Raw genomic sequence first — 1,153,433 nt, forward strand, 5'->3', positions numbered from 1 at the left:
CTATTACTATTTCTTAAGACCCCATCAACACTTTTTTTTTTTTTTTTTTTTTTTTTTTTTGAGGTATGCGGGCCTCTCACTGTGGTGGCCTCTCCCGTTGCGGAGCACAGGCTCCGGACGCGCAGGCTCAGCAGCCATGGCCCACGGGCCCAGCCGCTCCGCGGCACGCGGGATCCTCCCAGACCGGGGCACGAACCCGTGTCCCCTGCATCGGCAGGCAGACTCTCAACCACTGCGCCACCAGGGAAGCCCCCCCATCAACACTTTTGAGGACCACATCACAATGTAAACTTATATTCAAGTTCATTGTCAACCCAATTGTCCAGGTCATTTAAAAATAGTTAGCTACAACTGTTTCACAGTACTCAAAAAATTAACTCCAAATGGTTTAAAAACTTAAATGTAAGACCCGAAACCGTAAAAGCCCTAGAAGAAAAAGTAGCGGAAAAGTTTATGTCTTGGCAATTATTTTTTGGATATGACACCTAAAGCACAAGAAACAAAAGCAAAAATAAACAAATGGGACCACGGCAAATTAAAAAATCTTCTGCATAGCAAAGGAAACAATCAACAAAATGAAAAGACAACCTATGGAAAGGGAGAAAATATTTGCAAAGCATATATGTGATAAGGGTTAATATCAAAAATATATTAAAAAACTTACATGACTCAATAGCGAAAAAACAAATAATCTGATTTAAAAATCAACAAAGGACCTGAATAGATGTTTTTCCAAAGAAGGCATACAAATGGCTAGCAGGTATATGAAAAGGTTATCAACATCACTAATCTTCAGGGATATGCAAATCAAAACCATGAGATAGCATCTTACACCTACAAGGATGGCTTTTATCAAAAAAACAAGAGCTACTTCAATTAAAAAAAAAAAAAACAAAAAGGTCATGAAGAACCTAGGGGTAAGATGGGAATAAAGACACAGACCTACTAGAGAATGGAGTTGAGGATATGGGGAGGGGGAAGGGTAAGCTGGGACGAAGTGAGAGAGTGGCAGGGACATATATACACTACCAAACGTAAAATAGCTAGTGGGAAGCAGCTGCATGGCACAGGGAGATCAGCTCGGTGGTTTGTGACCGCCTAGAGGGGTGGGATAGGGAGGGTGGGAAGGAGGGAGATGCAAGAGGGAAGAGATATGGGAACATATGTATATGTATAACTGATTCACTTTGTTATAAAGCAGAAATTAACACACCATTGCAAAGCAATTATACTCCAATAAAGATGTTAAAAAAAAAAAGAAAAAAAGAAAGACAAGAGGTAACGAGTGTTGATGAGGATGTGGAGAAAAGGGGACACTTGTGCACTGTTGATGGGAATGTAAATTGGTGCCACCAGTATAGAAAACAGTATGATGAGTCCTCAAAAAAATTAAAAGAACTACTACCAGACACTCTAGCAATTTCAGTTCTGGATATACATCCGAAGAAAATGAAGTCAGTATCTCAAAGAGATATCTGCACTGCCATGTTCATTGTAGAATTATTCACTATAGCCAAGATATGGAGGCATTCTAAATGCCTATCAAGGCACAGATGGATAAAGAAATTAATATGTATATATTATGAAAAATATTCAGCTTTGAGAAAGAAGGAAATCCTGCCATGTGTTATAATGTGGATGAACCTAGAATACATTATGCTAAGTGAAGTTAGCTAGAGAAAAGACAAATACTGTACGACCTCACTTATATGTGGAATCTTAAAAAAAAATAAAGTTGACTCATAGAAATAGAGTAGGATGGTGCTTACCAGGGGCTGAGGGGTGCGGCAGATAGGGAGATGCTGGTCAATGGATACAGGCCTTCAGTTATAAAATGAATATGCTCTGGGGATCTAATGTACAGCAAGTGGACTGAAGTTAATAATACTGTGTTATGTATTTGAAATTTGCTAAAAGCGTAGGCCTTAAGCATTCTCACTACACACACACACAAATAATGGTTAATATGGGAGGTTTTGGATTTGCTAATTAGCCTGATTGTGGTAATCATTTCACAAAGTATATGCACGTCAAATCATCATATTGTACATTTTAAACATATACAAATTTATTTGTCAGTGATAACTCCATAAAGCTGAAAAAATATTAGATACTAATAAAATGTGTGCTTCTCAATGAAGAATGATTTACATGAACCAGGTATTACCTCCTTAGAACGTCTTGGATCTCAGGTCCTGTAGCAGACCAAAGAGTTGTCCAGTGGGGACAATGGCACAACAGTGATCAAAACCCCCGAGAAAATCAACCCAAGAAAGACCATTTTTGTCTCAGGAGAGTCTGCAGAGCAAGAATTACCAAGCTGGCATGAGCCCGGCAGTTTCGGGGCCTTAGTAGATGACACACGCTTGAGAGGGACCTCGGCAAGCATTCTAAATGCAGTAGAGAGGTCAGTGGACAAAATCAAAAATCCTAATTTCAAAAAGCCTGTACTGTTGTACCAATTTTACTCAAATATCTTCCCTATTGGCCTGGCTTGCCACCAACTAAAGCGTTCTAGTCTGGTAAGAAATTTCTCCCATTGGCACATTTATTTGGATAAGGCAACAAATGATGTCATCTTCTGAAAAATGAGACCCCAACTGTTCTGCATCGTGCAATATTTTCAAGCTTTAGGAGATCATTTGATTTCAGGACAGAGGATCATTCATACTTTTTTGGAAACGTTCTCTAACTGTAGAATCTTTAATGTCACCCATTTTCAACTTACAGTTTTAAAAAAAGTCTTTGAATTTTAAAGTTAAAATTCAAACATAAAAAGCTTATATTAATGCAGACCTTTCTCCTGTAACACTTTTTCCTCTCCTGTTTTGTTCCCTGGAGGAAAGTTCTTTTAAATGATCTAGGGATATTTATGTTGTTGTTGTTGTTTTTTTTACTTAATTAATTAATTTATTTTTGGCTGCGTTGTGTCGTCATTGCTGTGGGCGGGCTTTCTCTAATTGCAGAGAGCAGGTCATTGCGGTGCGCAGGCTTCTCATTGAGGTGGCTTCTTTTGTTGCGGAGCACGGGCTCTAGGCGCAGGGCTTCAGCAGTTGTGGTTCGCGGGCTCCAGATTGCAGGCTCAGTAGTTGTGGCGCCCGGCTTAGTTGCTCCGCAGCATGTGGGATCTTCCCGGACAAGGGCTCAAACCCGTGTCCCCTGCATTGGCAGGCGGATTCTTAACCACTGTGCCACCAGGGAAGCCCTATGTTGGTATTTCTAAATAATTTATGTACATTGATATGTTTTAATTTTCCACATCGTCTATTTATGTAGAATTGTCACTGTTGAACACACCACAATATCTCCTCTTCCACATTCTCCTAATAAAGTTGTATCAAATGTTTTAAATATATAATCACAGTTTAAATTATTATATATCTGTTTATATTATTATATATCTGTTGCTTACCTGAATAGGTACCTATATTGTTACCTATCAGCTGCTCTGTAAATAGATAATGAGTACACAATAATCATGGGCTTCTTTGAGGGAAAATTTGGAATTTTATTTCAGAGTTAATAGTGATCATTTTTTGAACCTAGGGGCAGGACAGGAATAAAGACGCTGACGTAGAGAATGGACTTGAGGACAGGGGGAGGGGGAAGGGTAAGCTGGGACAAAATGAGAGAGTAGCATTGACATATATACACTACCAAATGTAAAATAGATAGCCAGTGGGAAGCAGCTGCATAGCTTGGCAAGATCAGCTTGGTGCTCTGTGACCACCTAGAGGGGTGGGATAGGGAGGGTGGGAGGGAGATGCAAGAGGGAGGGGATATGGGGATATATGTATACATATAGCTGATTCACTTTGTTATACAGCAGTAACTAACACAGCATTGTAAAGCAATTATACTCCAGTAAAGATGTTAAAAATTAGTGATCATTTTTTACTTGCATATTCTGTAATGTACTTAATATCGCTTACTTATGTCACTATTAACATGTGGCAATCAGTAGCTTTACTATTGTTGTTAGTTTCATTCTGTTCCCCTTTGACATGCTTAAACCTTTCAGAGAATCTATAAATTGCTTTTTTTTTAAATGATTTCCCTAGAACCTTCCCTCCTGGAGCTTACGTTCGCCATTGGACAGGTTGCTTATTCGCCTTACTAGAGAGCTATTGCTTCACGAACCTTGGCTCTTTCTTTTGTTGGATTTATTCCCCACATTTTGTTGGGAAACAACCTCATTTGCTTTTTCACAAAGGACTCTGGGAGGGAAAAAAAATGAGTCATTGCATATTTTAAAAGGCTTTTGTTCTATCTTCACACTTGCTTGACATTTTGGCTGAATGAATAATTCTAGTATACAATGATTTTCCCTCATAACATTACTGAAGTTATGGATTTGATGTCTTTGGCATGTCAGGCTATCGTTGTGAAGCCTGATGGCATTCTGATCTCTATACTGCTTTAGACACTGTGGAACCTCTCAGGATGTCCTCTTTATCCCTGGTGTTCTGAAATTCCAAAATATGTTCCTAGATTTGGATTTATTTTTATTCATTGTGCTGAGCTAAGAGTTAACTGTTTCAGTTGAGAAATGAGTGTCATTTAGTTTTCAAAAATTTAGAAAGTGTGGTAAAATTATTGAATCCTGCTATGTTCACTGGAAAAAAATTCACATTTATTCACACACTTCTTGCTTCTTTGGGGCTCTGGAAACATTGTTTGACATAGACATGATCACTTCTAAACTCATGCCTCACTCCCCTCCACCCCATAACATGCTCAAGTCCAAACTTTATGCTTTTTTAAAGTCCTTTCCTTTCTGCCTTCCACTCATTCAGATTTCATTAGTCTAAGGACTAGGCCCAATCCCAAGAGCTCTAGCAAGGCCTCTGACGATTCTAATTTTCATGTGTCTATCATTTTGAATCCTGTTGTCAATACCTCACACTTTAGCAACAAATTATATACATGGCCATCGGCATAAGGAACTGTAAAGTTCTTAGTTTTTACTAATCTCTTTCATTTAAGTATCTCTCTCGCTCTCTTTTTTTTTTGCGGTATGCGGGCCTCTCACAGCTGTGGCCTCTCCCGTTGCGGAGCACAGACTCCGGACGCGCAGGCTCAGTGGCCATGGCTCACGGGCCCAGCCGCTCCGCGGCATGTGGGATCTTCCCGGACCGAGGCACCAACCCGTGTCCCCTGTATCGGCAGGCGGACTCTCAACTACTGCGCCACCAGGGAAAACCTCTCTCTCTTTTAATTTCTCTCTTTACTTTGTTTCCGGAAGACTTCAGGTATATAAATTGCATAGTAACTAATGATGATAATGTTGATAATAATCATAATAGGTTAGAACTTTAGTTTTATAAAGAATCTAATATTGTTTCAATCACTTTCCCTTGATAGCTTCTTCTACCACTTCATCTCCCATTTCATCTCCCAAATAAACTATACAAGTTCTTTTCAATTTTCCCAAGGAAAAATGTTACACCATTGCAAATTACTAGGAGATTTCTTGGAGGAGAAGACAAAAGTTTTTTGAATGCTTTAAAAAAATTAAATTTAGGGTGCTTCCCAGGTGCCGCAGTGGTTGAGAGTCCGCCTGCTGATGCAGGGGACACGGGTTCGTTCCCTGGTCTGGGAGGATCCCACATGCGGCGGAGAGGCTGGGCCTGTGAGCCATGGCCGCTGAGCCTGCACGTCCGGAGCCTGTGCTCCGTGACAGGAGAGGCCACAGCAGTGAGAGGCCCATGTACTGCCAAAAAAAAAAAAAAAAAAAATTAAATTTAGAAACTTAAGCCTTTACTTTCTCATGGTGTCTGAAGTAAAAGCAGGATCTGATGACAAGGAGCATAAATCACTTTCAGTGTTCTCACTGAGCTACACACTTTGTCTTTGTCCCTCTAGCACAATATAGATGCTACAAACCATATCTAAGTAGGCAGAAATAAAGCTACTTCCATTAGATATTTTCACTTGGATGAGACTTTTTAGGTTTCTCTGTTCTACCTTATAGGTGCATTTTAATTTAAATGTGTTCTTAATCTAGCTTAAGAAAACTCATCTCACAAAATAACCAAAGTGCATTAATTTATATGTAATGACATATTTTTAAAATTCATCCAAATTATTCTTAGTCTAGGTCTTAAATGTTCTACTTGTATTATTTTTAAATGTACTCAGTTGCGCTGTAATTATTTAGAGCATTTTAGTAGTGGAACACATGATGTGATTGCAGAATTTCCAGCTTCCATTTCCAAGCACATTATCAGAAGAATCCATGAAATAACAGAGACTTTGCAAAAACAGAGACGTTCAGGAAGCCACCAGATAAAGATCTAGGAGGTGCAATCTTCTGAAAGGTAAGGCAATCAAAGGCAAATTTAATCAGATACAAGGAAGTGGGGTTGTGAGATTGGGAATAAAAGAAATTCTAATTTACATACAGTGCTTTGGAGGATATATGATCTGCTAGGATAAAATGCCAACTTCCTTATTTTCATATTCATGGAAAATGTTCACTTTCAATGCTTTCATTTCAAAGGAGTCTGCCAGGGATGAGGAAGGGGGTTAATTTTGGTATATGAGTGATAAAAATGAAATGTCAGATTTCTGGACATATCCTACTAAAGGCAAACTGATTGATTCCCCCAAGACAGTGTGCTTACACCGTTTCACTGAGATGCCCACTCTCCTTTGAATCTAAGTGAACAGATGACTTGTGTGTAATCAATAAAGTACAGCAGAAGGGACACTGCGTGACTCTTAGGTCAAGTACAGCTTCTACCTGATTCACTGGAACACCTGTTTTGGTGCCTTGAGCTACCATGTAAAAAGTTTACCTACCCTGAAGCATCCATGCTTTGAAGAAGCCAAGCCAAATAATATTATCACATGTAAACTTTAAGGTTGGCAATACTAATCTTTGAGTCATTTCAGCCATGTGAATGCATGTGAATTATCCCTTTGATGATTCTAGCCTCCAGCTATAGGGTCACCTCCAGTCTCTGAGACTACCCACCTGAGGCCCCAGATATCAAGAAAAAGAGATAAGGTAGCCCACTGAACAATAACCAAATTCCCAACTTGCAGAATCCACACGAGTAACAAAACGGCTATTTTAAACAAATGAGTCGACGGGGTGTTAATTTGCTGCACCGCAACTTGAACCAGAAAAGAAATTTGTGATTTGCAATTTGGGACATATAAAAAAATATATATGTCCCACCAGTGGACAAAGAATACAATAATTTGAGTGAAACAGGTGTGGTTTCTTATTTGCTTTCTAATTTAATGGGGGGGTGGTTGGAAATAGAGAATATAAGTAATAAACCTAGAAATATTGGTTCAAACCAATATGTACTTTGAGCAGAATTTCACTTTATGTACTATTTCAAAAGAGGTTATGCAAAGACCTTCCTTGATACCATTTCTCTTTATATTCATTCCTCTTAGCAGATTTTGCCATATTGAGCCTTAATTAAAAATCCAGTACTCAAGATTCTGTTCCACTTTCCAGAGTGTCACAAAGAATGCTAGGGTACAGAACTACTGTTAGACATTTTGAGCATCACAGGCTTACTACTAACAATGAATGCCACCCTTTGGAGATGTCCTCAGAAGAATTAAGTTTCCAAATTGTGGTGTTTGAGTTTTATGTTGTCTTTTTTCAGGAGACAGGGGCTGTAATTAAACCTTGAACTTTTACAGTAATGTGTTCTGTACAGCCTGAACCTTGATCTGCCACTGATCTGCTCTATTCCATTTTACTCCGTGTCAGTGAACAGGTTGCAGAGTTCTTTTCTACTTTTTTAGAAGCATGTTCCTTTTGAATTTGGAATGGATGCTTCAAAGTAAGTGTGACACTGGCATTTTTCTTATTTTTCTGAAGCATTTAGCCTTGGAAATATAGCTGCTTTTCCAAGGTTTAACAGCTAGTTAGTAACTCATTCAGGACTAGAACCCACACAGAAGAATTTAAGAGTTAATTTAAGAAACTTATTATTTATTGATAACCTCTCCAGCACCAAGTTTTGGGTTAATAAGACAAAACTCATAAGTCATTTTCCTTGTTCATGAGGACTGAAAGCTTGCTCCAGAAAAGAGACCTTGCAGTCAGCATGGTAAAAACTGAGGTCTGAACCGAGTACAATGAGATTACAGAGGAAGAAGAAAATAATTTTGAGCCAAAAGGAAAAGCTGGTGTGTTTCAAGCTAAGTCATTGAGGAGGAAAATAATAGTATTGGCTATGAGCCAGAGGGGAGCAGAGGGGCATTTAAATGTGTTCCAGTCTCAGGGAAGAGAATAGGCAAGTCGAAGTGCTGGCCTGTTGACGGGGCAGGAGGGCACTCAGTGTAACTGGAAAGGGGTCCAAAAAATGCAGGTAGGGATACAAGCAAGCCAATATCTAGCTGTCCCTTTAGACCATTATAAATAAATAGATATCAGTATAAATACACACACACACTTACACACACACATACACTAGCAAATATTCATTTATTTTTAAAAGTGTGGCTTGCCTCCTTTGTCATATGACAAAGACCTAAATAGACATTTCACCAAAGAAGACATACAGATGGCCAACAAACACATGAAAAGATGCTCAACATCACTAATTATTAGAGAAATGCAAATCAAAACTACAATAAGGTATCACCTCACACAAGTCAGAATGGCCATCATCAAAAAATCTACAAACAATAAATGCTGGAGAGGGTGTAGAGAAAAGGGAATCCCCATGCACTGTTGGTGGGAATATAAATTACTTCCATAAATACAGCCACTATGGAAAATACAGTCACTATGGAAAACAGTATGGAGGTTCCTTAAAAAACTAAAAATAGAACTACCATGTGACCCAGTAATCCCACTACTGAGCATATACCCTGAGAAAACCATAATTCAAAAAGATGCATGCATCCCCAATGTTCATAGCGGCACTATTTATAATAGCCAGGACATGGAAGCAACCTAAATATCCATCAACAGAGGAATGGATAAAGAAGATGTGGTACATATATTCAATGGAATATTACTCAGCCATAAAAAGGAACGAAATTGGGTCATTTGGAAAGACGTGGATAAACCTAGAAACTGTCATACAGAATGAAGTAAATCAGAAAGAGAAAAAAATATATCTTAACACATATATGTGGAAACTAGAAAAATGGTATAGATGATCCTATTTGCAAAGCAGAAATAGAGACACAGATGGAGAGAACAAATGTACGATACCATGGGGGAAAGGGGGGTGGTAGGAGGAATTGGGAGATTGGGATTGACACATATACACTATTGATACTATGTATAAAATAGATAACTAATGAGAACCTACTGTATAGCACAGGGAACTCTACTTAATGCACTGTGATGACCTGAATGGGAAGGAAGTCCATAAGGGAGGAGATATATGTATATGTATGGCTGATTCATTTTGCTGTACAGTCAAAACTAACACAACATTGCGAAGCAATACTCCGATAAAAATTAATTAAAAAAAAAAAGTGTGGCTTACTGTCAGCTGGGATAAAGACTAAGGAAAAGGACTATTGAGAAACTGTCTGGTTTCTAGTATAGTGAGAAGTTCACCTCTACCCTAACTTCACCTCTAGCCAAACTTTCCTTCACTAAATTACACTTGTCTTAGATGGAATTGTAGTGACCAGATGATGAAATTCAGGCTTGCATTTCGGATGTCTCACTATGAGCCCAAAATAACCCAGCAAAATATTACTTATAACCATTGTAAAGTTATCCCCAAGTGAAATGTAGTCAGTGAAATGTTTTCCTTATTGTAACAATTTGAGCCCTATCTTAGTGCTGTTTATAGATTAGTGTTCTGGGCAACTGGTTTCCCAGCAGGTGGTCCCTTTGTGCTGAAGCATAGGGGGAAAAACAGAAGTGACAGAGGATGAGGCTGATGGTGAATGGTTTTGATGGTGAATGATCTTGCATGTCTGGTTACAACATTGGGACTAAATTCTTCAGCCCATTGAAAGGGAGAGGGGAGCTCTGAGTGAGTGTGTGTGTGTGTGTACGTGTGTACGCAGAGCTGGACCTCCTCTGGATCTGGAATTAGTTCTTAATGCCAGGTGAACGATCTCACTGGTTTTAGTTAGTCTTAACTTAAGAGATGGTTTTAGCCAGGAAATGGCCTTACAGCCTATTTAAAACGTTTATGCCATAAGTTAATTGGTTTCCACTTTCTTTCAGCTTCATTCTTAATTTTAGTTACACCTTAGTTCTTCCTTCCTTATTCTACCTCAAAAATCCTAGTCTCCCTATTCTAAACCCAGGACTCTTTTTATAATACTCTACAGATTCTAACTTTATTTTGTAATATGAAGACAAAGGAGTCTTTCCCTCATTAAGTCAATAAGCAAGCCAAATATTGTACCGTCTCAAAACACTTCTTGTGGAAGGAATGACCTGAGCGACCTCAAGTCATCGTATCACAAGTTGTTGATGATCTCAGGAGATAAAGTACACAGAGAACCTAGCAGAGTACACATGCAACGGATGTTCCATGATAGATGCTAATGGTTAAGTCTCAGAGGATGAGGCCAGGCAAAGGTGCGTCTCAGTATAGTTCTGTTCCCATTGTGACTAAGGGGGCTTAAGTTCTTCATCAGAGGGAGACTTCAATGAACAATGTATCCCTATTAGATTTATTGATTTGTTTTCTTCTGAAATTGTTTTCCCCTGTAAGAAAAGTACGTAGTGTCATTTCATTCTAAACAAAACAAAACAAAAATTGGGGCACACAATTTCAGGAGTCATCTGTAAATCTGAGGACAGAGAATAACTCATGGATTTTGACCTCAGTTACTTCCTGAGCCTAGACCCCAACCTGGTGCCCACCAACGGCATGGTGCATTTGAGCGATATAACGTGCATATGTGAAGGCCATGATTATGTGGAGCTTGTTCCATGATTTTAACAAGGCCAGGTATTACCTTGGTGCCGAATATCATGTGTAGCCATTCCATTTAAGTCAGCTAAAAGAGTAATAAAGTTTCAGTGAACAAAACTATTGCTTTGGAGGATCAGAAAGTATTTTCTTCTCCCATGGTGCATTATTATGTAATTTTTCTGAGATATTGTTCAGTCTGGGGACAAGATTGCAACATTACACAAGGCTGCTTTCAAATCCAAATAGGTCACACCTAAGACTTTAGGAAACCTGGGAAGTGCCTCTTTAGTCTCTCTAGTCGCTGTCTGGAAAAGAACTTTGAAATAACTTATTTTCATGACTGCCAACCTTATTTTAGCTGCTGACATTTTTTTCTCTCTAAATCAATCTTGGACAAGTAATTCAACACAAATAGGACATAGAAGCCAAGTGCTCTGATTAGAGGTACAAACTTTCAGCTTAGCATCTCCAGTTCCTAAATATGTGAATTTTTTTAAATGTGAAAAATCACTTAACTTTTCTGTGCCTCACTTATTTTTAATCTTTGAATGGAAATAATAGTACCTGTGTTAGTTCACAGAGTGGTTGTAAAAATCAAACAGGTAATTTGTGTGAAATACCTTTAAAATGTCGTATGTATCTAAGATATTATTAGGGCATGGAAATGAAAACACACAAGTTAGCACACCTTAAAATTAATAAATTGTGTTATAAACCAGGAGTATTCTAAAAATGGAAAGAATGAAATATTCTAGGTAATTTATGTAATGACCCTTTTCTGGATGTTCCTTGCTAAATCCAGGAATTAGGATTTTGTGTCTCTGGGGCTCAGAGACAAGAGTACATACTTTTTGCCATGTGTGGGAGAGGGGAGTGCTGTGCATTTGCCACCTCTGTCTTAGAGTTCATTCTTTCCTCTCACTTCTTTTTACTAAGTTCTCCATTCTTGTTTCTTGGTGTTAGGACCCATACTGTTTCTCAGAACACATAGGGCACATTGCTCACAACTACCTGGTGAGGCTGAGAATCACACACTCAGGATTTCATTAGAACAATCTGTATCTCAGGAGTCATAGCCTTGCTGTTGTGAATTCTGACCCCTCTGGCTGCTGTTCAGTGTCTTTTCTCCATAGTACATTCTCTTTAAACTACACCACTGTAAATGATCACCTAAAGTGATGAAATTCCATTGGGATCCGTATCCCAGGAGACTGAAAATTTTGCTAACATTGTAAATGCCTCCTCTCTCTTTCTTGCACGTTTTAAATGGAAACCGAGAGCTCTGTGTAGGGAGAGGGAGATTATCCTGACTTTGTTCAGTGGACTGTGAAATAAGAACATAGGTGGGGCCTACCTGTGAACGGTGGCTGTAAATTCCTATGCTAAGACGTGTTTATCTGTTTTCAAACCCGGCGCACCTTCTTGGCCATTGAGAGATGGAACAGGAGGATGAGATGCACAATCCCACAGGCTTCCCGTAGATGTGATGAGAAAGCACATTCCTTGTGCTCCAGAAGCAGACCAGGTGCCTCCTGATGCCTCATATCTATGTACTGCCTCAAAACTCCAGGGTCTCTTACATGTGTGCAAACATCCTGCTGCTCACAGCAATAATCCACATTATATGCCAAGAAAGAGATGGTGACAGCAGCATTTCTATATCTCGGTCTTGCCCCTCTAATTGTGATGGCTCATGAAGATACTGGCCTTCAGTCTATCTTTGGAATCAGCAGAAAACAACCGTTTTTCCATTCTGAAGCAGGCATGACGACTGACTGGAGTTCGTATAAAAATCACTTTCTGCTTTATGTTGTGTAGATTAATGAAAGTATTAAACCATTATAATGATAGATAAGGAACTTATTTCCACTCTAGCTGAAAGAAATAAAACTGTTCCAACTTAAATTAAGGAGGTCTAAAACTTTGCAATCTCATCAAAAGTGCATGGGCAACAAAGAGGTACAAGTTTATAACCCATTCTGGAGTACCTTAATTTCTTAACATCCATCATTTTTCTGCTTCATTACTGTTGGTGTGCTTCTCAAAAGCTTCTGGGAAAACTAATGTTTGCAGAAAAAATAAATACATATGGGTCAAGCTAATATCTTTTTTTAATAGGGAATACAGGGATTCTTCCCCCCCCCCATTTTATTAGCATGATGCACTGTTAATTTTATTTCATTGACACTGTTGCCTTTGTAACAACTGGTTCCTAAGCTTGAATGGCATGATCTACTTACTACTCAAAGAATAAATCTGAACTTGGACAAAATCCAAGCAGTTTCATTCTTGAGAATGTCACAGTTTGCCTGCATACCCCTTCAAATTGGTGAGATTTGGTCAAGTTTTGTTTGTAGAGTCAGCATAGGCTTGTAGAAAATAGGGATATAAAAAGTGATGTCAGATATATGTATCAAGCATCTCTTGTGCAACACTTTTTCCTCCCAGTCCTTCATCAGATTTCAGGAAGAGTTTTGGTTCCCAGTTTACGACAGACTTTGACCTGCTTTGCTCAAATTCAACTTCAGATCCTGGGCCACCTACACTTTGCTTAATGAGGTTGTGGCTTGGGAAACTGATAGGAAGTTATTTGACATTTCTGCATGCACAGTGGGAAAATTCAGTCAATTAAGGACGATGGAGGTGGCTTAACCACTGGGCGAGGGGTTAGACATACATGCTTTCACCTTTTATTCCCTGGGCAAGAAATTTAGAGAGCCACTTCAGATCTTCTCAGAAGGCATCCTGGGATCAATCACCCTTAACTGTGGCCAAGTCAATAACTTGTCCTTGTACTGGCTTCACTTCATTCCCCCTGTACCTCATACCTGCTCTTTGAGGTTACATGAAAAAATAAACTACCTTCTCAGAGGCTTTTATCTCATGCTCAGCTTTAAGGGGAACCCATACTAAGACAACATTTCTCTGACTTTTCTTCAAAGACGTTAATTATAGGTCACACGTGCTGTTCTCTGTCTCTTCCCTTTCCACCACTAGTGAATCATGGAATTCTTCTGCACTCAGCCAAGGAAGGGCCTTACAAACCCTTTCAGCCTAAAGTCCAGATTTACCACGTGTTTTAACATGGCACATAGTAACCTTCCTTACCTTATGCCCCCTTCCTTTATATCCCCTTCCGCCTATGTTCCCAGAGGCGATCCAGGGTCAACGTTGCCTCTGCCTCTCTTTCTGCAATCAGTTGTCTTCTGTAAGTGCATGAGAAACTAATTCCTCCGTCTCTCTCTCTCGTGGTTGCTGGGCAGCAATCTAGGCTACTCTTTAGCTCAGTTCCCTTTCTTACATGTCACTTAGTGGAACTTAGGATTCAATTTTCTCACAAAGTATCAATCACTGTTGGAATTTCAGAGCCATTGATCATAGTCAAAACTTCAAATGTCAACTCTGAAAATAACATGTTTCTACCATTTAAAACCATTGCCCAAGACCATTTGTTCCCTGACCTAGAATAAGGTCGACCTCTGCACTTACATTCTCCCAAAGAAACTGAATATTTTAGTTCAAGACTCTTTTTATCTTCGAGACTTATCATTTTTTGCCAACTTACTAACTTAATATCCCAAACTTTTCCATCCCTGTTTTACCAAATTAGACCTCTGAGATGCTAAACCATGTCTTGATTTCTTGACTCCAATTTTTTATCTTATTTCATCTCTGAAACCCTGAAATAGTATCCTTTGAACTAAAGGATGTAAAACTTGCTTCCAGAACTAAGAATGAGAAAACATTATGGAGGTTCTGATACCTATTTTTTCCCAATTATTTCAAAGCAATGTGAAGGTGAAGTGTATCTCTGGATAATTACTATGTCCTCCTCAACATCATTACACATTAAAGGTTTATCGTATGTAATTGTCGAAAGAAACTATTAATGGATAAATTGACATTGGCTGGAGAAAAGCCAATAATCTTGAAGAATATCTTGACAAAGTGAAATGAAGAATTTCAGGCAATGGAGAAGAGAGTTGTTCCTTGATCTCGCATCCTGTAGGCAATTGTAAGTTTCTGAAACAGGCCCTGAAAGTTTCATTTAAAAAGAACTGAAAGGGAAAAGCATTTGTCCCAATGCTCTACACATGATACGTGCATGGGTGGGAATGCTTTATGGCAGTGGTCCTTTGGCACCAGAGACCGGTTTCGTGGAAGACAATTTTTCCACGGACGGAGTTGGGGGGATGGTTCACGCGGTAATGTGAGCGGTGGGGAGCGGCAGATGAAGCTTCACTCAGTCGTCTGCCGCTCACCTCCTGCTGTGCAGCCTAAGGGTTGGGGATCCCTGCATCGGATATTACGTTTACCCAGACTCACCACTTCTCAGTGCATATTTTATTCTAGTTATTGCTGCATCCACAGGGGCAGACAGGTGTAAGCTGAGCTGCTTGTTGCTATCCCAAACATTTCCACTGACTTTGAGTTGGATACCTGTAGAAACCCACTCAGCCATTTTGATGCATGTACGAACCCAGGCATGGAAGATATTTAACACCCCAGTGAAAATCCTGCCATCAATGGGGAAGGAAACTAGTAGGTAATACATAGTCCCTCTCTGTCCCTTTGATGGAAAATCCTTATCTTTATTCTACGTGGTACCTCAGGAGATGCACAGTGAGGTTCAGTCAGAGTTATGATAAAATCAGTAAGTCGTCCTCCAATTAGTGTTCTTTCCTTCCATTGTTAACTCTTGGAAGACCCAATCTGCCATTCCTTAGGGTCACTTCCAAAGACAACTAGACAGCATGCAAGTCTTTATCTCAGGCTTTAAGTGGGACATAATTTAAGATGGTTTGAATGAGAAGCGGCCTGGAAAGCAGACCTTCAAGACAGGATTCTGAAACTGGACCACTTACAGTTCAGTGACAAAAAGTTCCCAATGCTGACGATAAGTGGATTGGTGACAACACCTTGGCATTTGAAAACATCGTGATAACCAGGATTGTCATTAGTGGTGGATTAGAATTAGATGACATAAGAAGGTAAAGTATTATCGTATTGAAAGGTGATATTTAAACGATGGGTGAACCATTAAATTATAAATGTTTTAGAGTCAGTTGGCGGCTTTAGAAACCTTGAAAAATGAATACAACACGCTCAGAGTTAGCCAGCTCTCAACTCAAGACATACTATGAGAGTTAGAGTGACTCTGTGGTACTGTTTAAATAGATCCCTAACTCTAGCAGTAGCTGGATGAGGGTGCTGGATATTAAGCTCAGGATTTAACTGTAAAACTAGAAGAGCTACAAAGTAGAGTGAGTGCAAAGCCTCAATAAGTTTGATATGATACAAACAAGATTATGGGAGGAAACTGAGATCTGTGAAAAGGACATTTAATAGATCAGCATAAGTAAAGTGAATGCCTATATTCCCCTAACTACGTATGGACAGAAGAAGCAACAATATTCTCTAGTTAAGAAGTGGCCTTGAGATATGGCCAGTAGTTCCCCTGAGTCAACTGCATAAAAAAAAATTGATGTCTGCTTTTCTCAATATAGGCCTCACCTTCCCCTACTGCATTCACACTAATAACTGATTACATTTCAACACAGTCCAAATAGAGAAATACAGTGCATATGGTAGGAAAACAATAGTTTATATCCCCCCCAATAATGCAATATCTGGCAATTGTTTACTGGAAGAAAACAAGAGGACCGTGTGTTGGGATGAACCTTGAGGATGTTGGACCAGTGAGGCTGAAGAAAATGCTGGGCAGAAGACCTGGTGAAAAGAAGGCTAACTGCAGGCACCACAATGAAAACTTATGCTGTCACTGAGCTTTCGAAAGAAAGACAGTTCCCACTGACTGAAAGGAATGCCGTGGCCCCTTTAGGAAGGACTGCAATGCCATTGCTTGTACATATGGTGTATAATAGTCTGTTATTTTCTCATAGGGACTTGTAGTCATCTACAGGAAACCTGTACTCTAAAGAAAGAGTCATGCCCATCATTACCAATGGCTGTTGGTAAAAGGTCTAAATTAATACTGAAGTTAGTGCTCTGGTAAAACCACAGTAGAATCCAAGATAGAGTGTGGACTTGCAGAAGTCAGATCACAAATGTTATGATAGATTTATTGGATTTAACAACATGCCCTAGAACCTGCGCACATAACTGGGAAGTAGCCCTTGTCACGACCTTGCCATTGGCTTGTTAGTAGAATAAGTCCCAGTCCCCCACACCTACTCCATGGGATGACTTCCCAAAGTAAACTACCCACACGAAAGCTCTCCTTTTAGGCTACGCTTTTCGAGGGGAATCTAGTCTATGACCAATGCCTCAAGGCATAAGTCAGAACTCCTTTCTAGATCTTCTGTTGGAAACTGTGGGGACAGAGAACATCACTTACTGCTAAACTTGGCACTATTTGCTCTACCCCTGTAGCTGGAAAGGACCACCATGCAGGGGAACCTGCTCCAAAATGAAGCCATCACAGCATAAAAGCAGAACAGAAATATGGAAATAAACCAATTACTGATACAACTACTTGACCATGGGTCCAGACTTGTTTAGATTTAACAGTTATTTTGGCCCATATGTTACCTTGTGGTCTTAAGCCAATTTGAGTTATATTTCAGTCACTTACAAGCAACCCAGACATTTATCCCTGAGTGGTCTGGGCCCATGTTGACATGTACTTATCAAAGCCATGGTTGCTGAAATTGCCTATTTACAGTTAAACCTGGGCGTGGAAGTAACAGTAGATGTCCCAGGATATTAATGAGAGTGTCAAACACAGTCTTCCTGTCCACTAATGAAGTAGCACTCTATCTTTTGATGATCAGAGTAAATTAATAATGCCTATAAGAAAATTTTTTCTCTTTTCCTGCTGAGGAGGCAGAAGTGACCAAGTGCAGCTTCAGCTTTTACGTTAGTGGAACTCGTATTATGTTACTTGGTTAGTACTTGGTTAGGGTGACCTACCACCCCACTCTGTCTGTGACTGATGAGGATTTTGGGAGGTGGGACTTTCAGCTTAAAACCTGGATAGTCCCAGGCAAACAAGAACAAGTTGGTCACCCTACCCTAGGTCAAGGTATTCCCTGATTAGGAAATAAGAGCCTCTGTATCCATGGGGACATTATGCAAAAATGCCCCAAGTGCTTCACTAGGAGGGTTGGAAGCAGGCCACTCTTATCTTTATCCCATAAATCCCAGACCTGTATATTCTACTTATATGGGTAACACCATATAATGACTGTTGGTTTAAGTATAAAAGATACTGCCTAATACAGAATGTCAGCGCAATCTGGTGCCTCAGCTGTGCCTTCAAGAGGCAACTATTAGTTTGTTCCACTAACCCTGGTGTATTAGGTCTTTTGAAGAGGTTAATGGTTTGTCATAGGTTAAGAGCCTTTTTATGAATTGGACTTAATGTAAATGCTAGCTGATCTGAGCAGCCCAAGGGATGGACTATATCAGGAACTTTCTGTGCCCTGCTTAATGAAACACCTGCAGGACCGAATTAGCCATTTCTAATACTTGTGCAAGTCTGGAAATAGAAAGAAGTTAAAACCCCACGAGGCAATCTGCGATCCAGGAGGATAGAAGCCAAGGGTAAATATTCTCCTTTCTTATCCTTTCACATAAAATACTGAGGCTCAATCTACATGGAGTCTCACAGAATCCCTTGTGGGATCCAGCCCCATTTGTTCCTAGTGGTGACACGCTTGACCACACTCTGTTGGATTTGCCTCTCCTCCTTCGCTGTTTCACCTCTGTTCCTTGGGTATAATTAGCAGAATAAACTAGCTGCACACAGCCTTGTTTCAGACTGATCTATAGGGTTTAGGGATGAGGTTCAGGGATTATTAGCCTAAAACAAATACCTTAATATTTTGTGTAAGGCAGAATTCTTGCTTGCAAGTGACAGAACTCTAACCGAAACTGGTTTAAACACACAACGTGACTCATTAGCCAAATGATTTGTTAACTCTAGCAAGTCTGGATCCAGGGCCTCAGATCATTTAATTAGTAGTTGACCCTTTTGCATTTTTCTGCTCTGCTTGTTTTCTCTGGTAGCTTCATTTTGAACCAGGTTCCCATGCATAGTGGCCCTATGTAGCTACAGACATAGAGCAAAATAGATTCAAGGTCAGCAGAAAGGGATGTTTTCTTTCCCATCAATTCCAACAAAAGCCTTGAAATTGAATCTCATATCATTGCCTTTGATAGTCTTGGGATTTATCATAACCTGAAATGATGTGATGCTCTGATTGACTGCTCTTGAGTTATATTTCAATCCTTGGGGCTGCAGGGAGCGAAGACACCACATCTCTAGCTCAACAACATGGTTTGAGGATAGGAAAGGGGAGGTTTGCCACAGACAATGAGGCAGCAATGACCACTAAAGAGGAAGTGGATGTTGGGCAGGCAAAGTCCACAAGGGTCTACTACACACTGCACCCCTCTAGTTCTGACTCCCCAGCTCCTTTTCACACGGGATACTTGGGAGCTTGTGTTTTCCCCCCAACCGTAACCTCTATCCCTAGACAAAACACGCAGCACCCTTGCTAGGACCCCCACTTCTCTTCCACTGCTCTTCCTGGTAAACATGCATCCCTTTATAAACCCTCCATTAGTTTTTATATTGGCCTCTGTGCTTGGGTGTGCTGAGCAGCTCCTCTAAGGTCTGCTGACACATCTCCAGTGCCCTCTGTGAGGTTCTGCATTTCTTTTTTTTTTTATAAATTTATTTATTCATTTATTTATTTTTGGCTGTGTTGGGTCTTCGTTTCTGTGCTAGGGCTTTCTCTAGTTGTGGCAAGCGGGGGCCACTCTTCATCGCGGTGCGCGGGCCTCTCACTGTCGCGGCCTCTCTTGCTGCGGAGCACAGACTCCAGACGCGCAGAGCTCAGTATTTGTAGCTCACGGGCCCAGCTGCTCCGTGGCACGTGGGATCTTCCCAGACCAGGGCCCGAACCCGTGTCCCCTGCATTGGCAGGCAGACTCTCAACCACTGCGCCACCAGGGAAGCCCGGTTCTGCATTTCTTTACAGGACCATCACTCAGGGAAAGTCACTCACTCATCAATATCCTTTAACACTGTTTGCTTTTTGGAGTGTGAGAGCATTCAAGCAGCAAGGGAGGCCTCCCGCGGTCATCAGAACTTCACTGATGCATTTTGTCAAGTACCAGGGAGTCTCCATAATAAACAGAGAAAGAATCTGAGACATGTTGACTGCTCAATCCATCATGGAACTAACAGGACATATGAGGTGGGCCGATGGAGAAAATACCGAGGGGATAAGAGAGAGACATATTGCTAAAAAATGTCTAGCAGAGCCTCTTATTTTTTTATGTTTACTGCACAAGGTTAGCACTTGAAAATGGATCCGTTTTTCAGGAACTCATGCAACAGTTCTATCTTGAATCTCAAGGAAACGTGCTGTCTCTCTTCTCCCTGCTGCTTGTCAACTGTATGGTGGGGAAAACAGAGCTATCCTTGATTGGATCAGGTACTTCTCCACCTACTCATGTCAAAGGGACTAAAAATTATTGCCTATTGCAACTATTAAGTTATCCATGGTTGGTGCCCAGTGCAGTCTACAGTGAAGGATTCAGTTCCTGGGTGTCCTAGTTAACTTTAGTGCCGGTCCTTCAGTTGCAACTAAATCTTACTAGTCATTTCATAAAGTGGCATTATTTTGTCACAATATGAATGAAGGGAGAGAGTATGTTTAGGTCAGTGCATGAAGCTTAACCCTACTGAAAAGGGGAATCAACGTGTATGACTTATTCATGATGAGATCAGGAATGTCATCTTCAAGATAAAGAATACCTATAGCAATTAGAGCATGATTGGGCTGGTGGATGAGGTGGTCTAGAGCCTTTGCCAGAACCCCCACCCCTTCTTAAAGCTACAGAAAGAAGATGGATTCCTAAAAGTCTTAAAATAGTATATCTTAGTTTCCTCTCTAGTTCGATTTAGGATCTTCATTAAGTGGCTCTATCAGAAGCATTATGCCACTATTTTTCAGAGTTCCAAAGAATTTCTGTATATCTGGGAACACTTACTCTTCCTAAACAAGATTATGTGCTCCCTGACATCACATTTAAATATCACACACGGTATCTCCACCATGATTCAACATTTAATCTTGGCTTTGCATTCCATATAGATGACATTCCAAATTCTTGGCCCGTCATGTTAAAATTTTCAGCATTTTGTCCCAACCTGACATTCCAACCATAGCTACAATCACACTTTGGCCATTTCCTAAATATACCATGTTCATTGATGCCACACTGATGTTACAGATGTTTTTAGTTCAGTATGAAATAACTTTCTCTGACTGGTGATATCCTATATCCAACCAAGATGTTACCTTTCTGAGAAACTTTTCCTAATCCTTCAGCAGACGTTAGCCCCTCCATCCTTTGTGCCTCTCAAGAAATGGGGCCTCTTTTTGATTCATTATTATTAATTTTTTGCTACCAGACCTAGCTTTTGTCACTGTGCTTCATATAAATGATTTTCAATAAATTTGTCCTTCCTTCCTGTTTGTTTTTTTCTCTTCCTTTCTTCCTCCCTTCTTAAGCGATTATTTTTGATCTCTAATTTAATAGATGTACACTCTTACTCTATGTAAAACTAACTATATGTGCAATACCGAAAAAAATAATGAAATCCCTGACCGCAAAGTATTTTCCTTTTAGTGGCATGAGACCCTGTGCCTCATGGTGTACGCTGAATAGTGATATAGACCATGGTATTTATGACAGGAGGTAGTTTTACAACTTGGAGGAAAGCCCTCATGGCCGTTTGTCTCCTACCCCCAGAGACTGTGAGATGGAGGACTCTCTCTTCCTTAGTGATTACATTTCAAAGAAATGGCTCCCAGATCCTTGAGAAAGACATATAAAACTAGCAAGAGGCTTTTAAAAAACCTTTGTGTCTCAAACAGACAGACTAGGAATTTGCAATTACAAATTTTCTAAAGAATATACTCTAAGAAAAGGGAGGTCAGGGGCCTTGAGTCAGGAAGAAGCCTGTCTAACGTTTAGGCTAGCTGAGGGTAATATTAAGGTCCTCTTGGTGTGGGACAGCTGGGCTAGGATAGTCTTGGATGAGACAGCTTTGCTCTGCCCTAAGTAATGCCTCATCCTCCAACAGAGTAGCTCCGGCTTGTTCCCATGCCAGATTCAGAGGTCAGACAGTCAGAATAGAATCAAAAAAGCCCACTTGGGGCTTAGGCTCAGACCTGACACACTGTCACATACTGCATTCTTTGACCAAATTACAAAGGGATTTTATAATAAGGCCTAAAACTGTGGCGATAAATTCCACCTTTAAAGGTGTGGAAATATGCAAGTCACTTTGCAAAATGCCATAGGTTGGAAAATTGGGGCATTTTGGCACTGAATTAATCAATCAAGTGATTCTCCTTGCAGGACTCTTATCATTAACAGCAAAAATACATATATTATTTCAATCTTGTCTGAAAACCAAGACTTACTTCTCTATAATCAGGAAGATGGATTTTTTTAAAGGCACATTCTGAAATTTTCTCATAACTGCTAGTGTAGAAAACACTTAGTAATCTATGAAATATATTTCAGCAGTCACATACTTATTAACTTAGCTTAAATTTCCAAGAATGAATGTATTCCTCATGCTCAGAGCCAGCATGTACAGCTGAGTATTCAGCTCTGCACAGTGCAGAGAGACTTTCTCCCTGCGGTTTCTGTCTGTACCGTCTCCACCTGTGTTGTCACAGGTTCAACACTATTGAATAGATCTCTTAGAGGGTTTGGACTGAAGGTGGAAACTTGTGGAGATTTGTAATGTGATGCAATTCACAGGACTGATTGTCTAGAGTCATGCATGCTGTTAACTAAGTTATTGATAGTCAATTTGAAAACCTGTAAAGACGTTGGATTGGGCTTTTTCCAGTTTTAGCATTGTGTTACCCCCTTGGGATTTAGTACCTATATGCAATTTGTCATGAAACTTTTTTGATGGAAAGTTTCAGAGAATTTTTTAAGTTCTTTAAAAAAATCTTTGTGGTGTGTGATATTGTAAGTGCAATATCTGGAATATCATTGTCATTATTGCTGTCTTTAACTGAATGCTTTTGATGTGTCGGCATACATTGCCTTATTTACTCCTCTCTTCAGATAATCCAGTAAGAGATATACTATTATTCTCATTTTACAACTGACATTAAAACAAAACAAAATAAAGAAAAAGCTCTGAAACTTGAAGGGAGCTTGCCCAAGTTCCCATAACTAGGAAATTACAAAATCTTTGTTAGGTTTGGGTCTGTGTGATTCAAAGATCATGTTCTCTTCCAGTCAGCTCTCTGTTCCTCCTCACGTGCCAAGTAACAGCAAGCAATGATTGGACCTTTTCAGGATTCTTTACAAGGTCCAGAAATATTAGAAGGACAGGTTTTCCCATTCTTGATCACTCCTACCCCAACCAATATGTACCCACTGTGTTTTCTTTAAAACCAATCTTCTATATCTTACCCCATCCAATGAAAATAGTCTCAGGGACCTGATAATAATTAAGTTTTCAATGTTTATAGTTGTAAAATATTACCTTTACATATTTTTCAGTTTTAAATCTTTTTCAATAAGAAGCTATTGGCTGTGACCTTAATTTCTGTGCTAGAAATTTCCATATATATGTATTCTGAATTCTGAATATACCATATATTTATTCCGATTCTGGATTTTCTAAATATGAATACATTTAGTCACAGTAATCCATAAATTAAAAGCCAAAATTCAGAGTGACCAGTGTACTGATATTCTCAACCTCCAGACAGACAGTGGAATAAGACCCACAAACATTTTTTCCCTTGCACTGAACCACTGAAAGTGGAAATTAGTCATACTTACTTCTTAGTTGCATTTCTTTACAAAAAGTTGGAGCTGGTCATTTCCTTAGAGGCACCACTAAAAGATGAGGAAAGCAAATAGTTCCACAGACAACTGCATAGTAATCTTAAATTACTCTATAAAGACTGGAACCAGAGGGAGAACTGCTGGAAATAATTTGCATATATTGCTTGCCTATGTTTATTTAATGTACACCAAAATGTTTTCCTATGACCTTGACTTATATATTCAAAAATCAAATAAAATTTGGATACTTCTGCTTGTTTTGAGGAATGAAATTCAGAAAAGGTATATTTATACTGGCCATCATTCTGTATGTTATCACCGTGAGGGATATGGTAAAAGCAGCAGAACCTATGTGTCAGAATCAAGCAGTCATATACATATACTGAGTGCCCAATGGATGCCACCTCTTAAAAGCTGTTCTTGAGTAATTTGTCAAACAATTATGGATGCATATGTGTATGATTTATTAGTTGTATACATACCAAATAGTAAGTGTTTAGAGACATCGTCACACCAGCCCTATCAGGTTAGTATTATTATCTCCATCTGGTGGGTAACTAAATGATTGATTCAAAATGTACAGCCTTTAAACATCTATGTATGCAGCGTGTTAGGTGCAGTGGATGATAAAGACAAAATTTTTGAGCTCTTTGGGAAACTGTGACATGAAATGTCAGTAAATAACACAAAATATCCTGTTTTAAGCACAAAGTTGGGTATTCACAGCTATAAAAGAGTTTCTAAACAAAGGGAATTCTTTTAGGGGAAATAGGGTAAGGGAAGAGCTTTTCCAGCAGAAGCAACAGCAAAAGCAAAGACATTAAGGTGGAGAAATTAATAACGGCATTGTGAGTTCAGTGTTTTACATTATCTATCACATACTAATATTAGGAAGGAGGGACTAGACTTAAGGGAAGGATGGTTAATCTGGAAGAATTCTCCAGAAAACAATGTGTCATGGACTGTTAGTCTTTTGTGACCTTTCCCTTCCGCTCCCTGTGATTCTTCTCTGGCTGCTAATCAAGGGGTGCTCCATATTTCTTCCCTAGGAAATGTTTGCCCCAGCTCAGCCAATCACATCCCTTTTGAAGAGTGAAGTGAATGGACCATCTCTGTGCTCATGAGCATTAAGGGCCACTTAGGAGTGCAGCTGCTGGGCGTCAGGGTGCTGCCACCATGGGACAGAATCTGCCTACGTGAGAACCCAAGCAGCGGCCTCAGCGCCAAGAGCCAGAGACAGAATTCTGATGATGTAATGGAACCACCAAACACAGCCCTCCCCACAGGTATAATTTCAATTCCTTTTTTTGTTTTTTGTGGGGTTTTTTTAACCATGAAGGAGAATCTGATAGCTTTAACCACAAGGAGCAAAAGGACTTCGGGATCTGTAAACAAAAGGTAAGTCAGGAGAATGCTAATGTTTATTGCAAAACATCCACAACGAGTGTTGTTCCACTTTGTCTTATTTAGAAATATTCAAGTATGTTAGAAACTGGAAAGAGATACATTTTTCAGTCACCAAACATCATTTATTTAACTTGTGTGCTGGCTTCTTATTTCTTTTATGGGAGTAACTTCACATACTGCTGCTTCGAGAGAGCGCTACCTCCCCTTTCTCCACTCCTCCCATACTTCTGTTCCTTCATCTGTCCATCAGTCTGTATATATGACTGTTGTTCTTTATTACTTCACTTCCTCATCACTTTGCATCTCAGAAAGAGGATCTTCTAACTCCAAACAGGGTAAGTGATAATAAACCTAGAAAATTATCTTCTTAATGGGATTGAATTATTTTTATTTATCCACTGAAGGACATTTTCTATTCCTTGTCCCACACCAAAACAAAAAGTGGTGACTTGCCTGCCTTCACATCTTAAATGGAAGTAAGCTTTATTCATTATCTCTGGTTTCTTATGGTCATAACTTATACTAATGAAAGTTGATGTAATGGGTAGGAAAGATGTAAATTTGAGTTTATAATGAGGATAGACCTTTATTGTTCCTGACAGATCTTGTGCTCTGGGTAGGCAGTAATTAAGTAAGCATCTCAGGAATCATAAAAACATAAATAAGTTTTCTAGTAACAGATTGAAGTTAGGTTTGGATTAAGCTTAGAATAACTACGTAGGCTTTCTTGACAAAGAGCTGTCTCATAAATCATCCAGGTGGGGAAGAGATTGTGTCAAGTATGTTGAGGTTCCAGTTGATGGCCAGCTCTGTCTCAAGTGTCCCAGAAATGTAGAAATGTAGCTTATGGGGGCTATCACAGCTATTAAAAAGGGCAAAATAGATCTCTGAGAAAAGCTTCAGATTCAACGTGAATGGCTCTTATGTAGGATAAAATGTTCAGTCCCTAAACTTAAAAAATACTGATCTCTAAGCAAGAGGGGATGAGCTGGCCTTGCACTTAGAAGAAGTTAGGCTAGGCAGTATTAAAATCTTCTGACCAGGGAGATGGAGAGAGCTTAGAATGGAGGCCAAAAGGTAGTGATTCAAGCTACATCTCTCCAGGTCTGGACAGGACAGATTCTCACTTGTAGTAAAAAGCCCCACAATGTTCTCACAAGATTACTTCTTGTTACAGAAATAAATGTTTAGGCATATGTTTGAGAAGAAGGCATAAGAAGAAATAGATTAGTTCCTCCTCTTCCTGTCTCTAATTCATAGCACAGAGGAAGAGAGAGCACAGAGGAGAAAGAGAGAGCAGAGAAGAGAATGAGGGGGGTGGTGGAGAAAATGAGTGAAAATGAATGAACATGGAGGAGACATGACAAGAAGGAAAGAATAGGGAAGGCAGGAAGCAAGCTTGCACTACATGCATCAGTCATTCAGCAACCTGCAGGACAGGTGTAATCAGGTTGAAATGAATATCAACGGTATCCAAGGAATAAGAATAGGAAACTGTGCTACAAGTGGAAAGTTTCAGCTTGGGAGCTGGAGTGTATGACAGCCAGGAGAGGGATGTTACTGCAAAGTCAGCCATCCTAGTTCTTTCTTGGTATCAGGGCATGACTTAGACCTAGGAGTTTCTTGTTAACTGCATGAGTCCTTGATTCCTTTTGTAATCTGTTGATAGTAGCACCTTTCTCTTCCTCCCTCTCCCTCCATTCTCCTTTCTGTTTCTCTAAATTACTGCATTAAATCATCTGATCTTGAGACAAGCACGCGGTTGGTTCAAATGTCCCCGTTTGACACATGCTAATTATGGCTGAAACTAAAGAAAGATCTGAAGTAAATGATATAAATTTGGAGAGCAGGCAGACAGACCTGGATGGGATGTCTTATGTTATACTCTATAAATGCTACAGCTTTACCAAGTTTTTTAATCTTTCTGAGACTCAGTTTCTTCATCTTTAAAATACGAATAAATGCATTCATCTTGTGATTGTAATGAAGAAGGAAATACAGAAGTGCTTAGCACGGCTCTTGGTGTTGAACACTACAAATTCCCATAGGAATGAGGTAAACAGTCCAAGATTAAATTTTTGATACTGAGGAAGAGCAAGAGCCTCCTAGGGTCCTAGAGGGTCCTAGAAAGAGCTTTGGCTTAGGACATAGCTCTTTGATGTACCAGCGCTTTTCATTAGATAGGCCATTTTCATTTTCTGAGCTTCAGTTTGCACATCTGCAGATGGAAATGATCTACCTTGTGGCTTTCGTAAGGATTATTCGTAATGCTCGGGAAATAACAACACAATCATAAAAAGGGATAATTTAGGGGAAGAGGATATGGAAAGTGTATGTGTCCTTCTTAGGCTACCTCTTGAATTAGGCTACAAGGATTGGAGTGATAATGAGTAGTTCAGGTAAAGATTATCAATTCCTGAATAGAAGATGCAGAAATTGCTTTGCCATGTTATTTGAAGCTTGAGGAACATCTCTCACTGGCAATGGAATTAGTGTCTAATGGTTGGAAATGGTGAAAAAAAGCAGGGTCAACTGGTGAGCATCCAAAGCTGACAACTACTGACATGATTGTTCTGTAAAAAAAAGCAAACATAATAAATAAAGCTATCAAATAATCACCTTAAGAAGCAGTGTTTGCCTCTGTCAGATTCATTCTGACCTGTCTTCCTGACTAAACATGTAGCCAGATTTCCAGGAGTTTACAAATCCCAGAAAATTAACTTCTAGGAACCCAGGACATGGCTACTAACCTTCTCTATATTCCTCATAACTACTTCTCTCTGTTTCTTTCTCTCTCCTTCTCTCTCTCCTCTTTACAGAGCCCTTTTCTCTGCTGTAGAAGCCATATGCTGATAGAACATACCTTCCCTCAGCTCTAAAATGTGCACATTGTAATTCCACACATGAGCAACAATTTGCTCTGTCCAAATCATCTCCAAGTCTGCATTCAAAACACCTGTTAGAGAGAAGGTAATATTTACTCAACTTGTATCAAAGATCAATGGGTTGTTCAATCAACTGCTCCAGAGGGTCAAGGTCATTCTGTGGTCAAGGAAAATAGTATGAGTTGGTGCAAAATGTAAATAAGTAAGAGTTGCCTAAAGGGATAGGGCCACAGTTTCCCACTTTACAAAGAGCACTTAGTGAGGGGTTGCTTTTCTCACTCACTGGCTTTGTTCAAGTGAAATGATGGGAGGCAGACATCAGGAAGAGAGGAAACGCTCAACTGGACCAAGTCAGAAGGGAGAAATTTGGTGTTGTTTTCCTCTGCCAGTCAGAAGAATAGAACAAGCCAGACTTCTCTACCACTGTTTCCATATTTCAGTTTCCCATTAGAAAACATTTATTGCTTACTTCAGGCTAAGGATTTTCTTGGGGAGTCAGAGTGAGGGAAGATTCTCATCACATCCTGTTCAAATAACAGAACCTAGCTAGAGAGAATGCAGCAAATCCCATTCACTTAAAGTGAGGTGGATGGACCTAGAGTCTATCATACAGAGTGAAGTAAGTCAGAAAGAGAAAAACAAATACCATATGCTCATATATATATATGGAATCTAAAATAAAAAATGGTTCTGATGAACCTAGGGGCAGGACAGGAATAAAGAGGCAGACATAGAGAATGGACTTGAGGACATGGGGAGGGGGAAGGGTAAGCTGGGAAGAAGTGAGAGAGTGGCATTGACATATATACACTACCAAATGTAAAATAGATAGCTAGTGGGAAGCAGCTACATAGCACAGGGAGATCAGCTCGGTCCTTTGTGACCACCTTAGAGGGGTGGGATAAGGAGGGTGGGAGGGAGACACAAGAGGGAGGGGACATGGGGATATACATATGCATATAGCTGATTCACTTTGTTATACAGCAGAAACTAACACAACATTGTAAAGCAGTTATACTCCAATAAAGATGTTAAAAAAAAAGAATAAAAAAAGTAAACCCAGTATTTATCCAGTAATTATCTGCCTTGACAGTTAATCAACCTTCCAGTAAGTGAAAGAATAAATTTCATGGTATTTCCCCACTCATTAAGGATAACTGCCAGATGACATTATCTGCATTTTCCCTCCTCCACACCCCAACTTGCACAGATAAATTCTACTGTCATTTTTATGGAAGTCTCTGTATGAATCTGAAACTTTTATTATGTTAGTTTTTGCGTTGATAAATTTCCCAAACTAGCTAATTTTAAGGTCTTGTAAATCACCATAGTGGGTTATTGAAGAATGACAAGGGAAGGAGTTGCACAGAAGCTACAGGGGATATCAATCAATCTTTGTCCTCTTCCTGACCACCTTAGCCAGTCCCCACTCCTTCCTCCAGCTCGACTCTCTATCTGAGCTGCAATTCAGAATGATTTCGGCGTAAGACTGGAAAATTGGTTATATCGCAGGTACTGGGATGGATTGATAATGCTCTCTAGAATATATGTTGTAAAGGATTCTGTGGTTTTGTCTAGATATAATTTGGAGGGAAAGCAGGGATTGATGCTGTTGGCTCTCTTAGAGTAGAAGAGACTACCTACAGGTGTGCCATTCAATACTGCTGCGTTTATCAAAAGCAGCCTGGAGTCTGGGAAAGTGCTGTTGTTGCCGTACTGACATTAAATCATTTAGAATATAATTGACACTTAACATACGTAACTATGCTCAACACAATCTCCCTCTCCCTCTCTCTCTCTCTCTCTTTACTAACTACCATTTCAAGTAGGTACTATTATCCTTACAGACCAGGAATCTGAGGGAGTGGTGGAATTGAGAGTCTACGCCAGACAGTCTGAGCCCAGTACTCTTAAGCCCTGTGCTTATATGGGCTCCAGAGTGTAGAGAATTAACACTGACTGAGTGTGGGACAGTCAGGTAGAGATTGTGAGAGCTCCCTAATGTGCTCCTTCACACACCCCAGCCTCATGGCTCACTTGATTCAGATCCCTCCTTGTCTCTTTGACTTCGACAATATCCCTAGGGGATAGCTGTAATTACTTTTAAATATGCACCTTTAGAATGGTTTGCAAACACTCAAGACAGTGACCATTATAACCCTAAATAAGAAGGAGAGCTCCAAGTATATTTTGCTCACTAGTTAAGACATTGGGATTTGGAGAAGTGTTCAGTAGAACCATAAACGCAAACACATTTGCACGGCCCTATTAAGTCTCAACAATGATATATTTCAGTGAAAAAAAATTAAAGGGACAAGTTAAAAAAGGAATTCTAGTTGCAGTGGAGAGCTGTGTTTGTGTATATTTATTGTCAAATGGTATCAGATCCACTTCACTGAAGGTAAATATTTTGTGAACTCAATTGTGTTTATAATTCATTGTGGATCTCATTTCTCATCTGTCAATTATTTATACTTTATTTTAAAAGACAACAATTTCATGAAAATTACAGTATTAGCAAAACCTTCCATCAGCCACTTATCCTTCCTCTAAATAATTTGTGTCTAGAGAATGTGTTTCAGGTTGATTTATTTTTATCAAACCTTTGCTTGGAAAAGTCTCTTTTCTGCTTATGACCAGTGCCGATAAACCTTATTCTCCTCTTTCCCAATCCATTGCCTAGGCAACACACACAGATGGTCAATAGTTCACAAAACTAGGCAACAGACCATGTAAATGGTCTTCAGATTATTACCAGCACATCTTGGTAATAAAGCCAAAATTCTGCATAAGAGCTGATTGCATGTGCACACCTGTGTATCAATCCCCTTGGGAAAGGCAACAGCTAGGCTTTCTAATACTATGTGATTTCCACCTATTATTAGCACGGCTGCTTCTCCACATAGTGAACATCAGAGAAAGAGCCTCAGTTGGTGAAAAGGCGTTCATTTTCTGTACCATCGTTTTAGAGTCAGGAAGAAATGAGAAATAAGAAATGAAAGAAAAGGGGATCTGTCAGTGTGCCAAATGGAAAGCTGGAACTGTGCTCACCAACCACACAGAAGACAGGGAACACGTCCCCCATGGCACAGTGGAATAAGCAAGGGCTATTACACAAACAGAGCCAGGATCAATCCTCTTTCGATCATTTACCTTCTGTGAGACCCTCAATCAGGTTACTTAGTATTGTGAAGACTATTTCTTCATTTGTGAAGCAGAGATAATGATAGCCCAGATTGTCGTGCTGATTAAATGAGGTAGTGTCCGCAGCTCTCTGGCTAAATGTCTTCATCAATGTAGTTGTTCATCAAAAGCTGGTTCCCTGACTAGTACTGTCCAGTGCCTCCCAACAGAAACTGAGATTTAATTTGAATCCCAAATCCATCATCTCAGCAAAGACCTTTGGTTAATTGCCAAATGAACACCTCTACAGGAGAAAGATAACTTCTCTTTTGTTGGATTCTAATGATATCACGGCTGGTATTTCTCCTCCTTTTCGTGTGTGTGTGTGTGTGTTTGTGTGTGTGTGTTAGGTTGTGTGTTTTGAGTAGGGTTGTCCGATAATTTCAAGGTCATTCTGCCTTCAATCCATTTAGCTCCCTCTAATTGTTTAACTTGCCCTTTCCTCTGGGTGATTATACCCTGCACTCCCCTCCGACATACATTTGAGAAATCATCTCTTTCTCATTCTCTGTTCATTCAGGTTGGGTAAATAATACATCCTGGTTCTAGGGGTAAGCACATAACTCAGGCCCTGGCCAGTTAACGCTTTCATTGATCTTTTTGTTATAGCAAGTTCAAAGGAGGCCATCTTTTCCTTCAGAGATTGTGGGCCAAGATCAAATGTACAAAGAACGTTTCTCCAGAATGTGTCTGGAGACATTCTGGAAAATGGGGAAAAAAAAGATTTTGTTGGCATGATTTGAGACCTTAGATCCAGTTATGTATGAAGAATGAGGCTTCTGATATAAGCACAAGGTGCTAAAGGGTGAGAGACTTCTTTTCCAGACTGAGTTCAGAAAGCCAGAGATGTCTTCCCTGAGAGGAGTGTTTGGTCAGGGTTAGCCAGGAAAAGAATATAGGTAACGTGAGCCTTGAAAAAGAACCACAAGTGCACTGCTGTGTTAATATGGAAGAAGATAGAGGTCCTGGCAATGGGAAGAAATTAAGAAAGGCTGGAGGTGTGGTTTGATGGGGCAGGTATGTGGTGAAACATTTTTGTTGTTGGCTCTTTCATGTTTTTCTTCTTTTTTTTTTTTTAACATCTTTATTGGAGTATAATTGCTTTACAATGGTGTGTTAGTTTCTGCTTTATATCAAAGTGAATCAGCTATACATGTACATATATCCCCATATCTCTTCCCTCTTGAGTCTCCCTCCATCCCACTCTCCCTATCCCACCCCTCTAGGTGGTCACAAAGCACCGAGCTGATCTCCCTGTGCTATGCGGCTGCTTCCCACTAGCTATCGGTTTTACACTTGGCAGTGTAGAGAGTGGCATGTACATGTTTTTCTTTTTACCTCATCTCCCCTTAACTACAAAAGTGAATGATGGAAAAACTCCCAATAATTAGTGCAAATAATCAAGACTACATGTTTCTGAGGAAGGAACACTGAATTACCTGGATGATAAGGCAGTTCAAAGAAATAGGCAGAACCAAATATCAATGGGGAAACAAATGAGAATAGTATTTACTACCAGCAGAGTGGTTTGAAATTCCCAGTAGAGACAGAGAGGCATATTTTCCTTCATATAATCTGTGCTTAAACTGGTTTTTCATGCGTTATGTAAAATATTTTCTCCTTCTATGCCATATCTGTTCTCCTTTTTTTTTTTTTTTTTTTGTGGTACGCGGGCCTCTCACTGCTGTGGCCTCTCCCGCTGCAGAGCACAGGCTCCGGACGCGCAGGCTCAGCGGCCATGGCTCACAGACCCAGCCGCTCCGCGGCATGTGGGATCTTCCCAGACCGGGGCACGAACCCGTGTGCCCAGCATCGGCAGGCAGACTCTCAACCTCTGCGCCACCAGGGAAGCCCCTGTTCTCCTTTTAATCTGTTCCTTTCTACCTCTTCTGGAAAACCCCAGCAAATTCTTCCCATATAAGCCCAGACTGCAGCGTAATCCTTGTCTTCAACAGTTATGATTTTGCCTTTATTTTTACCAAAGTTCAATAAATATTTGTTGAATGAATGAATAAATGAATATTAAATGAATGTGCTTTGAATGTTTTGATCATTTATTCAGTAAGCAATTATTGATCCTAGATTATTGGAAACTGAGGATATGGAAATAAAAGATTCATTCCTTGTCCTCAAAGAGCTCACATGATTGTTTACCAGTGGAGAGTTTTCTGAGAGCAGGATTTGTTTCTTCTTTCTTCTGCTTTCTGTGTGTGTGTTTAGAGCCACAAGGTGAAATATTTAGAACATGAATAAATTTTAATTGACTTATTCTATTTCATGCCTTGTGGAAAAGGGGCCAAGTCATTTTCATTGCAGTGGAGGTAGAGTTTCCCAGGAGGTAGGGTGAAGCTATGTATTTAGTGGATTCCTCATATTTTCTATGAAAATGAGTCAAGAGCATTGTACGGACCCCAATACTCTGATTTGTTCAAAGCTGAACACTCTGTCTCTTCGCACCGTGGAGCTAGGGAAACTCTCAGAACTAAACTCCTAGGGTTTAGTGCCAACATGCGAAGGGGTGCCGAGGATTGAGTAATATCATCCATAGTATGAGCAAATATTGATATTCTTATAAAAGGGTTAATTGTCCCTTCTGATTGCAATGTGGGGTAATGTAAAACCTGGAAAGAGGGAAGGAGTTTTGCTTTCAGTGAAATAAATCTTTAATGCTAAAGTTCTAAATTATCCCAGCATTAATAGATTTGTCTGAGTCATAATTCATAAGTCACACTTGATCAACTTTGAATATTTTAACCAGATATGAGCTACCATTATATACTTATTGTTACATTATAAGATATTTGAACATTAGAATTTTTCTGTTTATGGTAGAATTTCTTGTTTCTATATTTTCTATTTTTTTTTTTTTTTTTTTTTTTTTTTTTGCGGTACGCGGGCCTCCCACTGCTGTGGCCTCTCCCGTTGCAGAGCACAGGCTCCGGACGCACAGGCCCAGCGGCCATGGCTCACGGGCCCAGCTGCTCCGCGGCATGTGGGATCTTCCCTGACAGGGGCACAAACCCGTGTCCCCTGCATCGGCAGGCGGACTCTCAACCACTGCGCCACCAGGGAAGCCCCTATATTTTCTATTTTTTGAGAAAGAATATGTAGCAATAAACTGGAAGGCATATGATGGATTTTTACTCCTTCTTTACCAGCTTTTGATTGGGAAAACGTTCTTAGTTGCTCTGTGACTCTATAACCTCATCTAGAAAATGGGGATAATATTCCTGGATGATTGAGCTGAAAGTTTATTCAGAATTTTGTGATGATACCATCTTGATCACTCCCTGCTCTTAACCTCCTTCTGAATCATTCTTTTCTTTATATGTTGTGTCCTGAGACAGTCCTTCACATTGTCTTTTCTCACTAGATTGTACAATCATTGAAGCCAAGGATAAGGTCTTATTTGTTATAGTCACAGCACAGCATAGGTACTAAGTTAACGTGCTTGAAAAGGGAGGGAGAGAAGGAGAGAAAATAATATTATTCATTTACTCATTCACTCATTCAACAAATATATATAGGATAAAGTGCCATAAGAATCCAGGTATCAGTAGGATTTACACCAGTAAGACAATGTGATTTCAACCTCAGCTCTCTTCATGCTTCTCTTCTGGGACAGCTGCTTATGGGTATTTTATTCACTTTGTCATCTTACAAAACTCTTAGAGACCTAAAGCAGTGGAGCACAGCTAAACATCTACTGAATAGATTGGGGAAAGGGAGGACCAAACTGGGAAAAAAGTGACTGGTATAAACTTTTCCTAGCTCATTTCTCTGAGTACTAGTTTTCTCGAGCAAATGTGAGCAGAATTCCTTGATGTCTGGGAAAGAACTTTCCCTCAGGCTCCAGTCTGTCTTTTGTTCTGTAGAACAAGTGTTTTATATAACACATGTATTTTATATATTAACAAGTAAATATTTATAAACATAGAGCACAGTGGAAAGAGCATATGTTTTGGAAACAGTAGATCCTAAGTTCAAATCAGATCTCTACCACTGATAATCTATGACTTTTACTTCTCTAAACCTCACAATTCTCCTCTTAAATATGGGGTAACAATACGTACCTCATGGTGGGTATTGAAATAATGAATGCTGATAGCCTGTCTGTGTGTAAGTTAGGGGATAAGGAATAAAGACCTTAAAATGTTTAAGATTCTAAGACTCCAAGATTCAGAAATCAAATTTGAATAAAATTCACTGTTTAACAAAGATTAATCTGTTCTGTCATAATCCTAACTATGACTGTATCTGTCTTTATTTGGTTCTTTGTTAGTGAGAGAAGACTGTACTCATTTCAGAATCAAGAGCAAGACCTAACAACCTCCCCACCACCTAGAATCCAGTCCTTGGTCCAGGACCATCTGCTGCTTTGCACTGGATCACACAGTCATGATGGAACTGTTCTCTATGGATGGATGACAGGATGTCTTAGGTATGCCCCAAATCAGAGAGCTGTTTCTGGAGTTAGGATGTTTTGTCCTGAGATTCTTTAATCACTCGGCATCCTCTCTTCACAGATTTAACTTTCTTCCAAGTGACCTAATGTTGCACATATATGCTTCCTGTAGTCTGGGAATTCATAATGGGCAGTAATTCATTACAGATAAAGAAAGGAAAATAGGAAATAAAGTAGCAGTTTTAAAGTTCTGAACAAAGAGAGTCAACGGTTGGACCTAAACTAATTGGCTTCCTGATGAAGTTTTCTTCCAGGGGCCCTGGGAGACCTTCTATTTTAATGAGTATTTGCCACGATTAGAGCCTTTTCTAAGCTACTGCCACCCAGTTATCATGAAAAAAAAAAAAGCTGAAGAGTCTAAACTCTGTAACAGAGTCCAAGATTTGCTGGATTCAAAAGGATATTATACCAAAAACTACACTGCAGTTTGGGATATTTAATTTGCCTTTCTCCAAGTTGCCACCCAAGGGACCTTATTTGAATGTTATGATTGTGTAGAGTTGTGACTTGGAGTGGATGGGATTTGCTCTGTCAAAAGTTTCTAAATTAGGGGCTTCTCTGATGGTGCAGTGGTTGAGAGTCCGCCTGCCAATGCAGGGGACACGGGTTCGTGCCCCGGTCTGGGAGGATCCCACATGCCGCAGAGCGGCTGGGCCCGTGAGCCATGGCCACTGAGCCTGCACATCTGGAGCCTGTGCTCCGCAACGGGAGAGGCCACAACAGTGAGAGACCCACGTACCGCAAAAAAAAAAAAGTTTCTAAATTAAAGCTGAGGCTTCTGGATCCTCAAATCTGTTCCTCTACTACAGCCTGACTCAGCAAGGGAATTAAGAAATTTCTGTGTTTTTATCATTATGGAGAGACTTCTGTTTCTATTATTGGTATCATAAGTGACCCTTAGATATTCTGAATCACTGAATTAGCCATTCAAAGATGGTCTTCTCTGTTAAGGCCTCACTATATCTTTCTAGTTAAAGAGGAAAGACATGCACATGCAAGATGATACCTTGTACTGCATGCTGTATAAAGAATTGAAGAAAGTAGCTCTGATATCACCAGTGGCTACTGTGATAAGTGAAGATTTCCCAGAAGAAGTGGCAGTTAACCAATATTAAAATAAATAGAACTTAGATGGGTGGGAAAAAATTAGGTAGTCCTGGGAAATAATATCTCTATTAATGCAGAATAAAACATTAATAGAATATTAATGTCCTAATATTCTATTAAATATTTTGAAAGCACAAAATATTTGTTTGGTGGTATAACACTTTTACATGTCTACAATTACGAGTTGGTGTCTAATTCTATACCCCTGGAGGATATCCTGGCCTTGGTGACTTGCTTATAATAAATAGAATGTGGCAAAACAATGCCTCATGACTTCCTCCAAGGCTAGATCATAAAAGGTGTTAAAGCCTCAGCCTGGCTTTCTCTTTTGTAACCCAAAATTGCCATGTAAGAAATCTGGTTGTGCTGAAGCTGCCATGCTGAGGAGACTGCATGGATAAACTACTAGAGAAAGATGGAGATGCCTGAGGAGATCCAGCTGATTCATCCCCCAGGTCTTTGAGTCTTCCCAGTTCACGTACCAGACTTGTGGAGAAAGAAGCCTTCGAGACAGCTTCAACCCCAGCTGCTGTCTGTCTTCAACTGCATGAGAAACCCAAGGAAAGAATGCCTAACTTAGTTCAGACAACCCCAAGAGCCATGAGAGACAACAATAGTAAAGTCTTGTTGCTCTTATCTCTAAGTTTGGGGTTGATTATTACATAACAATAAATAACTGAAACAGGAAAATAGTGACAGGAGCAGTATGGCTGGAGAAAAACATATCATGCTGGGGATAAGAGTAAAATAAAACTGGAAAGCATGGTTAAACCAGACTAAGGGAACCTTGAACTGAAAAGTTCAACTTTTTCTCTTTAACAAAAGTAAAATATTTGGCATCTTCAGAAGATAATTTTGGCAGGAGGGTACAGACCATCACTTGGAAAGAGGTGATCGAGTCTGGGCAAGATAATTATTGGGAAGCTCTAAGTAGCACCATGAAAGCCCTAAAAGAGGGAGGTGGTGGAAATGGAGATAAAGAGACTGATTCTAAATTTATTTTTTAAAAAATCCTATTTTAACTGGTGGCAGATCAAATGTTCCTACCTAATTCTTGTTTTATTGTCACTCTAGTGCCTTAAACATGCTGAGCACATAGGCCCACAACACATATTCATGGGCAAGAAAGCAATCAAAGCTTAATAAAAATACTTTTGGATTAATAGAAGAAGAATGGGCTTCCCTGGTGGCACAGTGGTTGAGAATCCGCCTGCCAACGCAGGAAACATGGGTTCAATCCCTGATCCAGGAAGATCCCACATGCCGCGGAGCAACTAAGCCCATGTGCCACACTACTGAGCCCACGTACTACAACTCCTGAAACCCACGTGCCTAGAGCCCATGCTCCACAGCAAGAGAAGCCACTGCAATGAGAAGCCTGCACGCTGCAACGAAGAGTAGCCCCTGCTTGCCGCAACTAGAGAAAGCCCGCGTGCAGCAACGAAGACCCAACACAGCCAAAAATAAATAAATACAATAAATAAATTTATTTTAAAAAATAGAGGAAGAACTTGGTTTGATTATTGGCCTCACAACTTACCTATCATGTAAAAATTAAGTAAACTCCATGGGACTAGTTTTCTTCTATTGAAAATGCAATAATATTATCTGCCTCATAGGCTTACTGCAAGCAACTACTCTCCCTTTTAAACCTCCCCTTGCCAATTATATTAATATCTATAGCTTCTTCTATCTTGTATATACAGACCCTTCCAAACATAAATCTCTAACCCCATTCTATCCCCCTAATCCAGGCCAATATATCCACCTGACATCTTCATCTAGGGGCCTACAGATAATTCAGAATAAACATCAAAAATAAAATTGATCATCTCCTTATTTCAAATCCCCCACTACCACCACAGTCTAAAATATGCTCTTTCAGAGAAGCCATGACTTAATCAAAAAGTAAATCTCAATGACAAAATCTGACCCCAGCAAGAGACTATTAGGAGAAAAATGTTTGATTTGGGAAACTGTCTGGCACTACTTACATTTCTTACTTCATAACCAGCTATCTCTTCTAATCAAATTTAGGTATACCCAAGTTACTTCTTGTGCTTGCACTTATTGTTAATTAAATATGAATGAATTAATGAATGGGAAGTGTGATGTGCAGTGTATTCACAGGTAACTGATAGATTTAAAAGTCATATGCCCACATTCACATACTTCAGTTCACATACAACTAAATCAGCTATGGCCCAAAACAAACAACAAAAAGTTAAATTAAATAAATAACCAGGAAGCCTAATGATGCCATAGACTGTGTAGGTATCTGTGATTATATACTCATTTCCTGTTGTCTCCAGAATATCTCAGTTTCCTTTACTTAGGAAACTCAAAGCATCTACAGTGACTCTGGGGGTTCTCTGGAATCATAGGATGAAAACTCAAGTCATAGCTGACACATGGGATTCTGAACGATATTAATTTGGACTTCCAAATTTGAAAGGAATCAGGTGACACGGTTTAGTCCATATTTTGGAACCAAAGTGTATATGGATTCTAAACAAAACTAAGGAAATAAAGCTATGATTATTTCCCCCTGCTGATGAAATTTGGAAAGGGATTCTGGACCCCACCAAGTCCTTGTACCTGTGGACCTTACTCTGTGATATCTCTTGTCAAGGAAAACTCTTAGCTAGATTTCAAGTCAACCTTAATTAAGATTATAGCTGAGATAAGAACTTTCCTTCTAGTCTGAATAATTGAACTTTTATTCAGTGCAGGCTTGATGCATTATTTTATGTAATAAGGGAGGTGGAAGAAATTATAGTTCCTCATCCTAAAAGCTTCTTATAAGTCAGTGGGATGGAGAGTTTTGAAGAGTTTCTTCTGCTCATTTTCATAGTGGCTGCTATTTCTTTCTTTTCTTCCTTTTCTTTCTTCTTTTCCTTTCTTTCTTTCTCTCTCTCTTTCTTTCTCTCTCTCTCTCTTTCTTTCTCTTTCTCTCTCTCTCTTTCTTTCTCTCTTTCTCTCTCTCTTTCTCTCTTCCTCTCTTCCTCTCTTCCCTTTCTTCCTTCCTTCCTTCCTTTCTTTCTTTCTTTCTTTCTTTCTTTCTTTCTTTCTTTCTTTCTTTCTTTCTTTCTTTCTTTTTCTTTCTTTCTTTCTTTCAGCAGCCTGAACCGACTTACATTTGGCAGGCTTGGAGGCAGCTGGGGCAGAGCCCAGGTTTACTGAGGGTGACTGAAGAAGCACAAGATGAACTCTAATCTGCGTAAAAGGAGGCCAGGTTGACACTACCAAAGATGCCACCTGTTTTCTGGGCACCCAAACTGGTTTCTGTCTTGCTTTTCAGATTATCATCTACATGCAGATTCAGCTGTCACTGATTCTGAGGAATAAGTCATGAATACAGGATAATGTCAGCTACTTCTGCACCCAGGATATACTACAAGTGAAGTCATTACTCCCCTCAAAATCCTTGAAGTCATTCTTCAGGAAATGGTTAAAAGGACCCTAGATCATAATAAAATATATGAATTTCTTTTTCTAGTGGTAGGTAGGAAAAACTGATACTTATATAAACTAAACTCATTATCACAAAAATACTTTAGTGCAGTTAGAGGCAGTACTTACCAAAGAGCCATTTAATAACTATATTTGGAAAGTTTTATGCATCCAAAATACTAAGCATAAGCTATGGTCTTACCTACTCTAAATCACCAGAAATGCAAAAGATAATTTTTGGGGTTTTTTTCCGGTACGCAGGCCTCTCACTGTTGTGGCCTCTCCCGTTGTGGAGCACAGGCGCCGGATGCGCAGGCTCAGTGGCCATGGCTCATGTGCCGAGCTGCTCCACGGCATGTGGGATCTTCCCAGACCGGGGCACGAACCCGTGTCCCCTGCATCGGCAGGTGGATTCTCAACCACTGTACCACCAGGGAAGCCCCAAAGATAATATTTTTAAAAGCATAATATTTCTTGAGTACAATAAAGAGAAAGCTCAGTAGATGAGAAACAAAGAAACTTCCTAATAATGTTAGAAATTGAAAGGGAATGGGTTGGTTCCAGTTTCAGTAACTCCAGAGTGTCTTGTATTATATTAACCCCCCTTAAATAAAAATTTAAAACTTTGGAAAAAAATAGTTTGCAAGTACTATAAAATGGCAAAAAAGCAGGCAAAACCATGAGGCTAATTGAGCTTTGAATGAAGGAAAAGACTGTGTGACGTATTTGTTTTACAGATTTTATCCTTGGAGGGCACTCCACATTATTATGGTATACAGCTGTTTTAGAAAACCGCAAGCGTGTAGGTGTGATGTGATAGAGGACAGAGACTGCAGCTGCCATAGGGGCTGGAAATTGAGACAAAAACTCAGAAAAAGAAAGGGCAGCCCCAGCATTTACATATGAACTACCCTCAAATCCATAGCTGCCCCCTGAATTTCACATTACAGGAGAACCTCCAGAAACCCAACAGAAAACAGTCACTGCAAAACTGAAAGTGCTGAGTAGAAATTTTAGCTACTCACCACAACAGGGGAAAATGAATAGAGTTTGGAGTTTGAATCCTACAAAATTAAATAGGTGTGGTAAAAAACGTCGGGATTTCCATTGAAACACTAGAGGGGCTAAGCCTTAGAAATAAAGACTTGGTTCCAGGACTAAGAATTCACCAAAAGATTAAGGGCAAATCTGAAAAAAAAAAACTTACAAAGTATAAGCAATATACAATTTCAATGTGATTAACTAATAGTTTAATTGTTTACAAGAGTAAAAATGAACACTTTAGAGGAAGACAGCAGAAGCAAGAGTATACAATGTACCGTTTAAAATGTCCAATATACAGTCAAAACTTTCTAGAAATGTGAAGAAACAGAACAATTTTAGCTAGGACTGAGAGAAAAAGCAGTCAATAGAAAAAGGTGTCACTATGACACAGGTGTTAAGTTAGCAGAAAAGAGATATAAAGGTAAAAATCAACACAGAAATTAATTACTTGAAAAAGAAGAAAATGGAAATTCTAGGATCTCAAAGTGAAATATATGAATTGGCAAATGCACTGATGGTCTTAATAGCCAATTGCAGCAGCAAAAGAAAATAGGGTCAGGGATAATGAAAACAGATCAATAGAAATTACTCAATCTGAAAAGAGTAAAAAAGAGATGAACGAAGCCTCAGTAACCTATGAGCCAATTACCAGTGACTTATATATAATAGGACCCCTAGAAGAAGAGGAGAGGGAAAGTAGTGGATTGCTTATTAAGAGTTATGATAATTATCATTTATTAAGCACTTACCATGTTCTAGGCATTATGCTAAGCCCTTTCATATAGAACATCACATTTAGTTCTCTTATCAACTCCATTATTAGGTATTAGTACATCCCAATTTTATAGATGTGTAAAATGAGACTCAGAGAAGTTAAGCGGCTTTCCCAAGTTCCTACAGTGACAGAAAAGCCTAAATGCTTAAGAGCTTAAGTCTCTCTGACCCCCATGCTTGTGCATCTAACACGTACTACCTTCCATTAATACAAGTTTTATGAAATATTTCAAGTATTCTAAATCTACTCCTACTACAGTTTTAGTGGGTATATTATTTTTCATCCTCTATTGACAAACGAAGGAGGAAGTGTTCCAGGAATCATTTTGTTATAGCAACATTTTACAGATTGAAAAAAGAGTGTAATATTTGAGAGCTGGTTCTTATGAGCTTGCAAGAGCCAATTATACATATCTCTTTCCAGGTCCATGTTCAGTCACATCAGGCTGGTAGCTTGAAACTGGCACGGTAGAACATTTACACTACAGAGATTGGCAAACATTATAAACTGGAGATTTATTTCCACCCCAACTCCACTTCCTCTCCCTTCCTGCAGAGCCAGCTATAATCATTTGCCAGCATACCACTGACACTTAGCAATATACCTTTGAGTCCTATCTTAAAGGCTTGAAATAAAATCTGTTTTTTTCATAAACATACACACGCATACACACACAAAATCAAAGATAACATTTATCTTCATGTGTTGTATACATCGAGGCATATATTAGCAATTTATTTTCTCCCTATATGTGGGCCCCACTTTCTTCTTTGCATTGACCCCATTCTCAGACAGACTCTTACTTTGTGATGGGAGATGGCTAGAGAAATTCTAGGAGAAACAAACAAATATGTCCCTCTCTTGCTCATCCCAAATACATCCTAAGATTAGTTTTATCGGTTCTAAGTTGGTTCCCTAACTACCTGTGCATCAAATTTTGTGGCTAAGGGAGAGGCTTAATCCTAAGTCACATGCCTCTCTCTGGAGCTGGAAGTGGGGTCAGCTTCTCCCAAGCACAGCACTTGAGATAATAGGAGCTACAGTTCCTCAGAGGGGAGTGAGGGCATTTTTACAAAAGAAGGGGTATTTTAAGTTGCATGGCTAAAATAATAACAGACATCCACTACAGAACACAGCAAGTGTGTGAATATTCTATTTTAAATTGCAGTGAAGAATAGGAATCACCCTGTCATTCCTAGGCCAAGGCATGAAATAAGGCTGATAGTACCTTTCTAAGATTATGGAGACTTTTGGCCTTTCTACAACACGTGGGTCTTTTATGCCCACTGGAGTCTTCTCTAACACAACATCTTCCTTGCCACTGAAGTATTCGAATCTCAACCAAATTTCTTAGCTGCTGAATTTTGTCCATGTTGTGCCTTATATGCTGTCTGGCCACCTAGCACAGTCCCAGAGCAGTGTGGATGAATGACACTGACCTGGGTAAAGGATGAAAAAAAAAAAAAAAAAGGAAAGGCAAAAACTTTATTTTTCTAATGTTACAAGAGTATATAAAAAGAACATGTGTTTAATCTTCCGTGGGTTTTTCAAGCAATCTGGGATTTAGCATAAGAAATATTAAATGCAATCTGAAACCTTGAGAAAGAATGTGAATCTATGTTTTAGTCTTATTTAAAATGAATGAGGCTGCCAGTTCCCATTTCAGCAACAATATTTTATAAAACTATTCTTTGTAGATTGATCCAGCTGTGCACATGGATTACTAGAGAGGTACCGCTCGGGTTTGCAGAGCAAGGAGTGGTCCTTTGAGACACAGCTAAAGAGACAAGAAGAGGCAGGTAAATCTCCGGCTTTCAACTTATTTTTCCCTTTTTCACATCCCCTTGCTCTTTGAATAAGGTCACGTTGCTGTCACAAATGCTTCCTTCTGCCTTGAATATGTTTACCAACTCCTTTTGCCCAAAATGAAGCTGGTCCACCTATTTCCAGACCAGAGTCTTGGGTGGGGACAAAGGACTCTACTGGTCAAATGTGTGGTCAGATTTCACTATTACAAAAAGATGTATACATTCTCTATGCTGGATCAAGAGACCACCTTTTCTCGAAAATACAGCAATGCCGTTTGAAATCGCTGGATCTCAGACCTTGTCATTATGACTTTTGGAAACATTCACACAAACGTGTATAATCTTTATCGTCAATACATCCTCTCATCTTTCCATTAATCTAAACCTTATATTGATTACAACTTCAATTTATCCTTACCATTCCTTCCCTCACTACACTACCTATTTTCTCTGTCATCCATCCAATTAAAATCCTGATCACATTTTAAGACCTGCCTCACATTAAATCCCCTCCTTCCCAAGCCATGAGCATCTATGGTGACGATGACTGATACCCTATAGGACTTGTCATCAGTATAATTCATTTTAATACTTAACCATGAAATGTTTTCTTATGTATTTCTTATGCTTTTTTGTTTTGTTTTGTGTTTTACAATTTTAGAGCCAAGGCCACCTCCACACACCTAAATAGCTGGGCCCCCAACTTTGTATTCGTTATTATAATAACATTTGTTGCTGTAGCGAACCCAATTATTTCCTCATACATTATCACATTTCTCTAACTGCCAGTTTCTTAATTCTCAAATTTGGTGTATTTCAGTATTATCCAGGGGAATTGAAAAAAAAGATAAAGACATTCCTGGATTTATTCCTGAGGTTTCAGTTCAGAAGATCTTGGATAGATTCAGGAACTGTGCTTTCCTTTTCATAAAATTAACCCAAATTATTCTGAGGCACATGAGGCAAGACTGAACTCTGAAAAAATGTACATGTGAAACTTTTAACTGATTCTTTCCAGAGCATCCCTGAGTCATAAGTAAATGTTGTCTTTAAAAAAAAAAAATGAAAAAGGGAATATCCTGCTCTCTGCACAGCCACCACAATTCTAAGGCTTAAAAAAAAAATCTAAGCCTGAAAGTAGAAGATCGCTGTTGTAAATGTGAAACTTATCTGGGCCTGGAGATGCTGAGTGGCCCAGGTTCCTCTCATGTGTGAATTTTCGTGATGGATGATTCCATAAACAAGAGCCATATACTTGGATGGCCAATCAGTTGCACAACACTATCAGAATTTGCGAAGATTATCAGCTGGGATACCAGGCTATCATTTGCCTAAGTAATCATGTAATTTGATTCTCTCATTTTTGATTCCCTATGAGTTGTTACTAAAGGGTCATAAGAGAACCCAGCCCTATTCACAATCAATTTGTTTTATATGATGAGGGGAGTGTCATCTCACAGGTAGAGGTTTCTTTATATTTACCTTGTAAGAAGTGTTGGGGGTCAAGTAGGAAGTTGAGATGTTTCAGTGGCTCATCTAGTGCCCACTGACAGCTCCAGTGAGGTTTTCACTTGTGAAGCTCCAGAGGGTGTGGACCAGGAAGGCACAGCAGAAAGGTAGCAGAATGGTACAATGGCAATAGTCCCATGCTCATCCCAGGAGACATGGGTCCTAGTTCCCAGTCTGTATAAAATAATGGTAGCTAACCGTATTAGACCCTTCGCTAAAAGTTTTCATTCATTTTCTCATTTGAGTTTCTCAACAAAATTACATGGTCCATTTTGCAGCTGAAGAAGCCATGTTACAGAAGATTAAATGATTTGCCTAATAGTGCAGAGCTTGTAAGTGGTAAACTGGAGATTCGAAGCAGGCAGGCTGACTCGGAAACTACTCCAAACTACTAAAATGCTGTATCACTACTTCACATGTTAGGTACCTCAGATAACTTAATCTATATACGTCTATTATATATATGTACCTATGTGCCAGGTCTGCGTATTGCATAGGATTAACCTACTGTTCAAGTCAAAATAAGTGCATGCAAGAGAGGCACGATAAAATTGAATGTCAGGGAGATCAGTTTGGTGCTTTGTGATCTTCTAGAGGGATGGGATAGGGAGGGTGGGAGGAAGATGCAAGAGGGAGGAGATATGGGGATATATGTATACGTATAGCTGATTCACTTTGTTACAAAGCAGAAACTAACTCACCATTGTAAAGCAATTATACTCCAATAAAGATGTTAAAAAAAATGTCTACAATGTCCTGACAGGTAAAGTGGAGGATACAATTCCAATTCAAATGGGTAAGAAGCTTTTACCTCCAACACACTATGACTGTGTGGAAATGCTGATCTAAAATTGCAAGACGGCTCAACACTTTTTTCTAGAGAAATATGTGAAACATTTGACTTCAAAAAATTAGCTAAAAAGACTATAATAAGTTTTTTAAAAATTCCTCTAGAATGCTAGCCTGAGTTCTATGCATTATACAAATGCAGTCTTATTCATAGAAGTAGCTTTTGTACTAGAAGACAGGAGGAAATCTCTTAGCCTACCAGGGTCTCTGCTGTCTCATCCCTGCAATGGATCTGAGTGTGGGAATTTGCACCATATATATTCTTAATGCCTTCAACTATAACCCATTCTAAATCTTCAGATTCTGTTTGAGAAATCATATTCTTGATCTTGAGCAACTTATATTATGATTGAGGTATGGAAATCACATCGATAAAAGCTGATCTGAAATTTCTTTTTCAAAAGTTTACAGAAAAACATACTCTCCATCTGTTAGAAGAAGTAACTGGAAATAAGATATTAAAAAATAAAACCTTCAAAGGGGTAAATTATAAGAGAACTGTAAGGATAAGGCCACTGAAACTCAAGCAGTGGGAATATATTTGGCAAAATTTGGTAAAAAAGAAGCTAGGATTCTGGGAAACGGGTTTTGTCAGGATGCATAGCCATCTGGGAGAGAAGACTCAGGAAGTTAAGTGTTTTCAAATAACTATAGAGTATTTAAATGGGAGGGAAAGGGTTAAATTTTGCCTTCCTAGATCTAAGGGTTAGAGTTAGTATCAATTCAAAGGCACCTTTTGTTTTGGTAAAGGGTAGCACTTCTCAAAACAATCACAAGTAGACACCAAGAAATAGTGAGTTTCTTGTCACTGAAAACATCTAAAGCAAAGCTAGAGAAACAAATAGTGGGATTTCTGAAAGAGAGATTTGAGCATTAAAAAGTGGGGTGAGGGCTTCCCTGGTGGCGCAGTGGTTGAGAGTCCGCCTGCCGATGCAGGGGACACGGGTTCGTGCCCCGGTCCGGGAAGATCCCACATGCCGCGGAGCGGCTGGGCTCGTGAGCCATGGCTGCTGAGCCTGTGCGTCCGGAGCCTATGCTCCGCAACGGGAGACGCCACAACGGTGAGAGGCCCGCATACCACAAAAAAAAAAAAAGGTGGGGTGAATGTAGTACCAGTTCACAAACCCGACTGCTCATCAAAATCATCATGATTTTGAAACATGCAAACATAAGGGAATCTGATTTAACAGGTCTAGGGGGAGCCCGAGAACTTGTGTTTAGGGCAGGCAATGCTCAGTTAATCTGTTGTAACCACCTGCCATGGGAACCAATGGACTAAGTTCACCAAAATACCTCCTTTAGGTTTAGAATTCTCTAAGATAGCTTTAAAAATATTAACCTTTTGTGAGCCATGACTCCTGTAAAGTCTTCTACATCATACAGAGCAACTGTGATTGCCAGTCCCCTGACCCACCCTGGAGCACTAAGAGCCTTCTATATAAGAGCCTATGAATGAAAGTAATTCAAGGGACAAAGATCATGAAGAAGGAAGGTGCAAAAGAAGAATCTAGAGGGAAAAAAAGGATTTTCGAAATGCAATGATATTTATCTGACTAATGCCTTGGCTGCCTGCCCATATCGGCACTGAGAGGCACACAGAATTTTCTCAAAAGTTGCTGATTGAGCAGGAATGTGGTGAACATGTAAAGCACACTCAATAACACAAAGACAGTCAGGGTGACCAGTTTCAGAGGAGGGGAAGTGCCCATGGTATTACAGATTTCCATTTCTGATGCTCCTTAGCTGCAGAAAGGCAACAAGGGCACCTTATGTTGACCAGATGGCTCTGTGTACCTCTATTGTTTATTTTTCCCTCCATGACAGGACAATAGAAATAAGAAAGTCAATTTTTTCAATCCAAAGCAGAACAAATTTTGCTAAATTTAAATGATTCTGGATAAGTAAAGGTCAGTCAGGTCTTGGGGCTCTTTCTTCATTAGCAAAAATCAACATCCAGTGTTGTTGCTTTGAGCTCTTGTTTTGTCAAATGGAGATGCTGGCAGATGGCATCAGCAGGGCCCAGTGAGGCATGCGTTATATTACTGGAATCATAAGTGGCCAAGGCAAGAGCCAATTATTTTATATATATATATATATATATATATATATATATATATATATATATATATATATATATTCATATAATAGCATTATAACTATATATTTCAATGTTTTAAATAATACTATTTACACTAGAGATAATGACCTTTCTGGAAACAACAGTGTGGCAATTGTACTGTATAATTCTTCTTACTTAGGTTCTATGTTCTTCAGAAATAAGACTGCAACAACAAAGGAAGTCAGATGGCCTCTGAGACATGGTGACAGTTCTCTTTAGCCATGAATTGGACTATGTTGGCATAATCTTTGTAGCACAGAGTATCTGTGAGATATTAAGAGAAATTATGGTCAAATCTTGTCAATGAATACAATCTGGATGGTGTAGAAAAAGGTTAGACAGAAGACCAAGTAGGAGGCTTTTTATAATGAGACAGTAACAGTATTGTTGAAAAAAAAACTGAGGCATATTAAAATTTTTAAGAGTTTATTTGAGCAAAAATCAGTCTGGATTGGGCAGTCCAAAACCAGAAGTGGTTAGAGGTGCCCCATTGACAGGAGCTAGGGGAAAGACCCTATACATCCTAGAGAAGAGACAGAAGCAAATCAAGGAAATTATTTGATTGGCTGTAGCTTAAGCAATTGCCTTATTTGGGAAAGCCTAGTTGGCTGTTTGTGATTGGTTGTCCTTAGATTTTCATTTCTTCACCTTGAGGCATTACAGACAGGTTTTGGTTTGCTTATGTAGGCTGCCTAAGGCATCAAACAACCTCAGTCTGATGGTCTCCTTGTTTAATTAATTTAACAGTATATAGTGGTAGGTACCTATGAAACTTGCTTCAGAGATAAGATTTGTGCCTTTTACCATGGCAGGTAAATAGCATGTATTCAGTAAATGTTTGTTGGACTGATTTGAATTTGGAATTCGATTGGTCATAGATGTTAAAAATGATTATCAGATATAGTGCCTTTATCAGGGGTAGGCAAACTACTTCCCAGGGGCCAGCTGCCTGTTTTTGTAAATTAAATTTTATTGGAACATAACCATGCCCCTTTGTTTAGATATTGTCCATAGCTGCTTTTGTGCTACAATGGCAGTTTGAGTAGTTGTAACAGAGACCACGTGGCCTTCAGGTCTACAAGTCTAATGAGTTTAATTTGATTAGTTGGCTTTGCAAATAACTGCCATTGCTGCAAGAAAAAAGATAGAAAAGAGAGCATAAAAGAATGTCATTAGTTGTCAGTATTATATCAAAAGATTGTCTTTATATTTAAGAAATATGAAATTTTTATATTGTTTAACATACTAGACTCTTTAGTAAAGTGTGATCTGTAATGTGGTCTGGAAATAAGGAGTAAATAATATCCAGACATTAGGAAGGAGATGAATAATTATTATTATCACTTTTTCTCACATCTTGATATTGTTTTATGAAGAATAAAAAAGGGATCTATCAGAATTGTGTATTAGTCAGCATGCTATCAGGAAATTAAAACTGCACTACCTATTTCAACAGTGTGAATTTATTACAGTATGTTTAGACAGAGAAAGAGCAGGTTAGCCTCCTTTGATATTGGAAGGCAGGATGTTTATGAAGAGACTCAGAGACTAAGAAAGACTCAAAGTTTCAAAATTCTTAGCCTCACCCAAATCCATCCACTATTCCCACCAATTTTCAGAACCCCATTTCATCTGTATCAATGCCTTGATTATCACATAACGGACTCTTCAAATCTGTGAATTCAACTCACATTGTAATTCTGCAACTCAAACAAATGTATTTTCAGTGTAATTATCAGTAGGGTCATCCTTGTGTATATAAGGAATTAGGGAATCTTTCAGGAGCAACAAAGATGCACTCTAATCCCTTGATAATAATTTAAGCTAGAGGTTTAAAAGTCAGAACTTGCTCCTACAGTCCTTATAGCTACTATTACAACCATAGCAGTGAAGTATTTTGCTGACTAGGTCCTTCAAAGCACCTACTTGGTAAGCACATCATTGCGTTCAAGCTTACCCTGAACCTCAGTAGACCCAACTACATTCTGCCACAATTATTTTACTGTATATACTTTACCATTTATCATGCCAAAAATCCATAACTTTATCCATCTTATTGTTAATTCCCTGTTAATTGCATACTTTATTACACTTCACCTTAAATATTTACTAACCGCAGTGTTAAGCGGAGATGTGATTTTTATTTTTATTTCTTTGTGCCAATGATTAGGACTTCTAGTATAATGCTGAAAAGAAGAGGAGAGCAGGATCATATATGCTTGGTTCTCAATCTTAAAGAGAAAGTATTCAGTATTTCATAATGCAGTATATGATGTTACCTGTGGGTTTTTCATAGATGCTTTTTATTATGTTGAGGAAATTCCCTTCTATTCTCTAATAGTTTTTTATAATGGGTAAAAGTTGAGCCTTTCAAATGTACTTGTGCAAATATTGAAATGATCATATGGTTGAATAAATTCCTGCAGTATGTCTTATTGTTAAGTTATTCTGGCATTTAATTCTCTTATGTCTGTTTGTTTGAAAAAGTCTTCACTTGACTTATTTTTGAAAGATATTTTTTATAATTATAGAGCTCCGACCGGGTAGTTTTTTGTTCTTTGCTTTATCCCCCCTTTCAGTATTTTAAAACTTTAAAGATGTTTGGTTTTTTACTAGTTTGCCCAGGCTCTGAAAAGAGATCTATGGCAATGCATATATTTTTTTCTTCTGTATTTTATGTTTCTTTTCTCTGGCTACATTCAAGGTTATTCCTTTATCTTTATATTTCAGAAGTTTGATTATGATACGCCTATGTGTGTGTGTCTGTTTCTTTTAGTTTGGTCTGGTTTGTTTTATTTCTTTTTCAAATTCTGAATAAGGATTTCTGAGCTTCATGGATCTATGGTTTGTTTTCATTTATTAATTTTGGAAAATTATTGACCACTAGCACATCAAATAGTTCTTGAGCAAACGTTTTTCCTTCCCCTCCATTTGGGACTCCGATTACATATATATTTGATATAAAATATTGTCCCATGACTGTTTGCTACTTTCTTCACATTTTTTCTCCTTTTGTTTTATTTTAATAATTTATATTGACCTATTTTCAAATTTGCTGATCCTTCCTGTGTTATGATCATGTCACTGAAAAGACTTTTGAAAACACTATATGTATATATAATAACTATATTCATACAAGCACCCCTTAATTTACAAAGCTTCAATCATTCATACACTTATTAGTGGAATCCACAGTGTTCAAGTACCTTAAATGTAATGTATCATACTGACCAAAGTAAAGCAAGTACAAAAAATATGCATATGAAGTTGTTCACATGTAGGTCCTAGATAACCAGCTTCTGTGCTAAAAAAGAAAATAAAGAAAATAGGTTTATTAACTAGCATTTGAAACTAATCTTATGCTTGGGTTAAAACCCCCCTCACACCTAAATTTAGTGTGTATATATATCATATTATAATATATGCCATATTTTATATATATGGGGTGTTTTCGTGTGTATGTGTATGATTTCTAGCATTTTTATTTCAGTCTTCTTATGAGTCCTTTTGTGGTAGGCGGAATAATAGCCCCCCCCAAATATGTAAACAATCAAACTGTCAGAACTGGTGAAAATGTTGTATTTCATGGTGAAAGAGACCCTTGAAGATGTGATTGAAGTTAGGGCCTCAAGATAGAAGTATTCTAGGTTACCTAGATAGGCCTAATCTGATCACACTAGGCCTTAAAAAGCAGATAACTGTCTGGAGGCAGAAGAGGTGCAGCAGAGCTGAAGTCAAACAGGCTGGAAGCAAGAGAAAAGGGCTCGACATATCGAGCTTTGTTTGAAAGTAAGAGCGGGTCATGTGATCATGAATTCTGCCAACAAACTAAAATTGTATAGCCCTCTATTTATTTAAGCCTTCCTCATTTATTTCATTAGTGTTTTGTTTTTCAGTATTCAGATTGCAGATATTTTACAAGATAATAATGAATCCTTTTTTTAACTATTTTAAATGGTATTTTTAAAATAATGAAGGTTCTTAAAAATGTATTTAGAGGTTGCTGTACAGTTTAATGCATTGAACACATTTAATTTATAAGATTTTCAAGAACTTTTATACCACTTGTAGAGGGCTGCCAAAAATGAATTTTCTCAGTGGTTGTATGTGTAAGAAAGTCATTTCTCCTTCATTTTTGAAACATACTTTCTTTAGGCATAGACTTCTGGATTGATATATTGTTGTTTGTGTTGTTTTTCAATTCATCACTTTAAAGATGACATTTTCTTTCCTTCTACTTTGCATTGTTTCATACAAGAAGTCTTCTGTCATTCTTATATTTGTTACTCTGTATGCTATGTGTCTGTTTTTCCCTTGGCTGCTTTCAAGATTTTCTATTTGACTTTTGTTTCTAGCAGTTTGAACATGATATGCCTAGATGTACTGTTCTTGGTATTTATTCTGCTTGGAGTTCTCTGAGGTTCTCAGATCTATAGTTTGAGGTCTGTCATTAGTTTGGGAATGTTCTCAGCTATCATTTCTTCAAATATTCCTTCACTCCTATTTTTTTTCACTTTTCTTTCTGTGATTCTAATTACACATATGTTAGACCATTTGATATTGTTCAATACATGTCATGATGTTTTGTTTTGTTCCCCCTTTCTCTCTGCTTTTTTATTTCAGTTTGATCAGTTCTATTGACAAATCTTCAAGTTTGTTGATTCTTTCCTCCTCTGTGTCCAGTCTACTGATGAGACAGTGAAAGGCACTGCTCATTTCTGTTTCTAGCACTGCCTTTTGATCACTTCTTACTAGTCCCCACCTCTCTGTTGAAACCTCCTATCTGATCTTATGTGTTTACAACATTTTCATCAGAATCTTTATAATATTAAGCATAGTTCTTATAAATTCTGTCAAATAATCATAACTTTTGTGCTATTCATGAGCCTGGTCCTGACGATTAGTTTGTTTCTTGATAGTGTTTGATTTCTTCTTGCATTTTACATTCCTTAATATGTTTAGTTCTTAAAAGCTAGACATTTTGTGCAGGATAGTAAAGACTGAGATAAACAGCTTTTATAACTGGAAATGGGCACACCTTTCTTTTTTTCTATGTGGTCTTTAGTGATGAGTTTTGATTTAATGTAGTTAGAAATTCCACTGATATTGAGGGTTTTTTTGTTGCTATGGTTACTGTCAGTGCATTACATTCTTCAGATCTCAATAGCTATACCTCTTATTTAAAGAGGTAGCTGATTTCCAGAGGTTTTGTTTTGTTTTGCCTTTTGCCTTCAGTTCTATTCCACCTTTAGCTGCACTGGCACTGTGTCTTTGGGGCATATCCTGCACTATGGTCCTGCTTGTATCCTGGCTGTAGTTCTGAGCCTGGTACACATTTCTCCCTCCCTCCCCTCTAGGAGAGGAACTCTTTTTTTCTGTTCTCTTTCCTCAGTTGCAATGGGTTTTCACAAATGCCCTAAGTACAACAGTGGTTTTTTCCCTTTCCCACAGATATTAAGACTTTTGTTCCCTAGAGGATAAAGAGGAAAGTGTTACTGAGTCCAAGCTCATACTGCTCACTGCACAACAGGCCAATAAATCAAGAGGAGGTGTTGGGGCAAGGAACAATGACTTTATTTGGAAAGCCAGCAGAACAAGATGGTGGACAAGTGTTCCAAAGAACCATCTTGCCTAGGTTTGGATGCTAGTTTCTTTTATAGAGCAAAGAGTGGGAGGTAAGGAGGTAAAGTAAAAAAAGGCAACAAGTTGTTGCAGATTTTTCCTGGTTCTGGTCAGACTTGAGGAGATGTGTTAATTTCTTCTTTCCTGCTGCCATTTACAGGTGGGCCTGGTCAGGGTGTTTCCTGTGAGATTAAACAGAGGTATTTTAGCTTAACACTCAGGCATGCGAGGCAGGGTTCCTGGAGATGGGCCATTATGTATACTTTAAGCTATAAGCAACACCCTTTTAGTGATTAACTTATAGCAAAAGCAATAGAATGCAAAAATTAAAGTAAAAGAAACGGATCCAATATGGAGTCAGATTTGTTCTTCCCTATCACAAAAGGAGTCTCTCCACTGCTTGGAATCCTATTCTCCACACACAGTTCTGTATCATAAAGAACACTTTCTCCAACTTTTTTCTAGTCTTTTATATAAGTACCCTGTGGAGTTCAAGGAGAAAAAACAATTCAAGAAAACCCATAAAATTTCATTTTTTCTGGGTTATATTTTGTTGTAAGAAGGATTCTGCTCTTTCTCTCCCTAAGGATCTCAATTAATTTTGGAGTATCAAACCTACATCAAATTCCTGGGATACACTATTAATAAATTGTAACAAAAATGCCTGCGAAGAATTACTAGTATCCAGTTTAACATTTGTAAGGAATTCAATTCTTTGTTCAAGGCCAAGGTTATGGCCAAAATCATCCAGGATCCCTAACTTTGAGTATCTGTTCTCTAGGACCACTACTGATAATATATATATAACTAATAAGAAAAGTGAGAGTCACACTAGATAACTCAACAATGAGCATTTAACTTAGAGTATTGTCAAACAGGTATGGAATGATGAAAAAGCAGAAATGGGATTATGGTAACATAGAAGTAATAACTTCAAAAAGTAACTCTTACCCATAAGACTTGAAGGGAACAAATGGAAGAAGATAAAGTTATGAAAATCTAGAATTTCAGAGGAAGGGGTTTGCAGGGATGAAATCATACCAATGAGGAGGGTTGACCCTTGGTTGCTCCTGGTATTACAAGAGCTTAGAGAAGAGACCCCTTGAAAAGGGGGATGAGATTTCTGTGGAGTGAGTATTGCTCAGCTACTGCTCAAACACAAGCAATCATAAGAGGGGTCCTGTGGATCAGGGCTCAGATTTCCAGGAGAGAGGGCTGCTGAGCGTAGCTAGTGCTAGTGCCCGTGAGGGGAGGTGAACTAGTTCTAAGACTGCTGAAAGAAGTTGGAAGCTAGAGTCATTTGCTGCTACTGGATTAAATTCCTTTGTCAGAGGGATACTGATAGGTGTAGCAAATAAAAGAGTAACCATGTACTTTCTTTCCTCTCCCTTTGGAGTCTCACTTCTATTGGTGGCACCTAAAAGGAAGTCATCTAACAGTGGTGAAATATGTTTTTCTTAATTTATTTCTAGCATAACACAGAGTAAATAAAAGTAGGAAATTAACAGCAATAATAACATGATAATTTCCAATATACATGGGCTTTAAAAAAAGACAGTGTCACATTTGACCATATTTTGTGTAAAATTTGGGGGAAATATATAAATTCAAAGAAAAGGAAAGAGTCAATGGGGTGTCGTTTGTGGGAGAGGAGAGAGAATAAACATAAATATAGTCATATATTATGTTTATATACAGTATGGAAGTAAAATATGTGTCAGTGTGGTTTCAGTATTCTGTGATCCTAATTAAGAAAAACTCGATACATATGTGTGAGGGGAAGAGTCCAGGTATATACATGTATATGTGTTTCCGTGTTTTCATCCATTTCATAGTATTTGAGCTTAAACAGCAAGTTTAATTTGTACAGATATGTACTCCAAATAAAGTCAATTCTCATTCATTTTATAATAAAATTATTTTATTATGTATAACAAAGCAATACAATAAATAATTACATAAGAAGATCAAATAAGCATAAAACATAAAACTATTAGGTAACAAGAGCTTTTTGAAATTACCTTATAAGGCATCTTCTTTTTCTAAATGGTTTGTCTTTCATGAAGAAACAGTATATGGGAACACAAATGCAATACAATTGGTCTGTTCAGTCATGAAAGAGTAGAACCATTCAAAATTTCTCACTCTAGTTCGCATTATTCTTCCTGTATAGCCCTCAGAAATATACTTAAGATGGTGAAATATTACTCCCTCTACAGGAGTCAGAAGTGTTTTCACAGTAGTTAAGTATTAAATATAAACCATGTTCTTTGGAATAAAGACAAATAGAGGAAATGGGTTGGACTGGAAAGTTTTTAAGAGAGATAAATAAGAAGGAAAGCAAAGGGCTAGATTTAGAAAATCAAACTACAAATTGGCAGACAGAAATTCTGGACTTCTCTCAAGTTCCTTTGTCTACAAATAATTATACCATTAATTGCCAGATAACCCAGAGCAAACAGGAGGAAGAGTCACAGAAATAATTTGGACTCAAAATTAAGGATTTATTTATGAAAATGAGACTTCTCAGGCTGAAAAATCCTGCTAGGAAATTTGGAGGTTGAACGTATTGTTAAAATTATGCCCCTCTAGTGCATTTCCTGATCGATGAGCGAGTTCAGGGGATTTGAATAAGAAATAAAAGATAGGGGAAAACAATCTCCCTTACAAATTGTAGATACTGTCTCAAGGTTAAAGAGCATATTGTTAACACCAAAAATAGTGATATTTCTAGAAAGAGCAAAGGAATCAAACTAATAAAGGGCTACTTTGAAAGCCTGCATGATTAAAATGGGAAATTGACCTCATTCTCATGCTTATTGCTGTTGGAAACTTATAAAAACTGGCAGATTCAACAAAATGTGTACATCACATTTCCATCAGATGTTGATGATGATTACTTCCCAAAATTTCAGTTTCTCAATTTTTATATTTTTCATAATAAATCAACCTATACAGGATTCCTTGGTTGACCCTGGGTTTGGAATCAACTGAATGAATCAAAGTCAGCTGTCTTTGTCTTAAGCCAAGGTTTTGCTGGTTCACAGTTGTTGTGATACAAGGTTCTTGAGGCATGCCTCATGAGTTACGAGCTGTTATGCTGGTCAGTACTCAGCTGCCAGAATATGACCTAGAAGCTGACTGAGTAAATAACTCCACTGAACTAAAAAAATTTCTGTCCCTTAGCAATCTCTTCATCTATGACTACACATACTTATTGCCCCTAAAGCTGGACCCTGATGTTCTTTAACTTCACAAGGAAAGTTCATATTCATTGCAGTGAACCAGTCATTGGTATGAGCGACTCAAAGCTAAATGAGGCACCGTCCCTTCCCTCAGGATGTTTACAGTTTTCTGAGGGGTTAGAAAGTTCTATGCTGTGTAATAAATATTGTAATAAAGGTATGCCCAGGGTTTGATGGAAACCCACTGGAAGAATGAGAATGGGTTATGATAGTGTAATTCCAGTCCAAAATGGGTCCACAAAGATGTATGGATTGAGTCTGAAAACACGAATAAAGCCTTCAGAGATAGAAAAATGAGGAGATAGAAATATTAGTATCAACACTTAACATTGTGGAATGCTTGTGCCAGTAACTATGTTAACCTATTCGCATGAATTATTACATTTAATACCCTAAACAACCCTATGAAGTATATGTCATTACTGTTTTCATTTCATAAATAAGAAAAGGTTAGTTCAGTGAGATTAAATGGGAACTCAACGTCCAGAATCAGGGTATCTAACTCTAAATACTTGCTTTTAAGTACCATAAGCTCTGCCTTCCATATTACAATAGAGGGAAGAGCACTGCGGGCAGATAGAAGCACCCGTGATAATAGGGAGCTGGGCAAGAACACAGAAAAGAGGGAAAATGACAATATACTGGAGGGACAGGAAAGCATAAAATCAGAAAAGACATTGATGTCATAGTAAGGAGCCTGAGTTTTCAAGTGGAAAGCAATTGAAGTCCATTGGTATCTAGCTAGAGGGATGCCATGCTCAGATTCGCATTTTAGTAAATGTATTCCAGGAGAATTGTGAATAATTGAATTAGAGACAGGTGAGACCAGGGCCAGGGAGACAAGTCCAAAAGTTGACATATAATTTAGGTTAAAACTACATAGAACCTTAAATAAAGCAGGGACAATGGAAAGTAAAGGTTAAACAAGAATTGAAGTCATTTTAAGGTAGAGCTGTAGGACTTGTGGAACAATTGTGTACAGAAGGTAAATGAGAGTACGAATCTTAGATGCTTTCTGGTATTAGGATTAGGCAACTGGTTAACTGTGTCATTCACTGAAATATGGAGCATAGGAAGAAGAGGGACAGCTTTAGGAGGAAATAATGTTTACATTTTATCCAGGTCAATTGGAATTACTAGGTCATCTATGTAGAGATATTTATAGGAATATATGGGTCTAGGATTCAGTCGAAAAAGGATTCAGGATATATTGAGATTCTTACCTTTGGAGAGATTGCCTTAGTGGAGATGTAGAGAAGGCATTTAATCATCAGATGGGTGTTTAGGTTTATTGCCACACATATTGACTGATTACGTTCTAGAAGCTAAGTTGCAGTACTGGAATATTTACTAATATATCTGCTTACATGTATACCTAATAATGATGATAATATGCACTTACCTAATAATGGTGATAACATACACAGGATTTTAAAATATGGCTCCAACTGTCCCACTCCTCTCAGCATTCACATCTTTGATAGGTGTGAGTCCCTTTATATCTCCTCCCATCATCACAAACAGTAGGAGTATATTTCCCCAATCCTTTAAGTCTGGGCTAACCTTTGACTTACTTTGGATAATAGAAGACATTAGAAGTTCTGAGCCAAAGTTTCAAGAGGTCTTGCGTACTTCCACTCTCTGTCTCTTGGAACATGACTACTCTCATGATAAGAAGTCACAGTGAATCTGTTGGAGCATGAAAAGTGACATGAATTAAAGTCTCAATTGATCCAGCCAAGCCCATTCCAGAGCAACTAGCCAGCAGCTGACACACCAACTGCAGCGCAACTGAGCCCTGTGGAACTTCCCACTGGCCTGTAGACCCATCAGCAGTAGCATATGCTTGTTTCAATCCACTGATTTTTTAAATATTTTGCTGACTGCTAAAACGTCTTTGAATGTTTAAATCATCTATGGAGTTTTCTATAGGAATTCAGAAAAAAAATAATGAGAAAATAAACTCTAAAAAGATTTCAGTGATATTAGACATTCAATTATATGAAAAATCGGCTTTTGTGTTCTGTGATGCATATAGATATGTATGCATGACATAGTCCTTTATTTATGTGGTTTGACCCATGTAGAACACAAATACCACTAACCTAAAGGGAACTTTTTCCTGGTATCTGAATCACCTGTCATTCAGAAAGAGATAATCATTCAGACCTTTGAAAGAAGTAGATCCAAGGCTAAATTCCATTCTACACACTCATTATTATCATGGCCCAGAGCAGAACCCCTTTGCTCTGTATTTCTTGTGTATTTTTTTTCCTATTTTTTGTAAGCTCATGTGATGATTTCTTCTTATATTAGTGGGCAACTTACTCCTTAAATAAAAACAAATATATTCAGATGAATTTATATCCAAATAGTCATAAAAGGATACTGCTCTGCCACCTCTATCTCCAATACCTTCAACATTTCTTTTTAAAAAAATGATTTTTAATTAAAAAGCGATTCTGATAAAACTTGTTGCATTGACCACATGTTAGTGACCAGGAGCCCATGAGAGTAGGACTATGGATTGTCCTTGTACAGCTTCCACATGCTCTATTGTAGATCCATTTGAGCACATCTGGTTGACTGGATAGAAGATATTTTTCAGTAAAAGATTTTCAGGCCCATATCAATCTACCAGCGCATTCTCTCTTGGCCCAGCCTTCTACTATGTGTTTGAACTGGACTGGGCCCTAAATATCACAACCCTCCTGCAAAACCTGCACTATTCTAAGGCACCAGGCAGCCGGAGGTTCAGAGAGTAGACCAGGTTCCTATAGCCACATAAGGCCTTCCCGCCTGAGGCCGGCTCTGATGGGCCCAGCTGGTAGTGTTGGTCAAGCCTCTTTACTGAGGACATAGGAATTTGCTTTGCTCTGACATAACTGTGTTTCTCTTGGGTTCCCAGATTCCACTGCCTCTTTTTGATTGTTTTGCTCTTTTTCCAAATCTTCCTTAGCAGTCCCAGTTCTGTTCAACAGATGAATTCACAAAGATGAATGAAAATAGGCAGGGTCCCTAAAATGCATGGATCTTGTTCTTGTTTTAAGTGGGGTCAATTTTCAGTTGTGACTTCCTGTGTCCTGAAGGGGAGTGGAAGCGTTCCACAGATGCCAACCTAAAGGAGGGCATTTCTTCAAGCAAACGTGACCGCAAATTGAAACTATTACTTATTCCACCCCACCCTGTACATGAGCACGGCTGACCTGATAGAAAGTTCAGGAGGCACTCTGACTTCAATGTGAAAATCTAAATTTGCAGAAGCAAATCCACATATTTTTGATGTCATTCCTCATCAGAATACAAAAATATTAAAAAGACAGGTAACAAGTGTTAGCAAGAATGTGGAGAAATTGGAAGCCTCATACACTGCTGGTGGGAATGTAAAGTGGTGTAGCTGCTTTGGAAAATAGTCCATAACTTCCTCAAATAGTTAAACATAGAGTTAACATATAAATCAGCAATTTCTCCACAAGGTATATAGCCAAGAGAATTAAGATCATATGTCCACCCAAAAACTTGTACATAAATGTTCATAGCATAATTTATAATAGCCAAAATCTTCTATACAGTTCAAATGTCCATCAATTGATGAATGGATAAATAAAATGTGGTATAATCACTGATGGAATATTATTTGGTAATAAAAAATGTATGAAGCACTAATACATGCTACAACAAGGATGAACCTTGAAAACATGCTAAGTGAAAGAGGCCAGACACAGAAAAGCACATATTTTACAATCGCATTTATTTAAAATGTCCAGAACAGACAGATCTATAGACACAGAAATAGATGAGTAAGAAGGGCTGAGGAGATTTGATTGAAGGCTGAGCAGTGTAGCATTTCTTTTGGGGACAATGAAAATGTTCTAAAATTAATTGTGGTGATGGATGCTCATTTGTGTGAATATACTGAAAGCCATTGGATTATATACTTTATATATTATATACTTTAAAAGGGGAAGTATGGTATATGAATAATAAACAAAACAAGTCTTTAAATGTTCAGAATATTCACTGCAGTTTTCCCTCAAATATTGAATTGTGCTAGTGAATTACCATGTTGGATAAAATGCGATTCCGTTTTTAAAGCCTATTACTGTGGTATATAGTAAGGCTCTGAGGTGTGAGAATTGAGAGGATATTGCCGCCTGTGGCCAAGTAAAGTCTCTTTTCTAAGTGGAGGAGCCTCATAAATCTGTCAGCCTGATTTTTCCCCTACAGGACTTATTGGTGTGAATCAAATGTACAGCCCCAGAAATGTTTCTTACAATTACCTCCCTGAGAGTCAGCTTTTTAGCTGTGGATCCAACTTTAATTGCGCTTGACATAGGTGAAATTAGGGAACACAACAAAAATAATCAAGGATGATTCCCCACTCTAGGAAGGCCCCACCATCAGCAAGATTTTACTGTCTGAGGATTTTAGTGCTTTTTAAAAATATATGTGTATTTGGTTGCTGTACCCTAAAGGATGGTGGCCCTCCCTTATCAAAAATTGTGCAACCTCAAAATCAAGCTATTACCCTCAGGAAAGACACTGTGTGATCCTCCTGGGGGAGCCAGAGTGAGACAAGAGGCTGGGGATAAGGGAGGTGTTATTACAATCCAGTCCACTCTGCTTATGGAGGGTTAAACCTGTACAACTGACAATCAATCATTTTTATCCCTATTACAGTGAATAGATCTTTTATTTTGTGTTTCCAAGGAAAGTTTGACTTCACTTAATATTGGGTTTAAAATAGCAAATCTTGGCTTTGGTGCTTTGTTGGAAATCTCTCCGATTTCTTTAATACCACCTTTATTTGGGGCTGCCATGTGCTGAGGATATAGAACCCTTGGTGTTCAGGAAACTCTGTCTTCATCCCAGCTACAGTTAAGTCTGTGGACCCAGATCTACCTGACCAGCTCTAAGTAGACCGTCTCTGCCCTAGAGTCAGAGCTAAGTAGAGCTTCTGTCTGTCGATGTCTCTTCTCTGATATTAGGCACTTGTCCCAGTTTTAAACCTGTCATTTACACTAGGCTAAGACCACCAGCCTTGTCCTAGAATCTGACCTGTTATGGAATCATTGGATACTATTCCTGTACCTTGGGAGGGTATATAGTTTGTGGAGGGGGAGAGAGAGAGAGAGAGAGAGGATATATGAGGGAGTTAGGAAAAACAAAGTTGTTTTAAAATGTAGTAATAAAACTCACTGGGTTTAGAATCAGAAAAGCTGACCTTATAATCATCTTAGTCAGGGATGATACAGAATAAGCCACTGGCTTCTCTAAATCTCATTTTCCTAATCTGAAAAATGAGCAGAAACAGGGAACCAATTACAGCCTTGTCCTGAAGATAAAATGTGATAAGATACATGAAATCGCTGTTAATATATGGCAGTCTTTGACAACAATAATTTATGTGACCCCCTGATTCACATGGTAAATACTATTAAAGGTTCAGAAGAGGGAGATAGTAGTGTTTAATATTGTGTGGGTCCTAACCAGAGGTTTGCTTCCTTACTCATGAGTGTGGTGTCCTATCTTTTGATTATTTTCCTATGCGGAACTAAAGTCTCCCTTCCAGCTGTTTCAAATCATGGAGCAACCAGGGTAGGCTCTGAGCATCCCACAGTGTGAATTGGCCACGCACTTTCTCTTCTTTCTGCATTCTCAATAGGATGCAGGCAGCTGACCCTCTAGAACAGGCACCAGCTATAAAGCTCAGTTATGTGAAATATGCACCCTGGGGCACTTGCAGCTGCCAATTGAGGGAATTTGGGAAATTAGATTGAAGTGGTAAGGGCTGCCAATTTGCATTCTCCAAAACTTCTAGAGACTAAGACTACCACTTAAAGGATTAATTGGTAAATGTGTTGGTTCCCTTGCAAGACTTGTGCTACTATTAAATAAATTACTTAACTAAGGACCAGTCCCTTTCATGAAAGTAGTATTGCACTGGCCTGAATGCATGTAAACAACCCATAGCCTTGCCCAAATATGACCCTAAACGGGTTACACATCACTTTAAGGTTTTGCTACTTGAACAAAGTATCTACCTTTTGCCTGAGGTGAGAGAGAATATGCTACAAAGATGTGCCTTAGTCCAGGATGGTTATTGTTAAAGTGGATCTTAAGATGTGAATGGAGATTTCTACTATGGACACCCTGATATATTTTAAAACCAGCAGATGATTTGTTTGAGATCTTGAGGCACATTTTTCAGATTTCTTCTTCCTGACCATCAGTGATGGTCTTTCCATCAATCAAAAAACAATATCCTTCAACTGTTTTTCTTTTCTCACTTTAACTCTCCCATTCCCATCATCCTTACCCCTCCTCCTAATTGAAATAACACCACATATACATACAAGCCTACACACATATACATGTATACGAATATGCATACACAATCAAAACATCTATAACTATTTTTTATCTATTTATATTAAAATCATAAGTTCATACTGATAACACCAATTCCAATCAAATACTGAAGAGTTCATAATGTCCTTCTACCTTTCAATGTTTATAACTTCCTTTTATGACAATGAGAAACCTGGCTCCCATGTGCTACAATATTGTTGCTTATTTGCTTGGACTCAGAATACACAGAAAGTTGTTTTCAGAATTCTTAACCCATCATTTTGTGAAGAAGAAATTTAACCAGAGTCCAACATATTTTAAGATTAATTTTGTCTTTAGCCTGAGGCATATAATCTAAATACTGAAAAGTTACCTGATTTAGTTTTTTTTTCCACTGTCCAGTGTGGTTGCATTATTTCTCCAGTATAGCTTATAAAGTGTGCTTCTAGTTGTACTGTGTTTTAGTAATCCCCTCATACACTTTTATTTTTTTGTTGTTTTTGAGAATTTGAAACATTAACATTGCTGTAAAATTCAGTGTTCAAAATGGTACGCTCAGAGAAGCATCATTCCCCATCCTATACTTCTGTACTTTCCATCTTTCTCACCCATGCCATATAAGTGACCGATTTCATTAATCTATTGTTTATGTGTCCTGTGTTTTTGATATGCATAATTAAAAGATACAGGCACATTTTCTCACTTCCCCATCTTTTTTACCCAAAGAACAGCATACTTTATACAACTGTCTGTATTTTAGCTTTTTCACTTAATTATACATCCTGAAAATTACTCCATATCATAGAGATCTTTCTCGTCCCCATTCTTTTACTCTGGCTATATTTTACTCCATTATGTGAATATACCACCATTTACTGAACTTATTTTCTCTGTATTAGCATACAGGTTGTTGCCAATATTTTGCATTTTTAATCAACGTTGCAATGAATATCCCCTTACATATGAATCTTCCTATTTTGGGAGATATATCTTCAGGGTAAGTTCCTAGAAATTGGATTGTTAGGCTACAATATGAACATACATGTATTTTTGTTGAAAATGAAAAATTCTCCTCCATAAGTTTATAATCAAAGTTTATTTCAAATAGCATCCCATGAGTAGCAGAGTGACTGTTTCTCCACATCTCCACCAACAAGGTATGTCGCCGTATTTTTTATTCTTGCCAATCTGATATATGAGAAAAAGTAACCCAGTATAGTTTTATTTTCTGTTTTGCCTTTATGAGAGATTAAATATATTTTCATATCTTTATACATTTCTTGTGAATTATCTGTGACTGTCTTTTGCCCCTTTTCTGTCATACTTTCGGCAATTTTTCACTCATATTCAGAGTTCTTTGCATTTCAGAATATTAATTCTTCATTTATGATATATATTGCAAATATTGTGACTTTTCAGTTGAGTCTTGAATTTGGATATAGGAAAATTTTTGCCATGCAATTATTATTTTTCTGTCACATTTATTACTATTCTGTGTACATCTAGACATGAAAAGACTTTAGATATTATGGCTAACCCTATTAAACAGATGAGAAAATTGAGCTTCAAACAGACTGAATTGTCCAAAGTCAATATATATATGTATATATACACATATTATATATTGAGTATATATTAGGTAAACTCAGCCATATATATATATATTTTTTTTTTTTAAGCCATATAGTTTTAAAGTTGCTTTTTTTTTTTTAACCCGCGGCCCACGCCCAGGCTCTGCCTGCACCCTGAGATACAGTGATGGGGTCTGGGGAGCCGGACCCCCTTTCCCCCCGCTCCTCCAGGCCACGGCCCCCCAGCGACTTCTGCTTCCACTCGCTGAGGAGCTGCTGGCAGCGTGAGACACATCATGGGTCACGTGGCCGGTCACGTGGTGGCGGCGGGGTCGCCCAGCGAGGGCCTGCCGACGCCCGGGCAGCGTGTGGCTGAACGTCACCATATTCTCCTCCCTGGGGAGCTGACAGGGGCCGGTAGGCCCACCTCCACGCTGGTCTGCTTCAGGCTGCCCAGTGAGGTCTTGCCTTGGGCCACGGACCAGGGCACACCCTGCAGCCGCCTGGGCGGCCCAGCTCGTCGCGGGTCACGGGCTTGTTCTGCTGCTCCACAGGTCATGGCCCCACCGGTCGGTGCATGCATCGTGTCCTTGGCAGGGCGGGGCCGCAGCTGTGTCTGCAGGGGGGGGCCTGGAAGTCACCCACCCAGTGGCAGGCCAGGTTGGCAGCGATTAGATTATATATTAGATAATTGGAGCCATATATGTTCATATTTAAACTTACGAAGCTGGTTGCTTCTGAGGCTACAGTGCTGAGGATACTCAGATATTTTAACTCTAATGAACTTGTGCTCTGGGAAATGCATTTTAAAGAGGAATACAAATACTAATAAAATATAGATAAATATATTATAGTTAATTATAATTTAATTTGGGTAATATTAGAGCATATAATAGAAATGATTGACCTTGTCAGGAAAGTTACTGTGACTATTTCTAATGGAGTAAGAAATGAGCGGTGACTTAAAGTATGTGTTAATTAGGAGGTGATTGAAGGGGAGTAGAATTGTGGACCAAAAAGAAGACACTGTCTGCAGGGAGGATGGTGATTGTGAGGAGCATAAAGCAAACTGGCGGTTGTCCCAGTGAGAAGAAGGGCAGTGTGGGGGTGTGTGATGGGCCTGCAGAGAGACAGAGTGGCTAACTGATGTGGTTCCTAAAGCAAAAACGTTTCAATCATTTCAAGTAAGGAAAGGGAGATGACATGATCTCATTTTGCTCTGTAAGCATCCAGATTATTGGTAAAATAAAGAATTGTTAGAGTGGGGCTGATTTTTTAAAACTTTATTGAAGTATAGTTGATTTACAGTGTTGTTTTAATTTCTGCTGTACAGCAAAGTGATTCAGTTATACATGTGTTTACATTCTTTTTCATATTATTTTCAATCATGGTTTATCACAGAATATTGAATATAATTCCCTGTGCTCTACAGAAGGACCTTGTTGTTTATCCATTCTATATAAAATAGTTTGTATCTGCTAATCCCAAATTCCCAATCCATCCCTTTCCCATCCCTCCTCCCCCTTGGCAACCACAAGTCTGTTCTCCATGACTGTGAGCCTATTTCTGTTTTGTAGATAAGTTCATTTGTGTCATATTTTAGATTCTACATATAAGTGATATCATATGGAATTTGTCTTTCTCTTTCTGACCTACTTCACTTAGTATGATAATCTCTAGATCCATCCATGTTGCTGCAAATGGCATTATTTCATTCTTCTTTATGGCTGAGTAGTATTCCATTGTATATATGTACCACACCTTCTTTATCCATTCATCTTTCAATGGACATTTAGGTTGTTTCCATGTCTTGGCTATTGTCAGTAGTGCTGCTATGAGCATAGGGGTACATGTATCTTTTTGAATTACAGTTTTGTCTGATATATGTCCACGAGTGGAATTGCTGGATCACGTGGCAACTCTGTTTTTAGTTTTTTGAGGAAACTCCATATTGTTTTCCACAGTGGCTGCACCAATTTACATTCATAGTGGGGCAGATTTGAATTGAGGTGACCAATTCAGAAGCTCTTGCCCAAGGCCAGGCTTTTACTGGTGTAAAAGGCCTGGAAGTATAGAAAGACGTAGATAGCTATAAACAATATTTAAGAGCTGTAATATACAGTACATCTTCATAGATTGAATATGAAGTGTAAGGAGGCTATTTTTAGGATGACACTCAAGTTTCTGGCTTGTGAAAAACAAAACATATAGTGGTTTTGAAGGAAACCTATACTTGGGGAGGAAATTCAGGCATTTGGACTAGGCATTCTGAGAATTTGCAAAGATATTGAGACAGCTTTTGGGAGATGTCAAAGATTCACCTGGTCAAGTGGATCCAGAGCACAAGGAGATATATGCGTCAGAGATGCAGGCCAGTTTGTGAGTTGCCTACAAATAGATAGCACTGAAAGGTGTCGGCGGAGATGAGATCCTCTAGGAAGAGTGAATAGAAGGAGGAAAAGAGCTGAGCTTGTACTGAGCCTTGAGAGGCAGCATCATGTAATGACTGGGTGGAGGGGAATTAACTTGGCAAGAGATATAAGAGGGAAGCTAGAATAGCATGGTGCCATGGAAACTAATTGGCTGTAGTTTTGAAAGAAGCAGGAATGTATTGATATTGTCAAATACTTCTCATAAATCAAGTAAAAGAGAACCAAAACTATTCATTTGATTTAGTGACACAGATCCCATTCTTGACCTCAGTGAAAGCTGGGGAGTGAGGGAGAGGTGAGGGAGTGGAAGAGAATGGGGAAGTTTTTGGCCAAAAAGAGAAAAAAGGGAGATTAAAAGCTGGATAACTTTTTCAATGAAACCATACAAGTTTTCTCTGGGTCTGAGATTCTAAATTTTTCTCTCCTTTTAGTTCCATACTTTATCAAACCAGCCAGATGCGGATCTTCGGTTTTCATAGGTGGTAACCCCAGAGATCATTTAAGAGAACCCATCCAGTTTCTGAAATACACATGAAGATCCCACACTAAGCAAATCATCTCAGAGAATAAATGCCCAGGTTGCTGTTGGAAGGGTTCCCAGGATGGGAAGATAACATTTAACAACCAACATAAGGGTTTTATCTTCATTAACCAAAGTGCAGCTCTGGGGAACATTTCAATTTGAATAAATGATGTGTTTGCTAATGCATCCAGCATTCAAAAGTAACAAATTTATAGCTTTGTATGGCAAGCAATAGTGACAGTTCTGTTTTCCTAAATAATCTATCTCATTAACTGAAGTTGTGTATTTTCTTAGCATTAACTCACTCAGTGCTGCCACTTGTATAAACACAAACTGCTTGAAACTGATAGATATTCTTTATGATCCCCCAAACTCTGCATCTCTGTGACTCCTTTTGTTTTTATTGAGTGAGTTTTATTGTGGCAAAGATGTTGCTAACTAAGACTTGTCACTTTCTGGTGGCAGTAATTTAGCATCTAATGAGCAAAACTCATAAGTCCTAGAGAAGCGCAGTAGCTCAGGAGCTGATGCTGGGGACACCAATGGGTTTGACTTTAAAAGACAGTGAATGTGACTCAGAAATGGAAATCAAACTGACAAAGCATTCTCCAGTGTGTATGTGAGAAGGAACAAAAAGGAAATGCTGAATTCTGATGGTTGGGAGATGTTAAACCAGCTAAGGAAGGGCAGCTAATATCCTGGTAGTAATGTTAATAAAATAATAATCATGATATTGACAATAGCCCTCATTTATCAAGTGCTATAAACTAAGGTGTCGTACACTGCACCACAGGCTTTGCAAGCTCAACTTGTTTCATCATTCCCTTATGAATTGTGCAAATGTCTTAATTTCTTGAAAGTCCAGTTATAAATCTGAAAGACAAATAAACATAAGGACTGAAATCACGAAGCAAGCTTCAAGTCATGGAGATAGATTTTAAATTTGGGTTCATTGTTCAAACTCTTAACCATCACGTCCATCATTAAACTTGTAATAACGATCCTTCCACACATGGCTACAAATCAACCATGTGATTCAGTAAGGGAGAGGCTAAGTGAAAGGTTTACATATGAGTTTTGCCTGATATGTAAAATAAGGAGATTGAACTAGATAAATTATCTGATCTTATTCAGAGTGAACTATCCTTTCTATTGCTAGAAATTTCTGCAGAAAGGCTGTGTCTTAAATCCCTACTATCACCACTAGAGAAAACAAAAAGAGTCCTTCACAGCCAAGGACCTGGATGCATAAATAAAAGATTAAATGGTGAATGAGTGAATGATCAAAGATCTATGTTCATGACACTATTTTAAGTGCTGTGGATATGTAAAGCTATGTGAGGCTCAGAGTCAGCTCCAGCTCTCTCTAACATCCCTGGCATGAGATGTTTTCTTATGTAAGAACTCTTAGGCTGGGTGGAATACTCAGATGTCATCAACAGGATCTGTCCCTCATTCTTGGTGCAATGAATCTCTTTATTTTTTTTTTCCATTTTGGTTTTCCAATATGCAGTGTCCGTGGAGTGTACAATGTACTTTCCTATAGATATAGCAATTACTAGTAAAATACTATTAAGTGACTATCCATAAATACAAGTGTGTTCATATGTCTACACTTATATTAATATCAGGCTCTCTGGGACCAAAGAGTGTGTTTGAGCATAAAACCCAACATCATAATGCATATCATATATTGGAAAACTTTATATTCAAATCAGTTTTCTCTGATGTCAATATTAATATACTGGATTATTCTTAATAGTCATTTGGCTTATTTTTTCTCCTATTTTTGTTAGGTATATCTCTTATGATTAGTATATGAAATAATTATTTTAAAATCTGGAACACATTTTTTAAACTTGAAAATGTACTCAATTTAAATTTATTCATTTACCATTGCATTTATATATCTATTTTATTATTATTAAATAAATAACATTTATCTCACTTTTCCTCTCCTTCCCTTCTTCCTACATTGTTGTCTTTACTTTCTTCTTTTCTTCCTGAATTATACTGTTAAAGATTTCTTTACAATTCTTTCAAATACATTATTTTTTCTATAGATATTTGCCATTTTTTCTTCTTATTCATTTGACAACTTTAGTAGTTATTTTGTTGTCTCTTTAATGTTGTTTTATTTACTTTTGATTTATTAAAAAGGATTGATTAATCCTATAAATTCTATTTAATACTTATATTTTAATTTTATCTCATTTTTTATTATATCTTTATTTAAAAAAAAAAATAGGGTTGTGGAAGCAACCCAAGTGTCCATCGATGAATGAATGGATAAACAAAATTTGGGATATACACACAATGGAATATTATGCAGTTTTTAAAAAGAAGGAAATTCTGGGTGTGTGGACTCAAGATGGTGTACTAGGAGGATGCAGAATTCGCATCTCCTCACAACTAGGGCACCTACAAGGCACTGGTGGAGGACCACGGACACCTAAGGGGATGGGAGGAACCCCCAGCGACTGGTTGTTTCAATTATAGTTTTATTTTTCCTAATATATTTTTTATCTTTCTAATTTTATTTTGTTTTTTATTCTTTGATATTTTACTTCTCCATTTTTCTTTCTTTCTTTTTTTTTTCTTTATGCGCCACAAAGCTTGCGGGATTTGGTTCCCAGGCCAGAGGTCGGGTCTGAGCTCCTGTGGTGCGAGCTCTGAGTCCAAACCGCTGGACTAACAGAGAACGTCAGACCCCAGGGAATATCAATTGGAGTGAGGCCTCCCGGAGGTCCTCATCTCAGCACCAACACCCAGCTCTATCCAACTGTCTGCAAACTCCAGTGATGGACATCTCAGGCCAAACAACCAGTAAGACAGGAATACAGCATCACCCATCAAAAAAAAAAAAAAAAAATGAAACGACAAAAAAATTTGTTACAGACAAAGGAGCGAAGTGAAAACTTACAAGAACAAATAAATGAAGACAAAATAGGCAACCTACCTGAAAAAGAATTCAGAGTAATGATAGTAAGGATGATCAAAAATCTTGGAAGCAGAATGGAGAAAATACAAGAAACATTTAACAAAGATCTAGAGGAACTAAAGAGCAAACAGTGACAAACAACACAATTATGGAAATTAAAAATACTCTAGAAGGAATCAATAACAGAATAACTGAAGCAGAAGAACAGATAAGTGAGCTGGAAGATAAACTGATGGAAATAACTGCCAGGGAGCAGAGTAAAGAAAAAAGACTGAAAAGAATTGAGGACAATCTCAGAAAACTCTGGGACAACATTAAAAGCACCAACATTCGAATTATAGGGGTTCCAGAAGAAGAAGAAAAAAAGAAAGGGTCTGAGAAAATATTTGAGGAGATTATAGTTGAAAACTTCCCTAACGTGGGAAAGGATATAGTCAATCAAGTCCAGGAAGCACAGAGAGTACCATACAGGATAAACCCAAAGAGAAACATGTCAAGACACATATTAATCAAACAATCAAAAATAAAATACAAAGAAAATATATTAAAAGCATCAAGGGAAAAGCAACAAATAACATACAAGGGAATCCCCATAAGGTTAACAGCTGATTTTTCAGCAGAAACTCTGCAAGCCAGAAGGGAGTGGCATGACATATTTAAAGTGATGAAAGGGAAAAACCTACAACCAAGATTACACTACCCAGCAAGGATCTCATTCAGATTCAACAGAGAAATTAAAACCTTTACAGATAAGCAAAGGTTAAGAGAATTCAGCACCACCAAACCAGCTTTCCAGCAAATGCTAAAGGAACTTCCTGCTAAAGGCAGGAAACACAAGAGAAGGAAAAGGCCTACAATAACAAGCCCAAAACAGTTAAGAAAATCGTAATAGGAACATACATATCAATAATTACCTTAAATGTAAATGGGTTAAATGCTCCAACCAAAAGACATAGACTGGCCAAATGGATAAAAAACAAGACCCGTATATATGCTGTCTACAAGAGACCCACTTCAGACCCAGGGACACATACACACTGAAAGTGAGGGGATGGAAAAAATATTCCATGCAAATGGAAATCAAAAGAAAGCTAGAGTAGCAATTCTCATATCAGACAAAATAGACTTTAAAATAAAGACTATTACAAGAGACAAAGAAGGACACTACATAATGATCAAGGGATCAATCTAAGAAGAAGATATAACAATTGTCAATATTTATGCACCCAACAAAGGAGCACCTCAATACATAACACAAATGCTAATAGCCATAAAAGGGGAAATCAACAGTAACACAATCATACTAGGGGACTTTAACATCCCACTTTCACCAATGGACAGATCATCCAAAATGAAAATAAATGAGGAAACACAAGCTTTAAATGACACATTAAACAAATGGATTTAATTGATATTTATAGGACACTCCATCCAAAACCAATAGAATACACATTCTTCTCAAGTGCTCATGGAACATTCTCCAGAATAGATCATACCTTGGGTCACAAATCAAGCCTTTGTAAATTTAAGAAAATTGATATCGTATCTTTTCTGACCAAAACGCTATGAGACTAGATATCAGTTACAGGAAAATATCTGTAAAAAATACAAACACATGGAAGCAAAACATTATGCTATTAAATAACCAAGAGATCACTGAAGAAATCAAAGAGGAAATCAAAAAATAGCTAGAAACGAATGACAATGAAAACATGACAACCGAAAATCTATGGGATGCAGCAAAAGCCATTCTAAGAGGGAAGTTTATAGCAATACAATCCTACCTCAATAAATAAGAAACATCTCAACTAACAACCTAACCTTACACCTAAAGCAATTAGAAAAAGAAGAACAAAAAAACCCCCAAAGTTAGCAGAAGGAAAGAAATCTTAAAGATCAGATCAGAAATAAATAAAAAAGAAATGAAGGAATGATAGCAAAGATCAATAAAATTAAAATCTGGTTCTTTGAGAAGATAAACAAAATTTATAAACCATTAGCCAAACTCATCAAGAAAAAAAGGGAGAAGACTCAAACAACAGAATTAGAAATAGAAAAGGAGGAGTAACAACTGACACTGCAGAAATACAAAGGGTCATGAGAGCAACCATATGCCAATAAAATGGACAACCTGGAAGAAATGGACAAATTCTTAGAAAAGCACAACCTTCTGAGACTGAACCAGGAAGATAGAAAATCTAAACAGACGAGTCACAAGCACTGAAATTGAAACTGTGATTTAAAATCTTCCAACAAACAAAAGCCCAGGAACAGATGGCTTCACAGGTGAATTCTATCAAACATTTAGAGAAGAGCTAACACCTATCCTTCTCAAACTCTTCCAAAATATAGTAGAGGGAGGAACACTCCCAAAGTCATTCTATGAGGCCACCATCACCCTGATACCAAAACCAGACAAAGATGTCACAAAAAAAAGAAAACTGCAGGCCAATATCTCTTATGAACATAGATGCAAAAATACTCAACAAAATACTAGCAAACAGAATCCAACAACACATGAAAAGGATCATACACCATGATCAAGTGGGATTTATCCCAGGAATGCAAGGATTCTTCAGTATACACAAATCAATCAATGTGATACACCATATTAACCAACCAGAAGATAAAAACGTATGATAATCTCAATAGATGCAGAAAAAGCTTTTGACAAAATTCAACACCCATTTATAATAAAAACTCTCCAGAAAATAGGCATAGAGGGAACCTACCTCAACATAATAAAGGCCATATATGACAAACCCACAGCCAACATCATTCTCAATGGTGAAAAACTATAACTGTTTCCTCCAAGATCAGGAACAAGAAAAGATTGCCCATTCTCACCAGTATTATTCAAAATAGTTTTGGAAGTTTTAGCCATGGCAATCAGAGAAGAAAAAGAAACAAAAGGAATCAAAATCAGAAAAGAAGAAGTAAAACTGTCACTGTTTGAAGATGACATGATACTATACATAGAGAATCCTAAAGGTGCTACCAGAAAACTACTAGAGCTAATCAATGACTTTGGTAGAGTAGCAGGATACAAAATTAATGCACAGAAATTTCTTACATTCCTATACACTAATGATGGAAAATCTGAAAGAGAAATTAAGGAAACAATCCCATGTACCATTGCAACAAAAAGAATAAAATACCTAGGAATAAACCTACCTAAGGAGACAAAAGACTTGTGTACAGAAAACTGTAAGACACTGATGAAAGAAATTAAAGATAATACAAATAGATGGAGAGATATACCATGTTCTTGGATTGGAAGAATCGACATTGTGAAAATGACTATACTACCCAAGCAATCTACAGGTTCAGTGCAATCCCTATCAAACTACCAATGACATTATTCACAGAACTAGAAGAAAAAATCTCACAATTTGTATGGAAACACAAAAGACCCCGAATAGCCAAAACAATCTTGAGAAAGAAAAACGGAGCTGGTGGAATCAAGCTCCCTGACTTCAGACTATACTACAAAGCTACAGTAATCAGGACAGTATGGTACTGGCACAAAAACAGAAACATAGATCATTGCAACAGAATAGAAGCCCAGAGATAAACCCATACACGTATGGTCACCTTATCTTTGATAATGGATGCAAAAGTATACAATGGAGAAAAGACAGCCTCTTCCATATGTGGTGCTGGAAAAACTGGACGTCTACATGTAAAAGAATGAAATTAGAACACTTCCTAACACCATACACAAAAATAAACTCAAAATGGATTAAAGACATAAATGTAAGGCCAGACACTATAAAACTCTTAGAGGAAAACATAGGCAGAACACTCTATGACATAAATCACAGCAAGATCCTTTTTCACCCACCTCCTGGAGAAATGGAAATAAAACCAAAAATAAACAAATGGGACGTAATGAAGCTTAAAAGCTTTTGCAGAGCAAAGGAAACCATAAACAAGATGAAAAGACAACCCTCAGAATGGGAGAAAATATTTGCAAATAAAGCAACTGACAGAGGATTAATCTCCAAAATTTACAAGCAGCTCATGCAGCTCAATATCAAAAAACAAACAACCCAATCCAAAAATGGACAGAAGCCCTAAATAGACATTTCTCCAAAGAAGATATACAGATTGCCAACAAACACATGAAAGCATGCTCAACATCACTAATCATTAGAGAAATGCAAATCGAAACTACAGTGAGGTTTAACCTCACATGGATCAGAATGGCCATCATCAAAAAATCTACAAACACTAAATGCTCTAGAGGGTGTGGAGAAAAGGGAACCCTCTTGCACTGTTGGTGGGAATGTAAGTTGATACAGCCACTATGGAGAACAGTATGGAGGTTCCTTAAAAAACTAAAAATAGAACTACCATATGACCCAGCAATCCCACTACTGGGCATATACCCTGAGAAAACCATAATTCCAAAAGAGTCATGTACCACAATGTCCATTGAAGCACTATTTACAATAACCAGGACATGGAAGCAACCTCAGTGTCCATCGACTGATGAATGGATAAAGAAGATGTGGTACATATATGCAATGGAATATTACTCAGCTATAAAAAGAAATGAAATTGAGTTATTTGTAGTGAAGTGGATGCACCTAGAGTCTGTCATACAGAGTGAAGTAAGTCAGAAAGAGAAAAACAAATACTGTATGCTAACAAATATATATGGGAAAAAAATGGTTCTGATGAACCTAAGGGCAGGACAGGAATAAAGACCCAGATGTAGAGAATGGACTTGAGGACATGGCGAGGGGGAAGGGCAAACTGGGCCGAAGTAAGAGAGTAGCATTGACGTATATACAATATGTGATGTAAAATAGACAGCTAGTGGCAAGCAGCTGCATGGCACAGTGTGATCATCTCGGTGCTTTTCGACCACCTAGATGGGTGGGATTAGGAGGGTTGGAAGAAGCCGCAAGAGAGAAGGTATATGGAGGTATACATATGCATATAGCTTATTCACTTTGTTACACAGCACAAACTAACACTATACAGCAGAAACTAACACAGCATTGTAAAGCAATTATACTCCAATAAAGATGTTTAAAAAAAAAGGAACTAAATTCTGACATATGATCCAACATGGATGAATCTTGAAGACATTATGCTAAGTGAAATAAGCCAGTCACAAAAAGTTAAGTATTGTATGATTCCACTTACCTGAGGTACTTAGAATAGTCAAAATCATAGAGACAGGAAGCAGAATCGTGGTTGTCAGGGGCTGAGAGAAAGGGAAGACTGGGGTATTATTCTTTAATTAGTATAAAGTTGAAGTTTCACAAGGTGAAGTGAGTTGTGGAGATGCACCATGGTAATGTTAGCACATTTTGTATGTATTTAATATCACTGAACTATACACTTAAAGGTGGTTAATGTGATAAATTTTATGTTTGTGCATTTTACCACAATAGAAAAATTGGGAAAAAAATAACCCTGTGGTGGTGTGTTTTGTTTTGTTTTCCTGTGGCTAGTCCATGCACTCATGAATTTCTTTTGAGTTTGAAAATTTCTTTTGCTGGGAAGCTAGGTTTTCATTGGTCCTAGATGAGTTTTATCTTAATACCTCAAACAGAAATTTCAAACTCATGCAGCTCTTTAAAATGTGAGTCACAAGCCATCTGTGGTTCAGGCCTAGGTAGTGATTTCTCAAAGTTTTTTTTTTTTTAATTTTTTTTTTTTTTAAATCTCCTTATGTCCAAATACTATCCCAAGTACCAGTTGTTTCAGCAGCTAGTAGGGCAGGGATTATCTCATCAATTTAGCAAAGAGAGATGAATGTCAGAAGTAATAACCAAGACTATTCATAATTTGAAAACAGAAATTAAAAGCTTAGTCTTATATTTATGGTTTTCAGTTACTTCATGTTTTTACATATCTATGTATGAACTCATGCCATAAGTTAAAGCTCTAAAATTAGCATATGGTAAAAAAAGGAAATAAAAAAGTATTAATTAACTGAAATTTTAATTAAAATGTATGTTTTGTACTTTCTGATCCAATAATTCTACCTAGGAATTTATCCTAAGAGTATAATTGGAGAAGTGTGTAAAGAAATATATGAATATGAATATATATGTATATGAATGTTCATCACAGCGTTGTTGTTTGTATTGGAAAATCTGCAGCAATGTACAGTCTAATTATAAGTAATTGGTTAAATTATGACATCAATACAATGGACTATGATCAAGCTATTAAAATGATGCTATATAAGTATATTTATTGAGGTAGAAATATGTTCATATTTAGTTGCTTTTAAAAGTCACAAGATACTAGAAGTCCATTTTTAAAAGAAAAATTAGAGAGAAAAATATGTAGAGGCTTACATACCAAAATTTACAGGGATTAATTTTAGATGGTGGGTTTAAGAATAATTTTTGTTTTCTTCTTTATGCTTCAGTACTTTAAAATTTTCATTCAATGCATACATAATTTTTATGCAAAGTACATATCGATGAAGATTTTGATCACTTAAATTATTTTTCTTTAGTTAGGTTTTGCTGGAATTATTGCTTGCAATTGGCTAATAAACATGAAACCTAGGATCTTGCAGTTCTTTTTTTTCCAGCTGAGAGGCAATTAGTCAAGCTAATTTTAGAATTAAAATGTGATCATCTGAATAATTCGTAAATTGGTTTTTCATGCTTCCTGCTGGAGCCATGGTACCCACCCATGGGCTGTCCAAAATTAGAGAGAAAACAATGCATTCTCTTGAATGGAAACTGCAATAGAGATGCCATGTTCATTTTCATCATGAGTCATTCTGCACCCACTCACACCTCTTTCCTGATACAGTGCAAACACTTAAGGATTCCTTCTGTGACATTCTGACTTCAAAAATTATTCTCCTTTAAGTCTGTTCTTCTATCAAATAAGACCTGGTTACATGGAAGAAATATGACTCTCTAAGCATCTTATCTCCCAGAGAAAATTTCCTTGCCAGAAGGGAGGCAGTGTGGCCTCAGGGCCCTGTAGATAGCTCTGCTTCACTTTTGTCACTATGAATAAAGACCTAAGTGGGAGTCATAGCTCAGCTTATACTAAGTGACCTGAGAATGCTAACTGTGAAATGCTGAATAGGTGATATAAATTATGCATCATGACAGCATTAATAGAAAATTATTTCATTTGATCAAATTGTACTAAATTGTTTGTATTGGATTGTGTTGAATTGAACTGATCTGAAAATCCTCAATGCCATGAATGCCAGTAGATTAACTGTAAAGTGAATTATTCTATAATGATGAGAAGACTGGAACCTTAATATTCTTTCTCCTTACTCCCAGTCTCCCTTTATTACTTTTTGTTTTATAATTTTCCCACATTCAAATTAAACAATATGTGCGTTAGGGCATTTATTTTTCCCTGTGTCTGCACTTTTACTTATGCCATTTATTCTACTTTGAATGCCTTCTCTTTCCATATTGCTTATGTAGATCGTATCCTATCAAATATTGCCTCCTAGAAAATTGATTACCTTGCCTTCAATATGTAAGCAAGAGTCTCTTTTTTTCAGATGAGTAGTATGTCTTAGTGCCTATCATATATATCCAATGTAAGGTGGGACCTAATTGTTGCTAGTTGCATTAATGAGTCAATGGTCAGAGTCTAATATATAACGCATAAGATACATCATATATCTACACATAGATAGAGCACATTTTTTATGTCTGTGTTTATTGGGGGCACACATTTTCTTCCTTTTTTGATGCTAAGTCATTTTAGACCAGGGATTATATCATTGGTATTTCTGTACTTTGCTTCCTTTATTGAAACAGTGACAGGCACATAGCTTAGGAATTCAATACAAATTGATTAAATGCACGACTTTATATATAAATGAATAAACTTATTGCCATCATGCATGTTTTATGCCATTCATACTGCAATATTCTCATGTTACCGTGTATTATTTGTAAGTCTTTTCCTTTTTATTGAATGAATCAGTTGAAGAAAGAACTTACATCTCGTGAACATTTATATGTACTTTACCTTTTTCCACTTTCTGTGTCTGAAGCTGAAGAACTCACATCATCCACTCATTGTGTGTTTGTTGAATAAATGAATGTTTGCACAAAGACATCTTTCCAGTCATTCCTTTATTCACTCCTTTATTCTTGTTATTTGAGGCATCTCATCTGTGCTAGACATTACCTTACTCACTGCATGTTCCAAGTACTCAGCACAGCCCTGCTCACAATCAACTGTGTGTGTGTGTGTGTGTGTGTGTGTCTGTACACTCATAGAAGAGCTCAGTGTTTGGAGATGGGGTGGAAAAGGTAGGTGTCATGCTTAGATTTAAGAGGAAAGAGCACTAATAGTCTGCCTTCCTACAGTGATGACAATAATGATTGAATGTGCACAGAGGGCATGGCTAGAAGTTGAGTTTATAGCAGGAAGGGCTAGGGTGCTCTGAACATAGACCTATATTTTGGGTTCTGAGGACACACCCAGATGAAGGGATTGAGAGATCAGCCTTAAGATCTCAAAAAAGCTAGAGAACTTGAAGACTATGGTCCAGGCAAGATGTCTATTTGGGAAGTTTTGTCAGCAGAAAGGAATCAAGGATTGGCGCTACTCAGAAGTGAAAGGAGTCAGGCATTTGGCAAATGGAAAACTTTCTGGAACATGATTAATGCTTTCATTTTAAGGAGGTAGAGTAAAAGAATAGGAAATCACACTCAAAGAATATAAGAAGGAAATCATGGACCTATCATGTTATAAAACATTAACAATCAGTTGATGAAATAAATAAGAAGTAGATTCTTTGATAACAAGAATAATATAACAATCCATATCAACATCTATACAAAAAAAATAGAAAAAAGCTATTAATATCAAGAATAAAAAATAGATCATTTATATTTATCCAGATATTAAAAATAAGAGTAGATAATATGAGCAAAAATCATTATCAGTGGTGAAATATTAAATAATTTCCCACAGAGAAATGAAAAAATTAAAATATGCCCTCAGGAATCATTTTGATTTAACATCATACATAGTGAAGATTTTAACAATTTCAATAGGTAAGCAAAAATAAATAAGAAGCATAAGTTTGGAAAAGTTTTTTTGAAAAGTACCCTGTCAATTTTATCAAATGGTGAATATGCCTTTGGAATAGCTAAAAGAAATCTACAGAAAAAGATTCAATTAATAAATAAATTTAGCAAGACAGGTCTAGATGTAGAAGTCAATTTTATTCCCATATGTCAGCAATAGAGAAATATAAGAAGAAATTTTAAAAATAAATCCCATTTTAACTAGCAACAAATAACATCAAGATACTTGGGAATAAGTCTTTTTAAAATGTCCAAAGCTCTACACAGAAAACCACAAATGTTATTGATATAATATGTTTAAAGTTATATAAATGTACATATTTATCTTTTACATGAATTGGAAAAATTAATAATGTGAAGAAACCAGTTTTTCTCAAAATTTTCTGTAAATTCAATACAATCACATGATTAGTCCCATCAGGGTATTTTGAAATTATAACCTGATTCTATAATATATTTGGAAATTCAAAATGAAAGGAAAAAATAACAGCCAAGACAAACTTGAAGAAGAAGAAACCTGAATAACTTACACTACCAGATCAAAATACTTGTCAATAAGCTACAATAATAGAGACAGTCTGGTTCTGGCACAAAAACTGACAAATCATCCATCAGAACACAGTAGAAAACTTAACAGACCCACAATTAAATGGGCTTTTTATTATGTAAAAGATAATGCTGTAGTGTAAATGGAAAAGGATAAATATTTCAATAAATGATACTACTGAATGGAATATTCATATTGAAAAAAGTACATATATATAGTACTCTACCTTCCAGAATTAAAAAGATCATTTCCAGATAGATTGCAAATTTAAGTTTCAAATAAAAAATAATTTGTTTATATCATAGGAGAATATCTTTGTGACCTTGAGGTTGGCAAATACTTTTTCAAAAATAAAGAAACTATTGCTAAACTGAACTATATTAAAATTAATAATATTTTAACTTAAAGACATTTAAGGAGTGAGTGAGAGTCTTTAATCAATGTCACTGGGTCAATTTTCCATATCTATATCTACATAACTATATTCACAGATGTATAGATATGGATAGACATAACCTTGGCCCCTCTTTTTACCATACATTAAAAAATTTATTTGAAATGGATCATAAATTAAATATTTAGAAAACATATCTTCTAAAATATAGAGAAATATGATCTTGGGGAAGGCAAAGATTCCCTAAATATAAAACAAGAAGGACAAACCACAAAATAAAATACTAATAATATAGGCATTGTAATTAAGAATTTTTATTCATTCAACAACATTATTAAGAGAATGTAAATGAAAACCACAGAGAGAAAAATATTTTTAGTATATTTATTAAGAGACTCACTACCAGAATACACAAATAACTCCTTCAAAATAATGATTGAGAGGCTAATACCCAATAGAAAATGGATAAAATAATTGAAGCACCTCTTCACAGAATGAGATAAGGCAAATTACCACATAAAAGGGTGTTCAGATTCATAAGTCATTGTGACATGTAAATTAAAACTGTCATGAAATATCTGTACACGTACTAAACAAAATTACTAAAATGATAAGGACAGATGATAGCAAGCCTAGGTGATGATGAATTGTGAAATTCACTGCTGGTGTGAGTATAAATCAGTTAAAACACCATTTAAAACACTTTGTCTGCATCAAGCAAAGCTGGATATATGAATATTTTATAATGCAATGATCCTATTCCTAGGTATCTACCCATTAGAAATTCAGAATCTTCAAAAGGTCTGTACAAGAATTTCCAATAATAGTTAAATAAATAGTGGTATATTTTTACCTTGAGATGCTAAACATCAATGAGAATGAATGAACTATAACTGCACACAGCAATATGGGTGAATCTCACAGTCAATACTGAGCAAAAGAACCCAAAGTACATACTATGTGATTACAGACAACAGTAACCTATAATGCTAGAAGTTAATGTAATAATTACTCTTCTTGGCTGTAGGGATGGGGCAGGCAGTGGATATATAGACAAAGAACATAAGACTTTTGTTAGTATGAAAATTTTATAAATTTGATTTTGGTGCTGGATTCATAGGTTTACTTTACAAAAATTCATTTTGCTCTATGTTTGATTTCCCTTTTTTTGTGTGAATATAAAAATTAACATCTGAAGCATCTAAAAGCTGATTTGTCATTTTCTTCATCCATGTCTTTTTCTTTTATTCTTTTTCCCCTCAATCTCTCTGTATTATTTTCTTATTCTCCTCTTCTATATTTCTTTACTTTCGTCTGTTCTCTCTGTTTTCTTGATCTGCTCCATCAAATACCTTTGTCAGTTGAAGCTCATGGACTACACGGTTCCTGATTGAGCCCAGCCTTTAGGTGTCTCTATGCTTCTCTCCTTGCTGAGAGTGCCCTCTGCCCTTGTCTCTGTTTCTTTGGTGATACTCAGACTTCATGGATCAACTGATCCCCATTTCCACCATGAATCCTTTCCTCAGATCTCCAGTTGACATAGACCCCTCTCTCTTCTGATAATCTGTCTTTACCCACTTGCCACTTACCCACCATTGCACAAATGGCATATGTACCTCAATTTTTGGAGACATATGTGCCCAGCAAAGAGTAGGTGCTCGTACAATGTTTGCTGATCAACTCAATGATGGCTGGTGAGAAAGAGAAAATGGGAAAACAGAGACATGTACTTACACAGGCTTCTTATTTGATCCATCTCTTATTTCCTTCAATAATCTTTTCTCTGCACATTTTCTGTTATGACTTGTCCTTTATTGTATCTTGGCTCTCTATTTTATTTTTTTACCTGTTTTATTCTCTCACTTACCTTATCCTTTGACAGGAGGTCACATACTTTTTCTCCTATTCCTTCTTTGAAAGATTTCCAAGGCTGTGCAACTTCCCTTCCCCCATCCCCACTTCTTTCTTACCCTTGTCTTCTGTTCACCCATCCACAAACTCTAAGTAATTCAGGTTTTATTTAGAATGAGTAAAAATAAAATTGCTTCAGGGCTCAAACCATGTAGGCCAAGCTTTGTCTGGAGACAATATTTACAACTGAGTGATAAATTGGGATTGTTATCAAGGGGTTGACAGCCTGCTAACTAAAGCAAGGCTGGAAATATTGTCATAAGAATTGCTGAACATGAGAGAGTAAATACTTGGTGGCTCCTGCAATAAAAATAATTTCATAAACATCACCCAAGGCAATAAGAATTACCGTAGTCATAGTCAGTTTGGGGATAGAGTTGTGATAAGGTAGGCCTGTCAGAACAGACTCATGTAGCCTGAAGACATGACCTCCAGGATAAGACAAGGGTTGGTTGGGAGTCTAGGCTGACAGTTTGCAGTATGGGGGTCTAAGAGCTAGTCCGTGGACAAGTATCTTTCTTGGGAATACTTTCTAAAACTACAGAGTTTTCTGTCTCAAAGTACTGGAACTATAATAAAGGCTGTGACTCAGAAACAGAGAACAAGGCAAGAAGCTCTTTTTTCAGACTGGATCACAGTTGTTTTTTTTTTTCTGGGAACCCAGAAGAAGTAACTTGTTAGATTCAGGGAATGAAATCCAAGTTCCTTCTGTGCTCAGGAAGAACTATGTTTATCAGTTCCCCTTGCAGTTAGATTTAGCTACGTTCCTAAGTTGTGACCAGTAAACTGTGGGGGGAAGTCATATATGACCCTCCAGGCTTGCCCCCTGATACTCTCCCATGCACACTCACATCCTTCCTACCTTGCTCTAGCTGTGGCTGGTTGGAGAAAACTGAAATGGTGAGTCTCAAGGTAGAAGAAGCCTGGAACCTTGAGTTACTCCTGAAGGGGAGTCATTCAGAAAAAAAAGAAGAAGGTTAAGCACAGACACATGTCCAGTTACAAGCACCAAGAAAACCTTGGTAAGCCTGTAAGTTGCATAAGAAATCAGCATTCATTTCATGAAGAAGTTAAAAATGGACAGAAATTAGTCTACCATGACAAATATAGGATCATAGAAAAGTTGGTAATAAGGCTGAACAGGATGAACATGGGTTGATTGTGATCTTCCAGTTTTTGCCATTCCCCATTGTTTTTTGTTTGTTTTTGTTTTGTTGTTTTGTTTGCTGATTGGTTTCAAGCAATTCCTAATCTCAGTCCATGTGGTTTGGATTGATTGACCCTCCACCCCACATCCTCCATATTCAGAGGTGGTATATGACTCAGGCCTGAATAGTCAGCGTATTCAATCTCTCAGCCTCCTAGTTATATACGGATTCATAAAAAAAGCAAAAGGTCCAGTCAAAATGGTTCCTGAGACTTGCAAGAGTCAACAGGAAAGAAGTCTCCCTTTCCGATGACTATGTAGTTACAAGAATGTCAGTCTGGATCTTCAGGGGGTCTCCATAAGGGAAAAACCTCTTGAGAATGAAGCTAACATAGTAGAAAGAAAAACTGAGCTATAGAGATAGCTTCCTAATAACATTGTTTGAACACACAAAGCCAACTATTCCTGAAGTGAGGTGGCTTTGAACTTTTTATTTATGTAGGCAATAAATCCACTTTTCCTTCAAGAAAGTCTAAATGGACTTTCTGAGAATCAGAGTAAAAATAATTGATTTGAACCCTTTTACCTGACTTCCTATCCAGGTTGGGTAAAGTAGTCCCAGATAAAGTTAAAAATGGGAAGAGAAAGTGTGTAGAGCAGGACATCTTCCTGTCGTTCAAAGGGACATATAATACTGAGCTTATTACATAGAGAACACTCAATAGATGTTTTTGATGAATCAGGTACATATCTCACACCATGTAAATAATATCTGACTGTAGTTATTTGATTTCTTATACAATCTTAATCATAAACCTTCCTTGGCTAGTATGACAATATGATTTATCATCAGAACTGAAATCCTTTTGAGAGTGAAAGAAAGTTATTAATAATCACACCGAGTAACATGCATAAACTGGGACTTTGCTGGGCAAAGTTGGGCATATATTTTCCCTACATGTAAGTAAAGATTTTTGATATAAACTTAGGCAGAAACCTATTTATTCAAATCCCGGTGATAATACCCAATTCTGATTTTGTCTCTTCAGAATATAGACAACAATAAAGCGAAGTATGAGTACGAAAATAAAAACATATGTATTATCCAGTGTAAATACATGAGTATTTATCCTCCTATGATAAAAAAAATTTGTGAATGTATATTTATATATAAAATGGTGAATTTTTATGAGGGCAGTGACCATAAGAAGCTCTGCAGTCGCTGTGATCTTCTTCTAGGAAATAATTCTTGCTCAATTCACAAATTCTTAACAGGCTATTCTAAAACTCTTTCTTTTTTCTTTCTGTCTTTCTTTCTTTTTTTAATTCATCTATTGATTAAGGATATATTTATTAAATCTTAATGTTTCATTCACTGTGCTGAGACATAGACCAGTAATAGGCATTTAAAGAGAAAGGGGGAAAAACTGAGAAAACCAAGAAGGGGTTCATGTAAAGGAAACAAAAGGATGTGTCACATTTGAAGAAGAATTAAATGTTGCATGAAGATAGAGAGGATTTAACAAAAAGAAGAATGAGTCCAGACATTGAAAGGCCAAAACTTTGGAATTTTGCCTTCATATTTGTAGTCAAGTCAGCAGGAAGACTTTTAAGTGTGTGAGTGATGTGCTTCTGAAGATTGTATGGTGGCTGGGATACCATAAGGCTGTAGTTCATGATGAAAATAATAATAATGATCTTGAACATTTACTGGGCTTCTACTATTGTCTGGGTACTGTTACAGGTGCTTCACATGTTTTAAGTCATATAATCATGATACAATTCTGTAAGTTAGTTATTCTTACTCCATTTTGTATCAGAGGAAAACAAGACATTAAAATATCAAGACACTGTTCAAGGTCACAAAGATTGCAAGTGTTGCTGAGATTCAAATCCATACTCTTTTTCTTCAAACCCCACGTGGAATCACTAAATTAGAAGACCTTCTGAAATGATAGGCCTCAGCTGAGGAGAATAATCTTAGGAAAAATGTGAAGAAGCAAGATATAGAGTATAACTTTGGAGTGGCAAGTTTTGATTTTCTAATCATATGGCAAGATCCAGGAAGAGGAAAGAATTGGGGATAATTTTAAGTTTAGAACTTGGACTATTGAATGGATTGTATCAGAGAAGAACCCCAACCTCATAAAGCAAGAAGGAGTAAGAACATGGATAAGCCAGCAAACAGGCTGGCCTGCAATAGCTCCATGGGTACAAAAAAGTAGACAATGGGACTCAATGGATCAGAATATGACAGGTCTTTACTCACTGCACAGCACAGTAAATAGCCAGACTATGAGCATGGTAGCACCAGTCCCCTACCCTTAAGGCCCACAGAGTGATGTGATGGACCCAGAGGGCAGTTACATACTCAGTGGGTTGCACTGCAGCTGCAGAACCCAGGGCCAAGGGCAAGCTGTAAATAGGACAGTCCCCAGTCTCCAGGGAGTAAGTGGTAGAACTGTAGTCATGCTGCCTCAGTCTTGGCCAACTTAATTGCCTACACGACTAGCAGGAGAAATGGCTCAGGGTCAGAGGACAATTAGGCCTTGAGGTTTGTCATACCCAGCAAGAATGGGCAAGGACATCAGGGACATGACAGGCAGCCTCTCCAAACAGGTAGTGATGAACTTAGTCAAGATAAGAACTATACATAGTGCCCATTTTTAAGAAAAGATAATAATCTCAGTATATATGAGAATGTGTTGAATTTGAGATACCGTTAGGATATCCAGAAAGAACTACTTTCCTAGAGCCAATGAGAGGATTTGGGGGTGAAGGCAAACATACAAGAATTATCAGTAAGTAGTTAAAGCCACAGCTAAGGAAAAAGTAAATGAAATTATTTTTTTTCTCTTTACTTACTTAAAAACATGGAGAAATGAATCCCAATTTCTCTTCCTTCTCTGTATTTCCTATTTCTCCTTCAAAGTCCAACTCAAACATGACCTCTAGCACAGTTTTTAGGACAATATTGCCATTCACTAATATTAGGGATTGGCAGACTAACTGGCAGATTGATAGACTAAATAAAACAAAACATGATTTTTTGTGAAATGTTTTCCAAGATCATTCCTTTCCCTCATCCCTCATATATAAGTTCCTATAGCACTTGCTATCTTGACCATTTATTAGGCCCCATGTGTATAAAAACTTTTGCAACTCATTTTTTCCTATTTTCGTTTCACTGGCTTGGAAGATATTTAAGGACAAGGGCTACTAAGTAAACATCTTTGTATTCCCCACAGCTTCCAGCAAACTGCCTTGTCCAAGATTAGCACTAAAAAAAGGCCTTCATTTTGACCCAAGCAAGCAGAAGCACAACACATATTTTGTGTTTGTATCTGTGTTCCCCAAAGAGGAAAATGTCAAAGAAATAGCTTTCATACTTGAACATTAAGTATGTGTCCATCACAATACTCCTCTCGTTACCTACATTTTCTCATTTAATAACATTCAATCACAGCAGACCAGGAAGGCTAGCATTATTATCCCCTTTAAGCAGATGATAAAATTGGGACTCATAGACAATAAGTCATTTGTCTAGAAATATAAAGACAATCAATAAGAACTGGGGTTTATGCCCCATATATCCAATTCTAGACCCCATGTTAAACACAAGTGTAACCTGTTTACCTTTTATGCTGCTCTTTCTTTTAGAAAGGCATAGCTCTTACCATCATTATTTCTAGAATCTGGATTTTAGGAATAAGCCTATCCCTTTGCAGACCAGCAGGTTTCCAGACCACAACCAATGAGTAAGCCTGGGATGCAGCCAAAAATTAAGGAACTAGGCACTGCAGGTGTTGGAGAAGTTCCAAATTCTTGGTCTGCCCAGCTCACCCTACACAGCAAGACACTGCTTCATCTGCTCTCCCAAGGGTGAAGGGGCTGAGGCTGATGAAGGCCAACCCACTGTGCTCCCTCCTCTTGACAGTAGGAACAGCAGGGACCTGCCCAACTCATGCTCCTATCAAGACAACATTAGTAGTAGTAGTCAGTGGTCTTCTATGCACCAAGTCTTCTTAAACCCCCATCATTCAATGGAAGTTTTCATCTCAGGCAGTTGACCTTTCTTTGTAGCCTGCTCAGACTGTGGAGCATAACCATTTAGGCCGGGTTACTCCATGTTTATACAGGCTTGTTTGGCAGCTTCTACAAGGCCCCCAGTAGCCTGAAGTCCATTCAACAAATCTCACTCATCTCTAACCTTTGTGTATACTAACTTGCATTTTATACTTTATTTCCTACCAATAAGCAATTATGGTAAATATTAGAATGATTTATAAATAAGTTCTAAGCCAACACCCTAATTAACCTTCACAGAAATCCTGCGGGAAGCCCTTTGCCCCCATTTTTCAGATTAGAAAACTGAAGCTCAGGGACTTGAAATGACATGTGCAAACTCACTCTGACAGTAAGTGGCATCACTTAGGATGTGAATTCAGTTCCTGTTAATCTGATTGCTTCTCTGCAGCAAAGCTGCCTGTCAAATAACAGCACTTTCCATTTGCTTAGTGCTGTACAATTTAAAAGTTCTCTCCATATAAATGATCTGACCTCATCTTCACAGTAGCCCTGATGAATAAGGAAGGCAGGCAATGTTCTCTTCTTTTATAGATGAAGAAACCGAGGCCCAAAGAGTTTAAGATATCTGTCTGAGGGAACTTGGCAAATGAGTGCCTGATTCAAAACTGAAAGCTGCTCTCAAGAGAGTCCCATCATTGCTCCTTCCCGTACCACACTACATGGCCATTTATTACAGAACGCTCCATTTTGTAACCGTGTCTTTCCTGTCAATGGAAAGAGGACATGGTTAAGTTTTCAAAGGAACACGCAGTTGACTGAGAAGAGAGAGAAAAGAATATTTGGGTGGCACAAAGATAAAGTAGGTGGAAGGAAGATAGCCACGATAGAGAGCCCTGGGCACCCTGAAGCCAGGTCTCAAGGAGCAGCATGTGGGCAGCAGGCCCCTGGCTGCAAGGTCTCTTGGTGCAGCCATAGCAGTCGTGTAGCAAAACTATGTAGCCAGACTGGCATTCAACAGAGCTGGACTAGTTTCAAGGCCATCTCATCAAGGACTGTGACCTTGGGCTGTTTACATGTCTTACCTCAGTACCACTTTCTTCATCTGGGAAATGAAGTAAAAATAATGCCTACTTCATCGAGAATTTGGGGGGCGGAGGAGGTAAATATACATGTCTTTTACTTACACAGCATTTTGCCACTAAAGAGAAGGAGAATGAAGTGAGGGCTCACATACAAATGGAGGTGATGATGTGTGTGAGCTGGAATGGAAAGGAAGTATCAATATATGGGAGGTTGAAGTCTGGCTTTGTCTACTGCCTTGTTCCCAGAACTTACTGTGAGTTTAAAATATCAAATTTATTCTCCTTCTCTCAATCTTACACTGACACTCTCCATGACAATTTGGAAGGCAATTTCATAGAAATTAATTTCTAGAAGTTAATCTTCACAGCCATCGAAGTGCGAGAGATACTAGAGGGGGAAAACTTCCCCTACACTGCCCATGTTGTATGTTCTGTGTATGCCCCACTAGACACGGAGGGGAACATACCCATGCAACGAATGAGAGGGAGAGCTCAGAAATTAATTTCTTTTAGACCTATATACCCATTTTGGTGAGACTTACACAGCAAAGCCACAGAATCTGAGCCTGAGAAAAATGTTGGAAGTCATCCATCCATCTTCCATGCAACTCAGGACTTCCCTGTTATGACTTTGGTGTTGTTGATCCCCCCATAATCTTAAGCAGCTCTTTCCTTTGATGAAATTCTTCTTTGCCTGTGCTCAAACATGCCTCCAGGCCCAAATCCCAGCATTTTCCCTAAGGCTGACGTATTCTCTTCTCTTCATCTAAGCAAGAGCAATCTGTGCCCAATAGCATTTACTCACTGACAGTTGAACAAACCTGCATTTCCAAATGCCATATCCTGCTTAGTTCATTCCTGGGTTTTGAATGTCCTTTCCCTCCCTTTCATCCAGGCCAAATGTAGTCATCCCGTAAGGAGTAATTTACATTTTCCCCATATGTGATCCCTCCCTAGCTCACACCAATCTCTCCTTTGAATGTTAAGCCCAAATTTTTATGCAGTTTGTTTGGCAGTTGATCATAAATAGAGTTGCTTGTGATTCATTAACATATATTCATGCCTTACTGTCCTAACCATATTGCCTCCTCCTTAAAATGAAGGTCATTTTTACTTTTTGTCACCCACATTGTATAGACTGCCACCTAGCACATATTAAGATTTTGATAAATATATGTTGAATAATATCTTTAAATTAAAAAGGAGAATAACCTTTCTTGGCACTGTGGTTGACTTAGCACAGAATTAGTGTCTCGTGTGCTTAATAATGATAGTGCCCATTTATTGGGCCTTCATTACGTGACAATCACTGTTCTACATGTTCCGCAAGGATTATCTGGTCTTATAATTGCAATAACTCAACCTATGACAAAACAGAGGAAGAGAGAAGTTAAGGTGCCTGAAGTACTCATCTAGGAAGATGGTGGAATTGAGCGTTTCCCAGGCGGTCTGACTTCACAGCCCACATTTTTAACTACTTCTGTATATTTCTGCTTAGTCCTTGGTTGACCCTGGGATTCTTCTACATGCAGTAGGTACTTGTAAATGAATTTTGTTGCCGGTCATAGTGTTGACTGGCAAGATGCCATGGAGGAAAGCTATTCTTACCTCAGATCTCTGGAAAATAATTGTATCTGAATAGAGGATTTCTAATCCAGTTTGATTCTGTCATACCTACAGTGAAAGGAAAAGTGAATCAGACACATCTACTTTTACATCTGCTCCCACCATTTCGCCCCAAATCCCCTTTCCATAATTATCCATATGTGTTCCTTGCAAAACGTGCAGTACCCAGATATCCTGAGTGGAATTTCATTTTCTATCATAGTTCCCTTCTAGCCATAATAGGCTAACTGGCAAATGTCTCCAGAACATGGTTAAAACATATATTGCTATCTGTACAGTTATAGAAATGTCACTTGTCCTATTATCCCCTTAAGCAGCAGGAGAGAAAGTGCACATGAGAGAGAGAGAGAGAGAGAGAGAGAGATCTGTTCAGTATGATTCTGCTTTTAAAATGCATGGTACTTCTCTCTCTTCAAATAAATGTTTCAATCTCTAAAAAGTTTTTGGGTTCTGTGCCCAAGATTTTTTTGTAATCACTTGCAAGTTTCTCTGTAGTCTTGGCTTATTTGGAATTCAGAGTCCTATTTTTAAAAATAAAGAAAGGAAAATAAAGAAATATACTTTTTTTAAAAAATGTTTTTCTCTGAAAGGTCAAAAGCCATTCCTCCCATTAATTAGCATAGGTCTGCAGGACCCCAGCGGAGCAGTCTCGTAATCCAGCTCCTCAGTGGATGCAGCCCTGGAAAGGAGAGGTCCACACACTTACTCAGGGCCCCCACAGCCACACTCTAGGAAGAGCTGTCCCATGTCCATTTCCTCTGTGTCGGCCCAGTGTGACAGCTCACAGCCTTGGAATCGAGAACTGAGGAAATCTTTATGGCTCTAACAGAGTGAGGAAAAAGGAAGGAGCAAAGAGAGCTGGACTTCTGTACAGTCACTCTAGTACATGTCACTGCCTTAGCTGCTTTTTCCCCTGGTCTCTGAAACAGTCAATTTCCTGTGTCCTTCTCTTGGTCCTGATTCTCACTGAAAGTTGGTTTCAGAAAGGCCGCCTGTTACCATCCTCATTTCCTGGGAGACATCTCCTCACCCTCCATATCTCAGCCCATTCATTCACTCAATCTAGCTTTTGCTACTTCTGAGTCAGTTACTATCCTAGACACGGTGGATAGAGCAGGGAACAGAACCAAGTGTCATCTCATGGAGGTTACATTATATTCTAGGAGAAGGAAGTCAATATTCAAATATGCAAATGCATAGGTACTATTTCCAGGATTCAGAAGTGCCACAGAAAAGAAGCAAGCACAAAAAGGCAACAGATAAGGACAGGAGAGGAGGGGTGCTCCTTTACTGAGGTTGCTCAGGAAACGTTTTTTTAATAAGGTGACGTTAGAGCTGAGACCTGCAGAAAGTGAGGCATGAGACAGACCAGTATTTGAGAGAAAAGTGTTCTGGGCAGAGGGACAACAGCCTGTACGGTGGGCTTGAGACTACAGGGAGGAGAATGGAGCTGGTGGGGAGGGTGTGGTGAAGAGATGTGTGAAATTAGTCGTCGGGCCAGATTATAAAGAGACCTGTAGGTCGTGATAAGGATTTTGGATTTTATTCTGAGAAGGGATGCCATTGATAGTTTATGAGGAGAGATGTGATATAATGTGACCAATGGTTGAATGGGATACTGTGTGGCAAATAGGCTGACCATGGAGTGGGTAGGTAGAAGGAAATCAGTGTGACAGTAGTGCAATACCGTAAGGTGAGAGAGGATAATTTAATCAAGAGTAGTAGATGTTATGAAATAATTGCAATTTGTGATATATATTTTGAGACTGGTCTCTGTGATAATCATGATTTACACACGATGTGAGAAAAGGGGGAGCACTAGGAGTGACTTTAAGGTTTTGAGCCTGAGAAAATTAAAAATGGAAAACTGAAATTGCCATTTAGTGTGTGAAAGAATATCAGCAGAGATGATTTGGGATGAAAAAATAAAATTTTTCCTTTTGAAAACTAGTAAGTTTGAGATGCCTATAAAATACCAACTTGAGAATATCCCCTTGATTTCTCTACTATTAAGTATTTTCATGTAAAAACAAGTTTGGCAAATGATGCCTCCTTGTGACTTTCAAACCCCATAGTCTTTTCTAGAGGTTTCCAAACCTGACTGCTCATAAGACACAGAAGGCATTTTCATATTTCTTTGTCAACAATTGTGTCACTACTTGTGGAACCACTTCTGACACTTTCAGCAGCCTCATGACCAAAAATACTGTGCTTCTCTGTAAGGACTCAAAGGACTCAGCACACAGTTTACTCATGGCCAAGATTTATTGCAGTGACAGAATACACAACCAGATCAATAAGGGAAAAAAGACATATCAGTGTCTAGCGTCTAAATCCATGTGTAGACTTCTTTTGCTCTCCCTAAAGAGGCCACGTAAGCACCTCTCCCTCCAGCCCTGAAATGCAGTAACAAGTATGCATCAGCTCTTCTGCCCAGGGAAGCCCATTTGAAACTCAGAGCCCAGGATTTTTACTAGGGACTGGTCATGTAGGCACAATAGCCAGCCGTAACTGTCAGACTCCAGACTCCTAGAAGAAAATTGGGTGATGGTGACTGGGGCACCTGGTAGGCAAAATAGTCTTATCACGTAGAGAACATTACAAAATCCAAGTAACCAGACAACTGTCAAAGGCCAGTGGTGCAAGCAGATCCTTCTAAAGATTAGGCTTGCTGTATTAACTCTTTCCTGCCTAATCACAGATTTCAGGACATGGATGCTAGCATAGATTGAGGTATCACAATGTATGGAATGGGATTTGGCAATCTGCAGGTTTGGTTTTTTTGAGCGTGTTTACATGCTGAGGGGAAATAGCCGGTATAGACGTAGAGTTTGTGAACACATGAGACAGTGACATAAGTGATAGTGGGGACCCATGAAAAAGCAGGAGAATATGGGATCCAGAGCACAGGCAAGATTAGCCTTGGGCAGGAGGGTCTCCAGTTCCAACACTAGAGGGAAAGAGAATGGTAGCCAGAGTACGAGGAACAATTCTTTTCTCTGGGCAGGATGAGATGAACATTCAAGGCAAACAGATAAAGTTTAAAATAACCACCACGGAGAGAGGAGTGTGTTGAGAAAAGAAAACGTTAAACAGGAGGGGAGTGATGTTGAGAGCCCAATTGTGTTTTATAACCCTGAAATTTATGAAAGTGCCAAATTTTATGATTTTGAGTAATTTCGTATTCCCAGAAGCATTCCAGGCACATGAGGAAGGCAGAGTCACATCAACTCTTCTGCCATATTTTCAACTTCCCTTTGTTTTTTAAAGATTTATAACGAAGTCTGATGATCACCCAGGTTTGGGAACCATTAATTTATGCCACTTGAATTTCATCACAGCCCAGTCACCTGAAGCAACATTTCCAATGAATAAACAGCAAGGTATTGGGGAAGGGGTTGGGACCTTCTCTGTCAACAACTAGCTGAGGTTCTAGGCAAATCACCTCACCACTCTGTTTCTTCATCAGTAAAAGAATGGAGGGTGGATTAGATGATCCCCAAAGTCCTTTCCCCTCTAATATTCTTTGATCGAGGTCAGGGAAAGCAGTATGAAATGAAAAGATAGCAGCATCTTGGCCAATACCCTTCCTCACTCCCTCCCCCACTCTCCTTGAAATCCAGAAAACAAAGCCCATACTCTCCCCCTTTATCTCTGTTTGCACTTGAGGGATGCCTGAGCGGAGGCATGCTGCAAGATCAAGAGAAGCAAAGACTGCCTTTAACAGATTTCCTCTCTACATTAATGTCACAAGTGACAAGACAATTTTACAGGGGAAAGAGGAAATGTACTTGTTTTGTGAGAATGCAAGTAAGAGATTAAAACTTGAAGAGCCACAAGGGCCTTTTGGGGAATTTTAAAGACAATTCTACCCTAAGAAAACTACTGGTAAATCTTAGATTTCCAGGGGAGCTCTTTAGCCTGTTTTCTGTCTGTAATCTTTTATGATCTTTATGAGAAAACTGGCTGTGTGTTACTCATAGTAACCAAGATGAAGAAAGAAACTAAAGTTGGTAGCTCTGTCATAGATTTAAGAGATCTTGATGCCAAGCCTCTTCCTTAATAGTTAGGAGTTATTGAGGGGTTGACTGGGTCTAAGTCCCCCAGCCACTAAGGTATACATCAGGACTAATAAAAATGATAACATGTATCAATATTACATGTATTAAAGCCCTGTTAATAGAACAGGTAGCCAATACTAATATAATGTAAAGGCAAGTTTCTCTTAAAATTCTAAAATTAAGAAAAACACCTCTCCTTCATTTATCTTCCCTCTCTTTTGCTATCTCAAATTCTTGTCTCCTAAACCTTATCAGTATACAAGTATATGTTAGTATCCCCAATCTTTAAATACTCTCTCTTGGATTAAGTTTCATTACTAATTCATTTCTCTGTTATTCTTAATAGACAAAGTTTTCCAAAGTGTCTTTTAAACATGATAGCATCTCAAATTTCTCACCTCTTATTTACCATTACATGTATTATAAAATGGGAATTCTTGCTACTATTTCCAAAAAAACTTCATGCTCTCATGAAGTATATCAATGACCTGCATATTGCTAGATCCAATATAAACTACAGTTTGCATTTTACTCAATCTTTTTACCACATTCAACACACATAGTAGACCATTATTACCTCTAGATTCTGTGCTACTGTACTTACCCAATTTTTTTATAACTCATGGACCATTCCCTCTTAGTGCGCACGTGCACACACATGCACGTGTGTGTGCCCACAGACGTGTATAAGGAGTGAGAACAACATGCACGTGTGTGTGTGTGTGCCCACAGACGTGTATAAGGAGTGAGAACACACACACGTGTGTGTGTGTGTGTGCGCCCACAGACGTGTGTAAGGAGTGAGAACACACACACGTGTGTGTGTGTGTGCCCACAGACGTGTATAAGGAGTGAGAACAACACGCACGTGTGTGTGTGTGTGTGCGCCCACAGACGTGTATAAGGAGTGAGAACACGCACGTGTGTGTGTGTGTGCGCGCCCACAGACGTGTGTAAGGAGTGAGAACACACACACGTGTGTGTGTGTGTGCGCCCACAGACGTGTATAAGGAGTGAGAACACACACATGTGTGTGTGTGTGTGCGCCCACAGACGTGTGTAAGGAGTGAGAACACACACACGTGTGTGTGTGTGTGTGCGCCCACAGACGTAAGGAGTGAGAACAACACGCACGTGTGTGTGTGCCCACAGACGTGTGTAAGGAGTGAGAACAACACGCACGTGTGTGTGTGTGCGCCCACAGACGTGTGTAAGGAGTGAGAACAACACGCCTGTGAGTAAACACTTAGCATTTCCACTCAGTGAATTTTTGCATATGCACACAGTTGTGTACGACCATCCAAACAAAGATATAGAATATTTTCAGAAGTCTCTCTCATGCCACTTCCAAGTCAATACACTTCTACTCAAAGAAGTAAATACTATTCTGACTTCTGTAAACATATACTGCAGGGCTCCCAGTAGCAGCAAGAGATGGCAAGGCCCATTGGGAAGTAGTCTGCATGCCTCTGTGTGAGACACATTTTTCTGATGTTTCACTGGCCAAATCAAGTAACATAGGCAAGCCTAGATTAACAGTGGAGTAAGAGATGCCACTTCTTATTGAGAGGAACTGCAAAGGTACATTACAAAGGGATGTTTCCACTTGTGCTAAAGAGAGAAAGGAAAATAGATGCGTCTGTATATTGTCTCCTTGTTTACCAACACTTCTAATGTAACATTATACCATGACAGGGACCAAGCCTACTGTGTTTTCCAGTTGGTCTTTAGTGCCTAGTCCACTCACTCTAACATAGATAGTAATAAATATTTTGTTGAAGGAATAGATGATTAATGGTTGATATGTATTTAGGTTCAAGTTTCATAACTGTCATTTATTTGATGCTTAGAGAATGGCCTTCGGACAGGGCTTTGTATATTTGCAGAAGAAAAAACCTAGGGTAGTGTGCAGGTTACAAATATGGGTGAATATTACAAACAGATTAAGCTAAGGTGACAATCTTCTCCCAAGTCTCTACATTCCAAACCAAGAAAAGATCTGTATTCCTTTGTTCTATGTTCCAAAGCAAGAAAAGATCTGTATTCCTTTGCTCTTTTAAAGCACGTTGCTTCTGTTTTGTCTGCTTGGGTTTTTTGTTTTGTTTTGTTTTCTTTGTGCTGGAGAAATTGTTTATAGTTCCTTCTGCTTTTAATTACATTCAATAAAAATGGCAATGATAATAACAGCTGATATTTGTTGAGTGCTTTCAGTGTGGTAGACACTGGGCTACGTACCTTTAATTATTACATTTAATACTCAAGACCTTTCTATGTAGTAATATTGTTGTCATTCCCATTTCATAGGCTAGGATACTGAGACTCAGAGAAATTAAGTAACTATTTTAAGGTATTGAAGAAAATATGTGGTGGAACTGGGACCCAAACACAAGATTATCTGATTCAAAGCTCATTATCTTCAGTACTGTGCTGTCCTGGGATCTCATGATTATATTTATTTTGAACTTCTCGAGTTAAAAATTTAGTGGAATTTAACTGCAAAAATAGGTTCTTGGGATTGTGCACAACTTTAAATGTCCTCTAGTTCAACATCCAAAGTTTGAAACTTTTCTCCAGTGTACTTGACAAGCACTTACCTGGTTATTTTTGTAATCTCTTCAGTAATAAGGGAGCTAACAACTTTGCTAGAAATCCCATAACATTTCTAGTGTAGAAAATATATCTTATAATCATAATGAGGTTGAAACCCAACAGATCCTCTTGAGTTTTAGGTGTGCTAATCTTACAGTCACCCATCTCAGTGACTGATTGGTAACAAACAATCAAAAACAAGCATCTAATGGAGATTGAGATGCACTTATTTTATTACTGGAAAGCCATTTATGACTTCCCACCTCAGAACTTAATTTAGATTTACCTGTCAGATCATAAGTGAATGAAGAGACTGGGGATGGGAGATTTACTGCATTGTGGGGAGGAGGACAAAAGATCAAAAGGATCTGGTCATAATGCTCTGTAATTTGGGGCAGGTGCTCAACACTCAAGACAGAGAAAGAAAAGAGTCAAGTAGGTGGACCCCTACTCCCAAGATTCCAGTTCAGTACACATTCCTTCCTGTTTGAAATAACCCTGTTGATTTTAGATTCTCCCTAATATCTCTTCTTAAATTAGGAAATTCTCTTTTTCAGGAGGATCAGAAAGTGAGAGAATTGGCAAATGAAATAAAAGTATTCTCTCAGAAATGCAAAATTTGGAGTGTATCGTGTTTGTGAGTGTGTACATGTGTGCACATGAGTGTGGATTGGGGAAGCTGAAACAAAAACCTCCTCAGGGAATCATGAAGCATGAGAAGTGCCCCACCCCTACCTCAACAGGAACTCACACATCATCACTTGCGAAGGAGTGAGACTCCTCTCGCAGCGAAATTGAAGTAAAGGATAGTAAATATGGGGGGAGAGGAGGGTGTTATTTCTTTAGATAAATGCTCTTCCAGATCCATTTCATAGAACATTTTCCCTGGAATTGGTCCCTGAAGAAAAGATTGTATCCTCCCCCTGCCACCTCATCCTTTGGACCTAGAAATCTGGGGAATGCAGTTATCCTCCTGTTTGGAAATCTATAAAACCTATTAGTTTATTAAAGGAGGATGGCAAGTATAACAACTGAAACAAAGCACACTAGTTAAACATAGCTATCTGTCACCCACTTCCCCATATAAAAGTTTTTAGTAGGCTATGGAAATAGTGTCTGAGAAAACACAAGCTACCACTTACTGTTGTTCAAGTTGTACACTGCACAAGGTCAGAGGATGACTTTCGCCTTTCTGTTCTTCTAGATTTGTGTAGCTATTATTCCAATTTTCTGGCAGATGGCAATAAAGTTTCTTAAGGAAGGGATGCCTTTTTTTCCCTAATTCACCTAAATTCACCCTTTACAGATGCTATGAAAATGTCACCACTCATCTCAGAACCATGCTCTTCACTGGCACTGGAAGAAATTCTGCAAGCCAAGACATGGTTCTTTTAAGGTTAAGCTGAGTTGTATTCCTTGAGGGTTTTTTAAAGACATAAAATGGGTGTTCCTGGAAACATGAAATTCAGTTGCCTTCACATACACCAATACCTTCAACTGGAGACACATTTTTTTTTCTTTCTTTCCTTTAGAATCTTCATAAAGCCAGTCAGCAAACAAACGGGTTTCATCTCTGATCTGGGACAATGAGCCATGCCAAACATCAGAGTTCTTTGTCCCAAGGCAGTGGGATTCATAGACTTCGTTAATTTTAGGAGTCCGTTTACCTGTAGATTTATAGAAGTCACCTGGTGCAGGGATTGGACAATGAGCTAGTAGATGAGCTAGTATCTTGGTTCTAATTCTGTCTTTGTGACGCATATGATTTTGGCATATCAATGACCTTCTATTTACCCCAATTTTCTCATGTAGAAAATTGAGATGATCATAGCTACCATTCCTGTCTTTCATAATTGTGGAGTTGAAATGCACTACATTGACCAAAAAAAATTGTGGAAGGACATTATAGACCATAATATACTACATAAAATATAAAGGTTTTGAAAATACTATTTCAATTTCATCTTTAAGGCAAAGGTCACAAGGTCTAGTCTTTGAAGGACCAGTTGTACCAGCTATTAAGCTATTGATTCTCAACTTCCAGCCCACCTTTCTTTATACTATTTTGTAACGGTAGGGTCTGAAAACCACATTTTTGGCTTAGCAAACCACTGTAAATTCTGCCTACAGAAGCACTAGAGGAGGCTAGGAGGCTAGAGGAGGGTGAAAGACTTTACTCTCTTCAGTTTGCTTCCTTTTCCTCTTTTATTTAAATTCCTGTTTTCCTTCTGCTCCTACCTCTGCATTTCTGTTTTTATCACTGTCAGCATAACATTTCTCCACCTCAGTAACCCCAGCACCTTCCAGAACTAGCAGCTAATTCCCGTTTTCAGATTGTCAAACCTTTGCAGATTGTCTCATCATACCTCCTCAAGACACCCACACAACCCAGTGCCCTTTTCTGCAAAAGTCCAGGTTGCAGCCTCAGAGGGCTCCTTCGCAGAGGTTGACGTCATCTCTGCAGGGGACCTCCCACAGGCCCTCGAATTTAACAATACAATCTCTTCCCTGTTTTTCTCCCAGCCCCAGGGGTGGCAACTACTTCCTATAGTTGTATAATTTCCAGTTCCTCACTGGCTCCTGATTAATACAGAAATATAAATTAGTGAAGTAGGCTTGGTATAATTGTTAACCTCACATATTTACGCTTGATTTGCATAGTAAACATGCAGTGGTCTTTATTTCCATAGATTTACTTGACCTTCCTCTTTCTATTGCCCACTCTTGCTTTCTGTTTTTTATTGAAGCATGTAACTCTCTCACACTAGCTCAATTTACCCACATCTGCTAAGCACGTGTCCAATGAATATATCACTTTTCTGTTAACATTAGCGGAAAAATTAAGCACAGCTGCAACAAAAAAGACAACTATCACTGGAACTCAGTACTGAGGGGAAATAGGGAGAGACAGAGAGTGACAGACTGGAGAGTACACGCTAAAGGTAATGACTGACTCAGTTCCTGTTGATTATTACCAGGGAGGTGTGAGCTCAATGTCCCTGTATCTCCACATTTTTCGTGAGAAGCCAGAAGTCCAGAGTTTTCTATCCTAGTTTACAATGCGTATAAGTTACTGGAAAACAATTTAAGATATTGTGCTGGCTAACATTATGTAGATCAAACAATAGCCATCTGTGGTCAGATCTTGCCCAGTAGTTGTCAAATTAGCTTTGTAACAGCATCCGATCCTGTTTCTATAAACCAAATTGTCATGCACATACTCATACTTTCAGATAATCCCATTACAGCAGAAGAACAAATACCCTGTAGCCAAGAAGAAAAGCCCAGTAATTAAGGGAAATCATTGATCACATAACCATGATTTCAGAAAGACCTTTTAAGAAGTAAGTTATCTTTATCTTTATAACTGAACCAATTTAGGGAAAAGTTGCTGTTGAAAGATTCTGAGGAATAGAAGCTAGATTGGAAAGAAAATCCTCTAAATCACCTTTTTAAAATCACTTGACTATAATTGGCATTTCCTTCTAAAATATAAACCTCAGAATAGTAATAGCAAGTTCCAGACCCATGAATAGTATAGCAATTACTTGTACAGAGAAACTGCTGTTCACTAGGGGACTTCCGGTAAGTTTTGGAAGATGCTGATGGTGGGTTACTACTTTTCAGTAGTGTATGATTTTAGAACTTCTTAATGGTAGGGACTTGAAACAAATTTGGAGTAAGAGATATTCCTGCATATGGTGGTGGGTTGTGAGCATAGTATTTACAATTGGAAGATTCCTGCTTTAGTTTAGAGTCAATTAATTTGTCAACAAATCACTCATCTAATAGGACTACCTGCTAGTTGGCTTAGAAACTGTGAGGAATGCTTTTCTCTTTCCTCTTCATTCTGCTCAACCTGTTTCAGTTACCTAGATTCTCTCCCTATCTTATTCCATTTCCACCTTTCAGGACAATACTGAATTTTCACTGCTCACCTAAGTAGATAACCTTCTTTAAAAAGACTTTATTATTTAAAGCAGTTTTAGGTTCACAGCAACATTGAAAAGGAGGTATAGAGATTTACCAGAAATTGATGAACTAACACATCATAATCACCTAAAGTCCAGAATTTACATTATGGCTCACTCTTGGTGTTGTATATTTTGTGGGTTTATACTAATGTGAATGATATGTGTCCATCATTGTAGTATCATACAGAGTGTTTTCACAGCCTTAAAAGTCCTCCGGGCTCTCCCTATTAATATTTCCCCCCACCTCCAACCTGTACTTACCTTTTCCAGAATTCCATTTAGTTGGACTAGTACAGTAAATAGCCTTTTTAGATTGGCCTCTTTTAATTATTAATATGCATTTAAGTTTTCTCCATGTCTTTCATGGCTTGATAGTTTGTTTCTTTTTAGCACTGAGTAATATTTCATTGTTAGGATGTTTCACAGTTTATTTAGCCATTCATCTACTGAAGGACATGTTGTTGCTTCCAAGTTTGGGCAATTATGAATAAAGCTGCTATAAACATCTATTTGTTGGTTTTTAAGTGGATATAAGTTTTCAGCTCCTTTAAGTAAATATCAAAGAGTGTAATTGCTGGATAATATGGTAAGAATATATTCCTGTTGCTTCATGTCCTTGTCAGCATTTGGTGTTGTCAGGGTTCTGGATTTGGGCCATTCTAATAGATATGTAGTGGTATCCCGTTATTGTTTTAACTTGCATTTCCCTGATGACATATGATATGGAGCATCTTTAAATATGCTTATTTGCCATTTTCATATCTTCTTGGATAAAGTGTCTGTTGAGATTTTTAGTCCATATTTTATTAGATTGTTTTCTTCTTGTTGACTTTTTAGAATTTTTTGTATAATTTGGATAACAGTCTTCATCACATGTGTCTTTTGCAAATATTTTCTCTTAGTGTGTGACTTGTCATCTCTTGATATTGTCTTCCACAGAGCAGACGTCCAGCTTATCAGTTATATCTTTCATAAATTTTGCCTTTGGCATTGTATTGAAAAAGTCATCCCTAAACCCAAGATCATCTAGGTTTTCTTCAATGTATCTTCTAAAAGGTTTATAGTTTTATGTTTTGCATTCATGTCTATGATTCATTTAGAGTTCATTTTTGTGAAGCCTATAAGATCTGTGTCTAAGTGTTTTTTTGTTTGTTTGTTTGTTTGTTTTGCATGGGGATATCCAGTTTTTCCAGCACCATTTGTTGTAAAGGCTATATTTGCTGTGCTTTGCTTTGGCTTGTTTGTCAAAGGTCAGTTGACTATATTTTTGTGGGTTTATTTCTGACCTCTGCTCCATTGATCTGTGTATTCTTTCACCAATACCACATAGTCTTGAATACTGTAGCTTTATAGTAATTCTTGATGTCAGGTAGTTTCAGTCCTCCAATGTATTGTCCTTCAATATTGGGTTGGCTATTTTGCATTTTTATCTCTCCGTATAATATATAGCTTTTTAAATAACCTTCATTGATTTCTCTAACTTTTTTTGTTTTTCTTCTCCTCTCTTGGTAGGCTCTTTCTATAGTTGGCTTCCATGATTCCATATTTTATCTTCCAATAATCCTAGAAGTGAGACTTTTCCATTGTATCTCCTTAAATATTTTATTTTTGAGGTTCAGTCTTCAGTTCATTTCCTTCTTTCTCAATACCCATATGCTGAGCAATTTTATTACACTTTTCACTTTAATTAAAGTCTATGTTCTGAGAGATCCTAAAGTTAGAGATTGGGTTCCATCCTCTTTCCTTGATTTCAGACAGATCACTCTGCCTGAGTGTTGGGCATCTCCAAATGGCTGTCAATTAGACATCTCCACCTTGTAATCATCACAACAGCCCTTGCCTTTTTACAACAAACTTTGCCTTTGTCCACTGATTTCTACCATCTCTCTTGGAGTTGAAGCCATTAAACCTGAGCATTTACCTTGACTTTTCCCTCTCTTTTATCTCTCACAGCTAATCAGTCACCAGACTCACTCTTTTCCTCCCTCTCAGTATTTATCAAGTCTCTCTGACCTATCCCCCTTCCCACAACTGCTATCATCTCAGTTGAGGCCATAATTCCTCTCTTACCTATATTCCTGCTACAAACTGTGAACAAGTCTTGCAGGCCCAAATCCTGCCAATCCATTCTCCACATCATGGCCAAAGAAATTTTACCAAAGCTCAATTACAAGCCACTTTCCGGCTTACAAAATATGCATTGACTTGTTTTATAAATATTTTGTCATCTAGCCTGTGATTAACTTTACAGCTTTCTGTATACTTCCCTTTGCACCCTTTACTCCTGTGTTCATGTAGGATCATTTCCATTTCACTGAACTTGCCTTGATCTTGAATTTCATACTGCAGCTGCTTGGAAAGCCATTTTCAACCTCTTCCTTCCTTCTACTATGTATTAAGTATTCTCTTCCATCCTTCCTTCCTTTTATTGTGTTGAATTTACATATTTGCTTGCTGGTTTCTCCAGTAAGACAAGGAACAATATAAAGATTATAACCTGCATATCAAATCCAATTAGTTGGTGGATATTGTATGAAGCTCTGTGCTGAAAAAATTTCTGAAGATTGACTGTACCCACTAAAGAAAAGAATAACATGATTGATTTTTTTTAACTTTTTGTTTTATTTTGGAGTATTGTTGATTAACAATGTTGTGTTAGTTTCAGGTGTACAGCAAAGTGATTCAGTTATACACATACATGTATTTATTATTTTTCAAATTCTTTTCCCATTTAGGTTGTTATATAATACTGAGCAGAGTTCCCTGTGCTATACAGTAGGTCCTTGTTGGTTATCCATCTTAAATACAGCAGTGTGTACATGTCAATCCCAAACTCCCTAACTATCCCTTCTCCCCACACTTCCCCCTGGTAACCATTAGTTCATTCTCTAGGTCTGTGAGTCTGTTTCTGTTTTGAAAATCAGTTCATTTGTATCATTTTTTTAGATTCTGCATATAAGCAATATCATATGATATTTCACTTTCTCTGTCAGATTTACTTCACTCACCTAGAGATTATGCCAATCTCTAGGTCCATCCATGTTGCTGCAAATGGCATTATTTCAGTTTTTTTAGTGGCTGAGTAATACTCCATTGTATATATGTACCACATCTTCTTTATCCATTCCTCTGTTGATGGACATTTAGGTTGCTTCCATGTCTTGGCTATTGTAAACAGTGCTGCAGTGAAAGTTGGGGTGCATGTATCCTTTCAGACCATGTTTTTCTCCAGAGGATATATGCCCAGGAGTGGGATTGCAGGATCATATGGTAGCTCTATTTTTAGTTTTTTAAGGAACCTCCATACTGTTCTCCATAGTGGCTGTACCAATTTACATTCCCACCAGCAGTGTCGGAGGGTTCCCTTCTTTCCACACCCTCTCCAGTATTTATTGTTTGTGGATTTTTTTTGATGATAGCCATCCTGACTGGTGTGAGGTGATATCTCAATGTAGTTTTGATTTGCATTTCTCTAATAATTAGCAATGTTGAACATCTTTTTCATGTGCCTCTTGGCCATCTGTATGTCTCCTTTGGAGAAATGTCTATTTAGGTCTTCTGCTCAATTTTTGATTGGTTTGTTTGTTTTTATGATATTAAGCTGCATGAGCTGTTTGTAAATTTTGGAGACTAATCCCTTGTTGGTTACATCATTTGAAAATATCTCTCACATTCTGTGGATTGTCTTTTCATTTAACATGATTGATTATTAATGTCTGCTCCATACAAGAGAGTAACAGACACAGTTTTGCATTCCTTGTACTAGAAGGCATGGCTGAATCATATTTATCTGAGCACCTGCTATCTGTAAGGCACTGTGTTAGAACCATTATGCCTATTATTTTACTCTTGCAATCATTATCTGTGAAGCATAATGCCATTTTTTCAAATGAGATTACTAAATTAGCTTCTTATATAAGAACACACAATAAATGGCAAAGGCAAGATTAACCTCATACTATACCCAATGTTTTTAGAATTAAATAGATTGATAGGAGTATATGATACCCATCCAGCCCTGCGCCAAGTACTGAAAGAAGGATATAAAAGAAGGCATTATCCTTGCCCTCAAGGAGCTCATGTGAATGTGACAGAAAATATGAAGTAATTGGCAAAAAAAAAAAAAAAAAAAATGAAGGGCTAGACCCTACTCTACATCTTTGATTGTTTGAGAAAAGCAAATGAGAGAAATGAAGAGGAGGTGTTTTATAGTTGGGAGACTATAATGATGGTGGTATAAATTCAGATGCTGTGAAATCTTTCTTGGAGAGTTAATTTCCCCTTATTAAGACAGATCACATTCTCTTTTAGAAAAACAGACTACCTTATGTTCTAATTAGGCCTTGCTATTTTTGGCATGAGTTCGCCTTCTTGAGAAAAGTTAGAATGGACAATAACCTTGTTATTGAAGCTGCAGTTCGGCAGTGAGAATTATCTTTCCCATGCACAAAAGGCCATATAAGATAACTGGAAAGAACCTTGATTCAAAGTCATCCAAGGACAGATAGAAATTCTTATTCTACACTTAGTAACTTTATAATTTTGTGTAAGAGCATATTCTCTGCATCATCCATAAAATGAAGATGATGATACCTACTTCCCAGAATTTTTGTGAAGATTAAGTGAAATAATGCATGCAGAGGTGCTCATGAAATGGAAAGAGCCTTGATGGTGGAAGCAATGATAATGATGGTGGTGATGGCAACAATGACAAGAGAATAATGATGATGTTATCATTGACTTTGGTCAGGATGCAGACTTGGGACCTTCTAGTTCTATATTCAAAATATAGTACTGAAGCCTGGCCAGTCTCTCCAGGCTTCTTTGGCCTCCATTCTCCCTAACCTCCTCAAGCAGGTAAAATCTGCATCACAAAATTCATTTCAGAAACACATTCATCTTGAAGAGTTAACTTCTGCTTCATGTATTTTCATACTCAGAGGTAATAATCATGCTTTGAATTTTGCTATAATATTTGGTAGTTCACAGATATTTTTCTTATTAAGTCAATTAATATACACAACACACTTGAAATAAATCCTGCTACATAGTAAGTCCTATATAAATCTTAGCTGCTATTTGTATTAATGCTATTATCAATATTACATGTTAGTTCATTTAATTCTTAAAACAATATACTGTGAAATAAGTAGAGAAATTTAAAATTTTTTAAAATTCCCAATGAAGAGATTGAGATGGCAGACCTCACAAAAGTCTAGTGATTGTTAGCATTTAGCTCTTTGCTCAAGGACAGGGAACTTTCATGTTTAAGATTACTTCTCTCAGTACCTGGTGCTTGGCTGGCTGCTCACAGAGCAGGTGCTTGGTCAATATTGTTAAATGTTTATGTAACCGATTTATGAAGGCCGTAGGAAAACCTTGGTTCAGATACCCAGTTAGGTAGAAGGCAAGGATAACATCCATATTAAAGTAAAAAAATAAGAATGAATAACTTGATTCAAACATTTATATACAAATAAAACAAGGACAAACCAAAAATAGATGCTGTATAAGCTGCATGACAGCTTTGCTTGAAATCACAAGGTCATGAATGATTTTAATTTACTTGCTTTTGTTCCTTTTAAGGAAAGTCTGAAAAGGGCTAGTGATCAATACAGTACTTAGAGAGTTGGACAAAAGAAGTAAATGTCCAGGCTCTTGACTGGGGCAAGAATGATTGAGATGATCTCAGTGATTATCTGTTGAGATAAGGTTCGCTTATGAGCAGACCTTGGTATTCCCCTTTGTAGGATGTGGTAAAAGAGGCAGAGACCTGGAAACTAGCAACTGCCATACTCACAACAACAACTTGTTATAGAAATATATTTAACTGAGGTCAAGAAAAACAAGTGCTCTAAAGTAACTTGATTCCAATGGCGAGGGAGCATGTGCATTTGCAAAAGTCCACCAACCTTAGACAGGCTTTGCACCAGTGTAGGTGGGGGAGAGGGTGTCTGTGCTACACAAGTAATTCAGAGAACTATCTTTTTACAACAACAGTGTTCATCACTCAATGTCTAGTATTATTCAGAGAGATGTACCGTGATAAGTTAAGATGATAACTGGCAGAGGAGTATACAGGTTTCTCTCTGTATTATTTTGACAACTCTTCTGTAAATCTAAAATTATTCAAAAATAAAATGTTTATTTTAAAGTGTCTGTTAAGCTTCCTGTTAGTGGAACAAGGGTACAAAGAATGACTGGGATAGTCAGGGAATGTTTTCAAGAGAAGGTGACTGTTAAAGTGGTAAATAAGTTGGATCAGGGGTAGGGAGGGAAGTACTTTTTAATAACCTAATCTTTTTCTCAAATAATATTTCACAACATCTTGCTATGACAGTTACTGAACTGCATCATTTTTATTGGGTTCGTAGTAGTTTCTGGAATAGATGTACACTAAATTAATTATTTCATTATGAATATTTAGGGTATTAACATTTTTCTTTCTTTTATAACCAAATCTGTAGGAAACTTAGTATTTCCACTTATATTTTAAGTACCTGCTTAATTTTCTCCCAGTAAACTGTAATCTTTCTGAGGACAGCAGCTGTGTTTATCTTGTTCACTCATTTGTACCCAAAATATGGTGTGATACTCAATAAAACTTTATTGAATAAATGAAGATGTAGTGTATGCAAAGCTATGAAGAGGAAAAAAACCCAGCAAGGCATGTAAGAAACTTGCAAGTAGTTTTGTATAGCTGGAGTGAAGGATGCCCATTGTGGAATTTGGGGAGGCAGGGTTGGCATTCACTCTTTAATACAGTCAACAAAATGTTTATTTTGGACTCAGACTGTGTCATGCATTGTAACTACAAAGATAAGGAAGACTTATTTGCTCACCCATGGAGCTTATAGGATTGCAGGAACTACAATATGAAGGACTTTTCTTTCTCTTTGTCATAAAAATTATAAGAAGTTTTGAAGTATTTTAAATAGGAATCTTAGATCTTTGCATCAGCTGTAGTTCTGCAGAAGGAAACAGAGATTCAATATTAGGAAACAGAAGCTCAGTTAGAAGTTTGTTGCAGTAGTCTGAGTAGAAATGATGAGTGCTTCCACTAAATTAGTTGTATAGAGACTGCAAAGGAGTGGCTGGAGGGGTAGCTGAGATTAGGAGGAAGTGACGTGTGGCAACTCTGAGAGGAGATTTGAGAGGAAGAAGCTGGATTAAGATCAAGCTGCCAGGAGGCAGCATCAGCTCTCATCTATGACTTGATTTTTTGTGGAGAAAGAAGAACAAAGAAATGGAATATGAATCTCAATTTGATGGCTTGCATCACTGGATGGGTGGAAATAGCACATACTCAGGAAGGTAAGATCGAAGACAGTGCAGTCTGCTATGGGTATGGGATGGGCTTTTGCAACATGTTGAGTTAGATTTAACTGTGAAACTCCTAGGTGAAGATGCCCAGTAGGTGATTGAGTAACGTGGTTTCTAGGAAGAAAGCTCTGGGCTGAAGATATGGATGCGTGTACATATTGATTTGAAAGGTCATATCTCTAGTCCTTCCTTTATATAATCGTTATAAATGAGTTTACTCATTTGTAAACTTATGCGTTTACTTGAGACTAAATAGACAAGAAGGAAAAATAATCTAGAATGGACTCTGGAGAACACCAGTGTTTAAGATGAAAAAAGGGGAACATAAGAAAGAAACACATTTGGAAGTCATGGTCAGAGTGGTGGGAGGGGTCATAGGTGAGAATGATGTAGGAGAGTGCATTAAAGTGTGGTTCAGGAAGTAGGGACAATTCCACACTACCAGGTGTGAATGAGGGGTCAAATGATGATGTTCCTGTAAGTGATAGGACGTACAGTTAGGAAGCCGTCCATAGTCTTAATTAGAGCAATGCCAGGCACTGTGCTGATTTCTTTACAGGGAAAATTGCATTTAATTTATACGACAGTTTATGAGGCAGGTAATATAATCCTAATTTTACAGATGGAGAAACGTTAGCTTAACTGCCTTACAGCCACACAACTAGTTAGAGGTAAAACTCATAATCAGACTTAAGAAAGCTGATTCTGAAAACTGCACTTTGAGTAACTAAGCTCTACTGTGCCACCCACTGACACATCTAATTATTTTCAGTTTAGCACTGGACAGTTTAGAGTTTTATCTTGTCCTTCAGTTTTTCATAAACACATACTAATTCTCCAGTGCTATTCTGAAAGCATTCTTCCGAATGAGACATACCATATACCTCCATGTGTTGCCCCAAGTTTTTAGCCCCAAGCAAGTTACCCATAGGTGTCCCGTAAATTCCATTCAACAAATTAGATTGAAAAGAAATGAGCATTTAAGGTATTAGAGTAAAGGCAGAGAAGCCAAAGTGTCCTCCAGTGAAGCAAGTGGCAGATTGAAAGGGCAATGCAACTACTATTGACTATGATCCCTAGTTCTAAGCATTAAATCATTATATTTCTCTAATGATTTATGTGTGGAATTTCCAAGGTTATAAGACGAGGCTACACACAGACCTTTAATACAACTGTAATGGGTTTCACAATGCATATTCTATACTTAATGCATGAGAAAGTAAACTGCAGGAATTGCACAAAAGAGGTCAAACTTTGCTGGTAGGCAGGTCCTTTGAGCTTAGAGTCTGGAACAAAGTATTGTAGAAGGAGAATACTTTTCCTCTTCCAGCTAATAAATAAATCACCAGTTGTTTTATATTTTAAAACAACTGAACAGCACCCCAGGGCTCTGTAACAGTTTTATTCTCTAGATCCGTTGGCACACAAGCCATTGTCTTAATTGTGTGCATAATCATCTGCTTAAGGGACAGCATATATTTTGCATCCTTCTGAAAAAGTGGGAACCATGGATATCTTTTGCATAAAACTGGCTGCCATGATGCAATAGGGGAGAAATATATCTTACCATCTTGATGACAGCCTGTGAAACCGAAACTGGGCAATACAGATGACTTTGAGCAAATGGAATCTTGTATTCTTTGACAGTGTAATTATTACTCTCTGTCAGCTTATTCTACTTTTTCATAAAAAATCACTTAATAGTTCACAAAGATATTACTTTTGCCATCAAGTATCACTTTTGGAAACGTTATTGATTTAGGAACTCCTATATTAAAAATGGCTAATTTACTAAATGCACGAGGTGCCATAACTTGAGAGTCTTCCCATCTTGAAAGTTTTGTTTGAATAGTTCAGTCCCAATGTAGGACATTGGGGAGACCTAGAGGGCTGCATTAAGTATCTACTGTTGGGTATTGGGAACCCAGAGAGTCAACAACTCAATTGCAAAGAATTTAGGAAAGTAATGCTACTATTTTTACAAGAGAGAGTTTTTCTAATAACAGACATTATAAGCTCATTTTTTTATATTTAAAGCCTTGTCTTTAAAGACTTCTGTTTGAGTTTAAGTACACTGGAAATGGATGATTTTTGCTTTTTTTTTAGATTATTATTTAGAATTTATTTACATGAAGTAAAATTCACTGTTTTGGGTATAGACTAACATGAATTTTTACCAACATATTCATTCCTGTATCCACCACCACAATCAAAATACAGAGCAATTCTGTCACCCCTTCCAGCTTCCTTTTTTTTGCCCTTTTATATTCAATCTGCTCCACCCTCCCTCAGTCCCTGGCAACCACTGAGCTGTTTTTTGTCCCTATAGTTTTGCTTTCCACTGTTGTATGATTAAAATTATACAGTAAGCAACATTTTGAGTCTGGATTCTTTCACTTAGAACAATGCATTTGAGATTCATTCATATTGTGTGTATCAATATTTTTTATTGATGAATCCTTTTCCATTGTATAGAATACCATAACTTGTTTATCCTGAAAAAATGCATTTGTAATGCTATGATGGCAATGATAATGACACATGGCATTGTGCAAATGCATATTGTGTGTCAGACATTGTTTTAGCTCTGTCCACATACTACCTGTTGGGGAAGGTCATCGAGAAGACATGACCAATGGTTTGACCTGCCAGTTGGACCTGGAGAATTGGGGGCTCCTCACCCTCTTTCCTGTCCTTAGAATGTGCCTTCCATTTGCCTTCCCCACTCCCAGAAGCTGCCCCAAGGATACATCCTTGAGATAATAATGTGGTAATGAGACTCTCTGGTCTACTCTGAAGCCAGTTAAGGCCTTTATATAAACTTTTAAGATTCTGGGGTAAGGGAAGTGCAGAGATCTACTCACCTTGGGACCACCCAAGATAAGCCTTGTAGGTCAGTCCCCTTGCTTATTAAGCCGGCCACCTATCCACCTGAAGTGGTCTGCCCCTTTCTTTGGTCTCTCCCTGCCCTCTGCCTAAGGGAGGGAGTCTGTTTCAGATTATACCCTGTAATTTCCTAAGGAGGTTCATGAATCAATAATGCCTCATTTAATTTCATCATCATATGAGCCAAGCAAATCACTATTCAACTTCATAGAAAAGAACATGGAGGCAAGAATGTTAAGTAACCTCCCTAGGATCACACCATTTATAAATGCCATAGCCTGCATTTGAATCTGGGCAAGCTAACTTCAGAACCTATCATTGGAACCACCATCATAAACTGCTTCCCAGTAATAGCTAACAAGTATTGAGCTTTTGCCCTTGGACCATGGTAAGCATCTCCTCAATTCATTTCCATATGAATAAAGGTAGGTTGAGAAAAATGAGGCTTACAGAGATTATGCAACTTGCCCCAAATCACACTGATAATACTACCTAATTTTCAACCAAATTGTGAAAACTAGGTCTCAGTACCTTTAGAGGTATTTAGTTTTGATCATTTTCTGGGTTTCAATTTTTTTATTGTTTCCTCTTATGACATTGCATTTCCAATTCATCTCAGCATGCACAGAGCCTTTTGCAGTTGAAATAACTTGTTGGGCATTGATATAAATCATCTTCCAGCCTTTAAGATTAGATAATAAAATATATATGGCACAAAAGAGACCTAGTCTCTGTCTTGATTTATCTTTGTCTGTGGGGAATTGAACAATTTTTTTTTAAATCTACTATCCTAATTCAAACTACATGGAGTTGACACGTGAAAAAAAATGTTATATTCATTTTAACTTAGGTTGTTCCTAAAGAGGTTAAATCTTTATTCCAGAGTAAAGATAATAATAAAATTTGTTCCTAGAATGCATATGTTATCACCTTAGCATGAGCACTGCAGAATTGAAAACAACCATCTTCAGTAGAAATGACTAAAGGGAGGATGTGATTTTATTTTTCAACTGTATTTACAGTAATTATAATGTAATTGGCTCACATCTTTAAGAAAAAAGGTCTTGAAGTACTTTACATATTTTAATTAATACTGTACTAAGGACATAGATATTATATCAATTTTATTGAGGCATAGGACATAGAAAGCAAATTTGAAGTCTTAGGGTTGAAGTCATGGCCTGCTGGTAATAATGTTTCCTGGTGGAAACAGATCTGTTAAATGAAAGACTAGGAAACAACAACCAGCAAACTCTGTGGTCTAACATTTCAGCAAAAAGGCACCCTGCACATCCCAGCAGTCCTTCAGATTGTTAATTTCTCACTAACTTGCTATGTAAGAAACATATCCTGAATACTCTTTCCTACCCTCCTTTCTGGATTCATTTATAATATATTATTGTGGAAAAGGGAGGAATGTGGGAAGTACGGACAGGGGTGTGTATCTCTTTTCTGAACAACCTTAAACATTCTGGTCAACTATCTCACCTATGATTTTGATTTCCACATACATTTGGGTTATTACAGGATCTTTGTCATGGAACAGAAGATGTGTTCTGATGAGAGATTAAGACAGGACCAACCTTGATATGGAGCAGGAATTATGGTACTGTTTCTCATTCTTCATATGAGTGGTAGTTATCAGCTTCTTGCAAATTTCAGCTCAATATAAGGTGATTATTTTTTTAGATAATTGGAGTTGTCCAGAATGGACTAGTTTGTCTTTGAAGGCAATGAATTATAGAGAAAAGATTACTGCATTTAGTGGGTAGTTTGACTAGATGCAGAGCAAGGCTTCATCCAGTTCTAAGAAACTGACTGGAAAATTAGTTTAAACTTTTAATAATAAACTTATCGAAGTATAATTTACATATAATATAAACTGTACCTGCTTAAATATATAATTTGATAAGTTTATTTTGCCATCTTAAACATTTTTAAGCATACAGCTCAGTAGTGTTGTCAGTTCACCCTGTTGTGCAGCAGATCTACAGAACATCTGCATCCTGCAAAACTGGAACTCTATATCCAATAAGTAACAGCTCTCCACCCCCTTCTTCCGCCCAGGTCCTGTAATCACCATTCTGGTTTTTGTTTCTATAAATTTGACAACTTTAAATGCCTCATGTAAGTGGAATCCTATGTATTTGTCTTTCTGTAATTAGTTAATTTTACTTAGTGTAGTGTCTTCAAGGTTCATCCATGTTGCAGCATGTGACAGGATTTCCTTCCTTGTTGAGACTGAATAGTATTCCATTGTTTATATATACAACATTGTGTCTATGCATTCATTCATTGATGGGCATTTGGGTTGCTTCTACCTCTTGGCTGTTGTCAATATGCTGCTGTGAACACGGGCATGCAAATATCTCTTTGAAATCCTGCTTTCAGTTATTTTGCATATATACTCAGAAGTGGGATTTCTGGATCATTTGGTAATTCTATTTTACTTTTTTTTGAGGAACTGCTACACTGTTTTCCATAGTGGCTGCACCATTTTACATTCCCACTAACAGAGCACATGGTTCCAGATCCTCCACATCCTCACCAACACTTATTTTGTTTTTTATTAAAGTAGCCATCCTAATGGTTGTGAGGTTTAGTTCAAACTTTTATAACTATAAAATTCATGAATCGGGGCTTCCCTGGTGGCGCAGTGGTTGAGAGTCCGCCTGCCGATGCAGGGGACGCGGGTTCGTGCCCCGGTCCGGGAAGATCCCACGTGCTGCGGAGTGGCTAGACCTGTGAGCCATGGCTGCTGAGCCTGCGCATCCGGAGCCTGTGCTCCGCAACGGGAGAGGCTACAACAGTGAGAGGCCCGCGTACCACAAAAAAAATTTTTTTAATTCATGAATCGAAAACCACAAAATTTTCCTGGTTCAGATAATTTTAATTCTGTTATTAATTATAAATGACTTTGTATATGCCCCTTCACCTCTCCTTGCAATTTTTCTAAGACATTAGATGAGAATAATAATAATACACATCCTAAAAATAGAGTTTTGGATATTATATGTGATATATAGGTACAGATATATAGATATATATCTATAAGCATAGTATGTAGAAAAATATAAATATAGTTGATTATATGTGATGGATCATTATACATGATTGAATCCTTGTATACAATAAGATACAGTAAACAGAGATATGGTAAACTTCCTTGGCAAATTTCCTTATATAGCTGCCTTCCATTCTCTGTCTCATGCCCCACTTCCCTGGGATCACCTCCCAAATTAACTCCTTGCCTAGAGTCCTTGTTTCAGGGTTTGCTCCTAAGGAAACCAGACTAGTACAAATACCTAATCCTTCTTAATCATGAAAATATAATATTTATTTAAAGTTTGAATTAGGAGGAGTATATTTAATGGACCTAGCACAGTTCCTGGCAATTATCTTTATTTCTGGTGTTCTGTTTTGATTGCTATACTCATCATATAGTGTGAAGAATGATTCATAATCCTTTAACACCCCCCCCCCATCTCTTCCCCTAGAAGGAGAATGATAGCTCTGTATAGAGCACTACACAATCAGAGGTTGAGAATCTCAGACTGAGCAAGACCGACAGCAGCACAAGGGCCATTTTCTCCATGTCTGTTAACAAATATAAGGGTGGTGTTTGACAGTGTCATTTGTCCCTCTGCATTTTCTCTTCTGATCATCGGAAGATAAGCAGTGATGAAAAATAAGAGGAGTAGAAATAGAAATTAATTCTGTGCAGATTTAAAGACTGTTTGACCTAACTGAGGCTGATTCCTGGAAAGAAGTGTGTAGAGGGTGGATTTTTCTGTTCTGGTGAGGCCTACATGAAACGCTCCGCTCTTCTGAAATGGGTAGGTATGTAAATGAGTAGCAGTCAAAATGCACTATGGGCATGAGGATGCAGCCTCCAATTTTCTTATGAAATCCTTCCTCTTACTTATTTCTGCCTGCTCTAATCTATTTCAATAATCATCTGGATCCTCTGGAGGTGGGATCAAAAATGAAAAAAAAAAGTGTGTTCCATATTTGTCTGACAGCAACATCTGCACAACTCAAGTTCTAAATCAAAGCATCTTCACTAAGGCCTTGCTACAATTCACCCATTCCCAGGTCAATATTTTTTCTTCTCTTCCCTGTGTTTCCACTGTGTTCTATACTGTCTTCGTGACTGTCATTTTGTATTAAACTCCGTTTACTCTCACCCTGGATTGAATGTGAACTCCTAGGGGATAGGAACCAAACTTCTTCTCTCATTCTCTGGGATCCAGCATAATGCTTGGCATATATTTATAGAAAAAAGTTTCCGTATCTAGCATTAAATCTATAAACTGTTTTATTTCAGTGACTCGGGAGCACCAGGCATTACTGACCACCTAGGCACTGTGCTAACTGCTTTGTAAATTCATTTAATCTCACAAACACACTATCCTTTATATGTGGCTGCAAAACAAACCATCTTAAATTTAGAGGGCACTGCCTTGGGCATGTGCAAGGTCACCCTGGGATGACAGTGGTTGTAGCAGATCTCTCTCTGTCTCTCTCCCTAATTTCTTTGTTAAATTCTCTCTCTTTTAGTATGACACCTAATTGTTAGTCTCTACTCTTTGCTGGATGATTGCTCAATTGATATTGACAATGCCACAATTGAAATTGCTCAGTTGACATTGCCACACAGCCTGAGCTAATTAAATTTGCGGTCTTTTACTGAGCTAGTTTTTGATGCCAATCTCTGAGGTTTGTTCTGACCTGGGGGCGAGCTTTTCTTAGTTGTCTCCTTCCTTGGTTCTCTCTGGTAAACTAGCTGGCCTGTGGTGTAGCTTCTTGTTCTCATGAAGCTACATGCCTCCTCTTATTTGCCATCAAAATATCCATTTTGAGGAGGGAAGTAGAGTTCCCTTAGGTTTGAACTGCTCCATATTCTGTTTCAAATAAAGTGAGTTTATTTGAGGACAGCTTCCGGGCTCTCTGCTCTTATGGACTACCTCCACCCCTGCAGAAATTCTTAAAGTCACTGATCTGGAGCTGGAGGCTCAGGAACAGTGGTCTGCTTTTCTTGTAGACACACACGCTTTATGAGAAGGAAGCCGTGTGGGAGCAGTAGCTTCTGGTCTTCTCTACTTGCCTCTCTCAGTATGGAACCCCTGTCCTATGAGTGAGCTGCCGGCGGGCAATTGGGGCCCTATTATTCTCAGCCTCTATGCCTAGTGTAGAGCCTCTGCTCTGTTTGTGGGAAGAGAAAGGGACACACCCTTGGCCACACTCACCAGGAATTTAGCTTCTGCAATTCATAGGTGGAGGAGGGGGTGGATGTGAAATATTTCCCCCTCTTCCAGAGAAAAAATGGCCGAAGTCATGCCACATGTCCCGTGGTGATACCACTGTGCTCAGGAACTTCACAGTGAGCTGAACTGTCATCACTGCTACCACTCCTGCTTCTGAGCCCTGAATGTAGCACTTCTTGCTGCTGTCCTCACCAAAATTGACTCTAAAACGTTCTTGTGTTCTTCATATTTTGCCTCACTAACATTAGAGTCAAAGTTGAGTGTGTAGGTGCAATTGATTTGCAGAATCGATGTCACAACCCTGCATCCTAGCTGTAAGAGAAGTTGGGAGAGTGAGCAACTAGCATTTTCATTCTGATAGTGAGAAGTGAAACTTGTCTTCTATCAATGATTATGAAGTTGGAAATTCCTCATAGATAGAAAGGGAATGCAGATGCTTGTTACACATATCTTTAGAAAGCATATTGAATTAATGAATAACAGAACTGGGAATAATTACTCAAAGAGGTTATACTTAACTGTTAAAAGTGGATTTCCCTCAGGTCTCCTGTAAAGACCAAGAGGAGGATGACGATGAGCCAATCCTCATAAGAAGCCAATGAGGGGACTAGCCTGAATTTCATTCTTTCCATGATTCTTTATTGAATGCCTTCTCTGTGCCAGTCATTGTGTTAGGTAAATGGGATTCAGTGGTGAGGACAAACAGACATGTGCCTGCATTGATAGAGATTATAGTCTTTAAGAGGAGAAGCATGTTAATTTTTTTAAATTTACCCTTGTGAGTATCTTATAAGTATTAAGAGAGTGTGTAATCGGGATATGACCTAGGCAGAGGATTCAGCAAAACTTTACCTGGGAAAAGAATGAACAAAGATCTGAAGGATAAAAGAAAATAACTATAAAAAGGGAAACTGGAGATGGTAAATGAAGAGTATTCCTCATGACAGGAAAAACACTTGCAAAGTTCATGTGGAGGCTGGAGCAAGGTCCCTCTGAGACACTGAAAAAGAGCAGTTATTGGATGCAGAAGATTTTGTGCAATTTCAGGATGCAAATGGACACAGGGATAAAACAATATTGAGTTTTGGAGAGTTTATTAAGGATAAGGACATGTTTTTCATTTTTATTGGAGTATAGTTGCTTTACAATATTGTGTTAATTTATACTGTACAGCAAAGTGAGTCAGCTATATGTGTATATATATATCCCCTCTTTTTTGGATTTCCTTCTCATTTAGGTCACCACAGAGCACTGAGTAGAATTCCCTGTGCTATACAGTAGGTTCTCATTAGTTATCTATTTTATACACAGTATCAATAGCATATATATGTCAATCCCAACCTCCCAATTCATCCCATCCCTCCATCCCCTTTGTATCCATACGTTTGTTCTCTACCTCTGTGTCTATATTTCTGCTTTGGTAAATAAGATCGTCTGTACCAATTTTTTCAGATTCCACATATATCCATTAATATATGATATTTGTTTTTCTCTTTTTGACTTACTTTGTTCTGTCTCTAGGTCCATCCATGTCTCTACAAATGACCCAGTTTTGTTCCTTTTTATGCCTGACTAATATTCCATTGCATATATTTACCACATCTTCTTTATCCATTCCTCTGTTGATGGACATTAAGGTTGCTTCCATGTCCTGACTATTGTAAATAGTGCTGCAATGAACACTGGTTTACAGGTGTATTTTTCTTTTCTTTTCTTTTCTTTTGTTATACAGCAGGTTCTTATTAGTCATCAATTTTATACACATCAGTGTATACATGTCAATCCCAATTGCCCAATTCATCACAGCACCTCCACCACCCCTCCTCTGCTTTCCGCCCTTGGTGTCCATACGTTTGTTCTCTGCATCTGGCTCTCAATTTCTGCCCTGCAAACCAGTTCGCCTGTACCATTTTCCTAGGTTCCACATATATGCGTTAATATACAATATTTATTTTTCTCTTTCTGACTTACTTCACTCTGTATGACAGTCTCTAGATCCATCCACGTCTCAAAGAACGACCCAATTTCTTTCCTTTTTATGGCTGAGTAATATTCCATTGTATGTATGTACCACATCTTCTTTATCCATTCGTAGGTCGATGGGCATTTAGGTTGCTTCCATGACCTGGCTATTGTAAATAATGCTGCAATGAACATTGGGGTACATGTGTCTTTTTGAATTATGGTTTTCTCGGGGTATATGCCCAGTACTGGGATTTTTAGGTTATACTAGCTCTATTTTTAGTTCTTTAAGGAGTCTCCACACTGTTCTTGATAGTGCCTCTATCAATTTGCATCCCCACCAACAATGCATGAGGATTCCTTTTTCTCCACACCCTCTCCAGTATTTATTGTTTGTAGGTTTTTTTTTTTTTTTTTTTTTTTTTTTTTTTTATGCGTTACGCGGGCCTCTCACTGCTGTGGCCTCTCCCGTTGCGGAGGACAGGCTCCGGACGCGCAGGCTCAGCGGCCATGGCTCACGGGCCCAGCCGCTCCGCGGCATGTGGGATCTTCCCAGACCGGGGCACGAACCCGTGTCCCCTGCATCGGCAGGCGGACTCTCAACCACTGCGCCACCAGGGAAGCCCTGTTTGTAGGTTTTTTGATGATGGCCATTCTGACCTGTGTGAGGTGATACCTCATTGTAGTTTTGATTTGCATTTCTCTAATAATTAGTGTTGTTGAGTATTGTTTCATGTGTTTGTTGGCCATCTGTATGGGTTCTTTGAAGAAATGTCTGTTTAGGTCCTCCCCCCATTTTTTGATTGGGGTTGTTTGGTTTTTTTTTGATATTGAGCTGCTTGAGCTGTTTGTATATTTTGGAGACTAATGCTTTGTCAGTTGCTTCACTTGAAAATATTTTTTCCCATTCGGAGCATTCTTTTTGTCTTGTTTATGTTTTCCTTTGCTGTGCAAAAGCTTTTAAGTTTCATTAGGTCCCATTTGCTTATTTTTGTTTTTATTTCCATTTCTCTAGGAGGTGGGTCAAAAAGGGTCTTGCTGTGATTTATGTCATAGAGTGTTCTGCCTGTGTTTTCCTCTAAGAGTTTTATAGTGTCTAGCCTTACATTTAGGTCTTTACTCCATTTTGAGTTTATTTTTGTGCATGGTGTTAGGGAGTGTTCTAATTTCATTCTTTTACATGTAGCTGTCCAGTTTTCCCAGCACCACTTATGGAAGAGGCTGTCTTTTCTCCATTGTATATTCTTGCCTCCTTTATCAAAGATAAGGTTACCCATATAAGGTTACCATATGTGTGTGGGTTTATCTCTGGGCTTTCTATCCTGTTCCGTTGATCTGTATTTCTGTTTTTGTGCCAGTACCATACTGTCTTGATTACTGTAGCTTTGTAGTATAGTCTGTAGTCAGGGAGCCTGATTCCTCCAGTTCTGTTTTTCTTTCTCAAGATTGCTTTGGCTGTTCGGCGTCTTTTTTGTTTCCATACAAATTGTGAATTTTTTTCATCTAGTTCTGTGAAGAATGTCATTGGGAATTTGATAGGGATTGCACTGAATCTGTAGATTGCTTTGGGTAGTATAGCCATTTTCACAATGTTGATTCTTCCAATCCAAGAACATGGTATATCTCTAAACCTTTAGCCAGACTCATCGAGGAAAAAAGGGAGAGGACTCAAATCAGTAAAATTAGAAATGTAAAAGGAGAAGTTACAACTGACACTGCAGAAATATAAAAATATAAAGAATCATAAAAGACTACCACAAGCAACTATATGCCAATAGACAACCTGGAAGAAATGGATAAATTCTTAGAAAGGAACAACCTTCCAAGACTGAACCAGGAAGAAATAGAAGATATGAACAGACCAATTGCAAGTAATGATATTGACACTGTTCTTAAAAATCTTCCAACAAACAAAAGTCGAGGACCAGATGGCTTCACAGGCAAATTCTATGAAATATTTAGAGAAGATCTAACGCTTATCCTTCTCAAACTCTTCCAAAAAATTGCAGAGGTAGGATCACTCCCAAACTCATTCTACATGGCCACCTTCACCCTGATACCAAAACCAGTGAAAGATACTACCAAAAAAAAAAAAGAAAAAGAAAAAGAAAGAAAACTACAGCCCAATATCACTGATGAACATAGATGCAAAAATCCTCAACAAAATACTAGCAAACAGAATCCAACAACACATTAAAAGGATCATACACCATGGAACTTCCATGGTGGCACAGTCATTAGGGATCTGCCTGCCGGTGCAGCAGACATGGGTTTGATCCCTTGTCCGGGAGGATCCCACATGCCACAGAGCAACTAAGCCTGTGTGCCACAGCTACTGAGCCTACACTCTAGAGCCCACAAGCCACAACTACTGAAGCCTGTGCACCTAGAACCCGTGCTCTGCAGCAAGAGAATCCACCACAATGAGATGCCTGTGCACCACAATGAAGAGTAGCCTCCACTTACCGCAACTAGAGAAAGCCCGCGTGCAGCAACAAAGACTCAATGCAGCCAAAAATAAATAAATTTATTTAAAATAAAGGGCTGTAAACCATGATCAACTGGGATTTATCCCAGGGATGCAAGGATTCTTCAATATACACAAATCAATCAATGTGATACACAATGTTAACAAATTGAAGAATAAAAACCATATGATCATCTCAATAGCTGCAGAAAACGCTTTCGACAAAATTCAACACCCATTTATGATAAAAAAAACTCTCCAGAAAGTGGGCATAGAGGGAACCTACCACAACATTAAAAAGGCCATATATGACAAACCCACAGCAAACATTATTCTCAATGGTGAAAAACTGAAAGCATTTCCTCTCAGATCAGGAACAAGACAAGGGTGCCCACTCTTGCCAGTGTTATTCAACATAGTTTTGGAAGTCCTAGTGACAGCAACCAGAGAAGAAAAATAAAAGGAATACAGATTTGAAAAGAAGAAGTAAAACTATCACTGTTTGCAGATCACATGATACTATACATAGAGAATCCTAAAGATGCCACCAGAAAACCACTAGAGCCAATCAATGAATTTAGCAAAGTTGCAGGATACAAAATTAATACACAGAAATCTCTTGCATTCCTATACCCTAACAATGAAAGATCAGAAAGAGAAATCAAGGAAACAATCCCATTTACCATTGCAACAAAAGAGTAAAATACCTAGAAATAAACCTTCCTAAGGAGGCAAAAGACCTGTATGCAGAAAACTATAAGATACTGATGAAAGAAATCAAAGATGACACAAACAGATGGAGAGGTATACCATGTTCTTGGATTGGAAAAATCAATATTGTGAAAATGACTGTACTACCCAAAGCAATCTACAGATTCAATGTAATCCCTATCAAATTACCAATGACATTTTTTACAGAACTAGAACAAAAAATCTTAAAATTGTATGGGCACACAAAAGACCCCGAATAGCCAAAGCAGTCTTGAGGGAAAAGAACGGAGCTGGAGGAATCATACTCCCTGACTTTAGACTATACTACAAAGCTACATTAATCAAGATAGTATGGTACTGGCACAAAGACAGAAATATAGATCAATGAAACAGGATAGAAAGTCCAGAGATAAACCCACACACACATTGTCACCTTATCTTTGATAAAGGAGGCAAGAATATACAATGGAGAAAAGACAGCCTCTTCCATAAGTAGTGCTGGGAAAACTGGACAGCTACATGTAAAAGAATGAAATAAGAAAAGGGACTTTTATCCTAAGAACTGTGGGAAGTCATGGAGGAATTTTATAGAGAACTCTTCCTCTTATAATGATATTTGTGTTTGGAAAAGGTAACTCTAGTGCCAATGAGGAGAATGGATTGGAGAGTGCATGAGTGGTTACAGGACACCAGCTAGGAGGCTTCTGGACTAGCCTAGTTAAGAGGGGATGGTGGCTTTGCCTGGGGGGGCAGCAATTAAGATAGAAATAAAAATAACCATTCTGGGCTGAAGCTGAGAGGGATACTGAAGAAGCAGGGGGCAAAGGAAGACAGACACCAGCTTTGCATTCACTGAAACCCAAGTTAAAGCTGTACAAGGGATGGTGGTCAGAGTCCAGCCAGATCAGATTTTTCCCCAGATTCATTATTTGCTGCTATTTAAAATAAACTTTTGTCATATGAAACAAAATATACTTAGGTTTTCTTTCTTCTTCTCTAGTAAAATTTGAAATATCAAGTTGATCCTGTAAAATTCCTAATAACTTATTTTATCTCTCTATTAAAAAGCAATCTTTTAAATATTTTAGGAAAAATATTTATTTACTAGAGATAGTATTTTCCTAATCCACAACTATTTCATTAAATATCAATGGTTTTAAAATGCTCAAAAATCTAAGATCTGTCTGACAAATAATATACTTTATTTAATAAGTGTACTAATTTCATTTCAAATTATTAAGGTGTGGGGGAGAAATTTTAGTTAGGCTGAGAAGCTCTGGGTTTATTTTTAGATGTGATCTCCTCTGGCTTAAGTCAGACAGAATTGATCTGTCATCAAGATATGAGGCAGGATGGATTATGTGCCTTGTTTCCTGTGTAGTGTGAATGTGTGTGAACATGTCTGTATGTTTTAATTTGTGTGTGTGTGTGTGTGTTGTATATGTGAGCATATAGGGTGTGGCTTGTCATAAAAGAAAATTGTGTTTCACCAACAGGTAGCCTAATGTTGAGTATGCATGTACATCTCAGTGACCAGGAGTTGTAATAAGTGATTTTCTTTGTGGCATGAGTATTTTCCCACCCTGACCCCATGCCACCTAATATCCCTCTTCAGTCTCTATCTCAGTACCAGAAATGTCTTTGTGTTAAATAGAAATACAGCTGAGTCTTGAACAACATGGGTTTGAACTGTACTTTAACATGGTCCACTTATATGCAGATTTTTTTCAACATGTATTACCATGTTTACAGTCTGCAGTTGGTTGAATCCATGGACACAGAACAGCGGGTAAGGAGAGCCTACTATGAAGTTATAGGCAGATTTTTGATTCTGCGGGGTTGGTTCCCCTAACCCCTGCGTTGTTCAAGGGTCAACTGTACTCCTTAGAGTGGTGTCCCAGGAATTTTGGGAAAGCTCTTAAATGCTCAGTGGGATCGTATTACGAGATCTTCTGTACTTGCCATTGGTGGGGACTAAATCACAGGAACCATGAAAGTTTTGAGGTTTCATGTCAAAATCATAAATTTGGGACCCATGGTACTTCTGAGAACTACATTGAATAAATACAGGGAAGTGGACATTTCTGAGTGGATAATGATTGTGGGAATAGATAACCCAGAATAAACTTAGGTAATTTCACAAAATTGCTGGGGCCACCCTGCCACCTATCTCGATAGTCTTCCCACAACTTATCATGACTCACCCTTTTAGAAACAGATCTGTGATCCTTCAGAGGGTAGTGGTTCTCACAGTATGGTCTCCAGCAGCATAAGTATCACAAGGGAACAATATTCACCCCCCCCACATTTATAAGTAAAATATACTTTACTGGATATTTTAAGGAAATTAGAGGAAGGGGTCTGAGTGCACACTCAGTCTACCGTCTCTGGAAGTTCTATGCTACTACTGCTTTCCTTGTCTCCTCCCTCTAGGGCTGTCCTGGGAGTTTCAAGTCCTCTTCCTTTATGAGTTAAATGTTACCCTCACTTGGCATCAGGCACTCAGAGTTTCACTATCTACACTTAACCCCTAACAAAAATGATCCAGTAAATCAGTCTCCCACCAAGAGGGAAGCTGTGATTGTAGATGCCTGTGTCAGAAAACAGAAGACAAAGGAATTTGGGTCCATACCTAGAAGTAATATGGAGCCACTATAGGCCCTTGAGCAGAAGAGTGACACGACATTAACTCTGGGCAATTCTTATGAATTACGTCCTATATAGCAGACATTTTCATGTACACAGTTTGTACCCCCTGTGGGTGAGAACTTAACTGTGTTTCGAAGATATGAGAACTGAGGCTCAGAGGGGCTGAGTCATGACTTTCCCAGGGTCATAAAGTAGTGAATGATAGAACTAAGATCCATGCCAGATCCCCACATCCAAGGCCAGTGTCCTTTAAGGAAAAATAAATTAGGCGGTCGTGTGTGAAGAGGCATCATTTTCAGAAAAGAAGGTTATTGGTCTTGAGGTGGCCCTCTCTTTTATGGAAGGTGGGAGAAAATTGTGGGGGGTTGGGGTAAAGCTCTCAGTAGATGAAGACTCCACACAGCAAACACTCAGAAATACTCCAGGCTCCCAGTCTACTCTGAATCAACTGAGCACTGAGAGGTACCCAAAGCAGAGAGCAGTCTGTGAGTCTTTCTAAACTTTCACAGCATCACCCTTCTCTGGGCTGTGAATTGTGTCCCAGAGAAATCACAGCAGGGGAAGGCATGGTGGGAAATGGATATTTCCTGCCTGAATGTGAGCCAATGCTGCCTTGTCACTCCAGTCAGTTCCTATTGACTTTCTTGGCTGAGTTTATGTCCACTTTGAGGTTTCTTGATTTCCTGCTGGGCCTCTAATGGACATGTGAACCCAGAGTGCAATTGTGAAGCCAGGGAAGGGTGAGACAAGGGAAGCAAACTGAAAAAGAAGGACGAAAGGAAAGGAGTCCACACACAAACTCTGTAACTGTTCAGTAACCCGATCCAGGAGTTTATAGGGTCACACAGCAGGGAGCCATCTCTGGCAGGCAGACATTTCTGTGGGACTCTGCAGGCCCCACATCAATATGATTACAAGAAAGTGTTGGCAGCCCCAGCAGGTCAGGCTGCCATTTTGATTCTATGAAGGTAGGAACTACTCAAAGAGGATGTTGGGCACCGTCTTTGTATGCTCTCTGGTCAAGCATTGGTTTTGTTGACAGTTCCATGCGGGTTCTTTTCTTCAGTGTTCGCAGAGGCACTGCACACTCATCATTCCTTGTTTACGTAGAATAGATTACTTTTTCTGTCAGCTGAGTCTCTGCTGGAGATGAGAAATGGCCCTTGACGCTTATACTGTCTTATATGAGACAGGTGCTAAGAATGGAGAATATTAGATCCTATTTGAGTTTCGAGAATAGAATTAGGATATTCATAGAAGCAATACAAATAACTGTATTCACATGATTAGTTTTAGACATATTTCTCATTTACCAATGCATTTTTATGAGCCGGGCACTGGGATAAGTTATTTTTATGTATTATCATTAATCCTAACCGTGTACTTTTAAGTAAATGTTATGTTCTCCAGTAAAAGAATTTGAGAATTAGAGAGCTGAGGTTACTTGTCTAAGATCATACAGTTCACACATTGTAAAATTGGGATTAGGATTCTAGCTTATCTGTCTCTGAAATGTTAACACTATCTACTGCACCATTGTACACTGAAATCTCAATCAACAAAATATTCAGAGGTTGGTGTCACAGTGAGGGCTTTACTTGGAGCCAGAAAAACTGAATGTATGCTATATGCTCCCAATAATAAATCGAAGGTTTGCTTTTGTTTTTGTTTTTCCATAATTGACATGTCTGATTCTTTGTCCTCAGAAAAGGCATACGTAACAAAACACTATCTAGTATTCTTATAATATGAATGAATAAAAATTATAATCAGGTTTTATTTTTCCATATTTTATTCCTTATCCATAAAGTACAAAAAGCTCTATCAATCCTTCTCAGAAGGATAGTTTCTTTCTAAGAGAGGTGCCAGGCAAGGAAGTAATACAACATGAGTGGAAATGGGATGGTCTTGGCCTCCATAGTATAGAAGCAAAATGGCGTCATTTCAAGGATTAGAGCATTTCTTGTTACATTTCAGTGGAAGAGAAGGTCATAAGAGTGATATGGGACACAACAAATTGGAAACAGGGCATCAAGAGGCCAGCGATCTAGCCCTAAATCTTCTACTATCTCATGCAGGGACCCAGTAAGGAAGGTTTCTTCCCTTTGGGTCTCAGTGGAGTCACATGTAGAAGGAATAGTTTATTTTATTCACATTTACATCTACTTAAATTTCAGACAAATTACTAGCAAACTTAAAACCTTATTTGAAAAAGGATAAGTATAATTACATAGGAAAATAAATGTAAAAAATTATTCAAACCCTCTATGAATTCTCATTTTGTTTGTAGGGATTACCAGTTGGTATAGGAATTCTGGGAACAAAATTAATAGTAAAGAAAGAAATAACATTAATACCCTCAGCTCTGAAACCGAATGGGCTACTTCAGGCAGTAAATTCTTAAATGATCAGTTAACATATGTTTCCCTTTGAAATATAGCCTGACTACTACAGAGTTCAAATTGTTTTAATAAACTTTATTCTGAACACCAGAATACTAATAAAGATAAGAGGCACTAAGTTGAAACCCAGTTAATTACAATGACCACAGAATTTTAACGGAAGTATTATTGCTTGGGATGCTATGATCCCACAACATAATAAAACCAGATATTAAGGGTGTCAGACATCAGGAAAACCAGGAGAATATGAACTGGATCCCACAAAGTTCTGTTAAGACAGATAATATTTAGATAAACACGACTATTTTTATCTTAAAGGCAAAAATCAATTATATTATCAGCTGTGTATAAAACAAAAACTCTTTGAATAGTTGAAGATTAAGAGAAACAAATTCTTACACCCCAGACACTCAGTAACCATGGTAGTCTCAGATCATGCAGCTCTAGTGGAAGAATAGGAATCGTTTTGGATTAAGTTAGGACAAAGCCTCTATTCTTGAACAGACACCAAAGTTTTATTAAGGGCATTGAGGCACAGCACTTGGGCAAGATTAGCAGCAAAATATATCCACTCATAGAAGTCAGTGCCCAAAGTTACAAGACGTGGTGTTAGAAAACTAAAATTTGTAATACGAGAATTGATAGGAAAGCAAATTGTGCAACACTTTTCAAGTGTTACCTCATAGTCCTTTGAAAAGTTGAGGATAAGAAAACCTGTGATGGGACTTCCGTGGTGGCGCAGTGGTTAAGAATCTGCCTGCCAAGGTAGGGGACACGGGTTCGAGCCCTGGTCCCACATGCCGCAGAACAACTATGCCCATGCGTCGCAACTACTGACGCCTGCGCTCTAGGACCAGCATGCCACAACTACTGAGCCTGCATGCTGCATCTACTGAAGCCCGCATGCCTAGAGACCATGCTCTGCAACAAAAGAAGCCACCACAATGAGAAGCCCACGCACTGCAACAAAGAGTAGCCCCCAATCGATGCAACTAGAGAAAGCCTTTGCACAGCAACAAAGACCCAACGCAGCCGAAAATAAATTAAAAAAAAACCAAACCTGCGAACTGGCAGTTACATTTTGGGGGTATCCCTAGAGAAACTTCCTCACATTTGCACACAAAGACATCTATAAGAACATTCACTATTTTTTTTTTTAAATGCAGCAATCTAGATTCTAATCAATGGTAGAATGGATAAATCAATTGTTTTATGGTCGGACACTGGAACACTATTCAGAAGCGAAAACAAGTAAAGTAGAAGAGCACTGTCTAAGGTTGAATTCCCTAGAAAATAGACTCCAAGTCACACATTTCACACCGGAAGTTTAGTGGGGATTGCTCTTGGGAACAACATCCGTTAGGGAATAAATGAAGCAGAACTGAGCAGAAAATGTTTCTGCTGTGTTACAGTCATAACAAAGACTTCAGTTAATGACATGTGGAGCTCTGACATGGGGACAATTTTCAAAGTCATCCAAAATCCAGTTAAGGGGGCCAGACCTTTGTACCTTAATTGATTAATTATTGGATAGTTGCTCCTGGGGAACTGTAACCCGGGGCAAGGCAGATATCTTGGGCTAAGGTCAATTCCTGGAGAAGGCAATCCCTGGAGAAGGTCTCTCAACTGAAGGAATGAATGGCTCAATTCTGAGACTTCTGAAAGAAAATCTAAGAAGTATACCAGAGCATCCAGAATAGACATGCATCAACACGATTTTATTTCCTAACATAATGTTGAAGCAAAAAGCAAGTTGCATAAGAATACAGAAAAACACAATGCAATAGCTGTATAACATTTTAAAGCATGAAAAAACAATGATGTATGTTATTAGACATCCATAAATGAGAAATAAACATATAAAAATATGAATAGTAATGAGAACATCAAGTTCAATATAATAGTTACTACATACAACGGAGTTGTATATAGATTTTCACTATCTAGGTGTCTAGATGTATTTAGTAATTCATACTATTCTTTACAAATATTTATACCTTTGACATATTGGGAAATATTAAAAGCTTAATCTGAAAAAATAAAATTATGATTTCTCATAAACTCATTTTTTCATCCACTCATTGTGTGTGTGTGTGTGTGTGTGTGTGTATAAAAAACACTTTTTTTAAACAGGGCTTAAAGTCTAAAATCAGCTCTTAAATGCTAAGAGAAACAAGAGAAGTATAGGTATGGCCCTTGCTCTCAAAGGTCTTTCTCTAGTTGGGAATACAAGACCCACAGGAAAATTAAGATAATAATGTAAGATTTATGTAGGGGAACCTGTATATAAAGTGAAGATGTAGCTTTAAACAGTAGCACGTAATATAGGCTGTCTCTCAAGGACCCGGATAAAGATAAAAGAAAGCATGAGTGAGAAGCTAGAACATAGGAAGAATAAAACCCTCACTGAGTCCTTCACTTTCCTTTCCAGGATGCAGGGGAATCTATTAACTTGACAAGTGCTGCTATTTGAGACTGTTATTTCAAATGTTTCTTACAAGAGCATAAAATCCTACACCAAGAGTAATTTCTATTATAGTGTGTCCTTTGTGTAAGTATCACAACTCTTTTAGAGGCGTATCAGTGATAGGAGCTGTATTAATCAGTCATTATGATATCTTGTGTTAGGTAATACTTGTAGCTGTCTTTCTACCTTGAGAACTTTTTCTTTAAGAGCATATGGAGTATACCAGAAAACATCTTCCTTGCTAGAGGAGAACCAAGTGATTTACTATAGGAGGGTTCTGAGTCCTTGACAACCATTTCTGAATGATTGTATAGACAGGATTTACTTCCCACTTAAGGGAATGGCTAGAACACCAGGGAGGACCTATCAGTACTGCTATCCCTTAGCATCAACTCTCAGAAGTGAGGGCTGCATTATAATGTCTCTGGCCGCCTTTAAAAATTATTGTGTCATTGTCCTCCATGAGTCTCCCTAAGCCCTGTGATTCGTTGTAGTTATCGTTTCATTGTTTATGTAGGATACGCATTGGATAATTTTAGAGGTAACAGTCTCCAAAATGACTTCCATTCATGTGAAGGTGATGGGAGGGCTTATTTTTTCCTCTGTCTGCAAATAATGTAGTTTGAAATTCAAAGGAGAATTCAATGTTATGATATTTCAACGTTCTAGTAATTCTCTGAAAAATGATGCCACTGAACACATCTGAAGTTATCTCATTAAGCCTTCCATATTTGTGATAGCTTCAAACCCAGCTATTCACTCTGTTTTCATTTTTACTTCATGAGAAGCTATTTAATTTTGAGTTATATTTCACATGTTTTTACATTTTTATTTTATGACATCCTCATAAATTAGTGATGCTTCATAAGGAAACTGAGGTCTAGAGAGATTGCCTCAGGTCACATGGTGGCCATCGAAAACTAACTTTAGAACCAGAAAGCCTCATTTGAAACCCTCTTTACCAACTTTTTAATCTACCTAGTGACCAGTCATTCAGTATTACATTGAAATATGAACCAAGAGGTGATATCAGCAAGATGGAGGAATGTGAGCTACCATCATCTCCCAACGGAAGCCTCAATTTTGACAACAACCCATGAACAAGAAGAGTACTTTTGTGGGAGTCTGATAGTCCAGCAGGGAAGTTCCAGCACACCATTGGAGCAAAAAAAAAAAAAAAAAAAAATGAGAATACATGCATCAAAGAGGGTAAGAAGAACAGTTTTACTTTGCCTGTCACTCCTCCAAGGTGGCACAAAGAAGTGCGTAGAGAGGCCTTCTCAGCCTGTAACTTCTCCCACAAGGGAAAAAGAGAGCATAGGGTGAGTGAGTACCTGGCTGCCCCAGCCATTCCAAACACTGTCTAAGATGCCACTTCTTTCTTACCTCACCCAGATTACTGAGGAGATCAGCACAGCTGAGTCATTGGGAGAGTCTGAGACCATGGAAGAGAAGATGCACACCCTCCCAGTCACACTGTGGACTCCAGTGGGAAGCCTGCCCATGAGCTGCTTGGGATATCTCGATTGTGGACCCCTCCCAAATGATGCATGGGCATGTCAAATGCCTTGTTTCCCTCACCTTCTCTCTTCCCAAGGCTGGATCCCAAGCACACCCCTGCAGAGAGTGAGAACAGGTGTCTTAGCTTGCCTCTGTGGGACTGGGAGAAGGTACACAAACTTAAGTGTATCACAGCACCACCCTAGAAAAAGAAATAAGATATTCTAAGCACACATCTTTCTTGCTTTGCAGGATAGAGAGAAGGTATACAATCTTAAGAAAAAAATCCCTCATGAGATGTGGAATGAGCACATCGATAGAAAGATTTATGAGAGCCTCAGATCCCTATCCAGTCTGCTGGTGAAGGTGTTTCTTTCCCAAAACTAATTCGTAGAGACTGAAGGAGATGACTGCTTCTTCAACTGCAAAGGCAGCTATTCAAGACTTCAAGGAACATGAAAAGTCAAAGAACCATGACACAAAAGGAACGAAATGATGTTCCTGTAACCAATCTGAAAAAATGGAGATCTTCAATTTGCCTAACAAAGAATTCAAAATAATTGTTTTAAGGAAGCTCAGAGAGCTACAAGAGAACACAGAAACTCAACAAAATCAAAGAAGCAATACATGAACAAAATGAGAAGTTCAATAAAAAGATAGAAATCATAAAAAAATCAGAAATTCTGGAGCTTAGACTACAATGAATAAAATTAAAAATGCAATAGAGAGAACATTAACAGTAGATTGGATCAAGAGAAAGAATCTGTGAACTCAAAGATGAGTCATTTGAAATTATACACATGTAGGAGAAAAAAAAAAAGGAATGAAGAGATCCTAGGGGATTTATGAGACCCCTTCAACAGAGCTAACATTCTTTTTATGGTAGTCGCCGGAAGACGAGTGAGAGAAAGAGGCAGAAAGCCTGTTTAAAGATAATGGCTTACCCTTCCCCCTCCCTGTGTCCTCAAGTCCGTTCTCTAGTAGGTAAGCTGGGACAAAGTGAGAGAGTGGCATGGACATATATACACCACCAAATGTAAAATAGATAGCTAGTGGGAAGCAGCCGCATAGCACAGGGAGATCAGCTCAGTGCTTTGTGACCACCTAGAGGGGTGGGAGGGAGACACAAGAGGGAGGAGATATGGGGATATATGTATACATATAGCTGATTCACTTTGTTATACAGCAGAAACTAACACACCATTGTAAAGCAATTATACTCCAATAAAGATGTTAAAAAAAAAAAAAAGAAAGAATGGCTGGGAATTCCCTGGCAGTCCAGTGGTTAGGACTCCGACCTTTCACTACTGAGGGCCTGGGTTCAATCTCTGGTTGGGGAACTAAGAACCCACAAGCCATGCGGTACAGCTAAAAAAAAAAAAAGGAAAATTTCCCAAATCTGGTGAGATATATGTACAACCTGGTCCATGAAGATCAAAAGTCTACAAAGATGTTCAACCCAAAAAAGACTTCACCTAGACATATTAAAATCAAACTGTCGAAAATGAAAGACCAAAAAAAAAGAATTTTGAAAACAGCAAGAGAAACATTTCCAAACACAGTTTATGAGGCAACCATTACCCAGATACTAAAGCTGGACAAAGGCACTACAAGAAAACTGCAGGCAAATATCCCTGATGAACATAAATGCAAAAGAAATCTAACAAAGCACAGGCAACAAAGGCAAAAATAAACCAGTAGGACTACATCAAACTAAAAGAAATTACAGTAAGGGAAACAATAAAATGAAAAGGCAGCCTACAAAATGGGAAAAATATGTGCAAACCATGTATTTGATAAAGTGTTAATATCCAAAATATATAAAGAACTCATACTACTCAATAGCAAAAAAACACAAAGAATTAAATGATCAGAAAAAGTTTAGAGTAAGAGATCCCTAAGGTCCCATTCTCCTTTCACAACCTATGAACATGGGAAGCATAATTTATCAGCAACACACATATTGTTAAATAATGTATATGGGAGAGGATAGTCATGTTAGCAGTGCTAAGCTGTTCCTATGTATCCCAGATGTCTAATAGGTATTTAACAAAAAACTAGTGTTATTGTTGCCATAATCTCTTTTGATTTTCCTGTCTGCTGTTTAGTGAAGATGGACATCTTTAAAAATATGAAAAAAAGTCATATGTATTGCACATTACTCTCTATTTGGTTTTAATGCATGAGTATATTTTATCATTAGCATTACACAGACTTAAAAAATGGCTGCATGCTTTTCAGATATATTTGGGTAAATGTTGTTCAATAAGTGCTCTCCTTCTTTCCCTGCTCTCTGGCGTCATTCACTAATCAACTGAATGACCTTGGATAAATCACTCCATTTCTCTATGCTTAAATTTCCCATTTTACATATTATAAGGTTGGCTTAGGCAAGTGTTTTCCAATATATGTTTGTCAAGATACACATCTATTAAAGAGTCTATTAGATCAGTTTATCTGAGGGCCGTTATTAATGGTTGTCAGCCAAAGATAAAGGATTCCCTAAACAAATAAGCCTGGGATAAGCTCAGTGAAATAATGTGAAGTACATGTCTGTTGAGTCAGAAAATAAGGACTGTGGCTTTCCTTACTGGGGGTAAGCTCCTTACTGCATGCGGGATTCATCAGCTACAAATTTCTGTTAAGAAATATTTCCATATAGATCTTGCTTACCCCCTTTCTAGGGAAATAATAGCCCTTTTTTCTCATCTGTAAATGTCATCCGTGCTGCATTTAGTCATTCTGATTTTTGACTAGAGGAGAAAGAGTGTTCCTCCTCAAGCACTCGAGCATTTATTTTGGGGCAGGTTTGTGTCATAATGAAAGCTCATACTGTAAGAGGAAGAACTACCCTAACTACATCAGCTTCACGCTAACAGATTGCAGCTGCTTTATGACTGTGCATTTTACACTTAGGGAAAACCAGGTAATACAGTCCAGCACGTATTGGATTTACCTTACAAAAGATTAACTCTCCTAGAGCTTAGAAAGTTAAATTTTATATATGTGTATATACTCTTATGACATACATCAATACATCAGACATGTAATGAAGATCCAGACACCTGCATGCACATGTAAGTGCAGAGCTCATGGATTTTTCCCAAACTGAACACACCCATGCAATCAGCACCCAGGTGAAGAAACAGACCTTCACCAGCACCAGCATCCTTTCCCTTGTGTTATTTTCCACAGTGGTCCCTATTGGATAAATACTAACCTCATTGCTGACAACATGGATTAATTTTGACTGCTTTTGAAATTTACATGAGTACACTTATGCAGTATGTGCTCTTTTGTGCGATTTCTTTTGTTCAACTGTTTGTTCGTGCAGTTCATCAATGTTGTTGTGTGTATGTCTCTACTTACGCATTCAACCATGGATTAGCAATTGGGGAGTTTCCATTTTGGGGCTATTACAAGTAATGCTGCTACGTACATTCTAGCATTCCATATATTACCTTAAATTGTAATTGGTCACATTTGTCATTTTCTCTTTCCAGTGTTTTAGTGGTACTCAGCTGTAATCATCCAATTCTAAGACCCTTATAATTACTATTTTCCCCATACCTGTCAAATCCTGGAGGTACTGCACAACTCCTCCCATCAGTATCCTGCCCTAGTTCGGCAGAGATAAATTTTAATGCTACTGCATGCCAATGGTTACGAACATTCCACTTTCCACTAGTAAGGGGTTCCTTGTTTCCAGCTAGCCAATAAGTGCTCCAAATCCAGAATCCTTTTCTTAGAAGTACCAGCTGTCTTAGGTCAGACTTTCTAAAAGGAGCCTCCAAATTTAGAGTACATATTCAAGTGGTTTATTAAGTAAACATTCCCAGTCAAAACTAGTAAGTGAGTGGGGAAAGTACATTAATGAAAGAGAAGCCAGGCTTTCAGAACTCAGTTTCAGTTGAAGCCCCATCCTCCATGTGATTTCATGAGAAGCATTAGAATCTAAACAACTCAGAATTTGTCCTACACTGGTAAGAGAAGGTTGAGCTTTTGTATTATTTACCAATTATTTACTGGCTGTGAGCTGCTGTGGAACAGGGTGAGTGGTATGACTCACAGAAATCTCTAGAACTTCAGAAAAACTAAGTGCCCCAGGTAGCCTAAAGGCATACTCTAAAGAAAGTTGTTGGTGGAAGCCCTTAACAGGAAAGCTAATAGAAGCTGGAATATGGTTGCAGAGGAGCAGTAAAGGGGATCGAAGTGAACCTGGGAAGAGAACCAACAGCATCTGCTATACTTCTGTAGTTTTTCTGGCGCCCAGAGAGCACTATAGTACCATAGTATCATGTTAATACTAATGCCTGGGAATTTGCCTGGCATTAAATATATTTTACATCCATTGTCTTCTACATTTACAATATCTAAGTAGGATAGGCAGAAGAGAGATTATCTCTTCTGATTGATGAAGAAACAGTTACAAGGTCATTAAATTAGTTAAGTGCCACAGGTAGGGCAAAGCCAAACTGTCAGACTCCTTGCCCAAGTCTCTGGTTCTCCCATTAACAGATGCACCTTATTATATTGTTGAGCATCCCCCAAACTTGTTGTTCACCTGTCCAAAGCAGCTTTCTTTTTTTCATTTTTGCCACCATAAGTCAATTTTCAGCAGAATCAATATTCTGTAGTGCATAAAATATCAAAATATTAGTGCGATCAGCAATATAAGAAAACACAGGTGACACAGAAGAGGACGAGAGCAACTTCTTTGTCTATAATGGGCTTATGATCTGTTATGTGTTAAATTGTGTCCCTAAAAATGATATGTTAAGATCTAACCCCCATTACCTGTGAATGTGACCTTATTTGGAAATAGGGTCTTTGTAGATTTAATCAAGTTAAGATAAGGTCATTAGGGAGGGTCTTCATCCAATATGACTGGTGTCCCTATAAGAAGACAGCTATGAAGAGACACAGACACAGGGAGAATTCCATGTGATGACACAGGCAGAGAGATTGAAGTGTCGCAGCTGTAAGTCAAGGAGCAACAAGATGGGTGTCCTCCACTAGAAGGCAGGAAGAAACAAGGAAGTATGCTCCCTCTACAGGACTGAGGGAGCATGGCCCTGCTGTCACCTTGATTTCAGACTCGTAGCCACCAGAAATTTGAGATGATAAATGTCTATTGTTCTAAACCTCTCACGTTGTGGCTTTTTGTTTTGGCAGCCGTAGGAAACTAATACGTGATCTATGTGGAAAGACAAGAATACCAGGCATGATAAGACTCAGCATATGGCTGATAAATGTAAAGAGACAACATTGAAAGATTTACTTTAGAATCTTGAATCTGGGAGGTCTAGGTTTTAACTTTGTATAAAATCATTTGACCTCCCTGAATCTTAAGCTGTCTTGTTCCTTCCTCAGACCTAGCACCAAATCAAGTAAAGGAGCAGTGAGGCAATGAACAGTGAGCAGTACTACCTGTCTAATTTCTGTTTTAACTTGAGGGGAGAGGTTTACACTATTACTTTTTAATGCTGGTGTAAGAGCAAGAGTCTCCCGCAACGGGAGAGGCCACAACAGTGAGAGGCCCACATACTGCAAAAAAAAAAAAAAAAAAAAAAATTCAAAAGCAGTCTAAGATACAAAAATCTCTCTGGAGTTGGGCTGCATTTAACTTCTCTTTGCAAATTTCCGGGGACTTACAGGCATTTGGTTTGTTTGGGTTCCTTGTTTAACTGACAAACATTCATATACCTGTGCCATATCGAAGAGAACACAGAGATAAAATGACAGGGATATTGTTATGTTGTTTGGACGATGGCAACTCCTCAACAAAAAGCCACACCACATAAGGAGATTAAAACCTCTGCAGAATTGTTGGAAATCACTTAACCTCACTGAAATACTGCACCAAGTTACTGTGCATAAAAGAGGGATGTTTGGAATACAAGCCCTCCCAGAGAGTGAAAAGTTCTAAATATTTCATAGCTGTCTCCCCTGAGGGTTAGGTTTTGCTCCAGGGCCAGTTTGAGAGTCTTATTTCAAATAAAAGCTTTTACTCAGTCTGTAATTAATTGAGATTCCAGCAGGTAGAACTAATTGAGTGAAATTGCTTCCTTCGATAATATATGATTCATTCATTTATATCTCTGAGATATTTAGACAAAATTATCCATGGGCTTGTATCATTAGTTTAAAAGCTGCTGCAGTTGTTTTTTGTTTGTTTTCATCAGTGTAACTTTAAATCATGTTAGAGTATTCGTGGGAAAATATTTTTTCAATGCATCTCTTTCCGTATTGCTGAAATTGGGACATCAGAGATTTATTTTTCATTTGTAGCCAATTGCATGGATAAGCTTGAGAAGAGAGCATTCTCCTACAAATATAATAAGCTGTAATTCCCCCTTGTTAAGCCCTTTATTAGAAAGACTTCGTGTGATCTGTGTATAGTGAGAGTGAAAAAGGTACCAAGTTCCATTCTTGAAAGCTGATCTATAATTGGTCACTTGGTTTTATAAACTAAGGTTTGAGTTTCCTGTGGAATTTGATCTACCATTCTAAATTCCAGATGGAGCTCAAATTATCCTCTGAGTTGCAAATGAAATTGTTTTTGCTAATAGAACAAAAATAGAAAACCATATTCATGAAGGAAACATTAAAACACTGGGGAAATAAGAGATGGAGACTTTATGCCTTCATAGCACGTCATATGGGTTTTCCTGTTGAGAGAATTTTAAATGTCTAAAAGAAGCAAGTAAATAAATGTCTAAATAAATAAATACCCCCAAAGAAGTGAATGGATGAACTTTGAAAGAAAACTTAGTTGGAGCTTATTAGGTAAGCTTTTGCTTCAGATAAACAAAAGCATTTTTAGTTTATATTGTTTGTTTGCTTTGTTTTGTTTTGCTTTTCCTTTAAGAGATGAATGATTGTTGGTCTGCATGGGGGAACGTGGAGTTTTTCTTCCATAGGTTATTGCTATAACATTAAACATACAACGTTTGTCTATGGTAAGCAGTATATAGTTGATTTTTGCTTTTAAGTAGTGTGAAAATCTAAAAACTTTCACCTGGAATAATTCACCCAATTACAATTAATGTTATTAATGATATAGTAGGTTTGTAGCTCTCATCTTTATTTTCCATTTGTCTTATGTTTTCTGATCCTCTTTTTGTTACTTTCTTTTCTTCATTTGAATTAATCTATTTGAATTAATCTGCTTTATTAATGTGTTAATTAAACTTTTATAAATTTTATTGGCTATATTAGAAATGACAGAATGTATCCTAGCATCCTAGACTGATTACAACCTAATGAAAATCATTACTTTTACCATTTGTTCTTCCCATTAAACTTTAAAATTTTAAAACAGTATGTACCTCCTCCTCCTTTTTAAATTGTTTTTCACTGTTTCTAAATTAGAAATTCTTTTCTTTCACTACTTCTTTTTACTATTTTCTTATCCTGACTATATGTATTTGGAAATTAACTCAGTTGTATTTTTGTTCCTTTAAAGATAGTGTCTGTTATTGATCTTGCATTGCTTTTAATATTATTTATTTCTCTTTGGTTATCAGCATTGTTTGCATGATATGCCAAAGTGCGCACTGTGTGTGTGTGTGTGTGTGTGTGTGTGTGTGTCTGTGTCTGTGTGTGTCCTGCTTAATGCTTAGTGTTTGATGAGCTCCTTTTGTTTGTAGTTTATAGCTTTTAGCAGTTTTAATAATTTCTCTAACATTCTGTCTTCAAATACCATGTCCTATTCTCTCTTCTCCATCTGTGACTCCACTTATAAATTTTTGTTATAGCTCAAATCTGATCGACTTTCATTTCATATATTTTATTATTCACTATATAACTCTTTATGGGAAATTTTGTTGGAATTGGCTGATTTTGTGTTCATGAGTTCTTTATTCAGTTAGCTAATAATCTAGTGACTGAAGATTGTCCCTTCTTTTTTCCCACTTCACTTGAAGTATAACTTATATACAATAATATTCAACAATCTAAAGTGTGTAATTCAATGGTTTTTAATAAATATATACAGTTTTGTTACCACCACCTTAATTATTACATATAACTTCCGTCACCCCCAAATATTTCCCGTGCATCTTTCAGTAATTGCCTTCCTCCCTCCAGTCTCTGACTACCACCAGTATGAATTCATTCATTATAGTTTTGCCTTTTCTAGAATTGTGGATTAATAGAATCTTCTATTTGTATTTTGTTTTTGGCTTCTTTCACTTAGTATTTTTAAATTTCATCAGTGATTTTTCTGAAAGTATCAGTCATTTCTTCTTTTTTATTGATGGATGGTAAGCCCTGTGTGGATATATAACAATTCGTTTATTCACATACAGATGGATATTTATGTTGCTTTCAAATTTGCCTATTATGAATAAAGATATTATGAACATTTATGCATGAGACCTTGCATGGACATATATTTTTATCCTGCTTAAGACAATAACTCGGTAGAATGTCTGGGTCATTTGGTAGAATATGTAACTCTTTTTTCAACTTTACTGAAGTGTGATTGACAAATAAAATTGTAATATATTTAAAGCGTGATGATTTGATACAGGTATACATTGTGAAAGGATTCCCACAGTCAAGTTAATTGACACATTCATCACCTCACCTCACATATTTACTCAGTGTTCTTGGTGAGGATATTTAAGTTTTACTCTCTTAGCAAACTTTGGTTATATAATACAGTATTATGAATTATATCACCTTGTTATACATTAGGTCCTCAGACCTTATTCATCTTAAAACTGAGAGTTTTTACCCTTTTACCACCCTCTCCCACTTACCCAACCCCCCCAACTCCTGGCAACTACCATTCTGCAACTACCATTCTACTCTTTGTTTCTATAAATTTGACTTTTTTTTTAGATTCCACATATATGCAATATCATGCAATAATTGTCTTTCTTTTTCTGAATTATTTTATTAGCATAATGCCCCATAGTTTCACCCCTATTGTCACAAGTGGCAGAATTTCCTTCTTTTTTTAAGGCTGAATAATATTTAATTGTGTGTCTGTGTATGTATGTGTATGTATAATTTTTTAAAGAAATTGTCAAATGTTTCCAACATGGTTGTACTATTTGACATTTCATTTTCAATGTATGAGAGTTTCAGTTGTTCCACATTCTCATCAACACTTGGTATGGTGAGTCTTCTTAATTTAATGCATTCTTATGTTGTGTTATTCCATTATTATTTTGATTTATAATGAAAAATTATGCTAACATATTTTCATATACTTATTCACCACCCATATATCTTCTATAGTCTTAAAACATTTGTAACTATTGTTAACTGAATTGTTTTATTATTATTGTATTTTTAGAGTTCTTTTTATATTCTGGATACAAGCCATTTACCAGATTTGCAAATATTTTATCCCAGTTTGTGGCTTATATTTTCATTCCCCTAATAGTATCTTTTGAGGTACAATTAATCAATATTTCCTTTTAATGGATCTTGCTTATTGGTACCATATCCAGGAAAACTTTGCCTGAAACAAATATTTGTTCATATGTTTTCCTCTAGAATTGTTATAGTTTTAGGTTTTACACTTAGGTCTTTCATCCATTTAGAGATAATTTTTATATAATATGAGTTACAGATATAGTTTCTGGTTTTGTTTTTTGCACATACATATGCAGTTGTTCTAGGACCATTTATTAAAGTGACTATTCTTTCCCTTCTGAATTGCTTTTGTCCATGTATTGAAAATCAGTTGAATCTGTGAGTGTGAATCAATTCCTAAGCTCTACTTTGTTTCTACTTTGTTTTATTTATCAATTTGTCTACATTTAGTCTAATATTTGGAGGGGGGAATCATGTTACAAATGGAAGAAGTGACATCAACATACTGAGGATGGAAAAGTAGACAGAACCTAGGTTCTTTATGATATTGTTGTGATACCATATCATGCCTATAAGTGTCTAACTTTAAAATTTCAAACTTAACTATAAATGCCATTGTTTTTTTTGTTAGTATGTTTGTATTGTTATTGCAGTCTAAAGTCCCCTAGATTTTTTAGACACTGTATCTGTGGAGAACATATTATTTTATGGGATAGTAATGTGTTCAACTTTTCTGAAGCAGTGATATGTGATATTGAAGGAACTATTGAATGTCCCTGGGAAGGAAGTCCAATTGATCATAGATGCAAGAATCTTTAATTTGAAAATGCTATGAGTCATATAGGAAAAAATAAACTAGATGTTGAAACTCAAATTACTCTCAGAAAAGACATCTGAGCCTTTTCTATCCTTGAAACCTCTTGTAGCAATCTACAATGATAGTTCATACACTGAAAGACACCTAGAAAGTTTGGAGACATTTCTAGTAGTTCAGAATACTACTTAAGAGTGATTTCTATAAGATATTTAAAGTAACAATGATTATAAAATATGACTATGTTATCAAACTTAGCAAAACTCACAGAAGCCATTCTGAAGCTTCATTATTCTGTTTGTTGCTGACAGTGAGGAAATTTAGTTTTCTAAGTGTGGTGGCATTCTTAGAAATTTATGTCTGGCTTCTTACAGCTTCTTTGGTCATTAATCAGGGAACATCATCACTGTTTCCGCCTTTGCCCAAATTGATAATGCTGCCATTATAATTTAGGTTCGAGTCACCTGCCCATCTTTCTACATATGAGAATAGAGTTGAAAAGACAGTGTAATTCAGCATCTGTTTCTCTTCATACAAAATAAGTTTTTAGACCTCATTTTGATGGAAAACTAGGATGGCAAGGGATAGATACAAGTGCTCATTTTAAGACTCTAAAGTGCAAAGTAAATTCTAGAGAGTCAGAGAGTGGGATAAAGTGAAAGGAGGGCCAGAAATCACTAAACAGCTGCATTTTTCAGAACAATGGTATAGGGATTGGGTAGGTCAAATTGGGGGCTTATAAAATCTGGTGAGAAGCATTAGGTTCTATTTCAACTCAACATTTGTTGATTAAATTAAAAATTAACCTTAATGGAAGGGAGAATTACACAGTCTTTTGAATCAATGCATATTTTATTTTCTTTCCTAAAACAGTTTTTGTAAAGTTACACAAAGGAAAGAAAACAGGAGAGAAAGGCACATGTATACAGTGCAATGAGGAGCAGGCTCCTATTTCTACACGTCCCAGAGGAGGTGACCTCATGGGCTCTTCTGATCATTATAGGCCAGCCAGCCCGGCGTGATAAACCTGGATATATCGCTTCTGTTTTTTCTCACTTTACCATTGTGTGAGATACCATCAGAAGGGGTGTTTGATTTCATAGCTTATACACACAAATACAGAACAAGGGGCCCTAATGATTTGAATATTAGGGACAGGAACTGGCACTCATTCCACAGAATTCCCCTGATTCACCTGTGAAAACAGACTTTCAAATCAACCATACAGACAACCAAATCTCAGTTTGGTGCCTACACCAGTAATTCTGTACAAATAAACTGATTTCTCAGAGACATATAGTCACCATCTATAAATCTGAGTTAATACTAACTAATACTAAAGTTTTGTGAACTAAGTATGATATGTATAAAATGACATGTGAAATATTTACACAGTGTCGGGGCTGTATGATTAAATGTATGGGAAAAAATCTTTATAAGGAGGAGAAAAAGAAAGAGAGCATCCCATACTAGTTAGGTTTTTAATTCGCTTTTATTTATGTTTTTCAATTTAAGAGAAAAATGACTCCCAAGATTCTCATACAAATTGTTACATAATTAAACAACATATTTCCAGACTAATTTTTAAAAGGACAATTTAATGGTTTACTTTTATAAATATGTGAGAATACAATGTAATTGTATGGTATCTGTTAGATCTGTTCAGGGATAATTACTGGCAAATATTTAATATTGAAGGGCCAAGTATTATAGCAGTTTATATGACACAGCAGAGTGGCAGATTCTACCATTTTCTTGATGTTAGGAAAGAACATGACTGTGGCAGGAAGAAGGCAAATCAAACAGAAACAAAATGTTTGAAAGGGACCGGAAAGTCATTTTTCCACATCTGCTCAAATGCATGCATGCGCACCCGTGCACGCACACACACACACACACACACATACACACACACACACTCTCACACACATACAGAAAGCAGTTCTCTGCAGCTTTTTTCTCTGGGCTCTGGACTTTTCTTCCCCCTCTAAGTCATCCTTCCTTTTCCATGAGGGATGGCCAGTGTTGCAGCTGGATAGCCTGTTCCTCCTTGCAGAAGATTGGGAATTCAGAAGACCCTTTTCTTTTTGAACTGTCTCTGTACTTTTAAGAGTTTCAGTAAAATATTGTGGGTTTTATAAGCATCAAATTTTAACCTCTTATATAAAAGTTACATTCAGTAATATCCTGGAGACTGGCCCCTCTCTAATTCGGGTTGTCAGTGTGCGCGTTGTATTACTGGTAGCCCTCTAATTTTCTACCTGAGAGTGTGCACACAGGCAGCAGTATAAACCTTTCTGAAGTCTTAACAAGGGTTGTTACAACCACCACTTGATATACCTCTACCCTAAGACTTGGGTTTTACATGCAATAATCAATATTTTATCTTCCCTCTGTCATTTGTTACCTTGAGACCCTTTTCCAAGCTGGAAGTGTTAAAACTTCTAGTTCGATTCATCCCCACACAATTCTTCCTTGCTCTCCTCCATTCCATATTTGTATCCATTTTCCATAGTGTGAACTCGGGGTCTCACCAGTATCAGCACTTTTGCTCATTTGTACAATCTTACAGTACACTAAAATAATTTCAGAATTCCTTCATCCATACCACTTAAAGAAACAAACTCAAGACAAAGAGTTCAGTTAACATTCTCCCATCCCAAATGAGCATGTATCGTTAAATTACTCAAATTCTGTACATAAAAATTCGCTTGAATTAGTTATTTTGTTTTATTTTGTTCATTTTTCCTTGAATGTGGCTATAATGTCTATTTGAGATTGAATTGGGTACACTTGTTTTGATATGATTTGTTTTAGTTCTTTCCCCTTAATGGATTTAGTGGGATTTGTTTATTTTGTTTTGTTCTAGAACATCGACATGTTTCCATAAATCAAAAAAGATATCATGGCATCTCTTTATATAAGTGTATCCCTTTTGTATTGAATAATGTCACTCATTTCTTTATTTCTCTCACACATCCCCTGAACGCCTTACAAGTATTAGCTTCAACATTTTTTGCTTTATCCTCCCTCTTTTTTTGTAAATAAAAAATTATAAATATATAATTATAAAATTATATATATATTACATTATATATATAATTATATGTATATAATTATTTCCATTAATTTCTTATATACTATGTATAATCTTCTGTATTTTGCTTTCTTCATACCAAAAATCACACCTTTTTAGTTCATAATTTTCTTTATTCTCAATTACAACTTCATAGTACTTCATTTGGTAAATATACCGTAGTTTATTCAACTGGACTTCTCTGTCTAAATATTTAGGCCTGCAATATTTGGCAGTTACAAATAATGCTGAAATCTTCCCACATGAATTTTTTTATTGGTAAGGATCTTTCTTCAGAGTGAATTCCTAGAAGAGTCATTTCTGAGAGAAAATGTAAATGCATATATAGCTTTGTTAGATATTGCTGAATTTTCTCCCCCAAGCTGCACTAACATTCAGATTTTTTGCCAGGATGATAGATAGTTGAGAAGTGGTATCTCAATTTAGTTTTAATTTGCATTTGTGCATCTCATAAATTTAAACTCCACTTTATATGTTTCTGGGAAATTAGCTGTTCACATCTGTTGCCAACTTTTTGAGTCTACTGTCCTTTTTCTACAAGATTTTTGGTATTTTTCCTCAATTTATAAAACTTCTTTTTATGTTAGGGATATTAACATTTATTTTTGACATATGTTGCAAATATTTTATTCTAATTTTTAATTTCTCTTTTATCTTTGGTTATAAAGATTTTCTCACGAAAAAGTTGTTTTTATTTTCTATAGTCAAATTTATCCATGTTTACTTTTATTTAGTATAGATTTAAAGTCGTAGAGAGCTTTGCCTTACATTTAAATTATAAAGAATTTGATTTTCTTATAGTATCGTATAGATTGGTATTTTTATTTCTCTATAATGAAAGAACTGTAACTAATTTTGTGCATTTTGAAATAGTTATGCCATTATTTATTTATAAGTCTATCCTTGATTCATTAATTTTAGATACAATCTTTATCACATACTAGATTTCCAAAGGCAATTGGGTCTACTTCTCAAATTTCTACTCTATTCCATTTTATACATTTCCCTGCCAGTTCATTTGCCAGTATCATAGTGTTTACACAGAGAGGCTTTGTACCATGCTTTAATAGCTCTTAGAGTAATTCTCTTTCCTGGTTCTTTTTCAGTATTTTCTTAACTATTCTTGTATGTTCATTTTTCTTTACATCATTTAGAATCAACTTTCTAGCTCCATAAAATCTTTGTTGATATTCCCTTTGGGATCACACAGAATTTATAAGTTGATCAGGGAAAATTAAACTTTTGATGGTTTTGAGTGCAGAACAAAACAAAATCAGTGCCTTTATACTTTTTAAATTTACCATTTTGTCTCTAAGGGGCATATGCATAGTTTTCCAAACAGACATTTTCAACAGGATAGTGTTATCATAACAGCTGATACTTGAGATTCTCTTGAAGCAAAAATTGTCTTTTATTTGGAAAAGAGTATCTTGATAATTGTGTTGGATAGAAGGGAATAGTGGGTGACAAAGTGTTAAGATATCAGATAGAGAAGAAATTGCACTAGAGACAGAGAATTCTGAATTTGGGGAATTATCCAGAACAAAGTGGAAAGGAAGATAAAATTGGCAGAAGAGAGAAGAACCAAAAAAGTGGTGGAAAGTTGTACAAGACATAATGTCAACTGTGTCCCTTTCAAGTCCTCTCTGGAAATCAAAAAATCTTCCAAAAGTCACAAGAAGGCACTGAGTTTCCTGTCAAGTTTATAGTTCTTAGGGAGAGGGAGTTCACACAGAGAAGCAGAAATGTAACGATTCACAATGCACAACCAGCAGTAACTCAGAAACGAAGTCACATGGTGCTTGGTTGAAATCTTAGAAAAGAACACATATATCCAATTGGTTGGGGTTTAAATTACTTCTAAATTATCATTGCCTTGGATACTTAGTGACAGTGAGGCCCTCATTGACCATCTGAATTACAACAATAAATAAGAAATTAAGAACATCCTATATAAGTACTTTGACACACTAACTTAAAAAGGGGCTAAAGAGTAGTATCATCCCATCATCCAGCAAGTATGGGGCCCTTAGGGATGTGTATGTCAAAATATGTAGGATAAAAGGGAGCTCTCTAAATTGAAGACAGCCAACTATACAATACCATAATTGGCAATGGTATAATAGCTACTAATCTTTGAGTCATATGTGTATATATATATATATGTATATATATATAAACACACATATATGTATGTATATATGTGTGTGTGTATATATATATATTCACAATAATCATTTGAAATAACTACTATGGATCTGCCAATCTTACATATCAGGAAATTAAAGTTCAGAAGGACAAAGTTACTTCCCTGAGGTCACACGCCTAGTAAACAGCAGTATCAGTGTTTAAAATAATGAAGTTTGATTCCAGAGTGCAAGTGACTAACGACTATGATAGTGCATCTCAATCTGTTACTACATCCGGTTAGATGGAAGCTCACAAACTTCAGGAGAGAAAGCATGATAAATAGAGGGGATATTTGGAGAAGGACTATGCAGATCAAAAAGAAAGGTCAAGGGTGACCTGAAAAAGCCATTCAGTGCTTCTCTTGTTCTGCCAAAAGAAAAAAAAAAAAAAAAAAAAAAAAAAAAAAAAAAATATATATATATATATATATCAGCCAAGAAATAAATCACATGTGTAAGTGACATTTGGTGTAATAGCCCTTTGAACAGCTTCTGTGTCCTAGGAGGTCATCGGTTCCTGACTTTTCTCTTGTCCAGGATGAGAGTTGCTCTCTTTAGAAGAATTGAAAGAAATGCATGAAAAAAAAAAGAAAAAGAAAATTTGGTAAATATTTATAATATCTGTATCTGTTTTGGAGGAGGAAAAAGGCAGGTAATTTTTAATTTTTTTTTTCAAATTTTGCCCCCGTTGGTCACTGTTAGCTCTAAAGGCACAGCTGCAGCCACAGGATCTTTTAATATTGTGGTAATTAATCCATGCTGTATAATGTCTCATTACTTCGATGTATGCTTATTGTGTATTGCCAAGATGCAATAAAAGAAAATTAAAATAACCAAGGAGGCATAATTTATGGCATTTTTTTCCTAAAGCATGCTTTTAAATAGCATTCAGTCTGAGCAGCGTCATCCAAGGCATTTGGGGATTACACATTGTACTATTAATAAATAGTTTGGGGAAGATGAATTGTGTTAGTAGTGACAATGCAAGTTAGATGTATATTTCATAGTGTGAAGAAATGGCTTCCTAGGGGAGGGTGTGAAACATCCTTCATTTGTCACTGCATGAACCCAAGTAGATTATGGGAAAGCGGTATTAGGAAAGAGGTATTGGGAAGGTGTCAGAAGATCTGGGAAGGTAAGGATCAGGGGCCACCCTGCCCTCAAATTCAAGCATTTTTTTTAACATCTTTATCGGAGTATAATTGCTTTACAATGGTGTGTTAGCTTCTGCTTTATAACAAAGTGAATCAGATATACATATACATATATCCCCATATCTCTTCCCTCTTTCGTCTCCCTCCCTCCCACCCTCCCTATCCCACCCCTCTAGGTGGCCACAAAGCACTGAGCTGAGCTGATCTCCCTGTGCTATGCGGCTGCTTCCCACTACCTATCTATTTTACATTTGGTAGTGTATATATGTCCATGCCACTCTCTCACTTTGTCCCAGCTTACCCTTCCCCCTCCCTGTGTCCTCAAGTCCATTCTCTAGTAGGTCTGTGTCTTTATTCCTGTCCTGCCCCTAGGTTCTTCATCACCATTTTTTTTTTTTTTTAGATTCCATATATATGTATCAGCATACGGTATTTGTTTTTCTCTTTCTGACTTACTTCACTCTGAAGACCTAAATAGACATTTCTGCAAAGATATACAGATTGCCAACAAACATATGAAAGGATGCTCAACATCACTAATCATTAGAGAAATGCAAATCAAAGCTACAATGAGGTATCACCTCACACCAGTCAGAATGGCCATCATCAAAAAATCTACAAACAATAAATGCTGGAGAGGGTGTGGAGAAAAGGGAACCCTCTTGCACTGTTGGTGGGAATGTAAATTGATACAGCCACTATGGAGAACAGTATGGAGGTTCCTTAAAAAACTAAAAAAAAAAAAAAAAAAAAATTCGAACATTTTTTGACTGAAGAGGGAAGGATGGCGGTACCAGACTGTGTGGGAGGGGGTGGTAAAGCCAACTTCCACTTCCCTCCTGCTCTCTGCAGAGTCATGGTCATGAAGTTCCTGTGGTGGATAAATTCATTCTCTGTCTCCAGCATGATTCTTATGGCTGGGGGGGTCCCTTATAAACATAATGGCTTCATTTAAAGTCATGTCTGGATATCTGTTATGTGCAAACCGTATTTCCCCACATAGAAGGGAACAGTGCAGAGAACAAGAGAGTGGTGTGATATGTGGGTAAGACAAAAATAACAGGAACCAGAGAGAATACATTTTCTTTCCAGATTTGCAAAGCTAAGAAAGATAAGGCACCTGAGACACAGGAAAGAAAACTTAGAAGACCAGTACTATGGAAAAGAAGGCACAAGCCCCTCAGAGGACAGACAATAGTAGTGCAGAATAGTGGCTGGCGGTGGGAGGGTAGCAGTCAATAGACTTAATGTAGCAGGAGCTGAGAGTAGCTGTAGACAGGGAGTGCACAACTGTGAGAAATATGCTCAGCTTGAGTAGATATTGCCAGTTTTCAAAGTAGTTATACTGATACCATCCAAGTATAAGTATATGAGAATTTTGATCAAATATTCTAATAATAACTTGATCTTTTCCATCTTTAACACTTTGACATTTCTAATGATTCTTTAGTGCTATTTTATTATTGTTTTAATTTGCATTTCTCTGGTGATAAATAAAGCTGAGCACTTTTCATAGTTTCACTGGCCATTTGGATATCTTACTTTCTGATGTGTCTAATCATCTCTTCTATTTTTTCTACTGAACTATCTCTGTATTTTTCTTATTGAATTTTAGGAGTTAATAATAAACATGATTACTCTGTCCAAAATACCTCCCAAATCTTCTTACTCCATGCAGGGTGCATTTTCTCTCTTTTAATCTGAGTCTTTTAGTTAACCAACATTCTGAATTTTAGCATAGAAGAATTTATTTCCTTATTATTAATTCTTTGTTTATCCTGTTTAAGAAAATCTAGTCAACCACAAAATAGTAAAGTTTCTCTCTGGTGCTTTCCTTTAAAGCTTCTATTTTTCCTTCTTAATGTAGGTTTGCAACTAACCTAGCAATTACTTTTTAATATGATATGAGGTAGGAATCCAGATTCATTTTAGTCCAATATGAATATCTAATATTCATAGATAGATTCATGCAGAGATAGCATCAGTATGCAAAATACCATCCTTTCTCGCTTTTGTTATAAGTTAGGTTACAAGTAACTGTGGGTGAGTTTCCAGAAACTTTACTTCATTCCACTGTTTATTTTATCTATCCTGTACCAAGACCATGATGTATTACTATAGATTTTTTAAAGTCTTGATATCTGCAGTGTAAGTCCATCAGCTTTGTTCTTCTTCAGGACTATCTTGACAATACTTGGCCTTTTACACTTTCATATAAATTTTTTAAAGAGCTTATTAATTTCTGGGAAAAGTACTAGAATTTTTATTGTAATTATATGTACTTATAGGTTAATTTTGGAAGAACTGACATCTTTCCAATATGTAGTCTGCCCATCTATGAACAGGAACTATTTCTCATTTTATTTTGGTCTTCTTTAATTTGTCTCATTTATGTTTCATAGTTTTCAGGGTAAATATCTTGCACAAGTATTAGGAGAGTTGTTCCTAAGTGACTGATTTTTAATACTAAAATAAAGTTGAAACTGGAATCAAACAAAATGACTTTCAATAGGAGAATAGATAAGCTTTGGTACATTCATACATAAAACCTAAACAGAAAAGTCTACATACTGTATGATAACAGTTATATGACATCCTGAGAAAGGCAAAATTACAGCTATGCAAAAAGATCAGTGAGCTTTAGGGGCCTGTGCAAAGGGGAGCAGGAGGAAAGGTTAAATAGATGAGTCACAGGGGAATTTTTAGGGTGGTGAAACTATTCTTTATAATTCTGTAATAGCAGATATATGACACTATATGTTTGTCAATACCCATAGAATATTATAGCACAAAGATTAAACCTTAATGTATGCCCATATTAAATAGTCATTTCAGAAGTTGGGAATCCCATGACATAACAAAGAATGTGATATAAACTTCCCTCTTCAAATTGCTTTTGCTGCATCCCATAGGTTTTGGATCATCATATTTTCATTTTCATTTGTCTCTAGGTGTGATAAAGCAATGTAACTTTACTACACATGTGTGAACACCTTCACTGAAGAGTTTGGGGGGAAAGATGCTGATCTAAGTAACTTTTGAAATTAGTGGTATCTGTAACACTAAAAGCAAAAGAAACAGTATATAAGCACCATAATCTGGTTGAAAAAGCTGTTTCCCATGGGAGTATGATTCACAATTTGATACCACTATATATGTTTACTGGAATTAAAAAATTAATGAAATGGGTTGTGCATTTCTCACCAACAGAACCAAATTTCTAACTGTTGGAGTGAAAGTTGAAAGATAAGCAAGGTGGAGAAGCTAGAATGATCCACGTGGTAATGGATTTGTGTTGGAGAGCTCAGTATAAAGTCATGTTTAGATTAACATCAATACAAATGGTTGCATACAGAAGTATCTATAGATATGGGGTATATGAATGGGTTAGGATATACATATATTTCCTTGCTCTGTCAGCTGGGAGGGCTTAGAAACAACAACAAGCCCACAAAGCACCCCTTACTTGATTTCTGCTGCCATTCTCCAGTAAAAATAACCAGAACTCTTAAGAGAAAAGGCTTATTCTGGGACTGGGTAGGAAATATAAAGATCACCTGGAGCATCTTTATAGTATCAGAAAGTGTAAAACCTATGAAAAACACACAATGATAGTAGTATGTCAAAAGGACATAGAAGCCAACTGAAAAAACTGTTCAATGGCCAAAGCTGAAACAATTGGGCAACAGGATAAAGTAGTTCTGGATTATAAGATTATAACCCCAAGTATAAAATAAATATCATGAGTCCATCCTGACATAAATGATTGAATAAATAAATAAATAGAAGAGAAGCAAATCTCCCAAGCAGAAGAATTCCAAATAATTTATATACATACTCTGTCCTCTCAAGAGGTGAGATAACTTTCTACTCTTTAAGTGTGGGCTGCACATAGTGACCTTCTTCCAAAATGTCCAGTATGGAAAGGAGGGAGGAGGAGGGGAGAACAACTTTACAGTGGAGAAACTGAAAAGACCTCAGCTAGGTGATCACGGTCAACATCAACCATGATAGTCACGTTAATCATTGATATAATTTGATGAAAATGACCCGTTATTTCCGTGTTCTTCTTTCTGCCCCCAACCCATAATCCCAGTCTAATCATGAGAAAAATATCATGCAATTTCCATTTGAGAGACATTCTACCTGACCAGAACTCCTCAAAATTGCTCAGGTCATAAAAACAAGGAAAGTGCAAGAAGTCTCACAGTTCAGAGAAACCTAAGAAGAAATGATAATTAAATGTAATGCAGTGTCATGTCCTGGATGGGATTCTAAAACAGAAAAAGCACATTAGGTTAAAAAGGAAAAAAAAAAAAAAAAAAGGAAACCTGAATAAGGTGTAGACTTTAGATAGCCATATCACCTAAGAATTGGCTCATTAATTGTAACAAATGTACTATACTAATGTAAGATGTTAAAAATAATAAGGGAAACTGGGTGTGGGATTTAGGAGAACTCTCTGTGCTATCTTCATAGTTGTTCATTTTTTTTGGTTTGTTTTTGGTCTATCCAAAACTATTCTAAATTAAAAGATTTTTTAAGGGAAATTGAGGATTTTTTATTTTCTCATTATTCTTTGTTTTTAGACTGTTGAATAAAATACATATTTTCTATAATGACCTTGAATCCATTGACCTCATTAATTCACTTATTAAACTTAATCTTTTTTTAGATTTGGATTTTCTTGGTACAAAAATCAAGTCATTTGAGAATAATGACAGTTTTATTTTCTCCATTTTTAAACCATGTGCTCTCCTTTCATTTGTCTGTCCTGTGACATTGGTTAGGACTTTCATTATAGTCTGCAATTTCCTGTCTTGTAATGTCCTTGTCAGATTTTGGAATCAAAGTTATCCTGGCCTCAGAAAAGGACAATTAAGAATTTTCCCTGCATTTTTTTTCCTTTGTGGAAATGTCTGTTCAAGATTGATGATATCCTTTTCTTAAGTATTTTTTTTTATTACTAATGAATTCATATGAATTTGTAGTGTCTTCTTCAGTGGAGGTGTATTTTTTAAATAGCACTCTCAAATTCAGTAGATTTAAGAATCTTCAGTTCTATTCATTTTACTATAAGGTTTGGTCAATTTCATTTTTTGAGTATTTTTTGTATCAATTTATTAATATATTGCATAAATTTTTCATAATATAAAGGTTTTTATTTTCTTTTTAATGCCTGTAGGATTAGAAGTGATGTTCCCTTTGGGGGAGGGGCTGGAAGGATGAAAAGGTAGTAAAGAATGAACATTGGCAATATAAAAATAAATATAAAATTTGATTGAATATCTAAAACAACAAAAATGGCAAAATCTTGAGGGGACTATAACAGCATAAGCATGAGTAGCATATACTCTGACCATTGTAAACAGCAGCTTTTGCTACATGAGCAAAAAACCAGAAGACTTTGGATACATCCACATATAATGCTAGGTGTTATGACCAAACACAATGTAGAATAAATCTCAAGTATCTAATAATATTTATAATCGTAACATGTAATGGCAACTAGGGGCTAGTCATAAAATTTTAGTAATAGTAGGAGCCTTAGTGATCAGTCTTATGCCTCTTATAGTTGTAGTCAAAACTAAAATCAGGAAAGGAAATGGAAAAATCTAAAGTCACATTTCAACACTTCATAACGTTGCTCTTGAATAGCCCAGCTAGTTTGACTTTATTCAGTTCCCAAGAGAAAATCTTGAACTACTGTTGTCTAGTAGCTAATTACTCCCTTTGGGAGCACATACATCTTCCTTATTTTGCCTGACTCCCAGCACTGATAGTGTATGCCCAGTGGGGGAGATTAAGAATGAAAGAACAGTCCAATTGTGATTTTCTTTTTCCTATAGATTCTTGCTTCTTTTCCATTTAGAGAAGACCTTTCAGATACACACTACTATGTAAAAAATAGATAACAAGGTCCTACTGTATAGCACAGGGAACTATATTCAATATTCGGTAATAAACCATAATGGAAAAGAAAAAAAGAAAGATTGAAGAAACAAAGGGAAGGAGGAAGAAAGGATGGAAATAATGTTATTAGACAAATACAGAAAAATGTGAATAGTAAAATCTGAACGTGAGTGAGGTGATATTCACTGCAAAAATGTTTGATCATCACTGTGTGTTTCCAAATAATTAAAGTGTTGTAAATGTTATTAGAGTGACTGGAAGAGATGCTTATAGTCAAAATTCAAATTTTATAAAAGAAAAAATTTTGAATATCAAAGATCTCAGCTTCCAGTTGTGGAAGAGAGCTAAAAATTAGCAAATTGAAATCAAAGAAAGTATAAAAATTGAAATGGAAATAAATAAAGTAGATACAACAGATATAATGAAATAGTGTATTTAAAAAAAAAAACAACTCAGTAGATAAATCAACAAAGCCAAAAGTTGGTTCTTAATAGATATTAAAGCAATAATAAAGCCCTAGAAACTCTGAGAAAGAGAGAGAAATGGAGAGAGTAACAGAGACAGAGACAGAGAAAATTAACAATAAATAGCAGATAACACAGAAGATTCTGCAGAAATTGTAAATAAAATGAAAAACTATGTGCAAATAACTTTTAAATGCAGATTAAATGTACAGATTTATTTTGAAAAACACAAAAAGTGACAAGAAGAAATGGGAAATCTGAATAGTACTTTACTTGTTTAAAAATGTAAACCCATTGTATATTGTTGCCCCCTTTATCAAAGATAAGGTGACCATATGTGCGTGGGTTTATCTCTGGGCTTTTTATCCTGTTCCATTGATCTATACTTCTGTTTTTGTGCCAGTACCATACAGTCTTGATTACTGTAGCTTTGTAGTATAGTCTGAAGTCAGGGAACCTGATTCCTCCAGCTCCATTTTTCTTTCTCAAGATTGCTTTGGCTATTCGGGGTATTTTGTGTTTCCATACAAATTGTGGAATTTTTTGTTCTAGTTCTGTGAAAAATGCCATTGGTAGTTTGATAGGGATGGCACTGAATCTGTAAATTGCTTTGGGTAGTATAGTCATTTTCACAATGTTGATTCTTGCAATCCAAGAACATGGTATATCTCTCCATCTGTTTTTATCATCTTTAATTTCTTTCATCAGTGTCTTTTAGTTTTCTGCATACAGGTCTTTTGTCTCCTTAGGTAGGTTTATTCCTAGGAATAAAATAGGAAAATTCCTATTTTATTCTTTTTGTTGAGTGGTAAATGGGAGTGTTTCCTTAATTTCTCTTTCAGATATTTCATCGTTAGTGTATAGGAATGCAAGAGATTTCTGTGCATTAATTTTGTATCCTGCTACTTTACCAAATTCATTGATTAGCTCTAGTATTTTTCTAGTAGCATCTTTAGGATTCTGTATATACAGTTTCATGTCATCTGCAAACAGTGCCAGTTTTACTTCTTCTTTTCCGATATGGATTCCTTTTATAGATTTTTCTTCTTTGATTCCTGTGGCTAAAACTTCAAAAACTATGTTGAATAATAATGGTGAGAGTGGGCAACCTTATCTTGTTCCTGATCTTAGAGAAAATGGTTTCAATTTTTCACCATTGAGAGCGATGCTGGCCATGGGTTTGTCGTATACGGCCTTTATTATGTTGAGGTAGGCTCCCTCTATGCCTACTTTCTGGAGAGCTTTTATAAATGAATGTTGAATTTTGTTGAAAGCTTTTTCTGCATCTACTGAGATGATCATATGGTTTTTATCCTTCAGTTTGTTAGTATGGTGCATCACATGTACAGTGGAGAAAGGACAGCCTCTTCAATAAGTGGTGCTGGGAAAACTGGAAAGCTACACGTAGAAGAGTGAAATTAGAACACTTCCTAACACCGTACACAAAAATAAACCCAAAATGGATTAAAGACCTAAATGTAAGGCCAGACACTATAAAACTCTTAGAGGAAAACATAGGCCGAACACTCTGTGACATAAATCACAGCAAGATCCTTTCTGACCCACCTCCTAGAGAAATGGAAATAAAAACAAAAATAACAAATGGGACCTAATGAAACTTAAAATCTTTTGCACAGCAGAGGAAACCGTAATCAAGATTTAAAGGCAACCCTCAGAATGGGAGAGAGTATTTGCAAATGAAGCAACTGACAAAGGATTAATCTCCAAAATATAAAAGCAGCTCATGCAGCTCAATATCAAAAAAACAAGCAACCCAATCCAAAAATGGGCAGAAGACCTAAATAGACATTTCTCCAAAGAAGATACACAGATTGCCAACAAACACATGAAAGGATGCTCAACATCACTAATCATTAGAGAAATGCAAATCAAACCTACAATGACGTATCACCTCACACCAGTCAGGAGGGCCATCATCCAAATGTCTACAAACAATAAATGCTGCAGAGGGTGTGGAGAAAAGGGAACCCTCTTACACTGTTGGTGGGAATGTAAATTGATACAGCCACTATGGAGAACAGTATGGAGGAAATTTACTCATGAGTAACTATGAGTAAATATGAACTATGTACATAGGATACGTTACTGTGCATCTTCACTTAAATGAATGAAAGAAGGAAGTAGGAATGTATAAACAAATGAATGAGTGAATGAAGCATGTGCTATGCTTCCTCATCTTGTATATACTAAGCATTTGACCAGAACCTGTCATGAATGCATGATAGGAGCTCTCCATAATGTGCTGAGTGTCATGATGTCCATTTTACTGTGAAGGAGGTGAACAAAATGCAAATGACCATGGGATCCACTCATTCTACCATATACTACCTCTCAGACATCCCCTGCTAATGGAGTATTGAAATAACCTTATTGAAGTTTATCTAAGGCACCAGATGAGGATGACCCTCTGAGGCGTTGAGGTGTTGTTCTTTAAAATTTGTTTTATACTTTGAAACAACAGTCATTTTGTGGGGTAGTTCCCCAAATAGGTAAAAAATGTGAGTGAGAAAATCAGAAGGTGGGTTTAGTAATGGATCCACCTACCATCACTCTCAAAGATACATCTGGGGACCCTGTTCTCCATTGCATTAGTTCGGCTTTCCAAGATGAGGATGCTTCTGCTAAGAAACAAAACAAAAGTTCTATTAAACCTGAGAATATAGATGCTCTTGGTCATTTGGTCTCTTACTGTGTTATATAAGCAGGAGAAGAAAGGAGTTGCTATTCTGGTAGTGGTAATCTTCTCAATTATCATGAGATCTGGTTGCTGCTAGATAATGGATAGGAAGAGATGTCTGTAATTTAGGGTAGTTACTGGGATATATTTTGGTACTTCTATCCCCAGTAATAGCCCAGAATGGGCAATTACAACCAGAGCTTAACAAGGGCGTGATAAATAGATAAGACCTTGCAGGGATACACGTCTGGTTTATGCCACAGGATACTAAATCTAGAGCAGCCAAAGTGCAGGACAAGTTTGAAGGGGATTTTAGAATGTTTGGTAAAGGAGGGAGTGTCGAATAGCAGTGGGTTCCCTAGCAACAAGTGCAGCAGCAGAAACTATATTCTCTGTGTCTGTTTCCATCTCTGTCTCTCTCTCTCAAATGCAATAGGCCATACATCATTGAAGTATCAATGACAAGATGAGCCAAATTGAAAATGCTGCTGAGCGGATGCATGGTGCAGAAGAGCAGACACTGTGCTGCCCAGCATCTATGCTGCTTGAACCATGCTCTCCTCCAGCTACCCTCATACACAGCTCTGTGCTTGAAAGTATTCTCTGGTCACTTCTGCCAGCTCTGCCTACATGTCAAGTATGCTGAACATTCCAGAGAGTCAGTACCACCTGGGAGCAACCTTCAACAAATGAGGAATGGATAGTAAGATACAAATGCTCTCTCATTCGTTGGGTGTGATAACTCTGAGACACATGTATTACACTGGCTTCAGGAGTTGTCCAGAAGTATTAAGACTTGTACACCCAATGGTACCTTGCTTGACATGGCATCTTCTATTAACTGCCTCCACTTACCTATAGCTTATCCCCACTTACCTACCATCGTGTCTTAGGATCACCTCTCAAATAAAATCCCTATGTCAAAGTTGGCTTCTGGAAGGACACTAAACAGAGTTCTACATACAATATTGCCTGACATTTTTAAACACAGAAAAGAGTATATGTCATTAAATATGTTTATCTTGCCTTTTGGGGCAACTGTTGATTAAAAAAAAAAAAGGCGCAAAGCACTGAATTTAGAAGATAGGGAATATAGGGAATAAAGCCCCAGCTTTAGTTACAGAGTGATCTTGAAAAATTCATATAACATCTCTGGATATCATTTCCTTCTACTATGAGATGAACTCTTGATGCAAAACTGGTATGCTATAATTTGGCTCTTTTCATCATTCTACTGAAATCTTATGGTTTTTTGTTGTTGTTTCCACACTCTTTCCTCTGTTTCTCTCAGGCATGGCCTCTGCACCACATCATTTTCAAATACATTATACAAATTGTATTTTTGTCTGGTTACTATGGTGATCAGTGCAACTCAAATCCTCAGATAGAAGTGCTGAATTTTGGTCTCATCAAAAATAATACTTATTGTTCCTGTTGTATCTTGTAGGGAGTGGAGAAACCTATGAACTGGCGGCTGCTGGTACTTGAGCATCTGAACATATGCTGAAATCCCCTGCAGTAAGAGGAGAGGCAGAGAAGAAAGAGTACAGGTTAGTAGTACCCTTAATAATTGGAAAATAAGGTTGTACAAAGGATCAGTGATTTTCTGTAACTCTGGGGGAATCTACCTCTTTACTTAATTTTAGCAATGGACCAATTAACTAGATGGTGAGTTTGCACTACTGGAAGACAAAAGGTCGTTTGAAAGCTGCAATTAAATTTCAGACTAGTCCATTTTTCATAGGCATAATACTTTAAGTGGCAAATGATAGGCACACATGAATTTTCCTCTATCAGTATCTCTGACTCCAACCTGAAATGCTTTCCCCTAATTTTTCACAATGTAAATGGAACCGCTATACTTCCTAAAAAAGAGAGGTGTTAGTCTTCTGAGGTTACAAAGTGGCTGCCCTCAGGCTGGATATAGGCCATATATGGGTTTTTTAATTAGGGTGACCAAGAGTTCCAGTTTTCCCTGGATGCAGGACTTTCAGTTTTAAAACTGGGACTGTCCCAGGCAAATCAGGATGAGTTGGTCACTCTGTTTGTTTTTCTTTGAACTACACAGTATTTTAAAAAATATATCTTGAATCAATATCCCACATATAAAAACTGAGAAATTCTACATAGTTAGAATTTGAATTTCTCTTGTAAAACCATACCTGGCAACATTGGGTCTTCAAAGCCTCGTATCAAGGAGTATTTGAATAGCAGCTGTTCTTTTCGTAGGTGAGGCTTAAGCTCTCCAGTTTGTCACTATCCCCACCTCTCCCTATTATCTCCCACCAATGTGGCCAGGACATTATCTTTTATCTGCTGTTATTTTTCTTATCCTTGCCTAACTTTACCTATTTATATTACCTGCCTTGCCCCTAGGTGTTTTTAAGATCACAACCCATGTTTTTCAAAGTCTTTTTTCTTTTTTCTTTTTTTTTTTTTTTTGCCATAAAGGCCCATCCTCCAGCTGCATTCAAAGAACACATTCTTATCTTTAAAGACAATTCAACCATGCTTTGACGTACATACTCTAAAATTTGAATCAATTATTTCCTTTTCTACCTTTCCTCTCTGCACATCAGTAGAACATTCATCGCATGATTGTTCATTTATTTATAAGTGTTTATATTCCTTAGGAGACCATGACACAGAGAAAGAGACAGAGACAGAAAGACAAAGAGAGACAGATAGAGCGAGAAATAAACATTTACTGTATCATCAGTTTAAGTATAAAATTTGCAAACTGTGAGTTGAAGTAGGGAGGTTATGTGGAGTAAGCATTGAAGAATGAAAAGAACTCATTTAGAAAGGTTCTGCTGATGAGAATTTAAATTTGTAACAACACTTGGGAAAGCAGAGTAAGGAAGAAAAGTCTATGCTCCTAATGACCCATCAATTTCACTTCTCAACATCTACCTTAGAGAAACGCAACTGCGACTCAAAAGGCATGCCCGGTGATGTTCCTTTTAGCATTTATTCAAATTGTGAAGATTTGGAATAGTTAAATAAATTGTGGTGTTTCTGTTATGAAATATTACACAGAATTCAAAGAATAAGATAGATATTTACCTTCTTTTTAAAACCTTCAAAACTCAGCAATTTAAAAAAGCAGAACAAAATATGCAGCACCAAAATATTACATATACACAAATAAACCTGAAACCATATGTGTAAGTACGTTAGGACATGTATTCAAAAAGAGTCTGGAAGGAAACACACCAAGCTGGTAACAATGAGTATGTCTGGGACGGGAAAAAGGTTTTAATGTCATGAGGGGGCTTAGGCTATTTATCTTTTTTTTAAGAGGGAGAATTCAAAATGTAGAAAATATAGAAAAAAAGGAAATAGCAAGCATTCATATTACTATCACTGATAATCACCCACTGTTAACTGTTGCTTTTTACTTCCACTTTATAGTTCGTAAAAATAATGCATGTTTATTATAAAGATCTCAAACAGTGTGGAACACCACAAATAAGTGAAAATAGCATCCCATAGCACACAACTCAGAAAATAAGTATATTTTATATTAGGTAGACATCATTCCAAAAAGTTTTCTTACGAGTATAGAGACACCTAGATATATATACAGAATTATTTTCTAAGTATGTCCCCATAATGTAAATTGATGCTCTCTTTAATAAAAAGTGCTTATATCAATTTAATTTAAATTAACAGGGGAGAGTAAACTAAAACAGCTCTTGAATTTATAGCATGTGATGCATTACCACAGAGATATCATTTCCTAAATTGTAGCTTAAAGTCTAAGGAATAAAAGATTAAGAAAAAAATGAGGATAAAAACATAATGTGTTTCTTTAACTTTGTGTCTGTTTAATGTAATATCCATTCACTCCTACTGTGAGAGATGAGGATAATAGACTACTCATCTTCCCTTTTTACCTTCCGATGTTTTAAGTTGCACTATTACTTTACACTGTCAATTTTGTCTGTTCTGTAAGTATAATTTGATATAGTTTTACATATAAATTTATTAACTACCCACCATCAGTCTTTTTGCACAGTTTATCCATTCCTGAGAGATTTTTAAAACATCTTAAATGATAAGATTTGATCATTAGAAATTTTTTAATTCAGGAAGGATTTATGGGTGTTTTATTCCCTGAGATATTTCATGTTTCAGAATACCTGCCTATTGACTTTGTATTTGAATGTCCTTGGATTATACTTTCTTATCTTCAGAACATTGTTGCTGTAGAGAAATCTGAAGCCCACCTGAATATTTTTTTTTTTTAACCTTTAAGTGTTGTTGGTTTTTTTCTTCTTTTGATGCCTGAAGTGTCTTTCTTTATTCTTGATGCTCAATAGCTTACTGGTAGCTTGAATGTTTTGTATCAAATTTTCATGGACTGTTTCACAGTCTTTCAATATTTGGATACACCATATGCAATATTTGGATACAGTTTTTATTCAGCAGTGATATGTTTTATTAAATAGTAAAATGAATTTTCTGTTTTATATTTACTCAAATACTCCAGTTATTCTTGCACTGGAATGTGTTTATCAATTTATCAGTGATCAGTTCTTGTTTTAATGAGTTAAAATCATTTTTATGTAGTAACATAAAATGAAAAATATATTAATAATTTTCCTTTGTTCCTTGAAATACATTTTTCTGTTTAGATCTGCATGTCTTTTTCTTCTTTCTTTTTCTTTCAGTTAGGTTGCTTGATATAGGGAATCTTTGGAAATTATATCAGTTCCGCATTTCACTGTATCACCCTGAAGTCTCACCATTTGTCAGAGGCAGCCTATTTGTTCCCTTTTTCACCAGTTAGCAATTCTCTTAAGTCAAAAAAAGGTGAAACATATTTAATTGTGCTTCTTTCCCAATTGGGTGTACTAGTAAGAATTCTTAGAATTTTGTTGACACACTAAGAATGTTTGTGATGGTGGGGATCCAAGTAAGAATCAAAGTCTTGCTGTAGCGCTCTGCTTTTTTTTTTTTTTTTTCACATCTTTATTGGAGTGTAATTGGTTTACAATGGTGTGTTAGTTTCTGCTTTATAACAAAGTGAATCAGTTATACATGTACATATGTTCCCATATCTCTTCCCTCTTGCATCTCCCTCCCTCCCACCCTCCCTATCCCACCCCTGCAGGCGGTCACAAAGCACCGAGCTGATCTCCCTGTGCTATGTGGCTGCTTCCCACTAGCTATCTACCTTACGTTTCGTAATGTATGAAGACTGTCAATTTCAGTTCTAAAACCTAGATTCATGAGACTCATTTGGGAATTTATTTTTTTAATGCAAATACCTACGTCTGAGCTCTCAGAAATTGGATCTGGGGTGAGATGTGAGCACCCTCATTTTTTTAATTACTTAAGAAATTCTAATAAGCAGACAAGTTTTAGAACTACTGCATCATTCTCTGCTTCTCTCTTTGTTTGACTGCTATTAGTAATTATTTTTTAGGGAGTGGAGTTCAATTTTTCTCAGTTAATTAAGGGTAAGAATCTGAGAGACAGTATCAGTTCACTCTCTCAACATTGAAACAGACTGCATTTTGCAGAATAGGCTATCTCTGTATCAGTCGATCCCCAATCTCGGAGTCCTATGACCAATAGTTTTTTTTGTTTTTTTTTTAACATCCTACATGAAACATCCAACACAGATGTTCCTGACTGTGTAACTCTCCTGAGCAGTCAGAGACCACAGCTAGCCAGGTTATGGTTCTCCCATGTTCACCACACGGTTTGGAAATTATGCTGTCATCATCCAGCTGGCAGATGGGGGAACAAAAAGGTGACAGAGAAAGCAAACCACTCCTCACTGCCACTGCCTGGAAGAGATCTTATGTGAAGTGAATAAGATGCACAGCAGTGGCCCATGAAGACAACCAGCCAGTCCCGACCACATAGGCTCACTAATATTTGTGTGGTTTTCCGTAGCAAATATTCATGTATTATTTGCTACAACTATATTCAGTTTCCAAAATAAGGAGGAAATTAAATAATTTTGACAAAGAGATCTGGCAATGAAGAGATCAGGCTGCTTAGAGAAGAGAGAGTTTTCTGAATGGTGGATTCTTTCCAAAAGAATGGTGAATTGGGGAGAATAAACAAACCCCCACAAAAGAGAATGCAGACTTCCAGGCAGGGGAGCTTAGACTGGGAAGGACTGGCAGCAACAGCCGCAGAGTTTCCTGGCTAGGGGGCGGAGGCACTACGCATGGAACCAACGCGAGTCAGCGTGCAGGGGGTTAGACAAGATCCTTGCCAAATTCCCCAAAGATCCCCGAAACTCGTATATGGTTAGATGCCATAGCTCTTCTTGTCCCAGTTTGTTCATGACTTCCCATCAGAACAGATAAGTTGAAACTGTTTTCTGTGCTCCCAAATCATTTCTTTGACCTTCAGGTACAAAATTAGGGAGACAAGAATGTTTACAGGAAAATAAAAAAGCATCAAGAAAGCAAACCCCATATCCTGACAACAGCCTCCATTTTTTTTTTTTTTTTGGTGGAAAAAGTGATAATAAAACTGGATAAATAGGGTCTACAGAATCTGGGAGGGAAGAATGGCTTTGCTTCCTGCAGATGTTTAGAATAAAACTGTCTGCTAAAGCAGAGCACCACTGACTTCTCTCCCCCACAAATTCCCGGAGCCCCCATCTAATAGGAAACTGGTGAGTTTGCAGTCTGCAGCTGAATAACCTCACAATCCCTGTTCTCATTCCTCCCTTCCCTATACTAATCTTTCAGAAACACTAGGTGGGATGGTTCCCTGAAATGTAGTACTGTGTCTGTAGGCTGGGCTCCAGCTCTGAGCACAAATTCCAGCACAGTTCTTGGTACATAGTAGGGGTTAGTGATATGAATAAATGCATGTTCACCTACTTTGCCTTCCGGTAAATATTCTAAAAAGACTGTATAATAGAAATGCCTTGGAGTCCAGAGAACTGAGTCCTAATTTCTATTATGCCTGTAACTTATAATGTGACCTGGAATCACTCTGAGAGTTTTGCAACGTGAAGAAACAGCTGGTCTCCAAGTTTCCTAAAAACCTAATATTTTGTTGTTGTTTGTTTGCCAGTCTTCTAATTAGTCAGTGTCGGGGTTTATAGATGAAAAAAAGAAGAAAATTAGAAAAAAAAGTCAAATTTTACTAATGGAACTGATAAAAATAAAATGGTTTTAACCAGTGCCTTTATATTACATGAACTTCCAGTAGTCATGTAATGAAAAAACGAAAAAGGTCCCATCCCACGTTCTCTATGAAATTGAGCATACAGAGCACACATTCCCATTAACTGGGATGCCAAGTGTGAAATTAATTCATGTTGCCCACATAAGTCAAGGAAAAGAGAAAGAAAAGCTAATGCCTCAATATTTGTTAGCTTGTAAACACCAGAAGACACTATTATAATTTCATGGAGTGGCCACATTAATTCGTCCATACATTGTCCTCCAAAATTATTATTCCTGCCAAAAGGTTCATCAAGATAGGAATACTGGGGCTTCCCTGGTGGCTCAGTGGTTAAGAATCCTCCTGCCAATGCAGGGGACACGGGTTCGAGCCCTGGTCTGGGAAGATCCCACATGCCGCAGAGCAACTAAGCCCGTGAGCCATAACTACTGAGCCTGCGCTCCAGAGCCCATGAGCCACAACTCCTGAAGCCCGGGTGCCTAGAGCGTGTGCTCTGCAACAAGAGAAGCCACCGCAATGAGAAGCCCGCACACCACAACGAAGAGTAGCCCCCGCTCACTGCAACTAGAGAAAGCCCATGCGCATCAGTGAAGACCCAACACAGCCAAAAATAAATAAATAAAATAAATAAATTTTTTTTAAAAGATAGGAATACTAATATTTTTCAGGAAATATGTGACAGTGTTAATCTGGAAAATAAAGTGCCAATTGGCCTTAATTGCATGTATAATCTCAAAATGGTCAGTGCATATAAATTTCTAAAACAAAATGTCTGAGCAACACCTGATAGTCAAAAATATTTAGTGAAATGATTCACCACTTGAGATTACAAAATCTTCTCCGAAAAGGACAGCTCAATATGTTTCAATGAGGTAAATTGACCTTCCTACATTCATGGTAGTTTTCATTTCCTATTTGAGTAATGTTTAATGTCTACAATACTGACTTTAGCTTATTTCCATTATCACTATTATAAACAACCTTGAAATATTCATGTTTTGTACTCAGTTGCAGTTAAGTATCACAAACTGGCAATGGAATACTAGGGGGTGATGTGCTATCTCCTGGGTACCCTGCCCCCAAAAGTAGCCAATATATTAACAATATTATGATGAATACCTTGAGAATTATTAATAATCAGATTAGCTACTTGTTTGATTGTTATGACAGATGTATTTAGTATCCATGTACAGAAGTAACTAAATGTGGGTTGCTGCTTGGAAAAATACAAAAATCATAGCAGCTGAAGTTGTTATTCTTAATATCATGTGATCCTTTCGGTTTACTTTTTATCCTAGAGTCAGATGCCAGTGAAATTAGGAAGGAGATAAGGTTATCGGCATTTCCCAAATTCTCCTTTCAAAGCTACTCCATGTGCTATCACATTCAGACATGTCACAGCCAAATCTTACCTTCATGTTGTGTTTTGGACAGCCGAAGAGGATCCACATACAGTCCAGGCCTCTCCAGTTGGTATCCACGTACAGGACATCACACATTCCTCCACATCTACTCTTTCTGCCTTTAGTTCTGTGTACACTCATTGCTGTCTTCTCTTAGATGGAGGTCAACGGAAAAGAGCTGGTGGATTTCATGGAGAGTGTTAGTTATCCTGCTCTTTCATTTCCAATGATGAGAAAAAAGGTAGTGAAAATGTCTTTCACTTCCTCCATGACTCCACACTTCACTCTATTTTTCTACAAGAGAGTGACTTATCTGCCTGGGAAAATTCAGTCACCTGACCTTTAATTCCCTGCCTGAAGGGAACAACAAGCTTCTGTACAGCACCGAGGAAAACCGTCCTTTCCTGACTCTACACAGACTTTTGTCTTCTAAACTCCACATTGACACTACTTGGACCACAGACTCCTGGGGCTCCCATTAAAATAGCTTCCTCACCGTCTCTCTTAACCAGTCTCTCCTCGGGGACCAAAACTGACTGACTGGACAAGGGTATGCATCCTCCTCTTTTTCTCCATCCCTCCTGTATCAGCTAACAATCAAGTATCTTCCTGCCCAAATCAAAACTTAATGAAACAAAATCTATGCATTTCCATTTATGCAGTTGGGTACCCTCAAGAGTCATTTCTCCACAGTTTGTTTTTTTTCAAACAGCACAACTCTGGATCCCATTCCAGGTCACTCAAGAGTCCCTGCTAAATGAGAACTAAGGGAGATAAAGCTGATGGAGTTTGCTGGCCCTGTCCAAAGTCCTCCCTGCTGTGATTTTAGCAAATAAACTTTTGCTTTTTAGGAAGTCATCACCTTGCCAGAGGGTAGCCCTGTATTTCTCTGTGACTTAAGCAATGCCATTACTGCCTAGAGAATGGAGAGAGAGGGGATTTACTGCTCAGAAGATTTCTTAATAAGTCATTGGCCTCAGCAGAGGTGCTTTTCCTTAATTTATAGAGGAAGTGATCAATCACAAGGAAATACATCCTGCTCATTAAAGTGAGCCATTGGCCTCCTGCCAGCTCATCCCACTGAACTACAGGGTCTGGGACAAGGGTGTGAGGGACAGTCTTTCTCTGCCAGTGGTTTTCAGGGCACAGTTAGGAGTTTTGTCATTGCATCAGAGGCCCCAAAGCGTGTAACGAAACTGAGACTTGGAAAACAGTTGTGTGGGATGATATATGAGGGGAGAAGAGGTTTATATTACATGTGGTTACTGAAAGAAAGAAGCTTCTAGCTCTTCCTGAAAACATAAATGACCTTTATGACAGGGATCATCTGTAAGACTTGGAAACCTGAGGCTGATGGTCAAACTGAGAGATGTACAACGATGTACAATGAGCATTGAGTTATCAAACACCTGAGCCTTTCATTTTCAGAATAAGGAAAAAAGGGCAGGAGGAAGGTTGGAGGAAACAGGAAAGCAAGAGGAAGGACAGGAGGAACGAAAGAAAAAAGAAATTGAACACTTCAAATCAGGGAACCCAAAGAGACAGAGGAAGTTGAAATCAAGAGTCATAATGTGTCTATATTGCTCAGCAGTCTGGCGAACTTGGCTCAAATCTAATGTCATTCTTTTTTTTTAATATTTATTTATTTTTTTGGCTGCGTTGGGTCTTAGTAGTGGCACAGGGCTCCTCTCTAGCTGTGGCCGCATGGGTTTTCTCTCTCTAGTTGTGGTGCGCGGGCTCCAGGGCACATGAACTCTAGTTTGCCGCACGCGCGATCTCTCGTTGAGATGCACAAGCTCAGTTGTTGTGGCACATGGGCTTAGTTGCCCCGTAGCACGTGGGAAATGTGGGATTTCCCGACCAGGGATCAAACCCATGTCCGCTGCATTGGAAGGCGGATTCTTTACCACTGGACCACCAGGGAAGTCCCTCTAATGTCATTCTTATTTTCAAATGTGCAGTATCGTTAAGAGATAGCCGTTCCTCTCTCTGTCATTTGTAGAAATGAAAAAATTCCCAGACATCAGGGCAGCTCAGCAGACATTCCATATCACCCTGGCCTGAGCTCCATCTGGTTCTTTGGACCACACAGAGGCAGCTTTTGGGTCGCTGCTTCCTGACCCACAGGTCCTATCAGTGAGCTCCTTGCCCTCTGGAGAGAAGGAAGGCTTTGGCCAGTAGGAGCAAATGAGAGTGATTTTGCTCTACTGCTTTTTACCAAGGCATTGGTATAAGGGCCTCTGTAGCTCAAATTATGAAATAACCCACCCTCCCCATGTAGTTTTGTTTCTTTCACTCAAGGCTCACATAGGTGAATCCATCTCTCTCTCTCCCAATGCAATCTGCACTCAGTGACATCATTTACACTGAGATGTCAGTGGATTATCCCTTCATCTGTGTTTAAACCCTAAGTCTAAAAGCATTAATTGCTAAAAGTGGAATTTAATTTCAATCTAGCCTTTTGAGGAGTCTGTAGTCATCTGGAATCCAGGGAAATCACCCTTGGTGTGGTCTCTAAGATCCTAATTGATCCTGCCTCTTCCCAGGTCTCTGACCTATATTCTACTACTATGATGTTTCTTTCTCCTCTCTAACCATCATTCCATCGGCACAGGGTCTTTTTACATGTTCTTCTTTCATCTGGAACTCTCTTCTGCTGCTCTTCACATAGTAAAATCCAGCGTAGCCTTTACATCTCAGCTCAAATGTCACTCCTTCATGGAAGACTTCCTTGCCTCCCCAGACTGGGTCACGCCTCCCTACTATTGGTGCTCAAATCACCGTGCACCACTCCCCTATAGCATTTCTCATTTGTTTCTTATTGGTATCGTTCCATCAATGGACATCTTTTCCCCTGCACTGTAAATAAAAAGTCTGGAAGTTTGTATGCATTTTTTAGTATTGTTTTCTCAGTACTAAATGAAAATCTAAAGGGATGATATTCAAGACAGAAAGGAAAGCTATTCTAAAGGCCCTAAGGTATGAACAAGGTTGGCATGTCCCCAGCTAACAGAAGATGGAAAAATAGAAGAAGATGAGATCAAGGAGGAAGACAGGGACAGATCATGTAGAAACTTCGAGATCTAGTTCCAGTTTTTCTGCTAAACAGATGAGAAAACATTGGAGAGGAATATATATATATATATTTGTTTTGTTTTACTTTTAATTTGCAAAAATATTGTCGATTTCCTGTATACCTTTAAAGCAGCTTTCCATAATGAAAACAGCTTTACAAGTACATTATTAAAATCAAGAAATCAACATTGATATAGTACCACTAACTAAACTACTGACTGGATTTCATCCGTTTTTACATGCATTGTGTGTGCATGTCTGTCTGTCTGTGTAGTACTATGAAATCACATCACATGTATAGATTTATATAACTAGCACCACAGTTAGGATATAGAACAATTCCATCACCACAAAGAAACTCCCTCATGTTACCCTTTTCTAGTCCCAATGACTGATCTTATATCTGTCACTGTAATTTTGTCATGTCTGGAGTGTTATATAAATGGAGTCATATACCATGTCACTTTGTTTATAGTCATCTTGCAGAGGTGAAACAGGCACCCAATGCAAAATTTGGTTTGAATGTCAAACTTTGATTTGGATGCTACACATTCACCAAGAGGGTATGGAAGTGTTTATTACTCACATAATGAGGCTTTCTGGTGAGAGCAGAATATTCTCCCAATCAGGTACCAAAATGTCTACAGAAAAAAGAGGAGGGGCAACTATCTTTGTCTTTTGTTGTGATCAGGGAGTGGCACTGTGGTGAGGGTTTTACATGCCCAGCTGTGTTCTGTCTGGATGCAGAATTGTATCGATATGATAGTCCCAAAAAACACAGATATCTGGACATCTACTCTGTGCCAAGGACTGTCTTTGATGTTGGAGACTAGAGATGATGGAGATGTTAAACTTGTTCTTAGTGAGCAGACAGATTTGTATGCTCAACTTTGGGCATTATAAGCAGCTTAAATGAAATAACTAACTAGACATATGTTATAAAATAGTTTTCTCTGTGCTGTGAGGATATTTGACTGAGTCCCAATCAACTCCGCATCCCCCAAAGTGCCTGTAACTTAATCTGTTTTTTGTTAAAATAAACATTTTGTTGGGAAGACAAAGCAAAAATACTTGAATAATATTATGAAGATACAATAAAAATGCAGTCCTTAATTCCGAACTGATAACAAATACTCATTTACCTGAATTCCATTTTTGAAGGCAATATAAAAAAGAGAATTCCTATTTCCCTTTTTTTCTTTTTACAGACCTTGCAACTTTATGGGAAGGCACCAAAAACAAGTACTGAAAACATTCTAGAACGTTTAGAAAGAACATACGAATACACAGGAAGACAAAGTGCATGTGGTGGGAAGGTTAGGGGATGCAGAATGCTCTTTCTTCAGTATTTTGCAGTAGTTTAACTTATTCTTTGGGAAGCAAGCAACCCGGATTATGGCTTGTAAGGGGAAACGGTGTGGTTGAGGTTAGGCTACAGACAGTAAGATCCAAAAAGCAACAGGCGTTTGCTTTGAATGCATTTACGTTATAAAACAGCCGTGATTTTTGGCCTACTGGAACGTTTTGAAAAGATTCTGCTCCTGCCATTAATAATCATAACATCTCACTGGCCATCAGAAAGCCATTCCTCTCTTGCTTCAACCCTTCAGTTAAAATGGATAGTTTTTGCCTTCAGATTTCTATCTTGGAGTACTTAGTGGTTTTAAACATTTCGTTAGCTATCCTCTATAAAATATATTTTTCTTTTAAATCTAAAAAGAAAAAAGTTTTCTATTTTAGTTCATGACAACTGCTAGGAGGGACAATTGGAGTCATTTGGATAGTTTGTTCTGCTCTACTGTCCACTTTAAAATATCACTAGTGTCCCTAGATAGTATTCCTAGATAGTAAATTATCAGTTTTCTTTTCTATGGATTTTAGCATTTCTCAATCAAGTAATTTTATTACTAATTCCAACCACATGTTTAGGGTCTAATGGCCCTATTTTTTTCCTGCTAGTTCCCAAATAATCCCCTTAGCTCAGAATTCTATCTTCTGTGCCTCTAACCATCTCTCATATCCATCTCTCTCATAATGAGCAAAGCTATAGTCCAACCTGTGAGACTCTGGGACGCAGACGATAGTCATCTAGCTTTCTTTTTCCGTGAAACTGCCCACCTTACCTTGGGGAAAGTTTGGGCGGCCTGGCAGTAGTGAAAGGAAAGCAGGGGTACATCCTCGCTGCATTTTCAGATTTCTGTCAGTCATTAGTGGACGGAATATATATAAATAGGAGGAGGGAAGGGTTGAATTCAGGTTTTAGGGAGCCTGAGCCAACAAACTTTCATAAACTCTTTTAAGAAAAAAAATCCAAAATTACCAATCACAATTAGATACAAAAGTAATTATTTATTAGAATGAGAACATAGAGAGCTTTGTCTTATTGCCGGTTTCGCGAGGTCTTCAGTTCTGGGTGTTTTACAGACATAAAATGTATGGGGATGGGGAATGTAATGTAGTGGATTGGGAGAAATGTTATTCACCAAAAATTTTCTTATGGGTGTGACGTCTGGCTCAAGTACATACATATAGTCGCTTGACTGTTTTTTAATCAAGGAAGAACATGTGTGGCTCCTGACAGAGATCGTAGATGAGAATGAATAGAAAAACAAGAAATGAAGGGGCACACTAGAATATTCTAGTGTTCCCCTGGTGGTGCAGTGGTCAAAAATACCTTCAGGAGAATATTTCTAATAGGTGGGTTTTAGATTGTCTTGCTGGAAATGTACAATATGAAATATCCTCACTGCTCTCGGCCCATCCTTATAACCCCCACGAGGTCTTCAGTATAGGCTTTTTTGTTCACCCATATACTAGAGGCAGTACCTTGTTTGGCATCCAGAAAGTTAACATCAATAGACACAGACCTAACATAGCTACATCTGATGCTTTACAACCAGAGTAAATGTGAGGGTCCTGGTGGAAATGAAGCAGTCAAAGGGAAGAAATCTTTTTTTTTTATGTTTGCTAAACGCAAAGGCATTTTTGTTTCACCTCTCATTATTCCCCACTTTACAGCTGAAGAAACAAAATGAAAACCTAAGATAGTGTGTGTGCTTCTTATGGGTTAGATTATGTTTATCCAAGAGTACAAGTTCTTTGACTCCAAGTCTAGCTTTCTACATGAGGACCAAACCACTCTACTTTGACTGACTTAGATAATCCTTTTTCTTTCCTCTTGGAGATAAAAGGGGTATCCATAACCTGCACTAAGATCTGAGCATTGACATCTGCTAGGTATCATAGAGAGAGCCAGCAAAAGCTCCTATTGACCTAAAATAAATAGACTGCCAGTTATTTCTACAGCAAAAAAAAAAAAAAAAAAAAAAGTTTATTCAGGATCAGCAGATAATTGCAATTTGGGGTCTGCAACCACAGCGAGCCACTTGCAAGTCCCTGCACAGCAAGGGAAGGAGAACTCTTTTATAGAGAGGAAAAGGAAGTTGGGATGGCTATACTAAACAAAGAATATGTGTCTTTGCATTGGCTGAGCTGCCCGGAAAGAAGAGGAATACTTCTTTTTCCTGGTGGCTCTGCTAATCACTGGGTGTGAGAGCTCCCCCTCCTGGTTTTCCGACTCTACGTAATTGAAGTTTCTGTTTAATTTTTTACTTCCCAGATCATTGTGCTTCAAAGTTTGCATGTCACATCAGTGGAGCCTTGGTACGAAGACACAGAAGCATCCTGTTTGCCTATTATTTATACTCAAATTTTTGTGTTCTCCAAGGCAGGCTTTTATCAAGTGGGGAATTGACTTGGAAGCATTACTCATTGATGAGACCCTTCTCAGTAATGCTTTGTTTTGCATTTTGTTGGCCAGAACTCATTATTATTTAAAGATCTCTGTAGATATTCTGATGATTTTTATGAACACAATAAAATGCTGAGATTTTGTCTCCTCTGTCTTAGAGCCATCTCCATCTTAGAAGCTTGTGGGTAGCTCGCCCCAGCTGTTCTCTTTCTCAGTCTTCTAATATATTTAGGCATAAGAGAAAGACACTTCAGGAAAGATGTGGGTTCTGACTGGATATTGTGGCCCAGGACAAGAGCTTCAGCTGTGCCTGTCAGTTTCCCGGGTCAGAAAAACTCAAGTCAAACTTGGAGATGGAAGCAGGGCTGGGAAAAATTGGTGGGCAAATACTCAATAGATCTCACATGAAATGCTTTGGCCAATTGCAATTTTGAGATGCCAGGTTTTTTTTTATCTGTATATAAAGAATTTAAAGTCTACAATTACTCTAAATGTGTACTGTTGAGTTCCAGGGTACATGAAATGCCAAAAAGCCACATTCACAATTCACTTCTGACATGTCTCACTCTGTCTTTAGAATCTAGACTTAAGGAAACTTTGAGTTTAACAGGCTTCCATGAGGTCATGCCCTTAATACTTCTGAGAATCCATTTGCCCTGCTGAAAAAATAGAGTTGTATCACCGTAATCCTTTCAGAGGTTCTTAACGAAGAATGTGACAACTACATTCTACATTTCTTTGTACTTAGGTGTGTCTTAATGGCAGTGTCCAGAATTTGGGCTTTGCCCTAAAGTTTTATTTGAATGGACAACATTTGAAATGATTGAAAAAGTTTACTGTTTTCCTGCAAATCTTGGAATGTGTGGGCTGTATATATTCCCTCTCAATTATATTTGCAAATCTTTTTTCTGAACTCATCAAATTCACCTAGTAGCCACCAGCTCACAGTTTCAGTATTACGACTCAAAACCATTTAGCTGAAGGTTCAAGTTTATTAATAACATCCTGTCTTCCAAGTTACCACAGGTGATAGCTATGCCAAATACGTTGCCACTACATAACATGGGTTGCCGCTTTTCCGGCATCCTCTGGTTTCTCACTGCTCATTACCAGTCCCAAAGACAATATTTTAAACTTCTGTTATGGTAACGTACCACTTTCAATACCAATTTCTGTATCAGTCAGCTAATGCACAATAATATGGCACAATAAATCTTCCCAAGTATCAACAGCTTACAACACCCAGTACTTGTTCTTATTTTATGAGTCTGTGCATTGCCTACAGTTTGACTTATCTAGACCGGCTTAGCTCCAGGCTGTAGGTTCGGTTTATGTCTGCTCCATATATGTTTATTCTGAGGTCCAAACTGAAGGAACCTAACAGAACCAAACTGAAGCTATTCAGAGCATGCTCTTCTAATAGATCACTGAAGCATAGAAGGACAAGCTTCTGAGCACAAAGCTTCTGCCTCTATCACATCAATTGAAATCCCATCGGCCAAAGCATATTACATGCCAAAGCCCAAGGAATAGCCTCTGCTCACCATGAAGCCATCACAAGGGTGTGAACGTTATTATTCTTCTCTAGAGAAATAACAAATTAGGAACAACGATCTAATCTACCATAGAATCCAACACATGCTAGGCCAATCAGATAACTTTTATTGACATTGAACAGTTACTTTTGATCTAAAGAACCAAAGGACAGTCCTTTCTACCATGTAATTGAATTTGGGGGTAGGGGAAAGCTAGTCTAAGGAGAAAGAGCAGAAGGAAGCAGAATGACCACTGCATAAAGCAAAATGTGAACGGCACAGAGGACTCCCGTGATTCCTGACACCTTTTCCTTTCCTGCTTTTAGTTCCTTTCTGAGGCTCAGAAGTTTTCTTCTGCTTCTTTAAGACCCTTTCCTTAACCTTAAAATATATTTCAATTTTATTCTTAAACTACATATGTGCATTTGGTCTTCGTCCCCATTTCTGGCAGAGTTCCTAAAACATTTGGAATTTCCTAAGTGAGGAGAGCAAGAAAGGTATCTTATGCTGTTAATTAGGTGACTTTTGGAAAGTCCTAGGCAACCACAGAGGGCTGATAGAGGGCTGATTGCCAGAGAAGTTAACCATTTGATTAAGAGTTGGAACTTTCAGTCCCACCCCCAACCTCCAAGGAGGGAAGAAGGGCTGGAGATTGAGTTCAGTCGCCAATGGCCAATGATTTATCAAGCATGCCTTGTAATGAAGCCTCCATAAAAACCCAGAAGGCCAGGGTTTTGCAAGCTTCAAGTGGGTGAACAGCATGGAGGTTCAGAGAGAGCAGCGTGCAAGGAGAGGGCATGGAAGCTCTGAAGCCTTTCCCACGGACCTTGCCCTGTGCCTCTCTTTCATAGGGCTGTTCCTGAGCTATTTCCTTTTATCATAAACTGGTTATCTAGTAAGTGAAATGTTTCTCTGAGTTCTTGAGTCACTCTAACAAATTAAACAAACCCAAGGAGGGGGTCACTGAAACCTCCAGTCTGTAGCTCGTCGGTCAGAAGCACTGGTGGTGACCTGGGTTTGCAACTGGCCTCTGAAGTGTGGGTGGGGGGGAGTCTTGTAGGACTGAGCCCTTAACTTGTGAGATCTGATGCAGGTAGCAGTGTCAAAATTCAGTTGAATTATAGGACGCGCAGCTGGTGTCAGAGACCTGCTTGGTGGTGTGGGAAAACTCCCCTTCTGTGTTGAAAATTGGTCCCAGAACTTTTACTATACCAAGATATTTTCCTGTATTTTGAAATTAAGCATTACCAAAGAATACGGAAGGATGCTAATGAGGGCAAAGTTCTGTATTAGGTCTCCACTGGGTTCAACATCCTAGCCCTGACCAGTATGAAATTAGACTAGATAGATGGTCCCTCGGGTCACTTCTTGCTTAGAAGCTCTAGAGGAGGTTCTTTTGAGTGATATGGCTGTCCTGAAGAATCCATGCTTTTGTCACACTAGCAAGAGTTGCCAGTATCAGTGAAGACCACCCAAAAGTGAGAGGACAACTCAGCATACGTCCATGCCACACAAACAAGTCAAAGTGTGTGTGTACCCTTCTGGCAGAGCATAATGATTAGCTAGGCATCAACTATGTACCTTCTTTTAGGGTCCAGAATAAGCACATTAACTCCAGATTTAATGTCTTTTTTTTTTTTTTTAATGTGAGAGAAAAAAACAAGGAATGATAAGCCAAAGAATGAACAGGAAGCAAAATGAGTTTATTTTATACATGTTATCTGCGAAGACTGAACTATGTGTACAAGCTGCTTGGGGGTAAAATTACTTTTCTTCTGGACATAGGCCTATTTATCCAATCACTTTAACCTGCTCTCTACTTCCTCAGAAAACTGGATGGCACGCTGAAGAATCGTGTCCTTGGGGATAGTGTTGGCAGAGAGATGCTGTCTCAAGAAGGGACGAGCAGAGCAGTTCTCCATCTTGCATATACTTGACATGAATCAGACTTTTTTCTTATTTAGTTGAAGCTGCACTGTTGACAGGAACATGTGAATCCGGATTTCTTCACTCACTGAAGAACAAAACCTCCTACAGTCTTTCCTGAGATGGTTGGCCTGTGTAGTTCCCCAGTGTATATCCGAGTATTAAACCCAGCAACTTGGTAAAGAATATGGTTTGGTACCAGGCTTCTTCCCTCTTGGGTTGGCAGGGTTATTTACTTCAAGAAGATTTGGATTGTAATACAATATACATAATTTGTTAGTGATCCGACATTAAACAAATTGCCTAACTTCTCTAAGGCTCATCTGTAAGGTAGAGATAATCTTGCCTGCTTCATAGAGCCATTGTATTATAAGAAGACAATATGTACAAAGGGGTCAGTATAGCGTAGAATAGTCAGATTTGTTTTTATCTCCCCTGCTATTTTCTCTTATCTTATCTTGCCCTATTGCACTCACATTATATACGGATGGATACACTATGGATGATACACCTTTTTTAGGGGAAAATGAAGGCATTACCTCTTGACATTTTAGTATCTATTGATCTTCAGTCTTTTCCAGGTATTCACTGGACTAAAACAGTTCTGTCCCTCTCCAGGGCTTTCTGGCTTCTGTGCTATGTCTTCATAGAATATTAGAACCAGAAAAAACCTTAGAGTTATTCATTTTCCAGATGAAGAAACAGACAACTGGGAAGATGAGGTGTCTTGCTCAAAGTCATTCAGCTAGTAGCAGCAAGGCCGAGGTTACACTCTATTCTACCCCATGTTTCATGTTGCCATCCAAACTAGTGTCTGAAAATGAAGAACTGACAAATTCCTCTGGTTAGTTTCCTGATAATTTCTTAGTGAAAACCACAACAAAGATAATAACAAAATGGAAAATGGTCTATTTTTCCAGCTTCTTCTTATCTCCAGATGATGTGCTTATATATTAAATCTAAAGTTTCATAATCAGGAGACAGAAACACAAATGACTGTGGGCAGATTTTAGAAATCAGTATGAACTAAACAAGTTAACAGAGCCCAAATATCTCTAAAATCCAGTAATCTTTGAAGGGTCCACCACAGGATCCAATAAGAGAGTAGAAGGGCCCTCCCAGACCCCCTGCAAAGCTTAGGACCCAGGAATACTCAGCAGGACGCCAACAGTATGATCCAGAAACAAGCTTAATTAAAGCACACAGCAGTGTACAATGGTAAACCCCTTGCATTGCTGAGACCTGGCATTTGTTCAAAACAGATAGAATAAAAGAGAAAAACTTCAGTGCTTTAGTTAGCTCCAAGAGAGATATGTTGTGTTTGCTTTAATGTCGCATGAGAGGGTGTATGCATGAAGTAGCCAGGCCTGAAAATTTACAGCTGTACAGTTGGGAGTTCAGATTTAAGGCCAGAACATGTAGTGAGTTGGAGGATGTGCCTGGTGATCGCTAGCACTGTAGGTGGGAATGATGCTTGTGACTTAGACACAGAGAATGGCTGTTTTCAAACCTGAGACATCTGTAGGCACCATGTTTTGTGTCATGCACAGAGGTAGCAAAGAGAATGGCTGGAGATGCTGCATTTGAAGGTACTTATTACCAGAAGCATCAAAACCTCAATGGTTTGTGAGAAAAATAAGCAGTGAGTGCATCAGAGTTTCAGCCCAAAGAGACCACTAGGACCGAGGAGTTGAAGCAGGGCTTCCCAGGCCCTACAAATCTGGGCTGAGCTCTGCACTCCCTTTCTGGTCATCTTTTATTTGTCATCTTTTATTTGTCTTTGTGTCCTGACCTTGGCAGTTCACCAAGGTTGTTCTGGTATCATCCTTGCTAAACTCTTAATTCCAATTCAGAAGTTTTCTAAAAATTGTGACGGTAAGACCCTATTTCTGAGATTGCCTCATTATATTTTCAACTGTCAGTATTAGTCTATGTGGAATACTCTTTACCAACCCAGACTTAGCGCATTGATTGTTTTTATGCTTCTACTGACATAATTTTCAAGCTCCTGTGTCTTCCTAACAAAGACCATCAAACATTATTATTTATTCCTATTTTTACAAATATCCATGTTTTTTTTTACCCCAGCAATAATTCTGAAATAGATTTCTTTCCCCCAGATTATAGCATCACTCCTTTGTTACACTGACACCTGCAAATGCTGGATTTTAAACCTACCCGTTATTCATATCGTTGAGTGATTCAGCTTCTGAATGAGTTAGGAATTGTTCCTACCTATAATAGGAAATCTCTTCATTCTTCTAAGCCAGTCGTTATATCTACATGAATTTGAATATCACAGTTAGCCATATCACAGTTAGTGATCCACTAACTGGAAACTGCTCTGAGAGCCTCTTAATTTTTTCAAAATATAGTCAATTGTTGTTATCTTTAACTAGTAAATAGTATTATAACCAGTTTTTTTGCTGGTAAATATTTAACAATCAACTCTCCAGGGAAAACAGTGCTGATTTCTACTACTTACTAATTTCCACGGTATAAATACTCCCACCATGTCTGACTTAAAGCTACATATTTTACATGACTGAACACAGAATTGGGAAGAGAAGCTCACAATCAGCTCTTTCGAGCCAATATGAGCTGTGGCTTCAACAACAACCAGTGGATAAGTGTTATTTAACAATGTGCTTCTTGCTGTAACAGAATAAAGATGTCATTACTTTTCAGTGGGTTTACAGTTTGAATGAGGAAAAAAGAGCATGCATACACAAACGTGCATACACTCATATATAATGTAATAAGTTGCAAAGCATAAGGGGAATTTTTTCAGAGTCCACAGTGGAAAGGTAATTATTAGTATGGATATTTTAGTATATGGAGAGTAGTGTTTATAAAAAAACAGAAATCTATTACAAGGTATTTGCACATTCTTAGAATATTGCTTTGATGTGTTAAAAAGGCAGCAATTAAATTTCCATGTTGAAAATGCTTTTTTTATTCAGTTCAACTATTTTGAACAGCCATCCACAGGTCTCTGAATTTGGATGGTTACTCTCTGTTTATTCTCAGGGTTGTAATGTAATGTAATGTACATTTATCCAACAAAAATCTGTATACTACGTACCAGGTACTGCACAAAAAACCAGTGGTAAAATAGAGAATGAAATAGGCTAGGTCCCTGTCCTTGAGGAGTTTGCTGTCAGTGGGGAAAAACGATATATCTGCATATTTACCTATTCACTTGTGTGGTTATATCTGCTATGAAAGGAATGTGCAGGGTATTATGAGAGCTCATAACAGGGAAATTTGATGTAGTATGGAAGTAGGAGTGATCAGAAAACTTTTCTCCGAAGATGTGATAATTAAACAATAATACAAAAAGTGAACAGAGTTTAATTAGAGAAAGAGGAAAGTATTGGAAGGTGTAATAAAAGCCAAGGTAACTGTAGCATGCGGAAACCTCCAAGGCATTGAGGGGTGACGCATTTTAGAAAGTTGATCGTTGTGGACAGGTTGCAGGGAAGATGGCCAGAGATGAGGCTGGAGAGACAAGGAAAAGCCAGATCAGGCAGCATCTGGGGGATGGTGTTCAGGAATTTGAATTTTATGCCAAGAAGTAGGATAGTCATTGGGATGGGGATTGGAAGGGAGGTGAACAGGAGACTGTTATGATTAGAGGTCTCCTGAGGACCTAGAAAATATGGCATCAAATGTATATAACATGAAGCAGGTCTTGATTCCATTTAGAGCATTTCTGCCTTGGGGTGATATAAAGAAATACTTCTTTGAGCATCACTCCTATTTCTGGGCATCTTCTTACCAAAAAAAAACCCCAAGAATATCATCAGATGCATTTATCTTTATGGTACCCATCTGGAAACAACTCTAGACTACCCTGACAGATGGGTGGGGGGGAATCTGATGCTTTTTGTCTTTGGGGACAGTGGAGACTTTCTGAGTGCTACCTGCCAGCCTCTTGTTGTTAGTTGCAGAAATTCAGTACTTTGAGAATGCAGAGTTCCAAAATTGATGGACAGGAAGATGTTTTGGGAGTGGGGAATGGGAGGGGAGTTGTTGGTGGACAAAGCAGCAGATATGTTCCAGTTTTAGAATTTGAGGAGAGTTAAGCTAGCTCCTCACCGGGATTTCCTAAACCCTCCAGCACAGATGTTCAAACTTTTGTTGTGTGGGTTAACCTGGATAGGAATGGATTTTTAAGTGGTTAAATATCAATTTTAAGTTAACAACCTGAGACTTGACCAAGTCCGTAGAAATGATCTAAATCAGTAACTTGAGGTTCATTTCACACAGAGAGTGAGAGGAATTAGATTTGCTATTGATTCGTGGCTGCTGCTGCCTCCTCAGATCCATTATGGGGGACATGTTTTATTTTTGTCTCCTCTCAACTCCTTTCTTACAATGTGTCCTGGTACTACCTGCCTCCTCTCTGCCCCCTCCCATCAAAACACAAAGCAAGCAAAAACACTTCCTCACCTCACTAGATGCCACTACTGCTTTTTCTCTTGCTTTTTTATTTTTAGTCTTATTGATTTCTTTATGGTGGTAAAATTGAGTAAAGGGAAATTTCTCCAGAATTAAACACAAGAATATCATATCATGAACTCCCTAACAGTCCGCTCCATTATATCGTAGAATAAGATCCCAGGAGGTAGAGTAAGAGGGCAGTCATCTGCGTTACTTAACACTCAACTGGACAAAGTCATGGAAAATGTGCTGCCAGGAATGTCAGAGCTTCAGCCAAATGGGAAGGAAGAAAATGAACATAAAAGATTTAGCTTCTATCCTCAGTTCAGTTTTTCTCTAGGCTGAATTCTGGAGCTCCTGCTAAAATCGGCTATATCTGCAAACAGAAAATTCCTTGTTTCTCTGCTACCACATTCCTTACAGTATGGGAAGAGAAAAAATAAAGATTCCTCCTTCAATGATCAAGAAGGAGCACGCAGACATAGAGAATGAACTTGAGGACATGGGGAGGGGGAAGGGTAAGCTGGGAAGAAGTGAGAGAGTGGCATGGACATATATACACCGCCAAATGTAAAATAGATAGCTAGTGGGAAGCAGCCGCATAGCACAGGGAGATCAGCTGGGTGCTTTGTGATCACCTAGGGGGGTGGGATAGGGAGGGTGGGAGGGAGATGCAAGAGGGAGGAGATATGGGGATATATGTATATGTATAGCTGATTCACTTTGTTATACAGCAGAAACTAACACACCATTCTAAAGCAATTATCCTCCAATGAAGATGTTTAAAAAAAAAAAAAGAAGCAGCACAGACGCTCAGGTAAAAATTTTCAGATCCAAGTTGTAATTCCATGCCTGTTCCCAATTCTATAGCAATTCTATCGAAATTATATGGGAAAAGCTCAGTAGGTAACACTTCTACAAATGTGCCTACTTATATTACACATCACTTCCTGCAATTTCTAAGTGTCATTTTTATCCACAAATGAGTAATGCTTTCATCCCACAAGAAAGCACCTATTTTCTCATCGCCAGGTATTACAGCAATTATTCTGAGTCTATTTATATATTTCTTTCTTTGTTTTTTAATATATCTGAAGAGTCTGGCTCCAGACCAAAGTCCTATGTGATCTTTCAGCCTGGCCGTTGGCAATTCCAGGGCTTTGCTTGGCAGGTCCTGCGGGGGACAGCTGTCCTCCCCACCCCACACTCAGTGCTCTGTCAGGGTATTGCCATCAAGGACTGGAGTAGGCTGCAGTCAAGGACTCGGGCTCAGGGGCCTGCATTCAGAGGACTCCTTGTTGGAAGTCTCTGCTGAGGCTCCTCCCAGGAGCTTTTGCCAACACCTCCTCATCGGGGGCCTTAGCTTAAGTACTTTTCCTCACTCTGACTCAGTTTGTGTTCACTCCTAGCTCTTCCCTCCCTCTGATCCCAGGGCTCATAGAAAGGCAGGAACCTCTTCTGCAGAGCTCTTCAGCAGTAAGATGATTCCCTCCTCTGTGCTACATGTCATCTGACCCAAAACGGGGCCTGTTCTGTGGGGTAAATGGAACCCTGTGGAGCTGGTACCTTTTACTTTTGCCTCTTACCTCTACTGTCTTAGAAGGGAAGAAAGGCTCGATTGTTGATTTCCGGTTTGACTTACTGTCTCCTCACCTGGCAGTTCCACACCAGTATAACATGATGGGACAGAAAACTTTTTGACCCCAATTATGTTAACTGCACGCATCAACGTGTTGCGGTAAATCAATGTCCCTGTTGCCTAGCACTCTAGGTCCAAGAAAAGGTGAAGTGGTTTTCTATGCCAATAGCGAAAGCCAGGTAAATACAGCCCTCATCCCTCCCAAAAATTTCAATAAAAAATCACCATGTTCTGATAAGCGAATAGTACCGTATGCATAGCTCTCATAGTTTATGGAGCTCTGTGGAAGACAGAATAATGTTTCCTCCAGAGATGCACATCTTAATCCTGAATTCTGTGGCTATGTTATTATAGTACATGGCAAAAAGGACTCTGCAGGTGTGATTAAACTAAGGACCCTGGGATAGGAAGATTATTCTGGATTATCCAGGTGGGCCCAATGTAATCACAAGAGTTCTTAAACATGGAAGAGAGAGACAGAAGAGGAAGTCAAAATTATGCAACAAAGGCTTTGACCCACCATTCCTGACTCTGAAGGTGGAAGAAGGGGCCATGAACTAAGGAATGCCGAGGGCCTCTAGGGGCTGAAAAGGGCAAGGAAATGCATTTTTCCCTAGAACATTTAGAAAGTAATGCAGCCTTGCTAACACCTTGATTTTAGTCCATTGAGACCTGTGTTGGACATCTGCTCTACAGAATTGTAAGATAATAAATACGTGCTGTTTTTAACTCACCAAGTATACAGTAATTTTTTTTTTTTTTTTTACAGCAGCAATGGTAAACTAATACAGGCTCTTTCACAGGCATCCTTTCACTTGGATAACAAAACAGCTTCATGAAGTAGATAGTATTATTATTATTATTATTATCTCTACCTGAAAAATTATTTCCTATTTATAAGCTTTAGGTTGTCCATTTGGGGAAAATAATTAGCTTAATCTTGCACATCTGGTAAGAGGCAGAGCTAGAACTCAAATATAGACATATGAATCAAATCCATGCTCTTCCCAAGTTTCTTTGGGACCTCAGGCTCCAGAAATATTCAGATGAGATTTATTGCTAATACTCACTGCCTCGTACCCTAATCCTCTATCTATGCCTGGCCAAATAACCACACACATAAATACAATGTTTTAACCAGTACCCCAGAAGTCATTACTGCTTGTCTACTTGCAATCAATTTTAATGCACGGGAAAACTCTCTTGCAGATTCTTTTGAGTTTTATGCCACTGGGATGAAGAAATTAAGTCTGTACTTGATCATCATCATGATCACTTTGCAGGACTCTCTGTCCCTGTCTCCTTGATCAAATCAAGCTCCACTACCACCATGTCACAGCACTTGAAGGCTTTCCCATGTGCTCTGAGAAAGCAACATGTGTGGGTAGGAACAACTTACCGCTGATTAGAGTTAACAGAAGGTCCAAGCAGTGTCTACCATCCCACTGTCACAAGCAAGAGCGTGCTGTCTCCTCAGCTGATTGGTTCCTTCTGCCAAGTATAGATAACCATCAAAAACCGCATAGCCCTGGCCTAGAGGATGACAAGTGTAAAAGTAGCAAACTGGTGGACATGGAAGTAATACTCTGAATACCGTGAATACTGCTTAGGAAGAGTGTGCCTCGGTAAAGAAGTTAATCAGACCTCCACTCAGTCATCCTTCAAGGTTGAACTGCTCTACGTTCACTCTTCATGACTCCCCAACAGGAGGGTTCTGCCATGGTCACCTGCCCACATAGCTTTGTGTCTTTAACCTACTGTATGCCCCTTTTTCCCATTCAGCAATTTCTGTATTATTGGCCCAGCCTTTTGATTTTTAACAAAGATTCATCTCAGAAAAAAAGATAATAATTACTTCTCTCAATTTCTGTCTGTGGTTCCGTGCTCTCATGGTTCCCTGAGAAAAGGCTTGCCTTGCTAGGAATAATAAGAATATTAATTCACATTCTCACTTAATCATCACATCAACCCCAGCAGACATGTATGAATATTCACAACTTTTTCAGATGAAAAAAACTGAGCTTAAAGAAGTTAAGTATATTTCTGAGATTATATGCACACAGACCTGGGTCTAATTCACAAGCAAGTACTTTCTACTGCTGCTGGGCAGGGTGAGAAGTCAAAACTGGCTTTCACAGTTGGTGACTTCTTTGAGCCATGTATGTCCGATTCCTTCCCATCTCATAACCACTTTATGATGAGTGGGGACTGGGCTCAGGGAAAATGGATGGAGATCCATGGTCAAAATGAGAAGGAGCCCAGTGAAAAGGCCAGGCGGACTGCTAAACTGAAAGCAATCTAAATGGTTTAGACAGAAAGAATCTGGATTCAAAGCTAATGATATAAAAATTAGCCTACAGAGGTAAAAGCCAAGGTTGGGGCAGAAGTTTAGTGGTAAAGCCTGGATTAATTCCCCAAGCTGACTGGCACCAGGATGGTATCTATTATAGTGAAACCATGTCTCTAGCACTTAAGAAGACAGATTAAAATCGATAAATAAAATAAAATAAAAAATAAAAAAATAAACTATGCTCCGTATGGACAGTGTAGGTTGGTGACTTGCAGGAGAATTCAGGTAATACAGAGAAAGATTTTTTTAAATAATTTTTTCATGGATACCAGGAAAAAGTCAAGCTTAAATAGTGTGTTTAACTCATAATTTCATATTTTCAATGAGGCTAAGTTTGGGGGTAGAGAGAGAGAGAAAGAAAGAATTTAAAGCCAGTGTCAGGAAGTACCACTAAGTAAATAAAGTGTGGGATAAAGTTATAACAAATTGGATAAAGCAAAAATTATTAAGCTCTTATGAGATTATTATTTTAAAAAAGGAAAATCCTTTATTAATCAATATAATTACAGCATTTCCAACTATAAGAGACTGATGACTCAATACTGCTATAATTGAGCAGTATTTCTTGTGATTCTCTTATAAACTCACCAATGTGCTCGTTCCTTTAGTGTTTGACAACAGAGGGGAAAGATAAAGTACCTACTACCTGTCCTCATGAAACAGTCTATTGTGAAGGCAAGATAAAACCTATAGAAAATTTGGCCAAAACAAATTGAGTGTGAATCTGAGAAGACCAGGTGGTAAATCAGAGACAGGAGGAAAAAGGCAGCATGGAGTGGCCAGAGAGGTTTCATGGAATGGAGGAAGTACAGTCTGGCCCTTGAAGGATATGTTGAATTTGCCTAAGAGTGGAGGAAAGGAACAATATACGAGGCTAAACAGTGTTATTCAAGGTAGAATGAGTAGGTTGCATTTTTTAGAGATGTACTGGTGAGGTGGGTAAAAAGTAGGTGTTAAAGAGGTACACTGATATTGGGAAAAGTAATCTAACCAAAATTAGTGTGTCCAAGTAACTCAACCAACATAAAGGCTTGGGATTAGTGTCAGCTGGGAGATTCTCTAGATTGATAGTGACAGAGATTTCCCCTCTCACCAGCTTATCCCTTCATGAATAATATGGCTCAAAAACTCACCTCTTTCAAACAGTCTCTCTGAATATGAAGTCTATAGTGATGGAGGCAAAAATATTTATTCATAAAACCACTGAGACATAGTGTAGCATATGCTGTATGTCAGGCACTATACTAGCAGAGCCTGAGGATATTGAAATGTACAAAATTCCCTCTGAATAAAAAACTCATAATCTAGGAAGGAAAACAGACAAATAAATGTCTGATTATAATGTATTATGAAAATGGTATGGGGACAGTTAAGGACAACATTTCAAGGTATCATATGCAAGAATTAACCAATTCACCATGGTGGGGAAAAAGAGACAGTTAAAGATGTGTGAGTAGTAACTGGAAAGACAAGTGAACATTGACAAAGTCAATTAAGTAGAGAAAGGCATCAAGGAAAAAGGGAATACCATATGTAAAAACAGGGAAATAAGAAAGAGCAATGTTCAGAGACTAGTAAATATTTAAGTATACTGATGTATAGGCTGCATTAAAGTAGAAATTAAAAAATGAAGTTATCAAGAGAGGCAGAGATACAGCTAAACAAAGTGTGATTGGATTAACCTTCCCATAGAAAAAAAGTATAGATACACATACACACACAAATATATACAGATATAATATGTATGGTTAGACATTTGTATTGAAGAGCAACCAACTTAAGTAGTACCTGAGGGGCCATGGTACTTGAGATAAGAGTAATACACAAGGTGAAGGACACTTTAACCTTGAGTTTTTTCCGAGTAAATTTTCTGGTTGGCAGTGCAGGGAATAGAGCTCCAAGCGGTAAGTGTCAGTTTTAGTGAACTAAACAGTCTGAAGAGTCAGAGACCAAACCTCAGGCCAACAACAGCATAAATGTGAGGGTCAAGGATTTGGAGCAGAGGGAATCACAGAGAAACAAGTCTCAAAATCTGCATACAAATATCCTCAAGTCATTGACTAACCCCCAGATTCTTCACGCAACAGGAAAACTTCATGAAACCCAGCACAAAACTTTAGTAAGTGAAAGACCAGAGTTATGCTGTCACTCAGAGCCGGGAGGTGAGGGGTGGAGTTCAAACACTGAGGCCTTGGTAAGCTCCCAGGGGTTTCTGCTGAGACCCCAGAAGGACTTGGCCTTAAAAATAAGGACCATTCCCTAGGACTGAGCATAAAACTAAAATAAATCAATAAAGCCTAAAACCATCCTTGAAAGGATAAAGCTTATTTACTGTAATACTACCTGCCTGACAAGAAAATGTAAGCATCTTCACAGAAAGAAAGTATCATCAAGCTTCCCTGGGCTTCCCTGGTGACGCAGTGGTTGAGAGTCCGCCTGCCAATGCAGGGGACACCGGTTCGTGCCCCAGTCTCGGAAGATCCCACATGCCGCAGAGCGACTGGGCCTGTGAGCCATGGCCGCTGAGCTTGTGTGTCCAGAGTCTGTGCTCTGCAACGGGAGAGCCCACAACAGTGAGAGGCCCGCGTACCGCAAAAAAAAAAAAAAGATTCCCTATTTTTTTCACTCATAAGTCCAGGATCCAATCAATAAATTATGATACATGGCAAAAATAAAGATGAAGTGACATCAAATCAATAGGAAAAAAAAAGATAAAAAAACAAAAGAAATCAGAATTTTCAGAAAAGAACTTTCAAATAATTTTAATTAATACATTAAAAATGAAGAAAGGAGAGAGTTGTGAGCAAAGACTTAAAGCATGAAAATTTATCAAACTAAAAATTATAGAAATGAAAAATTCAATCACTAAAATTAAGTATTGAGTATAATATCAGATTAGAAACATCAGAAAACATGTAGAAAATATCCAAATTAAAGGCAGAGACCAAACATAATAGAAAATACAAAAAGAAGACTGTGAAAAAACACAGGATATATGTTAAAAAGATATATAAAACATGGAATCAGAGCATCAGGTGAAGAAAAATGTGGAGAAATACTAGTCATTTTTTTACCTGACAAAATTCAGGAAACCCCAAGAATTCTAAGGAGAAAAAAAATACAAAAAAGCTCCATCTAAAAAATGATACACAAACAATTAAAAACCAAAGGCAAGGAGCAAGTTAAAAGCATTCAGAGGGGAGGGAAAAAGATGGATTACCTTCAGGAAAACAATAATAAACTGATGGCTGCTTTAATCATGACTGATTAAAAACAGAAGCCAATTAAATGATGTATCTAGTATTGAAAGGAAAGAAAAATAGAATGTGCCACCTTAGAATTCTATCCCAGGGAGAACATGTCCCATAATAGCAGCAATATATAGACATTTTCAGATTAACGAATCTGGAAGACTCTTCTTGCCCATATACTTGCCTGTAAAATATACCAAAAGCTGAAAAATAATTATCACAGATATTATAAATATGGAACTACAGAGAAAATGGAGCACATAGGAAAGGTAAAAATGAGAATGTTACAGGTTAGTTCTTTTAGAAAGTTTGCTGTTTTGTGCTCTCCCCAACACTTCTGGGGAGTAAAAGAAGCAAGATTGGGTAGAGGGATTTGGCTGCCATACGTAAGTAACAACAAAGTTCTCAGCTAATCCTCCAGTCCCTTCTACTCTCTTATCTTCCATTCATGGGATGAAGTCTGCCCCAGGAAGAGGGGGTGATCTTGGACAAGATGGCCCTGTTCAACCAAGGGCAAATGGTGTTGAAATGGAGCAGGACCCATTTCCCCTGCCATGTTCTCTGCCTGCCTTTTGTCTGTAGAAAAACTTCAGCCAAACAATAAGTTAATCAGGGAAGTGAGAAAATGCAGAAGCAAAGGAAAGCAGTTAAACAGGACAAAATAATAATAGTTTATTCATTAAGCAAAGTCAAGGACCTTAGGTTCCTCCTCAAGGGGTATAGATAATATTCTGAGCCATATCCTTTGAGCTGTATTGTAGATACTAAAAAGCCCACCAGGTGGAAGAAGTTCACTACACAATGACCAGGCTATAGCCACGACATAAGCTGCCAAAATTCTGAGAATTGGCCTCAAGGAAATGGGAACAAACCGACCCTGGAACTGAAGATTAACTGTGCTTACGACAGTCAAGGTGACGCTGATCAGACCACCTCATGACCAATTTCAAGATGACTGTTAGAACTGACTGTGCTGTTTCTGCATGTAGCCCCTTCCCTCCACCTATACACCCCTGAAACTACCCTTTAAAAGGTCTTACCCACTAGTTGTCAGCCAGGAGGGAGTCTGCCTTTGGACATGAGTCTGCCGTCCTTCCTGGTTGCCGGTCTTTGAAATAAAGCAAACTTTCCTTTCCACCGACCTTGCTGATTATTGGCTTTTGAGTGGTGAGCAGTGGACCCCACTTTCGATAACAGTATGAAGAGAAACTGAGTTTTGTGCTGTTGGCTATTAATACTACCAGCAGTTTGAGTGGATGAGTGTTTCAATCCTAAAGAGGTTAGATCTAGGCAGTGCAACACCACGTCTATTACAGTCTGCCTCTTGGGCACTTGGATCTACAGGCATACCCCGGAGGTATGTGGGTTCAGTACCAGACCACCTCAATAAAGCGAATACTGCAATAAAGCAACTCACATGAACTCTTTGGTTTCCCAGTGCATAGAAGGTTATGTTTACACTGTACTGTAGTCTATTAAGTGTGAAATAGCATTATGTCTAAAAAACCAATGTAAATATCTTAATTAAAAAATACTCTATTGCTAAAAAGTGCTAATCCTCATCTGAGCCTTCAGAGAGTCATAATCTTCTTAGAATAGTAACATCAAAGGTCACTGATCACAAATCACCAGAACAAATATAATAATAATGAAAAAGCTCAAAATATTGCTGGAATTACCAAAATGTGACACAGATACAAAGTGAGCAAATGCTATTGGAAAAATGGCACCAATAGACTAGCTCTATGCAGGGTTGCCACAAACTTTCAATTTGTAAAAACACAGTATCTTTGAAGTGCTGTAAAGCAATGCACCATAAAATGAGGTATGCCTGTACTTGCATTTTATAAGTTCTGGGACCAGCTTCTGAAGGATTCTGGTAGGCATTTTTTTTTTTTTTCCTGGATGAATTGTACAAGGAGAGTATTTATGGTATTAATTAGAGTTTAACTACTCAGCTGCTTTCTAGGCCAAAATTTATCATCTTCTTTATCTACCATTGATTCCAGATTCCCCTCATCCTAGGGTCTCTCCGGGTATAGGTGAATTGCCTGGTGGGGTGACAGCCCCTCATTCCTGGCTGAGTCACCAAGGCTTTCGTCTCTGGATCAGGTTGCTATGTTTGTTCATTTGCCATCAAAGCCAGCCAACAAATTCCCATGTGGATCATTTAAATGCAAACATATGTTTCCCTGCCCCATTTTATAACAGTAGTCTGAGTTCCTCCTGAAGGTCAGAGCCAGGACACATGTCATGACAGTGACTCCTTTCCTTGCCTGATGGTCTGAGGATCTCAGAAAGAATGGGTGACTGTTGCTGAGGGCAATTCAGTAGTACTGTTGCTGTCTGGAAGTCAGGACCTCTGAACTTACGGATTCCAGGATTGGTTTTTCTTGGCAGGCACTGGGCTTCTGGGGCTGAGATCATGACAGAGGGGTACCTGAGGATTCATACTCTCCAGAATCATCCTCCATCTGCCACATAGTAATGAAAGTACCTGCTCCAGGCTCCTCACAGGAAGAGGAAGAACAAGCTTCCTTACTCCTCTCATCTAACTGTGACTATTAGAACTATAGAACTACAGGCAGGAAGCTGTGGTACTTGGCAGTACTTGAAAGACCAGAATACGTTACCTTCTCTGACCTAAAGAGCTGCCATGAGGGAACTATGGATGTAAGATGTTTGCCACACTAACAGCCTCCTCTTCAGGGCTTTAGTTTTCCTCAGTGTTGCCAGGTTCCAGCTTGGCTCTCAGGGCATAATTTGCTATTTACTGATGTGCATCATGACTGAAGTGAAAAGAAAAATTAATAAGCTGTCCATCCAACATCTGATGCTAATGATACTTGCCTTTGGGTTCACCCACCTCCTCCATTCTGCAGGCTCCTGCTGCCTTGCTGCCAACTCCTATTACATCCTCGATGCTCTTCTCGGTATGCGGTAAGGAAAGTCAGGGATGCCACCGGGATTGCTTGTTTTCTCTGATTCACTGTGCCTTCTCATCCTCCCTAGATTTTGTATCTAGCATAATCCTGGAGGCAGTTGGAATCCAAATTCTGCAAGAGGGCAGAATTTGGATTTTGGTAACCTAAGGCATTCATCTTCCAGCATCATTTTGGTCAAGGCATTTTACACTTTGGTACATCAAGTCCCTCATCTCTAAAAGGAAGGAATTTAATTGAAATATCAATTTCACTTTCAGCTAAATAATGTTATGATTCTGTAACCAAGGATATTTCAGGGATTTTAATTTGCCAAAGATTTGCCAAAGGGAAATAAGTATTTTACATAATCCTGAAACTTTCTAAGTATGGCATAGGCCTGATTCATTGCTATTTCTGTCGTATGGTGTCTATTTGATCAGATCTGGGTTAATGATGCATGAATGGAGTTGACTTTTTTTAGCCAGCTAATTTCATAAACATTCGATAATGAAAACTCATAGAATGAGGGTGACGTGGGACCAAATATAGGGTGAGTCACAAAACATCGGAGCTGTCCTATTTAAACCTCAGCTTCTTTGTCTATAAATTAGGGACATTACCCGTGTCACAAGGTTTCCGTAAGATTACCTGATGTGGTATTTATAAATCACGTAGCACAGTGCCTAAGCTTATTAACTGCTTAACGTAAGTTGTCGCTTTTCTCGGGTTTTGAACATAACCGTGATTGCGAGGTCAGTAATTATGTAACTAAGAAGTAATATTCTTGTTGACAAAGATTAGGAAGACTGTTCCTCTTTCTCCTTTGACTATTAACTCTCATAAAAAGGACCATGAAAATAATGATTTCTAAACCCCCAGCCCTCCTATACCTAAGGAAATAAATGGGGCTTTAATGTTTAAATTTATCAATACCATACAAACAAATAAGGATGGGCAAATGGAATCCAAAATGTTTTCATCTCTATTAAAATATATTTTACAGCCACAGGGAACATTAATAGCACTGCAGAAGCCCCTATCTTGTGCTCCGTTATACCCACAACACCCCTCTGGGGAGCTACTACGCTCCCTTCTAAGAGGAAAGTCTTTTTATAAATGTTCTTACGTTTCATAATCCACTTAATTTTTTGGGGGGGGTAGTTCTTCCTTAATAGGACCTATCTAAGAAAACTGTGATTTCCCAACAACCATGAAGATTTTCTCCTATGATTATTTTATGTTGTATGGTTTTAGTTTAGTTGTATGATCCATTTAGGGTAAATATCTGCGTATAGTGTGAGGTAAGGGTCAAAGTTTGTTTATTTCCAAATAGATACTCATTTTTTTCAGCTGCATTTCATGAAGATTATTGTTTCACAGATTGAGTTACCTTGACCTCTGACATTTTTACTGAAAATCAATTGTGTGTGTGTGTATGTGTGTATTTCTACTTCCCGTCTTACTGTTCTATTCAGTTAATCTGTATGTCTATTTTTGATGCAAACATGACATTGTCTTAACTACTCCTCAGGTAATGTGGTTCCCCCAGTGTTTTCCTTTTCAAGATTATTTTGTATATTTTAAATAATTTACACTTTCACAAAGTATTGTATCAAATTGTACTTTTTTTTTTTTAATGCTGCTTGGATTTGACAGGGCATGTGTTGTATCTGTAGATAAATTTTGACAGAACTGACATTTTAACAATACTAAGTCTTTCAATCCATTTCTGTGGACTGTATCTCCATTTATTTAGGTCTTTTTCAATTTACCAGAATGATATTTTGTAATTTAAAGTCTATAGTTCAAGCACATATTCTGGTCTATTTATATCTGAGTATATCATGTTTTGATGTTACTATAAATGCTATTGTTTTAAATTTTTATTTTCAAGTATTTGTTGCTAATATATAGAAATAAAATTCATTTGTGATTATAAAACATATCAGGTGACTTTGCTACATTCACATTTTAATGTAGTAGATTTCTTTTTGGTAAATTCCTTGGTAGATCATCTGTTAATTATGGCAGATTGAATTCTTCCTCTCTAATTTGCATACCTTTAATTTATTCTTCTTGCATCGTTGATGACTAGGACCTCCAGTAAAATACTGAATAGAAGTGGTGAGAGTATATAACTTATTATTCCCAATCTTAAGCAAGTAGTATTCATTCTTTTATCTTTAAATATGATTTTAGCTGTGGATTTTTTATAAATGCCCTTCATCAGTTTTAGGAAGTTATTTTCTATTTTGTTTGTTTAGTTTGTATAATGAATATGTGTTGACTTTTGGCAAATGCTATTCAGCACATATGATATAATCATATGTTTTTTTCTCCTTTATTTTGTTAATAGTGGTAAATAGAATTGATTGCTGTTCAAATGTTAAAATAACCTTGCTTCCTGGTAGAAATCCTATTCAGTCATTACATATTATCAATTTTACATATTGGATTTTATTTTTTAATACTATCTTAAAGATTTTTTTGCCTAAATTCATAAGGAAGATTAGTTGATAATGTTTATTCTTTATAGTATCTTTATTTTTTTTAATAAGGATAAGCTTGGTCTCACAAAATGTGTTGGGCAATTTCTCCTTTATGTGTTTGATAGAATTCACCTAAAGGTTTTTTGAAAGTTAATATATTATTAATTCCATATATTTACTATATGTTGAACTCTTCGGAGTTTGCCTTCTTCTTGTCCTAGTTTGGTTATTTGCGTCTTTTATGAAACTTTTACATTAAAACTAAATTTATTGGCATGGCTTTCTTCATAATATTCACCTTTTTGCCCATTTAAAAAGCAGCTTCAATGAGGTATACTTCACATACCATGCAATTCAACCCTATATAAACAGTTCAAAGGGATTTTTGTTTGTTTGTTTTGTTTCATTTTGGATATTTACTATATTTCCCAAGCTTATCAACCAGGACAATCAGTTTTAGAACATTTCTTCAGCCCAGAAAGAATCCCACTGCCCATTAGCAGTCACTCTGCATTTTTCCTTACCAACCCCAGCTCTAGGCAACCATTAATGTAATTTCTGCTCATGCATTTTCCTAGTCTGGACATCTCATATAAATGAAATCGTGCAGTATGTGATATTTTGTAACTAACTTCTTTCACTTTCCATAATATTTTTAAGGTTCGTCCATATTGTAGCATGTGTTAGAACTCCATTTTTTATTGTCAGATAATATTCCATTGTACAAATATACCACTTTTAATTTATCCATTTCTTACTTGATAGACATTTGGGTTGTATACATTCTTTTCCTATTATGAGTAATGGTTCTATGAACATTAGTGTACAAGTTTTTGTGTAAACATATGTTTTCAGTTATCTTCGGTATATACCTGGGAGTGGAGTTGCTGGGTCATGTGGTGACCTTATGCTTAACCATTCGAGTAAGAGTCAGACCATTTTACAAAATGGCTGCAACATTTTACATTCCTACCAGCAAATGTGTGAGTGTTCCAGTTCCTCCACATCCTTGCTGACACTTATCCTCTGTCTTTTTTTTTTTATTTTAAGCACCCTAGTGGGTGTGACATGGTATCTCGTTGTGACTAGTGTTATTGAGCATCTTTTCATTTGTTTATTGGACAATTGTATAACTTCTTTGTAGATATGCGTATTCACATAGTAGTTTAGAATGCTCTGTGGATGTCTATTAGTCCTTGTTGGATCATAGTGTTGTTCAAAGCTTCCATTTTCTCGTTGATCTTCTAATTAATTTTTCTACCCATTTTAAAAGGGGTACTGAAGTCTCCAACTGCTATTGCTGGATTGTCTGTTTCTCCATACAGTTTTTACACTTCCTCTCTTTTAGGGTTCTGTTGTTAGGTGTATATATATTTATAATTATTATAGCTTCCTGAGGGATTAACCTTTATTTTTTAAACTGTGGTAAGAACACTTACGAGATTTGCACTCTAAAGGTTTTAAGTGTACAATATATTGTTATGTATAGACACAATGTTGTACAGCAGGCCTCTAGAACTAATTCATCTTGCATACTGAAACTTTATACTCTTTGATTAACAACTCCTCCTATCCCCTTTCACGCAGTTACTGGCAACTACCATTCTGTTCTTTGATTCTATGAGTTTGACTATTTTAGATACCTCATATAGGTGGAATCATGCAGTGTTTGTCCTTCTATGACTGGATTATTACATTTTGCATGATGTCATCAAGGTTCACCCAAGTTGTCATATACTGCAAGATTTTTTTTCCTTTTTATGACTGAATAATATGCATTGTATGCATACCTCCTTTTCACAATCCATTCATCTATTCATAAACATTTAGGTTGTTTCCACGTCTTGATTATTGTGAATAGTGCTGCAGTAAACATAAGAGTGCAGATAACTCTTCAAGATGTTGATTTCAACTCTTTTGGATAAATACCCAGAAGTGGGATTGCTAGATCATATGATAGTTCTGTTTTTAATTTTCTGAGGAACCTCCACATTGCTTTTCTTAGTGGCTACACCATTTTGCATTCCCACCAGCAATGTACAAGAGTTTCAGTTTCTTCACATTATCCACTTGATATCTTTTGTTTTGGTGATAATAGTTATCCAAACAGGTATGAGGCACTATCTTATTGTGGCTTTGATTTGCATTTATTACCCTGATGAATAGTGACATTGAGCATTTTTTCATATACATTGGACATTAGTATATCTTTTTAGAGAAATGTCTACTCATGCTCTTAGTCCATTTTAATCATGTTTTTTCTTTGTAGTTGTAGGAGTTACTAATATTTTGGAAATTAACCTCTTATCAGATATATGGTTTGCAAATATCTTTACCTATTCCATAGATGGTGTATCCACTTTGATTGTTTCTCTTCCTGAGTAGAAGCTTTTTAATTTGATGCAATCCCACTCGTCTATTTGTGTTTTTGTTTTCTGTGATTTGGGGGAAATCATGAATATTCATGAAATCCTTGACAAGACAAATGTAATGATTTTCCCCTATATTTCCCCTATACTATTCCCTATAGTAATTCCCCTGTACTTTCTTCTAGGAGTTTTACAGTTTCAAGTATTACGTTTGAGTCTTTAAATTTTGAGCTGATTTTTGTTAATGGTGTAAGATAAGAGCCCAGTTTCATCCTTTTGCATGTGAATGTTCATTTTCCCTAGCACCATTTGTTGAAGACACTATCCTATCCTTATGGTGTATTCTTGACATTCTTGTGAAATATCAGTTGACCACACATGTGCGGGGTTATTTCTAGACTCTCTGTTCTGTTCTGTTAATCTATATGTCTGTCTTTATCCTGATACCATACATTTTAGCGACTACAGCTTAGTAATATATTTTAAAATCAGGCTGTGTAATGCCTCCAGAATTGTCCATTTTCAAGATATCTTTTTTACCTTTAGGAGTATTTTGTGGTTAAATATAAATTTTTAGAATCATTTTTCCTACTTCTATAAAAATGCCTTTGGGATTTTTGATAAAGATTGCATTGAATCTGTAAATCACTTTGGATAGCACAGACATGTTAACAGTATAAAATCTTCTGACAGATGAATGTGGGATTACTTTCCATTTGTCTGTGTATAATTTAATTTCTCTCATCAATGTTTGTAGCTTTCAGTGTACAAGTGTGTCACTCCCGTAGTTAGGTTTATTCTTAACTATTTTATTCTTTTTGATGCTATGATAAATGGGATTGTTTTCCTAATTCCCTTTTCAGATATTTCATTATTCGGGTATAGAAATACAAATAATTTTGATTTTGTATCCTGAAGCTTTACTATATCCATCTGTTAGTTCTAACGGTATTTAGTGGACTCTGTGGGGTTTTCTATATATGAGATCAAGTCAAGTGCAAACAGAGGCAATTTTACTTTTTCCTTTCAGATTTTTGATGCCTCTTACTTCTTTTTCTTTCCTAATTCCTCAGATTATGACAAACAGTACTATGCTAAAGCTAAGTGGCGAGAGTGGGCATCCTTGTATTCTTCCTGATCTTAGTGGAAAAGCTTTCAGTTTTTCATTGTTGAGAATGATGTTAGCTCTGGGCTTTTCATATATGGCCTTTGTTATGTTTTATGTAATTTCCTGCTATTCCTAGTTTGTTAATTTTTATGACTAAATGGTGTTGAATTTTGCCAAATGCTTTTTCAGCTTTTATTAGATGATCATGTAATTTTTATCCTTATTCTTTTAATGTGGTATATCACATTAAATGAATTTTTGTTTGTTGATCCTTCCTTGCATCTCAGGGATAAATCCCAATTGGTCATGGTGTATGATCCTTTTCATGTGCTGTTGAATTCGGTTTGCTACTATTCTGCTGAGGATTTTTGCATGTATATTCATATGGAAGAGTGGCCTGTAATTTCCTTCTCTTGTAGTGTCTTTGTCTGTCTTTGGTATCAGGGTAATTCTAGCCTCATAAAATGAGTTTTCAAGTGTTCCCTCCTCTTCAATTTTGTGGAAGAATTTCAGAAGGATTGCCTTTAATTCTTTAAATGTTAAGTAGAATGTGCCAGTGAAGCCATCTAGCCCTGAATTTTTCTTTGTTGGGAGGTTTTTGATTATTGATTCACTCTCCTTACCGGTTATGCATCTGTATATTTCTAGGAATGTATCCAGTCTTCTAGTTATTCACTTCTTTGGTGTATGATTGTTCTTAGCAATCTCTTATGATACTTTCTATTTCTGTGGCATCAGTTGTAATGTCTCCACTTTCAACTGTTGATTTTTGTTTCTGTTCTCTCACTTTTTTCTTTGTTGTTCTAACTAAAAGTTTGTCGATTTTGTTTATTTTTTTCAAAAAAAACCTCAGTTTTGCTGAAGATTTTTTTCCCTATTGTTTTCTATTCTCTATTTTATTTATCTCTGATCTGATCCCATTACTCCTTTTTCTACTAACTTCAGTCTTAGTTTGCTCTTATCTTTCTTCTTCCTTGAGGTGTGAATTTATGTTGTTTATATGAGATCTTGCTTCTTTTTTAATGTAGGTGATTATCATTATGAACTTCTCTCTTAGTACTGCTTTTGCCTCTTCTCTTTACTTTTGGTATGTGTTTTCATTTTCATTTGTTTTAACATATTTACTGATTTCCTTTTTGATTTCCCCTTTGACCCATTGGTTGTTCAAAGGTGTGCTATTTAATTTCCACATATGTGTGAAATGTTTAGTTTTCCTTTTGCTGTTGACTTCTAGATTTATTCCACTGTGGTTAGAAAAAATACTTAGTATGATTTCACTCTTCTTAAATTTGTTAATACTTGTGACCTATCATGTGATCTATTGTGGAGAATGTTTCATATGTACTTGAGAAGCATGGCTTGTTCTGCTGCTGTTGGGTTGGATATTGTGCATATGTCTGTAAGGTCTATTTTTTCTATAGTGTTGTTCAAGTCTTCTGTGTCTTTATTGATTTTTCTATCTGGTTATTCTATTTATTACTGAAAGTGAGGTATTGAAGTCTCCCACTATTATTGTATTGCTGTCTATTTCTTCCTTCAGTTCTGTCAGTGTTTGCTTTATATATTTAGGTGCTTTGATATCGTGTGTGTGTGTGTGTGTGTGTGTGTGTGTATGTGTGTGTTTATAATTGTGATATTTTCCTGGGAGATTGACCTTTTATCATTATATAATGTCCTTTTTGTCTCTTGTGACAGTATTTGACTTAATGTTTATTTTGTCTGTTATAAATACAGTCATCTTGATCTCTTTTGGTTATCATTTGCATGAAATATTTTTTTCCATCCCTGTACTTTCAGCATATGTGAGTCCTTTACCCTAAAGAGAGCAATTTGTAGACAGCAACTCTCAGACACACTTTCCAGGAATTTAGTCTCTGCAACTTGCAGCTGAGGATAGTGTGAAGTGCTGGAGACCTGCCCCTCCCAATGAGATACCATATCCTTTGACTGAGAACTGAGCAGAGAAGGACCCCCATCTTCTTGGCCACACATCATCCAGAGTATTTCTTCAGGCTGAACTGAGAGATGGGGAGGGAGGGAGAGAGTTATAGATCAAGTGCTACAAACTCACTGCCCTTACTAAGATTTAATAGCTTTTCTTGAATGAATGTTTCTCCACTTGCTATATGCCCATAGGATAAATTCCATGGAATTTAAATTGTTAGTTATTTTTTTTTGCGGTACGCGGGCCTCTCACTGTTGTGGCCTCTCCCGTTGTGGAGCACAGGCTCCGGACGCGCAGGCTCAGCGGCCATGGCTCACGGGCCCAGCCGCTCTGAGGCATGTGGGATCTTCCCGGACCGGGGCATGAACCCGTGTCCCCTGCATTGGCAGGCGAACTCTCAACCACTGCGCCACCAGGGAAGCCCTTAAATTGTTATTTTTTTAAAGAATACAAATTATGGCTGTTTCACTAGGGAGTGGGTCCACAGATCTCACACAGCCACCCCAGGAGTGGAACAGTTCCACTTATTATCCTATAAATGACTATAGGATATCTAGTAATATCCCACTTTTCATTCTGATATTGGTAATGTGTGTATTCTTTCTTTTTATTTCATTAGTCTAGTTACAGGCTTACTAATATTATTATTATTATCAAAAATCCAGATACTGGTTTTATTGAATTTTCTCTATTTCTTAAATCTTTCCTATGTCACTGATTTCTATTATTTCCTTCCTACTATTTATTCTTGGTTTAGTTTATTCTCTTTCCATCATCACAAATGAAAGTCTCAATTATTGATTTTTAGATTTTTCTCATTTTCTAATATAAGCATTTAAAGCTCTACAGATTTCTATAAGCACTGATTTATCAATGGAGGCAATGCAAAATCAGCAGGTAAAAATAGGAAAGTAGTTTTGTATATATTTTTGTTACTCTCTTGTCCTGAGAGCAAGTAAAAGGAAATGATCTGTTACCTCCAGCCTGCCATGAGGAAAATGAATACTTCTAATTCCTTGGTGATAACAGACACAGTTTATAAATGAGCTGTCAGATTTGAATATAAGTTAAGAGAGTAAGACACTGAAACATCCTTCCACAACCAAAAATATCCTCACCATCTACCTGCCCATCTCTTTTATTCAACCATTCTTCAGTGAACACCTAGTCTATGCCAAGTACTGGACTAGGTCCAGGGCACTACACAATGAACAGGACCCTGCTCTCAAAAAGTTCAAAACTTCAGACACTGACTATCCTTTTGCAAAGTAAACTGGATTTCTAGAAAGGCAAATACTTTAGGCTTGATATAATAAAATGTCTTAATTTCCAAACCTAACTTTTCAACTTCCTAGCTTTGTAAAATTGAAGCCAAATACTTACTTTCTCTGTGCTTCAGGTTCTTCTTTACCTTTGGAAGCAGATTAGAATGCTATCAATACATACCTCATATGGTTGTAGTGAAATCATTAACTGTAAAGCCTTGGTCCAATGCCTGCCAGAATATAGGTATTGTTTATGACCTCTTTCTATCATCAATTGTTACATTTCTGAAGATCTCTGTAGAGGACATGGTGAAGAGGATGGACCACTGTTCAGGGAATGTTAGAGAAGCTGGAGGTGGAAACGCCTAAGCCAGACCCAGAGGGTGGTTTCAGGTACAAAACACAATTTTTCGGGCTGTGAAAAAACTTATTTTGCATATGAGAAATCTGCTACAGCACTGAAAGAATGACAAATAGTTCTTTAGAACTGGGGGCATTTTAGAATTTCTAAGGCCCTTAAGCATGGGCTTCAGAGTCCCTATTTTCTAAAAGAAGCACTCAGTTGTCTGGGTATTATTTCAAGGCTCATATTGTTTTTTCTATTAGTTTTATAATGCTCTGACATACTTTATTGCCTGAGAATATGTCCAGCTTATGAAGCTGGGAATTAAATTCCTAATTTACATTTTCATGAAGTCAGGGATGCATTTTTCTTCAGGAGCACATATCAGTTATTTGCAGGAAGAATTAAATCTCAAGAGAACACAGGAATTCCATCCAAGTGAATACTCTGGATGAAAGTCACAGACATGCATTTGTAGGCGAAGACAATGTTTTAAGAAGCCCTCTTAGAGAAAGGCCCTGCTGTATCCTCTGTTGGCCAGTGTAGCTTCTATAACTTCTTGAAAGAGAGACATGACTATACAAATGTTCTCAGATTTTAACTCCCAAACTTCAGGTTATTTGATGTGCTAGATGATATGGCTGTGAGAGCCTATGGGAGTCTAATCTCTCTTACTTCATATCCACATCAGAAAGAAAAAGGAGGTGTCGGGGAGCAAAATTTGCTACCCCAAGGTGCGTCTCTTTGGCATGAGGATTAATTTAGGCTGATTAATTTTAAGAAACAGAAGATGCAGGAATGTTTCTTGCTACCTCCACCTTAACTGCCTAAAAGAATTTAGATAGAGGGCCTGTTCTTGGAATAGAACTATCACCAGAGATATCTGCAAAGAAATGACCTAGGTGTCGTGGGAGAGACTCAGCAAGACCTAGAGATCAGAGACTACTCTGTGTCCCATTGGCTCTGCAGGGCTCAACAAACATTTGTTTACCAAACATTGGCTTTTCCATCTCGATGTGAATTGCCTTTCTCCCCTTTGAAGTCCCAAAGCACTATCCCCAACATCCTGTTTTGTCTTTAGCTAAAGATGGTATTTAAGATGGGGGTTTCAGTCATTTTGGAGAGCTACTCAATTTTCCTGGGTCTTTCCCCTGTATACATGCTATTAAACTTTTGTTTGATTTTATCCTGTTAATCTGTCTCATACCAACTTATTTCTTAGACCAGCCAGAAGAATCTAAAAGCATAGGAAAAAATTTCTTCCTTCCTGACAATATATTTAAGTATGTATGTATGTATATATACATACATTTACATGTATTATATATATGTGTGTGTATATATAGCTATAGTTATTTTTAATATGGTCCCAGCTTGTAATTGGAAGCAAATAACTCCAATTTTGGTTATACTCTTCACATGTTTATCATAAAAGAATTAATTTCTGATTCAAATTCATAAATAAAGTTTAAATTTCTAGTTTTAAATATAACCAAGAAGTTGTCATCACCCTCCTTCAGTTCAATTTTAGACATAGTGCTCTAGATTTATAGAAGTCCAGGAATAATTGGTGCCCATCTCATGATTTTACTTACTTTCAGTCAGCTCAAGCAAAAGATGTTGATTCTAAGAAGTCATTCCATTCAGCAAAGGAGAGTCTATTCATGTAGCTGGAAATACTGGCTCAGTAATGATTCATAAATATGGATTACTGCTTGCTATAGACTGAATGTTTGTGTCCCTCCCAAAATTCATATGTTGAAAACTAAACCTTGAAGATGGGGGCCTTGGGAGGTGATTTGGTCATGATGATAGAGACATCGTGGTGGGAGTAGTGCTCTTATAAAAGAGATCACAAAAAACTCTCTTGCCCTTCCTACCATGTGAGGACACAGCACAAAGATAGCTATCTGTGAACCAGGAAGCAAATCTTCACCAGACACCAAATCTGCCAGCACCTTGACTAAATTTCCCAGCCTCCAGAACTATGAGAAATAAATTTCTGTTGTTTATAAGCCACCCAATCTATGGTATTTTGATATAGCAGTGGTTATTATTGCAGTAAGATACTATTACTTGAGAAATAAGTAGGCTTTGGGGGATTGTTTCCATATGGGTAATTATGGCATGTAAATGTAAATGCAAAGGATAGCACTATATTTTCCCCTTGAGATTAATTCCCATTTCTCATGTGGAAATGTTTCTCTCAGCAGACAACATACTGATGATTTGTTTTTCTGGAGCTGAAAAATTATTTTCTGTGGCATACATTTGTCACCTGTGATAACTAAGAGATGTGTCCTTGAGATGGTCCTTCAAACTGAGAACTGTGTTCTTGCTTTAAACAATTTTTAAGCAAATTCACACAGGTGCCTGGGAGTAGCACTCTTCCCTTCTTGTCCCAAGTGGTAGATTTAGCTTTCTGATTTAAGATAGCATTTAAGACAGCATTCTGATTTAAGGCCTCTGTAGTATCTTTGTCCTCATTTTGGAAGTGTTCTTCCAAGAAGTGCAACCTAGGGAGAATTTCTTTTTGGTCGCTAGTAGGTTTTTGCTGAGTGTGAGAGGACAGAAGGAGGGAAGTTCGCAAAGTGTTCCCAGCAACTTTAGAAGTAGAATGCATTATTTTGCTACACAGTCCTGGCACTCGTTATCATTTATTAATCTCAGGCATTCTTCTTAAGTGGAAAACACAGTCGTTTGCCAGTGTTGGAGCAAGTCTTGCAATTATGAATCTAATTACTAAGATTAAAAAAACACGAAATAATTAAGAAGTTGTCATCACCCTCCTTCAGTTCAATTTTAGACATAGTGCTCTAGATATATAGAAGTCCAGGAATAATTGGTGCCCATCTCATGATTTTACTTACTTTCAGTCAGCTCAAGCAAAAAATGTTGATTCTAAGAAGTCGTTCCATTGAAATAATTAATAAAATTTTAAATGAGATTTTTAACAGCTCATTGTCAGCAAGCAAGCGACCTGTCATGAACACAAAAGAATGATCATAGCATCATTTTTTTTTTTAAACTGGAGAAGCGTCTTACTGAATGATGTCTACCTAATTTAATCACAGATTTTGAGGTGCAGGATGACCAGAAAGGTATGATATCATTAATCAGTAAAGAAACTCATTCAGTATCTACTGAAGAAACATATGTTAAGTTTGCTGGTCCATAAGTTACTAATCAAAGAACAATTTTCAGGCCAAAAAGTCATGGGACAGAAGAGAACTAATCGCTGGTCTGTGTTTTGGTGGGGGGGGGGGGGGGGGAAGCGGGGTGGGGACAATAGAAAGAGTCATCTACTCCAGCTTGAGACCTTGGAGATGTTTGGACTCTGAACTCACCAACATCCAGTTTATGTGGTGACAATGCAGGGGACGTGACAAGGTTAAATATAGCTCAGCTTCCAGGGTGCTTTCTATGCCCATAGAAGGCTTTGTAAATAAACATTATGTTATATTAAAACATAAAGAAGTGCTCTAAATTCAAATGAGCAATTTGCATGAGTTTGAAAAATATGTCAGAATTGCAAGAAATTTTACTGATTGTTGTTAAGTTGCTTGGGTCGTGCCCCATGCTTCACTTCCTTCTGCCATCAGGAAATGGCAGGAAAGCAGAGTTAAGCTGCCTTTTTACCAATTTTGAGATTATGAAAAAGGGGATTAAGAAAACTAAAGTGAGTTATCCAGACCACACAGTGTCTGTGGTCAGAGCTGGAGCTAGGTCCCCCTTTCTCCTCCTCCAGGACCCTTTCCCTGACCCACACAGGAATAGAGAGGCAGCACAGATGTCTGCTGGGCAGATCCAGGCTGGCTGACTCCACTTGATCCCTCTTGCTCCAGTCTGGATCTCTGGATAAAGGCAGATTCAGTGGATGTTCTTTCAGAGGAGAAATCAGTCCCTAGGCTATTGGTACCCTGTCCTCTGTAGGAGCAACATCTCATTCCTTCCATACCGTCTCCACTCTCCTGCAATACCTTCCTGCTAAACAGAGCTAAGTTCCCTTCTCTCTACATGAATTGTTTGAAAGATAAGTTATCCATTCGTTTCCTCACTTATTCATTTTTATATAACAGTTACAAACCATTGCATGCCACATGCCACTCCACCCCTAAATAAATAACCACGAAAGATTGGTACATATGATCACATTTTTTAAAAGACATGTGAATAATGTTTATAACAGCTCTATTAATATTAGCACAGGGCTTCCGTGGTGGCGCAGTGGTTGAGAGTCCGCCTGCCGATGCAGGGGACGCTGGTTCATGCCCCGGTCTGGGAAGATCCCACATGCCGCGGAGCGGCTGGGCCCGTGAGCCATGGCCGCTGAGCCTGTGCGTCCGGAGCCTGTGCTCCGTAACGGGAGAGGCCACAGCAGTGAGAGGCCCGCGTACTGCAAAATAATAATAATAATAATAATAGCACAAATTGAAAACAGCCAAAAATGACTCCCATGAAAAGAACGTGCATGTTAATAGCGACACAGAGCGAAGTGAGCCAGCCATCATCTCTTCTCTCTGTGGGCACACAGTCTACCAGAGCAGGAAAGTAGAATGAATCTGTCTACTTCACACACGCATCCTTTATGAGCCCCATCCCCCAACAGGAGTTTTACTTTCCTTGGCTTTGTTACACTTTTCATTGAGGAATTACATACATGGCAGAAGGTGCCCAGATCTTAAATGAACAGCTCAATAATTTTTCATATCTGTGTAGAACATTTCCAGTATCCTTAAGGCTTTTCCATGCCCTTTCCCAACTCAAAACACACCATGAATTAACCACTATTTTCACTTCCAACACCACATATTACTTTTGCCTATTCTTTTTTAAAAATTTTATTATAGTTGATTTACAATGTTGCATTAGTTTCTGTGGTACAGCAAAGTGTATCAGTTATACATATATCCACTCTTTTTTGGATTCTTTTCCCATATAGGTTATTACAGAGTATTGAGAAGAGTTCCCTGTGCTCTATGGATGGACCTAGAGATTGTCTTACTGAGTGAAGTAAGTCAGACAGAGACAGACAATGTCATATGATATCGGTTATATGTGGAATCTATAAAAGTACAAATGAACTTATTTATAAAACAGAAATAGAGTCACAGAAGTAGAAAACAAACTTATGGTTACCAGGGGGAAAAGTGGGGGTAGGGGTGGGGAAGGATAAACTGGGAGACTGGGATTGACAAATACACACTACTATATATAAAATAAGTAACTAATAAGGACCTGTTGTATAGTACTTTGCCTATTCTTTAACTTCATTTATGTAGAATCATAAAGTGTATTTTCTTTTAAGGCAGTGGCTGCTTTGCTTAATATCACATCTGTGTGAGTCACTCAAGTTATCACGTTGGTTTATTTTGTTGTGTAGCGTGTCATTGCATATAGAGATCGTAATTTACTTTTTCATTCATTTCGGGTAGACATTGAGGCTGATGCACATTCTCAGACATCATGGTGAAGGAGCAAGTCCTTGTAGTCATTCGCTCTTCTACTGAGTCCTTCAGAGTCAGGGAAAGACCCTGAATTTCAGAGTCAAACCTGTTCGGCAAAGTGCAAGTTGCAGAAAAAACATATGTAAATAAATATGTAATGAAAAATTTTATTCCGAATATCTCATCATCTTGCCACATCCCACATCTCTCCACACTCTGCATCTTCCTTATAAAAACCGTATATGGACACATTTTCCACCTTTTAACTCAGGATACGTTAGATTCTTATATACTTGTTGAGCAGTTGAAGTAATGAGCGTGGCTTCCCATCATACCTAGATCCCAGTTGTATTAATGAGCATCTTTGCAATTTCTCATATGGATTATATTGGCCTAGTTGGGAGATCATCGTAACTTCTGATATGTGTAGAGTATATTTTAATTGACACTGAATTTTTATACAGATCATTTCATTTGATTCTTGCAACAACTCTCTAAGATGGAAAGCAGAGACACCATTATCCTCATTTTACAGAGATAGAAGCTTTTCAATTAATATTTATTAAATGTCTACTCTATGGCATCACTGTTCTGAATGCTGCAAATATAAAGTTGAGCAAAGCACATTTCCCCCCTTAAGAAATTAATATTCTGTTGCGGAAGATAGATAGATAAACTAAATTAAAATACAAAATGGCATAGGAACGCTAAAACACCGTAGCATTTTACATGCATGAAAATAATAAATGTTATATTGTTATTATTATTCAAGAATTTTTTTGTTTGTTTTGTTTTGTTTTTGTTTGTTTTTGTTTTTTTGCGGTATGCGGGCCTCTCACTGTTGTGGCCTCTCCCATTGAGGAGCACAGGCTCCAGACGCGCAGGCTCAGCGGCCATGGCTCACGGGCCCAGCCGCTCCGCGGCATGTGGGATCTTCCCAGACCGGGGCACGAACCCGTGTCCTCTGCATTGGCAGGCGGACTCTCAACCACTGCGCCACCAGGGAAGCCCCAAGAATTTTTGATAATCAACTCCACATGGGGAAATCAGATGTAATGCATATTAAATATGAAACGTGAAGAAAGAGAAAAAATTCATCAAGAAGACCTTGGGGAAAAGGAAGGGAGGCATTCTGAATAGAGATAACACCTGTGCAAAGGCCTGGTGGTATTATATAGTTGGCAGCATCAGCCCAAGGTCATGCAAATATTTAAAGACAAAGCTTAGGTTCAAATTCAGTGCTATTTCTACAGGATCTTTCCCCCCAGTTATAAGTGTTTAAACTCTGACCAACGCTGCCTTGAGCTTTCTGAATGAAATACTGTTTGACCAATGGCCTCTAAAATGAGTGCACACAGCAAATCATCAGCATTTTTTATTTCAAGTCATATTACATCTGGGAAGAAATTGCTCTGTACTGACAAATCGCAACAGTTATGAACATAGTAATAACATAACAAGAATAATCAAATGCAATTGAAATGAAAATGCATCAATTCAAGCTGGGTTTCAGCTCTAGTAATGTTCATTCAAGTTTAATGTCCTTTATGATTTTCTGGAAGCTATGATAGACTGCTTCTGCCATTTGATTTTGTTTGGGAATTTGTGTTCCCAACCACAGCCTCAAATTTTTATGAGGAAAACTAACCCACATTCTGTCATCTGGTCATAGGAATATACAAACTAAGCTAGGGCTAGGGTAATTAAGGTTGGGTAATATACATTCATGCTCAATCTATTATCATCATCAGGTTCAAATTGAACTAGTGTAAGAAGATGTATAAATAACCTTTGAGAATCAATTTGCTCAAAATTTGGTTATTTTATTACTTCTTTTATTACTTCTCTGAGGCTGATCAGAGATGATAGAATCTTGCCCAGTGTTGATGGTCCCATTCTGGCTGCCCTGGCCGTTATTCTTGGTTGGTTACCGTTTTTGTCATTGATTTTCTATTTTTTAAAAAGGTAGGTGGTATCTGCTAGGAAGTGAGTGGGTGCTACCGGACTTGTTTTGAAGCTGCATTTTTTAACTGAGATTAAAAGGCTGGAGGAAAAGATGAGGGTGTTTGGTGGCACAGCTAGAGATCTCGACCCATATCGCTCCTCAGTGCCACTGATTTTAGAGTTCAGGTTTCCCTTTTCTCCCTTGTAAATGGGCTGAGCCTCTCCCACTGGTTGATTGTATGTTGTAGTTAAATCTGCTGTGGACACATTCTGTAAATAAAAATGAAAGAAGACATTTTGGGTATGTGAAAACTCATATCAGCAAAGATTTTAACATTATCCTCCCTGGCTTCTCTTTCATTATTTTTCTGTGCAGAGAAAACAGCAAAACCTTTCTGCTCTCTCTGATAGACTAAAATTGTAAGCCCACTGCAATAACTGATTTTCTAACCAACCATCTTCTCAACAAAGAAACACAACGTGAAAGCACTAGGTTGATAAGCTGCTAAAAGTTTGTTATCAAATCCATTTAGTTTGACTACATGTCCTAGGAATGTACTTCTCATTAGCCTCTGTGCCAAGCATGTAGTCCAGATATAACTAGGTGATTCTGTGAGGAGATAGGATGGTCTCTAGAGCCTCCCTCCGCGCCCACCACCCCATCTGGTTCTTAGTGGAAATAATAATGAATCCACTCTGATTTACTTATACTACTGTGACATCAGATACTCTTCGCAAACTATAGCCTGGGACCAAATCCAGCCAAGTGGCTCTTCTATTTTTTTTGTGTGTGTGTATTGTTTGTTTATTTTTTTAAGTGCACATATAGCATTTATTACAAAGATACAGTGGTGTCTCATGAATGCTGGATAGAAGACAAGCCTTTGAAAGGCACTCAAATTATCACTCAATGGTAAACTTCACTAACTCAATGTTTTCCTCCGGTTTTGCTTCCTTCAGGTCACTGCCTGTTTTTGGAAATAAAGTTTTATTGGAACACAGTCACACCCATTCATTTTATGGCCCAATGGCAGAGTTGAATGAATAGTTATGACAGAGGCCATAGTTTGCCTGCAAAACCTAAAATATTTACCATTAGCCCTTTACAGGAAAAATTTGCCAACTCCTCTATTCTAAGGAGCTTCAGGCATAATGATCTTACTCCCTTACATTATTTACAGAAATAAAATATTCATTTCTGGGAGTTTAAATATTATATTTTTTTTCCTTGCAGTTCAAGCCTACCAAAGAAATAGGTGAAAGTTAGCCCACTAAATTAACCAGAAGTCCATAGTCATAAGAAATAGAAACGGATTATTTGTTCTACTCTTACTATTACTGTTATTATTATTAGCATGCATTAGCTATGTGAATGTCACTATGCAGAACACCTTTAAAGTATCTCCTGTAGTCCCCCCGTCAACCTTATGAGACAGGTAATGCTATCAGGCCCATTTTATACATGAGGAAATTGAAACTCAGCACTGCCACATAATTTGCCCACGAAACACACTTCCCCAAGTACATGATAGCCAAAAACCAGAGTCTAAGCCTTTTTGACCCCAAAGCTTATGATTTTAACTACAAAGCTGAGCAGCCAAATGAAGTGTGTTCCATAGAGTTTCATTCAGTAACTTTAAATTCATTTGATCACAGTGAATCCAACATTTATTTGAACTCCCCACTTACTCAAGGCACTATGGTAAATACCAAACGATACAGAACCATTAATCTGACACAGGTATGTTTTTAGGGAGCTCAGTTTTGGTTAACATGTGCTCCCCTTTAAACAGTAAATACTCCATAAATAATAAAACTTCATTCTTACCTCCAGCTGAGTCTCTTTTATTAGTTTGCTCTCTTCTAACCCTTAGCTAAATAAACTGGTTTCAGTGGAGTTGTTCCTGATGTATAGCTGTAGCACTCTTTGAACATCCTTTCTTAGAGAATGTAAATTTGGCTATTAGGAGAGTAAAGGGTTATATTTTTGAATTATAAGGCATCACAATATTAGAGTGCTAGGGAGGAAGAAATTTTACTCCACCCTTCCAGGTTCTTCTGGAAGATGAGACAGATTAACAGGAGAAAATTCTTTTTAAAGTTTGATAACATGTATATATGGGAGAAACTCAGGAAAACTAAGTAACTCACCAAAATGACCTGAACCCTCACCTTAAATACCACCTTCAGCTAAAGATAAAAGAGGATGTTGGGGGTAGTGGTTTGGGACTTCAAAGGGGAGAAAGGCAATTCACATGGAGATGGAAAAGGAGATGTTTGGTCAATGTTTGATCAAATGTTTGCTGGGCTTTGCAGAGACAATGGGACAAAGTCAATTCCGATCTCTCTGTGTTTCCCTCACCACACCTAAGCCATATTCTTTGCAGATATCTCTGGTGATAACTCTTCTCCAGGAAGAGGCCTTTTATCTAAATTATTTGAGGCAATTAAGGGGGAGGTGGCAAGAAACACCTCCTGAGGCTTCTGTTTCTTAAAAATAATCAGCCTAAATTAATCCTCATGTCAAGTTTGAGGTAGTGGAATTTTGCTCTCCTACAAGAGGGAAAACTGAATATGGGTCAGGGGTGGCCTTATAGAAAGTGGCATGAGTGCCCTGAGTGTCTGGATAACTAAAAAGATGAGAGGTAAGAGAAAAACCAAGAAATTGAACCAGGTGGCCCTCAATAGCAAACTTGCTTATTGAGTGATTTAATCAAAATCAAGCTGAATGGGGTATTTGGTGAGAAGTTGAGTGAGTGCAGTGGCAGTTTCAACTATTTCTAGTCTGTGTTGCTGTTTGTGGAAGGTCCAGTTGATTAGAAGGCTACGTCAGGTCCTGAATCAATGAAGCACACTGTGTGATGTAACTCAGGAAGCTGAAACAATAAGAAGGGTGACACAGTGTCACCTCCAGGGTTGCCCCTGGTAGAACATTTCAGGGAGGTGACCACGTGGGTGATTGGTCTTATTTTGCCAGCTCCTCTGCCACTCTGGTATGATGATCCATCATCTCTAGTCTATTCGATGTTATCTTGGGGCCCAGTCACCCCTATTCCACACCCCATCTCAGCAACAATGAGGCCATTTCTGGGCCTGGGACTCTCTCAAATTTCTTAATGAGAGAATGTCAAGTCAGTAAAGGGGAAAAATGCTTTCTCCTGCTTTTATGCTACCAACTTTCATTTGTCCTGATGTCATTGTCTTCAGTATTCTGGATCTCATCTGAAGATGCCAAACTGAAAATAAGGGCTTTGAATCCACCAAGACTCTCTTTAAAGTTAATGTTTTAAAAAAATATATAGCCTCTTAGTCAGAAATGGGTACAGTGCTAAAGCCATCAGGAGAAATGAAGACTGACAGTTTAATTTCACTAAATACTGTAAGAGAAAGGATGTCAGCCACAATGACTGGTGGGCCTGCCCTGGGTGATACTGATGGACTGTGCAGGAGAAAATTGATAGTTACTTTTTAAAAATCTTTTCAAGACTTTACATGGAAAAACCTGGAGTGACTCCTCTGGGTGAGGACTTCAGGCTATATTTTGCTTCTTTCCCCCTGATTTCATTTTACCTCGTAGGCTAAATTGGACTTATTTATTTATAAATGCACAAAACAAAATTCTAAAATGCCTTTTTGTGTTCATCTTGCCTGGGCAGCATGCCCTCTGTGCATCCTCAGCTCGTACCATCTTTGAGGATGATGCCTCGGCAGTGACAAGTTCATTTACAAGGCTCAGGTCTTCTCCATTCAGATGCTTCTCAATTTAGAATCCATCAAACACATCAGGTGCAAGAGGTTTGACATTACTGCAATAGGCAAATAACACATACCGTGTTCTGATTTTTGCGTGGAGACAGGGACCGCAACCTTGGAATTAATCGCGGAGGGCAAGTTTACTCAACGGGAAAAGCATGACCAGTACCACATATGGAAAACAAAGACTCCACACTGTGGGAAGGCAATAATAAAAATAGGAACTTCAGACAGTTTAACCTGCATGTAAGTAAATTAGAGCATAGTTAGGAGAGTGAGTTTTAAGGTGGGGATTGTATGTGGAGAGAATCTGTCAAAGGACAGGGCGTCCAGGAAGCAGACTCTACAGGAAATGTTTAAAGGAACACTATTAGTCAACACCTGTGGAAGAAGTGAAGGAAGCAGAATTTTCAAGGAAATATGGGGTTGCGATGCAACCATAATAGAGGACTCAGCTGATCTTATGGGGAACCCTGGACTGAGATGACCCTGCAGAGTTCTTCCAGTTTGGGATAAGAACGTGCTGAGCTTTTATACCCGCATCTCTACCCTCAGGGTAAAGGATGTGACATTAGGAATGGTGTTTCTATTCAGCCTATGGTGTGATCTGGTGGATACTCAGCTGTAAAATCTTAGTCTCCAAAACTGCTGGCAGCTGGAGCAATGAGGGCTTCGGTCCTGAAGTGGGGGAATTAGAAGGTGCAATGCAGCATCTGTGGCAGCTTTCCCCATGAGTCACCCAGATTCACTTTCTTCATTTAGGTACTGGAAGCTACTCCTTCAAGATTCTGGTGGCTGCTTTCCCCAAGGTAAGCTCACAAGAAGAAGGATAGGACCAATGACCCCTACCACTGCGGCTTTTCTTCAGGTCACAAATACACTTGTCACCTCCCTCTTCTGTTATCCATTCTAGATTTCCCTTTGCTTGTCCAGGTGACTTACTTAGTAGGGTAACCCAGATCCTTATTCCTTAGAGCTTGAGACAGTTCTCTCAGGCTGTGGCTATGGTGCTTGTCTATTAATTACCGACATTGGTATCAAAAGACAACTGTGTGGATCAGTAGGGTGAATACATCATATCTCTGCCTGCCTCCAAGATAGAAAACTATCTCTACTTCCTCCCAGTGAACAGGGTCATTACCACTGTCATGGTGGTGACTCTTTCCCTTGCTTGCTGGCCTCTCAAGGGGCCCAAAGTGACTGGGTATCAGCCAAGGGCTATTGTTTTTAAAGATTAATACATTACTGCAAATTATAAAGTCTAGCTCCAGAACCCAAGGGTGATACATTGTGAATCTTCTATTTATGCTTACCAGAATATCCTGAGCATCTTCTCTTACCACAATCACTTCTAAGGCATACGGCCTGGCATGTCCTATAGACGAGGCAGCAGGGCTGCCTGCACCAAAGCCTGGTCCTGCTACAGGGCCCTTTCCTGATGCCTTTGATGTGATCTGATGTGACTGTGGGTCAGTGTAGTATTCCCAGGGGCAGAAGATGCTGCCTCCAAAACCCAAAGAAGTCTATCAGACATTGCGCTTCCTTCTTCGTGATTAGCACTGTGAGATGCGATAGCTTGTCCTTTACTTCGGAGGCGATGTCCTGGCATGCCTCACTGGATCCCAAAATAATTCACTGATATGGCAAGTTCCAGAATATTCATGGCCTTTATCTCTTGCTCTTTGAAGTGTATGTCTTTTACCAAGTCCCCAAGTGAACTTGTCACTTCTTCCTTATCTGGTCTGATTAGCCTGATGTCATGAATAAACTCGTCCTTGTGATGCTCTGTGGGGTGTCCAGATGGCCTGGGTCTCCTCAGACTATGTAATAACACGGGGTAGGAGAGAGTAATGACCTTTGAGCTGCTCAGTGGGCCTAGGTCCCAGCTCAGCAGTACATTCTTTATTGCTTTGGTAAATGAATTGTCTTTCAAGTCTTTCCAAGCAATAATATTCATCTGGTGGATTTTCAGGACTTATATGGCATAGAACTCTAACAAATCTACTTCTCTGAGTCTTTTGAGTCCTTCATCTACCTTCTCCCACAAAAATTCTGGCATTCTACACACAGACAGGGATCATTGCTGACTCCACCTTCTCAGAGAGTACTCCCATATCAATAAACTCTCCAAAATCCAACCCCGTATTCTGCCACCCGTGATCCAGCACCTCAGAATTTTGTCCCATTATGTACTGTCCCAATTTCTGCCTGTATATGCTTAGTAGATCATGCAGCTCTTTTTAAAATAGTTTCTTTCCTCCCTTAATAATCTCAGCATTCCCTGGCTGGTTTATGTCATGCACTAATCCTAGTTATTGATCTAGTAGCCAAGTGTGGCGCTTCTGATTAGCACAGCAAAGTCTTCTACATAATCTTCAAGTAAGAGTTGGGGCGGGGATAACAGTGAGAAGTGATACACTTCTTATAGGCACAGATAATTTGAATGAATCCAAGGAATCAACAATTTTTTTTTTTTTTAGTTCATTAATCCAATCCCATTTCTCAGAATCCTATTCCTTTCCAAATAAGATCCTGACCTTGGCTTAGCCAAACTGTCAGGTCTGAGACCCCACCCTTTATGAAGCTACTGGTCTTATGAGTAAGTCCTGGGAATTGTCCTCATCTTTTTCAGCCCTCCAGCAGCAGGAGATATGAATCTGTTTAAATGCTATCTAGCAGGTCCTCTGGCTTTCATTCTTAGCTTTTAATTGCTGGTCACTTGGCCCTTAGCCTTTCATTATCTTTCTTCAAAGCATCTATTGCATTGAGGAACAGTGTCCTTCTAGCTCCCACTTCCCAGTATTTCTCAAATGATTTATGTATTGTACCTGCTAGTGCATTTATTTTTACAGTAGCATCTCAGTTCATCACGAGTAAAGTTTTAAAATTGTGCTGCTACCTTGCTCCAGGGCCTGTCGATGCTCCACATCACACCAGGGATGTGGTCCTCATTGTCACCCTGCAAATGGGCACTTCAGTTCCAAAAACTCTCGTTGGAGGACCTGCTCTCTCAGACCACTCCTGGACACAACTGTCACAGGTTTTGTTCCTGGGAGTCAGATTCTGAGGTGGAGATTGAGGTGCAGGAAATGTATAGGGGAGTACTCTTGGAACCATATCCTGTGGGGGACGTGAAGGAAGTAAGACTGGAGAGAGGGAGAATTTGGGTTGTGAGGCAGTCACAAAAAAAGGCCTGAGAAAATCCTCCAGGAAACTCTGATGGTCATTTAGAGTTTTCCCAAATTGGGGGAAGGGGACTGGGCCTTTATATCACACATCTACCAGTCATTACATGTGGATGCCCCTGGTAAGGCCAATGTGATCTACCATTAGTGAAGGATAGTTTCTGGAGAGGTCCCAGTGATAAGCTGCTAGTAGCTCTCAGCCTCTGAGAAAATGGTTGCTCCAGCCCTTATCAGGAGAATATACACAGCACAACATCCAACATCAGAACAGAAATAACTATATGATAATGAAAATGTGTTCAGCACTGGGACAAGGGTGAGGCCAGTGAGGACTCATGAGCAAAACTTAAGGGGGCACCAAAAAAGTGAATAACCAAAAGAAATAATTTTCTAATCCAATAATGTTTTAATCAAAATTAATGAAAAAACATTGATGAACAAGATATCAAATCTTTTTTGTTTGTTTGTTTGTTTGTTTTGTTCTTTTTGTTTTTTTAGTTTTTTTGGTGGTACGCGGGCCTCTCACTGTTGTGGCCTCTCCCGTTGCGGAGCACAGGCTCCGGACGCGCAGGCTCACCGGCCACGGCTCATGGGCCCAGCCGCTCTGCAGCATGTGGGATCTTCCCAGACCGGGGCATGAACCCGTGTCCCCTGCATCGGCGGGCAGACTCTCAACCACTGCGCCACCAGGGAAGCCCAAGATATCAAATTTTTATCAAAAGACAGGACGAGTATTACTGGTTTGTCTTTTGTCTCAGGTTCTAATATGGCTTGGCACTGCACTGATGTGCATGATTGGCTTTGTTTTATTTGTTGATAATAACTCCTTCAAATATAATTAACTGTTCATTAACTCTGGAAATGGTGAACATAATAATGAAATCACAGCAAAAATTTGCTGAGGATCATTTATACAAGGGATTGATCTAGAGACTTCAGTAAAGCACAAGCTCCAATATTTGTAAGACAGGTCTTATATTCCCTGTTTTACAGAGAAAGCAGAGATGATCCAAGAGATTAACAATTTTTATGAACAGGAAATATCCATTTTTACACAAATCATGGTTGATGTTTTAAAATAAATCAATGTCATTATTTTACAGTCACACTGCAAATTCAGGAAATGACTCAGAAACTTTGATAAAACTTCACACCAGCTACTACAAAATATCAGGTGTAAATGAGAAAACGTTTTTACTTGACCTGTGATGTGTGACAACCAGAGCTCTGGAGACCCTTACCAGCCCTGCTCTTGGGGAAAAAAAAATACTTTGGGATTCGAGGTCCATATTAAATTCCATATTCTTAAGAATCCCCTAGGCAGCCCACACTGACTACCATTTCTCCATCGTTACAGTCACCATGAAACTTTTCACGTTCTTCAGAACACTTTTCACAGAGTGCTGGGAGTTAGAATTACCTCAGGTTATGTATCTTTTCTCCACTACATCATGAACTCTCAGAAGGTAGCCTGATTCATTTATCTTTGTCTCACATACAAGGTAAAGGGTCAATGAATATATGTTGAAAATCATTGAAATAATAGACGTACTATGTTTGCCCCTCTCTGACTGTCTCTCTCCACTCTTCCTCTCCTTCTATGTCTCTCTCTATCTCTGTATGTATGTAGACACACATCCACACTTTTAGTCTGTGTTCTCTTTAGAGAAAATTAAATTAATTCTGAACGTTCTATCTGTATTAGCTTTCTAGTTGTGATCTATTCAAAAAGAAGACTAGAAAGGGACAGAAAAAGAGGAACTGCCTTTAAGTCTTTTTTTAACTAAATTGGATTTTTAAAACACATAATAGACACACTGTACACATCTCACTGGCAACATTAATTAAAGAGGTGTGAAAAATGAAAATAGATTGTGTGTGTGTGTTTCTTAGATTGGATTCCCCAGAAACAGTTCCTGAGATAAAGAGTTGTGTGCAAGTGATTTATTAAGGACATGATCCCTGGAGAAATTAGGCAGAGAGTGGAGGATAATAGCAAGACAGAGTAGGAGGGAAAGCCAGAGAAATCATGATTATCAGCCATGATGTGGCGTCAGCCTGATTGCATAGGGCCCTCTGGAACACAGATTTACAACTCAGTTTGCCCCATTTCCAGGCAAGGAAGTTATGATTCCTAGTCCTGTCAGTCAACAAGGGCTACTAGTGAGCTAACAGCTTCCAAGCGTTTCTGGTTTTCTGCACCTACAGAGGAAGAGACTCCGGTAGCCCAAAGTCTGTAGAAAATCACAGGGTAAGCCATTAGAAGCAAAGCACATAGAAGCTGGGGGAGGGCACACAAAACAGTAAAATAAATACAAGAGAACAGAAACAAGACACCACCAGCACCCAGTTTAGTCTACCACCTAACGCCATTAAAATCCACCCCTTTCTTACATTACATTAACTCTGTCCTGTGATACATCTTCAAGATTGTGGTTGGTCACCATTTTTGAAGGAAAATTTCAAAAGGAAGTTTAGCAAGATGAAATTCAGCCCCCGACGCTGCAGTTAATCTCCAGGATGTAACTGGAATTCATACTCTCTGGCCCCCCAAGTTAGCTGACCTATTCCACATTCCATTTACCCTTTGCTTGTACTTCTGTTGGTCTAGGTAACTGATCACATGGCACCATACAGACCTTAACTACTGAGGCATCTAAACCCCAGGTTACTGTTTGCTTTTCAGACTATGTCCACTGTAATTACCCACTCAGGAAGAAACCTGGTTAAGAAATCATCAGGAGACCCTAGATGGATCATCTGAATAACTTATTCCTCCTACCACCTTCTTGTAGCAGCAACTTTATCTCCTCATGAGAATGAGGGTCCACTACTCCCATTAGGATGGTACCTCCCTTCTTTGCCTTCTCTGGTCTGTGGTCATGAGGAGACCAAACTGATCAGGTAGCCGTGATTGCTTTAAGTTTAGTGAGACTCATGACGTGTCTCCTGCTGTTAAGTTCCCTACTCATGGAATCAGGACCTCTCCTACACTGTCCAATATGGTAGCCCCTAGCCACACGTGGCTACTGAGCCTTTGAAATGTGGTTAGTGCAACTGAGAAACACAATTTAAACTTTACTTAATTTCATTAAGTTTAAAATTAAATTTAAAAACAAACAGTGTAAATTTTTTTGGGTGTGAAACACAAATGGGGTGGTAGCATTTCATTTTAGGAGTGAAACACGTAAGATATTATTGCTTTGTTATAGTGCTCATTTAAGCTTTGTGTGTAATTTCCAGTATTATACATAAATGCATTAACAATCTAGGTGGTATCAACAGATTAACTTAATTAGAAGTATTTTTTCCTACACATTGATGGAACATTTTGATGTGCTTATTTGAATATGTCATGCAGAAGGCATGAATTAAGAGATACCTATGTGAATTATAACTGGTAATTAAATTAAAGTACCTATTATTTTATTGCAATATAGTTAAGTTATCTGTTATGTTTTAAAATGAATATGAAGGAAATTTTGCATTTAAAATGTAGGTATATGAGAATACAGTGGGGGGCGGAACTACAACGGCAGTTGGTTGATTCTGCAGATGCAGAACTTGCAGATAACAAGGGCCACTGTATATTTATTGGGGGGAAAAAATCCATGTATAAGTGGACCCATGCAGTTTAAATCCATGTGGTTCAAGGGTCAACTGTACTTCTTCAACTTTAAATTTTATAAAATTTAAACCCAGATCAGATATCTCTGATGAAAATTTAGTATCCAAATTGAGATGTGCTTTAGAAATAAAATACATACCAGATTTTGAAGGTTTAGTGTGGAAAAAAGGAATGTAAAATATGTTGTTAGGAACTCAATATATAATTATAAAATGTTTAAGTAATATTTTGAATATGTTTGTTTAAGTAAAATTTACTACTAAGCTTAATTTCACAGATTTCTTTTTATTTTTAAAATATGGTTACTGGATAATTTTAAATTATTTACAAATATTGCATTATATTTCTGTTGGAAAGTACTACTCAGATATGGGAAGCACAAATGCATTGAATAGTGCACTAGAAGTGATGGTGAATAGGTCCATTTCTACTTTCATCCTTGGTTCCCATTCCCATGTATTCTAATTATTGAGGAGACACTGTTTAAAATATATAGTTCATCCTAAAAGACACAACCCTACCTTATAAGACATCATCTACAAGTTATTGCTTTAGCTGCTACTTTAAAAGTTCATTCCAAACCTCTGTTAAGCCAAGAGTATATTATAGGACCATGGATTTCATGGTCAGTGCCTACGTCTGTTTGTTCTTGCCTACTTCTGTTCTTTCCTTGATTTGAGGTGGTACTATCCACTGTCTGATATTGTTGATTCAAACAATGCATTGTGGTCAGGGAACATACTTTGAATGCTCTCAGTCTCGTTAAGTTCATTGAGACTTATTTTATGGCCCAGAATATAGTCTATCTTGGTGAATGTTCTGTGAGCACATGAAAGTAGTATGTCTTTTGTTGTTTGTGGCTTGAATATTCTCTTAATCATGCAGGTTGACTTTCCTATTGAAGATATCTATAAACTTGCTGATTTTCTTTCTACTTGTTCTACCATTAACTGAGATAAAAGTATTTAAATCTCCAGCAATAATTTTGTATTTGTCTATTGCAATTTTTAGTTTGTTAGCACTGGTTTTGTGTTTTATGAAGCTCTGTTATTGCGTATATGCACATTTAGACTTGTTATATCTTTTTGTTGAATTGACTCATTTATTATTATACCATATTTATTCCCAATAATATCTCTTGTCCCGAAGTATACTTATCTGATAATAATATAACTACAGTACATAAGAAAGGTACTGTGTTTTCAAATTATATTATTTTAGAGCCTTTTTTTATTTAAGCCTCCTATCAGTGTCTTCATATATAAAATGCTTCTTAAAAAGAGTACTGTGCATAGTTGGTTCTTGTTTTTGTTATCAGGATAATACTATCTATCTTGTAATTAATGTGTTTAGAACATTTATATTTAATGTAATTATCAATATAGTTGGATTTCAGTCTACTCTCTTGCTATTTGTTTAACTACATCTAGATTTTTTCTTTCCCTAGTTTCTTTTGGATTGATTATATTGTTCAGTATTTCACTTTAACTTCAATATTGGTTTATCAGCTGTACAGCTTTTGTCTTTTTAATTTTAATAGCTGTTGCACTACGTTTTCTAATACGCACGATTAACAGTCTTCAAACGATATTATACTATTTCATGTATATTTTGAGAACCGTCAAATGTTCAATTCCATGACTTCATTTTGGGGTTATTGATATAAATTATACTTTTACATATTTTATAAATCATAAATAGTAATCGTTTTTGCTCTCAGTAGTCAATATTTTTAAAATTTTTTAAAAGGGAATACAGTGGTTTTTTTTACACTTACCCACATATTAATCATTTTTATTGCCCTCCCATTCATTTGTGTAAATCCACTTTTCCATCTGGTATCATTTTCCTTCCTCTAGAAATATTCTTTTAATTATTTATTTTAATTTAAGTCTACTGGTGACAAATTATATCATCTATTTTCAAATTCAAAATAATTACTACTTTGCCTTCATTACTGAGGAATACTTTTGCTGCATAAAATTCTGTATTATATAGAATTTTTTTCTTTCAGGGTTTCTGGCTTGCTGTGTATCTGACAAGTAGTTGGCAGTAATTCTTATCTATTTTCTTCTACACCTAATATACCTTTTTAAAAAAATTTTTCCTTGAAATGCTCTGTTTATTACTGACTTTCAGCAGTGTGATTATAATTTAGCCTGCAATGGGTTTCTTTGTGTTCATCTTACTTAGAATTTGTTGAGTTTCTTAAATTTGTGCCTTTATGATTTTCATCAAATTTAAATTTTTTTCTGACATTTCCTCACATTTTTTTCTGTACCATATCCAACTTCTGGGATGCTCCAAAATCACATGCAAGGGCATGCTCATTGGGTTACAAATAACTACATCAGGAGTGGACACCTGAGTCAACAGGGTCCAATAAGAATTTCTCTCCTCAAAACTGTAATTCCTATGAGTTTCCTTTAAGCACTTGAACTGGAGAGACATAAGAAATGAGAGGGTCCTGACTGGGATATGTGCATGGAATAGCTCAGAAAACCTGTCTGTATACAGCATAAGGACAATATGCATAGGAAAATAGACAGGAAGAGCAAGAGGAAAAAGAAGAGCGACAGAGTAGCAGCTTTGGTTCCTAAGACTTCCAGATCTGATTGAAGACCTTCACTAAGCCCAGGTGCAACATCAACACTTGGGTTCAAAAAGATATCCTTGAGACCTTCCAATACGTTCCCCTCATTTGCTAAGCTAGAGGAGCTATAGAGTTGGAAAGTCATTGTTTTGCAACCATCATAGTAAAGATTGGATCAGGCAAGAATCATCAATGAATGCTAAACCTATGGGAAAATTTTGATGAGAACCAAGATATTTGCATCAACTTACAGAGGCTCCCCACCGAATGTTTATTACTTACAATGAGGAAAAGAAATATACACACATAGTGCAAATATCAGACAATACTATGACTGAGTAATCAAAACCTATATTATCAGCGAGGGAGATATGGACATGATGTGCCTCAGGAGGTGATACCCTGAGAAAAACACAACCTCACCTATATAGTTTTCTGGTATCCTAATCAAATCATGAGCAAACCTCAGGCAAAGACCAAAGGAGCAATAGTTTATTTAATAAAGGGAGATGATGACTGCATTTTTTCCAAAATGTTAATGTTATTTAAGAAAACAGGCTGTGGAAATGTTCCAGATTAAAAGAGGCTAAAAATATATATATAACAGCTTGATGCGATACTTGACTATAGACTGGATTCTAGTTTGCAGGGGAAATAATGCTCTAAAGCACATATTGGGTCAACTGATGAACTTGGAATACAAACAGTATTAGATGAAAATATGGTACTAATGTTAAATTTACTGATGCTGATAATTGTATTACAGTTATGTTAAAAATTATAATAATCATTAGTAACAGAATAGTTATTCTTATTGTGATCATTACTATTTATTGAACATACACTGTACTGAAAGCTTTATGTAAAAGCTTTTTGTCCTTTTCAATCTTCACAAAACCCAGAGAGGAAGACAATTGAGTAAAGGTTTGTCCTTGATTTTCCAATGTGGGTATCTCTGGGATTACAGGCAGCTGATTATTGAATCTGGACAAGTGAAAACATCTCTGTTATGAAATGTAGTTTAATTCTGCTGGAAAACAAATTCTGTCCCTCAAACCTAAGCACATCCGGATGGAATTAATGTAACCAGGATGAGAGGTTTAGGAGGGTGTACTTGCTGTCATGTGAAGTGGGGATTTGGGAGGGGGTTCAGAAAGCATTAACTTGTTACTTGGTAAAAAGAGGAAAAAGGCAGTACAAGTTGGTCATGTTCAGAAGGGCAATATAAACCCTGAGATGTGCCTGCTTCCAGAGCCAGCTCTGGCACTAATCAGATTTGTTGTATGTCCCCTTGAGTGGATTGCTTGACTCTCAAAGACTGACTTTCTTTACTTGTAATTGATAGTGTGAGAAGGTTTCATCAGATGTGTGGTTCTTAACACTGGCTGCAGAGTCAAATCACCAGGGAAGCTTGACAAAGTAAAACAGCACTAGGCCCAATGCCAGGCAGCCCAATTAAATCATTCTCTGGAGGGTGGAGTCTGGAGATATTTATATCCCCAAGTGATTTTTGTTCCTGTTGTTGAGGTATTACTTACATACAAATCTTAAGTGTACAGTTCAATGAAGTTTTACCATGTATACGCCTGTGTAATTACCTCCTGGATCAAAAATAGAGTAGAACAATTCCACCACTCTGAAAGACTCAAGTTCTCTCCTAGTCAATACTCCCCACCAAGGTAACCACCATGCTGATTTCCAACTCCATAGATCAGTTTTACTAGTTTTTAAACTTAATATAACTGGAGTTAAACAGTATGTCTTTTTTTTCCGTCTGGTTTCTTTCACTCAGTATTAAGCATGTACAATGTATCCATAATGTTCTGTGTAATTTGTTCATTTATTATTGCTCCACAGCATTCCACTATATAAATATCCCACAAGGTTTTAATCCATGTTATGGTTGATAGATATTTGAGTTGTTTCCAAAATCTTACATATTATAAATAATACTGCTGTGAACCTTCTTGTGCAAGTCATTTGGAAGATAATGGGTATGTACCTAGCAGGGGAACTGTTGGAGCACAGGGTAGCTCTTTATCTGCCTTTAGTAGGTGCCACCAAAACATTTTTCCAAGTAGCTGAGCCAGTGCACTTCCATCAGCAATGTATGACTTAACCAGTGTTCCCATCTCTTTATAAGTATTTGGTATTGTCTGTCTTTGTCATCTTAGGCCTTCAGGTGAGTGTGTCGTTGTATTGCATTGTTTTGTTATTTGGGGGTTTTGGTTTGTTTGTAATCTCACTAGTGACTGGAGAATTGAGCACCTTTAAGCTTATTACACTATATGTATATCCTATTTGTAAAGGACTTTGTCGAGTTCTTTCTCCATTTTTAATGTAATTGTCATCTTCTTATGGATTTGTAGTTCTTCATCTATTCTGGATGAAAGACAGTTTTCAGATATATGTGTTGCAAATATCTTCACCAGGCAGTGGCTTGCCATTTTACCCTCTTAACAGCATCTTTTGATAAACGGAAGTTCTTAATTTGAATGACTGCTAACACTGTTTGGGCTCTCCAGACAGCAGGCTCTGAGAAAGTCTAGTTGTTTATATACTGTGTTTAGACCAACACCATGGGAAGGAGGGGAGAATGAGAGATGTCGGTTAATAATGCATACCCTATGGTCTCCACCAACCACGGGGAGCTCTGGAGCATATATTACCTCTTAGAGTTGTCCGGTGTTGGGCCAAAATGGCAGAAGTTTTATACCTCTGTCTGGATCAGTCATTGATTGTTAGTGCACCCTGGAAGAGCATGACCTTGGGCAAGGTGGCTCTCTATACTTGAGGCTGTCCCTAAAGTGAATTGCAGCTGAACACTGTCCATTGACAACCCTCCCAGTAACTGGTGCAACAAGTCCTTCCTTGAAGGGGAATCTGGATGTCGCATCCCTATGTCCACTTCAGTGTCCAAATCATAACTCTTTTATTTTATAGTTAGTACCTTTTGGGTTATATTTAAGAAATTTTTGCCTATTTCAATATTATGAAGGTTTTCTGCTATGTTTTCTTCTTGAAGCTTTTAAATTGATTTTGCATATTTAGGCCTCATGATATGTCTAATTTTTGTATATGGTATGGGTTGAGTCAAAGTTGCTTTCTTTTGACGTGGATATCTAATTGGACCAGCACATATAAAAGACCATTGTTTTACCACTGCATGTCAGTAGTGTCTTTTTTATTTTAACCTGCGTCCAGAGTTGTGAATTGATTCTAGAGATGAATTTTAAGCTCTTTTTCAGGTCTAAAGTTCTAGGTACTTGATAATGGGTATTAGGGTATGAATGAAAGGAAGTTATACCTTTAGTTAACCTGAAAATGGTCAATAGCAAGGTATGTAACAAATAGAAGTTATGGCATCTAATAAATTTAGAGAAATGTTTTTGAGGCCAGACCAAACCTGATGAAATCATACGTGAGTTTGGAGAAAGAAAATTGAATTGGTAATGGAAGATTTGTTGGTTATGCGCAAGTTATGAAATACAGCTGAAACACATATAAAATAGGTTAATACTGGCAAAGTCCTTCGAGATTTATTTAGAGACAATTAGATGCACAATAGGGACGTTAATAAATTTTTCCTGTGGGCATCAGAAAATGCTTCTTAGAATGGGTAGCATTTTAATTAAGTATTTTAATAAAGAGTGGAAAATGGAGAATATGTATAAGAGGAACTCAGGATTGAAGTTTCAAGACTGAGACAGGAGGAATTCTGTAAGCAAAGCTTTTCATTCCACCCAGCAGCACTGAAGTCTGAGTGGTGCTCCGTCTCCTCCCGGTTATTTCAACTCTATCATTAATCTTTTAAGAGTCATCTGAACGTAACGTCTTCTAGGAAGTCATCTCTTATTAGTCGGCCTTCCTAACCCATCACTGCTTGCCCCCATTATTTTACCGTATCAAACCCTCACCTAGGCTGTGAGCTTTACAAAGGAAAAGGCCATGAGTTATATATTCCTTTATTGTCTTGTTCCCAGTGCCTGTCACATGGCCTGGAACAAAATAGGCTAACACTACATTTTGTTATTTTGGACTATAATTTAATAAAGATACATCAAATGGAGTCATTTCCCAGCTCAAAAGCCTAAAATAGGGCTTGTCACACAGTAGGCTCACAATATTTCTCTAGTTAAGGAAAGTGAATCCTGCTCACGACATTTTTGTTTTAACACCATGGCGGTAATCATTTTACATTATATAAGTGTATAAAGTCATACATTGTACACCTTAAATTTACACAATGGTATATGTCAATTGCATGTCATTAAAGTTGGAAAAAATAAAGTATTTTTTTAAGTTTTAGAACAATTTAAAAAGAAAAGTGAAAGTGTGTAGGAATGATAATTTAATTCATCATGTTTGTGAATTAGAGAAGTGAGAGAAAAAGTCAAGTTTGAGTGGTACCAAATCATAGGGGTGCAGGGGGGTTACCTTAAAATATCAGATCCCTACATTTGCTATTTGTCTCTGTGAGCAAAAATAATGGCCCAACAGATGAAGTGAGATAGAATCCTATATAGTTGTGTAACTGACTTACTTCCCAAAAGCCCATATTTCACAAAAATTATGTCTTTCTGACAAAATCCCTCCTGATTTTGAGGAATGGGTTAGCTGTGGCTATGCATTTTAGCTTTCCAAGTCTCCAGCGCATAAACAAGCTAGGTGACTTTAAAACAACACCTTGACATTTAAGCCACATACTCAGAAGCTTTCACTCTCTTTAAAAAAGAGAAAATATACTTGTAACCTAGAGAAAGTAGTAAGTGTATCCTTCCTTGTCACATAATCAATAAAGAAATGAAGACCATAACAAAAATGGTTGCTCTTGGGAGATATTTTCAATTGTTGTTTTTATTTACTAATTATTGAATATAACATTTTTCAGTAGTCACCAAGTAAAATTTCCTAGAATTGAAGGTAACAAGATATAGAAAAGATGTTGCCTTTGCCTGAGTTTTATGAAGCTGATATCAATCTTTTGTTTCATAAACTTCGGGCTGGTTATTACCCTGAATGCAGACCCTGGTGCATTAAAAGTGACATTGACAGGAATACAAATGAGAGCATTCCCAATGATACTAACCAGTGGGACTGCAGAAGGATAGACTTCCCTCCCATGCCTGGAGAATGGAATTCAGGAAAGGTCACAGAGTAGCCAGACTTTGGAGATAAAGTTGACTTCAACTGACTCAATGAATGACTCAGAGGGACAGTTTTCACTGTTGTTTGTCTTCCAGTAAGAGGAGAAAGGACAAAGATTTCATTGAGCCTCAGGACATAAACTGAGGGCAGTGCAGTTAAAAGTGCCCAGGCCCAAAGTCGGAAGATCTGGAGGGTTTTGGACTCAGACCTTATCTAAGAGTCATGTGACCTTGAACAAATCAATCATTCAACTCCTCAGGCCTCAGAGATTTTTTGGTTTGGTTGTGTTCCATTCAGTTGTGTTGGTTTTTTTTTCTTCCTAATATGTGAAATGACAGCTCTGAATAAACAGTTTATAAAAGCCATTAAAAAATGTTCTTATATCTGTAATTCTTAATTCTTGTGAAATACCTAACCACACCACTTGACCACTCACAACCTTGAGAAGAATTAAAAGTAGATATCATTATCCTAAGTTTACAGTTGAGTAAACTGAAGCTAGCCCAGGAAAAAGACTCACAACTGGTTAAAAGTTGATGAATCTGGTTCTATACTTCATAACTTCTCATCATGTGCCTTTTCTACTCTCCCAAACTTGTTTTAATTGAACATTCAAATAAAACTGAGAAATAGTTCACTTAGTCTCCTGGCAATACCCAAGTACAAGGGAGACAGGGAAACAAAGTCTTTAGTGAAATGGCCCTGTGTTGGACTAAAACTATTTTTATCCAAGAGGGGGAGGATGGATAATTAGGGGTCAACAAAAAAAAAAAATCAGTGGAAAATGGATAATTAGGGGTCAACAACAAATCAGCCACAGGGTACTATCAAAGACTTCTAAGCAAAGAGTGGTTAAATTGTGGGAGGAAGGAATGTATATTATGTATATTTATATAACCATCTAAGACATTTCAAAATACATTATATTAACTACTTAAACTTTACCTTCTTCAAAATGAGTTGAAGCTAGAAATAGTATATATGAAAAGTAAATGTAACTAAGTAAAATATATAATTCAAGCAATAAATGCTTTGGGCAGTCAGGAAGCAGGGAGATCTGTAAGAAGACGATCACCTAAGGCTTCTTGGAGCAGGTGGGACTGGAGCATGATGGGAAGGATTGGGCGGGTAGATCAGAATGGTGAGAGCTTCTTCACTAACAAGTGGCTTGATTGCTTCCTTTAAAAAAAGAGGGCAAGCTTAGAAGTATCCAGGTAGCAGATTTCAAATATAATGTAGTCTGAGTTAGTCTTAAAAAAGAGTAATTGGTTGCATTGTGACGGGCGATGAAAAGTGGATACTGCACAATAATGTGGAACAGAAGAGATCGTGGGGCAAGCAAAATGAGCCACCACCAACCACACCAAAGGCCAGGTGATGTTGTGCATATGGTGGGATTGGAAGGGAGTCCTCTATTTTGAGCTCCTTCTGAAACAGGCAGGGCACAACCTTTGAAAGAATGACATAGCCCGAGGACATGACATAACCGGATTAGAACCAAATGGGTCCAAGATGGTGGACAAGTCGACTTCCACTACACCTTAAGCCTCAGTATACGCTCCCTGTAACACATCAGCAAGCTAAATGACACACCTACAGCCGCCATGACAGTTCCAAGACTGACCATAAGGATCAAAAAGTGGGTGGTGGCCCAATTCCTAGAAATCCCCACCCCTTCCTGAAATAACTGGAATACTCCTCCCACTCATTAGCCTATAAAATTACCCGCCCGTATAAAAACTGACAACCCCATACCCTGGTGCCTTTCTCACTTTCTAAGATGACCCACACTCTGTCTGTGGAATGTGTTTCTCTCTAAATAAATCCACTTCTTACCTATCACTTTGTCTTTCACTGAATTCTTTCTGCAATGAGACATCAAGAACCTGAGCTTCATTAAGTCCTGAAACCAGGTGTGTGACCTCAGTTGGAAGACTGTGAATTTTGGCTAGGTTTGAGTCCCAGCCACGTGGGTTCAGTCCAGTCAGGGTTTTGGCCGGGCTTGAGTCCTGGCACATGAGTTCAAGTCCCAATCTGAGGTGCATGGTTTCACTTCCGTGAAATTAAATTCCAATAAGTAGTGTTCCCAGTTAGACCAACTGAAAGCAGCACTCGACGAAAAGCATCCAGAATTAGTCAACAGAAAACACATAATCCTCCATCAGGATAACACAAGACCACATGTTTCTTGGATGACCAGGCAAAAACTGTTACAGATTGGCTGGGAAGATCTGATTCATCTGCTGTATTCACCAGACATTGAATCTTCGGATTTCCATTTATTTCGGTCTTTACAAAATTCTCTTAATGGAAAAAATTTCAATTCCCTGGAAGACTGTAAAAGGCACCTGGAATAGTTCTTTGCTCAAAGAGATGAAAAGTTTTGGGAAGATGGAATTGTGAAGTTGCCTGAAAAACAGCAGACGGTAGTGGAACAAAATGGTGAATATGTTGTTCAATAAAGTTCTTGGTGAAAATGAAAAATGTGTCATTTATTTTTACTTAAAAACTGAAGGCACTTTTTGGCTAACTCAATACTATGTAGGAGACATTATGCTAGATGCTTCAATTCCACAATTTTGTTCTGTTGGCATAATGTCAGTCCTATATTATAGATGAAGACATACTAGTTGATAAAAGTGAAATTAATTGTCTTAGGGTACCCACTAGTAAGTGATTTAACCCCAGACCTCTGAGACCTCAAATGCCTTGTTCAGCAGAAGATACAAGGAAGTTCTAGTTTGAAATGACAACCATTACCTTATTCTCTGTATCATAGACGCCCAGGTGATTACCAAATACAAGTCCACATCTCCTTCTTGGGAAGCTCTGCCATATTCAGCATGTAGCTTTCCAGGTTGTTATGGTTTTGTGGGTCTCATCCAGCCAGGGGGAAAATAAAGCTGATGTAGGAATAGGCATGTGAATTTCTTCTTTGGGCTCTTTCTGGAAATAGTTTGATCACTTTGTTTACATTCCATGACTAAAACTCAGTTTCTTGGCTACATCTAATGGCAAACTGTGTGTCCCACTCACACCAGCCCACACTCTTCTTCACCATGGTCTTCTACTTCCAGTCAAGGATGGAGTAAGACATGAAGCACTGAAGAATTATCTTTATCTCTTTAGGTCTTCATTTTTACAAGGAAGTCAATTCATTTCTCACAACCCCAAGCATGCATGTAACTTCTCAGTTACAGAGCTGACAATTCTCTGCTGCCATAGGTTCTTCCAAATTGTGAGATGTTGGGAAGATCACTTGGAAACAGGTTTGTTTTCTCTCCTTTACAGCTTCCTCAAGGAAAGAGAAGTGCTTATTTGAGCATTAGTGTAAGGGGACAAGGAAAAGATTTGTATGTGACATGACTTTGGGGAATTTCTCCATTGCCCACAGAATAAAAAAATTAAATCCTGAACTTGTCTTTTCAGGGTCTTCAATTTTTTTTTCCCAGTCTTGTGCTCAAAACTACAACTTTTCTCTGTTTTTGCTCCATGATTTCCTAATGTCACATTTTTACTCAAACTATTTCCTTTGTCTCTAGTTGTCTTCAACTTTACAACTGCTATCTTTCCAAGAATCAGTTCCTGGTTTTCCTAATTGGGCACTAGTGCTCTCTCTCTGTCTTTCTCTCTCTCTCTGAATCACCTACATATTTGTATCCATATTACTTCTTTCCTGCATTATAATCTTTTCTGAACCTGCCTTATCACCCCTATTAAATACTATATTTGTTCATGGCCAGAGGGTATTGGACTTCTATAGCACATGGAATTAGGTGTACAAGGCAAATTTACCTATATTTACACAGTCCCAGAAGGCCAAGTGACTACTGATTAAACATGTATGTTTGACTACTAGGAAGACTGTAAGATAATATGTTCAAAAATATTTATTGAGTTTTTTTTGTTTGAATGATTGATTTTGAAGCTACTTTAACATTAAAATTATTTCACTCATTATTAATGGACTAATAAAAACACTGATTACCAAATATATACCATTTATTACTGTATCAGTGTCCTATTACTGTTGTCAGTAATTACTACAAACAGTAGCTTAACACAAAACAAACTTAATGTCCTATGATTCTGGTGGTCAAGTGTCTCAAATAATTCTCCATGGACTAAAATCAAGGTGCTGGCAGGACTGGATTCCTTCTACAGGCTCTCAAGGAGAATCCCTTTCATGACTTTTCTGGTTTCTGGAGGCTGCCTGCATTTGTTATCTTGTGTCTTCTCCCTCCATTTTCAGGCCAGCATCGTATCATCTTCCAACTTCTCTCTCTGATTATGACCCCTCTTTCCATCATCAAATGCCATCTCGAGATTCCTTTACTTTTTTGAAGAATTAATTATTTAGTGCTAAAATATACAGAACATAAAATTCATCCTCTTAACCAATTTTAAGTGTCCAGTTCAGTGGCATTAAGTACATTCACATTATTATTCAGCCATCCCCACCTTCCAATGCCAGAACATTTTCATCTTCCCAAACTGCATCTCTATACCCACTGCATCTCGAGATTCTCAATTTAATCACATCTGCAAAGTCTTTTTGGCATGTCAGGTGATATAACCACAGGTCCAGGGATTGGGATGTGGACCTCTCTGGGGGACCTTATTCTGTCTACCATAGGTATCAAAACAGATGTGTGACCTCGTTGAGAATTTGTAATCAGAATTTTTACAGCATTTCCTCCTAAAATAGGGGAGAACCGTGGATCATGACTCCAGGACTATTTCCCTTTCTGGTATCATCAGGAGCACTTTAGGTTTGGTCCTAATACATAAAAAATAAAATAAATTTTGTGTAATATATTTTCAAAGCTCCAGATAAAGACAAAAAAATAAACTTTTTTATTTTGATTCTGTAAAACATTTTCAGTTGACCACTAAAACACACTTAATCATCATACATTTATAAAACCACGAAATATTTACAATCCCATGCCTGAGGCAGACGTCCTATAGTATAGTTGTTCCACAGTTCAGCAAATTATGAATACAAACACTCAAATTGTTGCTTTCAAACATGTAAGTGAAAACAAACCTTTCCTTAAAAGGTTTTATTTGGAATTTTTAAGTTTTTTGTTCTAAATCATACTGTTTTCTAGACACTTCCAAAATGACATATTGATAAATAAGCCTAGCTTGTAAGGTTCTTTTTTAGCTAACATTCAGTCTTTTGGCTCTATTATTTCTCTATAGATAAGATGATATAGCTGTTCTTTACCAGCTATGGTATGGCTATGACATGGCACATAATTTAAGTAGACACCTTTCAAATATGTATATCTATTGCTCTGTAGTTCTATATAGAGAGATATAGATATAATTATTTTCCCTAAGCTGATTTTCCTAGAATGCTAAACGACTCCCCACTACTGTTTTGGTGTCTCAAAAGTAGTTCTGGCTACATAACTGGGTTTGTAGTCCCTGGGAAACTAGAATTTTATAACAGTAGACCAAAAAGTGAGTCATACAGGGAAACTTTCCTTTGTAGAAGACTGAAACTTTTATTAACTTTTATCTTGCATACATTTACCTTTTCCTATTATACTGATTATTATTATTTCTTTTCTCTTTTTCATTTAAGCAGCTGTCACAAATTTAGTTACATGGTGCTCAATAAATATTTATGTAATGGATAGAACGTTATTTATGAAACCTACCACATACCAAGTACTATACCAGGTTCTGGGGTATAATATTGAGAAAAATGGCAGTGCCCTTGCCTTCATGGAGCTTATAGTCTAGTAGGGAAGACAGGTATTAGTCAAATTATCACAGAAGTAGAGACTTACTATTTTGATGAGTTCTAAGGAGAGGCAGGTGATGATATGAGGGTTTATGATAGCTGGTAAGGAAGGTCAGGCAGAGTTTCCCTGAGAAAATGTACTTTAGCTGAGACCTGAAGGATAAATGGGGGTAGCCAGGTGGGGAAGAGAGGAGCTAAGTGGTCCAAGGATAGAGAAGGCCACACTCTCAGGCCTGTGTGGAAAGCTGCCAGTGGCTGAGAGAACGGCTGTGGAACTGGTGCAATATGACGACCATATATAGAGGAAGGGTGACATCAGATTATAGAGGCCCTAACTCCATGTTACAGGATCTTTATTTTAAGAGCTATGGGAAGCCACTAAAGGATACTAAGGAGAAGGACATATGATCAGTTCAGATTTAAAAATCAATGTGGAAATTTTTGAAGACCATGGTATACAAGAAGATAGAAGGAACTTCATGGTCGTAGGAGGGAAATATTAAGTAAAGGAGGATAATAATATTCATACAGTGTCATTTATTTCTCTTTTACTGTGTGCCAGCCATTTCATTAAATTGTCATATCTGATCCTAAAAGAAAAATCCAGTTCAGATCAATTCCAAGTTATCCTTGGCAGCCTAACCTTGTACTGGCCTTTTGGCCTTCAGAGGCATTATCTTTTCAGTGAAAATAACAAAGAAAAAAATAATGGAGGAAAGGTCATCATTAGATTGACCAGATATTTGAAAGTATGAGGCTTATGTCAGCAGCCATTAATTATTTCATTCAGCATGAGCTGGATACTAGAGGTCAGAGGCCAGCTGGTGAGCAATCCCATGGCCTCACGGGTTAACCAGTTTCTGTTAAGTTCCAGACTCCCTCCTATGATGACCATGATGTGAATGTGGGTCTTTGTTATAAGAGGACCAGCTGGCAAAGTGCCACAAGTCCTGAAGACCCTCAGACCATATGACTTATTGAGCATAGGCCAATGGAATTATTTTTATAAAGAATGAATTGTTCATTTGCTTACCATCTAGGACATTACTGCCAATGACACCCAATGGAATTCTGAGCTTCTAGTTCATACCACAGAACTATCTATTATGTTATACAACTTAATAAGTAAAAAGCTTACTTCCTCATGATTTTAATCACTTTTTCATGGTTTATGAGGTGTATGTTTGGATTATAATTAGTTATGAGTACTCTCTGTGTACCAAAGGCATTCTAATTAAGTATTTGAGTCTATTACTCTTAATCTCTGTCTTTCTAATTAAACTGAACAGACTGTCTCCTGAGGATGGAGTCTCGTTATTTGCCAGCTCTACCATATTCGTGAATCCAAACACAACTCATTATCTTTTCTTTGTCTGTTTTTTTCTTAATTAATTAATTTATTTTTGGCCATTTTGGGTCTTGGTTGCTGCGCGAGGGCTTTCTCTAGTTGTGGTGAGCAGGGGCTACTCTTTGTTGCAGTGCGTGGGCCTCTCACTGTGGTTGCTTCTCTTGTTGCAGAGCACAGGCTCTAGGTGTGCGGGCTCAGCAGTTGTGGCATGTGGGCTCAGTAGTTGCGGCTTGCAGGCTCAGTAGTGGTGGTGCACGGGCTTAGTTGCTCCGAGGCATGTGGAATCTTCCCAGACCAGGGCTTGAACCCATGTCCCCTGCACTGTCAGGTTGATTCTTAACCACTGCGCCACCTGGGGAGTCCTGTCCTTTTTTTCAGTTGAAATCTGACCCAAACTTCAAGGTCATGCCAGTAACAATACCATATCCATTGAGTGTTTGTTGAATATTGGTCTTAAGGTGGCTCTGATGGCTGTCTCCTCTGAATTCTCAAATCTTTCTCTGTCTCATTTGAATTATGTCACATGTTACCTTCTATATTACCTTCTATAAAACCATTCATACATTTTCATTGTTAAGTTAGTTAAAAGCAGAGATTTTCCCCCCCAAATTACTTAGTGCAGCACATTGTAGATGCTCAGTATATTGAGTTTAACAGATTTCAGGAGAGTCCCTGACATCCCTAACTTGAGGCAATGTCCTCCCACATTGCCTTGACTCTGCGTGAAAATATGCTTCTCATGTTAAAGCTGGGCCAGGTCTCATTGCTGCCAAGCTAATAATAAACATGAATCTAGGCTTCTCAACTGAAAGAAGCTTTTTAGCTGAAATGATTCCAATCCCAAGTGTTAAAATGTGTGAAATTAGCCAAAAATAATGTAAATCACTGTGTATAAGGGATTTTTTTTTCATTTCTACTTTTTAAGAGGTTAGTTTTTTATTCTTCTTATAGAACCACACTATGAGAAGAGCAAGGCTCGCTTTTGTTGGTTGATTGATTGGTTGTTTGTTGGTTTGTTTCATTACCTACATAAGAAAATCTTTTTCTCTAGTAGTTGATATAAAGAGCTTTTCATATGATGTGATATGTGTTAGTTTTGATCAGTAGAAGTGTGAGTTTTATCAGGAGACACAAAATGCCAGGAGATTACAGGAGAGGTTTAACACAAAGAATTATTAACTGTGGTAAAAGAGTAACTATAAGATGTAAGGAAAATCTGTCTGGTACTCTAGAGCTGAGGGAGAGTACTTATGAAAGTATAAACTTAGAAGGAGTTCAGATTTCATTGAAGATGTGTTTCAACCCAACGGATAGCAGAGAAGGTTCCTGGTTTGGCTAGGCTGAGATGGTTTAGATTTGCTGGGTAAATAGACCAGAGAGCTGTCAGAGATAGGAGGTCATCAAAGCATTCAGGCTGAATGGGGGCTTGCAGATCTGTGGGGTCACGTAGGTCACAGGTAGGCAGCTTGAAGATGGCACCATGGATGGTTTGGCTTCCATTTCTAGAAATCTGTAGAATAGTTGTCACAAAGCTTAGGCTGCAGTGTTTCAGAGGGATTACATTCTGGCTCATGCTGGGGCAGATTCTACTAGATATCTCTGTGTGTGTGTGTGTGTGTGTGTGTGTGTGTGTGCATGCACAGACACACACATATGTGTATATCTATGTGTATGTGTATATACATATATTTATACAAACATATCTATTATATTAATATGTATATATATATTCATGTTGATGTTTCAAATTCCAATCCAAAATAATATAGTACATTGAAGTATTTTCTTCCATGTTTGTAACTCCCTTCTCCAACAGTGAGAACCATGGCTCCCCATTACATTCTATATATTTACTTATTTGTGAAATCCTAGAATACATGAAGGAGTCTCATAATAGCAAACACATCATCGATAAAAATAAACCTACTAGAGTTCTCTACTTGTGATTCTTTTTTCCCCTTTTTTGGTAAAACAGGGTTATACAATGAAATTCACACATATTAAGTGTGAAATTCAATAAGTTTTTAAAATGCTTATATTTTTATCATGCCAGAAAATTGGCTTGTGCCCCTTATCACCCAATCATGCCCCCACCCACACAAAATATTTCTTTATATATTTTTTGCCTGTTTTAGGATGCCATGTAAACAAAATAATATCGCATGCACTTTCTTGTGTCTGGATTCTTTTGCTTAATATGATGTTTTAAATTTTATCATGGTGTTGTGCAACAGTATGAATACTTTTTTATTGCTAGTATCATTCCGTTATTTGAATGCACCAGAATTTGTTTATATATTCTTTTGTTGATGTGCACCTGGGTTGTTCCCAAGTTCCTAGTTGAATAAGACCACTATACCTATCCTTGCACAACCTTTTTGTGTATATTAATTTTCATTTATCTTGGCCAAGTACATTTACCTTTATAAAAAAACTTTCAAATATGTCTCCATTTTCACTACTACAACCAATGAACAAGGATGCCAGCTGCACCACCTCAAAGCTAATACCTAGTGTTGTCAGACACTTTTTGTTTGTTTTTGCCATCCCAGTCAATATGACATGCTATATCTTTGAGGGTTCTGTTTGCATTTACCTACAAATGTGATATTCAGTATTGTTCCATGAGTTTATTGTTCACTGGGATACTGTTATGGACTGAATGTGTCACCCCAAAATTCATATTCATAACCCTCATATGACTGTATTTGGAGAGGGGCCTCTAAGGAAGTAATTAAGGTTAAATGAGGTCATAAAAGTGAAGCCCTGATAGGGTAAGATTAGTGTCCTTATAAGGAAAGACACCAAAGAGCTGTCTTGTGATCTCTCTCACTCTCTCTCTCCCTCACTCACTGCATAGGCAGGTACTGAGGAAAGATCATGTGAGCACACAGCGAGATGATGTCTAACCGCAACCCAAGGGGAGAGCCCTCATCAGACACCAACCCTGCTGGCACCTTGGTCTCAAACTTCCTGGCTCTTAAGCAGTGTGAGAAACATTTCTGTTGTTTCAGCCATCTAATCTGTGGGTTTTTTTGTTTGTTTTTGTTCGTTTGTTTGTGTTTGCTTTTGTTTTGTTTGACAGATAACTTTTTGTGTGAAATATCTGTTCAGTTTGTTTCTTCCATGTGTTTTGTTTGGGTTGTTTGCCTTCTTAATATTGATTTATAGAAATGTCATCATATTTATATCTCAGGTAAGTGATATGGGATCAGTAATGGCTGCTGTACTTGAGTATTTAACACATGCTGGATACTGAACTATGTGCTTTCTGTACTTTACCTCATTTAAGGATCAGAACAATCCTGTGAGGGAAAGTGATGTTATAATGTCATAAGCTCCTACGCAAGGTTCTCTGGTACCCAGTTGGATTAATCCCTTCCCTGAATTTCGCTAACCAAAGTTATACTGATTAGTAAAGAGACCATTTTATCTTTCTATATTTTTAAAAATTTTTTGGAACTCTTCATAATTTGCCTCTTATTACATATTAACTGGTCAGTATGTAGAAATGCGTGTGTGCATTTGTGTGGATGTGTGTTCAAGGCATTTAATAACACATATAATTTCCATCACGTTTCTTTTGTGTTTCACTTCTCTATGGCTGTATAACAAACCACCCCATAACTTAGTTAATTAAAACAACAATGATTTCTTTTTATTCCCTATTCTGTTGATCTCACTTGTAGATCACTGAGCTCACTGGAGCAGTTGAAGTCAGACATGGCCTGAAAGGCTGGATAGTCTAAACTGACCTCACTCACTCACTCATCTGTCACAGTGTTGCCTCTCGACTGGGATGCCTCAGTTCTTCTCTACCAAGTGTCTCATTGTTCTAGGATAGATCAGCTTCCATTTAGCATCTCGGGGCAGCCTAACAACGGGGAAAGAGCCAATATGGCCAAGCCTGAGTACTTATCTAAGAGGACTTGAGTGCACCTATTAATGAAAGATGTGGGTGTCTCAAAGTGGACCTGTGAGATTTTAATTTATAGAGGTGACTGAATGATGAGTTGGAGAGGCCAGTGCCATTGAAAGACAAATGTAATGTGACTCACAGTTCCGCTAGAAATGAGAGGCAAGGCACACTACAAAGGGTACAGAAGGAAAAACCAGTCAGTCAGGGGGCACAAAGTTTCAAGAAAAAGGTATAGGCCACAACCTTATTGAGGTTTCTGTGAGTAAGGCAAGGCAGGCAGGGTAAACACTTTAGGACTGGCTAGTTTGAATAATTCAGGTGGGCTTTGGGGTGTAGGGCCAGTCCCTAATTGCCTTGTATCTGTCCCTGTGTTGATTTAGGGCAGGGAAAAATATTGGCTTTGAGTGTGAATGTGAGATAAAAGAGGTGGTTGGGGGTATGGACTCAGGAATGCTTGGTTTGTATATGAAAAATAGGCTGATCTGTAAGCTGTTTACCATCTCTAAGAATTAGCTAGAGGGGCAGTCTCTCCCCAGCCAGCAAGGGAACCCCCCACTAAAGGTCAAAAGATATAGTAATCATAAGATATAGAAAAATTAGATTAATCCAGTGGTTAAGATTTTGTGCCCACTATTAGTCTGGGGACCCCAAGCATCAGTGTTCTCTGTGGCCCATGTCAGACAAGGGTTAGGCAAATCTCTTTCTCTACAAATAATAATAGTGATAGTTGATGTTTATTGAGCTCTTACTATGTGCCAGGCATGACACTATTAGTACATCATGAATTAAAAAATGATCACCATAATTCTCACATAAATCTTGTAACATCAGCACTAGTACAATCTCCACTTTCCAGATAAGTAAACCAGAGTTATAACAATAGGATTTGTTTCTTTTTGGATTTCAGGAGCAGAAAGTTGACTTAACCATTCTCATATTATCAGAGTTGACCTGTTCAATAAAAATAAGTTTGTATGTAAGGGGAATCACCTAATCTTGGGGCAGGACAGGGTTTCCTCTAACATCTTCTTATCAGCATCTTAACAGTCATCATAACAAAATATAACATTGATGAAAATATTGAATAGGCACCATGCTTGGAGCATTTGTACTGAAATTCTGGCCTTTGTCTGTCTGACTCTAAAGCTTAAATATTTAACCACTGAATTCCATTTTCCTAAATAATAAGCTGTGGAGAACATTCCCCATCATTGCCCACTCTTGTGTATTATCTCCTGTATTAGAGAAGGTGCATATTTCCATAGTTTAAGTAACTCCAACTTAACTTCAAACTTAACTCCCTTTGCTTTTCTTTATTATGCTAAATCAGCCAAAGCATCTCAGTCACAGACACTTCCAACAAATTGAATGAAAAAATAAGTGTGCGTGAAAAGTGCATAAAATTATTCTACTAGACCATTTAGTTATCTGTCTCCCTGTCTCCATCTGGATTCCTCCGTAACTCTTTCCTTTTTTTTTTTTTTTTGGAAAGTAACATTTCCACACTTTACAAAATCATTTTCCTTATTCTTTTAAGTGCAAATAATCTGGGGGGTATTTCTGAGTATTTGAGACTTATTTTTAAGGAAACTATGTGTCTCATTTCACACTTTTCCCTTTAAAATGTTAATTCCATGAAGCAGGTGATCCCCAGTGTCATAATTATAGTTCCTGGATGTTCTGGGTGCACTTCTAGGAATTACTGCCAGCAATTTTATTTTAGTGAAGGGAAAGAGAAATGAACAGAATTGTGTCCTCATCATAGAGGCCCGGGTCTGCAAGAAAAATTTGGGAAATGCTACATCTCTGCTGATTTCATACCTTTCAATAGGCAGTATCATCTTTCCATGAGAACAAGGCAAGAGAATCTTGGTGGAAAAAAAAGAAAGTTGAAAGCTAGGAAATTAGATGTATCCTCATATTTTTTTGATCGTAGTATTGAGAGCACTAAACAAACAATAATTCTAAAATATTATACTACACAGATATGCCAGATCCAATCTGGAATGAATTACGTTTTTGTTGTTTTTACCAATGAAATATCACCATCATTAACTCCCAAAATCTGAAATATCTTGAGATTAGATCAAGCCTAAGACTTTCTGAGAGATGGTCTAATCCATAAAAGAAAATGCATTCACTATTATACTTTATTTTTGTAGCCTGGAAGCTACAAGGGGACAATTAAAATGATGAAAGTATTATTGTTTATTGGCTCAAAGAATTTAAATCACAGATACAAGGGAGAAAGGACCCAGTTGTGTCAAAATTCTGGAGAAGAACTATTTAGATTTTTAAACTTAGGGATGGTTTAAAGGGACTTTATAGTGAAAGATAGGCTCAAAGAAAAATGTAAATGAATTAGCTGAGCCATTGTGGGGTTATGAAATTTTACATATACATCATTGAAGATGTTAGGTGAGAACATTTTATACATACAATATCATTATTAGTTGGTCTGGGTTTTTTAACACTTCTCCCACTTTGCTCTTTGCAAACATTTTCCTACTTTGGTTTCTGAGTAGGAAAAGGTCAAGAAACCATTTAGCAAAGTTAAGTTGACAAACATATCTACTTAAAAATCAGTCAAGTTCTAGTAAGAAGGAGTAAGAAGGCAGGACATGACCTATTTTAACAGAACAAATTTAATATAATATAATTTTAGAGAACTGAATAAAGCAAAGAGAAATCTGAGGTATGAAAGGCTGTGATTGAGGAAACAACTACCACCCCTAGTATTGGGTGAACAAATGGAAGAAGCTGGGATTATTAAATGTACAGGTTTGGAGAAGTGGCTGCAGGAAGCTGGATCTCAGGTCTTTGAAGAGGACCTATTGTTTGGCTACTACTTGGACCTTAAAGCTCAAATCAGGTCCCTGTAGAGGTGGAACTGAGACCATTGATGAGTGGTTGTGTTACCCAGAAAACTGCTCACTTCTTGGTGTGTGTCTAGTCAAGAGAAGGAAGTATTTATTACTTGGAGCAAGTAATGGGAACACTGGGCATCTTTCCCAAAGCAGTATCTCCCAGAACAGCAAAATGGGACAAGTTTTAAGCTAAGGGTACATGCATACTCATGAAGGGACTTGGTCAGTTGACAGAGTCCAAGCTGTGTTTGATTGAAACCACAAGAGTCAGAAAAGGTCATCATCATCCATTAGGTTCCAGTTGATCTGGTGGTTGAGCCCTTTAGGCTAATCTTTACCATTGAAATAGAACCAGGAGTGTTTAGGTATCTTTGCTATTGTTAACTTCTTTTGCCTGATAACAGTTGTTTGTTTCTGCATTATTTTGTCCCCTTAAGATCATTAATTACTGAGACTTGTTCAAGGGCAAGAATTATGGCCCGGCTTAGATCACAAAATGGCTTTAGGCCAAAATGGCTTCTCTTATATCAAGAAAGCCAGGCCTGGTTTTCTTTCCCTGGAGACTCTCTACCTTATCTGCTTACAGTTGCTTCTAGACTAGTCATAGCAAAAGAACTTGGAGGTCAACTCCCCTGGAGCTGAAACTCAAACCACCAAGGAGTAGGCGCTGGACAGCTGATGTCTCTCTGCCTCACTGTATTACAGAGAACAAACCTGACTCCATATTGGATCTATTCCTTTAGCGCTAACCTTTGTTTTCAGTTGCCTGTGCTTAGTCATGCTGGCTCTGCACCTTTGTAAAGAAATGTTGCCTATAGCCTGAAATATATACAATAGCCCTTTCTCAAGACACTACCTCCCAGGCTTGACCTTTAAAGGTATAACAACTTTTCATTCATGCAGAGATAAAAAGTTGCAGAAGAGAAAATAGCATTTGTCTTATTGAAGGTTTACAGGAACATTGTGACTAGACCAGACAGCTGCAAGGACAAAGGACTGTCACATCCCCTCCCAGGTCTGGCCAGTACCAAGAGGTCTGCAACAACCAGCCACATCCCCTAATCTTGTTTTTTTTTTTTTTTTTTTTTGTGGTACGCGGGCCTCTCACTGTTGTGGCCTCTCGCGTTGCGGAGCACAGGCTCTGGACACGCAGGCTCAGCGGCCATGGCTCACGGGCCCAGCTGCTCCGCGGCATGTGGGATCCTCCCGGACCGGGACACGAACCCGTGTCCCCTGCATGGGCAGGCGGACTCTCACCCACTGTGCCACCAGGGAAGCACACGCCCCCTAATCTTTTAGTATAAAAGGAGCCTGAATTCTAACTCAGGTAAGATGGTTCTCTGGGACACTAGTCTGCTATCTTCTCAGTCTGCTGGCTTTCCAAATAAAGTCACTATTACTTGCCCCAGCACCTCCTCTCTTGATTTACTGGCCTGTCCTGCAGTGAGCAGTGTGAGCTTAGACTTGGTAGCAGTAGGTTTCTCAGTGAAAGACTCAGAGTGGCACACTAAAATATGTGTACGTTGCCTGCAAGACACAAAAGCTCTCACTGTGCCTCCTATTTAATATCAATTCATGATGAAGCAACATGCCTCTTACCTTGGATATCTCAACATGCTTCAGACCATCGGAAATTAAGACATTCCACAAAGATGTCCCTGAACATTCATAAAGTTAATCTCCCAACATCTGGCTTACATGTGTCCTATCAAAGCAAATGAAGTAATTGATATTTCCTGTTCCTCTGGTCTGATTGACACAATGTCATCAGTGTAGTGGACGTTGTTAAGACATTCAGGAGACCTGCAGAATATGAGTGACAGTAAGAGAACTGATGTTGCAATGAGGCAAGTTTATGAAATAAATTGTGGGGTAAAATCAAGCTGCCTTTGAAGGAAGAATTTTGCAAACTGGTATAGAGGGGGGAAAAAGCATTTGCTAGGTACATGGCTGCATTCTAGGTACCAGAAGATGTGTTGATTTGCTCCTAAATTTATCTTTTCACATCTGAAATAACAGCACCATTTGGAGTTCTCACCTAATTAAGTTTATGATAATCACAGTTGTTCTTGGAGATCCTTCTCCCTTAGCATACATAGGCTAATTAGAAAAACTGAATGGGATATGATGGGTATCAGCACTCATGAACATTTCCAGTTCGGGATGGTGCTATTGAACTATGCAGTTTTCCTGGGGATGTGGTATGGTTTTTCTTTTATTAATCTAGTAAAGGAAAAGAAATTCCTGGGACTTCCATTTAGTTCTTACTTTCACAATAGCCTTCAGTCAATAGGTCAGAGGGATAGTATGTGGATTCTGACATTTGCTATATCTGTCTATTACAATTATACATTCAAAAAGTGAGGAAAGAGACTTCCCTGGAGGTGCAGTGGTTGAGAATCTGCCTGCCAATGCAGGGGACACAGGTTCAAGCCATGGTCCAGGAAGATCCCACATGCCATGGAGCAACTAAGCCCATGCACCATAACTACTGAGCCTGCGCTCTAGAGCCTGCAAGCCACAACTACTGAGCCCACGTACCACAACCACTGAAGCCCGAGCACCTAGAGCCAGTGCTCTGCAACAAGAGAAGCCACCGCAATGAGAAGCCTGCACACGACAACGAGGAGTAGTCCCCACTTGCCACAACTAGAGAAAGCCCACGCGCAGCAACAAGACCCAGCACAGCCAAAAATAAATAAATTAATTTTTTTTAAAAGTCTGCATTTTTTAAAAAATGTGAGGATATATTCATTGAATTTATTGATAAAACTATTGAGCCTGCTTTGATTCAAACATGGGCCAAGACTCCATTTATTGCCTAAATTCCATTGGCCCCTACTTAACTGATAGACCACTGTCACATTCAGGATTCCCAGAAATTATTGTCAGATCAAATACAATGTCTACTGATTTTGACAAGTGCTAAGTATTTCCATTTCCCTTTATTAAAGCGTCTCCTGTCCATCTGGAGAAGGTGTGCAGTCATATTTACATATATACTTGTGGCAGTATGGCAGGACCCATTCTTGAGGAGAAGAGATTTCCCCATTAATCAGTGAAGGTTTGTGAACTGGCTGTGATCTGAAAACTAGGTGAATGGCTGTGATTCTCCATGATGGTGCATTGAAAAAATCACCAGAACTGGAGTTTAAACTTTTTTAAAAATGTGGCTCAATTAATAATAATTAGGCCAACCACCTATTTTATTACTAGAAGCATAATAATTTGTTAGAAACCTCAAAAGATCACTATAGGTCCAAATAGTCCAATTTCTACTGCATCCTTGCTGTTTGTTATGGTAAATATCCTCATGTTGTCCATGGTGATAATATGCTGTCCATTATCCTTTGTTCTTCTTGGATCTTGTCATCTCCTTTGAAATCAGGGAGTTATTTCCCATCCTTATATACAACCTAGATAATGAAGCTACCACAGAGCCTACCGAGGATACTGACACTCTCATCATTAATGTATTTCTCAGTGCCTTAGTGAAACTCTTGTCTTCTGAGCACTCTTGACGATGTAGTGGGGAAATGATGAAATGCAAGCCTTGAATGTTAACTCCATTTCACAGTTCTATCTCCCTGAACCTTTGTATTCCTTCCTTTACATTATTCCATGGAAGTTCTGGCATCTCAATCACATTAACTGAGGGAGAACGTTAAGTTCAAGTTTTAGTCAACCATTAGAACTGTTATAAACTCTTTTAGATTGGTATACGTTAAATCCGGAATTTCTGGTAAATGCACACATATCAACATATTTAGCCTAATCAGGAGATATATATATAGATAGATAGAGATATAGATACAGATATAGATATACGTATATGCTGCTTTATCTTTAAGAGACTACCATAGGGCTTCGCTGGTGGTGCAGTGGTTGAGAGTCCACCTGCCGATGCAGGGGACGGGGGTTCGTGCCCCGGTTCGGGAAGATCCCACATGCTGCGGAGTGGCTGGGCCCGTGAGCCATGGCCGCTGAGCCTGCGCGTCCGGAGCCTGTGTTCTGCAACGGGAGAGGCCACAACAGTGAGAGGCCCGCGTACCTCAAAAAAAAAAAGAGACTACCATAGAAGCTATTAGAATCCATTCTCATATATATTCCCTGGGTTTCTACTTGTAGAAAAATCTTTTTAAAAATTTAAAGCATTAACTATTTTCTGCTGGGTCTGATGTTGAGCTTGTTCTAGAAGATTCTAAGATATGACCCTAGGATTCTAATTCGTGACTACAGTGTCAATAATAGGTAAGTATATGGTAGAACTTCAAGATAATAGGCATCCCCCAATATGGCAACTCTCCAGATGAAATTATAGGGTCTTCACGTAAGAGGCAGCTTGACTCCTCAGACACAAGAGGGTAGGCTGTTTCCATTGGAAAAAGAGACTCAAAATAACTTGAGAATCAAGTTACTTAACCTCACCTGAGTTCACTCAAATATTCCCATTCCAGATGTTAGGGCTTCAATGCAGATAGTCTCTGACTTAGGAGGTTTCAACTTTACCATGGTGTGATAGCAACACACATTCAATAAAAACCACACTTTGAACTTTAAATTTTGACCTTTTCCCAGGCTAGCCACATGCAGTACAAAACTTTCTCATGATTCTGGATGGCAGCAGCAGTGAGCCATAGCTCCTAGTCAGCCTCTCGATCACGAAGGTAACAACCACCACACTTACAATCATTCTGTACCCATACAAACCTTCTGTTTTTCACTTTCAGTATAGTATTCAATAAATTCCATGAACTATTCAACATTATAAAATAGGCTTTGTGTTAGATGATTTTGCCCAACTGGAGGCTAATGTAAGTATTCTGAGTATGTTTAAAGTAGGCTAGGTTAAGCTATGATTTTGTTAGGTTAGGTGTATTAAATGCATTTTTGATTTACAATATTTTCAAATTACAATGGGTTTATCAAGGCATAAGTTCCACCGTAAGTGGAGGAAGATCTATACTTATCAATAAATGTCCTAACTTTCGCATATCTCATTTGGCAACCAAATGAATCCAACTTAAGTTGTGAATCCAACCTAAGTTGTAATTCTGCAACTTGCACAATTAATGTTTGTGCCTGGATTTATGGAGCTTAATCCTGTGACTACAAGAATAAGACATTCTTCCATCAATGGATCAATGGATAAAAAGGATGTGAGATATATATATATATATATATATATATATATATATATATATATATAAAATGGAATACTACTCAGCCACTTTTTTCATCAAAAAAGATGAAATCTTGCCATTTGTGACAACATGGATGGACCTCCAGGGTATTATGCTAAGTGAAATAAGTCAGATGGAGAAAGACAAGTACTGTATAATTTCACTCACATGTGGAATATAAAAAAACATATAAATAAAAAAAGTAAACAACCAAACCAAACCAAACAAAAATAAACATGCAGATACAGAGAACAGAGCAGTGATCACCAGAGAGGAAGGAGTAAGGGAAGGGCAAAATGGGTAAAAGGGGATCACCTGCATAGTGATGGATGGAAACTACATTTTTAGTGGTGAGCACACTCTAGTGTGTACAGAAGCTGGAATATAAGGTTGTACACATGAAACTTATATAATGTTATAAACCAACGTTATCCCAATTAAAAAAAAAGTTTTAAAAAGAATAAGGGACAACCAGAGATGTCCTTTGGTTCTTCAATTGTGTTCTCAACTTGTCATTTCTTTTTTTAAATGCTCTACAAAACTCAGAAGCAGTTATACCACACCAAAACCCATGTTATCATCACCGTCACAATCAAGTGAAACAGCATTTCATCTCTCAAAGCCCTTACTTCAGAGGTCACTTTATCACAAACAACCCTTGGTGATAATTCAATGAATTACCACGTCACTAAGTGCCACGGATTACTGACATCCCATTCCCATCTTAAGGAGTACAACAGTGCATTCGAGCCCAAAGAGATACACAAGCCAATCCCAAATTCCCATCTTCCAGGATTTGTTTCCTGAGACCACTCATTACCAATTTCTGTATCATTCAGGTTCCAGTCAGGATGTAGAACAACTCAGATAACTGAAAAGGCAAAAGGAGATCTCTGAAGTATCACTGAAGTAGTAGCTTCAGTAAGCAGATACCGCCCCTAGGACCTGGGAAAGCAAAAATAAGAAGATGGCAGAAAAGGGACCCCACAGAGCTGAGACTCAGCCCTCTGAGGAGGGGGTAGACCAGACCAGAATTGGTGTCAGAATCTCACCGAAGCACTCCCTTCAAGATGAAACTCAAACCTCCAAGGGAGGTGTCCTGTGATATTTTTGAAGGGGCTCTTGGGGCATAATTTTGTAGTGTGGGGAAATAAGCAGCAAACTGGAAGTAGCTAACCACTGATATCAAAACCAGCTACCACAGTGAGGATGAACAATTTCTGTGGTGACACAAATAGCAAGTAGAAAGTTCATCTGTCATTCTCCTCTCACAGACTCCATCTAGCCCCCCATGTTGGTCGAGCCTAACAGCCAGCAGGCAAAAGAGAAATGTAATTTGCACAGCCCCAGATTCAGCATCACAGAATATAAAAGGGAAGGTTTTAAGGGGAGAAGTGCTACCTTGATAATCACGAATTATTTTTATAATGATGTCATATATCATAACTGTCAACATTTAAAATGACCAAGCCCAGTCCTCTATAACACAGATGAGGAAATGGAAGCCTAAAGAATTAGTGCCTTATTCTATATCACATGGTAAGGAGTGATAGACCAAGTACTTCAGGAAAGTACCAGAAACAAAAGCAAAAGTTCTATATTTATTACACCACTTTGCCCCTACAAAATTGCTTCATATCTTTATAAACTATTTTAAACATAAAATTCACAGTCAACATTCATTTGGGCATCTCGGCATGCATCCACATGTGGACTTGCTGTAGAATAGGCTTCACATGCACAGAACTGGCTCAGTCCTGGTTTTTTAGAATTTTTGGACTTGAACCAAATTGCTTAAGGCTCAATCTGTGTGTAACCAGTATGTTGAGCAAGCACGACTCCTGACATAATCAAAACACAACTTTATTTTTGTCTCTCACCATCCTTCTAAAATGTGTTCAGTTGTGATAATGTTTTTCTGCCTTTGGGTGAAAACTTCAAGTCCATGATATTTTTGCTTGTTTCTTTCAGTTAAAATATCCTGGAGCCACTTTAAGAAACAAACTGACCCTATTTCAGAAATCAGAATGTCCAGTTCAAGATATTAATGCAAACTTTGGATCTGACTTATCATTAAAATGCTCTCACCTTCCCAGCCTGCAGAAGCTGGCATCTCCTGGAAGCCTGCAGTGGAAAAGAAGGGCAAGGTTGATTTCTCTTGCATTTCCTTACCCTGTGCTTTCGCTGCCCTCACCCCACCTTGCTAGATAGTTTCTGACTCCTACACAGTTGGAGCAGAGTGAGGGTGGAGTGAAAAAGAAAAGTGAAATCTTTTGTTTAAATGGTAGTTTCATAAGCTGGTTTTCTGCTCTCTGGGCTTGACAGCTGTTTAGAGCTAATCCTTTCTCTTTGGATGCTGTTAGAGACTTGTTAGAGCTTCTTTACTGGGTCCCTCTGTCTATAGATCTCTTACCCTGGGCATCATATTGTGGGTGGGGGCTTGCCCTAATTTCAGTAACCCCTAGATATCCAGGGTTACCCCTTAGTTTTTTGCTACTGTGATTTCAAACTCTTATTTCTGAACTGTCTTGGTGGCACTACTAAACTGGACCCAAGATGACTCCAGGCTGGATAATATTCTCCCACATGACCCACCTCTGGCCCAAAAGAAAGACCTTTGTACTGACCTATTCTTGGGGTGCAGGTTAACTGAAAGAAAACCACAAAACAGTTCTTCCAGGACCATCTAGATTTCACTGATGAGAGCTATACAGTAATCTTTGATCACAGAAGTCATGTATTAGGCTTCCTATATTCTCAAGAATACATACACATACACACACATATGTATATATTATCTAGTTGAAAGTTTCAAGAGTTGCAGAACTAGTTTAAAGACTTTCTTTTAAACATTTGCATATATCAATTTGGAAAGGTACTTTGGAATTTTCCATCTGTTTACCTTGGTGCTTAGTTGAAATATCACCTTTAATTAGCTCTTCCATGTGATTCATTGCCAACTTATTAAAATCCATATCCTAGAGCAGTGGTTCTCAAAGTTTTGTGTGCATTGGAATCCTCTGTAAATTTTGTAAACTTTCTGTTTCTGTTTCAGTGAGTCTGAGGTGGGAACAAATAATTTACACTTATAAAAGTTCCCAGGTGATGCTGATGCTGCTGTTTCTGGGGACCACACATTGAGAACCACTCTCTGCTGTAGGACAACAGGATGCCAAGGTATCTCTGCTCTGGTACTGTTTTGGAGTTAACATTTGAGAGATAGAGAAAATTCACAAGCGTGAAATTTCTATATAAGATTTAATAAGCCTAACCCTTCCTACCATCCTTTCTGATCCTACTGTTATATTTGAAGTTGGGAACTTTGTTTCCAAATTGCAAGTGAATCTATACGCGGCATGATTGATTTTGTTTATCAATCTGCTATTTATTCAACTATGCAATAAGTATCTATTGATCATCTATATGTGCCAGGTATTATGTCTCTGGAGCAGTGTTTATCAAAGTGTGGCCTTTGGGCCACCAGCATGAGCCACGGTTCTTTTGCATGAATCAGAATCACCTGGAGAGTTCGTTAAACACAGATGGCTAAGCACCACTCCCAGAGTTTCTAATCTAGTAGGTCAAGGGTGAGGCATGAAAATTTACATCTCCAACAAATTCCCAGTTGTTGCTGAACAAATGTCAGTAGACATTTCTAAATTGTCTTGAAATGTTAGGCATTTCTGTTTGCTCTTTTCCAGTTTTTAAAAATAAGGAAAAACAATATCCCTTTTAAAAAGTGAAAGTCTCCATGTAAATCGTTTTGAAATTATTTGCCAACTAAAGAAAAAAGCTTATTTTAGCAGCACAGAACATACCATCTTTAATGATGAAAAGCTACAAATATAGTTCCCAGGTCATTATACTTGCAGTGTTTGCTTTTTTCTCATTATTCTCTTTCTTCCAATTAGCTCTTTGAAAATCAAGTTAAGGGCTATAGCTGACAGTGATGAGCAAGAATTTCTCTTATCTGGTCAATAAAAATAAATCCCCCACATAAAAATGTCATACTCATGTTGGCAATGACTAAAATCCAGTGATGTATTTAAAAGGGTCCAGTGGACACACAGAAACACACAGATCACTATGGTATCTTAGACTTCTGACTGTAGCCAAGGTATAAGAGCTTGAATCAGAATAATCCCCCTGTTGAAAACAACTGTAAAACTTAGGCAATAACATAAAATTACTATTTTAAAAAGCCTTAGAAATAAACTATGGATAGAAGACCAAGAGGCTGTAACTCACACAATGAGTTGAGCTCCATATTCCCAAGATTTTATTCTGGAGTCCATTTGCCAATTCATGCTTGGGGAATACTTTCCTAAAATAAGTCACATTGAACCAGGGAGACAGATGCTTGAGTTTAGGGTGGACAAAGAAACTGGGACATTAAAGGAAGATACTACACATAAAGGATACACATAAAGTGAGTAAAAAATAAGCATGTAATCTCCTCTTGAGCAATTCATGATTTGCACATTGCAGGGTGAAACTTCAGGAAAATCAGCAGAAGGATGCAGCAGCTTAGAGATTAAAAAGCTGAGTTGCACAGCGGTCTCAGCCATCATAGAGTTCTGGGGAAGCAACAGTTAAAGTTCAAGGGCCATCAGGGTGGAGTGGTCCTTTCCACAGCTTTGTTTGAGATCCCAGGACTACCTCTCCTAGTAAGTAAAAATTAAGTAGAAAAAAAAAATCAAAGATCATGGAATATTTGAAAAACATGGTTAATAAATTTGACGTAATGAACATATATAAAACACCAAATGTAAATATTGTAGAACACATCCGTTCAAGTGTGCTTGGAACATTTCTCATTGTTGATCATAGGATAGGCCAGTAAGCAATTTGTGACAAATTTTAAATAATTGAAATTATATACAATATTTTTTCTGATCACAATGGAAGCAAACTAAGAGTAAAAACAAAACAGTAATTAGAAAAACACGAATACTTTAAAATTAAAAATAATACTTGTTAAAAGCTCATTAATCAAAAAAGAAAATGAAAATCAGAACATATTAAACTGAATAATAATGAATGGGTCATAATAAAACTTGTGGGAACCGGTTTGCCGAGCAGAAATTGAGACACAGAAGTAGAGAAAAAGACGTATGGACGCCAAGGGGGGAAAGTGGCAGGGAGTGGTGGTGGTGATGTGATGAATTGGGAGATTGGGATTGACATGTATTCACTGATGTGTATAAAATGGATGACTAATAAGAAAAAAAAAACTTGTGGGATGCAGCTAAAGCAGTGATTAGAGGGGAAATATTTTTAAGTGTGTGTGTGTGTGTGTGTATGTACACATGAACACACGTGTATGAAAAAGTTTGGAAAAATAATATAAACTTCTCCATCAAAAGAAGAGAAAAATAACAGGAAATTAAGCCCAAGGTGAGAAAAGGAGGAAAATAATTAGATAAAAGTAGCAATAAAGTAAAATATACAAAATTGGTGTAGCAAAAAGCTGTTTTTAACAATTCATAAAATTGATAAACTTCTAGTAAGATGGATCAATAAAAATGAAAGAATACAAAAATCACCAATATCAGGAATCAAAAGGAGGATATTAATATAAATCTAATATATAAAACAATAAGAGTAGTGTAGTTGGTAATAGAAACAAATTTATGCAGATAAACTGAAAATTCAGATTCACTGTATAGATTATTTGAAAAACACAATGTACCAAAATGAATGCAAAAATAAATTACATACACATATATGTGTATATGTGTGTGTGTATATATATATATATATATATATATATATATATATATATATATACATACATACATACAAGAAATTGTGTGTGTAAATAAAATTTTCCCATGAAGTAAACTCCAGGCCCGGATTACTTCAATGGTTATTTCACCTAAATACATAAGGAAAAAATAAAACCAATCTCGTTCAAATTCCCCCAGAATATAGAGAAAGTGGGAACACTTACCAATTTATTTTCTGAAACCAACATATTTTTGATTCCAAAATCTGGCACAGACATTACACAAAATGAAAATTAAAGAACAAGAAATCTCATGAATATAATTGTAAAATTCCTAAACAAAATATAAACTGATGAGAATCACCAATAAAATACAATAATAGGTTATGTTAAAGTGGAGTTTGTTCCAGGCATGCCAGATTAAACATTCTATAATCAACTTACATCATCAGAACAAAGGAGGAAAATATGTAACCATTTCATACAGATACAAATGTTTTGATATATGTAAATGTTAAGTCTCTTGACCTTATTCAAGGTACTGAATAGCATTAAATTCACTATTTTACTTTCCTGTTTTACTTGTGAAAAGAATAATGCACTAAGGGGCTTCCCCGGTGGCACAGTGGTTGAGAGTCCGCCTGCCGATGCAGGGGACACGAGTTCGTGCCCCAGTCCGGGAAGATCCCACATGCCGCGGAGCGGCTGGGCCCGTGAGCCGTGGCCGCTGAGCCTGCACGTCCGGAGCCTGTGCTCCGCAGAGGAGAGGCCACGGCAGTAAGAGGCCCGCGTACCGCAAAATAAATAAATAAATAAATAAAATTTAAAAAGGAATAATGCACTAAGGATAGATAGAAGGTCTATTTGCATTTGCCAATTGTGATAGAAGGCTTCTGTAAGTATGTATTGTAAAATCGATGCATATTTATTTTTAGCATTGTGTTATTGCCTCTGCTGCTAATAAACAAACAAATGACTACCTGGAGGAGCAGCTATAACACTTGCTTATTTTCAGAATACTAGAGCTATATTTTTATTTATAATTGCATAGACTATATTAATTAACTTTACAGACCATTGTGATTGTATAACTTATAGCCTTTGTATTTTTATAATTTACATCATTTGCAAATGTTAAGTGTAGTTAAAAGGTATTTCATTGATTGCACTCCATGATTCTTTACTTTATAAAAAATGCATGAAAAATTTTGAATGGACTAAGCAATAATATACCAAGTGCATTATAACTGGAAAATGTAAATATATGCATTATTCACCACGTTAAAGAAAAGATGCATAAAAGGCATGTAATAAAGTTCAAAACCCATTCATGATTTTTAAAAACTCAGACACTTGAGAATAAAAAACATTTATTTAATGTGATAATGTCATCTGCAAAACAATCCCCAGTAAATAATGTACTTCATAGTGATTTCTGAGCCCACTTATTTTCTGACCCACTGCCACCATTTCTATTCATCATCGTAATTCTCTTCCTACCAAAGCAATAAGCAATACATAAATTGATGAGCATATGGTAGAAATATTTGAAAGAAAGAAATAAAGTTTAATTTACGCATGATATCATTAGGCACACAGAAATTCTAAAAGAATCAAAAAATTATTAGAATTAATAAGAAAAATTAACAAGGCCACTAGATACAAAATTAATGTAAGAATTAATTCTGTTTCAATATATTAGAAATAATTAGTTGAAAATTAAGACAAAGAAATAATATTCACAATGCCACCAAATACCTCCAATACCTGGGAATAAATTTATTGAAAGATGTTCAGGATTCTACACTGAAAACTAATAAATATTGCTGAGAGGACTCAAAGAATATCTAAATAAATGAAGAGAAATAATATATTCATGGACTGGAAGACTTAATATTTTTAAGATGTTAATTTTTCCCAAATTGATCTATAGACACAATGCAGTCCCATTAAAAAGTCCAGCATTTTTTTTAATTGACAAGGCCATTCTAATACAATATGGAAGAACTAAGTAGGGAACTTCACACCCAATATCAAGATTTATTATAAAAAGTTATAGTAATTAAGAAATGTTTTTATTAGCACAGAGTTTGATGAACTGATCAATTAAGCAGAATAGAAAATTCAGAAACACAAATACACAAATACAGTCAATAAATGTACAATAAATGTCACAACAGTGAAGTGGGAAAAGGATGGTCTTTTAAATTAATGTCAGTGGGTTAATTGGTATCCATATAAAACAGTATGAACTTTCAGCCTTACCTCATACCATACACACAAAATTAATCACACATGGATTATAGAAATAAATGTGATAAAGAAAACAATACCACTTATAGAAAAAAATAGGAGAATACATTCATGAACATGGGGTAAGAAAAGATTTATTAAACAGAAAATAAAAAGCATTAGCCATAAAGAAAAGTTTTGAAATAATTGATAAATTATATTACATAAATATTAAGCACTTCTATTTATCAAAAAATATCATATTAAAACCCCCAAATTTGGAACATTAATGTAAAGTTATTACTATTGTCTATAAAAATATATGTGGAAAAGGATTTGTATTTAGTCTACCTAAAAACTCCTACAAATCAATAGGAAAAAGACTGACCACCCAATATTTTTAAAACTGACCAAAAGCCTGGGACAAGTGCTTCAGAAAATAGAGTATTCAAAGGCCAGTAAATATTTTAAAAAGTACTCAGCATCCTTATTCTTCAGGAAAATACAAATTAAATGACTATGAGATACCTCTATACTCTCACCAGAATGGATAAAATTAAAAAAAAAAAAAGGATTGGTGAAGATGTGAAATAACTGAAAGTCTCATACATTGCTGTTTGGAACAAACACTGAAAAACTAGCATCGTATAGCAAAAGTAAACATGTCCCTTCCTTAGAACTCATTGATTCCAGGCCCCAGAATATATCCTAGAGCAAGTCTAGCTTACGTCTACCAAATGACATTCACAATGATGCAGCTGTATTCCTAATAGCCAAAAATAGACACTATCTATATGTCTATCAACAGTATAATGAAGAAGTAAATGGTTGTATGTTCACGTTGTGGAATACTACATGGGAATAAAATGGACCAATTGCTAGTACCCTCTACATGGTTAACGAATCTCACAAATATAATACTGAATGATAACAGCTAGACAGGGTACATACTGATTGATTTTGTTAAATATATTCAAAAAGAGCAAAATTAATCTGTGGTTATAGATGTCAGAATAGGCATTCTTTGTCAGAGTGTACCTGCCTTGGTGCTACTGACTGACAGGGTACAGGGAGCCTTTGGGAGGCTGGAGAAGATTTCCCTCTTCATCTGTGTGGTTGTGTGTGTGTGTATAAAAATAAAATCACTAAGCAGTTTAGTTAAGACTTGGACACTCTCATGGATATAGGTTAAATTTCAAAAGAATTTTTAAAAAGTATTTTAAATGCTAAAAAGCATTGTCATTGTTATTGAGCAGCGTTCTCTTCAAGCAAGCTGCAACTAATAGCAATAGGTTGAAAAACATGAACTTTTTCAGTCCATGTTTTGTTTTAAATTGCTTTATTCATTGATTCAACTTTTGTCTTTGGTGTCAATGTGGCTTTATGTGACACTGGTGGCGGGTGTCTGTGATTCGTGCTAGTGATGATTATCTGATGATATTAAGACATGCTATCAAACAAATGAGAACACCAGCTTTGTCATTCATTCATTCAACAAACATTTACCGACTGTCTATTCTGTGCCTGCATTGGTTTAGATACTAAGACAAAGAGAGAAATATATAAGACATACAGGACCTGTAACCTACAGGAGTTTGCAGTCTAATGGGGGAGATAAAAGGGTAAGACAGATGATCATAATAACGAAAGTACAATGTCAGAATAGATACCAGTGGCCAAGAGAATATAGAAAAGAGGCAGTGGTTACCTACTTAGCACTAAAACAACAGCACTGAGAATTTTATTATAGGATAATTTCCATAATAAGAACGCTTAAAAGGCTATGGATACATTTCAAATGTTCTCTAATGAAATGACAAGATCTAGGATGCGATGACATAGGATATGCAGGCAGGGATCAAGAATTAGGCTACAAAGGATGGCTGGTAGGCACCATGAGGTCATCAATTCAGGGAACCAAAATCTAGAAACAGCAAGGAGCTGGACTAGGAGATGGAGGAATGGAATAACCGATTTTGGCGTAGGGCCTCTGCAGAAATCCAGCATTTGGAGAGCAGGCATAAAGCAGCTTAACAATGTACCCAATGCCTTCTTAGATAGGGGCTCATTAGACTGCCACTGCTGGGACCACAGCTGGCTTTAGAAAATGGACAGACCTCATCCCACAATGTGACTCACATAATCGTACCTGGTGATACTGAGCAGGTAAAGGTAGCTGAGCTTCCTAATAACAGTTTTTTCATGGCAAACACTCATGAATCTTCATTTGGGCATTTATCTAAGCTTGTTCATGAGTTCAGACTTTGTACTATCTCTTCATGATAAATGGCATGCATTTACTCCATGATGTACTAAATAAGGGATTCCTTTGACCTTTTCTTTTTTGTTTTTAACATCTTTATTGGAGTATAATTGCTTTACAATGTTGTGTTAGTTTCTGCTTTATAACAAAGTGAATCAGTCATACATATACATATGTTCCCATATCTCTTCCCTCTTGCGTCTCCCTCCCTCCCACCCTCCCTATCCCACCCCTCTAGGTGTTCACAAACCACCGAGCTGATCTCCCTGTGCTATGCAGCTGCTTCCCACTCTAAAGTTAAATTTTCACGTTGCAAAGAATAATTCAAGTACACGGTCAAAAGTTCAGTCTACCACCCAATTTACTGCTGACCTCTTAGAAGCTTGTGAAACTCAGGTGCAGATTCCTTATACCACGATTCACATGGAAGATAGGTTTGGCAAGAGCCAACAAGGCAGTAGTTTATTCCATCCATTCAATTTGCCTCCAAAGCAAAACTTTTGAGTTTCAATCTCTGTTGTCTACCCCTCTTATTATATCTTATAGGGTATGGTGGTCTTTAATTTTTGTTTTATATTCAGCAGGAAATAGATTTTTTTTTTTCAGTAGACTGGATTTTAACTTTCTTCCACCTAGGGAGCAGTGTCAAGTGGAAGTTGGTATTTGAAATGTGAAATAACTTTAAAAACAGCTAACAGGTATTGAGCATCTGCTCTGTGCCATATAGAACAGCCTCGCATGAGGGGAGTGATATAACCTCCATTTTACAGATTAGGCAACAGAGATTCAGAAATTCAAATGATAGTACACAGCTACGGCGTGGCACACATGGGATTTACGACTAGGATCTTGACTTCAAAGTATAGGATTTTAAGCCTCACACTGTCCTGTCTCCAAGCACCAGAGGCAGATAGACACAATAACTTCTGCTTTGATCACTTCTCTTGCCTTCCTCTTCAGTGTACTTCCGTGCTGCTACCAGAGAGTAGCACACTGTCAGGATGTCTGGACTCGTAAGGGCTGGAGCATGTCTGTGCTTTGTCCAGATCAAACAAAGAAATGGGAAGCAGCACAAAGTAGTTAGTGTCTGCCCAATTGTGCTTATTCTTTGATTTGTTCCCTCCTTTTCTTTGCAAGCTATGCTTGTTCTCTGAGAGAAAAGTCCCAAAGATCTTATTTTTCAACGGCTACTGTACATTTTATAGAGTTGTATTCTGCTGGAATATTTTGCCCTAGAAATCTACTGAATTTGGCTTCAGTGATAACCTCATTCATCTTTGGATCAGTTCTTTGGAAAAGAGACAAAAATAACTGAAGACTTCTTGCGATATAGGAAGCTTTTGGTTATCATCTCAGTGGCGCTTAAAGAATTTGAGGGACAGCTTTCCATTTCTCTCGTCTTCTCTTCTCTAGTTAGTACTCCCAAAGAAACAGAAGTGAAATGTAGCTCCAACTGAGTTCATATCTGTACTTTCTTTTTTTTAATTTAGTTTAATTTATTTTTTGTAAAGCAGGTTCTTATTACATATTTCTACTTTCAAGGAGACTGGAATAGAAAAAGTATTATGAAGTTGGTTTTGTGATTTACTATGTCAAAGCCTTTTTATGTTGCACTAACAGGCTAGAGGACGGAAGAGAGAGAGAAATGATAGAAGTTACAATTTCTAGATCATTTTAGACTATAATGAATTTTTAAAATACATTCTAAGACTTTTTGGTAAAGGTATATTTTTTTAATTAATTTATTTCATTTTTGGCTGTGTTGGGTCTTCATTGCCGCGCATGGGCTTTCTCTAGTTGCAGCGAGCAGGGGCTACTCTTCGTTGTGGTGCACGGGCTTCTCATTGTGATGGCTTCTCCTGTTGCAGAGCACAGACTCTAGGCGTGTGGGCTTCAGTAGCTGTGGTGTGCGGGCTCAGTAGTTGTGGCACATGGGCTTAGTTGCTCCGCGGCATGTGGGATCTTCCCGGACCAGGGCTCAAACCCGTGTCCCCTGCATTGGCAGGTGGATTCTTAACCACCGCACCACCAGGGAAGCCCCAAAGGTATACTTTTAAAAGTCTAATAATACCTCTCTAAATAAACTTATTTAGTCATAGTGCACATTTTCTCTATTTCACATTAAGTTTGACTATTTAAATGGGAAAAATATATATGCATATGAGTTTACACAATGACAGTGATATTATTTCATGCTTCTCTCTTCCTGTTTAACTATACAAGCTATCTTTTGAAACCTGAAATGATTGTGTAAGAAATGCACATAATCGCTAAACAAAAACAGTATGGAATTTTAATTCATGTATATACAAACTGGGGGAGGATTTGGACTAAAGGGAGAGAAAAAGGATAACAAAATTTAGTTCTAAGTTTTTTTCTCTAACTCTGTGACCTTGGATAAATTTCTTTATATTCTGTGAGATGCAGGCAAAACCTGCCCCCTACCTAACTTTTGGAGCTGCTGCAAGATTTATTAAACTAGGAGGAAAAAACCCAAAAACTGTTTAGAGGTCTGATGAGATAAGAGTTATATAAATACAAGGCAGTATTGTTATCTCTAAGAGGTGTATGAAGTTGAATTAAATTTTACAACACCTTATGAGTCAAGTAGATAATCTCAGACCCATTTTTACAGATAAGAGGGCTTAAGCTCTCCTGTTCAGGCCACTTAGACTGGGTGTATGCGAAGAGATACCATTACTGAGTTCAGAGCTAGGCCAGTATTTGTTGATACCTGAATATATTTTAAAGGGCAGTTTAAAACATCCCATCATCCCCTTGGCAAGCAATGAGGAGAGTCTGCATATCATTCTCCCCAGTTTTCTTTCTGTGGTTCTTCGTGAAATTGATCTGAAATGCAAGACACCTTGTGTCAGTGGTATCCAAGGGGAGCCAAGTATTTTGAGAGCTATTAAAAGACATTGTTCTAATGATGAGATGTAAAATGTGATTTAGTGCAGCTGAAGCCAAGATATCCATCAGACACAGAGACCTAGGAAAAGGGGAAGAAGAAAAACCAACGTGACAGTTAATGCATTCGGTGCAGTAAGGTTCTGTTAGTAGTGAACACACCACTATATTCATATAAGGTGTATGTGGCTATAACCACATATAACATTACCCCCAACGCTTAAATGAATAAAAGCCAATATAAATTGGAGAATACACATCTTCCCTTCAGCCTAAATAGACTCGCTCACTTGTTTCCAAAAGTAATTGTTCCACATTACTAAAAAATGATTCAAAGAGCTAATTAGAGTGCCTGGCACATAGCAAATTGTCAATAAAGTTACCTGTAATCATTTGGATTTGGAGTAGCAACCGTATTGCAAAAAGTCAAGAACATATTAGGAATAAGATGCCTGGGTTCAAGCCTTGCCTCTTGCACGAAATTGCCATGTGACTCTGCATAGCTGTTTAACGTAATCTTTAAAATGGGGACAATGATAGTACTCAGCTGAAATAAATTTTGTAAAAAACCAAATGATCGGGCACATGTATAATCCTTAGCGTGGTTTCCAGCACACGGACACATCTGACCTACAGAATGTTAACTTCTAGCAGCTGTGCAGCTAGGGCTGGTACACTAGTGTTGCTCTGCTAGCCAGTTACTTACTGGGCATTTCCATGAGCCAGGCACTAAAGGAGATGCTGGGGAAAGGAAAGATGAACAGGGGAGACATGGTCCTTATCCACATGTTGCTTGGAGGGGGTGGGTATTAAAAAAACATTCAAATAAAATAATTGAAGCCTGTAACATGCTAAGAAGGAACTAAGAAAGGACTGATGCAGAAAATGTGGAAGATATTTCTTCTTAGTTAGGGAGTCGGGGAAAGTCTGTCTAAGGAAGTACATTTAAAGTGAGGGTTTCAAAGGTAAGGAGTCCACCATGTGAATGGGGGTGATGGTGGGCGTTCCACGTAGGTGGAACAGCATATGCAAAGGTCACGAGTTGGACAAAACTTGCCACATGGGAGGAAGGGATCGTCCAGAGTGACTGAAGCATATGGGTGAGGAGGGTGAGTGCTGCCAAATGTGACTGAGGAATGGACAGGACCCAGCTCACGCAGGCCTGGTGGGTCGTGGTAAGGAGTGTAGGTATTCTGTTTTGTTTTTGTTTTTGTTTTTGCGGTTCGTGGGCCTCTCGCTTTTGTGGCCTCCCCCGTTGCGGAGCACAGGCTCCGGACGCGCAGGCTCAGCGGCCACGGCTCACGGGCCCAGCCGCTCCGCGGCACGTGGGATCTTCCCGGACCGGGGCACGAACCCGTGTCCCCTGCCTCGGCAGGCGGACTCTCAACCAGTGCGCCACCAGGGAAGCCCTAGGTATTCTGTTTGCAAAGGTAAGTTACTGAAGTTTTAAACAGTGGCAAGGAATGGTATTTTTTATACTTTTGAAAGAGCACTTTTGGTGCTTTGTGGGGCAAGGCATCTAAACCGTTTTGATCATGTGCACCCATCAGCATGTGACTCCAAAATGTTTATATGTTCGTATGCTCTCTCTCTCCCTCGACAGATACATAGATATGTATAGATAGATAGAGATATATAAATAACATATATATGTTAATCAGTAATTGAACATTAGCTAGTCTATTTCCTGCACACAAATGTATCACCTTGTGATACCATTTTGGCACTTGTACCCCACTTTGGAGATGACTATTGTAGAGAAAGGATGGAGCAAAGCAATCTTGGAGTAGGGAGAGTAGTATGGAGACTGTTGACCTAGTGCAGGTAAGAAATGATGGTGACTTACATCAGGTGGTGGCATATTTTTCATGTGCATAATGAAAAAGACTCCTAATTGGAATTATAGATCTACGCTCTCTAGTGGCCTTTCATATCAACTATTTTGCTAACAAATGACCCATTCCTAATGGATCATATTAATAAAACCCATTGGGTTGCTTATTGGGTTGTTGGGTTGCAAACACCATGAAATAGACTAGCCCACTTTCCCCCATGATTAGCCCATTTCTTGAAGTCCTCTGGAAAAAGATGATGGTTTAGGGAATTACTGGTACTTTCTGCTTGTTGACAAAAGTTCATGGGGACCAGAGCCGTAAGAAATAAAATGAATTTATTTAAAAAAAAATAGTTGGAGTCAATTTCTTCTACATCTGTGTAACCTTTTTCACAAATGGATAATTAAAATCAGGCATTAAAAAAGTGCCTGCCTCTACGAATTCTCAGCAAATGGACTGAAAATGCTTTCACTAAAAGGGATTACTGTAGTAGGTGTTTGAAAAGATGGGCACTGTAAACTCCTTGAGGAGGAAATGTCAGCTCTACTTTCCCAAATCTTCAGGAAGAACTTCCTTTTGAAACCAAAGCAATCTAAATTTTGGTAGGGTAATGATAGACTAAGACCAGAAAATGTGAATTTACTAATTTCTTTTCCATTTTGCTTTTTCCAGTCCTATATTTGGATGGGAGTTCATTTGGGTTCTGAGTCTTTAATCTAATCTGGTTTTCCTCTCTTGGAGGAAATCTCACAGAGTGGAAAGGAGGTTAGCAGGGCATAGAAAGAAGGCGTTAAGCAAACGATCCTGCAAAGCTTTGAAAACTTTTCTGAGGAGAGGAAAACAGCTCTCCTGGGCTTTGACAAAGAGCACTTGCAATTTGGGAGGAAGGAGGTGATAACCTCTGGCTCACCTCTCCTCCATCTAGAAGCCACAACCTGCCAGTGGTCCTTTTTTAGGAGGATTCAGGCTTGGGTAGTAATGGTACTTTTGGAAGAACAGTCTGTGTCTCCTTTAATGACGAACAGGACACTCTTTTGTCCTTTTAAGTATCCAAGTTTTATGGCTGAGAAGCCTGTGCTCTTTGCATTGGCACATTTCTTGGATCGATCATGAGAACAATCATTTTAAATTGTTTTGTAACACACCTCTGGCTTGGAATAAGAGTAACTCCTCTTGTACAGCAGTAACAAGAGTATTATTCATTAAAGAATAATGATCACGCTGTTACTTGCAAGTTGGTCCCATCACAAACTCAGGATTCAGATTTTTCAGTGAGGTTACCTTTGCAAGTGTGAGAATGAACAAACATGTAATTAGAAACTGGGAATTGTACTATTCTGTGGTGGGATTCATTTATTCGATTAATAAAAATTCACAGAATAATTTAACAGCTACCATGTGATAAGAAAGTGTTATCTGGCTCATGAAGACTACAAAGACATGTGAAGGTATTTCAGCCCTTAGAAGCAACTTTCTATTTGAAAAAGGCTTGGATTTTGAGAAATGCTTTGTACTTTTCAAAGCCCATTCACCTACTATAAATCTTAATCTGAACTTTTGAATAGTAGCAGGGGAGCTAGGCTGGGCAGACGTTATAATCATACAATTATAGAATTTTAGGAGTGAAAGGGATTTTAAAGGTCATCTAATGCAACAACTTAGTTTTAAACCTAGGAAGCTGATAGATTGCTACTTGTCATAGATTCCACAGCAAACTAATGGCAGAGCGTCCAGCACCCACATGAAGTTTCCTATTGAGTCTTAAGCCATGTGTTAGTAGCTCTGGGCTAGGCACGAATGCCACAGGATAGATGGAGCACCATGCCTCCTTTCCTGTATGTATTTGCACACAGAAATATAATAGTAGGCTTACAATAAATATTTATGAATTAATGACTGACAGATTTCCTACCATGTAGGGCACTGTGTCCAAGTACTAAGGATAAAATGGCAAACAGAATGAACTGGTTACTTCTTCCAAGTTGCTCACAACGTAGCCTTCCCGTCCTCAATGAGTGTGCAGTCCCTTAGGGAAGCCAAGACACGCCCACAAAATGCAGTAAGATTGGGTTCAAATACAGTGCGTGCTTTATTTAGGAGGTCAAGGAAGAAATCTAAGCGTCATAATTGATGGGAAAATCCCCCAGAACACACACACACACACACACACACACACTCCTGCGATCATTTAATTACATCATTCTCTGCTGATGCTGGGACACACAGACTCTTCCCAAGGTAAGGTCAAGGTGCCAACTCACTGAGGCTAAGAATGGAAAGAGCAGAAGCCCATTCATCCCTATTTTCTAAACTGAAAATGACCAGGGAGGAAGAAAAAGAAAAGAAAAAAGAAACAGCTACAGAGACTGATAGAAACAAACAGGAATAGGAAATCCCCAGCACAGTGACCACAGTGACCACTCCGCCAGGTCCGGGCTGGCCGCCCCCACGGGAGGGGCACTCGGGCTCTGCGCGGAGGCCGGCGGCCGCGGGGGCGCACAGCGCGGCGGCGAGGAGCGGGCGGCGGCGGCGCAGGCGAGCCCAAGGGGAGGGTCGGCGGCGCCTCCAGTCCCCACAGCCAACCGCGCGCAGCGCAGCTCGGGAGCGGGACGCGGCGCTCGAAGCCCCGGCAGCGCCCGCCCTCTCTTCCGTGTTGCCTGCCCGCGCGCCAGCGCCCGCTCCGCCCGTGACTTCACTTCGGCTCCACCCCCGCGTGGCTGCGGCTCGCTCCGTCCGAACCCGCGCTCGGCAGCAGCCCAGCCCGGGCAAGCGGCCGCCACCTGCCCCGAACCGCCTCTGCCCGCCCCCACCGCGGCCCAACTTGGATGGAGTTGGGGTCCTGAGCTCCTGGTCCTCGTAGCCGGCCAGCGGAGAGCCCCGCGCCGCCACCTCCGGTCCGGGACCCCCTCTCAGCTCCTCTCCGCTCCCGCAATGGGAAAAGTTGGCGCCGGCGGCGGCTCCCCAGCCGGGCTGAGCGCGCTTCTCGCCGGCGCGGGGCTCTTAGTCCTCTGCGCCCCGGGCGCCTGCGGCGGCGGCTCCTGCGGTCCTCCGCTGCACCCCAGCTCGGCTCCACGCTGGGCTCCGACCCGAGGGGGGCTTAGTCACCTGCGGCCGCGAGGCAGGTCTCCTGCCACGCCCCTGCTCGGACGCCCCCTGTTTGCAGTGGCCGCCGGAGACCGAGCGCTGTCCCTGGAGCGGGCCCCGGGCACTGGGGCGTCGGTGGCGATTGCTCCACGCTCTGACCGGAGGAGACGGAGTGGAGAGGATCAAGAGAAGGCAGAACGGGGAGAGGGCACGAGAAGACGCCCCCGGGGAGTGCTAAGGGACAGAGGGCAGCAGGAGCCTGGGACTCTGGAGCGGGACCCGGACAAAGCCACTCGCTTCCGGCTGGAGGAGCTGAAACTGACCAGCACTACGTTCGCGCTGACAGGAGACTCAGCACACAACCAAGCCATGGTCCACTGGTCTGGCCACAACAGCAGCGTGAGTATAATGGGACTGAGGGCAAAGGGGTGGAAAATGGAAAGGGTTAAAGTCGGCTGTGTGATCTGATTGAGAATTTGGGGAAATGGGGTTTCTGGACTTGAAACATTGTGCAAACTAAAGTCTTCCCTGCCCGCCTCCCCAAGGATTTAATGTCACCAACTAGGAGACCACCCCTTTCCCACCAACACCGGAGTCCTCTCCAAACCTCTAACAAAGCTTTATACAGGGCAGACAGATCCCTCTTTCCCGTTTCTTTGGTCTCCTTTGTGTAGGATGGAGCCGAAGACCAGGCAAACAGAGCGGGTTAAAGTATTCTGAATGCAGAGGTGAAAGGGTTAAAATTCCAGGCAGTCTGGTGTTCCCTCAAGTGACTTTCTCTTTAACTTGCTAGACTTATGGCTGAGAGCACGTAAGATCAAAAAGTCTTTATTCGTAGCCTTTTAATTTTATTTTTGTGCGAAGCTCCTAACCCCCTCTTCCCAGCACGGAAGAGAAATTCAGTGGATGGTAAGGAGCCCTTAATGTATTCTGTTTCTGGGGACCAAGTGGATGCAAGTTTCAGGACGGGAACTCTCCAGCATCTTCTAACAGCACCAGCCAGTGTGTTTTGAGAGCTGGGGCTTTCCAGCCTGTGAATGAGTGGTTGTTCTCTGGCTTGATCTGTCCCAGGAAGATCAGATATGTCCCTGTGACAACAGCTCCCTGTTCTCCCCCATTGCCTGACCTCCTCTAGTGAAGAGCACAGATAAAGACGTAGCTCTCCCTTTATTAAGTGGGGAGAGGGATTGCTGGATTTCCAGGAGGCTGTCACTGGGGAGCGTGGGTGCAAGTCCATGAGCTGTGCCCAAGATCAGGGAAGGTTTTAGATGTTTGGAAAAGCCCGCATGTCTGGAATTTGAGGGAGCTATTCCAGTTTAAACTGTACCTGGAAACTTCAAGGAGCTGAAATAGTAAAGAAAGAGCTTTGGTGGTGATAACTGCAGGTGATTTAGAAGTATGGAAACTTCACCAGGCTGCATTGAAGCAGACAAGAAAATAAAAACCAAGGATGGGTAAACTGAAAAAAAAAATCAAAGTTTCAGCTTCTCTCAGGTTACTGAGATTGTAGTATTTGTACTATGCACAGTCTGCATCCTGGTACATTTCAAAATGTTTTCAATCGTGATGTTATTGCCAGAAACCTTCCCAGGGAAGTGCCACTTTAGTGAATTGTGCTCACTGTCAGCTTTTTTAATGAAAGTTGTGAACATTTTAAAATAAGAGGCTGTCATTATGGATTCCTTGGGTACATAGATATAAATTGTATTAAGGCAAATTGTGGTAAATAGTATTTTGTATCGTGTCTCTGTCCTGAGAGCCTCAGCACGGTTTTCCCTACAATTCAGCCTTCATGACCAAGGCTATGGTTTTATATGGTTCTCCGGACTGGTTTAATCAAATAATTGAAGCTGAAATTCTTTTCATTCAAGTTCTGGAGACCCTTGCCCTCATTCCTTACCTTAACTGTCCTATCTTTCATATCATAACCACTGAAATTAATCCCCCAATTTGAACCTGAATCTTCTTAAACCGATCAGATAACTTTTGCACTGCTTTAGATGATTAACTCAAAGCTTCTAGCTTTAAGGGGCAATTTTAAACACATCAAACATATTAAATCTTGTATCAAGAAGTAAAGGACTTTGGACTCAAAATATTTCTGGCTTTTAATGTAATTCAAGCCGTAAAATATCACTCACCCATTAGACCTCTAGTCACCTATTGAAAGATCTTGGAAAGAGCAAGAAAGGGAGAGTACATCTTTGGCAAGTTTTAAACTCCATTTAAGAAATGGTGCCAAGCACTGCCAGCCTTTTTTTTTTTTTTTAAATGGTGCTTATAAACCCAGTCAGGCTTCTTAGGGTCAGGGCTTGAAGGGGTGACACGTAAGAAAGTCTGAGGTAATGTAGGAAATAATCAAGGTGTTAAAAGTTGGAGCACTCAAATCGTGTATACGAATGAGATTTCTATCGTATTAAGTCTCTCATTCTATAAGGACATACCCTCCATCCATGCCCACTTACATACAAATTGTTGTTGTTTTTCTTCAGTGTATATGTATAAGTAGTAGAGGAAGAGAAATAGTCTTGTATCAGTATCCTCCACAAAGTAGTCCCAGATTCGTAGGAGAGATAAAGTTTAAAATATATTTTGAAGGTAAGGGAGGCAGAAAGAAACTTTTCTAGACAACTTTGTGATGTGAAAAGCAGAGTGGAGACCTGAGTTCTGGTTCTGCCTATTTGTGGTTTGATCTTGGCAAGCTGATTGCCTGAGTGTGAATTTCCTCATCTCTAAAACAGGAGGGGAGGATGCCTGTCAGATTCATTACTGAGAATTACAGGCCAGGATATAGTTAAGAGAGTGTTGTGACTGTAAAGTACTGTATACCTCTTTGTAACTCTCATCTTATGGCACTTCACATTCCCCCCAGAGCAAGAAATCCACTAACCTAACACTGAGGACAGCAGTGGGTGGGAGCTCTCATTTTCTTCTCATTTAGCTGCTGTCCCCCATAAATCCACCCCCAGCCCATTCAGGACCACTGGCAGTACACGTCCTCTGGACCTGTCTCACCTTTAGCTAAAAGCCTTTGCTAAGTAGGGCTTCTGATGACAATAACACCTGCATTAAAGGTGTAAATGTATGGTAATTATAGGCTGCCTATCAAACTTGTGAAGAACTCTGGATCCTTCTCTCACCTCCTTCCCTTCTCCTTCCTGCCCCCTCCGCTGTTGGACTTATGCAGTTGTGTAAGGATATGACTGTTTTGCCTTGTCCGTGGGTGTGATGTGATTCCTCTGTACTGCAGTCTAGCTTGATGGAAAGTGTTGATGGAGTTGGTGGAACACCTGGGGGGATCTTTTGGCATGAAAAGTGCTGGGTATGAATCATTTGTCATGAGCTTGGTATCGTAAGAACATATTGTTCCTACCCTACTCATCCAAGGCATGCTGTGCCCTGATCTAAATTTATAGAGTAATTCTTAGTTTGGTAAAATATATATTTGTCTATACCTATGTATGATGGGGATGCGTTTATTCCTTATTTCCAAGGAATTTCAAAGTGCTACACTCATTAATCCTTACAATATCCCTGTTAGGTAATAGACAGGTGTCAAGTGTTAATATCTCTTTTTCATATTTTTATGCTGGAGTCAATTTGAATATTTCAGTTCACTGTCTTGTCCCTTTCTCACTAGAAATAGTGTTACAAATTGTTAACAGAGGCTTTTACTTGACATATTTCGCTGTTATGACATCTTTAATACTGCATTTATTGTAGTGAATGACGATCTGGTTGGTTTTCATGTAATTCTTTGCCTTTTGTTATTCTGGGACTTGACATTTACCATCCACCCTTAGTGAGTAAACTGAGTCCCAGTGAGTCAGGTTTTTGAGTAATGTCTTACATTCATCGTTTCACTTAATTTTCACAAAAATGTTATGAGTAGCTATTATTATCTCCATTACATTAATGAGGAAACTGAGGCTCCAGAAGGCTAAATGACTTGCCAAGAAGATATAACAGTTCAGTGGCAAAGCAGAGGCTGGCACCCAGGGTGATCTGACTTCAAAACCCCACAGAAGGGCTTGTCTTAGAGACTTTAAGGTAGGACAGAAAAACTCAGACCTTTGGGGATCTGTATTTTAAATAATCCTGTTTTGGGTGGATTTCAGATGGTGGTGAAGGAAGACATAGTCTTAGCCGGAAGCTCTATCTCTTTGTAGAAAAGCAAGGACTATATAGCATGTGCCTGTCACATTGCACCCTTTACCTTAAAGTAGTGATTTGGCTGTTCTCTTATCCACCCACATCTTCATCTTTACTGAGACATGGGATCTGTACCTGATGATTCATTGAGCACGAGGTAATGTGCCATCATTCAGATCTGGTGTTCTTCAGGAATAGATTCCTCTTCTAAGTTAATTACAAGTATGATTTTATAAAGAGTTGCCTATGAACACTTGATTTGGCTATACATTTTGACATAAGTTTTTTTACCTTTTTTTCCAAAGTAAACTGACGAAGGATTTTAGATTTCTCTAGCAAGCCACATAATACCTTCTCTGATCAGTGTTTTATGCTATTAATGGGTGTTAATATGGTATGACATGGAAGGCAGTGGGTTTGGAAGCAGATTTGAGTTTGAATGTTAGCTCTCCTGCTTCCCAGCACTTTGCTTTGAGCAAGAAACTTAAATTCTTTGAGTTTCTGTTTGCTCAACTAAAATATGGGGAGAGCACGTCTTTTTCTGTTTTGTTTTGTTTTTTTTTTTCCCCAGAAGATTTGACATCACATATACAAACTGGCTGGTACATAGTAAGTGCTCAATAAATGCTACTTCTTATTTTTGTAGAAGAAGTACTTCTCTACTGGGTTTTTAAGACTCCTGGGTTATAGTCCTGGCTGTACACAAAAATTAGATATGTAGTGACAGCCTGTAAAAATTTTGTGGCCTCAATTTTATCCTCTGTAAAATGACACAAATAGGCCAGAGCATCACTGAAATCCCTTACAGGTTGAAATTCATTAAAAATTTTTGTCAACCTGTAGGTGTTGTGCACCTACTACATCTAAATAAAGTCCACTGGGAGTGTTCAGGATGCAGAAATGACACAATGACCTATACCCTTGACCTGTAAGTGATTCTTCCTCTTTCCATGGTTTATATGCACATCTATTAATAGGAAATTAAGGCATTTGAGACCCAAGCAGGCATTCATTTCAATGTAGATTTGCAGCAAAATATAGTTTATTAGGTTTATTGCATCATATCTTCAGGTTAAGGCACTTGGTATCTTTGAACAAAAAAAAGTGCTTAATGTGAAATTGGAAAGTAAAGCTCTCTTAAGATATTTTAATGGGATTTTCTAGACTCATCAATGTTGACTCTGGGAACTATGTCCACATCCTTTTTTTTTTATTTTTTATTTTCTTTTCGTACGCGGGCCTCTCACTGTTGTGGTCTCTCCTGTTGCGGAGCACAGGTTCCGGACGCTCAGACTCAGCGGCCATGGCTCACGGGCCTAGCTGCTCCGCGGCATGTGGGATCTTCCCAGACCGGTGCACGAACCCACGTCTCCTGCATCAGCAGGCGGACTCTCAACCACTGTGCCACCAGGGAAGCCCCTGTCCACATCCTTTTAAAGAAGGACCCCAGAAACTCATAAACTAGGGTAGAGAAGCTGGTGCAATTGTCTAATTTATTTAAGAGAATAATAATGGCTCATATTTAAGGTGAGATTGTCATATGGCAGCATTATGCTAAGAAGCTTACACAAATTATCATATTTACGTTTAATTCTATGAATGGGTATTGAGTCCTCATATTTGTCAGGCATTGATAGTAGGGACATATGTGGAGTGATGCGCAAAGATGAAAAGAAATGATACCTGCCCTCAGAGAGCTTTCAGTTTGCTGCCCAAACAATGCTCTGAAGAGGTAGCAGAAGGTAAGTGTCCTCTGAGGGTGTCACATGCTATAGGAGTTCAGAGGAGGGATGGGCAGGCATCTTCTGGCTGGGGTGGTCTCCAAACTTCATTGCAAAGCAGGTGTTTCAACTGAACCTTGAAATGTAGAGAAATTTTTAATTAAAAGATGGAGATTATTGCAAGGATATTTTGAGCTGAGTGGATGGTGTGAGTAAAGGTCGAGCGTAGAGATGTAAAGGTTCCTATCTATATCAAGGAAGTTAACCTACATTAAATGTAAACTATGTTTAACTAAGGTCTTAACCTTAGAAATAGTTTTTAAAATATGATTTCAGCAAAAACATATACACACCCATCTCCTAGTGAGCTTGGCTGTATTCCTGGCCCCAAAGAAAATAAAAACCTCTATGGTCACTTGAAGGCATGACTGCCATTATTTATCCATTAAATTGCAGCTGGAGTCATCGTTGTTCCATTTTTACCTTTTGACATTTTTCACACGCAGTTTTCACAGACGGACTTTCTTTTGTTTAAGTTCTTGATTAGAAATATCAGTAGCTGGGCTGCCCGGAGGGTAGATTAATTTGGCTCCCTGACAACTTCTGTTAACTAAACGTATGTAATATGTTTGTCCTGTCTTTATGTTATGTCTCAGTTACTGTCCTTTATCTCTGGCTGGAAAGGGTGGAGAATACATCTGTGTGTCCTAGAGGGGAAACTAGCCAAACAGTGTCCCTACAGTGGCCAACAGGATGGCAGAGAAGAGGCGTGGTCAGCGTGATGTGGAACCAGGCTCCAGGAAAGGGCAGTGGTTACTCCTGAGGAGTGCGCCTCCTTCTCCCTTGGGATGGATGGAACAATCAAGTGGTTGGCAAGAAACAAAGCTGGACTCTTACTGTGCACAGTTTATAAGGAAGAAGAGAGCCTATTCTAAAATGTAGGTAGGGGGATAAAAAGGACGTGAATGCTCTGCAGGAAATCCTACATGAAATTTTACACGTGTATAAAAGATATTGTGTCTATTTCTATAGCACTCCTGAATGTCCTTATACCACTTTAGATCGGTTATAGCCCTTTTCTTTTGCAAAATGCTTCAGTTTTCAGAGATGGGAACATTACTTCCATGACTTCAGTTTTATTTTCACCACAGTCCTAGGAGATAGGAAAGACAGATATCATCCGTGTTTCTCAAAGAGGGAAAGCAGGGCGTTGGTATTAAGCAAGTCTGTTAGTGGAAGGACAGGGTCAAACACGTTTTGTCACACTGTACGACTGATTCTCGGTTTGGAACACCGCTGGCTTTCCACAGCCAGGAGATGGGACGCAGCTGCATCCTAGCCTCACAGTTTGCCTCAAGCCTATGCACCTGTGTGTCCAAAATGGTTGCCATTGAGGGATGAAGTATGGAGGTTGGCCATGGAGCTCCTGAGTTCCAGGCTCAGCTATTCAAGTTATTTATCCTGGGCTTCAGTGCAAGGACAAAAGTCATGTACTTGGCATTATTTAAATCTTTAAAAAGGGACCCTGAGGGGAGGAGATGGGACTTTTTACAGGTGAGGGGTCTCCGGCAGTAAATAACCCATCTATCGTGTATGTTCCACTGCTAATGGTCTTTGGAGATGAGATTGCGTATCACTGGGCTTATTGCAGCAGGGGGTTGGGGAGAAGAGGGGGAGAGTCACGTCCTCCCCTCTTCAATTGTCTTATGCCTATGAAATCTAGTTGAAAATAATATTAAGTATGGTCTTGGTCAAAGGAAACTAGAGCTTCAACTTTGGGGAGCAGCATTAGTCAAACTGAAGGAGTGCCTTGTTGATGCTAATGGATTTTATTTGCTCAAGGATTATAATAGAGTTCCCAGCTGTTGCCTTCTCCACTTCCTTTAACTTTTGGGTGTGGGGTGGGGCAGGTGGGGGAAGGGAGCAAAGGAGAGTTTGCTGCATACCAGGGATAGCCGTCTGCAGCCAGATGAGCTACATTGATTATAAGAGAAATCGCTCTTAATGATAATAATATAAACAGCCATCAATTTAGTGACCAGATTCCCTGGAAGTACATTCTAGGGCATCACCACGTTATTCACTTCATCCTCATACCACCCTTACAAACTAGATGTCATTATCCTCATTCGAAAGCTGAGGAAGTCAAGGCTTAAAGATCTTGCAAAGGAAACCATAAACAAGACCAAAAGACAACCCTCAGAATGGGAGAAAATACTTGCAAATGAAGCAACTGACAAAGGATTAATCTCCAAAATTTACAAGCAGCTCATGCAGCTCAATAACAAAACAACAAAACCCAATCCAAAAATGGGCAGAAGACCTAAATAGACATTTCTCCAAAGAAGATATACAGATTGCCAACAAACACATGAAAGAATGCTCAACATCATTAATCATTAGAGAAGTGCAAATCAAAACTGCAATGAGATATCACCTCACACCGGTCAGAATGGCCATCATCAAAAAATCTAGAAACAATAAATGCTGGAGAGGGTGTGGAGAAAAGGGAACACTCTTGCACTGTTGGTGGGAATGTGAATTGGTACAGCCACCATGGAGAACAGCATGGAGGTTCCTTAAAAAACTACAAATAGAACTACTATATGACCCAGCAATCCCACTACTGGGCATATACCTGAGAAAACCATAATTCAAAAAGAGTCATGTACCAAAATGTTCATCGCAGCTCTATTTACAATAGCCAGGACATGGAAGCAACCTAAGTGTCCATCAACAGATGGATGGATAAAGAAGATGTGGCACATATATACAATGGAATATTACTCAGCCATAAAAAGAAATGAAATTGAGCTATTTGTAATGAGGTGGATGGACCTAGAGTCTGTCATACAGAGTGAAGTAAGTCAGAAAGAGAAAGACAAATACCGTATGCTAACACATATATATGGAATTGAAGAAAAAAAATGTCATGAAGAACCTAGGGGTGAGATAGGAATAAAGACACAGACCTACTAGAGAATGGACTTGAGGTTATGGGGAGGGGGAAGGGTAAGCTGTGACAAAGTGAGAGAGTGGCGTGGACATATATACACTACCAAACGTAAGGTAGATAGCTAGTGGGAAGCAGCCACATCGCACAGGAGATCAGCTCGGTGCTTTGTGACCACCTAGAGGGGTGGGATAGGGAGGGTGGGAGGGAGGGAGACGCAAGAGGGAAGAGATATGGGAACATATGTATATGTATAACTGATTCACTTTGTTATAAAGCAGAAACTAACACACCATTGTAGAGCAATTATACTCCAATAAAGATGTAAAAAAAAAAAAACGTCTTGCCTGAGGTCACCGAGCTCGAAGGTGGGGGCAGACATAGAATTCGATTTTTCCCCTTTCTGGCTCCAGAGCTTTTTCTATTTGATCATGCTCTCCCTTCGTCAGGGTTTATCTCTGAATTTCTTTAGAGAGAACTTGACAAGTCAGTGCGGAGGGGTGGTGGGAGAACTCTTGGCAAGAGCACCCCATCTCAGGGCGCTCCCTTTCGCAACACCCCCATCTCAGGTCCCTGACCTGATACACTTTACGAGGTAATAAGCTGCTATGTGATGGAGCTTGATCAGAGCCCTCACCTCCCCCGTCCTCTCCCCAAGAGCGGATCATCTGGGGTTATTAGTGTGTGTCATCTTGTTATCCTGGGAGGACGTGTAGGATGTGCCGATTGGTTTCTCCCTGCTGGCTAATGACCCTAGAGTGACAGTGTGGACAACTTGTTCACTCTTTAAAGGAGGTGCTAATAAGAATCATGTTATCAGGCAACCAACTTATCAGGTTGTGCCCCGAAGCCAAAGGACTGATGCCTCTAGTGGTCTTCCTCTAATCAGAGTTGCAGGGGCTATTGAGACACAAAACTGTGGGCCATGGATCCAGGGCCTATGGAGGGAGGTTAAAAGTAAAAGGTCTTTCCCTATCTCAATACTTCCCAAAGTGCACTCTTGATTAGAATCATTAAAGGGGAGGAAAAGCTCTTTTAGGCATGGTTGTGACTTGCCTAGAAACCTGTCTGCAGCACTCTTTACCCTGCCTTGCATTTTTCTGAGTTGGTGGAGGAATTCTTGCCTGAGCAGGCGTGGGCTCTCTCCTTGGACACTTAGGGCAGCGTTTCCCAGAGTTTGTCATCATGGAACCTCCTTTTGAATCTGCTGATGGAGAGTGGGAATCTTTATGTTTTTCAAACTCCCTTAGGAACACTAAAGGTTGAAAATAATTTTCCTAAAATCTATGTGTGAGTTTTGGGGTCCCTGAACCCCTTCCATTGTCTGCACAATCTTATGTCAATAGGCTTTACTTTTCCCCAAGGAGAGCTGACGCCCAAAGCTTTTATCAGCTTCTCAATGAAAATTATGACCCCGATGGTGAGGACCCGGTAGAAGGTTCTCTAAGAGAAGGAGATGATTACATGGCACAGCACTGGTGCCCCAGGCAGAGAAAGATGGTACCTTTCTGCAAGATGGTGCTGTTTCTACACTGAATATATTCTATGCAGTTATCTTTCCTGGATGTCCATATGACCGTGGGCAAAACAAGTGGCTAAAAGAGTACATTACTTTAAATATAACATAATGTTTAGTGATTGGTTTGAATTCCCACTCCTAGGTATGCTAACTTGGGCAATAAGCTTTGTAATTCTGTACCTTAGTTTCCTCGTCTGTTTAATGGAAATAATAGTGGTATACTTTCTATGTGGTTTCTTGATGGTTGAAAGAGACAATAGATCTAAAAACGCTGAAAGTGGCATCTGCCATAGAGTAAGCAATCAGTAAACATTAGCTATTATTATTATCATCATTACTGTGTTAGTACTAGTACTAATAATGCTCGAGTATGATGTACTAAAAGATGTTTGTAATACGTTGCTCATTGCTTCTGTTTCTGTATTTATGTTCCACTTTCTTATAAGGAGGTCAGGACTCTCTTCTGCTCTTTTTTTGGCATGCCTTTCAGCATCTCTAGCTATTTGCACATGATGGTTGTAATAGGGTTCTGGACCCAATTTCCAGTGCGTGGGCTGGGGGCTGATAGGTTCCACAGCGACAATCAATTCTCTGACACCAGCTGGGTGTCCAACAATTTAACTCAATTCTGACACTGTCTACACAGAGGTCACATCAGATTTCACAGGTTAAGGGCTCAGTCCCACAAGACTGTCCCCCCCACCTCCCACTTCCAAGGCCAGCCCCAAGTCCAGGTTATCACCTGTGCTTCTGAGCGACAGGCTATAGATTGGAAGGTTCAACGACTCCCTTCTTGGGTTTGATTAATTGGCTAGAGTTGCTGGCTCACAGAACTCAGAGAAACATTTCACCTACTAGATTACCAGTTTATTTTTAAGGATGTAACTCAGGGCCAGCAGATGGAAGACATGCCTAGGGCAAGGTATGGAGAAAGAGCGTGGAGCCTCCCTTTGCTCTCTGAGTGCACCATTCTTCCTGAATCTCCACCTGTTCACCAACCTGGAAGCTCTCGGAACCCTGTCTTTTTGGGTTTTTTATGGAGGTTTCATTACATCAGCACAGTTGAATAAATCATTGGCCATTGGCCGTTGATTCAAACTCCAGCACCTATCCCCTCCCCAGAGGTCAAGGGGGCTGGACTGAAAGTTTCAACCCTCTGATCACATGGTTGGTTTTTTGGCAACCAGCCCACATCCTTAACTGTGGTCCGAAGTCACGTCATTAAACTCTCATCACAGGAAAACCCAGGGGTTTGAGGGGCTCTGTGCCAGAAACGGGCACTAAGGCAAAATGTATATTTCTTATTATAAATCACAATATCACACTAACTTACTGAATATTTTGCTGTTTTATTTGCTGTATCCTTGGGGAAAACTGGCTTTCATATAAAATAAATGACCCATGACCTTCCATATGAGTGTTGTACAATATTCAGCCATTAAAAGATTGCTTATGTGTTTATATATATATATAAATTATATTTATAAATTATTTACATTTATAAATAAATATATCTATATATATTTATTTTGGGAAAGCTTCCACAAAATACCAGAAAGAGGAAATAAAATAATACATAAATAATAAAATATAAAGTAGTACAGATGTAAGCGCCACAAAGTAACGGTTTCTTTTTTTTTTTTTTTAACTGGGTTGTTGCCTTGTATATCCTAAGTCCCTAGACTTAGAAGTGGCTCAATATATGTATATATATTTTTGGAATTTTTGAATTTTATTTTTTTATACAGCAGGTTCTTATTAGTTATCCATTTTATACATATTAGTGTCTACATGTCAATCCCAATCTCCCAGTTCAACGCCCCCCCGCACCCCCCCAAACTTTACCCCCTTGGTGTCCATACGTTTGTTCTCTACATCTGTGTCTCAATTTCTGCCCTGCAAACTGGTTCATCTCTACCATTTTTCTAGGTTCCACATATGCGTTAATATACAATATTTGTTTTTCTCTTTCTGACTTACTTCGCTCTGTATGAGAGTGTCCAGATCCATCCGCATCTCTACAAGTGACCCAATTTCGTTCCTTTTTATGGCTGAGTAATATTCCATTGTATATATTTACCACATCTTCTTTATCCATTCGTCTGTAGATGGGTATTTAGGTTGCTTCCATGTCCTGGCTATTGTAAATAGTGCTGAAATGAACATTGGGGTACATGTGTCTTTTAGAATTATGGTTTTCTCTGGGTATATGCCCAGTAGTGGGATTGCTGGGTCATATGGTAATTCTACTTTTAGTTTTTTAAGGAACCTCCATACTATTCTCCATAGTGGCTGTATCAATTTACATTCCCATCAACAGTGCAAGAGGGTTCCCTTTCTTCCACACCCTCTCCAGCATTTGTTGTTTGTAGATTTTCTGATGATGGCCATTCTGACTGGTGTGAGGTGATACCTCATTGTAGTTTTGATTTGCATTTCTCTAATCATTAGTGATGTTGAGTAGCTTTTCATGTGCTTCTTGGCCCCGTATGTCTTCTTTGGAGAAATGTCTATTTAGGTCTTCTGCCCATTTTTTGATTGGGTTGTTTGTTTTTTTAATATTGAGCTGCATGAGCTGTTTATATATTTTGGAGATTAATCCTTTGCCTGTTGATTCGTTTGCAAATATCTTCTCCCATTCTGAGGGTTGTCTTTTCATCTTGTTTGTAGTTTCCTTTGCTTTGCAAAAGCTTTTAAATTTCATTAGGTCCCATTTGTTTATTTCTGTTTTTATTTCCATTACTCTAGCAGTCCCTCAAGACTGCTTTGGCTATTAGGGGTCTTTTGTGTCTCCATACAAATTGTAAGATGTTTTGTTCTAGTTCTGTAAAAAATGTAACTGGTAATTTGATAGGGATTGCATTGAATCTGTAGATTGCTTTGGGTAGTATAGTCATTTTCACAATATTGATTCTTCCAATCCAAGAACACAGTATATACCTCTCCATCTGTTTGTGTCATCTTTAATTTCTTTCATCAGTGTCTTATAGTTTTCTGAGTACAGGTCTTTTACCTCCTTAGGTAGGTTTATTCCTGGTATTTTATTCTTTTTTGTTGCAATGGTGAATGGGATTGTTTCCTTAATTTCTCTTTCTGATCTTTCATTGTTAGTGTATAGGAATGCAAGAGATTTCTGTGCATTAATTTTGTATCCTGCAACTTTACCAGATTCATTGAGTAGCTCTAGTAGTTTTCTGGTAGCATCTTTAGGATTCTCTATGTATAGTATCATGTCATCTGCAGCGACAGCTTTACTTCTTCTTTTCTGATTTGGATTCCTTTTATTTCTTTTTCTTCTTTGATTGCCCTGGCTAGGACTTCCAAAACTCTGTGGAATACTAGTGGTGAGAGTGGATATCCTTGTCTTATTCCTGATCTTAGAGGAAATGCTTTCAGTTTTTCAACATTGACAATGTTGTTTGCTGTGGGTTTGTTGTATATGGACTTTATTATGTTGAGGTAGGTTCCCTCTATGTCCACTTTTGGTGTTGAATTTTGTTGAAAGCTTTTTCTGCATCTACTGAGATGATCACATAGATTTTATTCTTCAATTTGTTAATATGGTATATCACATTGATTGATTTGCATATATTGAAGAATCCTTGCATCCCTGAGATAAATCCCACTTGATCATGGTGTATGATCCTTATACTGTGTTGTTGGATTCTCTTTGCTAGTATTTTGTTGAGGATTTTTGCATCTATATTCATCAGTGTTATTGGTCTGTAATTTTCTTTTTTTGTAGTATCTTTGTCTGGTTTTGGTATCAGGGTGATGGTGGCCTCATAGAATGAGTTTGGGAGTGTTCTTTCCACTGCAATTTTTTGAGGAAGAGGGGTGTTAGCTCTTCTCTAAATGTTTGATAGAATTCACCTGTGAAGCCATCTGGTCCTGGACTTTTGTTTGTAGGAAGATTTTTAATCACAGTTTCAATTTCATTAGCTGTGATTGGCATGTTCATATTTTCTATTTCTTCTTCGTTCAGTCTTGGAAGGTTGTGCCTTTCTAAGAATTTGTCCATTTATTCCAGGCTGTCCATTTTATTGGCATAGAGTTGCTGGTAGTATTCTCTTATGATGCTTCATATTTCTGTTGTGTCCGTTGTAACTTCTCCTTTTTCATTTCTAATTTTACTGATTTGAGTCTTCTCCCTCTTTTTCTTGATGAGTCTGGCTAAAGTTTTATCAATTTTGTTTATCTTCTCAAAGAACCAGCTTTTAGTTTTATAGACCTTTACTATTGTTTTCTTTATTTCTATTTCATTTATTTCTGCTCTGATCTTTATGATTTCTTTCCTTCTACTAACTATGGGTTTTGTTTGTTATTCTTTCTAAATTCCTTTAGGTGTACGGTTAGATTGTTTATTTGAGATTTTTCTTGTTTCCTGAGGTAGGATTGTATTGCTATAAACTTCCCTCTTAGAACTGCTTTTGCTGCACCCCATAGGTTTTGGATTGTCGTGTTTTCATTGTCATTTTTCTCTAGTATTTTTTGATTTCCCCTTTGATTTCTTCAGTGATCTCTTGGTTATTTAGTAGCATATCGTTTAGCCTCCATGTGTTTGTGTTTTTGCTTTTTTTCCCCTTTAATTGATTTCTAATCTCATAGCATCGTGGTTGGAAAAGATGCTTGATATGATTTCAATTTTCTTAAATTTACCAAGGCTTGGTTTGTGACCCAAGATGTGATCTATCCTGGAGAATGATCTGTGCACACTTGAGAAGAAAGTGTAATCTGCTGTTTTTGGATGGATTGTCCTATAAATATCAATTAAATCTATCTGGTGTATTGTGTCATTTAAAGCTTCTGTTTCTGTATTAATTTTCTGTCTGGATGATCTGTCCATTGGTGTAAGTGAGGTGTTAAAGTCCCCCACTATTATTGTTTTACTGTTGATTTCTTCTCTTATAGCTATTAGCAGTTGCCTTATGTATTGAGGTGCTCCTCTGTTGGATGCATACCTATTTAGAATTGTTATATCTTCTTGGATTGATCCCTTGATCATTATATGATCATTATATTGATCCCTTGATCATTATATCATTATTATATCCTTCCTTGTCTCTTGTAACATTCTTTATCTTAAAGTCTATTTTATCTGATATGAGTATTGCTACTCCAGCTTTCTTTTGATTTCCATTTGCATGGAATATCTTTTTCCATCCCCTCACTTTCAGTCTGTATGTGTCCCTAGGTCTGAAGTGTGTCTCTTGTAGACAGCATATATATGTATCTTGTTTTCATATCCATTCTGTGAACCTGTGTCTTTTGGTTGGAGCATTTAATCCATTCACACTTAAGGTAATTAGTGATATGTTTGTTCCTGTTACCACTTTCTTAATTGTTATGGGTTTGTTTTTGTAGGTCCTTTTCTTCTCTTGTGTTTCCCACTTAGAGAAGTTCCTGTAGCATTTGTTGTAGAGCTGGTTTGGTGGTGCTGAATTCTCTTAGCTTTTGCTTGTCTGTAAAGCTTTTGATTTCTCTGTCAAATTTGAATGAGATCCTTGCCGGATAGAGTAACCTTGGTTGTAGATTCTTCCCTTTCATCACTTTAAATATATCGTGCCACTTCCTCTGGCTTGTAGAATTTCTGCTGAGAAATCAGCTGTTAACCTTATGGGAGTTCCCTTGTACGTTATTTGTCGTTTTTCCCTTGTTGCTTTTAATAATTTTTCTTTGTCTTTAATTTTTGTCAGTTTGATTACTATGTGCCTCGGCATGTTTCTCTTTGGGTTTATTCTCCCTGTGCTTGGGTTTATCCTGCCTTTGCTTCCTGGACTTGGGTGGCTATTTCCTTTCCCATATTAGGGAAGTTTTTGACTATAATCTCTTCAAATATTTTCTCAGTTCCTTTCTCTCTTTCTTCTCCTTTTGGGACCCCTATAATGCGAATGTTGTTGAGTTTAATGTTGTCCCAGAAGTTTCTTAGGCTGTTTTCATTTCTCTTCATTTTTTCTTTATTCTCTTCTGTGGCAGTGAATTCCACCATTCTGTCTTCCAGGTCACTTATCTGTTCTTCTGCCTCAGTGGTTCTGCTATTGATTCCTTCTAGTGTATTTTTCATTTCAGTTATTGTATTGTTCAACTCTGTTTGTTCTTCTAGGTCTTTGTAAAACATTTCTTGCATCTTCTTGATATTTGCCTCCATTCTTTTTCCTAGGTGCTGGATCATCTTCACTATCATTATTTTGAATTATTTTTCGGAAGGTTGCCTATCTCTACTTCGTGTAGTTGTTTTTCTGGGGTTTAATCTTGTTCCTTCATCTGATAGAATGTCCTCTGCCTTTTCATTTTGTCTGTCTTTCTGTGAATGTGGTTTTCCACAGGCTGCAGAATTGTAGTCCTTCTTGCTTCTGCTGTCTGCCCTCTAGTGGATGAAGCTATCTAAGAGGCTTGTGCAAGCTTCTTGATGGGAGGGACTGATGGTGGGTAGAGCTGGATGTTGCTCTGCTGGGCAGAGCTCAGTAAAACTTTAATCTGGTTGACTGCTGATGGGTGGGGTTGGGTTCCCTCCCTGTTGTTGTTTGGCCTGAGGTGACCCAACACTGGAGCCTACCCGACTCTTTGGTGGGGCTAATGGTGTACTGTAGGAAGGCTCTCACCAAGGAGTACTTCCCAGAACTTTCGCTGCCAGTGACCTTGTCCCCCCGGTGAGCCACAGCCACCCCCCACCTCTGCAGGAGACCCTCCAACACTAGCAGGTAGGTCTGGTTCAGTCTCCTATGGCATCACTGCTCCTTCCCCTGGGTCCCGATGCGCACACTACTTTGTGTGTGCCCTCCAAGTGTACAGTCTCTGTTTCCTCCAGTCCTGTCAAAGTCTTGCAGTCAAATCCCTCTAGCTTCAAAGTCTGATTCTCCAGTAATTCCTCCTCCCGTTGCCAGACCCCCAGGTTGGAAAGCCTGACGTGGGGCTCAGAACCTTCACTCCAGTGGGTGGACTTCTGTGGTATAAGTGTTCTCCAGTTTGTGAGTCACCCACCCAGCAGTTATGGGATTTGATTTTATTGTGATTGCGCCCCTCCTACCGTCTCATTGTGGCGTCTCCTTTGTCTTTGGATGTGGGGTGTCTTTCTTGGTGCGTTCCAGTGTCTTCCTGTTGACGATTGTTCAGCAGTTAGTTGTGATTCCAGTGCTCTCACAAGAGGGAGTCTAAATGGCTTCTTAAGTTTACTTCTACTTTTGAAATTCTCTCAGTTTGTCCATAGTTTTGGTGTTGTTGTTTTTCCATAAGTGTGCATTGCTTGATTTATTTTTTAAAGTTATTTGAAAAGTGGTGGGGGGTGGGGGAAGAAACAAACAAAACGGGAGAGAGTAAGCAAGTTTGTGAACTTGGACACATTAGAATTGCATTCCAGACAACTGAACTTGACAAAGAGCCCAAGTTCAAGTTTCCTGACTTGCTTTCAGTCCCTATTATTGGGAAGGAGCCGGTGCCCAGGGTTTTTGTGAAACAGCAAGATCACTCTGCTTCTCTCTTCCTTCTCTTTTTTGTGGTATGCAGCAGCAGGGGCTTCCAGGCCTTTTGTTTATTGTCCTCTTTGTTGATTACAGAGAGAGAGATCTGTAGGTAATTTCACCCACCTGACTACACCTGCTGAAAACTCTAGTAGCTTCCAGTCCCCGATAAAGAAGCATGCATTTTAATTTAAATCTCAGTCTCTTTCTTGATCTTGGACTCCATCTCTCCATCATATATGTGTATTTAAGTGAATACATCATAGATGTGGGCATCCCAGGCATCTCTGTACATTCAGAGCAACTTAACGCACTGATGTCTTTAAGTATCTGCTCTTAAAAGTGAAAGACTAAATTTTGTTATATGGCCACAGTGAGGATGTTTACTGACTGTGAGAGCTGAATGGAAGATGATCTCCAGAATGAGGAGAGAGGTAAAGAAACCAAGAGGAAGAGACTGAGAGACAATGGAAGCCAAGAGATGGAAAAAGAGAATGAATAAGCGGAGAGGAAGAGAGAGAGTATAGGATCATGACAGAGGCAGAGAGAGACAGAGAGCAATTCAGAGACAGGAGAAGTGGACTAAGAAAGAGGAGGATAAAGAGAAGGCGAGGGGCAATGAGCCAGTGATACTGTGGACTGGGAAGGGCAGATGGAGAGACAAAGACAGCCTTGTAACAAACACGTGGAGACAGAGTAAGTCACAGAAAGAGAGTTAGAGATGAAAACAAGAAAGGAAAAGTGTCAGTGAGTAGAGAGAACTTGTTATCAATTCATAAAATGTGCAGAGTATAGCAAATTTCTACTTAGTCTGACCGTATTCTTTCCACTGTAGCAACAGCACATCTCTGGCCTTTGGCCCTGGGGGGTTTCACACCCAGCCGGTCTTGTTGCTAGCATCAGCCAGTCTTGCATGTGGGACAGCTCTGAGAGCCATATATGTTGGTGAGCTGGGTGTAGGGTGGAAGGGGTGCATGCAGTATTTATGCATTTTAAAGAATCCCTTAAATCCCTTCGGGAAATAGGATTGATGGTCTGGAAGGTGGAAGGGCAACTTTGAACATTTCCTTTTATACTAGTCCGTGCTATTTTGAATTTTTAATGGGAATGCATTTCTTTAATAATAAAAATCCTAAAACATGTTTTAAGTGGCTGTTGAGTCAGCACAGGGCTGAGTGCTGGGAATACAAAGATAAATAACACCTGATCTTTACCCTTGACGGTGCATATTCTGGTGGAAATAGACACATAAACAGATAAATAGCAATTTAGTGTGATAAACACATAATAGCTGTAATAGAGTTTTGTGCAAAGTGCTATGGGAGCAAAGATGAGTGGGGGACAACTAATTTTTTTTTTTTTTCCCCTGAGAGTAGGAGGCAAGGCTTTAAAGGGAAGTGACATTGAAGACAGGTCTTTATACAAGGTTAGGAGTTTTGCAGATAGGATAGGGTTGGGTGGGAGGAAAGGCCACTCCTGCCCATTTTAAACTCCCCAGATCTTGGGTCAACAAGTGGTGACTGAAATGGTACTTTCTTTCTTCATCATCTCAGCGTCCAAGATATTTGGAATCAAGGCTCATAGTGTGTTTAAATATCAGATTAGACTCCCCGGTTTAAAATGTCCTGTTAAGTACTTGGCCTCAAACTGGCCAAAAAATCTGATTTTTCCAAAGGGAAAAGTTGTTCCCTTGAATCTTTACACACCCATGTGTGCTTGCACATGCATGCACCCAGATTCACAAACAATTTTAAAGTATTTCTATCTTCTCTATTCACAGTAGAATTTGATTAACTAAGCAATCATGGGATTTTTGTTGGCCATTCTATATGTTTTAAAGGGTTAAAAGTGGGTGTTCATATCATTTTCTTGATCATGCTTCCCTAGTCAATATGGGAAACTGGGTGCATTAGGGTGAGTTGGATTGTCACCACTTAGGATTGGAGTATGACTATTCAAAGCAGTAAGAGAATGCACTAGAGTCCACATCAGTGTCACCCAGACTTAAGTGGTTATGCCTTACAAATAGAAGACAAAGCATACATAAATACATAGAAAATTACCCAAGAATAAATTTGGCTTTTAACTGGTTGTCCCCTTTACCTCCTTCTTGTCTACAAAGAAGAAAAAAAATAAAGAAAAAAGAACAGAAGTGGGTAGCTGGTGAGGAAAGGCATGGCCAGAGTTAGGGGGAGCATGTGCTCTTAGAACCCACTCACCAGCTCATGAGTGGGTGAAAAGACACTTCCCTGACCTTTGAGTTCTTCCCTTTCCATCCTCATAACTTTCAAACAGACTGGCTTGAGATGATGTTACAGTGTCCAGATCTACCTTTGAGGTATCCTGATTTAGGAATTTTTGCCTAGCATTTTGTGCTACTGTTGTAGATTAAATGACTCAGGAATTTTGTCATTTTGAGACAGAAATGACTTGGGAATGACTTTTTCAGCTGTTAACAAATATGTCCTTAGATATATAAATGACTATCCCCAAAGAGTAGGATGAGGTCTACTATGATCTGAATGTTTGTGTTCTTCCCACAAGCCATATGTTGAAATCTAGCCCCAAACCTGATGGTATTAGGAGGTAAGGCTTTCAGGAGGTAATTAGGTCATGAGGATGGAGCCCTTATGAATGAGATTAGTGCCCTTGTAAAACTGACCTATGGAACTCCCTTGTCCTTTTTACCATGTAAGAACATGGCAAGAAGACACCATCTATGAACCAGGAAGTGGGCCCTCACCAGATACTGGATCTTATGACATTTTGACCTTAGGCTTCCTAGGCTAAAGAACTGTGAGAAATAAATGTCTGTTGTTTATAAACCACCTAGTCTATGGTATCTTCTTATAGCAGCCCAAACTGACTAAGACAAGCTCTCTTTCAGTCACCTAATTTGGTTTAATTTCCTATACAAGACTCTCCTTGATATTCATTTAACTTAAAGTCTTAGAGAAAGGAGAAGGAAAAAAATTATATTTGCCTTAAAGCTCACCAACTTTAGAAGTACCTGAGTACCTCATATCAACCTAAATGTAGGTCTTGAAAATATTTGTGAAGAAGTAACAATGACATTTCCCATTAGAGGCATAGAAATTAACTTATCTTTCTTTTGCAGGTGGGATTTGAGGTAGTTTAAGGCAAGGGCTGGCAAACTACAGCCCATGGGCCAAATCTGTCCTACCACTGTTTTTTTTTGTATGACCCACAAGCTACGAATGTTTTATATATATATATATATATATATATATATATATATATATATATATATATATATATATATAAACATCTTTATTGGAGTATAATTGTTTTACATTGTTGTGTTAGTTTCTGCTATATAACAAAGTGAATCAGCTATACGTATACTTATATCCCCATATCCCCTCCCTCTTGCATCTCTCTCTCCCACCCTCCCTATCCCATTCCTCTAGGTGATCACAAAGCACTGAGCTGATCTCCCTGTGCTATGTGGCTGCTTCCCACTAGGTATCTGTTTTACATTTTGTAGTGTATATATGTCAGTGCCACTCTCTCACTTCATCCCAGCTTACCCTTCCCCCTCCCCGTGTCCTCAAGTCCATTCTCTACGTCTGTGTCTTTATTCTTGTCCTGCCCCTCAGTTCTTCATGACCATTTTTTTTTTTTTAGATTCCATATATATGTGTTAGCATATGGAATTTGCTTCTCTGTTTCTGACTTACTTCACTCTGTATGACAGATTCTAGGTCCATCCACCTCACTACAAATAACTCAATTTCATTTCTTTTTATGGCTAATATTCCATTGTATATATGTGCCACATCTTCTTTATCCATTCATCTGTCGATGGACACTTAGGTTGCTTCCATGTCCTGGCTATTGTAAATAGTGCTGCAATGAACATTGGGGTACATGTGTCTTTTAGAATTATGGTTTTCTCAGGGTATATGCCCAGTAGTGGGATTGCTGGGTCATATGGTAGTTCTATTTTTAGTTATTTAAGGAACCTCCATACTGTTCTCTATAGTGGCTGTATCAATTTACATTCCCACCAACAGTGCAAGAGGGTTCCCTTTTCTCCACATCCTCTTCAGCATTTACTGTTTGTAGATTTTTTGATGATGACTGTTCTGACCGGTGCGAGGTGATTCCTCATTGTAGTTTTGATTTGCATTTCTCTAATGATTAGTGATGTTGAGCATCTATTCATGTGTTTGTTGGCAATCTGTGTATCTTCTTTGGAGAAATGTCTATTTAGGTCTTCTGCCCATTTTTGGATTGGGTTGTTTGTTTTTTTGATATTGAGATGCATTAGCTGCTTGTATATTTTGGAGATTAATCCTGTGTCAGTTGCTTCATTTGCACATATTTTCTCCCATTCTGTCTTTTCTCTCATTGTTGTCTTTTCGTCTTGTTAATGGTTTCCTTTGCTGTGAAAAAGCTTCTAAGTTTCATTAGGTCCCATTTGTTTATTTTTGTTTTTATTTCCATTTCTCTAGGAGGTGGGTCAAAAAGGATCTTGCTGTGATTTATGTCATAGAGTGTTCTGCTTATGTTTTCCTCTATGAGTTCGATAGTATCTGGCCTTACTTTTAGGTCTTTAATCCATTTTGAGTTTATTTTTGTGTGTGGTGTTAGAGAGTGTTCTAATTTCATTCTTTTACATGTAGCTGTCCAGTTTTCCCAGCACCACTTATTGAAGAGGCTGTCTTTTCTCCATTGTATATTCTTGCCTCCTTTACCAAAGATAAGGTGACCATATGTGCGTGGGTTTATCTCTGGGCTTTCTATCCTGTTCCATTGATCTATCTTTCTGTTTTTGTGCCAGTACCATACTGTCTTGATTACTGTAGCTTTGTAGTATAGTCTGAAGTCAGGGAGCCTGATTCCTCCAGCTGTGTTTCTTTCTCAAAATTTCTTTGGCTATTTGGGGTCTTTTGTGTTTCCATACAAATTGTGAAATTTTTTGTTCTAGTTCTGTGAAAACTGCCATTGGTAGTTTGATAGGGATTTCACTGAATCTGTAGATCGCTTTGGGTAGTATAGTCATTTTCACAGTGTTGATTCTTCCAATCCAAGAACATGGTATATCTCTCCATCTGTTTTTATCATCTTTAATTTCTTTCATCAGTGTCTTATAGTTCTCTGCATACAGGTCTTTAATGACTTAGAAAAATAAAAAGAAGAAAGATATGTTGTGATACCCTCAAATTTTTTGATGTAATTTTTTTTTGGAACGTGGTCATTTATTGTCTATGGCGACTTTTACTCAAAACTGATAAAATTGAGTAGTTGTGACAGAGACTGTGTAGCTTATAAAATCGCAAATATTTATCCTCTGATCCTTTAGGGGAAAAGTTTGCGGACTCCTGATTTGGGGGGTTGGAGAGAATGCAAGCAGCAAGGCACAATGAAGATACTGCAGTTGTCATCTGCATGCTAACTTGAGGGTGGTCTTTTGACCTTGGTTTTCTTACTTCAGAGGTATACATATTCATATCCATTGGAAATTCCCATCTTGACGTGGACCTTTCATTCTCTCTCCCTGTCCCTTTGCTCATACTACTTCTTGCCCAGTTAAATCTATTTCATGTTTTAAGTCCTCGCTTAGATATTACCTCCTTTCTGAGAATTTATCCATTACTTCTAAAAAGAAGAGATACCTGATTCTTAGGAACAGAGATCTTATGTGCCAGGTCACTGTCTTTATGCCCTGTTCAAGCAGTAAGCATCATCTGGTTTGTATTCCAATTAATGGTGAGCTCCTTGAGGGCACGACTCCATTTCATTCATTTTTATATACCAATATTTGACACATAGGAGGTACTTAACAAGAATACTTTAAAAGATCAGAGCACTAAAGCAATTTAGGATTGTTTTATTGGCCTTTTTTTGGTCTGGAAGATATATGGTCAGCATATAGACGCCATGATGATGGTCTACCTGGATACTTTTCACTGTCCTGATTCATGAAGTATAAACTATATGGATTACCTCATTCAAATAGTTCTAGTAAAAAGGCCCCAAAGTAGAGAGAGAGACTGAGATTGAGATAGAGATAGATAGAGAGAGAGAGAGAGAGAGGTGTAGAATCGCAGCTTTCTCATAGCAGGAGGGGTAGGGATACTTCGTAATGAAGTCTGATGATCCAGCTTCAAAAATGAGCTGGTGACAATAGCCAGGACATGGAAACAACCTAAGTGTCCATCATCAGATGAATGGATAAAGAAGATGTGGCACATATATACAATAAGATATTACTCATCCATAAAAAGAAACGAAACTGAGATATTTGTAGTGAGGTGGATGGACCTAGAGTCTGTCATACAGAGTGAAGTAAGTCAGAAAGAGAAAAACAAATACCGTATGCTAACACATATATATGGAATCTAAGAAAAAAAAAAAAAGGTCATGAAGAACCTAGGGGTAAGATGGGAATAAAGACACAGACCTACTAGAGAATGGACTTGAGGTTATGGGGAGGGGGAAGGGTAAGCTCTGACAAAGTAAGAGAGTGGCATGGACATATATACACTACCAAACGTAAAATAGATAGCTAGTGGGAAGCAGCCTCATAGCACAGGGAGATCAGCTCGGTGCTTTGTGACCGCCTAGAGGGGTGGGATAGGGAGGGTGGGAGGGAGGGAGACGCAAGAGGGAAGAGATATGGGAACATATGTATATGTATAACTGATTCACTTGGTTGTAAAGCAGAAACTAACACACCATTGTAAAGCAATTATACTCCAATAAAGATGTTTAAAAAAATGAGCTGGTGGCTGGTAGGGGCTTGCATTGCCTCAGGCCTGAGGGAGAAAACACCTTCATGCTCCTCATTTAAGGAGCTGCATTGAGAACCAGCCCCCACTATACAAAAGTCACAGCAGGGCCAGAACATTTAAGAAAAGATGAGGGACTATTGCATTGTGAGAAATAAAATTGCATTTGTGGTAATGGACTGAACGAGAGCACAGTGACAATGAGAAAATAATTATGGGTTTAATCTACATGTTCTTTTAGGCACATTTACCTGAAAGGGCAGCTTGAGAGTTGCTTTCTTTTCCAAGTGAGTTTGGAAGTAATAGGATTTACATTAAAGGTGGGTAAGGACTGCTATTTATCGAAGGCTCAGGCGATAGTCAATATGATTATAACCAACACTTATGGGTGTTTGCAATGTGCCAGGCACTGTTCCTGGTAATACATGTATTAGCAACAGTAGGAAGTAGGTATTGCCATTATCCCCATTTTAGAAATAAAGGAACTGAAAAATGGGAGGTTAAGTAACTCACCCAACATCACAGGGATAGCAGGATGTAGAATTGGGATTTAAATCCAGACAGTTGTGATCTAAAAAAATCTCAGCTCTTGGACATTATATTCTACTGCATTTAGAACACTATGGCATTTCATCTTCAAGTAGCTTCCAGTTTTTCATGTATACAACCATTAGTTATTGAGTGCCTAATACCTGTCAAGCATGCCAGGCCCTGGGAGTTTATTCATGATCAAACCCGGTAATAGTCCATGAGCTTAGAGCTTGGTGGTCCATCCACTGACTCTCTGTAGGGTTTTAAAGGTTATGATCCAGGAGTCCTTTTGAGAAGTAGACTTTTCAGAACTCCCAAAGCTTACTCATTCCTTTGGGGGTAATTGAAAAAATGTGAAGGAAACATTTTTCTAAATAAGATTGTTAGGCATTGTTAGGCAACAGGTAGCATGCTGGTTGTCATGGTTAAAGTAATGCAAAAATGTATTCACATAAATCTATATCTAAAGACATATAAACACGTAGGCCTCTCTTTATCATGGACATTGGCAAATTAGTATTTGTGCGTGTGTGTGTATGTGTGTGTGTGTGAAAGGTGTTTAAATATGCACACACATCTCTGCTTCTGCCTCTATATCTATATCATCAGGCTTATGATACTTACACCTATAGCTGGATAATCTCTTTCAATGCCTCTGCTGTGTTTTCAAATTTTGAGGCAGATTCTATTCAATAAGTATATAATAAAACTATGGGACTGCTTTTCTATGAAAACCAAAAGTTTGCCCTAGTCATAATGATTAAGCAAACATTTTATGGGTAGATTAAAAAAACAGAGCTCGAGTGAAGTTATTTAGCAAATAATTTGGGGTCCTTTCTTCTTGCTATAGTTTCTTCTCTCACTTGGAAAATACCCCTTTCTATTTAAGAAGGAGCCCTTGGTTTATTTCTTCAAATCGACGATTGTTTAAGCTAGATTGTGTTGTGTGCAACCTGCTGTTTCAACCTAATAGCTAAGTTGCCTTAATTCAATCAGAATAAATTTGAATGGTCTGACCTTGATTTATTATTTTATTATTAACTATAGCCAAGTTGTTCATGTTTTTAATGGACTTTCTTAGTTTTAGGTCCGCTTGCATTTTATTTATGCTAAATTGCTTGCAAAAGCATGGGCTTCTATTTAAGACCTATTATCTTTCTTTGTTAAAACATTTGCTGCATACTGGTTAATTTTCCTGCACAGTAATCTAGTGTTGGACAGAGTTTCTTAAAATGCAATATCGGTGCTTCAATAGAGACAGAAATCCAGAATAGTAAATGGGTTTTTGCATCCTTTTGACAAGACCATTTCTGCAATCAGGGATGACTGACAAAATGTTTCCTTCCCAGAGGTTCTTGGTCTCCGGCCTTCCTCCAGTTCTTTAGGTGATTCAGTTCAGTCACTTTCCCTTCACTATTTCTGGTAATTCAAATAACTTGTACCATCAGGAAATGCCTGATGTGTTTGCCCAAGATTTTCCTACCAAACAATCTGCTTTATTCATTGCTTGCCCATGTTTTAACACCACCTACCACCCACATCAGTATTTATCACATTGTTTGCTGATGGATACGAGTGGAGAATTTGGAATGCTTTTCACACCTCCCCCTTCATCCACAGGGAGACAGAGATTATCGCCACCTTGCAGAAGAGGGAGATAGATTAAATAATAGCACCATGTACCCCGATGGCTTAATTCTTAAAAAAAAAAAAAAAAAAAAAAAAGCACTGCAGAAAGCCTTGGCATGTTGACAGAGCCGTTCCTTTCTTTCCTTTTCAAGAGGTGGTGTGGATATTTGTCACAATACATTCTTATAATCCTGCACAAAATGCAGGCAAGTAACCGAACGCAAAATTCCTCTCTGTCTCCTCTGTGATACTATTATTTCTCAAAAATTGTGACCACTGCTACACAGGTTAGAAGAAAACTGTGCTAAAGGGGGAGAGGACTGTCAAGGAATTCGGCAGGTGGAGCTGTTCCCTGGGAGTCGGTGCTGAACCTGGCTTCTGCGTTGGGCTTCAGCCACTCACTGCTGAGAGCAAACTGGGCCAAGGCCATGGGCTCTTGCTTGTTTGGCAGAGACAAACTAGCTGCAGGAGTTTGCTCTCTCTTTAAACTGAGGCAGTGTTCCACTGCCTGAGTATGTCCTTTTATGCGATGAGATGGGGACGTTTGCCTAGCTCTGTGGGTGACCATTCTGGTACTCATCTAAAGTCAGTGAAGTCTTACTAGGAAGAAGGAGAGGGTAGTAGTTAAAGGTATGGATTGCAGGGCCCCATATTTGTTTTCTATTTACTAACTCTGTGCCTTTTGTTGTCGCATGTAAATCTTACCATGTGCTTAACTTTCTGGTAGGGTTGAGAATACAGAACTAGGCCTCCTCTCAAGTGGCTTTCAGTCTAAGGGGAGAATACATAGTTAAAATACAACTTGGTCAGGTGTTTACAGAGGAGAAGAATTTAGCCAGATGGGAGTGGGGTGAGGTCATGGATGATATTAGTAAAGACTTCCGAGAAGAAGTAACATATTATGTCCTTGGTAAATAAAAAGGATAAATAAGAATTTTCAGGTGAAAAGATGTAGAAAACATGCTCCCTATGGAAGGATTGATACATGTGACAACTTATAAGCATGAGAAGGAACAGCCCATGAAAGGCATAGGATGGAAGTCTGGGGAGGGAGATGAGGCCAGATAGCATAACATCATGAAAGGCTTTGCAAACCAGACTGAAAGGACCAGGGAGTGACATCAGCATTTCAGTTTGGAAGAATTGGATGAATTGGATGGACAAAATATTAGAGAAAGAGAGACTGGTTAGAAAGCCATTTGGAGCATTCACTCCTCCACTGGTCCCATTTGTGAGGCATTGTGTGAGCAGCTGAGTGCCTCACCGTGGACACTGGTGGTGCTTTGTGATTTTCACATACACTTTTTCAAGATAACACTACAGAAGATAGGACCAACACACACAGTGTGTCACAAGATGTGCGTCATCAACAGTGATGTCTTTCGTCTGTTATACATTTCATCCTTTGCCTTTGGAATGCCAGAAGCTAGCTAGAGGGAGGCCTGTGCTGGAAGTCAGGATGCCTGGGTGTGGGCCCTGTCCCACCACAAGTTTCCTGTGTACCTAACGAGAGTCATTTTAGTTCTCTGGGGTTATTTCCTCCATGATCCAGGTAATGAAAATGCCAGACTGGACAATAGCATAGGTCTCATCCATGCTATAAAACTTTAAATGTGATCCCACCTATGATCTGGTGATGAGAAGCATTTGAGCTGGCATTTAAGAAGAGCTTGGAGAAGAACCACAGGTGAAACTGGAATTTAGACTCAAGTACTAATGATTGAGAAGACTTTGTAGGGATAGAGTATGGATTTGAACCACACAAAGACATTTTCCTATAGATCACTATACAAATAGCATATAAATATAGGCTATGGGTAAATCTACTGAGTATACAAGCAGTGTTTAATAAATATTCAAATTTTAAGCAGCTTTAAGGAACAGATGACATATATCTTTCCCTGGTCTCCATGCTTAACGCAGTGTCCTTCTCACACTAGTGCTCGAGAAATGTCAGGTAACGAAGGTGCTTTAGAATGTCTTCTTCTGAGCATAGCTGAACATTTATGCAAGACCAGCACTTGTGGTTTCAGCTGCTTCTTGCAGTGCAGCTCTCTTTGCCACAAAATCTAAGTTCTCATCACAGTCTCCAGCGGGATTCATAAAGCCAATCCACAATAGGAACTCTCCTACAATTCTTGTCTCCCGGGCTCACATTTTAATATCTTTCCTCTTCCCAAACCTCTGCTGCATTTGGACACAAGAAAATGGAGAATGGCTCCTGGGAGGCAGCCAATGAGAGGGCTAACCCTGGTTGAATTGAGAGAGAAAGCTTTGGAAGACTAAAACAACTGAATTGGTTGGAAGGATACTACATGGTGCCCAATTCCTGGACCACCATTCTTTCCCACTCTTTACAATGAAGGAGCTTTAAATATTCTGAGTCTTCAAGAACCGTTTTCCCCATGGTGTTCCAAGTCAGGGGGAAAGAATGGGGCTATTTTATAGGAAGGTATGAACACTGGTGTTTTTTGATTGTGTGGTATTCAGGGAAGGCAAGGGCTGGTGATGAAGACAGAAAAAGGCACTGCTACCTCAGCAGAGTTTCCTGAGTGCAGGACACACCACTGGGACTGTGCTGGGGGAAGTGTCTGTGTTCAGCAGGAAGCCTGGTGTCTAGGGAGTGATGATCAAAGGCGACAAATCCTCTTTGCTGCAGCCAGCCTTTAAAATAGACCCAATTAGGCCCTTAACTCGGAACCCAAGGGATTCCTCTGCCCCGTGCCGGCTACCATTCCCACTCTGCCATGGGACCTGTGCATGCACACGGGCAAGACACAGTGATAATAACTTTTATTGTATTACATGATGAAGGGCCAGGAACAATTTTGAGTCAATGATCTGAGCACTGCCCCAAAGCAAGTTGGCATTACATAACTACCACAATCTTGAAAACTAGTCTCATAATCCCCGTTGGGCACACTGCATACTTTCTCAGCTTCTTCTGGCTTGGAGAATTGTAACAGTGCTAACAATTGGCCTGGGGAGGAAATGGTGAAGTTTGTGTTTTTACCTAGAAGAGAGAGTCATAATTTTCATTTGTTCTAATGTTAAATAATATGTGTGCCCCTCCCCTGCATGATGTCCATCTCTGCAAAAGTGACCAAGATAAAAAGGCATCCCTCTTGCCCGTGGGATGCTCAGTGCAGATTCTTATGGACTCAATTTGAGTTCACATGGGGATTTTGCTGGACGCTTTCATTGCTTCTTTTCCCACCAGTCTGATCTTGGTAATTGAGTGTCGTTAACTGTTGGGTCCCTTTCAAAGCAGAAAGATCTCTGAGGTCAATCCCTCCAGTGCTCTCATTTTACAGAGGAGGAATCTGAGGATTATGGAGACTGAACTAAATATGCTGTAAAAGACTTCAGAGTATAGATGCCCTTGACTTTTATAAAGGGTTCAAAACACGGGTGGTATGTTGTGGTGGTGAAAGACTGGGTTTGGATTCTCGGTTCTTTCATTTACTAGTTGGGCAACATTGGACAGGTCATTTAATTTCTCCAAGATGGTTCATTCACATATAAAATGAAACTAATGTTGCATCCACCTAACAGGGTTAAACTGAGTATTACTAGAGATCATATATGTCAAGCATTTTGCACGATGCCCAGTGCAAATTAAGTACTATGCATGATAGATGTTGAGATAATGGAAGCCCTTCGGAGAAGATGTAATTATATATAACTTGAAAACAGTGAAATATGTATATACATATATTTTTTTCCTTATCACAAAGGTTGATTAGTCAGCAAGCCTTCATAATACAAGAATTTTCTGCTAAAAGCAGACCATAGAATTCATTTCACTTAAAAAGCAACATTATAGGCACTCACTGAGAACATTCAGAGTTTTCACTCAGTCTGTGACAACGTGGTCCAGTAAGAAGAAATATGTGTTCATTTATTTGAAAACTCAACACTTAAAAGTCAACCACAGGGCTTCCCTGGTGGTGCAGTGGTTGGGAACCCGCCTGCCAGTGCAGGGGACAAGGGTTCGAGCCCTGGTCTGGGAAGATCCCACATGCCACGGAGCAACTAAACCCGTTCACCACAGCTGCTGAGCCTGTGCTCTACAGTCTGCGAGCCACGGCTGCTGGGCCCGCGTGCCACAGCCACTGAGGCCCACGCACCTAGAGCCAATGCTCCACAACAGGAGAGGCCACTACAGTGAAAAGCCCACGCACCGCAGCGAAGTGTAGCCCCCACTTGCCGCAACTAGAGAAGGCCTGCGCACAGCAACGAAGACCCAATGCAACCAAAAGTGAATTAAAAAAAAAAAAAAAGTCAACCACAAAGAAACAAACCACAAAAATGATAGCGTGAAATTATTGCTGAGAGTAAAACTGCATGTGTCATGAAATTAGAAGCTTGAATTTTAACAGTTTCTAACAAAGCACACTTTTTCAAGGCTTCTTTGAAACCCTGTGTTGCTGGAATCTGTATGCATGAAGGAATTGTGGTGGTAGTGGTAGACTTTAACTTCACAGATTTTGCAAGGAAATTCCGGTTGCCAAAGCTTGAGATACTTAGTGTGTGTTCAGATACACACAGTTTTGCACTTCTTTTCTTTTTCAGTGGTAGGCAAATGCAACTTATGAATGACTGTGGGATCAGGATTGAGATGGTTTTCTTACGGGATTTAATATGAATGCTGCTTCGCATTATCTTTGTTCAAATGGTGGAGGGGAATGTAATGGTTAAGAGGATCACTAGAGGCCCGCAAACCTGGGTGTGCATCTTGTCTCCACTTTTCGCCAGCCAGGTGGCTTTGCACAAATCACTTAAACGCTCCAAATGTTTCTTCATTCTCCATTTCTTCAAATTCAAGGTGGTATTGATAGTGGCAACTCCACGGGAGTGTTGTGAGAGACAAATGAGAGAAGTTATATGAAGCACTTTGTGTTTGGTTAGGTGCATGGAGGTTCTGAATACCTGCTGGTTATCAGCTTTATGTCTGGGTTATTATTATTATGTCTTGGTGACTCCAGGTTTCTCAGAAAGAACTGTGTGATCACTAGAAATAGTTCAAGGAAGAGCCTGACAAAGACTAATTTACATGGGCTGGTCGTCTTTTGTCTTCAGGAATATGGATTACATCAAAGCAGTCAGTTAGTGATGGAGCTGCCTAGTGGGTACATGCTTCACTAAGCTCTACATCTTGGTGTATGTGTAAGGACCTGACTGTATCATTAAGGATCCACTTTCTCAGGACTTCCCTGGTGGCGCAATGGTTAAGAATCTGCCTGCCAATGCAGGGGACACGGGTTCAAGCCATGGTCCAGGAAGATCCCACATGCCTCAGAGCAACTAAGCCCGTGCGCCACAACTACTGAGCTTGTGCTCTAGAGCCCACGAGCCACAACTACTGAGCCCTCATGCCACAACTACTGAAGCCCGCACACCTAGAGCCCAAGCTCTGAGACAAGAGAGGCCACCACAATGAGAAGCCCGCGCACCGCAACGAAGAGTAGCCCATGCTCGCCGCAACTAGAGAAAGCCTGCGTGCAGCAACGAAGACCCAGTGCGGCCAAAAATAAATAAATAAAATTTAAAAATAAATAAATTTTTAAGAAAGGATCCATTTTCTCCTTTTTCCTCTGTCTTTCCATTTCTCTTTCTTTCCCTCTCTCTCTTTCTTGTCCCCCTCCTTTGGGTCCTCTGGGATTTGCTAGGAGTTCACTGCTACGTAACCAATTGATTGCAGGGCCAGACCAAAGGGTCTAGGTGGCAGTGTCTTTATTTCATTTGGCAAGATCTTAGAAGGATAAACAAATAATGGAAATAGTGTTTTGTTTTGGCTTTTTTCCTCCCAGACTTTCCAAATTAGCTAGTCTTCCATCAGTAAGGCTAAGTGTACACCTCTGCCTGTTACCAGCCTCGTTTCTCATTAAAAAAATTTTTTTCATATATATCTTTTCCAAGCCAGTGATTTTAATGCCCTCTTTTTTACCTGGAATTTCTTTCTAAAGAAAGAAAGAAAATATCCAGATGATTTAAGCAAATGAGGATTTAATTCATCAGATATAATCTTATTTCTGCTCTTAGATTCATAGCTTTAATCTGTAAACAAGCACATCATTAGGGAGGTAGGTAATTACACAAATTAGACTGGAGACATTTTGCCAGAGGAGATGGATATTGTTTACCCTCATTTGTGTGGCACCAGAGGAATTTCTCCCACAAAGAGAACATCTTGTGTGCCTCGAGAAGGGGAAAATAGTGGAAAGTCTAGGAAAGGAATGCTTTTGTCCTTGGGACTGAATCTTGGAGCAATGGGCTCTTGTCCAGCCACTTCATGGGGGTCAGTCTGAGGTGAAGGACAGCAGAGAGCATGGAGCAAATAGAGGCATTGAGGTGTCCATTTCCCAGGAGCCTGACACATTTGTTGCTCAAAATATGTTCTTTGGCTTAAATGGAAAGTCTTTTAAATTTTAAGATGTGCTCTGCACATGTTGAAGTACACCCATGAAAAAAATCAATCAAATTGCCTTGGGGATCATTATTCTGACCAAGAATTTCTAAGATTTCAAGGGGAGATGTCGTTCTCAAAGGGTGAATAGTCTACATGAGAAGTAAAATGTGAATATGAATTGATGTCTCTGTCTATCCGCTCATCTTAAAAGGAGGGACTGGTAAGACTTGATGAGTGGTGTAGACCATCACCTTTGGAAGGACTTTACAGGCAGATATGATTGCTGAGTGTTGAGAAGGCAGGGAAGGAGAGGAGGGAGGAAACACATTCTCTTTGGAAAGATGGATCCTCATAGAGAATAATAATAAATTTGCAAAGACAGTTTGACTCCTGGAATCCAAGTGTTGTCTTTCTCTTATTGGCATTAGGAAGCCAGTAAATACTGAAAGTAAAAAGTGACTTAAAGAAAATCACGCTAAAATAAGAATGGTCTGGCATGAAGTTCAGAAAGGATTGGAGGGGTGGAGAGATCATTTAAAAAGTAAAGTGAACAAAAAAAAAAAGTAAAGTGTTCATTCATTCATTTATTTTTTTTTAATTATAGATTGAGCACCTACTACATGCTAGGCACCATACCAGGAACAGGAGATTCATCAGTAACAAATCGAATATGAATTTTGCTCTGAAAAATTTTAGAAATTGAGACCTGAGAGAGATTATTATATCTTTGATTATTTTGGTAATAATGAGATTAGAAAGGCAAAAAAATTAATGGTGCCTATTTTTGAACTTTATATAAATGGAACCATACTGTATATAGTGTCTTGTAACTGGCTTCTTTTGTGACATTTATATCAATCACTCTGAATAGTGGTCGTAGTTTATTCATTCTTGTTGCTGTATGATATCCCATCCTATGAGTATACCACAGTTTATCCATTCTCCCGAAGATGTGTACCTGAGTACTTTCCAGTTTTTGGCCAAATACTACTGCTTTGAACATTCTTGTAAATAACAGTATTTACATTTGTAAATAACAGCAGTTGTGATATATTCTGTGAAAGTACTATCAGAGGGGTTTAACCTAACTGGGCAAGGCAGAAGAAACTTTTTGAGGAAGTGAAATTTGAATTAGGGGCCATGGAATCCAGCCAGAAGGAATGGTGTTTGCTGACATCCAGGACAAGAAGGAGATTCAATCAGAGAACTCTTCTAGAGCAAGAACGTCTAGAAATACATGGGATCAATGCGGTGGGCCTCATTCAGAGTGTCCCCAGCACCCGTTGTCCATACAACTCCATCCTCTCTGCCATTCCTGCTTTCCAGCCTCCTCCTTCTGTGCCTGGCTCCCAGCTGGAGGAAGGATGTCTGAGGCTCCAGGATGGTAACTACAGAATGCAGGGATTCCCTGTGGGAGACCACAGAGGAGGGGGACTCCGGAGAGCTCTGTGACCAGAAAGCCACAGATTCTTCTGTTGGTGAAATACTTATTTTCCAAAATGGAACCCTGGGCATGTTTGGTTTTTGTTTTTAATTAGGAAAGGTGGCTAGACTACGGTCTTAGACCTGTCTGATGGAGTGATTTGAAGGGAATTTGTTCCCAAATAGAGTCGGATAGAACTGATTTGTTCTCCCAAATTTGTTTGGCAAATGGAAAAGGGAAGTAGGGGACCCTCGGTGGCGTGTAGGGAAGCAGTTGGTGTGCACTGGGCCAAGGGAAGTGTGCAAAGGCCAAGAGAATAACAGTATTTTATTAGAAACTTGACCTGGCGTCGTCTTCTACTTGGGCGTGGGATGAGGACAAATGGCTGAATGGCTTACAAGGCAGATTTCTGTTCCTGGGGAGAGGCAGTATTTCGAAGAGGCCAAGAAAATGAACCCTGAGATCAGATGGCCTGGACTTGAACCCTGACATCCCTGTTTACTAGCTGGGTAATCTCAAGTATGCTGTTCAACCTACCCATATCTCTATTACTTCATATTTAACATGGACATAATAATAAAGGTGGTTCTAAGGATTAAACGATTACATATGAGGCATTTAGAACAGCACCTGTTGCATTTTGGCATCCTTGTAATTGTTAGATATTACTATTAATTGGGCCCCATCACTTTCCAGCTGTGACTTCAGATAAGACACAGTCCCTCTTTGAACCTCGATTTCTTCGCCTTCACCCACAATCTGAGGTCTCCAGGGCTCCTCCTGACATTTTACATTTGTGTACGTGTCCCATTTATGGTTCTCCAAAGCTAAGGTGGTATAATCACATGGCCTGGTGCTGTAGGATGTTTTGTATGCCCCCGATGTTGACAACTACAGCCCCAAATTTGTCTGGCAAAACCCCCTACTGTCAAGATGTGATGGAATGCAATCTGAACTTGATGCATTCTGTTTTCTTTGCAGGCTGTGTGGAACCCTAGTTTGGATCAGGAAATGAAGATTTATTGTTTGTGTTCTATTCTCTCATTCCCTTTGGTTGTTAAGATTTCAGTAGGTCCCTTGCATGAAGAGAAGCCACAATTCTTTTCCCTCCCCCTTGCATGTGGGTTCACAAGCCACTCCTTGAAAAGTCTTAGCTGATGTCCCCATAAGTTTTGCATAAACATATTTCCAGCTTCCACCTCCTTGATTTCAAGTTATCTTTTCCTTTCAGCCCTTTTTTGGGTTCTTTTAAAATTTCCCCCTGGGACTTCAGGGTCTTCACTATTAAACAGTGACCACAGTTTACTATCATCCTGATGAACAACTTAAAAGAAAAACCAGAGGTTGTTTGTATGAAAACAGGATCATGGTGAAGGATGGGAAAAAATGAGAGGGAGCTCAGGAGACACCTTCAGTTGCTATAACAACCATATGTAATATCTGTATTTTCTTCCCTCTTTGCTTTTAGTAGCTATCTAATCTATCTTCTGATTTCTGATTCTAAAAATCACCTGGTATCATTTTACAAAAGGATATGTGAGTTTTTAACAATGCTTGAAAAAGAAGCACGAATGCAACAATGGCTATCAAGTGTTGTGGGTCTCCTACCTGCCAGGTACTTTACTGGATGTTTAATACATGTCATTTCATTGTAGTCTTCTCTTTCTTCTAGAACACTGTGGAGAATATATTGTTTTCTGGAAATACAGTGGGGTTTTTTTTGTTTGTTTTTAACATCTTTATTGGAGTATAATTGCTTTGTAATGGTGTGTTACTTTCTGCTTTATAACAAAGTGAATCAGTTATACATATACATACGTTCCCATATCTCTTCCCTCTTGCATCTCCCTCCCTCTCATCCTCCCTATCCCAAAGTGAGAGAGTAGCATGGACATATATACACTACCAAATGTAAAGCCGACAGCTAGTGTGAAGCAGCCGCATAGCACAGGGAGATCAGCTCGGTGCTTTGTGACCGCCTAGAGGGGTGGAAATACAGTGTTAATCTGATACATTTATAGCTGGAGCCATTAGGACACTCCCAGTGCATATTCTGGGTCTGAGCTTTAGAAGGAACAGCCTTAGAGGACGGCAGGTTGTAGGTGGGAAGGGTAGTTTGGTCAGTGCCCTTTCACGATTCATCCAGTGACTTCTGTTCATCATACAGTTGAAGCTGTGATTGGTCATGTAATTGTCTGGTTATCTTTCTTTGTTGAAGAGAATCCTTCTGTGTGTATGGGTCTGTGTATATGACGCTGTTACCTCTTGTATGCTTAATTGGAAGAGAATATTGACCAATGTTACACTTCAGTGCATCCATTTTGCACCTACTCTGTGCAAAGCACTGTGCTCAGTGCCAAGGGGGGTGAGTAGATACAGTCTTCAGCATTCTGGAATTTGTATTCCAATTGGAGAGAGAGTCACAAATACAAATAATGCAAAGAATCGTACAATTGTGATAAATCCTAGAACAGATATGCAATGATTAAAGGAAGCCAAAGACCTTACTTTCTTCAGAATAACTTTACCATCACGAAGACTTACCTGTCATTCTATAATAGTTCTTTCTGACAGCACCCTTTTACTCAATTTGAATTCAGTTTATAAATATGCAGGGAGCACCTAGTATGTGTGAGGCTCTCTGTTCCACACAGAGGTTACAGGTAAATAGGATAGGACCTTTCATCAAAGATATATTGTACATATTTGCATGTGAATTAGCATAAGCATGATTTCCAAAGCAACTTCTCCTTTCTAAATTTCCATGGTGTTTTGTGTTCCTTATGTTAGGCAAAGCCATAGACATTCAACTAATGGCCCAAGACATACAGCTGATCAGCCAGAGCTAGGTTTTTAAATATAAATTGGATTTTGTTACTCCCCTTAAAATCTTACAGGCCTCCTTTTTTGCATATCTGGGCACCATAATGATCAGTCCTGTGCTGAGCTTTCCGTGGGCCACTCCACCCCACCCTTCACATTGTGGTCCAGCTACATCAATCTGCTGTGCAGTGATGGGATGTAAAGCCTAAATGAGCCATTCTAGAAAGAGGCGGAGGGAAGGAAGGCTGGTTAGTAGGAATTAATAGTATAAAGTTTAAAAGTTATAAGGAATTTTTAGCTAAATGATAGTTATTTCTCTATGCAGTGAACTGTACCTCCATAATTTCCTTTCTTCCTTCCTCACGTCTATATCCCACCCCCACCCCCCAGCCCTCATTCCCTTAGAGTGAAAGTATGCCAGTTACTTTGCCCAGGGCCAGTAAGACCCTCTGACCCCTTTATTATTTTTAGTAGTAGTAGTTGAAGCAGCTGTATGTAGGGAGAAGAACCTCAATGACTCACACAGAAATTTCAGCAGTTGGTGGCAAAGGTATTGGAATCTATAGCTCTGAATACATTTCCTTCTTTCAGCGGCCCTTTCTCATTTAGTGTGAAAAAGCACTGGAGTAAGCCGGTTGTGTTTGTTAGAGAGATGGAAACAGACAGGAGAAGAACATGATTTAACTGGAATTGAAACCTGGGCATCCGTTTAGGATTTCTATTCCTTTTGAAACGTGGCTAGACCCTATTTTGGTTTGCAAATTCCTGGGCTTCTGATTATTAAAGATTTTCAAAAGTTGTGGTTGTATTCAAGTGCCAGTAGTTGTGAAAGAGACACAAAGGGAAGGATGTAAGAAAAGCATCAGAGCTGAGCTGAAGGGCTCTTCCCACAAAGTCCTTCCTGCCGCCTAGATTTCTAGCTCCTTCAAAGACATCTTGTATTCCCAACAAGGGAAAATGAAAACAAAACTGCTCTAAGACTCTTCCACAAGTGTGGCTGTTTTTTCAAAGCAAAGAAAAAGCCTTTGTGTCTGCTGAGGTAAGCTGTTCACGGGCTCATTTTCCTAGATTCTATTCTTAAGATATAGGGGACAGAGGAAATAATAGGAAACATGGTTACACACATGGAGTGCCAGCAGGGCTGGGGAAGATGGTAATCTTTGTGAATCTCGTTAATGCTTTAACAGACAGACAATACTCAAAATCAGCACATTGATTCTTTGAATGGAGGCAGGCGCGGAAGTGCTGCTTAAAATAGCGTGTTGATTTTCACATTAAAGTAGGCCAAACTCTCTCTGTTTACAGTATTAATTTGCTTAGCAAGCCCTTTATTTCATTGACAGTAAGGAGATAAGCTTCAGCCCAGCTGTGACTGAATTATCCATCAAGCAACAAGTGCTTGTTGTCTGCTGTCTGTGTGCTAGCGATTGCTGGGCACCATGGTGTATGCGTAAGATAAATGATACATCTCTCTAGGTTTTCAGGAGATTTCGTCTTGAACTAAGGAGACTAGGGTAGCTCATTTTAAAATGAAATGCTACCTCGTAGAAATAAACACATAGTCTAGGAAACAAAAAGGGAGAGATTGGCACAGTGCTTTGTAGAACAAGGCGGGGTTCTCACTGGATGTTTAAGGCTACGTAGGTTTGGGTAGGAAACGTGAAGTTTTCCATGAAAAGGGAAAGGCTTGGACATAGGGATAAAAAAATGGGATTTCCTGGAGTTTACAGAAACTTGACTTTGTGGTGAGGAGGTGTGGATGGAGGGTGGGGTTGGGGAAAGGGAGGAGGTGGGTAGAGGGACAAAGGGAGAGGAAAAGGGGGCGGGGCGGTGTGTGTGAAGAGGTGGCGGTGTGTGTGAAGAGGTGGCGATGGAGCCTGACGAGCGTGGAAGTCTTTAAATGCTAGGCAAAAGAGGATTCTCACAAATTCCAACTCATCAGAGTCTGAGAGGATTAATTTTCGAGGTTTTATTTTACTACTTCTTCTTATAGGAGAGAAAAAAACACTGAGGGAAGACAGATTTCCTGTTTTTTGGTCAACAGCTTTGCTTCATGCTGGAAGGAGGCCGGGGAGGGAGCAGACAAGGAAGTTGAGGGATTTTCTCATCTTTGGTTGTGCCTCAGCTGCCCAGTCAGTAAAATGGGTGGGAAATAACTCGGTCACAAATAATTGTCCTGGGAGTGTCCTTTGTGTAGTATAGCCTCAGACTAGAAATAGTCTAAATGGTGAAAGGGTGAAGTACCTTTTCCAAGGTACCACATCATCCACGAGAAGGGCTGAAGCACAGCCATGTGGGTCAGTTTGAAGGAGTCTCTGCAGTTGGTAGATTAATTTTAGGAGAGGGAGGTGAGACTTGGAGGGGCTGGGATTGGTCAGAGCGTAAAGCAGAAATGTGATTTGAAAGATCTCGGTAAGAGACCCAGGGGAGGAGGACGTGCCAGTAATAATGACCTTGCCAGCTGGTAGCCAAGCATTAAAAAAAAGCGCCCAAATGCAAGATATCTCAGAATTAGGAGGGGTAGTGTAAGGGGCAGGGGAGGGCACAGAGGACCTGGCGACCCATGTATGGTGTCGGCAACAAGGAAGCATTGGAAAGTGAGTTCAGCTTCTAGCCCTTTCCACGTATATGAGCTTCCTAGAATAGGCAGATGCATGGAGACAAAAGGAAATCAGGGGTTACCAGGTGCTTGGGAGAAGGGGCATCGGGGGTTATTGTTTTAGGGGCCAGAGTTTCTGTCCAGGGTGGCGTTACCATTCTGGACATAGATAGTGGTGATGGATAGACAACATTATGAATGTACGTAATGCCACCAAATTGCACACTTAAAAATGGTTCAGGGGCTTCCCTGGTGGCGCAGTGGTTGAGAGTCCGCCTGCCGATGCAGGGGACACGGGTTCGTGCCCCGGTCCGGGAAGATCCCACATGCCGCGGAGCGGCTGGGCCCGTGAGCCATGGCCGCTGAGCCTGCGCGTCTGGAGCCTGTGCTCTGTGGCGGGAGAGGCCACAACAGTGAGAGGACCACGTACCGTAAAAAAAAAAAAAAAAAAAAAAGGTTCAAATGGTAAATTTTATGTTATGTATATTTTGCCATAATAAAAAAAAATATTTCTTTCAAGATTAACAAAATAGTTACCTGTTTGGGAGGAACTCTGGTGTTCAAAGTCCACGAGGAAAACTGCTCCACTTTAACTTGTGTTAAGAACCAAAAGTAGGAGCAGCAGTTGACATCAGACAGGTCCTGAGTCTTTAGATCTTTGTACTTTTGTTCTCCTGTTGTTGCCTGTGTGATGCACAAAAGCTCCTCTCTGCCGTGAGAGGCCACCGTTATGATGTTGAATTATTCTTGCAACTATAAATAAATTGTTCCCAGCCTCTGCTCCTCTGGGTAGATTTTGGAAGGTTTTTGGTTAATTATTTAAAATACGATTTGCCTCTTAAAATTGTTTATCTTCTGTCACTGCTTGGAGAATGTTTCCCATTTTCCATTTTAAAGATATTTGAGATACTGAGCTTCATCTTAAGAAGTGCTGCTTATTTGTTGCTAGGCAGTCTGTAACTCTATAGCAGAGTCAACTTCTTCCTTCTGCAAATAAAAGCGGCCAGAAGACAAAGAATCCCACTTCTTTGGAATATTTTACTTTGCCCCTAAGTGCCCTTGAGTGGCTAGGTTTTCCAGATTTTCTCCCCATTGGTGGTTCTGTTGAGAGGGTTTGGGTTCTCTTAACTCACAATGAAGTCTCCCCTGCAGGACTGGAAAACGGTGATTCCTTCCTGTCGGACAGTCCTTTATTGCATGTGAAACTCGTCCCTTCTTCTCTGATAGTGTGGTCTTTTTTCTCTAAAATATATAGAAAACTTGGCTATATCTGAAGACATTATTACGTCTGTTGTAGTTATAGGGGATGGAATCTCCTCTGTCATGCAGAACAACATAATTCCATCTCCACTAAATACACTGACACCGAGACCCCCAGGAACTCCTGCTTCAGCAGAGTAGCGCTTTTGTGAACTTCAGAGCGTGATCAGTGGTCGCTCGTGTAGAACCCAACAATAGCAATAGTGCCAGTGACAGGGAAACTAAAATCAATAAAGGAAAGAGATTTCAGCCAAGGCATCAAAGAGGTTATTAGGGGACAGTGAGAAAGGAGAATTAAAAGAGCAGTTGGAAAAGGTCTTAAAAAATCTTCCTTTGAAGGGGTTTGTTCAGAGAAGTCTCTTGAATGTAAGATGGCAAGGCCACACTCCCATATTCAAATTAAATGGCAAGTTGGGAAAAGAGGATAAAATATAAAAACTTAAATCGTGCTCACGTGAAACATTTTCCTAATTAATGAGTTAATCCATCTCTACCTGGTTTCTCCCTAATGAACAAAGGCAATTGCGTTATTGTTCAGGCTCGTGTGGAGCCGTTGATAACAACAGAGTTATTTGTGTATCCCTCTTCCTCCCTCCTTTTTATGCCAGCATGCAATTGAACCCAATCATTGTATTTCTCCAAAAGTTGAAGGAACTGCAGCTCTTGCTTGAGCCTGACTGATTTATTCCATGTTCTTTCGTCCCACGGCAACTAAATTCTAGTTACATTTATTTTTGAACAAAGGTAGTCAGCCTCCGAGAGAGATTCTCTTTTAAATGAATGACAGCAGACAGTTCCAAGACCATTCATTTGCTTATATCTATTTGCTGTATGTAGACAGCTATTATAATGCATGTGGTACTTCAGAACAATTTTCCCCAGTCTGCTGTCAGTAGCAACCAGCTGAAGGAGCCTGCTTCAGCCAGACTTGTGCTTGGCATCTTGAATCTGAACCGCAACTTTCCATATCGCTTTGATATTTGGACTAGTGCATGCTCAGAAACCGGTGCTGGGAAAGAGCCTCCTTACTGCAAATAATTGATTGGCTTAAAGGGACTATAAATGTGTATTTGGTATTTTTCGCTAACCGTCTTATAAACAAGTTTGCAGAAATGAAATGTGTTCCTCCCCAGAGCCTGGTCACTAGACCTAGTGACATCACCTAGGAGTAAAACCCAGGAAACCTTATCAGGTACTGGGATAATAATAGCTAAAGGGCAGGGAGGAGAAATGCCAGAGAACTAATGTTAACCAACAGCATGGATCAGCATTATGAAGCAGGGAGAAGACTAAGGGAAATACTCCATCTCCCAGCTAAAGGGGTATTAGAATTCAAGAAGTCCCAGGTAGGAACAGGTGTCCTGGAAAAATAATGTTGGCGGTGATTCAGTAATCCCCTGTGTGATGGTAAGGGTTTCTGTATGTTTCCTTGTTTGTCTTTGTAAGCACATCACATAGATTTCTTCCTCCCAAGGTTCTCTTCTTACTTCCATTTTACAGAAGAGAAAACTGAGGTTCCCTGAGGCTCGGAAACTTCTCCAAAGCCAAAGAGCTGGTAGGTGGCAGAGATGGTGTCAAACACTCACAGGCCTGATTATTCCAAAATCTTAATTACAAAGCCCATTTTGCCTTTCCCCCTTGCCCGTGCCAGCAAAAGTTCACTCTTGCATTTTTCAGGCTTCCCTAACTGTGAAAGGAGAATGGTACATACTGTCAGCCCTGTATCCTTTTCTCCCAAAGGACACTTTGGTCCTCTGGTTGCTATTGTGTAAATTCCTTCTCATACAGGGCATGATCTAGGTTAATTTTATATTTATCTGGAAGAAGGGATTAATACTCCAGAGCGGAAAAGTAAGTGCCGTGGAATTTGTTTCACTCCACCAGAGATTTGTAAGGCCTTACGTTTACCTTGAAGAGCTTACAATCTAGTAGAAACTTTGGAAGGAAAGGAAAGTAACGTGTGTTGAGAATCTCCTGAGTTCCAGTCACTCTGACTGTTTTTGAGAACTACTTGTATTCAATCCTTGAAACAGCTGAAGACACTATTAGTGTCTCCATTTCACACGAGACAAAGTTCCAAGATGATACATTATGGCCCAAGATTACACAGCTGGTAAATGAGGCAAGAGTTAAACCCAGGTATGCCTGACTCCAAGCCATAGTCACCCAACTCCCTATTGTATAAGACAGGGTGCCGGGCTTCCCTGGTGGCGCGGTGGTTGGGAGTCCGCCTGCCGATGCAGGGGACACGGGATCGTGCCCCGGTCCGGGAGGATCCCACATGCCGCGGAGCGGCTGGGCCCGTGAGCCGTGGCCGCTGAGCCTGCGCGTCCGGAGCCTGTGCTCCGCAACGGGAGAGGCCACAGCGGTGAGAGGCCCACGTACCGCAAAAAGGAAAAATAAAAATAAATTAAAAAAAAAAAATCTTCTAAAAGACAGGGTGCCATCAGATTCAGAGATGAGAGTGAGTATGAGGGGAAGGGGGTGTGCGATTCATGCAGGAAGGAAGCGTAAGTGAGGTGACACAGAATCAGAAAGGCATGGGGTGCATACAGAAGACATGATTAGAGCTTGTTCTATTGTTTAAGATCCTTTCTGGAAAATGATTCCATCTTCCTACTATCTTGGAACTTAATCAGACAGTAGGAAGGATTATGCCGTGTGGGAAAGATACACAAAAAGGACATAGGAACACTTAAGAAAATGAACTGAAAGAAATGCCAGTTACATAGGAAGCCCTACAAACAGCATGTCTGCTAAGAAAATCAGAGTAATGGTGGAGTCAAAGCTGTGTGGATCAAGCAGATACATCCCGGAGAATTAGAATTTGAAGCACAGCACGAAAAGCAAAGAGAGCTGTGTGTAAGTGAAAATGCATTCATTGGTCCAAGCAACATAAGAAAAAGAAATGTCCTAAATGACAACATAAAATCCTGGACTAGTTAATTTCTCTTACCTGGCAAGATCGGGCTCATTATGTGCAAGCTTCCTTGAAGAGCCAGTGGACCATGGGCATTTTTTGCAGTTACACGTCTCCTCTGAATAATCAGCCTGTCGTGAACAGGATTTAGGTTGGCATCTCATTTGCTGCCGAAGTCACCAAAGATCTGTAAATCATGTTAACCACTGCTGGGCTCAAACGAGCGGGTTGGGGGGTGGGGGGAAGAAAGGCTACTTGCCCATGGCGCTAAGTTTTACAGTCTTCCCTTGCTGTTGCTATTTATGGTAACGAGACTGCTTACAAGTATTCTCCCAATTTGCTCATTAGTTCCTAACTAATCTTTTAGAGTCTTTTTTCTGTCATGGACAGACTGTGTCCCTTCTGCTTGGAACTGATTCATTAATACAATTATGTTGAAGTCACAGATCCTCCTTCATAACTGGGATACAGGGAAATGCCCACGATTAAAGGAGGTAAGATCCACATCCATCAAAAGTGCTCTGGCAGGGAGCAGAACTATTGTGTCCCCCCTCCTTGGCGTTTCATAATGAACCTAGAGATGTGGAGAAAGTCTCTCTGCAGACACGCAGGGAGAGGGTCCTAAGGAAGATTTCTGAGTTCATCCCAGATGCTGAAGATGGTTTACGTCATATTACTGGAATGCAGAAGACACTGGGGCTTCTTCTCTTAAAGGTCAATAGGAAGTCACATTATGTTTGTTTCTCATTAAAATTTGATTCCAACCTAGATTCTAAGAATTTTAATGAAGTAGATACCTGCCTAAGATTTTTCTTGTGAACCATGGTATTCTGAGTGGTACAGGGAAATCTTCAAAGATGCTGGCCATATGTCCTAGAAGTCCTCAGAATTTAGCTGTGTCTGGGCTGATAATCTAAGTGTTTAATTGCAGTTTTGAAACTTAGGAGCATGCATTAGAGGGGGTTTTTGTTGTTCATTCGTTTGTTTTAGAAGGGGTGAAGTAATTGTTGGCTTCCTTGGAAGAGGTCGGGCTGAGAGTAAAGCTAAAAGTGCAAAGGAATATTGTGACTCAAGGGACTCTTCTAAAGCAAAGACATATACCAGAAGGAAAGAAAAGGGACAAGTAGGTCGAAGAGGAGATAATAAAGTCAAGCAGAGATAAATGTGACCTTAAATAGGTATTTAATCACATCAAATCATGTTTAATCATGTATTATAGACAGTTACTGACATGTTAGTTTATTGGCAAGTCACCTTAGGGACGAAGGAAGGAAGAGCATTCCAATTTAGAAGCATTTGTAGCATTTCTTCTGGGACCCGAAGCATTCCCATAATGATGGTTTAATACAGCCTTGGTCAATTACCTTTCTGTGAGAGCTGGGGATGTGTGCCACCTTGCTGGTAATGTTAAAATCCCATTAAACTTCAGTTATTAGCAGCAGAGGAAAAAAAAACAAACAAAAACCTGAATGATTCAATTAAGACACAAGCAACCAGATGTCTGTGGCACTGAATGAGTTTTCCTGTTATGACCAAAAAATACTGATTTCCAAGTTGGCTGAAAGCCTATTTTCCCCCGTATTCATCATTAATATTGGCTTCCCAGCCTTCTAACGCTGCCCCAATTGCCAGATTTTCAGAGATTTAACCCATATCCTAACACATTAAGCAACTTATTCTGTGTACAAGGATGATATAGCCACTACCAGGAGGACAGGTGAGCAGTGACTAAGTATTCACAGCCCCTCCTTTGCTTTGTGTCTAGAGTATAGATGAGGAGATGTTGCTGGGGTTTGAGATATTGCTTCTTGGGACCAGGAAACTGGATGAAACTGCCTGACTTACGTGTAGGGTGCATTTATGTGTAGCTCACTAGCAATTTCTAAGAAACTCAAACAAATCATGTGTATCTTTAATCCTCTTGCAAAAGAAGCCACACAATGCAGGTCTGTTGGGGAAGGGAGTGAATCACCTCCAAAGGATGCTGTTAGGTCCAGCTTTGCTGATATTCACTGGTGGGTAAAGTGCTTAATTCTTGAGAACACCTGTTGTTGTTTTCTTCCATAAATTAAGGAGAGGGTTCTACGTGATTTCTAAGGATCCTTCTAGCAACCATGTTACATAATTTTGTGAAATGGTTCTACAAACACCAGGAAAGGCCAACACAAGCCAATAAACAAACAAAAAATACACAAAACCCCTAGAATCTGCATATTAGATTCCACTGGATTTTCCCATAATGTTAATTTTTACATTGACTCTCTTCTGTCCTTGTGTGTGTGTGGTGGGGGTGGTCCCTTAACTATTAATTCTGGAGGAAATCTAGCTTGATTTTAATCACGTTGTGATTCTCAGGGACGTTGTGTGAATGACTTTATTTTGGTTAGTCACTAGTTTATAATTGATTAATATTGCCTTGGTAACATAAAATCAGGCTGACCTAGCAAGCTTGAATGAAGCTCAATATCCATTGTCTTTGTTATTAATAAGAAGGATCCAGAGAGGCAGGCCCTTCTGGACTGACATTGCTACGAAAGCCCTTCTAGTGAGAACAGCCACAGACAGGTGGGATGCTTTAAGTTGGTCCCGACTTCCAATGGCACGGCCAAAGCAATTTTCCTGTTGAACTTGCCAAATATCACTATCATCCTTGTAAATTTTGGGTTGAACAAATGGGCAAAGCTTCCAGGCCTTTCTGGAAAAAAAAAATGGGCGTTTTTGTTTTGAGAAAGCTGGGAGGAGTGAGCACTGAGGGACAATTCAGCTCTCAACAATTGCATTCTGCTGACCAAAAGACTGACAGTTCCCTTGATCAGGTGGGAGAAAGGCTGTATGCTTTGTGAGTTTTGTAAAGAGAAAATAACACATTTCCTACACAGCCTGGCTGGTTATTTACCGGGTTTGGATGTTTTTGTTCTTTCTCTTTTTTTTTTTTTTTTTTTTTTTTTTTGGTATATTGCCCACCACTAGTAACTACACCACTGCTCAGGTCAAACTGGCTACCAATTCCCAGGAAAAAATAGAAAGGAAGGAGGTGACGCTATTCACGATATATTTACCTTCATTTTCAACTTTCTGTGCTCAGTTATGAACACTTCGGAGCTAGTTTCAAGTCACTGGTTTGGGAGACCTAAATTTCAAAACTGACCAGTGTTGATTCTGTTTTACATCAGCTCTCTGACAGGTTTCCCATGACATACCTGGTCCAAACATTGGAATCAGACCTGCGGAGTGAGTAAGACTTAAATACGTTTAATGGAGGCTTGTCTCCACCGCTGTGGTCAAAATTGGGAACTCTAGTGCCGCATCGTGCCATGCTGTTGAGTCCGGATGCTGCATCTCTCTTTCTGAGGCTCCTGCACTCGAGAACGATAACAACGCGTTCTATAAGCGCACAAACACTAAAGCATGATGCAAAGGAGTTTTCGTGCATTTTATTATTTAATCCTTCTAATCTCCACAGGTAGGTTTTAATTTTGTTTCCATTTTGCAGATGAGGAAACTGAGTCTTAGAAAAGGTAATGTGTTCAAGTCATCTCACTAATAAATAGTAGAGCACAGATTTAAACCCTTATTTGCTGTCTCCAGGACCTCCATATTTAAACACTAAGCTATATCCTATAGGTAAAAGATGTTCACACTTTGAGTTAAATTAAACATTAAAAAATTAACCAGTGAAAATATCATCTTCAACACTGGATCAAAGTCAGAGTCTTTTTATAATCTTGACATTAATTTGTGGTACTTTATATTTATTGGGTATATCTCATGTGCTAGATTCTGGAACACAGAAATGAGTTTAGACTAACTTCATATTCCCTGCTTTCAAAGTGCTCTGCCTTTTCACTTTCCATCTATTCACGTCAAGGTTCTGTAGTTGAACTACTTTCAAGAATTAACATTCACACAGAGCTAGTCCATTTTAGTTTCTGTTTTCCTGTTTATTGAATGGTATAGTTATCTGGCATATTGCTTCATTATCGTATGCACATTATTTCATCCATTTTAAGCATTCAACATCATGTGTGGGCCAAACTGTGAATGCAAGGACCAAATATTTCATTTTTTTAGTGGGGAGATGCAACTTCATTTAGAATCTTTTCTCATGTACCCACTTCCAAGTTGGGAATTGCCATGTCTCTTTAAACACTTCGACTTCATTCAGTTTGCTTATTGCAGGGTTTTTGTTTTTTTGTTGTTGTTTTTTTTGCCAGTTTGTCTCTGCTCCATAATATTTAGAAGTTAGAAAAAAACTGAAAAAGAGAGAGGGGAAATCGTGGATGTAAAGGAATATATTTTTGCATCTTGAATGTGAGTGAAATCATCACTGGGAAAGCAGTGACAACGAACAGAAGGGTCTTGTCAAAGTGACTGAGATTGTCTCTGCATCTCTAACAATGTCTAGAATGACACCAGCAACACTGAGGATTCTCTTATCATCATGCCAACTCGAGCATTCTTTCCCATTCCTGTTTGTGCCCCATCCATAGCTGATCTCCAGCTGCAAACTCAGGCTGTTAAGACAAGTGCTAAATTGGTCCTCACTTTGGACCATGAAACAAGATTTCTCCCATTTTTGTTTTTAGCTCGTAAAGCGATGATAGCCATTTTATAATGACACTGAGGTTTCCCTGAAGCTGCCATCGTGCTCTTGTGCCACCAATATCAAAGCTGAAGACAATGAACTTGAAAGCTTTTTTATTCAATTAAAAATGACTAAATATCACACCTCTTCATTTATGAATCATTTAAATTGGGTGTCTTGTGTTCTTTCCTTCTTCAAATTCACACACACGTGCACACACAAAACACACCGTTCTATTTTTATGTACAATTAATTTGAGTAGCTTCTTCCCCACCTTTCCTGGTTTAAGCGATCAGAGAGGCAGAACCCTGACATTAGAGCAGAACTCCTGCTACTTTCTGCTCAGCAGTTCTCTTTCTGAATGGAAAAAAAAGGAAGGAAATGAAAAACAGACTTCTGATGGTTTTACTTGAGGAAAACAAATGGGAGAAATAGCAAGGCTGACAAGGTCAGGAAGGGCAGGCACTCGGTTGTATTTGGCTTAGGCGTGGGAAGAGAGATGGAAATAAGGATGTAATTTGAAAGAATATCTCTTCTTATGAGGTGACCTCTTTGTGCCCCCTGGAATCGATGAGACCAGAACCAGGTTCCCTAGCATTTCTCAAGCCTGGCACTAAGTGCAGACCAGCCCATCTGCATACATGGAGGCATCTAGTTGCTAATCTCCTCCCCCAGGACCTGCCCTATCCACCAGCCAATTTCTGCATGGAGATACGCTTGCCTTTGTTTCTTTTTCTCCTTTTTTTTTTTTCCGTTTGTTACACAATTAATGCATGAGAAGATGATTGCTGTCAAAGATAAAAACAATTGATAAAAGAGTGGTTTCCTTGGGTCCCTTCTCCCTGTGCCCAAGCCACGTGTCTCTGGCCAGAGTGAACTACTGTGCATCTTTTTCAGATAGTTTATATTTGTTATGCATGGAGATACATATACGAGGAAATTAAAAAATGCTTGCTTTTTGTTTTTAAAGTAACTAGTTTCATACTGTCTATGCTATTATGCAAATTTTGTCTTTTCTCTAAATGATATTTCTTGGGCACTTGCCATGATATTACTTAAAGAATACCATGTGATTTTTACCATAGAATAGTGTTTTATAATGTGGTTAAATCACACTTAGCCACTTTACTATTAATGTGTTTAACAATAAGGTGATAATAGGCACCATCTAGCCTTCTCTGTTGGGTTTTCTTGAAACAACTAAAAAGCTAGGTGGGATCTTCCCAAACCCACCATTGTATGAATTTTGCACTGGGGAAGCCTAATTCATGGAGAGCAGGGAGAATGCTTAGGTGCTATGGTCAGCTCAGCTCTGAACTCCTGCTCTACCTACATCTGTTCATGTTATCGTTCTTCTCAACATTCCACACAGTTTTGTCTAATCAGAAATGTCTCTGAGGAGAGCCAGCAAGGAATTATATTTTTCTGAGCTCCTATGATATGCCAGGCACACTTGTGAATGACCTCATGTCATCCTATGGCAATTGAGAAACAGGTGATACTGTCCTTAGTTTATAAGGGAGAATGAAGCTCAGGGAAATGAAGTAACCTGCCCGAGATTACACACACTCAGTGGTGCGTTATAAATTTAAATACTCTGGCTCCAAAGACATTTGTGATTTCCACTATGCCTTGTTACTGTCCAACTTGAACTTCATTTTCAGAGTGCTGGCTCTTTTGCTGTTTATCCTCTCCATTTCTCCCTGCAGACCCTAAGCAAAGCTATCGCATCCCCATCTTTCTCTGCTCCTCTGCGTAGATCGGTACCTGCTGCCGTTTGCACCTGAGACTTGAAATACAGAACCTAGGGATTTTCTCACTGTGGTCTCCCCTACAAGGAGTATGTAAAAGGAAGGGATGTTCAGTGGAAATTAAATGGGTTTTCTTGAATGTGGTTAGCCTGCTTACCACATTTTCAGTTGTAGCAATTTGGTGCCACTGAGGCATGGCTGGTTTAAGCAAGCGTGCTTTGCCTCTCAAGTTAGTCATCTCTGGTTTTGTGGAAAGAATCCTCCCTTAGAGAAATAACAGGTGGGAAAGATCTATTAGGTTATCCTGCGCCTTATGAGATTGCTTACTGCTGTGAATTTGCCAGGTCTTTGCTTTATTCCTATTTCAAGTGACCCATGTGATAAGTCTTACGTCTCTTTCTATAAGCTAATACCGATTACTGTTGGGATTTGCTTAGTCTGAGTGTCCTCTTACTTGTTTTGAATCTGCCAGTCTAAATCAAACTTGTACCATCAGAGAAAACAATAATATAGCACTATACAGTCATCTCTCCCAGGCACTTGGCTATAGGCAGGTAATTTTTTTATTAGTTTATTTCCTTATTCACGAATTTATTTATTCATTCAGCAAATACAAATTAAATGCCTGATCTGTGTATCTCTGTAAGAGACACCTTATGACCCGTCAGTGGATTTTTTGATGTATGATGGATTCGATGATGTAGGATGTGGCAAGGTAGTTAACATCCAATACCTACCCTCCAAGAGTTTGGCTTCTCATTTTTTCCTGACACTAAATGTACTCACTTGCGAAGGTAATGCCAATATGAAGTAGAATTAATAACAGTGATAATAGTATTGGAGATATGTTCCAAAGCAGTCCATGATTAAAAGCCCAGTATTCATCCCTGATGGCATGTGCTTTGTGCTCTGGACAGGTAGATATCAGAATGAATTGGAAAAGGCCATGAAAGCCTCTACTAAGTGGGTGACAGGTTTTGGAGGGCTGTGATCAGTTTGGCTCTAAATGAACAGTTCCATGCACGAAGACTCTCCAGCCTCCTTCATTTTCTATCATTGCATTGTCTTGATCAATACACATATTATTATGTCTATCTGAAGATTATTTTGAGTTAATTTGTTATAGATCTGCTTGTTTGGTCTTCAGGAAATGTGAAAAATACCCAGCACCTATGGGAATCATAAGACTTTTTTTCTTAGCTTTACTGACCAGCTCTGGGATGTGTTAACCTCTCTGGGGATTAAAGTTTCTCTTGCAAAAGAAAAAGTTTAAAGAGGATTCTAACAATTATTGAGCTTTTTTCCTTGCCCAAGGATTAGGGGATTATTTAATTTGATTGTCTCAACAATAACATAAGACAGTCATGATACTCTCCATTTTACTAATAAAACAAAAATCAAGGCCAAGCAAGGCAATATAAAATTTTCAAGTCCTCAGACACATAGTAAGGTATTTCTGATTCCAAATCCCATGCTTTATAATTCCTTTGAAGGGTTAAATTGTATTACGCTAGGGACCTGTGAAATGCAAACCTTATATAAACCATATCCCTTCTTTAAAATCAAATGTATACCTCAGCTAAGTGCATGAAATATACAAAGCAGCAAAATTCTGTAGATAAGCAATAACAGCACCTCGAATATTTCTTCACTGTATCTGAGTCCATCCTACTAACTTTTGTCATTCATCTCTGAACCCTTCCTAATTCTTTTGCACAATTGGGAAAGTATACTTCAAAATCCACAATGAAATTTTGATATTTTGCCTTTTTCTCTTGCTTCCTGTACTAGTGGATTTAGTTACTTTAGAGGTCTGTGTACTACCTTCATTCTACTGGCTCTACGATGCATTTTATTAGGGTATATAGCAGTCAGGATAGGTTACTTGATGCTGCAGTAGCAAACAGCCCTAAGTTATCTGAGGATTAAAACAGGAAAAGTTTGTTTCTTATTTGTATGACCAGTGGGAGTCATTTATGGGGACTCTGATCTGCGTAGTTTCACTCAGGGACCCAGGCATTAGATCCACTCTCTGTAACTTTGCTAATTGTTGGCACTGGAGGAGAGAGCCATGAAGGGTCTCACATTATAATTAAATGTTCTGATCTGGCAGTTATACATGTCACTTCTTACAACTGCCCATTGCCCATGTCTTGTCACATGTCCCGTTGGTGCTTAGAAATAGATAGAACAATCAAGATGATTGTGGTTATATGGTTATTTTCACAAGAGAAAAATGTGGTTAATGTTGCAAGTATTCTCAAAAGCTAAAAGGAAGTAGAAGTAGACAAGAGCATAAAACCAGAATAGGTATTATTTACCTAGATATCAGTTCATCTGTGTAGTCACCCATTGATCTGTTTATCCTTTTGTGTCATATAAATTTGTATAAAGTTTCTAACAACCTTATGGAATAGGAGAGGAATACTTTTTATTATTTTTAATTATTATTTTTTTTGTGTGGCATGCGGGCCTCTCACTGTTGTGCCCTCTCCCGTTGAGGAGCACAGACTCTGGACACGCAGGCTCAGCGGCCATGGCTCACGGGCCCAGCCACTCCGCGGCATGTGGGATCTTCCTGGACCGGGGCACGAACCCGTGTCCCCTGCATCGGCAGGCGGACTCTCAACCACTGCGCCACCTGGGAAGCCCAGGAATACTTTTTAAGTCAAAGGACCTTGGATGTTAAGTAAGTCAGTGGTGGAACGTAATAAAGTGCTAGGATAAATCTGTCATGGCCATATGCATATGCTATGATCCTATTCAGTTCATGGATTAGTCCCCAAATTCACTATCGACTTTCTTAGCTTAATCAAAAAATATATACACGTGCTTTATAAGATTAATAGTGGCTTTGATTAAAAAAATTGTGGTTAAGGAAAAGAATCTTTATTCCTGGTACTGAGAGCTGACTGCATTTTTTTCTTCAGAACTCTGCAGAAGCCATGCCCTCAAGAGATACAATAGCTTTTTCTTATCATGCCATTCAGTATTTAGACGGATGGCTTGTGGAAGAGTGGCACTTCTTTGGGAGCTAAATAAATGCATAATAAATAAGTAGTTCTCAGGCATGTCTGGTATTTTCTCCCTAAGCTTCTTTGCAGCAAACATCTTTGCCACAAGCATTTTTGCTGCATTTCCTGCCACATAACTAATTGGCTGTAAGGCAATTTTGCCATGAAAGGTGAAATAACTGGTTGGCAGTTTGGTTAGACAGTTTGGTTTCAACTGGTTGACAGTTTGGTTTAATTTCTCCGTTGATGCAGTATTCCCATTTTTATATTACATAAATCTGAAAGAGGCCTAGGGCCTGGAAGGCTCCTAATTGAACCCACATTTCCCATAGAACTTTGGAATGTTTATCAACAGGCATGTGACAATATGCCAAGAAGAAACAACAGTGCAGAAGGCTTTCACAATGTGATACAAAATTCAATTACAAATATGCATTCTAGTGTTTGGAAACTAATACCTCTCTTAATGAAGGAAGAAATTTTAGCAGAAAAAAAAAGTTCCTAACAAGGAAATGAATCAACAAGCAAAAAAAAAAAAAAAAAATATATATGTATATATATATATATATATATATATAAAATACTTCAATAAAAAAAATACTATGAATGAAAGACTTCGAAGATAAATGCTTAGATACCACCCATAAAATAGAATCAGTCATTTGCACAGTATTGCCATGAATCTACACACATTTTAAATGTATTCAAATATTTGGTGTTTGCAATAGTCTTTTTAATTTTGTTACAAAAAGTGAATTTCATTGAATGTCCCTCTTTTATTTTTGCTTATTGTATCTTTTATGGCAAAATTGCCCTATGGGCAATTAATTATGTGGTGAAAATATTTGCAGTGAAAATGCTTGTGGTACAGATGTTTATGGCAAAGAAACTTCAGGCAAAAAAATACCTAGAACCCTTCTCGGGTCTGGTTTCAGCTCAATAAAATACATTTAATACTTATCTGTCCATAACATCCTTTCAACTAACATTTTTTTGAGCTTGTGATATGCTGGGCATTGTGCTGGATTTGGGGAATACCAAGATTAGGTGCTCAGTGTGTACCTGGATTAACTGACCTATTGCATGATTATTATGGGCAGGGGAGCACCTTGTTCCTGTCAAATGGGGAGTGATGGTCCAGTATAAAATTATCTTAAGAGTGAGTCTCGGGCTTCCCTGGTGGTGCAAGTGGTTGAGAGTCCACCTGCCGATGCAGGGGACACGGGTTCGTGCCCCGGTCCGGGAAGATCCCACATGCCGCGGAGCGGCTGGGCCCGTGAGCCATGGCCGCTGAGCCTGCGTGTAAGAGTGAGTCTCATTTATGTCAACCGATTGTACACAGTAATAGGAGAGAAGGTTTAGTGAGGAGATCCTAATCCTAATTTCCCATCATCTGCACCCAACAGCTGAGGCATAACCATCTCTTGCTTTATTAGCCCTGGGGGTCTAAGGATGTCCAAATCTAGCACGGCTTGCTAATATTGTTTTTTTCTGCCCTTCTAACCTCTGGACCTTTTCTGCTTTTCCCTCCTTTCTTTCTGTCCTTCTCATGTTGGTGCTTCAGCCATCAAGAAGTACTCTTTCCTTCCTGATCTCTACATCCTGAGCTACCACAAAGCCTTTGTCTATACTGTGTTTGCTTTCTAGACCAACTTCCCTCTACATTTTGCCTTTCCCATGTCCTGCAAATCTTAACTGAGGTGTCACCTCCTGTCCTAGAGCTTCCTTGACTCTCCAAATAGTTCATTCGAGCCACTCCTGTGTTCAGCCCCAGAACTCAATTCCTCACTTAAGGGAGATATGCTAATCACAGTGATTGATCCATAGTATTCACTCAATACACGTTAACTGCTATTATTAGTATTATGATTATACTTTCAAAATATATGTTGATAATTGAGAAATAAAATTGGGCGTTCTGTCCAGCGTTTCTTTTCCTTATTGCTTCCTCTGGATACACCACTGGCTTTCAGGTTGTTTGCCGCTCTTATAGGTCTGCTCTTCTTGATTCTATTTCCCTCACAACTGAGGCTGCTTCACACTTGCCAGCTCCCTCTTTCTTAGGTCTGGCCACTAACTCCTGCAACCTAGACCCAGAGGTGACTCTTTAAAAGGTAAGTCATATCTGTGTATACAAATGGAACTTTTCTGCACCCCTTAGAGAATTTGGTGAAGGAGGGCTGAGCAAAGGAAAGGACTCTCTCATACTAGCATCAGATAAGGTTAAGTACTTTTCCAAAATGCTGAATCCTGGAAAGTCTTCCGGGTTTCCCTTTTTGGAGTGGACATCTTTGGTTTCGGTCTATTAAACACGCTTTTCTTCTGGGAACATATGCTGATGTAAAACCCTTCCCCACTCTCAGTCCACGTGGTTACAGCAGAGTGGATCCCGCGCTCCAGGTCCTGAGAGACACATGACTCTGGTCTGTCAGTGAAGGGATAGCATCCCCCTTGGCCAGAAACCTTGGCTCAAGAGAAGGAAGGTGACTAAAGCCAGTCTGTCCAAGCCACGGAGACTCAATTTCTAGACTGTTGTTGGAACTAATGGATAACAGGGACTTCTTTCAAATTAGGGTGGCTAAGCAGATGAGACATAAACCAAGTACAAGGTGATGACAACCGGGTGAGAATTTGCTTGAGTATAATCCCGCAGCAAGGAAAGCCGAGCCAAGAGGTGAGGAGGGGCTGATTCCTGACAATATCCGAGCACCTGGAGGCAGTCATTCCTGAGGAGTTTACTCCTTGAACTTCTCAGATGCGTGGACAGTGTATCTTCTGTTATTTAAGCTTGATAGAGTTAGGTTTCTGTTATTTGTGCCTAAAAGTGTTCTGACTAACCCACCATCCATTAAAGCAGAGGAAAAACTACGTCTGCAATACTTTTTCCAAATAGAGGAGTGGATGGTGACTCAACTCACAATGAAATGATGGCCTGTTTAGAACTTGAGTTTGCTGTACCCATGGTGGTGGCCACAGGTGGTCCGGAGGATTTGGTCTCTGAGTCATGCAGGAAGGAGCACAAAGGGGGGGCATTATAGGGCTAATGGATGCCTCTTTGGGATTCCCTCCTCTGCTTCCTCCTGGAATGTAAAAGCCCACACAATGCAGATGGCATGTTTCATTAATACAAACAGAGGTCCAGGCAACAGATGCTTCGGGGACTGAGGGGAAAGAAGATCTCTATATTTCTCCAACAGCAACAACTTGGATGACAAATTTCTCCCACTGAGCATATTGAACCATGAACAAAGAAACATGTTCAAGCCTTAGGCACTCTATGATACTTAAAAGTAGGAAGATCAAATTTAGTATTTTTGGACAAAGAGTGCTTATGTGGAGGAAGCTGTGGTGAAAAGGAATGAGCAGGAAAAGTGAGGCATCTTTGTTAATTTCTCAGGGCTTCAGGTTGCGCAGGACTTCTAGTGTTCTGTGTCTGTCTAGGGAGCATATATTAATAAGCCTTCACCACTTCCCTCCATAGTGACAAAAGTCAAGCCAGGCCAATTATTTGCACATCAAGGGCTGGGTTAGGATGGCTCCTGTTCCTTTGTTTCTTATGTTGTTTTGTGAAAAATGTAATGCAGAAATGATTAATTGCAGAGAAGATCCAGTCCTTTTTCTGATTGTGATCAGGTTAAATCAAAATGCCCAAGTTTAAATTATGGAATTATGTCTAGGTATAGTGATTAAAGAATTATAACAATTACACAGTACTTTCTGCCCATATTCTCCTGAGTTCACTGTGACTTTGGACAACTGCCTAGGAAGGAGTGTGGAAAAGAGAGAGGTATGGGGATAGAAAGAATAAAATAGGCAGCAAATGCTTCTGGACCATTTTGGTGCTATTCAGCTGAAGGGGGAAGATTGATACCAAGCATTTGACGGCAATATTATTTCAATTTCTATGGCTTCTCCGTAGGGTAGGCTTAATGCTAATAAAACATTGTGAATAGTGATCATAAGACATTTTCTGCTCACAAAATGTAAAGATTTCACATTTCACATTATATGTATGTGTGTGTGTGTGTGTGTGTGTGTGTACATTTCTTTAAAATCTTGCCTCTCCAATTGTGTGTGCATTTTTAGCCTATTCAGTTGTCAGAGTAGAAAGGGCTGAGTTAGGCTGAAGAATTATAATTCATAGCTTTGCATCTAATAGTTATGGTCTGACTCCTCTGGTTTTGCAAGGCTTTTTCTTTCTTTCTTTTTTTTTGTTAGTGCTGAAGTAAAACCTTGGTGAAATAACCCCTGCGATATAGGAAGCAAAATAAAACACCTTTAACAAATCCCAATTGGATTCTCTTTTCACGTGTAACTCAAAAGAGGTGACACCATTAAAAGTATGAGCCACTTAACGATTCAATACTACTCTGCTGCTGGAAACCAGTCTTCACTTGGTAGGACTTGTTTGTTCCTACTGTCCTGGCCTAGATCCCTAACACCTTACCTTTTCGACCGTTTTCCCCGAATTCTGAGGTCTCCTCAAATCTAGTTCAGGAAGGTGAGACATGCAGCTTGCTTTACATGAGAAAAGCCACAAGTTTTTCTTTCTGTACTTTAAACATCATATACGCAGTGCTTGAATGAATAGTAAAATAAAACAATGAGAAGTGCCTAAAATGCAATGATTATTATTAACCATTCATTCGTTCATGCTTTACTTATTGAGGCAACAAATACAAATTATGTGATGCATTATACTAGTCATTAGGAGAAAATGGTGAACAAGTTAAGTATAGTCTCTTAAGATATAGAAAGGAAAGCTCCCTTTCTGTTTTGTCCAATCCATGCTGAAAATGTACATTGAGTATTCTATAGCAAGGAAAAACAGGTAGCAACTAGAGTCACTGTAAATCAAGAGTTTCATACTCAAAAGACTAAAGGGAAAAGGTAGATTACATATATGTACAAACTGGGTCAGCTGAGAATTGATAGGGCATAATGGAACTGGTAGATAACTGAAGAATGTCATGCTTAAAGGCATTCAAGTTATTTTTATTTTAAAGATTATTGAGTCAACTTTCTCCAAACATACACACATATTTAGTCCCTGGAAAACTTGTTTCTGGAAACATGTTATATAACATTCTCAAATTTGAGGTTATTGCCTTTCATTCAAGAACATATGTCCATTTTTTTCTCAGCAGAAAGAATTAGTGTTTTCTTAAGGTGGGAGAATTTTGAAGTAACATTAAGAATGTTGGCAGATAAACATTTACTGTTAAATGAGCATTTTCTTGTTCTTTCTCCTGACTCCTCTGTAGGAGTGAGATTTTAAAACAATGTCAGGAGAGAATAATCAAGATCCAGCCCACTAACTACCAAAGCTGTAGGTTAGAACTAGTGCTGGCTCCTCTAGGTAATGTTCAGCTTGAATAGCTAAAGAGAACTGTTACCCCACCAGCAAGGATGACTTAAACCAACCCAATCAGAGGCTGATTTTCAAGCTTTTTGTGAGATTCTCACTAAATGCTGTTTTTAGTGTTCCTAGACAACAGGATAGCTTTGACTCTACTGTAAAGCCTCCCTAAGAGACTACTGACTTACTATTGCAGTGTACAGAATGCACCCATGCTTCAAAAACTCTCATTTGAATCATATGAGGCAAAACCACCGAAATGCTTATTAATAAACTCACACCTCGAAAGCTTACAGAAGTTTCTCAAAGAAATTTTTCTTCCATTAGCAGAAATGGTTATATGACTCTGAAAGAGTAAAATGTATCAGGGGACAAAAACGTCTGCTTCTTTTTGCATGTGCAAATGTAAGAGAGCTGTCATTTGTTGTTATGATTGCAACAAAATTAGAGGGAGGAGTAAATAATCACATTCTATTGCAATTACAGATTTTATTGTATCTCATCTAGGTTTTAAGATGAATGAGGTCAGGAATCATATCTGTTTTACTCATTATGTCTCCTACTACGAGTACAATGCCTGGCACATAGTATACAGTTAATATATATTTACTAGATCCATACAGAACAAATAAATGAATGAATCTGAGTTACTTTCAGCTGTAATGGCATTTTGAAATTCTGTTTTATGGTTTTATTATATTAACCCATGCTTCTTTGGTTCAACAATTTCAAGGAAAATGTATATTAAATATAAACGAACACTGTTCAATAGAACATTCTGTAATGATGGAAATCTTTTATACCTGCTCTGTTCAATATGGTAGCCACCAGCCACATGAGGCTATTAGCAGTTTAAATGTGACTGGTGTCATTGAGAAACTGAATTTTTAATTTAATTTTAGTTTTATTTAGTTTAAATTTAATTAGACACGTGGCTAGTGGCTGCCATATTGCATAGTGCATAGACCATTCATTGACTTTAGGGAATAATTTTTTTCTGTTGAATAGGGGCTCAGTGTTTAGACATGCTTATAGAAAGGATCACATTTTAGGAGATGGGCACGTAAAAATCTTGTGTTTTTCAAAAACTTCCTTAATCAGATAGACATATAGATCAATGGAATGGAATTGAGTTTCTAGAAATAAACTCATGCATTTTTGGCCAATTGAAAAAAAAGCTTTCTTAATCAAGAGTAGATAGGTCTTTATTCCTGCCCTGCCATATAGATTCATCAGTACCATTTTATTTTTCTAGATTCCACGGGGTGGGGGGGAGGGGGAAGCTGGGGCGAAGTGAGAGTAGCATCGACATATATTCACTACCGAATGTAAAATAGTTAGCTAGTGGGAAGCAGCAGCATAGAACAAGGAGATCAGCTCTGGTGCTTTGCAATGACCTAGAGATGTGGGATAGAGAGGGTGGGAGGGAGGCTCAAGAGGGAGGGGATATATGTGTGCATATGGCTGATTTCACTTCGTTGTACAACAGAAACTAACACAGTCTTGTGAAGCAATTATACTCCAATAAAGATCTATTAAAAACAAAGCGTAGATAGGATTTGAGTCTGAGTTAAAATACAGAGAGACATCTTATGTAGCATGCAGTTAGTAGAGGAAGAAAACATCTTGTGCCAAGTTGCCTCTGAAGAACTGATATCTGCCAATCAAGACTGAACCCAACTGTTGCTCCTCTATGAGGTCTTCCTTCTCTGCTTCCTTTGGAGCTCCATGGAACTTTGTCAATACCTCTAACCCTGTAGATGACTCTACTATAGATCATTTTCAAGGCAACTAAAACTTCCTTAATGAAATGGGCACTATATCTTTTTAAAAACTTTTTGTATAGAAGTGCATACCAGGCCTAATTCAGTACCTCACACATGGTTGGTCTTTCATGAATAGTTACTGAGTGAAAAAAGAATGAAATTTGGGGTCAGGAAATTTGAGTTCTTGTCCAATTCTGAGCCTCTGCCATTTATAAATACTTAGTGACCTGGGGTCTAACACTTAATACCTCTAAGTTTCAGTTTTCTTATTTTTAAAACAGGAATACTAATACATGTTTCCCAAGGGTAACGCATAAGGCCCACATGGAAGAAAGCATACCCTCGTAAAAATCATTAAAAGTAAATCCAACTGTTGTCAGTATGGCCTCAGATTGATATCTCCAAGGAACTGATTTCAATTCTAGCAAGAAGTGATACCAAAAGTGTTAGGAGTTATGACACAAGGCATTAGTTAAATTCCCTCATTCCTGGGCTTCCCTGGTGGCGCAGTGGTTGAGAGTCCACCTGCCGATGCAGGGGACACGGGTTCGTGCCCCGGTCCGGAAAGATCCCACATGCCGCGGAGCGGCTGGGCCCGTGAGCCATGGCTGCTGAGCCTGCGCGTCCGGAGCCTGTGCCCCGCAACAGGAGAGGCCACAACAGTGAGAGGCCCATGTACCGCAAAAAAAAAAAAAAAAAAAATTCCCTCATTCCTTATAAAATGGTGTCATCTCCAAGAACAAGGTATTAGGTGAGCCCAAGCAGAGAACATTAAATTTTCTAATTTGACATACCTTCCTGCCATATGATACACACTCATATGCCAAGTCCTTTAATTTTACAGTCGGTGAAGATAGCCTAAATCTTTCTCCCCATGGGGAAGCAAACCAAAACATACAGTTATGGCTCTAGACCATAGCATCAGCTTACCAGACTGCCTTAGGAAAACTGACTAGTTCTTTTTTTTTTTTTTTAACATCTTAATTGGAGTATACTTGCTTTACAATGGTGTGTTCCTTTCTTCTGTATAACAAAGTGAATCAGCTATATGTATACATATATCCCTTCCCTCTTATGTCTCCCTGCCACTCTTCCCATCCCACCCCTCTAGGTGGTCACAGAGCATGGAGCTGATCTCCCTGTGCTATGCGGCTGTGACTAGTTCTTTAGTATGGCAAGCAGCTCCTGGAAAACAGTGATTGATTCCGGGTCCCTTGTTTTCTGCTCAGTAACATTCTAGATGTTCAAGAGAAGAGCCCCAGGATTAAGGGGCTGGGATGGATTGACTTGGGAGGAAAGATGAAAGAACTAAATATAGACAAGGTGGCAAAGAAAGGTCTAATGATAACTATCCTAGCTGCCTGCCAATAGTTGTCTAACATAATAAGAACAACCTAGATGGTACGCCAGAAAAAGAAAGGCACGTTACAAAACTTGGCCACTTTGCAGCTTACTTAAGGATTGTTTGCATTCAACCAAGAGATGACCTGCACAGGAAAGAATCCTATCACAATGGTGCTTTGCAGAAAATGCTTGTTCAGATGGAGGATGTAACAGATATTCACTGATCATCTTACTGTGTAACAGGGACAGAATGGGGCATTTTCACGTATTTTATCTCTTAGCATTTTTACACTGTCTCAGTGATGTAGACTTTTGTATCAGTCTGTCCTGGCAGCAAAGAGATGGCACCCCCAAGTGGAAATAAAGGAGAGTTTAATGAAGGGCCTCTTCAAGGGCTCTTGTTGGAGTTAAAGGAAACCAGTGAGTGATGAAGAAGCACATAGACGCTAGCAAGAGTGTGCAGCCATCACCTCTGGTCCTGAAGAGGCAAAGAGGGAACAACATGGTGGGAGGGAGGGAGTAGGCGAGTTGCAGGCACAGACAGAGGAAGGTGGCCACTGCTAATCAGTAGAGAGGCAGATGGTAAAGGGTGACGGAGAACAGCTCTGGTCTCTCCCTCCAGTCTCGGAACTCTTGCCAGTTCCCTCTGTTGACCCAACCAGAAGCCACAGAGCAAGGGGGCCCTGTTAATACAGCCCCAAATGTCAGCATCCTATGGCCCATAGCGTGAGGAAGGAGGACAGGAAAGGATCTGGAAGGGCAAGTGGGCAGTATCTAACCATTTTTTTTGCCTTTATTTTACAAAAAGGGAAAATGTGACCCAGAATAATAAATGATTTACTTAATGGCATGCAGCAGAGGACTCAACCACAGATTTCTGATTCCAGAGTGTTTGTTTCTTAAGTTCTCCATTTCTGATTCACTTGTTTAAATAAAGTGCAAATTGGACTAAGTTCCTAGATTCCATCGCCTGAGCACAGCTCCTTGACTGAGGACTGTGTCCTAACACCATCATTTTCCAGAACTTCACATTCATCACAAGTGGGTATGGTGAGAGTGAACGTGAGTTTCTGTGTGTTGCAGTGAAGATCTCAATACTGAGGGAGGTTATTCTCTTTAAAGTACATTAAGTTTTTTGATACAGAATGAGGGGTTGAGGAAAATTAGTGTTGGGATAGCATAGAAAAGTGAATGGGGAAAAAGTGAGATGGGAGATTTAACTAGGAATTGGGGTTGGGGTGTGTGTGTTTCTGATTGGTTATGTTAGGAGTTTGGCCTTTAAAAATATTGATAATGTTAGCAAACCTTTACTAAGTCTACATAATATGGTAAGCTGTGTGCTAAAGCTCCGTCTTTATGTACATAATGTGTGTTCCCAATAGTTAGCTATTTAACTACTTACAGGTGAGAAAATGGAGGCGTTAAAGTTGAAAGTCATACCAACAGTATGTAATCAGGATTTGACCCTCATCATCCAGCTTACCTCATAGCCAGTCTTTTCAATCTTTTAATACCTATTAAAGCAAAGCACAAAGCCTTCAAGATCTTATTGCTCATTAACGTGGGTGAAAAATAACTTCATCTATCTCTTCTGCAGTACAACAATAACTTAGCCATATATTATCTGCCTTTAGATTAGTGCAACTACTGGATAAGATATAATTTGTCTATCAGCAAATATGAGTGATTGTGTCATTTTAGTATATTTTATAAAGGAGACATAATTGTTTCTAGTTGAATGAAAATGGGGAATCGGCAGTGAGGTTTCATAAATACAAAAGGAAAATTCTTGGGCAAGTTGTGAAGTGTATCTTTAATCTTGGGCTTTAATGCAAATTGAATCCCACACACCATTTGTAAATACCTATGTTGGGGTTATATAGTTTATTGTCAGCAGGGCACATACTATTTTTTATATTTGGCTTTATAATATTTTTATCTGAATCACTTTTACCATGCTCCTTGGAAGAGAGGTCACTTTTTTTTTTTAATTCCTCATGATTTCTGCCCTATACTTAGCCATTTGGTAACTTTCTAAAATTTTATTTTATTGTAAAACTCAGCACTGATAAACCACTGAGCTTCCACATAGAGTGGATTTAAAATTTATATGCTCTGACTCAGGTAGGTAGAAATATAACTTTATTTCTCCATAACTGAATATTGCTTGCTCACCAGCACCCATTTCTGCTTAAGGAAGGAATACTCATATGCCACTTGAATTTATCTCACTCCCCATTTAAGTCTATCACTTTTAGGTGAAATCCAACTCTCTACAGAAGATACTTACTCTTTCAGAGTTTTTTCCTCACCCCTTCTCTTTCTCTTTCACCTGGGCCCAGTGAAACTATGAGTTCAGGGTTACAGGTAACATGATGAAGTGGAGGAGAGGCAGGAGGTCACTCTGGTTCTTGCAGACTCCACTGAAGAACGTCACTCCTTGGTCTTTCATGTTGACTCTGATGCAGTTGTAGATGAGATCAGTTACCTTCTGTTTCCTTTTGTGTGTTATGCATTGAGATCACTCCCCTGGTGACTAGGCTCCCATCTTAATGCTTACATGTGCATTTTTTTTTTCCCCGAAGTCCAGCTTTGGCTGCCATTTAATTTCTAACTTGGACCATCTACCCTAACCCCTTCTCTATAGTCACCACCTCTTGCCTAATGACCAGCCGGTGCCTTTAGGAAAGATCTGTGTCTTATACTAGGCCAGGTGGAATTTCCACATCTTTACACCTTGGGTCTGCCCTATGTTGATGTGAGACACTCTGAAAGTCTTCGCCCATGTTCCAGAAAGAAAGCAGGTGAGCCTTTCCTTCCCACAGATCACCAAACCTATCTATGAGACTTCTGTTGTTCCCTCAACTGAAGATTTTCTCTCTAAACACTGTAGGGCTGGCTGTGTCAGGGACCATGCTTAGATCTAACCGTGTTGTTCCCTGAATTCTCAGGGTTCCTCCCTCCAGGTCAGATGCTTCTCTCTCTCTCTCTCTCTTTGGTCTGGCAAACTGCTCCTGTATCCTTCCCTGAGTCAATGCTTATCCTACTGTCCAGTTCTACCAACCACTGATATATGGAAACAGTGACGACAGAAAAATCAAAACAAAAGCCACTTCTCTATTTCTTGTATCTAATTGCTGCCAATCAAAAGGTCTTGGGCTCTAAATCTCTTATTTGGGCTATGGCTTTGAAAGAAACCGCTACTCTGGAAGTTGCAGTTGAATAATGAATTTGTTTCTCTAGGCGATATCTCCTGTTCCCTCCTTTGAGCTCACATTGCCTCACCGTCCTGGTGTATTCTTTTTTTTTTTTTTTTTTTTTTTTTTATGGTACGCGGGCCTCTCACTGTTGTGGCCTCTCCCGTTGCGGAGCATAGGCTCCGGACACGCAGGCTCAGCGGCCATGGCTCACGGGCCCAGCCGCTCCGTGGCATGTGGGATCTTCCCGGACCGGGGCACGAACCCGTGTCCCCTGCATCGGCAGGTGGACTCTCAACCACTGTGCCACCAGGGAAGCCCCCGTCCTGGTGTATTCTTAATGAAAAAGGACTGCTTAAGGGAAAAAATTACCTAGAAGGAGTAGAACTTGGGTAATATTTATAAATATTAACCAACTTTAGTAATAGATTAGAGCTGCTTTCATGTCATTTTGGAAGAATACTTAACGGATAGGATTTCCCAGTGAGTTAAGATTCTCTACATGATTGAGAGATGTCCCAACAGCAGTCCCCAACCGTTTTGGTACCAGGGACTGGTGTTGTGGAAGATAGTTTTTCCACGGGGGTGGCGGGGGCGGGATGGGTCAGGTGGTGATGGAGCAATGAGGAGCGGCAGATGAAGCTTTGCTCGCTAGCCTGCCTGTCACCTCCTGCTGTGCAGCCGGGGGGTTGGAGACCCCTGCCTTCAAATGCTGAGATTATGTATTAAGCATTCTGCAACAAATATTTATCACGCACCCCTGTTTAAGGGCTGGGGACATAGCAGAGAATAAAAGAAACAAAATATCTGCCCTCATAGAGTTGCTATTCTAGAAAAGAAATAGAAAATATACAGGTAAGCGAAATACAAAGGGCATTATATAGTCATCAGTGTTGTGGAGAAAATATAGTGAGGAAGAATGGTAGGAAGTCTGGAAGAAGCAAGGCTTTTTGCAGTTTTAAACAGTGTGATGAAAGTTGAAAAATCTCGAGGAGGTGAGGGAGCGAGCCATGTGGATGGATGGTAGTCCAGGCAGCGGGAACAGCAAGTGGAAAGTTTTTGAGGCAGGAATGACTTTGCTGTGTTCAGGAAAGAACAAGGAGACACAGTAGCTGAAGCAGAGTGAGGGAGGGAGAGAATAGACAGGGGTGAAGTCACAGGGGTCATGGTGGAAGAGGTAGTGACAGGCAGGTCATGTAAGGCGTTGCAGCCCATCATAGGGAATGTGGCTTTGATTCTGAGGGAGATGGGGATCCAATGGAAGGGATCCAATGATTCGACCAATGGGTCAGATCGGGGATGTAGCACTGTTGGTTATGGAAAGTGTGCACATGTTGTGTATATATGCGGAAATCACCCAGACATTTTGGGAGCCAGTCATGCATTGTGGTTAAAACACATGGGCTGTCTGTGATCAGGCTGCTTGGGTACAATTTGTAGTTCAAGAACTTACTAGGAAATCTTAGAGAATTCCACTAAAGCCTAAAGTACATGGGGCTTTTATAAGGATTAAATAAGAAAATACATGAAGAGCAACAAAAACAGTGCCTAGCTCATAAAATTCAAACCGTTATCTGGCATTATTACTGTTAGGGTTTCTTTTATTGTTGAACTTCAAAAAAGCAAAGTTGGGATCATGAAGAACTTAGGGTTTTTTTGGTTTGTTTGTTTGCTTGGGTTTTTTTGCGGTACGCGGGCCTCTTACTGTTGTGGCCTCTCCCGTTGCGGAGCACAGGCTCCGGACGCGCAGGCTCAGCAGCCATGGCTCACAGGCCCAGCCGCTCCGCGGCATGTGGGATCTTCCCGGACCGGGGCACGAACCCGTGTCCCCTGCATCGGCAGGCGGACTCTCAACCACCGCGCCACCAGGGAAGCCCCGAACTTAGAGTTTTTTGGTTATGTTTTGCTTTTCTCCCCATGGTTTGCTTTCGGCCTGTGAAGTTGGGAATTTTCCAAAAGAAACAAACAAAAAACTTTCAGTGCTCTCAGGATTTGTCTGGCATAGGTGCTTAGACGGAAAATACAGAACCACCTGTTTCTTGAGTACTGAACTTGGTTCTCAAGTTGAAAGCCACACAAAGATACACTTGGCATTTTATGGCTACCAAGAAAAGAGAGTATAAAAATAAAGTGGTGATAAGTCTCTCACATCAAGTTACTAAGTTGCCAAATCAGCTCTTTGCCGATAGGTAGTACACGTGTGGCTCCTGAGTGGGGACTCAGTAGGAAGAGGAAAGGCTCTTAAGAGCTGTTTGACTGGCAGGTGTATTGGACTGCATCCTTATCATGCCTGAGGCAGGGAGAGTGATAACATTGAGAGTCAACACTAATAGCTGCTGTGCATTTAGCACTTAGTACGTGCCAAGCCCTGTGCTACGTCCATTAACTCTCATCCTGCAATACAGATGATATTATTCCTGCTATCTAGATAAGTGAGGCTCCACACTACCCAGTTTCCATAGACCTAAGTAGCAGTCTCCAGAATTCTTGTCTCACATCCTTGTTTTTGATTGCAGAAGTAGCTCACCTCAATCTTGGGCAAAATTCACTCTTGGAGTGTCCTTGGCATCCTACAGTCTAACAGAGGATGCATCTAACAGTCAGTGAGGCTCTCTCTTTTCTGAGCTCAGTTTTCAGTTGCACTTAGCATGGCTTCCAATCCTCCTACCTAGGAGAGTGTCCGAACCTCAGGTGTACGCATGTGCTCTCTTTACCACATTTCCATCGTTGGCTTAAGTGAGACATCTTCTTGTCTTCCTTTGTAAATCAACTTTCGATACCGTTAAATCACGTTTGCAGCTCTTCTTGGAATTCTCTTGGAGTTTCTGACATCTTCTGGTCCTGTAGGTACTCACACGTGCTCTGAGGTGCAGTGTTGCGCACTCCGATGGCGTTCCTGGGGGGCTCATTTGTGCACAAAGACGGGATCATCAGAAAGTGAGTGATGGGTTGTGAACACATGTGGCAGCTACTTGGCTGTTGGGAGGTACTAAGATGTTTCCATTTCACCACTCCATCTTCACCATGGAGCGAGTTGAAGAAAATGTATTGAAGCCGTATGGACCATTTAGGCTTTGAGGCAGCAGGTTCCAGCTGTTAGAGGCAGGTGGGGGTCTCCAGTGGTTAGATATCCTCAGCATTCAAAAGCTTTTAGGCCAGGAGCTCAGAGGTAAGCATTACTGTAGAAGGTGATTGAGTCTCAATGACTTAATTTCCACCTGGTACCTTAATGCAGCAGCAGATGAACTCAGTCTCTGGAATTTCAAACCCATGCTTAAACTGTTAAAGATGACTTTAAATGAGACACTCCACTCGTCTTCCTGAGTTTGGAGGACTGCCCGAAGACCGGAGGCACAGGTGAGAAACGTCAGAAGAATTGTCCTCCCAGAAATGGAAATTAATGCCGCATTCTAACTTGACACCTGCCTCCTGTCTATATGAACCCATTAAATGATGAAACGGTGGATTGTCATCATCAGAAGACTGATTCCATTTAAAGGGAGAGGAGCAGAGTTTACTTCAAATCCTAAGCCATCAGTCATCATTGATGTTGGGGACCCATAAACAAGTGGTGAGGATTAAGGGATTTATCAGAGAAGGCTCAAAAGGGGCCACTGGCCAGCTCCACTGCACAGACAAGAAGGGATTAGTAGAGGAGTTATGTCAGCAGCAGCTGCAGGACGGGGTTTGTGATAAAATGCGGTAAAGGACAGCTGTATTAACTACTTTTGTTGATGTTTTCCCCAAGTCGCACCATAACAGAGGGCTTGAGTCTCTCTTGCTTTTCCCTCCAGAAACCCCATGGAAGGGGTAGTTTTTTTCCATATGATGGCTCTCCTTTAGGTCACTGACTATCTCTCCTTTCATCATTTTACTCAACAAATTGTGTGCGCACGCATGTGTGTGTGTGTGTGTGTGTGTGTGTGTGTGTGTGTGTACATTAGAATAGATTTCTGGCCGTGATGTTTTGGCCCATCAGTCCTAGATCCAGAATGTCTCTCCACATCATTTCAGCTGTGAGATATTGGTGTGGTGAAGGGCAAGAGAGTACAGAGTGGAAAGCCTGGCTTGTATGCCAGGCAGACTTGGGTTTTGTATCCCAGTTTTGCATCTTACTGGCCAACTTGCTGGAACCCTGCTCCATAAAAATAAAGGCTTTGGTCCAAATTAAGTGTGCAATCGATGAGGCTATGATTATTTATCAATTTAGCATCTCCCCCAGGCCCAGCATCTCCCAGCTCCAACTAAGCATCCAGGTTTAGTGTTGCTCCAACACAGTTGGAAAAGAATAACTAATAGCTCCCTACGGTTTTGAATTTTGTAATTTCATGTTCTCATTTAATATCTAAAAATACTGGAAGATATAAATTATTTTAATTGTTATCAGTCATCATCATCATTACTACTAAACGTCATTTTACATATGAAAAAGGGAAGGTCAGCAAAGCAGTGATCCAGCCCAAATTACAAATTCAGACCACTCTGTGCTCTTGTCCTCTGGGGATGATGCTAAAAAAAGAGACTAGTCACACCAGGAAACACTTAATTTGTCCCCAACTGACGTGTTAACTGGAGGTTGCTGCCTCCCATTCCACTGTCTTCCCCTACTTTACTCCCTACCTTATGAACCCATTAGGCTCACGCTTCTGTAGGGTTCTCTCTAGGGATGGGTAGATTGTGACAGGTCACTGGTGGGAAAAGTACTCTTGGTGCTACTTATCTCCTTGCAAGGAATTGTGAACTAGAGGAAAGGAGATCAAGAAGCCTTACTCATCCCAGAGAGAGGGCTGAGCCCCTCTGTGTGGAAGCCACCCAGCCTCCCCTCCTCTTTTCACTCTGTAATGCCAGTCTGTCATTGTTGCCTGAGCTATGAAGTGAAATAAACACAGACTGAAGGGATTTGGTGGGTCGATGGATAATTCTTTTTTCCTAGTGTTCTGTTCAGGATTTTATGTCTGAAAAGAGCTTCAGTGATTTTAGAGTCCTTTTAAACATTGTAAAGATGGATGGAATAAGTACTGCTAGACTTTGGGGGGTTTGTTCTAAGACTATAAGAACTAACAGTGACTTGAATCTAGCTTCATGCCATTTTTCTGAGGTCAGTGCTTTGGGGGATAGAGATGGGGTTTGGGAAGGTATAGAGGTGACAGAGAGCAGTGTATCCATTTTATACTTGGGAGAACTGATTTGCCTTTGCTCTACAGCATTAAACTTGAATCTTGTTGTCTTTTTGTTGCATTATTTTACCTCTTTACTTCATTCATTTGCTCTTTCATTGATCATTTATAAATAACCAGTTTGGGGCTTCCCTCGTGGTGCAGTGGTTGGGAGTCCGCCTGCCGATGCAGAGGACGCGGGTTCGTGCCGCATGCCATGGAGCGGCTGGGCCTGTGAGCCATGGCCACTGGGCCTGCGCGTCCAGAGCTTGTGCTCCGTAAGGGGAGAGGCCACAACGGTAAGAGGCCCGCGTACCGCAAAAAAAAAAAAACGGTTTGAGTGCCTGCTTGAGGTTTGATTCTGTGCTTAGTGATGGGGACACAGCAGTGAGAATGACTACATTTTCCTACTCTTCAGAGACAGAGAGGCAGTGCATGTTAGATGATACTAAAGCACATAAGTAAGTTTTCGTTTCTAAAGACTTTTCAAGATTTTCAAAAATCTGCAGGTTTTTTTTCCAGATTTTAGATTTTCATGTGCCTGGTTTAATTTAGACTTGTCTTTCCTGAAGCTCAGAGGAGTAGACTATGGACAGTACTAGTAGTAATTGGATGAAAATCACGTAAAGACGAGAAAATCTATGCCATTTTTTGTTTACTCCAAAAGCATTCTTAGTTCATGTCAAGTAACATCAGCTTTACTATTTATTAGTTTATTCTGTGAAAGCATTGGTTTTAGCTTTTATTTTATTTCAACAAAGATGCCAACAAAATCAAATTAACAATTAAAATGCTCAAAAAAGTTTTGTATGCTTTCATGAAAAATATAGGAATTTGATGGGGTGATTACTTATGTTTTAGAGGTTGGCCGTTGGTTAGTATATACTGTTTTTCAGGAGTGACTCATATGTCATGAGATTCTGAGTCAGATTCTTACCGCAGTTGAGTTCAGAGGATAGCAGCAATTAAAATTAGTAATAGTGATAAATTATAGTCACATTAATAGTAATTTTTCAAAAAGCTTAGGTAAAGGGGACGCTGATTGGAAAGGATGCGGGTCACTCTCCTATAATCCAAGGAAAAGCTGAACGTGAAGGTTCCAGGAAACCAGGGGTTATAGTACAAGTTGTTTATGAACTTTTATTCTAAGGCCCTGACATGGGTATAACTTAAACTCTGCGTCTAAGTTACAAGTGACCAGAAGAGACACTCTTAATTGTTCTGGTTTGGTTCAACTGCCTATGACCTGCGTCCAAAGAGATAGAGGCAAAAAGCTGCTGGTCACCAAGTAGTGACTGTGTGAGCTGACTTTCTGATAAAAGTTGAGTCAGACAGTTGACCAATATATCTGCTTCATTACACCTTCGAGCCTGCCCTGCTTATTTACACTGCTTCTCTCATATGTCAAAGACACCCTAGCTTACCAGTTCAGCTATCACACAGGCAGCAGAGTGCCAGTCATCCCCTACCCAACCGGGAAAGAAAACCAAGTCCCAACCAGAGGCTGTATCCAGAGGTAGTGCAACAAGCTGCTGTAAGAGCTGCTTGTCAGCCATTGGGTTTCCTAGGTGATGTGCTTGCCTCCCTAATGTTTAACTCGACCTTGTCTCACGTTTCTGAGATCTACAGATAAAATGGTAACTTGAACTATCACCAGTGCAATGTGTATACAGTCTTTGGGGAAAAGGGTGGGAACAAAAAAATTCAAACCATTTAAAAATTTTTTTAAAAATAGCTTCAGTGAGATAATTTCTCAACCCACAGCAACTAAGAGACTCAAGGAACCAAAAGAAAAACAGGCAGAGGCTATAAGGAAGGTTTCTGGAGACAGGAGTCCTTTGCAAATATTTATCTTTTGCCTCTTCTACTCTTTATTCTAGCTTTTTTATGTCTCTGTGATGAATGCAATGTTTACTCCTCAAATGTTTGACCCTTGGTGGCCCTGCCTATATAAGGCTCTTATAATCTTCCAGTTAATCCTTGTTACTTGTCATCACCTTCATCATCACTACTACATAGTACTGAGCACATACCAGGTGCTAGGAGTTAGGCTTGGTGAGACCTACATATATGTTTATGTGTGTGTATGTGTGTGTGTATATATATATATATATAATTTATTCAGTCTTTCACACAATTCAAGAGATTATTACTATAGAGAGAGGAGTTCTTGGCTATTCAGCTGCATTAAAATTTTGCCTAATATTACAGCTAGGAAGTCATAGAAGCTATCTACATCAGTCTTTCAGGATCTTTCCATTGTACTATGTTGCCTTTTTATTTATGAAATGAAAACCTTTTTCTCCCGGAAAACTGAACATATGGACCAAGGATAAAGCTGCTTAATAAAAACAGATTGGCTAGTGCCACTATGGAATGCCATGTTTTCCAGAAAAAAAATGAATTACCCTAAGCTGCTGATAATGCTTTAAATTTGAGGGGCCAGACGGTCACATGGTGGCAGATTAAATGCAGTGGGTTTCTTGAGTTTTATAGAGGACAATTATTTATCCTTACCAAGACCAAGACTGACTTAAAGTAAAAGACAGCAATCACAGAGGAGAAAAATTAAATCCAGATATTGTAACTCTCAGTCTAGTGCTCTTTCTATCACTGGTAATATTTCTAGGTGGGATTAAATCATGTGACTTAACAGAGCTTTCTGTTCCCAAACCATTCTGTTAAGTCACTTAATCCACCAAAGAACAATAATATATTGATACACGTTATTTCTGTAGCTTTTTTTTTTAACAGTGAGAAAGGAAAAAACCCAAGAGATTGGTTAGTTTACCTAAAGTCACACAGCTATAAGTGACAAAGTCAAAATGTTGAATCTAGACCTACCTGACTCCTAATTCATGGTCTTTTCACTCTGACATATTATTTATAGTTGGATAAACTTATTATTTGAAGAGATAAAAAATCTAGGATAAAAACTTCAGACGATCGTAACATTTTAAGCTGTTATATATTAACTTCTCTTATTTATTGAAAACTCTGGTCTCTTAATGAGTTTAGACATCCCCACTCACTCCCCCCAAAATAATCCATCAGTGTCATTAAATGCATCGTTTACTCACATTGGAGGTTTGAGAGTGGATTAATTTTGCATCTGTATATTCACATCTTGGACTTTTTGTGGTCTTGGCTGGGTTTTACTATAATATACAGTGGATTAGGACTTCCGTGTGAGTTGTGAAACTATTAAATGATTATATGTCTCTAGAAAGCAATGAGCCCTGTAGGTATTGAGATTCCTCAGATGCTTCTCCAGTGCCTGAATTCTCTACACTGTGAAAGCAAGGTTTGAAAATGCCTATTTTGACAGCATCTGTGGAAGTGCTTTAAACTCCAAGTCACTTCCAGGCTTTGGAGCTCTTTACTCAGTCACATTCTCCCTTTGAACAATACAGCTTAGAAATTTGTTTGGTAATGGGGGAAAGGCCTCGGTTTGTTTTATTGTCAGATTCCAATTGCTTTGTGAGCGATTGTAAAATGTCGAGCTAGTGTCTGTAATGCAATTGCCTCCGCATAATACAAAATGCTCATTGTCGACTTCTCCTGAGAAAAACAGTATGTAGCTGTTAAAAAGGATTCTGCTTCTACTCCAATGTTCAGCTGAGTAGGATCCATCTTCAAAATGTGACATACGTTTGGGTGTCACCAAACTTCTGTATTTTCTGAGCCGGGAAATGGAGCAGATGCTCTTGGGAACTTGATTTACTTGCCCTATTTCTCTTCAAAAGAGCCCCTGGCATTTTTTTTCTCCCACATTTCCCCATGGTTACAGTGTGCTTCTCTTATTGTGGTCTCTAATTAGGATACTACTTGGTAGTAAATACATTATTTAAGAGTTTAATAAAACACTGTATGAGTTGTCCATACAGGACAAACTATAAAGTGAGCTTTGATCATGTTTCTGTGTTTTGGAAGTATATTTCACATTTATTTGCAGAAGACCAACCATTAACCTCTACGTAATACTTATTATTAAGTTGAGTCAGTTCAGTTACATGTTGATGTTCTAGCCAGCTTTTGTTTGTTGTTGTGTTTAAATGGGATTACCCAAGGACGAATCGGTACTTCCTAAAAATCACACAATGTAGTTTTCAGAGTTTTTGAGATATGATGATTTGAAAAGCCTAGTCAGAAGCCATGTGGAATGACATCTCTGTCTCTCTCTCTATCTCTCTCTGTCTCCCTATCTCTCTCTCTCTCTCTCTTCAAATGTGACTTGCCTCTTGTGTCCCTAAGATTTTATGTACCTGGAACTTGAGGTCTCTTCAGTAAAACAGAGGCTTTGGGGGGCTTCATGCTGCTCTAACCTCTCATCAAGATCCAATATTGTTGTTGAGATATGAGCACACAGTTTTAGAAGCTGAGTTTTAGAAATTTTGCATGCCCTTGAGTTTATGTCAGGTGGAGCATTAATGTTTGAATAAATTTGTAATCAGGGTCTCATGAACCATGATCCTGATCTTTTTCAGGAAATGGAATAGATTATAGCCCCAAATAATTTGGAAGGTGTATTCTTTTTAGATAAATTCATAATATCTTTTGAATAGTTTGTATTTGCGGTTTTGTAGTATTTACTTAGTCTCATTATGGAGCAGGAAGTTAGTTGAGAAATACATCAAAGAATACATGACTGCACTTCTATTTAACTTTCAAATGAAGAGGCCAAAGAGTGTATTTGATCAGCTTGCATTTGTAATTCTGCTGTGGACTATTTTTGACCATTAATAGAGGAAATTACATTTCCATTTTCCAAGTTCTATTTTTTACACCAGAAAGTTCCATTCAGTATTTTCATTCTCCCCCCTCCTGTTTTTCTCTCTCCTCTCTCTGTCTCTCCCCGCTCTCTCTCACTAACATACATACACACACTGACACCTGTAGTCATTATGCAAACTGTGGCTTAAATAAACATTTCACTCTAACAATAAGAAATAGTAGAGTTCTTGTTCATTTACAACCTTTTTCTCCCCTACTGTAGACACTCACATTAGCTTTAAGTATTATTCTTTACAGTGTTAGATGTGTACATTTTAAGAAGTTCTCTTAGCTACAGCGTGAGAGGGTATATCATATTCATACAATCCTGGATGACTGTCTAACACCTTTCCTTGTATTATGCACTTAAGAGCAGGGCAAGAGACCACAAACTGGAACTCTAGTATCGTGTCAAACCCAACATGACCCTTCACAGTCAGAATCTAAATAGAATGCCATGGGTTGCCCCATCCCCCACAAACGATTCATGTTTGAGTGCCCATATGCAACTCTGTTCAACCTCTTTCTTTTAAAGATGTGGATTCCTTGTGAAAAAGAAAGGCTTCCACTGAGGATCATTCTGACTCATTTTGAAGCCTAGGGGAAGGCTAGGAATCTTCTGAAGATATGTCCCACTTCCTAGAATTGGGGAGGTAATTGATTTGGAGGATTACTTGAATTCACAAAATGGTTATAAACACTGCTAAGCGTTCTGAAGGTAAGGACACAAAAAGGATGACCTGTGACACTTATGCTTTAAATGGTGTGTCTTAGGCATGAAGGGTATTAACTAAGAAGCATATGAAGTGGGGTTGGAAGAATAGTATGAGAAAAAATACAAACTGGCAATTGAAATAAAATCATTTAAAAGAGGAATGACAAACAAAACAAAACCAGAGTTCATTTTGAAGTATATGAGTTATAAGGTTGCCTGTCCTCCAGGATCTTACATCATAGGATGTTGCTTTAGACTTAAATATTCTCCTCTTCAAATGTGCTCACCAAAATTCCAAGTTCCCCTCAGTGATGGTGGGGATGAGCCTTTCCTGTAATAATACTAGACCCTTTCAAATATGCAAGCATCTGACTCTCACGGATCCCTTCTCATATCAGGAAATTCAGCTCTTGGATTTTGAAGATCTTATTTAATAAAAAGTAACAAACAAAAACTCTGTGTAGTAAAAAAAAAATAAATTATTCACCTTTGAATAAAACTGTATCTAAAATTTAAAAAAATTAAAGGTATATCTAAAAAATGTTTAAAAAGTAAAATAAATTTAAAAATTAAAATAAGCTCCTCTTAAAGAGAAGTGTGAAAGTAAAGTTCCAAAAATTGAGGCTATTTCATTCCACCTCAGAGCCCTTGAGGGCAGACAAAGCCCTGTTCTGACAGCTAGGAAACGATGCTTTGATGACAGGCAAATCTTTGCTCTGAGAGTCTGTGGAAGTGCAGGTGTGATTAAAAAACAAACAAACCCTGAAATTAAAATGAGGGAAAACTGTGCATTTCCACAACAAATTGTACAATTTGGAAGTGGTACTGTTGCTTCAAACATGCCAAATGGGAAAGTGCTGCTGTGTCTTTCGGGGAATCTCTTATCAGTTTTAAACAGATTATTTTCTTCACAGGCATAAAGACACAACCAAGCATGTTATATTAGTGTGAGTTGACAGATGACAAGAGGATTTTTCTAGCACTTTCCCATTGGCTCAGGTGGCTCACAGCAATGGTTTGTTTTGTGCCTTCTTCTCTATGGTAGCCACAGATGGGACCATTGATCACGGAGTAGCTCTTGCTTTTTTATTTGTTGTTATTCATGTTACTCCTTTTTATTGTTTCTCTCCATCATACATTGTAGTTTTTTCTCTTTGTGCCTTTGTATAGTTACCAGCTCTAAAAATCTGCTACATTATGAAATAGACTGTGATAACCATAAACAGGCAATATATAAAATATAATTAGCTTTTCTGAATATGACAGGATGCAGCTGTTATAGAATGCACCGAGGAGAAAGCAGTGCTGAAAGGAACTAGGTTCTCCAGTCTTTCACCCACAGGAGGCCGACTTGGGGTGCGGTAGTTGAGAATAGTTCTCAAAACGGCAGATCTCGTGGGTCAGTGATAGAATGGTTCAGTACAGTGGTCGGCATGTCCGGAATACACACTCTGTTCACGTTGTATATAAAAGGCAATCAGCTCAAATCTCTGTATTTCAATGAATTATAGAAAATTCCCTATGAAGAAATGCATGATGATTTCCTCTTAGACAGTCTTTTTTGGTGTCAGCCTGTGACCTGGTGACCTGAGACTTGTTTTAGGAGATGTTTTCTTTCTTTAGCGTGATCCACTGAGTGGTCAAGTTATGATGAGTTTGGCCTCCTGGAACAAAACTATGATTCAAAAAGATACCTGCACCCCTGTGTTCATAGCAGCACCATTCATAATAGTCAAGACATGGAAACAAGCTAAATGCTCATCCACAGATGAATGGATAAAGAAGATGCGGTACATATATACAATGGAATTCTACTCAGCCATAAAAGAGAATGAAATGATGCCGTTTGCCGCAACATGGGTGGACCTAGAGATTATCATACTAAGTGAAGTAAGTCAGACAGAGAAAGACAAGTATCATATGGTATCACTTATATGTGGAATCTAAAATATGACACAAATGAACTTATCCACGAAATAGAAACAGACTTACAGACATAGAGAACAGACTTGTGGTTGCCAAGGGGGAGGGGAGGTGGGGGTGGGATGGACTGAGAGTTTGGGATTAGCAGAGGCAAACTATTATACTGTATATAGAATGGATAAACAACAAGGTTCTACTGTATAGCGTAGGGAACTATATTCAATATCCTGTGACAAACCATAATGGAAAAGAATATGAAAAAGAATGTATATATATATATATATATATATATATATATATATGTATGTGTAACTGAATCACTTTGTTGTACAGCAGAAATTGACACAACATTGTAAAATCAACTACACTTCAATTATATGTATAAAAAAAAGATTGATCTCCTGTAGAACAGAGAGGAAAAGATAAAAGAGGTAGTTTAGGGGTGGTTCGGGCTGCAGGTTCTGGAATCAGGCAGACTTGAACTTGAACTGTGTCTACAGTACTGACTAGCTTTGTGACCAAGTTGACCAACCTCTCTGCACCTCTGTGGACTCATTTATAAAGTGAGAATATCAATGACACTTCTTAATATCGTTGTGATTCTTAAGTGAGGTGATAAGGGTAATGCACTTGACACCCTATCTCTTAAGGAGTGTGTTAGCTATAATCATGAAAGACAGATGGGGGAATAAAGAGAAGATTCTAGTGTGGAATAGCACCCTGGGGATCAATAGTGCCTTTTGAATTTTCTATAACATTTTATTTGAAATATGATTTTTGAAGCCATTCAAATAGGTTACAGTTAATTTAGGAGGTTGCGTATCACTTTTATTGTTTTAACAATTGAGTTTTAAAGGTGAACAAAGGGCAAAACTCGTTAAAATTTTCTTTTCTAATTATCAGTAGCAGTGGGGCAACTTTCAGCTCTTGCGTGCAAAGCGCTTCTGTTGGAAGTCCAATACTCTTAAATGTTTTGATTTCAGAAGGTCCTTCACATGCAAAGCTCTTTATAACATGATGCACTGCTTGACTACCAAGGAGCAGATCTTATCGACAAGTATGTTTTTACAAGACCACACAGGGACTGGGAGATGGGATTGCAGTTGTCAAAGAGTACATGATTTTTTAATTTTAAATTTAAGGAAGTAAGTTGCCTTTAAATTGGAAGCATGAGTGACACAGGTTCAGCGGAGGTCATCTCATTTCACTGGTTGCCTGCAGATTGCAGAAGTTATCTCAGGGAGAGATTTAGTGCCGAGGAACTTAGCAGAAAGCTCTCGTTTGGCAGTGGGATGACTACGCACTGAAAACAACATTATTGTTTCGTATCAGCCACTCAGAAAAGGCACTGGGGGTTTTATCATTCGTTGGAAGACATGGAGGGTGCTAATAAAATACATTAGAGGCAGGTTGTTCAAAACGTTCTGAAAATGGAAAAGAATCCAAATGTCTATTGCAGCAATTTTATTGCCGGGAAACACAGGCTTTACGGTGACCAGAGTGTTTGTAGTATATTCAGTGGGGTCTCTGAGGAATTTCAGGCTGGTGAGAATTATTTGGATTGCGTGAGCATAATTATGTTACAATTTGAGAGCTAAATCTCTCTTTGTTTTTATCATACATATTATTTTATTAATCTTTTAGATGGGAGCAGCTCATGAGGAAAACTGTACGCCAGCCAGAGGCAGGAGCTGGGGTCCATCCAAGACCCTCATTATTAGCCAGTAAATCCAGGTTTTGTGTCAGCTCAGAGTTCTCCCTTTGGCGATGTTTGAGTGGCATCTGTGCTGACTCCCACTAAGATGTCACTCTACCAAGGATGCTAGCTAGTCAGAGGCAATGAGTTTCTCACACAAGACCTTCCTGGTTTGCTTCTGGAGAATCTCTTGCCTCAAATTTTTGTTATCCACTTTACAGAATTTGGGGGAAAAGTTTTTTTTAGAGGGTTAATTAGTTGACATCCCAGCATCCAGCACACTTTCTCTTTCCTCGTTCTTGCCTTACACTGGAAGATGTAGCAACAAATCTTTGGTAATGGTGGTTACTGGAGCACATGGTGATTGTTCACTCTCTTGGTATCCCCTGCAGGAGCAAGTCTAAGATCAGGTGAAGCACCAAACAAAGCCAGCCCTCCACTCTAGCCAACAAGATAGAACATGGCTATTTAGAAGATATATAGCTCTTAGTTGACGTCAGTGACCCAATTCCTAATAGGATCTGTGCTGGCACACCTGTGGAACGCTTCCAAAGAATGGTGACAATTCTATATTTAGCCAGAGGTGTTATCACCTTCAGAGCATTCCCTTATGACCTCACCACCATTTTTAATCAATTAAATTCTTCAGTGCCGTTTATGTATTTCCTGAGAGATAACAGTATCCTAAAATGTGGCAACTGGATTCAGTGAATTTAAGACTAGTTTCAGAGAGGACCTTACATAAAAAAAACAATCAATGACTTTACAATTGCTCAGTGCTAGATTATGAGATATGGGATATTGTTGCTTTGGAAGTTCAGAAGAGAGGGATGCTGGTTAGACTGCGGTGGTCCTAGAATGATCAGGTACAAAGGTTTCGGAAATTCAACATGTGAAGAGTTTCTTAAACACAGGTGGTGGAGAAAACTGCAAAGAGCAGCTTGTGCGAGAAAATTGGGTGCTGAGGGAGTGCTAGGGAACTGCGTTGAATGGGAGACGTGTGTCCAGACAGGGGCATTCATTATTGTCAGAATTGTTTTCATTGCCAGAGAACACTTCAGGCTGGGACCTGGGCGAGACTGTTATGCGGGAAGAATTGACATGCAAAGTCCCTACTCCATAATTCAGTGTCAGAGACAGGCTCCTCTCCCGTGGGTGATAAATTACCTTCTCCTTTCTAATCTTGGTTTTGTTTTGTTTTGTTGCTGTACGCGGGCCTCTCACTGTTGTGGCCTCTCCCGCTGCGGAGCACAGGCTCCAGACGCGCAAGCTCAGCGGCCATGGCTCACAGGCCCAGCCGCTCCACGGCATGTGGGATCCTCCCGGACCAGGGCACGAACCCGTGTCCCCTGCATCGGCAGGCGGACTCAACCACTGCACCACCAGGGAAGCCCTCCTTTCTAATCTTGTTTTGAATTCTCTGCAAGCTGAGCTAGAACTCCGGTGAATTGAATTAGTATTTTTTATCCCAAACACTTCTGCTATTCCAGGGTGGAACCCCCATTTTTCTGGTTCTAAGTTATTTAACACTGTGACCTTCTTCTCAGAAAAGGTAACATTCTACAGTGGAAGGTTTTGTTGCTGAATTAATGAAAATAGAACCACTTTCCAAAAGCATTTTATGATAGTATTTAATTTACATCACATAGGAAAGACTAATATATTGGGCTTCCTCTAAAATTTTCGAATCCCTTTTAACTCACATAACACTTTATATTGATTGTAAGTGATCAAAAAATATCAGTTCCATTTAACGGAAGGGAACCATGAGTTTCCCAGGCATTAAATGCTGATTTGGAATTGCAAAAATTAGTGAAAAGGGCTTATATGTTTTCCCAAATTCTAACCCCAATGCTCTTCCTAAATTCTCACCCAACTCTCTTCCTAAATATTCCCTTCTCCCCTAATTGCCATATTCTCATACAAATCTCTTCTTTTCCCCTTGATACATGTAGTATGTGTAGAATAGATTGTCATTTTCTAGAATCAGCAAAGGGAAGCATAGTGTTTAGGAAGTGGGAAAGCTCTGGAGTCAGAGAGATCAGTTTGAGACCTGGTGCTGTGTTTCACATCTATGTGGCCTTGTTCCAGTTATTCAGCTCTTCTGTGTTTCATTTCTCTTAACTACAAAACAGATATAATGATGTTGCCTGCATAATACATTGCTGTGAGGATTTAATGAGATATGGTATGTGAAATGCTTAATACAAGGCTTGTTTTATAACAGTGAGCATCAGTTACTAACGATGCTACGTTATGCTGGGTACAGCCAGTCTGTTCTTTATTGTATGATCTTTGCTTTATGTTTTCCTAAGTTCATCTTGCACTTCTTTTCGTGTAAGCATCTAGAAAATACCATAGTAGAATCATGCCTGTTAATTTATGTTTGACAGTAACTAGTGGTGGGCTAAGTAATAAGTTTATAAGAATGGTATAATTTTATAGTATGTACTTTTTAAACATTTTGAGATTGAGTTTAGAATTCATACAGCAGGTAACATTCATTATGTCACCTAATTGGAACTAAAAATGGTATTCAAAACAAGACGAAAAGACAACCCTCAGAATGGGAGAAGATATTTGCAAATGGAGCAACTGACAAAGGATTAATCTCCAAAATATACAAGCAGCTCATGCAGCTCAATATCAAAAAAACAAACAATCCAATCCAAAAATGGGCAGAAGACCTAAATAGACATTTCTCCAAAGAAGACATACAGATTGCCAACAAACACATGAAAGGATGCTCAACATCACTAATCATTAGAGAAATGCAAATCGAAACTACAATGAGGTATCACCTCACACCAGTCAGAATGGCCATCATCAAAAAATCTACAAACAGTAAATGCTGGAGAGGGTGTGGAGAAAAGGGAACCCTCTTGCACTGTTGGTGGGAATGTAAATTGATACAGCCACTATAGAGAACAGTATGGAGGTTCCTTAAAAAACTAAAAATAGAACTACCATACGACACAGCAGTCCCACTACTGGGCATATACCCTGAGAAAACCATAATTCAAAAAGAGTCATGTACCACAATGTTCATTGCAGCTCTATTTACAATAGCCAGGACATGGAATCAACCTAAACGTCCATCAACAGATGAATGGATAAAGAAGATGTGACACATATATACAATGCAATATTACTCAACCATAGAAAGAAACAGAATTGAGTTATTTATAGTGAGGTGGATGGACCTAGAGTCTGTCATACAGAGTGAAATAAGTCAGAAAGAGAAAAACAAATACCGTATGCTAACACATATATATGGAATCTAAAAATAAAAATTGTTCTGAAAATCCTAGGGGCAGGACACAACTAAAGATGCAGACGTAGAGAATGGACTTGAGGACATGGGGAGGGGAAAGGGTAAGCTGGGACAAAGTGAGGGACTGGCATGGACATATATGCACCACCAAATGTAAAATAGATAGCTAGTGGGAAGCAGCCTCATAGCACAGGGAGATCAGCTCAGTGCTTTGTGACCACCTAGAGGGGTGGGATAGGGAGGGTGGGAGGGAGACGCAAGAGGGAGGAGATATGGGGATATATGTATATGTATAGCTGATTCATTTTGTTATAAAGCAGAAACTAACACACCATCGTAAAGCAATTATAGTCCAATAAAGATGTTTAAAAATAAGGCCAAAAAAACGGTATTCAATTTTGGGAATTTGATTACCTAATTAAATGTTTAAGTATGTTCAAGACAGGAAATATGGCTATACTACATACAAGACCTCAGAGACACATCACAGGACAAAAACTAACAAAACATCAGAAGGGAAAAATGAAAAAAGAAAATCATGAAACTCTAGGTCAGTGGAGACAAAGTATGAAGGAAGAGAAGAATGATTGGGAATGAAAAATAGGGCAGGTCCCTCTGAGGTAGTCATTAGAAGTAACAGATGCACATAATGAAGAAGCCGCTTTCATCTTGAAAAAGCATAACAGATAAAGGATGCGTGTCAGATTTCAGTGGTGCAATAGAAGATTTTTCACAAAGGAGTTAAATATATTGAACAAACACAGCTATTCTCATGATGAAAATGTTTCATTCATTCCGAAGTCCCAGACCCCTCCAGTGTTGTGAGAAATGGCTTTGAGGATATGAATGGAATAACAGCTACCACTAGAACAGTCAGAAAAATAGACTCCAGGGAACACCTAGAAGGGTCCACCTCACCATGATGTTTACCTAACTGGGAGCCAGACAAAAATATGTACCTCTGTTTCCTCACAGAAAGTTGGATGTTGCTTTCTCAAAAGCTCCATCACTGGACTCATTAAGTGTTGACTCTGAGAACAGGAGAGTGAATTATGCTTAGACTGAACCACGTGAATAAACAGCATTTCTTTATATATTACTAATTGTTAGTAAATATTTGTTGGAAGAAGGAATTAAACTTTTTTCAAACGTTGCATGTTATGCTGGGCACAGACAGTTTTGTGATCGTTGGGGTGAAGGCGATATGTTTGTTGTTTAGATGAGATGCTACAAGAAACATAATATCCTATGCTACAGGATATTAATATGTGTTAAGAAGAGTGTTTAAAAAGCCTTCCATAGTCAAATATGTTTGAGATATTCTGGCTAATGCAATATTAAATAAATTTCTTGACTGGGGGATTTCAGAGAGTTTAATATGCCAGTGTGCCCTGTGAATCATCAAGAATGCTGTATTGCTAAGCTTATTTCACTACAGGCAAGTTTTTCAGAGTATCTCACAGTCCTGATGTTTTGCTAAACAAGGTCAAAAAACCTAGCAAGAGACTTTGATATTCACAACGTCATTAACTGGTGGGCCGCCCTCAGAAGCTGATGATCTGAGATAATGTGTAGTTTTGTCTAGCTTAGCATTTGGATTTCAGCTCCTGTACAGAAAGTCACTTAGTTCCTTAGTGAGTCCAGCTGTTTCCCACCCCCTCAGTTTTCCTTCCTGGTGGTGTCACCTGTTTAAAGTTATAAAGCTTTGTTTCTTTATGAAAAAAGGACATCAGAAGAAGGTCAGCTGATATGGCTGCTGACAATAATAAAGTGAATGTGAAGCCCTCTAAGAAAGTTTTAACCAGAAAATGGAAATTATAGAGATGGTAAGAAAGGAGCAATTGAATTCAGCTGTGGCTTTTTAAGTGGCAACACGTCCACCATGTGATTTGTATAAAAACAAGAGTGGTTCCAGAACAGACTTTACTAAGTGCTCCAGCTAGTGTAAAAGTTGTTCTACGTGTAACAAGTAGAACTTCACTGCAAGGTGGAGAGAGAGACCATTTGTGTGTGAAACTATGCATGAGAAATGCTTAGCTTTAGAGACATGAATAGAGAAATTCCAGGCTCTGAGGAAGTGTTCTGTATTTGTGAATTTGGGGATTTCTGACCATCGTCATGATTTATCCCATGAGGGTATTAATCTAGCTTCTGCTGGGCGGGAGTTTATCCAGTTCTCTGTGCCATCTTCAGTGTCAAGAACATTTACTCTAAAGAAGGCATTGACTCCACTTTGCAGATGAGGAAACTGAGGTCCAGAGAGATGAAGGCACTTACATCCCATCATACAGGACTGGGGATTCAAAGCAAAGCCTGCCTACTTCCAAACTCTCTCCACTGCACCATGCCCCTTTCTAATAAAAAAGTGACTTTCTTAAATTAAAATTAATTGAGGAGTCACCATTTCTGGCTGGTGATATCAGAACCTCAAACCCCATATTCTAATGTATAAAATTCAGTACTGTATGATTAGTTATAAAATTTAACTGCCCAGTTTATAAAGTCCCCGGTAATTATTTTGAAGATTTCTTACCAGGGAATGTACTTAATAAGGCTGACTTCTGTAGATATATACCTCCCCATTTTTAGATGGTTATGCCTTGAATAGCTACTGCCTAACAAACAGTAAACATTTAATAAATGTGAGCTACCATTATCAATGGTAACAGATAGTGACAGCAATTCTGTCATAGAACGCATCTTATTTAAAAGATATCCAAGCCCACGTTGTGTTATCTTCTCCATGTAACCGTCTCTGGTCTCCCAAGTTAGAACATCTCTCCAGTCCTTAAGTGTACACAGTGCGACGTGATATTCAGCATTTCTTTATTGTTATAACAAGAGTCAGCAAGGCCTAGGTAAGCACGGAGGATTTGGAATTAAATGTCTCCACCATTTATTAGCTGTGTGACTTGGGCAGCGTAGCTTAAATGTTCTGTGCTTCAGTTTCCTTATCTGTAAGCTGGAGATGCGTACTAAGAATATCTGCCGTATAAACTGTTGTGAGTATTTAGTGAGTTAGTATATGTTAGGCACACTGAAGAGCGACTGGCAGGTATTAATACTCAACAAATGGTGCTTGTTATTGAATTCAAGGCCCTACCCTCAATTGGATTGTAAGCTCTTTAAGGAGAGTAGCCAAACCTGATTCATCTCTGCCTGGCAAATTATAGGCTCTGGATAAGTATGTTCATTTGGTATATGCATTGAATGAATGCCCATGGAGATTTCCCCCACAGTTTTGCTGTATTTTTCATTGCATTTTTAAAGAACTGTAAACGTCAGGTGAACGCTCCTTAGAAAATTAGTTGCACCTCTTTACCCTTTTATTCATGGCCTTTCCACCTTGGCTGATGTCATCTATCCAAATCTTTCTCTCTGTTTAAAGTGGTATCCTTAGGGAAGAATTATATAAGAATATCTGTGCTACATGTAATTGAAGCAGTAGCTCATTGTAATTAAAAGTAATTGAGACCTTCCAGTGAATGGGTTTTAGCAGGAGCACAGCAGGCATCAACTAGAAAGAATGTCCTGGTGCCCTGTTGCTTTCCCAGCCGGCTGAACCCCAGTAACCCTGCAGCGCTGGGGGACAATGAGCCTTTGTGTCAGTGTCACCGAACATCACTGAGCACCCTGCTGGGGAAGTGGGCTTTTAGACAGAGACCTGGCGTGTCCCTTGCTGGCTTTGGATAGTAGTGTAGATAGAATACTTAAGAGACCCGGGTTGAGGGTCAGATCTTCATGTGGCTTCTGCAGCAATTATTTAAACTTCCCCAGTCTTGCTAGTTCCCTTTTTTATTGTTATTTTGTTTTGTGTTATTTTGTTTAGAAGTATTATACTCATCTCTAGAGTTGATCCAAATAATGCATGCACTTTCATTTCTCTTTCTTTATGCAATATTGTGCTCTCACTTTTTTCTCTTTCTCTCTCTATACATATATCTATATATGTATCCATATGTATATGTGTGTCTGTCTCTACACGCACGCACACACACACACACACATAGAGGGAGAGAGCAAGAGAGAGAAAGGGAGGGAAATCGTGTTACGGAGATCAAATGAAGTAGTGCAGATTAACTAAATCACCACACTCTCTAGCATGCAACAAGTGTTCCATGCGTGTTCTTGGTTCGTTAGGTGTTCTAAGGCATCTGTATGGGTTAGGTAGACAGAAACTTGTTTAATTGCTGATTTGGCTTTTTTTTTTTTTTTTTTAATCTGGGGTCTCTTATTGAGAGTATTCGGCTTGCCAGTTATTAGAGCTCCAGACTCACTCCTCTGTACTTGGCTTTGCGAAGCTGAAGCTGGGCCTCCCTTAACTTGGGGGCTCCATGGTAGGCTCTGCCCATAGAGGACGCTAGAGAAAACCAGCAAGGTTGGAGGGGGAAGTAAGGACTCCTTCTTTGCTTGCTTTGGGCCCCCTGTCTTCCTGTTACTGTGAGCATTACCCGGGCAAAGCTTCTTCACCTGGGCAGCAGGAGTGCTTTCCTGCAGCAGCCAGTTGAATCCAGTTTGCAGTCTTTCCAACTCAAGAAACCAACCTCATCGTGCACTTCAGAGACGCCACAGAGGCCAAGGGCACCGCCTCAACACAGGTCTGCTTCTAAGCTTTGATAATTCCAACCTCTTCTCATTTTTTCCCTTCAGCTTTCTGCAGTTATTACTTCCGTGATACCTTTAAGTTCTTTTTATACGCTCTCAGTTACCTAGTTAACAGTTTTCTACTTAGCTAACGAGTCTTCATTTTAAACTCTGTCTGTCATAAGTGATGTGGTTTCTGTCTGGTGACTGGCCTGAGTGATACGTGTGTTGGGATCCGTCTCTGTTAATAGTGCCAAAGTGAGTTACCAGTTGGCAAAATGCTAATTGGGTGATGGCTTGCTAAGTACAGTTCTTAGAGCCAAGGAAGTGGATTAATCTGGAGGGACAATTTTTCCAGGGATATGGTGCCCTTAATGCTACTTTAAAAAATTATCACATTTATCATGTGAACCTTAACAACTGTAGAGGACGTTCTCTTCCACGTAGCAAGTTTCACAGAGGTGAAATGACTCTCCCTAAGGCAGATGTCCCTGAGCAAGTTCATTGGTTGCTTCCAGGTGGTTCACATAATCTCTCACACTTGTGTGCAAAAGTTGAGTGCATGGAAATTTTTTGAAGGAGAGGCTTTTCTTTTCAATAGTTCTTTTTTTTTTTTTTTTTTTCCCGTGGAACCTTGACCCATAAAAACTTAAGAAACGCTGTTGCAGTGGGGTTATTTGGGAAGAAAATATAGACGGATTTAAAAAAAAAAAAGCTCGAGAATTATTTTGGGAGTGAGCATAAATAAAAATAACTACATGAAAATCTACCAGGATATTTCCTGCCCTTGAGGCTGCTGTTAGGGAGAGCAACACGTTTTCCCTGCCAAGGTCCGTGCTCCCTCTCTTGACAGCGTGGTTCTGAGCCAGATGGGCTGTGAATCTACTCCTGCTGGTCATTCCAGTGCACCCGACCTCAGACTGGATAGAGCCAAAGCAAATGTTTACAGTTTGCTTCTTTGCGTTTTTAGTGTTAATGCTTAGTAAGTGCCAGATGAAAACTTCCTGGTCGCTTGACTCAGGTCAGTAGCGAGCCTCATTTATGGAACATTTATTTTTTTTTTGAGATATCTTGCCTTCTCTTGAAATGATCATTGGGAGATGTATATCACTCTCCTTATATAGCACATATATTCACAGTATAAATATATATTTTAATAAAATATATATATTTAAGTATAAACATATATGAATTAGATTCTCTAATATTCAGTAATATAATCATGAAATAAGAATGATCATTTTTGTTTTGAGAATTTTCTGACAATCCATACAGTCATACAAATCATGTATGATTTTTCTGTATTACTTATGCCCTATTAGAGTTGGTAGATTGAAAGAAAAAGGCATTTTTAAAAAGTGATGAGAGCAAAGTAAAGTATTTGTCTTTCTTGAACTTTGATTTTGCAGCTGCTGAATCTGAACACAGTAGGAAGCCTAGTAAAAGATGCTTTAAATGGAGGATAAGAGCTCGAAACGGAGGTTTTAAATTCTGCAATTCTGCTCTGTTATTTTTCATTAACTCTTACTCTCTCAGTGTGAGGAAGGAGGCAGTTATGTGGGGATGTAAAGTGGTGCAGCCGCTGTGGAAAAGTTCAGTAGTTCCTCAAAAGGTTAAGCATAGAGTTGCCATATGACCCAGCAATTCTATTCCTAGGCATAGACCCAAAAGAACTGAAAACATATATTCACACACAAATAATTCTCCATGAATGTTCATAACAACATTATCCCTATTAGCCAAAATATGGAAACAACCAACAAGTGTCAACCAACTGGTAAATGAATAAATAAAATGTAGTCTCTCCATATTATGGAATATGGAATTTTATTCAGCCATGAAAAAGAATGAAGTACTGATACATGCTGCAGCATGGATAAATCTTAAAACATTATGCTAAGTGAAAGAAACCAGACAAAAAAGGTTACATACTATGCAAATTAATTCACATGAAATCTCCAGAACAGGCAATTCCATAGCGAATAGAGACAGAAAATAAGTTAGTGGCTTGAGGATGGGGAGAATGGAGAGTGACTGATAAGTAGTATGGGATTCCTTTTGCAGAGAAGAAAACAGATAGGGATCATGGCTGCACAAGTCTGTGACTATATGTGAATTACATGCTTTAAAATGGTGAATTTTCGAGTGTGTGAATTATATCCCATTTTTTAAAAATTTGAAGAGTCAGTTGATAAAAATTAGTCCTTTGCTTTGAAGGAGAGAATCATTGCCTAAAACATGGTTTGAATTCTGTATTCCTCTTTCAAACAAAGACTATCCAATTCAAAAGAGATTTTCAGGGATAGACATGTGATTTTAAAAATTGAATCTGCAATAGAATGCTGGAAAATGAAAATGTTAGAGATGCAGGTGGGGTCAGCATGGGGTCTTACAGTTTGTGAACACATCCCCTTCCCCAGGTCAGATCCCTCCATGCTCACACTGGAGGATCCCCTCAGCTGGGGAATGCTGAGCTCATCCTGCGGTGCTTATACATTCAGTAGCTGTACTTACGTCAAACCAAATTCAAGACTCTCTTTAGACTGAGAACTTAGTTTCTAGTCAGAAAGGCATGACATGGACAATAACAAAATAGCAAGTATGTGCTTTAGGGACTGCTGGGATCTGCTAGCATTGTATTTTCTCATCAGCTAGGTTTCATCTATAATTAATTGTTGTTATACTTGGATGATACACCCCCCGCCCCCAAAGCTCATAGTGAGCTTTCTAAGGGGAAGAAAAAAAGCCAAGCTTTAGAATCAGACTGACTTATGCCTAAAGTAATGTTTGTTCAAATACATACTTGTTACATAACCTTTAGAAAAATACTAACCCCTTTTGTACCCAAATCTTGGTGATTTGTCATAAAATTTAACAGGTATAACTCTTGAGAGGTTAATCTGTCGTTCCTCTTCATTACCTTCTACTGCTTCACCTTTTGCTGCCTTGTTACCTTCAAGCAGGTGGTGTGCTTTTTTGCTCAGTTGTCTCAGTGAGGAAATCGGTAGGAACAGTGTTAGATGTGGTTAAAATCTTCCAGGCCTTTCTTTCTAAAAGCCCAATCCCAGAGTAGACTCAGGATTTGTGGTAATAAGCTTCCCTAGAACATATTAGAAAGAGATTCCTCCAAGCTAGGGAGGGGAGGATGACAGCAAAACCTAGGCAGCTCCTGCCTTGTTTCCTAGCAGCACCTTTGTGAATGTAGTAAGACTTTGAAGAGGGAAAGGGGGGGGGGGGTCTTAAGAGGGCTAGCAAAGTTATTCTGTTCCGAGCTTGCCATGGAGGCAGCAGAGAGCTAGCTTTTCTCCTTTATTCTTCCTTTTTCCCTGTCTTGACGGCTTTGTGGGATAGGGGCTCAGAACTACAACCATCGTGATCCTTCTCATCGTCCTTGTCACCATAGCCAGTGCTTACGGTAGTGCTCTTAATGCACTGGGCATTTTCTAAGCACTTTACACATACTGCTTATTTAATTCTCACACCTATATGAAGTAGGTACTCTTTATTATCTCCATTTTACTAAGGAGGAAAGTGAGTGAGGATCACAGAAGTGGAATGAGTTGTCCAGGGTAACACAGTGAATAATGGAGGCATTTGAACCCAGGTGGTCTGATTCCGGTTCCTTTTAGGCATCATGTTACAGTGCCTTTCTTAATGATAAATTAAATCTTGTATAAAATAAGGAAACGAATAGTTCCTAAAAAACTGTATTTATGAACCAAATTTCACACCTGCTCTGCCTGAAATACACACTTTTCAAAAATCTTCTTAATATAGCTATATGCATACAAAAATTATACTAAGATGTTTTGGAGTGCTAGACTAATTGATACCCCATTCCAAAGGAAATGTTCGGGACCAGTGCCTCGCAGAAGGGACAAGTCTAGGAGGCCAATATGACCTTCGCCCAGACTACTGGGCAAGGATCAGAAGACGGTCTTCCAAATGGGCATCCAGAGACTAGCCAACAACGTGTTGCCTGGGAAAAAAGTTGAACCAAGTAGCCACTTTTCTTCCTAGGTCTTGGATTTGGACCTAGTTAGTAGTAGGAGAGAAGACAGGCTACATTTAGAGAACAGATGAGTCCATGAATGGCAGAACCCAGGGAGGATGACCTCAGAATTCCACAGCTGAAATCCCTACAACTGTCTCATCTCCAGAATGATTTTAAGTACCAGTCCAGCCCCGAAGAAACCTTGCTACCCTATTATCTCTAGTTTTACCATAATTCCACCTATATTACCCATCTTAAAATTCTTGGATTGTTTGAAATTCTCAGCCTAGCAAAGAGGTGTGTATAATGCAGTAAGTGTTAGAACTTTTCTGTATTAACCCCACATTTTCAGTATTAAGGTTGGCTAATTAAGCAAGATTATGTCATAGAGGGCCCACCTATGGCAAGTAACAGGGTTTTTCATATCCCAATGGTGACAAATCAACATCTGTCATTTCTCCATTCCCTCCACTTATATGGTTGGGAACACACTATTCTCCCTCCTTTTCTCTCTCTTAATCTTTAATAGAAGACCCAGTCTTGTTTTGGGCTTCTTACCTAGAAACATTTCAGCAGTGTTGAGAAAACAATAATCAAAATGATTAAATTATGATAACAAAGTAGGTATTTTGCATCATTTGATGTAGGAGTCAAGGCTTAATCAGCATTAACTAAATGACTTTTGATCCTTGAACTTCATTTTTCTCTAGCCTTGGGTCTCCAGGTGTCTAGGGCAGTAGATTCATTTGTGGAGCCTTGCAGCAGATGGCTGGCTGTTCACTTTCAGGTAGCTATTATCTTTGAAAAGGAAGACTGAAGATACTAAGTAATATTTACAGGTTTCCTTATGGTTTGCATAACACATTCTCGTTTCAATCAAAAACGTTTTTATTTGGTAAAGTGATTAAAGGATAATGAACATGGTAGTCACTCACAGAGTAGTTTTCTACCTGAAGGAATTTGAGGCTCTTTGGAACACAGGGTCCAGAGAGAACTCCAGAGTGAAATGTAGGAGCTATTTCATGGCTAAATGGCAATAGCAAATGTTCATGATGCTTGGAACCCCAGGGGTGGACAAATGCCCTCTCAGTTTCAGACAGAATGAGAAAAGGAATCATCTAGGTTGATTTGATGCAGTCTTAAGACCTGGGGAAAAAATCATTAAAATATTAATAACTGTTAAAATTTCTACTTCTCTTCAAAGAAGCAGTTTCCGTAGGGGCTGATAACATCCTTTTTAAAGGTTGAGAAATATATTTTTATTATAATGAGAAAGTGGTGGCTAAGTTGTCCTGGAATCAGGTTAGATTTGGATCCCGTCTCTGCAACTTATTAGGCTTGGGAGCTTTAAAAATGAGGGAAATTTATAAAATGAGGGAAATAATAGTACCCACACTTAGAATTTCTGTCAAAATTAAATAAGATGATGTATGAGAATATTCGGTGTGGTATGAAAAGCCTGAAGCGCTCACAAAATGTTAACACTGATCTTTTTGTTACTGTCTTTTGCCCCATTCTCATGGCTGAATCAAAACATACTAGTGAGGGATGCTGAATGTATGCAGAGCCCGTTAGGATTTGTGTATTGGCAGGGGGAGAGAATGCTCATTCAAATTAGAGGTATTTCTGGGATTTCAAAAGAAAGTGATGTTGCCTTTTTTTGGGTTCTATACTCTGCTCTGACACTGTTTAGATGGTGTCCTTATGCAAGAAACCTGAGACTCACTTTCTTTTGTTAGTTGGGAATCCTAGTAAATGACACTTACTGGTTGTTCTGAAGATGGACGGAGATCACTGGAATGGAAGCTATTTGCAAAAATAGCACTATAGAAATGCTATTTCCTTTAACGTGTACCCACACCACTGGGGCTTTATAATAAAGTCTGTGGAACGAATTTCCAGAGATGATGTAATTACACAAAAATAAAACAGTGCATTGACAACCAAACATATTGCTGTTAACAAGAGGCAAGAATCCATGTCTGCTGAGGGATGGGTAGGATCAGATCAGGAAGGTCCACTTCTGGAGAGATTGTTGATAAATACACACCTTCAAAGGGAGTAAGTCTGAATGAAATTCCAGCATATAAAGTGCAGCAAGCTGTTTACATAAAGTGCGCTTAATGGGAGGCAGGCTGGAGGGAAAGTTTCAGAGGGGAGTCACTTTACTGGCTATGGCTTCTTGTCCAAAGTACTGTTTCCTTGGGAGCAGCTGGTAACTGAGCCCGAGTGGATCTGCTGCTCCTTGCCCGTTCTCTCCCTCAGGTAGAAAATGGGTAATTTTGAGTGACAGGCTGTTGAAGACCTAGAATTAATCAAGCCAAATGTGTCGACTGGGGGCTGGGGAGACAGGGGTAGGACAGATAAGTCTATATAATGTCTCACGTCCCTTTCAGCTCAGAGTTGGGGATTCTAAGATGGTGGGCCCAGCTGCTGGTACCTTATTTAATCTTTTCTATTCTTAGCCAAGGTAATTGCGTAAATGTTAAAATAGAAATGAGTTGAACTCCTGGGGAAAGCCACAGGTAGCTGCCTAAAAGAATTTTAAACATTGTGAACAAAAACTCCTAATTAGTGGAAGGAGTGGGGTGATGGAGTAGGGGGGGGCAGTGAAGAGAGTTCTTACTGTCTTTCAATTCAGTGAGGTTTAGCACTTTAAATTTCCACTGAACATTTTAAGCCTATTCTTCATTTATTTAAAGTCTTTTAAAATTCACCCTGATTTCATTGTGACTAAAGAGTTACTGTTATGAACTTGTATGAGACCCCAGTGAGTTTCCATTTTTAATTGGGAATGTCGGAACTGAGGGAGCAGCTGCAAATTTATTCAGGTTCTTAACTGTGGTGTGAGAAAGCTAAGGATTTATCAGAATCTAACCGTCCATATTCATATGTTTATAATATGTGACTTGATAAACATACAGAGCTAAGTTCCTGTCATTAAGAATGCAAACATGGGGCTTCCCTGGTGGCGCAGTGGTTGAGAGTCTGCCTGCCGATGCAGGGGACACGGGTTCGTGCCCCGATCTGGGAAGATCCCACATGCCGCGGAGCGGCTGGGCCCGTGAGCCATGGCCGCTGGGCCTGCGTCCGGAGCCTGTGCTCCACAACGGGAGAGGCCACAACAGTGAGAGGCCCGCGTACCGCAAAAAAAAAAAAAAAAAAAAAAAAAAAAGAATGCAAACATGAAAACTCAAATAACCAGGCTTACTTAAGACACATGGTCAATGAGAATTTGTTATTATGACCATGAGGGACCATGAGATTTTGGATTGCCTTTCAAATCACCAAAAGGATATTACATCATGTTAAACATCTTTGAGGGTCACACATCCTAGTGCTTGAGAATTGATTTTCTGTATATGATACACATGGCTACTTTTTATTAACCAGAATTTAATAAGCCACAGCTTTTAAATGGTCTTAAATAGTTCTTGCAAAACTTTGTCGGCTGATCATAATGTTGGAGTGTTCCCCTCTCACAGAATTGCTAATATAAAAATGTTTAATATCCAGACTTCCTCCCGAAGTTTTTTATACAGTTTTATTATAAAACTACTACCTCCTTATTTTAGAAAACATGAAAATAGAGAATCATATAAAGAACATAGAAGCTTCCATTTTTCCACTAATAAGAAATACCTCCAGATATATTGGTGCATTTCTTTATATAACCATACACATTTACATACATACATACATACATATGTACATAAGCATATGTGAGAATAAACACACACATTCTATCCAAGTTTCTAGTGTCTAGCAGTCATTTCTTTGGTTCAAGGAAACATCATCTGCTTCCACTATCTGATTTTCTGGTTTTATGGAAGCATGTTTATTCATGTACAGTTTGAAATAAGCAGTGCAGAATTTTTCCCTTCACAGAAAGAATTATTTGGAAAAAAAAAAACAATAGAGATCAAAAATGAAACACTACACTGAACCACAGTAAAACTCTTATGTCATCACCCATACTTATCACTGACTTCACATTTCAAGATGCAGTATCTCTGACCTTGTTGAATTTATGGGGACTGGAGGGAGAAGAGGTATTAACATAGGAGAAAGGAAGTGTTAAAAGCATGGCATAAATCCAGATGATTTGCAAATCAGTTCCAATGTACCTACGGAGTGGTTGCAGTTCCTTTGGTGGCAGTCTCTCTGGGGTGTTTGAACATCTAACTTCCATTTTCTTGACCCTGAAATTCAGACCTATGTCTCAGGCAAGGCTGTATTAGTTATTCTGAGTTAGGACAGGTAGGTTAGCAATAGTTTCAGCTCCCTAAGGTGTTCTAATCTTCCATCTCCTTATGTTTTCATGAGTATTTCAATTTAAAAAAGTGCCTTTTGTTCATTGTAATTATAACCTAAACGTGCCCCACCCTGAATTAATTTCAACTGCCTCACTCATCGGTAATATTGTGACTGAAATAATAGAGAACAATACTATTGAGGTATTAATAAATTTAAACATGTTAATATTAATAAAAAATGATGAAGGTGAAAGGAATGACATGATTTTCCTTCAACTTTGGAAATTAAATTCAATTTTCATTCATTTTATGAATATTATGAATATGAGCTCTTTTAAGTAAATAAAACTGCATTTAAATTTATATAGATGGAGCCAGCAAACTGTGTGGTTTTGGACAGATTACTTAGCATCTCTGGGCCTCAGTTCCTCATTGATAGATTAGGAAGTGGAGGCTGCTGATACTTATTTTAGAGAGTTGTTGTGTTCATTCATTGATATAATAAAATGTGAAGTACATTTAACAATGTCTGATACAGAGTAAAAACTGAATAAAGTTAGCTACTAATATTATTACCCATTCAGATTAGCTTCTAATATTTGTTTCACATTTATTATTCACTTAACTTTATTCTGTTAATGTTTCTATATTATAATGTAATCAGTGTATATGTAATTTTTAATGATTCATTCATACATTTATTATGTCCTACTTATTTCCAAAATAACTGTAAGATATTTTACATTATATGATACAGATAAAATGAAACCTTAAGTTATATGAGTGAAATAAAACAACCAAGTTATTAAAGGAATGAAAGAATAATTATATCAGAATGTAGATTTGGACAGCTATTATATTGGAGCCCTGAATTTTGTTCTGAACTGCCCACAAAAAGGCAAAAAGGAGAAGAGTGAACTATGGAGCTTTTACTATCTTATAAAGGGAAACATGTTGGTTCTCTAAGCATAGTTTTTTCTCTAAGCATAGTTTTTTCTCTTGTACTGCTGTCTAAATGGAATGTATTGCATTGGCCTTTATGTAAGGGATGTTGAAAAACCTAATGGATGGTGTCTTTGTTAGCAGTTTTACTACAGAAAAAGATCACGAATGGCCTTAAAGACATGTTCTTTTCTTTGATTTTTATAAGCTGGAAATAAGGATTTTAATTAGATATGTAGAATTTTGTTATGTCAGAGTGATATTTGCTCAGGAATTTATTTACTTACTTTGTTTTTCATGTGCTGAGCATCCATTATGGATGTTTGTGAAAACATTATTATTTTTCTTTTATCCTTTGATTATTTGTATCCATTCTTCTCTAACATAGATTATAATAGCTAAGAATTGGAATCCATAAGAACTCTTGTTGAGTACCATTAGATTACTTGGTAGAGAGTCCGAACTGGTTCATTTTTATGTCTAATTTTCCTTCAAGTTGTCTTTTGTTGATGAAATGCATCATTAGCGTAGCTCTGATATTTGCCAGGCAAGATTATTGTTAGTTTTTACTCATAGATGTATCTGGGTGGAATAGAGACAGACGGTAAATTATCTTGAGTCAATCTGAAAAGGGAAAGAGAAGATATATTTGAAAATGTGAGTACTTGAGCATGTTTTTAAATAAATTTATTTATTTATTTTGGCTGCTTTGGGTTTTTTTTTTTAACATTTTTACTGGAGTATAATTGCTTTACAATGGTGTGTTAGTTTCTGCTTTATAACAAAGTGAATCAGTTATACATATACATATATCCCAATATCTCTTCCCTATTGCGTCTCCCTCCCTCCCACCCTCCCTATCCCACCCTTCTAGCTGGTCACAAAGCACTGAGCTGATCTCCCTGTGCTATGCAACTGCTTCCCACTAGCTATCTGTTTTACATTTGGTAGTGTATATATGGACATATATACACTACCACTCTCTCACTTTGTCCCAGCTTACCCTTCCCGCTCCCCGTGTCCTCAAGTCCATTCTCTAGTAGGTCTGTGTTGTTATTCGCGTCTTGCCACTAGGTTCTTCATGACCATTTTTTTGTTTGTTGTTTCTTAAGATTCCATACGTATGTGTTAGCATATGGTATTTGTCTTTCTCTTTCTGACTTACTTCACTCTGTATGACAGACTCTAGGTCCATCCACCTCACTACAAATAACTCAATTTCGTTTCTTTTTATGGCTGAGTAATATTCCATTGTATATATGTGCCACATCTTCTTTATCCATTCATCTCTTGATGGACACTTAGGTTGCTTCCAAGTCCTGGCTATTGTAAATAGAGCTGCAATGAACATTGTGGTACGTGACTCTTTTTGAATTATGGTTTTCTCAGGGTATATGCCCAGTAGTGGGATTTCTGGGTCATATGGTAGTTCTATTTTTAGTTTTTTAAGGAACCTCCATACTGTTCTCCATAGTGGCTGTATCAATTTACATTTACACCAACAGTGTATGAGGGTTCCCTCTTCTCCACACCCTCTCCAGCATTTATTGTTTGTAGACTTTTTGATGATGGCCATTCTGACTGGTGTGAGGTGATACCTCATTGTAGTTTTGATTAGCATTTCTCTAATGATTAGTGATGCTGAGCATCCTTTCATGTGTTTGTTGGCAATCTGTATATCTTCTTTGGAGAAATGTCTATATAGGTCTTCTGCCAATTTTTTGATTGGGTTGTTTGTTTTTTTGATACTGAGCTGCATGAGCTGCTTGTAAATTCAATCCCTATCAAACTACCACTGGCATTTTTTACAGAGCTAGAACAAAAAATTTCACAATTTGTATGGAAACACAAAAGACCCCAAATAGCCAAAGCAATCTTGAGAAAGAAAAGTGGAGCTGGAGGAATCAGGCTCCCTGATTTCAGACTATACTACAAAGCTACAGTAATCAAGACAGTATGGTACTGGCACAAAAACAGAAATATAGATCAATGGAACAGGATAGAAAGCCCAGAGATAAACCCACGCACATATGGTCCCTTTTCTTTGATAAAGGGGGCAAGAATATACAATGGAGAAAAGACAGACTCTTCAATAAGTGCTGCTGGGAAAACTGACCAGCTACATGTAAAAGAATGAAATTAGAATACTCCTTAACACCATACACAAAAATAAACTCAGAATGGATTAAAGACCTAAATATAAGGCCAGACACTATCAAACTCTTAGAGGAGAACATAAGCAGAACACTCTATGACATAAATCACAGCAAGATCCCTTTTGACCCACCTCCTAGAGAAATGGAAATAAAAACAAAAATAAGCAAATGGGACCTAATGAAACTTCAAAGCTTTTGCACAGCAAAGGAAACCATAAACAAGATGAAAAGACAACCCTCAGAATGGGAGAAAATATTTATTTGAGCATTTTTAGGTCATTGGTTTACGTGCTGGTAATGAAATAAAATTAACTGAAATATGATTATTTAAAAGCTCCTTAAAAATCTGGAGGAAAGGAAGGTAACCAAAACATGATAAGAGGCAATAAAGAGAATGCAAAAATGAGTTGGGTTCAATTTTTTTTTTTCTCATGTAAAAAGATATTGCCTAGGGAAAAACAACCAAGAAAAGTACCTGGACATGTTTCTTGCAAGATTCCTACAGCCCAAGATGTGGAATTCTTTCAAATGTACTAAATACTCTTTAAAAATATTGTTTATAGAATTTATTTTACAGATTTGTTCCCCTGGTGTACAAAATGCCCCCTAAGTTATCTCTGAAAACTTAAATACATCTAATTTTTTATGGTCCGTAGTTGAACTTGTGAGATTTTTTTTTTTTTTAAGTGTGACTGCAAAGTAAGGGGATGGATTTTCCTCCTGATACTGTAAACTGGCTCTGTAGACAATTTCAAAAGGATAATTTATCAGAAGATTCTATCAGTATCATCAGAATCAGAGAACAATTTTTTAAGGTCATTTCATTAAGGGCTAACAATCATTTGCATGTATTAAAAGAAAAAGATATTGCCTAATATAGAGTGAACTTGGTGACCTGGGGGCATGTAGTCACAATCACCACAAAGTAGAGGAAAAGGGTTGTTGGCAAGGATATTGAATAGGATGGCTCCCTTTCATGATCACAGGGGGTGCCCTTGATCAAAAGGAGGTGCTCAAGGGCTGAGGGCATGTTGGGGAAAATAATGACAGAACAATCCTGTGTGAGCAGAGGGCAGAGTAGGTCTGGCAGGGTCCATTTGCAGGTTTGGGACACTTACTAAGTACAGGACAATAAAAATTATAGCCAAGAAAGTCACTTGGGTGTATACTTTGTTATCTTCATAGGCCTTCATGTCTGTTAATTAATTTTAACCTCGTAAGAACTCTCCTCAATCCCTTTATCCCAGTTTTGCAGATGAAAAAAAAAAAGAGCTTGGATAGATGATCAATTATTGAGAATCAGGTAGATAAAAAACCCTGAAGATAGCAGTAGAATCCAGATTTTCTGAATCCCTATTGCCATTTCCATCTTCCTCTCTGCATTTTAACACTGGGTGTACATATATGATTGGGCGTCTGTGTATGTGTGTGTACGACGTGATCTGGCAGGGAATTTGTTAGCTAAGGTAGAACTGTGTGCTGTCACCGATAAGAATTCTGTGTATGAGGACAAATGATAAATTAAGATCACTTTGTCTGTCAGAAGCATTCTTTGACCCTCATGATAATCAAATTTGATGTACTTTGGCATTCTGATGTACTTTGTAATTGAATGAGTAGAGTACTGAGGTTTTTTTCAATTTACTCTTTTTCGACGTCCCCAAAACATGAAGTAAGGTAGGATCTCCTCTGTCTGGGCTTGCAGAGCATAAGCCCGCTTGATGGCGGGAGGATGGGCCAGATGGACTTCTGAGGTCCCTTTCATTTTACAGAATTCGTTATTGTCTCATCTCCTATTGCTCCAAATGTCCTTTCATCATAAAGCTCATAGGCAAAGCACTAAACAGGCGCATCCTTTGTATAGCATCCCCTGGATTCTTTACAGCAGCAGGACTGCAGGTCCTTGAATCTGACATCCACAGTGTTTCTGCGACATTTTCTTTCGTTGTCAGTTATGACCTCACATGAAATCCAGGCTTCTTGTTTTACTGGGATTTTGAACATCTCTTCTGCCATCTGAGCAGTTCCCAGAGAGCCTTTGTCTCAACCAGAGATAATATGCCTTTAAACAGTGTGAAACGTAGCAAAGTAATTACTTTTGTTTTAAGGTCCTTATCTTGGCACAGAAAACATTGAAAAATAAGATTGGGTGGGAAACTATAGCCACTTCATGTCACAGTTTCAGCAAAACTAGACTGTTTGCATTTGTCACTTTTACTGAAAGAGTGTCTTTATAATGTGTGCGTGGGATTTGCTTTCGGCCTCATGGTAGGAGCCAACTCTATGGAGTGAAGTCCCTTGTTCTGAGCTTCTTGGCTGGCCTTCCTGTAACCCTAGGCTCCAATAAGAAAACAACAAAGACAGGTTTTATGTTCTGTGTTAGAGATGATTTAGATTATTCAAAGGAATTTTTATACAGACAGTAGTCATAGGAAACATATTCAGATCAATGAAAACATAAAGATGGCTTATTGGTTTCCTGTCACAAGATGCATTACAGGGAAGAGTTTCAGCACATGAAGAAACCCAGGGCAGTACTATTAGCAATGTGCTTTTATAGTTAGTGATTTCCCTAGTTTTCTCTGAAAAGTTGAAAAATTCATATCGGACAGATTCAGATTTGCAATGCTTTCAGTCATAGTACTTGAAAATAAAATCTTAAACAATTGGAATCATAAATCATAATTCTCTGTCGCTCAGTACTTTAGTGATAGTTAATAGTTGGAATATTTGTGAATGTTAACCTTTATTTTCTAGTTCCTACGTGCCAGACACGGTTCTACATATACTGATTCATCACCCTGTGTGGTCGTAGTATTATCATCCCCATGTATTATCATTTCCATTTTAACCCATAAGGATCCTGAAGCATGGAGATGGTGAGCAGCTTACTTATTAGACCAAACAGATGAGGAAGAGGGCTGGGATTCAAACTCAGACATTCTGAGTTGGGAGTCTCTGCTCCCTGAGACAGTACAGCATATACCCTGGAACACTTTGTGAATCACTGAAGAAAATTATAGTCAAGGTAATTTTATTGTTAATAATGTAACACAGTCTATATTTTTGAATGACAATCTTTGTTGACTATTTAAATACATATATACAATGGAATATTACTCAGCCATAAAAAGGAACAAATTGGGTCATTTGTAGAGACGTGGATGGATCTAGAGACTGTCATACAGAGTGAAGTAAGTCAGAAAGGGCAAAACACATATCATATATTAATGCATATATGTGGAACCCAGAAAAATGGTACAGATGAACAGGTTTGCAAGGCAGAAATAGAGACACAGATGTAGAGAACAAACGTATGGACACCAAGGGGAGAAAGTGGTGGGGTGGTGGTGGTGGGATGAATTGGGGGATTGGGAATGACATATATACACTAATATGTATAAAATAGATAACTAATAAGAACCTGCTGTATAAAAAATAAATAAAATTCAAAAAAAACCCTGTTAGCCATCATATTTATTAATGAGAAATGCCTGTTTATCTGTCATATTGGATAGAAGTTGATTTTAGGTGTCTCAAATATCTTCAAAATAGGGCTGATGGACACATTTCTGTTATAGGAAGGTTGTTAGTCTTGTTCTATAAGAGCTACATTGTAGGGCTTCCCTGGTGGCGCAGTGGTTGAGAGTCTACCTGCTGATGCAGGGGACATGGGTTCGTGCCCCGGTCTGGGAAGATCCCACATGTCGCGGAGCGGCTGGGCCTATGAGCCATGGCCGCTGAGCCTGCGCGTCCGGAGCCTGTGCTCCGCAACGGGAGAGGCCACGACAGTGAGAGGCGCGCGTACCGCCAAAAAAAAAAAAAAAAAAGAGCTACATTGTAAAGTTCTATTTACTCTTTCTCTTATCAACAGCAAAAATATTCTGCCAGTCAAATGTGTTTCCTTTCAGTTGAGGTGCTATAAACTGAATGTTTGTGTTTCCCCCAAAATCATACATTGAAACCTAACCCCCAAGGTGATGGTATTTGGAGGTGAGGCTTTTGGGAGGTGATTAGGTCATGAGGGTAGTAGATCCCTCATGGATAGGATTAATGAAAGCGGCTCCAGAGAGGTCCTTGCCCCTTCTGACATGGCTAGAAGATGGCTCTCTATGAACAAGGAAGTGGGCAGAAGAATTAGTACTAATGTGTTGATTGCAATATGCTTCTATTTCCATGTATCATTTAAGAATGTAATTTTAAAGTGAACTGACTATATAGAATTTGGAATTTCCAAGTTGAAAACAAGTCTTGTCTAAACTTTAATATTTTTTCTATTATGCCCTTTGTTAAATGGTGGAATCTTTGGGTAAAATAAGATAGTGAGGCTCAGTTCTATTAGACATTTTGAGAACCTGGATTCAGAGAGGGAAGGAAGAAGAGAGGGAGGAAAGACTAGGAGAGACAGCCACAGGTAATGGGTAGAAACTCTATACCTGAGTCTAGTTTAACATGAGAAAGAATTACTTTGTTCAGGTTCAGGAGTTGAATGCACTTGGGTCCTCGGAGGATGCAAATTGGGAAAGGTGAGCCCATGACTTGGGGCTATGACTCCTAAGAGAGAGACTGATAATGTTTTAAAATGCCTGTTACGTAAAGGACAGGCCATTATCCTAATTGATTCCTTTTTCTAACAAACTTATTTATTGGGTTGTGTTTGTGTGTGTAGAAGAAAGAATACATTTACTGGCTTTATAATAATGATCACTGGAAACTGGTATTTGTGTTCAAGATATTCATTTTATGGGCAATTTTTTTTTTCTGGGGGAAGCCTCTATTCCATAAAGTGGTTATGCACGGATTATTTGAGAATAAACAATGCTGATTTTATCCTTTCCTTGTCTTTTGAGCTCTGACGGTGTATTTTTCACTCCTCTGTGCGACCCAGTCACATTCTTTGGCGTTTTAATGATGACATTTAGAACAGAGAGAGGTCAGTGGTAAAGCTGAGGATTTGAGACAGGGGAGATTGGATGCTAGAGCTGATAAGAAAAAGGTTTTGGGTATATGATGACAAGAAAACCACCCAGGGCATGGTGAAAGAGGGATAGACAGAAAAGACAAACAGAAAATAAAAATTTACTCAACTAAAAATGTTTTATTTGTGAGCATATCAGTTAACTGTGGCCTTAGTGACGTGAGCCTCCCATATATGACTGGGCTGTGGATATTCACTGTAAAACTATAGTAAGATCAGAGATAGAACCCCAGCTTTCTCTCTCTGCCCTAGAAGAAGTTTGGGTGAACAGAGAGTAAATTTCATCACTGCATCAGCCAATTGGATCAACTTATTTCCCTTTTTGCTCTTTGCCACTAATAAATGAGTTGAATGAAACAGACAAACATTATTTTGCTTCCTATAAAACTTTGAATTAGCTACAAGTGGGTGTGTGCTGATGACATGATGAGAGACGGTTTTCTCCCGTCCTCATAAGCAATCGCATTCTGCAAACTACAGCTTCTGTGCCACCAGAATACAGGGCGCATTGTTCTATTTCCCAGTAATTGGCAGAGAACAATTAAAATTCAAAGAAAAGCTCAGTGGTAGAGGAAGGACATTGTGTCTCGCAGACTGGTGGCCCATAGCTCTCCCATTCTTCCCTGCACGATGGGGCGGTGGCCGTGCCCCCTGCTATCCCTATGCGGCGAGAGGGTGAGCAGCGGGTGCTAAGTGACTTGTTCTTCCAGTACGTGGCTCTTGAGAATCCTAATAAGAATAGGTGACAATTATTAGGCATGTCCTAGTGACGGCTCAAGAATCGTGATCTCAGTTAATCTTTACCTAGTATGCCTTAGAAGTAGACTCCACTATTCATTGCATTTTATAGATAAAAGAAAGAGATGCTAAATAATTTGCTCAAGTCAGAGAAGAAATTAGTGTCAGGACTGAGTTGGACAACGCAGAACCCACTCTGGTCCGTGCATAGCCCCTGCCCTGTGGTTGCTGCTTGGCTATTGATTAATGAATGTCCAAAGGAGTAGAGTTCTCTGCACTTAGCCCGGCCATTTCACTCCCTGCCCCAGGCTGTCATGTTAGTCTTTCAGCAAGGCTCTAAATGTGACATTTCCCTGGTTACCCGTGACTCCCAGTTAAAATCTCCCCTTCTGCGCTCAGTTCCAGCCAGACTTTCCTTCTTTCTGCCATGGAACATACCAAGCTGTCTTCTGTCGCACAGGTAACTTAAATGCGCTGATCTCTGCCTGCAGTCCTGCCCTCTTCACCTGGTTCATTTCTTCTCCACCTTCTGATCTCAGCTGAAACTTCCTCATGAGATTTGCCTACAAAAACCCCTAATTGCATGCTCTTACAGTACCATACAACTTTTCTTTTACAAAAGTTATTACAGTAAGAATTCTACATTGTCTCAGGCTGGTTTTGTTCATCACTGGGTCCCCAAGATTTATCACAGTGAAAATATTGAAGTTAAAAATATTTAAGATGCTGTTCTCTTTCTACTTGCATCTTACCTGTTGTGAAGGTTTCTACTTCCTCTTTCCCCTTTCTGCACCACAGCCCTTATCTTTCTCCAACCATTTGTTGTGGAGGCATTTCAAGATAAATATCACGCAAATCAGAGGTCCTCAACACATGATGAATATCAGAGTCACCTAGGGAGCTCTTAAAAATTTGATAGCTGTTGAGCATCCTTTCATGTGTTTGTTGGCAGTCTGTATATCTTCTTTGGAGAAATGTCTGTTTAGTTCTTCTGCCCATTTTTGGATTGGGTTGTTTGTTTTTTTGTTATTGAGCTGCATGAGCTGCTTGTAAATTTTGGAGATTAATCTTTGTCAGTTGCTTCATTTGCAAATATTTTCTCCCATTCTGAAGGTTGTCTTTTCGTCTTGTTTATGGTTTCCTTTGCTGTGCTAAAGCTTTGAAGTTTCATTAGGTCCCATTTGTTTATTTTTGTTTTTATTTCCATTTCTCTAGGAGGTGGGTCAAAAAGGATCTTGCTGTGATTTATGCCATAGAGTGTTCTGCCTATGTTTTCCTCTAAGAGTTTGATAGTTTCTGGCCTTACATTTAGGTCTTTAATCCATTTTGAGCTTATTTTTGTGTATGGTGTTAGGGAGTGATCTAATCTCATACTTTTACATGTACCTGTCCAGTTTTCCCAGCACCACTTATTGAAGAGGCTGTCCTTTCTCCACTGTACATTCCTGCCTCCTTTATCAAATATAAGTTGACCATAGGTGTGTGGGTTTATCTCTGGGCTTTCTATGCTGTACCATTGATCTATCTTTCTGTTTTTGTGCCAGTACCATACTGTCTTGATTACTGTAGCTTTGTAGTATAGTCTGAAGTCAGGGAGCCTGATTCCTCCAGCTCCGTTTTTTGTTCTTAAGATTGCTTTGGCTATTTGGGGTCTTTTGTGTTTCCGTACAAATTGTGAAATTTTTTGTTCTAGTTCTGTGAAAAATGCCAGTGGTAGTTTGATAGGGATTGCTTTGAATCTGTAGATTGCTTTGGGTAGTAGAGTCATTTTCACAATATTGATTCTTCCAATCTAAGAACATGGTATATCTCTCCATCTATTTGTATCATCTTTAATTTCTTTCATCAGTGTCTTATAATTTTCTGCATACAGGTCTTTTGTCTCCTTAGGTAGGTTTATTCCTAGATATTTTATTCTTTTTGTTGTATTGGTAAATGGGGGTGTTTTCTTGATTTCACTTTCAGATTTTTCATCATTAGTGTATAGGAATGCCAGAGATTTCTGTGCATTAATTTTGTATGCTGCTACTTTACCAAATTCATTGATTAGCTCTAGTAGTTTTCTGGTAGCATCTTTAGGATTCTCTATGTATAGTATCATGTCATCTGCAAACAGTGACAGCTTTACTTCTTCTTTTATGCAAATCAAAACTACAATGAGATATCATCTCACACCAGTCAGAATGGCCATCATCAAAAAATCTAGAAACAATAAATGCTGGAGAGGGTGTGGAGAAAAGGGAACACTCTTGCACTGCTGGTAGGAATGTGAATTGGTACAGCCACTATGGACAACAGTATGGAGATTCCTTAAAAAACTAAAAATAGAACTACCATAGGACCCAGCCATCCCCCTACTGGGCATATATCCTGAGAAAACCATAATTCAAAAAGAGTCATGTACCAAAATGTTCATTGCAGCTTTATGTACAATAACCAGGCGATGGAAACAACCTAAGTGTCCATCATCATATGAATGGATAAAGAAGATTTGGCACATATATACAATGGAATATTACTCAGCCATAAAAAGAAACGAAATTGAGCTATTTGTAATGAGGTGGATGGACCTAGAGTCTGTTATACAGAGTGAAGTAAGTCAGAAAGAGAAAGACGAGTACCGTATGCTAACACACATATATGGAATTTAAGAAAAAAAAAATCTCGTGAAGAAACTAGGGGTAAGACAGGAATAAAGACACAGACCTACTAGAGAATGGACTTGAGGATACGGGGAGGGGGAAGGGGAAGCTGTGACAAAGCGAGAGAGAGGCATGGACATATATACACTACCAAACGTAAAATAGATAGCTAGTGGGAAGCAGCCGCGTAGCACAGGGAGATCAGCTCGGTGCTTTGTGACCACCTAGAGGGTTGGGATAGGGAGGGTGGGAGGGAGGGAGACGCAAGAGGGAAGAGATATGGGAACATATGTATATGTATAACTGATTCACTTTGTTATAAAGCAGAAACTAACACACCATTGTAAAGCAATTATACTCCAATAAAGATGTAAAAAAAAAAAAAAATTGATAGCTGTGCCCACTCCTGGTCAGTTACATCGGAATGCCAAACAGGTATGTGCATTTCGTAAATGTAGACAAGTTAACTGCAGCAGGAGGTGAACTTGTGTGATTGAAGGGACTCTTGCAAATTCCCAGCAGTGATGGGAAGAAACCAAAATCTTTATGAGACACGAGGGTTTTTGCTTACTTGTGTTTTTAATGAAACCTTTTTGACTTTTGAATCATTCGATTTGCCTCTTCTTTTGCCCTAGGAAGATTTTTGCAAGCATTTTCAGTGAACTTGGCAGGAGGACTTTGTATTGTTGTCGATATGTATGTTTCAAATAATATATAAATAATTCTTCAGAGTTGCAAACCAACCTTCTTTTCCAGTTGGAGTCACTTTTTCAGTTGACTAAATAAGTTTTTCTGATTCAAGAAAAATAAATACACAAATGCTAAAGAAAAAATTTTCGTATTTCGTTCTCTCTGCAGTTCATATTCGACTATCTACTTAACTTTGGCCTGTCTGATTTCATTTACTGGTGGCAAAATATGACTTGTAATTTTTTTTTTTTTACAAAAAAATATTTTAAGTACTTCGAGTGATGTCAGAAAGTCTTCTAAAAGCTGTTCTTATTTCAGTATAATAAATCATAAATGTATAAATTGGATTTCCCTGGAAGTATGCATTTTAAAACTTAAGGGAGGGGTGCTTGTTTGGAGAGACTAATGCATTAGAACTCTATAGTGGAAGTCACAATTAAAGATTTTAAATAGAATTTGGCTTCAGACAGGGTTTCTTAAGCATTTGAGTGAATGATTGAGTGGCTTTTAAGTGAGGGAAAAGCAATGGGTTTTGCCTGTAGACTTTTAATTTACCCATAAAAAATGTATTCCCAAGTGAGATATGTTACTGCCTCATGATTTTGCCACACCTAGAAAGTAGTTGATTCCTGCTTTGTCCTGTCCTTGAAGTAATAGTGAGCCACATGGCTTTCAGTAAAAATGCTGAGATCAGAGAGAGGAGAGGCGCTTCCCTGGTGGTGCAGTGGTTGAGAGTCCGCCTGCCGATGCAGGGGACACGGGTTCGTGCCCCGGTCTGGGAAGATCCCACATGCCGCGGAGCGGCTGGGCCCGTGAGCCATGGCCGCTGGGCCTGCGTGTCTGGAGCCTGTGCTCCGCAACAGGAGAGGTCACAACAGTGAGAGGTTCCTTTGCTATGAGTTTTCTGTAGAGTTCAATGGGGAAAAAAAGCATTTTCTGCAACTATTGATTTCAAGCCTTTTCCTATCACTAATGTTCTAAAAAGGGCCTATTCTGCTAGGATATAATCCATAAAATTTGATGAAAAAAATTCCCATTGTAGAATAGAAGTTGACAAGTAGCAGAAAAAGAATTCATGGGGACATGTGAAAAGAAGACAAACATTCATGGGAGACTCGGAACAGATGTGGGATTTCTGTAATACTGTTGTTCTGAAAAGTGCTTCTGTAACTTTGGAGGCTGGAATTCAATTTATGTCTTTGTGTTATCTTTTAAGGAGGTGATATATAAAGATATATATATACATATATTTATGTATATATATATGTGTGTGTATATATGTATATATTTATTTATATACATTTATATCTGCCACCTACTTGGTGCTCAGTAAATCTTACTTGAATCTCAAGATGCAGAAATCTAAGGTGACCATACATCCTGCCTTGTCCTGGATGGATTTCAGTTTATATCTGTTATCATGGGTAGTTATTCATAGTGCCCATCTCACAAACATCTTGGTAAACTGATAATATATATGGTCGCTTTCCTTAGAAGCAACGTGTCCAACCTCTTGGGCTTGGTTAACTGAGGTGCCATCGCTTGGACAGATCTTGAAATTTGAAACTGATCTTTGATTTGGGCTGAAATGTCATCCTCATGTCCGAGGTTGTCCTTAGATTCCCAATGGCTGAGAAGTGATAAATGAGGCTCTCTGTAAGCAGCAGGCCTCCTCAGAGGTGGGTGAGGACCCGAGATATTTAACAGCTCCATTAATGACCCGGAAGAGCTTGATAAGCCGCTTGCTAATGAAACCTGCAGACGCCACTAAATTGTGTAAGTGTTGGAAGTAACCACCGAAGCATGAATAAAAAAGGCTCCAAGCCCAGGCAGGGGCTAGAACACAAATGCCCATTTAGGCTAACTTTGTAAAGCAGTTCTGCGTCTCTGGGATTCTCAGTTCCTTCTGTAAATATTAAATCAGTGGCGTCTCTGAAAATGCTTGGCGCAAACGTGCAACTCGGTATGAATCGGTTAAACCAGATTTTAAGAGCTGCATCGTAACACCCATTCTTTCTTCTACTGTATCAAGAGTCCATCAGTGTCCAGTAAATATATTGATGGGTGTCAAGGGGTCCATGACCCCCTTGAGGTAGCTTACCCAGCATTTGGTGTGTGCCTGTGGTCACTGTGAGTGCATGGCTGTGGGTTTTTCTGGGGAGAGTGTCTACAGCTTTCATCATGCGTTCAATGGTGTTGACGGTGAGAAGTACATTAAGAATCTCTGTAGTGGTCTGTGAGTTTCCTTTAAGGTTTCCTTTTTGTTTTTTTTCCCACTGCTCTGTGCACACACTGAACTTTTTGTACTTTCAGCATGCCAGAACGGCTGTCTCAGCTCAGGGCCTGGGCGGTTGCTGTTACTTTGCCATCCCCCGGATATTTTCACAGCTATTACAATTTCAGCTCTTTGGAAAGGTGTAAACTATTACCCCAACTTCAGGCACTCCCTATCACTATGCCTTCTTTTGTTATCCTCATAAGACAAGAGTAGCTAAAGTATGACTTTTCTTGTTTATTATTTCTATTCACTTGTGTGCTGCCATCCAGTGAACTGCCAGCCCCTTGAGAAGAGCGTCCTTGACTTTCTTGCTCACGGATCCATGATAGGTCCTCAGTGGTTATGTGTGGCAGGGAGGGAGGGAGGGAGGGAGGGAGGGAGGAAGTTTTATATCACATCGAATCTGTCACATAGTGTATATTAAGTAGTTTAATGAATGAAGAACTGAAAGGATGTATGAATGAATAAGCACGTCTTCCTGAGCTTGTTGTAAGGGTGTGGAGGGAAGGATGAGGCCTAAGCAGTGGAAAAATTCACCCTGCTCTTCTTTGGCACAATAGAGATTTTTTTTACTCTCCAGCCTGCAAAACCTTTTCCATTAGCTAGTCCTTAAGTAGTTCTGGGTGGTGCTTTCGGTTCTGAAACAGAACTCCCCAGTCATATTTCCTGTGTCGTAAGGATGGACTGGTTCAACTGCTGACAAGATGAAGTCCTGGCATATTGAATTCTATCCAGAATTCAGTTTTGAGGAGAGGTCCACTAAAAGCGTTTTGCGTCTACGTTCATTCAGTGGGACTGGAATTTTCCAGGAATAAAGGCTAAATGGGGTGGCATTTTTATCACTGGGGTTTCTGCTCTACAGTCAAAATACATCCTTCAAAATCAGAAAGCAATGTCATAAATTCTCCTCCTCACAGGAATTAACCTCTTCTGATTGTGGAAAAGGAATTTTTTTTTTCCTTTTGGCTGAAGCCTATTGTCCTGTTCTTATTTGATTGATTCATATCTCACATCTGATTTTCCCTGTCAGGTGTTTAAAAGTGACCATTTTCTCTGAAAGCCTGTCAGCCCTGGATACTAAGTTGCAGAATAAAATAAAATATCTGATCTTTATATGTAAGCATCAGCTATTAAGTCATATCTAGCAACATCTACGATTCAGAATGATTAACTAACAAATGTATTTGTTTTGGCTAAATCTCTCCCTTAGGCTAGTTTTTAAAAGTTAAGAATTTTGGTTGATGAGACCTCTTCCCACAGGAGCCTGTGCTAGTGGGCTCGGTTCCTTGAAACTGTTGGTAGAAGATAGTGAACTTGTGGAACAACAAACCCAATTTCATACACTAATATCCTTTATTAAACGGGCTTGAAGCCAGAATTTGAAACTGAGGCACATTGCATTTGTTTACTGTTAATTCTCTCTTCATACAAGCTGTTAGCCAGAGCTAGCATTCTAACAGCATCATGTATATGCCAAAAGTACTGGAAAAAATTTCCCCCCTAAAATTCCAGATTCATTTCTATACTCTTGTAATTTTTACTGCATAATTAACAGTAATGTTTGACACTGTCATCCTCTTGACAGACTCTAACATGGAACATCTGGTGTTATTTAGCCAAGGGCCTGGTTCTATTCTCCCAGTACAAAAGGGTTCTGATTAATTAATCATTGCCCAACCTGAATAATACATTAAAGATAAACTTCAGTGCTTAGGAAGAAACAAAGGGGAAAGTTTTCTTATGTTATAGAAGATGGAGTTTCCTATGAATAGAAATGTAAAAATGAGTAAGTTTTAGCACTTACCCCAGGTCCTTAGCTGGAAGTGAAAGAGACAGAGTGTCTTCTTAGATGGCCATGGTTTGGGGTTCAACCAACAGAGCTTACCACCTGCTCCTGTCTAGGCAGCCCCTCTTGACTTTAATGCCTTTGTCTCACACCTAATGCATTCTGTTGTCTGTGTGCCAAGAAGGACTCAAAGAGAAGACAGTTCACTGAGCGCCTATGTGGTGAATTTTGCATGGACTTTATGTTTCTTTCTTTATTGTGTACCCAGTGCCTGTCGGAGCTGCTGACACCAGTAGACACTCAGTAGGTGTTTGTTCAGTTTACAAATGGGAATCCTTTTGCCGTGCCAACTAGGTTCCCAAGTTATCATTGCTCTCTTCTTACCAAAGGCTAGAAGTTGGTGTAGTTGATATTTCCATCTGTTTTTCTCTGTATGAATGTCGCTCCGTGACTCACAGACTTTATATCCAGAAACTTATAAAATGCCTAAAGTGTGTGATCTTCATTGCGTTAAATAAGATAATAACCTGTTTATGATTTTTGCTGCTTTTTCTCTCTTTTTAAGAGTCCTTTACAAGTGTTTTTCAAACACAAAAATCTCTGTTACTGGCTTTAAACATGGCCCTGCTGTGTGGCTTTGTCAAAATACCTCCTTCCTAAAAGCCATCCTTTGGCTTGCTAGTTGTGTGCCTTCCGTGGCCTTTCCTTTAGGCCTAATACAGATTATTTTCTATTCCATCCCCAAAGTTATCTCACCTACAATCTGAATGGGTGTGAAAAGTTGCATGTAACTAAACATATTTAGCTGTAAGACATTAGTTGAGATTAGCTCAACTCTAAAGGTCAAGGGATGTTTTCCATCTTCACAAGCCCCATAATGTATTTATTTATAAGTAGTTATCAGTTCAAATATATTTACTTTGCAAATACTATATCCAAGGCGAGGTCCTAGGCACTGGAGATACAGCAGTGAATAAAAGGGCAGGTTCCTGCTTTCATGGAGTTTACATCCTAATTGCAAGACGAATTCACAGATTAATGTAGGGTATGCTATTTCAAGTGGTGTTAAGCGCTATGAAGAAAAGTAAGGCAGAGTAAGTAGAAAGACAGTGAGGTGCTATTCTAAGCTTCTTTGTGTTCTTTCCAAGGAGCTTACTGGGCATTACTGAGCACCAATTGTGTGCAACACTTTGTGCTAAAAGCCCATTCCCTGTAATGTACTTTCAGTCTAATGATGGAGATAGGAAATGCATAAAAATAGCTAAAACATAGTGTTGAAAATAATCGAGCCAGTAAGAGAGGTACAAGTTTTCAAGGAGCTTGAAAAACTGAAAGGGCCCCCCTGAGTAGCCATAAGTGTAAAGGCTTCTCAGAAGAGGGGTGTGGGAGATGGGCCCAGGTGAGGATGGGGCTCCATTCACAGGAACAACTTGAGCAAGGACATGACATTAGGAAAATACTGGCAGTACCCTGAGGTAACACATGGTCCATTTTGGCTAGAGTGCAGGGAGAGAGCCGGATCCTATTGAGAGAGTGGCGTAAAGTTCCCTTGTTGCCAAATTTTGAAGGGCCTCAAATGCCAAAGTGAGAAATTTGAATATAAGAGCCACTTCAAAAACTATGTATTTACATGTTTCCTGATTATCAGAGTAATTCATTTTCATCATGTAAAACGTAGGCAATTCCTAATAATAACATTTCAGGCAGAAAGGTGAGTTAAACAGAGCTATGGTAACAAAATAATAACCCATCAGTGGTGTATAGACAATTTCTGAGTGGAAGGAGTGGCAGAATAATCGTGTAAGGTTATCGACGTCACCAACAGTAGTTTTGTTTTTAACTACTTGTTCTGCTGACATCTAGGTTCTGTCTAAAATAAAATTGAATGCCGGATGGGCCTTTTCCAGAAACTTTATGAAATTCAAATACATAGCCACCGTCATGGTTAAGGGACCGTTTGAGAGGCATCAAGTTTTCTTTGCTTCCTGCTCTTGCTTGCACCCCTTTATGCTAAACGGTTGTCCGGAGTGTTGTGCCTCAAAGGATATTGATCCTAATTAAAGATTGAATTTTCAGGGCTTCCCTGGTGGCGCAGTGGTTGAGAGTCTGCCTGCCAATGCAGGGGACACGGGTTCGTGCCCTGGTCTGGGAAGATCCCACATGCCGCGGAGCGGCTGGGCCCGTGAGCCATGGCCGCTGAGCCTGTGTGTCCGGAGCCTGTGCTCCGCAACGGGAGAGGCCACAGCAGTGAGAGGCCCGTGTACCGCAAAAAAAAAAAAAAAAAAAAAAAAGATTGAATTCTCTGGAAGGTTTTAAATCCCAGCAATTAATACATGGATGTAGAAAGCCAAATGATCTCTTCCCTGGAATCAAAGTCCTTTCTCTTTTCAGATTCTTTGCTAGAAAAATAAATTTCTTCTTTAACACACTCTGATATGCAAGAGACTCATGTCAGTGCCCAATGTAAAGAGTTTTTAATCCTTTTGCATTTTCTCACCCTCTGTTTCTTGGCTGCATATTGACTTTTATGAGCTCTAGTTACTTTGCTTTTGGGGCCTCTTTCTCTATAAAAATATATTATGATTGTATTTCATGACTGCATTGGTATAAAAACAAATATTGACATATAATGTTATTTACTTAAACATTGTCTTTGAGCTAAAATTTATGTTTTTTTCTTTTGATTTTAAAATAAATTAAAACATTGCTCTGGTCCCCTAAAACTGGTGTGAGCCTTAGGAGCTCTGCATGATATACCTAAAGGGGACGTTGGTCCTTCTTCCTAACTGTGGAGAGCGGATAATAAGCTGAATTAAGAACCAGTATGCATGGTGGGGCCCAAAGGTGTCCCCATAAGACTCTGCAGATATGGACTTTAGGGCAGATACTGGATACTTTGAAAATACCTCCCACTTGTACACGAGGAACATGGGGAAAGGTCAGATTCATTTTACTGACCTTTTCTTTCCCATCAGCAGTGGCAGCTGCAATCTTTTATTTGCAGTGAATTTAGGAAAAATAGGGGCCTCAGTACGCTTACATGAGAGCCACCGGAGTCAGTTAGCAAGGTCCCTTTGAATGAATTTCCGTTTTCTAGGCCCCATTTAATGCAATCAGAATCTCAACTGTTTGAGGCATATGAATCTCATGCACGCTTAAGCTCGTAGCCACTGTTCTACTAAACATCTATGTGGGTTTCTCTCCTCCAGTAGTTCTCCATTGCGGAATAAAGCCTGGCTCCTTAACCTGGCATTGACTGTCCTTCATAGTATGTTCCAACACCTCTCAGAGCCTGGTATCTCCTTCTCCAGCCCTGCTGAAGTACCAGAGGTTACTCAAATGTACAGTCTTCTCTTTGGGCCTAAAATCCACTTCTTTCACAGGCTCTCAGTTTCGTATTCATTCCTAAGGACTCATAGTAAATGCTATCCCCTCTCCAAAGCTCCTGTGGATCCTTTAGTATTTTTAAAATTGACCCCTCCTTTCTTTGTGCCGTACCCACGTAGCTAGTATACCACCTGGGGCACATTATTGCATTTCTTTAGTTGTGACTGTCAACTTGAATAAAAACACACGATGTGAGAGCTGTGAGTTTCAGTTTTATCTGGGGACTTACTGAGGACTACAGCCCAGGAGACATCCTCTCAGGTACTGTGAGCTTCCTCTGAGGAACTGTGTCAAAAGAGGTAGAGGCAGAAGCAGGTATATATATATAATTTTGGCAAAGGGGTACGTGCAAATCAAGCGTACATCTCAGTAGAAGGTTGCTGCTAGTCACGAGGAACGGATACCTAATTGAATGGTTTTAGTGCTTTTCTTAATCTGGGGAGATGCAAGAATCCGGGTTCGTAAAAATTTCTCCTTAAAATATCTGACTGTCTGAAGGCCTTTTCTGCCAGTTTTCCCAGAGCACGGAGTTCCTTATTCTCAGTCTTCACCCTGAATTCTTTTCAGGGTACGCTGTAGGTCAGCAATTGCAGTAACTAATGACTCAATTCTTGTAGGACTGGGTGGCAAGTGGCACTCCTTACTTGGCATGACTTTCCCCCTACAAGTTAGCATGCTCATTTCTTAAAAGCAGGGCTAATTTCTCATTTGTTTGTTCATTTTACAAATTACAGTGCTTGTTTCTTACAGGCAGAGTACTTTTCTTAACTATATTTCCCTTTTGTGTATATGTGTATGTATATTTGCTTGTTTATATATTTATTAATTCTTAAGGCTGAACACAGGCAAGGGAGAATGTGAACCTTTCAAATGGCAGTGTCTTTCAATATAAAACCCTCAGGATGAATAAAAACTTGTGAGAGAAAAGACCTATTAAACTACCCATTACTAGTACTAAGTCTTCCTCCCTGAGGACATGAATAAAGGCTTATTCCTTCTCCTTAGATATTTTCTAGCTCTTTGCCTGGATTAGATTTTAATGACCGAGGATCCGGAGGTCTCAGTAGTTCCCTGCAAGTATTTTGTGGCTATCAAATTGACTTGTAGAATTTTTATTTTTTTCTCCTGGGAAAGATTTCTATGCTTAATTGAATTGTCTATTTGAAGGGTGACAGAAGATGACGAGGAATTCATTAGATGCCTGGGGTCTTTGGAATAATATAGCTTGGAACATCTAGCTCAAGTACTTGAACAAATAAATTTTATGTTGGAATAGCCTCAGAATCTCCAACATGGAGTTCATGCCCGTCAGGGCAGCACCAGTGTTAGTGGTCAATCATCACTTCCCCACTGGCAAAGTGGAAGTTGGAGCTAAACTGGGGACTTCCTATACACAGCATGAGAGCTCCAACCCTGCGTCCTCATGCCGAGGGCAGATATCGCTGTTCTTTCGAAACACATTCACACTGTGCTAGGATGGCCTCGGAAAAACATTCACTAAAACAAATTTGAGTTAGCATAAGAGAGAAAACGTATCTGCCAGCCTGGTTCTAGATGATCTCTATGGCTCTTTTTAACTCTAGATGATACTCTATTTGCTTAAGAGTTTGCTGTACTTCGGGGTTGATATCATGGTAAGTTTTGAAGACTGTCATCTCTTCGCTTGAGATGCTCCATTTTAAGGTTAATGAATCTTTATTATGGACTCAGATTTGATACTGGAACAAGGATTTAAATTTTTAAAAGCTTTACATTTTCCCCAAGTGCCCTAAGAGCTGTTCTTTTCTTCTTTGAAAACCTAAAGTAGATAGGACACATATTATTCCCATTTGTGGTGAAGAAACCGAGTTGCTAAATGTTTAATTGGTTTATCTAGGGGAACACAGATATATCCTCTGAAATTCCTGTTTGAAACGTAGTGAATGCCCCAGCCGAGATGGCTCAGTCTTCTGAGGGCTGTGATCTCACTTTTCACTGCATGGTTGGATTTACGTGCCAACCTTTTACGTAAAATTCTATTTGAATATAGGGCTAAAAATATTTTTAAAAAATATTGGTGGAGAGGAAGGAGAAATGAGCTGGAAGTTTGAGTGTATTTCATTTGCAAATAAAAAACCCAAATGGGACTCAAACTGACTCCACGACAGAGGGAAATGACGGCTCCTGGAACTGTAATGTCAAGGGATAGCCCTACCTTCAAGCCCCCTCAGATCCCAGGGCTTTGGTCATCAGAGATCTCCCTTCGCAGCTTTCATCTCCACACTTCTGTAAGTGCATTTCATCCTTGGCCAGAATCTTTCAGAAGGTGTCAGAGAGCCAACAGTCACGAAATGCTTAACAGCAGAAGGAGAGAGCCTCTTTCCCAATGGCATTAACCAGAGTCCTGAGTCTGCTTCTCATCGCTTTCAGTAGGGCCACGTGCTTTCCCGGATAAATAACCACGTAGGAATATATGAGTAAAACATATTGTATTTTCATGGGTTCCCCCCCAAATACAAATTATATCATACTACACATCTGTTCTGAACTTGCATTTTTCCTCCCACCTAACAGCACATCTTAGAGATATTTTTGTGGGTATCGATACATGTAGATCAGTCTTTTCAACTGTTGCATAACATTACAGTGAACAAATACAATATTGATTATTTAATAATTTTACCAGTGAGCATTTAAATAATTTGAATTATCTTTGTTACAGCAAATTTGGCATTATTTTAACGCATTTTACATACCCCTTGGGCTGCATATGAGATTATTTCTCTAGCATAGATACCAGGAGGTAGATCTGCTGGGTTAAAAGCTATAAGCTTTGTGGATGAGTGCCAATTGACTCGCAAAAAGTTTCACCAGCCTCATGAGTTTGTCAGGTTGTTGCTGCTGCTGCTGGCAACTCCTTACTGAATACTCGCTCTTGGCCACGTACTGTGCTGAGTGTTTTCTCTTACTACAGCCCCAATAGGGTTACCCTGTGAGATACCTGCTAATGTCATCATTAATTATCGTTTTACAGAAGAGTGTGTCAAGGCTTAGAGAATTCTAGTCATTGGTCTAAATTTAGAAAAGTGTTTGTCTTGTTTTGATAAACTAAAGATGAACTTTATATTCTAAAGTTAGAGGGTATATTACTTGGACTATCCCATGTGCTCAGGGAGGAAATTTATCCCTGAGTCTTGGGCCAAATACATTAAGGAGAAAATCCACAAACGTTCCATCCCTGTGTCCAGCGTATGTGATTTGGATTCCATACAGTATTTCTGCAGTTATTACCTGGCGTTATTAAATGTGGAGTGAAACAAAGTCAATAAAACAAAATTGCTGCTGACTTTCTTACTGATCTGAGCATTAGCCCCCCAGAGAAAATTAACATGGCAAGGAGAAAACTGGAAAAAAAAAACCCAAAAAAGCAAAAAAAGCAAAACGGACCATTAGAGAAAGCAACACACACATTGCATAGAGTAGGGCACGTTTCTCCGTGGAGTCATTGGCTGTTGTGTAACATGGTTCATGTGGTGATGACAGTGGCTTAGAATCGTCGCAAGATGTGTCATCACTGTGGCTGGCTTCCTGGACTCCGGTGGTATTAAGAAGCGTTACTTTACTTAATCCTGTGAGGAGATGTGTTTATTTAACCTTCAGTTGTGGCTATCAGATGTTTAGCTCTATTTAACGTAGATTGCACTGGTGGAAGATTGTCTGGTCTCTTTAAAAAAATAGATCAGCTGCTGAGCTCTTAGAAGGTGGTTAATTGGTAGCTGCTGAGTGGAAAAGGCACCCCCGCCCGCCCATACCTCCCAGCTGAACCCAGAGGAGAGCCGGAGAGGAAAAAAGGCCGCTTCCAATGACTCTGGAAAGAATGGGCTGAGCTCAGTTATTCTGAGAACCAGGAAATAATCAGACCAGATAAATTTAAGATACTTTGGCTCATGCTAGAGAACATTAAATATTCTCGGCACATTTCAATTTTAGAAGTTTCTATAGAACAAATGAGAAAGCAGCGTTATATAGGGCCAGAATTTGCAGTCAGTTTATAAAGAGGTTTGATATACGTTTTATTCCATACTTTTTTGGATTACATCCATCCATATTGCTTAGCTCAATCATGTTTGATAGTTTATTTAAGTTTTGCTCTTGTAAACGAGTCCTCTTTATTTTGCCATAAACTCTTGTGGCAGCTTCTTTACCATATGTTAACATTCTGGACCTAAAATCTATCATGTTTTTGACTTTGGTATTTTTTTCCTGCTGTGTTCAAAAGATGAACCGATCGCCGCTGACCTGTTGGCAGGATTAGAAGGTAGAGTATATAATATTGAATATTAAAGATGTTAACTGATTCAGCCAACGGGAGGCCAACTCCCCTTCTGTAGATGGTGAATATTTAGAGTATATTAGTATCCACGTCGTGCAAGTTTCTGTCCCATTTCTGACAGAAGTATTAACATTTACAGCCTTTGTTGCGCTTGGAATGTGTATCATGCACTGGGCCGTCTTAAATGTGTGTTATTTCATTTAATTCATGCCACCCCACCGGGAGGGTCTACATTCACCCTCATCCCCATTTTACCAGTTAAAAGCAAATAGGATTTAATCTGCTCACCTAGAACCATAGTTATCAAGCAGCTGATTCAGAGCTACACCTCCCACCTGTCTGATTTCAGGCTTCATTTTACTACCTTGCTGAGTGCTTGCTTTCCCCTCCCTGCTGTTTTCTTTCCCCCACACACACATGTCCTACAACTTTAGGAGAAGTTTCTTTTGCTTTTTTCTGCTTTATTTTTCCATTGAGAAAAGCTTACAAAGTCTCAATTTAGTACCTTTAATGACTCTTTTTTCCCTCTATAGCTGTGTTTGGCGACCCCTGGCCATAAATAAGTAGAGAAATGAACAAATAAAGTGTCCTTCAAACAAAGCACATAGAAAGTTCCTTCTTTTAAAATTTTGTTTGGGAATTGGTTTCTCCTCTTAGCCTCTCCAGCTGAAGCAGCTGGGACTAATGATCCTTTTCCGGTGTTCACCTCAAAGTGATGTCAAAAGAATTGGATGAGTTGTTTTGCAGGAATAACAACATAATATTCAGTATTTTGAGGATTGCACCGAGTCTCCCCATGATTTTTGCCTGGAAATGATTTCGTCTGAGAAAAACACTGGGTTTCCCTACTCCCACAGCTCATTTATAAAATATGCCAATAGTTATTCAAGCTTCTTTGGATCCAGAAGCCAGATAGAAATGCAAACAGATGATGGCTGTTTTATTCTTATCGAGCTTCCACCAGGGCTGGCTGCCTGTAGACCTCTCCCCTCTCTCTAGGAGCTTGGATACAGTGTATGCCCCGAAGTTAGTTCTGTAACTTGTGTATCCATGGGAGCACATTTCCATCACTGAATCTATTGGAAGGCCAGGTTCATTTCTTTGGTTCTAATTGAAAACGTAAATGAACAGATAGAATACTAGCAAAATTAGAACCTTCTTTAGAAATGGAACCCTGAGCAATAAGAGAGGATGATGAGAGTACTACTTAAATATTTTAGAACTTGAGATTTTTTTCACCATAATGAGAGGTGAGTGGTCTGAGTCTAGATATCTTACCAGGGGATATTCAGGAGATGCAGAAAAGGAGGAAGCATTACGTAAGGAGGTCCCTAAAGTCTTAGAGCTAAAGCTCTAATTCTAACCAATTCTTTCATCTGTAGTTCTCACTTGTGTTGAAATTCACCACTGTGAACATTTCCTGTGGAACCAGCTCAGAGAGAAACAATGACTGTCTGGGCCAAGCTACCTAAATAGCTTGATGAGGTCACCTACAGCCTTGCGGGACCAGAGAATTTAAGTTCACTTATGTAACTATCTGTAACTCCCTCCTCAACATATTATGTGTGTGTGTATGTGTGCCTGTATGTATGAATGTTAAGTATACTTCCATGTGAAATATGCTTCAATGAGGCAATGGTTCTTCATTTCTACCTCTTAAATGCTCCCTGTAACTGGTATATAGAATGAAAGGACTTAAAATTTAGCTTTTTTTTTTTTTTTTACTTAAATATCAAACACGTTCTCCTTCATACTGGCTAAACTAAACAAAAAAGATTGGCGTCCAGGACAGGCTATTAATGTCACTCTATCCCTAGCAGGTATAACATCATGGCACAGTACAAACATGGAGGCTTAGGAATCACACTGTCTGGGTTCTAAGCCTGATTCTGCCATTTACAATAAATATGACTCTGAGATATAAAATGGGATAGTAATGATAATGTCGATTTCATGGGAAGTTTGTGAGGATTAAGTGAAGCCATCCAGGTATAGCACTTAAGAGTGTCAGGATTTTAGAACTGTTAGCCCTTTAACTATTAGTCAATTCTAAAACACATTGGAGGTTTAATGACCTTCAGATGTGAAATAACTTAATTGAGATGAGATTTACCACTGACAGGCAAAAACAATTTAGAGAAAAAGCCTAAATTATAGGTGACATTTGCAATCAATCAATGAACCCTGAACCTCATCTCTGGAAACCCTCATAGGCAGTGGAGCTCCAGATGGTTAAATACTACATGTGTAGCATCGTGATTAACTTTTAATGTGCAACTAATGATAAGTATGGTTTTCACTCCATTCTTCTACCAAAGCATGGTTCTGCTGGTGTGGGGTTGGCTGAAGGTTGGGACTCTAGGTCACTGCGTTAAGTTGAAGAGTTGAAGATTTTTTTTTTTTTTTAACTCATTGGGAAGAGACATTCTTAGCGGGAAGCAAAGCACCTGATACACTGTGCTCCTCCCCCACCCTCACCCCCAAGAAAGTAATCCTGCATAACGTTATGTGTGAAGATTTTTTTCTGGAAGAAGTCACTGAAGCAAGATGCCCTAAGATACCTGACAGTAACACTGGAGCAAAATCTACATCTCCACATCTACAAAGATGTAGGGAGCCTGGAGATGAGCTCCAGCAGTGTCTTCCATCCTGTGTGGAGATTGGTAATCAATATCCAAAGCTCTTTTTTTAAATATTACAAATGTCCAGTTGTAACTGTACATACATTTGTGTTCTTCATTATACAGAAGAGCTAAATCATATAGCTTTTAGCTGATACTCCTCTTTTAACGTGATGAGTATTACATTGGTTATCTCAAAGGGTCAGGTTAGCATTTTTGTGTATTTCATTAATAAAAACAGGTAAAAGGATAACTCACCATATATTTATTAAAAAGAAAAGCAAATAAAACATGGTGTTTATAGGGAAACATCGTGAAAGGATTTCTGGTAGAAAAAAGGATAGGAGTCAATGTCCTAGTACATTCCCATCAGAGAGACAGGTATTTCTTCTACAGGTTCTAGATGAAAACTGAGAGAGGCTAAGTTTTCTCTGTTGGAATTGTTAGTGTTGTTTGAAGTTGAAGTATGAAGGAAGGACAACTAGCAAGCTCCCACTTTCACCCACACTTCTTCAAGGAGCCCCTGGCCTCCTCCCTTTTGGCTCTTTTCTGATACTGGGAGCGTGGCCAACCGTATTGACTCAACATCCTTGAGCTCCCTCCTAACCCCATCTCACCATTTCTGTTTATGAGATCTTCTTTACTACACAATCTAATTAAGACTTAACCAGGGTGCTTCCAGATGTGACAAATAAGGGATTTTCCTGTTGAATTGGTCTGCCTGTCTCTGTCCTTCCCAAGCTGTCCTGTGCAAATCTCTTTCCAAATGTGTTCATGATGCTGATTAGTTTCCCCAACCAACTACCAATGAACTAGGGGATTAGCCGGCTTATAATTGTATCTCACGTCCCCCAAAGCATCAGGAGTGATTAATGGACCACATGCAGGCAGCTGCCTTCCCTAACTCTGTATTTCATTATCCGGGAGGCCCACCAGCTCGGAAAAGTTTTCCTGGAAGCAGAAAACCCACTTGTACTGTAAACAACAGAACTTGGAAAATAAGGGAATGGGGGCGAGGATTTAAGAAAAGCAGCAAAAACTTAATAAACTTCAAGGAAGTTAAAACAAACAACCAGCTAAAACTCTAGAAGCTTTCTTTGTACTGTTAATGGGAGTATTTAATCTTTCTCATCTGTAATTTCTTTTTCTGTATGTAAAATGGACTTCCTACCTTATTGAATTGTTATGTGATCCTTTACTGATTAATTGAAGTAAGAGCTTAGCGTATCTTGGCACGTAGAACTTAGTGTTTACTGTTAGATGTCAGTGCCTTTATACAAGGTCTTCATCATTGCCTGTTGGCTGTAGAGACCACACTTTGCACAGCCTGTGCTATGCTCCAGTCGGGAATCAAACCATTGCCATTTTGTAGCCGTGAGACTGAGGCCCAATAGGAAATAAGAATCAGGAAGGGTATAGTGCATGCTGTTGGTTCTTGGAATTGTGCCTCCCTTTCAAAATGAAGATGAGTTTGTTCTACTGGCAGGTTGTGGGGTGGACAGGTGTGGTAGTGACTGGCAAAAAATCCTTCCAGTGGTCAAGTTTTGCTCCTAGATTGCTGGCTGCAGCAGTGAGTTTGAGGGTGCGATGCCATGTGAAGTGTGCTGAGTGAGGAGGGGACGGGAGGGAGCTTAAGTGTGTTGTTCCAGCCTCGTCTGAAGTGAACAGCTTCAGGTGACATCAGCTCCGTTGTCATTTTTCTTTGACATTAGACACTGTGGAGAGGCACCCAATTCACAAGACCCCTCTCTTCTGGAGACATCTCTGCATATCTGGGGCAATGAGGGGAGGTTCCCAGTAGGCTTGTTTATAGTGACTTACTTCAAACTTACAGCTGATTGGAATAAATTAGATTTCCCATCCCAGGGATGGAATTCAGACTGAGGGAAAGTAATCGTTTCTGTAGCTGCTGGAAACCCTGGTTGTTTCGAGGAGGACATGTTCCACCCAGCATTTGGACTCAGAAGCAGGAGAGGGGAAAAGAAATGCAGATAAGCAAAGAGAAATCAAGAAAAGATACGGCTCTGGAGTACTCTTGGCATCTTCATGGTTTTCATACCTGATTTCAGCCCGAGGCTCTCAATCCATGCCAGGCCCCTTGTGCGTGTAGTGACTCTTTCCTGCTTAATCTAGTTTCAGCTGGTGTCTGTTAATTGTTGCGACCACAAGAGTCCTTACTGTCAGACGTATATCTGTGTGTCTTGTGTATATTTATGTATCTGCAGTGGAGGCCTGGGGAACAGGTCCGCAGAGAGCAGTGAGGCTGTGCTCTTGGGTCTGTCAAAAGGTCACAGATGCTGCTGCCGGGTCCGATGTGCTCTCCTTTCTGCCGTTGGCACCACCAGATCGTGCATATGTCTGAGATTCTGAACATGATAGAATAACATATGGGGAACAGCAACATAGCAGAGTCGGTCCAGATTTCTGACATGGGAAAACAGAAACACAGGGTCCTCGTGCAGAAAAGTTGGGAAAGGGAACCAAGGGGAAGCAGAGAGGTACCAAGTTTAGCGTGGAGCACAAATACGCTTTCAAGTGTCAGAGGAAAGCCCAGAGAGGATGGCCTGTGAGCAGTTAAAACTAATGGCCAGAAAGCCAGGACTCAATGAAGATTGGGTATCATTCACATTTTGAGGCTGTTAATGCAAAGTTCTTCTTTCCTACCAACGTCATGGAAACCTTCCCAAAAAGTCAGTCATTTTTCAAAAGAATGGAACTGAAGTCTTTCAGGGCAGTTTGCCAAATGATGTTACTCTGTGTCTCCAAGCCCTAGACATTGATCCCTTAAAGGACTGTGGACATGATCAATTGCTTTCAGATCGCTAATTTGATGAGTATTATGGGCCCTGGCTAGGAAAAACAAAAAACAAAAAAAAACCCATTAGAAATGGAAAACAAATCTGGCAGGGGTTGGAAAGGATCACTGCAAAGTTATGTTTTAATGGAACCCAATGAGGTAACTTAACCATAAATGAAAGAAGAAACTATTGACATGCCTAATGGTTCTCATGATCTCCAATCATTTCAAGGGTTAGGGAGAGAAGAGGTTGTTGTATCAATATTTTCACATAGAGGTGGGAAACGTCTGACTTTTGGTATGATTTCATCTTTCTAGACGTCTGCTTCAGGCTAGATGATAATGCCTTCCAGGTGGGCTAAGCTAGCCCATTCAGACACTTGCCAGTTTCTGGGAAAAGAACAGTTTGAGAACTGTGAGCCCTAGTTTTCCCTCCCGTTGTTTCTCTAAGGGCAGCGATGAGAGTGCCAAGGTTCTGAGATTCAGGTGAATCGCACACATGTTCTTAGAAGACTCAAGACCCCCTGTGTATCCATGCTGTATCACTTCTCACTCCTTGATGTCTCTCCTGTTCCCTTTGTGTGTTTGTGGTTTTGTGTCTTATTCCCTTAGTTCTTTTTTTATTATTTAATTTATTTATTTTTGGCTGCGTTGGGTGTTCCTGGCTGCACACGGGCTTTCTCTGGTTGCGTAGAGCGGGGACTACTCTTTGTTGCGGTGCACCAGCTTTCCATTGCGGTGGCTTCTCGTTGCAGAGCACGGGTTCTAGGCACCGGGGCTTCAGTAGTTGTGGCTTGTGGGCTCTAGAGCGCAGGCTCAGTCGTTGTGGTGCACGGGCTTAGTTGCTTCACGGCACGTGGGATCTTCCCAGACCAGGGCTCGAACCCGTGTCGCCTGCATTGGCAGGTGGATTCTTAACCACTGTGCCGCCAGGGAAACCCTATTCCCTTCGTTCTTTACCAGCTGATCTTTCTACTCTCTTGTATCATCTTTCCCCCCGTCCATTTCCCTTTCCCCATATTTTTGAAATTTTTTCAGTTTTAAACTCAGTATAATGCAAAAATGAGTTTTGCTCTTAAAAATATTGTATTCATTGAGCAAAGGCTTGTTGCATTTCAAAATCAAGTGAGTTTGGCCACGAATAAGCTTTTTTTTTTTTTTTTTTTTTTTTGTGATACGCGGGCCTCTCACTGTTGTGACCTCTCCCGTTGCGGAGCACAGGCTCCGGACGCACAGGCCCAGCAGCCATGGCTCATGGGCCCAGCCGCTCCGCCGCACGTGGGATCCTCCCGGACCGGGGCACGAACCCGCATCCCCTGCATCGGCAGGCAGACTCTCAACCACTGCGCCACCAGGGAAGCCCACGAATAAGCTTTTACTCCAGCCTTTCACTCTCTCCAAACAAATCAACAAAAACCCACCAGTGAAATTTGCTCTTTCACTTCTGTGAAATTAGATTTAAATGTGTCTTATTAATATATGTCTACACCTGTTATAGTTGTGATTTTCCTTTGCATAGCAGAGCTGTGGGTGTGGAAAACTTAGACATGTAAAGTAGGGCATAGGTAACTTTTGAATTGTACAGATTTTGGATTTAGATGTGGTTCAGTTACTTAGTAACAGCTGTATGACCTCAAGCAAGATATTTAACCCCATTTTCTTACCTGTCACTTAGGGATCAATATAATGCCTACCTCATGGTGTAGATAGGAGGATGAAGTACGATGTGATATTGGTAGAGTACTTAGCCCAGGTCTTTAAGCAGTCTCAGTAAATGATTGCCATTATTGTTAATGTTCGTATTAGAGTTGTCTGAAATCACCTGGTACTAAGTATTGACTGTGGGAACTGGCACTGGACCAACAAAAGAGGTGTTCTTATTACTAAAAGAAGTAGCATAGAGTAAACCACTTCGGATGTCTTTCATTTTCTCAGGTGGAAAATGGTTAAAGTAATTTCAGAATCTGTGAGTTCTTATATGACATGGCAATCTTCTCTGGACCTGCATAGCCCTCCAAAGCTCATCTTTGGCACCTCTACTTTCCTCTAACCTCACTCCAAATGCAAATCTATCAGCTCTTTATTGCCTGTGATGTTCCTTTTTGCCTCAGAGATGTTCTCTCTGCCTTGAAGGCAGTTGACGTTTTTACACAGTTTCTGATACAAGAATGAAGAGCTTACTTACAAACCTAGAACTTGGATAAGAGTGGGATGGAGACAAAATGAATTTCTATGTATGTGTATACATACAATTGTGTGTGCTTATATTTGATTAACGTCTATTCCACACCCTTAATTGTAGTGTCTGTGAAATCAGGGACCGAATTTCTTTACTTCCTCCCATATCTGGAATACCTACTTCTGGCCTGAACAAAATGAGAGTTCACCGCATATTCATTGGGTAAACTGAATGCTGTGTTGAGAATTTAGGCAATATGCTTACAACGGAGGGGCTCTCCTTTCAACCTTGGGGTTGTGTTGGGAATGAACAAGCTAACATTTACTGCGTATTGACTACATACTGTGGTTTGCGGGAATTGCACGAAGAGGGACGCGAAGACTGATTTTTGCAGTAGAATGTTTGAATAAGTAGCTTATGGTCAGGAGGCTGTGAGTAAGTAGATTTAGTGGGACTTTTTCTGACTAATGTGTTCCCAAACAAGTGAACCCATGCTCTTGACTAGCGGAAGGGAAGATTAACCAGAATACAAATGCTTTATAGTGTTCACCCAGTGTTATAGAAAGATGCCAGTGTACCAGTGAATGACCCAAACATCCCCTCGTGAAAACTAACATGAACTCAGCTTTGCCTTGGGGAATTGGCTTTTTGTTGAGGTTTAGCTATTGATTGAAATCCCGTAGGAGAGCATCTAGCAGAGTGTCTGTACAACCTGTGGGCTTCATATATATTAGTCTTCCCATAAGAGCCAAGACCTCTTGATTTGTTATCTAGGAACTACGTGTGTTCGTTTCCTAGAATCACAGATCGTCGAGCCAGAAAGACTTTAGAGATTATGTCGTCCAACTGTTTCATTTAAATGATGAGCGAAGAGAAGCCATGAGAGGTTAAGTGACTTGACACGGGTCACACAGCTGCTTCTTTGGTTTAGAAGCAAACATTTGTAATCTGTTATGCCCTTGCAGTGAAAAGAAGGAGAGAGAGAAAATGAGAGTTGCTTGGCGATGAGAACCTTGGGGGTATACATAACTAGAGTTCACAGTCCTGTTTCCCATCGTTGATTGGTTGGTTGGTTGTTTTCTATAATGGCGCTTAGTTGAGTTGTAAAGGGTTTCCTGAGGATTTAGTTAACATAGCCAACCACTCACACAAATGGGGTATTGCTAATCTCTCTCCAGAAGATGAATGAACAGTTACCTTCCACTGAATGAGCACCTGCCACGTCCCAGGCAATATGTTAGAACCTTTACCCTCAGTATTTCAGTTGCATGTGGTCTCGAACAGTTTTACAGATAGGGAAACCGAGACTCCAAGGAAATGAACACGTTGTCAAAATTACAGAAATAGGAAGCGGTGCAGATGGGAGTCTAACACAGATCTGTCTGAATAGGAACCGTTTTCTGTTCCCTGTCTGCTAATTCGCATGAAGAAAGGATGGGGAATTCAACGTTTCAGGGTAGTCAGGTGAGAAATGTTTAGTGCTGCCTTCCGACGTAAAGTTGGCCCTCTGTATCTGTGGATATGGAGCCCATGGATACAGAGAGCCGACTGTAAGGGACTTGAGCATCCGAGGATTTTGTTACCCTCAGGACGCCCTGGAACCAGTCCCCTGCAGGTACCGAGGTGTAACTGAATGTTAGCCTAAACCCTGAACGTTCTTTCGAACTAGGTGAGTAGTTTTACCAGGTGAAAATACAGTGACCCTCCCTCTACCTGGCAGGAGTCAGTTGCTTTAGAAAGCACCTCCCTCCCCATCAATAACTGGTGAATTAGTTCAACTTGGGAGGGATAAAATTTTAAAAAGAAACAAACTCAACCCCAATGTCTTGTTTTCTTTGGAAAAGTAACCATTATTTCAGTCACCAAAACTCATTTATTTATTCTTTTGTTCACTTACCAAGCATAGTTTGAGAACTTCTTTTGTATTAGACACCAGGTGGAGAACTGAGGTTTCAGATGAATAGATCTCTGTTCTTTCCATCAAAGCGTTCACATTCTCGCTGGGGCATGACAGGCGGGCCAACAAATAGTTGTGATGCAGTGAGCTGGATACCTTGACAGAAATCCTTTTGCCACCGAGCCAGCAGGTTGTGTTTGGGTCTCAGGTAATTCTGTATATGAGGACCTGCCCGGGGAGTTGAGGATGGGTACCTTTCCCTGCAGCAGTGGGTGATTGAAACTTCTGTGGTGCCCTTGCTGATCCTGCTAATAAATCAGGCCGGATCCACCTTGTGGCTTTCCATGGCTGCCCTTGAGGAGAGGTGTCATACAGCTGCTCAGGGATGAGTGTAATGGTTTATGACTTCAGCACCTGAAGTCCTGTCACACAGCAAGTTCCCTGGAGATGGTGATCATACAGAACGAATATTGCGTAGCTGGTGATAATGTCACGCTGCCACGCTGAGTTACACAGATTGCCTGATCCCTGCAGCTAAAAAACTCCTGGCTGATTAATCCTGATGCCATGTAAATAGAGTCGGTGTCAAGGAGGTCGTAAATGAGAAAATGGATGCTCAGATGGGGACACTAGTGAGGAATAGAGAGCCCCCACCACCCCTCTCATCCCGCAGGCAGCCCCTGACAACATCATTATCCAGGTGAGAGGAGGTGCGTCACTCGGTCAGGTCCTGGAAGGCTTCCAAGTCTTCCTCCCCCAACCCCACCCCCAGCCCTATTTTAAACAGTTAATGTTTTACAAATCATGTAAGCAGGCTTTCTGTTGCTTGCCATGCCTCCAGGGAGGAGTAATGGGACCGCCCCCGTATAAGAAAACCTGATCCTCACGCATCTTAATTACTAACCAGATAAATTGGGGCATAAGTTATTCATACTGTTAAAGGACTCATTAGAGAGTTCCTCTACCAAATGTAAAATAGAGAGCTAGTGGGAAGCCTCCGCATAGCACAGGGAGATCAGCTCCGTGCTTTGCGACCACCTAGAGGGGTGGGATAGGGAGGGTTGGAGGGAGGGAGACACAGGAGGGAGGCGATATGGGGATGTATGTATATGTATAGCTGATTCACTTCGTTATAAAGCAGGAACTAACACACCATTGTAAAGCAATTATATACCAATAAAGATGTTAAAAAAAAAAAAAAGATGCCCTCACATTTGACTTACAGAAATTTAATTGCTCATATAAGCTAGGTTTCAGGTCTGCTGACACTTTAATTGGTTTATACCAGAGACACGCATGTCCACCCACATCAGTTATCTTGTGTTTGGTAACTTAACTGCCAGTGTGAAGGGTCTTGGGGAGGTGTCACATCACACTGGGCACTGTCTCCAGCTGTCATGCTTGTGCTTGTCTTTTCTCCTTTTTCCTGGTCCTTCCCTTCCCCCTTCCCCCTTCCCCCTTCCCCCTTCCCCCCTCCCCCTTCCCCCTTCCCCCTTTCCCCCTTCCCCCTTCCCCCTTTCCCCCTTCCCCCTTCCCCCTTCCCCCTTCCAAATAAATCCATCACTCTGTTCACCTGAAGAAATTTATATTGGTAAAGAAATTCAGACGAATAACATTTTGCTCCATCTCGTTAAACTTTTCAGAAACATTCCAGTATGTAAGTGAAGATAAACTCACTGTAGAGATTTGGAGTAGTCATGTATCCCTTACCACAAATGATGCTTAAGATTTCCTTCTAAGGTGGGAGGTCACATTCCTGTGGATGGTGGATTTTTAGGTTGGCTCTCATGGGGTCCCGGATGGGAGAGAGGAGAGCTTTTATGTTGTACGGAGAGAGGCTGATAGCACTCTCAAGGTTGACATTCAGTTGACCTACATCAGCCATTCCAGGGCTTATCTCTTCATGCCAGGATTATTTCCGCAATCCCTTCACTGATCCTCCCACTTCCAGGCTCTTGCTGCTGCTGTCAGATGCACCTTCCTGAGGGGCTGTTTTTATCCCATCGAAGACTTTCCTGGCTGCCTGCTGCCTGGAATTAAGTTCCATCTCCTCGTTCTGACACCTGGGGTCCTCCAGAACTTAACCTGCCCCTAACTGAATTTATCTTCCTGAAATGGGTCATGGTTTTCAGGTTCCCCTTGGAGTACCCTTGAGACACAGAAATTAGCTATTTTGTTATACTCTATAATTGGTTTTGTTTGGGGTCTAGTTTCCAGTGTATCTGATTTTCTTTACCTTCTCGACATGCAAATATACTAAGCATTATGAAACTTAATACCATCACACCTCTCTCTCTCACCTTAACCCCCCAAATAGCTTCTGATAGTTTATTTCATCTTTAAGCGTCCACTGTAACTTCAGTAATCAACAGAGGGGCGTTAGCCTTGAAAGCTTCCGAAGGTTACAAGTCTCCCAGGTCTTAGCCATGTATCTGGGGTCTGCTTGAGCCTCAAGAACTATTCATATCCATGCTGACATTTTGGGGCTTTGATCCCTTCTTTTTAGACAGACTTTGCCATGATGGTAGTTCTAAATCTCTGTGTTTTAACTAGAATTTTCAAGTAGTGTGTTATACATTTAGTTTTCTTTATAGCCTAACTATTCACAGAGGGTTTTTTTTTTTTTTTAAGTTTTAACATTTTCGGTCTCTTTTTCTCCCTTGGCAAGCCATTTGTAGCAATGCACCTCTCACTTTTTCGGTTTCAGTTTTGTGACCCCTTATACAGTATCTGACAAAAGTCATTTGACATAATTAATATTATTAGTAACATACTGTGCTTTACATCAGGTAATTTTGTGGGCATTGTTCAGCTTTAAAACTCTTCAATACTGAGAAGACTAACCCTCAGCTCTAAGCAGGCTAATCTCCACAGATTCTTCTAAAATAGAATATCCTTCTTCTTCCTATTCAAATCCTTCCAGAATATTTAATGATACTCAGGATTTATTATACTTTAAATGTGGTAAGTATCTTGCAGTTATTATTCTTTCTAAGAGACCATGTCTTTTAAAGATACACCCTGTGAAACAATTACCAATGAAATACTATGACGTAGTGGATTTCCTTCACAATCATCCAAAATTCAGGTGAGAAAGTGGGCAGAGGTACAGATAAAACAAGATGGACCGTGCATTTGTCAACCTAAATAAACAGGTAAATGGAGGCAAGCTCACTTACCAGAAATTTAGTTTACTTAGGAAAAGCAGAGGAGTTACAATTCAGGGATCTCATGCTATAGCAAGCTACAGGCAAGTCCATGGAGGGTTTGGGGAGGCTGCACTCATAGGCCAGTGGTGCAAAGAATAGGGAGTCCAGCTAGAGTCCAAGCAGTGAACTCATTGGCTTGAGGATGGCAAGGGATTCCTGGTGGATATTCATTGGTCAGGAGATAAGTCTTGGTCTTTTGTAAGGCAGGCATTTATGGAAATCAGTTTTAAAGTGAAATCCTTTCACAGTTGGTAATTGCTGAGCCTGGGTGGTAGTACTATGTGCTAATGAGCACTTGTGTAATACCACTCCTGCCTCTCAAACCTCCGTGCACATCAGTCACCTGAAGATCTCGTTAAAATGCAGATTCTGGTTCGAGAAATCTGGGGCTGGGCATGGGATCCTGTACAGTTGGCCCGTCTCCATATCTGTGGATTTTACATCCTCAGGATTCAACTAACTAAAGATCAAAAATATTCGAAAAAAAAATTCTAGGAACTTCCAAATTGCAGAGCTTGAATTTGGCATGTGCTGACCATTACTTCCATAGCATTTACATTCTATTAGGTGTTACAAGTAACCTAGAGATGATTTAAAATATATGGAAGGCACCGCATAGGCTGTGTGCAAATACTACTCCATTTTATAAGGGACTCGAGAATCTGCAGATTTTCGTATCTGTAGGGGGAGGGGGGTCCTGGAACCAACCCCTACCCACCCCCCCACATACCAAGGGACAACTGTATTTCTAAGAAACCTCCAGGTGACAGTGATGTGGCTGATCCTCTGACCATACTTCTGAAAGCTTTGAGAAGCGAGGTATTATAATATTCTCTTTTCACTAGTAACTATTCAGTATTTTCCAAAACAACAACAAATTCCGTCTGTCCTTCTTTGCCTCACTCAGGTTCCATGGCTTCCTTCAGGTATTTTCCCCTAATTTCAAGACAAATTGATTTCTCCCTGTTTTAAGCTTCACTAGACCTTCTGGTCTCTACAGTATATTAATATATAACCAAATAGTATCTTGAATTGTTAGTTTAAATTTGTGTGTTATTATTTTTCTGAGACTACAAAAATTCTCATATCACAAGCTCTGCCTTATGTCTTTTGTGCCCCCAGCACATTTTTATGTAGGGTTTGATTTGACTCAAGGGAAGAAAAAAAAAAAAAAAGTACATATTGCCTAACTTCTGAAACGCTAAAATGAATCCAACCAATTAAAAACTCTAGAAAGATAGTTTGGGGACAGAGAGTGGCAAAAAATGAAAGAAAAGTTCTTGTTAGCCTGAGAGGGAGAGCCCTTGATCATGTCAGCTTGAAGTAAGAACGTCAGCATTTCCTGGAAACTGTGGCATGGGGGTGAAAGAGCCCTGTACTGGCAATCAGGAGACCTGGGGGTCATCCTGACTGCAATAATGAGCTGTGAGGCTTCAGCTAATGGTAAAGCTCAGTGGATGGTGGCTAGAATTATATGCATACAACTCTCCGTAACACTCTAGGTAGTTATTATTACCTTTGTTTTCCCAAATGCATATTTCCCTACGAACCAGACAGGCCGCTTAACCTCTCTGCCACATCAGGGTTCGAAATCAGACCTCTGACTCTGGAACCCAAGCCCTTCATTACTAGGGTCTCACTCTGTGGAAAAGTATCTCAAGTGTGGTCTGTTGAACTCAAGGGGGGACCACCTGGAGTGTTTCTGTTCTTCTCTCCCCACCCCCTAAGTCAAAACATTAGGGGCAGGACCTAGAAATGGGCATTTTATGAGGTTATTCAGGTGGGTTTGGGCACCCTTAAGTCTGAACCACCGCTGTGTTGTTCTGACTGGTTGTTACAGGCACACCTCGCATTAATCTAGACTGAAATTCTCTTGACTTTAGGCATGCCCTCTGGGTCTGTTTTCTATCTCTACAGCTTCAGTCACTAGGAGTTTTATGAGATTTTGTATACAAAATATCACGTATACAATAGGTAGTCAATAAATATCAGGACTTTCTTTTAAAAATTGTTTCACTTTCCTTTTTAAATGGAGAAAGAAGAAAGCTTAGTTACCCAAATGAAATTTCTGCATCTTGTACGTACGTAGTATGTGTGTAGAGGGAGTTGAGTGGAGAGAGGTAAGGCAGATTTGGTTGAGAATTTAATTCCCCAGAAAATAATTATCTTTTGCACAGGAAGTTTAGTCATTACTGCCCTGTGTTATTCAAAATTTCATAAACTCTTCGCTAAATCCACCACCTAATCAAAAGTGTGAAATTTTTCATAGCTTCCAAAATCCATTAGAAAGGGCTGTTTCTAAATGTGTAGGGAAGAGAAACATGACACACAAATTGAGAACATTTGTTTTCCACACTGTCTGATGGTTTAGGTACAAAAATAAGTCCTGGAACTTATTTTAATAAGAGTTCCCTTAAAGTGCCTTCTGAGGAACATTGATTCCATCAGAGTTAATAGATGACATTAATCACAAAAACATTTAGGAATGCCAGGTTTAAACAGGTTTCCTCACTGAAGAATTATTTTGGGTCTTTAATATGCTAACATCTATAGAGCAAAAGTTAAATTTCTCAAACGTATGGATATCAGATATTTTCCCTCTCTCATCCCTTTTCTCTCCCCCAGGCATTGTAGAGAATAGATAATCCAGGGAAGATATCCAGGCATCAGTTTTGAACAAAATCGTACAGGCCAAGTCATTTTGGGATTGTTTTCTACAGTTCAGTTACTGCGTGTAATTCTAACTAAAGGAGCTTTTTTTTTTTTTTTTTAAGCCCATTAGTGAAATCCTGAGATTAGAGGCTGTGTATTAGTTAGAGTAAAACGTAATGTCATCTGTCCTATTCGTATCTCCTTTTAGTCATTCTTATCTGGGCAGAGTGACTTGGATAATTTGAGGTAAAAGCACTCATCCCAAATTGACTTCAACTCCGTGGCCATCACTGTAGGGGACATCTCCCTAGGAAGAGGAAGCAGAATGGGCTTGGCTCATTGAATTTTTAGGTCCGTATTCTCAATGACTTCATTGCTTCTAAAAGGCCTTCTCGGATTTTCTGTAGTTTTCAGTGATTGCTTCTTCTTGGAACCCCAGAGTGCTCCCTGTTCGCAGCTCTTGTTCTGGCATTCACTTTACTTGTCAGGCCAACAGATTCCTATGTTGGAGCTGCCTCCCCAAGTAGATCGTAAGTTACAAAAGGGCAGAGTCATGCCCCAATGGACTCAGCACAGAGAACCACACGCAGTGCAAGTCTGACAGGTAACCTGCTGCTGGAATGGAATGCATAGCCCATCTGTACTTGCCCTTGGCATTTGAGAAATTCCAGGGTTATATTTTGATTGAATGGTACTCTCCCCCCTTGAATTGTTAGTACTTTAAAAAGGGATGGCTTCTAGAAGGAGCTTGCAGAGACTGAAGTATGTAGCGCAGGGAAAGTAGAGTGAATGGGCTCGCTTTCCAGCAGACCCTGACCCCTTTGGTTCAGTCTAGAACTTTTCAATGTAATTGCCTTTTCTGATTTAGGCAACTGTGAAAAAGTCTCAATAATAACATTTTTTTTTGTGGATCCCAAATTTATATTCCTATAGTAACCAGTCTAGCAATAAAAATGGATGGGGGAGACGGTGGTGAGCCTGAGAATATATGGTCCATTGACAGAGGAGCAGTTACTTCTAAACTTAGTTGTTGCCATCAGGAACTTAAGCCAAGGATTGTAAGATCTTCAAATGTTTAAAAAAATAATAATACAAATTTAAAAAAATAATCTGAAATCATTGTTCATCATGACAGATCTCCTGATTTTTAAAAAGTTTGTTTATTGAAAGAAAGTTTACAATCTAAATCTACATTCCAAATGTACAATTTACCCACTAGTCAGCATCATTTATTTATTTATTTATTTAATTTTTGCGGTATGCAGGCCTCTCACTGCTGTGGCCTCTCCCGTCACGGAGCACAGGCTCCGGACACGCAGGCTCAGCGGCCATGGCTCACGGGCCCAGCCGCTCCGCGGCATGTGGGATCTTCCTGGACTGGGGCACGAACCCGTGTCCCCTGCATCGGCAGACGGACTCTCAACCACTGCACCACCAGGGAAGCCTAGCATCATATATTTTTACGTTGCCTAAGAGTTTACAAAACAGTTTATAATTATCTCATTAAGTATTTACAATACTTATGAGATGGGCAGGAATCCCCTTCACATATGTAAAACCTGAGCTTCAGATTAGTGAAGCCTATATTTATTTTTTCTTTCAGTTTTTAAAATATATTTTCTTATAAAGTATAGCACATGCCCATAAAAATGCACAAATCATGAATTCCCTGCTCAATGAACAAAGGGAATGTGCTTATAAAATCATCACCCCTTGAAGAGGCAGCACATTCCCAGCCTCCTCGGAACCCCTGTCACATCCCTGCCTTTCTCTTCAAGGCTAAACACTCTTCTGAATTCTAACTCAGTAAACTTGAGTGTGTTAGATTTTGCCTGTTTTTGTCCTTTGTGTAAATAGAATTATACATTCTGTATTATTTCACATCTGGTTTCTTTTGCCCAGAATTGTAATTCTGCAATTTATTTATGTTTGCTCTTTCATGCAGCAGTAGTTTGCTCATTTCATTGCTTTGTAATATTTCATTGTATAAATATTCCACCGTGAGTTTATCAGTTTCACTGTTTATGGACATACTCATCGTTCCTAGTTTTTGATTGCTACAAATAATGCTGTAATGAATATTCTTGCACTTTTAGCACCCAAACATATATATTTTTGTTGGATATATATATAGAAGTGGAATTTCTGGGTTCTAGAGTAAGCACTATTTATTTTTAATAAACACTGCCGAAGAGTTTTCCAAAGTAATTAAACCAATAATCGTATTCCCACCAGCAGTATAGGAGAGTTCCAGGGGCTCCACATATCATCAACACAGTGTTTTCATGTCTTTCTAATTTTAACTATTCTAGTGGGTATGTCCAGCTATATCATTATGGCTTTCATTTGCATTTTCCCAAAGACTAATTAAGTTAAGCATTTTTTCAGTTGTTTATTGGCCACCTGCCTGTCCTCTTTTGTTAACTCCGTGTTCGTGTCCTCTCTGTTTTTTCTGTTAGATAATCTTTTCTTTTGATCGAGGGGTTCTTTATATATTCTAGACGTGAGTCCTTTATCAGTTATATGTATTGCAAATATCTTTTCACACTTGATGCCTTCTTTTTTCTCTCTATGAATTGTTTCTTTTCATGAGTAGAGCTTTCTCGTTTTGAAATAGTCTGTTTACCATTCCTTGCATTTCTGGTTAGTACTTTGTGTGTCCTGTTTAATAAATTCCCTTGTTTACCCTAAGGTCACAAAGATATTCTTTTGCATTATCTTCCAGAAATTTTATCGTGTTGCCTTTCACATTTAGATCTATGATTCACCTAGAATTGATTTCTGCGTATGATACAAGGGTCAGGATTTTTTTTCCCCCTATGGATATATCCAGTTGACCCAGCACCATTAATTGAAAAGACCATCTTTTCCCCACCGTTCTGTAGCACAACCTGTTGTAAATCATGTCTATCTCTGTGAACCTTTTTCTGAATTATCTGTTCTTTCCAATGAATTTATCCTTTCATACTATCTTAATTATTGTAGATTTCTAGGAAATCCTAATATCTGACAGTGTAAGACCTCAAAATTTTCCTTCCTATTTATGATACCCTTGGATCTTACCCAATTTTGTTTCCATCCATATTAGTTTATAATCAACTGCTCATAGTATATTTTTGACTTAGGGTTTTTTTTATTTTTTATTTTTTTTCTTTGCGGTATGCGGGCCTCTCATTGCTGTGGCCTCTCCCGTTGTGGAGCACAGGCTCCGGACGCGCAGGCTCAGCGGCCATGGCTCACGGGCCCAGCCGCTCCACGGCATGTGGGATCTTCCCGGACTGGGGCACGAACCCGTGGCCCCTGCATCGGCAGGCGGACTCTCAACCACTGCGCCACCAGGGAAGCCCTGACTTAGGTATTTTTTAGTTCAAAGTTGCTCCCTTGAGATCTTTACAAATTTGTTACCTTCAATCAGAAATGATAGAAATGAAACTCTCACTCCTAATTCATGCATATGCTCACAGGGAGATAATAGGGAAGATTTCATGCTAAACATACGTCTTTATTAAGACCATAGTTCAGACAGCCAGGGATCCCCGTGTTAAATGTTACTATATTATTTTAGTTATTATTTTGAAATTGTTTCAAAGTCCATATATTATTTTCAAATACAGCATATCAGTTCTCAGCATTTTGATTCCAGGAGAGCTGTCTTTGTCCAAGCCAGGGGTGCTTCCGCCTTCAACCCTTTGCACTGTCTGCACTCCAGGCCCAGAATGCCTTTCTTTCAGTTACTGGCATGCCCAAATCCCTCCCCTTTCTCCAGACCGTGCGTAAACATCACTTTCTCAATGAAACCTAATCCCCTTGCCCTGTTCTATTTTGTGTGTGTGATTACCGTAACTCTTTCACTTTCTAACACGCTATCTAATGCATTTCCTGATAAGGTTCCATTTAGTGTCTGTCTGTCTCTCCAAAGCTGTCTTGGCTTTGTGGGCTAATACATCCCAAGGGAAAAATAGCACCCTGCGTGTAGCACATGCTCAACAAATATTTGCAGAATGAATTGAATGAATGAAAGATTTCCTTCTTAAGCCTAGTGTGTCTCTACCTGTGATTATATGGGGCAGTCTGGTGATAGGGTGTGGCCTGGGGAAGTCAATCGGTGTGCCTGAGGGTCTGTGAGGCTTACTGGAAAGAACTCATTCTAATCCTAAGTGTGGCATTTCAATCCAATAATATGCGATTTTAGTGTTTCAGGGGAAGGGTGACTCTGACCACACGCTAACATTGGCTATTCCCTCCTTTAGGAGTTCATGTCTGCATCCTAGAGTGAGGGAAGATGCAGGTTAGAAATAAAACATGACATTTTTTCCTACAGAAATTCTGTATAATAGAGGTTCTCAAACTTGAGTGTCCATCAGAATCATTTGGAGGGCTATTAAAACATGGACTGCTAGACTCTAACCCCAGTATTTATTACTTTTTTGAAATTTTGGCGTGGGGTCAGTTTATATTTCTACCAAGTCCCTAGGTCATGCAGATGCTGGGGATCCAGGCCCCACACTTTGAGAGCCGTTGCTCTAAGATATCAGAAAGCAAGGGAGGTGGCTTCAGTACCCCCTTGCGTGTGTGACCTTAAGGAGGAAAGGAAACGTTTTGGTATGCCCCAGTCTCCCACTTTGCTATAGAAAACTTTCCAAACTTTGACACTTTGAAGCTCTTAACAGCTCTGAAATATCCACTAAAATGGACAGTGGTGCCTGTAAGAGGCTGGTGCCCTGGAGCACCAAGCAAAGACCAAAGAAATGGTAGAAAAACATGGTGGATGCCCCATGATGGAAGCTGTTTCTTTTCGCCTCACTCCCTCATTTTTTTTCTTTCCTCCCTTCCTCCTTCCCTCCAGTCCTCCTTTCTTTCCTTTCTTTTTTTAATGAGCGCATTTGAGCCACCTCCAAGTATGCCCAGTTATGACTGAGTAGACCTTGTTCGTGGGGATCTAGAGATTCTGGATGAGCAGGAGTCAAGAGTTACAGGGGTTACACGTTTTACAGACTTTTCAGCCCTGATAAGCTTGTTAGAAACGAAATCTTCAGCAACCTGGACCCACATCCTTGTAGCATAAGGAGGTCAGGCTCACTGGCAGGAGGAGGCCCGGAGGGAATTTATAGTGTCATTGCAGAGTTAATGTTTTATTTCATCCTGTCTTCTAACCACTGGCCAGAGGTAGCCTACGAGCTGAGGTGATTCTGCATTCTAATAAATATCCCTAAAGAGCTCTTCACCTAGGCTTAATTACAATGTGTAAATACGCAGACAGCCCATTATCGGGCTAGTGTGGAAGGGAGAGGATGGCCATGGAATAAAGTATAGGTGGGTAATGGCCTCTTATTAGCTCATCCACAGTAAGAGTGAGTCTCCTGCTGGCTATCTGTGATTCAAGGTTACCTCAGAACTAATTACCTTCCTCTTGGTGTCAGGTTCTATCTCGGTGCTCTGTGGAGTTCCTGGCTAGATCTGAAACCTTTCCATGCCATTTACTTTAACTTCTGCCAGGCTTCTTGTTGAATTTCAATGAGGCCTGGGCTCTGGGTTAAATGCCATCTGAGTTACCCAACTTTTCCTAGAGTTTTGATTCCTCCTGCTTCTCTGAACCTACTTAAGGCAGATGCAGTTTAGTGAAAACCTACCAGGTGCTACAGGGCAGTAACTAGACTTTTGTTCATTAATTAATCATTAATTAGCTATCTGCTGTGTATCAGGTGCTCCTGTCAGGCCCTGGGGATACGGAAGTGGATGCTATTCTCCTGCTCTTCAGGAGCTCAGTCAAAGGAGGAAATTGGATACATTGACATAATGGCAGTGACATGAACAGGTATTAAGGGATTACAGAAGAGCAAGGAGCAACTCAGCCCAGAAGCGGCAGGTGCAAGCTTATTAGTGGAGGTCATGACTTGAGATGCATCCTTACTATTTTGTGGGAGTTAGGGAAATGAGAGAGAGGGACATGCAGAATACAGGCAAAATGTTATAAATAAAAACATAAACATGATGAGTCATGTGGTATCTGTGGGGAATTATAGTATTGAAGTGACAGAGGAGAAAGGATCACAGTGAGTTAACGGTCATTCTGTTAACAGTTATTCAGTTTTATGTGTATAATTATAGTATAATATAGTATAAAATAGTAACAGAGTACTTGGATTTTGGAAGCAAATTGGCTGGATTCAAATTCTGATTCTTCCACCAGCTAGCTCTGTGACCCTGGGCAAGTAACTTAACCTCTCTGTGCAGGTTGCTTACCCTCTTTGTGTCTTAGTCATTGCATGTAAAGTAGGGATAATGATACTGTCTTTCTCACAGAGTTATTGTGAAAGCAAAATAAGTTAATACATGGCAAGTGCTTAGTATAGTAAGAGATAAATAAATATTAGTAGCTATTATTATTATTTATTAATGTTACTGAACCAAACGTGGATCTGCTCACCTGCTGCACAGCAAAGCCAACCTACTGACACTGGGTGGTGGTGAAGGAAAATACAGCATTTATTTGCAGGACACCAAGCAAGGAGGACGGGCAGCTCGTGCTCAAAACACCCAAACTCCCTGATGGCTTTCAGGGAAGGGTTTCTAAAGGCAACATCTGGGGTGAAGGTTGCAGTTCGTGGACTTTCTTCTGATTGGTTGGTGGTGAGATAACAGGGTGATGTTTTGGGAATCTTAACCATCAACCTTCTGGTTCCAACCAGTCTGGGGTCTACCTATTTGTGCTCAGCATGTAGTCACCATCCTCTACCTGGGCAGGGCTCTTCATTTCTACAGAACATCTCAAAGGTATGCATCAGATTGTTATGTATATGCCTTGAGGAGGAACTAGAACTCTATTGTACCACTGAACTATTATTTAAGCTGTCATTACTTTTCTTGCTTGACTGCTTTTCCTTTGTTTCTGCATTTGCTCACTTCCCTAATTAGTAACTGATTGAGTCTGCTCTTAGGAGCTCAGGGAAGGTGCCTAGGAGGCTAAAGCCTTTTTCTACAAAAAAGAAATGGGGGACAGGGAGGGGCTTTTGTACCCAGGAGGGCCCTGTAGATCCTGCTCAGTTTTAATCCCCCCTTTATTTGATACTCCTCAGTCCTGAGGGGAACAGGGATGGGACAAAAAAGGGAATAAAGTTTTGGATAAAGAGGTTAATCATAAACTCAGAAGAGGAACTTGGTTTTAGGGGGACTTGGTTTCATTATTATTAAATACTTATTATCAGTCATCTCCCGACAACCCAATGAGCTGTAAGTATCTCTGCTTGGACTTTTTTTTGCCCAAGCCTGTCCAGCTGCAGGACTTTGGCTTTTAATCATTATACTACACTGCAGTTCCACAAATCTCTGTGGCATGCCTCATCTGCTTAGCCAAAAAATCAGGAAGGGAGTGTGTGAGATGAAACTAGGTTGAAACTCAAGGCTGTTCTTTGAGGCCAAACCACAACTTGGATATGGAAGGCAGGTGTGAAACTGAAGCCAAGCAAATGTCTCCATTTCAGTTTTAGACAAAGTTGCATAGGAACTCCTGAGATCCAAACCCATTTCAGTAATGGGTCGCTCTGCCTGTTTCCTGGACAGATTCACATGGCGGTCATGTCATCCTTGGACACTTGCTTCTGATGTTAAAAATTTCCACAAAAGAGGACGAAAGCATTAAACATCTTTTATGATTTATTTTACCTTTTAGAAATGAGAATTTCGTTATCTGACACTGGTGATTGTAAAGATAAAATAGTGAAATCTCAAAGTTTGAACAGTTTCACCTTTTCAATCCAGTGTCTTCTAACCAAAAATACTGAATACACACACTGAAGGAGGCTGGAGAGAGAGAACCTCTCACACAGGCAATGACTTTTAGTGTTCAGGGAAGTCAAAACTAAGTGGGAGTTATGTAGGGAGAAGTGCGAACATTCTCTTGGGTTCTCTGTAGTATTCTGTTGTATTGTCTAAAAAATCTCTAACACCTCCTTGCATCAGGTTTACAGGAGGCGGGCACCTATCAGGATCTCCAGAGAGCTGGAATTCTGCAATAGGTCGTTGATAGCTACAGGGTAAATCTTCTGGCTATAAAGAATGAATGAGGGCTTCCCTGGTGGCGCAGTGGTTGAGAGTCCGCCTGCCGTTGCAGGGGACACGGGTTCGTGCCCTGGTCCGGGAGGGTCCCACATGCCGTGGAGTGGCTGGGCCCGTGAGCCATGGCCGCTGGGCCTGCGCATCCGGAGCCTGTGCTCCACAGCGGGAGAGGCCACAGCAGTGAGAGGCCCACGTACCGCAAAAAAAAAAAAGAATGAATGAGAGTGGATTGCAGGACAGAAGCAAAGACACAGCCTTTGTCAGAGAGAGAGAGCAATTGTTTGAGGTTTGCATGGATTTCTATTGAGGAGACTAGGACATGCTTTTCTCTCTTTTATGGGGGATGGTCTTGTTCCTTGTAATCTGCTCTTGGTTAGTTCGACTGCTTTATTTCCTCTCAGAGTTTCCAGTTAGCACATTCTTCCTGCAGGAGGTGGCATTTGAATAAGGAGTGAAAGTGGTTTGAGAAATATGAACTGGCACATTTTTCCCACTGTGGCTGATGCTCTGTGAAAGTGAGAGTGGAACAGACCCAAAAGGGGACTTCATTTCGTCCATGGCCAAAAGGTGGAGAGGTTGATCAAAGGAGCTGCTATTCATGGGGCACCCTTCAGCATGACTCGGTGATTAGGGCAGAAGTATGTTTTCCTTTCCTCCTGAGGTTCCTCTGCTCAGCTCAGCACATGGAAATTGCCCCTGTCAGTGTAGGCCGATCTTACAGTGTGTCCAGAATAATAAGGCTTGGCTCCAGATGGTCCAGATGACTTAGGCATTTTTCTGGTGGGGCATGTGAAAAATCATTGTGTGCCTGTCTCTGTTGGGCATATCTGATTTGAAAGCTCCAGTGTGAGAGAAGCTAAAATTATCTGCAGGATGTGTTCCATATAGTGGGAAAAAAACAGTGCAGGACAGCTCTGCCAATAGATGCTGCCATTGTCCACGATGGGCATTAGAGCTTTGAGCTCTGCCTTAGAAAAGCGTTGCCAATGTATTTAGAGATGTGAGCCCACCCCAAAGGACCACAGCCCTAAGGTGAACTTTGTTTTTCCCTCCATTCCTACTCAACTTACTTGAGCTGGGCTGATTTCCCAAGTTTTGGGATGGGTGGCTGAGGGAAGCACCTAATAGAAGCTGATTCCACAGTCCTTGACATCACAGAGCTGTGGATAAACACATCTGCAGGAGAGATGAGCTGAGTGATGAATGATCCCCGATGCAGGATGTTTAACTGAATGGCAGTTTCTTTTCAAGAGTCATTCAGAGAAAACTGGAAAAGAAAATCCTCTGCCTTGTTAGCAAGTTGGAGCATGATCAAGTGGGGCTGGAGTTTCCTTTCATACCCTGTCCTGCAGAGCAACTGTTTGAAAATGTTTCTGGCTCAGTGGGTTTTCAAACTTACTTGTCTGAGAACCCATATTATAAATGAAACCTTTTATGAAATCTCCTTCGCTCCACCCTCCCCAAAAGGTTTAAACAGCATTTCATTGAACTAATTTATAAGTTCAGATTTCCATGCGCTTATCAAATCTCTGAGTTCAAACACTGACGTTATTTTGATGACCACAAATTTGAAAATAGGTTGCGATGGCTGACTCTTTCTGATTTTAGCTGTATGTTTGGTGCCATGGTTGTTGATGCTAGTTTAGTTTTTCAGGAATGAGAATATACTGGCTCACACAGTTAAGTAGTAACCCATCGTAACAGTTTTTTAACAACTTAAAGCTCAATCTCAAGTTTTCCTACCAGTCTTCTTTCCAAATTGAATCATTCCCATCATTTAATAATTATTTGCATTTTTCAATATGTGAAATCCCAATTTAAAGGAAGTTGAAAAACCGATTCCTCAGCAAGTTAAAAAATATTTTGGTTTGTTAGAAAATACTTTTGTATACATTATGAGATTGTGATTTTTTCAATCTTTTTTTTTTTTAATGTGTATATTTTGGTGTGTTTTTCAGTGACTCAATTAACATTTCAAAACAGGAAATTTTATTTTGCTTTGCATGCCAAGTGCAAACTTCAAATTTACATTTCATTCCAGTCACGCTGTCCATAGTTGTAAACATTATGCCCTGGATTGCCAGATTGAGCGGGTTCTGCTTACTAAAAACTTCAAGATTCATAAGAATCTTGTTACAATTATATTCTATTTTAGAGGGAAACAAACAAAATGTAGTGATTTCTTGTGTCATTTAAAATACTCATACTTGTACCTTGCATAGATCAGAATTGCTGAAGGGCTTCAGTGAAAAAATAAAAATTGTAACTCACTGCCCAAATAATTTTTAGATGTCTGATTTAGTGAACAGTATACAGTGCATTATCCAGTGCAGTTTTGATAGAAGATAGCGTCTTAAGAAGTGTTGCTAGTCCAGAAAATATGCAAAGACTGCTTGAACCTATGTGGGGAATAACTTCTATAAGGGCCGTGACATTTTACAGTTTTTCCTGTTGTTTTTGCAACATCAATACAGACGTAAGTACACTTTTGCCATACTGGATCACGTGTTAAAAAAACGTATCCGGATCCTTAAGGGTTTCTATTGTATAAATACAGAATAATTTAACCAAATAACAAATCCTCCTGAAAACTCCTTGAATGATCACAACTTACCAAAACAATCAGATGAGGAGAGCCACAGTAACCCTTTTAATGTACAGTTGCATTCTCATGATCCCATATAACACAGACTTTAAGCAAATTCAGCCAGCACGTGGAATTCACTTTCTTAGCTCCATCTCTGCACTGCATTATCAAATAATGTTTCTAATTGTACCATGACCTACTTATCAAACTACTTATTGCAATGTCAAAGTCAGAGGCATTCATAAACTTTTTGTCTCTTGTGGGCACATCTCCCTCACACATGATGAAATAATTTGTATTGAGCAATGCTGCTGCTGAATTTTCATCAACATGTTTGAATTTTCTTTGTATACATTTCTTCAATAACATTTACATGTTTGATTTTCCCTGAGAGAAACTGGGATGTATGTTTGTATTTTGTGTAAAAATGACCTTGTGACTTGGCTGGAACACTATTTTGCAAAACTGCACTATAGAAATTACATTGACTTGGACTTATGTCACCTTAAAAAGTGAAAGCAATGATAAATGCTTATTGTGCTATATTTTCATGAGTGACTATGGAAAATATTGGGGACACTGCTATTTTAGGTATTATTGAAATTGCCATTGGCACCAGTTAGAGAATCATATAATGTCAGTATAGTATAAATTGCTGTCTCATTTTGAAGCTGATCAATGTCATCACAGTCATCCTAATTTTAAAAATCCATAAATGTAAAGATACATTTCATAATGACTTAACCTGCAATAAATAAATAAAATGATATCAAAATTTGGATGGCGTACAAAAATCGTATAATCATTATTATGGCAAGACCTAAAACTTAAATATGCGCTGAAATTCTATAAGAACGTGTCATGTATTCATTTGTTACTACACATTTATCAAACAGTCATGACAAGGGCCTAAGCCTTGCATGGCACTCAGCTGGGTGTGGCTCAGGCATGATGAAATGGTATATTCACTGCTAGCATACTCACGTGAAATGGACAAGCACAGGTCTGATTTTTTAAATCTTTTTTAAAGACTCATGCAGAATGTTCCATTTATTTATTTCTGAGTTACCAACCACTCTAAAACATTACGACCTAAAACCCCAAAGTTTATTTATTTTGGTCATGAACTGAAATTTAGGCAGGGTTTGGCAGTGGCATTGCCATGCAGTGTCAACGGTGAGGCTTACTTGGAGCTGGAGGTTCCATTTTCAAGGTGGCTCATTCATGTGACTGCAAGATGGTGCTGGCTGTTGCGTGGGAGCTCAGCCAGGACTGTCAGCCAGGGGTCTTCCTTATTCTCCACCTGGGCTTCTCTGTAGGGTTTCTTGGGCTTCCTCACAGCATGGAGGCTGGGCTTCAAGAGAGAATGTTTTAAGAGACGGGAAGTGGAAGCTGAAAATTTGTTAAGGCCTGGTCTGGAAGATGGCTCAGTATCGCTTCTGCTATATTCTATTGTCGAAGCATTGATTCCCAGGAATGAGACAAAGACCCTCTTTCTTCTTGGGATTGGTGTCAAAGAATTTGTGACCATTTTTAATCACAGAGTTACTACCTTGATAGCCAATGACTCTTCACGAGGAATTTCAAATAATCACACAGGGGTTGCTGTTGAAGTTGTAGACTGAGGGTAACACCAGAAAATGACTTAAACTGGAAGAAAAATGAACACTCTGTCTCTGGAGTGTTCATATTTGCTGTAGAACACATTTGAGAACATAATTTTGTTTTTTTTTTAATTATAACCATTAAAAATAATGAAATATAATTTTAAAAGGAATGAGAGTATTAGAAGAATTTAGGGTTCTGTGGAACATAATTTGAAATTTACTATATTTATGCACTCTTCTTTCAAAGCCCAATGTCTTTTCTTTCCTCAAAGATATACTTTGGGGTTCCTACGGGTCCCCCTCCTGGGTTTCTTTAATTTCTCCATTATATTATACAGTGTATTCCTGTACTACATGTTCTTTTATTGCTCTGATTTAATATATCATCATTTATTCTTTTACTTAACAAATGTTTATTGATACTTACTATGTGCTAATCACAGGGAAAACTGGGATACAGGGACACAAGAACATAGGTTGGAGTCTTCTATCTCTTTCCCCCCACTATTCTATCATCAGGACCTAGAGCAGGGCCTATATAATATGTCGTCAGTTGGTATGTGTTGAGTGAAGAAATGAAAGTTCCTGGTCTTCAATGAGCTGAACCCCTAATACGAGAGACAAAAGTAAATCAGTTATTAAAACTTGCTGTGATATGTATTGTAATAGGGTGTTATGGACATATAAAAAGGGGCTTCAGGATTACACATCCCAGCCAAAAACAAATTGCCACAAAATGAAGAATAGACGGTTGATAATTTTTAATTGTAATAGTATACCAGTGGATTATTGATTGACTCTAAGTAATTCTAGTTCAGATGGTTATCATTAGGTATCAACAGATGGGTAAAAAGGAGAACTATAGTCTCATTTAATTTTGATGCCAGAAGATATCTCAAGGTCTTATGCCTATTTTTGCTATTCATCTTTATTTTTATGATCCCACCTCATTAAAAGAAATAAAATTTCCCCCTGATTACAGCAGTGAAATATTCTTATTGTAGAAACCAGGTAAAGTACCAAAAAGTACAAAAAGGAAAATGAAATTGCCTGTAATTCCACCAAGAGAGAACTATGTTAACATACATACATATATATATATGTGTGTGTGTGTCATATGAAATTGCCTATAATTCCACCAAGAGAGAACTATGTTAACATACATACCTATATATATGTGTGTGTGTGTCATATGAAATTGCCTATAATTCCACCAAGAGAGAACTATGTTAACATACATACCTATATATATATGTGTGTGTGTCATATGAAATTGCCTGTAATTCCACCAAGAGAGAACTATGTTAACATACATACATGTGTGTGTGTCATATGAAATTGCCTGTAATTCCACCAAGAGAGAACTATGTTAACGTACATACATATATATGTGTGTGTGTGTCATATGAAATTGCCTGTAATTCCACCAAGAGAGAACTATGTTAACATGCATACATATGTGTGTTTCATATGGAATTAACACACATACATATGTTAACATACATACGTGTGTGTGTCATATGTATATTTATATGGAAAAAACAGAATATGCAATTTTGGGATCATAAGATCATGCTGCTTATGCAGCTTTTAAAATTCCTATGTGTTCCAGTTAAATTCTGTATTTATCCTTTATTTTATGAAATACTTTTCAAAAAGTTATAATTTCTGCTATCTATATCATTCTATTATATAAAATTTCTGTAATTTAATCAACCTCTATTTTTTTTTTTTTTTTTTTTTTTTTTTTTTTTTTTTTTTTGCAGTACGCGGGCCTCTCACTGTTGTGGCCTCTCCCGTTGCGGAGCACAGGCTCCAGACGTGCAGGCTCAGCAGCCATGGCTCACGGGCCCAGCCGCTCTGGGGCATGTGGGATCTTCCCGGACGGGGGCACGAACCCGTGTCCCCTGCATCGGCAGGCGGACTCTCAACCACTGCGCCACCAGGGAAGCCCTCAACCTCTATTTTTAAAGTTTACAAAGTGTTCAGCTTCTTTTCCTATTACAAATAATGCTGTCATGAACTTTCTTATGCACGTACCTTTGACAGTGTCTCAATTATTTGTTTAGAATTGTTTGCTGTATCTGGGTTTTTTGGTAATGGCCATGAACATTCCAGGACTCTTTCTTAGTGCAGGAGTATTCTTTTTTAGAAGTTTGCATTAAAGTATCTGTGTAGGTAGTTATTTGATTGGTTGGCAACTGGAGAGAGTTTCTTCAGGACCAGGTGACTTGTTGTTTTTGTTTTGTTAGGTTAGTGCTTTGGCTGTCTTTAGAAACTCACTTTCACACACACACACACTGGCATACATATGGAGATTTATCTATCTTTTTCTTTTACAAACATTTCCACGACGATGGAGGTGACATGCTCCACATTTTTACAGATATTCAGCTCACAACCCAAAGTGTGGGCCTGTAGAAGAGAAGTCCAAGAGGGACTTCTCAGAGGAGCAGAGATTTGAACTAAGTCGGGAAGAATAACTAGGAATGAAGCAAAGAAGGGAACTGAAGAATTGTTGTAGAAACCTGTTCAACAATCCAGATTTGTGTGTGGGGAGTTAGGACACACAGTGACAGTAGGATTCTCTGCTTTAAAAAATGGATATGCCATGGATTGCTTTTTATTTGTTAATTTATTTTTTGGAGGAAGTTTAAGAAACTCTTAACTTTTACTTTTTGTGCAGTGCTCTATAAAACGCACTTTTGATGGTATCACCAGATAAGTCATTCAGTGGCATTTTTTTTTTGAGTATGTAAAGACATTAAAGTTTATTCATACAGTAAAACACACTATGGGGATTATTATGGTGAAATACCTCTGTATGTATTTATAATGGACACTTATTGGAAAATTATACATTAAAATTAGAAAATAGAAGGCATAATTAAATCACATGTATTTTTTTGACAATTATAATTGTATATATTTAAAATGTAAAATGTGATGACTTGATATCCATATATATTATGGAATGATTGCCAAGATCAATATAATTAACATATCCATCACCTCATAGTTAACTCTGTGTGTGTGTGTGTGTGTGTGTGTGTGTGTGTGTGGTGAGAATGCTTAAGATCTACTCTGAGCAACTTTCAAGTATACAAAACTGAATTATTATAGTCACGTGGATTGCTTTTTAATGGTGAAGTTCTATAGTCAATATCCCCCTTCTTTTCCTCCCTCCCTCTCTCATTTCCCCCTTCCTTCCTCCCAAATATTTAGGGCTGTATTAATTATATAATGAGACCACAGTGGTCCTGAGTGTGAGACAGGATCTTCCCTGGGACATGGGCTGCATCCCACACAGCTGCCCTCACAGCAGGCCAGACTCCTTCCAGAATTACACAGATCCTGCAGATAATGTCATCACCGTGAGGATTGCGGGGCAGTGTGCTGGCGCATTTTTACGCCTAGAATTTTAGATCTGGAAGAGATACCAGGAAAATATCAGACCTATTTTCCTCCCTTAGGCATTTATCTGAACGATTAATATGCTTGTTTTATGAGACAGCTAAAGCAGGAAGTGAGTTTTCAAGACAGATGTAGATATATAATAAAAGATATATACTTTATACCTAAATATATAAGCTTATAAGTTCTAATATTGTTACTCCATTGGAAGACTGCAAGGTGCAAATTATTTATGCAGCTGGGCACCTTTTGTAGAACAACTTTTTATCAATAGGAGTGAGCTTGAGTGATACAACCCTAAGCTTTTGTCAGAATGTCAGTCCCCTCAGGGAGCCTCGGTAACAGCCGCCGGACTGACTGAGGCATGTCAGCAAATAGTGGGACAAAGGCATGGGGCACCTTTACACTTCTGTGTAAAAATAACCCATGCTATTTCTTCTAGGATTTAAACTCAGAGGTAAGTTACGAAGAGACATAACTGTTCATAGTGGAACCTCGTGGTTGAGTTCTCGGTAGATACGTGAGATTCTCTGTGCTGAATGCAGCCTGGATTTGCTAGACATGATTATCTTAGTCCATTTGTAGGCAAGTCCAGCATCCATACAATTCATGTGAGATAGCATATTCAGGAAAGTTATGCACTGTTTTCTTAAATTCTCCCAGGTTTTTGCAGCTGTAGAAATGAGGACTCATTAGCCAGTTTCTGCTTCAGTATGTGCTATGTGGGCTGGAAGAAGTTGCACACAGCGAGAGAGACAGGGCATCTGACAGCCCCCAAAAGTGACTGTTTCTCGAGGCTTCCTAAATTAGTCCTCAGGTAGGAGCTTTCCCAGTGCCTGGTTCTGACAGAATAATTAAAGGAGAATAGGAAGATTCACTTGCTCCATAATTATTTTTCAGTTTCCATATATTCCGACCTTACAAATTCAGAATTATTGAGAGAGATTATTAGTTTGGCTTAATAAGAAGCATGAAAAATGTAACATTTTAAATTGAAGCCAGGCTTTATTACTTGGGGCCATATTCAAAATCACAAACTAATAGCTTAACACCTTTTGTGGTGATGCTCGTGGGCCTGCTTTAATGATGAGATTAAGCTGATTTTTAATTCACTTAGGGCCATTCTTTTCCCTGATTCAGCTTACAAAGCCAGTGGTCTCTGCTGCGTTCATTTACTATGTAACACTTTTTCTTGTTTAATTTATATATTCTTGGAAGTTTTTTTTCAAAATCATGAAAGTGACACATCACCAAAGGAAGATTAATTCTATGAGGGAAAAGGGTTAATAAATTCCTTCCCTTCCAACTCAAATCTCAGGTATAACCACTAATAACAGTTTGGCATGAATCCTTGCAGAGCCAAGTTTAACTGCCTTGGCCAGAGCACACAGGAGATACTCAATGAATCGTTGTTCAACTGACTTGAAGCAATCTCCTGTTTCTAAACAGCCTAATTCTATCACTAACAGTGTCCCACTACTTTTCATCCCTGTTACCCCAACCGCAGCTTGAACCTCCACAGCTTTGCTTTTAACTCGACCTCTGAACTGTCCTCTGCTGGGCTTCCCACTGACAGATTTGTCCCCGTTCTGTTCTTCGTATGACAGGGGAATAATGGGTCTGAAGTGTGCCTTGTGCTGGCTTTCCCTGACCAAGAACCCTCCGACCACACTTCTCAATGAATAAAGAAAACAGTGCAATTCCAGTGTCTAACATAACCACGGTTTTCGTGTAGTTTTCTACCTTACATCTTAAATTCCAGACAACTAGACTTTTGACATTTCTTGTCCACACCTTGCTCCTTCCTGCATCTCTGCTTACGTTCCTGCTAATCCTCAGCCTGGGATTCAATTAAATATCAATTTTAAGGAACTACTATGTCTAAGACATTGTGAAGATAAGAGAGTCTTACCATCCTTTAATTTAATATGGAAGATGTTGAGATAATTATACAAGAAGCTCTAATAAAATAATCTTTCCCCACCTCCCACTATTTGTGTCCATACCAGTAACATCTTCTTCTAATGTTCTCTCAAAATAATCACTGACATCTTTCTTTGCTACTGTCTCTGAAACTGGCATTGATCCTTCTCCCCAATCCATGTTCCTACACTTCATATTCTGCCTCATATTATAATTATTTGTGTCTATATCTTATTTCCCCCACTAGACTGCCAACTCCTTGAGGACAGGGACTGTGCCATTCATTCACAGGTCCTTTGAAGCAAGCAAAGTACTGAGAATAATGTGTTAAAATATGAGTACTATTTATTAATTTGTATTGTTCAATGTTGCCTGTACCACCTAATTCAAACACTTACTTAGGATAAGCCAGGTGTTAGCTTGAGGCTTACTGAAATTCAAGTTTAAGGTAAAATTTACTTTATAGTTAGTGACCTACCCAAGGTTTCTGTCAGTTCTTGGGAGCGGGGGTTGGAGTACATTCTCAGGACCACTTGGCATCCAGCTCCTGGGTGAGCACCACACACTGTGAAATACAAATCATTCTCTGGTTGCTATAGTAACAACTTTTGAAAAAGCCACTCTTTTCCGATCTTTGTTACTTTGTAGATTTAATTGAAGATTTGGCAGGGAGTGGGGAGAAAAGGAGTGACACAGGAGCACAGGTTTCTACCATGACTCTTGTTGGATTTTTCTCTCTTTCCTCCCTACCACCCCTCTCTCTTCCTCACCTGCTCCTTTCTAGTTTGTTCCAGAAACTCCAAACTTTCTCTCCTGTGGCCCAGCAGGCATCTGCTGAGACATTTTTTAAAAAGGAAACAAATAGGACAAAACAAAACAAATAGGAACAAGCAAAACAAAACACACAAAAATAAAAACGCAAGATCCAGATCAATTTCCAAAGACAGTTTTTCTCCTAAGAGGAATTCTGGTGGCAATTTTTAAGATAATACAATTTTCCCTCTCTTGTTACACTTGAGAAATTCACCTTCAACATGCATAAGTAAAATTCCAAGCTCAGCCCTTGGTTGAATTTGTAAGGCCTGAATTAAGCAGGTGTAATCTTGAGGCTACTGCCTGATCTGGAAATGAGAATGGCTCAGGAGTCCCTGAAGCTAAGTTATTGTTTGAAAGAACTGAGCTTCTGCTGGTGCAAATGGCAACAGTTTGTCTTCAAAGTCAACTCGAAGTGATTTCTCTTCTGACAAAGTGAAGAGATGGGAGAATAAATATGAACCCTGAACTCTGGAATCCTGTTTGTGCTGTGTAATTTAAGGCCAGGGACTAAGCCCGTTTCCTTAAATGAAACAAACGGTGCTATAAATGGTAATAAAAACAATGCATCTTCACTGTTTTATGTGACTCTGATAAGCTCCTGTTAATGAAACAGGACACAGCAGATACAAAACAATCAGAGTCAAAGACAGGAGATAGGATTTCATGTAAAAAAACAGACTCGAGTGTCTGGAGATCTGTTCTTAGAAAAGAAAAATGATCTTTGTCTGTTTGTGTGTATGTGGTGTTGTGTGTGTGTTTGACAGTGTATATGTGTATGATGTGTGTGTGTGTGTGTTTGTCAAGGTGTGTGTGTATGCTGGGACGTGTGTATGTTTGATGGGATGTGCGTGTACATGCATATTTAGTGGTCTGAAGGTGCTGGGCATTACGTTTGGGTTTCCGTTAAACCTGACTAGTGTAAATCCATAGCTGTGGTTTGACTCAGGCTTTTGGGTAGGTATTTGAGGAACTGCCTTTATTTGGCCAAATATAATACTTTAAAATTTTTGTTGCTAGTTATTTCTTAAGATTTTACTTTGGGTCATCCTGTGCCAACCTCAGTTCTCAAGAATTACTCAGAACCGAAGCGCTATAGTCAGTGACAAATGGGAGAACTGAAAAATAGTACAGGGAGCTGCTTTTGAATTGCTCGTTTATTGTCTTCACCGTCTGATTCTACTCTAGAGGCTGTTAGCTTTACTAACCACAGAAATTAATTTTTGCAAAGTCCAAAACTGTAGGAGCTCAATGTATCAGAGGGGTTATTTTTAGAAGAGATAAGGCCCTTCCGTTCGTTGTTTAAAATGAGGTAATGGTATGTGTATGTGGAGGGAGAGGGAGTTTGGAAACATTTAGTGCTAATGAATAATTCAGTTTGATTTACTGGAGAAATGAAAGGGGACGGCATTCTGCCCTTCTCTTAATGTAAAAAAGATAATGGCCGTTTCGCTTTAAAGGTATATCAGAAAGTATCTAATACAGCTTATTTTTATTCCACGTCAAATCATCAGCCTTTAAAAGTCGTTTAAGACTGGCTGTCAGATTAAAGTACACTCTTAAAAAGAAAAGGAGTCTGAGATGAAATTGTGCTCTTTGCTCCTTTACCACACCCCTACCTAGGTCTCCTTATACAAAACAAAATGTGTCTGGTTTTCTTTTCAGTTTTGTTTCTGCTCTATATTAAAAAAATTTTTTTTATTGAAGTATAGTTGATTTACAATATTGTGTAAGTTTCAGGTGTACAGCACATTGATTCAGTTATACACACACGCTCACACACACACACACATACACATATATATTCTTTTTCAGATTCTTTTCCCTTATAGGTTATTATAGTTTCCTGTGCTATATAGTTGGTCCCTCTTGGTTATCAAAATGTGTTTCTTAATTGAACGTTAAAGACATGAAAATAGCCAGAGGTTGGGAATCCTGATGACAAGAAAGGCAACACAAATGACCCCAGGAACTCGGGAACCCCAGTAGCTTTATTCGTGCTGTTATGCCGACACTACAGAGGCATGGGTTTTCAGCAGCTGTGCTTCTTCCTGTAGCTGTTGTTTGGCACATAAAGTTCTATACCCCTTGACTCAGGCACATTTTAATAGAAGACTAATAAGTCACATAAAGGCAATGGATATGACCATAAACATGTCTATTAGAAGGTGCTCATCAAATTTTGGGGCCTGACATCATCGATACCAGGAGGTCTTACAGGTTAGGCTTCTGGTTTTTCTTCTGTTTGCAAAGTGGCTCATCTGTTGCATTCAGTTGAAGTCTTCTAAATTAAAAGCAGACAGTGAAGTTATCTGCTGAATCCCTGAGAAATAACCAGAATAAATGGTCTCCAGTACAAAGTCCGTCCTTTCTCTCTCCTCTCCCCACCCATGCGGCTGTGAACAGGGGAGGTGGGCGTCGTCGGGGAAGGGGGGTCTTGGGAGGCAGTGAAGAAAGAGTGCTGTTTAGTGTGTTGCAGACAGGTAGTTCACCAAACAGAAGCATGGTTTTGAATTTACTGATAGTTATTTTTACTGAAAAAAGGGTCAAATCATATTCTCACACTTTAAACCACATCACGTATGCAGACTTTTAGGAAAAGCTTTTCAGAGAGCAGCACACATTTATCTGACTTTCGATGCCCTTTGGGAGGTTTCCTGAATAAGGGGAATCTCTCTGTCATGGTTACAGTTTTTCTTCAGACGACTTGGAGCATACTCCCTATTTGCGTGAGTATAAAGTGCTTGGAAATGACATGAAGCGGAATAGTTACTTTGCTGCGGGCTGAGTTGGGGGATATTGTTCTGTCGGTATGTCCACGATAGGATAGTCTAGCCGTGGTCAAAGAGAAAAACAGTGGGTCACATTCAGAGACTTTGTGCCAGCAGTGAGGTCCTAGGAGCCTGGAGAAAGCTGCAGGCATGGGAAAGTGAGTCAGCAGTTCAGAAGCTGTGGCCATCGGGACCAGCGCTGGGAAGCAGGGTTGGCGGAGGGCGCAATGAGCGGCTCAGGCTGAAAACTGAGACCAAGGGGAAGGCTGAGATCACCAGCCACTGATAACACACCTGCTGTGTACCAGACACTGTGCTGAGGATAAAGACAAGTAACGTGTAGTTCTTGCTCTCATGGTAGTTAAAATTACTGGGAAAGAGAATATCAGAGGACTGTTTTATGTGGTTACAGCTTTGTGGTCACAACACTACCTGACAACTTAAAGGCAGCTTTATAAAGGAAAAAAAAGGATGTAAAAATAATTTTATGGGGCTTCCCTGGTGGCGCAGTGGTTGAGAGTCCGCCTGCCGATGCAGGGGACGCGGGTTCGTGCCCCGGTCCGGGAAGATCCCACATGCTGCGGAGCGGCTGGGCCCGTGAGCCATGGCCGCTGAGCCTGCGCGTCCGGAGCCTGTGCTCCGCAGCGGGAGAGGCCACAACAGTGAGAGGCCCGCGTACCGCAAAAAATAATAATAATTTTATGCATTCCTCTTCCTCTTTCCTTTTCTCTAAATGAAGATCCCCCCCCCAAAAAAAAGCAATGGAAATGGAGTTCCATATGCTTATTTTGTGATTTTTAAACATATTTCCTTTCATTTTTAGAAAACATGATAGATATTCCTTTATAACTACCCTGTGGGCCCTGGGCAAGGTTCCCTGAGTGGTAGAGACAATGAGTTTAAGTTCTTTACAAACTGGACTTTGTCATTTCCCCAAAGAATATCCACACTAATCACATTATGTAGGTGACACACTCTGGTCAAATCCTCCAGAATGATCACCACGTTGCCTGTCTGCTACTATATCATTGAGATGCCTCATTTGCAAATGGAAAAATTGCAGATCTGAAAACAACATGCTTCTGATTTCTTTGTACAAAGAGAGGTGGGTGGGGGTGGGGAGAAGTGCCTGAGAGAAGTTATGCTTGTGACGTTAATGTGGAATTCAAACTGATTTCTGAGGATCCTGGGTTTCCAGTTTTAGCTCAAATATTTTCCTATTGCAGGGGAAAAAAATCTGTGCCTCAGTAGAAAACTATACATTGTCTTAAGCACATGCTTCTGGTAGCTCTCTGATTCTGATTTCGTGAGAGCTAGTTTATAAGCCTCTAAATTGTATGTAGATAAATGATAACAATGCAAAATAATTTTTATTTAAGGACAAATTCTGTCCTGACCTGTAGAGTCTCCACCAGCTCTCCCAAGCCTCTGAAAGTAGTTTTGCCTTCTTTTGCATGTTCATTTCAACACTCTTTTAATCTATATAAATTTGTGCTATTTTGGACTTCTTCTTTGACTGGTTATAACATCTTCCAGGTTCCCTCATTATGAGTAAAGAAAAAAAAAAAATAGACACACACTCACACACACACACACACACACACACACACATATATGTTTTACTGGTTGACTCACTTGGGCCTTATATGTAAATTGTGTAAATCGTGTTGTGAAAATTCTAGTGTTTATATTCAAATTCAAGCTTAAGACGTGTTAAACATATTTTTCTAAGGCTGGTGAAAAAAAGCCCAAACAAATGCCATTGTTATTTTTTTTAAAAACCCGGGTTCTTTTTATATCTGTATGAGAGTCCTGATTTTACCAGTTTTTGACAATTACCTTTCAGCGCTATATTATTATCGCTCTTGCTACTGTTGTGACTATTACTGTTGCTACAACTACTGCTTGTACCATGACTGATATTTGGGGGACAATGTTTTAGTGCCCAACTTCCCATGTAGCCCTAACTTTGGAAGAAAAGCAACACCTTTATTAACTTTTAGTAAATTTTATTGACCTACCTCAGCTGGCAAAGTGAAGCTAAAAATTCCCCATGACCACACAGACTTTCCCCCAACCCCCTCCCAATTTATAGTGTTAGCTTCATCTGTAAGTAATCCTCACCAGAATTTAGCCGAAAATATACAACTTGATGAATGGATCCCATTAGTTTCCCTGCCCACCCAGACAGATGTGTAGCTCCAAGATTCAGTATGTTTGTTTCAAATGTCTAATTCATTCCTAAAGCTGTTCTTTTTTTCCTCTCTTATTCTAATCTCACCTTTTAACCCCTAATATCCACATGTGTTTTATCCCTCCTTTCATTTATTACTAATAGTCTTTCTATTGACAAGGTTTCCATTTGATTTTTATGGGATAGACTGGTAAGGTTTACTTTGCCTTCTTTGCACAAAGGGTAGAAAGGAGGCCAAACATACTTTGGTGCCTGCCTCTAGGGTATGTGTCAGTGCTTGGCCAGGTGGCTATCAATGAATTATTGCCTCTTATCTTACCCTTCTCCTCAGAAATATTCAGCACCATTTCAGAGTGTCACATCCTGAGTTGTTAAACCTTCACCAGTATTTTCACACTCAACTAATGCTATATAGCATGTTTGCCAGCAAGATTTAAATTTAAGAATTATCTATTACTTTTACTTCAGGCCAAAAACAGCTCAGTGGCATATACTTCGGTCCAAAATAGTTTTAATCGGCTGTTAACGAAATCATCATTTTAATTGATAGCATTTTCAAGAATAATGGCTTAGAATCCTTTCCGAAAGTGTCTGTTGACTTAAATATGGGTCAATTGCTATAACTGTATCTTTATAATCTTTATCTGATATTTATGCAATATGATCCTATTTTTTAATTCCCTGATTACTTAGAACTGAATTATATGCTGAATAGTAACATACTAGTAGAGAAACAGATACCTGATTATATTCTTTTTCTCTGGCTCCTATTTTTAAGACATTCAGCTTATTTCCTAAGGATTTTGTCATGCTATGGTCATTTTACATAAAGAGCTGACCTCAAAAGAGTCAGTTCTGTAGGTAGGAGAATTTCAGCATCACGCAGGTTCCCTGAGCTCATTAGAGTTTTAATGAGCCTATGCTAATAACAAAGTGGATTTATTTTTCTTACCAGGGTCATGAATTAAGAATATGTTTGTTCCTGATTTTCCCTTTCATATATCTATTTCTCCTCCTTCATGTCACATCCTTGGATGACTGAAACTTACTTGGTTGATTATTAACTTCCAAAAGAGTAGTTTTTTTCTCATATTCAAATATATATATATTCATATATATATATATTCATATATATTCAAATAAAGTGCTGGTGGTTTCAACCATGAGCACTGGGGCATGACACCGTGTCAGATTGGCAGTGATATTTGTTACAGAATGAACAAAAATATTATCTATCTTTTTAGCTTTAAGAAATTGTTTGTTTGAAAAGGGAACTCCTGAGCAGTCCTCTAGAATCAAACATTCTAATTCAACGTTCAGCCTCCATCATGTCCCCGATGTCCTTGATAGTCAAATCTTTTATTTCTTTGAGCTTTAATTTTCTCATCTGTGAAACGGAAATGATAAATAATAACAGGGATGCTTTGAGGGTTATATTGAGTGCAGTTCGCATTCAAGTATAATCAAAACTACCAGTACAGCTTCATATAAAGTTGGTTTCACAAACTGAAGCAAGAGAGCACAGGCATGAAGACCATCCGAAAAGAGATGCGCAGGAAGTTTCCAGCTCCACTTGGGGAACTGAAGAGGCGCTTATGACCTTGGCCCCGGAAATAGTATCTAGACCTGACGTGAAAGCCCAATAAGAAATTAGCTGGATCTTAGAATTGACAAGAAATCCTAGTATTGGGGTCTGCAATATACATCATGAAAGCACTTTATAGTTTTTCCCATTGTGGAAAAAGCTACAAGAAGTGCATGATATGTTTCACTCTATTATAATCCATTGCTATTAAGTCCAAAATCGGCCTCTATATTCCTGGCTTGAACCTATACAGAAGATCACTCCAGTTTCTCATTGTCATGACTAGGAGAGGAGGTCTGAGTACCGTAAATGTTGGGGAAGCATCTGTAAAGCCAGGGGCTCCTTTGTCAATGCCAGTCCTTTTAAGCCCGTGCGGACTCTAGCTCTCAAGAGATGTACCAAGAAGCAAATTACGAACAAGCATCCAGCAGCCTATCCATTGTGATCCTGTGGTGATTGCTTAGGCCTCACCTTTCTATTTCCTGTACCTCTCTTCATTCTAAGTTATTGAGACGGTATTCACCCTGAGTCACATAGTATAACGTGGGCTATTTAATTGCGTAAACTGTTTCATCTCTTTCAGACCTGTCACTGGTAGAAGTGGAGGTAAAAAGACTGAAAAGAATAATTTACTTTTACCATCAGAATCAGAGTCTAAATGTAGAAGTTAATGAGATGTTTGCATAGTTTTAAGACGAAGCTACAAGAGGAAAATGCAAAAATGATTTTGTACCGCCTCAACTTCATGCTTTTTCTTCTTCTTCTTCCTCTTCTTATCTCTCTTCTTTTTCTCCTTCCGTTCCCTTTCTCCCTATGTAGGCTTTCCTTTTCCCCCTTCTAGTGTTTTCTATAACATACCTTGAAGTTAAAATCCAGCTCTGCTGCAGGGGTAATTGTTTAATCGAAAACAGATAATTATTAGTGATGTTCAAGGCTGAAAATCAAGTACTCATCTTTCTCTGGTCCTCTTTGTTCCAAAGGCATAACTACTTTTGTCAGTACAGCTGGCAGGCATAAGTTGAGGACTCAAACATAGAAGATCTGTTCAGAAAAAAATCAAATTCCAAGTTAGAACTGCCCACTACGATTAAGATTTGTGTACTTTCAAACATTTCAGCCCAGCTCACCAGTTAAATCTGGCTACACATGTGCTCTCCTTCTTTTAGGTTTTTGTTCCATATATTTGAGGAATGGAAAAACCAGGATGAGGGTGTTATCTCCCATCCAGCTTGTCAAACACATCACTGTGGGGAGAATTATTGAGCTATTTGACTTCTGCAACCAGGACACCGGGAAGCTACAATAACACTCTCACTTCTGGACCACATGCTGAGTAGGCATTGGTTTGGGTGGAAAGCTCTCTTGTATCCCAAGGGCCTTACATGTCAAATATAAAGTGTAAGGCAACGGAACATAAAATTCTGTGCTGTGCCTGATATTTGACAAATGGCTGAACAGAAGCATAAGTCAGATTAGTTAGGCTCATAGAATACTGAACAGGTGAAAAAGTAACAGCTTTCATTTTGACATGATGTAGAATAACTGTGCTCCAGTAATCCATGGCTATGGATGAGTCTTCCTCTAAGCAAACCTATTTTGTCAATGATTATAACTATGAAAAGCACAAAAGATCATCAGTCATTTCGCAAGAGGATAATCTGCCTCGATTAAAAGAAGTATCTATAAATCTCTTTACATTATAAACTGTTTTAATGGAATTGCAATCTTTTTTGCATTTTCTATTGGTCATGTTTGTTTGCCTATTTTATTTTAGGAATCAATTTGCTCAGTGTCTTAAAAGTAGACCTTTTGGGCTTCCCTGGTGGCACAGAGTCCACCTGCCGATGCAGGGGACATGGGTTCGTGCCCCGGTCCGGGAGGATCCCACATGCCGCGGAGCGGCTGTGCCCATGGGCCATGGCCGCTGGACCTGCACATCCGCAGCCTGTTGCTCTGCGGCGGGAGAGGCCACAACAGTGAGAGGCCCGCGTACCACAAAAAAAAACAAAAAAAAACCCAAAACGGTAAAAGTAGACCTTTTGCATTAGCTGTATGTGTGCGTGCAAAATGAAGAGGATATAGGTAGAAATAGAAAGTGGAAGATGAAGGCTTAGATGCTCTCCAAGCTTCTTAAATCCTGTTATTCTTAATTGCAACCATTTGGTCTCCGTTTGCCCTTGTGATCTGTGCAGTCATACACCATGACATCAGTAGCAGCATTCTTTCAGGTGAAAGAATAATTTAAAACATGCAGTAGACTTCCAAAGCTGTGTAGACTGTGAGAAGAACTTGAGTTTTCAGAGTAGGATGAAAGTTTGGTTCATTCAGACCTGGACTGGATAAGATAGTTGGTTTGAAGGTACCTAAAGAGACTATCTCCTCTTCCTACTTGCCTCTGAGCAGATGATCTTAAAAAGAAAGCTATATACTATTTCAGAGGCATCTTCATTACAAGACTATTTTTTGCAATGTGACCATTTCTGTACCTGTTCAGTAAGTGACCTTTAATATTAACAGCAACATGGATGGAGCTGAATTAACATAGTATGAGCACATAAAGAGAAATTCTGCTTTAGAATGGACAATGTTGATGAAGGCATACCCGGGACCAGTTGCTTCAACTTGGAAATCCTGTGTGATAAGGGAGGGAGGATGGTGGTGGTGGATAATGAGAAGAGGCTCTGGTGGGGAAATCGCATTATGGGTCAGATTTATAAAGTGTCAGCAATGTCCTGCTGAATGCAGACAAGGAATAGACCAGGCTTGCAGATGGATGGTAAAGAAAAGGAGTGAGAGAGAGTTAACTCCCCCATACATCAAGGTTACTGCTTACTATTAGTGAACTTGACAGAATGGGGATACAGAAGGGGTATCCCCATTGTGAAGGGGTGGGGGGTGAGAGTTTAGGGAAGGCACTTGCAATATTCTAACATCATTTAAGTTAGAGGAAAAAAGCCCCTCCTAGGGACATTTGATCCTTGTCTCATCAGTACAAGATTGTGTTTTATAGAATAGTCTCCTCCACTTTTCTTAGTATACTCCAGGTTTACATGATGGGACTTTTGGCTGTTTCCCCTGGGAGATTATTACAAAGTCTAAAGATATTTCTCTGTTACAATTGTGTTAAAAAGGCACATTTTGAGACCTGATTTTATTTACTGTAGAGTATTGCATGCGTTTATACTGCTACATGAGTGCTAAGTATTAATGAATTTTTTTTTTTTTACTCATACCCAGGCATCAGTTAGTGCATAATTCTGGAAAAGCAGTAAAACGCTTCCTAGGAAATGCCCTACTTTACTTTTAAAAGGCTGCCCTCTTGCAGAGAATTCTAAATAAATAAATAAATAAATATCTACCCATTTTTCAACCCAGTGGCTCCCTAGAAATGGTGAGTTTCTCTCTAGAAGTAGACAGATTTTCTTGGATACTGAGAAATCGAGCTCAGGGACTGGCATAATTCTCAGCCCTCTAGCTCCAGGTTTTACTAAGCAGCCTCACCTTAGCCAGCGACAAGCAGAGAGAATGTATTTTTCATCCACCACCTGTGTCAGCTGAGATATGGATGCTGCCCTTCCACTGGTACCTCTCTGAGAAAACAGTAATTTTAAACCCACCTCTATTTTAGATCTTGGGAGTTAGTAAATAGATCCCTTTGCCCTGTGTGAATGTGGGCATGGTGTAACTCACATTTTATAGAACAAAGGTGCTCTTCAAAGTTGACGTGTGAGGTAGAGTTCACTTCTGTCTTTCCTATTGCTTCTTTTGATGGCTTAATTGGACTCGTTACAGGAAGTGCACCAGGCATGGGAAGAAAGGTCAGATTGATGGCTCCCCATATTCTTCTGTAGTACAGTGAAAGGAAAGGAGGGTGAGTCTGGTGAAGTGGCCTTACTCTAACAGTGTCAGTATATTTCTGTTTTTATCACTTTTTGTTAAAGTTGGTACTGAAGGAATCCACCTTGAACAAAATCAGAAAAGAATGAAAAGCATCCTAGAGCATCAGTAAAAAAAAAAAGTGATTTTGGGCTTCCCTGGTGGTGCAGTGGTTGAGAGTCCGCCTGCCGATGCAGGGGACACGGGTTCGTGCCCCGGTCCGGGAAGAACCCACATGCCGCGGAGCGGCTGGGCCCGTGAGCCGTGGCCGCTGAGCCTGCGCGTCCAGAGCCTGTGCTCCGCAACGGGAGAGGCCACAACAGTGAGAGGCCCGCCTACCGCAAAAAAAAAAAAAAAAACACTATTCATGTTTGAAAATTCATTTTAGACAAAGCTATTATCTAATATGGAGTTGATTCTTAAGAAAGTTTTAATTGTTACCTCATGATCACCAGTAGAGCATAAGGATGTGAAGGAATATGCTGGATCTATGAGCAAAGAGACGAGGGTTTGAATTCTGACTCTGATGCTGAACGACCGAACCCTTGGAGAAAGGGGCATTCTGTGTCACACTTCATTGTCTGTAAGGTTGCTGGTAAGCAACAGCTCCGCCTCATAGAGCTGTTGTGAAGCTTGACTGAGATTACAGTATATGCACAGACTTAACGGAATGCCACATAAGACACGCTCTGTAAATGCTCACTTCTTTTCTTTCTTCTTCCTAGGCATTTGGAGTGTCTTTGAATATAAACGATTCTGGTTCTTCTATGTGGTCTGAGACATAAGGGTGTATTTATGAAAAAGAAAAATCCACTTTCTAATTCTAAGTCAAAGGTCTGGTCATTTCAACCTGATTTTTAAAAGATTTCATGTTTCCACTTGTAAGGCTTTGGAAGACATGCATGGAAAACATAGAACTCTGAAAATGTGCATATTTTTAAGCAACTCAGTGAGAAGGTAGTTCATGTTTGCTAGTGTTTTCATTGTATTTATGTGTCTGTGAGGTTTCAGGATTAAAAGCATCTCTGAAATATGTTCATAAGTATGTGCTTATAAAGATAATAGTCACTCCCATATCTTTTAGTACTTCATGAACAATGGTCAGAATGGTAATTCTTATTATTAAGAATAGTGATCACTATTTCATTTCTGAAAAATTAAGTTGGTTTAGCTGTACCTACAGATTTGCAGGGAAATCTGAGAAATACTTGAGACATTGGTTAGGCAGTTTACATGTTAGTAAATAGGCATGTGTCACTGGAAATATTTCCAAGTTGGTTTAAAAGATAAACTAATCACTCTCACTTATAAATTAGTAGTCTATTCTATTGAAAACTCACCTTTTGATTATTGAAATAATACTTCAATTGGACTTCTTAGTTTTATGATTCTCTTTTATAATTGATTAAAATATATAGGCCTGTTTAAATATGTGGTCCCTTATTACACTCCAGTTCCTCTGTTATATAAAGTGCGTTGGTAATTTCCATTAACCCAGAAATTGGTAAAAGTCATTAGATCTTGCATTAAAATTCCTTAACAATTGGCCTTTAAAAAACTTTGTCAGTTTTCTTATTAACTTTTACCCTACGTATAAACGCTAAGTTAGAGGTGACCTTTACAAATTGCCATTAGGGCCCTAGACAAGTTGGAGGTCACAAGAATTATGCCATTGGTTCCCCTACTGGAAAATTCATCACAGTTACTGCTGTTTGGTGATTTTGCTCTTGCTGTTTTGCATTAAGTTCTTCAATTCAGAATTTTGTGGTAAAGGCCGAGATGGCAGTGCACATTGTATAGATTTAACGAAATGTTTATCAGCAGTTATTATTTATAAGAATGGCTACTAATATGGGCACAGTCTGGTTTCAAAGATCATGGGCGTAGGGGAACTCTAGTAGTGATAAAAACGCAAATAAGTCCTTGGAAAGCAGGACACACTTTTTACTTGAATGGCTGACTGCATTCAATTATTATGTCACAGAAAAAAAGCAATGCTGTTTTTGGTGGGGGGTCCCCATTGGCTTATAGAAAAAGAAGCACTAATTACTTATTTTAACTTACTATAGATTTTCTATAGTAAGTAGGTATACAAATTTCTATGTACTATAGATTTTTGGAATTCTCTACACTGGGTTGTCTCCTGCCTATGTGATAGATTATATAAGAAAATAACATCAGAATGCGACTGTACATATAATTATTCTGATTAGTGAGGCAATACACTGTATATTATTGCCAAAGTAAATATTTAAAAGCTAACACTAGTTTGAATGTCCTTTTTTTTTTTTTTAGCATCTTTGGTATTTTATTCATTTGACCAACAGTTATAAATACCCCTGTGCCAGGAAGCTAAGCACTGGTGATATAAGATGAATATAATAAGGTCTCTGGTATCTAAGAGCTCTCCATAGTCTGTTTTCAGGACTAACAAAACGTTCTGTATTTGTTTTTTTCCTGTCCTTAAAAAAATAAACACTGTGGTAAACAACATATTAATGGGTGAATTTTAACCAAACTATGGTAATATTCCAATAATATTAAAATGCATTAAAATGTGGTTCCAGTAAACTTATAGCCAGCAAGCCAGACCTTTGTATTTTCTAGAATATTCAGCTGCCCTGGTTTTACCTTTTACCTATGATGTTGATTCCTTTATGGAACTGAGAGCAAAAGAAACAGAAACAGAAGGCAACAGAGATCTTATCTTAATAGCTGAGTGCCTTGAAAAGATATTTTTCTTAACTGTTGAGTTTAGACAGATTTCTGGAGATGGTAATAGCTTAATAGAAGGGTGCCCACCCTCCACCACACCTTAAAATCTAAATTAGTTTTCTTATCTTTGAAACTGGGCACAGTTCTCTGTTTATATTTCCACATTCCACGGGCTAACATACTGTGAAAGCCTAGCTGTCTTGGTTAATGAATATACGGTGCATTGAAAAAGCATGATCCTTACCTTGGAAGGCAGAAACGCAACTTTGTTAACAATCCTTCCTATCAATATTTATTTAGCTCTAGTTATGTATATTCCCCCTGTGTTTAATATATATTAAGATGTACTAATCTGTATTCATATTATTCTTATTAGTCAGTACAGTGAGAATTATAGGCATTAAGTGTGGTTGAGTCGAAAGGTTGTATTTTCTTTGATCAGATTTCAGTAATGGCCTTTCTTGCGGTTAAAGAATCCAATTCAGTCTCTTACACACAATCTAATCCAAGACTGTTCTAACTCTTTTAATTATACCCGACCACTTCCAGGTACCAAACTCCTTACATAAATAATTACCATGGTTTGGCTAATGTACTGATGTCTGATTCTTGGTGACCTGGGATCTGGAACTCTACAACAATGATGGAAGCCTATAGGTTTGATTGGGTTTGGGGGTCAGAAACTCAGGAACACTCAGTGAATGTTTGGTGCTTATAGGCTTTTCTGAGCTTCTCACAGGAGATCCCTGAGAGTTTCACATCCTAGGGAACACAGAAGAATCAAATAGCTGGGGGGGCATTTTCAGGGAAGGAGGTGATGGGAAGAACAAACAAACAACAAAGCAAACAGTCTGTTAAATGCCCCCTGGTACCCTGATGTGGAGCCCTGTCCTACCTGTCTTCTCTTTGGATAACTGGTTATTTTCCTGAGCACTGCCATTTTTTATGTGCCTCAGCCTGAAGTTGGAGACAGGGAAAAACATTCTCAAAGATGAAAAATCAGTTATTCTTTTGAATCCTCTGTGATTATAAGTACCTAGGAGAAGTGATTACATCGTCTGCCTCTATCCTCCATCTGATGTGAAAGCACACTGGTTGTAGGAGAAACATCAGCTGCATCTCTATAACCAAAGTTCTTTACCCAGAGTTAAATAAATGAGCTTCTGAAGGTTGCCCCAGAATTTTGTTTACAGCCATTGTTCATGAGAAGTGGTATGTGTAGTGTCCATAGCTGTCATCAGATACTTGAAGAAGTTTATAACCTCCCCCAAAACCCAGGTGCAACAAGTTCAGCAATTACAATCTCACTAGAATTTAATTATTTTCCCAGAAAAAGCATTTGGAAAGACTCCGGGCAGTGCACAGTTACAGCAAATGCATTCTTTCAAACAGGCTGGAACTTTAGCTTCCGGTATGTGGTGCATTTCAGCAAGTTTTGACTCCTCTATTTATTTATTTGTTTGCTTGTTTGAGGGCTGTGTGTGTGCAGGAATGGGTGTTAAGCCTCATGGATACAGACAACATAAACACATTTCCTGCATTATTGGGTACCTGGAAAATAATCTTTATGAATCGCTCCTATCTGAACTGTGGTCTTGATTGGTTCAAATGCCTTGAAACTGGTTAAGGAATTAGCTATGGTGTACCACCCTGTTTTTTCTCCTTCCTCATAAACAAATGAAACCTTTAGTTCAAAGTTCAAGGAATCATGCTTCAATGAAATATATCAAAGCTCTTAGGGGAATGAGTGTTGAAGGAAAAGAATGAAGAATTGATGACCTATTAACAGTCATTAATTCTCTACCTAGAGTTATTGATGGCATGTGACATTATAACCTTACAAATTGCCATCTGTAAACAGCTTAGCAAATTGTAATGCAAATAACCTTTGCATTACAATTGGTCTCACAAAGCCTTCAGCTTATTACAAACAGCTGCCACCAGCATATTTTCTTATAGGCTGCAGAAAAGAGGGGATGCATAACCAGAGAACTGGGTGCTATTTAGACAGAGCTCAGCGAGGCCACTTACAGGCAGACGTGATGGATGGTGAGTGGCAGCAAACGTCTCAGCCAGGGTGAAAGTATTAGAAGTTTGCTTTTCATTGATTTACAGTCACCAAATAGAAAGAACTAATTAGCTGAAGTTGGTTGACTTAGCACTTTTTCTCCTCCACTTTTGAAACAGACAGGGACTTAGAATTCATAAACAGGAGAAAATCGTTCCAGGGTATTTTTGCCAGTCTTTCTACCTACACTTGTTCCCCAGGATAGGAGGCAAGTCACCAAGCTTTGATTTGAGATATGGCTTGGTTTTTACTCTATGTCACAAATGGTAGAATAAATGTTTAGAATTCGTTTACATGGCTTTGGCAGAAATGCAAGTTGCAGGCACATTATCATATGTTGGTTCTAATACGCTACATTTGGGTGTAACACCTGGAAATGGTCCAGCATATTGGCCCATCATTATATCTGACTTGTTCTTTTTTCCTTTTCTTCTTTGTTCAGTGCATACTTTTGTTAGGTTTTTCCAAACATCCCCATTGCATTTGTGTTAGAACGCTCTCAGAGTATTTGAAATCACACTGGCGTCATGAGAAATGAATTCTATTACTGGTTCTGCCACCAACTGACTGTTTGGACTTGGGCAATTCATGTAACTTCTCTGGGCTTCAGTTTCTCATAATGATAATAATCATGGTATCTAATATTTGAGTGACTACTGTGTGCCAGTGCTTTACATGCAGTATTTCAGTTAATTCTCATAATAATCCTATGAGGTAGGCGCTAACATTATTCCACACCTCATGATGGTGAACCTTACAGAAGTTAAGTTACCACTCAGGAAAGTGACAGCTAGGACACAATCCTGGTGGTCTGATTCCAAGGCCCAGACACTGAAATCAGGGCTCACAAACTCAGAAGCCCACTAGGACCACAGAAGGGCAGTCCGTAAGTGATGGCATGCTTTTTGCTCCAGCGGTTGGAGAGCCCATATCCTGTAAGCAGAAGCGAATGCCCCATCCTTCCAGCTAATTTTGCTGTGTGGCAATGTCACCTTAGTATTGACGGGTCTTCTAACTTTTTTTTTTTCAAGAGAAGCAAGAATTCCAGCTTGGTATTTAAACTCCTGATTTTGAAATGCTTGTTTTTAAAACATATTGAAGACCAATATTGTGTAGGGCAAAAAAAAACATGATTTGGGGCTACTGTGGTTTGCCAGTCATCTGCTGATCTGTGATTTAAGCATCACCCACCCTGCTATGTTATAAAATGACAGATTTGGACTAAATAATCTTAAGTCCTCCCCAGCACCAACATTCTCTAGAATTCTTTGATTACCTCAAGTTTCTGGTTTCCAAATGTGCATGTTTTCAAATTGCTTTCTTCCAGACTTTTTAGGAGAGTTTTTTACATCTAACAAAGAAGACCCTGTCCCGTTAATGATGCTTCTATTCTTCTCGTCCTCATCTTTTCAAAACCTTAACAATGGGCTTCCCTGGTGGTGCAGTGGTTGAGAGTCCGCCTGCCGATGCAGGGGACACGGGTTCGTGCCCCGGTCCGGGAAGATCCCACATGCCACGGAGCGGCTGGGCCCGTGAGCCGTGGCCGCTGAGCCTGCGCGTCCGGAGCCTGTGCTCCGCAATGGGAGAGGCCACAACAGTGAGAGGCCCGCGTACCGCAAAAAAAAAAAAAAAAAAAAAAAAAAAAAAACCTTAACAAGTTATCTTAGATTCTTCCTCATTTTCCCTATAGTATCCAGTTAGTTCCATTTTCTTTCTTCCCCTGTTATCTCTCTTCCTTTTGTTCTTTTCTTTCCATTTGTACTCTGCCACCCTGGTACAAGCCTCCAAAATTTTACACCAGTACATTTAAATAGACTCTGAAATGTTGTCTTAACTTTCAGCCACTTGTTACTCTAATCCAGAAGTTGGCAAACTACAGCCTGAGGGTCAGATTTGGCCCATGGACTGCTTCTGTAAGTAAAGGGTCTTGGAACCCAGTCTACCGGCTTATAGTCATAGTGTCTATGGCTGTTTTCATGATCCAACTGTGGAAATGAGTAGTTGCAACAAATATTTTGTCGTCCACAAGCCTGAAATATTTACTATCCTGTGCTTTAAGAAAAAGCTTGATGATACCTGCTAATCCATTTCTTACATAGCTGTCAGATTCAAGCCTAACTTTGTATCTTCAGTATGGTGTGTATCACCTCTGTGTTCAAAATCTTTACTCGCTGTCCTATTTCACCACATACACACAGCAAACTTCTCAAGATTTCTCAGCCTGGCATTAGAGATGGTTCAGGAATGACCCTAGTCTATCTTTCCAGCCATATTTTTAAACATCTCAGTGATCTCTGATTAGGCTGGTTTAAATGATGAACAACAAACACACCATACTCACCCTAATTCTGAACTTTTGAGAATGTGCTACAACCCAATGTCCAGTATAATTTGCCCATCATTCTTTGAACTATGATTTCAGTGGGCATTTATGATGATAATTAAGCTAATTATTATTGAGAACCTACTATGTATCAAGATGGCAGTAGGCTCGCACAATAAATAATTTCATTTGCCCTGAATTGACATTATTTTTTTAAACATACATGTCTGTACATCAAGTAGTTACTCATTGACCGTGTACTTAGGGTTCGTTTATGTCAGTCCCTATCCCAGCACAAGAAATTATATTAAAAATTTTTTTAACAACTAGATCACAATCTAATGAAAGAGACAGGTATACAAATAATAAAAATTATGTGCTTAGCCATAGTAGAAACATACAATACTAAAGAAGCACAGATGAAGCAACAAGCTCTGTCCAGAGAGGTGGGGATGGCTTCATGGAGGGAAGTGGCATTGGAGCTGGGCGTTGGAAATTGAGGAAGCCCCAGAGACCTGAATATTTATGGTGGTTCAAAGAATAGCAAGGAGGTCAGGGTTGTAGCAGATTGCAAGGACAAGTGGCAACAGATAAAACTAGAAAAGAGATGTGTGCTGTATTGAACAGTCCTTGGATGTCTTGTTGAAGAATAAGGAGTTAATCCTTTTGAGACAAGGGAACGCTGAGTGTTTCTGAACAGGAGAGTGACAGTCAGATTCTACCTAGATTGTAAATTCCTGGGTGGCAGAAATTACATTTAACATGTCTCTTTGTCTCCTATGGATTCTACCGACTCTGCCTTGAGCACAGTGAACATTTAATAGAGAGTTGTCCATTGATTAATTTCTTCCTGAGAGTGAAGTGTTTCTGGCTGACTGGTAGCCAACAACATTTTGAGTTATCTCTGAGCTTGATAAAATGCTGACACCTCGTTGCTTTTTTTGTTTTTTGTTTTTTAAGCAGAAAATATCATTAAGGTGATAAGAAGCATCAAATTCATGACATTTCCCTGCCTGTCACCTTCACTCTAGTAGCCAGAAGTGTGGTTTGCAGTGTTCAGCAAATTTTTGGCAAAGTTGAAACCATCCAAAAGAAGTTGCAAGTTCGTTCTTTCTTAAACCACGTAAAGTAGGGATGGGAAATACTGGTTCTCTAAACTCCTTGAGGATGACAGTGCTTTTAAATACTATTATTTAAGCCAGAGGGACATGAGATAATTCAGAAGCTTTTGATGCCTTTGATAGAATGGAAAGATTTTGCTCTTCCTGCAGTTGTATAAACACCAAGCCCTCAGCCTTCTGCGCTATAGGTGAGAGAAATGATTATCCTTTACTAATTGTCACAAGTTGCCAGGAGTAATGGAGGTCTGCAGGCATGGCAGCTTAGAATGTCAGACGTCAGGTTTTATGATACTGACTTTTTTTTTTTTTTTTTTTTTTTTGCGGTACGCGGGCCTCACTGCTGTGGCCTCTCCTGTTGCGGAGCACAGGCTCTGGACGCGCAGGCTCAGCGGCCACGGCTCACGGGCCCAGCCGCTCCACGGCATGTGGGATCTTCCCGGACCGGGGCACCAACCCGTGTCCCCTGCATCGGCAGGCGGGCTCTCAACCACTGCGCCACCAGGGAAGCCCGATACTGACTTTTAAGAAAGACAAAAGGACACACCAGAATTTGTAATCTGAGATAGTTTAGCCCTGTGGGAACTGTTTTGTTTAGTTTGCCGGGAAAAACTAGGAATGTGATTTCGCTCTGAGAACTTCATAAAGCTGGGACTATAGTGCAGTTCCACCTCTGATTTGACTGTGAGAAGAGTAGCAGGGTCATTCTGTCATTGACCTGAACCAGTTTCCCTTGCTGTGTTAGGTCTGGTGATCAGCAAGCCTGGTAAAGAGTAGCACCAGCCTCCTTGCCTTGCAGGCTGAAACTGGTTCCAGTTTCTGACCCCTAGAGCCAACTCACTAGGAGGCACAGTGTCTAGGGCCCACAGAGGCCATCCTGCATCCCTGCTGACCCCCCTTGAAGCCTGTTCCCCTGCCTCCCTCCTCTCGTTTCCTTCTCCACCCTGACGCTCTACCCAACGTCAACATACGCCTTTCCACCCAAATATCCCATGAGCTTCACGCTTGCTGCCCTCTGGTCCCTTGCAGACTTCTGTCGTGAATGTTCTTCCCCTTTCTCTAGGCCCCTTGGCTAAACCAAGGTCTGGATACACTGACACCACCTCTATGAAATCTTTCCAGATTCCCATCCTCCTACTGGGCGAGTCCTCGTAGCATGTTGTATGATACTTATCACATTGTGTAGCGTGGTCTGAAGCCCATAGGACAGTGATCAATTCAAGGGCATAGAACTCACTGTTTTCTTTCAATAGTGTATCCAGGATGCTTAGCTGTGCTTGGCGCATAGTCACTGCAATAATAAAATAGTAATAACATAATATATATTGTATGTATTTGTGTTGTATTTTATTGTATTTATTTATATATACAATACAAATTAACACAATGCATATAATACAATAAATACAATAATAAAATAGTAATAGTTATGATACAATCCGAAGTTACACTGTATTCGTCATAACATCAGATGCATTAGCTCAAGTAGGTGCTCATTTAAACCTTGTGCGTATGGAAGAGGGTATGTTTCCTGAAACTCACTCAAACCTAGCCTCCTCCACATCCAGACAAAGTCCCTTTGTGCAGGAATATCGCCTTTATCTGTATCATGCCGGCCTCCCGCCAAGCACTGCCATTCAATAATTCTGGCACGTGGTACCTTTTCCTCACGACAGAGTGCTGAACGGTGATTTATTGCTTGAATACACATTGCTTTCATGGAAGTGATTTGTTTAAAACAACAGTAAAGCGCTAAATAAATTATTCATTCCATGCTAATTCTTCACTTTTATGTGCTGTAGTAAACGTCAAAATAAGCAGCCTGTCAGACATTTTATTTTTGCCACATTAATCTTGGACAGTTTAAAGGAAAAAAAAAAAAAGGAAATCTAAAGAAGAGGTTCCATTTTCAAGAAAATAGATTTCTTTTTCTTCCTACCACCTCATGCAGCAGCCGGGCAGAGAGCTTTGGCTGAGGCGTCTCCTTCCCTCAGTGGCTCTGAGTCACTCGCTGAACTGGTCCCAGTGACCCCCTCGCATTCTGTTGCCTACTGGGAACAGTGTTGCTCCTTTTCTCTGCAGAGAGCCATTCGCAATGGCCCCGTCACACGGCAAGGAATCAGTCTTTCCTGGGAGATTTGCATTTCCTAGGGCACACTGGGTGTTGGGTTTCTAAATTTCACTGTGTGTCTTGATTTAGGATTAAAGGATTAAAAAGTAAGGGAGGTAACAGTGACTTACTTAACCATTTTTGCAACTGATTTCCCACGTGGATTAGAGTTATCATTTGTTCCTAGCCTTTTTTATCCTTCTTGACTGAAACCTCATTTCCTGCGTCGGAGTGAGGGACATTTGAGTGACTCAGTTTATGGAGTCCTTCATCAGCAGAGTAGCAGGTGGATGGTCTTGTTGTAGATTTGGGGGAAGTCATTCTCTTTTCTGAGCATGAGGACTCCATGTTTTATACCTGCTGGTGGGTAAGGAGAGCTGTGGTCCTCTGGCCTGTGGCATCCACAGAGGTCTCAGTGAGTGAGACGTAAAGATGACCCCTATGCTCAGGATGGTGGAAGAGTTAACTCAGCACATCCCTCAAGGCCCTGGCTCCAGATCAGAAGCCAAGAAGATTGAGGCTAGTCCTAGCCCATCACATGTCCTGTGTGAGAATAACTAAAACCATCTCCCTACGATTATAAAGTGAGTTAAATGACATACTGTGTGTAAAGCACCTGGCTTGCTGTAAGAGCTTGGAAATGTCCCATTTACTTCTAGTTAGAGATTGCTCCGTTTAGTTTCCAAAGCTTTCAGTTCTGACCTGGAGGCTCTGTGAGTCTCTCCCCAGCTGTAATGTATAATGTGGGTGGGTATCTTTTCCCTCTTTTTGCATCCTGGATAGCACTTAGAACAAATATACATTGTGGCCAGTGTCCAGAAAAACAGTTGGATAAATGATGTATATCTATAGATATAGATATATATAGATAAGATGAGGTGAGGTAAGATAAGATAGATAGGATAGATAAGACAGGAAGGCAGACAGACTGAGCTTAGCCTCAGGTTGATTGAAAGCAAGAAGTATAATCTTTGAAACTCTTTCAAGTTCTTTCTTTCCCTCTCTTTAAAGAGTTCTTTTTTTCCCTCAGGTAAAGCACCTGAGCTCTGGTTTCAGTTTATTTGGGTTTAAATCCCAGCTTTCCTAGCTGATGGTAGGCAAATTCCTTAAACTCTCTAATCTGCCATCTGAAAATAGACCATCAAAAGAAAAAAAAAAAAAAAAAAGGAAGCAGCAGCAGCATTGGTTTCATAAGATAAAGATGTATATAGATTATATTATTCAAAATGCTTAGCAGACTGACAAAAAAAATTTTAAGTACTCAATAAACTAAACGTGATAATAATTCAGTTAGAAAAGGGAATTCTAGGGCTTCCCTGGTGGCGCAGTGGTTGGGAGTCCGTCTGCCGATGCAGGGGTCATGGGTTCGTGCCCCGGTCCAGGAAGATCCCACATGCTGCGGAGCGGCTGGGCCCATGAGCCATGGCCGCTGAGCCTGCGCGTCCGGAGCCTGTGCTCCGCAACTGGAGAGGCCACAACAGTGAGAGGCCCGCGTACCGCAAAAAAAAAAAAAAAAAAAAAAAAAGAAAAGGGAATTCTAATTTTATTGATCCTATTTAATAGGAAAAAGGAAAAAAGTTAAACTAACTGGCTAAAATCACATAAGGAATTAAAATTGGCTCTATAGCCAGAATCAAGTCTTCTCAACTTCTAACTTTAGGTCTCCACCCTGCCACCCTTACAGACTTTATTTGGCTTTGTCCCCACTGTACAGAGGAGGCAGTTTTGAGGGGCCCATAGGAATTTTTTGAAAGAGCTGGCATTCAGACTTTGAATGACTTACACCTGTCTAGGGCTGTCCATTCCTAGATAGGAGAAACTCACAGAATGGGAAGTGGGCCTCTGCAGTGTCCTGGCCAACCTTCAGGTGTCTCACAGGTCTATGCATGAAAGCTAACACTTTTGGATGAAAGGACAGAAAAATCAATAAACCATTGGATTGGATCACAGACATGTTTTACAACTACTCAGCCCTCCCAAAAGAGATACACAGCATTGAATTGTCTGTAGGTTTAATCCTTTAATCAGCCAGGACTTCTAAGAGGAAATCCAAAGTGTTTGGAATGTCATTCTTAAAATTGGAATTTCATTAAGTGGCAGTGCTCTTGTGTTGCAATTACTCAGGTTTTTTGAGCCCACTGTGTTCCAGATGCTTGCTACAATAATTGCTCACGTAACTGGAACATGCTGTTCATGCCTGGAAAAGTCCATCACCAATATAACTACAGTCAGTCAGTCACACCATCAACAGATATTGAAGTCCTTTAGGTTAGCAGAACACTGTCTGAGTTCAAGGGAGCATTGGTATGACATTGATTTGAATGTGAATGTAGGAGCCATATCATACTTGGCCTGTAGGTCATACGAAATTTAAACTTTAAGTTCAGTGGGAGGCCACAGAAAGGCTTTAAAGAGTGGGAAAAGATGACCAGATTGCTATTTTTTTTTTCTTTTTTAAAATAAATTTATTTATTTATTTTTGGCTGTGTTGGGTCTTCGTTTCTGTGCGAGGGCTTTCTCTAGTTGCGGTGAGCAGGGGCCACTCTTCGTCGCGGTGCGCGGGCTTCTCACTGTCGCGGCCTCTCTTGTTGCAGAGCACAGGCTCCAGACGCGCAGGCTCAGTAGTTGTGACTCACGGGCTTAGTTGCTCCGCGGCGTGTGGGATCTTCCCAGACCAGGGCTCAAACCCGTGTCCCCTGCATTGGCAGGCAGATTCTTAACCACTGCGCCACCAGGGAAGCCCCAGATTGCTATTTTTAAAAAGATTATAATGGTAGTAGCACAGAGGGTGGCTTGAGGGAAGCAAGATGAGATGGTGACAGAGATGTCAGAGGCACTGCCCTAGGCCAGACCAGGTTGATGTGAGGTTAGATGGGAGAGGTTTATAGGACTTAGTGATTGATTCGGTTTGGGGAGAAAAGAGAGGAATGGCATCAAGGAAGACTCAGAGCTCAAGCAATGGCAATAGCACTTACTAAGCCTGGTGACATTGAAGATCAGGGTATTGGGCATTGAATGATATTATAATGGGAAGAGATCTTACAAGTGTGTAGCATAACCATGGAGGAAACTGAAGCCCAAAGAGGTACGTTGGCTTCCTCAGTGTCACAGTGTGTCAGCAGTCGAGCTCAGACTTAAGTCTGTATCTCCTGATTCATAGCCCAGGACTGCTGAAATGGATAGCTCCATTGAAAAGTTTTAATGAGCAGCATCTAATGTGGAATCCTACTGAAAGGTGGATTTACAGTGAAGTTAATGAAGCTTAAGATTCAGAGCCTTCGTAGGCATGGGCTCCTGTGAGTGCTAGGAGTTTTGGGGAGTTGTAGATTGTTTCAGGTGGACCGAGGAAGCGAGGTTGCAATCAGAAAACATTTGTATTTCCTCATTTCTGCCAAACTGCCTAAAGGTGTCTCAGGAGAAAAATACGCAAATCTTTAAGGCACTGGTAATTCGTTGTGATCTAATTTGTCATTCTAATAAAATTTGACTGTTAAATCTCATTTTATTAATAATTTTGTATTATTTTTCTTAACGTGAGGCCCGCAAATCGTATGGCTTTCATTCCCACAAGACCTGGGTCTATGCCTGGTCCTTCTGTTACCTCTTTAACTCTCTGGGCTCAGAACTGGCCCAATCCAGTCCTTCCTCCTGTACCTAGGAACTCCTGCTTCATACCCCAAATCAGTATGTGGTTTGTTAAGATTGTTCTTTATTCTCAAAACTCCTTATTCAAAAATTGATCCTTCTAAAAGTGTAACCTACACCATTTGTCAGATGAGGTGGCTGAAGTTAGATAATCTTTCCAGTCCCTTCCAATTTTGTCCTAAGTTCCCTTTCAAAGAGTGGCAAAATGCTGATTTTTTTTTATAACCACCCACCAGCCATCTAGATGCAATTGTAGAGGATTAGAATTAAAATCATGTAGAAGCATTTTCGTTCCATGACTAAATGACAAGGAACATATAAAAATCACTTAGCTTCTATAGGGTTTTTCCTCCAACACAAACCTTTATTATTTATTATTATATTGGGCTTGGGATTTCGAGATGTTATTTGAATTTCACTTTTAAGCCAGCTTGGTTTAAGCTTTGAATTTTCTTTTAGGCAAATTGTGTCTCACTGCACTTCAGCACTCAGACAAGGCAAATATTAATAAAAGATCTGCTCCTAGAGATGTCAGTGGCTATCGTTTATTTATTTCTCTTCTTTCTGGTCCACATTAAGACTTTCCCAGAGTAAAGGAAAATATCTGAACTTAGCTTATTTGAACTATCTCTAGTGTTTCAGTGTGTTATTCTTGTTGCTTTCGTTAGTTGCACTGGTTGGTAAATGAGAAGAGAAAATGAAAAAAAATAGAACGCTTACATTCTTTTCATATTTTATTCAGGTGTCTTACTGAGGTTCATGTTCTGATGCTTGGATCACCAATATATGCATATCTTTATTTAGCTTTCTGTGTGTTGTGTTAACCTTGAAAACTAATATTTTTAAAAAATTGACTTGGGGCTTCCCTGGTGGCACAGTGGTTGAGAGTCCACCTGCTGATGCAGGGGACACGGGTTCCTGCCCCGGTCCGGGAAGATCCCACGTGCTGCGGAGCAGCTGGGCCCGTGAGCCATGGCCGCTGAGCCTGCGCGTCCGGAGCCTGTGCTCCGCAACGGGAGAGACCACAACAGTGAGAGGCCCCCGTACCGCAAAAAAAAAAAAAAAAATTGGCTTAACCTCTTCAGACCCATGAATAACTGCATAAAGCCCAATATGGAGAAGTGGAAAGGGAAAGTCTTGCTTCATTTCTTTCTTTTGAAGCTAAATATAAGGAGACATATGAACAGAAGGGCCCCTCATCATTAACATGCTGTTTGCTGTTTAACGGTACGTTCACCTTGTGTGTGGGCTCTTGCCTAGGAAGAGTCTTAATACTTAGATAGCATCTATACTTGAGACAGTGATTTGAGAGCTTGCAGAGCTATTTCTCAGATCAGCGCCTCAAAGAAGTTGAAAGGAAGGGAATTTCTCCATTATTCACATGCCCTCTGTCTCCCTCCTGCCAAACTCAGTTTTGTACCCCTTTTACTTCAGCATATGGAAGGTTTCCTCTGTTTTGCTTTCCAGATTTCCAGAGAGAAGATACTGCAAGAAATATTTTTTTTATTGTTTTGCAGCTCTGAATTAACAATTCTCTGCATTATTTGTGTTTCTTTCAGTAAGTACCAGGTGACCTAATTTGAATAGGGACTACCTCAAAGGAGGATGGTTGGGATATCATGTCCATTCCCTTCAGCACTAGGAGGGGAATGAGGACAACGTGGTGTAGAGTTTGTTTCTTTAATTATGAAATGATGGACTTGCAGAGGACATTTCCAATAGGTTCCTTGCACTGTAGCACTCCAGACCACCCACTGAGCTGCTAGCCTCTCTCCCGCCCCATGCTCTAGCCTCAGTTGCTTTCATATCTTGAAGCTTTGGCTTTGGATCTCCAGTTCTTTTTAATATTTCTATTTTACTATTGTTTTAATATTTTCTGTTTCCCTGTCTAATGAGGTTTCATCTTGAATATGCATTTTCCTCATATTTTGTGCAATCATTTTATCTTGATACTCTTCTGGGATGACACTGGTGCCGATATCTTGCTGTTTTCTAGAAAAAAATATATCATTTAATTTCGCGTCTCCCTACTTCCTTTGCTGTAACACAGAAGATTGAAATGGAGTATAATTTAGGGCAGAGTAATTTACTTAAAGGAAGAAGCGTATGAAATGGTCAACTATCCACTAGATATGGATCTATGTTTGGAAAATTATCCTCTTTTTTATTATTCAGAAAAGAGGAGGAGGAGAAGGAAAGAAAAAATATAGGAATGAAGTGTCATCAGTCAGTCTGTCTGGCTTGACACTGTAAGATAACTAGATTTTGGAGAGAGTACTTTTTATTTTTTTCTGAGTTGGTAGCATCCCTCACCTTGGGGAATTGAAGAGCAAGGTGATGATGAAAGGTTCTATATTCAGGGTTTGCATCCAAAAGCAACTTAGGTCTGGTGGGTTTGACAAGCTTGGATTTGTTTGCTAAATATAATGACTTGGCTCTAGGATTAGAGCGTAATAGCTTTTATTTAAAGCATTTCTTGTTACTAACAAGAAAGAACTTGACTTTCAGCAGACAGGTGGCAAGAGATGTGCGTTGCTTCCAGTGAGAGCTACAGTTTTCCTCATGTGCAAACTGCTGGGACAGTGTCCCACAGCTCCTGGGCCAGCCTTATATGCTGCAAATGACCTCTACAGGGAAACAGACTCAAAGGAAGGGCATAGCAAATTTTACTAAAAAACCTTCCACTTCCATAAAGGATCTTCTGTATGCTGCAGTTTGCCCTGTGTCTAGTGTTGATTAGGTTATCTGCATGCCCTGTTTGTGTCTCCGTCTCTGTTGACTGTCTTGTCTTTTAAGTTCCCTGGTGGGGGGGGGGGGGGCGTCCAGTGACTGTTTAACTCACACCATTTCAGTGTCATGCAGAGGATATCATATGAATAAACATTACATTAAATTATGTGCGGGCTTTTACAAAACATGAAGGTCATTTGGGGATTAAGGACTTTCCAGAGGCAAAAATCTACTAACTGCTTTCTAGCTGGCCCTGTACCCCAAATTCATCCCACTCTTTCTACTGTTTTTTTTTTTTTTTTTTTTTTGCAGTACGCGGGCCTCTCACTGTTGTGGCCTCTCCCGTTGCGGAGCACAGGCTCCTGACGCGCAGGCTCAGCGGTCATGGCTCACGGGCCCAGCCACTCCGCGGCATGTGGGATCTTCCCAGACCGGGGCACGAACCCGTGTCCCCTGCATCGGCAGGCGGACTCTCAACCACTGAGCCTCCAGGGAAGCCCTCTACTGGTTTTTCATTTCAACTTGTGTTTGTATGTGCTGGATTACTTCCATCTGATGACTTCAAGTGCACGTGTGGTTGTGTGTGCCTGCATGGTATCAACCTTTCAGTTTCCCTCTGGGGCTTCTTAATCTAGTTTAGCAATTATTGATTTCTCTGGCCTTTGGTAACTCAAATGGAGCACAATTATACATTCACGTAAACCTCCTGAAAATGTTGATATAATAACACATTCTGTTGAAATTTGCAGTTAGATGTATGCACATTCATTGTCAGGAACTCCTAATCCCGGGACAGCCAAATTCTGTTGTGAGTTAAGTAGAAGGATCACCTCCTCAAAAAAGGATTTCACCAGGGTTCAACAATTTAAAAAAAATTGTTTTTAAAATGACAAATAAAAATGTCATTGATCTGAGGTCAGTAAAAAGGTAAAACTCAAGTTTGTCCATTATAAGGAAAAAATATTCCAGGAATTTCTGGAAGAAGGCAGAAAAAGGGATGAGTTTGTGATCAGTACCTTGTCTGATAGGTAACAGGACTTCAATACTATTGAACTGAATGTAAAGTGAGGATCCTTCAGTGGTTCTGCCTTGCCTCTAGCAACGATCGTACCCATATTAAGCTGTATACCATGGGGAAAGTTAAGCACAGTGAATAAGAGTCTGTATCTAATGTGAGTTAAACTTGTCCCCCACTTACTAGCTGAGTACTTTAAGTTACTTAGCTTTGATGTTCTCATCAGGAAAAAAAAAAAAAAATCATGTAAGTACTTGAAATGCCCTTAATAATGAAATTTGTCTGGCATACAAAGTAGGTATCCGCAAAATGCTAGATGTTATTGATAATAGCAACTGCTTACATTTGCACAGTATTTTAAAATTTACAGAGAGTTTTCCCACTTCCTACCGTGGTTGCTTCCCAAAACTCTACAAGGTAAAAAAGCAAGATAACATTATCTTCTCATTTGACTGATATTTATTTATTTATTTAAATAAGAGCGGTCAATTCAGTATTTAAGGGCTTTATTCAGGGTGAAGCAGTGGCAGATACTAACTGTAGTGGCCACTCCCCACTTTTTCTTTGCTGGCAGAGCCCACCTTGTTTTCTCAGTTTTTAATGCACATGCTTGGCATGTGGTTGAATCCTGGTCATTGAAACTGCAGAGATTTTGTCGGTAGGCCTTTTGGGAAAGGGTTTCCTTTCTAATTTAAAACAAAGCAAAACAAAAGCATACATAGACACTAGAGGCTCTTTTTTTCTTTGCTGGAAGTAGCTGTGTCTGCACGTTCTGCAAAGAAGTGTCACAGCCTCCTTGCTAACACGAGGGCAGGTAGCACCCTGTGTTGTCAGAAAGGATATATGTGTATCCCTTGGGTCCTTGATGACATTGTTAGGCTAACTTAGTCGTGGAACCCCATCAACTCTGGACCTCTTGTTACATGAGATAACACATCTGTTATTATTTGAGTCATTTTTAATACTCCGTTTCTCATGCTAAAGACATGCTAACAGATATGGTGGCTAAACCGAGAGTCAAAATCTGGTCTCCTGCTGATTGCAAAGCCTTTGTTCTTTTCAGCAAAGCACGCTGCCATCCTAATATTAAGGCCCTTCACAGTAGAGCCGAATGTATCTCTCTATTCTGATATTTGTGTGTTTCTGCTGTTGCCGAAAACCCAGCCTCTGTTCACCGGTGCCGAACAGAAACGCGGAGATAGCTTTGGAGGAGAAGAAGAGAGTAGCTGTATTGCTTTGCCAGGCAAAGGGGGCCACAGCAGGCTAACGCTCTCAAGACTGTGTCCCTCTTCCTGGGAAATAAGAAGGGGTCTTATAGTTTCAGGGTGGAAAATAGGGCTCTAGATAAGGCTCAGGGCTGATGCCTTGCATTCCTCTTTTCTCCTGGAGACATTGAGATCATTAGGGCTGGCGTCAGGTGGTTCCGGAACAGGTTCCAGTAGTCCTCAAGGTTATCATTCCATGACCTTCTTTCTGGAATGAAGAATTCTCACAAAGGAATGGAATGTTAGGGAGTTTTGTCTTGGAGAAGTAAACATCAGGTGTATAGTACAGCTTTAACTAGGGGGCAATCATTTTCAGAGTTCAATTAAGCAAGAAAGAGGAGGAAAAAACATCCGTAGGAGACCGGTTGAATGGGTGGAAAGAATAAGGGCTAACATAATGGGGGGGCCTCGACCAGTTCCTACTACAGCACTGCCCATAATCTAAGCTTGAGCTCAATCTGGGGACCTGTTCTCTTTGTTGCTCTGTGAGCTTTCACATCTCTGGATGCCTATCCTCATTCTCCCTTCCCTTAGAGTATCATCTCTATAGCCTCTCAAGTCCGTCAGAGTCACACACATCCTTCGGGATTTATCTTGAATGCCTCCTTTTGTAAGAAGCTCTTGCTGAGGATGTTTTTCTTTCTTGCTCTCTAAAAGATTATAAACACTTTTCTCCTGCCACATACCTTTTTCTTCCTTATTTTGTAACCACCTTTGTACAGCTCTGCCTCTCCACTAGACTGTGAGTTTCCAGGAACTGGTACTGAGTCTCATTTTCCCTTTGTGTCCTGATAGCACGTATTTTTTATTCCTGCCTCTTAAGAAGACATAATAAATGTTTATTGAATTAAATGTGTGGAATTTTAGAGCTGAAAGTTCTTTCTTCGTAACAAAGCTCCCGTTTTCTGGGAATTACAGAAGGTTCTTATCCTTGGATTCATGACCCCCGTAGGATTCAGGAGATCAGTGAAATCATTATATTCATTGTTTTATGCTCACAACTTTTATTAGATCAGATTCTTAAAGAATTCATGGCTCCTTAAAAGAATGAGAACCTCTGTTTAAGTTGGAAGGTTGAATAAGGCTTTCTGAACCAAAGACACAATCTGGAACATGCGTATTATAGGGAAACCACTGTTGTGAGTTTTCTTCATTTCCCTAAAACTGGAGTGCAAAGAAGACAACCAAAAACAAAACAACTTTCTGGCTGTTGAATACCCCTCTTCTATCTTATCCAACCCTTTGATTCCCATGAAAGATTGTTCCACATCTCTTCAGGGCCCTTATTATTCTGTCTCCGTATTCGCTTCCATCCACATCTTTATAAACATCCAACCTAATGTCTCTGGCAAGCTGGTGCAGTGAGCAGAGAGGGGACACTCAAGACTGGGCAATGAGGGGACACCAGGGCCTTCAGGAAGCTGGTGGGGGGAGGATGTGGGTAGCCAGCTGCAGCCCCTGAACCGAACATCTTCCATGTGGTTGTGCTAATGCTCGTGCAAGCTTGACTATGGCCCCCTTCAGGAGAGAGGGCTTACGAACACTGGCAGGGTTGAGTTCTGATGAGCCGCCCGGAGCCTTACGAGGATGGAACCATCTGCCCACGCTCCCCCTGAATCACTGATGACTGAGAGCATTACAAAAGAAAATGTCGTTTCATAGACGGGGACCCGTGTCACCCTCTTCATTATTCAGGATTTGGAGCTATAGACCCTTAGGAATGAAAAGACTTTAGGGTCTTGTAGCCAAAGTGCTCACTGTTAAGAAGCCCACTTATGTTGCCCCTGAGATTAGATTCTACCTCCACATTTGGACACAGAGTGAGAAAAAGAACAATGAAAATCGTTAATAATTGAAAAATGAGGAGACATGTCCTACTTTTCTAAGATTTCCCTGAGGTGAAGGAGGGATGAGATGAAGGCCAGTGGCCAGGCCAGATGTCCCAGTGCAACTCAGATCTCCCTGAATGTCCACTAGTTCTCCCAGAGCTACCCGAAATTCATAGTTTAAGAAGAATAGGAAGCTTGCTCTGCAGACTCCTTCAGAAAAGATTTTCATTAGTCCGCTGCTACCAAGCAGGTTGCTACTCACAAGCAAAGTAATTAGGAGAGGCCACTCCAGGGAGGATTGCACATTCCTTCTTAGGGGATGAAGGAAGGGGAGCTGCATTGACTCCCCCACCCCACCTTCCATCCTCCTTCCTCTGGGGCACATGCTTTAAGTTAGCAAAGGATGAAAACACTATGTTCTTTCCTTAGGAAAATGAATGAGGGATTCCTGTGCTACTACTTGGGAAGGATAGAGTAAATTTTGGTTTGTTGCAGTCTAATAATCGATTTAGGGACAGTTTTAAAGGTACACTGTGGAGAATCAGGTTTCTGGGAAGGCGTTTTAGGTGTTCCTTATATGTTTGGAGTTTCATTTCTCAATTATATTTTTATGTTAAAAAAAACCACCCGCTGTCACATTCTAAGGTGTAACCTGTCTCAACACTCGGCATAATGGAGACTTCTGCTATGTTAACTTAGCCTGCTGCCTGCTGTATTCATTCATTCTAATCCAGACCCAGATATAAGGCTTGCCCTGCCATTTTGATACTCATTTTTACGGGTTTTTGCTATTTTACACTAAAATGACTGGTAGTCGTCCATGTACAGTCTCCCCTCCGTATCCATAGGTTCTGCATCCCTGAATTCAATCATCCACTGGTCGAAAATATTTGGAAAAAAATCTAGAATTTTCCAAAAACAAATCTTGAATTTGCCACGCGGTGATGACTATTTACATAGCACTTACATTGTGTGAGGTATCGTAAGTAATTTAGAGATGATTTAAAGTCTATGAGAGGATGTTCATAGTTTATATCCAAATACTATGCCATTTTGCATAAGGGACTTGAGCATCCATGGATTTTGGTATCCACAGGGGGTCCTGGAACCAATCCCCCGTGGATACCAAGGACAGCTGTGCTAGTGTCTCTGTCTCTATGCTTTTGCTGTGTAACTGAGAGCAGAAAGAAGTTGGGGTTAGCAGAGGGGAGGAATGAATTGGCATCTTCCTTTCCCAGGGTCCATTGTGATTTTTTTCCCCCAACTTTGTTGAGGAATACTTGGCAAATCAAACAATGTATTTAGAGTATACAACGAGATGCTTTAATACAAATATACATTGTGTAATGATTGCTAAGATCAAGATCTCTCTCTCTTTTTTGGTGAGAATGCTTAAGATCTACTCTCAGAAAGTTTTGAATATATAATATTGTACTATTAACTATGGTCACCGTGCTGTACAATAGATCCTCAGAACTTATAACTGAAGGTTTGTGCCCTTTGACCTACATCTCACTTCCCCCCTCCTTGCAGCCCCTAACCACCACCATTCTATTCTGTTTCTATGAGATCATTTTTTGTTTGTTTTAGATTCTGCATATAAATGATACAGTATTTATATTTCTTTATCTGGCTTATTTTGCCAACAAAATGCCCTCCAGGTTCATCTGTGTTGGCACAAATGGCAGGATTTCATTTTTTATGGCTGAATAATATTCCATTGTGTGGACTGCTATACTACATTTTCCTTTTTTAAAAATTTATTTTATTGAAGGATAGTTGATTTACAATGTTGTTTTAATTTCTACTGTACAGCACAGTGATTCAGTTATATATATATATATAAACACACACACACACACACACATACTGTATTTCTTTTTGATACTCTTTTCCCTTATGGTTTATCACAGGATATTGAATGTAGTTCCCTGTGCTACATAGGGACCTTATTTATCCATCCTATATATAATAGTTTTCATCTACTACTCCTAAACTCCCAATCCATCTCTCCCCACCCTTGCCTCCCCCTTGGCAGCCACAAGTTTGCTCTCTATGTCTGTGAGACTGTTTCTGTTTCATAGATAAGTTCATTTGTGTCATATGCTAGATTCCGGTTATAAGTGATACCATAGGGTATTTGTCTTTCTGACTTACTTCACTTAGTATGATAATCTCTAGGCCATCCATGTTGCTGCAGATGGCATTAGGAATACTACATTTTCTTTATGTGATGATTTCTTAATACCTATATACAGAGGGGCAGGTGAGAGGCTGGAATTAGTGGAATTATTCAGTGGGAGCTTTCGGAGACCCTGGAAAAAGAGGTAATAGTTTGTTGAGCTCATTGCTCGGGAGGAAGCCACAAAGGAAGCTTCATTCCCTTGAAGACCCTCATTTATCCCTGCACAGAGCCTGGCACAGTTTCTGGTGCCCTCTTATCCTCCAAGGAATGAGTGATTTGAAAACAGCAGCTTGGTGGATAGGCTTCAACATCCTCTTTATAAGTATGGAGAAAATGAAGTTCCTCCTCGCCCTCCCCCGCCCACCCGCCCAGAAGCTTTATGAGCAGTGGATATGGCAGGAAGGAGCCACAGCAAAAGAACAGGACTGGTGACTTGGGGTGACAGCAGCTCCTAGACTGGTTGGGGGATCCTTATACATGTCACTGTGGGAAGTCCCAGAAATAAGTGGGCACTGAGGTAGTGACACAGTGTAGGTAGAGGTTGTCTAGTCATAGATATTTAGATTATAGCTATTTAAAGAAAATATCCTAAGATTTAAAGAGGAACCTAAAAAAGGTATTACCATATGGTCACGACTTATTGTTTTGAATCAAGGATATTTTGGTACTATATCATGAGAACAAGATATAGGAAAAAAACAAGATGTTCACAGATATTCCATTTTGTGTGAAAGTATTTATCAGAACAGCCTTGTTCTCATTGATTGGATTTACAATTAAATGCTGTACACTTGGACTCGGAATTAAATCTATACGTGAAAATTGTTTACCAAATGAATAAAAATAACGATTTATATATATTTTTAAGTATTTATAACATTTCACTTGATCAATAAATTCCAGTGATTTTTTGTTTGTTTGTTTGAAAAATACACAAAAATGGTAGACAGTAGAACCAGACTAGGCAGACAATTGCGTTTACCTCTTTTTCTCATCTAAGGGTGGTAGCTTTGGCTGTGGCCCTTTAACAGATGCTAATTCTGTAGAACAGTATTGCTAATTAACCAGAGCAGAAAAACAAACAAACAACAGCAAATCCGACCTAATATAATGACTGTCACCATCCCGAAGGAAGGTGGTAGGTAAATAATGCATGTAGACAGGAAAGGGAAACGAAGAGGGGAAAAGCTTCAAATAATCGATTGAAAACATAACTAAAGGTCAGCAGTTCTCCCTTCTTTCTTGCTCTCTTTCTGAAAACAGAAAGATTAGATTGATCCAAGCAGATATGCCTTGAAATGCCGTAAATGACACCTCATCTGGTGCAGTATCGACAAACTGCCTGAGTGTATCACTGGCATTTTCGTTTTACTAGCCCAGCAAGAAGAGTCAGGGAGTGGATTTTTACCTCCCTGCCCGCCTGCCTGTGAATTGCTTGAACACCTTCTGTGTATGTGTGAGGGGTTCCACACCATTACACGCTGGGTTAAAAAGGTTCCTTCTCTGGGGCTCCAGTGAATTCCCTCCTCAGATGGATGGGAGGGGCAGTTTGTGACCAGCTGAACTTCATTATTCAGTTTACTTGTAGCAGGAGAGCAACTACCTAGAAATGCTTTATGCCCACACACCCATTTTCTTGGTGGGGGATTTATAGGCCTGTTCCGCAAAATCATATCGAGGTGGGGCAGTGACATCACTGTGTCTTCACACAGCCACCCCGCTGCCGCTGATCAGCATTCCTGGGATGGCGGTGATTGAAATTTAGCACTTCAAGGGACTTAATTGGCACACGGATCTGTTAAGCATATGCCCCCACCGCAGGCCTGCCATCTGACGTGCCCATGGGGTGCCCAGAGCCTCACACGTGCTTACGTTTTGCTAAAGAAGTAAGTTTTGAACAGATCCTTGAAGGAGGCCGGGCAGCGGTTAAGGAGATGGGTGGCCTTAGAGCACAGGTCCTCAGATTTCTGCCTGTCTTGGAGTGACCGTGGTCCTTCGTTCCCTTGAACTTGGAGCAAACCTAAGGTCATGGAGTTCCAGTTTACTTGCTGTGAAAGAAGTGATCAGAATCTGCTCTTCAGTGAAGCAAGCCCTGTGCTAGCAGAGTAGAACGTGGAAGGATTCAGCACTTCTTGGCATCTTGCTGCCTTGGAATTCGAGGTTAGACTGTTCTGTGCTCACTGTGGCTAGAACTGAGCCCTCGGCCTTCAGAGAAAATCCAGGAAATTGATGTCACCACTTTTCTGCTGAGTTGGAAACAGCAGGACTGGGCCAAATGTTCTAGGTCATGAGTATGAGGAGAGGAATAGGAACCTCAGCAGAAAACAAAGCAGAGCTATTAGGTTCTTTTCATTATGTGAGGAGAGGAGAGCAAATAAGGGCTGAGACCATCCATGGTTAGAAACACACTGCTCTGTTGCATTTTCCCAAGTGTCATGGCACTCCTGTGCTTCACTCAACGCGGCGGAGCCGGGTCATGAGTTTCAGTGGATCCCAGACCACTAGGCCTCATCTGTAGGTATGTTCCCTTTGGGCATCAGGCAAAATCCTGGGCTCCTAGTAAGTTCATAGGAGGTGAATTCTAGAAGAATGAGCTAAGTAGTTTAGCTTCCTCTGAGTGAGGTTGAAAAGAGCAACGGGTTAAACTCAGGGAAGATTTGCCGAGAAGTGAATGAAGCTTAGGTTTCCAAGTCCCTTAACTGCATACCCCCCTTCCCAGGGTGTGGAGATTGAAACTCATAATTTTATATCTTGTTTCTTATGAAGGGCTCCCTAAATTCTGTAAGCTTCAGGACCCCATAAGACAGAGATCTGTGCCTGTTAAAATGCTGTTGCTTTAGTCCTTGTTGCTTCAGTCCAGTGGCTTTCCCAGAAATTGGGAGATCAGAGGAAATAAAGCCAAACCCACAGAGGAGAAGAAGAAAGAGAAGGAGCTAGCATTTAAGAACCCCACGCTAATTGAAGCGTAATTTGCATTTATGACCTAATTTAAGCCCTCACAGCCACCCTTTTTGAGAGAAAGCATGCTGAGGCTCAGAGAGGCTGTTACCTGCCCCGTCTGGCACAGCAAGGAGGGCTGGGACCTGTGTCATTGACCTTCCTCTCTCCCATCCACCTGCTCAGTGGCTGCCTTGCAGGACACATATCTGACAGCTCTGCTAGCCTTCCTGAAAGTGTTAAGCCCACCAGGGTAAGAAATGCCTGGATGGGCAGGTAAGTCTTGCTGCCGGCTGAGAGGGAGAAGGTGAGGGAGGGCATCAGGCTTGAGCCGTTTAAGGGAAGGCACAGGCAAACCCTTCCCCAATCTGTGTAAGCGGATGCTGCAACAACTCATTCGACTGTGTGAAGTGCCCATTAAAGGAATTCTAAGCCCTCCCTTGGGCCATTTCAGTTCTATGAGATTGTCGTTGTTTGAAACTAACCAGGATTTCTTCTTTTGCCTTCAGGTGATTCTCATTTTGACAAAGCTCTATGACTATAACCTGGGGAGCATCACGGAGAGCTCGCTTTGGAGGTAGGGAAGCTGAGCTAATAATTACTGTGTTATTTAAACATGATGTCCTCGGCTGGCTGCTCACCCCCACCCCCGTTTCCTGGTGGGAAGGTTTCTGGTTCCTTGTACTCTTTCTTCCTCTGTCTGCTCTTCGTTTCCCTTAGCGGTGGGTTGGGGTTTATTTCCAGGAAGGCTGGACCCTTCCTTTTTATAAACCTCTTCTTTTGGTCACAGATCCTTTTGCTAAACTGCTTATTAGGTTGTCTTTATGCGTTTTGGTTCCCGTAGTTCTCACTGATCTGTGAGCTTAGTGGGGCAGAAACGAAAGAATAAGGATATCTTTGCAGAGGGGATCAAGGTAATCTCTAGGTCTACAGAACCCAGGCAGGCTACCAGGGCAACATTCTTTCACAGCTTCCCTTCCGTGGTTCTACAGCACAAAGGGGCACACACACACTTACACGCTTGCCTTTATTTCTGGGATTCACACTACTGCATCACACATATAGAGTGCGCAATTAGTACTTTTTCAAATGAATGAACAGATTCTTCAAGGGCAGACTAACTCACTGGATTTAGCACGAAAGAAGGTCCTCAAATGCCCAGGCAGTTATTCTCTCCTCCTTTTTCCTTGGAAACTATACATTCTGTTGTTTCGTTTTGTTTCGTAAAAAAATATTGATTTATCTCACTCCTGATTGGCTCTTCTCCACCAGCCTGTGTCATGGGCCCATGCCCGAACCAATCCCTGAAGTCCAGGAGAGCACGTCCTCTGGTTGGTCAGGCCTGGATCACATGGTGGTCCCTGACCTGGGAGAGGGTGGAGACAAACTCTGGAGATGATATTCACACACGCACACACAGACTAAGTGAGAGTCGTTATACAGAAAGGTGGGAGTGGTCTGTGGGCAGACCAAAGCTAGTGAGTGTCAACCACATAAGATCAGTGGGGGGGTTCCATTACCTGTCAGTTCACATGACCGGGAGAGGCTGCCTCTTGGCTTTCAGTGTCAGTGCTGAGGTCTAGGGAGAAAGACTGCAGTCACCCTGTTTGTGTCAGGTGTCCTGTTTGTGTCAAGTGCAGTCAACAGTGGCTTGGGAGGGAAAGTTGATTTACATGGAAGCAGTTTGGTTTCAGTGCCTGCTTCATATTGGGGATTGCAGTGGTCACACAAGAGGAGGCTCATGGATTGGATAGACACCCCAGAGGAACCTACCAGGCCTCACAAGAAGATTGTTCATTAAATTTCATTTTCACCTGATGTCTGTTTTCTATTAGGCTTGACATTGTGTACAAGAAGCCCCACATAAATTGTCCTGTGCCTTAGGAGAACCCTAGTAGACCAAAGAAAAGGCTAGATTCTGTTCTTTTGTTTGTTGTCAGGCATTTCAATTATTGAGCTCTTTCCCCAAGTAGGAGGTCAATTATGCAGAGTTTCTGCCCCAAGGAAATTTATGTAACTGATTTCAAGTGTGGGAAGTTTGGTAGGAGCCTCAAAAAGTACAGTTCTTTGATACATTAAGGGCCTGACTCCTGCTGTATTGTTTAAATTCAGTACCTATTCATCAGCATCTCTGAGTAAGCTTATGCTTCCTTGGAAAGTTTCTCTAATGTATGTGCATAAATGAAAGTAAAAAACAGCTTTTACTGTGTAGTGCATCTGCCATGTAAAGTGTTGTTGGCATATTAGAAAATTAAAAGATGTGCGGTTCTGTCTCAGTGGGGCAGAGGCAGAGCAGCCGTAACTCCCAGCCTGAGTAGTCCTGGGAAGCGCATATTGGGGGGATGTGAGGAACAGCTTGTCCTGGATTGCTGAAGCTCACGCTCAGCGTGCTTCTTTCTCTCCGATGGGGCACTATTACTGATGCCTCAGTCCAGGAAGAATATTCTTTTCTTATCTTAAGGGAGGGGCTTAGTGAAATAAAAACGGCATCACGTTCCAGTAGTACCAGACCTCCCTTCTGAGGGAGCAGACTCCGTGGGCTTAAGCCTGGGAAAGCGTGGCAAGAATGACCTGCTGACTTTTCCATCTTAGAATCAATTTCACTGGAAGATATATACATACGTATACATATACACACACACGCACGCGTATATACACATAATATACACATGTGTACAAGTAATATGTGTGTGTATATACCCATTTCTATTTGCTTTTCTAACATACCCACAATAGTCATTTGCCATATATGTCATGTTCTACATGTCATATGTGGCAAATGATTCCTGCGGGTGTTCTATGTTATTGCAACTGCTCGTTTTAATACTTTGATGGAAGAGTACATGCCTGAAAAGACAATTTAGAAAAGACGAAAGGAGAAAAGGGAATACGTAGAATACTTCACAATTGCTTTTCGGGGCTGCATTTTTTGAGTGGCTCATGGTGCCCATATTTGGTCTTTAGGGGACATTTTGGGGGTGTTAACGTAGAGGTGGAGAGGGACAGGCCTGGGTGGGTCAAGGATGGGACCAGGAAGAGAGGTCCTCATGATTCCACGTCACCTTGAAGGAGACTAGACTGCTAAGTGTTGACTCATTTTCTCCTGTACCAGCTTGTACAATCTTCTCAGAAAACCCGCCTATGCCAGCCGTCGGGGGCTTCTTAGGGGCACAGGCCAGGTTTCAGAGATACTCAGGGCACTCACAGCACTGAATGCAGGACTTAGCACATAGATAGTGCTCAGTAAGTATCTGGTTTTGCATAGACCAGTGAATACTACAATTTTGTCTCTACTGCATGGTCACTAACATATAACTCTCTTTCTCACTCATTTATTCAACAAACATGAATTGATTAACTCCTCTAGGCCTTATATTGTTCTTACCTAGGGAAGGAAAGTTGGGTGAGTACATAGATCCATAGCATGTAGATTCTGCCTTCCAGGACTTCATTGTTTAGAGAGACAAAGATCTTTGGACAGTTAAAATGAGAGAGAACTGTACTTGCCTGTAACCTGCCTCATGTAATTGTATTGAAGGAGATACTTACGCAGCACCCAGAGCTGCCAGATCCCAGGAGTGTTGCTCCTTTACTTTGCTCATGTGTATATTTTCTCTTCTCAACTAGACTTTACGTCCTTAAACCCAACACCTTGCTGGTTTCATGGTAACGGCAGTGATTGCTGTTGCTCATGAAAATAATGACAATAACAAAAATTAACTTTGATCGAGCACTCATGATGTGTCAGGCACGATGCTCAGTGCTTGACTTGCGTTATTGCATCCTCCCAAAACATTTTTACAGTGTGCCAAGGTCACACGATTGGTCAGTAATAGCCCACACACTTACAGGCGTGTTAGTTATAAACTTCGGTCATTTCACTGCTTATTGATCATCCAGAATCCCATCTGTCTTCTGGGGGATCTTGCTGTACATAAGTAAACAACATTTTAATCATATATATATGTATACATGTATGTATCTCTCTATATATATAATATGATTGTTATATACATATATGTATATTAAAAATAGGGTTTTCAAAGTGCTATGACATTTTGAGCAGCATTTGCCCTATTCCAGAAAAATACTGGGTCACAGGGAAATGGCTTCTTGCCCAACAAATAGATACACGCGCTTTTTGATTGAGCGCATATTCTTTACAACTTTTACCGGCTGAATAGTCCAAAGGGGGCAAGTGGCAAACGTCTCTGGGGTCTTAGAATAGGAGAGAGGCCAAGAAGCAGCTGACCTTGCAGTGATGTTCTAGGGCTCTCGACCTCACGGAATGCACAGACCCTGGCTGACAGAGCGAGATGCCGCTGTACCAAATGAATGAGCTTTGGTTCCCAGTTGGTCTTGCCATTGATTACACCTTAATCCTGGAGCAAGTTGTTGATTTTGTTTTCGTTTTGTGTTGTCGTTCACTCAGGGAGTCAAACTGAGAGGAAAGGGGGATGATCTGACACAGGACAATTAACTACACCTCAACATCTTCTCTACTTTCCAGTGGATTAAGCTGTGAGATTTGGTAGAGCTGGTGATTTTACCATACTGAAGCAAGATAAGCTTAAAGGTTAAGATAAATAAAATGTCAAAATCTAGATACAGTATCTCTGAGAAGAAATTATCATCTTTTTCCCCTCTGTGCCAGGGTAGTCAGCATTCTGCTGAGAGAGGCTTAGCTGGTGAGGAAGCCCTAGGCAATTCTGGAAGGACTAAAGGTGTACTCTCTTAAAGGGATACGCAACCTGCAGTGTGTCTGTTGTAGAGCTTGCCTGGCCTGGCTGATTTCTCGAACTCCCTAGTGTCCTATTTTCTGATCCACATGAAACACAAGTTTCCGAACACATCTCCACGGTTATGTACTTCTCAAGCTGCAATACCTGCTTTTGTGGGATGAAGGAGCATATAGTTAAGGCGGAGAGAATGGGTTAGGCCGTTTGATTCTGCACTGGGAGCCAGCCCTGTTTCCTTGTCACGGGAGTAACTTTGCTTCTCCTTGGATGTTACACACTGCGATTATCAAGAGAAGCTTCCCAGTAGAGTTTTTGTGGAGCGAATGGCTGTAGAGTGCCTTGAAGCAGCATCTGTGTGGGGTTGGCTTCAGCCAGTACTTTCTGGAGAGCTCAAGGGATTCAGGCTGACAGAAGCTGACCTGAAGACGATGACTCTCTGCCAACCCTGTAGGTGATTCCCATTAGCTGGAAGCTTCTCTCCCTTTCTACTCCTCATCCAGGGGAAAAGCATAGAGCGTCTTGGATAGATTATTAGTCTCAGCTTTGAAGGATGTTGAGCTACACAATCCAGCTTTCAGTCAGCCACAAATACAAGAATAGAGAATGGGGGTAGTCATCCTAAAAAAGAAAAAGAATAGAGTGTGAAATTTCCCTGCAGAAGGGCTCTTTGTGTTACACAAATCCAGTGATGCTATTCATTCATCCCTGTGTTTGCAAATGTTTAGTGCCTTCCCAGTCTCCCCCAGGAGAGAGCCAAGCTCCCCAGCAGGATCAGGGGGTGCTTAGGATTCTGGATTCCTTTGAGCTTCATAACTCCCACTCCCATCCCCATATTTGTGTCATGCAGAGCTGCTTGGGCGTCCTGGGCTTATAAATTCATTTGATTAAATCTTATTATTTTCAAAAAATCAAGAAAAACAGTATGTTCATTATAATGAACCAAACAATGCAGAGGCAAACAAAAAGTGTCAGTAGTCTTTTACTGCCCACACTGATCCAGCTTCCCTGAGGTCAGTGACGCTAAGAGTTTTGTGTGATTCTGTCCATATCGTTATGACCCAACTCAAAAATACCAACACATATATATGTATGTGGACCACTTTTTTGTTTGTTTGACAAAGTAGGAGTAACTGTTCATAGGACTCTGACAACCTGTTATTTTCACTTAACAGTGAGTTATGGGTGTCTGTCCAGGTGAATACACTAAGAAAAATGGGTCAGGTTTATAAGCATCAAATAGTATGGATGTTGTATACTGAATTTAACAACTGAATCCTTAATTAAGTTGAGTAGTGCTTCTTTTGAGCCAGGAAGTGTTTTCAGTGCTTTTTATCCTCATAACAACCCTGTAGAATAGGCACTACTAGTATCCCAGGTTTACATATGAGAGAAGTGAGGCTTAGAAACATTAAGACTTAAAAATTAATGTGCCCGATGTTCATGTAGTCAGTAAGTGTCAGAGATGGATCCTGAGTGTGTTCTGTTAACTCCAAGCTACACTACTTCTCCATGACCTTTTTATTGGATCATTGTCTGATTTCTACAATATTTGCTATTACATATAGTGCTTCAATAAACATGTCTGTAAACATGTTGTTACATTTTGGGTAATTTTCTCTTTGTGAAGTACTCTAGAGGCCTAAAGGGGATATTGCTGTATCAAAACCAAATGCATTTATAATGTTAATAGATACCTCAGATTACTTTCTACCCACAAGCTGTTATACTTGTGTTATACTTGTGTATACTTACTGTTATACCCACAAGCAATAACAGACTGTGCATTTCCCAATGATTTCACTAGCACTGGGTATTTTCTTTTTTTTTTTTTAACATCTTTATTGGAGTATAATTGCTTTACATTGTTGTGTTAGTTTCTGCTTTATAACAAGGTGAATCAGCTATACATATACATATATCCCCGTATCTCCTCCCTCTTGCATCTCCCTCCCACCCTCCCTATCCCACCCCTCTGGGTGGTCACAAAGCACTGAGCTGATCTCCCTGTGCTGTGTGGCTGCTTCCCACTAGCTATCTGTTTTACATTTGGTAGTGTATATATGTCCATGCCACTCTCTCACTTCATCACAGCTTACCCTTCCCCCTCGCCGTGTCCTCAAGTCCATTCTCTATGTCTGTGTCTTTATTCCTGTCCTGTCACTAGGTTCTTCAGAACCTTTTTTTTTTTTTTTTAGATTCCATATGTATGTGTTAGCATATGGTATTTGATTTTCTCTTTCTGACTTTATTTCACTCTGTATGACAGTCTCTAGGTCCATCCACCTCACTACAAATAACTCAATTTCATTTCTTTTTATGACTGAGTAATGTGGCAATGTATATATATGCCACATCTTCTTTATCCATTCATCTTTCGATGGACACTTAGGTTGCTTCCATGTCCTGGCTATTGTAAATAGAGCTTCAATGAACATTGTGGTACATGGCTCTTTTTGGTTTTCTCAGGGTATATGCCCAGTAGTGGGATTGCTGGGTCGTATGGTAGTTTTATTTTTAGTTTTTTAACGAACCTCGAAACTGTTCTCCATAGTGGCTGTATCAACTTGCATTCCCACCAACAGTGCAAGAGGGTTCCCTTTTCTCCACACCCTCTCCAGTGTTTATTGTTTGTAGATTTTTTGATGATGGCCATTCTGACTGGTGTGAGGTGATACCTCATTGTAGTTTTGATTTGCATTTCTCTAATGATTAGTGATGTTGAGTATCCTTTCATGTGTTTGTTGGCAATCTGTATATCTTCTTTGGAGAAATGTCAGTTTAAGTCTACAGCCCATTTTTGGATTGGGTTGTTTGTTTTTTTGAAATTGAGCTGCATGAGCTGCTTGTATATTTTGGAGATTAATCCTTTGTCAGTTGCTTCATTTGCAAATATTTTCTCCTATTCTGAGGGTTGGCTTTTCGTCTTGTTTATGTTTATGTTTTCTTTGCTGTGCAAAAGCTTTTAAGTTTCATTAGGTCCCATTTGTTTATTTTTGTTTTTATTTCCATTTCTCTAGGAAGTGGGTCATAAAGGATCTTGCTGTGATTTATGTCATAGAGTGTTCTGCCTACGTTTTCCGCTAAGAGTTTTATAGTGTCTGGCCTTACACTTAGGTCTTTAATCCATTTTGAGTTTATTTTTGTGTATGGTGTTAGGGAGTGTTCTAATTTCATTCTTTTACATGTAGCTGTCTAGTTTCCCAGCACCACTTGAGGAGGCTGTCTTTTCTCCATTGTATATTCTTGCCTCCTTTATCAAAGATAAGGTGACCATATGTGCGTGGGCTTTCTATCCTGTTCCATTGATCTATATTTCTGTTTTTGTGCCAGTACCATACTGTCTTGATTACTGTAGCTTTGTAGTATAGTCTGAAGTCAGGGAGCCTGGTAAAAGCAAAGCTGTACAGACAAAATCACACAAAGAAGCATACACATACACACAAAAAGAGAAAAAGGAAAAAAAAATATATATATATCTATATATTAAAAAAAGGAAGAGAGTGACCAAATCAATAAACAAATCTACCAATGGTAATAAACTCTAAATACTAAACTAAGATCAAACATAAAACCAGAAACAAATTAGATGCAGAAAGCAAACTCCAACTCTACAATTGCTCCCAAAGTCCACTGCCTCAATTTTGGGATGATTCATTGTCTATTCAGGTATTCCACAGATGCAGGGTACATCAAGTTGATTGTGGAGATTAAATCCACTGCTCCTGAGGCTGCTGGGAGAAATTTCCCTTTGTCGTCTTTGTTCGCACAGCTCCTGGGGCTCAGCTTTGGATTTGGTCCCGCCTCTGCGTGTAGGTCTCCTGAGGGCGTCTGTTCTTCTGAGGGCATCTGTTCTTTGCTCAGACAGGATGGGGTTAAAGTAGCAGCTGATTAGGGGGCTCTGGCTCACTCAGGCTTGTGGGGAGGTAGTGGTACGGAATACGCGGCGAGCCTGTGGCAACAGAGGCTGGAGTGACGTTGCACCAGCCTGAGGTGCGCCGTGTGTTCTCCCGGGGAAGTTGTCCCTGGATGATGGGACACTGGCCGTGGCAGGCTGCACAGGCTCCTGTCAGGGGAGGTGTGGATAGTGACCTGTGCTTTCACACAAGCTTTTTGGTGGCTGCAGTAGCAGCCTTAGTGTTTCATGCCCGTCTCTGGGGTCTGTGCTGATAGCCGTGGCTTGTGCCCGTCTCTGGAGCTCGTTTACGCGGTGCTCTGAATCCCCTTTCCTTGTGCACCAGTAAACAATGGTCTCTTGCCTCTTTGGCAGTTCCAGACTTTTTCCCAGACTCCCTCCCGGCTAGCTGTGGCTCACTAGCCCCCTTCAGTCTGTTTTCATGCAGCCAACCCCAGTCCTCTCTCTGGGGTCTGACCTCCGAAGCCCGAGCCTCAGCTCCCAGCCCCCACCTGCCCCGGTGGGTGAGCAGATCAGCAGCAATCCTCTGTGTGGGAATCGCTCTGCTTTGCCCTCCACACCCCTGTTGCTGTGCTCTCCTCCGTGGCTCTGAAGCTTACCCCCTCTGCCTCCCGCAGTCTCCACCCGCGAAGGGGCTTCCTAGTGTGTGGAAACCTTTCCTCCTTCACAGCTCCCTCCCACTGGTGCAGGTCACATCCCTGTTCTTTTGTCTCTGTTTTTTTCTTTTTTCTTTTCCCCTACCCAGGTACGTGGGGAGCTTCTTGCCTTTTGGGAGGCCTGAGGTCTTCTGCTAGCATTCAGTAGGTGTTCTGTAGGAGTTGTTCCACATCTAGATGTATTTCTGATGTATTTGTGGGAAAGAAGGTGATCTCCACGTCTTACTCCTCCGCCACCTTGAAGGTCTCTGGTATTTTCAGTACTTAAAATTTTGCTAGTCTGTTGAGTGAAAATGATGTCTTGATCAGAGTGTTTTAGGGGGTATTTTCCTGACTACCAGTGATACTGAGCATCTTTTTATATGTTTATTGGTCCGTGGCAATGTTTAACCATTTTCTCTACCTCCCCTTTCCCACTAAGCAAAGGTAATTGTTCCTTCCTCAGTAATCCTGTAGTGTATTATGTATCTTCATCTTATAATAGTTGTCAGATGTATATTTATTTGGTTCAGTTTAACAAATAACTACTTGTCCCTATTTCTGTGGCAGGCACTGTGCTAGATAGGCACTGGAAACATAGGTATAAGTAAGTAATTGCTCCTTCCCTACAAAAACTGAAAACCTAGTGAAGGGCAGACAATCAGTGGGTGACTATACAAGTGTGGCAAATGCAGTGTAAAAGTTGTACACAAGTTCTTGTCCATGTTCATCTATTTCCATACCAGCTTGGAAACTCAAAGACTGTGATCTTCTCTTAGTTATTTTTGTTTGCTTGGCACCTGAAATAGAACTTGGCACATATATTAAGTATCTTTTTTTTCCTTAGAAAGAGTATATTAAGTAATGGTTTAGGGTTTCTGAAAGCCAGGTCTGTTTCTCGTACTTTTTTAATCCTAAGTTTTAACCTCATGCCTTCCATATAGGAAATACTGTTTTGGATAATGTGCTACGTGACCTTGTGAAATACCATTGTATTGCACTCAAGAGTAGGAACACAGTCAGTGCCAAGTGTGAAAAGCCCAGATTCAAGTCGAGGAACCCATTTATAGCCATAGGGTACTTGGCATGCATGTTGGGCCCCTTGATTTTGTCAGAATCTTCCTGCACACCACCACCACCATGAAGGCTGTTTCTACTAGAATCTGGCTGAGCTCTGCCTGAAGATGCTGCAAGCCTTCCTGAGATTTCTGTGAGGCTCTGGCCTCAGACTGCATCTTTACACCCCTCATTTGCCTCAGTGATTGGCTCCACTGAGTTCTCCACTTCTCCTTTTAGCAAATAACGGATGAGATATACACAAAAGCTATCATCATCCTGACAGTATAGTAAATTTATCAGTATGACCTCAGGAAACAATAAAGAAAATTTTACTAGAGAAAAAGCAGAACAGCTGGCATTCCAACATCAAATCTGGTTATAGAGTCAGTAAGTGTTTAGGATGTCAGTTTTGGTATTGCTGCTTTGCCATTGAACACTACATGGTGGAATCTTACATCCCTGGGGTCCCTTGAGATTTAGGTCACCACCATCCAATTCCAGTAGGAGCTCAATGCTTCCATATCCTTATAACCCCTCAAAGGGATTTCCTCCTCACCTGATGCTTTGGTCCATCCTTTGAAGCCAAAACTTGAGCTTATTACTAATAAGTAATTAAACCGTGGAGAGTAAATGCTCTTTGAGTATAGAGCTTTGTACCGGGCACAAAGAAGGTCAAAAGATACACAGGACACAATTTAATTCTTACCTTCTACCAACATAGAGTCTCATTTTTCAGTCAACATGACTACCTCCTCCTCATTTTTTAGGTCTCAGCCTGAATATCACCTTATTTAAAAAAAAAAAAACATTTATGTCCACCTTATTAAGAAGAGATCTCTTGTTTCTTTCTACCATAGGTCTTTGTTTATTTCATTCATTGCACATGTCATGATCCATAATGATTCTGTTTATTACTTGTTTATTGACTGATGCCACCACTAGAATATAAGCTCCCTGAAGGTAGAGATATTATCTTATTTTCCAGTGTATTTTGAATGCCCAATAAAGTGCCTGGCACATAGACCTTCAAGTGAGATATATCAGATTAATTGAATGTGTAAATAAATACATGCCTGGAATCATGATACATGGTGTGAATCCAGATATGAATAAGATTTGATTATTGTCCTTAAGGAATTCACAGTCTAGCGGGAGAGAGATAAATGAGAAATTATACTGGTGCGCCAAGTGTCATAATAGAGGGAACGCTTCCTGGTTGAAAGGATATCTGACTTGAATCTTGAAGAACAAGTAGGAATCAGACAACTAAAGGAGGCTAATTGTTTATTTACTGAGTAGCTACTGTATTCTAGGCACCTTTAGGTGCTGATAGTGTGGCATATTGAGGAAACTGTAAAAGACGGCAGTACACCCTGTGTATGGACACGGTATTTGGAGATGATTTTGGAAAAATAGAAATAGGACAGTTCATATTCTTCTGGGCTAAGTATTCTGATATTTATCCCAGGTGAAGTAATACACTTGGGGCAAGGGGGGTACTTTGTGAAATATGAATTTTAGGAAAATAAATGGATCTTGGTGTCATGTTGAGTATTCACGTGGAAAAGAGCAGAACTCGTGACCATGAGAACAGTAGTCAGTGAAATAAGAGCTGAGAAGGGGCTGACTTATTTTAGGGCGTGAATGAGTGGAGTATGGGATATGGGATGGGTGGTGGTGGTGATTTCAATAAACCTTATAAAGTAAAAATGGATAGGACCATTTGGATAAGGGAGAAGGTGAGAGGAAGAGAAATTTCTTCAGTGATGTTCCTGCCTTTGTCTTGGATAATCCAGTGAGTGGCAAGGTTATTTACTGCATACATCTGCTCTGTCGACATCTACCAAGCACTTACCCCTAGTGAATGAGAAAAAGGATATAGAGACAACTCTTTCAAGGAAGAAGCTGTGAAGAGACCTAAAGGAAGAAAGATGCTTTTGCATAAAAGAGGTCATTGGGGCTTCCCTGGTGGCGCAGTGGTTGAGAGTCTGCCTCCCGATGCAGGGGACACGGGTTCGTGCCCCGGTCCGGGAGGATCCCACATGCCGCGGAGCAGCTGGGCCCGTGAGCCATGGCCGCTGAGCCTGTGCGTCCGGAGCCTGTGCTCCGCAACGGGAGAGGCCGCAACAGTGAGAGGCCCGCGTACCGCAAAAAAAAAAAAAAAAAAAAAAACTAAAAAAGAAAGAGGTCATAGACTAAAGGAATATTTTCCTTTCCTTAAGTGAGGACAACCCTGTTTTATGGCGGTTGAATCCATGGAAAGAGAATGAAAATGTAGAACTTAGGAGGGAATAAAACTGGTCAAGGATTGAGTGGCGGAGTACGTATGGACTTGGAGCTTATATGGGGGGTGATCCAGCTATGGTCAATCAAGGTGGGTGAGGGGTGGCCAAAAGGAGGAGTGTTGCATCTCTTTCACCAAGAAGGGAAGTCAAATGGTTTGGAGGAGCTGCTGAGGAGACACAAGGTGGGACTACTCAGGGAAGGCAGTGCTGGGCAATGCTGAGACCCCAGCCCAGGTTACAGCCTGGAATCAGCATGGCTGTGCTTTCACTCCAGTGAGCCGTGGGTCATCCTCAAGAAAGCAGTTGGTTGTGTAGTTGCGGAGAGGTGTTGGAGAAGGACAAGAAAGCAAGAGGGGCTGGGGGGGGGGGCGCGGTGAGTAGTAGATGAAAGGGTCTGTGCCAAACAGAGAAGAAAGTGAAGCTGGGGGCTGGGGGAGGACGGAGAGTGAACTGCAGGATGCCCAGTCCAAGCATGTGTAAAAGCCTGAAGAACACTGACGAAGTAATATCCGGAGGAGTGCGACTTTTTAAAATATTAAACTTAGACCATATCTAGCCCCCAGGGGACTCTGTGAAAAGGAACCGGTCAGAGCAGGTGGAGCTAACCAGAAAAACCTCTTCTGAAAGCTGCTGCTAAGAAATCCACTCAGCTCTGTAGGAGAAGGAGCTGCTCTCTTTCTGCACGTGTGTGGAGCATCTGGATCTGCTTGTCAGGCCCCCACGTTTCTGAGCTATTCATGAGTGAGAACTCACCTCCACATCTTGGGGGGACACTAAGCAGCCTCCTCTGAAGGCGTTATGGTAGATTTTCTCCAGGTGGCTGCTAACTCCAAGGCTAAGACTTGTGGACCACATCTGGTAGTCACTGATAGCTTTGTCGAGAGAGAGCGGCCAGCCCAGATGTCACATTGAAGTGATGTTGATTTCCTTTCTGGTCACTCTTTTCTTCTTATCACAATTGCTCTGGAGCCCATGCCAAAGATGTGCTTCCTTCATATTTAAAATTCTGTTTTTGGAATTTAATTTTCTGGACTCTCAATAGACCTTGCCTTTGGCTTCTCCTGTCTTTCTCCTGTTGGGTATTTATAGTACTTGATTTTGATCACTCTCCTTAGTATATTTCTCAATAAAGGAAGATCATTGTGTGTTCCAGCCATGGTGAACTACTTGTAGGTTCTGCCAAACAGCATGTGCCCTTGGAAGGCCATTCCATAAACAGGTCAGCACTTGGGCTTGGGCACTGGATGCCCGGGCATAAATCCAGACTCTGTCCACTTACTAGCTCTGAGATGGCAAGGAGGTTTCCTAATCTCTCTGCTTCATTTCCTCATCAGAAATGGGGCTGTAATAGTATTTATGTCATAGGATTATAGTGACACATCTTACATGTTCAACACTTCCTAAACACACAGTAAATAATACAAAACAAACAAAAGCCTTAGAGCTTGTACTTCTTTTCTTCTTTGCTTGAAATGCCTTTTCCGTTCCACGCTATTTGTCTAATAAATGATAGCCATTTATACTGATGATTTACTATGTGCTAGACACTTCTCTAAGAGCTTTATATGTATCAACCATAAAGTAATCTTCTCAGTACCCTCTGAGTTTGGTCCTACCATTATACCCTTTTTATAGATGAGGGTTCTTGTGCCCAGAGTCGTAGGATACTAGGTAGTAGAGAAGAGATCTGAGTGCAGACGGTCTTGATCCAGAGCCCAGGCTTTGAATGCCACAGAGATCATCTCTTGTGTGATCCCCTTCCTGACCACGACCTTCCACATAGAGTAAATCACTGCTCACGTGCTCTTTCTGTTGTACATATTTTTCTTTTTGATGTACTACTTTGAATCATTAGCACTTCCTGCGTATTTATCCCCCTTACAGGGACCATCTTGAAGGTTGCCTATGATCTTATTTACCTTTGTATCCCAGCACCAAGTACAGTTCTTGGCCCATAGTAGGTGTTCAGTAAAAGGAGTGTCAGGACAATAGATTGGGGAGAGAAGATTTAAAAAAACAAATTATCGGGCTTCCCTGGTGGCGCAGTGGTTGAGAGTCCGCCTGCCGATGCAGGGGACATGGGTTCATGCCCCGGTCCGGGAGGATCCCACATGCCGCGCAGCGGCAGGGCCCGTGAGCCATGGCCGCTGGGCCGGCGTGTCAGGAGCCTGTGCTCCGCAACGGGAGAGGCCACAGCAGTGAGAGGCCCGTGTACCACAAAAAAAAAAAAAAAAAAAAAAAAAAAAAAAAAAAAAACCCAAATTATCTGTGTCATCTGTGGATTTAGTTAATTGATGCAAAGCTTGCCCCATACTATATATCACAGGTGGTCTCAGGGTAACAGGAGGTGGTTTACTCACATGTCAGATCTTGCTCTCATTCGTTGTTGTTGCACATGAAGGAGGTGAAACATATTTAATTTGATTTCAGCATGTAGATTGACATTGCCGTGCTACACATCTGTAATGATGCTTCTGTGAGTGTTGGAAGCTGGTATGATGGTAAAGGGGAGGTGAATTTATTCCTATCAGCATCCCCTAGTTTTTCCTTTGGCTAGCATTGGAGGGCTGTTTAAAAACAAATGTAATGTTGGACCCTTTTGAATTCCTAATCCTGAGCAATGCACACTGTTCTGTCACCAGAAAATTACCTTTACGTAGGAGGATAGGGGCCCCCGTCGTAGACCAGGCTCATCTCTGAGCAAAGGCCAGGGGAGCCATGCGTGTCAATGAAGCTGGCGCCTAGGGATGGGGGCTTTGCTCTGTGCGTCATAGGACACAGTGGATGAAAGCAGCATTACCTGGAGAGTTTTAGAGAACACTTTTTCTTATTTCAGGTGAAGTTTCCAAAATACTGTTCATCCATAAGTCAAGCTGGGGCATTTTTGGCTCTGTTCTCTTTCCAAAGGGAAATGGTGTGCTTAAGACTTATTCCTCAGCACGGCTTGCTTTCTTTCTCCTGCTGGGATGTATTAGCAAGGTCATCACCTTTGGTTTATTGGCTTCAAACAATCTGTGATTGCAGAGGATTATGACTTCTTAGCTTGCAGAAGCAGGAGGTGCAATCAATTCATGAAAGGCACAGGACTTTTTTTTTTTTTTTTCTTTTAAAAAATGTATATTTCTGCCCACTTTTCTGGGGACCAAGACTTAAAAGAGCTTTTTGAAAAGAATTTATCATTGAATGTCCTGCTTCATTGTTTTTTTCAAATAAGAACATTGAATCAGGCCAGTGTGAACTTAGCTTGAACTCTTTGAGTTTGAAAGAAATAAGATGACTTTACATTGCAGTATTACAAACAGATACCCTTTGAAATAACTGGGGATTTGGATTAGCCATACCTACTGGTTGATGAATAAGTTCTCTTTGATAGGGCAATAATTTTTTTTCTCTGAAAACTCTTAGAATTTGATTAGTATTTATTGCAGTATCAGTTTTCTGACTTATATTGACTGCATTTCCCAGCTTCCCTGATCACCCTTTCTCAACTTGTTGTTGCCTTCTTCCTAGCTGGGAATCCGTTGCTTCTGACCTCAAAGAAGTGTCAGCATTTAAACTCCCCTATCCCTTCTACAGTGCATGGGATGGTTCCTCTTTGGGGGTTGCAGAAAACAGTTACAAAGACCTGTCTCTTCAGAACTGAACAAACAAATGTTTTGCCGTGGAGACTGTGCTTGTACCAGGCTGCAGGGGGTTCTGGTCTGCAGTAGCCTTGGCAAATAGAGCTTTGCCGACACCAAGTGCTTTGAGTTACTGCTGCACTCTTGACAGAGGTCTGGCCTCTGAGCTCTCCTTCTTGGCAGCTCTGCAAAGGTCAGAGGCTGATGCTCTGAGGCTGAGATGACACATGAATCTGTGGACTCTGCCTATACCCACCACTATCTTTGTTTGGGTCACTTTGACAGTATCTGCAAAGCTGGAAGACTCGTACTCAACAGAGACCCTGCTTACTTATTCATTGGGCAGTCTAAGCGCATGATACAATGACTCCTCCAATCACCGGGAAGCATGTGGGATCAGGGAGGTGGGGGGCAGTGAAGTCAGCTACTATCTGAACTCCAGGCCTTTGATCCATCTGTGTTCCTCATCTTCTCCAGATATAACTCTGAAAGATATATTCAAAATGAAAATTAGGGCCACTTCCCTTATTCCAAAGACTCACTGTAGTAGGGCAAAGGTCAAGGTGCAGGTAGCGTTCTAGTTTGTAACGGCAAACGTCAAACCGATGGGTATGTGCTGTGTAAGCCCCTGAAACAGGACTTGCAGTCTAGATCAGAGCAAGACTGTGGATTTGGGTTCCTCTTCCCTCCACTTCCTAGGCCTGCTTTTGTCGTTGATTTGACACTTTCTACTACCTGATATTTCCCTACGCCCACTGGAAATAATGCTGCCCTTCCTTTTCATATGGATTCTTTATCTTTATGGAAAAAATAGTTGAGATGGTTACTTAAGCTATTCAAGCCTTAGTTAATACTACCCTTTCTGGTTCTTCTTTTCCTCATCTGATCAGTTGGGCTTAGAATAGTTCAGCATTTCAGATTCAAGAGAATATACATGCGCTATTTTAAGATTAGACTAGGTTTCCGTTGCATTTAACCAAGGCCAGAAATTTATCAAAAACAGCGTGGACACAAAGAACTACTAGTGACTTTGTCTGTGTAGGACCATGCCCTGCCATGTCTGAGAAGTCTACTCTTTTGATTTTCTACAATGCTTTTAAAGTTGAGCCCTGCATTATATTCAAGAACAATCTTTGCACTTGATGCTTCCTTTTGAGGGAATGCAGATAACATTTTCTTCCGGGGCTTATGTCAAACCTGTCATCATCAAGGTCACGTCTGATCTATGGAGGAAATCAGAGTTCAGTAAATCCCTGAACAGTCCCTCTGCTTCCAGCTTCCCAGAGTCCATGAAAACCTAATCCCCCCCACAAGTACATCTCGTGTAGGTTTATTGTGAGGAAAAATGTATTTGAAGCTCCAGATGCATAGTAGGGTCTCATTACATGTAAGTTCCCTCTATTAATAGCATTTTCCATACATTCTTCTTTTCTTGATGCCTGCTGTTATTAGTATAGATCCCTGGAATGATGTCCTTGGTCTGAGAGAGAGCCGTCTGTAAGATCCGTTAACCAAATGGAAGGTTCTGTCTTGGATTTGAGTGTCTCTTCACTACATTTCTTCTAAGATGTGTGCTGTTTGCTGGGCGTAGGATCTGGGGAAGTGAGTTACTTGCCATCCTGTTGTTTTGCCTAAGACAATCATGTAACTAGTACCCACAAGATGCCGATCAGGTCCCATGTGAAAAGGAGAAGAAAAAAGCTCACTGAAGTGCCTGTGTTTCAACTCATGGCTTGGGGCCCAGGCAAAATTTAGAAAAGAAGGGAATTGGCTGTTATGTATAAAATAGATAAGCTACAACACAGGGAATATAGCCAATATTTTAGAATAACTCTAGCTGGAGTATAACCATTAAAAGTTGCAAATCACTGTGTTGTACACCTGTAACTTGTATAATATTGTACATCAACTATATTCTAATCTAAAAAAATAAAGTCCCTATAAACAGGGATACCGAGGCCCAAAGCTTAATGACTTATACAAAGTCACACAGCTAGTAAGTGACAGAGCCAGCACCCTAACCCACATCTCCTACATTCACACACACACACACACACACACACACACACACACACACACAAAGGAATTGAGATTTTTCAACAATGAATCAGTTTTTAAGAATAGTTGGCTTCTTGCACCATCCTGCAAAGATCACTTTTGCAGATTTTCAGAAGGTAGTAGAAATGTGCTCCAATCAGATGGTGATAGGGATGTGTATTCAAAAGAACAGAGCATATGGGCTGCCGGTTCTTAAGGTTAATTCTGAGGTTTCAAAGTTTCTAATGTTAGAAATTCTAAATGAAAATTGAATGCGCTTCATCTCCTTGAATTTTCCTCCGACTTTTGCGAATATAATCAAAATTGTAAATCCATTAGAGAGATAACTACTTTGGTCCATCCTATGAAAAATAAATAATATATCCTGCGCATGTTTGCAATTTGGTGTGAACACGCCCTGTGTGATCTTAGCACTGCCACTAATTGTGTGATCTTAGGCAATTTTTTTTTAATTTCATAGAGTCTTGGGCTCCTCGTTTATAAGAAGAAAAGTTTGTACTACATGGACTCTGATTTTAACCTAGCTTTAACATTCATATCTCTAAGAATTGTTGCCCCAAATATTTGCCTTGTTCAAAGCCGATGTCCTCATATATTTTAGGCTGCTAATGAGAAAATGTTAGTACCCCTGTTTCTTCTAGGATTTGTTTTTTTCCTTAAATGTGTCCATCGCAACTCATTACTAGCTGATCAGAGGCAGACAGACCAGTCAGCTCTCTAGGTTTTGCAGGTTGGAAGCCTCATGTTTCATGGCTATTAAATTAGAGAACCCATGCGCCAAGTAAAATGATAGAAAAGAGAATTAATGACCTTAACTAAATTACCTTATGTCTTTGAACCTTAATTTCCATATCATATATTGGGGATAATAATGACTCCATCAGTCAGGTTGCTGTAAAGAGTAAATATCTTTTTTAAAGAACTTGCCTGGCATGTTTTAAGTTATAAGTGGTAGAAACACCACTGAAACTTAGGTCTTCTGATTGTAAAGGAAAAGAGGAAAAAGAGTTAGTGATCATTTTCTGAAAAGCCTATGTGAGCCTCAGTTCCCTCAATGTAAAATGGGTATTTCAAAAATTCTTTCCTTAGCTAAGGTTGCTAGAAATATCTGGTAACTAGATATCATGATGGTCCACAGGCTCTGCAATTTATAAAGTGCTCTGTGGATGTTAGTTATCCCTAGTCAGGAGTGGGAGCAGGGAAAACTTGAACCTGTGCTTTCCTCCACTAGGGCAGAGGGCACCCTAGGCGCAACTGTCCAAGTACCATTGTAATTCACTAGATATTGGACTCCTGGAAAGTAGGTATTTAGTTTGCAATTTCTTTGCCTTGTAGCACTGAAGCAAAGAACAATGCTTGTCACATAGTGAGTCCTCAATAAGTATCTGGTTGATGAGTCTGTGAATTAATAAATCAGTGCTCTATTTTAGTTTCTATCCTATTGATCATATACCTGGCAATATGCTAAGTACATTTCATACTCAGCAGCTCTTAATCCTGGGTCCATTAGAATCTCCTGGGGAGCTTTTAAAAATATTATATATGTGGTCCCACCCAGGACTAATTGAATCAGAATCTCTGGGACTGAGCCTGGGACATAAGTAGTTTCAAAGCTACCCAAGTGATTTTAATGAGAGAGAGACACATAGGATCAATGAACTCTTTGATCCATTGTTTTCCTGGGGTTTGCTTGACTGGGCTGCTTGCTAATGTTGCCAGTTACTTCTGGGCATCTGAATTTCAGGGACCATGTTCTCCCATCTTGCCATTTGTCATGGCTAAAATTTTCTGCATTAACGAGGATGCAAATTTATTATCCACATGAAGCTTGTGATCACTTTTGCATCTAGTTCTGAAACACAGTAGTGCTGTCCATGCAAATCATAAACTTTAGATCCTTTTGTAGTGTGAAAGAAAACATGTCAATCAGGATGGAGAAAATTAATGTTGACTAAGATCACTGACATGTTGTGAATTGCAGAGGCCTGGGTCTCAGGCTGGTTTCAGAATAAAGCTATTGGTAATCTCTCTATAACATTATGAGATAAGGCAGTGCCTGGGAGGTGGTTTGATTTAGAGGCTAACTCTTATTTAAGTGTTTATTTGCAACTGTATTGGCACAAACCCGCTAAATATTGCCATTGCCACTAGGGGGAGTACTTATCTTGAAGGTACTTTTGATTCTACAGAGGGCCGAGCAGACAGGCTCATTCGGCACTTCTGTTGAAGATGTCCTTAGAGTAAACCTTTGTCTGGCTTTATCATAATTACGTTACTTTGTTTTTCATGGATGGTTAACATGATCACACTTTTTTCATTCTTAGTTCCACTAAAGTGTCATTTTGCCCCAGAAGCAAATATAAGTCATGCCATAGACAGGTGTACACACACGTGATGAAGACTAGTAGGAAAGATCGCTATCACTCTGGGGCAACAACACATACCTTTGCTTTGTCACCCAGTGACAAAATTAAGTAACAACTCAAGATTCCGGTAGTAACACAGAGCGACAGGAGTGCTGTGAGGTGCTTCAGGGAAGAAGGATGATTAAATGCCAAATGAATGGTATCAGGGGAGCCATCTACAGCCAAATGTGAAGTTATTTTTACTCAAGGCAGTGATTTCTACTCTGTTTTTTTAAAAACCTCAGGGTATCTCCAGGTATTTCAAAAAAATGTCATACAATTCTCAAAAATAATAATATACTTGTAGGGCATATTAATATCATAGTATGCTTTTAGCAGTAGGTGTTGAGGTGGGTGAAATTCACATAATGTCACTGCTCCAAAAATGAGGGATGGACAGCTGATCAGCTCAACACATCATTTATCCATAGGAACACCCCCAGAGTGTAACTGTCAGTGTCCCCAAGTTCTGTGTGTCTTGAGCCTTCCGGAAGCATGCAAGTCTGTGATTATTCCTGCTGTTCTAAAAGAATCTGCGTATTTTTCCCCAGACATTTTTCCTATTTCATTGGCACACATGACCTGGATTTGCAGTGCATTTATCTCCTGTCACCCTTTGGCTTCTCTTTTTGCTCTTACCTTTGATTACAGAAGTGTTTTTAAAATAATGGATGGTAGTTAATACACAGCATGGCAGGCAGGAAAAAATGAACAATGGTGGGCTCATAGACTATGAGATAGACTATGCTGTCTGCAGATCAGTACTGACATATACGGCCCCATAAAAAGGACTTATCCCTGACCTTAAACCAAAATCATTCTTGAAAGTTTCCATTATTCATAAGGCACGATCCATGAAAACTGCAGGAGGCTGTCCCACGATGATGCCTCTGAGCTGATGGCTCTCCAGTTCAGGAGTTAGAAACAAGTAAACATCTGTATTTGTGCACTTGGGGAGGTTGCCAACTTACAGAGAAAGAACCTTACACTGGAGTCCAGCATGGTGAAACTGAGTTTTCTGCCCTTATTACCAAGTATTTCCCCTACCCCCTTCCACTCTCTCCCCACGGAATTCTGAGACCCTTCTCTTGAAGCTGCTTTTCACTCCATCTCATTGGATGTATTTCATCACTTTTCTGTCTTGTTTCTATTCTAAGCCCTTTGATGATAGGACAACATTTCTTTGTATGTCCCTTGCCTACTAGAGTGCCTGGCACATTCAGTAGGCTCATTAAAATTAAATGAATGAATGAATGAATGAATGAATGAATAAAGATCCAAAAGAATATTTCTGGAATTCTCTAGGTAGGATCTAAGTGCAGTCTCTTCCCAAGTATTATTGAACCCTCAGAGTCTGCCAGGAGGGGAAGGGCAAGACAAGGATTTCCAAATCTTCTCAAAATTAGGAAAGAAATCAGTCAGTATTTACTTTCCCAGGATTCTACTCCACAACATGTGGCTTTTCCAGAATCACACACCACAGTTTGGGGGAATCCCAAGGCCAATCCATCTGCATTTATGCACCTCATAGCCAGTTATACTGCAGTTTGACTCTAGGAAATCTTATTGCAAAGCTCCACTGGAATCTGCTGAGACTGTCCTGTCTTTGAAAGGCAGATTCCGTCACATCTGTTCTTGGTTTACTAAGGCTTTTGATCAGATATGACTTGTGGAGGAGGTCATAGAAGCATTAGGCCACTAGGGTTCCTGGACTTCTGATAGAAATTTACCTGACTCACAGTGAGATTAAAACAAACAAAACAAAGAGTCCTGACTCCTGAGGACCACTATGTTTTCCCAGATTCTATTAAGAAAAAATTAAAAAAAACACAAAACAAGATGCACCTGATCCAAGCACTTGGCACCTAGGGACAGCTCTCCTGTACTGATGCCGTGCCTGTGAGCTATTTTCTTCAATAAGAAGACAATAATTTATAAAGAGATGAACAAATGCACACATGCATGCATAAACCTACACATGCTAGCTTCTGCATATTCACGGTGGCAAAATGAGGCAAGACTAGCAGAGTGTTCTACAAATAATTTGTATTCAGATATACAGCAGCCGGGCCACTTACTTTGCTGGGTAAGCTGATGGCTGTTTATTTTAAGTATAATGACTCTGTTAGGAGTGACCTTTCCTGGTGATTTTCTAACCAATCAGCCTTAACCCTTTAATTGATTATTTTTCATAAGCAAAAGGGGCCCTCCTGTCCCTTCTCTCTTGGCAATCATTCATTTTACACCATACTCAATTAGTTTCGGAATTTTAATGACCCCTCACCATTTATATTTATCTTTCTGGCAGGGATCTCAGCAAATGAGTGTTCGGATATATACTGTGTGTGTGTGTGTGTGTGTGTGTGTGTGTGTGTGTGTGTGTGGTCATTTGTTTGTTACAGAACCTTGCTGACTACTCTAAAATTCTGCCAAGAATAGCAACTTAAGTGACAAAGTTTGATTTTCTATACATTCAGGACATGGAGGGAAACAATGGAGGGAAAATGAACCAGAAAGCCTGCAAAACAGCCTTTCTTGAGTGATCTTCTTTTCCAGAAGCTGATTAGGACTCTGATCTGTCTTGGTGTGGCTTCATTAGTAGAGAGACGGAAAGAGGAAGAAAAAGCCTTCTCTTTGATTTATTTATTTTTTATATTTAATAGAATTTATTTTTTATACAGCAGGTTCTTAATAGTTATCTGTTTTATACATATTAGTGTATATATGTCAATCCCAATCTCCCAGTTCATCCCACCACCACCACCCCCCCAGCTTTCCCCCCTTGGTGTCTATACATTTGTTTTCTACATCTGTGTCTCTATTTCTGCCTTGCAAACCAGTTCACCTGTACCATTTTTCTAGATTCCACATAATATGCATTAATATACAATATTTGTTTTTCTCTTTCTGACTTACTTCACTCTGTATGACAGTCTCTAGATCCATCCACGTCTCTACAAATGACCCAGTTTTTTTCCTTTTTGTGGCTGAGTAATATTCCATTCTATACATGTACCATACCTTCTTTATCCATTTGTCTGTCAATGGGCATTTAGGTTGCTTCCATGACCTGGCTATTGTAAATAGTGCTGCAGTGAACATTGGGGTGCATGTGTCTTTTTGAATTATGGTTTTCTGTGAGTATATGCCCAGTAATGGGATTGCTGGGTCATATGGTAATTCTATTTTTAGTTTTTTAAGGAACCTCCATACTGTTCTCCATAGTGGCTATATTGATTTACATTCCCACCAACAGTGTAGGAGGGTTCCCTTTTCTCCACACCCTCTCCAGCATTTGTTGTTTGTAGATTCTCTGATGATGGCACCATTCTGACTGGTGTGAGGTGATACCTCATTGTAGTTTTGATTTGCATTTCTCTAATCATTAGTGATATTGAGCAGCTTTTCATGTGCTTCCTGGCCATCTGTATGTCTTCTTTGGAGAAATGTCTATTTACGTCTTCTGCCCATTTTTTGATTGGGTTGTTTGTTTTTTTAATATTGAGCTGCATGAGCTGTTTATATATTTTGGAGATTAATCCTTTGACTGTTGATTCATTTGCAAATATTTTCTCCCATTCTGAGGGTTGTCTTAGTCTTATTTATGTTTTCTTTGCTGTGCAAAAGCTTTTAAGTTACATTAGGTCCCATTTGTTTATTTTTGTTCTTATTTCCATTTCTCTACGACGTGGGTCAAAAAAGATCATGCTGTGATTTATGTCAAACAGTGCTCTTCCTAGGTTTTCCGCTAAGAGTTTTATAGTGTGCAGTCTTACATTTAGGTCTTTAATCCATTTTGAGTTTAGTTTTCTGTATGGTGTTAGGGAATATTCTAATTTCATTCTTTTACATGTAGCTGTCCAGTTTTCCAAGCACCACTTATTGAAGAAACTGTCTTTTCTCCATTGTATAGCCTTGCCTCCTTTGTCATAGATTAGTTGACCATAGGTGTGTGGGTTTATCTCTGGGCTTTCTATCCTGTTCCATTGATCTTTATTTCTGTTTTTGTGCCAGTACCATATTATCTTGATGACTGTAGCTTTGTAGTATAGTCTGACATCAGGGAGTCTCATTCCTCCAGCTCCGTTTTTTTCCATCAAGATTGCTTTGACTATTTGGTGTCTTTTGTGTCTCCATAAAATTTTTAAGATTTTTTGTTCCAGTTCTGTAAAAAATGCCTTTGGTAATTTGATAGGGGTTGCATTGAATCTGTAGATTGCTTTGGATAGTATAGTAATTTTCACCATATTGATTCTTCCAATCCAAGAACATGATATATCTCTGTCTGTTTGTGTAATCTTTGATTTCTTTCATTAATGTCTTGTAGTTTTCTGAGTACAAGTCTTTTACCACCTTAGGTAAGTTTATTCCTAGGTATTTTATTCTTTTTGTTGCAGTGGTAAATGGGATTGTTTCCTTAATTTCTCTTTCTGATCATTTGTTGTGAGTGTATAGGAATGCAAAAGATTTCTGTGCATTAATTTTGTATCCTGCAAGTTTACCAAATTCATTGATTAGCTCTAGTAATTTTCTAGTGGCATCTTTAGGATTATCTGTGTATAGTATCATGTCATCTGCAAACAGTGTCAGTTTTACTTTTTCTTTTCCGATTTGGATTCCTTTTTTTTCTTTTTCTTCTCTGGTTACCGTGGCTAGGACTTCTAAAACTATGTTGAATAATAGTGGTGAGAGTGGGCATACTTGTCTTGTTCCTGATTTTAGAGGAAATGGCTTTAGTTTTTCAACATTGAGAATGATGTTGACAGTGAGTTTGTCATATATGTCTGTTTTTATGTTGAGGTGAGTTCCCTCTATGTTCACTTTCTGGAGAGTTTTTTATCATAAATGGGTGTTGGATTTTGTCAAAGCTTTTTCTGCCTCTATTGAGATGATCATACGGTTTTTACTCTCCAGTTTGTTAATATGGTGTATCACATTGATTGCTTTGCATATATTGAAAAATCCTCACATTCCTGGGATAAATCCCACTTGATCATAGTGTATGATCCTTCTAACGTGTTGTTGAATTCTGTTTGCTAGTATTTTGTTGGGGATTTTTGCATCTATATTCATCAGTGATATTGGTCTGTTATTTTCTTTATTTGTAGTATCTTTGTCTGATTTTGGTATCAGGGTGATAGAGGCCTTGTAGAATGAGTTTGGGAATGTTCCTTCCTCTGAAATTTTTTGGAAGAGCTTGAGAAGGATGGGTTGTTAGCTCTTCTCTACATGTTTGATAGAATTCACCTGTGAAGCCATCTGGTCCTGGGCTTTTGGTTGGAAGATTTTTAATCACAGTTTGAATTTCGTTAGCTGTGATTGGTATGTTCATATTTTCTATTTCTTCCTGGTTCAGTTTTGGAAGGTTATACCTTTCTAAGAATTTGTCCATTTCTTCCAGGTTGTCCATTTTATTGGCATATAGTTGCTTGTAGTATTCTCTTTTGATGCTTTGCATTTCTGCTGTGTCCATTGTAACTTCTCCTTTTTCCTTTCTCATTTTATTGATTTGTGGCCTTTCCCTCTTTTTCTTGATGAGTCTGGCTAGTGGTTTATCAATTTTGTTTATCTTCTCAAAGAACCAGTTTATAGTTTTATTGATCTTGGCTATTGTTTTCTTTGTTTCTATTTCATTTATTTCTGCTCTGATCTTTATGGTTTCTTTCCTTCTACTAACTTTGGGTTTTGTTTGTTCTTTCTGTAGTTCCTTTAGGTGTAAGGTTACATTGATTATTTGAGATTTTTCTTTTTTCTTGAGGTAGGCTTGTGTTACTATAAACTTCCCTTTTAGACTGCTTTTGCTGCATCCTATAGGTTTTGCATCATTGTGTTTTTGTTGTCATTTGTCTCTAGGTATTTTTTGATTTCCTCTTTGATTTCTTCAGTGATCTCTTGGTTATTTAGTAGCGTATTGTTTAGCCTCCATGTGTTTGTGTTTTTTACTTCTTTTTATCCTGTAAATTACTTCTAATCTCATAGTGTTGTGGTCACAAAAGACGCCTGATATGATTTTAATTTTCTTAAATTTACCAAGGCTTGATTTGTGACCCAAGATGTGATCTATCCTGGAGAATGTTCTATGTGCACTTGAGAAGAAAGTGTAGTCTGCTGTTTTCTGGTAGAATGTCCTATAAATATCAATTAAATCTATGTGGTCTATTGTGTTATTTAAAGCTTGTGTTTCCTTATTAATTTTCTGTTTGGATCATCTGTCCATTGGTGTAAGTGAGGTGTTAAGGTCCCCCACTATTATTGTGTTACTGTCAGTTTCCTCTTTTATAGCTGTTAGCATTTTCCTTATGTCTTGGGGTGCTTCTATGTTGGGTGCATATATATTTATAATCGTTATATCTTCTTGGATTGATCCATTATGTAGTGTCTTTCCTTGTCTCTTGTAACATTCTTTATTTTAAAGTCTGTTTTATCTGATACAAGTGTTGCTATTCCAGCTTTCTTTTGATTTCCACTTGCATGGAATATCTTTTTCCATCCCCTCACTTTCAGTCTGTATGTTTCCTTAGGTCTGAAGTGGGTCTCTTGTAGACAGCATATATATGTGTCTTGTTTTTGTATCCATTTAGTGAGTCTGAGTCTTTTGGTTGGAGCATTTAATCCATTCACATTTAAGGTAATTATTGATATGTATGTTCCTATTACCATTTCTTAATTGTTTTGTGTTTGTTTTTGTAGGTCCTTTTCTTCCCTTGTGTTCCCTACTTAGAGAAGTTCTTTTAGTATTTGTTATAGAGCTGGTTTAGTGGTGCTAAATTCTCTTAGCTTTTGTTTGTCTGTAAAGCTTTTGATTTCTCTGTCAAATCTGAATGAGATCCTTGCCGGGTAGAGTAATCTTTGTTGTAGGTTCTTCCTTTTCATCGCTTTAAATATATCATGCCACTCCCTTCTGGCTTGTAGAGTTTTTGCTGAGAAATCAGCTGTTAACCTCATGGGAGTTCTCTTGTATGTTATTTGTCGTTTTTCCCTTGTTGCTTTTTTTGGGGTTTTTTTTGTAGTATGCGGGCCTCTCACTGTTGTGGCCTCTCCCGTTTGCGGAGCACAGGCTCTGGATGTGCAGGCCCAACGGCCATGGCTCACGGACCCAGCTGCTCCGCAGCACATGGGATCCTCCTAGACCGGGGCACGAACCCATGTCCCCTACATTGGCAGGCGGACCCCCAACCACTGTGCCACCACGGAAGCCCCCCTTGTTGCTTTTAATAATTTTTCTTTGTCTTTAATTTTTGTCAGTTTGATTACTGTGTGTGTCCGTGTGTTTCTTCTTGGGTTTATCCTGCCTGGGACTCTCTGCACTTCCTGGACTTGGGTGGCTATTTGCTTTTCCATGTTAGGGAAGTTTTTGACTGTAATCTCTTCAAATATTTTCTCGGTTCCTTTCTTTTTCTCTTCTCCTTCTGGGACCCCTATGATGCAAATGTTGGTGCATTTAATGTTGTCCCAGAGGTCTCTTAGGTTGTCTTCATTTCTTTTAATTCTTTTTTCTTTATTCTGTTCCATGGCAGTGAATTCCACCATTCTGTCCTCCAGGTCACTTATCTGTTCTTCTGCCTCAGTTATTCTAGTATTGATTCCTTCTTGCATTTTTTTTTTTAACATCTGTATTGGAGTATAATTGCTTTACAATGCTGTGTTAGTTTCTGCCGTATAACAAAGTGAATCAGCTATACGTACACATATATCCCCATATCTCTTCCCTCTTGCATCTCCCTCCCACCCTCCCTATCCCACTCCTCTAGGTGGACACAAAGCACTGAGCTGATCTCCCTGTGGTATGCAGCTGCTTCCCACTAGCTATCTACTTTACATTTGGTAGTGTATATGTTAGTATATTTTTCATTTCAGTTATTGTATTGTCCATCTGTGTTTCTTCTCTAATTCTTCTAGGTGTTTGTTCTTTAATTCTTCTAGGTCTTTGTTGAACATTTCTTGCATCTTCTCTAACTTTGCCTCCATTCTTTTTCTGAGGTCCTGGATCATCTTCACTATCATTTTTCTGATTTCTTTTTCTGGAAGGTTGCCTATCTCCACTTCATTTAGTTGTTTCTCTGGGGTTTTATCTTGTTCCTTCATCTGGTACATAGTCCTCTGCCTTTTCAATTTGTTCATCTTTCTGTGAATGTGGTTTTCGTTCCACAGGCTGCAGGATTATAGTTCTTCTTGCTTCTGCTGAAAAAGCCTTTTCTTTTATAAAAGCCCATTTCAATACAGGGGGAAAGTAAACACAAGTCATATCTCGGTGGAACTCAGTTATCTCTAATGGGCCAATTCACATCTTTTTATATTCTCATATCTCAGATCTTTTTTCTTTTTTTTTAAATATGATTTGAGTTTTTCTGTTAACTGCTACAGAGAGGCCTACATGTAATGCATGGTGGAAAGGAGATGGAAAATGGATGAACAATTTTAGAAGAATTTAGAAATCTTTTGTTCTGGAAAAATTCATTATCTTCTGAACTTCAATATAATCCTCTTATAGTTCCCTCCTCTAAGGCTAAGCCACCCTTGAACATGAAACAGCTCTTAACCATTTGAAGCATATTCAGGTAGACAGAGTGACACAGAAGAAGCCATTGATTTCTCACTTGTGAGAGTCATGTCTTTCTTGTGGATGTTTTAATGTGTCTGATTATCAGTATACTTTAACAGTATTCTTTAATTCAATATAACTGCAAGTAAAGAAAACATTTTTTCCTGTAAAATCACCTACACGCATATACCCAATTTAGAAAAACATTTTAAATATGGAAAGTTTATTTGCTAAGAAAAAAGGCAAAAGTGAGAAAAAGTAGACATAGGGGGTAGGTGGGTGGAAGCTGTTATCCCCTTCCCCCCCTTTGTGGGGCAGCCTTCCTTGCCCTTACTGCTCTTTGCCTCCTCCCAGGAGAATGGAATAGCTCTAACCCATCGTCCCTCGAAATGCCAGATCAATTGCTCAAATGCGGCTCCTGCTTTGGTGGGCCCAGACCAGGCCAGGCCAGGATGCTGTACTCTCCTCTCCTCATTCCTCTCTCTTCCAACTACATACTTAGCTTGGAAGAACCATGGCTATAACCTTGTACTGTACATTATTTTTCATTTTTGTTCTACTCCTAGTAACTGGATAGATAAACTCTGTTACAACAGACCCAGGCACTAGTCATTGTCTCTTGGGTATATATATATCTCCCTTAGAAATATTTTGCGAAGAATGGTTATGGTTTAAGACCCTTGATCTAATATCATAATACTACTAAATTATTTAATAATTCTCTTACATCAGAATTAACTGTTAGAGTTGTGTCTCTTTATTCTTCTGGATGAGGTTTTATAGTGTATTTTTGTATCCTACCTTCCTTCCTAATATTATATTAGTTTTAGCCATGTGAGATTCCCAATTTTAACCATTTTTTAAAATTGAAGTACAGTTGATTGACAATGTTGTTAGTTTCAAATGTACAGCAAAGTGATTCAGTTATACATATATACATATAGCTACTCTTTCAGATTCTATTCCGTTATAGGTTTATAAGATGTTGAATTTAGTTCCCTGTGTTACAAAGTAAATCCATGTTGCTTATCTATTTTATGCATAGTAGTTTGTATCTGTTAATCCCATACTCCTAATTTATCCCTCTCCTCCTCACTTTCCCCTTTTTGAGCTACAAGATGGCTCTGTTACCAACCCTCTCATGTCGGGTAGACGCCAGCTGGGTCCTTCCCTTGTCTGGCAGCATTCGTGCCAATTAAAAGAGTACAGGTTCCATAAAGCAGTGCAGAAACTTTATTCATTGATCAAGGAATGGAGAAGAGAGAGCTCATGCTCTAAAGACAGCTTCTCCCTAAAAGGAGGAAAGTGGGGGACTTTTCAGGGGTAAAAGGCATTTGGGTCTTCAAATTGGGGAAAAGGGTGGAGATTTCTAGGAGCAGCTAGGCCATGTACAGTCCCTGAGGCTCCCTTGCACATGGTACTAATTGTGCCCAGTAAAGTACAAGTCGCCCCCTCTGGGGGGAGATCTTAGCATAGTAACAAAGCAAAGGCAACTTGTGGACACTTCTAGGTTTCCTCTCTGCAGCCCTGCTCTTGCAGTTGGGCTGAACTGGTTCAGGGCAGTTGACTGTCATGTTTCCTTTGAAGTGTAACTGATAAACATCTTTGACAAACATCAGGTGTTTGGAACAAGAATAGAAATAGATGAAAACAGAGATCTTCCAGATCCCTGGCTATGTATGGGTGACAGTTGAATCTGATGGTTATAGTGAGTGCTTGATGAGAGGTAACTTTATCGTTTGCTAAGTAAGCATTTCACACAGATCATCTCATTTAGTTCTCTGAACAGTCCTCTCGGGTAATCACAGTTGACCCTTAACACGGGCATTAAGAGTGACCCTCCACACACTCAGAAATCCACAATAACTTATATTCAGCCCTTCAGCCCTTTGTATACAGAGTTCCTCTGTATCTGTAGTTTCTCTGTATCTGCAATTCTGTATCCGAGAATTCAGCCAACCATGGATCATACTGTAATTTTTGCTATTGAAAAAAAAAATCTGCATATAAGTGGACCAGCACAGTTCAAACCTGTGTTGTTCAGTGGCCAGCTGTACATTTTTTATTCTCCACTTTTCAGATGAGACCATTGAGGCTCAGAAAGGCAAAATGACTAATTCAATATTAAATGACTTAGGAGGCAAGCCAGTATTAAAACTCAGTTCTCTTTGACGATAGTGGGGGTTTTTTTGTGTGTGTGGTACATGGGCCTCTCACTGTTGTGGCCTCTCCTGTTGCGGAGCACAGGCTCCGGACGCGCAGGCTCAGCGGCCATGGCTCACGGGCCTAGCCGCTCCACGGCACGTGGGATCTTCCCGGACCAGGGCACGAACCCGTGTCCCGTGCATTGGCAGGCGGACTCTCAACCACTGCGCCACCAGGGAAGCCCAATAGTGTTTTTTTTTTAAAGGCACACATTATTTTAAACATGCATATTCTTAATGGCTGCACCATAGCTCTTGTATGGATCTACTTTAGTATTTTTATCTTAAAGATATTAAGTCTCTTGATTGACATTTACATTGTTTCTATTTTCCATTACTATAAAGAATGCTATGACAACATAACTCTTCGTACGTATATAACTATATGCTTTAAAAGGGATTAAATGAATTTTCTGTCTCTAGGCCTACTCCTGTGTTCTCCAAAGATGGATAATATCCAATATGAGCCTCAAGATTTACCAGTAATGAAGTTATTATCTTTTTTTTAAGGAGTCATGTTTTATTTTCAAGGTGTCTTATTTTAGAATCTTTTTTAATAATAGCAGAGCCCTGGTAATGTGTTTATGTAAAACACTGGTTTTGTGCACAGACTTCCAGGCGCACCACTCTTTCAGAGAGTCTGACATAATTGTCACTGCAACAGCCGCTCCTTTCCATCAAGGAAATCTGAACAAAATCATTGGTTTCACTTTGCCACCAAGCGTACTGTCCCTTGGGCTCTAGTATTACCCCCAAAGATATGGGCAATTGTTTTCTATTGTGTTGTTTTGCTGGGAAGGAAAAATTTCATGATAAAAACACAGATATAGACTTGAAGCAATTATACATAAAATGTTGCATGAACAAATTTCAGGTTATCTACACATAAAAGGAAAAACTAATTGTCTGGGCTGAAACATTATTTCTTCTCTCAAGCAGTTGTTCAGTGGAGGGGACGGCGAGGGGAGGAATTGCTATTCAGGGTTGGAGAGACTCTGGCTCTTGTCCTGGACGTTTCAAGCGGTTACATACCAGTGAGCAAGCTCTAGGCGATCAAGAGAGGCCGCTTAAGAGCATGTGTATTTCAAGCCAATTTCATGCTAAGTAGGGAGCTGGTGTAATTTGGGTGTTAAGCTTCTGATGCAGGGACAGCCAGTTAAGTGTTGTAGTGGGTCCCATCCTGGAGTCCAAAGGCATAAAGTGAATGCCTTGCCTTGTGGAAACTAATCATGCAGAGGGCACAGCAAGAGCCGCGGCCGTCCAGCAATCAGCCTGGGGCTGAATCTGAGGCTGCTCTGGCTGCAGAGGAAGATAGAATAGGGGAAGTGGCCTTTGTGCTACACTACAGAAAACAATATAGAAGGCAATCATTTATCCAGGATCTTGACGCTTTGCCTACTCCAGATTAGCAATACTGCCAGAGTTTTGCTATATTAATTTGCAAGGACTTACTGATTTAAAAAGGATATTTTTAGTGTGTACTGTATGATGCACAGTATAGGATCCAAGAGTAAAAGGATAATTTTAAAAATAATATTTTAGGTAGATATGTTTTAGAAAGTATGTGTGTGTTTGTTTAGTATAAATATGTCTTGCAAGTGAGCAAAAAGAATGATCGTTTTGCATAAATCAGAACATCTGAAATTTGTTGAAAGCAGAACAAAGATTAATAAAACCCTAGATATTGATGAAAGTTACACAAGGAATACATTTTGCTTGTCTGTTCTTGCAGAATAAAAAAGAGAATTCACACTACAGTCGTGTTACTTTAAAATGCAAAAACAAAACACACCAAAATGTAGTTAAGTGTGAAACATTTTTTAAATGAGTAGGGAATTCCTATTTATCTATCTCTCGGGATATCCAGCAGCAGCATTAACACCTGCAGAAATAGAAAGGGAGGATGATGGGCAACTCTTTTTACAAGGTCCTTATAAAATATAAAATAATGTATATACAATAGTGAGATTTGTGGGATTTTCATAATATTAACAAATGTCATAATTTCGTTAATTTTTTATTTTGTTTGGCTTTGTTTTATTTTTTACCAGGTTGGGGAGTTTTATCACATTCCATAGGCTAAAAGATTCCTTTAAATAATTGAGCAGTTTATCAGACACCATCATCACGCATTTCTCACTAGAACAAATTGTTTTTAACGAAAAAGTAGATCATCATTTAAAAAGCCTTTGTCAAAAGAATGAGAAGCCACAGACTGAGAGAAAATAGTTGCAAAAAAATCTGACAGAGAAGTGTTATCCAAAATATACGAAGCAAATATAAAACTCAACAGTAAGAAACCAACCCACTTTAAAAAATGGGCAAAAAGTATGAACAGACACCTCACTAAAGTAGGTGTGCAGAGGGCAAATAAGCCTATGAAAAAATGTCCATAATCATGTTATAAGGGAATTTCAAATTAAAACAATATTTCACTACATGGTTGTTTTACAATGGCTAAAATCCAAAATGCTGACAAAACCAAATGCTTAGGGAAGACGTGGGGTAATAGGGGCTCTCATTCATTGCTGTTGGGGATACAAAATGGCACACCACTTTGGAAGACAGTTCGGCAGTTTTGTTTACAAAACTAAACATAATTTTATCATATGACTCAGTAATTCTTGCTCCTTGGTATTTACCCAAATAACTTGAAAATTTATGTCCATACAAAACCCTGCACATGAATATTTATAGCAGCTTCATATATAATTGCCAAAACTTGGATGCAACCAAGATGTCCTTTGTGGGTGAATGGATGAATAAACTGTGGTGCATCCAGACAATGAGTTATGAATCACTGCTGAAAAGAGATGAGCTGTCACACCATGAAAAGATATGGAGGAACCTTACGTGCACATTACAAAGTAAAAGCAGCCAATCTGAAAAGGCTACGTGATTCCAACTATATGACACTCTGGAAGGTATTGATACTATAGAGACTATAAAAGGATCAGTGGTTGCCAGGATCTTGGGAGGGAGAGAGAGGTGAATAGGTGGAATACAGGGTAGGGGGTATATTCAGGTCAGTGAAACTATTTTGTAAGATACTACAATGGTGGATACATGCCATTATATACATTTGTCAAAACCTGTACAATAAACACCAAGGGTGAATGCTAATGTAAGCTATGGGCTTTGAGTGATGATGCTGTGTTAGTGTAGGTTCTTCCGTGACAACCAACTTACCACTCTGGTGCAGATGTTGATAATGAAGAGGACTGTGGGTGTTTGAAAGCCAAGGGCATTTGGGAACTGTCTGTACTTTCCACTTAATTTTGCAATGAATCTAAAACTCATCTAATTGAACCCGTTTGCAGGGCAGAAGTTGAGAGACAGGTGTAGAGAACAAATGTATGGGCACCAAGGGGCAGAAACCGCAGTGTGGTGGGGATGGTGGTGTGCTGAATTGGGCGATTGGGATTGACATGTATACACTTATGTGTATAAAATTGATGACTAATAAGAACCTCCAGTATAAACAAACAAACAAACAAAAACAACTAATACTAAACTTTCTTTGGGTTATTTGTATGGAAATATGTTAATATAAATGTTTCAGATATTACATGAAATTTCTAAAAATCTTATATGTTCTGGTATAATGTTATAAGTCATAATTCTAGTTATTACTTTAAAGTGTATATCTCAGAAATAACTAAATTTCCTTGTCAATTGCATTATTATGAAATTTCATCAAACCTTTAACCGTGGTCATTTTGGGCCTCTCACTGTTGTGATCTCTCCCATTGCGGAGCACAGGCTCCGGACGCACAGGCTCAGCGGCCATGGCTCACGTGCCCAGCCGCTCCGCGGCACGTGGGATCTTCCCGGACTGGGGCACGAACCCATGTCCCCTGCATCGGCAGGCGGACTCTCAACCACTGCGCCACCAGGGAAGTCCAACCGTGGTCATTTTTAAGTCTTTTGTCATTTACAGACAGTTCTGGGTGTACTCTGATGCTTTTGCAAAAATGTTCCTATAAAAGGGTTTCATCTTCAAGGAATTCATGCAAAAGACTCTGACAAGTACAGGTTTCTGGTAACTGACTATACTGCTGAACTGAATGCATAAGCATTTCCAGAACTCTAATGGAAAACTGATGAATTCATAAAAGTGCTAACAAAAGATCAAGATGAAAAAAAATTAATTACATGGGACTGAGTGAACTGATGAGGATGATTATAATTTTTGTGACTTTCTGTTTGAATAAAAAAAAATCCCACAAGAAGATCCTATATTAAAACCGATCTAATTTATATTAAACATTTGATTCATCTAAAACAAGAAACTCATCTAAGAAAGCCTGTTAAAAAAAGAACTTAAAAAGCCTTTGAACAGTTCTAGTATTTGATGGTCTCGATGCTTTGACTTTCTGATCAACAGTTTTTTCTGTTTTTGTTGTGTATTTACTCTTATGAGCCCTTCAAAGGGGAACTGGGGATTTGTGCAGGTGTCAGAACCTGCTGGAGTCTTCATGTTGAGCTGAAGCGAAGTAGTCTCACCTCCCGTGTCTCTCATGAGGCAGCCCCATAATTTATTCCTCTGTTAAGGTTCTACATTAGTGCTCAGTGATGGTTGTATGTTGAGTACATGACCCATGAAACCTGCCCCAAGGAAATAAACACTTTGTTCTTGGTGCAAAATGAAAGAGCCCTAAGTAGCTTATCCCTCTCATTCTTTCTTTTTAAAAATTTTTTTAAAAAATTTATTTATCTTTGGCTGTGTTTGGTCTTTGTTGCTGCACGCGGGCTTTTTCTAGTTGTGGCGAGTGGGGGGCTACTCTTGGTTACGGTGCATGGGCTTCTCACTGCGGTGGCTTCTCTGTTGCGGAGCATGAGCTCTAAGCGTGTGGGCTTCAGTAGTTGCAGCACGTGGGCTCAGTAGTTGTGGCGCATGGGCTTAGTTGCTCCGTGGCATGGGAGATCTTTCTGGACCAGGGCTCGAACCTGTGTCCCCTGATTTGGCGGGTGGATTCTTAACCACTGTGTCACCAGGAAAGTCCCCCTCTCATTCTTTCTCAAGTCTTAATGTTCACCAACTGAAGACACCTGTCTACTCAGTAAAACTGGCCATTCACAAGTGGCCTTTTCAGATTCTGGACCTTTTTATATATTTCTTAGTGTTTTCCACTTCTGGGACTTCAAAAGTTCAGCAGATCAGAGGGGATTTCTCAACTTGGTATAAGATACAGCACACAGAAAGCAATTTCTTAGATTTCCCTGGTGGCAGTAAGGTGCTTGGACTGTAGGAAGTAGGACCCTAGGGAGAGCTTTTCTGGAAACCCAGGCAACATGGAAAGAAATAAGCACTGTTCAGGTTGAATTTGTAATGGGCAGAGGAGGGCTGTTAGCTTGCTTAGCTGGTTTTGCCTTCCTGGGCACCAGTCCCTTGATGTTAATACTCACAGAGGGTTATAGATACTTATAGCTTCTACTGAGTCTCTGTAGTTTCTACTGAGGTGCCAACACGATAGATTCCAAGGTTAAGTGTGAGATGGACACTCCTCTCCCTCCTCAACCCCTGCCTCCCGTGTACTGATTTACTAGGCAAATTATTGTTGTAACCTGTCTTGTGACATTCACACCCTTTAGTCAAATAGAGGATATACAAACAGGTCAGGAGGGTGAGAGAATTTTGTAAGGTGGGTATCCTTACAAAGAGATTCAGAGAAAGTTATGCTCTGAACCCCATCTTTCTTGTTTCAGGAGATTGGTGCCTATCATCCAGCTGAGCCTGGTAAAGGTCAGGGAGGCAGAAACATCCAGTAGGGCTTGCATGTGACAAGTTGGATGAAGAGGATTTCTTGAGAAAGAGTCGTTAGAGTACTGGGCTGTTTCCTATCCCCATGATGTGGTGAAGGAGTGGACTTCAAGAGACCTTCATCTGTACCCCCTCACCCCAAATTTGGTGATACAAAAACTAGCACCTGACTCTTGACTGATGCAATTAAAGTGGTTTGAGGATTGGGGTCTGACTCCTGCCTGGGAAATCTAGAGGGAGAGGCAAGAGCTGACCACCTGCTAGATGGTGGGTCAAAGAGTGGGGGGTGCTTTGGTGCATTGGGTCTGGGGAAGCAGGAGTGTTTAGAGAGGACCATGAAGGAGACAGAGTCTCTGGGGTCCTCTCAAGTCTTTTTCAGCAGGACTGTCTGAAGGGACCAGGAGACCTCACAGTGGAAAGCATTGGAGTTGGGCTTCCAGGTGACCACCAGCTGGGGAGAGGATCTCTAGTCATTACTAGGGTTACTAGGATTGGGGACTCAGGGGAAGGGACCCAGCTGGGAGCTCTGAAGACCTCACCAAAGAAGAAGTTATTTTCACCATCTGCTATGCCCAGAGTGCTAGAAACCACGCAGCGGTAAGAATGGCCCTTACTCCGTGCCCTTCCTCCCTGTCCTACTCCCCTGGAGCAAGGCAGCAGGTAGAGAGTTGGGGAAGCTTGACTAGATTGCTCAGAGTTCCACAGTGCAGGCGGTAGCCTGAAAGGGGTCAGGGAGTTCAGGGTGGGAGGTATGAGAAGGGGGAGAGAAAAGGAAGAGGATTTAACACAGTCAAATGCAGCTTTTTGATTACTGTCTTCAACTGGACATTTTATTTATGGAATTAAGACCGTGCATGTGACGTAAAGTGACTTTGGGGTTATTACATATTACATTAAAATAAACACAGAATCCAGGGACCTGCCAGAGAGTTTATCCATGAGTAAGGGAAGTTTGCCCCCAAAGAATAAAATTTAAGAGAAGACAGAAACAAAACTGTGTTTTCAGTCACCGGTCATATTTGTTTAGCACCAGCTTACAGATGTAAGTGTGAACTTGGATGTTGGCCCTGGGTCCCAGCAGGTGGGCTGTGGCCCCCTGCACCTCATGCTCAGGGTCTGCTTTACTCTCTGCAGTGCCCTTTGTTCCCTGGCACTCTGTGGTGATGGGCGTAACAGTGGTGGGAGTATAAAGCTCCTTTTTTGAGAAACCATAGTGTGGCCTCCAACGAGGGGGGAGGATTTCGTTGCCCACCCCTTAAAACCTGTCTAGTATCATGAACAGCCTCTGCGAGGAAACATAACCATGTTCAGTGTGATTATATCTCAAACATGAAAATACAATAAACCCGTCAGGCACAATGTGAAACTGTGCTAAACTATATTTAGCGTGACTGTATTACTTAGCTTCCAAATTGAGACCCTTTAGAGAAGGGGACACTAGGACTAATCATGTTGAAACAACAGGAATAATTTGGGATTGTCCTGAGCAAACCAGGACATATATGTTCATTCTACCCATAATCTGCTCCTCCTAATCTATAGAAAAAAGAGTTTTTTCCTTTGGTTTTTTGTTTGTCAGTTTTTTGCTGGAGTTGAGAGCCAAACTTATATACTGCTTTTGTGCAGCTCCGTGCCAATTACTATGTAATACCATTAAGCATCCCCTGAACCGAGTAGCTCAGGGAATTTACTGTATTCACTTCATGCATGATGGTATTGTGGGTCACACACAGCCCTATCAAAATGCAGACAAGGCACTTGAATCGAGGTATCAGATTCTGAAGCAATGCATATCTCCTAGGAATCCTTACATGCTCCTGGTTTGAGGTCCCAGCAGATATTCTTTCCCCAGGTAGAGACCATGCTCAAGAGTAAGAAAGAAAATGACCACAACTGGCAGGAGAAAAGATGGGGAGCCAGTAAAATTAGGTGTGTTCCTTATGAGAGTCAGCGGGATCGGGGCGGGGGGAAGTATATAAGATTTAAAATCAGAAGACTGGAATTTAAGTAAGTCACCCTAGTATTTAACGGGTGAGATTTAGCAAATATTTAATTTTCCCAATGAAAAGGGCATTGCTGTCAAACCATTCCCTCTTTATAAAGAGATGTTTAAGTGATCAGTATTATAGAGGACATTAAAATAAATCTATTCTATATTATCCAACTTTCAAGGCAGTCATTTTGAAAGTTCCTGTTCTTCTCATTTACCACTAAAAATGAGTATTGAAGTTTTTCAGCCTTGCCTCTTCCTCTCTCTGCCTCTGAGCCCAGATGTCGAAACTTCTGGTAAGGAGATAACTACTTGTTTTTCAGTCCTCGTCACAGATTTTAGACCACTGAATACGCTACTCAATCCATCTTCCGTTTCTCTCTCTCTCTCTCCCCCCCTGCCCCCCCTTTCACTGTTTGATGAAATAATGTATGTGCACAGCAAATGGCAAAGTTCAGCCAGATATTCCTTATTAAGAAGCCACTGTGCTCAGGTCCTCTTGTGTATGGCAGAAGGTACTGCAATGAAACAGGTACAGATTCTTACCCCTCAGGGGGATGTGGCAGAGGGAAGAATTAAAAAAAAAAAAAAAAAGTTACAATGATGAAAACTTAATTGGTGAGTTCAGGGAATAGTAAACAAGGTATAAATTCACTTAGTGTCCCAAGGATGTTCCAGTGAGTTGCAGCTATTGAGAAAACAATTACTAAGGCAGAAGGCATTTAGGCTCCTGGCCAGTTTGGCTCCAGTTTCCAGCACTTGAAGTGTGCACCACTCATAGGAGCCGTCAGGTATTTTTAGATATTTATTCTATTCCTTGGCTCTACTGGAGCAATTCCAGCAAGAGTTGGAGGTATTCCATGGAACCCAGAGATTGCCAAGCCAGTTTGCAATCCATTAATCAATATCGATTAAATTAAGCATTTAACCCAGTGGGTCTCAGCAGATTACTGGGGGTGGATTTTGCTCTCAGAGGGTATTTGGCAATGCCTGGGCATGTTTTTGGTTGTTATGACTGAGGGTGGGTGTTTGCCACTGGTACCTAGTGGGCAGAGGCCAGGGATGCAGCTGAGCATCCTACAGTACATAGGGCAGCCCCACACAGCAAACAGTCATTGGACCCAAAAGTCAGTAGTGCCAGAGCTGACAAACCCTGGCCTAACCTAACTGTGGGTGTAGCACTATGGGGGATACAAAGCAAGCAAGACACATGATCTCAGCCCTCGAGTAATTTAGAGCCCTAATCCAGAGGACGGCCGATACACCCATCCATTAGTTGAAATAATTCCACATCCAGAAATATTTACTGAGCGCTTACTGTATGCCAGGGACTCTGCAAGGTTTTAGGATGATTTGTAGTTTCGGTAGGACCTTTTTTCAAGGGGTTTAGAATTTACTGAGGAGGACACATATTGAAAAGAAGACACACGAAATTCACTGTGTAGTGGGAGAAATCATATTTGGAAGGGAAAAATCAATGTTGCCCTGAGAAGGAATGACAGGAAGCATTTCTTCAGGTTTGGTGGTCAGGGGAAACCTCTCTGAGAACATGGTAGTTAAGGTGAGAAAGTGACGGAAGAGAAAGGCAAGCAGAGGCAGCCACCTGCCCCAGGATCTGAGGCAGGAAAAAGCTTTTGATTTAGAGCGTGTGTGGGCGGGGGGCGGGCAGTGTGCCTGTATATGTAGACGGGGTATAGTCAAGCCAATAAGCCTGGTACGAATTCACAGAAGGGAGAAATAAATAGGGATAAGAGTCACCAGGGAAAATCTAGAGGAGGACATAGGGAATTGGCTGAGCTGGGGGTGCACAGGCAACAATTTGGTGAGAGAAGTAAGCATGCCTTGTTTATAAAGGGAAATAGAAGAATCTGGACTGGCTGGGTTAAAACAGGACAAGAGAGTCATAAACTTTGATTTTCACCAGACCGCTTTTAAAATGGGCCCTTTCTATGGTGACACTGTATGTGAGTGACCAAAGAAAAGGAAATTTTTGGAAAAGTAGACCCTTCTTTGTAAAGGGATTGGTGTGGGCAACTTTGTGTTAAAGAGGTCTCTAGGCAGGGAAAAAGCATACACTTAGAAGCAAGGACTTGGACTCAGAATGGCCGATGGTGCTATGGAAAAAAATAAAGCTTACTGCTATCAGCAACTGTCCACTTCATTCACTCAATAAATATGTGTGAGTGTCTTTGATGTTCTAGACCTTGGAAACGTATGGGTGAGCAAAGTCAGAAATGGTTTCAGTTCTCAGGAAGGTTACAGTTTAGTGGGAGAGACACCACTGAAATAAAAAACAAAAGTAAGTATTCATAGAGAGTTAAGTACTGAGAAGAACGCACATTTGTCCTTATAAAAGCCTATGATTAGAGGATTCTAGCTTGATAGTAGTGACAGGAAAGACTTTTCAGAGAAAGTGTTGAGCAAGAGGCATGTAGAAATTGCCCAGGTGAAGTGGGGTGAAAAGGAAGGTTGCAAAGACTTCTGCAGAGGTATTGGCATGTGGAGGGTAGAACCATGGCAAGAAAGAAGGGAAGGAACTCCAGTGTGACTGGAATGGAGAGGGGTCATGGGAAGTACGGTGTGAAACGAGAACGCACTGGTAAGGAAGAGTAGGAAGGAGAAAGGTAGGACGGCGAGTGGAGTTAGGGGGGGCGGCAGAGAGAAGGGGGCAAGTATGCATTTTGGAAGATCCAAGAGAAAATACTGCCAAATCATGTAGGAAAACACTGCGAAAAATCAGGAGAGGGATAGTACGTAGGTTAAGGTCATATGGGAATGCATTAGTTTGTTCATATTCAAGAAATGCTCAGGGGGGTAAAAAAATAAACTTGGGGCTAAACCAGTAAAAGAAGATGGTGGCATCAAGGATAAAAGCTAGATGCCTGGCGTGCCAACAGGATAGATGATCATACCATTCACCGAGAGAGGGAACTCTGCAACAGGACCCATTTTGGGGAAGAAGATCACAAGTTCAATTTTAGGAAAGTTGACTTTGACGTGTGTTTGAGACGTCCAAGGGGAGTTTTCAAACGCAGGTCTGGAACTCAGAGAAGTGTCTGGGCCGCCGATGAGCAGCCACCGTGCTGCTGCTTAATTAAATGCTGACACTCTTCCCTCTGCAGAGGCTAGTGGCTTGCCTCCATCACAGTTCCATCTCTGTTAATCTGCAGGCTTGAAAATGGGTGCCGCCCAGCCCTGCCAGCTCACAGCGCTGCTGATCTGAACTAAGCAAGGAGCCAAAAGAGTTTAAATCCAAGATCAATGTTGAGCATGTGTTGAGGGGAGAAAGAAAGTGAAGGGTGAGAAATCGGATTTGCCAGTGTGAGGGCGGGGACACTTCCAGGGCGCATAATTTGGCGGGAAGAGCATTGTGGGCAAGGGGGTCTCACATTAGCCGTTCACATAAGCCCTGAAGTAGCTGATTATCGCTGTGCTGTCAGTGAGCTAATTGGATGATAGGATTATATTTTGGAAAGGGATCTTCAAAGTTATCTAGATCGATCCATGCCTGTTACTGTAGAAGAAACTGAGGTCTGGAGGGGATAAATGACTTACCTGAGTTTACCCCACTTACTAGTGGCTACCCTCTATCCCAGTTTACTTCACTGTTCAGCTTGGCTCTGTCCCCCAGAATTTTGGCTGTGAAGGGAGTGACCTGCAGCATTATTTCACTACCTTGCACTTTGACAGCCCTGGGCCCCTTTAGTAACGGAGAACGTGTTTTGTGGCTTTCTGCCGACACACGCTTATAATCACCCCACTGAAATTCACAATGGCTTGGATAATGATATAAACCGTAACTATGAATTTAGCAGTCCCTTACGACATCCAACAATTATAGTTTATCACTGTCCTACGGGGAGAAAAGGGGGGAAATCCAGTACAAGAAACAAGCTAATAAATTTGTTTTTAAAACCCAGCCTCCTCTTCTCTCCCCCCAGCAAATGCTGTAAATTCTGGGTTTATACTTTGCTGGAGGAAGCGAGCTCAATGTCAAAAGTATTTTAATAGCCTTTGATTTACTTTTCAAGTGCCTGTTAGGATGATTGATGACAGTGCTTTTGAAGCCGATTGCAGATTTGGGAGAGACAGGAATTCATTGCTGTCTTCCCCCTGACTGGCTGTGTGTGAGGGTTGGTTTGGTTTGGGCCGGACTTAGAAGCAGCACAAGGGCTCAACCTGCATTTCCTTTTCTCTTTCAGTGGCAGGTGGCTCTTATTTTTCCCTTTTGTCACCTAAAAGAATGTGGGGTTTGCCACAAGGACATTTCTTAGGCTTCTGTCCCGCAAACACCCAGTTCCATAGCCACCCTGCTGAACGGGAATAGCGCGGCTTGCTCTGGGGGCTTCGCTCTGCTTTCAGGATTTACAGGAAAAATTATCCTTCTGTGTTAAGTCATGAACTCACACCGGAACTGGCACTCCACCTCACATGCCTCAAAGCCCCAAAGCAGACCAGGCGGTTGAAGCAGTAATTGGCTTGGGTTTCCATTTGTTCAGGCCATAATAACTGCTGCACCACGCACAGCACCCAGCAGGTGAGCTGTGAAACCCGTCTCTCCTTAATGGACAGAATTAAATTTATTTCACCCTGTGCTCATTCTCCGAATCCCCAATAGCCAGCATCACTGACAAGGCAGAAGTGGGCTTTTGAGATGTAAATACTGTCACCAGCTACATGAAAATCCATGAAGTCAGTTCCTGAGTCTTTGCAAGACATTTAGATGAAGAAACATTGTATTTCAGTTCCAGCAGCTTTTTTCTTCCCTCTGAATCCAGCCACAGTGTTCATCAATTTGTTTAATAATGCCTGGGGAGCCTTTGGCTCAGGCACTGAATAATGAACATTTGGAGTACCCACTGCTTTAAATACTTTCTAAATCTGTGTTCCCTTCTGTGCAAAAGGCAAATTGACAGGAAGGAGACTTTCTTTTTCTCATTCTAAAGAACAGTGGCATAGAGGAGTTTGTTTGGGTAATGACACCTGACCAAAGAAAAGTTACTTTAGAGATACAGTTCCTGCATATTTTTGTTCTTTTTTACCACACAGTGGCATTGCCTTTATAGTGGAGGCTCACAATCTGACTATCAAAATCCTACGTGAACCTTTAAAAGAATTCAGCAATGCAGGTCCTGCACCTGGATGCCGGGGTGGAATCCAGGTGTGTATTTTTAAAGCTCATATAGTTCAGTTCTTAAGCAACCAGAGTGGAGAACTCCAAAAAGGATTACACTGTCAAAAAAAAGGAGTATGTAGCTCTCTAATTAATGTAATCACATGAAGAACAGTGGTCCTAAACTTTTGTGGACCTCGATGCTCTGGGGAGCCTTAAAATGCAAATTCAAATCAGAGACTCTGATTCTTGTAAGTCAGGGTGAGGATGAGAATCTACAATTTAACGAGATCTTGTACAAGATATAAAAAGATCATCTAATGAGAAAAAGTGGCACAGGCCGACTGTTAGTAGTTGTTGTTACTGTGTTTTGCTTGGTTTTCTTTAGTTTCTTATTTAATTATTGTGCCTTATAGGATTTGGTCAAATTAAGTGGATTTTATCCCTACTTCTTTCCAGATTAAGTAGGGGTTACTGTCTGGCCATGGTTAGTCTTACGTGGTAGTTCCCAAACAGGATTCGTATCTGAGGAGCTTTTACTATAACCTGATGTCTGAGTACCTGCCTCCACCAATGATTCTAATTAAATTGGTTTGGGATGGGGCTCAGACTGACATTTTAAAAACTATCCCCATCCGACTCTAATGTGCAACCAGGATTGAGGACCACTGGCCTAGAGAAAGGTGTGAAGCCACAGAACTTCTCGAACTGGCCTGGAAATGCAAAATGCTGTGCTGTCTGCAGCACTGACAGTGCTAGAGGGGTCAGGTCTTCAGTCCGGAGGGACTGCACTACCCGATACTGAGTTCAGGATCCTGCTCTGATACTGACAGCACGAAGCTCATCTGTTGATTGAATAGGCCTGAGCCTGTGTGACTGAAAGAAAAAAAAAGTCAAGGGAAGGAAAAAAGACATCTGCAGGTTTTGTTCTCATTACTGGGCTCTGAGGGTGTTGTGGATAATCTGTGCCACTACGGTGGGACATCCTGGTACGGTGCTGGCTGGGGTGTGCTCCCTTGTGGAGTCCTGAGTGACACATCAGCCGGGGACCTTGTGGATGAAGGAAACTCTCTTCCTTTTGAAAAGTCAGCTGTTCAGTTGTTGAAGCTAAATCTACAGATATCTTCAACTGCAACAAATAGTTCTTGGACATCTATTGAAAACTGGTGCCATCCACTTTCACAGTTCTTTACAGCTTATGAAACACTTCCACATACATTTTCTTCCTTAACCTTTACAAGACTGTGAACTGGATCAAACGAGACAAATGGGGCTTAGAGAGTTTAAATGACTTTCCAAGGGCAGACATCAATAATATGTTGGATGATATTGCGGGGCAATAATTCAAGTCTTATTATTCCTCATCCAAATGCAGGAGCTATTATCATAGTTGGAACGTGGACAAACATATTAAAATGTTAGTTTTCACCCCTTATTTTATGCATACTATGCAACGATTAACAGCACATGAGACCTATAATTTATTGTTATTATCTTAGATCAGGCCTAAGAAAAATACTTGCGTTGATTTAAAGAAGGAAAAAAAAAGCAAAGTAAATAACAGCATATGTTGTGGTCCAGAGATCAGGTAGAATCCTGGTAGTGGCACACAAATGACCACAGTTGTAGCAGTACGGCTCCAGTCATGCCATCGTGGTGTGTGTATGTATACGTTCAATAGATAATAATCATTTGATAGGTTAAATGGAGAAAAACTGCAGTGTAAAAACAACTTACCAGAGCTTTGTTTACCTTCCATGGGAGACATTTGTATTGACTGATGTCATTGGTAATAATATATCCGCATACTACACACTTCTCGTAGTGACTGATGGGAAAGAAAGATGGGATAAGAACTCGTGTGTGATTCTCTGAGGTGAACACTGAAGAGGGTTTACCCTGTGCCAGGTAACTGACGATCACCTTTCCTGGTCTTCTCATTTACCCCTCATCCAACCCCTTAATTCAGTACTGCCATCAGCTGCATTTTATATATAAAGAGTCTAAGGCACGGGGTTGTAGCTTACCCCAAATGTCACACTTGTAGAAAATCAAGCTCCTCATATCAAGATCGCAGTTCCAACTACTTTCCTCCACCTCTGCCATATTAGAGACCTTTTCCAAATGCAGAGAGGAGCAGAAATCAGATTTCAATTTGGAGGTAGGGGCTATGGAGAACAGAACTGTTCAGCGTAATCAATCTAGAGAAGTTGTTTTGCTTTGCTAGAGTGGAGTGGTGTGGCTAAAAAAAAAAAAAAAAAATTCCACTCGGTAGGTGGGAGTGAGTGGAAATTGCTAGAGAACTTTTAAAGTCATTTTCCCTTCTGTGATATAAACATGGAGTCCTTCCCGCGGTGCCAAGCTCTGGACACTTGAAGAGCATGGTGCCAAGCTCTCCCCACAAATCAGCAACTACATCACAGCAATACCTGCAAATATACTGTGTGGCTAGGTATTTTTGGGTATCTGTGTGTGGATGTGTGTGTGTATGCGGAGATATCAAGGGAAGGAGACTGAATTTCGTGGATTAGAGGGAAAGAAATAGCCACTGGATGTAATAAGAGAGATGGGGAAACCAGCTTGGAGCTGGATTAATTTTGAAAATTAAATATTCTGAGAGGGACTTCCCTGGTGACGCAGTGGTTGAGAATCTGCCTGCCAGTGCAGGGGACACGGGTTCGAGCCCTGGTCCGGGAAGATCCCACATGCCGCGGAGCAACTAAGCCTGTGCGCCACAGCTACTGAGCCTGCGCTCTAGAGCCCGCGCTCCACAACGAAGAGTAGTCCCCGCTCGCTGAAACTAGAAAAAGCCCACACATAGCAACGAAGACCAACGCAGCCAAAAATAAATAAATTTATTTTAAAAATAAAAAAAATAAACATTCTGAGAATGCATAAAAGTCTCAGGAAGGATGTGGGCTAGAGAAAGGAAACTGTTAACTGGGGTAGATAAGCACCCCCTCCCCCCTCTTATATGGTACCGCGCAGTAACTAGAAAAGGCATATCTCAGTGCTGTTTGGCAGAGGTGAAATGGGGAATGTGTATGTGGATTTCAGAGTGCTATGATGCCATGGTCGGGGGGTAAAGGATCCTTCTCTATGACTTTGTGTGTGTGAGAGTCTGCATTTCTCTGTCTCATTTTCTATTCCTGAGTATATTGTCTCTCCTCTTCTCTAGCTATCATTTTGTATTCTCCTGCTCTATACCTACAGCCGCTTTGCAAGGAAAAAATGGTGACTTCTGACAAAAGGAAATGCATTCTTTTCAGCCCAGTGAAATCAGCAAGGGTCCTCAGCATGAGAGCGACGGGTTGAGGCCAAGCAAGGCAGCCAGACAGCCAGCATAATTTTTTTTTTTAAGTTACAACATTAGTATAATACAAATTATTTTGAATTGGTCATCTAGAGGTTGTTTCCTTTTTCCTCGAAGGCTATCCCTCTGAGCCAGCATAAAACTGAATACAGTCCTCAAAGACCATGTGTTCCATGAATTTTCAAAAGGCTGTGTCAGAGCCTCCCTCCCAAACACCAAGGGAGCTAGGATCCTACACCCAGGGAAAGAAAGGGGTGGTGAGGGCAAGCTACTGCATGCTTAGTGGCTGTTGTGTGGTTAGCCCAGGTGCACATCTCAAGGAAAAGCTGATTCTGGAAGACAGGCATACTTTTCTTTCAAAGCATCTGGAGGAACAATGAAAACAGGGAGGATACAAGTACCATGCTGAAGTCATCAGTGAACCACCCGGGAGCTGACGGGGAAGCAGAGCCTTGCAGCCTGCCTACCTAGGATGGCCTCAAAGGGAACAGTTCTGTTGTGAGGTCCCTCCAGTGTTCAGGGTGTGCTGTGTGTAAGAGCCCTTGGAAAAGAGTGGACAGTGCATCCCACTGAAGATGCATCTGGCTCTGCCTTGCAGGGGACAAACTCACCCCACACAGTGCAGCTGATGCACTCCCCATATCATCCACGCCAGCTTGGAGAAGGGGGAAAATTGGTCATTGGAATAAAAGAGGATCAATGCTAAGGGCTCCTGGAATCCCTCAGTGTTGATAGGCAAGTTACATTAGCTTCAGATTTTTTTTTTTTTTAACATCTTTGAGTATAATTGCTTTACAACGTCGTGTTAGTTTCTGCTGTAGAACAAAGTGAATCAGCTACATGTATACATATATCCCCATATCCCCTCCCTCTTGCATCTCCCTCCCACCCTCCCTATCCTACCCCTAGGTGGTCACACAGCACCGAGCTCATCTCCCTGTTCAGCTTTGGATTTGACACTTAAATTCTCCATAATTCATGAAATGAAATGTCTTAGTACAACTCCGTGGTTAAAAACGCCTATCCTATCTATTAGACATTTCCGAGACTGTTGGGAAGTTAGGACAAGGGGCCCTGGTGTATGCCCACAAGTCATAACCCAGGGAACTGTTAGATGACAATACTGGGAAAAATGCAAAAACTTGGGTGTGACTATATATATATATATATATATATATGTATATTTATATACACACACATATATATACACATATATATGTGTGTGTATATATATAAAAGCAGTATATATATACATATATAAGCAGTATATATATAAGTAAGCTATATATATAAATAAGTTATATATATATTATATTTATATTATATATTAAATTATTGAATATAATATAATATAATTATATATTAAAATATATTATATAATAATTATATATTAAATTATATATTATATAATGTATATTATATAATTTAATATATAATATATATTTATTATATACTATATAATATTTCTATTATAAATATAAATAAGCTATATATATATAAATAAGTATATATATAAATGCTGGGGGTGGGGGAGGAAGGGTAGAGGTACAGACATATAAGAGACATATAAATATATGCTTATAAATCATGGATTTCTGACCACTAAAGGGAGACCTACACGCAGAGAAAGTGGTTGAATAAGAACTCAAGGCAGCGTAGGCTGAGAGTCAAATGATGGATACATTCAAGACTTCAGAGGGATGACAATGGTCTGTGGCTAATTCAGCTTTCCTGGGAAATTTGGAACCAGGACAGTCCTTACAGTATGGGTAGCGTTTCTATATATGTGGCATAATCTTTTTTGACTTTATTCATGGATACTCTTATTTTATTTTTAGCAAAATAGGAGTACCTTTATCACTGCAGATTATCAGAGTAACATTTACTTTTTAAATATTAGAAAAATGAAAGCATATAAAATCCACTGTAATCCCAGTACCCTAAGATAAGAACTTTTAATATTTGTATATATATTCTTCTTTATTTCTATATGTGTAGACACTAATAGTTTAATCATAATATGTTTGATCTATATCCTTTGTTTTTTTCTCAGATCAGTGTATACTAATCACATTTCCATGTCAAAAATCAATCTATGTCATTATTTTAGTATGTGATGATATTTATTTAATGGATATAGCAAACAGTATTTACCAATATTGGATGTTAGGTTCCTCCTGATGTGTTACTGTTGTATGTAATACTGAGATAAAATCCTTTGACCTGGCAGTTACACCACTAGGGAATAATGAGGAAATCTTGTAAAGTGTCCCTCAAAATGGTGTGATCTGTTGCTCTGTGGAATAGTTGCACTGAATATACACTTCCAGCAAGTTATTCAAGTGCCTGTTTCCCCACACACCTGGCAGAAATGGGTATTACCGTTCTTTTCCAATCTTTGTCAGTCCGCTGGCTTGGAAAGAAGGCCAGCGGGGAAGTAGCATTGGGGGTCTATATGACCTTTGTAGTGTCAGGAGGCTGATTCTTTTCTAGTATGGCAAGTGGGCCACGTGGCATATCCCTTAGTCACATTCAGCCCCTTCCCCAGGGGTTACAGTGGAACATTGTGCGCTCTGTTAATTAGAGATCCTTTGGGACCCAAGCAGAACATTGAATTTCTGTGCTTTGGCCTCTCAGGTATATATTTAAACCAGACTCACCTGTTATTATAACTTAAAGTTATTGAACCTAAATATTTCCCCAAAGGAGGGAAAGGTGCTGATGCGAGATAGTTGAGATTGGGGCTATAAGAGGATAGAAATGGACTTAGGGATAACCTCAGTTAGTGCAAAGAGTTTGCAGTAGATTATGGGAGGGACTGATAATAAATTGTGAGATTGTCTTAAAGCATTCTAGAGCTTCTTAACTCTAAAATTCAGTGTTTTCAGAGTTGTTGTAGACTTGGCTGACATTTGATATAATTCAGTCTTTTGACACACACATTCATGCACACATGCACTGATGCTTATATTACAGAGGGAGAGACTGGGAATCATAGAAGTGGAGTGATTTGACCAAAGTTACAGAATGAATTAGAATGAATTCAGAGCCCTGAAACCCTAGGCTTATTTGCTCTTTGTTCTGTTTTCCTTGATACCTGACCATTTTAATTGTAAAATTACTTGGAGTGAAAATAATACACATATTTTTAAATCACCTGCAAATTAGCCTTAAACTATTGTAATAACTTTTGGGGAGAGAGAGGGAGATCAGGAAGAAGGACTAATAGTTTGTTAACTTTTAATAATCTTGCCCCATAATACTGGTAAGGTTTTAAGATTTATCTTTATTATATTTTGCTAGTATCTATTTTCTTAGAAATATTTGTCCTGGACTTTCAAATATTTCACTGTCAAATTGAATAGAAGGATTTATATATATTGTTTAAACACTATGTATTGATCTTTTCCTTCTCTAATTTTATTTTTCTATTAATAAATTCACCAGATTCATATATTAATGCTTAATATTAATATGTTTCCCTAAGAAGCAACTCCTGGATATACTGAACAATTTTAATCTTTTTTTCTCTTCTCTAAGTCTTCTTTTGTCTTTATTGTTTTGTTTCTTCCTGCTTTTGTAGGGATTATGTTTATTTTTCTGCTTTCTTAGATTTAATACTTATTTTTTTACTTTCATTTTAACTAATTGTTAAAGCAGTTTTAAGGTAAACATTTATTTTATCTGCTCAGTAGAGCTGTGTTATATCCCATGTTTTGATAGTATTTGCATTTTCATATTAGTCTCTAATTGTCTTTTTTATTTCCTCTTTCACTCAGTTCTTTTTGGAGAGTGTTCTTGATTTCTTAGTGTAACATTGCTTTAATTTAAAATTTTGTTTAATTTTACTTCTTGAAGTTAGCAAATAATGTGGCTCAGTACAGAAGTCATGGGTCCCAGCTTTCTGCCTTATTTAGAACAGACGGCTGTATATCATTACAAGTTGGCCTCCAGGGGTCTATCAAGTGGACCCATCTCCCATCTCTGGGAAGTTTAGGAAGGATTTCTCAAAACTTGTCATTGTTTAGCAGTAATCTTTCCCACCTCTGAGGCTTTTCATCTTTCTTTTTTTTTTTTTTTTCTCATCTTTCTTTGATTTTGTGGGTTTGTCCAAGGGAGGGGAGGAAGATCTGGATGCCATTAAAACCCTAAAGTTGTATCAAGAACAGTTAATGATATATATTTCAAGTCTCAGTGTAAGTACCCAGGGTACATGCCCTCCACTTTCCTCACCAGCCCAGGGGTGTGATTTGTCTCACCATTAATCCCATGGTCCTTCGATGCATTCTTCTCTTGGCACTTTGTACTTTTCTTCTTCCTGGGACTGAGATTTTAATATATGGATCCCCTCTCCTCCATTAGAAGGTAAGCTTCTAGAAGGCTGTCTGAGTTCTTGTATATCTTGATATCGACCTGAACATATGTCATGCACACAAAAAGCACTGAATAAAAGTTTTTCTTAAATTGAAGTAGAGTTGATTTACAATATTGTGTTAGTTTCAGGTGTCCAGCAAAGTGATTCAGTTACATATTTTTTTTTCAGATTATTTTCCATTATAGGTTATTACAAGATATTTGAGTAAATGATGAGACAAAGTTTAAATTTTAAACTTGATGCAAATCTGCTTGATTTGGAGAGTTTCATGACAGCCTATGATACAGGTGGGAATAGGCAGAGATATATCTCTACTCTATGGAAGATTTCCCTGGTGTCAACTATTGGAACTGTTGCAGAATTTTAAAGGAGTTGGTTGATATCCATGATTCCAGTAGTAAATATGTGAAGTTAGGCAATGTCAATTCTCTCTAAACCAAAAGAAACCATGTTTTCCTAGAGCTAAGTGTCCTGATTTCTAGACTCTGAGTCAGGGCTGGGGGAAGAAGGGTGATTTTTCTAATTTATTACAAGGCAAATAATGGGAATGATACAAAGCCTATCACTGGTCTCAGACCACAGTAAACAGGCAAATGAAACTATCTAGCCCTATGTGTATAACCATGGACATAAATTATTAGAATTGCAAATATCTCCAGTCCGGTCCCTAAAACAAAATCAAACAAAGGAAGGAAGCCTTTACCCAAGCTAATGAGAAATCTCATAGTAAGTAGGATTTGATTTCTTTGTCCCACTGAGAATGTTATTATTGATGTAATTTAAAGGTAATTAAAAATGCATTTGGTTTACTTGTTATTTTCTCTTCAAAGTCTTTACTCTTTCTTGTCTCCAGGAGAGTTCTGCTGAGTCAGTTTGATCTTCCAAAATAAACAGTGTTCATTAATTTACAGAATTTTAGGCAAAATTGTTAAGAGACAATGTGTGAGAAGTCAGCACAGAGGCAAATCACAACAGGATTGTCTTAGATAGTATTTTTTTTTTATGAAACACTTGGCCTTTTTTATTTTTACATCTTTATTGGAGTATAATTGCTTTACAATGGTGTGTTAGTTTCTGCTGTATAACAAAGTGAATCAGCTATACATATACATATGTCCCCATATGTCCTCTCTCTTGCATCTCCCTCCCTCCCACCCTCCCTATCCCACCCCTCTAGGTGGTCACAAAGCACCGAGCTGATCTCCCTGTGCTGTGCGGCTGCTTCCCACTAGCTATCTGTTTTACGTTTGGTAGTGTATATATGTCCATGCCACTCTCTCACTTTGTCACAGCTTACCCTTCCCCCTCCCCATATCCTCAAGTCCATTCTCTAGTAGGTCTGTGTCTTTATTCCTGTCTTACCCCTAGGTTCTTCATAACATTTTTTCCCTTAAATTCCATATATATGTGTTAGCATATGGTATTTGATAGTATTTTTTATTCTCTAACAGTTATTCTGCTGCAACTCCTAGAGATGACAAGGAGCAGCTGGGGCTCATAGTGGACCTAGTTTTTCTCAATGCAGTAAAGCAGTTCATTACCAGATGTATGGCCTTGGCTTTGCTGCTTCTTATTTTTGTCAATTGCCACCCTAACTGAAATTGCAGAAACAATGAGCCCTTAGAATTAGCACATGCCGTGTAACCACAAGACTCTCCAATGGTGGACGTTATGACTGAAAACATTAACATGGAAGAGGAGAGGGGCACGTATCACCCAGGTTTGGAGGATAAATTAGTATTTTTATTTCACCTACTAGTATTTATTCTTGATTCAATGCTTGGTATTCCATTAGGCAGGAATAACCACCCGTAGATTCACTTCCCAGGCATAACCAATCTATATTTTTAAATAACTTCATATAAATATAAAAATTATGTGTATATATTGCAGAAAGTTTGGAAATTTCATAAATGTAAACAATAAAATAAGTCACTCATAATCCCATTACAAATTATGAATCACTTGATATTTTTTCCTGTCTTTTCTCTAGGTTTATTAACATTAAAAAATAAGTTCATACCATATATAAAATTATAAAGCCTACATCTTTTTAACTTTTATATATATTTTTTGCATGTCATTTTTGTAGTTTTCAACACCTCAAATTTTAATGTTTAAGTATTCAAACATGGTTGAATAACAATTTTTTTTCTTTTCTTGGTTGGCATTTAGGCGATTTCTTTTTAATTGGCTATTATAAATAATATTGTGGTGATTTTCAGGACATATTTTTGTTGTATGTCCATATATGTGGGTGTTATATGCTTAAGGTAAATCTGTAAGGGAAGAAAAATACTGGATTAACAGTTAGGGACTATTTTAAATATTACCACATCAAATTGTAGGGTCTATATTAAGGCTTCTATTATAAAATGACAAATGAATTTTAAAATATGTTCTACCAATTTATTCTCCCACTGACATTATACCAAGTGCCTATTTAACTAAAGTTACACAAGTATTGCACATTATTTTTTTCAATCTTTGCTTATTTTGTAATAGAACAGTAAAGTCTCATTTTTAAAACTTTGTGTATCTGTGATTGCTTAGGAAGTTGAACATTTTAATGTCTTCTCCTTGTTGTGGATACATTTCTGTCTCTTACATACCTTTCTACTTTGATTTTCATTAAACAATCTATAGAAACGTATTCTGCCTTGGGTGTTGCATTGGGCCGCTCTCTAGTTATTGTGGATGAATCCCTTGTGTACTGGGTGATCACTGTTATGGCAACACTGTTCCTGAGAGTCTCTCAGGTGATCTCGGTGTTTGGCCCTATTGTTCTCTTAAGGAGAATTTAGCTTTCAACTTACTGAGTTGCTAGCTCAGCCATTTTAGGTGCTGGGCTATAAACCTCTCCATGGGTCAGCCTTTTGGATGGAGGGCACCCTCAGCAACTGATGTGTGAGCTTTTTAATTAAAGATGCTCAGGGGACCAGCAAAATAACTGAGCGGGTGGGGAGAAACCCCAGGCAGCGCTACTCAAGGTAGACCATCCCTTCAATGGCATGCACCGAGCGTAATGGAAGCTTAACCTCTCTGTACCTGTTTCCTCATGTGTATAATAAGGGCAATATTAACTTCCACTTCATAGAGTTATAAAACTGTTTTTAAACTTAAAAAAAAATAGTGTAAGATACTGTCTTAGTTGAGTTCCCCCGGAAACAGATACTGACAGTAGAATTCTAGCGCAAGTCATTTATCTGCAGATGATTCCCGGAAACAAAATTTGCAGAGTAGGAAAGTGAGTCAGGTATAGAAAGTCATCCAATAAAGGGTACGTTACCAAGCCAGTCAGCACTGTGGGTGAATGAAGCTTAATCTCATCGGGGAAGCCTAGGAGTCAGTGTAGAACTGACGCCCCTGAGTTGTTCTATATAAGGTGTGAGGGAATTAGATTATTTATATACCAAGTCTTATCAGTCATTGATCGAAGGCTGCTGCAGGGAGGGTTCATCCTCTGGCACCTCCTGCCTGCCTCTGCAATCACTGGTGGTGGGGTAGGGTCCTGCCACCAGAGCAAAGCCACAGGCAGCTGGAGCTAGGGCCATTAATACATTATAGTGCTGAGACCAAGGAGACATGGGGAGAGGACTGGTAGCTTTGCTACTGTTCCAGTCCCAGAGAGACTAGCGATCTCTAGAAAGTCTATAATCTGAACGTTGCTGTGATCACCATGCCCTACCTCAAAAACAAGCAGTGTAACTTTTGATCTCAGTTCTAGCATTCAACATTGTTGCCAGACACAGGGAAAGCCACTGAGAATATAATGACTAAGACAGGTTTCTGAGCTCAAGTCACTCAGTCTTGTCATTAGAAACAAAGGAGTAAGCCAACAAACAGTATGATGTATGCACGCTGTTTCAAATGGAAAAACAAGGTGCAATGAAAACTCATAGGCAAGTCAACCGTGAGAACTCACGAGGGCAAGCCATGACTCTTGACTGTGTGGTTTGGGGGAGTGCGGAGTCCTTCCAGTAGAGGTGATTTTTAAGTTTCTTTTTCAGATATGAGTAGGTTATAGCTTTGCAAAGAGGGAAGGGATGGACAACCCAGGGAGAAAAATCTATATAATATAATATAATGAGCCAGAACATGGAATAGTGAATTAAGATGGCTTAACCTGGGATTTAAAGTAGGCCTGTATACCCGTGGAAGACCTTGTGAAGGAAGCTGTGGGAACCTTGTGAAAGCCCTGGGAAAGGCTTTACACAGAGGGCTCTTTGGAAGATACTTCTGATGTAGAAATGTGATCTTGGAAACAAGGAGACCGATTCAGGGCAAATGTAGAAAGTTTAGCAAAAAAGGTAGTAAACCCTGGTGGCAGAATGGATTTAAATAACAGTAAAGAGGTAGACTCAAAAGGATGTGAGGTAGGCCTTGAAAGTTGGCAGTGAGATGAGTGGAATGGAGCAGCCCTGGATGATTTTCAGAATTGCAGACCAGGCAACTGACTGCATGGCTATGCCACTCATTGTGTGGATATTGGAAAAAGAGATTGACAGTCTAGGGGTGGGAGAACTGGATGATGTAATAGGGCAGGATGTTACTTGTCTTTCTTTGGCCTCCACCATTCCTTCCCTCCCTCTTTGCCCATTAGTGCCTAGTTGAATCCTCACTCCCAATAGAGAATATTTCACTTTTCTTACCAAACCCATAGTGTTAAGTACCAGGGGCTCAGTGTGAAATCCATACAGGAAACTTCATGGCTGCCTCTTGGGTGTCGACTGAGAAGAAGAGCAAATGGGTTGGGATAGGGTTGGTTTTTAACTACTACAGAAAAACAGACAAGCAAACAAACATGGTTAGGTCCTGGATTCTCATCCCAGCAGTACCACTACCTGCCAGTAGGACTTTGGACTGGGCCCTTCACCACCCAGAAAGATTGTTGTGAGAATTGAATGACAAGGAGTAAAGAGCTGTCTGGTGAACACTTAAGGACTGTGCAGTTATAAAGGCAAGTAATTCATAAATTAAGGCAAAGAAATTAAGTAAAAAGCCAGCATTGTTCTGACAAGAGGAGTCAAGACCATACAGTGGGTCCCTTACTTATGAACTAGGGACAGAGTAGAAATAATTGTGCTTTAAGATTTGTGGGAAAAATAATAAGAAAAATAAAGGTAGAAATGGGTGGCTTAGAATAGAGCAAAAAGTCATCAGCATGATAAATAAAAGCAGAAGCCATTTCATAGGGAGAAAATGAGGAAGGGAAAACAGAATAAGAAGAATGATGTAATCAGGCTAGCAGCCTCATGTGTCTTTCACTCCCCCACGAGTCTGCCTGAGGCTCTTGTCAACCACACCACCGACATCGCAGCAGTGTAACCTAGATCTGCACCCTGAGAACCCACTCCCCAAACACATGCAGAAAATTTTATCTTCCGATCAGTGAGAGCGGCCACTTGCTTGACAGTGGGACAGCAGCTTCCTGTGCCAAAGGGATTTTGGAATGGTTGGTCTCTCCTGAATAAACAGAGCGAGGAGATCGTGGATGTGGGCAGTTAACTAGTTTCTAATCTACCTGTGAAATGCCTGCATAGAAAGCCCAGCAGAAGGACAGAAGTCCTGCTGAAGAAATTGGCTGTCAGACATCTAATTAGGTGGGAGGATGATTAGCAGGCTCATTGCTGTAGCTGGGTTTATTTTAATAGCGTTTGGGACGTCGTTGGGCAGAATAGCACCTGATCAGCATGGATTAAAAGAAATCTGAAGAGCAGAATGACAACACTAAAAGTAGAAACATGGAGACACTTTCAGAATCTTTCCATTAAAGAACCTAGGGGAAGAGAGGCTTCCACAGTGCTCTAGGAACTTGAGATGGCAGCCACAGCATTGCTCTTTTAAAGTCACCTGTGTGTATGGTCAGGCTACCCAAGATGGCTATTCTCTTGCTCTCTGTACATCCCCTGCTCTACCAGTGCCTGTTGCACCTACACCCTACTCACATGACTGACCTCCATACATACTTTTCCCAGGCCCCAGCTACTGATTATTCCTGTCAAAGGGATGTTGAGGGGGCATGCCCCTCTGCTAGTTTCCCTGGTAAACAATGAGCCATCCTGACGTCAATTCCCCCCATAACTGGCAATCCCCGCCCCCCCCACACCCCTGGAGCGACGACTGCCACAATGTCCTGCCTGCTGTCCACTGAACACAGTGGGATGTTGCTCTAGGACCTTGCTTTTGACGTGTAAGATTCCCCCATCCATTAAACCATTGATTCTGTGTTGCTGACTGGGCTTTCTTCGATGTTGAAGCTGGGCAAGTACAGACCTTGCAGGCCTGTGGGCTGCAGCTCAACGGTGTTCAAAGAAACATTGTCAGCTAGTGTTTTCTATTTGCAAACAACAGGAACTAACTTTGGCTAATTTCATTGAAGGAGAGTTAATATTATTCTATTATAGAATCAATAGGGTTGAAGTCCCAGCCTAGGAAAAGGTGGTGGCCAAGCCAGTACCAGAGAGCTGGAAGCAGGAAATCTAGTGACCAAAAGGTCAGGATACTGATAGCAAATGAACAAACTGCAAATGTTTCTTCTATTCTTATGTTTCTTACTTAAAGTTCAAAATTCTGGGCTAGTGTGTCCCATTGTCTGAGCTTTGGGTACTAGGTCCCTTCTGTGGCTCTACAGAGTGGAGGGAAAAGGATCCTGAGCCCTTTGAATTCTACAAAGAGAAGTAGACACCTGTTTTAAGCACACAACCCAGGACTCTTCTCAGTTGTGGAGAGGTAATTCCCTATAAGGGGATTAGCATGTTGGGAAGGAGGAGTGGATTTTGACTCACATACACACACACACACACACACACACACACGTACGCACGTGCGCACACACACACACGTGAACCAAATTTCCTGTGTGGAAGTGGTACAGAGATGGTAGAAAAGTCCAATCACAAAATTTATTTTTGTGTGATAGGATTGTCAAATATTAAGATTTCAGGCCAGGGGGTAAATGAATAGAAAAGGTGCATCCCTTTTTATGCAGGACATAGCTTAAGGGTAAAATGAAAGAAGGTCGAGAAAAGCAACAGCAGATCATTTATGAGCAATCCAATATCCTTAGAACCTTCTGACATTTCTGGGCTCAGGCATATAATTAAAACAGTATTTGGGGGCTTCCCTGGTGGCGCAGTGGTTAAGAATCCACCTGCCAAGGCAAGGGACACGTGTTCAAGCCCTGGTCCGGGAAAATCCCATATGCCGTGGAGCAACTAAGCCTGTGTGCCACAACTACTGAGCCTGTGCTCTAGAGCCCGTGAGCCACGACTACTGAAATCCACGCACCTAGAGCCGGTACTCCAGAACAAGAGAAGCCACCACGATGAGAAGCCCGCGCACCACAATGAAGAGTAGCCCCAGCTCACCGCAACTAGAGGATGCCCACGCGCAGAAAGAAGACTCAATGCAGCCAAAAAAAAAAACAAAACAAAAGAAAACAGTATTTGGGCTTGAACGATGGAAATGGAGTGGATAGGGTCTAAGCTTGTGACCTTGAGTCATTTCACCTCTTTCCATGAACTCAAGAACACAGGTGCAGCTCTAGCATCTATTACGGGTGGGTGCTTTGGTTGGGAAAGTTTCCAGATAATGTAGATATAATATGTCTTCACAGTTCATTTTTGTCTTTCTTTAAACATTGTGGTAAAAAAATACATAATGTAGAATTTACCACCGTAACCATTCCTAGGTGTATAGTTCATTAGTGTTAGATATATTCGCATTGCTATAAAGCTTCTAGAACGTTTTCATCTTGCATATCTGAAACCCTATACCCATTAAACAACGACAACTCTTTTCTCCTCCTCACAACCTCTGGTAACCACCCACCCCACTTTCTGTTTCTATGAATTTGACTACTTCAGATTCCTCAAATAAATGGAATCATATAGTATCTGTAGTTTTCTGACTAGCTTATTTCACTTAGGGAAATGTCCTCAAGATCCATGTTGTCACATATGACAGAATTTCCTTCCGTTTTCACTGAATATGTGTCTCACATTTGTTTATGCATTTATCCATTGATGGACGTTTGGGTTGCTTTCCCCTCTTAGCTGCTGTGAATAGTGCTGTTACAGACATGGGTGTGCAAATATCTCTTTGAGACTCTGCTTTCAGTTATGTTGGATATATACCCAGAAGTGGGAGTGCGGGATCATTGTAGTCATCAATCATGACAGTTCTATATAATTCTCTTTAAATCATCATGGTGATTCTATTTTTAATATTTTGGGGAACCTCCATACTGTTTTCCATAGTGGTTGTACCATTTTATAACCCCACCAACAGTGCACGAGAGTTGCAATTTCTTCACTTCTTTGCCAGCTTCATTTTTATCTTTTAAAGAAAAACTACTGCCTAACAGTCACAGACAGTGTTTGGAAGAATTAATATCTGGAGTAGGTGGGATCCCTAAAATGCTCTTTTCAGTCATTTCTTGGGAGCTCCCAGAGGTTTCAAAACCCCTGCTGCGAAGGGAAGGGACACAGAAAGCCCAAGAGGGACTTGAGGGAGGTAAGCAAGAAACCATCTAACTTTGGGGTCTTAACTGAACTGAACTGACAATGAATTAATGTGGGTACAGTCTAAAAGCTTGACTAGACCAAGTGTACCTGGGTATCCCTGTCAGGAATGCTCCCACCTGACATCTGGGAGCATCTATTATGAGAAAAGCTAATATGTTGGAATACTTACAAAACAAGACTCATATAGTCCTGCTCGTAGCCATATGAAACACATACTCTGATTATCCCATTCTGTGGGGTGAGAGAGCTGAGGTTTGTGGGAAAACAACTTGCCCAAAATTACACTGTTTCTGAATCCAGCCAGAGCTCTTGGCTCTTCTTCCAGAGTTTGGGATTCTTTATAATGTCAGTAATGTGATACAATAATGAGTCACTATGTGTTTTATCTGTTTAGAAAGCTTTGTTTTGCTGGTATTACACATATCAAAACTAGGTATAGCTATGTTTGAAACTGATCAACAGCTATTTTTCTTGGTGGAAAAGGTCGAATTGACAGCTCCCTCAATTCCTATCCTTCCGTCATAGGCTGCAGAGGTTTATTCCACACGATCTTTGTAATCTCATCTTGGAGATCTCATCAGCATTGCTGCTGTGAGTCATGGGTTTTTTTTTTTTTTTCTATTGAAGTATAGTTGATTTACAATGTTGTGTTAATTTCTGTTGTACAGCAAAGCTATTCAGATATATAGATATATATTTTTTATGTCCTTTTCCATTGTGGTTTATCACAGGATATTGAATATAGTTCCCTGTGCTATGCAGTAGTTTATCAGTCGTGGGGTTATTTATTTATTTTTTTTCCGTACGCGGGCCTCTCACTGTTGTGGCCTCTCCCGTAGCAGAGCACAGGCTCCGGACGCGCAGGCTCAGCGGCCATGGCTCACGGGCCCAGATGCTCCACGGCATGTGGGATCTTCCCGGACCGGGGCACGAACCCGTGTCCCCTGCATCGGCAGGCGGACTCTCAACCACTGCGCCACCAGGGAAGCCCCGTGGGGTTATTTTTGGAAGTCCATTCCTTTAAGGACGTGGTTTAAGATAACCACATCTTATATAATGAAGATGGTCTCTCCCTCCCATATGATGGCTTTACAGTTCTCAACACGGATTGGAACTAGTGACTTAAAAGAAAGGTCTCCTGCACAGGACATAGAACAGCAACCTTCTTCTTTCCCCACCTTCACCACATAAGCCTTCTCAATCTCTCTACACACACACACACTGCACATGTACACATACACACGCTCCCCTAACTCCCCACATGCTGGCAGATTTTCCCAATTTTCTATTCATTAAGTTATATTAACTGGGAAAATAAAATCTGTCGCATGATCGAATTTTGTTAGATAAAAATGAATCTGCCACCTGCTGCTTCACACCTGCCTTTCTGGAAAATAAAAGGAATTGAATTTGCTGAGAAATTCCTCTGACTTGTATTTCTTCCCTTTTAAAAGCTCCGTATGGCAGGGAGCCACAGCAGCAGTATGTAGTTGAAAGTCCATCTCTGTTATTAATGAAGAATTTCTATGCAAATAAAAGCTCCATTTTGTAAGATAAACTTGCTGTTTACTTGCAAACTCATGTTTTGTAGCAGAACTGGTGATGTATTCAGCCTCATGCTACTGGCCTGAAGAGCTGGGGAGATCATGATCCATTTTTGAAGACTGTGAAGTGTTGAATAAAAATGTTTAGTCTGTCACTTGAGTGAAACTCTCCCTTCACTCTTCCTTTTCTTATTCTTTTCCACTCACAGTTTTTTCTCTGTAAATCTTCTAGGGACAAAAAAAGCCCCGGCCCTTTGAAATTATCTGCCGTCATTTTCTACTTATTTTTCACCAGACTAGTTGTAGCATGTGATAACCAGCACCTTTTAACTTTAAGGTTGTTTGGGGAATGTTTGCAACTTTGAATGTGAAAGATTATATTGTATTAATTTATTTCATTCACTAATTTCATTCATTCTATAAATAATTCTTGAGTGTAGTATGTGCTAGGTGCAGACAATAAATTAATGATCAGAAGTATACATATTCTTTGCCCTCATGGAGCTTTTAGGGAAATAGAGGAGAAAAAAATATAGATAAGTAGCTTAAAATGAATGTGGCATTATTAAAATCTGAGTAAACTAAGTGTTTTAGATCAAAAGAAGGGTTTTTCATTCATTCTGTTGACTTTATATGTTATAAAGTATTCATTGAATATGACCAAATTTGGTATCTGATGACAAAAGCTTTCTCCTTTGAACTAGACTCTGGGGAAAAGGAATAAAAAGCTCCCTCCTTAGGTGAGGGGAGGAGAATGGCGTTGATAAAGTTTTAAAATGTGTTTTTTTTTTTTCCCCTGTGATTCTGTTGAGAGAGTTTTAGAAATAATTTATTATTTTTAAGACACCCAAAATATTCATTTAAAACATGGAGTTTGTATATATGGGGTTTAATTTATCTAAAGACCTTTAGAATGGTAATACTATACACTATGAACTCTAGAAGGGTATGAAGTATCCTTGTTTATATCTGCATCGTGCCTGAAGGAGTCTCTGTGAAAGACTGTGGAATAATTGGAATGGATATACATATAAATGAATGAGTAAATGGATGGATGAATCATGGGCTTTGATAAAGTTCCAACATATGTGCCTACATCCTTTCTAATTCAAGTTTAAAGGCTTTGAACCGTGAGAACACTTTGGTAAATGCTGGCACAGAATAGTGGAATGTGCTAGGTGTTCTAGCATAGCTAGGTTCTAGCTAGGTTCTCTGTCATAGGAATGATAGAGTCCCTGAGCTCTCCCAGTTAATACGGAGAAACCTTTGTGTCAGGCATATTCAGGGTCACATGAAAATGTCCTCTGGCATAGAATGCTAGATTTGGAGTGAATTGGTCAGAATTAAGGCAGCGTTGATGCTTACCAAACTGGGAACACTGCAGTGGAAGGAATAGTTTATCTACTGCCTGAAAGGAAGTGAAAGAATAATATATCTCTTAAGAAAGTTAAGCATGGAAGCAGACTGTCAAATAAAGCTAGAGGTCTTTTAATTCTTCTTTATGTCTTTGAAAAAGGATGGATGGATGGATGGGTATGTTTAGTTGAAGCCCTAAATTAAGACAAAAGCCTGTGATGTTGATTCTTTTTTCATCTGTTATCCTGTGTAATTGTCAAAGAGGAAATCGTTATATACAATTTAAAGAAGATCCAACTTGAAACTTCTGATTATTTCAGTGTAATGATATGGGCAAAGGAAACTCAACTCAAATCTGTTCACTTGTTCATATATTTGGCACCTACTGCACACAGGCATTATTGTTCATTCTGATCCATCTATCAGCTTTATGCTAGCTTGTTTATTTCTCATCCAAAAATATTTTTTCCTTAAATTTCAAAGGGACCACTGGTTAATTGCACAATTTACCAGGTGCGCTGTAAAAACAGCTCCCTCCCCCTCCAGACCAGTCATCAGCTTGATTAATTAATTTAATCAAACACTCCACTGTGATAGTTCATCCTAATTAGCTAATAATATCCTATTTCTCAGCACTCTTGGGACCCAGATAGTTCTGTTGTATAAAATAACACAGTCACCATATTGCATTTCTGTTCTGGACCGCCTGGGGACTGCCCAAGTGTGGGATAAATTCAGAAGACGTGTTCCAGTGAGAGTGAGTCCGGGAAGGAAGTGGATCATAATTAATGCTAAAAGGATAATCCTTGAATCTGGAATACATGCTAAGTGCTGGCCTTTTATGCTAGAGCAGTTGTGGTTGCTAGGATGTGGCATTGATGCTCTGAATTCTGTTCCATAGGACAACTTATTCAGTTCCCATTGAGATCTGGACCCAAAATTCTATTTTAAGCATAGTTATCCAGAAAAGAAAAGAAAAAAAAATCACTCATATAACCACAGATGGTGCCAGTAACTGGCATTCTATTTGGGTTCATAGTGCCACATATGGGGCCAGGAACTATGTTCCCACCTCAAACCAAGAGTGGATTTTGTTAATGTCAAAGCTACTGGTGAGGGAGGGGGACCTTCAAGATGGTGGAGTAGTAAGACATGGAGATCACCTTCCTCCCCACAAATACATCAACACGTGGAACAACTCCTACAAAACACCTACTGAACGCTGGCAGAAGACCTGACTTCCCAAAAGGCAAGAAAATTCCCACAACCTGGGTAGGGCAAAGAAAAGAAAAAACAGAGACAAAAGAATAGGGACAGGACCTACACCTCTGGGAGGGAGCTGTGAAGGAGGAAAAGTTTCCACACACTAGGAAGCCCCTTCCCTGGCAGAGCCGGGGGGTGGTGGTGGGGGAGCTTCGGAACCATGGAGGAGAGCGCAGCAGCAGGGGTGCAGAGGGCAAAATGGAGAGATTCCCACACAGAGGATCGGTGCCAACCGGCACTCACCAGCCTGAGCGGCTCATCTGCTCACCGGCCAGGGCAGGGAGTGCTGAGAGCTGAGGCTCGGGCTTCAGAGGTCAGATCCCAGGGAGAGGACTGGGATTGGCTGCGCAAACACAGCCTGCAGGGGGCTAGTGCACCACAGCTAGCCGGGAGGGAGTCCAGGAAAAACTCTGGACCTGCCTGAGAGGCAAGGGACCATTGTTTTAGGGTGCGCAAGGAGAGGGGCTTCCTTCCCCATGTGCCCACAGAAGGCAGAGCACTGCCTAAGCAAGCTGCAGAGACGGGCATAAACCATGGCTATCAGCTCGGACCCCAGAGACGGGCATGAAACGCTAGCGCTGCTGCTGCAGCCACCAAGAATCCCGTGTGCAAGCACAGGTCACTATCCACACCCCCCTGGGAGCCTGTGCATCCTGCCACTGCCAGGGTCCCGTGATCCAGGGACAATTTCCCTGGGAGAACACACGGCGCACCTCAGGCTGTTGCAATGTGATGGCGGCCATTGCCGCCACAGGCTTGCTCCGCATTCCAATTATGACTACCGTAACCCTCCCTCCCTCCAGCCTGAGTGAGCAAGAGAGCCCTAATCAGCCGCTGCTTTAACCCTTTCCTGTCTGGGCGGGGAACAGATAACTGAGGGCGACCTACATGCAGAGGAGGGTCCAAAACCAAAGCTGAACCCCAGGAGCTGTGCAAACAAAGAAGAGAAAGGGACATTTCTTCATGCAGCCTCCGGAGCAGTGGATGAAGTCCCCACAGTCAACCTGATGTATGCTGCATCTGTGGAATACCTGAATAGACAATGAATTGTCCCAAAATTGAGGTGGTCGACTTTGGGAGCAAATGTAGACTTGGGGTTTGCTGTCTGCAACTGATTTATTTCTGATTGTAATGTTTATCTTAGTTTAGTTTTTAGTGCTTGTCATCATTGGTGGATTTCTTTATTGGTTTAGTCACTCTCTTCTTTTTTTAAATTATCTTTTATTTTAATAATTAGTTTTTTTTTTTCTTTCTTCTTTTCTCCCTTTTCTTCTGAGCTGTGGGGCTGACAGGGTCTTGGTGCTCCGGCCTGGTGTCAGGCCTGAGTCTCTGAGGTGGGAGAGCCGAGTTCGGGACACTGGACAACCACAGACCTCCCGACCCCAAATAATATCAATTGGTGAGAGCTCTCCCAGAGATCTCCATCTCAACACTAAAACCCAGCTCTACCCAATGGCCAGCAAGTTCCAGTGCTGGACGCCCCATACCAAACAATTAGCAGGACAGGAACACAACGCCACCCATTAGCAGAGAGGCTGCCTAAGATCATACTAGGTTCACAGAAACCCCAAAACACAGCACTGGATGTGGCCCTGCCCACCAGAAAGACAAGATCCAGCCCCACCCACCAGGACACAAGCATCAGTCCCCTCACCTAGGAAGCTTAAACAAGCTACTGAACCAACCTCCCCCGCTGGGGGCAGACACCTAAAGCATTGGGAACTATGAACCTGCAGCCTGCGAAAAGGAGAACCCAAACACAATAAGTTAAACAAAATGAGAAGACAGAGATATATGCAGCAGATGAAGGAGCAAAGTAAAAACGCACCAGACCAAACAAATGAAGAGGAAATAGGCAGTAGAATTCAGAGTAATGAGGGTAAAGATGATCTAAAATCTTGGAGATAGAATGGAGAAAATAAAAGAAACGTTTAACAAGACCTTAGAAGAACTAAAGAACAAACAATGATGAACAACACAATAAATGAAACTGAAAATTGTCAAGAAGGAATCAATAGCAAAATAACTGAGGCAGAAGAACAGATAAGTGACCTGGAAGATAAAAGAGTGGAAATAACTGCCACAGAGCAGAATAAAGAAAAAAGAATGAAAAGAACTGAGGAAAGTCTCAGAGACCTCTGCAACAACATTAAAGGCACCAACATTCCAATTATAGGGGTCCCAGAAGAAGAAGAGAAAAAGAAGGGGACTGAGAAAATAGTTGAAGAGATTATAGTTGAAAACTTCCCTAACATGGGAAAGGAAATAGTCAATCAAGTCCAGGAAGCGCAGAGACTTGCATACAGAATAAATCCAAGGACAAATATGCCAAGACACATTATTAATCAAACTATCAAAAATTAAATAGAAAGCAAAAAATATTAAAAATAGCAACGGAAAAGCAACAAATAACATACAAGGGAATCCCCATAAGGTTAACAGCTGATCTTTCAGCAGAAACTCTGCAAGCCGTAAGGGAGAGGCACAGTATATTTAAAGTGATGAAAGGGAAGAACGTACAACCAAGATTACTCTACCTGGAAAGGATCTCATTCAGATTCGATGGAGAAATTAAAACCTTTACAGACAATCAAAAGTTAAGAGAATTCAGCACCACCAAACAAGCTTTACAACAAATGCTGAAGGAACTTCTGTAGACATGAAACACAAGACAAGGAAAAGACCTACAAAAACAAACCCAAAACAATTATAAAAATGGTAATAGGAACATACATATCGATAATTACCTTAAATGTAAAAAGATTAAATGCTCCAACCTAAAGACATAGACTGGCTGCATGGATACAAAAACAGGACCCATATATATGCTGCCTACAAGAGAACCACTTCAGACCTAGGGACACATACAAACAGAAAGTGAGAGGATGGAAAAAGATATTCCATGCAAATGGAAATCAAAAGAAAGCTGGAGTAGCAAATCTCATATGAGACACAATAGACTTTAAAATAAAGACTATTACGAGAGACAAAGAAGGACACTACATAATGATCAAGGGATCAACCAAAAAGAAGATATAACAGTTGTAAATATTTATGTACCCAACATAGGAGCACATCAATACCTAAGGAAAATTCTAACAGCCATAAAAGGGAAAATCAACAGTAACACAGTAATCGTAGGGGACTTTAATACCCCACTTTCACCAGTGGACAGATCATCCAAAATGAAAATAAATAAGAAAACACAAGCTTTAAATGACAGGTTAAACAACATAGACTTAATTGATATTTATAGGACATTCCATCCAAAAACAACAGGATACACTTTCTTCTCAACTGCTCATGGAACATTCTCTAGAATAGATCATATTTTGGATCACAAAACAAACCTTGGTAAATTTAAGAAAATTGAAATCGTATCAAGTATCTTTTCTGACCACAATGCTATGAGAGTAGATATCAATTACAGGAAAAAAACTAAAAAATACAAACACATGGAGGCTAAACAATATGCTACTAAATAACCAAGAGATCACTGAATAAATCAAAGAGGAAATTTAAAAAATACCTAGAAACAAATGACAATGAAATCACAATGACCCAAAACCTCTGGGATGCAGCAAAAGCAGTTCTAAGAGGGAAGTTTAGAGCAATACAATCCTACCTCAAGAAACAAGAAACATAACTTTACACCTAACCTAACCTTACACCTAAAGCAATTAGAGAAAGAACAACAACAACAAAAAAAAAACCAAGGTTAGCAGAAGAAATGGAGGAAACAATAGCAAAGATCAATAAAACTAAAAGCTGCTTCTTTGAGAAGATAAACAAAATTGATAAACCACTAGCCAGACTCATCAAGGAAAAAAAGGGAGAAGACTGAAATCAACAGAATTAGAAATGAAAAAGGAGTAGTAACAACTGACATTTCATAAATACAAAGAATCATGAGAGATTACTACAAGCAACTATGTACCGATAAAATGGATAACCTGGAAGAAATGGACTCATTCTTAGAAAAGCACAACCTTCTGAGACTGAACCAGGAAGAAATAGAAAATATGAACAGACAGATTGCAAGCCCGGATATTGAAACTGTGATTAAAAATCGTCCAACAAAAAAAAGCCCAGGACCAGATGGCTTCACAGGTGAATTCTATCAAACATTTAGAGAAGTGCTAACACCTATCCTTCTCAAACTCTTCCAAAATATAGCAGAGGGAGGAACACTTCCAAACTCATTCTGCAAGGCCACCATCACCCTGATACTAAAACCAGACAAAGATGTCACAAAGAAAGAAAACTACAGGCCAATATCACTGATGAACATAGATGCAAAAATCCTCAACAAAATACTAGCAGACAGATTCCAACAGCACATTAAAAGGATCATACACCATGATCAAGTGGGATTTATCCCAGGGATGCAAGGATTCTTCAATATACACAAATCAATCAATGTGATACTCCATATTAAAAAATTGAAGTACAAAAACCATATGATAATCTCAATAGATGCAGGAAAAGCTTTTGACAAAATTCAACACCCATTTATGATAAAAAAAAAACTCTCCAGAAAGTAGGCATAGAGGGAACTTACCTCAATATAATAAAGGCCACATATGACAAACCCACAGCCACCATCGTTCTCAATAGTGACAAACTGAAACTATTTCCTCTGAGATCAAGAATGAGACAAGGTTGCCCACTCTCACCACTATTATTCAACATAGTTTTGGAAGTTTTAGCCACAGCAGTCAGAGAAGAGAAAGAAATAAAAGGAATCTAGATCAAAAAAGAAGAACTAAAGCATCATTGTTTGCAGATGATATGATACTATACATAGAGAATCCTAAAGATAGTACCAGAAAACTGCTAGAGCTAATCAATGAATTTAGTAAAGTAGCAGGATACAAAATTAATGCACAGGAATCTCTTGCATTCCTATACACTAATGAGGAAGAATCTGAAAGAGAAATGAAGGAAACACTCCCACTTACCATTGCAGCAAAAAGAATAAAATACCTAGGAATAAACCTACCTAAGGAGACAAAAGACCTGTATGCAGAAAATTATAAGACACAGATGAAAGAAATTAAAGATGATACAAACAGATGGAGAGATGTACCATGTTCTTGTGTTGGGAGAATCAATATTGTGAAAATGACTATACTACCAAAGCAATCTACAGATTCAGCGCAATCTCTATCAAACTACCAATGACATTTTTCACAGAACTAGAACAAAATATTTCACAATTTGTATGGAAACACAAAAGACCCTGAAGAGCAATCTTGAGAACGAAAAACGGAGCTGGAGGAATCAGGCTCCCTGACTTCAGACTATATTACAAAGCTACAGTAATCAAGACAGTATGGTACTGGCACAAAAACAGAAATATAGATCAATGGAACTGGGTAAAAAGCCCAGACATAAACTCATGCACGTGTGGTCACCTTACCTTTGATAAAGGAGGCAAGTGTATATAATGGAGAAAAGGCAGCCCCTTCAATAAGCGGTGTTGGGAAAACTGCACAGCTACATGTAAATGAGAGAAATTAGAACATTCCCTAACACCATACACAAAAATAAACTCAAAGTGGATTAAAGACCTAAATGTAAGGCCAGACACTATAAAACTCTTAGAGGAAAACATAGGAAGAACACTCTATGACATAAATCACAGCAAGATCCTTTCTGACCCATCTCCTAGAGAAATGGAAATAAAAACAAAAATAAACAAATGGGACCTAATGAAACTTTAAAGCTTTTTCGCAAGACAAGAAACCTTAAACAAGACAAAAAGACAACCCTAGGAATGGGAGAAGATATTTGCAAATGAAGCAACTGACACAGGATTAGTCTCCAAAATATACAAGCAGCTCATGTAGCTAAATATCAAAAAAACAAACAACCCAATCCAAAAATGGGCAGAAGACCTAAATAGGTATTTCGAAAAGAAGATATACAGATTGCCAACAAACACATGAAAGGATGTTCAGCATCACCAGTCATTAGAGAAATGCAGATCACAACTACAATGAGGTAGAATGGCCATCATCAAAAAATCTACAAACAATGCTGCAGAGGGTGTGGAGAAAAGGGAACCCTCTTGCACTGTTGGTGGGAATGTAAACTGATACAGCCACTATGGAGAACAGTATGGAGGTTCCTTAAAAAACTAAAAATAGAGTTACCATATGACCCAGCAATTCCACTACTGGGCACATACCCTGAGAAAACCATAATTCAAAAAGTGACATGGGTCTTCCCTGGTGGCACAGTGGTTGAGAATCTGCCTGCTAATGCAAGGGACATGGGTTCGAGTCCTGGTCTGGGAGGATCCCACGTGCCGCGGAGCAACTAGGCCCGTGAGCCACAACTACTGAGCCTGCGCATCTGGAGCCTGTGCTCTGCAACAAGAGAGGCCGCGATAGTGAGAGGCCCGTGCACTGCGATGAAGAGTGGCCCCCGCTTACCACAACTAGAGAAAGCCCTCGTACAGAAACAAAGATCCCACACAGCAAAAATAAATTAATTAATTAATAAACTCCTACCCCCAACATCTTAAAAAAAAAAAAAAAAAAAAACAGACATGTACCACAATGTCTATTGCAGAACTATTTACAATAGCCAGGACATGAAAGCAACCTAAGTGTCTATCAACAGATGAATGGATAAAGAAGATGTGGCACAAATATACAATGGAATATTACTCAGCCATAAAAAGAAACAAAATTGAGCTATTTGTAATGAGGTGGATAGACCTAGGCTCTGTCATACAGAGTGAAGTAAGTCAGAAAGAGAAAAACAAATACCTTATACTAACACATGTGTATGGAATATAAAAAAAAATAATAATAAGGTTCTGATGAACCTAGGGGCAGGACAGAAATAAAGATGCAGATGTAGATTATGGACTTGAGGTCATGGACGGGGAAGGGTAAGCTGGGATGAAGTGAGAGAGTGGCATGGACATATATACACTACCAAATGTAAAATAGACAGCTAGTGGGAAGCAGTCACATAGCACAGGTATGTCAGTTCGGTGCTTTGTGACCACCTAGAGGGGTGGGATAGGGAGGGTGGGAGGGAGATGCCATAGGAGGGGCGATATGGGGATATATGTATATGTATAACTGATTCACTTCATTATACAGCAGAAACTAACACAACATTGTTAAGCAATTATACCCCAATAAAGATGTTAAAAAAAATTAAAAAGCTACTGGTGAGTACAATTGAGAAAAGTCTCTTACATTTCTGTTCAGCATTCTCCCTTAGTAGCTCACCGATTTATTTGACCATCTTGTGTTCCTGTTCTTCCTAAAATGCCATTTAGAAAAGTTTTCCCATCACTAATGTGTCTCAGGGTTCATTTTACATACTCATCACCAGCGATCACATTTTAATTACATGGGCCTTTGTTTTGTTTTCTCTTTTTTAATAAAGCCCCACTGAGGAAATCTTTCCCTTTCCAGGCCTAATCAGGTTGTCAGATCAATTAAGGTAATTGACAGCAGCTTTCTCACTTTTCCTTAATCAAGAGTGTAGCCATTTTATTAAAGCAATCCCCAGATGATTTAGAGATAGGAAAAATAGGTTCAATCTGTATAAATAGAGGGAAGAAGAAAGTCAACCTTAAATGTCAGAGTTCTGAATCAGAGAAGGAGATGGAAGGGAAAGAGAGCCAAGGGTCTTCAGAGCTAGCCTCCATCAAAGAATAGTGCAGTGGTCCCCAGAATTGAGTGTGCATCAGAATCACCTGGAGGGATTATTTAAAAATTCAGATTGTGGCTCCCCGCACCAATAACTTCAGTAGGCTTTTGGTAGAGCTCGGAAATCTGTGTTTTTACAAAGACCCCAGGCGATTCACCCCATAAGGTAGTTCTTTGCACAGTGTACATTGAGAAGAAGCATTAGTGCAGAACCACACAGTTTGTGGCTTTTTCTACTAGCCACTCCTTCTTCAGGTATGGTGTATCTGTATGTGAGAGAAATAACACAGAAACACTGGGTGTTCAATAAATCGCCAACACTTTAGGAAACAATACATTCATAATGAAAATTATAGTCATTTAAACATTACAGAGTGTAGCTTACGAAAGTAAATCTCAGAAGTGTTCAACCCTAGATCCTATGTCTCTTTTAGAGCAATTCTGTAACTCACATAGGGGAGTATTTTGTAAGCTAATTATTTGTCCTACTACTAGTAATTACCACTTATTGAAAGCCTACTATGTGCTAAGAACTTGGTATCTGCTTTTTCATTGGGAGGTTATATTTTAATCTAGAGTCTCATGACTGTGCCACAGTAATGACATTTTTCACTTTCCTGTAACCCTTTAATCTATCTAAGATTATTGAATGTCTGGTGTGATTTTGCCATATTAATCTCTATTCTTTTTAGCCCAAAATACTATAAAGACATAGTGTGAATTATTGCTGAAATGAAATAATGATGTTACCACAAAATAGTGTAAATCAACACATTCTGATTTAATTTTCATCTTATCACCAGTTCTATAGTTTTAACAATATATTTAATTTTCTTGAATTTATTGAAATACTTCAATCATAATCAATTCTTAATATTAATTTATATTAATATTATAGGCATTAATACATTAATGGTCTCTTATGTGACTGATATGTGTATCCATTGGTAATCTGTCTGTAAGTTGTTGTAACTGATCTTTCTATTTCATTTCAGAAGCCTTTGACCTTTTGATCTATGCAGATCACTATGTTTTCAAGGTCATAGGCCTTTCCTATGTCCCTGTTTATCTCTTTCTAAACATTCTCTGTTTTGTGCCTAGCATAGCCTTGGACACAGGATAGCTTAATAAATAACTACAGGGTACTGAAGCCAACCACCCCAGTCCTGACTTTGCTCAGTTTGTATCGTCTAATAAAGTTGAGTTTCCATATCCCACTTCGACAGCAGGTGCTCCCACTTAAACCTGTCTGTACTTTTGCACATTAGAGGTCCTAAGTTCTGGCAAGGGAATGGATCTGCTACATAATCCCTCTATATGCTTGAAAGTCAGTACATTTAGTTTACTTCTATTTTTTTTTTTTTTTAACATCTTTATTGGGGTATAATTGCTTTACAATGGTGTGTTAGTTTCTGCTTTATAACAAAGTGAATCAGCTATACATATACATATGCTCCCATGTGTCTTCCCTCTTGCGTCTCCCTCCCTCCCACTCTCCCCATCCCACCCCTCCAGGCTGTCCCAAAGCCCCGAGCTAATATCCCTGTGCCTTGCGGCTGCTTCCCCCTAGCTATCTACCTTACTACGTTTGTTAGTGTGTATATGTCCATGACACTCTCTCGCCCTGTCAAAACTCACCCTTCCCCCTCCCCATATCCTCAAGTCCGTTCTCCAGTAGGTCTGCGCCTCTATTCCTGTCTTATCCCTAGGTTCTTGATGACATTTTTTCCCCTTAAATTCCATATATATGTGTTAGCATACGGTATTTGTCTTTTTCTTTCTGACTTACTTCACTCTGTATGACAGACTCTAGGTCTATCCATCTCATTACAAATAACTCAATTTCATTTCTTTTTAAGGCTGAGTAATATTCCATTGTGTATATGTGCCACATCTTATTTATCCATTCGTCCAATGATGGGCGCTTAGGTTCTTTCCATCTCCGGGCTATTGTAAATAGAGCTGCAATGAACATTTTGGTACATGACTCTTTTTGAATTTTGGTTTTCTCAGGGTATATGCCCAGTAGTGGGATTGCTGGGTCATATGGTAATTCTATTTGTAGTTTTTTAAGGAACCTCCATACTGTTCTCCATAGTGGCTGAACCAATTCACATTCCCACCAGCAGTGCAAGAGTGTCCCCTTTTCTCCACACCCTCTCCAGCATTTATTGTTTCTAGATTTTTTGATGATGGCCATTCTGACTGGTGTGAGATGATATCTCATTGTAGTTTTGATTTGCATTTCTCTAATGATTAATGATGTTGAGCATTCTTTCATGTGTTTGTTGGCATTCTTTATATCTTCTTTGGAGAAATGTCTGTTTAGGTCTTCTGCCCATTTTTGGATTGGGTTGTTTGTTTTTTTGTTATTGAGCTGCATGAGCTGCTTGTAAATTTTGGAGATTAATCCTTTGTCAGTTGCTTCATTTGCAAATGTTTTCTCCCATTCTGAGGGTTGTCTTTTGGTCTTGATTATGGTTTCCTTTGCTGTGCAAAAGCTTTGAAGTTTCATTAGGTCCCATTTGTTTATTTTTGTTTTTATTTCCATTACTCTAGGAGGTGGGTCAGAAAGGATCTTGCTGTGATTTATGTCATAGAGTGTTCTTCCTATGTTTTCCTCTAAGAGTTTGATAGTTTCTGGCCTTACATTTAGGTCTTTAATCCATTTTGAGCTTATTTTTGTGTATGGTGTTAGGGAGTGATCTAATCTCATACTTTTACATGTACCTGTCCAGTTTTCCCAGCACCATTTATTAAAGAGGCTGTCCTTTCTCCACTGTACATTCCTGCCTCCTTTATCAAAGATAAGGTGTCCATATGTGCGTGGGTTTATCTCTGGGCTTTCTATCCTGTTCCACTGATCTATCTTTCTGTTTTTGTGCCAGTACCATACTGTCTTGATTACTGTTGCTTTGTAGTATAGTCTGAAGTCAGGGAGCCTGATTCCTCCAGCTGCTTTTTTCGTTCTCAAGATTGCTTTGGCTATTCGGGGTCTTTTGTGTTTCCATACAAATTGTGAAATTTTTTGTTCTAGTTCTGTGAAAAATGCCAGTGGTAGTTTGATAGGGATTGCATTGAATCTGTAGATTGCTTTGGGTAGTAGAGTCATTTTCACAATGTTGATTCTTCCCATCCAAGAACATGGTATATCTTTCCATCTATTTGTATCATCTTTAATTTCTTTCATCAGTGTCTTATAATTTTCTGCATACAGGTCTTTCGTATCCTTAGGTAGGTTTATTCCTAGATATTTTATTCTTTTTGTTGCAATGGTAAATGGGAGTGTTTTCTTGATTTCACTTTCAGATTTTTCATCATTAGTATATAGGAATGCCAGAGATTTCTGTGCATTAATTTTGTATCCTGCTACTTTACCAAATTCATTGATTAGCTCTAGTAGTTTTCTGGTAGCATCTTTAGGATTCTCTATGTATAGTATCATGTCATCTGCAAACAGTGACAGCTTTACTTCTTCTTGTCCGATTTGGATTCCTTTTATTTCCTTTTCTTCTCTGATTGCGGTGGCTAAAACTTCCAAAACTATGTTGAATAAGAGTGGTGAGAGTGGGCAACCTTGTCTTGTTCCTGATCTTAGTGGAAATGCTTTCAGTTTTTCACCATTGAGGATGATGTTTGCTGTGGGCTTGTCATATATGGCCTTTATTATGTTGAGGAAAGTTCCCTCTATGCCTACTTTCTGGAGGGTTTTTATCATAAATGGGTGTTGAATTTTGTCGAAAGCTTTCTCTGCATCTATTGAGATGATCATATGGTTTTTCTCCTTCAATTTGTTAATATGGTTTATCACATTGATAGATTTGCGTATATTGAAGAATCCTTGCATTCCTGGAATAAACCCCACTTGATCATGGTGTATGATCCTTTTAATGTGCTGTTGGATTCTGTTTGCTAGTATTTTGTTGAGGATTTTTGCATCTATGTTCATCAGTGATATTGGCCTGTAGTTTTCTTTCTTTGTGACATCCTTGTCTGGTTTTGGTATCAAGGTGATGGTGGCCTCGTAGAAGGAATTTGGGAGTGTTCCTCCCTCTGCTATATTTTGGAAGAGTTCGAGAAGGATAGGTGTTAGCTCTTCTCTAAACGTTTGATAGAATTCACCTGTGAAGCCATCTGGTCCTGGGCTTTTGTTTGTTGGAAGATTTTTAATCACAGTTTCAATTTCAGTGCTTGTGATTGGTCTGTTCATATTTTCTATTTCTTCCTGATTCAGTCTTGGCAGGTTGTGCATTTCTAAGAATTTGTCCATTTCTTCCAGATTGTCCATTTTATTGGCATAGAGTTGCTTGTAGTAATCTCTCATGATTTTTTTTATTTCTGCAGTGTCAGTTGTTACTTCTCCTTTCTCATTTCTAATTCTATTGATTTGAGTCTTCTCCCTTTTTTTCTTGATGAGTCTGGCTAGTGGTTTATCTATTTTGTTTATCTTCTCAAAGAACCAGCTTTTTGTTTTATTGATCTTTGCTATCGTTTCCTTCATTTCTTTTTCATTTATTTCTGATCTGATTTTTATGATTTCTTTCCTTCTGCTAGCTTTGAGGCTTTTTTGTTCTTCTTTCTCTAGTTGCTTGAGGTGCAAGGTTAGGTTGTTTATTCGAGATGTTTCCTGCTTCTTAAGGTGGGCTTGTATTGCTATAAACTTCCCCCTTAGAACTGCTTTTGCTGCATCCCATAGGTTTTGGGTCATTGTGTCTCCATTGTCATTTGTTTCTAGGTATTTTTTTATTTCCTCTTTGATTTCTTCAGTGATCACTTCATTATTAAGTAGTGTATTGTTTAGCCTCCATGTGTTTGTATATTTTACAGATCTTTTCCTGTAATTGATATCTAGTCTCATGGCGTTGTGGTCAGAAAAGATACTTGATACAATTTCAATTTTCTTAAATTTACCAAGTCTTGATTTGTGTCCCAAGATATGATCTATCCTGGAGAATGTTCCATGAGCACTTGAGAAAAATGTGTATTCTGTTGTTTTTGGATGGAGTGTCCTATAAATATCAATTAAGTACATTTTGTTTAATGTATCATTTAAAGCTTGTGTTTCCTTATTTATTTTCATTTTGGATGATCTGTCCATGGGTGAAAGTGGGGTGTTAAAGTCCCCTACTATGAATGTGTTACTGTCAATTTCCCCTTTTATGGCTGTTAGTATTTGCCTTATGTATTGAGGTGCTCCTATGTTGGGTGCATAAATATTTACAATTGTTATATCTTCTTCTTGGATCGATCCCTTGATCATTATGTTGTGTCCTTCTTTATCCCTTTTAATAGTCCTTATTTTAAAGTCTATTTTGTCTGATATGAGAATTGCTACTCCAGCTTTCTTTTGGTTTCCATTTGCATGGAATATCTTTTTCCATCCCCTTACTTTCAGTCTGTATGTGTCTCTAGGTCTGAGGTGGGTCTCTTGTAGACAGCATATATAAGGGTCTTGTTTTTGTATCCATTCAGCCAATCTGTGTCTTTTGGTGGGAGCATTTAGTCCATTTACATTTAAGGTAATTATCGATATGTATGTTCCTATTCCCATTTTCTATATTGTTTTGGGTTCGTTATTATAGGTCGCTTCCTTCTCTTGCATTTCTTATCTAGAGAAGTTCCTTTAGCATTTGTTGTAAAGCTGGTTTGGTGGTGCTGAACTCTCTCAGCTTTTGCTTGTCTGTAAAGGTTTTAATTTCTCCATCAAATCTGAATGAGATCCTTGCTGGGTAGAGTAGTCTTGGTTGCAGGTTTTTCTCCTTCATCACTTTCAGTATGTCCTGCCACTCCCTTCTGGCTTGTAGTGTTTCTGCTGAGAGATCAGCTGTTAACCTTATGGGGATTCCCTTGTGTGTTATTTGTTGTTTTTCCCTTGCTGCTTTTAATATGCTTTCTTTGTATTTAATTTTTGATAGTTTGATTAATATGTGTCTTGGCGTATTTCTCCTTGTATTTATCCTGTATGGGACTCTCTGTGCTTCCTGGACTTGATTAACTATTTCCTTTCCCATATTAGGGAAGCTTTCAACTATAATCTCTTCAAATATTTTCTCAGTCCCTTTCTTTTTTTCTTCTTCTTCTGGAACCCCTATAATTCGAATGTTGGTGCGTTTAATGTTGTCCCAGAGGTCTCTGAGACTGTCCTCAGTTCTTTTCATTCTTTTTTCTTTATTCTGCTCTGCAGTAGTTATTTCCACTACTTTATCTTCCAGGTCACTTATCCGTTCTTCTGCCTCAGTTATTCTGCTATTGATCCTATCTAGAGTGATTTTGATTTCATTTATTGCATTGTTCATCGTTGCTTGTTTCATCTTTAGTTCTTGTAGGTCTTTGTTAACTGTTTCTTGCGTTTTGTCCATTCTACTTCCAAGATTTCGGATCATCCTTACTATCATTATTCTGAATTCTTTTTCAGGTAGATTGCCTATTTCCTCTTCATTTGTTAGGTCTGGTGGGTTTTTATCTTGCTCCTTCATCTGCTGTGTGTTTTTCTGTCTTCTCATTTTGCTTATCTTACTGTGTTTGGAGTCTCCTTTTTGCAGGCTGCACGTTCGTAGTTCCCGTTGTTTTTGATGTCTGTCTCCAGTGGCTAAGGTTGTTTCAGTGGGTTGTGTAGGCTTCCTGGTGGAATAGACTAGTGCCTGTGTTGTGCTGGATGAGGCTGGATCTTGTCTCTCTAGTGGGCAGGTTCACGTCTGGTGGTGTGTTTTGGGGTGTCTGTGGCCTTGTTATGATTTTAGGCAGCCTCTCTGCTAATGGGTGGGGTTGTGTTCCTGTTTTGCTAGTTGTTTGGCATAGGTTGTCCAGCACTGTAGCTTGCTGGTCGTTGAGTGAAGCTGGGTGCTGGTGTTAAGATGGAGGTCTCTGGGAGATTTCCACCGTTTAATATTATGTGGAGCTGGGAGGTCTCTTGTTGAGCAGTGTCCTGAAGTTGGCTCTCCTACCTCAGAGGCAGAGCCCTGCCTCCTGGGCTGGAGCACCAAGAGCCTTTCATCCACACAGCTCAGAATAAAAGGGAGAAAAAGTAGAGAGAATTAGTAGAAGTATGAGGAAAGAAAGAAGGAAGGGAGGAAAAGGAAGGAAGGAAGAAAGAAGCAAAGAAGGAAAGAAAGGAGGGAGGGAGGCAGGGAGGAAGGAAGGAAGGAAGGAGGGAAAGAAGGAGAAAATGTAGAGAGAATTAGTAGAAGTATGAGGAAAGAAAGAGGGAAAGAAGGAAAGGAAGGAAGGAAGAAAGAAGCAAAGAAGGAAAGAAAGGAGGGAGGGAGGGAGGAAGGAAGGAAGGAAGGAAGGAGGGATAGAAGGAGAAAATGTAGAGAGAATTAGAAGTATCGGGAAAGAAAGAGGGAAAGGAGGAAAGGAAGGAAGGAAGAAAAGCAAAGAAGGAAAGAAAGGAGGGAGGGAGGGAGGGAGGGAGGAAGGAAGGAAGGAGGGAAAGAAGGAGAAAATGTAGAGAGAATTAGTAGAAGTATGAGGAAAGAAAGAAGGAAAGGAGGAAAGGAAGGAAGGAAGAAAGAAGTAAAGAAGGAAAGAAAGGAGGGAGGGAGGAAGGAAGGAAGGAGGGAAAGAAGGAAAAAAGACAGAAAGAAAGAAGATACAGTAAAAATAAAATAAAGTATAATATAGTTATTGTACTAAAAAATATTTAGAAAAAAAAAAAAAAGGAACGGATAGAACCCTAGGACAAATGTTGGAAGCAAAGCTATACAGAGAAAATCTTACACAGAAGCATACACATACACGTTCACAAAGAGAGGCAAAGGGTTTGGAAAAATCATAAATCCTGCTCCCAGAGACCACCTCCTCAACCTGGGGTGGTTCGCTGTCTAAAGGAGGGAAGGAAGGAAGGAAAGAAAGAAAGAAAGAACGAAGGTAAAGTACAATAAAGTTATTACAATTAAAATTAATTATTAAGAAAAAAAATTTTTTTTTTAAAAAAAACCATGGACGGATAGAGCCCTAGGACAAATGGTGGAAGCAAGAGTATACAGACAAGATCTCACACAGAAGCATACACGTACACATTCACAAAAAGAGGAAAAGGGAAAAAAATCATAGATCTCGCTCCTAAATTCCACCTCTTCAATTTGGGATCACTCCCTGTCTATTCAGGTATTCCACAATGCAGGGCACATCAAGTTGATTGTGGAGCTTCAATCCGCCGCCTCTGCGGCTGCCGGGAGAGACCTCCCCCTCTCCTCCCTGCTCTCACAGCTCACAGGAGCCCAGCTTTGGATTTGGCCCTGCCTCTGCGTGCAGGTCGCTGGAGGGTGTCTGTTTTTCGCTCAGACAGGACGGGGTTAAAGGAGCCGCTGATTCGGGGGCTCCGGCTCACTCAGGCCGGGGGTTGGGGGATGGGGGAAGGAGGGGCACTGCGTGCGGGGCGGGCCTGCGGCGGCAGAGGCGGCGTAACGCTGCAGCAGAGGCCGGCGTGACGTTGCACCAGCCTGAGACCCGCCGTGCGTACTCCCGGGGAAGTTGTCCCTGGATCCCGGGAACCTGGCAGTGGCGGCCTGCACAGGCTCCGCGGAAGAGGGGTGTGGAGAGTGACCTGTGCTCGCACACAGCCCCCCTGGTGGCGGCAGCAGCAGCCCCAGCGTCTCCCGCCCGTCTCTGGGGTTCGCGCTTCCCGCCGCGGCTCGCGCCCGTCTCTGGGGTTCGCGCTTTTAGCCGCGGCTCGCGCCCGTCTCTGGAGTTCCTTTAAGCAGCGCTCTTAAACCCCTCTCCTCGCGCACCAGGAAACAAAGAGGGAAGAAAAAGTCTCTTGCCTCTTCGGCCGGTGCAGGCTTTTCCCCGAACTCCCTCCCGGCTAGTTGTGGCGCACCAACCCCTTCAGGCTATGTTCAAGCCGCCAACCCCAGTCCTCTCCCTGAGCTCCGTCCAAAACCAAAACCCGAGCCTCAGCTCGCAGCCCCGCCCGCCCCGGTGGGTGAGCAGCAAGCCTCTCGGGTTGGTGAGTGCTGGTCGGCACCGATCGTCTGTGCAGGAATCTCCCCGCTTTGCCCTCCGCACCCGTCGCTGTGCACTACTCCGCGGTCCCGAAACTCCCCCCTCTGCCTCCCGCAGTCTCCGCCTGCGGAGGGGCTTCCTAGTGTGTGGAAACTTTTCCTCCTTCACAGCTCCCTCCCACTGGTGCAGGTGCCGTCCTTATTCTTTTGTCTCTGTTTTTTCTTTTTTTCTTTTGCCCTACCCAGGTACGTGGGGAGTTTCTTGCCTTTTGGGAGCTCTGAGGTCTTCTGCCAGCCTTCAGTAGGTGTTCTGTAGGAGTTGTTCCACGTGTAGATGTATTTCTGGTGTATCCGTGAGGAGGAAGGCGATCTCCACGTCTTACTCTTCCGCCATCTTCCCCCGTCTCCCATTTAGTTTACTTCTAATGAATGATACCTCCAGAGCAGCTCCTCAGCCTCTTTAATAACATCCATCCTTCTTTCATGACCAGCCTGGTAAGGTTGAGTTGCAACGAGCTGAACAGATCGATAGTAATCACAGGGTGCTTGGAAAAGACAGCCTCCTCTATAATCTTGGGACGACTTAGTTAGTGTTGCCGCTCAGCCCAAGATGAGTGTGTTGTATTTGATTTTGATGATTTCTACGAAAATAATCCCCCACAGCTCCCACTGCCTCATCTTCCTTATTAGAAGATAAGCGTGTAAATGAGGCAGTGAGCATCTCTGCTTCTCCTCCTCTGAGGCTGCCCTTCACTTCTTTCCCCTGGCAGTGCTCAGAGATAACTGTATTAGTTGCTCAGGTGTGCTAGACGATGAATGCAATGCAGTCTTTTTGTAAGACCTGCCAAATCTCGATCCTTTGCTGCTGACCTCATGGTCAAAAAACATCTTTAGATGTTTGGCCATGAGTCTTTTTCTTTGGAGTAAATTATGAACCATTTAATAATTGAAGGCCAAAAAGCAGAACATCCAGTCCTGTTGGATCTGAAACTGACCTGAGGAAATTTAAAAATATACTTTTTTCTCTTTTCTCTAAGCTGGCTCTCAAAAAATTTTATTATCTTTTTAAACAAAATAATTCATGTATGATGTACAAAATCAGTAGACATAGAGAAGCAAAAGGAAAAACACCCATAATGTGATCACTGTCTAAATTGACTATTTATGATATTCATTCTGTTTCATAAAGCTTTCCCCAGAAATCCAAAACAACATAGATTTTCTCCTACCCAAAATGTAAATTGTCTTCAGCATAACATGGGGACCGTGATTTTATCAAATGCTATCCTTGATGATGATTGCTTGTTAATTTCCAATTGTTCAAAGGTGTTTTGTATCCCCAGAAAGATTTATAAGCTTCAGTATGGGCTTAAAATCTCCCTCTACTACTTTCCTCAGTAATACATGTTCAACTGCTTGTGGCATTGAACCGATTTTAATTATCCAGTAAGATAATGTTTTATTTTGTTTTCCATTACTGTCTTGAGATAGCTTTTTTTTAATTTAATTTTAATTATTTTTTTATACAGCAGGTTCTTATTAGTTATCCATTTTGTACATATTAGTGTACACATGTCAATCCCAGTCTCCCAGTTCAGCACACTACCACCACCCCCGCCACTTTCCCTCCTTGGTGACCATACGTTTGTTCTCTACATCTGTGTCTCAATTTCTGCCCTGCAAACCGGTTCATCTGTACCATTTTTCTAGGTTCCACATATATGCGTTAATATACGATATTTGTTTTTCTGTTTCTGATTTACTTCACTCAGTATGACAGTCTCTGGATCCATCCACATCTCTACAAATGACCCAATTTCGTTCCTTTTTATGGCTGAGTAATATTCCATTGTATATATGTACCACCTCTTCTTATCCATATGTCTGTCGATGGGCATTTAGGTTGCTTCCATGACCTGGCTATTGTAAATAGTGCTGCAATAAACATTGGGGCGCATGTGTCTTTTTGAATTATGGTTTTCTGTGGGTATATGCCTAGTAGTGGGATTGCTGGGGCATATGGTAATTCTATTTTTAGTTTTTTAAGGACCCTCTATACTGTTCTCCATAGTGGCTGTATCAATTTACATTCCCACCAACAGTGCAAGAGGGTTCCCTTTTCTCCACACCCTCTCCAGCATTTGTTGTTTGTAGATTTTCTGATGATGCCCATTCTAACTGGTGTGAGGTGATACCTCATTGTAGTTTTGACTTTCATTTCTCTAATAATTGGTGATGTTGAGCAGCTTTTCATGCTTCTTGGCCATCTGTATGTCTTCTTTGGAGAAATGTCTATTTAGGTCTTCTGCCCATTTTTTAATTAGGTTGTTTGTTTTTTTAATATTGAGCTGCTTGTGCTGTTTACATATTTTGGAGGTTAATCCTTTGTTGATTTGTTTGCAAATATTTTCTCCCATTCTGAGGGTTGTCTTTTCATCTTGTTTACGGTTTCCTTTGCTGTGCAAAAGCTTTGAAGTTTCATTAGGTCCCATTTGTTTATTTTTGTTTTTATTTCCATTACTCTAGGAGGTGGATCAAAAAAGATCTTGCTGTGATTTATATCAAAAAGTGTTCTTCCTATGTTTTCCTCTAAGAGTTTGATAGTGTCTGGTCTTACATCTCTAATCCATTCTGAATTTATTTTTGTGTATGGTGTTAGGGAGTGTTCTAATTTGATTCTTTTACATGTAGCTGTCGAGTTTTCCCAGCACCACTTATTGAAGAGACTGTCTTTTCTCCATTGTATATCCTTTCCTCCTTTGTCATAGATTAGTTGACCATAGGTGTGTCGGTTTATCTCTGGGCTTTCTATCCTGTTCCATTGATCTATGTTTCTGTTTTTGTGCTACTGCCATTACTGCCCTGATGACTGTAGCTTAGTAGTATAGTCTGAAGTCAGGGAGTTTGATTCTTCCAGCTCCGTTTTTTTTTTTTTTTTTCTGTCAAGACTGCTTTGGCTATTCGGGGTCTTTTGTGTCTCCATAGAAATTTTAAGATTTTTTTGTTCTAGTTCAGTAAAAAATGCCATTGTTAATATGATAGGGATTGCATTGAATGTGTAGATTGCTTTGGGTAGTATAGTCATTTTCACAATGTTGATTCTTCCAATCCAAGAACATGGTATATTTCTCCATCTGTTTGTATCATCTTTAATTTCTTTCATCAGTGTCCTATAGTTTTCTGCATACAGGTCTTTTGTCTCCCTAGGTAGGTTTATTCCTCGGTATTTTATTCTTTTTGTGGCAGTGGTAAATGGGAGTGTTTCCTTAATTCCTCTTTCAGATTTTTTATCATTAGTGTATAGGAATACAAGAGATTTCTGTGCATTCATTTTGTAACCTGAAACTTTACCAAATTCATTGATTAGCTCTTGTAGTTTTCTGGTGGCATCTTTAGGATTCTGTATGTATAGGATCATGTCAACTGCAAACAGGGACAGTTTTACTTCTTCTTTTCCAATTTGTATTCCTTTTATTTCTTTTTCTTCTCTGATTGCCATGGCTAGGAATTCCAAAACTATGTTAATAATAATGATGAGAGTGGACATCCTTGTCTTGTTCCTAATCTTAGAGGAAATGCTTTCAGTTTTTCACCATTGAGAATGATGTTTGCTGTGGGTTTGTCATATATGGCCTTTATTATGTTGAGGTAGGTTCCCTCTATGCCCACGTTCTGGGGAGTTTTTTTTTTTATCATAAATGGGTGTTGGATTTTGTCAGAAGCTTTTTCTGCATCTATTGAGATGATCATGTGGTTTTTCTTCTTCAATTTGTTAATACGGTGTATCACATTGATTGATTTGTGTATATTGAAGAATTCTTTCATCCCTGGGATATATCCCACTTGATCATGGTGTATGATCCTTTTAAAGTGTTGTTGTATTCTGTTTGCTGGTATTATGTTGAGGATTTTTGCATCTATATTCATCAGTGATATTGGTCTGTAATTTTTTTTTTTTAATTTGTAGTATCTTTGTCTGGTTTTGGTTTCAGGGTGATGGTGGCCTCATAGAATGAGTTTGGAAGTGTTCCTTCCTCTGAAATTTTTTGGAAGAGTTTGAGAAGGTTGGGTGTTAGCTTTTCTCTAAGTGTTTGATAGAATTCACCTGTGAAGCCATCTGGTCCTGGAATTTTGTTTGTAGGAAGATTTTTAATCACAGTTTCAATTTCATTATTTGTGATTGGTCTGTTCATATTTTCTATTTCTTCCTGGTTCAGTCTTGGAAGTTATACCTTTCTAAGAATTTGTCCATTTCTTCCAGGTTGTCCATTTTATTGGCATAGCATTGCTTGTAGTAGTCTCTCAGGATGCTTTGTATTTCTGCAGTGTCTGTTGTAACTTCTCCTTGTTCATTTCTAATTTTATTGATTTGAATCCTCTCCCTCTCTTTCTTGATGAGTCTGGCTAATGGTTTATCAATTTTGTTTATAATCTCAAATAACCAGCTTTTAGTTTCATTGATCTTTGCTATTGTTTTCTTTGTTTCTATTTCATTTATTTCTGCTCTGATCTTTATTTCTTTCCTTCTACTAACTTTGGATTTTGTTTTTTCTTCTTTCTCTAGTTCCTTTAGGTGTAAGGTTAGATTGTTTGAGATTTTTCTTCTTTCTTGAGGTAGGCTTGTATGGCTATACACTTCCCTCTTAGAACTGCTTTTGCTGCATCCCATAGGCTTTGGATCATTGTGTTTTCATTGTCATTTATCTCTGATATATTTTGATTTCCTCTTTGATTTCTTCAGTGATCTCTTGTTTATTTAGTAACGTATTGCTTAGGCTCCATGTGTTTGTGTTTTTTAAGTTTGTTTCCCTGTAATTGATTTCTAATCTCATAGCATTGTGGTCAGAAGAGATGCTTGATATGATTTCAGTTTTCTTAAATTTACTGAGGCTTGATTTGTGACCCAGGATATGACCTATCCTGGAGAATGTTCTGTGTGCACTTGAGAAGAAAGTGTAATCTGCTGTTTTTGGATGGAATGTCCTATAAATATCAATTAAATCTATCTGGTCTATTTTGTCATTTAAAGCTTGTGTTTCCTTATTAATTTTCTCTTTGGTGATCTGTCCATAGGTGTAAGTGAGGTTTTAAAGTCCCCCAGTATTATTGTGTTACTGTTCATTTCCTCTTTTATAGCTGTTAGCAGTTGCCTTATGTATTGATGTGCTCCTATGTTGGGTGTATATATATTTATAATTGTTATAGCTTCTTCTTGGATTAATCCCTTGATCATTCTGTAGTGGCCTTCCTTGTCTCTTGTAACGTTCTTTATTTTAAAGTCTATTTTATCTGATATGAGTATTGCCACTCCAGCTTTCTTTTGATTTCCATTTGCATGGAATATCTTTTTCCATCCCCTCACTTTCTGTCTGTATGTGTCCCTAGGTCTGAAGTGTGTCTCATGTAGACAGCATATATATGGGTCTTGTTTTTGTATCCATTCAGCACGCCTGTGTCTTTTGATTGGAGCATTTAATCCATTCACGTTTAAGGTAATTATCAATATGTATGTTCCTATTATCATTTTCTTAATTGTCTTGAGTTTGTTTTTGTAGGTTCTTCTCTTGTGTTTCCCACTTGGAGAAGTTCCTTTAGCATTTGTTGTAGAGCTGGTTTGGTGTTGCTGAATTCTCTTAGCTTTTGCTTGTCTGTAAAGCTTTTGATTTCTCCACTGAATCTGAATGAGATCCTTGCTGGGTAGAGTAATCTTGGTTGTAGGTTCTTCCCTTTCATCACTTTAAAGATGTCATGCCCCTCCCTTCTGGCTTGTAGAGTTTCTGCTGAGAAATCAGCTGTTAATCTTATGGGAGTTACCTTGTATGTTATTTGTCTTCTTCCCTTGCTGCTTTCAATAATTTTTCTTTGTCTTTAATTTTTGTCAATTTGATTACTATGTGTCTCAGTGTGTTTCTCCTTGAGTTTATCCTGCCTGGGACTCTCTCTGCTGCCTGGACTTGGGTGGCTATTTCCTTTCCCGTGTTTAGGGAAATTTTCAACTATAATCCCTTCAAATATTTTCTCTGGTCCTTTCTGTCTCTCTTCTCCTTCTGGGACTCCTATAATCTGGTAATAGCCCTCTGCCTTTTCATCTTGTCTATCTTTCTGTGAATGTGGTTTTTGTTTCACAGGCTGCAGGATTGTAGTTATTCTTGCTTCTGCTGTCTGCCCTCTGGTGGATAAGGCTATCTAAGAGGCTTGTGCAAGTTTCTTGATGGGAGGGACTAGTTGTGGGTAGAGCTGGCTGTTGATCTGGTGGGCAGAGCTCAGTAAAACTTCAGTCTGCTTGTCTGCTGATGGGTGGGGCTGGGTTCCCTCCCTGTTGCTTGTTTGGCCTGAGGCGACCCAGCACTTGTGCCTCCCCAGGCTCTTTGGTGGGGCTAATGGTGTACTGTAGGAAGGCTCTTGCCAAGGAGTACTTCCCAGAATTTCTGCTGCCAGTGTACTTGTCCCCACGGTGAGGCACAGCCACCCACCGCCTCTGTAGGAGACCCTCCAACAGTAGCAGGTAGGTCTGGTTCAGTCTCCTACAGGGTCAGTGCTCCTTCCCCTGGGTCCTGACGCACACTACATTGTGTGTGCTCTCCAAGAGTGTAGTCTCTGCTTACCCCAGTCCTGTCGAAGTCCTGCAATCAAATCCTGCTAGCCTTCAAAGTCTGATTCTCTAGGCATTCCTCCTCCCGTTGCCAGACCCTCAGGTTGGGAAGCCTGACGTGGGGCTCAGAACCTTCACTCCAGTGGGTGGACTTCTGTGGTTTAAGTGTTCTCCAGTTTGTGAGTCACCCACCCAGCAGTTATGGGATTTGATTCTTTTGTGATTGTGCCCCTCCTACTGTCTCATTGTGGCTTCTCCTCTGTCTCTGGTTGTGGGGTATCTTTTTTGGTGAGTTCCAGCATCTTCCTGTCCATGACTGTTCAGCATTTAGGTGTGATTCCAGTGGTCTCGCAAGAGGGAGTGAGAGCACGTCCTTCTACTCCGCCATCTTGAACCATTCTCCTCTTGAGATAGCTTTTTAGTGTGAAAAAAAATCCTAACTCTTAAAAAAAAATCCAGGTCTTCTTAAAAAAATATTCTCAGTCTCTTGTTGTTGTTTTGGGTTGTTTTCCTAATTGATAGCCAGTGGTGATATTCAGCATTGAAAGTGTTTGTGCTCCAGACAAGAGGAGGAAAATTCAATTTGTCTGGTATGGGCTTTAACTGACAAATGTCAGAAATTGACCTTTTCAACAGAAATGTACTCAGAAGTCCTAAGTGAACCTCCACTTTAAGCTAAATTTGTCACCAGGCCATGATTAAATTCTCTTAAATGTAGGTCAACTGCATATATTATTAATGGGAATTGAAATCTCCCTAAATGGTAGCCGTAAATTTAAAAGAGGGGTAGAAAAAGAATGTGAAGGTTAAGCTGCCTCATTGGCCAAGTGGATCATCTTATATTATCATGGAACTCTATTTGAGGCAATGAAAGTTGTTCATTCCGCAGTAGGCTGTGGCTAGACTCTTCAGAATCTGGTATAAGGAGATGGAATGTTAAGGTTTTCATATCACTGGAATCCAAGAGCCCCATATCTCATAGCACACAGTAGGAAGGCCATAAATGTGTTTAGAATGAGAGAAAGAAAGAAGAGAGGCAGATAAAGCATGAGGAAGCTAAGATCCCGCAAGCTGCGCTGTGTGGCTAAAAAAAACCCCCAAGCAACAGATGTAGAAAACAAACTTATGGGTACCAGGGGGGAAATGGTTGAGGGATAAATTGGGAGATTGCATTGACATATAAAGGCTAGTATCTGTAAAATAGATGACTAATAAGGACCTACTGTATAGCACAGGGAGCTCTTCTCAATAGTCTGGAATGACCTATATGGGAAAAGTATCTAAAAAAGAGTGGATATATGTATATGTATAGCTGATTCACTCTGGTGTACACCTGAAACTAACACAACATTTTAAATCAACTGTACTCCAACAAAAATTTTAAAAAAAGAATAATTTCACTGGAAAAAAAAAGAATGAGGAAGGAAGAAGTTAAGTTTTGGTAGCTTTCCTACATGCTCAGTAGCTACAGAATTAAGGAGAGGAAGAAACAATATAGCGATGTGGTCTGAGAAATGACTGATGTTCTCAGTGGGGAAAATAACAGTGTATTGGCTCAGAACTCCAGCTACCCGTGTATTATGAAGTTGAGTGAGGCTTTGTGCCTTGATTAAAGATGCCAACATATAAAAACAGTGAACAAACCAGGTTCTTCCTGCCGTGACACTGTATAAAGTGTCAACTTACCTGTGCAAGTTCTGAAACATCATAATTTTCTTTACCCTGGTGAGTCAGAGAAGCATAAGTCAAAGATATGAATAGAGCTGGCAACAAGGATGCGACCAGCACCATTGATTACTAATTATTTTTTATGCACATTCGCCTCTATATTCCCCATTTAATCTTTGAACATGACATAGAATCTGCAAGACAAAAGAGAAATGAAAACTTGAAGGGAAAAGAAAGAAATGTGAGGGTGTTATAGAATCTGCAAGACAAAAGAGAAATGAAAACTTGAAGGGAAAAGAAAAAAATGTGAAGGTGTTATTGACAATGCTGATAATATATTCTAAACTTGTGAATCTCACCTATCACTCAGAGGTACTCTTAGGGCTTATAACATGCTTATGGAGGTCAGGCACATATTTTAGGTTGCTGGCAAGTGGCTCTTCTAAAATCGAGTCAGATTGAAAGACATCTGCTTACTCTGAAATGTCAGTGACTTTCTACAAATGGCAAGGGAAGCAGGCTGGATGCATAGCTCCCAAGTATGCTTGGGACACCTTATGTCAAATCTCTTTTGAGTCTTTCAGCAATTATTTTTGCAGATCATCTGGCTTTTGTAGGCAGTGATATAAATTCTAAAGTATATGCGGTAACAGTTGTCCAGTATAGTCAGATTGGGACTTGAGTCCATGAAGGTTTTGCTGTGTTTTTGTTTTAAAATTTAGTTATTCAACCTCAACAGCCATCAAAGGGTCATGTAGTACAGAGCTTCAAATCCAGCCCTGGGCTACAATCTCCAGACAATATAATTTCATGTTTATCTCATTCTTACTAAAATTCTTTAGGAAAACCCTCTGTCAGGAAAACTACTACTTATTTGTTTTTTGTTTGTTTGTTTTGCTATCCACCCCCTCCCACCCCACCCCCCAATTTAGGCTCTGCGCACGTGCGTGTGTGTGTGTGTGTGTGTGTGTGTGTGTGTGTGTGTGATCTCAGGAGAAAAAGCAAAGGGTCAGCAACTAGGAATTCTGGTCTAAAGAATCTAGAATCTAGAACAGTGTCAGCAAGCTATGGCCAGAATCTGCTTACCACCTGTTTTCATGAATAAAGATCTATTGGAACACGGCCACACCCATCTGTTTACGTACTGTCTGTGACTGCTTTTCTGCTACAACTACAGAGTTGAATAATTGCACGAGAGACCCTTTATTTAGTGCCTCATATTTAGTGTCTAGCCACTTACAGAAAAAAGGTTGTCAAACTCTGATCTAGACTATATTCCCAGTCGTTCCTCCAGGTTGGTAAAACCAGGTGAATTACAAGCCATTCTCCAGGTATCTTATTAAAGATGAGAATTATACACAGACAACCCAGGAGCAACCACAGTAAATCCAGAGGCAGAGAATTTAAGAATTTACTGCCTTCCTTGTGCATCTGAAAGAGATAATAACTTAGATTTTACTTGAAATGAACTTGCCCTAGTGATCCCAGATGACATGGACCGATTCGTATTCATTTATGTGTTCAAGGAATGTTTAGGACATATGGCATACAATTAAATGTTCAGTACATGTTGGTTGAATGAATACAGGCATATCAAAGGGCAGTTGGTACCATAAGCATTACCAATCCGCGGGGGATTAATAGGATACCAGCTAAGAAATGTGTTCTAAGAATGGCGAGTTAGAGTGGCAACAAATTTTCATCTTCTCAGCTCTTGCTGTTAAGCCTGTTGATCTTTAACTAACTCAGCTGTCTTGCTTTAAGTTTTGTTCTTCTCCATAAGTACATGTTGGGTTAGATAATAGGCCTGAGTTTTTTTAGGTGGGATTTGAGGAATGCATTCTTGGTATAAATCAAATTACTGGAACAAATGACTAAGAGATGTTAATGAATTTCCTTTTCTGGCCTTGAAAAAATGATGGGATGCCAGCTCTTCTCTCTGAAAAGGTTGAAGACCAGGGGAGAGGATTATTCAAGTTAGAATCTATTTATCACCCTTGGAATTTTTGTTTCTAACAGGGAACAGACAGAAGAATAGATATTTATTAAAAAGCTACAGTATCCCAAAATCATAATAGTTCTTTTAATCTTCACCACAACCCTAAGCATTAGGTACTGTTGTTGTTCTTTTGCAGAGAAAGAAACTCAAACTTAGAGAAGATGGAAAAATTACCTGTAGTCACCTTGTGAGTGAACCAGTCAGAACATGAATAAAGGTCTAGCTGTCTTCTCCCAAGCCCAAGCTCTTTCTATTGGACCATTGTAGCCTTTCTGTTCAAAAGTACTTTTGTCCTTTTCGAAGGAATTTACTCTGCTTTTGGAAGTGGGGCTACTGACTAGTTCTGAAGGTAGTAGCTGATTCTGGCACAAAGAGAAATTCTAATATTTTTTCCACTTTCTTCTACTTTTTTGTTTTTGTTTGTTAGCCTACTCTTCGTTCATCTCATATAGTTTCAAACACTATAAACCTTTTCTCAAAATAGGTTGTTCTAATTCTAGGAAGGTTATTAAGTTGTAGATTCCCGAGCACTTCTAGGACCTGTTGGATTAGAAGGTCTGGGGAAGAGACCCAGGAATCTGAATTTTTATGGGTTTCCTTCCTCCACCCTCCATCATAAATGTGAGGCAGCCTGTCCTAGAGAGTTGGTTTTTTAATGCCCTTCAAAGATGTAAGATTTAGGAAAGCCTCAATTTAGAAATATTTTCCTAATTATGTTTTTAGATATATATTTTTTCTTTTTTATTAAACACAAAATGATTATTTTATAGCTCTTTAGTTCCAAGGCTAGTCTTTGGCTCATAATATTTTTAACAATATAGCTGAAGTGCAATAACTTTTTATGGCTCACTGTCAGGAAGAACAAAGCACTCTTGTATAACAAGTGAAATGAAGCTTTTGTACACAAAGACTTCACTTTGGACTATCATTAGAGCCTGATCGATATGTGTCCTGGGTTCCAAATAAGGACAGTGACTACACTTTGCATTCTAACCACCTTAGCTCCCAAATGCCTAGTGCTGTCACTATCAATCTTATCAGAACTAACCTCTCACATGAAGCTGTATTATATCTGTATTACTGTCTAGCAACTTACTATAAATTTAGCTGCCAAAAAAGCATATGTATATAAAACCTCCCAGTTCTGTAGATCAGAAGTTCACATGAATTCTGCTGGTTTGCTGCTCAGGGTTTCCCATGGATCAAATTCAGGTATCCACTGGCTGGGCTCCCATCTGGGGGCTTGGGAGAAGCATTCTCTTCCATGCTTCTGAGGCTGTAGGCCTGAGGTCACTGTTTCTTTGCTGACTGTCATCTGGGCCTGTTCTCTGCTCCTGGAGACCACCCGCATCAGTTCTCACATGGCCTCTCCATCTTCAACGCAGCAATGGCACCTGGAGTCAGTCTTTGTCACGCTTACTCTCTGACTTACTCTTCTGTTTATTTTTTTCTGTCTTTAAGAGCACATATGGGGCTTCCCTGGTGGTGCAGTGGTTGAGAGTCTGCCTGCCGATGCAGGGGACACGGGTTCGTGCCCTGGTCTGGGAAGATCCCACATGCCGCGGAGCGGCTGGGCCCGTGAGCCATGGCCGCTGGGCCTGCGCGTCCAGAGCCTGTGCTCCGCAACGGGAGAGGCCACGGCAGTGAGAGGCCTGCATACAGCAGAAAAAAAAAAAAAAAAAAAAAGAGCACATATGATGTTGGGTCTACCCAGATAATTCGGGATAATCTCCCTATTTGACTGATTAGTAATCTCAATTATAAATGCAGAGTCCCTTTTGTCATGTAATCTAATATATCCATTAGGAGAGGGCATCTTTGAAGGGGGAGGCAATATTCTGCCTACTACAGACGTCATTACACCTACACACATCATTACAAATAAATAAATTTCCTAACTAATACAGAGATAAAAGAAGTATAATTAATGCATTTTTAAAATTTATTTTATTCAAGTTTAGTTGATTTGCAATGTTGTGTTAATTTCTGCTGTACAGCAAAGTGATTCAGTTATACATATATATACCTTCTTTCTCATATTCTTTTCCATTATGGTTTATCACAGGATATTGAATACAGTTCCCTGTGCTATACAGTAGGACCTTGTTGTTTATCCATTCTATATATAATAGTTTGTCTCTGCTAATCCCAAACTCCCAATCCATCCCTTCCCTAACCCTCTCCCCTTTGGCCGCCACAAGTCTGTTCTCTTTGTCTGTGAGTCTATTTCATAGATAAGTTTATTTGTGTCATATTTTAGATTCCACATATAAGTGATATCATAAGGTATTTGTCTTTGTCTTCCTGACTTACTTCACTTAATGTGATTATCTCAAGGTCCATCCATGTTGCCACAAACGGCATTATTTTATTCTTTTTTACGGCTGAGTGGTATTCTATTGTATATATCTACCACATCTTCCTTAACCATTCATCTGTCAATACACGTTTAGGTTGTTTCCACATCTTGGCTATTGTGAATAGTGCTGCTATGAACAAAAGGGAGCATGTATCTTTTCAAATTATAGTTTTGTCTGGATATATGCCTAGGAGTGGGATTGCTGGGTCATATGGCAACTCTATTTTTAATTTTTTGAGGAACCTCCATACTGTTCTCCATAATGGCTGCACCAATTTACGTTCCCACCAACAGTGTAGGAGAGTTCCCTTTGATCCACACCCTCTTCAGCATTTGTTATTTATAGACTTTTTAATGATGGCCATTCTGACTGTCATGAGGTGATACCTCAGTGTAGTTTTGATTTGCAGTGAATGCATTTTCAAATGTATTTTATTTTTTAAGTATAAGATCTTTTATTAATTATGAAAAGCTATGGAATAAAAAGGTTTCAGAATCACTCTTAAAAATAATTATTTTTAGGGCTTCCCTGGTGGCACAGTGGTTGAGAGTCCGCCTGCCGATGCAGGGGACACGGGTTCGTGCCCCGGTCCGGGAAGATCCCACATGCCGTGGAGTGGCTGCACCCGTGAGCCATGGCCGCTGAGCCTGCGCGTCAGGAGCCTGTGCTCCGCAATGGGAGAGGCCACGACAGTGAGAGGCCCACGTACCGCAAAAACAAACAAACAAACAAACAACAACAAAAAAATTATTTTTAAACAAGTAATTCACAAACATGAAATTAAAAAGCAAAACTCAATACAGTATTTTAACGGGTTGATATAAAATTTGTATAAGAAGCATAATACACAGGTTGACAGAAGAAACACCAGATGTAGGGTATTAAATTTTGAGGTTTGTTATTTGTAGTTATTCTATAATAAAAATAGATGACTTCTTAGTTGTATTATTTCTATTTAAAATAATTGTGTAACTCTAAAATGTATTTTAATATGTTAGTGTTTAGACCATACACTGTTAGAAGTAAAATTGTCAGAAAGAAGAGCTGCGATGAAGGCGGGTACAAGTGAGTAGGGTTGGCAGCCCAAGTTCCCCGAACAGCATGGTCATTAGTCATGTGATTTTCAGAAATGGTGAACATCTCTTGGTAAAGTTCTCAATTAAAAAAAAAAAAAAAAAAAAAAAAAGAATGCACTCTTTCCTCCAGTTACAGTGGAGTCAGATTTTGTAAAATTTAGTATGTTATTAATGGGAAAAGTTATATCCATTTGTAAAATGGAGTTTGGTTCTAGAGATATTTTTCTAGCTATATGAAAACCTAGTGGGACATTTGAAAATTATGTGTGATGACATCTGGCATCTCCAGGCCCCCTGCCCTCAATCATTATGACAGTATTAAAACATCCCACACATTTACAGAGGGTTTCCTAGGGAATGATAGCACCCCGGCTGAAAAGCACTGGGATAGTGAGAAGGGAATTTTTTCAGCTCAGACATATTGATTAGTTGTATCTGGATCTTTAAAGAAGCCGTGATTGTTCTTGGGCTGCTCATAAAGGTTTAATAACTCCCCAAAACAAATTCCTTCCTTAGGTCACATATGATCTGGCCATGTCTACCATAGGGCCATGCATAGGTAAGGAGTGAGAATTGGGGAGACCTAAAATCTTCAGTTCATTCTTGGGCAGTGTGTTGGGAAGATAGTCTAAGATAGAAGTTATGAGTATGGGCATAGGAGTCGGAAGGACTGACATTTGAAACCAGGGTTTGCCTGTTACAGGTTGCATGAGCATGGCCAAGTTCCCGAGGTTCTTGGATCCTTGCTTTCACCATCTATTATAAAGTACCAAAGTCTGTCTGTAAGAATACCTTGCCAGGGGCTGTAGAAGAAATCCCTGCCTTTTTCAGTCACGCCCCTCCCATCACATCTCTTCTCTGCACCACTGTGTCAGAGCAAGGTTCTGCGTAGGGTAGTTGATTCATCTTTGGTGGCGATGCTTGTTGAATCTGCATGGCAACGTTGGTTTCCCAGACTAGACTCTCCCAGAATCTGCCAATTCCCAGGTCCTTCTCCAGAATTCTAATCCAGCAGGTCCTAGAAGTCTATCATAATGAGTAGATCACATATTTATTTTATTTTCCACTATTCACAAAACTTTTTTGCCAAGGGTTGTGCCCATTTTTTTGAATAGAATTCTACCTATTCAAAAGTAAACTGACACTTGAATTTTCTCCTAATGCCCATGAAGCAGCCTGAGTTTTTGTTCCTTGAATTTTAGGAAGATTGGTTATTATTAATAATTTGTATAAAAACCCAGCTGTGGGGACTTCCCTGGTGGTGCAGTGGTTAAGAATCCGCCTGCCAACGCAGGGGACACGGGTTCGATCCCTGGTCCGGGAAGATCCCACATGGCCGCGGAGCAAGTAAGCCTGTGCGCCACGATTACTGAAGCCCGCGCGCCTAAAGGCCGTGCTCAAAAAGAGAACAAGAGAAGCCACCGCAATGAGAAGCTCGCGCACCGCAACGAAGAGAAGAGTAGCCCCTGCTATCTGCAACTAGAGAAAGCCCACGTGCAGCAATGAAGACCCAATGCAGCCCAAAATAAATAAATAGAATACATAAATTAAAAAAAAAAAACCCAGCTGTGGCAAAAAGAAAAATTCTCTCTCAGGATTTTCAAGCACATTTTAAAGCAAACAAGGGTTGAAATGCCTTTGGAGGTATGAAAATAGTAACTGATTCTCATTAGCCTCAAAACTGTCAAAAACATTTGGTACATGCCTGATTACTTAAGGCCTTATGCTAGGCACTGTACAAGGGAAACTGTCTCTACCCACGGAAAGCTCCTTCTAGAAAAGCCTCTTAACAATACGAAAATACCACATCTTCAGGTACCAGGATGGAAAGACTGATCAGGTTGCTGTTCACAGTGGTGGTTATTTGCAAGAGACATAAGACATTACATGGTGATGTGGGAGGGACGTTTAGCTCCCAGCTAACCACATAAATGATGCTCAATACATAGCTGAGGATTGAGTGACCTAAGTAAGGCGTCCTGGAGACTCCTTTCCTCAGGCAATCTCTGAACAGGATTTTGGGTGATCATATTTCATTTTGAGAAAATTAGGCTCGCATCCTGATGTGGAAATGCCAGGGCATGCTGCCTGTCATTCCTCTGCCACCCCTCAGTGTAGCTGTGACACACAATCTACATTACTGACCACTTTCCTTCTGGGAAGCAGCCAGAGAGCGTGTTCTCTTGAGCACTTGTGCTGGCGTTAGTCTCCAGCTATGTGCTTTCATCTCACTTCCTGTAAAAATCCGTCTAGAGATCCTGTGCTTCGCCTAAGGTTAGATGTCGGGGGACCAAAATACCGATTCTTATTTTGAATCACAATTGTTACTACAAACAGGAAACTTTATAACCTGGTAGACTCCTTGGATGCAAAGTGATGGATGAGCTTCTGGTGATTAAAAAACAAAGTCCATAACTCTCAAACTATAGCTCAAGTTGAAGTGAACAATAATCATAAAGCATAACTAATAAATACACTCCTGAATTATTCCTGTTGATTATAAAAAAAACACACCCTATGTCAAAGAAGCCACACTCCTTACAGTGTATCTGTAACCAGAACGTCTCAGGAACTGTCTGGGCCTAAGTGAAAAGGAAGGATCAGGCACTGGATCCGAACAGTGCTAAGGGAGAGTATGAGGTGAAGAAATTATTATGTTATACCCAGAAAACATTACGCATAGTGAATAGAAATTATTACAAAATGTTCATAGAAATAATTATAGATTACTATGTTTTGGTGCAAATGATAACTTGACTATAGCCTACAGGTATTTCTCACTGAAAAGTCAAGCTCAGGAATGACTCCTGGCCTGGGTCCCTCATCTGGGCCGTCCTTCTCACTGAACCAGACTCTTTGCTTTCTCTACTTCTTCCATTTTCTTGTTCATTCTTCACACAGTAGCCAAAATGATCCCTTAAAACTGTTGTCAATTTCTGACTTAGGTTTGACCAAACCTCCCCTGTGCCTTAATGATCTCACGCAGGAGAAAATCTGAACTCCTTACCCTATACTCCAAGGCAGGCCTTACATGATCTAGCCCTTGTCTGTCTCTCTGTATTCATCACCCTCTAAGCTATCAGCGCGCAGTGTTCTTGTGGTTTCTTGAAAACACCTTAAAACCTTTGCTTTTGTAGCTTCTTCTGCTTCCAGTGCACACTTAGGTCATCTGCTCAGAGAGGTCTTCCAAGGCCATCTAATCTACAGTACCGTGCTGTGGCTTCTTACAGCAAGACCCTCTTTTGTTTTCTTCTGAGTACTTATGTAAACAAGAAAATATCAAATAGTTTTATTGGTGGGATTGATTGTCTCTTAAGCTAAAATGCAGGGTCCTTGAGAATAGGATCCTGGCTTGTTTTGTTGAATGTTTTATGTCCAGTATCCAGAACAGTGTCTGTAATATCAATATATCATCTCTATTCACCTGGTTTCTTGAGTGACAAACTCAGTTGTACAGACACTTTATTATAAAAATGTTATATATACTTTTTTTCCCTGCCTAGTAGGTGACTAAAACTTCACTGATCTGATTCATTCCTCTGTCTTAGGATACAAAACTTAAACCACCCCAGAATGCTGGTAACCTTAAATTTTAGGAGAAAAGAACCATTTCAGGCACCATGTTGACTGTTATTCTGGAGTCCAGAAAGGGTTTTCTGTGATGATGCAAATCTTTTGGCTCTCAAATGTGGTGAGCTCATTTTATATTAGTAAATATTTATAAAGCTCTCTATATTGACTGTTTCCCAATCAGTTTGATTAGTGATTCCTCCCAGCAACCTTGTAAGGTCAGTCAGCATTATTAAAGAACAGCCCAGAGAGGTTGGGCAACTCGCCCAAGGTCACTCAGCAGGTCATTGGCAAAGCCTGCATTGGCAACGTCAGAGCCCATTACTGTGACAAGTCCTGGCGTTGACCCCTCTTAGAAGGGTGACCCCTAATCGCTTTTCTTGTAAGGTAGGCATATAAACACTAAATGTTCTGAAGTGAGAAAAGTGTGAAGGCCTTGAGTTGAAGAAGTTATTGGTACAATTAGAAACGGGAGCCAGATATTGAAAATTGAAAATGCTGCTTAATGGAGGTGAATCGGAGGACGTATTATTTTTGAGAGAATGAGATAAATGTAGTTTGAAAAATAGGACTGTAAAAATCAGGGAAGTATGTAGAAAATCAATTTGGGTGGCTTTGGGAGATGAAAAATAATAAGTTATAGGGCCAAAACCTTTTAGAAGAGTCTGGGTCATGGTATTGGAAATAAGCTCCATTCAGACATAAGTTTAGTTTTGTAAAATAATATGCCACCAGCTCACCTCTATCAAGCAATGTTTCCTGATGTTTTTGTGAGGATGAAATCTAGTTTTCAAGTACATGGTATTTCAGCCCTTCAAGCCCAACATACAAATTCCACAGGTGCCGCTGTTATCAACATATCCTACTAAATATCCTGTAGGAATACATAATCAAGGAAAATGATCTCAGTTTTAAGAAATCATGCTGCATCTCCCTTTCCATTATTTATCCATGTTTTTTTTCTTCCTTTAGGATTTAAGATAAGTAGTTCTTAAATAAATGGAGCTACATACTAAAACTTAAAAAAAGAAAAGTAGTTCTAAATTGGTGATCTGTTTTATCGTATATAATTTTGGTCCTTTGAGCCCTCAGCTTATATCTCCTAACTCTGTTCATTGTAAGCCCCTTCTCTTGAACTAATCATCAACCACAGTAATAACTGCTTACACTGATACATGCTTACTACTTGCCAAGAATTTTCTAGGGAGCGTCTCATTTAACCCTTCTAACAATCCTATGAGACCGATACCATTTTTTTCTCCCATTTTACAGACAGGGAAACTAAGCTCCCATGTGTAAATCCTAGAACCTTCACTATTAAAACCTTAGTGAGATAAAGCTCACCCCCTTCTCAGAAACTTCCAAAGGCTTAGCATGGCCTGCAGAGCTCAATGTGGTCGAGGTGCTTTTATCTTGGTGAGAGACCAAGTTTGATCCTCCTTGTTAGTAGCCTTTGCTCCAGGCATGCTCACCTCCTGGCCATAAGTCAGACACCCTGAGCTTGGACCTGACTCAATGTCCTTGCACTTGCTTTTCCCTCTGCCTGTAACACTCTCTGTCAACATGTGCACCTCCCCACTTACATCACTCAGATTTATCCTCAAATGCCTTATCAGCGAGGCCCTCTCTGATTATGCTGTGTAATGTAACATGCCCCATTCTCAGTCTCCGTCCTCCTTACTCTGTTTCCTTTACTTTCATAGTATTTACTGTCACCTGAAACATTATTTATGCATTTGTTTATGTGTTTATAATGTCTTCCCACTAGAATGTAAGCTCCAAAGGAACAGCAATTTTGTATTTATTTCTTCTTTCTCTGTTTTATTTCCAGTGCCAGGAACAAGGCCTGGAACATAGGAGACAGAACAAATAATTGTTGAATGAATGAGCGAATGAATGGACCATTACACTATCAATACACTGTATTTCTAACAATTAGATTAACCTCACATTGTGCCCGATCATGAAGAATCAAAGTCTTAGACCTCTGGTGGACATTTTACAGCACCTGTTACCAAGTATTCTGGTTCCACCAGTGCCACAAAAAGATGCAGGCCAAGAAGGGTCTGAGTGTTTTAGTTTATATTGTTTTCATCTCGATGCATTTAAGAATGCAGGGGGGGCTTCCTTGGTGGCGCGGTGGTTGAGAGTCCGCCTGCCGATGCAGGGGACACGGGTTCGTGCCCCGATCCGGGAAGATCCCACATGCCGCAGAGCGGCTGCGCCTGTGAGCCATGGCCACTGAGCCTGCGTGTCCGGAGCCTGGGCTCCGTAACGGGAGAGGCCAGAACAGTGAGAAGCCCGCGTACCGCGAAAAAAAAAAAAAAGAAAAGAATGCAGGGAAGGGACAATGGTAGGATTATGGATGGAATTGCCAGTTTTTCCTGGATTACTTTGCTTTTTGAATAAAATTGGAAGAGCTGAGGGAAGTAGGACCTGGCATTTCTCCTGGGGACTTGTGGACAAGTGTCAGTGTGGCCTAGAGTGATGGTGTCGGTTAGAGCTCCAGCTCCAGTTGGCTGGACCGTCAGATTTTGTGAAAGGGATATTTCCTGTGGGTAGGTTAGATATCACTGCATGCAGACTGGCTGGAATAAAGATCAATGACAAGTATTTTGGGGCTTTTCTTTTAAATCTCATTCAATGAGGGATGCTGGAATACATTCTCTGTAAGCATTATATATCATTTGTGATTTTTACTGTCCTCTTTGATTGACTATCATCCCTCATCCTGGTCCCTTTCCTGAATGTAAACACTATTTTCAGTTTGATGTGCTTCCAAGTGTGATTACACATAGTTTCTTATACATCTATGCCTCTGATTTTTTTCTTTGCTTGCTTTGTTTTTAGTTTTGGAGGAGAATTAACTTTCATATATGGAATCATGTTTCTTTCTTACAGTATGAATTAATTCTAAGTTGGCTAAGCTTTATAATTTTTTTCTCTGACGAGATGAAGGTACTTTTGCATATTTGATATCCTGTAATTCTGAGAAATGCCTTAGCACACGAATCAGAAAACCTGGGTTTTCTTCATGACTTGGGTCTCAACTAAATGCTTATCTGCAGAATCATAAGGTCAGAGTTATTCTGTTGTGTGGAAACTACTTTATTGATTTCAAGAGGTCGTGTGAAAGTGTTAAAGAGTTACTAAAAGAGGTTAACTAGGGTGTCTGGGGGGTCTGTTGGGGTGGATGACAGGGGTTTCAATGCATCTAACTCCTTATGTGTCTACTACGTAATTAGAGGAGGGCTTAAACGCTCCACTGCTTTAATAAAAGAATGTAAACCATTGAACAGAGATAATGAGATTATCTCTAAGACCTTACTGAAGAGCTAACATTTTAGAATTTTTAGCTTTCCTCACAGTAATAGGTAGGGATCCCCCCACAATAAATGGTGATTATTTAAGACATTGCAGTGCTGTGCAATAGTGAACAAACCATCTTTCCCAACCAGGCACAATCATTTCATCCTTAAAGAAGCCAAATAGAAAACCGACAACATACAACAGACAAAGAGGATGTACCCCTATCTTGACACTCCAACCCCGGGTTGTCTCCTGCAATTCTGGGATGATATTTATCTCCAAACCTAACTCTAGGCTTCACTATGGATGTATAGTTCCCCAAAACTCCTGCTATAGGAATTCTTGCATGTTACAGTCATGGCTGGAGATCAGATGGTCCAGTCCTCTCCAATTTCCACTTCACGTAACTTTTAGAAAACTAAAGGTAGCAAAAGCTCAGTTACACACCATCATGTGAGTTTGAGGTTCCTACCATTTATAGAAAAAAAAAAAAAACCTAACAAGATAACCTGATATCGGACTTCCCTGGTGGCACAGTGATTAAGAATCCGCCTGCCAGTGCAGGGGACACGGGTTTGATCCCTGGTCCGGGAAGATCCCACATGCCACGGAGCAACTAAGCCCGTGCGCCACAACTGCTGAGCCTGTGCTCTAGAGCCCTCCTAGATCCCGTACTCCGCAACAAGAGAAGCCACCGCAATGAGAAGCCCGTGCGCCACAACGAAGAGTAGCCCCCGCTCACTGCAGCTAGAGAAAGCCCTCATGCAGCAACGAAGACCCAACGCAGCCAAAAATAAATAAATAAAATATTTTTTTTAAAAAAAGAGAGACAGGGTTTCCCTGGTGGCGCAGTGGTTGAGAGTCCGCCTGCCGATGCAGGGGGCATGGGTTCGTGCCCCGGTCTGGGAGGATTCCACGTGCCGCGGAGTGGCTGGGCCCGTGAGCCATGGTCGATGAGCCTGTGCGTCTGGTGTCTGTGCTCTGCGGCGGGAGAGGCCACGGCAGTGAGAGGCCCGCATACCGCAAAAAAAAAAAAAAAAAAAAAGAGAGACACTGGAGGCAGACAGTCCTGTGTATGCGTGTGTGTGTATGTGTGTGTGTCAGAAGGAACTCATGGGCATCACCTCCTTAGGAAAATTACTCTTCTCTGTACCCGTTCCCCAAAAAGCTGGACAGGAGACCGCTGCCTAAATTAATTTGTCCTCCCTTTCTTAAGCAACATAGTCAGAGATCTGGGTATCAGTGCCAATTTTGGTTGTATTTATACTCAAAAAATGAATTGGAAGATAGTTCAGAGGTAAGGGTAACCCCTTTCTTTAATGTTAACTGTAATATAGATCGGTTTACTTACTGCAGAAATGTCTGTGGGTGGCAACGTCTTGTATTCTCTATCGCCGCTTTCCCACGGAGCAATATCCATACACTTACAATCAAATATATTCAAGTTTCTTATCTCAGCTGCCCTGTGTGACTAGAAGCATCAAGAACACAGTGTGATGCAGGGAACTACATTCAATATCCTGTGATAAACCATAATGGAAAAGAATATGAAAAAGAATGTATATCTATGTATAACTGAATCACTTTGCTGTACGGCAGAAATTAATACAACATTGTAAATCGACTATACTTCAAAAAAAAAAAAAAGCACGGTATGATGATACAAGGAAGGGAAGAATGATAGCAAAGAAAGACCAGAAAGATGAGAGAGGACTTTCACAGCTTATTAACACATAGGTACTGTCCCTTACATTTAGAAAATAAACAGTTTTTTTTTTTTTTTTGCCGTACGCGGGCCTCTCACTGTTGTGGCCTCTCCCGTTGCGGAGCACAGGCTCCGGACGCGTAGGCCCAGCGGCCATGGCTCACAGGCCCAGCCGCTCCACGGCATGTGGGATCTTCCCGGACCGGGGCACGAGCCCGTGTCCCCTGCATCGGCAGGCGGACTCTCAACCACTGCGCCACCAGGGAAGCCCAAACAGTTTTTTATTACAAATTAAATTACATTGCAAGTACTGTGGCACATGGCAGAGTGGAAGCATCTGTATAGCGCGTTGACATGCCTCCCCCGGCTCCTGCTCTTGAACCCCCTTTGCTCTGATTCTGCAGGTTGATCTGAAAAGCTCAGTGTATCCAAGCAATGGAGGGAAGCTTGTTCAGCTCTGGATTCACCATAATGTCTCAGCAGCACATTTAAATTATATGTTTAGGCTGACAGGCAAACGTATTTCAGGGCAGAATCCTTAGGAAGCAGGAGACAGTTTCCTTCAGCCCCACGTCATCATTTGATGTAGACTGCCTATTCTCGAGGTATTATGAAAAATGGATTGGGACATATTTTCTTGACAGTGGGTAGACTAATGGAATCTGGTGACTGTGCTTTAAATGTGCAGAGGTTTGTTATAACATGGTAATAGAAATATCAGTTGCACTGACAAGTTAAAAAAATCCGTCAATGAATGATAATGAAGTTATTTAAATATCGACTCACTCGCAAACATTTTCCAAACCCTAAATTATTCTCACTGCTTTAACCTCATGCATCCTGAGTTACGCAGGAGCGGAGTCTGCGACGCAGCCAGTGAACCTTTGCCTTTGGAAGCTATTTTTATGCCTCCACATGCACCAGGAACAATGGAGGTGGCTGCTCTTAATGATCTTAGGAAAGAAACAAAACACAGAAGCCGCAGCCGCTTGATTTAGAGGTAAACACTGTTCTGCTTTCAGGGCATCTCATTTGAGCTGATTTCAGTGATGCCTTGATGCTTCCTGTCTCCAGGCTTCCTTCTACAGCCTGAGTCTTGGTTTTGTGACCTTGGCAATATGGCACGGTGTCTGGGAGAGAGGATCTCCCCTCTCTGGGGCCTGGAGGTGAAGAAGGAGGGGGTCAGTTTATTTGGATACTTTCTAAAGCCTTTTTGAAGAAGTAGCCTGGCTCATCCTTGGTTCAGAGAGTGTGTCCATCAGGCTTCATGTATTCATTCAGCCTCGGTATGCAGAAGGCGCCTGTTATGTGCCAGCCTCATCCTGGAGACTAGGGACTTGGGGATGAGCAAAGATGTGCGCCGTCCTTATGGTACTTAGAGTAGTCAGGAAAGAGACGCCAGGCAGAGGTTTCTCCTTTAAAAAGTAGAGGAGCATAGAACACGCTCACTGCCCTAGTCCGGCTTCGTCCTGCACAGCTGATTGTATCTGCACACGGCAGGGACTGCAGTGGTTTTTGCCAGACTAAGTGAGCCTCTTAATTTTGCATTAGTAGAAATCCAGTGGGCCACACAAGAAGAGCAAACATCTGTGAAGTCAGTCACTCAGCCAAAAACAATTGGGTTTCGCAAGTGTCTGGGGGACTCTTCTGAGAGCTAGGAAGACAGCTGTGCATAAAACAGACATCTTTCCTCCTCTCATGGAGCTTACATTCTGGTGGAAGATGACAGACAATAAAAAAAAATAACTAAAAGGCTATCAGAGGGGGGTAAATACTATGAAAATAAAAGAGGCTAAGGAGGTGCAGTGTGCTGGGAGAGTGAGGGGGGTCACTATTTCATACAGCACGAATGGTGTCCAGAAAGAACTGAGGGGCCATCTGTCAGGGTATCTGGGGAAAGAGCTTTCTAGATACAGAGAATAACAAGGCTGGAGTGGGCAGGGGTAGTCAGGAGAGGGGAAAAGGAGAGGGATTGAGGAATGCGCATCTCGGAATTATATTGCAAGCCTATTAGATATAAAAGTAAATGTGACTTTTCTATAGCAAGTCTGGAGTTTGTTATGGAGACCAGTACACTGACTGCTTGGTTACTCAGATAGTGAGCTCCTGAGTCCAGTTCTGTTCAACTTCAAGTCATTGCTTGTGCTGTCAGGCTGTGACGTCTTGGTAATCTTCATGAGCCATCATCAAATCATTAACAGTTTGACCCACTCACTTTGTGCATATTTCTAGGCTTCCCAGGAGCCAAGGTGGACCAGATCAAAGACATACTTTCTTTTCCTCGTACATCATTGTGAGAGTTTCTGGTTATGCTTTTCTGTTTTTTTAAAAAATTTATTTATTTTATTTATTTTTGGCTGTGTTGGGTCTTTGTTGTTGCGCGCGGGCTTTCTCTAGTTGCGGCAGGCGGGGGCTACTCTTTGTTGCGGTGCGCGGGCTTCTCATTGCTGTGGTTTCTCTTGCTGCAGAGCACTGGCCCTAGGCGCACGGGCTTCAGTAGTTGTGGCACGTGGGTCAGTAGTTGTGGCTCATGGGCTCTAGAGCACAGGCTCAATAGTTGTGGCGCACGGGCTTAGTTGCTCTGTGGCATGTGGGATCTTCCCGGACCAGGGCTCGAACCCTGGTCCCCTGCATTGGCAGGCAGATTCTCAACCACTGCGCCACTGGGGAAGCCCTGGTTATGCTTTTCTTAATATCGATTCTCCCTGGCAGGGCCTCTGTATTTTTACTAAGTATGAAGAGAAGCGAAGTTTTGGCCTATACCACAAGGGACTTCTAATGATTTCAGTTCATATTCCTTTTACTAAGAAATACAAAGCTAGATTTTGTAAGTGTATTTCCTTTTCCTCTTGTAACTTTGGAGAGAGCCAGTGCAGCATGGGGTTAAGGATACAGCCCAGAATGAGGGCTGTACCTCCAAGTTCTGTGGCCTTAGTTAAGCAGGTTACTTATACATCTGAGCCTTCCTTATCTGTAGCATGTGACCATCAGTGTCCATCTCATGGGATTCTGTATGAGCTAAAGAGCTTAGATCACATTGTAAGCACCCAATAAATGTTCATTTTTATTTTCTGTTAGGTTTCTTAAGCATAGCAGTCTATTCAGCAATGGGATCCTGGCACAATTATTATAGAAGCAGAGTGCAGAATCTTTAACTATCAAATTCCAGTTCTTACCCTTATCTTTCTGATCCGAGACCCACACAAAGGTACTAGCACATATCCTTTAAAATATGATAGGCTAAATGTGGTTACATTTTAAAATGGTAATAGCTTGATGAAATAGTCTTATCTTCTAAGCAAACTAACTCTAACTCATTTTCAGTGATTCAGATTTTCCTTGAAGGTTCATGTGATGGGTTTTAGTTAAGTGTTAGGCAAAGAATATGAAAAATCAAGAAAAAAAGATGAGTGATAAAATGAACAACAAAAGCTATCATTTGTAGATTGTTTATTACATACCAGCTATTGTGCTCGGCACTTTTTATGGATTAATTTAGTTTACAAATGATTCTGTGCTTATTTATTATCTCATTTGATGTTATAAAATTATAGTAGAGGAAATCCAATCACACATTTTATTTCTGCCACTCCTTGTGGAAACTAGCCATGCCGTGTATTCATCCCTTCAACTGGGGGACTTTTTGTCTTTTCAAAGAGATCGTAAGTTCTTGGAAGGCAGGTGCCATGCCTTGAATATGGTTTCTCTGCCCCTTAGAGAAGCTCATCTTAGTTCTTTGCATATAGTAAATACTTAAATAAAGACATCTTTGAAATGTTCTAAAAGTCACTATTTAAGATACGTTCATAGAAAGGGTAGAATAAGGATTAAGGATCAAAAGCAAGAACCTGCAATCCTTGATTTAATCATTTGCTATTTATCAAGGCTGCTTATATTGTGTCATAAATATGTCTGTGTATGATACATATTTTTTAAGATTACTTCCCTTTATTGCCTTTACAACAGCAGTCGCTGTGGTTAGCATAACTGGCATTTCTCTTTGCCGATTTGATTCGTTTTAAATATTTTTATTCTCCTTTTCTTATGAAACCAAGATCCATAATCTTTTTTTGGCTTTTTTGTTCTTCATATTGTTTCCCAAAGTATGTTGTTCAGAACACGAATCTCATTAGATACCTCTCAAGAATGGATCCTATAATCAAATATGCTTTGAAAATGCTGCATGCAATAGGCATGTAAGAGGTTCACAGTGTATATTAGAATAATAAAATCTATGCATGTATATAAGAATAATAAAATTTCTAAGTTCTGAAGTGAAGAAACATTAAATTTTGCCTTAAGTGTTTTCTAACATTTTTTGATCTTAGGTCACACTCCTCTCCCCCATATCTAGAGATGATACTTAAAATATTTAACAGCTAGTGCACTGGCTCAACAGCCAGCCTGCTGCTCAGCTGTCTGTCTTTCTCCTGCTCTTTCGGAGCCCACATACCTAGGAGACTGAATTTCCCGCATTTGACCATGCAGGCGTAACTAGAAGCACGTGTTAGCTGTGAAGGGGAGTTTGCAGACGGGCACTGGGAATTGCCTCCCAGGGTGCAGCGCCTCCTCCAAGGCCACTGTCTCCTCCACTGGGGCTCAGGCTGACTGGAGTAGGCAGTGGCCATTCAGAACAAGTGCTGGAGCAAGTTTCTTGGGGACCTCTGCTGTGCCAGCCCTCAATCTTTCGGTTGCTGGGACTGTGAGGGATCTGGGAGTTCTCCAAGAGGAGACCATGGTGGTGAAGCTGGTGGAAGTAGCTATTCTGTGAACTTGGTGCAGTAACTGTTTGCCAACTGGTTTGCCAATATTGAGTATTTTCACTCCTGTCTCATTGTACCAGTGTATCCCAGCTATTTGTTAGTTTTACCTATGATACTTGTCAACACTCTAATTCTAGTTCTGTGGGACAACCATGGAGAATTGCCAGTCTGTGTCATTTGGGGTGTATGGAAATACATCATTTTTTTCTTCTTTCCATCAATTATTATAATACCATAATGTTTAAACATTTAGTTCTGCTGGAATCGAGAATTAACAAATTTCGATTCACTTGTTGAGCTTTGTAAAATCAAGGGGCAAAAAATGGCACAAAAAGTAATGGAAGATACCTGAAGTATCTGGATTGGTGATGTTATAATAAGAGAAAAATGCCCAATAACATATTGTAAGCTATCTGAAAAAGAAGTTGTTAATGTAAATCTGAAATAGTCACTCCATTATCATCTTGTCACATTGGGATTTCAGTTAAATACACACACACACACACACACACACACACACACAGGGTTTGCCCTTGTAGTATGTTTTTGGGGTTTTTTTTGTGGTACACGGGACTCTCACTGTTGTGGCCTCTCCCGTTGCGGAGCACAGGCTCCGGATGCGCAGGCTCAGTGGCCATGGCTCACGGGCCCTGCCAATCCGTGGCACGTGGGATCTTCCCGGACCGGGGCACGAACCCGTGTCCCCTGCATCGGCAGGCAGACTCTCAACCACTGCGCCACCAGGGAAAGCCTGTAGTATGTTTTTTGAATGTAAAAATATTCATTGAGTAGCTCAGAGATCAAGTTGATAGAAATTATAAGAAACTAATTATCATGCTTTTATAGACTGATCCCTACCTCTCTGGCCTCCTTCCCATTATCCCACTAGAAAAATTGAACCGTTCTCTCATCTCCAACATAGTCCTATTGATTTCCACCTATCACTAGGCAAAATTTATTAATGTAGAGGTATTTGTACATTTCATCCTCCTCCCATCACTGCCCCCCATAGATTTTGAATCTGGGTTTTTTGTCCTTGAATTTGTGAGTATTGTTCAGAATACTAAATAGAAAAAGTTATCCAGTAAAAGGAGTTAGAGGAAGACTAGTGAAATTTTGGAGACAAGCAAGTCTTAATAAGAAGAGAAAGTAGACCCAGTAAGGCCAGGGTAAGAGTGGGAAAAAATAGTCAAACACCAAGATTAGACTGAGTAAGGGAAGAAGTCTCAGATATTTCTTAGAAAGTAGGGGGGATTTTCACATCAAGATGAGTTTGAGGAGAAAAAAGTAAATATGGAAGGAGAATTTAAAGAAGTTTGTTGTGGTTCATGGATAAGATCTTCTGCGAAGAGTTTGGGATTATTCTTCAAATATTCTTGACTATCAAGCCAGCGTTTGTTCAGTTCGGCTAGAGCACAGACTGGTCCTGAGGAAATCCAGTTATATATTTGGATTACACAAGGTACTTCTAGTTTTTGATGCCCTGACTACAGCTGACCCTTGAACAGCACAGGTTTGAACTGTGTGCATCCACTAATACATGGATATTTTTCAGTAGTAAATACTATAGTACTACACAATCTGTGGTTGTTTGAATCCTTGGATGCAGAACCACAGATGTGGAGAAACCACATATATATATATATAGGGCTGACTGTAAGTTATAGGCTGATTTTTGACTACAGGAATATTTAGTTGGTGCCCCTAACTCCCCTGTTGTTCAAGGGTCAACTCTACATCCCTTTTCTAAAGCCCTACCGATTTTCCGTTTTCAAGGTCCATAGTCCTTCCAAGAAACTTTTCATACCACTCCAATCTTCAGTGATTTGGAGTATAATCTAAATTTTATAAAGTACTGACTATTTATATTTATTTACTTATAATTTATATATATAATATTATATATTATAATAATATAATGTCATTTATAATATTTATGTATTATATATATGTATATATAAATTTTTAGGGTAAAGAGATCCCTGGGTCCCCAGCCACAATAATTCTTAATTCCTTAATTCCAGGAACTTATATTTTATAGCTTTCTGTCTCCAGTGCCTGGTCCAGAGTAGGCTCTTAATATATGGTGTAAACAGAAAATTCTTCTATTTAGTCTTTATGGTCTATGGGAATATGCAACTTTTATCAATATCAGAAATAAATTAAAATAATTACATTTTTGTGGTTTTCTAATTAAACAAACTTTATTTTCTGAGTCTTGTTAATTTTTATCTCTTTCATTACACATAACACATTACAACTTTTTTTCTGCCTCTCAAAGCTGTTAGATTCTTGGGACTTCCCTGGTGGCACAATGGTTAAGAATCCACCTGCCAACGCAGGGGACACGGGTTTGAGCCCTGGTCTGGGAAGATCCCACATGCCGCAGAGCAACTAAGCCCATGCACCACAACTGCTGAGCCTGCACTCTAGAGCCCGCGAGCCACAACTTCTGAAGCCCGTGCGCCTAGAGCGCATGCTCTGCAACAAGAGAAGCCACTGCAATGAGAAGCCCGCGTACCACAACGAAGAGTAGCCCCCGCTCGCTGCAACTAGAGAAAGCCCAAGTGCAGCAACAAAGACCCATGCAGCCAAAAATAAATAAATAAATAAAATAAAAAGCTGTTAGATTCTTGAGAGTAGGGGCATGTGTTGTATCCTGCTACATAGCACAGGTCCTGGTCCATTTTAGAGGCTCTACAAATGTAAAGGAATGAATGAATGAATTTTCATTGGGAATCTCCTATATGTATAAAGAAGGCTGACAAGAGATTTTATATGTTTCTTTTAAATTAAAAAAAAACAAACAAAGCTATGGTATAATGTAAACAACACAGGGCTTAGGGCCATGATACCTGGAGTCAAATTCTAACTGGCTTCGAATAGGTCACTTAAGTTCTCTGAACCACTTTCTTCAAATACAGATAATATTTCCTACTGTACATGGTTGCAGTGTTGATCTAATAAGATGTACAATTCTGAAATATGTAATAGACTTACATAGAAGAGGTGATTAGGGCCTATTTATTCAGTCTGAATTAGTAAGTTACTGACCAGCATCAAGAAGAGAGGAGAGAATCTCCATAAAAGATAGAGTCAGTACCAAGAAGTGATATTCTCCCAACTCCAGGTGGCTTAACGCTGGAAAAGGCCACCAACTAGAATTGTGAAATTTCACTTATTATCAAGACATTTTCTTATTCTTAAATAATAGGAAAAGACTGAATGACCTTTGGAGGAACTGACCCACCATATATTCTATGGCTCATGAGAGAAAACACAGCTTGTAGATAAATCAGGAGAACCTGCTTTTCCACTTGCCAAAGATAAAGCAGAAGTTTGGAAATGTCAAATCTAAGTACAAGGTCTTTATTTCTTTGGTTAATTCAAGGGACACCCTCATTCTCAATCTTTGAAAATTAAACACTTTCTTTATGCAATGCACGTACCTTAAGGAGCAGTGAGAGATGGAGTTTTAATTTTTACCAATTCAATTTAAATGCAAATGTTAACCACTCACATGATGTACTGTGTACATAATTAAGCATCATTATGTACTACATGAATCGTTTAGAAACCTCTGGAGAGCCATTCTACTATGTAAAACATACATTATACTGACAGGCAGACAAATGACATATATACTTCTGTCCTCATTAATGCTCCTTTTGAATTATAGGTCAACCGATTATGGGACAACCTATGAGAAGCTGAATGATAAAGTTGGGTTGAAAACAATTTTAAGCTATCTCTACGTGTGTCCGACCAACAAGCGTAAGGTAAGAAATGTATATTCCGAATGCTATTTATTCATGATGTGACTTCTGTCTTGGCTGGCTAACCTCTCTAAACCACCTAAAAATCCAATACAGTTAAGCTTTAAGAGATATAAAGATGAGTTGATGGATGTTAAGGTGGTAAAATGTCTGACACATCATAATTTTCAGATCAGCAGCTGTGAATGTAGGAGGGAGATGGGGTAGGTATATCATTACCATTTCCAAAAGACAGCTACAGGGAATGTCTTGTTGAGTGGATGTTCAGACTCTTGTCAAGAGCTCTGACCAATCAGTGACAAGAATCAGAATGAGCCTTGACAAAACAGAAGAAAAGATGGGATTTTCATGTGATGTCCCCTGTTTTCCCTTGACATGGAGTAAATAGATTGGCTAGAGTTGAAGTAAATGCATTGTCCTACAGCAGGTTGGAAGTTTCATTTCGAAAGTTTATTCAGCCTGCACACAGATGTCAGAATGGAGGCAATACTGGGAAGGAACCTTGGTGATCATCATAAACCACATGCTAACTTTACACATGAGAAAACTAAGGTTCAAAGAAAGGAAATGACTTGCCCCCATCACAGAGTTATGGGCACAGTTGGGACAAGATTCAGGTTTCTTGCTTGGCAGTCATACCGTTTCCACTGTATACTACTCCTCTTATGAAGAGGGTTTATTTACTCTTCAGAGAAAGATGTTATTTTCTTAGGAAGAAAATGTTTGCTTTTAAAAGAGAAAGACCTATTTGTCTCAAGAGGAGAATGGTATTACATTCATTGTCTGGTTTTAAAAATTTGCACTATCCAATTCTGGATTCTGACATGTAATTTCTAAGTATTATGTGAGTTATATGAATAGAGATGAGTATCCATCAGGAAGCAGAAAAAGGTTTTTCATTCATGTGTCCTAAGCCATATTCTGTTACGATGGCAGCCCTGATACCTAGGTTCTCATTTCAGATCTGTCAGTGGGTACTGTTAGTGACCTTGGGTAGGTAGGTGCCGCATTTTGTCATCTGGACTGTGGAAGGTAGATTAGTACAGCTCTAAACAGTCATCCTCAACTCTGGCTGTACATTCAGAGCGCTAGGCTTCCCCACATACGCAAGCCTTAGCCCCACTCCTGTTGCTCTGGGTTAGGCCTCAGGGAACTGTATCTCGCGCAAGCTCCCCAGGTGCTTCTGGTACGTATCTGGGATTAAGAACCACCTAGGTAGGGCGTAATGTTTCTTCTGGCTGTAAACATTTCAAGTTTTTATTTTGGAGCAGCATAATTTCCCATTGTGCATAGACTCTGGAGTCAGATGGCTTGAGTAAAAACCCAGCTAAGCCAATTAACAAGTATATAACTATGGTGATTTACTTAATCTCTCCAAGCACAGTGTCATCAAATTGAAAATGGGGATAATTATAGTACCTACCTCATGGGGAAAGTTGTAAGAATCGTATGAACTAAGGCATGTCAGGTGTTTAGCACAGAATAGTTAAGGCTTAATCATGATTTCTCTTCACTTTATTCTCCTTTTCTCGTCTTCCTTCTCCTTCTTCATATAATTATTGGAAGTGAAAGTAGTGATTATCCTCTATAAGTAGCTGTGTTCAGTAGAACTTTCTACAATGATAGAAATGTTCCTCTAAGCTATCCAATACTATAGACACTAACCACTTGGGGCTATTATTTGAAGTATGGCTAGTGTGACTGAGGAACCAGATTTCACATTTCATTTCATTTTAATTAATTTGAATGCAAGTAGCCACATGTGGCTGATGGCCACAGTATTGGACAGCACAGTTCAATAATGTCAACCTCACAAATTTAGAGATTTCCCTTGAACGCTCCTATCTTCCCCTTCCTGGCCGATGACCGGTCCCTCATCAACAATTACATCTAAACAATTTTGATCTGCTGTATACAGTCCTAAATTAAGGAGCTGAATTTATATCCTTTATTTTTTATAATGAGATTGAGTTATGTTTGTTGGCTTTGAATTGATTCTTGTAACCCCTATTGATTTTTCCTCTAGTTCACATTTTTAGTAAATTTCATTTAGCAATCAACAATCTGTAGGCAGTATAGGTTACAAAAAGAAATAAGCCAGCTTTCTACCCTCAAAGATCCCGTATTCTAGTAGTAAATGCACTATGACTTTCTGTAGTTGAGAAGTCTCTGACTCTGCTTCCACCTAGCAGGTTACTTTGGGTGAGTCATTTACATTTTCCTGTTTGTAAAGTGATACAGACGAAAACAAAGGAATTTACAGCTGGAAGAGACTTAGAATTGTTCTCATCTAGTGACAGTCTCTGTTTTATTAATGCCATTAGAAAGGAATAGGATTTTTAAAAATAGGATGTCAAATATTGAATGTAGGCATAGGCTTTTCTGTAGCAGCAGAGTATGTGGTAGTGACCTGAATACTACAGCACTGTTAACAGGAGCAGGACCTGAAGAGTGAGATCTCAAGTCCAGATGTAGCTCCTAAGACTAGAAGGAAAGCTTAGATGTGATACAGAATGGAGCCCTGCCACTGAATCTATTTATGTTAATACATCAATATCAATCAAGCTGCATACTTAATCTATAGTTACCTGCAGGGATTTCAAAAAAGACATTTGGGGCTTCCCTGGTGGTGCAGTGGTTGAGAGTCCGCCTGCTGATGCAGGGGACACGGGTTCGTGCCCCGGTCCGGGAAGATCCCACATGCCGCGGAGCGGCTAGGCCCGTTAGCCATGGCCGCTGCGCCCGCGCGTCCGGAGCCTGCGCTCCGCAACGGGAGAGGCCACAACAGTGAGAGGCCCGTGTACCGCAGAAAAAAAAAAAAAAAAAAAAAAAAGACATTTGGCCATGGGCATTTAGCTAAAATTAAGACTTGGCTGATCCTTTTTCCAGAGAAGAAGTAGCCATTGCCCGTGACTCTGAGAACAGCTTTCTCTCTACAGGTTAACTTCCAGAAGCAGAGGCAGGCCTGAGCTGTTTAAATCACAATGTTTATGGGTGAACCTAGGAGGAGGGATCTTTTCCTCTACAGATAAATGAGGCCTTCAGGGTGACTTTCTGAGATGCTGAGGGATTTAAGAAATATTGGAGGACGATGAAGCTCTTTACAATGGTACAAAAATCAATAATGTTGACATAGCAGTATATTTGTGTTCAGTTTTTCTGCTTATGAGGTGAATTTATCACCATGAAATATGGACTTTCCCCCACAAAGGGACATACTTGAACCAAAGAGATGGTACCTGCCTAACATTTTAAAGTGTGAATATATTTCCCCCAATCAATGAGAGTTTATGTTATAAAAAAGAAGAAGAAAAGAAATATCAGGCTGTATTAATTATGCAGGACAAAGGCATTGAGGTTTGTTCTAATTCTCCTAGGACTTCTGCGTCCTCCAGTGAAAAGGCAGGCCCCTTTAAAGGGTTGTATTCATTCTTTTAGGTCTCTGGGGTGCTGTCTAACAAGTTAACATCTTTTGTACCAGATACTTCTCTCTCCTCTTCACATCAGTGAGAGCAACTGGAATAAAACCGACACCGGAGTAACTGTCTTCCATTCCCAGAAACCTGTTTTGCCTTTGCATTCTTCTGGCTATTTTTAGCTGCTTATGCGGACAAGCACAGTTCTTCAATCAGTATGTCTCCAACAGCAGGCATCAGGCCCTGGCTTTGCAGGCAGCTTGTTAGGGGCATTACTGGGATCAGCAGCCAGGACGAAACAGGCCCTTCTTTGCAGTTTAAATTGATGATCATTCATTGGCTATTTCTTTGCAAGCCTGCTGTAAATTACTGCAGCTTTCCTTGGATGTGTCTGTTACACTAAAAACTGTAATCTCATCATAGGTCAGTCTAGGAAATCTTGACTAAGAGACATAGAAATCTGGCTCCCAGGTATTATCCTAGCTCAAGCATCCTCTCTTTCGAAGGAACTCAGCACCTGGCCTCTGATATATGAGGTAGGCTCAAAAGTACAAGGATGAGTGGGTCCTAGTGCCAGAGGAGAGGCAGGCTACCTATTCATCACCATGCCTCCGAGGGAAAGTACTCCCCCAACCCCAGTTCATGATAAATCCCAAGTCTTGTTGGTTTCAGCAGTAGTTTATTGGCTTCCTACATATAATATTCTATGAGAAAAGATGACTTAACCTGCTGCAGAAATGAGCATCTGGGTTGTAGATGGTGATGGGGAGAGCTAATACAAATGTATCAAAGAGAAAAAAATCAATGCTGAAATTTCAGTCTTACTCTTAAATTCTGAGTTTATTTGTTTTCTGCCTAAAAAAGAAAACTTCTTTATACTCAGTGTGCGTCTATCTGCAGTACCTTTCCTATCACCCCCAACCAACCTTAGCTATGCTCCCTTCATACGGTATTGTATAACATCTTTAAGGATTACAGAATACAGAATCCCAAGTGGAATTCATTGGGGGAGAAAAGAAGAAAAAAAGTGCTTTGTTTTTTTAAACTCAGAACAGCCAATTCATTTAGTTGTTATAACCTTGTACTGTCTATACAGTGTGTTCCCAGCAAAGAAGAAACCTAGAGACTATTTGTTCTTTATATTTCCCTTTGCCACCGACACCCGCCCCCTCATATCCCAGTTCTTTCTCCTTTCTGTGTTATCACCACTTAATTAATAACTTTCCTGCTGAGAGAGCCTTTCAAGACTTGTATCCTATAAATAGGACCCTGGTTCCTCAGAGCACATTGACCATTCTTGCTGGTCTCTTGGTACATGCCAACATTAGACACTGTTTACATTTTCTCCAGATGTTTAGGTTTTAATTACCGTACTGTATGTGGCACTTTCTAAATAAGTGTATGATTATTGACTTCTTGCCTCTTCTCTTTATATCCTGGGCATGCTTAATTCCTCTTGTCATTTGTTTGGGTGGTCTATATCATATACGTGACCTTTGGGGACAGGAAAGAGGTGTGGTTGATAGTGTCCTCCAACTTCTCTTAGGAAAAATGATGGAATCGTTGAATCAGAGCCTAAAAGATTTTGGAAATTTTAAGATTCTGCTTTTGCATTTAACAGATATGGAAACTGAGTCCCAAGAGTTTAGTGTCTTGCCTGAGGCAGCATGCAACTGGTGAATAAAAGAGCAAAGATCATTAGACCTTTAAAGCAGAGGTCCCCAACCTTTTTGGTACCAGGGACCGGTTTCTTGGAACACAATTTTTCCACGGAGTGGTGGGAGGTTGGGGGGGATGGGTCAGGCGGTAACGCGAGCGATGGGGCGCTATGGGGAGCGGCAGATGAAGCTTTGCTTGCTCGACCGCCGCTCACCTCCTGCTGTGCGGCCTGGTTCCTGACAGGCCGCGGACTGGCACCGGTCCACCTGTTCCTGCCACCTATTCCATAAAATCGAATCAATTCCACTAATGAGATTTTCTCACTCCCCCTGACCTCCCAGGCATCTGCTTCTGTTTTCCTGCACTTCTCTCTTCTGATTATAGTTGTTTTTGACCCTGTATACTTGCCCCTTTAGAACGCAGGGTCCTGGATGGGATAAGTGCCTTGATTCACTTTGTTGTCTCTAACATGCAGAGCACAGGGTCTTGGGGTTCAGTCATGTCCAACACATGGCTGAGGATTTGTATTGAACTTAGGTTGGGTTTTGGACTCCTAGGCTGGAACTTGAAAAGAAAAATACAGTGTGAAACCAGCTGTGACATATTTATTTTCTCTAATGATAAAATTAATTATTTCAAGTGAATAAACAAGGACAGTTAAAAGAATCCCTGTAGGTTTTAGTATTTTCTAAGCCATATTGTATAATTTTATGTTTTCTAGTCAAGAAGAGCATGATTAATATTTAAAATACCAGGACTCTGCATAGCACTCACTCACCATTTTCCGGCGAGGCCGAGGGGAACGAGTGTATTGTATAATACATCAAAGGGGGTGCATGACGTTTCCCTTAGCAGACAGGCAACACTTGCTCTTCTACCCTGACTCTTTGATCTGTCCCTTTGTATACAAGATCATGTGTTTGCCTCTAATCTTTTAAAAAATCATGTATGTTTCATTCATAAACACGTGCAATGCATGACCTTAGGGACAGAGTGGAAGTGGCACTTTCCAAACTTCAGTAGAAGTGACTTTTTTTGGCAACAAATGCTTGCTCGCCTGCGCTTAACCTGAACAATGATGGCTAAAGGGAGAGATAATCTCCTTTGATCCTTCCTGGGTACAGCTGAGTGTCTGTACTGCTTTAGTCCATCACGCATCGTTCTGTTCTTTTTTTTTAGTGTTCAAAAATCAGATCAAGGGCTTCCCTGGTGGCGCAGTGGTTCAGAGTCTGCCTGCCGATGCAGGGGACGCGAGTTCGTGCCCTGGTCCGGGAAGATCCCACATGCCGCGGAGCGGCTGGGCCCGTGAGCCATGGCCACTGAGCCTGTGCGTCCGGAGCCTGTGCTCCGCGACGGGAGAGGCCACAGCGGTGAGAGGCCTGCGTACTGCAAAAAAAAAAAAAAAAATCAGATCAAATCCAAGAAAGCATGCCACATCTACATTTTTTTTTTCCTCTGTGTGATGCTCCAACAGTGATCCAAGCCCCTGAGTTTCAAACAAGCTACAGAATAATAAGTGCAAAGTTCTCTGTTTGAAACAGGGGCAGAGTGCCAGGAGCAGTCCCCAAAAACGAACTCCCTCATCACCCCAAGTTGGCCCCAGGGAGCCCTCTGGTACTCCTGGGCTCCACAGAACACAGTTGTACAAAAACAAAAATGTAAACACTGATCTAAGCCATTCTCCCTCTGTACATGGAACTACACTTTAAACAGCCATGTACTTTGTACTATTTTATATAAATCAAAGCACCTATGATAACATTCATAGATTAAAAAAGCTAATCAAACCATGGTCTTTTCAATTTTAGCACAGTATATTACAGAGTAGGTACACAGTTGAGTTTTATTGACTCTTATCTGTGCCTCTCTAACACTAATGTTAAAAAAAGAAAAGAAAGGCAGATTCAGAATGTGCCTGGTTTCTCAGAACTTATCAGGTTAACTAGTGATTCACTGTTGTATTTCATGCAGCTTTAAGTAGCACTGAGTATCATTTTATTGTTGTTAGAAAGAAGCTTCTTGCATAATTAACATCACATATTTGTTATTCCTCATTTTTAAGATGTTGTATCTATCACACATAATAAGCAACTGATACATTAAATATTAAGCATGAATTGCTGGAACTAAAAAGAAACAACTAAGTTGTATCTGTATAAGGATCAAGTTTATATGATGTTGATGTTATACTTTAGAGTTTTATTAGCCACATTTATGTTAAAAAACATACAGGTAGATTTTAAATAGGTAGAATGGTGATATGATAAATATATCCACAGATCAACCTTTTCTAAGTTTACATAATGCCTTCTAGTTGACTTCAGGTGGTATTTCTTTCCCAAAGGGGGAAAACAGAACTCTGTCTTTTGGTGTTACTCCTTTTTAACAAATGTAATTAATCAGGGTAGAGGTAGCCTGAATTAGTCTAGAAATATTATGAAGTAAGATTGATCTGGAAACTGCATGTTTCTTACACCACTGAGTGGGTCTCAGAAGGTAGGTTGCCTCTGTGGCCAGAAGTTCTCAAAAATGAAAGGAAACCTGTATCAGGGGCTGATCATTCTTCAAATATGCATAATAGACTATCTGCTTAACCTTCTTTGGGGAGATCTTTTATATTTAGTTATCTACCTCCTTATTCATTTATTTTTGTCTCATCATCTGTCCTTATTAGAATTTGTTCTCTGAAGTTCTGGCTGACCTAATGTTAAATGCCCATCCATTACCCTTTTATGAAGGTCAGATGCATTATTTCAGGTTGGTTCCAAGTTATGCTCTGCTGTGGAAAGTGGTCAGAGGTCTTTTCAGCATTCTGGTCTGTTTGCTTTCAGCATACTCCCTGTGGCTTCTCAGAGGTTTCCATCATTCGGTGTTTGACACACTGTATCTAGAACATTTGTTTCTAGTGAATAGCCGTGCCTGTCTCATGATGGATGGAGACGAATGCCCGCTGCTACAGGAAATGTGCCATATTTACTAGGGCGGGAACGTTTCACTCCAATATATCAGATCTGCCCCAAGCTTTCTCTCGGTGCTGTCAGGAAAAACAGAGTTGATGTCAATGAATCTTTAATAAAATCACTTTTTTCTTCCCTGGAGAAATTAAGAGAATACCTCAGGAGAATAGCTGAATAGAAATTAAGAGAATAGCTCAGCCTCAGGCGCTAAATTGTTTCCATTTAAACATTCCTTTTTCTGACCTGACCTTCCCCTTGACCAAATCTTCTTTTGATGGTTTTTCCCTGTGTTCCTCTAGGCATCCACCTCCCATTGTACTGGGTTCCCAACTGATAACATGTTTCTCATTCCATAACCCTCCAAGTCAACTGCTTAAAATAAGTTTCGCAGGACAAAATACCATAGCTTGTAGGTACAAGATGGGCTTAGATCTTCATAGGTAAAAAGGCCTGTAGTATGGGATGTACAATTTGATGCCTGGGACAGAGCAGTTTCTTCTTCTTTGCCTGCTTGGGGCTGTGTGTGCTTGTTTGGGGACTAGAATACTAAGTATCTCCACGATTGACGGCATCTGCCAACCAGGAAATGAGCACACCTGTAGTGGAAAAAAGGACTATGCGGATGAATCCAAAAAATACAGAATGAGGTAAAAGTAAAACAGCCTGAGTACATAGTCTCTCACAGATAAGAGAAGAAAGGGTACAGGAGGAAAGACACAGATGTTAAGCTAAGAGGGATGATGGCAGAGATTAGTACAAAGCATCTGAAGTAACAAAATGGTGATGAGAGAAAGCTAGTATAAAGCACGGTGAAGACATAAAGTTGAAGAAAAAGAAACAATAAAATCATAAATATTTTCAGCAGTAGATTAAGGATCTCTTGAGATCTCTCAGAGAGAGGAGGGCTGGCTAACTCACCAGGAACTTATTAAGGCTTTCAGATGGAGTACAATTTACCTTTATCTCTCTGTTCTTCTTGAGTGCTTTCAAAGGGGGAAAAGATGTTGATGGCTGTGGCTGAAATTGGTTTTGCCAGGAAGGAAGACACAATTATGACTCAAGTGTGGAGGAGTGGCAGGCCTAGATCCAGGCTCCCCAGTGGCAGGTTCAAATATCACTGCTGCTGCCTGTGCTTAATGAACTTCTGTCCTTTTAAAGCTGTCTCCCTTGGCTGCTCTCCATGCCTCTATGGAATGGCCTCTTCTATTCATGTGTACATCCGGTAGTTTCTGCCCTTGTCAGATGCACCAACTAAGCCTCTATTTGCAGTCATGGTGGAGCTACACTTTGTCCTTTGAAGGTGGTCATTGTGAGTTTTTGCCTGGTGGGGTCATTAGTCATGTAATGGTTAATCTGATGGACTCTGGAGCCAGTCTGCCTGGCTTCAAATTCCAGCTAAGCCACATACTAGGTGTGTACGCTTAGACAAGGTTTTATCTGTTGGTTTGTTATTAACCTCTCCGCGATATAGTTTCCTCATCTCTAAAATAAAATATAACGATTGTGTCCATATCAAGAAGTTACAAAAAGAGTTACAACAAGCAAAGAGGAACGGTGCCTGACACACAGCAAGTATCAGATAAATGTTAGTCTCATTGTTACCATTTTTATCTGTTTCCAATTATATGGCCATGCCTTATGCTATCATTTGTCAACTCAACTGAAATTGTTAAATGCCTATGTTGTGCCAGATCTTTTTTAAGAACTAGGAAGCAGAATAGAAATAGAAGACATTGTCTGCTCTTAAGGATCATACAGTCTGGCAGAGGAGATGAATGTATAAACAGTCAACTACAAGTATAGAAGTTATGTATCATCATAGCTATGTACATAGACCACTATTTTGGGGGACTCAAGGAAGCCTTCACAGAGAAGCAGATATTTGTCAAAGGAGAAGGGAAAAAGCCGATGAAGAGTGTCTTTCAGTGTTTGTGTTGTGAGGAACCAGTGTTCACAGATCCCAGTGCATACACAGCATTGATTGATTTGCAAATATTAAATAAATAAGCCGTGCCTATTTTGACTATTTGTGGCTATGTTAACATGGTAATTTCCATTTATACCTGACTATACTGACTAATCAAACCAAAATAAAAGTCCCCATGACCCAACTGTATTATTCTAACACAGTAACATAAATTTTTTCAATTATTATAAATTATATTATAAATTATATATATTATAAATTATATTATAAATTATATTATAAATTATATTATAAATTACATTATATTATTATAAATTATAAATGAATAAATAGGCAATGATGACATTATTAAAATTGAATTAATAAAACTAAATTTTACCTTATTATAAATTAGATACATTCAGCATTTATCTTAAGTAACTATTGGTCAGACAGAACTATTGATGACATTTGGAGGTGCAATTTTAAGAAATCAATTGACACATATTTTATTGAACACCCTGGCTTGTACCCAGTTCTTTGCAAGCATATTGGTGAATATTAAAAAAAAAAAAGTGCGAACCTTGCATTGCCCTCATGGAGTTTACACCTCCTCTGTGAGGATGCAATTAAAGAATAGTGCAAGACAGAAGATGATGGATTTCATGGGACAGATGACAAAGACTCTAAGAGTTTGGAGAGGACTGTAGTCTGGGATAGGCAGGAAAACGGCCTTAGAAGGCTTAGACTGATCAGTGAGGCAGACCAGTACAACACAGGGTCATGACATTCACAACAAAAAATATATAATTTAGTTGAACCAACATTTATTGAGTGCTAGGCAGGAGACATACAAACATTCGTATAAGGGGGCCCTGTGTGCAAAGACAGGGAGATTGAAGGGGGAGGATGCGAGTAGAGATGAGCATGGGATTAACATTGGTACAGATACTGTACCTTTCATTTCCTGAAATCCCAATAATCTGAGAATATATATTATATGTCCTACTCTTTTGCATCTTAAAAGTGCTCTTTACAACGCTCCTTTGACACACTGTTTAACCTAATAGTTGATTTAGAAAATATGGACCCACTTATTGAACACTTTAGGAGAGCACCCAGATCAGGGCAGTATTACTGAATGTTGAGGATGATGGGCAAGTGAGAAGAATGGAGTGAAACATGGCCATAAGAGAAGCAGTCCAAGCAGTCAGGGGGGCTCTGTCAGGTCCTCCTGATTTGGGGGATCAGTGGGCACTTCTGGTGTTCCAATGACTAGTCGTTCACCTTTGCCCCACTATTTTCTAAAAGGGGCCCAAATTCTCTTGAAAGGACAGCTACGAGGTAATAAACGCTGACGCTTTCCCCTTCAGTAAAATTTCACGAGGACAGTAGCTTTAGGAGCCAAACCAAGCATCCAGTTTGACTCCAATAATTATAGCGTTTGAATTCCAGAGGGATCCAGAGCTGAACTTCTGCTGGGGAAAAAGACATTGGCTCTCAGGAAGGCACTTGTGTGATATTGGAAGCAGTCCGATTCCTTTTGAATTTAAGTTATGTGGTGTGTTTGTGTGTGCCCACCTCTTATGCTTTATGAATGTGTTATTTAACCAACAGATTTACGTATTTTCTCCACTGGCTAAAGCTGTTTTTGTTTTGTGGGCCCCAAGCCCTTTGTGCTTCTATTTGGAAGTGCATTACTGACATTTACAAACTCCCACAGAGGACTCAGTCAGTTACCACCATAGATGCCCATTGTTCCAAGAGAGCTGACCTTTACCCCTAGGCATCAATTAAAATCTATTGCTTCTTACCGCTGCCTGTGCTTGCTGTAATTCTGGCTCAGTGCCTGGTATGACTGGTGGGACGCATTCTTCTTAGTCCTTAGTCGTGATATTGTTTTTCTTACATAAGAGAGTGACCTGCGAATGGAAACTGTATGTTTTCTCTGGAAGAAAAAGAGGCAGACCACAAGAGTTGACAAGTTTTCAGTTCAGTCACCTTTTGTGTCAACACAAATGAAGACCCTAAATAAATAATTAGGCAAAAATGCGGACATTGCCTGTAGGTTTATCCCAGATCCACATATCAGCAGACCTGCCAGTTACTTCAGGATGGTGATCTGTTGCTAACTGCAGGGCCGTTCTGCCCTAGGTATAGCTGGCCTGCTCCATGGCAGGCTGACAGAGAGACTGAAGCCCCAGAGAGCAGAAGTCAGGCACGGAGCCCTCTGCATGTCAAATTAAGTGTTACTAGCACACTGCTAGGATGGTAGCATTTTAGGTAACATTAAATTCCTTTCTTTAATGGAGTGTGAGATCAGGGCATTCAGAGCCAGTAGTAGTTTGTCTGAGATCACAGATGTTCATCATCATAAGATTGGTAACTCTGGCCGACCAGTAGCCTTAAAACATTCTTATTTGGGGAAATGAACTCGATGATGTGTTCTGAGGTGTAACATCTCCTTTGTAATTCTTTCCACTCTTTTTTTTTTCATCTTTGTATCTAACGTGACTTTTTTAAAATAAATTTTATTAGAGTGCAGTTGATTTACAATGTTGTGTTAGTCTCAGGTGTACAGCAAAGTGAATCAGTTATACATATACATATATCCACTCTTTTTTAGATTCTCTTCAGTCTTGACTTCTATTTCCCCCATCTTCTATTGTGACAGAGGTACGATGCTGCTGACATTTTAATGAGATTTGAAGCCAAATTCTACCAACCCAGTTATTTTGGTAGAAATGGCCGTCTGTAAACACAGTGACTCAGGAACAAGTCTCTATACTCACATCGAGACAAGAAGTCCCCATTTGCTAAAAGTGAATGGAGCTTGAAATTTGCCTTTCCCTGCTTAGTTTAAAATTCCAGATCTAAGCAGGTTGAAGTTGGACAGAAAGCACCATCCTCTTCTTGTAGAAATAGCCTCTTCCTCCCACCTTCTCCCTGCGCCATTAGTGAGAACAACCAGACGGAGATAATGCAATTAATTCTTTGATCTGCAGAGAGAACGGTTCCTGCAGTTTTATTAGCCTCCCCCATTTCCCCGTCTTTACTAGTTGAAATTTTATAGATGCATGAAGATTATACTTGTATGAGGGCTTAAAATTTCCCAGGAGCCACAACGCTTCGTTCTTCCCCACCCCACAGGTCTTTGTAGAGCCTGAGAGTGTAGCGCGGTGAGTGGGAATCACCTGGCTACCTGGAGGTCCATGTCAGCATCCCATTTCCCAGCAACCAATGGGAACTGGTTAAGCTCATATGATAAAGCCCAGAAGATTATCCAACCCAAACCATTTGGCTCCATTTATTACAAATACAAAGATTCACCCGTGGTTCATTATGTTCCTCCCATACAAACCCAACTCAGGGGAATTACAAAGAACTCGGAAATAAATATGTGGGAGAGAGCAGTGTGGAAACTGGGTATTACCTGGCTACAACTGCTTAGTCTGTTTCTTCTTCTTCCCATCCCTTCTTCTCTCCCTCCTTCCTTTCTTCCCTTCTTTCCTTCCATCTTTCTTTCCTTCCTTCCCTCCCAAAGCTCATTTATATGAAAGAGGGAGTAACGAGCCACCTTATATATTTAAAACAGAACGTGTTTTCAAAATGTTTACATAAATGTGTGTGTGTGTGTATGTGTGTAATCATCTCATCCTTACAAAACTCTGTAAAGTGGGCAGGAGAGTTTGTGGTATTTTCTACCTGAGACCTAGTTAGTGGCTAGTGATCTTTAACTAGAAGCCAGTCTGCATATCGGGTCTATGTTTCTTCTCTCTTAGTTTACCGTTTTTCAGACATTGCTCCAATTTTCTTGTCTGGGAGGGTTCCTTTTTACTAGTGTTCTTGAGGCTAAGTGCTGATTCCTCTATAGACCTTAAATAAATGTCATGTTTTAAGTATGAATTATATAATCTCAGATAAGAGGTAAAGCGCAGAGAAGATGTAGAGGCACACCACATGTCACATTTTAAGTCCGCTTGTATAAGATCATCCAGCCTCCTGCTTATCGTTTCTTGATAACAGCCTTGACAACTTTACAGGATAAGCCTGGTGTCTTTAAAAATCTGAAAAAGATTCCATATAGAGAGTCCCAAGGAAACCTCATTTTATTTTATTTTATTTATTTATTTTTTGCGGTATGCGGGCCTCTCACTGTTGTGGCCTCTCCCGTTGCGGAGCACAGGCTCCGGACGCGCAGGCTCAGCGGCCATGGCTCACGGGCCCAGCCGCGCCGCGGCATGTGGGATCTTCCCAGACCGGGGCACGAACCCGCGTCCCCTGCATCGGCAGGTGGACCCCCAACCACCACGCCACCGGGGAAGCCCGGAAACCTCATTTTAACTCCAGGTTCCAGTACTGGATCCCAGGAAGAACTCAGTCAATACTTGCTAAAAAAAAAAAAAAAAAATTAATTAATTAATGGGTAAATGAATAAGTAAAAGGAAGTTCAGGAATATTTTTCTTCCTCAATATTTCTAAGATTAGAGCTGCCAACAATAATTAGGATAGATTTGCTGTGGCAGGAGGATGGGCAGTGACCCTCATAGTACTTTCCACCTTTGTCATCACATTCCTATAACGGACACTATCCCTCACCCGGGCTCTGAGCTTCCCTGGGGACCCAGTAGGCCATCTGTATTTACTCACAGTATGTATTTGAATACTCTGGGTTGTTATTTTCCACTAAAGGGAACGCAGATCAGAAATACACCTATCCCTGGGATTTCCCTGGTGGCACAGTGGTTAAGAATCCGCCTGCCAATGCAGGGAACACGGGTTCAAGCCCTGGTCCGGGAAGATCCCACATGCCGCGGAGCAACTAAGCCTGTGCGCCACAACTACTAAGCCTGTGCGCCACAACTACTGAGCCTGCACACCACAAGGAAGAGTAGCCCACACTCACTGCAACTAGAGAGAGCCCACACGCAGCAACGAAGACCCAGCACAGCTAAAAATAAATAAATAAGTGTATATAAAAAAAAGAAATACACCTATCCCACCATCACACCTGTGACCAGTGACAGGGAGAACAAAATAATCGTCCAATGTTTGGTACAGGACCTGCTTAGAGGTAGATTCCGTTGTCCTGAGCGATGCTCCTTGGAGAAATCACCACTGAGAAATTGTCCTCCTGTCACTGCATGTACACACTGTCATGGGTGTGTTCTTCCCCTTGCACAGCTTTATTCATGAGCTCTGATTAGACCTTGTGACTCCATCATTGCCTTTCATCTTAGAGATACTGTACCATCACTGAATCTCTAGACACCCACTTTTTCTGCAGGAGCCACTGCTTCCTCTCAATTTCTTAGAAAAGAGATCCTTTTCTTCCAAGCAATTTCCTCTGTAGCATCAGTGGAAAAATATTATTTATTCTTCTAAGACTGGACACATGGGCCCTCATGAATAAACTTCTTGCACCCCTCCCGAATTTTTTCTTTCTACATCAAATGTATAAAGGAAATAATTAAAACTATGAGAGAGAGAGATTTAAAAGGATGTATTAGAAAGGACATTGTTTAAATTAGACCTAAATTAGAATGAGAAACCTCCCTTAAGCCTCTTAAGTGGTGTCTGAAGTAACCCAGACTCACACTTTTCAAAGAAGTAGTAGAACAACAATGGTTCATGCTTCTCAAGTCAGTGATTGTAATAAACTGTAAGCTGTAAGATATACATATGTGAAATGTACTAAGAACATTTTCATGCATGATGATAGCTGATGCAGAAAGGAAACAAAACAAAACTCTGAAATCAGGGTAAGTACCATAAATGCCATTTTAATGTTGAGAAAACTAAGGCTCAGAGAGGGGGTTGTCCAGTTAGTGTAGCTGGTACATGCGCGAGGACTCGGCAACATGGAAGTTTTCCTAAGCTTCTTGGTTAACATTCACCTTCCCTACCTATTAACTAAAGAGTATAATCTCCCTACGGCCACAGTTATTTCTTCTAATGGTGTATGTGAGATACTCACTTCTGCTCAATGAAGCAAGCAGTAAGAGTGACTCTGTTTTTTAGCCATTTATAGAAGAGTGCTGTAACTTGAATGTTCTGATATATTTGGATTTCTCTCTATATATGAAAGTACTTAAGGATATATCCACCTGCCTTTCAGAGATTCGTGGAATGAAGTGACCAAATTAGTACTGAGGCTCCTAAACCTTGGCATATGTAAGAATCATCTAGAGAGTTTGTAAAAATGTAGATTCTGAGGGTCTGTTTCTCAGAAAATCTGGGTCAGAAGCTCTGAGAATCTGCATTTTAACAAGCAGGTACCACCTCCCCTTCCCCCCATAATTCTGTTGCATATGGACCTAGGACCACACTTTACTGAACAAGAGATGAGCTGTCCTAATAGTAAGGTATCATTTTTCCAGGAATCTCTTGGTTTCATTTTTCTTTATAAAAAGAAGTAGGTAAAACTCTTGGTGTTGGTGGCAGAGTATAAAATACGTGTTATGTGTTTGGAGCCAGCTGCCCTCTACTGGACAATGGAAAATTTGATGTGAAATTAGACTGTTTCTCTCCATTTGTACCTTTGACATTAAAACTGTGTTCATTATTCCCCTCTCAGAAAGACAGCTGTGTTATGCATTTGACCACTGGATGGGATAAAGGTCCAGAACACGCAGACACATTCAGGGCATCTTTGAGATTTAAGAAAGTGGTGAAGCCCAGTCTTTAGGAGTGGATTAGGAAAGCATGAGGTGCAGGCTGCATTGTGCCCTCTACTCTTCCGCCTGGGAATGAAGGAGGGGCTAGAACAAATAATTCCGAGAGCTGCTTCCTAGCCATGTAACTTTGCAGAGGTGTGGGAGGCTGCTTTTACAGTGTTTTCAAAGATATTTGATAAACTCAGGGAGGGGGGCTTCTTGAAATTTTATTTTTTGAGAGTTCTACTCCGTTATTCCAGGGTTCTAGTTTCATTCCTTTGCACAGCAAGTAGCTCTGTCTTGGCATGAAACGCAGGCAGCCCACACAGGCCTATTAGATACAAATTGCTATTCAAAGATCCCATGAGAGAGGAACATGAAAAAAAAATGCAGGTGTTTTTTGAAAAACAGATTTGGAAATAAATTCTAACGTGTCAGGGTCTACAAGATGAGCGGAGAGAGGAGTTATCACTGCTTTGAGGCTGGACCAAGGAAAGGGTAATTTTAAGGAAGCATGTATGTGTGAGCTTTCATCTATCACTGAACTTGAACCTTCGCCACCTTCCAAAAGAAAGAAGGATGGTAGTGAACATTGAGACCTCCCCTTCCACACCCACAAACTCTAGATAAGTGAAATTTTAAAAAAACAAGAGGAGAAAATGACTCCTGTTTGGAATGAGACAGACATGAATGCACACAGAGGGTTCTTTCACTTTCATCCAGGGCCAGGTGCTCAGATCTACCTACCAGATTCTGGAGATTTTGTTTACAGTGAAGGAGAGTTTATGAACGCTATAAAATGAGTGGGAGAATAAATGGATTGGATACCACCAGCTGCTCCTTTTCTAGCCCCTTCCTTTGTACTCAACAACTCAGCCTTCTTCTGTCCCAGCATCGCCAAAGTGTGGCTGTCACTCATCTCCATTTTGTGGTTTGGCTGTCATGTCTTTCAAATTCCTGCAGTGACAAGTGGAATTGAACAGGGTTGGCCGGGGGATCCTGGCAAGAGAAGAGAGCCTTCCTGGGAGACCAGTGCAGAGCCAATCCCGCTGTATTCTCAAAAGGGCACCCTGGCTGCAGAGCCTCTCAGCCAAGAGAAGAGTAAGTTCTTCCAGCCCTGGCACCTTCTGTCCCTGTGCCAAGGCCAAAGTCAGGCTTCATTTCTGATGTCCAGGAACTTGCCTTTTAGTCTGGGACGTTTTTTCTTTTGTTTTTATGGGGGGTTTTTGTTTTTGACTAAATAGCCCCTCCCTCAAAGAAAAAAAAAAGAAAGAAAGGAAGGAAGAAAGTGTGCCTCAGCTAGAAGAAAAACATGTAAAGAAGGAATCTGAGTCTGATGACTTGGCTCGAATCCCACATCTTGTTTTTGTTACAACTGGCAGTAAAATGGACGACTGCTTCAGAACCTCTCAGCTTTTCTCTGAACAAGTTCAATATCCTTTTTATTTCCTTTTGCTCTTGTGGCTTAGCTCTGAAGTTTTGTAGGGAAACAAGAAGAAGCAGTGTGACTACTGTATGTGGCCGCAGGAAAGGGGCTGAAAACATCAGGGAGTGTTGTAGCTTTGTCCTCCCTGCATTTAGGTGAATGCTGAAGAGTGCTTGGTTAAGAGTGAGGCTCCAGAAGCAGCCAAACTTCACCCAAATCCCAGCCTCAGTGGCACTGGTGTGTGTGCTTGAGGATGTATTCCTCTATGCAGTGGGGAAGATAACATGGATGGGGGGGTGTGGTGAACACGAAATGAACACTGTACACCTGAAACTAATATAATATTATAAATCAACTATACTTCAATAAAAAGGAAACAACACACACAAAGCACATGGTGAATAGCCTTGAGTACTATGTGTTAGACACAAATTTTCTTTCAAGGTACCAGGTTTTTGCCTTTTGTGAACTCAGAATCTATTGGACATTTCGATTCTGATGTGCCCTTTGTGGGCAAACTCAAAGAACAATTGCAAAATAAGAGATTCTTTTTCCCCCTATGGGAGATCATCTATACCTGCTGTTGCAGGGAGCTTTTGCTGCAAGGGGCAGATGGTCCTATTTTAGGCAAGTATGAGTAGCGGGACCAGTCTTGGAGAGAGTGAAGCCCAGAGGGGTTTGAGCCATTTGTTCTGAGATGCATAGCAGGTGGTTTTATTTCAGAACCAGTAGTAGAATCCCAAACATTTTATTCCATCTGGAAAATGGAGAAAGTATTCATTCTCCTGCCTCTTAGGATTATTAAGAGAAAAATGTAACCATATATGAAAAGATATTATATTGATTTGAAAAATCAGGTTCAGGTATACAAGATCAATGTTTTTATAGTTATTTCCAAGACAACTTTTTGGAAAAATGTGACCATGGGGAAGGAGGGTGTGCTTTATATGGAAGAGGCATTCGTTGAGGTATGGACAAACGAATGTGTATGGGGGAAAAGAAGAAGTAGGAAGCAGATTTCTGAAGGATTACACCTTTCAGTCATTTTTTGGGGGAGGTGGGGGCTTGGTTTTTGCAAAATTATAAAAGGAAAGTGCCACCTACAGTGCAGAGGGAATTTCAGAAAGAAAACAAAGATCCCTAACTAGGATGAAGACAGCAGAGTTTTCTGATTTTAATTACCACCCTCTTTATCAAAAGGCATCATTCATCACTTGGCCTTAAATATACTCTTCTCTGATGTACACGTAAAGCCACACAGTTTTAGGTACCAGTATTTCTTCATCTGTGAGTAGGGATAATGGCACGCGTCCTGTTAGCTCATTGTATGGTGGCGAGGACCAGGAAATCACAAACACAAAGGGATGCCTATTTTTTGAGCTGAATTACATATTCTAAAGCTGCATTAACACCATGATGAGGAAACTTGAGAGAGTGTGTGATTAATTCCTACAGGACAGGCTTTTGAAGGACTCTTTGAAAGAGAAAAGTTTGGAGCTGGATGTTGGAAAATGGGAAGGCTTCAAGAATGCTTTGACATTGTAAGCTAATGGGGGAATCATTGCCGACGGCAGAGGAGGCTGTGGTGACTGGGCTCACTGTGCGTATTCTGCAAATGACTTCGCTCCAGAAACTCTGTTTTAACCCCAAAGTAGTTGGAGCTCAGCAGCCTGTATCTTCTCGGCAAAAGAACCCAAGAAGACGGCATGGGAAAAGGCTTTTGTCACAAGCTGCCTGGTGGAATTCAGTTGCTTGGGATGGAATCTGGCCAGGGCAAGTGCTGCTAATATCACTACCCTGGCAGAAAGTTTCCAGGGAAGCTTTATGCCTTTGCAGGGTCAGGACCTCCTTTTACGTCTCAGTGAAAAGCCTGCAAAACCACAGCCAGAAGTCAGCAGTGGAGAGAAACCACTCTTCTTGTTGAGATCTGCAAACTCAACATCTGAGCCCAGAGGGGAAGGGCAGGCAATAGGACCTTAGGGCTTTTGAGGTAGAGATGGACCGGAGTCCCAGTGCTTAGTCGGTGAAACAGTTTAGTATATCATCATGCCTTAAGTGTCATTCAAACAGAAGTTTACATTTTCAAAAGGGCCAGCTCCTTATTCAACATTGTGGTTTGGTCTCTATCCAGACACAAACGTTAGTAGGAGAAAGTTTTTTGTTTTGTTTTGTTTTTAATATATATCCAGCCCTGCATCCTCCTAACTGATGGAATCCCTGTCTCCCTTGCCTTTTTCTTTCCTTCCTTCTTTTTCCAAAGCAGATGGTCATGTTAGCAAAAAACCTCTGATAGTGTCATTGACCTACATTACAGTACAAGCTAAGTAGCTACAGAAGTAATCAAAAGATGAGAAAAAAAGGGAAAGCTTGTTGGGTTCCCCTGAGTTAATCTCATTGTGCTCAATTTCCAAGAGAAGGATGGTAAACATATGTGCTTTTCTCCCATGCCTTTATTGATATTCTGTTCAGGACTGTGAAAATTAAAATACAGTGTCTCAGTTCCACTTATAGCATGATACTAAGTGAGTGGGACAGGATGTTGAAAACAGCCAAGCAATTATGCATTTGTCATGGGTAATAGGGAAGGTGGAGTTTCCTTCTTTATTTAAAAGGCTTCCTCTCCCATCATATGGGTTCTTGTCCCACAGGACTTTGCTTGCTGTATAATTTGTAGTTTCACTCTTGTTCTGAATACCCAAGTGTAGAGGTGGCTCCATCAAACCCTGTTTTCTCTATTTCCTGTAGATTATTGTGATATGCAAAATATATATTGTACTAATAAAATAAAATGAAAACTAATAAATGCCATACCCAAATGCCACATGGGCACATAAATCAGTTCTCTGATGGCGCGATTCACTGTTGGGAACTCTGAATGACAAACCAGTCAGCAGGCTGGATGGCCTTGGGCAACTTGTCTAATCTTCCTGGCATGTGGGAATAAAATAGCCTCATAGGATTTTTTTTTTTTAAATGAGTTAAATGGATAGTAACCTTAAGATCTCATGTAAATGCCATGGAGTCTTTACTAATTAACATACTCTAGTTTCTTTGATGCCTACTGCAATCTGCTCTCTTTACCTGACCTTTACTTTGTAACACTAAGTAGTAATTTGCAGCTGCTGGCTTTCTGCATGGAGGCCCTGAAGGTAATAGATTCCAAGATCTATAACCTCTTCAAGGAGTAAATTAATCCTTTAAAATCTCCACAGTTAGTTTCTTAGCATCCTTATCAGGCTTTCTGGTACTTGTTGGATAACATACTTTAATCTAACCAATTGATTTGTTATCTCTAAACACCATTTTCATCTAATTTGCAGCTCTGATGTCCATTAGCAAGTGGTTACAGTGAGTGAACTTAAAAGCTGTATGTTGAGATAAAATGCCTTTTCGGGTCCTTTGGAAGCCCTGGGAGTGATAAATCTGTAGTGTGTAGGAAGGCTTAAAAGGTCATGACAAAAAAAAAAAAAAAACACACAAAAAACCAAACAAACAAACAAAAAAGACACACACACAAAAAAAAGGTCATGACAACTGGATCCTAAGGTTGATACAAATGGTTCTGCAGTTCGATTTCTCATATTTATAGTTTGCACGTAATCTTAGGGCATCAGTGAAAGGTCATTCTGGAAATACGAAATAACCAGGAACTAGTTTGCAAAAGTAGACATAAATGAATACCCTTTTCTTAGAGCACTTATATCCCATATAATGGGTTATCTATCTTTAGAAATAGTGGTATTTTTTCCCAGAATATCTGCTTTAATTCTGAGTGTACTTCTGTGTTGTGGGGTTGCTGCAATATGGTGTGTTCATTAAGAGATCCACATATTTCAATGTTGTTTCGTAGGTGCACCATGCTAGGAGATTTTAGTGCTCTATTTAAGTGAATTTTCTAGATAACCGAAGCTTATCTTTAGCAGACAATAGTGTCTTCCCTCCTTTTATTTTACTTCAAAATTATATCTTCACTTTCCTTAAACAAAGTATTCTATGTTTGTTATTTCCTTTATTATGTGAAGTTTAAATGTCATTATTCTTTGCAGTGGTTGTGGTATATCAGTGATATCTATCTTCTTTACTTTATTGATTGAATTAATTTAAAAAAATGTATTGTTGGTAACCTGCTTTTCTTGCTTCTGCTTATCACATAGAAGAATTTGTCCTTGGATAGATACTTTCTCAAAGCTACATTCTTAAGGTTTTCATGTTGCTGCTTTAGAAGGAATTTCAAATCTGAAACAGGAAAAAAAGGAAAGTTTTATAAAGACTTAAATTGAAATAATTATATTTTGATTAGGCATTATTAAAGTGAAGAACTCTCTGAACTAGTGCATTTCATACTAACCTGTAGCATCTCTCTGAGAAAGAGGCTCATTCTTTCTAACTGCTATTAATTTTCGCTGCCTGGCTTCCAATTCCCATCCTGTAATACTTTCAGATGGTGGCATTTGCTTATCACTAACGCGTCACCCTGAAACTCCAGCTTGATTCTCTCACACTTCTAGGATGCAGCTTTGCTGGAGTGATAGCTATATTTGAAGTTCTGTATAGGCTCTTCAGAGTAGAGTCACCCAGTGTATCTGAAGCAGAGAAGAAATGGGAACCTTCTGAGTGAAAAACAAAAAGAACCAGGAACCATCTTCTGCACCTGCTTCCATCCTCCCTTTCACCTCCAGAATGGATGACAGAGCTCTACAGAAATGGACCCAGTTTCTATCAGTATGGCATTCCTAGGTTGAGTAAGAGCCTTCTGTTTAAGAAGGAACACGGCCCAGAGTCCCACCATATGCCTCCACTAATGACACTGGGCTGGATGACTTGACATGGTTCCCACTCTGGGATGGGGTTGTTAATGCCAGGCTTGGAAGGGCAACGTAAAATATAGCTGAAGAAGGGAGACACATCCTATCACGAGTTTTCAAATTGCTTACAGGCCACTCAACTTGTTTGTCAAGGTTTTATGGTCCGTGCCAAGCTTCTGGCTGTGTCACAGACAAGGCCATGCTCTTTAATTGATTACGCCATCACTTATCAACCATCTACTATATGTGAGGTAATAAGATGGGCAGGATATACCTTCTCCATAGTTGGCAATCTAGTAAAAAATGCATATTATATCATATAGTAAAAACTTAATTTCTAATTATGTCACACTGAAGGCAGGGTTCTCGAAATAAAAGCTCACGGAAAGAGAACTTGACCCAGATGTAAGGTAGGCAGAGGGTTAGGAAAGGCATTCCAAGGGAGGTGATATCTAAGCAGGATTAGGAAAACAAAGAGGGATCAGTTAACTCTTAGTGGAGGGGATAAGGAAATACATCTGCTTGAACAAACAGTGGTGACAAAGAGTATTCACGGGCTCGCAGACAGTTCCTGAGAGTCACTTAGAGTGTGGATGGGGAAATTGAGTTATGCGAGCCAGGAGTCAGGTCATGAAAGGTTTTGTGTACCATGGTAAAGAAGTTAAATAATGTGCTGAAAGGTACAGGATTACATTGGAAATTGTAGACAGAAGATGGGTATTGTCAGATATCCATTTTGGAGAGTCAGAGAGGGGCAGGAGTGCAGACAGGGCAAGGATTTAGCAGCATGAGACCAACCTCTGAAAGAGATGATACATTTCTATCCTCCAGGCAACTGACTTTGAGAGAAATCACATAGCAAATGGAAACACCGAGTCTGTATTATCTACCGTGGATGAGACAGGAAGAAGTACCTGTCTGGTACTTCTGGAATCAGGGAGTTGATTAAAGAATAGAAATCCAAGCATACTGAGATATGAAAATTTGAGATTTGGGGAAACCAGGAATAAAATTACCATTATATCCGCAAAGTCCTGGTGTAAAAGGCTCAGAGGCAGGTGGAGTGTTCACCCAGAAGAATTTCAAGAATTCCCTCATTCATCCATTGCCCGTCAGAGATACTGAGATGAAAACCCCTTTCCCACTGCTAAAAACTCTTTATACTTACTTAACATTTACTCAGAGACTTCTGTGGAAGGATTTGATTTTGGTGATTTAAACACAAAAGTCCTCTGAATCTGGGAATAGTGTTACCTGACCTTAGATTTCAGAAGGATTTCAGGGATATCTGAAGATGTTTTGCTCTCCTAGAATAGGGTTTTTAGGTCTGTGTGTGTAGCTAGTGTACTTTCCTTCATCTCTTGTCTCAGGTGACATCCAAGAAGCATGCAGGCTGGATCCATGACATCACTGAACTAGACGTTTCTCCTTCTCAAGCATTGTTTCCAGATGTCCAAATTCCTAAACATGATCCCCTTGTCTGTTCTAAAAAACAACATTTCCCTATACATTTTCCCCCAGAGCATGAGATTATTTCCATAAACACAGCTGTTAATTATGTACCCGAACAGCGACCAGTGTGGCAACTTGCTGAATTAGTCCCTGGGCACACTGTCTCCTTTTTGGAATAGGAAGAGATTTCCTTTGATGCAGCAATTATAACAAGTACTTTTCCACTCTCTCTCTCCCATCAATTTGTTTGAATAACCTGCACCTTGCCCAACCTTCTCTTTCTAACGAAACCCCTTGTTCCTAAATGCCCTCATTTTTTGACACTATTCCCCACAAATTGGCCCCGTATCCTCCTCAAATTTAACCTGTAAGATACACTGATTGTTAAATGGTTGCATGTCAGTTTCACTCACAGGAATCATTTGTACAGTAGATGTTTGGAGATTTTGATATGAAAAGTGTCCTTGTAGAAATCAACTGTAATAGGAAACTTTCTCCAGTAATTCTCTGCTTCAAGCCTAGATTGGTAGCCAGGGAGAAGATGCACAGTAATCGATCTCATTGTATCCCTCAACTGTTACAATTCCAACAGATACCGCATTCGGAACCTCTTTTATCAGTGCTTCATAACTTTCAGAGAATGTTCTACTCTTCCCACCTTATTCGCATCAATCAATAAACAATATACTAGCTGAAGAGAAGCCAAGATGTGTCATTGCGATAATGAGGCCTAAAGAGCTGATAGATGTTGGGCAGGAGATACTGAGCATTACCAGTACCCAGTATAGCTTGGATTCTAACAACCTTCAGCCATTGCTATCAAGAAGGCAGAATCTGGGCTTCCCTGGTGGCGCAGTGGTTGAGAGTCTGCCTGCCGATGCAGGGGACATGGGTTCGTGCCCCGGTCTGGGAAGATCCCACGTGCCGCGGACCGGCTGGGCCCGTGAGCCATGGCCTCTGAGCCTGCGCGTCCGGAGCCTGTGCTCTGCAATGGGAGAGGCCACAACAGTGAGAGGCCCGCGTACCGCAAAAAAAAAAAAAAAAAAAACGAAGGCAGAATCTAATCGCTCAAACACACAAAGTATTGTGAGAGTGAAAGTCTGGCAGAAGACTTGTGTTTCTGCATGTGCATGCGTAGGTGAATGCTTATAGCCTGTTGTAATAAATACATTAAGAAGTGTAGATAGGTGCCCCAGTTTTGCATATTTCCCCACTACTCAATATTTTCCAAATAGATACATGCTCCTTTTATAATATAAAATATACTTCTTTGTAAAGGCATGGTGTTTACAGGAATGATAGTGTCTTCATAAATCTGTTTCATCAAGAATATGACTCTTATTCTAGACCCATGAGTTTTACCTCTTGGCATGTTGGTTAATTGTCTCCTTTTAAATCTGCAAGCAAGGTGATTTTGCTTTGGTGAGCAGAGGTCTGGGCCTAAGGTCTGTGTACAGGCCATCACGTGTGATCAGGTGAAAAGAGAGGTGACCCAGTCTTCCTAATCAGAAGGGACAAGATCATCCCCGAGTGAAGGATAGTTCTTTCCTTCCTGTGCCACCTGCTTTTACACCAGCATTTCCTGCATTTTTTTTTAAATTGTATAAAGTCAAGTTTTGCCGAGCACCTATTTCATTGCCTGCTTTTCTCTACAGACAGATCCTCCCTGAAGCCAGCTTACCTTATCTCCTCATACATTATATGACTGCCCAATCTGAAAATATGTTTTCTAACCCTGAACTTCAGTTTCTACTTCTACTTCTAACCTGTTTGGAATTTGTCTTTACTCTCAGGATGCTTACTTTCTATTATAGAAGTTACAGCCTGTACTTAGTAAAGGAACTGACAATATAAGGCATTACGAGTCAGTGGCTTAGACTATATCCCTCATGTGCCTGAGTGACTTGGAATTTGAATGTCCTCAATAAATGCTTATAAATTCAGCATAAGGCTGTATAGCATAAGGGGTGAAAGTGTTGACACTGGCCACTTATTATCTGTGTGATCTTGGGCTGGTCACTTAATCTCTCTGTGTCTCAGTATAATAATCTGTAAAATGGTAATACTAATAGTAGCTGACGGATAGAATTATAGCCTTACATGAGTTAATATGTGTAAAGTCCTTAGAACGGGTCCTAGCATATGGTAAGCGCTCTTAAATATGATGTTATGTGAATTAGTAAAAAATCAAAATTATAGTTTAATTATAAAGAACATATAGGAATTTAATTTAATGCCCTAAACAGTACTATTTAGAGACTTTCTCTCTGCCTTCTTCTTTCCTTTCTTCCCTACTCTCCTTCCTTCCTTATTTTTCTCTTTCCTTTTCTTTTTTGTCCCAACTGCTCTCCTTAGAATTATGAACTGTGACACATATGTAATATAATCATATTTGGATATTTAGTGTTCATCTAAATACTTGATGAGTTAATTGATGGGTAAATTATCCTAAAATTTTTAAAAGTTATGTTTCTATCCATTTTACCACCAAATATTGATTAACAACTTACTATGTAGAAGACAGTAGAGGAAGATGAAAGATTCCATATCTGGTATCGATACTCCAATCTGGTAGAGGAGACAAACAAATAAACAATAAGAACAGCAGCAACAACACTGAGTAATTGGTTTGGGGAGATAGCATTTCACCCAGTGTGCTTTGGAAGGACAGAGGAAAGTCACCCTACCCAGCCTGCTGGGGCAGGGGAGACTTCCTGTTTCTTCACAGGATGGACCCATAACCTATTTACTTTTTGGCCCCTCAGTCTGTGGTGTTGGTGGTTAATTGGTGAACTACAACATGTAGACATGGTAACCCCTCATTTATGGTTTTGTTTACAATCCTAGAAATGTTCTAGAAGACAAGATATCAATACCAACCTTTAGGAAGTCTTGCATTCATATGCTGGCTTTATGTAAGTATTGTTTAGGGAATACTTATTTTCGAAATGATTCATGGAGGTGAACAGTTACTTCAATGGCATGTAAGTCCCACTTCTGCATTTAATTATTTAGTAATAGGCTGTCATTTCTTGCTTGAGAGATTGAAGCCATAGCTTAGAGCTGAAGTGCTAGAAGATACTACTCACTACAGGTCGATTACAGATGAGACAGCATATCTAGTTGCAATGGTGCATCAAAATCAGAAGCTCAGGGCTTCCCTGGTGGCGCAGTTGTTGAGAGTCCGCCTGCCGATGCAGGGGACACGGGTTCGTGCCCCGGTCCGGGAAGATCCCACATGCCGCGGAGCGGCTGGGCCCATGAGCCACGGCCGCTGAGCCTGCGCATCCAGAGCCTGTGCTCTGCAACGGGAGAGGCCACAACAGTGAGAGGCCCGCATACAGCAAAAAAAAAAAAAAAAAAAAAAAATCAGAAGCTCAGTCTGTCTAAGTTGCAGCAAAATAAGGCAGGCAGACAGTTCTGATTCCTTGTAATAGGGCCTGATTTATTCCTTAGGCCAAATGCTGTGTTTGTGGAAATGCATGTAATAGTTCTGCCTTCAGTCATAGAGGTCTTTGCCTGAATCTAAGGCTCCTAGGCTTCCTTGCAGGACGTGGAAGAATAAAGTGACAGAAGGCAGTTCCCCTTTCAGGACCTTTAAGAAATGGTACCTCATATTTCAAAGAAAATTAAAGTAAACTTTTTGTGTCAGATAGGTTTACTTCTTGGCCAGTCTTTGCCTACTGTTCAATTATATACATAGTTTGTTTTTTGTTTTTGTTTTTGGAGTATTGTGTGCTTCATTTTAGTTTCTACATCCTTGTGCCACTCAGGGGATGTGCTGTTCCCTTCGTGTCCAGACTGCTCTCTCAGAGCCCCAGCCTGCAAAAGCCATCAACTAGGAGTGGCTGGCTGCATGGACTTGAAGGTGGTGACAGCACATTGGCCATCTATCTGGGGTTACAGAAGCTTAACAGAGATGATTCTGGATAATAGATTGATGTTTTACCCCAAGGGTGCTTAGGGGGGCTTTGTTTTGCATGTTTTTCAGTAGACCTGGTTTAAAAATTCATGGCTGCACCTGGTTGGTTGTTCCTGTCCTCTGTTTTTCAAATATTCTGGCACAGCCAAAAACCCTCCTCAGCAAGAGACTAAATTGGAAAAGGGTTATGTTCAGAGCTTAGAAGAAAAACTGCAGTTTTCAGGAAACTCGCCTAAGTATAGGTGCCATGAACTGAAAAGATGGGGTGTTTTTCAGGTCAAGACTTCTGAAAGTTAGCAGCATCGTGTAGCTTGCTTTTCAATTAGTCTTAAAGCAAAACACCCTTTAGCTCAGTGATATATTTGAAAAATGGAAATTTGGGTTGGATCCTATCGCCTACGAATTCCAAAATGCTCAGAGGTGTTTGGTGGACTAGATGCAGACAAAAAGAGCCAGAGAAACGTGGCACTGTTTTTCTCAGTAGATAATCTTACCGAATGTCTTAAAGATGATAGATCAGTGAGAAAAACAGTTGTTATTTGATCAGAGAAAGGTGCTATCTCTTCTATGTAAGATTTATTCTTGTTTGGAAGTGAAAACTCTGGTTCAGCTATGGATGAGCCAAATTCAATTTGGTGAGGACCCAGGGAACTCAGCTTCAGATCGATTAATCTGTAATAGTTTCTATTTCCCAGACTTCTCTTTCTCTCTACCCTTTTCTCCAGGAAAAAGTGATGAAAGATATTTGCTCAAGGCTGAACTTTAATAAATAAAGTGACCTTTACATTCTAGCTCAAAAAAGTAAATATCATCTCATAGGTTTCATTGGCAGCTGAGCCTGGATGGGGTGGGACTTACGCTTATAATGCAGCACTAGAAGAATTTACCTTCAGGGAAAAAGCAGATTTGATAAAGGGACTGGTGAGAAACACTGTATGTCAGGAAGATCTACATCTTCTTAAAAATTTGCAGTCTTAGATTGAGAAGCATAATGAAGTTTCTGTGACTTAAAGCTTCCACTTTAGCACAAACTTTCTTTCTGCTGTCCTTCTTACCATAGGTTTACCTATGGTAAATTTCTGATTTCAGAAAACCTGAACTGCCAATATGTAAATTAAGAAATTATTCCCTTGACACAAAGAAACAGCACAGACTTCTTTTAAACAGGTATTCCTTGCACATTCTGCTAAATAAGGACAAAACTTAAGACTCACATGCCAAGAAAAGATCAATTGAAGATGAAATCTTTGGAAAAGGTAATATTATTTATAGGTATAAAGGATTTGATCCAATAAAATTTGATTTGCCTACCTCATTAGAATATATCTTTCACCCCAGAATAGTTGTAAAATGTTTGAACCGAAAGAGACACTAGAAACTAACTTTCTCTTCCAACCCAGTATTTTAAGATGATGACATTTGGGCTCAGAGAGGTTTAAGCGACTTTCCTAATGTCCCAGAACCAGCCAGCGGCAGAAGTGAACCATACTTCCCATTTCACTACACACTTCCTTCCCCCTTGACTGTCAGGTGGTTCACCCACTTTACAGACCATTCCCCTTTGGAACACTGGACTTCTCTCCTAGTCCTGTAATTGTGGCACGTTTTTTAACTTAATCATGTTGGATAACTTGAGTACATGAAGCAAGCGTCTTGTTCCCCCATAAACGCCAAAGATAACAGAAAAGACCATTATTCTAAAGGTTCAGAATCGATGTGGTTTTGGTCATCTTTCCCAGCAAGAAGGGTCGTCAGAGCCAGAGCTTCTTTCCAGCCCTGTAATCAGCACAACATCACCTATCTCTTCCTCAGTGCTTCCATCCTTATTCTTTTGTATCTTGTTCTCACAGATAAATTTCAGAGTAATGAGATTCATCTAAAGCCACAGAAGGCCTAGAGCCAGAGTGAACTAACAACTGTTACATGTCTTCTGTGAGCCAGCAAAGTAGACAGCTGACTGGTAGTTCCTAAAGTCTGTTCCTCAGAGCCCTAGTTCTCTAGAAGCTCCATGAACAAAAACAGATTTTGTCTTCAAATACATTCAGCAAATGTCAAAAAGTATCTCCCTTTTTGCCTCCAAATGTGCTTTTCAGAGACATTAGTAAATCAGATAAACCTTAACAATTTTTTTCTTTATTCTACTAGTCCTCAAATTTGCATGACTGTTGAATCTTTATGATATTGCAACTATGAATTTTGCTTAGAAAATGCTGAGCTCTGTGCTTTGGATCCATTTAATCACAGTAAACACCTACTCTGTGAAATGGACATTTTTAGCTCCATTTCATAGCCATGACAATAAAGAATCAGATAATAAGTGATTTCTCAAGGTCACATAACTAGTAATAAGAACTGAGAATCAAGTTCAAGTCTGTGCTCTTAGCTCCTGTAGGAGTCTCAATTCAAATACCTATCGCTTGAACAGGCAACTGGAGATGTGACTAAGGATTCATTGGGCACGGGTGTTTTATTTCAAAGAGAAAAAGTGAGATTGTTAGACCCAAACGGTCTACGAGGGATTCCAACTCGCCCAAGAACCGCCAAGAGTCGAGAGCCGCTGCAACACGCAAGAGGTTTATTAGGAGCCGATGCACCGGGGTTCCCTGAACCTCACGCAGGAGGCCGATGGGGAACCCCTAAAAGCGGAATCACATACTTTTTATAGGTTTATTTACTCATAGGGCGGGTATATTCTCACAATGATTGGGTAAATGTGGTGACTTTTGAATTCATTGGCTTAGGAACTTTTGCCCCACCTTCTGGCCGTTATAGTTGTCTGTTCATTGTGGCGGTTAGGGCGTATACCTGTTACGGGCAACTGGAAAATTACCCGCTGTCTGGCAAGTCCCCGTCAACTGAAAAACTCCAAGAATTGGTTTCGATAGGGAGAAGGAGTGGCGCACGATAGGGAGAAGAATTGGTTTCGATAGGGAGAAGGAGTGGCGCACGATAGGGAGAAGAATTGGTTTACGGGAACAAGTGAGGGGGTGGAAAGTCCCTAAAGGCCCCACATTCCCCCCTTTTTTTTTTTTTGTAACTAATTTCAATCATGGAATTTCAGTTTCTTTTTGCGAGTTTTGGTATTGTTGCCTTAGCATTAAAACTTGTACCGTACTAATGCGTTCTCTAATAAAGGCTATCAGGCGATTCAGAATGTATGGTCCAAAAGTTAAAAGCAACAATAAAATAATGAGGGGCCCTAACAAGGTGGAAACTAAAGTAGTAAGCCAGGGAGATTTATCAAACCACGATTGAAACCATCCTTTTTGATTTTCCCTTTCCTGTTGTCTTTTGTCCAGGCGCTCCCTAAGTTTGTCCATAGTTTTGGTAATAGCCCCAGAATGATCAATATAAAAACAGCATTCTTCTTTTAGTGCAGCACATAGTCCGCCCTCCTTAAGGAACAGCAGATCTAATCCCCTCCTGTTTTGCATTACCACCTCTGAAAGCGAGGTGAGGGATTCTTTTAACTGAGTTATGGAACTTTATAAATGAGTCTGGGGACCAGCTGAACTAACACACAAAAATCGGTTGAAGCTTTAAGGACCTCTAAAGAAATGCAGGGGGTCAATCCTGTGTTATATGCCCACCATCCATCCGGAGGAGGGAGGAGATACCCTGAGCCCTGTGGGAGGCTTAAATTGGCACAAAGATGTCGGTGGGACGAGGGGGGCGTTCCTACACATGTACCGTTTCCTAATACTGAGGCCAGGGTCAATTTACTATTTTTTTCTTGTTTCCATCGACATTGATCTGGAGTGTTAACATTATTATAATTAGAATTATATCCTATAGCATCATAATAAGGGGGAGGAGCAGCATAGTAAAGCCAACAGGATTTGGTAGCCTCCGGGTTTGTGGCATTTAAAACCTCAAAAGCCGCCTGGACCAATGAGAGCATTCGGTCCCAGGGGGGTCTTGGGCTTGATTGTCATTCTTTTTGGCTCAGAAGTTTGGTTTTTTATCTCTGGTAACGCTGTGGGAGGGGCCAAAGGTAGCGAAGAGTGCCCTATCTCAGGGTTGGGGCTTATAGGAACTGGAGTAGGGGTTTCAATTTTTAGTTTGATGGTCATTAGTAATCCATCATTATATCTTTTTTTATAAAACCTGATTCCCCATGAATGGCCATTTATCCAGTTTTTTATCTTTTTTTCCTGGTTCACTAAAAGAGATCTTAAGGGGATGGCACCATTTAGTACATTCAGGCCTATAAGTTAAGGGGTTGGTTGGGTGTGTACAATTGGCTGTCACCTTAATAAAGTCCCAACCAGAGGTGGGATTCCAATAGGTGTCTCCTGTGGTTTCATATCCCCAGCTTTTGCAATAAAAGTTTTCAGTTCCTCCACATTTATAATTAAGGGACCTGTGGCGATGGAACCCGGGGCATATGTAGAAAGCAGGAGCTCTGAGCCCAGTCCTCCGAATCCCGTTTTTGCAACCCTTTCCGGAGGAATCAGCTCTAGTTGATAAAAATTTTGGAACATTATGTTGATCATAATAGTCTTCTAAATCCCAACCGGGAGCCCCTATGGCCAGTTTACAAACATCAGGAAAAAGGTTTGGCCACCAGGTCCATGGGGGAGCGATATTGCTAACAGACCATATTACATCTCCAGTCTGGGAAATTACCTGCCAGGTTAAACGCTGGGGCAGGTGAGGACTAAAATTACTCACAGTCAGTAGGGGTAACAAAGTTAAAATTATAAGTCTGATGATCGCAGAAGCTTGAGCTTGAGCGGGTTGCTGGTCTTTTGGGCTCGCCATTCCGATGTTGCAGATGCTGGTGCGGCCTTCACGTGTGAAGCGTGGATCCACGCAGCGATGCCGTCTACCTTTATAGCCGTGGGGGTGGTGAGCAGGACGATGTATGGTCCTTTCCACCGAGGCTCTAGAGTCTGGGTTCGGTGCCGACGGACGTACACGGAATCTCCAACTTGGAAGGGATGAGCCTCTGCTGGTGTTCCTGGTCGGTAAGCCTCTGCCAGCTGGGACCACACCTCCTTTTGGACCAACTGGAGTCCCAACAGCCTAGCATATAAGTCAGTGTTATTCTGGCAGTCAGGACTTAATTTTTCCCTTAGCGTAAAAAGAGGAGGTGGGGCCCCGTATAGTATTTTCAATGGAGTAAGATAATAGCGGGAGGGGGTATTTCTAGCCCGGAACAGGGCTAAGGGAAGGAGCACCGTCCAATCTGTACCGCCAGTCTCTATGGACAATTTAGTTAGGGTCTCTTTTAGAGTTCTATTCATTCTCTCTACCTGTCCTGAACTCTGGGGTCTATAGGCACAATGTAATTTCCAATCAGTCCCCAGGTATTTGGCCACACCCTGACTTACCTGGGCGACGAAGGCGGGACCATTATCTGATCCTATTACCTTTGGTGCCCCGAACCAGGGGAAAATTTCTTTTAAGATCTTTTTGGCCACCACAGTAGCTGTCTCCTTCGTCGGGAAAGCTTCTACCCATCCTGAGAAGGTATCTATAAAAACTAGAAGATACCTGTTACCGTACCTTCCAGGGCGTATTTCAGTGAAGTCGACCTCCCAATAGGCTCCTGGGCGGTCTCCTCTGAGCCTTTTTCCGACCTCAAGTTTTCCTTTATGGGAGTTTACCTGTTGGCATGGAATGCACTCTCGTGCAATCTGCTCAGCTAATTTAGTTAGTCCAGGGGTATCATAACCTGTCTTATGTAGTAGGGACACCATCTTTTTGGTTCCCAAGTGTGTCCATCTGTGAATCTGTTGTAGCATGGATTTTGCTTGTTGAGGAGATAATGTTCCTTTAGTTATGGCTGGGGTACTTGTTCCCCTATCATTTGGTTTCCCAGGACTCTCATCTGATAGTTCTAGTATGATTTCCCATAGAGCCACTTCTCGTGCCACCCTATCTGCCATGTTGTTGCCTCTTGTCACCGGGGTATTGTCCTTCTGGTGTCCGGGGCAATGAATGATGCTGACTTTAGTGGGGAGCATGAGGGCAGCTAGCAGTGCCACTATTTCTTCTTTGTTTTTAATTTCTTTGCCCGCCGAGGTGAGCAACCCTCTTTGTTGGTAAATGGCCCCATGGACATGGGCGGTAGCAAATGCGTACCTACTGTCCGTATAGATGTTTACCTTTTTGTTTTCTGCTAGTTCCAATGCTCTAGTCATGGCGATTAGTTCAGCCCGTTGGGCCGATGTCCCTTGCGGTAATGCGGCTGCCCAGATGACCTCTTTCCCGTCTACCACGGCAGCTCCCGCCCGACGCTTACCTTCCTCTAGGAAACTGCTTCCGTCAGTAAACCAGGTAACGTCGGCGTTGGGGAGGGGCTGATCCATCAAGTCTGGTCTGCTACCGTGTGCTGCAGCCAGTACTTCCTGACAATCATGGATGACGGTAGTGCTTTCCAGGTCAGGGTCGGGTAGCAAGGTGGCCGGGTTGAGTCCTGTGGCTGAGGTAAACTTAATACGATCTGAGTTTAACAGCAGGGCTTGGTAATGAGTCATCCTGGCATTTGTTAGCCATCTGTCGGGTGGCTGGCGAATTACACTTTCTAATGCATGGGGGGCTGTTATCGTTAGGTTCTGCCCCAAAGTCAGTTTGTCAGCATCTTTGACCAAAGCGGCCACCGCGGCGATTATTTTTAAACAGGCGGGCCATCCTGCTGCCACAGGATCCAATTTCTTTGATAGGTACGCAACCGGGCGATTCCAGGGGCCCAGTTTCTGAGTTAGTACTCCCTTTGCAATACCTTTATTCTCGGCCACGTACAGATGAAAAGGCTTAGTGATCCTTCCCCCGTTCCTTTTTTTAGGGCATTCTCTTGCCCAATGACCTTTTTCTTTACAGTAGGCACATTGGTCCTTGTCTAATGGCCGCCTTCTATCCGTTGTTCGCCCTTCCTGTCTATTTCTGTCTCTACTGTTTCCTCCTCTGACTACAGTGGCCAGTATCTTACTCAAATGTCTTTCTTGCCTCTTATCTCGTCTTACCTCACGAGCCTCTTGTTCCTTCTGCTTTCTTTCTTCCCTTTCTTCTTCTGTCTCCCTCTTATTATATACCTTATCTGCCTCTTTTACTAAGTCCTGAAGGGAGAAACCTTGTAGGCCATCCAGCCTTTGTAACTTCTTTCTAATATCAGGGGCCGCCTGGTCAATAAAGGCCATTGCTATGGTGGCCTTATGTTCCTCAGAGGTTGGATCATAAGGAGTGAATCGTCTAAAAGCCTCCATTAAGCGTTCTAGGAACACGGTTGGCGATTCCTGGGGCCCCTGAGTTACCTCTCTTACCTTAGCCAAATTCGTGGGGCGCCTGGCCGCTCCATGGAGACCCGCCACCAGAGCCTGGCGATACATTTTCAGGTGCTCCTTACCTTCCAGGGTATTAAAGTCCCAATTCGGCCTGACGAGTGGAAAACCGGCATCAATCTCATTAGGCAACTGGGTAGGTTGTCCATTGGCGCCTAACACATTTTTTAGCCTCCAGGAGAACCTGTTGCCTCTCCTCAGTTGTGAGGAGAGTCTGGAGGAGCTGTTGACAATCATCCCAGGTGGGTTGGTGGGAGAAGACAAGAGACTCTATTAGAGCAGTAAGAGCCTGTGGGTTTTCAGAGAAAGTAGGGTTATGCATCTTCCAATTATAAAGATCTGCAGAGGAAAAGGGCCAGTATTGAAGGGGCCTATTCCCGTGGTTATCGGGGGGGCCATATTCTCTAAGGGGTAAAGCAGTAGAATCCGGGGAAACAGCCCTCCGGCTTCTGGTGCCCGCCGAGGGACCCCCCCTTTCCGCCATAACAGGTGGCCCTACTGGTGTGGAGGGTTGTGAAGCTGGGGGTCCTAGGGGCGACATGGGATTTAGGGCCGGAGGATAAGGAGGTGGGGAATCTAGAAGAAGCAAATCAGACTGCAGGTCAGGATATATCGCCTTTGGCGGGTCCGGGGCAGCAGATGACTTTTCCGTGTCTGGGGTTTTCTTCAGGGCCAATATCTCCGATTGTGCTGGAGCGCATGCAGACGTGCCTGTTGAGGAAACAAAGGGCCGGACCCACGGAGGCGGGGAGAGAACTAGATCTTCCCAGACCAGGATATATGGTATCTGGTCTGGGTGTCCGTGGGGTCCTGTGTTAAAGACCCTAGACTTGACTAGCCCAACCTTATCTAACAAAAAAGATCCTTCGGGTGGCCACCCTGTCTGAAATGTAGGCCACTCAGAGGTACACAGCGTTTGCCATTTTCCTTTCCTTACTTCTACCGAAAGGTTGTGGGCCCTAGCCCTAACTTCGGTCCAGTGGCTTAGGGTAAGAGAAAGAGTCGTCGTCATAGTTTGTCCCATTGTCGTCCGTCAAAAGAAAGATAATAGTACAGAAAAACAATAAAATTTCAAAAGACACACATTGATATTGCCGCCGCGAACTTAAACCCGAAACCAACTCAAATTCAGATGGCAGCTTATATAACCTGCCAGAACCAGCCGCCGCGAACTTAAACCCGAAACCAACTCAAATTCAGATGGCAGCTTATATAACCTGCCAGAACCAGCCGCCGCGAACTTAAACCCGAAACCAACTCAAATTCAGATGGCAGCTTATATAACCTGCCAGAACCAGATGAAGGGGAGACAAAATTTGTTTCTCCTTCCAGATGGACCACCAGGGCGTCCCCCGGGGCCCGTGGACACCAGCTTTCGGCACGTCTGCCTAGCCAGGAGTCCAATACAGATTCCACAGCAAGCCGGTTCGCACGGCTTTTTCCTAATGGCGGCTAGCAACAAACAAACGACAAACAAACAGACAATTGGGCTCGAGCCTACCTGATACCTCCGACTCCCGATGTTCTTGTGACCCGGGGGCGAGAGGGGATCCCGGACGAGCCCCCAAATGTTAGACCCAAACGGTCTACGAGGGATTCCAACTCGCCCAAGAACCGCCAAGAGTCGAGAGCCGCTGCAACACGCAAGAGGTTTATTAGGAGCCGATGCACCGGGGTTCCCTGAACCTCACGCAGGAGGCCGATGGGGAACCCCTAAAAGCGGAATCACATACTTTTTATAGGTTTATTTACTCATAGGGCGGGTATATTCTCACAATGATTGGGTAAATGTGGTGACTTTTGAATTCATTGGCTTAGGAACTTTTGCCCCACCTTCTGGCCGTTATAGTTGTCTGTTCATTGTGGCGGTTAGGGCGTATACCTGTTACGGGCAACTGGAAAATTACCCGCTGTCTGGCAAGTCCCCGTCAACTGAAAAACTCCAAGAATTGGTTTCGATAGGGAGAAGGAGTGGCGCACGATAGGGAGAAGAATTGGTTTCGATAGGGAGAAGGAGTGGCGCACGATAGGGAGAAGAATTGGTTTACGGGAACAAGTGAGGGGGTGGAAAGTCCCTAAAGGCCCCACAAGATAGCCTATGAATTGGGGGAAGTGAGGAATATCCCCAGTATCTAATGTAATCTCCATCCTCTCAGTTTGTTGTTTGATGTCCCGTTTTGAATAGCAACAAGGACGCAGTACTTATTTTTTATTTAAGGTCTGAAGTGATGCTGCATTTTTTTTTCTCTTATTAATGACAAGCGCCAACAGATCCAGCTTTTAGTACTGAGAAGGCGGCAGAGGATAATATGGATTGTGATAAACTAGAGATCATATGACCTGACCTCTCTCTACAGGAGATGGCAGCTCTAAAGCTCTTGTTGGTTATGACCATATGGGAATATGGTCCTGGTCAATCTGGACCTTGTTGGAAAATTGGCTGATCAACAGTGCTCTTTGGGCCAACATTATTTACATCAAACAGAACCTGGAGACTGGTCAGAGTCAGCCTGTGCACCATGGAATTTTAACCTCTGTATTTCACTGTGCTACTTGCCAAGGAAAAAAGTCTCTCACGGAAATGATTCCTTGTAGCCTTATGGTTTTCTTTGTGGCAGTTCCACATTCTGTGGCTTGGAAAATTTGTTGAACATTAAATAGGCACATGTGCTCATTTACATTGGCAAGTGTGAAATTGGGGAGACATGTTTTCTTTATTCTTCTCTCCTGTTAGATCCTTGAAGAGCGTTGGTTGTCAGACTCAGCTGTCTTTTCCCAAGGGGTGTGCTTCTGAAAAATCTTTTTTGGAATCTCCAGTACTTATAAATTTGGCTGGAAATAACTATAAAGTATGATTGGCATTCTGGTGGATTGGACTCCTCATGGTAAAGGCTTAACTGCCCAGCTTCAGGGATACTGGTATTTGGTCTAAGATTGCATGTGTTCCTGACACTTCTCTTTTTTTTTTTTTTTTTTTTTTTGCGGTACACGGGCCTCTCACTGTTGTGGCCTCTCCCGTTGCGGAGCACAGACTCCGGACGCGCAGGCTCAGCGGCCATGGCTCACGGGCCCAGCCGCTCCGCGGCATGTGGGATCTTCCCGGACCGGGGCACGAACCCGCGTCCCCTGCATCGGCAGGCGGACTCTCAACCACTGTGCCACCAGGGAAGCCCCCTGACACTTCTCTTAGCTGAACTATTGGGACAACCTCTTAAGTGAGCTTCCTGCCTCCAACTTCTCTTCTCTTTAATCCCACTTCTGTGTCACCTCCAAAGTGGTCCTTCCACGTGAGCTGTAGTCTTAATTTCCCGCTTTAAAATCTTGAATTGGTGCGTAGGGCTCAGAATAAATAAACTCCCTTTTGCTATTTAAGTCAGAACCCCTCTGCATGGCTAGTAAAGCTCTGTTAACTTGGCTGTAGACTGCTTGACCTAACTTCTGGCATACTGCGGAACTTGCTATTGTTACCCAGTCCAAGCTCGCTCTGCTCGCCGCACAACAGGCCAATAAATCGGAGACGAGGTGTTGAGGCAAGGAAGACGACTTTATTTGGAAAGCCGGCAGACTGAGAAGATGGCAGACTAAAGTCTCAAAATAACCATCTTATCGGGGTTTGGATGCCAGTTTCTTTTATAGAACAGAGAGGGGGAGGAGATGAGGAAGTAAAGTAAAAAGCCCGTAAGATTTGCAAATGTCCCCTGGAATGGCCAGCCTCAGGGAGGGGATGTGTTAATTTCTTCTTTCTTGCAGCCATCCACAGGTGGACAGGGTCTGGATGTTTCCCTGAGCAAAGGCACTTTAGTTTAACATTCAGGCAGAGGGGCAGGGTTCCCCGAGGCAGGCCATTATGTAGAGACAGTATCCTTTTAGTGAACAAAAGCAGCGGAAAGGAAAGCAAAGGTTAAAGTAAAAGAAGCAGATCCAACATGTAGTCAGAGTTGGCTCTTCCGTTACACTATTACCTGAGCATGCAGTGTGTGTTCACACTTCTCTGTCTTTGTAGAGGATGACTCCACTGCTGTGAAATCCTTTCCGCCCCTTCTATCAAATACCTACACATTCTTTCAAAACCCATTGTAGAATCCAGTGCACTATGGCTCCTTCCCTCACTCCAACAACAGGAAAGAAATTACTTTTTGTATTCTCACAATACTTTGTATGTGTTACTACCTGTACGACTGTGCATTTCCCCCTGAATTTTACCTCTTATTTCTGTGGCAAAGCCAGTTGTAGAAGAATTCCCAGTGTAGTAAGGCATTCAGTGTCTCATTTATAATTTAATCCCCAGTCTTAAGTGCAATAGCTATCACTTGGTGCCTAAAACTTACTTAAATACATTAGAAGAAAAAAAGAGAGAAAGAGGGAAGAAAGAAATGGTTGAATGGTGAACATCTGGCCTAGAGAGGAGTGAAAACAGTTTTCTCAAAAAATCCTTTATATTTCAAAAGTCAGGTTTTTCTATTCGTTCTTGAAATACCTGAAGGCCGAATCTAAGAATTTTGTTGAGGGTATTTCTGTATTTTTGTTAAAATATCCTGTAGATAAGACAGACTTTATAAGGTTCCATTTAGTGCCTCAATTATGAATTCAATGTAAGTTGTATCAAAGAGGAAATATTCAGTTTAGTTGACAGTTTCTCATGTGTTTTAGACAAATTTACACATGTTGGTTAATAACCACCCTGAGCTCATGTTCACTGGTTAGAAGACCTGCTTATTTGGTGGTCTCATGTTTAGAAGGCAGACCTGGGAACCAGTTTCTTGGGTGTTAGCCATACAAATGCCAAAAACGCTCTGAAATTGTCTTGGAGAGATTATCACGTCCCTCGCTGCCTAATTTCACTCCCTTGTGGTTTGCTTCAATTTCCAGTTGGAATATCTTAATTAACATTCGTAAAGGGCTGTGTAAAGTTTAAATGAAAATGTCATGTATGTATAAAATCTTCTTAAATAGTAGCTTAACTTACAGGGTTTTTTTGTGAAGTATTTTTTTAACATCTTACAATTTATGATAAATGGGTTACAGGAAAGGTTTGCCTATGAATTGATGATAGAGTCAAAATGGAGAAATCATGTTTTCTGTGGCTCCTTTATTCAGGGAACACAGTTACTGAAGTGCCGTGTGATTTAGAGTTTTTAATCTCTTAATTGCCTTCAAACTTGAAATGCTTATCAGGGGTCTTCTATGTCTACTCCTGTATAATATGTGCAGAATGATACTTTCTTGCTTTTTTCTAGAAACTTAGATGAAGATTGAAAATGTGCATAGATAGACTGTTAAAAATAGACTGAAGTAAGAATGGCAATATATATATAAATCAATAAGAAAAAGAGTAACAATCATGATTTAAAATGGAGAAAAACAGTGAACTGGCAATCTACCAAATGAGGATATTCAAATGACTAAACACACGTGGCAAAAGGAAGAAAAGGAGGGGGGGAGGAAAGAAAAATTCACTATCATTAGTAATGTGTCTTGACACAAAATATACCTTTTTCCCTGGTCAGCTTAGAAAGCATTATAAAGAGAGAGGAGAAAAAAAAAAAAGGTAGTGTTGGTGATAGGTACTTCCCATGTCCCTGATAGGGAACCATGAATTAGTATTCTTTTTTACTGAGAGACATTTGGTAATATGTATCCAAAGAGGTAACAAACTTTCTATTCTTTGAAACATCAATTCTACTTTAAGGAAATTACTTGAAGAAATAATGGTTGATGTACAGAAGTGTTAATGTACATTAGGTCATAAGAGTATATCAGTGAAATTTAAAAACCTTCTAATAAGGGATTAATTGTGTAGTGGTGTTTCCATCAATCAAATTGAATAGAATTTGAATTGGCTATAATAGTAGCCAATAAAAAATGATAATACTAAAGAATATTTAATAGCCTGGAAAATGTTTGCAATGTAGTTTTAAGGTGGAAAAAGCAGGTTAAAAAGCAGAAAGTATCACTTGGAACTCTCTCTTGCTATGTAAACCAATCTTTCTCTCTTTCCCTTCCTCCCCGTGTGTGTGTGTGTGTGTGTGTGTGTGTGTGTGTCTGTCTGTCTTTCTCTGTCTCCCTCCCATTTATGTATGTGTGTGTATCTATATATGCATAGAAACAAAGATTGTAAAAGCAAACTTCAAAACGTTAGTGACAATTATCTCTGCATAGTGATGTTTGAGTGATTTTTCTTTTCCTATTTCTGAGTACTTTTGAGGTGGCATTTTTCAAACCTTTCTGCAATGAACACATGTTAATTCTTACTCAAACTTGAAAAAAATACTAAATTTTAAAGCAAATAAAATGAATAATTTAAAAGAAACGAAGTTATTGTATCATAGGTACATTGATATTTATCAAAAACTGGACACCTGCCAGCTAACTTAAAGCCTACACCCCTATCATTAGGAGCGCTCTTTCTTCTTCCTTTTACTCCGAATTGAAGGAATTGGATTCAGTACCAGCTGTTTGTGAACTGAGGAGGGGCCAGGTTTGAGAGGCTCCCCAATGACAAGGCTAAGCCGCAGCCTGACACAGTTCACATGTGACCTTCAGAGGAAAACGTGATGATCAGTGTGGGCTCCAAAGAAGAGCCTGCCAGGTTTATAGGCTGGTCCACACAACTGAAATTCTAGAATGTCTAAGAACAGGCAAGTGGCCATCAGTGTTATACAGGCAAGGCTTCATTTGGTGATCAAGATATTTGAGTGAGGGTTCTAGAAAAAACATAAATTGATTTTAGAACAGGGTTCACTTTGAGAATGTGTTCTTAATTTAATAAAATATGTCATCAGAAGAATTATTTAGATTGAAGGTGGAAAAGAGGTTTCTATTATATTAGTAGGAGCCTGTCTGACGGTGGAAAAGTATGGAATTAATGGGTGGAGTATGAGGAATTATTTGAACCTAGAAAACGATTTCATGTTCAGCGGAGAGCTCAGCACATTTCAGTAGTTCCAGAAAGCATTGCTATATTATAGTCAAATGAATTAACTGAGTTGTATTTTCACGACCCTGGATTTCAGGGAATGGTAAATGATATATGGTATATTCTGTCAAGGAAGGTGTGGTCTATCCATGAGTTTGTAGGACCTCGTGTATATAACATACATGTCATTTTCATTTAAACGTTACATAGCACTTTTTTCTTTAATTAAACATGGTCACTGTTTTTTAAAAGTTGCTCAGTTACTGGGAAAATTCACTTTTGGGAAGAATTCTCTGAGGGTTTCAGATAAAGAAATCTTCCACTCTGTAGGATGACCATATAATTTATAGTCCAAACCATATATTTCTTAGTGTCAGTAATAATATTTATGATGGTACAGTAGGAGGAAATCAGGACTCTACAGGACAAAATATGACATATATTCACCTCATCTCTGATCCATTCGGAGAAAACCGAACTGCCTGTGAGCAGTCTCTCATATGGTCAAAGCAGCTCTTAAATCAAGATCAGTCAACTTTGTAAATGATGGTATCTTTATGGGCATATTCAGCCCATCACAAACATGAATCTCAATAGGAAAATGCTTTTACATAGTCACAAAATAGAATGGAACTTCTATAATTAGATTGTATGATAGCACCTTGATTAGGTATCATTCTGATTATTAAGGATGCTAACTTCTGAGCAACTGTAGTGACTAGATTCATAAAAGATATTAGCCCAGATACATAAAGATCATGTGTTTGCAAAGGTTCTATGAAGGCAAAATTTTTGTTCTTTTTGAACCCTTTTTGGGTATCCTTTTTATTCCTTTTGAATCGTGGGGCTGAAAAATGCCACTGAAGTCAAGAGGGCTGGTTTTGTAGATATTTTCTTAGAGTGTGGATTCCCCGTTGGTAGTAACTTGGAGCAGATGAGTGTTTTATAGGGTTGGCCTAGTAGCCATAGGAATTGAGCTACATAGCAGGACGCATATAAAATAAAAAAACATAAAATGAAAATTGTAGATGGTTTTACACCAGCCTGTGCACAATGAAAATTAAACTTGCTGTATGTTTCTGGGACACATTTACCATTCAACCATTCACAAATGGCCTTTTGTTGTTTTTGTTGGTCCAAGGCTACCTAAAAAGTCAGTCAGTTTATTTTAAGACCCAAGAGAACAGTAAATATTCCGTTTTCTTGCTAGATTGTGTCATAATTGATATTGGTGGTTCTGTTGTGAACATAAAGGGACGAGAACTGGTTTTGCTCTTAAGAAACTCATTTTTTATAGCATGAGATCCTTAATTAAATGTTGGGATTGAAATGCCTAGATATGGGCTGTCTTACTGAATAGTTAATTATGCACATTTTAATGAATATTTAATGGATATATTCTTCTATAATTTAATCCGGGCAGTTTATGTATCCTGAAAATCCACAGACTGGAATTTCTTTTTTTTTTTTAAGTGAATGGTGTTTTTCTTTTTTTTAATTAATTTATTTTATTTTTGGCTGCATTGGGTCTTCATTGCTGCGCACGGGCTTTTCTCCAGTTGCGGCAAGCGGGGGCTACTCTCTGTTGCCGTGCGCAGGCTTCTCACTGCGGTGGCTTCTCTTGTTGCGGAGCACAGGCCCTAGGTGTGCGGGCTTCAGTAGTAGTGGCACGTGGGCTCAGTAGTTGTGGCTTGCGGACTCTAGAGCTCAGTCAGGCTCAGTAGTTGTGACGCGCGGGCTTTATTGATCCGTGGCATGTGGGATCTTCCTGGACCAGGGTTTGAACCCATGTCCCCTGCATTGGCAGGTGGATTCTTAACCACTGCGCCACCAGGGAAGCCCCAAACTAGAATTTCTTGACCTTGGGTCTCTTGATATCTCTGAGACTGACTAACAATAAAATTCATTTAGGCTTCAATAAATATTCATCTTGAATTGATACCAGATCGGGAATTTATAGCCTTCAGAAATTTAAGGTAGCAGCTATTTCACAGCCAAAACCCAATGAAAAATCTGATAACCTCAAGTTGTCTGATTTCCAGATGTATTATGATTATGAAAAGACTTTTAAATTCATATTGAATATAATAATAATGTTTTTATCATACTCCCCTTATTTTAACTATAAATGACATATTGTACAGAAAATAGTTGTTGTCATATATCTCCAAGATGGCTGCCGTCAATTCTTGCCATTCTTCTGTGTGTGCATATGTCCTTACCCCCTTGAGAGGTAGAGTCCATTTTTCTCTTCCCGTTAAATCTAACTCAGAGTTAGTGACGTGTGTGATCAATAGAAGGGGGCAAAATGGACATCTAGAACTTCTGAGGACAGGTCATAAGAAGCCTTGTAGCTTCCACTGGAGTCCCTTGAGCACTCACTCTTGGGACCCTCATACTGGGAGAAGCCAGCCACCAATTATGAAATCCAACAACCATGAAACTGTAATACTCTGTGAAGTTCAAGCCACATGGGAAGGGCCTTGAGGATGGGATTCAACATGGAGAGAAAGAGAGAGGCTAAGACCAACACATGAGTAAAGAAGCCATCTTGGAAGTGGAACCTCCAGTTCCAGCCACCACAGTTGACATCAAGTGGATTTAAGACTCACTGCCTAGCTGAGCGCTTTCGGAATCCCTGACCCACAAAACCAAGAACAAAATAAATGGTTGTCTGTAGCCACCATTCTGATGTAGTTTATTGCATGGCAATAAGTAAGTGGAACAGAGGTCCTTTTCTCTTAACATATGGGATGAGTTCTGCTGCTTCTGAGATACTTGTTTTGAAATGGAATCAGCCCAAGATCTAGAACTGCCATGCAATCATGGGAAGAAAATCTTCTTAAAACATTGCATTACTATATTGCCTGCTCTGACGGAAGGGAAAGAAGAGAGGAGAAGCAGCAGCAGAATGTAATTATGCCCCGGGGCAGCTTGATTAAGCATATCCACCCTGTCTGCCTCTCAAAAACAACTTGAGATGATCAGTGTCTGTCATTAAATAATTAAGGAACTAAGAAAAAATGTTACGTGAAAATAGACCTCGTTGGTAACTGGAGGCACTTTTTCTGGATGTTCCCCTCCCGCCTCATCTTCCAGAGAGCTCTGCAGAGGGGCTGGGAGGCAACTGTCACTTCACTAAGCTGCAAATCCTGTTGGGGAGAAACCCCTGCTGGTCTCCACTGTCTTCCCCGGAAAGCTTTAATAGCCAAATACATTAGTAAGGTGTCATGTGGCTGAGACTTTATTAATATTCCCCAATATGCCCTGGTGTATTTGTCCGTTTACCATGAAGCATTAATATAAGTAAAATTAAACCATACTCCTCAGAATGGTGATACTAGGAGAGCAAAGAATGAAGCACGTGGGTATGTTCTTTTCACCGATTTTCAGAATGGATTCATTCCTACGGGCTCTTCCTCCCATTCTGACTTTCAACTTGATATTTATTCAAACTCTAAAATCAAACGCACAACTTAGCGATTTTACCCCAAATGGTATGTCTCTCACCTAAATCAATGTTAACATGTACTGATAGCTTCTCTTTCTTGCTCTTTCTCCCCCACCTCCTCTCCTTTATCATTTCTAGTGGAATAAAGAGATTTCTTACCATTAAATGAACATCATTTCTTATAAAGTTTCCCATGAGCGAAGAAGATGAATGTCCATTTCTCCCAGAATCAAGGCTCCCTCTGATACCAGCTAACATTTTAAAATGATGTAACCTTTTGGCATTTATAGCTCTTTGGGGATTTAAGAGAGAAGTTACTCTGGGACTTGTAATGACCATGGAAGTGTGTTCTGATTGAGTTTGAGCAGAGGCTATGGATAATGCTGGGATTTTTAAGGCAGCTCAAATATTCTCAAGGTATTTAATCAGTCTCCACAGTGACTGCAAAAATAAAAATCTCAAGTTTGTACATCATTCTTTTCCTTTAAAAATGCCATATTTTAAAACCAGATGGCACAATGCTAAGCATTAATGAGTAGTCCATATACTCTACTATCCCCTTAGTGTAATAATAGCAATTTCTCCAGCAAAATGAGTTTATTTTTTAAATGCCAATTAGACATAGGATCTGTTTATGAGGAAAATAATTACATTGTAATGATTCTTATTGGCTTTAGCATAAACTTTTTTTTTTTTTTTTCTTTTTTGCGGTACGCGGGCCTCTCAGTGTTGCGGCCTCTCCCGTTGCGGAGCACAGGCTCCGGACGCGCAGGCTCAGCGGCCACGGCTCACGGGCCCAGCCACTCCGCGGCATGTGGGATCTTCCTGGACTGGGGCACAAACCCGTGTCCACTGCATTGGCAGGCAGACTCTCAACCACTGCGCCACCAGGGAAGCTCCATAGCATAAACTTTTTTGAGAACAAGCTTGTATGGAAATGTTTGTTTCCTTACCTGTACTGTCATTAGGTCAGAGCTTTTTTGACCATTTCTATCATTTTTTTCTCACCCATACTTATGATAAAGAATAAAACCAGTTTTATGGAGGAGCGAAGGTAGAAGAATAAGGAAGAGGAGGCCAGCACCATTGTGAAAAATCTGAGTGTGAACCAGGACTGGGTATTTTGCTTCCATAGATTTATATTTAAAGCCCCCTCCCCAAATTATCTATATTTCTTCAAGAATATCTTACCAATCATCTTGTTATTGAATCTCCATTATTTAACTCCTAGTCCCTGATTGCCCCCCCACTTCTTCCCATCTAGGCAATATTTTTATGAGATATTTGTAAAACAAGGTTTATCTCTTTCTTTTTTAGCACTCAACTATCACATTTTATCAGAACGTACAGTATTAAAGTGACATTCTTTATGAAGTAATAATGGTATCATTGGCACAAAGCTTAACATTGCTTTCACACAGATGATCTTATTTGATCCCATAGATATCTTTACCACTGATCAGCAGTGTGACCTTGAACAAATCACCTCATTCCTCCAAGCCTCATTTCCTCTTCTGTCAAATGGACGTAATATCTATCTGAAGTATTTTAACAGTTTAATGAGGTAATATATTTTAAAGGTTTAGTGGTGTGCCTGGTACATAGCAGATGCTCAATACATATAAGCTTTTTTATAGTATCACTACCCTCAGTGATGAAACGGAGGCTCAAAAAAAGATTAAGTGAGCTGTGAGATCTTCAAATTGGCATCAGAGACATGGCAGAAATGAAACCCAAATCCGTCTTTGGAGTTAGGCCCCATGGGATACTGTGATTATAGTATATATTTATGGTTTGTTTTTCCTTCTTCTCATGGCATGAGTGGGATTCACTAAACTCACTTTCTTCCTCTTTCCTGAGGAAGTACACACATCCACAACATTGACAAAGGTCAGGTTTAGGATTTGGTCATGGCTCTTTTTGTGGAAAACAAGCATGTGGTGTGGTTCAGTATCCCCACACTCAGCCCAGCATATCAACCTGTCCATATGCATGCAGAGGGTCACAGGAATGGGAACAGAGTCTCACAGCGAAATGGTGTTTTTTAGTTTGAGATTCTCGAAGTTAACTCGAAAGAGAGGGTTTGTGTTCCATAGTCCCAAGAGAAATCGGAAGTAATCTTCCATAAACTTTCTTTCTTGAACTGTCTTACAAGGAGTGTAACCGATATGTAACCCATATGTTATCATTCCTGGTGAGTGTTATTATTCTGTGCCTTACAGAGTTTGGCAAAAAGAGTATTGACTGAATTATTATTATTACATAATAGGTAATAGGTTGGGTCTTCTAAGGCTATTAAGAGAAGTATGAAGGACTGAAATTGTTTGATACACTTCTTGAAAACTCTTTTTTTCCCCCTGAAATTTCAAAATCTTTGAGTCCTCATTAAAAAAAAAAAGTTCAAAAGTAAACTTACAGAATACAGTGCAAAAGTTTCTCTCCAATTTCATTGAATCAATATTCAGGTCACAAGAAGATGGTCTATTGTCCAGATGGTCTCCTGATCTCTTAGTATTGAATGACCCTCCTTTGTGTTAATGAGCATGGGTGGGTTACTTAACATTAGGTGAGCTTCACTGAGTTTGGGGGAGAGGGTGAGAGTGGGACTTAGGACAAGTGATTGCTCACTGGGTACGTCTTTCTACAGACTCTTTTCTATCCGTGTTTACTTGATTGAACCTTTTTCTTTTTAATAACTTTCCTCTCCTTTTCTCACTGTTGTTCGTACTTCAGTGACTTCCTTTTCATGGGTCATTCTGGGATCCTGTGTAACTTTCCCTAATACTATCCTCCAAACAGTTGCCCATTGCTAAGCACTTGTTGCTTTCACCCTCGGCTCATCTGGGAAGGGTAAATGCCCACCTCGCATTGGGAATAGGCAGCTCTTCCATCCACATGGGTCAGCCAATTATTACTTGCTCTGATTATATTTTGCTTAATTTGTTTGTTATATTGGAGCCAGAGTTTGCAGATAGCCTCTTATACTATTTATAGATAGATTTTTGTTTGAATGGAGTGGCTAGATAACTAGAGTGCCCAATTGCTGCTATTGTTATTTTCTTTGTCATTGTCATTATCACTATGGAAATTATTTATTATGCACCTGTGATATGGGCATCTGGGTCTGAGTTAAGCCTTGAGCAAGGCAAGAGAGCTATCCCTAGTATATTACCTCTTCTTGATTCCAGTCCGTGAATGACAAGGAGTAGACAAATGAGCAGACAAATAATGAACAACACATAAAGTAAATACTCTTTGCTTTAGGACCAAAGAAATGGTGGGAAAAAATGTATGCCTTGGGGTGGTGAAGCTGCCTCTTATTAATAACTCCAACCTGCCTAAATAGGTAGATAATGGAATTCCAAGAACAACACACCTAGGAAAAGAATCTGGAAGACTAAATGGTAGGAGCGCTCTTCTGGGAGGAATGTTCTGAGTAGACACCTGGAAGGATCAGGAAGCTGTCAAGCAGCGTTTTGTAGAATTACATCATTTAATCCTATTTTGAATCTGGAGCAAGTCAAAGAAAGTGGAGATGCATTTGATGTTTGATGACACTGAGCTTTCAGAAGGACTAATACCCAAAAAAAGGTAGAAGTGACATATTTGAAATCTATAAATTGCATTTCACGTTCATTTATCACCTCTAGGAAGAGCAAATAGAGTTTCTTCCTTCCCCTGAAGTGGATGATAAACGATTGCTTAGAATTGGGTGGTGGGAGCCGGTGTCACCATTATTGACTTTCTATGGAAAACAGTTCACCTGTAGATGCAGTGAGTGTAGCACACCCTGCAGGACAGGAGTAAACTGGTTCTAATCACTCATGGGCTGATCTGAACAGAGAATAATTACTTTCCTGTTAAGGGCAGACTCTTCCCATTGTCTCTACCCACCCCACTTACTTCCAAGTAGAACAGCAGAGATTTGTTTCAGAGGACTCAGAACTCTCAGTGTCACAGGGATCCATGAACTGCATTTAGCAGAAGCAGGGACGAAGAGGACTCATTGCTTTATTCATTCATTTGTTCATTTACAAAGATGTATGGACCTACTGTGGAACAAGCTTTATGCTAGGCAAACAAGCCCTCTTTTTAGAGAGCTCACTTCGGGAATCCTGCAGAGTTTGGAGTCATGCCTTTTATAAAGGTCTTTTAAAGTTCTGTCATTCAGATCGTATTCCAGAATGCAGAGGATTAAACACAGAAAAACACCCATTTATTCAGAGTCACATGAAAAGCCAAAAGAAGGGAGCTTCCCTGGTGGAGCAGTGGTTAAGAATCTGCCTATGTAGGGGACATGGGTTCGAGCCCTGGTCTGGGAAGATCCCACACGCCATTTAGCAGCTAGGCCCATGTGCCACAACTACTGAGCCTGTGCTCTAGAGCCTGTGGGCCACAACTACTGAGTCCACATGCCACAGCTACTGAAGCCCACACGCCTATAGCCCATGCTCCACAACAAGAGAAGCCACCACAATGAGAAAGCCTGTGCACCACAACGAAGAGTAACCCCTGCTCGCCACAGCTAAAGGAAGCCCACGTGCAGCAATGAAGACCCAATACAGCCAAAAATAAATTAATTAATTAAAAAAGGAGAAAAAAAAAAGCCAAAAGAAGATAGCCAATGTAAATCAGAAAAAACAGGGATCACTGAATATATTTAAGGAATGTAATCTATTACTTTTTGAGGAATATTCACTAATTTGAAGTTTCTATTTTGATAATATTTCCTAGTAGAATACCTTCTTGAGAAGATAGAACTTTATTATTATTTTTTTTTAATAAATTTATTTATTTATTTTTGGCTGTGTTGGGTCTTCGTTTCTGCACGAAGGCTTTCTCTAGTTGTGGCAAGCGGGGGCCACTCTTCATCGCGGTGCGTGGGCCTCTCACTGTCGCGGCCTCTCTTGTTGCAGAGCACAGGCTCCAGACACGCAGGCTCAGTAGTTGTGGCTCACGGGCCCAGTTTCTCCACGGCCTGTGTGGGATCCTCCCAGACCAGGGCTCAAACCCATGTCCCCTGCATTGGCAGGCAGATTCTCAACCACTGCGTCACCAAGGAAACACATATTGATGGCTTAAAACTTTATTTATAAAGGGCATCATTTTCGTCTAAAGATTGGATCACACTTATTATTTACACTGTATCTTTTTTCTCAAATGGGTTAAACATTTTCTATTTAGGTCTTAAATTCTTTATTTGCTTACTAACATATTTACTTTTCATAACCTACAACATGACAGAACAAACTTTGACTCATTTGAAATATAATTACTAGAAGATTCTAATTTGAAGACTGAAATAATAAGATTCCACTAATCCAGTTAATAGTTCATTAAACACTTACTATGGTTCAACCACTGAACCAGTTGTAACCTAACTGTGTTGAAGCTTGTGATTAAGCACTTGAAATACATTGCATACAGTGGTGTGTATTAATGTGTGTGTATGCATTTGTGTGTTTACAGTTCAGGTGGAAATGAATATAGGCCATAATATTAAATGAAAAAAAAAAAACAAGCAAAAACTCAATCTGTGATATGATATGTAGCTGCGGATAAAGGAGTAAAAGGGGGCACAAACATGGTTTCACTTGTTGATGGGATAGGGTCAATTTATTTTTCTTTGTAAGTTTGTTTGTTTGTTTGTTTATTTGTGGCTGCGTTGGGTCTTCGTTGCTGCGCACGGGCTTTCTCTAGTTGCAGTGAGCAGGGCTACTCTTCATTGTGGTGCGCGGACTTCTCATTGTGGTGGCTTCTCTTGTTGTGGAGCACAAACTCTAGGTGCGTGGACTTCAGTAGTTGTGGCTCGTGGGCTCAGTAGTTGTGGCTCACAGGTTCTAGAGCGCAGGCTCAGAAGTTGTGGCGCACGGGCTTAGTTGTTCCGCAGCATGTGGGATCTTCCCGGACCAGGGGTCATGGCATGTCCCCTGCATTGGCAGGCGGATTCTTAACCACTGTGCCACCAGGGAAGTCCCTATTTTTCTTTTATTTTGAATTCTACTGGCAGTCTTACAAAGTTGTTTTTGCAATAAAAAATGGCTAAACAAAAATGGATCCAGACTGACCTGTTTGTTTTGAGTGGATTGGAGCAGAGATTTGAAAGAGGAACCACTGGAAGGTTTGTGTAATACAGATACATCTGTAAATCTTACAGGGGGGAATATCCTGACATCTTCTATAATTTCCAAAATGTCAGATTCCCAAATAAAAGGTTTTAAGTGAAGACTGTAAAGAAATGGTGAGATTTGGGTCTACATATTTTTAGTACCCAAAAGAAAAGATTGAGGAAGCCAGGAGTTTTATTTGCTTAATGTTAAATAACCATATGTTTGAAAATATTTGTATTATTCTACCTCCCCCATCCAGTAGTACTTAGATGCAGAATATCTCATACAGTTTGTTGACTCAGAGTATAAATGAGTATCAGAAGTATTTTAAATAAATGATAAATAATCAACTTGATTTGATGATATTCTGTAGGCCCAGGGTTTTAATTTTGATGAAGTGGTCTGCCAGGAGAAGCAGGTGGTGAGATCCGCACTTGTGGGTAGAGAGTAAACATATTCTGGTTTACAGGGAAATAGAAAAGCAGGGGGGTGGGGAAGATCACCTTGCCCGAGACAATAGACGCTCTAAAATTGAGCCTCTTCATATTATCATAGAAATTACTTGCTGGCAGTAGTGCAAAAGGCTGTTATATATGATTGTTAATTGTGGTTGGAGACACAAAGCAATATGATCATTTGATGACTTATTTGTTTCTGGAAAATGACAGCTTTTGTGTGCCAGTAAATATGAAATCCCCTGGAAATATTCTTGTAAACTTAGGAGGCATCTGATCGTCCTTGCTTAGTACGTACAATAGACTTTAATGATGACACGGAAGTTTGTACTTAGCAGATTACCTGATGGTTCTGCATCGGTTATCCAGAAAGGGAACACTGTCTGCTCGGTGACTACAAGACAGAGAGACCTATTACTTTGTCGGAATTTATGGTCGATGGACAGTGGCTTCACCAGAACATGGGAGGGGAGGCAATTAGTCTCCAGTTTTGTGTGTGCTCTACATCTTGTCCGGAACAGAGCTGACAGCCACAGCGTTCCGCTCACTCCACTTCATCCGTCCCTTTCTCCTCTTCGAGAAGGGCAGGGTGAAAGAACAGCGAGGAACCTGAAATTCATCCTGGGTAACATACACACAGTTCAGGCTGAGCGTGTCTGGTGTGAGATCGTTGTGTGCCATTTGCTGTGATCGGACACCACTTTGGAATATGACACTAACTATTCTGAGGTTTTAATACGATTGCCTCCAAATGCCTGAGAAAGCCCTGTGTGTTTGCCTGGCACTCTGTTCTCTTATGACAGGGCTCTAGTTTTTTTTTTTTTTCTTCTTCCTTTCTCTCTCTCTCTCCTTTTCCTGGAACTGCCACATCCTTAGCTGGTAATCTTTAAACCCTGGGCTGCAGTGATCTCTCTTCATACGGCCACACATTAAGCACATCTTTCATGCTTCTCCAAACCAAACTCAGAAAGTGCCAATGAATAAGCTGTTGGGGAAGAAGTCAGTGGGTAGCATTAAGGCCACCTGACTGGAGGCGTTAGGTGTGCACTTTGACTGAGTGAAAGGCAACCTGCAGAGTCGGGAATGAGGTACTTTATCACATATTCCTAGAGGCGTAAAACAAGAGAGTAAAAAGCCGTTTTCAGAGCAGCTCCTCCGTCTTGCTCCTATTGTGGATTGTTCACACTGCTATGGCCAAGGTTAACCCTCAAAAGGAGAAAGTCCCAAGCCTCTGGAGCTGTGAATTTTTACATGAGTATAGTGTATTCTCTTGTCAATAGGCCAAAGATGGAGAAGGGCATCCAATGACTTTTTCCATGGAACTTACATTCATATCTGCTCAAATTACCCTGGGCATCTTTCTAGATCTATGTGACTACTCTGAAAACTTTCCATTCATTCCTTTAACTTTCGTTCATTCATGTCAAATATTTATTGAATATATAATATATGCTGGACCTCATTCTAGCTGCTGGGAAGGCACTTGGGATAAAAATAGAGAAATATCACTATTCTCATGGGTTTGTGTTCTAGAAAGAATATATAGACAATAAAGACAATAAGTAAACTATTAATATGTTAGCAGGTGGTAAAGGAGCCTTTGGACAATACCCAGAGCAGGCTTTTGAATGCACAGTCTTTGACTCAAGACTCAGAAAATCAGACTAAAGGCAGGATGACATGGGATATCGTTGATGTGAACAGGAGGGTTTGCCATGGAGAGAAAAACCAGCGGACTCCATCCTCTTTCTACTTCATTCCACCCTTCTCACAAAAGACTGTGACAAGTTTCATCCCCCCAAAATGGAGACTAGACAAGGCTCAGCAGGAAGGAGGGCTGGGGTTAGGGGAACAATGGGAAATATTTCAGATCAAGGAAATAACCTTGGGAAAAAAAAAACCAAGGAGCCCTATAGGAGGGAAGAAAATGCACTCCTACATTTCCTCCTCCTTCCTTTCAGTCTGTCCCGCCTCTTTCACTTCTTGGTGAAAAGAGTTTCATGGCCTTGGTCCAAGGTAGGAGAGCAAACCTGACAGAGTCAAGGTCCTTGTTTGGCCAAGCGTTCTTTGCCTGTTCCTTTTCCCTCCCTTGTCAAAACTTTAGCTCCTTTTTAAGCCTTGTAAATTTGCACACTTACCTTTCTGTTGTTTTCTTCCCTGAACAATTCTCTGCCACAGATTATGTTGCTCACAGACCCGGAGATTGAGAGCAGCTTACTGATCAGCTCGGACGAAGGGGCAACTTATCAAAAGTACCGGCTGAACTTTTACATCCAGAGCTTACTTTTCCACCCCAAGCAAGAGGACTGGATTCTGGCTTACAGCCAAGACCAAAAGGTGAGCGTGATCCCCTTGTTCGAGACTGTGGTGCACGGTTGTCCTAGGGAAAGACAACTACTTAGTCATCGCTGCGTTTCTTCTCAGCTGTCGGGTTTGTTCTGTGCAGCAGCTTGAACCCTGTGCCGGTGGGGCGAGGGGCAGCAATGTGGATCTCAGGTTGCTTGTCTGAGCCGTGTAAGCATCTGAAACAGCACACAAAGGCAAAGCTAGACCCTAAGGAAGACATTGTGGAGGAGCAGTTCTTACCTGGAAGCTTCAGGCCATCAGGAAACCCCCATGGAATTTGAGACAGTGCTTTGTGTATGTGAGATGTGATCATTTTTTTTTTTGGAATTAAGAACCCATAGCTTTTCTCAGAGCCTTAAAGGGAAGGATGGACCCTGAAAGAGTGAAGAACATTAGCTAGTGATATGCTAAAATAGTGAGAGAAATGTACCTAGATAACATTCAGAATCAGGCAATCTCAGGACTTTTCTTCTCTTGGTGGTTGGGCTGAAGGATAGGTCTACGTTTCAGGAAGGCATTGAATGAAGTTATGCTATCGTATGTTTATCTGTGTGTATATATGTGTGTGCATGCACACGCAATATGTATATGTATTTTATGGGATAAATGCTGTAAAATATATCATGTACTCTGTACTGCAGATACATTATAGCATACATGTAGCTCCAGCTTTTAAGGAACTTACATTTTCAGCTAGAGCATAAGGCTAGCAACAGCAAATACCATCAGATTAGAATTAGAGGCAAAAAGTATACAAAGGCAAATGTGAGAGAGGCTGTAGCCATAAAAGGCAAAAGGGAAATAGGTAAAACGTTCGAATGCTCTTTGTGAAATGCACGGTTCAGTGAGGTCATCCTGAGAATAACCCTCAGAGGAATTATATGTTACAAATTACATACATTTAAAGAACTACTGGACTTCCCTGAGTGAGGAGAATATTCTAGGGTTAAAACCCTAGTGTACTTAACCAGGTGGTTAAAACCGTCTGGGCTGGTGTAGACGTATGGGGTTCTTCCTGAAGGGAGGGGAATAGTATAAACAACTTTTCAGGGTCTCTACTGACATGAGCATTTTTGAGGAAGCAAATTACAATTCTCAGGATTGGAGTTTTATTCGCACCTGCCCTCACTGCCAAATAAAATACACATTAGCCTAAAAATAGGAAAGACTTACAATTAGTATTTTTTTCCTCTCGAGCAGCCTGGCTCCCCTTTCAGCAGAATGTACAATTTCATTCCTGGAGTCAAGCCACAGTGCATCTAGTCCAGGATGGTGCAGTTACCAGAGGCAAAGCTGAGCAGCTCAGGACGCAAGAGTATTAGTCATTTAATCCACTGGGTTTTTGTATTTTATTTGACAGTTGGTTAATTTCCCCCCCTGATGCCAGAGGCACACTGAGGGCCAGATTTACCTGGTTAAATGAAAACTATGCACCTTTGCAGTTGTGTCAGAGGAGATGCCCCAAAACTTAACCCTTCATGTGCCAGTACTTCAGACAGTGATGCCATGAGCACTGTGGCAGAGTGGATAACTCTGGAGGAGTTGGGACATGTGGCTCCGACTCAGCCACGTATGGGAATTGGTACTTGGGGTTGGCTTTCTTTGCCTTAAAATGTGTTTGTGTGGATAGTTATAATTGCAGGTGCACTTCCAATGAGATTGAAAAGAACGAAAAAACCCCACAAATATTAGACTCCACGTCTGTTTATGTGCTTGGTGTAAAATGACTATATCAAGGGGTATTCATTCCATCTAGGGAAAGAATATAAATGTACGTGAGTTCAGTAGCCTAAGAGGGACTAAAAAGGCAGATAGATTCTTCATTCACACATGGTAGATACCCGGTCAGAGTAGCTGGAAGGACTATATGAAATTGGCAGCCCAAGTTTAGGAGGTGGAGATCTTATAAAATGACTTCACCTGGACTTTAATGACTGTCGTATGTCTGTGGGGGGTGGAGGGGGCGCGTTTTGCACAAGAGGGATGTCATAAACAATAATATAAATTTGTAAAGTTAGAAAACTCATGTAAACAGGATTGTGAATGTGTCTATTTGGCTGAAACTGAAATTTGGGAAAGTTAATTATACATGTACTCCTGGAACCTAATCTTAATTTTTTTTGGACCACTTTGACTGTTGGGCAAAATAATTTTTGTTTTCCCAATTAGGAGCCTTTTGAACATTTTGGTCAGTGGAATTATGTGTTCAGAGCTATAGATTATAAAGATTAATCTGGTAGTAATATTAGAATGAACTATGGTGCTGTGAGGTCAAAACCAAGAAGACCAGTTAGGATGGTATCACAGTAGGCTCGGTCAGGACCACAAAGTATCTTTTGTGACCATAGACCAAATGAATTCTATCATTTTAGAGGTAGAAGAAGCCTTAACAGTCTTTGCTCTGTATGTAGCTAACAAACCAAAAATCTTAGACGTTAATGAATTTTCCCTTGTGTCACATGTCTAAGTTCAGCAATTGGAATTTGAATATGATATTCTGTAGGGTTCACTGCTAAATGGATGGTGATATCGGGAGATGAGCAAAGGGGCAGAAGCCAGCCTTTCTGCTAAGCTCTCTGTTTCTCCAGAAGAGAATGAAGGAGAAATCATCCTGGGAAAAAAGAATTATAGATCACCTGCTAATATGAGTAGGGGTTGGGGAAGGGCTCCATGTATCAGGGCTTGAATCACAGCATGAGGAGTGGGGCATTAGCGGGGAGTGGAGTGGGCTGCAGCCATCCAATGAGCCATTAGCTGGTGGTGTTGGCCCGAAGTCAAGTGGAGAAGGTCTGTGGCCACTCAAGCAGGTCAGTGATACAGAAATAATAGCTGGCAATCAGCCACGAATCACGGAGCTTTGAACCCTGGTGAGATGCAGCAGTGGGCCCCAAGGAGGGCCCCGTGCTAGTGTTGGCAGGCCAGTGACTTTTGGAAGTGGGAACACTTATTTTTTCATGTAAGTGTTGTTCATCAATATGTCTGTGACAGTTGCTCCTGTTGCAGAACTCTCAGCAAAGATGGTAGGTAGCTTTGGTGCTAGGATCCCCTTTGCCGGATGCTGTTTTCAAGCAGCCTGTGGTGAACAGAATCCTCAGGTAGAGAGCACCGTCCGTTAGAAGTTATTGCGTTGAGGTGGCAGCTCCGTCAGCACTCACCTGTGCACTGTCCTCCTCTCCTCTCTTCCCTTGTTTGCTGTCAGTCCTTTGAGGCATACACTCCCCTTTTGAACACCTTTACTTTTCCCTTATTTCCCTGCCACTGCTTTCTCTCACCTTTACTGAATGAGACTCTGAGGGCCCTGAAGACAAAGGCTGGATCCCTGGCTTGCAGGAAAGAGCCCATGTGGTCCATGGCGTTCTGCTCCAGCTGCGTTTCATCTTGAGTGTCTGGACTCTCAGTAGAGGCTTTTTGATGTGAGCATTTTAAGGGACTCGAAAGAGTTTCGTTGAACAGATTGTGCTTTCTGGCCCAAGACAGAGTTTTACTGGCCATCGTTCCATAGGAAGCCAGATTAAAAAAAAAAAAAAATGCTTTTAATCAGGGAGAAATGTGTATGACCAAATGCTCTCAAAATTCATAAGATCAGGTTACTTTGATATTTTAGCCTTTTTTCTTATTTTTTCTTAGAGAGATCTGCCTGTGATATTAAAGATGTAGGTGATTGCCAAGAGGTAAATGTTTTTGAATGAGTGTGTGACTCTCCAGCCACCACTAGAATGACTGAAGAGATTTGGGACCTTTTTCCCTTTGAAGCTCTAAAAGAAGTAGCTTGACTTCTTAAAAAGCCCTGTTGAACCAAAAAAAAAAAAAAAAAGCCCTGTTGGGGGACTTCCATGGTATAGACACAGGCGATAGACTCCTTGGCCTCTGAAGGGTCTATGTGAGGATGTGCCTTTGGAAAGCCCTGGAATTTTCAGAAAAATAAGCATTATAGACATTATGGGAAACTTCATGCCAAATGGGCAGAGGGATACCTGTTATGTACAGCCACACCTTTTAAGCTTCTTACAAAACAGCAGTGAATCACTGTGGATGCCGTGAAGAATTCCACAGCATTTATACCAGGACCCCCAACATCTCACTCTCCATTATTTAGTTTTGTCATTTCTGTAATTAAGCAGTTGGCAAACCAAACATTCTGCTCCTTCCTTTTGTTTCTTGGCATTTGGAAACCGAGCAGCCAGGAGAACAGAGGTACAGAGCTTCCGCTTCTTTCCTTGTTTTCCCCCCACATTGTTGCCTCAGTACAGGAAACCACCCAAGGAAGGCTTAGCAGCAGGCCAAGTGTGCCAGATTACATCTTTATTTTAATTTGGCAATAAACTAGTGTACAAACTGTGCTATGAAACATTGCCTCCAGTGGCATCTCTCAGTCTGTCTCCAACACGTCGCTAAACATGATGTGTTGGGAGATAGTGGAAATGAGTGAAAACAAAACACAGATGTGACTGAAAGAAAAAAACAGGAGAAATGTGTAAGAATACGCAACTACCTCAGCTCTGCTGACCATCCTGGGGCGCTGGGCTCGGGGCCTCTCTGTTAGGGGTTACACTGCGGAGCGAATTGTATAGGGGCAAGTCTGCAATGTTGTGAAGCCAACGTGAACGCTCCTGGGACTCAAGAGTGCCTCACAGCTGGGGAGGAGAGACCCCCTTGCTCAGCTTATCCAGGCGGCAAGTCCTCTCCTACAGATGTACCTGCTGCCCCTGACCATAAGCAGGAGGGTCCACGTTTCTCCAGTCCTCTACAGTGAGCTTTTTCTCCCCACTCTGGGTGCCCAAGTCCTTCTAGACCGTGGACTCAGTTCCTACACAGGTAACCAGCAACTAAGTGGACACGGCGGCTGGGTCTGGGTTGTGGGAAACTGGAGAGCAGGTGTTCATTCAGGAGGGTGGGGTGTGGTGGGGGGTCTTGGTGAGCTCCAGCCTGCTGTTCTTGCCACCGAGGATGGCTCATTCAATGTCACCAGACTTCTCAGAGTTTTTCGAGAGAAGTAATCCTGCTTTGTTTGAGATATGACATTTTCCTATTTTTAAGTGTTTACAACTAACTCAAAAACTTAAAACAGAAAGCCGTGCAGGGCAAGTCAACCTCATCTGGTGCCTTGTCTTAGTCCCCAGATCACCTTTTTGCTGATTTCTCTGTCTTTCCCATTCTCTTTGTTTTTCTCCTGTTCATGGATCTTCCTGTCAGTTTTATTTCAGGAAAAGTTACATTGTTTTGTGAAGTAAAAAAAAAATGCATGCAAATGAGTGATTAATTCTGTGGAGGGAGGACAAAACCCTTAGGACAGTTTGGTGGGTCACCCTTCATTTTGCGGCAGTTCTAGAATATTCATGAGTTTGTGTTGTCTCACTTGTTCTGGAGCCCTATGAGTCAGCAGTCCAAGTAATACCATGTGGGAGCTTGCAGGATCTCTGTTCTCTTCTATATTCCAGAGTTTCAAAGTTTATGAAAGAAATAAGAAATCCTAAGGCTTGCACGGTGGCCTCACCTTCAGTATTTTGGTAAATATGTGTAAGATACACTTAAAACCAAAACATGGCTTTAAAGGAGGAAAGCACGCTTTCATAAGGAAACCCTATTCACAAATAATTGAAACCCTAAATATTAACAGCAGCATTCTCTGTATAAATGAAGGCAGAGTTTGAGTTAAAATCATATATTGATAGAAAAGGAAAATTATACTGCCAGTGTGTTTGAGAGCATACAATAGAATTTTAGTAACTTGCATAAAAGTAAATTTTTAAAAGAAGAACTGCTTTTAGCTTTCTCCCTTCTTTCTTTCTACCAGTCCTGCAATTTTACTTAAACAGTTTAATATACATTTCTTTAACAAAAAAGAAAAAAAGAACACAACTTTCTTTTCAATCTTTCCTACTTTTCCTGACGGAGCACTAACAGATGGCCATTGCTTGTCACGACAGCTTTGAGTGCCAGGAATTCTCTGGGAAATAATGACTGCTTGATATAAGGGAAGAGATGTCAGCATTTTCCAAAACTCAGTCATATTGGTTTCTCACCAGCGATAGACAGCACAGCAAGTGAGGCAGGAACATCAGCTCTCTGTCAGGCCCTCCAAATGGCCATGTGACCTTCAGCAGGTCATTTAACTTTTAGAGTTTCGCCAGCTGTGAAGTGGAAGCAATAACAGTACCTGGCTCACAGGACTGTTTGAGGATGCTGTGATAATGTATGTAAAACACTCAACACAGAACCTGGCACATGGCTAGCACCACGTGAATGCCAGCCAATGTATTATTCAAAGACCTAGGAGAGAGCCACCTGGTGTGGCATAACTAGGTTTAAACGCAAGGCTTCCTTAGCCGTAATCCGGTGTCTTCCCCATACGTGACGTTATACGTATTTAGTCAATGTTGAATATCCTCTTAGACAATCGCTAAAAGGTACCACTGAACCAGAATGAACAGAGCAAGCGAGAACCAATATATGGTACTCAGAAATATTCTTGATTATAATAACAATAAGCCATTACATATTAAAGTATTTGCCTTTACAGCAACTCTGTTTGTTTTTGAGTAGACCTTGCAGCCCCTTAATGTCAAAAGGGCGAGATTGAAATAAAAGATAAATGGATCCTTCAAATTCAACCCCCTGGGGATATTCAAATGATTTCTGCACAAGCACAAACACTTAGGAAGCTGATACCTACCTAATGCCATCACGTTTCCCAAGTCACTACATTAAAAGGCACTCAGTTATTCATAAGAAATATGTGGAACGTTATATACCATGCTTTGGCAAGATTTCCATGTGCTTGAAATTTCCCAATGTCAGAGCTGATTTCTCATCTCATGAATATGTAAATAATTTAAGTATTCAAGTACAAAACTGGCAATTAGAGTGGAAACCAGGGAGCTTGCTGAACGTCAACCCCAATGCTTGTTTATAAAACAAATTCTCCAGCTGAAATGCCATCTTATGCAAATGAGGAAGGCCTGTGTTCACTTTAGCTAACTTGTTTAACCAGGTTGTATCATTATTTTTCAGTTGCTACCTGAAGCAGTTTGATCTACCTGTCCCCAAATTTGAACGAAATGAGCTACAAGAATAAGGAGAAATGGACATTTTTGAATGAGTGATTGGGGTTAAGGTTTGGACAGATAGAATTATGCTTTTTGGTAGCTATTTAAACTTTGAAGTAAATTACATTTTTGCTTGTGCAATTTTTTAGCCAGTTATTTTGATCCACCAACACTTGTCTAAATGGATTAAGATGCCTGCTTAATCCAGGCACCAGTCTGGGAAAGTTTGAAGGACACTTGACATCCTAAGAGGGCATGGACCTTTTTCTTAACTGAGCTCGAGGGATATCCAGAAAAAAATTATCTCTGAGTGTGGCCCTTTAGAATCTAGTAATGGTAACATTTTCTTGTATCCTGCCTTGTCAAGCATGGCTGCTGCCAGCAGTGTTGCCAAGGAGGGGAGTGGTTTGAGAAGGAGGGAGTCTTGGCCTTGTAAATAGACATATTTTGTGAAGTTATGACTCTGTAGGTTTCATACTAAAATTTTTTTTAAATGTTATCTTTTCCAACTTCCTTCCTTCAGTACAGTAGGATATTGTAAGTTCAGATTACACATGGCACATGAGGTGTTCCAAGAGATCCAGAGGCCCAGCCAGGATCTCATAGCTGGCAAGAGGAAGAGAAACCAGAAGTCAGCTACCCTTCTAAAATGACCAGGTCCCTTTACTGAGCTAGACCCTTAATATAAAATACTATGAGATGGCTTTCCCAGGACTTCCAGATGGGAGAATTACCCTCCTCACCTCCCTTTCCCACACCCATCCTCGCTTGCTCTTTGGCCCCTTTCCACACCTCCTTTTCCCTTCAAGTGAGAAAAGCCTAGTTCCCGAGCCGGTGGAGTGGGTTCCCTCGCCCCTGCTGCTCCCACCCGGGTCCCCCCTCCAGCCATCGCTACTGCCACCACCTCGGTTCCACTCAATCGATTTTTGCTGCATGTCAACACTTATTACCAAAGAAGTGATACATTTCCTCACCACCCTCCTGTTCTCTTTGTGAACAACAACATGCATTTTCCAAGAAGTTAAGTGAAACTAAGGATCCAGTTGGTGGCCACTGAACAGAGTGAAGGGTTGGGTCCTCTAATCTTCACGAGCAACAAGGACATTTTAATCATAATGAATGGTTCAAGTACTAATATCCCACTACTCCAGGTAAATAGTTAAGAATAACATAGGCCTCAATTCAGTATTTATCGATATAAAGGATTCTTGCCAGAATGGTGAGTTCAGTCAGTGTATTAACATTTTTGGATTGCAAAGTATAATCTGACTATGAATAGCAGGTAATTAATATACCAGAATAATACTATCAGAATCAGAGTGGATAAGAATGGTTTTCTGGGCCTGCATGCCTGCCCTCTTGCTGTGCTCCTGATTAAATAAATTAGTCCTTCCTTTCCAACTTAGTCCCTGGAAAAACGTTTCAGCCTGAGAGCTTGTGGGATCTTAGTTCCCAGGGAGGAGGTTGGGCCCAAGCTACTGCAGTGGGAGTTCTGAGTCCAAACCACTGGACTAACAGAGAACCTCACACACCAGGGAGTATCAATCGGAGTGAGGCCTCCCAGAGGTCTTCATCTCATCACCAAGACCCAGCTCTATCCAACTGCCTACAAACTCCAGTGCTGGACATCTCAGGCCAAACAACCAGTAAGACAGGAAAGCAGCACCAACCATCAGAAAAAAAAAAAAAAAAAAAAGACAAAAAAATTTGTTGCAGAGGAAGGAGCAAGGTAAAAACCTGCAAGACCAAATAAATGAAGATGAAATATGCAACCTACCTGAAAAAGAATTCAGAATAATGATAGTAGTGGTGATCAAAACTCTCGGAAACAATGGGGAAAATACAAGAAACATTTAACAAGGATCTAGAAGAGCTAAAGAGCAAACAAAGTGATGAACAACACAATTACTGACATTAAAAATACTCAACAAGGAATCAATAACAGAATAACTGAGGTAAAAGAAGGGATAAGTGAGCTGGAAGATAAAATGGTGGAAATAACTGCCAGGGAGCAGAATAAAGAAAAAAGAACCAAAGGAAATGAGGACAGTTGCAGAGACCTCTGGGACAACATTAAATGCACCAACATTCAAATTATAGGTATCCTAGAAGAAGAAGAAAAAAAGAAAGGGTCTGAGAAAATATTTGAAGAGATTATAGTCGAAAACTTCACTAACATGGGAAAGGAAATGGTCAAGTCCAGGAAGCGCAGAGAGTCCCAACAGGGTAAACCCAAAGAGAAACACGCCAAGACACATATTAATCAAACTATCAACAATTAAATACAAAGAAAAAATATTGAAAGCGTCAAGGGAAAAGCAACAAACAACATACAAGGAAATCCCCATAAGGTTAACAGCTGATCTTTCAGCAGACACTCTGCAAGCCAGAATGGAGTGGCAAGATGTATTGAAAGTGATGAAAGGGAAAAACCTACACCAAGATTACTCTACCCAGCAAGGATCTCATTCAGATTTGACAGAGAAATTAAAACCTTTACAGATAAGCAAAAGTTAAGAGAATTCAGCACCACCACACCAGCTTTACAACAAGTGCTAAAGGAACTTCTCTAGGCAGGAAACACAGGAGAAGGAAAAGACCCACAATAACAAATCCAAAGCAATTAAGAAAATGGTAATAGGAACATACATATCAATAATTACCTTAAATGTAAATGGATTAAATGCTCCAACCAAAAGACATAGACTGGCTGAATGGATACAAAAACAAGACCCGTATATATGCTGTCTACAGCAGACCCACTTCAGACTTACGGACACAAACAGAAAGTGAGGAGATGGAAAAAGATCTTCCATGCAAATGGAAATCAAAAGAAAGCTGGAGTAGCAATCCTCATATGAGACAAAATAGACTTTAAAATAAAGACTATTACAAGAGACAAAGAAGGACACTACATAATGATCAAGGGATCAACCAAGAAGATATAACAATTGTAAATATTTATGCCCCCAACATAGGAGCAACCTCAATACATAAGGCACATGCTAGCAGCCATAAAAGGGAAAATCAACAGTAGCACAGTAATAGTAGGGGAATTTAATACCCCACTTTCACCAGTGGACAGATCATCCAAAATGAAAATAAATAAGGAAATACAAGCTTTAAATGATACTTTAAACAAGATGGAAATAATTGATATTTATAGGACATTCCATCCAAAAACAACAGGATACACTTTATTCTCAAGTGCTCATGGAACATTCTCCAGGATAGATCATATCTTGGGTCACAAATCAAACCTTGGTATATTTAAGAAATTGAAATCATATCAAGTATCTTTTCTGACCACAATGCTATGAGAATAGATATCAATTACAGGAAAAAAACTAAAAAATACAAACACATGGAGGCTAAACAATATGCTACTAAATAACCAAGAGATCACTGAAGAAATCAAAGAGGAAATCAAAAAATGCCTAGAAACAAATGACAATGAAATCACGATGACCCCAAACCTATGGGATGCAGCAAAAGCAGTTCTAAGAGGAAAGTGTATAGCAATACAATCCTACCTCAAGAAACAGGAAACATCTCAAATAAACAACTGAACCTTACACATAAAGCAATTAGAGAAAGAAGAACAAAAAAACCCCAAAGTTAGCAGAAGGAAAGAAATCATAAAGATCAGATCAGAAATAAATGAAAAAGAAACAAAAGAAATAATAGCAAAGATCAATAAAACTAAAAGCTGGTTCTTTGAGAAGATAAACAAGATTGATAAACCATTAGCCAGACTTATCAAGAAAAAAAGGGAGAAGACTCAAATCAACAGAATTAAATGAAACAGGAGAAGTAACAACTGACACTGCAGAAAAACAAAGGATCATGAGTGATTACTACAAGCAGCTGTATGCCAATAAAATGGACAACCTGGAAGAAATAGACAAATTCTTAGAAAAGCACAACCTTCCATGACTGAACCAGGAAGAAATACAAGATATAAACAGACGAGTCACAAGTACTGAAATTGAAACTGTGATTAAAAATCTTCCAACAAACAAAGGCCCAGGACCAGGCGGCTTCACAGGAGAATTCTACCAAACATTTAGAGAAGAACTAACACCTATCCTTCTCAAACTCTTCCAAAATAGAGCAGAGGAAGGAATACTCCCAAACTCATTCTATGAGGCCACCATCACCCTGATACCAAAACCAGACAAAGATGTCACAAAAAAAACTACAGGCCAATATCACTGATGAACATAGATGCAAAAATTCTCAACAAAATACTAGCAAACAGAATACAACAGCACATTAAAAGGTTCCTACACCATGATCAAGTGGAGTTTATCCCAGGTTGCAAGGATTCTTCAGTATATGCAAATCAACCAATGTGATACACCATATTAACAATTTGAAGGATAAAAACCATATGATAATCTCAATAGATGCAGAAAAAGCTTTTGACAAAATTCAACACCATTTATGATAAAAACTCTCCAGAAGTTGGGCATAGAGGGAAATTACCTCAACATAATAAAGGCCATATATGACAAACCCACAGCCAACATCATTCTCAATGGTGAAAAACTGAAGCCATTTCCACTAAGATCAGGAACAAGACAAGGTTGCCCACTCTCACCACTATTATTCAACATAGTTTTGGAAGTTTTAGCCATGGCAGTCAGAGAAGAAAAAAATAAAAGGAATCCAAATCAGCAAAGAAGTAAAGCTGTCACTGTTTGCAGATGACATGATACTATACATAGAGAATCCTAAAGATGCTACCAGAAAACTACTAGAGCTAATCAATGAATTTGGTAAAGTAGCAGGATACAAAATTAATGCACAGAAATCTCTTGCATTCCTATACACTAATGATGAAAAATCTGAAAGAGAAATTAAGGAAACACTCCCGTTTACCACTGCAATAAAACAAATAAAATACCTAGGAATAAAGCTACCTAAGGAGACAAAAGACCTGTATGCATAAAACTATAAGACACTGATGAAATAAATTAAAGATGACAGAAACAGATGGAGAGATGTTCCATGTTCTTGGATTGGAAGAATCAACATTGTGAAAATTACTATACTACTCAGAGTGATCTACAGATTCAGTGCAATCCCTATCAAACTACCAATGGCATTTTTCCCAGAACTAGAACAAAAAGTTGCACAATTTGTATGGAAACACAAAAGACCCTGAATAGCCAAAACAATCTCGAGAAAGAAAAACAGAGCTGGAGGAATCAGGCTCCTGGACTTCAGACTATACTACAAAGCTACAGTAATCAAGACAGTGTGGTTCTGGCAGAAGAACAGAAATATAGATCACTGGAACAGGATAGAAAGACCAGAGATAAACCCATGCACAATATGGTCACCTTATCTTTGATAAAGGAGATAATAATATGCAGTGGAGAAAAGACAGCCTCTTCAATAAGTGGTGCTGGGAAAACTGGATAGCTACATGTAAAAGAATGAAATTAGACCACTCCATAACACCATACACAAAAATAAACCCAAAATGGATTAAAGACCTAAATGTAAGGCCAGACACTATCAAACTCTTAGAGGAAAACATAGGCAGAACACTCTATGACATAAATCACAGCAAGATCCTTTTTCACCCATCTCCTAGAGAAATGGAAATAAAAACAAAAATAAACAAATGGGACCTAATGAAACTTCAAAGTTTTTGCACAGCAAAGGAAACCATAAACAAGATGAAAAGACAACCCTCAGAACGGGAGAAAATATTTGCAAATGAAGCAACTGACAAATGATTAATCTCCAAAATATACTAGCCTGTCATGCAGCACCATACCAAAAAAAAAAGACCAACCCAATCCAAAAATGGGCAGAAGACCTAAATAGTCATTTCTCCAAAGAAGATATACAGATTGCCAACAAACACATGAAAAGATGCTCAACATCACTAATCATTAGAGAAATGCAAATCAAAACTACAATGATGTGTCACTTCACACCAGTCAGAATGGCCATCATCAAAAAATCTGCAAAGAATAAATGCTGGAGAGGGTGTAGAGAAAAGGGAACCCTCTTGCACTGTTGGTGGGAATGTAAATTGATGCAGCCACTATAGAGAACAGCATGGAGGTTCCTTAAAAAACTAAAAATGGAACTACCATACGACCGAGCAATCCCACTACTGGGCATATACCCTGAGAAAATCGTAATTCAAAAAGAATCATGTACCACAAGGTTCATTGCAGCACTATTTACAGTAGCCAGGACATGGAAGCAACCTAAGTGTCCACTCCACTGACAGATGAATGGATAAAGATGTGGCACATATACACAATGGAATATGACTCAGTCATAAAAAGAAGCGAAATTGAGTTATTTGTAGTGAGTTGGATGGACCTAGAGTCTGTCATACAGAGTGAAGTAAATCAGAAAGAGAAAAACAAATACCATATGCTAACAAATATATATGGAATCTAAAAAGAAAAATTGGTTCTAAATGAACCTTGGGGCAGGACAGGAATAAAGGCACAGATGTAGAGAATGGACTTGAGGACATGGGGAGGGGCAAGGGTAAGCTGGAACGAAGGGAGAGAGTAGCATTGACGTATATACACTAGCAAATGTAAAATAGCTAGCTAGTGGGAAGCAGCTGCATGGCACAGGGAGATCAGCTTGGTGCTTTGTGACCACCTAGAGGGGTGGGATAAGGAGCGTGGGAGGAAGCCGCAAGAGGGAAGGGATATGGGGATATACGTATGCATGTAGCTGATTCACTTTGTTATACAGTAGAAAATAACGCAACACTGTAAAGCAATTATACTCCAATAAAGATGTTAAAAAAAAATTCTATGAGATAGAGTCACAAATTCTGATCTGAAAGGCTCTCACTCTCTTGACTTGCTTAATTCCAATGCCTGCCTGGCTGATCTAAGTATAGCCATGATGAGAAAATGTCCCAGAACAAGAAGACTTGTGATCCAAAGCCAAACAGCCTCAGCTACTCCAGGAAAGGCCATGCTAAGCAATATCCAACCTCAGAGGCTGGGTACATGGATGCATTGTTTAGGGTCCTTCCTTGGCTTCCTGAAAGTCAGGAGGAAAAAAGCAATAACAAGTTCTTCTCCTTGCCATTCCTCCTTTCCTCAGGGCCTGTGGACAGCTCAGGCTAGAGGCAGTAATCAGCAGAAAGGGGAGAGTGTGAGAACTAGTATTGACCTTTTACTCTGTGGGAAGCTTTATGCCAGACTTTGCACATTGATACCTCAACTCTATTCTTACATGAAACATCAGATGTATCATTATGCCAGTTAGAATTTGGGGAATCTGAGGCTCTGAAAGGTTAAGAAAATTCCCAAGGTGGTTGGTAGAGCCAGGAGTCTTATCCAGGTTTGACCCTCTTCACTCAGTCCTCGCTGCACCAAAACGCTTGCCTCCCTACAAAAGCCATTGCGATCCTTTTCTTTTTTTCCTTTTCTTTAATTGCCAATTTTTTTTTCTATTTTTATGTAACCATCTTTCCACTCTCCAACCTACCGTGAGACCTGTTCTCTCTGACAGATGCACTAGTACACATTTCAAGAGCTGAGTTTCACAGCAGAGAGAAAACAGTTGTTTGAAGATCACACAGCAGAGGAAGGGAGAGGGAGGGACCGGCAAGTCAGAGGGTCATTGCCCCTGGCTGCTTCCCAGGCAGCCAGCAGTCCCTTGTGAACCCTCAGACCAGCTTGTGACTGAAACACTGTGACCCCTGCTCATCTCTTCCAACCTTGCACCAGCTCTAGCCCCAGGGGTCTGTGTGTAAAATCTCCCCCTGCCCAGGTAAAATGACTGGAGCTTTCAGAAGTGACCCTCTCTGTAAGCTGGTGCAGTCACTATGGAAAACAGTATGGAGATTCATTGAAAAACTAAAAAGAGAGCTACCATATGATCCAGCAATCCCACTCCTGAGCATTTATCCAGAAAAGATGAAAACTCTGATTCAAAAAGATAAATGTGCCCCAGTGTTCATAGCAGCACTATTTACAACAGCCAAGACGTGGAAGCAACCTAAATGCCCATTGACGAATGGATGAAGAAGATGTGGTATACATATACACACATGCACACACAATGGACTGTTTATTACTCAGCCATGAAAAAGAATGAAATAATGTCATTTGCAGCAACATGGATGGACCTAGAGGTTATCATACTAAGAGAAGTAAGTCTGACAGAGAAAGACAAATATCATATGATATTGCTTATATGTGGAATCTAAAAAAATGATACAAATGAAGTTATTTACAAAACAGAAACAGACTCACAGACATAGAAAACAAACTTATGGTTACCGAAGGGGAAAAGGGGAGTGGGGGGAAGGATAAATTAGGAGTTTGGGATTAACAGATACACACTACTATATATATAAAATTGATAAGCAACAAGGTCCTACTATACATCACAGGGAACTATATTCAATGTCTTGTAATAACCTATAATGGAAAAGAATATGAAAAGGAATACATATATGTAAAAAGAATATGTATATGAAAAAGAATATATACATGCATATATATAACTGAACCACTTTGCTGTACGCCAAAAACTAACACAACATTGTAAATCGACTATACTTCAATAATAAGTAAATTAAAAAGCAAAAATAAATAAATAAATAAAAAATAAATCAGTGGTCCTTGGAATGATTAGATTAAATATCTGGATATTCCAGAAAAGCATCTAAAGCCCATCATTCAAATTTAAGACAAAATTTATAGTTCCCTGTGTGTATATAGCACAGGGAACTGTATTCAACATCTTGCGATAACCTATAATAGAAAAGAATCTGAAAAAGAGTATATATATATATATATATATATATATATATATATATATATATATATATATAGACACTCACATATATATATATCTGAACCACTTTGCTGTACACCTGAAACTAACACAACATTGTAAATCAGCTATATCTCAATTAAAAGAAAACGTGACCCTCTCTTACGCTCTACTTCTAGTCAGATGTTTTTCCTTTTAAAATTTTGTTATTATTTTGTTATTGTTGTTGTTATTGTCTTTCCTCCTTCCCACACCCAGGGGCCCTGACTCCTCCAGGCACCCATCTCTTCCCTGCCCTGATGCAGTCACCTTCTAACTGATCTCTCTCCTCTGTTCCATCTTCACACGGCTAATGGATCCATCTTACGGAGGCACACTTCCAGTTTTGTCCCAAGTGACAATTTTCTCCTCCTGCTTATTTTTGTCTCTCAGAACCTGCTGAGCTTCATCATATATTCATTTAAATAATGGTATGATTACATGGTTATTGAGGGCTATTCATTTTTTCCCATCAGTGTCTTGATATTGGGGATCTGTGATACAGATCTTTACTAGCTTCTAATTATTTTACTTATCTTCCATTTATTTCCATATCTATATTATAGAAGCTTTAAGGCCGAGAGTCCATTTGAAATTTCCCTAAGTACCTCCAGACGTGGGAGCACAGGAAGAGTCCGTGAACTGAACTGGTCCACAGCCACATATTGACGCTTGTTGCCCAGCCAGCCCCAGTTCCATATGTCGAATCCCCCAAGCCTGCCTCAAAGTGCCAAACACAGCTGTGGGGTATGTGACAGACTTCGGTGACAGCTGGGGAATGGCCAGTGACAGATTTGATAAATCCAGCCTTCAGAGAGATTGATGGAGCCGGTGACATGTCATCATTCCTGCTCTCTCTTCATCAGCAAAGCCTGAGCGCTCAGCCTTAGTGCCCTTGTTTTTTGACCTTTGGGAACAGTCTCCATTAGCTCCCCGCAAGTTATGGTAGGATTGCATTCATCTAGTCTGCTCCCAGGCCATGTTTATAGCCTCTACTCCCACTTCACTTCCCTTTATGCACCTCCACCAAACTGGGTCTCTTGAAGTTGACAAAAGAAGAACAAAGATACCGCTCTAACCTTTGCTGCTCTGTTTATTTGCTCAGACTGACCCACTTGCCCTGGAACACTCTTTTCTCACATCTTCAAACTAAGAACTTTTTACTGTATTCCTAGTCCCACCTTGAAAGCTTTGGCAGATCCCCAGCTTCTTCCTGTCTTACATAAGCCACCATAACACTCTGGACAAAATATAACAACATTTACTATACTTTGTATGTGATATCCCCTGAGAAGCTAGCTTTTTCTCTGGGGAACTTAATCTCTCGGGGTTTGGGGGAGCTGGTCTGGGATGGGTCATCATGGTTCTCTATCTATCCCTGTACCCACTGGCCAAGGAGAAGGCTTGTGTCAGCGCTGGGTGGAATTTTAGGTCCTTTATAATGTGATTTCCCCTAAGAGTGGGTTCTGGCTTCCTGTGCTGTGCAACTAGAGCAGCAGAGCTTATCTCTGAAGACCATGGATTTCTCTCCTATCCCATCAACCAAAGACTGAAACATGCTGTCACTCTTACCCTCTTACCTTCTACCAAATGGTGTCCTTGCACCAATTTCCTAGCTGCAGAAGAAAATTCCTGATGTGTACCTATCTAACAATCTAAAATGAGGGGCTGCACTGATCTGATTTAGAACTGTTGAGAAGACTTTTTGGAGACAGTGGTGCTTGCAAGCTTTTGCATTAACACAAGGAAGTGAATTTCTATTCAGAGAAAGATGCCACTCTGCTAGGGACTCAACCAAAATGTGAATGGTAAGAAGATGGAAAGTGAAAGTTGGAAACAGCTGCTCTCATACCCCACTTCTTTCGGCCCATCTTAATCTGCTATAGTTTAGGTACCCTGAGCAAAGTCAATGAATCTCACTTTTGCCCACCTCCAAGCTACTTGTCTTCCTGTGGCCTCTCTCTTTATTCTCCCTTGGAACCTGTGCCCCTCAGCCAACTTGCAGCCCTGCAGGCCTCTGGAGCATGACACCAGAGATGATTGTACAATTGGTTAAAAGCTCATAATAAAACCAACCCTTGAAACTGGATCCTTTGCAATTAACTGTATTTTTATCTGCACTCGTCTTATAGCAGACAAAGGCAGATGGCAGGAAAACAAGTCAATGTAAGAGATGTCAAAAAAATATATATAGGAGAAGGAAGGAAGAAAGGAAGGAAGGAAAGAAGAAAGGGAGGGAGGGAGGGAGGGATGAAGGATGGGCTAAATCTTCAGAGGAGGAGCATGACAAGAAGTGTTGACAGCCCCAGACCAGCATAATAAGGAAGTAGAGGGTTGGGCCCTGAGGCTGCTAATAGGTCTTGAGCATAGATGAACAATGGGTTTGTCCTCATTAAGTTGTATCTACTGAGATGGGGAAGTGGTCTCAGCTAGTTTAGAGTGATTCTAAACAGGAAGGATTGTCTGCCCTGCATTCTTAGTTAACCAGAATCCTTCCCCCCTCCTTTTCTAAAATGTCTACTCCGTTTTTTCCCAATATTTTGTACCAGTGTTAGGAAAACAAAACTAAACTAAACCCCTCCAAGAATGGCCTTTGGGGGTTCATGACAGAGGGTTAGTAGATGAGCAGCGCTCTCCTAAAACTAGTAGAAATATTCTCTTCCTCCCCCTGATCTTTCTACCTCACTCGTTCTCTAGGCTTGGCACTGCTGGAGAAAGCGGCAGATGCTTTCTCTGATGTGACAGATAGTAATGATATTTCTTAGTTCTGTGTTCTGACAGAGCTGAGAAACCTTGGAGCCGGAGACAGACAGGGAGGGAAATAAATCTTGCTTAGGTGCTGCCAGCACTATGAATTTTATTAAAGGACATTGACTCGTTCTACACGGAAAGGCTTCCACTGGCGGCTGAGAGAGTCATTGGGTAAAAAAGGCTTTGATCGCAGTTTTTAGTGGAGGAAAACTTTGCTGCCGGACTCTGCAGGTTTAATTAGCACATTATCTTGGATGGCTGTGAGTTGTTTTCTTCTCTTCTTGGTATAACATCAGGCTGGACAATTAACTTCTTAGGGAGAAAAGGTTTGAAATAGTAGGTGAAATGTATAGAGCAGCTTTGTCTAGGGGTGAATATTCAAGACCTTGCCTGCAAGTCCTTGCAAGTTTCAAACGTACTGATATTTATAGTTTTGTTTGTTGGTTTTAGGTACAGACCTCTAGCTACGGATTCATGGAAGTAAAACATATTCCTCTGCTAAATTACCTTTGTCTGTCTGTTGGGAAACCTGAGTGTTTTACTACGTAGATCCATTACTAGGTAATTTGCATGATGTAAAGTCAATAGTTTTTTTTTCTACCTGCATCATCTACTATGTGCTAGGCGCTCTATAGACACAGAAGGATGGGATTCCAGACACCTAAAAACTTTGTGATCTCATCAAAGAGGCAGTGAGTGATCTCAGATATTTTAGAGTGATTTTAGATAGGAAGGAATTTCTGCCTTGCATTAATAAAAGGCTCTCTTGAAAGGCTGCTAAGAAAGTTAAATATAAATATGTGGACTACAGTTTGATAGCATTCCTTGTGCCATAGTTCTTTGGAAATGAGGCCCCTGGGAAATCTCGGTGTGTAGGAGAGGGTTCATAGAAAAGATGTCCTCTGATCTGGACTGAAAAAGAAGACTGGCATTGAGGTAGGCAAGTCTTGAAGCCACCTCTGCCAGAGTGGGTAGCACCAGTGAAGGCATGGCAGGAGGCACGTGCCCACGTGCGAGTGGAAAGGTGAGGAAGCGAGTCCACTGGCACTAAAGCGCACCTTTTGAGATAGGAAACTATAAAAGATGTCACTGAGCTAATAAGAGAGACTTGGTTTATTGGATTGTTTGGTGTACCCACTGCTTGAGGGGCCTCTGGATGCTCACCAATAACAAAGCATCCCCTTGAAGAAGATAAAAACAGATATCATGGGACATACCTGACTGGTCCACAGGTTCTGAATCCAAGCCTAGGGGGATCAATTAAAAAAGACATAGAAGAAAAACAGTATAGACACACAGACGCTGGAACCCAACAGTTCCTCACAGAGATGAATTCTGTGTAAAGGCAGAGATGGCAATCCCTTGGTGTAGCCTTAGGAGAGCTCAGAGTTTATATATGATTTTCAGAATATATGTGGCGAGTCTAGCCTTCACAGAGAATTATTATTATTTCAAACCACCCTGATTCTCTTACATTTGCATAAATCTTTGTATATAAATATAGGTATTAACATACGTTTATAAATAGATATAGGCACACACAGTGGTGTGATCTCTGTTTCCTTTAAACTTGTAGAAAGCAGTGCAGCTCTGGGTTTCAATTAAAAAAGATGGTGCAAGCGGAGAGGAAGTATCAGACACTCCGGATCAAGTGCTTGCTGTTGTAATCCAAGTCTGAATATTAAAATGCAAGTGTTCAGGACATGCTGGGAAACAAGAAGCAGGACGTGCACCCTCTGGCTGCTTGGGTTCTGAATCAAGACGGAGGATGTTGTCTTATCTTCTGTTATCTCTAGGAGGGGAACTGTCTCCCCATTTCTCCTTGGTGCTCTTAAAATGAATCAAGCATGAAATGTACCCAGGAAACCTTTCTCCCTCAGGCATGATGGGGCGGAGAAAAATAATAAGACTTGAAAGAAGAAGCCACAGGTTCTTCTTGGCCGGATGCCCAAATACTCTGTAGTTGGGGCCAAGTGAGCTGCTCGCTTTGGTAGCCAAACATTTCAGCCTTTTTTTGACTTCAGGATGTGTTCTGATCCAGTGGATACAATGTCGTAGTAGCAAGCTCTTCCAAGGGTCAGTAAGTACCCACTTGAGCTGACTTATTTCTTGGACATGGCTGGTACATATGTAGCCTTGGTGAGTCACTTGGTGAGTCATTTGACCCTTCACTGAGTGCTGGGACTGGAGAGGGAGGAAGGTCATAGTACTCAGTGCAGAGTGACTCACCATCCATTCACTGTGGGATTTGGCAAATGCAGTGGTGGACGACTGCGATGTGAGTGGGTTTCAGACCAGGCACATAGAAAGGAGATGTTCCAAATGATACTTTTCAAATCAGCAGCCAAATGTCCATGGGAACCAGAATCCCTAGAGTAATAGGAATCTCTGGGCTGCCATCAGAGGACACTTCTAGAGGCAGAAAAGGTTCCATGGTACTCTAAAAATTACTGGAGAAGTGCAGGGGTATGGAGCAAGCCAGCAATGAAGAACGAGATGTAGGAGAAGAAAGACCTTTGGAGGGGAAGGAGTATTTGGAGGGTTAGACCCTGTCTCTTGAGAAGTGTTTCCTTGCAGTTGCCCTTGGAAAGCACTGAAGCGGTGTAGCTACTGGACTTGAAATCTTCAATAACCATCAGTAACATGGCCGTGATACTGGGAGTGATGGTGTGCGGATTAAATGAGGGAATGCAGGAGAAGCACTTGGATCATAGTAAGACCTTAGTCCATGTGAGCTGCTGTTAGAGCCTGCTTCCTTTTTAAAAAACCAACACTGGCTCCTCTTCCCTGCAGGATCGATTCTGGTCTCCCTAACTTGGCCTTCAAAGCCTTTTTCAAGTTGCCCTCAACATTTTCATCTAAATTTATTTAGATAAGCCAGGCTTATTCATATACCGTCCCTGCATTTCTCACCTTTGACCCACGTTGTTCCCGTTGTGAGTAATGCCCGTCCCATTTTTGTCAGTTTGAATTCTGCCATTCATTCAGATCCCAGTTGACTCCCCACATATCTCGGAAGCATCCCTGATTGACTTCTGAGTCTCCTTCCTTTGCGTTCCTTTATCACTGGTGGCAGGCTCATTATTTCAGTCAGGTTTTGGCTATACTGTTGGCTTTCTGAGAGCCAGGTCTAGATCTTGGACTTCTTTGTATTCCAGACAACAGTCTGCCTATGGTGGGGCCAGCGGTACAGTTCACCAGGCAAAACGGGGTATGAATCCCAGTTCACTCTAATATTTAGTGGCATGTGATTTCCAACAAATCACTTAATCTTTGTGAGCTTCAGTTTGCTCAGCTGTAAAATGGGCATATTAATGTCTACCTTGCAGAATGTACGTGGGGAGTGGAACTGATACGCAGAGCACTCATCTGGCATAGAATGGGTGCTAAATAAATGGTAGATATTATTATTGTTGATAATAATAATCCAGTGAACTGATGTTTGTGCGTTCAGTGTACCGTAAAGTCGTGGTGTTGAATACTTTCTGTTGTCCACAGTTATACAGCTCTGCTGAATTTGGGAGAAGGTGGCAGCTTGTCCAGGAAGGGGTCATACCGAACAGGTTCTACTGGTAAGTCTCACTCTATTTTCTAGCACATTTAAGATACCACCTGTGAAAATGAGCATTGGAATCTTTTCCTCACCCAGAACTCTCACGTGAATTCTGTTCTTATTGGGTTACGCACACATCCCCTAGGGCAGAAGGTGACATTGGGGTGGTAAACATCTTAAGGGAATGTTAAAGCAGTGTCATAAATCACTTCACAAACCCAACATAGATAACTGAAGATTAATGGACAACAGGGGCTTTGTAACTGTTGTTTTGTTATATTTTGATGAGACTTTGAGACAGACACTTAAGAACATTTTAATAGTGACTTTTATTGCTAAAAGCATGATACACACATATACGGCATGTTCATATAAAGGTTTTCAGTGTAAATAAGTAGATCTTATTTAGTCTAAAAGCAGATCCTCTTCCCATACCTGCTTTCAAGTCTTCTAGACATTCTCATCATCTTATGGGGCACAACCATTGTTTTTCATTTCTTACTTATCCTTCCATAAATGTTCTCTGAATTACTAAATGCATGTAAATATTAATATACATATTAGTAATTGTTTTTTCTTAGTCAGCTTTGACTGCTATAACAAAATACCATAGACTGGGTGGCTTGAACAACACAGAAAAGAAGGAGGCAAAGAAAGTAATATTCTGTTTTTGTCTTTTTTTTTACCTCCTGAGCCCACCCCCCTGGTTAAATTAGAGGTGGCCTCCCTCCCTGGGTTACTACAATTGAAAAGAAGGGATAATACAAGTTCCTTTCAGCTTCTGAGTTTCCAAGGGCCTAGATCCCAGCAAAATAAGAACAAAGTACGAAGTATTCTAGTGTAATGTTGACATTACTTATCAATCGCTTTTGAATTTACAACCTAAGCCCTATAAAAGACATGATTCTGCCTTATCCTAATTTATCTAATCTGCCTATGGAAAAGGCATCTAGGTTGTTTCCAGACTTCTGCTAGTATGAACAGTGCCCTGCAGAGCTGGCTCAGACAAGAGTTTAAATATCCCTTGTTCACATCATTGAGAATCATTGGCGCAATGACCTTTTCGGAGCCAGTGAGCTTCCTGCAGCTAGGACAGTAAACGTTGTCTCCCCTTTACTCCTCCTGAAATCACACTGCCTCTCACCATGCCTTGGGACTTCCATGTACCTAATAGCTTCCCCCACCACTCCAATTGTCTCACTTCTAAGAGGAATGCATTTTTATCTTTCTTATTTTCAAACACTGCCCTAAGACCCTGTGGGATTTGAAAGCCAGAGAACAGATAAATCTCTTAAAACACTAGTGAAACTGCCTGAAAAAGTAAAAGACAAGTTATTTGCAAACAAACTGGCTCAAAGTTAACACACAGAGACTTCTATATGGAAAGATACTTTCTCTTCCCGCATCACAGAGACATTGATAACTAAATAGGGTTTCTGTTGCTTAGAACTTATTCACCTCTTCCCTGCTGCTCCCACTCAGGAATGGCTGAAGCTTTGTTTTTGGCATCTAAGTTGGATGCCCTTCTCCAGGAATTCAGTTGTAGCTGTCACTGCGTCTCCCTTCTCTGATCAGCATTTCTTCTCTTCCTCACTTATTCATTCTGTCCCTTATTCATGAGATACCTTGCATCTCCATGTGTTTTGCCTGTAAATTATAAAGTCACTTTTTGGAAAGCAGGTGCATATTTTTTTCTCTTTTACTGGGTGTTATACGTTCATAGAAAGGCCTCAGAGAATAAATAAATAAAAGACCAAACTAAATTAATGTGGTTCCCCTGGTTTAACCCGGAAATGAAGTTGATGCTTTGCCAGTGAGAAGGTATGAGGGACCAGTCATTCCTTAAGTCCTGCTTCCAAGTGACTGAATATATCTGCACGTGGACCCAGCAACTGAAGGCAGAAAGTTGCAGTTCTCAAATGACTGGAGAGAAGTTTGTTCCAACCAATAGAAACAAAGAAAAACATTGACCAAAAAAACCAAAAAAAAAAAAAAAAAAACGGATGAGAGAATTTCCCATGTTAAGCGGTACATGGTACACAGTATCTTCTAGCTCACTGAAGGGCTTATTTACACACAGCTTTGGGAGGTGAACAAATCCATCATTGCTTTGGCTGGTAGTAATTGAACCCATTCTTATCTGTTCTTGGAATGGGGTCCTTCTATCTGTAAGCCTGATTAGCAAAGCCCTTGTAACCAAATGTTATTTCATTATCTTTATCAAAACTAAACACATGATCATATATAAATTCTAATTAATCTGTCTGTTGAGTGAAATGAATGATACCCCTTCTCTGCCTCTGGGAATGGAGTCTCTCCATTCAAGTCCTGATATTGTGATAGGCATTATTCAAACTTAAGCAATTTGATCCTCAGAACAATTCTATGAAGTAAGCATTGCATTATCATCCCTAACAGATCGGGAACTTTTGGCATGGAGAGGTCGAGTAATTTAGCCAAGGTCACACAGCCAGAAAGTGGCAGAGCCGGGATTCACATGCAGGCGGAATGGCTTCAAAGCCCGTGAGCTACTAAATCAGTGGACTCTATTGCTTAGGCCTCTTGGAATTTTTTTTTTCTGGGCTGCAGCTGTGAGCCCTAGAAATCTAGCCCATTCAGGCAGATGAGTAGAGAAAATCCAAAGCTCTTTTGGCCACCATGCCTGTGTGTGTCTCTCTCCAGCTGGGCTTGGCAAATGGCCTCCTTGGGTTCTTTAAGCTAGGTTGGTTTTTCCAGAGAAAGCATGAGACCTTGTAAACTGCCCGGTGCACATTGACTGTTGATGAAATCTCTCGGTCTCTGGCCACATGGTCTGTATTTTCTGACTCTGAGCAGCTTCCAAAGGCTGGCAGAAAAGGTGTCGTTCAAGGCAGTATTTATTAGACTCCTGGAAATCAGTTGCTTCAAATTACATAAGAACTATAGGGCTATCTAGGATTATTCAGCGAGCGTAATTGAAAGAAGCTCTCATTAATCATTTCTGCTTGAAGCCTGGCTGTGGGAGTGCAGAGGTGACTAAGGGGAACTTTTCTAGTGCTAAATTGAATTGACGAGTGACCCTGGGTAATAATATAGCGTTTCCCACGGAGAAAAATGAAGATGAATTCATATCTTTTCCTCATCACCTAGCACACTTAAGAAATATCTTTATTTTGGGTGGCAGTAGTAATGCCACCCCTGGAAGTAATCAATGGCAATTGTGAAACAGTTATGGAGTTGAACAGTTTATCCTTATATTCACGGTGGTTGTTGGTAGTACTCTCATACTGACATACATATGAACTTTCTTCCAAGGAGTTTAAATCGCTCCCGAAACTGATTTACATGTTTAGGGCATCTTATAAAACATATTTTAGCACAATATTGCCCTTAATAGAATAGGTGTCTTTTTATTCAACTAACTGCTATAGCAGTCTTGTTCTTTACTATGTCAGAAATCAATTATACTGGGAGGCAGTACAGCCTGGAAGTTAAGGGGCTCAGAGATACTGAGGTGTGAGTTCTAGCTTTGCCATTTACTAAGTAAGGGGTCATGGGGAAGTTAAGTTCTGTGTGCCTCGGTTTTTTTCCCCTGTAAAGTGAAGATAATTAATACCTACTTAATCAAATGAGATGTTTTCTGTGAATTGGTTATATGCCTGTCATCTAAGAGTTGTATTAAGTTCCCACTGGCTAATAGTAATATTATTAATAGTAGCTGACTTTTTTTTGTGTGTGTGGTACGCGGGCCTCTCACTGTTGTGGCCTCTCCTGTTGCGGAGCACGGGCTCCGGACGCGCAGTCTCAGCGGCCATGGCTCACGGGCCCAGCCGCTCCGCAGCATGTGGGATCTTCCCGGACTGGGCACGAACCCGTGTCCCCTAGCATCGGCAGGCGGACCCTCAACCACTGCACCACCAGGGAAACCCAGTAGCTGACTTTTTACGTCTCTTAGTTTTGTTTCTCCCCCATGCTGGCTTCATTCTCAGGTTGCTTTCCCCATTCGTAGCAGTGATGGACATCATCAGCTTTGGTCTTACAACCTAACAGTTTGGAAGCTCCATCAAACCAGTCTGCCTCTTTCCTCATGTTTCCAGGGATTGAATGCCAGTAGTCTGCATTACTCATGTAGGTCAGACACATATCCCTGGGAACTGAAATAGGAGATGGTGTTGAGTCCCAGTTAAACTGCATGGCTCAAGGTTGGAGGAGAGAAGATTTCTAAAAAGGAAAAAAAAGAGAAAAAGATTCTGTTATCATAAAATAGAGGGATAGATTTTCATTACAGAAAAAATACAGATGGGAGAACTGAGTGCCAACAAGATAATGTTCCATAAAAGGGATTTGTATTTGTTAATTAACTATATACAATGGTCTGGGCGCATGATAAATCATGCTCTTTGATCCTCATAACAGGACTGTGAGGTAGGGATTTTTACTCTCGTTTTGATGAAATAGAAAAGTGATGTAGTTTACCCACCATAAAATATAATACAGCCGGGTTTTGAAACTTGGTCTCTCTGGTCTCCATGGCTCTTGCTTGCGATAGTAAAGATCAGCTCAAAACTCAAGACTTATTTTCCACCTGTATCCCCCATAATAACTGTTAGTTTAACAGTTGGATAGATAAGAGCCAACATGCTGCATTTGACACTGAAGAACAAGAAATGGAGGACCAATGTTAGCCAAATGCCTTGAATAAGTGAAGCTTTTGCCAGAAGCCAAGTTTACTATTAGAGGTTGATGAACGTGGTTTGTTGGCATCTGATTCGCGTTTAGGACAAAGCAATGGAAGGCAGTTTTCGTTAGAAACCAGTCAGTGATCTTTATCTATGCAAAAGATAAAGCAATCTTAGAACTGTTTCACTTAATTAAAAATACATTCAGATGTACCTTATTGATTATGTCGTTCTGACGTATAGGGGGCTGGCTGGAAACAGGGACAGCTGAATGGCGATTACATGTTTTCTGTGACAAATTCACACATGGAAAATTAAGAGTCGGCTCGACAATGAACCTGTTGTTATTCTGGAATGCCATCTTGTTTCAGTGGTATCCCTCCGGGGGCATAAGACAGCTGTATTATATAGCAGAGGGATATAGGGATACTTCCGGCTCCATCCTCAGTGTGTTTGAGCAAGTTCCCACATTCTCATTCATCCCCATTGTTCAATGCCAGTCAGTATGAATGACTTCCCATTGCACATCTTTGGCAACAAGTCCCATTTCTTGAGCACTTACTGTGTGCCAAGCTCTGTGCTGAGTGCTTTGCATATGTTGTTTTAAACAATCCTCAAATCAATGATGTGAAATGATTTATTGATCAAAACTCCGTCAAGACCTGTGATAGAAAAATGCAACCTGTTTTAAGAAAAAAAAAATTTAAAGCAGTATTGGCTCATGGATCTGATAAATCAGGTCTAACTTTTTCTAGACTCTACTTGATCCAGAGGCTCACTGAAGTCATCAGCTCTTTTTTCTTTCTTTTCTTTTGTTTCCAAAGGCATTTTTTTTTTATTGAAGTATAATTGATTTACAGTGTTGTGTTGGTGTCAGGTGTACAGCAAAGTTATACATGAAGTCATCACTTCCTACCCAAGGTCCTCTCATCTAACCTCAGGCATAAGAGGTAGATTCGTACACTTCTGTTAACATATCTGGCTATAGTCAGAAAACACTCTGGGACTTAAAATAGTTTCTCTCTGTGCTGATTCATGGCACTACAGCTCATCATCTAGTCCTTGTTGAATATTGCTACCAAGGCAATTTCAGCATTTTATTTACCTTGTTGTTTGATAGCTTGTTTTATATTCATCAGGTCACCGTGACCCTTCCTCTTCTTCCTTCAGATATGCTGGCATTCAACACAGCATCTTCAAGACTTCTAAGCCACTCACACCGAAGGGGCTTGGAGGGGATATGGCATGGGATGACTCTTGTCTCTCTCCCCAGATGGGTTTAATGGATTCAGTAACAAGAGAATTCTCTCTACTTTTCCTTTCTCAGGTTTTGCAAACTGGAAATGGGGTGAAGTCTAATGATGTCACAAAATAACAAATATATATATGTATATATACATATATATGTAAAATGTAATGTATAAAGTAAAACTCTGCTATCAAAATAACTAGAAAATGTGATACTGTATTTGATAGTATTGGATTAGATAGGGTGTATGGCTATTTTTTAAAGATACTCTGCCTCATCCTTCACCCACATCTATGAAACTAGTCATTTTCTGCAGAGAACTTCTTAAAAAACACCATCACTCGCTTTCAATTTTATGTGAGCTGGCAGTGGAACGTCCTGCCGTTCAAAATCAACTTTTTCTAGAGCTTCCATATTTCTGTATTCCCTATATCCCAGCCTCAGTGCCTTAGAGTCATATTCAACTCTGTTCTCTTACTCACTCTTTTTTTTTTTAAAATAAATTTATTTATTTTTGGCTGTGTTGGGTCTTTGTTGCTGCTTGCAGGCTTTCTCTAGTTGTGGTGAGCGGGGGCTACTCTTCGTTGTGGTGTGCGGGCTTCTCATTGCAGTGGCTTGTCTTGTTGCAGAGCACGAGCTCTAGGCATGTGGGCTTCAGTAGTTGTGGTGCACAGACTTAGTTGCTCTGTGGCATGTGGGATCTTCCCGGACCAGGGCTCGAACCCGCGTCCCCTGAATTGGCAGGTGGATTCCTAACCGCTGTGCCACCAGGGAAGCCCTCTTACTCACTCTTAAATCTTTGGGTTTCCAAGTCCCATTGGTTCTACTTCAGGGAAGTTATATCTGTCCACCTCCTCTTCCACCCTCCCTAACATTACACTGGTTCAGCATCCCCCCCACTAGGAATAGTGAAAAGGCCCCTCCATCCATCCCTTCATATCGTAACTACTGCCAAAGGAATCGTGTAAGCATTTCCCTGATCGAGTGTTTGCCCCATTCCTCATTGCCTACAACATAAAATTAAAAAGAGTAAGAATGTAACCAGGTTCTTGCAAACCTGGGTTCAGATATATATTTTCTGAGCCAACTGCCATGCTCCTAGTTCTTTGTGCTAAATTCCAGGAGGCCAGATAAAAAGTCTAAGCACTGGTTAGTCTATGGAGCAGTCTATATCTCTTATCTCTATGGTTTTATACAACTCTTACCTGGGGATAAACTGTCCTTTTTTGTTTTTGCAGTGGTTAATTTTAGCACCTACTATGTATCAGGACAGTTTTGGTCTTTGAATGCAAAGATAATGTATGAGGGTATTTGTCATTATTAGGATCACAGTATCAGACCTTTGTGGCCTTAGGTTGATGGCTGCGTCTCCCATGTAGCCTTCTTTGGCTCTTGCTTCTTGTTTTTCTAGGCAAGAAGAATCTCTTTCTTTGAATTTAAATGTGATTATGTCATAAACAAAACATACTGTTCATAGCATGCGTTGTATTACAGGTCTGCGTGTGGGATTGGTTGAAAGAGTACAGGCTTAGAGCCAGCATATGAAGCTTCAAATCTTAGCTTCACTATCTACTTACTACCTGGGTGATCTTGAGAAACTCCTTCACCTGCCCGAGCTTCAGTTTCCTTATTCGAAGGCTTATTCTGAGAATCAAAAATGGCATATTATCATAATTATTATTAAGTAACTTAGCACTTAGTATGTGCTCTATCTTTTTATTTCATTTCCATCTCCTGATGGAGGATAAGTTCCTTAAGGACCAAGACTGTCATTAACGTATTACTATCTTGTGTACAACAATAAAAGGAATAGCAGAAACTAGTGTTCACACACACACACAGAAATTCATCAAGTACACACATATATATATATGTATATGCACAAACATAAACCTCCAGTTGAAACGCATCTTGAATGGACTTGTTCAGGGAACCATAATAGATGACCTGTTTTTCCTTCCAGCCTGAACAGGTTAGACTTCTAAGCCATTGATGCCATCAAAGTGTATATTGAAAAGTGGGGAGGATTCTAGATCAGTAAAAGGAACAATTTTCTATGCAGTAGGTTGTTTATTAACTCGACAGGCTGTCCTAAGGAGTCATGAGATCCATGTTAGCAGAGGAATTTAAACAAAAACAGAGTGGCTGCCTCCTAGACTGCTCTCACAGGGAGCTGTGCCATAGAATATTGACAGATCCTCTACACACTTCAGAATATGGAATTCAGGTGAGGAACTCAGAACCCTCCGTCCTTTGGAGCCTGGACTTTATTCTCTCTTCTCTGGCAGCCTCTTCTGGTTCTGAGACTCTGAGCTGAACCATGTGCGTGGCTTGGGTAAGGAGCAGAGAGAAGTAGCAGGAAATCATTCCTGAGATCACATACCAAGAGCTCCAATGGGGCATTCTGGCACCTATACCAGGCGTGCTGGATAAGAGGATTTTCATTATCCTCGAGAGGACTGGTGTTTTATCTTTTTTTTTTTTTCCTGTTAATGAGCTCCGCTTGAGTGCTATTTCCCTATCCACTTGCACCTTCCTCCACTTCTTAAATCTCTTCCTGTGATTAGCAAGTTTTCCCTACAAATTAAGTTAAATTGCCCCTGCTACACTGTGAGCCCATCACTTTTCTCGTGACCTGCATTCACTAATGGCCATTATTGATTCCTGTCCTCCTTGATGACTTCTTGGCTCCATGGACTGTAATTCCTCTATCTCTGAGCAACTGAGATTCAGTCATTTCTCTAGATTTCCACTAAGAACTCTTACGATGGCAGAGTACAAGAGATGGCAGTGAAAGAGTGAAAGAGGGGGAAATCCTCATAATTATGGCTTCCTAATTTATACTGATATTAAAAAAATTTGACTTATGCCCTAGTGATCAGACTTCATTTAGCCTTCGAGTTCAAGAGCCTGTGGGTGTGTCCAGTGTCTGTGTCTGTAGTTTCCCTTTTGCTCAGTTAATCATTCTCCACCTTTGTGTGTTCCATTTAGCCAATGAGAGATGCTGTTTGGTGTCTCAGAGTGAGGGATCTGGAGTCAGAATGCTTGTGGTATCAACAGAATCCTGTTTTCAAGGGGTGTGACGATGAGCTATTTAGTTAACGTGTCTTCATTTGTATCACAGTCATCATAATAGTGTCTTCCTCATATATTTGTTGTCAGGATGAAAATGAAATTCCAGGTTACACTCTAAACACATAATACATGGTGAATACATAGGAACTATTACTTAAAAGAAGGATAGGACAAGGTGGGTATTAATGAGTTTCTGCAATGTGGCCATCTCACTCTGATATTGATTTAATAATTTATATTTCCAGTGAGCATTTTTAATGTGTGTATGAGTTTTGTTTTTGTTGCCCCAGAATTAAGAACAATGGATAGAAAATCAGCCTACTGTTTTATTTTGTAGCTTCTCAGATAGGCGAAAACTCCTATCATACAATTCATTTAATTTACGTCAGTTGAGGCATTTTCAGAGCTAACTCCTGGCCATAAAGAGAGAGGAAACAGCCCCTGCCCTCAAGAGGGCCTTCAGCTGCTGAGGTGGGGTTGCAAAGGGAGCCCCTAGAGAAGTCTGTGGAAGGATATTGCCCCTGCATAGCTGCCCCTCTGAGTTTGCAGCCAAGCATTTGGCTTGACGCCTAAGGTCATAAGACTGGAAGTTTGGAAGAAAAGCTGGACTTGTAATTGTGAAGGGAAGAGCAAGGACAAACTAGATAGAAACTACCAGTCCTTCTGCAGTGCCTCCCACCACCTCTAGCCAAAGGACCTTCAGAGTGAAATAGCCACTACTTCCCTCCTGCCTTGCAGATGTCACACCTATTTCCTTTCAGTCCATTATAACTGGAAACCATACAGAGACTCTGGAAAACATAGTCTCTAAGGAATGGCTCCTAAGGAAAGGAATTTTTCTGTTAATAGGCCAAAGAAGAGAAGAAATTGACCCAAAATCTAGGATAGGGCTTCCCTTGTGGCGCAGTGGTTTAGAGTCCACCTGCTGATGCAGGGGACACGGGCTCGTGCCCCGGTCTGGGAAGATCCCACATGCTGTGGAGCGGCTGGGCCCCTGAGCCATGGCCACTGAGCCTGCGCATCCGGAGCCGGTGCTCCGCAACGGGAGAGGCCACAACAGTGAGAGGCCTGCGTACCGCAAAAAAAAAAAAAAAAAAAAAGACACCTACTAATTTAAGAGACGTTAAAATTAAAAAAAAAAATAGCGTTTTAGAATTGATGAGATGGGTGCATAATAAATATTTGTTGAATGATCGAAAGGTGAGGAGTGGATACTGGAGGTGAGACAACCATAGATATTTATTTTTCAAACCGAAGGTTAGATAGGGTTGTCTAAATAGATAACTAATGAGATATGGAATGGTGAATTCTACACAGGAGGGTAGTGGAGACCCAGAACCTGGATCATTTGACTGGGTAGGAATGAAATGCAGCGTCGGCTGAGGAAGATCTTAAAAGCAACAGTAAGATGCTGAATCCTTGTAGATGACTAGCCCTGATGTGTTTATGCATCAGAATCTCAGGACTCTTAAAAAACTTAGGGCTCGTCATATCTGGCTTCTGACTTGCAGGAATCCCTTCTACAAAATTCTAAGTAAGTGGCTGAAAACAGCCCTTTGGATTAAGAATGGAATTTTGTCTATCTTGTCTGTCAGGATCTGTCTTCCTCTGAAGACAATAACTAGAGGAAATACACTAGTCCCACTGTTTTTTCATTGTTGGCTCTCTGGCACTTAAAACATGAACACCTCTAAACAGAACAATTCTATAATTTAGAGAAAGCTGTCAAGGTTTTCACAGGCATGGCAAGATGTGCCCTGGGGTGGGGTGGGGGGAATGGAATTTGCTGCAGCATTTATGAGATTTATGGTAAAGGTTTTTACACAAGTGTTGAAGTTTAAGGCAGATAAATCCCAGAAGACAAATGCCACCAGTAATTGAATCTCAAAGCCATTATCACGTGCTGAGCAGAGCAACTTTATGACTCTGTTGTGACAAGATGAAACTTGTTAGAATATTTATGTGCCTGGGATAGCTTGTGCATCACCAACCCCAACCCAGAGAACAAACTGGCTCTTCCATGTGCCTCCTATGAGCAGTTAGCCTTCCTGAGTAATTCAGTAGCCAAGGAAAACGAGATGCTTGAGAGGAATCTGAAACAGCCATAACCTCACATCTGACCTCGAATTTCAACAGCTCCTGGGCCCAACATATTTATGTGGTCAGCTGAAATCAGGCTTTTCCCTTGGTAACCAGGGCAGCCCTAAAATAAACAGACTCTCGCTCTCCACACTGTTTTCTATTTCTAAACAAATGGAGAGTAAAAACCTCCCAGTAATAAGAGCCATTTCTCTGATCTTAACATTTCTTTAAAAAATCAAATAACTTCATCTTTTGTGATTGTTGAAATCTATGAATCATACACTCTTGACAGTGGAAATGAAACAGTTATTTTACCTGCTTTACAGGATGAAATGACAACAGGACCAATCCACTCCTCGTGATAACAATGATTTAGTTACAACAGATTGTGTTCCAGCTTATAGTAGCTTTGCTATAATAGAGTCTATCCTTGTGAGATGTGGGTAGTTTTCTCTCCCTAATTTTTTATTTTGAAATAATTTTAGAATTGCAGAAGAATTTCAAAGAATAAGAGAGTTCCCATAAACTTACCTCATGCTAACATCTTATATAACCATGGTGTGATATTCATAACTGGGAAATTAACCTTGATTTAATACTATCAATTAAACTGGAGACTTTATTTGGATCTCTCCAGGTTTTCTACTAATGTCCTTTTTTTTTCCCATCTAGAATCCAAATAAGAACCCTACATTCATTTATTTGTCATGTCTTTTTTCGTCTCCTCAAATCTCCCACTTTCCTTGTCTTTGATAACCTGGACAGTTTTGAGGCCTGCTAGTCAGGTGTTTTGTAGAATGTTCCTCAGATTGGGTTAGTCTGATACTTTTTCATGATTACAGTGTTATATATGGTTGGGAAGAAAATCACAGAAATGGTGTGACCTTCTCATGACATCACATCAAAGAGTGCAGGATATCAATATGTCCTGCTACTGATGATGGTAACCTTGATCACTTGATTGAGGTGGTATCTGCCAGGTTTCTCCATTGCAGAGGTACTGTTTTCTCTGCTCCAACCTCTGTTTGTTGGAAGCAAGTCCCTGAGTCCAGTTCCCATGCCAAGGAAGGAGAATCAAGCTCCAACTCTTGGTAGAAGGAGTATTAAAAACTGTGTGAATATATGTCAAAATCACCATGATCTGGGGCTTCCCTGGTGACGCAGTGGTTGGGAGTCCGCCTGCTGATGCAGGGGACACGGGTTCGTGCCCCCGTCCGGGAGGATCCCACGTGCCGCGGAGCGGCTGGGCCCGTGAGTCGTGGCCGCTGAGCCTGTGCGTCCGGAGCCTGTGCTCCGCAACCGGAGAGGCCACAGCAGTGAGAGGCCCGCGTACCGCAAAAAAAAAAAAAAAAAAAAAAAACACCATGATCATTAAATATGTTGAGAGAGATATTTTGAGGCTGTGTGTTTTGCTCGCTAATTTTAGGACTCTTCAGTCAGTCCTGCCTGCAACAATTATGACTGTGGTATTCTAATGGAAATTTGCCATATTGATAATCTCATATATGTATTCATTGGAATTCTTCTGAAGGAATAATTGCTGCATTTGACAATTTATTTATTTATAGCATTATTTAATTGCTCAGCCAATGAGGTGACCAGAAAAGACAGTGAATAAGCCCATTTCTGGATTACGTTTTGTTAGTTCTTCTTCACCTCAGGAATCTCTGTTCTTTGGTGCTGAGCCTATGGTCAAATAATCCCCGTTAGGCATTAAGGTGCCATTAATGTGCCACCTGCTAATTCAGGGCAAGACCTCTCTGCCTAATAAAGTCCTTCTTAAAGGAACATTTTAAAGTCTGACCTGGGATGAAGAACTCAGAAGGGAATACCTTTTCCCAGTGACACTTTTGCCTTAGTGGCCGTGGAGGTAGGGATTCCCCCAGAAGTTCTGGGCTCTCCCCTCTGTTCAGTTGGGCATCTCACAGCATCTTCACCCTAAGGAGGGTGACTTGGGGGTACGTGTGAACGCACGCACGCGCACGCACACATGCACACTTTTTTCCCTTTCCCCATCTCTCTTCTTTCCTAGGCATGGAAAAATGCAGGCTTCAGGCTCTCTCCAAAACAAAACAAACCTCTATAAAGTATACTGACCTCTGTTGCTCAACCATGATTTTAATTCCCAAGACAAAGAATGCAGGTTCCAAATTGACCAATTGAAAAATATATGAAAAATGCAGTATAGGAAATGGGTAGGTATTCTGAACAGTTAAGTACTCTTATAAATGAAAAACCTGAATGAAAAAAAAAAATGTATATAGATGTAAGGACCAAGAGCAGGAAGAGGCAATTTATGAAAGGAAAGAAAATGGCAGTTAACATAAAAATATTGCATCTCACATGCAGATATTTACCTACAGAGATAATCGGTACAGTGTCATGTACAGACCTAACAGTACCCCATGGTCAGAATGTTAGTTAAGGAAACAGACTATTGTACAATTGGCAGAACAGTGCATTCCAATATTCTGTTATGTTATGTCAGTGCTATGATGCAGAAGTCATTTAAAAAAAAGGAATGCCTACACAAACAGAAAAAGCACTAAAGGATCAACAACAAAAGGTTAAGGTGGTTATTTCTAAGTGTTTAATTTTCCTTTATATATTTTGGTGTACTTTTCATTATACTTTAAATGAACACATATTACTTCTACAATTAGAGTTTTTAAAGCAGTGTTATTTAAATAAATTATACCAATAATAATAACAATAAAGCAGTCAAGCATATTTCCCAAGGGTTGGGGACGGTGGGGGACAACCAACAGAGAGACGCTGCGAGCACGGCAGGATAGCCCCAGAGAATGCAATCTCTTCTCTCCTCCTCATGCGTCCACCTCTTTCATATACTCTTCTTTTTCTCCCCATCTTCTCTCCCCCACCTCCTCTTTCACTCCCTTTTCTGCCTGTTCTCCCTTCCTCCTCCCCCACCTCCCCTCCTTTCTGATTTCCTTTCCCCTTCTCTCCTTCTCTCCTCTCCCTTTCTACTCTCTTCTTTTTCTATCACTCTGAAATGTTTCCATCCATAGTGGGGTACTCATTTTTTTAAGGCAATTTAAAAGGTGTATATTTTTCATTTTCCACCATCACGTTGGTTTCCTTGGCCAAGCAATTAATAAGAGTTCAAAGGCCAACTGACACAGCGTTCAAAGTATTTTCATAGGATATCATCTCTGTATTTGCCCAGTTTCAAATCTCTTCATACCTTGTATTCAAAACTCCAGAAATGCTTTGTGAGTAAACAAAATACTAAGGAGAATAGTTGCCATTTGACACCCCAGGAATTTGTCTCTGTGGTGAAGATAAATCTAATTTCCTCCTGTATCTAACCCTCTTTTACCCTTGTTCCCCACCCAAGTTCTACTGACCAGATCTCTTTCCCTTTTCCACCGAGGGCCTTGTAAGCAGTAGCCTCTCAGGGTACTTTTTCAGAAGTACCAATACCCAGCAACAAAGCAAGAGCATGTTTTTGTGTAATCATAAGCTGAAAAAGTATAGAGAAGCTACTCGGACCAGGGACGTGGCAGCCCAGTGTGGAGACTGATACTGTGTTTCTCAGAAAGGTCAAAATTTATTAGTCATTTTGCAAGTAACTACAGAGAAGCCACCTTCAGGCTGAAGCCCTGATACTTGAGTGTCTAAACTAAATTTTTTTTTCTGTTTCTTTTTTTTTTTATTGGGATTTAGTTACTTTACAATATTTTGTTAGTTTATACTGTACAGCAAAGTGAATCAGCTATATGTATACATATATCCCCTCTTTTTTGGAGTTCCTTCTCATTCAGGTCACCACAGAACCTTGAGTAGAGTTCCCTGTGCTATACAGTAGGCTCTCATTAGTTATTTATTTTATACATAGAATCAATAGTGTATATGTGTCAACCCCAACCTCCCAATTCACCCCAGCCCCCTTTTCCCCCTTGGTATCCATACATTTATTCTCTACGTCTATGTCTCTATTTCTGCTTTGTAAATAAGATCGTCTACACCAATTTTTTTAGATTCCACATATATGCGTTGATATACGCTATTTTTCTCTTTCTTACTTCACTCTGTATGACAGTCTCTAGGTCCATCCATGTCTCTACAAATGACCCAGTTTCGTTCCTTTTTATGGCTGAGTAATATTCCATTGTAGATAGGTACCACATCTTCTTTATCCATTCCTCTGTTGATGGACATTTAGGTTGTTCCCATGTCCTGGCTCTTGTAAATAGTGCTGCTATGAACACTGGAATGCATTAAACTAAACTTAATATCCATTCTGTTTCTAACCTCTAGGACATGGAACCCTCTCGAATATGCCTTGGCCCATGCAACCGTACTCCCCAGTACGTTTGTCTTAGTCCATTTGGACTGCTCTAACAAAATACTACATACTGGATGGTTTATGAACAACAGAAATTATCTCTCACAGGTTTGAAGTCTGGGATTAGGGTACTGGCATGGTACAGTTTTGATGAAGGCCCTCTTCCAGATTGTAGGCAGCTACCTTCTCACTGTGTCCACATATGGTGGAAGCTGCAAGGGAGCTTCTCTGTCCTCTTTTATAAAGGAACTGATCCCATTCATGAGGGCTCCACCCTCGTGACCTCATCACCCCTAAAGGCCCCACCTCCTAATACCATCACCTTGGAGTTTAGGTTTAAATGTGAATTTTGGAGAGACACATTCAGACCATAGGAACACTTAATCCTTGCAGGATTTCAGAATGTCTGAAGTTTTCCCATTATTTCTCTTTATCTTTTTAGTGTAAGACACACACATTGCCTTCTGAGTTAATCCTGACTTTTCTGAGACACAAAGGGGTGAAAAGAAAAGGGATTTTTTTTTTTTTTTTTTTTTTTTCAAGAGAAGGATCACGAGTGAGTCAAGAGCCTGGGTTAGTAGTTCCAACCTGACACTCTCTGAGTGGTGTGACCTTGGGCAAGGTATTTACTCTCTTGAAGCCTTGGTTTCCTTAATTGTGACATGCGGTGTTTGGACTAGTTCCTCTCTAACAGTCTTTTCATCTCTAAAGGATCCCTTAATTCATACTATTGGCAATAGTGGTAGCTGTGTGTACTCTTTCTTTTACTCTTTAAAACACTATTATTATTAAGTATTATTATTGTCAACCTTTCTACAGGTGGTACATGCAGTTGTAGAGAAATTAGAAAGCCTGGGTTCCAATCTGATTGTATCATTTATTAGCCCTATGACTTTAGGCAAGCAAATTGCTTTCAGGGCTAACATACCCTTTCTCTTATCTCATCATTATTTTTCTGAATTTGTGTCATATGTGAATTTTCTAGGCACATGATATGTATTCTTATCCAAGTTGTTGACTCTTGTTGAGCAGGACACTAACAAGGGCACAGCCTTGGAGGCCCTATGTGACATCCATCCCACAGTTAACAGATGGACACCAGCCATTGATCAACACCATCTGACAATAGTTTTTTTTGATATAGTTTAAGTCCCTTATATATATATTTTTTTCTACATCGCTTTCAAGAAATGATACATTGTATATAATATACACCTGATATGCATTTATAGTTATACACTCCTGTCTTCTCTATTGAAATGTAAACTTCATGAGGGCCAGGGATTTTCCTCTCTGTTATTCACGGCTAAACCCTCAGCACCTAGAACTACCGCTGGCACATTGTTGGTATTAACTATTTGTTGAACTCATTCATTCATTCATTAAAAAATTTAATTGAGGATCCGCTGTCTGCCCTGCTGTGTGTTAAGTGTTAAGGATGTCCCAGGAATCCTCAGTCTAGAGCAACAGTCTCCATGGTGAGTTACCTGCAACAGCACCCCAGGGTGCTGGGAGGTTTGATGATTCATGGAGACGTGGGGAGAAAATATTAGAATTTCTGACTTTTTGCTTGCTTATATTTTGATTTCTATTTTGTGTATACTTTTTAAAGTTAACATATAAATACTCTAGTGCATTTCCACAGCTTATTACTAACAACTCATGTATGGGTGCTTGCTTATATTTTGATTTCTATTTTGTGTATACTTTTTAAAGTTAACATATAAATACTCTAGTGCATTTCCACAGCTTATTACTAGCAACTCATGTATGGGTGCTTGCTTATATTTTGATTTCTATTTTGTGTATACTTTTTAAAGTTAACATATAAATACTCTAGTGCATTTCCACAGCTTATTACTAACAACTCATGTATGGGTGCTTGCTTATATTTTGATTTCTATTTTGTGTATACTTTTTAAAGTTAACATATAAATACTCTAGTGCATTTCCACAGCTTATTACTAACAACTCATATATGGGTGCTTGCTTATATTTTGATTTCTATTTTGTGTATACTTTTTAAAGTTAACATATAAATACTCTAGTGCATTTCCACAGCTTATTACTAACAACTCATGTATGGGTGCTTGCTTATATTTTGATTTCTATTTTGTGTATACTTTTTAAAGTTAACATATAAATACTCTAGTGCATTTCCACAGCTTATTACTAGCAACTCATGTATGGGTGCTTGCTTATATTTTGATTTCTATTTTGTGTATACTTTTTAAAGTTAACATATAAATACTCTAGTGCATTTCCACAGCTTATTACTAACAACTCATGTATGGGTGCTTGCTTATATTTTGATTTCTATTTTGTGTATACTTTTTAAAGTTAACATATAAATACTCTAGTGCATTTCCACAGCTTATTACTAACAACTCATATATGGGTGCTTGCTTATATTTTGATTTCTATTTTGTGTATACTTTTTAAAGTTAACATATAAATACTCTAGTGCATTTCCACAGCTTATTACTAACAACTCATATATGGGTTCGTGCTCATTTTTTTTCTCTTGCTTGTTGTGTTCAAACAAAAATTTTGGAGATTGCTGCCCTTGGAATTCTCTTATGGAATATAATTTCTCTGGGTCAGATTGTCTCTAGCAGTAAAATACTCAGGTTTCCATTCCTTTACGCTTCTATTTGTTCTACCTGCTAGTCTGAAGTTCTCTGTCCTTAACAGATATGGAAAGAAAGGGGAATTGAAGTTCTCTCCTCTCCTTGTCTTCTGTTAATATGGCCCCTCCAGTCCCAAGCAAGACCTTCAGACCTTCCTCCTCTCACTCTGAATTTAAGATCAGCACAAACACATACCTCCTGGTATCCCCGGCATTTTTTTTTTCCTGTCACAGCCTAAGCCTTGCAAGCACTCTCTACTAAGGTGGTACCCGAGTTGTAAATATTCTGAAGTTTAAGGAAATTCCATATCTCCTCCTCATACAAACATCACTCATCTCTCCTCTCTATCCCTTTGTCATTTGCACCCATCGATTACACCTACCTTAGTCTTTGTTTTCCTGACTGTAGAAATTTTCCTGTTTATATCAATAGTACAGGTTCATTAATATTAAAAGTAATACATAAATACATCCTCTTTGTATTAAAAGATTACTGATAAGTATAATGATCCCACTGACTATTACCCCACTGTTCTAAACCCTCCCAGAGGTGACTACCATTATGAATGTGCATTTCCAGTAGCATTTTTTTTCCTTTTATATACATTTTTGCTTTGGGTTAATCAATAGACAATAGTTAGATAAATTGGGTATTTTCATTTAGTAGATTGCAATAAAGTAGTTAGAGATGTCTCTCATTAATGTTATGTTCTGGCATGGAACAGTCTCCAAGATACATTATTGAGTAAAATTAACAAGTTGCTGCAAATACATAAGGTATGATACCACTATAGTTTTAAAAGATAACAAGAAGCCTTCTTAAAAAAACATTGTGAGCCCCTCTTTTACCTCAATCCCACACTCCTTGATCATTTAAAGTATATTTCTCTCTATCTCATTGGCACTGTTGTTTCTGTCTGGGGATCAGGCTTGTGATCTGGTCAGGTTCCCTGGTGTCTCTCTAGATTTCCTCATCTGTATTCAGGAAACAACGAAGACAAAGATGGGGAGGGGCTATAAAAGTGGGAAAATAAGAGGGAAACAGGAAATGCAACCAGTGCTATATGAAGCAAAATCATTACATTAGAACAAGGGAAAATGGGAAAGGATAGGGAAGCACTGTAGAAGAATGGTTTGCCTCGACCGATTTAGAAGAATGGTTGATAACTGGAGAGACATGCTGCTTACTTCTAAGCACTTTCATTTCTCTTTCACCTTTCAGCTCTATTTCTACGCAGCACGTCATGCAACAAACCTCACCTCCCATAACCATCCTGAGCTTTATGTATTCCTTCACTCTAGGTCAGACACCCCATTCCTTGCTTTGCTCTCCTACACACACTTTCTCTTTGTCTGTCTTTCTGTCTGTCTCTCTCTCTCTGCTCTGCCTTTTGTTGTAAATGTCATAACTTAACAGTCAGGCTTCTGGTTTGGGGAGTAAAAATGACAAAATGCAGAATTTAAGGAGCTTAAGGATGTTGGCCATGCTGATTCTCTGTAGCCATTATGCATTAAAAAAAACTAAGCACCATTTTTATTTGTCTGTCTATTTGTTATTTGTAGTAGCCCCTTATTTCTGGGAGACCGGTGTAACCGTGTAGAGACCAGAAGAAAGCAAGCAAGCATATTTCTTAGGCTTACAGGGGAGGTTAAAATGCCACCTTTAGGCTGCTTTTTATTTTTATTTTTCTAGCTCATTCCTCCCACATGGGCAGGAGATGAGACCTCAGGCTAAGCTGCTTTGTTCAGGAGTAAAAGTTGCAGCATCAGCCGGGACCTTCCTGACGATGTTTGTCTTGGGAGCCTAACTGTAGCATTAGGTGAAGAGGAAACCCTTGACCACAGAAGAGGAAATCAGGGTATCCAGCCACTAATACAGGCGGGCACTTTGCTGCTTCTCTGTGTAGCAGACAGGACCACTTGCTTCTCTGGGCTTTATTTACGAAGAGCCTGCAGGAACATGACTGCTCCATCTAAAACAAAAAAGGAGGAGTGCAGGTGTCTCCAACTCCCCAGCCTCTGCTCCTCTGCATCTCTCTCCACATTCCTCCCTTGACCATTAGCTGCAAATCTAAATCTGAATCAATAGGTGTTCTCCCGTCATGGTGTTTACTTTTTAATACTTGCTCTGCGGTTATCTGTATCAGGACATTTTGTGGCTCCTCAGCATTTATTGAGCCGTATATTAAGTTGGTATAAACTCAGACAAAATGCCAGGAGAATGGTAAACTAGTGACATTTTTGAATTTCTCTGTGGAGAGTGTCTACAAAGGCTGCATTTGGCCGTTTGTATTTCAGAAGGCCGATGTTGCCCTCCTCACTTCATGGCGCGCTCTATCAGAGTGAGTGTTTTATTTGCGTTCTTGACTATGATAATCCTTAGATTTTATTCCCAAACAGCTCCTAAGTGTGAGCATCAACTTAAGATGCTGGAAGCGGAGATGCACGAGGCTGGCTTTGTCTTGTTCGTATCCACAGAGCTGAGTCAAGTATGTCCTAGAGGACCTTCACCTTACGCTTTCCTTGGGCAGGGAGACCTACACACAGATAGATGCGGGCACAAGTTCTTCTTTTCAGCCATTTGCAAACTTCTGTGCGTAACTTTTTCAGTGATGTCATGTGGCTTTTAGGATCAAATACCACACCTTAGCATGATGTACACAGGGCCTAAATTTCCATTTTATCTGCTACTGCTCTACTGTGAAAACATTAGATCCACCATGTTGACTTACTAGTAGACACCTCTGTGGATCAACCTGTCTCTGACCTGGGACCTTTTTACTTGATATTTATCTCTAAGGAGAATGTTCTTCCACTCCCACTATCCATTGATCATATCATTCCATATCCTTGAAGATTCAATCCATTTACTGTAAAGACTTACAGGACATTCATTCTCCTCCGGACATTTCTCCTATGTCTTCAAATACCAACTTGAATATTAGAACTCTTGTTTCATTGGATTACTGTCTCTCCCATAGCTCTAAAGCTTGTAAAGCCAGGGAATCTGTAGCCCTTGTTCTTACCACATAATAGAGCATTAGAGTGTTTCGCTAAATAAATAAATGATTTTATTTATTCATATAGTTGATCTCTGGGCTATTGACTCTTTTATTTTGTCTGTTGATTTACGATGATAAATCGTTTTTGCTAACGGGCTACCCCTGATATCCCAAGAAGCTTTTATTACCAACACGAATTTTAATTTTCATATGAGGATTAATTTTCACATCAGGATTAATATTCCCCATCTGTCTACACACCCTTGCTGTGTGCCAGGAGTCTGCTTGGTGCTTTAAGATGTATATTCTAGGAGAACTTATTTTAGTCTCATCTTATCATTAAAAAATAAAATAAGAGCTTCCCTGGTGGCGCAGTGGTTGAGAGTCCGCCTGCCGATGCAGGGGACACGGGTTCGTGCCCCGGTCCGGGAAGATCCCACATGCCGCGGAGTGGCTGGGCCCGTGAGCCATGGCCGCTGAGCCTGCGCGTCTGGAGCCTGTTGCTCCGCAACGGGAGAGGCCACAACAGTGAGAGGCCCGCGTACCGCACACACACAAAAAAAAAAATTAAAAGAAAAGAAAAGCACAGAGATTAAGTAGCTGACCAAATGTCACACACACAGATCAACTGATGACTGCTGATATGGCTGGTTACGTACTTCTCCTTTATCCAGAAGCATTCAGTAAACACTGATTGAATATCTCTATATAGCATGCATGGTACCTGGCACAGAAAAACAGAAAGGTTTCAGCTTGTCTGTCAGTAAGGACAGACAAATGAGCCACCACCTGAAACATGGCCTAATCTGTGCTGTGCAAAAGTATGTGCACAGTTCTGGAAGTCTGAGAAGGGGTAACCAACTTAGCTTAAGTGGCACCCCCACTGGGGAGACTGTTTTCAACTTCACTCGTCTGCAGCTGAGCCACAGACCACAAGAGTTAAGAAGGCAGAGGAAGGGTAAGAAGTTATTCCAGGCAGAGGTACCAGCACGTGCAAAGCACGGTGTTCCTTCCCTTCCGTGAAATTCAGCTCAAGAAGGGAATTCATTTTCCCAATTAGACATAAAGGCGATATAAAGCTGTACAAGATACAGCCACCTATTGTCTTTTTATATAATTAAAGGATCCTGAACCGAATTTTTTCATCTCATTTTGACAGAGAGATTCTTTCTGAGTCCCAGACTTGAACAGCCCAATATATCAGATATTATAGTAAATATTGACCAGTGTAAACATGTCTATATGTCTCTTGAGGAAACATTCTTCCCTATGCTCCGGTAAGCACGGAGAACACAGTGACAAAAAACAGAGCACCTGCCTTTTGGGAGCTCAGTGAAGTAAGAGAAGCATTTATGCAAAGAGATCCAGCAAATCATTATGAACCATGACAGGGATGTGTACAGGGCAGTCTAGAAGCGTAAAGCAAAGGTGTCCAAGCCTTTGTGCTTAATACCTGAAGTCAGGGTTACTTACATGATTGGATAGAGATTCTTGAAGCCATTCTTGAGATCTCCCTCCAAAAATGAGATCATCAAGAGAATATTTTGGATTAAATTTTATGTTTAAGCTGGTTTTCTTTGATTTCTTATTTTTTGGCTTTGTTGAAGCATACCTGACAAATAGGAGCGTGATATACTCCGTGTACAGGGTGATGACTTGATGTACATACACATTGTGAAAGGATTTCCATAATCGATTTAGCACATTCATTACCTCACAAATACCTTTCTACTGTCTCAGCAAACTGCAGTTATATGATACAGCATTTTCAATTATAGTCACCATGTTATACATTAGATCCGCAGACCTTATTCATCTTATAACTGAAAGTTTGTGCACTCTTACCATTCTCTCCCCATTTCTCCATCCCCACCCCACAAGCCTCTGGCACCTACTCGTCATCATCATCATCATCATTATTAATCACAACAATTGGTCTTCAAAACATGCAGAAAACCGTTAAACTCTGCGGTCCCAACTAAAATGCATAAACGGGCTAGAAAATGATACGTCGCAGGTCATCTGCAGTGGTGTGTTTCCACAAGGTGTCTGATCAATGACAGCACCATTAAAACCAGCACATCTGTGAACATTTAACATTGTTTGGCCTCACCTCTTGAGAACTCACCAGTGCCACAAAGTAAAAGCAGCAGTAATTCTTTATAATGTGTGACTGCAGATCTAGAGGCACCCTTAGGCCTTCAGGAAAAAGGGCGAGCACATCTGCCAATAAAAATTGTTGGAAACACCATGGCCTGACTTTAAAGTTTTATTTTATTGTTGCAGTTGTTTTACTAGACATGGAAAAAATTTTAGGCAGGGTAAGGGAGTTGCCACAGTAGACTTTGGAAAGACAAAGGATTCTGTTTTGTCCCTGTCTCTTTACATTAGTTGATAAGAGGGACATGTCACGTGAAACAACAGCTCCTGCCTTTAGAGATAATAAAAGATCTTAAGAGATTACTGCTATTATTGGCTTGTCGTCATATGCACATGGAAAGATGCAACTGGATGCAGGAGAATCATTTTGCCTCACGTTGACCCTAAGCACAAGCCAAGCAGGTTTGGTTTGCGTGATAGTTGCAACCCTGTGTTTCTGGGATGCCAGCGTCATAGGTACTGGTCGTTTCAAGGAAGAAACTTGCATCAGGTAAGGTGGGAGGTGAAGAACATGTTACTACCCGATAATAATTTACAAAAACCAGTTACCTGCTGAGCTTTCTAGTTTGAGGGTTGTCAGAAGGGGAGCTTGTCTTTTTTTTTTTTTTTTATTGTTCATGACTTTGGCCTTGTCAGTAGAGGTCACCTATGGATGCAATCAGTGCTTCACTATGGGAAGTGCAGAGCTACCGTCTCTGTCTGACCAAGCAGTCACTCGAGTACGTGACTGAAATTATGGTGAAAGTATCACCATCCACCTCTGTACGGATTCTAACCAGGGGAAATGTCCAAGGCCACATTCCCTGTCTCTTTGGGGAGAATTATAAAACCCTTGTTAGGACATTTCTGCTTCCTGGGAGAAGAAGAAAGCAGAGTTCAGTGTTTCAAACATAGGCTCTGAATTTCAGGCCATGTATCAATCAAAGAAAAGTTACTGACAGTGATAGTAGGGCCTTAAGGAGACTTCTTAAGATAAAGAAAGATTAAGCTAGCTAGGCTTCAGACTCTGAGTTGGGAAATGAGTTCAAATAACAAGAGTTCTGGGAATGCCCTTAGGACTATGATTCATTTACTTATTTCAGAGAGCTCACAGACCATTAAACACTCTCCCTCCCTTTCTCCCTCTCCCCTCCTTCCTCCCTCCCTCCCTCCCTCCCTCCCTCCCTTCTTTCTTTCAACATTTGACTGTCTGTTACAGCTCAGGCATTATTTTATTCATATATACATGTGAATATAAAGTGTTTAAAACAAAGCTACTCCAGGGCTCTCAGTTTGGTGTGCGTGTGTACAGGGTGGTGGGATGCTGCTTTTATATAGGGAAAGATATAAAATAATTACTTGTAGCAAACTTTTACAAAATTTGTATTAAAAAAGAAATACTTAGGAAGAGAGCAGTTTTCCTGGTATAACTGGGAAATAGTTAATGGAGGAAGTGACCTTTCAGATGTGTCTCAAAAATGAGTCAAAGAAGACATGATGAAACTGGAGAAGGGCCTTTCAAGCTGGAGAGAAAAACATACAGAGGCTCCCAGAGGGCAGAGGAAAGGAATGAGGCACTTTGAGGAGTGGCAGATCTTCCTGTGTGGTAGGACATGGGGCAGAAAAAGTGAAATGGGTCTTGGCGACCACACTGAGTCCTGAATGTAATGAGCGTTTTTAACATCTTCATATTCTCGTATGGATTTGATGGTGGGGCTGAGGGCCTCCGGGGAGGCAGAGGAAGACCAGTTTTAAGGCATGTTACTATTTTACACATGGAAATGGAACAGATTAAATGGATGTCTGCAAATCCTGATGAAAAAAATTACAGATAGTCCCAAGTTTAGTTAATCTTGCTGAATGAAAGTCTTAAAGTATGATGGCCCATATTGCTTATATAATAGAATACTTATTTTCGATTTAATATGGCTCACTGCAAGATAAGACTAAATAATACGTGCCTCCGGGCATTTTATTTTGTATTGTTTTTTAAAACATTTATTGGAGTATAATTGCTTTACATTGTTGTGTTACTTTCTGCTGTATAAGAAAGTGAATCAGCTATACATATACTGATATCCCTATATCCCCTCCCTCTTGCGTCTCCCTCCCACCCTCCCTATCCCACGCCTCTAGGTGGTCACAAAGCACCCAGCTGATCTCCATGTGCTATTAGGCTGCTTCCCACTAGCTAGCTATTTTACATTCGGTAGTGTATATATGTCCATGCCACTCTCTTACTCCGTCCTGGCTTACCCTTCCCCCTCCCCAAGTCCTCAAGTCCATTCTCTACGTCTGCCTCTTTATTCCTGTCCTGCCCCTAGGTTCATGAGAACCTTTTTTTTTTTTTTAGATTCCATATATATGTGTTAGCATATGGTATTTTTCTCTTTCTGACTTACTTCACTCTGTATGACAGATTCTAGGTCCATCCACCTCACTAAAAAATAACTAAATATAATAACTAAAAATAACTCAATTTTGTTTATTTTTATGGCTGAGTAATATTCCATTGTATATATGTGTCACATCTTCTTTATCCATTCATCTGTTGATGGACGTTTAGGTTGCTTCCATGTCCTGGCTATTGTAAATAGTGCTGCAATGAACCTTGTGGTACATGACTCTTTTTGAATTATGGTTTTCTCAGGGTATATGCCCAGTAGTGGGATTGCTGGGTTATATGGTAGTTCTATTTTTAGTTTTTTAAGCTACCTCCATACTGTTCTCTATAGTGGCTGTATGAATTTACATTCCCATCAACAGTGCAAGAGGTTTCCCTTTTCACCATACCCTCTCCAGCATTTATTGTTTGTAGATTTTTTGATGATGACCATTCTGCCTGGTGTGAGGTGATACCTCACTGTAGTTTTGATTTGCATTTCTCTAATGATTAGTGATGTTGAGCATCCTTTCATGTGTTTGTTGGCAATCTGTATATCTTCTTTGGAGAAATGTCTATTCAGGTCCTCTGCCCATTTTTGGATTGGGTTGTTTGTGTTTTTGATACGGAGCTGCATGAGATGCTTGTATATTTTGGAGATTAATCCTGTGTTGGTTTTTAGCAAATATTTTCTCCCATTCTGAGGGTTGTCTTTTCATCTGTTTATGATTTCCTTTGCTGTGCAAAAGCTTTTAAGTTTCATTAGGTCCCATTTGTTTATTTTTGTTTTTATTTCCATTTCTCTAGGAGGTGGGTCAAAAAGGATCTTGTTGTGATTTATGTCATAGAGTGTTCAGCCTATGTTTTCCTCTAAGAGTTTGATAGTGTCTGGCCTTACATTTAGGTCTTTAATCCATTTTGGGTTTATTTTTGTGTATAGTGTTAGGGAGTGTTCTAATTTCATTCTTTTACATGTAGCTGGCTGTCCAGTTTTCCCAGCACCACATATTGAAGAGGCTGTCTTTTCTCCATTACATATTATTATCTCCTTTATCAAAGAAAAGGTGACCATACGTGTGAGGGTTTATCTCTGGTCTTTCTATCCTGTTCCATTGATCTATATTTCTGTTTTTGTGCCACTACCATACCATCTTGATTGCTGTAGCCTTGTAGTATAGTCTGAAGTCAGGGAGCCTGGTTCCTCCAGCTCCATTTTTTTCTCAAGATTGCTTTGGCTATTTGGGGTCTTTTGTGTTTCCATACAAACTGTGAAGTTTTTTGTTCCAGTTCTTTGAAAAATGCCATTGGTTGATAGGGATTGCATTGAATTTGTAGATTGTTTTAGGTAGTATGGTCATTTTCATAATGTGGATTCTTCCAATCCAAGAACATGGTACATCTCTCCATCTGTTTGTATCATCTTTAATTTCTTTCATCAGTGTCTTATAGTTTTCTGCATACAGGTCTTTTGTCTGCTTAGGTAGGTTTATTCCTAGGTATTTTATTCTTTTTGTTGCAGTGGTAAACGGGAGTGTTTCCTTAATTTCTATTTCAGAGTTTTCATCGTTAGTGTGCAGGAATGCAAGAGATTTCTGTGCATTCATTTCATATCCTGCTACTTTACCAAACTCATTGGTTAGCTCTAGTAGTTTTTTGGTAGAATCTTTTGGATTCTCTAAGTGTAGTATCATGTCAGGTGAAAACAGTAACAGCTTTACTTCTTCTTTTCCAAGTTGGATTCCTCTTTATTTGACTTTCTTCTCTGATTGCTGTGGCTAAAATTTCCAAAGTATGTTGAATAATAGTGGTGAGAGTGGGCAACCTTGTCTTGTTCTTGATCTTAGTGGAAATGGTTTCAGTTTTTCACCATTGAGAACGATGTTGGCTGTGGGTTTGTCATATATGGCCTTTATTATGTTGAGGTAAGTTCCCTCTATGCCCACTTTCTGGAGAGTTTTTATCATAAATGGGTATTTAATTTGTCGAAAGCTTTTTCTGCATCTATTGAGATTTTCTTACGGCTTTTGTACCTCAATTTGTTAATATGGTGTATCACATTGATTGATTTGCATATATTGAAGAAACCTTGCATTCCTGGGATAAACCCCACTTGATCATGGTGTATGATCCTTTTAATATGCTGCTGGATTCTGTTTGCTAGTGTTTTGCTGTGGATTTTTGCATTTATGTTCATCAGTGATATTGGTCTGTAGTTTTCTTTTTTTGTGACATCTTTGTCTGGTTTTGGCATCAGGGTGATGGCGGCCTTGTAGAATGAGTTGGGGAGTGTTCCTCCCTCTGCTATATTTTGGAAGAGTTTGAGAAGGATAGGTGTTAGTTCTCTCTAAAAGTTTGATAGAATTCACCTGTGAAGCCATCTGGTCCTGGGCTTTTGTTTCTTGGAAGATTTTTAATCACAGTTTCAATGTCAGTGCTTGTGACTCGTCTGTTTATGTTTTCTGTTTCCTCCTGGTTCAGTCATGGAAGGTTGTGCTTTTCTAAGAATTTGTCCATTTCTTCCAGGTTGTCCATTTTATTGGCATATCATTGCTTGTAGTAATCTCTTATGATCCTTTGTTTTTCTGCAGTGTCAGTTGTTACTTCTCCTTTTTCATTTCTAATTCTATTGATTTGCGTCTTATCCCTTTTTTCTTGATGAATGTGGCTAATTGTTTATCAATCTTGTCTATCTTCTCAAAGAACCCAATTTTAGTTTTATTGATCTTTGCTATTGTTTCTTTCATTTCTTTTTCATTTATTTCTGATCCGATCTTTATGATTTCTTTCCTTCTGCTAACTTTGGGTTTTTTTTGGTTCTTCTTTCTCTAATTGCTTTAGGTGTAAGGTTAGGTTGTTTATTTGAGATGTTTCCTGTTTCTTGAGGTAGGATTGTATTGCTATAAACTTCCCTCTTAGAACAACTGCTGCTGCTGTATCCCATAGGTTTTGGGTCATCGTGTTTTCATTGTCATTTGTTTCTAGGTATTCTTTTATTTCCTCTTTGATTTCTTCAGTGATCACTTCATTATTAAGTAGTGTATTGTTTAGCCTCCATGTGTTTGTATATTTTACAGATCTTTTACTGTAATTGATATCTAGTCTCATAGCGTTGTGGTCGGAAAAGATACTTGAACCAATTTTAATTTTCTTAAATTAACCAAGGCTTGACTTGTGACCCAAGATATGATCTATCCTGGGGAATGTTCCATGAGCATTTGAGAAAAATGTGTATTCTGTTGTTTTGGGATGGAATGTCCTATAAATATCAATTAAGTCCATCTTGTTTAATGTATCATTTAAAGCTTGTGTTTCCTTATTTATTTTCATTTTGGATGATCTGTCCATCGGTGAAAGTGGGGTGTTAAAGTCCTTTACTATGAATGTGTTACTGTTGATTTCCCCTTTTACGGCTGTTAGTATTTGCCTTATGTATTGAGGTGCTCTTATGTTGGGTGCATAAATATTTACAATTTTTATATCTTCTTCTTTGATCGATCCCTTGTTCATTATGTAGTATCCTTCTTTGTCTCTTCTAATAGTCTTTATTTTAAAGTCTATTTTGTCTGATATGAGAATTGCTGCTCCAGATTTCTTTTGGTTTCCATTTGCATGAAATATCTTTTTCCATCCCCTTACTTTCAGTCTGTATGTGTCTCTAGGTCTGAAGTGGGTCTCTTGTAGACAGCAAATATATGGGTCTTGATTTTGTATCCCTTCAGCCAATCCGTGTCTTTTGGTGGGAGCATTTAGTCCATTTACATTTAAGCTAATTATCAATATGTATGTTCCTATTCCCATTTTGTTAATTGTTTTGGGTTCGTTATTGTAGGTCTTTTCCTTCTTTTGTGTTTCTTGCCTAGAGAAGTTCCTTTACCAGTTGTTGTAAAGCTGGTTTGGTGGTGCTGAACTCTCTCAGCTTTTGCTTGTCTGTAAAGGTTTTAATTTCTCCATCAAATCTGAATGAGATCCTGGCTGGGTAGAGTAATCTTTGTTGCAGGTTTTTCTCCTTCATCACTTTAAATATGTCCTGCCACTCCCTTCTGGCTTGCAGAGTTTCTGCTGAAAGATCAGCTATTAACCTTATGGGGATTCCCTTGTGTGTTATTTGTTGTATTCCCCTTGCTGCTTTTAATATGTTTTCTTTGTATTTAATTTTTGACAGTTTGATTAATATGCGTCTTGGCATATTTCTCCTTGGATTTATCCTGTATGGGACTCTCTGTGCTTCCTTGACTTGATTAACTATTTCCTTTCCCATATTAGGGAAGTTTTCAACTATAATCTCCTCAAATATTTTCTACCTTTCTTTTTCTCTTCTTTTTCTGGAACCCCTATAATTCGAATGTTGGGCCATTTAATGTTGTCCCATAGGTCTCTGAGACTGTCCTCAGTTCTTTTCATTCTTTTTTCTTTACTCTGCTCTGCAGTGGTTATTTCCACTATTTTATCTTCCCGGTCACTTATCCATTCTTCTGCCACAATTATTCTGCTATTGATCCCATCTAGGGTATTTTTAATTTCATTTATTGTGTTGTTCATCATTGTTTGTTTCATCTTTGGTTCTTCTAGGTCCTTGTTAAATGTTTCTTGCATTTTGTCCATTCCATTTCCAAGATTTTGGATCATCTTTACTATCATTACTCTGAATTCTTTTTCAGGTAGACTGCCTATTTCCTCTTCATTTGTTAGGTCTGGTGGGTTTTTATCTTGCTCCTTCATCTGCTGTGTGTTTTTCTGTCTTCTCATTTTGCTTATCTTACTGTGTTTGGGGTCTCCTTTTTGCAGGCTGCAGGTTCGTAGTTCCCGTTGTGTTTGGTGTCTGTCCCCAGTGGCTAAGGTTGGTTCAGTGGGTTGTGTAGGCTTCCTGGTGGAGGGGACTAGTGCCTTTGTTCTGGCGGATGAGGCTGGATCTTGTCTTTCTGGTGGGTAGGTCCATGTCTGGTGGTGTGTTTTGGGGTGTCTGTGGACTTATGATTTTAGGCAGCCTCTCTGCTAATGGGTGGGGTTGTGTTCCTGTTTTGATAGTTGTTTGGCACAGGATGTCCAGCACTGTAGCTTGCTGGTCGTTGGGTGAAGCTGGGTGCTTGTGTTGAGATGGAGGTCTCTGGGAGATTTTCGGCATTTGATATTATGTGGAGCTGGGAGGTCTCTTGTGGACCAGTGCCCTGAAGTTGGCTCTCCCACCTCAGAGGCACAGCACTGACTCCTGGCTGCAGGACCAAGAGCCTTTCATCCACACGGCTCAGAATAAAAGGGAGAAAAAGTAGAAAGAAAGAAATAGTACAAGTAGAAAGAAAGAAAGAAAGGAGGGAGGGAGGGAGGAAGGAAGGAAGGAATGAGGGAAGGAAGGAAAGAAGGAAAGAAAGAAAGAAGATAAATTAAAATAAAATAAAATAAAATATAATAAAGTTATTAAAATAAAAAAATAATTAAGAAAAAAATATTTAAAAAAAAAACCCTAAACAGACGGATAGAACCCTAGGACAAATGGTGGCAGCAAAGCTATACAGACAAAATCTCACACAGAAGCCTACACATACACAGTCACAAAAAGAAGAAAAGGGGAAAAAATCATAAATCTTGCTCTCAAAGTCCACCTCCTCAATTTGGGATGATTCGTTGTCTATTCATGTATTCCACAGATGCAGGGTACATCAAGTTGATTGTGGAGCTTTAATTCGCTGCTACTGAGGCTGCTGGGAGAGATTTCCCTTTCTCTTTGTTCTTACAGCTCCCAGGGTCTCAGCTTTGGATTTGGCCCCGCCTCTGCATGTAGGTCGCTGGAGGGTGTCTGTTCTTCGCTCAGACAGGACGGGGTTAAAGGAGCCGCTGATTCGGGGGCTCTGGCTCATTCAGGCCGGGGGGGAGAGAGGGGCACGGAGTGCGGGGCGGGCCTGCCGCGTCAGAGGCGGCGTGACGTTGCACCAGCCTGAGGCGCGCCGTGCGTTCTTCCGGGGAGGTTGTCCCTGGATCCTGGGACCCTGGCGGTGGCGGGCTGCACAGGCTCCCTGGAAGAGGGGTGTGGATAGTGACCTGTGCTCGCACACAGGCCCCTTGGTGGCGGCAGCAGCAGCCTTAGCGTCTCATGCCCGTCTCTGGGGTCCGCGCTTTTAGCCACGGCTCGCGCCTGTCTCTGGAGCTCCTTTAAGCAGCGCTCTTAATCCCCTCTCCTCGAGCACCAGGAAACAAAGAGGGAAGAAAAAGTCTCTTGCCTCTTAGGCAGGTCCAGACTTTTCCCCGGACTCCTTCCCGGCTAGCCGTGGCGCACTAACCCCTTCAGGCTGTGTTCACGCCGCTAACCCCAGTCCTCTCCCTGCGCTCCGACCGAAGCCCGAGCCTCAGCTTCCAGCCCCCACCCGCCCCAGAGGGTGAGCAGACAAGCCTCTAGGGCTTGTGAGTGCTGGTCGGCACCGATCCTCTTCGCGGGAAGCTCTCCACTTTGCCCTCCGCACCCCTGTTGCTGCACTCTCCTCCGTGGCTTCGAAGCTTCCCCCTTCTGCCACCCGCAGTCTCCGTCCGCGAAGGGGCTTCCCAGTGTGTGGAAACCTTTCCTCCTTCACAGGTCCCTCCCCCCGGTGCAGGTGCTGTCCCTATGCTTTTGTCTCTGTTTTTTCTTTTTTTCTTTTACCCTACACAGGCACGTGGGGAGTTTCTTGCCTTTGGGGAAGTCTGAGGTCTTCTGCCAGCGTTCAGTAGGCGTTCTGTAGGAGTTGTTCCACATGTAGATGTATTTCTGATGTATTTGTAGGGAGGAAGGTGATCTCCATGTCTTACTCCTCCGCCATCTTGAGGGTCCTCTCCAAGGCATTTTATTTATTTATTTATTTATTTATTTATTTATTTATTTATTTATTTATTTATTTTTGCGATACGCGGGCCTCTCACTGTTGTGGTCTCTCCCGTTGCGGAGCACAGGCTCCAGACGCGCAGGCTCAGCAGCCATGGCTCATGGGCCCAGCCGCTCCGTGGCATGTGGGATATTCCTGGACCGGGGCATGAACCCGTGTGCCCTGCATTGGCAGGCGGACTCTCAACCACTGCGCCACCAGGAAAGCCCTCCAAGGCATTTTAAATAGACTTGTATTTTACTTACACTGTAATTTCTGGCACATATCGTAATATGGGTGCATCTGTATTTCCCACTCACACAGGTTCAACAATACAGAGAATGGTCACTCTAGGCTGTTCTGGCCACTACGTTGGTTGGGTCATGTGGTCTGTTCATAGGATAGTAGTAGGTAGTTCTGCAAATTTCAAATGAAAACATTAACTAGATCAGTTTGCTGTGTGTAAATCACTGCTCAAGTCACCCAGGTAAAGCAGCTTGCCTGTCATCTGCCTGACAACTCTTGAAAGTTTAATATACTGTCAGTGAGACTGTTACATATGACATGCATGGCACTCATTTGCAAGTCGGAGTTAATAACACACAGTATCCTTGCCACAGTCAAGCCTGGCCTTCATCAAGTAAAGGATTTTTTGTAGGTTTTATTTGAAGTGAAAATTGTACTGTCAGGCTATATCAGTAAATACACTAGATGTATCCTAAGGATGTGGCTTTAGAATCCCGTGAGCATTAGTAGTTTGTGGGCTCAGCTGAGTTTCCCTGAGGCACATGGGAATTCATTAATGTTGATGTTTCTCCATCATTTAGGTCTGTGATGGGGTCGAACAAGGAACCAGATCTTGTGCATCTCGAGGCCAGAACTGTGGATGGTCGTAAGTAAAGCAACTTTAGTAAAGCAACTTTTCCACAAAGTTAATAGTAATTAATTTTATCGGTCTGCCATGAATCGCATCTGTGTTAAGGGAAATCACAGTGGCGATCATCAATAACCTGAGTTGTTTGGACCTGAGGACTTTTTTTTTGGCCTCAGTTACCTAGAGTTGTCTTAATAATTCTCTACAACTCTCATCCAGTCAAGGGGTTTTTCTTTGCAGGAGATGATAAAATTCCAAAATTTCTTATTTTTTAAGTAAACACTTGTTATTATTGCATTATCGCTGCTCTTTTGTTTTGATTTGTTTTGCCAGTTTCCTTATTTTATCAGATATCATCCAGGCAATGCCTCACTGTCTAGTGGGAGATTGACCAAATACTTGGAAAGGGCTTGTAGAAGAGCATCATCCTGTCTGTCCCCCATCGTAAGCGGCAGGAGGCAAAAGTCAGTTGGTGGTTCTGAACATCCCTAGTTAGGTTGGCTACAGTGAAAGACTGTGTTTCCTATGGACGTTTTGGCTTCAGCACACGATGGAGAGCAAAGCTGAAGATCCACAATCCGAAGCCATGTCTGCATGACTCACAAGTTCACTCACTCACTGTGTGACCTTGAAAAAGTTACTTAAACTCTTTATGCCTCCATTTCTTCACTGTAAATTAAAGAAGTTAATAATAATGATTCCTAAAGTAGCTAATATTTACTAAGCACTTGCCCTGTACCAAGAATTATGCTAAGGCCTTTCTATACTTTATCACAATTAATCTTCACTACAATTCATAGGTGGTGGTTCCCATTTTACAGATGAAGAAACCAAGGCATAGAAAGTTTAAGTAATATATTTAAACAACAACAACATGGATTTCCTTCCCCTTCGTTGTTCCTGAGGTTCTCCAGGAGGGCTAAGCCTTTCAGGGGGTACTACTAGGGAACTACAGGTGAAAGGGAAAAAGGAAAAAGAGAAAAGGGGGTAATGCGTAGAAGGAAAATAGTTGAGGGGAGAAAACCCAGGTGAAAAGAAAGAGGTCTCAAGTGCAGAGAAAAGGAAGAGAACAGACTCTGCAGTTACCACAGTGCCAAGAGGCTGGTCGAAGTTGTTCAGCACTGAGCCAGAGGGTGATAATCTAATTTTTGAGACCTCCTCTGTTTTAAAAATATCCCTCGCTATTCACACACTTCATCATCACCGACACTGAGCCTGTCCGCTTGCCCTCCACTTTTCTGATGCAAAGGCAAATGATACCCATGGTTTACCAGCTCACAGCTCAAAGAAGCTGGTCACCCCTGCCATCCAGACTCTCCAGAAACCACACCTACTCCATTACTATGTGCGCACAGGGAGATATTTTTATCTCCAGAGGTTTCTTTCCCCCTTTGGGGAATGAATATATTCTTTGGCAGAATCAGTGTGGGATAGATCAGCGTCCAAGCTGACCATCTCCTTTCTGCTTTATAAACTCAGGCAGAGCTCTGATATCTAATGTGCCCAGATTATACCTGACACAGAATAATCTCAACAGTTTAGAGCTGCTTTCCCACCTCTTTTGTTTGTTTGTTTGTTTGTTTGCGGTACGCGGGACTCTCACTGCAGTGGCCTCTCCCGTTGCGAGCATAGGCTCTGGACGCGCAGGCTCAGCGGCCATGGCTCACAGGCCCAGCCGCTCCGCGGCACGGGGGATCCTCCCGGACCGGGGCACGAACTCGCGTCCCCTGCATCGGTAGGCGGACCCTCAACCACTGTGCCACCAGGGAAGCCCCCCACTTCTTTATAAAGTGTGCTCTCTCTGGTGGTGACCAGAGCTGATAATATTATCTTGGATGCCATGGTTCAGTTCTCAGTACACAGTAGCCAGAGCTGTCTTAAGTCAGAAGTTGCCATGCCGTCTGTTTAGAGCTTCGTTTTAGTTCCCATTGCTCTAGTAATAAAGAACACAGTTCTCACCTTTACCCGTAGCTGCAGCGTAATCTGCCGCCTGCCCACTTCCTCAGCCTCATCTCACTCTGTGGCCTCCTCGGTCATCACCTGCAGGCCTTTGGGTTTGCGTTCAATTCTTAGAAACTGCGAAGTTCTATGTCTCCATAACAAGACTCTAATACCTACTCTTTCCTCTGCTTGGAATACCTTTCTTTATTCCCTCTTCCCTGACCAATTCAGTGTAACGTATTACTGAAGATGGTTCAGGTTAAGATTAAGCATCATTTCTAATTTTTTTAACTTTTTGAAATAATCTTAGGCTCACAGAGAAGTTGCAAAATAATAGTATGGAGTTCCCCTGAACCCTTCACCCAGCTTCCCCCAATGATAACATCCAGAATAACCGTAGAACTAGATCAAATCCAGGGAGAGCATCCACTTCTTAAGGAAGTCTTTCTCGAAGTCCTAATCTAAACCAGTTTATTTTGTTTGCTTTCATCCAACTCTATTATTTTTCTTTATTGTATTCATCTTAGTTTGAAATTACACATTCCATTTGATCACAAGTTTTCCTCTCCACCAGCCTATTAAGTTCTATGTGTGCAGGAGCCAAGTATACCTTTGCTCAGTATTGCATCTCCAGCACATTCTACAGTGTCTACATGCAGATGGAGCTTAATAAATATTTATTGAATGAATGAACACATAGTTGACCAATTGTCAGGGTTACCAGCTGGCTACCTAACCTCACTTACCAGGTTATCTGATAAATTTAGAGCATTGCATCTCAAACTTGAACATGCATATGACCCACCCAGGGATCTTGTTAAAATGTGGATTCTGATTCAGTAAGGGCCCAAGAGTGCAGGTGAAGCCGATGCCTCTGGTCTGTGGAACACGCTTATAGTAACAAAGTCCCACAACGAAAGACTAATGAAAGAGCTTTAGGGTCTGTCTCCCATGACTACACCCCTTGTTTAGAAAGCTCTGGATGGAATTGGTAGCATCCCAGGTTGATCTTATTTTCAAGCTTTGGGAGATAATGCTGCTTTCTGGCTTGTGTCATTTAATGCACATTACCCCGTATTCTGAAAACAACACGGCTGTCGCTTTCCCTGATCGGCACGTTTTCTCTCACCCAACATTATTCCTGTGCTCCCTGCAGGCACGGAGGGTGATAATGCCAAACTGTCATCTCAGGCTCAGCTTTCACAAGGCATGAAATATATCCGTTCTAATTTTATTTATTTTATTTTACTTTTCAGCAAAGACAGCATCTTCAAAAACTATCCAAGTGTGAAAATTCAATAAAGGGATTTAATCTGAAAAGTTATCCCTGTCAAAACAAAACAAAACAAAACCTACCAATTGAAATAAAGGATCTAAGCATAACTCCTGACCTGACTAAATATAAAAATCAATGAGATTTTCTCAGTATCATATTCCCTCTGTGTGTCTGTCTGTCTGTTTGTCGTTCTCCAAGAGAGTCAGTAAACATGGCTTTAGGTCAAAGAAACAGGAGGAGGAAGGAAAGAACATGGAGAGAGGTCAGAGTAGCAAGCTATTAGCAAATATAACTGAGAGTGTATTTATCAAAATCAGACTCCAGGGCTTCCCTGGTGGCGCAGTGGTTGAGAGTTCGCCTGCCAATGAAGGTGACACGGGCTCGTGCCCCGGTCCGGGAAGATCCCACGTGCCGCGGAGCGGCTGGGCCGGTGAGCCATGGCTGCTGAGCCTGCGCATCCGGAGCCTGTGCTCCGCAACGGGAGAGGCCACAACAGTGAGAGGCCCGCATACCGCAAAAAAAAAAAAAAAAAAAAAAAATCAGACTCCAGGCTGGTCATTTGCTCCAAGAAATGCAGTATCTCTATGTTATCTCTCTCCGCATTCCAGAATTGGGATCCCTCTTTTTTCTCCATCCTTTCATTACTGTTTAGTATATGAAACCCATTGTTTATATTCTAGGCCATACATCTGGTAGGGTGTATGCCAAAATAATATGATTTTTTTTTTTTACTTTGTAACAAGTAATTTTTTTCTGATTTTAATGGGTTTAGGAATTTTGTAGACAATGCACTGAGACATGTGACACAGAAAAAAATCCCTCCTTGCTTATTTTGCTTATCGCCATGGGGTGGATGGCAAATGCTTATGTGGGCTTGTTATTCGAAGTTTAGTTTTAGTGTCATTTCAAATCTCCCTGGATTACGTTTTATAATTAATTTCTGTTTCAATTGAAGTCTCCATATTTGAGGGGAGTTGAGCTCTGGAAAGCTTTTGCTCTACGAAGGTCTGTGACCTACACAAACATTTCTTGCCAACTGTGCTCTGAAATCTGGATGTTTCGTAGTTAACAACCACGACAAGGATGTTATTCTTTCTTGTACTACCTCTCTGCCTTGGGAAGCAAGCTGAAGAGAGTAACCTAAATTACAGTCAGTCACAGGAAGTATTATTGGAATATTATTGGATGTGGCATTTGTTATTGGCCCCTGTGTTCAACCGAGGACAAATTGACAGGTCCTCATCCAGTAAACAGAGATTTTACTGTTTAAATACCCTGTGTGTGTGTGTATGTTTGCATGTGCACACGCCTTGTGTGCACCTAATACATTAAAACTGCTACCGAGTACATTATAATAATAAAAAGGAAACCTACATTCTGTTGATTTACCTAATATAGGTATAGGTGTGTGTGTGTGTGTGTGTGTGTGTGTATGTATGTAATCTACGTAGTTAGAGAGAAAACGTTGACCCAACTCTTGGATTGAAATCTTTGTGAAAAACTGTATCTTATTTAATCTTGGTTCCATTCACAAAACGTAGCTCAGAGCCTGGCACATTGATGTGTGTTGACTTAATAAATATCTGTGTGTGTCACCATTGGGCACGTCTTCTTACAGAAGGGCCTTTAACCATAGGGTGTGTAGAGTCCCTTAGGGCTAATGGACGAGCATGAGAAACTCATGACTCCCTGAAATTGTATGCCAGTATGTATATGTAATTTGGAGGAAAAGAATATAAGTTTTTTTTGTGTGGTACGCGGGCCTCTCACTGCTGTGGCCTCTCCCGTTGCGGAGCACAGGCTCCGGACGCGCAGGCTCAGCGGCCATGGCTCGCAGGCCCAGCCGCTCCGCGGCATGTGGGATTTTCCCAGACCGGGGCACGAACCCGTGTCCCCTGCATCGGCAGGCGGACTCTGAACCACTGCGCCACCAGGGAAGCCCCAAGAATATAACTTTTATCAGAATTCTCTGCGTGGTAATTACACATGGGTCTACAGTTTTATATTTATGCTCACCTATATGCATCATCTTGTAAGACAACCTGCAGTACCAAGTTTGAGCTTTATTGCTTCTCCCTTTTACTTCTGAAATGAAAGACCTGGCCAGTGACCTGAATTTTTTCTGTACTTGTAGTGATCCGTGCCAGCAGGGACAGGGGACAATTACTGGTCTCCATGTCTATATGCTTGAGTGACTAACCTTGTAACAACTTGCCATAGGACTAATCTCTTTCACTGGAGAAAAACAACCTTGGCCCTTTAACCAGCTATGAAAAAGACTGCCCCCAAACCGTTTCTGAAACGAAACTCAAACCAGCATTTTATAAGCTGAGATAAAAATCAAAGGAAAATCACAACTTTGTATAGCCACCATCTCACTAATTCTTGTTGTGGGTAGGAACTGGACATCTCATTTCTGCTTTTCACTTTCCACCCCTCCAATCGAATTTCCATATTGAACGGCATGCATATCAATATCTGGATAAGGCGAGCACTGCTGAGATACTGCGGGAAGGCGATAGAGACCTCAGTTCTCATCAGTCCCCAGTATATTAGCAATGAAATGGTTTGAGTTTACACTATAAGCATTAATTACTTTTATACCACCAGAAGTAGCAACGATGACAATAAAAAGATAAGTAGTATTCCAGTGTATCAAGGGAAAAGTAGGTCCACTTCCTGACTTCATTCTCATTCCCCAAAGTTGGTAATTTTATTTATTTTTTAAAAAATATTTATTTAGGCTGCACCGGGTCTTAGTTGCGGCATGTGGGATCTTTACTTGCAGCATGCGGACTCTTAGTTGTGGCACGCATGCAGGATCTAGTTCCCTGACCAGGGATCGAACCCAGGCCCCCTGCATTGGGAGCACGGAGTCTTACCCCCGAACCACCAGGGAAGTCCCCAAAGTTGGTATTTTTTAAAAAAATATGTCTTCTGTATTATTCCAGAAATTGTTTAGGCTTATGCTGATAAATATGTATGTGTGTACACATACACACTCACAAATATTCATGTTGTAAAACTATTATGCGGGTGAATCAGTAGCAAGTTAAAAATCTTTCTATATCAGTGTATATATATGTAGCCACTTCATGGCTAATAACTACATAGGAACCCCATTATACAGCCAACTATAATTTTGTTAATCACATCTCATTAATAGATATATAGATGTTTGGCTATTTCAAAGAGTGTTGATACATACATGTACGCACATATTACCTATGTGGTTAATAAGCATTCAGACGTGTTTAGGGAGCAAGCACTGCTCAAAGAAAAATTACTGACGGGAAATCCCTGGGATTTCCCTGGGAAATCCAAGAATGTGTACATTTTTAATTTTTATAGGCATTGTCACATTTCCCTCTGAAATAGATACATCATTGCATACTCTCTAAATATGAGAATGCCTATGTTTACGTACCCTCAATAGTCCAGGTTGTTATGAGAATTTTTTTAAACATAGCCTGTCTGATGAGCAAAAATGTGGCATATCCTTATTGTTTTAATTTGTATTTATTTACTTAGGAGTGAGGTTAAGAATTTGTATTTATTTTTCTTGGTTATTTGTATTTCCTCTTCAATGACCCTTCAAAAGCTATCAAATCTCTTTAATGTTCTAGAGAAGAATGTTATGCATTATTTGCATTTTTATGCAAATCTAAAACATATCAAACTTGCCACTCCAGCTCTAGTACACCAATTGGCATTATTAGACCCCATGTTTCATAGCCTTCTTTTACCTTCTTTTTCAATCAGTTAATATATTAATCACTTCTAGGGTGGGGCCCGGGAAGAGGTTAGAAGTTTCCACTTCTGGTCAGTTTCAGATTCTGATAGCTCCCCGCCACTGAAGCCGAATCTGGCCTCTGTACCCCAACACCGAATTAAATCTTGGAGACAGAGTTTTGGGTGAAGTAGAAAAGAATAGTTTTATTGCTTTGCCAGGCAAAAGGGGCCACAGCAGGCTAATGCCCTCAGAACTGTGTGTCCCGGCCTGTAGGGGGTAGTGAGGAGTTTTATTGCAATGGTTCAAAGAGGAGGGTGTGATCAGCTCATGGACATTCTTCTGACTGGTTGGTGGGAAGGTAAGTGGGAATTAGCATCATCAACCTTCTGGTTCCAGCAGGTCTGGGGTCTAAGTGCTTATGGGCAGCATACCATTAAATTCTCCCACCTGGTGGGGATTTCAGTATCTGCAAAACAGCTGTTATGTATATCCCTTGAGAGGAGAACCAGGACCCTGCCCCAAGGCTGCACTATTGTTTCTTGACTGGTCCTCCCTTGTCTCTGCATCCCCTCCCTTCCCTAATGAGCAACCATTTGAACCTGCCTGTTGGAGCTCAGGGAAGGTCTTGGAGGCTGAATGAAGCCTATTTCCTGTAATCAAGAAATGGGGCCACAGAAAGTGTTTTGTGTCCAGGAGCCCCACAGGGTCCTGCTTGGTTTCTTCACTTCCCCACACGTTTACCAAATGCCTTCTCACCTCTCCTCCCCTGTGCTTAAATCAAGCTTCCAGACTTGGAGAGTCCAGTCGCACCTACTGACCTTGGAGAGGCAGCAGGGAGTGGTGGTGTGAAGTGAGATCTTAATCCCCTGCCCAGGAATTGAACCTGGGTAGCTTGGATGAAAACCAGGAATCCTAACCACCACACCCCCTGGCTCTTGCCCCCAGTGAAAAATGCATTTCTCACAGAGGCAAAAACTGTAAAAACACGTACAAAGTTTATTATTAGAGACACAGCACAACAAGTGGGAGAGCACACAGAGAAAGTTTGTTAAGACAGAAGTAAGGCAGAGATGCACACCCAGAGAGAAAGGGTTTGGGCGTCCTCCCTTAATGAGGAGTGCAGTTAGTCAGAAACTAGGCAGAGATACACACCCAGAGAAGAGTGTGGGCTCACGGGCCCAGCCGCACTGCGGCATGTGGGATCTTCTCGGACCGGGGCACGAACCCGTGTCCCCTGCATTGGCAGGTGGACTCTCAACCATTGCGCCACCAGGGAAGCCCTAAAGAGGTGATTTAAATCGCTTATTAGGACAGTCCTTCTGGGTCTTTGTTTATCTTTGGCCAATTATCTTGTTTCTTTTTTCACACCTGAGTGGTCCTAGGAGGCTCCCCAACATGCATGTGCAACTATTTGCTAAGATGGATCCCACCACAGAGGCCTGTGGGTACATGTCCACACATATTATGGGGTGATGCCCCCTCCCTTTTTGACCCCCAAGGAGCCTTCCTGCACATGTGCAGATAGGGAAGTTTTCCTTGACCTTAGGAGTGGTCATCTTATCTCTTTACTTCAGCAGAGCTCAGCTTCTGCCACTAGCTTTGTCCTTGGAATGTCTGGGTGAGAACAAAGCTTCAGTTTTACTCCACTTGACAAACACCAGCTGTCCAGCGCAGGGGCCCGTCTATCTCCTACCTCACCTTCCCCCTGAGAGACATGAACCCCAAGAAATCTTTGCTGGGAGCATGAGGGACGATGGGCTGGCTTCTGTCGCTTCCTCAGGCTGGCAAGGGACTCATAGACCGTATCTAGTTGGGGTCATGGAGCTCTCGCCCTGTCTCATTAAGGGACCCCAGGGTGACTTACGCTGGTATTCTGGCAGGATCTGTTCTGAGGAGTGGCTGAAATCTCTGCAGCACCATTATCCTGATGTGAAACTGTTGCAATCTGAAAGAGACAAACTTACCAAGTTTGCAAATATTGTAAATATCAGTAAAAGAATCATTGTAACCAGTGGCCAAAGCAGGAGTAAGAACCAAGTTATATTTGGTAACAATTTTTGATCCTGGTCCAGATAGAGTCAGCGCTTGGGTTACCCTGCCCAAAGGAATGGAGCCATTTGGTGTGGTCATATATATTTTTTGATGTCTTTTTTTATTAGCCTAGTGTTATTGATGTAGATACAACGGATTCAGAAGTAGTTGGAGGAGTGACAACCTGAACATTAATAGACAAAATAGATCTTTTTTTTTTTTTTCAGGAAGATAAGCCTGAAACCTAGTCTAGACCTGGCACTTTGAGGAGACCTGTAGTCAGGTAGCCAGCTGTCTAGTTTTATCCAAGTAGGTTTTAACCTTTGGTGTGGTATTAACACATAAACCAAAGCAGTTGTCACAGTTAATGATTTTAGTGTTTTTCTAGGTATGAGAAAGGTGAGAATTTGGGCTCATAAAAATCCTTACCTGAAAATATCTAACCATCTGAAGGCCTGTTTGGTCAGTTTTTTCCCAGAGCACACAATGCCTCATTCCTGATCTCCACCCTGAACTCCTTTCAGGGGGGCATTGAAGGTCAGCAGCTGCAGCAGCTTCAGGTTTAATCTTTGCAGAGGCAGACAGCACGTGCCAGTTTCCTGTCGGCAGGGCCCCTCCATGGTCATAAACTTGACCGTGGTTGGGGGGCATTTTATGACTGTTTTGTCCCACAGTGCTAGGAATGCTCAGTGTGCCATTACTGGACTAGGCCTTGTGAGTAGCCAAAAGTCTTTGGACCTCCTGCTTTACTAGTCTCTTACGGTCTAGGAAAATATTCCCTCTTGGTGCTTCTTCCTGTATCTACAGTTTCACTCTTACAGTCATTGATCTCATATGGGACTATATACCATCATTTTATCGGAGGCTCAGTCACACATTTGGTAATGTAAGAAACAACAATTTTGTAAAACAGGCAAAAATAGAAATAATACAGCTAGCAGTATTAGTAAGGTCATAAGTAAGAATTCAAGTTAAGAAATTTTCATTAGGTACAGCCTAGTACATCCCCAGCTTGTCTGGCTTAGTCTATTTTTCACCAGGCCTTATCTTTAAGGGAAGTTGTATACATTGGCATTGTCCATAAGGCATTTAGCCCAATTTCCTAGTGTTACCAGGCTCCTTATCCTTAGCATAGTCTAATTGTTTCTTTAAACTTGAATGACTGTAGCCTGCTGTTAATCTCCTGGTTGTAGATCATGGAGCATCTGATCTTTATCCAAAGATTGATTACAAAGTTAGGCTTCAGAAACAAACTTAGAGTGTCCCTTTAGTAACTCAATTAAAACTTGTAACTATAACATAACAGCAAGGAACTATCTGGGAAGTGAGTCTTAGTAAACACAGAACTTAACTAATGAAACTACGATGATATTTAGTGAAACATAATTTTTTCTAATTACCCCCATTTTTATTAAACACACCCAAGGGCTTCCCTCGTGGTGTGGTGGTTAAGAATCTGCCTGCCAATGCAGGGGACACGGGTTCGAGTCCTGGTCTGGGAAGAGCACATATGTCTTCCCATAGTGCTGACTGTTTAATCTACAGCTATTGTTGACCCATTTTAAATTCCCTGGTTTAGGAGTAGACCATTGCCATGCTACAGGACATCAGGGTGGCAAAAGTCTGACAATGGGGGGGTTAATCTCGTAGAAGCAGAATGAACTTTCTCTACGTGTGCCATAATCTTCATAGATCATTGTGAAATAATACTTAACCAAAGTAACAAAAGATTTCAAAAGCAAATATAAATCATTTAAAGGCAACGAAATTTACACAGTCTGTTATCAAAAGCAGCATTTCTCTTAATATAGAGAGAGAACCAAATTTCAATCTGGTACCAGCTTACTGTTAATAGCAAAATTTATTTACCTAATTCATTTCAATTTAGTCTTAATCAGTCTTAACAACGTACCAAATTTTTTTTCATAGTTCCTTTTCCACAAAACTTTTATCACTTCCTGGATCCATATTATCAATAACTTGCCCATTTTTTTTCATCTGTAAACAACTAACTGTAGGACAAATTTATTATCATCACTTTCCCCAACAAAAATATCTCCAGTCTTTATATCTTCTGGCCAACAACATATATCCTACTTGCTTTACGCACTGAAATGCTTCTCTTGTCACTTCGGTAGCTTTGATTACGTATTATAATTTTTAACCCTTAAAAACCCATGACCTCTAGTGAAAACCAAGAAGAAACCAGGTGTAACTGTTTGTCATACTGGCGTTTTCTGATTATCAAACTCAAGATCACATTCCATAACCTCTAAAAACATGTATTTTTCCAAAGCACATTTTTTTTTCTCAGTGTGGTACAAGGCGTGTGTCAAATAAACCCAGACATCTTTAGTTTCTGTCTTGTATTTAGAATTGTTTGATTTGTGAGCACTTACTTTTCTTTTCTAAGCCAGTTAAATAGAGCTCATTTACAAATTTACTTCAGCAATATTATGCGAAGACAAAGACACATGCTGAGACATACATATATCCAGACAGAGATCTCATAGTTTCCCTCTTGAGGCTTAAATTGTCTCTTTGCCTGTTTTTTTTTTTTTTTTTTTGACTTGAAGTTTCACTAAGCCACCCAAGGCCGAAGTCTCAGGCAAAGTGGGCTGTGTTTGTTTCCCAAGGACATGATAAGAGTTAACCTCAAGCTTTCTCCTAGGCATATTTTTATTCTCTCAGGGTCAGAATTTTGAAAATAAACCAAAAAGCATTTTAACAAGCTAGATTTCTCTAATTGCACATGCAAAACGAACCGGTTTTACAATTTAAAAAAAAGCTTTATTTTAACCAGTTTTCTCCAGAGTCTAAAGAATATTGTGGCCATATTGTCAAAAAAAAATTACCTTTCCTTTCTGTAGTCATAGTTTCATAGCTAAAATATGACCGCATAGTGCTAAAACTGGCCCTAATAACGGGCAGACTGGCTGATAAAATGTTGTCCAAGCAGGGATTGTTTCTGTGGGGAGCTGGGGTCTCAGTTTGATCAGAAGAATCTCTGGAGGAGTGAGGGAACTTGCAAGAGTGGGGGAAACTTGGTTCCCCCCTGAGAGTTGGGAGAAGTTAGAGGGGGTCATTTAGAATGTTAGGAGAGATTTTCTGTTTCCTCAGGCTTTTGATTATGGAGCCACATAGAGCAGGATTATGATAAAAGGCCATGAAAACTTGAACATAGGGAACCTTAGTCCATTTTCCCATCCTGTGGCAATAAAGATCCAATTGCAAGATACCCATTTTCAGGCCATTTTCCATCCCCCAATTTATATAAAGGCCAGGCACTCTTACAGTAAAAATTAAGTTTCCAGTTCTTAAGGATATACTCCAGAGGTGTTTCTTCTGGCTTAGAAAGGGATCCTCCCATGTTGAGTAACCTGTGACTGAGAATAGAGAGTGATCCTAGAAATGTAACCCAACATCCTAGATACATTTAGGAGGCACCTGAAGGGACTTCAGAGCATCCCCTGAATTCCCTTCGACCTTATTGCTTGACGGGGTTTTGAGTGTCCTTTACTCCCCCACCGATTTCTAACCAGACGTCTCCAGTTGTTCTTGGTACCGTGCGCACAGTGTCCTCCTTTCGTACCTGGAGAGGACATTCAGACCAGTGTAGAACGTTTGCCAGGTTTCTCCTTGAGCTTTATAGGCAACAGATAAAGCCTGGGATGCCCGCTGCTTGGAAGTGGCCAGCCCAATAAGTAGTCCTTGGGCTGCCAAGGCCTGGAGTGAAGGGGGAACTCCTGGAGGAATTGGAGTTGGCCACAATGGAAAATGCCCCGGGGGTCAGGACCTGAGGATTTTACTTGACACTGAAAACAATGGGCTGGGCAGCAGAGAGGGTACACTTAGTCCTTCCCCCAGAGGGTGTTAAAATATCAGGTAAAAAGAAACCTTGCTGTGCAAGTAAGGTCGGAAAGAAAATCACAGAAGCGTGGGAGAGAGAGTGAAAGTCAGGAGTCTCCAGCCAGCGGTTTGGGCGCGACCTCTACTTTACCTTGAGCTCCCAGGCTTTGGCACCACTACCACTTTGTCTTTCTAGCAGTGTCCTTCTAACCCCATTTTTCATATTGCAAAAGTCTCTTAATTTCAAAGACTATTGATTTCAATTTGGCCTCTCTGACTTAGCAGCCTAAAGACGACCCTGAAAACCAACCAGGAAAGCATAAAATAAGAGAACATGAGCCTCCCCACACAGCAGTGAAAAACCTGACAGTGACAGTGCAGTAACAGGCTCAGCTGGGCAGCTTTCAAATTAGGTCCTTTGTATCCATTATGTGCTACTACTTCCCCTGCCTCCTGTGTGCTCACCCGTCTGTGAGAAAGTCTGTGTCCTTACCTCCCATCCTGAGGGAGAGAACACAGAGGTGCAGGACAGAAATTTGTCTTCTCCAGATCTTTTCTGTGTGTGTATGTTCTGAGAAAACTTTACTAATGGACCCTGAAGTTTGAATTTCACATAATTTTCACAGGTTGTGAACTGTTACCCTTCTTAGGACTTCTTTCAACCATTAAAAAATGTGAAAGTCATTCATAGTTCATGGGTCACACAAAAACAGATGACAGGCTGGGTTTGGATGGACCAGAGTTTGTGTCAACCTCTTAATTACATTGTTGCAAACACAGTTGAAGCCCACAGTGCCTTTTCCCAAATTGCATCTTCTGAAATGGGTGTCAATCATTCCTATTCATACCATTACCTTCTATTGTTTGTGTCTGTATCCCTAAACAGTGTATAATATTGATTTGCATATTTTGAACTTCATAGAAATGGTATCGTACTTTGGGTTCCCTTCTGCCTTGTCGCCCAGTACTTTGCGTGGCACTCTGTCCATGGTGCTGAGTGGAGCTGCAGTGCAGTCTTTTTCACTGCTGTATCGTTTTACAGGGTGTGACGATTCTGCCTATGTTATTCGTTCCTGTGCTAGTGAATGGGCACTTAGGTTGCTGCCTGCTAAAGTCCTTTCTTGACATGTCTCATCTCTTTTCACCTTCACCATGACCTTGTTAGATGTCCGGGTCTTAACTCTAGGACAAAGGACTGGGTTTCTCCTGGGTCTTCAGGCTCCCCCAGGACTCAGCAGCGACAGTCCATATAACATGCATGTGTGGCAATTTCTAAGGGTTTGAAAAATTCCTGTTTCTGACTCCTGCTTTAAAACAAGAACAAAAGGTAGCGTAAAGATCTTTCCACTTACTCATACCTCCCCCTCCTTTGCCCCATGTGTTCTCAAGCAACACGGATGCTAGGATCGTGCGTTATATTCCTATTATTTGGCTGGCGCCACTGCACTACTTACAACAACTCTTGGAGGCAGGACCTGTGATTATTTTCCTCACGTTAATTATGAGGAAAATGAGGCTTACAGTGACTAAATATTTTTGCCATTGCCACAGGCTAAAATTTGAAGCCAGGTCTGGTTCATTGCTGACCTATTTATTATCCATTCATTTGAAAAGCATTGCTGGACATCTGTGCTAGGCCAGCTGCCCTTCTAGGCGTGAACGGAGGATAGTAAGGGATGTTGCAAAGGCCCGACTCTCATAGAGCTTAACCTTCTGGTTAGGGGAGACAGGTTATAAACAGATGCATAGTGCCAGGTGATGGTATGTTGTAGGAAGCAAAACAAAGCAGAGTCTAGATAAAAAGTGACGGGGTGGGGCAGGGGCCGCTGTCAAAGAATCTCTGATAAGGTGGCATTTGGTGTTTCAGCCAAGTCCTTATGGAAGTAAGGGAAAGAGCTGGGTCTGCTGGGTGGAAGAGCATTGCAGACAGATGGAACATCACGTGTGAAGGATACGGAGTATGGGCATGTTTGGCGTGGCTGAGGTGTAGCTGGAATATAGAGAAGACAGACAAACGTGTCATCTCCTTCTGTTTATTTCACTATGGAAGGCAAGGATCATGTCTTATTGATCTTTATTGAGTATTTATCGTGTTCCAAGTATGATATTCAGTGTCGAGTGTGATGAAAATAGAAAGTTAGTAAGTGAAGAAATAGTGGTTTGGATATACCCATGTGTCTCAGAGGCTGTCCCTTGAACTGACCCTCTGTCCTGGCATTCATCATATAACACATGAACACATCTAAGTAAATAGTGCCCATCCCTCTCCCACAGAAAGCCCTGGAGAATACATGCTGTGTATTTTCTCCCCCATGCACAAAACTGCTTTCATTTCTTCCTCCCTTCCTTCCCTCCCTCCCTCCTTTCCACTTGGATTCCTGTTTTCTTTCTTTCCTACTATTTGTCCTTTTCCCTGTCTCTGTCTCTCCGTCTCCCACTCCTTTCTTTGTAAACTCAATTTGGAAAGTTACTGGAACAAACATGCTTCTCGGTTTTTCACGGCTGGGTGTGACCTTGCAGATAACTTCGTGTCTTTTCTTGGCGTAAACTGGAGTTCTAGTGTGACTTTCTCACAGAAGAGGTGACTGACATTCCCCAAGCCCGTCTCCCATCCTCTCTCATGCCCCCGTGCTCTGGCCCAGTGCTCTTGCTTTCTGGAGTGATGTCTCCCACCTTGTCACTGCTCCAAGCAACTTCCAGGCTTTTCTCAGCTCTTCCACGCAGCCTTCCCTGGGTGTCCCCACCCTCAGCCCTGCACAGGTAACTGTCCCTCTGTGACTTAGAGTCAATAGTAAAATAGTCTTTATATTCAGGTGTTCTATAGGCCATGAGGGCACAACAACTCTGTGTGATGCAAAGTAAAATAAATGCAGAGTCGCAGGAGAAGTCCTGACACAGAGTAATAATCCGTGGAGAGGTTTGAAGGTCAGATGCCCCTCACCTGAGGACCCACAGAACCTGCACCTGCACTCCTCCTAGGATACACTCACCCCACTGCATCATCCTTGGTGAAGGACTTTCTTTATTTCTACTAAATTACTTTGCCCTCCTGTCCTCTCTCATGTCTCCAGTTCCTAGCCCCATGCTTGACAAAAAATGTGTAATTCCAGAACTTTCCCTGTGGTAATCATGGCCTCCTGAACGTCCAAAGGCTAACAATATAAGACGACACTTAGAAAGTTATACTGGGCCCAAATCAAGAGATTGCCTAGAAGAAAGCAATGCCACAAGCTTATCTTGCCAAAGGAGGACATTTGATCTAAGTTTATAATTTTCACAGAAACTTCTTGTCCTCAGTATAGTCTTTCAGGGGTCAAGGCTGGAGTCTCACTTTTGAAGATCTCAGTTTCTAACTGGTACGTGCCACAGAGTGCCCTAGACCCCTGATGGGAATGAAGTTTCTATGAGCACAAGCTTGTTGATACATGTGTACACACACGTGTGTGTGTTTGTGTGTGTGTGTTGGGTGCAAATATGTAATAGGAATGTTCCAAACCAAATAATAGGACAGTAGAAAGAACAAGATAAAAATTTATATACAGATTATGGGCTTTAGAAACTGTTCTGCTTCAAAGTTGAAAATTAGCGGGGGATGGGAGAGAGCTTTAAAGTGTTCATGCTTGCCAGCCTAGTTTATGGTTTTATTTAAAATTCAGCTTTTATAATGTTCAAATATCATCCCTAAGTCTGGAGTTCTTTACCTGTAAAAAGTACCTTATTCTGGATTTTCTCCAAAGTTTAGAAGAGAAAAAGCATGGGGTCCATTCAGCACAGTTCCCGACTCAGAGGAGAGGTTGCTCTGGTTGTTTTGGAGGTTAATGCTGCTGTCACTATCAATGGAGCCATTGTGGGAAGGGAGAGGTCTGCCCAAGCCTCAGGAAAAACTCCACAGAAGGGCCCAGGAAGTATTTGGATAGGATCACAGGAAAGGAAAAGGCAGTTCAAACCAGGGGAGCTCTCTGAATGAACACAGGGTGTCAGCCAGGAATGCACCTGCTGTTTAAAAAGAGCGGAAGCCCCAGAGACACAGACTTCCCAGCAACATCACAGAGCTTTGTTCCCTTGGGCGAGAGTGAGAAGGGAAGAGGTTTCAGTGGGTAAAGGATGGTAAAGACCTTCGGATCTGAAAGTCAGTAGTCTGATTTTAACATCCTCCTTTGATCCTAAAATTCTAATAACCCACGTTTTATAGAGAAAAAGTCTGAAGCCTAGCTTGGTAAATGACCTTCTCAGAGTCACATAACACAAGAGAGAAAGAGCTCGGACCTAGCCCTTCACTCCAATGGGAGGGAGACCCTGCACAGCAATCTGGCTGCAGGTGGGCTGCCTTGTGTGCTGGGCACCAAGGTGACTTCTGTGTCATCTCACAGCCCTAGTTAGTTTCCAGTTCTGCCCCACCCACTACCTCACACTGCCTGCATAGAATATTTATTATCTATTAATTACAGCGGGAGAATACTTTTCATGGTGTTTTAAAAAATTACTTAAAAAAATTAACCCAAACCAAAGCATGAATATAAAGGAAGCCTATTGTCTCAGGTAGAAATGTCTGTAGTGCTTCCCAGTTGGTTCCCTTGAGACACAGTGAGCAGTACTGGTGATGAAAGAGGGGGTGCTTCGATCACAGCCACAGCTCTCACTACGTGAGCACAGTCCAGCCAGACACAGGACTGAACACATTTCCCCACCGAGGTTTTAAGTCCTCATAACCGCTGGCAGGATGGCTCCTGTTTATTCCCATTTTACAGATTTGAGAAGTAAAGTGATTTGCTTAGGTTTACCAAGCTAAGCCTGCATTTAAACCCTCGTTCCCCTGCTCCAAGCCTGGCCTTTAAAAAGCAGCTTCCCTCCCTTAGAGCAGCGCAGGGGGCATGGGAATTGCATTATTCCAAGCACCAGCTGTTGCAGAGAGCGAGATGCTTAGAAAGACCCGCACAGTGTCCTAATTACCTGTGGCAAGGAAAACATCTGTGTGGGAAAAGTAATGAAATTAATTCTAAAGTCTAGCAGTTGCCTACATTAATTGATGTTAATTAATGCCAAATTACAAGATACTTCCTATGAAATTGCATCATAAACTCACCGGAATTGAATATGGAAAGAGTTCATCATGCTTAATGTTGTTACAGCGAGCCCCAAGGGGAATAAGAATGATTGGTCCCTCAATATGAAGTGCAGCCAGTTTCTTTCTGTTTCCATTAGGAGGGGAAGGAGAACAAACCAGGAGCAGTTTACCACAGGCAGGCCACTGGGAATTGATCAGTTCCCCTTCAGCTTGCAAATTTCACTTCGAACCTCTCCAGGAAAGACATGGTTTCAAGACCTCTTCCTGGGGCTTTTCTTGGGTCCATCGGTTGTACATTTTGTAATTCTCAGCTCAGGAAGGGCTCATTGCAGTTCTACCTCAGTATGTGGCATGGGGAGTGAAGAGAGATAGAACAAGCAAAGGAATTAGAGACAGTTCTCTAATTCTTGCAAGCAGGATCCCACAAGCCCACCATGACCCCTGGCCCCTTTCCCCGGCTGAGAAGTGCTGACCAAAGATCTGACGCTGGTTGTCTGCCTCTCTCACATCACTGCCTCTACGCAAGCATTGACATCACATATATAACTTTTATTCATTTTCCCCATGTAAACATACATATGTAGACATCTCTATATATACCACTTGCACAAAATCGTGTCCATATGCACATATTTTGGTAACCTACTTTTTAAAAACTTTTATTTGGGAATAAATTTAGATAAACAGAGAAGTTAGCAAGATAGCACAGCTTTACCCGGCTTGTCCTAATGTTAACGTCTTACACAACCATGTTCTCTTTCTCAAAGCTAAGAAATGAACATTGATACAGCATTATTAATTGGTAAGCTATTTTTATGATATAAAATGCATTAAGCATTTCTGTAATTCCTCATACATAGTCTAAAGGCAGAATTTTAGTAGCAAACTATGCATATGTAGTTGTTCCTCAATTGTTGGCCTTTTTCTCTTATTTTTTTAAATTATAAACAACACTATGATGAATATCAGAGTAGATAAATCTTGGCACAGATCATTAATTATTTCTTCAAGTCGAATTCTCAGAAATGAACCCGAAAGGATGTTGATCCATATTGCCAAACGACCCTGCACAAAAATACAAACGTACAGGCTTTTTTTTTTTTTTTTTTTTAAATCTAGGTATATCCATTTATACTTGGGAGCCAAAAAACATGCTTAACAAAAATTGGCCCCAACCAATTGGCTGCATTATTTCCACTATGCAACATAGTGGAAATAAACCAGACTTGGAGGCCAACCAACCCCGTCTGAAACCGCCTACTGCCATTTCTATAATCTCTTGGAGTTTCATTCTCTTTATCTGCAAAGTCAGTTGATAAATTATGCTCTATAGTATTGTGAAGATTAAATGTACCAAATAAGTGTGAACATGCTTCAGAGTACTTGGCACATAGATGTTCAACAAATATTAGTTTCCCTGTTCTTTTAATTTCTCCCCAGATCCCTCAGATTCATAATTTTTATATAGTTGAGTTACAAAAGTGAAAAGTCTATATTTTCCATCTTATTCTTGCTCAGGGACCTTTGAAGGGGAAGTTGAGGTCTTAAGAAAGAAACCATTAGACACCATTATAGATAAAACAAGCACTGTGTATTCATCAAGAAGTCCTCATGGGGTGGCAGTCTGAGAAATTCGAATGGAAGTTGTATTAGTAAATTGAAGCCTGAGACTTCCTAATTCTGAACCTTTGATTCAAATTGTTTTCATTCATTATCTCACATAACAAGAAGCACAGAGACAGGGCAGCCCTGGGTTCAGTATAATCAGTACCTCAATGATGTCATCAGGGAACAGGTCCCTTCCGCCTCTTCATCATACTCATTGTGTAAGTTTAACTCTAAGACTCCTCCATGCGCAAGAAGGCTAGAGCAGTCCCACACGTCATGTTGACTCAGCGTTGTATGGTAGCAGAAGAAGGTCTTCTGTGCTGTGCCTCCCTGTAGCCCCTTAAAAGATCTCTTTCACTTCTTATTTACTAGAACTGGTTTAAATGGCTTTCCCTAAAGCAAATGATGGCAAGTAGAGTGGGCATAGACTCAAGAGGATTATTCCCTGCACATCAGAGCTTCTGATTCACGTGGAAGAAAGATGAGCCACCAGGTCCAGTACTGGCTTTTCTGGCAAAGAGGCAGGGAGGAATGAGCATTGGATAGGTCACCGATAGTACCTGTCAAATTCAGTTTCCTTAAGGACAAACTGTGTGCCCCAAACTGATGTAATCACTGTGAAAAGAAGCAAAAGAGAAAATAGGAACACTATAGTTGATAGTAACAACTGACATTTGTACAACTTTGACTTTCAAAGCATTTAGCACATATATTATTTCAGTAAATCCTTAGAGCCAAACTACAGGATAGTTGCCATTGGCATCCTCATTTAATAGATGAAGGTAGCAAGACTCAGGAAGGTAATTTCCTTTGAATTATGCAGCTGTGACCACACCAGAACTCAAGCCCAGGACTCACAGATGCCAATCTCCATTTCTATGACCCTGAGTTGCCTTTTGAAAAACAGAAGTCAACTAAAGCTGTAGAAGGGTCTGATGGAGTGTGAAATTGTCAGGTACAGATTTTGTGTGGCATGGGGAGAACTGTTCTGGGAAGGGATGAATCCCAGAAATTCTCTTCAGGGAGAAAGATCATGAGTTATGCCCTAAAATGAAACTATAAGAATGTCTAAGAAAGGAGATAGGGAAGGGAGAGTAAAAGGCTTTTCTTTTTTTTTTTTTTTTTCCGGTATGCTGGCCTCTCACCGACCGTTGCGGCCTCTCCCGTTGCGGAGCGCAGGCTCAGCGGCCATGGCTTACTGGCCCAGCCGCTCCGCGGCATGCGGGATCCTCCCAGACCGGGGCACAAACCCATGTCCCCTGCATCGGCAGGCGGACTCCCAACCACTGCGGCACCAGGGAAGCCTGAAAGGCTTTTCTTTAATTTCTCTTTGGAGGACTAGATGGGTTAAAATACTTGAGAGCTATCCCCATCACCACACATGGCAGCGTGATAAAGGAAGATTGTAGATAAAGCTCTCCTTCCCTCTCCTTAGAGCTTATCAGCAGCTACGTCAGCCATTGGTCAGTTGGAGCCCTAGCGGCACTCCTTGTAGAATACAGGTTTACCCAAGTTCTTCAGGAAAAGTAGTGCTAGGAATTTCCTTCAGGGAAGTCAATTAGTGAATCCTAATATCCAACTCAACATACGATTGCCTACCCCCCATTTCATGTAAATAATCATGTCCTGATTTCTTCATACATCTTTGATGTCCTAAAATTAAACTTACCCACTCATTAAGCACCCAAAAAAAGGTAAAATAACTTCCTTTTTCATTCAAAAAGATATATTCCAGTAAAGTGGTATGTTCCAAGGAATATTTATTTATTACGTTAGTACTATGTGCCTGGAACAGTATTAGAATCTGGAGGTCTAGGAGAAAACAACAAAGACAAAAGAGGTCTCTGTCTTCATGGAGCTTATATTCTAACAGGGAGAGGGGCAGAAATAAATCATGAGCAAGGTGACTTTAGATTGTGATAAATTCCATGAAGGGAATTAACAGGATGGAGTGTTATCGAAAGTAATCATGGAAAACCCTCAGAAGTAACAGTAAGCTGAAATCTAGACTTTTGTTGGGGAACAACCTGGGGAGAAGCAGTTTAGGCAGAGAGAATACAAATGTAAAGCCTCTTTAGTGGTAGAAAGTTTGGCCAAATTCCTGAACATACCGCAGTTTAGATTAGAAGAGTCACAGGGAGAGAAGAGACTAGCATGAGGGGCAGTTGAAGCAGTGGTGGTAGAGGGTTTGAATTTATTCTAAGTGCAAGGAGGCAAAAGGACTTTTAAGTGACATCTGATTCATAGAGAGGGCAGAATAGTTGGGGTTGAAAAAGTGACAGCCTCCCTCATACAATATACTTCCAGCAACAGGGATCAAATCTATTGAGTTGTTATTACTGATATGTTTATCACCTGCTATAGTCTCAGGTGAGATGCAGGGTCTTAGTTTACTCACCTATAAAATGAGGGCAACGTTTTTGAGTTGGGAATCTCCTCTCAATTCTGTTTTATTTCCAATTAGTAATAGAAGAAAAACCTTCATCTTCACATAGCACCTTATTGTTTATAACAACAGCACTTCTAGCGTGAGGTGATTGATGATTGCACATATGTGTGTGTTTCCCAGTTTATCAAAGGTCGAAGTGTGGAGGCGAAGCCTATAAATGAGAAAAAATAACTAAGAAGGCACAAGTATTATTGCCAGCTTTTGAAAATATTTTCATTTGGGTTTGGAAGGAAAAAATTTAATTAACAGGAATTTAATATTCTAGGATGACAAGAGTTGGTGGAGGCACTGGGAAATAGTGATGGTGGTGTTGACAGCAAGTGAGTAAAATAATACTGATAATACTTTTAACGACAATAGTGACAGTAATGTAGTGAATAGAGAATGTGAGGTTTGTGGAAAGGCTTGAAGACAGCAAGAGAAGTAGGAGATGTCCACTCTGACTCTAACATGCTGTGTGTATATCACCCCACCCTCGTTTATTTCAGATTCACAATACCTGACCTGCGGAATGCAGAACTGCACAGAGGCCAGCAGAAACAAACCTTTCCCAGGCTACATTGACCCAGACTCTTTGATTGTCCAGGATGATTATGTGTTTGTTCAGGTATGAAAGATCCACTTCCATTGATTGTGTCAAAGACATTTCCCTTCCCTGCTTCCGTCCCTAATGCAGCCCCTTTGCCCGCTTACACTCCCTGAAAAGCAATAAAGAAAGAAAAAAAAAGCATTATTATTATTATTTTTTAACATCTTTATTGGAGTATAATTGCTTTACAATGGTGTGTTAGTTTCTGCTGTATAACAAAGTGAATCAGCTATATGTGTACATATATCCCCATATCTCCCCCATCTTGCGTCTCCCTCCCTCCCACCCTCCCTATCCCACCCCTCTAGGTGGTCACAAAGCACCGAGCTGATCTCCCTGTGCTATGCGGCTGCTTCCCACTAGCTCTCAATTTTACATTTGGTGGTGTATATATGTCCATGCCACTCTCTCACTTCGTCCCAGCTTACCCTTTCCCCCCCACCACCAAGGCATTATTTTTTTAACAAAAGGAACATTACCAATTTGAAGCTTCTATACTAACAGAATAGTAATTCCTTCCTTGGGGTGGTGTCTGGAGGACTTGTCAATGTGGGGTGCCTGGAGGTGGTGAGAGGTAGAGCCGATAGGGCATGATCAGCCTCTGTTGTTTACAGGCACGACTGAGATCAGGGTCAAGAGAATTTAGATGAGATGCATTCAGACAGGTTTCTCACCTCCGCAAGAGTGGGAAACAGCTTGAGAAGCTGAGGGTTCAGGAGTGGTTAGAAGAGAGAAGGAACAAGAATGCTTTGTTTCTTTTCACATTTAAGGACAAATTTAGGCTTGTTTGGACAAAACATTTAAAAATTCCTTTACTGCTTTCCATGTTAAAATTGACAAAGGTACAATAGCTAAATAGTTTATATATATAAATAAATCTACAGTTTCACTGTGATTGAGACATTCTAGATACTAGTATGTTTACTTGGACAAGAAATCATAATTTAGAATATTTAATCCCATGTATTGGGAAGTAAATGTTCAAATTCCTTACTATCAGCCTATGTACTTTTAAAGTAGTTCACAGTTACACACACACACACACACACACACACACATACACACTTCCTTTTCCTCTAGGAAAATGAATAATGAGCACTCTGATAACTTCAGCATCAAATTATCAAGTGACATTAAAATGGGAAATGGTTACCCATATTGGTTCTGTGTATAAATCGTTTCTCTATCAGTGTTGCTTCCAGGGACCTTTCCTGTTTTCTAGTAACAGTTTAAAATCCACATATATGACTCACAAATGAAAATCAATTGTGCATTTAGAGTTTTATATATTTTCTACCCAGGCCACTATGAACATATAACCCGACACTAGGACCAAGAGGTGGTCTGGCCACGTCATGGTGAATATAACTTTCTAGTCACATTTTTACGTGTCTGGTGAAAATTCACCCAGAGCATTTGTTGACATTCTGAGTATGCAAACTCCAGATGACTTCAAAGTCCAGATGTTTATATGAGTTAAGAGTAGCAACAGGAATTCATAGAAACTGAGAGTAAAAAGGTGGTTTTCAGGAACTGGGGGCTAGGGATATGGGGAGATGCCCGTCAAAGGGGGTACATGTCCAGCTATATGATGTATAAGTAATAAACAGCATGGTGGCTATACTGTATTATATACTTGAAAGTTGTTATGAGAATAGATCTGAAATTTTATCACACACATAGACACAAAATCTCAATTAAGTAAAAGGATGGAGGTGTTAACTAACCTTATATGAGGTAATCATTTCACAATATATGCATATCAAGTCATCATATTGTACACTTTAAACTTGCATGTGCTGCATGTCAATAATATCTCAATAAAGGTGGGGAAGAAAGAGTGGCTCCAAAGGAGAAAGAGAGTGGCAGTGCACTGCTCACAGCCTGCACCTCGTGGTGCTCAGCTGAGTTGGAGACCGCAGCGCTTCTCACCCTCCCTCAGACTCACAGGGTTCTTTGGGCTGTACATTCTGGGCAGACCTGGGGGAGGTAGCTCACCATTTGTTCTCTTCTGGGAGGTTGAGGTCTAGAATGATTTTGAACCACGATCCTGGCTTGGATTTTCGTCTAACACCTCAGCAGCACTGCTGTGTGTGGGACATGCTCACAGCCAGCAGTGTGACTGCACAGAACCGGAATTCAGTGCCGAGATGGGGGCTCCCGTTCTGCCACCTTGTGACCTGGACCATTCCCTTCTCATCTGGCACAGGGACCTGTTTGTGTGGTCAAAGTCTCGGGGCTAGATGGCTGGGCTGCTGAGGGACACAGATCCAATATACCCTAAGGCTTGTATTATTAAAAAAAAAAAAAATCGCTAAAAATGTCTCCTGACTTCTGCACCACAGGGCAAATTGAAGAATTGTATTTTTGTGCAGTGGGTTCACTTTGGGCCTCTGAAATCACATACACTGTCTAAGTTGTTTCTGAACTGAATGCCAATTCTTTACACTGGCCCACAATACTCACTTACGCTGTTGTGTTGGCAGCTACCCCCTTCCATTCAGGGGCTGTCCTTCTGTGACCTGTAACGTAGTAGCTCTTCTTACACCCTTTATGTTTACGCTCCAGCTGACATCAGGAGGACGGCCACACTACTACGTTTCCTACCGAAGGAATGCGTTTGCCCAAATGAAGCTGCCCAAATATGCTTTGCCCAAGGTATGGCCTGAATCCGTTTCTCTATTTCAGTGTCTACTCTTTTTCCCCAAGGACTCTTTCAGTCTCTCGTAGTTATTTATTTCTTTTCATCCCCCATCTCTGTTTCTCAAGTTCACTTCTTTACTTTCCTTTTTGCCAACCTCCTTATCCTTCTTTCTCTCTCAGTGGTCCATCCCTCCCTCCCCCACCTCTCTCTTTCTCTCTCTAATTCTTTGGAATTCTTGCTGTAGGAGCATCTGAGTAAATTGATAACTGACGTGCTTTTGCTTTTCAAGTGGGATGTATTGGTTTTCTAGCAGGACAGAAACTATGCTTTGGATACACAGTATATCAGTGCAACAGGTATGATACATATATATACATATACATATACATATATATATATATATATATATATATATATATATACACCATTTTGTTGTTATTAATCATGGAGAGGTGATGCAGCTATGTAGCATCCGACATTTGCTTTCTTTCCCGGTGGAACTTACGAGACTGGTTTTCTTTAGGGTTCGGAGACACAGCTAATTTTTTAGACTTTCCCAAAGACATACTCCTTTAAAAAGAGTGGCAGAAAAAAGTTAAAGACTCCCAACCGCTAACATCCCCAGACTCTCTCACCACAAACACTGAAGAACTGCGTTAATATGGAGCGCCACCTAGTGGAAGTGAAACTGACTTGGGAGCTCAAAGCTGTGGATTTGAGGTCTTGCTGCCACTGTGATGTATTTTAAGTAGCCAGGAATTGTTAATGTATTGTGCCTTTTTTTTTTCCTAGCAACAACCACTGACATGTGAGTGTTTTTATTTTTAAATTTTTTATTGAAGTATAGTTGATTTACAGTATTAGCTTCAGGTATACAACATAGTGAGTCAATATTTTTATAGATTACAAAATAGTGGTTATATTTTCCTGTGCTATGAAATATATCCTTGTTGCTTATTTATTTTATACATAATAGTTTATATCTCTTAATACCATACCTCTATCTAGCTGCTCCACCCTTCCCTTTGCCCACAGGTAACCACTGTTTGTTCTCTATATCTGTGAGTCTGTTTTTTTAATATACATTCGTTTTACTTTTTAGATTCCACATATAAGCTATAACATAGAGGATTTGTCTTTCTCTTTCTGACTTATTTCACTAAGCATAATACTCCCTAGGTCCATCCATGTTGTCACAAAAGGCAAGATTTCATTCTTTTTTATGGCTAATATTCCATCACACACACACACACACACACACACACACACACACACACACATCTTCTTTATCCATTCATCTGCTAATGGGCACTTTGGTTGCCTCCATATCTTGGCAATTGTAAATAATACTGCTATGAACATTCAGGTGCACTTATCTTTTTGAATTAGTGTTTTTGTTTTCTTTGGCTATATACCCAGTAGTGGAATTGCTGGATCATATAGTAGTTCTATGTTTAGTTTTTTGAGGAAATGCCATATTGTTTTCAACAGTGACTGCACCAATTTACATTCCCACCAACAGTGTAGGAGGGTTCTCTTTTCTGTATATCCTCCCGAACATTTGTTATTTGTAGACTTTTTGATGATGGCCATTCTGACAGGTGTGCCTTGATCAATAGAACAAGGGAGACGTGTGTGGCTGTAAGAAGGGGACTGTGTAGGTTTAAATATAGCTCAGCTTTGAAACCTTTGGTTGAACAAAGAACATAAATAACTTCTTTTTCAATTGTGTTTTCATGACTCTTTTTCTTGTATTTTTATCCGTGACTTTGTAGTTTGCTATCTTGGACCAACATCAGCTACCTGCCCAGGGAATCAGTGATAGATATAGCACAAGGGCACTGCAGATCTCCTCTCCCAGGAGAGACAGTGGCTTCTCCAGGCAGAATTCTCGTCCTTGGCCATCACTCTGCCCCTAACCCTAGCATAGTGAAAAGTGAGCTGTAAACCTCAGCCCATTAGAGATAATAACACACATTAAATTATACTATTAACTGCAAAGAACTATTTCCATATTAGTAGTTTTTTTTTTCAGCTGCTAAGAGATTAATGACAGTGGTAATTGCCCAGAACTATATGCCTATGCCTGTGTATGTTTAAATGCTCCTTGCTCTTGATTTGGCTTAAAACATTTTCCAAAAAGACAAACACAGCATTGGATTTGTGCCTTAGATGAGAATTGGGTAAAGTCAGTATGTGAAAGAAAAATTGAGTGTTGTTAAAATTACCCTTGATAATCTTTTAGGGAGATCCATGAGGGAGATGATCGTGTTACCTTGGTAAGTCCAGCAGAGCTGGTGGTTGTTTTGCTTTGTTTTGTTTTTGTTGTTTTTTTCACTTGAGCACTGAAATAAATTGCTGTCTTTGACCAATAAATGAAGTAGTTGTCTTGCAAGATTTTCACCTTTAAAAACAAGAACATACTCAATGCAGTGAGATGTTTCTGTTCAAGAGACATCAGGAAACAGCAGTTTCAAGCCACTCATATCATGCTTACTCTTGGGAATATACTTTTTGAGTGGAATAAGTTTCAGCTAAACCAGATGCTTCTTGCTGCAGATTTGAGGCTAGAACTTGAATCTCCTGACTCCCAAACTGGCATTCCTTGTATTACACTTTTCTACTCTCTAAATAAATTAATAGATTCTGTTACTAAAAGGGAGCAGCACCCACCCCCCAAATTTTTATATACTGAGGAGCATCCAGAGAAAAAGTCCCATTGATCTGTGCAGCCTCAGAATGGTATTTTAAAACAAAGAAACCACTTGGCCCCTTGGCTGGAGTGTTGGGAAACACATACTGTGCGTTGCTTGTTCATAGCCATCGCGCCAATCACTGTTGACAGCTGCCCCCAGTGGCATCTTGCCAATCTGGAAGGAAGAGTTTTAGTCTGAGCCTGAATTGGCTGTCTGGCCCCTCCCACACTCTCCCAGATGAGCAGGTTCCATTAGTCAGCCTCATCTGAGGTCCAAGTGTAGAATGGGGTGATTAATTTAGCTTGTCCCCAGAAAAATCGGAACCACTACAGCGAATGAATGTACTATTTGGTCCAAGTGGGTGTTTATTATTTAAGGCAATGAGATACCTCATTACAATCCCATTACACATTCAAAGAGAAGCCCCAGGTTGGGTGGAGTGATCCTTGGCAAAGATGCATTATTTCAGGACCCTCTATCAAAGCAGGGCTGCTGCAGCTGGAAAGGAACAAAGCTTCATGCCCACCAAAGGAACTGAGACAAACCTGCACTTACATGCTCAAAATTTTTTTAATCATCCCCTGCCATTGTATCAACTCTTGAAAGACTGAGGTTACCCTGAGCTGTATTAAAAAAAATTAATATAATGGTAAAGATGACCAGAGAGGGAGGTGGGGAGATTTTAATATTGCTGTTACCATTAAGAGTGTGAGGCCCTCCAGACAGGGAGACCTAGTGACAGTTTTCCTCCCTTACCATACTTGGAGCTCATTCTGAGCTACTCAAGTGAGATAAATGAGGCAACACATATGAAAGTGCTTTGAGCATTTTGGAGGACAGATACTCTATAAAAGTAAGGTAATAGTAGTATTAGTATGGATCTAGTTGTCTGTGTTGGAGAAGATCGATGTGAACTGGGGTGTGGGTGATGAAAAGGCTGCTTGATTCACAGCGAGAGACCCTAATTCCAGACCTAGATCTGTCATTCCCCTGCTTTGAACCTTGGGCTGGTTTGTCAATTTCTCTCTTTTTAAAATACGGAGCTTAGATTCACAATAATATTTTCTCAAACTCATTACTCAATAAAATGCCCTTAGAGATGCTTCATGAAAATTTGGTTCTATGATCGTGAGTTTAAAAAAAGAAATAAACTCCATTCCATGCTCCTTGCCTAGAGACTAACAGAAGCTCGCTGATACGTTAAAGGCTCTAGGATGTCCTGTGAGCAAGAAAGCTGTATAGTTAGCATTAATCAAAACCTTTTACAAAAGGATCCATTCAAAAAAAAATCTATTAAGATCGAACAATAGTGGTGTCCTATGGAACAGATGTTGGGAAGTGCTCTAGAACATCTCAGAGTTCACTTCTTGGTCTAAAATTTTGTATCTCAGTATAAGCTTTCAACATAAAGTGCCATTTTGGGTGAAATAACATACTTTCCTGATATAGGCGCCTGTAGGCAAGAAGAGAAAGGAAAGATGGCATTTAAATATGTCAGACGTTTCAGTTACAATATTTAAGACCAACATAGTTTTATTTTATTTTTTATTTTTACATCTTTATTGGAGTATAATTGCTTTACAATGGTGTGTTAGTTTCTGCTTTATAACAAAGTGAATCAGTTATACATATACGTATGTTCCCATATCTCTTCCCTCTTGCATCTCCCTCCCTCCCACCCTCCCTATCCCATCCCTCCAGGCGGTCACAAAGCACCCAGCTGATCTCCCTGTGCTATGCGGCTGCTTCCCACTAGCTATCTACCTTACGTTTGGTAGCGTATATATGTCCATGCCTCTCTCTCTCTCGCTTTGTCACAGCTTACCCTTCCCCCTTCCCATATCCTCAAGGTTTTTAAACAGTCTCTTCAGTGTAATTAGATTATATAGAGAGAGAGATCTGCCCTTGGCCCTTATCTAGCCATGGCCATTTAATCTGTTTTTGCTCTGTTACTAGTTCTCTAAGTGACTTTAAGTACTTGATGCATCTGTGTTTTGCATTCCACACTGACCAAGGAAAAGTTTGAGTGGACTGCGGTAGTATGGATGATTTACTCTGGCCCCTAGGATTATTTAATGGGCCCAAAGGCACAGTTATGCAGGGACCAGGTTACTGCTGAAATATTTAAACTTGAATTCAGGGATGAAGCTACATCCTGCTAACAAGAAAGGAAACATGAATTGGGAGTAGTTGTTTAAGGGTTCTAAATGGTAGGGTAAGGACTTTGATCTTTGTCCTATAGGAAATGGGGAGCCATAGAAGGTTTGGCCCTCAGTGGATGAATGGCCTTTGGACTAGTTTCCACAGTTAATTCCCTCGGTTAGAAAGAAACAAAACATTTGGGTGAACCACTTTTTGTTAAGTGTATTAGTTAGCACCCTAATACTTGCAATGAACAGAAAGGCCAAATCAACCTTGCTTAATCAACAAAGGGGATTTAGGGTTTGCTTAACAGAAAATAGCTAGCATGTATGGAGCAGATGCTAACACCAGGCACTATGGTTAAATGCTTATCACTTACTAACTGATTCAATGCTCACAACTCCATGAAGGGCATACTGTTACCTCTGGTTTGCAGGTGGAACTCCTGAGGCACAAGGTTCCGTTCGCACAGCTGAATGACAGAGCCGGGATTTGAACTCAAGTAGTTTTATTTCAAAGACCATTCTTTTCATCATTTTGCTCTACTGTCCTCTCTAACTAAACAAGTTTACGGGTGGGCAGGCTCCTTAGATATCCACATTCAGAGACTCAAAGACTATCATAGAATTTGGACCATCTCTCTCCACCTTTTGAGCCTATTTTTCCAAGATTGGCTTATCCTCTGCCTCCAAGATATGTCTCCATCGGATCTAGACTTTATTTTTATTCCAACTGCTTACAAACTAACAGTAAAAAATAACTTTTCTCTCTCTCTCTAATAATTCCAGTCATTCTCGCATCACGTCTTACTGAGTTTGCCATCACTGATCCAAACACTGTCATCAGGAAAATGGAATTTTCTTAATGCTAGGCCTACAAGATCACTTCTGGTGCCGAGGGTGGGAGAAAGTAGCAAAGACTGAGCACAGGGAGGAAATTTGTCTGAGAAGCACGAGGATGTCTTTTCAAAGAACATCAAGCTACAGTTGCCAGAAGAAATGTACATAGGCGCTGGGCTGATATAAGATATGGCCAACTTTTATACCAAACCTTAGTTTGCATTATCAACCAAATTGAATTCATGGGCAGGATTCATTTTGGGCCTCCCCACTTTTTCTATAAAAACGTTATCAAACTCCAGAGTATGGCAGTAAGGCCTGAGAAGGTGTCAGGAATACAAAACCCTTTGGATAAGGACTTCTTCCTTCCGGAATCTTATGCGTTCACTATGGTCAGTTTTCAAGAGGAATGAGAGACTTGTTCCTCTCAGTCCAAAGCAGAGTTGAAGCCGAATTGCTGATTGATTGATTGATTGAGAGAACGTGGGCATATATTACAATGGGAAATTTTGAAGTTAGGTAGAATTTTCCGGCCCTGGAGTTGTTGCCAAGGAAGATTGACAGACCTCCTGAATCTTTTCAAGGAGAGTGGATGATCCCTCTGGGAGGATCTGAGCCCTGAGCTACACAAAGGCCAAGAATCTTTCCAGGATGTTCTTTTACCTTTAGCCTTATACATAATTCTGTTTTTGTTTTGCTTTTTGGTTTTTGAATGTGATACCAATGTGTACCACCTTGGGCAAGGGGGGGAAGGCTGCCGAGAGCAATGAGCGGGATCTCCTGGAGGAGACAGCAGGCCTTGGTCTGAGACATCAAGCCTTGGTCTATGTCAGCCTCTCCCTGAACACCCACTCCTCTGGAGTTCTGAATGGGGAGAGAAAGGATTTGGAATCCCCACCCCAGGGACATCTGCTCACTGCCTCCACATTCTGTCTGCCTTGTTTCTATCTTCCAGGACAACCGGAGTCTGAAAACGTCATCATTTATGCAGACTGTTTTTCCCTGTTTTATTTAAGGTTGCCTGGGGAACTTCTCAGGGTACAGGTTTTGATAAGCTAAGTCCTTGGACACTCATTAACCTGAAGATTAGTGCTCTGGGGGTCTCAGGTGAACATTTTTCCTCCGGAACCTCTAGGGGTTGCTGAGCCTTAGGGAAGTGCTTCTTAAACATTAATGTGCATATTGATCATCCACGGATCTTATTAAAATACAGATTTCTATTCGACAGGTGAGGCCTGAGGTTCTAACAAACTTCCTGCCCCTGTATTTGCCCCATATGTGCCTTTTGAACATGTACTGTGTTTGTGCTTGGCAAATTTATCAGGATGCCTGATTCTCCAAACTCATACATATTTGAGAAATTATCCTTCAAATTATCTAATGAGGTAATTAAATTGTAACTGAGCTACCAAGCATCTCCCTGTCCTATTTTCTGATGACCTTACTGCCTAACCTCATAAATGACAAAGGAAATATGTGACCAACACTTAACTATTATGTCATAAATATGCTATAGGAAAATCTCTGTCCTCCCTCACAGTACCTATGAGCCTATTCTGGTATTCTTCATCAGGTTCCACTCTGTGGACGCGTGCCAGGTGCACTTATAAAACTCTTCTTCCTGTTTCCTTCCCTGCGTCTTTCCTCAGGACATGCATGTCATCAGCACCGATGAGAACCAAGTGTTCGCAGCGGTCCAAGAATGGAACCAAAACGACACATACAACCTCTACATCTCAGACACCCATGGTGTCTACTTCACTCTGGCCTTGGAGAATGTCCAGAGTAGCAGAGGCCCTGAGGGCAACGTCATGATCGACCTCTATGAGGTATGTCACGAGGCACGTGTGGTCCTGAGCCACTGCAGCGCTGGGACTGGCAGTTAAAGTCCCCAAGTTGGCCATTTCCTCGATCATTTTAATAACTAGTTCCTTATGTGGCCTCATTCCATGTGGGAGAGGGAGGCGGGGTTGCAGAACATTTTCATTGGTTAATTTGCAATCCACGAAACAGCTCTGGGAGGGATTCTTTTTTTTTTAATTTTTAAAAAAGATTTTATTTTTTAACATCTTTATTGGAGTATAATTGCTTTACAATGGTGTGTTAGTTTCTGCTTTATAACAAAGTGAATCAGTTATACATATACACATGTTCCCATATCTCTTCCCTCTTGCGTCTCCCTCCCTCCCACCCTCCCTATCCCACCCCTCTAGGTGGTCACAAGGCACTGAGCTGAGCTGATCTCCCTGTGCTATGCGGCTGCTTCCCACTAGCTAGCGGTTTTACATTTGGTAGTGTATATACGTTCATGCCACTCTCTCACTTTGTCCCAGCTTACCTTTCCCCGTCCCCATAAAACAAATACCGTATGCTAACACATATATATGGAATCTAAGAAAAAAAAAAAGGTCATGAAGAACCTAGGGGTAAGATGGGAATAAAGACACAGACCTACTAGAGAATGGGAGGGATTCTTTGTTGACCAAGTCCATAGGCCATGAAGCCCCAGAGGGCTTGGAAAGTGTCTAGGGAAGCAGTCAAACAATTAAAGGGTTTGAATAAGAGTGAGCCTAGTGTGAAATTTGAAAATACTCTTGAGGGGCCAATAGGGTGTCAGGGGTGGAGCAAAGAGGCGATGGCAGTGCTCCCTTACATCTCTCTGAAGAAAGAACTAAGAGGATGTCTTTGCATTGCATCAGAAGACACTCCCTTGTCAAATTCGTTTCCCATTTAGGTCATTACAGAATACTGAGAGAGTTCCCTGTTCTATACAGTAGGTCCTCGTTGGTTATCCATTTTAAAGATAGCAGTTTGCACATGTCAATCCCAAACTCCCAATCGATCCCTCTTATATGTATAACTGAATCACTTTGCTGTACACCTGAAATTAACATAACATTGTTAATCAACTATACTCCAATATAAAATAAAATTTAAAAAAATGATTACAGCCAAATATTGAAAAAAAAAAAAGACACTCCCTTGTACTTGACGACCTTTCTGACTGCATAACCTCTATTAGCTAATTGCCATCCTCTCAGAGGGCCGATGCGTGAGATAAGATCAATACGTCTTTCTTTTCCTAAAGAGGGGTGAAGAGGAGAAACAAAAAGCAGAGTTTACCAGATTTCCCTAAGGGAACTCTGACCCTTTGTTTCTCAGAATGACCAGCTTCAAAATTAAATCATATGTTGGATCAGTTAACTTTTATGACAAACACCAACACTTTAATGGCCATTTAAAGCACAGTCAGGTGAAAAGAAAGCTGCTATTTGGGGATGGATTTTAGCCATTTGTCGGTCTTGTGCTATGAAGGATTTATAATAGGATATAATGAGCCGTTATGAAACATATTCAGAATTTGGAAAGTGCAATCATACACTTATATTCTATCTGAAAAAGAATTATAAAACTTACTCAAATACGTTCAGTCATAATGATGTCATCATTTGGTGAAGGATAAGTTCAGAGAGTAGAGGTTGTTTGTGTAATGAGAAGTAAGGGAATCATATCCAGTATGTCAAAGAAAGAAACCAATTTCACTTAAGAAATTTAAACCTATTACTGGAATTCCTTTTAATGCTATCTATATACCTTCATCTTTAGAAGTTCTCGGGAATTTTCTTCTAGTATCTAAACTTCTCTGTGTGTATAAAGACATGTTAACAAACTGTATGCCCATTTCGGAGCTCAAGTATTTGTGATGGAAATTATGGTAGACTAGCATAGGACGTACTTTTTGTGTATATATTTAGAAAAATACCCTGCAAATTTTTTATACATTCACAAGTTTCTTCCACTTCATTTCCTGCCCATGTTCCAGATAAATATAGTATCATATATCTCAGCCTCAAACTGAACATGTATTCTGGAAAACATTTAGATATTCTGGTGATTTACTTTCAAATTCATGTAGGGTAAAATTCTGATTTAGGGTGTACATTTTAGAGTCAGGCTGGCTGGGTTTAAATCCTGGCCATGCCACGTGTATATATTCTTGAGATAAATCCAACAACTTCTGAGCCTCAGTTTTCTTGTTTAAAACAAGGGAATAAACATGGTACCTCCTTGATAGGATTTCTCTGAAGATGAAAATAAGCTAATCTTCTTAAAGTACCATGAGCAGTGCCTGAAATACAATACTCAACAAATTATAGATAGTATCATTGATATTATGTTCCAGTGAGTTTCAGCCCCAGAACAATGTTCTGGTCTTAAAATCTACGCACATCGTTTAAATGTCCAAAGTATTTCCACCATTTTGGATCTCTGCTTCTTTCCATATTGTAATTAGCAGGGCCATATGACATCCTTTATCACCAAAGCTGTCTTCTTATAAACAAATGTAAATTGCAACATTTCTTTCCTCTTTTGTAAATGTGTTATAAACATTTAAACTTTGCGTGTGTTTTTCTGAAATACCGTATGTTTTCTTGCCTTGATCCAGCATTTACAGTGGAAGTATCTTGCTCTGAGAGTACGAAGTCTAATCAGCTGTCCCACATTAATCACCCAGTTTGCTTCCCTGGTCTCGGCTCTGTCCCTGCTCTCCTGAAAACATTTGATTTTCAGGTTGCATTTTTCCTTCCTGATTATCTTCTCCCCTCTTTTCAAGTCAGTGTGGAATAATTTCTCTGGATAATTTTTTTTTCTGCCAAAATAGAGACCATTTAAATTTGTCCCTTGCTTATGGAAAAGATGACAAATTTGAACAAGAATGACTTTGTCATTTCCTGTTATTTGCAACTGTTTTCATGAATGGTTTTCTGAAATCAAAAATAACTAACAGGTAGGGACTGAGAAGAGGAAATAGAATGACCTCTGGACACGACAAACCATTTTTTGGTAATCTTTATGTTTTCCCTTTGTGTGTCTCTTGAGGTTGACTATCTGTTGGGAAACTGCTGGCTCTTATTATCATCACTTTGAACAGCGGTGTAACTACATTATGTAAAGGTGTCCTGCATCCTGGGGCCGGGGAAGAAGAGTCTTTGTTTTATTAGCCTGGCAGTTCACAGCAACTTGAATTGAAATTGATGTGATCAGAATGGCAGTGCCATATCTGCTGATGACCTAGGTAGAAAGAATATTGGCTGACACAGAACCTGGCACAAATGTTCCTTAAATCTGATTGTTCTGCCTAGCAGGAAGCTGAAAGCCATCCAGCCTGAATTTCCCAGTAGAATTGCAATGAATGATGGGTGGTTAGAGATAAGTGAAAAGTAAGAAAATCTATAGATGAATTAATAAGGAGGAGAGATGAGCAGTACGCAAGGTGAGGGTGACAGAGTATACATAGAGTTCACATCCGCTCACATATGGGGGTGACTGAGAAGGATGGCATGCATCCTTTGCTTCTACATGCCAACTGCCTGCTGTTCTTATGTGCTCTTTATACTGTCTTAGCAGAGGCGAACCGTGTAACGTATGACTGTATGAGTCTGTGTATCGAGCATGTGTATTGTTGGGGAGTCTTTGTGGGAAATGCAGGGGGAGACACAGTTCTCATTAAAGTCAATCATCTTATTCACTAACTCCTTGCAACCTTGCGACAAGTGTGGTTCTCTCTACGTTAGAACTGGATGTGTCTATGTGATGAGGTAGGGAAACGTTGGGGACAAGGTGTTGGAGGCCCATCTTACATGATTTAGTTATTGAAATACCAGAAGTTCCCCTCAGTGTGAGTTGACCATTGGCCATGGACCCCATTCAAAAGAGTCGAGACACGTGAGCCAGGGAGGTAGGCTGCAGAGAAAAAAATGCTAGAGAGTGATTTTTGTTGCTGTAAGATCATACTAAGTAGATGATATTTGGGGTACCATTGTGTGCCAGGCACTTTATAAAGAACCTTTCATAATTATCTCATTCAGTCTGTATGTTCACTTTATGACACAGGGTCTATAATCACACCCATTTATAGGAAAATGGAGTCAGAGAGAATGCGATCATTTTTATAAGATTACAGAGCTAGTAAGTGGCAGAATTAGGATCTGAACCCTAATATGCAAACTCTTAGCTAGAAACCATTATGTGTGTCCAGAAAGATCAGTATTTAGGCTTGTATTTGATTGTGGCCGAGTAATAACCCTAAGATAGAAGCACACTAAAGAGCGGGATAAATAGTATTAGACTTGACCTAGCTATAGAGGAAACCAGACCAGAAGAAGAAAATGGTCTGAGGAAAAGCCAGCATAAACAGGATCAGCAGACGATTGCTGTGGACCTCTTCGCCATCTTCTGAACCAAGTCCTGAGCCTGCAGTTATAGGTGAATGCAGGCTGTGTTATCCAGTGGCTCCCAGTTTTGTCTGGTGGATATATTTGTGCAAGAGAATCCTAGAAATGAGTGTCCCAAAATTCTGTCATTCCTGAATAGCATAAATTCTCCAGTGGCACCATGTGGGATGGGTCACAGAAGACAGCATGCCTGATGGTGGCCGGAGCAAAAGAGATGTGCTGAGAGTGTCTGAGATGTGTGATTCCTAGTGTACTCCTCTGGTGTGGGTGATGAGAGTGGGTCTGACAGCTTTGGACAATATCCTCCCTCGTCTTGGAAGGAGGTATCAATTAATGATGATGAAGAGCCCTTTGGCTTAATGGACAACGACAGTTCACCCCAGCCAAGCGAAAGGGCTGTGTTGGGAATGAAGTCACCTGGTGACAAATTCAGAATGCACAGAATGTATGAGTGAGGCACAGTGAGCTGCATGAAAGACGCAACCAATGACTGATGCATGTTCTGTTACACACATAATGTCTTCTGTACATTATGAATACCTTCTCTTTAAAACGGAAAGCTCCATAGTTCTGATGATGTAGCTTACACCTTGATTCTTGAGAAAAGACTACCTCTTACAATCCAGCATAAGAGATAGGGAGGAAAAATGCTCTCCCACCCAGGACGTAGTTATTACAGGACATAGAATATACCATCTAATTATTCAAGGCTACTCTTTCCCTGGGTAGGTGATGCTGCCTGACCAAGGCCACAGGGAAGGAAAGAACACTTAGACATTTTTGGCAATGGGTTCCCTGATGTCAGAGGCACCCCTGACCCCTGATGAGTATGTATCTCTCCTGGCTGGGATCCTCTCTTTAGAACAGAAACATATCCTATCTCCAAAGCCCAAAGAAATCATCGTGATGAATATGTTCTTTTTCTTGCCATTGTTGTTGATTCATATTTTCATTCTCTTCAAATTTTGACACTTCAGATTCGTAATTAAAGTCTGAGACAGAGAGGGTGGGAGGAATCAGCTCCCAATCAGCATCGGAGGCAGAAAGAAGCAAAAACCCCTGTGTAAGATCTTCCCAACTTAACCTCTGTGCAGAACATATGGAAGATCAGGACTGGAGAGTACCCTCTGGAGGTGAATATTAAAAAACAAAGAAGATATCTGGGGTTCATTCTTTAAATCGCCAAAGAGATCCAAGTCTCAGCACCTAGCACATTCTGACTCTTAAAAAAAAAACCCTGCTGCATGACTGTAAAGTTACTTAGACATTCTAGGTGCTATATTTCCAGTGCTTAGAATGCATGATAAGTCATAGGTATTCAAAAAATATTAATTGAACAACTATTGAGTACATGTACTAAAGAATGAACAAAAGGCAACTTCCTATAATGTCCATATATGATATTTCTCTCAGGAAGCTCTGGGATGAGAAAGAAGTTTGAAGAACTAGTACTGCCAAAGGGTTAAGTGCTTGGGCTCTGAGATAGACAGACTGGTGTGGAGTCCATTGCTAAGGTTCTCCAGGGAATGACCTTAGGCAAGGGACTGACGCCATCCAGACTTTGGTTCTTGCGTGTGTGAAATGAGGATGTATCGAGTCTACCACTTAGATTGATGTGCTTAGGCTTGCAAAGCCTTTCATGTAGTGTCTGACATTTCTTAAATACTCAATAAGTTTGGGGCACTATTAATGTTGTTCAGTCTTCTAATGCAGAATTCTACCTATTTCATTAAAAACGAAGAAAAAGGACTTCTTGGACAAAGTGACTTTTCAGTTATTAATTTTAATGAGGGAATATGGTGGATTGAATGATAAATCAGAAGTTATACTCAAGTGGGAGACAGTGATGTGAGAGATGACAAGAGAATCTATGAAGAATTAACGTGTGGTAAGGAGTGTTAGGAGTGCAAGAGACGCTTCCAGGAAGACTGATGCCCTCGAGAAGCTTACCTGGTTGTTGAGAGCAAAGATGTAGGTACCATCTATACAAATTGGAAGACAGAGAAGAAGAGCTGGGGACAGTCAGGATGAAAAAGAGGTCCTGGTTTCTGGAGAAAGGCTTACTGAGCTGGGCCTTGAAGGATAGACAGGGAGAGGCATGTTGGGATGCTGTCTAAGAGAGTAGGAAACGATCAAAGAAAGTAAGAGGAGAGAAGGGAAGGTAGCATTTTGAGGCTATCACCCTGGGGAATGGTCAGTGTACTGTTGTACTTTGTGTTGGCTTGAGGTTTGAGCTGTAACACTTCATATTTAAAAATCTAATCAAAATGTTATTTTGGCTTATATGATATTAGAGAATAAGAAATAATTACTAATACCTCTGAAACTTCTGGTATCAAAGTCCCCCGTATGAGATGCAAAGAAAGAAAAGTGGCTTCTTGACACACTCGGCATCTTGGTGCAGAATTCAGAAAGGTAGAAAAGCTAATAACAGCTCTTTCCCTGAAGGGAGACAAACTTCCAACAGTGAGATGTGTCATCCTCATAGGAATATGTTCCTTAGAACTCTGTGTCTATGTGAAGGCATGTCTTCCAGTAGGAATAGTAGTTTTCCTCCCACCCCCCGCCCCATCCCACTACGGTCCCGCCCCAGTCTACATGCTGTGGATGCAGAGGGAAGTTGTCTGGCAACAGAAACATGTCCCTCATCCTCAGCAGAAGCCCAGACCTTACACACACACACACACATTAATACACATATACATACATGTACACACAAGTACACATGCACACACATTCCACATTTTGGGCACTGATACTGCTCCCTTGGTATGCAAAGTTCTACAGTAAGAGGGTAGAGGTTCTAGAGACATATGATGAGACCTCACAATAGGCAAGCACCGAGACACATAGACAGATAGACTTCTCAGGCTCAAGGAAAAGGAACCTTGAATGGCACAAAGCCCTACGAGCAAGCAGGGGTGACCATCTTTGCAGACCAGGCCAAAGAAGCCAAAACAAATAAGTAATAGATAGATAGATAGATAGACACCTCAAGTGGGATTTTCACAGGTTAAGTGCCTTGGCAACAAGAGGAAAATAAAAAGACACTCTCTAGCTCTGTACCCTATTGTGACACATTCCCTCAGCTTTGCCAAGTTTCTACTCCTCAAGATAAACCTGAAGCCCAGGCTGCCAGAGATGAATTTCAAAGCATAGGCTGTCTGCTCAAGTGGCATTTGATAATGCCATGCAGTCGGGGGCCAATAAATTCACCGCTTCTGCAGATCAAATGCACCAGCTTCCTTTTTTTAAAAAAAATAATAAATTTATTTATTTATTTTTGGTTGAGTTGGGTCTTCATTGCTGCGTGTGGGCTTTCTCTAGTTGCGGCGAGCGGAGGCTACTCTTCATTGCAGTGCACAGTTTTCTCACTGTGGTGGCTTCTCTTGTTGTGGAGCACAGACTGTAGGCACACAGGCTTCAGTAGTTGTGGCACGCGGGCTTCACTAGTTGTGGCATGAGGGCTCAGTAGTTGTGGCTCGTGGGCTCTAGAGTGCAGGCTCAGTAGTTGTGGCACATGGGCTTAGTTGCTTCGCAGCTTGTGGGATCTTCCCGGACCAGGGATCGAACCCGTGTTCCCTGCATTGGCAGGTGGATTCTTAACCACTGTGCCACCAGGGAAGTCCCAAATGCACCAGCTCCTAAACACGCACAGCCCTGCTCTGACACGCGTGCCAAAAGAGAGACAGGGCAGGGAGGGAAATGGGGAAGGGAACTACTGGGATGGGTAATATTTTTATCCATTCTCTACGTCTTGTAAACTTCTAGAGTGTTGCATGGTTATGACAGTGTCATTTCTCTTGTTTGGGACTGCTGTGGAGGGAAGACAGGTATGACTGCAGGAAAATTCTGATTTGTGAAATTGAATCTTTAAAGAATTGGCAGTTTAGTCATTTAAATATGTAACAGCCTCTCGAACATATGCGAAACCAGCATGAGCTTCCCTGGTGCGTAGTCCTTATGGAGCCGAAACAGTGAATAACTATCAATAAATATTATTTGTAATTAACATATCGTTATTGGGAGGTAGAGTACTTCTGGAAATTTACATCTTCCACATTCATGGGGGATCCACAATGCATAAGAAAGTGTTCTGGCTACTGTTACTGGCCCCAAATGAAGCTTGTTTTCCTAAGTAGTTCACAGTATTCCGCCCAGAAACTCGTTTATACCATTTATTTGCTTAACAGATTTGTTGTTCCAAAGGAGTACAAAGTTGGATCAACTCTAAATGATCCCAGATGCCAAAACAGCAGGTACAAACTAATGAGGTTTGTGTCAAAAGCAAAGGCAAAATGTGCATGTTCTACTGATCGAAGCCCAGCCTCTTTGAATCGACAGAGCTGTATTTGTTGAAAGAATGTTGGAAGTCCAACAGATTTGGGTGTGAACCCCGACTCTCTGTTATCTTAAACAATTAAATTTTCCTTATGCCTTGGGTTCCTCGTCTATAGAATCGGGATAATAGCTGTTATGCAGGTCTATAGTGAATATTGGAGGTTTTACATATAAAGTACTAGGTATAGTGGTTCATATGTGACAAGGACTGATACCGTGGTTTCATCCTTCTGCTTAAAAATTTTCATATTATAATATAAAGGGGCCGAGTTAAGTTAAATGGGTTCAAATATGCTTGCTAGCTTATTCACTTACTCCGTCTGTGCTCCAGAAAGACACTTAATCTAAGTTTCCGTTCCCTCATCCTCAAATGAGGCTGATGGTAACTATATCTCCTGGCTTTTGTGAGCATTAAATAGGATAACCTTTGCATAGTGTTGAAATGCACTTGTCAACACGTTTCAGACCCTTTTTTCACTGCCCTCAAGTTTTCCTGGGTTGTCATAATTTCAAGCAGAGTCAAATTTATATAAATATGTTTCTTAAGTTCTAAAACGCATGAAAAACACGACACAATTAATGATTCGCTACTGCACAGTTTGGCAACTTCTCAATTGTTACCTCTTTCCTAAGGTATAAACAAGAGAGAAGGCAATCATATTTTCAGAGCCAAATAATTAATAAGGACTGTTTATAGTAGGAACAATAGTGTTATAGAAGTGGAGGAGGGATTATTTGACAATTTAGGGAAACCACTGCTTCTTTAAGTTTAAAAGCTGTTCTCTTTTGCTCAATGTATTTTGGTAGCTTAATAGAGAGATCTTTTACAGAAAAAGAAGAGTAACAGTAATTGGATCCTGAGTTTTAACTGACCTCTTTTAATTGCCCAAGGCTGTAGGTAGTGCTGTGATTTAGTCATTAAGGGCAGGGGCTGTGAAGCCACAGAGGTCTGGGTTAAAATCTCTGATGCACCACTTACTATCTGTATAACATTAGGCATTGTGACCTTGGGCAAGTCACTTTACCTGAGTGAGCCTTAGTTTCCTCATTTGTGAAGCAGAGTAAGTGAGACTTATCCAAAAGAACCATTACAAGAATTAAGTGAGATAGAGTATTTAAGACTACGAGTGCTGTGCCTAAAATAAAAGTAACCCCCATTTATTTATCATTTGTCAAGAACAGAACCAACAGCATTAGAGTTTATCTGTAGGCAACAGTAAGCTACTACCAACCTACCTTAGGGGAGATAAGAAGCCTCTATCAAATTTGCATTAAGACCCTCATACCACAAGGGGCACGGGTCTGTTGTCTTCTGTCCCAGGGGGTCATTATACACAAGCATGACCCTCACCCTCTTTCCTCCAAGACAAGTGCTCACGGCTGAATTTGACAGTCTTTTTTTTTTTTTTTTTAAGTAAAACAAATAGATTTCTTCTTAAATTGATGTATTTTTCAGCCATGTCGATTTTTCCCAGGTAGCAGGGATAAAGGGAATGTTCTTGGCTAACAAGAAGATTGACAACCAAGTGAAGACTTTCATCACGTACAACAAAGGCAGAGACTGGCATTTGCTGCAGGCCCCGGACACGGACCTAAGGGGGGACCCTGTGCACTGCTTGCTGGTGAGTCTCCGTATTGGGGCAAAATGTCCCACACGGTGAGGGCCGGAGATGGAGGTTCGACAAGCAGAGGAACATATCTCCAGGGCTTCTTGCTCAGCTGATGAACAGAAGGGGACAGGGAAGGGTGTGAAGGCAGTGTGTAGAAAAGAAGCATAGCTCTGCCTCTCGTGATTGGACCAAAGTGATAAGAGAACATGAGTAAGTTTCTTGCTCATTTTAAGGATGTTCAGTTGATGCCCAGTTTCTGATGAGGACCTCATATTGTAGTTTAAGGGAGAGTATGATAGTTTCCATCTATGATGGGGAAACATACCCTTACTTTCCTGGGAATAACCTGTTTTGGATCTAATGATACATAAATTCAGCTGTAGAATTGATGAACTGAATGCAGAATTGTGTAGATGTGATTTCCAGTAGAGATGTTTATTCGTATTTTCAGAGGAATTTATGCCTCAAACCAAGGTAAGAACCACTGATTTAAATCCTTAATCAGTACTCTTTATAATATGTTCCATTCATTTACGTCATTGTATAAAGTTGGTGTTGGTAAACCATGGCCTGTGGGGCAAATCGGGCCCACTGCTTGCTTCTTTAAATAAAGTTTTATTGGAATGTAGTCATGCTTATTCATTTATATATTGTCTATGGCTGCTTTTGCTCTACAATGGCAGACTTGAGTAGTCATGACAGGAACTGTACGGTCCACCAATAAGATATTTATTATCTGGCCCTTAAAAGCAAAAGTTTGTTGACCCCTGCTTTGAAGTATGGCTTTTTAAAAATTGTCTAACATCTGGGCAATAGGTAGATCAGATCAATGTATTTGTGTATTTGATTATATGATGGTATCCAAGAGAGGGATCAAAAATGGGTCTTGCCTTCAAGGAGTTTGCTGTCTACCTGAGGGGGAATAGATTAATGAGTGAAAGATTATAAGGTCACATCTCACTCCTCTTAGTAGTTCTGGGGCCTGCCCTGTACTTGACACATGAATAGTTACGAGTGAATGAAGAAGGAAGGGAAGAAGAGATTACTTGTAAAACAAAGAATCATTAAATGCTAATTTCTAGAAAACAATTCCAAAGTTGTATTTAAATGCCTGAAAAGGAGAGACCAGTCTGTAAAGCTAGAGGAGACACCTCTTAGTTTTAGTAAGAAGGGCTTGATTTATATCAATATTCCCACCCGTCATGCAATCTCAACTTTAATGTTTTGCACACTCAGCGTGCTTCCTTCTGTCCCATGAAGTCTGAGCAGTCATTTTGCAGGTGCATCTCCTACAGCTGTAGGCGGGTCACCCTCCCAGTCGAGAAGATGCCAGCAGCCATAGCTTGACCTTATTAGTTGCAGAAGATATCGCAGTTGTCACCACGCATCAGGGGAAGCAGTTTGAAATTCAGCCTCCCACTCAGCTTCTGTCCTTATTACTGGCAACTTACGGAGGTGGAGTGTGGGGGAAAGCCATTTGTTAGAGTAAGTACACAAATCCAGTTGCAGAGTAAGTAAATGTAACCGTCACTTACTGAATGCCTACTCTATACAAGACATGCTTCAGTAGCCTTTTAAAGACATGCCCACCTTCCTCCTTCAGCAGTTCCACACCGGAGCAATGTGGTATTTTAGCCAAAGATGCATGAGATGCACCAGTGTCTTAACGTGGTCCTCCATCCCATCATGTGTTTTGGTGATTGAACGTCCGTGAGCGAGAATTAACCATATCACCTGAAGAGGCTTTCCTGGGTGCTCTGGCATCATAAATGGACCATTAGAAATGCCTCTTACACAGAGCACCTTGGGAGGTGTTCTTGGCTCCACCCCCAGCCCAGCGTTAGGAAGTCTTGCTGCTGTACCTCTGAATTATAAATGCGGTATCAGCTCACGTCCCCATCTCGGCTGGGACCATCCTAATATAAGTCACCATCATTCTTCCCTTCCCCCTTCCTTCATGGGAACAGTGACAGGCTGTTCCTCCTGTCTCTACCTGGCAATCTCGTCTCTCCATAGCAGCCAGTGCAACCTTTTTTTTAATCCAACTTTACTGAGTTGAAACATGCATACATAAAAAGTACGCATTTTTAAGAGTTCAGTGATAAATCTTGACAAATGTATAGACCCGTTACCACAGTCAAGACAGAACATTTTCATCACCCTAAAACATTGCTTTGTGCCTCTTCACAGGCACTATCCACACCCTTGGCCCCTAGACAGCCTCTGATCTGCTTTCTTTCATGAGAGGTTAGATTGCTCTTTTCTAAAATTTTATGTAAATGGTATCAACCTGAGCTTTAAAAATCAGAGCATGTCCCTCCTACACTTAACCTTCTAATGACTTTCTAATTCAGGTGGAATGAAATTCAGATACTTAACATGGCCTGCAAGATTCCACAAGGTCTGGCCCCTGTCTGTTTCTCCTGCCTGGTCTCCAGACTTTCCTTCCTTCCTTCCTTCCTTCCGTATAGGCCACAGTGGGGGAGAAGGGCGCACCTTTCCATACCATTAGCTCACCGCCCTCGTTTGTGTCCCAGGCTCTGCCTTTGCTGTTATATCTCTTAAAATGCCCCTCTCCTAGTGTGTTTTTTTCTTGGCATTCAGACCTTTGCTTGATTACCTTCATCTCGGAGAGCTTCCTCGAGCATTCTCTGAAGTTGCACTTGGTCCAGTCTTTTTTATTCGTGACCTTCCTCACTCTTAAATCAGCACATGCATTTGGTGACTTGCTTGTCCACCTTCCCCCACGCACTGTGAGCTCCATGAGCATAGGGACTGTGGCTGTCTTTTTGGTCATTCCAGAGAACTAGCTCAAGAATCATACTTGACACATGGTAGGTGCTCAACACATCTATTGTTGAGGGTGTTGTCTTTGAAGCAGACACGCCAGGGATAATAGACGTTTGAGTTTCATATTTGGACTTTAGTGGGAGCCTTTCCTTGCCATTAGTAGTCACACTGAAAGATTTGTCATAATATCCACCTTCTGAAGCTCATGGGCATCAGTTGACCCCAAAGTTGACCAAATCAGTAGAGGCTTGTTAGGATTGAGAAAAGAGGAATTAATGAGACATGGATGTATGGTACCCGAGAGTCTTTTGACCTTCCTCCCCCATTAACCCTGTTGTTTAATGTAGTTTTAATCTGAGCTTTAGAAAACAGCAGTAGGGTGAGGAGAGGAAAAATGAAAGAAGGAAGGGGAAACCACAATAATTTTATAAAACTCTGCCAAGGCACACAATAGGAAAGAAAATCTTTGAGCTCCAGGAGACCCAGACTGTTAAAACCTTCCTGAGGCTTGGGAGCTGGTAGCAGAGAGGAGACAAAAAGTGATTTTTAGATTGTGAATACTTGGAAAGTGACAGTGTCACCGAAAGCACAGCCTAGTGATTAGAAAAGAGATTTTTTTTTTGCCAGCAGGGCTATTACAAATGTGGAACAAGTTCAGAATTGCAGCCCCAAATGGAATGTTCCTGGTAAAATGTATTCTATAGAAATAAGACATCCAGGGTAATTTGAGGCTGTATTGTTAGGACTTTTAGAGTGATTGCCTGGAGGGTTCAGCAGGGATTTCTTTCCTCTGAAGACTGCATTGTACAATTAGATGGGGTGTTACAGGCCATGGTCCACCTGACTCCAGAACCTCAGGCTTGGGCTCCCAAGAGGCGAGATGTGAGCTGAGCCTGTGACAAATCTTCAGGCCCTGAGCAAAAGCATAGTGTTTCATGGAGAGAGGCCGTGACTTCTTCGTGGATTCATTCAGTAGTTTCCTACTGGAGCTAAGCAACCAGCTACCCCAGGGGTCTCTCGATTCTGCTTCCCCCGCCTTTGTACTGGCTGTGACTCTCCACGTTCTGCTGAATTGGAGCAGTGCCGAATGCCCCATACCCAGCCAACTGGCCCAGAGACCTCCCTCTACTTTGCCATTGACTCCTTACTAAAAATCAAATGGATTCCAACTCAGGATCAGAAACTGCACGAATGTGTGTGTAGGATGTGGATTTGAGGAATACTTTTTGGGAGCCTACCTGCTGCCTTATTTATGAAAGCTCTAAGCTGGCTTTTCAGTACAGTCTTCAGATTAGGAGGCTTCGGGTTAAAGGTACCATGAAGATGAGATGTCAAGGCTATTAATTCAGAGATTAGGGGTAAAGAGGAAGTGAAATGAGAAGCTGGTTGACTCTCAGATACGGAACAGTGTTTTAGGTTGATTGATTTCATGGCGGGGGAATGTCTTGCATCATTTAGTACTTCTCCACTGGCCACTCACAGTGCTAGGAAGACAGCAGCTCAGCTCGTTCATGGATCAGTTGAATTCAACAGGCATTTACTGAACACCTGCAAGGGCCAGAAGATTTTGTTGGTTAAAATAAGAAATAAAAGAATAAGGCAGAAGAAAGGTAATTGGAGCCTAGAGGTCCACGATGGGCTTTGAGAGTTTGTGAACTCCCTGAATTTGAATGCAAAGCTCTGTGTGTGTGCTTCCTTTGTGTGCTTTTTCTTGGGAGAGAGTTTTCGATTTGCATCAGATTCTCAAACTCCGTACTTGACCCCGAAAAGATTAAAGACTAAGGATCTAGTTGCTCCGAGTATTGACCAGCTGATGATAATCCCATGCCCCTGGACGATGCGTGAGTCAGGACAGCAGGCAGCTTCCAAACATGTATGCTGGTCCCTCCATTCTTGGTAGGTCAGCTTTTAGGTCATGGTGGTTTCAGTGTACAGTTCTGTATGTTTTTAATATGAAAAGTCAAGGGAAATAGAGAAAGGTCTTTGGGATAAGCTGTGTTTTAACTCATACTGAATTGGAGATAACTCTGGAAAGATGTTCGGATATTCAGTATATGTTCGCTAATGGGAGAGAAGGCGGCAGGAAGGCAGAGGTGGACAGAGTGCCTCCTGCCTGGGAAAAATGTGCCTAAGAATTGGAGAACCTTGTCTTGTGTTTCCCAGGAGTTTGCTATGGCCTGATAGCCATTATAACAACCCCTGTATTAATCTTCGGTGACTTAATTTTGATAAATGTCTCAAGCTGTTCAAGTATAAAAGTTTAAGTTAAAAGAAGTGAATGTGAATCACTTAACATTGTTTTTCTGTAAACACTGATGTGGACTGTATAACTTCCTTGAAAAAAATGGAAGAAAGGAGAAAAAAAGCCACAGAATATTTTGCTTGTACCAGTTGGGGGCAATCCAGTACTACAAATGTGAGAGTGGAGAAAAAAAGTCCACGAAAAAGATCATTTCTGATGTTGCTGCTACTGCATGAACTGGTGTCTTTTCTTCCCAAATTAATTTATCTCAGGCCTCTGAAAGCCAGAGCAACAGAGCAGTGTTGAAATGGCTAATTGAAAATGCCCTCTTTCTCTTGTAATGGCAAGTGGCCTCTATCAAATAATCCTTGGGTCAGGTGGCAACTTAGGTTCACAATCTTCCAGACTCCAGGGTGATGAAGTACGTGGCCAGTGGCTGGCTCAAGACTGCAGCCTGGGTGCTCTCTGGGCCAGGGATGTCCTGCTCTGTTGGGGGGTGCAAAAGGCCCTCCACTAAGCCCATATGTCTGGGTATGATCCCCAAGTAGTGATCACTGTTTTGAATGCCATGGAGATCCTCACATTATTCTGATGATGTGGTTTATATGTGAGCCCATGTACTTCTGGCATTGTTCTGAGTAAAACGGTAAAGTAAGGTCTTTCGTGTCCTAACTTGAAGGTGTTGCTTGATATTTCAAGTGTTTATTGACTGTCTTTTTTAGATTCTATGTGAGGTTTTACAGAAGATGCAAAGTAGTACTTGATGTTTCCTCTTTATTTGTAGAGTATCTCTCTTAGGGGGATAAAACTGCATACCTCAAATAGATGATCCAGGATTGTATGGTAAAATCAACTGTGGTACATCCGAGAAGGAGATCCTGACAGGCCTCAGTTGTCAGGAAAATTTTCATGGAACAATGGTTTGACACCTCTGCTTTATCCTTTCTCAGCATCTGCCTGAGTGTTGGTCAGCACTGCCCTGGGGCCTCTACAACATACAGTACCCACTCTAGTCTTCCTCTCGGACAAAAGGAAGCCAAGTTTTGGGGTCTGATTGTTTCTTCTTATAGGGGTGGTCTTCTTACTCTTTTGGAACATTGTAGAGTAAAAATTCCTTTTTTGAAAGCTTTACATGAAATTTTCTTGCAAAACCAATAATTTATTTCGATCACCATTCCTTTTTTTTTTTTTTTTTTGTGGTATGTGGACCTCTCACTCTTGTGGCCTCTCCCGTTGCGGACATGCAGGCTCAGTGGCCATGGCTCACGGGCCCAGCCACTCCATGGCATATGGGATCTTCCCGGACCGGGGCACGAACCCGTATCCCCTGCATTGGCAGGTGGACTCTCAACCACTGCGCCACCAGGGAAGCCCCGATCATCATTCCTTGAGAGTTTACTCTCTGTGTTGGCAGTGAGGAAAAGACCCTATTATGAGCCACTGTTTTATTTCAGCGGTGTTTTGACTGCTTTTATTCCTGATTTTCATTTTTAGTTTGTCATTTACTGTGTCCCATATACGTGTAATCATTGTATCTCTGTAGCGCTCTGAATACCTGCTGGCTGAGACTTACAGAGCCGAATGAAAGTAATAAGAGATACATTGGTGATTCCAAAAACTCAAGTCTATAAGATTAGAAAATAATCTTCCTGAGAGTTGAAGAGAGATGTGGGTTCAGACACAAACTTGTAGTTTTTGACAACTCAGTACAAGAACTATTTTAAATGAAATTTGTATAAGATTTATTATCCCGTTTTTAAAAACTGTTGCATGTCTTAATCTGAGAAGTTGATCGAGATTTTTACACACAAACAAGTCCCTTAAATTTTTATTAAGTTGTTATTACTAGTGCATTTTGTCTTTAAGAATGGCATTTATATCGAATAACACTGGGTCAGTTAATACCCTGACACAGACGCTATGTCAGTTGTCTGGTGGATGTCAGGACAGTTTCACACGTCATACGGCTTCTTCTGTAGAGCTGAGACCAAGGTTTCAAATGTCTAAGAGATGCCAAGTGACTTCTTCAGAGCCCTCCCAGCCTGGCCAAACTTTCTTTCCAATGTCGTATATCATTTCTCCTCATTGGTCTTACCTGACTATCTGTTGTATTACAGCTCAGTTCTTCTGTTTCTTTTCCTCGTTATTGATCTTACTTAGGCCTGAAATGTCCTTTATCCTCCTGAACATCTCATGTGTAGTTCATATCCTACCCACCTTTGCCTCAGGCACCATTTTTTCCTGGAAATTCCCTTCATCCAAAGTTGGGCATAGGCTCGTCATCCTCTAGAATTTCATATTTTGTCTGTACGGATCTCATGGCTATTAAAATATTCTCTTTTGCGAATCAATAGAAGGATCTTAAATTATATACTCCTTAGGTGGCAGAGACCAAACTTTAGTCAATGTAACTCTTTCATGAGCTACACCACATGTTTTACAGATAAAGTGCTAAAGTGTTTGTTGAATGGCCAAATGGCAATTATATCAGTAGATTAGACTTAAAATGAAGGTGCTCTCTCCTTCACCAACTTGGCAGCTGTTTTATACTTAGTGGCACCAGATATTTGTGGAATGAAAGATGGGTGAATGGATGGGTTCATAGATAGATGGATAGATGGGATGGTTGGATGAACGGCGGGTGCTCTGAATCTGAGCTTTAAATGAACATTTAAATGATGTGCTTTTATGACCCTCATTTCTCCTTTTCTCAGCCCTATTGCTCACTACACCTTCACCTTAAGGTCTCTGAGAATCCCTACACATCAGGGATCATTGCCAGCCGAGACACAGCTCCCAGCATCATAGTGGCTTCAGGTAAGAAGCTTGCCCGGTTTGCTCACTGCTGTAAATTGTATTTATTTTAACACGTTAGATATCTGAGCTTGGAACTTAATGAGCAAGTTAAAATTTTTTTGAAAGGCACCTAAGCCATTGACCCTGAGGCAAGTATGGTGAAAAACCCTGCTCAGATATGATGTTTGCAGTCTAAATCCATCTCGGGCAATGCACACTGCCAGCATAGTCCATTGTTAGCTTTTGCAAAAAGTTCCCTTCACTGATGGTGATGTGCTCTCTCCAGGTAACATAGGTTCTGAGCTGTCAGACAGCGACATCAGCATGTTTGTCTCTTCAGATGCAGGGAACACTTGGAGGCAGGTAAGAAAGTATCCTGGGTCTGGTTACTGAAGTTTAAATGTTATAAAAATTCTCCAGCTTGGTTCAATTCTGGGAACTTATTCAACCACACATAAATCCTAAAGCTTATCAATGTGTTTCTTTTCCTTTTTGTTTTATGAATGTCTTTCAAAATGTTTTGAGCTTAAGCAAACATTTATGAAATTTGATTTCTTTGTTTGATAAAAATGACCCTTTATCCCACCGTATATGTGGGAAAGTTTATAAGTCACAATGAAACCAAGTTAGATATGACTGAATTTTTCCCATGAAATGAAAACTAAAATTCTGGGGAGTTTATTATGTAGGGAACGTGAAGCCTGGAAGAGAGATTATATACCTAACACCGGGTTACCTCCATAAATTCCCCTTGCCTTGAAGTCAGAAACGAGGGGAATGCAGTGATATAGAAATAACCATTACCCAGGTGGCGTTCTGAGATGTTTAAAGCTCATGGGCAAAAGACAGAATAATAACCATCAGGGTGCATATGTTAGGGAAAGTAGAAATGGAATTACTTTCAACCAATGTGTTTAGCTTAAATGCTTCCTCTTTCTTCTGAATGAAAATTAGATACTCCCAGGTTATAAAACAGGCACTTAATGAGGTTTAGGAGTCATAAAAAGATATGTGCCTAATGCATGGTTGTTGCACTTCAATAAATATGTGTTAATAAGCCACTGACATTTAATTATCATACGGTAACTAGCACCTTAAATTGAAATCTAATGCACAGGTAATCACACAGCAACAAGAACACTGCTTTAAATTTTAGACAGAGATATCCATGTTATGGTCTCGTTACCATTTCCTAGCTTCATAAATCTGCACTGCAATTCACGTGCTTTGAGAAGAGTGGAGCAGGAAAGAAACTTGCTTAAGAAACTCCGGGGCTTTTGATCTTGGAGATATATAGGAGCTATATAATGGACTATTAAGCTTCCTATGGACAATAGTTAGAGAGCCAGGGTGTCTTTTTTTTTTTTTTTTCCTTCTAACATCCCAAACAAAGCCAAGAAGCCTCTCCTATAGTCCTGGGAAACATCTTGGGTATAAGAAGTAAACAAAGGGGAAACAATGATGTCTATAGTGTAACCAAAGACAAGGCTATACTAACAGTGTGACTGTGAGAAAACAGTACACATCTTGTATGGAGAAGACTTAGAAATTGTTTTCAGCCGGTCTCCATTTGACCTCAGATTCATCTCTCCACATATGGGGAGAGACCCAATGACACACGTACCCAAAGATAGATTTCATTTTGGTCAGACTTTATGACTACAACTACTTTATGACTACTGTTGAGTTGAACAAGAACATCTGCCCCCCGTAATACCTGGAAACTTTGAAATAATTACATCTGGAAGGGGCACTGTTACGCCGCAAGTCCCAGCGCTGTCAGTTCCCACCTACATGGTCTTAGGCAAGTCACCACTTCTCTCTAAACTTACTTTTCTCGTCTGTAAAAACGATAATGTTGGAATAAAGTATCTCTTATGTTTCATCCATCTAAAGATGTTATCCAATATGACAATTACCCAATATTTCAACATCATCAAAAATGGCACTCAACAGAACTTACCACAAAAAGATGGGATTATAAATACGAATACATAACTCTTAGTTACTTAAGTTTCTCTCGTGGAGCACAAAAAAATCATTTTATGTAACACCAGTGGTACATGGAGCCCGCATTGGGAAACATTGTTCATAACTTGGATTTTCCCACAGCTTTGGGGGAACCCAGTTCTGTCATGGAGAGAATTTTTTTCCTCAAATGAAGACTAATTCTCTGAACCCTGGGTGTGTGTGGCTGTGGGCGTGTGTCCCTGTTTGTGTGTGTTTCCTCTTCCAGATCTTTGAAGAAGAGCACAGTGTTTTGTATCTGGATCAAGGTGGAGTCCTGGTTGCTATGAAGCATACGTCTCTCCCGATTCGACATCTCTGGTAATGAGTCATGCACCTTGATGGTTCTGCACAGCTAAGACCAGTCTAAGTCAGGCTGTCAGACTGTGATCTTGCTTGTAGTAAATTGTCAAGGTCTGCTAGAATGTAACTTATACCTTTGCTTTACCGCAATAAGAAGGAAGAGGAAAGGAGAGAGAGAGAGGGAGAGGGGAAGAGAAAGGGAGCTTGATTCTGCCTTTCAGAGAGGAACCGTATTATGGTTTTCAAATGTGACAGCCCCCTGCCCCCGCCAGTACCTCCGGTACCTTATTCTTTCAGTACAGTCATGGGTAGAATGGTTAGCAAGGATAATCTCTGAATAGCTTCATTTCTTGCAACCAGCTTTCCCAAATAACATCTCCTGGAGTTTAATATTTGCATCCACTATGTGCATTCTGCACAGAGATCAGCAGTTCGTGACACTTCTGCTCTGATCTCATTTCTCCTGATCCTACTTCCTTAGCTTCCTTTTGGGGGCGGTGATATTCTGCAACTCTCCCTGTAGGTCTTCCACAGATGGACATTCAAGGCTTAACTTCCAGAAGGGTTTCCAATAAACTCTTCCATCTGTGTTTTTGAAAATGGCTCTCTCCACAGGCGGGCTTGTTCAAAGTCAAAGGCTTGGTTTTCCCTCCGCTGTTGGTTACTCTGCTGACGAAAGGGAAAGTTGCAGAAATAAGAGAAATAGAGGCTTAGCTTGGGGGAAGACATCCTAGAGAAAGGCAGAGCAAAGGAAACATCCTGTGTGACCATCTGAGCTGCAGAGTTCTCTCTTACTTTCAAGAGCCTGTCCTTCTGCACCAACTTACTCAATGAGTCAACCAGGATTTGTAACAATGTAAGGAGGATACCACTAAGGGTTTGATCACATAGAGGTGGCTGGTTCAAGTCCGTCTCAGTGGGTCTCATATGGCCATTGTTCTCAGAATCACCTGTAAGACTTGCTGCTAAATTGCAACGAGGTTTTGAAGAGGGTCACATTGAGCTCTAAGGCCTAATAAAATATCCAAATTTTAAAAAATCCTATCAAAGACTTATTATCATTCCCATTTCATGCAGCTCTCCCCTTATTGATGTTATAATACATCTGGGTCCCAAATCGCTTGGCTAACTGTATATCTATCTACCTTCTGATGTAATTAAGAACACTTATTCATATAAAAGGCTCACTTTGACAATGCCCCAGGTACTTCTAAAACGTATTCTCCCTGGTTGGTAGTATCCTTTCTTGGAAAGGATTTTTCTTTTGAGATCCGATGACTTATTTTTTTCTGTCATTAGGTTAAGTTTTGATGAAGGGAGATCTTGGAGCAAATACAGTTTCACATCTATTCCACTTTTTGTGGATGGAGTTCTGGGTGAGCCTGGGGAAGAGACTCTAATCATGACGTAAGTGGAAACTATGATGTCTTCTAGTCTAAGTATAGATCCAGAAACATGTTGTTTTTAGATAAGCCTGTTCACATTGCTACTGTCAGGTTTGAAATTGCTAGCAAAGGCAGTACATCTGACTTCATGATTCCACAGCAAAGAGGAGAGAATAATGTGGGCTTCCATTCTCTTGGCTCTTTACTAGCAATTAGGAGACCCACGCTGAGGGCTGGCAGCAAAATGGTACAGCCTGTTTCTTCCTCTACTGAGCGGGCTTAGGGAAATAAGAAGTGATTATTTCAAGAGAAAATAAAGCTATCAATTAAAAACTTTAATAATAAACATGCTTGATATACAGAAAATGACAGGCACGTAAGAGTGATTTTCACTTTAAGGCAGAACGCAGAGCTTGGTGAAAACCCCACAAAGGATGTTATTTTTCCCTGGCTCTTTACCTAACCAAATGGTGAGGCATATTAGGGAAACCACGAGAACAGTCTGTTCTTGGGGAAATTGCATTTATACTCATTCTTGTCTGGAAAGTGATGATCATTAATTTGTGAAAGACTTGATTAATGGCTTGACTGCCTCTGGGTTTCAAAACATGAGCTTTGAATTTGAAATATGAAACTGTGATTTTTCCTTCTCCTGGAAAATTGGACATGAAAAACAGAGAGGGAAGATTTTAAAGCAGTTGATCCTGTCGGCAGTGAAAAATTTTAAATCAAAGTGAATAGCTGGTACATTTTCTAATTTTTTCTCCCTACTCCTTTTTTTTTTAACAATAGAAAAGAACAACAAAAATGTAATATGCCTAATAGCTACATTTTGCCCACGGTAAACATAGCTGGATTAGCAATTTATTCCATAATTTGTCTTCATTCAGTTTTCATGTTTGCAAGACACAGATGAAAAAAAGTTGATTGAAAAGGCTACTTTGTGGCTTTTATTTATATCGACAATAGGTGATTTAAACACTTCATTAAATAGCTGAGTCTCTCTGAGTAAGGAGAATAGAATGCACAGAGTAGGAAGTAGTTATAACTCCTCAGCCTTGCTGCCCACTTTCCCTTGGGACTGGTGGGAAGGTAAAATAGCATGGAAACCATGGGAACGATGTACTCTAGCAAGAGAACCTAGAGGTATAATCTTGGACCGCAAAGAAGGCAGTGTCTATGGTTTTCTCAATTTTTTTTTTTTGGTTGTTTTTTATTTTTGGTCAACCATTCTTGTTGTACAATATATAAAAGTGGGCTTTTAAGTCAAACACCCTGGGTTCTGACTCTACCAGTTCTTAGTGATTTGACTTTGGTATTTGCATGTTAAGAAAATTCGTTGAGCCTCAGGTTACCGACGAGTGAAGTGGAGCCAATAATAGCAACCCTCCTCAGAAATGTGTGTGGGGATCAGGTGATGTATAATATCAAATGTAATATGCTGGGGCTTCCCTGGTGGCGCAGTGGTTGAGAGTCCGCCTGCCGATGCAGGGGACGCGGGTTCGTGCCCCAGTCCGGGAAGATCCCACATGCCGCGGAGCGGCTGGGCCCGTAAGCCATGGCCGCTGGGCCTGTGCGTCTGGAGCCTGTGCTCCGCAACGGGAGAGACCACAACAGTGAGAGGCCCGCGAACCGCAAAAAAAAAAAATGTAATATGCTTAGCGTTGTGCTAACCTCATAGCAAACATTCAGTAAACGACGTATAACTGTCAGCATTGCTGTTATTGTGATTATTTTTATCGTCATGAACTCTGCAGAGTGTTTGGACACTTCAGCCACCGCTCTGAATGGCAGCTGGTCAAAGTGGACTACAAGTCCATTTTCGATAGACGCTGTGCTGAGGAAGACTACAGACCCTGGCAGCTGCACAGCCAGGTAGGAGGGAGGGAGCTGAGGCTGAGTCCTGGGTGGGAGGCGTGGAGAGTACTGGGGGGGAAGCAAGTCATTGAAGTGTAGGAATTGGGGTTCTCTGGGCAAAAATTGTCCATCTGGTGCTTTCTTATGTGTTTTGTGTGCCACAGCAGTGAACAAACTCAACAGTTATAGCTTGTTGTCAAGTGACTTCTGTTTTTATTGTACTAGGATATAATGAGATAAAATTCAAATGTGCTTGGCTAAGACTTATACCAATTCAGCATGGAGATCCAAGCATAATTTATCTGAGCGTGTCCTCTGGCTGCAGGGTATGGGGGCAAGGGTGAGGAAAGGCTGTTCAGTTTTATCTGGCAATGCAAGCAGTAACATGAAATAATAAAGTTATGCTGTGTGAGCGGTGCCAATAAAATTCTTCCTCCCCACTGCTATGCTTCCCTGGGATTAGGTAGCGCTTCTTGCCTCCTTCCAAGGTACTTGTGATATAAGGATACAGAATTATTAATAGGAAAATTTCCTTCCTCCTGGCCCCTCTGCTACCCTGCTCATATCAGAATGCTTGGCTGAAAGCATCTCTCCTTCGACTTCCCAAGGCAGAACTCATTCTGCCGGCCTCTCAAAGCACATGGTAGAGGCCCTTGCTTGCAAAGCCGTCACCATATTCAGAGCGTGACACATCATATACCCCAAACCTAGACTAAATCATATAATTACATGTAGATGTGTAATGCAGCTGGTTAAAGTGAGTTTGCTCAAGAAAGACAGTGTAGACTAGCTTAGACAAAACTCCGTCCGGTCCTTCAGACACACACACACAGAGCTGGGTTTGACAGTGGGAGCTACGTCAGCTGGAATCACCCACTGTCCTCGGAGGCTCAACCATCAAAGGGTCGCTCATTTACGTAACTGATGTTTCCCCCTTTGGAGTGCACACGCATTGGGGTATTCAAAGCTTTTATTTTGCTTGTGGAGAAACACCGAATTTAGTGCTCTTGCTTATCTGGTAGATGGATATAAAATCAGTGCTATAAAGTTGTGTGGGCAGAGGCGTAATAACTCAAGGCAAAATGGACCTTTATGTTTCTTAGCAATATTCTTCTTTCACATGCTCATAAATGACCAAATGGATACATTTTTTATTACAGAAGAATTGAACTTAATTACTACAAATTTTTTTGGCCATACACTGTTGCAGGTTGTCTTAGTTATCTGTGTGTCCCTCATAGCACTGTACTTAATACCTTGCCAAGTAAAGATTTGCTGAATACATAGAGTTCTGGACTTCCGGACACACCCTCAGTGCTTCTTAGGATTGCCTTTATCATCATGTTCTGTGATAGGGCTCCAGAATCGAAAAGGAAATGCTGTTAGCACAAAGCAGACTGCGTATGTCTACATTACACCTAAGGTTTGAGACCATCTCCCGGAACTGTCCTGATGTGGAGTAGGGAAGGGCCAAGCTATGTGCCCGACTGCATGAGATTCTTGTCTCCTTACAGGGGGAAGCATGCATCATGGGAGCGAAAAGGATATATAAGAAGAGAAAATCAGAGCGGAAATGTATGCAAGGGAAATATGCAGGAGCTATGGAGTCTGAACCCTGTGTCTGCACAGAGGCTGATTTTGACTGGTGAGCTTGTACTGTTATCCCATAGAGTCGTCTAGTATTTCAAACCCACGTGGGCCTTAATGAAAGCTTAGATATCAAATAATAGTAACATGCATAGATCCAAGTGACAAGCCTACATTCATGTGAAATTACCACTTGGGGACATCATGGCTTACTAGCTATGTGCGTGTGTATGTGGAAAAACCAGGGGTTTCTTTAGACTTAAGGAGGACTCAGGAGATGGCTGGTAATTATCTTCATATATTTGACAGATCTCAAGACAAAAAGAGAGACTAGATAGACCCTGAGTTTCTTCATACAGCAACACTGAAAACAATAAGTGGACGTTTCAGGGAGCAGACATGTTTGTGCTCAAGATAAAAGTCTTTCTAGAGTCTAGGGTTCCTGGTAGTGGAACAGTGATCGTGTAGGGCAGTAAATTGTCTACACCTGGATGTTCTCAATCAGTGGTTAGCTGACTATTGCTTGTGACACCCATGGAAGACTTTTCTGAATTCAGCGCAAGAATGGAATCACTAGTATTGCCATCTGTGGCTTTGTGAACCCAGCGGAAAGAGAGACTTCTTCCTTTACCAGGATTAAGTTAGTTTAAGCTGGAAAAGTACTAAGGCATTGAGAAGTTAAATATACTCAGAGTGCCACAGTGTTCTTTCTGGAGCATTAGTTAAGCAGAAAGCTAGCTTGTGGGTCCAGTGATGCCCTTGCTTTGTTCTGGTTTTGACATTCAGATGAGGTTGAAATATGACTGAGGATGAGTAGCTGGTAACTCCCTTGATCATGTCCATCTCACCTTCTGTTCCTTTTTTTCCTTCTTCTTTATAAAATTTATTTATATGCTTTTGGTTTAGAGAAAGCATTTGCTAAATGTGTATATCAGTGTTAAATAATTGAAAGTTGGCCAACGTAAGAACCAAAGACATTCATGTAACAATATTAGCCGCGTAACGATCATCGGTCACGTATCTGCTCATCAAAATATCAGTGATTGGGCTGAAATACTGTGTACTTACACATCACATATCTTAGAAAAAGGAAGTCATCTGTCATGCTACCATGACGGGAGCATTCTCTAAATCAGTAGTACTGGTAGGCCTGGCAAACTGGCTGCCAGAACTCAGACCGATAACCCAAGGCTGTTCCTCTCCTGTTGGTAAAGAAGGCAAGCCAAGAGTCAGTTCTTTATCTCTCCGGGCTCAGCCAGAGGGAAGGCAGAGCTTCAGTTACATGGGGGCTCACAAGGAATTCTGGGAGGGCCTCCCCAGCCCTGACTTCTGTTTCAGTCTGTGTAACATTGTTACAATGACAAAAATATTTTGTCTCTGTCCTACCTTTCATGATTGACATCCTGAAATACATTCACAGGGAAAAGTTCCATGGAGAGTGTGTCATTCATCACGTCCCTCTTTCTGAAACCTGACTGCCTCTCCTTCACTCACTCTATTCAAGGAGGAACCGTATGGGGAGTTAACTTTTTATCTTAGTGGTTTGACTTCGGCCTTAACAAACAGTCATTCTTTGGCAGAGAGCAAATTTATTTTCACATAGAAAACCAAAGAGAAAAAGTAAGTCCCAATTCCCTGATTTCTTCTGGGAATGTTTGCTCCTTTGGGAATCTTTTCTACAAGGTTCCAACATAAGCTAGTCTTTTGCTGTTGGCGTTGTCATGTGTTGTTTTCTTCTCAATTTTAAGCTTGACTAGGGTGAAAAGAACACAGAGTAGGAACATCAATTAAGTTTCCCCCTTCTCTCACTCCCCTTAGTCTTGGCCCAATTCCTGCATTCGTGATTGGAATCTGCTGCTCATCCCACTAACTAAAGTGTAATTGGAGAAGTGGGAAATGCACCATGTACAAGGCCATCGTAAGGTTACCTGGTCAAATGGGATTTTTGTAACTGCATGATTTCTGAAAATATTTTGGAAGGATCACCAAACTCTTATTGGTTTCTACTAGTAGCTAGAGCTTCAGTGATTCTTCTTGACTATAGCATAATGAAAGGTGGTTGTCACTGAATGTTCTCTCTTGGCTTGGCTCTCCCCTGGACAGCCCTCTACCAGATGACCTTGCCTGTTATTCTTCAGCGTTTGTAAAATAATTTCCTTAAATGAACACTGGGTGTCCTGTAGGCAGCGTTCCTGAAGTCTTCCTACCCGTGCTGTGTTGCATCAGCACCAAATCCAGCTGGTATGGGCAGAATTCTAGGTGCCAGCTGCCTGGTGACAGGCCCCTGGGCAAACCTAATTCTCCTTCCCCAACCCTCGTGTGCCAGTATCTCACTTCCATTACACAGATGGGCCAATTCATACTAATGCTCACTGATGGCCACCTGCAATTTATCTGTGCGTGTGGAGGTGCAGTTTGTTGCCATACTCTGCGCCCGGTTTCATCTTTCAGAAGCCAAGAATATCAGGCCACTCAGAGGCTCCTGGAGATAAGAATGCGAGGAGGCTGAGAAAAGTCTTGGACTATTTTCAAACTAGAGAGCAGATTTAAAGCAACTGGCAGCATTAAAGGCATAGGACGGAGCTTTTCCTTGGGGGAATGCTTGCAGCAGTCCTGAAGGACATTTCCTTTCCTGCTATGACTTTGAAGCATATGGCTTGTACACAGAGAGACCTGGCTCAGCTCTCCTTGGTAGATCCAGATGTCTTGGAAGAGCACCCCAAAGACATCACTAGTAATGAGGATTATGCCACATGCGAATGCCTTAAACTCTTCAGTGAAACTTGACACTAAGGGCGACTTCCACCATTATACCTTTCTCTGGGCCCAACCACAATCAGTACTGTGCCTCCCCCTAATGAGAACAACATCTACTCTCCCACCTTAAAGGTGTTTAATGGGAATTATTGGGCATTGAGCTTTCCTCTCTACACATGCACCCCTGTGGCCTCCAAGCTAGCATTTCTCAAAATGGCTTCTGTAGAAGCCATGGGTAATTGATAGATATTTCATGGAAAAAGAAGATTCCATTTTTGGAAAGGCTTTGATTCAGTGAATGACTGTTTTTTGACTAATTGACCAGGGTAGAAGCTGGCTGTGGACTGACGTGCAATTGTTGTCAGTAATGTTGCCGTCTACTGAAAGGTTTCTCTTGACTCTTTCCCCAACAGTGACTATGGTTATGAGCGACACAGCAATGGTCAGTGCCTGCCAGCCTTTTGGTTCAATCCATCTTCTCTGTCGAAGGACTGCAGCTTGGGACAGAGTTACCTCAACAGTACTGGGTGAGTGTCTGAAGCAGTGGCCTTAGGAGGTCAACTTCTGCTGCTTTTCAGCCCGTGTTAAAATTACCGAATTACTTCTGATCAAACGCCAGGCCTATTTTATTACAGCACTGATTTACTTGCTTTTGTTCATTTTAATAATGCAGCACAAATTTGCATTAATAGTGCAAATTTCGTCTGAGAATAAGACCCCAGTTGCAAACAAAGAAACAAAACAGGTTCCTTGGATGAAGGTGGCGATGATGATAATATATACATATCTTCATTTTTTGATACTTTATTTCAGAACTAGTTAATCACATGAGGCTACCTTTTACCTTCACAACATCCCTGTGTGGAAGGCCAAACAAATATTTCCCATGTGCATTTCCTGTTTTATAGATGTGGAAACTTGAGGCAGAAAAGAAGCTCATTGACTTTTCAAGAGTATCCTAGTGTTAGTAGGAATGTGTTTCATTTTCTCTCTGTCCAGTCTTGACACATTGAAGGCGTGCATTCTGATCTTTATAAATCTGGAATCAGAGTCTAAATTTTGTGTTCAGTGATCTGTGTTGTGGGGTTTATCCAATATTATTTAAGAAATACCATAAAAGGGAAACCATTCTGTGACTTTCCCACAACTGTAACTGATATTTATGGACTTAGAAAATAGTGTGTGGAACTTATTTGGATTCTAATTCAAAAAAACTATTAAAAGATCTTTTTGAGCCATATGGGGAAATGGACTGTGGTCTGGTGATTAGGGATGTATTAATCAGGGTTTTCCAGAGATATGTTTTTCTATCTCCAATTGGAGATTTTATATATATATATATGTATTTAAAGAGATTTGTTATAAGGAATGGGAGCATCCAGCTATGGAGGTGGGCAAGTCCAAATCCTGACATCAGCAGGGTGAGAGTTGGCAAGCTGGGGACCCAGGAGAGCAGATGGTTTGTTTCCAGTCCCAGTCTGAACTCTGATGCTGAGCCAGGAAAGCTGATGGTGTAGTTCCTGTCTGAAGGTCAGCAGGGTCAAAACCCAGGAAGAGCTGATGTTTCCACCTGAGTATGAAGGCAGGAAGAAAGCCACTGTCCAGTTTGAAGGCAGTCAGGCAGGACAAATTTTCTCTTATTCAGAAGAGGGTTAGCATTTTTGTTTTATTTAGGCCTTCAACTGATTGGAAGAGGCCCACCCACATTAGGGAGGGCAATCTGTTTTACTCAGTCTACTGATTTAAATGTTAATCTCATCCAAAAACACCCTCAGAGAAACACCCAGAATAATGTTTGACCAAATATCTGGCCATCCTGAGGCCCATGCAAGTTGACACATAAAATTGACCACCACAGGTGATATCAGGCTATATCTAAATCTAAATATTTCTATTATATTAACTAAATATATTATATATTTAGGTGTCATAATGATATTTTGGTTAGGCTAAAAAAGAAACCTTATCTTTTAGAGATACATGATATATGGCATTTGTTTTAAAATATTAGAAAAAGGGATAGGTTTAGTAAATTTTGAAGATAAGTTAATGAGGGCATGGGTATTTATGATACTATTTTCTCTCATTTGTGCATATTTGAGAATTCTGATATTGAAAAGTTAAAAAGAGGAAAGGAAGGAAGGAAGGGAAGGAGGGAGGGAGGGAGGGGGAGGGAAGAAGGGGTGGAAGGAGGGAAAGAGGGAGGGAGGGAGAGAGTAGGTACCTCACCAATAGACCAGCATTACTTGACAATTGCCCTTCTCATTTCTCATGCGGGCTGCAATACAGAGGAGAGGATGTTCATGTTTCCATTTATGTACTTTTGTATTTGAAATTTTAAAAGTTTTTTTAATTTTAAAAAATTACCAAAATAATATATACTACTCTCAGAGCATCTCACCCTAAGGGATTTTTGTTGAGTTATCACATCTGCTGGTTTCATCCGTTCCATTCAAACTGTTTGCAGAAGGAGGGAAAAAACATAGACACATACGTCAAATATTCTTGTCTCTGATTGAATAAAGAAATAAGCTGTGATTTATTTGAAGAGAAACACAAAATCTGAGAAAAATACAAATAACATTTTTACAGCAGTGGGTCGGTGAGGTCTTCAACATCTAGCATCATGGGAGAAATTGAAAAGGGCTGGTGAAATAACTAAACTTAATGGTGAAGAAATGCCAAAGACAGGACTTTTATCACTTGCATGTACCAGCATGTTTAGACATTGTAAAGGGCATTAGGAGCCCCTGAAGCTAATTTCAGAATTGATTTCTTTTCACTGTCAGTCAGGGGAGTTATACTATTCTCTCTTTGGTATTAATGAGAGGAGGCTGAAGTACAGAGGGGTCTAATTGTTCCAGATGCTACTCAAATCACTGTAATAAGGCAGAATAAAGGCTGATGACCCCTCACTTTTCAGTTTATTGAGAATATATATGTATTTTAATTTTATAATTATATACATATATTCACACACACACACACACATTTTTCAGCTACCCCTAAATAGGTTTCACCATTCCTTTGGTGAACTCAGTATGTGAAACCCAAATAAATCCGAACCTATATAAAATAAAACATCAGAGAGGAATAATTTATACTATTCTATTCAATGGGATTTTTCATCTAGCCCTATAAAACTAAAATTTCAATTAAAAAAGTGGTTCGGCAATATGTGTCCAGGTATATAAATGTTGGTCAATGCAGTTATGTTTATTAATCACACAATCACAGATATTACTTCCTAGGGCTCCACCTCCACTCTCAGAAGGTTGTTCCTATCAGTGGGCATTACCTGAGAGCATCTGACCCTAAGGGATTTTTCTTGAGTTACCACATCTGCTGGTTTCATCCATTCCATTTAAACTTTCTGCAGAAAAGCATCAGCATCAGTGAGCAAGTTTGTGTAAAAGGAACATACGATTAATACCAGTTATCAGCAGATAGGATGAATGCCCTGCTCTCAAAAGTAAGGGGCTCGCAGGTGGAAGAGTGACCACCTGCATAGCGCCGTATGGGCGAAGGTCGGGGACAGGGGTATCAATCATAACCCCACAGATCAACATACTGTCTAAACTACACATTTGCATCAGGAATAGGAAGACTATTAGCTGGGACAGGGGCCTGAAATCACCCTCAAAGAAGGCCCCAATATCATCAAATTCCCATTTGCGGTGTCTGTAGCCAGCTCAAGAGTTGGCAAGAGATAAAGTGTAGATGAAACTGAAAAAGGACTTTCTGCCCTTCTGAATACCACTCCAGTCCCTGACCCCAGATGTCACTTGGCTCTATGTTGATTCAGTGGCATTTCATAAGCACAGATTCAGTAATCTGTTGTAGCTGCTACAATGCTGCCATTAAATATTTAGCTTTTCACTTACAGATGTTTAATTACAAAAAAATATACATGTTTTCTCTGTTTAAAAAGCCAATTTAGATTATCACCCCAGTCCTGGCCCCCTTTCCCACACAAGTGTGATCTAACACTTGTGCATGTTTGATATGCATGTTTCTAAACACTTTCCTTTGCATTTGTCAGTGAATAATTATGCCAAGAAAAAAATATACAAAATTAATTTTGTTGTTTTTATATGCAGTTTCCTACTAGATGTGTTGTTCTTCTAGTTCCCTTTTTCATTCAAAAACATAACTTAAACATCTTTCCAAGTCAGAGTATATAAGGCTACTCTCCATCTAATTTCTTTTAACTCCCTAGGATTCAAGCACCTGGGATTATGTAGTCATCCTTTCATGGATATTTTGGTCATTTCCTGTTTTGTGCCACTATAAACAATGCTGCAGTTAGCATTCTCATAACATAATGTTATTAAAACCCTACAACAATAATTAGAGTCTCTTTGGCAATTGAAGGTCTTTCTGATAGCTCCTAAAGCAAATTCCACCCAGTCAGCTGATTACTTCTTAGAGTTGAGTATCCAGGCATTGCCAAATATCTCCCCCATTAAGGGTTGAAACACCAGCTTCCTGCCCACGCACTGCCTGTGAGTCCCACACATGAGAGATTCAGTTATATTAACTGCCATCCTCCTGTAAAACACGGACACCAATGGATTCTGTAAGGAAACACTGAGAGGAAGGGCAAGCAGGATTTCCCAAACTAAGAAGGTGTGAAGCAGGTTATTGTAGGCAAAGGAACAAGAGATGATCCAGGTGAAAAGGCCATGCTGGTAGTTTTCTCAAGGACAAGCCCTGACGTTTGTGCCTGGAAGTCTATAGAATTAAGGAGCCATTGGGCCCCATTTTGAGTCCCTCCAATGCCTGTTTTAAGCCATCCACGAGCATCTCGGGTTGTCAGCACAGAATCTGTATTAGCTTCAGGCTGGGATGAAGTGCAGAGGAATCACAAGGGCAGGGTTGGTTTGAGAGTTCTTGCCTCCGTAGATTTCACTCACCAGGCACCTCACTTCCCTCACCCAGTCTCTTACAGCAGGGCACAGACTGCAGCCATGCAATCAGAGCTTGAGCTGAACAGGTCTACTAAACAATCGTCCCTTCTCAATCAAGCTTAACAAGCAAATCTGCCAGTAGCACCTTTCTGCGAGTTTACTTGAAAGCATGTAGGTAAACCTTCCTTTTTTTTTTTTTTTTTTTGTTAAGACCTCACTTTGTAAATGGTTATGGTTGCTCTCACAGTTAGTTTATTACCCTGGATATATAAACAGTGTTCTCAGGTTCACTCACTTCACTGTGATGGAAACATTCTAGCATTGGTTATGATTATTCCCAATAGAAATGCTATTTCAAGGAGATACCAAAATTGTTACCAGCTTCACTGTGTAGACGTGAACAGGTATGCAGTTTTTGTTTCAGTTCTTAGCAAAGTCTTTTCAGTTCTTAGCAAAGAGAGTTGGAGTAAGTATTGAAACAGGTACAGAATGTCCCTCTAGGTGGCTGTAGCCACCAGTCCTTAGGGCTTGGCCCAGTGGTCTCAAGTCTCCAGTGTCCACACCACAGGACAGCGTGTGAGCATGCTTCTAACCACGTTCTCCCTGCCTCTTTTCACCCTTTCCTTCATGCCTTCCACAAGCCATTCCATGGAAAGCAAGGAGGCTGGTAATGGGGCCTCAGCCTGTTGTGGGTACAGAGTGAACTCAAAGCGGGGATGTGTTGTTTGGTGAAAAACAGAGTTATTTTAGAATGAAACAAATTAAGAGTCTTAATCCAATCTCTGCCATTTGTCTTTAGCAAGTGACTTCCTTTCTTTGAGATTTAGTTTCGTAACCTATGACATTTTGCTGTTTGCTTTTGGAGGTTGATTAAATATGATACTGTATATGAAGCATAGTGCCTAGCAGATAGTAGTCACTTTACAAAATGCAGATGCCATCACCAGCCTCTGGACTTTTGGAGTGAAGGGGTCCTCTGGAGTGAAGGTAAAAAGGGTGGGGAAACTTCCTTTTATTGTGTATCTGTAGTCCAGACATTTACTTCATACTTAATAGTCATGACAGTACTGAGATCTAGGACACATTTAACCTAAGCCCTTGTTTGGTCATCGGTAAAACTGAAATAATAGCTTGTGTAGGCTCATAACGTCACATAATTAATAACCACTGTACCTTGAAACACACGTCGGCCCCCAGTACCACTCAAGGCAGATAACACATGTACCTGATTAGTGAACGAGTCCCTTTTCTTCAAATAACATGAAATCAGTATCCATTTGTATATCCTCTGGCATTTAGTGCTGAAATAACCTCAAATTCATTCCTCTGTTTCTCCATCGATGACTATAAATATCTCAGTTTGCACATACAGAAGCCCAAGCTTATTTAGTTGTACTTATATATGGTTAAATCTTGTTGATGCTGTTTTGGATCCAGGGAACATGATACAAATTTAAGTTGCTAAATTCACTAGGATGTTGCTTGTTTCATGCCAACCGTAAAAGATTCTGTAGCTATAAAATAAAGTAGACATTGGGCTGGTTTATTCTAAGAAGCCAAGATAATCTTCTCAAGGGGCAGATTTCTTTTTGCTGTTAAGCCAGAGAGATTTCTAGATGTGTTTATAAAAAAGTGGGTGTAGAAGTTTTTGTCTGTGGAGTTTATTTAGAGGAGCCATTAATCCCTCCCGAAAGAATGTAAATGTACACTGACAGTTCTTATTGATCCTCAGGGCTAGTTTCTCAATATTCAATGGGAATATTTACTCAGGAAGTTAAAAAAAAAAGATTTTGAAATAGCATTAATTCAGTATCTATATAAAAATACTTAGTGGGTCCAGGAAAAAATATATACACATAAAGTATAGCAAAATAGCAATCTCCATACTGTCAACATACATTTAGAATGTTTTAAAAATGCTTTCTATATAAAGCAGAAACTAACACACCACTGTAAAGCAATTATACTCTAATAAAGGTGTTAAAAAAACAAATAAATAAAAATGCTTTCTAGAAACATATTCCTTTCTACATCAGCTATGAAAACATTTAGACCTTGGTTATCCTGGCACTGCGCTCTGGGGTTGCTATTTCCAGGGTCTCTTGGGGGCTGTGGTCATTTCCCAAGTGATCCCATTTCTGATCCTGACAGGAATCTTGCTGTTCAGTCTGATTTATTCAGCAAGATTCGTCACTGTGCATCACAGAGAATAACTGGTCCTAAAAGTGGTGCATGTGTTTCAAGTCCACAGGAAGGAAATCACTTGCATTGTTTATAGACCCAGCACTGCAAGGGCCCAAGTAACTGTTTTCTTGGAACTCACCCATGCAGTCGCACAGCAAACGCTCCATAACTGTTGCTACAAAGTTGATTTTTCAGAGTATCTTTCTTAGATGCATTTTCCCATATTGTTATGGGATAGCATTAGGGTTGTAATTAAGAAGGTGTATGTGGAGATCTGGTTCCTCACATCGCTGTCCTTGCCCACATCAATGGTATTGACAATAGCGCCCCTCATCCGCGTGGTATGGCATTATGGCAGGAGAGTTCCAAACTCAGTCCCAAGGCCCATAACCACTACTTGCCCCCTGTGTGAGCTTAGCAAGCCCTCTAAACTGCATCTCTTTTTTTTCTTATGTGCGAACAGAGGGATTCTGTTGGATGGTCTTTGAGATCCCTTTAGGTTCTGACATGTTCATGACCAATTTGAAATGATTCAGTATTAGGATTCCCCGGACTGCAGAGGCTTAAAAGTAGGGAAATTTTCCTTCTATAAATTTGTCGTACAACTAGTTGACTCTAGCAGTGGATTCCATGAGCCATTCTCGTGATTTTTGATGCTGTCATTTAGTTTAACGTGGCCATACGTCTCACTTCATCAAGTTGGTGTTCAGAATGAAGTTACATTCTATTTACTGTTCAAATTAAATGACTCGTGCTTCCATCCTGCTTAATGCAAGAGAAGTTTTCTCTCCTCAACCTAGTCTTCTGTCTGAGTAGAGTCCCCTAATCCCAAGGCTTGCTTACTCAGTTTAAGGGGAACGTCCTGAGAGCTATTGCCTTGAGGAGAGAAACTTGGAGAACCTGCTTAGTCAGCCATGGAACCCCATTCTTTCTGAATGTTGGGGTTATGGCCGCTACATAGGATTATTGTTGAAATATGAGCACATTGGATCTAGAAAGATTTTAAGTGCTAGCCATACACTGTCCCCAGAACCAGCTCCCTTCTCTGTCCCCAGGGCTTGCCCCATTTCTCATTTCAAGTTAAGTGTCATTGCAACAAGGTGGTTTTCCCTTGAAAACAAAGACACATAGTACAAGCCAAGAAATTAAACTATTTAAATTTTTCTTGTGTGCACAAATGAGGGTCAACAGAGCTCAGTGACAACAAGACCTACCTTGGCTATAATAAAACCTAGAGTTCTAGCTCTTTCTTGGTCATTACATGTAACAACTACTGTGAAAAAAGAGGAGACATCATAGGAAAACGTAATTTCTACACTGATTTTTTTTTGTTGTTGTTGTTGTTTTTTGCGGTACGCAGGCCTCTCACTGTTGCGGCCTCTCCCGTTGTGGAGCACAGGCTCCGGGCGCACAGGCTCAGCGGCCACGGCTCATGGGCCCAGCCACTCCGCGGCATGTGGGATCTTCCCGGACCGGGGCACGAACCCGTGTCCCCTGCATCGGCAGGCGGACTCTCAACCACTGCGCCACCAGGGAAACCCTCTACACTGATTTTTAATGAATGAATAGAAGCTTGACACAGTAAAGACCATCCCAGGCAGAATGAACAACACAGGCAGAAGAAGACATGTAGACTTCAACCTGGCCGGAGCTCAGGAAGCATGTCAGGAAGTGGGAAGAGCTAAAGCTGAAAAAAAAATGCATTGAGGACAGATCATGGAGCTCTCCTTTAAACCTGAACTTTACCCTTTATGGGTAAGCCATAGGCAGTTTTGAATGATTTTAAGGAAGGAATTGATGTGGTCTGATTTGATCTTAAGATAATCTTGGCAGTAAGAGCATGGCTTCTATTTTCAGGGAACTTGCTGTATAAGAGCAAGCTAATATTTAAAACCTTAAATACTGACTTTTTACTACCTTTTGATATTTTAACATTTATTAAGATCTTACAACATGCCAGGTTCGATGCTAAGTCCTTTTGAATGCATTATCTCATTTAATCCTCCCAAGAACTTTAGGAAAAGATTCTGTAATTATCCCTATTTTACATGCAGAGAACCCAAACATTAGAGTCTGGGTAAATTGCCCAAGTGTATCTAATGAGTGAGAGCCTGCATTTAAACTCAGACTATTTGGTTCCACAACACTAGTTTGAACCACCAGGGCAGTGATCTTTAATCCTGGCTGCACACTAGAATCACCAGGGGAACTTAAAAACAAAACACACTGATGCCCAGAATTCTCAAGTAAACCATAATTTCTGGGGTCAGGGTCTTGACATCACATACAGGGTTGTGATTGACTAAACTAGACTATATTGTCAACTTAGCATACACTGAATAGTCATAAACATCTATATCAAACATCTGTACCATAAACATCTGTACAAAATCATAAATTAAAAAAAGAACTGCTGAATAGCAAAATCACAGGATATGAAGACTTCCAATGTTTCTTCCAGTTTTACTCTGACAAAGAAAAACTATGGCCTTCCTCTTTTTTTTAAGACTGGCAGGCAGCCAGCAGGAAGATCAAAGAGGGTAGGGGTAAAAAGGAAAAGGTGACAGAGGAGTATCAAGAAAGGAAGGAAGAGAGAAGCTGAAACTGGGGTTGTTGAAGTAACAAGACACTATCTACAGATGAACGGTCGGTAATATCAAAGGTATATTTGCAGAATGTTTCCTTTCAGTAATTGTACAAAGATTCCCTTGCCATTACAAAGCAGTTTTATTCTTGGCAGATTGAAGAATGTTTTACTAACTAAATGCATCCCAGTAATATTCAGAGCTTAGGTCCAACATAATCATAAGTTGCCTTGTTATTACAGAGGTAAGCAGCCCCATTTAATAACATACTAAATGTATTATTCATTTATGTAACTCAGACCCAGGGATTGCTGCTGGGATGAAAATTGAACCATTCTGTAATGCAGGTGTGTGCTTACTTGAGTAAATGAACTCTGTATTTCTGCACAGTTTTCTTCTAAATTTCGGGGACTGGTCTGGTAGGGCTAATGTGATGCCATTTTCATCCAGGAAATAAAATGGTTTCAGAATGGTTTTTAATGAGCATTTTAAAAAAATTAGCAACAGTCTTCTCTGTGGCAGAATCCCAGAGGGATGGATTTGTGCTTTGGGTTTAAGCAGGACTCCTGCTGCTGCAGGATTCAGGAAAGCCTGTGGCGATGATTGGTCAGAACAGTGACAAACAAAAGGAATGTTCTCTAGCTGATGATTCCACTGGTGATGGTGGGCCCATGCCTTCATAGCTGCTCACCAAGATAGAGTCACAGGTGTGCTTGGATGCTAAGTGATTAAAAATTATAAGCTGCCTTTAATTTGCATAGTGCCTTGCCTCTGAAACACGCAGGGAATTTCTGATGCACGTTTCTGATACACGCAGTGAGTTTAACTCACTGGGATGCCATAATTACCGTGTGACATTGCTGGTCATTTTCTGCTACCATTGCTGGTAACAGAATGTCACCATTCTCCAGTGTCTGTACGGTATTTTTCTTCTTTCCTATCTGCGCTTATTTTCTTTCACATCAGCGTACAGTCATAAGCATCTACAATGGACTTTTCAAAATACCAGATGGGGTGATGTTCAAGATGCTCAGATAGGACAATGACCTATCAGAATGAGTAGGGATCTTAGTGCGGGAGCAGGGTTTGGGAGGTTTCCTGGTGTTCTAGGTATTAACCCATTTGCTTCTGGATTGCCAGGAGAAGCAGGGACTCCAAGGATAGGGGTCAGCATGGCTGGGTTGGTGGGTGAGATGCTTGAAGGGTTTCGGGCAGTGGTAAGACCCAACTGTTAGGCAGATATTTCCACATTTAACCTCGTGCAGTCATCCCAGTGTGAACCTCCTGATTAGCAGCCTTGCATGTCTGGGGCACAAGGATGCTCTCTAGGAGCTTAAAGTTCACAGTCACACGGGAAGAAAATCATAAAAGGCATAAATGACTCCTATCAAGTAAACCATAGGATTCCTGTAAGAGCTTAGAGGACATATCTCACTCCAGTTAAAGAGGCAGTAGAGTACAGTGGTAAAGAGTACATATATTCTAGAAACAAATTATCTAGGGTCCTAACTGTGTGGTCTTGAGAAAACTAGTTAAGTTCTATGAATCTTAATTTCATCTGTATATTGGGAATAATAATACCTTCGTTATTAGGGATATTCTGAAGGCAAATCATGTTAAGAACTTAGTACAATGACTAGAACATATTAAGCCCTCTCTAAATATGAACTTCTTATGATTTTACTATCATAGTCAGGAAAAGACAGGAGGTAAGCTGCCACTTAAAGTGTGGTTAAGGGAGATTGGTTCAAGATGGCAGAGTAGAAGGATATGCTCTCACTCCCTCTTGTGAGAGCACCAGAATCACAACTAACTGCTGACCAATCGTTGAAAGGAAGAGACTGGAACTCACCAAAAAAGATACCCCACATCCAAAGACAAAGGAGAAGCCACAATGAGATGGTAGGAGGGGCACAATCACAATAAAATCAAATCCCATAACTGCTGGGTGGGTGACTCACAAACTGGAGAACACTTATACCACAGAAGTCCACCCACTGGAGTGAAGGTTCTGAGCCCCACGTCAGGCTTCCCAACCTGCACGTCCGGCAATGGGAGGAGGAATTCCTAGAGAATCAGACTTTGAAGGCTAGCAGGATTTGATTGCAGGACTTCGAGAGGACTGGGGGAAACAAAGACTCCACTTTTGGAGGGCACACACAAAGTAGTGTTCACATCGGGACCCAGGGGAAGGAGCAGTGACCCTATAGGAGAGTGAACTAGACCTACCTGCTAGTGTTGGAGGGTCTCCTGCAGAGGTGGGGGGTGGCTGTGTCTCACCGTGATGACAAGGGCACTGACAGCAGAACTTCTGGGAAGTACGCCTTGGCTTGAGCCCTCCCATAGTCCGCCATTAGCCCCATCAAAGAGCCCAGGTAGGCTCCAGTGTTGGGTAGCCTCAGGCCAAACAACCAACAGGGAGTAAACCCAGCCCCAACCATCAGCAGACAAGTGGATTAAAGTTTTACTGAGCTCTGCCCACCAGAGCAACAGCCAGCTCTACCCAATACCAGTCCCTCCCATCAGGAAACTTGCTCAAGCATCTTAGATAGCCTCATCCACCAGAGGACAGACAGCAGAAGCAAGAAAAACTACAATCCTGCAGCCTGTGGAACAAAAACCACATTCACAGAGAGATAGACAGGATGAAAAGGCAAGGGCTATGTACCAGATAAAGGAACAAGATAAAGCCCCAGAAGAACAACTAAAAGAAGTGGAGATAGGCAACCTTCCAGAAAAAGAATTCAGAATAATGATACTGAAGATGATCCAGGACCTCAGAAAAAAGAATGGAGGCAAAGACAGAGAAAATGCAAGAAATGTTTAACAACACCTAGAAGAATTTAAGAACAAACAAACAGATGAACAATACAATAACTGAAATGAAAAATACACTAGAAGGAATCAATGGCAGAATAACAGAGGCAGAAGAACGGATAAGTGACCTGGAAGACAGAATGGTGGAATTCGCTGCTGCGGAAAAGAATAAAGAAGAAAGAATGAAAAGAAATGAAGACAGCCTAGGAGACCTCTGGGACAACATTAAAGGCAACAGCATTCACATTATAGGGGGTCCCAGAAGGAGAAGAGAGAGAGAAAGAACCTGAAAAAATATTTGAAGAGATTATAGTTGAAAACTTCCCTAACATGGGAAAGGAAATAGCCACCCAAATCCAGGAAATGCACAGAGTCCCATACAGGATAAACCCAAGGAAAACACACCAAGACACTTAGTAATCAAATTGGAAAAAATTAAAGACAGAGAAAAATTATTGAAAGCAGCAAGGGAAAAACGACAAATAACATACAAGGGAACTCCCATAAGGTTAACAGCTGATTTCTCAGCAGAAACTCTACAAGCCAGAAGGGAGTGGCATAACATATTTAAAGTGATGAAAGGGAAGAACCTACAACAACGATTACTCTACCGGGCAAGGATCTCATTCAGATTCAATACAGAAAACCGTTACAGACAAGCAAAAGCAAAGAGAATTCAGCACCACCAAACAAGCTCTACAACAAGTGCTAAAGGAACTTCTCTAAGTAGGAAACACAAGAGAAGAACAGGACCTACAAAAACAAATCCAAAACAGTTAAGAAAATGATAATAGGGACATACATATCAATAATTATCTTAAACATGAATGGATTAAATGCTCCAACCAAAAGACACAGGCTCGCTGAATGGATACAAAAAAACCCCCCATATGTATGCTGTCTACAACAGACCCACTTCAGACCTATGGACACATACAGACTGAAAGTGAGAGGATAGAGAAAGATATTCCATGCAAATGGAAATCAAAAGAAAGCTGGAGGAGTGATACTCATATCAGATAAAATAGACTTTAAGATAAAGAATGTTGCAAAAGACAAGGAAGGACACTACATAATGATCAAGGGATCAGTCCAAGATGATATAACAATTCTAAATATATATGCACCCAACGTTGGAGCACCTCAATACATAAGGCAACTGCTAACACCTATAAAAGAGGAAATCGACAGTAACACAATAATAGTGGGGAACTTTAACACCTCACTTACACCAATGGACAGATGATCCAAACAGAAAATTAATAAGGAAACACAAGCTTTAAATGACACAATAGACCAGATAGATTTAATTGATATTTATAGGACATTCCATCCAAAAAACAGCAGATTACACTTTCTTCTCAAGTGCACATGGAACATTCTCCAGGATAGATCACATCTTGGGTCACAAATCAAGCCTAAGTAAATTTAAGAAAATTGAAATCATATCAGGCATCTCTTCTGACTACAACACTATGAGATTAGAAATCAGTTACAGGGAAAAAAACGTAAAAAACACAGACACATGGAGGCTAGACTATACATTACTAAATAGCCAAGAGATCACTGAAGAAATCAGAGAGGAAATCAAAAAATCCCTAGAGACAAATGACAATGAAAACACCATGATCCAAAAACCTATGAGATGCAGCAAAAGCAGCTCTAAGAGGGAAGTTTATAGCAATACAAGCCTACCTCAAGAAACAAGAAAAATCTCAAATAAACAATCTAACCTTACACCTAAAAAACCAGAGAAAGAAGAACAAACAAAACCCAAAATTAGCAGAAGGAAAGAAATCATAAAGGCCAGAGAAGAAATAAATGAACTAGAAACAAAGAAAACAATAGCAAAGATCAATAAAACTAAAAGCTAGTTCTTTGAGAAGATAAACAAGGTAGATAAACCATTAGCCAGACTCATCAAGAAAAAAAGGGAGAAGACTCAAATCAATAGAATTAGAAATGAAAAAGGAGAAGTAACAACTGACACTGCAGAAATACAAAGGATCATGAGAGATTACTGCAAGCAACTATATGCCAATAAAATGGGCACCCTGGAAGAAATGGACAAATTCTTAGAAAAGCACAACCTTCCGAGACTGAACTAGGAAGAAATAGAAAATATAAACAGACAAATCGCAGGCACTGAAATTGAGACAATTAAAAATCTTCCAACAAAAAAAAGCCCAGGACCAGGTGGCTTCACAGGCGAATTCTCTCAAACATTTAGAGAAGAATTAACACCTCTCCTTCTCAAACTCTTCCAAAATATAGCAGAGGGAGGAACACTCCCAGACTCATTCTACGAGGCCACCATCACCCTGATACCAAAGCCAGACAAAGATGTCACAAAGAAAGAAAACTACAGACCAATATCACTGATGAACATAGTTGCAAAAATCCTCAACAAAATGCTAGCAAACAGAATCCAACAACACATTAAAAGGATCATACCGCATGATCAAGTGAGATTTATCCCAGGGATGCAAGGATTCTTCAATATACACAAATCAATCAATGTGATACACCATATTAACAAACTGAAGAATAAAAACCATATGATCATCTCAATAGATGCAGAAAAAGCTTTCGACAAAAATCAACACCCACTTGTGATACAAACTCTCCAGAAAATGGGCATAGAGGGAACCTACCTCAACATAATAAAGGCCATACATGACAAACCCACAGCAAACATCATTCTCAATGGTGAAAAACTGAAAGCATTTCCTCTAAGATCAGGAACAAGACAAGGATGTCCACTCACCACTATTATTCAACGTAGTTCTGGAAGTCCTAGCCATGGTAATCAGAGAAGAAAAAGAAATAAAAAATTGTAAAAGAAGAAGTAAACCTGTCACTGTTTGCAGATGACATGATACTATACATAGAGAATCCTAAAGATGCCACCAGAAGACTTCTAGAGCTAATCAATGAATTTGGTAAAGTTGCAGGATACAAAATTATTGCACAGAAGTCTCTTGCATTTCTATACACTAATGATGAAAAATCTGAAAGAAAAATTAAGGAAACACTCCCATTTACCATTGTAACCAAAAGAATAAAATACCTAAGAATAAACCTACCTAGGGAGACTAAAGAACTGTATGCAGAAAACTATAAGACACTGATGAAAGAAATTAAAGATGATACAAATAGGTGGAGAGATATACCATGTTCTTGGATTGGAAGAATCAATATTGTGAAAATGACTCTACTACCCAAAGCAATCTACGGATTCATTGCAATCCCTATCAAATTATCAATGGCATTTTTTACAGAACTAGAACAAAAAAATCTTAAAATTTGTATGGAGACACAGAAGGCACCGAATAGCCAAAGCAGTCTAGAGGGGAAAAAATAGAGCTGGAAGAATCAGACTTCCTGACTTCAGACTATACTACAAAGCTACAGTAATCAAGACAGTATGGTACTGGCATAAAAACAAATATAGCTCAATGGAACATGATAGAAAGCCCAGAGATAAACCCACGCACCTATGGTGAACTAGTCTATGACAAAGGAGGCAAGGGTATACAATGGAGAAAAGACAGTCTCTTCAATAAGTGGTGCTGGGAAAACTCGATAGCTACATGTAAAAGAATGAAATTAGAACACTCCCTAACACCATACACAAAAATAAACTCAAAATGGATTAGAGACCTAAATGTAAGACCGGACACTATAAAACTCTTAGAGGAAAACATAGGAAGAACACTCTTTGACATAAATCACAGCAAGATCTTTTTTGACCCACCTCCTAGAGTAATGGAAATGAGAACAAAAATAAATAGGACCTAATGAAACTTAAAAGCTTTTGCTCAGCAAAGGAAACTGCAAACAATATGAAAAGACAACCCTCAGAATGGGAGAAAATATTTGCAAATGAATCAGCAGACAAAGGATTAATCTCCCAAGTATATAAACAGCTCATTCAGCTCAATATTAAAAAAAACAAGCAACCCAATCCAAAAATGGGCAGAAGACCTAAACAGACATTTCTCCAAAGAAGACATACAGATGACCAAGAAGCACATGAAAAGCTGCTCAACATCACTAATTATTAGAGAAATGCAAATCAAAACTACAATGAGGTATCCCCTCATACCAGTTAGAATGGCCATCATCAGAAAATCTACAAACAACAAATGTTGGAGAGGGTATGGGGGAAAGGGAACCCTCTTGCACTGTTGGTGGGAATGTAAATTGATACAGCCACTATGGAGAACAGTATGGAGGTTCTTTAAAAAACTAAAAATTGGGGCTTCCCTGGTGGTGCAGTGGTTGAGAGTCTGCCTGCCGATGCAGGGGACGCGGATTCGTGTCCCTGTCTGGGAAGATCCCACATGCCGTGGAGTGGCTAGGCCTGTGACCTATGGCTGCTGAGCCTGCATGTCCCTAGCCTGTGCTCCGCAACGGGCGAGGCCACAACAGTGAGAGACCCGTGTACCAAAAAAAAAAAAAAAAAACTAAAAATTGAACTACCATATGACCCAGCAATCCCACTACTGGGCATATACCCAGAGAAAACCATAATTCAAAAAGAGACATGCACCCCAATGTTCCTTGCAGCACTATTTACAATAGCCAGGTCCTGGAAGCAACCTAAATGCCAACTGAAGGACAAATGGATAAAGAAGATGTGGTACATATATACAATGGAATATTACTCAGCCATAAAAAGGAACGAAATTGTGTCATTTGTAGAGACATGGATGAATCTAGAGACTGTCATACAGAGTGAAGTAAGTCAGAAAGAGAAAAACAAATATCGTACATTAATGCATATATGTGGAACCTAGAAAAATAGTACAGATGAACCGGTTTTCAGGGCAGAAATTGAGACACAGATGTAGAGAGCAAACATATGGACACCAAGGGGGAAAGCAGCAGGGGGGGTGAGTAGTGGTGTGATGAATTGGGAGATTGAGATTGACATATATACACTTATATATGTAAAATGGATAACTAATAAGAACCTGCTATATAAAAAAATAAAATAAAATTCAAAAAATAAAATAAAGTGTGGGTAAGTTTTAGGCAGCTGATAAGGCATACAGGAGGACATGGAAGCAGAAAGAACAAAAGAAAGGAAGTACTTTCAAGAGGGTGGAAAAGAGAATTTTGGCAGAATGAGCTAGTTGGGAAGAAAGAGTCCAGAAAAGTAAAACAAAGGCTTCTTTCGCAAGATCAGAGGATTTTTGACTTGTCCTAAAGAAAGTGGAATCCATGAAGGTTGTGAACAGGTAGGATAAATAATGATGTTAAATAAAAATAATTGACAGCATTTCATAAGCACTTGCTAATTGTCAGGGGCGTTTTAAGTGTTCTGTGTACATTAATCCATTTCATCCTTAGAACTGCCCTGTGAGGTGAGCTTAATATTAATAACTGGCCTTGCAGTGATCCACAGTGTTCAAAGCACTTTCCCAGACAGTATTTAATTTTATTTTCTCAACCTTGCTTTTAGGTAGTCATTCTTGAGATTTAGGGACAGAGAAAGGACTTTGGCTAGATTTGAAGGGTTTGGAAAATAATAGTCTGCAGGCCTGCACACTACCAGATTTCGTAAATAAAGTTTTATTAGAATCCAGATGCAATCATTCTTTCGTGCACTATGTCCACTTTTGTGTTACAACCAAAGAGCTAAGTACTTGTGATAAAAACTATATAACCTACAAAGCTGAAACATTTACTCCCTGGCACTTTATGTAAAAAGTTTTGTCAACTCCTGGTCTAGAAGAATGGAAAGACCTTGGGCTTTGATTGCTTCCATTTTGAGCTCTACCAATAACTTCAAGCAGGTAGACTTGAGAAATCAAATATATGAATACACAAAGCTGTTGCTGTGGACTCCACACAAAAAAAGATGATGAATAGATAACACTGAACCTCAGAAGTCTTAAAGGTTAATTATTTAAAACCCACAGATTCTAATGTACTATGCATCTGATCAATTGTCTAGGATACATTTGTAGGATAATTCTTTTTCTTTTTTTTTTCTTATTAAAGCTAAAACAAGAAGAAAAAAGCAAAACAGTTGGAAGGATTTACTTATCTGTAGACTGAAGTCTCCTTAATGTGAGGTTTCAACTGTTTAGACAGTATAACTCCTCATGAGATATTGACTAAAAACTATCAAATTTAGCCAACTTTCTGCTCTGTACCATTAGTACAGCATCTTGTATGGTATCTAATGTTGAGGCATATAACGCGTAAGAATCTATTCTTTCTCCGAACTACACATTCCTTTGCGATATCTATTACTCATTCTAACCCTTAATTATATAGCCTTTGAAGTATCTCCTAGATTATCCATGTACATCTTTTCAGCTAGATTATAAATTTATTGAGGGCAAGGAAGGACCATGTCTTCTACTGCTGCTATGCATTTCCCACAGCTCCAAAGTGAATTGATTTGATTCATCGATTAAATAAATAAAAGCAGTAAATTAAAATGTTAATAATAGATACAGTGTGTTCGTATGATGATTTGGCTCTCTGTTGGGTACTTTCTATGAATAAACTGTAATCTTCAGAGCAACAGGAAAGGTAGTTATTGATAGCCCTCAAGGCTAAGCAGAAGGTTCAGCTTCAAAAGTTGGGAGTGGGGCTTCCCTGGTGGTGCAGTGGTTGAGAATCTGCCTGCCAATGCAGAGGACACGGGTTCGAACCCTGGTCTGGGAAGATCCCACATGCCGCGGAGCACCTGGGCCCGCGAGCCACAGCTGCTGAGCCTGCGCGTCTGGAGCCTATGCTCTGCAACAGGAGAGGCCACGACAGTGAGAGGCCCACGCACCACAATGAAGAGTGGCCCCCACTCGCCGCAACTAGAGAAAGCCCTCACACAGAAACGAAGACCCAACACAGCCAAAAATAAATAAATAAAAATTTATTTTAAAAGTTGGGAGTGATCCAAATTATCATGAGCTGGATTACAATTTGACCTTCTTTTTTTCCATTTAGGTATAGAAAGGTGGTTTCCAATAACTGCACTGATGGGGTGAGAGAACAGTACACGGCCAAACCACAGAAGTGCCCAGGGAAGGCCCCGCGGGGGCTCCGGATCGTCACCGCTGATGGAAAGCTGACAGCGGAACAAGGGCACAATGTTACTCTCGTGGTGCAGCTGGAAGAGGTAGGGCCAAGGCCCGTCTCCCCTCTACCTTCTAGAGCCAGTGATTTTTCCTAAGGAGTCATGGCTCCCTTTACATGTCTTTTTGTCTTGGTTTACATATATATATATATATTTTTTTTAATTTTAAATTTTGTTTAAAATTTTTATTCTACTTTTAGTTCCTTGGTTTACGTTGTTGTTATCATTTCACTTTCTCTGACACATTTCTTCAATTATTTTTATTTCATTGTAAGTTGTTCTTCTCTCACTGAATCTCTCACTTGCTAGGGATTCTCTTTGGATTTAACCTTGCCGTGTTGGCACTTTTAGCAAAATGTTTTCTCAGAATACATCAATGATATGCCTATAATAACTTAACACACATACATACTGAACTAACCTAAAAGCTGCTAATGCTGTCTTCTTCTGTTAACCTGAAGTCTTGGCTTTTCTTTCTAAAGGCAACATACTGGTCATACATATAGCATCAAGGCCAATCTAAACATAATTGAGTATAATTTCTTTGACAATTAATAGGTTTATTTTTTAATAACACCTCAGGGATATTATAAGCATCAATTATTATTTGCCAAATTATGATTGTCTGAAATTTATGAGTATTTAGATGGTAGGATAAGATGACATTTATGTTATGTATTTTAGAATGTACACAGGTGTGTTTGTCATCTTGTAAATGAGGAAGATGATCTCTAAAGGATAAACACTTTCATAAAATTATCTCAATTGTTAAATCAGATATTGCTACCTTCAACCATGTTTTCTGAATACCTAAAATATGGCCAACACTGTGCTAGGCCTTGTGAATACAATGGGATTTTAAAAGTTCATAATGACACCAGGATGAAGATATACAACATTGACTTACCCCATCCTCTTCTGATAGCCCAGTGGCTCTCAGCCTTTAATATGCATAGGAATTACCTGGTGGGCATGTTAAAACAGTTTCCTGGGCTCCGTCGCCAAAGATTCTGATGCAGTAGGTTGAGGTAGGACCCAGGAGTATGCATTTCTAACAAGGTGGTAGGTTATGTATCATGCTTCAAGAAAAAAAAAAAAAAAAAAAGAAGGAAACAAGGGCAACATCAAGAGGGATAGACCAGTCTGAGAGGTTCTAGAGTGTGACTTGAAGGGGAAAAGATGAAGCAGTTAGGATTACATTGTCAGGTTTACTCAAAATACTTAGTATTTTAATTCCTGTAGAAAAAACTGTGAACTAAATGAGTTTGCAACCCTGGCTCTGGTGATGCTGTTGCTTTTAGTTCAAGGACCACTTACAAAACCACTACTCTAACCTAGTACTCTTTTCTACTATCCCCTTAATAAGTGCCTTTTAACCATACTCAGTTTTCTAAATACTAATGCTCCCCAAAGTTCTTCAGTTGGAACTAGAAAGAGATGGGCCAATTTAGACCAATTGGAGTTGCTTGCATTTCACAGAAATAAATCTATGGGGACTTCTGCCTGAGGCTATGACAGACTAGCTTGCTGCAAACCAGATATATATGTATTATTTAGAGCAAGAGTGAGAGAGAGAGAGTAGGAAAGAGAGAGGCAGACATACACAAAGAAGGAGAAAGAGGATTTGAGAAGCTACAGTTCTTTTCTTGAGAGATGGGAAATTCATTGTGATGAGTCTGACATTTATGCTGTATTTCCCCTCAAGAACCTTGCCAATTCATACATCATACTGCATAAGAGGTCAGATTTTCAGATTCTCACCTTTCAGAAGGTGAGGTGGAAAGTGTTGGCTAAACATCTGTTGGTGGACTTACAAGCCTGGGAAGATAGAGGTTGGATTTCAGGGTTACCAAGTCAGCTGGGACTGACGATGTCAAAACACAGAAAGAAGGAAAGCATAGAGAAGTCATAGAATATTCTGTGTCTTTTGTTCCCTTGAGTTACTTGACAATATCTGAGGGATACAGACAAAATAGAAAGTAGTCAGTTAAGAGGATGTGAAGTCAAACATAGGTTTTAGAAGTATTACATTTGGGGGAGATAAAAAAGTTGAGGTTAGGGACTATCAAGAGGAAAGCCCTGGTGAACAATCCAAGACTAGGTTCTGGAGACTCCTGGAAAGCTCTATGCTAGGAGGAAGGACAAAACAGAATTAGACCAGACTCTCTACACCCTGAAATCACAACTGACATTTGAAGGGTTAGAGTGATTTCCCCCCATTTTAAATGTCCGTCAGAAGCTATAACAAATCCTCTTTAGGAAAATAACGTACATCAGAGGCCTTCCTTGTTTTTTGCGTATAAAAGTTGGGTTGTTTAAATAATTACAGAGATATCAAGAAACAGGACCAAGAACAGGAAAAAAGCAACAGAGGAAAGAACAGTTGCCTGAGATATGATTAATATGTTTATGAATATGGGATAAGATATAAAATTTAACCCCACAGCAGTCATCAATAGGAGGCAGTAAGCGTTTGGAAGTTATAGAAAATAAAGATATAATTACTGATGTTGATCAACATCAGCATGAAGAAATGCCAGTACACATATAAAATGGAATACCATACAACGATGAAAAGCAGCAAGCTACTGCTACACACAGAAATGTGAGTGAATCTCACAGCTAATATTGAGCTAAAGAAATCAGACTGAAAAAAATGCATATTATGTGAGCCTACTTAGTTAATCTGCAAAAAATAGGCAAAACTGATTGACGGTGATAGACATGAGAATAATTATCACCTTTGAAGGGGGAGTGGAAGGGAGCATTTTGGTGGTGTTAGCAATTTTCAATTTCTTGGTGATTAATAAATACATTCACTTTGTAAAATTCAAGTTGTGTATTTAACGATGTGCATATTTTTATGTGTACTGTATTCCACAAAAAGCTTACTTAAAAATCACTTTAGAAATTCAAATAAAACACTTAGTATTTAGGTCATTAAACAATAAGGAAAAAGAAAACTGTTAGGCAGGGATTCATTTTCCAGGCCAATCCTATATCCTGTGATGAAGGTGAAGGTACCTTTCCCAGAGACATAAGGAACCTCGTTATGATACTCAGAAGAACAACATCTTTTGAAGCAGCAGATGTCAATGCTGGAGCAGGATTCAGAATTTAGATTTTTATTTCATTTTGAAGAATACAGTAGAGCGAGATCTGAAACAAGAAATCAGGCCTGGTCAGCTCCAACCTCTGTACAGCCTCCAGGGACAGAGGCCAGGCTCTCATCTGTTCAGTGTTGCTTTCCATGTCACCAAGATGATCAGGCGTCTCAAACTTGGCTGGGTGATGTGGGAACAGATTGGGGAATCTGGTTCTAAGTTGTATAAATTCATGCCTTCTGGGCACAAAAAGGGGGAAAAAGATAACGAGTGAGTTCATTCCACTCGAATGGGCAAAGCTACAGCAGCAGGGATGAGTCTGCTGCCTGCACCTGTCAGAATTGGCCCCTTGATGCTCTTGCCTCCTAGTACAAAGCACCAAGCCCTAAGGACTGTCCCCATGTCAAGAGGCCCTGGAGACCCCACATTTGATTGTGAGATCCTGTGCTAATGAGTCACAAGCTCGCCTTACAGAAACAACCTCAGTTTCTCTATTAATCTCTGGATTATATACGTAGGCATGGCTGAGGTGTGTGATAAACAGTGCAGAATACAGGACAACAGAGTGTCTCAGAGAAGCTGAGGAGCACTGAAACTTGACACGATAATGGTTCAGATGTCCAACATTGACTGAGCACTAACTATGGTCCAGTCTATGAGTCTTTCATGGATTGTCTCATTTAGATCCCACTGCAGCCCTATGCGAGTAAGTATTGATATTATCATTATCATTTTATAGATGGCACAGCCGAAGCACAGAAAGGCAGAGTAACTCACCTAAGATCACACAGCTACTAAGTCATGGAGCCAGGAGTCAAATCCAGGATCTATGTTCTCCTGCCTTTCTACTGCTTCTCTATGGCAGAAACAACCATTTTCTGGCAAAGAACTTCATGTATTTCCTAAGGCTCTCTAGAGACGCTTGGCAGGAGTAACAAAGATCAAGGGGTAGAAAGAACAGGCAAAATTACCTACGCCCAAACCAGTTGGCGCTGTGGCTGCTGCTGTATTCTTAGACACTCGTCAACATGTAAATCAAGAGTTTCCTCCTGGATTTTCTGAGAATATTCATGGCTTGAGATCAGCTTGTTGAAAACCATTTCAGCAAAGAGAGAGGCCAAATCCTTCTCTTTGCAATTTATTGAATGGCTACAGTGTATCTAGTGCTGTTTTATCCACTCTAAAGAATGTTGGAAAACATAGGATATGAACGCAGTACTCAAGGACTTTAACATCCATGTATACCAAACTTCTCCTGAGTCTTAGGTTATGAATTAGGTTATAATATTGCTAAATTAAATGTAAAACCCAAACAAACAAAAACTCCTGACATGTGCCACTGGTAATACATGGGTTCTCTACATCCTCCTTAAAATTTCTATGAGTTCACTTCTCATTTGAATTTGTTGCTCCTGAATTTACTTTGAATGGAGTATCTGATTTACCCCCATACCTAGTGCCAGTTCTTTATAACTATAGGGATATTAATACCATGCTTCTGATTCCCCTAAAGCAGCAAGTCCTCCAGGTGCCAAAGGGACCAAGAAGTCCCTGCTACATTTTGATACGACACCGTAGTGTGATTAATGAGATGTGGGCAGAAGACTCTCCAAGCCAGTATAATATTTTATCATTTGGGCACCAAAGATCTTGCTCCTGTGTCTCATGGTTTATTGCTCGTTCAAGTTTCTCCTCTAGACTTATCTTCTGTCTGCGAGGCTAGGTTGGACTGGGGACTGATGCAACCCCCCCCCCCCCCGCCTTTCTTTGTCCCCAGTTATTTACATACAAACCCCTCCATGTAGGCTCCATCTCCTATGCATATCAACTAAAGCATTAGAGACCTGAGGACTGAACCGTTCCACCAACTAGTTAGATATGTGTGTTTATTTGTTCTTCAACAAATATTTTACTGAGTTCCAATTTTATGTCATGTACTTTTCATTTATGAGTAGACATATTTCAGCTTGTGGAACTACATGTTTTTGGGTTAACTAGGACCTCTGCTGTATCAAGTTTTAAGTAAAAATCTAAACACACAAAATGGAAAATACTAAATATTTTGTATTCATTCAAAACAAAAAGAAAATTAATTTACTTAATTAAATTATAATAATGATCTACATTAGATTATTACAGATATCTATGTTACTGATCTATAATAGCAGTCATCCTTTTTTGGCATCTCTCAATAAATGATCGATATTATTAAGATAGGAATCATATCCTGCCTGGTTGCGGCTCTAGCATCTCTGCTTACCATGCCTACAATAGTGATAGGAACTCAATAAATGTGTGTGGATTTGGATAGGCTTCCCCAAGGAGTGTAGAGATAAAGTCTAAACTTAAAAGGAAAAAGACTCTTAAAATTTGAATAACATCCCAAACATGTTAAAGTCTTCATCTGAAATCCAAATCCCTTCCTTTATTCTGTTCTAGTGCATGTCCTAATTCTGACATAAGAATATCAATGAAAACCTTGCTAAAACCAGAGCAAAGAAGAGAACTTCTTATTGACTGAAGATAATCAAAGGCTAAGTACACTGATGCCAACTTGTAACTCCACGTACGATAGGATGTGCGTGAGCCAAAATTTTGCAGATTTGACAAATGCAGGAAATGGAATCCCTTTTTGTAAATAGCCTGTGAGCCCACCCCCACATCTAGGTGACACAATGACATCATAACACAAGTCCTTCAAAATCCTACAGCTTGGTTACTCAGAGAACCGCATAATTCTATTGAAGTTGATGAAAAGCTCCCTTGTCGGGAACCCCATCCCTACTGCTTTGAGGATTCTCTCCAAATTTACCATAATAAAAGAATCTTGATTAGAAGCAACAAGGCAAAGGAGCCAGTCTTGCTTCCATCCCAGACTCACTCATTATGGCAGATCCAAGAACACACACACATGCACACACACACTCACACTCACACTATGCATCACTGTTTTCTTAAGGACAAAGAACATTGATCCAGGAACCAACCAAGAAGGGAGAGGAGGAATCCATGAAGTTGTGTTTAAGAAGCCGAACATTTTACATTTTACGACACCTGAATTTTAGGAAGCCAATCGATGGTGTTTTGCAGTGAGACCCCAGCAATGAGAGGTAGCATCTCTGTCTGAAGATTTGCTTAAGATGGATGTCCTCTGAACCACTAATGAGCACCTAGTGAGTCTATAGACTTTCAATGTGATAACTCGGCTTTCTAGAGAAATCCAATGAGAGAACCTGAAGGCACAGGATGGATGGCAGTCTTAAGAACTCAACAAAACTGATTTGGAAGGCATTCATTTGAGAGGACTGCTAGGCAGAAGTAGTGTCTGCATGTTATGGGAAATAATTAAATCTGTTTTAAATAGCTGTAAGAATAAAGAGATGCAATTCGCTGCATAATTTAAGACTTTTAAATTAAATCTGAGGCAAGGGACTAAAATTAAAAACTTTGATCCATATGTCATTGTTTTAATACTTCAATTTACATACAAAGACTGGAACTTAAAATTTATGATTATAACTTCTTCTGTGAGATTTAACTCTGAAACGTGAAGGCTGTGTCCTCATTAAATGGATTTCAATGAGCTGTAATTTCACATACATTGAAAGACTTATAGCCACATAAAAGTAACCACAATGTAATAGCACTTCATAAATACTGCAGGATGCTGCCAGCCATCGGATGATAGAGAAGTTGACTTTTGATAATTTTTTTGTGTCTGCGAGACACTTATCTGTTGAACTGATAAAGGAATCTGATCTACTTTTTCATCTGCAGAAAGAGTTGGCATAAAGAGTTAGCAGGAAGTGTTAAGTCCAGGCAGGTGTCACTTTCCAGCCCAGATCCAACTCAGAAGGTTCAGCTGTTTTATTCTTCCACACAAAGGAATGGGAGCTGATTTCAGTGAGCCATGGAGATTTAAGAGCCTTTCTCATGCATATATTATTCCTTACTCTGTTCAGCTTTATTCTCTTTGACTCTAGCAAGGTAATTGAGCCCTTCCTTTCTTCCCCCTTGTTGCTCCGGATTAAAAAGGAAAGAAGGAAATGAGGCAGGCAATGTAGGTTGTCTTTAAGAGGGCTGATGCCTGAAGTTCAGGTTGTATTCAGGTTAGCAGCTCTCTCTAAGGCTCTACTGTTCTCTCTCCTCAATACTGGTCCACAGGCATTGGTGTATTTCTATTCTTTAGGGTTTCAGAGAATAGATGTTTGCAAAGAACTTCAGTCTGCCTTGACAAGCAAAGAGAGATACTTGGCTCGTTAGTGAGACATCCAGTACAGTAAATATCCCAAGGGCAGGAGTCATGAAATGGTCTTCAGTTTGGATTTTCAATCTTTCAACCTATCTGCTTCAGGCCCTCCCAACACCAGTGTCCACCGCCCCTTGAATCAGGGCTTCACCAAACCACACAGTTCTTGCCCAAGTGTGTAACTTCCTCAGGTTTCTGGCTTTGCACTTTGCCATTCATTATTCCATGGCTCTCTGTCTTACCAGCTCATACCGCTGTGTAACCCACCTTTCACGTGCAATGGGAAGTCTCCATCACATGACAATAGTACTTGGATAAGTTCTGCATCTTCGCCAAAGAGCGGAGATTATTTCAGCAGCCTGGAGGAATGTTGGAATATGTGTGCATGTCCAATAATGCCAATTACAAGAATAATAGAATTATGAAAATGACAGTTTACCTGGCCTAGAAATGACAACTAGGATCATCATCATCTGCCCATCTTTATAGCTAAAGAAACTGAGGTCCAATTGTAAAATGCATTTCAAGCAGCATTCAACCAGGTCTTCTAACTCTCAGGTCACCACCTGCCTTCTTTAGGGCACCTCTTCCACATATAGAGATGTGGATTTCTATAGATCTCTGTAAAGTCACTTACATCTCATAACAACTTAATAACTTGGAAAAGTGATGAAGTGACATCCAGGGCAAGAAATCAAATGTCCATTTCATAGACAGGATCTCATGACTCAATTAAGTCCACCAAGGGATGCTGGGTATAAAAATTCTGAAAGCTATTTAAAATGTTGACAGCAGAGCATAAAACAGTGTAATAATTTCAGTATTGCCGTTGTTATTGTGTGTGCGTGTGTGCACGCGTGTGCACACGCACGCACATTATTATTGGTTAATATGGTATTCACCAGTGTAGCAATGTGATCTCTGGGTGGTACGATTATGAGCAATTTGAATTTTCTTCTTCCAAGTTTTATGCATGTTCTACAGTTTTGTCGAAGAATTCATCATGGCTTTTCTCTCTTTGTTTTTCTTTCTTCTAATAAGGTCAACATATTTCTATTACATATTTTAGTAATAGGAGAAACTCATTGTAGGTTTATTCCTAAAGGAATCTTCCTACTACTCTTTCTTTCAAAATGTAACTTGTTCTTATGACATACCTGAATGTTTACTTTTAGAGTGATTTTTTTTAAAGTCATTCAAAAACATTTATACAATTTACGTCATTGGGCAGCCCCATAGTTTTCCTGCCAAAGGCTGCTGGGGTGATTCCTGAAGACACCATATAGCGGTAACAGTATAGCAACGCCCTTTACCACCTAAAAAGGGTTTTGAAAGCACAATGGATCAAGGTTCTGACCTCTCGGTACCACAACGTCCAGATGAAGTAAGGAGGCCTTTGCTTATGGTCATTTGTCTACTTACACAAGCCAAGTGTTCCTCCTGACTCATGGTGTTCTGTTCCATGCTAAGCCAGACAAGTACAGAAGATATAAAAATGAAATTTGGAAATTTGCTGTTCATTTAAACACGTGGTGCTACAGCTTATTTGTAAGTGAAGGATTAAACCATTTTGTGATGCTCCAATAGGAAATTCTTGGTCTGAGCATTAGATCCAGAAGTATTTGGATATTTAGTTAGGCAAGTTCCAAGCATCATAGTCCTCAAAGAAGGTTCAAGCCATCTGTATTTCATCAGAGCGAAGGCGAAATACGCATCCGATCAAATTATTTGGTGGGTCCATAGCCTGGTCTTCCTGGCATCACTGGCCTTGTCAGACCTGAGTTTTCTGGTGAAATCATAAAACCCCATGGACTACCCTCCTTACTGTTGTGAATGTTCTCCCTTCAGGTCAAAGCATCCAAGTTTACTGTTGCCTTTGCTCCCAGAGAAGCCCGAGGTCTGCATATCTGGAGAGATGCCTGTGCTATTGAAAAGCATCTCCGAATAGGCAAGGGAAGGAGGTTGAGTCTATATTTTGCAATTGTGCCGATATCTAGATATCTTGGGATTATGTCCAGAGCACAGTTTTGAAACTGAATAGAAGCACATAGGGAATGCTTCAAACCAGACAGCCAGGAAACACTCCCAGCTGATCTGCTGTGGCAGCCTCAGCATTCAGCAATAGTAGTACCTCTTGGAAGTGATGCTAGGAGAGCTAGGAGCAGAAGATGGGGCATGTGCAACTGCCTTTTATCATAGACTGGTGTTGTCCTGTGCTGCAAGGACTTGGTTGGCCACTATAAAATGGCAGTTCCAACATAGTGTCAGCAGTGGATTCCTGTTTACAGCCATCTCACTCTTTGTCAAACACTCATATCATCAGAGGTCTTCATAAATGTGCTTTGTAGCTTCCATGGTGTTTTCTAGAGTGTGGAGTATTACACCGGGCTCCTCTCACATCACTATTTAATGAAGAATTTGATCTGTGCTGGCGTTCCTCTAACGGGTTTTAGTTACTGAGGCTTACAAACACTCTCTGTTTTTACATATCAGTCAATCCATTCTTCAGCATCCATCTGGGAATGAGCACATGGAATACTTTGAGTGTCTTCTGAACAAGAGGTAGTAGTGATGAACGTGGAGTTAAGAAGAGCTTGGTTCAAACTAATCTTGTGACTCTAGGCAAATTTTAACAGTCTTTTAGGTCTGAGTCTTTTAGGGATGAAGATTCAATGAGGGAGAGACCTTCAAGATGGTGGAGGAGTAAGACATGGAGATCACCTTCCTCCCCACAAATACATCAGAAACACATCTACATGTGGAACAGCTCCTACAGAACACCTACTGAATCTTGGCAGAAGACCTCAGACTTCCCAAAAGGCAAGAAACTCCCCATATACCTGGCCGTGTGACTGACAGGGTCTTGGTGCTCAGGCCAGGTGTCAGTTCTGTGCCTCTGAGGTGGGAGAGCCGAGTTGAGGACATTAGTCCACCAGAGACCTCCCGGCTCCATGTAATATCAAATGGTGAAAGTTCTCCCAAAGATCTCTATCTCAACACTAAGACCCAGCTCCACTCAATGACCAGCAAGCTACAGTGCTGGATACCCTATGCCAAACAACTAGCAAGACAGGAACATAACCCCATCCATTAGCAGAGAGGCTATCTAAAATCATACTAAGTTCACAGACACCCCAAAACACACCACCAGATGCGGTCCTGCCCACCAGAAAGACAAGATCCAGCCTCATCCACCAGAACAAAGGCACCAATCCCCTCCACCAGGAAGCCTACACAACCCACTGAACCAACCTTATCCACTGGGGACAGACACCAAAAACAACAGGAACTACAAAAATGCAGGCTGGGAAAAGGAGACCCCAAAAACAGTAAGTTAAGCAAAATGAGAAGACAGAGAAACACAGCAGATGAAGGAGCAAGGTAAAAACCCACCAGACCAAACAAATGAAGAGGAAATAGGCAGTCTACCTGAAAAAGAATTCAGAGTAATGATAGTAAAGATGATCCAAAGTCTTGGAAATGGAATGGGGAAAATACAAGAAACGTTTAAAAAGAACCTAGAAGAACTAAAGAGCAAACAAACAGTGATGAACAACACAATAAATGAAATTAAAAATTGGCTAGAAGGAATCAATAGCAGAATAACTGAGGCAGGAAAATGGATAAGTGACCTGGAAGATAAAATCGTGCAAATAACTACCACAGAGCAGGATAAAGAGAAAACAATGAAAAGAATTGAGGACAGTCTCAGAGACCTCTGGGACAACATTAAACGCACCAACATTCTAATTATAGGAGTCCCAGAAGAAGAAGAGAAAAAGAAAGGGAATGAGAAAATAGTTGAAGACATTATAGTTGAAAACTTCCCTAATATGGGACAGGGAATAGTCAATCAAGTTCAGGGAGCACAGAGAGTCCCATACAGGATAAATCCAAGGAGAAACATGCCAAGACACGTATTGATCAAACTATCAAAAATTAAATACAAAGAAAAAATATTAAAAGCAGCAAGGGGAAAAAAACAAATAACATGCAAAGAAATCCCCATAAAGTTAACAGCTGATCTTTCAGCAGACACTCTGCAAGCCAGAACGGAGTGGCAGGATATATTGAAAGTGATGAAAGGGAAAAACCTACAAACAAGATTACTCTACCCAGCAAGGATCTCGTTCAGATTCGATGGAGTAACTAAAACCTTTACAGACAAGCAAAAGCTAAGAGAATTCAGCACCACCAAACCAGCTTTACAAAAAATGCTGAAGGAACTTCCTAGGCAGGAAACACAAGAGAAGGAGAAGACCTACAATAAGAAACCCAAAACAGGGCTTCCCTGGTGGTGCAGTGGTTGAGAGTCCGCCTGCTGATGGAGGGGACATGGGTGCGTGCCCCAGCCTGGGAAGATCCAATGTGTGGTGGAGCGGCTGGGCCCGTGAGCCATGGCTGCTGAGCCTGCGCGTCTGGAGTCTGTGCTACGCAACGGGAGAGGCCACAACAGTGAGAAGCCCGCATACTGCAAAAAAAAAAAAAGGACACCCAAAACAATTAAGAAAATGGTAATAGGAACATACATATCAATAACTACCTTAAATGTAAATGGATTAAATGCTGCAACCAAAAGACATAGACTGGCTGAATGCATACAAAAACAAAACCCATATATATGCTGTCTACAACAGACCCACTTCAGGCCTAGGGACACATACAGACTGAAAATGAGGGGATGGAAAAGATATTCTATGCAAATGGAAATCAAAAAAAGCTGCAGTAGCAATTCTCATATGAGACAAAATAGACTTTAAAATAAAGACTATTACAAGAGACAAAGAAGGACACTACATAATGATCAAGGGATCAATCCAAGGAGAAGATATAACAATTGTAAATATTTATGCATCCAACATAGGAGCACCTCAGTACATAAGGCAACTGCTAGAAGCCATAAAAGGGGAAATCGACAGTAACACATTCATAGTAGGGGACTTTAACAACCCACTTTCACCAATGGACAGATCATCCGAAATGAAAATAAATAAGGAAACACAAGCTTAAATCATACATTAAACAAGACAGACTTAATTGATATTTATAGGACATTCCATCCAAAAACAACAGAATACACTTTCTTCACAAGTGCTCATGGAACATTCTCCAGGATAGATCATATCTCGGGTCACAACTCAAGCCTTGGTAAATTTAAGAAAATTGAAATTGCATCAAATATCTTTTCCAACCACAACGCTATGAGACGAGATACCACTTAGAGGAAAAAATCTATAAAAAATACAAACACATGGAGGCTAAACAATACACTACTAAATGACCAAGAGATCACTGAAGAAATCAAAGAGGAAATCAAAAGTACCTAGAAACAAATGACAATGAAAACACAACGACCCAAAACCTATGGGATGCAGCAAAAGCAGTTCTAAGAGGGAAGTTTGTAGCAGTACAGTCCTACCTCAAGAAACATCTCTAATAAGCAGCCTAACCTTACACCTAAAGCAGTTAGAGAAAGAAGAACAAAAAAACCCCAAAGTTAGCAGAAGGAAAGATATTATAAAGATCAGATCAGAAATAAATGAAAAAGAAATGATAGCAAAGATCAGTAAAACTAAAAGCGGGTTCTTTGGGAAGATAAACAAGATAGATAAGCCATTAGCCAGACTCATCAAGAAAAAAAGGGAGAAGACTCAAGTCAATAGAATTAGAAATGAAAAAGAAGTAACAACTGACACTGCAGAAATACAAAGGATCATGAGAGATTACTACAGGCAACTATATGCCAATAAAATGGACAACCTGGAAGAAATGGACAAATTCTAGGTAAAGCACAACCTTCCGAGACTGAACCAGGAAGAAATAGAAAATATAAACAGGCCAATCACAAGCACTGAAATTGAGACTGTGATTAAAAATCTTCCAACAGACAAAAGCCCAGGACCAGATGGCTTCACAGGTGAATTTTGTCGAACTTTTAGAGAAGAGCTAATGCCTATCCTTCTCAAAATCTTCCAAAATATAGCAGAGGGAGGAACACTCCCAAACTCATTCTACGAGGCCACCATTACCCTGATACCAAAACCAGACAAAGATTTCTCAAAGAAAGTAAACTACAGACCAATATCAGTGATGAACATAGATGCAAAAATCCTCAAAAGAACACTAGCAAACAGAACCTAACAGTGCATTAAAAGGATCATACAACATGATCAAGTGGGGTTTATTCCAGGAATGCAAGGATTCTTCAATATACGCAAATGAATCAATGTGATACACCATATCAACAAACTGAAGGAGAAAAAACATATGATCATCTCAATAGATGCAGAAAAAGCTTTTGACAAAATTCAACACCCATTTATAATAAAAACCCTCTAGAAGGTAGGCATACAGGAAACTTACCTGAACATAATAAAGGCCATATATGACAAACCCGCAGCCAATATCGTTCTCAGTCGTGAAAAACTGAAACCATTTCCTCTAAGGTCAGGAACAAGACAAGGTTATCCACAGTCACCACTATTATTGGAAGTTTTGGAAGTTTTAGCCACAGCAGTCAGAGAAGAAAAAGAAATAAAAGGAATCCAAATCGGAAAAGAAGAAGTAAAGCTGTCACTGTTTGAAGATGACATGATACTATACATAGAGAATCCTAAAGATGCTACCAGAAAACTACTAGAGCTAATCAATGAATTTGGTAAAGTAGCAGGTTACAAAATGAATGCACAGAAATCTCTTGCATCCCTATGCATTAATGATGAAAAATCTGAAAGAGAAATTAAGGAAACACCCCCATTTACCATTGCAACAAAAAGAATAAAATACCTAGGAATAAGCCTACCTAAGGAGACAAAAGACCTGTATGCAGAAAATTATGACACTGATGAAAGAAATTAAAGGTGATACAAACAGATAGAGATACCACGTTCTTGGATTAGAAGAATCAACATTGTGAAAATGACTATACTACCCAAAGCAAACTACAGATTCAGTGCAGTCCCTATCAAACTACCAATGGCATTTTTCAGAACTAGAACAAAAAATTTTACAATTTGTGTGGAAACACAAAAGACCCCGAATAGCCAAAGCAATCTTGAGAAAGAAAAACAGAGCTGGAAGAATCAGGCTCCCTGACTTCAGACTGTACTACAAAGCTACAGTAATCAAGACAGTATGGTACTGGCACAAAAACAGAAATATAGATCAGTGGAACAGGATAGAAAGCTCAGAGATAAATTCACACACATATGGTCACCTTATCTTTGATAGAGGAGGCAAGAATATACAATGGAGAAAAGACAGCCTCTTCAATAAGTGGTGCTGGGAAAACTAGACAGCTACATGTAAAACAATGAAATTAGAACATTCCCTAACACCATACACAAAAATAAACTCAAAATGGATTAAAGACCTAAATGTAAGGCCAGGCACTATAAAACTCTTAGGGGAAAACATAGGCAGGACAGTCTATGATATAAATCACAGCAAGATCCTTTTTGACCCACCTGCTAGAGAAATGGAAATTAAAAAACATAAACAAATGGGACCTAATGTAACTTAAAAGCTTTTGCACAGCAAAGGAAACCATAAACAAGACGAAAAGACAGCCCTCACAATGGGAGAAAATATTTGCAAATGAAGCAACTGACAAAGGATTAATCTCCGAAATATGTAAGGAACTCATGCAGCTCAATATCAAAAAAACAAACAACCCAATCCAAAAATGGGCAGAAGACCTAAATAGTCATTTCTCCATAGAAGATATACAGATTCCCAATAAACACATGAAAGGATGCTCAACATCACTAATCATTAGAGAAATGAAAAACTACAATGAGGTATCAACTCACACTAGTCAGAATGGCCATCATCAAAAAATCTAGAAAGGGTGTGGAGAAAAGGGAACCCTCTTGCACTGTTGGTGGGAATGTAAATTGATACAGCCACTATGGAGAACAGTATGGAGGTTCCTTATAAAACTACAAATAAAACTACCATTCGACCCAGCAATCCCACTGCTGGGCATATACCCTGAGAAAACCATAATTCAAAAAGAGACATGTACCACAGTGTTCACTGCAGCTCTATTTACAATAGGCAGGACATGGAAGCGACCTAAGTGTCCATCAACAGATGAATGGATAAAGAAGATGTGGCACATATATACAATAGAATATTACTCAGCCATAAAAAGAAACAAAATTGTATTATCTGTAGTGAGGTGGATGGACCTAGAGACTGTCATACAGAGTGAAGTAAGTCAGAGAGAGGAAAACAAATACCATATGCTAACACATATATATGGAATCTAAAAAACAAAAAAATAGCTCTGAAGAACCTAGGGGCAGGACAGGAATAAAGACACAGATGTAGAGCATGGACTTGAGGACACGGGGAGGGGGAAGGGTAAGCTGAGACGAGGTGAGAGAGTGGCATGGTCATACATACACTACCAAATGTAAAATATCTAGTCCGAAGCAGTCACATAGCACAGGGAGATCAGATTGGTCCTTTGTGACCACCTAGAGGGGCGGGATAGGGAGGGTGGGAGGCAGACGCAAGAGGGAGGATATATGGGGATATATGTATATGTATAGTTGATTCACTTTGTTATAAAGGAGAAACTAACACACCATTGTAACGCAATTATACTCCAATAAAGATGTTAAAAAAATAAAAAGCTATCTATAACAAAAATATAAAAAATTTTTTTTTAAAGATTCAATGAGAAACTATAGAGAGAAATGCTGTTATTATTTCTGGGACAGAAAACTTTTGAGAAATGTTCTCTTTTTCCTTAGTGACCATCAGGAATTGTTCTAGAACAATCTTAGCACAATTCACGTAATAAGTCACATGCCAGAGGTCGGTCTTATTGAATAAGCACAAGGGGGATAGCGCTTCTTTCCATGAACTCCTTTCCACCTGCTGACAAAATCTCTTCTTTGGAGGCCAGAGCAACATTATACCATAGTTATCTCCTTTTCTGTTTCTTCTTGAGACTCAGCCATAAAAAACCTTGCCAGTCTAAGTCTAAAGTTGCTAACCTGAGTCGCATACCCTGGAATAGGACATGCAAGGCAAAGGTGGATTATTTTTTGTTTTTCTAATTTATTTTATTGAAGTATAGTTGATTCACAGTTATGTTAATTTCTGATGTACAGCAAAATGATTCAGTTATACATGTATATACATTCTTTTTCATATTCTCTTTCATTATGGTTTATCACAGGATGTTAAATATAGTTCCCCGTACTATACAGTAGGACCTTATTGTTTATCCATTCAATATAATAGCTTGCATCTGCTATTCCCAAACTCCCCCAGCCCCCACCCCCTTGGCAACCATAAGTCTGTTCTCTATGTCTGTGAGTCTGTTTCTGTTTCATAGATAAGTTCATCTGTGTCATATTTTAGATTCTACATATAACTGACATACGGTATTTGTCTTTCTCTTTCTGACTTACTTCACTTAGTATGATAATCTCTAGGTCCATCCATGTGGCTGCAAATGGTATTAGTTCGTTCTTTTTTATGGCTGAGTAGTATTCCATTGTATATATGTACCACATCTGCTTTATCCATTCCTCTGTCGATGGACATTTAAGTTGTTTCCATGTCTTGGCTATTGTGAATAGTGCTGCTCTGAACATAGGGGTGCATGTGTCTTCTTGAATTATAGCTTTGTCCAGATATATGCCTAGGAGTAGGATTGCTGGATCATATGGCAGCTCTATTTTTAGTTTGTTGAACCTCTATACTGTTTCCCATAGTGGCTGCACAGATTTACCTTCCCAAAATGTGGATTATTTTTATTTCACACTCCCCATCCTGCCCAAGTACCTTTAGCCATAAGAAGAAAGACTGAAATGTCTGATTTTTGTTTCTGGCATTTAATGCCCCTAGTGATATCTTTGTTCAAATACTGTGGTCAAAAAAACATTGAAATAATAATAGAAATCCAAGACCAAAGTCGGCTGTATCTCATGATCAATCTAACCAATGTCTGTGTTACCTCCTGGTTATTTCCTATATACTTAATATTTAAATGTTTATAGTAACAGTAGGAATAAAGTATTGTGTTTTGTGATGTTTCTTATGTTATCCCCTACTCCACTGCTTCTTTTAAATTTGATGAAATCTTTATTGCCCCTCCTTTACTCCTCTCTTTTAACCCTGCTGATCTTCCTCTGCCCCTCACTTCACTTCACCCCTGGGGTAATCAGTGTTAACAGGCTGGGTTGTTTTAACCAGCACACTTATGCTCATGCAAACACATACAGACTTACAGTACTTGTGTTATTTTATGCATTTAAAACTAGATTATACTATAGGTGTTTCACTTCAATGTAGTTTTTGCTGCATAAACTGTAAGGCACCTTCCAGGACTGAATTTCAGTAAAACCTGAGTTAGGCCCACCCTCGAGCTTTGCAAGGACCAGCCTCTGACAAACGAGTCCAGTTTCTATCTGCAGTGGGTCCCTAATGCCTTCAGGTGGGTCTTGGAGTCTCATTTCTGGACTGAGGCTGTCAGTGTTGAGTTACTGTAGCATTTGTTTTCCCATTTTTCTCTGAAGCCCTGTTACAGGACCTGATAGGTTAGGTTCACACACCTTTCATTTCTCAGGCTACATTTCTTGGCTTCATTGTGGCCATTTGATATATTTGTTTTTCTATTACAGAAGCCAGCGCTGCCCTTGGAGAATCCCTGTGTAGATTTCACGTGGCTTTTGTGCCTTTCTTGGGCACTTCTTTTGAGCTAGTACTCTCGGTTCTGTGTCTATATTAGGGCATGTGGCTGAATGGCATTAGGTCTAAAGAATTTTATGTGACAGTCTAGATATTTCCCAGCATAGGTTGTGTTTTGGGAATGACTTGTCGTTAGGTTGAAGTACCTCTTGATACACAAGATTTTCCTGATTACTGAGTATGAATGCCTGTCATTTCCCATATTCTCTAACTTATGTATGGCTTGAACATGACACTGCTTCACCAGAGGGAAGACATTAGGGTAGTGTATGGAGTTCACAACAACCCATCTTTCCACTTATAAGCAAAAATATTGTCGGGGGCAGGGAAATGGTCAGAGCCAGGAATAGAGTCTAAACAAGAAAAGAAAGTGAGGCTTGCCTTTGTTATCACCTTTCTCTCACTCTAAAAGGCATTGCAAGTAAATTCCAATGAAAGGAACTCAACAGGGACTGAGCTGCAAGGATAAAGCTAAACCACAAATCATCTTGGACCTGTTTTTAAGCCTCTCACCAGCTATGGGACTTCTGGCTTCTCGTTTAACCTGTTTGTGCTCCAGTTCTCCTGGTATAGCAAATAGAAATAACATCTTCCCTTGGTGTCTCCCAAAGGTCCTAACAGGCAGATGAGATAATATACAAGAAAGCACTTTAACGAACAAGCATGGTAGAAATGCACAATTTTCAAAATTTATTTTTTTCTTTCTTAAATTTTCAAAATGTATTGAACAGAAAAGAATCATCTGCAAGCGCTGTGTTAGGTACTGAAGATACAGGCCTTCAGGGTACATCTCAGCCCTGTATACAAACTACCTTCATATTATCCAGCAACTCGTTTTCCTAGAGAACTGACCTTGACCGAGTGTGTCGTGGAACTTTTGTGATTGTGCCCCAGCCACTAACAGTGAGTTTAGTTCTTCCATTCCTGGCTCTATTAATACATCCTTAGCACTTAGAATCCTAAAACATCCTGGGAAAACTTTCACCATTGTGCCAAGGTGGAATAGGAATGGCATCAGCTTGTGTTCTACTGTATTCATCTTTAGATGAGTTCGCTCACAAGAAAACCTAACGTTCGACAGTCTGAACCAGTGGGCCTCAACCTTTGGTACAGCCCAGCATCAGCTGTGGACCTTTTTCAGGCCACAGCAGGACCAAGCATCCTCCCCAGAGGTCCCGAACCAGGAGGTGGGTCTTGGATGATAACTGGACATCAGCTTTTTTTTCTTTTAGTTTCTATAAGAGATTTTGATATCAAAGGCTGAGATTCATTGATTTCAAAACCAATAAACTATGGGAATTAATTTAGCAGGAAGGTGAATGTAATTTCCTGTTGCAACTCATATATCTATCTACCTATCATCTATCGTGAACTATGGCCTAATTGGCTTCCCAGAATATTTGGGCCTCCTTCCAGTGCATCCTCCATATTGTAGCCAGAGTGATCTTTTTGAATTAAAAATATTACCATGCCATCTTCCCCCACACCCCTGCTTCAAACACCGATGTCTTCCCATTGCTCTTAGGAGAAAGATCGAAGTCAGAAACTAGGCCGCCAAATCCTAAAATGCCATCGTCTCCTCTCCAGTCTAATTTCACATGTTCCTACTGTGCCTGTATTGTTAGCTTCCTTTAACTGTATCACCCCCTTCTGCCACAGGGCCCTTGCACACCTGGTTCCTGTTGTCCTCATTGCCTGAACTCCTCACCTCCATCTCTTTTGCTCATGTCCTTTGTTTGGTTAAATTCTTTCCTTCAGGCCTTCTCAGCTCAGATATCACTTCTTCCTGAAGCCTTTGTTTCTTTTTTTTTTTTTAATTTATTTTATTTATTTATTTTTGGCTGCATTGGGTCTTCATTGCTGCGTGCAGGCTTTCTCTAGTTGCGGCGAGCTACTCTTCATTGCCGTGCATGGGCTTCTCACTGTGGTGGCTTCTCTTGTTGCAGAGCATGGTCTCTAGGTGCACAGGCTCAGTAGTTGTGGCTCACGGCCACAGCAGTTGTGGTGCACGGGCTTAGTTGCTCCGTTGCATGTGGGATCTTCCCGGACTAGGGCTTGAACCCGTCCGTGTCCCCTGCATTGGCAGGTGGATTCTTAACCACTGCACCACCAGGGAAGCCCCTTGAAGCCTTTCTTGAAGTTCTCAATCGGGTTAGATTTTCAGCTCTCTACTTCTCCCTGCTGTACAAGCTTACAATGCCATGGACCTCTGACATCATCCCCTAGAATAGCTTTTTATTTATTTTTGTGATTATTAAAGTCCATCTGTCTCACCAGTAGTTTTTTTGCTCAAGAAAGCCCAGACCACATCTGTTTTGTTTAGTTGGTTATAATTTACTTAACAGCATTTTCTCCATTTAGTACCTGACATAAGATAGACACCTAATAAATATCTGTCACTGGTCGAATTAATGAACGACCAGAAGAAAGAAAGAATGACCCCATTAAAGCGGGGCAGGCATACCTAATCAAATGGTGACCTAGGACTTAGGAATTCTTCCCTTTGTCCTGTTTCTTATTCTGTAAAACAGTTGGTATCCCTGCCTGAGATGGTAATTGCAGCCCAAGGAAGTCAGAGGTTGATGTAGGTGAGCCCCAAAGTGATGCAGCTACAACTGTGTTAGGTTTTTCAAGCACCTGAGAGCCGCTGACGGCAAAGGCACGAGATCCGGTGTGTTCCACTTGAGTGGGCAAAGCTGCAACAAACAGGGGTGAATCTGCCGCCTTCAGCTGTCAGATACTTGGCCCCTGGATGCTCTCTTCTCCTGTGCAGAAGAACACCAAGCCCAGAGGCCTGCGCCCACATCAGGAGGCCTTGGGGATCTCACATTTGATTGGGGGATTTCATGTCTTTACCCACTGGGGCTCTCAGATGTGTGGTAAACCTGATATACATATATCTGTATATCTATATCTCCATCCCTGTACCTGACCTAATATTCTAAAAGCCTGGCTCCTCCACTCTATTGGCAGCCCTACTGATGCACTAGTCCAAATGCCGTGAGACTCCCTCCTTTCACCTGTGATGTACACAGAGAACATTGTCCACCGTGGAGAATTAGGAATGCTATCAGGCCAACAGACAGTGGACATCCAGACAGAACTTGGGAGGAGTTTCAAGTAACTGACAAGAGGTCTAAGTCCAGGGCCACACAAGGAGAGTGGTGAATACCAGACAGAAAGAGCAACGCAAGGTAGACTCAAGCAGTAGCAGCCAAAGCTGTACTTTCCCCAGTAACGGGGGTAGTAGCTGCTCTCTCTCTGTGGAGGCCGAAGTAGAATCAGCTGAGAGGCTAATCTCCCTTCTTTCTTCTTGCAAATGGTGACCCTACCTGATGTCCACTCTGTCTCTGCAAAGAACCCTATACCTCTCTTTCCCTCTCTGTCTGTCTCTCAACCTCTTTCTCAGAAACTATAGTGCTTGTTTCATTCCATAGATAACCTGGTTAATTAAGCCTAGCGACTCCTGGTATTTCCCTGAGACACTTGTCCCAAATAACGTGAGTAGATTTTAAGGTGGGTTCTTCCTCCATGCCCAAACCCAGGATTCTCTGGCAGCAACTCTGTTGAAAATACAGAAAACATGGGAGGAAACTGACCAAAAACAGAAGGAGAAATTGATCAGTCCAATCTGTTGTCCAAATGAAGGACAAGTCAGCAAGAATGGCTGACATGTATATTTATTAGTAAAGGGAATTCAGGTAATTGCACAATGTCTGGGCTTGTGGATATTTGTTTCATAATTTTGAATGGAGTTTCTTTTTCCCACCCTAGGGGAGAATTTTTGCCCAAGTCCTTACTGAAGGTTAGCTGCTGTGTACCCCCTCACACAATGCTTGGCTGGGCACAGATCAGAAGAGTAGGTCACATAGATTCCTAAGATTTGAATTGCTTTTCCTTTCCCTATGAATTAATCTTTTAAATGTCAGCATTTTAAACTTGCCCTTTTCACAAAATATGATACCATATGAACCTTACTTAATTGAAAATACATTTCTCTTTCAAAGGTTTTTTGTTTTCTTTCCCACCCCCAAAATGGGAAAAGCTAACAAAACAAGCAAAGAAACTTGTTAAAGGAGGGGCTGTCTGTGAGGGATGCTGGGTTTTTCTAAGAAACTATTCCTTAAGAATCTCAACTAATTCCACAGGCTATTTTTTTTTTTTTTTTACAGGTTTGGGATTTTATAAAGCAGACTTTATCTTCTCCTGCTCACTAGTGGGAAGTTTAGAATCATATGATTCCAGTCCAGCTTTAGAAGGGATATAGCAAGTCTTTTACAGCTGCATTGTTTTTACAGTCATTCATTTTGGTATCGAATTTTACAGATGACTGATTACTCACATGTCTTCTATAACAACCTTTGAGTTAAGATGGTAAGACATTAATATGCCCATTTCACAGATTAGGTAACTGAGACCAAAGGAGACTGAATGACTTGCATGAAGTCATCCAGCCCGTTAATGGGACAACAGGATTAGAGCTGGGAGGAGCTGTCAATGCTTTACTCACCTATAGTGAATGAAACCCAAGTCCAGAACGATGAGTTCAAATCCCAAGACTGCTGCTAACTAGCTGTGGTAACCCTGAGCAAATGGTTAAAACTTTCTTCACTTCAGCTTCCTCATCTGTAAAATGAACAAACATTGCCCACTTTTCTCTAGACTGAGATCCTGTGAAGAAGAAAATGAGATCATTTTGATAGTACAAAATGCTGAAATGTAAACAAGATAACCATCATTATCTTAAACAATAATAGGGCTGAGTCCAATGTCATATCATGTGTAAGGCAAGGTGTCTCCTGTCCTTCCTCCAGCACAGTTAGGGAACCAGATATAAAGAAGGGGATTTGGGGGTCCAGGACACATGGGAAGTGGTCCTTGATTATGTCAGGGAGGCTGAAGTTTTTAAACTGTGTATGTAAGTCTTGTATTCATGTGTATGATCAGACTGTAAACAAAGCCTTCAGAGAAACTGAGTATCAAATTGGAGCTGATAATCAAACACTTAATTTTCCAAATCTTGAAACTTTTGGGAGTTGGTGCCCTTCAGATTTGGAGAGCATCCATCTTAGTAAACTCCCGTCTGCCAAGGAATGTCACAGGGATCCTGTCACACAGACAGATGCTCCCAGCTATAGGAGGGAACCAGGGCTGCCTTTTGAGCCCGGGGCTCACACAAGCCCCAACCCCTGGAGAAGCAGCAGCGAAGCACCTCCGACTCCCCTTCTTCTGATGTTGTCTTTCAGGGTGACGTCCAGAGGACATTCATCCAAGTGGACTTCGGGGATGGCATCGCAGTGTCTTATGTCAACCTCAGCTCCATGGAGGATGGGATCAAACACGTCTATCACAATGTGGGCATTTTCCGAGTGACCGTGCAGGTGGACAACAGTCTGGGGTCTGACAGCGCCGTCCTGTACTTACATGTAACTTGTATGTTATTACTGTTGTTGGTTTATGACATATTTTAGATATTGTGTCCTTTTAAAGATTTAATCCAAAATTCCTTATCTAGAAGAAGCTCACTAGTCACCTTTTAGCAGGAGGGGAGAGGAGAGTGAGAGAACCAAGTGGGGAGAAAGCAAGAAGAAACCAGGGTTTAGTTTTGAGTGAACTGGACTCTGGTTTGCTTCACATTGTTCTCTTGCACTGACTCTGCCTCTTCCAAATGCTTCTGAGAGACGATACCTGTGTCTGTGCTGGGCCTGAGCAGCTTGCTGGGCTGGTTGATTGAATATGAATTTGTTGGTGGGGGGGGGCATTCTTTGGGGTTCTTTTTTTTTTGGTCGGAAATGTTTGAGAACAATCCCCATTAGCACAAGTAATGGAATTTCTCCCCGTCTGATTTTTTTTTTCTCTTCCCATGTTATATCTCATTATTAATAATTCTTTTAGACTTTTGTTCCTTTTTTAAAAAAAGAATATGTTTCCTGGACTTTGATCTGTGATGATTTGGTCCTAGAAGGTGGCATAGAGGGAAAGAGGGTAAATAATGTTAAGGAAGCTACATTTAGAAATAGTTTCAAAAAGTATTAAAGCTTTTCCCCCATTGAGGAGTTCAAAGGTGTCCTAATGAGACAATGATATCTCCTAAGCTGTGTTTGGTAAAAATGTTTGCCATGAGTGCCTCTTATGCTTGGTGTATATGGGTGTCCCCAGACAGGCATAGGACTTGTTTAGATTGCTGGATAAATGGCTTACTTTTAAATGAAAGCTAGCCCCTTTATAGGAATGGTCATGTTCAGATTCCAAGTTCTAGGCCAGGAGTATTAAGGCTAGGCAGTATTCCATGCCTCTCACCTGACTTTTGTGCATTGAACCAAACTGAGCACAGAAAGTACCAAGTAGAATCTCTTTTGTTAAGCTGCTGTGATCCAGTGGGTGGATAAGACTATTTGGGTGTCCCCAAGAGATTGTTCCTTACTGAGATTTCCTGCCCTGTCAGTCATTCTTGATCCTTATCTCCTGTACACTCAGGACCCAAGTGCTTCAAAGAAACACACCCATCCTTCTTTGAGTTTAAACAGAGTTCTGCAAGATTCCCACTATGGGAACCCCACATCCCCCTTTTCAGCTAACGTTTGTTAAGCTCTTACTGTGTGCCAGGCTTTGTGCTAAACATGTTCTTTATGTATATGATCTTCCTTTTCAAAACAACCCTATGAAGTAGGCACTATTAGAAACACTAACTTACAAAGAACAGTGAGGTTCAGAAAGCTTAAACCACCCATTTGAAGTTGCACACCTACTGTCTGGCAGAGCCAGGCTTCAGACTCAGGTCTCCCTGTCTCCAGAATCCCAGCACTTGGCCACTAGGTTATTATCAGTGCCTGTGCTGGCTTGGGGTTAGAGGATCCAAGTCTCCATCAGCCCTTACTCGCCTCCACATCTTTGCACATCATCCCAAAGGAATGTGAACATTTAGGTTAGAGGCAGTGTACTGGCTGTACAGCTACATGAGTTCCAGACGCATTTCCCAGGCTCTCTTCCGGCTGACTGCCGCTTTTCAGCTGTCCTAGATAGACTTCCCGGAGTTGCCTCTTACTAAAAGATAATCCCTCCCTATATATCAGTATCTACAAGGACAAAAGTGATAATATCCCAAGACTAATCCTAAAATATTTAAAAACTACGTCGCAAACCTTGGTTATTAGTAACAGAAATAAATGGCAACATCAATGGCAGTACATTTGCCGAGAATGGCTGCCTACCTGGCAGCTTATCATTCTGCACAGCTTATTCTATAAGGCGGGTTTTTGTAAAAGATCTACTCTCCTGAAGAATTACAGTTATTATATTCCACATCCCATATAGGTATTAAGCATCCCTGGACTCTAAGCATGTGTCAATACTGATTTAAAATTCAGCAGCAGCTTTTGGTCTCAGTTTCTCGGGGTTTCCCATAGAGTCATCCATAGTTCCCCCTCCTGGTTGCCCTGTGGACTCTTCTTCACCTTACAAATAATCATATCCCATGAGGGAAACTTGCCTATCCTGGTTCTCTTGTGGGCTCACTGAATCCTGGGAAGGAAAACAGCACAGAGTTTGCCCCTGCTTCAGATTAAGGGTTACTGAAGCCATGACTTCTGAAAGAAACGAGCTGCTTTGTACACTTGCAATTCTTTTCATCTCATTAGCCTGATTGAACGGCTTAAGTGATTTGACCTTAACCTCAGTAGCAGGTGATTTGTATTGGAAAGTTTCGTGTTCTGATTTTAATTTTGTCAGACTCCTCTTGGGTTAAGCGGTTGGATAAGCAGGCCTCATATCGTGGGACCCCTTTCTAAGCCTGGTCTTGGGGACAAGAATTAGCTTTTTATACTAACTACATGAAAGCAGGATTATTTTTAAAGTTTTCATTAATTCACATACATATAAAGGCCTTGGCATGAGCAGTGCCAGCAAGTTCTGACATGTTTGCTAGGGCTTCTCTCCTGAAGGGCCCATCGTGCTTTACCGTGCATATGAACTTCTGTGCTTATTCTCACACGTCTACCATGATGGGCAACATTTGGCCTTCCTTTCATCTGGGGAAAGCAAGGATTAGAGAAGTACTATGATTTGACACTATTTTACACTAAGAGGAAGTCATGGTAAAATCCTAATTGACTTACATTCCCCCTGCTCTCAAATACGGAGAGTAACATGGCAATTTTTAGTGCCATGGTGGCAGGATAGTGAAGGGATATATGGCTTTGTAGGAAGAACAAAAAGGAGCACTGGACTGAATTGGGAGTTGTTAGGTCCAGATGCTGGCCTGAATTCCTAGCTGAGTTACTGCATTTTTCTGAAACTAGTTTTTCTCCTCCATCATGTGAGGAATGCATGTCTTGTTTCTCAAAGGTTCTATCAAGCAACTCATGCTGTGCCCTGTCAACTGGCCAAGCTTGATTTTCCATCATCACGACGCAGCCTGTGCATTTGTATTTAGTGGGTTCTGAGCAGCAACTCAGCTCAAGCTCAACTTACCAAAGCCAGCCCTCTGCCCCTCTCATCCAACCCCCCTCCCCCTACCCAGGGCTCTTCCAGAAAACCCCACGGCCTGTCTTGAACACATACTTCCTCCACTTCCCAGTTCAAAAAGGTGCTTTGATTCTAAATCAGAAGTTCTTAAATACTGGTTTGCAAAGGTCATCGGAAGCAAATGGAGATGATGTTCCTGCTGTAATGTTTCCAGGATGGGGAGGCTCTCTCGGGGCAGCTGAGTAATCTCTTGTAGCCTGACAGTTGAGAATTCCTTGAGGAATATTCACTGTGCTCTGCTAGTTTGCAAACTAATTAGACACAGGGTGCAGCCAGGGTTGCCTTCAAGTGGATGGAACAGAGAATTTAAAGGACATGCAGATTTCTGCTCAGAAATCTGCCCTATCTCAGCCAGTCTTGCAGGAAAAAAAAAAAAAAAATCTCTGAAGATTGTGCAAACTTGCAGAATAGGAGGCGATGAAAAAGATGAGGTGGATTTTCCGATACTTCCCGAACCTCTCTTCTCCACTACCCCGTTACATAGGAGCCCTTTGCAGATGTCTTTCTGTCCCCATCTTAGGGTAAGGTGATCAGTGTCTTGAAAACCTCTGTAGCTTTGTAACTATTCACATGATGATTATATTGGCCAGTGAATGTCAGACCTGGGTTTTGTAAAATGTGGTTAATGAGCCACCTGCCCCAGAATTACATGGTAAAAATACAGTGTCCTGGGCCCCTTTCCAGACCTATTGAATTAGAATTTCTGACGGTGTGACATCATAATCTGCCTTGAACAGATGAGCGTGATTCTCATGCCCACTGAAGTTTGAGGGACTCTGTTGTAGGGTCTCATCTTCACACTTTGAATTTCTTTTATTTCTTCTGGTAGATTTTTTTTAACCTTTCAGACAAACAGCAATATGATACATGCACAATATTTAATTAGATGGTCAGAGGAGGTCTTCAGAACAAATGCCAGAGGCAGGTCGCTGATCAGCACGCACAGAGACACACACACACACACACACACACACACACACACACACACACACACACACACACAGTGTTCAGTCACACAAACAGCACTTGTCCCCTGCAGCACAGGAAGACCAAGCAAGAGAAGGGGAACAATTCACACAAGTAATTTCTCCCCTTCTCTCAGCCGCCTTGCGAAGATTCATAAAGAGTAATGCAGCGCCCCCTGCTGTCCGTTTTGCTCATTAAAGGCACCTGTCCGAAGAAGCAGTACCTGCAAGCTTGTTCCACTCTCAGCTGAGTGCGGCCAGCCAGCTAGGGGCCTCCAGGGGCTGGAGTTTCACTTCGAAGGGTCTATTAGGGCAGATCACACCCTCTGTGCAGAAAAGCAAGGCTTGAAAGATAGGCTTTGGGGCAACAGGAACCAGGTATATTGAACACACAAAAAGTACATGAGCCCAAGAGGACTTGGCAATCTGAAAGCGAAATTCCACACATTTGTATGAATGGATGATGAATATGCATGTAAGAAGGAACTTATATAAACACACACGGACATTCTTCAGGGCCTAAAGTGATCTGCTGAGTGTCCTGAACACCTGTTAGATCTCATTGGCTTCGGCTCCTTCCCTCCATCTCTTTACTGCTGCTATTCCCTGCCATCTTGGCACCTGACAAGGCCCTCTTCCTCAAGGCCTTTGCCCCACACTCACCCTGGAGCTTCTGCAGTAGATACACGGTGCACTTCTGCACGTTATTCAGGTCGCTGCTCAAATGTCCTTGCTTCCAAGAGACTTTGCTTGACCAGCCTATCAAAATTAGCAGGCTCTCAGCCACCCCCTCTCCTTGCAGGCACTGCCTCTCTTAATGATACATAAGCTCCACCAAGGGCAAGGTGTCCCAGCACCGAGAATCATGCCCAACACGTAATAGCACTCAAAAACTACTGAGTGAAGGAGTGGCCATACTTCAGGAACAAGACTCAACTTTTGTCATTAACAGGACACACAGACATCATCCTTTGACCTTTGGACTTTAAAAGAAAAATTGTTGGATGCTCATATGTGAGAGACCAAGATGAACCCTTTTAGGATGGAACTGGCATGTCTCCCAGAGCTTATCTAGTTCTTGCATCCTAGCTGATCCATGTAACTCTAACGGGGGAGTCAGGAGGAGTGTCACAGAGGAGGGGGCCCTGGAACTGAGATTTGGAGATGACAGGTGCCATAAGAAAGGCATGTAAGCAAAGTCCTCGGGTGGGACAGGGCACCTGCTGGAGCACATCATGTGATGGGGGAGGGACAGCAAGAGCCACGCAGTAAACAAGAGCCTGTGTAGCGAGCATTGCCCAATGCCTGCAACATGTCTAAGTCACCAGGAAGTAGTGACTCTTAATAGCTATTTTGTTAACATGGGTCTTCTCGAGCATTTGTCCGCTGGCCCAGGCTCTGAACTTGAACTGCTTTGGTTCACACCCTGGAATTGAGGAAGGTCACCTTCCTCTGTCCATCTCTGCATGGAGCTAACGGTAGTGCCCACTTCATAAGGTTGTTGTGAAGATTAAATGAGAACAAGAAGTCATTCACAGACTATGTGGCACACGGTCATTGGTCCGTAAACGATGCCCTTTTATTATCTCATTGAACCATTCTGACTTATGATCAACTACTTCTTATCATATGGCTTATAAACCAGAAAATCAATTCTACTCTGTTTGCTGGTCACCAAGCCTCTAATCTATAAAGAAAGAAAAACATGAACAAAAGCAGAAATAGGAAAGTATATGTTTCTGTTCACTTACACTGCCAATGTTCCAGTACCTGCTGCGTCTCAAGAACTGTGCACATCCTTACACATAAAGATAAATATGAAGGACTCTCGCCCTCCAAAAGTTTGCAGCCTGTGTTCTCTGTATCACAAATTTTAGATCTGTACGTGTTAGCTCTCATTATTATTATAATTAGGTAATGGGAATTTTCATCTTGATCAAGTGAGTAGCATGGCTTTCTAGAAAAATCACTCTCACAACAATTTGAAGGGTGAGAAGGTACATAGTCATCGCTATACATTGTATGAATGTATATATTATATATATATATATATACACGTTATACAGAATGAAGTTATGCAAACACACATATACATATTTCAGGGCCAACAAGGCCAACGTGCTCTATGTCCTGAATACCCCTGAGATCGCATCTGCTTCCACTCTTTTTCTCCATTTATTTCTCTATTTCTTGCTATTCTTTAAACATGGAGAGCCGCCTCCTCCTCAAGGTCTTTGTACTTGCTCTGCCCTCGCCCTGGAGCATATATTTTATTCTAAGCGATGGGGCCACCTGGCACTTGGTCCTACTTATGTATTATGGAGGGAGGCAGGCGTTGAATGCATAGAGCAGGAGGATGGATTAGAGTGGGGAAAGGTTAGAGGCTGGAAAACCTGTAGGAGAGTTTGTACCAGTCCACGTGAGACAGGTGTTTAGTGTATGAACCAGGGCAGGGTGAGAACAGCTCTACCTGAGAGAGAATTTATGAAACCAAATCAATGGTTTCCTCAGTGGATATGGATGGCAAAGAAACAAGGAATTGGGATTGACTGTCTGCTTCTGGGTTGTTCCCCTGGATAAACATTGGTCATTCATCAAGACTGGAGAATACAGACTGGGGGGAAACAGTGGATTTCTAGGGAACCTTTGGCTGCTAATTGAGTCTGGAGTCAAGAAGGTGGTTTTGGAGCCCTAAGCATATAGTTCGCAGTTTAAGGTCAGGGTGTGGATGGTATTACTCAGCAGAAGAGTAGATGGAGGGAGAGAAAGGCCAAAGACAGTACCCTAGGAGACACATTAAATGGTCAAGCAGAAGAGGAGGAAGTAATTAAACCAGGTGCAAAGGCCTGAGGTACCACATCCTTCTCCACCTCATGGGATAAAGATGGGGATGATGGATTTTTGTCATGTTCACCTCAAAAGAAAATGCATTTTGTCTGGTAAAAGTAACTCAAAGAGAAGGTCAGGGGTCATAGGATAGGTCTCTAGGGAGGGGATATTTGTATCTTTGTGGGTTTGTACATCTGATGAAGGTTTACGGTCTAATGGGCCTCCATAGGTAGAACCATCCTCTCTTTCAGCTGAGCGCATCCTGAGAACCTGAGGACCACAGAGCTCTCTCTGTCCCCTCGTGCCTGCCTTTGTCCTGGACAAGCTCAACTCAATACCACGCTTACCTAACCGGGTGGTTTTACACACATTCACACAAACACACACTCACAGTTACATACAAACATGCACATTTACAAACACTCACACACACATTTAAAATCCAGTAAAGAATAATTACATGTAGAATGGTTTGGGGATTTGTATAAGAAACACCACCAACCCATAACCCCCATCCCATGTGGATTCTCGGAGGTTTTCACAATCCTGGTTTACCACCGAGAATATAACTTCCTGGAAACACTTTGCATCTCCCTGTGAAATCTCATGTTATACCTGTTCCTTTAAGGACTTCTTCAATTACTTGTAAGTTTTTAAGCTTGTACACGTAAATAACTCAAGTTTTAGGCCTGGAAGAAAGATTGGTAAATGGAAAATGTTGAGACACAACTGTTCACAATATATCCTTTTCCCCAGAGTAGGGACAGCACCCGAGCACTTCCTTCAGGGAACCCGACTGATGGTTGGGAGGCTTCCAGAAGGAATGCGTATTCTCTTCATATCAGGGAAGGCAGGTGAAGCAGAGAGAGCTCTTCCCTCTCCAAGCCTCCTCTCTCCTCTTGTGCCTCAGGTCCCCTGGAGCATGTACACCTGTCTCTTCCCTTCGTCACCACGAAGAACAAAGAGGTCAACGCGACTGCTGTGTTGTGGCCCAGCCAAGTGGGCACGCTCACTTACGTGTGGTGGTACGGAAATAACACCGAGGTGGGTCGGCCTTCCACGCGGGCTTTGTGCGGCTCCACGCAAACTGGCCAAAGTGCAAAAGGGAAAGAAAGTCATGGCTTATGTGACTCAAGAGACTAGAGGTTGTCGCAGCTCCGGGGACGGTGGGCTCCGAGTGCCCCAGTCATCTCCTCAGTCTCTGTCTCTCTCACCACTGTGCCCCCACCTCTTTTTTTTTTTTAAATTTCTTTCGGAGTATAGTAGATTTACAATGTTGTATTAGTTTCAGGTGTACAGCAAAGTGAATCAGTTATACGTACGTCCACTCTTTTTTAGATTCTTTTCCCATATAGGCCATTACAGAGTATCGAGTAGAATTCCCTGTGCTATACAGTAGGTCCTTACTAGTTATCTGCTTTATATATAGTACTGTGCATGCATTACCTCTGCCTTCCTCTGAGTTAGCCTTCTCCTCCAGCTGGGCTTTGCTCTGCAGTGACCCTTAGCAGGAGCCTGAGCTTTCAGAGAAAACAAGCCGTCTTTCCCCAAAGTTCTAACAGAAGTCCCAGAACAGAGTAATGTCGGCCAGGCCTTGACCACAGTGCTGGGGACAGAAACAGAGCTGCTGAAGTCAGCCTCCCTAGATCCATCTAGACCAAGAGAAGGGAGGGAATGGCCCTCAAAAGGAAAAGAGGCCAGTGGACACTAGACAAGCAAGAGCCACAGATGTCTGTGCAACCCAGCTCCCCGCCGTGACCCCCTCACCCTGGATCAGACGCAGCCCCTTCTTTAGCTCAGCTTTCTGTTTCCCCCAAATATTCCCTGTGATCCAAAGTGGGCAGCAGTTTCAACACCAGTAGAAACCTTAGACCTCATTTACTCTGTCCTTCATTTTACAGATGAGAAAGTGAGGACAGGTGAAGTGGCTTCTTCCAATCTCATTCAGTTGCTTCACGCAGATCCAAGACCTTCTCAGCCCTGCCTAGGTTTTTCTTCCCCTCCCCCTTCATGCTCTGTTTCAGTTTGGAATTCACTCCATTCTCAGAAATTAAAATTTGCTTGCAAATGTTAGTTAAAGCAGTAGAACTCAGGCCCCGAAGCCTCCCTTCCCAGAGGGCCCTGGGACCAACTGCTCTGGACTGGAAAGCGTCATCTCCTTCCAGCAGAGCTGCTTTCACTTGTGACTTTGCTCTTCAAACGCAATGCATCTTATGTGAATACAGATATTCTTCTACTTCAGAGCTGAGTGTTGGCTTTAACTGGAGCCATAATTTTGCACAAGCCTGGGGAGGAAACCTATCCTGACACCCGACCTGCTGCATGCCTGATAGTCAAAGGAATCCCTCACCTCTACTGCTGACATAAATCAACTGAAAAGAAACTCTTTTTTATTTCTTATGAAACCATGCATGTAAATTGGGCCTAGAGTGGGCCCACTACCCATAGTAGAAGAAGAGAAATCTATTTATTTGCCTGAAAGCTAGTACTAGAAGTTGACAGTACTAAACAACTTCTTTTTTTTGGTTTTTTCTTAAGCTTTTAGAAGAAAAGCAAATTCTCAACAGATTATGTTTTAGTAGGCTTCTTTTTTTCAATTTTTAAAACATCTTTATTGGAGTATAATTGCTTTTCATTGTTGTGATAGTTGCTGCTGTATAACAAAGTGAATCAGCTATACGTATACATATATCCCCATATCCCCGCCCTCTCGCATCTCCCTCCCACCCTCCCTATCCCACCCCTCTAGGTGGTCACAAAGCACCGAGCTGATCTCCCTGTGCTATGTGGCTGCTTCCCACTAGCTATCGATTCTACATTTGGTGGTGTATATGTGTCCATGTCACTCTCTCACTTCGTCTCAGCTTACCCTTCCCCCTCCCTGTGTCCTCAAATCCATTCTCTACGTCTGCGTCTTTATTCCTGTCCTGCCTCTAGGTTCTTCAGAACCACTTTGTTTTTTTCGTTTTTTGTTTTGTTTAGATTCCATGTATATGTGTTAGCATACGGTATTTGTTTTTCTCTTTCTGACTTACTTCACACTGTATGACAGTCTCTAGGTCCATCCACCTCACTACACATAACTCAATTTCATTTCCTTTTATGGCTGAGTAATATTCCATTGTATATATGTGCCACTTCTTCTTTATCCATTCATCTGTTGATGGACACTTAGGTTGCGTCCATGTCCTGGCTATTGTAAATAGTGCTGCAGTGAACACTGTGGTACATGACTCTTTTCGAATTATGGTTTTCTCAGGGTATATGCCCAGTAGTGGGATTGCTGGGTCATATGGTAGTTCTATTTTTAGTTTTTTAAGGAACCTCCATACTATTCTCCATAGTGGCTGTATCAATTTACATTCCCACCAACAGTGCAAGAGGGTTCCCTTTTCTCCACACCCTCTTCAGCATTTATTGTTTGTAGATTTTTTGATGATGGCCATTCTAGCTGGTGTGAGGTGATACACATTGTAGTTTTGATTTGCATTTCTCTAATGATTAATGATGTTGAGCATCCTTTCATGTGTTTGTTGGCGATCTGTATATCTTCTTTGGAGAAATGTCTATTTAGGTCTTCTGCCCATTCTTGGATGTGGTACACGGGCCTCTCAGTGTTGTGGCCTCTCCCGTTGCGGAGCGCAGGCTCCAGATGCGCAGGCCCAGCGGCCATGGCTCATGGGCCCAGCTGCTCCATGGCATGTGGGATCCTCCCGGTGGGGGGCACGAATGCGTGTCCCCTGCGTCGGCAGACAGACTCTCAACCACTGCGCCACCAGGGAAGCCCTGGGTTTGTTTTTTTGAGCTGCATGAGTTGCTTGCATATTATGGAGATTAATCCTTTGTCAGTTGCTTCATTTGCAAATATTTTCTCCCATTCTGAGAGCTGTCGTTTCATCTTGTTTATGGTTTCCTTTGCTGTGCAAAAGCTTTCAAATTTCATTAGGTCCATTTTGTTTATTTTTGTTTTTATTTCCATTTCTCTACGAGGTGGGTCTAAAAGTATCTTGCTGTGATTTATGTCATAGAGTGTTCTGCCTATGTTTTCCTCTAAGAGTTTTATAGTGTCTGGCCTTACATTTAGGTCTTTAATCCATTTTGAGTTTATTTTTGTGTATGGTGTTAAGGAATGTTCTAATTTCATTCTTTAACATGTAGCTGTCCGGTTTTCCCAGCACCACTTATTTGAAGAGGCTGTCTTTTCTTCATTGTATATTCTTGCCTCCTTTATCAAAGATAAGGTGACCGTATGTGTGTGCATTTATCTCTGAGCTTTCTATCCTGTTCCATTGATCTATCTTTCTGTTTTTGTGCCAATACCATACTGTCTTGATTACTATACTATAGTATAGTCTGAAGTCAGGGAGTCTGATTCCTCCAGCTTCATTTTTTTTTATTTTTTTATTTATTTATTTTTATTTTTGGCTGTGTTGGGTCTTCGTTTCTGTGCGAGGGCTTTCTCTAGTTGCAGCAAGCGGGGCCGCTCTTCATCATGGTGTGCGGACCTCTCACTATCGTGGCCTCTCTTGTTGCGGAGCACAGGCTCCAGACGCGCAGGCTCAGTAGTTAAGGCTCACAGGCCTAGTTGATCCGCGGCATGTGGGATCTTCCCAGGCCAGGGCTCGCACCCGTGTCCCCTGCGTTGGCAGGCAGATTCTCAACTACTGCACCACCAGGGAAGACCCTCCAGCTTCATTTTTCTTTCTCAAGATTGCTTTGGTTATTCGGGCTCTTTTGTGTTTCCATACAAATTGTGAAATTTTTTGTCCTAGTTCTGTAAATAATGTCACTAGTAGTTTCATAGGGATTCCACTGAATCTGTAGATTGCTTGGGTAGTATAGTCATTTTCACAATGTTGATTCTTCCAATCCAAGAACATGGTACATCTCTCCATCTGTTCTGTCATCTATAATTTCTTTCATCAGTGTCTTACAGTTTTCTGCATACAGGTCTTTCGTCTCCTTAGGTAGGTTTATTCCTAGGTATTTTGTTCTTTTTGTTACAGTGGTAAACGGGAGTGTTTCCTTAATTTCTCTTTCAGATTTCTCATCATTAGTGTACAGGAATGCAAGAGATTTCTGTGCATTTATTTTGTATGCTGCTACTTTACCAAATTCATTGATTAGCTCTAGTAGTTTTCTGGCAGCATCTTTAGGATTCTCTATGTATAGTATCATGTCATCTGCAAACAGTGACAGTTTTATGTCTTCTTTTCTGATTTGGATTCCTTTTATTTCTTTTCTCTGATTGCTGTTGAATAATAGTGGTGAGAGTGGGCACCCTTGTCTTGTTCCTCGTCTTAGTGGAAATGTTTTCAGCTTTTCACCATTGAGAATGATGTTGGCTGTGGGTTTGTAATATATGGCCTCTATTATGTTGAGGTAAGTTCCCTCTATGCTTACTTTCTGGAGAGTTTTTATCATAAATTGGTGTTGAATTTTGTCAAAAGCTTTTTCTGCCTCTGTTGAGATGATCATATGGTTTTTATCCTTCAATTTGTTAATATGGGGTATCATATTGATTGATTTGTGTATATCGAAGATTCCTTGCATTCCTGGAATAAACCCCACTTGATCATGGTGTATGATCCTTTTAATGTGCTCTTGGATTCTGTTTGCTAGTATTTTGTTGAGAATTTTTGCATCTATGTTCATCAGTGATATTGGCCTCTATTTTCCTTTTTTGGTAACATCTTTGTTTGGTTTTGGCATCAGGGTGATGGTGGCCTTGTAGAATGAGTTTGGGAGTGTTACTCCCTCTGCTATATTTTGGAAGATTTTGAGAAGGATAGGCGTTAGCTCTTCTCTAAATGTTAGACAGAATTTGCCTGTGAATACATCTGGTCCCTGGCTTTTGATTTTTGGACGATTTTTAATCACAGTGTCAATTTCAGTGCTTGGGATTGGTCTGTTTATATTTTCTATTTCTTCCTGGCTCAGTCTCGGAAGGTTGTACTTTTCTAAGAATTGGTCCATTTCTTCCAGGTTGTCCATTTTATTGGCATAGAGTTGCTTGTAGTAATCTCTCATGATCCTTTGTTTTTCTGCAGTGTCAGTTTTTACTTCTCCTTTTTCATTTCTAATTCTATTGACTTGAGTCTTCTCCCTTTTTTTCTTGATGAGTCTGGCTAATGGTTTATTGATTTTGTTTATCTTCTCAAAGAACCAGCTTTTAGTTTAATTGATCTTTGCTATCATTTCCTTCATTGCTTTTTCATTTATTTCTGATCTGATATTTATGATTTCTTTCCTTCTGCTAACTTTGGGGTATTTTTGATATCCTTTCTCTAATTGCTTTAGGTGTAAGGTTAGGTAGTTTATTAGAAATGTTTCTTGTTTCTTGAGGTAGGCTTGTACTGCTACAAACTTCCCTCTTAGAACTGCTTTTGCTGCATCCCATAGGTTTTGGGTCATCATGTTTTCATTGTCATTTGTTTCTAGGTATTTTTTAATTTCTTCTTTGATTTCTTCAGTGCTCTCTTGGTTATTTAGTAGTTTATTGTTTAGCCTACGTGTGTTTGTACTTTTTACAGATTTTTTCCTGTAATTGATGTCTAGTCTCATAGCGTTGTGGTCAGAAAAGATACTTGATGCAATTTCAATTTTCTTAAATTTATCAAGGCTTGATTTGTGACCTGAGATATGATCTATCCTGGAGAATTTTCCATGAGCACTTGAGAAGAAAGTGTATTCTGTTGTTTTTGGATGGAATGTCCTATAAATATCAATTAAGTCCATCTTGTTTAATGTATCATTTAAAGCTTGTGTTTCCTTATTTATTTTCATTTGGATGATCTGTCCATTGGTGAAAGTGGGGTGTTAAAGTCCCCTACTATTGTTGTGTTACTGTCGATTTCCCCTTTTGTGGCTCTTAGCATTTGCCCTATATACTGGGGTGCTCCGATGTTGGGTACATAAATATTTACAATTGTTATATCTTCTTCTTGGATTGCTCCCTTGATCATTATGTCGTGTTCTTCTTTGTCTCTTGTAATAGTCTTTATTTTAAAGTCTATTTTGTCTGATGTAAGAATTGCTACTGCAGCTTTTTTTGATTTCCATTTGCATGGAATATCTTTTTCCAACCCCTCACTTTCAGTCTGTATGTGTCCCTAGGTCTGAAGTGGGTCTCTTGTGGACAGCATATATTTGGGTCCTGTTTTCGGGTCCCATTCAGCCAGTCTATGTCTTTTGGTTGGAACATTTAATCCATTTACATTTAAGGTAATTATCGATATGTATGTTCCTATAACCATTTTCTTAATTGTTTTGGGTTTGTTATTGGAGGTCTTTTCTTTCTCTTGTGTTTCCTGCCTATAGAAGTTCCTTTAGTATATGTTGTGAAGCTGGTTTGATGGTGCTGAATTCTCTTAGCTTGTGCTTGTCTGTAAAGGTTTTAATTTCTCTCTCAAATCTGAGTGACATCCTTGCTGGGTAGAGTAATGTTGTTTTTAGGTTTTTCCCTTTTATCACTTTAAATATGTCCTGCCACTCCCTTCTGGCTTGCGGAGTTTCTACTGAAAGGTCAGCTGTTAACCTTATGGTGATTCCCTTGTATGTTATATGTTGCTTTTCCCTTGCTGCTTTCAGTATTTTTTCTTTGTATTTAATTTTTGATAGTTTGATTAATATGTGTCTTGGCATGTTTCTCCTTGGATTTATCATGTATGGGACTCTTTGTACTTCCTGGACTTGATCGACTATTTCCTTTCCCATATTAGGGAAGTTTTCGACTATAATCTCTTCAAATATTTTCTCATACCCTTTTTTTCTCTTCTTCTTCTGGGACCCCTATAATTCGAATGTTGGTGCATTTAATGTTGTCCCAGAGGTCTCTGAGACTGTCCTCAATCTTTTCATTCTTTTTCTTTATTCTACTCTGCAGTAGTTATTTCCATGATTTTATCCTCCAGGTCACTTATCAGTTATTCTGCTATTGATTCCTTCTAGACAATTTTTAATTTCATTTATTGTGCTGTTCATCATTGTTTGTTTGCTCTTTAGTTCTTCTTGGTCCTTGTTAAATGTTTCTTTTATTTTCTCCATTCTTTTCCAAGATTTTGGATCATGTTTACTATCATTACTCTGACTTCTTTTTCAGGTAGACTGCCTATTTCCTCTTCATTTGTTTGTTCTAGTGGGTTTTTACTTTGCTCCTTTATCTGCTGCGTTTTTCTGTTTATTCATTTTGCTTAACTTACTGTGTTTGGGGTCTCCTTTTCTCAGGAGGCAGGTTCATTTTTCCCGTTGTTTTTGGTGTCTGCCCCCAGTGGCTAAGGTTGGTTCAGTGGGTTGTGTAGGCTTCCTGGTGGAAGGGACTGGTGCCTGTGTTGTGGTGGATGAGGCTGGATCGTGTCTTTCTGATGGGCAGGACTGCATCTGGTGGTGTGTTTTGGGGTGTCCGTGAACTTAGTATGGTTTTAGACAGCCTCTCTGCTAATGGATGGGGTTGTGTTTCTGTCTTGCTAGTTGTTTAGCATGGGGTGTACAGCACTGTAGCTTACTGGTCATTGAGTGGAGCTGGGTCTTAGCAGTGAGGCGGAGATCTCTTGGAGAACTGTTGCCAGTTGATGTTACATGGAGCCAGGAGATCTCTGGTGGTCCAGTGTCCTGAACTCGGCTCTCCCACCTCAGAGGCCCAGGCCTGACACCCGGCCAGAGCACCAAGACCCTGTCAGCCACGTGGCTCAGATTTCTAAGGGTTTTCCTTTCCTCAGACAGAAGTTTCCAACTTCTTTCAACCATATACATGGCCCCTTGAGTCACTGCTTTTTCACCACCTCTGGAGGTGGTGGGTAAGTTCACTCCAATCTTCCATCCATAGCTTGCATGTTAAGAACTTTCAGACTCTGCGCATGTGTTTTCCCCCTTGCCTATGTTCTGAAACTGCCTGGAGTTGCGTTGCATTGGACATAGAGCCCAGACTCAAGTAGAATTTTTATGCTGAGCTTTAGTCTACCCTCTGCTACACAGGGAGTTAAATGAATTTTGATTTGTAAATTAATTAAGGAAAGACAGGAATGAAATGTTTGTGGGGAGTTAGTCGAGGGAGGTCAGTAGGCTAATAATCTTTTTCCTCTAGGACCTGGTATCTAATTGCATTACAGGCACTGCTCCAGGTCTTTCTTTTTCTTTTTTGAGTCCTCAAACCACTGTCCAATTAGTACATGTTTCCATAGCAGCTCCTTCCAGGAAACTGCTTATAGGGCTTCTCAGAGGAAGCCGAGCCACACAGGGCCACACCTGTCTAACTAGTGTAGTTTGGTGTCCATAGTTGCTGTGTTCCACTGTAATTTTATATACATAGTATACCCTTTAGAGGAGCACTGGCACCTTGTAGACTTTCAGTGACTACTGCTTAAATCTGGATTAATATGAGCTCCCTCTTTAATATTGCCTCAGATTAAGGGATTTGCTTGATACAAGTAGGTTATCAACAAAGAGAGATACGTCCCACCAGCAAGCAAGACCCGTGGATCTCCCCAGCCCTGAATCAGGATGTTAGCAGAAAGGAGGTGTCAAATTCACAAAGAATGAATAGAGTTTCTTGGCATCATGTCTCTAATAGTCCCTTTCTGGCCTGAACTTGAGGTGATGGGGAGGCATAGGTGGAGTCAGTCACACGGGGATGCCCCAGAAAGAGCTTCCGCTGATTTAAAGAGCTTGTCAGTGGCTCAGAGCTGGTGCCTATCTCATCTGTAATTGAACAGCTGTCCCTTCACCCTGTGGCCTCATTTGTTTTAGCCCCTGATCACCTTGGAGGGAAGCATATCATTCAAGTTTACTTCCGAAGGGATGAACACCATCACAGTGCAAGTCTCAGCTGGGAATGCCATCCTGCAGGACACGAAGACCATCGCAGTATACGGTGAGTGGTCCATCTGCTGATCCATCACTGCCCTCATCCATCCCTCAGATGAGGTGGTTTGGTACCTTGGTGCCGGAAGCCATCCTGGCTTATGAATCTTCCCAGGGAACAGAGGGTAGTGGTTGAGAAAGAGCTGAGTCAAGTCTCATCTCCTCCTCTGGGGAAGATACGATTCACCAGCAACATAGTGGTCACAAAACCGCAAGAGGGTTTATTGCTTTTTTTTTCAAACTGGCTTTGGTGCTCATAGAACGACTGTACGCCCACCTACCTTAAGTAGAGAAGAGTGAGTTTCATTATGTGTAAGGCTGATTCATTCCATTTGGTATTTTGATGGTATTCAAAGAGCTAAAACCTATTATTAAAAAAAAAGTGGTTAATATTGAGGCTTTTATTTTTAAAGTTCAACTTCAAGAGTCTTGATCATTAAGAAGAATCTGCCAATGTCTAAATGCTCTGAAAAGCTCTTCTGCAAATACGTATCATTTATAAAACACTCTGCTAGTCTAAAAGTGAAGAAAGGGTCATAACAAGCACATGTGCATCATTGTAGACTAGATATTAGTTTGAACAAACAGCTGTACAGAACAATGTGGTAATCAATTGGGGAAATTGAATGTGGTCAAGGTGTTACGTGGAATGAAAATTTACTGAAATGGAAAGGTGGAAACCTTGGTGGAAAACAGTTTATACAAATTGATCTCATTTTGGTAATTTTTTTCTGCATGGAAAGATAGTCAGATGGATCTGCACTAAGTGCTTTAGTAGATGGTAAAAATATGAACTTTTATTGTTAATATGAAAGCGGTACTAATGCATCCCGGAAAATTAAAATTTAAAAAGCAAGAATTTAAAAGGAGATAGATAGGGAAATAAATGCTGTGCAGAGAGAGGGCAAGAGAGAGGCTCAAGGGAGGGAGGGAGGGAAGGTGAGATAGAGGTTGAGAGGGATGGAGAGACAGAGACAAAGACACACTAGCTCGTGGTCCAAACAATATCAATTGTTCCAGTTCCAGAATTAATTGATTCTGATGCAGGTTCTGTTTTTCGTTTCTCATCTTGCTAACTTGACCTTCAAATTCAGAAAGTAATTGGTAAGCAGCTTTGAATATGTCTGAGGACACTCTTCCTCTTGCATGGCTGCCTGTTAGATTATATAATGTTTCCTCCCTCTCCCCTTCCTGAAGAGACTTGATAAGCCCCAGCAGTAAGTGAAAGTAAACCAGGGCTGTGGTTTTCCTACAAGGTCCCATCAGTGAGGCGACCTCTTAGCCAGGTGGCCCTAATGGAGGAGAGCTTTTGTTTCTCTTTCCTCTCCATCTCCTTTCTATGCTCTGGAAATGCATTTAATTCTCCTAACAATCGTAGTGCAGGGTAGCCAATATTATGACTCTCATTTTTTTCAGAGAGGTAAATAACTTGCCCCAGCTAGTAAGTGGTGGAGCTGAGCTTCTAGCCCACCCCTTCTAGACCCAGGGCTCATGCTCCAAAATTACCCTACGTGATTGGCTCTCATGTCTTTTCCATCGGATGCTTTCTTTCCTCTCTCCCTCCTGGATTTCACCAGTGTCACTGATGGACACTGACCCATTAGTCCAACAGCTATCTCCTCATTAGAACCATAGACAGAACTTTAAATCTAGAAGGTCTTTGGACTTACCTAGTCCAATCCATTATTTCACAGTTAGGAAATTGTGGCCCCAAAATGGGAAACTACTGGCTTAAAGTCATTCTGCTATTCAGTAACAGATCTAATAATAATAATAATGATGATGATGGTAGTGGTAGAAATTAATGTTGATGGATCCTTTATCAGCACCTGTTCTAAGCATTTGATATATATGATCTGTTTTATTGAATCCTCTGAACAGACTTATGAGAAATATGCTATGATTATCCCTGTTATACAAGTGACAAAATATGGAGATAAGTATAATCTGAATAATCTGATAAGTATAATTCTGAATCAAGTTTCATGGAAATCTTCTATCCCTTGCTATGCTTAGTTCTTCCTCTTCCTAAAATCCTTCTAAAGGCATCATCGAGAGTGGGTCATTCTCCATCATATGGGTTCTCTTCATTAAAAAGCATTTCTTAACTAAAAGTTTGAGCAGGGAGAGTGGTCTCTCCCTCCTCTAACCAAATTCCTGAGCCATCCAACATCTTAATTCATCTTCAGTCAGGTCGGTTGTACAGAGTTTCATATATATAACTAGAAAATTCTAAGGACAGGCATGACCTATTAAAGGAAAATTGCATCACAGGGTGTTAAACAGGCAAGATTGAATTCAACAGAAACAAATGGCAGGAATAGTTTTAAACTCTGGGATAAGCTAAAGGACTCTGCGGGGAGGGGATTGTCAGTGTGGTTAAGCCACAGGTGTTTGCTAATTGGTGCTTAGGGAATTTAGGCTCCTACCCTCCCAGAGGCAGGGGTGCTATCTTTCCTTTCTTCCTTTCTATATATATATATATATATATATATATATATCTTTATTGGAGTATAATTGCTTTACAGTGTTGTGTTAGTTTCTGTAGTACAACGAAGTGAATCAGCTATACGTATACATAGATCCCCATATCCCCTCCCTCTTACGTGTCCCTCCCACCCTCCCTATCCCACCCCTCTAGGTGGTCACAAAGCATCGAGCTGATCTCCCTGTGCTATGCAGCAACTTCCCACTGGCCATCCATTTTATATTTGGTAGTGTATATAGATGTCAATGCTACTCTCTCACTTCGTCCCAGCTTCCCCTTCCCACCCTGTGTCCTCAAGTCCCTTCTCTACATCTGCATCTTTATTCCTGCCCTGTAGGAATAAAGGTTCATTAGTACTGTATTTTTAGATTCCACATATGTGCATTAGCATCCAGTATTTGTTTTTCTCTTTCTGACTCTTCACTCGGCATGACAGACTCTAGGTCCATCCACCTCATTACAAATAACTGAATTTCGTTCCTTTTTATGGCTGAGTAATATTCCACATCTTCTTTGTTGGTTCATCTGTCGATGGACATTTAGGTTGCTTCCACGTCCTGGCGATTGTAAATAGTGCTGCAATGAACATTGTGGTACATGTATCTTTTTTTTTTTTTTTGCGGTACGCGGGCCTGTCACTGTTGTGGCCTCTCCCGTTGCGGAGCACAGGCTCCAGACGCGCAGGCTCAGCGGCCATGGCTCACGGGCCCAGCCGCTCCGCGGCATGTGGGATCTTCCCGGACTGGGGCACGAACCCGTGTCCCCTGCATCAGCAGGCGGACTCTCAACCACTGCGCCACCAGGGAAGCCCCTATCTTTTAGAGTTATAGTTTTCTCAGGGTATATGCCCAGTAGTGGGATTGCTGGGTCATATGGTAGTTCTATTTTTAGTTTTTTAAGGAGTCTCCATACTGTTCTCCATAGTGGCTGAATTAATTTACATTCCCACCAACAGTGCAGGAGGGTTCCCTTTTCTCCATACCCTCTGCAGCATTTATTGTCTGTAGATTTTTTGATGATGGTCATTCTGACCAGTGTGAGGTGATACCTCATTGTGGTTTTGATTTGCATTTCTCTGATAATTAGTGATGTTGAGCATCTTTTCATGTGTTTGTTGGCAATCTGTATGTCCATTTCAGAGATGGCTTCCAGGTCCTTGAGAAAGGCATTCCTGGATTGCAGAAGATTTAAATCTCAAAGGTGCAGAGGAAGAATTTATAATTGCAAGTTTCTAAAGTAGACACTCTGAGAAAAGGGAGGTCAGAGCCTGAAGTCCCGAAGAAACCTGTCTAAAGTTTAATTAAGCTGAGGGAAAGTTAAGACCATTATGGTCAGACTGAAGGAGGTATCATATTTGGGAAGTCGACAGAGGAAAGATTGTCTGCCCAAAGCCACACAAGAGACTGGAGACAAGAAAATTTAGTTTGCATGGTTTTCCTTAATTTGCTTCAGGGCTCAGGTTTGCCTTTAAATACAAAAAATAATATGTAATCGTATAGAATTCATCTCTCAGCAGCTGCAAAAAATACATATATTACTGGTGTTTACCCTTTTCAGTCCTCCCATACGCATCCCCTATTTGTTGAATAAACTTGGGCATAACATTTCTCTGCACTGCTGTTTAGCATGCTAAGGAATTACAAAGGGAGCTGCACCATTTTTCTCATTTGTGTCTTTTTATTAAGATAAACATCTTCTTTTGAGATGAGATCTCCACAGTTTGGTTAAGAGGTTTGGGGAAAGTGAAAATGACATACACATACATCTTCAAAGTTAGGACTCAGTGGGTGATTCCTTGGGCTGCCATTTACCGTACTACTAATTCGTATGCATTTCATTCTTCTCCATCAGAACTGAAATGGGATATTCACCTAGGTGGCCAGTGACTCATAAAATAGTCAAACTTCGAGAAATACATGTTTGGAATAAGCTGGCTGCCATAAGTACAGGCCTGATCATGTAAGAGTCTTCAGTGCCTGCGCCTAATAAATCTTTAGCAGTGTTAGGAAACGCACGAGTGGGTTTTTGTGTTTCCTGAACATGTCATTGGCATTGCTGATGTTGCTAAGCCCCTCGTGAAACACCAGAACATGCCTAAAACAAGAAAGAAATGTTTGTTGAATAATAAAACGCATAAATTACAGAGAGCCTCCACTGATATTTATGCATTTATTTATTCAACAAACTTATTAATTAAATGACTCCTAGTCATTGAAGATCTAACATGAACTGGGCACTGTCCCAAAGGGCCAGGAACACAGTGTCCCCATCCTCATTGAACTAATATTCTTTTGTGGGAGACAGACAGTAAAAAAACCAAATTATTTATTTATTTGTATTTTTATTGGAGTATAGTTGATTTACAGTGTTGTGTTAGTTTCAGGTGTACAGCAAAGTGAATCAGTTTTATATATATATATATATATATATATATATATATATATATATATATATATATCTCCACTCTTTTTTAGATTCTTTTCCCATATAGGTCATTATAGAATATTGAGTAAAGTTCCCTGTGCCAGACAGTAGGTCCTTATTAGTTATCTATTGTATATATAGTAGTTTGTGTAGGTCAATCCCAGTCTCCCAATTTGTCCCTCCCCTGCTTACCCCCCAAAACAAAATAATTTTAAAGGCAAGAATAAAGAAGACAAATAGGGTCATATGGTGAAAGGTGTTAGAGTTGGTGAAAGGGAGGATACCTGAGGTTGCTGGTGGGAGGGGTTTTTCCCAGGAGAGACTGGAGGCTGAAAAGGAGCCGAGAAGGCTGTCATCTGGGACTTGGAGGTGTGCTAACATGGGAAGGAACACGGCATATTGAGGAACACAGGGAAGGACGGGGTCGTGGAGTGCAGGGCAGCCTAAGGGACATAAGACAGGAGGGAAGGTCGGCACTGGATTGTGTGAGACTATGAAGGCCATGATATGATCTGAATCTTATTCAAAATACAATGTGGAGCCTCCAGCAGATTTCAGGGGAGCGATGTGATCTGAGTATACTATGTGCTAAGACTCCCCAGGGCTGTGCTCTGAAACTCATCATCGTGCTAGGGCCAAGGCCATGCCAGCCAGCCAGTGACTGAGTGCGGCAGGAATACTAGGGCGAACCCACTCCTGGGACGTGGGGCTCCTCTGGCTGACTTTGGCTCGTGGACTTCCCATCAGCCTCGCTGAACCTTCCTCCCGCTCTTGCACTAAGTGTCATGTATGCATCACGGTCTGGCGGTGCTTCAGGCTCCTCTGACTCCCTCCCCATGTTCTCTTACAGACAAGAGAATTCTTTTATTTCTGCACAAAATCCTTGCTTTTATAATTCCATCTACTTCCTGGATGCCCAAGGTTAACTCAGGGACTACTGTGCCAACTAACAAAACCCTTGAATTAAAGACCTGAAAATTCCTTTAAATGAAACTTCCATGCCAACAGAATTTAGCAGTAGAATGACTACAATGATGGCTATAATTATGTAATCGTATAATAATTATTATGATGTAATGATAATGAAGGTATGTGCCCAACACAGCTGTACCAGAAGAAAGAAGATCAAAATATGGTGGGGGAGGTTATTCAGTCAGTAAATGCTTGAACTAGAGCTTGAATGTTGTGTGCATAGAAGGTGAGAAGGATGGGGCATTCTAGGCAAGGGGCAGTGTGTGCAAAAAGGCCCAGAGACATAAACCTGCGATGCTGTCAGGGCACTTCAGGTGTGCACAGTGTCCAGGAGTGCCGGGGCTAGAACTGGGAACAATGCACAAGGCTGTGGAGCTAAGCATGGGCCACAGACCAGGGCTTTGGTCTGGAAAAGGAGCCGAGAGGTAAGAGGGATGGGATATTGAACTTGCCTTGTAGTAAGGTCTCTCTGTTGAGTATGAAGGAAAAGGACCCTCCATTAGGGCTTTGCATAAAATATAAAGTACAACAGGCTTCTTGAGAGACCTATCTGACTTATAGTAATCCCCCTACTGTTGTATTTCCAGAGGAATTCCGATCTCTTCGCCTGTCCTTTTCTCCAAACCTGGACGACTACAACCCGGACATCCCTGAGTGGAGGAGAGACATCAGCCGAGTCATCAAAAAGTCCCTGGTGGAGGTGAGGGCAAACAGCTCCTCTGGCCCAGACCCTTTTCCTCTCTGTCTTTACCGAGCTTCATGGAGAGGGGACCCTTGCTCAAATAAATGGCAGGAAAGAGCCGGAGGCCAGGGCAAGTGGGTATCATCTGTCTGATACCTGCAAAGCTGAGCCCCATATGTGCAGACACGTTACAGGTGCTATGGGGGGAAATGAAATTGAGTAATCAGGGGGTCCTTACCCCTTGTGAAACGCTTGTTCTGCTTAGAGACGACAACCCTGGAAATATGTGATAGTCACGTGGCAGAGTTCATGATTAGCCACTGGTACATGTAAAAATCAGCTCCTGGGCATCGTACTGGCACAGCATGGATACAATTGGTAAGAGCAGCCTGGGTTCCAGCTTCACGAATGTCCAGCACAACAGCACAATGAACACTCAGCACAGGAGGGTAGTCATCTTACTATGTCCCAATTCTTTTAACGGCATTTCTCTTCCACGACAGCCCGAAGAGGAAAGTATTATTGGGAGTTCCCTGGCCGTCTGATGGTTAGGATTCAGCGCTTTCACTTACATGGCCCAGGTTCGTTTCCTGGTTGGGGAACTGAGATCCTGCAAGCCATGCAGCACGGCCAAAAAAAAAAGGGGGGGGGGGCCTAAAAGATGCTTAAAAAAAGAGAAAGTATTATTGTCTTCATTTGCAGATTAGGCAGTTGAGGTTCAGAGAAGTTAAATAACTTGTCTAAAGCCTCACAGCTAATAAGTGACAGAGCTACAAAACTGAAGTGAAGGATGTGAACCCCGTGTCTGGGTTTTCACACGTGAAGCACAGCCCCATCCAGTTCCTGGGAGAGTAACAAGGTGGTGTGGTTCATCCCTCTCCGGGCAAAGGTCACCTACAGTTTGACAGGACACCCTCTTATAGGCACATCCCCCCCTGCATACTCCACTTCCACGAACAGTCAGAGGAATGGGATATCTGCTCGCGGAGCTGCTTGGATTTGTTGCACAAACCCAGAAAATCAGAGATGACTTTTCCCTAAAGTCTATTCTTAGCGCGAAAGAAAAGTCAATTTAGGATTAGTTATACATTCTTTCCTGCACCCAGCACATGCTGTCCCATGACCCAAAGGGATAAGGAGAGACAAAGGCATTCAGGTAACCCCTGCTCAGAAAACAGATCTCGCATCCAGCCTCTTGGCAAAGAGCTGGCCTTCTCCGTATTCATACCATTATCTTTGTTGATATTTATTTAGCACTTACAATATTCCAGAAACTCTTCTCAGTGTTTTGCATTTTTAAACACATTTAATCACAAACCCCCTAGCTTATGATGTACATAGAATAATTATTCCCACTTTACAAGTGAGAAAACTGAATTTAGAGGCAGATAACTTGCCCAATGCTGTATAGTTTAAAATTAGGCTCTGGAGTCGGACCATCAAGGTTTGAATCTTGATTACCACTCCACTCTGCTGCTATCCTTTGTCTTGTTACATAGAGAGACAGGAATAATGGAATAGTGGGGTGGAGAAGAGTTATCTTCTGTGCCTCTGGGTAAATGCCATCTCACCTTTATCTTTCTTAATGACTCTCAGCATCCATGATGTTATCGGTGGCTAAACATTATGGCCACCAGGGGCTGCAGCTACCAGACCACAGGCCCAACTGGAACAGGCCCTTTTGCCTTTGGAGCTGTTTGTCCCTGGTGTGACAACTGGTTTCTCTCCTCTGCTGTCCAAGAGAGATGACTTACACCCTTCAGTGAACCCACAGCTCACCTCCTTCAGTCTACGGCGTTCTAGAGATCCATGTCCCTGTAGATCTCCGAGGCAGCTGTCCAACACCCCCAGGTGATTTATCAACCAGGCATTAGCTCAGCAGTGATGTTTTCCGGGCTGATTTCTCTTCCCATTAATTGTCTAGGGATCAGATGCCCTGAGCCTCCACCTTTCCACCATCTGTCCGGTAGGCTAGAAATGGCTGCTCGTTAATATTTCTAGGCCACTGCATAGCATAATCAGCTAAATGGAGAACAAACAGTTTGGCTCAGCATCCCTCAGGATAAGGGGTGATGGAGTGGAGGGAGCTTTAAAGGCTCCTTTGTTACCCACTCCTAAGAGGCAGCTGAGCCAGCTCTGGTTCCTAGCGCCCCACCCTATCTTTGAGATCAGTAATTACACTTGGCCACTTCTTTAAGTTCTGAAGTACCCTATTGCCAAGTGTCCCCTAATAAGCTCTATAAGAGGTACAGCCGGCAGTCAACTTATTTATAGTTTTCTTCCTATTCATTCTGTAACAGAATTTGATATAAAATCAACTGCGTTTTCCTCATCGGTTGGGATTTTTCTTTTGACATTTTGCAATGGAATCTTTAATTGAATGTCATTCAGTAAACAGTTTTGTTGATAACGAGGATGGTTTAGACATAAGCTTTGAGTTTAAAATCTAGGACGGGGCTTCCCTGGTGGCGCAGTGGTTGAGAGTCCACTTGCCAATGCAGGAGACACGGGTTCGTGCCCCGGTCCGGGAAGATCCCACATGCCGCGGAGTGGCTGGACCCGTGAGCCATGGCCACTGAGCCTGCGCGTCCGGAGCCTGTGCTCCACAACGGGAGAGGCCACAACAGTGAGAGGCCCGCGTACCACAAAAAAAAAAAAAAAAAAAAAAAAAAAATCTAGGACGGCTGTAAAACAGTATGATATCAGCCGGGATAGGAGCTGCTTTGTGATAAGTGTCAGGAGAAGGAAGGCAGGAGAACGCTGGTTCAGGACAGAGGCATTATGGTCTGACCAAGTTTCCAAACTAAGTGTCACCACTCACTACCTAGATGACCCTGAGCCAATGTTGAACTTTCCTCCATCTACTGTCTGTCCTGTAGCAGAAATAGGGATGCCCCTCCCAGATCCCCATTCAGGGAAAGACTGTTATCTTAGCTGCTGGGAGTGCTGTGGGCAGAGGCTTCAGCGGCCTTCCCCATGTCATGTCCCTTTTGGAGTGGCTCATGTCCAATTACGCGGTTGTATAAAGGCCTGGCCACTCAGCTCAACCTCAGACAAATCTGAAGGGCCATTCTCACTCCTTACAGGATCTTCTGAGGCTGTTGTTGGCCTTTATCACAGCTCAGCTTCTCCCTCTGTCCATTCCTGCTTCCTGGCCTTCGCTCCTATAGATGTTGATTCCAAGAATGTCCCCTAATAAACACCCTACGCACTAAACTCAGAGCCAGCTTCCTGAAGACTCCCAACCCGTGATCTGTCTTCACCTGTACGGAGAGGCATAATAACACTTGCTCCAAAGAGTCACTGTGGGGTGTCGCGTTACATTATATTAAGAAGTTGCTTAGAACAATGCCAGACACATGGTAAGGACCCAATAAATGGAATTTCCTGCTCCTTTGAAAAAAATATAAATGTAGATTTCAGAAACCAACAATCATCTAATTGGGAAATCATGAAAAATACTCTGAAATAAGTGAACTTTACGAGGGCTCATGAAGGAGAAGTAATGTTCTAGCAGCAAATGTATAGAAAAGACATCCTGGGGGAGATGGCATGCACAAAAACATTTGCAAGAAAAGGCTGGAATACTGAGAAATTGTACATGAGTCTATTTGGCTAAGCGTAAGATGACATTATGAGTTGTGGGTAATTAGTTTAGGAAGGAAAGGTGGGACCATATTGCAGGCTTTGAATATATATTTAACCCAGTTGGCAGTGGAAATCTGTGCATGAATTTGGACATGGAAACACAATCTGCGTTGGACTGTAGGAAGATAAATCTGGAGGTAGTAGCCTGTCCCCTGGAGATGCGAAGGCTGTTGTAAAACTTGAAGGGAGAAAGTGTAAAGGCTGAATTGAGATATTAACCGGGGGGCATTTAAACAGGAAGGAACCAATAGGATCGTTCGTGTGGAGGGTGACTTGTCGAGATCTCATAGACTGATTAGATAGGACATGGAAAGGAGAGTGTGGTGCTGGAGATGAGATAGGGCTCCCAGCTAGGGTATCTGGGAAAGGAGTGGCTCCGGTCATCCACGCACAGAGTGAAGATTTCCGGGGTGAATATGAGAAGTTCTCATAAAACAACCAAATGACGTTCTGACTTGGCCGCTGGAGAGAGAAGCCAGGATTGTAGCCGTGGATTCTAGAACCATCTAGAGAGTGGGCTCAGGAAAGAGGAAGTTCTTGAGTGAGTGATATCTATGATTTTAATAGAAGATTCCGTACAGCAGAGTGAAGGGCTGAGAATGCTTCCTGGAACGGGCTGGTCATCAGGGTCTGACGCTGTGGAGAACTCAGCAGACGCCTGGGGGCTATGGTCTGGGGTTAGGTTAGGTGATGGAGGTATGCCTGGTCAGTCTGGAGAATAACTCTAATGCTTCGAGGAAGAAGGAAGCTAGGTTAGAAAGTGTTAAGGCATGAGGGGCAGAAGATAAAGCTCAGTAAGTGACGGCCTTCTCACTGGCAAGGTCCACTTACTTATACAAGACAGGTACTGCTATTATTCCCACTTTTTAACTGGAGGAGATGCAAAGTGTTTCAGGTCTCACGGGGATGGAACTGGGATCAGACCTCAGAGTCTGACTTGTATCCAGTGGTGTCTCTCACATCCCTCCCCAACTGGTGCACCCAGGACCCTACTTTCCCACCCTACCTCCACACCTTTGTGTCTTCTTCCCCCCCCAACTCTCTGCTGAACACTTGGTCCCTTTTCATCAGCTTTCCTGCAGGACTCACATGCGCCTCTGTGTCTCTCCCTCAGGCCACCGCGGTTCCGGGCCAGCACATCTTGGTGGCAGTGCTCCCTGGCTTACCCACCGCTGCTGAGCTCTTTGTCTTGCCGTATCAGGATCCCACAGGAGAAAACAAAAGGTCAGCCGAGGACCTGGAGCAGGTGAGTCCTCAGGTGACATTTCAGCTTCTCCCAGCAGTCTGAGCCACAACCTTGCTAGTGTCTGACCACGACAGCAGCTCTGGGGGAATCTCCACTTGGGAGCAAGGGTGCCAGCTGTTCATGGAGTCTTCCACTTTCCTGTCCTCTGTTGAGGAACATAATCTGGTGATTTAACTACAGCTTCACCAAAAACTATGTGCAAGAGTGTGTATTGTCAGCAGTGGCTAAATCACTCAGAGTATATCCCATGCTGTGGGATACTCTACAGTGTTTACGATGAATGAGATAAATCTTTGTGTACTGATGTGACAAACTGTCCAGGATATTAGGTGGGGGAAGAAAGCAAGAGGCTACACAAGACATAGAAGTCAAATCCATTTATATCTTACCTCACACACTTACATCATAGGAGTACCATGAGAATCGAATGATGTATCTTTTTAAAAAGGTACAACTTTCATATAAATCATGAATCACCACCATACTAAGATGACCTGATTTGAGCTTATAATAAATGAGTGATATTGGCTCCAAGCACCTCTCCTGGCTACGTGGGGTCTACTCTCTCCTCATCTCCACCACCTCTGAAGTATTAGGGTGTCTGTGTGTGTCTGTTTCTCTCTCTTCTGCTCCCTTAGGTCTTTTTTCCTCCCTTCCTTCCTTTTAACGTCAAAAGACTATCCAATGTCTATAGTGAAGATTATCACTATGATGACGTTATCGTTCTTATTCTTCACCCATTCAGTTAAAATGATCACTCTTGGTCTGGTTCTCCTGTTAAAAACTACATGATTTTGGTTTCTCAATTCTTTCTGGCAGATAGATTAAAAACAGGATTCCTGGGGCTTCCCCGGTGGTGCAGTGGTTAAGAGTCCGCCTGCCGATGCAGGGGACACGGGTTCATGAGCCGGTCCGGGAAGATCCCACATGCCACGGAGCCGCTGGACCCGTGAGCCATGGCCGCTGAGCCTGCGCGTCCGGAGCCTGTGCTCCGCAGCGGGAGAAGCCACAACAGTGAGAGGCCTGCGTACCGCCACAAAAAAAAAAAAAAAAAATAGGATTCCTCTCAGACGCTAAGTAAATATTGGCTTTCTCCCTTCCAGTTCTTGGAGCTTTTCAATTTACTTAGAATAAATCTATAATCTAGTCCCATAATCTCTAGTCTCCAAGATGGTTTGAGAACCTCCTATAATAGCCTTATTAACAACCCCAAATTATAGGCTGGCCTACCTGTGGGTACACCTGCCTTTTAACTGCGGCTTTTCCACTTGGCAAAAGACTCACCTCTCTATTGTTTTCCATGTGCAAGTAATTGAATAACTGGGCTGTCAAGGAAAGCCCCACTGAACCCCATCTCCTGGTGAACTGTAGTTAGAGGTCGGGCAGCAGGGAACCCACCAGACCTACATCTGACTTTGCTCAGCCCTAGCTCTAGAGTTCCCACTGTATTTGACAAATTATGCTCTGCACCTGCAATTCGGTGGGAGAAAGAATGGATTATTTCTTATCACCACACTGCTCATGAGACCTAGAGGGGAGGTAGATTGCTATCCAAGGCATGTAGGTAAGGATGCTTATAATTATTCCTCCTCTGGAAATCTTATGGATTGTGCATGAAATCCAGAATATAGTCTTCTCGATATGGGAGAGTCCAGATTTAAAGCCAGCTAATTTCCCAGTTACCACATCATCTGTGCATCCCTATTTCTCATACTTTTCACTTTTTCTCTAAAATATATTTTCTAGATGTTTCCTTGAGAGGAAATGTGGGAAGAAGAAGGGTGTGTTCTCTGAAACTTGGTTTACTTGAGTATCTTGCTTTAACTATTTTCCCTAGAGTTCTTCTTTCTCTTTATTCGGTCTTGGCTGTGTGGCTCCTCCAGGGATACTCTCGGAGACCTGAGTAATTGTCCCTGAGGCAGCCTGGTATCAGATATTGATGAGCCATTTAATTGGAGATCTAAAGGCAGCTGGCTTGGCTTGTGTGAAAGCTGTGGGACTTAACATTTGGTACACATGTAGGGAGTCCAGACATCTTATTAGAAAGACCACAGGTTTGGAGAAACATAAACCAGGTTTCTAGCTTCAGCTCTTATATTCATTGTGTATATCCTATAGAGGACAAATGTTCAGAAAAGTTAAGTAATTCAGCCCAAATCACATAATCTATAATACCCATCTCAGAGGGTGTTTGACAGGTCATTAAAGAAATGATACAGCAAAGCCCTTGACCTATAGTAGATACTCAGTAAGTGGTAAATAGATGGTGGTTACATTTGTGGACATTTTATGATAGGAGGAGAGTATATGAGAAATGCAAAAAAAAAAAAAAGAAAGAAAAGTAAGAGTATTAAAGACTAGTATCGTCCAGGACATGTATTGGAAGAAAGAGGATGGTGACAATAAGGAGAAAAAGATTAATGAATGAAATTGCACAAGAGAACAAGGACAACAGGAAACAGAAAGAACATGCATGAGTGAGTAAACTGGAGGGAGGATGACTCATCTAAGTTACCGTGCAGATGGATGGCATTAAGGGAAAACAGAGTACCAAGTGAGAGATTGTAACTCTGGTTAAGGGAATTGCCAGTGTAGCAGCCTTACCCAGGACTCAAACTAAATACAGTGACCAAACAAATGCCAAACCAAGTACATAAGATATCAGTGTCTTGTGGAGAGTATCATTACCCCGATTAATAAGTGCAGTTATGAAATCAACATACAAATTAAGCCTTGTGTCGAGAACCAACAAAATAGGGGCTGCCCACAGGAATCCTACAGGCTTTGTCCTAAGAGGGGTCCTTTAATCTTTCTCTCTGACTCAGTCACTCTAAAATGAAGAACTTCAGGCCCCAACAGGGAGCTGTGAATTGCCTGAGGAGACACAACTCTTCAAGGAAAATGAGTTTCTGGTTCGGTTTCTGCAACTAACTCTCAAGCCTAGCAGTCCCCTTGCTCTGCCATGCTGCAGATGTGTCTTTGGGTACCACTTGACTTCTGCGGGCCCCCCAAGATACCAAGCCTGTTGTACCAGGAAATGAACAAGAGATGTTTTGCTTTGGGTTTTTGCAGGGTTTTTTTTTTCCCGATGCAGTGAACATATATTCTATTCAAACAAATTTAAGGGGAAAATGTGAAGTCATGAGCTTCTTTAGTTGGGAAGTCCAAGGATACAGTTCAGGTGTGGATGAACTCAGAGAGGAAGTGTCACCAGGTTACTCCCCTGTCTTCCTCTCTCCCTCTTTCTCCATCTCTTTGCGTTGCTACCACATGGGAAGTCTGCCTGAGAATGAAGCCAACACATAGGAAGACAAGAATGGCCACAGGAAGCCCCAGTCTTTTACTTAGTCATCTTATCAGCCCCATTCAAAAGACATTGCCTCTCCCCTGAGTGCACCCCAAGAGCCCAGGGTGATAATTCTCACTGACTCAACTTGGCTGAAGTGGGCATGTCTTAACTAGCCTGGTAATCAGAAGACTAGAGCTCCATTAGTGACAACTCAATGTTTTATACCCTCCCTGGATCAGGAGTTTAGGGAGCCCTTCCTAAACCAAATGGGCAAAGAATAAATAAGGATATGGTTCCTTAAAGAAAAATGTGGGGGAAAGAGAAGGAACGGGAGGCAGGCAAAAGCAACTGACTTCCTCTGTCATAAATTACGTAGCAATTTCAACTGAATGCAAAATAAAACCAAACAACAGAAAGGACCCCACTCCTTTAAAGGCTGCACTCTGAATCCCAGATGGAACTTGGGAAGAGCTGACTTTATCCCCCCCTGTTAATACTCTGGCCCCTTTCTTGTAAAGGTACTGCACAGAACTCCCAGCAGGGGAATGAGTGGGACCCTGGCCAGATGGACCCTGAAGACTGTGAGGGCAGGGCCCCAGCAAAGGGCTCTGGGCTCTCCTCCCTCAGCTTCCTCTAATAATGTTCCCAGGGGAGGAGAGATGCTGGCTTAGTTGGAGCCAGCTTGTCTGTGAAATAAATTGAAAATTCCTCACAGTGAGAAGTACATGACCTTGTTATCCGGATAACATTGGGCTGGGTTAATCAAGTGACCTCTGTCTGGGAGGGTTCCACCACTCTTTACTTCACATCTCCAGAGAGTGAGAAAAGTCTCACTTGCCCTTAGCTGGCCTCATCAGGGATAGGGCTACCCTGCAGCCAGCTGCTCAGGTGTGGAGCAAACCATACCCCCTCTACCGCTGTACTCCCAGGCATCTCTCTGAGTCCTCATATTTGTACCTACCTCTCCTGGAAGGAGGAAGGACCATCATGCCCTGGGTGTGATGCTGTGCTGGGGAGATAGGGAGCCTACGTGGTGTTGTCTTGCTGAATCCTTAAAGGGCATGAGCGCATTTAAAAGGAACAAAAAGACTAAGGACAAAATGTCAACCACCAACAAGGAATTTCCTCTTCGGTTGTTTGTGTTACCATGTACATTTGACAGATGCAGAATCCAAAAGACAGGGAAAGGAAAGGTGCCTCTGGAAATGGAGCAGTCTATTGGCAACATTTTTAGAAATTAAAGATTCATTATGAAATGTAATACGTCATCTCAGACTATTTTCTTTATACTCAGTCTGCCCTGTTCAGATTTTTTAAAGCGAGGAATTGAAGAAATATTTTGGAGTTCACAAGGAAGGTCACTAAAACAGGAAACTGTAATTGAAAGAATAGGTAAGAGTTGAGCCAAAGGAATATGGCAAAAGGAGAAAAAGAGAAGCTTAGAGCTGGTGTTGGAGAATCCAAGGGAAAGGAGTGAATATGGACAAATTATTTCTTCATTATGTCATCCAGGAAAAACTTCTTAGGCACTTTAATCAAGATGATTCTGTCGTGCTAACAAAACAGAGAATTGTTAAATAGAATTCATGTTTGGCTCCATTGCTTACTCCAAGTTTGATTCCAGAAATCATGCTATATGAATTGAGAAAGATCTTTCTCTGTTGATTGCAAAAGTAATATCATTCAACTACTCTTTGAGGGGGCCTTCATAACTTAACATGATCAGGATTGACTGACCGGGTCAGTCGCAAGGTCATCCCAAGCAAGTCTCCCTCTAAACATGGCACCAGAACGCTATTTATGTCCAGTAGGGTTTGCATCCCTCCTCCCAACTTCAGAGATAAGCGTTAGTTGTTTGGCCCAATGTAGCTTTGCCATGGATAAATCTGCCAAGGACCATTTTGAATCTGTAGTTTCACTTTGTACCACTTCTTTGGGTTTCATGTTTCATAAATTACCAACTTCTGTGTTGTCCTTAAACTTCTCTTTCTTCGTGTTTCAATGTTTGACACTCCATTCTAATGATCTGAGAGTCTGTTTTCCTCTACTGGTCTCATTAAACGTTGTTTAGATGTTGAATGTGTTCTTCGCATGGTAACCATCCCTTCCGTTGACTAAACATCTCTAGCTCACCACTTCTGGGTACCAGTAGGGTTGTACCCACGAGTCTCTTCTGTAGACAGAGCCATGTAACTCATTCTGGCCAATGAGGTGGGAGCAGAAGTGATAAGCGTCACTTCCAAGCTGAAGTATTCAAATGCCAGTTAGAGAACCTTAAGAATGCTTTTTCCCTCCTACGGTGTTGTGTACATTTGAGGGGGCTGATCTACCAGCCTTTGTCTCTGTGTGACTGTAATGAGCCCAGCATCATTGCCTACCTGCAGTGGATATGGAGTGTAAGAAGAAATATACTTCCTTTGTTTCAAGTCCCCACAATTTTAGCATTGTTACCTCAGCCTGACCTAACCTATTCTGATTACCACACTTAAACATCATACTTTGTGAAGAAGATGAGGAAGAGAATTGGTATTTTCCCTCTACCAGGTCCCTTCCACTACACCCTTTTGATGGTGTCTTTCCAAGTATTTTTATTGAGTTCCCACTGTCTTTTTAAGTGGTAGTTTAAACGAAGAGTGGATTGCATTTGAATCATAGGCATGTTCCACCAAACAGGCAGATACTAAGGATAATATGTTGTTTCTTTGGTCATGATTAGAGAACAGAAGATGGAGAGCAGCAGAAGAGGGATGCTAGTGGAAAGGATGAATGAAATTTGCTAAGACTACACACTTCGGACAGAAAAAGAAAAATGAGTAGATTCAACTTGCTTTAGGAGGACCGAGCTCCCAGCAATTACGCATTATTTCACTTGAGTCTTTATCATGCAAACTTGCGTGCTTTCCATTTAGGCTGTCACCACACTGTTCTATAGTCGCAGTTTATTCTGCTCCTTTCATAGCCAAAGACTCTCCTAAACATTATAAAGTAACTGGTGAACAGAGTGTGGCAATCCTGAGGCTGAGGTTAGGAGTTGCCTGTAGCTCATCTTGGTCAACTGACACAGGACTGGTGTTGTAAGTTGTGCGCTTCACAGTTGGACGAGAGATAGAAGCATAATTAATGAAATGCTGCAATTTTTTATCTCCTAAATCTGCTCAGCTGGACCTCCTTCCAAATATCTTTTGCGTCTTTGTCAGCTGGCTCAAGGAAAATGTTTTTCATGGAAATGTCCTAAGATTAGGAGTCGAGCAAAACTGAATACTCGTCTCAATTCTTCAAATATTAACTGGGTAAACTTAGTAGTGTCCTTTAGCTCCATGTTCCTTTCAGTGGAGGTAGCAACACTAAAACCTGAGATATGTTGTGTTAGAAAAAAATAGTAAGAAATATGCAACTTTGCCCATACAGAGTGTTCAATGCATAGATAATATATGTACAAACGTGTATAACAACTCATGAACTGATGAAAACAATACAGAATAAACATTTCTGCAGATGGGGTGGAAAACATTTAAAGTAATGTCAAAATCTGTCAACAGTTTCATACTCATTTGAGTAGAGAAATATGTGATTCTAACTGAGATTATTCTTGTAAGCAGTGTAAATTTTATTTAGTTTTGTTTCTGTGCATAAGTTCTTTCCCACAAAGTATTGAAGAAACATCCTCAGGGAGAGGAAAGAAGTATCACTTCAGCTGGTTGAAAGAAAGAAGCCTTTCTCATGCAAATACATAGTCCCCTTTTGTCTACGTGATGGACTCTGCAAAACAGGATACTTCCTTAATTACTTCTGATAAGTTTTTCCTATTTGAGTTAAAATATTTTTTCTCCAAATATAAGTATGTATGTACGTGCACACATGTATGCGTATGTATATAAGCATATGAATTTCAAGCATACTTAATTATATATATTTCACACATATATACACACATTTCTGTGTGTATATGTTTATTTCATAGCCAAAACCTTTCTGATAACCTCTACTAAAAAATCCACTGTCGGGCTTCCGTGGTGGCGCAGTGGTTGAGAGTCCGCCTGCCGATGCAGGGGACGCGGGTTCTGCCCCGGTCCGGGAAGATCCCACATGCTGCGGAGCGGCTGGGCCCGTGAGCCATGGCTGCTGGGCCTGCGCGTCCGGAGCCTGTGCTCCACAACGGGAGAGGCCACAACAGTGAGAGGCCCGCGTACCACAAAAAAAAAATAAATAAATCCACTGTCAGATTCTTAGAAAGGCCTTGCCAGTTGAATGATAAGAATAAGATAGAATGGGAACTTGTACATTGTAATACTTTACAGGACACAAAGGAAAACCATTCTACACAGTCCGTGTTAGAAATCCACTCTTCCTGTAAACCTGGAACATTTTGGAAGCTTCTCAGTACCCAGGAGAAAGAGTAGCTTATAGAGAGAGAATAAAGTTGTTTTCAACATAAGTTTATCACAACCTTGTTCTTCTGCGTGGGTTGCCAGGTGGAAACATTTGAGAGGCTGAACTTGACCTGGATCCCAGGTGCTCAACCACGGGTCACTGACAGTCATCCCAAGTTCCTGTTAAGCAAAGAAGTTCATCTTCAGGGCAGTTCAGTTCCATTACTGGACAGGGGGCTCTGCAGGAGACTCTGTGCTTGAAAACAAAGCCATCAGGCCCTGCTTCATTGATTAAAGGACCCAAGCTGTCATTTTGGCAACTCAGTAGACTAAGTGAAACTTAATAAATATAAAAGGAAAAATAATTTAAGAATTTAACTAGCAGAACGATGTTCAGAAAGCATCTAACCAGACTTAAATTGCATATAAATAAAATACTACACTGTGATTAGAATGTTAAAAATGAGGCAAAGAGACCAGATAATAGGAGTGTGGTTTTGTCTGATAGCTTTCCACAAATGACTCGAAAGGCTGAATGAAACAGAGCAAATTGAGCTGGTTTTCTACTTTAAACATGTGAACAGCGTTTTACCTTGTCTAGAAAACCTTACCTTATGCTGTTACTACCCAAAACAAGGTCCTTTGTCCCTTGCGGGGGTTATTTCATGGCCCAGAACTCCATCCGTCTACCCAGTACACGTGTGTCAGCCTAAGGAGTGGTTTTAGGTTCATAAGCATGAAACAAGAGTCAGCCAATGCATTAAGTTGTGATTTACACTTTGTTGCAAATGTATAATTTCCTATTTTAGCAGAACAATGTTTATCATCAATAAATATCCATGAAATATCCATTCTGGGAAAGCCACAGGGTATGTTTTGGGGAAGAGAAGGGAAGCAAAGAAAGGAATAAGGTAGAGTCCACTATCAGGGAGTAAAATAAATGGATATGAATCTCACCAGAATTTGTAAATTGTATATATTTACTTCTTTTAAATCCTTGTGTATAACAAATGCCCTCTCAGAAAACCAGGGGTGATTTCTCCAAGCTGGTAACAGGATAATTTTATAAGAGTAGAAATATCTGATTTACTAATAGTTTGTCCTATTTTGTAACAATTCGGATGTAAAGTCAAGTCATGCTTAGAAAATAATTCTGTCAGCATATTGTGGACTAAAAACTCAAAATCATATAAAAGTCCTTCGTATCATTCACAGATATAACCTTGGGATGCCTTGGTCAGTGCGGTGAATATTGCTCAGCACATTTGTATATAGTTGGTGTGACAGTTTGGGTGGCACTCACTCTGACACTTCTTCTTTCAGATATCAGAACTGCTGATTCACAAGCTCAACCTGAACTCCGTGCACTTTGAGCTGAAGCCTGGAGTCCAAGTCCTTGTCCATGCGGCTCACTTAACAGCAGGTCAGTGTTCCCGTCCCTGGGTTCTGGCTAGTGGCTCTAGCAGAGGGGGTCCCAATTTGTTGTTTCAGCAAAACAAGTCTAAATGGTGCCACTTCTAATCAGAAATAGGGCATCAGTCTTTGGAGGTTCCCTTGCCGGGCATTTTTGCCTTAATGGGGACCCAAAAGGCAACAGAATAAGGTGATTTTCCCACTTAGTCCCTGGCAAAAACCATCAGTGAATCACTAAAAGACCCCTCAAGTGATAGCATGCTTCATCTTACAGAAATCTTGAAAATAAAGTTAACCTTACAAATAACTTTTTTCTGGTCTTTCTGCAAAACTTTATTTTTAAATCATTCATGTTACAAAGAATTTTCTTGCTTTCAGTCTTGGGATAAAATCGTACAGTAGAAATAGCTGGGACTTAGGAGCTGTCCAGGGTCATAGCCAGAAGCTGAACCCCACGTTGGTCAGGATCTTACAAATGAATTCATATCATTGAACTTCTGTCTCTTCACCTGTAAAAGATGATGGGGAAAACCTTCTTCTTAAGGCTATATAGAAGTGTCAATAATAATTCAGGTTATCCCAAGCATATAGAAATAGATGTTATTGTTTTATATTAATAATAAATTAAATTAACACTATTTATTGAGCACTTATTTTTGCAGAGTACTGTATTGACGCTGCATAAAGGCCAGTAGGAGATGGTCTTTGCCCTCAAAAAACATATCATCTGGTTGTGGTGTTTCAAAGTTTGGTGGTAGCAGTGGTGGCAGTACTGTGGGATGGGGGAAATGGTCAATGCTGGGATCTCTGAACAAGTAAAATGCATAAATGCCTTTATAGAGAGACAATAGAACGTTTCTAAGCGCTTGGACTTTGCAGTTGTGTAGCCAGACTATTGGTTTCAGTCTTGCTCCATCACTTGATTACTATGTGGACTTTGAGAGGAGACTTAACTAACTTCTCTGTTGCATCTATGACAATGGGATTGCGTGAGGATTAAGTTAATTTAGGTAATGCACTTAGAGAAGGGCCTGGTGCATAGTAAGGTATTATTTTTCTTTTTATTCTTTTTATTCCTAACAATCAGAGTTTTATAAGAAATTTAAAGTAGGGATAAATTGTACCCAGTCAAAATGACCCAGGGAAGCTTCATGGAGGAGGCAGTCTTTGGGAAGGACCTTGAAAGGTGGAAAGGACTGAACTCAAGAGATTATTCCAAGTACTGAAGCACCAAGGAAGGAACACGAAAGCCTTGAGGGCTTTGGGATGCTGAATAAGTGGGAACAAAGATCAGGTGTTTCCAAGTCCATTCTCTGGTTTCCTGGAGGTGTGCCTAGGTCTAGAGGATGGCCAAACAGGTTGGCCATTGGCCTCTTTTCTGCTTGGATTCCATCTTTTTTCTTTATTAGGGTTTCATAAAATGTTTTTTCTTAAAAAAAAAAAAAAAAGCACTGCTTTAAAAAATACAGATATTTGAAAGTCAGTGTCCTGAACATAGGATACGGAGGTGGGAGGGTGGAAATATGCCAGGCTGAGCCGTTTGTACTTCCTTTGGTGGGCTCTGGGAAGCCGTGGAGACCTAGGAGCAGAGGTGTGATGGATTCAGTGTCACTTGAGAAAGGTGTCTCTTAAGAGGAAGGATTGAGTAGGGCCGATTAGCTATTCTGCAGCTTGTCCTCCTAATTCATCTGTCGAACAGACATTTACCGAATTCCTGGCTACTCTGAGCCAAGAAGTGTTCTCAGCATTTGATAAAGTCTCTGCCTTCATGAAGCTTCCATCATTGGGGAAAGCCAGGGAGGAAGTGCATTAACAAATGCCACCTTCTGAATGATGAAAAGGTCCTGAAGAAAACAAGAAAGTGTAAGAGAAAAGCAAACTATGAAGTACCTAGGAGGGCAGCCCTTAAGCCTGAGACCTGAACGAAGGCTGCCAACTTATCTCAGAGTATTTGATGACCAAGACTGGCTCTTTCCTACCAAGAAGGTTGGCCTTTGGTCTTCGGTGAATGGTGGTGACACGTGGCAGTTACACATTAGCTGGTTGAACTGGAAAACAAAGTCCAGAAACATCCCTTGTAGTCATGCTGATGGCCAAGCCACTGACAGATGTTGTCAAATGAGCAGAAAGTAACTACTTGAAATTGGTTGAAATAAGTTTACTGATTATTTCATCGAACTACACAGTCCAGCCTGTTGGTTGGCATCCTGAACTTCATCATCTTCTCCTACGACAGCTAAAGTGACTTGTTCCCTTTGAGTTTAGAGGTTCAAAACAGCTATGCCTGATACTCCATACTGAACTCTGTGTTTGAGGGGATGTGGCCAACTAGTTCATCCCTTTACAGCGTACTCTGCTTCTAAAGGAATGCTATCTTCAGACAGTGTATTTTGCTGTAGTGTAGCCTGATTTATTAGAAAACACTCCCCAGGGACTTTGTTAGAAAGGGGAACATCATAGACCAAGATAGCCAGAGAACTAACCCCACTCTCAAATTCTGGAGGCAACTTGCATTTCATACCTTTTCTTCCCCATACCTCTCTCTCTTCCAACAGTTATTTAGTATGCCTGGTTTTTATTTAACGGATGGTCACATCACACGCCAAAGGTGGTTCAGATTAGCTTCCTGAATTTGAATCTTATTTTAAGTGGTACTTAAGGATGCCTTCCTGTGATGACATCTGGTTTAGAGCTGGGATCCAGCTGAAAAATAAGGATAAAAAAAGTGGCTAATTAGCTGAAACTGATCTGGCCAGCGGCTTGGCCAGGGAAACTGATATAGCAAAGGCATCCATGAATCCATAGTTCCATGTGGGAAAGAAAGGCCATTCCTGATAACCACAAAAAATTAATCCCACCAGTGTAAGTTCCAGATGGCAAGGACAAATGCAAAGTTGGGAAGATCTGGAAAATTTATCCAATTAGTGTTCATACTTCATTTCACAGCTGGGAATTTGGGGAGCAGTACGCAGATCCCTGGGAGGAAGGGCTGGCATGTGTTACTGGGAACACACTGAGATTTGAAGGAGAGACCTCTGCAGCATAGATATATACTACGCAGAGTTACCAAGGGAACAAAACAAAACTGCAGTTTGAGGCAAAAGCCCAGACTTAGGCTGGGCCAATTTGGAGAGTGTGAGAAAATTCTTTGGCTCCCAACCATTGGGGCTGTCCCTGATTCTTCCCTGTTAGATCTGATAGTATCTCTCCTACATCTTTTGGCAGTGTAATTCGAAACCTGATCACCTGGCATTATTGAGCTTCCTAGGGTGCCTGGCTAGGTGACTGGAGTAAATGTAGACTTATATGTGGATAATCAACTCCAGTTGGAAGAGTAAAGGAAGAGAATGCCAAGGGCTGACACAATAACTGAGCCTTGGAAACTTTCTCTGTATTGATTTTAGCCATATTTGTCATAATAGCGTTAGGACTGGCAGAATCTAAGGGTACAAAGTCACTGTCAGCCAGACTTTCATATGCAAAAGGCAAGGCTTGTGTTAAGGCTGGCACTCTTCAATGACTGTGATGAGGAAGTAAAATATAGGAGGGATCAGTTTCCCATTGGCGATTGTTCCTAAGTTATAGCTCTAACTGCCCAATTTTTTTTTTTTTTTAACTATTAGGACAGGGTGGTAGACTATGAGGGAATTCTCCTTTCCCTCACAGAAAACTTGGCACATTGGGTAGGGGATCAGTTGGATTGAGACATTGCTGCAGTTTCTTTGATTAAGTTGAAATTAACACATCATATTGGGATGGCTAGAAGAGAAGGAGAAAGATACCTGGGGGAAAAAAGACACAGTGAGGAAGAGAATTTGACGCAGAACTTCCACCTCAGCTTCCTTTCCCTTCCTCTCAACCCCCCTGGCAGAAAATAAAAATAAACTACAATTTAAAAAAGGAAAAAAGGACCACCGCTTGCAACATTTCATGTTTCGTAAGCAGGATTGCTAATACCTTTCCAGGGACCATTCCAGCACGCTGCTGCATTCCATTAAGTGCTTAGCTGATGTTCGGCAGCCTTCTTTTAAAAATATTTGAGCCAGAGTATGTTGCTGGTGGGAGAGGCAATGCATACTTTGGTTCATCTCCAAGGAAAAAGAGCTGTCTCCTTTCAGGAATTTACTAGCCTTCTTTTGTTTTTCAAACTCAGTTCCCTGTTTGCTTTTATGGGAACACAAGGTAAGCATTTCCAGATATCTGGATGTCATTAGAGACTGGATTTCCTTTCTTTCCCCCACACGTTCTATTCAGGAATTCATTAACTTGGTGCCTAAGTGGAGCTAAACATTGAACGCAATCCTTGTTTTGTTTTTAGCTCTTCCTTTGCTTCTCGGTTTCTGTGCAGTTCCTCTTGAGGGCCTAATCACCCCTGACAGCTAGGTTTCTAAAACTCTCTTGTAGAAAGGAAAGATTTCAGACTGTATGGGAATAAGGAGAGGACGAAGAGCTGTTATCAAGAAGTTTGAGGGAGGGCCCTACCCTGAGTGGCTCTCTTTGGCTTTTAGGACCTCGTGGCAGCTGGCGCCGTGTTGAGCAGGCAAAGGGAGAAGCGCTCAATCAAGCTGGGGGCTGGACTGGCAATGCTGGTGTTTTGACTGAAGTGTACCTTTGCTCGTGGTATTCCCAATTGGAATATTTCTCCCCCTTCTCAACTTTTCTCCATCTCTCGTGTCTCTGTATTTAAGGCTCGGCTCAGTGCCAACATTTGCATATAGCATCTTTCCGGAGATCTTTACCTGGATGCCATCTATCCCTTGTCAGAACTCACGTGGACTTTTTTAAGCTGTATCTGTCTGATCATCATCATCACCTCTCCTATTTAATTTCCCGAGGATACAGTTCGCCATATCTTTATAGTGTCTCCGTCATTGTACCTAGAAGAGAACTTGCCCATAGCATGTGCTCAATAAATACTGCTTTCATAAATAATTAGATATATAATTAATTTATAACCTGTAGAGATGCATTAAAAATTCCATCCCCCCACCCCGGTTAACCTTTGGAGTCAGTGTGTTCAACTGTGAACCTGTCTCCATGTCATGTTACTTCTTACCATGAGTGAGTGGAGCCTTGCACTCATTTATCCAGTAAGCATCCAAGGAAAACCCATCTCTGTGCTTTCTTTATGTCAGGTATCCTCTTAAGATGTAGGATAGTTGTTGATATACACATTGTGGGAAACGGGTGGGTGGAAGGAAAATTAGAACTCTGTGTCCCGGAACGAGAGGTCCTAAAGACAATGGGAGACGGACTGGCAAGAGGAATGTTCCTGAAAGAGAGGGAAGCAAGTTTAACTTATTGACCCTTATTTCACTTCTCGGATCTCTGATACCGTTTCCAGAGCAGCCTCACTTCATGACAGAGCTCAGGGTCTCACGCCTTAGATTACACTATGCTTTACCCGATCAAACAAACCAGACCTTCTTCACATCATTTGTAACGTCTCCCTTGAGTTCTGTCTTATGCATGCTTTTACCCTGGCCTGCCTTTACTTATTTATTTATTTTCTCCTGTATTTTAAAAGCTGTGATATAGGGATGACTTGGGGAGAGTTTTTCCTGCAAGGCTCACAGGAAGGTTCAGAATCTGTTTGCAGAGCATTTGATCTCTGTAGGTACTTAACAGCAGAACAAACCTGAGCCCTTAAGAAAATATCCCTAAAATGCCACTAGTTTTCTCATTGCCCCTGGTAACTTGGAATTTACTCAAGGGCACAGTCCATTTCAGATGTATCATCTTACTTCTCACGTGACTCTGTGCCTCGTTTTGCAGGGATTCCTTTAAAGCTATGGTTTGTCCAGGGATATGAAATGAACTAGGACCCTCATTCAGTGCACACTGGCTAGACCTGAGGCCCAAATACTAGTGGCCCCGATTCTAGATGACGAGGATGAAAAACATTCCATGCAGAAAGTTCAATAAATGAACTATTCATATTGAATAGGAATTCACCCAAATGAGAGGAAATAAGCCTGCCAGGTTGAGGGGCGGTGCTGAGCAGAAGCACAGCCAAGTGACATCGTATGGTTTATACTTGGTTTGGGCATCTAGACACATACCCTCAAATATTCCTAATTGGTATATTAACTGAAAGTAAAATTATGAGCAGAGGAAAGAGAGAAGGATAAAATTCAGGGGAATCAAATATGCCATTACTTGATATGTCATTTATGTCACGCACTTTGTTCCTCATCCATGCATGATGTGAGAAAACTCTCATTAATGCATGTTTAATATTGCAAAGTAGGATACACATGGAAAAGGAAAGAAGGGGCAGATGAAAGGATTTTCAAAGACAATAGGTTTGGACAACAGTCAGTAATCCTTTCTCTTTTCACAAAGTGTTTACTCATTTTATAAGAATTTTTCAACCCAGGTAACAAGAGATGGTAATTTATTTGATAGAGTTGGAATCCCAAGAGGTGGAATCTCTTTTTTAGTTGTCAAAGAAGCTAAGTTTCATGGCCATGTCGGGTTGGGTGCCGTAAAACATACAAGTGAAAAACCTTCAGAGGAAGCTAGGAATAGGGGATTGACACTCATGTGAGGAGACCAGGACGCCAGACTGCTTTAAACTGCGAGCTTTATTTTATCATCTTTTAGTAGATTGCCAGGTGAAGGGAATCTGCTGACAGGTAATAAATTAAAGACCTAATTGCTGAAACAAATCTTTCAAGCTACATCAAACGCTATATCTTTGTTCCTATGAGCATGCATGATCAGGAGTAAATTCAGTGATTATACTTTGGAGTGGGGGTGTGGGGACAGGGGGAAGGGGGCTGGGGAGGAAGCAGCTTAAAAAATGTGTTGATTCAGGCTTCCCTGGTGGCGCAGTGGTTGAGAGTCTGCCTGCTGATGCAGGGGACACGGGTTCGTGCCCCGGTCCGGGAAGATCCCACATGCCGCGGAGCGGCTGGGCCCGTGAGCCATGGCCGCTGAGCCTGCGCGTCCGGAGCCTGTGCTCCGCAACGGGAGAGGCCGCAACAGTGAGAGGCCCGCGTACCGCAAAAAAAAAAAGTGTTGATTCTTCTTTGGTAGAATAGATGATGGCAATAAGAATAGAAATTAAAGACTGAGCAAGCGAGGGACAACACTACGTCTTATTTGAGGACACAGACCCTAACTAGATGGATTCATACTGAATGACGAACAACAGCACTTAGAGATTTTTTGCATTTCTCAGGGGTTATTTATTGGGTAAATCAACCAAAACTTGGCTACTGAGACTTCTACACAGAGACTGGAAGAGCTGGTGCTGACTGGTTCCCTCAAAATATTTGGGATAAATGTCAGCCTGTTCTGTGGTTGGAAAATCTCTTTATAACCCAGGGTAGGCAATCCCTGCTATAAAGCAGTTGTTCTTAAATTTGACTGTACGTCAAATTACCGAGGATACTTCATAAAAGTAGAGATTCTTCAGGCCTCACTGCACATCCCTGGAATCAGAATCCCAGGGAGAGATATCCACTAATCTGCGTCTGTAACAAGTTCCCCAAGGGATGCTTATGCAGCCAGGCCTTTCACCAGGCTCAACCACTGCTCTTAAAGAGCACTCCACAGACAGAAATCCATCTGCATAACAAGGAAAGGTGCTGAGCTATCTCCAGCAATAAATCTGATTTACAACTCAGGGCATCCACTAAAACAGAGACATGCACTAAAAGGGAAGAACCCTTGATATTTAGTGTAGGAGGAAATTAGTAATAAACATTAAAATCTAATTCCTCCGATATTTGGAGCTTACTTAATTGGCAGAATGGGTGGATGACGGTGGGTGTAGGGAAAAAATGAAGCCTGTCTCTGAATGTGGGATATACTGTATCCATAATCTAGATGAATGGCAAAGGCCAGCCAAGAGCTGTGGCCGTGAAGCAGTTGAAAAATGATTAAAGTGTGAACCAGAATGTTAGTGGCAGATGTAATTGAATAGCCATGAGTTCTATGAAAGTTAAACAAATGATATTATCTCGATGTTATTAATGTGCTACAGTGAGCAGAAAATGATACATCCGCATCTCACTGTTATTTCTGCACATATTAGAGAATCGGGGTGTTCTTCTACTCTTAGCTTTCCAGTGGGGTCACTGCTCTTCTGGAGTTTTGGATACTGATGATAAAAAATTTGAAACGTTAATACTTCTCAAAGGAAGAGCCTCAAATCTCAGGTTGAATTTAAAACATTTTTAACACCCAGTAACTGCTCTCAACCCCTCATGGGTGTCTAGCAGTTGCCTTGTTTAAGCTATTATGTTTAGGAAAACTGTCCTTTGTCAAGGGTATGTGTGGGTTTTTAATAAAACCGTTATCTTGTATTATCTTGGCCTCCGTGGTTGCTGCTGACTGGTTCAATTTCTTTTTCAGGTGTAATAAAAAGATATTATCACAGACATATTAGAGAATTAATATTCCCCAGCTTCAGTTGCTACCTCTGGATATGTTACGAGTCAACGTGAGAGGGGATAAGGTACTCAGAATTTCAGTCTAGGTCAAGATACATCATGAATTCTGCCCGACAGTTTACATTGAGAAACCCCTTCCACTTGAAGGCAGAATTAGCACGCGTCCAGAAGCTTTAGAAAATTCACTATAATCTAAGCCACATCGTTATGGATGCAGATGCCAAATCGTAGAGTTGTGGAGCTCGGAACTGTAAAGTAAAATAAATTGTTGCAATAACATTTGCCATTTAGGGATGAAATTAGTACTAGTGGAATTCTTCCCCAGCCAAATACATTTTTCTGTCTCTTTAGTCTCTGGTTGCCTTATTACCTACACGGTTATCACTTACAAGTCTTTTGCGAGTAAAGTCATGCTAGTAATATTTTTCCTTCCTTCTGTTTTTCCCCCCAAATCATTTTTTTCCTCTACAAATAATTAAGCTGTTTCACAGACACGTGTACCCAGTGGTTTTTAACAGGTATTAAGCTTTTATGGTATTATGATAACTAATAACAGGTGCTGAGATGTTAAACATGACATCCAATGTGACTAAACCAAATGTGATACTTTCATAAATATACCAGCAATGAAGTTGCTCTGTAGATTCTAAAGATTCTTTCTTCACCATTTTTTTCTAAGATTTCCTGGGCCCATAAAAAGGCGTGAAATGACTATAGGGTAATTGGCCTGAGGGTGCACCTAGAAACTCTTGGGCAGAGAATGGTCAGGAAAGAGTGATCAGATGAACAGTTCAGAAATGGGGTACAAGCGTGCATCAAATTGGAAAGCAGCAGTAGTTAGGATGCAGGAGGTACAGTTCCCCATGGGAAAGGCAAGGCAGATAGTCCAGAGAAATCGGCAGGGGAAAATGAAGGCAGGAGAACACATACATAATACAGAGAAGATACCAGAATCTAGGACAAGCTACCTTTTAGACACCAAGTTTCTTACACCTACAGTGACCAAGACTGTCAGGCCATATCTGTTGTGTCTACATCAGTTTTCATAGCATTTCTTTTCATTCTTAAAGTGTCCTGGTTTGGAAAAGAACATTTATGGTCATGTTACTTACACCCTGGCACCCTGCCAGTGGGGACAGACGTCCATACCAAGAATTTGATAATATAGAGCCCAATAGTAAGAATTACTAATTGGATGTTTAATCAGTTGGAAGAGAAGAGTTTCGAAGAGAGAAGATGTTAATAAGCTATTGCTATGTAACAAACCACCCCGAAATTCAGTGGCTTAACAATAAGCATTTATTATTATGTATGAGTCTATGGATCAGCTCGGTGTTTCTTCTGAATTTATCTGTGCTCATTGTGTGTCTGCAGTCAGCTATGGATTCTTGGGTAGGGAGCTCTGCTGATCTCGACTGAGCTGTCCCCGTGTTGGGGGTCAGCCAGCTGTAGGCTGGCTCTAGAACAGCCTCAGTTGGGATAATTAAGCTCTGCTCCACATGGTCTCTCATCTCCTTCAGTGGGCTTCCCTGGGCTTGCTCACACGTGGCCATGATAGGATTCCAAGAGAGAGAGCAAAGGTGCGCAAGGCCTTGAAGCTCACAACTGGAGCACCATCACTTGTGTTGCATGCCATTGCCAAATCAAGTCCCAGTGCTAGCCCGGATTCAAGGGGGTGAGGAAACAGATTTCACCTCTTTGTAGGAGAAGCTTCAAATTCAAGGTGCTCGAGGCATGGGTCCAGAAAGAAGTAGAGAATTGATCCAGTAACGCAATTAATCTAGATGGGGCTGAGCAGTCTCTTAGGGGAGATTTGAGATGCCTTTTAGGTAGTTTAGAAAATTCTCCTGAAGTCGTAATGGGATTGAAGTACTATTAGCAATCAAGGGATGTGGGGTTTTGTTTTGTTTTGTTTTGTTTTGTTTTAGTGACCCAGGGTGTATAAAGGTCAGGCAGACTCTAAAGATAAGAACTGGATGTTTTATGAGTGACAGTAGGAGGGGCTTACCACACAGTACTCTCAAGCTGGTACACATAATAATGACCTGTGTAGCGTGTTCCACACGTAGATTTCTGGGACTCAGTCTCAGAGACTGATATGTTTTTTCTCAAGTGAAGCCTAGGAAACTGCGTCTTCACAAGTTCTCCAGGTGATTCTGATTCACGTGGTCGGGAAATTATACTTTGAGAAACGCTTTACATAGTAAACAGGATACCTCACTGACTCGCCACCCTAGAAAACCAAAAGGCATCCTTCTCTTCCTGTCTGTCAATTACAGTGATAAGTTTGGTCTTTGAGGTATCCACGGTTGTCATTATTTGGCCAAGTGACCTCAACCTGAGGTGACTAGGTGTTCCTGAAGACCCATGTTCAGCTTAAAACTAGTAGCCATGCTTCACTAGTCATTAGAGCCTTGCCTGGGAATTCCCATCCAATCTGGCCTGCAGGATCATGGCTTTATGATCAAGAGGCTATAGCAATCCTTAAGACTGTTATGATTGGGTTTGGACTTGAACTGGAAGGAAGGGCTATTAGACGAATGAGGGTGCTCTGTCATAAAGGCCTGTCAACCCTTTCTATGGTCTAGATAAACGTTCTCCGTGCCATTCCCATATAACCTTAATTTCTGAAAAAGAGATTTCAGCCACATGGATTTTATGATATTCAAGGCATGTAAGTAAAGGCTGGCTTGGGTCTGGTTTGGAGACAGGAGAGGAAAAATAAAAGCAAGTTATGACAAAGTTGAACTTGCTTTTGTAACTTCTTGACAGCACTCACTTCTGGATTAGAAATGCAGTACGAGTTCAAAGTTCCAAGGTCACAGAGCAGGTAGAAGTCCTCCAAGAAAGTCCCTTTGATAGAATGAGAGTCAATACAGACAGCAGTAAGGGTATTTGTGGGGCTTCACCAGGTGATGCTGCCATATTGTTGACTTTAAAACTTAGAAATAACCCAAAGGGGCAAGGCTGCAGCAAAAAGGCTTAGTGATGCTCCAGGTGAGGCATTCCCTAAAGTGTGTTATGTGGGACCTAAGTCTGTAAAGGGTCTGTGCTCTAATGACTTTGTGAAACTCTGTGGTGGAGTCTTATGAGTTTCTTTCCTGAAGGACTGCTATCAACTTTCATATACTGAATCTTCATGATGGGGAATGCCATATATACCATTTCCCAAAATTATCTGACCATGGACTCTAGTCATTTTTCAGGGCTTGTTCTCTGTCGAATACACTTTCAGAAATATGATAGCAGTGATATGACAGTTTTAAAACTATTGGGCATGTGCCAGACCCCCTGTCAGTGCTTTATAAATTTCATCTTATTTTATTCTCACAACTTGCTAAAACAGGCACTAGTTTTATCTCCATCCTGCAGACGAGAAAACTGAGGTTCAGTGTAAGTCATTTAGCTTGTCAGCAAGCGGCCAGGTAAGAATCTATTTCAAAAAGGGACCATATCAGTTACCTCACCCCACACATGGCGTTTTAAGTTCACTCTTCTCTCATACACGTTAGCTGTGACTTTGTATTTAGCACTCACTGTGTATCGATCACTTTTCACAAGAAGACTTGTTATTCCTGTAAGCAGCACTATTATTATAATCCATCTGGGTCCTCTTGAATAGAATATAATAACGCAGTGCATTTCTGCAGGATTGTAGAAACGATGTGTGCCAGCCCCAGACTTAGAATCGTTAAGTCGCGTGCTGTACCCCATGACCATGCTTTACTGTGTTCGTGAACAGTGGCAAATAAACCACTCAGCACTTGCCCCTTCTACCTTGTTTAGGCTGCAGTTGGAGAGGGATTCATTTATGCTTATTGCACACAGCAAGCTAAAACCCATTTATCACAAGTTTTCATTCCCCAGCAAAACACACACAAACCCACCTACTAGTGCTGGGCAAACTAAGCCATGCATCTGAGGCTGTGTGGAGCAATGGCAGATCAGCCAGCAGAAGCCACCCCCGGGACCCAGAGGGCAGTGGTACTCAACTTCTCACCGCTGCTGCCTGCTTGCCTGCTTCTTGCCGCTAAGCGGTGACTAAGTGATGCAGCGATAGGGGTGGGGCTGGGAGCGGAGAGCACACATGTTAGAACTCAGGATACAGAAGCTCATTTTCCCAAAGTAATATGCTAATTATTTAACACTGTTAACGCCACCTGTTTATGAATGATGATTTGAGTGGGAGTGGTTTAGAATTGAAAGACCTCAGCTTGTGATGGGTAGAGACAGGAGGGGGAACGGAAGAGAAGGGAAATAGTGTCCATTTGCGTGTTTGCTTTCTGTGTCAGTGAGAGCCTGGCTAGAGCAATTTCCTCTCTTTAGTTTTCCGTTCATTTCAAATGCCAACCCTTTCAAGCAACCTCGGTATTCTTCCTGGTTGCTCCGTAACACTGAGATTCTTCTGCGTCTTCTGCAAGAGCGTTTGGCTGGGAATCAGAAACTCAGCTAAACAAACTAACCTGCCTCGAACCATCCTTACAATCTGGAGCTCCTCCCTGAGCCTCCCTTTGTTCCCTGTCACATTAGGGGTTTGCATTAGAAGATTACCTTTAAAATAGCTTTCCGGTATTATTTCCATAAGTATGATGACGGTGTTGTGATAAAGTCCAGAGAAAGAGAGTGAGAGAGACCTTATCTTTTAGACTTACAGGTGAATTGTACGAGCACTGAGATTTGCTTCAACATAATCCAGTGTTGGGGTTTGTGGGCACTGGACGGGGGTAGAAATAACATTATCTGCGGGTTGTTGAAGGGTGGTGGGTGCGTGAGGCTCCATTTCTCTATGCACAACTACCACCCATAAATACACACATATGCATATATATGTGCATATACGTGTCATCAGTGTTGAAAAGTGAATGACCTAGGATTCTAACTGGTCCTTTGAAAACTTAATAATATTTTGACTTTGTCACTTGTTAAGTTGCTTCTTGTGATCTACTTTTACCCTTCATCCCCATTCTCAGAAATACCTTTTTAAATTTTAGATATCTCCTGCTGAAATTAGCCCAGGGTTGAAGTATATAGAAAATTGTGTGTGTGTGTGTGTGTGTGTGTGTGTGTGTGTGTGAGAGAGAGAGAGAGAAATAGAGACTTGGTTTAAGTCATAGTTCTTCCATTCACTGTTTCTGAGTCCTTTGGAATGACACTAACCATTGAGGCCCTCACTGTTCGTGTCTGCTCAGTGACGATCACTGCCCCACCTTCCATTGGTGAAAGTCAATTGCAATAATGTCTATGATAAATGGAAGGTGTTCTTTCCCTCCTGACTTCCTGCCAATAGTGGTATGAGTTCTGAAGCATTTCTGGACTCCTTTGCACTGTGTTTGCCTAAGTAAATGAAAGAGACCTTAATTTTTCAATTTCGAGCTGGAAGCACATTTGCCTTGGGTGTTCCATTCAGTGAACCGCTCCTGTCTCGTCACACACTCATACCTCACAGCTTAAGCTCTGCTTGACTCACAGAGGAGAGAGAATCACAGAGGTTGCTTCGTTTTAGTGCTTCCTAAAGGCTGATCCTACTAAAATAACTAAGCCTGTTTTCTGAGAAAAAGGGCTTGACTTGTGTTTTTCACCCAAACTGGTACATGGGATAGGCTTTCCAGTAGTGGTTACTGCGTGGCTGGGAAGTAATTCTTCAACAACCAGACAGAGCAGAAGCAGTCTTGGGTCTTGTCTGAAATCATCAACATTACAGTCACCTATTCTTGAATTTTTTACCTGGGTAACCAGAATGTTGTGCTCTTGGCTTTCAACAGAGAAAAGCCACGGAAAATGGTGCTTAAAGGTCACCTGAATTTCTGGGTATCAGGCTTTGATTAGATTGATGGAAGGTAAAGGTCCGCATCCAGGCTTCTAAGGGGTACGTGTGGCTCTGCCTTTTATGCTGGAGCTATGCTATGTTCGCAAAATATCACTTTTCTAGAGGGTAAAAATTAATTGCAAACAAAGTCATTAAAGTAGGGCAGGCTTGACCCTGAGATACAGGAGCAGGGTTTGGAGGCAGAGAGACATGTTGCCCAGAGCTGCACGCTACAAGCACAGTTAAGGAGGGAGAATCTTTTATGGCTGCCAAGGCACCTCTTTGGCCCAAGTGGAGAACTCACTGCCTCTGAGAGGCTGGCACCTCCTGGCGTGAGCTGTCAGGACTTGGGCATTCCTCCTCCAGCATCAGAGCAGCTGCCCTTGTAAAATATTCACTTAGCCATCAGTTTCTAAGTGCAAAAAATGTAAACAACCAGTCCTTTCTCTCATATGGCAGCTGCTGGGATAGGTGTTAGAGGGGTTGGATAATTCATAAAAATATTCCTGTTGATTTTTTTTCTGGTTTTCTGCATTGCTTAGTGGGAAAAGCTTTCATTCAGAGTAAAGGAAAATGTAATACTTATATTATTATAAATATTGATTCAAAGTAATAATAGCAGTAGCAATAAAAGCTAAGATTTATATAAAGGTCTTACTATGTGCCTAGCACTGTTGCCAGTGCTTTCCATACATCAATTCATTTGATCCTCACAAACACCTAATGAGATGTGCACTTTTATTCTCATGTCACCCTATCAGCCACATGAAGGTGAAGTAATTTGCCCAGGAGCTCACAGCCAGCACGTGATAGAGCAGGCCTTGAATCCAAGCAGTCTGGCTCCAGAGTCTGTGCTTTAAATTTTCCACTGCGCTTCTTGAACGGGCCTGCTGGAGCCTTCTGGGGGCTGGGACAGGCTCAGATGCATCTTCATGTCAAGCCGTGTGACGTGCGTCTTGTGTGTACGTCCCACGTGGTTTTCCGGGACTCACTCTGCCTCTGTGTGAACAGTGCAAGCCTGTCGCAGAGTCACGCCCACCCACCTGCCTGCTCGTGACCATGACCATGCCTTGCTTTCTCCCCTAGCCCCGCTGGTGGACCTCACTCCAACCCATAGTGGCTCCGCCATGCTGATGCTGCTGTCCGTGGTGTTTGTGGGGCTGGCGGTGTTCGTCATCTACAAGTTCAAAAGGTGCGTGTCCCTCCGTCCGTGTCTCCCCCCTTCCCCCTTCTCCCACGACAGGTTCAGAAGCATTTGTCGCAGCGATGTCCGTGTCCCGTGCACAGCAGTGATGGTTTCTGTTAATGTTTTAGGAAGATCCCGGGGATTAATGTTTATGCCCAGATGCAGAATGAGAAAGAACAAGAGATGGTCAGTCAAGTCAGTCACCCTGAAAGCAGGCCCTGTATCCCTCAGACTGAGCTCAGGCGGCCTGGCCAGCTGATAGATGAGAAGGTGGAGTCCCAGCTCATAGGTAAATGATTCCTGGCAGCCCTCAGCCGTTCAGCCTGAGTAGTCAATGGCTGGCTCTCTCTCTAACCCCTTCCTGGCTTGAAGTAACCACTTTTTCTGCTCTAACACCCTTGAGAGAAACAGCTAAGATGCCTCTTTCCCTGCTTCTTTCCATTAGAGAGAAAAAAAAAAAAACCTTTCTTGCTCCTATTGTTTTTTTTTTTTTCTCTTATGAGTGTATTCCTCTTTTTTTCAAAAACCCTTGCTGAAACATTGGGCTTCAAGTGTTCATGGTCAAAGAGCAAAGTGTTTGTTATAACAGTATACAAGAAGGGCAGGCCTCAGAGGCTGGATCTGCTGGTCTGGAGGGCTGGGCATGGTTTGAGGGTGTATAGTGACCAGAGCAAGCTGTGGCAGCATCACCTGGAGACGGCTCTAAGGAGGGCACGTGGCTCCAGAACATGCATAGAAGAAAGACAGACTGGTCACCCTGGGATTTTTAAAAATCTAGCAGTAATCAAAAACTGCCCCCCAGGAAACATGGAACCTGAGAATTCAAGAGCCGTGAAGTTGGCAGAACTTATCTCAGGAGTGGGGTTTCCTGAGAGAGAGTGCTGGAGGGTTAGACTGTGACAGAGCAGATTGGCAGATTTCTTCCTCCTTTTCACCTGTGCCCTACCAGGAGTCTTAAAACTGGATTTCAGCGTAATTCGGTAGGGCTCACTCTGTCTGGGGAGGAAGCATGGGAAGCTAACAGCTAGGTATAGAGAGTCTCAGGGTCATTGCTAAGTTCTACTATTTATTGTGGAGGGAATTTCCCAGGAAATTAGATAAACCCATGAGGCCACCATTGTGATCCATTTCTCTCCTTGTTTCCTCCTGTCTGATGACTCTAGGACTTGAAGCTGTAAATGTTCCCATCTAGACCCTGCATTGCTGACTCTGATGGATAAATTATTATATAAGCATTCATGCTTCACTCTGATGTGATAATGCCAAATCACCTAGAACGTCCTATGACTGTTAATCTGGTACCTGGGGAAAAAAATGAGTACTTAAAGGGAAGCAGAGCCTTCTCTTTAAGTGAACATGGGAACGTTCTGTGGCTGTATTAAGGCGAAATTTAAATGTGCTGCCAGGCTCATATCAGAGGTAATAATAACAATGGCCCCGCATCTGGTGTCCAGTTTCCACAGTGTGCTTCCTCTTATTTGGGGAGACGGTGAGAAATGCGTAATTACTTTGGGTTAAAAAGAAAAAGGCTTTTCTGTCTTCAAGTCCAGAGAAGCGTTCACCCTATTTACTTCTAAAGCTTCTAAGTGCATTTTTGTGGGTCATTTGGTTTTCAGTCCCATTTCCATGGGGTATGAAGCACAGCCGCTGTTTGCTTTATTAAAGTAGCAATCCCTCCTTCGCCAGGAAGAGCTCCCAGCACGTTACACCGTCTCTGACACCTTTCCATTGCCAGTGTCATTAAATGAGTAAGTGTTACACGTTTTCTCTTAGGAGAGTAGCTTTACCCTCCCCTTCCTCCCCTTCTACTCAACCTGGTGACTCATCTCTCCGATTGCAAAGAGCAAGACACGCCACTCCACCTTCAACGCCAAAGCGGGGATCTGCTGGGGCTCAATTTGCCATTTAAGGAAAACCCCCAAAGGCTACAGGCGACCTGCTGATCAGGAAAGAATTTCGCTCTTGTCAAGTGCATCCTTCTCCATGACCACTAACTTTGTGTTTTTTTTCTTTGTTGTTCTGTTTCCTATTTTGCCAGGAAGTATTTCCATAGTTGCTGAGAATCAAAGCACAAAAGAAATCCCTACCTATGTAAATGTTTGACTGGAGGACGCCAGTAAAAACAAAAACAAACAAATAAAATAAAAACAATCAAAATCTAAACAAACAAACAAACAAACACTCACTGCATCGGGACTTTTTAATTCTTCAGACACAGACAACAAGGGTTTTTAGCTTTAAGCCTGTGCATGTGGACAGTACCTTGAGAACATGCTTGGAGGGGCAGTGTACAGGTGCTCTATTTTAATGGAAAAAACACTCCCCTCCCCCTTTCTTCTCCTCTCTCTTTTTTCTGATTGGTTGTGTTTGTAGAATATTCTTAACATATATAGGCCAAGGAAATCTGCATGTATTTTTGGAAATATTCTTGGCTCTAGACTTAACAGCTATTTTAGCACTACAGGCGGATGGGTGGATTAGCTACCCCAGCCCTCCTCACAAGACGCAAAGACATGCACAGGAGTTTGAAACCCTGGGCTGTTTCTCTGTTCCACTTTACTTGTTGCCATTTTTCCCTTCTAAGTTATCTTTGGGAGCTCTGTTGGCCGGCAGGGGCCACAGGTTGCCTTCTCCATTCTGTACGGCCACAGGGACGAAGAAGCAAGTTCAAGTTCCATGGATGCAGGCAGAATAGGGAAAGAAGGAAGGCAGTCCGGCAGGAGTGTCAAAAGTGGACCTGTGTTTCCGGTTCCCCGCTTCCCATCATGATAGCTTCCCCTTGTAGCTTTCCCTACTCCTGCCCTGTGTAGAAAACAGAATCCCAGTTACCCGCATTCTTACCTTCCCATTTGTTTGCTCTCCAAGTGTGGTCGTGATCTGTCAATGTCTTTGTGTCTCTTCCTTCCAGTCCCCAAGTTATCCTTCAACTGCTCCTGCCTTTTCTTCCCAAACATGTTGCTAGATTCTGGGCATTCATCCTGATGTTCTTTAAATACTGCCCTCGCCTCTGGCAACCCTGCCTCCACCACCCAAAGCTAATGATCCCTCTGTCAACTTTGCACACGCCCATGCATGCAGCCTCCACACACACTGACCAAGCAGCATCCTGCCCTGCAGGGTTTACCTTCACGTATTATTACTATTATTTTTTTGTATCCTCCTGTAGACCTGCCTCTTCCTAATATCCTTGCCTTTCCCCCCTGGAAACATATAATGTGTGTGAAAGAGTTGAGATATGCAAAGCATTTCAAACCTGGCCCATGTACCTTAGAAAAGAAAGCATACAGATGAATAGTGGTTTTGTCACACCTTAACGAAAGTCTCCTGCAGTCAGATTCCAGAAGATTCTTGTGAGAAATGTTTTGAACGTGTTACTATGTGGCAGGGCAATTTCCTCCTGTGAGGGTTGCCGTTACCCAGTATTTCCCCTCTCACAGTGGAGTGAAAGTATTTGTAAAATGGAACCGATGTTAGGCAGAAGAAGAAGCAGGTTAATGGATCTGATGTTTGAGTGTCAAAAAGTCTTGAGATTATACGGAGGTCTTGTCTTATATTAGGATGGGATTGTGATTATTGTAAGATGACCCTAGACTTCTTACATGTGTGCTCTCTGATCTCTGAACATAGTATCAGCAAAGGAAAATTTAATAAGCATAAAGGGGAGGAGTTATCAGACTCAAGCAGATGGGCTCAAAGCATGAAGAAATCCCAGTTCTCCCAGGGCCATCATGAAAGAAGGTTCAGAGAAAGAGGGAAACAAAAGTATGTGAAGCAGGAGCCCTTGGAGTATTATGGATTGGATAAAGCCCACTCTAAAATGTAGGAGAGAGTGGTTTAAAAAGACCTCTCAGAGTGTAGCCTCCTACTTGGCCATGTCCCCAGGCCAGCATCAGGGTATAACAGGGCCCTGGGGACAATGGGGGTGTCCTAAAGATCCTGACAACCACTGCCCTTGTGTAGCTCAAGTAGGGGAAGAGTAGCAACACTTCAGTCAGAAGTTAATCAAGCAGAAGATTTTATGGCTGAAGATGCTCGGTATGAATGTGGGAAACGGATTATGCCTAAGGCAGCCGTCTATTTGTAGAACTCAAATGATCCCCGACCTGCCAGGCTTCCTATCCCATGGGAAACAGCCTCACTGAATCTCTTCAGTTGGAGCCTCCCCAATTTTATCTGGAAAACAGAGTGTTTGGAAACCAAAAGAGGCTCATTCACAACAGTACAGGGAGTCCTCAGAGTTGCAGTTCAATAATTTTCATTGTTAAACTATGAAAAAGGGAATAACACTCAATCTAGCACAGTGCCTTGCCTAGAGTAGGTATTAAGAAAGTTATTTGTTGAAAGAAGAAATGAATGAATACATGAGAAGACATAGCGAAGAAGGGCTTGTAAGTCCTAACCTAAAATAGAGGTGGACGTGAGATGCCTGGCGTTTTGGAAAGTGATCAGAGATGGCTGGTTCTAGATTCAGCATCTCCAGGGTCCTCATGTGCCTCTCCTCAGAGCTCCCTCCCACCTGTAGGAGACTAGTGAGGCAAAGTACTGCTCAGAGGGGACCTTATTATTCTTATGATCTAGCTCCATGTTTCTCAAGGCGTGGTACCCAGACCAGCAGTATCGGCATCACCTCGGACTTGTTAGAAACACAGATTTTGGGTCCCACTGACCCCAGACCTACTGAATTAGAAACTCCAGGGTTGGGGCCCAGCAATCTGTTTTTACAAGCTCTTCGGGTGATTGTGAAATACACTAAAGTTGGAGAACCACTGTACTAGGCCATGCCAGCTCAATCCCGAAGAGAAGGTAGTAATGAGAAGCTGCCAATGGGAGGGACCCAAGTGCCTACCTACTCAACAACAGCAGGTGCAGACACAATGAGGAGTTTGGTAGGCTTGAGGCCAGAGGAATGGGTGGGGAGGGATGGATGGGGAAGGTAAGATTCAGGGCAAGCTACAAATCTGATACTGCAATGTTTTCCAAAATCCCGGAAGGCAAACTGTGCGTGCTCTACCCTGAACTACCCAACCAACATTTTCTCCTTTGCCTTATTTTTAATTGGATTCACTGTCCAAAATGCAGAGGTTTGCTTTGCTTTTTTTCAGAAGTTCCAAACAGCAACTTTGAGAGGAATGGGGTGCTTGGCAGCTGTTCTGTGTTTTCCAGGATTCCAACTGAGCATTGAAATTCCCTCATTTGCCAACTTATTTTTATAGGAAGCCAATTTAAAAAAAAAAAAAAAAGTTTTCTTATAGTATTGAACTACTTCTAATTTTAAAATGACTTTTTTGATGTATTTTTTGTTAAATACTATGTAGTGTAATGTATAATTGCTCTTGTTTATTGCTTTTACAGTCATATTTATTAAACAGATAATGTCTCTGAAGTCTATGCCTCAAGGTGTTTATTTTATTCCAAACTTTGGTGTTCGGTCCAGATATAGAAGCGATGCATCTATAGGGTTTCGTAAAGACTAATTGCACGAGAATTTAGTAAACACTACAGGTTTGAGGGGTTTGGTTTTTGGGGAGTTTTGGGTTTTTTGTTATCAACGTAGGATATATATTCTGCCACCTAAATTCTAACCTGCATTTCAGGTGACTGTATAATATCTGTTGCTTTACTGTTACTTTATTCTATAGTATTTAAAAAAATCACTCCAAGCTGGTTACATTGGAATGAGTAACATTCTCACTATTGTTCATTCAAAATGAGAAATTATTGATATGGAACAAACCCATTCAAATTTGTTCAGAAGCTTGTAGTTGCTGAAGGACCAAACCTGCGTGTAATGAACTGAAACTTGGGGAGTGGAAAGAGCTCAAATGCTAGAGTAATAATGGCTTTGACACTGGAATCAGGACAGTGGAGTTCTCCTTCCAGCTCTACCAGCTGTGTGACCTTGAGCAAAGCTTTAGTGTCCTCATGCATACAATTTGAAGGAAAAGGACACCTTCCAGCTCTGGTATTCTGAGTGGGTGAGTCATTTCCAAGAGTCCCAAATAGCTGATTTAAACTTGGTGGAAAATAAAGAGGTGGACTGGATCCAAATCCTTTTGGCCTTGTGGTATCTTTTCTTGGTCAACATTTTGTCCTTGTATTTGGTTGAAACATTCGTGCAGGCACAAAACCCTCCTTAGCCTTTTCAAAGACCTGCCAGGCTTGGAATGGCATTGCCTCATTAGGACGGTCTCAGCACGCAATTGGAATTTCTGTTGTTTTTTAGGTGGCCTTTCACCTTTCCTTTCCCACAGACTAAGTCTTCCTTCCAACCCATCGTTATTTTCCAGGCCAGAGCCTATACTGCTTTTCTCCATCAAGGGCAGCTTATCTCCTGTGTCACTGACGGTACAGGCAGTCAAACAAAAGTCATTCCTAGGGATTTCAGACAGAGGGGATTTAATTCAGGCAATTTGTTGCTTGAGTAACTGAAGAGCCAAGATGCCAAATAGGGGAAGGTGAAGTGACTCCAAGATGAGCATCAAGAGGAAGGCTCTATCTTCCCTGGGCTGGAAGGACAAAGGGATCCCTAGAGCCCAGGACCCAGGACCACCAGATGGAAGCTGAAGTCAGGGAGGATGTGTCTGGCAGAAGCTGGAGCCACAGAGGAGACATGGCCATTGCCAGCAGTGCTGCCCAAGCAGAGAAGAGGGGGAAGGGGAGCTTGCTCCAGGCCTCCCATCTGCAGCCAATGTTTCCCAGCCCAAGCCAGTGGGCAGTGGAGCCTGGGAGATGTAGTTTTCTGAATTACTAAGTAGAACAAGGAGGAGTGGGAAGTGGACTTGAGAACACAGATGGGTGACTGGCACAGCACCTCTCTCAAGTTGTGCCCACGTCAAGTCCAACAAATCTCCTTCAACCCAAAGGTACTTATTAAATAGTTGGCGTTCCTTTCTTGGTGCCATTCTTTCACGTATCCCCCTTTAAACAACGCATATTTAAAATGTGGCATTAAATGTAAAATAGATAGCTAGTGGGAAGCAGCCACATAGCACAGGGAGATCAGCTCGGTGCTTTGTGACCACCCAGAGGGGTGGGATAGGGAGGGTGGGAGGGAGGGAGACGCAAGAGGGAGGAGATATGGGGACATATGTATATGTATAGCTGATTCACTTTGTTATAAAGCAGAAACTAACACACCATTGTAAAGCAATTATACTCCAATAAAGATGTTAAAAGATAAATAAAATGTGGCATTATGTTTACGTATGTCCTTTTACACCTTTCTCACCAAATTCTATGCTCTCCTATTTTTCATTTCACTCCTTCAGCCTCCAGCTGACAGCACTGGACATCACCATTACGAGGCACTAGATAAATGTTTGCTGAAACTCAGCCCTTTTCAGTTTAGTGTGATTTTCAGTTTAGTGTGGTGAGCAAGTCCACTTCATTTAGCAGAGACCTCTGAGGTGGCCTCTTGGTCCGACTCCCCTTACCTAGCTAGCACCTCTAATTACATGTTCAGTTGGTCATTTGTCAAGAATCAGCATGTCCTTGCCCTTCCTCTCTGTTGCCACTCAAGCTGCTGTATTCAGGGAGCTATTCTTAGATATTAATTTAAGTGAAATAATTGCAGTTTAGAAAAAAAACTGGCTAGCAAGTAGCATGAGAAACAAAGGCCTAAGTTTGGTTTCTGAATCATGATGTAATTTGTTTTCCTATTTCTTAGAGGTTAAGAGTATTTTGAAAATACATGTTAGGCTCACACTTTCAGAATGGGGGAATCCCAAATTAATTCCAGATGGACATATATAAAGAAATAACTGTTATGGTTTCCATGTTAAATACATGAGAAGGGATCTTTGGTTTATAAAATACAAATAATTATTAATCCATATGTGGTGCAAACATTTTAGGTGATGATAATACAACTCTGAACAAGGCTGATATCTGCCTTCGTGGGCATATATTCTAATAGGGACAAATAATAAAATTTAAGGTAACATATACAATGGTATCCTACTTACAATTTTAGGATATTTATAGGTAAAAAGAAAAATATAAGACGTAACAGGGAGCAGAGTAACTGGGGATGGGAGAGGGGAGAGTTGGTCCCTGGCTTCTCTGAGATCTGAAAATGTTACCGAACCAAACTTGGGTCCACTTGCCCGCATGCAGTAAAGCTAATCTACTGACACCAGCTTGTGAAGGAAAGTGCAGTGTTTATTGCAGGGCTCTAAGCGAGGAGTCCAGCCAGCTAGTGCCTAAAAGGCCTGAACTCCCTGAAGGCTTTCAGGGAAATGTTTTTAAAAAGGGGGGGGGGAGGGGGGGCGGTTGTGGGGCATGTGATCAGCTCGTGGACATTCTTCTGATTGGTTGGTGGTGAGGTAATCGGGAGTCAACATCATCAACTTTCTGGTTGATGGGTCTGGGGTCTACGTGCTTGTGGGCAGCATGCAGTTAAATTCCTCCACCTGGTGGAGGTTTCATTATCTGCAGAACAGCTCAAAGGACGTGGCTCAGAATGTCTATAGCCCTTGAGAAGGCACTAAAAGTCCTTGACTTTGTTGAATGGCTGAACTGTTACTATTTTGTCTTGCTTCACAGTTTCCCTTTCTTTCTGCATTTTCTCACGTCTCTGATTAAACTTATTCTTTGACTAAAGTTTTTCTACACGCAAAAGGCAAGTAGAAGACATGGGAGGAGGGGGTCTGTTCTGGGAAAGCCCCATAGGGTCCTGCTGGGTTGCAAAAGCTGAAAAGGAACCAGCCATTCAGAGACATATACACTGTTCAGTGGTTAAGAAATACACAAATAAAATACTTATCTTGAAGAGGACCTGACATTTGCTTGTGAAAGTGAGCCCTGACTACTTACAGCTTGTGGTTATTTTAAAGGGGTAGAAGGAGTGATCTGAAATCTGGCAGAAGGTTGTGCTACTAAATGGATGGTGTGGCTCTTAACACAGAGGCAAATGGAGATCACTGGTGGATGTTCGCGTGGTGTGTGTGTGTGTGTGCGCACGCGCGAGCGTGTGTGTGCGTGTTCTGTGTATTTTTACACAGCTGAATTCATTTGGGTATAGTATTCTGTGTTCACCTAATGTTTCTCATTGGCAAAATCACACATAAGCAACACAAAATTTGCATTATCCTGAAATCTTTTCCTAATATATCAATCACATTAGAAAAAATATTTACATCTTCAAAAAAAGTTTTATAGCAGAACTGACAGTAATTCAAATGTTAGTTTAAAAGTAGTTTGAGGGCCTCCCTGGTGGCGCAGTGGTTGAGAGTCCGCCTGCTGATGCAGGGGACACGGGTTCGTGCCCCGGTACGGGAAGATCCCACATGCCGCGGAGCGGCTGGGCCCGTGAGCCCAAGTAGTTCGGACGTACTGGTAGAAGAAAGAAGTCTCACTTGATAGCAGAGGTAAAAGATAAGAAAATAGTACCAATCCTCCCCTTCCTCACCATCATCATTAGCCTGAGGACTTCTGCAGTGGAGACTGGCAGCCACCTCACTCTACAAACCTTAGAGCATCATTCAATTTCCACCAACCACAACAAGTGACGTTTAGAAATACGACTTTGGCCCAAAGAATGTTCAACTGTGGCCAAAACTCTTTGTTAAAGAAGATGACAGTATGAAAAGGTATGAAAGGTATTTATAAGGTATTCCATGAAAAGTGAACCAGTAAAGAAAGCTTTAAATATTTAAAATAAGCTTAATTTATCTAGATAATGAAGCCACTCTATGAACAATACTAAGATATTTCAATAGATGCATGTATATTGATAAAAGCTTCTTGCCAATGTAAACATTGAAAAGAATTCAGTAAACAGTATAAATTTATTAGTTAATCATAATATATCTATATTTATCTATATGATAAAGTAGAGTGCTTCCAGTAAAACTATTTTTCTAAGGAATATTTAATGGCCTGAGAAAAGTCTCATGTGATGCCAAGAGAAAGCAGAATTTAAGACTTCACATAGTATGAAAATAATTCTTACAGAAAATAAATAGGGACAGACTGAGAGATTAAAATATAGTAACACTGGTTACTTCTAGCTTGTAAAATGTCAGGTTTTTAAAAATTCTCATATTTGGATATTTTCTATATTTTTTCTAAAATGAACATGTATGGTCAGAAAAAAATGCTATTTTAAAACGAAATATGTTATGGAGTAAATCTAAAATATGTTTGTTTATTATGCTAATTATATAATTATGAATAGTTCTATGTTTAATATATGTCAAGTTCATAGAAAAGTTCAAAATTGTTGATGGTATATACTTAAATATCTTTAGTAAATTAAAGATAGCTTCTCTAGAGCAAGACAATTTTCATCTCATTTTTATCAATTTATATTTATATTGAGATGAAAACATTTTGCTATTATGGTACCTGCAATTTAATTCACAAAATTTCAAATGTTTAAAATTTTTAAACTGTATAAGTTTGCTAACTGTGTTTATATGTATTGTACAAGTATACACACATACACATGATTAATAAAATTTTACAGTATAAATATAAATACGTACATTATTCAGATGTGTGCACATAGGTAACTACTGAAAAAAATTTTTTTTTTAATATGGCAGAGAAACAATCAGAACGTTATTTGGTCTACCTACTATAGCATTCCCAATTGCTAGATGTATTTTCAAATGTCTTGTAAGTATTGTTTCTTCTTTTTAGCCTCTTAATTGTATGCAACATGTTACAAGGGAGTTCGAGCTGTGGGATAAGAGGATGGGAAGCATTTGATACAAGTAGGGGACAGTGAGCTACAAAAGGAGAGGAGACACAGGTGGTGATGGATGGTACATTTGCTGTGTTATAAGGAATAAATGATTTAAAACATGTAAATACCTCAAGGTAGTATGTTCATTTAAATCATGCAGAAACCTTGGTCTGGGAAGGTTAAGTCCCATGTCCGAGGTCACATAGCCAGTAGGGTAGTCAAGTCAGAATTTCAACCCAGGACTCCTAATGGATATGACCACTCCTCTTTCCACTCTACCACCCTCCCCTCCAGCCCTCCTCCAGGTAAGCCACAAATAGGAGATGGTTTAAAACAGAAAAATTGCACGTTCCTGCAGTTCCCTACTGCAAATATAGTTGTGGGAAAGAGTTTACACAAGGAAAAGAGTTATCATTCTTTTGAAAGCACACAACAAATCCTGCCTCAGCCCTTACTACTGAGTTACACAAATAGTGTAACCTACTATTTTCACCCTACTTGACGTGGTACATGGGGAAGTTAGGCCACCTAAGCCCTCCCAGAGGAAAGAACTGATATTTGCTACTAACTTTGTTAAACAAGTGGATATAGAGGAAGTGTTTTCCAAATACCAGCACGGAGTAATCTGAAACCCAGCAGCTCATACAGCACTCAGAGGGCTGCATGTAAACTGTAGATACAGACATGGCTCAGTCCATTGGAGATCAGCTTCCTTACTGATTCTCATGCCTCTGAATGAAGTTTCTTCCCAGTGCCCTCATTGCAGGGCAAGATCTTCCATCCTCACTTTGGCCCATGGTGTGAAAAGTAATAACACAGAATGAAGCCTTGTGGTTCTGTTATATACAAGCACACTTGACCAAGCGTCTTTTTGTTTTTGTTTTTGATGAGAGTCCACAGTATTATTGCAAATAGGAAAATACTGCTTGGTTTGGGATGTCCTGCTCAGTCATGATGCATCATGAACTTAAGTGGGAAGGAAGAAGAAAGCAAGCCTGGAAAGGACTGGTGAGGCAGGACTGACACAGGTGAGTGGCTGCTTCTTGAATTTAATGTAGTAGCTAAAGAGGCATAAAAAATCTAGATTGTGTTTGGCCCAATCCCATAGGTAAAACGTGTAACCTAAAGATTCCAATCAGTGATTATATCAGAAGTCAGTCTTTTTATTGTTTTTAATTATAAATGCTTTATTTATTTATTTTTTCACAGAGGAAGCTTGGTGGTGGATATGTAGCCATTTGATGCTTTTATGACTAAGAGTTAAAGTTCAGGCTCTCTTTCTTATAGAATGTAAATGTGCACCAACACATGTATATGTAATTGTTATCAAAATTAGGGTTAGTCACTAAAAGAAGATTCGCTGTCTGAACTTTCTTCTGTATTTTTTTTCACCTTCTACATCAGGCACTGGGGCATCTGGCCTCTCAGGAAGATCTGGGTCTAGTCCTTCCGATATCATTCTGTTTCTTATTGCCATCACTGGAACACCCACTTGAACCATTTTGAGATATCTGGTGTATCTTATGTCCTTGGCTACAGTTAAGATATTTTCTGGTGTTACTTCACTTTCCCATGGTCCAGAGTCTTGTAAACTGTTCCGTGATTGCTCTGAAGTGGTTTCAGAAAGTGTTTCATTTGTGATCCTAGTGACACTTACAGGAGATACTTCAAATATGACATCATCTAGCCCAGGGATAGATGACAACTTTGCATCTAAAATATTGAGAGTTGTTTCAATTTGCTGGATACGAAGAGAAAGGTCTGCCAGTTTCTCCTCACAAACTGTAGAAAGGGGGTTGAGTAACTGTACAGTGTACACCAATAATTGGTTTAGAAATGCCACCATTCTTTTCTGTTGAATAGCTGGCCCCTTAGCCAGGTCTATGTCTGACCCCGTGAGAGGAAGCCCATCATCATCCGTCTCCTCAGCGTGCGGGGGACCCAAGGCTCACCCACAAACCTCTCCCCGACCGGGCCCGCCCAACCCGGTAATAGCATCCTAGTGCTTTTTCTTTTTTAACATCTTTATTGGAGTATAATTGCTTTACAATGGTGTGTTAGTTTCTGCTTTATAACAAAGTGAATCAGTTATACATATACATATGTTCCCAAATCTCTTCCCTCTTGCGTCTCCCTCCCTCCCACCCTCCCTATCCCACCCATCCAGGTGGTCAAAAACCACTGAGCTGATCTCCCTGTGCTATGCGGCTGCTTCCCACTACCTATCTGTTTTACATTTGGTAGTGTATATATGTCCATGCCACTCTCTCACTTTCTCCCAGCTTACCCTTCCCCCTCCGCATATCCTCAAGTCCATTCTCTAGTAGGTCTGTGTCTTTATTCCCGTCTTACCCATAGATTCTTCATGATCTTTGTTTTTTTTTTCTTAGATTCCATATATACATGTTGGCATACGGTATTTGTTTTTCTCTTTCTGACTTACTTCACTCTGTATGACAGACTCTAGGTCCATCCACCTCACTACAAATATCTCAATTTTGTTTCTTTTATGGCTGAGTAATATTCCATTGTATATATGTGCCATATCTTCTTTATCCATTCATCCAATGATGGACACTTAGGTTGCTTCCATGTCCTGGCTATTGTAAATAGAGCTGCAATGAACATTTTGGTACATGACTCTTTATGAATTATGGTTTTCTCAGGGTATATGCCCAGTAGTGGGATTGCTGGGTTGTATGGTAGTTCTATTTGTAGTTTTTTAAGGAACCTCCATACTGTTCTCCATAGTGGCTGTATCAATTTACATTCCAACCAACAGTGCAAGAGGGTTCCCTTTTCTCCACACCCTCTCCAGCATTTATTGTTTCAAGATTTTTTGATGATGGCTATTCTGACTGGTGTGAGATGATATCTCATTGTAGTTTTGATTTGCATTTCTCTAATGATTAAAGATGTTGAGCATTCTTTCATGTGTTTGTTGGCAATCTGTATATCTTCTTTGGAGAACTATTTAGGTCTTCTGCCCATTTTTGGATTAGGTTGTTTGTTTTTTTGTTATTGAGCTGCATGAGCTGCTTGTAAATCTTGGAGATTAATCCTTTGTCAGTTGCTTCATTTGCAAATATTTTCTCCCATTCTGAGGGTTGTCTTTTGGTCTTGTTTATGGTTTCCTTTGTTGTGCAAAAGCTTTTACGTTTCATTAGGTCCTATTTGTTTATTTTTGTTTTTATTTCCCTTTCTCTGGGAGGTGGGTCAAAAATCTTGCTGTGATTTATGTCATATAGTGTTCTGCCTATGTTTTCCTCTAAGAGTTTGATAGTGTCTGGCCTTACATTTAGGTCTTTAATCCACTTTGAGTTTATTTTTGTGTAGGGAGGGTTATAACTTCATACTTTTACATGTACCTGTTCAGTTTCCCAGAACCACTTATTGAAGAGGCTGTCTTTTCTCCACTGTATATTCTTGCCTCCTTTATCAAAGATAAGGTGACCATATGTGTGTGGGATTATCTCTGGGCTTTCTATCCTGTTCCATTGATCTATATTTCTGTTTTTGTGCCAGTATCATATTGTCTTGATTACTGTAGCTTTGTAGTATAGTCTGAAGTCAGAGAGTCTGATTCCTCCAGCTCCATTTTTCGTTCTCAAGATTGCTTTGTCTGTTCGGGGTCTTTTGTGTTTCCATACAAATTGTGAAATTTTTTGTTCTAGGTCTGTGAAATATGCCAGTGGTAGTGTGATAGAGATTGCATTGAATCTGTAGATTGCTTTGGATAGTAGAGTCATTTTCACAATCTTGATTCTTCCAATCCAAGAACATTGTATATATCTCCATCTATTTGTATCATCTTTAATTTGTTTCATCAGTGTTTTATAATTTTCTGCATACAGGTCTTTTGTCTCCTTAGGTAGGTTTATTCCTAGATATGTTATTCTCTTTGTTGCAATGGTAAATGGGAGTGTTTGCTTAATTTCATTTTCAGATTTTTCATCATTAGTGTATAGGAATGCCAGAGATTTCTGTGCATTAATTTTGTATCCTGCTACTTTACCAAATTCATCGATTAGCTCTAGTAGTTTTCTGGTAGCATCTTTAGGATTCTCTATGTATAGTATCATGTCATCTGCAAACAGTGGCAGCTTTACTTCTTTTCTGATTTGGATTCCTTTTATTTCTTTTTCTTCTCTGATTGCTGTGGCTAAAACTTCCAAAACTATGTTTAATAGTGGTGAGAGAGGGCAACCTTGTCTTGTGCCTGATCTTAGTGGAAATGCTTTCAGTTTTTCACCATTGAGGATGATGTTGGCTGTGGGTTTGTCATATATGGCCTTTATTATGTTGAGGAAAGTTCCCTCTATGCCTACTTTCTGCAGGGATTTTATCATAAATGGGTGTTGAATTTTGTCGAAAGCTTTCTCTGCATCTACTGAGATGATCATATGGTTTTTCTCCTTCAATTTGTTAATATAGTGTATCACGTTGATTGATTTGCATATATCGAAGAATCCTTGCATTCTTGGGATGAACCCCACTTGATCATGGTGTATGATCCTTGTAATGTGCTTTTGGATTCTGTTTCCTAGTATTTTGTTGAGGATTTTTGCATCTATGTTCATCAGTGATATTGGCCTGTCGTTTTCTTTCTTTGTGACATCTTTGTCTGCTTTTGGTATCAGGCTGATGGTGGCCTCGTAGAATGAATTTGGGAGTGTTCCTCCCTCTGCTATATTTTGGAAGAGTTTGAGAAGGATAGGTTTTAGTTCTTCTCTAAATGTTTGATAGAATTCACCTGTGAAACCATGTGGTCCTGGGCTTTTGTTTGTTGGAAGATTTTTAATCACAGTTTCAACTTCAGTGCTTGTGATTGGTCTGTTCATATTTTCTATTTCTTCCTGGTTCAGTCTCGGCAGGTTGTGCATTTCTAAGAATTTGTCCCTTTCTTCCAGGTTGTCCATTTTATTGGCATAGAGTTGCTTGTAGTAATCTCTCATGATCCTTTGTATTTCTGCAGTGTCAGTTGTTACTTCTCCTTTTTCATTTCTAATTCTATTGATTTGAGTCTTCTCCCTTTTTTTCTTGATGAGTCTGGCTAATGGTTTATCGATTTTGTTTATCTTCTCAAAGAACCAGCTTTTAGTTTTATTGATCTTTGCTATTGTTTCCTTCATTTCTTTTTCATTTATTTCTGCTCTGACATTTATGATTTATTTCCTTCTGCTAACTTAGGGGTTTTTTTGGTTCTTCTTTCTCTAATTGCTTTAGGTGCAAGGTTAGGTTGTTTATTTGAGATGTTTCCTGTTTCTTAAGGTAGGATTGTATTGCTGTAAGTTTCCCTCTTAGAACTGCTTTTGCTGCATCCCATAGGTTTTGGGTCGTCGTGTCTCCATTGTCATCGTTTCTCGGTATTTTTTGATTTCTTCAGTGATCACTTCGTTATTAAGTAGTGTATGGTTTAGCCTCCATGTGTTTGTATTTTTTACAGATCTTTTCCTGTAATTGATATCTAGTCTCATAGTGTTGTGGTCGGAAAAGATACTTGATACGATTTCAATTTTCTTAAATTTACCAAGGCTTGATTTGTGACCCAAGATATGATGTATCCTGGAGAATGTTCCATGAACACTTGAGAAAAATGTGTATTTTGTTGTTTTTGGATGAAATGTCCTATAAATGTCAATTAAGTCCATCTTGCTTAATGTAACATTTAAAGCTTGTGTTTCCTTATTTATTTTCATTATGGATGATCTGTTCATTGGTGAAAGTGGGGTGTTAAAGTCCCCTACTATGATTGTGTTACTGTTGATTTCCCCTTTGATGGCTGTTAGTATTTGCCTTATGTATTGAGGTGCTCCTATGTTGCGTGCATAAATATTTACAATTGTTATATCTTCTTCTTGGATCGATCCCTTGATCATTATGTAGTGTCCTTTTTGTCTCTTCTAATAGTCTTTATTTTAAAGTCTACTTTGCCTGATATGAGAATTGCTATTCCAGCTTTCTTTTGATTTCCATTTGCATGGAATATCTTTTTCCATCCCCTCACTTTCACTCTGTATGTGTCCCAAGGTCTGAAGTGGGTCTCTTGTAGACAGCATATATATGGGTCTTGTTTTTGTATCCATTCAGCCAGTCTGTGTCTTTTGGTAGGAGCATTTAATCCATTTACATTTAAAGTAATTATAGATATGTATGTTCCTATTCCCATTTTGTTAATTGTTTTGGGTTTGTTATTGTAGTTCTTTTCCTTCTTTTGTGTTTCTTGCCTAGAGAAGTTCCTTTACCAGTTGTTGTAAAGCTGGTTTGGTGGTGCTGAACTCTCTCAGCTTTTGCTTGTCTGTAAACGTTTTAATTTCTCCATCAAATCTGAATGAGATCCTTGCTGGGTAGAGTAATCTTGGTTGTAGGTTTTTCTCCTTCATCACTTTAAATATGTCCTACCACTCCCTTCTGGCTTGTAGGGTTTCTGCTGAGAGATCAGCTGTTAACCTTATGGGGATTCCCTTGTGTGTTATTTGTTGTATTTCTCTTGCTGCTTTTAATATGTTTTCTTTGTATTTAATTTTTGATAGTTTGATTAATATGTGTCTTGCCGTGTTTCTCCTTGGATTTACCCTGTATGGGACTCTCTGTGCTTCCTGGACTTGATTAACTATTTCCTTTACCATATTAGGGAAGTTTTCAACTATAATCTCTTCAAATATTTTCTCAGTCCCTTTCTTTTTCTCTTCTTCTTCTGGGACCCCTATAATTCGAATGTTGGTGCATTTAATGTTCTCACAGAGGTCTCTGAGACTGTCCTCAGTTCTTTTCATTCTTTTTTCTTTATTCTGCTCTGCAGTAGTTATTTCCACTATTTTATCTTCCACGTCACTTATCCATTCTTCTGCCTCAGTTATTCTGGTATTGATCCCTTGTAGAGTATTTTTAATTTAATTTGTTGTGTTGTTCATCGTTTCTTGTTTCCTCTTTAGTTCTTCTAGGTCCTTGTTAAGTGTTTCTTGCATTTTGTCTATTCTATTTTCAAGATTTTGGATCATCTTTGCTATCATTATTCTGAATTCTTTTTCAGGTAGACTGCCTCTTTCCTCTTCATTTGTTAGGTCTGGTGGGTTTTTACCTTGCTCCTTCATCTGCTGTGTTTTTCTGTCTTCTCATTTTGCTTATCTTACTGTGTTTGGGGTCTCCTTTTTGCAGGCTGCAGGTTCGTAGTTCCCGTTGTTTTTGGTGTCTGTCCCCAGTGGCTAAGGTTGGTTCAGTGGGTTGTGTAGGCTTCCTGGTGGAGGGGACTAGTGCCTGTGTTCTGGTGGATGAGGCTGTATCTTGTCTTTCTGGTGGGCAGGTCCACGTCTGGTGGTGTGTTTCGGGGTGTCTGTGGCCTTATTATGATTTTAGGCAGCCTCTCTGCTAATGGATGGTGTTGTGTTCCTGTCTTGCTAGTTGTTTGGCATAGGGTGTCCAGCACTGTAACTTGCTGGTCATTGAGTGAAGCTGGGTGCTGGTCTTGAGATGGAGATCTCTGGGAGATTTTTGCCATTTGATATTACTTGGAGCTGGGAGGTCTCATGTGGACCAGTGTCCTGAACTTAGCTCTCCCACCTCGGAGGTACAGCATTGACTCCTGGCTGGAGCACCAAGAGCCTTTCATCCACACGGCTCAGAATAAAAGGGAGAAAAAATAGAAAGAACGAAAGAGGATAAAATAAAATAAAGTAAGATAAAGTAAAGTTATTCAAATAAAAGGTAAAAAATAATTATTAAGAAAAAAAATTTTTTTAAGTAAAAAAAAAAAAAATACGGACGGACAGAACCCTAGGACAAATGGTGAAAGCAAAGCTATAAAGACAAAATCTCACACAGAAGCATACACATACACTCACAAAAAGAGGAAAAGGGGGAAAAAATCATAAATCTTCCTCTCAGAGTCCACCTCCTCAGTTTGGGATGATTCGTTGTCTATTCAGGTATTCCACAGATGCAGGGTACATCAAATTGATTGTGGAGCTTTAATCCGCTGCTCCTGAGGCTGCTGGGAGAGGTTTCCCTTTCTCTTCTTTGTTCTCACGGCTCACAGGGGCTCAGCTTTGGGTTTGGCCCCGCCTCTGCGTGTACGTCACCGGAGGGTGTCTGTTCTTCGCTCAGACAGGACAGGGTTAAAGGAGCCGCTGATTCGGGGCCTCTGGCTCACTCAGGCGGTGGGGAGGGAGGGGCACGGAGTGCGGGGCGGGCCTGCCGCGTCAGAGGCGGCGTGACGTTGCACCAGCCTGAGGCGCGCCGTGCGTTCTCCCGGGGAAGTTGTCCCTGGATCCCGGGACCCTGGCAGTGGCGGGCTGCACAGGCTCCCCGGAAGCGGGGTGTGGATAGTGACCTGTGCTCGCACACAGGCCCCTTGGTGGCGGCAGCAGCAGCCTTAGCGTCTTATGCCCGTCTTTGGGGTCCGCGCTTTTAGCCGCGGCTTGCGCCCGTCTCTGGAGCTCCTTTAAGCAGCGCTCTTAATCCCCTCTCCTCGCGCACCAGGAAACAAAGAGGGAAGAAAAAGTCTCTTGCCTCTTCGGCAGGTCCAGACTCTTCCCCGGACTACCTCCCGGCCAGCTGTGTTCACGCCACCAGTCATCTCCCTGCTCTCTGACCGAAGCCGAGGCCTCAGCTCCCAGCCTCCGCCCGCCCCGGTGGGGAGCAGACAAGCCTCTCGGGCTGGTGAGTGTTGGTCGGGAATCTCTCCTCTTTGCCCTCCGCACCCCTGTTGCTGTGCTCTCCTCCGCGGCGCCGAAGCTTACCCCCTCCGCCACCCTTAGTCTCCGCCCGCGAAGGGGCTTCCTAGTGTGTGGAAACGTTTCCTCCAGTGCAGCTCCCTGGTGTACAGGTGAAGGTCCCATCCCTATTCTTTTGTCTCCGTTTTTTCTTTTTTCTTTTGCCCTACCCAGGTTGGTGGGGAGTTTCTTGCGTTTTGGGAGGTCTGAGGTCTTCTGCCAATGTTCAGTGGGTGCTGTATAGGAGCAGTTCCATGTGTAGATGTATTTCTGATGTATCTGTGGGGAGGAAGATGATCTCCGCATCTTACTCTTCCGCCATCTTCCTCAACTCCCCCAGAAGTCAGTCTTGTGTCCATAATCCAGGCAGCCCCTGGATGTCCTCAATCATCAGTATCAGTTTCTTATGAATAAGGCTCTCCTGAGGCTCCTGGGGTTGGGAGGTCAGTAAGGGCTGACCCTGCAGGACAGGGGATGGCAGAAACAAATCAGGGCGTCTGGCTTCAGTTTAAGTGGGATTGTTAGCAGGACAGAGTAGGGGTCTGGAGTCCATGCAAAAAACTGAAGAAAAGGCCAAACACCTAGGTCTGAGCCATATGATGGAGAGAAGAGAATAACTGGGACTTGGTACAATACTCCCAAGCACATTGGACCCACAATTAAAAGCATCCCAACTTCTCCCAGACTGAGGAAGTGAGCTGGTGACTCCTAATATAGTCTTCAATCCTGGAAGCACTGGTTCTAGGACAATGTGGGTTCCACTTCCCATTCCTCTGGGAATGGATCATCTGATCATCTCAGAGCTTCTTGGACAGTCTCTTAGAAAGTGACAGGAAGAAAGAGCCAATTGAGAGTAACTGCCCATTAGTTATCAGACTCAAATAGATTTTGTCTGCACTTTCTTTCACCCCACTTTCTCCACACTATTTCTGTTCCTTTGGCATCAGCACTGATACAGGTCCCAGCTCTGTATAGTTTTAGGAGACAACAAATAAAGCCAGTGTACATATAACCAACTCACCTTGACCTCTTTTGCAGGGAAAACTTTTCAGTGAACAAGCAGGTTTGTGTGGTCTGTATATATGCAGACGCACTCTTTTTGGTATAATGTGTGGTAGGCAGTTTCTGGGAAAAACAAAAGCAATGCCAGATGGTTTATTAGGTATATTATAGTGGTCCACTCTGCATGATTTTCTAGGCATTACAAATGGGACTGCCATCCATCCTCTCGAGGGAAGCACAGGCAGAAAGTATCTCAGCCTGAGTCCAAATTTTCTGTGCTCAGGGGATGTCTCTATTAAGAATCAAATTTGCCAAAACTGCTTTCCTAGAATTATAGACTCAGAATTTTAAAGCTGGGGGTGTGTGTGGGGGGGGGAATAAGAAATCATTCTGAGTATTTCTTAAGCGCTGATTAGGTACTGGGCCTCATGCTAGAGTGTTGACTTAGCCAATCACCTCCTTTGACTGAGGTATTTTCTCATGGACACCTAGCAAGTTAGAGCAGAGCAAAGACTTCTGCATCCAGATTAAATCCTCTTTTCTGTACCACATTGTTAGCCTCTGTTCTTTTATCTGTGATAAATTCCCTCATCCCCACCCTTGAAGAACACAGACAAGACCCTTGAAATGAATAAAAAAGGATGTAGGAGAAGTGAGAAAAATGACTGCCAAAAACCCAGGATTTGAGGGTGTAGAATGGCCCTCAATCCATGAAAAAGCATGCGTTTAGTCATTTACTCAGTCATTTATTCAACAAACACAATCTGAATAGCTACTAAGTCACAGGACAGTCTCTGAGGTGGGTAACTTTGAAGAAGCAGTCTAGTCATCAACTAGTAATTAAAAAAAAAAAAGAAATTCTAGCCTTTATTTTCATTTTCCAAAGAATATTATTGGGCATGTGAATCGTAACCCTAGCAACCCTTTTTACATGTCCCAATTTTTCTTACAGCCACTAGCAACTCCTTTACTTTTTCTTTCTTCTCCATTCCTGCAGGTACCCAACACCCAGGGGTCTTTATTATGAAAATCGATTTAGATTGAAGCTTAAATCCAATCTCTGACCACATCTCGATCCCTTCACTTGATTCTGCATTCCACAGTATCTCGTTTAAAAGACAGTTTAGAGAAAGGGAGGAGAACACTTACACTTGAATAAATCTTGTCTGAGAATTATGTGTATTAGTAAGTCACCTAAGAATTCATAGGAAGTAGATTCAATCTAATTCTGCAATAAGTTAAACATGAGAAACAAGAGATAAGGAGAAGTTAAACATTAATATGAAATTTAGGGCCTGAATGCTATTTGAAAAAGAGGGTCTTGGCAAAGATAATGATTTCTGATTTAAATACCTTGCATACAAGAGACAATAAAGATGCACTGAAGGCAGTGGTGAGGGGTACCAGCAGATGGTATAAGGCAATTGAAACATTATAAGAAGTAGACAAGAATATAAAATCCCAGACATCCAGTTCTCTTTAGTGCAGGGAAAAAAAAAAAAAAAGCTTCATCCATCACTAGGTCTGGAAGGTGTTTCTATGAACAAAAAGGTATGGTAGTAATGGTCATCCTATGTCAGAAGATGCGTTTGAGTTATGTTCAGTCTCTTTTTCGAGGGAAGGGGGTGGCAAATGTAGTTTATTTTAGAAAAATTCATTGATAATTATTTTAAAAGAATTTGGCATTTAAAGAGGTATGGTTCTCTTACTTTAAAATGAAAATAAGGGCTTCCCTGGTGGCGCAGTGGTTGAGAGTCCGCGTGTCGATGCAGGGGACGCGGGTTCGTGCCCCGGTCTGGGAGGATCCCACGTGCCGCGGAGCGGCTGGGCCCGTGAGCCGTGGCCGCTGAGCCTGCGCGTCCGGAGCCTGTGCTCCGCGGCGGGAGAGGCCACAGCGGTGAGAGGCCCGCGTACCGCAAAAAAAAAAAAAAAAAAAAAAAAAAAATGAAAATAAGAAAACTTCTCTTATTGTGTATTCCTAATGCCCAATGATGCCATGTAAATAAACTAAATGGAGTGTAAACCTTCTATATTTCAATTATTCTAAAGAAACCAGCAAATCTGGAGGTTTATTTATAGATTGGCTTTTGATAATGACTGATCATCCTTAGTTTTTAAGTTCAGGTTTAACCCATTTCTCAGCAGGGTCAGCTACTTAGAAACTGCCCTAGTAATGCTGGTGAATAGGATTACTAAACTGTATTTCTGTTGGTGAACTTGGAGCCCCTAATACCAGAGCCTCAATTCACAAGTTACTAGTGGATTTTCCTGTACTTAAGATCAGTGTACTGGTATGAATGTGACTTTTGGAGTTAGATCTGGGTCAATGTCCTGGATTTTCCTCTTACTGATTGTGTGGGCATAGGCAAGTGTTAACCTTTCTTTCCCACTCCTCTATTTTCTTTACCCTTTTTCTCCCTAAATCCAGCTGCATAAAATAAAATATACAGCAACATCACATGGTTAACGTATAGCTTAAAACCATGATCTATGGAACATACTTAGTGCAGAGTCTGATGTGTACTAAGTACTCAGTAAATGCTAGACAGGAATTCTAGCAGCAGTTAGGAATAATAGTACGGTACAATGGTACAAATGTTCCTGTATCTGGTTATTTGAGGTATCAGCTGATAAGCATGGCTTAATTGCAGTATCATCTCATATTAGTTAAGGTTCCAGAGAAACAGAACAAATAGGATAGATTCATAGATTTATTTTAAATAACTCGTGGTAATGGCAGCTGGCAAGTCTGAAATCCGCAGAACAGACCAGCAGGCTGGAAATTCTCATGAGTAGATGTTACAATCTTGATTCATAAGGCAATCTGGAGGCACGATTCCTTCCTCCACTGGGAAGCTCAGTCTCTTTTCTAAATGCTTTCAGTTTATCAGATGAAGAGCACGCACATTATGGCATTATAATCTGCTGTACTCACAGTCTACCGATTTAAATATTCATCACATCTAAAAAATATTTTCACAGAGACTCTGAGACTGTGTTTGGCCAAACAACTGGGCACTATAGCCAAACGGACAGTCATTAATTACCACTTGGCATCAGTGTAAGTCCCCAGAATATGCGCTAGTCTGACAGTTAGGTTACTGACCTGTCCCTTCGATTCTTCTTTCTCTCTTAGTGTCCTGGTCAAGTCATTTATTTCTTTGAGACTCAGATTTATCCTGTAGAAGATATTGTCCTTCCAATTTCTCATATCCCTTTCTAGATGGCCAGTGGGACGTCTCCATGTAGGAATGTTGGTAGGTGGTCACTGTCTAAGAAATATATGACAAATATATGACAGTCTTGTAGAAGCAAATGCGACCTTTCTTTTTGGTTCTTCCAGATATAAAACTAGTGCAATTTGGCACCTAAGGAGGTTAGAAGTATTTACAAGTCACTACCCACTTTAAGGGCATATCAGATGGCTGACTCATGCCTGACCACTCTGTTCTCATGGGACATTTGAGCAAAAATAGGTTTTAATTCATTCTTATAAATAAATTAAGATAATTTAAATGGACAGTGTACATCAGGACTTGAGACGTCCCCATTGTGAACTCAGAGGCATCAGACAGGAGAAATCAAAAGTCTGCCCTTCCTACAGCAGCCGCTGATACATGAGGACTGAACTAGAGTTTGTTTGTTTTTTTTCACTAAAATTTAAAATATTGACTGTTTTTACACAAGCACATTATCCACAGGGCGAAAGCATGAAGAATAGCGCTTAAGTGTAGAGAAAAGGAAAAGACAGAGAATAAAGATGAAAAAATTGAAAGCAAGAACAAGGAAAAAGAGAAGAAAAGAGAAAGAAAAGGAGTAGAGAGAAATTTTTCTGGGCACACGATGCATGAAATCATCCTGTCATCAACTCCACAAAGGTATGGCTCCACATATGGTAAGAAACATTCAGAGGACTGGAGGGGCCACCCACTACTGCTTCATGGCCCTCCAGACAGGGTGGAGATGGCTGGGTGACCCTCTGAGAAGGAGGGGGGTGTGTGTTTGGTATTTTGCTTTCTAAGAAACCAAGATGCTGAAATGAATTTAATTATAAGGCTAAGTGGAGGAGCCATAGAATTAGAAAATGGCTAACTGAAGACAAAAGATACTCATATCTATGATCAAACTGGGAACAGAGCACTTCTCTAATATTAAGGAGATTGGAATAAATGTCATGAGCTAGCAGGAGGCAGAGGGGTAAAAATTCAGACAGGGAGCTCCAGAAAGCAGCAATCTTGCAGGGACTGGGCCCAAGCCAAAGGCAACAGAGGCTAAGAGCGGAGAAAAGAGGACAGAGTCACACCCCTGACCAAACAAAACCGTCTTTAACTGCAGAAAAACCAGGTGACCTGAAGTATATTCTAATCCTCATCTTCCTTCTGCTGTACTTAAGAGAAGCATTAATGTCTGGATTTCTTTAAGGAAGAGGGTTTGAAAAGATGGTAAAGCTAAAAGTCTCTGTGCTCACCATAACAAAGCCACAACATTCCTTTCTAAGAATAGGAATGGGATAGAAAGCACAGCATATTATACAGAGAATGGATAACATTCTCAACTGGCTCAACATAAACTGTAATAGATAGTGTTCTGGGGTATAAAGCTGAAGAGATGCCTGGTGATATATTGTAGAGTGCCTTGAATACCAGACTAAAAAGACAGGACTTTATCTAGTGGAGAGTTTATTTCCAAAGCCTTTGGAAATTTTTAGCACTGACATGGCATCATCAGAACTCCCCCTTTAAAGCTGACCTTGGAGCAAGGTGAAAGATGGTATATTAGTTATCTGTTGCTGCCTAAGACATGACCCCAAAACTTACCAGTTTAAAACAATGAACATTTTAAATTTTATTTATTTATTTATTTTATTTTTTTGTGTGTGTGTGTGGTACGCAGGCCTCTCACTGTTGTGGCCTCTCCCACCGCGGAGCACAGGTTCCAGACGCGCAGGCCCAGCGGCCATGGCCCACAGGCCCAGCTGCTCCGCGGCATGTGGGATCTTTCTGGACCGGGGCACGAACCCGTGTCCCCTGCATCAACAGGCGGACTCTCAACCACTGCTCCACCAGGGAAGCCCTGAGCATTTTTTATCTCACAGTTTCCGAGGGGCAAGTATCCAGGATTAAGTTAGCGAGATGATTCTGACTCAGGGTTCCGTAGCGGGTGGCGGTCAAGCCGTTGACCAGGACTGTAATCACAGGAGTGGGCTGGAGGACCGACAAAGATAGCTCGGTCTCATGGCACTCACAGAAATCCTTAGATTCTCAGCACGTATTCGTCTCTACAGGGCTGCCTGACATCCTCATGGCATCGCAGCTGGCTTCCCCTGGAGTGAATGATCCAAAGGCAAGGGAGAGAGGAGGAAGCCTGGTGCTTTTAATGACTTAGCTTCTGAAGGCTCACACTGTCACTTCTGCTCTATTCTATTTATTAGAATTGGGTCAGCTAAGTCCAGCCTACACTCAAGGGGAGGGTAATTAGTCTCCACTTCTTGAAGGGAGAGATGGCAAAGAATTTAAGTAAAACCAACCTAGATTAGCATCTGAACGTTTTTGCGATTTTCTGCTTTTCACCTGGTACCTCCCATATCAATAGGTTTTCAGGACAACAAATTAGAAGTCTAGTGCAATGGTGAAGAGGATCAAACAAGCAGGTTTTAGCTAAAGCAGTGTGATGAAAAGAGGACTCTTAGGGGCAACATATGTGAAATACATTAGGAAGAAGTATTTTAGGAAGATGTGCTATAAATTAGAAGTAAACAATAAGGAAGGAAAAACAAAGATTCTTTTAAAATTTCTTATTTATAAATTCCCTGTGATCATCAGACAGGGTAGAGAGAACTGTTCTAATGATGTCACTGGCAAACATAAGGAAGTCAGAGCAAGAGCTGAGGAAAGATGGAGAGATAATGAGTTTGCTTTTGGAAAGGATGAGTTTATGACACTGTGGGGCCTACCACGTGCTAACACTAGCAGGCTGGTAAAATACTAACCTGGAACTGAACCATGAGTCTGGGAAGTAGGGGTTGGCATGGCCCTCATCTGCACTGCGCAATATGATAAAGCAGACAGTGAATGGGTTGGCCGAGGGAGAAAGAGTGAAGAAGGCTCAGTTCCAACGCAGGAGAAATAGTGACATTGAGGGAAGGAGGGAAGAAACAGAACTGTTGAAACTGACCTAAAAGAGAGTTTGAAATCTCCTGGGACCCATGAGATAGCGGTATTGTGGGAGGAAAGGGAAGGTGGACTCCACTGACACTGTCAAATGCTGAGAGGTCAGGAAGAATGTGGATTGTGGGGATAACGGTATTTGGAAAGGATGCCATCTGTGACCTCTAATGGTAATAAGTGGGATGGAAAGTGAAGCAAAAATCACATGATATGGTGTTGAGTAGTGAGTAGAAAACTTCAGTGGTGTGCTGAAAAAGGTTTAAAACCTGGCTGTCTGGGATGGGGACTGATTTGTAGCATTGCTGCATTTCGTGGTGTAAATACTTTCATCATAGCCATTTACAAACTATCAGTGATTTAACAATTGCCCCCAACATTCCTAAAAATTTAACAATTGCTTCTCATGAGTCTGTATGCGCTGGTTGCAGGACATCACTGGAGGGACTGAAAGATGAATAGGTGTATAAGGCATTTTTTGAACATTTTTGGAAGCAGACATGGTAACTTACACTTATGCTCCACAAACGTGGGAAGGGAAGACATCCTCTCAGAAAGCTTTCAGAAATCCTCATCGTATCCAGAGGCCAGAGGAAATCTTCTTTGGCTTCACCCTTTGTGCCACATTGTGTGAGTGTTCCCTGGGCACCTGGAGTGCACAGGGCCACCTGGAGTTCACTTTCCCTTAGTCTTCTCCCTCCTTCCTCATCCTCTAGGACCTCACAGCAGCTACATTTTTCCATTACAAATCTTCTGCCTTTAACACTCACATCTTCATGGATGAAGTACATAAAAATACAAGCAAACTTCTTATTTTCTAACATCTGTCACCTCTTGTAGTAGAATTTTGGTATGTCGTGCTTAAAGCCATCTTCAAGCCCAGTGAGGAATAAAGGGACGAAGGAAGGAGGAGAATCAGGTCCTCCCACACTTAGAATATGTAAAATGAGACTTCAGAGTAAAATACTAGCTAACCACTACCTCCCTCTGCCAGAACCCTCGTATCTCTCACTGTCATTGTGATTTTGGTCAGCAGTGCCCTTGATCCTGAGCTGCCACCCTTCCAGTGAAAAAAACCAACAAAGACAATACAAAGTCTCTCTTCTAATCTGTAAGCACTTCTTCTGTGCCAGAGGATAATGTGCTTACTGGAGAGTTTTGAAGAAACTCAGTGCCAACATTTATTCACAATGTATGTTCTTCCGAGCCTAAAGTTACCAGATCTGAAAGCTGTGTGATTTTAAAGCAAATTGATCAAGACCACAAATGTTAATAAGATGCGTGACTACAGTCTGTATATTAACTATGATCTTGGAGGAAATACTCTTGGGAATCCTATACCAGTGTTTTGCATTTGAGCTTAGAATTCTCATTTTTAAATGAAACTTTATTGTGATTATTAACCTGCAGAAATTTTAATTACCCTTTCAATGCTTGAAGGTTCGTAAAGGAGAGGTGCCCGAAAAATCCCACTGCTAATTAAATCCAACTGAATATTTCCTTCACCCGAAGATACAGAAGTACTTCTTGTTTGTCAAATCCCTTTCAGCCAAATAACCACTTAACTAATCTCAAATTGAATATCTTGTTTAAGATCCTTTCTCTCCAGGGAGCTGCTGTTGAATATTATAAAAGCATCATCCAGGGAAATATCTCTTAGCTTCCTGACTGGAGGAAAGGGGAAAAAAACATGTCTCCTTATATCACTGAGTAGATTGAAATCTGGGAGAATGAATAAGCTGACATTTTGAAACAAAAGCATTAGTAGAAGGTGGGAGTGGCGTCTGTCACTGTAGGACAAATCCTAGTCCTGAGTTCACAAGAAAGACAAGAGGAATTGGATCTTTTCATCTTTGGATTAATGTGACTCTTCTTTCTGAGAAGGCTAAATTGTGGCTTCAGTAATCATGACTGTAAATCACCAAATAGTGACCTGGAGACCCTGTAGGCCATAGGAAGGGCAGAGTGACCTGGAGGTCAGCATGTCACATGAGGGAAAAGAGAATCAGATCTGGCTCTGTCACTTGCCAGCTTTGTGACTTTCAATCATTCACTTAAATGCTTTGAACTCCAGTTCAAATGACATCTGAGACATGTCTGAAATAGTGCCTGCCTTTCTACCATTTAGGCCTATTGAATCGAAATAGTATCAATAAAAGCATATTCTAAAATTAGCTCATGTTATCCCTCTGCTCGTACCATGGAACGGCTGCTGTGTCATCTAGCTTAAAACCCCGTGTGCCTTCAGTGGTCTGCATCTGACTTCGCGTTGCTGCTCTGGCCTCAGCTCCTGCTCCTCTCTCCTCTGCCCTTGCTGCCGCAGCCATGCTGGTCTCCCCTGTTCCTTAGAGAAATGCTCTCCTAACCATAGCCCTCTGTACTCACCAGTTTCTCTTCTTGGAATGTTCTTCCCCTAGTTTTCTACAGGACTTGTCCTTTCACTTAAATCTCAGTGGAGTCTTTTGAAGTTTTGACACTTCACTACTGCTAGCCCTTGCCGTGTCTCTGGTAAACATCTGTGATGATTCATTTTATGTGTTAATTTGGAGGGTGTTTTGGGAGGAGATTAACATTGAAATTGCTGAATTCTGAATAAACAGATTACCCTCCATAATATGGGTGGGCCTCTTCCAATAGGCTGAAGGCCTGAATCGAATAAAAAGATTGATGAAAATACAACTTACTGAATGGGAGAAAATATTTGCAAATGATATGACCAATAAGGGATTAACATCCAACAGATATAAAGAGCTCATGCAACTCAACATCAAGAAACACAGAACCCAATTAAAAAACGGGCAGAAGAACTGAATAGATATTTTTCCAAAGAGGACATGCAGATAGCCAACAGGCACATGAAAAGATGCTCAACATCGCTAATCATCAGGGAAATGGGGATCAAAACCACAATGAGATATCACGTCCCACCTGTCAGAATGGCTATCATCAAAAAGAATACAAATAGCAAATGTTGGTGAGGATGCAGAGAAAAGGGAACCCTCCTACACTGTTGGTGGGAATGTAAATTGGTGCTGCCACTGTGGAAAACAATATGGAGATTTCTCAGAAAACTAAAAATAGAACTACCATATAACCCACCAAGTCCACTCCTGGGTAAATATCTGAAAAAAAACCCAAAAACACTAATTCAAAAAGATAACACATACTCCAATGTTCATAGCAGCATTATTTACAATTGCCAAGATGTGGAAACCACCTAAGGGTCCATCAACAGATGAATGGATAAAGAGTGATATATATATATATATGTACATATATATACATATATATATGTACATATATATATATGTAAAATGGAAAACTACTCATCCATAAAAAAGAATAAAATTTTGCCATTTGCCGCACATGGATGGACTTGGAGGGCACTATGCTAAGTGAAAAAAGTCAGAGAAAGAATAATACCATATGATATCACTTATATGTGGAATCTAAAAAATACAACAAACTACTGAGTAAAACAAAAAAGCAGCAGACTCACAGATACAGAGAACAGACTAGTAGTTACCGGTTTGGGGTGGGGGACAATATGGGGGGGAAATGGGAGGTACAAACTATTGGGTATAAGATAGGCTCAAGGATGTATTATACAACACAGGGAATTTAGCCAATATTCTGTAATAACTATAAATGTAAACTAACCTTTACTTTAATAATTGTATAAACGCACACACAGACACACACACACACACACAGGCAAAAATACGATTAAGCAAGAGAGACTTCTCCAGCAGACTGCCTTTGGAGAGAAATTGCAACTTTCCTGGGTCTCCAAGCTGCCTTTGTTCAGACTGGAATTGAACCATCAGCTCTCCTTAGATCTCCAGCCAGCTGGCCCACACTTCAGATTTTACACTTCCAAGTTCAAGTCAAGGTGTTTTTAATCCAATGTAAAAACCTCTAAATCGCTGGCCACTATAGTAGCAACAGTAGAGTTTGCATTTTTGGTTCTGCAGACCTAGTTCTCTCAGACTGATGGCTAAACTATAGCTTCATTCTTGGAGCCCCTACTATAGTCCAAATTCCTTTTTTTCCCCCAGTATCCCACTCAACAGAGCTCTGAAACAAGGTTGGATTTGATGTATTCATTGATGAGAAGATCTAGCAATGAAGCCAAAAGTATGAAAACATTGTTATAAGATCAGGAAGAGACCTCCATTTTTGCTTACTGTATCAACTGCCTTTATTACATGCATCTATTGTCATTTAAAAATTTTTTTGGTGAAAAACATATAATGTTTACATCTTAACTATTTTTAAGTGTACAGTATAGCAGTATAACTGTTCTCAAAAACTTTTTTATCCTGCAAAACTGAAACTCTATAAACATTGAATAACATCTCTCCTTTTCCCGCTTCCCCCAGGCTCTGGAAACCACCATTCTACTTTCTTGTGTCTTTTCTTATAAGGGAACTAATCCCTAATCATATGAGAAATAATTGAGGGACCAGGAATGCTTAATTTAGAATAGGGTATGCCTAGGGGACTTGAGAGACGTTCGTATGCATCACACATTTGCCATGCGTGTCTTCTGAATAGACTGCCTCAAATCTGATTTGGAAGCAGGTGGGAGATGAATGATTTAAAAAAATAAATAAATTCTGGATTATTCCTCCTCTCAGTGGCTGGCATATGAATCAGATATTGGAAAGAACAAGAAGAAAGAATTTAAGCCAACATAAGAAGGTTTTTTGTAACAGAACTGTCTTATCATGGGATAAGATTCCTTTGGGAGGACAGAGTTCCACACTGCTACAGACGTTCAAATATAAGCTGTTAATAAAACAAAAGAATTTCATAAAAGGTCGTCAGGCACCATACAAGGATTAACTGAAATGTCCCCTTTATTCTCTTCTAAGGATGAAATTTCTGTGTGGCTTTGGAAAAGATAAAGACTATAGGTTATTAGCTATCTGACATGACATAAATGCAAAATTCAGTGTTTTATATGAGATCTAGAAAGTGGAAACTTCAAACTGTCTCATGAACATATTCAACCATAGTTTACTTTACCAAAATTTAAAATCCAGGGAATTCTCCAGCAGTCCTGTGGTTAGAACTCAGTGCTTTCACTCCAGGGCCCAGGTTCAACCCCTGGTCAGGAATGTAAGATCCTGCAAAGCCGTGTGGCATGGCCAAAAAAAAAAGGGTGGGGGGAGCTAAGGGGCTTTATTCCATTCCTGGCCATAACACAGTATAAAGAACCACCATAAACAACTATACAACTAGGCAAAAATATTAACAGACCGTATTCATACATTGAACACTAGGAAATCCTGGAATGTGATACATGAGAGAAGGGAAATAAATGAAATAAGTGCTACAACTTCCTTGGCTAAATGCATAGGGACAGTTTTTGAACCATGGGTGCAGGGAAGGGCAAATAAACAGGGCCTAGTGATCTTGCTGTATGGAGGAGATAGAGACCAAAATTCAAGGAGACAGAGGCATCTGGAAGTGCATGTAGAACTCTGGAAAAGAGAACAATGTAGAGAAATAAAAATCTAGAAATCTGCTTAAGTATCCTCTGGAGTTATTGCTGAGTAATAAGCAACCCTTATATAGGGTGAAACTACAGGGATGAACAAATAAGAATCACAGAGTAATAAGGTGAAGTAGACTCAAATCTCACAGTGGATAAAGAGATGTTCAAGCTTCAACCGGCCAGAATGGATACTTCATTGTGATGCCCCAGAGTAATGAGTGAATTCCCCCAAATTTCATACTGTAGAAGCAAGGCTGAACAATCCTAGAAAGAAGGCTATTCTAGCTCTGTACTCTCTTAAAAAAATGTTTAAATCACACCATGAAGGGATCATATGAATCCACAAATAATCTAACTGCCTGACGGAACAAAGCTCTTTAATGGAAGACAAGCCAATCTAGACACTCTTCAATGTAACATTCACAAAATCAAATTATAACTAGACATGCCAAAGACAGATAAATGCATTCCATAACTAGGAGAAAGATCAGTCACTAAAAACAGATCCATCAACAAAGAACTAAATAAATGGAGAGATATTCCATGATCATGGATAAGAAGACTCATTATTATCAAGATGTCAGTTCTTCTCAACTTGATCTATAGATTCAAAGCAATCCCAATAAAAATCTCATCAAGTTATTTAGCGGATACTGACAAAATTATTCTAAAGTTTGTATGTAGAGGCAAAAGACCCAAAATAGCCAACATAACATTGAAGGAGAAGGAAAAAGTTGGAGCACTGACACTACCTGACTTCAAGACTTACTGTAAAGCTATAATAATCAAGCCAGTGTGATATTGGTAAAAGAATTGGCAAATAGATCAATGGAACAGAATAGAGAGCTAAAAAGAACATTGCCTCAGTGACCTATGGAATAATACCAATGTACAAGATACATATAGTTTGTGTCATAGAAGAAAAAGGCAAGCGGCAGAAAACTATTTGAAGAAATAATGGCCAAATTTTTCCAAATGTGATGAAAACTATAAATCCACGGATTTATAGAAAACCACATCAAGGGACATCATAATTAAATGGATTAAAAAAAACAGTGACAAAGGAAAAATAATGTAAAAGGACCAGGAGATTAAAAGATATGAAATACTGAGGAACAAAGATTAGAATTACCACAGAGAAAAAGGACACATCAAATGCAAATCAAGAATAAGAATTATTGAAGATGTCTTATCATAAATTATGCAAGTCAGAAGATAATGGAGCATAATTGTAAAGTAGTTGTGAGGAAAATCTAATAACCTAGAATTCTATATCCAGCAAAAAAAAATTCTTCAAAAATTAAGGTGAGATGAAAAATTTTCAGACAACAAATGCTGAGAGAATTTTATGCCAGCAGATTAATTCTATGGGGAATGTTTAAAAAGTTCTTCAAGTTAACACAGAGGGACACCTAGATTTACATAAATAAATGAAGATCATCACGAATGATAAATTTTCCCACATTTTAAGTGTCTTTAAAAGAAACTTAACTGCTTAAAACAATATCAATTTATTATGGGGTTTATTAATACATAGAGAATAATATACAACAAAAATAGCATGAAGGACAAATGAAAGGAGGAAAATGAAAGAACACTGTTGTCAGGCTTATACATTTTTACATTGAGGAGGCATATTGCAAACACTAAGCAACCACTAAACCCATAGATGAGATCAAATAGAATAAATTAATCCAATAAAATTCAAGTTAAAAGGGGGAAAAAAGCAAACACAGATATGGTAAATAGGAAAAAACAAAACTGTAGCTTTAAACCTATTCATATTTGAAGATCATGAATTTCAATGATGTAGATATCCCAGTTAAAAGTCAGAGATTTTTCCAGGCTGGAAGAAAGGCAATACCAACTGTATACTGTCTACAACAAAACCATTTAAAATAGAAATACACGGATAAGTTTTCATAGGGAGAGGAACCTGGTGTGATTGATACATTTTTGATCCTGATTGTGATGTGAGTTTCACAAGTATATACCTTGTGAAAGTATAAATGGGTGCAAGTACAAAATGGGTGCATTTCATTGCATGTAATTTATGTTACATTATGTATATTACATTATAATATATGTGATATATTTCATTAAATTTTAAATAGTAAAGTTGATTTTTAAAAATCAAAACAAAACAAAATCCAGATTAAAAGAAAAAGTTATGTTCAAAGATATTCTGCTTCCATGCAGCCAAAGCTCATCCAAGTCTTTGCAGTAAAATTTGGGTCATATGGCTTAGTGGTCTCAAGTACTTTAAAGAATAAGGTTTTTCTGTTTCCTCTCTGATCCTAGAGAAAGAGTACTGACTTTTCCCAGGCTTAAAGCTAAATTGAACTGAACCATCCATTCCCCCTCTGCTCTGCTTATGGCATAGAGTTCCCATTTACATAGGGCTAGTTATGACATGGGCTGATGGAGCCTGATCAAGCTACTCACCTGCCTGTCCAGGACTTTGGTCTCCCTCCAAGGTCAGTACAATTAGCAGGGTAAATGGTTAGAGTTCAGGAGCTCCTAGAGACCTAGAGAGCCAGAGTACCCAAAGCATGATACCCAAGTATAAGGTCAGGCCTTGATCCTTTCCACTGAAGCTTTAACTCTGAACAAGATCTGTACCAGTAAGCCAAGCCTTTTCCACCGTGAAAAATCGAAGTGAAAGTCATGCAGTTAATGAAATGAAGTCAATATCGTGTAGTTTAGAAAGTCCACCACAGCCCAATTTTGGTCCAAGACTTGTTTGCAACACTGTTGTTAACTTTGTCTCTCTCTCCCAAAGGGAAAAGAACTTCCACTGAGCTAAATTCTCTTAATATTCTAAAACCATTCATTGATAACATTGCTCTGTGTTGGTATATTGCCTTTCCGACTGTAAAGCATTTTCTTTCCAATTAACTAATGTACACTAGTTATGTTGCCGAAATCTGGCCTCGGTACATCAGCGCCAGATTAAATCTGGGACATAGAGTTTGGGGTGAAGTAGAAAGAAATAGCTTTATTGCTTTGCCAGGCAAACAAGGTCACAGCAGGCTAATGCCCTCAAGACTGTGTCTGGCCCTGGAGGGGGTAGCGAGGAGTCTTATAGTGTTCAAGGAGCAGGGTGTGGTCATGGACCTTCTGACCGTGTGGTGAGGTAATCAGGAGTCAGCATCAACCTTCTGGTTCCAACCAGTCTGGGGTCTACGTGCTGGTGAGCAGCACACAGTTACCTTCTTCCACCTGGTGGGGGTTTCAGTATCTGAAAAACAGCTCAAAGGACATGGCTCAGAATATTATCTACAGTCCTTGAGGAGGAATTAAAAGTCCTTGACTTTGTTTAATGGCTAAATTATTATTATTTCGTCTTGCTTGACTCTTTTCCTTTCTTTCTGCATTTTCTCACTTCTCTGATTAAATTTATTCTTGGACTAAAGTTTTTCTACACACAAAAGGCAGGTGGAAGACATGGGTGGGAGCCTATTCTGGGAAGGGTCCTGCTCCGTTACAGTTGTCTCATGTATTAATGTATTTCCCAGCTGGATTTTAAGTTCCCGGAGGCCCCTTGCAAGTTTGAATTCTGCAGCATATCCCGCAGCAGAGCTCCATTCGGTCTTAGAAGCATAATAGGCAAAAACTTTCTCATCAAGAACTTAGCTTTTTCATACTAGTTCTCTGACCTTTAATATCACTGATGGTGAATCTTCTAGAGCAATTTTCCAAGGTGTAGTATACAGTGTATTTACCAATGATAAATGCACAGTATCAGATGTTACATAGATCACTTTTTAAAACCTTCATAGTTCTGTATTTATTTTAGTAGGCATTATAATATATATAAGCAGAACATAAATCTTATATTTTCACAGGTGATATTTGTAAAGACAAGGCTTGAGATGGATACCGGGTTGAAAATAGAGGTGTAAATAAAATTTTTAATTAATATATGGGGAATACAGATATAGCAAAAGTCATCAAGGTGGTATGGAAATGCTTGGATTTTGTGGGTGGTAGAAACTACTTTCAGACACACACTGGGATGATTTATTACCCTGACTTAAGCACTCTGATTTTTAGTGTTATATTACTTAGCCATCCTCTGTACCTCCATCCACCCCTCCCCCTTACAAACACAAACAACCCCCAGCGCATTGGCTAGGACCACAGACACGCACACACATACATTTCTAATGGTAGATCTTCCAGCTAGCCAGTGTTTTAATGACTGAAACGACTTACACCTGAACCTAATGGGCTCCACTCCTGGAGCCCAGATCTTGCAGCTGATCCCCTGACCTCTTCTAGGTACCAAACTCTGCGGCTTATCAAGAGGAGGCCCCAGGAAATGGGTTTCAGGGTGTTTGGGGTGATTTATGAGCTTACAAACTAGGTCATGAGTAGGAAATAAGTGCAATTTATCAGCTCTTTGGAGTCAATGGCAGAGCTGGAAGAAGAGTGGGCTCCAAGGCCTAATAAGGAAATAGCTCTCACCTACCTAGGAGGGACGGGGATCGCAGCTCACCTATGGCCAGAAGCGGGGGGCTTCATCTTATTTCGCACCAAGTACTCCTCTTGCCAGGTAATGTTTCAGTTCCAGTTGGAAATCTTAACAGAAAAAGAACATGTCAAAATTAATGTTGAGAATTGATGTTCTGAATAAAAAATTGTACCAAATTAGCATTTCAGATTTAGTTTGATGCGTAGCACGCTGCCCAGGAACTTGGACCATTTGCAGGTTGTTGGGAAATAGTTCCAAGTGGCAAACAACTTCCTTCGCCACCCTCTCCACCTCTCCTCCCCACTCCCCTCTACCATCTCCTCTGGGAGGTATGGGTCCTGATCTGTGTGTGGGTTGGAGGAGGTGGGGATGATGATAGATACCAAAAGGGCCTGGGGTGACTGTAGGAAATTGTTCGATTGTTTGTAATTTGCATGTCACATGAAGGATTCTTGGGTCCCAGATTTTAAACAATAGGAACTGCTTAAACTCGGATCCCTATATTTGAATTCACATTCCTTGGGACAGAAACAATTTTTAAAAAATCAGCCTATAACCTCCTCTATCCAAGAACATGGCACAGTGTTTCTCTCAGTTAAAATTTTTTTTTAACTCTTTAAACTTAAAAAAAAAAAAATCAAGAAATAAGTTAACTTTTGCTTTTCGTTTATGTTGAGCACTATTCTGAAATTGGCTGATTTGTGTCACTTCTTTTCCTCTGTCCCCCACATTCTGATGCCAAATCAAATGTTTGTTTGATGTCAGATCTGGACTGAATTGTATAAACTTGATCCATCAAAATGAGGCTTTTATTTTTCTACTGTGGGTGTCAAAATACTTCTATTTTTAACCATCCCCTTCTTCATGCAGAACTGGTTCATTTTGCTATGCATTATTATATGTATTGTTCATTTTCTATTCACATAAGTGTACATTTTGGAAGAATCTGAGGGGGCATCGGTCTACCCCCTTTTGTCTGAGGTTCACAGAGAAGTCGTTTCCCCAAGTTCACATACACAGTGACTGTTAGGAATTCTGGTTCTTCCTGGTTTCGCTCTCAGGCCCGGATATTTTCCATGACACTCCTATCTCCTATAGCAGGGGTGGGGTCTGCATTCCAGAGAAGACTCTGGTTTGTTCCCTCTAGAAAGAATTTCTTGAGTGTTTAGTGAGTGCATTTGGCTTCAGAGCTACTCTTGAAATTTTAATGCGTTTTCTTGTCAATCAACCATATTTTCAGACTCCTGTTCTGCTTCTGTGCCCTGAGCCTAACTGCCTTCAGCACTGCCAGTGTGAGATTGTCCTGTCTTAATGGGCCACAGTGGAGTGAGAGCTGAATCCTGGCTGCCTAGTGCATGCAGCAGAATATAAAAAGGGAAGGAGCTGTCCACAGGCTGGGAGATAATGCAAATATCAGACTCTCGTGGGGGCAGAAGTTCTAACAAGTGAAATATTCAGAGGAAGCTTAGCCAGAGGCCACACCCCAGGAGCCAAGTAAGTCACCTGTTTATTCTTTTATTTATACAACACATATTATTGACCACCTTTTTATGAATGCACTCTACTAGATGCTATGGAGAATGTAAAAATAAGTAGCCCATATATTCTTATCCTATAAATTGAATTAGAAAGCCTCACCTAAGAAATTCCAGAAGAGGAGCTGTCACAAATAGAAAAAGTTAATGCTAAGAACCAAATGAGAGGCCCAGGTAAAAAATGTTGTATGATTTCCACATCATGCAAGAGTTTATTAGGACTTTGGTTATGACAAGTTACAACACTAATTGACATTTCTTGTTCACTTTATTGTGTGTCAAGCACGTGTATGTGCTTATTTAAATCCTTACAGTGGACTCTATATTGCCCTTTTTAAGGATGAGGGTACTAAGCCTTGGTAAGTTTTTACTAACCAGCCCAAACTCACACAGCTGTGAATTATTGGAGCCAGGCATCAACTCCAGGGATTTTAATGGACAGCCAAACTCTGATAAAGGAAGGCTGCATGGAAGGCATAACAGTGAAACAAAGATCGTTTGAGATTTGAGTCGATGAGGATGAGAGAGAAGGGCAAATCACTGAAGAGAGTAAGAAGGGGCAGAGAACTCCATGATTGAGGAAGCTTGGGATTTATACCCAGATCACATCTATTGGGATCATATAATTGGCATGCTTATGATATACTGCAGTAGGGCCCAACAGGGTGGTGGTTTGGAATAGTATGAACTGGACTGGATGCACGGAAATAGATTGTGTCCCACATCAAGACAGATGACTTACAGAGTTACTCTCTGTTGCTATTTCAATTAAAACAAAAGAGAGACAAGCCTGTTGAATCGTTATGTTATTTGTTTTTTATTCCTCTGCCCTGGGTTCTGGGTAATATCACTGATCAGACCCTCTCCACCTAAGGAAAATCAGCGTGAAAAGAAAAAAAGGAAAAAACTTAGATCTTTCCTCCAAAAAAATACTCTTCATCAAAAAGCAGCACAAAGCAAATCAGTGTTGCAGTTTTTTAAGAGTAATTCTTGCGCTGTACGGTGGAAGACAGAGATGAAGTGAGTCACATAGCTGAAAATAGAGAAAATATCACCTTACAAGTGAATAGTGCTCTCTTCTTTTTCTAAGTGGTGTTGGAGATATTTTATTTTAAAATTTGATCTAGTAATCTAGCCCCCTCTACAAAGATGAGGAATCTGGGTCAAGAGAGTCAAAGATTTTGCCAAGGTAATGAGGATGTTAGTGTCAAAAATAAGCTGGACTAGGGGTTTTCTGGATTCTGCCTGATCAAACTAGATGGTGGGGGCTCTTGCTATTAATTTTCTTCCCTTTACATTATTGGGTGTCTCTTATCTTAAAGAAAAAGAAGTTTTCTTCAAGATGACCACTTCCATTCTTTACAATCAAAATGTATATTTGTTAAGTATTTCTGTCTTCTTACGTTAGGAGTTTCTTGAGCATTGGGACCATGTCTTAACCATCTTAATATTTTTCACAGCCTCCAGCACACACCAGGGTCCTATGCAAAGATGTGTCCTGCTTTAGGAGTTGAATGAATAACTAAATGTTATGTGTGCCACTGAAGCAGAGAGGTAGCGGGATATAGTCAATCATATTTAGGGTTGAAAGGCACACAGACCTAAGTCTGTTATTTACCATTTATAGAATTTAGGACAAATGGCTTCACTTTTTGAATTTTTAAAAAATTTGTAAAATGGAGGTACTAAAAGAACTTAATCTCACAAGATTCTCTGAGAATTGAAATGGATTAATGCATGTGAAATACTTAGCACCATTTGTGGCAATTTAATTAATTGATATTATTATCTAACTCTTCTCATGTTTAAGAAAATAAGAGTCAAAAAGTCTTGTATTGCCCTGGTTGGTTACTAAGAAGTTTGAATATTTAATGTTTCCATTGAGTCAAAAGCCAACTTCCCTCGAAAACAGCCAGTTGAATTCAGCAAAATAGCTAAAAGGTGAGTGTTAACTTATACAGAAATGCACTGTGATCATTAAATACACAACCTTGAGTTTTCTGTAGTGTGTATGAGGTCATTTAATGATTGATTCTCCTGTTATTAATGAAGGAGAGATGATTCTTGTAACTTTGCGTCCTTTCCCCCTGATAGCTCAGCTTCAAGGGGATGGGAGGTCGGGATGGTGATACTGAAATGATGACACCTACCAACTTCTCTCTTTGTAGCTCTGAGTGTCTGTTTTGTGTTCAGATCAGTGAGGAGAAGGCCTCGCTGCCCTTCAGAATGACATATACATTGCTAGTAATTACTTTCCTAAAAAGCCTGAGTGTAGAAGAGGGTGGCAGGTTTTTGGAAAAGTGTATCTGCAATTTGAAGCATGAATCATTAATTTTGTCTTGGGATTAAGTTCAGTCTGTGTTTATAATCTGTTAAAAAAAACTCTAATGGGATCTAAATAAATTCAGTATCAATTTAAACTATTAGAGGAAGTTAAATCAAAATAATTAGGATATTAAAATACTTTATGCATTTCCTTATCTACGCTCTGGATCTTTTCCAAGGAACAATAGTAGCATGGATATATTTGGATATTTGTTTCTCTTAGAATGTGACTGTTTGCTCATGTAAGCTTGATTGAGAACTTACCCGAGACAGAAAGCCAGATGGATGTGTTGACATTGTTTTCTCCCTGTTGTAACTACGAATTCATGCCCTAATCACACACACACACACACACACACACACACACACACACACACAAAACAAAACAAAAAAAAGCAATAACCACAAGAAACTAACATGAAGTTTCCAGAAGGGCCAAAGTATCTCAAATAATTCAGCAGGGTCAGTTTTTAAAATGATTCACCACTAATGCCTCATAGCAGAATTATGACAAAGACATCAAAGACAAGAGCCATAAAAAATCTCCTTTCCTTGCTTCATTTATAAATATAAATCATAGGAGATGGGGCTATTTCAGAATGAGACCATTGAAGGAAAGATATATTTTAGCAAAAGGGAAGGAGATTATAAATGGCATGAGTGTGAGCTGAGAATTCCTGGACCACTACTGAGACTGAATTATAATTCTCTCACCACTACAAAAGTGACACAAGCTCAGTGCAATCTCTTGCGAGCCCAGCACTGCTGTTAGGTGGCCACAGTAACTTCAAAATTTCTTATCAGTAAGTGTTAACTTCTCAAAGTGTTCATGCCTAATGATTACCACTAAGTAGATAGAGGTAGTTCTTTTCCTTTTTCTTATGTTTAAAAAATTATTATTTTTGAAATATAAAGGCAATTTCAAGTCTGTCGTGAAGCTATTATGACCCAGTAAACAATACTTAACAGAAATAAACCAAGACTGTGAGGCAAGGTTCTCTTTCATTTTGGCTCTTAAATCTCCTTGCTAACTCATCTCTTAAAGTAAGCATGTTTTATGTGTACGGAGTGTTCAGCACCGTGCATGGCAGAGAAAATGGCTCTGTGCATTTGGCTATGATAAGAATGTTACTTGTTATTATTTCTATCAGCAGCAGCAGACCTCCTTCCAGGCTGCATTGGAAAACCCGTACTGTAAATTTATCTTGGTCATTAACCTTGCCCAAGATGGTTCTGGATTCATGAAGTCTGACAGGGCAGCATTTAGACAATGCCCTGTGGAAGGCCATTGAATTTCAGCACCAATCACTGTGACTCTACTGATTTGCTGCCAAAGTCTTTAATCTGCCGTGTTAAATCACAACTGTAAAAATTGTCAACCCAAGTTTTCCCTGTCAAATGTAAAGCATTACAACACAAATCACATTTTTAAAACACACATTTCTTATTCTTTCTTATTTCTTTTTTTACTTTGTTATTTTCCCTGGGGGGTGGGAAAAGTGTTTCAAGAGGGACCTGTCTTTAAAGTTACTTTAGTCCTTATTCTATCTAATGCTGTCCTGGACTCATTTAAATCTGCTTGATTTTTAAGTCATGATTATTCCTCCAGATACCAATTCATGACATCCTTCTAAAGAATTGTTCATTAAAATCTAATTTTTACCTTCTACTGCTGGCTTTTTAACTAATGAAATCTGTAGTAATTATAAATATCCATCTTGTAAAACCTCAGAATTATTGGCATTTATATATAAAGTCAAGCAGTGAGAGAATGATATTAACATTGAAGTTAGCTCTTTCCTTTTCATTTCAATGAAGTGAAGTTAGTACATATATAGTTGTGCATATTTAAATAAAAGAATCTCGTTTACCTCCTTTCAATATTTTTATGCTGTCGTTAGACTCTTTTGAATGGCACCCAGGGGAGACCACATCTAATTTAAACTTCATGATGGGAAAGATCAGGAAGCTTCAGATTCAATATTTAGCTTGATGATCTGAAAAGACTGGGGCAAGTTTCTGTGATATTGGGCTCTGATCTACCCAGGGTGCCCTGGAGTGATAGCTTTCCCTCATCTTTTATGAATCATCCGATGAAATTTTATCAAAAAGACAAGTCTTTTTGAAAAGTTGGAACACTTCCCTAGCTCATGAGTTTAAGCTTTGCATAAGCAGAATAAGCTCTAAATTCCCTTGGCACTAACCATGTAGGAACAGCAGTGTGCATCCTGATGTGACAGCAGTAAGTCTGCAGAGAGCCCAGTGCTGGTCTGTGTCCGCGCTGTACAGTTCAAAGTAAAGATCAGGTGATAGATGTGGAAGGTCCACGAAATATGAGTTCCATTGCAGCTGACTGTCTCTTGGAGAGGAAAATGGATATGTTAGGGTGTAGTGGAAAGAGGACAGAGTTTGCCCAAGGGTGCAGGGTTAGAAAGTGGCAAAGCCATGATTCAAATCCAGATTTGTTGGATGCCAAATTTATATAATGTATCTGATACTCCATTTCATTATCTGCAAAATGAGAATAATAAAGTCTACTTCAATAGTACTGATCCAAAGGTTAGATAAACGTTATCCCCCATTTACTGAACGCTTTTGAAATACCAGTTTACTGTTTTCATTTAATACCAATTGTGCCCTGGGGACTAGAATGGAGAATTAGCTACTGTTCTTCAGTGATTGAATAGAGTCCATTGCCCCCTAGAACAAAGCACGAAATGAAGCCCATTGCTCACAAGCAGATAGGCTTCAGTTTCCTTCCCTTAGGCTGGTACTTCAGACTAATACAAATATATACTTCATATATATTCCTTGGAGATAATTGAATGGGAAATAAGAACTTCTGGGCTCTGCACTGAACTTCTGCTTTGGGAGAGCAATTGAACTGACATCAGTATCAAAGGATACTTTTGATAAAAATACTTTTTATTCTTCTAGCATAAAATGAGAGAAGACTTATCTAGATTACTTCCTCATTTCCACACCAGACTTAATTTCAAATACCTTGGCTAAATATGATAGTTTTCTATCCAATATTTCATGAGAGGTTATACTGACTAACCTCCTTGACTCTCACCTCAAGAAGTCCTTAGTCTTTGCAGGTTGAGCAAATCCTTCATATTGTTTTGCTTATTTATTCCTGTATTAGCTTTAACGGAAAAAAATGAATTATTTTCTTAGGGCTTTCTATACAAGTTGTCATAGTAATAGTAAGTCAAAATCTATTGTTTTAGGGCCACCAAATCATATGATTTTTGAGGCTCGGTGTTACCTATTCATCATTTCTTTATGCAGAGTTCACAGCAAACTCTCTGTGTGTATATATATATATATATATATATATATATATATATATACACACACAAAAGTATGCATGTATAGTATATATATAGTCATTAACTTAACATATATTTAGTATTAATTCGTGTACATTTAGAAATCTGCAGAGCAAAAATAATAAAGAAATAATTTGTTCTTTTTCTTGTTCTCCAGTCTCTTAGAGATGATTCAGGAAGACATGATTAACAAGAAAAACTAAGTTACTAGAGAATAAAAAAAATTACAGATGTAAAAAGTACAATGTAGTATTAAAAACAATAGTTTTTTCTTAATAAATGATTACTATGTGCCACGCACTATGCATGTATTACCACATAGAAAACTCACATATGATTTTCACCACATTCAACAAGATAGATGAGTCTCTTTCTAAAGGGAAGAAATAGAGATTGTGAATGATCACATGGCTTGTTAAGACCATTTGCAAAGTTTATGGTAGAGGTAAGGCTGGAACCAAATGAAGCCCCAGGTCTATCCACAGTTCTAGGTCATCTTCTACACACAGAGAAAGTCAAACCAAAAGCCAAGGGGAAATCAGTATGGAATGAGATTAGATAGAAGAAATATGTATTCTTTCCTTATATCAATCTATGAGCCTGTTCTAGGGTGCAAGCTCCTATAATGCCATATCTCTTTGAAAAATAAGTTTTTAATGACTTTTTATACTTATAGTAAAATGATGCATTTTTCATAAATATTAAGGTCCTTGGAGATCTACAGATTAGGAACGTGAATTCATTTACTGGGTAAAGTGAGAATACATGTGCAGTTAGGGGACACATAAAGCTGAAAGGCCATTGAACTCATAAGATTTAACCCGTTGTTTTACAATCAACTGAAATTTAGCACTGTGTTCAGTTCTGTGGACACGTTTTAAGTTGAAAAATTAGAATGTATTTAAACAAACAAACACATGATGCTTAACATTCTGGAGAAACATTATAGTGTTTCTATTTATTCTATTTATTCACCCATTTCTTCCACACACATTTATTCTCTGACTGTGTTAGAGGTATGTGGCTATATTGTAAAACAAAACAGCAGGGAGCTTACTGTCTGCTCAGTACTAAAACAGCCCTAAGCATTCAGTCAAAAGACTTGGGTTCTCTTCATTGTTAATTATTTGTTTACTTGTTGATCTTTCCATTAGACTAGAATAATTTTAGAAGTTGGACCTTCATTTTACTAATATTTGCATCCCTGGCAGCTGGTAACTTTGTATCTCAGCCCAGAGTAAGTTATCAGTGAATGAACGAGAAGTCAGTGAGAGATCAATAGTTTGAAAAGACTTCACAGAGGACCTGAGTCTAAGTATTGAAGGCTGAATGGTATTTGGAAAGACAGAAGGGAGCAAAGAGTATCTGTAGCATGGAGAACTGGATGACATAAATCACAGAGATAGGAATGATTGTTGAATGGTTATGGATCAGTAAGGCGTGAGCACCAAAGCAAGGAAAGGATAAAGTCATGGGAAAGAGAATGATGGACATGAGGCTCATGGGCCACAGATCATGGGAATCCTTGAAAGTCAGGATAAGAAGTTGAAATTCACAGGTATTGCAGTAGGGAATGAAGAGCTTTGGGCAGCAGAGAGAGATGGTGGAGACAACGACCAACCATGAGAGTTGGACAGAGAGTCACAGAATGAACAGGAAAACCGACTGGACAGATCGCATGAGACTGGTTCAGCAACAGAGCAGTGACACAACGACTTCCAGTAATCTGATTCTGCTATCCATGGTCCATCCTACAAGACTAGTGAGTGTGATGAAAGTAGATATTTGCAACTCTACTGCATTCTCAAAACTGGAGGATCCATTCATTCATTTATTCAATTTCTTGAATAAATGTGAAATTTATGAAATTGAATAAATTTATTCAAGAAATTGAAATTTCACATTTCTCGAACCTCTGTCATGTGTCAGAGGATATGCAATTTCTGGGGATTCAAAAGTTCAGAAACTGACTAGGGATATGGAGCTGAAGCACTCTGCCTCAAAAAAGGTTCAACTCAAATCTCTAATTAATTTTATCTATGAAACATTTGAACAAAGGACACTTCTTTTTATGACGTCTTATAATTGATTATGCCTTTTAACCATGGCACCAAACTCAGTTGTGTTATACTGTCATGGCACAATTTTGGGGGTTCTGTCTGATGGCATTGTAGACATGAATGTTTACTAAAGCCATAAAAAATGGAGCCCGTATCATCCTAGACATTCAATTTTCTGAGAAAAATGACACCACTTCTGTTGTAATTGCATATTAAAAACTGCAGAAATAGGGCTGAGTAGAGAAGCTTAAAATATACATCATTTTGCTACGGCTGTTGGTTTCACTCTGCTAATGACATGAAATTATATCCCAAAGGTCAGTATTAATCACTCGGTTGATTTCTTTTGGAGGAGGCAGACTGCTATCGTATACATTAAAGAAATTCAAGGAAAAAGAAAGTAAGCCTAGAGTCATGAGCACACAAGCAAGAGAAGAACAAATACATCTGAGGTATTTTGTTGGCCTTTTGACTCCGTGCTTCTAGGGATGCCATTGCCTAGGTTTGCAAATGTAAACGTAACAGGAAAAGCTGACTATTTAAGGAATAAATCATAAGATGTAGGGTATCTGTAGCATGCTGATGTGGACATATAAAATTAACAGGACTATCCCAGTTAGGAGTAAACAAGGACAATAACAGTGATAGAATTTTGCAGTGGTTATTGTTGTTTGTTGTGTTCACCTACAACAACTCCACTTTCCGCTAACTCTTCCTGATTTTGATGAGGTCACAAGTAAATTATATTTGCCTTAATTTGTGCCTTTTCTATTTTTTTCCTATACAGTTTATATATTACTTCTAAAATCAGGAAAAATGTTATAAAAATGTCATTTAATTTAAATAGTTGTCAGAGTCTCAGGGGGTGTCCTACGTGCTCCTGAATTCATGCATATGTTTTTGTTTGTTTGTTCTGTTTTTGTTTCTACTCTGTTTCAGCTGAAGCCACCGAACACTTGTTGATATGCTCTGTCCTCTCCTTTCTTTGGTCCATGGTTTTGCTCACACTAACTTCCATAGTCCACGTTCTCCAATACTTAAGACCAAGAGAGTTGATATTTTACCTCGCTACTTGTGGTTTATTCCGTTACCCAGGTTACAAAGTAGAACTACCTCATTTCCTCAATGCTTTCACAAAGTTCAGTAACACAGCTCTTTGATTTTTTACTGATTTTAAGAATGCCAACCAATCTACTCAGCTGTCAGATATAAATTCATGAAGACTGGGCTATAAACTGTAGGTGATCAATATTTTTCTCTACTCAAGATGTCTCTTCCTCTTTAGTATCATTCTATTTTTCTTGGACCAACCTAGTTCTCCTCAACTCTCTTTTCTCTTGAGATAAGTTATTTCTCAAAAGGCTTCTGGAGGACCTGCCTCACCCATCTTCAGACATGATCAGATAAGTCTGAGACCTTGAAAAGATGTAATTTAGCTTCCAACTTGGAAGCACCCACTGTTAGAGGCGCACTATTATTAGTTCATGTATTTTACATTCAAAATGTTTTTTCACTGTGTACAAATATCCACATATAGAATAAATTTCCATTGCAATATTGTCACAGGGGCCCTGAATAATATTTTTTAATATAGTATGCATTTAATGAGTAATTTGAAACAGAATGAAGATCAAATTTGGATCAGTGTTATTTTCTATTTTAATATTTTAATAATTTAAATATTTAATGATGAGTGTTTTTATGACTTGAGTCTAATTATCTTGGTATATACTTCCATTGAGGAAACTAGAGTCAATATCTTATTACCTAAACAGGGAATAGAGAGAACACAGAGTGATCTAACCAGAGACCTTTCATTGCTGAAAGACTTGAGTCTGGACTGTGAGAGAAGTTTGTATCTATAATATCCTAATATAGTGTTGAATCTCAGAATAGGTGTATCAGCCATTCCATAGTAGGTCAAACCCCAAACTCCCTAATTGATAGGATTATTTGCTTTGGCATCACATAGCTGCAATGTTCATATTAAAATAGTCCACATATTCTTGAATATTTGCAACTTCAAAATCGTGAAACTTTGTATCCCTTTTAAAGGGATACAAAATAATATAATTTTAAATAAAATAAAATAATTTTAAATTATTTAACTTTGAAAATTAAGAGTGAGGTTAAAGGCACAATTTGTTAGATGCCGTAGCTAGCACTCGATGACCCACAGCGTAGGCCTGATTTATTATGCAAATACAGAGCCGGAGTAATATATTCTGTTTAATCATGCAAGATTTTCTTTTTGTTTGATGGAGTGTCCAGGCACATAAATGAATATTCTATGAATCCAAAATCTACTTCCAAAAGGGAGGTATTTATATGGGGTTGTAAGAACAAGGTGCCAGAACTGTGATTTACAGAATTTGCTTGGCCGATGGTAGAAAACAGTTTGTCTTTAAACAACTGAATTTTATAATGAGAAAATTACCAGAAGCTTTTAGCTACTCAGGTTATTTAAGTGAAAGATGAATTCATCCGTTATAAGCTGTATAAAATCCATCGATTGCTTGACTTGATTACACTTAAACCTCAGGGCCTGAGAATCTTGTCTGACTGATATATCCTCCCTTCACCCAGAATCTGTCATTGAAGAATGATTTTATGATACTGCAGCATTTCAGGTAAGCGCTGTTCTCTCAACAAACATGAGGAGATAATTCACAGGCAAAGGAGAGTATATTTAGAGGCCAGCAGCGTTTCTTGACAGCTATTAACTATTCCCACACCAGTCCCACACCAGTCACATCTCAAGTCTAAAACCTGAACTCAGCGGGAGAACCATGACAAATTTTGCTTCTATCACTTTTCTCGGGGTCCAGATACCTTTCAGCAAAACTATTTTTTTAACATAAAGACTAATACACATATCAGAGAAGAGCAATTGGGAAAATGATGAATATGTGAATCATTGCTAGGATATTGTTGATGTGGGTTGCTTGCAGAGATGAAAACAAATATTGTAAAGTTAATGTATTCTTTTTTGTTAACCTTTAAGGTAAGCAGTATCATCTGTATTTTATAGATGAGAAATCTTCTGAGATGTAAAGTAACTTTTCCAGTGACATTCAACTGAGAAATAGCAAGGTTAGGACTTCAACTGGATTCTCTTTCCCTTTTACCTGCTCTTAGGGAAGGAGCATCAGTGATTTCAGACCTTGCTTTTTAAAAACTATAGGAAACTCTTTGACATAAATCACAGCAAGATCCTTTTTGACCCACCTCCTAGAGAAATGGAAATAAAACCAAAAATAAACAAATGGGACCTAATGAAACTTAAAAGCTTTTGCACAGCAAAGAAACCATAAGCAAGATGAAAAGACAACCCTCAGAATGGGAGAAAATATTTGCAAACAAAGCAGCTGACAAATGATTAATCTCCAAAATATACAAGCAGCTCATGCAGCTCAATATCAAAAAAACAAACAACCCCATCCAAAAATGGGCAGAAGACCTAAATGGACATTTCTCCAAAGAAGATATACAGATGGCCAACAAACACATGAAAGAATTCTCAACATCATTAATCATTAGAGAAATGCAAATCAAAACTACAATGAGATATCATCTCACACCGGTCAGAATGGCCATCACCAAAAAATCTACAAACAGTAAATGCTGGAGAGGGTGTGGAGAAAAGGGAACCCTCTTTCCCTGTTGGTGGGAATGTAAATTGTTACAGCCACTATGGAGAACAGTATGGAGGTTACTTAAAAAACGAAAACTAGAACTACCATATGACCCAGCAATCCCACTACTGGGTGTATACCCAGAGAAAACCATAATTCTAAAAGAGTCATGTACCAAAATGTTCATTGCAGCACTATTTACAATAGCCAGGACATGGAAGCAACCTAAGTGTCCATCGACATATGAATGGATAAAGAAGATGTGGCACATATATACAATGGAATATTACTCAGCCATAAAAAGAAATGAAATTGAGTTATTTGTAGTGAAGTGGATGGACCTAGAGTCTGTCATAAAGACTGAAGTAAGTCAGACAGAGAAAAACAAATACCATATGCTAACACATATATATGGAATCTTAAAAAAAAAAAAAGTTCTGATGAACCTAGGGGCAGGACAGGAATAAAGATACAGACGTGGAGAATGGACTTGAGGACACGGGAAGGGGGAAGGGTAAACTGGGATGGAGTGAGAGAGTAGCATTGACATGTATACACTACCAAATGTAAAATAGCTAGTGGGAAGCAGCCGCATAGCACAGGGAGATCAGCTTGTTGCTTTGTGACCACCTAGAGGGGTGGGATAGGAAGGGAGGGAGGGAGACATAAGAGGGAGGGGATATGGGGATATATGTATACATATAGCTGATTCACTTTGTTGTACAGCAGAAACTAACACAACATTGTAAAGCAATTACACTCCAATAAAAATGTTTAAAAAAACTATAGGTAGAGTATCATAATAAAAGTTATAGACAGGAAAAAGATACACAGAATATGAAAATTGTAGTAACATATTGTTAAAATGCCAACATAGTGTAAACCTATATAGCATGATGGTTGTCTTCCAGTTCATTTCAAAAATCAGATCAGTGATTATGACTAAGTAAAGATTGCAATATTCATTGCAATTATCTAAAATACAAACTGAGCAGACTTCTAGATTCCCTGCTATCTCTCCAAACCATAAGAGATTGATGAATCCTTTTAGGAAGAAAATTGGCGGGCTGTTTTTTTAATTGAAAAAACATAAAAGTATACAATTTACACTCAAACTGGCAGGTTTTTTTCTTTTTAATTAATTAATGTATTTTTGGCTGCGTTGGGTCTCTGTTGCTGCACGCAGGCTTTCTCTAGTTGTGGCGAGCGGGGGCTACTCCTTGCTGCAGTGTGAAGGCCTCTCACTGCAGTGGCTTCTCCTGTTGCGGAGCACGGGCTCTAGGCACGTGGGCTTCAGTAACTGTGGTTCACGTGGGCTGTAGAGCGCAGGTTCAGTAGTAGTGGCGCACGGGCTTAGCTGCTCTGTGGCATGTGGGACCTTCCCGGACCAGGGCTTGAACCCGTGTCCCCTGCGTTGGCAGCCGGATTCTCAACCACTGCGCCACCAGGGAAGCCCTAACTGGCAGGTTTGAAAGTTGTGTGATTTGTAACTTCTGAAGAATGCCAAGGCCAATATTAACTTGTGATGTTCTTAAAATTATGATGACCATCTGCCTTCCAGTATGTTAATACAGAACCCATCTGTGGGGAGTGCTTCTCATAGTGCAAAAATAATAATGCAGGATGTTGTGCAAAGTGTGTTCATACAAGTGCTGCATTTTAAAGAGACTTTGATGCTTCAGGCCCATCCGTAAAAAGGAACATTCAGTAGTATTTTGAACCGATTCTGGCTATCTACTGCATCCATTCTTGTCATATCTTTTATTCTTTGTAATTTTTCCATAAGACAGTTAAATGCAGACACAATTTTTGCTTTTAAAAGTTTATTTCTACTACTCTATTCCTACTTGCAGTTATATATTTTTCTGTTTGTATCATTAGTTGCCATGAAGACAAATGAGCTGCTTTGTTCTATAGGATGTGAATAGTTTTCTGTTCTGTGGTTTGGGAAAGAAGAGGATCAGATTTCACAAAATCCTCTTCATCGTCTTGTTTAAAATAAGGCCAAGAAGAATAGGAATGAGAAGCAGATCCTCTGATGGTCATTGCCCACATGGCTTTTGCTCTTGCATTTCTTTTCTGTAGCTGTACTGTTATGAGCATGTCCTTCTTCCCATAGTACCCTGTGTACCATTCTGCGGTAGCACCAGATATTGGGAGAAAAAAGCACACAAATGGGGCTTGTACAGGATCCAGTGGTTGGTCAAACTAATGTACCACTGAACTTTAGCCATTAGACTGTGATGTCTCTGCAAGTAGAGACCATTGATGTTTTGCTTTTGTATCTCTGGTGCCTAGCACACAGTAGGATGTACAACAAAATGCATTTATGTTGGAATGAGACTGGCAGTCCCACCTCTTCCACTCTCTACATCTAGGCGTGCTCATACGACCTCATGCTTAGTTAAGGGACTGGAAACTTCTTAGGAGTGATAACCATACTGCTTGGTGGAACTTGTTGGAGACAGAACACCAAAGTTTGGGGTAGTTCTGTGCATTGCCAAAGAGACACATTTGGTGGAGGTATGGTGGAAGGATGGACAGCAGAAGAAATAAATCGCAGTAGATTGTTTAACAGACCTATGAGCACAATAGGAAGGCATAGCCAGAAATTTTCAAAAGAGGCTTGAAATAAATACTTATTTCAGTGACTTCACAGGGTTATTATGAAGGGCCCATGCTGAGAATCACAGAAAGAATAGTAATTAAGACAAAAACAGTATTGTTGGGGGTTTGAAGCTGCTAGTTAATCCCATTCATTTCCCCTCCAAATTCCAAATCAATGGAGCCAGCTTCACTTCTCCCTGTTTTAATTAAAGAACATAGCAGGCATGTAACTTAGACTAGGTTTCCTAACACACGCAAGGCCTACATTCCAAGATTCAAGTGGTACATTCAGCCTTTAACATATCCGTTTTGCCTACAAGAGAAATAACGACCAATGGCTGTAGAACTTGAGTGGTTTGGCCAATTAAATAAATTATCCCACCCAGTGGGGAGCAGCAACTAATAGAAGAAAGAAGGGGTAGATTCTTTCTCCCCATTGCCTCTGAGCAACAAAATTTCCTCATATACAGGTTGGCAGGAATTGGGGGAAGGACATGACTTCTTTAACATGACTTTCTCCATTGTCTTTGTGGTCTCCCCTCTCTTTTCAATGACACAGGATTCAACTCTCTGTTAGCTTTTAGCATGTTTTCTCTCTGGCTACCATAACCCATTCTAATGACACCGGACAATGAACGCTAGACCCTGGTTGTTCCATACTCTGGACATTCCTTCTAGTAGTCTGTCTCCTTAGGGACTCCTGAAACCCTGTAGGAAGGATTGGGTGAAAGTAAGTTTGATGAGCTGGGTGAGTATGAAAACTCTAGAGGAGTCCTCTTCACAGATCAATCTCTCTTTGGATCTCTTTTCATAATTCACATATACCATCACATTGCTATACAATTAGAAGAATACAAGCTACAGAACTTTATCTTAGTAGTGTTTAGGTAGTCTCTCTCTCTCTCTCTCTTTTTTATACACAAACACACAGCCAAATGATTGTGAGTGCACGATTTATACACCTTTCTCCATAACTGTGGACTAGAGGTTGTGTGTGCGTGGAAGAGGGCTATTCAAGAATCATTCTTTGCTATGAGATACATGTGACAACAGCAGCTACAATTGTAAGCCGATTAGGTAGATAATTGACAACACAAGTGCACTAAAGTTGTTTTCCATTTGCTTCAATTGTGTTTAATGGAAGTGGCATCCTGTATTTCTCACAAAGTGAGGCTTCTAATCAAGGCACAAATGATCTTCTAATTAACGATCTTTGTCTGATCCTCTGGAATAAAATGTAGTTTTGTTTAGGGAAATCAAGTAAGTGTTAGAATCGTCCTAGCCTTTACCATGAGGCTTCTGTCTCCTCTTTCCAATGGCTTTGTCATCAGAGCCAGGAAATTAGTGCTTATACACTGTGAGCTTCATGCAATCACTGAGTAAATCATGCCAGTATCTTTACCAACCAGGCATATTATAAAATTCTGAATTGTGACTTGGTCGTATTTTCTAATTTTGTATCCAGTGGTTTTGATGGTCATCACAGTTTGTAAAAGCATTCCCTAGCCAGTGATTCTTAAGCCTGACTGCATATTAGAATCACCTGAGAGGCTTTTAAAACCCACAAATGTCCAAGTTTCTATTCCAGAACAACATGATAAGAATCTCTAGATGAAGGACCCCATGGTAGGTGGTTCTGATATGCACCAGAGTTGGGAATCACTGACAGAGACCAAAGGTCAGCAATATTTTTCTGTAGAGGGCCAGGTGGGAAATGTCATAGGCTGCGTCACAACTGCTGGACTCTGTTAGAAGTATGCAGCTATGAAAGCAGCCATAGACAATATGTAAACAAATAGGTAGTGCTCTATCCCAGTAAAATTCTATTTATAACTATGACATTGTGATTTATAATAAGAAATATATATTTAGTCTTGGTTTTGTTTCTGACTGAGAGCTCCTAAAACCCTTGGAATTGCCTAAGCGTGGAGAGTGCAAAGGTGTCTTTTGTTACGTTAATGAAGTTGGATCACATCCAGGGATCAGGCTGGTTTCCGGGAGAACCAACCAAGGGATTAGAGGGTAGGAACTTTCAGTCCCACCCCCCTGATTTCCGGGGAGGGGAGAAGGGCTGGAGGTTGAATCAATCTCCAATGGCCGATGATTTAATCAATCATGCCTAAGTAATGAACCCTCCATAAAAATCACAAGGACGGGCCTGGGAGAGTTTCTGGGTTGGTGAAAACATGGAGATTTGGGGAAAGTACCACACTTAGAGAGTGTGTGGGAGTTGTGTCCCCTGTTCCCACACCTCAGCCTATGCATCTCTTTCAATCTCACTGTTCCTGAGTCATATCCTTTCATAATAAACTGGTAATCTAGTAAATAAAACGTTTCTCTGAGTTCTGTGAACTGCTGTAGCAAAATAATCGAATCCAGGGAGGATATCCTTGGAACCTCCAATCTGTAGCCAGTTGGTTAGAAGCACAGGTAACAACCTGGGATTTTGACTCTGTCTTATGGGGGTGGGGGGGACAGTCTTCTGGGACTGAGCCCTTAACCTGTAGAATCTGATGCTACCTCCAGGCAGATAGTGTCAGCATTAAGTTGTAGGACCCTCAGTGGGTGTTGCTGAAACTTGCTTGGATCAGGTACCTCCCCTCAACATACATGCACATTGTAATTGGGTCCCGTAACCCTTACAGTAACCAAAAGCAGCAAGCCAAATTTGGCCTGACCTTAAAGATTTGGATTAGCAACCTATTAATCCTGATTTTAGCCTCAGAATCCAGTAATTAATTTAATAAATGAGCACCCAGAGCTGAGTGTTGACTGACAGCGAAATACAGTGAGCATTAGCTTTAGAGGAAAACAATCTGGGTTCCCAACCTTGCTTGCACCACCACTACTTGCTATATAAAAATATGGGCATGTCATTTAGCCTATTGAGCTGCCTCTTCTTCACTGAGAAAAGAGGAATAACAATACTTAACTCAAGGCACTATGGCGCTGCTGGATCTCTCATGAAAATTCAATAGTTTTCCTAGCTAATAATACCTCACATTTATTGAGTATTTACCATATAGCAGGCACTGTTCTAGTCGTTTTATATCCATCAACTTATTTCTCTGCAAAAGAACGATGAAAATAGCACAGATGTGTCGTCAGTGAATTTTCACGACAATGGAGAAAAAAATATATTCATAAGTTGCTACATTTCAAGAGGGAGTGTTGTAAAGTAGTACATGTTAAAAGATTTGCAGCAGTATGTTAGGTATTGAGGATGGAGAGATCACATATAGCTGGGTTAATTAAACTCTTCAGAAAAACAACTGGTAACAAATCCTGGTAGCTGAAGGCTGGGTGTAATTTCATTTTGCAGATCTGGGAGAGCAGAAGGAAGAGCGTGGGCCAAAAAAAAAAGGTGTGGAAGTGGGAAAGCGTGGGATGTGTTTAGGGATGGAGGCCTATGGCTGGAATTGTACTAATGGAGTAGAAGTTTCTAAGGTAGGAAAGTTAGATTAGATTCAGAACATGCAGGGCTCTCATTTCCAGGTTAGGTAGTGGAAGTTAATATAAATCAATAGAAAGATATTTAAGGTTTTCAGAGGTGAGAGCTATACTCTGGGCTTTGATTTAGAGAGATTAATCTCACAGTGGAGGGAGGGAACTGTGTTATTGTTCCTTTATTACACTCATTACATAGAGCTGTAATGATTAAATGAGTTAATATAAGTAAAGCTCTTGGAGCGTTATCTGGCAAAGAGTAAGTACTGTAATTGGTTGGAAATATTATTGTCCCATAAATAATATGGAAGGATTATCCAGCCTTTTTCTTATTTATTTATTTATTTGTTTGTTTATTTTCGATGTGTCTAGTTTAACACAGCTCTAGAAGGGAATTATAGGTGTACATGCATCTTAAACATTCTTTACTGATTTTAAGAAAACGATGTCAAAACTCGGACGGAAGGCAAAGAAGGTGGTGAGAAGCCTGTCAATGTCATACTGGTGCACTAACCAGCCTTTCCCCAGATTATTTATTTTAGACCGAATACCTTTGCGAATGGAGCCACAGGAGGCTTTGAGCAAGGGCAGTACACATGTGCCCAGAAGCGCAGCAGTGGAACGTTCAGTGGATTGGAAAAAGAGAGAGGAAATCAGAGCTCACTTATGCTTTCTAGCTATGAAATTCTGAGACTCTTAATTTTCGTGGTGCGAGCAGAAGTGTAAAGGAGAATACAGATTCAGCAGTTTTGGTGAGTCTACTTCACTGTTAGGAAGCAGAGGTTGATTGAATGGGAAGGAATAAAGAAGTCCAGATTAATGTTTCCTAAATAGGGGGGTCATAAGGAACACTAGGGAGGTCTCAGGGAGGAGATGATTTGTGGTGAAATTGTGCTTGATTTGTGGTGGATTCAATCTGACTGTGCTCTGTTGGAGGTATTCAGAGCAGAGCTATCTTGCAGGCAGTTGGCAATGTGGGAATTAATCAAAACCAAATAGGAACTCTGTAATTCCATAAATAGGACAGCTCTGACAATGATGAGCAGAGAATACCTACTACCTCTTCCTTTACTGTTGGCTCAGGATTTGGTCAGGAAAAGGCAGATGATAAAGGATACACTTGATTGTACACGAGGCCTAATTCATTCCAGCAAAGCACAGGCTTTGCTCCCTTCTCAAAATACCTGTAAGGGTCAACCCTCTGCATTTTCCTTTCCTGTTTCATTGAAGAATGTGTTTTTGTTGTTGTTGTTTGGAAAGCTGCTTTTTTTTTGGTTAAGCTTTGTCGTACAGCCACAAGTAGCCTAGCAATTGTAATGGTTATTGACAATAGATTATGGTTATATTACTTGTAAAATGGTGCTCCTTATCATGACCTTTATTTTTGGCGTGACTAAATTCTCCACTGTCTGTGGCCGCAATGCCGCAACGCTTCCCTTCCAAAAAAGAGACCTATGCCAAAACAAAGCAAACACACGCAAAAGAAGCAGTTGAACTCATGAATTCCTATGCAACCAGTTTTACACAACTAGTTAGTAATCAGTGGGAATAAATCCAATGGGTGTTGTTACTTAGCGTTTTTGACCTCTAATTTATTTTGTAGCCCTGTTTACAGTGAGCACATTCCTGGATTATGATAATGAAGCTGGTGCTGGTATAATCATTTTTTTATACAGTTATACTCAATTGGGCTTCATTCTCTAGCCCTCTTGAAAAATCGTCCTTCAAGTGAATAATGTCAGAATCTTTGTCCCCACAACCTACTACAACCAGTTTATACCAGTGTGCCTTTAATAGCAGCTGTTGATCTAGTTACTCTTAAAATAACCAATTGTTTAATTGAACTAACCAGATGGGGTTGGTAGCTTAAGGCACTTTTACGCTTCCCAAGCGGGATTTATTATCAGGGTACAAAAACCTTTCTAGGGCTTCCCTGGTGGCGCAGTGGTTGGGAGTCTGCCTGCCGATGCAGGGACCACGGGTTCGTGCCCCGGTCCGGGAAGATCCCACATGCCGCGGAGCAGCTGGGCCCGTGAGCCATGGCCACTGGGCCTGCGCGTCCGGAGCCCGTGCTCCGCAACGGGAGAGGCCTGCGTACCGCAAAAAAACAAAAACAAAAACAACCCTTTCTATTTGATAGTAACAAATACTTTCTGTTATCTTCACTCATTTTTTTTTTAACCAGTATTATTAGTACTTGGTAGGTTTCTGGTTCAGTAACAATTTTCAGTTCTACTATCACTTAAAACATGCATATCCTTTCTTAGTTATATATTTATCCTGTCCCCTTAAAAAACAAAAAGTAGCTTCCACCTTCTATGATGAGACTAATAGCCTACTGAAGAGGGAGATGAAGTAAAACCCATCTCTATTTTGCTGCAACTAGCAATTCCACAAGCAGGCACCTTCTCACCAGTAATTATTAGGTGGCAGCTTTCATTTCAGAAGGTACCAAGAAATGGTATCACACCAATCCATCTCTAACACCGCTGGCGTGTCAATGAAAATAAGGGAAATTACAGGCGCAAAAACAAATCCTGTGCCGGAAACAAAACAGATGAAGCACACAGGGTCCCTAAGAGTGTTTTTATCAGCGTAAACAATACCAGCTTAGCGATGATGACTCACAGAATTAGAAATGAAAAGGGTCTTGTTCTTTGTACGTGTGCTATAAAAGCAGAATATACTGCCACATGCCAGGTGTTGCTGATCACAGTCTGTTAAAACTATAGGTTCTCTCTTAGAAAGTGTCTTTCTTTGTTCACTTGGGGCTAATGTTATCTCATCGAGAATAACACAAACGTCAATTCCTTATAACAAAGCATTTCCTACTCTTAATTGAATGCAACCCAATTCAAAGGGGCTTAAACAAAAGGGAATTTCTTGCACACCTTCCCTTCTCAAAATCATGTCACTGAAAAGCCCAGTATTGGGGTTTTCTTTATTCACAGCTACGTTCAAGACCTCAAGGAATCATTGAGGTTAGTCTATTTCTCTCCACATATCAGTTCTGTCCTCCTCTTATCCTGTTTTCTTGGGCAGCCTCCCACTCTGACATGGTACATGCATCCAGCTCCAGGATTTTATCTTATCAGCTGAGCATTGCCAGTAATTCCCACACCTGCATTTCATCGACAGATGTCAGGCCCATAACTGAATCAGTTACTCCAACTGAATGACATGGAGTGTGTCTAATTGACCAGGCACAGGTTGTTGTCAAAACTTGGCATGAAAGTACCAGAAGGATGGTTTTCTATTAGAAAATCAGGGTGCAGGTATTCGTCTGTGGATGAATGGATGCCAAGCCCACACAAAGAAGTAATGCTACCAGCTTTTGAAATGTTTTAACTAGTGGCTTTCCTTGACCTCCTTTGTGAAGAAAGCCCCTTTCATTCCTGGGGCAGAGCAAGTCCCTCACCTCCTGGCATTTTCATAGCACTCGAAGGTGTTTTGACCATAGCCTTTCTTACACTGTCACATAATGTTTTTATATAAATTTATTTATTTTAATTTTGGCTGTGTTGGGTCTTCATTGCTGCACGTGGGCTTTCTCTAGTTGCGGCGAGCGGGGGCTACTCTTTGTTGCAGTACACAGGCTTCTCACTGCGGTGGCTTCTCTTGTTGCAGAGCACGTGTTCTAGGCGTGCGGGCTTCAGTAGTTGTGGCAGGCAGGCTTGGTAGCTGTGGCTCGTGGGCTCTAGAGCGCAGGCTCAGTAGTTGTGGTGCAAGGGCTTAGTTGCTCCGCGGCATGTGGGATCGTCACGGACCAGGGCTCGAACCCATGTCCCCTGCGTTGGCAGGCGGATTCTTAACCACTGCACCACCAAGGAAGCCCCATTGTCACATAATTATCACTGGCATTACTATTTCCTTAGGCATCTTTCTCTCCCATAGAAACGTAAGACTTTTGAAGGCAGAGAAAAAGTAGCTTTTAGCCACCTTATATAAACTTCACCAGTGCCTCCACGGTAGAGGCTCAATAAACATTCACAAATGCTTTCATAGTTGGTTCTTATGTATTCAAACCATTGCCCTTTCTTATTTTTTAGCAAGTCCAAGTTTTCTTTCTCTGAGAAGACTGTTCCAGTGGTTTTTAATTTTACTCTTTATTTTCTAAAGATATTTTCTAAAATTGTATTAATTCAGTCAATAAGGGAAACAATTTCATCTCCTCCATGAAGTCTTTCTTAAGCACCCTGGTCTTTATAGATGCCTGTCTATTAAATGTGTTAATTAATAACATCCTTTATGCCATTTTAATGCCATTTTATGAGTTTCTATATCATGTCTAGTTGACTGTATTGAAATGCCATATCTTACCTAATATTCTTCTGTACTCTTCAGAGCCATTATATGAATGCTTGGTTAATATATGGCACATTGAAAAGTGTGAAACACAAGAAATCAAAGGGAAAAATATATTGTGAAGTTTGAGATGGCTGAAAAGACCTCAACTAAATAGATAGGTAGTGATATAAGCTAAAATACCAATAATCAAATCTGTCTGAAGGTGAATATAGGTGAGATTTCTTCATTTCCTCTTTTTCTAGCACAGATATGTTTTCTTTATGTGAATAGGAAAAAAGCAGCTTTTAAAAAATTCCAGAGGGGGCACTTGCCCACAGATGGTGATCAGATTTATCAGCAATAAAAATATTTATGGCCTCTATATGAGGCCAACAATTGCTTTCAGAACTTCTTTTTTTTTAAAATAAATTTATTTATTTATTTATTTATTTTTGGCAGCGCTGGGTCTTCGTTGCTGCGCGCAGGCTTTCTATTGTTGCAGCAAGTGGGAGCTACACTTTGTTGTGGTGCACAGGCTTCTCACTGCGGTGGCCTCTCTCGTTGTGGAGCACGGGCTGTAGGCACGTGGGCTTCAGTAGTTGTGACACATGGGCCCAGTAGTTGTGGCTCGCAGGCTCTAGAGCGCAGGCTCAGTAGCTGTGGCACACGGGCTTAGTTGCTCTGCTGCATGGGGGATCTTGCCGGACCAGGGCTTGAACCCGTGCCCCCTGCCTTGGCAGGCGGATTCTTAACCCCTGCACCATGAGGGAAGTCCTTTTTTTTTTTTTTAAAGGGTGGAATTAATTTAATCTTTATTTACAGGACGCTGCAAGATATTAAATTCCACATAGAAATAAGAAACCCATTGAGAGGAGAAGCAGAAATGGAGGAGATTTTATTTGGTATCCTTAAACTCCACCAATGGAGCTGGTTAAAAGGATCTATCTTATTCTGTAGTCTCACAGAGGCAGAGCCTGAAACAAAGATTAGTGAGCAATTAGTTTAGCAGGTAAATGAGGGAAGTGAGAAGGAAAAGGGAAGGAAGTGAATAAAGGACATATAATTAATTGTTTCCAAGATTGAGTTTTCTCCTTCTGGGGAACTCTGGAAACAGTGAAGACCATGGCCTCAGAGTTATCCCAACCCAGAGGTAGGGAAATTGGACTATTTATACACCAACTTCCACCAGTCATTATTTGGGAACTGTTCTTTTCTTTTTAATTGAAATATAGTTGGTTTACAACGTTGTGTTAGTTTCAGGTGTACAGCAAATATATATATTCTTTTTCAGATTCTTTTCCTATATAGCTTATTACAAAATATTGAGTATAATTCCCTGTGCTATACAGTAGGTACTTTTTATTTATGTATTTTATATGTAGTAGTGTGTATATGTTACTCCCCAGTTCCTAATTTATCCCTCCCTGGCAACTTTTCTCCTTTGGTAACCATAAGTTTGTTTTCTATGTCTGTGAGTCTGTTTTACAAATAAGTTCATTTGTATCCTTTTTTTTTTTTTTTAGGTTCCACATATAAGTGATATTACATGATATTTGTCTTTCTATGACTTATTTCACCTAGTATGATAATCTCTAGGTCATCCATGTTGCTGCAAATGGCACTATTTCAGTCTTTTTAGTAGCTGAGTAATATTCCATTTATATATGTGTGTGTGTGTGTAGAACATAACTGTAGTTCTGGAGTTTGGGGCATTTTATATCTTTGTATCTATAGTGTGATTTAAATGGCAGGTATCTGAACCTTGATAAGTCATCAGTTATTATTTAACCACCATCACATGGTAAACTCAAGAACAGCCGCACACCCACAGAGTAAAGAACACCATGTGGAAAAGGAAAAACCATGTTTAGAAAGGAAAAACTCTATTCCACTGATTTGCTTCTCTGTAAGGGTAAGGGTAAGGGCTCTGGGCAGTCTATGGGGCCATCATATTCATGCACAAACTTTAAGGGCAGAGGATTTAAGCCCTGAACATGCTCTTTTGTGGTCTTAATGAAGTGATCAAGAATAGAAAGTATTTTGGATGAAGTCCAAGTGGATTCAGTAAAATGAAAACAGGGAAGTATCTGTGATACAGTGATACTAACGTGATTACTTCTGAATGGGTATAATCAACAGAAATACAGTCAAAGCTGTGGTAATTAGGGAAAGGAACAAAGTGTATTTTCTCTCTTATGTGTCAATCATTTTCCATCATGTTTGTCCTGGAGCTGAGGCACCAAGGAGGCCCGCACCATCCAGAGTCAGCTGTGTTTGGGAAAATTGTTCTGTCAGGATCAGTGTAGCCGGAAGATGCATAACCGGTGCCTTCAAGTGCAAAAGGATTCAGGACCCAATTTACACGCTGTTTTTGTTCCAAACTGTGCTTGTAACTTGGGTATTGCTAATTCTTAATACGTTTTCTTCAGAATGATAGTTCCTTCCTCAGGCCAGGACCCAGAACTGATTAAACTTACAATGCAACTGAGTTGATAGAATACTGGTTTGGTGATTGAGTCTTTGAATCAAGGAATCAAGGCAGTGAAAAGAAGAGAAAGAGTAAGAGGAGAGGTCAAGGTGAAAGTGAAGGAGAAGGAAGATGCAAAGCAAATAAAAAGAAAACACCTAAAGGCAGAGAGTACGGTTTCTCCCCACTTCCAGAGCAGATAACCGACTCTAGGCAAACTGAACAAGAAGCGTTGTCCCGGAAGCATCCGGTGTCTCTATAGGTCTCTCACCTTCTACTGTTCTCCCCAGGCTTGATATGTCCCTAAACCTTCCACTGTGACTCCCACCCTTGCCTCCCTTCGATCCTAACATACTTTCTGCTCCAGGAATTTATACCCCTCCCACATTCTATCTCCTTGGTACTTCTGGTCTAACCTATTTATTAAAGAAAAATAAACTGATGCTAAATTCAGAACTATTGATAAAATGAGAAATCTTCCAAGGCATTTCTGGTTTTAAAAAAAATTTTATTGAAGTATAGTTAATTTACAATGCTGTGTTTAACTTCTGCTGTACAGCAAAGTGACTCAGTTATACAAATATATATATTCTTTTCCATTGTGGTTTATCACAGAATATTGACTATAGTTCCTTGTGCTATACAGTAGGACCTTGTTGTTTTTCCACCCTATATATGATAGTTTGCATCTGCTAATCGCAAATTCCCAATTCTTCCCTCCCCAATCCCTCTGTCCCCCTTGGCAACCACAAGTCTGATCTCTATATTTCTGAGCCTGTTTCTGTTTTGTAGATAAGTTCATCAGTGGCATATTTTAGATTTCACATATAAGTGATATATGGTATTTGTCTTTCTTTTTCTGACTTCACTTAGTATGATAATCTCTGTGTCTATCGATGTTGCTGCAAATGGCATTATTTCATTCTTTTTAATGGCCGAGTGGTATTCCATTGTGTGTATATATATATATATATATATATATATATATATATATATATATATGCCACATCTTCATTATCCATTCATCTGTTGAAGGACATTTAGGTTGTTTCCATGCCGTGGCTATTGTAAATAGTGCTGCTACAAAGGCACTTCTGTTTTTCAAAAACTAATCCAAAGTATATTTAATTAATGGAATTTCAGATGGTTTCAGGATAAGTGAGGAGGGAAGATATTTTAAGACTTGGAGACTTAGAAAATATACAGACAAACATTTCTCAGGAGACCTTGTCCTTGTCTTTCTTTACTTTACCCAAAGAGTCTCTAAAAATTTTAAGAATTTTCAAGAGAACCTTTATTTTACTTCTAAAATTTTCTTTATTTTCTCCTACTGGAATGTTACTGCCTTTGAAGTTGAGACTTTTAAGTCACCTTTGTGTTTCTTTACCCTTCCCTCCATTTTCTAGTCTCTCCCTGACAATAAGTATTTAACACCCAATAATCTTCAAATGTGTAATGCATTTTTCCTCTTTCCCTTCTAAGGGTCAACACATTAAAACATGTTTTTTCTACTGTCTTTCAAAGAAAAGAAAGCATGGCTTTTCTTTTTCTCCCCCTAAAAATAGAAAGTCATCGTTGCATTTATCCATGATACAACATGGAATCCTCCAATGAAAGTATATACAAACATAGGGATCTACTTTTATAACCTGGGCCATTTTCCCTAGATGTGGAGTTGAGACAACTTGAAATCCATCCCCAAATTGAAACCAAATTTATCTTCTCTTCATAATAATAGGAACTTTATGAACAGGTCTCTTAAATAATGAAAGACATCAAATTTTCAGAGCTCACTGTCATTCTGACGACATTTTATATCGGAGAGGCTGGGATGAGAGGGGAGACTTCCAGTCATAGGAAAGATATGTGTCCTGAAGTGACATTGGAGGGATTCAGTAAAGAAGAAGATAAAAAGACTCTGACACTGAAACATGGAGGGGTTTTGATTATTTCAGCATGTGGTCCAATAGGCAACAAATTCAGCAAGGTGAGGATTTGCATAATGTAACGAGACCAGAATTAAGGAAACAGAAAAGAGAGTAGTGAAAAGATCCTTTACCTAGGCAAGACAGATCAGGGTAGAATGTGAAAGAAAAGAGAGAGAATTCCTGTCAATCAGACATCACATTCTCTTAGAATTGGCCCCCATCCTCATTACAGAATACCTATGGCAGGAGCCAAGATATTTCATAAGAGCCAAGATATTTCATAGATTTTTCTGAGTGTCAGGATATTTCTTTTTCTTATATAACTCAAACAACTTAGGAAAAATGTGACTTTTTAAAAAGACAAATTAAATTCCATTTGCAAATGGATCAGTAACAATGCCAAGTTGTCAGAATTTTAAAACCTGTGAGGAAAGATGGAAGACTTTTGCTTCACAATTACCGGAATTTGGGTGACATCACTGAGTGCTAACTGCTTCTTCACAATTGAAGATGGGGCTTGTTAAAATTGATTTAGTTGGATTTAACACATGGTCCAAGAGCAGGTGAATGGAAGTGATGTGCTCTGTAAAGAAGGTACTTTAAGAGAAGCAGACTGTTGTTCATGATGGGACTCCCTAAAACAGACATAAAGATGTTAAAATAGGCATAAAGAGGTGATGAACAATTATAAGCCTGTAACAACCCAGTCATGTCCTAGGGGAAAAGTGGGAATTTATTATGTACTTTCAAGATCTTAATGAGGAATTCATAGGCATTTCAAGCCAAGTGTGATTATTTTCCTTTCCTTTAAACACATATTGACTTTATGTGGTTCTTTGAATATTCTTTCCAAATCTTCTTTGCTGATTAAGTTCCGTAATAAAGATATCCAAAGTGATGGTCAAAGTGAAGGGGATGAGATTTTTATATTCTTGTCTTTTTCAACGAAGGTATTGAACTGTGTTATACTTTATTTCAAGGAAGGAAATGTGTTCAATGGTCTTAATTTTGTTCCTAGAGTGATTATGGATCTTTTTGCAGTGGGTCCATCAGGTTTTCTTAGCGGTTATCTTAGCACACAGTCATATTTGGAATGATACCTAGAAGTTTCCAATAGCCTCTGTGCAAGGCTTAGCAGCAGAAACTAGGAAATGAAGTCAAGAGAGAAGCTCTTTTTATTATCAATGTAGCTCACACTTCATGTACTTTCTTTTCTTATTTTGGAGGATGAGGCATTTGGGAAAATTCATTATATCCTGTGTATGCAGTTCTTGCACCAGAATGAATGTGCAAGGCAGACTTCTGGCAGCTCTCTCTGAGGTGCACTGAAGAGATAGATGGTCAGAATGTCCCCAGAGGTTTCACAGGCTGGATAAAGCATGTAGAGTAGTAATATGAGTCTCTGTTTGCCTTTGCAGGTTTAAATATTTATAGGTTGTGAGTAGTACACCCTTTTCTCATATGAGCCCAGGGTGGAATCATCATTCTCTCCAGCTTTCATCACATGGTTAGGGTAAACATTCTTGTCTTCCTCCCTCCCTTCCTTCTTTTCTGCCTTCCATCGTCCTTCCTTCCTCTCTCCCTTTCTCTTTTTTTCCTTCCTTCTTTCCTTCCTTCCTTCCTGCCTGCCTGCATCAGGCATCAGATGCCATAAGAAATTAAAGGCACTCTAGATCAAATAGTCTGGGAATTGAAGTAGTACATGATTTTGAACTCTTTTGTTGCAGGCAATAGAAACTAACAATGTTCAACTTTACTGGAGCCCTGGGATTCTGGAAAAGGCTGAAATTTAAGAAACCCTCTAACTCTTTTATGTCCTGGGAAACAGCTTACTACAAAGAACTATCCTTCCCCATATGACTTAAATAGACTCATGGATGCCCTTCTAGTTTACTTATGACAAGACCAGATACAGACCCTCCAAATTCCCATTCTTTTTGCCTCCTAAATGATTCACTCAAATGCTTGTCCCCAGTGATCAATTGGAACAACATGCTCTTTAATCAGATTTGGTTAAATTTCTTTCCTTCCCCCAGGCCCCTGAGCTTTGACTCACCCTCAGCTGGAGCCTACAAACAACTTCTCCTTAACAGCTCTCAGGGAACAGGCTGGTCTCAGGGTAAAACATTCTCTTATCTACAATCCATCAAACCACACTTTCACCCCACTTTTCTACAACAGTTTTTTTTCCTAAACTTGTTTATTCCTCTCCCTACAGAAGAACTCTGTCCAACCTTTGAGAACACTTGCATATCTTAAGGCCTGAGCACTCTCCTTGTTGTAATAGTACCTCTCTATCCCTTGCAATAATCGTTTTGAATAAAGCGCCTCCTTAGTAAGTCTGAATTTTTTTTTAAACTTGGCACAAGCAATGTAGATAAAGTCAAAAGAAGACTCAAAGCAGCTCAAGGACATAAAGTAGTTAACTGAATAAATGGATCTTAGAATGGACAAAATCTCAGTAGAGATAATAAATCTTGGAGGAGAGTTGGTTTAAATATCCATAGTTGGGACTGATCACCTCTGTACATTTCTTGTCCTTGTATTCCTCTCAAGAGACAAATTCCAGGGACAGGGAGTTAGTCTTGCCTGACTTGGGTTCCCAAAGGGCACACAGGGCTCTCTGATTGAAAGTCCCACCAATACCATATACAGTGGAGGAAAAGGTGATTCCTCGTATAAAAGCTGTGATCTTGTTCCAAAAAAGGAAGAAAACTTTGGCTAGGTAAAGACAACAGAAATTCACTACAGGTATGAGCCTTACCTGGGAAGCTTGGCCCATTTAGATTTTCGACAAAAACACAAATACAGTGTATGAAGGAATTAACAGCTTTGGGTATCCATATATGTGTGACTCTATGCCAAAATGTCATGGCTAATCTGAAAAGTAGCCACTTGGTGCCACTTTGATATCTACATTTCCATTCTTTGTCAAGCAAATAAAATTATAACAATTATATAATGTTCTCTGTATGCTTATCTCTCAGAAGCCTAGCCTATGCTGCAGTAGTAGCAGGGGAAGTTATAACTATGCATTTGACTTTTTGTAACCAATGTGTAATCCATGTGTCTGCATAAAAGAGTAGAGAGATACAATGTCCTGAAAGATTTCCTGACAATCTTCAGCTTTATAAGCAAAAGCGCAGAACTATTTCTCTCTGGCCTTATATTTTCACTCATTTATTTTAGCAATGTACAGGCATGGGCTAAATGATGAGAGCCTTTCCCCCACCAAAAGGCAGGTTATATTGCAAATATATTTCAGACGAAGTTAAAGTTCGTCTGTAGGATGAAGCCTAGTTCTTTTAGTCAAAAAGCAAGACACTTCAAGAAATTTCCTCTGTATGTATGAGAGTTAGGGAGAGGAAGTTAGAAAGAGCACACACGAGAAAGTTCTTCATTTTAAAAAGACTAACAATGATTTTTTACCAGGCGCAGATCGTCACTAAGACTTACTTAGAAATCACATACATATTTGTAATGCAGGGCAGTTGCTAGAGCTGTTACTGAGCTGAACCTGCTAGTTAATTTTATGTTAGGACTCAAATGAAAGTGGCAAGGTAAGTGTCCTTCATTTCTGAGGTGCCTTATGGCAGGAGAAGTCAGGGTTCAGTTTGAATGATTCACAGGCTATATGAATCAGCTCAGATTCAGCTGATAGAAGGCTGCTGGGTCATGAATCAGCTGGATACACTGTTCAGATATAATACTCATCAAACTGATAGAGTCGTGAGGAAAACAAAACAAAACAACAAAACAAACTATTGCCACCTCCAAATCTCTATGGGAAGATCTAAAAGAGAAAGAACAATTAGGGCTTCTAGAAAGTGGAAAGGACTACTTTAACATTCAGTAAGAGACTCAGTAAACTCTTGCAAATTGATTAAAGCAGATATGGCATATCTGCAAAAGCAATATTACTTTGAAACTAGACTTCTTGGTTTAAATACTGGCTCTACCATTTGCTAATTGTATTATCTCAAATTACTGAAATTCTCTGAGATTTATACCTGGAAAATGGGGACCGCAGTAGCTACCTCATAGTTTGTTTCTGAGGAAATTAGATATACTAATATGTCATAGAATGCTTAAGAATGTGTGTTGGGCTTCCCTGGTGGTGCAGTGGTTGAGAGCCCGCCTGCCGATGCAGGGGACACGGGTTCGTGCCCCAGTCTGGGAGGATCCCACATGCCACGGAGCGGCTGGGCCCGTGAGCCATGGCCGCTGAGCCTGCACATCCGGAGCCTGTGCTCCGCAACAGGAGAGGCCACAGCGGTGAGAGGCCCGTGTACCGCAAAAAAAAAAAAAAAAAAAAAAAGAATATATATGTGTCACATAGTAAATTTCAACTAAGTACTAGATATTTTTAGTACTCTTATTCCATAAGGACCTACAGATAACAATAATTGTTTGCTTTGGGAAAATCAGTTTCTCTGAACCTGAGTTGCCTCTCCTATAAAATGTAGCATTTTAACCATTGGTCCCTATGTGATTATTTCTAGTTTGCAGGATCACTTCAAAATATGACATCATGTAACCCTCACAACAACACTAGGAGGAAGCAGGTGAGATTGTTTTCCATTTTATGGATGAGATAATAGAGGCCCAGATAGATTAATTGTCTTGCCCCAGTATCACCATGACTTAAACACAAAGTTTGCGGCACAAAGTCCTGTATAGTTTCTACCATGATTTCTAGAATCCCCTTAAAGGTAAAGAAGCTTATAGAGTTTGTCCTGTTGAAGCTTTGAAGTTAGTGAGCAGAAACTCATTCATTAAATCTCTCTCTCTCTCTGATTCCATGGTAGTCATAGGATTATATAACATTATTGTATTATAGTCTACTTAAGTCATTTTGGGCAGGAGACCTTGATTTATTGCTGAGAGCATTGCACCCATCTGATTCTTTTCCTCTGGCTTATGGCGTGCCACTTATTTTCATATACATGCCAAAGTGATGATTTTGGCAATACGTTTAGGGTCACCTGATCTGATGATGAAGCCAGAGCATGACTCAGTCACCTGCTATGGGATGAAACCAGCAGGAGATCTTTAAGAAACTTGTTCAGAGTAATTTCTAGTGTCATGCTTCTTAATTGCATGAACTACAATGCCAAAGCTGTTTGCAATGTTTATTAACCTGTCAGAGGCATATCTATGAGTAATAATGAAGTCAAGGAGATGATATTACCTTGCAGCTGAGTGTGTTGGAGAGCTTTTTCTGCCCTCAATTTCACCCTATAGAATGTAACCAAGTGCAGTGGTAGCACACTTCCCACCCCCAAGCTTCCTTGCTGCCTTGCATCCACTCAACAACTCAATACCAGTGTCCAACAACCAAAAAAATAGTAGCATTAGATTATCACCAATGGCTTGTTATAAGAAAGGAAGGACTCCTTTAATTCCCCAACAGCACAGGTATGCTTTCTATCAGCAGGAATTTCAAGAACAGTGTCAGTTACTCTGACAGAACAAGCTCAGATTGACAGGAAACGTCACCCATCAGCTTCTCAAGGCACTATGGAAGGTTTTATGTATCATTATTCACCTTTAAATAAAATACAGCTAAAGCTGACACTCAGGCTTGTAATGAGATGAGCACTATTGATGTTTTCTGTATAGTAAGACAGGAAACACATTCAGAAAATTCCCAGAGAAGAAGAGCCATGCTTTTTAATGGGAAATAGCAGTCATTGGGTACTTACTGGGTATCCACTTTATTCAGCCCTCAGCTAGACACTACGTGGGAGTCTTGGAACAAGTAAATGAAGCAGAGTTTTCTTTTAGGAATTCATGACTTCTCTGGGGGAAGTAAAATGTATATGCTGGAGATAACTTTTAAAAATCACAAATGAACTGAAAGCTAAATTGAAGCATAGGTAAGTGTGTGTATGTGGATGATAAAGGGAATACGTGTTTTGAATAATCAGGAAGTGGACAACTATCCCGGGGAAGGAAGTATGGTGAAGAAGAGAGATTAAGTCAATTCTCTCCTGACCACCTAATACACAGAAGGCTATGTGCTAACCACTTTTCTTATACTGGATGGGGGAAAGATAAGGATATCATCAGGAGGAATACCTAGGCCAGTTGAATGAAAGCTTCCAATTTTTCACTCTCCTATAATAGACTTATACATCTATATTGGTATAATGGTATGCGGTGGGTGGATGTACCTTCCCTTCACTTTGGTCTTGGCCATGTGACTTGGCAAATGAGTTGTTAGTAGATGCAATGGGAGCAGAAGCTTGACATGTGATCTCTGGAGTTCTCCTGTGTCTTTTGATCTGCTATGTAAAGCAGGTCGCTTAAGTATTTCCCCTTCTCCCCAGACCAGAGAAGGAACATGCGCGGAGCCAGATCCAAGCCCAACACTGGAGTGCCTCTGAGTACAGCTGAATCCCACTAACCTGAAGCACAACTCCCTAGCAGAGCTCCGATTAGATGCGCTAATTTGTTTTTAACCGGCAGATAAGAGCAGGAGAATAAATGCTTCTTGTCATAAGCCACTAAGATACTGGAGTCTTTTGCCACACAGCGAATGCGGACTGATAAAGAAATGAAGGTTGCCCTCATATAAATTTTAACCTAGAGGGGAAATAGCGGTTTGTGTTTAAGTATACTCTTCAGTAACTAGAATAAGTGTCTTGAAAGAAGTATAAAGTATTCTGGGGGACAGGGGTCACAATGGAGGTGAGAGGCCTCAGGTTTGCAAAGACTTTCTGAAAGTGACAGCAATATCCTTAAAGGAAAGGTAGGCTTTGAGCAGATCATGGAGAGGCAAGGGAAGGATAGAGAAAGGATCTGTAGTTTCAGCACCTGTAGTTGTTTTTCATTGTAACTCAAGTGCCTGACATTAAGCTTTTGATTGCTGCGCCATCCTCTTCAAAGACAGCTATTTCAAATCAACACATCGCCAGACACAGGGCTATATAAGGAGCCAAGCCGCCCCACCCCGGAAGTTCCTTTTTTTTAGTGCTCTCTGGCTGACTTAGTAGCTGACTGTTCGCTAGTTTTTCCCTTCTCGCTCTTGTTTTAAATTCCGAAGAGTGATCCTATGAAACCCTGGACCCCCTACCCTGGACCCCGATAAAGGCAGAACCGTAGGCCTGCGCACTAACATCGTCTCCCCGGACCTTGCCGTGTGGCCCCAGGCGTGCCGTGTACCCTCCAGGGCTGTGAGTACTACATTTTTTTTGGGTTTTTTCAGTTTCCTGATGGTTTTGTGGCTGAGGTATGTCTTGACGTTATAATAAGAACCACAAGGGCTGGTCAAGCTAGAACATTAGCTCCAAAAAGGGGAATGTTTGCGGGGGCTCACTTGCCTTGGGCCCAGGTGAGTGGCCCCAGGCATCGCTAACCAGTGGCATCACTGTGGGAAGACTAAGACCGGGAACAAAACGGTATCCCAGTTTAGAAAGTGGAAAATGCTGGGAAAGGAAGGCGGTGTGTAAGTGGGGTGGTGTCCTTAATTTCTCTTGCTGTTGGTGAACCAGGTTCCTTTGCGTAAGTGAACTGAATGCGCCGTTGAAGCATAGGCAAGTGTGTGCTGAGACTCAGGTTGGGAGCAGAGAAAAAGTTTATTTACAACAGTAGCCAATCAAGGGGATGGGAGAACACATCTCAAATCTGCCTCCACAAAGACAGGGTTTAGGGATATTATTGGGATGAAGAGGCAGGGTGGTCTGGAGCATGGGGAAAAGTCATTGGAGTTAAGAAAATTCAGATAATTGGCATTCTGCTCAGGTGTAACTAAGCTACATGCTTCTTCAAGGGTTGCGTGTTCAAAAAATGATGGAGTTAGCATGTTCTGAGGGTGGAGTTTTTGGCCCTGTGATGTCAAAAGGTCACCGACTTGACACTCTCATTCACAGTTGGAGGGTCAGTGGTCCCAATCATAGAGGAGATGTAAGGAAATTCTGCTGCCACCAAATGTGAATGTGAGAGAATTTCAGGAAGGAAGTGATGGACAGTGATGTAACCTGAAGAAAGATTAGTTAATTCATATCTCTGGCAGACATTAGGAGTTTACCAGAAACCAGTTTCTTCTAACAGATGGAGAAAAATCTCATCTGCGTTATGATCTCAAGACTCTGAAAAACATACGCAGCTGTGTTTTGTGCTCCGTACGCGCAGGCCCAGCGGCCATGGCTCACGGGCGCAGCCGCTCGGCAGGTGGACTCTCAACCACTGCGCCACCACGGAAGCCCCATAGCTGTGTTTTTAATTGTGCCCTTCATTTGCAGAAAACTACTAAATGTTTCCATCTAAGAGTTGCTGATAAGGAAATGTCTTTTGGTTTCAAAAATACCTAGGTAATTCAGGCAACGGTGAGGAAACAGAAATTAAAGATTGCTTTTCCTTGGATTTTTAGGGGACAGAGGTTTTCCTAAAGAGCCTTGTCTTAGCTGTCTGAGAGAACTAGTAATCCTTCCCAGAAAAGAACATTTTCGAAATGGAGTGGCGTGTTTTTGACATGTCACAGGCTAATGTTTGTTAAATGTTTCTGATGTAAAGAGAAGAAAACAAAGTGATTCTTAATTGATTACTACTGACCAATGAGAAAAAGCACTCAAGTCCCCTTCCCAATTGTACAAAGCTCTGAAGTACCACCCACCCACCCTCAAACATGTTCCTGAACAAACTGCTTCTGAACAAAAGTAAAAATTGAAGAGCTTTGGTACTGAATGTAATGGGAACAAATATCCAGATTCTTACTTGTGCCTAATGTGAACATATGTTTTTATCATAGAATTGTTTATATGAATATCTGGTGGTGTTTTTCACTGGGGTTTGCAATCAAACATGAATTCTGTGCTATTGAGTGAAAGCACAGTACCCAACTTTATTCCCCCAGACTGCAGCAGACATACAGACACGGCCAGTTGCCTATCTAGTAGATTCTAACAAAACCGTGCTTCTGTTTGTGTTATCCACTCTCTAAAGCATGGCCATATGTCTCAGGAAGCCAGTCCCAGGAATCTCCTCCTTCTCTCCCTGTGAGTGGTTTGGGAATAGGTGTGTGATACAGTTCTGGCCAAAGACACTTCTGGGAAAGCTTGCACTACTTGTGATAAGAGACAAAAGGAAGAAATTGTCTCTCTTCCTCTGTTGGAAATTTTTACATCTGAAAATTAGCTTTAGAATTGTGGAAGCCATTTGGTGACCCTCAGGGCAAAACCATCAAGTGGAAAATGGCTAAGAGAAAAGAGGAATGGTACATGTGTCCTTGAGGTTTTTGAGCTGATGAATGAACCATTTTGGAGTTGCTCTACCTTGGAATTTCTTAGGACTTATTTTCCTTAATTGTTAAGGACATTCTGAGTTGAATTTTGTCTTATCAAAAATGTATTAACTGGGCTTCCCTGGTGGCGCAGTGGTTGAGAGTCCGCCTGCCGATGCAGGGGACACGGGGTTCGTGCCCCGGTCCGGGAGGATCCCACATGCTGCGGAGCGGCTGGGCCCGTGAGCCATGGCCGCTGAGCCTGCACGTCCGGAGCCTGTGCTCCGCAAAGGGAGAGGCCACAACAGTGAGAGGCCCGCGTACACACACACAAAAAAATGTATTAACTGATCATCTGCCTTCCCAGTCTCTCCAAGAAGACCATAGAATGCGCTTAAAGAGTCAGTAGGATGGAAGAGGCAGAAAATCTGAAAGCCTAGGCCATGGGACCATTTCAGCACAGGTCCAGAGAATAACATTCTGCATTTGTAGAGAACTAAAAGCAGAGGAAAAAAATCCTGTCACTTCTTAATGACATACTTCTCAGGTCCAATTTGAAAATGAGGAAGTATAGAGAAAAACTCTTTGATAACTACAGCACAGTAGGACCATAATTTGTATTATTCAAATCACATGTCAGGGATTGAATCAAGCAGGATCTTGATCACTGTCATTGTTTCAAAGAGAAAGGCTCTGGGTATGGAGTTCTCAGCAAAGGGGCCAGAGTTGAATGAGTATGCATAACTCAAAACAGCGAATAATAAAACTTTTAGATTTGTGCAATTTCAACCAACTCATTGAATTGTACTTTGACCAGAAACAAGATCTTAGCATGAGCTTCTCACATGCTTAATTGGAGTAAAATGTAGTTTAGCATACGCTTAGAGAACTAATTAATCTTTCTGAAGATAGCTTTCACCTGAACGAATAGTGTAAATTAGAAATTGTCATAAAAAGATGTGCCATTTATTGATGCAAGCTGAACCAGATGATTTGATATAAATACTGGTTAAAATATAATTGCAAAGCAACTATACTTCTGATAAACTTCTAAGGCTTCACTGAGGAGTCAGGAGATTATGTGTTCTTGGACATAAAGTCAATAGAGAATGCATATGTAAAGCACTTGCTTCCACCAGATGTATGTTGAAACACCACAAAAAGAAACCACATGTTACAGATCAAGGGAAAAGAAAGGACAACCAAATTACAGTATAGCATTGATCTCAAGGTGTAAGTTAAGAGAACTAATAACCAATCCTTTTATCAGCCTAACACATGTTTGGGGAAATATTTACATTTCTTCAACTTATTTATTCTTTTTAAATCTGGCAGTCCTTATATTGAGGTTTAGAACTCAGATGATAGGCTCTTTCCCTTTATAAGTTTACCTAATTCTTTGTTGAAGGCAAGGAGTAAGGGGGTCGAATTTGTGATGTGTGTGTGTGTGTGTGTGTGTGTGTGTGTGTAGACACACCTACACGTGCATGTGTTTGGTTGTGCTGCTGCACGTCAGGGAAAAGTGAAGCTCTTGGTTTAGGGTAAAGTAGGTCTTCAGCTTTGGCCAATACATTTTATTCACATCTAGGTGTTGTGGCTACCATAATGGACAATGTAGGTTTAGAGAGAATATTAATTAAGATGCTTTTGATGGGATCACAGAAGACACAATTCAAACTGGACAAGAAATGCAGAGATAGGATGGTCCTAGGGCAGGTTCCAAGACATCATTAAAGATTCAGGTTCTTCCCATAATTTTATTCTGCATTCCTTGGGAAGTTGGCTTTGTACTTGAGGCCACTCCACAGAAACCAGAATCCCACTGATACAGGTTTGAAAACCTCTGAACCGAATGTTTTCCTGTTTCTTTAAGCTTTAAAATTCTGATTTGCTCTACCCAAATATATTGTAGGGAAAGGTTCATATGCCTTTAAATCTGGAATCTCCCTCAGAACACCTAAACCAAGATGCAATGCTGAAGTTTTTAATTCTGAGAAATCCTGGTATGTAGGAAGAAATGTTTGCTACAAATAGTAGGCTAAACATGAATTTAATAGCACTTTAATGTTAGTGAGCAAGGAATTCACGAAAGGACTACAGTGGGAAAAAGTTAAGTTCATTCAAATAATTATAAAATAGTCACATGAATTTAAGATATCTTAAGATGATAATTTGAAAAACTGTTGCAGTATCAGTAAGCTTGGGATTTCATTTACCCACTATCAGAATGGCCAGAAAAACCTTTCAACTCTATAGTTAAAGTGCCCATACTAGATTTTCAAAGGAGACAGTTATAGTTTTATAAATGCAGCCATCGGTGAAGATCTGAAAAAATAGTGTGAGTACTCTTTTGGCTCACGGGATGATTATGACACATTCACTATTTTTTGTGTGTTGTATTTATTGTATTAAAAATTCACTAGCTACTATGTGTATTTGGGATGGCCTCTGGGTGAACTTTAATTCAGGGAAACAAATTTAAAAGCCTAGAAAAATGTCATCCACATGTATCACGCTGCTATATTTTAACAAACTCACTGATATTAAACAACCAACAGCCTCCATTTTCACCACTTATGAATAGGGTGTGTTCAGTGTCGCATGGATTGAGTCACTTTAGAAATGCCTCAAGACCAGCTGCTCCAACAGGATCTTGGCTCATTGGGTTTCTGTCAAAACTCAGAACTACAAATACTGCTCTGAAGATAGGAGGCGAGGGAAAGCTTCAAGAATGAAAATGATTTGAAAGCTCAAAATAGCTTGCGTTGACTTTGGCACAGGAGGGGGTGTGTGTGTGTGATTTTTTTATTCCTAACTCAATTCATTCAGGTTCCTTTAAATTTAGAGTCTGCAACTTCTATCAAAACTCTTATTATAAAGCCTATTTTTTCATTATTATTATTATTTACTGTGAAGGAGATGGAGAGAGGGGGCACCCTTCAGAGGTAGGTAGAGGCAGTATACACAGAAGTTAGGTATTTGGACTTTAAAGCCAGGCTACCCAGGGTTGAATTCCAGTAGTGCTGTTACTGGTAGTATGAACCCCTCTCCATTTTGGAGCAAAAGGAGACTGCTGATAATGCCACTTCCTAGAGTAGTTATGAGGGCTAAGAGTTAATACATACAAAGAATAGTCCCTGGAACATAATAAATACTCAGTATCATTAAACAGCTCTTTTAATTTAGTTTATTACTAAGAAGTCCCTTTGCTTGCTCTATTCGGCTAAGTCATATTTTTCTCTTTGATTTCTTTGTATAGGTAACATTCACTTTAGAACTACTTAAATCATCAGGATATAAGTTTTAGCAATCTTGATGACATTTCAGTCTTAAGTGGGTAGGACTCCACAAATCCACCCTGGAGGGTTCGCCAGCATTCTCTATCAAGAGATAAATACACCTCTTTGAGAGTGAGAAGAGCCAGCTTGCTGCAGTAGAATTGGCAAAAGTTCTTGAAGTAGTTGTGAAGTCTTTGGGTGTGGAGCCAGCGTGTTCTTGGATAGACTTTCATCAGGGTTATATTTATTCCTAAAGACATTTTCAGTTCCTGAAAGATTACTCATTTTAATTTGGACATCTAGCTAGAGAGGTTGCTGTAGCTCCTTAATTCTCTTCAATTCTCTGGATGTGAAATTCCTTCCAGATAATATCACTGATCTGGAATAAGTACTAAGTGATTTGTTAACATGATAAAACTAGTAAACCATGGGGGACGGGATAGCCCTTCGGGGCCTGTGAGTTTTCACAGCACTTTCTTTTTATGGCAGTATCTTTCATCCAGGGAATAGATTTGATTATTTTAGTACATTTTCAAGATAGAGAATTTGTAGGGTATTTGAGGTATGAAAACTTGGATAGTTTGGCCAACAGAAGGTCAGATTCCTTTTTTTGAGATGGTACTATTTGAACAAATGCTCTTATATTTTTGCTTCCAGTTCTTTTCTATTGAGGCCAAGAGTAAATTTACATAAAAACAATTCTGACTATAGTCATCATCAAGAAAGCTACTTTTACACAGCTATTTAGAAATGGGAGGTATCAGCCGACATCAATTACCTGATTTTTCACAAACTTCATGTCTTCAGCTGCAGCTCTTCTTTATCTCAAGAAGACTTAATAAAATGTCTTTGAATTTCTCAATCAGAGCCCTCATGACATGTAATTAAGTAACGAAACTTAGATTTTTAGGAAGGGTTTTGTATCGAATTAGAGGTAGGAGAAATGACTTAACCAAGCTTTGCACAAAGAAAAGTGAAGATGTGTAACAAGGAGGAAATCATGCAGATAGAATGACTAAGGCATTTACTCTTGTTTTAAATTATAACATTACGCTTTGAAAAGGGGTAAAAAAAAAATGGCTTGTAGTTGTATAGCTTTTTCCTGAAAAATGTTGCTGATTCTATTGTAAGACCTACAGAAATTCCCAGATTTTGGTGTTCGTAAGAATCACTCCTGATGCTGGTTGAAATGGCAAGTTTCTTTGTCCCATGTAAGAGCTACTAAATGAATCGGAATTTTATGCACAATGAAGTTTGAGATAAGCTGGCATAAAGTATCCCCCCTGGCATATCTCCCGTGTTTTTCTTGTTACTGAGTTTGCCTTTACAAAATCTCTAACTGGAGCCAGGTCACCTCCCATTTCTGTCTTTTTTATCCCTCAAACTTTATTGAGATAAAATTGACAAATAAAGTTGTATATATTTAAGGCGTACAAAGTGAGGGATGACTTAATATACATATACATGGTGAAATGATTACTACAATCAGGTTAATTAAATCATTCATCACCTCACACAGGTGTGTGTGTGTGTGTGTGTGTGTGTGTGTGTGTGGTGAGAATGCTTAAGTTCTACTGTCTTAGAAAATTTACAGTGTTCAGTACAGCATTAACTACAGTCACCATGTTGTACAGTTGCGCCCCAGAAATTCTTCATGTTAAAACTGAAGGCTTGTACCCTTTGACCAGCGTCTCTCCATTTCTTCCACTCCTCAGCTCCTGGTAACCACCATTCTGTTCTGTTTCTACAAGTTGGATTCTTTTCCCCCTTTTTTAGATTCCACGTATAAGTGAGATCAAACAGTATTATTCTCTGTCTGGCTTATTTCACTTCGTACAGTGTCTTACAGATTCATCCATGTTGTTGCAAAGGGCAGGATTTCTTTCTTTCTACTGACTGAAAAATACTCCATTATGATACGTATACCACATCTTCTTTTTGCATTCATCTATTGGACATGTAGATTGTTTCCACATCTTGGCTGTTGTGAATAATGTTGCAGTGGACATGAGAGTACAGGTATCTCTTCAAGTTTCCCCTCCCTCCCCCCTTCTTGTTCCCTTTTTCCCATGGTTAGATTTTCTCCAGGCCTGTCCACATTCTCTGCCTGAGGTCGCTGCCCACCCCAACCTCTTCCTAAACCTGTGCCACATACTGGGTGGCCCTGGGAGAGGCGGAAGGGGGGGTTCCCACTTACTTCCATGTATCCAGCGCTCCCCCTTGATTTTTAATCACCAGGGTTGCTGGAGCTATTGATCTCATTGGTTATTTGTTTTCAAATAAATTTTGAAATTTATTTTAATAAATTCCTTAGATATATACCCAGAAGTGAAATGACTGGATCACATATTAGTTTTATTTTTAATTTCTTTGAGGAATCTCCATACTGTTTTCCCTAATGGCTGTATCAATTTCCATTCCCATCAAACAGTACAGTGCACAAGGATTCCCTTTTCTCCACATCCTCACCAACACTTTTTACCAGTTGTCTCTTTTTTTTTAAATAAATGCCATCTTAAAAAGTTTGAGGTGATATGTGATATCTTGCTATAGTTTTGCATTTCCCTGATGGTTAGTCATATTGAACACCTTTTAATGTACCTCTTGATCATGTGTATGTCATCTTTGGAAAAGTTTAATTCAAGTCCTTGGTCCATTTTAAAAATTGTACTATTTGTGTTTTTGTTTGAGTTGTATGAGTTTTTAATATATTTTGGATATTTATCAAATATTTTGTTTGCAAATACTTTCTCCTATTCCGTAGGTTGCCTTTCATTTTGTTAATTGTTTCCTTTGCTGTACAGAAGCTTTTTAGTTTGATGTAGTCCCACTTATTTATTTTGATTTTTTTCTCTTGTGGTATCATATCCAAAAAAATCATCTCTAAGATCAATGCCAATGAGTTTTTCCCTGTGTTTTCTTTTAAGAGTTTTAGTTTCAAGTCTTATATTTAAGTATTTAATCTATTTCAAATTAAGTTTTGTAAGTGGTATAAGGTAGGGGTCCACTTTTATTTTTTTGCATATGGATTTCCAGTTTTCCCAGCACCATTTATTGAAGAGACTCTCCTTTCCTAATTGTATATTTCTGGCACCTTTGTCAAAGATTAGTTGACTGTGTATGTGTGGGTCTATTTCTGGGCCCTCTATTCTGTTCCATTGGTCTGTGTGTCTGTTTTTATTCAAATACCATACTGTTTTGATTACTGTCACTTTCTTGCACAGTTTGAAATTAAGAGATGTGATGCCTCCAGTTCTTCTGCCTCAAGAGTGCTTTGGCTACCAGGGGTCTTTTGTGGTTCCATACAAATTTTAGGATTGTCTTTTCTATTTCTGTGAAAAATACCATTGGAATTTCAATAGGGAGTGCATTGAATCTGTAGATTGCATTAGGTAGTATGGACATTTTAACAACATTATTTTTTTCAGTCCATGCACAGGTGTTATCTTTCCATTTATCTTGTGTTCTTCAATTTCTTTAATCAATGTCTTACAGTTTTCTACATACAGATCTTTCACTACTTGCAATATTATTTACCCTTTTGAAAATAAATTCTTAAATATTGAGAGCTGCTGAGGTCAATAGGAACTTAAGGCCAGTCTGGTCATTATAACATTTATTTAGTAGTGACCTTCTGCCAGCTATAGAATGTCTGGTCCCAAGGTCCAGGACATGGAAGCTGCCCTCAGTATGCTCTCGGTCAAGTAGAAGACACAGATGTGCAACAGATACCTGAGACTGATCAAGTAGACTGTGAGAAGTGCTTATAGGAGACCTTGGGGAAGGACATGTAGCCTAACTTTAGGGATGTGGGGAGGGTCAGGAATTACATTCTAAAGGAGATAACATTGGGGTGCATGTATTTTTTGGAAGCACTATTTATAATAGCCAAAAAAGGGAAGCAGTCCAAGTGCCTATCAACATATGGTTGGATTAAGAAGATGTGGTATATATATACCGTGGAATATTACTCAGCCATAAAACTGAAATACTGCTACTTGCAGCAACATGGATGGGCCTAGAGAATACTATGCTTAGTGAAATAAGTCAAACAGAGAAAGACAAATACTGTATGATACAACTTATGTGGAATCTAAAAAAAAAAATCAAATGTATATGCAGAACAGAAACAGACTCACAGATAGAGAAAACAAACTTGTGGTTACCAAAAGGGAGAGGGACTGAGGGGAGGGGCAAATTAGGGGTATGAAGATTAACAGATACAAGCCACTCTATATAAAATAGATATGTGACGAGGATACATTGCACAGGGAATTATACCCATTATCTTGTAATAACCTATAACGGAGGATAATCTGCAAAAATACTGAGTCACTATGCTGTACACCTAAAACTAACACAATTCTGTAAATCAACTACAATTACAAAAAAATAAAGGAGATAACATTACAGGTGATACTGAAATGATGAGCAGCCTTTATCTAGAACAGGGGGAAAACAGTATAGGGGAAAGTCATTTCTGACAAAGTGATATTTTTTGGAGATAATAAATATTAAGTGATGCTGGAAATGAGTCTAGAGAAAGAAGCAAAACTTTGGGTGTTATGTTTAGGACCTTGGCCTTTAGAAGTTTGACAAGAGGCTTTTTGTTAGACACACTCATATCAGAGATGGCACATAATTACCATGTAATGGTATCAAGTGGTTGAGCATTTTGCCCTTCAACTCAGTTTGCTGTTGAGGGAACAAGATGTAATTTTTCCTCCTGTTGCAGTAGATAAGAGCTAACCCGCTTTTTGCAGTAATCACTCACAATCTCATCTCGGAAACAAAAGGATAACATTAATGGGTGGTATTTACCTTAGCTGAAGCTTCATGCAATTGGTGTAGAGACATCATAGTATGCACTAATGATGTCTACCAGCACAGCCCAGTCTATAGGTTAAAGGAACCTGTTCTATATAAAGACAGTAGAGCATGATGGTTAGGGACTTTAGAATATGGAGTCAGATGCCCAGGGTTAAATCTGAGCCCTGCCATGTTCTGTCTGTGTGACCTTTTGTAAATGACTTGATATCTCTAAGCCTTGATTTGTTCTAAAAGTGTGGATGAGAATACACCTGCTTCTCTAATAGTACTGAGAATTAAATGACATAATATGCTATGATGAGTTGCATTGTGCCACCCACCCTCCCCCCAAAAGATACTGAAGCCTTAACCTTCTCAGAATGTATCACCTTAGAATATGACCTTATTTGGAAATAGACTTTTTACGGAGGTAATCAAGTCCAAATGAGTTCATTAGGGTGGCCCTTAATCTACTATGACTAGTGTCCTATAGAAAGGGGGAGATTTGGACACAGAGATAGACACACAAGGGAGAACAACCTATGAATGTAGGCAGAGATTGGGGTGAAGTATCTTCAAGCCAAGGAACACTGAAGGTTTCTCTCAAACCACTCAAACCTAAGGGAGAGGAAAGAAAGAGTTTCTCCCTCAGAGGGACCTTAGACTTGATCTTAGACTTGATCTTACTCTCCAGAACTGTGAGATAGTATGTTTATGTTGTTTAGCCATCTAGTTTGTGGCATTTTGTTACAACAACCCTAGCAAACTGATCCATACACATAAACTCCCTGGTACATAGTAAATTCTCTACAATTACTAGGTGTTCTTGTTGTTAACACTGTTTTGTCATAGTCCTGGCTTTCAACTCAGATTCTGCCTTGTCCAACATTGTTTATTTGAGTGGGCCTTGTTCTATGAGTCAAGGGCTGGAAAACCAGAAGTACTATGCAATATGTGATGGCAGATACCTCATAACTAAAAGTATAGGCAGAGCAATTCTGGAAGAATGGAACCACTATTGACCAGTCCAATGTAGGGTTGGAACGGTGACATGGCAGGCCAGCAGAGAAGAGCAAGGGCTTCAGCGATGAACACACTAGGCATGGCATCTTCAGAAAATGCAAACTAATCAACAAGTAAAACTCAAATACGAAAACCAAAACAACTTAATGATTTGATTATGGAGGAAGGGGAAATTGAGCATATAACGTTAAGAAAAAGGTCTACTTACATGGTGGGTGTATATTTTTATTTCTCTTGAATTAAAAGTATCTACTAATTATATAGGAGTGACCATAACTAAAGAGAGTTACAACAAGAAGAAAAAGAGAATAGGAAAAAGGGGAGAAGAGGAGGAGAAAGAAAGAGGAGTGAGTTTGGAGACCAGCCCTGTATAAATGGAGACTCTTTCTTCTACCGTGAATAAGGCATTTGAGCAGAATTTCTCAGAAAGGTGTGATGGAACCTTCATCAGTGCAGTTACTTCTCAAGGAGGGGCTCTTTGAGGTTGTGAGCCCACTCACTCTGGACTTAACAGGGCTCTGTCCGTGCACCTGACCAATTGAAAAGGGAGAGGGAAGAGAAAATAAGTAGGATATGTGTGTGTAGAGGGGGGAGTGGGGGAGAAGTGATGAAAAGAGCAAGTAAGAAGGGGACAGACAGAGAAAATAAATAGAAAACTGAAAGACTAGACAGGCATTGGGATTCAGGACCCAGTTTCTATACACTAGCTCTATGACTTTGGGCAAATTATTAACCTCTCTTAAGACTCTGCTTCCTCATCTACAGAATGAAATTAATAATGGCACCTATCTCCTTGAGTTCTTATGGAGGTTAAATTATCTAATATGCAAAACACATTGTTTTTATTACTGTATTATTACTGAGCTGTCATCCGTCAAGATGAGACGATTAAATAAATTGTGGTACATCTAAGCTATGATGTTGTTAAAAAGAATCTAGTAGAGCTTCATTGCGCCAATAAGGCAGGAGGTCCAATATCAACAGGTAAGTATCAAAAACTGTAGAAGGTAGTTCACAGTATCTGTTCATTTGCATGAAAAATGATGCATTTTATTGAACATTTTTATCTATGTAGATTATTTCTGCAAGAATGATGAAGAAATTGGTTATAATGTTTCCTCTACGGAAGTCATCTGAGATACCATAAACCGGAAGGGTCACGTTTTACCATAGTCCTCTTTATTCCATTTGAAATTTTATCATTTTCATATATTTTAAAATTAAAAACAAAATTAAAAGAAAAAAAATGAGGGTGAGAATAGCTCCTGTCCTGTAGGTAGAGAATATTAAATGAGATATACACATATGCATATGTTAATGTTGCACCTGGCCCTCCAGAGCATCATGATTATTATCACAGTTGCCATTCAGTATCCACAGAGGATTGGTCTCAGGACCCCCTGTGGATGCCAAAAGCCAGGAGTGCTCAAGTCCCATACATAAAATGGCATAGTATTGGCACATAACTTCTGCACATCTTTGCACATACTTTAATACTGTCTAGATCACTTAGAATACCTAATACAATGTAAATGCTATGTAAATAGTTTTGTTTCGGGGAATTTTCTGGAAAATTAAAAATATTTTTGATCCATGGTGGGTTGAATCCACTTCTGCAAGAGCACCCATTTTCATGCTATCAGGTTAGAAAGATATTAGAGAATTGGGTCTCTAGGTGCTCCTGAGATTCTCCACTAACAAGAGGTTTCCTGTCTCCATGGTTTACAGAAATCTCCTATGTGGAGCTGTGATCCCAATCCATGTTTGGGTAAAAGTTTTCAATTTAAGGGGGAAATCCCAGAAGAGGAAGGCATGCGTTGGAGCTAGAAGTTTACAAGTGATTTTTTTTTGTCCTCTAAACTAGAATGTTAAAAGAAGGCAGATTCTCTAAAGACTTGGTTTGTTGCCATTAAGCAACCATCTAGCAAAACCAGAATCATTATGGATAGTTTGAAAGTTCTATCTTTTTTTTCTAGTGTCAAATTAGAGCAGAAAAATGAGTCTTAAAAGGGCAGTCCTTCGCCAGGTGGCTACCTTAGGCTGTTCTCATCTTGACCCTTTTTTTTTTTTTGCGGTACACGGGCCTCTCACTGTTGTGGCCTCTTCCGTCGCGGAGCACAGGCTCTGCGGCCATGGCTCACTGGTCCAGCCGCTCCGCGGCATGTGGGATCTTCCCAGACTGGGGCACGAACCCATGTCCCCTGCATCGGCAGGCAGACGCTCAACCACTGCGCCACCAGGGAAGCCCAGACATCCTTTATATATGGATTTATTCAAGGAGCGACTGTGAGTCAATCTATATCCCACTTAGTTTCAGCAGACTGGTGCTAGGAAACCTGTTTTGTTTTCTTCTGCTGTACCTAGACCAACACAAGGCTACCCTTAATTGGTGATTTTTGGGAAAGCAACTAGATAGAGCTCGTTAGTGGTTGAGCTGGTGATTCTGAGGCCATCTATTGGAAATGAGTTGAGAAAGTTGCCCTCCATAGAAAACTTGCTCTCATAGTATCATCTAACACCATGACCTGTAAAAGCAAACAAAACCCCTTAACACTGGGGAAAATCCTTTTTTTCCTTAAATGTCTATGCTGTGTAGAGTTAAATGTGCTGCTGCAGTAGATATGGGTGTGGCTACGACATCTGCTTCACTTTGATGGGAAAAATCTATCTTGGCAAGACACCATACTCTAAGAGCACAGGAATCCTGTGGAAGAATAATAATTCTCTTTCCCTGGTTCCTTGGGTTCTTCTTTTATTGTGCTCTAGTTTTTAGTTGGTTAATTGTATTTTCCAACCTGCACATTGCATAGCAAATAGGAAACCCATTTTAGTGTAAAAACATCTATCAGTTGTTGGTGAAACACTCAAGGCGTTAGTTACCTTCGAACCAGAGCAAAGAATAATGGGTTTGATTTCTCCCTTTAGTTGCTTTGGGAAATAGATGCTGTGGCAAGATAACTATTAGATTTTTTATTTTCTCAAGGTTGTACAACTCAGGTAACCTGAACTGTTTACCAGATGAGTCTATGTCTTTAAGTGTCAACTAGAAAGTGAAACTAGTTCCTGAAATTGCAGCTTCAGGCTTGCTTAGTTCAATGCGCCTTTCAGAATCATATTTTCATGCATTTATTCATGCATGAATGTTTGTTTTCAACCAACCTTTGTTTTTTATTTTTTTATTTTTTGCGGTACGCAGGCCTCTCACTGTTGTGGCCTCTCCCATTGCGGAGCACAGGCTCCGGACGCACAGACTCAGCGGCCATGGCTCATGGGCCCAGCCGCTCCGCGGCATGTGGGATCTTCCCGGACCGGGGCACGAACCCGCGTCCCCTGCATCGGCAGGTGGACTCTCAACCACTGCACAACGAGGGAAGCCACTTGTGCCACCAGAGAAGCCCACTCTTGAGTTTTAACTTCCCCTTGGGCATAAGGATTAAGCTTTGTTGACCTGAACAATCACTTGGGGTGATTTCTGTGTTCTCTCCTCCATGAATTCTGATTTAGTAGGTGGAGGGAGGTCCAGGAATATGAATTTGTAACAAGCCACCCAGGCAGGTACAGGGTTTTCCTCCCCTGAATTTTTATTCCGCATCACTATACCCTTTGCTATCCTTCTACTAGCACACCCACGAGAGACTGGCATTTTCAAAAAGAATTCTTTTAAATACCAAGCAACAACAGAAAAGGCATAAAAAAAAAAAAAGACTCCTACAATTAGTTAAGCTTACGCAGCAAAAGGGCCTGCTGCTACCATAAGTACATACAATCTAGGCTTCAGATTTAGAACAGTTTTACGAGGTCATTCTTGGAATTCTTTCCCTCCGAGTAAATTTCCCTGGGAGACAGCTCACAGCTTATTTCCTACACCTAAGTCTGTCAGTTGTTCATTATACCTCTAACTCATTTGAGCATAAACATTTATTTACTTTCAACTTTATTGTGCAGGTGGAGTCCTTCAGCTCCATTTCAGTTTCCTAGTCAAAGGGATGCCCTCATTCTTAGCTGAGTAGAAAAGATGTATTAATAACTGAGATCAGCTGACACTCTATCCCCTGTACACAGTGAGGGACCTCTGCTGCATGCTTTCTAATCATAGTGCCACAGGTTAGAGAGAACTTCAGTGTGAAATAATAATGCCTATGACAAAGCCCTTGCACAGATACCATCCCAAGCATGGACATGCTGCATAATTGATTTTGCTGAAGAATCAATGAAGAAATACAGTCATTGTGAGTGATTCAGAGGCACTCGTGTCTCGGGACGCTGACATCTGCTATCTAGGAAGCCGAATGTGATCTCTTAACCCAGATCTTCCATCTGCCATCAGGAAAAGTGACTTTGTCAAGGTGCTATTTCATGAACTCATTGAAATAAGTTACCTCAAATTGTTAGCTTCTTGTGATCTCTTCAGAGACGATTGATTAAATAGAACGTATTGGCGTGGTAACCAGGCTACTCTCTCTCTTTGAGAAATCAGAAGTGTCAAAGTGATACTATGACATGGGCAGTTTGAGAATACATCCATTCCACAAACATTTTAGGAGGGTTGTGATGTAAGACTTAGAGATAGAAGTGTTCAGTAAGAGCTTATAAGTGAGCCTTCACATAATACAGCAATAACTACACACGACTGAAAAAGCTGCATTGCTACTGCCATATATAAATGAGTAGACCTTTCGACTAGGTTTCAGGCACTGAGTGAGGACCTTTCTTCAAAGCGAGTGGGTCTGGAGAAGTAATTCAGTGATGTCAGATCTGAATGGAAAATGCAGTTATTAGGTGAAATTCTGCATTGTGTTGAAAAGTCCCCAGCTGCCCAACCAAGGCAGAGACCTGGGCAGGAAGATTTATAATTTCAGTTTGGTTCAAAATCTTCAAGACAACACACACTTTTATGTTTGAAAATTTAGATCTCTGATATGGACAATGCAGTAGGGAAAACAGAGCCATGTGCCGCCTTTGTCTCTTTTAGTTTTCCTTTTGTTGTCTCTGAGACTGTATTGTAAAGATGAATCAGATGGGCTCATTCTCCTGAGAAGGCTGCTCAATTAGGAGGATATGATAACCTTTGAAAAAGAAATGAAATGCTGATGAGCCAATACAGGAATCAACACAGGAATTTAAGTATTGCCTCTGTACCAGCTCACAATATTGGTAACAAAAACAGTAATTATCATGGTATTTCAGAAAGCTGTTAGTCTCTGTGTGGGTGTGGAAAGTCAAACAGGAGAATGAACTTCTTTTTGATTGACGTTTTGGAGGCGATTCTTACCCTTGTCAGCCTAGATTTACACAAAAATATCTCTCTGAAAAATCATAAGCGAGGTCCAAAAAATATGAACTCTGTTAAAATAAAAAAGCAAAACGAATTCAGAGTATTTAGCTACTGGAAAATTATTCTTTCTGGCTCCATAGATGCATACTAAAAACATTAAAAATTGTTTGAAAAAGCAAAATAAAAATAAGTTGTACATCTTTTCATCAGTATAAAAATATTAGTATATTCTCAAAAATAATTCAACATTATTTACTGAGGATATTTTGGAGTAGACACTGAAAATGGTAATAGGTTAATAAGGGTCAACAAGAGAGATATGATCCCTGCACCCTTGAAACTTACATCCACTAACATCAAATCTCTTCACATCTCCCCCTCTAGTTACTCCCTAGTCAGTCTCATCAGTCTCAAGGCTTTAATATCAAATATAAAGTATTGACTCCCAAAATGTCTTTAGTCTGGACCTGTCCCTTGGACTTCAGATTCGTGTATCTAACTCCCTGATTGACAGCTTTACTGGAATGATTATTTGGTACCTCAAACTCTCTAAAATGGAACTTTTGTTCTTCTCTTGCCACCAGTGTCTCTGTCAATCTATTCTTCCTCTTTTCTTCAGCCACAAAATGCTAACTTCATTCTTCTGGTTGATCTTGCTAAAAAGCTTGTAGTCATTTGTAACAATTTATTTATATTCTCTCTCTTTCTCTCTCTCGAATTTACTTATACCCGCTCTACAACGTATTCTATAATGATAACACTGAAATATATTCCTGGTTCCATGGCTTCTAAATATCATCTCTACTATTATGCTATACTAAGCCAGCAAATTTCCTTTTCCGGAATATTGTAACCACTACCAATCGGTCTCAGCTTCCAATGTTGATCTTTATATTTTCCATAGAGCAGCCAGGTGGGACATTTAAAAAATGTTAGATCTTGATACTGTCCTGCTCAAAACCCTTTAGTGATTATCTGTCTCATTCTAGGTTAAAAATCAAAGCTCTGATAATGACCTACATGGCCTGCCCATATCCCCACCCCCAACTCTATCATAACATATTGTTTGCTGTCCACATCCTTCCATTCTTTTCTCCTCCAGATTTTGCATTTGGTCTGCATTTGATTGGTATGTTCTTCCCCCACAGACACTTACACAACTCTTCTTTCATTTTATTTAACTCTTTAAATTTCACTTTGTCAGAGTGGCCTTCCCTGACCCAGCTCTCAAGAACAACACATCCCCCCTCCGTACTCTGCTTTTAAATCTTTTTAAAAAATTTTTTTTTTTAGCATTTCTCATACTTTTAATCATCTGTAATTACAGTTGATCCTCCATTATTCCAGCATTCAGTATTTGTAAATTCTCCTACTTGCTAAAATGTATTTGTGACCCCAGAATCAATACTTGGAGCACTTTCACGGCCATTCACAGACTTGTGCAAAGTGGTGAAAAAGCCCGATGCAGACATTCCTCCCTGAGGTCGAACGAGGTGATGCTCTGCCCTCTTCCTTCAGCTCTCATGTGATGTACACATGTCCTTTTTGCAGTCTGTTAGGGCCACGTATTTTCTCATTTTCTTTTTGTTACTGATTTTACTCTGTAAACCAGCTTAAGTGGGTCTTAGTGTTCTTAACTGTAAGAAGGCTGTGATATGCTTTACAGAGGAAATACCTGTATTAGGTAAACTTTGCTCAGGTGTAAAAGTGTTGGCCCTGAGTTCAATGTTAATGAATTAGCAATATATGTTAAATAAGGTGCCTTTAAATAGAAACACACATAAAGCAACGCTGCGTATTACTTGTTTGATGAAAATGTTGTGACCAGAGGCTTGCAGGTACCTAACCTCTATTTCCTTCAGGATCAGTGGTTCTGTATTCACTAATTCAGTGTTTATAAAGTGGTGACTTTATAAAACGTAACTACTGTGAATAATGAGAATTGATTGCATTTTGTTTTTCTATTTTTTTATTTCTCCAATAAAACATAAATTTATGAGAACAAGAACTTAATGTTCACTACTATATAGCCAGTGCTTAGAACAGTGCCTGACACATAATAGGTGCTCAATAAATATTTAATGACATAATGAAAGGGAGAAAGATAATTCTATTGAGAGTGAAACACAATATGTTGGTAGTGTGAGAAATACAATAAGCTAGTTTAAAAAAACCCACAAAAGGTATGTTATGATACAGTCTCTGAAGGTGCTAAGCAGGGTGATGAGAGTAATTGACAGGCAGGGCTGCTGTCGTTTGATCTGAGACCTAAAAGGGAAGAATAAGACAGCAATGAGAAGCACTGATGAAACAGTATTCTAGGCAGAGAGAATAAGTGAAGACACATAGTGAATGGGATGGCAGCAGGGATTTAATAATAAAATGAGGATGGTGTGAGCAACAGGGAAAGTGGTGCAGATAAGATAGAAGAAGTTGGCTGAGGCTAGACCAGGAAAGCATTCTGTATTTTAGATATTCTAAGAGAACTAGGAATCCATTGAAAGATTTTAAGCAATGTCAATTGATAAGTCTGATTTACGTGCCAAAGAAAAGAAAGATCAAGGAGAGACTGACTAGGCAAGTAATGGGCTCAATTTTTAGTTGCCGTATATTCTGTAGTTGCCAAACAACTATTCTGGGATGGGGTCATAGTTGCTTCCAGGACCTGTACAGGCTGCCATGGGCTGCTAGTTTGAGTTCTTACAAATGGACTTAAAGAACCTATATGGGAATTTCCGGTGGACAGCACGCAGCTTTGACCAAAGAACTATTCTCCTTTGGGGAAGGTCCTCTTCTTCAACCAATTGTACAGATTTGGAAGAAAACAAAGAGACAAACTGGAGAGAAGGGAAATGCTTTTGAGATCAGAATGATCTGTCAAAGGAACTTTGGTGATCTGGAAATTAGGGAGTGGTAAACATTGTAATCGGACTTTTTCAATTTTGTTAGGGACAATATGTTTTAAAATTCTAGACAGGGCTCAGTACTTAGAGTGTGCTGAATTTTTGATAGTTTTGAAGTGTGTATGTAAGGAAAACAAGCTTTGCTTCCAATACTATATTTCTGTAGATGTCTCTATTAAAAATTGACATTTAGGAATTAAAGAGTTTGAATTTTTGTTTGGTTAGCTCGTTGTTGTTACTGTTGACAGAATCTCTAAGCCAGAAAGAGTCTCAGAGGTCATACTGCTCACTTCATTACTGCTAGAAAAGTTGCCAGTATTAGTAAGGCCTAAAAAGTTTAACTTATATGAAGAAAATCTGATTTCTCGTGGCCTCTCAGATCACTGTGTTGAGAAGGATGCTGATGCAGAATCTGGACTCAAAGAGTACTATGATCAACTACTCTAGGATTAGGAGGGGGTAACTATGTAATGTGTGAAAATTTGGTCATGCCTAAAGTAAGCCACTGTGGGAAAATAACCTCTGCCGGAACAATATGATGTAATAAAATGAGCACAGGAATAATATCCAACAAATCTGGCTTCAAATCCTTGTTACATCCTTTATAACTACATGTGTTTTTAGAAGTACATAAACTTCACTGCTCGTCTCTATCCAAGGAGGGTGGTGATATCTATCTTCCATGGGGCTCAAATAAAATACTGAATGTAAGTGCATAACTCATGGTGAAACTTGGTAAACATTAGCTCTCTTTAAATTTCCATTTCCTGCTATCACTGGGGAAGATTTGTTTCAAGAGCTCGATGGTATTTTTAACATGATGCTCCCTTTATGGACCATCCTTAGAATTTTTTTTTTTTTTTTTTTTTTTTTTTGCGGTACATGGGCGTCTCACTGCTGTGGCCTCTCCCGTTGCGGAGCACAGGCTCCGGACGCACAAGCTCAGCGGCCATGGCTCACGGGCCCAGCCGCTCCGCGGCCTGTGGGATCCTCCCGGACCCGGGCATGAACCCATGTCCCCTGCATCGGCAGGCGGACTCTCAACCACTGCGCCACCAGGGAAGCCCCCATCCTTAGAATTTAAGGCTTATTTCCGCTACTCCCTTCATAGATTAATCAACAGACATTATGTAAACTGAGTGGGGACAACAAGGGAGGGATGGAATGTTACTGTTCACCACACCTCTCAGTGTCGAAGTCAGGAGACATTCAGGGACTGCCCTTCACTTTGTGTCAATTCTGGTCACACACCTCTAGAGCTCTCCAGCTCTCAATTTTTATCAAAAAGAGAGGAGTCTTATAAGTATAAAATAGCAGAAACTTAATTCTTTCTCTCAGAGATATCTGTACTTTGAAATGGGTTTTCTGTGAGAAAGTTTGTTAAAGATATAATTATTAAATGTAAGTATTTTAGGTGTTATAGGAAAGAAATCATATGTGCTATTAATCTGGGTTAGACCATGGCTGATCTTATATTCCATCATTCAGCATATTTTTATTAAATACTTTCTGTGTACCAGGTATGGACTAAGCACTCTATAATTCTAGAAAGAAGACTGTGCCCTTTGTAATTACTAAGGGATAGAGAAAATCGGCAAGACTCAGATTCTGTTTGGTATTTGGCCAGTGGTTATCACAAAACTTAAATGGTGAGAATTATGGAAGTACTAAGACTTAGAAGATCCCCTTTAGCTGCAAAAATGATGGGAAAAGGCTTCAAGGCAAAGGCTGCGTTTGGAATTTGCCTTAATGAATGAAAGGATCTAAGTAGATAGGGGTTAAAGTAGAAGGGAAAGAATTTTATAGATAAGTAGAAATTTATGAAAATGTGCCCTGTATGTTCAGGAAGTGATACTGTGGCTGGATTTAGAGTATACATATGTATAGGATAGGCATGGACCAGATTACAGAAGGATTTAAATGCTGGAGTTGGAGTTCATGATGGATTAAAAAAAATAATAGAGAATCATTAATTGATTTTGAAGGAAGACTGTTAATAGAACAGGGTTTTAAGAGGGAAAAAAACTAAAAAAAGAAGAATCTGGTATTTGTATATAAATTGCCCTGGAGTTGGGAAAAATAGACCAGGAATACCCCTTAAGGGGCTAGTATTAGGATAAGAAAGGAGCATGAAAGACCTGAGTTAAGAAAGTGAGGGTTGGAATGTAAATGTGAGTTATATTGGGAAGGGAGACTAAATAAGATTTGTAAATTGTATTTATTTAAATAAATAATTTAGATCTCTACTTGCATGTTAAGTCTTGGAGTGAATATGCATGGATGCGCATGGACATCTTACTTGGGTGTGGAACTACCCCACTGGAAATGCATTACTGTTAACAAATTAAAACAACAACAAAACTTGTTGACATTTAAGATTTTCAATGTGGTTAAATTGTGAATAAGAAAAAAAAATCTGCCTCCCATATCTGAAACAGTACATTAAATTTATGTTACAGAGAAGGAATGAAAAAAGCCATCAGTCATCCATGTAAAATATGCATGTCAAGAAAGTGTGCATTGGATGCCATTTTATCACATCTTCTCTGCATGTTTTTAGGTCAAGTGAAAGGATTTATCAGCTTGTGCTAAATTGCCAATTTTCAGATAATATATACCTCCAACTCAGATCATTTGAAAGGATTTATCTCCTGTAGAACACTATACACAAAGTGGTGGTGTTTTTCTTCTGTGACTTTGCTTGCAGAAGAGCCACTAAATACACAAAACTATTGATTTTCTTGTTTCACAATTGCTTCCAAAGCTCTTAACCTGACCTTCTCCAACCAAGGCTGACCATTTCACATTTGTCAGTGATCACATGCAGTTTAGAATATTGCACTCCAGCTGACTCTGTTTTCTCTTGACTTCTTTGGATGACCAGGACTTGAGTTTGGACTAAAGGCAGAAAGAGTATGAGAAACAGTATCATACATCTGATACTGTTTATAGGACTATTATTTAAAGATTTCAGCAAGATTTTGTACTATGTTGAATCTTCAAATCCATGAGCACAGTATATGCTTTTATTTTGATCATCTTTATTTTATCAAAATTTTATAGTTTTTAGCATACTAGTTCTGTATATGTTTTCTTAGATATATAAAAAATATTTTAAAGCTATTTTAACTGATATTGTTTACTAAATATAAGTATATAATCATGCATTGATAGTATGTAGAGATGTGATTGATTTTGTATGTTGACCTTGCAACTTCTGACCTTGCTAATGTTACTTATTAGTTCGAGGAATTTCTTTTTGGTAGATTTATTGGGATTTTCTAGGTAGGGAATAATGTCATCTGTGAATAGAGACACATTTCTTCCTTTCCAATTTGTATTTTTTTGTTAATTTACATTAAACAATACTATATTGTATATAGTTTTATTTATTTTTCTTGATTTATTGTTAAGCTAGAAGTTCTAATATGAAGTTGATTAGGAATAGTGAGAGGAGACATTCTTGCCTTGATATTGATACTAAAGAAAAAGCATTAAGAATCAAGTATGATGTTAGCTATAAGTTTCATTTTTGCACAGATGCCCTTTTTCATTTTTTTAGGAATTTGATTTATAGTTTGCTGAAAATTTTTATCACAGATAGTGAATGCTTTTTATGAATCAGTTGACATGGTCATGTGGTTTTTCTCCTTTAGCTCATTAATATGGATTACACTGATTTTTCAAATGTTGAATAAGTCTTGCATTTTTGGATAAAACCTCCTTGGTTGTCATGTATTATTATTTTTATATGTTGCTAAATTTGATTCACTTATGTTTGATTGAGGACTTTGGCATCTATTTTCATTAAATATATTTTCCTGTATTTTTATATCTTGTCCTGTTTTGTCTGGTTTTAGTATCATTAATTATGGCCTCATTATATGAGTAGGGAATTGTTCCTTTTAGATTTTCTGGAAGAGTTTATGTAGAATAGATGTAATTTCTTATTTAGTGATTGGAAGAATTCACCAGTTAAACAATCTGGGCCTGAAGATTTCTATTTCAGAAGGATTTTAACTGTGAATTCAGTATATTTAATAATTAAAGGACTATTCAGGTTATTTTATTGTGTTTGAGAGGGCAATTTGTGATTTTCAAGGCATTGGATCTAAATTGTCAACTATATGTACATAGAGTTATTGTAGTATTCCCTCATTATGGTTTTAATACTTTCAGGGTCTGTAGTAATAGTCACCCTTTCAATCCAGAGTAATTTTTATATATTTTTTCCCCTTGGTCAGTCTTGCTTGAGGTTTACCAATTTTGTTGGCTTTTTCAAGAATCTCTATTATTTTTCAATTTTCAATTTGATTAGTTTCTACTCTGTATCATTTATTTTCTTCTGCTTGTTTTGGGTTTATTTTGCTCTTTTGTTTTTCTTATTTCTTAAAGTGGAATCTGAGGCTTTTCTTTCAAAACAGTTTTTGGGGACTTCCCTGGTGACCCAGTGGTTGAGAGTCTGCCTGCCGATGCAGGGGACACGGGTTTGTGCCCCGGTCCGGGAAGATGCCACATGCCGCAGAGCGGCTAGGCCCGTGAGCCATGGCCATGGCCGCTAAGCCTGTGCGTCCAGAGCCTGTGCTCTGCAATGGGAGAGGCCACAACAGTGAGAGGCCCGCATACCACAAAAACAGTTTTTGGTTCCCCTAGCTTTACTGGGGTATAATTAACAAATAGAAATTGTATGTATTCAAGTTGCACAACCTGATGTTTTGATATATGTATACATTGTGAAATGATCACCATAATTAAACTAGTTAACATATCCATCACCTCAAATAGTTGCCTTTTGTGTGTGTGTTGAGAACACTTAAGATTTACACTCTTGTCAAATTTCAATTATACATTATTAACTATAGTCACCATGCTGCACATCAGTACCCTGTAACTCCTTCATCTTGTGTAACCAAAACTTTGTACCCTTTGGCCTACACCTCCCCATTTCCCCCACCTCTATTTAAATATAAACTTTATTGCTATAAATTTCTCCAGTGCACTGCTTTAGCAGCATCCCACAAAATTTTATGTGTTGTACTTTCCTATTTGTTCAGTTAAAACTATTTTCTAATATTCCTTGATTTTCTCATTGACCTATGGGTTTTTGAGATGTATGTTGCTTAATTTCCAGACGTTTTCAGATTTTCCTTTTATTTTCTGATAACTAGATGAATTCTGTTATAGTCAGAAAATGTATTTTGTATAATTTCAAGTTTTTTACACTTGTTAAGTTTTATTTTATGGACCAGAATATAGTCTATTTTGGTGAATGTTTCATGTGCACTTGGAGACAATGTATATTCTACCATCATTGGTTGGAGTGTTTCATAAATACCAATTCGATCCAGTTGTTTGATGTTGCTCAGTCCTATGTTTGCTGACTTTAGTTTTTTTTAATTTTTGGCTGCATTAGGTCTTTGTTGCTGCACACGGGCTTTCTCTAGTTGCTGTGAGTGGGGATTTCTAATTGCAGTGGCTTCTTTTGTGGTTGTGGACTCTAGGTGCGTGGGCTTCAGTAGTTGTGGCATGCAGGCTCAGTAGTTGTGGCTCGCGGGCTTAGTTGCTTCACGGCATGTGGGATCTTCCTGGACCAGGGATCGAACCTGCGTCCCCTTTACTGGTGGCAGATTCTTAACCACTGCACCACCAGGGAAGTCCCATATGTGTGCTGACTTTCTATTTATTAGTTCTATTGGTTATTGGGAGAGAAGTGTTGAAGTCTCCCAACTATAATTATAGATTCGTCTATTTTTCCCTTCAGTTCTTTCAATTTTTGAAACTCTTATTAGGTGATGTTGTCTTTTTGGAGAACCAACATTTTTATTATTATGCAGTGTTTCTCTTTGTCCCATTTAATTTCCTTTGTTCTAAAACCTACCTTGTCTGATATTAATATAGCCACTGTAGCTGTCTCCTTTAAATTTTGCCGTTTATTTTTCTCATTTACTATTTATAATGTAAATATTTAAGGCTATGTTTCTTATATTGATTTCTGCTTTAACTGTTCAGAGACATTGTGTTTTCATTATTGCAATTAGTTTTTATTTATTAAACTTAGAAATTTTGTTTTTCTATCATTCAATATTCAGTTTTAATTATATTGAATATTATTTTGAGAATACCATTTCTATTTCTATTTTGGAAAATCTGTTAATGTTTTATTTTTTGAAAACTGTGTGGTCAATTTTAGTACATGTTTCACAGATATTTGAAACAATATTTTCTTATCAGTATTTATATATTTAGCAGAAGCTACTATTTGTCCATTTCCCCCCCTTTTTTTTTTTGCCCTACGCGGGCCTCTCACTGTTGTGCCCTCTCTCGTTGAGGAGCACAGGCTCCGGACGCACAGGCTCAGTGGCCATAGCTCACGGGCCCAGCCTCTCCGCAGCATGTGGGATCTTCCCGGACTGGGGCATGAACCCGTGTCCCCTGCATCGGCAGGCGGACTCTCAACCACTGGGCCACCAGGGAAGTCCCCCATTTTCCCCTGTTTTTATAATAGAACTTTTTGACAGGCCCAGGGCTTCTTAGAAAAAAGAAAATGTGTTTAGCCTCCACGCAGCTATATGATGAAGTTCTGGCCAATACGATGTAAGCAGGTCATTTACCAACTTCTAGGAACTTTCTACAGAGAGAGAGATGTCAGTCATTGCTGATCTGTTTTCCTCAGTTTTTCCATTTTACAGCTTGGAATATACATAAGATTGCTGGAATCCCATCTTGGATTGTGAGAATTAAAGTCACTCTTTTATGATAGTGGAGTAGAAAACCAGAGGAAATGTGGGTCCCTGAAAACTTTTTGAAACAAAATCACATACCAGGCTTGGATTGACAAACTATAAGTTTTTAAACGTAATAGACTTATTTTACTTAAAGTACGATGATTTTAGGTTTTTTGTTATCTCCCTGACCTAATTCCAATTACATACTTACACTCATTTGTTTTTCTGTGTCTTAATTTTAGTATATTTGATATGTGGTGATAGGCATCACTACCATTAACTTCATGAATTTGTCTGCAATTTTTATAGGTATCTGTTATTGCTTCCCTCTGTTTCCTTCACTTATTTATGAATGGTGGTATTATGTCTTATCATCCATAACAATTAGCTCTTCGTCACAAATCATTTAAAATATATTCCTTGTTCTCTCATTTAGCTTTGGCAGCTCCCTTTTCATCTCCTCCATTCTCTACTTGGGCCTTTGCCTTTGTCATAGACTACTATAATTTTGGCTTATTTGATAGTCTATACTAGTTTAACATGGTTTCCCAGATTCCTCACTCATAAGTGAGAAGAGGAAGAGTTTGCTCAGAGGAAGTGCCTTGACTTTGAAGCCAGTTAGATGACTTTCCCTGTCACAGCACTACAAATGAACTGTGATAAATCAAGGACACAGCTTAGAAGGAATTGTATCCCTCGTGTTGTGAAGACCTGGAAGAGTAGTTTTGCATGAGTTACTTTATTACTTTGCAGTAAAACACGTGCAACTTGTGACCTACGAATATTTTAGTTTCTTCTTAGGGCAATTACATTCAACCGAGGCCTTTATTTTTTTCCCCATCAACTTACTTTTTAAGTTTTACAAGTATTTTTTTCATTTGTACTCAAACCCTATTAAAGTCTATGGGCTAAGGATCAGAATTGTACCAGTATTTAGCCAGGGGAACAAATAGCTAAACTCATAAATCCCAGAAACTTTCCAATAGTTAACATAATTGACTCTGAACACCAATAAGGTTAGCCTATTTCAGGGAAAGATCCACCTTTCCAACTCACCCTCTAGGTGAATCTGTTGGACTGTAAATATAAGACTGTGAAAGAAAGAAATTAGAAATTAAAACCTATCATCACACAGAATACCAGCTTTGTAAAGATCCTAGTTAATCTCACACTTTTATTTTACTTGAATACAAATGGATAAAACATAGAGAATTAGTGTATTTAAATATCATTGACCACAGTTTTACCATTTCTCCTCAAAGTGTCTGTATTTGTTTCCTATGGCTGCTGAAAGAATTTACCACAAAATGGAGAGCTTAAAAACAACAGAAATTTATTATCTCAAAGTTTTTGAGGCCAGAAGTCCAGAATCAGTGTATCAGAAGGATTGGTTCTTTCTGGAGTCTCTGAAGGACTGTCTATTCCATGCCTGTATCCTATGCTGGTGGCCAGCAATCCTTGGTATTCCTTGTGTTGTAGCAGCATAACTTCTGCCTCTATCTTCACATGACCTTGCCCTTGGTATATCCCTGTCTCAAGTTTCCCTCTGTCTTTCTTTTTTTATTATTTTTTTACTTTTAAAAAAAAATTTATTTATTTTTGGCTGCATTGGGTCTTTGTTGCTGCTTGCAGGCTTTCTCTAGTTGCGGCAGGGGGCTACTCTTCGTTGGGGTGCATGGGCTTCTCGTTGCAGTCGCTTCTCGTTGCAGAGCATATGCGGGCTTCAGTAGTTGCGTCATGTGCGCTTCAGTGGTTGTGGCATGTGGGCTCAGTAGTTGTGGCTCACGGGTTTGGTTGCACCGCGGCATGTGGAATCTTCCTGGACAAGGGGTCGAACCCATGTCCCCTGCATTGGCAGACGATTCTTAACCACTGTGCCACCAAGGAAGCCCTGCCTTTCTTTTATAAAGACACGTAAATGAGGATGATCTCAACCCAAGATCCTTAACATAATAACAACTGCAAAGATACTTTTTCCAAACAAAATTGCATTTGTAGATTTTGGAGGTTAGGATGTGGGCATAACTTTCAGGGGGATCACTGTTCAACTCATTCAGTGTGCATCATACATTTGGTTATTTACATCTAGGTTATTAATATTTAGGTGATTCATTTTCACATTAAGAAGCTACAGGAGAAGTCCTGGGACGAGAACAGGATGTCTTCCATACAACCAAGGGGGAAAGGTACAAGATGGAGCATTCATAGTAGGGAAGATATGCTCTCTAAACACAGACCTCAAACTGTGTGTTATCAGCTCCTATGTGTATTTCCTCAGAATAGTGCCACTCTTATGGTACAGAGAGAATATGGGAATTATATTTCATGCAAAGAAATTACTTTACACAAAATCATTATTTTCACTCTAGGATTTCAATGTAACATAATACTTTCAAAAATAGCTGTTGATTAAAAACAGGTAAGGATACACGGGTAAAATAAATGTTCAAAGTCTGAATGATCTACTGTCTAAGGTGTTAATGGATTTTGTTGAAAAACTTATTGAACCACTGCTGATGGTTATTTATGAAAATTTACTGAGACCTGGGAAATGACAGAATTGAATGCCAACGTTGCATCAATTTTCCGGGACAGAAAGAATCACTATCGTAATTATGGTTCAGTGAATGTAACTTAAATCCTTCAATAATGGGACAACTATTAAAAAAGAACCTGTAAAAAACCTCTCAAAGGTAACAAAATCATGAACAATAAATAGAATTGGTTTATAAGGGAAAAAATTGTGACAGATGGGATTTAACAGCTTTTTGATAGGATTACCAAATTAATAGACTGTGGAAAGGAAGTGATGGTAATGTTTTTATTTTATTATATGTGATAGTCTCTAGTGAAATTTACATCAATTCATATTTTTTGGAAAATGAGTAGTGCCTTGTGGGTTGAAAACTACTTAAAGTCTCAAACAGTAAAAAGTCAACAACAAAGTCTCTAGTTTGGGAATGAGTAGGATATTCTGATCCATTTGGGTTTAAAGTGAAGCTGAATTTTAATAACTCATTTGAGATCTCCAAGAGACATGTAACACATTTATGCATACCAATGAGACCAGCAAACAATGGCCATTTTTCCTTTTATTATTTTCTTTTAATTTAAAGAAAAGTAGGAAGGTGATAGAATTTGAAAGTAAAGTGATCTAGTATCTAAAGGTAATAAGACACATGATTTGAACTTGGGCTTCAATTCAGCTCTGAATACTATATTCAGTCTAAGAGGCTCTCTAATGTTTGTTTTCCTTCCTTTTAAAAAAGAGATATTTTTGAAAGGTATTTCCTTATTTTAGGGTGTTTGATTCTTAAGAGTGGTTCCCTTGGGACTATTTTATCCAACAGAGAGGAAAGGGGTTTTTAAGTTTGAAAGGATATGAAATATACTGTTGCGAATTAAGGATTTGGATAGAAGAAAAATGAAATAGGATCAAAGACCTGAAGAGTTAGAATTGAGAAAGAATTGTGTCAAAAGTATTGCATAAAAGATAGTATAGCATTAAGAATAATATTTACCATGTATTTTAAAAGACATTATAAAATTATAAGATAAATTAACTAAAAATGGAAATGAAAGTTTTGTATATAGCATGTACTTAGCTATGTAAACAGTATGCAGAAAAATGTTCAGGAAGTAACTTATCATTATTGTGTGTTAGAACTATTAATGATCTCTATTTTTTGTGTGTGCTGACTTTTTCAAATTTTCCACAATAAAAATGCAATATGGCATGAATCAACCTTCTGAAAAAACATAATTTTATGTGTACCAATAAAGTTTCCTTGGAATAGGACATAAAACTGGGGGAGTTAAGAGCATGCAATTTTTAAGTAGTATGTGATAGGAGCTTTATGTACATTATTTCCTTTAATCTTTAAAACAATCTTTTGAGATAGTTGTCAATTCTAATTGTCCCTTTGCAATATGGCTTTGGGTCTTGGATAACACATTGATTGAAAGACGCCAAATGAATAAATCAAAGACAGTTTAGAAAAGAGGAGAATGATTAACGAGCTTCAGGCACTGATTTATGATGTGAGACAGAGTTTATAGAGAGTTCTGTCAGGCATAAATGTGGTCAAGAAGAGATAAAGTAAGGACAGAAAATGGCACAATTATTTAAAGTGTATAGAGCAGGTAAAATTGGTGGAAGGTACTGAATTATAACAGGATAGTGAAGCATAAAAAAAATTCCACTGTGGACTCATATCTGATTCTAATGAGGGCCAAAAATAACAAATATTTGGTATTTTAAAATTAATACTTGTCAGCAAAGCTTTCATTTTGTAATAGCAAGAGAAACTGGAGAAATCCTAAGAACAGGTGTGAAAATACAGAAATCAGAGTAATTTTCATTGGGGCACAAATTAAAAATGGGAGATGGTTCTTAATAATGGATCAAAGCAATGGATGCTAAATTCATTAGAAGATAACCTGATAGGGACCATTATAAATGATGCCTCAGACTGACTATAATGCCTCATTATAAATGATGCCTCAGTATACTTAGGGCTATTTATCAGGCTTAAGGGCACAAAAAAAGAGTCAATCAGAAATTATGTGTCACTGGTTGAAATGTAATAGGTAACATACTTAACCACCTATGAAGTGTTCTTGCCAAAAAAATCAAACTTGAATCTGATCATGCTTCTAGATTTAACGTTCAGTTCCAAGCAATATAGGAAACAAAGGAACATGGGGATGCAAATAAGAAAAATCCACAAAATAACAGAGAACAAAATTCCAGCTTCTTTAATATATGAATTGCAAGGAAATAAAAAGCAGGAAGAGAAACATGTTGATTAAAAGACAAGTTAGAGGGAAAATGCTAATTGCTGTTTAGAATGTGAAGCAACAAGAACTCTTCATTAATTGCTGGTGGAATTCAAAATGTTATGTCCATTTTGGAAGACAGCTTGTCATTTTCTTACAAAGCTAAGTAAAGTCTTACTATATTATGCAGTAATTGTGCTAACAGGTATTTACCCAACTGATTTGAAAATACCTGCACACATAAAACTGCATGCAATGTTAATAATAGCTTTAGTTGTGATTGCCAAAAACTGAAGTTAATTAAGATGCCTTTCAGTAGTTGAATGCACAAACAAACTTTGGTACATCGATACAATGAAGTTTTCAGTGATATAACTTAATAGCTCATTTATTTTTGTAGTGACATGGATGAATATTAGATGCATATTTCTAAATGAAAGAAGGCAGTGTAAAATTACATACCATATGATTATAATTATCTGACATCCTGGAAAAGACAAAACTGTGTATACAGTTTAAAAACAATCAGTGGTCGTCAGGAATTTGGGAGGAGGAAGGAAGACAATAGGTGAAACGCTGAGGACTTTTTAGGTTGGTTAAAATGTTCTGTATGATACCATATACAGGCCTATGACAGTATGCGTTTGTCAAATCTCATTAAACTTTGTCACAAAGAATAAATTTTAATGTACACAAATTAAGCAGATCATTTAAGGAGTGGGAGAATTCCATGATGAAATGCAAGATGTGACAGACCAATCTAACTTTATTACAAATGTATGAACAACTCACTGAAGAGGGTAGGGGAAAAAAGGTGCTAACATAAGTAACTTTTGAAATTAATGGAGTTTGTAAAAACAAAGCAAGAAAAGCCCATACTGTAGAACTATATGCCAGTTGATAAAGTTGTTTCCCATAGGGATACAGGTTAACAAATCTTATACTCCAATACATGTACGCTGGAAATGAATAATTAAATAAATGGCTGGCAGATAAAGTGAGCCAGGTTCCTCGCTGCTGGAGTGAGTTTTTAGATACGGGAGATGGCTAGAATGATTCATGTGGTAATGAATTAGAGTTGGAGACATCAATATGAACTTATATTTAGCTTAGTATAGATAAAAATGTTTACAGAGGAAATATGATAAATACATATGTGAATGTACATGAGTAATATACACAAGTATGTTTTCTTTGCTCTGTCAGCTGAGAAGGCTTAAAACAAGACCAAAAGACAACCCTCAGAATGGGAGAAAATATTTGCAAATGAAGCAACTGACAAAGGATTAATCTCAAAAATTTACAAGCAGCTCATGCAGCTCAATATCAAAAAAGCAAACAACCCAATCCAAAAATGGGCAGAAGACCTAAATAGACATTTCTCCAAAGAAGATATACAGGCTGCCAACAAACACACTAAAGAATGCTCAACATCATTAAGCATTAGAGAAATGTAAATCAAAAGTACAATGAGATATCATCTCATACCAGTCAGAATGGTCATCATCAAAAAATCTAGAAACAATAAATGCTGGAGAGGGTGTGGAGAAAAGGGAACCCTCTTGCACTGTTGGTGGGAATGTGAATTGGTACAGCCACTATGGACAACAGTATGGAGGTTCCTTAAAAAACTACAAATAGAACTACCATATGACCCAGCAATCCCACTACTAGGCATATACCCTGAGAAAACCATAATTCAAAAAGAGTCATGTACCAAAATGTTCATTGCAGCTCTATTTACAATAGCCAGGACATGGAAGCAACCTAAGTGTCCATGATCGGATGAATGGATAAAGAAGATGTGGCACATATATACAATGGAATATTACTCAGCCATAAAATGAAATGAAATTGAGTTATTTGTAATGAGATGGATGGACCTAGAGTCTGTCGTACAGAGTGAAGTAAGTCAGAATGAGAAAGACAAATACTGTATGCTAACACATATATATGGAATTTAAGAAAAAAAATGTCATGAAGAACCTAGGAGTAAGACAGGAATAAAGACACAGACCTACTAGAGAATGGACTTGAGGACATGGGGAGGGGGAAGGGTAAGCTGGGACAAAGTGAGAGAGTGGCATGGCCATATATACACTACCAAATGTCAAATAGATAGCTAGTGGGAAGCAGCCGCGTAGCACAGGGAGATCAGCTCGGTGCTTTGTGACCACCTAGAGGGGTGGGATAGGGAGGGTGGGAGGGAGGGAGATGCAAGAGGGAAGAGATATGGGAACATATGTATATGTATAACTGATTCACTAACATACCATTGTAAAGCAATTATACTCCAATAAAGATGTAAAAATAAAAATGATGTCCCAGTTACAGTGAGCACACTTAGTACCCAGATTTTGGTTTCTAATACCATTCTCCAGTAAAAGGAACCAAGATCCTTAGAGAATTGCTGATTCTAGGACTGCAGTAGGAAATATACATGATAAGGCTAGAGATCTTACAATGCCTGAAAGTAAGTACTTAAAAATCTTATAAATAAATTACACTAATGAGGGCATGTCACAGGAACACAGAAGGCTGTTGAAAGAGCTACTCCAAGGGCTATACCTAAGAAACTTTGAGCAACAAAATGAAGTTGTATTGAATTATAAACACAAAACAAAACATTCATGAGTTCATACTTGTATAAATAAACAATTGAATGCATACATAAATGGAGGAGAAATGAAAACTGTGCCATGCAAAAGAATTCCAAATAGTTATGTGGATATTCTGCCCTCAAGAAGATAGAGAATAATTGCCCAGTCCTTAAGTGTGGGCTGCATGTAAGTGTTTTCCTTCCCAAGAGTGCTGTATGGAAAAAGCTGGGGGCAAGGAGAGAATAACTTCATAGTGGAGAAACCTGACAAACACTACCTCAGCAAGGTGATCAAAGTCAACATTAACAGTGATAAGCCATGGAGATAGTATAGACCTTTGGTATGATGGGATGAGAATGGCACCTTATCTTCTCCCCCAAACTCATAACCACATTTAATCATGAGAAACTATCAGACAAGTCCCAGTAGAGGGACATTCTACAAAATGCCTGACTAGTACTCCTCAAAACTGTCAAGGTCATCAGTAACAAGGAAAGTGAAGGACTGTCATAGCCAAGAAGAGTCAAAGAAGACCTGATGACTAAATGTAATGTGGTATTTCACATGGGATCCTGGGACAGAAAGAGACATTAGGAACAAACAAACGAAATCTAAATAAAGTATGCACTCTAGCTAATAATAATATATCAATATTGGTTTATTATAGCAAATGTAACATAGCAATGCAGAACGTTAATGATAGTGGAAACTGGGTGTGACATACATGGGAATATTTGTACTATTCCCTCAAATTTTCTATACATCTAAAACTGTTCAAAAATAAAGTTTCCTAAAAAATTATTAAAGGCAGGCAAAGGTATTTATACTAAATATGTGGTACCTCTCTGGACTGTGATGTAAAGAAACCAACTGTATGAAAAAAATAAAAGGGAAATTTAAATAGTGACTGGATATTTGATGTTGCAGAGTTATTTTGAATTTTATTAGTAAAAATCAAATTCCACTTTTAAGAACTTTATGCAGAAGTGGTCACAGAGGAAATGATATGATAACCCAGTTTGGAGGGAGGAAGGGGGAGATAGGAAGTTTGCATAAACCAGGACTGACCATGTGTTAATTGTAAAAGTAGGTGATGGATATGGGGAGTTGATTACACTATTCTCTCTAATTCTGTATATATTTTACACGTTTTAGAAGAAAAAAAGGTTTTTTTTTAAGCTTAAGAAACATATATATGAAAGAAAATAGAAGAATTAGGGGAACTTGAAAAGTCACTGCCATGGATTTCAGGGAGTGTTGTGCAAATATACTCTGAGCTTCATTCTTAACTCTGATGTTATGGAAGTTTATGTCCTAAATGGTTTTAGCTGTGTAGAAAGAAATACACTGCTCACATTTAAGATGATTTCTGAGGGCAAAGGGAAGGTTAGTCTCTGGTAAATGTTTGATTTGATTAGTTTTGAACCATTTCATCAGAAGCATTTTTGTCTCAAACATCCATAGCACTGGTCTACCAACTGACTCATAATCCATTGAAAAAGTTCATGAAAATGGATGTAATAAAAGATTTTGTCTTAGCCTTAAGTTATGTTTTGAAAATCAGACATCAATTTGGTTGGGGAAGGGTGGATCTTTTAACTTTCTTTCTTATTCATCTGTGTTTAACTATCTTTGTGTATATACATGTCTGTATATGGAATAAAAGCCCGTTTCCCTGAGAATTTCCTCTGTGGTAGACAATTATTTAAAAATTGCTCTATGCAAGTTTTGAAAGAGAGTAGTGACAGCTGCTTAAACCCAGGGTAAATTTATAGAAAAGATACATTTATATATAAAAGCCCTTAATGTTATGATAGTAGCTTTGTCTTAATTTGGAAATAGGGTGTGACTGCCGTAGGGAATGTGCTATGACAAATTATGACTAGTTGGCATTTTTTTCTTTTTGTCTCTTTTTTTTGCAACTGAGATGCTTTGCAGAGTGTTAGGGAGGATATGACCATGGTGAGAGGAAAGGCTGAATTTTTGGCAAACTGCAAGTTGTCGTTGATATTAGCCAATTGATGTCAGATATATTCTAATAACTCATTGAAAATAAATATTTTACTACTTACTGTTGGCAGAAGGTAAGGTTTATTCATTGAAAAATGTCCAACTACATCTAATGTATAAAATCATGACTTGTGCTATATAATTCTGCAAATATTAAGGACCTAATTAATTCTGTATATATGTATGTATATAATATCTCTATCTCTATCACCTCTATCTCTGTAGAAATTTACTCCTTGGGTTGGAAGCAATTTTACTAAGGTCACATTGCTAATGAGTAGCAAAAAGAAACTAAAATCCCAGTCATCTTTCCCCTAAATCTCAATGTCTCTATTGAGCTTTGAATATCTTTGTTGTACCCTCTTAGCATGATCCTCTGTAGAGAACAAGCAACATATAGAAAGACAGTTTTTTCACTTCACAGTGAGCATGTGTGTTCCTGTATATGCGTGTTCACATTTATGTGTGTGTGTATTTGCTTTGCAAAAATATGACAGTAGAGGAGGACGGGAAATGCTAACAAATAGACAAAACCTAGCCACTGGATAAATGTCAAGTTCACTCACACTGAATCTATAGATATGATTTCACCTTTGGCTAATATCCCCATCAGCAACTGGTCATAAAATACACCTATTTGTGTTGAGAGTTATTGCTGTTGTATACCTTAATAAACATGAAAATGTCTTCATAAATTTGTTATCTAACACCACGATCTGTTGCCTCTAGGATGAAACACTAAATGCTGGCATTCAATTCTCTCGGCCTCCATTTTCAGTATCAGTTAATACCATTCCTCAGCATAAAGTTTGTTTAGTATCTTTCAAATATGTCTTAACCTTTTATTCCTCTGTTTATGTCAGTTCTATAAATACCTCCCTCTATACTCCCTTCTTTCATTAGTAGTTCTGATCCTAGCTACCTCTTTGGGGGTACCCCTTAGAGCTACTCCTTATGTGGGTACACCTTAGGGAAGATTTTTCTGCCTTCACAAACTTCCCATGACTAATTCTTTCTGAATCCCTCATGTATCCCATACCAGTAAATATGAGGCTTTTCAGACTGCTGGCAATATGTGGACAAGAACCAAGTATAATGTATCTTTGTATACAGAAGCCCAAAGTAGATCTGATATAAATGTTTGTGAGTCTAGTAAACCATAGACATTTTTTCCCCCAAGACAAATTGTTGCATCTTAAACCCCAGCTGGTTAGCTAACAAGAAAAAAAGAAGCAAAATCATCAGCCTAGAGCAGTTGTTTCTAAAAGCCAATGAATCATGGATCAGCCGAGAGGGTTGCATCATAATCATTTTGAGAGTTTAAAACATTCAGAGCTCCACCGCAGAGGGTTTGATTCTGATTTATGGTTGTGTCCCAGAATTCACAAGTATAGCCCAAGAGGGTTAGAACTGAGGAAGGCATTTGTGTTCATATAAAATGGCTATTTTTTGGCTTTAGACAGAGGATTTCTACCATAGCTACACATTGCAATCACCTGGGATGTTTTCAAATTAAGCCCATGCTGGGGCATCACCTCTAGAGATGTGGGTGTAATTGGATTAGGCCCTGGTATTTGCATTTTCAGAAGCTCCCTGGGTAGATCTAATGTGTAGCCAGTATTGGAAACCACTGAACGGACATCCTTTTTAAATTCCATTCATCAAAACCACTTGAAATGTACCACTCTGCCCTCTAATTTCATTTCCCATGCGTTTTCTTTCCTTTCTCTTATCCCACTCCACCTCCCACCCAAACCATCAGATTCTTCTTAGATGGAGTTATTTTTTCCCCCAGTTTTTAAGAATTTGCATTTGATGAAAATGCCTAGTAGAATGAGTTACCTCTGAAGGCTGCCTGCGGAGGGGAGGGAAGTGGATTGTGAGGTTTTTACAGCACCTTCTCTGTCTTCATAATGAGCAAAGGTGCTTAATAAAAAGCATTTTACAAAGATTTTTATTACTAAGATAACTGCCTGTGCTTAAATAGTAGTAAGAACTATTTCTTTGTTCATGTCTCAAGTAGGTCAGCGTAGAAAGTAGTTTTGAGAATCAAAACAGGAAACAAATACTTATGGGTTATGTTGCCTGTTTATTGGCAACCCAAGGTGTCTTGCCCCCTCAGTCTATTTATACAAATGCCTTTTTTTCCACCTGAGATCTTCATGCTTTCTTTCCTAAGAATTTATCACTTTTGCCAGAATTGAGATTTGGTTTTGGAAATGTTTCAATGCTAGGTCAAAAGCAGCAACAACTATTTGCTTTTGAATCATTTTGCCATCAATTTGAGACATAAGAGTTATGCATAATTTAACCTTTCAAGATGAAAGAGAATAAAGTATACTAGTATATCTATTATTTTTTAAGTGATCCAGGTACCTAGGGGCATTTCTGGACCTTTGCCTCCTTACAGATATGTACGGTTGACAGGTATGATTCCACTCATCCCCAGTATAGCACAGGTACTTGTGTTTTCAGCCTCAGATAACTGCAGTTGAAAAAAGAAAGGGAGACAGAATGTTCTATTTTGGCCTTCAATTAATTGGGTCCTCAAGGCTCCAAGGGCTGAGCCTACTAGTTTTAGAAGCAGTAGAAAGTTATGCCCAGAATACAAAAGCATAAGGATGCATACAACATCCATCCATGTGAGATTACAATGCAGCTTGTGGTTGCTCTATCAAATTGTGGGTCACATTTGTATTCCTGTTGCAGGGGCTTTTGGTGCAAAGGTCATGGATATGACCAAGGGGATGCTGGTAAGGAAATTAGTTTCAGCATGTTGGCATCGATTAACTGGTTGTTATTGCAGTGATATTCCTGAAGGAGCAATACATATTAGTTATTGCAGCACAAAATGTGTCCCAGAAAATGTCTCCCTTATTTTGAGGTTGATTTTGATATCTCCTTTTTATATACGTTTTTAAACTTTCAGACATTTAGAATGAATTTTTGAATTTGTAAATAGCCAGAGAGTGGTGTGGTGGACAGACCCTAGGGTCACACCCAGCCATCCCCGCCTTCTGGTATACACGCCCTTGTGTGATCCTCTCCCCCTGAGTGTAGGCAGGAACTCTGGCTTTCTTCTAACGAATAGACTATGGCAAAAGTGATGGGATGTTACTCGCCTTTTACATTGTTATGTGAGACTTCATTTCAGCATATTGAGCTCTAGGTTTCATGAAGTAAGTGGCTATGTTGGAAAAGCCCAGGTGGCAAGGAACTTCAGGGGGCCTTTAGGAACTATGAGTGGCCTCCAGAACTTGAGGGTGGCTTCCAGCTGACAATCAGCAAAAAGCTTAGACCCATCAGACATACAACCATAATGAAATGAATTTTCCAACAGACTAAATGAGTTTGAAGTTGATTCTTCCCCAATCAAGCCTTGAATGCAGCCCATCTGACCTGTTGATTGTAGCCTTGTGAGACCCAAAGCAGAGGCCTGAGCTAAGCCATGTCCAGACTTCTGACCTATAGAAACTGTGAAAAAGAATAAATGTGTAGTAATAAATTACTACGAATTACTAAAATTGTAGTAATTGATTAGGCAGCAATTGAAGAGTAATATACAAAGTGTCCCCTGGGGGCTTTTAAGCTAATAAAATATCCTAGCTGGCATTTACTTACCTGAACCATGTAATGAAGAAATGACATTTTTAATCCACAACATCATTATCTTCTGAATTGAAAGTGACCATTATTAAAGTGGAGAACTTTCACTCATTTCTATCAGACACCAAGCTTTCAGTAAAAACACAGTTTTTCTGTTATGTTCTTACCTGTTCTCACTGTAACACATTGGTATTATGTGATTCCTTTTTGCTATTCTCATAAATTTTAATCATAGGGAACAGAGAATAATCTTTATTTCTCCCCAATGAAAGTATTTTTTCCCATTTGGCATTTCCCAAGGGTCATTTTTGAAACGTAACAAAGGACATTTTTTTTTTTTAAAGTACCTTGGCTTTTGGGGCTTGATAATTTGCCTTGTTAGTCACTGTTCAATTGTTATACTAGTTCAAGACAGGTGACTTGATCTTTAAAAGAGGACAATGATATAATACATTTCCAATCAGTGGCTAGAGGGAAGTTTGCAGCCCACATAATGTATAATTCAGTTAGGCACGTTGGTTGGTAAAGAAGAAGGTCTGCATTATTGCATTTAGAAGTAAATTGCCCAGTTGTTGGAAAGACATGACATCATTACTTTCTCTGCCCAATCGTATTTTTCTGTTTTGCCATTCTTAAAAATGTAATTTACTTTTTCTCTATATATTTACTAGGATAGTACTAATTTTATTTTTTATAATCATCTGGTATATAATGCAGAAAAGTTAATAAAACATTTAAAACTGTCAGATTATACTAAGAAAAAAATGTAGTTTCACAAACAATTCTAGTTGGACCAACATCTAGGTTGCTTTTTACCAAATGCATAGAAGCACTTATATCCTTTTGTAGGGCTGCTTCCCTTTTATATAAAATAACTAATATTGAAATTTAGCTATTCTTGCATCAGGTGACCATTGTTCTTCAGTCATAGCCTAAATCTGTTTTCAGAAGTAAAAATATCGTAAAAAACTGACCATGCTACATATTACTAGCATATATAGACACAGATATATACATATATGTATGAGATAATAGATCTGTGTATATCTATCAAACTATGTATCTAACTGTGTGTATGTATGCATCTATCTAAACTCTCAGTTATATTCTATTGATCTATACATCTCTCCTTATGCTGGTACTACTGCTTTATAAATTACTATAGTTTTATATCAGTAGTAACTTCTGAAATTGGGAAGAGATTCCTCTAGCTTTGTTCTTTATAAAGTTCTGGCTATTCCTTTGTACTTCCAAATGAATTTTAGAACCAGCTAGTCAGTTTCTGCAAAAAAGGCAGTTGGAATTTTAATAATCAATTTAGGGAGTACTGCCCTTTTTGTAACATTGTCTTCTTTTTTTTTTTATTTCTGAGACATACATTTTAATAACTAGAATTATGACTTATATCATTATACCAGAACATATAAGATTTTTAGAAATTTCATGTAGTGTCTGAAACATTTATCTTAACATATTTCCATACAAATAACCCAAAGAAAGTTTAGTACTAGTTGTTTTTTTGTTGCTTTGTGTTTTTTTTTGTACTGCAGGTTCTTATCCGTCATCAATTTTATACACATCAGTGTATACATGTCAAGCCCAATCGCCCAACTCAGCACACCACCATCCCCACCCCACCGCGGTTTCCCCCCCTTGGTGTCCATACATTTGTTCTCTACTTCTGTGTCTCAACTTCTGCCCTCAACTTCATCTACAGATGAAATGGTTCGTCTGTACCATTTTTCTAGGTTCCACACACATGCGTTTATATACGATATTTGTTTTTCTCTTTTTGACTTACTTCACAATGTGTGACAGTCTCTAGATCCATCCACGTCTCAACAAATGACTCAATTTCATTCCTTTTTATGGCTGAGTAATATTCCATTGTATATATGTACCACATCTTCTTTATCCATTCATCTGTCAATGGGAATTTAGGTTGCTTCCATGACCTGGGCTATTGTAAATAGTGCTGCAGTGAACATTCGGGTGCATGTGTCTTTTTGAATTATGGTTTTCTCTAGGTATATACCCAGTAGTGGGATTGCTGGGTCATCTGGTAATTCTATTTTTAGTTTTTTAAGGAAACTCCATACTGTTCTTCATAGTGGCTGTATCAATTTACATTCCCACCAACAGTGCAAGAGGGTTCCCTTTTCTCCGCACCCTCTCCAGAATTTATTGTTTGTAGATTTTCTGATGATGCCCATTCTAACTGGTGTGAGGTGATACCTCATTGTAGTTTTGATTTGCATTTCTCTAATAATTAGTAATGTTGAGCAGTTTTTCATGTGCTTCTTGGCCATCTGTATGTCTTCTTCGGAGAAATGTCTATTAAGGTCTTATGACCATTTTTGGATTGGGTTGTTTGTTTCCTTAATATTGAGCTGCATGAGCTGTTTATATATTTTAGAGATTAATCCTTTGTTGATTCATTTGCAATTATTTTCTCCCATTCTTAAGATTGTCTTTTCATCTTGTTTATGGTTTCCTTTGCTGTGCAAAAGCTTTGAAGTTTTATTAGGTCCCATTTGTTTATTTTTGTATTTATTTCCATTACTCTAGGAAGTGGGTCAAAAAAGATCTTGCTGTGATTTATGTCAGAGTGTTCATCCTATGTTTTCCTCTAAGAGTTTTATAGTATCTGGTCTTACATTTAGGTCTCTAATCCATTTTGAGTTTATTTTTGTGTATGGTGTTAGGGAGTGTTCTAATTTCATTCTTTTACATGTAGCTGTCCAGTTTTCCCAGCACCATTTATTGAAGAGACTGTCTTTTCTCCATTGTATATCTTTGCTTCCTTTGTCATAGATTAGTTGACCATAGGTGTGTGGGTTTATCTCTGAGCTTTCTATCTTGTTCCATTGATCTATGTTTCTGTTTTTGTGCCAGTACCATATTGTCTTGATTACTGTAGCTTTGTAGTATAGTCTGACGTCAGGGAGTCTGATTCCTCCAGCTCCGTTTTTTCACCTCAAGACTGCTTTGGCTATTCGGGGTCTTGTGTCTCCATACAAATTTTAAGATGATTTGTTCTAGTTCTGTAAAAAATGCTATTGGTAATTTGATAGGGAATGCATTGAATCTGTAGATTGCTTTGGGTAGTATAGTCATTTTCACAGTATTGATTCTTCCAATCCAAGAACATGGTATATCTCTCCATCTGTTGGTATCATCTTTAATTTCTTTTATCAGTGTCGTATAGTTTTCTGCATACACGTCTTTTGTCTCACTAGGTAGGTTTATTCCTAGGTATTTTGTTCTTTTTGTTGCAATGGTAAATGGGAGTGTTTCCTTAATTTCTCTTTCAGATTTTTTATCATTAGTGTATAGGAATGCAAGAGATTTCTGTGCATTAATTTTGTATCCTGCAACATTACCAAATTCATTGATTAGCTCTAGTAGTTTTCTGTTGGCATCTTTAGGATTCTCTATATATAGTATCATGTCATCTGCAAACAGTGACAGTTTTACTTATTCTTTTCCAATTTGTATTCCTTTTATTTGTTTTTCTTCTGTGATTGCTGTGGCTAGGACTTGCAAAACTATGTTGAATAATAGTGGTGAGAGTGGACATCCTTGTCTCTATCCTGATCTTAGAGGAAATGCTTTCAATTTTTCACCATTGAGAATGATGTTTGCTGTGGGTTTGTCATATATGGCCTTTATTATGTTGAGGTAGGTTCCCTCTATGCCCACTTTCTGCAGGGTTTTTATCATAAATGGGTGTAGAATTTTTCAGAAGCTTTTTATGCATCTATCGAGATTATCATGTGGTTTTTATTCAATTTATTAATATGGTGTATCACATTGATTTGCATATATTGAAGAATCCTTGCATCGTGGGATAAATCCCACTTGATCGTGGTGTGTGATCCTTTTAATGTGTTGTTGGATTTTGTTTGCTAGTATTTTGTTGAGGGTTTTTGCATCTATATTCATGAGTGATATTGGTCTGTAATTTTCTTTTTTTGTGCTATCTTTGTCTGGTTTTTGTATCAGGGTGATGGTGGCCTCATAGAATGAGTTTTGGAGGGTTCCATCTGCAATTTTTTGGAAGAGTTTGAGAAAGATGGGTGTTAGCTCTGCTCTAAATGTTTGATAGGATTCACCTGTGAAGCCATCTGGTCCTGGACTTTTGTTTGTTGGGAGATTTTTAATCACGGTTTCAATTTCATTACTTGTGATTTGGCTGTTCATATTTTCTGTTCCTTCCTGGTTCAGTCTTGGGAGGTTATAACTTTCTAAGAATTTGTCCATTTCTTCCAGATTGTCCATTTTATTGGCATAGAGTTGCTTGTAGTAATCTCTCATGATCCTTTGTATTTCTGCAGTGTCTGTTGTAACTTTTCCTTTTTCATTTCTAATTTTTTGATTTGAGTCCTCTCCCTCTTGATGAGTCTGGCTAATGGTTTATCAATTTTGTTTATCTTCTCAAAGAACCAGCTTTTAGTTTTATTGATCTTTGCTATCATCTTTTTTGTTTCTATTTCATTTATTTCTGCTCTGATCTTTATTATTTCTTTCCTTCTGCTAACTTTGGATATTATTTGTTCTTCTTTCTCTAGTTCCTTTAGGTGTAAGGTTAGGTTGTTTACTTGAGATTTTTCTTGTTTCTTGAGGTAGGCTTGTATAGCTATAAATGTCCCTCTTAGAACTGCTTTTGCTGCATCCCATAGGTTTTGGATTGTCGTGTTTTCATTGTCATTTGTCTCTAGGTATTTTTGATTTCCTTTTTGATTTCTTCAGTGATCTCTTGGTTATTTAGTAACGTATTGTTTAGCCTCCATGTGTTTGAGTTTTTTACAGTTTTTTTCCCTGAATGCATTTCTAATCACATAGTGTTGTGGTCAGAAAAGATGCTTGAAATGATTTCAGTTTTCTTAACATTACTGTGGCTTGATCTGTGACCCAAGATGTGATCTGTTCTGGAGAATGTTCTGTGTGCAGTTGAGAAGAAAGTGTAATCTGCTGTTTCTGGATGGAATGTCCTATAAATATCAATTAAAGCTATCTGGTCTACTGTGTTATTTAAAGCTTCTGTTTCCTTATTTATTTTCATTTTGGATGATCTGTCCATTGGTGTAAGTGAGGTGTTAAAGTCCCCCACTATTATTGTGTTACTGTTCATTTCCTTTTATATAGCTGTTAGAAGTTGCCTTATGTATTGAGGTGTTCCTATGTGTGTGCATATATAATTGTTATATCTTCTTCTTGGATTGATCCCTTGATCATTATGTAGTGTCCTTCCTTGTCTCTTGTAACATTCTTTATTTTAAAGTCTATTTTATCTGATATGAAATCTTTTGATTTCCATTGGCATGGAATATCTTTTTCCATCCCCTCAATTTCAGTCTGTATATGTACCTAAGTCTGAAGTGGGTCTCTTGTAGACAGTGTATATATGGGTCTTGTTTGTATCCATTCAGCAAGCCTGTGTCTTTTGGTTGGAGTATTTAGTCCATTCACGTTTTAGGTAATTATAGATATGTGTGTATCTCTGACCATTTTCTTAATTGTTTTGGGTTTGGTTTTGTAGGTCCTTTTCTTCTCTTGTGTTTCCCACTTAGAGCAGTTCCTTTAGCATTTGTGGTAGAGCTGGTTTGGTGGTGCTGAATTCTCTTAGCTTTTGCTTGTCTGTAAAACTTTTGATTTCTCCATCGAATCTGAATGAGATCCTTGCCCAGTAGAGTAATCTTGGTTGTAGGTTCTTCCCTTTCATCACTTTAAGTATATCATGCCACTCCCTTTTGTCTTGTACAGTTTCTGCTGAGAAATCAGCTGTTAACCTTATAGGAGTTCCCTTGTATGCTATTTGTCATTTTTCCCTTTCTGCTTTCAATAATTTTTCTTTGTCTTTAATTTTTGCAAATTGGTTACTATGTGTCTCAGCATGTTTCTCCTTGGGTTTATCCTGTTTGGGACTTGCTGCCCTTCCTGGACTTGGGTGGCTCTTTCCTTTCCCATGTTAAGGAAGTTTTTGACTATAATCTCTTCAAGTATTTTCTCAGGTCCTTTGTCTCTGTCTTCTCCTTCTGGGATCCCCTATAATGTGAATGTTGTTGTGTTTAATGTTTTCCCGGAGGTCTCTTAGGCTGTCTTCATTTCTTTTCATTCTTTTTTTCTTTATTCTGTTCCACAGCAGTGAATTCCACTGTCCTGTCGTCCAGGTCACGTATCCGTTCTTCTGCCTCAGTTATTCTGCTAATGATTCCTTCTCGTGTAGTTTTCATTTCAATTATTGCATTGTTCACCTCTGTTTGTTCTTTAATTCTTCTAGGTCTTTGTTAAACATTTCTTGCATGTTCTCCATCTTTGCCTCCATTCTTTTTCTCAGGTCCTGGATCATCTTCACTATCATTATTCTGAATTCTTTTTCTAGATTTTGCCTGTCTCCACTTCATTTAGTTTTTCTGGAGTTGTATCTTTTTCCTTCAACTGGTATATAGCCCTCTGCCTTTTTATCTTGTCTATCTTTCTGTGAATGTGGTTTTTGTTCCACAGGCTGCATGATTGTAGTTCTTCTTCTGCTGTCTGCTCTCTGGTGGATGAGGCTATCTAAGCTGTAACATTGTCTTGTGATTCATGCAGACAGTATGTCTCTGTTTATCAAGGCCTTCATTATTTTCTTTCAACAATGTTTTGTGGTTTTCAGTGTGCAAGTCTTACACTTCTCTTGCAAGAATTTATTCCTAAGTATTTTATTATTGCTGATACTATTTCAGTTGAGGTTGTTTTGTTAATTTTATTGGCAGATTGTTCACTGGTGCTTAGAAATGCAGCTGAATTTTGTGTATGCATCTTTTATCCTTCAACTTGCTAAACTCATTTAATACGTTTTTTTAATGGATATCTTAGGATTTTCTATGTACAAGTTCACATCATTTGCAAATAGAGATAATTTCCATTTTACTTTTTTTTTTTTTTTTTGCAATATGTGGGCCTCTCACTGTTGTGGCCTCTCCCGTTCCGGAGCACAGGCTCCAGACACACAGGCTCAGCGGTCATGGCTCATGGACCCAGCCGCTCCGCAGCATGTGGAATCTTCCTTGACCAGGGCACGAACCTGTGTCCCCTGCATCGGCAGGTGGACTCTCAACCACTGCACCACCAGGGAAGCCCTCCATTTTACTTTTAAAATGGATACGTTTCTTTTTATTTTCTTGCCTAATTTCCTGGCCTGCAGTACAGTGCTGAGCTCAAGTTATGAACATGGATGTCCATGGCTTGTTCTTGATCTTAGAAGGAAAGATTTCAGTCTGTCATTCTTTAATATGAAGTTCCTATGCATTTTCATAGATAACTTTATCATTTTGAGGAAGTTCTCTTCTATTCCTAGTTTGTTGAGTGATTTTCTGATGAAAGTATGTTGGACTTTGTAAAGTGATTTTTCTGTATCTACTGAGATTAGATTTTGTTCTTTATTCTGTTAAATGTGTAGTTTTTCCTATTCTATTAATATAGTGTATTATACTGATATTCATATGTTGAATCCACCTGGGATTCCTAAAGTAAGTTCCACATGGTCATGGTGTATGATAGTTTTCATATGTTTCTGGATTTAGCATCTTATTTTGTTGAGGATTTTGTGGAAGTATTCATGAGAAATATTGGTCTTTAGTTTTACAGTTTTGTTTTCCTTTTAATGTTTTGCCTAGTGTTGTTATCAGGGTAATACTGGCACCATAGCGTGAGCTGGGAAGTATTTTCTCCTTGTCTAATTTTTGGCAGTGTTTGCGAGGGATTGGTGTTAATTCATTTTTAAATGCATGATAGAATTCACCAATTTGGCTACCTGATACTAGACTTTTCCTGTGAGAATAAATGTATCTTATACACATATTTATATATATATATATTTTTTTTTAATTAAAAACTAAATGTCTTATTATATGTCTCACTAGAAGTTTGATTTTTAAAAATCAGTTTTTATAGTTTTGTGTATTTCTAGAAATTTTGTTTTATCTAAGTTATTTATTGATATGTAATTGTTCATAGTAATTACATAAAATCCTTTTTTATTTCTTACTGTCCCCTTTTTATGCCTGATTTTAGTAAGTTAAGTCTTTCTCTTTGCCTGGATAATATAGCCAGAAGTTTTTCAATTTTGTTAATATTTTTTAAAAAGTCTTTGATTTGTCTCTAGAATTTATTTCCTCTATAATATCAATTCCTACCTCTGCTTGCTTTGGCATTAGTCTGCTCTTTTGCTAGTTCCCTTAGGTGGAGAACTAGGTATGATTTAAGATTTTTCTTTTTTTCTGATGTGGTATTTATAATTTTTCCTTGAAGACTGCTTTTGTTGCATCCAATAAGTTTGAGTATTTTGTGTTTTTGTTTTCATTCATCTCAAAGTATTTTCTAATTTCATGGTGATTTCTTTTTTAGCCATTAGTTATGAGTATATTGTTTAATTTCCATATTTTTGCAACTGTCCCCCATTTCCTTTTGTTATTCATTTTATTTCATTCCATTGTCAGAGAACATACTTCGTATAATTTCAGATCTTTTAAATATATTGAGACTTGCTTTATGGACAAATATCTACTCTATCCTGTAAAATGCTATATATACACTTGGGAACAATTTGTATTCTGCTTTTGAGTGGCCTATTATATAGATATCCGTTAGGTCTAGTTGGTTTATATTCTTAAAGTCCTCTCTTTCCTTGCCAATCTTCTGCCTTACTGTTCAATATATTATTGAATTGTAGTACTCAAGTCTTCAACTGTTGTTATTGAATCACTCAGTTCTCCCTTCAGTTCTGTATTTCTACCTGTTTTTGCTTCATGTATTTTGGGACTTTATTGTTAGAGGCTTATATGTTTATATTTGTTATATCTTCTTAACAGATTGCTAGATTTATCATTATAAAATGCTGTTCTTTGTCTCTGGTAAACAGTATTTTCTTAAACTCTATTTGTCTAATATTAGAATGCCCACTCTGGGTTTTCTTTTGTTACTGTTTCATGGTATATGTAGTTTTCATGCTCTAACTTTCAAGCTATTTGTGTGTGTCTTTGAATCAGTATATAGTTAATACATTAAAATTTTTTCTATTTATCTTTTAATTTTAATTACGATATTTAATTCATTTAAGTGTAATAAATACCTATAAGGTAAGAGTTACATGTGCCATTGGTTGTTTTCTACTTGTCATAAATATTTTATTAGCCTTTTTCTCCATTAATGCCTTATTTTGTATTAAAGAAATGTGTTCTAGTGTACCATTTTAATTCCTTTTTCATTTCTTTTACTATATTTAAAAAATTAATTTTTAGTGTTTGTTCTAGGATTTATAATCAACATCATAATTTTAACAATCTACTTTGGATTAATACCAACATAATTACAATAATATGTCAAAACTTTATTCCTTTATAGCCTTATTCCCTCTTCCCTCCATTCTGCTGTTATTGCCTTACAAATTGCATATTTATACATTGCATGTGCATCAGTCCAGATTCATAATTAGTACTTTATGCAGCTATCTTTAATAGGAGAAGAAATTGTTACAATCAAAAATATATTCATTATTGGTCTTTTATATTTACCCATATAATTATTTTTAATGGTGCTCTTTAATTCTTTATGTGAGTTTATTTTAATGTCTCGTATTTCATTTCAGCCTTAAGAGGTCCCTTAGACGTTTTGTTGTGGCAGATCTATTATGGACAAGTCTACTTAGATTTGTTTATTTGAGAATATCTTTTTTTTTTTGTGGTACACAGGCCTCTCATTGTTGTGGCCTCTCCCGTTGCAGAGCACAGGCTCCAGACACGCAGGCTCAGCGGCCATGGCTCACGGGCCCAGCCGCCCCGCGGCATGTGGGATCTTCCCGGACTGGGGCACGAACCCGTGTCCCCTGCAATGGCACATGGACTCTCAACCACTGTGCCACCAGGGAAGCCTGAGAATATCTTAATTTGACTTTCATATTTAAAGGATAGTTATGCTTGATACAGAATTCTTGGTTAACAATCTTCCTTTCAATTTTTATTTTTTAGCAGTTTGACTATGTCAACTCACTGGTCTCCATGACTTCCAATACTAAATCAGTTGTTAATCTTACTGACAAGCCCTTATAAATGAGAAGATGCCTGTCTTTTGCTGCCTTCAAGATTATTTCTTTCTCTTTGACAGTTTGATTATGATGTGTCTAGGTGTGGATATCTTTGAGTTACCCTACTTGGAATTTGTTGAACTTTTTGGCTTGTAGATTAATGTTATTCATCTGATATTTTAACTCCATAATTTACATTTGGTTCTTTTAAAAATAATTTCTGACTATTTTCACATTCTCTATTTGGTTAGATGTTATTTTCATATTTCCCTTTAGTTCTTTAGACATGGTTTCATTTAGGGCTTTCAACATGTTTGATATACCTGATTTAAAGTTTTTGTTTAGTGAATCCAATGTCTGGGCTTCTGCAAGTTCAGTTTCTATTGATTGCTTTATTTTTTTCTCTATGGATCATACATTTTTATTTCTGTACATGATGTACAGTTTTTGAGAAATGGACACTTTAAATAATGTGACAACTGTAGAAATAAGATTCTTCCCATTTTCCAGTGTTTGTTGTTTGTTTAGTGAGTTTTCTGAATTAATTATTTAAATTCTGGACTCTTTCCCATGTGGCCACTAATTCTATGCTCAGTTAGCTTAGCAGTCAGTTAAGAATTGGACAGACATTTCTTTTGATCCATGGAATCTGTAAGTCTCCCAGTCTTTGTTGAAGGCTTCATGCGGGTGTTTGGTATTTTCACCACTCAGCCAGGCAATCTACAACTCCATGTTAGTCTTCAGTTTCTGCTTGCACAGAGACTCAAGGTTAGCCAGAAGTTAAGAGGTTAGGGCCTTTGCAGGTCTTTCCTGAGCATATGCACTGCCCTATGCATGAACTTCTAGTTTCCCAGAAATGTTTTTGAACTTTTCAAATCCACTTATGAATATCTCATTCCCCAGTTTTCTTATTAAGCTTTTTGGTTAGCCTATTATTTGACCTGTTATACAACACTTCAGGCAGCTACAGTGTTTGGCAGTCATCTCTGGTTTTCAATAAATGCCTTGGGGAAGAGACTTTTTGTACTGTGTGTGCTGAGTCAAGTCAAATCACATCAGCCTTGTTAACGGGGACTTTTAGGGAGCTAACAGACAGGTCAAATAGTGAGAATTCCCTGGAGGTTGGGCTTTGAGGGAGCTCTAACCCAGTTCTGCCTCTTCTAGGTGTTTTTTTGTTTTTTGTTTTAACTGACTGTGGACTATCAGTTTTCAAGGATACTGCAGATCCAAGGAGGGGGGAACCTGGGAATAGTGTGTAAGTTAAATTGTCACAAATCTTGGAGTCCTTACTGATAATCAGCTGTTTTTCCTGAATAAACATTCCTCAGATTGCTGCAAACCTTTGGTTAATTTCCACAGTCCTAAGAGTTTTGATTCTGACTATTTTTGCCAACATTCTTTTTGCTTTTATGGAGGAGATAATTTGGTTTGAATTTGGTCCTTACTCTACCAGTTTTGCTGACATTTACACCATTAAATGGAGCTTTTCATTTAAGCTTTCACAAGCTGATTATGATTTTTCCACAAACTGTATTAAATAATGATAGTTTAGTCTAGAGATGATAATTTTGAGATAGAGAGTGAGAGACGTTTGTGTGGGTATATTACCTTCCCGTAAACTCTTGAATGACATTTGTGAACTCTATTTTTAGTTTGTGACAATGTCAAAACATCTCTTAGGCTGTCTGTATCTCAGTATTTGGTTAAATGATCTTAGAAAGAGAGAAACCAACCTAGCCAAGAGGTCTGAACTGAAAATGGAACTTCAATTGCTCTCCTTTTATTTACACACTGAGGGAGATAAAGTGCTAACTACAAATGGCATCTTATTTCAGAGAGCCTCATTAGTGTTCTTTTCTGCCTCTACTCCTGAAGCAGGTAACTTCCACTTTACTCCCATAATCCCTCTCCATTGTTTATTTATTAACAATTTACTTAACCTAGCTAACCAACCAAACAACATTACCTTTCTTATGCAAGAGCTTTTTAAAAAAGTTGTTGTTACAGGTTAACCTATTTTTGGAAATTTAAAATATACAAGTCATAAGTAATAAATGGATAGGTAGAAAGGAAAAAAATAGATATATAAAGGGAAAAAATTAAACTAACTTAGATTTTACCATGAAGAAATAATCACTTCTAAAACTGTTATATGTTTCCAGATTTCCTCATGTAAATACACATGCAGATATGTTAAATATATTAATATGTATAAAGAAATATTTGTCACAATACATTATACTGTACCTCATTATTACTGCTTAAAATTTAAAGTATATTCTATATGGGATGTATGTTTCCATTTTTAATGGTTCTCTCATACTCATTTAGACTGCCAACTGTAATTTAAAGAATAAATATTTGGATTTATCCAAGCTATTTGATATTAGACTGCTTAAATTAAACCCTACCATTAACATCATGACAATAAATGAAATAAGTATATATTTTCTTATTTGATCATTTATTTTTAGTGACAAATTCACAGAGCTGGAATTAATGGATCCAAGTGCCTTTTATTAGACTTTTGATACATATAACTAAATTTCTAGGATATAACTTAACAATTTGCATTTCATGCAGTAGGTTACTGGGTCTTAGCATTACCTTTGATCTTTGCCAGTCTTTTTATTCTCATTTAAAGAGCTTCTCTTTAAAAACTAGAGCACATGAACTTGTTTTTATTTTTTTTAATGCTTGTTTCTCCCCATTATTTTTGTGTTTGTTAGTGGGTGTTCTTTTTCTATTGATTTGCAAGAACTTTTTATATATTTAGGATATTTAACCTTTTTGCTTTATATGTTGTAGTTTGTTTGGCTATTAAAATTGTGTATTAGTTTGGGGTTCTCCAGAGAAATAGAACCAATAGAATATGTGTAGATATATAGTAAGATATTTATTTTAAGGAATTGGCTCATGTGACTATGGAGGCTTATGTGACTGTGGAAAATCTGCAGGGTGGGCTGGCAAGCTGGACACCCAGGAATATCTGATGTTGAAGTTCAAGTCTGAAGGCCATCTGCTGGCAGAATTCCCTGTATCTCAAGGGATGTCAGTCTTTTGTTCTGTTCAAACTGTCAACTGTTAGGATGAGACTCACCCAACGTGATGAAGGGCAATCTGCTTTACTCAAAGTCCACAGATTTAAATGGTAATCTCATCCAAAAATCACCATCCCAGAAACATCCAGCGTGTCTGAGCACTCATCTGGACCCTATGGCCCAAGCAAGTTGACAAGTAAAATTAGCTTTCATTGATGTCTGTATTGTTCCTGACTTTTCTGTCATGCATAGTAAGATCCCTTCTCTGAACCAAGATTTTTTAAGTACTGCTCTCATGATTAACATTTATATTTTAATCTGTGTCTAATTTACTAAGGTGGATAATGTTAGGCTTAGATATAATTTTATATTTTTAAATGGTTAAGCAATTTCTCTAGTAAACAGAATAAATGCCACCCAATGATGTTCATATACTAATCTCCTGAACTAGTGAATATGGTATCTTACATGGCAAAAAGAATGTTTCACATACGATGTTGTTAAGGATCTTGAAATGGGGATTATAAAGATGGGTCCAAGGTAATCACAAAAGACCAGATAAAAGGGAGGCAAAAGGGTCAAAGTCAGAGATGGTAATACGATGACAGAAACACAGGTTGGAGAAATACACTTAAAAGATGGAAGTATGAGCTAAGTAATGCAGGAACAATCTAGAAACTGTAAAAGGATAACAAATGGATTCCTAGAGCCTTCAGGAGGCACATTACCCTGCAGACAGCTTGATTTTAGCCTACTGAGACTGATTGTGGGCTTCTAACCTCCAGAACTGTAAGAAAATAAATTTGTGTTCTTTTAAGCCATGAAATTTATGGTTATTTGTTTAAAAAGCAGTAGGAAACTAATATACACTATTTATTGAATAATTCATCATTTTACTTATTTGATATTTGGCATTTATCATGACTCTTCCAGGGGTAATATTTAGCAAGTGACAAACTAGTATATTTTAATCATAAATCATGATCTCTTGTAGCTTTCCATCTTACAGGCCTAACTATCAGGTCTTTTACCCCAAATAAGAAGAAAGTAGGTATTTGCCTTCTTTAGCAAAACAGTCGGTGTCCTTGGTAAGACAACCAGACAGACATTTCCAAATTACTTTCGTCAGTAAAGAACAAAGCTCAGACTCAGTTTTCACATTTCTCTTATCTTAGAAAAGACTTATCCCTTTACCTAGGATAGCTAGGCAAAATCTTCTTACTAAATACTAGATAATATGCCACAAAGGCATTAAAGAAAAGTTAATCCTTTTTATCCCAGAAGGGATTAAAATGAAGGAGGGGAGAAGAAAGCATGAGGAAGAGAGATGCTCCCACATGAATCCTGTCTGCCTCTTTAGGTATGAGTGGAGGGAAACACAGGTGCTTTCTTCCACACTCAGGGAGAAACCGTTCTGTATAGCTTCTCCACCTAATAATGTGAGACCCAACCAGAGCTAAGGTGGGGAGGGGTATTGCATAGTGAGAAGACTGGATTTAATAGTTGGCACTTATGAGCCTCCCTAGGCCTCCATATATTTGAATACAGATTTGAGAGCCAGTAGATCTGCTTTGATGCTCATCACAGATCACAGTAGTGGTGACAGCCTAGGCTAGAGGGTAGGAAGAGAATACGGCAGGCTCCAGACATTCTTGATGGTAGATTCAGCAGAGGGAAGGTTTCTGAGCAGGTAGGGTCTACTAGGTTAGGGAAGGCCCATTAAATATGCCCAGGAACTGAGAAAGGAGAAACCACATGTTCATCAGCTATTACGTGGTCTGAGCTGTCATACTTCTCATGTGGATCATTACAGTAGACTCCTGACTGGTTTTCCCTGTTTCCACTTTTATCCCCTTCTTGTCTCTTCTCCATATATCAGGCAATGTTTATTAACTATGTGCTCAAAACCTTCCAAAACCAGTGAGATGTTTTTCTATCTCATAAAGAGTAAAAGCCAAAGTCCGTTATGACCTAACCCCCACCACCTTTCCTACCTCATCCACTATAGCTTGCCCTCTCAGTCATTCCTCTCCTCCTCTGGCCTCCTTTGTTTTTTCTCTAGCATGCTAAATACAGTCCCGCCTCAGGGCCTTTGCACTTGCCTTTCCCTTTCCTAGAATGCTCTTCTTCCAGGCATACCCATGACTCATGCCTCATTTCCTTCCAGTCTCGACCCAAATATCACCTTATTAGAGACTTTTCTCCCCATGACTTTATATAAAATAGCAACCATGTGATGCCTTACTCTCCATGTCCATTTCCCTCCTTCACTTTGCTTCCCATGTACCATGATCTGACATGATTTATTTGTTCCATATTTTTTTGTCTTTTCCCACTAGAATATGGGAAGAACAATGCCTGGGTCATGGTGGAGACTCAATACATATTTGTTGACTTTAATGAATGAGTCAGCCACAGCCAACAGATCTGTAGTAGAGTGGTGAGGCTATGTCTGTTTTTTAAGATTGAAGAATAAAGTGCAGCCGTTTGGGATACCTCTGTTTTTGAATTAAATTTCTTCCTGTTAAAGTGAGAGCCACATCTACATATTTCCAAATTGTGGCCTTGGACTCAATATTTAGACAGTAGTCTTCTATTAATGACAAACGGAAGAAGAAATTATACATTCTACTTTAGTTTCAGAGAGGTCAAAGAGAACTTTGTTGCTTTTACAGAGCAGGAATGTTCATGCCATCTCAATGTTATTATAATAAAAATCTTCCGTAAGTTTCATTCTCTCAAGAGTACTGCATGGATGATTCCTTCCTCTCACATTATACTTTCTTCTGTCTCTGGTATAATTAAACATTGCATGAAAATGAATAGGAATGGTAAAGTACGTTTTTTCCAAGAATATCACTTAGGTTTGTGAACATTTAAATGTCATGGTATGACGTATTTGATTCCATCCCAGTACCCCCCAAGATACGTTGACAAGTAACACAGAGTGAGTAGCTATTCTTCAGTATATTGGAAAATTCATAATTATCCTTTTTTTCCAAAGTATGATACTCTGAGAGATGAGGCTACCTGAAATGAATTATTCCTCCTGAGTCTTCAGAATCCCGGTTCATTGACTGGACCCAGAGGATCTGCAAACAAGTAATTTCTGAAAATTATTTCTGAGATGTATTTGAATCTAATGGTGATATAAAGAACAATCTTTAGGAGAAATGCCATGTATGACAGTAAGGCAGAGCTAGTTAATCTGTTTCTATCTTTTTTGCCCATGAATATCTCTCTAAACAGCATAGTTTCTCAAGACCAGATCAAATTTGAGGATGGACAATGTGTAAAAGGAGGCTTAGCATGGGATTTTTTAAATCTGGTCTAGCTCAAGCTGGCAAGACGTGTGCTGGGTTGGAGAGAGTCTTGGTCCAAGAGGGGAACCAAGTGTTCCATTCCAGTTAGATCACGAACTGTGTGACTTTTCAAATACCCGTGGGCTTCAAGTTTTTTATGAGCAAAACAGTGGGGTTGGATAAATGACACTGAGGGCCCATTTGGGATGCTAGCTCATCACAAGCCTGATTAAATTATGAAAGAGTTGACCCTCTGATTAACTCGCATTTCAAAAGAATAGTGCTGTTTGGATTAACTTTCATTTGAGGAGGAAGTATTGAGGGAAGGAACTCCACCTATCGGGGGTTACTAGCTTATCCTTAGTAATAGTAGGTGGCAGTTTGTCAGAGTGGACGTGGTAGAAAAATCCTTGGTCCTACCGCATATGACCTCTCATGTCCCCCTAAATCCTCTCCTTTCTGGATGGCTTCTCCAGATTAAGGAGAAAGTAAAATTTCTGCATGAATCCAACTAGATTCTAGCCTTCAAAATAAACTCTCCAACTAAAAAATCCACCCAAAACAGCATTTTTAAATGATTGCCAATATTTTCTTTTTCTTATTAAAAAAGTAAATATGTGAACAAAGAGAAAGATATAATTTTTTTCTTTATAGTTTCATCAAGTGCCTAGTTTTGAGGTGAAATTCAGTGTTTGAGTATTGAATAATTCAGGGTTTTTTAACAGTGAATAATGTACCTCGTAAAATCAGGTTCTTGCTGCTCTTGTTCTGTTAACAACAGATTCCTGAAGTTCCATGAATTAAATTCAACTATGTTTCTGAGAATATGATGATAAAAGGAAAGAATAATGACCATTGACTGATGAATTGATTGAAGGTGGTTTGTTCCACTTAGTTATTAGATTGTCAGCATCTACTCTGTTAAAAGCACTGGATTTCAATTTGTAACATATTAGATGTATCTTTAAAACCAATGAGCATTGGAGACTATCAATGTCTTAGATAAGCCCCTGCATACTAACTTCTGTACCATGTTTTGCCCTCAATTTATTTCTCCTCTGAAATGTTTAAACAACTAACTCCAGATGATTCAGATCATGACTTTCCTGAGCATTGAAAGTGTTGGCCCTAGCACATAAGGTACCCCTGCAACCAAAGAGAGCCAGGAGTGTTCTGCAGTGTTCCGTATCTAATTCCAGGAAAGAGTCTTCTCAGTTTTCCAGGGTGTTATATGGGCTAAGAGAATTCGATGAGGATTATTTTATGCTTACACAATATTGCTTCAGAACAAGGACAGAAGATATATCTGTGTATAAAAGTGACTTTTCCAAAGGCACCCTTAATTCTAATACCCAATTTAAAATGGCCTGTGAGAAGCCCCTTGAAACTAGAAAAATAATAAATCAAAGACCCTCAAGTATATAAAGTTTATCTAGCTGCTCTGCAGAAATTTGGCCAACTCAAGTCATGATACTCAAGAAGTAGTATTTCAAAGGAGAGCTCTGCAAATATAGGGAGGATATAAATCAAGAAAGTCAGGTACAGACTAGGATCTAGCTGGCTAAAATATGAGTGAGGGTTTTGCATTTTCCACTTTATATAAAAAAGTTTTTTTGAGGAGGTATTGACTGAGGAAAGGAGTTCTGTATCCTGGCAACTTAGGGATGGCAGAATAAATTAAGAGAGAGAGCAGGTCATTGGTAGTAACAAATGAATTTTCTGTGTCTGCAGTACCATCCACACCTGGACTCATCAGGTTCAATGTGAATAGCATTTAGTTAGACTTGAAGTTCTTCTGTGGCAGGTGCCAGACAGAATAACATACCATCTTAAGGTTAAGGAAAAAAGAGAATTATGTTTTGGTGGGTTGTGAGGAAGAGGTAAGGACTCTACTCATCAGAGGCAGAAACTCTGATTAGTTAGGATGGGAACTTACAGAAACAGAAAGGCCAAGTAACTTTATGTGTTAGTTTGCTGGGCTGCCATTTTTACCGAACCAAACGTGGGTCCACTTGCCAGCGCACAGTAAAGCCAATATACTGACACCAGGATGTGATGAAAGAAAGTGCAGGGTTTATTATAAGGTGCCAGACAAGGAATCAGGGATAGCTAGTGCTCAAAAAGCCCTAACTATCATGGGTTTCAGGAAGGCATTTTTATTTATTTTTTGTTTGTTTTAACATCTTTATTAGAGTATAATTACCTTACAACGGTGTGTCAGTTTCTGCTTTATAACAAAGTAAATCAGTTATACATATACATATGTTCCCATATCTCTTCCCTCTTGCATCTCCCTCCCTCCCACCCTCCCTATCCCACCCCTCTAGGTGGTCACAAAGCACCGAGCTGATCTCCCTGTGCTATGCGGCTGCTTCCCACTAGCTCTCTATTTTGGTAGTGTATATATGTCCATGCCACTCTCTCACTTTGTCCCAGCTTACCCTTCCCCCTCCCCATATCCTCAAGTCCTTTCTTTAGTAGGTCTGCATCTTTATTCCTGTCTTGCCCCTAGGTTCTTCTCACCATTTTCTTTTTCTTTAGATTCCATATCTATGTGTTAGCATATGGTATTTGTTTTTCTCTTTCTGACTTACTTCATTCTGTATGACAGCCTTTAGGTCCATCCACCTCACTACAAATAACTCAATTTCATTCCTTTTTATGGATGAGTAATATTCCATTGTATATATGTGCCACATCTTCTTTATCCATTCATCTGTTGATGGACACTTAGGTTGCTTCCATGTCCTGGCTATTGTAAATAGAGCTGCAGTGAACATTTTGATACATGACTCTTTTTGAATTATGGTTTTCTCAGGGTATATGCCCAGTAGTGGGATTGCTGAGTCTCAGGAAGGCATTTTTTTCTTGCGGTACGCGGGCCTCTCACTGTTGTGGCCTCTCCTGTTGCGGAGCACAGGCTCCGGACGCGCAGGCTCAGCGGCCACGGCTCACAGGCCCAGCCGCTCCGCGGCATGTGGGATCTTCCCGGACCGGGGCACGAACCCGTGTCCCCTGCATTGGCAGGCGGACTCTCAACCACTGCGCCACCAGGGAAGCCCAGGAAGGCATTTTTAAAGGCAAGGTGAGGGAGAGGAAGTGCATGGTCTGTGATCAGCTTGTGTATAGTTCTGATTGGTTGATGGTGAGGTAACAGGGCAGTGTCACGGGGGTTAACATTATCAATCCTCAGGCTCTAGTAGGCCTATGTGCTCAAGGTCATCAAGTAGTTAACCAAAGCCTTCCATTTGGTGGGGGTTTTAGCATCTGTAAAACAGCTCAGGAAATGTGCTGATCCTGTTACCTAGGTTTTTCAGAGACTCGCTAAAGCAGAGGATATGGGGAGGAGTCTGTCTCCAGAATGCCCCATAGGGAATATCACTGACTTGGTGATTCAAATAAGAGACATTTATTTTCTTACAGCTCTGGAGATCACAAATCCGAGATCAAGGTGTTGGCAGGTTGGTTTCTTCTGAGGTCTCTATCCTCGGCTTGCAGATGGCCACCTTCTTGCTGTATCTTCACATGACCTTTCCTCTGTCAGGTGCCTCCCTGGTGTCTCTACCTCTTCTTATGAGAACATTCATATTGGATCAGGCCCCAGCATAATGGCCTCATTTTAATTTAACTTAATCAGGTCTTTAAAGACCCTACTTCCAAATACAGTCACATTCTGAGGTACTGGGGGTTAGGGCCTCAACAGATTAATTTTGTGTAAGTGGCACATTTGAGCCCATAACACAGCACAAGAGGTGAAAAATGATGTTTTGTTACAAACACTCAAAAGGAGATAACTACCTAAACTTGACATTCAATTAGGAATGCTGAAAAGACTTTTTCAGAATGCCTGCAATAGGCTACTTATACCAGGGAACTGCTAGGGTATGAATCCATGGTAGGTACCAGCCCTGTTTAGTTTGTGGTCTTCAGTGAACTGTGGTCCCTGGATAGTTGCCATTCTCTGGGACAGTCTCGTCCCACAACCAGTTAGAATAGTCCCACTTGCCAAATTCCATAAGAGCAGACTACTCTTTACCTCCTAGTCTCCTAACTTGCTTCATAGACTACACTCCAATATCTCTGCCCCTAGGAAGCTTAAGTATTAACCAGGGAGGACTAGAATGGCTTCTCCAGGTATAGCTATTCATACAGTCTCATTTCTTCTTCCTAATACACATGGTAATTGTAAATACAATTTTGCAAATAATTTTTAATTTAATGTTTTCTTTTTCTACCATATTATGAGAGTCTTGTTGACAGCTGTACACTTGGTACATCTATGATATAATAGATGCTCAGTGATTATTTTCTGAATGAATAAAAATCCAGTTACTATCCTTTAGTCTCTTGCTATGTGCTCAGCATCATGGTTTTCCTGTGTGTACCATGCTGCGTGATTCCCAGCCTCAAGGAACAGGAAAAATGTTTGGAAAACAAAGCAAAATGAGTGAAATGAAACTGGGTGTTTGAATGAATGTATGGTGCTGATGAGATGATCATAGGGGAGAAAATGTAAAACAATAAAAGTTTCTTGAGGTAGATGGGGTATGAACCGGACTTGGAAGGACAAGATACATCTAGAGAAGGAGGGGGGTTGTAGCATAGATGCAGGCATAAGAGTTAAGACAATCCATGGGACTTAGCCGGGCAAATGTTTTTGCTATCATTTTAGGAGATAGAGCCCTCTCTGTATTTCTGAAATGAATATCCTTCCAAAAAAAAAAAAGTTACACTGCTTGCTACTTCTTACCCGCTATCATTATTACTAAGCAGATAACAGACACTGCTTTTGACTAAATGAACGAATTCTACACACACACACACACACACACACACTTTCTAAAAGTGGGATTGGAGGGAAAGAAATCTGATCCTTGATGGTGAGGAATGGTGAGCTTGTAGATTAAGTAGCACCAGATGGATAAAACTTTAAAGTCTGTTTCAGACTGTGAAAGCCAGTTGGCAAGGTTTCACCAAATTAGCTATTATGTTGTTTTGTTTTTCTTTCTTTACTGTGCAAATCAATCAGTACATAAAAATGAAAGAAAATTAACCTAAAACCAATGTCAATTAAAACAGGTAAAAAGCTCCAGAGACACTTTTGCTAGAAAAACATCAGAGAAGTTTTTGCTTGGAAAAGAGGAAAGAGGAGAGAGCAGATAAGAGTACCAGTGTCACTACCAATTTGACAAGGTGTTTGCACTGATAAGAGTCTCTAATCCACTGGCTTTTTTTTTTTAAGTGGCTTCACATTTTCTCCCTCTGTGCAACTCTGTAATTTTAAGTGATCCAAAATGTCATATAGTTGAATCAGACAGTATGTAGCCTTTTCAGATTGCCTTCTTCCACTTAGTAAAATGCATTTAAGTTTAAGTCTTTTAATGGTTTATGGTTCATTTGTTTTTAGTACTGAATAATATTCCATTGTCTGGATGTACCACAATTTATCCATTTACCTACTGAAGGACATCTTGGTTGCTTCCAAGTTTTGACAACTATAGATAAAGCTGCTATAAACTTCAGTGTGCAGGTTTTTGTGGAGACATAAGTTATCAATTCCTTTGGGTAAACACCAAGGAGCGTGACTGCTGATTCATATAGTAAGAGTATATTTAGTTTTGTAGGAAACTGCCAAACTGTCTTCCAAAGTGTCTGTACCATTTTTATATTCCCACCAATGACGAGTGAGAATTCCTGTTGCTCCAGATCCTCGCCAGCATTTGGTATTGTCAGTGTTGCAGATTTTGGCCAATCTAATAGGTGTGTAGTGGTATCTCATTGTTATTTGAATTTGCATTTCCCTGATGACATAGGATTTGGAGCATCTTTACATATACTTGTCATCTGTATATCTTTGGCAAGGTGTCAGTTAATATCTTTGACCCATGTTTTACTCTGGCTGTTTGCTTCCTTATTATTGAATTTTAAGGGTTCATTGTCTATTTTAGATAACCGTCCTTTCTCAGATGTGTCTCTTGCAAATATTTTCTCCCATTCAGTGGTTGTGTTGTTGTTCTTTTGACATTGTCTTTCACAGAGAGAATTTTTTCATTGGAATGAAATCCAATTATTTCTTTCATGGATTGTACCTTTGGTGTTGTATTTAAAAAATCTTTGCCATACCCAAGGTCATGTAGGTTTTCTCCGTTGTTATCTCCTGTAAGTTTTATAGTTTTGCATTTTACATTTAGTGCTGTGCTTTTGAGGAGGAATTACAGAGCGACTAAGGGTATTGTAGTGTGAGGCAAAAAGGGAGAAGATAAAAGCAAAAGAAAGAATGAGAGAAAGAGAAGGGTGAGAAAGAAAAATGAAGGTGTTAAATCTACACGTATGTAAGAATTGTCTTAAAATGAATGGTTGCTACCTCAGGCTGATGGGATTTTAGGTCATTTTTACTTTATCTGCTATACTTTATTCTTCCATGTGTCATTTAAAAATGAGCATGCAGTGTTTATATAAACAGGAAGCATAATAAATCTGATTTTAATGGACTGGAAAAAGTTTTCAAAAGAATTTCGTGGTTGAAAATCTAAAATGTCCTTGTCTAAATTGAAGCAAAAATCTTGCACCTGAAGGAACTATGAAGAATTTCAAAAGTTGACCAGCTTGAAAACAAAACTTACATAATTTTTTTTATTGCTGGTTGACCATAGCCTACTTTAGGAGATATTTATTCAGGAAAATAACTTGGGGGATAAAAGGTATAACTATGAAAGCACTTTTATCTAAAGCTTTCTACTTTGAATATATACATTATCTTTCCAAAGAGCCACTCCAGTGTTAAGTACAGGATGCCTTCACCATTTGTCTTCCTCTGAGCAATAAAGCTGTTAGGAGCCACTATGCATAATGCCTGGTGAAATGGTCAGCTAGGAATTAAAGAACAATCATAATTTGCTAAGTTTTCTAAAATGCATTACTCTCTTTGATTCATAAAGAAGGGAGGCAAGCTGCCAGTGGCCTTCTGCAAAATCTGATTACAGCTTTGATGATTGATACCTTGCCATTAGCACAGAAAGGGAAAAAGCCTAGAAAATGAACAAAGTAAATCAGCAAAATCTTTCTAGTTTACAGTGAACACTTACACATGATTCAAAAACGTTTTAACCAAGATTTCATTTTCTGTAAATATGTGTCGCCTTCGAATATGAAAGTATTCATTTCAGTGACTTTTGCCTGAGTTGCACTTTAATCTTGTCTTCAAGAAAGTCCAAGTTGGCCTGCCACCTTCCCCAGGCTTCAAGGCTGGTGTGATTTACTTAAGTGACAGTGTACCACTCTGTCTGTATTTCTGTTTTCATTTGACAGCTCCTAAGGAGTGCATGTTGCTGTTGTGGGAGATGGGGACATTGGAAAAATTCAGAAGTGAGTCTTTTTCTTGGAAACTTCCTTGCATTTGCTAAATGTCCTGTGTCAGTTTGACATATAAGACACGCTGTCACAGCTCATTAGATAGAGCATTAGCGCATTGATTATACATTCATACCTCTCCATGACATCATGGACCAGAAAAGACAATTCATAGTATACCACAACTACAAAGGAGTTCTTCCACAGGGGTTTAAGCACAGAATAACTATCATGGTAGGATTTACTATCAACTAACGCATGACACAGGCCATCCTGTAGCAAATTTCCAATAATCAGTTGGATGAATTGTGTATAGTTATGGAAAAATTTTTGTGTATTTACATATCATCCTTGCACGTGTATGAGATACTTAGCACTGTTCAGAAGTATCGAATGGCCCACTATGTCTTTATAGATAAACATATTGACAAACTGACATTTACTGTATGCCAACATCATAACAACTAAATGTCATCATTATGAGCACTTACTATATATGCCAACAGGGTAGAGTCAATACTTATAGAGTGCCTGCAGTATATAAGACTGTAAGCTCCTTGAAGGTAGAAGCTATGTTTGTAGAGTTTAATAAAATGCCTAGTACAGAGTAGTTACGCTTCCTGCAAACAGATTTTCTTAAATGAGTGAACATACTAAGCTATACAATTCTTGTTTAATTTTCAGTCCCCCTTTCCTTCCCCCAAATTTATGATTAGGTACTTTCATTGATCTTGTTTTAAATAGATTGAAACTGAGACATAAAGAGGATTATTAACATTCCATCAATACCCAACTGATTAGTGACTTAGAGTATTGTTTTCAAGATGATTTGAAACCTTGAGGGCCTAGATAATCGCTAGGAAATTTTAAGGAAAAGCAAAGTGGCCAGAAAAAAGATGTTCTAAGAATTAACTCTAGGAATGGGTCAATGAATCTCTTTGACCTTCAGAATACTCTGTATAGTTCTCTATCTTTCAAGTTATTGAGAGTGTTTTGTATTAGTTTCCTGCTGCTGCTGTAACAAACTCATACTCTTGGTGACTTAAAACAACACAAATGTATTACCTTACAGTTCTGAAGGTCAGAAGAACAAAATGGGTTTCACGAGGCTAAAATTTAAGTGTTGACAGGGCTGTGTTCCTTCTGGAGACTCTAGAAGAGAATCTGTTGCCTTGTCTTTTCCAGCTTCTAGAGGTCACCCACATTCTGTGGCTCTTGACCTCCTTTCCATCTTCAAAAACAGCAATAGCCAGTTGATCTCAACGTAGCATCGCTCTGACTCTAGCTTCCTTCATAGCATCTCTTTCTCTACTCTTCTTCCCTCTTTAACTTAGAAGGACTCTTCTGATTGCACTGGGCCCACTCAGATAATCCAGAAAAATCTCCCACCTCAAGATTTTTGGCTAAACAACAACTAAACAATCCCTTTTGCTCTGTAAGTTCACATAGTCACAGGTTCCAGGGATTAAAACATGGGTATCTTTGAGGAGGATCATTGTTCTACTTACTACATGGTCCATATAAAGAATAGAAAGAGGTTAGTAAGGAAACATCTTAGATGCTTTGTTTGACATCCCTCAAGAAGTAAGTCCACGAGCACCCTTAATCCAGAGTAACATAATGTTAAATTTGTTCAATGAGACGTGTTTTGAGTAAAGATCAAATGCTAATTTACTGAGTGCAATTTTGCCCTTGTTTGGGATTCTGGATTATAGATAAAAATGTAAGCTACTGATGCAGGTTCACATCGTCATGGATCTACATGGAGGAAATCACTGTGGAAGTGATATAATCATCTTGTATTGTTTTCAAGATGATTTGAAAACTTGAGGCCCTAGATGATCACTAGGAAATTTTAAGGAAAAGCAAAGTGGCCAGAAAAAAGATGTTCTAAGAATTAACTCTAGGAATGGGTCAATGAATCTCTTTGACCTTCAGAATACTCTGTATAGTTCTCTATCTTTCAAGTTATGGAGACTGTTTTGTATTAGTTTCCTGCTGCTGCTATAACAAACTCATACTCTTGGTGACTTAAAACAACACAAATGTATTACCTTACAGTTCTGAAGGTCAGAAGAATATTTATGCATTTTATTTCAAACACAAAAGTGTTTACACTTCTAAAGTTAGTGGGGTTCCGCTTCCTTCTTTTTTAAAGGAGGTACTCAGAGCTATATGTAAATGTGTGGTTAGATCCTTATTACAACTCAGACTATATTGATTTCTCTACAAGAATCTTGGGAGCGCATTAAAATTAAACTGTAGTTATACCCATTTAATCACCTTGCAGGTATTATTTTAGTCCTCTAAATCAGACTATTTATCTAAGATGATTTTTCCTCACCATACTTTCCTTATATCATTTTCCTGATCAAATTCTTTATTCAATTTCTTTAGGTATAGGCTTACTCAGACTTGTACTCAACATTCTCCTTAGGCTGTTCCCAGATGAATGTTTAAACTTTCACTACTCTCTGAAGAGAGATTTTGTGGGGTTTTTTTGCTTTACATTTCATTCCAGAAGTTCTGTGGGATCTCCGTAGATGCCCTGGAGCAAAAGGCATGTTCCTGGAAAGGTCTCTGGACTTCTTTTCCCAGCTTCAGTCAGAATACTTCAGTGTTTTCTGGTTTATACATTGGGTTTCATTGCAAGGTTATTATTAAGGAAAAGTTTCCAAAGGGGAGTTGGGGAAATTAATTATAATGGCTGTTGTCTATGATTAGTTTATTTAGCCAAATGATACCCGTTACTGATGAGCAAAGATCTCACACATTAGGACTTCTTACATTTTGCTTCTATCCCTTCCCTGCTCTTAGATGATTGCTCCCTGTCCAGGTTCTCTGCCCTTAAGGGCTAACTTCAGTTTTATCTTATGTGCAAGACTGTCTCTGGTCACTTCATTACAGAGTGATCTCTCTCTCTGGAACGCTAAGGATGGCACTTGATCATATATTTACTGTCTGGTTTTGTTGTATCCCTAGTGCTATGCATATGGCCTGGCATGCAGTAGACATACAGTACATGGTGCATGATGGAAGGAAGGAACGTAGGAAGGAAGGAAGATGCACAGAGGGAAAGACAGAAGGAAGAAAGGAATTTGATATTACACGCATTGTGTTAGGTGTCACTGAACTTTCATTTCTGGGTTTAACTTTTCATATGTAAATGAAAATCTACCCAAGTAGTTTAAAGCAAAGAGAGACGACAGGTTTAGTTAACATTTATCAAATGCTCTATGATATGCTAGGTGCATTATATGATTATTCTCTTTAATTTCATCTTCATAGCAATCACGTGAAGTTTCACCAAAGAGGAAATTGAAGCTGGGCGAGTTAAGTAGCAGTCCCCACGTCACCCAGCACCAGCAGGGCTTGAATTCAAATCCCAGAGTGTGTGTGTTCCATGCATTTCTTCAGGCTCCCATGAAGCTAGTCACTGCTTTCTAAATCTCACAGAACATCTGACAGGAAGCAAATACTCATTTCTTTTTTTATGAATAAATAAATGAATTATTCAGTGCCTTATTAAAGATGGATGACATTAGTGCCTTTCAATAAACTACTGCATTTCTACAATTTTGCTACTACCGCCACCATCCCCACTGCCCTGTTAAAAGCCCCAACTTTAGAGCCACCCTGCCTTGGTTTCAGTTTTAGCTATCTCACAAATCAGCTGTATGGCATAGACAAGTTCCTTAGTCTTCTATGCCTCAGTCTTTTCATTTGTTACAGGAGGAAAATAATTGCACTCACTTCATTGGGTTATTAGGAGGATTAAGTGCAGTTAGCCGAGTTCCTAGACTGTAGTAAGAAGGAGCATTTATTGAGCACTGAATGCTACCACCACTTCCACCAACATTTATTGGGTTTTTAATAAATGTCAAGAATTGTGCTACATTCTCACTATAAACCTTCTAACAGGCCCATAAACTAGGTACTGTTACTGTTCCCCTTTTAGATGAGCAAACAGAAGCTTAGAATAGAAATCGCTTGCCGAAGGTCACTCAGCTAGTACATTGACAGAGCTGGGCTCACACCCAAGTCTGTCTGATGCCCCTGATCTAAACTACTAAGTCTCTGCTGAAAATCTGGCCTCTACCCGGTTGCTCTTTGGGGACTTTTTGTGTCCTCTCCTCAGTGTATAGCACCTCTCCCACTATATGTTATGTTTGGCATGTCTCTTTCATTATGTTCCCTGTTGTCCTGATTCATTGTGCATTTAACTATGCTCACTGGGTGTCCCTAGGACTCCCTTATTTTGCTGTCAGACCTGAGGTTCCACCAAACTGGGAAGGTAGTTGGGTCTTGTTATTGCTGTGTTTGTTTCTCATTCTTTTGTTTTGTGTCAGCTGTTTTACACACACACACACACACACACACACACACACACACACGCACAGTCTTTCTACTCTGGGTTACCTGAGAAAATGATCTGTTATCAAAATGGAATGACATTAGCACTATGGATTTCTCTGTGTCCTCATGGCTCAGGGGACGTCCTTGTCTAAAATAGTGCCCCCAGGAGAGCCCTATTTAATTTTCTCTAGTAAAAGCAACTTACCGGAAGCAATGTCAGTGAGGCTGTGTGCTGAGTATGTTAATCTATTACCTGGAAAATGTTTCAGCCTAAAATGGGCTGATCTCCACTACTCTGAGACACTTGTGATCTCTGTAGACGTCACCCAGTGATACAGGTTCAAAGAAAAATATCTGAAATAGGATGCTGTTCTTTCAGAGTTTAAGTAGTAAACTCTTACCTTTCTTAATTCCCTCTTTTATCCAAAGTAAAGAGACAATCCATGGACTGTTCTGAGGATGCCCGAGGCAAATGGGGCAGCTAGATATTTCGTAGGTTGCCTACTATGTGCAAGTCATTCAACATTTGTGCATTTAGTTTTTTTCACAGATACCGGGCTAGAAGCTTGGAATAAAAATAAAGACAGATTTTCAAGGGAATTGGAGTCCAGTAATACCAAATATAATACTATGTGACGTAGCGTAAACTTTCTCAATCCTCCTAGTAGTCTTGAAAAAAACAAATTATTATCTCAGTTTTTACACATGAGCAATGAGAGGCTGAGAGAGGTTTAATATCTGGTATTTCAATTAAGGACCTTTTAATTCTGCAATTCATGCATCTTACACTATATCACTGTGTCTCCCAGGGGCCACTGTGGGAAACCTCTGGGAACTTGTGTGTAGCATAGTGTTTAAGATTGCAACTTTGACATCAGATTGTAGTTCAAGTATCAGCTGTTATCTATAACTTTTATGACTCCGGGTGTGTGTATATAAGCATGCATATGCCTACATACACACATGTATTATATGTTACATATAAATCTATATTATAGAATTGCTATGAGGATTACATGGGATACTATATTAAGCCTGCTATAAACCTAGCATGTAGATCTTTGTTAAGTGGCATCTACCATTGTGTTATTAGTATTGAAGGGAGTTTCTGTTGGGTTGTCCAGTTATAGTAAGAAAAACCCTAGTGTGAGGTGTAGCTCTATTTTTCCACAGAGATAAGAAAAATGGAATTAGCTGGTGGGTAAGCTACCATTAACATGAATGAGTAAGCCCCATCCTTTCCCCTTCAATCCCTCCAGTTTATTATTTTTTAATAGAAAGATGCTTTTGAAAATAACAATGAAACAAAACCCATTCTCATCATTTATGGCTAGTTGACACTGGAACTAATTTTTGAATATGAAGTGTAAAGCCTTAAAATATTGGTGAAGTTCCATTACAATGCTATGCTATTATTGAAATGAAGTGGGTCATGGGAACCTAGTAGGAAAATGCACAGCCTTCCTGCCCTTGTCTGACTCTGTGGCACATTCTCTCCAAAAAAAGAGGAAATACCATCCCAGTAATACTCCTAAGGAGCTTGAATAAATGTAGGGGCAATTCTGACCTCTTTTGCCTTAGTGATCCACAAATATAGTAATTTCTGACTCGGAGACTGGGCATGGAAGACATCTATTCATTCACTATTTCAGCAAATACTTAGTGAGCTCCTCTCTGTAGTCCTTTTCATCACATGGAAATTTTAGTCTTAAGTGATCCCCTTCTTCAGTCTTGAGTGTCCTTGAGTGTCCTTCATTCAATATAGGTCACATTTACAGTTACCTATAATGTGCTTATGATATATACTTGAGTAATATAAGGTCATATAAAGTATCATTATAACTCTGCAAAAAATAAAGACAAATGTACAAAGAACAAAAGACAATATAAAAATAGTTAATATTAACTATTTTGTACTGGTGAGGTTACAGGGAATTTTTGGTATGTATATCTGTCTGTGTGTGTGCGTGTATCTTCCATCATTTATAATATTACTAAAACTTGTAGGTCATAACTTTGCCTATGCCAACATTCCTAAAGTCATCTTTGAGCTTTTACTAGCTCTGCTTTATACATATGTCATTTAATCTTCATTACTCATTATTTTTTATTTTCATTCTACACTCATTCCCAAGGTGATTCATTCAGTCTCATGGCTTTAAATACCATCTATGTTCTGATGACTTCGAAGTTGAATTTCTAGCTCTGACCTCTCCCTTGAACTCCATATGTGAAAATCCAGTTGCATACTTGACATCTTGTATTCAGTGTTTAATATCCATCGTGACAGTAACGTGTCTCATACAGAACTGATACAATCCTGACAAACATATCTCACCATTTTTTTTTTACAAACTTCCTCTTTCTGTAAAATTTCAAGCACCACTTTTCAATGACTCATTCAAATAAAAACCCAGTATGTCCTTGATTCTTCACATTTCCAATCACCAAGTTCTACAAGCTTTATTTTTAAAACATATCCCTAGTCTGCCCACTTCTACTCTTAACCAGCCTAATCCAAGCTGACATTCTCCCTGACCTGGATGACCATGTTGGTCTCTAAGCTGGTCTCTGTTTCTTCCCTGGCATTCCACATGTCAGTTCTCCATGTAGCCATCAGGATAACATTTAAAAAATAAATCAGATCATGTCACTTACCTGCTCAAAACTGTTTAATGGTTTCCATCACATGCAGAATAGAATTCTTTCCATGACTGGACAAGACTCTTAGCGGTCATGGATTCCCTACTTGACCACATCTCCCTTCCTTTCCCCCATTCATGTTGCTTCAGACACACTGGCCATCTCATGGTTTCCTGAGCAAGCCAACCTTGTCTTCACCTGAGCTATTTTCCTGTCTTGAACACTATTCCACTCCATCTTCATGTGGCTCACCCCCTCCCTTCATTTACAACTTTTTAAAATGTTAGCTCCTCAGAGAATCCTTATCTGACTAACATAGGCAGAATAGCTACCTCCTCTGCTCGTTACCCATCTGCTTGTTACCGTTCTTTATCTTCACCTGAAACTTTACATGCATATACCATATACCCATGTAAACACACACATATTCAGATACTAATTTATTATTTGAATTACTCAGTATATTTTCTGTGTATGTTTTTCTTATAAAAACTCTCCTTTCAAGATTGTAAACACTTCAAGATCTGGGACCATGTCCCAATCTGTACCTATTGAAGGGATCAGCATATAATAATTCTTCAATAAATGTTTGTCAGGTTGAATTGAATCAATATAGAGCCCTTCACATTTATTACTCATTTGCTTGTATTGATTTTTAAACTGACTAAAAGATTAAATAATCCATCTCTGCAGGTACATACAAAGAGTTAAAATAGTTTAAAAAAGAAATACAGCTTTTGGTTTAATGCAAATCCTTGCTGGGAAGAGTCACCCTGGTAGCTTACATACGTAGCAACCCTTTGATGTCAGTACCAAGGAACTATTTTTATTGCCAATTTTGAGTTAAGGAAATTGAAAAGCTACATTGAGTTTAATATCATAAACTGTAAAAGCAGTGAATACTAGAGATTAGCTAAATCCAATTAGAGATAAATTGCAGCTAAGAAAAGCGAACAGAATTCCCAAAGTCCTTACAGACTCTTAGAACTAAGGCCAAAAAGATGAGGTGTTGGCAATGTTGAAATAAAAAATTATGTTTCATTCATACATGTTTTGAAGTTTTTCCATGAGTCTGTCTTGTCTCTTGTTCCTGGAAAGGCAGCATGCTGTGGGGGAGGGGAGCCTGGTAATGAGGATACTGTGTATCCTTATGCATTTCTCAAGGCATCCACCCTGACATCACAGGGCAAGTTTCAATTAACAGTAGATCTTGGCAGCAATACAACTTGAGTCCTTTTTTCCCCGTGTCTCTTCCAAGGTGCCAGGGTTCATCATAATATCATAATGTAATTGTAATGCACCTAGTACATTGGTGTTGTTAAAGCAACATTTTTTTCTGATATATATATATCAGATACACACACACACACACACACACACACACACACACACACATATATTGCTTACCTTGTTTTACCCACTCTGACCACAAGAACTATGTATAAAAATAGCCAGGTAGGGTGTACCAGTGTCATTGAGTTATTTATCTTTAACCCTTTCTGGAAGGGATCTGAGGTTTAGAACTTCATGAAAATAACAGAAAGCTTGAGATTGAATGAATCCACACTATTGAATAAATATACTGTGCTACATGATTTATGTTAGCATGATTAAATATGGCAACTCTGCATGTTTTACAGAGGGATACTACTTTTTTATTCTCCCAAATTCAGTAGCTGATGAAATTTCTTAGCTGGGGATAGCTGAGGAAAGAGTCCCTGTTTTGATAGAACCTGAATTTCTGCTTCATTTCTTCCTCATGGCCTATGACTAAGCACATGGCAGTCCACACTGAGCATTTACTTCTTCATGTTACCTTATGATTTTCAGAAGATTCTTGCCATCGCTTAATCATATACTTAAGTTCACTGTTAGCCTTGGGAATGTCTTTATTTACAAACTACAAAAATCCACGCAAAATGCTTAGGCCACAGAACAGACTTTGCTATAAGGATATAGGACTTTATTCAAGGGCACTGTTTAGGGAATGGAATCTAAGTCTTGGGGAGATCTAATATCTGAGGCTGTAAAGCTCTCAAGAATCAAAGCAGATTTAAAGAAAGGTCTGTCTTTCTAGACAAACAATTATATCACAGCTTTTTTTCAGCATTTCTCCTTCATTCTTCAACTCCTGATTTTACTGATTTAGCTCAAATGACCAGCAGAGACAAATTGGCAGCAATCGATCCTGATTTAAATAAACAAGACAAAGTGGATCAAACCACTTGGATGAGATAGCCATCTCTGCATGAATCAGCAACGACCACAGGGAGAAGACCATAGAGCAAACGGCCTATAGCTCATTGCTTAGGCTGAGCAGAGGAAAGGTTCACAGGAGGGAATTTGGGGGCCAGGCAGACACTGCAGAAAGTGCCCCTGCTGGTAAAAGTATCAGTAGATTTGCAAGGAGGCTTTGCTGTCCTGCAGTATATGTATATTTAGTCCTGCATGTCGCTGTGTACTTATGCGGAAAGGCTTTGCTCTATGTGTACAATCCAGCTTCCTACCTTTCTCTCTGCTCTGAATGTTCAGTGTTCCCTTATCTGTATCTTCGGGTTCTGCATGGTCAATATTTACATCACTTTTGTCTTTTGTTGAACAAACATTCTTTGGTTGTTCGTGGACAGTATCTCTCTGTTACACAAATAATGGACTTATTTTCACATGAATATTTTTTCCCCCCAAGCTTACAGGCAAATGCCAAGGATTGATGGAAAATAAACAAACACAGTGAGGTTGTTTACTATGTTTATTTCCTATCTCAAAAGGAGTTACAGCTCTCTCCAGCAATCCTACTACACATGTTAATTATGTATATTTTCCCATTCTCCAAAGACTATATACAGCCTAGTTGACTCTCCTCAAGCCTTCTCCATTCCAGCAGCCCCTTACCTTCAGCTGATAACTTGCCTCATAAGTTACTGAGCTAATAGAAATAATCAGTAGGTACTTCCTCATCTTTCCAACATCATAGTTACCAACCCATCCACATTTCTACTCATTCTGAATGGCCTTATCTTACAGTGGCTGGAGGTGGTATTGATCTTGGATAAGTTTTGCACTTCCATTTGGACTCCTGAATCTCTCCCTTCTGCTCAAAAGCCTCTCTCCTGCTTTATACACACTCTCTCCAGCATCATCAGTTTCTCCCTCTCTGTTGGATAATTCCCCTATCACAGTAAAAGTCTGTCCAAATTTTTCTTATCTTTTTGTTTATTTTTTAAATTAATATTTATTGGAGTATAGTTGCCTTACAATGTTGTCTTAGTTTCTACTGTATAGCAAAGTGAATCAGCTATACATATACATATATCCCCTCTTTTTTGGATTTCCTTCCCATTTAGGTCACCACAGAGCATCGAGTAGCCAATTTTTCCTATCTTAAAATGCTCTCTGGGGACTCTGCCGAACTTCCTCTTGCCAATAACATATTTTTCTATTTCCTTTGTTATGAGATTCTTAAAAGTGTGGTGTATAGTTGCTGTTCCCACCTACTACCTTGCATTTTTTTTTTATCAACCCACAATTGTGTTTCTGTCCCTCCCACTCCACCGAGACCATTTTGTCAAAGTTATCAATGACATCCATATTGCTAATTGAATGATTATTTCTCTGTTCTTAAGCTCTCAAAAGCACTAAATATGGCTGATTATTCCATGGTTATTTGAACATTCTTATTTTGGCTTCTGTGACAGAAAACTCTCCTGTCTTTTCTCTTACTTTGATGGTTCCTTGTTCCTGCCCTACTTAGCTACCTGATCCTCCTCTGCTCAACTTTTCAATGTTGCATTGATCCCTGGCTCAGTCCTGGACCCCCTTCTCTTCCCCAACTACTCATTCTTTCTGGGTGAACTTTTTGCCTGTGAACCATCTATATGCCCCTCACCTTCAAATTCATTACTTACAGAGTGAGCTCTTCCCACTGCCCTACACCGGTGTATGTAACTACTTACTGTACTACTGAGATTTCTAAAAGACATCTCAAACAGAAGAGATAGGAACTTCCCTCTACTCATCCTGTAGTCTAGCCCACACAAATAAATATTAAAAACACCCACTTGGTAGCTTATGCCAATAATCTAAGAGCAATGTTTAGCCTTGTATTTCACTCTTCTTACCATAGCCACTCCCCAATTGTTTTGACTATACTTTTGAAACAGTTAATCAAGTATGCACCCACTTCCCTGTCTATTGCTATAGTTCTCATCCACATCACCATCCTATCTTGCCTGGACTTCTTTAATAAGTACTTGTCTTTCATTTTATTTTCAGTACAAATCTTTTGTGTATGTACTTTCCATGCTGTCTTTTTAAAAAACTGACACATAACTTGACTCCCTCTGCTGAAAATAAAACCCTCCAGTGGAAATTTGAAGTTTAATCTAACCCATTACTCTGATTTACAAAGTTCTGCATGACTAAGCCTCTGACCAAATCTCTGAAATTATTTCCTACCAGTCTTCCCCAAGTTTGTTGTGCAGTCAAGAAAGACAAAACACACACACACACACACAATGTTTCCTTTCTGTTTTCAACACATCAGCCTTGCTCACATTCCTGGTCTTAGTCAGTTACAGCTTCTATAAAAAAAACACAGACTGGGTAGCTTAAACAGTAATGATTTCTTACAGTTCTGGAGGCAGGAAAGTCCAGGATCAAGGTGACAGTAGGCATGGTGTCTGGTGAGAGCCCACTTCCTGACTTGAGCGTAGCTGACTTCTTATTGCATCCTCACATGGTGGAAAGAGAGCTAGCTCTTTAGCCTCTTCTTACAAGGGCACTCATCTCATTCATGAGAGCCCACCCTCATGACCTAATTACCTTCCAAAGGTCTCACCTCTAAATACCATCACTTTGGGGACTAGGGCTTCAACATGTGAATTTTGGGAGGACACAAACATTCAGGCCATAGCAGGGTCTTTGCACTAGGTGTTCTGGAATGCTCTTCCCCTTTATTTATGCTTAGCTACCTTTCTTGTCTTTTAGATTTCTACATTACTATTGCCTTCTGAAAAAAGCCTCCTTTGACCATCCAGTCCCTTTCTAACATGTTGCTCTATTTTCATCGCCTGCACATCACTTACCTTTTGAGACTGAAACAGCACCTGTTTTATGGTATATCCTCAATAAATATTTGCTGCTATTTTTGCACAACACTACTGACTTTTTGTAGGCCATGGATTTGTTTAGTTTGTTTTTTAAAGAAATAAAGAGCAACATCCAATTTGATTTACATTATAGTAATTAAGACACAATAGAGAAGTGCAACTGAAAATAAAGCAAACAGAAGACAACGCTAAACTGAATATTTTCAGAGACAGCATGTACTTAACCAAAGTGGAATAAATCTGTTTTTGAGAAAATGGGGTAGAGATGAGACTCCATAATGATTGTAGTTCTCAGGGTCCTGTTTTTACATCTTATTGAAAATAACATTTTTTTATACTGGAAGATTATTGTTTCACACTCCACCAACTTCCAAAGCTCTGTGCTATGTTCTTTGTGGGAAGATTGAAACCAGACTGGTATTTTGTTCTTTTGTCTCATGTCTGATCCTAATAGTAGCCCAGACAGGTGGACTTAGGGAGTTCCAGTCACAACACCAAATGATCTAGGGAAGTCAACAGGCCACATGGGAAACTCAGACCGTGAGCTATGGTCCTTCAAAGAACTGTTCATTCTTTTACACAATGTGCTCATGGCTGCTTCTTTCAGGAATTAAAATATATGTGTATAATGTGGGAGAATTAGATTATTTCCATATCTATAGATTTAAACATCAACCAACTAGTCACTTTCCAGCTGTAGCAGAGACGTGTTGTTTATGTTGCCCAGAAACTATTCACTTTTCTTCCGATAATATTTCAGCTCTCTCCTGGGCAACCACCCTGTTATCCCACTTTCAGGTTACAGGTGTTCTGTGGAGTCTGCCAAGTGGCCAGCTAGAGAGTTGGTAGGTTTCTTTTCGTGGCCAGTCAGAATATCACACACTCATGACTATAGTAGTAGGTTCGATGCTATGCAGATAATCAGAGTCAAATTGAAACGGGACTTTTATTGGGATTGCTGAGAGAGAAGCACTCTTTCTGTTTTTTCTCGTCTTTGTCATGACAGAATGGGGGCTGGATCTGCCATCCCAAAGAATGAGTGTGCAGTTGAACAGGCCCAGTGGATGGAGAGAGATCATGTCGTGATATCCAGCTGGCCCCATTCCTGGCCCTGTTCATTACGGGGGCTAGTAAGTTTCCATTTTGATTCAGCTTTTCTGTTATCTGGTATTGAAAGTGCTTCTCTTGAAATATTCGATTTAGGGTTCATTTTCCTGTTTCCTGACATTTATGTTGTCATCTTCTCTGCCTTCCCTTGTACATTGGACTCAAGGAAAACATTTAATGTCCTGGTCATTTTTTTTTTTTTTTCTTGCGGTACGCGGGCCTCTCACTGCTGTGGCCTCTCCTGTTGCAGAGCACAGGCTCCGGACGCGCAGGCTCAGCGGCCATGGCTCACGGGCCTAGCCGCTCCGCGGCATGCGGGATCCTCCCGTACTGGGGCATGAACCCGTGTCCCCTGCATCGGCAGGCCGACTCTCAACTAGTGCGCCACCAGGGAAGCCCCTGTCCTGCTCATTTTGATGTCACAATATATATGAACTTGTATTGATTTCCAATTGTATTTGTAGTTGTATTTATGGTAATGTGGCTGTGTCACACTGTATTTTTGAGAGTACTGAGTAGAGAGAAAATACTTACTGAGTATGGATATATTACTGTGAATTATCTTTTTATACTACTTTGTGGATATCATGACATTAGATTTGAAGAACATAACAAAGAAGTTTAAAAACCAGGTCTTGTCATCCTAGGCTTTCGTTTCTGTTTGGGAAGATAGGATTGCTTATGGGAAGCAGTTGAGTGGGGGTAACAGCTTTGTTGTCAAAATGAGAGGTACCACTGAATTTGATGGTTCAGAAAAGAGAGATGAATATGGTTTGGGGTGTGCAGAGAAGAATTTGTGGAGGATTGGAGACTTGAAAGATCTTAAAGGTTAGGTAGGCTAGGTATAGTTGGAGAGGTTTCAAGAGACTTTTTGGTGAGGGGCAAACAGCAAAACCTTGGTACCTTTGGAGAACAATGAAGCCAATGTGATTGGAGCAGAAGGTGCCCCTTAATAATATGAGCTATTCTTATCAGAAAGTGCCGAGTTAGTCATTTGAAGAATGTAGTTTTGTGAAATATCAAAACCAACCTACATTAGGCCTTATTTCCAGTTTATGGTGCAGAAAATTAATGATTTGTTTAGCTGTGTAACTTGCCCAACTTATAGGTGGCGGAGTAATAAGTGACATGTCTTACTGCAGAGCATGTGCTTTTGAAGGTTGCACAGGCAGAGTGGAGCCAGCTCAAAGAGGGTCTCCAATACCAGTCTGAGGAGCCTGGTGAGAATTCTCTGGAGGGATCTTGGGTCTTTAAGGAATGTTCTAGTTGCTCATATAGTGAGGTTTTAAAATTGAATCAGGATTTTAGTGCAATTTGAAATGACATAAGTAATAAGACATCTTCATTTGGGTCCATGATGCCACTCCGATAAGGAAGTATCTTCTAGTTGGAAGAAGGCTTTCCTTGCTTTATTTCATCCCAGTTTCCCCCAGAGCATCCCTGGATCTGTTCCCTAGCTTGTTTCCACAGGTTAGAGTAAAACTAGAATTGAAACAGGAAGATTAACGGCTGTTTTTCATTAGATGTATTTAAAGTCTATTTGTAAATTTTTCTAACAGCTGCAAAGTGGCTTTTTAATGTGTCCAGTAATTGAAATCATTTTGTAATGCAAGTCTTGTCATACCTCATTAAGGTCATCCTCCTACCTCTAGGCCAATTTAGGAGTGGCTCAGACATTCGGATTGCCCCTCTGAATAAATTTAATTTGTTTATAGCTATCAGAAATGCAACATTAGTTTTGGTGATTCCAGGGTGACTGCTACATTCAGATGTTCCGCGTCCTACCAGCTTTAGCGTTATTTTGCAGAATCTGTCCTTGGTTTGGTTACCAGGGTGCGGGAATGCCAACCTCTTATTATTTATTGTAGGAGTTAATTTTTTCCCCTGAGATATATGTCTCTGTCTCCCACCATTAAATTTAGAAATGGAGAATTGCCCACATTGCTGTCCGATTATGGTACCAGTGCCTTTGCCTTTAAAACTCCCTTTCGGCCTTGCTTTGATTGTTCTGATTATTTCCATTATCTGTTGCTGCTGTTGTAACAGCACTTTTGCTCTTTTACATTCATAGTGGTGCCAAGGAATCAGTACGCTGCAAACACAATGTTTCCTTTTAGTTCATTTTTATTAGGAATACTGATTACATAAACCCTTATCAGGATAAACTTACTCGCATTAAAGCAGAAGCAGAATTCGGGGATAGAGTGACCATGTCATACGCCAGAAGCTGACATCAAAATACTCATTTGAAGGAGTCCAAATCTGGAAAGAGTGGAGTAGAACCGGGTGATAGCCATTTCAGGCAAGCAGGAATAAAGCCAAGATCAAGCCAGAGCTGAAGAATAAAAATGATTCAAGGCAAAGCTAGAAAGCAGTTGTGGATCAAAACCCAGCATGCATCAGATATTTTATCAGGAGCAAAGAAGGAGCCCTGAGACAGAATTCTGCTGGGCCAGGCCCTGATGCTGCGGGATTATATTTTCACTTGCTATTTTCATCTGTTCCACATTCAAAAGCTTCTACTTCCAGTAATTCTTTAAGATACCAAGTGATTTCTACCACCCTTGATTGAGAACTGATGCATGGTGCTTTGCATATATCATCTCTAATCTCATAAGAACTCTCAAGGTAAGGATTTTTACTTCAATTTTACTGATGAGGAATTTACAACTCAGAGTCATTTAGTAAATCTGTCGGGGGTTATACAGTTACTTGGTGGCAGAGCCAGGATTCATAGCCAATTGTGTCTGAATCCAAAGTTGATTTGGATTTTTTCCTGAGCTCTTACCCTGCTTGCCTTTTATGTAATGGAATTCCAAGTCAGAATGTCACCTCCCCAGTTGGAATGTCACCTCCCCAGTTGGAATACATGAGCATATCTATTTTATGTATAGTAGTTTATACCTGTTAATCCCATATACCTAATTTGTCCTTCCCCCACTTTGTCTCCCTTTTGGTAGCCATACATTTGTTTCCTATGTCTGAGTCTATTTTTGTTTCACAGGGACTTATACCCAAAATCTTGTAATAGCCTATAATGGAATATAATCTGCATTAAAAACAAAATGAATCACTCTGTTGTACACCTGAAACTAACATAATGTTGTAAATCAACTATACTTCAATAAAAAAAATTTTAATTTAAAAAACTATACATGAGCAGAAGACAAAAAGATAAAATCAAATGTAGAATTCAAGTAGTTAAATTTATTATCTTTTCAGATTAGCTAAATAACTTTCCAAGGTAATTCATCCCCGTGTTGCCAAAACCATTACTGAAACCTAGGCCAGTATTATGCCCCTAGACCTTAGCCTCTTGAGGTCATGCCACTGAGTATTAGAGCTATTTGAGTTTGGAGTCTCTGCCATTTACATTCTGTCCTGTCTTCCCTGACAGCCTGAACACTTTGAATTTGGAAATGCATTCAGTTATTGACCAAACACTTGGACCTTATTCAGGTTCAAGGGAGGTTGCCATCCAAATGAATACCCCTGTAGGAATTATTTCACATTAGGGAGGTCATAGGTGAGTGCCTGGCGTCAAAACTGATCCATCATACATGAACAGGCAGCATGTGACTACATTTTTTTTGGTCCTTGTTGATGCTAGGTAATAATAAATCCCTTTAGCCTCAAGGGATTTGTTGTGGCTTGACTTATGCCATGGAAAATTTCATCAGTCTAGTAGCGATGAAGTACTACTCTAAAAGAGGTGTGCAAATGATTTCTGATATTGAGAAAACAACCCACAGATCTAGTCATTTGCATGAAAATTAGATGAAGCCCTAGAGCTTGGGACTTGGTTTTGTTTTGGACGTCATCTAAAAAGAGAAGTGCTTATAAGATGCCAGATGTCAACTAACATTTTCATTGAATCAATTGTAATTTTAAAACTGATAAGAACAGTGAAAGTATTTTACTTCTCAGTTCTGCTGTATTATTCCGTCACCAAGCTGCCACCTAAATAATCTCTCTAAAACAGTACTTCTCAAAGTGTAGTTCTCAGAGCATCAGCATCGAATGCTTTCGTGTCACCTGTGAACTTGATAGGAATGAAATTCTCAAGATTGACCCTAAATCTATTGAATTAGAAATTCTGATGGCCAGGACTTAGTGTTTTATCAAGGCTTCCGGGTGATTCTGATGCGACTAAGGTTTGAAAACCAGTGCCCTAAATCTAGACTTATTTGTGTTTACTGGGTGTATATATCAGAACTATGTTGTTTGCATGTGTCAGGAACTCAAGTTTAAACCAAGAGGATTTGTATTGGCTCCCATGCCTGTAAAGTCAAAAGGTACAGCTCACTAAACTAAAATTCAAATGTTATCATCATAGTGTAGTTTCCAGATATTGGGTCTGTTCTCCTCAAGGTTGTTTCCTTTATAGGCAGGTTCTTTACATGTAAAGAGGGGCACTGACAGCTCTAGGCTTACATAATTCCCAAGGACCTTATTTCTGATAGCTTCAGTTAAAGTACATGGGGATTACAGTCATTGGCCTCTCCTGGGCCACTTGCCCATCCCTGAGCTAATGATCAATGTGGCCTGTTAGGTGGAGTATTCTTTTTTTTTGTGGAAGGAAAATTTTTTTTCAATTTAAAAATATTTTTAAATTTTATGTATTTTTTTATACAGCAGGTCCTTATTAGTCATCAATTTTATACACATCAGTATATACATGTCAATCCCAATCTCCCAGTTCGTCACCCCCACCCCCCCCCACCGCTTTCCCCCCTTGGTGTCCATATGTTTCTTCTCTACATCTGTGTCTCAATCTCTACCCTGCAAATCGGTTCATCTGTACCATTTTTATAGGTTCCACATATATGCGCTAACATATGGTATTTGTTTTTCTTTTTCTGACTTACTTCACTCTGTATGAAAGTCTCTAGATCCATCCACGTCTCTACAAATGAACCAATTTCATTCCTTTTTAATAACTGAGTAATATTCCATTGTATATATGTACCACATCTCCTTTATCCATTTGTCTGTAGATGGACATTTAGGTGGCTTCCATGAACTGGCTTTTGTAAATAGCGGTGCAGTGAACACTGGGGTGCATGTGTCTTTTTGAATTACGTTTTTCTCTGGGTATATGCCCAGTAGTGGGATTGCTGGATCATGTGCTAATTCAATTTTTAGTTTTTTAAGGAAACTCCGTACTGTTCTCCATAGTGGCTATATCAATTTACATTCCCACCAACAGTGCAAGAGGGTTCCCTTTTCTCCACACCCTGTCCAGCATTTATTGTTTCTAGATTTTCAGATGATGCCCATTCTAACTGGTGTGAGGTGATACCTCATTGTAGCTTTGATTTGCATTTCTCTAATAATTAGTGATGTTGAGCAGTTTTTCATGTGCTTCTTGGCCATCTGTACGTCTTATTTGGAGAAACGTCTATTTAGGTCTTCTGCCCAGTTTTGGATTGAGTTTGTTTCTTTAATATTGAGCTGCATGAGCTGTTTATATATTTTGGAGATTAATCCTTTGTTGATTCGTTTGCAAATATTTTCTCCCATTCTGAGGGTTTTCTTTTCGTCTTGTTTATGGTTTCCTTTGCTGTGCAAAAGCTTTTAAGTTTCATTAAGTCCCATTTGTTTATTTTTGTTATTATTTCCATTACTCTAGGAGGTGGATCAGAAAAGATCTTGCTGTGATTTATGTCAAAGAGTGTTCTTCCTATGTTTTCCTCTAACAGTTTTATAGTATCTGGGCTTACATTTAGGTCTCTAATCCATTTTGAGTTTATTTTTGTGCATGGTGTTAAGGAGTGTTCTAATTTCATTCTTTTACATGTAGATGCCCACTTTTCCCAGCACCACTTATTGAAGAGACTATCTTTTCTCCATTGCATATCCTTGCCTCCTTTGTCATAGATTAGTTGACCATAGTTGCCTGGGTTTATTCTGGGCTTTCTATCTTGTTCCATTGATCTGTGTTTCTGTTTTCATGCCAGTACCATATTGTCTTGATTACTGTAGCTTTGTAGTATAGTCTGAAGTCAGGGAGTCTGATTCCTCCAGCTCCATTTTTTCCCCTCAAGACTGCTTTGGCTATATGGGGTCTTTTGTGTCTCCAAACAAATTTTAAGATTTTTTGTTATAGTTCTGTAAAAAATGCCATTGGTAATTTGATAGTGATTGCATTGAATCTGTAGATTGCTTTGGGTAGTATAGTCATTTTCACAATATTCATTCTTCCAATCCAAGAACATGGTATATCTCTCCATCTGTTGGTATCATCTTTAATTTCCTTCATCTGTGTCTTATAGTTTTCTGCATACAGGTCTTTTGTCTCCCTAGGTAGGTTTATTCCTAGGTATTTTATTCTTTTTGTTGCAATGGTAAATGGGAGTGTTTCCTTAATTTCTCTTTCAGATTTTTCATCATTAGTTTATAGGAATGCAAGAGATTTCTGTGCGTTCATTTTGTATCCTGCAACATTACCAAATTCATTGATTAGCTCTAGAAGTCTTCTGGTGGCAGCTTTAGGATTCTCTATGTATAGTATCATGTCATCTGCAAAGAGTAACAGTTTTACTTCTTCTTTTCCAATTTGTATTCCTTTTATTTCTTTATCTTTGATTGCTGTGGCTAGGACTTGCAAAACTATGTTGAATAATAGTGGTGAGAGTGGACATCCTTGTCTTGTTCCTGATCTTAGAGGAAATGCTTTCAGTTTTTCACCATTGAGAATGACGTTTGCTGTGGGTTTGTCATATAGGGCCTTTATTATGTTGAGGTAGGTTCCCTCTATGCCCACTTTCTGGAGAGTTTTTATCATAAATAGTTGTTGCATTTTGTCAAAAGCTTTTTCTGTATCTATTGAGATGATCATATGGTTTTTATTCAATTTGTTAATATGGTTTATCACATTGATTTACATGTATTGAAGAATCCTTGCATCCCTGGGATAAATCTGACTTGATCATGGTGTATGATCCTTTTAATGTGTTGGATTCTGTTTGCTAGTATTTTGTTGAGGATTTTTGCATCTATATTCATCAATGATATTGGTCTGTAATTTTCTTTTTTTGTGGTATCTTTGTCTGGTCTTGGTATCAGGGTGATGGTGGCTTCATAGAATGAGTTTGGGAGTGTTCCTTCCTCCACAATTTTTTGGAAGAGTTTGAGAAGGATGAGTGTTAGCTTTTCTCAAAATGTTTGATAGAATTCACCTGTGAAGCCATCTGGTCCTGGACTTTTGTTTGTTGGAAGATTTTTAATCACAGTTTCAATACCATTACTTGTGATTGGTCTGTTCATATTTTCTATTTTTTCCTGGTTCAGTCTTGGAAGGTTATACCTTTCTAAGAATCTGTCCATTTCTTCCAGGTTGTCCATTTTATTGGCATTGGCATAGAGTTGCTTGTAGTAGTCTCTTAGGATGCTTTCTATTTCTGCAGTGTCTGTTGTAACTTCTCCTTTTTAATTTCTAATTTTATTGATTTGAGTCCTCTCCCTCTTTATCTTGATCAGTCTGGCTAATGGTTTATCAATTTTGTTTATCTTCTCAAAGAACCAGCTTTTAGTTTTATTGATCCTTGCTATTGTTTTCTTTTTTCTATTTCATTTATTTCTGCTCTGATCTTTATGATTTCTTCTGCTAACTTTGGGTTTTGTTTGTTCTTTCTCTAGTTCCTTTAGGTGTAAAGTTAGATTGTTTATTTGAGAGTTTTCTTGTTTCTTGAGGTAGGCTTGTATAGCTATAAACCTCTCTTAGAACTGCTTTTGCTGCATCCCATAGGTTTTGTATCGTGTTTTCGTTGTCATTTGTCTCTAGGTATTTTTGATTTCCACTTTGATTTCTTCAGTGATCTCTTGGTTATTTAGTAACATATTGTTTAGCCTCCATGTGTTTGTGTTTTTTTCCCTGTAATTCATTTCTAATCTCATAGTGTTGTGGTCAGAAAAGATACTTGGAATGATTTCAATTTTCTTTACTGTAGCTTGATTTGTGACCCAAGATGTGATCTATCCTGTAGAATGTTCCCTGTGCACCTGAGAAGAAAGTGTAATCTGCTGTTTCTGGATGGAATGTCCTATAAATAACAATTAAATGTATCTGGTCTATTGTGTCATTTAAAGCTTCTGTTTCCGTATTTATTTTCATTTTGGATGATCTGTCCATTGGTGTAAGTGAGGTGTTAAACTCCCCCACTATTATTGTGGTACTGTCGATTTCCTCTTTTATAGCTCTTACCAGTTGCCTTATGTATTGAGGTGCTCCTATGTTGGGTGCATATATATTTATAATTGTTATATCTTCTTGAATTGATCCCTTGCTCATTATGTGGTGTCCTCCTTGTCTCTTGTAACATTCTTTATTTTAAAGTCTATTTTATCTGATATGAGTATTGCTACTCCAGCTTTCTTTTGATTTCCATTGGCATGGAATATCTTTTTCCATCCCCTCACTTTCAGTCTGTATGTGTCCCTAGGTCTGAAGTAGGTCTCTTGTAGACAGCATATAGATGGGTCTTGTTTTTGTATCCATTCAGCAGACCTGTGTCTTTTGGTTGCAGCATTTAATCCATTCATGTTTAAGGTAATTATTGATATATACGTTCCTATGAACATTTTCTTGTTTTGGGGTTGTTTTTGTAGGTCCTTTTCTTCTCTTGTGTTTCCCACTTAGAGCAGTTCGTTTAGCATTTGTTGTAGAACTGGTTTGGTGGTGCTGAATTCTCTTAGCTTTTGCTTGTCTGTAAAGCTTTTGATTTCTCCATTGAATCTGAATGATATCTTTGCCAGGTAGAGTAATCTTGGTTGTAGGTTCTTCGCTTTCATCAGTTTAAGTATATCATACTGACATGTATATCATACTGACATATCACTCCCTTCTGGCTTGTAGAGTTTCTGCTGAGAAATCAGCTGTTAACCTTATGGAAGTTCCCTTGTATGTTATTTGTCATTTTTCCCTTGCTGCTTTCAATAATTTTTCTTTGTCTTTGATTTTTGCCAGTTTGATTACTATGTGTCTTGGTGTGTTTCTCCTTGTGTTTATCCTGTATGGGACTCTGCGCTTCCTGGACTTCGGTGGCTATTTTCTTCCCATGTTAGGGAAGTTTTCAACTATAATCTCTTCAGGTATTTTCCCTGGTCCTTTCTCTCTCTCTTCTCCTTCTGGGACCCCTATAATGTGAATGCTGTTACGTTTAATGTTGTCCCAGAGGTCTCTTAGGCTGTCTTTGTTTCTTTTCATTCTTTTTTCTTTATTCTGTTCTGCAGCAGTGAATACCACCATTCTGTATTCCAGGTCACTTATCTGTTCTTCTGCCTCATTTATTCTGCTCTTGATTCCTTCTAGTGTATTCATTTCAGTTATTGTATTGTTCATCTGTTTGTTTGTTCTTTAATTCTTCTAGGTCTTTGTTAAACATTTCTTGCATCTTCTCGATCTTTGCCTCCATTCTTATTCTGAGGTCCTGGATCATTGTCGCTATCATTATTCTGAATTCTTTTTCTGGAAGGTTGCCTATCTCCACTTCATTTAGTTGTTTTTTCTGGAGTTTTATCTTGTTCTTTCATCTGGTACATAGCCCTCTGCCTTTTCATATTGTCTATCTTTCTGTGAATGTGGTTTTTGTTCCACAGTCTGCAAGATTGTAGTTTTTCTTGCTTCTGCTCTCTCAGGAGTATTCTGACTAACCAGATTTGGGCTATAGGTTCCACCTGGAGCCCATGAGGGACAACAGTACCATGTGAACCACATCTGCTAAGTTCATTTTCCCAAAGGAAGAAATGTAAAATAACAACAAAAACAAAAAAGGAACAAAAGTTTATTATGAAATCATTCCTCTACAAGGTTGTGTGTTGAATTGTCACCTCCCCCCAAATTCATTTGTTGAAGTCCTCACCCTCTACTCCCTGCTGCTGTCCCGCATAACTCAGAATGTGACCTCACCTGGAAACAGTGTCATTGCAGATATGATTAGTTTAGTTGAGGCCATATTGGGAGTAGGACGAGCCTCTTATCCCATATGACTGGTATCCTTATAAAACGGAAAGTTTGAACACAGACACAGGCACAGTGAGACGTGATGTGAAAATTGGAGTTATACTGCCACCAGGCAAGGAGTTATCAGAAGGTAGGAGAGAGGCCTGTGTTAGATCCTTCTCTAGCACCATCAGAGGGAGCATGACTCTGCCAGCATCTTGATTGTGGACTTCTAGCTTTCAGAAATGTGACACAGAAAATGTATGTTGCTGAAGCCACCCATTTTGTGGCACTTTGTTATGTCAGACTTCGGAAACTAATACGAAGATCAAGGGCTTATTCGGTCTAATACCACGCAATGTTTATATCAGATTGTTCAACCCTGCCTGCATATTAGAACCATTCAGGGTGTGCATCATTCAGCTTCTTAGGACACATGGCATACTCACTGAAAATAACTAAAGAGAATTTGATAAAGTTACTATTTAGAGAGGCACGGGCAAGGTGAAGGAAATCACCAAGGGGTGGTGAAGCATCGGCTCTACCTGCCGCAGGACACTGTCACGATCTGGGAGAGGGAGTGCTGAGCTGCCAGGTGTTGGAGTAGCCAGCTAAAGCAACAGGCCAAAAATGAGAGTCAAGACTTCAATCACTTACTGCAAGGTGAAAGTAAGAGAGTGTAAAGCTGGAGAAGGTGCAGACTCCTGCTGTTCTGTTTGTCCCCATGGTATGGGAGCTGGTCAAGGGTCAGTGCAGCAGCACAGGTTCGGGGGAGGGTGTCCCACTGCTGAGAGAGTCCAGACCAAAGGCTCTGGCAGTTGGATGGATCTGGGTTGGGGTGTTAGGGGGAAAGGATGGTGAGGGGGAAGGGCTAGCAGTGAAAAAGTGTTGGGTATTGAGATAGAGCAGAGAAAGTGTCTTCAAGGTTTTCCTGTCCTTCCTCTATAAAGAGGTCTTCACAGATACAGTTGAAGAAGACATCTGCCCAAGGCCTTGGATAAAGAGAGACCTAGGAATAAAAGTGCCAGGGCTAGAAATGCAAATGTACAAGAGTGAGACTGCCTAGAGGGACCTGAGTCCTTGACTGCAACTCCCTTCAGAGCTTGCAATGCATTGTGTGTGCACTAAGTCTAGTGGAGGGAGGGTTGCTTCCCCCTGCGACGCCTGTCAGGTAAAGCCTCTGTAATTGTCTACGGTCAGGCCTGAAATATTGCACATGGATTTTTAACCAGGACCCAGACTCTTCAGGCACCATTAGTACTCCAGAGCAAAAGAGGCAAAAAGGAGAATGATGCAATTTGAGGTCAGTGAAAGTCATTGCCATGGCCACCGTGGGAAACACTGCCATACTTAGAACCACAGTTGTGCAGGGAGAGAACATGGTGGGAGGAGCAAACCCTCCAGTATCCTTTCCCTTCTTCTGCTAATTCTCCCACCCCCACTGGCTCAATCCGGTGGGATGGCACAGGGTCAGGGAGCTGGGGGGAATGTAGTTTTTAGTTGTCAGCCTCCCAGAGTATAAATCAGAGGATGGCAGGGGTTGGGGAAGCAAAAGATGCATAGTCAACACTCTGATCTTTGGAAAAAAACACCAATGCTTGGACTACAACTCTACAGGTTGTGATTTAATTGGTTAGAAGTGGGTTTAGGCACTTGTGTATATTTTCTAAAGCTTTTACATGAAACCTAACCTGCACAAAAATAAATTCACAAATTATAATCTCAATGAATTATCATAAAATGGACACACCCCTGTAACCACCATGCAGATCAAGAGACAGAACGTTATTGGTATTCTAGGGTCCTCTGTCAATCATAATTTTCTAGCTCCCCCCCAAAGGCACCCACCATCTTGATTTCTGGTACCACAAATCAGTTTACTTGTTTAACTTTATGTCCATGTAATCATATACTTTATATTCTTTTGTGTCATTCTTCTTTCACGCAAGTAGAATTTATTACATCTAGGTGTCTATTCCTGTTCTGATATAACTGAACTTGGAGCACTGCTGCCATGTGGCCTCTACCAATGATGCCAGTATTTACCAATGGGAGAATTTCCTTCTGGACTCTTTCAAGGGAAGAGTCAGTTCATGTTTGGGATTTTGACTAAAACAGAGTTCCCATTTTGCAATTTTCCAGCAGTTAGCTGTTACTTGTGTAACACCATTAAATAGATAAATCTTGGCAGAATTGTTATTGTTCTTTACTCCTTCAAGCCCAGTATGGTATAGTCTGCATCAGGGATTCAAAGAAGTCTATGCTGATGTCTCTAAAATAGGATGGATTGGAATGATGCATAAAAAACAGCTCATTCTATCAGACTATATAGGATGCATGTGAAAGGAGCAGTACTGATGATAGAGGCATTATATATGCTTGAAAAGACCTTACTTTCAGAAGAGAAGTATGGGCTCTTCACTTCAGGGTCAGAGGTTCAAAGGAATTTTCTGTTTTATGGTGAGGACAAGTTTTTAATTGATTTGCCTACAAGATGTGGGTTTAATGATGACTAGTTAATGACTCTAGCAGATGGCAATGAAGTAATAATGAGAGTTTTGAGGGAAATAAAAGGTGTCACATAAATGCAGAATTGGGATAACAATTTATAGTCATGCAAGGTAGCTATTTAGACCTTAATAGATTGTAGAATACACCTGTATATTAAAAACGTGGCAAATGATTCAAAAGTTATATTATAAAGAAAGATGGCTTATTAATAGACACATACTAAGCATAAAGAATGGGACAATAATGTATAATTCAATCAAGGCTTATTGAATTTCAAGTGATGGACAGTAATTTCAAGTTTTAAATCCAAATAAGCTAAGCCTTAGTTGACTTTTTTTTTTTTTAACCAAGTTGGTGTTGTGTAACTAGGGCCATAATGTCCAGCTCAGTGGCTAAAATCCTATTAGTCCCTTTTTGCAGATAGCAAATATATTTAAACTTAGCTTGAAGAGAATGATGTATGACAAGAACTTCTCCAGGGAGACTCCTCTATTTTTTTTTAAATTAATTAATTAATTATTTTGGCTCTGTTGGGTCTTTCTTGCTGCGTGCGGGCTTTCTCTAGTTACGGGAGCAGGGGCTACTCCTCGTCACCGTGTGCGGGCCTGTCATTGTAGTGGCTTCTCTTATTGCAGAGCACAGGCTCTAGGGCATGCGGGCATCAGTAGTTGTGGTGCATGGGCTCAGTAGCCGTGGCGTGCAGGCTCAGTAGTTGTGGCGCATGGGCTTAGTTGCTCCGTGGAATGTGGGATCTTCCCGGACCAGGGATCGAACCCGTGTCCCCTGCATTGGCAGGTGGATTCTTAACCACTGCACTACCAGGAAAGCCCATCTATTATTATTATTATTATTTTTTGCAGTATGCGGGCCTCTCACTGTTGTGGCCTCTCCCGTTGCGGAGCACAGGCTCCGACGCACAGGCTCAGCGACCGTGGCTCACGGGCCCAGCTGCTCCGCGGCATGTGGGATCTTCCCAGACCAGGGCACCAACCCGTGTCCCCTGCATCGGCAGGCAGACTCTCAACCACTGCGCCACAAGGGAAGCCCCCATCTATTTCTTAAGAGGGGAATATTTAGGAAATCTTCTCTGTCTGCAGAATTCTGCCTGAATACCAGCCTTGCAATGGCTTCAAGATCTAATGAACATAGGCAGTTCCTTCCGGGTAGAGGCCCTTAATGTAGCAAAGGATTGTCAGTCCCTTTCTTTAAGTGGTTGCTCATAAGCTCTTTTGTTTTAATTACACATAAAGTCATCCTGATGAAGTGAATTCCCCACTGTTGCTCAGACTAGAACACTTAAAAGCTAATACTTTCATTGGGAACAATGGATCTTGAGAGCCTTGTTTTGAATAATGAAATTTGCTATAAATCTTTCTTAAAACAACTTTGTTTTTTCAGGAATTATTCTTAAAACAGCTCTTTGCCATATACTTATAGTACTTCCTTCTTCTGACTTTAGAACAGTTTCAAGGTTCATTATTCTGGGCAAGCCCCCTGATTTTGTAGCTAATGTGGCACTCACCATTCTCTTACCATGGAAGATATTTTGACGTTGACAAAAGCAAAATAATCTCTAATGGTTGAAATGGTTCTAAGGGGTTTTGAAGGCAGGCACACTCTTACAAGTCTCCTCAGATGCTAAGTCATTGTCCTTGCCTGCCAACCACGTCACCCAGGTTGAGGCCTGAGAAGGTAAGGTTTGAAGAGATTTGGAAGATTTGTACGAAGGGATGTAAATCTATCGATTCAAGAATTGTCTCCAGTATACACAGTTTGAGTGACAGTAGTGAGTTTTAATGAACAGTTCCCTCTGTCAAAGTAAAAATGGGGTGCTATAGTTTCCTGTGTTTAAACATTAGGATATGACAACTTCCAAAATTCTTAAGATGCTTGTTCGAGACAGTATGTTTAAGAGTAAGAAAGTATGAAGCTTACAGAGCAGTTTTCCCCAGATACACATCTTCGGGCCATAAGTCTATGGTGCTGCTTTCACTGGTCTGTAAACAAAATGAGGATGTTGTCAATCCTTCTTAGTGCTATTATCATTCATTTGAAACATTGTTGTTTAAGATTTCCCTTTCCTACTTTTTTGGTTTTAAAATTATTATTTTTGTGGCATATCATGTTGGTACTTGGTAGGGGATGTTGTTGCTGCTTGTTTGTTTATTTATTAATGCCCCTAGCCGAAAACTATTTAAAAGCAGATGACTTCATTTGGGCACCATTCAAATTTTTTTCTAAGTGTGTTCTATAAATAGCAAAAGACCAAAAAGTGCTGTTTTACAGGATGCTGTCCTAGATTATCAGAAATATAAAAATGAATGGGGAATTCTTTATATTTCGACTCTAGACTAAAACGTGCAAGTATCAATACATTGTAGGACACAGGGTTTGGGGAATGTGCTTCCAAGTTGAGTGCCATCCTTCTGTGGGTCAACGTTCTCCTTGAGGGAAGGGATTCCAAAAATACCTCGGATAGGTTCGCGCTTATCCTCATTCTCGCATAGGCTATGCAAGGAGGGCTTGCTATGAATCGGTCTGATTTTTGCATGGCTGTGATTGTTGTGCGTGGATGTAGCTAGCTCTCTCAGGCTCTGTGTTCCTGAGTGCTGAGAGGATCCAGCCCCGGTGAGGATCTGACCATGATTCCATTGTCTCACTCCAAGTGTTTGGCTGGAATATAGCAATACCTGAGATGCATGTTTCAGCTCAATGGGGGAAGGAGCCCTCTTACACAGGGTTGGAGATAGACTTGGAATTTGGTTATTATAATACATTGCTCTTCTACTTTGTGATACCACTGTTTCTTGTTTCTTGTGTATAGATATACATACAAGATACCACTGTTTCTTCTTGTATGTAGCTGTCTTTAGAAAGCTGAGAGTGGACGTGCCTGTTGGGACAGGACTTGTGTATTTCTAGATTTTATGGTTACGTTTCTACCTAATAAAACTCAGGTAAGATTAACAAGTAATACCCCAGTATCATGAAAAATGTCAACTTAGCTCTTTTGTTCTAAGCAAACATTTCTATAAAACTCCAGAACAGGTTTCTGAGATTATTAATGGCTGGTTTTGTTCTGGCTCTCCCTTAGGAAACCCTTTCCTTACTCCATTATTCTGTTTATAATCTCCCTCCATTAGATCACCGTTTATCTCGTAGATTTGATTCTGATAGGATATATTATACTTCATTGCAAAATATTTTTGGAGATTTATATGTCTCCTAAAAGGCAGTAAATCCTTGGGTGTGAGAGCTGAACTTCGTTTATCTTTGTATCTCTAGCACATATCACTGTGCCTCTCATGTGGTAAACATGCACTGAAATGTGTTGAATGAGGACGGAAACATCTAAAGGAGTTATTTAATTTCATCAAGACTTATAACCATGCAATTGAAACAAATATTTAATTATATCAGCAGATATAACCACTGTTGTCCTTAATGTTCAGTTCCTTCCAGTCCTAGTCCTGTGAGCTGGTGATAGGAGCTTTCCTTTTCCATTCTTGTGGGTTCACAGATTGAGTTTCCTTTAGTTTGAGATTCTCTGAAATAGCCATAAAAGGGTCAGTCGTTTCCTTTGAGTTAGGCTATCACCAATACTTTCTCTTGTTCTTGTGATGACAATATATGCCTTTTTTTTTTTCATTTAAGAGCAGACTGACACTCGTTGACAAATAAATTTACACCCTCATCTGATCTGACTTCATTTGGTACTAACAGCAAGTCCTTATGCCACTGCATAGGTGGATTGACATTACCCAGGAACCTAGAATTTCACAGTGTATTTTCATTTTTATAATAAACATTGCTAAAAATAAAGTTTATTTTTCTTTTATTTTTTTAACCTAGCACATCTGTTTACCTTATAAAGGCATTCTTTATATCTTGAATCAGTCCCATATGGATCATTTTTCAGAGACAAAACCTCAGCATACAGAGAAACTGATTTCTCTTTTCAGTGTCTATAAATAGCTGTATTATACCTTTAAAATGTACTGCAAGTAAGGCAAAGAAATCTGGAACTGGTTACTTTTTTGTCATCACTAACTACAGCTTTATTCATGCAGAATGGAATGGCAGGATGTTTTTTTGATATTTGATAATCATTTTTATTTATTTCTGCTATATTTACTAGTGCTACAACTTACTGAAGTTTAAATAGCTGCTTGAGACAATCAACCCTGTTTCTTTCTCTTTTATTTTGATGAATCAACCCTTCATATTTATCTTCCTACAAACCCATAGGTTTTCTATCTTCTTGTAAATCCATATATGAACTATTGAACCATAAAGTTACCTTTCTGTGCCCTAGTGTCCTTGCCTATAAAATGGAGATTTCGACTAAAATTTTCTCAAACTTTGATACATTATAGATCTATGAATATTTGTTATTTTTTTTCTGTAATCCTAACTAGTTAATTTAAGACCTTGATGTTTTTTTTTTGCTGTGCCGCACAGCTTGTGGGATCTTAGTTCGCCAACCAGGGATTGAACCCTGACCACTGCAGTGAAAGCACCTAATCTTAACCACTGGACTGCCAGTGAATTCCCAGATCTTGATTCTTTTATGTGTTGTATTCACAACACTCTCAGGTTGACGTCAATGCAAATTTGATAAAAATGGCCTCTAACGCCTTAGCAAAGTCATTGATAAAAACGTTGTTTGGGATAGGCTGGGAACCAAGCCCTGTAGGGAATTGGTTCGTTAGTTGCCACTCTTTGGGTATGCTACTTCAATCAATTGTGAATCTACTAAGTTTTACCAATTTCAAACATTTTTATACTTTACATACAGATAGAAAGAGAGGACTTTCAAATGCTTTACTGCAATCCAGCTATACCATGTATACATTGATGTCTGACTTAACCATCTTTTAACTCTATAAAAAGTGGAATGTGATTAGTTTGATATTGCTCACTTTCAATTAGTCATGCCTTTAACAAACACAGTCATTTCTGCTTCTTAATAGCCACAAACTACTCTATTATAATAGCACTCTAGAAGTCTTCCTGGAAATTACATAGGGCTTGGCAGTTGGAAGGTTGTAAAATCTGCCCAGTTCATTTTGAGTCTTAAAAAAGATATTGCCCATCTCCAGTTTCTTTGCATCATTCCCATTCTATCTGTTTCTTCCAAGAATCTGGATGTAGCTCAGGTAACACATATTTCCCTCAGTACCTCAGGATGCAGTTCTTCTAAAGCTGAGCCTGGACTTGTTACAATCTCTTTCAGTCTCTTCACCTACATTAGACTTCTGTAACCATTTACCATAATTACTTGCGTATAGTTTTCTTCATCAGAGAAAAGAGAAAATGTAAGAGTTGTATAGTTCAAGTTTACCTTGTCAACAACCAGCATTAAAATAATTGATTTTTTTCTGAAGCTCTCGTTTTCTCAGTACTGTTTACAATTAGCTTTAGTTTTGCTAACAATGATCATTATGGTTTATCATGATTTCCTTCTTTATATCATTCATTTGAGCTCATCAAAGATCATGTTACACAACCACCCTGGTTTCTCTTTTCTACCTCACTGAGGTACTTTACAATGACGTGCTCAGAATAATATTTCTTAGAGCCCTACTATCTTCTCAAGCCATCTTCCTTCCAGAGTGAAATGCCATGGAATCATTCCTATGACCTAAATATTTTAAAAATTGCCTACTTAAAAAGTCATGCTGGTCATTTGATAACAAACTTTATATCCTTATGTACTAGAGCATCATAAGTAAAATTGTTAATTTTATTCACAATTAACTGTCATTTCAAAATCCATTAAAAATTCTGTCACTTTTATTTCATCCATCCCTATCTATCTGTCTATCTATCTATCTATCTATCTTAGGCTGAAGTCACAGTTTTCATACATTAAAGTTCCTCAACTTCAACATCATCAAATTTTGGGCAGGATAATTCTTTGTTGTGAGGTGCTGTCCTGTGCATTGTAGGATGGTGATCGGCATCCTTGGTTTCTATCTACTGTAAGCTAGTAGCACCTTCCCCAATTATAATAATGTCTCCAGATATTGTCAACTGTCTTGTTAGTAGTTAAGTTACCCTGATTGAGAACCACTGCCCTACTAGATTCCTTTGCTGTCTAGGAGATGAAATATCCAGTCAAGATCTTGTATTTCCTCTGTCATTTCTCAAGCAAATCTTCTAACCACTATTCTTCTCCTCTCTGATTAGAGCATGAGGTACAGTAGAAATTCATCATCGTTTCCCCCTTCTGGACAAATAACTGTCATAAAATGTTATTTTCCTCTCATTTTTTATCTTTAAATATCTTTTTAAATTAGACTTCTGCCCTCAGGTGAATAGGCTTTATAGCAAATGTACATGTTATTTAAATGCACAGCCACTCTATCTCCCTCCAGGGCATAATTAGAATTTTAAAGTGTTATAAGATGGTATTTGCCTTTTAAAAATGTGTTTTTTTTGAAGCGTTATATACTGAAAAACAATACTAACATTATGGGTTTATAAATAAAGGTTAAATGAATGGTAAATACAGTGTTATGAAGGTCTGAATAACACACATATATTCTTTGTGTGATATGAACAAAGTTAATAAAGAAGGTAGGACTTTGGACCTTAAATGAAGGATCAAATGGAAAGGCAAAGAGAGCAGGAAAGTCACAAATGCTAAAACCATGAGAAAAAGCACAAAACTCCAGAAAGAAAAATATTTGGTTGGAGGTGTGCATAGTCTGTTTACCAGCAGCTGGAGAAAAATTTTCAAGGGAAATAATAAACATTTTATCGGGTGGTGTTTTAGTTTTCTTTAGCAGCTATAACAAATTACCACAAACTTAGAGGATTAAAATGATACAAATTTATGTTTTGAACAATTCTGTAGCTTAGAAGTTCTCACTGGGTTAAAATCAAGCCTTTGGTAGGTCTGAGTTCTTCCTTGCAGCTGTAGGGGAGGATCTGTTTCATTGCCTTTTCCAGCTTCCAGCGGCCAGTTGCATCCCTTGACTTATGACCCCTTGCTTCATTTTCAAAGCCAACAACAATAGGTGATGTCCTTTTTATTCTGCCATCTCTCTGGTCTGTTTCCAGCAAAAAGACTCCATTTTTAAGGACCCATGTGATTATATTGGACATACTCAAATAACTGAGGACAATCTATCCCAGAGTCCTTAACCTAGTCACATCTACAAAGTCCTTTTTGCCATGTTAAGTAATGTATGTACAGGTTCTAGAATTATGATGAGAGCATCTTTGTAGGAGGGGTATTATTCTACCTACCACAGATAAACTGGCTAAATGCAGAGAGCCTTGAATGATTGCTCAAAGGGATTGCCTTAAGTCTGTAGAGAAGGAGGAGCCATTGAAGTGGATCAAGTTTCATAAAGAAACTCAGATCCTCATCACACACAAGAAGGTATGTTTTCGTCAGTTTAGTAGACTTCAAGTTTATTTCTATTTGTCCATTTGTTCTAATATTTCTGTGTCATCTACTTGATCCTTCAGTACCTAAGGCTACCATTCAGCACTTAGGCTACTAGTTCTAGTGCAACTAGGATCCAAGTGCCAAATTATGTAATGGGAGTTTTGGCATCCTCTTTATTGATGTGCTGTGAATCAAGGTGGAAGGCAAATAAAGCAGGCCTGGTGCAAAACTGTTAGCTTTAAGTCACAAGGAATGTGTAGCCATGGAATAAAGCAAGAAGATCAGATGAAACATTCCACCATAAAAATGATGATGACTGACTAGAGGTTAGGGCAGTGAAGTGGTTTGTCTTAGTCCTTTAAGGCTGCTAAAACAGAAAACCATGGACAATGAAAGTTTCATGCACGAAAGGTCTCCTTTGCCCCAGATAATTTTGGGCTTGGCATTACAAATAGCAATAACTAAAACTTGTCACTCGAAGAGTTGGTATTATATGCCTAGCTAGATATGTGCTTACATTTGCTCCATAGCGTATGACAATTTCCTGCCTTCATCACGAGGAATGTGTAAAGCTACCTGATCTAAAACTCTTCACCTTCTGGTCTCCTCCTTACCTGTTTTTGCAAGTGGGTCTATTGTGCTTAGAATATTAGGCCTTCAAGACTTTCCTTAGGCCTTTAATGAATTCTCTGAAATCATCCTGGAGAATGGGGAGTTGATTAGGGTGATGCATTTGAAACGTCAGAGGTCTTTCTACCTCATCTGAAAGAAATCAGGAACTTTGATAGATGTGCTCAGAGATAATGGAAACTGAAGCAGATCTTCAGAAATCCCTAAAAACTACCTCAGTTATTCAGCTTTCCATTTCCCATTTTTTCCCACTTCGGATGAGACGATACAACTAATGTAGATAAATCCATGAGGAAATATAATTTTAGAAAAATCCATCAAACCTAAGTCTCATTACATGTTTTTTAATCCCTCTATCTTCTGCCCCTCCCCTAACTTTGCTTGTAATGGCTAGAATACTTCTTACCCCATTTTGTTTTGCATTTGAGGAGTACTTGGTAACGGCAGAGTTCTTTAGGGAACCACTGACGCTCCTTATTCAACAAATATATACTCTGCCCCTGTGTGTCAGACAGATATTAACATGGCCCCTGTGATATTCACTGGCTGGTGTTCATGACATTATATGATCCCTTTGGCTTGAATGTGGGCAGAACCTGTTGCTACTGAACTCAAGTTCGGCTGCTCACTGCTCAAAAGCCAATACTAAAGAGACACGTGTAGCTAGAAAAGGAAAGATTGCTTTATTCAGGAGGCTGGCAACCTGGGGAGAAAGTGGACTCGTGTCCAAGAACCAATTCCAGTGATTCTGCCCGACCATGAAAGTTTTTAAAGGGAGGAAAGGGATGCTAATCGCAGTTAATCATTTGAGAAGGGGGTTAGAATCTCCATCATTTTCCATTGTGTGCAGACTGGCCAGCTCCATTGTCCTCCTCTTCTGATGCTATCTTGGTCACAGCATCTAATTAACAAAATGCTGGGGAAGGTTCTGGTTATCCTTTTAATCACCTGTTCACCATTTTCCTTTCCTTCAATCTAAGAAAAGAATCAACATGTTAAGCAAGAAGAACAAGAACAAAGGCTTTGGAAACTATGCAGAAGACTGAGGGTCCTGGAATTTAGTTAACGTAGAGATTAGAGTTTAAAGTGTGACTAGATTCTAAGGCCAGGAGGCTGCTTACACTGTAACTTGCTTCTAACAATAGAATATTGCAAAGGTGATGGGGTGCAGGTGATTGTGTGTGTGATTATGTCTCATAAAATACTAGTGTCCATCTTGCTGGGATTTCTTTCACCCTGACTGTGAGAAAGCAAGTGGCCATTTTTGGGAAACCTTACGGGGCAAGGACCAGTGAGCAGTCCTTAGAACTGAGAGCTGTCTGTTCTAGCTGAACAGCTAGCAAGAACCTGAAGCCCTCTTTCTAAAGCTGCAAGGCACTAAATTCTGCCAACCACATGAGTGTTGCCTCACACACTGGCGGTACTCTAGGTGCCAGCAATGCCCGGTTAGTCCTTCCTGAAGAAATGGATGGACACTATAAACAACAGTCTTCCCCCCAGGAGCAAGGAATGATTGTTTCTATCGTATATAACATGCAATCTGTTGACCTCAATGGCATTGCTTTACAGATCATTCTGGAATTTTATAAAGACAGATTGGACACCTGAATATCACTAGTGCAAAATGAGCCTGGCTAACAATACTATATTGTACACTCAAAATTTAAGATGGTAGATCTTCTAAGTGTTCTCTCCCTCCCTGCCTCCTTCTCTCTCTCTCTCTCTCTCTCTCTCTCTCTCTCTCTCTCTCTCTCTTTCTTACACACACACTTAACAAAGTGGGGAAGAAAATTTGGGAAGTGATGGATATGTCTATGGCCTTGATGATGGTGATGGTTTCAGTTATATACTTACCCTAAACTCATTGAGTTGCATACATTAAATATGTATAGGTTTCTGCCTGTCATATTTCAATAAGGTAGTATAAAAAAGAAAGAATTATCAATCATGCATTCCATATCCATTGAAACTATCAGGAATAAAAAGAAATAAAAGTATTCTCACACAAAGGACAGCTAAGAAAATTTGTTACCAGAAAGTCTATCCTTACTGAGTAGCTAAAGTTGTGGAAGTGAAGAATCTCCTTGATGACATTAATGAGAACTAGTAGTGTATCTCAACTAGATGCTAACGTTCTGGGAAACGAAGTTTACCTGTGTAACCAAAAAAGAGAAAAAACATTGGAAAGCTGTTTTCCCTTCTCTGTTACCACATGTAAGTGTGCTTCACAAAACAATAACGTCCTTTAGCTTCTTCTGTTGCAAATACATTCTCCAGCTAGTAATTAGTCTTTTGATATTACCTTTTTGTTGTTGTTAAGTAGAAAAATATGCTACACTTTTATGTAGCTAGATTTTTGTCTTTTTCAGTTTTGTCTTTAGAGCACCTGTATCCATTGGAAAATGAGATAGATGAATGTACATCTATGTGTTCTCTAATCATTTCTGTTTTATTGATTCCATTTACTATTTTTAATTGATCTTTGTTTCTGTATGGTGTGAAGTAGAGAAATTGATTTTATTTTTCTCAAATTAACAAACTGTCCTAGGAAAACTTAATACAAACAACCTTCCTTTCCATACATTTAAAAATACCATTTTTTAAATATGCTTTATTCCTCTCTGAGAAATTTCAGTTATCTTTCACTGATCTGTTTAACACTATCTATTTTTTCTTTAGTATTAGAAAGCATAATAAACTTGTCACAACTCTTCTATTTCAAAACAGCCTTCTTTAGCCTAAATACTTAGTTTTCCATATGGATTTTGATAAATACACTATTTCAAAGGCCCTGTACATTTATTTTTAAATTTTGTTCCCAGTTATTTTATATAGGTGATTTAGTATTGATAAATGACATTTTTCCTGTGTGTGTGTGTGTGTATATACATTTTAAACAAATTACTGAAATCAGATATGAAAACTATTACCATATAATTATCATATAAAATCGCCTTAAAGCATTCTCATTGACTCTAATATAACTTTTTTTCTTAATTGTTTTTTGATTCTTGTGATACATCTTTATTTCAAAGTGCCTCTTCCCTTGGATTCTAAGGGCCTCGTTTTTGTTTTTATGGTGCAGAATGCTCCATACACTGGTGTCACGTTTCCTGCTGACGATGCATCAGTTTGAGTAGAGGTTTATGAGGTCTTTTAATTTGCCCAAAGTCAAGTTTTTTATATTTTCATTGATTTAGCTTATTGTCCAAATTTGTGCTGGTGGGGATAAATGGAGAATTGATGTTTTACTATTTACTCAGTCATTTAGAGGTGCAGGTGGTTAGAGAGGAGGAGCAAGCTGCAGTTATGGCCCCTTATATCAAGAGACCACACTAAACCCTGGGTTAGTGAACTTAATATATCCGATGCCCATTCTTTGCATATTATGTGACTCTGTCTCATCTCTTCTACCATATATTCTAGACTAGATCCCTGCTTGATCAGGACACATCTAGACCCCTGCTGGCTTTTTAGTTTATGCAACCTTGGTAGCCCTCCATAATTCCACAAGATTCTTATAAGGGATGTTTAGTAATCAGTCACACTAAGTGCGCTTCTACGTGTGTGTCTCCTGTCTCAGCCATGGCTACCCTCCACTTTTGCTTCTCCCTTCTAAATTAGAGTGTATTTGTGGGTGTTGTCTGATCCTTTTCCATATATTTTACCAACTTTGGATTTCTTTCCAGAAAGACTACATGTGAATGCACTCTTGATATCTTCCTTTGGTCTTGTTCCAACACTATTTGAAGAAATTCTCCAATTTCTTCTAAGTTGATTACACAGGGAATGGTCATGTAGAGGCCTGCTAAAAGGCCTATGCATCTAATCTTTACTTTCTTGGAGGAAATCTTCTCTATTCCTTTTACTTTTCTCCTATAATTAAATAACCAAACATGTTGTATCTTCAACACTTTGTCTTAATACATCCACAAGCTCACTAGCATATAGCATATTCCATTTACTTGGAGAATGTTTGATGTGCTCTTTCTCTTCATCTAGCTGTCCAATGATTGCTTTACCTATTCTTGTAGCCATCATCACCATCACAATGACCACCACCACAATTGCTCTATGTTGGAGATAATCCAGTGTTTCTCAACCTTATTTTTCACTATTGTTCCCTTCTAAGAAAAATTTTTAGATGTATTTTTCTAATTGGCATCCCAGCATGAAATTTTAATACCACAGGTATACTGTACATCTGATAATGTATTCCGACAGTTTGCAGGGCCACAATCCATTGTAAGTTCTACATTTGCTTTACCCCTCAAGAACCAATTTTCCACCCTCTTGATCACAATGTTGCCCACATTGAAAATGTGTAATGGTGTAATTTTTGTGCCAGATAATTTATTACATATTTCGTATTTATACTTAAAATATCTTGTGTTTAATTGATTATTTTTGAATGTATGACTGGTTATTTCTCTGATGATGGATTAACATAAAACTCTTCCTTTTTATACAAATCAGCTTATAAATTTGGCCTTCCAATGCCTAGACAACAAATATTGTCCTTTTGGCTCTTCTCATGCTTGATTTTCCCTGCTAATTCATTCACCACACACACTTCTGCAGAGCTGGAACCATGAGAAATGTGTAGTGTCAGAATACTGAAGGACTGTGACTACATCATACCACATGGCAAAAGCAGTGTCTGCAAATGTAATGAGATTTTCAAATGTTAATCACTTTTTCTTTTCTTTACTAACTGCATAAAACCTCTGGAACCAAACTTAAAGAGATATGAAGCTACCTCTTTTGTGGGAGTGGTGGGGGTGAGGCTTCTTTCTGTCCTAATGATTTCTACAGTTTTATTTATTTACAAAGCAGTGATCATTATATCCATACTGATTTGCATTCTAAACATGTATTGTTTCTGTCACTTGCTTTAAAAAAATGTAATCGCATACAGGAGACATGTTTGCAACATGTGATCCTATTCTCAGTGGTCACTGTTGACTGGAATGTGGATGGACAGCTGACTTGGGGTTGGCATCCATTCATAGGTCAGTTAATTGAATTACCTATTAAGAATTTGACCTGAGAATAAAGACCAGAGTCAGGCAGTAGTGGAGTAGGAGGAGGAGGGGAAGTGGGAAAAGGGGGGAAAAAAAAGGAGGAAGAAAAAAGATGGAGAAGATGAAAGAAGAAAGACTTGCTATCACCGTTATTTCAGAAGGGGGAAATAGTGTTAACAAAAGTGGAAAGAACATATCTCACAATAAAAAACACATTAAAATGAACATTCTTGATATAATGAAAAACAGTGCATTGTTTAATTTTCCTTATTTCACAGTGATCTGTTAATAACTTCAACTCTTACAGGAGTAAGCTCTTCCTAATATGTGGCCCAAGATTGACAAGGGTTGACAGACTTCTACATATTTCAGAACTTGAGACGCAGATAACTGAAAAAGCAATTCTTTTGCTTTTGCTCTGCCTTGACATAGATTAACTGACTCCAGTAACCAGTGATGATTTCATACAAATGAATCATGTTGATTGGCAATTACATATGTCTTTAAAATAAACAGTAGTCATGTTAAGAATTAGTAGATGCCATTTAGTTGATTGACATATCTTTCAAGATATGAGGCTCATGAGGGAAATTACTGTCAATTTTTATCCTATTATTTTTTAAAAAAACTGTTCAGCAAAGTGAATTGGCAGTTACGTCAGTGTTGACGGGACTACAGTGGAAAGTTCAGCCTCATCTGACTTTATCTTCTTGACCATCGTTGTACTTTAGGTGTGACCCAGGCATATTATAGGATGCTCCTGGAAAAAAATAAAGGGTCGAGGCCAAGGAGAGTTTATAACTGTAACATCCTCCACACACATCCATGCTACCATGGCCGTATATCAAATATACTTTGAGCATCTAAGGTTTCAGGCATGATTATGCTATACTAAGCAAAACCCATGGCCAATTATGACACATACACTTCCCAAGATACTTAAGTTATAACTTACAAAAAGTCTAACCTTTACAAATGCATTTTGCTATTTGTTTTTTTTTATCCCTTTTAGAAATGCTTTTTGCAATAAAATTTTACTCTTAATGTGCTTCTTGTTTATCCAGATTTGTTACAATATTCATGTGGTTTTGATCAATTATGTACTTCTAATATTTGAGGATTAACTCAATCAGGAAGAATGTTTCAAGTGTGCAGCAAAGTGATGCAGTTACGCAGTCACACTTCTCTATCCCTTTTCAGATTCCTGTCCATTACAGGTTGTTATAAGATACTGAGTAGAGTTCCCTATCCTTGTTGTTCATCTGATTTATATATTGTAGTATGTATGTATTGATCACAAACTGCTAATTTATCTCTCTCCCCCACCCTCGCTATCCCCTTTGGTAAACTTAAGTTTGATTTCTATGTCCATGAGTTTATTTCTGTTTTGTAAAAAAGTTCACTTGTATCATTTTTTTTTTTAAACATCTTTATTGGGGTATAATTGCTTTACAATGGTGTGTTAGTTTCTACTTTACAACAAAGTGAATCAGCTATACATATACATATGTTCCCATATGTCTTCCCTCTTGCGTCTCCCTCCCTCCCACTCTCCCCATCCCACCCTTCCAGGCTGTCACAAAGCCCCGAGCTAATATCCCTGTGCCTTGCGGCTGCTTCCCCCCAGCTATCTACCTTACTACGTTTGTTAGTGTGTATATGTCCATGACTCTCTCTCGCCCTGTCAAAACTCACCCTTCCCCCTCCCCATATCCTCAAGTCCGTTCTCCAGTAGGTCTGCGCCTCTATTCCTGTCTTACCCCTAGGTTCTTCATGACATTTTTTTCCCTTAAATTCCATATATATGTGTTAGCATACGGTATTTGTCTTTTTCTTTCTGACTTACTTCACTCTGTATGACAGATTCTAGGTCTATCCATCTCATTACAAATAGCTCAATTTCATTTCTTTTTAAGGCTGAGTAATATTCCATTGTGTATATGTGCCACATCTTCTTTATCCATTCATCCGATGATGGGCGCTTAGGTTGTTTCCATCTCCGGGCTATTGTAAATAGAGCTGCAATGAACATTTTGGTACATGACTCTTTTTGAATTTTGGTTTTCTCAGGGTATATGCCCAGTAGTGGGATTGCTGGGTCATATGGTAATTCTATTTGTAGTTTTTTAAGGAACCTCCATACTGTTCTCCATAGTGGCTGAACCATTTCACATTCCCACCAGCAGTGCAAGAGTGTCCCCTTTTCTCCACACCCTCTCCAGCATTTATTGTTTCTAGATTTTTTGAGGATGGCCATTCTGACTGGTGTGAGATGATATCTCATTGTAGTTTTGATTTGCATTTCTCTAATGATTAATGATGTTGAGCATTCTTTCATGTGTTTGTTGGCATTCTGTATATCTTCTTTGGAGAAATGTCTGTTTAGGTCTTCTGCCCATTTTTGGATGGGGTTGTTTGTTTTTTTGTTATTGAGCTGCATGAGCTGCTTGTAAATTTTGGAGATTAATCCTTTGTCAGTTGCTTCATTTGCAAATGTTTTCTCCCATTCTGAGGGTTGTCTTTTGGTCTTGGTTTCCTTTGCTGTGCAAAAGCTTTGAAGTTTCATTAGGTCCCATTTGTTTATTTTTGTTTTTATTTCCATTACTCTAGGAGGTGGGTCAGAAAGGATCTTGCTGTGATTTATGTCATAGAGTGTTCTTCCTATGTTTTCTTCTAAGAGTTTGATAGTTTCTGGTCTTACATTTAGGTCTTTAATCCATTTTGAGCTTATTTTTGTGGATGGTGTTAGGGAGTGATCTAATCTCATACTTTTACATGTACCTGTCCAGTCTTCCCAGCACCATTTATTGAAGAGGCTGTCCTTTCTCCACTGTACATTCCTGCCTCCTTTATCAAAGATAAGGTGTCCATATGTGCGTGGGTTTATCTCTGGGCTTTCTATCCTGTTCCACTGATCTATCTTTCTGTTTTTGTGCCAGTACCATACTGTCTTGATTACTGTTGCTTTGTAATATAGTCTGAAGTCAGGGAGCCTGATTCCTCCAGCTCCTTTTTTCGTTCTCAAGATTGCTTTGGCTATTCGGGGTCTTTTGTGTTTCCATACAAATTGCGAAATTTTTTGTTCTAGTTGTGTGACAAATGCCAGTGGTAGTTTGATAGGGATTGCATTGAATCTGTAGATTGCTTTGGGTAGTAGAGTCATTTTCACAATGTTGATTCTTCCCATCCAAGAACATGGTATATCTCTCCATCTATTTGTATCATCTTTAATTTCTTTCATCAGTGTCTTATAATTTTCTGCATACAGGTCTTTCGTCTCCTTAGGTAGGTTTATTCCTAGATATTTTATTCTTTTTGTTGCAATGGTAAATGGGAGTGTTTTCTTGATTTCACTTTCAGATTTTTCATCATTCGTATATAGGAATGCCAGAGATTTCTGTGCATTAATTTTGTATCCTGCTACTTTACCAAATTCATTGATTAGCTCTAGTAGTTTTCTGGTAGCATCTTTAGGATTCTCTATGTATAGTATCATGTCATCTGCAAACAGTGACAGCTTTACTTCTTCCTTTCCGATTTGGATTCCTTTTATTTCCTTTTCTTCTCTGATTGCTGTGGCTAAAACTTCCAAAACTATGTTGAATAAGAGTGGTGAGAGTGGGCAACCTTGTCTTGTTCCTGATCTTAGTGGAAATGCTTTCAGTTTTTCACCATTGAGGATGATGTTTGCTGTGGGCTTGTCATATATGGCCTTTATTATGTTGAGGAAAGTTCCCTCTATGCCTACTTTCTGGAGGGTTTTTATCATAAATGGGTGTTGAATTTTGTCGAAAGCTTTCTCTGCATCTATTGAGATGATCATATGGTTTTTCTCCTTCAATTTGTTAATATGGTTTATCACATTGATAGATTTGCGTATATTGAAGAATCCTTGCATTCCTGGAATAAACCCCACTTGATCATGGTGTATGATCCTTTTAATGTGCTGTTGGATTCTGTTTGCTAGTATTTTGTTGAGGATTTTTGCATCTATGTTCATCAGTGATATTGGCCTGTAGTTTTCTTTCTTTGTGACATCCTTGTCTGGTTTTGGTATCAAGGTGATGGTGGCCTCGTAGAAGGAATTTGGGAGTGTTCCTCCCTCTGCTATATTTTGGAAGAGTTTGAGAAGGATAGGTGTTAGCTCTTCTCTAAATATTTGATAGAATTCACCTGTGAAGCCATCTGGTCCTGGGCTTTTGTTTGTTGGAAGGTTTTTAATCACAGTTTCAATTTCAGTGCTTGTGATTGGTCTGTTCATATTTTCTATTTCTTCCTGATTCAGTCTTGGCAGGTTGTGCATTTCTAAGAATTTGTCCATTTCTTCCAGATTGTCCATTTTATTGGCATAGAGTTGCTTGTAGTAATCTCTCATGATTTTTTTTATTTCTGCAGTGTCAGTTGTTACTTCTCCTTTTTCATTTCTAATTCTATTGATTTGAGTCTTCTCCCTTTTTTTCTTGATGAGTCTGGCTAGTGGTTTATCTATTTTGTTTATCTTCTCAAAGAACCAGCTTTTAGTTTTATTGATCTTTGCTATTGTTTCCTTCATTTCTTTTTCATTTATTTCTGATCTGATTTTTATGATTTCTTTCCTTCTGCTAGCTTTGGGGTTTTTTTGTTCTTCTTTCTCTAATTGCTTGAGGTGCAAGGTTAGGTTGTTTATTCGAGATGTTTCCTGCTTCTTAAGGTGGGCTTGTATTGCTATAAACTTCCCCCTTAGAACTGCTTTTGCTGCATCCCATAGGTTTTGGGTCGTTGTGTCTCCATTGTCATTTGTTTCTAGGTATTTTTTAATTTCCTCTTTGATTTCTTCAGTGATCACTTCATTATTAAGTAGTGTATTGTTTAGCCTCCATGTGTTTGTATTTTTTACATATCTTTTCCTGTAATTGATATCTAGTCTCATGGCGTTGTGGTCAGAAAAGATACTTGATACAATTTCAATTTTCTTAAATTTACCAAGGCTTGATTTGTGACCCAAGATATGATCTATCCTGGAGAATGTTCCATGAGCACTTGAGAAAAATGTGTATTCTGTTGTTTTTGGATGGAGTGTCCTATAAATATCAATTAAGTCCATCTTGTTTAATGTATCATTTAAAGCTTGTGTTTCCTTATTTATTTTCATTTTGGATGATCTGTCCATGGGTGAAAGTGGGGTGTTAAAGTCCCCTACTATGAATGTGTTACTGTTGATCTCCCCTTTTATGGTTGTTAGTATTTGCCTTATGTATTGAGGTGCTCCTATGTTGGGTGCATAAATATTTACAATTGTTATATCTTCTTCTTGGATCAATCCCTTGATCATTATGTAGTGTCCTTCTTTGTCCCTTTTAATAGTCCTTATTTTAAAGTCTATTTTGTCTGATATGAGAATTGCTACTCCAGCTTTCTTTTGGTTTCCGTTTGCATGGAATATCTTTTTCCATCCCCTTACTTTCAGTCTGTATGTGTCTCTAGGTCTGAAGTGGGTCTCTTGTAGACAGCATATATAAGGGTCTTGTTTTTGTATCCATTCAGCCAATCTATGTCTTTTGGTGGGAACATTTAGTCCATTTACATTTAAGGTAATTATCGATACGTATGTTTCTATTCCCATTTTCTATATTGTTTTGGGTTCGCTACTATAGGTCGTTTCCTCCTCTTGTGTTTCGTGTCTAGAGAAGTTCCTTTAGCATTTGTTGTAAAGCTGGTTTGGTGGTGCTGAACTCTCTCAGCTTTTGCTTGTCTGTAAAGGTTTTAATTTCTCCATCAAATGTGAATGAGATCCTTGCTGGGTAGAGTAGTCTTGGTTGCAGGCTTTTCTCCTTCATCACTTTCAGTATGTCCTGCCACTCCCTTCTGGCTTGTAGGGTTTCTGCTGAGAGATCAGCTGTTAACCTTATGGGGATTCCCTTGTGTGTTATTTGTTGTTTTTCCCTTGCTGCTTTTAATATGCTTTCTTTGTATTTAATTTTTGACAGTTTGATTAATATGTGTCTTGCCGTGTTTCTCCTTGTGTTTATCCTGTATGGGACTCTCTGTGCTTCCTGGACTTGATTAACTATTTCCTTTCCCATATTAGGGAAGTTTTCAACTATAATCTCTTCAAATATTTTCTCAGACCCTTTCTTTCTTTCTTCTTCTTCTGGAACCCCTATAATTCGAATGTTGGTGCGTTTCATGTTGTCCCAGAGGTCTCTGAGACTGTCCTCAGTTCTTTTCATTCTTTTTTCTTTATTCTGCTCTGCAGTAGTTATTTCCACTACTTTATCTTCCAGGTCACTTATCCGTTCTCCTGCCTCAGTTATTCTGCTATTGATCCTATCTAGAGTGGTTTTAATTTCATTTATTGCGTTGTTCATCGTTGCTTGTTTCATCTTTAGTTCTTGTAGGTCCTTGTTAACTGTTTCTTGCGTTTTGTCCATTCTACTTCCAAGACTTCGGATCATCCTTACTATCATTATTCTGAATTATTTTTCAGGTAGACTGCCTATTTCCTCTTCATTTGTTAGGTCTGGTGGGTTTTTATCTTGCTCCTTCATCTGCTGTGTTTTTTTCTGTCTTCTCATTTTGCTTATCTTACTGTGTTTGGGGTCTCCTTTTTGCAGGCTGCACTTTCGTAGTTCCCGTTGTTTTTGATGTCTGTCTCCAGTGGCTAAGGTTGTTTCAGTGGGTTGTGTAGGCTTCCTGGTGGAGGGGACTAGTGCCTGTGTTGTGCTGGATGAGGCTGGATCTTGTCTCTCTAGTGGGCAGGTTCACGTCTGGTGGTGTGTTTTGGGGTGTCTGTGGCCTTATTATGATTTTAGGCAGCCTCTCTGCTAATGGGTGGGGTTGTGTTCCTTTTTTGCTAGTTGTTTGGCATAGGTTGTCCAGCACTGTGGCTTGCTGGTCGTTGAGTGAAGCTGGGTGCTGGTGTTAAGATGGAGGTCTCTGGGAGATTTCCACCATTTAATATTATGTGGAGCTGGGAGGTCTCTTGTTGACCAGTGTCCTGAAGTTGGCTCTCCTACCTCAGAGGCAGAGCCCTGACTCCTGGTTGGAGCACCAAGAGCCTTTCATCCACACAGCTCAGAATAAAAGGGAGAAAAAGTAGAGAGAATTAGTAGAAGTATGAGTAAAGAAAGAAGGAAAGGTGGAAAGGAAGGAAGGAAGAAAGAAGCAAAGAAGGAAAGAAAGGCGGGAGGGAGGGAGGGAGGAAGGAAGGAAGGAGGGAAAGAAGGATAAAAGACAGAAAGAAAGATAATACAGTAGAAATAAAATAAAGTATAATATAGTTATTGAATTGAAAAATATTTAGAAAAAAAAAAAAGGGACGGATAGAACCTTAGGACAAATGTTGGAAGCAAAGCTATACAGAGAAAATCTTACACAGAAGCATACACATACACCTTCACAAAAAGAGGTAAAGGGGGAAAAATCATAAATCTTGCTCTCAGAGACCACCTCCTCAATTTGGGGTGATTCGTTGTCTAAAGGAAGGAAGGAAAGAAAGAAAGAACGAAGATAAAGTATAATAAAGTTATTACAATTAAACTTAATTATTAAGAAAAAGAATTTTTAAAAAAAAAATCATGGACGGATAGAGCCCTAGGACAAATGGTGGAAGCAAGAGTATACTGACAAGGTCTCACATAGAAGCATACACGTACACCTTCACAAAAAGAGGAAAAGGGAAAAAAAATCATAGATCTCGCTCCTAAATTCCCCCTCTTCAATTTGGGATCATTCCTTGTCTATTCAGGTATTCCACAATGCAGGGCACATCAAGTTGATTGTGGAGCTTCAATCCGCCGCCTCCGCGGCTGCCGGGAGAGACCTCCCCCTCTCCTCCCTGCTCTCACAGCTCACAGGAGCTCAGCTTTGTACCTGGCCCTGCCCTTGCGCGCAGGTCGCTGGAGGGCGTCTGTTTTTTGCTCAGAGGAGCCGCTGATTCGGGAGCTCCGGCTCACACAGGCCGGGGGTTGGGGGATGGGGGAAGGCGGGGCACTGCGTGCGGGGCGGGCCTGCGGCGGCAGAGGCGGCGTGACGCTGCGGCAGAGGCCGGCGTGACGTTGCACCAGCCTGAGACCCGCCATGCGTACTCCCGGGGAAGTTGTCCCTGGATCCCGGGAACCTGGCAGTGGCGGGCTGCACAGGCTCCGCGGAAGAGGGGCGCGGAGAGTGACCTGTGCTCGCACACAGGCCCCTTGGTGGCGGCAGCAGCAGCCCCAGCGTCTCCCGCCCGTCTCTGGGGTCCGCGGTTTCAGCCGCGGCTCGCGCCCGTCTCTGGGGTTCGGGCTTCCCGCCGTGGCTCGCGCCCGTCTCGGGGGCTCGCGCCCTCAGCCGCGGCTCGCGCCTGTCTCTGGGGTTCGCGCTTTTAGTCGCGGCTCGCGCCCGTCTCTGGAGTTCCTTTAAGCAGCGCTCTTAAACCCCTCTCCTCGCGCACCAGGAAACAAAGAGGGAAGAAAAAGTCTCTTGCCTCTTCGGCCGGTGCAGGCTTTTCCCTGAACTCCCTCCCGGCTAGTCGTGGTGCACTAACCCCTTCAGGCTATGTTCAAGCCGCCAACCCCAGTCCTCTCCCTGAGCTCCGTCCAAAACCAAAACCCGAGCCTCAGCTTGCAGCCCCGCCCACAAGCCTCTCGGGTTGGTGAGTGCCGGTCGACACCGATCGTCTGTGCAGGAATCTCCCCGCTTTGCCCTCCGCACCCGTCGCTGTGCACTACTCCGCGGTCCCGAAACTCCCCCCTCCGCCTCCCGCAGTCTCCGCCCGCGGAGGGGCTTCCTAGTGTGTGGAAACTTTTCCTCCTTCACAGCTCCCTCCCACTGGTGCAGGTGCCGTCCTTATTCTTTTGTCTCTGTTTTTTCTTTTTTTTTCTTTTGCCCTACCCAGGTACGTGGGGAGTTTCTTGCCTTTTGGGAGGTCTGAGGTCTTCTGCCAGCCTTCAGTAGGAGTTCTGTAGGAGTTGTTCCACGTGTGGATGTATTTCTGGTGTATCCGTGGGGAGGAAGGCGATCTCCGCGTCTTACTCTTCCGCCATCTTCAAGGTCCCCCACTTGTATCATTTTTTAAGATTACACATATAAGTGCTATCATATGATATTTGTCTTTCTCTGTCTTAATTACTTCACTTAATAGGGTAATTTCTAGGTCCATCAACATTGCTGCAAATGGCGTCATTTCATTCTTTTTTTATGGTTGAGCAATATTCCATCTTCTTTATCTATGCCTCTGTCCATGGACATTTAGGTTACTTCCATGTCTTGGCTATTGTAAATACTGCTGCTATGAACTTTGAGGCTATTAATGTTAAATGAGTTCTGTCCCAGATTTTTGTTCCTGTTAGGGTTCAAATGTGGTGGAAGTTAAGGCTTGAGTGAACAGGTTTAAAAAAAATTTTCTATTGAAGTATAATTGACATATATTAGTTTCAGGTGTACAACATAATAATTTGATATTTGTACACATTGCAGTTGGATCACCACAATAAATCTAGTTGCTATCTGTCACTGTACAAAGTTGCAAAATTTTTTTCTTGTGATAAGAGCTTTTAATATTTATTCTGTTAGCAACATTCAAATATGCAATGCAATATTATAGACTATAGTCAGCTTTCTGTAAATTATATCCCCATAACTTATTTATTTTATAATTGAAAGTTTGTAGCTCCTGATGGGTTCCCTTCACCCATTTTGTCCATCCCACCATCAGTCTGTTCTCTGTATCTATAAATTTTCTTTTTTTTTTTTTGATTTCACATATAAATGAAATCATGTGGTATTTGTCTTTCTCTGATTTATATCAGCATAATATCCTCTAGGTCCATCTATGTTGTCATAAATGGCAAGGTTTCATTCTTTTTTTTCTATGGCTGCAGAGTATTCCAAGGTGTATATATACTATGTCTTCTATTAATTCATCCATTGATAGACATTTAGGTTGTTTCTGTATCTTGGCTATTGTAAATAATACAGTAAACATAGGGTGCATATATCTCTCAAATTAATGTTTTCATTTTCTTCAGTTAAATAGCTGAAAGTGGAATTGCTGGATCATATGGCAGTTCTATTTTTGATTTTTTGAGGAACCTCCAAACTGCTCTAATTTACATTCCATCAAAAGTGCATGAGGATTCTGCTTCTCCACATCCTTGCCAACACTCCTTATTTGTTGCCGTTTTGAGAACAGCAACTCTGACAGGTGTGAGGTGATAACCTCATTGTGGTTTTGATATGCATCTCCCTGATTATTAGTGATATTGAGCATCTTTTCATGTGCCTGTTGGCCATGTGTCTGTCATCTTTGGAAAAATGTTTATTCTGATCCTCTGGCCATTTAAAACATTTTTGTTATTGAGTTGTATGAGTTCTTTGGATATGTTTTGGATATTAACCCCTTATCAGAGATATAGTTTGCAAATATCTTCTCTCATTCAGTAGGTTACCTTTTCATTGTGTTAATAATTTGCTTCAATGTACAGAAGATTTTTAGTTTAATGTAGTCCTATTTGTTTATGCTTTTGTTGACTTGCCTTTGGATTCAGATCCAAAAAAATCATCTTTAAGACTAATGTCAAGAAGTTTATCACCTATGTTGTCTTCTAGGATTTTTATGGTTTCATGTATTACATTCAAGTCTTTAATCCATTTTGAATTAATTTTTGTGTATAATTTAAGATTATATATATTTTTTGGTGGAGTCTGTAGGGTTTTCTACATATAAAATCATATCCACAAATAGTGACAGTTTTACATATTCCTTTTCAGTTTGGATGCTTTTATTTATTTTTCTTACCTAATTACTCTGGATTCCAATTTATTTTTCCTACCTAATTACTATGGACTTCCAATACTGTGTTATATAAGTGGTGAAAGTGGGCATCCTTGTCTTGTTCCTGATCTTGAAAGAAAAGCTTTCAACTTTTCACCATTAGATATAATGTTAGCTATGGGCTTGTCATTTACGGGTCTTATTATGGTGAGACACATTCTTTTTTTGCCTACTTGGTTGGGAGATTTTAATGGTGTTGAATTTTGTCAAATGCTTTTTCTGCATTTATCGAGATAATTGTATGATTTTTATTCTTCATTTTATTAATGTGGTGTACCATGTTGATTGATTTGCCTATGTCAAACCATCCTTGAATCCCAAGAATAAATTCTACTTCATCATTATGTATGAATCTTTTAATATATTGTTAAACTTGGTTTGCTAATATTTTGTTGAATTTCTTTCATCTATATTCATCACAGATATTGGCTTGTAATTTCCCATTTTTAGTGATGTCCTTGTCTGGTTCTGTTATCAGGGTTATCCTGGCCTTGAAAAATCAGTTTGGAAGCATTCCATTGTCTTCAAATTTTTGAAGAGTTTGAGAAGGATAGGTATTAAATCTTTGAACATTCAGTAGAATTGACCAGGGAAGTCATCTGGTTCTAGATTTTTGTTTTTGATTATTTAATCTTCTTTCTAATAATCAGTCTATTCAGATTTTCTATTTCCTCACAATTCACTCTCAGAAGATTGAATGTAGCAATTTATTCATTTTTCTCTAGGTTGCCCAATTTGTTCAGGTATAATTTTTCATAGTAATTTTTTAGAATCCTTTGTATTTCTTTGGTATTGGTTATAATTTCTCCTCTTTCATTTCTGATTTTATTATTTGAGCCCCCTCTTTTTTTATTTTTATTTTTTTGCAGTACGCGGGCCTCTAACTGTTGTGGCCTCTCCCGTTGCGGAGCATAGGCTCCGGACGCACAGGCTCAGTGGCCATGGCTCATGGGCCCAGCCACTCTGCGGCATGTGGGATCTTCCTGGACCGGGCACGAACCCGTGTCCCCTGCATTGGCAGGCGGACTCTCAACCACTGTGCCACCAGGGAAGCCCCCCCTCTTTTTTTATTAGTGAGTCTAGCTAAAGTTTGTCAGTTTTGTTTATATTTTCAAAGAACCAACTCTTAGTTTAATTGATCTTTTACATTGTTTCTTTAGTCTCTATTTCATTTATTTCTGCTCTAACCTTTATTATTTCCTCCTTCTACTAACTTTGCACTTCCTTTGTTTTTCTTTTTTAGTTTCTTTAGGAGTAAATTTAAATTGTTTATTTGAGATTTTTCTTATTTGTGAGGTAGGCCTGTATCACTATAAACTTCCCTCTTAGAACTGCTTTTGCTGCATCTCATAGATTATGGTATTTTTAAAAATAAATTTATTTTATTTTTGGCTGCATTGGGTCTTCATTGCTATGTGTCGGCTTTCTCTAGTTGCGGTGAGTGGAGGCTACTCTTTGTTTTGGCACATGGGCTTCTCATTGTGGTGACTTCTCTTGTTGCAGAGCATGGACTCTAGGCATGTGAGCTTCAAAAGTTGTGGCACATGGGCTCAGTAGCTGTGGCTTGTGAGCTCTAGAGCACAGGCTCAGTAGATGTGGCACATGAGCTTAGTTGCTCTGCGGCATGTGGGGTCTTCCCAGACCAGGGCTTGAACCCATGTCTCCTGCATTGGCAGGCGGATTCTTAACCACTGCGCCATCAGGGGAGCCCTGTGGTATGTTTTTATTTTCATTTGTTTCAAGGTATTTCTTAATTTCTCCTTTGATTTCTTTTTTGACCCATTGGTTGTTCAGTAGCAAGTTGTTTATTCTCTACTCATTTGTGATTTTTTTCCAGTTTCCTTCCTGTAATAGAGTTCTAGTTTCATATCATTTTGGTGAAAAAAATTCTTGATATGATCAGTCTTCTTAAATTTATTGAGATTTGTTTTGTAGCCTAATGCATGATATATCCTGGAGAATGTTTCATTTCCCCTTAGAAAAATGTATACTCAGCTGCTTTTGTATACAATGTTCTGTATATACCTATTAACTCTATCTGATCTAACATGTCCTTTAAAGCTAAGATTTTCTTAACGCTGTTCTGTATGGATGATCTATCCATTGATGTAAGTGGACTATAAATGTCCCCTACTATTATTGTATTACAGTCAATTTCTCCATTTAGGTCTTTTAGTATTCGCTTTATGTATTTAGGTGCTCCTATTTTGGGTGCATAAATATTTACAAACATTACATCTTCTTGATGGATTGACCCCTTTATCATTATGTAATGCCTGTAGTTTTATTTTATTAGTCTTTTTTAAAAAAAGTATTTTATCTAGTATAAGTATAGCTACCCTAGCTTTCATTTGGCTTGTATTTGCATGAAACAGCTTTTTCTATTCCTTCATTTTCAGTATGGCTGCATACTTACAACTGAAGTGAGTCTCTTGTAGGCAGCACAGAGATGGGACTTTTTTTTTCTTTTTTTAATCTATTCAGCCACTCCAAGTCTTTGATTGGAAAATTTAGTCCATTTACATTTAAAGTAATTATAAATAGGTATGTATTTATTGGCATTTTGTTAATTGTTTTTTGGTGGTTTTTGTAGTTCTTTGTTCCTTTTTTTTGCTTTCTTGATTGTGGTTTAATGACTTTCTACATTGTTAGGCATAAATTTCTTTTGTATTATCTTGTGTGTATCTACTTAGGTTTTTTGTGTTTACCATGGATCATGTATACTATATATGATATATAATAGTATGTATATATCATAATATGTATATATCATGATTTGTATTATATATCATATACAGTGTTTATGATACACAGACACACACACACACAGACACACACACTGATAGCAAGTTAAGCTTGAATGTATTCTAAAACTCTGCATTTTTTTCTCTCCCCTCTAGGTTTTATGTTTTTGATGTCACATTCCAGATCTTTTATTTTGTGTATTCCTTAACTAATTGTTTTAGCTATAGTTAATTTTACTACTTTTGTCTATTAACCTTTATACCTGCTTTAAAGTGATTGATCCACTAATTTCACTGTATATTTACCTTTACCAGAGAGATTTTACATGTTTTCTTGTCACTAATTAGTGCTTTTTCTTTTCAGCTTAACAAAGTCCCTTTAATATTTCTTATAAGGCCAGTTTAGTGGTTTTGAACTCCTTTAGTTTTGCTTGTCTGGAAAACGATTTCTCTTTTGATTATGAATTATAACCTTGCTGGGTAGAGTATTCTTTGTTGGAAGTTTTTATTCTTTCAGAATTTGTGTATATCGTGCCACTCTCTGACAGCTTGCAATGTTTCTTCTTAGAAATATGCTGAGAGTTTTATTGGGGTTTCTTAAACATAAATTACTTTTCTCTTGCTGCTCTTAAGATTGTCTCTTTAACTTTTGACGTCTTAAGTGCATTGTGTCTTGATGTGAGATTCTTTGGGTTTATCTTTTTAGAAATTCTCTGTGCTGCCTGGATCAGAATGTCTGTTTCCTTCTCTAGGCTCGGAAACTTTTCAGCCATTATTTCTTCAACTAAGTTTTCTACCTCTTTCTCTCTCTCTTATTCTGCTGGGATCCCTATAATGCAAATGTTACTATTTTGTTGTTGTTCCATTGATCCCTTAAGTTATCTTCACTTTATAAAATTCTTTTTTCTTTTTGCTGCTCTGTGTGAGTTCCACTTCCCTGCCTTCCAGATTAGTGATCATTTATTTTACTTTATCTACATTGCTGTTGACCCCCTCTAGTGTATTTTTCAGATCAATTATTCTTCAGCTTTGTGACTTCTCTTTGGTACTTTTTTATAATTTCTGTCTCTTTAATGAAGTCCTCACTGGGTTCATCCATTCTTCTCGTGATTTTGGTGAGCATCTTTATGACTGTTAATTTGAACTCATCATAGTTATTTTAAAGAAGCTCAGGTAAGTTATGTATCTCTGTTTCATTAATTTTTCACCCTTGGGACTTTATTTTGTTTTTTTATTTGGAACATATTCCTCTGTTTCCTTACTTTGCTTGACTGTGTTTTTTCTATGTATGAGGTGAAATGGCTATCTTTCCCAGTCTTGGAGGAATGGCTTTGTATAGGAGATAAAACTTATTATTTAATCTTGCCCTAGCTCTTGGTTGTCTCTCAAACTTTTGTGGTTGTTTAAGCAATCTGATTTTTTTTTTTTTTTTGGATAGGTCCTACCTGTTGAGGGTAGGCCAAGATCTGTGAATGTTCCAGAGGAAGGGATCTCAGTCAACCCCTACTTTCAGACTGATTGGAAGCTAGAACCTCAGGCAGCAGCTTTTAAGATATGCAAATATATATAATCCTGTGTGACTGCAATTACATTCTGAATGTTTCAGATCCATACGCCTCAGGAATGCAAGCCTGCCACCCACCAGAGCCCCAAGCCACAGGAGAGACAGGGTGGCACTGTGTGCTCACTGGTGTTAGCAGGTTAGAGGGAGAGTGCAAAGATGATGCCCACCAGTGCTGGTGCTAGCAAGGTAGAGTAAGAATGCAACAATGGTGCCTGCCAGAGCCTCCATTTCCAGAGAGAGTTCCAGCAGATTCCTGCCCCAACTGCAGATGCTTTAAGATTAGCCAGTGTATCTTCTTTACATGTTATCTAATCTTTTTTTAACCTGCTGCTTTTGTGCTGGGTCCTGGGATGAGTGAGTCTCCATGTGAGCTCTTTAAGGGTGGAATCTCTGTTACCTGTAGGCCTATAGTTTGCCTAGGCATAAACCCCATTCGTTTTCAAAGCCAGATATTTTGGGAGCTTGTCTCTCTGGTGCTGCTCCCAAGGGTTGGAGTGCCTGATGTGTGGCACAAATCTGTTGCTCCTCAGGGATAAGCTCCATGTTGGTATTTGATTCCACCCAATTGTGGATCACCCTGCCAGGTTTGGGATATTTGGTGAGACCTTGTCTCAGCCTCTCCTACCCGACTCCATGTGGTGCTTTTATCCTTTGTTTGAGAGTAGCCGTTCAGCTAGTTTTTAGGTCTTTTTCAGAGTGAGTTGTTCCATATGAAGCTGTAGATTTATTGTGCTCATGGGAGGATGTGCGTTTTCACAATCTCCCTACACTAACATCTTGAACCGCCCTTCCCTGACTGAAATGCTTTTTTAAAAAAAATGAATCAGCAACAGATGGAGGAAAAGACATTTGATGTCAGATCGGTAGCAATGTGCCCAAAACACAATATGAAGCACAGATGTTTATCTGGAATGGCCATGGATTTGGAAAACGAAAACTTGGAAGAAAGCTGTTGAGTTCTAAACCCTTGCTAATACCATATTGTAAACAGGCAGGACACCCTCCAGTGGGTAAAATGAATACCTGATTCCCTTTTAATTTTCTAGTAATGGAGAATGCACAAAAGTGCTTGTGCTCAGCACTAAAACCTCAAGTCAGAGATGTCTTTTTTTAAAATCTCTGAACAATATTTCCAATTAATGTGCTTTTGTGAGAATTTTTTTCCTTTTCTTTCTCCTGTGTCTTTTTTGAGTTTTACATTCAACATTTTATTGTGTCTCTCATACCTTATATGAGTGTCCAAATTGAATATCACAATCCTTTGATTCCCTTTAAAAATGTATAGTTTGAAACATTTAAGTGTCTCAGGTATCTTAGGTTACAATTACCCTACAGAGAACCATTTTATTTCCCCTGAATGGTTATAAGATGTTTTTATTTGCTTGCTTTTTATTGATGAGGTAGCATTTTCTATTCCAACTTCCTTAGAGAATGTTCTTCACTCAGCAAAGAGAAAAAAATATTCCAGTGGGTTGTCACTTAACCCCATGGGCATGAATGAAATGATCTGCTCAGAATGGGATTTCTATTTTCTATATGTAAACAGACCTACCTCTAACATTTGTAAGGCCTGGGGAAAAAGGACAGATGGGGAGTATTCCATCTAATGTCCACCTCTTCAATTCCCTTCCCTGGTTCCAATCTGTGCTGTGGAGAACCAAGAAAATGTTTGTGGACATCTCAGAACATAAGTCCCAGTTCTGCCAGACAATGGCTTCTTGAAAAGAACAACCCCTTGAATAACTCCTAGGACTTAAAGTTCTGTACTACATGAGTAGCATGGTTTGCCTTTAGGAGGACAGACTGAAGGAAAGTCAGACTGAAGGCTTGGACTATTTGGGCAGGGAGTTCTGAAGACTTAAGTATCCAGAGTACAGCAGGAAGGAGGAGGTATGTGGGCTCCAGTTGGGATTATTCCTTTGGCCCCACAGACCCCTCTTCCTGTATGGAGGGACACAGCTAGAAGAGTGCCATAGTAGGAACCTCTACAGTATAAGGCCCAGGACAGTGACTCAGTTGCCTAAGTCTAAGGTTGTACTGTATGTAAATGTTAATCCTTTGTAAACATAAGAAAAAGGGAAAGAATTGTGATAATTCATACTTGGACAAAGACAAGTGCCCAATTTGTACTTGTTGATCAATATCATACCAGTCCCATCGCTGTATTTAATTGTTTCCATTTGTGGGAGGGTTGCCCTAAGGTGACCCGAATGACCACACTTTTGTATAATTCCCTCTCCTCGAATATGGATGAGATCTGTAATTTACTTCTCACCAATAGAATATTTCAAAGGTGATTGTATGTCACTGGTTCTGTTATATGGCTAAGATGATGGAATGCTTACATAAGACAGTCTTGGGAGGCTGAAGAGAGAGACTCTTCTGCCAATCTTGAGGAAGCAAGCCGCTTTCCTGTGAATTGCCTAAAGAGAGGGCCACACGGCAAGGAACTGGGTAAGCCCTTGTGAGGGTCTCATTCTTACAGCTGCAAGTAAATAAATTTTGCCATTAACTACATAAGCTTGGAAGATGACCTCCAGCTCCAAAAAAGATCACAGATTATCTGACACCTTGACTGCAGCCTTGTAAGACCCTGAGTAGAGATCCCATTTACACTGAACCCAGAATCCTGACATTGAGAAGATAATTGTGCTGGTTGAAACTACTAGATTTGTAACAACTTCTTATACAGCATATGGAAACTAGTACTCCAGTTCTTGGGAGTTTGGGCATTTGTTTTTTCTTATCTTTCTTGTACTTAGTCTACCTCCATCCTTTACGGTCTGTTAGTCACTCTCTTCTTGTACATAGACCTTTGTTTTGTTGACATTGGATAGCATCCTTTAGGAATGCCAAATGCCCTGTATTGCTTGAGAAAATCTTTTTTTTTTTTTAATTATTTGGTTTACTTTAACTTAACAAAGATCATCATGTGCAAAGGCACTGCAAAATTTTTGAAGACCTTGCTCATGATTTGTCCCATTTCCTTTCCTTTCTAATTTGTTCAAGTGCCTGCTCTTTCCCCAATAGCCTCCTGATTTCTTCCTTTGCCCCATGACACTGGCAGAAATAGTTTCTCTTATTCCTTTGAAATATAAACCACTCTTTGACCTCATTTTAAGATTTCTTTTTACTTAATCCTTTACTTAGCAATTGTATATGAGCCCTTTCTTTCCTAATTAAATTGTATTTTCCTAGGGTGGAGGGAGAGGCAAGAGCAAAAATAAAAATTTTTTTGTCTCTATAGCCTGTCCTTAAATCCAACAGTGCCTTGCTCTATGTCCTGTATAGAGTAGGCTCTCCTTAGCTACTTGAATGTATACATGAAAGTGATGTTGTTGAACTGTGTAGTTTTCAGCCCAGTATTCCTCAGGAAGCTAACTCACTTTTTTGGGGGGAATCTAGCAAAACCTATCAGATGATGCATGTCAAGTTAAGGGTTTGGTGATACTTTACCTTATGGATAAAACTGACAACACCTTATGGATAGACTTGGGAACTTTGATTCAGCAAATCCTCATTTACTTGCAAATTTGGGTGCAATTAAAAATAGCAGCCTTAGAGGGCAGTTGAAGTGTATGATATGATTTGATCTATGATGCACATATGAAAAATACCTACAGATATTTTTAGAAGGACAGATAAAGGCTGAAATCAACTGGGAGTCTAAGGAGTAGTTCGTATTTCTGCTCCAGTTCTCTGCTGGGCTAGCAAGAGCCATGTGGAGCCTCCTGTGGGTTCTTGTCATTCTTGGTTGAGGCCCTAAATGTTGGCAGACTGTCCCCACAGGCAAGATAAAAGGAAGAATTGAGACAATAATTGGGGTCATTCAGGCAATGTGTGCACTCATAGAGAAAACAGGTGCTTGGGGCTTGGTTGACCCAGAATGAATGCTCTGGTTAAATGGCCTCACACTGCTTTCTGTTTTATAAATAGAGGCAGCATAAAATCTCTGCCCTATTGATATCTCTGAAAGTAAAGCCTATGTCTCTTTATGAAAAGTGTCCAGACTGCTATGAAGTTCAGCCTACTTACAACGATATTATAAACCTCAACCATAATTGTAATATTTCCCATTAAAGTTAAGACATTCGCTGCAAGTAATACTGATAAGTTAATATTTGAACAGCTATACAAGAAACGGTTTGGGGACTCAAATGTCTTGTCATAATGGGGAAAAATTACCAGAGATGCTATGTGTAGAGGAAATAATGTTTTAATCAATGTGACTTGAAATTTTAAGAGCTTCCTTTCTTTGGATTAAGAGTGCCATTAATGCTTTGTAGGAAAGTGTGTCTTGCTCTAGTTTTCTGTGCAGAAGAAGTAGAGAAAGGGTGGCTAATTCCAAATGCCACTGCCTCCTTTTATATAGCAGATTACTCTTTGTGATGATTGTGACATCCACCCTGGGGCTAATGGAGATATTTTAACCAAGTTTTCTCTGCAGCGGGTCCTGAGACCTTAGACATTAAAGGGGATATTCAAAAAGACCTATTGTGATATCCCCATTTGATTTTAATAGACATTTGCTTAAGTCTGGTCAATAAAACAACTTGCAATGGCAGAGTCCTTGGAGTTCACTTATAGAGCCAGCAAATGGGAAACCTCTTAGCTGAAATTGTTGTAGAATGTAGGAGGGAAAGAGAGGTCACCCAAGATCTGTTTACAACTGGCATTTATTAATTTGAACAGAATTCCAGGAGATTAACTCTATGTCTAGACTGGCAACAAATAACAATAAATACATCAGGCAGACCCTTCTCAGAATCACTGTGAATTTCTTCTTGCTGACTTTGAATGTAATTGTTGATTAAATCTGAGACCACAGTACAAAATTTTTAGTTTTCTTTTAGCTTTCCACTTTTCTTTTAACGTAAGAATGGATTCTCTTTGGTTATCTAACTTCCATGAGGACTGCTTCCTACAGTTAGTTTTCAGAAAATTTCTCTTATTTTTTAGAAAGTATTTTACTACTTCATTGCAAATCAAAACATTTAAAAGAGGGCTTCCCTGGTGGCGCAGTGGTTGGGAGCCCACCTGCCGATGTGGGGGACGCGGGTTCGGGCCCTGGTCCGGGAAGATCCCACATGCGCGGAGCGACTGGGCCCATGTGCCACGACTGCTGAGCCTGCGCTCTGGAGCCCGTGAGCCGCAACTGCTGAGCCCGCGTGCCACAGCTGCTGAGGCCTGCATGCCTGGAGGCCGTGCTCTGTGGTGGGAGAGGCCACCGCAATGAGAAGCCTACAAGACGCAACGAGGAGTGGCCCCCCGCTCGCTGCAACTGGAGAGAGCCCGTGCGCAGCGGGGAAGACCAAACACAGCCAATAAATAAATCAATAAATTAAAAGAAAACATTTAAAAGAATATAAAGACTTTAACAGTAACCATCCCCTTACTCCAACCATTCTCTTTCTTTCAATTTACAGAAGATTGGGCCCCACTTGCCTATGATAAAATCAATACTAAAAGTCTTCACTCCTTCTAGAAGCTTAAGGCCATTATCTTCATGAAAAATACAGCAAAAAAACCTTTCTAACTTTTAAAATTCTGTTTCAATTATGTCCTTTGTCCTCCAAATTATAGAAAAAAGACATCCCATTTAACTCTATTAAAAATGGATGATGGTTTGCTTCTAAAAGTATATAGAGCAGTCAATAAATTAAACAGGGCAAAAAAGAAAAATTGAATTAAGAGGTTGGAGGTTGAGGTTCCTGTGTGAAAATATTGGTAATCATTGATTGATTGGTCAATTGGTTGATTGATTCATCTAGGAATATAGTTTTTGAACACCTGTCACAAGCAAGATGCCAAGCACTTAGGATACACTAGTACACATTATTAGACTTGTTCAGTCCCTGCCTTTACCACCTTCTGGTCTGATGGATTAGAAAGACAGTCATTAAACAATAATTTATTTTCAAATGCATAGATAATTATGAACTGAGATAAATTCTACAAAGGAAAGAAATACCACTTTTCAAAAAGGTACTTACAAAAGAACTTGGCTTTCCAGAGAAAAGTATACTTGAGATATTAGTAAGTGATAAATAAATAAGGAAGAGAGTGATGAAATAACATTGGTTGCTGCCAGAGTAGTATGTACAAAAGAGTATATGGGTTGTAGGAAAAGTTAGCAGTGGCTGAGATGAGAGTGTGGGGAGACTGATGAGAAGAATGAGCAGAAATCAGATTACATTGCTTTGCAGACCATGTTAAGGATTTGGACTTTACGTGCAGTGGAAAGCCTTTGGACAATTTTAAGCAAACGTTACCATAATTAGATCTAAGCTTTGCTCGTTAAACTTTGAGATAAAAACTCTGAGTATTACAGAATCTACTTTTGAGTTCTTGGCCACTTATTAACTATAGACAAGTCTTACTTTCATGCGCAGTGAATGTATGTGTTATTGTGTGAAATTTGTGCAAAATCTGAACTGTGCCCTTACAGGTTATAAGAAGAGTTCTGAGATAGAATAAATTATAAATTTCCCAATTTTATTTTCGATACTGTCTATGCCAATATGTTTGTAATTTTGTACCTGTTATTTCATTTCCTTTTTTCTTCATTTCAATTTTAATTTTAATAGCACTTGACAGAGACTAAATATTCATGTAACAATGTCTAGCTTTGTATTGAATTGATAAACCTAAAGTTATTATCAGTAACATCAGCACATTCATTTTATTTTTTGGCCTTTTCATAGGAAGGACAAAGTACAGTGAATTATTCATATCGTTGCATACATTGATAGTGATTGTGGCAAATAGACTCATAAGGTAGCCCTACAAATCCCTGTTTCCTGGTATTCATGCTATTATGTGATCCCCGATGCCAGAGTGTGGATAACACCTCTGATTTCCTTCTAACAAAAAAAGTATGGCAAAAATGATAGGATGGGCATGATTATGTGTGTTATATGATTCAGTTACATAAGATTGTAGTGCTCCTCTTGCTGGAGTCTCTCCCTCCCTTGCTCACTTTGAGGAAGCAAGTGGCCATGTTGGAGAATCCTACATTGCAAGGAACTGTGGGTGACCTCTAGGAGCTGACACTGGCCTCCACTCAATAGTCAGCAAAAAGCAGAAGCCCTCAGTTCTGCAACTGCAAGAGACTCAATTCTGCCAACAGCATGAGTGAGCTTGGAAAGCAAAAACTTCCTCAGTCGAGCCTCAGATAAGACTGCAACCCCATTTCAATTAGCCTTTATCGCACCTTTGCAAAGCCCTGAGGAGAAGATTCAGTTTAGCCATGTTTAGATTCTTGACCTACAGACACTGTGAGAATGTGTGTTGTTTTAAGCTGCTAAGTTTGTGGTAATATTGTTATGCAGCAGTGGATAACTAATACGACGATGAGGACAAAACCATACTGTATATGGCAGAAAGGATGGCCGTTCAGCAGATAAAATGTTACTGGCCAGTAGATGTATGGAAGACTGAATTCAACCTGAGAAACTTGATTTAGGAATATCTATGCATTTCTCTGAAAGAGTTTGTTCTAAAAAAAAAAAAAAAAATCAGTTGTATGAATGCAAAAGAGTAGCTGCCTATTAACTTGGGCAAATCACAATTTCCCTGGTTTAGATTTCTCATCTCTAGAAAGAGAATATGTGTCCCACTTACGTGAAGGATTATTATAAGATTATACTGAGATCATTTAAATTAAATAATTATTAGGTTTGTTATTGTATAATACTTTCACATATAGTACATGAAAGAAATGACAACTGTAAAACGTTAGCTATTTAAGTGGAAGTATTAATATAGAGTTCTCCTCTATTCTCTGTGACCTACCATTAATTATATATCCAACTTGGACAGATTCTTCAGTTACAGTTCTTGATTTTCTCTCTTTAAGAAGAGACTGGTTGTTAATGTCTTTAGTAACACTCACATTTGTGGCCCTTCATTGTAGCTGCTTACTCTTAAACTCTGTTCTTGGGGGCAGTACCAGCGGAAATTTTCTTCTGTGAAAATTCAGTATGTTCCATTTGTTCACATCTTGCCATTAATATTCAGCTTCACATTTGCAAGCTTGTCAGAAAAAATGAATTTATTTTCAATTCTTTACTATTTGTGCAAATGCTGCTGTCACCGAAGGGTGAAGATATAGACAGAATTTAAATGCATAATATCACAAATGTTTTTTAAACTCTATTAATGCAGTTCACAGCACAATTAACATAAATAATATTGTTTTTAGTCTACTGGTTCCCAAAAGCATTAAGATGCAAAAGCAGATCATGGGGAGAAAATATTCTCAATATGATTAGGGAAAAAAATGTCAGCAACTGGGTGCAAAATGTGGTTAAGCTGCTCCTGTTTGAAAAAGAAAATGTGAATTATGAGAGACCTTTTTATTGTTGTTGTGCGTTTTCCCTACTGGCTGATTTTTCAGCTCATAAAGTATCCTTGCTGTCTGGGTGAACCATCTGTGATTATCGCCATTTTGGCGGATTTTCTCTTTGTGTCAGTGACCAACCCACGTGGGGAAGGACTTAGCATTATAAACAAAAGTTCAACTTTCATGAAAGCAAAGAGAATTGGAAAGCACTTTATTTCAATTAAGAATTATCCCTTAAAATTATGGGACTTAGAAAATTGGTTATTTTAGATTTCACATTCACTGAATACAAAGTGCATCACTTGTATAGCCAGTCAGGAGCAGAAAACAACATCATCACACAATTACTGGGTTAAACATCTTAACTATATTTTCAAGACTTAGCTGCCCCTATAAATGGGAACTAATCACAAAAGAAATACATCTCTATTTAATGTAAATTTCTTATTCCCTTAATGGTAGAAAGCTTCTACAGAACAAGATTCAGATACGGAGAAAGGAAAATGTAACCATTTATTGGGTACTTACTATGTGCAAGTCTCTATTCTGTTGTTTCTACACAGGTTATGGAGTTTACTCCTTGCAACTAACCCTGTCAGGCATGTACGAGTATTATCTCGATTTTGAAGATGAGGAATGTGAGGTAATGAGAGATGAAGCAATTTAACCAAGGGTCAGAGAATTGGGATTAAATCTAGGTAGTGAAGGAGCTGGGAATCAAACATAGGTACATTGCAAGCTGAGCTAACCATGAATCTTTAATGTAGTGAGAAGTGAAAATTATTGGTTCTGCCAACCACTAAAGGTCTACTTCACCCCTTCTCGGCGAGGCAATGCATTTTGAAAATCAAACATTTTAGAAACCAAGGATAACATGAACATGATTCACATTCTTTCCTTGGATTTTGGAATACTGCAAGGGAAAATGTGTATGTTGCAACAGTAATTTCCTAAAGCCCCTCCTGGGAGTCTCTTGTCTTCCTTTTTACCCCAGTCCTTGAAATGTAAGAGGCTGGGTGAGGGAGAAGGATATTGAGAGGGCCACGCCCAAGTTCTTCTTCCTGGGCAAAGGGAGAGAGATAGCTTGTGGCACTCATACGTTACTAGTTTTGTTTGGTTACAACGTCATTGTTAACATCTTTAAAGGCATTGATGATCATGTATGTTTTGGAGACTCCCAAGTTTTAAAATGTTAGAGGTTGGCCAGCTGGCATTAGCAACAGAAGTACACAGACTTAAAATGGCTTTTTGGCTTTTTTTAATATTATACAAGTCTTTCAAATTGAACTAATGCTATTCTGATTACCTGTGTGGGTAGGCAGGGTGAAGGTAAATGACAAAATTTCTCACAGATTAATTGAAACTTGTCTGCTCAAATATCAAAATGGGCTGGCTGGTTTAACCAATAAAGGCTACTCTATTGCATTGATGTTATTTATGAAGGATTTGTAAGAGGTTCTGTGTAAGAAATATTGATTACTAATATCATTTTACTCGGTAACAGCACTTCAGTAAGTTTTGAAATGAGGTACAATTCCATCTTTACTCGTAACTAATTTGAATGAACGTCTCATGAGCAGGCATTTTCATTTCATCTGTAAGCCTCACGATATCATCACGTTAATCCACAAGTATTGAGAAGGGGTAGTCAGTAGCCACAGTGTATGAGGCAGCTTGATTTTGTGCTTTATCCAAGAAAAATTCAACTTCCAACCAATCTCTCACTTTCACCAATAAGAAATTTATATTTCGTTACATCCACATCAAACTGAAATACAGTTTGAGAAGCCCGGCATTCAAATCATTGCTCACTGTTTTTTATATTATCCTCTTATCCTCTTAATTAATTGGCGTCTATAGATCTGAAAATGTATTCACAAGGACAGAAGAAAACCAACGTTTAGCAAGTTCCAGAGTCTCCAGGGCATTATGTTAGAATCTAGCGTGTAGACGCTTTATATGTCATTTTATTTAATCCTCACAGTGGTTCTTCTGGACAAAGGATCATCCCCACTTGAAAGTTAAGAAACTGAACTCTTGCCAATCACATATAAAGAAGGAATGACACAAGGTTCAAATGCAGACAGGCTTAAACATTTGGTTTATTTTTTCAGTATACCTTTTATTTTATAATATATAATAGATTTCCATATTCCCCCACATCCAGATTTCCCTATTTTTAACATCTTACATTGGTATGTTGCATTTGTCACTATTAATAATAATGTTTCAGTACTGGTTTATTAATTCAGTACTTTTCAGATTTCCTAAGGTTTTCTTTAATATCTCTGACAGCCCACACTTATGGAGTGGGGAGTTATGCCCCACCTCCTTAAGGACTGATACATTACTTGGATACATTATTTATCCATATTTGAATAATTATTATCTAGATACATTTTAGGAATTCTCCTGCATGGGAGATTTGTCTTCTCCCCTTTGTTTCACCATTTACTTATTTATATCAGTATTACTTATGGATATTTATTTTACACTTTGGGTTATATCCAATACTATTTTATTTTTGTTGTGGTTGTTGCTATAAGTCTGACATCCATGTGTTGATAAGATCATGCTCTCTCCAAAGTCTCTAGGGGAACATTGTTCCTTGCCCTTCCAGCTTTTAATAAACCTCAGGTATTCATTAGTCTGTGGCAGTGTAACTCCAATCAAACTGCAAGTTTGTGCCACTTGATCCCTTTCACCTATTTCTCCCAGCCCTCCAACCTGCCTCCTCTCTGGCAACCACCAGCTTGTTCTCTGTATCTATGAATCTGTTTCTGTCTTGGTTTTATACATTTTTAATAGAGTAAGATTATTTTTTCATATTCTGCATTCCGTAATCAGATACCCTAACCTCTTACATAATTTTTTAGATTTTGCATACATACATTAAGGTTCATTCTTTGTGATGTAGAGTTCTATGGGTCTTGTTGAAAGCATAATGTTACGTATCTACCATTACGGTGTCATCCAGAATAGTTTCACTGCCTCAAATAGTAAACTGTGCCTCACCTTTTCAAAGTTTTCTCTCCCAACTTTTGTCCACCACTTACGTTTATCATCTCTATAGTTTTACCTTTTCCAAAATGTCATCTAAATGGAATCAAACAATATGTAGTCCTTTGAAGCCAGCTTCTTCTACTAAGCAATATGCATTGGGAATTCATCCATGTGTTTGGTGGCTTGAGAGCTTAATCCTTTTTATCACTGAATAATATTCTGTTGGATGGATTGTACCATCATTTGTTTATCCATTCACCTGTTGACACATTGGTTGCTTCCTGTTTTGGGTGATTTTAAATAAAGCTGCTGTATATATTCATGTTCAGGCTTTTGTGTAGACACAAGTTTTCAGATTAACTATGTAAATAACTAGAAGTACAATTTCGGATGATACGGTAAGGCTATGTTTAGCTTTGTAAGAAACTGGCAAGCTGTCCTCTAAAGTTGACATACCATTTTGCGTTCTCAACAGTTAATGAGGGATCGTGTTACTCTGCATCCTCACTAGCAGTTGGTGTTGTCAGGTTTTTGGACTTGAGCCATTCTAATAGGTGCACAGTGATGTCTCATTGTTGTAATTTTTATTTCCCTAATGACAAGTGATGTTGAGCATCTTCTCATACGTGTATTTCCTATCTGTGTATCTTCTTTGGGAAGGTGCATGTTTTGATCTCTTGCTCATTTAAGAAATTGGGTTGTTTGTGGTCTTATTTTGGAGTGAACATCTGTTTCGAATGTATAATTTCAAATTATGTTGTAGGAAGGATGATCTATATGGGCCAGGCATTCTGACATGAATTATTCAATTTCAGCCTAAATCTGTTCCTAAGAGGCAGGTATTATGCTTCTGTTTTCACACAGGAAAGATCTAAGGGTAAGAGATCAAACATAATATTCAGAAGCAACACAGCCAGTAAGAGGTAAGATGGTCTTTTCTAACGGAGTCTAAAAAGTGTTTTCAGACCTATCAGACCTAAGAGCTCCCTTTTCCTGTTATAAGTATTTTTATACCTCATTTACTATCGCAAAATGATAGTTATAAATAATATGACCTACTTAAAAACATCATAAAACTATACAAAACTCTGTAGTATAAAGGAAAACTAAAAGGAAAGAGGAATAACAGTAGAACAATAAAATATCATGTGTATATATGTAAATACTTACACAGGATTATACTAGATTATAATACTAAATATTGATGGTAGCACCCACTTATAATTAATGAATTTAGTTGTAAAAGATCAGAAGCCTTTCCATACCAGAAACTCAGGAAATTAAAAAGATATTTTAGATGAGGAGATGCCACAATAAAAAAAAGTCAGAAATTAAGTACTAGCCAGCTAGATTTATTTGAATACAGTACAAGAAGAAAGATAATGCTTATGTGAAATAGGGAAAACATGCTAGGATAAATTGTAAAATCCAGAGGTGGAGAAATTAGGAAGCATAAAGTCTTTGCAAACAAGATGTATCCAAAAGTCATATAGGATGTGGAAAAGTTATTTACTGGATGAAACTGTCATGCATTGCAATTTACCATCTCTGGTGCCCGATTACTAGATCCCAGTCGTAACTCCCATTCATTGTGATAACCCAAGACAATGAGACATTTTCTTAATTTCCAAATTCCCCTAATACCCTTTTATTCTAAATCCATACATTAATTGTTCTAACTTGTAATTTTGTAGTTTGAGGGTTATTGTCACTCAAGTCAAGCTGCAAAATTTTAGAATATTTCAGAATATTTTGGAAATTTTAATTCATGATAAGAGAAACGTTGAAGATCAATAAAATACAGAGCTTAAATTTCCAAACTCATGGCCTTGAATCAAATGGATCTTATCTTGGATAGCACATGAGCTTTGTAAAAATTAAAATACATTATAGGTCTTCCCCGGTGGTGCAATGGTTAAGAATCCATCTGCCATTGCAGGGGACACGGGTTCAAGCCCTGGTCTGGGAAGATCCCACATGCTGCAGAGCAACTAAGCCCATGTGCATCAACTACTAAGCCTGTGCTCTAGAGCCTGTGAGCCACAACTACTGAGCCCACGTGCCACAACTACTGAAGCCCGCATGCCTAGAGCCCGCGCTCTGCAGCAAGAGAAGCCACAGCAATGAGAAGCTCGCGCACCGCAACAAAGAGTAGCCCCCGCTCGCCTCAACTAGTGAAAGCCCATGCACAGCAATGAAGACCCAACGCAGCCAAAAACAAAATAAAATTAATTAATTAATTTAAAAAACACATTATATAGAATAGGGTCAAATACTTTAGATTTAGGCCTAAACTGCTCCCCCCAATCTTAAAATCACCCCCACCCCGATTCCGCCATGTGTACCTAACAGCCTCAAAATCTTTCTCTGGTATAATACTGAGAGACAAACTATGAAAAAATCATTGCTTTCCTTTTAATGAGCATCCATTAGGTATTTCTCTTGTACTAAGAATTGTGTGAGGTAGAAATGGAGGATATCTATACAACTGGAAACACACACACACACACACACACACACACACACACAACAGCCTCTCCTTTCAACTTCTTAACTTCCTTTACCCTCATCTCACAGATTAAGGGCATATGACAATCGTAGTCCTGATAAGCCAGTGTGGCCTTGTCATCTTTGAATTTATCTGAATTTTCTGGCATGAATTGGTATGTTCAACCTGGGTCACCTCTTGTGGTAATACATACCTCAGAGATATCCAGGAGTACCTCGGAAATATTGCAGGTTCAGTTCCAGACCACCACACAAAGCGAATATCACAATAAAGTGAGTCACACACATTTTTTTTAACAGGACATATAAAAGTTATGTTTACATAACTATACTATAGTCTATTAATAATGCGATCGGGGCTTCCCTGGTGGCGCAGTGGTTGAGAGTCCACCTGCCAATGCAGGGGACACGGGTTCGTGCCCCGGTCTGGGAAGATCCCACATGCCGCGGAGCGGCTGGGCCCGTGAGCCATGGCCGCTGCGCCTGCGCGTCCAGAGCCTGTGCTCCGCAACGGGAAAGGCCACAACAGTGAGAGGTCTGCTTACCGCAAAAAAAAAAAAAAAAAAGAAAAAAAATAATGCGATCGCATATGTCTAAAAACCAATGTATATACCTTAATTAAAAATACTTTATTGCTAAAAAATGCTAACCATCATCTGAGCCTTTTAATGAGGGTGGAGGGTCTAGCCTGGATGTTGACGGCTGCTGCCTGATTAGAGTGATGGCTGCTGAAGGCTGGGGTGGCCATGGCCATTCTTAAGATAAGACAGTAATGAAGTTTGCTGCATGGATTGACTCTTCCTTTCACAAATGATTTCTCTGTACCATGCAATGGTGTTTGATAGTGTTACACCCACAGTAGAACTTCTTTCAAAATTGGAGTCAATCCTCTCAAACCCTGCCACTGCTTTATCACCTAAGTTTATATAATATTCTAAATTCTGTGTTGTCATTTCAATAACCCTCACAGTACTTTCACCAAGAGTAGTTTCCAATTTAATAAACCACTTTCTTTGCTCAGCAATAAGAAACAACTCATTATTCATTAAAAGTTTTATCCTAAGTTTGCAACGATTCAATTCAGCAATTCAGGCTCCATTCCCCTAATTCTAGTTCTCTTGCTATTTCTGCTACATTTTCAATTACTTCCTCCACTGAAGTCTTGAACACCCTCCAAGTCATCCATGAGGGTTGGAATCGACTTCTTCCAAACTCCTGTTAATGTAGACACTTTGACCTCTTCCCATGAATCAAAAATGTTCTCAATGGCATCTAGAATGGTGAATCCTCTACAGAAGGTTTTCAATTGACTTTGCTCAGATCCATCAGAGGAATCACTATCGATGGCAGCTATAGCCGTATAAAGTGTATTTCTTAAATAATAAGACTTGAAAGTTGAAATTATTCCTTGATCCATGGACTGCAGAATGGATGTTGTGTTGGCAGGCATGCAAACAATGTTAATCTCATTGTACATCTCCATCCGAGGGCTTGGGTGACCAGATGCATTGTCAATGAGCAGTCATGGTGGGTTTTTTTGGTTTTTTTTTTTTTGGTATGCAGGCCTCTCACTGTTGTGGCCTCTCCCGTTGTGGAGTACAGGCTCTGGACGCTCAGGCTCAGCGGCCATGGCTCACGGGCTCAGCCGCTCTGCAGCCTGTGGAATCTTCCTCAACCGGGGCACGAACCCATGTCCCCTGCGTTGGCAGGCGGACTCTCAACCACTGTGCCACCAGGGAGGCCCGAGCAGTCATGTTTTGAAAGGAATCTTTTTCTCTGAACTGTAGTTCTCGAGAGGGCATAAAATATTCAGTAAACCATGTTGTAAACAGATGTGCTGTCCAGGCTTTGTTGTTCCATCCGTAGAGCAGAGGCTGAGTAAATTTGATATAATTCTTAAGGGACTTAGGGTTTTCAGAATGGTAAATGAGCATTGGCTTCAACTGAAAGTCACCAGCTGCATTAGCCCCTAATAAGAGAGTCAGCCTATCCTTTGAAGCCAGGCACTGACTTTTCCTCTCTAGCTATGAAAGTCCTAGATGGCATCTTCTTCCAATATAAAGTTGTTTCCTCTACTTTAAGAATCTGTTGTTTAGTGTAGCCACCTTCACTAATTATCATAGCTGGATCTTCTGGATAACTTGCTGTGGTTTCTACATCAGCACTTGCTGCTTCACCTTACAATTTTATGTTATAGAGACAGTTTCTTTCCTTAAGCCTCATTCTAGCTTCAGACTTCTCTTCTGCAGCTTCCTCACCTCTTTCAGCCTTCAAAGAATTGAAGAGAGTTAGGGTCTTGCTCTGGAATAGGCTTCGGCTTAAGGGAATGTTGTGGCTGGTTTGATCTTCTATCCAGATCACTAAACATTTTCCGTATCAGCAGTAAGGCTGTTTCACTTTCTCATCATGTGTGTATTCACTGGAGTAGCTCTTTTGATATCCTTCAAAGACTTCCTTTGCATTCACAACTTGGCTAAAAGAAGCCTAGCTTTTGGCCCATCTTGGCTTTTGACATGCCTTCCTCACTAAGCTTCATCATTTCTAGCTTTTAATTTTTTTTTTTTTTTTTTTTTTTTTTTTTGCGGTACTCGGGCCTCTCACTGTTGTGGCCTCTCCCGTTGTGGAGCACAGGCTCTGGACACGCAGGCTCAGCAGCCATGGCTCACGGGCCCAGCCGCTCCGTGGCATGTGGGATCTTCTCAGACCGGGGCACGAACCTGTGTCCCCTGCATCAGCAGGCGGACTCTCAACCACTGAGCCACCAGGGAAGCCCTCTAGCTTTTAATTTAAAGTGAGAGATGTGCAACTCTTCCTTTCACTTGAACACTTAGGGTTATTTATTGGCCTAATTTCAATTTTGTTGTGTCTCAGGGAATAGGGATGTCCAAGAAGAGGGAGAGAGGTGGGAGCGTGGGGATGGCTGGTAGGTAAAGTAGTCAGAACACACACATTTACTGATTAAGTTCACCGTCTGATATGGGCACAGTTTGTGGCACCCCAAGGCAATTACAATAGTAACATCAAAGATTACTGATTACAGATCACCATAACAAATATAATAATAATAAAAAAGTTTCTAAAAATGGCGAGAATTACCAAAATGTGACACAGAGACATAAAGTGAGCAAATGCTTTTGAAAAAATGGCACCAATAGACTTGCTTGTCATAGAGTTGTCATAAACCTTCAATTTGTAAAAAAAAAAAAAAAAAAAAAAAACAAAAAAAAACAAAGCAAACAAAAAAACCCCACAATCTGCACAGCTCCATAAAGTGAAGCCCAATAAAACGAGGTATGCCTGTGTAGATTTATTCCTTGTTCTCTCAGACAAGTCTTGCTGTCATTAGTCCACAATTTTACTCTTCACTTTCAAGGGAAATTTTTGTCATACTAGCCAGACAAACTAGAAGAGTAGTAAGGCTAGAGCAGGAGTGTAGAGGGTTGGAGGGATTTGGAGACCCATCAAGGGAAAGGGAATGCCCACTAGGTGGCAGTAGTACACAGACGTTTTATTTGGGAGACCCTCTGAATGCCTCACAACAGGAGACTAGAGGTTACAGGACCTGGGGTACCATCCAGAAGGGAAGGAGGGCAAAGAACTCCCAGGGGAAGATGGAGCAGAGAGGAGGATTAACATCTAGGTGATGTCGCTCAGCAGCATGGTGGGAAGTCTGGGTCAGAGAGGCTCCGAAGGACAGTGGAGACTTGGGATGTGCATGGCCCCAGGGCATATCTTATCTATGGCTAGAATATGTAGGGCAACTTTTCATGGGGTATGCAAAGCAGGCAGGCTCTAAATGACTAAAAAATCGCTTGTTTGGTTTATGTTTGTTTGAAACAACTGGATGTGCTTAAATTTGAGTTTGGTGCCAGCTGGCTTTTGAACTACTGAGTCTCAGCTTGCAGTGAAGAAACAAACAACTTAGGAGTGAATATATGGGGGCTGACCTTGGCTCATTTATATAACAGGAAGACTTTGTTGTATGGTGAAAAAAGGTGAGTTTGGAATCAGAGAGATCAGGATTTAAGCCTTATTTTATCTCTTATTAACTATATGACCTTTGTAAATTTCATTAAGAATCTCAGCTATCTCATGTAGAACAGGGATGTCTTAATAGCCAATCAATAAGACTGAGAGAAAGATTAAATGAGGTAATACACACTAAACACCAGGTATGTAGTATATATTCGATAAATATTAGGTGCCTTCATGATCCTTTCCTGTACTCTGGGGTTTGTCTTAATTTGCATGTTCTTGGATAACAGCACTTCATCCACAAGCTCGCATACAGGTAGTTTATTTTGGGAATTGATCTCAGGTAACAGGAGTGGGGGTCTGAAGAGGGAAAGCTTATGTAAGGATGTGCTCTAGGGTCTGCTTTTACAGTGACCAGCTGTACAAGTTGTCTGAGGAGCATATTGAACGTGCCTCAGGATTACTCACAAGAGGAAAAGAAGTGAGGAGAATTTATCTATGGGCACTTTCCTCCACCTCATCCAACTGGCATGTTAACTCTTTCTCACTTCTGGTTTGCAAGCCTGTGAGTGCTGGTTTCCAGAAGCTCTCATAATACCACCACTTCAAAGCCAGAGGTGAAAGGGCAGAAAACCAGAGCAGTGGTGCCCCTGGGGTGAGATGCTTTGCAGTTACACCTGTGCGAAGCTGGTTGCTGCAGCAATGGTTGGAATACAAGGTGGGCCAAAAGGATGGTGATTGGGGTGTGTTCAGTAGAGAATGCTAACTGAAACAGGAGATAACTATCCAATGATGGGCAAATCCTTCTTGGAAAGAAGGGGTTATTTTTAATAAAATCATGAGGTAGCTTATTGATTTTTCAACTCAGGAGTAGAAAATTTTTGTAGGCTATGTTGCACTACAATTCTTCTTGATAATTTTTTTAAATTAATTTATTTTTGGGCTGCATTGGGTCTCGTTGCTGCATGCGGGCTGTCTCTAGTTGTGGCAAGCGGGGGCTACTCTTCATTGTGGTATGTGGGCTTCTCATTGTGGTGGCTTCTCTTGTTGCAAAGCATGGGGTCTAGGTGCGTGGGCTTCAGTGGTTGTGGCACATGGACTCAGTAGCTGTGGCTTGTGAGCTCTAAAGCGCCGGCTCAGTAGTTGTGGCGCACGGGCTTAGTTGCTCTGTGGCATGTGGGATCTTCTCAGACCAGGGCTCGAACCCGTGTCCCCTGCATTGGCAGGAGGATTCTTAACGACTGAAACACCAAGGAAGTCCCTCTTCTTGATAATTTTTGAACTGGGCTAATTTTAAATTTTTGATTGTCTATTTCTCTGTATGAAGATAAAGTGATAAAACACGTGATTTCCTCATTCTGTTAGGTTCTTCTGGTTGCAAGGGACTGAGGTTTTCTTACTTTATTTAAAGCATCAGTGATTATTTAGGAGAATACACACGTACAATATTCCAGGGCACATGTTGAGACACACAAAGTTAATTCATGCAAATTCCATTTTACTGGCTTTTCTGAGAGAGGAGAGGAATGGGACATTCCTGTGACAATTACATTTAATAAACATGTACCCAGGAGTGAGCATAAACTGGAAGATGGGCATTTTCTGTTTCTCTGGTCATTTTCTTTTATGGTGAGAACATCACATGAAACCTTGGGTAATATCAGTGTTTAAAGAAGCATACTTTTCACACAAAATTTCTTCCAAAAGCAAGACATCTGCTTCATCTAGTACTCAATGAAAGAAACCATGATTTGCTCCAAAACTAGAAGAAAAAAAAAATTTCAGTCTCTATAGTGGCACTCTCTCAAAGGATTTTCAAGGAAATTATAACTGTCTTGAATTTTTGTCTTATGTCTGAGGAAGCTAAATTCTTTGAATTTAAATTAGATTCTCTGAATCTAAATTCACTGTAGAATCTAAATTCTGAGTAAATATGTGATGTAAGTGGCAAGCCAGACCAACAGAAGGGAAGGAAGACTAGTAATGCCACTGCCTCTGAAATGTTTTAGTTTTCTTCTTTTTTTGATATGTTTCCCTTTCTATACTATTGATCTTTTACTTTATGCTTCTTCTTTCTCATAATTTTAGTTTACTCATAGCTTTGACATTCAGGACCTGTCGTGGATCAAATTCTGTTTCAAGGCATCCTTTGACCATTCTCCTGCCAGTGACCTAATTTGGTGTGTGTGTGTGTGTGTGTGTGTGTGTGTGTGTGTGTGTGTGTGTTTGGCTTGAATTCCTGAGACTATATTTGACCCAACTCACCACTTTTAGGCTTTAATATCTCACCTGTGGCTGACACACCTGAAAGTGTACCATTTGGGGTATCATTGTCCTAGAATTCCATCTGGGGATAAGACAGGGTCACAGAGTCTTCACAGAGCTTTATGAAAAACAGGCTATGGGTAAGACAGTTTACACAGAAGGGGGCTGTGGCTCTGGCAGGTAATCTGAGAATTGGTCTATTTACCATCAGTTATCTAGCACAGAGAAAGGGTGTTCTCCACTTAGTAGTCAATAGTCAGCTAATATCTTGTGTATCATCCAGATAAAACATAGCCGGGATGGAATATTCTTTAGCAAGAATTCTGAATCCAAGGTTCGTTGCATTTGGCTTCTCCTCTTGCTTTTGAACTTTTCCAGTTGTCCTCAACCTAAAAGACCTATTATTGTTATTCTCTGACATTCTTACTTAACTCTCTCTTGATTAATAATACATGAACAAACAACAACAGACTCTTATTCTGAACTTCCTCAGTGGAAGTCAATGGAGTCAGAATAACTTAAAAGTTGTGGGTATCACAATTAAATTTCCTTCTGACATTTGAGAATATCCCAAGGTGATAAGGACAAGGGCTTAACCTCAGTCAGGGTAAGGAGGAAATATTATGTGGTGATGTAGCCATTGAAATCTGAACCTAGCCAGTGTGGACAGTATTTGGTTGGCTTTAATAAAAGTCCATTATTTGATCTATTAGGTCAAAGTTTGAAGTATTCTCTCTTTAGAACATTGTTCCTAAATAGTGAGAGAAGCGGTATCACTTATTATTAAAAATTAGCCAATTTCTTGAGGACAGTGTATTTTAAAAAAAGGGATAAATGAGATAGTATGTTGCATGAAAGAAGAGAGGTAAAATTCATCAAAATTTAATTTCTATGAATTTTTACTCATTAGGTATGACTGAGCATGTTTTTACAGACTAGAAAATATACCTTAGGATTAAGTTAGAAGGTTTTGGAATATGTATAAATTCTTTCATTATGCAGGTGCTTCAGGACATAACTCATTCTCTGAGAGAGGTGGTCTCATTTTGTTCTCAAATGACACAGTTCAGGCATTTAAAAAACTATATCTTAATTAAATTTCACATCTCTTTCTGACATGTAGTATACCAACATGTAGTATACTATGTAGGCTTTATTAAAATGTTCTCAATGTCATTACAAAGTTTAATGATGCAAAATTTGAATCACTGCAACAAAATTTATAATGTATTCACCCAACTATCCGCTCATCCTTAAAAAATTAGTAAATGTCCACAGTGGACATATGTGTTTGATTAAGATGTGGAAGTGAGTAAAACAAACAAAGAAAAGGAAAGTCATGTATAAACAATTATAATACAAAATAGTATATATTAAATGTCATACCAAAGGTCACAGTAACATAATTGGGAGAAATTAGATGGATGCATCAAATTAGCTGGATGAATCAACAGAGTCTTCATGATAAAACAGGTACTTGGATGATCCTCAAGGAAGGGGTAGAAGTTTATGGGTATTGGATAAGAAGGAAGAGAACGAAAGGCAAGAAAGTTGAGGCATTGAAGGGTGAGTCATAAAAAACTGTTTGGGGAAAGTTTATGATGAATGTAGATTTGATAAAGGAAAATTCTGGACAAAAAGGCCAAAAAAGAAGACTGAGGTAAGCATGTTTGGTACCTTCAGTGACATGCTAAAGAGTTTTGGTCCTTTCCTCTCTTCAACAGATGGGGCATAAATAGGTTATAAGAAGTAACAGCAATTAATCTGCTGACATGTAAGTTCTCTTTGGCTCCTGAGACTGCATAATACAGTTCAGCTGCTTATTCAATTACATCTTATTTAAAGACAAACAAAATCTTCCTCTATGCATCCCAAACTGCCTTTGAGAGAGCGAATATACCCCAATAATGAAAAAGATGGGCTATTCTAAGTTCCACATTATTTTATGTCTATTATTCTTCACAAATTAGCTGCAATATAAATATTTCCTTATTATTTGATACAATGAATCACTAAAGAGCAAACCCACACTTCATCCCCAATACTATCTGGTTTATTTGAGAGGAGCACCTCAGTGAACCTGGAAGTTGTTGTGTTTCCAGATCTTGATTCTCAGGAGAACAGATGTAGGTCAGAGAAAAAGACAGTTGTTCCACGGGCAGTGCCTACATCTCTACCTGAAAGATGCTCAGACAGAGATTTTTGATGCTTGATAAGAGTAGAAAAATCTTGACTGCCATTAACTAGGAGATACACCATCATTAATAGGCTACAGTCATTAGTCCTCTGGGTCTCCTAATAAAGAAGTATAGAGGAAGAGGTGTAAAGAATATTTAGAAAATTCAATAAAAGCAAATTAAACACTTTCAAACTTGGGTACTGAAAGCTGACAAAGCTAGAGGATTTGAATAGCTTTGGCAAGAAAAAAGACAAAACAGTACAAGATTATAGTCGAAAACTTCCCTAACATGGAAAAGGAAGTAGCCACCCAAATCCAGGAAATGCAGAGAGTCCCAGGCAGGATAAACCCAAGGAGAAACATGCTGAGACACATAGCAATCAAACTGACGAAACTTAAAGACAAAGAAAAATTATTAAAAGCAACAAGGGGAAAACGACAAATAATATACAAGGGAATTACCATAAGGTTAACAGCTGATTTCTCAGCAGAAACTGCAAGCCAGAAGGGAGTGGTATCATATACTTAAAGTGAAGAAAGGGAAGAACCTACAATCAAGAATACCTTGCCCAGCAAAGATCTCATTCAGATTTGACAGAGAAATCAAAAGCTTTACAGTCAGAAGCTAAGAGAATTGAGCACCACCAAACCAGCTCTACAACAAATGCTAAAGGAACTTCTCTAAGCAGGAAACACAAGAGAAGAAAAGGGCCTACAAAAACAAACCCAAAACAATTAAGAAAATGGTAATAGGAGCATACCTACCAATAATTACCATAAATGTGAATGGATTAAATGCTCCAACCAAGAGACACAGACTGGCTGAATGGATACAAAAACAATACCTGTATATATGCTGTCTATAAGAGACGCACTTCAGACCTAGGGACACATACAAAATGGAAGTGAGGGGATGGGAAAAGGTATTCCATGCAAATGGAAATCAAAAGAAAGCTGGAATAGCAATTCTCATATCAGACAAAACTGACTTTAAAATAAAGACTATTACAAGAGACAAAGAAGGGCACTACATAATGATCAAGGGATCAATCCAAAAAGAAGATATAACAATTGTAAATATTTATGCACCCAACATAGGAGCACCTCAATACATAAGGCAAATGCTAACAGCCGTAAAAGGGGAAATCGACAGTAGCACATTCATAGTAGGGGACTTTAACACCCCACTTTCACCAATGGACAGATCATCCAAAATGAAAATAAATAAGGAAACACAAGCTTTAAATGATACATTAACAATATGGACTTAATTGATATTTATAGGACATTCCATCCAAAAACAACAGATACACTTTCTTCTCAAGTGCTCATGGAACATTCTCCAGAATAGATCCTATCTTGGGTCAGAAATCAAGCTTGGAAAATTAAGAAACTTGACATCATATCAAGCATCTTTTCTGACCACGACAATATGAGATTAGAAATAAATTACAGGAAAAAAACCCATAAAAAACACAAACACATGGAGGCTAAACAATACACTAGTAAATAACCAAGAGATCACTGAAGAAATCAAAGAGGAAATCAAAAAAATACCTAGAGACAAATGACAACGAAAACATTATGACCCAAAACCATGGGATGAAGCAAAGCAGTTTTAAGAGGGAAGTTTATAGCAATACAATCCTACCTTAAGAAACAAGAAAAATCTCAAATAAACAATCTAACTTTACACCTAAAGGAACTAGAGGAAGAACAAAACCCAAAGTTAGTATGAGGAAAGAAATCATAAAGATCAGAGCAGAAATAAATGAAATAGAAACAAAGAAATCAATAACAAAGATCAATAAAACTAAAAGCTGGTTCTTTGAGAAGATAAACAAAATTGATAAACCTTTAGCCAGACCATTCAAGAAAAAGAGAGGACTCAAATGAATAAAACTAGAAATGAAAAAGAAAGAATCACAGCTGACACCACAGAAATGCAAAGAAGCAACTCTATGCCAATAAAATGGACAACCTGGAAGAAATGGACCAATTCTTAGAAAGCTATAACCTTCTAAGACTGAACCAGGAAGAAATAGAAAATATGAACAGACCAGCCATAGGCACTGAAATTGAAACTGTGATTAAACATCTTCCAACAAACAAAAGTCCAGGACAAGATGGCTTCACAGGTGAATTCTATCAAACATTTAGAGAAGAGCTAACACCCATCCTTCTCAAACTCTTCCAAAAAATTGCAGAGGAAGGAACACTCCCAAACTCATTCTATGAGGCCACCATCACCCTGATACCAAAACCAGACAAAGATACTACAAAAAAAAAATTACAGACCAATAACGTTGATGAATATAGATGAGAAAATCCTCAACAAAATACTAGCAAACAGAATCCAATAACACATTAAAAGGATCATACACCATGATCAATTGGGTTTATGTCAGGGATACAAGGATTCTTCAATATACACAAATCAATCAACGTGATACACCATATTTACAAATTGAAGAATAAAAACCATATGATCATCTCAGTAGATGCAGAAAAGGTTTTTGATAGAATTCAACACCGATTTATGATAAAAGCTCTGCAGAAAGTGGGCACTGAGGGAACCTACCTCAACATAATAAAGGCCATATATGACAAACTCACAACAAACACCATTCTCAATGGTAAAAAACTGAAAGCAATTCCTCTAAGATCAGGAACAAGACAAGGATGTCCACTCTTGCCACTGTTATTCAGCATTGTTTTGGAAGTCCTAGCCATGGCAATCAGAGAAGAAAAAGAAATACAAATTGGAAAGGAAGAAGTAAAACTGTCCTTATTTGCAGATGACACGATACAATACGTAGAAAATCCTAAAGAGGCCACCAGAAAACGACTAGAGCTAATCAGTGAATTTGGTAGAGTTGCAGGGTATAAAATTAATGCACAGAAATTTCTTTCATTCCTATACACAAACAACTAAAAATGAGAAAGAGAAATTAAGGAAACAATCCCATTCACCAGTGCAACGAAAAGAATAAAATACCGAGGAATAAACCTACCTAAGGAGGTCAAAGACCTGTACTCAGAAAACTGTAAGACATTGTTGAAAGAAATCAAAGATAACACAAACAGATGGAGAGATATACCATGTTCTTGGATTGGAAGAATCAATATTGTGAAAATGACTATACTACCCAATGCAATCTACAGATTCAGTGCAATCCTTATCAAATTACCAATGACATTTTTTACAGAGCTAGAATAAAAAACTTTAAAAGTTTTAAAACCAAATTTATTTATTTTTATTTTTGGCTGTGTTGGGTCTTCTTTGTGCAGGCTTTCTCTAGTTGAGGCGAGCTGGAGCTACTGTTCGTTGCAGTGTGCAGACTTCTCATTGTTGTGGCTCCTCTTGTTGCAGAGCATGGGCTCTAGGCATGTGGGCTTCAGTAGTTGTGGCACACAGGCTCAGTAGTTGTGGCTCACAGGCTCTAGAGCGCAGACTCAGTAGTTGTGGCACATGGGCTTAGTTGCTCCATGGCATGTGGGATCTTCCAGGCCAGGGCTTGAACCCATGTCCCCTGCATTGGCAGGCAGATTCTTAACCACTGCACCACCAGGGAAGCCCAAAAATCTTAAAAGTTTTGTGAAGACACAAAAGACCCCAAATGGCCAAAGCAGTCTTGACAGAAAAAAAACAGAGCTGGAGGAATCAGACTCCCTGACTTCAGACTATACTATTAAGCTACAGTAATCAGGACAGTATGGTACTAGCACAAAAACAGAAATAAGATCAATGGAACAGGATAGAAAGCCCAGAGATAAACCCATGCACCTTTGGTCAGCTAATCTATGACAAAGTAGGCAAGGCTATACAATGGAGAAAAGACAGTCTCTTCAATAAGTGGTGCTGGGAAAACTGGGTAGCTACATGTAAAAGAATGAAGTTAGAGCACTCCCTAACACCATCCACAAAAAGAAACTCAAAATGGATTAAAGATCTAAATGTAAGACGAAACACTATAAAACTCTTAGAGGAAAACATAGGAAGAACACTCTTTGACATAAATCACAGCAAGATCTTTTTTGACCCACCTCCTAGAGTAATGGAAATGAGAACAAAAATAAACAAATGGGACCTAATGAAACTTAAAAGCTTTTGCAAAGCAAAGGACACTACAAACAAGATGAAAAGACAACTCTCAGAATGGGACAAAATATTTGCAAATGAATTGACAGGCAAAGGATTAATCTCCAAAATATATAAACAGCTCATGCAGCTCAATATTAAAAAAGCAAACAACCCAATCCAAAAATGGGCAGAAGATCTAAGAAGACATTTCTCCAAAGAAGACCTACAGGTGGGCAAGAGGCACATGAAAAGCTGCTCAATATTACTAATTATTAGAGAAATGCAAATCAAAACTACAATGAGGTATCACTTCACACCGGTTAGAATGGGCATCATCAGAAAATCTACAAATTCTGGAGAGGGTGTGGAGAAAAGGGAACCCTTTTGCACTGTTGGTGGGAATGTAAATTGATACAGCCACTATGGAGAACAGTATGGAGGTTCCTTAAAAAAATTAAAAATAGAATTACTATATGACCCAGCAATCCCACTACTGGGCGTATACCCAGAAGAAAACGTAATTTAAAAAGACACATGCACCCCAATGTTCATTGCAGTACTACTTACAATAGCTACGTCATGGAAATACCTAAATGCCCATCAACAGACAAATGGATAAAGACGATGTGGTACATATATACAGTGGAATATTAGCCATAAAAAAGAATGAAACTGGGTCATTTGTAGAGACGTGGATGGACCTAGAGACTGTCATACAGAGTGAAGTAAGTCAGAAAGAGAAAAACAAATATCATATATTAACGCATATATGTGGAATCTAGAAAAATGGTACAGATGAACCGATTTGCAAGGCAGAAATATAGACGCAGATGTAGAGAAGAAATGTATGGACACCAAGGTGGGAAAGAGCGGGTAGAGGGTGGGATGAATTGGGAGATTAGGATTGACATATATACACTAATATGTATAAAATAGATAACTAAGAAGAACCAGATGTATAGCACAGGGAGTTCCACTTCGTTGTACAGTGGAAACTAACACAACATTGTAAAAAACTATACCCCAATTAAAAAAATAATTCTAGACAGTTTCATCCATTGTTTTGGTGTTCTCAAGGAAAAGTATACTGTACTATTTACCGGGTCTCAGTTTTCTCACTTGTAAAATGAAAGGTTTGGACAGGGGTCAGCAAACTATAGTCCAGGGAATGAATTTAGCTTGTTGAAAGTGTAGATAAAGTGTTACTACATACAGTCGTGCCTGTTTGTTTCAGTATGTCTATAGCTGCTTTTGTGTTACCACAGTAGGGTAATGTAGTAGCAACAGAGATTGAAAATATTTACTATCCATCCCTTAGAGAAAAAGTGTACCTACTCTGGACTGGATTTCTCAAGTGAGAAAACAACCCAGAAGTCTAAGAGTATATTCTCGTATTAATTAGAGCTGTTGTCTACCATGCAATTAATCAGTGAAAGTCTTGCGAAATATGACACATTTGTATTCCTGACAAAAAACACTGGATTGAGAGGTTTGCCCGTGCACAGTCACTTAGCAAATTGAAAGCCATAGTCTCTTCTTCCAAAGCAAAACACAGTCTAAATAACCCTTGTTCTTTCTCTCCCTGGGGCTGCACAATTATTGACTTGATTAGTTCAGACTTCATTAAGTTTATTTGTTATAATTCAGGCAGACTGGGCTGCAATATACCATTATTGCCTTTTTTCTTCCTTTAAGGGTTTGTTGGTGATGTACATAATGAAAGAAAAGTTATAGGGAAATATTTTGCCTTACAAACTGAACCCTCTTGAATTACAAATTAAGCAGTTGATCACCATGTTCTCCCCCCACACACCCACTTTTTCTGTTCATTGTTGAAACAGAACCCAAAGAATCTCCTCTATAAAAGCCTTAGTTTGCCGTTTGAATTAGAGACAGAATGACTGGTGGTTTGGATTCAAAAGAGCCAGGTTCCAATTCCAGGTCTGAAACTTTGTCAAGTTCTCGATCTCTTGAAGTCTCATAGCCCCCAGTTCTTTGACCCTCCTCCCATCAAATAGTGGGGACTGTGCGCCTTCCCTTTGACTCTGGGTGGCTTGTGACTCCTCAACCCAAAGAGGTGGTCTGTGTAACTATGAAGCTCCGTCATAAAAGACGATGCAGCTTCTGACCTGGGGTCTGCAACACTTGCGCTTGAGCCCTGAGCCACCAGGTAAGAAGTCTGCCAACTCCGAGGTCAACATACTGTGAGGAAGCCACACCACTTGGCACTTTTGGTTTTCAAGTCATCTTGGGGCCTGACAAGTGAAGGAAGAAGATCCCAGGTCATTCCATCCTCCAGTCCTCGAGTCATCCCAGCCTTCAGACCTTCCCAGAAGAGATCCCAGACATGGTGGAACCAAGAAAATCCCCATAAATAACAAAATGAATCATAAAGTGGTTACAGTTTTAAGTCACTAAATTTGGGGGTAATTTGTTTAGCAACAACGATAACAAAACTGGAACATCATCTGCAGTATGGAAATCATCATAGTAAATGTGATCCAGCTGTGTTGGAAGGACTAAATGAAATACGAATATATAAAATACCAGAATGCCTAATCTGTAATAAGCAATAACTTGTAGCTGTTAATGCTATAATTCCTGAAAATATGTCTTTAATTCTGATTTTTTTCCATTGTGACTGGGTTCTGTCATAATGAAACAGAACCCTTTACCCCTTCTCTGTAGCACACACACACCTAGCCTCACTGCCACCCAAATAGAAACTATAGGTTCAAAAAAAATTTTCTCTCTTTCATCTTAAGAAACAAAAACAAAAAAACCCGATGGGTTTAAAAATAGCAAGCTTGGACATTCATTAAAGCAGACTGCTGGTGATAATTAGGAACACTATTTAAGAAACTAAAATACAAAGGACAAGTTAATATTAATTATATGTTTATTTAACATCTATTCAAATTAACATTTATTAAATGTCTACTATGCGTCAGAACCTCTGACATAGCCCATGATAGCCAGCCTTGGGCGAAAAAAATGCCTGCTTTGCCTTTGGCCAAGCAAAATAATTACTGCAGTTCCTGATTGAATAACACGATCTAGCAAGCAGTTTGTGATCCAACTTGCATCTTCTCAGATCAGACAGACATACATTTGCATACATGATGAGATGGTAAACAATCACCAAATCTCAGGATTTCCTCATTGAGGAGTTAGGTCCAAGCATTTCCTCCAAGTTTTATCCCACTCTTTTGATTTGTCAGTAAACAAGGAGTTGGACCATTTGTGTGGCAGAGACTTTGAACATCATGAGATTCAAATGCACAGTGAATAGAAGTGACATTTTTTTATCCAAAGCAATTCCATTCACAGCCGGATCATTGGAGAAGGGTGTCAGTCTTGATGAGATCAACTGTGCCTTGAGACCACTCTGTGAGGCCAAATTGTCCTGCACTTAAACCTGAAAACAAGCACTCTGGTAAATAATTCTTTGCTTCAGGATCATAATTCAGCTCACTGTTTATTCCTTTGGAAGACAGTCACTCCAGCTTTGTTAAATAAGGCAGTAATTCTTCCCTTATGTGGTGTCATCCCAATGGTTATGATATTTTGCAGAACTCTTAACAGATTATAGTGGGATGGGGATGCAGATATGTGCTGGAGACTTGAGGGAAGGTTGAGTTCTGCAGGAATTTGTTTCCTAGGAAGCCACCTTCATTGTTCTGCAAACATTAGCAGGGAGAAGAGAGAATGTTGGATTTGGGGGAGTGATGGTGATTTGGGTTAAGTGCCATGTACATTTTCCTACTTAATCCTTGTGATAACCCTACAAGAGAAATATTTATCTTAAATTATCTAGAAGGGGAAAGTGAGGTATAAGTTAAGTAACTTGCTTAATGTCAAGAAATTTGAGACCTTCTGAAGTGTGAGGATGTATCCGTCTCTAAGGGGGAGCTGTTTAAGTCCATAAATCGAATGGTTGAATAGTGGGTGGAAAGCTCTCTACCATATTCTTCTAAGAGTATTTATATGTGGTTTCAAACACTTTAAAAATAATTTTAAAGCAATGCATGCTCAACTAGAAACTATGGAGAACACTAGCTGATAAAGAGTAAAATGAACACCACCTTTAATCCCATCGCCTAGAAATAACCATTGTTAAGTTTCTGAAGGACTATGATTCCTTACAGTCTTTTTGCTATGACTTTTATTGACTTAAAAGTCTCCCTCTTAAACTGGAAATTGTGCACATTTATTTCTAAAAGGCAGAAATTTATGAAGAGAAAAGTTAAAATCACCAATAATTCCACAGTCCAGATATGTTAACATTTGGGGAGATTTTCATACAAACACATGCATATATACTCATTTGTATAGATTTATATATTCATGTATATAGGTATAAGCATATAATTTATATGTATTATATATTTTCTAACAATTTGACATCATACCCGATGCAGAATTTTATATCTTAAATCCATTATTATTGTCTTGTCAGAGAAATCATTCATTTAAATCAGATTTATTAAGGCAATAAAGAAGAGAGGGATGTAGGAAAGAGAAGGGACATGGAGGGAAAAGTAAAGGGTGGAAAGGATATAGGAGAAGACATGAGAGTAGGGGAAAGCAAGAGAGCAAGCCTAGTCATGTTAATCATATGACTTCTGGCTTTATCAGCCCTAATTATAACTTCATTCATCTTCATCTCTCTCTGTATATATATGTTTTTCCTATTTAAATCTTTGTAAAGCATCATTACCAAAGATTATATCCACAATGGGAATACATTTATGTTGTACTTAACAGCTCAGAAACAGACTTATAAGCCTTGTAATCGTAGGACATATCCCAATATTGTGACCACCATCAGGATCGACGTCGTATGCCACTTGTTGAGTGCTTCATCAGAATTTATGTGAGGTGTCTCATTTAATCTTTACCAGTTAGGGTAGGGACACTTTTTAATTTCACTTTACAAATGAGATGTCTGAGATTCAGAACTATGAAGTACATTCCCCGAGTTCTTATAACTAGGAAGTGATGCTGGGTTTTGAACCTAGGTTTTCTAACTCTTTAGACCATGATGACAGTGCTGGAAATGAGACTATATTGACCCTCTTGATCAAAAGGTAGGATTGTAACTTAGGTGTTTGCTAAATAGATTGACAACAGCATCACAGGCCGCGAGAATATAGAAGTGTCACATTTTAGAAATGGAAAAAGTCTTGGTTCAGAGTGTAACATCCTCATATTAAACATGATATAAATGGAACACAGAAAGATGCAGTGACTTACCACCTGCCAGGTGGTAGACTTATGCCACATGAATTTCAGGCCAGTATCCTTTAAACTAAAAATAAATCATACAGATTGGCAGGAAGGACAGTGCTCTGAACTAATAGCATCGAGACTAATTTGCAGGTTCAGCTCTCATGAATGTGTCATATGACTTTAGTCAAGTTACTTAATCTTTCAAACCCTTAGTTTTGGGGGGGAAAAAAAGTAACTTTTCCTTTTTTTTCTTTTTCCCTTGTGGAAAGAATGGGGTTTAGAATAAGTGATACCTAAAGGTAAAGGCTAAAATGCAGGCTTTCCAGCCTAAATGTGGAGTTCAACTCCACCAGTTAGATAGGTCTTCCCGTGAGTAAGCCATGTGACCTCGCTAAGCCTCATTTATCTTGTCCTTAAAAGAGAGATAATAATAGTCTCTACTTGGGGGTTGATGTGAAGATAAAATGATAATCTAAATAAAACCTCTGGCTCATCCTATGTGCTCAATAAATAATAATTATCTAAAGCTGCTTCAGGTTCTGAAATTAAGCATTACAAATCAGGAAGCAGTGAATATCTACCGTATCCCCAAGGTCACCTACCAAAATCAACTCTAAGATGCATACTTCTTACAGAAACTCTTCATTTCAACTTCCCAGAGTGTTAGGCCTTTAATTTGAGAAAGTAATTTTTAGTTCATGTTTTTGTAGAATCATAGGGAGGGAGAGGAAGCATACACAGAGATCATTTTGGTATATGCCCTTCACAAAGTTAAATCCCTTAATTAAGTCTGTACTAGCTCGTCTCTCTTCTTAGAATTTCTATTTGACACCTCTTCATTTTAAGTGCTGATCTAAATTTATGGATTGCTTTACTTTCCTGGATCTTTTCTAGTTCAACTCTCACTTTTTCAAGCGAAGAACAAACCAGATATGCTACTGTCGTCATCACTGTTAACAGAGGCAAGAATTATAATGTGGTGCTCTTATCTGATACTTTTATGACATTCTGCAGTTTGGATATATTTTACAATATAGTACTGCCTTCAAATGGCATCGTCCACAGCTTTTCTCAACTACAGAAACTATTGGCATAGTTGATGTGTTGATATACGAATAATTGCTTTCAGCTTTGTCCACAAATAGTGAAAGAAAAGAGGAGCAACGCAGCAGTCATTACCAAGTACATCCTTAAAAGACCCATCAGTTCTTAAGTTTTGAGTTTTTGTGAGTCTTTCTCAGGTTTTTAGTTTTCTCTCAAAATATTCCTTGGTGATTCAGACACATGGGAAGAGTCTCAGGTACGTGAGGTTATTTAGTCTCCTTAAATAAGGTAGGCTGTGTATTATAAATTTATGAAGAGAAATCTATTTGTTTCTATTCTATCAAAGTGAATAACATGTTCACAACAGGTTAAGGGACAGGAAGTGTAATAGTGTAAGACTATTCCCTCTGCCAAGAATATTAAATGTCCTTTATTACATATGATAAGATATTCAAGGTGCCTAATTTGTAGCCAGTTCTATAGAGTTAGGCTCTTTCAGGTGGTGAGGACAGAGACTGACTTAGGGGATGCGATTAATTTTGAGGAAACAAAAGGAAGTCAGGATGCTTGGAAGCTACCTCAGTAACTCACTAGTGATTTCTTATTGAGAAACAACATTTACCCAGAATACCCCTGTAACTTGAAAGCCATTCTAACAACATGTCATTATCGTGACTCAGCTTGTCTTTGTCTCTGTGCACATGGACTGCTTCTACAGCAACGCATAATACTAGTTTTATTTACTAGTACTCACTTTGTACCAGGTACTATGTGATGCATGTTGTGTGCAATATGCAATCTTGCCGTCATATACCCTAAAACAGAACATCTGATGAGGTTGAGCTAAATGTTCGGTATGCGATGTTGAATGCCTTGTGGACTGAGTTCTTATCCCAGGAAATCTCATAAGTTAATGTCTTATCTATAGATGACTTCTTTTGGATCAGGATTTGAATCAGTAGGTAACTGTATAATTGTGGGACAAGTATAAACCGTTTCATCCTTTAAGTCAAGGAACCTCTTTAGTTGCTTCATTGTGCAGGAGCCATATAACAAGTAGGTATAGTGAAGCTTCTTTCTATTTAGGGCAAAATGGAAAAATTGAAGCTACTATTGCCGATAGTACTAACGTTATTATTACCACAATTGCTAACAGCAGGGATTATATCAATCACCTCCACTTATGTTAAAGACTTCTTCCTTTATGTAGATGAAACTTGCTAAATTACATTTATGTCACTGTATGCCTTTAAAAGAAAATAACGTTCTTCGTTCACAGTCCAAGGGGGTGGTTTTTGCTTGCTTTATGTATGTAAACAAAGAGATATGGGCTTTCAGAACTACCTTGATGGTTTACTCTAAATACCTGTCTTAATTTCAGGAGACCAGAAGGCAGGGATGGCTAAAACTGCACTTTAAGATAAAATATTACTTGGAGCAAATAGTCCCAGGGCTTTTATTTTGGAATTCGTTTACTCTGGTTCAGCACAAAAATCTTACCTTCTGAAAAAATATGTGATTGTTCTTTAAATATGTAGAATTATTTGTCTTTTTTTTTTTAATTTCTTGAGAGCTTCTATTCCATTGGGTGTAAATACTACTGGGTGTAAATTGGCTATAAGGATGTATTGTATAACACAGGGAATATAGCCAGTATTTTGTAATAACTGTAGATGGAGTATAACCTTTTAAAATTATACATAAAAAAGAAACACACTTTAAAGATACAAATAGGTTAGAAGGAAAAAAGGAAGAAATAACATTCTCCCCTAGAAATCCTATCCTGAATTCATTTATGACTTTTCTCCAGTTCTCCCGTTTCCCTGTACTTACACAACTTACAAACATGTAGGAGGTTTTGTAGCAACACTGAATGCTGAAGATCAGCTCTCACAGTGCAAAGTTTTCAAACGTTTTGCAAATTTCATCCAGAAGGAAACAAATGAAAACTTTAGCAATTGCTGTAATCCCTTAGAGCTAAACATGACAGCTGTTTTAACATCTGGGAAGTCATGTCTTTCATCAGCTCAGCAAAAGATCTGTAGACTGCTGAACATACCAGAAAGAAAGTGTGTGCAAGACACTGTCTTAGAGCTTCTATAAGACAAATTGATCTAACAGCTTTGCTGCTCTGAATAGTTTATAACCATGAACTGTCAGCAGGTTGAATCTAAAACCTGGGAATGTTTTAAGCTCTCCATTATTCTGAAATCCCTGCTAGGGTCTTAGATTAGGAGTGTTTAAGGCTAATAAAAGTCCTAATTGGTAGTTAGTATTAGTGATCTGAAAAAATGTTACCTAATCAGTTGGATTCAATGAGAGTTGATTGAAATACTACATGGGCAGGAAGAGGGAAAAGGGCTCTTAGAGGTTTTATAGAAAAGGTTATAGACTAAGAAACAATAATATACATACAGTTAAGTCTTGATAAAGCAATATGAATAGTTTTGCCCCATTTCCATCACTAGATCACATGTGTAAATATACCTTGTAAGAGCTCATTAATTAATTAAGTCTTTCATGCCTTATGTATACTTATTGATCACTTATTATATCAATCATCTACTGTATGTCAACTTTGGGTTAAGTGCTGAAATACACTTTTCCTCCTCCCTTCATTGAACCTGATGGGGAGACAATTATTAAGCACAGAATTCCAAGCAAAGTAAACCGTATGTGCAAATGTCCTTAAGCGAAAGGAACATGATGACTTGAAAGAGAGGAGAGTAGTGGTACCAAAGTGGACAGGCAAAATCAAGCTAAGACTTTGCAGGAGGCCTTAACTTTGATTTTATCCTAAGCGTATCTGGAAGCTTTGGAAGCTTTAAACAGGAGAGAAAAGAAAATATGATTAGATGTTCATTTATCACAGATGATTCTGGCAACCGAATGGAGGTTGGGATGGGGGCTTGTGGGATGAGGTGGAGGATTGACTTAGAGATACAAGTGAGGGAGCTATTGCTCTGGTCAAGAAAGGAGATGATGCTGGCGGCATGACCAGGTGTGGGGATAGAGAGGAATGAATAGAAAGACTGAGGAAGTAGAATGTATGGGACTTGGATGTCCATTTGTGTTGTGCATAAGAAACAATCTAAATTATTAAATTTCTCAAATCTGGAATGCTTTGAAAGCAATACTTTTGCTGAGGGTTACTATAAATGGCTACACTGTGTTACTAATTCCCTTGACACCTATTTTCATGTATGTGTGTATACTATATGAAATCTTGCTATGGAATATCATTTAATATCTGGCTTTTTAAAGCTTGAATAAAAGCTGATGGTTTCAGTATGATGATAAAAATTGTATTTAAAACATATTTAATATGAACTTCTTCTTATTCCTGTATAGCAGAAGTAAGCAAAACATAGCCCATGGGCCAAAGTCAGCTCATGTCATGTTTTTGTAGATAAATTTTTACTGGAACACAGACACACCTCCTTACATACTATCTATAGCTGCTTTTGAACTGTAACAGCAGTGTTGAATAGTTATGATGGAGACCGTATGGCCCACAGAGACAAAAGTATTTACTATCTAACCCTTTACAGAAAATGTTTTCGGACTCATACTCCATCAGTACATGAACTGATCTTATCACCTTTGTTTACTTAGTTGATTACTCCTTACTGGATATTTTACAACATAGGAAATGAATCACATTGTAGAATTGTGAATTTTTTTTTTAGTATACATCAGAATTCTCATTGCATTAAAGGATTTAAAAAGATGTGTTTTCTATTGAGAAATAGTTACTGCAAAAGAGAGAAGAATTACATTCTCCAGATCAGTTTTAAAAAATACAATTCCATTTAAGGGTCTCAAGAAGTGGTGAATTTGTATAAAATTGGATGTTACTTTGGATGCAAAATTTTGTCAAGGTCCATCTACCTCACATTTAAGAATTTCAAAGACCGTCTTAAATGTGGCAAATTGAAATGTTAAAATACATGTTACGTACATAAGTTTACAGGTGTTTTGCTTATGAAACAGTGTATATGGTTAAATAAATGTGCAGGTTTCTTTTTCACACACCCACCACATAGCAGAGATTAGTTATATATTTTTAATATATATCTATAGCTGCTAAAGTGTTTCTGATGCTACCTAGATATCACTTAGCAAAAAAGAGGGATTTTAAAAATTTGCCTTAAAGGCTCTCATCTTGATTGCTTCTTATAAAATCATTAGCCAATGTCAAATCAATTTTACTCGTTTCCTACAAAAATAAAGTTTAGATTTGAATTAACTTTTCACCAAATGATTTTCACAAAGCATAAAATTATCTAAGTGCTGAAGAATCTCCAATAGAAATTATACGCTTGTCAAAATTTTCCTAATTAGTCATTACTCATGGTAACTGGCACACTTTTACTTTGAACAACTGGAGTTATCAGTATTGAGAGAGGATGATGCTTCTGCTCACCGATTATTACTGGACACTGACCCTATGACAAGTCCTCTTGTAGCCGAGAAATTCCTTGTGGAGTGTGTTAAGCATATCCTTGACAATGCCAGCAGCAATAGCTGCTTTCCCATTGTTAACAAGTGCCGTGACTTAGAAGTATACCATTAGATGGTAACGTGCATCCTGTACATTACACTCTATATATCAGTGACCCCATTAATTAAAAACCAGTCATCTTCACAAAGGAGAGAGGGTCTGAGTGTTCACTATAATTTTATCTTTATCAGTAGTGTCCTTCAATGTCTTAATGCAAAATTTTCATACTATGAAACTAAGAAAGATATTTTACCAAAGGGATGGGGTAAAGCAAGACAAAAATAGAATTGATTTTAAAATACTGAGTGCAAAAAGTAATGTATTAGCCTTTGGTAATTCTAAAGGAGGCAGGTAGGTTCCTTCCTCAAACTTGAGTTCATTCTCTCCGATTGCATCAGATCCTATTATAACTTGCTATGTTCTCATTGAAATTTAGAAGAAATGATTCCACAGTGTATCAAAAGTCTTATTAAGCAAAAGGATGTTCTCTAGATTTCTATTCTTTTTTTTCGATCCTCAAAAGCCATCCCTGAGGATGCAAAAGTGAATTCAGACTTGGTCTCTGATATCAATGACTAACACATCCAGAAGAAGGCAGATGGATAGGTCAGGCAGAGAGGGCCGCATGTGCAAAAGCTTTCTGTGAGAAAGAGAGTACGGTGTATATTACTTGTGCGTTGAATAAAATCCATGCTCTCCTACAAAGCTCTGTCTCATTGAGCCCCTCCCTCCCTCCTGACATTATTATTTTTCTGGATACAATAAATTTCCATCTCATAACCTTTGCATCAAAAGTTTCCTAAGCCTGGAAAGACTTTTTTCGGGTCTTAGCAAGGCAAGTGCCTTTGTAAACTTCAGATATTTGCTTAAATATTGCTTCCTCGGCGAGCTATATCTTCATCCCTATACTAACACCTGCTTCATTATTCTGTTACCACACCTTCTTTCTTTATTTCATAATGCCTACTAAATGCCATAATTTTATTTGCTTATTAGTTCACTTATTATCTTTCTCCCCCACTAGACTTTAAATGCCATGATGGTAGTAAGTATGGCTCTTTGATTCACAGTTGTGCTCCTAGGGCCTAACACAATGCTTGGTTCATGGTAGAAGCATAATACATCCTTATTAAGTGCATATTCTAAAAATCTAGTGGATAAAATTCAGTGATGATGCTGGATAGTTCATTTGATGTCAAATAATACACACCATGAAGACCTTATTAATAAAGAATTTAAAGTTTATCTTAATAGCAATAGGGAGCCATGGATGGCTGTAAGCTGCAGAGTTAAATTATTAGGCTTCTTGGACCCTCCTCTCACCTCTTCTTCAACTTGAAAATACTTGCATTTTTTTTCTTGTTTGTAGTCCCAGAGAAGCTTCCTGCTGTTGAAGTCTTCCATGGATTTCCAGCCAAGAATTGACTACTCCCTAATACGGGCTTCTATTATGAGAGTTTTCTATTACCACAATTATTAATTTTTCTTAGGTGTGTTACCAGGAGATTCTGAGCAACTAAAAAGTAAAGAGCATTTCATTCTCTGTGTTTCACATAGCGTCTTCTATAGAGTAGGTGCTCAATAAATATTTATAAAATGAGGATTGAATATAGTAGAGAGAGCTTTGATACATTATTCTACAGGAGTGTATGGGCAGGACTACAAATTTTGTCTAAGTGGCCTTGGGCAATAGATTTTAGAACCTTTACCACTGGCATGACATTTGTAATACCTTGTATACTGCTGACTTGATGAAGATCAGCTCGGGGCAAGTTCATTGCCAAGGAAATCAAGGTTTTGTACTAAAGGAAAATATTACCTTATTAGCTGCATACACAGGTAGATATAATAAAACAAAACCAAAAACTCCATTTCCTTTTCTTACTGTGCCAATAATTCTGCCCTCTTACCAACATGTGCTGACATTTCCAAGATCTTTGGGTGAAGTGGGTCTAGTACATCCTAATCCACTGCTGGTATTGTAGACTCCGGTTTCTTATTTCTTTACTGAAGGGGACAAGGGCCTCTTTATTTCCATAGGTATCTGTGGTGTAGCCTACTTATGTGTTACAGTAGTGTAACCAGAAAGTATAACCAGAAACCAGCCCAATTTTGAGTGTGCCAGGGTTACTCAGACTCATGAAAATGGTCTCTTAAGGCAGAGATTAGGAATTGGTAGGCTATTTGGCTAACTCAGAAAAATCTGTGGTTTCTATCATATAGTCTGTAGCACAAAGACAAGCTTTATTGTTGATGGTTTATGGTACATATATACCTGCATAAAGCCTTAACCAAAGGAAGTCATTTTGATGTGGGTTAAATCTTAAATATCACAGAGAACACATTAGAAACTAGATATTTCAATTCTCCTTCTCCTTCAGTGGATTAAAAAAATCCACTGAACTATTTTCAGTTTTTTAATTTAATTAGGAAGCCATCAGAATATGCCATATTTCTTTTTAGGAGAAGTCCTTCCAATGAGCTGTTCTGTTTAGTAATCTAAAGAGGAAATGATTTTTTAAAATGATGCCTCCCCCCATAGAAGGCACAATCATTTAAGGGGGGCGTTATTTTACTTCCTTTTATGTTTTATAGACTACATCGAAAACATTCAGCCACAGGGTAATTACGGTCATACAAACCTTAAAAACAATTTCAGCTTGACTTTTTAGGACAAATTCTATCCATTTTCATTATTGAAGCTGAACAGTATTCTTCCTCCTTTAAATTGGCCTTAGGAAAAAGAAAACATGTTTCTATGGTGAGTTTTGGGACACAATTTGCAAAACGTTGGCATTTGGGGTTGAGGAAACATTATTTCTTTTGTTTAATTATGTTAAAGTCATCTCTGTGTAGCTCTAGTCTCAGATCCATGATGATTAGAATGGCAAAATAACTTATATTTTATCTAAAGATTTTAAGTCATTAAAGCCCTATTTCCCCTAAATAAACACACTGTTTCTGGTCTTAGAGATAAACAATAATCAAGTAAATTAAAAACAAATATTGAATGCCTCTGGGCACAAAGCAAAAGGCTTTGATAAAGTGGGTGATACAAAGATAAAGGAAAGGTGGTTTCTGCCACCCAGGAGATTAGTATCAAGTTGGAAAACAGAAAAGACACAACTAATTCTGAAATAAGGTCTCCCCTGATCAGTTCTTTACTAGAGGTAGAAAAATTCATCTGTCTATTGGAATATGAGTCAGAAAGCATAAGGCTACCTATATGAACTCGTGGTACTAGTTCACAAAGAATTTTAAAATGTGAAGCCAATATCTTCCTTTTGTCAGAAATACCTTAAGTAGGAACAGTTGCCATGGAAAATAGGGCTTCACTTCCTTCTCACAAAAGGCGCCAAGTGTACTTGAAATACTTCTCATTACATAGGACATCATGAGATGTCTCTGGCCACCACAATGATAGAACGTGTCATGCATTCATTTGGTTAAACAGCACAGAAGCTTGACAGACTGCCTGACTTCCTCTTTTTCCCTTAACAGGGTAGGTAGAATCTCAGATAATATCTGGGAAGTTTGTGGGTAAAGACAGTTTTCTTCTTGACCTTTACAACTTTATTATTCATGTAACTCTGTAATGACAAGGAAGAAAAATACATAAAAGATACCTATTTGTGTGAATTAAGTTATTTCATGGTCAGTGGTAATTATGTGGACATATTTTCCTCTCACCCATAATTGACAGGGATGTTGAAGTTTGCATATTGCACCTGTAGTTAGAAAATTAAGCAATGTGACCCAAAGCTAAAATGTACTATGAAATGTTTAAAGGGCCATCATCTTAATAAAATGATTCAAACCAAGCTTTCTTTTCTGAAACTTGGTTTTCTTTATGGGAATATTCACTGCAAATGGGAAAATGTCTGTGTTTATACAAAGTAAAAATCAAGAATTGTTTAAAAATACTTTCCTTAGCCAAGCCCTAAAAAATGATCCAGCAGAAGGATAAAACATCATTGACGATCGTCAGAGCACCTGAGAACTCATCAGTAATGTTCATGGATGATGAGAAATAGAAGCTATTTTGAGCTTCCTTGGAGGACTTCATGTTATCATGAGATGCTAAAAAGCTCCTTTCTTGCACTATACCAAGCATAGGGTGCTGGATACCTGTCCCAAGAAACATATTTTATCTTATCCCAGTCCAATTGGGTTAACCAACCCAATTGTTAACCTAATCCATGTGGGATTAAGCAAGATTGTACACAGCAATAAAAATACTTTTCAAGAGTATAAAATTTCTTATCCAGTATTTAAAACCCTTAGTGGAATAGGAGTAAGACAAGAATAAAAATAACTAACACTTAAACATTTACTCTGTGACAGGCAATTTTGAACATTCTTCACACATGTTAACATCTAGTACATGTAACAATCTTCTGAGGTGAGTATTACACTCCCATTTTATGGATGAATGAAGAATAGTGGTGCTGTATAATTGCTCAGAGTCCTAGAGCTAGTAAGTGGCCAGGATTCAAACGGTTTGTCTCCACTGCTTATGCTCATAAACCACTATCATATATTACTTATGACAAAATTAGGAAAATAGTCCCTGATTGCAATTATGGGAACTATTATGTAGGATATTTAAACAATTATGTGAGAAACAATTATGTAGGCTATTTAAATGGTCTCTTCTGTGGTTTACCTAAAATACACATTCTACCTTTCTTATTCTTTCTAGCAAGGTTGTTTGTGAGTTTTGTGGTTAAGGAGGGCTTGCCTTTATGAAAGAAAAAATTATGCTGATACTTGTTCAAACAAGAAGGCAGACTTTCTTCAAAACTATTGCAATAGGGTCAAGAGATCATACTCACTCCAAACACAGCAAAGACGGCTGGGGATTTATAGCTGAGGAGCAGTGTGAGAGGGTCCGTGGATAGAAAACTACTAAGAGGAGACAAGGTTAAGGGATTTTTGCTAAACCAAACTAACAGGGTTCTTACTAAAAGTAGGCCAAGAACTTAGACATCAAAGGTAAGGAATGAGGAGCTTGATCTGTTATTAAGGATGGAGTGGGATCTTGTTAAACTGACTTAGTAGGATTCGTGCCATGACTGAGCTAGGCAGGCCAAGGATAAGGCCGAGTGGAGAAGAGTGCTCAGAGGAGCCCAAGGAAAGTTTTGGTCAAAGAGAGAGTCTTTGTGAGTCCCTCCTTTTGTTTAATAAAAGAAGAGATATTTTTCTTTCCTCTGAACAAATGTCCATATCATGTTGAGTCATCTTTTGTTTACTACGGATCAGCTGAAACATCTGTTGAGACTTGGTACTGGAGGGTATTTGCTGGATGGTGTGACCCATTAGGCATCTAATTAGGATTTCTATGAAAACAAAATAAAAACAAAGATTAATGACTGGAAAAGACTATAAACCCAGTTTCTGAGTCTGTAGGGCAGCCAGTTGAGAAGATTTCTAGATGTTGGGTTGGAAGTGTCTTTAGATGGTGGAATGAGGACAAAAGCATCAATTAGATTGATTTCCTGGTTTGCAGTTTGAATGTCTTTGGTGAGGCATAGACGTCATTGTCACAGTCATGTTTTCTTCCCTGGAGCAGAGCGTGGAAGATGCAGGTGTTCCAGTGGATTTCTTTAGTGATCCATACAGTACAGCAGCAAGCAGGAAGTTTGCCCACACTTGATTGTTGTGGTAATGAGTTCTTTGAAGTTTCCAGCTAGTTGTTCAGCTTTAGCTTGCAGGGCTTATTCAGATCTTGGGAGGAATATCAGCTACAAGTGAGAGTCCCAGTAAGGATATGGGAAGTTAGGTTTTAGTTCTCATTGATGCCAAGTCTCAGGAAAGTGGGAGAAAAATTGAAAATGTTAATTTGAAGAGTTGTATCTAGATATTAAAGGAAACTAGAAGAATTGAGAATTTATTAATGACTGACAAAGTATGCAAGATGCTAGGACCAGCCCAATTTACAGGTAGATCACCAGTAAAAAGGAAAATGTCGTCTACCAAGAGGTGAAAATAGCTCAAAGACAATTATGAGGAGTAAAAACTAATAACCTGCAAAAATGTGCTGTAGTTTTCTATTGAAACATGAAATATATCTCTACAGACACCCCCTTTTTGACCAAAGGTAATCAAACAAAGATGATTTTTATTTACAAGATAAGTCTGGTCTCACTTGATGTGGTATCATACAGACCTCGTTAGATGTGGATTAATACATAGTTAAGTTAATAAGATAAGTTAAGAATGATAATTGATAATTGACCTTGACCACATAGACTAATTTTGCTTTGTTGGAACTTTTCATAAAGAATCTCAGATTAAACTTAAAAGCCTCTGGAGTGTAGGAAGAAAAAGGCAGATTTCACCTGCAGTATCTATGGATTTTGGTGAGTGTCTCTCTTCTAGAGGTCCCTAAAGTATCCTAAGTTTCCTGGGTCTAATCAGAAAGTGATTTTCTTTGCTCACTTGTAAAGCTGGGAACCCTATAAACCAGACTCTAACCAGTTTTGCTAAGAGGGTTTATAGCACTGACTCCACAAAATCAGCCTTAATTCCTTAAAAGTGGCTGTTCATATTTGCTTGTGAATCATCATTCTCAAATATGACATTCCAGTCAAAGCCTTGGTTATATAACCAATCTTTCCAATTATGTTCTGTTACAAGGAGGACATACTCTTATTGAACTTATGCAAATCATTATATTGTCATAAAAATGAGAACACTCAATAAGAATTTCTGGATTCTGAGGGATCAAGAAGGGGGAAAAAAGTTTAATTTCTTTCTACAAAAAATATAATCTACTCACTGTTGTGAACTATAGGTAGTTAAGAGAAATGAGAAAGGGATTACTTATATAGAGAAAATAAAACAATAAAGAACCAGTAATGTAAGCGCCCATCATCGGATGAATGGATAAAGAAGATGTGGCACATATACACAATGGAATATTACTCAGCCTTAAAAAGAAATGAAATTGAGCTATTTGTAATGAGATGGATAGACCTAGAGTCTGTCATACAGAGTGAAGTAAGTCAGAAAGAAAAAGACAAATACCGTATGCTAACACATATATATGGAATTTAAGGGGAAAAAATGTCATGAAGAACCTAGGGGTAAGACAGGAATAAAGACGCAGACCTACTGGAGAACGGACTTGAGGATATGGGGAGGGGGAAGGGTGAGTTTTGACAGGGCGAGAGAGAGTCATGGACATATACACACTAACAAACGTAGTAAGGTAGATAGCTGGGGGGAAGCAGCCGCAAGGCACAGGGATATTAGCTCGGGGCTTTGTGACAGCCTGGAAGGGTGGGATGGGGAGAGTGGGAGGGAGGGAGATGCAAGAGGGAAGACATATGGGAACATATGTATATGTATAGATGATTCACTTTGTTATAAAGCAGAAACTAACACACCATTGTAAAGCAATTATACCCCAATAAAGATGTTTAAAAAAAAAAATAAAAGAGTAAAATTAAAAAAAAAAAAAAAAAAAGAACCAGTAATGTTCCAACCAAGAGCCATAAAGAAATCATAGCCATTTTTATCAGTTTATTAAGTCTCATATAATTAATTTTTTTCTGGTTGATACTGGTTTAGCAGTTTCATGAACCCATCAGCTTCCCTACTAGAGTTTTGAAAATTCTTAGTCAATGATATGGTCTCAAAGTTAGTAAGCAATTCCATCAGAAGCTTGTACCCTGAGAACCTGTCATAGTTTTATTAAACCAACAGTATTAAACTAGTCTTATTTGCCAAAGATTTCTTCAAATTACATAAACTTGAAAAGCATTTGGGTTAGTTTCTATATTTCTTGTGGTCTTAAGAATATATAATTTATGTAAGTGTATATTTATCTCCAAGCCAATCAGAATAGTACTCATTTACAGGATTTTATAAATTAATGTAGTATTACCATCCAAAGGTAGACAAATGTCACATATACACAACATATAAACATACATACACAAATATACATACAGATACAAATAGAGATCTAATAGCTTTTTTTTTTTTTTTGGCTGCATTGGGTCTTCGTTGCTGCAAGCGGGCTTTCTCTAGTTGCAGTGAGCGGGGTCCGCTCTTTGTTGAGGTGCGTGGACTTCTCATTGTTGCGGCTTCTGTTGTTGCAGAGCACGGGCTCTAGGCACGCAGGCTTCAGTAGTTGTGGCACGTGGGCTCAGTAGTTGTGGCTTGCAGGCTCTAGAGCACAGGCTCAGAAATTGTGGTGCACGGGCTTAGTTGCTCCACAGCATGTGGGATCTTCCCGGCCAGGGCTTGAACCCATGTCCCCTGCATTGGCAGGCAGATTCCTAACCACTGGACCACCAGGGCAGGCCGAGATCTAATAGCTTTTATTGTAAAATTTTAGCCATGAGTCAGGTAAGCACAATAATATAAAACTCACTGGTAAAATAATAAAATATAAATAAAGTAAAAAACAATGGTTGGCTCTCATCTTTGCCCCAAGTCCTGTTTTCATCAAAATTGTGTTTCTGAGAGGTGGAACAAGTTAAGGTTGCCTGCTCAATGTTAGGGCTAAAGGTTTTTACCAATATTTGTGGAGGGGAGTTCATAGGTTTTTTTTCTCTAATATGTAGTCACTTTAGGTATCCCTGAGTCCCCTGAGAGCTCCTGGTAGGGACAGGCACCTAAAATTCAAGTGACGGTAGGGAGTTGAGGGCCAGAGTAGGAAGGGAAAGGCCTGGCAGGGTGGACAGAAGCATGCAGGAGGTAGAAGTTTGAAGCGGGACATATCAAAGCGTTCATGGCTGCTGAAGGGATGGTCAAAGGTAATAAAAGGAGGAGGGAGCCAGTTTGGGGAACACATTCAAGTTTCAAATTATCCTTAGTAAAATCATACCAACAAGAAAGGAAGTGGGTAGAGTTAGTACCTTAGTGGCAGAGCATAGAGTTCTCAGAAGTTCGTGAAGTGGGTCGTTTCAGTCCACCGAGAAGCTCCCATGTTCTTAACTAACTGTACCTTGCGAATAGAGAAGTCTGGGACCCACTTTAACCCAGCCTCCACAGTATACTCAGAATCTTAAGAATCAAAATTTGACTTTACTGTGTTTCAACAGGCTGTCATCCAGAGCACTGGCTAGGGGTTGGACTTAACAGTGGATCCCTTATTAATCAGTCATGAGCAAAGACCCAGGCTTCAAAGATGCACACTTGGAGTTTTGGGTGGGAGGTCCAGGGGTCCACCGCTGAACCTGATCCTGTCTGAATCACAGCACTGTAACTGAACACTTGTCAAAATGGTAAGGACATCTTCAAGACTACTGAAATAGTGGTATTGCAATACGGAAGAGAAACCAGGCTCAACTTTGACTATAGCAAAGACAGGTAGTGATTGATAGCCAAGGAACAGGGTGAGAGATCAGTGGATGGAAAATTACTAAGAAGAGGCATCAAAGGCAGGGGGATTCTTGCTAAACTGACCCAACAGGATTTTGCTCCAGGCAGGCCAAGGGCTTAACGTCAAATGTTGAGGATGAAGAACTTGATCATATACTAAGGGTATCAGATATCAAAGGTAGGGGGATTCTCACTAAATTGACTTAGCAGGATTCTTGTTAATACTCTGAATTGGGAGATAGAGATTGTCATAGATACACTAATATGTATAAAATGGATAACTAATAGGAACCTGATGTAAAAATAAATAAGTAAAATTCAAAACAGACTAGGTCTTAGTTTCTTCATCTGTTCAATGGGGCTAAAATTTATAAAGACTTCAGAGGAATGTTGTGGGGATTAAACAAGATAATACATAAAAATAATTTAGCACAGTACCTCACATATAGTGAGCATTCCATAACCCTTAACCATTGCTATTAACATCCTCCTCGTGACCTGTGAGCATTATAATATTAGCGGGGCTTGGTAGGTGTTCCTCCGATGGTTGTCAGTCTGCAAACTATTACTAGCCCATGATGAAATAAGTACCGAAATTGAGAAAAAGCATTTAAGTAATTTTATAGCAATTTGCTAGTGTAATTTTATGCCAATTGAATGTGATAATAAAAAGGGCTTTTGTTTTATATGCTTTAGGTTTTTTTTAATTTCATTTTTTGGAAATCCATCCTTACTGTATTTTATAAAAATAACTATCTGTAGTGGATTTGAAAGGGAAAACAAAGAACAATTTTTCTTTACTATAAGTGGTTTGAGGAATGCTGGTCTAGACTTGAGATAGAAATTAGGGACCTGTTGGCATACTAATTTTCTAATTGGCCAAGAATGTGGTGGTCTGTGTTTAAAAACCACAACACAGCTAAAATCTGGCCTTTCCTTGTTCAACATAGGTTTCTCTTCTCTCTTTACAGTGTTTGTTCTATCTTTATACAGAATGTCTCTGTATACCCAGGGTAGACTGTAAGCAGTGTTCCTTAATTTTTTAAACCAATTAATTCACTTATTCAAAAACTTAAGCATTTGCTGTACATGCATACAATCCTAATTATAACCATAATAATCACAGACTATTGGGTGAGGTAATACTTGGTATCTTTTTCAACCTGGCTCATGCTATAGAGTATTGTATTTTGCAAACTTAAACTCACCTGGTGAAGTGCCTTTGTGGCAAAGAAATTGTAGCTTTCCTTTCTTAAGCAGATGAGTGAATGTAATTGAGAAATGACTTAAACACTACCTACACGATCATTAAAAATGAAGTTTAGTCAACCCACTGTTATTTCTTCTCTAGAGCACTAACTGAGTTCGCCTTATTTTTTTTCCTCTTAATCAACTGGCAGGTATGGCATCCTGTACGCACCCTCTTAATAACTTGTTCATGGAGATAAGCAATCAGAACTGCATATTGGTTAAATTTCAATTATCGTAAAACAAGATTTTAAGAAATCTAAGGAGAGGGTACTCTGAATTATGCCAATTAAGGACTTTATTAAATTTACGGTATTTACAATATTCTCTCCTGCTTCTTTTCTCCTGAGTGATTGATATTACTTGTATCTTAGAAGGGAAACAAAGGGAAAATGATTTTTCAACGTACAGTGAACTACAATTATACTTATACTAAATTATCTCCTTTCAAGAGAGGCTTTTTTTTTTTTTTTCCTACCTATCAGGAGCTCATGTTTTTTCCTAGGTGGTACTTTAATGTTTGTTTGTTTGTTTTCTTTTTTTTTTTTTGCGGTTGTGGCCTCTCCCGTTGCGGAGCACAGGCTCCGGACGCGCGCACAGGCTCACGGGGCCCAGCTGCTCCGCGGCATGTGGGATCCTCCGGGACCGGGGCACGAACCTGTGTCCCCTGCATCGGCAGGCAGACTCTCAACCACTGAGTCACCAGGGAAGCCCTAATGTTTTTACAGCTTGTATTTTCTTAACAGATCTTTTCTGACACCAACTTGAAAACACCTTTTGATCTCAGATTCATAATTATCCATGGAATTTTCTTAGTCCCCTTTTCACAGCACAGCAGTTTCTTACAGGAAACAGTAAAGAGCTGTATGTTTCTTAGAAAGATTCAAAGTCCTTGATGAATTTAGTGTGATTGCAGGCATTTAACAAAGCTTTTGTGTTTGTCCTTTTCATGCCATATGAGAGTAAGGCTGGTCGTATTGATTTCACTAGTGGCTTTGTGTATCTCATTACACATGAGATAATGGCTATGAAATCAGTCTAGGTATGCATTAAATGTATTCAAAATGCAGAATATTAATATGTCATCAAAGAAACTCTGGGTGGTACTTTTTTGTATTTCTTACTTGTAAGAAATATATAAATCAGTGCTGAGCCAGCAGTATAAGTTTGGATGACCTTGTGATCTATAAGCAATACGTTAGTAAGGAGATTCTGTTCAAAGGTTGATCTTTGCTTTATTTACACTTTTATAACCTCGAAACTTCTGTCCCCAAGGCTGTAATCTGGAACTTCTTTCAAAATCAACCCTACCCCTACCCCCGCCCCCCCCCCCAAATCTGGGGAAGTAAGTGTAGTATTCTTATTTATTATAAACATTCAGCTTAACTAAACAGAAAATGCCATTTAGGGATCTATGATTACTGAAAATTTACTTCCATTTGCCCAGGTGGGTGCCAATTCTTACCTTCTCAGGAGTATTAGTGGTTCAACTTGGGGTAAGGATATTACTGCAGAGAGCCACTTATTTGAGGACAGAAGGAAACATTTGGGGGTAGGAAATAGAATCCCATGGAAGTTTCTTTGAATGCAAATTCTGTCTTGAATGCACTTTCATTGTCTCAAGTAATGTTCTAGGCCCATGGACTTGAGGACACGGGGAAGGGGAAGGGGAAGCTGGGACAAAGTGAGAGTAGCATTGACATGTATATACTACCACGTGTAAAATAGATAGCTAGTGGGAAGCAGCCACATAGCACAGGGAGATCAGCGTGGTGCTTTGTGACCACCTATAGGGGTGGGATAGGGAGGGCGGGAGGGAGGCTCAAGAGGGAGGGGATATGGGGATATATGTATACATATGGCTGACTCACTTTGTTGTACAGCAGAAACTAACAGAACATTGTAAAGCAATTATACTCCAATAAACATGTTAAAAAGGCCCATGTGCTCTTGAAGTTCATGTTCTAGTTGGAGAATATAGTCATTAAATAAAATAAGATATATTGGTATAAGATGGTGATGATACAGTATGGGAAAAAAAATCAAGCAAACTTGAGGGCACAAAATATGGGAGTCGGGCAGTGGAATGAGGGTCACTATTTTAAATTAGGTATTTAGAAAAAGGTAGGCTTTGAATATGGAGAGCTGAGAAATATGAGGAAGGAGTAGTCTATCTCTGAAATATTCCTGGTCAGGGTAGAAGTAAATGCTCTGAGGTGGGAGTGTGCCTGGTCTCTCCCGTAAACAGACAGGAGCCCAGTGATGTGGAACAGGGGGAGTGAGGGGAGAGTAAAAAGTATAACTGGGTAGAAGGAAATCAAATTTTGTAGGGAATTACAGGCAGAGATTTGGAGGAGGTTGATCTGGGAGGGATCTCAGTAACAAAACCTGTAAGGAAGTGAAGGAAATGGAATTTAGCAAAGGGAAAAGTTGAACCAAGATGGAATTGCAACAGAAATTCAGAAAATCATATGAGAGCTAAGTTGATCCTTTAGAGTTGTTCCAACTGAGGCAAGGAGCCCGGACCCTTGCACTTCTGCATTAGCCAGTTGTTGGATGAGAGCTGTCTCTGGGAAGGGAGTCCAACTTTGGATGAGCCTACTGCTTTTGGCCAAGGGTAATTGCTGCAAAGAGACTCACCTGTACATTATTAGCAGCCCATACTCCCAGCAGCTGGGGAAATAAGAGTCCTTTTCCTGAAGATAGATCTTCTGAATGACACGCCATAACATTCACTTCAGTGAGGTATTGGGAATTTTCAAGCAATGTTGAAATTATCTTAATTGTCTCATAAGCATCATTTTAGGCAGTATAAAGAATAAAAATAGATCCCTTTAGAGGTTATTTCAATAATCAAGGCAAGAGAGATGATGGATTGGATGATATACTAGTAATAGGAATGATAAGAAATATTAAGAACCTGGATGCATTTTGACGTAGAGACTGCAGGATTTGGAGACAGGGCAAATGAACAAAACTATCATGCATGACTCTAAAGTTTTTAAAGCAACTCGGAGGATGGAGTTGCCATTTTCTGAGAATGCAAAGGCAACAGGAGCAGCACACTTTAGACAGAAGTTTGGGAATCCTATTTGGTACATTTAGAATATAACATTTAAGTGGAGATGTAAAGACAGCCATATATGTGAGTTTGAAAAATAGGTTGGCACCGATCATATTTATTTACAACAAATGAAGCCTTTTTCCTGCTAACCTGAGGAAAGTGAGGTCTTTATTTGTCTATGATTTAAAACCCTTCAAGGACTTCCCATTAAGTTGTTTAAGTTCCAACAGTTTAGCTTAGACATTCTTAATAATTTGAGCCATCAAATTAAATAATTTCAGTGAATTATTTCAAAAATACAAGGAAAAGTATGCAGAATATTATGGACACCCGTGTCTACCACCTAATTATAACAAAACTTTTATTTTGCCATTTTAAGTTTAAATTGCACTTTCATTCTTATCCTTGCTCTCTGTTCCCAGCTACAGTTGGTTTTGCCTTTGTATGTTCTTCCGGTATCATTTTCCTTTTTACTTTAAAGGTAATCACTATTTTGGATTTGTTTACTATCCTCATAGACATTTTTTTATCACTTATCAATAATATATATGCAACTACAAACTATATGTATTCATTTTACATGTGCATTGTACAAAATATATAGTAGAGTAATATGTTCTCTGTGTTGTTACATTTCATATGAATAGTATGACAATATATTTTCAATCTGCAGCTTTATTTATTTAACGTAACTTTTTTGAGATTTATCTAGGCCAGTAGGTAGTGATACAGGTGTAGATATAGATGTAGCTCTAGGTTATTGGCATTGATGCTTATGGTAATCCATTATATGGCTTTACCACAATGTATTTATTCATTCTTCTGTGATGAATATTTGGGCTGTTTCTAATTTTTCACTATAGCATACAATGATATAAAAAATATTCTTTGCTATGTCTCCCTGAATATTCCTTAAAGTTTTTCAGGAGTATGTACTTGAGAGAGGAATTAGTTGATAAATGGAAGTTATACATCTTCTACTGTACATAATATTGCCATAATACTTTTAATAATAGACCATATACATTCCCCTCCATAGGGTATGAGAATTCTAGTTCCTCTGCATTTTTGTCAACACTTGGCATATTTAAACTTAAAAAAAAAAGACTTATGGTCATGATGTATTATATATTACTGTTTATATTTTTATTTCTCAGACTTCTAGTGAAATGGAGCCCATGTTAATTTTTCATTGGCTATTTGTCCTTTTTCTTCTGTGGATTGTCTATTCAGATCTTGTCTATTCATTGTATTTATTTATTATTGATTCATGGGATATGAGGGAGAGAGAGATTTGTATATTCTGAACACCAAACATTGTCATTTTAGTGCATTGTTAATATCACCTCTTTTAACATGGTTTGAGGTCTTTTGCTTATTATATAAAAGTTTCAGCTTTACGTAATCATCTGTAATGCGTCACTCTGCTCTTAAAGTTCATACTTTGTCTATCTTGCTAACACATTCTCAATACTCTGGTTATTAAATATGTTCTTATTTTCTTTTGAAGTTTTTTTTAAAGTTTGCTTTTTACATTTAGATGTTTAATATCTGGAAATAGTCTGGAAATTATTTTTGTGAACTATTTATAGTACTGATCCGTATGAGTAATTATTTCAATATTATTTATTGAATAATGCCACCTCTAAATAATAAATAATGTAATATTATTTATTAAATAATATCAAGTTTTAATATATTCGTGAGTCTTTTTTTCTGTGATTGCTAGTCTGGTTACTGGTCAATTTGTCTATCTCTATGCTAACAATTTTAATTACAATTATGTTGTAAATTTTGATATATAAATAGGGTAAGTTTTCTCCCTCCAATTTTATTCTTCAAAATAGTCTTATTATTCTTGGCCTTGTGGTACTAGATAGCTAGCCAGATAGATAAATAGATAGCAAAATAGATAAGTTAATTAAATTCCACAAAATGCCTATTTGGATTTTAATATAATTCACATTGATTTAATTCAATAATTCAATTAGGAAATCATTGGTAACTGATATTTTGCTATTTTCTCTGTAAAGGCTTATGCATTTCTGGTTAGATTTATTTTTAGGTACCTTATTTTTTGCTGTTTTTGGTTTTAATTTGAATGTGATTTTTTTCTTATTAAAAGCTGTAACCATAGCCCTAGGCAACAATCAATCACCACACTTTAAAAGTGTTTATTATATTATGATTAGATGTATACAAGTCTGTCCTTTAGTAGATTTTAAACTCTATGGGTGCCATACATGTCGTATCTTCAATAAACGTCAGATGGTTTGGAGGAATGACTGAATGATTGTATTTCAATTACTCTTGCTGCATATTATTAAGAAGTCCTTTGTGGTTCATTTCTCTCTGCTGTTACCTAATCTATTAAATGAAGTTGGTGAGAAATTAAGGCTCTCAGGGCCTGTGATGGGCTACAGATTCTTTTGCCTCTCACTGTGGACTTGACTGGCTGAACTAAAGAGTGGTAATGTAGGGGTCTCTTCCACAACACTCAGGATGTACTGCTACAACCTGATGCAGGCCTCCAGTTCTGTGGCATTAATAGTAACTGCAGTTTTGGTGGACTCCTTATGGTGACTTATCCTTTCCTGAAATGAAAATGTTTAGATGTGGCCGCACTGCCCATCAGGCGCAAGCTGTGATATGGAAGTGGTCTGAATTTGATCATGCAGACACTAAATCTTTAGATGTTTCTTCAGATCTTTTCCATGAATGGATTGTTTCCAGATTTATTCTATGCTGTGTAGCAAGTAACCTCTGGGGAGGTCTGTCTTCCTGGCAGGTGGGACATTTTGATTCATGAATTCTCCTTCTAGAACAAGGATAACATTAACAAATAGAAGAAAAACACAATAGTGAAGAGAGATTTGAATTTTCAATTTAAATAAAATTGCAATAATAGGCATTGATTGATTCTGAACTTCCTTTCAAGGTTGTACAAAAAACCTCAAGCTTGAGGACTTTTGATTTCTGTGGTATTTTTGCATTACAAATAAAATATTCTTTGGAGTACTTGCAATAATGCACCAAGTCTCTAAAGAAACTACTTAACAAGGCCTCACAGCACTTTTTTTTTTTAAAGAACGTTTTGGGTTTTTTTCCTCAATGTTCCTCATCTCAGGAAGGTCAAGTTGCCACCCCCATGTTTGTAGTCTATATCATTTGGTCTGTTTTTCACTAATCCTGTCTCTGATGAATTTGATTTGTATATTCCTCATTTTATTCTTCCATTTCACTGCAAGAGATAATTAAAAGTGCTCTGATGCAGATAAGGAAAGGCAGTCATAGTGCAGAAATTCTCTCCCCCAATATGAATGCTCTCTTTTCTCACTAAGATGGAAGGGAAACATATTAAGGTAGTTGTAGCATGTAAGCCTGAAGCTAAGAATGTCTCTATTTTCTTTCTTTCTTTTTTTTTTTTTTAAAGACCTGTTTATTTATTTATTTTTATTTTTGGCTGTGTTTGGTCTCCATTGCTGCACGCGGGCTTTCTCTAGTTGCAGTTAGCGGGGGCTACTCTTCGTTGCGGTGCGTGGGCTTCTCATTGCGGTGGCTTCTCTTGTTGCGGAGCATGGGCTCTAGGCACGCGGGCTGCAGTAGTTGTGGCACGTGGGCTCAGTAGTTGTGGCTCACGGGCTCTAGAGCGCAGGCTCAGTAGTTGTGGCACATGGGCTTTGTTGCTCCGTGGCGTATGGGATCTTCCCAGACCAGTGCTCAAACCCGTGTCCCCTGCATTGGCAGGCGGATTCTTAACTACTGCACCACCAGGGAAGTCCCTCTATTTTCTTTAAATAGTTCCATATTCTTATCCAAGGGAGAAGAAACAGCTTCTTGTGGGTAATGCAAACAATTCTCAACAACAGTGATAAAGATCCTACTATCAACACTATAATAAGAAGAATTATGAGTAATATTGGACACATCCATTTCAGGAACTATGTTATCTCACTAAATACAACTCTTTTTTAGATAAATATTATCATTTTACAGATGAGAAGACTAAGATATAAAAAAGCCAGATTTGCTCCCTAAGATCACACAGCTAGAAATAGGTAATTTGGGCATCTAACTGATGCTCTTCTGACTTTCAAGCCAATACTTCTAATTACTGCACTTTCCTTCCTTATTAAAATAGTGGTAAGACTATGTAGAAAAGGAACAAAGGATATTACCATATATTTGGCCTTATAGATGACACAAAATATCATAGAAATAATACTTTTTTCTATAAAATACTTAGAACAATTTGCACTCTTTTTTTTTTTATTGGGGTATAATTGCTTTACAATGGTGTGTTAGTTTCTGCTTTATAACAAAGTCAATCAGTTATACATATGTTCCCATATCTCTTACCTCTTGCGTCTCCCTCCCTCCCACCCTCCCTATCCCACCCCTCCAGGCAGTCACAAAGCACCCAGCCGATATCCCTGTGCCATGCGGCTGCTTCCCACTAGCTATCTACCTTACGTTTGTTAGTGTGTATATGTCTATGACTGTCTCTTGCCCTGTCACAGCTCACCCTTCCCCCTCCCCATATCCTGAAATCCGTTCTCCAGTAGGTCTGTGTGTTTATTCCTGTCTTACCCCTAGGTTCTTCATGACATTTTTTTTCTTAAATTCCATATATATATGTTAGCATACGGTATTTGTCTTTTTCTTTCTGACTTACTTCACTCTGTATGACAGACTCTAGGTCTATCCATCTCATTACAAATAGCTCAATTTCGTTACTTTTAATGGCTGAGTAATATTCCATTGTATATCTGTGCCACCTCTTCTTTATCCATTCATCTGATGATGGGCACTTAGGTTGTTTCCATCTCCGGGCTATTGTAAATAGAGCTGCAATGAACATTTTGGTACATGACTCTTTTTGAATTTTGGTTTTCTCAGGGTATATGCCCAGTAGTGGGATTGCTGGGTCACATGGTAGTTCTATTTGTAGTTTTTTAAGGAACCTCCATACTGTTCTCCATAGTGGCTGAACCAATTCACATTCCCACCAGCAGTGCTAGAGTGTTCCCTTTTCTCCACACCCTCTCCAGCATTTATTGTTTCTAGATGTTTTGATGATGGCCATTCTGACTGGTGTGAGATGATATCTCACTGTAGTTTTGATTTGCATTTCTCTAATGATTAATGATGTTGAGCATTCTTTCATGTGTTTGTTGGCAGTCTGTATATCTTCTTTGGAGAAATGTCTATTTAGGTCTTTTGCCCATTTTTGGATTGGGTTGTTTGTTTTTTTGTTATTGAGCTGCATGAGCTCCTTATAAATTTTGGAGATTAATCCTTTGTAGGTTGCTTCATTTGCAAATATTTTCTCCCAATCTGAGAGTTGTCTTTTGGTCTTGTTTATGGTTTCCTTTGCTGTGCAAAAGCTTTGAAGTTTCATTAGGTCCCATTTGTTTATTTTTATTTCCATTACTCTAGGAGGTGGGTCAGAAAGGATCTTGCTGTGATTTATGTCATAGAGTGTTCTTCCTATGTTTTCCTCTAAGAGTTTGATAGTGTCTGGCCTTACATTTAGGTCTTTAATCCATTTTGAGCTTATTTTTGTGTATGGTGTTAGGGAGTGATCTAATCTCATACTTTTACATGTATCTGTCCAGTTTTCCCAGCACCACTTATTGAAGAGGCTGTTCTTTCTCCACTGTACATTCCTGCCAGCTTTATCAAAGATAAGTTGTCCATATGTGCGTGAGTTTATCTCTGGGCTTTCTATCCTGTTCCATTGATCTATCTTTCTGTTTTTGTGCCAGTACAATACTGTCTTGATTACTGTAACTTTGTAGTATAGTCTGAAGTCAGGGAGCCTGATTCCTCCAGCTCCTTTTTTTCTTCTCAAGATTGCTTTGGCTATTCGGGGTCTTTTGTGTTTCCATACAAATTGTGAAATTTTTTGTTCTAGTTCTGTGAAAAATGCCAGTGGTAGTTTGATAGGGATTGCATTGAATCTATAGATTGCTTTGGGTAGTAGAGTCATTTTCACAATGTTGATTCTTCCAATCCAAGAACATGATATATCTCTCCATCTATTTGTATCACCTTTAATTTCTTTCATCAGTGTCTTATAATTTTCTGCATACAGGTCTTTTGTCTCCTTAGGTAGGTTTATTCCTAGATATTTTATTCTTTTTGTTGCAATGGTAAATGGGAGTGTTTTCTTGATTTCACTTTCAGATTTTTCATCATTAGTATATAGGAATGCCAGAGATTTCTGTGCATTCACTTTGTATCCTGCTACTTTACCATATTCATTGATTAGCTCTAGTAATTTTCTGGTAGCATCTTTAGGATTCTCTATGTATAGTATCATGTCATCTGCAAACAGTGACAGCTTTACTTCTTTTTTTTTTTTTTTTTTTTTTTTTTTTTTTTATAAATTTATTTATTTATTTTTGGCTGTGTTGGGTCTTCGTTTCTGTGCGAGGGCTTTCTCTAGTTGTGGCGAGCGGGGGCCACTCTTCATCGCGGTGCACGGGCCTCTCACTGTCGTGGCCTCTCTTGTTGCGGAGCACAGGCTCCAGACGCGCAGGCTCAGTAGTCGTGGCTCACGGGCCTAGTTGCTCCGTGGCACGTGGGATCTTCCCAGACCAGGGCTCGAACCCGTGTCCCCTGCATTGGCAGGCAGATTCTCAACCACTGCGCCACCAGGGAAGCCCAGCTTTACTTCTTCTTTTCCAATTTGGATTCCTTTTCTTCTCTGATTGCTGTGGCTAAAACTTCCAAAACTATGTTGAATAAGAGTGGTGAGAGTGGGCAACCTTGTCTTGTTCCTGATCTTAGTGGAAATGGTTTCATTTTTTCACCATTGAGGATGACGTTTGCTGTGGGCTTGTCATATATGGCCTTTATTATGTTGAGGAAAGTTCCCTCTATGCCTACTTTCTGGAGGGTTTTTATCATAAATGGGTGTTGAATTTTGTCTAAAGCTTTCTCTGCATCTATTGAGATGATCATATGGGTTTTCTCCTTCAATTTGTTAATATGGTGTATCACATTGATAGATTTGCGTATATTGAAGAATCCTTGCATTCCTGAAATAAACCCCACTTGATCATGGTGTATGATCCTTTTAATGTGCTGTTGGATTCTGTTTGCTAGTATTTTGTTGAGGATTTTTGCATCTATGTTCATCAGTGATATTGGCCTGTAGTTTTCTTTCTTTGTGATATCCTTGTCTGGTTTTGGTATCAAGGTGATGGTGGCCTGGTAGAAGGACTTTGGGAGTGTTCCTCCCTCTGCTATGTTTTGGAAGAGTTTGAGAAGGAAAGGTGTTAGCTCTTCTAAATGTTTGATAGAATTCGCCTGTGAAGCCATCTGGTCCTGGGCTTTTGTTTGTTGGAAGATTTTTAATCACAGTTTCAATTTCAGTGCTTGTGATTGGTCTGTTCATATTTTCTATTTCTTCCTGATTCAGTCTTAGCAGGTTGTGCATTTCTAAGAATTTGTCCATTTCTTCCAGATTGTCCATTTTATTGGCATAGAGTTGCTTGTAGTAATCTCTCATGATCTTTTTTATTTCTGCAGTGTCAGTTGTTACTTCTCCGTTTTCATTTCTAATTCTATTGATTTGAGTCTTCTCTCTTTTTTTCTTGTTGAGTCTGGCTAGTGGTTTATCTATTTTGTTTATCTTCTCAAAGCACCAGCTTTTAGTTTTATTGATCTTTGCTGTCGTTTCCTTCATTTCTTTTTCAGTTATTTCTGATCTGATTTTTATGATTTCTTTCCTTCTGCTAGCTTTGGGGTTTTTTTGTTCTTCTTTCTGTAATTGCTTGAGGTGCAAGGTTAGGTTGTTTATTCGAGATGCTTCCTGCTTCTTAAGGTGGGCTTGTGTTGCTATAAACTTCCCCCTTAGAACTGCTTTTGCTGCATCCCATAGGTTTTGGGTCATTGTGTCTCCATTGTCATTTGTTTCTAGGTATTTTTTAATTTCCTCTTTGATTTCTTCAGTGATCACTTCATTATTAAGTAGTGTATTGTTTAGCCTCCATGTGTTTGTATTTTTTACAGATCTTTCCTGTAATTGCTATCAAGTCTCATGGCATTGTGATCGGAAAAGATACTTGATACAATTTCAATTTTCTTAAATTTACCAAGGCTTGATTTGTGACCCAAGATATGATCTATCCTGGAGAACGTTCCATGAGCACTTGAGAAAAATGTGTATTTTGTTGTTTTTGGATGGAGTGTCCTATAAATATCTGGACTCATTTTAACTTTTGTTTCTTTGCAGAACTTGAGTTTCAATTACATGTTGAGCAACAGATAAAACATATTTGGGAGTTATAATGGTCAGATTGGAATTTTCCATTGAGAGTGTCCTAAAGCCCACTGGAAAAAAAAAAAAAAAAGAAAGACATTCTGTGTGTTAATCATTTGCAATTTTTTTGACCAGTGTACCTTCTTTAGAATCCCCTCCCTCTTTCCCTTCCTTCCTCTCTCTTTTCCTTCCTTTCTTCTTTCCTTCATTCCATCCATCCATCCATCCTTCATGACTAGGGCTGCTGGATGTGTACCTACCAAACGATAGTTATTCTTGTTATAAACCGTGTTCCCTAAAGGGGAATGATTCTACACTTAATCTACTACAGGCAAATTCTTCATGGTGTCTGAAGTTCAGAATTTATCATCTTCCTGCTTGTCTCCTTCTATGTTTGCTACTTATAAAGTTTTCATGTTTACTATTTACAAAGCGTTTAATTTACTGAGCTGGATTGGCTGTGTACTGAGCTAGATGCTTGCATCGTGGCTCCTCCAGAGGGCTTAAAGCGCACGGCCAAAGCAGCCGTGGAAGAAGGGATCAGGGTGTCAGGAGTGCAGGAACCATCCGCTAAGATCTTCCTCTTTCTATCTCTGCCCTCCCTCTCCCTGGGATTATTGTTTACTGTAGCTGAGAAGGATGTTCTAGGCAGAAAAACTTGATTTAATGTAAAAGTTTAACACAGATATTCCCTTTGGTAGGATTAGTTACACTTGTAACATTGGCAGAAAAGTCACTCTGAAATAACTATACTGTTGGTAGAAAGGCTCAGACAAGGGATGGGAAATTCAGTATTGCAACCAAGTACCTAAAAAGGACACCTCCAGTTTTAATTCATGCTTAGAGGCATTTTCAAGGCAAGCAAATAATTTTAGTAAGTGTTTCAAGGTAGGAACTGGTTGTTAACTCCAGTTACAACCTTAATCACTGGGACATTGATAGCTCAGAGTGATCTTTATCTATTTGGTTGGCTTCAGTTGCTTTGCTAAGTGCCATTATCAGGAATTAATACAATCAACACATCCAGTGTTCAGTATTAAGGAGAATGAATACTGGGATGTATGTATATGCTACTTTGTGGTTAGAATGGCTGTCACTTACTAATAATTTAATGTAAGTTCTTAATTTCTAAAGTCAAATTACAGTGCTCTGGGAGACCAGTCTGTCTTTTTAAATCAAGCAAGAATTTACAATGTTGGCTAATACTCCCAAGGTTATACCACGTTTGCATTCTGTAACTTTGTTTGCTCAAGGACCTGTTCTTGATATCAAGTTCTCTATTTATTAGAAATATTTCACGAAGGATGAAGAATCACTATTCCATTTTCAGGGTCCTACTTTATTCAGTATATGATTAAAAAGAAAAGATTTTTTTAAAGCCCCAGTAATTAAATAAAATCATTGTCTTCAAAAAATTGCTTGTCAGAATTTTAAAGAAATTGAAGACTGGGAAACTGAGTTACACAATGCCAGGGACAAAAAATTACATGATATAAAGGGCTATAGCAATCTCTACAAACATTCCTTTCAACATCTCATTTAAAAAATATCCTTGCCTGATTGAAAATGAATTCTAAAAGTGATGTTTCTATAACTATTATTGATTCCCCCCCCCAAAAAAAATCTACCATTCATTTTCAAATATCCTGATTTCTCCTGGGTTTGAGTTATAACGGTGTGGCCTCAGGATCCTAGGTCAGGAAGGATGTGCCACCCTGGGGCCCTTTCAGTTGAGAAAGGAAGGCAAAGGCAAAGGTTTCCTTACCTTGTCTCTCCTTCCTTTTCAAGTCCTTGGGTGAGAAGGAGTTTTCATGACCACCAAAGTCTATTATTTTCCCTTTCACTTAGTTCTTGGCCTTCTTAGGCTTATAGATCACAAATTCCTAATTCAGTAGCGAAAGAATTTCTGTGGGCATTGTTGGTAACTTTTTTCTTTTTAACATCTAATATTCCTTCTTCTGCAAGAGCTTCCTGATATTTACCTTGATTTTTTTCTCCTTTGTATACTCAGGGATCTCTCATTTTATTTTCTTACGGAATATTTAACAGAACTCATACATACTTAAAACTCATTAATGCAATACTCAATTGACAAGAACAGTAAGAAAGCCTTGGAGATTTAGATGACAATAGTTTTTATCAAGATTCTTTTTTTGCTTTATAAAAATCATCAGTTATTTCATCTTTGCAGTATTTGCAGTGTTGAGCTATAAAACAATCCTCTTTTATGTACTGCAAACAATTCTCTTTAGAAGACCAGTGGGTTTTTAATTATATATCTATATTGCAATACAGACACACATGCCACAAAACAAATATAGACATTTGTAGCATGGCTCAAGTTAACCTTTAATGTACTTCTTACAAGAGAAATAATAACCCAAATGAATTTCTTTTTACAGTTAATGTCACTGAGCATTAAAGTACTAAATTATTTACAGTTTGGTAGACTGTTAAGGTGATCAGCAAGTGTTCATTTTTGAATTATTTTGCAAAAGGTTTATTAAATTTGAAAGAAGTGACCAGCTTGGCATGCATTATGCAGTCTATTTCAGCCTCATTACCTGGACTATTAGATTGCAAGCAAAGAATATTTAAATACCTATTTATTATCTAATTGCTAAAGAAGTCTGATAAATTTAAATTACTTGCACACTGAAAGAAGATAAATTGAGAAGTGACTGAATGATTGATTCATCTCCAGGGCCAAAAAAAAATAAAAAATAAATGTGTCAAGTCCAGTTATAGAGAATTGATGTTTTATGTAATACCTTTTGAAGTAGAAATTAAATTTCCTTAAAAGGTTATATTAAGAAGGAGATGGGATGGAACCACAAACCAAGACACCATTACTCTAATAAATCTGGGGGAAAATACGTTTTGAAAGCTTTTCTGAAGTGTGGTATTAAGTTGATTTATTCAGTCCTAAGCAGTAACTATGGAATGTGCTTACCTAGAAACCCTCTGCTTCTGTTGATCCTGATGTCTTCTGATGAAGAGCTCATAATTCATTACATTCTTGAAGTTTAGAATTGTTGGAATTATTTATGATCTATGGTCCTAGGTACTGGGAACTCAGGCAGTTGGAGTGATAATTTTACATCACAGTGCACTGGCTGTTTCCCTGAGCCAAATAGGTGGCTGATGGATCCAGCCAGCAAATACATAGAAAATGCAGATTTCTTGGAGTTTGAGGAGCTATTTTCCTGTCTGTAATCTAAGGAATCTGTAAAAGTGTTAGACTTTTATGATCTACTTTTCCCCTGAGGTGCTTTTTCACTTAAGGAAGGATAGCCCTCACTGTATTGGTTCACTTAAAATTGTAACATGCCCTGAAATTATAGTACTGTAGAGTTCTGTTCCAACAGGTCCTAGGCAGGCATATCTCTAAGCATTAAAATGAGGTCATGCCAGTATTACGTTTGCTTAGTCAAATTCATATTTTCAGTGGCCATCCCCTTAAATCTAGATTAGCTGTTGCTCTTCACTGTAAAGTTAATATTGCATTTGCAATCATCCCAAATCTGTTTCTCCTTTAACATTTGCTGTTCCTGATGATGGCACCCAAGTCTATCCAGTTGCCTAGCACTAAGCCGTGGTATTGTCTTTGACTCTGTTCTTTCATCCCTTATATCCAGTTAGTCACAAGGTCCTGTCAAGTCTGCCTCCACATGTGTCCCCCATCTGTTCTTTCCTTTCTATTCCCATGATCACTATCAGTTTCAGGACATCTCATTTGGACAATAGCAGTCTTGTCCTGAACAGTCTCCCTGCTTCCAGTCTCCTCCTCAGCCAGTCCTTCCTGCTGCCAAATTAATCTTCTTGAAGCACAGCTCTAAATATGTCATTCTGAAGCTCAAAAAATTTTTAATGGCTCCCCTTTGACTCATAAATTAAATTTGAAGTTTTCCACTTGGCCATCATGATTCGGAATAATTTGAACACACCAACCTCACATGGACTCTATGTTTTGTCAACCAGACCAGTAGTTTCCAGATTTGGGGACTTCATGGATTCTTATATTATTATTATTTTGATTTGGGACTGTGGAAATATCCTTAACACATAAGATTTAACAGATAAGAAGATTAAAAAGTAACAATAGTTAAGAATGCCATCTACTATAATTCTGTCATCATTTTTCATAAAGACTTTTAACTAAAAAAAAAATCATAAAGATGACAAACTTGGAATAAATAATTGATTTTAAACTGAACCAGCTTGTCTTTATAAAACACTAGCAATCATGTGCTTATTTCCCTCATTTTACCAACAGCCTCTAAAGAGCTCCCGTGCTGGCATAGAAACCATAGAACAAATTTATTCCCCAAACACATACGGTGATTTCCCACCTTAGTTGGTGTTCTTCCATATGTTGAAAGTGTTTTGAGGGTGGAGACTGTAGTACCAAAGCCCTGCACTTAAAGAACCTGTGTAACTTCCCAAGTATAGCTGCTGGCTCATACCAGGTAAAAAATTATTGAATAAATTGACTCACATGTCATCCTTAAGGGTGTTCTGCTCTAAATGATCTTCTGGTTATTCACTGTTAAGTAAGCGTGGGTCAAAACTGGATTCTTCACTGGGTTGTGAACGAGAAACCAAGACTCAGTGGATAACAAATTCCTATTCCAAGTGCCCACTGAATGCCAAGAACTTGATTATTTTGAGAGGCAAGTCATTGTATACTATTCAGATGGAGATTTGTAGTTAACACGTGTTTTGCCAAGCAATTAGGATACATATTCACAATAGAAAATAATATTTGAAATGAACTCTGTCCCAGAAAATCAGTTGTTATCAAGGGGCTGCAAACTTTTTCTGTAAGGGTCAGCTAGTAAATATTCCAGGTTTCTTGGGCCTTACATTCTTTCTTATAACTGCTCAGCTTGGCTGTCACAGGGTGAGAGCACTCATGAATGATATGTAAATGAATAAGCATGGCTGTGTTCCAACGTACTTTATTTAGGTACACTGACATTTGAATTTCCCATCATGTTTACATGTTGTGAAATATTCTTCTTCTTTTGAAAGTTTTTCAACTATATAAAAATGTATAAAAACCATTCTTAGTTCATGGGTCATGCAGAAGTAGTCCTCATGTCAGATATGGCCCATGGGTCATAGTTTGCCCAGGTCATTTACAAATGTAGCACTAGCTCAGATAGCTTAAACACACTGATGTCAATGAAAAGAGCTTAAATAAGAGTTATGTTAGTTTCAGTACAATCAATTTTACATGAGGGAGTTATCCTTAGATACCGTGGTTCTAACTGGATCTTTATCTGAAGCTATTTCTGAAATGGTTCTTAAATATTAGAACACCATTCAGGAACCAAATGTCTACAGGGTGGAGTTGGGGAGGAGGACTGATTTTCCCCTTATGAATCGGTATTTAGATTTCTGATTTGTTTTTGGTGGACTGGGGAATTAGGTTGAGTTGGGGATCTGGGAAGACTAACGGCTGCAGGGGAAGAATGCCTTTTAAATTATTCTTTGGGTTTGTTTGGTTCTGTGTTTTATATTCAAAGACTCCCAAGTGATTTGACAGTCTATTTCCAAAAGGGATACACTGTGTCTAGATTTTAAATATTCATTTCAGGCAGAAGGACCTAGACAGGAATCTCTATTACACTTTCTTAGGAAAAAGTTGATAGCTTTTTTTTTTCCTAGTGGAAGCTTTCCACACGTCTTTTAAGGTACATTTTTAGGCAGCATCTTGTCTTCTTTATACCCTTAACAATGTTTTCCTTGGGGTCTTCTGTTCCATCTTTGGTGAAAACATCTAATTCTACTGTAAAATATTAATTATAGTCTCTGGTGAAAGGATAAATTCTTATACCTTAAGGATATGCGTAAAAATGCAGGCACAAAAGGTGAACTTCATTACTTTCTTGTAGGGTTCAGCTCTCACTGATTCCAAATCCTTAGAAGTGAAAGGAAACATTCTCTTTGGTTTTAGATTATTGCTTAAGTTAACAATTATCATTAAACGTTTGAATCCTTGGGCTACTTAAAACTTTTTGTGAGCTACTTCATATTGTAGAACACACGTTTAATATAACAAGCAGTAGGAAAAGCAGCCACCTCCTTCGTATTTTCTAAAGTATCATTTATTTTCCGTGATACTTTCCCTTCCATCACAATCCTCCTCTAAATCTTTCTTTCTGTCTAAACTCCTGCATATGGAGCAGCCATTCTTGGATTTCTGTCCTTTTAATTATTATTTAAATTCAATCTCTTAAAGTACTCCCTAATGTGATACAGAAAGGGAAAGATTCAGATATAGCCTGACTCAGAAGCATCACTTTACCCATGTGTTCTAGCTTCAAGTAATTGCGTATACTTAAATAGAACTTTACCCTTTTGAAAGTATACTTTAAAACCTGTGTTTTAGGAGGTGTGTGATATGGAAAACCAACATTTATTAAGCATATGATATGGCCCAGTCATTTTGCAGGCTCTGAATAATACAGAATAAATGGCAGGAGGGCTCTGCTTTTAAAGAACATGTAATGCAGTGGTCAGAGAGGACAAAATAAGAGGATGTGCTCTGGACTAAAATTGTTGGAGTATGAATTCCAAATTCAGACAGTTACTAGTTTTGTGGTCTCGGGTATATTATTTAACTTCTCAGCACCTCAGCTTCCTCATCTGTAAATTGATTAAAAAACACAGCTTTTATAGTGTGCTCTGAGGAATAAATAAAATGCTGGATGACATGTGCTCATTATAGATCTCATCATAGAGTAAGTCCTGAAAGGTGAGCTTTTCTTTTCCATTATAATAATTGTATTACTATTATTGTTGTTAGAAAAAAGCAGGTGACAGTAGAAGCACCTAAACTAGTTTGAAGCCTGTGGGTATAAAGTATTTGGGAAAGCTTTTTGGAGGAGATGATGTCTAGTCCGGGTCATAATTTGCAGGGCTGCAAACAAGTCACTTAAATGACTGAATAAGCCTTCATCTGTTTAAATGGAGTTAATGAGTTCTACCTGGACATATACTGTACAGAGCAGTGCTCATTTCCTTCTCTCCTCTTCATCCTCAGAGAAATTTTTTTTTTTTAAAGAAGATGTTGGGGGTAGGAGTTTATTAATTCATTAATTAATTAATTTTTGCTGTGTTGGGTCTTCGTTTCTGTGCGAGGGCTTTATCTAGTTGCGGCAAGCGGGGGCCACTCTTCATCGCGGTGCGCAGGCCTCTCACTATCGCGGCCTCTCTTGTTGCAGAGCACAAGCTCCAGACGTGCAGGCTCAGTAATTTTGGCTCACGGGCCCAGTTGCTCCGTGGCATGTGAGACCCTCCCAGACCAGGACTCGAACCCGTGTCCCCTGCATTAGCAGGCAGATTCTCAACCACTGCGCCACCAGGGAAGCCCTCTCACAGCAATTTTATATATATGGCCCATATCTGTACATGTCTGTCCAACTGTTCTGGCTAGATGCTAAAAGTGTTTTCCTTAAGCTTCCTGTTTAGACATTTAGAATACAGGATTGAAATGGAAATGTCAAAGTAAACTGGAAATGAAATGTCTTATAAAACTAAGTCAGTTTTTCAAGTCTGAATACTGTTCAGAATTTCTGAGGTCTCATGAAGATTAATTGCCTGGGGAGGTGAAGATATAGCTTCTGATAACAGACAGAATGCAGGTATCACAGGTCTTGATAACTATTAGCGTGCAGATCACCCAGAAGGACATTATGGAAATTAAACATTCACAATGCATTTTTTCCAAATCAGGACAAAATTCTGGACAAGGCAGATAGGATTCTCAGATATCCATGGATGACAGAGATCAGCTGTGTAATTGAGCATCTTTGATTCCTCATTCATATTGGCAAATGTTATTTTTCTCTAGTGAAAATGACAGAATACTTCCCACTGGGTGAGGTGAGATGAGTCTAAATGAAACCTGTAATTCATATGATTATAGCCACTGCAAATGAAAGAATCTGATTTGCCAGGAAGCCTAATAATAGGCAAGACCGTGGGGGCAAAATAGCACAGATTAGTCAAACATTTTCTACGTTTATGGAGAAATATCTGTCTTTTATTTCTGCTCAGAGCCATGCAGAGAAGCTAATGTTTCCACTCAATCTATAATGCCCATCACCCCTACTTAGACACATATTTGCATAGATATGGTTCTCTCTTCTAAAGGCTGTTTGTGTTAATAATTCTGACAAAGTTTCCTTCTATTCTTAGCTTTGTCTTTGATTCAAATTTGTTTTCTTGAACATGATTAACGATTATTTTGCTACTCTCTTTTTTCCTGAGCACCCATACTGGAAGACAGTTTCTCTCTTTGGGCCTCCGTGACCTCATCTGTAAAACATAGGTGACCAAGATTCCTTTTAAACTAACATCCCATGTTTCTCTTCTGTAATTCTCAAGGCAGCATTAGACACTGGTTTTCTTTTTATACTCAAAGCACCTAGTTCCAAAATAACAAAAACCCCAAATAAATTTTATACCATAAATTTAAATACTTTTTTCTATAACAATAATCAGTACAAGGGCATATGTAGCTTTTCAAAATAATAACTGTCAGTCTGTTTAATGTGAGGCAGTTGAACCTATTTTTGGAGAACTAATTCTAAATGATTCGTTTTGAGATTTAAAAATAATATTATTTTCATTACTAATGACTTATTAAAACACTGTAATGAGCATAATTCCACAAATGCTGAATTTTAGAGAAGCTTGAAAAGACTCCCAGAAATTTAGATGAATATTTGTTATTGTTTCAACTCATAGGTAATCCTTTAATATTTGATAAAAACTATTTTTTAACTATGCCATATATTGTTATTCTGTTGTTCTTCTCCCTCTACCCCTTTTTAAAAATGAAATTGTTCAGTTTCTATTTTTCTGATTCTTCTTTCTTCTAATTTCTGTTGCAGCTCCCCTGGCCATTCCCCAAATGAATTCTCTTTCTCCAAAACTTATCACAAATAGAATCTTTTCCAAGTTTATTGTCATTGTCATAAAAACGCAAGAAAGCTTTTATTTTGTTCTTTTTCCTGGGAGCTTAAAACAGTCAACAGAAAATAATAAAAAACCACAATCATTGGTTTTCCCAGGTAAAGATTTTTCCTATATCTTCAATTGTTAGTGTCTCTAGTTTATATAGGTATTCTTAAAACCAATAAAAATACTTTTAGGTTACAAGAGCTGTCTAAAATGCAATACTAGGGAACACATCACTGAGTTGCTAGAATGTGTCAGGTGATTTTCTGGATGGACGACGTTACAGTCGTTATCATGTGTGTGATTATATTTTTCTGAGGAAGGTGTTATCTTTGTTTCATAGGAAAATGATAAGGTAATAGAAGTCTGAGCACAGTTTCCAGGTTGAAGTCTTTAGTTATCTGGTAATCATTGGAATAGTGGAGAGGTATAATTTAAAGCCAGGTGTAAGAGACTCCAAAGCACATGCATGGTCCATCAAGATCTTTGATCCTAAGAAGCCCAAGTATATCAGTGCAGTGAATTTAAGGAACTTTTAAATGCTAAAGCTAAATATCTGTGGTGACTAAAAATTACTTTTTGGCCATCTAAAAATTTACCTCCGGCTCTTTTCTTAATGGGGTGATTTATTTATGGGACAAAGAACTGTCAACCAATTATGTAAAGCATCACAAGAATAGTGGTACAGGTGATGCCCTGAGTATGGTTTTAATGCAGTGGTAGGGCCCAGACACTATCTTCACAAGACAAATATTTGTGCTTTTTTGAGGCTTGCAGGTTTCCCACGGCATTACTGAACTGCAAGCAAACCTTCTTCTCTTGCTCTTTACCTACTAACAGGATTCTTTGATTAATCCAGTTTATCTCAACCATAGGAAGAACTCTCCTTTCCTCCAGATTATGATATGATCATCTACCATCTACTAGGGAGAAACAAAAACTCTGCCTCTCCCTCTAGCTACACAGATTTTGTTAAGTTTTACTCTCTGTAATTGGTAAAATGAGCACCACTGTCTTGCTGCAGACGTAAAACTATACTTTTATGTTTGATGATTTGCTTTCTAAAACTCTCTCCCTTAAGCCCTCCAGAAGCAAGAGGAATAATTGCTACAGTTGAGTCTATGTAGACACAAAGTGTTTTAGAAATTACATAAGACTTTTTTTATTGCAGAGATTATTATGAAAAGATAGTAGAGGAAGCAGTTTGAGACTTCTCAAGAAGGTACTCATAAGGTTGTTTCTGGGTAAACCAGGATTGAAGATCTGATTGACATATCTTTTGCTGACTTTAAGATTATGCCCTGGAATGATCTGAGGCATCCCTATTACGTGTCCTATAACTGAGCTACATCGTCTGTCATCTTTACCCAAAAGATGTAGGAAACCTATTTTAACCGAGTCATATGAAAGAAGATTCAGTAGCTGAACTACAGTTTTGCACCCTATGTTTTGAAGAGAGATGGTTTTATTATAATCTCAGTAGAACTGTGGTATGGCTTCTTCAAAACAGTTAATGGTTTCCCTTCAAACGTTGATAAGATGGTTGTAAAAGTGGCTTTGCTAAGAGCAGAGATCTGTAGCTGTGTGCATTGAGTAGACCCTGAAATAATGCTTGCTTGGGTGAATATCATGAAGAGTTGGGAGGGGCCCTTTGGCAGACTTTCCATAATATTGAAGCTAACCCAGCTTCTGTACCCTAAAACCAAATGAAATCTCAGAGACAGAGTTTTGGGTGAAGAAGAAAAGAATAGCTTTATTGCTTTGCCAGGAAAAGGGGGCCACAGCAGGCTAATGCTCTCAAAACTTTGTGTCCTGGGGCTTCCCTGGTGGCGCAGTGGTTGAGAGTCTGCCTGCCGATGCAGGGGACACGGGTTCGTGCCCCGATCTGGGAAGATCCCACATGCCGCGGAGCGGCTGGGCCCATGAGCCATGGCCGCTGAGCTTGTGCGTCCGGAGCCTGTGCTCCGCAATGGGAGAGGCCACAACAGTGAGAGGCCCGCGTACTGCAAAAACAGAACAAAACAAAAAAAACACTGTGTGTCCTGACCTGAAGCGGGTATTGAGGCGTTTTATAGTAATGGTTGAAGAGGGTGTTGAGTAACTTGTGGACGTTCTTCTGATTGGTCGGTCTTGAGGTAATTGGGAGTTAGCATCATCAACCTTCTGGTTCCAGCAGGTCTGGGGTCTGCGTGCTTGTGGGCAGCATACCATTAACTTCTCCCACCTGGTGGGAATTTCAGTATCTGCAAAATAGCTCAAAGATATTGTTACATATATATCCCTTGAGGGGGAACCAGGACCCTGCCCCAAGGCTGCACTATTGTTTCTCAACTCTTCTCTGCCCTTCCCTAATTAGCAACTGTTTGAACCTGCCTGTTGGAATTCAGGGAAGGTCGTGGAAGCTGAATGAAGCCTATTTCCAGCTAACAAGAAAACAGAGGGCCCAGAAAGACGTTTGTGCCCAGAAGTCCCACAGGGTCCTGCACGGTTTCAATATATGTATGAACAGTGAAGGTTCTTTAAATTTTCCCACAAGGTTCACTCGAAAATTAAGACATCTGTGAAACAAAAGCCGTTGTAAATATGCGACCGTTTGCTTCAGGGAGTTTATTCAATTCTCCATTTCTTCCAGCCCTTGCTTTTCACTGTTATTTACCTTCTAACATATCATCGGTTACCTTCATTTTCTTACCCTCATGGCTGAACTCTTGGCTTGCTCCTTCTACCCCATTCGAACTTGGGTGATTGGTTACTCAGACCCAGATTAGTACAGACTCTAAACCCCTACGTTGTATGAAAAGGGGAAGCAGACATTTGTATCCTCATCTCATTTACTGACCCTGGTGCAAGGAGGCCGTGAATCAGTTAGGCAACACAATTATAAAATATCCCACGGGAAGATTAAGCATATGCTCAGAGCCTCAAGTGCACGCAGTTAGTGAATATATATTTTTACTTTGCTATGGAAAGTGGCCCCACAAAACTGTAGGCAACTTCAACTCTAGCTAAGTAAAAATAAAACGTAGCTCAGCCAGTAATTCAGAATAGAGGATTTTGGCCAACATAAAGCACGGGATTATCAGACATCTGTGTGATCTCCATTTTGGGAGAAGAATGATTTTTTTTTTTTTTTTTTGCGGTACGCGGGCCTCTCACCGCCGCGGCCTCTCCCGCTGCGGAGCACAGGCTCCGGACGCGCAGGCTCAGCGGCCATAGCTCACGGGCCCAGCCGCTCCGCGGCATGTGGGATCCTCCCGGACCAGGGCACGAACCCGCGTCCCCTGCACCGGCAGGCGGACTCCCAACCACTGTGCCACCAGGGAAGACCTGGTTTTTTTTTTTTAAGCAAAAGGGAAAATAATCCTCCCAAAGTCTTAACTGAGAGAAAAATGTTATCCAAATTCTAAAGGAGATGATTTCACTATAGTCATACTGTCAAAAAATCAGATAAAGACCAAATCAACCTTTTATTTTGTGTAAACAGAAAGAAGTACTTGGAATTTTAAAAATTTGATCTTAGAAGCAAAAACACTATATATGTATATATGTATGTATTCTTGAGATACATCTCTATTGACATGTATATCTATATGTATGTATTCTTGAGATACATCTCTATTGACATGTATATCTACTAAATACTCCTAAAAATTGTTTTTAGATAAGGAAAGTAGGACTCAGAGAAATTAAGCAACATACCTTGATTCTCATAGTTAAAAAGGTAGTTAGACATATTTTAAAATTAAACTCAAAACTTGAACTCAAGTCTACAAAGTTCCAAAAGCCACTTTCCACTCCACTGTATCATGTCTTCCTAATACAAAAGTTTTGATGGAGAGTCTGTCAGAATTTTCCAGACCGTTTTAAGACATTTGATGCAAAGGACAATATAGCCAGTCACTCCCAAAAATAATCAAAAATCCATTTTTAGTGAACCAGATAAATCACTGCCAAAAATAATGGTGTCCTTAACAGAGAAGGAAAGTCCAAAATGGCAAAGTGGTGAAGTATCTTTGGGATCCTCTGAACAGGTTGAATAACATCAGGTGCTTAAGCTATTTTGCCAAAATTGAAATGCAGTTGGATTTGCTTTCCCTTGAAATTAAATGTTCTTAATTTGTATTATTTCATACTATTTAATTTCATGCTATTAAAATTAATAATAATAATAATAATAACAAGAAGAAGGAAATACTCCATGTATCCAAATAATAAACCCTCCAAAACCCTCGATGGACTGGGGTAAAGAGAAGTTGGGCAGGAATGATTTGAAATCACTGGATTTGAGGAACAGAAGCAATCTCCAGTACACGCCAGGAACAGATGGTAATAATAAAATCAGTCTTCCAAACTGGTTGCATATAATTTCAGATTAGAACTCATTACTGTTCTGAGGGCAATAGGAAAGATATTTTGTAAGTTTTGTGTATTAGACTTTAAAGTCAGTACTGCAATTTCTACTTCATTGTTCCACCTCACCAATGTTAATGGGTAATCTAAGTAAAACTGGCTCATCTTGCTCTCACCGTAGAAATGGCCTGGTCTCCAGCACAGCGATACAAACAAATGGCCACATAATAATTCCAAAATTTTGAGAAAATCATGTACATCTTTACTGAAGTTTTTCTTAAGGGGACTTCAAAGGGAAACTACACAACACAGCACACAGCAAACTGTCCTGAAAATTCTTTCTACTCAGTAACGTCCTCAAAGTTATGTCCATCATGAAACAGCTGCCTTGTAAGGCACAACTCTGCTAACTAAGGTCCCTAATCTCATATCAGGCTCCACTTATCACACTCTTTAGAGATGGCAGGTCCCTTAATACTTTCAACATTGCACGAAAATAGCACCATTAACTATGAATGAGGCATGGGAAGATCTTTGCCATTGCATTTCTTTTTAAATTTCATGATTGTGTACTTATTATAGTTTCTTTTTAATGGAAGCAGATGACATGACCACACAATATTTCCCTTATTTGGGGGGGATTCTATCCCCTAAATCTCCACTTTGCTCAATGTCCTGACATCTCAGACCATTAACTTGATCCATTGAGATACGTGTCTATGACCATGAACCTTAACACTGCAACACAGGCAATCTCTGTTAATTATGTCCTCAGCAAAGAAGAAATTCATTTAATGACCTGTGTGGAACCTATACTTTCGATCATATCTATATTCTGAGCAATACAAATTGAAGTTTGTATCTGTGTGTGTGGTAAAAAGATGCATAGTTTTAGTTATTTCTGTGTGGACTTGAAGCCATTGTACACAGGAAGGTTAAACAAAGGTAACACCATGGTAAGTGGTCCCATACCCAAATAGCACTGGCCATTTTCCTAGCCAGGCACCAAATAGCATATGGTACTTTCCTGTCATCTTCGTCTTATTTTCCTCCTCCTCCTCTCCTTCTGCTTTTTTAACTTGACCCAATAATGTCTGGGATTTCAAGAAAAGGTTCTAAAAACATTTATGAGGTTATTAAGAGAAATGTGACTACCATTGCTGCATTTATTCCTAGAGATGAGAGTGGACTCTTGCAGGGCACACAGCAGTGCTGAAAACTTCTCAGTTGTTCACATTCCTCTTCTCCTTCTCTTTTCTTCAAAATGTTATTTGTTTATTTTAGGGTGGGAGGTGCACAGGCATAGTGTTCTGTTTCTGAGTTAATGGAGAGAAAAGAAGCTGTGAATTCACAGCATGCAGTGCTAAAGAGGACATTTGGGAACCTCCCACCCCCTTTAGATAACAGAAGAGAGCGTTAAAGTTGAGAGAAATGAAATGGCTTATCCAGTGTCAAACAACAGGGCAGAGACTGTCCCTCTTACCACCGTCCGACAGGTACCTAGCATATGCCTGGTACATAATATGCGCTTTATATATGTTCACCTAGTGAGTAAACTGATGAGTGAATTTGTTAATGGCATAGCTGGTACCAGCACTCAGACTCTCTAATTCCTTCTATTTTTCCTTGTTTCAGCTCACTGTCAACAAAATTTCACTTGGGTTGTGATCCTCTTTCAGTCCTCTTGCAAATTAAGGAAATGGTCATGAGAGTAAGATGAAGGACAATAGAAAGTCAGACAGTTTACACTTTGGGGAGGAATGACTGACTGTGAGGCCCAACTGTAGGAAAACTGCTCAAGACAAATGAAACTATTTGAAATTCGGAGACTTGCTAGACTTGAAACTTGGGTGAAGAGTTCAAAAAATGGTGAAACTGTGATACAGCAGAACCAATGATAGACCTTTATACTCCAGCAGTGTACTCAAATCAAAGGTCACGTATGTGAGCTTCACTTAGCTTTACTGAGCACCAAGCTTATTATCTTTGAAATCAGTTCGTAAGTGAAAGGCACAGTATCAGATGATCTAAATTCCTAGTATTTTGTATGTAATCAAAATATCAAATTGTAAAGTATATGCATTATTTTATGTTTTATTACATATGCAAAATATATTAAATTTTTATAAATGAGTACACTTAAAATGCATGAACGTATTTTTAAAAAAACACTAGAAATGTTACCCTCTAGATAAAACTACTGTTAACATTTTCATTTATATACATCTACATTTTTCCCATGTCATTATATGCATCTCTGTTTTTACTTTTGAAAAATTAAAATGATAAAGTATTAAATTTCTTTTTACCCTCCCTTGCTTAGGGCCCTTTCTCTCTTCTAATTTCACTGGTACATGAACTTGTTTTGTTAATAGTCAACTGGTGTGGGAATACTAATGAACTAATTGTTCTTGTCCTGAAAAAGGCACAGATATTCTGAACTGTCATGCCTTCATAAAAATATATATTCTGCATGTAAATGTGTGTGTGTGTGTAGCTGCTCCATTTTTATTTCCAATTAAGCATTTCTAATGAAGTAGATATTAAAATGTTTTTGCAAGTTCAACGTATAAAAAAGGGAGGTTAGGATTAAGAGTGAAAAGAGCTTAGAATTAAACATCTCCCCCTAGATCATCCATAAAGTGAAAATTTTAGAGCTGAATGTGGTAGAATGTTTATGACAAAGCAAGACTCCTTTTTCCTAAATTGCTCAGTGATTGGTCACAACGCATCTTTCACGGAAGGAAATGAATTCACTGATAAGTGATAGCAGAGTTTCAATCAGGGGCTATTGAGGCATGGGGGGTAACTGGAAGAATCTATTTTGTCTTTGGAGCAAAAGAGGAAAAATGAACATTTACTATATTTAGGAGACTATGTCAAATATTTTAGAGCTGGGCTGTCTAATATGATAGCTACTAGGCACATGAACCTATTTACATTTAAATTATTTAATAATAAATATAATAAAAGCTCAATTGCACTAGTGGTTTTTCAAGTGCTCAATAAGCCACCTGCAGCCGGTGGTCGCCATGTAGGAAAGTGTAGAGTTAAAACATTTCCTCACTGCAGAAAGTTCTATTGGACAGAAAGTTCTCTGTTGAACATAAAACTCATATCCTCCATGGTACAGTTGGAGGAAGAAGGCATAAATACTTAAGGTTAAATGATAGTAGAAGAGCTTTCATAAGGTCATGAATATTTAATTGCCAAAGGAATGAGAATGATGATTTTAGCTAAGGTGATGTCAATCCATGGAAGTCTGTAATCGAAGTTCAGTCATCACGGACCACATGGCACTTGAAGTGGGCATCAGAGAAAATTTCGATTTGGAATATAGAGAATAAGGTGAATTTTTTCAGACTTTAGATCCAAGGACGAAAAGGAGGGACTCACACTAAATATATTTGCCATTTTCTTGTCTGCTTGTGCTTATATTATGAATTTTTTTGGATCTATGATGTCTTTCTGCAAATTTTTTAAGCCACAGACATTTTCTGAGGGTTAGTAAAATTAGCTAAATTTTCTATTTTCTTAACTGGACAAACAGATTCATTAAGTTGCAAAATACCGAAAGTAAAAATTTTACGTTGCCTTTATTAAACCCAATGACGTTTAAAGTCACCTCTTCCATCAGGACATCTCTCATTGCATATGATGAGTATCCACAACGACAATATCCAGAGCAGCAGCCACAAAAGCAACGTAAAGATTAGTAAAGCTTACTTTTTTATTTTTTGATAAAAATAAATACAAATAAATTAATCCTAATATTTTCTTTCTTTATCCCAGCGAATTATCTTGTGCAACCCACGTTGAAGACTGCTAGAGAGATAAAACTGGAGTCATTGTCTCCACGCATAACTCAGGTAATCATTTGCTTCCGTAAAATGGTGCATGTCATCTGTACCATAGGAAGATTTAATTACCTTTCATGATAGCAAGGAAACCTGACATTGAATTGGCTTTCCTAAGAGCTCAGAGAAGCAAAGGAAACATTGGATGAAATGATTGCATGTGAAACCTTTCTTTCAAGAGAACCAATTGCTATAATTGAAACATCTCACAATATTTGATTTTGCTCTTGCCCTGTAACCAAATGTTTCAATTAAACTGATTTGTCTTAGCGTGGCTGAGATCATTTCCAACACTTTGTCTAAATTATCACAGGCTTCAGCCTGCAATCTCAAACTCAGACTTCAGAGGACACAGCCCAAGCTCTGGATAGCTTGTGGACTGAATGTAAACAGGAATCTTTATCATTCCCATATGGGAGTTCTCATTAGTAACTATAAGCGTTTTGTTTTCCTTACATTATACTTGAAACAGAAATTCTTCCACAGAGCGCTAATCAGCAACCACAACCCCAAACAGAATTCCAAAGCAGATTTTCTATTTAAAGAGGTGTCTGGTTTCACACATAGTAATGGAAGATAAAAACACTCTTCCTGCTTGCATTTTGGGGCTATTCAAAATATTGAAATGTTGTATCTGCAGAGATGAAGTTCAGCTCTCTCTTTGGGACTCCTTATCTATGCTTCCCCTGAAGAATTAACGAGGACTAAGTTCCGATATATTTGTCCAGTTACTCTGAGCTCTGGAACTTTATCTATTAGCTTAAATTAAAATTTAATCACCTGAGAATATTATAGAATACAGGGGATCCTAAACTGCATCTAGATTGTGAAGGAATAGTCCACTTCCCACGAGCGGTCCTAATTTGGGTTTGTAGCACCTCAATGACATGAAAAGACCTTAATGGAACGTGGTAGTCTGCATATTGACTGATACTCATTGTAGTCTGGCACCATGAATCACAGACTTTTAGAATTCAAAGAACGTAAAAGTGAAATCTACGTTCCCCTAGGTGACAATCTTAGTCCAGGGGAGGAGAAATGCCTTGGCTCAAGGCTACAAAACTGTTTTAAAAGGGTGCCAAGACTAGAATCAAGATCCTAGGGACCTCAATCTTGTCAATATATCTCAAAGCCAGTTTGCATCCCAAATTTGGCATTAGCACGTATTATAGCTGGTGACTCAGTTGGCTGAAAAAGTAGAGATTTCCCCCGCCTTCACCACAATTTAATAAACATAATTTAAATACAGTAAGGCTGCTTTTTCTGCGGGTTCTGCATCAGGATTGAATTCGATCCACAGTTGGTTGAATCCGAGGATGTTGAATCCATGAATGTGGAAGGCCAACGACCATGCCATTTTGTATGAGGAACTTGAGCATCTGTGAATCTTGGTATCTTCTGGGGGTCCTGGAACCAAATCCCCTGCTGTTGCTGGAGGGATGACTGTGTAAAGCAGCTTGTCTGTGAATTGATTTTTGCCTTTAGCGTAGTAGAGGTTTATAAATGTCTGAAGTGTGTATACATGCATTCTCCAAATGTTTATATGGTTTATGAGGCTAGGGACTGATTCCCTAGCAGAATCGGATGATTCTGTCCAGATCGTGCAAGCCTTTGTTCAGTGTAAGCGCTCAGACATTGCTCTTCAGGGAGGAAGAGCCTCAGTTCCTGAAGCCCAGAGTATCTACCACCCACCCCCTACCCCTGTTCGTAAGATAATATCAAAGAAATTATAGTGGTTGGCATAAAATATCTGAGTGGTGGAGATTAAATCTGCTTTTGAATGGATGCCTTTGAAATTGTTCCTGTCTCTTTCTTTTCGTCTCTCCATCTCTGCTGTGAAATGTCAGAAAGGATTTTGGAGCTTTTACACATTTCGGTTCTCTGAGTTTGTGAACCTAACCATCATCTCCAGTGCTGCAAATCCAACCAAGCAAAGGTTGATGTTGTCATTGAAGTTTATAAAGATTCTTTGTCTGAGCTAGAACCTTTTGTCTTTAGTAAGTAAAGCTTCTGTGGAACAGCAGCCCTTAAATCTTCAGAGCTATTTACCTAATTGTCAATACACTCAGGACAACTTTGTCATCCTTTTTTAAGGCTCTACAGGATCTCCAACCTGGTCTCCTTCCTGGTAAATAATAATTTTGCTCTACTATGTGTACTTGACAAATTTTTCCCTGATTCCAGAGAGTGTTTGATAATTACCATCACCACAGCCGAGTGATCATTTGAAAGAGGAAAAACATAGGGGTAGAAGATTGTTGAGGCATAGTTTTCAGCTGGCCAAACAAGATAAAAAGGTGGTTAGTTCCTAAATGTGAAGAGCGGTTAAAATCTAAGCAAACAGGAAAAGTTATTTTTGAAATAACCAAAATAAACTAATACCATAGAAGGCGTATTTTCTTGTTTTAGTCTATGGTTTCTGTGTCATCATTAATTGACTCATAGAATGTGATTTCATGACTGGTCATCTAAATAATTGGATCACCAAGGATAAGCAAAGGATCTGTAACTGAAGGTTGTCAAATATAATAGGAAAAACTATTAGCTAAAATAATCTTAGGTCCTGCCAAAAAATCAAATGAGGTTATTTTAGAAGGTAACTCTAATTTCTGTGTTGATGTTATTCTTCACATGACTATACCTTCTTTTTTCTTATTTTTTTCTGTCCTGTTTGGAATAGCTTTAACATTAAAACTACTTGCATCAAGCCCATCAAATTCAAGCTGCATCAGGGTTTTACGGATCTCATTATAGCCCCAAACAAACACGAACAAAATATTTTTCTCCAAAAGCAAAAATAACTAGTTGCCTTGATAAGGGACCCTTGTTTCTTAAAGTCTGACAATGCAGCAGGGATTAGCATGGTTAGTCTTCCTTGCAAACCAAATACTTTATTTGTGAAGAAAAACCCTATGCAAAATTCTGGTGAGACAAAGAAGTAATGATTATTAGTTTGTAATTTTGGTTGAACAGATGTTGATGGAAGGAAAGCTCAGCTGCTGGAGTTTTTAGCATTAATCTTTTCCGAAGTTGTAAGAATATCGAAGGTATTCTGACCATGTTAGCAAAGTACAAAATTGGTAGGGGGCTGAAAGACAAAATTAAGAAAAAATAATTTTCTCCAGGCTTTTCTGATTTTTTTAAATGAAAATTTTAAATTGAAGTACAGTTGATTTACAATATCACATTGGTTTCTGATGTACAGCATAGTGATTCAGTATTTTTTTTACAGATTATGCTTCATTAAAAATTATTACAAAGGGCTTCCCTGGTGGCGCAGTGGTTGAGGGTCTGCCTGCCGATGCAGGGGACACGGGTTCGTGCCCCAGTCCGGGAAGATCCCACATGCCACGGAGCGGCTGGGCCCGTGAGCCATGGCTGCTGAGCCTGCGCGCCCAGAGCCTGTGCTCCGCAACGGGTTAGGCCACGGCAGTGAGAGGCCCGCGTACAGGGAAAAAAAAAAAAAAAAAAAAAATTACAAAATAAGGGCTTTAATTCCCTGTTCTGTACAATATATCCTTGTTGCTTATCTATTTTATACATAGTAGTTTGTATCTCTTAATCCCATACCACTAATTTTCCTCTCCCCGCTTCCCTCTCCCCTTTGGTTACTACTAGTTTGTTTTCTATGTCTGTGAGTTTGTTTCTCTTTTGCATATATATTCATTTGCATTATTTTTTAGATTCCATGTATAAGTGGTATCATACAGTATTTATCCTTCTGTGTCTGAGTTATTTCACTTAGATTGCTTCCATATCTTAGCTATTATAAATAGTGCTGTTGTGAATATTGGGGTGCATGTATCTTTTTGAGTTAGTGTTTTGGTTGTTTCTGGATATATACCCAGGAGTGGAATTGCTGGATCCTATGGTAGTTCTATTTTTTAGTTTTTTGATGTCCCTCCATACTGTTCTCCATAGTGGCTGCACTAATTTACATTCCTACCAACAGTCAGTGTACAAGAGTTCCCTTTTTATCATATCCTCTCCAACATTTGTTACTGGTAGAGTTTTTGATGATAGCTATTCTGACAGGTGTGAGGTAATATCTCATTGTTGTTTTGATTCACACTTCTTTAATAACTAATAATGTTGAGCATCGTTTAATGTGCCTGTTGGCCATCTGTCTTCTTTGGGAAAATGTCTGTTCAGGTTTTCTGCCCATTTTTTGATTGAGTTGTTTTTTGATTCTGATTTTAATTGTAAGTCATTACTACATTTGTGAAAATCACTATGGAGAATAAAACAAGGAAACAAAGTTCTAGAAACATAGTGGATGGAAAAGCTAATTAACCCTCATATATATATGCTTTCATTTGTTGTCTCATCTGATTTCTGTGTAATATATTACTGACTTTCATCTGTTGTCTCATCTGATTTCTGTGTATTATATTACTGTAATACCTATTATACCTATTATATTACTGTAATATTTTGTATATTTATATCAAAATGTCTAAAAGAATGTAGGAAAGACAATACCTATTACCATTTTACAGACTGGAAACTAAGGTCTCAGAGAAGCTAAGGTCATTTATTGAATGGATGTTGTAGCCAAAAGCAAGAATGAAAATATACTAACATGAAAAATTATCTTTCAGTCTGGTATAATCCAATATCAACCCTTCTAATTATTAGCATTGAATTCCAATTCATTTGTTGTCAAATTCAATCAAGACATTTATTGGGAGCCTCCCATTGGCTGGTACAATGTTAGGGGTTAGAAGTGAAGTGAAAGACAGCTCTGTCTTTAGTGACCACAGAGTTTAGTGAGGGAGGAAGACAAGAAAAGCAACGAGTGCAAAACATGGGAATATAGAGCAGTAAGCAAACAGTGCCACTGGAGCAAAAATTCATTCCTTAGTTCCTTAATGGGTAATGATTGAGTAAGTACCATGTAGCAGACACTGTACAAAGTGACTCTTTGTGCTCTGGTTGTAAACGTAGCCATCAATATTTGTTCACTAGTGTACTTCTCAGCATTCTAATTAGAGACTCCCAGAAGTAGAAAGATCTCAATTAGGAAAGGGAGTGGAAACTAACTTTTATTGAGCATCTACTCTATGCCCTCCTTATTTCACACAGAAGAAAACTAAGGATAAGGTCACAGAAAATATCAGTGACAGAACCAACATGATTCTGAATGCACTCAGGCATGACCCTGGTCCTAGAGGACACTGGGTTCAGTTAACTTGCTTGGAAAACAATAGTAGGAACAGCTTCACTGGCTACTGTAAAGCACCCACTGACTACCACCTGGCTATGCAAATATCCCTGCAGTCTCTAGCACTGATGGGATTTTAGTGAATGCCAGAAAGAAATCAAAGAATCAGGATGTTAAAAACAAACAAAAAACCCTGATAAATTCACACACAGACTTCAAACACAGTAAACTTGCAATGCTCAGTCACCTTTCACCCATAGAGGAATTCATGGCATTAGGTTCTGTACATTCCTGGGGTTATTATGTACCAACAAGTAGAATTTGAGAATTCTGGGAAGAGGGGCTCTGGTATTAAAGAAGTATACACTCTAGGAGATTTTTTTTCTGGCTGACAGCCCTGGGAGATTTACTGGGACTTTGGTGAGGAACGGGGGATTAAGTTAAAACTTTTTCAAGGAGCCTCAGATGTTACAATAGAGATTTCTAGATCTCTGCAGGCTAATTCCATGTGAAATATAACAATAGGATAGGTCCAGAGGCTTTTCTAAGCACTAACCCTGTAAGACACCAGTCTGGCCTTTAGGAGAATCTCACATTCTTCCTGGTGTTAGTTTAAGTGTTAATCTTTCTTTCTTAAAAGGTGCATTGCCAATCACAGCTAATCCCATGTGGCGTTTTTGCATTTCATCCTTCCATAGGAATTTGGGGAATAGAGAAGATCATATATGTCTGCCTAAGACGAGACATGGCAAGGTGGATATTTATTCTCTCCCATAATGAGCTTGTCAGAGAATTTTGTAATTGTGCAAGGGCAAAAAAAGAATAGAAATATGTAAACATATTTTGTATATTTATATCAAAATGTCTAAAAGAATGTAAGAAAGACAATTTATAAAAGAATGTACATAAAAATAATATATTTATTCTTTTGTATATATTTATATGAGAGACAGATTTAGAATGTTACAGAAAGTTTTGGTTTTTTTCTTTTTAATTATTTACTTTCTAACTACGATGCATAGAATCTGGGGTTATGGAAAATATACTAACATTGTATCCTGCCATGAATGGTAATTCTAAAACAACAAAGCCCCAGCAAAGAGCTCTGCTAGGGAGGAAATGCTTTTAAATAAATCAGCTATCATGTTTAAATGAAGAGGCTATTTTGAATGCTTCAGGAGTTCATCAGCTATCATTGTCCTGACAGCTATATCCAGTAGTCTGAGCTACTTTGGGAACTCATCTCCTTACCACTAAGGTCAAGAAATAACTTGTACGATATGAAGGGAAAGTACATCTGAGATAGGTGGTTCTTTCTAGTTGGAGTTCATGCCTCAACAGGCCCATGACATGTAGATGCATGCTGATATGCTTTGAGTTGTGTTCATTGGTAATTATTGCGTAAAACTGGGAACGTTTCAAGGGTCACATGGTGTCTAGTGCAGCAAGCAGTTATTTTACTTATTCACAAATTTACAAGGGCATGTTTCACGCTTTATTTATGGTACCACATGTATGGTACCATCTTGTGAACTTAAATATTCATGTCTGTTAATCTCCATAACTGGTCTGCACAGTGACTCCCTAACTCTGACAAGCCAAAAATACTTAGCACAGCATTATTGTGGTCTCCTAGACCTTATGTATTTTTGCCTCTCCCAATTTTATTTCACTGTCCCTCCAACTTCCTCTGCCATATTGGTTTCTTTTCAACTCCTTGAACATACCTGCCTTTTCTCTGACTCAGGGCCTTTTATATCTGACCTTCTTTCTACCTAGAGTACCCATCCTCCAGATTTTTAATGTATGGCCTTCTTAATATCCAAATTTCAGCTCATATATCACCACCTCAGAGAGATTTATTAAAACAGACACCTTTGTGTCTTCTTTATTGTCATATCCCCAGAACTCAAAACAGTGCCTGGTATATAGTAGGTGATTAAAGTTTGAACGATTATAAGTCTAATAAAATAAACTATAGCATTATTGCCATGAGTGGCCTAAATTAGGAATTTCTGCCAAATACCCTGGGAATAGTTAGTGCCATCAGCTAGGCACTATGCTTTCTCAGGGCTCTTCCTTTATTCCGTACCTTTTGGATCCAGTAATTGAATATATCCATGTTTTGAAAAGAGCAGAACTTAGTAAAGTGCAGTTATGAAAGCAATGTTTTTTCTCACCTTTTCCCACTAATCTTGCCCATGGATCCCCTTTTCTTTAGTACCTGGATTAATCTCAGTCAGGCCCCTTGGCTTTCTCAGTCATTTTTAGGCAGTAAAAACGAACTTTGTTCTGTTCAAGCATTCATTATGTGACGTAACAACTCTAAAATCTTTCAAAGTTAACATTTTTTCCCTTCCTACGATCCAGTGTGCTTCAAGGTTGGGAGACTGCAGTAGAAAAAGGGGTCTCGGCTGGCTTCTTTCCTCTTTTTATGCACCACCTCTTCCATTAGCTAGCTGCTTATTCTTACCCTTCCAGGGTTGGACCCTGCGGAGAAAAGTTTAGGAGGAAAAGGGCAAAGCTTCACATGGCCAATACAGATGCACTGGCATCAGTGCCCTCTAGGCATCACTTGACCAAAGATGACTCTTCTTCAGGGACATTTTGCAGGTCCTTCAAATATCTTCTAGGCTTCAGTTCTCTTGTCCTGGGTAAAGCCTCTCCTTTGCTGTCCAATTGTGATTCACTTTCCACTTTTTATATTGGAGCCACTTTATCCCTCTCTGTGGTCTTCTTCCGCAGGACTTTGAAATAAGACCTCAGTCCACTTCACTTTCTGAGGATCCATATCAGATTTCCAGAAAACAATGCAAAAATTTTTTTCCTGTAAAAGGTGAAGGAAAATTCAACTTCACTCTCCACATAGCCCTCCATACTCCAAGGTTCAGAAAGGGGCAACTGCAGCCATAGAGTCTCACCTTGGATACTCAAGTTTGAGTTAAACACTAGTCACTATGGCCCTTCTATTCCAGAGGACACCTTTCAGGCTCACTGAATGGTCCCCTGAAATTCTCCTCCCTTGATTTGAATTGAGGAGGAAGCCTGCCTCTACCTTTGCCCATGATTGGGGATATAAATAGCACAGGGACTATTCTCTCCAAATAAATCCTCTGTCTCTTTGTTCTGTCGGTCTTGGCCAGGCTTTTCTTTACAGATTTCTCAGGAGTGCATCAGAAACCAAGCCACCGCTCCTCAAAATCCAGCGGAAATGTAGCTTACTCTCTGAAGAGTACCTTTGAAGCCTGTCTTGTCCGACATGGGCTGATTGAAAAGCCCACCAATCCTTTCCACTATAGAAAGAGAGAACACACAGCAAATTAACAGCTTTCTTCAAAACGATCCTCTTCCTTCTCGCCTTCTCACCTGAAGTCTTTTATACTCCTGAGGTGGATGTTAGGTTAAGGCAGTCTGGACAGTTTTCCAATCTCTTTGCGAGTCCTGTCTGGCAGGTCTGGCACCTTATTTCTCGACATGAGGATGATGAACACTTATTGCATTAGTCTTGGCCTTTGGGGAATCAGCCAAAGATGAGACAAAGTCTTATGTTAAATTTCTGCTGCCTTGAAAAGTACATTATTTAATAATATAAAATCAGTAATTCTCTCCCCTGTACTGCCATATTTCTGCTCTTATGTGAGTTTACAACATTAAATAATGACTAAAGAGTCTTTCTGGAATGAGCAGTGGCTAATCGGAAGTGGAATCTATTATTGGAGGAGAGATTGAACCATTGTTAATTACTAGATATCATATAAAGATATAGATTCAGGGAGCATATACAGGTAAACAAGACCTTGTAGCAGATGAGACAGAATGGGAAGGAACTGTTGAATGTTTTACATATTTTGATCGCAGGAATTGTGCTCAGGGTGAGTTGGAGTTTGACCAGGTAGAGCAGAAGTTCTGAGCAAAAGCTGAACCTCAGATTTACTACCCTGTCAGTGGAGCTCCTTGACTTTGGGGGATGTAATTTGAAAGAAAACTGCAGCAACTTATCACTCTAGTGCTTTGGAAACCTCTTCATCTGAATTCATGGTACCTATTATCTGTGCCTCTCACTGGATACTGATCTTTCAGTTCAATAAGACATCATCTTTTATATAATCCATTTATGCATATCTTGTTTCCACAATTATTTTCCACTCAGAGTGGCAAGGAATATGTCTTTGTATTCTCCTATAATGTCCTTAAATTCAAGCTTACAAGTAGTAGGTGCTCAGTTAGTGACTATTGGCTGATGACTAGTTTTCCTTTCTTTGTTTATTCATTAGGTTTCTATTATGTGAAAAATACTTGCTACTTAGTTCTCAGACTAAATAGCAAGAGTCAAGTCACAATCCGCCAAGTGTCACCTTAAAGAGGCTCCCACTGTCGAATGATGTGCACATTTAATCATCTATAATACAATGACAGGAATCAATTATAGCACATCAAATATGGTTACATCTGAGATTTTAATAAGAAAAAAATATTATTAAAAGGATAGTAACAACCAGTTCATTATTTGGAAACTGCTAAATAAAGAGAAGGAGCTAGTATTTATCCTGCTTTATATATACCAATTATGTCATTAAGTAACCAAATAGATGAGGAGAAGTAATGAATAAAAAGAAATGTTAATGTTAAAATGCCACCATTTTCAATCTCTAATCAAGAAACAAGTCTAGGCATTTAACATCAAAAACTGCCTACATCAAAAAAACCCAGAAACAACCAGATATTTTCTACCACCTGATGGAAAAACACATCACTTATGAAATAGTCTTTAAAAAGAGTTAAAATATGGTCTGAATCTGATCAAGCTTCTAGAACCAATTTCCAATTTACAGGAAATACAGAGGACAGAGGAGGATGTTAAACTATTTCATGGGAGTTCAGTCAGCAAACTCTTAATTTCTAATACTCCACAAGAAAAAGGACCCAATTTATTTGAATAATAAACTTTAGGAGAGAGCTAGAGGAAAGAGGGAAAGAGAGAACATATGGAGTAAAGGAGACTTAAGACACATACCAACCCATCCCAGTGTATGGGCATTATTTGAATCCTGATTCCAATAAATGGTAAATATAAGCAAGACTTCTGTAAGACAACTGGAAATTTGAACATTAGTTGTAAACTTGGTTATACTAAGAAATAATTGTTAGACTATTTTTGGTGTGACAGTGGTCTTTTCCTTATATCTAAAGGTCCTTATCTTTTAGAGATGTGTACTGAAATACTTATGAATGAAATTATAAGGTAGATGAGATTTGCTCCAAAATAAGGAAGAGATAGTAGATGGGGCATGGATTCAGCATGATTCACCATGAGTTCATAATTGTTGAAGCTGACTGATCAGCCTATGAGAGTACATAGATACTATTCTATCTATTTATCTGTTTCACATTCTTCATTAAAAAAAAATTTGAAAAATACTGGAAGAAAAATAATAATTACTGTGTATCTTCCTTCATAAAACCTAATGTGTTAATTCCCAGAGAGGTAATTTTGTGCATTTCATTGTGCATATCTGTTTTTTTATTTTTATGAAAAACATGCACTACAGAGCAGTGATATAGGAACTTTTAACCCGTGTATAGGTCCAAGAGTGAGTCAGGAAGTCCATAACTACCCAGAATTGTATGCAAAATTAATTTTGGATGTGTGTTTTTGCATTTTAGAGGTCAAAGAACTCTAAAAGTAAAACGAATTTAACAACAAACAATTCATAGGTATTATTACTTTTTTAAAAAGGAAAGACTACAGAGAAATTTCAGTTTTCTTAGTATGATCTGGCAACTGAAATGGAGAGAAAAATGCATTTTCAAAATGACTTACTAAATCAATGAGAAAATGTTTCCATTTTGTTAAATCCAGGCATACCAATTTGAGACACACCTGGTGTTTAAGCAAAAACAGTGATACTTCCTGTGTACTTGAGGTTTTCATTGTCTGGTTCTGATTTGTCCAAATTCTTACCCTCAAAACTTCTCTCTTTAGATCATGTGTTTCACTCATTTAAGGCAACCTCCCTTCTGCACTGTAGCCTCCTCCAATGTACCTTGGGCAGTGTTGATCTACAAGTACTCTGATGAACAACTTTTAGATTTCTGTATGTACCATTATATATATATATATATATTTTTTTTTTTTTTTCTTTCTCTGCAAGTACAGGGTAAGTTCTCTGCTGGCAGAGACCATGTTTTGGCTGCCTGTGTATTCTTATACTTGTGTGAATCTGTTGAGTAAGAAAGCATCACTATTCATTTGCTTCTGCTCTTCATTCCACTTTACCCTTGATCTGGAAGTAAAAGAGCCCAAATCAGATATTGCAGAGGAAACTAAGCAAACACCATGTTTGAAGCAACTCCCTGTATAATCATTACTTGCTTGATTCTCTAAGTATACTCATCTACTTTTATTCTAGCTCAAGTTGAAAAATCAGACACACGTGGAAATATTCAGTGTCATGTCCGTAGGCAACCTTCTTTTTTCAATAGTTTATTTTTTTCTTTATGATTCTAATAATTGGACATTGTTAAGCCCAAAGGGTAAATTCTAAGGTAAAATGACAAGAAAACATTCCTCCCTTATGTAAATTTTCTTGTAAGGTCTTTTGGAATATGATATTTTTTCCCTTTTCACAGATTCACTTAAAAATTTTTTTAAAGTATATACATTCACAGCTTTACTAGGTTATCACTACCTCTTATTCTCACATTTAAAACTGATTCTCACATTAAAACTGATAATATCTAGGAAGATTCTCATGAGTTTTCCCATCAGCAGGGTTACTTATTTTTTTTGCAATGTAACCACTTTGGAACACAAAGGCATGTGAAATAGGCATCCTTGATACAAATTACAGATTACTTTCTCAGTATTCCTGGCTATGTACTCCCAAATCAATAGAAATTCATGGGATTTGAAAATTAAATGTTGCTGTGCATTGTTTTCTTTCTGACTTTATGAATAAGACTATAATCCTTCTGCACCATTTTAGCAAGTTCAGGTGGAAAAGCATTAACGCTGACATTTGAAAACGAATGTGTTAGGTAGAAGAGGTGGGGAGATGTTAGGACTTCACAGCCCAATTACGTAGGTCCTGTTAAGTTTCATAGACTGCATTAAGCACATCAGAGATATTTTGCTCCAAAGCCCTGCTCATGCCCAGTTTGTTCCTTTTGCATTACCCAAATGCAAGGGCATAGACTCTTTTAAAAAAATGGCAAAGTAAAGCTCAGTCTTTTCCAATGAAGGAACTGCTGATCAGGATCATCAATACTCAGACTCTCCTACAAAATCCAAGACAGTTTTGTAACTGTGATGGCCCCAGACGCATTTCTTAAGGCCCAATATAGTGTGCTTTATTAAAAATCAATAGGTTCTGAATTTAAACATAATCTTTAGAACTCTATATGTTCTTTTGGCTATAATATACCATGTAGTAAGAAGCAAGGTGTTTCCATAGCCCTTCTCCTTCTTGGTAAATCACTCATCCGTGCAATGTCATAGGCACTGTGATTTGTTATTTCAACCAGTCTCAGGAAGAGGGTATCATTAGAACATATCCATCTTTCTTTGGTAAATTATTTGGAAAGAACCAATTTTCATATCCTTGTTTGCTTCAGTCATGATTAGAGGTTTAAAATGCTCTGTTTCTACACCTAGATGGATTTTTAAGTGTATCTTTTTTTAAATATATCTTCGCCAACATTTTCTATTTTGAGAGATTTTTTTTCTTGTTGTTTATAGCTATCTTAGTGGTATCTTATTGTGGTTCTGATTTGCATTCCCCTAGTGACTAATTATGTTAAGCATTTTTTCCTGTGCTTATTGATCATTTGTTTATCTTCTTTGGAGAAGGTCTACTTTAATGCTTTGACCGTTTTTTAATTGGGACAGTTTAAAAATATTGGGATTTTCAAAAATTGAATTGTTACCTTTATTTTTTATTGTTGCATTGTAACATTATATATCCTGGATACTGATACTTTTCAGGTGTATTATTTGAAAAAACTTTCTCCCATTTATAGATTATCTTTTCATGTTCTTGATAATGTTCTTAGAAAACACACATTTTTTTTTTCCCTTTTAGTGACGTCTAATTTATCTGTTTTTCCTTTTGTTGTTTGTGCTTTATATGTCATATCTAGGAAACTATTGTCTAATGTAAGATCATAAAATTTTTCTTCTAACAGTTGTGTAATTTTTAGCTCATGAGTTTAGGTCTTTGATCCATTTAGAATTAATTTTTTAAATTTGGTATGAAGTAGATGTCCAAGTTTATTCCTTTGCAAATGGATATCCACTTACCCCAGGACCATTTGTTGAAAGGATTCTGCTTTCCGTATTAAATGGTCTTGGCACCCTTGTTAAAAATCAGTTGACCATGAACATGTGGGTTAAGTTGTAGACTCTAATTTCCATGTCATTGATTGGTGTGTCTGTCCTTATGCCAGGATCGTGCCCTCTTGTTTACTGTAGCTTTGTAATAAGCTGCAGTTGGGAAGTGTGAGTCCACCAACTTTGTTCTTCTACGGAATTATTTTTGCTACTTTGGGTCTCCTGCATCTCTGTGAATTTCAGGATCATCTTGTCCATTTCGACAAAAAAAAAAAGGTAATTGAGATTTTGATAGAGATTGCCTTCAGTTGAAGGTCAATTTGGGGAGTACTACACCTTAGCAATATTGTCTTCCAATCTATAAACATGAGATACTTCAATTTATTTTGGTCTTTTAAATTTCCTCTGACAGTATTTTGTAGCTATCAGTGTACAAGTCCTACACTTATTTTATTGAATTTATTCCTAAGGATTTTACTTTCCAATGCTACAGGCATATCTCAGAGATATTGCAGGTTCAAGTCCAGACAACTGCAATGAAGTAAATATCACAAAAAACTGAGACACAATTAAAAAAAAATGTTCTCAGGGCATGTGAAATTATCTTTGCACTATACTGTAGTCTATTAAGTGTGCAATTAAAAATACATTAATGCTAAAAATTGCTAACCATCATCTGAGTCTTTAGCAAGTCATAATATTTTTTGGTGTTGGAGGAGTCTTGCCTCGATGTTGATGGCTGCTGACTAGGATGGTGACTACTGAAGGCTGGGATGGCTGTGGCAATTTCCTAAAATAAGACAACAACATCACTGGCTGCATTCAATTGACTCTTCCTTTCGTGAACAATTTCGCTGTAGCATGCAGTGCTATTCTGTAGCATTTTACCCCGAGTAGAACTTCTAAGCTGGAGTCCGTCTTCTCAAACCCTGATGCTGCTTTATCAACTAAGTTTATGTACTGTTCTAAATTTTTCGTGGTCATTTCAACAATTTCATAGCACCTTCACCAGGAGGAGTAGTTTCCATCTCAAACTATTCTTTTTGGCTCATCCATAAAGCAGCAGCTCCTCATTCTTTAAAGTTTTATCATGAGATTGCAGCAATTCCGTCCCATATTCAGTCTCCAGTTCTAGTTCTCTTGCTGTTTCCATCATATGTGTAGTTACTTCCTCCACTGAAGTCTTGAACACCCTCCAAGTCATCCATGAGGGTTGGAATCAACTTCTTCCGAACTTCTGTTAATGTTGATATTTTGACCTCTTCCCATGAATCACAAATGTTCCTACTGGCGTCTAGAGTGGTGAATCGTTTCCTCATGGTTTTCGATTGACTTTTCCCAAATTCATCTGAGGAATCACTGTCTATGGTGGCTATAGCCCTACAAAATATTTCTTAAAGAATGAGACTTGAAAACCGAAATTGCTCCTTGGTTCATGGGCTGCAGAATGGATGTTGTGTTAGCAGACATGTAAAACAACACTAATCTTCTTGTACAGTTCCATCCTAGCTCTTAGGTGACCAGGTACATTGTTAATGAGCAGTACTATTTTGAAAGAAATATTTTTTTTCTGAGTAGTACTTCTCAACAATGGGTTTAAAATATTCAATAAACCATGTTGTAAACAGATATGCTGTCATCCAGGCTTTGTTATTCAATTTATAGAGCACAGGACAAGTCAATTTAGCATAATTCTTAAGGGCCCTGGGATTTTCAGAATGGTAAGTGAGCGTTGGCTTCAACTGAAAGTCACCAAATATATTAGTCCCTATCTCTCTAGAGCCAGCCTGTTCTTTGAAGCTCTGAAGGCAGACATTGACTTCTCTCTAGCTATGAAAGTCCAGGTAGCTTGCTACAGCTTCTACATCAGCACCTGCTGCTTCACCTTGTACTTTTATGTTATGGAGATGACTTCTTTTCTTAAACCTCGTGAACTGGATATCCCTGGCCGTCCAGTGGTTGGGACTCTGTGCTTCCATTTCGGAGGGCACAGGTTTGATCCCTGGTTGGGGAACTAGGATCCCGCGGGTGGTGTGGCCAAAGAAAAAACAAACAAACAAACAAAAACACTTCACGAACCAACCCCTGCTAGCTTCAAGCTGTTTTTCTGTGCTTCCTCACCTCTCTCAGCCTTCACTGAATTGAAGAGAGCTAAGGCCTTGCTCTGGATTAGGCTTTGGCATAGGGGATGTTGTGGTTGGTTTGATCATCTCTTCAGACCGCTAAATCTTTCTTCATATTAGCAATAAGCCTGTTTCACTTTCTTATTTGTGTGTTCACTGGAGTAGCACTTTTTAATTTCCTTCGAGAATTTTTCTTGCATTTATAACTTGGCTAAGTGGCACAAGAGGCCTAGATTTCAGCCTATCTCTGCTTTCAACATGCCTTCTTCACTAGGCTTAATTATTTCTACCTTATCATTTTCGGTGAGAGACTTGTGACTCTTCACTTGAACACTTTGAGGCCATTGTTGGGTTATTAGTTGGCCTAATTTCAATATTTGTGTTTCAGGCAATAAGGAGTCCCAAGGAAAGGGAGAAAGATGAGGGAACTGCCAGTCAGTGGAATATACAACATTAATTGATTAAGTTCACCGTCTTATATGGGCACCTTTTGTGGTGCCTTAAAACAGTTGCAATAGTAACATCAAAGATAACTGATCACAGATCATCATAACAAATATAATAATAAAAAAGTTTGAAATGTGAGAATTAGCGAAATGTGACAAAGGTACACAAAGTGAGCAAATGCTGTCAGAAACATGCCAATAGACTTGCTTGATGCAGGGTTACCACAAACCTTCAATTTGTAAAAAAAACCACAGTATTTGTGAGTTGCAGTAAAGCAAAGCAGAATAAAATGTGGTATGCCTGTATTGTAAATAGAATAAGGTATTATGAAATTTCTTAGTTTTATGTTCAGATTTTTAATTGCTAGTGTATTGATTTTATTTTTATATCTATCTTGTATCCTATAACCTAGCTAATCTTATTAACTATAATAGTTCCTTTTGTGTGTGGATTCTTGAGAATTTTTTATATGAAATATTATGTCCTCTATGAATAGATAGTTTTAGTTCTTTCTTTTCTATCTGGACGCCACTAGCATTCTGCTAAAATGTTGAATATAAATGGTGAGGGCTGACATTCTTGTCTTGTCCCCAATCTTAGAGGAAGAGCTTTGTCTTTTACCACTAACTATGATGTTAGCTATGGATTTTTTCATAGCTGTTCTTTATCATGCTGAGGAAGTTCTCTCCTGTTCCTAATTTATTGAGTATAGTTATAATGAAAGAGTGTTGATTTTTGTGAAATGATTTTTTCTACATTATTGAGAGGACTGTCAGTTTTTCTCCTTTATTATATTAACATGGTATATTACATTGCTTTATTTCCATATATTGAACCAGCCTTACATTCCTAAGATAAATCCTACTTGGTCATGCTATATAATCATGTTATGTACAGCTGTATCTATTTCACTAGTACCTGCGGAGTTTTGCATCCATATGCATAAGGGATTGTATTAAAGTTCTCCAGAAAAAGAGAAACAATAGGATAAATGCACACAGTACACACATATGTATCTACCCTGTTTATATATATATATACACACACACATATAGTGTGTGTATATACGTATATATGTCTCCTATTCTATATCTTTATATATATCCTATTGTGTGTGTGTGTGTATATATATAATATATATATCCTATTGTGATATTGCATGTATGAGAGAGAGGAAAAGAGATTGACTTAAGGATTTGGCTCACATGACCGTGGAGGTTGGCAAGTCCAAACTCTGCAGGGTAGGCCAGAAGGTTGGAGACACAGGGAAGGGTTGATATTTCAGTTTAAGTCAGAAGGTAGTCAGCTGGCAGTATTTCTTCTTCAGAGTACAACTTCAACTGGTTAAATAGGCCCATACACATTATGGAGGGCAATTTGCTTTATTCAAAGTCTGCTGATTTAAATCTTATCTAAATACTTTCACAAAAACACCGAGAATAATATTTGACCAAATATCTAGGTAACATAGCTTGGCCAAGTTGACACATGAGATTAATCATTACAGGGATATTGGTTTGCTTTATTTTCTTGTGATATCTTTGCCTGGATTTTATATCAGAGTAATACTTGGCCTAAGAGCATGAGTTAGGAAGGATTCATATTATGCTTTATGGAAGAGTTTGTGAATTATTGGCATTAATTCTTTTATAAACATTTGATAGGATTTGCCAGTGACGCTGTCTGGGTTTTTCTCTGTAGGAGAGTTTTGTTTACTAACTCAGGCACTTAATTTGTTAAAAGTCTGTTCAGATTTTCTATTTCCTTCAGTGCCACTCATTTTAGTAGTTTGGATCTTTCTAAGAATGTGTCCATTTCATCTTGATTATTTGTATGTTTATAATTTGTATGTTTATTGTATGTTTATCTACAGAGAGTTTATTTTTAGTGAAATTATATCATCGTACAACCATCATTTCAGACTAGTTTTTGAACATTTTTATCATACAAGAGCTCCCTTTGGTATATTACAAATCAGTTCCTCACCCACTCTTAGCCCTAAAAAACAACTAATGTGCTTTATGCTTCTATAATTTTGCTTTTTTCAAAAAAGAAATTTCATATAAATAGGATCTTGCACCAGGTAGTCTATTGTGTCTGGCTTCTTTCATGTAACATACCATTTTTGAAGATACATTCTTGTTTCTTGTAAAAATAGTTCTTCATTGTTAAGTATTTTCCATTGAATTGCCACACTAAATTTTAGTTATTTATCCATTAATTGAAAACCATTTCCGTTTTTTAAGGTTTTTGGCTATTATGAATAATGCTGCCATGAACATTTGTGTAGACATATGTCTTTATTTCTTTGGAAAGAGACATAGGAGTGGGATTGCTGGGTCATATGGTATTGGAGGTCCATGTTAATTTGTTTTCAAGAACTGCCAAAGTGTTTTTCCAAAATAGCTGTACATTTCCTCTAGCAATGTAAGAGATTTTTTTTTTTTCCCGGTACGCGGGCCTCTCACCGTTGTGGCCTCTCCCGCTGCAGAGCAGAGGCTCCGGACGCGCAGGCTCAGCGGCCATAGCTCATGGGCCCAGCCGCTCCGCGGCATGTGGGATCTGCATGGGCAGGCAGACTCTCAACCACTGTGCCACCAGGGAAGCCCAAAGTAAGAGTTTTGCTTTAACATGCTCTCACTGACAGTACTGTCAGTCCCTTTGAAATGCAAATTAAAACCACAATGAGCTACCATTACTCAGCCACCAGGCTAGTAGTATCTCATTATCATTTTAATTTGTATTTTCCTAATGACTATTGATGTTGAGCTTCTCTTCATGTGCTTATTAGCCATTTGTATTTCATCTTTGGTGAAATGTCTTATGTGGTGAAATTAAATCTCATGTAAATATTTTTTAAACTGGGTTTTAGTTTTATCATAGAGTTATGTGCTTTTGATATAATCTAGATATGAGGCTAATAATCAATATATGATCTGCAAAACTGTTCTCCTAGTCTATGGCTTATCTTCTCATTTCAAATAGTTTTTAACGAGCATATTTTAAAAATCTTAATTAACTCCAGTTTACCTTTTCCTCTTTTTTCTTTTATGGGCCATGCTGTAAGGTTGGATCTTAACAAACAAACGGCACCGCGAAACAGAGGAAAGCTTCAAGTGAGCTTTATTAGGGAGTGCTCCCGGGCGAGGTTCACTGGTCCGAGAGAAAGGGGCCAGAGAAGTCGCGTCCATTACTGGATGAGGGGGATTTTTATTGGGGTAAAAGCAGAAGGCGGCTTGCAAGGGGAGGGAGTGGTTTGCTATACAGGGTAATTCCTTATTTGGTGAGGATACAGGAGGGCCAGGTGTTGGTTGGTCTGTTGTGGGGCGTAAGCCCATTTTCCCTTCCCGTCAGCCCCATTGTTTTCTGGGCAGGAAATTAGAGTCTCTTGTTGATTCCCAGAACAGGTGAGGTCGTTATGTCCCGATGCCTCTCCTACCTCATGCGGCGAGCTGCTTCTGACCAGCAGAATGACGAATCACCACACGCTAGATTCTTCTCGCATCACACTTTATTGGAGTACAGCTTGGTTTCTGGCGGATGGAAGGAAGACCCCGAGCCTTGTTCACACTGGCTTTTTATAATGCACTATAACCCGTGGCAACCTGTGGTTGGCTGGTTAACTCAACAAGATATGTGCTGTTCACAATTTATTGGTTGCAATTCTGATCCTTCATTAGCATATTGGCTCGTCGTGGCGCATGTGTGGCACATAGCCTTTGGGCTACTCCCTAATAAGCGTTATCTGCGACATGGCAGAAAAACGGCTTCCCACATCTCCCCCTTTTTGTTTTCTTAGACCCAGGAGCTGAACTCGAACAATGCCCGCACAAGCGCGCACCCCATGGGATGCTCGCTGAGCAAGAGTTGGTTCGAGAAGCTGGCTCATCACCCTCCCCGTCGTGCAATGTCCACACAGACCGCGGAGTGCAGGGGCTGATGTTCCTCGTGATTCCCATCAAAAGTGCAATGGTCATAAACCTTTTTGTGCAAGGGCAATCACTACGGGTCGTTCAAGGTGGAGATCCAGGCGCCAGGGGAGTCGCCTTCACTAATGGCCACCAATGCCTGCGTGAACAACATCTTATCTCGCTTTGTCCGAGTTCTCAAACGACATATCAACCACAGGCATACCACAAGTCCCGCCATGCAACACACTGCAAACATCCCTACCCCGACCCACTCCTTAAAGAAGGTAAAGGTAGAGGACAGCCAGGTAGTAAAGTCCCCAAGCGTAACGGGGTATAGCCTAGTAGCATTTAAAGTCTTAATCTGTATCTTCTGGTTTAACAGCATCAATTCAGCCTCTCGGGACCAATTTCCTCTCAGGAAATTGCCAATCTCCCTGCTCCGGTTCAGGGCATCTGAAACAGGAAGAGGCGTGATACAGAAATGTTCCAGCTTTTGTACACATCCTACTTGTAGGATGCTGTAAACATCCTCCACGGTTTCTTCCAGCAAGTCTACTCGCTGATTAAGTGATAAAATCCCATTCATCAGATGGTTATTAAATTTATTTTGATCCTCCAAGATCCGGGAGGTTTGGGAGACTATAGTATTTACCGCCTGTGCAGTTTGTACTTGATTAGCCATGGTCACTCCAGCGGTGACCGCTGCAGCAGCAGATATCGCGACCGCGGTGACTATGGCAGCTGTTACGCCAAAGTCTCGCTTTTCGCGCAGTAAATTCAAAAGAGGAAAATTATTGGGGTCTGCCTGGACTGGGATGGGCACAAAGGTAGGTACCCTGACCAATAAAGCAGTCTGCGCCACAGAGCCATTCCAACATTGTGATAGCCAGCATACACTGTCGTTACCACAGTCCTGACTATCATTAGTTAATAAAAACATAAATGGCGACTGTACACAAACCGAAGCTGCTGCTCTGGAATAATTATATAACCCAGATGCATAAGAGGTCACACTAAGCTTGTATCGTGTCCCATTGGACGTTTTTGCCACTCCACTAACATTAAAAAGGGTGCCATTACTATCTTGTAACATAGCAAAAGGGGAAATGTCTGTACTTGCCCCTACTTGATTTCTCAATAGCCAAGAAAAGAAAGGCCACCCTTCATAGTACCAGACCGTCTTATTATCATCTGTCTCTTTTCTCCCTACATAAGACTTTAAACCTGGGAAAAACTGAAATCCAGAGGTAAGCTGACACGTAGCATAAGTTTGTTCCTGGCAAGGGGTAAAAATTGGAGGCGTATTGACAATGGCAGCGCAGTAAGGAGCAATCCTGGTCCAGTTAGACTCAGTGCAATTTTTCGTATTGTTCGGTAGGGGGACCACGCCCTCATGTCTCAAAAGTAAGGTGGTAACATTCACTGCATCCTGGCTAGAATTCCCTGTACCAGAGCCAGAATGGTGACCCTGTGATATTTTGGTCAAGGCTTCATTTAGCATAGACAGAGGAACCTGATTTCCCGTAAGTGGGTTATTCCAGGCAGTCAAGGTTTTTCGAGCTAAATGAATGCAGTCCACAGAGGCATTCCAACTAAAACAAAGGGTATTATTTAAAACAAAATTTGTAGCATTATATTGCACCCATTCATCGTCTAACGATACAGTGCAGGCTGTATTCATCTCACAACTGGTGGAATAAAATATTGGAAGCACTCTGCTATGGGAATGGACCGGTAGAGGAACTGGCCAGGACCGGCTAATTCCCCAAAACATCTTGTCCTCCGCCTTGAGTAGGGAAAGGCTCGTCAACACCATCCAGCCCAGCATCATCCCTTGAGCGCCCTGCATCGCCCTTGGGATCCTCTTCCACGACTCTTGTTAATCTTGTTGGGACCCAAAGTGGATCTTGATCCTGCGGAAAAACACAAAGAGATCCCCTGGACCGCGCAACAACGCGATCCGGGCCTTTCCATCGATTGGTCAATACATCTTTCCACATCACTACACCATGTTCCTTTTGTTCATGTATAGTATGGCGTTCAGCAGAAGTTTCTTTCTCATCATGTAAATTTAAAAAATTAAGAGTAAATAAGGCAAGCGACAATTTCTGCTTCGGGGTGCAATTCTCCGCTATTCCCCCTGTTTGTTTTAAAAGTACTTCTTTAAGCGTGCGATTAGTTCGCTCTATTATACCTTGGCCTTGTGGATTGTAAGGCAGGCCCGTAACATGTTCTATGTGCATTTTTTGACAAAAGAGAGCAAAGCTCTTGGAACTATAAGCTGGGCCGTTATCTGTCTTTAGTGTAGCAGGCTTGCCCCAGGCTGCCCAGGCTTCAAGGCAATGAGTAATAACATGTTGAACCCGTTCTCCAGAGAGAGGGGTAGCATGTACCACCCCGGAATAGGTATCCACAGACACATGAACATACTGGAGCCTCCCAAAGGAGGGAACATGAGTGACATCCATCTGCCACAGCTCGTTTGGGGACAAACCTCTGGGATTTACACCAGTCTTTTGGGCCGGCAAAAATTGGGCACAAATGGAACAAGACTTAACAATATGTCTGGCCTCGGCTCTAGTAATGAAAAACTTCTTTCTCAGCACAGCAGATGATACATGATATAGCTCATGAAATTCTTGTGCTTGCTGCTTTTGATCCAAGGATAAGAAAACACGCGTTGCCATATCAACTTGTTCATTGGCTTTTGCCATTGGACCAGGCAACAGGGAATGAGCCCGTATATGGGTAACATAAAAGGGGTGTTGGCGGCGCAATATCTGAAACCTTATCCCGGCCAACAAGGATGCCACTGTGCTGGATGATCGAATATGGGGGGCCACTTCGAGATGTTTCACTGCATTAACCACGTACAATGAATCAGAGATCAAATTAAAAGGTTCTTGAAATCGTTGAAAAACTTCCAAAACCACATGACATTCCACCACTTGAGGAGCATCAGGTCGATAGTCTATAACGACAGGATGCTGACCCTGAACCATATAAGCCCCTTTTCCGGATTTTGATCCGTCCGTATAAATGGTCAGGGCATCATTTAGTGGTCGCTCTACAGTGACCCTTGGAAAAATGACAGGTTGCTGGATAATGAATTTCAAAATTTCACTCTTGGGCAAATGGTTATCAATAATTCCAGAAAAGGTATACATAAGTATAGACCACTCAGAGGTAGTGGCAGTTAATATTTCTATTTGATCTTCAGTATAGGGGACTACAAGTTTCTCCGGCACTAGTGCAAAGACGGAAACACACTGTTTAATACCCAAAAAGGCAACCTCAGCAACCATAGATGGATAGTGAGACAGCGTCTTCATCCCCAGAGACTTGGTATGAATCCAAAGCAAGGGCCCACCTTGCCAAAGAACACCTGTTGGAAATCCTAAGGTTGGAAGAACACACATCCAAATAGGCAAGGCATTGTTATAACGCTGTAATTGTGCTTTCATAAGAGCCTGTTCCACCTTCTGAAGAGCTGTTTGGGCCTCGGGGGTCATCTGACGCGGGGAATTAAGATCAGGATTACCTTCCAATACAGCAAACAAAGGCTGTAATTCAAAGCGAGTCAGACTCAAATACGGTCGAAGCCAATTAATATCCCCAAGCAATTTCTGAAAATCATTCAAAGTTGTTAAATGATTAGTTCTAATTTCAATTTTCTGAGGTATTATTGTGGTCTTATTTATAACGGCTCCCAAAAAACTAATAGAATCTCCCTTTTGAATTTTTTCAGGGGCCAAATATAAACCTCTAGTCTCCAAATTCATTGATAAATCTCCTAAAACCTGCTCAAGCAGTGGCATGCTAGGGGCCGACAGCAAAACATCATCCATATAATGAATGATTTTAACACCCGGGAACTTCTCCCGTACTGGCTGTAAGGCAGTGTCAACATAAAGCTGGCACATGGTGGGGCTATTGGCCATACCCTGAGGAAGCACGACCCACTGATACCTTTTATCAGGTCTTTCATGATTAATTGAGGGTAATGTAAAGGCAAACCTCTCCTTGTCTTTCTTATTCAATGGGATAGAGAAAAAACAATCTTTTATATCAACAGCTATAACAGGCCACCCTTGCGGGATGGCTGTCAAGGCCGGTAGACCGCGCTGTATGGGTCCCATAACTTGCATTTGTTGATTTATTGCTCTCAAATCATGGAGCAAGCGCCACTTCCCCGACTTCTTTTTAATAACAAAAATAGGAGTATTCCAGGGTGATTGAGAGGGTTCCAAGTGTCCCAATTGTAATTGTTCCTCCACAAGTTGCGACGCTGCTTCCAATTTCTCCTTAGACAACGGCCACTGAGGAATCCACACGGGCATCGTGGTCTTCCATGTAATAGGAATCATAAACTCAGTGACCCTTGAGAAAAACCCAACCCCCTGCGATTGGGGTTTCCCTGAGCTTCTATAGGAGTAGCAATACCTTGTAAATTTTTTCCTATCCCTCTGCCCGGTATAAAACCAGACCTAAGCAGCATTTGCTGTGCAGTCTCGGAATAATCATTAGTAAGTTTTAATTTCATCTGGCTTTGCACATCCCTTCCCCACAGATTAAGCGGCAATCCCTCAACCACAAAGGGTTGAAATTTCCCCTTCTGATCTTCAAAATGCCAAGTCAGTGTTTTTGAGCTAATGTGGGGTGCTTTGGCATATCCTAAACCCTGTAAGGTCTGAGAGGAGGTCTGTAAAGGCCAGGATTTTGGCCAATAGGCAGCAGTAAGAATACTGCGGTCGGCTCCGGTATCAACCAGACCGGAAAATACCTTTCCTTCTATAATTAAATCCATCATAGGACGATCATCAAGAGACAATGATAAACAGGCCAGATCAACCCCAGTAGATCCAAATCCGCGATCTCCTCGGTCCTTGGAGCGAGCAGGGTATTTTTCATGAAGAGATGGCAACACCAACAATTGGGCAATTCGATCACCGGGATTCATAATAGCTACTCCTTTTGGGGATTGGCACATGACCTTAATTATTCCAGTATAATCAGAATCAATTACCCCGGGTAAGACTATGAGCCCTTTTAGAGCAGAGGAGGATCGGCCCAACACCAATCCGACCGTCCCTTTAGGTAGTGGTCCTTTCATATCGGTCTCCACGGGCTGTACACCCATAGTCGTTGTTAGTACCATTCTGGAGGCGGCACGGAGGTCCAACCCTGCGGATCCTGACGTGGCTCGCCTCGGGGTTTGGGTGGTTGGAAACTCACATTCTCGTGGGCCCCAAAAATTTTCGGGCCCTGAGACCGGGGGCCCTTCATCCCGTTTTTTGAACTGGAAGCATAAGCATTCCCTGAGTCTGCAAACGCTGTAGCGGACGGGATGGGTTGTCCATTAATATCCTTAACGGATCTACATTCATTTGCCCAATGCTTCCCTTTTTTACATCTAGGACAGGTTCCTGGAATCTTTTGAGGTGGCATATTTGGTTTTTTGCTCATTTCTCTGCATTGTCTCTTAATGTGTCCAGGCCTCCCACACTGGAAACAAACCCCTGATTTTCCAGAGGGCTTTGCATTATTGGTGGCAGCCATTACTGCTGCCGCTAACCCAGCATTAGATAAAGGCCCTCCAATTTCTCTACACATCTTCATCCATGCTTCCAAAGACTTTCCTTTAATAGGCGTTATGGCCCTGCGGCACTCCTTTGTGCTTTGTTCATAAAGTAACTGTTTTACTAGAGGCAAAGCATCATCTACACTTCCAAAAATCCTGCCCGCAGCTTCCATCATCCTAGCTACAAAATCAGAAAATGGCTCGGTGCTTCCCTGTATAATCTTAGTCAAATTCCCTGTAACTTCTCCTTTATTTGGGAGGGCACGCCACGCTTGCATGCCAATCTGGTTTATTTGGCCATAAACCTCTACCGGAAACACCGTCTGATTATTTAACCACTGGCCCTGTCCTAGCAGCATCTCGGCATTCCAGGCAGGTTGCCCATTGGCGGCATTCTCTCTCGCCTGGCTGTACGCCAAGTCAGCCACAATTGATTTCCAATCTAAATATTGCCCCATGGACAGGCAAGCACGAGCAATATCATGCCAATCTGTGGGCGTCAATGCATTTCGCGTAAGGCGCTGCAATAGCATCAAGGTATAATTAGCAGTAACCCCATATCCCCTGGCAGCCTCTGCAAGATCCTTAAGTATTCTATGATCCACCATCTCATAATATCTTTGACGCGTGGCTGGGTCTTCAAACACCGGAAAAGCTGTGGGTACCTGAGACCAGACTTCTCTGGGTATGAATGTACACTTTGAAGTCTGAGTACATGTTAAAGCTTTTGATTTAGCAGAAGCACAAAATGGCGGACAAGCACCCGCAGAGGCACAAAATGGCGGACGAGCACATGGGGAACTGCCACATCGTCCTCTTTCATATTCGGCAGCTGCTTCTTCCAGATCCGCCTCCTCCTTGGGATTCAACTCATCCTGAGACAAATAAAGCGCTTTAAATTCATCTAAAAGTGGATACAATCCTGGCGTTGCATCCGATTTTTCTATTTGTTTTTCTCTCTTTTTCCTAGGATTCTTAGGCCTATCTACCGTAGTCCCTATATTTTCACTTTCTGACGCACTATCTTGATATATGCTAAGAGCTTTACGGCCCATCTGTACAATATCCTCGCATTTCCCGTCTCTTAAACACGAATGTATCATCCTCCATAACGGAAACGTGCCTCGAGAGAGCTCCCCCATTTTATGACGATCAGCTAAGTCCTTCCCCAATTTTTCCCAAGATGGAACAGTCAGGCTTCTGGATACCGCAAACCATGGAGCGGCACCATCAATATCCTGCAATAACTTACTAATAGTTTTGTGCGAAAGCTTAAGTCCTCGGCTGTTCAAAAGAGCTTGAATGGGTTCATGAAATCCAGCAGACGGTTCCGTAGATAAACTGTTCCCCATAGTTCACTCTCCTAAACAAACAACTTACTAAAGTGGGAAAGTCTCTGATCTATCTAATGGCCAGGGGAGACACACTCGGTCAGGCTGATGGACCCGCAGCTACACGCAGACACAAAATGCGAGAACCACAAAAGGACGAAAGCGACAATAAAAATCTTGAGCGGTACTGGATCAAAACATACCTGGACTACTCACCGACGGTCCACTCCGTGTGTCGAGTTCTGAATCGGTCCCCCACGCGGGGTGCGAAGTTCCCGGGTTTCGGCACCACTTGCGGCGAGCCGCTTCTGACCAGCAGAATGACGAATCACCACACGCTAGATTCTTCTCGCATCACACTTTATTGGAGTACAGCTTGGTTTCTGGCGGATGGAAGGAAGACCCCGAGCCTTGTTCACACTGGCTTTTTATAATGCACTATAACCCGTGGCAACCTGTGGTTGGCTGGTTAACTCAACAAGATATGTGCTGTTCACAATTTATTGGTTGCAATTCTGATCCTTCATTAGCATATTGGCTCGTCGTGGCGCATGTGTGGCACATAGCCTTTGGGCTACTCCCTAATAAGCGTTATCTGCGACATGGCAGAAAAACGGCTTCCCACAACCTCATACTGGTCGATGTTTTCTCTTACCCCCCGGGCCTCCTTTCACCCGGGCCAATGGACCTTACACATGCTTTTGGTGTTGTATATAAAAACTTACTTCTAAACCCAAGGTCATGAAAATTTGTTCTCTGTTTTCTTGTATAACTTTTATGTTTTGGATTAAAGTATCCAATCAAAAGACATAGAGGGGCTGAATGGAAAAACAAAAAAACAGGATTCAACTATTTGCTGCCTGCAAAGGACAGTATAGTACAAGTAAAGAAAATTATAGGTCAGTATCCCTAATGAACATGGAAGAAAAATCCTCAACCAAATTTTAGCAAACTGAATTTAACAAAACATTAAAGGGATCATGCACCGTGATCTAATGGGATTTATCCTTGGAATACAAAGATGTTTCAACATATGCCAATAGGTCAATGCAGTTCACCACATTAACAGAATGAAGTATAAAAATCATATGATCAATAGATGCAGAAAAATATTTGATTAAAAATCAAGATCTGTTTATGATAAAAAAAACTCTCAAAGAATTAGGTATACAAGAAATGTACTTCAACATAATGTAGTTCATAAATGACAAGCGCTCAACTAACATCATACTAAACGGTGGAAAGCTGGAAGCTTGTTTTCTAAGATCAGGAGCAAGATAAATATGCCCACTCTTGCAACTTCTACTCAACAGAGTAGTAGAATTCCTAGCCAGAGCAGTTAGGTGAGAAAAATAAATTAAAGCATCCAGATCGGAAAGGAAGAGGTAAAATTGACTCTATTTGCAGATGACATAATCTTATGTATAAAAAACCCTAAAGACTACACCCAAAACTCATAGAACTCATAAAAAAATACAATAAAGTTGCAGGTTATAAAATCAATGTACAAAAATCAATTACATTCCTATCCTCTAACAATAGATTATATGCAAAATAAATTAAGAAAACATTGCTATTTCTAATAGCATCAAATAAAAAATGCTTAGGCATAATTTTAAATAAGCAGATAAAAGAACTGTACATTGCAAACATACTGTTGAAATGTTGACAAAAATTGAAGAGGACACAAAGAGAAAGATACGTCATGTTCACAGATTGGAAGAACAAATATTGTAAAAATATCCATGCTACCCAAAGTGATCTACAGATTCAATGCAATCCCTATCAAAATTTCAATGGTTCTTTTAGAGAAATAGAAAAAAAATTCTGAAATTTATATAGAACCTCCAAAGACTCTGAATAGCCAAAGCAATCTTGAGCCAGAAGAACAAAGCTGAAGACATCACACTTCCTGAGTTCAAGTTATATTACAAAGCGATAGTAATCTAAACAGTATAGTACTAACATAAAAACAGACACATAGACCAATAGAACAAAACAAAGAGCCCAGAAATATACCATACACCAAAACCAACTCAAAATGATGAAAGACTTAAATAAAAGGCCTGAAACTTGTAAAAGTACTAGAAGAAAACCTAGAGAAAACTCCATGACATACTTTTGGCATAGGTTTGTTTTTGGTTTTTATTTTTTTTGTTTTGCATATGACACCAAAAGCACAGGCAACAAAATGAAAAAATAAGAGTGATTACATCAACCTGAAAAGCTTCTGCACAGTAAGGAAACAATCAACAAAGTGAAAAGACAACCTATGAATGGGAGAAAATATTTGCAAGCCAAATATCTGATGAGGGATTAATATTTTAAATATATAAGAAATACATGCTACTCAATAGAAAACAACAACAAATAAACCAACTAGAAAATAGGAAAGGGACTTGAATAGACATTTCTGCAAAGGTATACAAATGGTCAACAGGTGTATGAAAACATGCTCAGCATCACCAATCACCAGAGAAATGCAAATAAAACCACGCAATATCACCTCACACCTATTAGGATGGCTACTATCAAAAAGACAAGGAATGAAAAATATTGGCAAGGATGTGAAGAAAAGGAAACCCCAGTATACTGTTGGTGAGAAGGTAAATAGGTACAACCGTTATGGAAAAGAGTATGGAGTTTCTACAAAAAATTAAAAATAGAACTACTGTATGGTCCAGAAACTTCACTTCTGGGTATTTATCCAAAGAAATTAAAATCAGAATCTTGGGACTGCACTCCCATGGTCATTGCAGCATTATTCACAATATCCAAGATATATGAATGACCTAAATGTCCACCAACCTATAAATAAATAAGGAAAATATAGTTTGTACATGTAATGGTATATTATTCAGCCTTAAAATGAAGGAAATTCTTCCATTTGCATTAACTTTGATGGATGCTAGTTTATTTCAGGGATAGGAGAGCATTATGTTAAGTGAAATAAGCTACACACAGAAAGGCAAATACTGCCTGGAATCTAAGGTAGTCATACTCATAGAAACAGAAAGTAGAATGGTAGTAGCCAAAGGCTGGGAAGAGAAGTCAATGGGGAAGTGATTGTCAAACAGTACAAAGTTTCAGTTATCCAAGATAAAAAACGTTTGGTGATCCACTATACAGCATAGTCCCTGTAGTTAACAATACTGTATTGTATACTTAAAATTAGCTGAGTGGATAGATCTTATGTTAAATGTTCTTACCACAAATAATGATGATGTTGATGGATATGGAAGGAAATTTTGGGAGGTGATGGATATGGTTATGGTTTTGATGGTGGTCATGGTTTCACAGGGGTGTACTTATCCCCAAACTCATCAAATTGAATACATTAAATATATACAGCTTTTTACATGCCAATTATAGTTTTATGTATAAAGTGGTTTAAAAAATGAAAAACTTATATCAAGACAATGTGGTTTTGGGTATGAGTGCAGACAAGTAAATCAATGGAACAGTATAGAACATACCTGGAAGTAAACTGTGACTTTTATAGTGAACTGATACTCGACAAAGAGTGTTGAGGGAATTCAATGAATGGTCTTTTCAATAAAAGATGGTAGAATAATTGCATAGCCACATTCAAAAACAATGAAAAAACAATACCTTGGGCTGCCATGACAAAGAATTAAATGTAATTTAAATTTCAACTAATCTTTGAGTTTGCTGATTCTTTCTTCTGCTTGATCAAGTTTGCTGTTGAATCTCTCTTTTGAATTTGTTAGTTCAGTCATTGTATTCTACAGCTGCAGACTATCTGTGGTTCTTTTTTTATGGTCATTCTCTTTTTGTTAAAATTCTCATTTTGCCCATGTATTGTGTTACTGATTTTGTTTAGCTGTCTATTTATAGTATTCTCTTATAGCTCACTATTAGTATTCTCTTATAGCTCCCTAAACTTCTTTGAGATACTGACTTTGGATTCTCTGTTTGGTAAACATAGATATGTTTTCCCTTTGGTGTCAGACACTGGAGCATTGTTTTATTCCTTCATTCTAGCCTTCTTTGAAGCCTTGCTTTGTTGTGTTCCTATTTCACTCTAGTCCTTACTGACTGGCTTTGGGAGAGACAGGCCTTCACTAGCTAGCTCACCTAGAGATATGGGTCTGTCAGGCCTTTTCTATGGGTGCACCTGCTCCGCTCCTCTTATGCTGTCTTGAGGGTGAAGTTTTAGGATTGAGTGCCTTCCCTTGATCCTGAAAAGCTAGCCTGAGCTGGCTGCTGCGTAGAGCTTCCTGTTTGCTTTTCCTGAGGTCCTGCCCTGAAGTGCTTAAGGTTGTGCCCCTTTTCCCAGTTTGGCAGAACTGAGATGTCTGTTGATATTTATTTGGATATTATCTGCAGGAGCTCATGTATGCCATCTGTGAGGCCTGGCACACACCATCTGCAGAGATGCACTTTCACACAGTCTTGGGGGGACGATAGGCCACCACCATGGCTGGTGTGTGGAATACTGGGAGCACAGGTAGGACAGCTGGGGGTGCCTGGTAGGTAGAGTCCTCTGGGGTTTGTGGGCAGGGCTCTCAGTGGAGACTGTGGAACACTGAGTAGGATCTGAGACTGACTGTTGAGATTCATGTGCTGTTAGCAGTGGGTCCCCGTCTCTTTTCTCCGTTCCCAGACTACTCAGCTGTGCCAATTCCCTCAGTGTTCTGGGTAGGGCAAATCAGAAGGGGGCCTCTTGGGTAATGTCCCACAAGTCTGGGGAAGCCAGACAAGCACTTTGCCTTTAGAGAAATTGTGGGCCAAGTTGTTCTCTGCTGGCCCTGAACTGTGCCACCTTAGGAGAGGGGTGATGGAGATACAGTGAAACTGTTCTTCTTACCATCCTCAATGCATCTATTCTCAGACTTTTTGCACCACTGAGGTGCTGGGATCTCTCAGATGTAGTCTGGGCTCCCATAAAGTTATTCCTGCCCATGGTGGTTGTTAAAATCAGTGTTTATTTCAGGGATGGGAGAGCTGAAACCTCCTATTCTGCCATCGTGCTGATGTCCTCTGAAATAATGAGTTGTGAAATCAAGCAGTGTAAATCCTAGCTATCTAGATCCTTTGGGTTTTCATATATAATTTAAGTTTTTAAATTTTTAAATAAAATATTGCTGGCATATTGGTAAGAATAGTACTGCTGTGGACACAAGGCCCAAGGCACAAGCACTTCTAGATTCTCTGCTTATACCACATTTGCTACATGCATGTTGGTTAAAACAATTTACAAGTCCAGAGTCAAGGGATTGAAAGGCAAAGGCACACTGCAAACTGATGGATACAGAAAAGGGAAGAGTTTGTGGAAGGGTGGTAAGACCACATAAGAGGGAAATGACCATGTAATATGCCTAGACAAATGGGGCCTGAGGCAGCCTTGCAGATGTTTCCAGGGCCACAGCAAGGCACAGAAGCATCAGGAGATCCCTTTGTACCCATAAATGGCACAGAGTTAATAGAAAGAGCTGGGGCTTTGTGGATGGGCACAAAGGATGACTTAACAATGACAAGGTAAACTAACAGCTTGATGAGTCCTCATGGCTTGGTATTCAGAGTCAATGTAGAGAGAAAAACTGTGAAGGGCAGATAAAATGAAATAGACTGAGTATTCCTATAGCTTGGCAGAAAAGGGGCTTGAAACAGAAATTTAGTTGCAATACAGAAAATTAAAGAATATTCTGTTTCTTGCAGTTCTTGATTTGTGGTCTAAGATTCATTCTGCTAGTTTGAATTTTCTCTGTTATTTATCTACTTTGTCCCCTACAATGATGATCACACTAGAGTGTTTGGCCAGGGGAAAGGCTGCTTTTACACGGCAAGAACCAACACACTACATTTACCTTTTTCCTTATCTGGAGGGGTTCCTTTTCCAAAATTTCACTGCCTTTGGTAATACTCACAGTTTTAGAGCTCTTGTCATTTTCAGTAGCTAAGCCAGTGATTTCACTGAGTCCCTAATGAGTTACACCTAGGTGAGAACATCATGGGGCCAGGTGGCTGAGGCTGGGTTCTAACCCACATAATGAACCTTTTGGAATCATATCCTACCCATTTTAACTTTTAATAGTTTTATTTATCCTCTTGCTCTCTTTTCTCCCTCATCTAGCCCATTCTAAAATTCTCCTTTCTTTTCCTTCCTTCCTTCTTTTTCTCTCTTCCTTCATTCCTTTCTTTTCCTTTTCCTTTTCCTGTTTTTCTAAGCTGTATTTTTAATGGCACAGGTAGCTTTGGTGATAAAAGCTGTAGAGCCCAAACTGAGTGACCAGATTTAACACTGTTCAAAAAATTGTCTTTCATATTACACGGAAAAGACAGTCTAATATTAATAACATTCCTTCATTTGAAGTATAAAATTTATTTAACTGACATTTAAGTTGCTTCCAAATTGTTACCAATATAGATTGAATGCCATAGTGAATACCTATTTATCTTTCATCTATCTATCTATCTATCTTAGTGTATATCACTGATTATTTACTGGATAAATAGAGTTAAAAATCTTGTTTAATAAGCTTTGTTCAATTGCTTACCATTAATAAGAATGTGTTTCTAATGGAGGGTTAGGTACACTTTAACACTGAAACCTCTTCTAAGGCTTAAAGAAATAGTTGAGGCATGCTGTGAAGATGCCCCTGTTAGGAGCTCCTGTGGAGTGTAGGCTGGGCAGTGGGAGGATATGCCTGAAACTCATGGGCTAATCCTATAGTTAGAGACACAATCAGAATCACAGGGTGAAAAACATGGCAGGAGGAATAGAACACACCCATATATAAACAAACACTTTCAAGATATAGGAATCATGAAAACACTACCAGATGACAAAGAACTGGGAAAAAACATCTGCAGAGAATGAATGGGAAAATTCAGCTGAGGGTAGTACAGATTGTTTCCCAAGGAAAAGAATCAACACCCCTGCCCCGGAAGTTCGCAGGCAATGGCTCAAACCTTAACATGTATAATATTCACCTGGGCCTGGAGGTCTGAGTGTGTGTGTGTGGGTTACTTAAGGGCTTCACTCCAGAGATATTGATCTATTATAGCGGAATCAGGGTCCAGGTGATCCTGGTGGAGATGTTCCTTTAGGGACATGCATTTCCAATATATGCATATGATTTTAAAGGCAACTGAATTGAGGAATCCCTGCAGTCCCTCCACAAACACAAAAGAGTTTAGTTCAGATCCTTTCAAATATATGTTGGAGGGCCTTTTAACTGTCACTGATGGCTTGCGGGTGAAGAGGTGAATAAGGTACCTTATGTCTTCCCTGCTAAGGGACTCCTCCCAGTGGGCAGCTGCTTATCTTACCTACTTTTAAAACCTCATCTGGGGCTTCCCTGGTGGCGCAGTGGTTGAGAGCCCGCCTGCCAATGCAGGGGACGCGGGTTTGTGCCCCGGTCCCGGAAGATCCCACATGCTGCGGAGCGGTTGGGCCCTTGAGCTATGGCCGCTAAGCCTGTGCGTCCGGAACCTGTGCTCCGCAACGGGAGAGGCCACAACAGTGAGGGGCCCGCGTGCCGCAAAGAAGAAAAAAATAAAAAAAAGCCTCATCTGACCACAGACAGGTGCTGTGTAGAGTCTGAAAGCTCAGTTTTTATTCATCAGTTTGCATCTCCTTCTGTACCCTCTCCTCACCCTCCCTCCTTTGTACCCTCAACAAAGGCACTCATTAAATGACACTCTAGCCCAGCAGATAAAGCCAGATTTCTCTGAGCTGAAAGCTGCCTCCCTTCTATGAGGACGTGTTCTGAGGCATTGTACACAGACAAGCAGCATTAGCATCGGATCTGCTTTATCCTGCGGCAGCAGAGGCCCAGTGCTTTCAGGCTGAAAGCTATTCCATGGTGTACGTGGGAAGATAGGGGCTTCTCCGTGCTCAGCTTGTTGCAGGATCAGGGCCTAAGCTTCGTTTCCAGTGGTGTTGTCTGTGACAAATGCCTCCCCAAAGGCAGACTGCATCTCTTTACCGATGCCCAGCCCCCATCCTCAAGGTTTCAATTAGCGTGTACCTTTTAGTGGTTCTCTAAAAGAAATGCTTTTGCAACAGAGCTAGCAATGGAATCCATTGCTAGCTCCAGACTTTCTCCGAAAGTACCAAATTATTTGTGTAATATTATGCAGATTTGGTCTTTTCTCGTGTCATGGTTCTGTGACAGGCCAAAAGAAGGAAGAGAGGAAATTAACTATTTCTCCTGCTTGCCTGCGAGTTGAATGATGAGATTCTTATGTTAGCTAATTGCAAGGCAGCCACAGAAGCACAGAGCAGGGTGTAACCCAGGTTTGAGCTTCCTGTGGTCACTCAGAGGCAGAGAGGCCTTAGATACAGTCATATCTCTGTCAAGTGGAACAGCTGGATTTAATCTCATCCAAGCAGGGCCCTCGGAGGATGAAGTGTGCTATACAGTAGCAGCCTTGCTCATGAAAACTGACATGCAATGTAACCTAAATCTGAGTGGGCAGAAGCGCTGTTAGGAGTGTCTCTGCACGTGATTGCATCGGCTGCCACACAGCCTCACTTCTGCCTGCCCTTGCTGTTTTCAGCTCTGCCTCTCACCAGGCCCGCCTCCCTAGTCTAGTTCTGCATGGGAATCTTTAGCCGGTTCTCTTTGCGAAAGAGACTGAGGCCTTGACATTTAAAAAAAAAAAAAAAAAAGATAATTAACAATGGAGACAAGGTTTGATAGAACATACAAACAGAACTGAAACAAATTTCTAAAAGATATTCTACTCATCTCACAATCTGCATCTCTCAGGGTCAAGAGCAACCAAGGTGCAGACTTCCATTCCATTTCTGAGTCTCCAGTTATATTGTCAAATGAGAAAAGTTTATGCAAATTGGGATATTTTTAAATTTTCCGTTTAATATATTGACACTTAAAATTTTCCATTTAACAAATTGACACTTTCTATAATTTTTTTTTTTTTTTTTGCGGTACGCGTGCCTCTCACTGCTGTGGCCTTTCCCACTGCAGAGCACAGGCTCTGGACGCACAGGCTCAGCGGCCACGGCTCACGGGCCCAGCCGCTCCGCGGCATGTGGGATCTTCCAAGACCGGGGCACGAACCCGTGTCCCCTGCATCGGCAGGCAGACTCTCAACTACTGCGCCACCAGGGAAGCCCTCTGCTGTTTTGCCACACGCAAAACCCCCCCCACACTGTTTCATGTAAAACGATTTAAGCCTTTATTTTTCAAAACTCTTCACAAGGACACTGCAAACACCAAGTGGACATATGACCACCAGCTCACTCCTTCTCACTAACAAGCATTGTTGGCTGTAGAAGGGTTGGAGGGTTTTGGTATTGCAGCTCCCAGAGATGGCTTATTTTGCTCCCTCTTCTGTAGGTAGCCAGCTGCCTCTGACATGGCCATCTTAGGAAATTTTAGGTAGACTCAAAGGGCAGGTTTGCTTAGAATTTCAACTGACTTCCCTATCATGATCCCATGGAGAGCATCCAAGTTTGGCTATGGTTATTTAACTTCACATTGGATAAGGTAGAAATACAATGCCTCCTATGGTGAAATCCTATCATAATTAGATGTTAGTTTAGTTCAGTTTTAGATTTCAAGAGGCCAAATATCACATAGCATGTCTTTGAGTTGAACGAGCGTTAGATTGAATTTTTTGTTTGTTTCTGGAGCTGTGTACTCTGTGGGAATCAGGGATATTTTCACATTAGCATTCCAGCCTTCCTACTGGATGGAGTTAGAAGGGGATCTGCAATCCCATGACTGAGGTGGGCTGTGCCATTCTGTACTGGCTTATGGCCACCTTGAGGTAGATACTGTTATTATTGTCGTTTTATGGAGGCTTCGGAGATTTAGGTGATCTGCTCAGAGTCTCTCAACTAATTAAGGCTGATGAGTAACACTTGAACCTAGGTTTAATCTGACCCTGGGGCCTGTCCTTTTAACCACTACACTGTATTCTATTCACCAAAACAGGAGACATAGTCCTGATTTTTGTTCTCACGGTTTGACTCTTGAATCTATCCTATGTGTAATTTATGAAAATCAGAAAAATTATAGCCAAGTTCAAAGTAGTAAAAATTCTCAGTTTCTTTTTGAACTTCTAAACGTTTAAAGAATAATAAATATAGCTTGAGATTTCTGATTAAGAGATGATAACTGGCAAATTTACCCCTACAATTCCTTACCTCTCTGTATCATGTTTGATGGATGATGACCTGGTAAAGGGAATATTATAGCAGTTTGTTATTCATTCTTTTGAAGAACCAGCATATAGGTGACTCTGCTCTCTCTCAGGCCTGTACTTACCAATAGGCTTTGACCTAAATTTAAAAGAGCTTTTTATTTTTATTGGACATGATGAAGGAGCACAAAGAAACAAAAGAATAAACATGAAACGTGCCCAAACCTCTAAAAGAAGGTTTTTGTACAAAACAGTTTCAAATGCCACTATATTTTTTTACCTTCTCAATAGCAAGCACTTATGTTGCAAACAGAAGACTAAAGGTAGTTATTGCAAACATTTTATCAGATACAAAAAGCACACACAAAAAAAGAGTATGGGTTTAAAAATAGGGTTTTAAAAAACCTACCTAGTAACACTGCTGCCAAGTGGTTTTGTAAATTATGATTCATTTGCATAGTCTTTGAAGGAGCAGTTATGCTTTCAGCCCTCATTCACAAGTTAAAGTATGAATTGGGAAAAACACAAAAATATTCTGTTTGTGCTGTGAGAAAGACGCTCACAGTTTTCTTAAGTGTGTTAGGATATAGGCTTATATTTTGTTAGTTAATAAACTAATCGTGTTAATATTTCTCAGAGATTGTAACTGTATGGCCATGTTTGATCACAGGATCTTAGTATAGTCAATATATGAAAAAAATCTGAACTTAATTGCAAATTTGAAGCAACAGTATTCCCAGCATTTTGCTTAGCTATGTTCTATTGAATCTTCCTTTCAATATTTTGGACAGATACCATGGGTTTCCTTGTCATGTTTTGTTATGACAAATCCCAGTTGCATTTAATCCAGGTTAAAAAAAATTTCCACATCACCCTGCCCCCGCATTCCTTTTTTGCATGGCTCAGGAACTTGCTCTGAGGACAAGACTGGTCAGTGTCCTACTTATCCTCCACCTTGAATTTCACTTTGGTACTAAAAGATTCAGCAGTATGTGTATTTATGGAAAACTTTTTCAGGGTTGGTACTAGAGACAGAGAAATGAATCTGTCCTTTACTCTCAAAACAATCATAGTTTGATGGGAAAGAAAGACATTAAAACAATTCTACTGTAATGTCATGTAATATAAGTCACAATGAAGGGACAAATACAGGGAAAACAATAAGGAACATAGAAGTCAGTTTGCCCCAGAGTGGATTTCAGGGAAGAGACCATAGAAAAGAAGTTGCAGCTGTGTTTTGAAATTCACTCAGTGGGTCAGGTTGAGAAAAGACATTCTGGGAAGCAGGGCTAATGAGCAGACAAAAAAAACAGATGTAGTCAGATTTTTGAGAGAATGCAAGTAGGTATTATGTAAAATAAATGAAAGCCAAAGGTATTATAGTAGAAACTAAAAACAGTTATTTTGTTTAGGGGCCCAGTCTCTAATGTGAACATTCCATTACCATGGGTTTCTCCTTGTAATATCGTGAACACAGCTGAATCCCACTTGTTATAGTATCTAATATGAGAACTTTGGGAAATTCAGAAAGAAAGGACCATAGCATAGGTGTTCATAAAGGAACTTGAACATGTATTGAGGTGATATATTTTCACTCACTCACTCTTGTATTATGTATTGTTGCTAACTGTGTGTAAGCTACATGTTGGGGACTTAAAGAGTAATGACAGAGCTGCTCTTTTTAAGAAACTTGCAGATGTGTTGAGGATGTAAACAAGTGGGAAGCGCCTTAAGAAAGGGGTAGAGCGCATGGATTTCAGAGGAGGGGGTCATGATTCCCAAGTAAGAGGTCAAGGGAATAGCTTCCTTTTTGCTTTAGCAAACGGCGCTTGATTGAGGCTGCAAAAAGTATGTACAATATTAGTACAAAAATAAGTATAATGTTGATAGCTCTTGGGTGGCGAGAACTTAAGCGACAGCATAGAGGTGGGAAAGCATAGGCATAACTCAGTTACAGAGAGAAATAGGACCCATATAGGAGAGTAGGAGAAACAGAAGTGGAAAGTATGTCATGACTGGAGAATAGACAACCTTGAATGTCAGGCAGAACATTTTCATTGGTAATCAATGGAGAATCACTGATTGTTTTTTGAATATAAAAATAATACAAACCAGACATGTGTCAGGCAACAGGATGGATGAATTCAAGAGGGAGGAGCACAGAGGACAGTTAGAAGGCTGCTCTAAGCGCACAGGAAAAGGAGGGTAGCAAAACTGTGTAGGTAGAATAAAAAATTTGGAAAGCATTACATGGTGGGAGGTCGTGGTAAAAGATGATACTAAGAAAAATCAGAGAGCAACTGCCAGTAGTTGAGGAGAAGATGAGAGTTGCCTACATTAAGCTGTATCCTATATCCATGTTTAAGAATTGGTTGAGCTGTGGCCTACATACACGTGACATAGCTTCTTTATATGTGTTGGCAACTATCAGAATGAAATCCATGCAACTACCTGGCGATCAGTTAGTCCGCAAGAGAGGATATTGTTTAAAAAATCCAGAACTCAAAAAGATAAGACTTCAGTAACCTACCTTTGCCTTTGGACAGGTGTGCTCCGGGTTTGAGCTGCGTGAGCAGATTCAGATACAAAGGTCCTGGCATTCACACACTGGAGGCACTATGATTTGTAAGAAGTTTGGCAATGAGGAGATTTGCTTTGCCAAAAATGTTAACTACTCAAACAAAGGAACATTTATCCCGAATTAGTTATCTTTATTTTATTAAAAGAGAATACTATCTCTTTATGAGTAGAAAAGAGCTACTGTCATTCCCACACATGAGACTGAACCATAAGAAATTTACTCTTGTGGAGATAAAAATGGTCAAATATCACAAGGATTTCTCCTCCACATGCCCAGTGAGAATGTTATAGAGGAAAGAACATTGAGTAAAGCACACAGAGAACCTGAATTCTGGTTCTGATTCTCCCATTAGCTAGATATAGTCAGTTCAATTTCAAAGCTTGGAACAGAGAACCACAGAATGGTAGAGACAAGAGATATTGTACTGATGAAAGAAACTTATTTTATCAGAGATCAGGCAGCCATTATTAATAGCAGTAGTTTCACTCATTTAGTATCAGCTACAGAGGAATGTCACTTGTGCTGATGAAGGAAGAAGATTCTGAAGCCAGATTACTTCGGTTTGCATTCTGGATCCATCACTTACTACGTCTGTGAATTGGGCAGTTAACCTTTTTGCTTCACAGTTTTCTCATCAGGAAAATGAGGATAATAAGAGTACCATCTTATTGGCATGTCGTGAGAATTAAAACTGTACATGTATGTATGTATAGTTTATAGAATAACGTCTTCTGCATAATTAGCACTTTATCCATAGTTGCTGTTATCATCAATATTGTAAGGAAGTTCTTTGCTAGAAGATTCTTGCTACCTTCACTTTTCCTTCAGCCCTGATGGACTAGTGCTTAACTGTCAGTGGTCAACTTTGAAACCATGTACAAATCCCGGGGGGATGGGAATCAATAGTGGGAGTAGATGGGGATCCATGGTGACAGTGGCTAATTGTGGTGCTTGAACACGGAGAATCTTAATTGAAATAAATCAGTGGTATCAAGGAGTGGGATAAAGGCCCAATTGGAGAGGTTTAAAATGGAAAGTAACAAGGGCCATATTACACTTTAAAACTTTCGATCGAGTCATCATCCCTTAGAGAGTGTTTTATTACAGAAAAGTAACCAAGCAACTGCTGTACAGAAAGGCAACCATGTTTCCTGTGTTGCTGATGGTCTTGAAAGCACTTAGCTGACGTTCAGCCCAATTGGTGACAGGATATGCTCTCCAGCCACTTTAGCCAAGGGCAAGTGAAAAGAAGTTATTGAAATCCGAGAATACGAGAGTAAGGGGAAAAATCACCTTCCCGGTCAACTGTTAGTAATGAAGAAATTCAGTTTTGTTTCTCAATCTTTTGCCTTTTATTTGCTGCCCGCCCTTTCTCTCTGCCCTTAGCTCACAGAGTAACTTCCAGCTCTGCCAGCTACAAATCTCCAGATTGCTGCAAAATAGAAATTGCTCATGAATCTTGGTGCACGGCAGACAATAGGGGCAACATTACATACAGAGAAAAAAAAATGGTTTGGGCAGGATATCTTTAAAAAATGAACAAGCAGTTTTATTCTAAATTTTGAAGATCAGCATTTGCTTACTCAACTCTTGTCATCTGGGTTTCTGCCGCTGGTGGTAGCATCAAGGTCAACAATCAATAAATTCATTAGAACTTACAAGGATCTTTGATTAATATTCCTTGTCTAATTCCCTGAGAAATGTACTATATCTTCTAGCTTAATGAAGACAAGGCTGAGTTATTTAGGTGTTAGTGTGGCTTATTTGCATATAATTAACTAGATTCTTTTTGTTTATAGCAAGCAGTAAAAAATCTTTGTACCAGTAGATGTTCTTTTCACCAAGTTCTATATGGTTAAGCAAATGCTTTTGTTCCATGAGAGCTCTCTGGATGAGAAAAAGGGCTCATTTTTCTATGAATTAAAATCAGACATAACCATATAAAAACTGGAATCTTTCTTGAGAGCAAATTCCATATTTCTCCTTTTCAAATGAAGAAACTTTTTAAAAAAGTAGTTTTAGGTTCACAGCAAAATTGATTAAAAAATGTAAAATTGCCATTACCTCCTGTTCCCACACAAACGCAATTTCCCTCGCTATCAACATCCCCCATCAAAGTTTTGTTATACACTTGTTATAATTGATGAACCTACATTGATGGTTTATTATCACCCTAAATAGTTTAAATTAGAGTTCACTCTTAATGGTGTACATCCTGTGGGTTTGGACACATATATAATGACATGTATCCACCATGGTAGTATCATACAGAAAAGCTGCACTGCCTTAAAATATTCTTTCCTCTGCCTATTCATCCCTCCCTCTCCCCTAACTCCTGGCAATCTTTTTACTGTATCCACAGTTTTATCTTTTCCAATATGTCACATAATAGGAATCTTACAGTATATAATATTTTCAGTTGACTTCTTCCACTTAGTAATATGCATTTAAGTTTTCTTCATTATTTTCAAGGCTTTTTGCACTGAATAATATTCCATTGCCTGGATGTACCCTCATTTAGTTTACCTAGTGAAGGAAAGTTTGGTTGCTTCCAAGTTTGAACAACTATGCATAGAACTGCTATAAATTGCTGGATCATATTTTGAGTATGTTTAATTTTGTAAGAAAGAGCCAGACTGTTTTTTCAAAGGGCTATACCATTTTGTATTTCCACCAGCAATGAATGAGAGTTTCCATTGCTCCACATCCTTGCCAGTATTTGAGATTGTTAGTGTTTTGGATTTTGGCCATTCTAAACAGGTATGTAGTGGAATCTTGTTATTTTAATTTGCAATTCCCTAATGACACATGATGTTGAACATCTTTCTACATTCTTCTTTGCTATCTATATATCTTCTTTGATGAGGTATCTGTTCAGGTCTATTGTTCATTTTATATATTGGGTAGTTCGTTTTATTTTTGATTTATAAGAATTCTTTGTAAATTTTGGGTAACAGTCCCTAATCAGATATATCTTTGCAAATATTTTCACCTAGTCTGTGGCTTGTCTTATTCTCTTAACATTGTCTTTCACAGAGCAGAAGTTTTTAATTTTCATGAAGTGCAACTTATCAAATTTTATTTTATGAATCACGCCTTTGCTTGTATATATAAAAAGTCATTGTCATACACAAGGTCATCTAGGTTTACTCCTATGTTATCTTCTAGGAGTTGTATAGTTTTCTGTTTTACATTTAGGTCTTTGATCCATTTTTAGTTAAGGGCATAAGATGTGAGTGAAAGTTCACTTTTCTTGCATACATATGTTCGGTTGTTCCTGTTGTGTTACCTTTGCTCCTTTGTCAAAGATCAGTGGACTCTATTTCTGTGGGGCTCTGGGGCCTCTATTCTAATCCATTGATCTATTTGTCTATTCTTTCATTAATACTACACTATCTTGATTATTGTAGCTTTATGATAAGTCTTGAAGTTGAGTAGTGTCAGTCCCTGGACTTTGTCCTTCTTTAATATCGAGTTAGCTATTCTAGATCTTTTGCTTCTCCACGTGAACTTTGGTCTCAGTTTGTTGATTTGTGCAAAATCACTTGCTGAGATTTTGATTAGGGTTGCATTGAATCTATAGATCAAGCTGGGAAGGACTGACATCTTGACAATATTGAGTCTTCCTAATCATGAACATGAAGTACATCTCCATTCATTTAGTTCTTCTTTGATTTCATTCACCAGAGTTTTGTAGTTTCCTTCACATAGATTTTGTTTCCTTCATATAAGTATTAGATTTATGTCTAAGCATTTCATTTTTTGGCTGCTAATGTAAATGATAATGGGTTTTTAATTTCAAATTCCACTTGTTCATTGCTGGTATGTAGGAAAGTGATTGATTTTTGTATACTAACCTCATATCCTGTATCCCAGGTATAATTATTCATTAGTTCCATGAAATTTTTGTTGATTCCTTCAGATTTTCTATACATATACAATCATGTCATCTGTGAACAAAAACAGTTGTTTTTTCCTTTCCAATCTGTATACCTTTTCTTTTCTTTTCTTGCTTTATTGCATTAGCTAGAACCTCCAGTACAGTGTTGAAAAGCAGCGGTGAGAGGGGCATCCTTGCCCTGTTCCTGATCTTAGTGGGAGAGCTTTGTGTTTCTCATCATTAAGTATGATGTTAGCTGTAAGTTTTTTGTAGATGTTCTTTATCAAGTTGAGGCGTTCTTTCTCAGTGTGCAGAGAGTTTTTCTTTCTTTTCTATCAAAGATGGGTGTTAGATTTTGTCAAATTTTTTTTTAGCATCTGTGTAATCATGTGATTTTTCTTCTTTAGCCTGTTAATGTGATATGATCGATTAATCAATTTTTGTACGTTGAACCTGTTTTGCATACCTGGGATTAATCCCGTTAGTTTGTCGCATGTAATCATTTTTATACTGTGTTGGATTCAATTTGCTAATATTTTGTTGAGGATTATTGCATCTAGGTTTATGGGAGATATTGGTCTGTAACTTTGTTTTAATGTATTTATCTCGTTTTGATATTAGGGTAATGCTCGCCCCATAGAAAGAGTTATTATATATTCGCTCTGTTTCTATCTCCTGGAAGAGATTGTAGAGAGTTCCTGTAATTTCTTCTAAAGAAGAAGTAATTTCTTCTAAAGAAGAAATTAAATAGAATTCACCAATGAACTCATTTAGCCTTGGTGGTTTCTTTTTTGAAGGTTATTAATTATTGATTCAATGTCTTTAGTGGATATGAGCCTATTCTTCTTGAGTGAATTTTGACAGATTGTATCTTTCAAGTAATTGTATCTTTCCACTTCATCTATGTTATCAAATTTGTGGGCATAGAGTTGTTCATTGTATTCATTTATTATCCTTTTAGTGTCTATGGAATCTGCAGTACCTCTCTTTAATTTCTGATATTAGTAGTTTGTATCCTCTCCTTTTTCTTAGTTAGCCTTGCTAGAGGCTTATCAATTTTACTGATCTTTTTAAAGAACCAGATTTTAGCTTCCTTTTTTTCTCTATTGATTTCCTGTTTTCAATTTCTTTGATTTCTCTTCCAATTCTTATTTTTTCTTTTCTCTTGCTTTGTGATTTGTTTGTTCTTGTTTTTTTTAGTTTCCTAAGATGAACACTTAAATGGTAGATTTTAGATCATTTTCCCCAATATAGGCATTCAATGCTATAAGTTTTCCTCTAAACACTGCTTTCACCGTACTTCACAAATTTTGATGTTATATGTTCTTTTTAATTTAGTTCAAATGTTTTAAAAAGTTTTTTCCTGAGACTTCTTCTTTGACTCATGAATTAATTAGAAGTGTGCTGTTTAATCTCCAAGTATTTTGTAATTTTCCAGTTATCTTTTTGTTACTGGGTTCTAGTTTAATACCATTGTGCTCTGAGAGCAGATATTGTATGGTTTCTATTCTTTTAAATTTGTTAAGTTGTGTTTTATCATGTAGAATTTGGCCTGTGTTGGTGAATGTTCCTTGTGGCATTGAGAAGAATATGTGATCTACTGTTGGCAGATAGGAAAGACCATATATATGTGTATATATATGATACCTAGTTGATTGATGGTGCTTCTGAGTTCAATTGTCACCTTATAATTTTCTGCATGCCAGATCTGTCTATTCATGATAGAGCAATGCTAGTCTCCAACTATAACAGTGAATTCATCTATTTCTCCTTTCAGTTCTGTTTTTGCCTCATAGGTTTTGACACTCTTTTTTTAGGTGCGTCCATATTAAGGTTTGTTATAGCGTGCCTTGGAATATTGACTGCTTTGTTATTATGTAATGCTCCTTTTTATCCCTGATAACTTTCCTTGTTCTGAAATCTTCTATCTGAAATCATTATAGCAACTTCGGCTTTCTTTTGATTAGTGTTAGCATGGTATGTCTTTCTCCATCTTTCTATTTTTAATCTATATATTTTTATATATTTAAAGTGAGTTTCTTGTAGACAAAATATAGTTGTACCTCATTTTTTGATTCACTCTGATGATCTTTGAATTGTATATTTAGTTCATTGATGTTTAAGATTACCATCGAAAGATTAATATTGGTCATTGTTGCTGTCTTCTCTTTGTTTCCCTTGCTTTTTGTTCATATTTTTGTCTCCTATACTTCTTCTGGATTTTGTAGTGTGAATTGAGTATTTTTTGTGATTCCATTTTCTCTCCTTTCTTAGCATATCAATTATCATTTATATAAGAGACTTTTGCCTTTTAATATACCTTGCAATTTTTGTTGAAAAGTGAACACAATGTACTGGGAAAAGGAACTGAGGTAAATAGGCCTTTAGTGGTGGTGACATATGGATGGAGGGGAAACCTTTTATAGTCCTATGATTAGGTCTTGGTCTTTTGATGCACCTGCTCCCCTGGACTGTAAATTTCACCATTGTTTTTCAGGATTTTTCTACCCTCAGATGGGACAGGATTGTCAGAGGGGCTGGAGTTGTATATTTCCTTCTCTAGTGTAGAAGCCTGGAGGGAGCAGGAGTTGGATATTCCTGACCATTCCCCTCCCCTGGTTAAGACCTGGTGAAATAGTTTTTCCTGAGGACAAACCTAGTTAGATGAACACAGTGCTCTTGGCATGTTACAAAATGGTTCCTGTTCCCCTCCCCTTGTCAGAAGCATAAGGGCATTTTTGTTTGACATTCACTGTGAGGACCTGGGAGAGCTCCTGGAAGTAAACCTGACAAAAGTGTTGGGGTCCCCCTATGACTGGGTTCACATGGAGTTTTTAACCCTCAGAGCTGTCCACACTGAGTCTCTAATTTGCCAATTATAGTTCAGATTTGCCTACATCAGCACTGATTCCCACAAAGATTCCTACATGTGGATTTCTGTCATGATTAAGTTGTAGTGTTCTGTGTCCACCTATCTGTCTCCCCAATTTGGGGGACAGTAGTACACTTTGTGACCTCACTTCTCTAGTGGATCTAAGAAGATTTGTTGATTCTTATGTTTATTCACCTATTTACTTGTTAGGAGGATGGAGTGGTAACTTCCAAGCCCTTAGAGGCTGGACTGGAGTATCACATATAACTTACTCTGTGAGGGCAGAGGAATGGACAACCAAAAGAACACAAATTAAGAAATGATAGATTCCAGTGAGTGTGAGGAATAGCAGGTCTCAGGCCATATTTGGCAGCACAGCGGTAAAAATTGCTCAGGTTTTGTCTTTTGATTATCTTCAACTACTGTTCAGGTGAGGTAAGTGATTTAACTAAAGATTTACATTAATATACCTTGTATGGTTGTTCTAAGTAAATGATGTGTCTGGATTAGAATATTAGCTCTAAGAGGGCAAGAACTTTGTATGTTTGTGCCTAGCATCTACTCAAGGGTTGAATAATGAAAGAAATGAAAGAACAAAGGAATATAAATGCATTGTAAATGGTAAAGCATTAATAAATATAAGACAGACATTTTTAAATGCTTCCATCAAACTATTGCAGAGAGGAATGGAAATTCTGGGAGTGTTGAGGCTATAGCCAAGAATTGTATCCTTTCCTGGAGCACAGAATGTTTTTAATCTCAACTGTTAGCTCAAAAATAAGTTTAAGTAGTGCATAATCAATCTAACTTTTCTCTACTATAAAATGAAATTTTGCAATTCCTGGGTAGAATCGATGCTGCCAAAGGTGTGTTCTGTTTGTTCTGTGGTTCAGGGAATTTCTAGGCATCTGGCAAGTACCATGGGGGTCTGTGTTTTCTCATTTAAAAAGCACAAGGTGATATAGCATTGGTATAAACTTATATCACAGAACTTTGGGATCAGATTACAAACCATAGTATTCACTAAAAAAGATGAATATTTATCACCCTGCCAAGCAAACATGTCACATGACCATTTTATCAAATAATATCATATGTAATCTAAAGAACTGACAAAATTTGACAAAAGCCCTTTATAAAATCTGCCTAAGCTGAACAGTATTTCTAAACATTTTTTATTTCTTAGATTCTTTTGAGAATGTGGTGAAAGCTTTGAATTTTCTCCTGCAAAATAATGGATATGAGCAGATACACTAAAAATTTTTCATTCAATTTTCATGTATCCCCTCAGGGCTTGGACTCCAGGCTGAGAACTCCTACTTGGTCGATTATAAAATGGATTAATCATAATGATAGCATACATTAGACATTCTGAAGTGGAAGCGTGACATGTGGCCTCTATCTCCTTTCTCTTTCTCTTTGTTTGAGAGAGGATATAGGTGTTGGTGTCTAAATAGGATGGGTTATTTTTCTTAATACATGCATGTGGTAAAAACTACTAACGGTACAAAAGGTTATACAGTGAAAGTCTTCTCTCTATCAGAGGTTACAACTATTGTCAGTTTCTTTTGTATTGGCCAGGAGCTACACTATGCATACATAAACATGTGTTTCATACATGTAATATATGCTATACACATATACTATACACATATACTAAAATATTTACACTAAAATATTTTGCAGAATTTTCTATGCCTTTTTTTCTCCCACTAACTGTATATCACAGATATACTCAATGCTTTTTAATACTGCAGAGTATTCCATTTATGTAGCATTGTTTATTTATCCCATATCCTAAGGACATGTAATTTAGGTTGTCTGTGATCCTTTGCTACTTAAACCAATGAAGCAATTAACATCCTACATATGTCTTTGTGCACATGGGAGTTACTCTATTTTAAACATAATGAAAGAGCTGGGACAGCCATGGAACGACTGGCATTTGTTCTCAGACTCACCACATTCAGCACAGCACGTTTAGTCATAAGAATGCTGTGGGGAAATTAATTCATTATGTTCTTGCCACCTCAGGGTACCAGTCATCCTTTCTATTCTTGCTTCTTTGTCTCTTATTATCGCTTGGTTCTGTGAGGGAACAGAAATGAGGCTGAGCCTTAATTACGTTTCACCATCTAGTTTGCCAGAATTAGAGAAGGACAGAAAAGTTTTCAGTGCTCTGACCCACCCTGACTGCATGTCCTTCCCATAGCAGTGTCCAGCATTCTCTTGTACGCTGACTGTTGTCTGCAGTCTCATTGGCAGTGGCTCACACTGGGAGTCTCTGTGGGTGTGATGAGAGTAGAGTGTTGCCACTCTGGATTTCTGGTACATGGATTTTCTTATTCTGAAAGAAAATCAGGAAATTAAAAGGACAAAAATGCATAACTGTCAGGTTTCTCTAATTGATATAATTAAGGTACTGTAACTGTACATCAAGGCCAACAAATTGCTGTGTGGTAACAGATTGTTCTATTCTAGAGGGGAGTAAGCATTCAAGACACTTTCAAGACAAGCATTCAAGACTCTTAAGTCTTAATTTATGTCAGCGCTCCTTTGTTCCTCACGGAGGCCCTTCTGACACTTTTGCACATGACAGATGAAGCTAGTTTCTGTTTGAGTTGAAATCAAGTCCTTTCCTCAGATATACTGATTTCTTATTTTAATTTTATCCTATGTCCAGCTTCCTTAATGCACATTGGCACTAGTTTACTTCTGGTGCTTGACCCACTGCTTCATACGCCCTTATTGGTGCTTCCAGACTTCAGGCTGTTCAGAAAACTTCTGATTCACAGCAATTCTGGATGTTTCTCCAAGTCCAACTGGTCTGTCTTCTTTGGATGGGCTTTATTCCTGTATTGATTCTTACATTGTTTTGTGTATTCACAACTGATTGTGGGTATCAGGAGAGAAGTCACAATTGGAAAATAAGAAGCAGAATGCAGAGAAATCACCCAGGTTTCAGAGGTCGGAGTAGAGCATGAGTCAGGTAAGGCAGACTCAGAATAGAGTCATGAGAAACAGTGGGTCACGATGCAGTTAGAAGATCCAAAAATCAGACTCGGGCAAAGTGAGAGAGCTAACAGTCAGGCTAATTGACATGGACCAAGAGAGCTATAGATGTTCGAGAGGAAGATAAGAGATGAGGAGAGACAAGGAACCAATGACAGTAGAAGACCTTATAATTCATTCAGTACATATTTGTGATGTTCCTTCTATGTGTTGACAACTCTGTTAGGCACTGGAGATACTGTGAACAGTAAGGGGAAAACATTAACAAAAATCCCAGTTCTCATGGAGCTTATCTGAAACAATGTTTCTTTATTTAATTAAAGGGAAGGAGGGATCAAATCCTTTTGCATGAATAACCTGAGGCTTGTATGTAGGAAAAATTCATAATTCTTGGATTGTATAAGGCAATATTTCTTAAAATATCTTTGAAGGAAAATAATCTTATAGAAAAATTTTTAAAAGTTCTTTGTTCAAATGCATTTAATAAATGCTGGCAAACATTAGAATTTTCAAAACTGGAATTCTTCATACCATTAATAGTCTAGAGGGCCACATGAATGTACAAGAGAGCTAGAGTGTTTCCCAAACCTGCATATTAATTGAACCCTTCTCTAACTGAGTATCTTCTGGAACTGTAATTTGTAAAGCACATTTTGATAAATGTTAATGTAGGGAATGTGTGAGTAGGATAAAAAAGATAACTCTTGTCACTTAATGCCTGCAACGATTCCATTGACTCCGCTGCTCCTCACTGCCGGTACTTCTCATGATGTTATCACCTTTGTGTGGGGACAACTTCAGCGGCTTAACTTCCCTCTCTTCATCTGGCACGAGAGCCATTGGGTCACGTGAAGAAAGTCTGAATTGCTTTCTGCAGCATGTGGAGAAGTTAGATGCTAGTGGAAAAGATGGCAGGTGCCTGCTTTCTAGCTGGAGTGGCTGATGACTTTGTACATGAAGAAAGTGTTACCATCTGTACATAAAATCAGCTGTCACCCCAAATGTGAAAATGTGTGAAATGGCTATCCCAGACTGCCACTCTGATTTGACAGGCGAAGTAGTGGGACGTTTTTCTCTAAATCTGCATTATAAGATATTCTTTCTAATCTAAGTCAATCCCATCCCATTGCTTCCAAGTAAAATCCCTGTAATCCATATCTAATATGTGTCCCCAACTTAGAGTCTTAATTTTGAGGGAATCTCATAATTGTTTATGGTTGTTTGCTGCATATCTATTTCTCTAGAATAATTTGATATATGGGGTAAAATGTGTATAACTTAAATGAAAAATCAATTATTTGAGTTCATTAATTTATTGAGAACAAGCTAAAGAATATCATGTTTGGAGAGTTATACTATTTTCTACTTTTGTTAAAAAAGATTGTTTTATACCTGTTGGTGAAGTATATTTTTTCACTGTTTTCATAATCCCAGAAATACTTCATTACCTAATGGCCCTGGTATATAATAAAACTAGAGCCCTTGGTCTATATACTCATAATCATCAGAACAGGGATTCCTTCAAAAAAATATCCAGAGCAGTGAAAGATAACTTCATGAATTATGTCTGATATTTAAGGGAAAGTGGGGATGCCCTTATCGCTAGTGTGATTGAGGCATAAATGTTGTTTTGGAAATCATGAGCAAGTATGAATGCCTTTCTTTAGAGCACATGATGACAGGTTCAATAGCTACATTAGATTGGTACAGTTTTCAGTCTAGTAAGTTTCGATGGAACATGGCTAACCTCATCGTTCAGCAGCTTGAAAGCAAAATAAGGTGTTGATTAGCCTTGGTATCTGTGCGATTCATCTGGGTATGACGACCATCCGTATCCAGTCTGGCACTAATTAATGTATGATTCATAGGAAATGAGAGTTCAGAGGTTATGTGTCCTAGTTTTCACAAAAATTTTCTACTTAGGATGACAAGAAGCAGAAACATTGTCTGTGATGATAAGCATCGTGGTGAATTAAAGGATAAAGATCAAAATGTGTGTAAAAGGAATTCATTTGAGTAGATAGAACCCTTCCTCATTACCCTTTCCTTCTTCTTAGAGATAGTTGGGAACAAGGCAAGGGGAAGCCACACGGACGTAAACAACTGAAGATAACTGATGTACCTTTTGGACTGCAGCTTAGCAGGATCAACCTAGGTTCAAATCTTAGTTCTAGTATCATTTACTAGAATAGTTCTGTGACCTTAAGTATATCTCAGAATCATCATCTATAAATACATATTTGTTGGCAGAATAAAATGAGATAATGCATAAAATATGCCAGGCATAGTGATTTAATGATTACCCAATAGTAATAAATATTTTCTTTTTCCTCTATCCTCGCATCACATTTGTATTTGAAACGCATGCCTATTCTACACCTGTAATTTTCTTCTTGGTTGTCAGAATCTCACTTTCATATTCAGCTGCTTTCATGTGCTATGTGTTATGGCATATAAATAAAAATAAATATATCAGTCATATATATGACTGGTTAATGTTGTTTGGAAATGCATAAAAACATGAATCCTTTTGCTTTACATAGGCATTAGCACTCTATTAGAATATAACTTTATAGAAATAATAAGACAGAAAGCATCAAGTTTAATGATTGAAAGGTAAAAAAATCAGTGTCTTAGAAAAGTTTAAAATCAGCCAATTCATGATCTCATGCCTTTATTCTTTTATCACAGTGACTCCTTCTTTCTACTGTCAGCCTGGTGACTATAATGAGCACCCTTGTATTGCTTCTCTGTCTTCTTTTTCCAATTCCCTTTCTCTACAGACACATATGCCAGCCTGACCTAGCCCAGAGAGCACTGGATGGGTTAAAGTGCCACTCTCTCCAGGTTTCAAAATAGCATCATTAGTGCATAAATGTCTACAGCTTTTAAAACTAATTTAAAACTCTTTCACATTTATTTCTCATTCTGTCTTGCCTGAGAACCTCTTTTCTTTCTAATATGATGGCTTTTATTGTCTTCAACATATGAGGATGCAGAAGTCTAGACAGAGAGATAACTTCCTTTGAACACCAAGCATCAAAAAACAGGGTGGATGTGAAGCCTCCTGATTCACAGGTGTACCTTTCACCACGCCATCTTCCCTTGTAAAACCCAAAGTTCAATTGAAAATTCGAATAGAATTCTAAATAGAAGGCTCTGGAGTGGGAGAACATGATAAATTCTTACATCTGTGATTCTCTGTATCTATTGACTTTAAACATATAATTGAGTTGGTTGACAGAACACATGAAATATGGTTAGACTTTTTCCCACCTTTGAGATTCATTTGTTGAGAGCCACCAGGCAATAGTCCTCCTATTCATTCCCATCAGGTGGACTATTTTAAGGTGAAGACCATTTTATTTTTTGCCAAAACCTACACTGGGATCCTGGTAATTGGAAGAATGGCTTAAGAAAGGGCACTTAACTTTATTTAATACGGAATTGCAGACTTTTGTTCATTCATTTTATAAATTTTAGGAATAAAAGGAAAACTTAATTATTATCTAATTAAAACCCCTCATTTCACAGAGGGAACTTGGTCCAGAAAGTCAATTGAGCTACCCAGAGAAGCCAATAGTTAATGGTTGTTTTTTATTTTTACTAGAATCTCGATAGTTTGATTCTTCTAAACTTTGGTTCAGTATTTTTTGTCTTTTTAGTGTATCTCACTAACAGCTTAACTCAAAGGCTTTTTTTAAACCTGTATATCATTATAAAGCTGCTTATAATTTATAACTTTTAATATTCTGATGAAGTGCTAAGTTCTTTTTTATGTTACACTACTCTTTTTTCATTGAAGTATAGTTAATTTACAATGTTGTGTTAGTTTCAAGTGTACAGCAAAGTGATTCAGTTATACATATATATATATATATTCTTTTTCAGATGCTTTTCCATTACCCATTATCACAAGTTATTGAGTATAGTTCCTTGTAGGTTCCTGTTGCTTACCTATTTTATATATAGTAGTGTGTATAAATTAATCCCAAACTCCTAATTTATTTCCCCCCCCTCCCCATTATCCCTTTTGGTAACCATAAATTTGTTTTCGAAGTCTGTGAGTCTTATTTCTGTTTTGTAAATAAGTTCATTTGTATCACTTTTTTAAGATTCTACATATAAGGGATATCATATGATATGTGTCTTTATCTGAGTTACTTCACTTAATATGATAATCTCTAGGTCCATTCATGTTGCTGCAAATGGCATTATTTAATTTTTTAATGGCTGAGTAATATTCCATTGTGTATATATATACCACATCTTCTTTATTCATCTGTTGATGGACATTTAGGTTGCTTCCATGTCTTGGCTGTTATAAATAGTGCTGCTGTGAACATTGGGGTGCATGTGTCTTTTCAAATTAGAGTTTTCTCTGGATATATGCCAGGAGTGGGATTGCAGGATCATATAGTAATTCTATTTTTCATTTGGATGGAGGTTCCTTAAAAACTGAAAATAGAGTGTACTACATTTCTGGTCACTTGTAATCATTTTTTAAATTGTTGATGTCTAAAATAGCCTTTAAAGGCAGTCATATGTTCATTTTATAATTTTCTTTTTTTATCAGCTTTACTGAGGTATACTTAGAGTACAAACTTTGCACATATTTAATGAATACATTTTGATGTCTTTGATACCTGTGATACCATCACCACAATTGAAGTAATAAACATATTTATCACTTCCAAAAGATTGCTTGTGTCCATTTGTTTGTTCCTGTGTGTGTGAAAAGAATACTTACCATGAGATCTACCCTCTTAATGAGTTTTTACGTGTCCAACTAGCATCTAATTTAGAAAGATCTATTGGAAAGGATAGAACCTATAGTTAACAATACAGTCCTATATACTTAAAAATTGCTAAGAGGGCAGATCATATGTTAAGTGTTCTTATCACTAAAAATAAATAAAGAGGGCAGAAGGACATTTTTAAAGGTAATGGTCATTTATGGCATAGTTTGTGGTGATGGTTTCATGGGTGTATACTTCTAAACTCAACAAGTTGTATATGTTAAATATGTACAGCTTTTTGTGTCAATCATACCTCAATAAAGTGTTTTCAAAAACAGAGAGACATAGAAAGACCTATGAGATTTTAAAAACATATGTATATACGTATATATATTCCCAACTCTACTTTGGAACCAGTGAATCAAAATTTCCAGATGACGTCTATAAACAAGAACAAACAAATAAAATACCTTATGTTATTCTGTTGCATTACACATAGAAGCTACTTCACTAAACTACCTCACAGCAATAAAATAAAAGCTTAGTGGTTTTGGAGAAAATGCCTCTTTGAGTTACTCACTAATCTGACAGCAAAGAAGCCTCGGATGAGTAATACCCTTATATCTGAGGTCCTGGGACCCTGCCTTGGACACCATACCATACAGGGTCTCCTCTTGCCCTTCTGCAGCTGTACCCCATCACCTTCTCTGGGATGAGGAATCCATGGAGCTAATAGGATATGTCTGCCAAGGGTAAATGCATGTATGTTCCCTTCTAGACCATGTTTCAGGTACCTGGGATCCAGAAATATCTCTGCTCAACCTTCTCTAGTCTGTTTCAGGGTTTGTGAGGACCTCTTTCCACATCCATTCTGTTGTGGACAGAATGCTTCTTTAGTGAGCATAACTGAGGGTCCTAGAGTGGGTGGGGATGGAGCCTGGACTTGAAGATAGGTGTCCATATACATACCAGTCAGTTCTGGTAGGGAGGGGAGGAGGGTGAGAGCCATTTATTTATACTCTTGTTCCTAAGCCCTGCCCCACCCCCCAAATTATATCAGAAGCAGTCTGGAATTACCTGATATCATAAAGTTTTGTAAGTCTACAAAGGCTCAGAGTTTCTCAGTTATCATGATTTTGTTTTAATGATGTGTTTAAAGTGTAATGAGAAACTGTATGCTGATCATGGAAATACACGAACTAGGTAGAGTTTTTTAGTGCTGCCCAAATGCAGAGTGCCACATTGCTTTCCACAACCATGACAGGACACTCCAACCCTTCCTTTCTTAGGCAGTACCCTAGGGTTAAAGCAGCGAGCACGATGATCAAACCTATCTTTGCTGTGTGTGGTTGAGTGCCTGCTCTCTTCTTTTACAATCCAGTCACTCAAATCACATTATGGCCTAATATATGGCCCTGGGCATCAAGCATTCCATGCACATGGTGTATCACTGAGCATGAATCCCCTACCCTTCCTTGGCATTGTATGATTCACCAAAAAGTCGTGTGAGGTAGGTGTGTCAGTAAAACATTACTCTTTACAAATGAGGTTATTCAGCTTGGAGCATTTTATTTTCTTGTCCAAAGTCACATGCCTAATGATTGGTAGAGCCATGCCTAATTGAAGGGACACAATTCAACCTATAACAGACATTTCTCTAAAGTTCCCTACATGATGGTGTGGGGAGAGGATATTAGGGATGAAGAAATCAGAGAAAAGAGTATGTTAGGTTCATGTCTGATTACAATTTGGAGGCAGAAATATTCCGGAGCTTAGGAGGTTAATAGGGAACATTTTTACTGGGACCTGTATGTAAAAAGGGACCCACCCAAAGAATAAAAATTAAACAGTAACTTTTACATTGGCAGAAGGAAATCCACATCTATTTGAAAAGGCAGAAAAGGGGCAAAGTAGAAAGATATAAAAAAAATACAGCAAGTATAAAACACAAAATAAGATTCAGAAATAAATCTAGATACACCAGTAATTACAATATATATAAATAGGCTCAATTCACTGACCAAATGATAGCCTGTCAGAGTGAATAAAAATCAAGATACATTAGTATTGTTATACACATTTTTTTTAAAACAATCACTTTTGATTTGTCTGAAAATAATATATAAGCCAAAAGAAATCCAGGTTAGGACTTTTAATGTCAAACCAAGCTTAATATAAGAGTAGACAAAAGGGAAATTGCATCAGAAGGATAAAAATGATGATTAATGAATATGTGTTTAATAATATCATTTTAAAATCCATAATTAAAAGTTAACAGAAAAAATGAATAATTATATTCAATAATTAAAAATATCCGTTATTGAAATTAAGAATTCAAGCAAACACAAATAAGCAAATATATAGGAAATTTGAATATCGTGTACTAGCTATAACTTTATAATCAACAAAGATGGAATATACATTTACTCGTTATTTTCTTCTTTTCTATTTATTTGCATTTTTCTTCTGTTCTTAAATAATTATATGCCTTATAGATTTTTGAATACTTTTAGCAATTTACATGTCAATAAACATGAAAATCTAGATAAAATTGATACATTTTGAGAAACATAAAATGCCAAAATTGGCTAAAAATGAAACAAAAAAGAATAACCCAAAACAGCAACAAAAACTTAAATTAGTAATGAAAATTCTAACTCCATTTCCATCAAAAAGCTCAGGTCTGGTTTAAAAGCGAGTCCTGCTAATTTTTCAAGAAACAGATAATCCAAATCTTATATAAGAGGTTACAAAAAGTAAAACAAAATGGAATAATGAAGGAAGTTATTCAGTCACTTTAATAAAATTAATTATTATTGATACCCAAACAAGTTAAAGGTAGTACAAGAAGAGAAATCATAGGTCAATTTCAGTATTAAATATAGATGTAAAAAATCTGAATTAAATGAATCTAACAGAAGCAAATAGTATGTTAAAAAATACATCATGAAACAATGAGTCTATTCCAGAAATGTAATCATGTTTTAACACTAGAAAAATATAATTGTAGTTAGTAATGGAATATAGGGAAGAGATGCACATAAATAGCTCAAAACGTGCAGAAATATGACAGTGTTCTACATGATTTTATAATAAAAATAGTCAACTTTGAACAAAAGATAACTTTCTTAACTTAAGTAAAAAATCACAAAATTACAAAGTTGGCATATATTAGTGTACTGCTGAGACTATTATAAAGCCTTATCCATTGCTGGTGGGTGATTAAGCAGTTCATTGTGAAGAGCAGAGTGTCAATGCCTAGGATATAGGATATATTTTTATGTCATTAAGACCAAGAAATTTTATTCCAAGATTTATATCCAACAAAAAAGCCTGCATAAATTTGTAAAAGGACATGCACAAATTTTTCATAACAACCTTTATTTTTTGATGGTGGCTGTCACTAGTAAGAAGCAACCTACATGTCCATTCCCAGGGGAATGATTAAATAAAATATGGTATATGCACAAAATAAAATACGATGCAGAGTCAGAAGCAAAGAACTAGATTTATTGCAATTAGGCTACATCTTGGAAACATGTTAATAAGAAAAGGGAGCAAGAGTAAGATTTATAGCACCATTTATGCAAATTAAAGACACATGTTAATACCATATATTTTTCAAGGATACACATGTACCTAAAGAGGTACACAGAAGGGAAATTGGAGAGGCATAGATTAAAAACACTAGTGTGAACACCTTTCAGAAGGAGGGCAACAGCAGTAGTGACGAGAAATGAAGGGAAAATAATACAATGAAATAGGGCATAAATAAGGTACAGATAAAAGATAAAAGTAAAATCAGTTATGTGATATATGTACAAAGTTCTTGTATTTTTATGTGTTCTCTGCAAGGCTTTCTTAAATAGCAAGTTCTCCAAATGCATTTAAAATAGGATTCAAATTTTATACCATTTTTTTTCCCATGAACACATGGAAAAAAGTGTTTTCACTTGTCATGCTCTGAAAAGTGGTTACTTTTCAGGGAATCATAACTTTTCCATCTTTCCTTGGCTGGAGGATTGAAAAGTTTGCATATTTCCTTTGTCCGTTCAGATAGTAAGGATGAAAGAACGTCTGTGGTTTTTAGATAGCCGTTCGGTTGACCGGCTGCCACCTTGAATCAGAATCA

The 1,153,433-nt window shown here is 39.5% G+C and overlaps 1 protein-coding gene and 1 pseudogene across 4 annotated transcripts; one reads left to right on the top strand and one right to left on the bottom strand.

Moving 5' to 3' along the window:
• The first annotated feature begins 262,388 nt into the window (after positions 1 to 262,388).
• Positions 262,389 to 836,148, top strand: SORCS1 (sortilin related VPS10 domain containing receptor 1). 4 transcript variants are annotated; one of them, XM_065894235.1, is made up of 27 exons: positions 262,401 to 262,952; positions 452,636 to 452,703; positions 564,178 to 564,277; positions 618,870 to 619,028; positions 641,156 to 641,229; positions 674,391 to 674,455; positions 696,878 to 696,996; positions 699,547 to 699,636; positions 706,949 to 707,128; positions 717,352 to 717,498; positions 725,233 to 725,335; positions 725,601 to 725,677; positions 727,551 to 727,642; positions 728,924 to 729,031; positions 730,767 to 730,884; positions 732,381 to 732,511; positions 735,624 to 735,737; positions 754,673 to 754,844; positions 778,112 to 778,298; positions 786,093 to 786,226; positions 794,927 to 795,050; positions 801,512 to 801,624; positions 806,369 to 806,500; positions 815,483 to 815,582; positions 830,867 to 830,972; positions 831,095 to 831,255; positions 836,069 to 836,148. In XM_065894235.1, exons 1-27 carry the CDS (start codon positions 262,401 to 262,403, stop codon positions 836,146 to 836,148), a joined length of 3,606 nt encoding a protein of 1,201 aa, XP_065750307.1. The 4 variants fall into 4 exon arrangements, with proteins under 4 accessions (XP_065750310.1, XP_065750307.1, XP_065750308.1 ...); XM_065894236.1 differs by lacking the exon at positions 836,069 to 836,148 and adding an exon at positions 833,005 to 833,069; XM_065894238.1 differs by lacking the exons at positions 831,095 to 831,255; positions 836,069 to 836,148 and adding an exon at positions 832,740 to 832,875 and having other exon boundaries at positions 262,389 to 262,952.
• Positions 836,149 to 843,001: 6,853 nt separating this feature from the next.
• Positions 843,002 to 843,502, bottom strand: LOC136136661 (WASH complex subunit 3 pseudogene; annotated as a pseudogene).
• Positions 843,503 to 1,153,433: the final 309,931 nt, after the last annotated feature.

Source organism: Phocoena phocoena, chromosome 16, assembly GCF_963924675.1.
Source record: "Phocoena phocoena chromosome 16, mPhoPho1.1, whole genome shotgun sequence".
Lineage (NCBI taxonomy): Eukaryota > Metazoa > Chordata > Mammalia > Artiodactyla > Phocoenidae > Phocoena > Phocoena phocoena.

Excerpts from the sequence above, each read along its gene's own strand:
- SORCS1 (XM_065894235.1), top strand. The coding sequence starts at position 262,401 with ATGGGAAAAGTTGGCGCCGGCGGCGGCTCCCCAGCCGGGCTGAGCGCG. Across the intron at positions 806,501-815,482 it reads CAGCCGAGGACCTGGAGCAG|ATATCAGAACTGCTGATTCA; the intron begins GTGAGTCCTCAG and ends TTCTTCTTTCAG. Across the intron at positions 831,256-836,068 it reads GGTGGAGTCCCAGCTCATAG|AAGTTCCAAACAGCAACTTT; the intron begins GTAAATGATTCC and ends GCTTTTTTTCAG.